This window comes from Saimiri boliviensis, chromosome 13 (genome assembly GCF_048565385.1).
Source record: "Saimiri boliviensis isolate mSaiBol1 chromosome 13, mSaiBol1.pri, whole genome shotgun sequence".
In the NCBI taxonomy this organism is placed as follows: domain Eukaryota; kingdom Metazoa; phylum Chordata; class Mammalia; order Primates; family Cebidae; genus Saimiri; species Saimiri boliviensis.
The window spans coordinates 27,829,945-28,908,108 of NC_133461.1; the positions used below are offsets into that span (position 1 = coordinate 27,829,945).

Sequence of the window (1,078,164 nt, forward strand, 5' to 3'; positions counted from 1 at the left end):
GACGAGGCTGTGGGCCAGTGAGGCACACCTGCCTTGGGCACAAAATTGAAGGGTGCCAAAAACCTCAGGAGCCAAGGTAAATATTTGAATGCAATATTTAAAAAATATTTAATGCAAAAAATCCATGATGTAAAATATCACAATTGAAAATAAAGACAGAGGCCAGGTGTGGTGGCTCATGCCTGTCATCCTAGCACTTTGGGAGGCTGGGATCACTTGAGGTCAGGAGTTCGAGACCATCCTGGCCAACATGGTAAAACCCCATCTCTACTAAAAATACAAAAATCAGTTGGGCATTGTGGTGGGTGCCTGTAATCCCAGCTACTCGGGAGGCTTGAGAGAGGAGAATTGCTTGAACCCAGGAGGCAGGTTGCAGTGAGCTCAGATTGTGCCACTGCATTCCAGCTCGGGTGACAGAGCAAGACTCCATCTCAAAAAATAAATATAAAGACAGGATCAGAAAATATGTAAATGAGTAAGTGTAGCTATGTTCCAGTACAGCCACTTGGCCTGGAGGCCATAGTTTGCTGATCCCTATGTGAATCACCTGGGACCCTCCCAACAGAAGTTTACATCTTAGAATCAGAGGTGGCTGGACGAGGTTGTGAACTGTTTACTTTGGGGTACCCTCTTTCCTTGTCTTTTGGTCCTCCTTCCTCGTTGGTGCTGTTTGCTGTTTGTGCTTCTCAGTGTCTTCTCTCCACACTCCATTTCCTACATTCCAGCAGCCCAGGCCTCACATTAGGCTTCAAGTCTTCTCCAATAAAACATTTCAACCGAGTCTCTGGGCTGCCTCCTGCCTCCCTTCACCTGCATCCACTCAGCAGGGAGATGGCCACTCTCCTCACTTTGGAAGTAATCTGATAACTGGCTTAACAGGCTGCTTCTCTTGGCTTAGGTGCATTTCAACAGTAGAGTTCTTTTAGCCAAAAGACCTGTGTTGTTTAAGGGTCAACTGTATTTGTTGAATTGCGAATGAAGTTAAGACTAACATTTTAATATTACAAAGGGGTCCACTTCAGATGGGTGGGATCTCAGGCATCTGTGAAGGGTAGCTCAGGTGGGTATTTTTAGGTGTCTGGTTCCCCCCAACCTCATGATGTTGGCACCATTCGTGACTAGAGGAGAGCACCAGCTCTGGTCAGAAGGTTTGGAGTTAGCTCCAAGATACAGTTTGAAATCCACAGTATGGACCCCAGGCCTCACCAGATGATTCCGGAATTACCTCCTGATTACCAGTCTCTGTAGATTCTCCCCTCCCCAATCCTTCCATCTCCCCAACAGTGGACTTCATGGGCACAGTGAGAAGCCGGCTAGGCTCTTAGCAGTCTCAAAGACAGGATCAGATAATACATAAATGAATAATACGTAAGTAAATCTGTGTTCCAATAAAACTTTATTTGGCCTGTCCTGATCGAGTTTAATAATGTTTAATAGATTTTTTTAAAAACATGAGTAGTTGTAACAATTCCTCTGTAATAACAGTTATATATGAACTCCTGGTCAAGGCCAGCAGCTTGTTCCTTTACCAAAAAAGGAAAGCCGCCCTCTGAGGACAAAATGGCGCATGAGGAGTGGTGTATATATTTCTTAAAGAAAAAAACCAAAACCCAAACACTTCCTATTTACATATTTTCCGTTTAAAAATTGGTCAGTGTGATTAATTCTGTTTTTAAATATCAGTTTCTAAAGCGTTTCAGGTTTCAATGTACAAATCATAGTTTGCTGATTAGATTTAAGGTGCTGTGATGTGAGGATGGCTGCAGCCCAAGACCAAGACCAAGACTGGGGGAATCGTCTACCTACAGCCTGGCCGGACTTACTGTGAGTATCTTTGGGAGTGTTGGGGGAAGAGAAGGAGCTGAAGACCAGTGGCAGAAATGGCAGAGTGCTCCTGGGGACCACCTAGGGACTGCCGGTATCCCCACCCCACGCTTCTGGAGAGGGCCTGTGTCTACACACCACCCCGTGCTGTGTGTGTGAGCACACAGGATTGCACACACCAGACTCACCTCAGCCTACACTATGAGGGGCACTGCTGCTTTGAGTCCCTTCCTTTGTCGTGAGGTCTTCGTGCTGGTGCCTGATCCCTGAGAGCCCTCACTGTTGACACCCTTCCTTTCAGGTATCTTCCTAATACTGTTGACACCCTTCCTTTCAAGGTATCTTCCCACGTTTCTGGATTCCTTGCCCCCAAGGTCACATGCTCTCCAACACATTTCTGTAGGGTTTGCTCTTTGCCAAGGTTAAATGGATGATCAAAATAAGGAAAGTATTGATGAGGGATGGTGGGTCCCATGTGAAACCTTCTCTCCTAACACATTTGCTCTATGGCAGGACCTCACTGCTGTCCTCCAAATGAGCAGTTCGTGCAGAGAACATTAGGTCCCGAGGTAGGTCTGGAGAGGAGATGTGGGGGGGTGGGGGATGGGGTGGGGGTGCTGGCAGAGGTTGGAGGGATTCTTGGAATCGCTGCCTTCAACCTCACTGGGGGAAGATGCCCGCTGGGGAATGAGGGCTGTGTCTTTGCATCAGGAAAGTGCATAGGGAGTGCTGAGGGGAGGTGTATGCACAGGCCTGGGAGAAGGGCTGATTTTACCAACAGACCCCAGACTGTTCTGACCTGAAATGAAGATTTCAGACCATGCAGGGGTGAGAAAAATACAGGGGTGCGACAGATGAGAACACTTGGGGAGCCAGAAAAAGTATGCTTGGTGACAAGGAGAGACAAACTGGTTCAGTTTCCAGTTGCAGAAAACAAGAAACACTGCTCTCAATGAAAGAACACTGAATGGTAATGGACAGGGAAGAAACAGCTCAGACCAAGGTTTCTAAGCAAAAAGCCAGAGCCACCCCGGTAGAGGAAGACATTCTATAGTGGACAGACCCTGGCCTGGGGGCCACGAGACCATTTATAGCTTGTCCTGACACTAAGCCTGTGATCTTAAGCAAGTATCTCTGCTTCTCTGCGCCTAATTGTCTTTCCTCAGCTGTCAACTGAGGCAGGTTGGGCCAGATGGTTTTTGGAGCTACCTCTGCAAGATTTCTCGGCATCCTGCCACCCAGGTGGGGCCCGCAGACAGCTGTCTAAGGCTGTTTCTTCCCTGTGCACCACACGTGGTCTCCCCTTTGCTGGGAAAGTGATCAACCCCCAAGCCAGGCTCCTGTTCAAACCCGCTCCCAGAGGTTAAAGGCTAGTTATTAAGGCAGTTTAAGAAATGGACATTCCTCTCGCTCCTCGGATCCTTCACGTGTTCTGCTAACCCCAAGGCAGCAGAGAGGGGCGGGAAGGGCGGCCTCCTCCTGACAGGCCCGGCTTTCTCTGGGGGCCTCCTGCTCTGTGGGGCCTGCAGCGGCCACTCCACCCTCACCACCTTTCTTTGGAGAAGGCCTCGGTCTGCACGAGGTCGCCAGGGTGCTCGGGGATGCACGCACCGTTGAGGTCGCCCAGTTTATTGTCTGGCAGGTCCTCAGGGTTGGTGCAGAGCTTCAGGGCGCGGGAGATGAACACGTCCAGGTCGAACTGAGGGCTGGCGCCACCGTCCACGGGGGCTGGGCAGCCAGGGGGCGAGGCAGACCCGCGGCACTCGGGGTCGTCGGCGGGTAGGCTGGCGTGCTCTGGGCCGCCCTGCGTGCTCTTGACCCACTGCGCAATCTCCAGGAAGAGGCTGGCCGGCTCGTCCTCGCGCGCCCCCGCGTCTGTCGGCCCTGTGGCCATGGTGGGTGCGCCGGCCGCCTGCTTCCAGTGCGACAGGTCCAGGATGAGCTTGGGCTCCGAGTAGTGGTGCGGCTTGTTGTCGCGCCACAGCAGCTTGTCCAGGTATGATGGAGACCCCACCTTGTAGTCGCAGGAGTGCCCGTAGTCGGCCTCGAAGGCTCGCTCCATGGACGAGTGCGACTGCTCCAGGAAGCGCTCGGAGCTGCTGTGCGAGTCCTTGCGTGGGTCCACCTGCACATCCTCGGCCAGCGGCGCCGAACCCGCGCGCGGGTCGCGCTGCACCTCGCTGGTGTCCTGGCACCGGTCGGGCCGCCACTCCAGGTCCGACGACAGGCTTACAGGGTACCTGCGGGGATACAAGCAGAGCAGTAATGGGACGCCTGAGCCGGGTAGCTTCCGGGAGGGAGACAAGCCCTCTAATCCCTGTTTGCTGCTCACACACCTGCCTTCTATTCCTTCCGATCCCCCTGCCCCTCCCCCCACCCCTCAAGGTGGAAGGGTGACGGGACAGGTAATAGGGAGCCTTGAGGGCTCAGCTTGGGGCATGGATTGTTTGGCTGAACGCTTGTGTTCTTTTTACGCATTCAAAACCCTGCAGATACTTCCTGTGCGCTCACTATGTTCTAGACATTACTGGACACAGCCGTGAACAGAACAATCTCCCTGTCATGGAACTTACCAGTGGCTCCACCTATGTAATACTCCTGAAACGGTGATGGATGCACGAATCACCTGCGGATATTGCTAAAATGCAGATTTGGATTCTGTAGATCTGAGATGGGGCCTGAGAGTCTAACAAGCTCCCAGCTGCTCTGATGCTGCTGGGCCTTGGGCCACATTTAGGAGCAAGGCCCCAGGGAGCGCTTCTCAACCCTGGATCCGATTAGAACCATATAGGGGATACCATGCCTGCCTCACTGCTTCCCCACGCCAATTCCGATTATGTCTAGGGTGGGACCCTGCATCAGCATGTTTTTAAGACCTCCTAGGTGATTCTAAGGTACAGCCAGGGTTGAGAAGCCCTTCCCTGGTGGATCTGGTTGGGGACCCCACAGCACCTTGCATTGATGCAGGGCAGGTGGGGACTACGGAAAGATAACAGAAGCCCTCCGGAGAAGTAGAAGATCTTTGGCATTCTCCCCCATGTTAACTGCCCTGAAGCCGTGGAGAAGGAAGTCAGCTAGCCAAGAGCAAATGAAGGGCAGACGGGCAGACGGGCAGGCCATCAGCCTGGCCAAGCCCTCCCTTCCTTGTGTAGGTATTCTAATGGAGAACCCTGGGGTTATGGGGGCAGGCAGGGAACACAGAGGAGACATCAGCCCGCAGCCAGCTGCTCCCTGAGCAGATCCAACAGACAGACCAAGGACAGGGGGTTCAGCTGTGCGGGGCAGACCTGGCGGCTGCAGCCCACAAAGTGTGGTTGGAGAGGCATAGGAAGGCCTCAGCACCGTCCACCTCCTGGTGATGCCACCAGGGGAGGAATCGCTCCTAGAGCTGAACCTTGCCTCTTCCCTTGAGTGGCTTTGGGCAGAACTTTCCAGGAGGAAGGGTGTGTGAAGACTCTGACTCTTGGCTGCTCTATTCCAAGTGCCAAACATACCTTATCTGCAGTCTTCATAGCAACCCCACGGATTTCGTGTGATCACCCCCACTTTACAGCTGGGAAACTAGCATTCCAAGAGGGTAAGTAGCTTGCCCACAGCAGCAGGAGCCTTTGGCATCCTCCTCCCTTGGGCAGATGTGATGGGAAAGGTCGGGAGCACAGGTGCACTGGGTTTAGGGGTGGTCAGAGTGAACGGGCAGCAACAAAGAAATCCTGCGACAGTTTTTCCTGGCATAACCCTATGTCACAGTCGAAGAAAGTACAGGATGACTCTCACTGAGCCAATGCTGTTTCCCCCCAGGCTCTCTGGAGGAAGGGGCTACAGAGACCATAGTCAAGGGCAGGCCTGCCATGGTGGGGCGGGGAGGGGGTGGTGGCAGAAGACAGAGTCTTCATTAATTGCTATTTGCTGGCAATGCTTAAAAACAATTGACAGCAACAAGCCAGCAAACCCGTCCAAAAATAGTAGCGTTGCCCTGGCCCTCCCTCAGTGCCTCCTTAATCTGAAACCCATCATCTGTCAAATGACTAAAAAGGAGAAATTGCTCATCTGTCACTTATGTAACTAGCTGTCACATTCCCACAGCAGTGGGACTCCCAGTTAGGCCCCCTCGGAGTCCTAGCTGTTGAGCCCTTGACTGCTGTTTCTAAACTGAGCAGCTACCAGCTCTCCCTCCCAGAATTAGCAGATGGCAATGCCCAAATGCTTAGCTGCCTGATCTAAGAACGTCAGACAGGAAAAAGATCTAAGAGATCATTACGTGGCTAGGTAGAAATTGTTTAAAAATACATCTTCTACCCAACGCTGATTCATTGGTAGTGGCTTCCAGGGACACTTGTTGAGGATTCTGTAGCCAAGCCCAGTTTAGCAGGAAATGGTCCCATAATTGCTCAGCAGTGTCTGACATGGATGCAGATTGTGGAGAGCTCCACCAGGCCGAGTAGCAACTGCGTGAGACGATGCCAGTCTCTTAACCTTGGAGCTGTAGCTTCTGTTAATGGCATTCTTTTTTCTTTTTTTTGACAGGGTCTCACTCTGCAACCTCAAACTTCTGGGCTCAAGGGATTCCCCAGCCCCAACCTTTCTAGTGTCCAGGACTACAGCCATGTGCCACCAGGCTGGAGTGCAGTGGCACGATCTCAGCTCACTGCAACCTCTGCTTCCTGGGTTCAAGCGATTCTCCTGCCTCAGCCTCTCGAGTAGCTGGAACTACAAGCGTGCGCCATCATGCCTGGCTAATTTTTGTATTTTTAGTAGAGACAGGGTTTCACCATATTAACCAGGCTGGTCTTGAACTCCTGACCTGGTGATCTGCCTGCCTTGGCCTCCCAAAGTTCTGGGATTACGGGCGTGAGCCACTGCACCCGGCCTTTAATGGCATTTTTAAAAGGTGCCAACATGGAACTGAGAAAGCGTTTTGTAATGGTAATTTCTGCTTTTTTCTTTTTTCTTTTTTTTTGCCTTGCATTGTTGCAGTTTAGTTTTCAAGGGCAGATTCCCAGACTGCTAGAAGTGAGCTCCTCCCATGCAGCTCACTAGGTCCTTGGGGAGCACTGTATTGAACCCCGTGTTCACTAGACTCATGGTGGTGAGGGAGGCTGGGGGTGTTGCACAAAGGAAGGCCCCTGACCCACACATGCAGCCCACACTGGTCATTTGCCGGCAGTGTCGGGACAAGAGGAAGGCGGGAAGCTAAGCTGGAGAAGTCGTCCAGGGAGTTATGCAACTTGGGAGACAGAGGGAAAGGTCACGGAGGATTAGAGGCCACATAGAAACGGGAGGCTAGGGAAATGTGGGCTCTGGAACCCAGGGCGGCCAGTACCTGGAACTGCACCTGTCCCAGTTGGAGAGCTGGCTCTGGTTAGCGGCCATCAGCACGATGTCGTCGATCTCATCCTCAATGCGGAAAGGGTGTTGCGAGGTGGGCTCGTCCTCGGGGCACGAGTATGGGCTCATGTAGGGGTGCTGCAGCCCCATCTCAGCTGTTAGGCGATCCATGGGGTTAAAGGTCAGGATCTTCTCCAGAAAGTCGATGGCTGCAGGGAGCAAAGCCGGACATGAAGGTCATTTGTTGCCCTTGTCAAGCTCAGAAGGAGACTCCTCAGCACGGTGACATCCTGTGCTGGTGTCTGTGCTTCTACATTTGTTAAAAGGTTCTTAGTCATTTTCTTTCTCAAGACCCTTGTCACAATCCAGTGACAAAGGCAAAGCAGATTCTGCCTTTTAAACAGACTCAGAGGGTTAAGTGACTTCCTCAAGGTCCAGCCTCAGTCTGGGTTTCTCCAGAGACAGAACCAGAGACAAGGCTTGGGGTTGCAGCTAGTTTATGTGGTGGGGGATCCCAGCAAGCATAGGTGGGGGAGTGAGAGGGAACCAGAACAAGGCACACTCATGACAGGTTATTCATGTGGCACCTGGGATCCTCCAGAAACATTGTGGGCTGCACTCAGAGGTGGTTCCACATGCAGGGCCGGGAAGCTGGAATATTTATACACCCATTCCCCTCTGTCATGGCTTAACGGCTGCTGGAGTGGGATGGAGGAGCCTGCTCCTGAAGAAGCCCTGAGGCAGGAGTGCCAGGTGCAACAGTAAAAAGCCTTAGTGAGAAAGGTGAATGTAGAGGCCTAGGGGTGGGACAGGGTCTCCACAGTCCAGAACTCCTGGGTCCAAATCCAGAGCTCTTCCTACCATATGCTGCCCTTGAAGTTCAACAGACAAAGGCAGGCAGCCTTGATGGATGGATAGATACTACAGATACTGAACAACCCGGCTGAATTCCCCTGCTCTGCCAAGCAGTAGTCCTTTCATGGCTGGATCAAGGGGAAGTTGTGGGCAGTGGAAACCTGGGGACGGGAAGGGATGCTCAGAAGCCTTGTGCAAGAGGCCATTTGCCAGCCAGCGTGAATGCATACCAAGATTCAGCAGAGAGCAGCTCTGCACACAGGCACTGGTGGCCCTTCCCCTGAGCAGGGGTGGCTGCCCTGGGAGCTCTGCTCTGGGAGCACTGCCCTGGGTTATCTCAGGGCAAGGTCTAGCCTAGCAGTTTGGATACCTTCTCAGCACTGGTGTCTCTAGAGGTCTGCTTAAATCATGACTTGGCTCCTCATGTTACAGCCCATGTAGAGCGGGAGAAATGGAGCTCAGCTCAAGGTCCAGACTGCCCACCCCTCCGAGGGGCTCCCTAGTGGGCCTCCGCCTGCACCATTAACCTGCTCCTCACACCAGTCCTGGATCTCTTTGCAAAAAAATTCATCAATGATTCAGGAAATCCATGGATTCAGAAGGTCACTGGCCTCCCAGGAGGACGCAGTGCTACAGTGTAACCCTAAACCCCCTGATTAGTTAAGCAGCAGTAACTCTGATCACCCCGACAGTCTGACGCTCAGAAGTTGTTTCTGGGTCTGGAGTTGCAGACTTAAAAGAGGATCTGCCTCACAAATTCCTAGGACTGGAAGAATTGGGTACTTTACTGCCGGGCCCAGCTTCAAGTCTGGCCAGGTCTTTCTCTCTTTGGGTCCCCGGCCACTTTTTTGGCCACAGCCAAGACTTGACCTTTTGACAAGGAAATGAGAGAATTAGAGCGCTAAAGATTGAGGCAGGTAGTATCATCTTTAAAAAAAGATGAGTACCATCACTGGGGTAGTGGCTCACATCTGTAATCCCAACACTTTGGGAGGCCAAGTCAGGAGGATTGCTTGAGCCTAGGAGTTCGAGATCACCCCCTGGGTTTGTCTCTAGCAAGACTAGTAGTGGCCCAGGTGGGCCAGCAAGGGGTTGTCTCTACAAAAAAAATTTAAAATTAGCCAGCCAAGGTGGCACATGCCTATGGTCCCGGCTACTCGGGAGGCTGAGGTGGGAGGATTGCTTGAGCCCTGGAGGCTGAGGTTGTAGTGAGCCGTGCTTACACCCCTGTACTCATGCCTGGGTGACAACTGAGATCCTGTCTCAGAAGAAAAAAATCAAGTACCAACCCAGAGCTGCCTACAGACTCCATCAAGGATGAAAACGTGCTCTTGCCTCTCCCTGACAGCTGGTCCTCCTGCAGGTCCCAGATACTTCTGGGAAGCCCAAACACTAGGAAATTCTTCATTTGTTTTTTGAGACAGGGTCTCATTCCTGCCGCCCAGGCTAGAGGGCAGAGGCGTGAATACAGCTCACTGCAGCCTCAACTTCCCAGGTTCAGGTGATCCTCCTACCTCAGCCTCCCTAGTAGCTGAGACCACAGGCATGTGCCACCATACCCAACTAATTTTTTTTTGTATTTTTTTGTGGGGCTGGGGACTCCCTATGTTGCCCCGGCTGGCCTGAAACTCCTGGGCTCAAGAGATCCACCCACCTCTACGTCCCCAGAGTGCTATGATTATAGGTGTTAGCCATCACACATAGCCTAGAAAATTCTTCCTTTTATCAAACTTAAATCTGCCCCCTTTAACTTCTACCCTGGGGCCTACCTCTGCCTTCGGTGGTTCCCCCAAATCAGCATGTCCTCTCTGTCCCATGATTTCTCCTCTCATGTTTCAAGGCAGCAGTCATGTCCCATGTGACACCCTTATCCTGGCACCCTGCTGGCCTGCCTTTCCCAGCCCCTCCTGCAGTGAGAGATGGCTGTGTGCTTGGGGCTGATGGAATGCGGGTGGAAGTACTGTGTGTACCCCACTTCCAGGCCTGACCCAGAAAAACCTCCTGCAAGAGTCTCTGCTCTCTCCTCCCCTGGCTTTGGCTGGAAGTGAATGGCCAAGCCTGAAGATGGCAGAGCTGATGGCCTGAGTCCCGGGCACAGCCACTCATCCTCCCCTGCCCAGCCATGCTCCCAACTCTGCCTGGATGTGAGGTAAACAATGAATAGCTAGGTGCGGTGGCTGACGCCTGTAATCCCAGCACTTTGGGAGACTGAGGCAGGGTGGATCACGGGGTCAAGAGATCGAGACCATCCTGGCCAACATGGTGAAACTCCATTTCTACTAAAAAATTAGCTGGCCATGGTGGCACGTGCCTGTAGTCCCAGCTACTCCAGAGGCTGAGGCAGGAGAATTGCTTGAACCTAGGAGGCAGAGGTTACAATGAGACATGATAGTGCCATTGCACTCCAGCCTGGTGACAGAGCGAGACTATGTCTCAAAAAAACCAAAAACAATGAATAAACTCTTAAGTGGGTTAAATCATGGAAATTTCAGGGTTATCTGCTACCACACAAGCTTCACCTGAACTCATCAGCCACCGCCCCTTGGAAACTCCTCCTCCCTAGGCTCAACTTCCCCAAACGTTTTTAAGGCATTTCTTAAAGAGGCTTCTGTACAATCTTGTCACCTTCCTCTGGCCCAGTGGATTCCAAACTGAGCTGCTTAGAACCCCTGGGGTTCTGGAAGGGTTCTCGGGAGCATGTCTGGAGACTGAGAGGCAGGTGAACAGGACACAGAGCCCCTCGACCCTGCTTCATCCAGAGCCCATCTTTCACCTGTGCTGCACCTGAGTTTATGTCACTAGATTCATCACTTCTGGTCCATTTCTGTCCTGTAATAAATGGAGCTCAGAACTCAATGCCCCCAGTGTGGTCTTGGGGCCTGCCTCCCTTGTTCTGCACCTGTCACGAGATGGACGTTTCAACTGCTGGGGGATGCTGTCACAGGCACTGAGTCTCTTGAGCCTCTGGCCTCTTCCCAGGCCTGCCGGGCCTTGAGTATATAGCAGAGGGAGTGAGACTGAGGAGTTTAGGATCTTGCTTGAGGCCACACAGCTCATCACTGGTGGAATGGGGCCTGGGTGTTGCCCTCAGGCTGAGGAAGCTTCTGTTCTTTGCACACACCGTGAGTTCCAGGACAAAAATGTAAGGGAGGAGGATGGAGAGAGAGGGAAGAAGGTGAGTGAGGAAGATGAGAAGGAAGGGGAAGCAGAAACAAGGGTAGAACAATAATGACTGCCCCAAGGGTTGCCTAGTGGACTCCAGAGGCCCAGCATCCACAGATCGGAAGTAGTTGGGGCAAATGCCCACTGGCAGGGGAGCCTTGATTTGGATATCCAAGGACCATGCTTTGCCCTTTTGGAGGGACACCTGCCTGCCCTCTAACCCGCAAGGTGGAGCCTACCAGCTCCTCCTCCCAGGACACTTGGCCTGGCTGCCAGGTTCAGGTACCTTCGCTGTTCACTTCGGGGAGCAGCTTGCGCAGAGGCCTCTTCACTTCCCAGGTGCTGCTGACGAAGGAAGGCATCACCCTGAGCAGCTCGTCCTTGTCTTCCTCCCGGATCACAGGGATGGTCTCCAGGATGAGTTGCATCTGCTCCAGCTCATGGGCCCCTGGGGAGGAAATGCCAGATGGTAAGTGTGCTGCCCAAGAGGCTGTGGTGTGCGGTAGCCTGAAAGCGGTGCCAGGTGTTCTGGAAGGAACAACACAGGGCAGTAGGCAGCACCGGGCTGGGGCTGGGATTCTAGTCTTCACTTGCTGCACAACTCTGGGTGGGTGGCTGCCATCTTTGGGGCTTGGCTTTGTGAAACGTAGAAAGAAGGGCTTGAATCTGGTAATCTGCAAGGCCCCATCTATGCCCCTAGCATTGTGTGTCTCAGACCACTTGGATATAAGTCAGCGCTAAAGAATGGGAACAGCCTAGCCCAAGGCCTTCCAAGTGCAACTTCCCATAGGCCTCTCCGCATAATCTTTACTAGGATGGGGAAGGAAACAGTTTTAAGGCTAGGAATGAGCCATACCTTTTGGTTTCCAATTAAGAGGATTCTATGTAGGAAACTCTCAAGAGAAAAAACATCAGGTTTGGGATGTGTCTTGAGCACACCGGCTCTGTGCTCCTTGGGGAAAGGAAGACAGGCTCTGCCAGGTTTGCAGGGGAACTTTGGTGGGACAGGATGGGCCCAAGCATTCATTTATTCACTCCCTCATTCATTCCATAAATAGTTATTTATTGAGCACTGTCTCCATGCCAGGCCTCATGCTGGATGCTGGGAATGGATGAGGCATAGTTCTTATTCATAAGAAGCTTCAGTCTTTGTCTCAGAAACTCAACTCATCTCCCACACCCAGGCAACCACTGGCCACTATATGGCATTTCTGGCATGCACAGATGGGTGTTCTTGCTGTCCCGCTCCAACCTCCAGGCCCTTCTTCTGTTACTTCCATTTTCTCTTTTTTGATTGAGTTGCCTTTCCACTTAGCTCTACTAGGTTAAAACCTCAGCCATACCTCTTCCTCCTCCAGAAGTCTCCCCTGCCCATCCAGCTGCACAGAGGGCCCTCCCCTTGCCATAAATTCCCATGAGATTCCAGTCGTCCAGATGTTGGTGGCCTAGGATGAGGGCTTTCCCACATCCCTCTGCGATTCCCTGTGTGGCACTAACACATGTGAATACTGACAGAGGAAGTGCCTGCAACCTCAGGGTCTCTGCTGAAGAGATCCTTTTGGCCTCTCCCCGCAGTGGACTCACTGGGTCAGTTCAGGGCTCTAGAAGCCCCTTGTGGGGTCCTCCCTCCAAATGTGTGCTCCACACCACTCACCCGGGGACCATGAGGTCAATGGGTGACTAAGCTGCAGACAGAGATGGTGGGACTTTGCCCCCAAGCCCCTGACCCCTCTTCTGTGTGACACACATACCAGTAATACACAGCCTTGTGCTTGCAGTCGCTTCTTCAGCCACAGGGCGCAGTGGCAGAAAATGAGCCTCCCTCACTTGTCTACTCCTGCCCGAGATCAAAGGTGTTAATATGGGAGGCGGCCAGTGGGGCCTCCCTGGCAATCCATGGCCAGGGGCAGAAAGCAGGAGCTTTGGTGGCAAACAGTCCTGGAGGTAGACCGAACTCCCCCACATTCTCCCTAGCCACCCCTTATGGAATGAGGATGATTATACATGGAATGGGTATTATAAGGAGTCGAGTGTGTTGGCAGATGAAGGCTCCTGGGGAAACACCTGTGTAGTAGATGTTTAATAATTATTGACTTCCTTTGCTTCTAGGAGCTGGGGAAGAGCAATGAAAGAAGCTGATGAAAAGAAGAAGCTGATGAAATAAGTCCCTGTTGGGGATTTATGTCCTAATCATCCCTGAGTGATTTTCTTTGTGACAGATGTCACTTGGGGGTGAGTCTACTAAGCCACCACTGAGAATGGGAGAAGGTGTGAAGGATGGTCAATGTCCCTTTCCTACTGAAAGAATGTCCTTTCCATGTCACACTAGCTGTTCCCTGCCTCTCTTGTAACAAGGGGAGGCCATGTGACTCACACAGAGACAGAAATCTCCTGGAAGGACTCTCGGGGAAGATGATCCTCCCTGGAAATAGAGAAATGCAAGGAGAGCTGTCTGGCTGCCGCGGCTGACCCCTCTCTACCTTTCTTTATTGGACACTTCCGTGTGCAAATCTGAAAGCTACTGCAACCATCTCGTGACCACAGACAGTAAGCTTGACGATGAGAAGTCAGTAGACTGTGGATTAAACAGTCTTGTCTAGGCTCTCCGTGAGTCACCTGCCTGCTGTGGCACAGAGAAGCCCAGCTCTCCTCCATCTGGCCTGAAGGTTGTTAGCTTGATGGCAGGGCAAGTGGAGCAGAGCCCTGTGAGCTGAGGGTTCAAGGCCAGGAAAATAGGGGCAGCCAGGCACCCAGATCACGGTGGCAGGGCCAGAGATGTTGAGCCATCTAGAGTTTAGTGACTATGGCTAGAGCAGAAAGAGTCTCTGAGTCAGAATCCAGGGCGAGACCTCTCTCCCTCCTGTTCCTTTCTCCCCTGCCTTGAATTGGATGGAAAATATGGAAGGGGGAGGTCTTTGCAATTTCATTTGGAAAAATAAGATAGCAGGACGGCTCACCGTGGGCACAGATAGGTTCACTGTGTATTGTTTTTTGTTTTGTTCTAACCCTTTGTGTCCCCCGCTGGACCATCAGACCTTAGGGAACAGAGACTATGTCTTACTCAGTCCTGCATCCCCAGCACGTGGTCAAGGATACACCCAAAGCACAAAATCCACCAGAGGGAAAGCTGGTAGGGGCTCCTGAGAGTCCAGGGGGCACATGAGGACATTTGTACTCAGGGCCTAAATGCTTGGACACACGCCCTGACTTCTGCTTCATCTGACTTTCCTGCCATTGTTTTTATTTTGCCTTTTTTGTTGACTCTGTCTCAAAATAAAGACTTTCAGCTCTTCAGACATGGCTTTGTCTTAAAGCCCCGCCAGCGTTCCCTTAGAAAGGCCACGCGCAGCCATTTCTTCTTCTCTGAGCTCATTTCCCAACCCTGCATTACTTGAAACCAAGTAACTTGTTAAATAAGAGATGGGATGTCCCCGGGCCCCTTCTCAGGCTGGCATCTAGAACTCTGTCTCAGGATCCTAAGTTCCCTGGAGAGGGCTTTGTCTGACTTTCCCCTGCTTCCTCACTGTCCCCTTGCCCCACAGCAATGGCTCTCCCCATCCCTAGCACTATGTTCTGTGCACACAGCAGATGAGCAGCTGTCAGAGCGAGGGACTCTGACAGGCGAGTGAGCAGCTCTCTTTCACCTGTGGGCTTAGGCGGTCTGCAGTGCCCCTGAGCTAATCACTACACCAGCCACCCATATGTGGTCACTCTACAGTGAGTAAGAACAACAGGCCAGCAACTGAGAATTGTCAGCTCCTTGTCGGGCTGCAGGGGATCTCGCGTAGCCCGGCCACTTGCAGGCTCAGGTTGGTAGGCAGAGAGAAAGTCAGGATTTCAGGGTGGACGGTGCCCACTAAGGACATGCCTTTGCTCTCAGGGGATACCAGGAGGGCCACTGCTGTCTTATTTTTTGTGGGGCTCAGGGACTTTGGTGGGGGGAATCTTACTAAGTCTTAGGGTTCTGAAATGGGGCTGGGGTAACGCTATCTTCTCCCCTCCTTCTCCCCTTCCTTCCCAATACCAGCAGGGCGGGATAGCCCCAGGAGCCCAGGCCTGCCAATGCAGGCTGCGAGTGCTGGCCATGCTGCCTGTGAGCTGATGGCCAGAGAGAAAACCCACTCCCCCTGGGCCACACTGCAGTCATCAAGCAAGCAAGGGATGGGGTGGGGCCTTCTCAGGCCTTCCGGCCTTCACGCCCTTTTCCCTTCCCTGACACTCAGCTTCCCAGCGCCTGCCACTCTGATGCTGGCTTCAGATCTCTCCTCCCCTGAGCGGCTCTGGGTGAGGGCATAAGGTCGGCTGTGGGGAGGACAGGCTGGCAACAAGGGCAGCGAGTGTCCCAGGAATTGAGGGGGCGGGGCTCTGCGGCCAGGACAGGAGGTGAGTGAGCCACGTCAGCCTCACAGCCGGAATGACGTGGGACCAACTGGAGGGAGAGAGGCTGCGACGTAGGTGCCGACAGCCTCGGCGTGGGGCTGCCGGGAGATAGGAGGGGCAGGCATGGGAGGACAAGGTAGAGAAGAGGAGCGGCCAGCAGGTGGGCCACAGAGGAGGGCCGCTCTGTTACAGCAGGGGAGCCATGGTGAGCAAGGATGCCGAGGCTCTATCCCACTCCGGGGCATGGGAGAGAGGAAGGCCTTCATTCCAAAGAATCGAGGGGAGATGGTGTCCCACGAGAAGAAGTAGGGCGGGCCAAGGAGGCAGGGAGAGCTCTCCGCAGGGAGGCTGAGGCCAAGACAGCGTGGTTGTGGGGAGGGGTGGGGCTGTGAGCATGGAGGAGAGAGGTCAGGCGGGAGGACCGGGTACGAAAAGGCCCAGAGGTCTGTAGGGGTTTAGAATCCAGGCAGAGGACAGGTGGCAAGGGGGCAGGCCCTCAGGGCTCTGCCATGCTGCGGCCATAGCCTGTGGAGACTGGCCTCCCTGTGGTCCTCTACCAGGGGTGGTCTGGAATATTTCTGGGCTTCCAGCCTCTGCAAAGTTAGCCTGGGTGGAGGGGGTGGATGAAAATTCTTTGGGTAAGTGACAGCAGCACTTAGGGCTGAGGGTGGAAACTTGGGAAGGGCTGAAGGACACAGTGTGGAGGAAGAAGAGCCCGTGTTGGGTGAGAAGCAGCTGAGGGGCACTTGCCAGAGAGGGAGGAGGAAGCTGCCAGCCCGGGGAGCAGAGGGTTTCGAGAAGGAGAGGATGATCATCACTGACTACTGCTACAGGATGAGGCTGAAATGGATTCCCCTGGATTAAGAACATGGCGGTTTGGGTGGGAACAGCGCTAGACAGATGAAGGGGGAGTGAGCCACACTGCAGAGCGAGGAGAGAACGGGAGGGAGGGTGGGGAGAGAGCGAGAGTGAGGACGGAGCGCAAAGTGAGGGCCAAACAGATGCCTCATGCCCTGGGGAGTTAGGAGACACATCATGGAGGACGAGATACAAGCTGGGTTTTTAAGGTTCAGCAGTTTTCTAAGCAGAGAAAGGGGTGTTTGTGCCAAGGTGAATACAACATGATGATGGCTTAGGAAAACGGTGGGTCACCTGGTGTGGCTGAAGGATGGAGCAGTGGCAGGGAGCGGGGAGGAAGGGGCTAAAAATGTAGGGTGGGTGTGTTTTCAGCCATCAGGCCCAAGATGTTTGAGTAGACATATGTCTTAGTCTATTCAGGCTGCTGTAACAAAATACCACAGTCTAACAAAATACCACAGCCTCGGTGGCATACAAACATTATTTCTCACAGTTCTAGAGGCTGGAAAATCCAAGATTAAGGAGCTGGCAGATTTGTGTCTGGTGAGGGGTCCATTCCTCCATAGATGGTGCCATCTCAGTGTCTCCTCACACGGTGGAATGGGCAAACGAGCTCCCTCCGGCCTCTTTTACAAGGGCACTAATCCCATTTATGAGGGCTCCATCCTCATGGCCTAATCACCTTCTAAAGGCTCTATCTCCTAATAGCCTCACCCTGGGGGTTAGGATTTCAACCTGTGAATGTTAGGGGAACACAAGCATTTAGGCCATAGCAAAGTAGTTACCTGATTGCAAAAACTTCTGTGCTGAAAAGCTTACTATTTTTTTAGCCTCTCCAGTATTTTTGCCTGACAACATAACAAGGTGCCTCCCCATAGTGCTACAAAAGCCACAGAAGTAATTTCAGCAAAAGATGAGCATGTTTTGTGACTGCGTGTCTTTCGCACTCAGTTCTCCTTTCTATGGATCAATGCCAGATGAGAAGGAAGGTGGCAGAGTTAGTAACTCACCAGCAAAGAGCATTCTCCCTGTAAGCATCTCGGCCAGGATGCAGCCGGCGGCCCACATGTCGATGGCTTTGGTGTAGTTATTGGGGGAGAGGAGCAGTCGTGGGGAGCGGTACCACTTCGTTACCAACCCTTCCGACAGATAACCCTGAAAGACAAAATTTCAGGCCCCACTGAGCAGTCACTTCCGATACCCTCCACCCATGCCTCTTCCAGTTTCCCCTCCCACGAAGCAGGCCTCTTTCAGAATCCCTTTCATTTTTGCCTCTTTCCTATTGATCTTGAAGGAGCATGAGTAAACAGAGGTCTGGTTAGAGGGCTGGACCTGGTTTATGGGGTTCAAATCCTTTGATGAGAGAATTTTTTTTTTTTTTTTTTTTTTTTTTGAGACAGAGTTTCACTCTTGCTGCCCAGACTGGAGAGCAGTGACGCAATCTTGGCTCACTGCAACCTCTGCCTCCCAGGTTCAAGTGATTCTCCTGCCTCAGCCTACTGAGTAGCTGGGATTACAGGCATGTGTCACCATGTCCGGTTAATTTTGTATTTTTAGTAGAGACAGAGTTCCTCCATGTTGGTCAGGCTGGTCTCAAACTCCTGACCTCAGATGATCCGCCCACCTCGGCCTCCCAAAATGCTGGAATTACAGGCGTGAGCCACCACATCCGCTGAGAAGCTTACAAGACCCGAGGGTTCTCCTTTGTAGAAAGGAATCCAGGTTATCAACATTTTAGAAGAAATGATTTCCCACCCCCACTTAATGCTGCATAACAAGTCTGTCCTCCTCTAGTAAGAAGATGGATAAACAGGAGCCCTGCTCAAGTTCATTACTGCCAGCGACAGAGTAACCATGAGACACTGGCGTTCCCTTTATCCAGAGGCTGACTCTCAGAAGTAGCCATACGCTTGAATTCAAGCTGGTTGCTTTGACACTGAAGATTAGAATTAATGCTGCCACAAAGCCAGGCACCACGCTCCTGCTGAGAACAGATAAGGCCATCTTCATAACGGATGCAGGGAAACGCTATGTGGAAGTAGTCCCGAACAACAAGGTAGACACAGCTTTTGTTGGCCCGTGAGATTCTGGGAGTTTTACCTGGTGTCGTTTTGGAGGAATAAATGTCCTAGCTGATTCTGCCCATGGCTCAGTGATTTGCAGTCTGAGATGGACTCCCTCCTTATACAGCAAGGACATATACCCATATATGATTTAGGAAAATATACCCAGGGAATTTAGAAATTGTTTTCTACATAATTCAGAAAGCTGGGCCAAGAGTGACATCTGGAAAATGTCCATTTGGATTCCCTAGAACAGTCTTTCTAAAGTAAGAAAAACCAGTATAGACCCACTGGGGGTTAAGATGAGACAGTTAGGACTGGGGGGGTCCAATGGGAGATTCCAGGGATCAGTTCCCAGTTTCGCATCTGCACTTCCCTTTCTATGGATGTGGAAGTATCACAGTCTCAGGTTAAAGCAGATGAAAAGCTAAGAAGCTCAGGACCTACGAGCTTCTGACCTACTGATCTGAAATCCCTTCATTTGTTCAGCAAAGATTTATTAAATGTGTAAAACCTTTGCAAAGCCCTGAATTAGGACAGCAGTTTTCTCCCCTCTGTGGCACATATTTCCTCTGAGTAGAGCCTCAAACTGGTAGAAGGAAGGAGGAAAAGCGGAAGACAGCCTTCAGCTGGAAATCACTAGAGCATCCCCTGCCCTGGCCTTGATGCTCTCACCCAAATGAAACCCTTAGAATTTGGAGAATGTGCCCTCTTCCTCTGTCCTTTGGGCATTTGCCTATGTACATTCCATGAAGGATGTCATCGTACTCACTGTGCTACCAGCTGACACACTCAGGTCAACTTCCTCTCAGAAGCTTCCTTGCTTTGTTGCCGTTTCTTTACTGCTCTGCATCCCCACCCCTCCAAGGACCACTAGACTGTGCACCTCTCATGGGCAGCAGCTGTATTTTGTTCTGCAGCTACTGTGCATTCCCCAGCCCCACGCCTCCTAAGAAGTGTTCAATAAACACTGCTGAACTGCTGAATGAATGAATGAAAAAGGAACATCGCACATGCTCTGAACCGCCTCCAAAATTTAGGCACCTTCTGCAGGGAAGAAGAGTGGAACCTGGACCCCCTTGTAGTCCAGGGTATAAAAGAGGAGGATCAGTGGATGAGATCCGAGCGCTCTCCTTTGTAGAAAGGAATTAAGGACCAGGATCAGTGGATCGTCTTCTATACACTTGACTATAAGGAGGTCCATGTTGCACTTTCCAAGCTGGGTGAGGAATTTACATAAGTTGACAGCCACTTATGCCTTGTCTTGTTCCAAAAAGGGATTGGCCAATGTAATTTTTTATAGGAGTTTAATTGCTTTAAAAGTTAAGTTTATTGAGGTATAATTTACACAGGGTAAAATTCACTAGTTCTATGAGTTTTGACAAACACATAGAGTCATGTCACCACAATCACAATCAAGATACGTAATAATTCCATTATCTAAAACAATTCCTTCCTGCCCTCTTCTGGTCACCCCTAGTCTCAGCCCCTAGCAACTGCTCCTTTCTGTCTCTCTAGTTTTACTTCTATGTAAACGGAAAGACAGTACGTAGCTTCTGAGTCAGAATTCCTTCACTTAGCACAATGCATCTGAGACTCGTCCAGCGTGTGTACTGTGTCTACAGTAGAGTGTTAGGAATTTAAGTTTGATTCTAAAAGTTACAGAAACAAGCCAAATACTGTCTGTAGAAGTTCATTTCTGGGTGGGTGGGTTCTAAAAGAATAGTCTGGTTTTATTTTCAGTCAGAGGGTGAGATTGTCACGGAAAGACTAAAGGAAGAGTACCCAGTGGGAGGTAGCTTCAGGGAGTTTTCTCTGATATGTAAATACACAGTCTTTTATGAAACAGAATGGTCTGAAATTGACATCTGCCTCTCCTCAGAGTCTAGGGCTAAAGAAAAGCGGGCAGAGGGGGCTTCTTCTGAAACACTTGCCCTGAAAGTGAAAGAAAGATGTTGACATGGGTAAGGCCGCTCTTGGGCCAGGATTATGGACCAAGTCATGACAGGAGCTAAGCTAGTCCCTCTCCAGCAATTCCTTATTTTTCTGTTTTCTTTTTTTTTGGAGTCTTGCTCTGTCACCAGGCTGGAGTACAGTGGTGTAATCTCGGCTCACTGCAACCTCCACCTCCTGGGTTCAAGCGAATTCTTCCGCCTCAGCCTCCTGAGTAGCTGGGACCACAGGCACGTGCCACCACGCCCAGCTAATTTTTTTTGTATGTTTAGTAGAGACGAAGTTTCAACATGTTGGTCAGGATGGTCTTAATCTCTTGACCTCGTGATACGCCTGCCTCGGCCTCCTGAAGTGCTGGGATTACAGGCGTGAGCCACCATGCCCGACCCTTTCTTATTTTTCACTGAAAAACAAGAACCTGCTGAATTTTTAACTGGTAGCTATAAATAAATCACTACTTCCTTCCCAGTTTGGTGTTCGAGAGGTTTGTTTTATGGCCTTTCCTGTTTCACTTTGAGACAGGTTCTTGCATTCCGTCGCCCAGGCTAGCATGCAGTGGTACAATAGTGGCTCACTACAACCTCTGCCTCCCAGGCTCAAGGGATCCTCCCACCTCAGCCTCCAAGGAGGTGGGACCCCAGGTGCGCACCACCACATCCGGCTAATTTTTGTATGTTTTGTAGAGATGGGGTTTCGTCATGTTGCCCAAGCTAGTCTCAAACTCCTGAGCTCACGTGGTCTGCCTGCCTTGGCCTTTTGAAGTGCTGAGATTACTGGCATGAACTACTGTGCTCGACCCTTAAAGGGGATTTGTTGATATGTTTCAGAAGTCACAGGGCTGAGAAGAATTTGGAAAGGTACAGCATCTTATGTCAGGCTGGTGCAAGAGAAGCCCCAGGAAGGGGATCTGGGAATATATTGGAAGCTCCATTCCCAGATCTGGGGGCAGACACAGTGGACCAGGGTCCGGCTGTCAGCTGAGCTGAGCGCTGTGTGTCTGAATGGGAAAGGCTCGGGGCCCACAACATGGTACTGGTGATCTGAATTCAAGAGAGGACTTTCAGTCAAGTGAATGGGGCGAAATTCAGAATTTTCTAAAAAAAAAAAAAATCTTACTTTTCTGTGTCGATAGCACTCACGCAAACATGGTGAATGTTTCTAGAACCTGCTGGACTTTCTGTAAGAAGTGTGGCAAGCACCAACCCCACAAAGTGACACAGTACAAGAAGGGCAAGGATTCTCTGTATGCCCAGGGAAAGCGGTGTTACGACAGCAAGCAGAGTGTATGTTGGGCAAACTAAGCCGATTTTCCGGAAAAAAGGCTAAAACTACAAAGATCGTGCTAAGGCTTGAGTACGCTGAGCTCAATGGCAGATCTAAGAGAGTGCTGGCTATTAAAAGATGCAAGCATTTTGAACTGGGAGGAGATAAGAAGAGAAAAGGCCAAGTGATCCAGTTCTAAGTGTCTTCTTTTATGAAGACAATAAAATCTTGAGTTTATGTTAAAAAAAATCTTTAAAGAATATCCAGAAGTGGAGACCCAATTTTATTAAAAGAGCTCATAAATCAGTAAGTACATTGACTTAAAAAAAAAATTCTCAAGTAGAATTCTGCCCAAGACTGTGGGGTAAGGATAGTTTCAGCTTCATTTGGATGTAGAAAGTTGCATTCCTCTGTGATCAGACCTAGACTTCCCTGCCGGGGTAGGCCCATGCACAGGGTGGCCGAGGAGGGAGTGGGCCGAACAGCAGGCATACTCAGTGCATAGGTGGGTGTGTCTGCATGCGGCTGTTGCAGGCCAGCTGGGGCCGGCCTCTGGCGTGAGGCTTTTCTGACATCACTGCTCTGAAGTGCACACTCCCACAATTCTCTGTGACCACCACCTGAAGCACAGGAAACCGGACCGGAGTGGCCCCTTCCTCATCATCTCTTTCCTCCTGCCACCTGTTCCCACCGGGAGGCAGATGAACATGGTTTCCTTTCTAGACCCTTTTAAGGGGCATTGGGGCCTTCGTCAGCTACTGTTCCCACCCACCCATTTTGCTGTCCTGTTAGAGTCATGGACAGCCCATGGGAGGCTCTGGCTTTGAAAGCTTCAAAGTGTTTGGGAAATAATCTAGCAGCAGCTGCCCTGTGAAGAACATAATTAGGGGCCCCTGACGGATCTAGAGAGAAGGTATAATTAAAGCTCTGAGCATTCTCTTTGCAGAGGGGGCAGGGAAGCTGCCCTTGGTCCCAGCTGCCTGCTGGAGAATTCAGAACAGCCTGATCAAAGTCACTCCAGAAGGGTGGGCACTCTGAGCTGCTCCGGCGAGCCCACACTGGGTGGGCACCAGTTCTGATCTCCTGTGCCTGCCCTTGCTGTGCTCTCACTGCCTGGTCTCTTGCATCTGGGAGTTGGAAGGTTGGGGAAGAAGGCTGAATCTAATAAACCTTCTACTACACCCTTTAATGATAATGTGCCCATTAATCCCTCATGGGCATAACGAATTTATTTATTTATTTATTTGTGACAGGGTCTCGCTCTGTTCCCCCGGCTGGAGTACAGTGCTGCCATCTCTGCTCTCTGCAACCTCTGCCTCCTGGGTTCAAGTGAACCTCCCACCCCAGCCTCCCAAGTAGCTGGGACTACAGGCACATGCCACCATACCTAGCTAGTTTTTGTATTTTTTGTAGAGATGAGGTTTTGCCATGTTGCCCAGGCTGGTTTCAAACTCCTGAGCTCAAGTGATCCTCCCACCTCAGTTTTCCAAAGTGCTGGGATTACAGTCGTGAGCCACTGTGCCTGGCCTGGTATGGTGAATTTAGATGAGACAACATTCTCCAAGAATAAAACCCCAGTCAACTTTAGCTCTGGGGTGGGGATGAAGACAGGGTGAGAAGGATTGTTTTTCCTTTCATGCAGAATCAATGTTTAGGGTTGCCGCTGTTTCCAGGCTAGTATGATGAGAGTCTCTGACAGCATTTCATGTGGTTAGAGAGATGAAATGTTAACATAAAAAAAAAAAAAAATGTAAGGACCAGGAAGTAATCATGGCCAACATTTCTGTGGGACTTAACCCTGTGCCCAGCATGGTGTTAGTATTTTACATGAATTTGATGCAGGCCCTACACAGAGTAGTAAAATGATGGCAGCAAGGTGCTGTCACTGAGAAGTGGTCAGGAGTGTCTGACTTTAGCGCCTGTCACTTACATACTGCACGGCCTTCCCCCATCCCTAATGACGTGCTTGTGAATTCACAAGTATTTCGAGAGAAGTGCCTGTCAATGTGCAGACCACTCAGACCCATCTTGAATGAGCTCCCCAGGGAAGGCAAATGCCCCCTCCTAGTGTGAAACGAGTTTCAGTGTAGGTTGCATGAAGGCCATGTGTGTCTCTGCTTTTCTAATTAGCCCTAGGCAGGCCTGCGCCCTGTAGTGGACCCCTTCCAAGTCTCACTAGTGGGTGGCTCGTGGAGCAAGGTGGTTGCAGGCTCTGTGCTCCCCCTCTACCCCTGTCACGCTTCCCCCCATTCCCTGGGCTGTCTGGAGAGCAGGGCTCAGGATTAATGGGCTCAGGAAGGACCCTGGCACTGTACTTCCTTGAAAGAGGTAGAAATGCACCAAGCGCCCTGGTCTGATCCAGGAGAAACTAGTTCAAGCCAAAAAGAAACCAGGCTGCGGAGAGGAGTAACTCAGCTTAGGGGAAAAGTGAGGCTGTGGCCTGGAGACTGTGATTCTTTCAGGGGGCTGGGTTCCCAGGAGGAGCGGTGGAAATAAAAGCCTGTCACATAAGAACCTGGCAGTTTTAGACTGGAGCACGTGGAAGGGGTGGGCGTGAGAGCTGCCTGCAGACATTTGCAAGGCTGTCATGTAGAAGAGGAGCTAACCTTGTTCTCTGAGGCTCTGGGGACAGCCGAGAGCCAATGTGTGAGACAGAAATCTATGCGACATGATAATACCAGCTAACATTTATTGAGCTCCTCAGACTGTTTTATCTGCTTTATATGGATTAACTCATTTCATCCTCCCAGCAATCCCATGGGGGTAGGGACTCTCATGATAGTCATTTTACAGGGAGGAAACTGAGGCACAGAGAGGGTAAGCAGCCTGTCCATACTCACACCGGCTATAAGTGGCACCGCTGGAATTCAACCCCAGGCTGTGCAGATGTAGCTCCTTTGATCTGAATAGAGGCTTCCACTGCCTCTCAGGTAAGGGAAACCGACCTCTAAGGCTGCCAGGGCTATCTGTGGGGGCCTGGGCTGTCTAGATAGGCAGAGGGTCCAAGCACAGAACAGACAGTCTTGAGGAGACATGTGCTAACACCAACTTCCTGGTGGAGGCCCTAAAGCATGGCTTCTCAAACTTTGGGGTGCTCTCAGATCCCTCAAGGACCTTGACTGGTTAAGTGCAGATTCCATTTCTCAGTCTAAACAAGGCAATGATGACGTTGCGGTTCAGAGGACCACACTTGGACCAGCAAGTCCCTAGATGGTCTTTATGATGCTGGCCTGCTCTAGGAAATTATGATTTGCTTTACTTAAAGGCCAGGCAGATTTCTCAAACCGAGCAGCAGACTGACCTGTAATAGGGGTTAATTCTTTGAGTTACAGACACTCATCAAAAGATCATTTAGAAGACCAACATCCTCCCAGAGGTCCTGCTAAAGCAGACATAGACCGCCTCTCTTCTGCAGTCTTCTCCCTCTCAAGGCATAATTCTTATTTGTGCCAATGTACATATGAAGCACGCGAGAAACCTTTTTAAAAAGGAATAATACCACAGCCAAATAGCAAACTCATTCCATTAAACTCGTTTCCAGCAAAACATGCAACAGGGACTCTCTCAAATGGAGGCAGGGAACACATCACAAAGCCGGGCTCACATCGCAATCACTGCTAAATCATCTGGCACGTTCTATTACGCAGCTAAAGTAAATATGGGTGAAGAAATTGTATGGCTAAATCAGCTGCACTGAATTTTTACAAACTTGTGAGATGCCCTAAATGCCGATCCCCTTTCAGGACTGTCCCTCCCCACTCCACCCTCTGGGGATCCTGGCCAGATCCAGAAATTCACCATCTCTTCCCAGGTTTCCATGGAAATCAACCAAAAACTCATATAAACTCCCACAGGCCTGCAGGCCCTTGTTGGACACCCCAGACCCCGTGTGCACACTTCCTTTTACTTAAAAAAAATTATAATAAAATTGCCATAAAAATGTAATTGTGATAAAATACACACAACATAAAATTCACCATTTTAACCATTAAGTGTACAGTTCAGTGGCATTAAGTACATTCGCAGTGCTGTACAACCATCACCACCATCCACCACCAGAACTATTTTCTTTACTTTTTTTTTTTTTGAGACAGAGTCTCACTTTGTTGCTGAGTCTGAAGTGCAGTGGCGTGATCATGACTTACTGCAGTCTCGACCTCTTCAGGAAGCTAAAGCAATCTTTGTGCTTTAGGCCCCTGAAGTAGCTGGGACTACAGGTGTGCGCCACCATGCCTGGCTAATTTGTATTCTTTGTAGAGATGGGGTTTTGCCATTTTGCTGAGGCTGCTCTTGTATTGCTGAGCTCAAGTGATCCACCTGCCTCGTCGGCCTCTCAAAGTGCTGGGATTATAGGCAAGAGCCACTGCACCCGGCCAAGAACTCTTTCCATCTTGCAAAACTGAAAGTCTGTCCCCCTTAAATACTAACTTTACCCCTACCCCCTGCCTCTGGCAACCACCACGCTACTTTCTATCTGTATGAGTTTGACTGCTCTAGGGAACTCACAGAAGTGGAATCATACAGGCTTTGTCCTTTTGCATCTGGCTTATTTCACTTAGCATAATGTACTTCTCCTTACTTTTAAATAGCAGGAAAGTGGGAGCAACGGAGTTGGGCTTCTTTTTAAAAAGCACTTTGTTGAAATGTGGTTGTCTTTTGTTTCAGCTAGAGCTCACCACCTGATAAAAGCTTTGGACATTATCCTCATGGGGTCCAAATCATGAACTCTGACTGCTATTACAGTTTAAAGACTTAATAACATGTTCTCTGTGTTCAGTGAGGTACCAGGACTGGCAGCTCCATTACCACCATCCTCACCAGGACCAGTGGCTGGGCTGGGTGGAGAGGTGGGTGGAGGGATGATTTGGTTGGGCTGCTTCTGCCTCAGTTTCCCCACCTGCTTCTGTTGTTGGAGGGGCTACAAGTTTCCCTCTGTCAGGCATTAGCATCCTGGGTGCTGCGTGACAACTGACAGCAGTCTTTTAAGTGAGGAACCCGGCTAGGCCAAAGTGATTACTTTTTAATAGGCTGGTCTGTGTGCAAATGGCTGCTTTCAGTAAGGTGCATTAACTGTCAGGCCATAAATAGACATCTGTCATGCTGGCTTTCAAGGGGAAATCTGGTGGCACTCTGGAGCAGTGGCTCTCAGACCTGCTACAGGCTGGACATACCTGGGGAACTTAAAAAAAATCCCGACATTCAGGCCACATGCTGTGCCAGTCACTTCAGAATCTCGCGGGGTGGGACCCAGGTATCAGTGAGTTTTTTTGCAACTTCCCAAGTGATTCCAAAGTATAGCTGTATTTGAGGACCAGCATCCCTTGAGGTCTTGAGTTCGCCTGTTTTGGAAAGGTAAGTAGTATTTTTATGGTTCCTGGATGAGTACAGGTTTCTATTTCTACCTCGCCTCAGGATGAGATAAATCCTTGAGTAGCTACAGAGGTTTTCCCCAGATGGCTGAACCATAGGAAGTAAAAATTTACTGAAAAATCACCGATCGTAATAATAGCTATCGTTTATTGAGAAATTACGATGAGCCAGGCACTGTGCCAAGTACTGCTTTATGAATAGTGCATTTAATTGTCAAAATGACCCTGTGAAACAGGTAGAGAGAGGGAGCTAACTTGAGCAAGGTCAAATTAACGAATAATTGGCAGAGCTGAGATCTGATCCCAGCAGTGAGTAAAACTAAGTCCCTGTAATCATGGAGTGCACATTTTGGTAGGAAAGACAGCTGAACAAACAAATGTGTGATACGTCTAATGGAGACAAGGGCAAGGAATGGAAATAAAGCAGGCTAAAGAGGTAGAGAGTGATGGGGTGGGTGGTCTGGAAAGGGCTCTCAGATAAGGGGACATTTGAGCAGAGACCAGAGTGAGTCCAGGGTGAGCCATGTGGCCATGTGGTAGAAGGCATCAGAGATGTTGATCTCCGAGCCCCAGGCCTCCCCTTTCTGTCCCCCACCTCTTCCCCTGAGGAGGGTAGAACCTTTCTCCTCCTGCCTAGCAAACTTTCCTCTTAGCTCCCTTATACAGCCAGGTATATAACTGAGAGCATATCAGAGATGGGAGGGAATATGTGTTGACATCCACTCTGCACAAGGGATTTTGCCAGCAGTAGCTCAGCTCACCTCTTGAGAACACTGTTGAAGGTAAGTGTTTCTTTTTCATTTTACATTTGTGGATATTACTGCAGGACCCTCCTCTCTGACTTAGCTGGCAAGGCTTTGTGATTATACAGCATTCTGGACCCCTTCATCTCTAACTTCATAACTTGATAGCAGGGGTAGCCATGATAGCAGAAGAGCCAGCTGTTTTCTGTCTGTAGAGCACCCCTGCACAGGTTAGGTGCCCACTTACAATCGGGTGAATAAATGGAGTACAAACTTTGAGCTAAAGCAATGATTGGCATGTCATGAAATTCAGGAACTGACCACCAGTCAGGAGAAAATTAGCTCGAAGTTTAACTGCTGGGTAAAAATCTCAGGACAAAGGTAGTGTCTGTGTTCCAGTCTAGCCCCTGACGGGTGGGGTATAGCTGCAGCTTTCTATTGAACATGCTCTTCATGCTGTGGTGTGGGAGCCAGACCCCTCGGGCTGCTAATCTTGCCTGGACCAACCTGAAGCTCTGCCTCAGAGCTTTACTGCACCTCTCCACACCTCCACCCTCAAGAAGAAAATGTGAGTCCAAAAGCACTTTTGAAAATGGGTAATTATAATGACCACCTGCCAGGTGCTGACCGTGAGCTTGGGGCACTCCTCACCCTCTCTGTCTCCTTCCATTCGGTCATCATAATGCTCTCCCAGAATGGTTGCTGTCATTGTCCCTACTCTACAGAAGAGACTCCAGAGGCAGGGAGGGTAACGACACAGCATAGTCCAACATCACAGAGTCCTCCATTAGCCCTCCAGGCCCCAAAGTCCCCCTCCAACTCCAGCCTCTTCACAGCTGCTCCCACTCCACAGGACTGAAACTCTTCCAGTTTGACTTGCAGCGCACGCTCAGAACAAAAGGAACTTCCCTGACTTCTCCCTTCTCAGAAGGCTCTGGAATATGACCCACAACTCTTGTGATGCAATCAGTAGACTAAGGGAAATCAGAGACAGATACACATCATTTTTTTTTTTTTTTGGAGACAGAATCTTACTTTGTCACTCAGGCTAAAGTGCAATGGCTTGATCTCCTGGGTTCAAATGATCCTCCTCCTGTCTCAGCCTCCCAAGTAGATGGGACTACAGGCATGCGCCACCAAGCCTGGCTAATTTTTGTACTTTTTGTAGAGACAGGGTTTCACCATGTTGGCAAGCTAGTCTCGAACTTCTGAGCTCAACTGTTGCACCCACCTCAGCCTCTCAAAGTGCCAGGATTACAGGCATGAGACACTGTGCCTGGCCTGTCTTGCTTTTTTCTATTGATGCCAGATGAGGGAGAACTTAGATGGGTCTGGAGAGCGTGACAGATTTTGGAGTTTCTGGGTAGACTCATTATACAGATGCTGTGGGAGGGAATGAAATGGGCCTTAGAGAGCTCACCTGAAGTTTTAAAAGTCTCTGTCACAGGGTCTGCCTGGGAAGGGCAGGTCTGGGGAAGGAGGAGGCTCCTGCTGGCCCAGCCTAAATGTAGGCAGGAAGCAGCTCCCTGCAGAACCGGGGGGATGCCCATGCTCCTCCTGAACTTGACCACCTGCCTGTCCTGGTACAGGAGTCTCACCTACAGAGTCGCTGCTTTTAGTTAAGGTAGTGTTTCCTGAAATGAGTTCACATTCAGGTGTTAAGAGCTAGCAGGGGAGATAGGATGTGGGCCCAAACGCTCTTCAGACAGGCTGGCAACAACCAATGAGGTTTATTTATAAAGTCTCAGAATCTTCTAGATGGGGATTTAGTGTGTGGCTCTTGTCAAACCTCTTTGACCACTTATCCACTTTGTTCTAGGTGCATCATGGGGACCAAACTTAGGACAGGCTGTGAGGAATGCTGGGTAAGGTCAGCATTAATGTCAACACATCAATTCGATACCTGGGAGAGGAAACATATTGACCTGCTAAGCCACTGTCTTCTGTTAGCAAGATGAATGTTACGGCGCCTGCTGAATGCTCTGTGTGAATGGAGGTGCACGGCCTCCCCCACTTATCCTGAGAGCCCGTGAGTGCTGGGACCTCTTGATATGGCCGGTGCCTGCAGATGGAAGATGCTGAAGGCAGGTGGCTGCATGTTACAAAAGCCATTAGAAATGTCAGCTACTTTCATTCCACAGAGGCTGTGTCCCCTTGGAAAAGCAGGGATGGATGTTTTGGCGAGGAAAGGGAGGCCGGGCAAGGTGGGGAGTGCAGGTTACTGGAGGAAGGAGGTGCCTGCTGGATGAGCAGCACTGAGACCATTGCCCAGGCTGGCCAGGCAGGGAAGAAGCACGTGCAGCGGGGATGGAACAGGGGAGTGAGCATGGGCAGGAGGGCGGCAAAAAGGCCCTGAGATCAACTCAAGAGGGGTCTCCAGCATTGCTTCTATTAGGGCCCAATCCAACTCTCGGCTCAGTAACCCTGTCCGATCCTGACCTTGGGAAGGGTCTTTTTGCCCTGGTGACCCAAGGTCTCACCTTGGTGACCCAGGTAGCCTGCCTGGATCATACTATTAATAGGGGACCACATCATTTCTGCAGAAACTCTTCTGGGAAAACCTGCAAGTTGCAGGCAGGTACGCCACTTTCGAAGTGCCCACATGCTGGGAGGCAGCTCCCAGGTCACCTGTTCCAGAGAATTACAGTCTCATTTCAGATGCTCTTTTAACAGGCCTTTACTAAGTGTTTCCAGTGGGTCCGGCACTGTGTGTGGTACTCTGAATCAGGGGACTGTCTTCAGGGAGCTTATACTCCAGCTCTGGGCAGTAAGTATGCTGCTGGTTCAACTGCAAAGACTATCACGAAACCAGGGCACAGTCAACACTGGGTGAGGGCAGGGGGATGGGGCAGTCACTGTATGAAGAAGGAAACAGAAAAGGGGCCAGGTTGGATCTAGGTTTGGGGAGCCTCTCAAAAATACAAAATCATGAACACACAATTAGATATAAAAGTGAATATTTATGTTTAATCAGAAAAATAACTGCAGCAAATTTAAAATTATAAAAAGCTGGTAAATACTACCAACAGCACGCAATTCATAAAAAAAACGTTTTTACTAATTAGCTGCTTGGCAAACTGCAGGGAGCAAATGTAAACGTGCTGCATAATCTCTGATCTTCTCTTCTGTGACAATTTTGTAATATGATTCTTTTGTTTTTTAAGAGATAGGGTCTTGCTATGTTGCCCAGGCTAGATTCAAACTTCTGGGCTCAAGTGAACCTCTGACCTCAGCCTCCTGAATAGCTAGCTGGGACTACAGGCATGCATGCACCACCATGCTCAGCTTGAAAGATAACTCAGTTTTTGAAAGATAGTTAAAAAGATAACTGTCTTTCTTCTAGTGTGGTTGATACTTTAGTATGGCTGTTTTTTTTTTTTTAGACAGAGGCTCTCTCCATCACCTAGGCTGGAGTGCAGTGGCATGATCTTGGCTTACTGCAACCTCCACCTCCTGGGCTCCAGCGATCCTCCCACCTCAGCCTCTCCAGTAGCTGGGAACACAGGGGTGTACCACCATGCCCAGCTATTTTTTTTCTATTTTTAGAAGAGATGGGGGTTTCACTATGTTGCCCAGGCTGGTCTCAAACTCCTGAGCTCAAGCGATTTGATCCACCTGCCTCAGCCTCCCAAAGTGTTGGGATTACAGGCATGAGCCACCACGCCTGGCCTAGTATGGTTGATATTTACAAGTTCTTTTACATTACACATTTTCTGGATCATTATCAAATTTGGGAAGTATCCTATTTAGTGTTCTTTTGTACATGACCTATAAGATTTGGGGAGCATTTCCAATATTCTTATGTGGTGACTCGACTTCTATTCTCTTTGAATTAATGACACTCATTAAATTGATGACGATGTCCTGCTTGCAGTCACGTTATGAGTTATGAGTGTAGGCGTTTGCGTGAGGACCTCGTGAGTTTATTCTGCAGGCCTTAGCAGGATTTCTAGAAGTTATTCCTACACCACAATGCTGACAATAACCTAACTGCACATATGGATGTAACTGCAAACCATGTAAACAGAGCGCACTAAAACTAAATGCATTCCCAGTGCTGCCTTCCCTAAGTCAGCCCCACCAAATGCCCAGCCAGATAGGTGCCGCCCAGCAGGAGGGAAAGTCTGAATGGCAACAGCCCATTTTCTAACAAATTGCTCTCTAAATAACTTGCTTTGTGAATATTATAAAAACATGTGACTATGTGAACACAAGGTTAGGGTCCCTCCCAGGGCCCTGGTCAGTGTTGTGCAAAAGAGAGGCCTTGGGGTTAAGTTTCACGAACTCCACAGTAAATCTGGCCCTGACCAGAGTAAAACAGGCAAAAGAAGAGGAAAATGGCCAAGGAGGATTGGGTTGCGGGTAGGGGTGTCTTGTTAGAATTTGAACTAGGAAAGCAGAAACATATTCTAGGAACCCTCTTTGAAGTAATCCATGGTAGGGCCCATGTTCTCAGAGGTGGAGGCAAATCATCTCCAGGGCTGGTCATCCTGGAGAGTTTGCAAAGAGGCTCCAGGTATTCCCTAGAGAAGGGAAGGTGTGAGGGGCATGGCTGCAGGGAAAGCTAGCGTGGTTTCAAAAGGTGTTTCTTTCCTTCACACAAACAAGCTGGTGAGAATTTCAGCCGCCAGAAAAGGTTTGATTTCCTCCCCTTCTCCCTTACTTTCTTAAATTCCTTTACCACAGGCCAAAACCCACAGTTGCAACTTTGAGTGGAATATCTAGAGAGGCAAATTCCCTTTCTCCCGCCCCCAACTCGCGCCTAGAGAATCTGCAGGGATTTTCTCCTTCACACTCAGCAATGTATCCGAGAGGGTTTTGAAGAGCTGAGGAAGGAAGGAGAATGCAAATGTCCCAGACACTTGGAGGGAGGCAAGGCTCTGAGGAGGGGAAGAGGCACGGTGGGTGTGGGTTCTGAAGAGAAAGTCTGCCTTCTTCACAGTTTTCCACAACCCTGCTTGGTGGGTCCTGCCCACCCTCAGCAGATGGGTCCACAGAAGAGTGCTGATGTTTGCATCACTGTTAATCACACAGAGCTGCCAGTGAATTTGGTTTGCAAAACTGAAATTCATGCAACAGTTGATCTGGCACCTGTAGCTAATTCCCTTTCACAGCTGTACAGATTTCCAGTGTATTTATATGGAGAGTTTGTCAAGAGGGAGTAGGTGTTTTTTTTGTTGTTTCTGTTAGATTTACTTCTAACTGCCTGACATATCGTAAAGCATTTGGCTGGTTTTTATTCTCAGTTCTGGAGGAAGCTTCTAAACCCTTGGAATTTCCTGAGTGGTAGAAGTGTCTGTTACTCACGGTGGGCCCCTGAAACCATATCTGACTTGATGCTAATGAGGTAACTCATGGTTGGTCCCTAGATGGCTTCAGGATGGGGATGACTGTGATTAGAGGGCTGGGGGCTTTGAGCCACATGATATCAGCCCAACTTCCAGGGGTGGAGAGGGGCTCGAGGTTGAGTTCAGTTAGGTGGCCAATGATTACATCAATCATGCCTCGGTAATGAACCCAATTCCTACCCTCCCCCAAAAACTCTGGACACTGAAGCTCAAGTGAGCTTCCCTGGTTGGTGACTGATACATACTCAAGTGCCAAGAAGGTGACATGTCCTGGGAACACAGAAACTTCACATTTGGGAGCTTCCCAGACCTCATCCTCTAGGTCTCTTCTTTTGGCTGGTCCTGACTTGAATCCTTCATAATAAAACTATAATCATAAATACAGGGCTTTCCTGAGTTCTGGGAATCAGTCGAGTGAATGATCAAATCCGAGGGAAGATGAGAATCTCCAAATTTGTAGCTATTGGGTCAGATGTGCAGGTGACCTAGGGACCCCTGGGCTTGTGGCAACTAACTGAGGTGAAAGCACCCTTGTGTGGGACTGCTGTTAACCTGCAAAGTTTGCCCTAACTCTGAGTCAGAACTCAACTGACAAACTGCCAAATATTATTTGGTTGCTATTATAAATGGCATACTATTTATGTTTTCTGCTTTTAGCCAGTGTACAGAAATGAAATTGATTTTTGTATATTGATCTTGTATTCAGCAACATTGCTAAAGTGTTTATCTTAAGTCATTAATTTGACTGGGTTTTATTTAAACAATCAAATCATCTGTGAATAACAACAGCCTTCGTTTATTTTGCTTGCTAGGACCACTAGTGCAATGATGCACTGAGAAATGGTGAACACCTTTACGTGTTCCTGGTTTTAAAGAAAAAGTTTTTAACATTTCATTGTTAAACATAATACTACAGAAGGTTTTTGGTAGAAACCATTTTTTTTTGGACAAAGGTAGTTCTTTTATTCCTAGTTATATCATTCACAGATACTGAATTTGCTAGAATGCTTTTTCTGTATCTATTGAGATGATCATGGGGTCTTTTTTTTTCCCCTCCTTTGTTTCTGGTAAGTCAAAAGAATATATTTTTCTAATGTTTGTTATAGTAAACTCCAAGTTTCTCTTCAAAGAATCAGTACGTCAGTGTATTCAGCTCTCTTATTCTCTAATTCTCTATTTTCAAGTTTAACTTCCTTGTAGTTCCAGTAAACAACCTTCTCCACTGGTTCTAATCAGTAGTTCACATCTGTTCCCCCAGCCCCTGGCTCCATCCTGACTCATCCCAGTCACCTGTTCCAGTCACCTGCTCCAGTCACCTTCTTTGACCTAGGTCACTTCTGGCTACCTGCTCTGACCCGCCCGTAACTGTCCTTCTTGCCAAAACACCCACCCTGCCACTCCAGCTCAGACAACTGCTCTCCTTAAAATAGCCAATCGGGATTAGTTTAGCTTGTGCAGTCTAACGCTAGCCAATAGGGTAATGACACAGCAGTAGGGATGACGCTGGTCAGGCATAAGTGCCCCTTCCCCCCTTGTCCAAGCATGCGGCCACCATTGCTCCATCCACAGGCTACACCCTTCTATAGAAGTAAACTGCCCTGCTGTGAGGATTTATCTTCGAGTGCTGTTTTTTTTGTGGGTATTGAAATTTTACTTATAACATGTTAAACCAACTTCGCATTTCTAATATGAGTTCAATTTGGATATATTTTATATATTACTCAATTTTTATTTCTGAGATGGAGTCTTGCTCTATTGCCCAGGCTGGAGTGCAGTGGCATAATCTAGGCTCACTGCAGCCTCCATCTCTTGGGTTCAAGTGATTATCCTGCCTCAGCCTCTCAGATAGAGGTGCGTGCTACTACACCTAGCTAATTTTTGTATTTAGTAGAGATGAGGTTTTACCATGTTGGCCAGGCTGGTCTCCAACTCCTGGCCTCAGGCTATCTTCCCACCTCAGCCTCCCAAAGTGCTGGGATTACAGCTATGAGTGACCGTGCCTGGCTATATTGAATTTTGTTTGTTAATATTGTTTTGAGGACTTTCACAACTATATTCTCATAAGTGAGACTGGCTTGCAATTTTCCTTTTTCATATTACACTTGTCTGGTTTTGGTACTAAGGTTATAATGTAGGGAAATAGAAGCTTTTAATCTATTTCTATTGTTTGTTATTGAAAAGTTTGGTTGAAGTTGGTAAAACTATTATACATGAGGTTTTCTTTTGGAGAAGATTTAACTACTGATTCAATTTTAGTAGTGACTGCATGATTTAGGTGATCTACTTCTTTGTCAATTTGATGATATATTTTTCTAAGAATTTGTTTCATGTATTTAACAAAAAATACAAGGACATATTTATTTTATATATTTAGAAATGTTTGATAAATATGTATTTAATACATGAATATTTATGAGCATGGAGTTCATGGTATTCCCATAGTTTTGAGTCTCTGCTGTGTCTGTAGTTATGTAGGGCTGTTTGAATGCCTTTGGTTCTAGAGGCCCCCTGGCCACTCAGTGGAAGGCCTAATACTCTGAAGCTTGCTGAATTGCAGCCCAATTTGATGTTATTTGATATTGATCAAAGATTATAATACATAGGAGTGTTTGGGGGCAGGGCTGAGAAATGTAATCTAGTCCCTGATTAGGTTTCTTCATTTATTCCTTCAGCAGAATGAAAGAAGTTGGTAGGAGCACTTGGGCCAGTGAAACATCCCAGCTACTTGGGAACACTTGAGCATCTCTGTCGTCAGATGGCTGAGCACAGCTTTGTACTGGCAGGCCCAGGCTCAGGGGTGACTGATGTTATTCTGTTTCCTACCTTCCCCTCTGTGGCTCAAGTGACAGCTTATCCCCTGTCCCCTGCCCATTTCAATATTTTAGTGTATGGTTAGAAACCTCAGAGGCTGTAGACCTGCTCTTCTGTCTCCTTCTCTGAAAGAGACATTATAGGTCATTTCAGTCAAGTCTCTCATTTTGCTGTGGAGAAACTGATCATCCCCATCACCATCACCAATAACAGCAGTGATTACCAAAAGCTCTTACAATATGCCTGCACAACACCGTGTTAACACTTTACATAAAAAATCTCAATGGCCGGGCGCGGTGGCTCAAGCCTGTAATCCCAGCACTTTGGGAGGCCGAGGCAGGTGGATCACAAGGTCAAGAGATCGAGACCATCCTGGTCAACATGGTGAAACCCTGTCTCTACTAAAAATACAAAAAATTAGCTGGGCATGGTGGCGCATACCTGTAATCCCAGCTACTCAGAAGGCTGAGGCAGGAGAATTGCCTGAACCCAGGAGACGGAGGTTGCAGTGAGCCGAGATCGCGCCATTGCACTCCAGCCTGGGTAACAAGAGCAAAAAACTGTTTAAAAAAAAATCAATGAATACATTTATTGAATTATTAATATAGCCTGTATCTATTGAGCTTCTACTCTGCTCCAGGTACTTTTCTGGGTGCTGGGACAGAGCAGTGAACCAAACAGAGAAGCTCCCATCCTGTGGCACCCAGATGCTACCCCGGTAGGTTCGGTGTTCTTATTTCTATTTTACAGATGAGTGAAGTCAGACTTGGGAAAGAGAAGGTGAGAGTAGCCAATTACGTGTTAAAGCTGTGAATAAACCCAGGTTTTGTTTTGAACAGCTATGCTATGCTCTACATCAGCAATTCTCAACCTTAAGCATGCATCAGAACCCCCTGGGGAGTTTGCTAAAACTCACTGCTGGCCCCACCCCCAGAATTTCTGACTCAGCAAGTCTCAGGTGTGGCCAGACAATCTGCATGTGTAATGAGTTCCCAGGTGATGCTGATGCTGCTGGTCTGGGCCCCACACTTTCGGAACTGCTGTCCTGTGCCACAGAACCAAGTCTCTGCGCCTTCCCTCCTGCCTCTTTCAGGCCCCACTTTTTTCTTTCTGCAGGGGCTCAAGTGCCGTGTCTCTCCTCCAAATGTGTGCAAGGGACCCCATACCAGGAAGACTACCTGTATGTCCCGGGACCTGAACCCCACTGCCATCAGCTGGCATCGGTATGTGCTGCCCTCACCATCTGACTATGTGCATAATTGCTTTAATTAAATAGGTTCTCACACACAATCTGTGTAAACAAGTTACACTGCTAGAAAGGGCTGTTCCTGCACCTGATTCTTAGGCTGTATTATGGGCAACACACATCAATCACAGCAGCTGAGGCTCTAGCTTTCAGCCGGAAAACGAGAGGGTTCTCTGGGTTTTCGCTTTCAGGGTGAGTGCTGTGCAGATCCTCTCAGACCTGCAGGTTCTGCTGCATTTTCTCATTTGCCTCTTTCCAAGGAAGCCCACACTACTTGCTCCCCAGGCCACTGTGTCTCAGGCATAGGAGCTGCCGCCCACCTTAAAATCGGGATGTCACTGGCTGTATCCCCAAAAGTGCTCAGCTCAGGGGGTCCCTAAGGCAAAGCAGCTGTTTTGAGGCACTCAGGACTGAGGCGGTTACAGTCACTCTGTCCTGTATGTAATTCAAGTAAAAGCAACACAAACCATGAAATAAGTGTAAGGGAGTCCAACAAAGGTCAAATGTTCTTCCCACAATGACTGTTTGATTTTTTAAAAAATAGTAAATTTCAAATTCTTTACAAATCCTTCTTGGATGTTCTGGCTCTGCTGGTGCCCTCTCAGGTGCTCCAGCACAGAATAAGTGTATACACAGTGCAGGGAAAATAGTTTCATTTGCTTTTTTTTTTTTTTTTAATCAGGGGAGCAGCCTGGCTCTCATCTCAGCCACTGCATCTTGGGGATTCCTCAGATGCTGTGCTATAAACACAAACTCTGGAGCTGGGTTCACATCCTGAGCCAACAACTTATTTGCTGGTGACTTAAAGCAACTTTCTTAACCTCTCTGAGCCTCAGTTTCCTCATCTACACAACAGAGCCAATATGTACTTCATAGGGTTGTTGTCAGGATGAAACAGAAAATGTAGGAGAAGCTCCTACACAAGTCCGAATAGATGTGACTGCCTTCCTTTCAGCAATCTCCATTTTGATAGAGACTTGGATGGTCCCCTCTTGCTTATTATATTCTGTCCAAACCCTGCAGCCTCATTTCTCAGGTGCTCCCCCTGCCTCCCTCCCCATCCTATGCAGCCTTCTCACTTTCTGCTCCCAGGCGCCCTCTCTACTGCACGCATGACGTCCACCACCTTCTCTCTTGCCATGCCCCTCACCTGAAGTGCCTCCTCCTCCCTCCCTTCCTCTTTAAATCTTGACAACCCACCAGGCTCACATCAAGTGCATTCTTAGAATGGACCTCTCACATAGGGGGAAAACAGGACAAGAAAAATAGGAAGGGAAAGGAAAGAGTTCCATACACGACCCAGTCTGTATCACTTGCTTCACACAGGCTATACATGCCACTTTCTCTGATGTGCTAAGATTTGAGTCTATGTTTTTGTTTGCTTGTTTGTTTGAGATGGAGCCTTGCTCTGTCGTCCAGACCAGAGTGCAGTGGTATGATCTTGGCTTACAGCAATCTCTGCCTCCCACGTTCAAACAATTCTTCTGCCTCAGTCTCTTGAATAGCTGGGATTACAGGCAATGTGCCACCACACCCTGCTGATTTTTGTATTTTTAGTAGAGACGGGGTTTTACCATGTTGGCCAGGCTGGTCTCAAACTCCTGACCTCTAGTGATCTGCCCGCCTCAGCCTCCCAAGTGCTGGGAATATAGGCGTGAACCACTGGGCCCGGCCTGAGTCTGTTCTTGTCTTTCTGGTTGAATCATCAGCTTCTGATAGGCAGGGAGCAACAGTAATAATAATAAACACTGCCAGTTATCAGACACTTACCATTTAGGCTTATTTAATGCTTAGAGTGGCCAGGTGAAGAAGTAATAATATAATTTCCCTCCTGCAATACCCAGCACAGACTTTTCGCAGTCAGTAAACATCTGTTGATGGTGACAATGGTGACAAGTAATGACTGACATCTGGATGCTTTTTGCTCTTTGCTCTGTCACTGAGGCTGGTGTGGATGTAGGATAAGGGAGCAAGAAGAGCTGTGGGTTGGCAAAGAGACGAGCAGGACCCGATCTTCCTGGATGAATAAGTGGCCACTTCTATGGGGTAACTAAAGGCCTCTCTACTCAAACGACTTCCTGGGGGCCTGTCATGGGCTGGATATTTCCACATTAAGAATAAATTATTTGGGTTAATATTCTGGGTGTGCCATCTGTCATTCATTAAGTATTAATTACTCACAGTTGGGAGATACAGCCATGAGCCCACCATAAATAGCTTAACATAGCAGGGCTCCGGTGAGAAGACACGAGATAAAATAAACATGCTTTTTAGTGGAGTTTATTTGGGAGTTTGCCATTCATCTCTCAGCAGGACTTTGAGGGACCAGCACACCAGCCAGGGGACTTTTGAGGTGAAGGGGACATGTTTGGCCCATGGGACATGGATTGTAAAGGGAAGAAATGGCCCTGGGTGGCCTGAGGAACCAAATGCATGGAGGAGGGAGGATGGAGGTGACAGTCACCTGGGGCTGTCCTCAGAGAATCTGTGTCCAGCAACATTGTGGCGTCCTTGCAGGAGGTCGTTCTGATGGCCAGGTTTTTCAGAGAGCAGCGGACTTACCGCAGTATGCACACAGCCCTACGACTTTCTTTGGATTTTAGTCATTTTGCATAGAAATGTTCTCAGAATAGGACCTTTCTGATCTTCCCCATCCCAGGTCTCTTTCAGATAAATGCTGAATGCTTCTCACTGAATCAGAGGCAGGAAGCCACAGCCCCGTGCATGAGCCTCCTCTGCGTCCCGCAGCAGCTCCTGCAGCCCTCCTGTGGCCCCGGGACAGAACCAAGGAATGGGTTTGAAAATGTGTGTGGTGGAAAATGCGCTGAGCCTCAAGTTAGAAGTCCTGGAGTCAGGCCCAGATCTACGACTCACTGGTTTTATAAGCCCAGGCAAGTCTCTTAACCATCTAGGCTTTAGTTTTTCTCTCTATAAAATCATACGCACCCTTCCTATACCATAGCATTACCACGGGAATCCAGTGGCAGTCAAACACGTGAAAACAAACCCATGGAAAGCACATGCACGCTTGAAAGCACTACTACACCCAGCGGCTACTGTCATTCACACAACTGGCTCCTCAACTTTGACTGGAATTTAATATCCTCCTACAGGGTCAAGATTCGAACACCAGTTCCGATTTGGGTCATTACACACTGCAGCACTCAGAAGTCAAAGGGCGGAAGAAACCCCTCTGAAGAGCCAGAGAGCTGTGATTCTTGGTGAATTCTTCGTCTGCCTTTATATTTTTTTCTTTCTCCTTACTTGTCAGACTATCAGCTGTTACTTCCTTCTGCTCGAAGTGTGCCTGTTGAGTCCCTAGTTTGCTGCTTCTAGTCCCCGTTGTGGATTTGAAAACCACATGATGAAGTTTTTTACAGTTGTGTATAGAGTGAGTGCACACAGGCACAGGTAAAACATATTCACTTTGTGTGTGGACTGTGCACTATCTTTTTTTTTTTTTTTTTTGAGATGGAGTCTCTCTCTGTTGCCCAGGCTGGAGTGCAGTGGCACTATCGTGGCTCACTGCAACCTCCGCCTCCCAGGTGCAAGTGATTCTCCTGCCTCAGCCTCCTGAGCAGCCGGGACTATAGGCACGCGCCACCATGCCAGGCTACTTTTTGTCTTTTTTAGTAGAGACAGGGTTTCACCATGTTGGCCAAGCTGGTTTCCAACTCCTAGTCTCAAGTGATCCATCCATCTCAGCCTCCCAAAGTGCTGGGATTACAGGCGTGAGCCACCGTGCCTAGCCTGTGCTATCTACTTAACCCCTTAGGATCTTTTCAACTTCTGCCTCGCCTGTGGTTCAGATGGATGCCGCTGCAAAATGGAGGAGCTGCTGTCCTTACTCATGAGTTCAAAACCCGGACTCTACTGGAAAGCCAGCCACGATCCCTAACTCCGTTCTCTCCTGCCTGAGGACCCCGTAAGAGGACACATCAAAGCTGGAGCTGATGGAAACAGGTATCAGTATTCCCAGTTCTCCAACCCGGCTTCTAGCCCACTTTGGCCCTTTTGTTTTCTTTCCTGCCACAGGCCCCTGGCTCCGTCCCACCAAGTAATAAGGGCTGCAAACAGCTCACGTCTGTTGAGGGCCTCTCCCCGCCTGGCACTGTGCTAAGCACTTCGCATTCTTTATCTTATTTAGTCCTTAGAACAACTCTACAAAATCGATGCTGTTTTTTTCTTTTCACAAGTCAAAAAACTGAGCGTAGAGAGGGCATAACTTGCCTAAGGCCACGCATTTCTTAAGGAACAGGGTTGTCCCCTGCCTGCTGCTCTCCAGCATTATTTTCCCTGGGCTTTCAACAGTGAATCGGACGTCCCGCTCAATCCTGAATGTCAAAAATTCTATTCTACAAAGAGTGCAGTGGCCTGCAGCAGAGATCTCCCATGCATCATTTGGTCCATGGAAAATAAGGGCCAGTTTCCTCCAGAGGGCGGGGAGAGGCCCTGCCTGGAGCCTGAGGGTGAGACTCAGGTTTTTCAGGCAAAACCTGAAAATGATAAGCTACTTTACAAAGGAATTCTCCAGGCTAAATGTCTCTTTTCTATATTCCCTGACTTGAGAATAGCTAGTTCTGGACAACTGCCTCAACTTGGATGTCACATGGGCATTTAAATGACCACAAGGGTGTGTGTAGGAACTGTATCGACCCAGACTAGGCACACACAATATGCCCCAGGATTTGTTAAGTTGGATGGCAGGTCTTTGTGATCTTTGTGTTTTCTTATCAAACGTCAAAACATGTCAAATTTCAACTGCGCATGAATCGTTCCTCTGTGCCTCCAGTTAAGTCAGGCTCTTGTCCCTCCTCTTTGTTCCCTGCCTTCCCAGGACAAGCTTTGCCTTCCTGGCCAGTTCGTTTCTGGAGCTTTCATTTTGCCATCTAGCAGGGCAGATTTGAATTTAGATTTGTACTTTTTGGCCAGGTGCGTGGCTCACACCTGTAATCCCAGCGCTCTGGGAGGCCAAGGGAGGATTGCCTGCAATCAAGAGATTTTGAGACCAGCCTGGACAACATGGTGAAACCCTGTCTCTCCCAAAAAATACAACATTTAGCCAGGCTTGGTGGCACATGACTGTATTCCAAGCTACTTGGGAGGCTGAGGTGGGAGCATCGCTTGAGCCCAGGAGGCGGAGGTTGCAGTGAGTCACGACTGAGCTACTGCATTCCAGCTGGGTGACAAAGCAAGACCCTGTCTCAAAAAAAGAAAAAAAGAGAATCGAATTTCAACTGAGCATGAATTCTTTCCTTTGTGCCCCCAGTCAAGACAGACTCCTGCTCCTTCCTTCCCACCTTTTTGGTACCTGCCCTTCCCAGGACACACCATCCCTTCCTGGCCAGTCCATTTCTTGAGGTTTCATTTTGCCATCTAGCAAGGCAGATCTGTATTTTTTAATTGCAAAAGTAGTACAGGTTCATTTAAAAATTGCAATAATTAAAGAAGTACACTTCAGAGTAAATGTCATTCCTCAATTCTCAAGAGACTCCCCACCTCCATTCCCTCAGGGGAGTGACAAGGATGTAGCATTCCCATCTTTCCTTCCCTCTCTCCACCTGCAAACGCATAGACTTTCTTTTTCCAAATTGAAATGATTCTATTGTACTTTACTGGAACCTGCTTTTTCCCCTTCATCTATTACAGATGACTTCTCATAAGAGTGTTAAAAGAGCTTTTTAAATGGTTGCACAGGAAAGAATCCCTTTGTCATTTAAGATCTGTTCAAGGCTCTTTACATTTTTGTTCTGAATGTCTTGCTCTCCATATGAGTTTGGGTTCTCTAAAACATTTCAGCCAGTGCTAACTCATGGTGTTGAGCTATTAGTGGTAAGAGGCTCTTCAGAGAAAGAAATTGGCATAGCTTGCATTTAAACTCATACCTGGATCTGAAAGAGTAGGCATGGGAGTAGAATAGAAATATAAAAGCTCAACCTGAACATAACACATTCAAATAAGGAGTGCAGCTACCATCTTCCTTTTCTACTATTTGTAAAGACAAAGCCCTGGAGAGAACCAAGCCACAGCTGCTGGCCAGCGAGGTCACTTCAATGACCTGCTAAGGCAGGTGAAGGGAGTCCTGCCAGCTGGCAGAAGAGCCAGCCTGGGAGTGGCAAGCCTTCTGGGGTGCTAGCTCCGGTGAGGGAGAAAGGCCAGCCCCTTCCCCAGACTCTTCCTGCCCGCCTGCACTGTCTAGATGGACCCCTGGAGTCCTGATATGAGACCTCAAGGACTCTTTTCTAATAAGGATGACCAGATTCTAGGGCCCAGGGTATTAATTCCTAAGACAACATTTACAATAAGAGGTTGCACTAGCTCAGTCTTCCTAAAGTGTTGTCATTATTATGAGATGTTACCTGGTAAATAGGCTTCATGTCAAATTTGGAGAAATCTGAGTTATAGTTAAACTGGGTTTTTTAATTGTAGAACTTATCAGAGCCTTTATTAGCTTATGTACTTGAGTCTTCAAGAAGAATAGCCCCTATTTTTAAACATTTTGTCAAGGTGGGGTCTCGCTATGTTGAGCTACCATGCCTGGCTGGACATCATCATTTTTAACCTAGAGGCCCTTGAAGAAAAAGTCAGCAAATACGTGCAGTTTTGTTAACTTGAGCATTCTATGACTTTGTCCTCAGTGCTATTCTCTAAAACATCTATTCCCCCTGCTCTTCTCCTCGAAGGTGAAACACCAGCGCATGGGAAGTCAGCATTCCAGGCAGCAGGATAACTTTTTTTTTTTTTTTTAATTTTTGAGACAGAGTTTCATTCTTGTTGCCTAGGCTGGAGTGCGATGGCGCAACCTCAGCTCACTGCAACCTCCATCTCCCAGGTTCAAGTGATTCTGCTGCCTCTGCCTCCCAATTAGCTGGGGTTACAGGCATGCACTACCATATCCAGCTAATTTTTTATATTTTTAGTAGAAACGGGGTTTCACTATGTTGGCCAGGCTGGTCTCAAACTCCTGACTTCAGGTGATCCACCTGCCTCAGCCTCTCAAAGTGCTGGGATTACAGGCGTGAACCACCGCGCCTGGCCAGCAGCATAAGCTTTATGGGAGCCTCTTTTGCTCTGAGTCCTAGAAGGGATATGCACGTACCTCCCTCCCTCCCTCCTTCCTTCCTTCCTTCCTTCCTTCCTTCCCTCCCTCCCTCCTTCCCTCTTTCCCTCCTTCCCTCCTTCCTTCCTTCCCTTTCTCCCTCCCTCCCTCCTTCCTATAGGTTTTGGGGAACAGGTGGTGTTTGGTTACATGAGTAAGTTCTTTAGTAGTGATTTCTGAGATGTTGGTGCACCTGTCACCTGAGCAGTACACACTGAACCCAATCTGTAGTCTTCTATCCCTCACCCCTCTCCTACCCTTTTCCTGGAGTTCCCAACGTCCATTCTTATGCCTTCGCAGCCTCGTAGCTTAGCTCCAACATATGCCTGAGAACATACAATGTTTGGTTTTCCATTCCTGAGTTACTTCACTTAGAATAATAATCTCCAGTTCCAACCAGGTTGGGGTATGCACTGTCTTTCCCTAGCAGAATTTACCCACAGATTCTCTTTCATCTTGGAATTCTGTGGGAAGCCTCTTGATTCTATTTGCCTTTCTTGAAGAGTCAGAAGCCAGGCAGGTACTTTCATGAGAGGTCAACTCATGTCATGTTCCCCAGTGGGACCTCCACATGCCTTTTCTGACCTCAGCTTTTTAGAGATAGGCTTACTGCTGTTTGGGGCCCTGGGGAGGGGTCTGGAGCCCGCATTTCCAGTCTGAAGCAGCCTTCTTGGCCGTCTGTGCCTGGAACACGCGCCTCCAGAACCCGCACCTCCAAACTCCATCTTTCTTCAGGCGCACTGGCTCCTGCCTCCCTGGTCACCCCAGCCCAGCCGCATCTCTCCAGAGAGCTTATGCAATCTCCATTTCCTTTCTGCAAGCCTTGCCACCTTGCCACCTCCTCCACCAGACTGTAGCCCAGGCATCCCCAAACTACGGCCCCCGCGGGCCGCATGCGGCCCCCTGAGGCTATTTATCTGGCCCCCCGCCGTACTTCAGGAAGGGGCACCTCTTTCACTGGTGGTCAGTGAGAGGAGCACAGTATGTGGCGGCCCTCCAACGGTCTGAGGGACAGTGAACTGGCCCCCTGTGTAAAAAGTTTGGGGACGCCTGCTGAAACCTCTCAAGGGCAGGGCACAGTCATTAGATGTCTATACCCCAGAGAAGTGCTAGCAACCAAGCTGGGGATGAGAGGGAGGCAGCTGCCAGTCGTTGCCCATGATCACCTTTCAGCAGAATCCCTGACTCTGAGGGCAGGGAATGGTTTTAGTCACCTCTTCAGTACCCAGCCTTGTGCCTGGTCAGTACTGACCTCGCTAAAGTTTAAAGCAGGGCTTCCTCTTTTTCCTAGCACCCAGGAGACAAATGGAATTAGACCCTGCCTCCAGTCCCTCCATTAAATCTCTCCCCAGTGGAGCAGCTGATGGCATTCTAGTGGCAACACAGGGCCCTCAAGACCACAAGCAAGCAGACACACTGCCCAGAGGGATTTCTGCAGGGCTTTGCTGGGCCTGCTCGAGTGTTTATCCAGCAGGCTGCTCTTCCCGAGGAGCCAGGCGAGCTCACGGGATCCACTGCAGAGCCTCACTCAGAGTGGGCACTTCAGATCTGACTGCTGATTCAGCTGGAATGGAAGCATTCCGCAGGTGTGTGCCAGGTAAAGAGCAGGGCAGGCCCCTGGGAACTTGCTAGGTGGCACAGAGAGGTCAGGCTGGGCTTTAAAATTTCCACAAAAACTCAAACTGAGTGAGCTATGTTTGGATAACATAATTGTTTTCAACTGGGGGCAATTTGGGCCCCCAAGGATATTTGGCAATGTCCAGAGGTATTTTTAGTTGTCATAATTTGGCGGGTAGAGCTACTGGCTTCTAGTAAGCAGAGGCCAAGGATGCTTCCAAGTATCCTACCCTTGGCCAGGCATGGTGGCTCACATCTGTAATCCCAACACTTTGGGAGGTCGAGGTGATAGGATCGCTTGAGCCCAGGAGTTCAAGGCCAGCCTAGGCAATGTCGTAAGACCCTGTCTTTATAAAAATATGGAAAAAAAATTAGCCAGGCATGGTGGTGCATGCCTATAGTCCCAGGTACTCATGAGGCTGAGGTGGGAGGATCACTGGAGCCCAGGAAGTCGAGGTTCCAGTGAGCTGCGATTGTGCCAACTGCACTCCAGGCTGAGTGGCAGAGTGAGACCCTGTCTATAAATAAATAATAAATTAAAAATAATAAATATTCTACAATGGACAGAACAGCACCACAACACAGAATTATCTGGCCTCAGATGTCAAGAGTGCTAAAATGCTGGGAATCCCTGGGATCATGGAGGGCTGACTGGAAGAGGAGGAGGAAGAAGGATTTAGTGACCTACAGAATTTGGGCTGGAGGTGCAGCTTGTCACATGCCACTAACCTTCCTGACTCTCCAACGGCTCCTCCAGCATTGGGATTAAAATCCAGCCTCTCTGAAGGCTTCTGCCTACCTCCCTCTGGGTCTTTCTCTGCCTTGCTGTGGCCCTGCAGACACACCGGCCTTCCTGTGGTTCCTCTGACATGCCACCCTCTTGCCAGCCCAGGACTTGCTCTTGCCCTGGTCCCTCTGCCCGTGATACTCCCCTCTTCTCCTGCCCAGCAGCTCCCTTGCAGCCTTAAGGTGGAGGTCTTCCCTGGGCACCCCTCTGAAGCTGGCACTGCCCTACGGGTGTCCACCCATGGACTCTGAGCTCCAGGAGGGTGAGGACCAGGTCTGCTTTACTTCTCACTGGATTCCATCCCTAGCACAATAAAACCAATGAAAGAAAGAACCATTTGTGCATGTGTAGAAGAGAAAGCAGAGACTGTTAAGAGCTGTTTTAAGAATTCAGGAAGAAGGGCTAGATGCGTTGGCTCACACCTGTAATCCCAGCACTTTGGGAAGCCAAGGCAGGTGGACTGCTTGAGCTCAGGAGCCCAAGACCAGCCTGGGCAACATGGCAAAACCCTCTCTCCATAAAAAATACAAAAAATAGTTGGGTGTGGTGGCATGTGCCTTTAGTCCCAGCTGCTTAGGAGGCTGAGGTGGGAGGATGGCTTGAGCCCAAGAGGTAGAGGTTACAGTGAGCTGAGATTGCACCACTGTACTCCAGCCTGGGCAACAGAGCTAGATCCTGTCTAAAACACACAAAACGAAAAAACAAATAAAAAAACTCCCAATGAATAAATTCAGGAAGGAACAAGGTCATATTTTAAACCTAATTCATTTATCTAATCAATTGATATCTGTTGCATACCCTTTAGGTGCTTATATTTTACTTATTTTATTTTTGGAGATGGAATTTTACTCTTGTCGCCCAGGCTGGAGTGCAGTGGTGTGATCTTGGCTCATTGCAATCTCTCCCTCCCAGGTTCAAGTGATTCTCCTGCCTCAGACTCCTGAGTTGCTGGGATTACAGGAGCCTGTCATCATGCCTGGCTAATTTTTGTATTTTTAGTAAAGACAGGGTTTCACCATATTGCTCAGGCTGGTCTTGAACTCCTGACCTCAGGTGATTCACCTGCATGGGCCTCCCAAAGTGCTGGGATTACAGGTGTGAGCCACTGTACCTGGCCACTTATATTTTATTAAAAGGATTGTTGGAGGAGTAGATCAAGGAAATGCAGGGCATTTCAGCAAGGCATTCTACAAAATTCACACAAAAACCTGTCCATGGATGTTCACAGCAGCACTATTCATAATAGCCATAAAGTAGAAACAATCCAAATGCCTATCAATGGATGAATAAACAAAATCTGGTATATCCATATAATGGAATATTATTTGGCCATGAAAGGAATGAAATATTGATACAGGCTGCAATGTGGATGAACATTAAAACCACTATGCCAAGTGAAAGAAGACAGTCCCCAGAGGGCAAATATGATCCCACTTATATGAGATGTCCAGATTAGAGCCAACTATAAAGCAGATCAGTGCTTGCTTAGGGCTGCAGCTGGGGTTGACTTAGAGGTAAGCAGGTCATGATTGTTAACGGGTATGATGCTTCCTTTCGGGATGATGAAAATGTTCTGAAATTGGTATGGCAAGAATGAACAACTCTGGGAATATGCTAAAAGACACTGAATTATACAATGTAGATGGGCAAAAGGTGTGTGAATTATATCTCATTAAAGCTGTTACATATGTAGAGATGCATAGTATATAGAACACACACACAATCCTTGGCTGTCTCCATTGGCCTTTGTGGAAAACATGAGTGGCAGAGTGTAAGGCAGAGAATTTGCCAGTGACCTCGGCTGCATTCGGTCTGGCCTCCTTGGTCTCACTGCTCAGAATCTGTGACCTCTGTCCAATCTCTGCTTTCTTCTCTTCCAATCAGTCAAAGTTGAGCTGAAGGAGGCAATACTCTTCTGGATGGCTGTGAGTACCACGTAGGTAAATAACTGACATGGATTTCAGGAAAGTCTCACTTCACATAGCAGATGTGTCCGTTGGGCTCACGTTGGATTCAGGAAAATCTCGATCTGTTTAAAGGAAGCTACAGGAAGCCAACTGGCAGGATGAGTGTTGCAATGTGAGCAGTCATCCCTTAGCCATCCAGCAGGTATGAAGTTGTGTCGATTTGGTTTGCTAAAATTGGGAGCCGCATCCGAGAAGAAAATCCACTGTTTAGAAAGGAGGCACTGTATACCACGTGGACAAAGTTTCGGTGGCTTTTAGGAAGCAGGTTGGTGCTCTGGCTAAATAAGGGTTAAGCAGAAAAGGCATTTTGTTTCAACTCCTATTGCTGGAAATCTCTCCAAAGAGTTCCCATTCAATCTCCTGCCTTGGTACATAGCAGCCAGGGAACAGAATTTAATGTTTGATGGCTGAGTGACTTCCTTAGCTTCCAATCTTTCTGAATTTTAGTTCACTGCGGTGTGAGGCTATAGGCAGAAGTGTGGAAAGCTGGAGTTACATTTGGCAGCTCAGTCTTCAGAAGGTTCAGAAGAGAAGCAATTTTAAAGTTAAAAACCAAAGAGCAAGAAAACTCCTAACGAGACTTATTTTTGTTTTGCTGTTCTTTGGTTTACTCCAGAAAGCCAAATCCAGTCTCTACCATCACCTTGGGCGAGTTGCTTTTTGGGGGCCTTTCTGGGAGGCTAGCTGGTTTCTATGTCTTTACCTCGCTCTCGCATTGTGTGTCTGAGAACCGTGGTGCTCTGGTCCCTTGATATTTTGCTCTTTGCTGCATGCCATGATCCTCTCAGAGCTCCCTGTGAAGGCAGCAGATCAGTGCCACTGGGAAAACAGCATGCTCCAGAGAGCTGGGCGTGCCGAGTGTCAGTATCTGGTGCCACTCGAAAAGATGGCAGGCTTTACACTGGATTCTCTTCCCAAAGGCGTGAATAAACAGCACTGGTCTCCCTTGAGAAGGCGGAGGATGCAGGTCATTCCGGGGTGATGGCTGGCTTGATCTCACAGAGCTTCACATCTGGAATTTGGGGTCTCTCTGAGGTCTCCAGGCAGGTGGCAAGCAAAGATGCCAGAACAGGAGTCCTGCCTGGCTGCATAAGCAATCCCACGGCTGGCTTTCTGCCATCCCAGTGCCTCACAAACATGCACTGCACTTCACTTATGAAGTCTCACTTGTTACAGCAGACATGTCCATTGGGCCACTGTTGGATCAAGGAAAGTTTCCCTCTGCTTAAAGTGTACAGCTTAAAGGGAATTGCAGGCTCTTCCCCACGGCCATGTGTGGGATGCAGGCCATGTTCGCTCTCATTGGACAGCGAGTGAAGAGGCCAAGTCTCATTGGGCTGGGCAACTTGCTTAAAGTGGCACAGGTAACACTTTGGAGGCAGGGCTGGAGCCCAGGCCCCTGACGCCAGCCAACCAGCCTTTCTTCCACATTGCTTTAAGTCCTAACACTGCTTCTGTACCTTTAGAAGAAAGTTTCCAGGTGGAGAAATCCAAGGCACAGGCAGTAATGTTTGCTCTAGCAATGGAGCACCCTTCTGCCTCTACTCTGACTTCCCTTCTTTCCTTAGCTTCCTCCATCTGCACGACACAACCTGCCTCTCTCTGGCTCTTCAGGTCTTGTCATCTGGTCTGTTCTCAGACTGGAGGGACCACGAGGGTCTGTTCTCAGACCTGACCCACTTCCTGCTGGTCAGGAGTGGGAGCATGGATAGTGATTAGACAGACCCCTAAAGGGGGTTGTCCAGAGACAAGTGAGAAAATCTAACCACTGTTAGTCTATGGCTGGGCTCCAGCTTTGTGCCACCCTATGCCCAGCTCCACGTCACCCTCCACCCAGCTGTGCTGCCAGTTCTCCTGCAGCTCTGGGAGGGAGGAAACTTCTCCTTTTGGGGCTGGAAGAGCTGTGAGTAAATTCCAGGACAGTTAAAAATAATCTGGTCTATATCAGTTTTCCACTTAAATATAAACTCCATGAAGGCAGGGACCTTGTCTAGAGTCTTGTACTTCAGCCTTGTATCTCCAACACCTAGACTATAGCTGGCACTCAAATATTTGTTAATTGGATAAATATCTTTATTTTAAAACAGCTCCGTTGAGGTATAACTGAAATACAACAATTGCACATATTTAGTGTGCTATTTTGGTAAGTTTTGACACACACACACACATACACACACACACACACACACACACACATATACCTGTGAAACCATCACTAATAAAAACAATGAACATATTAGGCCATGAGGCTCATGCTTGTAATCCCAGTACTTTGGGAAGCTGAGGCAGGCGGATCACTTGAGGTCAGGAGTTTGAGACCAGCCTGGCCAACATGGTGAGACCCCTGTTTCTACCAAAAAATACAAAAATTAGTTGGGCATGGTGGTGCTTGCCTGTAATTCCAGCTACTTGGGAGGCTGAGGCAGGAGAGTTGCTTGAACCCAGGAGGTGGAGGAGGTTGCAGTGAGCTAAGATTGCGCCACTGTGCTCCAGCCTGGGCAATAGAGCAAGATTATGTCTCAAAAGAAAAAAAAAAAATAAACATATTCATCATCCTCAAAACATTCCTCATTCCTCTTTGTAATCCCTTACTATCCCTAGGTGACCACTCATTTGTTTTCCATCACTGTAGATTAGTTTTCATTTTCTAGAATTTTACATAAATGGAACTACACAGAATTTACTTCATTTATTTTCATCAACTTTCACTCAGCACAACTATCTCGAGATGCATCTGTACTGTTGTGAATGGTTTATTCCCTTTATTGCCGAATGGTGACTCCATTGTATGGACAGACCAGTGTTTTCATTTGAATGTTGATGGACATTTGGGTAGCTTCTATGTTTTGGTTATGGAAAAGCTGTGATGAACATTTGTATACAAGTCTTTCCATGAACATATGCTTTCATTTCTTTTGGATAAATACATAGAAGTGAAATGTCTGGATCATATGACAGATATAAGTGTTACTTTTAAAGAAACTGCCAAATCATTTTCCAAAATGGTTATAACATTGATTTTCAAATATTAAATGAAATTTGCATTTCTGGGATAAACACTCTTGGTCAATATATATTATCCTGTTTACATATTGTTGGCTTCAATCTGCTAAAATTTATCTGTTACTTGCTTTTCTTATACAGGTTTTTGTCATGTTTTGCCATCATAATAAGGCTAGAATGAGTTGGGAAGTATTCTCTTTTCTTCAATTTTTGGGAGAGTTTTTAGAATTGATATTACTGCTTTCCTAAATAGTTGGTAGAACTCACCCATGAAGCCATTTGGGCCTGGAGGGTATTTTTTTCTTTGTGGGAGGACTTTAAACTACATATACAATGTTTTTCGTAGCTATAAGGATATTCAAATGATCTCTTACAATTTTTAAAAAATATAATTCACATGTCATAAAATTCACCATTTTAAAATGTACCATTTAGTGGGTTTTGGTATATTCATAAGGTGATGCAATCATTACTACTATCTAATTCCAGAACGTTTTCATTGCCCGAACAAAAACCCCCATACACCTTAGCAGTCATGCCCCATTTTCTCCCATTCCTCCGCCCTGGGCACCACTAATCTATTTTCTGTCTCTATGGGTTTGCTTATTCTGTACATTTCATATAAATGGAATCCTATAATATGTGGCCTCTGTGTGACTGCTTCTTTCACTTAGGATAATGGTTTCAAGGTTCACTCATTATAGCATGTATCAGCCTTTTATTCCTTTCTAAGACCTTAATAGTCAAAACAATCTTGAAAAAGAACAAAGTTGGAGGATTCACACTTCCTGATTTCAAAACTGACTACAAACTGCGGTAGTCAAGATAGTGTAGTACTGAAATAAGAGGGATATATAGAGCAACAAAAAAATGGAGTCTAGAAATAACCCTTACATTTATAGTTAAGTGATATTTGCAAAGGTTCCAAGACAATTCAATGGGAAAAAAACAGTGTTTTCAAGAGATGGTGCTGAGATCATTATCCACATGCAAAAGAATGAAGCTGGACCCCACTATCTCATACCGTGTATAAAAATCAACTAAAAATGGATCAAAGACCTAAATGGAAGAGCTAAAACTACAAAACTGGAAGAAATCATAGGCATAAATCTTCACGACCTTGGATTAAGCAGTGGTTTCCTAGCTATGACACCATAAACAAATTAACAAAAGAAAAAGGAGATAAACTGGGTATCACCAAAATGAAAAACTTTTGTGCTTCAAAGGACATCAGGGGAGTAAAAAAGGCAACCCCAAAGAACTTGAGTTGAAAATTTGAGTTGAAATTTTTTTTTGCAAATTATCCATTTGATAAAGAACTTACATTTGGAATATGTAAAAAACTTTTATAATTCAATAATTTAAAAAACCTAATTAAAAATGAACAAAGGATCTAAATAGACAGTTCTCCAAAGAGCTTAGGACGGGCATGGTGGCTCATGCCTGTAATCCCAGCACTTTGGGAGGCCAAGACGGGCAGATCACCTGAGGTCAGGAGTTCGAGACCAGCCTGACCAACATGGTGAAACTCTGTCTCTACCAAAAATACAAAAATTAGCTGGGCGTGGTGGCAGGCACCTGTAATCCCAGCTACTCAGTAGGCTGAGGCAGGAGCATTGCTTGAACCTGGGAGGCAGAGGTTGCAGTGAGCCGAGATCACACCACTGCACTCCAGCCTGGGTGACAAGAGTGAAAGTCCATCAAAAAAAAAAAAAAAAAGAGAAAGCAAGTTTAAAAGCAAATATAATAGCACTGTTCTACTGAAAGGAATACTCTGGATGCTGGCCTTTTCCTAATCCACTGCGTGTGGAGCAAGGAGTGCTGGGTGCCTCGGCAAGAATCCACGTTGCCAATTAGCGGGCCTTGGGCCTCAGTGAGTCTCTATTGAGGAGAGATGGGAGGGGAGGACCCTGTGAGAGCACTGGGAGAGGCCAGCGGGAAGGACACCAGAAGGAGGGCAGGGAGGAGACTTTCCTGTCCTGGCCCCGTATCTGCTCATGGTGGGGCCCAGGGAGGTCACACAATGGCTGTGTTCTTTAAGCTTCCACCTGGGAATAGCAGAAGCCAGCACCCCATGTCATGACTCCTCCCCTCTTCTCATCATAGAGGATACCAGGAAAGTTCTCAAATTCTGGAACCGAGCCTGATTGTGTCAGCTGCTGTTCCAGGTTCCCAGAGGCAGGTCTGGTCCCAGCTCTGTCTCTCATTAGCAGTGGGGCCTTAGAGGAGCTTTTGAACCCTATGGGCTCCCTTGTCCTCATCTATCAAAGGAGGATAATAATTAACCTAACTCGCTTCCCTCAGAGGGTTGGTATGAGGATCCAGAGCTATGGGTGGGAAAGAACTCCCCAGGGTACATTATCATGAATTGTAGGAAAGATTTCTGGGTAGATAAGAGGGTATTGATCTTCCAGCTATGGAAGCCATTGGCTGATCACTCCCTCCCTAGCTTCCGACCCAAATCATTTGCAAATTGTTTGGAGTCAGGCTTGGAAGGGCAGCTGGGGACAAGAAAATGTGGCTAAGACAAAAGACCTGCACAGAAGCACGCCCACGACTCAGTCCTGCTGGCCTTGGGCTCCACCGAGCTCAGCGTGTGGGCTACCACCTTCACACACAGTGATGCCTCAGGCCTGTGGAACCAGGCCAGGCAGGCTGTTCTGTGCTCCCTAGCTTGCTCCTTAACGAGAAACTCAGACTCCAATTCTATAATAAAAGGCACGGGGATTGACAATGGGGAAAATTCAACCCCAAGAAGACCTCAGATGAGTCCTGCAGATCAAAACGGTTTTATTTATTTATTTATTTATTTTTTTGAGATGGAGTTTCGCTCTTGTTACCCAGGCTGGAGTGCAATGGCATTATCTCGGCTCACCGCAACCTCCGCCTCCTGGGTTCAGGCAATTCTCCTGCCTCAGCCTCCAGAGTAGCTGGGATTACAGGCACGTGCCACCATGCCCAGCTAATTTTTTTTATTTTTAGTAGAGACAGGGTTTCACCATGTTGACCAGTATGGTCTCGATCTCTCGACCTCGTGATCCACCCGCCTCTGCCTCCCAAAGTGCTGGGATTACAGGCAAAACGGTTTTATTAAGCTTACCCTTGAGTTTGCATGGTTCCTACAGATGTAGTAGTTGTATGTAGAAGACATTGCAAAAAGAAAAAAAAAAAAAAGAAAAAATCTTCATGACCATACCCTGAAGTCTCCCACACCCCAGAACACCTGCTGGCCGTGTCATCTGAAAGTGAGAGTTGGGGCCGCCATGCCACAAAATGAAGAGCAAGAAATGGCTCCCCGTTTCCTGCTGCCTGTACCCAGAAAACAAGAGGATCCTGCCACGTGCGTGACGGACAGCAGGGGGCAAACATGATACCCTGGAAGAGAAGGAAGCAAGGATAAGAGTGTGGGGCAGCTGTGGGACCAAGCCCTGTTCATTTTATATATTTTTGGGAATTATTGAAAAAAGGAGGAAAAGAAAGTGATGTATTCTTCCCAAAGTGACTATGCCAGGCCAGGCCTCTTAGTTGCTGCTCCAAGTGCCAGGACAGGGAAGTCGCTGGTGGACGCTTGAGTGAGTGAGCACCACTGGGAAGCCAGGCGCTGCTTTCCAGTCTGTGCAGGGAGGAGGGGTGATGGCGGCTCTCGGCCAGTATCTACTCTGATTGGTCACTGCCAACTATCTGTTCAGATTGGTTGGTTCCAAAGCTTACCAGTTGTTAAATATCTTGAGTATCACTCGTAGTGTACAACCTCAGTACTAGAGGCAGGCTTTGGACAATTTGCAAAAGTGTCAACATTTAAGGGGTCCCGTATTCTGGTCTCCTTTTGAGTTCAACTCCCTTCCCCAAGCCCAGTGCTTCCTAATTAATCCATTTTGACAAGTTCATTACCGGAAGAGTTTTCTGACTTGTTCCCATTCATCTTGACTCCCTTTATTTGTATCTTAGAAGAGAAACTAATGCCCGGTCAACCACTCCAGTACAACTTACTATTAGTGGTACAATGTTAGGTATCTGAGAACACAGAAACCTGAGTTATCAGGAGGGGAAGGAGATAGCCTGAGGCAGGTTAAGTAACTTGCTTAGGCTCACATGGCACCAGTTAGTACCCGTCCACCCTACCTATGACGAGTTGTCCTATTTCCCAAGGGCACGGAACCTCCCCTCCCACCACCAGCCTGTCATGAAGTCTCCTCTTCCCAGAGGCTGCAGCCTGAGGCACAGCCGCCACTCTGGGTGTGGAGGTAAGATTCATAGACCTGGGCGGTGCGGGGGTTCATGCCTATAATCCCAGCACTCTGGGAAGCTGAGGCAGGAGGACTGCTTGAGCTCAGGAGTTTGAGACCAGCCCGAGCAACACAGCGAGCCCTTGTCTCTACTAAAAATAAAAAAAATTAGCCAGGTGTGGTGGCACATGCCTATAGCCCTAGCTACTTGGGAGGCTGAGGCAGGAGGATTGCTTGGAAGATGGAGGCTGCAGTGAGCTATGATCTGTACTCCAGCCTGAGCAACAAAGTGAGACCCTGTCTCAAAAAAAAAAAAAAAAAAGGTCTCTTTCCGCAGACTCCCGGGCCACATGCTGGGGGGCTTGACCCTTTTCTTTTAGTAACCAAATAATCCAGGTTTACCACTCTTTTTGCAATTGGTAAACTTTTGCAGCACACTTTCCCGACTTTCCACCTGAAAAGTTTACTGTGATAAAACCATGAGTGTTCATTTTATATATTTTGGGGAATTATTTAAGAAAGAAAAAAAAAAGCTATGCATTGTCCAACCATTGTGAGCATTTTGGAGTTTTTACTTCTAGTCCAGTGGTCCCCAACCTTTTTGGCACCAAGGACCAGTTTCATGGAAAACAATTTTTCCACAGACCGGGAAGAGGGGCGGGGGATGGTTTTGAGATGAAATTGTTACACTCAGATCATCAGGCATTAGATTCTCACAAGGAGTGTGCATCCTAGTTTCCTTGCATGCACAGTTCGCAATAGGGTTTGAGCTCCTATGAGACTCTAATGCCACCACTGATCTGGCAGGAGGCGGACCTCAGGCGATGATGCTTCCTCACCAGCTACCCACCTCCTGCTGTGCGGCCTGGTTCCTAACAGACCCACAGACAGTCCTGGTCCTCCGCCCAGGGACTGGGGACTTCTATACCCTATTTGAGTCTATTTTTTAAAAATGTATAGTTATTTTCTCCTTGTTTTAAACTGTTATGATCATACCATCTTCATAATTCTGTATCTTGCTTTTCAAACTTACCATTTTTACACAAAATTCTTCTAGGTTACTGTAAACTCTTCAAAAACATCATAGAACATACTTGTATAACAATTCTATTTAGTGGATGAACCATAGTTTACCTAAGCACACCCTAGCCTCCAACACAAGTTTGTAAGTTTCCATTTTCATGCACTGGGTTTTCTTTAAGTAAAGTGGTGATGTTTGCCAACATCTGTGCTCTGATCTGGGAATTAAAACTGTTACCGCTGGTCATGCAGCTTGAATGTCACTTTTTAACTTTAGGATGAGTTTCAAATTGTATTGAGATAGAATGAAAGGATACCACAGTGTCCCCGAGTCTCAAAAGGCAATTACAGAACCTCTGAGGGTATCTTTGTGGAAAATGAAAAAATTTGGGTCAGCAAAGTATCTAACTATGTAAATTGGTAACTGGTTTGATAGCTAAACCCAAAGAATGTCAGTGTCACCCTGGAGGGGCGTGTCTAGTGGCTAGGCCTTTGGTCTAATCTCTTTATGCATAGTTTAACCAGTAATAGGAGTGACGTCCTAGAAGACAGGCTTATAAGTTATGAAGCTATAAGGGATAAGATTATGCGGTAGAATAAAGAGCCAGAAAGATCTCATCAGGTTACAAGATTTGCAGGAAGCCAAGAAGATGAAATCTACAAGGAATGAGAGTAAAGAAAGTCCCGTACTTGAACTAAAAAAAAAATCAACCATATTCATGTAAAATAGAGAATATGGAGCTAATAGAAGTTAGTGGGCTACAAACTCAATGAGCTAACAGCACAACCCGGCTACCAAAAGACCATAGGCTGCATGAATAGCGTGACGTGTACAGAGCGGTGATGTCACATCCCCACTGATGCTGTGCTGGCTAAATCACATAGCACCTGTTCTGGAAGATATGTTTTAAGAAAGGGTCTGCCACGTCTATAATCCTAGCACTTTGGGAGGCTGAGGCAGGAGGATCACCTGGGGTCAGGAGTTCGAGACCAGCCTGGCCAACATGGTGAAACCCCATCTCTACTAAAAATATAAAAAAATTAGCCAGGCGTGGTGGCAGGTGTCTGTAATGCCAGCTACTTGGGAGGCTCAGGCAGAAGAATCGCTTGAACCCTGGAGGCAGAAGTTGCAGTGAGCCGAGACTGTGCCATTGCACTATACTCTGGGCTACAAGAGTGAATTCCATCTCAAAAAAAAAAAAAAAAAGAAAGAAAGAAAGAAAGAAAAAAGAAAGCAAGAGTCTGCCAAGAAGGAGCAGGTCAATGAAAGGGCAGGCAGGATAGCATGAGCTCTGGAAACGCAGTCATCTGAATGGCCATCAAAGCAGCTGAGCTCGGTGGCTGAGAGCATGGTCTCTGAGCTGCTGCTGGCTGTTCAGTCCAACTCTGCCATCGACTAGGTGGGTGACGCTGTTCAAGTTGCTCTCTGTGCCTCAGTATCTTCATCGAGAAGATAGGGACAGCAACAGCACCTGTTGCATTACGTTGTTATGAAGACTTGGTAGGTTAACACCCATTAAGCACTTAGAAGACTGCCTGAATATTATTGTGGAGAGGGGTTTCTAGCCTGTTGAGATATAGAGGGACATGGTAGATGACTTCAAATCTTTGAACGCTGCCCCGAGGAAGAGAAATTATGCTTGAGGACCATGATCGATTCAATAGAAAGGCAGAGGCTTGGCTTGTTCATTAGTCAATTAGCATTTAACGAACATGTACAATGGGTCAGACACTATGCTAGGTGCAAAGAATATAGAGATGAAAGAGATACTTATGCTTTTCCAGGGGCCCTGCTGGGTCTGTCTGGGAAGAGGCATGTATACGGATCATCACAGTAATGTGGGGACGATGGCTTGCACAGCAGCCAGAGGAAGGTGTGATTAACTCTCCCCTGGGGAGCCTGGCAAAGCTTCAAAGAGGTGGGACATTTGAGCAGGGTCTGCACAGGTAGGTAGGAGTTTATGTGGGAGCAGAGGGAAGAGTGTGTGGGACCAGAGCTGTCAGCGGGTATGGTGTTTTCCAGGGAATGGTGACAAGTCAGTTACAACACAAGGGAGTGGCGTGGCAGTAGATGAAGCGAGGATAAGGGCTGGTCTCTCCCGGCTCACGGATGTGTGAGACTGAAATAGAAGGTAACCACAAAAGGCAGGATCATCGCAGCAATGTGATACCCACCCCCCAGCCTTCTATTTCTATACACTGTCTTCTCAACAGGCTACAGCAGCAAAGCTAAATAAAGAAACCACATTTCAGGAGAAAACAGAAAAGGATTTGATTCGATTTCCTAATTATCCTTCTTCAATATAAACCAGAGAATATCTGCCTATAGAAAAAGACAGCCGTCCTATTCCTGAGACGTTTACAACTAGGAGGTACCCAAGCAGAGAGGCTAGAGCAATGACCGAAGGCAGGTCCTTTGCACCAGGACGGAAAACATCCTGGGACAGGGAGTGAGTTCTCTTGCCAGCAAATCTCAGGTATAAAAGGAAAGAGGAGTTCATTAGTCTATACTTATCCCCTGAGGCCCTCCCACTTCATTCCATTTAGTAATATTCATCAATCAGCTGGAGCAAAAAAGCCACATTACATACAGGGGAACAATCCATCAATGAAGGCCAACCACTCTTTAGAAACAAGAAGGACAAGAAATAAAGCAATGACATTTCCAAAGTACCGAAAAAAAATAGTGAATTCAGTATTTTATACCCGGGAAAATCAACTTTAAAAATGAGAGTAAAAAATATACTTTCTAGGTAAACAAAGGATTTGTCACGGGCAAGCCTGCACTGCATGAAACACTAGCTCTGCTCCAGCGTCCCTAGCAGGCTGCAGACTTCCTGCCTGTTGAATTCTTTGGGAGCTTTGGCACTTGCCACAGGAGGTGGCAGCTCTAATGGTGAGGGGACTACCAGGTGAGTGAGCAGGCTGGGCTTCCAAAAAGGGACCATTGATCCCTTTGAGCCATTGATTGATTGATTGATTGATTGCAGAGTTTCACTCTTTCGCCTAGGCTGGAGAAAAGTGGTGCGATCTGGGCACACGGCGACCTCTATCTCCAAAGTAGCTGGGATCACAGGCGCCCGCCACCACCACACCCAGCTAATTTTTGTATTTTTAGTAGTAGAGATCGGGTTTCACCATGTTGGCCAGGCTGGTCTCAAACTCCTGACCTCAAGTGATCAACCTGCTTCAGCCTCCCAAAGTGCTGGGATTACAGGCGTGAGACACTGTGCCCGGCCCTTTGAGCCATGTAATCAACTGCTCACCCCTAGTGGACAGCCAGACCCACAGGCACATTGGAAAAGGGGAACTTGGATATGACGGAAGTGGCAAAACGTGGCTGATGTGCACTGAGATAGCTGGGCCAGTTGGTGGATAACGAAATACCTACAACCTGACTGGTAAATTGCTACTACTCTAAGCCCCCGACTTCTTTGCTCCTCTCCTTGATCCAGCAATAAAGGGTGAACTGGTGGCAAGCAGGGCGCTTCTAGGATCCTGCTTCAGGACCCTGGCTGGCTTCCTTTCTGACTAGTCATCTCCTGGGCCAGGCTTGTGCTTAAAGATTTATAATATCGCCCCGAGCTCAGTGGGGCGGCCATCCTGGAGTGAGGTCTGAGTGTGGTGCTCTTCTGAGAGCGGGTAGAAGAGGACCCCAGAGGCCCAGGGACAGAGCGAAGAGCCTCTCCCTAGAGTCCTCTTCTGCCATGGGAAGGGGACAGGGAGGCACTGAACGCCAACACGATGAGCTTTCCAAGTCTGCCTGGGTGTCCAGGGACACCTGACTCTCAAGTACAGCCTCTTGTTCTAATCTCCTTCGTCATATTTTCCCTTTAAAAAAGGGATATTTCATAGCTTTTTAAATAAATCTTTTCAGCTCCACTGATTTGGAATAACATGCTTAGTGGCTTAAGAAGAAAGTGACCTTTCCTGCTAGCTGGGCCCTCAGAAAGTGCCCTTCCACAGGCTCATTTTCCCATGAAATTCGGCCTCAGTGGACGGCTGCGTTCTACTCTCAGCACCAGCCCTGTGGACCCCATTCCTACTCTGGGGCCCTGGGCAAGTCCTTCCCCACTCCCTGCACCCTGGGGGTCGTCGTCTGCACTATAGAGGCCAGAATATAGGACACCAAAAGGGCACCCTCTTGATCACCAGCAGAGACCCCATTTCAGCCATAGAATGAACATTTTCCCCCCTAGTTTGAGCTTCGAGACAATTTGTGCTTTAGGAGAGCTTTCTGTGTGTTTTCTCAGGCGGACGGGGGAGGTTATCTCAGCCTAAGAGGCCATCAAAGGGAGGCAGAGTGGCCAAGAGAGGGAGGAAATGAAGTTGATCAACATGATTTATTATTTTTTTTTTTGAGTCAGGGTCTCTGTGGCCCAGGCTGAAGTGCGTGGTACAATCATAGCCCACTGCAACCTTGAACTCCTGGGCTCAAGGGAACCTCCCGTCTCAGTCTCCTGAATGGCTGGGACTATAGGTGTGTACCATTACACCTGGCTAATTTTTTCTTATTTGTCATAGACATGGGGGTCTCGCCATGTTGCCCAGGCTGGTCTTGAACTTCTTGCCTTATGTAGTCCTGCCTTGGCCTCCCGAAGCTCCGGGACTACAGGCATGAGCCACCACGTCTGGCCTCAGCATGATTAAACCCACGTAAACCCTGCTGACCAGAGCTCCCATTGCAAAGCCATTGGAAGCTGGCTGCATGTGTTCAACATCATGTCCCTCTTTTCCGCCTTTGGGACCTCCGATTGAACCACAAGCTTTAACAAACTGCAGTCATTTGCTGAGCCCCCAATCAAACATTCAATCTTGCTGAACTGTGAAACCAGTGTTTTTGCTTTTAAGTAACATCTAGTGAAGCAGCTAACACCAGAATGAAAAGTCTGTGTTTTCCAAGATTATTGTTCATATCATCTAATTGTTAGAAACGAAACCTAAATAGACACAGTAGTCCTATGGGCTTAGGTCCCTGATGTGTGTAGCTTTCCAGTAAACTCCTGCCACAGGGGAGCAGGCAGTTTCCAAGATGATGTGAGTGAGGCCTTCCAAAGGCATCCTGCTTAAAACAGTCCACATCACTCCCTGTTACGGTGCCTGAGGTTCCCACCCTTAGCAGCCCTTCTAGTTAAGGCACCTGCTTCAGACACACCTGTGTTCTCTGGAGGTGTTCTCAGCCTCTTTCATTGTGCTGAAGTTTGAGAACCACAGCTCCAAGCATCAGCAAACATATCAGGCGCATCAGCTTTCTGTCCTCAGATAAGTGATCCCGTTTCTTTGGGTCAATCATTCTTAAAAGTTCAGGAGCATCAGCATCCCTTGGAGGCTTGTGAAAACACAGATTGCCGGGCCTCGCCCTCAGAGCTGCTGTCTGAGTAGGTCCGAGATGAAACCTGGGAATCCGTATCTCTAGTAAATTCCTAGGTGAAGCTGATGCTGCTGGACTGGGACCTCACTTTCAGAATCACTATGCTAGTTGATTTTTTTTTTCTTTTTTTCTTTTCTTTCTTTCTTTCTTTTTTTTTTTTTTTTTTGAGACAGTCTCATTCTGTTGCCAGACTGGAGTGCAATGGCGTGATCTGGGCTCACAGCAACTACTACCTCCCAGGTTCAAGCAATTCTGGCTCAGCCTCTCCAGTAGCTGGGACTACAGGCACGTGCCACCACACCTGGCTAATTTTTCTTTTTTTTAGTAGAGACCGGGTTTCGCCATATTGTCCAGCCTGGTCTCAAACTCCTAACCTCAAGCGATTCACCTGTCTTGGCTTCCTAGAGTGCTGGGATTACAGGCATGAGCCACCATGCCCAGCCTGCTAATTTTTAAGGCATCCTAATAAGATATGGAGGTTACATGGAAGTATTCTGATTGTGAATGAGGAAAGAAGACAGAGGGCTATGAAGTAGAAAGGCTCAAAGGCAGACCAGCCCAGCAGGAAACAGACTTGCTCAAATGATCCACCAAAACACAAGGACCTTTGCCCAAATTCTGATGGGCCCCTTCCTCTTCCTTTCTTTCTTGGGTGTTTTCTGCTAACTGGCCCTTTGAAAGGCAGATATGTGAAAGACAACCGCTATGTGGCTTATGAAAGAATAGGCAATGAATGATTTTAGGTCAGTTTGTCAGAGGCAAATAAAATTGCTATAATTATCTCTTAGAGGGATAGCGTGAGGAATGGATATGCTATAAATTCTGCCGGGGGATCAGAATTAAAGTAATTCATATGACACCATACCCACCTAATTTTAGAAGTATTCCTGCAAGAACAATAGACCTGGTAATGGGGCTTCTATATGTGCCTTTGGCAGTCAGAGGTGTAAGCCATAAAGGGCTAGCTTTACTGTACATGCCATGATGCACGCTAGTTGCAGAAGGCTACTGGATCAGGAGCCTGACAGTTCTTGAATGCTGTCGTGAGATGAGCAGGTTTAGTGAGCCTGGGGTAAAATAAGTGCTATGAGTGAGGGTAGTGGGTGGTCCCTCCAGCAGCCCCAGTGAGGACTCTGTGGTAGGAGGAGAGGTGGCCCTTCCTGGAGGGACGCTCTCCCACTGTGATTCAGGCTGCTGTCATGCTCTTCAGGACCTCTGCGCACTCCTGAGGGTGGTTCCTGACATGTCTTAGGCTTCACTCAGTGCTCAGTGAAGTCTTAATGATGTATTTTTTTTCTCTTTTGAGATCATCTACTTCCTAATAGGATAAATTCAGAGGAAAGCATGCTCCAGGCCTTCAGCTGCCTCTTCTCAACACAAACAATGAAGAATCCATTAGCGGGCCTTCGGAGGAGGTGTGGAAAGGGCTTGTCACAGGCCCACGAGCTAAGAAGCCACCCGCAGGTGGGATTGCATGACTCGCACTGGGTCAGGAGTGGGGTCTGTATATCAGTGAAGGGGAAACTGACACCTGGTGTTGCCTGGCATTGCTGTGGCATCTCTGGGCAAAATTTGGTTAGTCATTTAGCCCTGCATACATCTGAATACATGTTGACAGCCAAGCTTCGTCATTTGACTCTAACAGGAATCCTATGAAGCAAGCACAAGTCAGCCATTGCCTGACTCTCCTGATTTGGCAGAAAAGACAATTGCGAAATGAAGCTCTGAGAAACAGCAGATATGGAGTCAAAACCCAGGCTTAGCCGCTCATTGTGTGACCTTGAGTGAGGCTCCTCCCCTCTCAGCTCTGTCATCTGTGAAATGCCAGGGATGGACGACTTTTACAGATCTCCTATTCTAGGAATAAACGACGTGAGCAAAAGGACTTGCCCAAGGTTGTGCAACTGGCGAGGTGAGTGAGAATACACAGAGGACAGTGTTTTCCAGACTGTCCCTGTTGAAAGGAAACATCCTCCATTGCCACCTACTGCCATCTCCCCAGGTGTGGGCTGCAGGGGACTCCACCTGCCCCCTGGATCTTGCAAAGACCAAGACCTCGGGGGGAGGTGTAATAGGCAGGCACACACCCTGCCTGCATCCTGACTGCAACTGGAAACCCCGATGCGGCCAGTTGCTCATTAGAGAAGAGAAGGCCATTTCCTCTGGCATTGCCTTCACTAAAAGAACCTAATGAGCACCTGCCTGGTGTCAGGCCCTGAGCTAGAAGAGGGGATGTGGAAGCAAATGAGACATGCTGTCCACCCATGAGAAAGATGGGGGGAGGACCAGGCTGCTGCGTACTGCTGGGTGGGTGAATAAGAATTCATCTGTGTGCCAGGAGGGCAGTGCGCCCCTACTCTCTGGGGACAGATGCTTCTGTGCTCAGAACCCTTCCGGACTGCGCCCTGCGTATCTTTTCACCTGCTGTTTATTTGTATCCTTTAAAATGTCCTTTATAATAAATGTGAGTAAGCGTGACCTCAACCTAACCCTAATCCTTACAGTAAATGTTAATAGGTGTTTCCCTGAGTTCTGTGAGCTCCTTTAGCAAATTAATTAAACCCAAAGAGGGGATCGTGGGAACCCCAACTTGAAGCCAGTCCATCAGAAGTTCTTAAGGTGTGGACTTATTAATATGACAGTTGGGAAGGAGGGGCCAGTCTTGTGTCCCTCAACCTGTGGGATCTGACGCTATCTCCAGGTAAATAGCACTGGAATTGAATTGGGGGACCCCCAGCTGATGTCTACTGCAAAACTGATTGCTAGCTTGCTGGTAGAGAGAAATTCCCCCATATTTTGAGGTCACAGAAGTCTTCTGTGTTTATTGTTGTGGTGTGAGAGCAGAGGAAAAATGGTCTGAGAGTTTTTCCAAACAAGGTTCCAGTTGGATCGCTAAGCCTATCACTGGCCCTGGGCTGTCTCAGCCAGGTCAAAGGAGCATTATTCTGTGACCCACACAAAAGCACTCACTGCAGCCCAGGTGAGCATGGTCTTCTTCAGAGAGCCGAGATCCGTAAAACTTTAGAAGGGGTTACGTTTAGAGATGTTTGTGTGCAGACAGCATCCTCCAAGACACTGGAGAGAGCAGATGCATGCAGCAGATGTGCACATCTGACCACAACCAACCTACTGTCTGGAAGAAGTATGTGCTCTTGTTTTTTCAGCATCAACCCTTCCAACCACACAGAATCAATGAACCCAGTAGCTCCCTTTCTGCAATGTGCTGGTAGATGACTGTCCCTCCATCTGTTCAATACAGTCAACGAAATCAATTGAGGGCCATGTCTTAGGCACAGTGATCAGACTCCATGGAGGGAACCACGAAGGAGAGACAGCATTCAAGGGGCCAAGGGACTCTCAGCTTGGGAGAGTACAAAGAGACAGACGCAAATACCCCTAGGACACAGCAGAGAGTGATCAGTGTTTGAAGATACCCATGAAGGGATGGGGAAAGTGCCATGGGAATTCAGAGGAAGGAATGATTAATTTCAACCCAGAATACAGAAAGACTTCCTGAAGGAGACGGTGCTCAGAAAGACCCTCTACCAGGAGAGGAAGAGGCCGCAGTCCCTGTGTCCTTTGGCCACAACAGCTGTGTAAGCTCGAGAAAGCCATTTCTCTCTGTTTTAAAATGAACCATTTGCCATAAGTGCTTCGCAGCACTGTGGGGATTAAATGAGAACTGATTTAAACGCACATTGGATAAATAAAAGCACCAAATATAAAGCCTTTCATCATCAGAGGGGGTGGGTGGTGGTCTGCCAAACATGGGGGTACAGGGATGATATGAGTGCCTACTGGGCTCCTAACTGCCTCTAGTGATTTCTTTAACAGCCCGCAGTGAGTTTTATTAAAGAGAACCCTAAGTCAGAACATCGAAATTCCTCCTCATTGGAAAAATGAAAGTGTCAACCAGGGAAGTGACTTCCAGTCCTAAGTGACAGGATCAAACTCAGCCCAGCCCTCAGGGTCGCTGGGGGATCGTGTGAGCCTCGGTCTCTCCAGCTCCCAGCATGGGGCTTGGGTTTGATGTTGGCTCAGCAAATACCCATTAAAGGAATGGATGGATGCAGTCTGGACTGCTTTGCAAGGAATTTTACATTCATGGACCATTTTGATCGTTAACCATAAGCCAGAGGAGCAGATAGGACACAATTATTATCCCTGTGAAAGATGGGGAATCGGAGGCTCCCAGGGGGCAAGTGACCATCTGTGTCTAAGCTAGCACTGTCAGAAGGAACCCAGGCCCCTGACTCCTCCTAAAGGAAGGGAAGGTAGGATGGGGAACCCTGCTCCCTGCCCCCTGTGACACCCTCCACTGCAGCTGTAGCAGGCAGATCAGTGCCCTTCTATGTCGTGTGCTGAGGGAGGGCAGAGGAATGGGGCTCAGGGAGACAGTCAAAGCACGTTCAAGGTCAGAGTCACCCTCCCCTTTCATGACCCGCCCCAGCCCCTTGGATAATAGACTACTATATACCTACTCCCAAGGAGATGTTTTATTCTAATAACATTTTTTGTAGCTCCAAAGTTTGGGCAGGGGGTTGGAAGCCACACCCAGCCCCCAGCTGTGTTGCAGGGTACATGGTGACATGCTCATGCTGAGGGGCTCAGAGGCACCCCTACAGTGGCAGGAACCTGGGGCGGGGAAAGAAAGAGAATGTCAGAGGACTCTGAGCTTCTGAAGAGGGGAGTGGATCAGGCAAGAGGAGGTCTGGGACCTTGAGAATAACTCAGTGTGACATTTGTCTCTAGCAGTATGGCCGGGTCAGCTCTGATCCCTGCAGCTGGTGGAGCATTTAGCACTCACCATGGGGGATCTCAATAGTACCATCCACCACCCGTGGCTTTTGCATCACACTGAGGGGCAAGAGCATCATGGGACCCGGGAGAACAGAGTCATTAGCTGGATCAGGTACAGTGAAAGATTAGCCATCAGATCAACCATTTGTGCCTGCTGTCCACTGACTGACAGAAATGGACAGCGGGCAGGTCAGCTTGGATGGGATGAGGGAGGTGAGATCAACCAGAGCATGAGGGTCACAGGGTGGGAAGCCTCAGGGGGTGTCCTGAGCACACAGGAAGGACGTGGGATGGTTAGGTGGACAGCAGGGATAAGACGATGCTAGAGGCAAATTCATCAGCATAGTTTTCAAGCCATAGAATTTAGAGCTGGAAGAAATTTTGGAGATTGTCTAGTCCAGCTTCTGCTGGCACAGCTTAGTGATCAAAGCCCAAGGCAGAGCCAAGACCAAGAACCAGATCTCCCTCCACGCCTCCAACAACTTTTCAGGCTAGTGATCTTCCTAGCAACCTCCAGCCTCCCCTAATTACCGACCCCAGTCCCCCGACTACCGTGGAGCTAGGAATACCTTGGGAGTGCTGCAAGTATTCTTGGGGATTCTAGAGACCACCAATATCCGTCATTCCAGCCAGACATACCTTGTGGGAGTAATGCTGATCCACGATCCTTGCCAACCCGAAATCCCCAATCTTGAGCACAAGGTCTTCTGTGCTGATGAAGATGTTGGCGGGCTTCAGGTCCCTGTGCAGCACGTTGGCGGAGTGGATGTACTTGAGCCCACGGAGCAGCTGGTACATGAACAGCTTGGCATGCTCTTCCGCCAGCGTGCCCTGCTCCAGCAGGCGTGCCAGGTCGGTCTCCATGTACTCCTGGACGATGTAGGCCACGCTGAACTTGAACAGCTCACCCTGCAGGTCGGTGCCCTTGGGCCCGAGCACTTCGTACACTTTGACAATGTTGTCGTGGTCCAGGCGCCGGATGATCTTGATCTCTCGGAGCGCGTGCTTCATGCTGCGGGCGTCGCTCAGGGCAATCTTTTTCACCGCGACCTTCCGGCAGGCCCGGCTGTCCACGGCCGACAGCACTAGACCATTGACACCGAAGCCCAGGGGTCGGAAGTCAACAAAGCGCCCACCGAGGTCATACCCGTAGACACTGGCGATGCAGTCACCCTTCTCAGCCATTGTGGGGTCAGTGATCAGGGGCTGCCCGGGTAACACAGGGGCAGTCAGGAAAGGCCAAGTCTCGGCTAGCGGTCTCCCTCGCACACCTCATTCTGTCAAGTCCCACGACTGAGGGATGTGTTTTCTCCTGGTGAGGTCACTGCCACCAGCTCTCTGGAGACAATGACATATGGCCACGCTCATTGAGCTGTGTTAGTTGGGGGCTCAGGCTATTGTCTTAACCTGCATCGGGAGGGCTGTCCACTAATTCCTGTGTTTCCTGAACTCTCCTTGAAGCTTAGAATGGCTCATATTTCTTTTAAATCTGGCATCTTGAAAAGAAAATCCAGTATCATTATCTAGAGGAATGTCAAGTTTTCTACCACAGTGGACTACAAAGTAAAAATGTAGAATCTCTTTCCTTTAAATACTTTGTTACAAGAGGCTCTTTCTGGTTGAAATGCAAGAGTTGTTTGCCGAGCTGAGCTCCTTTACTTAAGATGGTCCGAAGCTCAGCTGTGCCACAGCCTCTCTCTGTGTTCCAAGCAGTATGCGGGGATCCCATCAATGAATTCTGGAGGCATCCAGGGGCTTCTTTCTACCTCTTCCGCTTCTACCAGCTCACCTTAGATTCCAAAACCTGAGCCAATCTGGTGAGCGCTGGTGAAAAAAGCTGGAGAAACCCGAGCACCTTTCATGAGCTCTACGCCAAGTCACACCTGAGGTTTCAAATGCAGGGAGCTCAGCTGCCAGGCCAGGATCCTCTGGGGCCTTTGGATGTGGGCAGCATCCTCTTTCGCCAGCTCACCCACGCCACTTCGCCTGAGACTGTATTCCACTGCACCCAGAGAGGCTGCAGGAATGTGGCATCTTTCAGACCAAGTCTCCTTCCCTGTCAAAGAAATAACACTGGGTAAATTTCCACACTCTGGCTTCCAACACCTTCCCACTTGCGTCTTTTGTTAACCAGCCCAAGTGTTATTTGATCTGTCCAGCCAGCTGAAACACTGCTTGCTCAGGGGATTCCGGGCTTTGCACTGCCCAGCCACCCTCCTGCTGTGCATTGCACTCCCCTGGAAGAGAGACAAGATGGATTGATTTGATAAGACCATCAGATGTCCTGCCTCTTATGTCAGTGCCGGCTCCCCCAAGGTTAACACATGCAAATTACGGGGGAGAATTATCCCATCTGACCTTTGCAAAATTAATCTGTTTTATGGTTTCCAAACATACACCAGCACTAGCTAGGAAGAGTGAGTATAGAAAGTAACAAGTTGCAGGCAGAAAACAAAGGATGGATACTCTTGTTTTTGCACTTGGGTTCCTTTTCTTCTTTTACAAATGCCTTTGAATATTTATTTATTTATTTATTTGAGACAGAGTCTCACTCCGTCACCAGGCACCAGGCTGGAGTGCAGTGGCGCGACCTTGGCTCACTGCAATCTCCGCCTCCTGGGTTCAAGCAATTCTCCTGCCTCAGCCTCCCGAGTAGCTGGGACTACAGGCGTGTGCTACCACGCCCAGCTAATTTTTTTGTATTTTTAGTAAAAAAGGAGTTTCACCATGTTGGCCAGGATGGTCTCGATCTCTTGACCTCGTGATCTGCCCGCCTCAGCCTCCCGCCTTTGAACATTTTAAGAGAGTTTCACATGGACTGAGATTTGATGACATTTGTATCTCTTGCTTTCCACATAAGTGGAAGAAGCTCATGTACCAAATATTACAAGGAAATCACATTGCCCACCCCCCACCCATAATAAAAGGATTCTCTTTGACCAGAAACCAGGGTGCAGACTTCCTAGTGCTATACCAAGACTGGCATGGGGAGCTGTATTCTTTTTGATGACGGAGATCTCACTGTTCAAAGCAGTGGGTCAAATCTAAACTCCACTGTCCCCGCCCTCTGGTGGCTATTGACTCAAATTACAGGTATAGGAGCTAAGTAGGGGGAAAAAACCCTGCAAAACCAGAAATGTAAATTCAGATCTTTGAAGTAAGGTAATATCATAGCATCTAAGAGAAGGGCAGGTTTTCTAAGTTCATAAAGACCACAGACACACAAAGAAATCTGGCCAGACTGCTGCTTTATTCTCATCATACCGCCGGGCCTCCTGTAGAGACACTTTCCTATCTGAACTCTGCACAACTCTGCAAATGATAAATGAAGCAAAAACAATAGTCAACTCAATGTTCTGGAATTAAGGGGGCAAATCAGGGGACACAGACGATCTGAAATAGTAAACAATCAGATCCCCTGTAAAGACTTCTAATGAAAGAAATTACCAAGGGTCTAGAACATAGTAATTGCTTAGCAGATGTTACCTATTGTTGCTATTTAGTTAAACATTCCCTTACATTTGAGTAAGATGTACTCAATATTCTGATAATTTGTCACATCTTTGGTAATTCTATTCTGCATGTTTTTACTGGGTCCAGGAACAAAACAACCACAGACTTACAGAAATTCAGAGTGGGAAGCAATCTAAGCAAACAAGCCCCACAGTCCTTATCTGGAAGTGGTACTGCCCTCACCTTATTTGACTGGGAGTCAGTATTGGTCCCTAATGGGCAGGGCTGGGTTTGCTAACCATTCTCCTGAGCATTCCCACTTCCATGCCCAAATGCCAACAGCACTTCCCCTGAGAAACATCGATTCTGATCCCAGTTCTCACTTTGCAGGTGACGACCCCAAGGCTCAGAGAGCACCAGCTTAGTGCTTTCAGCATAGAGAGGGTCAATATCCATCTGATGAATGGATAAATGAATACCATTCACTCTGTTTGAGGATGCCTAGCCACTGAGAGACAGTGAACCAGATTCTATGGCCTGTGCTGGTGAAGTCTATCTGGATTTCTAACTCAGGGGACTCGAAGAACCACTGCAGCTCTCCCTTCTCTGCCTCCTTGAATCCTGTTGCCCAAGTCACATAATGGCATCTACACTAAAGCTTCTCTCACTTTCTCTCCACAAGCCTGGTCTGGCTCCCAAGGGAACAGCAAAGAGAAGTAGCTGCGTGTGTGTGTGTGTGTGTGTGTGTGTGTGTGTGTGTGTGTGTGTGTGTGTACTTATGAAGAGATCTGCTTAAGCCTTCTTCCCTTTCCAGCTCCTCCTGGGTTATAAACAGAGAGAGAAATGAGCACCTAAGCAGAGAGGGGATGACATCATAAGCAAGCTGAATGCAGGATTTGCTTGAGATCAGCTGCAATGCAGATAATCTGGGAATAATTAAGAGGTGCTTTATTTTTCAAACTCTTTCCCTCTCAGGCATGGGAGGGCTGTCTCCTCTGAGTGTCATTCTGGTTTTCAGTGGTTTTCCCAACATGCTGTCAGCTTTAGGAGTCAGGTACCATCTCAACGTGGCGAGCCTCGATTCCAGCCACTCCGCCTTTCTTGTGGGCCACTAAATATACTCTTTTAATTCCTGCCTGGTTTCTTTGCTTGTGCCTTCCCAGTTCCTGAAATATTCTCCTGCTTCCCCACCACCCTCATTTGTTGACATCCTACCATTCAGAATCCAAAGTCTCACTGTTTTCCCTAAGGTGTCCATCCTGGTTCTCAATGCCATGTCTCCCTTTTCTAAAGTCCTGTGGCATTCGTGTGTATGCTGTGTTTGGCATTTACCATATATTAGCCTGGGCTGTTCTTTAACTTTTGATATATAGCCATCCTCCAACTAGACTGTAAGCTTCACAAGTAGCTTACAGGGAACAAAGTAGAGCACAGGAAATATCCATGGACTGGAAGGAGCTGAGTACCATTCATTATGTCTACAAAGTGGTGATACCCATGTTTCCTGTGGGGGTCACTGTCCTTTGTGATACTTGCCATGCAACTTGTTCATAGAGAGCATCTCACAATAAGCCCTAACCACTCAGATTAACTAATTTTAATTTCTGAACTTCCATCCTCTTAGTAACATCTTCTGCGTAGATGCTGCCTCTTAGAATTTCAGTGCTCTAATCAGGCAGCCTCTTGTCTGACCATTTCTCTGTTCCCATTTGAGTTTATCGTTACACCTCTCTTCTGAAGCCTCTTCATTTTCTGTTCCCCGCCCCCCCCCCAATTCCTCTGTAATTTGTATTGTAAATCCTTTGCCTTCCTCCCTAGGAGGACTGATTACAAGGCATCCACTATCGAAGACATTTCAAGTTAGTGGTGCATTTCTTGTATGATATGCTGAGAGGGGTGGGCCCATCAGCCCTGGGGAGGAGCAGACTGGCATCTGGAAGTATCCACCTGGGTGGGGGGTGGTTATGGCAGCTCTTGGTGTGATGCAGCTTCTCAGGGCAAAGCCCAAGCATTCTCAATTCAAACGTGGTGGTTCAGAGCTGCTCCACATCACAGGTGTGATTTCAAACCCAGGGAGGTGGCATTCACTGTCTGAGACAGAAAGGTCACGGGTTCAGTCGTGCTTGAATGACACCCAGCAAGAGGAATGCAGGAACTCTTGCAAGGGCAGCCAAGGCATCGTAATAAAACACAGGAATACAAATTTCTACCCTCAGGACTCTGAACAATGGAGTTTCAGCGTGTAACTGTTTTCTCACTAACCCGGGCAACAGCGTATTTGAGGCTAATTAACTGTTCTCTCACTCATCCAGCCTTTTAATAAGCGGAGGCAAACCAGAGATGAGACGGTGTGTGCCAACTGTCCCTTTCTGGGATTCCTGGGGCTCTGGTTTATAAATCAGCTTTGGAAAGTCTAAATTTAGCCTCACCTCCCCGTCTGCTCAGATCCTCCCAAACCTCGTGCTGTCGACTTTCCACAGGAACCAGCTCCCCAGCAAGGGGCTGACATTTCACAGACGCTGCTTTCTTCCCTCTCCTGAACACTCTGAAACTTAGAGGAAGCCCTTCCGCCATGGAGGCGACATTCCCAGCTGAGCAGGCTATGCACTGCACAGTTGTAGGTATCACCATTCATATCATAGTCAGTCTGACTCCAAGGCTTGTGACCCTAGTGAGTCACTGTAGTCCATATGAATGAAGTTCTCTAGACCAGGGAATGGCAAACTTTGTCTATAAGGAGCCGGAAAATGAATATTTTCATGTTTGTAGGACATACAGCCTCTGTTGAAACCACTCAACACAACTTGAATCTGCCTTTGTAGCACAAAAGCAGCCACAGACAATACCCGAACAAATGAGCATGGCTGCATTTCAGTAAAACTGTATTTACAAAAATACGTGCTGGGCCAGATTAGGGCTGTGGGCTGCAGCTCGTGGACCTCTGTTCTAGACTCCACGGGAACATCCTCCAGTTCATTTCCACCCGGGCCCCTTTCTGGCTCCTCCTGCACTGTCCTGTCTCCTTCCTCTTGGACTCAGTCTTCATGTTGCCACTCATGGTGACACCATCTCACCCTGCCCTCCTAGGGAGCTACCCTCAAGGTGAGGCTTAGTTCAGTTCATCTGCAAATTTGATGCCCCCAGAGCCCAGCTCTCAGCTTTCCAAATGCTACCTAATCTGGCCTCAAGGTCCCTTCTAGTTCTGCAATTCTATGGGACGGCTGATGTGCCTCACCCCTCAACCGCACTTGCATTTTAACAGAAGCCTTCTGGAGAGATGGCAAAGGGGACGTGATGAAGGTGGCGAAACTGCATGTACTGAGGGTTTATCGCAGGTCAAAGGCGTCACCTGATTATTTCCGTTGGGTCTCACGACCACCTGTGAGGTTGATAGCATTCTCCATGGAGCTCCGAGAGGGAAGTGATTTGCCCGGAGTCATCCTCTGGCAGGTGAAGAATCTGGGATGTCAACTCAGGTGGGTCTGCAGCCAAAGCTCATGCTCTAATCACCATAATATCTCAGCCCCAGTGAGTGACTCTTACCACAAACCATCTAGGCTCAGTGTGAGTTTTCGGGCCCAGTGAGGGAAAAATGTGGGGTAGGCACACCTTGGTGTTTGTCTCAAAGCAAGAGGTAGCCACCTTTTCAGGCTGTGTTCAACCCAGTATAGAGGCCACAGTAAGCCCATTCTATGAAAAGAGAAAGTGAGGCATAGAACGTTGAAATAATGTTTAAAGTAGAGTAAGAAAAATCTTGAGTTTAAGCAACTACACCCCCACTTTCCACCACGTTCTTGACCTCTAACTGTGAACCTCAGCCAAGCTGGAACCCACGGCACTGGGACTGGTCATCCTTGGGATGAGCTGGCTGTCTCACAGGCATCCTGAGTAGCACAACCTGTAGCCAACACCGACAGTGGCCACCTACACAGGAAACATCTCTGCTTCCTCCTTACGAACAAACCAGGTCTGCTTCAGCCATCAGACGGCTGAGCGCAACCCAGGAATGACTCATAGTGGGTCTACACCAGGGTTTCTCAGCCTCAGCACCATCAGCACTTGAGCCACATAATCCTTAGCCATGGGACTGTCCTGTGCACACTTGCGTGTTTAGCAGCATCCCTGGCCTTGGCCTCCTAAATGCCAGCCACATCCCCAAGTTGTGACAACTGAAAGTGTCTCCAGACACTGACCAACAAATCACCTGTGGGGGAGGCAGAAAATCACCTCTGGTTGAAGATTACTTGTCTAAATCAGCAGTTTTCAACAGGGTTGGTGTTGGCATTGAGCGGGGTGCCTCTGACTCAAGGTCAAGCTGTTGGCCAGGGCTGCAGTCATCTCAAGGCTCGAATGGGGGGAAGATCTGCTTCCAAGCTCACTCAGGTGACTACACGATGACTCCGGGCTCGGCTTCTGCAGTGCGGTTCTCTCCATGTTTTGTGGGACTGTACCACATACGATTGCTGGAAGTTGAACAACTCTGGTCCTAACCCACTAAATGCCAATAGTGCTCCCTAGTCCCTGGGTCAGACTCACATTTCCCAGAGTCCCAGGAGGCGATGTCATCTCCCAAACCCACCTCTGTTGAGGACCATGAATCTAAACCAACTGTGGTAATACAATTCCCTCTTGGCAGTGATTGCTTTCGGGTGGTCATATGATCCTGTCCTGGACAACAAGCCTTAAGGGAAAGTCTGCTGAGGGGGTCCTAAGGGAAAAGGTTTCCTTCTTAAGCAAGAAGAAACCCTACTTCCTATTTGCAGATGTGGTTGTAGAGGAAGTGGTGTTGGTGCTGCAGCAGCTGCCTTGAGGCCACGTGGGTAGGTGGCGGAGGAGCATGGGACCTTGCTGGCATCGCTGAGGAGCTGAGCCACGCCTGCAACTACCCACCTCCAGCTTTCTTGCCAAGAGAGACTGTGAAGCCCTACTGCTGTTGAAGACATTTTTGCTTTGGACCTTTACATTATTTTTTCACTTGAGGGGCTGAGATGATCTAACGACAGTAACTTGCCCTTTGGGAAGGAGGGAACTCCCCACCCAGCATCTGATGTTCCTTCTGTAAATATCTCCCTCAATTCTCTCCTCTAACCACCCCACCTCAGAGAGATGAAGCGTTCCCTAGTCCCTGGGTCAGGCACATGGTTGGTCTAAATGCAAAGTAAAGAGATGTAGAACACATAGCTTCTGACCTCAAGGAGCTTATATTCATATTGGGGGAGTGGAACCACAGCAATAATTATGGAAACAATGCAGGAACATTCAGGGACTGTGTGATCGCTACTGTAAGTGCAGCAGGAAGTGGGGTGAGTCTGATCAGAGAGGGTCCTGGAGGATGTGGAAGGCAGCTTCCCAGATGGCCCAGTGATCCTGGTTTTCAGGCCCTGGGCCACCCCCTCCCCTTAAGTGGGTGCTGGAATTCCCTTAAGTGGAATAGAATTTGGTAGCAGGAATGGGATGCCACTTTGGAGACCAGGTTATAAAGAGCCTGTAGCTTACATCTCAGGTAACCACTCTCTCCTGTTCGCTCTTGGGGAAGCTGCTGCTCCTTCCCGAGGCAGCCCTGTTGGGAGACTCCTGGGAGTTCTCAGAAATGGATCTGCTGGCCACTGCGTGCATGAGCTTGGAGGCAGCCCTTCCCCGAGTTGAGCCCTGAGTGAACTACAGCCCCACCAACAACTTGACTGACACCTCAGGAGACACCTCGAGTCAGAGGCACCCAACTAAGCTGTGCCCAGTTTCCTGACTCTCAGGAGCTGCGTGGTAATTAATGCTGTTTTTAAGCCAATAAATGTTGGGACATTTGTTACACAGCAATAGCTAAGTAACGGAGAGGAAGCGCCTGGAGATCTGCATTTCTTGACTTTCTAAAATGGAGAAGCAGCCTTGGAAAGTCCCCTTGGGTCTGGGGTCCTGGGTCTCACCTGGCATGGATCTCATTTGATTCCAGAGCCAGATAGAACTGTGGAGAGGAGGGGAACCTTATCTTTCTGTTTTCACTGATGTAACCCAGAGTCCAGGGCGGTGTCTGGCACTCAGAGAGGGATTCAATAAATAAATATCAGTGGACACAGCAATGGCTCCGTGTTTGCAGTAAGATTTTGGTCATGACAAAGTACAACCCACATGGAAAGATAAATTTAAAAAGCATCCCTGAGGCCCAGAAAAGAAAGCTTTTTAAATCCCTTTAGAGCGAGCAGGGGCTGAAGGCAGGAGTTCAAGGGGGGAGGCCGCACAGGTCCCCAAAAGCACGAGGACCAGAGGCATTTCCTCACCGAAGAAGGAACTGCTGCGTAGTCACTGATCTTTACCATTGAGACTCAGCCAGGTCTCACTATCAGCGAGGGCAGAGGGACCCCCAGGAATCAGGAGAAACAACTTTTCCTGGCCTTCCTGCTTTTGAAATTAAGTGCTGCTCCCTCCACCCTGGAGGTGTGCAGGCTGCAGTGGTTCACGTGAAGTGACCTGTGCATGCTCGGCAACTCGTTTTCCTTTGCAGAAACCCTGATGCATGGGCAGATGGCTGCTCCTAATGGTGCTGCCCGTGATGCCAATCTCGGGCTGCATCCCCTATGCCAGGGCCTCTCTCATGCCCAGCACCACTCCCAGCCCAGGACCTGGGATGACCCTTCACACACACCAGCCAGCAGGACACCAACCGACCGGAGCCAAAGCCCAGCTTAGTCTCAAATAAACAGGTTTCAAGCAGAGGAGCCACTGACAGGCTCTGCTGCCCAGGACGGGCCCCAGGTGAGCCTTCTCCCCCTGGGTCGCGTGAGCCTGGGGTGACTGCACACATCTTAACGTCCCTGGGAGGCAGTGGTGCCACCCACCCTGGATCGTGTTTCTCTTACACAGTTTTTTAAAGAACACACCTGTGGGGACACTGCTGAGAAAGACACAGGAGGGGACCCTGTTGTCTTCATCTCTCTGAGGTGGGGTAGTTAGAGGAAAGAATTGAGGGAGAAATTTACAGAAGGAACATCAGATGCTGGGTGGGGCGTTCCCTCTTCCCCAAAGAGCAAACTCGAGGAGCATTTGGGCTTTGCTGTTTTTCCTTTTGAAAATTACGTAACCAGCCAGGGAGAACAAAGCCTTCCCATGCCTCTCAGTGATACTAAAATAGCACGGAGAGAAATTCCGGCTGCCTCATCGGAACTCCAGCTCCACATCAGCAAAGCTGGGGAAGGGGAGCATCTGGGTCCCTGTGTGGGAAGTGTGGGTGCTGGTGGCTGCAGGCACAGTGCCAGCTGCAGACTCTCCGGCCCAGGATGGAGGCTGAGAGTCCCGCTTCTCGTCCACAAGTGTGCAAGGGAGCGTGTGCACGCAGGTGTGTAAATCCTTCTGATTTTAAATGACTCCTACAACATTTAACCTTTGCAGATTCAAGAAGAAACTTCTTGTTCTCGTTTTTAAGGAAGGAGATCCAAGCTAGCAGAAGATGGTGGCCTCTTTCAAAATCTAAATCAGTGCAATTATGACTTCAGTGGCTAAATAAGGTGAGGCCCTATTTGGGGCTGGCTTTGTTTGGGCTGTGTTCTGAGGGGAAGTGATCCCAGCCAGTCTGAGCTTCTCAGAGGCAGAGGCTGTGCCTTTAATTCTCCCACACTTACCTCAGTACTTATTGAACAGTGCCTGCAGGCCACTGTGCCTTCCCTGCTTTGGGAGATACCTCTGTGAGCCCACATTTAATAAGCCATCATGGGAATGCAAAAAGTCCCATGGCAGCTCAGTGTTCAGACCTGTGCTTTCTTGCCAAATCTGGGGGCCCATTCATGGGACCACTTACTTTCTACCTGCAGGGTTAGCCCATGGCAGGAATGCTCAAACATCTTTGGCTTGTAGCTACACACATCTGTATCCTCTTGCTTCAGACCAGAAATGGCAAATGTGTGCTGCATATACTATTATTACTCCATGGTGTGCCTATGGCAGACATTGATAATCAGTCATGACTCTCTCCCGATCAGCCAGGAGAATCCAAAAGTCCTTCTAAAACAGCTCTCCCGAGAGCCTCTGCCAAGTACCCAGAGCTGGCACTTACTTGGGCAAAGCCTGTCTGCATAGGTGGCCTTGACTCTGACCTCATGCTCCCATTGCTAACCGGGCTCTTTCTTTGTCTCTGGCACCAAGCTCTGCCTTGTTCCCCAGGCACACAGTACAACTCAGCTGGCATATATTGAGAGCCTCCTAGGTGCTAGGGATAGTCATACACATTCGACAACATTTAAATTGAAGTTTCATTAGTTACACTGTGAGGTAGGTGTAACTCTTCTTAGTAGATTAATCAACTCAGCACAGTGCGTGGTACACAGTAGGTACTCTGCAGGTGCCCGTTCTCCTCCCCTTCCATTTTGCAGAGTCGAAATGACTTTCTCAAGGTCACACACTACAAGGCAGAGTCTGGGTTCTAATCCAGGTTTGGTTCCAACACCAGCGACCTCTGTCATCTCCCACGGGGTTTCCTGTTACGGAGCACTCTTGAGCATCCTTGAGTTCTTGCTTCCATTTTTCCATTTTTCCCAGTTCCTTGGGGAAGGATTGACCTTGCTTCGTTAACTCATCAGAGGTCTTCTCACTGTCTCTAGCCTCTGATCTCATCTCCCTGAACTCTACTCACGGGCCATAAAAGATCTCGGTTCAGCCCATAGATAATGTCCTGTTTCCCTTGCCTCTGGGCCTTCACACTTGCTGTTCCTTTTGTCAGGAAAACCTGTTCTTTTTGTTAGGGAAACTGCCCCCCTTCTCTTCATCTGGTTCTTTCTTTTTTTTTCTTTTTGAGACTAGGGTCTCGCTCTGTCACCCAGGCTGGTGTGCAGTGAGTCATAGCTCACTGCAGCCTCAAACTCCTGGGCTTAAGAGATTCTCCTGCCTTAGTCTCCCGAGTAGTCAGGACTACAGGTACAAGCCACCATGTCCAGCTGGGTTTTTCTTTTTTTAAACTTTTGTAGACATAGGGTTTTACCATGTTACCCAGGCTGGTCTAGAACTCCTGGGCTCAAGCAATCTTCCTGCCTCAACCTCCCAAAGTGCTGGGATTACAGGTGTAATCCACACCGAGCCACTCATTCTTATTCATCCTTTAGGTCTAAGTTTAAATGTGCCTTCCTTCGGGAAGCCTTCCCTGATGTTTCCTTTCCCTTTCCAGACAAGCTTATCTGTTCAGGCTGTGTCCCCCTCTCAGAACTTTTATGTCACTTTTCTCTGTTTCAGTTTTAACTGCTGTGTTTGGTGTTTGACTGGAAGTGCAGGGAGGGCAAGGGCTTCATCATGTGCATCCTCTATTCTCAGCACCTAATTCCTAACCTATTGCATCAATAACATCTGAGCAGTGCAAATGCATTCTCAGAAGCTCCATATTCCACATCGTCATTTACAAATTCAAATTTGTAATACTCACTTCTTTCTACCCCTTGAGGGGTACCAACCAGACATGAGAATTTCACAAGTCTTATCTGATTTAAATCCTGGATTCAGTCCCTTCACATTTCACAGTTCTTGACTTCCTTCCACCCAGCCCAGCCTGCCTCTCGCCCAGGCGTGCCGGCTCCTTATCCAGCTGACGCACGTGCATGGCTACCTCCTACTATTCCCGGGGAGGCTAATCATTTGCAGGGGTTATGCTCAGAGGCAACAAGAAATCATTCCTAAAGCAGAAAAAAAAAAAGCAATTCCTCTCCCAGAGATTGCATCTCCCTGTTTTCCAGTGACAGAAATCACATTTTGACAGCTCAGGTCAACAATCCCCAGACCATACAGGGCTATCACAGTCCAGGAAAGCCAGGAGGCCTGGATTCTGGTCCTGCTGCTGCCTATGAGCACTGCAGCAAGGAGTCTCCTCTCTGTGAGGTAGGAATAACCACATTGCCCATTACTCATGGGAGAAGAACAAACGGGCTGGCAATACTGAGTAAGTACAGTCATGACCACAACCCAGTTACACCAAAATGAACAGCACCCATCCTGACATTAAGTGGGCTGTCGGGGCTGGAAGTGTGAGTCCTTTTCATGCCTTGGGCAAGTCTCAGCATGCCTCCAATAGTGGGGTGGCCTTCACATAGAAGAGCTGAAACCACCGCACATGCATTTTGAGTTTCTTTTTTTTAAATTGCATTTTAGGTTTTGGGGTACATGTGAAGAACATGCAAGATTGCTGCATAGGTACACACATGGCAGTGTGGTTTGCTGCCTTCCTCCCCTTCACCTACATCTGGCATTTCTCCCCATGCTATCTCTTCCCAACTCCCCACCCCGCACTGTCCCTCCCCTATTTCCCCCCAACAGACCCCAGTGTATGATGCTCCCCTCCCTGTGTCCATGTGTTCTCATTGTTCAACACCCGCCTATGAGTGAGAACAGGCGGTTGAGTTTCTTTTCTGTGAGAGTTGGGAATGGAGACTGGGGGGGATCAGGCTACATTATCCCTCTCTTTTCTTTCGGCACATGCAGAGACATCCAGCCTGGGGTGTGGGGTACTGAGGAATGAATCTACAGTGAACTGCCACCTGGCTAACCAAGTCCATTAGAGAGACACCATTCGCTGGGTTCTGACTTTCAGACTCTGCCGCATGTGTTCGCTGCCCTCCCTTCGGCCCTCCTCTGTGAGTGCCTCCTTCATGGAAAGGTTATAAAACCCTGAGAGTCAGACCCACATGCCACAGAGATCACATGGCAGGGATGTGAGCGCTGGAGAGGAAATGTGGCGCTGTACACTTGTTTTTGCACTTTGCTCCCTGCTCTAGCCGGAGAGACACCAGGGAGCGCTTTGGTCTCCCAGGAACAAAGAATCCCCTGCAGGCCTGTAACGCATTCCACATACCCACAAGCCTCACAGCCGTGATGGTCAGGGCCCGTGGGAGGCCATCGGACCCCAGTGCACGCGGTGAGGGAGGGAGAGAAGTGGTCAGCTTCCAGGTGAAGAGCTCCCTGGAGGGAGAAGATGGCAAGGCATGAAGCTCCACAGCCTGGGAGGGGAGTAGACAAGAAAGCAGTGGAGCTCATGGAACCAGGGAGATGGGCAGTGGAGAACCTACTCTGAGCTCTCAGACAGGCGAGGTAAAGAACAGGAGCCTCGATGAGGACATGGCTTCCCAAGAAGCACCTGCGTTCCTTGCTGGTTTGACTTCATGGTGAAAAAGGTGACCATCCAGCCTTCAGGCATTAGTCAGTTCACATAAATTAAGAGCAGGAACACAGGCAATGAAGTGCAGAAAAGGGAAAGGACCCTTCCAAGGTCACTCCTGTTTTTGGAGCAGGCCCGTTCCATTTTGGCATTTCTTGGGCTTCAGGCTGATCTTACGGGGTGTCCGCTATCAGGTGAGGAAGGGGAACCTGACCCAGCCAGGAAAGGCTCATGTATGGCCAGGACTGGCCAACTGCAAAGGACCAGCTCCTCTTCCTCAAATAATTAAGTCAGAACTTTCTATGAGGAAACAAAGAGTCACATGTGGTCCATAAGGCAGCGGCTACCAGCATTCCAAACCAGAATCCTCTCCCTTCACTAGACCAGAGCTGGAGCCAGGCTGCCCTCAGGGAGTGATGGCAGGAGGGGACTGGAAATTAGCCCTGTTGTGCTAGTACAGCACCTGGCCTCCACTGGGGCCCAGCCAGTGCTTGCTAGGTGGGGAGAGCATCGATTCATTCTACTGTGAGATTGGAGAGCCAAGAACCCTTAAGGCCAGGTACAAAAGATACTTCTGTTTAGGTATAATCAAAACAGTGAATTAATCACGGGAATGTGGATGGTCTCATGCCTACATGCATCAGTGGGAAATAAGACATTCAGGATCCCATGATACGAGCCAGGGTGCGGGTCCAGGCTGGGGGAGCAGAGCTGGTGGAGGAGCTAGGGAGAGGAAAAGAGAGAGAAAGGGAGGGGGTAGCGGAAGGGGGCAATGGGTAGAAAGAGGTCAAGAGTGAGGAACATGGCGGGACCTTACTTCCAGCCCCAGAGGCAGCTGCCCGCCTTCTTTCTGAGTTGCTTGGCCGTCATTAACACTCGGGACACACAGACAGATTATTCTCACTGCCTGGGAGCCTTGGATATACACATTTGATATAGTCCTCAGTGCAGAAAATGCTGCAACCTTGACAACAGCAGCTGCACATTAGCTGACAAATGCAATCCTGCCGGCAGCCAAGAACCCCACGGTTCTCCCAGGTACTGGGAGTCTGGAGGAACCGGATTTAACCTGCACAGTGCAGTTACTTCACTGGGAACCCAGATCAGGGCTGGCGCCCCAGCCAATGCACTTGGACGTTTGGCCTGCAGCAGGCTGGATGCTGACGCACTAAAGCATTCCTTTGCTTCTACACACTCCAGATAAATGAACCTCAGGGTTTTATGAGTTCTCAAGAATCAGCAGAAACCAGGCTCTGTCTTCCTGGGGTCCTTTTGTGCTGGGAACAAGAGGAAGTCAATGGGTTTGGGGAGGGGGCTGCCTGGGGAAGGTCTCAGCCACCTCCCTGGCTTAAGTATAGTCCTACTTCCAAGCTACCCATTGGGAGGAAGAGTACTTGATAATATTGCCTTTAACCCAATGCCATGGGCCAGGGCAAGTTGGGGCTTAGAAAAGTACTTAAGGTAGTCAGCTTACATGCATCATGCACAGAGCTTCCTTAAGAAACACACCTGAAGAGGTAAAGGCTGGACAGGAGAAGGAGGGGCTGGATCAGGTCAGCATAGGCAGGAGGAGCTGTCTCTCCCGTGCTGGTCACTTCCCACCTGGAGGAAGCCAGGTGAGGCTGCTGTCACCCGGCATGGCAGTGGGGGACAGAACCCTCACCTTTCCAGTGCAAACCTTCTGGGTGGGAAGCAGATTGCTTTTAGAACTAGGCTTTATTATACAGCCAATGACAAAATCATTTTCTTTTTTCAAGGAGTGATGTCAATTGTTTTTTGTTCTGAATCAATTTCCACCACCTGAATTGCAAATTAGGATCCCGAGTGTGGGCAGACAGAGGGTCTGAGGACACCTCAAGAGGCCTAGCCCCAGAAAGCCTGAAGAGCAACCCAATGGGGGTCCCCCATGGGACTGAGCCGGGGACTCCTGGGGGGTCAGATCACCGGGGCTGAGGTGGAAGATTGGCACTCAGGGCCTACCCCGTCCCTAGGTTTAGTTTTATATAAGGCAAGTGCTTCTCTGACATAAAAGAAAAAGCAAAACAAATCAGTGACTCTGAGAGTGATCCTTTCCACCCTATGGATAACTCTGTCCTTTCTTTGACATGAATACAGAGAGGCGTGGAATCCCAGCTTCAACTCTACCCTCACCCAGGCTCCAAGGACGTACGGCTCCCTTTGCCTTCCTTTGAGTTGTCAGCAAAGGTGGCTGGGAGTAAGGCCTGGGACAGTCTTGCTGACCTTCCCCCATGAGGCCACCTCCCAGGGCAAGTGTGTGAGGGTTGTGAGCAGGGTTAAGGTCATAGTCAAGCCGGGAGGTGAAGTCTTGTCGGGGAGATACTACAGCCTGTCCCCTTCCGTCCACAGGCCCAGAACATCTCTAAATACCTAGATCCACATCATGCCACCTCTAGCTTTTGCCCCCTGCAGGAGCTGGGTGTGAGAACAATTCACTTTTGCTTTCCTGCAGCAGAGAGCACCGAAGGCTGTGGCATCCCTCCATGGATGTGTTCAGGAGAAGCCCTGCAGTGCTCTCTGCCTCCCTCCTGCATCCCCCGCAGGCCCTCCTCCTTGCCTCAGTGATTCTTAAACACATCTGTTCATTTCATTCTGCGGAGAAGGTTTCTTGAAGAGCTCTCCACTGCCCCACAAGTTTTTCACGTGCAAACTCCTTACACAGCCCCCACGGCCATGCCTGCCCCCGTCTTCCCCACTCTCCAGAGGCTGCCTCCCACACCACAGCCACACAGCATGGGGTGATCTTCCCTGACTCACCACATTCTCCACACATGCAGGGCCACCAGTTTGTGACCCTGCCCTCTCTGCTTGCTTGGAGCAACCCTGCTCATGCTGTGCTGAAATGTCACCCTCATGCCTTCACAGTTAACATCCTCCCAGTTCAGAGCACAATGCACAAGCTCGGAGTGCTTCTCTCTGTCTCTCTCTCTCTCTGGGTCTTTCTTTCCACCATACTGGGAATCTCAAGAGCAAAAGTGTGCTTTCTAGATTTACCCTTATACCCCCAACCATGTGTGGTTCCTGGCATGTGGTAGATGCTCAATAAAAAGTTGATGAATAAAAGATGATGCAGGGGCAGTAACGGGTCTAGGGACTTGAAAGCAGCAAGTGTTTGGAAGAGGTGTTTGGGGGAAGTGAGTCGTAAAGGTGCCCTTCCCTGGAGGGTGTGACTTCCTGGGGGAACCATGGTCAACTCTCTAGGATGCCAGCAGGGTTCTAAGAGGACAGGAGGAACAGTGGAATGAATGGTTGAACACTGCACACCAGGTGGGGCTCACAGAATACAACGGCGCAGCAGGCAGGAGATGAGGCAAAGGGTGGAGGGTGAGGAGGTTAGGGAGGAGCTGGGCGAAGTGTGGAAAGAGGAGTAAACTCAGTAGGGGTGAGAGAGTTCAGTTGCACCCAAAGAAGCTGGGAACAGAGACGGGAGTGGGCTGAAGGTGGAATCCTGGTAACGGCACGCACTCTCTCAGGCATCCCACACAGGCAAGGCTTCAAACCACACAGTAGGACGACCAGCTTAAAACAAAGCCTGGGCAGCAATGGCACGCCACTCCCTCGGGTGTTCATTTCCTTTTCTTCTTCTCCAGCCTTTCCGATCATCACAGGGACAAGCTCAAGATGCTGGATCCAGGTTGTTCACCCAAACCGAGCGCCAGTTACATCCTCAGGCTCGTTTCTCAGCCTCCCTCCCTCAGGAGCAGTCACATCACATGACATTGTGTAGCTTACAGACCATCTTCAATCAATTCTCCTTAACGAATCATTTTGCCTGATTCTTCTGGAAGCCTCAGCTGCCATAGACAGTTCTTTTATTGTTTGGTAACCCCATGGGTAGCAATAAAGTTGAGATGAAAACACATTTGCAGAGCAACTTTCACTGTCCAAAGCACTTGCATGTAGCATTATTGAATATTTAATACTTTCATGTAATATTTATCGAGCATCACCATGTACCAGGCAGTGAGGATCCAGTCTTGGGCCCCATGGAACTAACAGTCTGGGGGCGGAGGGGCAGGTGTGATGCAAATAATGGCAAAAATTGTGACTGCAGATGATTACAACCGTGATAAGTATCTGATGGAAAAGTCCAGGATGGAGGTAGCAAGGAGACGATGACTTTGGGGGAAACAGCAGGCTCCATGAAGAAGTGACATTTAAATGGAAGAGTGAGTAGAGGGTAATCAGGAGGTGGGCAAAGGTCCATACACGACATTGAGAAGTCTGTTGCTAGGGGAACAGAGAGATGGCTAGAGGGATGGGTCCTGCGGGGCCACGGGAGGCCACAGGTAGAAAAACGAGGTTCAGGAGAGAAGTGGGACTGCAGGGGGATGACCTATGTGCTCCCCTCTGAGAAAGCTTGAGCAAGGGTAGTCATCATTATCTGTCCTGTGAGGACACAGATGCTTCCTGGTTGGGACCGCTGGAGCCCTGGGGACAGAGATCACTGCAGGCCCTGCTGGAAGTCCTTGCAGTCCCCAAGCCCCTGCAGTTCCATCTCGTCTATGCTTGGCCCCGCTCTGCTCCATTCCATGCTCCCAGTGGGAGCCCTCACTCGGGATGGCCAGCTCCAGGGTGCTTCTGGGGTACAGAGTACCCAGGGACAGAGTAGAATGAAGTCACTCTGACCACCACTTACAGCCAAGGGTAAGTGACCCTTGCAGTGCCTCATTTAAAAAAAGTAAAGATGCCCATGGGAGTTGCTGGCAACTGATGGGAGAAGGCAAAGCCCCATGGAGGAAGAGCTTCAGCGACAGCCGTGGCTGGAGAGGGGAAGGGGAATCTCTGAGGGGAGGTGACTCCAGGGGCAGTACAGCTGAGAACCTTTGGCTTAAAAAAGACAACACTGGGCTCAAGTCTGACCTCTGCCACTTACAGATGCTGTGATGTTGAGCCTCAGTTTCCTCACCGGTTAGCTGGAATCGATGCCTTCCATTTTTATCCCACAGGGCTTTTGTAAGAGTTAAAAGCAACAGCTATGAAGTCAGTGTGAAAAGTAAAAATACCACACAAAAGATGGCATTTCAGCCATCTATAGCTATCATATAGCTATCATTTACCTTCTAAACCAGACAGTAAGAACAAGAAACTATGGGCTTCATCTCATTTAACTTCAAAATGACACTCCTAGGAACATGCCATTATCACCTCTACCTTACACCTGGGGAAACTGAGGTATGTACAGGTTTAGAAACTTGCCCGAGCACACCCATCTGGAAGGTAGAGGAGCTGGGCCCCAACCCCAGCCTTCCACGCTCTGACACCATGCCCTCAGCCATTAGGCTCTGCTGAGTGAATTCAATGCCCAGGACATCTACTAAGAGCTGTCCAGACCATGGGTCGGTGTGCTGACAGACACAGATAAACTCCCATTAGCTTGCCATGGGCCCCTTGACAAGGGACCGCCCTTCTCCCGCTCTGCTTCCTTTTGAGGTAAGAACAGTAATCGCGTAAGTGGGCTTGTTGTAGAAAAAAAAAATTAAAACAAGATAACTGTGGCTCCCACTGCTGATGTGAAATGGCTGTGACGGTACATGGTGTTTAATAATCACCCACGTTCATGCATTGATTCTCATATACCCAACTCTCCTTCAACCCAAACACAGCAAAATCATCTCTGCCAGCGTCGAACGCTCATGGTGCTGTCATTTCTGAGGCCACTATGGATGGCCCGTTGGCATTCATCTCTCTTTAATCCCATTGCTGCGGATGTTCAGTAGAAAGCTCCCTCGCCTCCGAGCCCCTCTTTTGCCACATCCCGCCTCCCACCAGTCCTCCCTGCCACTCTCTCCCAGCCACCCACTCCCTGGCCTGCAGGCCTCTCTTTCTCCCCCCTCCCCCACCTTCCCTTGAGATGGCACTCCCCTGGGAGTCCCCATCCCATCCCTTATCCTCCACTGCAAGTTTGAGCAGTGTCCCCTCAGAACAGCCACGTGGGAGTTTCTAGGAGAGGATGGGGGTGGGATGACGAGGGAATAGCACGTCTTATGCAAACGCTGAAAACAACGCCTATCGGCCTGGTTCCAAGGTCGCTTGCTGTTCCTTTTCTTTCTCTGCGATGCCCTCTCTTCCTCCTTGTCAAACACTCATACTCTTCCCTGTTAGCACCCACACTGGGGATCTGAGCTCAGCTATCTCTACTAAGATATCGAGTTCCCTTTCCCAGGGGATCTGTATGTTACGCTTTAGCTCTATGGAATGAAAATCTACATCCTGGTTATAAACGTTAGGCATCACCTTGGCTATTTTGGCGATGGGGGGAATGGCTTTTGGCACATAGAGGCTATTTCCTGGGCTTGGAGAGAAAGAAAGAGGGAGGGGAAAGGAGTGCTTTGGAGCAGTGGGTAAAGGAGAAGGTAAGGAAAGCAGTCCCTGCCCTGGGAAGCACTGTGACTGTTCTCCCTGCTCTAGGAACTCCCGAGGCTTTTGCCTGCATGACTGAACAGGTTTGGCTCCTCCAGATACCAATGGCAAGTGTGACTTTGTCCCAGCCAGCTAGTGGATCCTAGCCATTCAGTGGTTCACCTGATGATTACCCTTCCACACCCCCTGCCCCAAGTCTTCCTGTGAGCTGCTCGCTCTCCTGTTTCCCTCAACCTCCCCAGAAGCGCCCTTCCGCACCACCCAGACTTCTGTATGTAACTAAATACATAACATAATAGCAAATTATTTGATGGGAAGGCAAGCAGATCTGAAGTATTTAATAATTACTCCTCTCTATGTGCTTTTTTCCTTAAACAACAACAATCGCCAAAAAACAAACAAAAAAGACGAGTAATGTATATCATTTAGAGACATGGAAATAACCAGTAAAACAACTAAATAAACACTTCAAAGTTCAGGGTCAAGGATGGGACAGGGGACAGCAGCAGCTTTCCATTATAAGCTTCTTTTGAGCATCTTAAAAAACACCATGGCTCACTCTGATTAAAGTTAGAAAGTTATAAAGAACTAGGAATCACCCGCTTACCCTCAACCTCATGGTCATCACGGCAACAGGGAAGGGTACCCCAAAGATGGAAGGCTGTCTCAGTCCAGTGGGACAAGATGCCAGAAGGGACCCCACTCAGTCTTGCAGGAGAGGCGAGAGGGCACCCTCTGACCGCTGCCTGGAGTGCTGGCTTTGAAGAAGCTCCGCCTCTTGTCAGGGACTGTTGGCCTATCTCATCCTCACCCTCACCTTATTCAAGTGCCTTGACACTGTAGCTATGTGATTTTCAAACTTAGTTATATATTAGAACCATCTGGGAAATTTAACAACCTGATGCCTGGGCTGCACTATGACCAGTGGACTAGAATTTCTGGGGGGTGGGATCTCCAGGTGATTTCAATGTGCAGCCAAGCTGAGGAGCACAGCCAGAGGAAGATGAGCTTACCATGCTGGCTCCTCTCCCAAATAACACACAGTTGAGAGGAGCTAATTTTTCCACTATTATAGACAGCCACAGAGAGCCCTGGTAGAGGCACTCTGGGGGGAGTGTGTGTGTGTGTGTGTGTGTGTGTGTGTGTGTGTGTGACGAAAGCAGCCACCACTCGTATTCCTTTGGCAAGAACATCCATATCAATTTTGTAAGCAAGAGACTGGAACCAGAGCCAATTGATGTTAGGATCTAAGCCCGAGCCTCCTCATAGGACAGCTGGCAAGACATTAACAAGAAGGTCCCAGACATGGTCCCTGAAAACCACTCTGCCCATGTGGGCCATGACCTAAAGCAGCCGTGCTCAAACTTGAGTGTCAGAATCATCTGGAGGCTCATTAAAGCACAGATGGCTGGGCCCACCCCAAGGTTTCTGATTCAGTAGGGGTTGGGGGGTGAACTTTCTAACAAGTTCTTAGGTGATACTCATGCTACTTGTCTCCAGACCAGACTCTGAAAACCACTGACCCAGAAGGACTTGGAAGGAGGGAGGAAGAGTACATGGGTACATGGCAGGTGTACACACCCCCTTTCCCAAGTAAAAAATAAATAAATAAATAAAGCAGCCATCAAGAGGATGATCGACACAAGACCCTCCTAGTTTAACTCTGAAGGCTCAAGCCTGACTCTGATTACCAACAACCCCTGCAGGCTGTTAACCACAAGGGGACCATCTGGGCTTTGAACACTGCATGTAGAACCTGATAGAATGTTTCTTGTTCAGATATGCCACAGGTCAGACCTCATGGCCCAGCATCACTGAACCCCTGCAAAAAATACAGGTAAATAAATGAGGAACAGTCGTTGTATCCAGGGACACCAGTATCACCAAAAGTTTCAACTCAGGCTTCCCTGTGTTTATATCATAGGGGAAAGTTGCTCCTGAAAACAACCACCTCATAGGCAGGATTACTTCAGTTTAGGCAATTTCTCAGAGTTTTTCTTCACTAACTATATTGGAGTGGTTGTTTCATAAAATAAGATAAAGGAAGAAAGGCAAAATGCACACACCAGCAGTTTTTCTAAACCAAATTTAAAGCATACTTAGTAATTTAATTTAGAATGATCAATTGAACTATCACCCAAAACCCATTTCCTAAAATCCCCTGGGGTGGAATTCTTCAGTTCTGGAGCCTGGGCTGGCCTTCCAAATCTTCAAGTCAATTTCCTCTTCCCAAATATACAATAATATGTTTCAACTGACAAGCAAACAGCAGCCAAAGTGTGGGGAAAATAATTTGCCCAAAATTATTAATTAGAATTCATTTAGGGGAATTTCATTAATTGGGATATTGCTTAGACTTCTTTTAAAGTGGTTATTATTGACTTATTTTAATTTCAATCCCCTGACTTTTACTAAAACCATTAATGGTTATGAGTATATACTGTTATATTTGCAGGGCCACAGATATATTTTGTTTTACATGTAAAAATCTAATTTATATAGAATGTCAAGTCTACAGGGCTTCTGGAAGTAATGTTGCCACAGAAAGCTTTTGTAAAAAACAAAACCTTATAGGGAACCAAGTATATATAAGAACGGCTAACAGTTATTGAACACTTACAAAACAGATACAGAATTATGCTATTTAGCATAAATTTGCTCTACTTTTATTATCAGTTTTAACTAGTTATAAAGACAATGCGAACATTGAACCTGATTCTGATGTAATATTTATCTAGTTTATTTCTAAATGTTGTTTACTAGCATTTTATTGAGAAATCCTGATCCACAGAGATAAGTTACAGCAAATGGTATAATAACTTTTCTAAAAACAGTTCATATTGATAATTTCAAGTTATTTTTAAGTTAAAAAAGAGATGGCAGAATAAATGGTAGACAGCTAAAAATCAAATTAGCATATTGAGGGTTTCAGTATGTTGAAATTTGATAAATAACACCTTTGAGTGTGTTATTTTGGTTACAATTTTTAAGAAGATAAAAGTAGATTTTTTTTTTAAGTTTGAATCAAACATCTGTAGAGCCGAGTGTGTTATTTGGATTATAATTTTTTAAAAGTTATAATTTTTTTTAAAAGTTCAAATCAAATATCTATAAAACACCAAAGCACCTTTTAAACACAATTTAAAATCTATAAACTTATATGAACTTCCCTACAGATAAGAAAACTGAGACCCAAGCAAGGTAGGGAGACTTGTCCAAATCTCATCAGGATTTAGTGACAGGCTGAGATTAGAACTGACTTCTGATAATCACCCAGCCCTCGTTTTATATTCTGTGTTTCAGAGAGAACGCTTTATGGGGATTTCTATGTGGAATGTGGCTCCTTCAGATCTTCAGTGAGCCAGTGAGAAAACAAAGAATGGAGCCTGGCTTCATGGGTCACAGACTTCTCACTCAACTCCCCTCTTTTTGTTCCAGGTGACAGCTGATATGGATCGTCTGAAATTGACAAATCATCATCTTTGGCAACAGCAGATTTAAAAGACAACAAACACTATTTGTGAATTTGCAAATCTTTGTTTGCTATAGGACATCAGCCTTGTTTCTTATTTTTCTAGGTACCTTCATGGACGCCTGCTCCATCAGTCTCTAAGTTGTTCCTTCCTCTCCTTCCCTGACTACTCAGGCACTAACACATCAGTGTATGGGTGTGTGTGTGTGTATGTGTGAAAGCCAACAGAAGGGATGAAAGATGAAAATAGCCACAATCGGACAGGCGCAGTAGCTCATGCCTGTAATCCCAACACTTTGGGAGGCTGAGGCAGGTGGATCACCTGAGGTCAGGAGTTTCACACCAGCCTGGCCAACATGGTGAAACTCTGTCTCTACTAAAAATACAAAAATTAGCCAGGCATGGTGGTGCACACATGTAAACCCAGCTACTTGGGAAGTTAAAGCTGGAGAATCACCTGAACTCGGGAGGCAGAGGTCGCAGTAAGCTTAGATTGCGCCACTGTACTCCAGCTTGAGTGACAAGGGGAGACTCTGTTTAAAAAAAAAAAAAAGGAAATAGCCATAATCCCTGCTCCTTTGGTAAAGGCATCCATATATATATATATATATATATATATATATATATATATATATATATATATATATATATTTTTTTTTTTTTTTTTTTTTTTTTGGTAAACAAGAAGAATGTCCTGGGGACTAGAGCTAATTAAGATCTGTGTATAAGTCCAAATTTATTTGGTGTGACCTCAAGGTGACAGAACATGGCCCCTGAACAGCCATACTGCTGATATGGCCCCCAAGGGGGCAAAAAGCCTATTTGTTGTATGCCTCTGATTGTCAATTTCCTTCCAAATGCCTCATTGTTGACAGGGAGGAACTCTTCTACTGCTAGTGTGGTTGTTTTTGCTGTGTGCCCTTTTGCTCCTGTCTGTGTGTCTATATAAAGATTACATATGTGTGTGGATGTACATAAATAACACTGGTCTATACCCACAGTTCCCAAGATGAAAATCTTGCTCTAATGTGTCCTTCTAGAATAAAGGGTTTGTGATATATTTCAACTGATTCCATTAAGAGAACAAAAGAATGTGAGGTGGCTATAAATATCAGATGCTAGTTGGGACCTCTGGTTAGTTGCTAACAGAGATAATTATTAACAGAGTGAAGAGTATATAAATAGCATAGACTGCCCAAGATAGACACCTGCCCCACTGTTCCAGGTTCCTGATGGGATGTTCTACTAGGTGAGCTAATCAAGGGAACAAACTCTTAATCAGCCCAATGTCCAACTAATTAAATTATGATATATCACCTGATGGGGAAGAAAAGTTATGTTTGAAAAGGCCATTTAAAGACATCAGAAAATGTGCATGATGTGGCACTGTGATAAAAGATTACTAAATGGTGCATAGTATAATCCCTTTTTTATTTTAAAGTTGTACGGAAAAAAGATTAGAAGGTCATCTTTTAACATTTTGCTTATTATCGGTAAGTGGTAGATTACAGAATGTTTTTCCTTTGTAATTTTCTGCATTTTCTCCTAAATTTTCTACAATGACCATATATAATTCTGCAATATTTATATTGAACAAAAGTGGTTCAACACTAAGATTACAGCTTTTTCTCATTTACCCCCACCTCCCTTAACAAAATACCAAGCTTTCAGAGCCCACTCAGTGAACAAGCACACAAAAGGGTTTTCTCAGGATGCAAACTACATAGAGAAAAGGCAGATGACAGATTTCTGTCTCAGAACATCACTAATTTGGCTCGGGTTTAAAGATTTCCGCTTTCTTGGTTCATTCCCATTTCCAGTCATCCAGCTTGGCACCAACCTTAGGGAATTACTTAAGTGTCTTCAAGGCTGCTCATTTCTACCCACAGACCAAGGTTTAGCTGTATTTTTCTCCACTCCCCAGGTTTCTGAAACAGCAAGGTCACTTTGAGCCGGGGTGCCAGCTGACTTAGGAGGCAGCTGCTCTCCCCAACCTGCCTGGTCATCTACGTGATGTTCCCAGGTTGTGTCCATGGGAGCCCCTACAAGGCCTTCCTCCACTGTGAAGGGCTGCAGATAAGCAGACTCGGCTTGGAACCCTGGCTCTCCTGTTTCCTAGCACAGCAGCTTGGGCAGTGGTTTAGTATTGCTGAGCCTCAGTTCCCTGTCTGAAGAACGAGATCATCAAATCCACTTTTCAAGGCAATATGGAGTCTGGAGATAATGTCCACAAGGACACTGCTTAGGTGCCTGGCAGGGAGCAGCCACTCCATCAACAGCAGCTGCTAACAGGATTAGGATGCTGCTGCTGCTGCTGCTGCTGCTGCTACTGATTCTCAGTTCTTCCTTCCAGAACTTGATCTCTCTCTGAAAAGGCCCTCACATTTCTTTTCATGTTCATTTCACCATGCTAGAACAACTGCATCAATGCAACAGTGCTGACTTAGGTTTCAACTCCCCTGACTCCACTTGGGTTGTTCACCTCTAACCTGCTGTGACATTGGATAGGTGGTCTCCCAGAAGGGAATGTGACACCCAGCAGTAAACACAGGAACTTTCAGGGTACAGCGGCTCTTGGCAACTCCAGGATGCCTGTTGTTGTTTGTATTAAAAGTGCTGATGCCTCAGCTATTCAACTGCAAGGGGAAGGAGGTGTTGCCTTACTCAGGCAGAAGGATAAATTCACTTTTGAAAGGCAAGCTCACGTCCTTGGATAAAATATGTCATGCTTGTTTGAAGGATTGTGATTTATCATAATATTTTTCTAAGACTTCAAGGCCTCCAATGTTAACTCTAGGACTGTAAACCATGCCATAAGCAATCTGAAATGAGGCAGAGATTTTTTCCACTCTAGAAATAGCTGCCAAATAGACAGATTCCACCCAATGCTCACTCACATGTTGCCAACCTAGCATCCCATCTCATCATTAGCCAGGAATAGAGCAATGGATATGAAGTTAGAACCAGTGGAGAGAGAGGAAGGACCCAGGATTAACCAAGTTAGGCATTTTCCATGCATGATGCCCCAAAGGTGCACAAGCCAACTTGTTACAGACTGACTTGTAGCCTCCAAATTCATATGCCGAAGCCCTAACCCCCAGGAACTCAGAATGTGATTGTATTTGAAGATCGGGTCTTTGAAGAGGTTCTTAAGGTAAAATGACATCATCGGGGTAGGCCCCAATCTAATATGACAGATGAATTTATAAGAGGAGGTTAGGACGTAGGCCACATACAGACTGAGGGGCAACCATGTGAGGATGCAGTGAGAAGGTGGGTATGTGTACATCAGGGAGAGAGGCCTCCAGTGAGAAGGCGGGCGTGTGTACATCAGGGAGAGAGGCCTCCAGTGAGAAGGTGGGCGTGTGTAAGCCAGGGAGAGAGGCCTCCAGAGAACCAACCCACCAGCACTTTGATCTTGGACTTCCAGCCTCCAGAATTGTGAGAAAATCCATGTCTGCTGGTTAACCCACCCAGACTGTGGTATGCTGTCAGAGCAGCCCCAGCACACAAACACACGCCTGCTGCAGGCATTATTCCTATTTTACACGCGGGGAAGCAGATGCGTAGAAGTAGCATGGCTGGGGCCATGCCACAGACAAGCAGCAGAGTCAGGCCTCAAACCACATCTGTCTGACTCTAAGCCCATCCCCTGTCCTTTGCTCTAGCTGGTTAAGAGTGAGGGGTTCTCAGTTAGGGTTCTTAGGTTCAAATCCTGGCTCTGTCATTTCCTGACTCAGTGGCTTTGGGCAGGTTGCTGAACCTCACTGTTCCTGACTTTCAACATGTGTCAAATGGGGCCACAAAGATCTCCACTTTGTTTGCTTATAGAGGGGATTAAAGAATTCAAAAATGAACTAATATATGTAAAATACTTACTGCTTGACCCATGCTATGCACTCAATAAATGTTAGCTAATATTATTACCATTATTACCATGTTTATTATCACTGTTATTACTGAGGAATCCTCAACAATACTGGTCGAAACTTCTCAATTGGCAAAGTCAGTAAAATTAGGCCCAGAGATGGGAGATATCTTAGAAGGGCACAAAACCAGGTAATTGAGCTCCCATCCAATGTTCTCACCAGTGCTCTGGGAGGACTCAAAGAAACTGATGTTTGGATGCAGGGTTTTGTTTCTAAGTAGTTTCAAGATTAGGGAACAGAAGCAAGCAGGAGGCTGTGATGGGAGTTGGGAGACTGATTCTGGGCCTTATGTTCTCATCGTGAGCAGAGATGATCTCACATACTCCACCCAGCCACCCCTGAGATTACCGTGAGGCCACAAACACCAATATATAAAAGCATCTGAGTAACATAAGACACTATAATGTGGGCTCCACAATGAATAAGAGCAATTGTGGGCCAGGAGGAATCAAAGATACATCAAACCCTAAAAATTCAGCTTTAGGAAAGTTCTGGGGAGACTAAGAAACACTGAAAGTTTCCCATAGAAGAGCAAATGATGGATACGGATATTAATAGATCTTCAGGAGCTTGCTGAAAATAGGGCAAAGCACACATGCCATGTCATGTGGAGTGTTTTATGTAACGGGGCTGTGAGGAGCCACCCCACGGGTCTCAAGCAGGAGAGACAGCCCCTGCCTAAGAGAAGAGGGGTCAGGAGGAGTCACTTGGTTATACAGCAGCAAGACCAAAGAGGTTTGGAACTGTTCTGCAAAACATTCAAGCATTCAGCCCACAAACACTTACCAAGCAGTTCCTAGCTGCCCTGCCCTTTGCTCAGAACTGGAGATAAAATGAATAGTCAGACATAGCCCCTGCCCTCTTAGGGCTTCAGTTAGATGGGACAGAGAGATATTGATCAAATAATCACAGAAGTGGAAGTTGAGCTGCAAAGGGAGGTAAGAATTTACAGGGAAGTGAGCCTGATACTGTGAGAGCACATAATGAAGGGATTTGGGGCCAGGAACTGAGAAGGTGTCACTGAGTTAGGGGTTCTTAAGCTGAGAATTGAAGGATTAGCAGAAATTAACTAGGCAAGGAGGGAGAGGGAGACAGTGCTTCAGACAGAAGGAAATGGGTATACAAAGGCCCCAAGGCTGAAAGTAGCATGGAATGCAAAGAAGTATAAGAGCTAGAGTGGCTGGAGTGCAAAGAATAAGGCAGAGAGTGGAGTGAATTAAGTCTGAGAGAGTAGATTAGGCTACATGACCATGTGAACCAGGCCATCGAGGCCTAGTGGACCACACCATGGACTATAGTGGATCAGGCCATGGGGCTTTGGCAGTCAGATCCCGGAGCCCTTGTGAATTAGACCATAGAACCTTGTGGACCAGATCATGGGGCCTAGAGGACCAGACTGCAGGGCCTTGTGGAATAAACCATGAGGGTCTTACGTACCAGGCATGGGGGCATGTGGATCAGACTACCAGGGCATAGTGAACCAGACCATGGAGTCCTGCAGATCGCATTAAGGAGTTTGCTCTCCTCACAGCAACAGAAAGTCACTGAGGCTTTAATCAGTAGATCACAAGATCATATTTGCATTTTTTTAGGGATGATTCTGACTACAGTGTGGAGAATAGATTGGTTGGAGTGCTTGGGAGCTTTTAAGGTAGTTGAGGGGATTGATGATAGTATCTTGAATTTGGATACTTGGATAGTATTTGGATAGCGCTGGTGGGTAAGAAATGAATGCATAGATACGAGAGAGATTCAGTATGTCAAATCACCAAGCACAGTGACGGGCCAGAATGTTGGGGGAAGTAGGGGGCATCAAAGCTAAATCCTAAATTTCTTGCTCACACTATTAGATACATGGGGATGCAAATCTGAGACGGGGAGCTTGGAAGAGAGACAGACTCTGGGTTTGGTTTCAGAATCCTGTTGGTTGAAGTCATTTGACATCCACAAGGAGATACTGACAGGAGGCACTGACATTAACTGAAAACCCACTCTGTGCCAAGCACCATAGGAAGCCCTGGAAATACAGTGATTAACAGGACAGATACCCTGCTCTCAAACAGCTCATGCTTAGCCTTGGCCACACTCTGGAATCACCTGGGGAGTTTGACAAATATGGATGCCAGGATCCCACCCCTAGAGAGTCTCAGTTGATTGGTATGGAGAGCCAACTGGGCATAGGGATGTCTGAGAGCTCCCCGCTGACTCTAATGTGCAGTCAGGATTGAGTGCCCCTGCTGCAGAGTGTGCAAGACCTGGCCTGGCTTGAGTCTAATTACACAGAAAGTGGAGATAGCAAAACGATGCATGATTGTAGACCTTAAGAATTTAGAACAGAAATACTGAAGCACATTGGTATAATGAGAATAATATTATTTGGATATTAAACCAATATATTTTCATCCTTGGTAACTCCTGGTTCCTAGCTGTTCCCTGACTCCCTAATTAAAAACTGAGCTTGGCTGTTTCAAATCATAGAATTTCTTCCACGATCTACAGAAACACCTCTTCTGCCTATGGGGAAATTTAAAAATGGATGACAGATGATCCCTACTCTAAAAGAGGTAATGCTCTAATAAAAGATATAAGTCAAATATGACAGAAGGCAGGATGTGATTCACACCAATGATCAAGGAACAAAATAAATATGCCAAGGGATTTCAGAGAAGCAGGAGACTACTCCTGTTCGGCTGCTGTTTCCCAGTCCCGAGAGGACACCACTCAGAGTTTTCACTCCTGGAACTGACCTCACCTTGTTCTTGAACCCAGTCTGAGAGCAGACTTTCCTCAATTTTCCTGAAAAGAAAAAAAAAAAACAAACAAACACAAAACCTGACAGCCATGCTGAAAAAAAGTTGCACATACCAGGCAAATAACACCTGAATTAATGCACCAGGTGCTGACATCCTGCCCCTTTCAGGAGCAGAGCCAAGAATTGCTCAGAACACCCCCGCTCAGCTCTGCGCCAGTCCTGATGGGAAGGGAGGCACTGGTTTTCATTGAGCACATTTGGAAAAGAGAGAAATAGTGCACCTGAGAGTTATAAAAAGGTTTCTCTTTCTGGGAACCACAGGGAGCTGGAAAAAAACAAATTCTGAATTTTAATCTCCTACAAAACTACTGTTCTCTTGCACCCCTTCCCCGCCCCCCAAATCCAAACTTACTGCACAGTGTTCCTGGAATTCTTCCTAAGGCCCCCACCTACTTATAAGCTAAAAGCAACACACCACAGTGGAAGCAGACGATGCTTCCTACCTTAGATGCAGAATTTGTCAGCTGACAGAAAATCCCATAGTCTCACAATTCTCCAGAAGTGACCACAGATAAAATCAAACCAACAAATGGCAGCTCATCACTGACCCTATCAACTCTCAGGAGGAGACTACAGAGGAGTATCAGATGGAGTACCCGCCCTCCAGGACTTTATAGTAAGATTTCAGGGGTTTAGGCTTTATCCCTTAGGCAATGCAAAGCCACTTAAGGCTTCTGAGCCTTAGATCAAAGTGTTTTAGGGAGATTAATCTGGCAGCAGCAAGCCCAAGTGGCTGCAATGGGAAGCCACAGAGCAAAGAGAGGTCTCTTGAGAAGAATCAAGCCCTCAGAGTCCACGATGTTGTCAAATATGCTAGGGATGAATGCACTAGAACAGTCTCTGAGCCAGGACTTGTTATGACGTTTACATCAACGGGGGTGAATGCTCACTGCTACAGGACGTGGGACCTCCTCAAACCCTTCTGCCAAGACAGGCGAGAGCCCAGGTGCTCTGACTGGGTCCAGCGAGGGTGGGATGGGTCCAGCAAGGGTGGATGGGCACAGCAGCTCACCCAGGCAGACTTGTTTCCAGGCAACCATTCCAGACAGACACATGTCACTCTCGCCTAAAGATTTCTAGCAAAAGGGATTTCCCAGTGCCCTCCCAAAGTCTCTAGACTCCACAGGGAGACCTTGTGTCGTTTTCATCTCTCATGCCACAGAGCAGCTGTTCTCAAGAGCTGCACTGATTCTTCCCTGCCACACAGAGACATCGCAACTGGAGTGTGACCTGGGCACACTCATTTCCTTATTGCTCCGGGAATCCAGACAGTAAATTACTCCACCAGTCCAAGAGACGATAACAACAATAATAAAATAGCATTGTGCTAGGCACAGCGGTGTATAGGAAAACATCAGGCCAGGCATGGTGGCTCACACCTGTAATCCCAGCACTTTGGGAGGCTGAGGTGGGCGGATCACCCGAGGTCAGGAGTTTGAGACCAGCCTGGCCAACACGGTGAAACCCTGTCTCTACTAAAAATACAAAAATTAACTGGGCTTGGTGGCGCATGCCTGTAACATCAGCTACTCAGGGGGCTGTTGCAGGAGAATTGCTTGAACCTGGAAGGCTGAGGTTGCAGTGAGCTGAGATCACATCACTGTACTCCAGCCTGGGTGACAGAGTGAGACTCTGTCTCAAGAACAAAACAAAACAAAACAAAACAAAACAGACTCAGTCTCTGTCCTTCAGGAATGATTAAATTCCAGAGGTGTATAGTATAACTCACAAAATTCCGTAACGAGAGACAGAACATGACAGAACATGAAAGAACGTAAGGTGGAGGGAAATACTACAGGCAGAGGGGATGCTGGATGACTCATTTGGAAGGGAAAGACTGGGAAGAGTGTCTCGATAGATGTGACATTTGAGTTGGGCACCGGAATGACAGATTCTGACAAAACGCCAAAGAGCTTTGCGAATCTAATTATTTGGAAATCAAACAGCAACAAGAAGAAAATTGGCTTCCCCTAACTGGAAAGAAGAAACACAGACTCTATAACCCACAGAATGCCCACAGCAACTCCCAGCCACGTGAAGGTTGGAGAAAAATATGTGGCTTCTGCCAGCAAGGAGGAGGCCACCGCCCCAGGGGACCTAACCCAACGCCCCTGAAATGCCACCTTCTCCCCTCAACAGCATGAAATGCTTGGTAGGTTTGACACTCTGGGGCCCCACTGGAAACCTCTAACCACAGTGGGGCCCACACCCAGGAGACCAAGCCTGCAGCTCCCCTCTGATGCCTTTCTCAAGGCCACCCACACATGCCAACAGCAACGGACACCTAACACTTACATGGCACTTTCCAAGTTCACTTTGTGCTTTTATAAACATCTCTGATTCTCACAACCATCCTGAGGAGGGAGGTACTCTGAAGTGTTCTTGCTGATAAAGATTCTGTTGTATTATTTCCTACTGTGTTTAGTATCTGTCTGAAAACACATTTAATCAGACCATTTTCCACATTTGGCTTCAGCACATCTGTCCAGGAAGGACACACTGTGAGGTCAGTAGGCTTTTGCTCTAAGAGGACTGACTGTCCATCTGGGGCCACACCGGGAGAGTTAAAATCACAATTCAAGGGCATCAGAAGTCAGAGTCGGAGTATAAATGCAATGGGTACACAATGAGTTTGCAAGACAGAGGAAGCACAGGGGCCTGAACTGAGCAGAAAGCCACAAAGTTCAGGAACAGTTTGAATGACACTTGACACTTAGGAGATGCTAAGTTGACCCTCTTTATTCATGGTAGTAACATTCCCATAGGGTCAGATTCCTGCCAGCCTCTGGTGGCAACAATGGAGTGGTCTCATGCACATTGTTAGTGAATTTCCTCTTCCTTTTTCTGGATGTACCAGAATATTGTTAATTCATTAATTCTGAACTCACGGCCAAGCACATGTCTGATCGAAGCTTATCTAACACACACGTTTTCTCTGTGAGACACATCACAGCCTCCATGGGCTTAGGAACTAGACAGCACCTCAGAGCTATACTTAGGGAGCCATTTCAGATCTGCAATAGCACCACGAACAAAAAGCACAAAAATGCAAAAAAAAAAAGGGGGGGGGCATTAAATAGACTTCAAGGACACTCGTTTGCAGCATGAGAGCTGAAACCAGAAGGCAGTGTCACCCTGGCTGACCTCGGCTGGGAATGTGCATGTCGCGCAAATCGGATTTTCTACCACTCTCTGCGCATCAGTGAATCACGATGGAAGGACTACACGTGCTGGTTTGGGGATACAAACAAACATTAGCGAGTAGTAAAATTGGCAAATGAGGAATCTATGGGTAACGAAGATCTACTGTACCTTGGTCCAGAAAGGCTGAAACAGAGGTATTCAGTAACTGTCTGTGGAACCGAACTGAAGTTGCAAAGACAGGTGAGGCTCCCAGCTGAGGAGAAACAAATGCGGAGGCTGATTCAGGGAGAGAGGTTGGTTCTGTGTAGTGGAGGGATGGCAGCAGCACAGCCAGCAAGGCAGGCATGGTCAGACTGGGGAGGGCTGTGGATATTAGGGTGAGGAGCTAATCCTAATATTGGTTTACCCAGCAGACCACTAAGCACCTGGCAGGTGCAGGACCAAGGAGTGCAGAGGAGTGCAGACTTTTAGTTAGGACCTTGAAGGATGTGCGAGACTGTGGACAGAGGAGCTGGGTCAGGTCAGAACCTATATCCTGGGTACCCCTGGATGGCCAGAATGGCTAGGAAGGTTGGTCTAGAGAGAAGGAAACAGGCCAGGTACAGTGGCTTATGCCTGTAATTCCAGCACTTTGGAAGGCAAAGGAGCGCAGATCATTTGAGGTTAGGAGTTCGAGACCAGCCTGGTCAATATGGTGAAACCCCGTCTCTGTTAAATATATAAAAATTAGCCAGGTGTGGTGGTGTGCACCTGTAATCCCAGCTACTTAGGAGGCTGAGGCAGGAGAATCACTTGAACCCAGGAGGTGGAGGTTGCAGTGAGCAACCTCCAGAGTTACAGAGCTTGTGCCACTGTACTCCAGCCTGGGCGACAGAGAGAGACTCTGTCTAAAAAATGAACAAACAAAAAAGACAAGGGGAAACAACTTTGGGGCATGAAACCCCCAAGTCTCGTGTCTATCCAAAAGACAGTGTCCCTAAGGGTTAGGGTCCCTAAGGGTTAAGCAGTTCCCTCCCCCATCTCCCAACACACAAGCTTCCTTCAGGTTCTCCATTGCACATTCACCTGCTGCTTGCCTGTCTGTCTAAAGCTAATGTTCATTAAAGCCCTTAACATGCCCAGACACAGGCACATGCTTAATAACGTGCTTGGTCCTACGACAGTGATGGGCATCATTATTATGAAGCCCAGGTCCAGACAAGGCCCTCAGCTTTCCCTGCTCACAACAGCCCTTGCTTGCTCACTGCTGGATCCCTAATGGCTTGGAACAAAGCCTGGGCCTCTGGGTGATTTCTTAAATGTTAAGTTAAATGATTTCCATCTCTGATCTTCCAGCTGAGTGGCATCTGGTTAACACAGACCCTCTGAGCACCAGGCTCAACTCCCCCCATCCCACCCTTCTCCACTGGCTTCCAACGTGGTCCAGCTTCAAAGATGGATGGCCCATGGAATCACACAATGCCCCACAATGCTCAAAAGGACCATGCGTTTAGCTGATGCTCTGCTGTCGCTGTCTTGAATTTCTTAATCATTTTTGAACAAGGAGCCTGCATTTTCATCTTGCACACGTGCCCTGCGAATTATGTTCCCGGACCCGCCTCCAACTCCCCAATTTCCTCTCCCACAGAGAGTTTCACTGTTGGCCAAATTTGAGGACCAGAGACAAGTCTGTGCAAGTAGCAAGTGCTTTGCTGAAAACTTTCCATCCTAAATTAAAACATACATTTCCATTCTGGTTATGGAACCAACTAATACGTGTAACTTAATCGCACTGTTGTTTGCTCAGTCTGATTGTAAACCATGTAAACGCCGGCCTCCTGGGAGCTTTTTGCTACCGCTTGGGGAATTAACACACATCAAGCTTGTTATGTGATTCTCTCAGGGTTCTGCTCTGGTTTCTGCTCTCAGAATTTCTAAGCCTACATACACTGACTTCCAGCCCCAAGCAATGCCCTCCCTCATCTTAGTGAATGTGAGCACTTCCTCTTGAGAAAGGCCCCACAGAGCAGAAAGCACAAAGCCAAGCAATGAAACTCTAATCACACATTGCATCGACCCTTCCGCATTAGGTACACTTCAGTCCTGAAATCTCTTTCTATAATGTGTTTCCAGAAGGACAAAGAAAATAAATACTTTTCTCCCCAGTCTAATCTGGATATAAAATGAAATGGAAAATCGACAAATCACGAAATGTGCCTGGGTCTTAGTTTATTAATCAAACGAATGGGTTGAACAACTTACCTAAATGTAATATACCATGGCCAGAGAGAACAGTAGCTGAGAGAACTGTGATACGCAAATGCCTGGCACTGCTGAGAGATGGCAGCAGAGTGCACAGGAGGAATGCGGGTGGGAGCAGAGAGGTCGGAGAGGTTATCAGGGGACCCTGGCTCTAGCCCTGGCTCTGCTCCTCACTGGCTCTTAAAAGTGAGTTGACGTTACTTCACTCTCTGGGCCTTGCTTCCCTCCTCTGAAAAACACTGATATAAAAATATTTGGTGATAGTGAGTGATTAAATAAGAACACGGATCCAAAACACACTTTGTAAAATCTTAACAGCATTATTCTAAAATATTAGATGCTACTGGGATAAGGTGTTACGTGTGCTTAACAGGCCCCCAAAAGGCCAACATTTGATTTTAGCAAGTCCCATGGAAACTGCCAGAACCCCGTAAGGATTTCAAGGGAAACCAGGCCCCAGGGAGGCGAGATCAGATGGCAATGGAAGGAATTTCTACTCCCTGTGGCCTGCCAGCCCTTGGCCTCCTAAAGCGATCAGATGTTGGATTTGGAAACAGCCAACCCGATAGAATTCTTCACACTTCTAATTACTTCATGATTTGTACACATTTTGGCGGTTGCTTCAAGGCTGTTTTATTAATTCGCAGATTTTCACTATTTTTGCTTCTCCTTTTCTTGCCAATTAGCTGAACTAGCTGCAAGTCAGCATCTAGGGACAGCTGCAATCGGAAGAGGCCTCCCTCCTCCCCAGCCCCCACTGCCCGGGAACCCTACCTCGGCGCTAGGGTCAAGAGTCACGACAGGGACTGATGGGTGGGGTGGCCTGGTGGGAGCTTATTCCCGGATGACAAAATCTGTTTCCTCTGCTTTGAAAGAACACCTTGAGTCACCTCTCCCAGTCTGTCTAATGCTTGACTGAGCCCTGTGGATTCACATGAGAATCTAAGACATTAGGGAGAATGCTGCTGTCACCAGACTTGCCTCACAAAGCCCATGAGAAAATTCAGAGAAGCATATGCAGCCAGGCCTCGGATATGGCCTAATCAACACCATCCGAACTCGCAGGCATGGGAGACCCTGCTTTCTGTGTCATACCCCAGGCAGGCAGTACCAGGCGAGGGATCTGTCTCAATTCCTGGGCTTCGCCTCCGCTCTCTCAAATGGGATCATAACATACGCTCTGCCCTCCTTGCCAGGTTACTGTGAGGAAGTGTGTTCAATGCTGTAAGAGCTAAATGCAGGCAAGGGGCCCTTAAAAGCAACAACTTTGGTTTGAAGACAACACAGTGGCAGGATGTCCAGCTCTGCTTTCAAGTCAGAGGGATCTCAAGGCTGGGTTTGGCCTGCCGTGGGAAACACAGCTGCAGCCTCTCCTTCCTCTGGAGCTCAGGCAACCCCTGAAGCTGGTGGTGGGCATCAGGAAGGAAGGTTCCAGATGGGAGTGTCTGTGGCCTCATGGAACCATTGCTATCCATTGCACCCTCTCCAGATGATTGCTGTCAGTTTCTTGCTTTCAGAACCTCCCCCTCAGGGGAACTCCTTCCTTCAAAATCTTTCCCACCTCCAATGAGGCCATGGGACAGACTCCCTGGTCCACCCTGAAGCCCAATGTGCAAGGACAGCAGATGCCATGAAGCCCAAGCCAACCCCCAAGGCTGGTCTAAGTCCACCTCTCCCAGGAAGTGTCCTCTGACCATGTAGTCCACAGGATGTCTGGGCAGGAGCCAGCTGAGGAAACACAGCAGGAGCTGAAATAGGGGCCACCTGGCCAAGATGAGTGGGTGGAGGGTGGGGTGGTAAGAGGAACAAAAATGCCAGACTGGAATGGTGACACTCTCCCTTCCCTTCACAGCAACAAGACTAAATGACAACACCCATTTTTCTTGTAGATTAACAGGAGATAGCCAGGAGGCTGCTTTTCCTGCGCTGCGAGCAGAGGGGCTCCCTTGACAGAGTACACCTGTGTAATAAATGATACCTTGTGCCAATTAACATTTGCAAAGAGTCACTCGGGCACAGGGTTGGGGAACACACAAGAGCCCCCCGAACTTCTTGAGGATCTGGGCATGGGTCAGAGCTGTGTTCATTCTGAGGATTTGGACAAAGTGCATCTGCTGGAGACCCCTTGTAACTTTCTGGGAGCCTGAAGGGCCTGGTCTCATTCCAGGTTTAACCTCAGGGAGGAGGGCAAAGATGGGAAGAAAGGGTGATGAAGAATGGGAGGGGAGAGGGACGAGAAAAAGAAAATGCAGGTTCCTAGAGGCAGACGGTGTGGGAGCAAGTGGGCCACATGTGACACCTTGATGACTCCTTGGGCCAAAGGTTACCACCCCCTCCAGCTATCCCAGAATCCTTCCCATCTCCAACAAGGCCGGGGGACAGACTCCTTCGTCCATGCTGAGGTTCAGTGTACAAGGACAGCAGATGCCATGAAGGCCAAGCCAACCCCCAAGGCTGGTTCAAGTCCACCTCTCCTAGGAAGCCTCCTCTGACCATCTGGTCCACAGCACTTCTTCCCTCCGCAGACCTCACATTCAAAGGTGGATCTGCCAGGTGAGAAGGTTAATTTTACGTCAACTGGGCTGACCACGGTGCCCAGATATTTGGTCAAACATTATTCTGGATGTTTCTGTGAGGGTGTTTCTGGATGAGATTTACATGTAAACTAGTGAACTCTGAGTAAAGCAGATGACCCTTCATAATGTGGGTGGCCTTCTTCCAGTCAGTTGAAGGCCTTAACAGAACAAAAAGAAGGACCTCCCCTTAGCAAGAAGGAATTCTGCCAGTGGATGGCCTTCAGGCATCCATGTAACCTCAGCTTGTCCTGAGTCTCCAGCCTGCCAGACCACCCTGCAGATTTTGGACTTCTCAGTCTCCATAATCACATGAGCTGAGTCCCTAAAATAAATGTCATTATAAATATATGTGCACGTACACATACTTTATTGATTTTATTTCTCTCAAGAACCTTGAATAATACACCAGGAAACGAACAAAGCTTAGGCCAAGAGCTCCTCCTCACTTCCAGAGACCTGGGAGGGGCTCTAGCTATTTTCTCTCTCTTCTTTCTGGGAGGGCCTCCCAATACTGCATAAGCTCCAGCCCTCGCCAATCCCAGATCGAGCCTGGTTTGGTGGATGAACTGCCCCGAGTCTACTCTGCTATTCAGACCTGATACTTTGTTTTGCCCGCAGAGCAAGTCTTCCCTCTCTAATTCACCTGGAAGCTCCATGAAGGAAGGAGCTGGAGCTTCTACTCTTTGGCCTCCTCTGCCATCTGTGTCTCAGCCCTTGAAGGCGCTAAGAGTCCAGTACACATCTGCTTACAGAATGGGGGTTCGTGACTCATGCGGGTCTTTGGAGGAAGGAAGCTAGAAAAGGGATCTCAAAGAACGATGCTGAGGACCCAGGAAAGGAGAAAAACAAAGTGTAAGGATGAAGTGAGGAAGGAGAAAAATCTTGCCACATTTCATGCCCAGCACCTTTGCTGTCTCTTAGCACCCTAAGATTCTGGTCACGGAGGCTCGGGCTCCTGGGGTGACGGAGGCCGTCCATCCCTGATGCATCCTTCCATTTTCCAGGACCAGCTTTGGTTCCTCCTCGACTTGTTCTCTCCCCCATGCCTCCCCCTGTGCCCCGAGAAAGCTCAGCAAAGCACAAAGCTGGCTGCGTTTTCAGGTGGCCTGGGCCTCAGCTTCTCCATGCCGGTGTCCTGGGGCAAATGCCAGTCAGCCAGGATGTGTTTCATTTCCAGATAGTTCTCATCTTCCAGGTACCCCAGAGAGTGAATTAGAGTGGAATTCAGTGCCACAGGCTGAGGGACAAGACAGGCTCTCTTGGTTGGGCCCTGCGTTTTGACAAAGCCTGCAGCTGACTCAGCACTCTTTAAGCTTGCTGCTGGGTGCTCTCAGGTGTCACTTTCTGAACACAAGTTCTCTGGACCCCAGGCAGCTGAAGCTTCCCAGACAGCTGCACCAGGAAGGCACATCAAGCAGCGCCCTCCAGGAAGAGTACCTGCGTACCTTAGAAGAGGTCTGTCTTAAAACGATATGTTTGCCAGTGATACCATCACCACTACGAAAGGATTCACCACTGGTATTATTTTTTAAAAAACGTATACTAAAAAATTATGAATTCATCGGACAAACATCAGATAATAAAGAAAAGAAAAACAAAACAGAAAGCGTAACCCTAACATCTAGGAAAAGCCTGGCTAACACTTTGGTAACATCCTTTTAGCCTTTTCTGCTTATAATAACATTTTTAAAAGAAAAATAGGACCCTACAGTACATATTATTTTCTAAGTTACATACTGTTAAAAATAGTGAACAGGAAGACTGTGACATCACGGAATAGCTCCACAGCACCACCGTATACAGCACTACACTGCTCACGTGTTGATTTCCTTTACTCTCTGGAACCTAAAATATTTGCAACTTATAACTTATTGTACAAATATCTAGAAATAAAACCAGGAAATCGTAAGTGGGCTGGTACTCTTGTATTCTGCTTCCCTCTGTGCAGTGGGCCACACAAAGCCTGTATACTCATATATCCATTCACACTCTCACCAGATGTGGATTACATCCTGCTCTGTCCCCAGCATTGTGTTAGCCATAAACTAGTAAGCAGGTCCTTGCTCTGGTGGAATTTATACTGCAGTGAGAGAAGACAAATACCAAGATAAGTAAACTGAGATAAAATAAAATCAGCAGGAATAAACAGGGACAGGTGATATGATTGCATATGTCAGGGGAGAAGATTATTTTGGCCAGAAGGTGTCTCTGAAAAAAAATCATGTGGCAAGAGAAAGGTAAGAAGGGGCCATCCATGTAACCACTTGAGGAAGAGCAATCTAGGCAGCGAACACAGCAAGTGCAAAGGCCCTGGGGCAGAAGACACTTGGTGTATTCAGGAAAGAGACTAGTGGGGCTGAAGCCAGAAGGGCAGGGTTGGGAATGATGTTAAAGAGGTGGGCAGAGCAGGACCCTGTATGTTAAAACAGTAAGACGTTTTGACTTTATCCCAACTGCAATGGGAAACAGTGAAGTGTTTCAAGCAGGGAAATGATATGTTCTGATTTGCGTGTTTATAAGTTCCCTCTGGCTGATTCCTGAAATGCAAAGAATGTATTGCCGTTCCCTACCATAATGGAAACAGGGAGAAGAGTAAGGAGGCCACCTGAGGTGGTCCAGGCAGGAGATGACGGTGGCTTAGACTTCAGTGTCAGGGATGGGGTCGGGGGTTCAGAGAGATGTGAGGTGCATTCTGGAAGTGGGACTAACGGGATGTGCTGACAGATTCACTGTGAAGACCGACTGGGTGTCGAAGGTTCCATTTACACAGAAAGGAAAGTGGGGACAGGCTGATTAGTGATGAATCTAAATGAATTTGTAGAAAAATCGATGCTGCTGCACAATGTTTATAATTCTTTTGAGACGAGTCTCTCCTGGTTCCCAGGAGCTTGGTGCATCAAGCACTGAGACCTGACTGGGACCGGGTTCTAGTTCTGAATTAACCACTCCCTGCCTGAGACTTCAGGGAATTTACCTCACTCCATGGAGTTTCCTCCATCTCTGCCAAAACAGATAGATTAAATATTCCCTTCTGAACTCCTACAGCTCTCTTACAGCCTGACAAATGATACCCAGAGAGCTACTTCAGCTCCTGGAAGGGAGGTCCACTATAAATTATTTTGTTTCCTTAGCTGTCTGCTGAATTAACTAACAGTTGCATCCACATATGTACACAAGAGATAGTTCTCTTACTCCAAGTGCTCTGTTCCTGAAAAATAAAAGTCTTTTGGGGACAGTATGTGAAATGAGACTATCTGACTGTACCAGTCACTAATCTCTCCCCAGCAATCACTAATCGGCTTGGGAGCACTGGCTTCCACTGTCATTACAGATGATGCTCTTATGCTAAAGTCTGAGACCCATACATTTAGCAGTTTGTGGTGGCTGCTATACAATCATTCACAAAATGGTCTTTTGCAGGCTGGTACATTATTATTCTTTAAACAAATGCTGCAGTTCCAAACCTATTCTGCCCGCGTTCAAGTCACAAATCAGGTGCCCTGTGCCATGAGGGAGAGAGATGTGTCAATGTTTATTGAGTGTCTCTCTGAGGGTAGTACATGAGGCCCAAACCCCCTCGAGGAATGAAGGCTTCTTTGCCCTGGCTGCTGGAAGTCTGCAGCAGACTCAGGGGCAGCCTCCTCTAAGGACTGGCTTGGCTGAATGAAGTCACCTGGCCGGCACTCACACCTCCTTCCCGGGGCAGCCTGCAGACAAGGCAGGAAAGTACAAAGGGCCTCCAACTTGGGGCAACTCTGAAGGACCATTTCAGCCACAGAAGTCCCACGCGTTAAGAGGAGGCTAACGCTGTGCCTGAAGCCCAGCCACCCTTCAACCCTGCTTCCCTCTTCCCCCTTTCCCAAGCCTTCACCCCAGAAGCACCCCCTGGAGAAAAAATACCCTTCAAGCTAATCTTGGCGCAGACTGCTTCCCAGGGAACCCACCAGTACATGTGATGCCCCCGGCGGGCCCTGAGAAAGACATGGTTGAACATCCTCCGACACACCACCTTGGGGATTCATTCTCCCTCCTTGGACTGTCTGGCCTCTCAATGGTTGGCCTACATCCTGCTTCACCTTATAATAAAGTCTACTGAGATCACAGTGACCTGTAAGGTCTGTTAATAAGCATCGGGATGTGCCCTGTGTACCCAGACAGGCCGTATACACCCGGTGGCAGAGAATTAAACATGTCTTCTGTGCCTGGCACAGTGCCATGCACAGGTAGTAAGTATCACGGAACGACAGTGACAGTGATGGGCAGCACATGAAATGATGGCATTTGCTGATGCTAAGTGCCAAACGCATGGTGAAGACAGAAAGCATCGCAGATACTTGGGCATGAGACACCCTTGAGAAACTCCAGGGAAACCATAAGAAAAGCTTTTAGAACTCGTACTCTCTAGCAACAACAGAGGTTTCATTTCTGGAAAAAAAATTTTGCCCCTGGTGGCATCTGCACTCTTACTCAGAGCTTCATTCTCTAACTTGTCACCCCTCTTTCCTACCATCTGGGGTCCTGTCTGTGCTGATTATCAGCTCTGGAGAGAAAGAGTCAAATCTGGAATGTTTAGTGGCTCTGGCCAAGGGTCTGTGTGGAGAGTCAGCTAAAATGAATGGCTTCGTGGTGGATAGGGGCTCTCTGTGACTTTTCATTTCACCGAGTCATTCTGCTGCCCCAAACCTGTAACAGCAGCCTCTGCCATTAGGATTGTGTCCCATTTTTTCCCCTTGTATTCAAGGATTCCTGCTCACATAGATGTTGCCCCGCTCTCACTCCCTGCAGCACTATGTATCTTTAGGGCACATTTCAGTGCTTAAGTACAGCTGCTATTTTTGTCCTTTAGTTGTTTCCTGTTTAGGTCTCCTTTCTTCGTGGGGACAAAGAGCTGCAGGCCAGGAATCTTCTGTCTGTTGTCTGCTGTCTAGAAGGCAGTTTGGAGTCAGAAGATTTATAACTTGGTACAAGCTATTAATCCTTTCTAAGCCTCAGTTTCCTCATCTGGAAAATGGGGATACTAGGACCTTCGTAAGGCTGATGGGATTAAATGAGGGAGCGTATATAAAACCCTGAGCACGGTGCCCAGTCATGTAGCAAATGCTCGATAAAATTGAGCACTGCTTTTCCTCTTTAACAGCATTCAAGGGCCCTGTTTCTTAGCAAGTCAAATAATAAAGAGGATACTTGGCCAAAAGAAGTAAAAATAAGATAATTATTAGGCTGATAGTTATCTAAATACAAGGGTAATGTCTCCAAACATGGAAGGGAAAATAGATGGTTTGATGGAGCTCTGGGCCATGAATGGATTTTTTTCTTTCTGCAAGTTTAATGTTTTTATAATGTTCTTTATGTGTACCCTCATGCACTCTCTCTCTCTCTCTCTCTCTCTCTCTCTCTATATATATATATATATATATATATATATATACATATATATATATTTTAATTTTTATAGAGATACTGTCTATGTTGCCCAGGCTGGTCTTGAACTCCTGGCCTCAAGCAATCCTCCTGCCTCAGCCTCCCAAAATGTTAGGATTATAGGCACAAGTCACTGCACCTGGCCTGTGCTACAATTTTTTTTTTAAATAGGATGATGATGATCTTCATATTTAACTGTGTGGCAACACTCCCCTCCCTGGGTGAATATGAGCAGAAAGTAAACGCTGATGGGCTAGAGTGATCTCATGCATAGAGATGGCATCTCAGACCATGACCGCATGAAGAGACACATTAACAGGCAGATTCTGTGTCAGAATTTCCAATGAAGAGAACTAAAAGTGTGCATTTTATGAGATAAGTTCCTCGTGTAATAATATGCTCCTGAAAGTTTGAGAGATTCCTGCCTCCTGGAAGGAACGCTGGATTTGGAGATCCAAGTTCTAGTCAGCTCTGCTGCTGTCTTCGCAAGTCAGGGGTCCTCTGGAGTCCCATTTTGCTCTCCTCCTATAACACTTCCAGCTCGATGGTCATTAAGGCCCCTTCTGAAGGGAGAAAGGATCAGTCACATTCCCCACTGGGAACCCAGGCCAGAGGAGAACACTTGGCCAGAGAGCCTGGATTCCTGAGGATAGCTAAATAATCTTTGGGACAAATAAATATTCAACCAGTGATCAGGCCTCAGCAAAAGTAAAGTGCATGCCTATTGTTGCCAACCCAAATAAAGGAGCTGCACAGCCTGCATTTCCTTGGGGGGGCCAATATCCTATTTCGGTTTGTCACTGGCAGCTCTGCAATGCAGTCCAGCGTCCCTGCTCACGCCAGCCTCCTGTGGACCCGCGTGAGGCTGTGCCTCCTCTCTCACTAGCAGTGCAGAGAAAAAGGACTGCAGAGGGGAAAGGAGAGAAACATCAGTCGATTGGGCTTAGCTTTGGTAAAAGAATGAAATGGTTAAAAATAAAGTCTAAAAGGAGGTTTAGCATTATGAGTAGGTTTCCATTGAGTATGAGTGTGCTCGCTGCATTGAGAAAGTCTCACTGAAAAGACACAGGAAGAAAGAGGCAGTCCTCAATGACGCTGAAATTTGCTTGTCTCATTGGGTGAAGGCCCAGCTGGGTCCAGGCCCAATGAGATGGCTCATGCCTGTAATCCCAGCACTTTGGGAGGCTGAGGTGGGAGGACTGCTTGAGACCAGGAGTTCGAGACCAGCCTGGGCAACATAGTGAGATCCTGCCTTTATTAAAAAATAAAAAAATTAAAAAATTAGTTAGGTGTGGTGGCACACACCTGTAGTCCTAGCTACTTGGTAGGCTGAGGTGGGAGGATCACTTGGGTCCAGGAGGTCAAGGTTACAGTGAGCTATGTGGTGCCACTACACTCCAGCCTGGGCAAGAGAGGGAGACCTCATCTCAAAAATAAACAAATAAATAAATGATTCTGGGTGCAGTTTAATTTAAGCTGAGCTTTGATATACTGGGTAAACGTAACGACTCACAGAAAAACAAATCATGGCTGATCATTTAATTTTTCCTGATGAAAAGTCTCCTAATTGCAGGCTAGTCAGTATATAATATCAGGACCTCCTATATCTTTAGCTAGGAATCTCTGGTTGGCACATGGTAATCCAAGTTTATAGAAATTTGAATCTTCACAAAAGATACTTCACATAGTTTTCTTTTTGCAGGGAGACAGCCTAATTAAAATGATACATTTGACCAATTCTCAGTTTACATTCACCTTCTTGCATAAGTAATGTGTAATGACTTTAACCAATCTGGGTCAAAGAAAGATATTCTATAGAAGGCAGTTACCCAGGCCAGGTCCCTGCATCTTGGAGGGGTTGAGTGCTTACCATAGTGACTTTCAGATAGTGTTCTGAGAGGCACCGTCTGTATTTTCTCTTTAGATTTGGGATGCTTTTACTTGCCCTGATCCATCCCTTCAAACACCTGCCCCACTTCATTATAATGATGACGCTTTTACCAATGAAGCCAATGGTTTCTCATTAGGCTTGTAGATGGTACCTAATTGCATGTGGCCTCCAACATTTCTAAGGATAGAAATCAACATTACCTTCACGCATTTCAGAGGGAGTGCAAAAACACACACATTCTCAAAGACTAGGGAAAGGGAGTAAGGACAAATAAAAGATGCAGCGTTTACCCACAGTTTATCTGAAGTATAGGAACAGTCACTGGAAAGGGCCTGAAGGTCGTGGTGAACCCCAGGTTTTATACATAAATTTTTATGGCGGGACTGTTTTTTAAAAGCTTTGTTGATACAAAAATGGATAAAGAGCCACAGAACTTAGCCTGTATGTATTCTTCCTTTTTTCTCCAACATTAATCAAACAATTATTTGGGGGTATCAAGCAGAGCTTTACAAGCAAAATGGGGAGAAACAGAAAAACAGGAATGAATATAGGTACAGGGTGTGGCAACTAGTTTGGGTGAACTGACTTTAACAAGCAGGCTTTTTTGGGGAAGCCCAGAGGTTGATGAGCAGGCAGGGGAGAGTCATCTTGAGAGATCAGAGATGATGGGAGAGCTCAGGAGGTTAAGCCTGGAGATGGAGGGAGTTTAGCTTCAAATATTTGCCAGGCAGCCTGGGGAAGGGGGCTAAACTTTATGTAGGCTTGATCCAGATGGCTAAAAAAAAGCTAAGTATATACATACACATATGATAGATACACATTAGAAAACAGGTTTTGGGGCAAAAGAATAACGTTTCAAATAACTTGGAGCTCTTCTTCAAAAGAACAGATGACTCCTAATTAAGCAGTGAGTTCCCTGTCATGGGATGTGTTCAAGAAGAAGAACTGATCATCTGTCAAGAACAACATGGAGAAGATTCTGGCTTTAGATAAACTCTGAGCATCAATTCAGTGCTAAGGCTGAAGACTTTTGTAAGCAAGAACAGTCACAGAGATAGAAAATGAGATGGAAGAGGGGTGGCTTAAGGTCTTGTTACAAGTATGAGTAAAGATGTAACAAGAATGTTCTAGAGAAGATGTTAAATCATGAGTGGGAGGTTCAGAAGCCTGTCACATTTCTCCCATTTGATCCTTCATATAACATCTGATAGACTCACAAAGAGAGTTGTAATCAATGTTCTCCAGGTCTCAGCTCTGGTATCCTACAGGTCGGTACAATCACATCATCAGCTCTGCAGCTGAGATGATAATGTGACCCTCTCCTGCGGGTGGAACAGACTGGAATTTGTCAAGGGTTTATCAAGCTGAAATGAACAAGGGTCTAAACTCAAAGTCTGGATTAGTCCCTGGAAAGTCATGTTGGACAAAACAGAATACCATAGGGTTTTCCTTTTCATCCTTCTCTTTAACAATTTCAAGTTCTGTAAACTTAGCACTTCATTTTACTGCCATATGCAGCATTAAAATGAAATAATATTCCTCCTTGAGTTAAAAGATTAATGTTTTCTCTGTTAAGAAAAATGTTATTTCAATAACACCTTTGAAATTATAGACCATGATGTCTTCTGTTCAAATTGTTTTACCTGCAATGGGCTGGCTCTACCATGCCTTATTTTGAGAAAACCTGCAAAAATCCAAGAGCAAAGGGGAAAATCCAGTAATAATTCCCTCATCAATGAGTCCTCCATCTTGCACAATAATTCAAAGAAACTCAAAGCCTTAGAGACAAAGGTGGGAGCCTTAGAGTTGCTGGTGGTAACAGTCATTGCCATTTATTCAACATATCCTTTATGCTAGGATATGAGTTAAGGCCTGTGATGGTTAATATTTAATGTCAACGTCATTGGCTTGAAGGATGCAAAGTATTGTTCCTGGGTATGTCTGTGAGGATGTTGCCAGAGGATATTAACATTTGAGTCAGTGGACTGGGAAAGGCAGATCCACCCTCAGTATGGGTGTGCACCACCTAATCAGCTGCCAGTATAAAAGCAGACATGAAAAAAGCAGACTTGCTGAGTGATCTGGCCTTCATCTTTCTCCCATGCTGGATGCTTCCTGCCCTTGAACATCAGACTCCACGTTCTTCAGCTGTTGGATTCCTGGGCTTACACCAGTGATCTGCTAGGGGCTCTTGGGCCTTTGGCCACAGACCAAAGGTTGCACTGTTGGCTTCTCTAGTTTTGAGGTTTGGGGACTTGGACTGGCTTCCTGGCTCCTTAGCCTGCAGATGGCCTATTGTGGGACTTCACCTTGTGATCGTGTGAGTCAATAACTCCCAGCAAACTCCCCCTCATATATTCACCTCTCCTACGAGTTCTGTCTCTTTAGAGAACCCTGACTAATACAATCCCTCCTAAATATATTATCTCATTTAAGCTCCAGGACAATCCTGGGAAGTAAATAACAATAACCGTATTTTGTAGATAAGGAAATCCTATTCTAGAGGCTGAGGAGAGCTGAGTACTTCAGCCTGAGGTGCCACAGAAGCTAGGCATCAGAGCTGGGATTTAAATCCAGGCAAGCTGACTTGAGGCCAAGTTACCTCCACTATGTATCACACTGCCCAGGCATTTTCAACTTTCTTTGTAGCAGCAGAAAGCCCACCTTGTTTTCCCCAAAGGGTTTATACAGAGTCTTAAGACACATAACCAATAAAAAGGGAGTGTCTTTGGCTAATCAATACACAGGGAAGAAGTGTTCAAAGCCAGCCCTTGATACCTGAAGCAACACTGAGGCAACCTAGTTTGTCAACCAGAAAGTCTAGTCCAAATCCCTCATTTTATGGAAAAAATGAACTGTAACTGGCTCAGTCATGTTACTAGTTTGTGGCTGGGTGTAGATCTGAACGCAGTTTTTCCCCAAAGTGTCAGGAAAGAGTTAGGAACTTCGGCTTCACCTTTCAGGTAGCCTCTGGCCTGCGATGTGCTTAAAACCATCCAAAGCTCTTTCCTATCTGTCTGTTGTTTTGGAAAAGTAGAACTGGACTTGGGCAACCTTGTGTCCTTGAATCTAAATGATCATGATCCCTCCCAAATATATATTTTAAAAATACACTGCGGCAGAGATTAGCAGGCGTCACCCAAATGCTGTTCTCCTCTTCTTCCACAGAAACATGATTTTTAGTTGGACACTAAGACACTTAGGGAAAACTCCACCTCTCAGCTGTTTATGACCAGCAGGATGTGTGTAGAATTGATGTGTGCACCTGCAGGATCAGGTCTGGAAAAAAAGGGGCATGCCCTGCCTTTCATTCTTTTTTCCCTCCTTCTGGCTAAAACTGCAGGCACGACGAGACCCATTCTGAGCCATGCGGATGAGGGAAATATCTCAGGAAAAGGGAATAAGATAGAAGGAGCCTGGGTCCCTGAGGCTGTGAACTTCTGTGCCATGGTGGACTGCTTGTCCTGCATTGTTATATGAGAACAAAGTAAATTTCTGGATTGTTTAAACAACTAATACTTGGGGCTGCAGCTTCCACCACAGCTTAGACAGAAGAGGGGCATGTGTATTGAACCTCATTCATCAGGAAGCCCTGATGAATGGATCTCTCACCTACACAATTATGAAAGAACCCATGGCCACCCCAGTCACTCAGGACCCAGCGCTGGGCACCGACACAGCACGAGCAAGTGGCCACCTGAGCATCCGCTTCTGTGACTAATGTTCAGCCTCCAGGGAGACATTTCTCTGCATCTCTTGTCCTAGTCCTCAAAACAAAAGGCTACTGTGTCCAAATGTTGTGAAAGATTGGGGATTGTGACATCGCCAGCATCAGGGACAGAGTCCCAGTACAGGGAGAACCTGAGCAGTGCCAGTCCTTAAGTATTGACTCATCAAATCCTCCCTCAGAGACCAGCAATGCAACAGATTCCTGAATAACCAAGAAGTAGTACTTCCCAGAAGGGAAGAATATTCATTTTCTTGATTCTATTTATCTTCCAATTCTTGGTTCTACCAGTACCATTGAAGTAGTGTGATATCCACAAGAGTTACATTATGAAAGTTATGGAATAGTTTGCAATATGAAACAATTCATAACCTTTAGATATATACACATCTAGATAGGTCTACAGGTAATATGTGTGACATGTGAAACTGATTCTAATTTTTAATTTTTGTGGGTATGTAGTAGGTATATGTATTTATGAGGTATATGGGATATTCTGATATAGGTGAAATTGATCCTTTACATTGGCAACTACATGGACTTGAAAAGCTAGAATTAAAAAGTTTTATTTTATAAAAATAATGATTCAAATAAGTGTTTTAAAAATTAAGTAACAATTTTAATCTTATTTAAGTGTAAATTTAAAATGTCATATTATTCATGTGTTTTGATCTTAAATTTTAGATATTTTAAATATTGTTTAAAACTTTTTAAAAACATTCATTTAGAATGCTTTAATTTTGACTAGTTTAAATTTACATTTTGATGGTATGTTATTCAAATTTCACACACATTTTTTTAGTCTTTTAGGTCCTTGCTGACAATTGAATACTAGTTATGTTAAAAAAAACATTAATTAAGGATTATTCTGAAATGAAGGCAAAAATATTTGTTATAGAATATATAATTTATGAATTATATGTATATCTTCCAGGGTACTACAAAGTCTACAACCTTATCTGGTCACATAGTGTAAACGTGAAAAATCTGTCAAGCTCTGCATTTCAGGTTCATGGGGTTTGTTTATGTAACTCACACTTCGATCTTAAATGATGATGGAGTGTGCCTGAGGACTCTATGTAAAGAACATAGCCCCCCATTCCTGCATAAAGAGTCAGTATTCTGGTCAGGGAACCAGATGTCAGTGGTGTGATCATCTCAAAGAATCCAGCATCAGAGTACTTCTCAGTTGTTTAATCCTGTGTTCCTGCAGGTTGCTGACGTGGGCAGGTGACTCCAGAGGAATGTTTTCATTTCCTCTGGGCCACTTTATCTTTCTCTGCAAACCCTGAAGATCAAATGCTACGTCATGAAATGACTCCCTGAAGCCTTTCTTGAGGCCAGGGAACAATGTCCCCACTGTCGGAGAGATGGACGGCTCTCCCGTGGGGTCATATCTGCAAGGTTACATTCCAGCCCAGGCCTAGATAAGGAGCTCAGTGACACCTTCTAGCAAAAGGTCAGCTGCGCCCACTCACTGGGTGGAGGCCTGTGAAGATGCACCCAGGGCTGCTCCTAAGGCGATTTCTCTGTTGCAGATTTTCTGCAGCAGAGTACTTCTGCAGAAGAAGTATGAACAAGTAACTTCTGAATGTTCCTTTGATATCTCTACCTTAATTTTTTTAAATGTGAAACTGCACATTATTCGACTCATGATGAGAAAAAGATGCCAAGGAAAGCCTGACACCGGAAGCCTCTAGAGATGGCAGAATAAAATAGCTTTTTCAAAGCACACACACTTTTGGAGAAATGGTGTCTCCAAGTGAGTATTTTGGAGGTTGGTAAGAAATAATTACTCCAAGTCATGTTATCACTCTCCCTTTCCTGAACTCAAACTCTACCTGAACCGACTCACATCTGAGACATTTTCTCATGTAAGCAAGAACCTGCTCTTTGCTTGTTGAGTTCATGTCACTCACATAAGAAGACTGTCAGTTCATTCACAGCCAGTCCATGCCTCAAGCATGTCCTTCTTCTCCGCAGCTGGGCACACCCTCTGTGGTCATTAAATAGTTGGTGACTTAGGTACATGTCCAAATCTGGTAGTTATATAGTTCAAGCATAGAATAGCAGCCCTCACCAGGAACTGTCCTTTGCACTGGACAAATATTGGGAGAAAAGAGCATATTAGGCCTCCTGATCCTCACTGTCCAGTGAAGAGAGGGGAGAAGGAGAGGTAAACTTGATAAGTTGTATCTTTTTGCTGTGATCAAAGCCCAGGAGAGGGGGTAAATGGAGTATCATTTGCTCCCTGCACACCATCTGTCCAATCTCATCGCTTTATCAATAAAGAAATGGTGGCAGAAGAATGTGTACCGTTTACGAAGCTCTTGTGTCTCAGCCCTGAACACCCCCTGCTAGTCTCTGTTCATTTATACTGGGCAGGAATTCAGAGAATCTGCAAATCACAATGCTCCTTGACAGCTGGCTCTCTGTTAATTTCTGCCAACAGGGGGCACTAGAGGGAGGCTGCAAGGCAGGAGGAGGGCTGCTGCAGCTCACCCAGCCATGGCTCTTCGCTTTGACATTGAACTTGGTTTTGGTTTCCCATTTTCCCACACTCCCAGAACCTGCCTCACCATATCCCTCAGAGGTACCAGCAGCCTCTGGGCAGTGCCCAGTTCTTCAAGGTCTGCCGCTGGGAGGCCCTTCTCCAAGGACCTAAGACAGCTATACCAGCCAAGTGACGGTCCCTCCTCTGAAGGCTGAGCTGTAGTTCTAAGAGCCCACTTCTCCAAGCTTCTGTCCTCTTTTCGCTTGGCCTTGGGGGTGGCAGCTGCTTCCTGTGGTTATATCTCTATGTTACCTCAAGGTAGGCCTCCCATGCCTGTTTAACCAATTCCCTCCTTCAACTCTGCTAAAGTAAATGGTGTGGTTCTGGTCTTCTAGCCATGATTCCGGTTGGTACAGACAGGAGGTGACGAGCTCACAGGCAAGTTAATTCACCTCTTGAAAAATTCAATTTTTCTGCAAAAATGGGCATAATAACAGGACCCATGTCATATGGTTCTGAGAAGGAATTATTGAAGCAATGTTGGTAAAGTCCTCCCTGTACTATCTGGCACATAGTATTTGGCTGAATGGGAACCAGGATCCAGACTTCATGACCGGAGATCTTAATTTTTCTATCTGATACATCCACCATATCTATAGACCAACATGACCAAAGAGAGTACAGCATAGCAAACAAGTGGGCTTTAGAGCCAAACTGTCTAGATTCAAATCCTCCCTCCACCATTTACTGTGTGACCAATGGCAAGTTACTTAACTTCTCTGTGCCTTGGTTTCCCCACCGGTAAAATGGTGGTTGTAGAACCTATCATAGCGACAGTAACACAATCAAGCACTTAGAATAGTACCTAGCATGCAGCAGAACAGTACCTGACACCATCATCTTCATCGAGAATCGACTGTGGCAAATTAGAAGGAGTGCAGTTCTTGTTACAAACACCTGTGTTTAAATCTTGGTTCTGTCTGTGCTTGACTGTGTGTCCTGGCAAGTCACTTTACCTACATGAGCCTGTTTCCCCAGCCCAATAAGAAGACAGATCTCACAGGCTGGAGGGGTAAACGATACATCATGCAAGATGAGCAGTATAATGTCTGGCAAGCAAGTGCTTGATAAAAGGCATCTGCTGCTGTGACTAATTTCATCAAATCTGATGGCCCCAAAACTTCTGTTTTAGATCACTGGTTCATGCATGAAGTGAGTTTAGAACAATGATACTTTGAATTGTCATTGTAAAAAAAAAAAAAGGAAGTGGATCTGTACCTTCAAGGTGTCCCACACTAAGGGATGGCACTCTTAGATGATATACAACAAGAGCTCTCAACCAGGAAGAGGCAAGCAGGAGCTCAGAATGTTAACTCTGTGCTACTCACTGACTTGCTATCGCATGGCCTGGTGCCGTTATAAATTGTAATTGACATCTTATCTACTTCCAAGAAGGATTTTCAGTGACCTACAATAACATGTTATACCTTCAAAACTTAACGTCAGAAACGGATCTCTGAACCCACAGAGGTGAAGGAGGAGCAGGGGGAGAATGAGTGAGATTATGTGCCATGATCTTCAGTCAAAACAGTCATATTTTCAAGTATCAGGTAACTCCTGATTTCCATCAGGCAAGGTAAAAAGGGAAATGTAATTGCTTATGTAATGCTCATTTTTGATTTGGGAAAGGTATAATTTTATTGAAAAAATTCCATACTAAATAGAAAAATTAATTAAATGAGACTTTAAGTAAGGAACACTGAATAGCATAATGGATAGTATCTTCAATGGTGGCTCTTGAGAATTACAAGAACTCATTATGTGGCTTCTTATTATAGGGTCCAATAGAGGAAGGCTGTTGCAATACAAGACTGGTAAATGGCCTTTAAACCCATCAGACAGTCACAGCTTGTTCAGGCCAGGAAGGGGAGTAACACAATTTCTTAAGATGGTTCCAGAATGTAAATTATTCTTTCCTTTCAAAGAAAGACATGAACATGACTGAGAATGGAGAGATGACAACTGGCCCTGGATGATTGATGGAAGCACGTGGGTACATGACTAAGAACGGTTCTTAAGGATCTGCCAATCTCCACGTGGTCCTCTTACTGTGTGTGTCAGAGCTGCCAACCCAATTCATCCTTCTGGGCAATTTCCTCTCACCTCCGCTGCTCAGAGCAGCGCTTTTCTAGAAACAATACTCTTCATTCTTGCCCTGACAGGGCCGGTGTGGATCATGTCAAAATGACACACGCAGCCAAAAACAGTGATCAAAGTAGCAAAGGGGCCAAGAGATAAAATTTAAAAATCCAGAGGCCTGGACCTGAGGCAAGATACACAGAGCTGAAGAACTTCGGATTTAGAATGAGAAGATCTGGGCTCACATCCCACTTTCTCCATCACTTAACCATTTGTGAGAAAATAGGCAAGTTCATTCACCTCTCAAAAATTCCATTTTCGTTTTTTGCAAAAATGGGTAGAATCACAGTACTCGTGTCATAAGGTTATGAGAAGGAATTACTGAAACGATGTTGGTGAAGTCCTCCGCATAGTATTTGGCACACAGTGAGTGTTTAGTGAATGTCAGCTGTAATGATGAGGACTAAGAGAATGGTGATGTGATGCTTTGCATACAAAGATGATACTGTATCATTCTGCAAAGAGAGGTTCTGCTGTAGGAAGAAACAGCATCAAAATCGCACTGGCCTAACACTGCCAGGTTTACCTCTTAATCACGCTACCTGTGCAACATACATTGACAGGGACTTGGCTCATGTGGTCACCTGGGAAGGAACTGGTCCCAGCCTGACAGAGGTTTTGAACCTCCACATGTGCCTCCAGGATTACATCAGTGGCAGTGAACTGCGCACCAGCTCTTAGAGCTTCTGTCCAAAAGTGTCACCTCTGCTCACAAGCATTGGAGAGCTCCCTGTTTTTCTACATGAAGTCTGACTGCCGCACAGCTATGCCTGCTCCATTGTGCAGTGTCCGTGGCTGCTTCCATACGTCAACAGCAAAGCGGAGTAGTTGCAAGAGAGACTGTATGGCCCACAAGCTGAAAATAGTTTCTATCGAGTCCTTTAAGAAAAAGTGTGCCCATCCCTTGCCTTGGTTTAGGTAGGTCACACAGTGACATCTAACTTTGAAGCAGACAGGAGAGTGCAATGCTATGCTCCCAGAAGGCAGAAAATTAGAAATATTTGGTAGACAGCACCAAAGGCTACCACAGTCAGTCATCCCAGGCTACCAATAGATAGGGCAGCATTTTTACATTATTTTCCAGATGCAGGGATGAATGTAAACGGAATGTAACACTGCTAAGCTAATTGCACTCAAGCACTACTTTGAACAGGCAACATCACTAACCTTTGATAGATCCCTAGCGCATTAAAGACAAAATCCCAACTCCTTTGCTTGACCGTTAAGACCCTCAAAAACCTGGCCCCTTTCACGCAGTCTATAATATTCCCCCACTGTTCTTTGCCAGGATTTCTTTGCTCAAATCTGTCAAATCTCCATCAAAAACTAAGACTATGTCTGTGGTCACACAGCCAGTGGCAGGTAGGGATCTCCCCATGTCTGTCTGACTCCAGGGAACGTTCCCATTCCCTCTGCAGTGCTCTTGTTTTATCATGATACCTGTTATTTCTGCCACCCCAGCCCCCACCACCTCCTTTTTCTTGGACTCCATAAGAAACTTAAGCTCTTATTTTCCGCGACAGCCCAGACGTTCTTGTGGTTCAGGATGCCTTGCCAAAGCATGTAGACCAAGCCAGAGGCTGTCCTCATTACTCTTCTCCTTTGAGCTCATGATCTCTTACTTTTCTCTCTGACTGCTATTAACCTAAAGAACAAGAAGATGCAGGAGGAACTGGGACCAGACTAAGACATGGGATGGAGGCTGCCACATTCGCAGGAGCAGAAGAGTGGCAGCCAGGTGAGCTGGATGGAGGAGCGAGCACAGGCACTCTGCTAGGGAACTCTGCTAGAGAACTCTCTGCTAGGGAACTCTGCTAGGGAAGGCCTGCCCCAGAAGGAAGTTGGGCCATGGGTCCGCCTCCCCTCTACCTCCTGCTTCTTGTTCCCTGGGAGAAATGACAGCCCAGCTGCCCCGAGAGACATTCCAAATGAAAACAATCTCAGGCCTGAACTGAATATCTAAGGAGATCAGCAATCAAACTGCCCACTTAGAAGTGACCGTGGAAAAGCTTTTGAGGACAGACATACTGGCCAGAGGAGCAGGTGCATAGAGTTTCCCTTGCAAGGTGAAAGCAGCTCCCACTGCTCACTGGTTTTATTCTGGGCCCTAGAGCGGAGGACCCACCTCTATAAGAAGTAATATAGCCAGTGTTTCCTCATCCAAATGGATCCAAATCTTTGTCCCTGGCATTTCTCCCTCAGAGCAGTGCCAGCATACTCCTGGGAGCCGTTTGTTGGCTCTTTCTCCTGCACAAAGACCAAGGCTGAGCTGGTCCCAGAGAAAAGATGTTTTCCCAATGTCCATCCAGTGGTTAAAAGCATGGCCCTGATAGGCAGACAGATCTGGATTTCATTCAACTTGATCTCCTCTAGACTTAGCTGTGTGACTTTAGATAAGTCACTTAACATCTTTGAGCCTCAGTTTCCTCATCATATAAAGCATCTGCCTTGTAGGGTTGATGGCATCTGCGTCAAAGCATTGATGTATGCACAGGGCCTGGTATACAGTGAGAGCTCAGTAGATGGCAGCAGCTATGGCAGTAATGCCAGGCTGTAATTACCATCCTCTTGCACCCTCTCCTCTTCAATGGAGAAACATGTCAATATTTGAAGGTTCTGTCTCTTGCACTATCGTTTGTTACAGACTCTCGAATCCCTTACCTATTGACGAATTTATGTGTCTCTGCACAAGACAAGTCAGAGTCCAGACTGGATCACATCCTAGTTACCCATGGGGCAAAGCCCCCTGCTCCAGCCCATTGCACTCTTGAGACTGGCAGCTCTTAACGGCCAAGGGAAACTTGAGCACAGCAACACAGTGAAATACCCATGCCCTTTCCCTCATACTAAAATATATCTGCTCCAAACTTAGCAAAACCTAACAGTGGATAAGGTTTTCCGGGCCAAGACAAAAAGCAGAAGTTAAAAATAGAACTTAGAAAAGGAGCTGCTTTATTTACAAATATCAATCTCTTTCTCAGATCGATTATTCTACACACTTATTTCTTACATGTATCTACAAAACTCTTTAGGATTTAGCAAGAGTCAGATTTGGGAGTTGTTTTTCTAACAGAGTAAGTGAGCTTATACCTGGTGGATTAAGGGTATTTTGCAATTACTAACTGCTAATAACTAGCCATGGAAAGTGATGCCTCATTTATCTGGATGAACTGAGAACTGGGTATGTTATATAAATTGATTTAACAAATAAGAAGAGGATGATGGATCACTCTCGGCATCAAAACTTTACCACTCGCCACTTTGTTGGAAGTTCTAAAGCATATCACATACTTTCCTGGCCCGTTAAACAAAGCATGCTATAAATCAGTTAATCTTCTCTCAGTAACTCAAGACTGCCGCTATAAACATCAACCATTACACTAGGCTTTAAATCAATGACACTGAGAAGTACTGAGCTATGGAGCTATTTGTTCCTACCTAAATAATCCCAGAATTTGAGGTTCTTTTGTCTGGTCTTTATACTTCTATGACTCTTTCTTCACTATCAGCAGTCACTCCTTGATGCTTTGGGTATGTCTGCCTCAAATTCCTTCTGATTTGCTTTTTCTAATCTTCTGTGAAGTAAGGAAGCAAATCAAGCTCATTAGAACTATTTGTAAACCAAGAGCAAATAAGATCCAAGTAAGGGACCCAAGTAAAGAAGTGAACCTTAGTGTACGGTCTTTGTGACATCTACCTTAGTTAACAGAAGGCTGTTACAACCTCCTGAATTTGTCAATTTCACACCAGTGCAATAAGCCTACCTGTTCAGACAAAGTTTTGATGATTTTTTTTTTTTAAGAAGAAAGAACGATAAAAGGAATAGTGAATATTTAACAAGTGCTTACAAGATGCCAGGCAGTGTTCCGGACTTTGTATATGCAAACTAGTTTGAATACACAGGGCCATGAGGAGAGACAGCTATTATTCCCATTCTGCAGATGTGGACTCTTGAGGCAGAGAGAGGACTGACCACATTGGGTTAGTGTGGAAAATCAGGTTCCAGAGAAATTAGAGGGTCACATTTGCTGGTACAGGCACGGTTCCTGCAGGAACTACAGTAATGTGTGTGTGTAGACGCAAGGGATTTAGGAGGATGCGGAGGGCAGCGCACACGCAGGAAACTGGCCCGCTTTGTTGTGGTCACAGGGTGAGAAGAGATGTGGAGGTCCCTTAACCAAGTACCTTAGTGAGGGACTTCTCTTCCCAAGTCCGCGGGGGGCATGGTTTCAAAGGCAGGGGTTTCCCCGTCTCCACACCTCCGTCCAGGAACCAGAGGGATTTCAAATGTAAAGGTCTTTGTCTGGGTTTCCCTCTCCGCGGGCTAGGTAAGGAAAGCGAGCCGGGAGAGGTTCCTTTGGCCCAAAAGCCCCACGGAAACCTGTGGGAAGAGGGGGCTCCATAACTCAAGAGTTGTGGACCAAGCAGCCAATCCGGTATCAGAGTCAAAGATCAATCACTCCAGAGGAAGTTTGAAGGAACTCCTCTCATTGGACAAGAACATAAATGGGGCGAGAATAACTGAAGAGTTAAAACTCCAGCTGCTCCTTACCTATATGGATTCCTTCTCTGGGTCACCTCCCGCAGCAGCATGGGAGCTGTCTTTCTTTTCCTTCTCTCTCTGTCTAAGAAACTGCCTTTCTGCAAAACTCTTTGGATCCATGATATTTAATTGAACCGCAAACTCACCGTGCCTCTGGGGCCCCTTTCCCCATTCTTCAGCATTAGTGAGGCCAAGAAGCTCTTCGGAATGAGGAGCTCAGTATGCTCCCCCGGTTACATTAGTGGCTTAGAGTTCCCTAATGCAGCCACTTTGACTCTGTGGGACAGAGAACACACCAGGGAGATGGAAGTTGGTGGAGCTGGCTGAATTCTGGGGTGGCTGATGACTCCTCACCCTGGTCAGCATCACCCTGAGAACAGAAATGACCAGGGAGGATCCTGGGCCAGTGGTCATGGCCCGTGAGGGATTGACTGTCTACTGACCAGCCACATCTGCTTGCCAGGTTCTAGTAGTAACTACCTGTAACCTCTAGATTAGCTAAGGGTGACGCAGCCCCTCTCCATTACATCCTTACCAGAAGGTAAGACACAATTTAAGCAGGTCTTGGATGAAATTTATTAGCAAGCCTGTACAATCACTTAAGCGGTTTGGCCCTCTGACACCTCAGCCTGCACCCAACATCTGAGGAGGCTGCAACATTCCTGGATTGGAGGGGACTCAGGCACCAGAGGTCTTCCATGAAACAGGGTCCCTGAGACCCTCGGGTAGTTGGCATAGAGCACAGTAGTGAACCCAGGGAATGGGGCTGGTGATTCTTGTATCTCCTTCATGCAGGAGGCATGGCCTAGATAGTCTTTCTAACCAATCACTGATCTTGAACACTACTCCTCACACCAATGAAAATTCACTTCTCACGTACCTTATGCTAATTTACGAGCATAAGGTATATGAGATTTCCAGCATATTTAGAATGCTGAATAACTGCCTCTGGAACGTTGATTCCTGATTAGGATATTTCAAATGCTAAGCACTTACCCCTAGGGTGTAGACTGGAGTTCAGTTATGCTCAAACCACTGCTGCACTCTTTAATATGGAGATATTTTAAAGTAAAGAATCGCACAGTCACCATCTGAGCTAGGCTCAGGGGGCAGGGCTGGTCATTCTGATAGACAAAGATAGTCAGGGAAGATGTTCCAAGTAAGGGACCCCAAAAGCAAAGGCTTAAAAGCAACAAAGTCCACATGGGTTCAGAGAATTGTAAATTCTACTAGGTGAGTTCCATAGGCTATTGAATAGACCTTGTTGGGAGGAGGCAAGGGGGAAGCAGAGGTGGAGAGCATTATAGCTAAATAAGTTAAACAGTTGTCTTTACACAGGGTTTATCGGGACCTATGATGTACTTACTAATATGCATGGTGACTCTCTGGGAAGATCTGCGGCACTTCTCAAATTACATTGTCTATGGAATCATATTTCTACAGAATACCTTAAGGGACTATATTCTGAGAAATATAATTTAAGAAATGCACTATAAAAATGTGTGAGATAAGGCTGGATCATACCAGCTAGGAAATAGCGGGCTGTTGACTGGAGAGAAAAAATAAATTTACTTACTGAGCTAAGTTTATGATATCAAAATAATGGGTCCTTTCCACAGGAAGGAGGTAACACAAGCATGAAGTGTCCACTAGAGATGAGAAAAGAAAGTCATTCTCAAAAAGCCCTTGCAAGGAGCTACTGTGGCAGGCAAGAGGCATGACAAAGGAAGAAGACTAAGAGTATGGAACATGTCCAGTGACCCACAGCAAGCAAAAGATGGGTAATGATGAGAAACAACCTTCCAGGGCCCAAATACCTATGGATTTACACACAGAGTCTCAATACGAAGTAAAATAGTCGTAAATTAATACCATAAAGCAGCAAATCGGATCTCCAAGAAAGAGCCGGGTGAAGATCAAGGTTGACTGTAGCACTGGAGGGGTGCATCCTATTCAAAAGACACAGGTGGAGCTGACAGCCCATCTGGGAAGACCCAGCTCAGTAGACAATCACCTGCAGGAGGACGCCCGAAAGAGAAAGAGGAAGAGAAATGGTGCAGCCGTGGAAGGAGGGGTGGAAGGGACTGAGACAAAATAACTCTAGGTAGAGAAAGTTGCATGTGTTTTAGAGGAGGCTACAAGCTATACTGTTTCATGGTTTCCAGAAGCCAGGCAATTTTCACACTAGAACAAAACAGACCAATCAACTGTACCCTAACTTTTTATTTATTTATTTATTTTTTGAGATAGAGTCTGGAGTGCAATGGCATTTGCAGGCTGGAGTGCAATGGCACAATCTCGGCTCACTGCAACCTCTGCCTCCCAGGCTCCAGTGATTTTCCCATCTCAGCCTCTCATGAAACTGAGACCACAGGAATGTGCCACCACTCCCAGCTAATTTTTGTATTTTTAAAAATAAATACAGGGTCTCAAGATCTCTCTCTCTCTCTCTCTCTCTCTTTTTTTTTTTTAAATAGAGACAGGTTCTCACTATGTTCAAAACCGGAATGGTTGAGAACCCCTTGGCTCAAGTGATCTGCCCACTTTGGCCTCCCAAAGTGTTGGGTTTACAGGCATGAGCCAATGAACCTACCACTTTTTAATTTTATCTTCAAATCATGAATAATACTAAAGTTTAAAATAACATTTAATGTGCAAGTTTATGAACAATAAAAGAACAGGAATAAAAACACACATTCTTAAACTATTTCTAGCTAGGATGAAATTCCTTTCCTAATCAAAGTGAACTAGTGATTTTTTTTTCACTTTTTAAAAAACATCTTTCTAAGAGGTCCTTGGACACTAAAATCAACCAAATAAAGATACTTCTTGATAAACGTATATCATCAAGGATGTCTTTGACTGCAAGTAATAGGAAACTGAACTTAAAACAGAAAGTATGTTTATTATAGTTTCACAAAACGGGAAGCCTCTGCTTAGCACAGGTCCATGGTTCCCTTGAGATTCTCCTGGTTTTGTGCCCTGACTGGAGGTGGGCAGCTCTGGCAGTTCTGATGGTCATGGCTATGCATGAAGTGTCTACAGGTAGAGGAGCCTATGCTGTATACCTCAACATTCCCTTTCGTTTTGTCTTAAGATGGAGAAAAATTTCTCAGAAGCCCTCAGCAAGCTCCTTACATGGGCTGTTTGGGGCCATGTGCCCCTTCCTAGGCTAATCATGAGCGAGGAGAAAGAATGGCTTCAACCAATCAGACCTGCCCCTGGAGCTACGTGTGGGTCAGTTTCCCCTGAGATGCCTGGTTAGGGAGAGGGGAGAAGTTCCTGAATAAATTGGGATTCTGTTGGATAGAAGGAAAGGCACACATGAATGTTGGATAAACAACCAATAACTCTACAGATGCCAAAGGCTAGTCACTGGGAGACAAAGGTAGAAGTCACGGACTGTTCTCTCCAAATACTCAGTGTGGTTGGGGCAAAGCATAGATGCACATACATATGGGAAAATGATTAGACTACGCAAACCATATCAAATACAGTGGCTTCTACCGGGCAGAATTGAAGAGAAATTCATCTGAAGCTAAACTCTGTTCTACTAGAAACCAAGTCATAAAGAGACTGGAGTTTTTTGAGAATGCAGATATTACGTAATTATATGTAATAATTGGCTTTGCGCCCCTCAGAGTAAGATGCTCCATTTAGAGATTGTGATATAATATATAGATTACAATTCAAGCTATTTTCACAAATACATTTCTCTAACAATGACTTAAATGCTCCTCAGGAAAGCAGAAACACAAAGTAAAACATTTGTGGAAAGTTAGCCAGGCTGAGGCTCCGCAAATAAGCTCTTTTAAATCCATTTATAGTATATAGTTATAATGTGACTATTAAAAATAATAAAAGCAGGCTGGGCACAGTGGCTCCCACCTGTAAACCCAGCACTTTGGGAGGCCAAGGCAGGTGGATCGCTTGAACCCAGGGGTTTGAGACCAGCCTGGGCAACATGGCAAAACCCCACCTCTACCAAAAACACAAAAAATTAGCTGGGTGTGGTGGTGCATGCCTATAGCCCCAGCTACTAAAAGGCTGAGGCCTGAGAATTGCTTGAACCCAAGAGGCGAAGGTTGCAGTGAGCCGAGATCGTGCCACTGTACTCCAACCTGGGTGACAGCAGGACTCCGTGTCAATAATAAAAGTAAAAAATGAAATATGTTCGTAAACATAGATTTCATTGATTAAGCATATACTGACACTTTTAGCTATATAAATCTCAGCTTAGATGTGAGCTAAAAGGACTGATAGGTTCTTTAAAAAATCTGTTCTATTTACAGATCAGTGAGGTAAGAATTAGTGAGAGTCTGATATAATTTCTAATTAGGATTAATTAGCTAATATTCTCGAGTTACACAGTGGGAATGACCTGTAGTGTGAAGTTCAGTGGTGCTGTATAGAGAGGCTGAATATTCTGTTCAAATCATATTAATCCAAATGATATATACGACACACCTTGCTTCAGGGAGGTAAAACTTATGGTGTGCCAGACTTAGTGACTCTCTTCCAAAGAACAAAGTACAGAAAGAGAAAAATAACTTCAGAGGAGAGACCCCTGGCAAACCAAGTGATCAAGGTTAACATCACCAGTCATGGGGATACCGTATATCTCCTGATACGACACTACAAGAAGGGCATTTCACCTCTGTGGTGTTCCTTCCCCCCAAAACCCATTAAACCCAATATAATTATGAGAAAAATAATCAGACAAACCTAGATTCAGGGTCAGTCTACGGGATATCTGACCAGTACTCCTCAAGACTGCTAAAGTCGTGAAAGAACAAGGGAAGACCAAGAAACTCAGAGCAGAGGAGACATGGCAAGTAAGTGAGATACTAAACTCTGGACTGAATCCTGGAATAGAAAGGAGATGTTAATGAAAAAGTTAGTGAAAGCCAAATAAACTGTGAAGTTTAGTTGTAAAGAAGGGACAGCCTAAGGCATGAATGATGAAGATAAAGGCAGATGGACATGTTTTAAACCAAAGCTATCCCTAAACTGAGAACACAGAATCACAGTTTACTTACGACTCCTTCAAAAGACACAGTAATTTTTTTTTTCCTTAGAAGTTCATGAGAGGATTCTTTTTTCCTGGCCAGGCCATTGCTCATTGTAGAGAGAAAACTTCAGAATTAATTAATGTGTGAAAAGGCAGAGGCTAAGACAGATCAAGAGAAACTGGTAAGAAGACCAGTAGTGTTGGTTGTGAATGAAACGGGAGGACTGTTTGGGATTCTTATTCTGTTGTTAAGTGATGTGATCGAGTTAGACATTCCCGGAGGGCAGCAGCTATTTCTTGCTTATTTTTATCACCTTCACAGTGTGTCGCATGCAGTAGGTAATTAATATTAAATCCAGTTGACTCCATTTAGAAGATCAAGTTTTAAGGTCTAACATTTCTTAGGAGGTTTTAGCTGGAAAGAAAGAGGTATTCTGGTTGTGGTGGTTGGAAGGGCCGTGAAGGCCCAGGAAGGTTTTAAAACCCAAAAAGATGAACGTATAAGTGTGAATTTTTAAACACAGAGGGACTAAAAAAGTCATTTCATGGTCCCAAATCTCACTATTTGTTTTTCCCAAAAGCTCAGCTTTTTCAGGAGATAGAGATGCTTTAATAGGTGATGCTTCCTAATGCCATGCCACTTTTATATATTTTTAGAGCTCTAACTACTTAATATCTCATTTAACTTTCTCCATCATCTTGCGATAGAGAAACTGCATTAATCTCAATTTTCAAAAGAGTATTTTGCAGCCCAAAGAAGTATCTATACACAGCTGAACTATGATAGAGCCCCAGGGATAACCTAGGTATGGCTTTTCAAACAAGCACATATATTAGGCATTTCCCTCCCATCAACACTATGCTATGTCCTGGGGGTGCCTCCTGGTCCAACATGATGCATGTCTTTTTTCGGTACCACTTAAAGCAACTTAAAGGTAGCACCAAAGCCAATTTGATCCAGGCCATTCAGAAAGCAGATCATTGTAAAGGTTTAAGTAAGACCTGGAACCAACCCAAATGCCCATTGATAACAGACTGGCCAAGGAAAATGTGACACATGTACACCATGGAATACTATGCAGCCATAAAAAATGATGAGTTTGTGTCCTTTGTATGGACATGGATGAATCTGGAAACCATCATTCTCAGCAAACTGACACAAGAACAGAAAATGAAACACCGCATGTTCTCACTCATAGGCAGGTGTTGAACAATGAGAACACATGGACACAGGGAGGGGAGCATCACACACTGGGGTTTGTTTCAGGGGGCCATGCGAGGGACAGCAGGGGAGTGGGGAGGTTGGGGAGGGATAACATGGGGATAAATGCAAGATATAGGTGATGGGGGGATGGAGGCAGCAAACTACATTGTCATCTAAGTACCTATGCAACAACCCTGCATAATCTACACATGTACCCCAGAACCTAAAGTACAATAAAAAAATAAAAATTAAAAAAGTTGTGGTAAAATCACACACACACATACACACACACACACACATAGACTTATAAATCATCGTCTAGAACTTTCTAGTTAATTACATGCTGATGGCAGCTTTCTTTGGGATGTAAAACCAAAAATCTGTTTTGATCTAGCAAGACTCCTTGGGGCCATTAGTCTAGAAACAAGATGAGCAGGGCAGAGTCATGATTTTAGAAACAGGTGAGCATCATCCAGGACTAACTGCTGGGAGTGGAGATTAGCTTTAATGTCTCTAGTTGGTAATACCTCTGGATCTGCCTCTGCCACAAGCTGTCTCCAGCCCATGCCACCCACTTCCAAGGGACCTTTCCTGTGAGTTTGTGACATGTGCAAAGTGCTTAGCAAAGGTTAGTAAAGAAAAATCCCAATTGGGTCCAGCAGACTTCTTTTCTCTCAGGATCAACATATACCTTTCATTGATGTGGATGGGAATTGACTGAAAGGAGACATGAGAAAACTTCTAGGGGTAACAGAAACATTCTGTCTTAGCTGAGGTACATATAACATGGTTATACCGGTAAATGCAATTGTCACAACACTTAAGATCTGATGCCAACATCTGTGCTTTTAAATTGAACACTTGAGATCTGTGCAAATTCTAACTATAGGTTAAATAATAATAATGAATATTATTTAGGCATGAATAATACCTGAAATTGAACATATTAAAATTTACTCTAAACAGTAATGAGTGCAGCAGTGCCGTTTACTTCCAAAATTTGAACTTTCTACTTCTATTAAAGGGGCCCGAGACTGTGTGAAGTTTTGTTTGATTTTGTGTTTAACAGCTTCATCACACTCTTGTCATTTATAGAATCAGTGGCCAATGGTAATTGCCAAGTTTCTCTTCCTTTTGGGCATGAATTGCTACCAAGCAGTGCTTCCCTCATCTGACATTATACCAGTGATGTTGATTTTGTTGGATACATAGAAGAGCATCATGTACCTTCTGGCCAGTGGATGCTGTTTAAGGAATTGTTTCCACTTGGGTGCGTGAAGAGAGACTGCAGAGAGGACCATGCTGGACCTGGAATGGGCCACTCATCTAATGCACCCAGCTGTTCCTTCATAAACAGGTTCTCCCCCAAGAGAATTCTCACGAAGGATTCTTAAAGTGCTCTGGGTATGATGTTCCTTAAGGGAGTCATCTAGGCTCATGCTATTGTAAGAGGATTAACCAGAGACGGATCAAATCCCAGGTCAATTACAGTCAACACATCAAACAGAAGAAGCAAACAAGGGGCCAGACATAATGTAGCACAGGCAGTAGCACAGATGTTGGCGTCGGAGCTGCCAGGATTTGAACTCCAGCTCCACCCACACCCCTTACTGGCCATATAACCTTGGACTAGTCATCCAACCTCACTGTACCTCAAGTCAGCCCATAGAGAAAATGGGGATGACAGTAGCACCTATCCATGGAGCTGTCAGAATTGAATGGGTGAACATGCATGAAGCCCTAGAAAAGCTCCCAGCACTGAGTACTATTTAATGGGAATCTGTTCTTACTATTTACAGCATTACTCCTTTTAGAACTCCCACCTCGGGCCAGGCGCGGTGGCTCAAGCCTGTAATCCCAGCACTTTGGGAGGCCGAGGCGGGTGGATCACGAGGTCGAGAGATCGAGACCATCCTGGTCAACATGGTGAAACCCCGTCTCTACTAAAAATACAAAAAAACTAGCTGGGCGTGGTGGCGCATGCCTGTAATCCCAGCTACTCAGGAGGCTGAGGCAGGAGAATTGCCTGAGCCCAGGAGGCGGAGGTTGCGGTGAGCCAAGATCGCGCCATTGCACTCCAGCCTGGGTAACAAGAGCGAAATTCCATCTCAAAAAAAAAAAAACAAAAAAAAAAAACAAAAAAAAAAACTCCCACCTTTGTTTATCTGAGTTCTCTTCATTCTTCAAGGGCTGCATATAGACACTCATTTAGATAAACAAAGCAGGTATTTCAGAAAAGAGCCCTGCTTGGTAGCAATTCATGCCTAAAAAGAGAGACTTGGCAGTTACCATTAACCACAAATTAAATTAATGGAAAGAGTGTGATAAAGCTGCCAAAAAAGAAAAAAGAAGCTAACATAAATCTCAGTCCACATTAATAGAAGCAGAAAGTTCAAATCATGAGAATAAAAGTCCACTGCAGTCACTGCTCATAGTAAGTCATAATATCTTCTATTTCCGTTGTTACCATTTATCTCTTAACATGTAGGTAGACTTTTCTGAGATCTTAAGTGTTCAATTTAATGAGTTTTGAAGGCTGTGTTTACCCATATGACCATCACCACAATCAAGGTATAGAATGTGTCTGTTACCCCAGAAAGCTTCCTGATGCCCTCTTCCAGTCAATTCCCACCCACCCTTGCCAAAGGCAATGACGGTTCTGATTTCTATCACTCTGTTAGTTTTGTTTGTTCTTGAACTTCTTGTAAATAGAATCATTTGGAAGGTACAGTTTTTTTTTCCTGGATTTTCATTTGCTATTATGTTTTGGAGGTTACTTTGCATATCTTGGGATAGTCTTCCTTTTTATTGCTGAGTATTATTCCGTTTCCCACAATCATACCACAGTGTGTTTATCTATTCCCCTTTGACGGGCCTTTGGGTTGATTCCAACTTGGGATTAGTATGAATAAGCTGCTATAAACATTCTCATATGAGTCATTTTATGGACACATGTTTTCATTTCTCCTGTGTATCTAAGAGTAAATTGGTTGGGTCATAGAGTATGTATGTTTAACTTTGTAAGAACTGCCAAACAGTTCTCTAAGATAATTGTATCACTTTATACTCCCACCAGCACTGTAGAAGTGTTCCAGTTATTCCATATCCTTGCCAACATCCGGTGTTGCCAGTCTTTCTGATTTTAACTATTCTAGTGGTTGTGAATAGTATCCCACTGTGGTTTTACATTTACATTTCCCTTATGACAAAGGATGTGAAATCCCTGACTGGCCATTTGTAGATCAAATGTCTTTTCAAGTCTTTTCAAGTTTTTCACTGAGGGGTTCATCTTTTTATTACTGATTAGGAGTTCTTAAAATATTTCATTTTAAAGCCTGATTTTTATGTATTACAAATATTTCCTCCTAGCCTATGGATTGTCTATTAATTTTCTTAAAACTATGTCTTCATGAAGAAACATATCTGGTTTTGATAAATTCTAATTTATCTTTTCTTTTATGATTAGTATTTTTTGTACCCTAAGCTCTGACTAATCAAAAATCTTAAAAATATTCTCCTTTGTTTTCTTCTTCAAGTCTTTGTTTCAATTTTACATTAAGCTTATGATCTATCTCAAATTAGTTTTCATGATAGAGCTAGGTAGGATTAAGGATTGCTTTATTTACAGATTAATATCCATTTTTTTCCTAGCACCAGCTGATAAAAGGTCTTTTCTGTTGAATCGACTGTCTGTCAAAAATCAATTGACTGTAGATGTATGGGTCTGTTTCTAGACTCTCTTTTCTGTTTCATTGATCTGTTTATATTTATGCCAGTATCATACGATCTTTATTACTGCAGCTGTGATGGTTAACATTAGGTGTCAACTTGATTGAAGGATGCCTAGATAACTGGTAATGTATTGTTTCTGGGTGTGTCTGTGAGGGTGTTGCCAGAAGAGACTGACATTTGAGTCAGTAGACTAGGAGAGGAAGACGAACCCTTAGTGTGGGTGGGCACCATCCAATCAGCTGCCAGCATGACTAGAACAAAGCAGGCAGAAGAAGGTGGGATAAGTTGGCTTGCTGACTCTTCTAGCTTTCATCTTTCTCTCATGCTGGATGCTCACTTCTGTTCCTCCTGCCCTTGGACATTAGACCCCAGGTTCCTTGGCATTTGGACTTTTGGAGTTACAGCAGTGGTTTGTCAGGGGCTCTTGGGCCTTCGGCCACAGACTAAAGGCTGCACTATCAGCTTCACCACTTTTGATTGGACTCAGACTGAGCCACTACTGGCTTCTTTCTTCCCCACCGTGAAGAGAGTTTGTTGTGGGACTTCACCCTGTGATCACATGAGCCAGTTCTCCCTAATAAACTCCCTTTCATATATACATCTATCCTATTAATTCTGTCCTTCTGGAGAACCCTGACTCAGGTAGTGTGAGTCTGCTAACTTTTTTCTTTTTCAATGCTGTTTTGCTATTTTAGATCCTGTGCATTTTCATATAAATTTTAGAATCAGCTTGTCAATTTCTTCAACTTAGCCTGCCAGGGTTTTTATCAGAATTGCACGAATCTATAGATCCTTTTGGGGGAGTTGATATAGTTGTCATTGCTTTTCACAACAGTAATAATTCCCCTTTATAGAGCTCACACTATGAGTCCTGTCCTTTGCTTAGTCCTCACAATGAGCCAGGGAGTTTAGGATTCATTGCATTTCACAAATAGAGGACTCTCTGCTCAGAAAGACTGGGGGTTATCTGCTCAAGCATATACAGCTAGGAAGTAGGGAATCTGGGACTCCAGCCCAAGTAGGGCTGACCATAAATCTCAGGTGCTTTTCACAGCCAGAGGAAGCACATGGAGGATGAAAATCATGCCACATGAGAAACTGCTGGGAGAAAAGGATTGCTAGCCTGCGGAAGGAAAGATAATAGGAGGACATAATGACGTGTCTGACAATAATGGAAGAATCATGACAGGAAAGACTCTAGGGTAGAAATTGCAACAGGCCAATTTCGATGACGCAAAATAAGAAAGGGGAAAAAATCTTAATTACTAGAGATGGCTTATCAGAGAGACAGCAAAACTGGTAATTAAGTGCACAGTTTGGAGACTGGCTGCCTGTGTTCCAGTCCCATCTCTGTCGCTTACTAGCTCCGTGGCCTTGGGCAAGTCCCTTAGCCTCTCTGTTTCTCAATTTTTTCATCTGTAAAATAGGGATAAAATTAGTGTTGGATGAATCACTTAGTGATTGTAAAGGACTCACACCAGTGCCTAGTACACAGTGGGTGCTATATTAGGGTTAACAGGTAAAGAGTTTAGAAACTGAATGGACAATTCTGTGAGACAGCAAGTCTCTGACTGTTCCAAAAATGTCTGAATTGTTCTCTATTCAGGCACCTACCTGTATTAGATGAAAAGTTGAACTACACTGTCCATAAGGTTCCTTTTTTCAATTATAAGATCCAATGATTCTAAGTCAACTTTAAAAGTCATGAACAAAACCACAGACGTGACAGCCTTCGCCCCTGCATCGGTCAATACATTCTTACTTTGGTCAATCAATAAATTCCCATATTGCTTGGCAACACAATCCTCTAATTGGGGTAAGGAAATCTACATCAGTCTGTGCCTTTAATCACGCAAGGTTGATAGAAGATAAGCCGGAAAGAAAGAAGACAGACACTAAGGGGGATTGTAATTAATTGGTTCATGTGAGTCGGCAGCCTCCACAGAGCTGAGGGCCAGTCTTTGAGTCTCTTATTGAGATCTATGAAAGATCCTGGTGAGGGGGAATAGCTTTGTTTTAACAGAGAGAAAGTGAGTATTTTTGTGTCCTTAATCCCACATCGGGGACTGTTTTTCCTCCAGCCCCATTCTTTATCAATTTTTATTTGTCAAAAACTCCTTGCCCCTCAAGTGTCGCCTGCTTCAAATAAGGAACCAATACAGTTTCCCAATAGAAGATTCGGCATGTCCTTGAACCCTCTTCTGGACATTTCTTTATCTTCTTTAATCTCTGAGAGCCTCTAGAGTTTTCAATCCCATTTCTTACCCATGACAGGCAAGGTCTGCAAGCTTTCAAAACACTTCCATTCCTAAGTCCTTTGCCTTACTCTAATTGCCTTCTGCAAGCTTGGCTCCATTTGAAAATGAGCTCCTTAATTAACTTCCCAGGAGTTTTTGGTCTTTCTGGCCATTAAGATAGCCCATGCCATGTACAAAGCTGCTTCATTTTTAACCACTGCAGCAGTCAGAGACCATACTAGTCCCCCTTCATATAGAGGAGTCAGCTCAGCACTTCATGAGGTGCTTATTGTGAACCCTACCGGCCCTAGCATCAAATTTCACAGCATGGTGGAGAAGCCCCTTGAAATCAGGAATGAGGACCCCTTAGAGGACCAGATATCAGAAGCACTTGGCCTTTAGCCATGTCCTTCCATTTTCTAAATATGCGACCTTGAGCAATTCACTTAATCTTCCTGAGCCTCTTTCCTCCTCTGTTAGGGAAAGAATGGTGATAGCAAGACCTCTCCTGCTGACCTGTGCCTTCCACTCCCAATGGATCAACCAGGTGCCACAAACAGACACTGCAAAGAAAATACTTTGTAAACCATAAATGCGCTAAACAAACATAAGGCTTGTTTCATGAGGTGGCCCCTTGGCCACACTCGATGCATAAACCAGCAACAATGCATGTTTTAGAGCAAGCCAATTCTAAACCATCATCTCAGACAACATGCTGATCCTTCGTCAATTTTACTGGTGCTTAAAAAAAAAAAATCTTAAGTCAACATAGATACTGCACGATACAGCTGTTGGGAATGTTGACAAGAGGGAAGATTGAGGGAAGAACATAAAACTGAAAGGTGGAAGGCCCAGGTCCCAGTTTCAGGGATAGTCTCTAGTTGTGGATCTTAAGCCTATTGCTAAACTTCTGTTACAGCTCCAGTTCCTGAGACTCTCCCACTGAATAGGGTTGCTGGGAGAGAAAATAAAAAGGTACGAGAAGAAATAATTTACTGTTCAAGATAGTATTAATGATGATGATTTTACTGATTTATACATAAAGAACCAGAGACCCCTTTCCCCATTTGCTCAAATGAATCCAAAGCCTGAAGAAGTCAGGCCAATTACTGTGCCAGTATGAATCTGAATAAGCATTATCATGTTTAAAAACAAGACCTTCATCATGGAAAATGTCCTGATTTCAACTTCTAGTGTCAAGAAGAATAGGTTCCTTAAAGGCACAAAACACCCAGTTTGTGTGGCTATTTCCTAGCAGATGTTATTGGCTTGTCAAGGAAGAGAACTCACCTTTCCTACATGTCTGGGATATGCTGAGCTCTGTGCTTTGGGAGACCGTATGATTTACTAGCCAAGCAGAACATTTATGAGAGTGAAAAGGGACATGGTAATTATGTAAGGATGACAAGCTGCACTGAGACTGTCCCTGGCGGAGCAGAATGCATTGTCCCTGTGTCTGCAGAGCTCCTCTCAGGGCTTTGATGAACTCCAAGGGCAACAGAATTGCTAATGCACACTCAAATTTTTGCATTTATATAATATTATTATTCCATTCCAGTGATATAGCTGCGTTTTCCCTTCAGCTCTAATTTTAGCATAGCAGTAAAGCTCATTAATTGCTATTGAGAAAGTTTCCTCATTAATTTGTATAAGGTGTTGTGAGCTGGACTGACAGGTCCACCTTCTGATCAGCTCTGATCTAAGTGCTTCCAGTGATGGAAGTACTTCGGCAGCTGAGCTCCTGATAGATTTTTATCTCTCCTACATGATGTTCAGGTCCAGGGGTGAATGAGCTCAAATCCTCCTCCAAGGAGAAAGTCACTATCAAAGTTGGGTAAAAACATATTTCCTAGGTCGTCACTCAACTGGCTAGAAATAGCACGTTTTTACACCATTAACTGAAATTCAAGTAAAAAATACGTATCTCTGCATCTTCACTTCATGACCAAGGCCACTATTAACTTACTAACAGAGGCTTTACTTCCAAGAACTGCTCCTTCCTCATCAAAGCTAGTCAGCCTGCCCTGGGCATCGAGATAGGCCTGTGATAGGCCGAAAGACAGAAGACAGGGGGTAAACACTGAAATAGAGGACCTGGGCCTGGCTTTGCCACTTCCCAGTCAAGTTCTTAACATCCTAGACTTCAGCTTCCTTCTTTTTGTAGGGAAGCAATCTTATGCAGTGTTATCTTACGGAGTTGCCATGAAAATTAAATATAGTAATGCATCTGAAACTTCTCTGGAAATGACAAAGAGCTACACAAATATATTGGCAATGCAAATTTGCAGGTGAGAGGACTAACTAAATGCACAGGACAATGGAAGCTCCAGCTGTGAATTTTCTGCTAATTGCAATTTGAACTCTTGTACCCAATTCTCTCAATGCAGTTAAGAGCTAACAAAAGCATGCTCAGGAAGTAAGAATGTGGTTGGATGGATGAACTGAAACTGAAAGAGAACCATTTCTAGCTACAGGCAATTGGCAAGTACTTGTTTGATCAGATTATTTCAATTTAAACCATAATTTGGCTTCAGAAGTTTCTAGGTACAGCACAGTCATGCATTTAGAGTTAATATTTTTCTACCATCTAATGGGCTAATTTTTGGTCATTTCTCCATTTTTTTCTGTATCCATAAATGCCTGTATAAATTGAGTTCAGGTTAGATACATCAAATAATCTTTAGGACCAGGGCTATGATTATAGAAGCTATGGACAGTCCCAGAAAGGAGCCCAAATGTGGACCTAGACTGTCAACAGCCAAGGACCTACATAGCAGAACTGTTTCTCATTGGACTGAACCTGGATTCCTGAATTTTAAAAAATGCATCATGCATGCTTGATGGATTTAACAGGATTTTCTTTTACCTGTGGATGCTACATGCTAGGAAAAATGTTTGCGTTTCTCTTAGCAAGTGGACACATGAATGTTATTGTGGTGGACAGACTCCTAACATGGCTGCCAACAGTTCTTCCCATCACCATATGTTCATGTCCCCATTGACATCAAGAGGTGAAGTCTAATGGCCAGGCACAGTGGCTCACATCTGTAATCCCAGCACTTTGGGAGGCTGAAGCAGGTGGATCTCTTGAGCTCAGGAGTTCAAGACCAGCCTGGGCAACACGGTGAAACTCCATCTCTAATGAAAATACAAAAAATTAGCTGGGTGTGGTTGTGTATGCCTGTTGTACCAGCTACTTGGGAGGCTGAGGTGACAGAATCACCTGAGCCTGGGAAGTTAAGGCTCCAGTGAGCTGAGACAGCACCACTGCTCAGCTTGGACAAGCAGAGTGAGACCCTGTCTCAAAACACACACACACACACACACACACACACACACACACACACACACAAAATCAAAACAAAAGCGGAGTCTATTTCCCCTTCCTGTGAATCTGGGCTGGTCTTGTGACTTGCTTTAACCAACAGAAGGTTCTAGAAATGATGCTCATTCTGGGGCTTTTGAGCCCAGGGTCTTAAGAAAACTAGTAACACCTTCTTCTGCCCTCTGAAGTTAGTCCCTATGAAAGATATCCAACTACCCAGAGACCACCATGCTCTGAGGAAACCCAAGCTAGACACAGAGAGAGGTCAAAAGGCAAAGCACAGAGCTGTAAGACATGAGAGCAAAGACTTCTCGGTCCTTCTGGCCCAGCCCAGCCCAACCCAGCCAGCAGCTGAGAGCAGCCAAATAAGCAACCCCACTTGATACCACATGGAGCAGAAGAATCACCCTGCCAAGCACTGTCCAAATTACAAAATTATAAGAAATAATAAATCATTGTTATTTTAAGACACCACGTTTTGGGGTGGTTTGTTAGATATCAATGCCTCTTCATTCTACCATGAAAAAAGAAAGACACTGAGAAATACTGGCATAAACAACATCATCGAGGCCAGGCATGGTGGCTCATGGGAAAAACCTGTCACTACTTAAAAAATACAAAAATTAGCTGGGCATGGTGGTGGGCAGCTGTAATCCCAGCTACTTGGGAGGCTGAGGCAGGAGAATCACCTGAACCTGGAAGGTAGAGTTTGCAGTGAGCCAGGATTGCACCACTGCACTCTAGCCTGGGCGACAGAGTGAGAGAAGAGAAAGAAAAGAGAGAAAGAAAGAGAGAGAGAAGAAAGAACACCATCAATCATCTAGACAGAGAATTCCAGAAATAAAGAGAGAGAGAAAGAAAAGAACATTATTGGTTATCTAGAGAGAGAATTTCAAACCCTGCTGTGAAGTAATTAGCTAAAATCTCTTATCCAGCAGCAGTCTTAAAGTTAGTCTTTTATGTGCTCCTACTGAAGCACCTACCACACCTTCATGTAGGGGCTGCCACTAGTGGGATGTCAGAAAAGCACTTCTGGTGGAGACCTAGGAGGCCTAGTCTCCAGCTCTGACTCTTGCCCTTTTGACTCACCCCAAACTTTGGACAAGACATTTAATCCCTGTCTTAATCCCTGTCTTATTCCATTTGGGCTGCTAAACAAAACACTTTAGGAAGCTTATAAACAACAAAAATTTATTTCTCACCATTCTGGAGGCTGGGAGCTCTGAAATCAAGGCACTGACAAATTTGGTGTCTGGTGATGGTTCTCTTCCTTGCAGATGGTGTGTTTTAGCTGTGTGTCCTTTCATGGTGGAAGGAGCAAACAAGCTACCTCGGGCCTTTTTAATAAGAGCACTAATGCCATTCAAGACCTAATAGCTCCCAAAGGCCCCATGTCTTAATTCTATCACACTGGGGATTAGGCTTCAACATACGAATCTGGAGGGGACACATTCAGACCACAGCAATCTCTTCTGTCTGCTTCTCATTTACATGAAAGAGATAATAACACTTACTGTACAGACTTCTTGTAGTAATCAAATAAGGTAAAGTATGTTAATGAGCTTTGAAAAATGTAAAATTGTTTTTTACCAACTGTCATTTCATAATTTTATTTTCTCAGATTGCAACCTTAAAAAAAATCATCCCTCAGTTCATGTTCTTTGCAGGAACATGGATAAAGCTGGAAACTGTCATTCTCAGCAAAGTAACATAGGAACAGAAAACCAACCAACATCACATGTTCTCACTCATAAGTGGGAGTTGAACAATGAGAACATATGGACACAGAGAGGGGAACATCACACACTGGGGCCTGTGAGAGGATGGGGGCTAGGGGAGGGACAGCATTAGGAGAAATACCTAATACAGATGATGGGTTGTTGGGGTGCAGCAAACTGCCATGGCATGTGTATACACATGTACGCCAGAACTTAAAAGTATAATTAACAAAGGAAAAAGAAAAAGAATTCATCCCTCCAAAAAACCCTGCAATTTGAAGGTGTCACCACAAGATGGCAATGGTATATAAATCAGAGCCCCCAAAATCCTAAAAATAAAGATTAAATGAAAATTGAAGAATGTCTTGAATATTACCAGACATATAGGAAAGTACTTGCCGGGAGTGACTGTTTTTTTTTGTTTTGTTTTGTTTTGTTTTGTTTTGTTTGTTTTCCCTACTGATCCAGGGCAAGACTTCAAAATGTTTCTAACACAGAATCAAATGACAGACAACAAACATTTACAAAGGAACAAAACAAAGACATTTCCTTCAGTTACGAAAGGCTGTGGGTATCATCAGCCCCTGAAGAGGAGAGTCCAGAGTTAAGGCTACTGATATTTGTAGTTGTGATCAATACTCACACTTTATGTTGACTAGCATTTTGTGTGCAGATCAGTCTCTTGGGTTCATGCTAGTCATTGCCATCCAATTCTTTTGTTAACCTTGTAAGCGCCTGAATTAAATGAACTCCTTCAGTTATTATTAAAGATAAACACAAGGAATAGATGCTTCCAACAGACAAGAACAGTCAAGATTCTTCTGTTAGGTGCAGTAGAGAGAACTAGTACTTAACTAAGGCTTGCTTGTTCCCAACTGAGTTCATAACACATATGACAAGGACAAAGACTGCAAGGTGGCTGGCCAGAGTTGAGTACACAGTCTGTAGCCAGGGAACAATCCACAATTCATACATCAGGCAGAGTTCAGACACTCTCTCATATTTTCACTATCTTCAAATGAAGAGGCTGCATTGCTAAAGTTATAAAAAGAGGGTTTGTTGTTTGGGTTTTGTTTTGTTTTTTTTTTTTAAAGAATGTGAGACATGGCCTAGAGGCTTAGTTCTGCAGTTCATCCAGCCTCATGTCCGGTCACTGTCAGGGGTACATGAAGTGGATGGGAGATTAGGATTTGCACTCTCTGATTTGATTCCTCCACCATAACACAAGAACATCTCATAGGTCTGTGTGATTCTTCTTTAACAGAGAAGAGACATAAAGAGCTTGGACAGACTTCCCTGGCTGTAGTGAGCAGCAGCTAAAACATGCTGTAAAGTAGCAAACAGTATCTAGATGCTTAAGAACAATAAACTCGTTGGTTTTCATCCAGAAATCTCTCCCAGTTGAACTCCCTACAAATCAAAGACAGTTTAAAGCCTGAAAACTGAGCTGCCAGTTCCAGGCAGAGTCCACAACTAGAGTGAGAACTTCCATTCCCATCCTACCCTCCCTTTCTCTTGATCGGTTCCTCGTTTTTGTGTTTTTGGAGACAGAGTCCAATTTCAGTTCACTGCAATCTCCACCTCCTGGGTTCAAACAATTTTCATACCTCAGCCTCCCAAGTAGCTGAGACTACAGGTGCACTTCGCCATGCTCCACTAATTTTTTGCACTTTCAGTCAAGATGGGGTTTCACCATGTTGCCCAGGCTGCCTGATCTCAGGCAATCTACCCACCTTGGCCTCCCAAAGTGCTAGGATTACAGGTGTGAGCCACCATGCCTGGCTGATGAGGTCCTTCTGAATGATGCCTTTTAACCAATTGAATGGTAGTTTTTCCAAAGACCACCCATGGACCAATAAGCATGCATTCTCTCATTCTAAGCCCCATAAAACCCCTGAACTCAGCCTCACAGACAGAACCTGCTTTCAGTGTCCCCTCTTTCAGTTAAGAGCTTTCCTTCTGTTGCTCAATAAAATTCTTCTCTTCCTTACTTACTCCCTGGTTTACACATATCTTATTCCTCTTTCTCACAGGACAAGACCCAGAACTCACTGAGCTGTGGACAGCAGGAATGAAAAGAGCTATGACATGCTCCCACCCACCAGACTATGGTAGGAAGAGAGCTGTAATATGCTCCCACTTGCTGAGCTATGGGAATAAAGAGCTGTGACTTTTCTTAGAGACTCAGATCTTGGGACTTTCCAAACAAGAGCTGTAACACCCATTGGGGCTCCATGATTGCTGGCATCTCTGAGTTTGCGGGCGCCACTGTGTTCCCCTCATCTGTAACATGGAAGCTGCTTGTGGCATGCCCAGTCCAGCCACGAGCTGAGCACAGAGCAGTGGCAGGCACAGGATCTGCGCCAGGGCACAAGCCAAGCACAACCTGCCAGACCAGCAGGCAGAGTGAGCCCACTGGGCCAGAGGGAGGCCCCAGGCAGAGGCGGCAGAAGTTAGAGATTTCTGGCTGGTGAAGCAGCACTGAAGGAATTCTGTAACAGAATGAGCCTTGCTAAAAAAGCTTCTAGGTGATGCTGCTGATGCTGCTCTACACAGTTTGAGAACCACCGGCCAGTCTACCCACCTGCCCAGTACAGGAATTCTTTGTACAACAACCATAACATCTCTGTGATATGGTCCCAGGCTGAGCCATTATCATCAGGAAGCTCATTAATTCACCAGTAGCTCAGCGCTTTCTCAGGCCACTCGGGGTGATAAGGGTGGGGGTAGGTGGTAGAGTCAGGATTCAGCTTTTTCAGTAAGGGCACCTGCACCTGGGCATCCTGTTTCTACTGCAGAACAAGACAGCTTGCCACTAGGAGCCACTGAGGGTCAAAGTCTGTAAGATCCTCATCATCAGCCAGCCCAGTGGTTCTCATCTGAGGAGCTCCTATACCCAGACCTCACCTCAGACCGAGTGAATCAGAACTGCCAGAGTATTTGAAGTTCTGGGTTATTCCAACAAGCATCCAGGGTGCAGAACCACTGAATGGGTCCCTCTCCTTCAATTCACATACGAGAAATCTGAAGCCTAGAGAAAGGAAAGGGCTCTGGATCCTCCAGCAGATTAAGTCCACCTCTTCTTCAAGCTGCCCTATTATTCATAATTCTAGAAATAGCAGAAGTCTCATCAATAGATAATGTTTTCAAAAGGACAATGGTAATTGTATGGTGCTTGTTATTAAAGGTTTCATTTGCCTGTGAGCTCTGTGACAGCAAAATTTTCCATGGAACTTTCCTATATCCCCAGACTCCTAGAATATGTCCCGTATTCCAGTCAGTCACTTGTCAGATGAACTCTCGGATCTCAACCCCTCCCCACATTCTACCCACAGGTGCATGGAGTTCCCCAGAGCAGCTCCGAAGCCACCCACATGAGAAAATGAGTTGCTGGCAGAGGATGAACTCAACTCCTCTGCTCACCTGCTTCATGCGTAGTCTCGAATATGTTCAAAAATTACTTGATACTCTCTTCACAAAGTTGAGCATAATTCCCCTTCCTTGTATGTGGGCTAGACTGAGTGGTTCACTTCTAATGAAGAGAAAGAAAAGGGAAACGACCATGCCATTTCAGAGTTCAGGTTGTAAAGGTACCGTAACTGCTCGGCTGCTCTCTTGGATCACGTACGTGCCCTGGAGGGAGGCAGCTGCTGTGTGATAAGCCCCTGTGGAAGGACCTACAGAGAGGAACCAATGTCTCCAACCACATGAATGATCTTTGAAGCTGATCCTCCAGCCTAAGACAAGCTTCCAGACATCTGTGGCCCTTACCAAAACCATGACTGCGTTCCTCATGAGAGACCTTGAACTAGAACCATTCAGCTAAGCAGCTTTCAAATGCCTAACACAAAGAATCTGTAAGCAAATAAACCCTGGCCATTTTAAGCTTCTGAATCATGGGGTGGTTTGTTCAGTCACAGATAATGAATATATCTTGCTGCCTCGCTTTTTAAGACAAATGCATGCATGCATTGTAGGATGTTGAGAGTGTCCAGGATGAACACGCAAACTCCTCCTCCTCCAGTGCTCACAGAGTGAGGATGAATAGATTCATCAAGCAGTCCTACTGAGTAAACAGAAGGTGAAAGACCCCTGGAGCAGTATTGATGGACACTGGAAAGGCAGATATGTTTGGATTTCCAAGGGAAATTCAGGCATCTCAGTCAATCATCCAGCTACTACCTGATGTCAGGCAGAGCAGGGAGCAAGGCAGGCGTATAAAAGAAGATCTGTAATAGATTTCAGTTTCTGCCCTAAGGTTTACTAGTATCGGGGGAGACAAGACTCATACAATTGACATTATTAGAGAATAACGCAGTTGATATTCTAGTGCTGTTCCATGGAGCAGGGCCAACAGTAAACAACATGAAAGAGAGAGGGAAGGCAGAACAGCCTTAAGTGACTCAAGGAACAGACTTGTAGGATGGTTCCCACAGGGCAAGCTGTATTCTGAGACAAACAGCACGTGGAAGCAGGAAAAAGGCAGCTTGGCCTTAGCCAAAGGTTGATGGAAGTCCCCTTGGGCATTTGGCCAAACATTTTTAGCAACCACCTAGTAAGAGCATGGGCTTGTCGTTAGCAAAATGTCTGGGACAGCTCTCAGGGAGGTATTCAGGCCATACGCCTTCCCCTGACAAGGGTGAACTTTGCCCTTGGTCACATCCATTACTCCCTGCGCTTACCTTGCCCTTCTCACCCTTCTCACCCAAGGTGGCTGCTGGCTCCCAATCCAGCCCATTCCCACATCTACTGTGTTGGTTTTGAGCAGCAAAGCCACCTCCACAAAGGCAACCTATAAATCTTCATGCCCCTACTGCTGAGAAGACTCTGCTTGCCAACACTGGTCATCAATCCCTTTGGTGTGACCCCTGCCTTCTCCTCCTCCAGCCCACTCAGGGCTTCTGATGGAACCCCGCAGCTTGAAGGAGGAAGGGGCATGACAGGGGAGGTGGAGCCTGCTGAGATCCCTGCTAGGCTCTCTGGGTGCTGATGTGACCTGTTGGAATGGATTTCCTCAAGAGCTACTTGGAGATGTATCAATTACTGTGTGTTGAAGAGCCCTGTGAGTTCAAGGATATCACAAATCAAATTTTCATCACCAAATTCAACTGAGAAGTACCACAAGTAAAATCCATCACTGTCACTTTAAGATGAGCCAGGAATGGATGAGAACTCACTCCCCTCCCAAACACCTTTTGCACTTGTCCCTAGCCAGCAATTAGCCCATCGTCACCCTCTTCTCGATTTTCTTCATGCACACCTGATTTGCAACTGTGATGGGCATGGAGTGGGTCTCACCTATTTTAGACAGCCCTACTCACTCCATAATGCCCAGCAATGGCACCATCCTGATACCTGGGAGACTGCCCTGGGTAAGCCCCCAAATTGAAGGGTAATCGGCCTGGGAGGTGGGGAGATGTAGCTGCCAGCAGGTGGCTGGGCTATGACTCAGGGCTTGTAATCTGCTCTAAGGTAGAAGCGTGACTCCCAGCTAGTACCAAAAAAGCAACTTAACAGGCAGAGAACAGTTTCTCCCCAAACTCATCTAGGCTAAGGAGGTGGGACTGCCCCACTCCTTCCCACACGTACCTCTCATGTGGTTGCATTTTTGTAACTCACCTGCTCCAAAGTTGCCCCTGACATTCATTTAAACTTCGTTTTCCTTGAAAAACAATATTCGTGTAGGGGGAAGCACAGGAGTAGCTGCCTGGTGCCACTCTAAAAGCACACACAGAATTTAAAATCCTGAGCAGAGGCCGAGACTGATGCAAGGACAAGATGATGCACAGGCCATGCACCCTGTGGCCTCCTCACTTCCCATGGGAACTCCTGTGACAGTCTCCTGTGTCTCCTGCACGTGCGTGTTCTCTCCAGTCCATTTTCCAACTTGCAGGCAGCGAGCAGGCAAATCTGATCACCATCCTTTCCCGCTTACAGCCCTCGAAGACTTCCCTTGCCTTTGGATCAGCCCGGGCTACTGTGCTCCAGCAGATGTGATCAATTTATGGCATCAATAGTAATATTAACCCCCAAATAAACACTATTTATTGTAGACACAACAAAATGGCTGTCTTGCCGTTTCTTCCTGTGTCTCATTTTTCTCTTTCTCCACGGTCCATTGTAATCTTGGCTTTCATATAAATTGCATAAATGCCTGCCTGTCCAGACGAAGCTCCCCCTCTCCATCAAATTCTTTACTCCAGTTATCCTAATTCATGGATGGTTCCCCATGTCAGGCTTGCTCATGTTCTCTCTCTCCTCTGGCCATGCTGCTCCTGGGATACTGCCCTACTTTCCTCTGGCAAACACCAGGTCATCTTCCAAGATTCCTCCCACACATCATGTGCCCCTGGAAGCCTCCTCTGAGCCATGTCCCTCCTGCCCATGTGTGTCCCTTGGAAGCCCCAGGTGCTTCCTCTATAGAGCATTATGGGAGCGGTCCTTTTAGTAGTCCATACTCACCCCAAGACTGACCACTTCGTGTAGCAATGGTATCTTCCTCTTCCTTATAGCAGCAAAGCTTGCACAATACCTAGCATGCAGTAGGTGTTTCATAATTTAAAAATATCAATCTATCAATCTTATACTTGGCTAATAGGTCATTCTGATTCCTGATCTTGTAACCACTAGGTAGATTTGCAGCAATCATATAATTTCCTTTTCTTTGACCAAACAGGCACCATCTGCCGTCACCATATCCTTCCTCCTAGACCAGTGGTTCTCAAATGGTAGTCCCCAGACTAGCACCACCAGCATCATCAGAAATGCATATTCTTGGACAGGCATTAGAAATGCATATTCTTGGACCCTATCCTATACCTACTGAATCAGAAACTCTGAGGGGTACCCCAGCAATCTGTAGTTTAACAAGTGCTCCAGGTGATTCAGATGCACACTCAGGTTTGAAAACCACTGGCCTCCAAAGACCATTAGAAGCAGCTCAGATTCCACTCAATGAGCAGCTTCAGTGAACTGTCTGGTCACTTCCCCTCTTCCAGGATAGCTGAGCCTCTCCAGTTAAAAACTGCTGCATTCACCTGGGGGCCAGATGCAAAAATAAGGCCCCTCCCCTTACTCCCTGGACTAAACAAGAATCACCAAGGGAACAAACAAAACCAGGCAACACATGCAATCTGTGCTCCAGGGAGCTCTCTCTCTGTTGAATCCTGGGCATCAGGGAGGCTCTCAGCCGACACTTGCTGAACCAGACAGAGTTCACCTAAGGGTAAATTTATGGCTGGGGTACCTTGATGTTACAGGAGCCAGTTTCTGGTTATTTTTTTCCAAATAACGATGTTAGACACATGAGGAATGACAGGCAGATGTGCCACTCCTATCACTGCAGATACAAGGAACAGGGCAATTAGGAAGATCTTGGCTGTCAGTTTCAGCTCAAAGTTCCACTGGTAGCCACAATGAAGGCTGTGGTCGTGAGCTGAATTTGTTAAGTTTTGCTGCCTATTCTTCATCCAAATCACAGCATAACATATTCAGTCCGATGGAAATGTTCAAAGAACCAGAAGTACGCCACTTTTTAGCACTAACATTTCCATAAATCCTTCTATTGTTTCATATGTTCTCATTTTTATTGAGCACCTACCTATGTACAAGGTAACCCTGGCATTGTTGCTGGTTAACCCAGGGAATGGCAATCTTGGCTGTATATCTGAATCACCTAAGCAGCTTCACAAAAAATCTGATTTCCATACTAGACTCCAACCAATTAAACTCTAGTCTCTGGAGTGAGACCCAGACATCAGTATTTTTTAAATGCCCCAGATGATTCTTACATGCACCTAATTTGGGGTTTTAAATAAAACTGATGTCCAGACCCCATGCCACACAAATCAGAATCTCTGGGGCTGGAGCCTGGGTACAAATGTATGACATGTGCCTCACACACACATGCATGTGGTATGTGGGTAATGTATGCAAACAGGCACATACACTCTCCAAGAGATTCTGATGCAGCTAAAGTTGAGAAAGGCAACATACCATTGGTTCCCAAACTTGTCTGCACTTGAGGATCATCTTTTTAAATTTCCAAACCTCATGCCAGACCCCAGAACCATCAGATCACAAGCTCTAAGGTGGTGGGCTGGGCACAGACATCAATATTTTTTAGGGTCCTCAGGTGATTCCAATGTGCAAACAAGTTTGGAAGGCAAAGCACAGGCTCCAAGCTCCAGGAGAGCAGAGTCTGTCTTGTAATTTTTACCGTAACTCTCCTACAGCACCTACTGAAATATTTGTTAAACTGGATTGAATTCGTAGAGACCTCTGTTCTCATGAGGTCCTTTCGAACTATGCCTACTTGTGTTGGTGCCACCTGGGACCCTATGAATCAAGCAGGGCTTGGCATAAAAGGTATATGCCTCATACAAACTACACTATACTGCTTCATTAGTAAATCCTGTCCTTGGGACTTCCACAGACCTGACACATTGTTATTTCATTATGTAATTAAAAATGAAATCTATTTTACCTTTCTATTTAACATTAGATGTTAGGATTTATTTTTTTAACCTTTAGGCTCAGGGGCACATGTGCAGGTTATATAAATAAATTACATGTCACAGGAGTTTGTGTACAGATTATTTTGCAACTCATATAAGAAGAAAAGTATCTGATAGATAGTTTTGGAATCCTCACCGTTTTACCTCCTTCCATCTTCAAGAAGGCCCCAATGTCTGTTGTTCCTTTGTGTCCATATGTACTTAATGTTTAGCTCCTACTTTTATGTGTGAATATGCAGTATTTGGTTTTCTGTTCGTATTTTAGTTTTCTTAGGATACTGGCCTCCAGCTCCAACCACGTTGCTGCAAAGGACATGATCTCCTCGTTCTTTCTATGGCTGCATAGTATTCCATAGTGTACATGTACCATGTTTTCTTTAGTCCATTGTTGATGGGCATTTAGGTTGATCCCATTTCTTGCTATTGTGAATAGTGCTGTGATGAACATACACGTGCATGTGTCTTTACGGTAGAATGATTTAAATTCCTTTGGGTTTATATCCAAAAAAGGATTGCTGGGTCAAATGGTAATTCTGCTCTGAATTCTTTGAGAAATCATCCAACTGCCTCCCATAATGGCTGAACTAATTTAAATTCCCACCAGCAGTGCATGATCATTCCTTTCTCTCCACAACCTCGCCAGCATCTGTTATTTTTTGACTTTTTAATAATAGCCACTCTGACTGGTGTGAGATGGTATTTCACTGTGCTTTGGACTTGCATTTCCTAATGATTAGTGATGTTAGCATTCTTTTGAAAAGTATCTATTCATCTCCTCTGCAAACTAGTTAATGGGGCTTTTTTTGCTTGTTGATTCATTTAAGTTCCCAGTAGATTCTGGATATTATTAACAGACCTTTGTCAGATGCATAGTTTACAAATATTTTCTCCCATTTTGTAGATTGTCTGTTTACCCTTGATAGTTTCTTTTGCTGTGCAGAGCTCTTTAGTTTAATTAGGTTCCATTTGTCAATTTTTGTTTTTGTTACAATTGCTTTTGGCATCTTCCTCATGAAATCTTTGCCTTACACTTTGTGATAGTGTCTCCCTCTTTAGAATTCTTTTGCTGTTTTTCCTTTGGGTGGCTTCAGCAAAACAAACACAAAAAAACTGGGAATAGCATTTGAGCACTCAGGTCCCCAGAAGTGAATTTAGGAACTGGGGTGTTGTCTTAGTCCATTTGTGCTGCTAAGACAGAACACCTGAGACTGGGTCATTTATAAAGAACAGAAATTTATTTCTCACAGTTCTGGAAGCCCAAGATCAAGGAACTGGCAGGTTCAGTGTCTATTGAGGGTCCAATCTCTGCTTCTAAGATGATAATTTGAACCCTGCATCCTCCAGATATGGCAGAAGGCAGAAAGGCAGGAAAGGAACCAAACTTCCTCCATTAAGTCATTTTATGACAGCATTAATCTATTCATGAGGACAGAGCCCTCAAGACACAAACATTTCCCTGAAGGCCCCACCTCCCAACACTGTTGCACGAGGAATTAGGTTTCCACCCCATGTATATGTGGCCTCTGCTCCCTGATGAAAGAGTTCACTCACCATGTCAGAAACAACTCCTATTTTAAGAAGGCTGCAGGTGAGATAAAAATTACTATTAATCCCTCCTTTCACATTGATGCTGTGCACCTGGATTTACCCAACAAGTGAGGGTGATTTTTCTCTGTTGCAGACGCACCTGGTGTAGGTACTTATCTCAAGGATTCCTACTGTGAATTCCTTTGTGGAAATGCTGATGTTTATGTAGCAAGTTTGCTTTAAAAGGAGGCAGAGCTGCAAAATCATTCATTAAAACTTGGAAAAATAAGCTTGGTGCAGCCTTTTCTTTTTCAGTATCAAAACTCTTCACATTTGTAGTTTTAATGTAGCATGACCTGATTTTTGCCAGCATTGACCATTCATCTAAAGCTTGATGACCAATCTCTGTAATAACTGTTGCAGCAGCAGGATGGCTGGCCTAGAAGTGAGAACCGGGCTCTGCATACCATGTCACCTCTAATTCCCTGTAAGATCTTCAGCAAGTTACTTGACCTTCAGGTTCTTCATTCATAAAACAAGAGAGTAAATAGTCTTGATTTTCTTCCAGCTCAAACAGCATGTGATTCCAATTCTCTTGTGAACAATGACACTAGTTTTGTAGAAATGGCTCCCTTTATTCCTTTTGTTTTCCTAGAAATGTATAATTTGGGGGAAAATACCTTAAATCCAATTCCATAAAAGAAAAGGCCAAGTAATGAATATATGTGCCATAATGTACTAGACACAGGCTACAAAAAGAGAGACAGCCTACATTGCTGAAATAAACGAGGAAAACAGTTACACATCTAACCATGATTCAAGACAGAATGAAATAGATGCAATGGCACAAAACCAGAGAGGAGGCAGCTCGGAGTATTTAAAAAAAGAACGTCCAGAACAAAGAACAAAGTTCTTTTTACCAGGGATAAAAGAACACCGATGTGGAATCAAACGTGGCTTCTAGTCCTGGACTACCAGGGAACCAGGTAGTAACTATATCATCTAAGACAAGCCACACATCTTCCCCAAGCTTCAGTTTTCCCCGCTGTAAAATGGAAATCATATAATCCTGGCTCAAAGTACCAGACAGTGCCACTAGGAGGCTCAAAGAAGACATCGGTATGAGAAGACTTTGGTATGAGAAGACTTTAAAAAATGCTGCAGAATGTGTTCCACAAAACCATGGAGGATCTATGTGACCTCTATTGACCATATGTTCCTATAGATTTTGGTCTGATGATTAATACAAAACAGAATTTCTAATGAGAAAGTAGTCTAGGGCAGTAGTCCCCAACCTTTTTGGCATCAGGGACCAGTTACAAGGAAGACAATTTTTCTGTGTACAGGGGTGGGTGTGGGAGATGGATACAACTCACCATGATATAGAATCAGTGGGAGCCCTGCTTGTTTCCCTGTAACTAGACAGTCCTAACTGGAGGTGATGGGAGATACTAACAGATTATCAGACATTAGATTCTTGTAAGGAGTGTACAACCTAGATCCCTGGCATGTACAGTTCACAATAGGGTTTGTGCTCCTATGAGAATCGAATGCCACCACCAATCTGGCAGGAGGCAAACTCAGGCAGTAATGCAAGCAATGGAGAGCGGCTATAAATACAGATGAAGCTTTGCTCGCTTGCCCACTGCTCACCTCCTGCTGCGCAGCCCAGTTCCTAACAGGCCATAGACCTGGTACTAGTCCCACGGCCGAGGGGTTGGGAACTCCTGGTCCAGAGGTTAAATTCACAACAGAATCTTATAAACAGTGGCTGGCTTCTTTTTTGTCCACCTTCTTAATTTTCTCCTTACTTACTTATTAAGAATGCTTATTTAAAACATTAAATAATAAAATATAAACTAACAAATCCCTTCCCTCACACCAATTCACAATCACTTCCTATTTTATCACTACTAACAATGTTTTGTGTGTCCTTCTAGGAAAAAAAACTGATGACTGCCCAATAATCATAACTGCATACACTTCGTCCCCTGCATGTGTCCCTCATATCAACAGCTATATACCTGCTTTTCTAGGTATCCATTGCTGGAAAAGAAAGATCTTATTTCAAATAATCTAAATTTAAGGCAATATAATTTTAGATACTGAAATCTCTCATTGCTTTTGGTGGTGATAATTAAATAATAATTCTATTGTTATTTCTTATCAATAGCAGAGGTGGAAGCGAAAACTAGAAGGTTACTTAATATATTATGAAAGCCAAATCCTGAACTCAAATTGTAGAGCAAAACACTGTGTTGTTTGTTGGTTAACAAAGGAGAAAATTCAGCAGGTAAACGATGGATAGATTTTTGATTCTGGGGATCTGCTTCTGAATAAACCGGAAAGAAAAGCCAACAGATTTTTTTACTGCCTCTAGTTCAGAAATGCATTTCAGGCTCACTTTCAAAGACTGCTCATATGAAAGGAAGGGTTTCAGGATTAACAAATTCACCGAATAACTTTTGAAAAATAAAAGCAGGTATAAAAATTTGGAAACGAGACTTTGAGCTTTTAGCTAAAGTACTTCAATCGAGAGCATTATCACTTTGGAATCATGCAGAGACCCAACAAACTTAGTAACAACCTGAGTCTTTTTTTGTCCTTAGTCTCCATTCAGCTCAAGAAAATAGTAAAATATAGAAAAATGGACAGTTATTCAGGCCACAACACACCTAGAACTACTTACTAGATATATTCTCACTCACAGTGTAAGACTCTCCTACTCTGTATACCCTAATGTTCTTCTCTATGTCACTTTGATGGCACATATTTCACTGGCTTTATTACACAGCAGATGGCTGGGTTGTTAAAGCCCTCTTCGAGTCCCACACTGCAGGTATTGAAACTTTATAATAATTCATAAGAAATTTTTCATTTTCTCACATCTGATCTGGAAAGCTCACAGCAGTCCACCATAGTTACACTATTACGTATTTCTCACCTCCTCTTCCTATGTGATTTATGATAATCATCTTCCTTATTCTCCTCTTACAAATAAAATCATTTCAGATTTCTGAACTTCTCTGTTCCTTTTTTCTATTGAATGAGCTATAATACTTTACAATTCTGAGTTCTTTAAAAGTTCTGGACATGTGGTAAAAAGCCCACCGTATACTGAAGGTGATGTCTTGGTCTCTGATAAGTAGTGAAATTTGCTCAGCTAACTATCTGAACTCCCTGCGGCTTTCACATATGGTATTGAAAAGGCAGCACATTATCTCTTATTAGCAGACAAGATGGTCTCAAAATAACTGGAAAAAAAAAAACCCTGAAATCCACATAAATTGAAAATTTGACAAAAGAAATACAGAAAATGGCCCTGATGGGTCTCAAATAACTATACCTCTTTAGAAAAATCCCCTTAAGAGCCCAAGTTACTGATAAAAGAAATTTGGGCTTGTACCTAAAGTGAATCATGCTGGAGGAATTAATTTACTTCATCTCAGGCTGAAAGTTTTCAAATGTCATGGTTCATAAATTCTTATGGCTGGTAGGGCTTTCTGGCCATTCTGCCTCCCAAAATAATCATGGAAGGGTACATTTTCCAGGAGAACAGAAAATTTGCCTCTTCAAAATTAATTAAGTCATTTATCATTTCTTCCAAAGGATCGGTCACAAGCTAGAATTACCTGGGAGAGGGGTTACAGATTTGTTCTTTTATGGACAGTTACTGATATCTAATGGGAAGATTTCTATTTCTAGCGATATGGCAGACTAATTTATCTATAGTCCTTCCTATGTGTGATGTATTGTAAAATTAAAAATCAGCAGGGTAAATTATTGTGGAATACATAAAAGGCTCCATGGTATGGGGTGGTCTCCACAAAGTTGGTGGGGACACCTCCCCACAGGACAGGGCCCTTTCCAGAGGGGCACATCCCCACCTTCCTTCTCTTTACCCAGTGACTCCACATCTGAAGGGTGGAGGAGGAGGCTGTGGTTCCCTGGGCAGAGAGCAATCTCTGAGAAGTTAGCTCAGCTCTAAGGTTTCCAGGGGAAAAGGTAGTCAAAAGTAAAAATAAAAGCTGCCACCACTCTACTCCCACACCCCAAAAACCAATGGAGGCTCTGGTAAGGTGGAGGATGAGGAGTTCCCACCACTCAGGCTCCCTTTGTCCAACCTTTTCAAACTCAGGAAATATACTTTCCTTTTTGTAAACTTCTCTGGCTTCTTGAAATTTGGGGGAAGAGTCGGAGCAGGGTAAGAGGAAAATAGATGTGGCTGCTGATCTCGAGAACACGTGGTTGAGCATGTGGCTTCTAAAAGCCATAAACTATCAAAATGTTCCAAGCCTTAGCATCGAGCAGAATAATCTGGAAAGGCTATCTTGACTCCTGAGCATGGACCTGATGGTTCAGCCTCCACAGGGAATAGCCTGGCCCACAGAAGAGAAGCTCTGCCTTCAACATGAAAATGTTGGGGTCTAGTTTGAATGGAAGGAAACTTGCCCAGCTAAATACAGCCTACATTTTTTTACTTCTTAATGGTTGCTGAATTAGAAAGCATCTTCCTGCCTCAACACTTCCCTGGGTCCTAAATTCCCATCTTTTGCAGGAGAGTATAGGTGAGAAAAAAGAAGCAGGTTGGAGATAGGGCTGCAGGCAGCACTCCTGTGATTGCCTTCTCACCCAGGTCACTTGCCTTATTAGGAACAGCCTGAGAAATTAGTCTCATCTATGCAGGCAAATATATCTACATGTGGCTATGTCCAGTCAGTGGAAATTTAGCCATCCCAACTTCCTTTCCAGCTGCAACCAGGGTGTTGTGTTGGGAACAGATAGAGAAAGTTCTCTGGTCACAGTCAGGCAAAGACTGGCTGATTACTTGCGTTTCTCTCCTGTCGGTCTCTAAGATGGATTTGACTGGGTCCCACCACCTGCCAGCCGTGATGAACTCTTTGATTTGAGCCAACCTTCCCAGTGAACACAATGAAGAAACTGGCTCAGGTTAACGACAAACAAACAACAACAGAAAAGTCCTAAAAGCACCAAAAAGCTAACGAGATTGGGAGGAATTTCAAATTTAAGATGTGAGAAAAGAAATAGATCTAGACATGTGGGCCTCAGTTCTAGGGGCCACTTTTACCCGGTTGGAGGGGTTTGTCAATCCAAAACAGTGAGCTATGAAGCTGAGCAGTGCATTGACCACCTCATGGAATCAAGAGGCCAGGGCCTCCCGGTGAACCACTTTACACTTACAGTAGGACCCCAAAGCGCTCCAAGTGTCCAACCCACCTTATTTTGTTGTTTTTGTTCTGTTTTGTTTCGTTTTAGGCTTTGAGCAGCCTGAAGCCATGGTTCTTAGTTTTCGTCTCTAGTGATAAGCAGAAAAGAGGGATGAGGAAGGGGCTTTACTGGCCCAACCAGAAACAGAAACTAAGAACCCATGACTGTATTCTCTCCCTTGGACACCCTCTGATATACCCTAGAAGTAAGAGAGAACAAAAAGTAAACTACTCTGGCTTCCTGTTATCTGGGTGATTTAGAAAATCTCAAGCCCCAAAATTGACCCACTATTGCTGGTACCCCAGAAACCTTCAGAAGTTAATTAAAATTCTCTCTTGGACTCTGGTCATCTTTATTATGATTATCCAAAGCCTCAAATTATCAAATGTTCTGAAATGTTAAATATCACTAATTATATGAAGCACTGTTATTTTACATACCAATGAAAAAGAAAAAATGCTGTCAACTGTAGTTTAATAATTCATGACATAAAACACATACTGATTTCAGAGATTAAAATATAAAAACACCGTCACCTTAAAATGACACGTGCTGTTCCTGTATATATTTTTTCAAGCCAATATCAGAACACATTTAAAGATAATAAGGCACACACGGAGACATGAAAACATAAATATGAACTAGCAGGAGAACCAAAACAAACAAAAGACAGAAAAAAAAAGGATGCTTGGGAATTCCAGATAGAAAAATTACCAGATACAGAATGTAAAATATCTATGCTTACTATGCTCATGCAGCTAAATGCTCAACATAAAAATTACAATAAAGAACCAAGAACCATATAAAGTAACATTGCAGATTTGAAAAATAACTAGAATTCTAGATTGGAAATTCAGTAATCAAAATTGAGAATGCAATAAACAAATGAATTTAACCACAGATTAGATACAGCTGAAGAGATACATTGTGACTTGGAAGACAGGTCAGAAGAAACTATTCAGAATATATCTTGGAGAGATTTTTTTTAAAAAGGATGGAAAACACAGGGAAGGATAAGAGATATAGAAGATAAGGATTTAAGACAGTAAAATTACCTTATAGCATAAAGTCTCCCAGAAATAGGCAGTAGAGTTCAAATATTAAAGTTCCTAATATTCCTAAGCCTAACTCCCCTCAAGACCAAGTATACAACGGAGGCAGGCCATGTTAGCAAAGATCCAGAGGTAGTTAGCAGTTATTAAAAGTGTATGTGACCATGGTTATGTTATTTTACTTTTCTATGCAACACTCTCCTCATGTATAAATGGAGAGAAGTGACAGGACCCACTTCGGAGACTGTTGTAAGAATTAAGAATTAAGGCCTGTGAAGCATTTAGCAAATGCTCAAGGTAATTTGGCTTCCACTAAGAGGATAAAGCACTCTATCTCTCCATCTAAGCTTGCTTCAGGAACTAACAGGCAGCTCTACTACATACTATGAACAAAATGTTTAGCTTGAAAGATGGCACTAGAGGTGTTGGAATCATGGAACATGAGAGTTGGATGGAATTCTTTATAAAATGGTTATTATGCCTATGACATCAGAGGTTATTGTTTTTCCTTTTGACAAGTGACTTTCTATATACAGGTCATTTAAAAAAAAAAAAAAAACCACTACACTCAAATAGATAATTCACCAAAACAAAAACAACAACAAAACACCACACACACACACACACACACACACACACACACACACACAAAAGTCCTATAAAAAATCCTATGAAAAAATGTTTAGCTGTATTGGTAAACAAAATGTAAATGAAAGCAATAAAGATGGCTTTACTTTGCCACATAAGTAATTACAAAAAAATGTACTGTTATGTTATCAATAGTGTGGTGAAATGTCATCATTGATAGCATGCTATCAATATAAGGTAAACTGGCACACCATTTTTGGTAAAGCCATTTAACACAATGCAAGCACATCCTTGCCTCAGTAATTTCACTCTTTGGGAATGTATACCAAGAAAACAAATTGTAGAAAAATCACAGACATAAAGTTGCTTATGCAGTGATACAACAAGGAGAAATTAGAACCAAACTTAAAAATTATGTTCACAACAATGAGAACACATGGATACAGGGAGGGGAACGTCACACACTAGGGCCTGTCAGGTGGCGGGGGGCTAGGGGAGGGATAGCATGAGGAGAAATGCCTAATGTAGATGATGGGTTGATGGGTGCAGCAAACCACCATGGCACATGTATACCTATGGAACAAATCTGCATGTTCTGCACATGTATCCCAGAACTTAAACAATAATATTAATAATGGCATCCATAAAACTCTGACGTTGTGGAAAAACAAAAAAAATATGTTCACAACGAGTTTATGTTCACAAAAATTTATGTTCACAATAACACATATAGCTTATTCTAATAAAAAGGCAAGAAAAATTAAAATTATATATACAATATGGTCTCAATTGTTCAACTGAGTCTTAAAGTGAGCTAAGAAAACCACTAAAAATAAACATAGCAAAATATGAATGGGGTTAAAGTATCAGAGGTACAATTTGTTTATTCTTCTTGCTACCTTCCATAATGCATATACTATTACTTTCTTAAGTAGACAAATAAATGTTTTCATTCTAGTGATTTACTGTAAAGACAATATAAAAAAGCACTGAAGGAAGTTTTTATAAAGTAATCTCATTCCATCAATCAAACTGTCTCCCTTTTTCTGTGATTAAGTACTGCCTGTGTTTACACACACCTTTGGCATAGATGTAATCAGTTTGAATTAATGAGTAGTTCTCTCAGGATCAGGTGCCCTGGAAATGAGACAAGTTATCAAACTCTGTTCCTGCCTGGTCTCCCTATACCAACACACTCTGACAATCAGGAAGACAGAGAAGAGTATCCCAGCAGCACTGAGTGTCAAGGAGATGGGGTGAGCTCCTGGCTCCTAGCCCCAGCCTCCCAGCTGACCTCTGTGTGACCTTGGCAAGCCATCTAACCACTCTCAGCCTCAGTTTCTCCATTTGTACGGTGGGCAGGCAGGGCTGCTCAGAAACCCCTAAAATCTCTTTCATGTCTAATTTCTGTGACTGTGTGTTCATTTGACCCAAAATCTCCAAATAGGTCTCAACTTGAAAAAATTTTATACAAACCAAATTTGTTTAAATACAAATGAAAGCCTAGCAATGCTTTAAAAGAAATCCCTCCTACAGCAAATCTTCATGTAGAATGTTTCTTATATTTTTGTTACATCTAGACATTGCTATATTGCCAGATCAATCTTGTGCAGGGCCAGGCATGTATAGTTAGCATTTATACACTAAAGCAACAATTAGAACACTATCTTCGTCAGAGAAGCTAAGGTGATCTAAACTAAGAAAAAAGATTAATTAAAAGTCTGAATTATAGTTTCATTTTTAAAGCCTTATTATTTTAATTTCTTAAATTCATACACTCATGCCTCACTTGATGGGGATCCATCTGAGAAATGCACCATTCGTCAATTTTCTGCTTATGGGAACATCGTAGAGCATACTTACACGAACCTAGATGGAATAGCCTAAATACCTAGGCCACATGGTATGGCCTATTGCTCCTAGGCTACAACTTTGTACAGCATGCTACTGTACTGAACACTGTAGGCAACTGTATCACAATGGTAAGTATTTGTACACCTAAACATTTCTAAACATAGAAAAGACACAGGAAAAAATACAGTATTATAATCTTACAGTTTCATAGTCCTATATGCAGTCCTTCATTGACTAAAATGTCATTATGTAGCACATGACTGTACTTAAAGTACTTGCCCCCCAAAATGAGGGGCAAGTATGTCCTGTCTGGCCTGTTTTAAAGCAAGGACCTCTAATTCCAGGCTCAGGTATTCCAAAAGAGAAGTTTGAATCAATGTACTCCTATTATAAACTCTTCAAATACCATTAGAGTGACTTGGAAAAGAGTTTCATTCAGTTCCCGAGGCAATAACTTGGACACCGACCAACCTCATTTACAAGGTGCAGTAAGTTACCACTACCAACTAGTGGAATGCAGAGCCTCCTGCTAAACCGGAACGAACCCTGCCTCTCATTTCACCTATGATGCTGCTGATGTGGACCTGGGGTTGCTGAAGATATGGAAGTTCTTACTTTGAGGGCAGATGTTAACAGAAATACAGTTCACCCTGGATTGAACAATTCCATTTTGATCCATGCTCTCAATTTAAGTCAACACTTGGAGAAACTTCTCTTAGCTCCTCTCAGTCATAGGTAGGACTAGTTTCCCATCTTGCAGACACAGCTGTTCAGTCATTCCTCAAAACCTTTCCCAAAGACAGCTTTCCCACGAAGCTAACAAAACTTAAATTCGAAGCCCATCACTTGTCCTCACAGCTTCCCTTCTAAGGCCTGGGAGGGGCCGTAGCAGTGCATTCCCCTCATCATTTTGTCTTTTCCTTAAAGAGGACCCATGGAATTACATAAGCATCAAGCCCACCAGAACTGAATCCTCCCTGCCCTTTTCCTACCCTACTGGTGGTTACCAGGCACTGCCCAAGCAGCAGGTTGGGATGATCATGTGAGTAATGGTGGTTCTGCTACCCACAGTTCTGGTATATAAGTCAGCCACACTAGAAGAAGAAGAATTTGAGGCTTTCTGCTTCAAAAGATGAACTTAATATAATAACCAGTTTAGGATATGAGGTCTGGAAAAAAGGATATTTATTCTGACTTAAGAAATTATTTATATGAAAAGTTCCACCATGTTAATAAAGTTCCTCTTTATTGAAAAAAACTAAATTACATTAGATAAGGCCTCTCTTATATGGCATGATACATAATAACCAACAACCTTTACAACAGTGGTTCTGAAGCAGCAGTGATTTTGCTTCCCAGGGGATACTTGGCAATGGCTGGAGACATTTTGGGTTATCACAACTTTGGGAGCAGGCTGGTGTATGGTGCTCCTGGCGTCTAGGGGGTGGAGGCCAAGGATGCTGTTAAGTGTCCTGTAATGCATAGGACAGTTCCCCTTAATAAAAAAAAATCTGGCCCTGCAAAGCACACACAAGTTTCAATAGCCAAACTGACCAAGCAGAAGAAAGGATATCAGAGGTCGAAGATCAACTCAATGAAATAAAACGAGAAGGCAAGAACAGAGAAAAAGGGGCAAAAAGTAATGAACAAAGTCTCCAAGAAATGTGGGACTATGTGAAAAGTCATAATCTACGTACCTGAATGTGATGGAGAGAATGAATCCAAACTGAAAAATACAATTCAGGATATTATCCAGGAAAACTTCCCCAACCTAGCAAGGCAGGCCAATATTCAAGTCCAGGAAATACAGAGAACACCACAAAGATATTCCTCAAGAAGAGCAACCCTAAGGCACATAATTGTCAGATTCACCAGGGTTGAAATGAAGGAGAAAATACTAAGGGCAGCCAGAGAGAAAGATTGGGTTACCCACAAAGGGGAGCCCATCAGACTCACTGCAGATCTCTCAGCAGAAACCCTACAAGCCAGAAGAGAGTGGGAGCCAATATTCAACATCCTTAGAGAAAAGAACTTTCAACCCAGAATTTCATATCCAGCCAAACTAAGCTTCATAAGTGAAGGAAAAATAAAATCCTTTGCAAACAAGCAAGTACTCAGAGATTTCATCACCACCAGGTCTGCTTTACAAGAGCTCCTGAAAGAGGCACTAAACATAGAAAGGAACAACCAGTCCAACCACTCCAAAAACATACCAAATGGTAAAGGGCATCAACACAGTGAAGAAACTGCATCAACTAAGGGGCAAAACAGCCAGCTAGCATCAAAATGGCAGTATCAAGTTCACACATAACAATATTAACTCTAAATGTAAATGGACTAAATGCCCCAATCAAAAGACACAGACTGGCAAATTGGATAAAAAGCCAAAACCCATCGGTGTGCTGTACCCAGGAAACCCATCTCACATGCAAGGATACACAAAGGCTCAAAATAAAGGGATGAAGGAAGATTTAACAAGCAAATGGAGAGCAAGAAAAAGCAGGGATTTCAATCTTAGTCTCTGATAAAGTAGACTTTAAACCAACAAAGATGAAAAGAGACAAAGAAGGGCATTACTAACACTAAAAGGATCAATGCAACAAGAAGAGCTAACGATCCTAAATATATACACACCCAATACAGGAGCGCCCAGATACATAAGGCAAGTTCTTAATGACTTACAAAGAGACTTAGACTCCCACACAATAATAAAGGGAGACTTTAACACTCCATTGTTAATATTAGACAGATCAAGGAGACAGAAAATTAACAAGGATATCCAGGACTTGAACTCAGATCTGGACCAAGCAAACCTAATAGACATTTACAGAAATCTCCACCCTAAATCCACAGAATATACATTCTTCTCAGCACCACATTGCACCTACTCTAAAATTGACCAGATAATTGGAAGTAAATCACTCCTCAGCAAATGCAAAAGAATGGAAATCATAACAGTCTCTCAGACCACAGGGCAATCAAATTAGAACTCAGAATTCAGAAACTAACTCAGAACTGCACAGCTTCATGGAAACTGAACAACTGGCTCTTGAATGTTGACGGAATAAACAATGAAATGAAGGCAGAAATAAAGATGTTCTTCAAAACCAACAAGAACAAAGAAACAACGTACCAGAATCTTTGGGACACATTTAAAGCAGTCTCTAGAGAAAAATATATAGCAATAAGTACCCATATGAGAAGAAAGGAGAGATCTAAAATCGACACCCTATCATCAAAATTGAAAGAGCTAGAGGAGCAGGATCAAAAAAACTCAAAACATAGCAGAAGATAAGAAATAACTAAGATCAGAGCGAACTGAAGGAGATAGAAACACAAAAAACCCTTCAAAAAAATCAATAAATCCAGGAGCTGGTTTTTTGAAAAGATCAACAAAATAGACAGACCACTAGACAGATTAATAAAAAAGAAAAGAGAGAATAATCAAATAGATGCAATAAAAAACGATAAAGGGGATATCACCACAGATTCCACAGAAATACAAACCATCATCAGAGATTATTATAAACAACTCTATGCACATAAACTAGTAAACCTGGAAGAAATGGATAAATTCCTGGACACTTGCATCCTCCCAAGCCTAAACTAGGAAGAAGTCAAAGCCCTGAATAGACCAATAACAAGGTCTGAAGTTGAGGCAGCAATTAAGAGCCTATCACCCAAAAAAAGCCCAGGAGCCTATCACCCAAAAAAAGCCCAGGTCCAGATGGGTTCACAGCCGAATTCTACCAGACATACAAAGAGGAGCTGGTATCATTCCTTCTCAAACTATTCCAAGCAAGCCAAAAAGAGGTAATCTTTCCCAAATCATTTTATGAAAACAACATCATCCTGATACTAAAACCTGGCAGAGACTCAGAAAGAAAAGAAAACTTCAGGCCAATATCCATGATGAACATAGATGCAAAAATCTTCAGTAAAATACTGGCAAACCGATTGCAACAGCACATCAAAAAGCTTATCCACCATGATCAAGTAGGCTTTACCCCGGGGATTCAAGGCTGGCTCAACATACACAAGTCTATAAACGTAATTCACCACATAAACAGAACCAAAGACAAAAACCACATGATTATCTCAATTGATGCAGAGAAGGCCTTTGACAAAATTCAACAGTGCTTTATGCTAAAAAACCCTCAGTAAACTAGGTATTGATGGAACGTATCTCAAAATAATAAAAGCTATTTACAACAAACCCACAGCCAATATCATACTGAATGGGCAAAAACTGGAAGCATTCCCTTTGAAATCTGGCACTAGACAAGGATGCCCTCTCTCACCACTCCTATTCAATATAGTAGGGGAAGTTCTAGCCAGAGCAATCAGGCAAGAAAAAGAAATAAAGGGTATTCAAATAGAAAAGGAGGTAGTCAAATTTTCTCTATTTGTCGATGACATGATTGTATATCTAGAAGGCCCCATCGTCTCAGCCCAAAATCTCCTGAAACTGATAAGCAACTTCAGCAAAGTCTCAGGATACAAAATCAATATGCAAAAATCACAAGCATTCCTATACACCAATACACCAGACTTAAAGAGAGCTAAATCAAGAACGAACTGCCATTCACAATTGCTACAAAGAGAATAAAATACCTAGGAATACAACCAACAAGGAACATAAAGGACCTCTTCAAGGAGAACTACACGCCACTGCTCAACAAAATAAGAGAGTACACAAACAGATGGAAAAACATTCCATGTTCATGGTTAGGAAGAATCAATATCATGAAAATGGTCATACTGCCCAAAGTAATTTACAGATTCAACACTATCCCCATCAAGCTACCAATGACCTTCTTCACAGAGCTGGAAAAAACCACCTTAAACTTCCTATGGAACCAAAAGAGAGCTGGCATAGTGAAGTCAATTCTAAGCAAAAAGAACAAGGCAGGAGGCATCACACTACCGGACTTCAAACTATACTACAAGCCTATAGTAATCAAAACAGCATGGTACTGGTACCAAAACAGAGTTATAGACCAATGGAACAGAACAGAGGCCTTGGAGGTAACACAACACATCTACAACCATCTGATCTTTGACAAACCAGACAAAAGCAATCAATGGGGAAAGGATTCTCTGTTTAATAAATGGTGTTGGGAAAACTGGCTAGCCATGTGCAGAAAGCAGAAACTGGACACCTTCCTGACACCTTACACTAAAATTAACTCCAAATGGATTAAAGACTTAAACATGAGGCCCAACACCATAAAAACCCTAGAAGAAAATCTAGGCAAAACCATTCAGGACATAGGCATAGGCAAGGACTTCATGACCCAAACACGAAAAGCATTGGCAACAAAAGCCAAAATAGACAAATTGGACCTAATCAAACTCCACAGCTTCTGCACAGCAAAAGAAACAATCATTAGAGTGAATCGGCAACCAACAGAATGGGAAAAAATTTTTGCAGTCTACCCATCTGACAAAAAGCTGATATCCAGAATCTACAAAGAACTAAAACAGATTTACAAGAAAAAAAACAAGCCCATTCAAAAGTGGGTGAAGGATATGAACAGACACTTTACAAAAGAAGACATACATGAGGCCAAACAAACATGAAAAAATGCTCATCATCACTGGTCATTAGAGAAATGTGAATCAAAACCACATTGAGATACCATCTCACACCGGTTCGAATGGTGATCATTAAAAAATCTGGAGACAACAGATGCTGGAGAGGATGTGGAGAAATAGGAACACTTTTACACTGTTGGAAATCATAACAGTCTCTCAGACCACAGGACAATCAAGTTAGAACTCAGAATTCAGAAACTAACTCAGAACTGTTGGTAGGAGTGTAAATTAGTTCAACCATTGTGGAAGACAGTGTGGCACTTCCTCAAGGACCTAGAAATAGAAATTCCATTTGATCCAGCAATCCCATTACTGGGTATATATCCAAAGGATTATAAATCATTCTACTATAAGGACACATGCACACAAATGTTCATTGCAGCACAGTTTACAATAGCAAAGACCTGGAACCAACCCAAATGCCCATCGATGACAGACTGGACAGGGAAAATGTGGCACATATTCACCATGGAATATTATGCAGCCATCAAAAACAATGAGTCCTTTGTAGGGACATGGATGAACCTGGAAACCATCATTCTCAGCAAACTGACACAAGAACAGAAAATCAAACACCGCATGTTCTCACTCATAGGCGGGTGTTGAACAATGAGAACACATGGACACAGGGAGGGGAGCATCACACACTGGGGTCTGTCGGAGGAAACAGGGGAGGGTCAGCGGTGGGAGGGGAGTTGGGGAGAGATAGCATGGGGAGAAATGCCAGATATAGGTGATGGGGAGGAAGGCAGCAAATCACACTGCCACGTGTATACCTATGCAACAATCTTGCATGTTCTTCATATGTACCCCAAAACCTAAAATACAATTAAAAAAATCCCTTGTAAAATATATATATATATATCTGGCCCATGACATCAACAGTGCCCAGGTTGAGAATCGCTGCCTTAAAATAATGGGCACATATAGGTAAAGAAGCAAGGATTCTCCCTGAAAACGATAAAGCTTTAAACTTTGGAGTGGAATGTATGAGGGCCAAGCTGACAGGTGGCTCACAGAGAGCCACTGTCTGACTTTAACCACTACACCGTCATAAAAAGCAATGGAGCCTCCAGACTTTTATGAATCATGGGACTTACAGACCCTTGCCAAGACTGGCTACATGAGGAGATGGTGGTTTCAGAAACACCAGGAAAGGCACTTTGCCTCCCCAATTACCTCCAACACCCACTTCTCTGTGCCTCACATCCTCTCACGGTGAACACTGCCTTTCATTCCATAATGAGGCTTAAAGTGCAAAGACCCCTGGAAGAGAGAACACAGTGACCTACATCCATATTCAAGAGAAAGTGACTGATGACAGATTGGCTTTCCCCTGAGACCAGTTTTCATACAGTGAAAGGCTCTGAACAGCTGAGAATGATGAAGAGGAAGAGAGGCCAGCAGGCTCTGATGAAGCCAGGAAGAGGTGAAGAAACGGGCAATAGAGGTCACTGAAAAAACTGTCACCTACTCCACTGACTCTTTCTGCCTGAGCCTGCAAGGAGGGAAGGATGCAGAGAAAAAAAAAAATGTCACATTCTTGGCCTTGAAGAAGATTACAAGTCAAGTTCAGCTCAGGTGAAAAAACTCCAGGAATGCTTAAAAGAATGGCCGAGAGACAAGGCAGTGCTACCCCACAGCTAGAACGGGAGATGAAGGTCCTTGCCAGCTGTGGGATCATGCTGCACCTCAACTGGTTCTGGGTGACACCCCCCACCTGACACCTAGCCGAATCCTTGACACACAGTAAAATGTTCCAGCAACGCTTGTGTTTTGAGTGAATGGAAACTATTCCAGAGGAAGATCTATCAAATGCCTACAGTATTTTAAAGAGGGTTTGTTTTCCTTGACACCTGTGCCAACGCTGTTTCCCTCAATTTGGGAGGAAAGTCTTTGGTAGTTGTTTTTTGCTCACCTGAATCCTATTTCTCTGTAAATTCCTGATGGTTTTTCCCTGTTTTCTTACAAGCACATTCATCTGGTACTTACCATATTTTCTACGTATCTTTCATAAACGGGCTTACTTCCAGAAAAGATTTGAGAGAGGCTTTCAAGTCCACAACAAAAATACTGTAATAAAGTTTTTTAAATAAAGAACTTAAAAGGGAAATCTCAGAAATAATTTAGGAAGACAAAAATCATTGTACCAAGAAGCTGGGATAAAGCCTTTACCAGGAATTTCTGGAGGCCAAGGCAAAAAGATAAACATACAGGCATGTAGAGAGTTCTCCGTGTCTGATAAGACAAAAGCCACACTTCCATGAGGTGAGAATACTTTTTTATGTTAAATTCCAGGAGGAATTTGCTCCTGGCGTTTCATATATGCTGCCCAAGTTGTAATTTTGCAGGTTTATCTCATGAACCAGAGTTCTTTAGGACAAAGACTATGTCTTAGACTACATTTCCCTGATAAAAGCCTATACAACATTGTAAATACTCAAATATTTGCCATTGAATATGATTTTCTTGCCAATCTGGATATTCCAGTGTATCTCAAGATCCTAAGATTATCAGAGTAAGAGATTCATCAAGTCTCTTAGCAGGAGAACCATTTGATTCCAGCCCTAGGTCCCCAGCCATGGGCAATGATGGGACGTAAAGACTCTCTCACCCCAACCCACTGGTATCTGTTTGAAGTGAGGGGCTGGAAGGTCCACTGGCCCTGTCTTCATGCTCCCTCTCTCTCCATTTGTTCCTTCCTTGTTTAGGTGATTGTCTTTCTGTCTGTCTCCAGCACAGATTCTCTGTTCCTTCGACCATTAGGGCTTTGCCTATTGCCCTTTGATTCTCTGTGATAACTCCCTGGTGCTTTACACAAAGAAACTGACTTTTCTAATTTAAGAAAAGGAAATTGGAAAGAGGTTCCAGAGCAAGGCTTTTTATTATCCAGCCCTGCTTTTGTCTGAGAAACCCTCAAGCATAGGAGTGTACCCTCATATGTAGAAAACCAACCCTTTCTATACCATACAAGCAGTCCAGAAAGGTTAAAATGCAGGTCACTAAAGTTGAAGACTCAAGGGTCAGAAGATCTTAAATTTTCTCTCCCTTGTTTCTGTCTGTACCACAGAAGTACACTGGGCAACCCTTCAGCAAAAAAAAGCCTTTTGCATTTAGTAGGTGCTCAGTAAATATCTGTTACAACAAGGTAATACGACACAGCTACCTTGAACATAGTAGGTACTCAATAAATATCTGTTACATTGAGAACGTCATGACACTTCACCTTTGCACACAGTAGATGCTCAACACATATCTACAAATCAAAAAAAGTTTGTAGTATATCTGCTTTTCACATAGTAGGTGCTCAATAAGTATCTTTTACATTAAGGTTATTGCAAGATAGTTGCCTTGCACACAGTAACCTCCCAGTAAATGACTATTGAACAATCGCGGACAAACTCCTCCTTAGAGAACCCAGGGAGAGGTGACATTAATCAACCCCCAGGCACAGATCCATGAATGGAAATGCACGTCTCGAGGTAGTGCTTTCCAGAGTGCTGGAGAGGCGCGTGACAGTACGCGGCCACCGTGCTCTTTCGGGACGCTGTTGACCCACTGCTGGCTCCTGGTATCGATTGGCGATCGGAATCCATCCCCACCCACGGGTGCGAAACAGCCGCCACATCCAATAGTCACTTCGGGGTCGCACCTGGAACTTCCGCCACAGCCCCCTCCCGGGGCATCCGCCCACCCGGGCTTCACCTCCGATTCCAGAGAGTAGATGGCAGAACAAAAGCAAAGCGGGGAGCTTCCGATTGCTTTCCTGATAGGGAGCAATCCTGGAGGAGGCTGAGGGAGCGGGCACGGGACCCAGCCGGGATGTCAAACCCGAGCCACTGCCCTCTCCGGCAGGCTGGGGCTCCGGATAGCCGAGCGAGGAAAGCGGCGGGGTCTCCCCACTCCCCCTCTCCCAGGGGCACCGACCGGCAATGTGGGTGCCTTGGTCTGGTGGCGCGGGGTGAGGGCGCTGTATTAACCCTTGAACGCGGAGGGAAGAGGCTGGAGGGGAGGATAATCCGGGGCTGGGGCAGACCCCACTACCGCGATCCGAATCTGAACTCGCAGTGTGAACCGCCCCTCGGCGACCCCTAGCGCTCGGGACTGTCCCCGGGGGTGGGGTCCCCTCGCGGAGCCCGGCCCCTGTGTCCTCCTCCCCTAAACACACCGCGGGGAGCCCAGCGGCAGCCTCCCATTCCAACTGGGTCCAGGACAGCACCGGCGCGCAGTCCGCGGGCGAAGAGGTCACCCAGGGCGGCCGGGCGGGTCCCGCGGGAGACCCCCGCCGCTGGGAAACTCGCTAGTTTGGCAGTGGCTTGGCCTGGGGGGCTTATTGTTAGGGTGAGGTGGGGCGACAGAGCAAGCAGGGAAGTCTCGTCTCTTCCCCGCTTTTCCAGAGCCCGCCGAACTCCAAGAGGCGCAGGCGGCGGGAGGAGAACGCCAGCGGAGGGGGAGCCACTTACCGAGCAGAACCCGAGAGCGCGGCGGCCCGGGTGCAAGCCGCCCTTTGTCTGCTGCCGCGGCGCTGGCGCTCTCCGCCAGGCGGGTTCCAGCCCCGGCGCGCCACGAGCTCTCGCCGGCGCCCCGACAGCCCGGCTCGCGGCTCCCGCTCGGGCTCGGGCTCGGGCTCTGGCCCCAGCCCCGGCCCCCGCCCGCGCCGCCGCCGCCGCCGCCGCTGCGGCTCCGCCCCGAGCCGGGCCCCGCCCCCGCCCGCTGGGCCCCCACCTGCTGCGGCGGCGGCGCTGGGGAGCCCGGCCCTGGGCGCTTGCGGGCGGCCCCCTCCCGCGCGTCCCGCTGTGCCCTCTCGCAGCCTCCGGGCCGTTCGGCCGCGCGGTTCCGGGGCCTTCCCCAACCCGGCCCCGCGGAGACCAGCTCACCTGGGGAGCCGAGCCCCGTCCGGGGGCAGCCTGGCCTTCCCGGGCACATGCGGGCGAGCCCCAGTCACTCAAAGCCGCTCCTCACGCCTCCTGGGGGTGGGAGATCTTCGGGCTCCGTCCGGGAGGGAGGGGGCGCCGGGACGGCGGGAAGCGGGGATCCGCTGAGCCTGGTCGCCGCCCCGCCAGCCCCGCGCTGCTGCAGCCCCAGGGGCACGGTGGGAGGTGGTGGCAGAAGGAGCCAGCGGGGACCGGTACGCTCCGCGCGGGAAGGGGCGCCGGGCCCACGTGCGCCGGTCCCCCGCCGGCCTCGGATTCCGAGCGGGCCGCCTGGGCTGTGAATCTGTGCTCATTGGCAGGACCGGAATAAAACTAACAAAAGGGAACCCACACTTTGGGAGCCAGAGGAAAGGGACAAGAGAAGCCACCTACCCTAACACTGGTAATAACGGGTGCTTCCGTGGTGCCTTCAGCGAGCCCAAAGCGGTGGACACCGATGAGGGGCGTCACTGAACGGGGGTGCGTCCCACTGGAATGGTCGAGGCGCTGCTTTTCTAGGCATAGAAAAGTCTAGTAACCTAAATAAATACTGTAAAACGAGGCCACTGGTGGCTTTAGCTGCCCAAGAGCCCTCTCCTCTCCCAGAGCCTTCCGAGTGGGACCTGCATTTTGGCACTTTCATAGGGTCCACTGTGTACTGTGGTTAGTCTCTCTTCGTCTCCAGAGCCTAATACAATTCCAGGCGCTTAATAATTATTGAAAGAATTCACTGTCAAATTTTGACGTGGGAAAAAACATAGAAATGAAGGATTGTGGGATCATACTGGAAAATGCACTAAGAGTTTGCACAATGATGGTGGTATGAAGGGTAATGAGTGTTAGCTGTCGTAGGTACTTACATAGTCGCTGTGATTCCTATGTGTGCAGGTAGTAGGTTTGGGATTATATGCTAAGTTAGAGACCGCAGTTTTCACGACCTTCATTAACCTCAGAGAATGGTTAGGGATAAGGAGGGAGCGTGTAACAAGTGTGTGTACATCTGTGGGAAGACATTCCAATGTGTCTTCCCCAAAGGGAACATTTTGACATTTTGCTTCCTTAATTTTCATTACAAATAAGTATTATCAATTCAGCAAGTAGGCATAAATATGAAACGTTTTGTGTTGATTTATTCATTTTTTATAACATCTCTTCTATGAAGGAAGAATAAGAGGCCCCAAGGCTGCTCATTTAATCAAACGAACAAACAAACAAAACCGGAAGGGCAAATGTCCTGCCACCTTAAGCCCACTATGCAGAATGAGGATCTGGGGAGTACAAATGAAGAGACTGACCCCTGCCAACACCAGGAAAGCTCAGAGTCCCCCTCCTGCGTGTTTTTTAATCTCTTTGTCTTAGGTCTGGAAGCTGTTCTTGAGAGCAATGTGCTTGTCCACGTGAGATAATTTATCTCTTCCATTTGGCAACTGGGAAAATGTAATTTTCTCTGTGTGATGAGCATGAGTGAGTGGTTCATGCATTGTGAATGGCTATTCTCCAAATCGTGGGACAAGAGACTGTGAAATATGCATGTTTAATATCAGTGCCCTACAATGGCAGGGGAATGAATAGGAATCGAGTATCTGTTTAGGGCCCTCCACTGTCAGGTGGTCGTGTTCTCCTGTTCCCCTTGTTGCTATCAGGAAACAAGTTAACCTTGTTTTTACCTCATAGGGAAGACTCAAATAAACAGCTGGCTGAAGTCGGTGTCAGTCGCTACAAAATAACTGCATAGAATTCAGGAGTTGGGAAGTTCACCAGGTCATTCTAAAACTTTTTTTTCTGGGAGGAAAAACAAAATGAGCATTTCCTTACTGCCTGTGGCTGGACACCAGAAGCTGAAACTCAGTGGCTAGGCCAGGGGTGCCCACATTTACTGTGGCCCTGGGAAGCCAAGGGCAGGGGGTGCTGCATAGAGCAAACACGCGCCCTGTCTCCCTTGCTTAGGGTATTTAGGTATAATTTTCGAAAATATTGTGATGGCTAAATTTGTCTCCCATGGCACCTGTTTTTGACTCAGACTTAGGTAGAGGAAGGAAGCAACTTAGATGATTAAACAGTTTCCCGACCCCACCCTTTCTGCTCCCAGGAGAAGTTGGCATCAGGGCCAGTGACTGCATGGGGCGTCTCTTCTGGGGGTAAGCACTGGTCGTGTTTGAGGAACCCACTGGACTGCGGCTTCTAGATGAGGGGGTAACCTCAGCAGCCAGGGGCCCCTCTCCCTCTTGGGTTGTTTCTATCTTGGGAGAGGACTGACCTTTTTTCTCCCTCTCTCTCTTTCTATTTATTTACCTCTTTCTTTCTCCTTCCATCGCTCCCTCTCTCTCCCTTTCACTTTCCTTTTCTCCCTCTCTTTTCTCATAGGTCCAGCCTGTCCAGCTATAAAGATGAGACAGACATGGGCTGTTCTCATAGAGTGGAACCTAGGGCCTAGGAATTTGAAATCACTCTTTATTCTTACTTCTGGAAACGCCTTTCCTTACCACAAGAGAGATAAAGTCCAAGATGCAGGATCGACCTGATGGAAGGAAGTGATGAGGTGTGTGAGTTGCTTGGTTCTAGCTACAGACTAGTGCTTTCTCACTTGCATGCTTATGAGAATCACCTAGGAAAGCTATATGTCCATGGAGAAAAAGAAACAATAGGTAACTACAGTGGCCCGCTTACCAGCGTCTGTCTCTGTCTCTCATATTCTGCCTTCCCTCATTGTCTTAATATGTTTGTGCTGCTGTAACAGAATACCCAAGACTGGGTAATTTATAATGAACAGAAATGTATTTCCCTTGGTTCTGGAGGCTGGGAATACAAGATCAAGGCAATGGCAGTACTGGGTACTGCCAATGGCAATGGCTACCAGCCACCAGTACCCCCTTTCTTCCACTGTAGCCCCAAAATGTTCAATGTCTTACAGGTTTGGTTAGAAATTCTGGCATGTCTTCAAAGCAAGTTAACCCAGGTGACCAGTATCTAGTGATTTGGGGCAGATCTTGACTCTCACCTGATTCCCACAGGCAGTGCAGACCTCAGCCTGATTACTTCCCACGAGCTTCTTGATTGGCCTGGCCCATCCCAGCAGTCTCTTCTTTCAACCCGTGAAAGATAAGACCTCACCAGAGTTTTAAGTACACTTTCTTACCCTCGGTGCTTACCCAGTACTATGTTTTTCAAACTACAGATCATAACCCATTATGGGCTGTGAAATCAAACAGGCAGTTTGTGCTGGTATTCTTGAAACGATAGAATAGAATAGAATAGAATAGAATAGAATAGAATAGAATAGAATAGAATAGAGTAGAATAGAATAGAAAATAGCAGAGTTCATTGTAAATGATGAGAGCATCACTTATGACATCTCTGCTTCCAAGATGGCACTTCGTGGCTGCATCCTCTGGAGGGGAGGAATGTTGTGTCCTCACATGGGCAGAAGGCAGAAGGGCAAGAGGGCTGACTACTGCATGAAGCCTCTTTTTGGCTGGGCACAGTGACTCACACCTGTAATCCTAGCACTTTGGGAGGCTAAGGCGGGCAGATTACCTGAGCTCAGCAGTTCGAGACCAGCCTAGGCGACATGGTAAAACCCTGACTCTACTAAAATAGAAAAAAATTAGCCAGGCATGGTGGTGCATGCCTGCAGTAGTCCCAGCTATTCAGGAGGCTGAGACAGGAGAATCACTTGAGCCTGGGAGGTAGAGGTTGCAGTGAGCTGAGATCGTGCCACTGTACTCGAGCCTGGGTGATAGAGTGAGATTCTGTCTCAAAACAAAGAAGCCACCCTCCACTTGTGTACAACATCTCACTCGTCTCACTTTTGTAAGGATATGTCTCTACAAATATGTCCCTCTCTGTTTAATCACCAGTTTTGCTTCAATGCTAGGCCCTAAGCAGTTACTTTCAAATATGGTCTAATGTCTCCCATCTTTAAAAAACAAAACAAAAATACTCTTTTGACCCCATTCTCCTCCAGCTGCTGCCTCAACTCTCTTTTTCTCTTTACAACATCTTGCGGCAAAACAGAACTTGCCTCCTCTCCATGTGTCTACTTTCTCTCCCGCATCCTCTCTCTAACCCATTCCAATCATCACTCCATGCAAACTACCCTGGTCAAGGTCCTCACAGACCTCCATGTTTTTAAATCTAATGATCAGTTGTCAGGTTTTATCTTACTTGACCTATCCAGCGTTTGACATGGTCAATCGCTCCTTTCTCTTGAAATACTTATTTTTTTGTGTGGTTCCCAGGATGCTTCTGGATTTCTTCCAAACTTACTGGTCCTTCAAGGAAAAATGAATGCTAACCACTCAAAACAACACAGCAAACAACACACAAAATGGAGCTGTACTAAAGCCACCAAATTCAGGAATACAACAGAGATGCTATCACCATTATTATTAACGTTGTTTTAAAGACTAAAAGCAGTAGGACATGAAAATAAAATAGTAGATACAAATATGGCAAAGGAAGAAACAAAGTCTTTTATTGTAAATGCTGTAATTGCACAACAAAAAACCTTAAGACACTAGTTCTTTAAGAAGAACTATTAGAATTAATAGGAGAATGCGGTGGTGTAGCTAAAAGTAGCAAAATAAATAAATAAACCCCAAAGCTGGTTTTTTTTTTGTTTGTTTGTTTTTTGAGATGGAGTTTTGCTCTTGTTACCCAGGCTGGAGTGCAATGGCGCGATCTCGGCTCACCACAACCTCCGCCTCCTGGGTTCAGGCAATTCTCCTGCCTCAGCCTCCTGATTAGCTGGGATTACAGGCACATGCCACCATGCCCAGCTAATTTTTCGTATTTTTAGTAGAGATGGGGTTTCACCATGTTGACCAGGATGGTCTCGATCTCTTGACCTCGTGATCCACCCGCCTCGGCCTCCCAAAGTGCTGGGATTACAGGCGTGAGCCACTGCGCCCGGCCCCCAAAGCTGATTTTTTAAAAAGAACAATAAAATATGTAAACTCCTGAGGAGCCTGGTTAAGGAAAAGAGAAATAAAAAAAATATTATCAATAAAAAGGTGATATAAGCACAGATTCAGAAGATATTCTAAATATTATCAAAGAAAATGAAATGCAGTTTCCGGGTAAGACATTTAAAATCGTTGTTTTTATCTTTTCTTGGACATAGTCCCTGCTTTTACAGAGCTCATAGTCTAATAAGAGAGAGAGTTTAAATACATGCTTACACAAATAAGTGATTTTCCTGTGTGAAAGGTCTAACAAGGAGACTTCATCTGGGGAATCAGGATAGGTTTCATATGGAAGAAAAAAATAAGTTGGATGAAGAACAGGGGAAAAGTGGCTTAAGCAGAGGGAAGAGTATAGGGGAACACTGAAGAGAAGGTTGGAAAGTTTGCAAGTGTCTCACAGACTACAGGGGTAGGACAGATGATGGGAGAGCGGGTGGAGAGAGAGGCCGGGCGCAAATCATGCAAAGGCTTGTAGCCATCACAAGGATTTTGACCTTTATCCTAAGTATCATGAGAAACTCAACATTTTGAGCAGGGAAGCATTGAGTCCCTACTGTGCAAATTACTTCCCCTGTAAGATCTGCAAAGATTGTAACCAGGCCTCAAAGTAGCATTGTCTAGGATCCTTTGTAACTAGCATTACTCAGTGCTACCAGCCACCAGTACCCCCTTTCTTCCTCTGTAGCCCCAAAATTTCAATGTCTTATAGGTTTGGGTAGAAATTCTGGCATGTCTTCAAAGCAAGTTAACCCAGGTGACCAGTATCTAGTGGTTTGGGGCAGATCTTGACTCTCACCTGATTCCCACAGGCAGTGCAGACCTCAGCCTGATTACTTCCCACGAGCTTCTTGATTGGCCTGGCCCATCCCAGCAGTCTCTTCTTTCAACCCGTGAAAGATAAGACCTCACCAGAGTTTTAAGTACACTTTCTTACCCTCGGTGCTTACCCAGTACTGTGTTTTTCAGACAACAGATCATAACCCATTATGGGCTGTGAAATCAAACAGGCAGTTTGTGCTGGTATTCTTGAAACGATAGAATAGAATAGAATAGAATAGAAAATAGCAGAGTTCATTGTAAATGATGAGAGCATCACTTATGACATTTCAATTTCAGATGTATATGTTCGTGTGTGTATATACACACAACATTAAATGGTTTTTAAATTATGAGTCATGACCAAAAAGAGTTTGAGATTCAGTACCTACTTCCTCCCTTCATCTGCTCTCTGTAGAAACTGGAACTGACTGAGATCTGACTCCTTTGTCATTTCTCCATGAGAGTCCAAAGAACCCAAAGAGTCTTTTGTTCATATCTCCAAGTTGTTTTAATTCATCACCTGACCTGCTAAAATGTCCTGTTCCTCTCATACAAACAGTCCCCTGTTATTAGAATACATTTTGAGTTTTCCCCCTAATCCTATGCTTGAGTTTTTCTTATGGCTCATGCTTATAAACGTACTCCATGGCTTGATGACTAGTCCATATCTACATGGACATAAAACTTACTGCCTGTGTCTTTATGGTACCTAATTGAGCTAACCAGCCTCAGAGTGGTCTATGAACTTCATCCTTCAATTCCCAAATCTTCATTAAGTATACATTATTGTTTTAGATTCCCAAACAACCAACATGCCAAGCTAGCATAGTCCCTGACATCCAGGAGCCTAGAAGACAATTGATCTAATATTTGTCCTAGTCACTTAATTATCAGGTGCTTGCTACATGCTTAGAACAGTGTTATATATTTATACCCTGATGGTTATAACCCACTGGACAGACTCAGAATTCTAACTTTTAAACTTAGTATATTTGTTCTCTTTCTGTTCTGCCTCCCCTCCCTGTCCCTAAGTCAGCATGTTCATGGTCCCAGCTTTTCTCAGCATGGATGTGGGTTGCGTAAATACGGAAAGCAGTCTTATACCATCTCCATCAGCACTCAGCAAATGTGGAGTTAGATCACTATTGTCAACCCCTCACTCTCCCAGTGCCAGATGAGAAATACACTGCTGTAACTGCAAAAGAGTAACATATGGTTTTGCTGTTGTTGTTCACATGAACTAAAAGCCTTCAAGGGACATTTAAAAATGTGTTTCTAAGTGCTGAAATAATTTTTGCTTCAAAAATTGAAAAATTGTTTCTGGCTCTATGAAGACCATCATCTTAAAATTACTGTATTGTCTGTATTCTATGAGCCTTAGCACACATCCAAGCCAGGCTCTGTCTATGCATCAGAAATTTTACTAGTAATGGCATTTCTTATGGTTAGTCTTGCTGTGTAGTTTTCACGGGAAAATGTTAAAAATTACCGGGTAGATTAAATACAAATGTGTTTTTTAATATTTTTAATGTAAATAACACACAGATACCCACACAAGTCTTTAGTGAAGGCACAATGAATTGCAATTATTTCACCAGCATGTTCAGTCAACTATCAAAGATAAGAAGACCCATTTTGCTCAACCAATTCAGGAATAAAATAGCCTAAAATCATTTCGGAAGTTCCATTTCTTTGGAAAAAGAATTTGCACAAACCTGAGTCCACATAAAAGCTATGTGGTGGCCAGGAAATGTGTGTACCCAGAAGGAAAGCAAGGATTGGTGAATTTATTAGGAGTATATACTTGCATATCAGTCAATGTCATTTGTTTTTATAGAACACTTTATGTCAGCAACTTGCTGCTTATCAATTAATGGGATTGTCCTTCAATTCTAAGTGTGAATTACAGTTGACCTTTGAACAATGCAGGTGTTGAGGCACTGACCCCCACATAGTTGAAAATCCGCATATAACTTTTGATTTCCCAAAAACTTAACTACTGTTGACAAAAATATCCTAAGGTTTATAAAGTTGGAGAGGAGACTTTATTTCATATAAAGGCTTGCAGCCTGCAGGCTGGCCATCCTGACAGGCTGAGAAGTATAGCCTCCAGCAGAGACTGAAAGCAGGCACTTTGAGGGAGGGGAAGATGGAATGGGGATTTAAGCTGAACAGGCTGGCCAAGAATACACGTTCGACAGGTTATAGGAGGAGCTGTGAGTACTCCTGAAGTGGGGATACATGCATGTGTAGTAATCAAACATGCCTATTACACTTAGCCCATGTTCACTTTTAAGTGGAGCCCTAACATTTAAATACATTACAATTCATCACTATACATCAAAAGGTGAAGCAGAGGACAGAAAGGCACTCAGTGCACAGCCTGTGTAAACCAGCCAGAACCAGTCTATGGTCAGTGGTCTTTTAGCAGGATGAAATTGCTAAAATCAGTCTTGTATCCAATCAAAGCTGTAATTCTGGCATGTGGAATGGTAGCGGGAGTGTCAGTCAGCATCTGGCAGTGAGCTGCAATTGTTTCAACATTGCTTGTCTTGAGGCTAGTTCTTGTTTAGCTGCTAGAGAAAGAGAAGAAACTCTGTGGAAGTACATAGATTTTTTTTCAAGCGTAGAGTCCATGATTTAACTCTTGCCTAGGATGGCCTCAGATCTTGTTTACAATTCGGTATCTTACTGCCGCAAAGAGTCTATTCTGTCAGTGGTGTGATCTCTAGTTTAATGCTACTAATAGCCTACTGTTGACTGGAAGCCTTACCAATAACATAAACAGTTGATTGACACATATGTTTTATTTTATATATATTATATACTGTATCCTTAAATAAAGTAAGCTAGAGAAAAAAATATTCTTAAAAACATCCTAAGGAATGCTTATACGCTGTTGGTGGGAACGTAAATTAGTACAATAATTATGGAGAACAGTTTGGAGGTTACTCAAAAAACTAAAAATAGAGCTACCATACAAGCCAGCAATCCAACTGCTGGGTACATACCCCAAAGAAAGGAAATCAGTGTATCGGAGATAAAGCTGCATTCTCATTGCAGCACTATTCACAATAGCACAGGTTTACAAACAACCTAAGTGTCTGTCGACAGATGAATGGATAAAGAAAATGTGGTCCATATACACAATGGAGTACTATTTCACCATTAAGAAAATGAGATCCTGTCATTTGCAACAACATAGGTAGAACTGGAGATGACTATGTTAAGTGAAATAAGCCAGGCACAGAAAGAACAACATTGCATGTTCTCACTTATCTGTGGGAGCTAAAACTGTTGAATTCATGGAGATAGAGAGTGGGATAGTTATCAGAGGCTGGGAAGGGTATTTGGGGCAGGGGTGGGAGAGGGAAGTGGGTACGGTTAATGGATACAAAAAATAGAATGAATAAGCTCTAGTATTTGCTAGCACAACAGTGTGACTGTAATAAAAAAAAAATTCAATTGTATATTCAAAAATAGTGAAAAGAGTATAAATGGATTGTTTGAGACATAAAGGATAAATGCTTGAGGTGATGGATACCACATTTACCCCAATGTAATTATTACACGTTGCATGCCTGTAGCAAAATAGCTCATGTACCCCATAAAAATAGGCATATGCTATGCACCCACAAAAATTAAAAAAAAAAGAAAATCATAAGGAGGAGAAAATATCGTCACTATCCATTAAGTGGAAGTGTATCTCTATAAAGACTCCCATCCTTGTCACCTTCACATTGGGTAGGCTCAGGAGGAGGATGAAGAGGAGGGGTTGGTCTTGCTGTCTCTGGGGTGGCAGTAGAAGAAAATCCATATATAAGTGGACCCACACAGTTCAAACCCGTATTGTTTAGGGGCCCTCTGTACTTCAGCGTCATATCCTAGGAGTGGCCAGCCTCAGGAATCATTTCACAGAATAACAATTCTCAGAAAGTTCCAGGGTCCAAAACAAGGTAACTGACTCCCATCTTTCTCCGAAGTACAAGTATGATTTCTTTATGCATTGTTAATACCTATTCCCCAGTTTGGCTTGTTTTCTGGAAGAAAATCTATTTATGATTATTATAATTATGCCTGATGTATACCCTGTCAATCATAGAAAAGGAGTTGGTAGAGGAAAGGGAACTGGAAATGGCAATTTTCAATGTTAAAAAGAATATGACATTATAAAGCATTCATCTAAGTTGTGGTGCATCACTCTCAGTTGAGAATTATCCTCAGTATTTTATTAAATAAGGACAGCTGCTGTCCAACTCTGGCAAAGATGAAGAAAGCCTTTGCCTCATGTTGGCAGATGTGGCTGATAGTAACAGACTTCCACTTCGCTATGGAAATGGAAGCTTCCTTTGCCTAACTATAAAGGAACCTGGTTAACAAACAAACAAACAAAAAGTGTTCCAGTTAAAATGTGTACACAGTCTGTGATGGATAAAGTCAGTACCGAAGCCACTTAGAAAATTGAGTTGAGAAGGGTCAGGACTTTGATGATGCTTTCTCGAGTCTTCAAGAGAAAAATAGGTTAAAAAAAAAATCCATGCAGTGATGGCTTAGGATGGTAAGGGAGCATTAGACTGAGAGTCTACTGTATCAGACTCCTCCTGTATATCACCTCAGATCTTTGAGGTGTCACCTTATTCTGGCTGGCCACCTCAGAGACTGTCCTTGTTCAGGTACCCCCAAAATTTTCTCACCTCTGAGTCATGCTATGCACCTCTAACCTCCTGCTCTAGGCTCATCTGCTGCCCCTGAAGTGTGAGATGCTACAAGACCCGTCAGCACTCTTGCATATAATGAGAAGGTGATGTTTTGCTAATGGGTTCAGGAGCCAGCAGATACACTCTTCTCATTTTTTTTCCCCAGAGATAGCTAGATTATCCTGAGATGCAACAGCTCTTATGGACACACAGAAGAGGGTCTGGCAAGATGAGGCAATCAATTGAGCTGGATGCCAAGTGCTGACTGGCTTAGTGTGCTTGCATATTTTCTCTCCCTCCTTCCCTTCCCTGGTCCCCTGTCGCCTCACTGCTATTTCCCGGGCACTGACTACACTCCCTAATAAAGTAGTATCAGATAAGCATTTGTCTTAGGATCTGTTTTGGGGGATTCCAGGCCAAGACCTCAGGATAAACTCTGTTTGTCCGTGTCCTAAAGATTCCGAGAGATTGAAGACAGGCGTGGTGACTCATGCCTGTAATCCCAGAAATTTGGGAGGCTAAGATGGGATTGCTTGAGGCCAGGGGTTTGAGGCCAGCCTGGGCAATGTAGTGAGACCTCATCTCTACCAAAACATTTTCAAAAAATCAGCTGGACATGGTGGTACATGCCTGTAGTCCTAGCTACTCAGGAGACTGAAATGAGAGGATCACTTGAGCCCAGGAGTTTGAGGCTACAGTGAGCCACAATTGTGCCACTGCACTCCAGCCTAAGCAACAGAGCAAGAACTGGACTCTAAATAGAAAAAAAAAAAAAAGATTCCCATAGATGCATAACCCTTCTCCCACCCACCCCATGAGGAGGAGGACTGTAAGATAGAAATAAAAGTATCTGCTTTATATAATGTCTTTCCATGTAATGTTCGTTTAAAACAAAAAAAAATTCTGATATTAAAACACACTTGAAAGCTCCTGGAGCAGGTGATATTGGGACAAGTTTGGAAAATTATCACAGAGAAGAATTTCTGATGCCTGAGGAATCTCAAGAGTAATACCACAAGAGTGCTGGCCCCTGAACTGGAGATTCAGGTTTTGAACTATTATCATGATGTGGGTAGGAAGGAAATCTGTATTTATGGTTGATATTCCTAGGAAGCAAGTCAAATAGGAAGAAGGTTGAGGAAGGAACCTACAATCACCAATTGCAGCAACTCTCATCAGTGTGCCATTCTCCACACTCCACCATCCCCTTTTCCTACCAAAACAACACTGATTTGTTCAGGCTGAGTCTCTTGATCTCAGGAGGGTAACACCATCCCAGACTTCCAGAAGATGAATCAAGATTGGCCTACACCCTGATATGTGACCCAGTTCTTGCGGATGAAACACAGCAGGAGGCCTGCTAAAGAGAACATGCTTCCTGAACACAATGATTGCAAAGAGGGAGAGGTTGCCTCATTTTTTTTCCTTGAATGTGGATGTGATGCCTAGTGCTGCAGCAGCCACCTTGTGATCTTGAGGCAACAAGCATGAGGTGAAGACCAAGAGAATCTCGGAGATGCTGGGCCTAGCATCAGTAAGCCAACTTTGGCAGCTGTATGTCGTCTTCTTATGTGCAAGAAAAATAAGTCCTTGTTCACTTCAGTCACTGTTAGCTAGGTTTTCTGTTTCTGGCAGCCGAAATAGTTCCTGAACCTCAGCAGGTGTGGTAGAAAACCAGGATGACAATTAAGAAAGAAAGGGATCCAGACGTCAAAGAAATAGAGTTTTGAGGAAGAGTGGGGAGCTGATAGTACAAATGCTATGAGGGAGGCAAGTGTTTTGAGACTGAAAAGCACGCATGGGATTTTTCAGAAGAGCCATTTCAGAGACACAGAGTGGGCAAAAGTCAGGCTCCAGTCAGCTCAGGAGAAAAGGGAGAAAGGCATGGTGACATCAAATACAGATACTTATTTCAAGAAGTTTTGACCAAGTATGGATCACACACAGTCAAATGTGTTACAGTGTTGCTAAGCTTTGACCTAGATTTTTTACTTCTAGGTATCCATCCAAAGGAAATTCAGAGATACTGACAAAGATGTAGGTACAAGCATGATAATTGCAGCTTTATTTATAATAGAGAAGTGCTGGCAACAGTGTAAATATCAAGCAACAGGGGAATTGTTAAATAAATTATGGTATGTCTTCAGAGTGGAATATTGTCCCCGCCAATGTACATGATATTTTAAAAGAAGTTTTAATGACATGAATATTTATAATGAATCCAAAAAAAAAGAAGCAGGCTATAAATATGATTATAAAGTTGTTATATATAATGCATATTATTTAAATGCAAAGAGAAAGACAGGAAGTAAATGCATATAAATCTCCAAAGTTACAGAAGAACCTCTTATGATTTACATTTTCTGGTGTTAATAATCGATTAGCATTTATTTTTTTTAATAATCAAGAAATTTTGTTTCTAAAAAATAATGAAATTTGCTATGAAGGAAAAGAAACGGAATAGTAGCTATGCAATTGACACTGGAAGGGGAGATGCCTGAAAAAGTAGCAGGTGTTTTAAATTCCCCAAAATGAAGTCTATACAGCACATCATGTTTCCCTCCAATATCAAGCTGCTAAAAACCTTGAAACAAATTTGATGATTAGTCTCACAAGTATATCATTCTCTTTTCTTTGTTTGTTTGGTTTATTTCCTTTCTTGGGCCCCAGTTTCCTTCTCAAAGGATAAGAAGAAGAATGTTGAATAATTTAGTGCAGGGAGCTGTGTCAGAGCCCATCCCTGTAGCCCAAACCCCTATTGCCAAGAGACAGAGGTAAAAGACAGCAAATAACTCTTATGGCAAGATTCGGGTCAGAGACCTTTATGTGGACTGAAACCAATATATAGCAGATGGACAGTTAATCGCTTTCTACTCAGAAGACATTGCATGATATCACGTTGGGAAAGGCAAAGAGACTCTTATTCATGGTACCCAGGCAAAGGATCTTGCTATATCTGTGGCAGCATCACAAAACCTGGCCATGGAGGAGGCTGGTTTCTCAAGAGCAGACGGGCAGGAGGCAGTGCTGCCGATGAAGCCATCGAGAGGCTACCTATCCAACACACATGCAGTCCAAATTCCCTGCCCACCTGCCAACCTTCCCCTCACAGGCACAGGCTCTTGGCCTCAGCTCAGGTTATTTGAGTCTCATGAGGCCATCAAGGCTCATGACCAGTGCCAAAACAGTCATTTTCCTCTGGACAGATTTTATTCTCTGCCTTCCCTTAAGAAGAAGTAAGGTACACAGTTGTTAGGCTGTCAGTCATTCTTTTTTTTTTTTTTTTTTTTTTTAGACGGAGTTTCGCTCTTGTTACCCAGGCTGGAGTGCAATGGCACGATCTCGGCTCACCGCAACCTCCGCCTCCTGGGTTCAGGCAATTCTCCTGCCTCAGCCTCCTGAGTAGCTGGGATTACAGGCACGTGCCACCATGCCCAGCTAATTTTTTGTATTTTTAGTAGAGACGGGGTTTCACCATGTTGACCAGGTTGGTCTCGATCTCTCGACCTTGTGATCCACCCGCCTCGGCCTCCCAAAGTGCTGGGATTACAGGCTTGAGCCACCGCGCCCGGCCGGCTGTCAGTCATTCTCTGTTTAAATCTCATTCTGCTACAGGCACACATGGGGGAGGACTCAGCATGGGAGGGAGACAGTGTCCAAGCCTGGAGTTTCTTCCTCCTCCTATGACAGAACCTTCTGTATGTCCCAGGGTGAAGGTGAGGGTCAAATGAGATAACGAATATGGAAACACCTGGCTGTATGAACATAAGTCATTGTTATCGAAGCAGGATATTGCCCTGACCCCTTTGCAGGACTCGTGACAAGGGTGCTTCATTTACTCAGCCTGGTGCTCTAAACTCCTCATGAGAGAAAAAGTGCAAGAACTGGAGTGAACGAGCGCTGGAACCAGCCAGCCTCTTTGGCCCCAGCAGGAGTGAACTCTGCAGGCCCCATGGCAGCATCCAGGCGGTGGAGCCTGCAAATCCTGAAGCCCCAGAGGGCATGTCACAGTGCTCTTTTAGCTTTGCCGTCTGTGGATGCTTAATTGTTAACAGCTCAGTGGGCTCTTTGCCTTTTCATATGAGGTGGCTGCCCTCAGCCAGTGAGGACGAAGGGCCAGCATGACAGCCTTTTGCATCCGCACTCATGGTTCCCAAGCTGTTGTCCGGCATCCAGGAAAAATGAGGTCGCATGAACAAATTGAGGATGGTAAATGCAGGGAATTTTATTGCCAATGAAAGTAACTCCCAACAGGAAAGGGAGCTGACAAGGGGATGGGGCAGGTAGGTAATCTACCCATGAAGTACAGTTGTCTCTGGCTAGATTCTTCTCCAAAGTTATACCGTCAAGCTGTCCCTCTGAAATCAAGCCAATTCTCTCCAATGTCCAGCCACAGTCCCAACTACGTGCTGAGTCTGGGGCTTTTATAGGCACAGGATGGGGCAGGATGGTGCCATGGGTGGTTTAGAAAAATGCAACATTCAAGTGGGAAAACAAGGATATAAGTTCTCACTTTGGGCTGCTGTTTCAGGCTTTTCAGCTTGAAAGTGGCGTTTCACCAGGGACCTGCACTTTTCTGCCTAGAATTTCTCTTCCCCATGTCCCTATCATTATGACTACTACTCTAGGCAGAAGCCCAACTCTAAGATGGATACTGGGTCTGTTTCACTTTTCTAGCCTCCAAGTCATTGAAGAAATCCTCATGCAAAGAATTATTCTTACGGTGGTGATTGTTGCACAATGTTATGAATGTACTTAATATTGCTCATCTATACAGTTAAAAATGTTGATGGTAAATTTACAATGTATATCTTGCCACAATAAAAAATGGAAAAAACCTTAAAATGATAATAATAAATAAATAATTGTATCAACATTCAAAAAAAGTATTAATTCTAGAAACTGCTTACTGCTTTTTTTTTTTTTTACAAAGTAAAAGCAAGTTTATTAAGCAAGCAAAGAAATAAGGAATCCCTACTCCATAGGCAGAGTAGCTGCATGAACCACTCAGATGCTTATACTTACTGTTACTTCTTGATAACATGCTAAACAAGGAGTGGGTTATTCACGAATTTTCCAGGAAAGGGGTGGTCAATTCTCAGAACTGAGGGTTCCTTCCCTTTTTAGACCATGTAGGGTAACTTTCTAATTGATGTTGCCATGGCATGTGTAAACTGTCATGGCACTGGTAGGACTGCCTTTTAGCATGCTAATACATGGTAATTAGCATACAATGAACAGTGAGGATGACCAGAGGTCACTCTCATCACCATCTTGGTTTTGGTGGCTTTTGGCCAGCTTCTTTGCTGCAAACTGTTTTATCAGTAAGGTCTTTATGATCTATAGCTTGTGCTGGCCTCCTATCTCATGCTGTGACTAATAAGAATGCCTAACCCCCTAAGAATGCAGTCCAGTAGGTCTCAGCCTTATTTTACCCAGCCCCTATTCAAGATGGAGCCACTCTGGTTTAAATGCCTCTGACATTTCCCTCCTCCCTGTTACAAGGATTGCAGAGGGACAAAGATCCATCTTCTGTAACTTCTTCAGGCTGAATAGAGATGATGATATTCCTGCCTAACTATTAGGGTCGCTTGTATTCAAGGTAGAGAGCAGCTCAGTCAGAAAGCATCTATATGGTGAGGGGCATTCATAACTTTGAGTCCTAGCAAAAGGTGATATCTGGAAGATCAATAAGTATTCAGTTTAAGAAGACATTGAGTAAGCTTATCATGCATTCCTACACCAAGACTACAATAGCAAACATATTTCACAACAGTAAAGTAAAATAAGTAAAACTATCCCAAGTAGACTAAGTAAGAGCACCTTCCATGAACTGGGCAACTGTTAGAACCAAGCTGATATGGAGATGCTAGCTAATTCCACGATGTGCCCAGAATTAGTATATTGATCTAGATTTTTACATTACCCATCCCTCTTGTTTCTTCTGAGCAATAGTCAGAGATCAATGATTCACAGGAATAAGCAGGGTCAGTCTAAATTGCAGAAAAAAACTCAAAAACAGCTGATAAGACTAGAATCTAAGACTAGGTGTACCGTAGTTTTAGAAACATACTTTTTCTCCCTTCAGTCTTCCATTGTTACTAAAGACAAATCATGGCAAGACCAATTTGCTTCATTATACTTGGCCTGATTATTTATATGAAGTGCAGCAAGAAGAATTATTTTTCACATAGGCTTTTTAAATTGGCTTTGATGGGACTCTGTTCCATAAGGAATCTCAGATAAGACTTTTTAAAAAGCTGAGCCCAGCTACACGTTTGTGCCCTCAAATACCTGTGAGTTGAGGTCCCTGGACAACCGGGGGCTCCTGGGCCTGTCAGAAACTGATTTTCTTTACTTAGGGTACTTCTTTCAATTTATTTCAGCAAAGGGATTGTGCCAAGGTTCCTAAAACCCTGAAAAAAATTTTATTTTTGAGACAAAAATATTTTGTTTTGAGACAGACTCTGTTGCCCAGGCTGGAGTGTAGTGGCATGATCTTGGCTCACTGCAACCTCCACCTCCCAGGTTCAAGCGATTCTTATGCCTCAGCCTCCTGAGCAACTGGGATTATAAGCATGCACTACCATGCCTGGCTGATTTTTGTATTTTTAGTAAAGACAGGGTTCACCATGTTGCCCCGGCTGGTCTTGAACTCCTGGCCTCAAGTGATCTGTCTGCCTCAGCCTCTCAAAGTGCTGGGATTATAGCCATGAGCCACCATGCCCAGCCACCCTGAAAATTTGACTGCTGAAAAATTTGGTCTAAAGGAAGAGTAAGTGATGGTTTATGTATAAAGGAAAGAGAAAAGACAAACGGGAAGTTCAAAGGGAGTCTTTCTTGACATGGTTATCTGTTGAAATGGCTTCTTAAATTGCATGAACCTTTAGGGTAGGGGCAGCAGGCCTCATGTGAGAAGGGCAGGTGTGCTTGGGGAACAAGGCTGCCCCACTTAGCAGCGTGATATTCAGCTCCCTTGAGAGGAGAAGCCAAGGAGAGTGAGCCTGGACCCTGGAACATGCTGCTGAGAGCTGGTGGGCTTTCCAGAGGGTCCGGTGAGACAGCAGTCCTTGAGACCCGATTACCAAAAGGTTGATAGGTTAGTGGGTTAGTGAGAAGAAGCAAATGGGCCCAGATGCTGGTTAAATATGAATGTTATTGAGCATATTCCAAGGCTTCATGGGTGAGAAAACGAGGATAAGAGCCCTGCTTGGAGTTAAAACTAATGTGCAAAGCAATGACCTTCTGTGTTCACTACAACGGTTACCAAGGCCAGAGAAGAGCAAGAGTTAAAGTTGCTCGTTCAGTGAACACGTGTTTATTGGACACTTGCTATGTACACGGTAAATTCTAGACACAGAGATGAAAATAATTCAGCAAACTGTCATCTGTAGGTTTTGCCCTGAAGTTACTTTCAAGCCCATAGGGAGAGAAGTTAAATCATTTGACACAGCCAAATGATGGCACAGGTAGGAGACAAGTGACAGGTGAAGGTCCCAACAAAAGTGCTAGGAATCAAAAGAGGGAGAGATGATTTGGAAGCCAGAGGGTCAGGGAAGCTTTCATGAAGGTCATCCTTCAAGCTGACCTCGATTTTGAGGGATGCACATACGCTAAACAGTAAGCAGAGAGGGACAATCCAGATTTGGGGAGGGAGTGTGGAGCAGCATGAGCAGGGACCAGGAGGCCAGAACGGATGTGATGAATGTGGTATGTTCTGGCAGCAACGGGATAGCTTTCCTCTAGGAAAGGCTTTGTTTAGAGAAATCAAGTTTAGAGAAAAACTTAGGTCTTGATTGCAACCTGGAAAGGGGTTTGAAGTGCCTCTGAGGCTAAGCCTGTGTGCTCATATAGGGTAGCGGGAGACACTGTGTCTGTCTTTGGGCCACTGTATCAACTCTACAAACCACAGATAAACAGCAGCCTGAGGCAGTCCCAGAGCATCAGGTGTGTGTTGTATAGCTGTAGACAGTGGGAACTGCGGGCAGGAACCTTAGAAAGGGGACTTACAAGGCAAGGGACTTAAAAACACCTAAACAGTCAGTGCTGTCTGCGAGGGGGTTGGGTGAGGGGCGTTTGATAAGCGATCTGAGGAAATTCCTTTATAGCCCCTGCATCGGCAAGTCGGCATATTAAAAACATAATTGCAAGCTGAAAGTAAGTGATAGCAATATCTTTGTCCTTCCCCCTCCCCACTACCCCGGAAGTCCTCCTCCATCGCTTCTTTTAGTTAGGAAATGGCATACTCAGTGTGGAGAGATGTTGATTTAAGTGTCACTAATTCTTTTTTTTTCTGTCACCCAGGCTGAAGTGCAGTAATGTGATCATGGTTCACTGAAGCCTCTACCTCCCAGGCCCAAGTGATCCTCTCACCTTGACCTCCCAAGGAGCTGGGGACTACAGGCACACACCACCATGCCCGGCTAGTGTTTTGTCATTTTTGTAGTGACAAGGTATCACCATGTTTCCCAGGCTGGGCACCATACTCTCCATTTTTTGGAGAGGGTTTAATACACTTGTGTTTGATGCAGGTCTTTAATCCTCTGTTCACCCCTTCATCTGTCCACCTCTAGGCAATACTAGGGGTGTTTATTATTCTCCTGGGCTAAAAGAAGATTTCAAGCTGGTTCTAGTGAGTCTCACACAAGTGTAGGCATGAGTGCAGTAGGGAGGCGCCTTCCCTTTGAATCCACACCTCCATCTTGGCACCTGGTTAAAAAGGGGTGTGGGGTGGGTGCTGGTATGAACTAAGTCAGATCAGGCCTCTGCAATCTCAGGGCTCAGATGGGCAGAGATCATTCCCACTGGCTGGTCAAAGGGGCTGTGCTGGCTGTGGAAGGGAGAACTTTCTGGATGGCAACTGGGAAGACAGACACTTCTGGCCTAGGCAGTAACAGACCCCTTCAAAAGGACATCCATTGTTCTGTAGATGTGGACCCAGTTTCCAAGTAACTCCTTAGCGGTTGATGTCAAGACCCCATTTCTCACCTATTGGTGGGAGAGATAGCCAAATGTTTGACAAGCCCTTATCAGGAAGGCTGTGGGAAACGGTACTCCCATATTGCTGAGGGAGTGCAAAGTAGTACAACTATGTGAAAGAAAATGTAATCACAGCTTCCAAAATTACATATGCATGTATGTTTTGCCCCAGTAATTCCACTTCTGGAAATTTATCTAAAGTTAATCCTGCACACGTATGACATAATGTTTATCAAAGGGGCTCCTTGCAGCCTAGTTTGTGATAGCAAAAGATTGGAAATGACCCATGTCCATTCAAAATGCACTGGGTAAATAATGGATACATCTACCCAGTGGAGAAGAATGTAACTTTTTACAAAAAGTAATGAGGGGAAGTTTTCTGTACTGATATGGAAGTATTTCCAAAATGTGTTAATTAGAGAAGAACTAGGAGCAGAATGGGGTAGGGTTTCTCCATTTCCAAGAATGACTTTATAGAAATTTATATCTGGAAAGGTAACTCCATTTTAGAAGCAAAGACATAACTAAAAGAAGAAGCATTTTTCAATAAACACACATGACAGTGTAGACAGAGAATCCAAAGCCATCTTCAAAGCCTTCAAGACATAGTAAAAGTTACTTTTATAGAATACAAGACCAATATAGAAACTCAGTTGCATTTCTATGTAGTAATAACAAGCAATTGGAAAATAAAATGTCTCAATACTATCATTTACAATACCATCCAAAAGCACAAAATACTTAGGAAATAGCTTAACAAAAAATGTGCATGACCTTTCCACTAAAGATAAGTCAATTTCACTCCTAGATGTATGCCCAATAAATATCTAACCCTAAAAACTTTAATATACTGATAAATACAGAGATATAGCACGACTGTTGATTGGAAGACTTGATATTGTTAAGATGTCAGTTCTCACCAAAATGATCTGCAGATTCATACAATTCAAACCAAAATTCTTTAGATATTTTTGTAGGAATCGAAATGTTGGTCATAAAGTTTATATAGAAATGCAAAGGACCTACAACAATCAAAACAATTCTGAAAAAAAAAAAGAACAAAGTTGGAGGATTTATACTACTATCTTTCAAGACTTCTTATAAAACTTTAGTAAACTAGATAATGTGATATTGGCATGAGGAAAATAAAATAAGTCAATGTAACAGAAGAGAAAGTCTAAATACAGACCCATATATAAACAGTCAGTTGATTTTTTTCTTTCTTTTGAGACACCTGTCTCTTGTCCGTCACCCAGGCTGGAATGTAGTGGCATGATCTTGGCTCACTGCAATTTCTGCCTCCTGGATTTAAGCAATTCTCATGCCTCAGTCTCCTGAGTAGCAGGAATTACAGACATGCACCATCACACCTGGCTAATTTTTGTATTTCTTGTAGAGACAGGGTTTTGCCACGTTGGCCAGGCTGTTCTCAAATTCCTGGCTTCATGTGATCCACCCGCCTTGGACTCCCAAAATGTTGGGATTACAGGTGTGAGCCACCTTGCCCAGCCTGATTTTTGACAAAGGTCCCAAGGTAATTCAATTGGGAGGAATAAAATGTTTTTAATTGTTGGTGCTAGAATCACTTAATATTTGTATTTAAAAATTCATCTTGATTCATACCTTATACCATATACAAATATTAATATGAGAGGAATTGTAAAAGCTAAAACTTTAAAGTTTTTAGAAAAAAAGGAGACTACCTTCATCATCTTAAGTTAAGCAAAAAGTTTTTAAGACACAAAAAACACTAACCATAAGGAGGTACATTGGACCTGAGTGAAGTCAAATATTTCTGCTCATCTGATTGCATAATTAAGAAATAAGTATTCAAACCACAGACTGAGATAAGATATTTGTCATTTATGCCTGAAAAAGACTTGTCTAGAGAGTAGATAACTCTCATAACTCATTAATAAAAAGACAATCTAATGAAAAATGAACAGAAGACTTGATGAGAAACTTGATAAAAGTAGTATATGAATAAGCATATGAAAAGATGCTCAACATCATATGTCATTAGGGAAATGCAAGTTAAAGCCAAAATGAGGCCGGGCACGATGGTTCACACCTGTAATCCCAGCACTTTGGGAGGCTGAGGCAGGTGGATCACTTGAGGTAAGGAGTTTGAGATCAGCCTAACCAACAAGGTGAAACCCCGTCTCTACTAAAAATATAAGAATTACCTGGGTGTAGTGGCAGGCACCTGTAATCTCAGCTACTTAGGAGGCTGAGGCATGAGAATCACTTGAACCCAGGAGGCGGAAGTTGCAGTGAGTGGAGATTGTGCCATTGCACTCCAGCTTGGGCAACAGAGAGAGACTCTGTCTCAAAACAAAACAAAAACAAACAAACAAACAAAAACCAAAATGAAATAGCATTACATACCCACTAGAATTGCAAAAACTAAAAAGCTGGATGATATCAAGTGTTAGCAAGAACATGTAGCAGTTGGGATTCTCACATATGGTAGTGGGGGTAGACTATGACACAAGCACTTTAGGAAAATATTTAGTAGTTTCTTAAAGAGTTAAACATTCGCCTACCCTATGAGTCAGCAATTTCACTCCTAGATATTTGCCCAAGAGAAATAAAAACATGTGTCCACAAAAAGGGATGTAGGAGAACATTCATAGCAGTGTTATTCATAATAGACAAAAACTGGAAATAATTCAACTGTTCACCATCAAGTGAATACACGTATTGTGGTGTATTCAAACCATGGAAAACAACTCAACAGAAATACTACAACGAAACAGCATTAAGAAATTGTAGAAACTTATGCCGAGCAAAGCAATCCAGACACAAAAGTGTACACACTGTGTTTCCATTTATATGAAGTCCTACAAGAGGCAAAACCAAAGTATTAGGATAGAAATAAGACCAATGGTTCTTTGTCTGGGCTGAGAGTGTGAAGGATTAACTGGGAAAGGACAAGAGGAAACTTGCTTGAGTAATGGAAATGTTGCCTATCTTGAATGAGGAGGTGATTACACAGGTGTACCAACTCAACAAATGGCACATTTTAAAAACTATGTATCTTTAAATATAACATACACCTCAATTTAGAAAATGTATAGGCAGATTTGAGACCAATCAAACTTTTAGAAATGAAATATAGTCATTGAAAATAAGAACACAATGAGCCTATTCATCAGTGATTGGATGTGGCTGCAGAGAGCTTCAGTGAGGTGACATCACTGGGTGCCTGCACCTGTCTCAGAGGGCTGCCCTTGCTGCTACCACCTGCCCAGCCCTATGGACTCCATTCATACAGAGTTCCAAGGTTATCTGCAGGGATGATGCCTTTACAGGAGCTATTGCTGAATGGGCACAGCCAGAGTCAGCAGTTGTATTTTGCTAACCCCTGATTCTGGAGCTAAATGGAAGCCTTGCTGAATTCAAGCCAAAGGGAGAGACTGAATCCCAAATAGAGTGCACTCTGATGTGTAGGAACCAAAGTACCATGTCATGTATACCAGCATACCACAAAGATGTGGGGAGCAAGAAGATTTCTCTCCATTTTACCCATGGACACCTTCTTCTCTAAGACTTAGTTATAAATTTATGGGTCTTGAGAGGAAAAATCTGATGAACTTACTGAAAAACTCAGAATCACCCTTCCCCTTTGATAGCTGAGGCACTGTTACTGAGCCAGCACGTGACCTGGCTTCATCCTTGGGAGTTCTTTCCCAGTTAACATGTCTCTTTCTATTTCTCATGCAAATTTTGAGAAAGATCTTGAAGGAATCCACTTCAGAAAGGTATGAAGACATAATCTCTCTCCTAAAGGAACATACCTTTAATACTAGCTTCTCACTATTCATGGTTGCAGTATGTGATTATTTTCAAGGAGCTGGAGAATTTCTCAAAATGAGTAAGGGGGTTCTGCATTGGTTTTCCACTCTAGCCCAGCACTGTCCACTACAACTTTCTCCAGTGATAGCTGTGTTATTCAGTTCAGTGCCATTAGACACAAGTACCATTTGAACACTTGAAATGTGGCTAGTGTGACTGAGAAACTGAGTTTTCAATTTTACTCCATTTTAACTAATCTAAATTTCCATTTAAAATGCCACATGTGGCTAGTAGCTCTCATGTTGGACAACACAGGTCGAGTCCTTACAATTCCTAAAGAATTGCTTAATGTCAGTCACATTAGAGCAACCTCTGTCTACCTCCCCTGCATTAATTCTGGGACCATTTAAGGCAAATGGCATCTCATGAGCAAAATTAAACCTCCCTTGTGAGCACGGATGTGGTTCTTTTGTTTCCTAAATAGTGCCTAAATATGTGGCATGGAGTTAGCCATATAATATTTAACAATTATTATTTAGTAAAGTAGATAATGTGAGGAAAAAATGAGGGGAAATACTGATCACAGTCGGATCTTTCTGTCTTCACCTTCTTCACTCCATTCATTATGTCTGTTTTCAGTGGATCTACCCATCTCTGTCTCCGAGTCTCACCACATGGGCATTGCCAGACCTTGACTAAGCTAACAACAATATCTAGCTTCTCTGACTCCGTTACCAACCATCACAAATTCTGCCAGCACTCAAAGCCTGTGATTATTTTAGGCACAGACACACTGTAAGATGACTGTGAAAATGGTGGAGTAGAGAACTCCAAGAGATGATCTCTTTACAAAATCAGTGAATAACCTGGCAAAAGCTACCAGAATCTATCTTTTTTTGAGACAGGGTCTCACCCTGTCACCCAGGCTGGAGTGCAGTGGCGTGATCATAGCTCACTGCAACCTCAATTTCCTGGGCTCAAGCAATTCTCCCGCCTCAGCCTCCTAAGTAGCTGGGACCACAGGGGCATGCCACTACTCCCAGATAATTTTTTTGTAATTTTTATAGAGACAAAGTTTTGCCATGTTTCCCAGGCTTATCTCAAACTCCTGAGCACAAGCAATTTGCCTGTCTTGGCCTCCCAAAGTGCTGGGATTACAGGCATGAGCTTCTGCATCCAGCCTTTGAAAACTGTCAGCATCAATTTTATTGGAACTCTGGAAACCAGTCAAAGGTTTACAAGGACCAGATTCATGTTTAATCAAGAAAAAGAATCTTGGTAGAACAGCTTTATGTCATTTTAACTTAACCTTCCCCCATCCCTGAATCAGCAGCAGTCTTAAAGATGGTGGCCTGCCTTCTCAGTGTGGGTTCCTGGTACTAGATAAAAAAGAGTGTACTTTGTTCTCAAAGAATTGTGGGTCCTTGAAGAACTAGTTGAAAGGGCTTTCTTTTTCTTAATTCAGACGTTTCAAAGAATAGAGAGGCAGCTACCTGGGGGAGCATTGATCAGAAACAATTAAAGGCAAACATGTTGGCCACTGCTGCCAGGACAAGGGATAACAGTTGGGGCAAATAATAGACATACCAAAAAGCTTGGGAGGAAAGGGTAGGGAGTGAGAATAGGGCTGTGAAAAGTTACCACATATTCCTGAGAATCTACAGTCCATGCATATGCCCAGGGCGGTGCGTATGCTTAGGAGAAACCTGAAAGGCTCTAAGCTTTCACCTCTGGCCAAACTTCAGGCTCTGTACAAGCAGGAAGTAAAGACTAAAACAAAATTTTCAGCAGAGTGTGATATGCCCCAACACACATGCGTGTGCACACACACACACAAACACACACACACCACACAAACACACACACACACACACACACACATACCCCACAAGGGAGAGAGAGAGAAACACACAGCCCATCCACAAAGGCTGGGAGATTTTCTCTGGTTTTGGCTGCAAGCATTGCATGAAGTCTCTGTCAAACCACTGATTATTAAGCTAAACAGAGAGACTTCAGTGGCCACACGGGACAAAGAACACAAATCTTACAAAATTAGTTCAGAAAAGTCAGTAAACAGAGAAACCACCAGCATTAACATCAACAACAAACTCTAAAGAGGGAGGAGAATCTGATTTCCAGAGTTGTCACATTATAACATTCAAAAAAAGTCTAGTTTTCAACAAAAAATTATGAAGCATGCAAAAACAAACAAACAAAAAATACCCACAACAAAGTATGACCCACACATAGTAAAAAAAAAAAAGATAGAAACTGTACCCAAGAAAGCCCGGATATTGGACTTATCAGACAAAGTCAGCTACTTTAAATATGCTCAAAGTGGCAAAGTAAACATGCATACAGAATTAAAGGGCATTATGAGAACAATGTCTCACCAAATAGAGAATATCAATAACGAAGAAACCACTATAAAGTCCAAAGTTGAAAAGTACAATAATTGAAATAAAAAGATTTCCTAGATGTGTTCAACAGCAGTTGTGGATTGACAAAAGAATCAGTGAACTTGAAGATAGATATTGCTCAGTAATATTGCTCAGTCTGAGCAGCAAGTGATATTGCTCAGTTTGAGCAGCAAGAGAAAAAAGAAGGAAGATGAACAAAGACTAAGAGACCTGTGGGAAACCATCAAGTGCTCCAATGAATGTATAATGGGAGGTACAGAAAAAGAGAATAAAAAGGAAGTGAAAGAATATTTAAAGAAATTGGTGTGGTGGCTCACGCCTGTAATCTCAGCACTTTGGGAGGTCAAGGCAAGTGGATGACTTGAGGTCAGGAGTTTGAGACCAGCCTGACCAACATGATGAAATCCCATCTCTATTAAAAATGCAAAAATTAGCTGGTTGGGGTGGTGCACACCTGTACTCCCAGCTACTCGAGAAGCTGAGGTATGAGAATTGCTTGAACCCGGAAGGCAGAGATTTCAGTGAGCTGAGATTGCACCACTGTACTCCAGGCTAGGCAAAGAAAAAAAAAAAAAAAACACTACAGAGAGAGAGAAAATAATGGTTAAAAAGCCCCACATTTGATGAAAGACATAGATTCTTACATTCAAGAAGCTAAGCAAACCCCAATAAATAAAGAGAATCACACTGAGATTTATCAAACTGTTGAAAGACAAAGAAAAAAAGGGAATCCTGGAAGTAGTAAGAGAAAAGCAAATTGACACAAACAAGGAATCTTCAATAAGATTAACAACTGATTTCTCATCAGAATCTATATGGGCCAAAAGACAGTAGGATAATATTCAAAGTGCTGAGAGGAAAAAAACAAAACAAAACAAAACAAACAAACAAAACCTGTCAACAAAGAAGTCTAAGTCCAGGAAAAAAAAAAAAAAAAGCATGGCTAAATGGATTTTTAAGCAGGAATATGGGGTTTTACTTTGATACAGTTTAATGAAATTATTTTGCAACTTTTCCCAGTAAATCATCTTTTGCCTTTAGACACACACCTCAGTAATTCCAGGTCTGCCAGGGTGATTATATAGCTGGTCTATAATTGCAGGCCTATTTCTGGATGAAATTTGCCATGGGTCCTGATGGTAGGTTTAGACTGCCACATGAATTACATGGCTGTTTCCAACATCCTTCAAATGCAACATCTTCAAAACACAAACCTGATTTTTTTCCACCTTACCCGCTCCATCATCCTTACAACAGCGAGGGGCATTTCTGCACGCCACTGTGAACCATATCCAATTAATCTCCATGTCTGGGTGTTTGACTTCCTAAGCGGCTTTCAAATCCGTTAAATTCTCTTCATCACCTTAGTTCAATATGCCATCATCTTTATCTGAACTACTATAACGGACTGGCCTGACTACCTGCTTTCTTATCTTAATCCTTCTCAATTTTCCATATTCTATGTACTTGCATTTTTAAAATGCAAATCTAATTACTTTGCTCCCCTGTTTAAAGCCTATAATTGGCTTCCCATTGCTCTTAGAATAAAATCCTCAGGGGTTGAACTGGTCCAGGAGATGGAGACTGTGTGGGCCTGGCTCCTGCCCATCTCTCCAGCCACCCCACCTGACTCATTGCACTCCAGTCATGGAAGAGTCTGTCTGTTCTCCCCACCCCAGGACAGTCATATACGTGCTCATCTCTTTCTGGAACATTTTGCCTCCTCCTCTGCACTTACCCAGACCCACTCATTTTCAGAGCTCAGATGAAATGTTACTTCTAAAGGAAGTCTTCCTGACCCTTCCAGGCTCAGTTAAGTTCCCCTATGTGGGCCTCCTAAGCACCAAGGGCTCCTCTTTTATACATATTACTGTTATAATTTCAAATTTATGTGATTAATTACTCAATATCTGACTCCCACTAAAATCTGAGACCCATGAAGACAGGTACAGTCTTGTTCAATGGGGTGGTCCCAGTGTCAATGACAGTGCTGTGAATATGGCAGAAGGCTGATACATATTGTGGATATTGATATTATAAAATGCAATTGGGTCTCAAAGGTATCACCTTAGCAATGAGTTGGCACCTTAGTAAAAATGATTTTGCATGCTGACAGAGAAAGAATGCAGTCTAGGTGTGCTGCTAGCTCCAGGCTCCTTATTGTTGAAACAGGATCACAGAAGAATGTACATGTGAGCAGTCCTTCACTCCTCCTTTGAATGTCATATTACAACACACGCAGCATTCCCAGGACAGTGGAATTTAGGGAGTGGATTATCCATTCTGTTCAATTTGACCTCCCAAACTGTTTAATAAATGCAGGGTCTTTTCTCTGGATTTTCAGAAGCTCCAAATGGTCACCCCCTTGCAGGGGCAGAGAAATGTCAGGTCCTGGACTCTTCAGCAGTAGGGAGGGGTGGAGGAGAGAGGGGAGAGGTAACAGACCATCATCATGGTCTAACCTCAGGGACAGAGATGGATAAACAGATCTTTCATCCTGCCAGTGTTAATCCCCTGCTAACTTATTTCCTTGACATTACAATGCTAAAGAGAATGTCTGTTTCCTTCTACTCCGCCTCTAGCTTTATTACCAAGGTCCCACTGTTATTTTAGCTTCAGTGTGTGCCAAGCAGGACCCTGAAAGGTGGGATAGAAACTCCTACAGAGACAAGGCACTCAGAAGGAACAGTACCACTCCTAACACAGGCGGGAGAAGGAGGCTAAAGACAATCTTTTCCCTCTCACAGGTTATCTGAGAGTACGTAATTTTGTATTTCTTGCAGAAAACAAGTATCAGTGAGGGATACTGCAGAATTATTGCCACAAGGTGTTTGAAGCTAAAAATAATGAGCTGGGAATGACGTTAAGTAAATAGACTCCCTAACTCCTAAACTCGTGTGAGACTAGGCAGTCAGGATGATAGAAGAGTGTGTCTGAAGGTTATGAGCTGGTCCCAGTGCCTCGAGCCTCTTAGCCTGAATAATCAGGCCATATCCTGGGGAAATGAACAAGACGAATCAGCCCAGACTGTCACTTCTGAAAATCTTGGAGAAGAGGACAAGTGTCTGCAGAATAGAAATGGCCTGAGTTTCACGTCACCTCCGTTTAATAAGGTCATGGTTTGTAGACACTGAGTATAAAGGAAGAAGTGGTCACAGACCCTGCATGGAAACTCTACCCTCATTTCCTTCCTTAGTAGAGTTTTTGAGCTGGGAAATAGGATTATACCGTAGGTGGTACAACTGAGTTTCTTCAAAGTATTGGACACTATGAACACATAAAAGCATTTGTGCAAAAGAACTTGATTAATGGAACCATCACCATCTGGAGATGGAGTTCTAGCGGGATTCCTCTGGGCTCTGGCTTTAACCTGCTCTTGTCCCAAAACTGTCACCACTAAATTTAGCTGTCATTGCATCTAGCCCATACTTCTCAATATTTCCCAAAGGGTGAAATTTAGTAGAGTTAAGCAGTGATAAATATAAGGTCATGTACTTTGGTCTGAAAAATCCGCTGCACATCTAAAGTGCAAGAAAGATGTGGTTTAGCAAGAGTGGCACTTCAAATCTCTTAAGACTTAATAATTATTGGCCTCATTCTGAAAGAGTCCACATAGGAAGGGCTACCGTTGGATGATGTCAGTGCTATAGGACCTCTGCTCCCACTTTTAAATGAGTCTGTTAATTTTATTATCAGACATCCAGGGCTCTGTGACTAGGTCACCATTACATACAAACTATAGCCCTAAAGACCTTTAAAGAAAGTTGATTTCCTTTCTCAAGGACAGGGCAGGAGTCTCTCTATCTTATGCATTTGTCATCCAATGGCTAGATCAAAGTTAAACAGCCAAGAATATACATGAAAGGGATCCGTGGAGAGAAATCATGTCTAAAGAAGCATTCTGACATTTGTAGCATTCCTGAGTTTAAAAGCACTTTTCACTCATCTCATTTGATCCTCTTCTGCACAAGCCTGTGAGATAACCCAGACGGATGTCCACTTAATGGAAGGGAAATCAAATAACCTAAGAGACGCAAACATTGCCCAGAAACCAACTTGCCGCTTCAAGTTCAGCTCTCTACACATGAAACTGACCTGCATATATGTGTGCATAAAATACAGGTTAAAATAAAGTAATCTTATGGAAAAGAGTTCCCTGTGTATTTGTTTAATTCAACTATTAACTAATTAATATTTAACAACCATTAACTATTTTTCTGGAAGCAGAGTCTTGCTCTGTTGCCCAGACTGGAGTGCACTGCTGCAATCCTGGCTCACTGAAACCTCTGCCTCCTACGTTCAAGTGATTCTGCTGCCTCAGCCTCCCGAGCAGCAGGTACTACAGACGAGCGCTACCACGTCTGGCTAATTTTTTGTGCTTTTAGTAGAGACAGGGGTCTCACTATGTTGCCTAGGCTAGTTTCGAACTGCAGAGCTCAGGCAATCCACCTACCCCGGCCCTCCCAAAGTGCTGGGATTACAGGCTTGAGCCACTGTGCCTGATGGCTATTTGAAAGAGCATATTACATAATCGCTGCTCCCACAGAGGGGATGGGGCAAGAAGTAGAAGTAGAAATAGACACGATTTCCACCTCAAAAGCCCTCACGTAAGTCAGGAGCTCAGATAACAGTGCAGAGTCACAAGCTGAGGGTGTAGACTGGAGGAGGACAGAATATGCCAGGGCAAGATGGGATTGGGGCTGGATGAAAATGTAGACTCTATCTGCTCTGGTTGATTCTTTCTCTCTCTCTCTCTCTCTCTCTCTCTCTCTCTCTCTCTCTCTCTCTTTCTTTTTAAATTGTACTTTAGGTTCTAGGGTACATGTGTAGTTCATGCAGGATTGTTGCATAGGTACATATATGGCAATGTAGTTTGCTGTCTCCATCCCCATCACCTAGATCTGATATTTCTCCCCATGTTATCCCTCCCCAATCTCCCCACCCACCTGCTGTCCCTCCCTTGTTGCCCCCTACAACAGACTCCACTGTGTGATGCTCCCCTCCCTGTGTCCATGTGTTCTCATTGTTCAACACCCACCTATGAGTGAGAACATGCAGGTTTGATTTTCTGTTCTTGTGTTACTTCGCTGAGAATGATGGTTTCCAGGTTCATCCATGTTCCTACAAAGGACACAAACTCATCATTTTTTGTGACTGCATAATATTCTATGGTGTATATGAGCCACATTTTCCTTGACCAGTCTAATGTCGATGGGCATTTGGGTTGGTTCCAGGTCTTTGCTATTGTAAACAGTGCCGCTATGAACATCCATGTGCATGTGTCTTTATAATAGAATGATTTATAATCCTTTGGATATATACCCAGTAGTGGGATTGCTGGGTCAAATGGAATTTCTATTTCTAGGTCCTTGAGGAAGTGCCACACTGTCTTCCACAATGGTTGAACTAGTTTACGCTCCCACCAGCAGTGTAAAAGTGTTCCTGTTTCTCCACATCCTCTCCAGCATCTGTTGTCTCCAGATTTTTTAATGATTGCCATTCTAACTGGTGTGAGGTGGTATCTCAATGTGGTTTTGATTTGCATTTCTCTAATAATCAGTGATGATGAGCATTTGTTGGCCTCATATATGTCTTCTTTTGAAAAGCGTCTGTTCATATCCTGTGCCCACTTATGGATGGGTTGTTTGTTTGTTTGTTTTTTCTTTTAAATCTGTTTTAGTTCTTTGTAGATTCTGGATATTAGCCCGTTTGTCAGATGGGTAGATTGAGGTCAGCAGTTGAGACCAGCCTGGCCAACATGGTGAAACGCTGTCTTACTAAAAATAAAAAATTGGCCAGGGGTGGTGGCAGGAGCCTGTAATCCCAGCTACTGGGGAGGCCAAGGCGTGAGAATCACTTAAACCCAGGAGGCAGAGGTTGTAGTGAGCCATGATCTCACCACTGTACTCTAGCCTGTGCAACAGAGTGAGACTCTGTCTCAAAAACAAACAAACAAACAAAAACACCAAACACACAAAAGTGAAAGGGAAGCAGAATAACATTTCTTCCTTTGCTCAATTTCCTGCTTCCCCTTCAAAAGCCAGGCCACAGGCTGCCTCCCCTTGTGGTTTGTCCTGCCTGCTTCCTCTGGCCTCATCCACCTGCACCACTCAGTGGACACTGTCTGCTCTGTGTCGCTTTTCTCCCTTATCTAGAGGTTTATGTTGGCTCTTATGACCAAAGCTGCCAGGCCAGGTACTGATACTTGTATGAAAACCTGATATCCACCCCTGCACCAGAACATGCAGCAGGAGGACGCATCACACACACACACACACACACAATCTCTCTTTTCCTGGGATATCATCTGGTCATTTGTGCATGCTGGGCTTTCCCATAACCAGGGATGTACCATCTGCCCCCTAGTTACACTCCTGTCCTACTGCATAATTTACTGGGAGTCCTCGCTCTGCTTCTCCTCTGACTTGTCCTTCTTTCCCTCACCAGGAACAAGCTTGTCATTCTCCTGCCTCTCACAGCCTTGACAGAGCCTGCTGGATGCCTCTTCTCATGTACTGCCTGAGCGCTCCAACCACACTCCCCAACCATGGGCTCCAGCCACTTCTCCAATGACATCCCATTCTTACCTAGCTCATAATGTGTTCATGTTCCATTCTACCTCCTGTCTCTGCCAGAATTCAGGCATCTACATATCCCATTCTCTAACGTGAAACTCCCCTTTTCTGTTGGTTCATAACCTCCTGTCTGCACTTCTTTGACAAAATGTCCTCTTTGATGGATTTCACTGTGTCAGTGATGGATTTCTCCTGCTCCAATCACACTACCACGCTGTTGATAATGTGTATATGTGATAGCTCTGGTTAGTTTGTCCAATCTTCCTTGGTAAATCCCTATCAAATCAAATACAGTCATTTTTAGACCTTGGGCACTTGAAAAAATCATGCTGCCTGATTCGCTTGTAGAAATTATCCATTTTGGGCAAAACACTATTGTAAGTGCTTTGCATGTAAACTTTAATGTTACATAAAACATTAAGCTAATAAATTTTACCAATATAGAATTTTATGGAGTGCCACTTGCCTGTTTTATCTATTTAAGGCACAGAATTTTGACTATAACAGGGTTTCCCAAGTCTAGATAGCTCCCCATAACCTTCTTGACCGGTTTCTTTATCTTGAGGTTTGACATCAAAAAGACTGAGCTCATACTCTGCAAAGATCATATGTTTATACATATAGATTTTGATATGGCTACATACAGAACAACTACAAAGAGAACCATGAGTTCTTATACCACCCCCAGCTCTTTCTCACAAGGAGCTGTTACTAAGCCTTGGTTAGTGTAGTCAAGACAATGCTATGTTGGGTGCAGTCTGGAGGTCTTCTGCCATGTCGCACATTTTGTGTGTCTCACTCTACTGCAACATTGAGACTCCTGTTCCATGCGTTAGACTGAGCCCTCAGTAGTATCTTCCACCAAAATACATGAGCAAGCTTGCCTCTAAACTCAGCCTTTATCTAGTGGTTTCTACAAAGTCTGTTCCCACCAATACCTTCTGCTGGCTGCCTGCCCTGACAATAAACCAAGTGTGCCTCATGGGTTGTCTAATAGGGATGATTTGTGTCTCTGTGTTCTTTGCTGGTGGCTTCCTTTCTGCAGGGCCAGCAGTTTTCTGCAGGGGGTGGCAAAGGGATGAGTGTTTTAAATCTCTCTTGGGGAGAGAATAATTTCCTGGGTTGGAGAGGGATCACTGATGCACCATTACTCAATTCCTTCACGCTTTCTATGAAACATCTTTAAATATCCTCCGGGGTAGCAATAGGCCAATATTATTTAGTTACTATTTGCATAATATTATAAGACTTGTGTTGAATTCCTCACACAGCGATATTTCTGACTCTATTCTTTAGAGGTAGAATCCAAGACTAAAGATGTTATGTGATTTGTTCAAGATGACCCAGCTCTTCTGAGGCAGAACACTGCCTAACTGATACCCGTTCTACTTGGACAACCTTTTCCTGGACCTCATGAACCTCAGTGTTCTTTCCGCTTCCATGGTATTCTCAGGGCTGACTTACTCATTGGGAGAGCCAAGGTAGCATAAAGGGTAACTGTACTTGGGTGGAACCAAGCTACAGAAGTTCATATTCAGGCTCTAATATTTACTAGCAGTGTGACCCAGCAATGTGACCTTGTCTTCTCTGTGCTTTGGTTTCTACACTTGTAAAATGATGGCAATAGTAATATCTATCTTTTTTTTTTTTTTTTTTTTTTTGAGACAGGATCTCACTGTTGCCCAAGCTGGAACACAGTCGTGTGATCACTGCTCTCTGTAGCCTCCACCTCCTGGGCTCAAGCAATCCTCCTACTTCAGCCTCCTGAATAGCTGGGACTACAGGCTCATTATACCACACCTGGCTAATTTTTTCTTTTTTCTTGTTTTCTTTCTGTAGACACAGAGTCTCACTATGTTGCTCAGGCTTGTCTCAAACTCCTGGATTCAAACTATCCTCCCACCTTGGCCCCCTGAAGTGCTGGAATTTCAGGAGTAAGCCACTATGCCAAACTCCTATCTGTCTTGGTAGTAATACCTACCTACTTGCAGGGCTATGAAATGTAAACAGGTAAAGCTTAGAACAGTGCCTACACATAGCAAACACATTCACACATACATGGCTATATGTCTAATTATATTTGCTATTATTTTTATTCATAATTTCTCCTCCTTACCTTCATACCCTCTGTGCTCTCTCTTCTGCTCTAAGCTGTTCCATTTCCTCCTTCTGGTGCTCTCTCATTCACCTGCTCTGTCCATTGTACCTTCTGCCCAATTACTCTTGGAAGGACCTGATTTTTATCATCTTCATTAATTGTGAACTCAGGATTCAACTCCCTTCTCTTGACTATTTTTGCTGCGTCAAATACTCTCTGCTATATGAGAGGGGGCTGATCTGGGCCATAGATGGAAGGGAGGGGAGACAGAGACCTTGATTCTGGTCTGGGCTCTGCCACTTAGAGCTGCTGGGTCTTCATAAGATATTTACTACCTGAGCCTCTGTCCTCATTCTAAAGATTGTTATAATTATCCTTCTATCTAACTTACCAGGAAGTTGTGAGGATCAAATTAACCAGAATGGGTTTCTGTTGCTTGTAGCAAACACCCTTGACTGATGGAGTCCCTATCTCCTGAGGGTGAAGTCACAAGAGGCTGGAGGACCAGGCCTGGAAGAGAGACAGCAGGAACCGGCAGTGGTCATAAAGCAAGGAAGGTCTGCTTGCTGCTGCTCTGATGAAAAGTTTGTCCTTGTATCTAGAAAATTATTCATGCAAGATCTACAGTTCCGGGAGAAGGTATCCCACTGGCTGTGCTTAGGTCACTGAGCTTAGCCTCTGACTATACCAGGGCTGGGGAGAGTGAAGACTGGGCTCCTGTGTGGGATGCTAGTTCCAAGACACCATATGGAAGGGGTAGAGGTATGATCCTCCCACACCTGTTGAGGGAGCTATCTGGAAGATCAAAATATGATAAATGCCCACTGGAGAGAGCAAGCTATCATTCTTCAAGGTGATTTATGTTTTAAAGACTATATTGTTGAGGTTCCAAATGAATGAAAGAGAGGGCTTGGCAGTAGAAATCTTCAAAGGGCCCCCAAATCATGCCTTGTATCCAGCTGCCTGCTGGCCCACCAATAAAGCCATCGTAACCTCACAAGCCACAGCCAGGTCCTTTCAATCCTTTGATGGCTGTCCCTGAGGTCCAGGCAGTCAGCCCTCAGGTGCCTCCTCTGAGTCACATTTGATGGGTCACTCATCCTCTCTGTTCTATACCAGTTCACTCTTGCAGACTGGTTTGACCAACAATTAATAGTGGCCTCCTGAACTGTGTGGCTCAGTCCAACCCCTCCCCCAGAATGTGTCTGCCTGTCTCCATGGAGGCTCTGAGACATGGCGGTGAGAGGGGTCTGGGTGGCAAGCTTCCCTTCCATCCCACTGTTTTATTTTAATCCTGCGAGCCAATGCTGCTTCTCATCATGGCCTCAGGTATTTGGGATATATCACAATTCTTTATTCCTGGCCCACACTGGGCTCCCAACCTCTCTGCCGAGACTCATAGGCATGTTATTTGAGAGGTAGCGAAGAAACCAGAACCCAATATTAAACTGCAAGGATACGACACCGGCATCCTTGAAGGCGTTAACTCTAATTTTTGCTCCCTGAATTCCCAGCTGAGATTTGAAGTCTGCTTTTATCGCACTTGCCTCAGAGGTAAGGTGTCCCTCCAAGTTTCCTGGGAGGGCTCCTGGGCTGTGAAGTTACATTTAGGGAACTATGTCCCTTTGCTTTTAGCTCCTGACTTCATGGGGCCAGTGAATGCCTTCAGGCAAGCTGGAAATGAGTTCCTGGGGATCTGTAAGCACTGAGCAGGGCGAACCCTCTCTGCCTCAGCTGCTGGCTGCGGGGAATGTTTTTCTCCTTTGCTCTTTATTTACTGCCATGGGTATTTTCCAATTAGGCTCTGTCCATGGAATTACACCATGGCCACTTGAGTCTCAGAAAAGACTGCTCTTTCTATGGGAATGTCCTCACAGGTTGGAGATGTAATTTGACGTTAGCTCATTTTCCCCCCAGTGCTTTTAGAAATGAGCTATGCCATTTGGTGGGAGAGCAAATAATGACTACATATGTGCATTGCTACCTGAAAGTGTGAGGCGGGGTGCAGTCACTTGAGAGGACTCCCTGGCCTTGGAGCTCAGGGCTGCCGAGGGGCCAGTGGAAGGAGGACAAGGACAAAAAGAGTAGATCTGAAAACTTCAGTTGGGTGGTTTCTTTCAGAAGCCAAGAGAGGTGTAACAATCTGGTCATTGTTCAGCGAGCAGTAAGGGAGGCGGCAGTGGCTGGGAGGAGGAGGAGGGGCGGGGCGGGAAGGAGGGGCTGAGGGTGGGAAATTGCACTGAGGCCTCCAGCTCTGATTGTAGAAATAGGGCGCCGAGTTCCCACAAAAGTGATTGAACGAAGGCCTCAGAATTTCTCATATCGGCCTTAATAACCTCAACAAAATGTTTCTTTCGGCTGCAATTAGCCACGTAATTAGATAGCTAAGTTTGGGAGAAAGAAATAAAAGGTATGAAATAGTCACAGAACATTGTGACTACGGTGCTCCTTCAGATTGTTGACATGGTTCCCCTTGCCTGAAACTAATCATTGTTCCTATACCCTCTTTCCTTTCCCAACTAAACTTACCTCATACCTTTAATTCACTGTTGTCCAATCTTATTGATCTCAGCTCAACAAACGTATTCAGGCTGGTTTTTCCCCTAAAAAAAAATGACATACAGCACAGAATATGATTTTCTTTTATTTTTTTTTTTTTTTTTTTTTTTTTTTTTTTTTTTTTTTTTGTTAAACAGAGTCTCTCTCTGTCGCCCAGGCTGGAGTACAGTGATGTGATCTCAGCTCACTATAACCTCCACCTCCCAGATTCAAGCAATTCTCATGCCTCAGCCTCCTCAGTAGCTGGGATTACAGACTCACACCACCATGCCTGGCTAATTTTTTTGTATTTTTAGTAAAGATGGTGTTTCACCATGTTGGCCAGACTGTTCCTGAACTCCTGACTTCAGGTGATCCACCTGCCTCAGCCTCCCAAAGTGCTGGGATTACAGGCGTGAGCCACTGCGTCCAGTCCAGAATATGATTTTCTATAACTGAGACACCATGTTCCCAAACACAACACTTTTTTTTTCTGGTTTAATCAGGGAACTCTCATCAAATAGGCATGGCTGCATCAGCTAAGCCAGTGGTTCTCCAGTGTGGTTCCTGGACCAGCAACAACAGCATTACCTGGGAACTTGTGAGAAATGGAAATTGTAGGTCCCTGCCCCAGACTTCCAGCCTCAGAAACTCTGGAGGTGGGGCCTGGCAATGCACATTTTAACAAGTGGTAACCTCCAGGCGATTCTGATGCATGCTGGAGTCTGAGATCCCCCGTTCTAAAAGATCTTCCGAGAATCTTCTGTTGCTTTATGTTGTTTTGGCATCAAAAAAAGCCCCTAGTGTACTGCTGCAGCCTAAGAGAGGTGTGGAGGGGAAACTGACTGCACACAAGATCTCTTAGAATTTCACTCTTAAAAGATTTACAAGTTGAACATTTTAATGTCATGAAGAAAGGCATATCCCGAATGGTGTGTTAGAAGGGGCCCTGGGAACCATCCTCACTGAGCGGCGGTCTCAACTTGGTCACCAAGCAACCATGGAATGTTAATAGGTAGCAGCTTTGCTCTGCTTACCAGTTTTCTCATCTGTAAAATTCAGAAAATTGGAATGGATGATATTTTCTTGTTCTAATAATCTTTGACATGTCTCTTTTTGAATATAGGTTGCTGGCTTTAGCAATTAAAAATATGCCCACATTTTTTAAAAGTATGCCCAAATTTCAATTTTCAAATTGCCTGTCAGATAAACAATGAATAATTTTAATATATATACAAATAATATACATGGACATGGGATATACTTATGCAGAAAAAATTATTCATTGTTGGCCAGACATGGTGGCTCACATCTGAAATCCCAGCACTTTGGGAGGCCAAGGTAGGAAGATCACTTTAGCCCAGGAGTTCAAGATGAGCCTGGGCAAAATAGGGAGACCCTGTCTCTACAAAAAATTTAAAAACCTTCTGGGTGTGGTATGTGCCTATAGTATCCACTATTTGGGAGGTTCAACTGGGAGGATTGCTCAAGCCCAGGTGGTCCAGGCTGCAGTGAGCAGTGATCACACCACTGCACTCCAGACTCGGCAACAGAGTGAGACTCTGTCTCAAAAAGATTTTTTAAAAAAGTTATTCGTTGTTTACTGATATTCAGATGTTACCGGGTGTCTTGTACATGTATTTGTTAAATGGGGCATCTCTATTTGAATGCCAGTTTTAATCAGAGATTGTGTCAATATCTAAATCTCTCCTAGAATGCAAAGGGCCCTGCAGCTTCAGGGAGGGGCTCCAGAAGGAGCCCCAGATGGGGCAGTCAGTGGGGGTGGGGGGGTTGCGGTGTCAGAGATGCAGGGTTCTGTTTCTGACCTAACCTTGGGTAAGTCATGCCCTCTCACTAGGACTCAGTTTTATTATCTGTGCAATGAGGGGTATTAAACTAAATTACCTCCAAAGTCCTTCCCAGCTGCAAATGTCTGGGTATTATGTTTGGCTTTTTCGCCAGTCTTTGGATCTGTGAAAGGCATTTCACTGTCTTTTTTCTATTGTTTTACTTGTTGGAAAAATAGATTGGTCATGTGAAAGTTAGAAAAAATAAATATTATTGAGCTATGAGCTGAACTCCTTGAAAATGGCACTGACATCAGAAAATGGCTTTGGTAGAGCGAGAGCTCCTAACTTTGATATGCAGCGCCTGCCTTTGAAATCCTCATCATTTAATTATCATAATTTAACACTTAATATCTACATTTTAAATGGAATGAATAATGCCATATTGACCATTCTTATAACCAGAGCTTTCCACAGGTACCTGATTATTTCCTAAGATAGATTTCCTGAAAATGGGGGTGTAGGGTCAAAGGCGAAAATCTCTGGGGGAAACCTCTCCCCTTCTCTCGCCACCCTCCCCCCATACTCCTTTTATATAATCCAAGGGGGATCTGCACTGTCATATCCTAGATCTCCAAGGGGACTTGTTTTCCAGGTCAGCATACGCGGCTGGGGTGAGTTGCTACAAGCTCCCGTCTCCCTCGCTTTCTTTCTCCGGAGCTGCTCTCTCCACCCGCAACTGGGCTCAGGGCTACTGCCCATGATAGGTCTAGAGCCTACGTGGTCCCTATTCTGGCTCCTCTCTTCAGTAGGGGCAGCTATCATTCCCCTTGGGTTCAGGATTAGAGGTCCCTCATGAAGCAGCTTATATATCCTACATGGGTTCGAGGCTACAGAGGCCCAATTATTTTCCTGAAAAGGGGCATTCCATGTGATCCAGCACAGGTCCTGGGGTTCTAATCTCAGCTTTGGAGTCAAAGCCTCTCCTAATAGCAAGGAGTTGTTTTTCCTTGCCTTGCTTCCTTTGTGCATTTCTCCTCTGTGGGTGACACACGGAGAGGAAGGTGTTCTGGGCTAAAAAACCATTTGTCTGCATCTGGGTCTCATAGCTAAATGCACAATCATACTCTCTAACAAAAGAGATTTAAGGTTACTTATAATTATTTTGCCTGGTTTTATAATGAGCATTTATTATTTTATAAAAAGAAAAAGTTATTCCTTTTAAAAAGCCCTATAATTATTCCCAACTGTTCATTTTTCCCAGCTCTACATTTTTAGAGGAACCAGCATGCAAGCCATTGCTCCCTGACTGACTTGCTTTTGTATCAGATCAGGTCTACAATTAATAATGGATGGTATTCAGACAATAAAGATTTTCAAATGTGTAAATAGGTTGTACTTGGTCTTGTTAGGAACGGAATGAAAGGGAGAAAAGCCTGAGTAGAGAACTCATTTAAAAAAAAAAAACAAGGAACAGAGAGTAGGGCTCTCATCTCAGGGAGTGTATGTACCTTTCATGCAATAACTTTTAGATGCTCAGGAAGAAGAGACTGGGAAACCAAAGTCAAGCCAAGAGCCATGATGGTGGCCCCCACACCGTCCCCTCTCCCCCTCTCCCCATGCAGAACTATTCATCCAAAATCATTAAGTGCCTCGGGAGGTGGGTAAAGCACTTGCTCTGAAATTAATTTACATTTTTACTGTGTCACTCCAGTGACTTTCTCTGCCCCTCTGTAAAATTCTCTGCCCTAGTTACCCAAATCTGATCAACATTTGCATGATTGAGCCCTGGAGGCTCTTCAGCCATGCACCCCGGAACAGGAAGAAAATTCAGCAGAGGGATGACAGCAGACAAAGGCAACTACAGCCTTGAACCAGTAGGATTCTGGGAGACACTATTCTGGAAAGTGCTTCTCCTACTCAAGTGCTACAGTCCTGAGGCTATTTCATTGAGATTGGCCCTCTCTAACCATTAGATTCTTGGCTTACAAAGGAAGTACTTTTTGAACTGTCAAAAGCCTCAGGGTAGTAACTGCTGAAGTAAGTTTGGCTGAGTTCTCCTTGCCGAGTTTGTTCTTAGGAGAGAAATTGGAAGCTTGTTGGGTTGTTGGCTTGCTTAAATGCTTGAAGGAAAATGAACTACTAGGAAGGTTTAAAGGGGTTCTAAATTTGTGTTAGTTTAGACTGTTGCCAGATCACCCACTGAGAAATAAAGAACAGTCAGGGTTGAGTATTTCTTTTCTCAGGTGCACTGCTGAATCAAATAGTCCTTAACAAAGGAAGTACATATTTATATTGTTGAACTATTATCAGCCCAATTATTAATGCTTATTTGTATAATTCTGTGTTCTGAATAAGATAATCAATATTAGCCTTCTCAATAGTCCTATGAGGTGAGCAGTGCAGATTTGTTATCCAGTTTTGCAAATAGGGAAATTGAGGGCTCAAGGTCAAGTTAAGTGGTAAAGCTGAGACCAAAATCTGGGCCCTCAGACTCCCAGAACAGGGTCCTCCTGGATTCCTGGGGATGACTAAAATCCAGCACACACTCACCTTCCTTGATGTCAGTGGTAATAGTTAGAAGCACTGAACTTGGATAACATTTGTTTTAAACCATCCTTACACAAGCAGTAAGTCATTATGAAAATGAGTCCAAGAAGTTCAGCTAAAATGCTGATGGAGATCACTTTTATAGGAAGATAGGCTGAAATGATTATAATGATTTAGGCTCAATGGGAACAGATTGAAGGGGATAAATGAAGGAAACTTGGCTTTTATTTCAACATTAGAAACCAGATGTAGGCTGGACACAGTGGCTCAAACCTGTAATCCCAGCACTTTGGAGACTGACGTGGGAGGATCACTGAAGCCAGGAGTTCAAGATGAGCCTGGGCAATGAAGTGAGGCCCCGTCTCCACAAATAAAAAATCAAAAAATTATACTGGTGGTGGTGGCACATGTCTGTAGTGCCAGCTACTTTGGAAGCTGAAGCAGAACGATCACGTGAGCCTAGGAGTTCAAGGCTACAGTGAGCCATGATCATGCCACTGCACTCCAGCTTAGGCAACAGAGTGAGACCCTGTCTAAAAGGAAAGAAGAAAGGAAAGGAAAGGTAAGGAAAGGAAAGGAAGAAGGAAGGGAGAGAAACTAGATGTGATTTCCTTCAAGGTTGAGGGATGTTTTAGCACAAGCACAAACAACAGGGTCATGAGATTCATTATCAGCTGAGGTAGCCCTGCCTTTTAAGAGCTGGAGAAGATTTTGCTCCAACACTCCACAGCTGGTAGAAAGTCTAAGCTCTTTGCCCATTTTTGCAAATTCCCAGAGTCTTATGTCCTCATGGTCACCTCTGGATCTAATTCCTTTCTTTTGATGAATTACTTGAGTTTATGAACTTCATATTCTTCCACACTGGATCCACCCACCCTGATACAGAATGCAGTGTATTTCTTGGATTTTCTTCACCACAGTGCTACCAAGATCACAATAAAACATAAATAAAAATTTGATCATAAAGGCCTGTATAAGTCTGTTTTCACACTGCTCTAAAGAACTTCCTGAGACTGGGTAATTTATAAAGGAAAGAGGTTTAATTGACCCACAGTTCCTCATAGCTGGAGAAGCCTCAGGAAATTTACAATTGTGGTGGAAGGGGAAGTAGACACCCTCTTCGCAAGGCAGCGAGAAAGAGAGCATGTGAAGGGGGAACTGTTAAACACTTATTAAACGATCAGATCTCGTGAGAACTCACTATCACGAGACCAGCATGGAGGAAACTGATTACAGGAGGTTCCTCCCTCCTGTATTCTCTCCACATGTGGGAATCAATAAAAGATGAGATTTGGGTAGGGACAGAGAGCCAAACCATATCAAGGCCTTTGTTTGTATAGCAATTTTCAGGAAAACCAAAAGTATTTATATTGCAGAAACACAATGTTAAATGGCACAGTAGACCTCCCTCTTCGAAAAGGTCATTTTGGCCACTGTACCAGTAGATGTTTCACTCGCCAGATTCCCTACATACATGATGTCCCAGCCTGTGTCAACTAACTAGATCCATCTCTCTCCTTCAGTCTCTTTTCCTTTCCCCTCCCCTGCCCCCATCAGATTGTCCCCAGGAATTTAAAATCCTTCTTGTTATTTATGGAGACCTGCACTGCAACTCTCTTCTGCCCATGCTCCTTCACCCAGCATCAGGCCCAAATCAAAAGCCATTATTGTGCTCAGATGAAAAATAGGGCTCATTACCATATCAGCATGGAAGACTGTGGCCCCTTAATAACTGTCACAGCGTCCATACTCCTTGAAGGCAGTTATAATTTTTAAAAGGATTTTCTTTCTTTCTTACAATATTATATTTTCTTTCTTTCTTACAATCTCAAAAGATCAAGGAGTTCCAGAAGGTTTTAGACTCAGGAAATTGGGAGTTAATGATACCTTGGGCATCCCTAACAGGTTCATATAAGGCTCCAGGCATGGCCTGTTGACAGTATTTCCAGGAACTGCGTCAGGGCTCAGCGGACCGCAGAGTTGTCTCCACAGGTATTTTCTATTCTTATCTTGTTACAGGACCTACACCTGAGGAGGAAGGGGTAACTGTGTGGTGGGGGTGGAGAATACAGGGAATTTTATTTTCTTGAGGAAAAGGGTTCTCAATATGCAATGAACCCTCCTAACCTATTAGGGACTAATTAGAAGTTAATTAGGGTAATTATACAGTGAGAGAGTATGTGTGAAAGAAGCCCAAAAGTGTGAAAAAAATTAGACATCATATCCATTTATCACACAAGATACTTCACTTTTTATCTTATAAAGGTAATTTGAAAATCCTAGCGTTTAATTTTCTTTATAGCTGAGTTCTGAAAGTGTGAGAATATTAATGAGAAAAAAGAAGTTATTTAAGCAGGAAATGCCCCAAATACATTGTCATCTGGAAATATTAAACCAAAAAATTTAAGCTGCTAGCTTGAGAATTGTATTTTTTAGTTTCTTAGTCATAGTCCAGGAACTGTCATGTAGAAATATTAAATCAAAAAACTTAAGCTGCTAGCTTGAGAACTGTATTTTTTAAAGTTTCTTATTCATAGTCCAGGAACTGATTTATATGCAATATTTGAGACATTGAGTAAATATTTTAAGGTGAGAGTCAGAAACTTTACTTGAACCAGTCTGTTTCCCCAGTTAAGGTCTACACCAACAAAATCATGTCATGATGATCAATTTCAATGTCTTTTATTAACTTGTCAGTAAAAATTAGTAGAATATTTTTCTTTGCTGTTACTATGATTGTAGTTAACATGTTGAGTGCCACGTAGCTGCCATGTTAGATGCTTTACATGGATAGGCTGTCTTTTTTTATTTTTAAGTTTATTATGAAAAATTTCAAATACACATGGCAGCTGAGTGCCCCCATCCCCTGTACAAAAACATCAGCCTCCCATTATTCTTTTTTATGCATTCCTTGCAACATGTTTAATGAATTATTTTAAAGTAGATCTCAAACATCATATTTCATCTATACTTTCATCTATAGATATGATGTCTATCTCTAAGAGAGAAGAACCTAAAAAAAAAAAAAACCCTGAAACTGTGTCACAACCAACAACATTTACAATAATTTCTCAATATCATCTGAAAGTCCATGTTCAGGTATTCCTGACTGTTGAAAAAAATGTCTTTCATAGTTGGTATGTTCAACTCAGGACCCAAATAAAGTCTGTACATTGCATTTTGCTATTGTGTGTCTTTTAATTCACAGTAGTTCCTTCTTGTGTATGCCACTTATTTTTTTAGTAAATTGGGTAATTTATTGTGCAATTTAGAGTTTCTCACATGAAGGTCTTGACTGATTGCATCTTTGTGGTATTGCTGACCATGTGCGACTACCTCCTATATTTCTTGGGTGGATCTAAAACTCGATTGGAATTAGGCTCAATTCCAATTTTTAAGCTGTTTTGGGGAGAGGCAGGAACGCTTCCTGGGAGGAGGTCTGTGTTTCTTATCACATCATACCTGGAACGCACTTAAGTGACTGGATGTCCCATTTAGCGATGCTGAGGTTGTCACTGGGTTCAGGTGAAGCTGGATCCTCGTCCATTTTGGGGTTCCCTATTTGCTTTTCACCTGAACGATTTTAGCAACCACTAATGAGCAGTGCCTATATCTACTATTTTCTTAAGGTTGAAAAGTTTGAATTTTCTAATTCTGTTGTTCCTGCAATGATTAGCTATGATTCATTTATAAAGGAAAATATTCCACATAAACTCTTTGTATTCCCAGGAAATTGGGATAAATCTTGAAAAACAGAATAAATGCTTGATTCTCTTCATATTTATCCATTCTCAGTATAATGAGTTGGTATCTGAGCAATCTCCAAAGATGAGCAATGACGCTTTTACTTTTTATTATTATAAACCTGTGGAATTGCACAGGTTTTATGTGTTTGAAACCATTGCATTTATTTTTCTTTTTGATTTCCAAATGCCCCACCTTTGACCTGTGAAAGCCCTTTGAAATTGGCTCCTGTGGCCGGGCTTGATAGCTCACGCCTGTAATCCCAGCACTTTGGGAGGCTGAGGCGGGTGGATCACAAGGTCAGGAGTTCAAGACCAGCCTGGCCAACATGGTGAAACCCTGTCTCAAATAAAAAATGCAAAAATTAGCCAGGCGTGGTGGTACACGCCTGTAATCCCAGCTACCTGGGAGACTGAGGTAGAGAATTGCTTGAACCTGGGAGGCAGAGGTTGCAGTGAGCCAAGATCGTGCCACTGCACTCCAGCCCGGCAACAGAGCAAGACTGTCTCAAAAAACAAACAAAAAAGAAATTGGCTCCTGTGTCATTTTGACATGACCCAAGAAGTTTTATAGACACTATATATTTCCAAAATTCTGAATGTTAAACACATTTTTGTAAATTTTAGAATTATAGCATCATAGAGTGGAAAAAGTCTTAAGGATTGTTTAGTCTCCTGCACAAATAAAAAGTCCTTTCTCTGTTATCCTTGTCTTAAGGTCATGGAGCCTGTGAAAACAATGGAAACTCCCCAGTATGTGAGGCAGGCCCTGCCATCTATGGGATATTCCAGTTGTCAAGGAAGGACATTCAGTCTGCTTCTGACTCCCAACAAAAAGGATGTAATTATTTTATTTTGTGGATGTTGCAATCTAATAATATAGGTGGAAATAACATTAAGTTTTGGGGAAATCAGGTTACATGGTGGGACCAAACCAAACTTTCATTTAACTAAAACCCCCTTTTCAAATGAGTGTTTATGGTAAAATAGTTCAAACAGTAGAGTAGAATGTAAAATGAATATCAGGTTTCTACCTCGACCACCAGGCCTACTTTCCAGAAGTTACCATTTGCTTGTCATTTTTTTATCTTTTCAGAAGGTTTCTGTATATATAAGCATATATAGTATTTTTTATCAAACTGGTCACACTCCACTTTTTTATTGCACTTTTTATCTTTTACTTAGTAACTTAGATATCTTTTCATACTAGGACATATAGATCTACCCTAATATCCCCAATGGCTGCAAAGGTATTCTATCTGTGATGTTTCTTAATCGACTTAACTAAAATCTTATTGATTAACTTACATACATCTTTGTGCAGTTTTGTTAGTACATTCTTAGGATAAATTCCTGGAAGTCTGATTACGTACTAAAAGTTCATGTGTTTTAGATTGATAGGTATTACCAAATTATCTCTCAAAAAGGTTACAAAAATGTGTCTTTACACCATGCTTCCTTCACACTGGTGCTAACACTGGAAACTACAAAACATTTTAATGTTTGCCAATCTGTAGGTGAACATGACATCTCACTTTATTTTGCATTTTTATATTGAAATAAAGCTGACGATTTGTATTTATTTTTCTGCAAATTCTATATTCAAATTTTTCTATATTCAAGTAGTTTTTTGTTTGTTTTACCTATTGACTTTTAATCCTGTTTATATTTTAAGAAAATAAATTATTTGCTTTCTATATGCACTGCAATTGTTTATTCTCAGGTTTGCAATAGTATTTTAACTTCAAGTTTTTTTTTTGAAGGTTCATAGTAGCAATATTCTTCATATTCAAAAATTAGAAACAGCTGGGTACAGTGGCTCACTTCTGTAATCCCAGAACTTTTAGGATTGCTTGAACCCGGGAGTTCAAATCCAGCCTGGACGACATGGTGAGACGCCATCTCTACAAAAATTTTTTTTAAAAAATTAGCTGAGCATGGTGGCATGTGCCTGCAGGCTCAGTTACTTGTGAGGCTGAGGAGGGAGGATTGCTTGAGCCTGGGAAGTGGAAGTTGCAATGAGCTGAGATCATGCCACTGCACTCCAGCCCAGGTAACAGAGCAAGACTCTGTGGCAAAAAAAAAAAAAAGAAAGAAAGAAAGAAACCAAAAAAACCAGAACAACAACTAGAAACAACCAAAATAATGACCAACAGAAAACACATTGTATTATATTTAAACAAAAAAAGTGCTAAATGGCAATAAAGATGAACTAAGGCAACATTCCTGCAGCCTGGATGAATCTTAAACCATGCTGCAAAGTGCTAGAAATTGATTACTATAAAAATGTGGTTGGCGGCTGCCTTTGGGGAGAGGAAAGAGGTTGTGACTGGGAAGGTAAAAGACACATGTGGAATGTAACACATTATTTTAAAGCAAATGCTCTGACACCACAGTCCAGACCCACAAGCAGAACATTGCCAGTGCCCTGGCAGCCCCTACATATTTCTTCCTAACCAAAAGAGCCTCAAGAAACATTTCCAAATATATCAGTAATTTGCCAAAATAGGAATGAGTTAAACTCATTTATTAAAATATTTATCAACTGAGGGAGACGAAACGTCTTTATAACACCGAGTCTTCCTGTGTATGAACTAGCTCTATTCTTCCTTTCATCAAGTCCTTATGATTTCTAGTCGAACTCTAAAATTTCTTCATTCTCCCATGACATTCCCATGGGGTTCTTCATCTTGTAATTGATTTCTGTGTGTTTGGTATGTTGTTTTTCTGAATGCCTAAGGAGAGTAGCTGCCATTTATTCTTGGTGAACATTAAGCTTTTGGTTTTCATCCGTGACTCCTGTGTGTGCTCCTTCTCTCATATCTCTATCTGCACACAAATCTCTGATATTAAATGGTGGCTCAGACAGAACCAAAAGCAGAGCTCTGCAGCATGCTGGGAAGATCCCCTTCTAGACAAACATGTGACCTATTCATCAGCAGTATTTAAGAATAGTTGTATAAACACCTGTAACTTTAACCACATTATTTAGGATCTGTTTTTTTTCTTCATCTTGTCTTCAAAAATATCATAAAAACAATTTTTGAATTGTATATGTATATATATACATAATTTATATATATAAACATATATACTTTTATTAAAATATATTTTTTCAGTAGTTTTTGGGAAACAGGTGGTGTTTGGTTATATGGTTATTTGGTGGTGATTTCTGAGACTCTGGTGCATCCAAGCAGTGTACACTGTACCCTGTGTAGTCTTTTATCCCTCACCTGCCTCCCACCCTTTTCCTCAAGTCCCCAGAGTCCATTATATCATTCTCATGCCTTTTTGTCCTCATAGCTTAGCTCCCACGTATGAGTAAGAATTACGATGTTTGGTTTTTTCATTCCTCAGTTGCTTTACTTAGAACAATGGCCTCCACCTCCGTACAGGTTGGTGCGAATGCCATTATCTCATTCCTTTCTATGGCTGAGTAGTATTCATGGAAACAATTTAAAGTGCCTTTCTAAAATCCAAATGAAGTACATTCCCTTGATTTCATTGTTAGGTAAACCTAGGGGGTAAGAAAGATCTGGAAGTACTTTGACTTGACTTACTGTTAAAGAATCCTAGGCCAGGCACAGTGGCTCACACCTGTAATGCCAGCACTTTGGGAGGCCAGGGTGGGAGGATCACTTGAGGCCAGGAGTTTGAGACCAGCCTGGGCAACATGGTAAAAACCCCATCTCTACCAAAAAACAAAACAAACAAACAAAAATCTAAAAGTTAGATGGGCATGGTGGAGTATATCTGTAGTCCCAGCTACTCAGGGAGGCTGAGGTGGGAGGATTGCTTGAGCCTGGGAAGTTGAGGCTATGGTGAGCTGTGATTGCATCACTGCACTCCAGTCTAGGCTACAGTGTGAGACCCTGTCTCAAAATAATAATAATAATAATAATAATAATAATAATAATAAATTTGTACTGGCTTCCTATAGCCATTGTTTTCTAAGTACCTGTGAACCATCCATTAAATAATCCTGGGATCAGCATAAAGCTTACCCACCTATATTTTCCCGAATTGACTCTCTATGACAGACTGGATTATTGTTACTAACACTCTTACTCCTCGTATTAGGATAATATGTCCCTGATTTTTGCAGTGTTCACTATCGCCTGACAATCTTAATTGCCAGGGAGGTAACTCAGCTGGGAAGTAGGACCTCTTAACTCCTCCCTGTCTTGAGCTTCAGGGACTAAAGCACTGCTTATTCCACTTGCTCCAATTTTATTCTCTATCTCCTTGATAAAAGTGGCGAGAAAAGGGAAGCTCCATCTGATTCCCGTCATTGGTCATAGTATGTTAGCCACCTCAAGCAATTGAATCTTATTCTCTCACTGACTGATAGAAGGAAGTTCAAGACGCTTCCTATTTTTGCAGCTTTTCTTATTCCTCCCAGTTGCAGCAGCCCACCACTGCCACTTGTTTCCATAAGCAAGAGAGACTATTTTGAAAGTCCAAGTTGTTAATTTCAGTCTGTTTTGACATGAATCGCCTAAGCCATGTGCGTATGTGTGTATATGTGAAAACACTCACTTTCTGAGAATCCTTAATTCAGATCCTTAGATAGACTTGGCTTCAGGATAATTTTTAGATTGTAAATGTGGGCTCACTAATGTGGCGGTGGACGGGAGAGTCCTCACTCCAGAGCACAGGTCAGATTTGCACACTCCTCTGTGCGTTCATTTGTGTGTTGATCACTAATGGGGAAGAAGGTGAACCAAACATTTTAGAATGAACCTTCCACAAGAACAACTTGTTCTTTAAATTCAGAAGCCAAGAAACTTTCAATAGAATCCGTTTAGAGGGACCGGGTGGTTGTTTTTCGTTTTGGGTTGTTTTTTTTGGTTTTTTTTGGTTTTTTTTTGTAAATTCAAGTGGAGCAATTCTTATTCAGTCAGAACCAAAATCCTGTCTAACTTTATTTGCATCACACTTGCTGGCACAAATTTCCCAGTGATGAAAATAAAAGAGCCTGTGTAAAAGTCTGGGAATAAAAACAACACACAAGAAAAAGGAAACAGGAGCATGAAGGGAAATAGGAAGGAGAAACAGGTCAAGAGAGGACAAATGGGGGAGGCGGGAAAAGGGGGGAGGAAGAGAATAGCTAGAGTCAGAGAATATTTGCATTGAACGTTGCCTAAAAGAATGAATTTAACTTAACAACCTTTGCAGTAATGGTTTGGACATTGAGGCACAGAAAGCCTCACTTGCACAGCAGCACCCAGTTAATAACAAAGCCTATAACCATAGTCTCCCCACCTCTGTCCATTCTTTTTACCTTCTACTCTCAGGCAGGCTCATACATTAATTTGTTTAATATGCAATTTAAAAATATTTTTTTTTTAAACTTTTGTTTTGGGTCTGGAGGTGCATGTGAAGGTAAACTTGTGTCACCGGAGTTTGTTGTACAGATTATTTCATCACCCAGGTACAAATTCCAGTACCCAATAGTTATCTTTTCTGCTCCTCTTCCTCCTCCCATCCTCCACCCTCAAGTAGGCCCCAGTGTCTGCTATTCCCTTCTTTGTGTTCGTAATTTTTCATCATTTTGCCCCCGTTTATAAGTGAGAACATGCAGTATTTGGTTTTCGGTTCCTGTGTTAGTTTGCTAAGGATAATGGCCTCCAGCTCCATCCAGGCTCCCCAAAAAGACACAATCTTGTTCTTTTTTATGTCTGCATAGTATTCCATGGCGTGCATGTACCACATTTTCCTTATCCAATCTGTCATAACATGCAATTTTTAATCGGGTTGATTCATTGTGAGAATAGAAACAACTGCCTCCTAGAAAAGTACAACAGAAAGGTTTGGATGTAATTGAAAGACTAAGAAAAAACCCAGCATATATTTTCAGTCAAGCATCTGACACAGTTACTTGTCCAAACATAGCTACTTGTACCTGAAAACTGAATATTAAGTTTTCTTCCGGAGTCTAGCACAGAAACTCCTTAAGGGCAGATGCCAAAGCTCCTTTCATTGCTCTGGAAACTGGTTAGTGTCCTTCGCCATCATGCCATGATCCATTTCATCCTTCCCTCGGGATGGGATTTACAGAAGGGACAAGAGTAAAGCCGGGAGACGCTTCCATTCTGATCTTCTAATTTTGCACTAAGGTACATGTGGGTCAACATCACACACACACAGTCATATAAAACACAAGCTGCTCAAGAAATTTAGTCTTCTTCACTCATAGCTACCCATTGTCGCTGTAATGATGTGGCCACAGGAAAAAAATGCCATTCCAATTAATTTAAAAAATTTAGTTCTCCTCTTGCCCTGAAGAAAAAGTCCGTTTCCCAGAACTACTGTAAAAGGATGTTACAGGTATCTCTGACACCCAATGATATGTATTTGGAATCTAACAAACTGGTGGGACGGTGCTTCCCAAACTTCTGGGTACCAGCCGATGTGCTTGCAGGGAATGGCCAGTCTGTGGGAGGGACTAGAGGAACGGAACTTGAGGGGTTGTTTTCACAATGGAAAGCAAGAGGCGTGCGGCACATGTATTGTTGTTGAAGGGCCTGAGAGCCAGACAGGGCCAGGGTAGGTCTGAGCTGGGGATTTCCACCTAGAACACAGCGTGGTTCCAGCAGTGCAGGCACCAAGATACGATGAAATACTGACAGCCGCGCTGGCCTCAGAAGGGCTTCGCAGCTTTGGGGGCCTGGGAAACAGCAGCCTAGGCAGGGAGAATCACTGCTTTTGGAGAGCAGCCCCGCGGCAGCTGCAGTGGGGAGACACTGCCCTCAAGTGGCTTGTGGGCTGGGGACCTCAATGGTCTGGAACTCACCAGAGATATGCCAGGATTAAGTGGGGGACACTGAGTGTCCTGCCGTCAATGCTATCAAATAGGTGGCAGCTGTAAGCCTGCACATTCCTATGTTAATGTTAGCATGATGTGTCCATGTGATCAGGAGGCCTGGGAAGAGGCCATCCTCTCCTTCCTCCTCCCATACCTGTGCTCCACCTTCCTCCAGAATCCCTGGATTCCAGCTTCACAGATCGAGCATTTGCTCACAGCAGTCCTATGACCTGACCATTGCGCAAGTGTGTATTACACAGATGCAGGAAGTCATTCATCGGCAGTCATTGTAGAGTTGTACCATTATTGTGAATATTTTGTGACAAGTGGCTGTGAAGTGACTTTAGGTTCAGGGTTTGCCCCAATTCTTCTTATTGGGTAATGGAGGGACTTCCCCAGGGTTCCCTTAGGGCAGGCCTCTGTTCCAGGTATGGTGGCATCCCAGGAGATAGCCACATGGAAGGCCTCAGACCCATCACCAGGACTGAAGTCAAAATGGAAGAAGTGTTAGACTTTCTGACACTGTTCCTGAGTGATTTGAGTTGGGGGAAATATGAGGGAAAAAATGAGTGGATCCTGAGTGATTGGCCTTCAAATCATGAGATGGTCTATAAACAAACTTCCTCTCTCCAAGCACTAGTTCTGAACTCAGGTCTACAGACAAGAAACTGTGTTCTATTCCCCTCTGTTTGTGCAATCTCAACATAATGCCCATCACCAAGGTGTTTGTTCAGTTGAATTTTGTTGAATTCCTCTTTCAATAAGGTCTATCAATAAACGCCTCAATAGCAGACAAATTAGGAGCTTTGCTATCACCAAATAGAAGTGATCCCATGGTGTAATGCAGACAGAGACTTTCCTCTGTGTCATAACTTGAGTGAGGTTGGAGGACTGAGTGGGAGAGAGGAATATGACAGGAAGAAAAGTTAACATTTATTTTTTTGTTTTGTTTTGCTTTTGATACAGAGTCTCACTCTGTCGCCCAGGCTGGAATGCAGTGGCACAGTCTCAGCTCGCTGCAACCGCCACCTCCTGGGTTCAAGCAATTCTTGTGCTTCAGTCTCCCATGTAGCCGGGATTATAGGTATGTCGCCCAGCTAATTTTTGTATTTTTAGTAGAGATGGGGTTTCACCATATTGCCCAGGCTGATCTTGAACTCCTGACCTCAGGTCCTCCCGCCTCAGTCTCCTGAAGTACTGGGATTACAGACAGGAGCCACCACGCCTGGCCAAAACGTTAATATTTGTTGAGCACACCTACTGTGTACTGAATGCTCTGCTGTCATTATCTCTATTGAGGGTTTGGGGTAGGGCTTGGGAGTTTCATTCTATCCTCCCGCCTTCCTCCCTTAGGGTTATAAAAAGAGAATTTACTCACAAGAGACAATAACCAAATGGGAAACAAAGGAACACTTTAGACATGGTTGCCCCACTCTACCCTAGTATTTAGGTTGGTACAAAAGTAATAGCAGCTTTTGCAATTAAAAGTAACTGCAATAACTGCAATTATTTTTGCACCAACCTAATACAAACTCTGAGTTGAAGAACTGAACTTAGGTAGAGGCCTTTTGGTTCTTCCTCACTTGAATCTAAGATGGTCAGTTCCCCAGAAAAGATCCAACCTGATTAACCACTCAGTTCCCAGTAGAGAAGCTGGGACACAGAGAAAGTATATGAGGTAGGATCCTTTCTAGGCTTCTTACATCACAGAGATAGGAAATAAAAAGAGAGAAGTATCTGGCCCCCTCAAAGAACTGAGGCCCTCTTTCTCAACCAACTACCTGGTATTATTTACCTACTGCTATGTAACCAATTACCTCAATACTTGATGGGTTTAAAACAACCTTTTTATCTCACAGTTCCCGCAAGTCAGAAATCTGGGAGTGCCTTGACTGGGTCTTTGGGCTCAGACTGCGTTATACCGCTGCAATCAGGCTGTCAGTCAAGGCTCACTATGGGAGGATCCCCTTCCAAGCTCATTTATATAGTTGTTGACAGGATTCAGCTCCTTGTGAGCTGTTGGACTGAGAGCTTCAGTCTCTTAGTGGCCTCTTGGTCAAAGGCTGCCCTCAGTTCGTTACACATTGGCCTCTGACACATGGTGATGCATAACATGACAGCTTGTTTTATAAGAATAAGTAAGGGGGAAGAGCCAAGCAGAGTATGTGCAAACGAGATGGAACTCAGTCTTTTGAAACCTAATCTCAAAAGTAATGTCTCCTTACCTTTGTCATATGCTATTCATTGAAATAGAAACATCATTCTGGAAATTTGAAAATGTGTGGAACAATAACACAGTCCTAAATAACTGGTGGGTAAAGAAGAAATAAAAAGGAAAATCCAAAAATACTTTAAGATTAATGAAATAAAAATACAACATACCAAAACTGATGGAATGCAGCTAAAGTGGTGCTTACTGGGAAATGTATAGCTATTGACTATATTAAAAAGAAGAAAGATCTCAAATCGATCTAAACTCTACCTGAAGACACTGAAGAAAGATCTAAAGCAAGGAGAAAATGGAAAATAATAAAGATTAGACTGGAAATTAATGAAACAAGTAAGAGAAAGACGATACATAAAAATCAATACCAAAAGCAGGTTCTTTGAAGAGATCAATAAAATTAACAAACCTTTAGCTAGATTGACCAAAAATAAAAATGTAGATTATTGCATGCAAAAACCTAGATAACCTGGATGAAATAGACAAACTCCTAGAAAGACATAAACTAATAAAACTGACTCAAGAAGAAATAGATACTCTGAACAAACCTATAAAACCTGTAACAAGGGAAGAGAATGAATTAGTAATAAAAAGTCAGATTACTCAAAGAGAAAAGCAGGAACAGAAAGTGTCACTGCAGAATTCTACCAAATGTGTAATTGATACCAATTGATCACAAACTCTAATTCAAAAAATAGAAGAGGGAATACTTCCTAATTCATTCCATGAGATTAGAATATGAGATGGTTCATTCCCCAGAAACTGACCAGCAATTGCCCTGATACCAAATAAGATATATGCATCAAAGAAAGACTGCAGATCCATATCTATTATGAATATATATGCAAAAATTGTCAACAAAATACTAACAAACCAAATCTGGCAATATGCAAAAATGATTATACACCATAACCAAGTACGATTTATCCCAGGAGTGCAAGGGTGGTTCAACACAAGAAAACCAATCAAGATAATATACTGCATTAAAAGAATGAAAGAGAAAAAAAATCACATGATCATCTCAATTAATGCAGAGAAAGCATCTGACAAAATCTAACATTATTTCATGATAAAAAACATTAAACAAACTGGGAATAGAAAGGAATTTCCTTAATTTGGTAAAGGGCATGTATGGAAAATCTATAGCTAACATCAGTCTTAATAGTGACAGACTGAATGCTTTTTCCTTAAGATCTGTAACAAGACAAGATGCCCATTCTCCCATTTATTCAACATTGTATTGGAAGTTCTAGCCAGGACAATTAGGCAAGAAAAATAAGATAAAAGCCATCCATTTTGGACAGAAAGAAATAAAACTATCTCTATTAACAAATGACATAATCTTGAATATGGAAAATTCTAAAGACTCTAGTAAAAAAAACTATCAAAACTAATAAATGAGTTCAGCAAGATTGCAGAATACAAGATCAATATAAGACTGTATTTCTATATACTTGTAATGAATGAATCAAAAATAAAATTATGAAATTAATCCTACTACAATAGCATCAAAAATAAAATATTTAGAAATAAACTCAACAAAAGAAGAATAAAACTTATACTCGGAAAATTTCAAAATGCTGTTGAAAGAAATTAAAGGAAAATCTTAATAAAAATTTAAAATCCCATGTTCATAGATTGGAAACCTTGATATTGCTAAGATGGCAATGCTCTCTAAATTGATCTACAGATTCAATGTAATCCCTATCAGAATCCTAGCTGATTTCTTTCTAGAAATTGATAAGCTGATTCTAAAATTCATATGGAATTGCAAGGAATCCAGAAAAGCCAAAACAACCTTGGAAAAAAGAACCAAGTAGAAGGACCCACACTTTCAGGATTTTGAAAGTTACTCTGAAGTAACAGTAACCAAGACAGTATGGTATTTGCATAAGGATAGATATACAGCTCAACAGAACAGAACTGAGAGTCCAGAAATAAACACATGTGTTTATGGTCCTTTGATTTTCAAAAAGGGTACCAAGGCTATTCAATGGGGAAAAGATGTTCTTTTCAATGAAGGCACTAAACAACTAGATAATAACAGGGAAAATAATTAATTTGGACTCTTAGTGCATAACATATACAAATAACTCAAAACTAATCAAGATTAAAAATGTGAAAATGAAAACTATAAAATTATTAGAATAAAACACAGAGATAAATCTTCATGACCATGGACTGGGCAATGGAGTCTTAGATCTGACACCAAACACATGAACAATGAAAAAAAAAAAGAATTGGATTTTATCAAAACTGACAACTTTTGTGCATCGAAAGACACTATCAAGAGAGTAAAAAGACAGCTTACAGAATGGAAGAAAATATTTACATATCATATAAGGAACTTGTATCCAGAATACAAAGAACTCTTATGACTCAACAATAAGAGGACAAATAATCCAATTTAAAAATAGTTAAAAATCTTGAGTAGAAATTTCTCTGAAGAAGATATACAAATGGCTAATAAGTACATGAAAAGATGCTCAACATCCATAAAAACCACAGGAGATACTACTTCACCCTAATATTACTAATTAAATTTAAAAAACAGAAAATAACTTGTTGGTGAGGATGTGGAAAATTCAAGACCTTCCAATGCTGCTGGAGGAAATGTAAAATGTTGCAACCACTTGGTAAACAGTCTGAAAGTTTCCCAAATGATTGAGCATAGAGTTACCATACGACCCAGCAATTCCACTCCAAGGTATGGACACAAGAGAAATGAAAACATGCCTACACAAAAACTTGTACATGACGGTTTGTAGCAGCGTTATTCACAATAGCCAAAAGGTGAAAACACCTAGAATGTTCATAACTGATGAATGGATAAACTGAATGTGATATATTTATACAATGGAATATTAGTCAGTCATAAAAAGGAATGAAATACTGTTACATGCCACAAGATGGATGAACCTTGAAACCATTATGCTAAGTGAAAGAAACTAGTCACAAAAGGCTACATATTATATGATTCCATTTATATAAAATGTCTAAAATAGGCAAATATTTACAGACAGAAAGTAAATCAGTGGTTGCTTAGGCATAGGGGAATAGAGAGTTGATAAATAAAGAGTACACAATTTCCTTTTCAGATAATGTTCAGATATTGATCTTGGTGATGCTTTCATATTTCTTTGAGTGTATTTTATTTAATATTGAATTTTATTGAATTATATATATTAAATGAATTAATCATATGTGGATTATATCTCAATAAAACCGCTTAAAAAAAAAGCAAAAGAAGCAAGTCCCGAGGTCCAGCCCACACTTAAGGGGATGAGATTATGTATAGGCATGAGTATAGAGGAGGAGGTCACTGGAGGCCATCTTAGAATTCTGCCTACTGCATGCATGAAAAAGAAGAGGTAGAAGTGAATCTGCCTCTCAAGGGCGAAGAAGACCAACAGGATCATCATGCAAGGCACTGATATTTTGGTATGTTGTGTCTTTATCCACTAATAAAGTGTGGCCCAGTTATATCCTGGGACCTGATCGATCAAAGGCCCTGATAAGAATAAGCAACTTTGCCTTCAATGGAGGGGTTAGTTAAGAAGCGGTAAATAGTTGAGGGGATATTGGGAGGGCCAGAGTTGTGAGTAGTATTGTACCATCCTTAATCATCTCCTTTGAATTTCTATACATGATAAAGTAGGCATTCTGATCCTCATATAATATACAGAAATTAAATAATTTACCCATGATCACAAAGCTTAGAAGTGGAAGTATCAACATTCAAATGTAAGTCTTTCTGATTTCAAAGAACATTTCAGTTCTTATATATCAGTGCTAAGCAACCCTCTTTTTTTTCTTGGTTTGAGAGCTAATTTAGGAAAGATTAACATGCTTACTATATTTTTCCACCAAGCAAACTAAAAATGGCTTTTTTGAATCTCAATAGGGAGGGGGGAAATGTGTATTCATACAATTTATATTACCTACTTTGCTGAAAAGAAGAATGCCAATAAGAAAATTGGCTCTGTTTTTAGCTACTAAAATAGTAATATCTGTGTGCATTTAACAAGTTATAACAGACAACAATATTTTAATCTTTTATATTTGCATTTAGACTGTACCTTAGAGCTCACTAAATGTGTTTATATGTATTACCTTGTTTATTTCTCAGAACATACCTTATGAGATGGTTATCATTACCAGCCAATTTTGAGGAAGAAAAACTGAAATCTAAGAGGTGAAATAATTTGCCCAAGGTTACTCAGGTTTAACCAAAGCTGAGATTGGTTCATTTGATTCAATTCAATATTTACCAAATGTATTAGTCAGGATGGCGATGGCTGCAAATAAAAGAATACTATGACAGCATTTACCTACACAATAGATACATACAATCACCTTGCATTCTAAGAAATCTGGTGAGAGGTAGCTGAAGCTGAGTGCAGTGGCTTCATCAGAAGCATAGATAAAAAGATCCTATCTTTCTGAGCTGCTATGAGGATGTTGGGTTTTGGTCCTTGAGCTTTTAGCCTCATAGTTGAAAGGTGTTGCTCAGCTTCAAATATATCTTCACTTCAATGCCCCAAGCAAGAAAAAGGGAGAAAGCATGGAACATAAAACAACCCTCTAACACCTTCTCTTATTATGAAGAAAACATTCCCAGAAACCCCTCTTTAATCTCAGTGAGTCGCAAGTTCATCTCTTGCTAGATGAAGGCTGGGAAAGTATCTGGAAAGAGGTATGGGATTACTATATCTGTCTTAGACCAATCATAAGTCATCCTGTGGAGCTGGAGGAAGTCAACCTCCCTAAGATCAAAGAGTTTTTATTATGCTTTTGTGTAAACCAAGGTTCTGTTACTGGAGGAAGGTGGGTGGAAGGTCAGTTGGGTAGACAGCCATGTTCACCTGGCTGTGCTATCCCCGGGGAGAAAGGATGAGCAACACATGGCTCCATATGACTCAACACAAACGTTCCTCTCCTGTGGTTGTAGCCACACCCTCAACTCCCAGTTGGGCAGAAAAGAACAAGACAAATAGCACAATATTGTGTAGCCCCACCACTGACCACTGTCAGTTTTCAAAAAGGGCTGGTACTAAGTTCCTCTAGCCACTCTGAACTGGGCTGGACATCAATGGTTATCCTTCTACTAGGGTGTAGGCTCCTCTGACACATCCAATTTTCCTCTTTAGCACATTGTGCACTGAGCTGTCAAAAAAATACTTTTAAAACATAATCATAGGGTAAAAATCACCTCATAACCTGTTCAAAACCCTTTAATCACAGGCCTTTGTTTTAAATAAAGATCAAAACCTTAAGGTAGGCAAGGCCCTGCATTGTTGACCTCTGCCTACTTTTTTTCATGCTTCCTCAGAAAAGCGTTCCCTCAACAGTAGATTAGGTCCTTTAATAATGTACTTCCAAGACCCAATGACTGTAGTGTGCAATTTTAAGATTATTTTTGTGATTGTTGGATTAATGTCTGATTTCTTCCCTAGAGTATAAGCACTATAAAAACAAGAACTTTCTGTTTTGGGTCCCATTTGCAGCAGAGATTGATTGCTAATGAACTCCCAATATTTATTCTCCAGTTTTTCATTAGAAAAAGAATCCTAGACTGGATGCGATGGCTCATGCCTGTAATCCCAAGACTTTCAGAGGCTGGGGTGGGTGGATCACTTGAGCTCAGGAGTTTGAGACCAGCCTAGGCAACATGGGGAAACTCCCTCTCTACAAAAAAATGCAAAAAATTAGCTGAGCGTGGTGACATGCACCTGTAGTCCCAGCTACTCAAGAGGCTAAGATGGGAGAAGACTCTGAGTTTGAGTGGTCAAGGCTACAGTGAGCCATGATCATGCCACTGCACTCCAGCCTGGGCAATGGGTGAGACCTTGTCTCAAAAAAAAAAAAAAAAAAAATAGAATTCTAGATTTATTGAGGGCAGTGATGTACCCAGCTTAAAAACTACATGTTCCAACTGCCCTACATATCCCAGCTTCCCTTGCAGCTAGATGTAGTCATGTGACTAAGTTCTGGCCAATTAGATTTAAGCAGATTGTGTTGTGGTAGTTCTAGGTAGGAAGTCTCCTTAAAAGGGAGGGCAGGAGCCCCTCTTTATTTCTTTCTGTTTGCAGAAATTTGAATAGTGAGCTGAATCTAGAGCAGCCAACTTAGACCCTGAGAAGCCATTCCACGGATGGGAGAATAGCAATAGATAAAGCCTGGGTTCTTGACAACTCTGCAACTGCCATGGGATGAGTGCCTACCTCTGGACCTCATCCTGTGTGAGAAAAATAAAATTAGATTCTTTAAGCCACCATTTTAGTTTTTTCTTTCTGTCACATGCCATCAAGCTTGATAACTAATACAATATTCAATCATCTAGCTTGTGCATAGTAGAATCTCGATAAACATCCATGGAAAGAAGAAGGGAAGGAAAGAGGGAAGGCAGACTGTGGTAAAGAGTTAAGTGTCACATATCATAAATGTGTAAGCAAAAAGCTATGAAAATCTAGAAACTGATCCATCTAAGGTAATTGGGAAAATTCTTGAATTTGGATCTGATGACTTGTCTCATTGCTTCCATAACTTACTGTACATACCTCTTTGGTGGTACTGCCATGCTGGGTTCCTGTTGTTTTATTCTATAAGTAATGCGTGCTCGTTGTAAAAAGAATGGTTTTTGAACATATGGAGAGATATAAAGTGAAATTAAAAATTGCCCTGTATGCCAGAGTCCCCAAAGCCAAGCCTTCAGAGATAACCAGTCATCCAATATGCTTCCAGAAATGTTCTGCCCATATGTAAGCATATGTATCTTCTCTCTATGTATATGTATAAATAACTCTTGTTATTCAGATGGGATTGTATCACTCAGGCTGTTCTGCTCCTTGCTTTTTTTCTCCTCATGTGTCTCTGGCCACCTCCAGGCTGTTTATAGTCATCTGTTTTGGTGTTTATCATATACTAGACAGCAGCCTCATTAGAAGTAGGTTCTGTGCTTCCTCATCTTTGAAGTTCTGGAACCTAAAACAGGTGCTTAGTAAATGGTACCAAGTGAATGCTGAAGAAAGACTTAAATTGGGCCTTGAAGTTGCTACAAAGCAAGTGGCAAAGGTGGAATTTTTCTCACTGACAAGATGTTCTTCTAAAGACAGCCTTATGGTCACTGGATACATAATTCTCATGTCCCTGATTCTCCTTAGGACTTTTCAACAAGCCACAAGCATTGAGGCTTCAGAACAGGGAGCATCTGGAAGTGTTAAATGAGTTAAATTCCTCGGCTGGAGCTAGTGGGGCTGCCCAAGACACAGAAAGAATAAAAATAAAAGAAAAAAGAGCCAGACACTTGAACTAAAGTGCTGGCTCCCTGCATCCCAAAGCCTCCCTTGGGGTCTCATTAAAATAGAGCTCTGGAGAAGGAGGAAGAGCCTCCACTGGCCACAAGGGGAAGGCTCTTTTTAGGCCAGTCTGAGGGAAATGACTGAACCTTTTATATACATATATATATGAAAGAGCACTAAAAAAAGATTCATAGCCAGTCTCAGCCCTCTGAGGTATGGGGCACATGCACTTTCGCAAAGAAGATGTGTGTCTGGAAGTAAAACTGTGAGACACAATAAAAGGGAGTATATAGCTATTCTTGGCAACCTTTTCCAAAATACGTATTGCTTTAATGTTCTGCCCACTTTTAGTTTTTTATTTATTGGTGGTCTTAGTTCTTTCGTGCTGCTATAACAGAATATCTCAGACTGGGTAATTTATAATGAACAGAAATGTATTGACTCAGAGTTCTGGAGACTGGGAAGTCCAATATCAAGGTGTTGGCAGGTTTGGTGTCTGGTAAGGACCTTGTCTCTATGCCCAAGATGATGCCTTGAGTGCTGCATCCTCCAGAGAGGAGCACTGTTCCCACATAGTAAGGGGGCAGAAGAGCCCAGAGAGCCTGCTTCTGCAAATTCTTTTATAAAGGCATTAAACCCACCCATTAGGCTGTGAGGGTAGAATCCTCATAGCCTAATAACCTCTTAAAGGCCCCAACTCCCATACCATTACATTGGCAATCAAATTTTAACATGAGTTTTGGAGGGGACAAATATTCACATCAAAGCTTTGGTTAAAACCTAATATTAACAAACCTGACAGGACATCAGATTTGCTTCATGAAATTCAAATAGGTATGAATGGCAAGCTGTTATGGCCATGTACAAAAGGAGCGCTTACAAAGCTCCTGCCTTCTCAGCACCGCCAACCACCCTCCTAACCCTGACAGCTCTGATACCAACTCTGCTTTTAGGAAGAATTGAAGGCAGCTCTCCTCTAGGGGACTATGAAATCAATCCTGCCCTTTGCTAGTCTCTAATTTTTTTTTTTTTTTTTTTTTGGCCAGTTTTAGTCCAAAAAGCCCACCGAAACCTCTGTTAGTCCCCAAACACCTTCTAAGAAAGGCTGCAAGGGTTTCTTAAGCATTTGGTGAGTACTGTAAAAAAAAAACTGTGTATTATTTAGACTCTAAAGGACACCCTAGGGATTATCTGATTCTGATTCTATGGAAGCTATTTTACTTCTTGATAAATTATGGATAACTGATAGCAATGAAAAATAATTCTTGCCTTTAGATATGCAAATTCTGCCCTAACTGGTGGAAGTTCAACTGACTTTTCTCCTCTGTTGTGGAAAATGCTACCTTTGCCTCCATTTGCACATTCATTTTGACATTCCTTAACTCCTATATATTTGTGTTTTTAGAATTTTTCCTTTGAAATGATTATGACATCTAGTTCTCTTATTGATTCATTAATTGATAAAATCCTTAGCACATGTTCATTTTTCTTCTGTATGAGTAGTGATTTTACCTTTTTAAAAAACTGTTCTAATGTGTACCCATACTAACGTTTAGGAGGTACATACTTTGATATATATGTGTGTACATGTCTGTACTGTTATACATACACAGTGCTTTAGGAGCTCAAAGAATGAGCAGGTAACATTTCAGCTTAGTCTTGAGTGGTGGATAAAAATGTACAAGGCAGACAGGTGAGGTGCAGGTACTCCAGAAGGAGGGGGCATAAGCTACCATAGTGGAGGGACACCACAGAGCTGAAAGTGTTTGGGGACTAAAAAAGGTTTCAGTGGGCAGAAGGCAGGGTGCAAAATGGAGGCTGAGGCAGATGAGAGATGGGGAGCTGAGTCATAAAGGGCCCCGGGTGCAGAAAAAGGTGTTTGGAATTAGCTTCCACTATGGTTTGAACGTGTCCCTAAAAGTTCATGTATTGGAAACTTAATTGCCAATGGAACAATATTAAGAAGTAGTGCCTTAAACAGGTTATTGGGTCATGTGGGCTGGATCCTCAGGAGATTAATGTCATTATCTTAGTAGCAAGTTGGTTCTCTCAAGAAGGAATTCATTTTCATGAGAATGGGTTGTTATACAAGTAAGCTTGGCCCCTTCTTGTAGTCTCTTCCACATGTACCAACCTGCCCTTCAGCTGTCCCACCATGTTATTACACAGTATGAAAGCCCTTACCAGGAGACGCTGCCATGCCCTTGGACTTCCCAGTCTCCAGGTCCATGAACCAAATACACTTTTAAATATATGAATTACCCACTTTGTGGTATTCTGTTACAGCAGCAGAAAATGGACTAAGCTTTGAAATCATGCAATAGCAGTAAATGGATTTAAACAGACTTTTAAAAATATATAATCTAATACAGTATCTGGCCTGTTAGGATGGAAGAAAAGTAAACAACTCAGGATCCATTGTATGTGGTGGCCAGGTTCTGCCCTGTGAACTGGGGAGCAAAGGAGGGGGAAAGAGAATGGGAAGAGAGAGCAGTGAAAACAGAGGAGTCGAGATGAGATCCTGGCAGACTCTGAGTTTTGTAAAACTCTCATATTTCCTATTTAAACTAAGATGAGTGGGTCTCTGTTGACTGAATCTTGTTATACCATATTTTATCAGTGTTCCACGGTTCACAGAGAATATCATTATCATTTCATTCTGCAACCTGAGGAGGGTGGCATTTGAAATTTGTAGATGAGAAAACTGAGTCTCAGGCAGGTTCCATGGTTGAGGGAAGAGAACGGTTAGAAACCACAGTGATGGTCCAGGCTTGACCAAGGCAGGGACTTTATGGGAAGGGAGGCCTCTTTCGGAGGTAGAGTTGCTGAGGATGGGGAGAACAACTGGATGTGGGAGCCAGGGAAAAGGAGGTACCTAGGTCTGAGTTTCAGAGGTGGTGGCTATTCTGTTTGTTTCCCAGCAGGATAACTTGTCTTCAAATGAACGTTCAGGCACTGCTGTTTGAGTTGAAGTGGGAGCTGTGATGAGGGGGCCTCCCAGCCCTGCCTGCAACCTAAGCTTTGTGGAAGCCAATTAACTGTTAACACTAATAAAAGAGCCAGGCAGCTCAGTTGATGTATTAGTCAGGGTTCTCTGGATGGACAAAACTAATAGGATAGATACATGTATCAAGGGGAGTTTATTAAGAGATATTGACTCACACAGTCACAAGGTGAAGTCCCAAAATGATATGCAAGCTGAGGAGCAAGGAAGCCAGTCCAAGTCCTAAAAACCTCAAAAGTAGAAGAGCAGACAGTGCAGCCTTCAGTCTGTGACCGAAGTCCTGAGAGCTCCTGGCAGATCACGAGTGTAAGTCCAACAGTACACAAGCTGAAGAGCTTGGAGTCTGATGTTCGAGGGCAGGAAGCATTCAGCATGGGAAAAAGATGAAGGCTGGAAGACCCAGCAAGTCTAGTCCGTCCACGTTCTTCTGCCTGTTTTATTCTAGCTGCACTGGCAGCTGATTATATGGTGCCCACCCAGATTGAGGGTGGGTCTGTCTCTCCCAGTCCACTGATTCAAATGTTAATCTCCTTTGGCAACACCCTCACAGACACACCCAGGAACAATACTTTGCATCCTTCAATCCAATCAAGTTGACACTCAATATTAACCATCACAGTTGGTGAAAATTCTTGTCTCCTTTCACAGATGAGAAAACTGAGATCAGGAGGTTAACTAGACCACAAATACAGTTATGGAATTATGGAACTGATGTTTGAAACGAGATCTTTTCATTTCCAATCTCATGTTCTTCCTCTGGGACTATCTCCATTCTATACTGTGTACTTGTCAATTTTATAATCTCACCACAAGTCTGCTGAGTTCTGATTGACCCTCAGCCACTCAGACATCTGTGTATAAGAATCTTGTGTTTTCCAAGAGAAAGGCAGAAGGATACACTTCCATTTTTCTTTTCTTTTCTTTTCTGTTTCTTTTTGAGACAGAGTCCCACTCTGCCGCCCAGGCTGGAGTGCAATGGCGCAGTCTTGGCTCATTGCAACTTCTGACTCCCGGGTTTAAGCAATTCTCTTACCTCGGCTTCCCGAGTAGCTGGGATTACAGGCGACTACCACAACACTCAGCTAATTTTTTTGTATTTTTAGTACAGACGGGGTTTCTCCATGTTGGCCAGGCTGGTCTTGAACTCCTGACCTCAGGTAATCTGCCTACCTCAGCCTCCCAAAGTGTAGGGATTACAGGTGTGAGCCACTGTGCTTGGCCTACACTCCCATTTTCAAGAATGAACTATCAGTGTATTCATTTCCTACTGCTGCTGGAACAAATCACCTCAAATTTAGCAGATTAAAACAGTATAAATTCATTATGTCACAGTTTCTACAGGGTAGAGGTTGAGGGGGCTCAACTGTCTTCTCTGCTTAGAGTCTCCAGGGCCTGAAATCAAGGTGTAGGTAGGGCTGTAGTCCTTACTGGAGGCTCTGAAGAATGATCTTTTTCCATGCACATTCTGGGTTTTGGCTGAATTCAGTTCCTTGAGGTTGTAGGACTGAGGTCCCTGTCTCCTTGCTGGCTGTCAGCAGAGAACAGCTTTTGCTCGTAAAGGCTGCCCTCTTTCTCATGTTTTCCACATGCCTCCTCTAGCGGCAGTGAGAGGAATCCCTTTCACTCTTGAAATCTTTCTTACTCCACGTCAAGAAAGTTCTCTGTTTTTGAGGGCTCATATGTTTATATTGGGCCCACCCAGATAATCTCCTTAAGGTCATAACTTAATTGTGTCTGCAAAGTCCCTTTGCCATGTGTTAAAAGAAAAACTTCAGCTGGATTAAATTTAAAGGAGTTTAATTGAGCAATGAATTATTCACAAATCGGGCAGCCCCCAGAATCACAGCAGATTCGAGAGACTCCAAGGATGCCTCATGGTCAGAAAAAAAATGTAGACAAAGAAGGAAGTGACATACAGAATTCAGAAATGAGATACAGAAACAACTAGGTTGGTTACAGCTCGGTATTTGCCTTATTTGAACACAGTTTGAACACTCAGCAGTGTATTAGTGGTTGGAGTGTGGCTGCTGGTTTGGCTTAGACTCAGCTATTGTTGCAGATGCATACTCCTAAGTTAGGTTTTCAATCTTGCCTACCTATTAAGTTAGATTACGGTTTGTACATAAGGACTCAAATATAGAAGTATGGAGTCCGTCTCAGGCCCTATTTAGTTTGCTTTAACAATTCCCCCCTTTTGGTCATTTTCTCAATTTTGAGAGATTGACCAACCAAAACTTTAGTTGTTGATGTCACTATCACCATCATAAATGTACTTATTTGGTTTTGAAACCCACTGGGAAACAGTAGAACAGTCAGTTTTGTAAAGGTAGGAACAAGGACTTTTGTAGAGGGTACCTCCTCATGCTGGAACATCCTGTTTTCAGGAGAAAAACAAAACCTGGTCTGGTCTAGGATCTATGTGTTTTCTTAATGTTGATTATGTCACATTTAGTATGCATGACTCTATTTTGGTTTGGTTTGATCTATTGGGGCCTAATGCATGAGCTCAGTCCAAAACAATGGCCTTCCACAATTTATTTTTTAAAATTCCTCTTTATGCTCAGGTTCTTCCTTAGATGAGAGTGTGACTAAAACTTAGGGCCTTAGCACCACTCTCAGTTACCATCGTTTTGGGTTTCTGGTCTCAGCGTGTCATTCGTAGGTTATGGTGTTCTCATGGCTGCACATTTCTTTCCGCTCTGGTCATTTCAGTTGAAGATAGACCATTTGACACATGTAATATAACATATTTGAACATCTTTAAAGCCATTCTGCCTATTGCCCTTAGAAAACACAGAAAGACCCATTCATTGGAGATTTTTTTCTGATTCTGTTTTCTTAGGATTTAGGACATGCTACCCCAAAATATGGCACCTTGGCATTTGAGAAAACAGCAGAAGCAGGAAGGTTACTTCCACCTTCCCCTCAGCCTTCCCCCCAAGGGAGGTCACAAAACTCTCATTCCAAAGGTTTCTTCTCTATACCTGGAGGAAAGTAATATTCTCATCCCTGAAGACACAGGAATACAGAGAAGAATCTGAATAAAGATGCGTGGCTAAATGTTCCCATTTATTACCATGAGATAGTACCCCTTTTGTCCAAACTTATTTCTCCATAACTATTCACTTCTTCATCAAACATAGCATAAAAATACAGTTTTCCCTGTTTTTTCGGGTCTCTATTTCTGAAGTCTTTCATAACACGCAAAACTTAACATTGAATAAGTTTATATGTTTTTCTCTTGTTCATTTCTCTTTTGTTATAGGTGCCCCAGCCATAAACTAAGTGTTGAGAGAGAAAAGATACTTTCCTCCCTACAGTTTCAACACTTTGCTAAGTGCTTTGACTCAATGGGATCAAAATCATAATTTCCTAATTCAGGGATCAGAAAAATATGGCCTATTGTTATTATTATTTTGGCTCCCAAAGTAAGAATATTTTTCACATGTTTAAATTATTTTAATTTTTTTCAAGCAGGAGAGTCTTGCTCTTTTGCCTAGGCTGGAGTACAGTGATACAATCATAGCTCTCTGAAACCTCAAACTCCTGGGCTCAAATAATCCTCCCAACTCAGCCCCCTGAGTAGCTGGGACTACAGGTACATGCCACCATGCCCGACTGGTTTTCACATTTCTAAGTGGTTGGAAAAAACAGAATATTTCATGACCCATGAAAATGTTATGAAATTCAAATTTCAGGGTCTTTAAGTAAAGTTTTGTGGGAACACAGTCATGCTCATTCATCTGTGTCTTATGTGTGTGGGCTTTGGTGCTAAATAGCAGAATTGAGCCATTGCAACAGAAACCAAATGGACCACAAATCTGACAATATTTACCATGTGGCTGTTGACAGAAAAATTACCAACACCACTCCCATCAACCACTACCAGCTGGAGTCAGTATGGAACTGCTTCCCATCTTCCCTGGCCTTTATACATGGAAGACAACTAAAATCCAGCTGAGATCTTTCCTGCTTCCTCTATTCAGCCACGAACAAAGCTTTTGTTCTGAGAGTGTCATTTTATTTGTTTTTACTTGTTTAAATAAAATAAACCCAATCTTGTTTTACTATTTTAATTTTTTTAATGTCATCTTATTTTCTATGGGGTGATATTTTATAACTATATTGTATTCCCTCAATAGGAAGTCACCAATCCCCTACTCTTGAACACGTGGATTTGAAACCTATTAAATAATGATGTAAGGGATATCCCTGTACACATGACAGAAGAAAGTATTTGTAAGTTAAACCTGTTTCCTTCTATGGAGAGTGACATCTGATAGCAGGAGAGTTCTGTATTTTTCTGAAATTCAGGATGAATTTGGGTATGAATGGTTGGAGTTAGGAGTGAGAACAGGCAGCCAAACAAAAGGATAAAAGGGCAGAGTAAGCAGGGACCAGGGCTGCATGCTCTGAAAGAGAAGCACAGGGGTGGTGGGGCATGAGTGGGATTTGGGGTAACAGAAACATCGAATGAAGATTCGTAATTTGTTATTAATGTGATATAAACTCCCTCTTTCATCTCCCCTTCAAAATCTTTAGTCAAGTCTTGAGGGGTATCCAATCTTTTGGCTTCCCTGGGCCACATTGGAAGAAGAATAATTGTCTTGAGCCACACAAAAAATACACTAACACTAATGATGACTAATGAGCTAAAAAAACATTGCAAAAAAATCTCACAACATCTTAAGAAAATTTATGAATTTGTATAGAACTGCATTCAAAGTTGTCCTGGGCTTCAAGTGGCCCACAAGCCACAGGTTGGACAAGCTTGGTCTACGTTGTTCACTGACTTGTGTTTTGAGTAGAATCTTTGGGGGAACTTGAAGAGCTACTGGATTACATCCAGGTTGACATGGGGTCAGAGCATGTCAATTGCAGAAGCAGGGGCTGAGCACAAGGGGACCCTGGCTTGAGCTGCATGCTGATATTCCTTTATCACTAATATTTCTTTAGGAGAAATTCTTAGAACTGGAATTGCTGGGTCAAAGGGCATCTTCTAAAGCTTTGACAGACATTACCAAGTTTCTTCTCCTGAAGAGATGTAAATTCTAAATTGGTACAGCAGCAGCCTTGTACAAAAGTAGCCATTTCCTTGCATCCTTATAAACATTGTCATGGCTTTAGCCTTTATCGGTGTGTGATCCTGGCCGTTTGTCCTCAGACCTCTTTCTCGCCCCTCAGTTTCTCTGTTGTGTATTACAGAGGAGGGCTGACCACAGCTGGCTGAATTCATCCAGCTTTATCCACCTAGGTGTGGCCAATGGACAGTATCAATGGGAGATGGAAAGGTAAAAAAGAAGGGGGAAGCCCAGGTATTTCTCTCCTTCCCTCTCTACTGGAGAATTCATCTCTGGTAGTTGCCGCATTCCCTGGAGGGTGGAGTGATGAGTGTCCCCAGCCATTGGCTCTGGAAACAACACCTCCTCATCCTGTCCTTTCAGCCTAAGGTGATCATCTTTTCCTGTCATTGCTAATTTTCTCTAAATTACTTCATGGTCCTCTGTTTAGACTCTCGGTTTTTTCCATCACCTGTGTAACCAAGTCCCTGAATTAAAATTCCTTCTCGTTAAATATGTGAAGTTGTTCCCGTTTTCTAGTTGTACTGCAACTGATATGGCCAGTTTCATAGTGAACATAGCGTTTTATCCTTTTGATTGTATGCTTTTTGTTTTGGTATTCTTGAGGTTGAATCTCTTTCCCATTTGTTTACCTTTTGTCCTCTTTGTGAATTGCCTGTTTGTGTCCTTTGCCTATATTTCTATTTCTTACTGACATTCATCAATTTCTTATTAAGTTCTCTCTTCCTGTGTTGAGACTCAACCTTTTTTTGCATGTCTTGTATAGTACAAATATTTTTCTTCATTTACCTTTGAATTTTGTTTGTAAGACTGGGTATACAGAGGCTTTCAGTTTTATCTAGTAAATCTCTTCATCTTTTTTCTGTATGCTGCTGCTTTCATTTATATCCTTGAAAGATCTTCCATGCTCCAAACGAAACAATTTTTTCCCCAACTCTCTTATGGTTCCATTTTTGTCATTTAACTCTTTAATCCATTATATTTTTTTATTCATTGTGTCAAATAAGAAAAAAAACTCATATTATTATGTTTTCTAGCTCTAACCTTTATGTTTTCCTAAATAAAAAACCACATGTCCTGGTACCATTGCCTGAATAATTAATCTTCTCCAGTTGGAAATGCCAACTTTGTCATTTACTGAAACTTGCACTTGAGTCTATTTCAGGGTCTTTTAATGTTTTGGGGGGTTACCTCTTTTTTAACCCTTACTGTCCCATTTTAATTTTTTTTACTCCTCTGTTTCCTTAAATCGTCTTTCTGTCCAAAGAAAAATTTCACTAGCTTAAAAAATATTGTCCCCCAAAACACATATTTTACAAAATTCTATATTCAACCCAGATGTTCACTGGCCACATTCTCTGGTGGGCTATTTGATTATGACATTGAGTGTTTACGTTGGTAATACTTTGGAATCTGATTTTGCTGAAAATTGATGTCTTTAGGCTTTAGCCTCACATGTTCTCCCTCTCCACATCTCAGACTCTTCAAGAAACCTCCAGATGTGTTCATGTGACAGATTAGTGAGTCCATCCCTAAGATTTATGGCTTCAGAAAAGGTGCAAGAACCAGGTTCAGCCAGATGTTCAGGCAGCACACTTCTTCCACGAGCACACACTCATCACAGAGAGATCGTGGGAGAGCAAATCAAGTTAAGTTTATACATTAGCTGACCTGATGAATGCCTTCTTCAAATGGTAGCCTGTTGTATTAAACCATTCATACTGCTATATGAGACTAGGTAATTTTAAAGAACAGAACTTGATTTCTCACAGTCTGGGAGCTGTGAAGTCCAAGATCAGGCACCAGCAGGTTCTGTGTTTGGGGAGAGCCTGGTCTCTGCTTCTAAGATGGTGTCTCATTGCTGTGTCCTCCAGAGGGAATGAATGTTGTGTCCTCACATGGTGGAAGGTGGAAGGGCAAAGGGGCACTAAGGCACTCCTTCCAACCTCTTCCATCAGAGTGCTAACCCATTCATGCAGATGGGGCCCTGATGACTTAATCACCTCCCAAGAGTCCCACCAATGAATACCATCATCTTGGGGTTGAAGTTCAAACATTCAAATTTTGGAGGGGACACAAACATTCTAACTATAGCCAGTGGACCTGATAGAATTACAGGCTGATATCACGGGGCTAAGAGAGTGCAGTCTAAAGGGAAATGTCAGAGCACTTGTGTCAGCAGTCACCAAGACCATTGTAGGCACAATGATTTGTTAGAAAGACTAATGGAACTCAGAAAAGCTGTTATACTATTTATTATACTGAAAAGATACTGATTACAATCAGTAAAGGAAAAAAGTGCATGGGCAACGTCCAGGGTAAATCAAATGCACACTTTCAGGTGTCCCTTTGTAGTAGAATTCCATGGAGATGTACTTAATTCTCCCAACAAGGATGACGGACAACATGTGCAAAGTACTGTCCCCCAGGGGAGCTCACCTGAGCCTTGCTGTCAAGGGCTTTAGCATGTGGCACCTGCATGATGGATTGGAGTCACTCAATCTCAGCCCCCGAAGGGTTAAACCAATGCAGCATGTCCCAGTGCCTCAGGCCCACAAAAACACTCAGCAGGCACAATATTCCAAGAGGTTCTCTCCCAGGGGCCTGTCAAGGACCCATCCTCCACAACACAGGCCATTTTTGTAATGTGTTGGGTTTAGGAACTCTGAGGCAGCTCTTCACTGCACAGCATGGATTCAATAAACCTGAATTGTGTTCCCAACTACTGTGTCACTGACTAGCTCTTACTCTAGCTTAACTCCTTTAGGTCTCAGTTTCATCATCATAATGGGAACAACATTTACCCTGTCTTCCTTCTAACTGCACATGATCAGATGAGATAACAAGTAAAAGCACTCTGAAATAGAGGCATCCACACTGATAATCCATGTGTTCTAGACTAAAATGCACACTTGTATATATTCTCTGAATGTGGAAGGGACAGGAATGTTCTCTGTTTTGTTCCCAAACTGTACTTTTTTGACAGGAATGACTTGGGGAAGATAGAAAAAAATTGGCTCACTCCACAACCTTATCTCCCCAAACACACACACACACACACACACACACACACACACACACACACAGATGATTGGCCCTACATTTCCTTTTCAAGGGACATGGTGCTTTCTTCAACACTGAAAAATAAAGGTTCCTTGAAAAGGAGACTTTTTGAATTCATGCTGAAGTGTCGATGACTAATCCTTTACTCTTAGGAGGTAGGGGAGGAAGAAAGGTACCAGGTACAGACAAGGGACACTTTGGAATAGAAACAGATTTTGGGAAGGATGGGAGGCAGCACAGACATATAGACAGTTGTACCTAAAGTCCAGCAGGGTACCCACAGGTTGCATTAGAGGGGGTGGAGCTTGGGATGAAACTCACGCATACTGAAACCACCCCTCCCACAGTGGGCGGAAGCCTTGGAAGCCAAGATTTCCGTAGTACAAAATGGGCTTGTGGCAAGAAGCCTTTTCCTCTAAATATATACACTCACAGACCCCTATACTACAAGGACAAAGAAAATGGGACAGAAAGGAAGATGTTGACATAGCACACACACCAGAGCATCTGCAGAGACAGTGCTATATCAACAGGCCAAGCAGCAGCTGCTGTGAGAGCTGGCCAGAGGTTGGGGAGACACATATTCAGGTAATGGGACTATCGTTGGTCTTCTTAGCTACTTTTTGATTTGAAGAAATTGAGGGCAGTCAATACTGTCACCACAAGAAGGAAAAGATGGAAGAAAGCCTCTCAGAACCCATCCAGCTCTTACTTCCACTGGAGTGGAAGTTCAAGGAAGACACAGCATTTTCATGACCCTGTGTCCCCAATCACTCAATGCAGGTATCACTTTAGAGTAAATGTACAATACATCGATGGATGAATATTAGAAAAGAGGTCTAGACTGCCTTATACCACAACTTTAGTAACGTAATTGCTACTGTGTTCAAGATAGCCCTGGGGAAGGCTAATGACCTCTTCCGGCTTTTTGGAAGGCAGCATAGACTAGGAATAAAGATTAGGTTGGGACTCAGGAGAGCTGGGTTCTAATTTTGCCTCTGCCATTGGTCAGCCACCTGGCCTTAGATAAGGCAGTTCCTCTCCCTGAGCCTCGCGTTACTGCTTCTTCAATAAAATAATGGTATTAGAAGAGATCTCTGTCTTTCTGGCTCAGACTAAGATGCAAAGTGCCTGTGCTCTGTACGCCAACCACTTATTTCTTTTTTCTTAATATGATTCCTAACATTTGTATGGGTTCTAGCTTTTAAAGATACTTCCATATTTATTCTTCCAAGTGAAACTCCCAATAAACTTCAGAATGGTGAGCAATCCCATGTGACAGATGAGGAAATGGAGAGACAGAGTTAACTGTCTGAGTTTAAAAAGAACTGGGAAACTCCCACCAAACTGGATAAAATTAAAAGAATGGATGAAAATTGACAAAAATGTAGAGTAACTGGAACTCTCATACGATGTCTCTGGGAATGTAAATAGGGATGGTCAACTAGGAAAACTGTTGCACGTTATCTCCAAAGCTAAATGTACACCTACCCTACAACCCAACAGCAGAATTTATTGTGTCTTTGTTCAACAGAAATGAGTGCATATGTCCACAAAAAGACAAGTTACAAAAATGCTCCTAGAAATTTTATTTCCAATAGCCCCAAACTAGAAACAACCTAATTATCCATCCATAGCAATACGCATAAATAAATCTTGATGTATATATTCAAGGAAATACAGCACAGCAACAATACAGGATGAGCTACTGCTGCACACAGCAATGTGGATAAATCTCACAGACCTAACACTGAGCAAACACCACCAAAGACTATGTACCATATGCCTCTATTTATGTGAAGCTCAAAAACCGGCCAAGTTAATCTTGATAGAAGTCAGAACAGCAGTCACTTCTTGGAGGTGAAGATTGACAAGGAACATTCTGGGCTACTAAAAATGTCTTGTATCTTGATCTGAGTGGGTGATTACACAGGTCAATATACATATTTATACATATATTTATAAAGCTGTGTGTTTAAGAGTTGTGCTTTATGCTACACATAAATTATACTTTTATTAAAAAAGGGAAATCAGAAGCCACCCTCAGAAAAGAGACAGATAAATAGAAATAAAAAATAAGAAGAGAGCTGAAATTAGATCACAAGTTCTCTTTTTTTTTTTTTTTTTTAGACAGAACCTCACTCGCTCCGTTCCTCAGGCTGGATTGCAGTGGCACAATCTCAGCTTACTGCAACCTTCGCTTTCTGGGTTCAAGCCATTCTTCTGCCTCAGCCTCCTGAGTAGCTGGGATTACAGGCACATGCCACCATGCCCAGCTAATTTTTGTATTTTTTGTGGAGAAACAGGGTTTCACTATGTTGGCCAGGCTGGTCTTGAACACCTGACCTCAGGTGATCCACCCACCTTGGCCTCCCAAAGTGCTGGGATTATAGTCATGAGCCACTGCGCCCAGCCAGATGGCAGGGTTCATTACCCACTTTATAATACGGGTAATACCCCCAGCAAATAACGGCTACGCCATCACTTAAATATATTAGTGCTGACCTAACTTCCAACTCTGAGCTGAATTTTGAATTTATTCCTATATAGTAAGAACTTTAACATCAGTGAAGTGACAGGCTTATATAACAGAGAGCTGTCATACGACAAAATTGTGACTCCGGCATGATTTTAAAGAATGCTATGATGAAATAGTACATAAAGAGAAGAATCTTTTTATAACAAACAATTCTTGGCTCTTTTCTTTTTCCTTGTTTATAAATATTGCCTTTAAACTATCTAGTTTGCTTAAAATGAGGGATGTATGTCAAGGGAAGGGGGTTAATGATATGGGATAATGGAAGACAAAGGCAGAGATACCACCTTGAGGACTGTGTGGTATAAATTACTGTGGTTGTGAAAGTTGTCCGAATCAAAATGGAGTCACTTGTGTTTAACTAAAAAAAAAAAAAATAGAGTTAGGAAAGGCTGTGAAGGCAGGGTTCTCACTCATGGTTGCCTGATAATAAACTATCACAAAAGGCTGCCAAAACCACAACCTTGCTCACAGGCCACTGCACCTTCACACAAAAATATTTTTTGGAGGACATCTGCATAGCAATCACTTGTCCAACTGGAACCAACACCACCCTTGTTAGTGATGCATATGGGCAAGAATAATTGTTTCAAAACAACTTCTGTAGCCTTCCTCATTTTACCTTTAAAATCCTTGCCTTCATGAATGCGACCATAGGGTACTATGGTGCACACATTCTACATTGCAATGCTCACTCCTGAATAAACTCATTATCTTTGGAGAGTCTCTCTGTTGTTATTTTAGGTTGACATGGTCACTATGCACGTTTTTTTCTGCACTTTTTTACAGAAAAAAAGTGCAAAGAGACAGCTGGAGTTTATGCATCATAAAAACCAGGTAAGTGCTTTTACAGAACCGTATTTATTATCATCACAATGTACTACTCAGTTTGGTGGACATCACTTCTCTTGAAAGACAGTTGCTGAAGGACTCTCTTATGGAGACAATTTTTATAAGGCTTGGGTGACTAAGAGGGGCTAGAGCAACATACCCAGGAAATATGTATGAAAATTTATCTCAATAAATTCTACCTACTTCTTGCTAAATCTGCCAGTATTTGACGGGAAGATGGAGGAGTAAAAAAATAGTTGCCTCCCTCTGCTTTAGAAAATGGGAAGACTCTAGCTGGGCTGGAGATGAAAGTACTCTATAAGTGACTAGTTCTTTTTTCCAGAATGTGGAAGAGAAAAGAAACCTGGAAGCAGAGGGGTGTCTGTCTTCAGCCATGGACACAGATCACCTCAAGAGATCAGAAAAGCAGAGGATAGGAGGACAAGAGCCACTGGCAGCAGAAGTAAGCAACGCAAAGGCTCCAGACAGAAGACACCAGATGCTGAATGAGTTTGATGACCCCAGGAACTCAGAGGCTCTGTAACAGGAGAAGCACCGTCTGTGGGTACACTTAGGGCTCATATTGGTTGATAAATGTTAAGTGAAAAGTGAGTGGGAAAAGCTCCAGTGTGTAAACAGGGATTTGTCCACGTGTCTAAGTTGCTGTAAAGTAGCAATAACAAACACCCCTGTGTGGGCCACCTGCATGCAATCCAGGGGAGAGGAGCTTAATAATGTCCAGACCCCTTCCAGCAATTCTGACCTGCCCTGGCTAGTTAACATTGCTTTGAAGCACCTCTCTACCTATAACATTACTACTTTTAAAAATGGAAACAAATGTATGTATGTACATGATATTTTGAAAAATCAAATACAAAGAAAAGACTAAATTTCCTGTTCATCTCCTACAGAAATAAACATTATTATCAGCTTTTCATGATTCTTCTAGAAATAATCTATATACCTATGTTCCCTTTTTTATTCACATGACAGCAAAACTCATTTAACAATGCATCTTGGAAATCATTCTATATCCGCATATGAAGACACGCCTCATTCTTTTTCATAAATTTGGTTGTATTAATACACCATAATTTATTGAACCAGTCCCCATTGGTTGTTTCCACTCATACAATGTTGCGTGAATAGCTCTATCTGTATATGCATTTGTACTTTTTACTTTTCAATTTTTTTCTATTGAATATATTCCTAAAATTGGAATTTCTAAATGAACGAGTTTGTTAAAATGCTACTTCCCTCTCCCCACCCCCAAGACAATCTCACTCTATCGCCCAGGCCGGAGTGCAGTGGCGTGATCTCTGCTCACTGCAATCTCTGCCTCCCTGGCTCAAGTGATTCTCATGTCTCAGCTGCCCAAGTAGCTGGAATTACAAGCACACAGCACCACACCTGGCTAATTTTTGTATTTTTAATAGAGATGGGGTTTCACCATGTTGGCCAGGCTGGTCTCGAACTCCTGGGCTCAAGTGATCCACCAGCCTTGGCCTCCCAAAGTGCTGAGATTTCAAGCTTGAGTCACCGTGCCTGACCAACTTTTAAATACACACACACACACACACACACACACACACACACACACACCCATATACATATATATGAGATGGAGTTTTGTTCCTGTTACCCAGGCTGGAGTGCAATGGCGCAATCTCAGCTCACTGCAATGTCCACCTCCTGGGTTCAAGAGATTCTCTTAACTCAGCCTCCCGAGTAGCTGGGATTACAGGTACCCACGACTGTGCCCAGCTAATTTTTGTATTTTTACTAGAGATGGGGTTTCACCATGTTGGCAAACTGGTAGTTATGATCTCCTGACCTCAGGTGGTCTGACCTCCCAAAGTACTGGGATTACAATAGTAAGCCACCACTCCTGGCCACTTAAATTTTATTACTCTGAAAAATAGTGAGTTGTCTTTATCTTGATTTTAATAAGAATACTTATAACTTAAGTTTTAGTGTTCAGAAACATGACTGTGATTACAATGATACTAATATTATATGTTTGCCACTCAAAGAAACAGCAAACATCATAAGCTATTATTCTTTTGTGTATACCATGAACCAATGGACTATACACAGGAATGAATCAGGCCTCTGGCTTAGTGTTGGTATTGTATGTGATCTTGGTCAGGTCATTTCACTTTTGGGCCTCAATTCCTCCATGTATAACTAACTAAACTATTCTACTCCTTGGATAACATATTAATATCTCAAATGTAGGTAACACAGTGTACTAACTGGCACATTCTATAGACTGTTACCTATATTTAGGATATTAATATATTATCTAAGGAGTAGATCAGTTCAAAATTCAGGCATAACAGTGTGACTAGTAACCAAAAGAAACAATCGAAGAGTCCTGTTGTACTAAGGACAGACTCCTTTTAGATGCAGTTAGGAAAATATGCCATCATAGTTTCTAACTGAAGTACTGTATAGAAATGGACATGTTCTTTGACCCAACAATTCTATTTCTGGAAGTTCATCCTAAAGAGAAAATTGTATAGGTATAAAAGGATATTTGTACAATAATATTTATTGCAGCATTGTATGAAACGCAAAAGGAAAAAAAAGAAAGAAAAAAACTGATAGAAACCTAATGCCCCAAAATAGAGGATTAATTATGATACACACACACACACACACACACACTCTCTCTCTCTCTCTCTTTCTCTCTCTCTCTCTCTGATTCACAATGTGATACCACGCAGCCACATGAAAAATAGTTAGATCTGTACTTACTGTGGAAAGATGTAGAAGAGTATTGGTCTATTGATTTTACCTTAATTAAAGCTAATAACTAGTCTGTTACTGTTTCATGGATATTGGCAGAAGACATGAAACTCCTGGATCAGAGACAAAGGATTTTTTAAAGACAATGGCACTGGAGCAAAATAAATATCAGTATGTTTGCATCAGCTACCACGGGGGCAATGCTATCAGCCCAGATGAATGTTGTATACAAGTGGGTTTGTATCACATTCTCTGGAAATGGTTGTAAACATGTTGATATTCATGCTGCTTTTTGTGCCATAAGCTTGGGAACTCACCATTTTATTGCAAGTGGTAAGCAAGCTTGTCCTTTGTCCAGGAGGGAGACATCACTTCACCTCTCCAATTTGCTCACTGTATACATAACCCCAAGAAATGACCTTGCATTCTTAGCATACTCAGCAAAATGTGTACAGCCACAAGAGACCCACAGAGAACTCTCTCTCCCAAAAATAATATATGGTTGAGTGAAGAAAGCAGGCCAAAATAGATATAAATACATTTAAGCAGATGTCTGAAATAATGTTTACCCAAAAGTTGTGGTTTTCTTTGGATGGTAGGAGGTCAGGTAATTAAAAAAATTTTTTTTCTAAGTACATTTTAGTATTATTTGAATTCATTTCAATGAGAACGTATCAAAATTGGGTAGGCTGACAGTCCAGAGTGAATTCCGAGACTAATTCTCACTCAGGAGCACAGATTGATAAATCCAGAAGCAAGCCAGAAAAGAGACTGGACATGTATCAGAAATGTGAGAATGGGAGGTAACAAGGAAGGTGGGAACTAACACATATTTGCTGGTTGTTACAGCAAAGACAGGGGAAAATCCAACACCCTGATCAAATTCAGTTTGGTTCGTCCAGGAAGCCCGAATCCGTGGTGCAAATTCAGGAATAACCAGTTGCATTCAGACCATGTTTCTGCATCATCTTAGCAGATCCTCTCTCTTTGAAATGACAAGTGCAAATTAAGGAGAGTCAGAATTAAAAATCAGGGTCTCTCCCATTAAGTCAATATCTCTCTATATCTCTAAGCTAAAGAAGTCACTTTTCAAATACAGCGTCACCCTGTTTAAACAGCTTATGAGGATATACAATGAAACATGAGCCATGAGATATAATGGCAAAGGCATTGTGACTTCAGCCAAATTTAGGAATTACACTATAATATCTGTTGAATTACATCATGTTTATGAACAACTAAGATATCTGAATTATAAGAATTTTGAATGCTAATGAGTAATTTCACCTGCTTTGAAAATAACAGATAATGTCAGTGGCATCCTCTTTTGGGGGTCCTGACTTTTAAGGCATCAAAGCTGTTTTTTCTGGTTGCTCTTGAGTATGGCAGTTGTTCACACAAAATTGCCAGAAGGCTCAGTCCCAGCCTTCCCCCAGAAAAGTGATTGCTAATAATGCCGAGCTGGGGCCCAGGTGAAACGGGCCAAGGGAATGGGGGTGTGTGGGGTGCTGCAGCCTTCCCTCCATGTTCCCTAGTTACCAGATTTAGAAAAGAAGCAACTGGAGTTGGAGTTGCCAGGAAAGCTGTTTGTAGAGAGCTGGAAGTTGATGCAGCAGACAGGGAGCCAGAGAAAGGAGCCAAGGACGCTTCCCACTAAAGAATCAGGAGAAGAATTAGAAATGAGCACAGCCTCCTGCAGCCAGGACACAGGCGCAGGTGCGAGGAGCAGGATCAGGCTGGGCCAGAGCAGCAGCGCTCTCTGGAAGTTATGATGCCAGCCCTGGGCTCTGGCTCGCATTCTCTGGTCCTTACAGCAGTTCCAGTTCCAGGAACTCCTGACCTTGTGCAGCACCTCAGAGAGGGAAGGAATGATCTCTTGAAGCTCCTACAGTGCTCCCATCCACCCACTGGTCATTTGTAGGTGAGGTTCTTTCTATGGACAGTGGAGAGCCTGCAGGAGTATTCCCAAGTCGGGCCGCTGGGGAGCAGGGCAGATCCCTGACAGCTGCTATTCCCTGGACTGAAACACACCTGCCAAACCAATTCCCTACGGAAATAACCTGGAGCAATAGGATTCACGGCCATTTCTGCTGCTTCCTTAGGGGAAGGCTAGTAATTCCCTTTCTATGGCTAACCGCAAAATGTTAAATGTCAGGTGACAAAGAAGTCCTAATTTTCTCTCTTCACAGGTTTCATTTTTCATTTTTGTTATGAGAGCATTGTGTACATTTACTCTTACTATTACCCTGTCCTTGGAGACATCTGTCTTCCAAGCTCATCTCAGACAAAAAGACATCCAGGAACATGCAGTGCCTTCCATAGTGAAAGCCCTCGACACCTACTTTGTTGAATGAACAAATGAAACATCCAGTATGTAAGAGCAGGAATTTGTCCCTTCTTAATGTGTCCAGGAGGATTTGAAATTAGTGTCTTGTGTATGGGAAGATACCCTGCCCAATAAACTGTCCTTATTTGAAAGCTAGAATTTCATTGCCAAAGAAAGGCCTCATTTCCAATCCTTTTATGTGTTTTAGGTAACTAAAGGCATCCAACAGAAATAGCTGATTCTGTCTGGCAATGTAGGGAAGTGCCCCTTGATTCTTAGGCACCTCTGAATCTCTGGGCATTATCTGTAGGCAGGAAAGAAATGCTCTGCATAGTAATAGAATGGGCGGGCATTAGGAGAAGGAGAGATTAGGACAGATTATGCTATATTCAAGAAAAATGAGTTTCTCATTCCCAAGGTGGCTTAATGCTATACAGTCTTCAATAATTACTCTTTTCTCACTGGAAGAGAGAGAGGGAGAGAATGCATGTGTGTGCGTTTTTCTTGTTGCATTGAAATGTTTTCCAGCTCTTTCATTTCTTTTTTACCCTCTTACAGGTTTATGTCTTGTGTCTCCAAGATTGTAGACACCCTGAGAGCAGGATTAGATTAAAACCTTTGCACGCTTATGATCAGGTAGATAGAAACAAGTAACACATGGCAAATTAAAGTTAGTTCCCCAAACACGAGCCACGTTTTGGCCTGCTCTGTTCTGATGAGAGCAATGGTTTGGCTAATTGCAGTAAAATGCACCCCTGCCAGGAAAGCTGAACTTAAGAAAAGAACCAGGGAGACTTTTCCCATAAAATACCAATTTGCTACCGTCTAGTGGAAACAGAAACAAAGAAAAAACAAAAAAAAGTGCCCCTCAGCCTTGCCCAGAGACTCTGTGGTCTTGACTTTATAAAGCAGGGTAGCTCAGGTGACTGATAAATCTTTCTTTTCTAGATTTTCTTATGAAAACGAGAAGAAAGTGACTTATTTTCATTAATCCTCTTTATTTTCTCTGTGCCTGAGGAGCACACGTTTCCCCATTGGCTGGGAAGGATTAAGTTTACTGGGATTGTCAATGATGTTATGAGAACAGGAAGAGGTAGCCTTGTCCCCTGTAGTGAAAATGCACTGGATGAGGGGTCCTGAATTCGGCTTCCAGCTTCATTTACCAGTGGTGTGACCTTGGGTGAGCCATGGTGTGCATTTGCTACCAGGTGATCTGTGGGGTAGCCCAATAAGTCAACGCACAGTCCTGGAGGACTCTGAATGTGCAATCCTAGAGCAGGGGTTGGAACACTACGGCCCACAGGCCAAATCCACCTCCACCACCTGTTTTTGTCAAGAAAATTGTATTGGAATGCAGCCATGCTTTTTTGGTCACATATTATTTCATGCTACAATGGCAGAGTTGAGTGGTTGCTACAAAGACTGTATGACCTGCAAAGCTGGACATGTTTATTACCTGGCCCTTTATAGAAACAAGCTTTCACACCTTGCTCTAGACTCTCATGCACTGACTCTTGGTGACCTTGGAATCCCAGTCCTCACATGTAGTTTTTCTTATTGGCAAAGCCAGGGTGCTCTGGGGAATAACTATCAGCTGCTTTTGAAATACGATACCATACAGAACCATTGTGCCTTGGTGAGCTAAGGAGTTTCTTTCTACAGAAACTCTGCCCTCTCTCAGCTTCACAGAGCAAAGAGTGGGTACCTGCCTGCAATGCTGAACAGTCGTCATTTATTATTGATGCTGCTGGAGAGCAGAGGTGGGTACAGCTCAGGGAAGCTCCAGCCAGCATGCCTGTAACCCTCTCTGCCAGCCTGCATTTGTTTTCTCTGAATTTTAATTTTAAGAAATCAACTAACATGATGATTGGGCTAAGAGGCAGCCAGTATGCAAATCCCTTCACGTTGATGGGAATGAGACGCTTCCCCTAAACACTTCCCCTAAACAATTGGAAAAGATTTCATCAGTTAGTTCCTGGAATGTTAGAGCTGGGAAAGCCCTTGGACCTGTTCAGGCTCCATCTTCCCATTGTGTAGATGATGAAGTGGAACCCAGGAAAGAAGATTGATTGGCTCAGAGTGACCCAGTTGGTTAAGGACAGAGCCAGATTAGAGTCCAGCTGTCTTACTCTCCAGACCACTGTTCTTTCTAGTTACAGAGTAATGAACAAGGCAGATACCCTCCTGAGATCATGGGCCTTTGAGTTAACAGCCCGATCTTACATGTGTTATACATACATTATTACACATATCATTAACAATTGTGAGAAGTGTTGTGATGGAAATGAACAAGGGACAATGACAGAGAATAACAGGAAAATCCTATTTGCCATACTTCCTTAATCTGGGCATGCACCTTTAAAAACATGTTACTATTTCTGAAACCAAGATGCAACTTATAATAGATGGAGCCTGGGAGACTATTGAGCGGCATTTTTACTTTCAGAGACATCTTCCAGTTGATCTTAGGTCAATGATAGAGAGTAGATAAGGCAGTCAGAGAAGACCTTTGTTTATCTAAGCCAAGTCCTGGAGGCTGAGAAGGAGCCAGCTATGCCAGGAGCAGGGGAAGGAATATTCCAGACAATGGGATCAGCATATGAGAAATCCCAAAGGCAAAAAAGAGCCATGTGGAGGCCAGGGTGGCTGGAGTGAGGAGGGAGGCCCCAGGAGCACCTAGAACAGTGTGCAGGGGCCAGGTCATTCAGAGATTTAGAAGCTGTGGTCAGGATTTTAAGTTTAAACAGGAGAGTGCCACAAACAGCATTGCATTTCTGACAGATTGCCTTTGAATAATTCCCCAGAAGGGAAATATAAAATCTATGTTATTTATTGACAGAACAATATTAGAATTAGAAAGTTGAGTTAGGGGGTAATGTTAGCAATGCAGGCAAGAAATGGCCACGATTCTGATTAGGGTAGGGCAGGTGGAAAAGGGGCTGATCTGAGAGATCCTCAGATGGTGCCCCACACACCACCCTCAACGTCTGCTCACAAGTCTGGGGAGATTACTGGGAAGAAGTGAGAGAACCAAGCCTTCATATAGGTTTGCTACTGTAGGTAGGTATGGAGTGGCTGGCTTGCTTGCTTGATTTTTCGAGTTATGCCCTCTGAAGATATTCTATACAATGTATGTATGTATGTATGTATGTATGTGTGTGTGTGTGTGTATGTTTGTATGTGTGTATGTTTGTATGTACGTATTTGGTAGAAATGGTGTGGTCTTGTCATGTTTCCCAGGCTGGTCTCAGACTCCCGGCCTCAAACGATCCTCCCACCTCCCAAGGTGCTAGAATTACAGGTGTGAACCATGCCCAGCCTCTACACTTTCTTAAGTCTCTTCCAATATGGCACCATGAAGCTGTCTTGGGATAAAAGAGAGGGATCCCCACGGCGAAGAGGTGCCATTGCCTCTTTCTGCTCCTAAGCGTGTCTTCCACTTAACCTGCGCCCCTTCCCCAGCTCCTCTTTCCCCCTTCTCAGATCTGCCTGATTAACTGCTATATACAAATATGGTAGGAGGCAGAATTGTATATAATGATGTTTCACTGCATGCTATTGGCGTCTTTCTCATTCACCCCCAAATGTTTTTGCCCAGGCTTCTTTTGCCTTGTCTCCATGACCATAGGTACCTCTGTGTTGAATTCCAGATATGTGTCACAGGTACCCCAAAGGAGAGTTGTGCTGAGAGTTGGTCAGTGGCAAATTTTCAGGGCTCCTGGAGTCCACTAGAACCTGAGCCCACTCCCATCACACAGCCCCACTGCAGCCATCAGCAGTTACAAGGAAGTGGTAAGAGAATGATGTCTTTGCTTTGGCCTCCAAAGCCCCAGAATAGCCCAGGGTTGGGGCCCAGGGTTCAGGAAGCTGGGACTCTCTGCTCTTGTTGACTCAGCCTCGTCTTTCTCCATTGCTCTAGCCTGAGTGTGTCAGCTGTGAAGTCACCAAGAGAAACTCCGCAGAGCATGCACCAGCCTCCTCCACCTGCACATGGCTCCTCTGCCTGCTGCTTCTCCAGGGGTGTGGGGGCTCTGTGGGCGTAGATAAGTTTAAGTTCAGATAATGATAAGGGACCCACATGTCTGTTCCTGGTGATGAGGGCTTCTGCTGCTCTCCTCTCCCACTTCCGCCTCCTCTCATGGCCTCAGCCAGCACCAGGAGGCATCACTAAGCTCTATGGGCCCTGCCAGGCCAGCAGGGCACCCCCTCCTTCTGCCTGCTCATTCCACAACACCCAGCTCTGCCTCCCCATCATCTGGCACTTGTGGGACCAGTGCCAGGGACTGGGTCATGAATCGGGAGCAGAGCCCTATTTGCTATTTCCAAAAATATCTACTCCTGTGTGGTTTGAATTTCTCTGGCATTTGTCAACCCTCTGCTCATTTAGCATTTTGCCTCTGATGGCTGAAGTTTTAGATTCATTTCACAGCACTGTATCCTATCTCTCTAACTAGATAGTAAGTTTTGGGGGATCAGGTCGATATCCCTTCATATTAGCAGACCAAAGTCTTGATTGGGGTGTTAAATATTTCAAAATTCCCGGGAGCACTAACTGTCTCCGTAATTCATATCTTGGGATTGTTGTGACTCAGGTGGCCTTGGCCTCTGGGCCTCAAGACACCCAAGTTGAAGAGAGAAGGGAAAAGCCAGGAGTACATGGGCTTGATGCCAGATGAAGTCTCAGGCATGCCAGCAATTTAAACTAGAGGATCATGGTAAAGTGACATCATCCTGGATGTTATTGACATCCAAGGGATGGGGCCCCTCCTTGATGACCAACTCTAATGCATAAGAGTGACTGTCTGGGGGCCTATGTCAAAGAGGACACTGAGGTTGCACCCATGACTGGTGGGAAAGACTGACAGGCTCTTTGGCACTGTTTGCCTAGGACTGGAAGAAGGGAGACTGTGTTAGCCCTTCTCCGCTGCACAGTGCGGGGAGTTTGGAGCTGGGTGAATGGCAGAAACTGTGGTTCCACAGCTTCCTCTGTGAAAAGCAGAACCATGTCCAGAAGTAAAGGTGGAAAAGGGTAGTCTGGCCTTCATGGCAGAGTGGCCTGGCCTAGTTCAGGCTGCTGTTTACACAGTGGATTCCTCAGCACAACTCTCCTTTGGGGTACTTGTAACACATATCTGGAATTCAACACAGAGGTACCTATGGTCATGGAGACAAGGCAAAAGAAGATGTGACCAGAGGAAGGCTTGAACTTTTGAGTTCATTTCACATACCCCAGATACTAAGCTGTCAGCAATTGGATTAATTCCAGACCTTCCCTCATTAGCAGCTCTGATCATTCTGATATAATGGCAGCCCTGTTCTGGATTTGCACGTAAGGCTAAATCTCAGTGACTCCCAAAGAGCTGTGCTGTCAGGGCAGAAATTAATGAGCATTGAGATCCTGTTTGCAACATCTTTAACCTAGATAAGTACAATGGCCTCCCAGGCTTCAGGTTTATTCCACTCCACTTCATCATTACTAATGCTGCCAGGATGTTCTGTCTAAAGCATATTTCTCATCCTCATACCCCTTGTTATGATTCTTCAATGAATCTCCTTCACCTACAGAATAAAAACTAAGCTCCCTAGCGTGGTCTGGTGAGTCTCCCATGACATACACCTTCTGTCTATGACCCTGTGCCTCACCATTTCTGCCCTTGCCCTATGTTCCATTCACATGGAACCACTTGAGAACACCAAACGTCCTGAGTTGCTTCCCTCTGCCATTCCTTTGTTTATTCTGCTTTCTCTGCCTCAAATCTTCTCCCCAACCTTCACTGCTGAGGTTGGCGGAATCCAAAGATGACTCCCAGTGACTCTTGCCCTTATATAATCTCCCCTTCTTGAATATGGGTTAAAGCAATTAATATGGTGGGATGTCATCATAATTGGGTTACTGTTTTGCTGACTTTGAGTTAATCAAAAGGGAGAGTATCCTGGGTGGCCCTGACCTATTTGGAAGAGCTTTTACTAGATGGTGACCCATCAGAAAGATGTGGCCCTGCTGGCTTTGGAGACTTAGGCTTCCATGTTGTGAGAAGCCACGTGAGAGTAGGCTCAAGGAGGGGAGAGAGTCTAATCAACAGCCAGCAAGGAAGTAGGGACTTCAATCCTACAGTGACACCCAGCAGAATTCTGCCAACAATCTCAGTGAGTTCGGAAGAGCTCCCCAAGCTCTAGATGAGAACCATAGCTGCCCAACACCTGAATTTCTGCTGTGTGAGACCCTGAGTGGAGAACACCGCTAAGCCTCGCCTGGACTCCTGACCCAGGGAAACCGTGAGATAATAAATATGCATTGTTTTAAGCTGCTGTGTTTGTGGTAATTAGTTATGCAGCAATAAGAACTCTTCCTTATGTTTCAAGATTCATCTCAAGAATCATCTCCTGTAAGATTTCTTTGACTCTGTCAGATGGAATGGACCACTTCCTGTGTAGTCTCAGGCTCCTTGTAGCTGGAGCTTACTTGTCAACATGTCATATGCTATGGACTGAATGGTGTCCCCTACAAAATTCATAATTGGAGCCCTAACTCCCAATGTGATAGGATATAGAGATAGGGCCTTTGGGAAATGGTTACATTAGGATGCCATGGAATCAGTGTTTTTATAAGAGGAAGGCACACCTGGGTTCTCTTTGTGCAATGTGAGAACATAATGAGAAGGTAGCTGTAAATAAGCCAAGAAGAGAGCCCTCACCAGAACCCAATCATGGTGTCACCTTGATCTTAGGCTTCCAGCCTCCAGAACTGTGAAGAATAAATTTCCGTGGTTTAAGTCATCCAGGAGATGGTACTTTGTTATGGCAGCTCAAGCTGACTAAGACACTATCTATTTACTTGTCTGTTCCCCTCACTGGACTGTGAGACCCTTGAGGGAAGCCATTGCCTTGTTCATCCTCATCTCCCCAGTGCCTGGAAAGGTCTGGCCTATGGTAACCGTAGTGACCGAGGCCAGGAGCCATAGTGCCCTCCAGTCTAGCTTTGTTCCCCTCCAGCCTCCTTCAGATTTCCCCAGGATCTGAGACCTTGGAATGTTCTTCTTCTTAAGATTTCTCAGAGGAAATCAATGAAACATGCCTTTAAACAATCAGGCACTGGGAGATACACATGCCCACTTGTACAGAACACCACCCCAGCCATTTCATAATTTATGGACAGTTCTGGGGAGGTAAATATTGGTTTTGATTATTTTGCTATGAATAATTGAAAGCAATCTCAGATACATTAAGCAGAATCCTAGTCCCATGAAAAGCTCAACAAAGAAAAAAGGTTCCATAGTGAAGGAGGTTTGAAGAGTGCTTCTTCCCATTTCCCTTTCTTAGAGAGCCACAGAGCACCTGAACACATTAAAGACCATGAGAAGTCCTGTAGTAAAGAAACCTGCCTAATAGTTCAATCCGACACATCTCACATTTATGTGTTAAAAAATGAACTCAGTGATGAAATAATACCTGTTAATTTCTCATGGTTGGAAAACACTTTGGGAAGTTTTGTAGTATATGACCTAAAACTCTATAGCCCTGAAAGTCAACTCCTTCTGCCTGCTGCCGTGAAGAATGTGAATAACCAGGCTAAGACAGTGAATCCTTGTGTTGCACTTGAGGGAAATGAGGTTGAGAGAGGCAGAGTTACTTGTCCTAAGTACCTAGTCAGCTTTGGCCGAGGCAGGAGCAAAGCACAGTACATTCCTTACCACCAACTCAGTGTCCTGTCCCCTCATTACATTGGCTCACAAAAAGTAGATCAGTCATCACATTCTTCATTCTGCTTATATGTTGCCGTGTAACAAACCAACTCAAACTCTGTAGCATAAAATAAGAGCAAGCACCTTTTATTGTTATCTCTTCTAGTTTGGGGTTACTGGGATCAGCGAAGTGGTCCTTGCTCAGGGTCTCTCATGCAGGTGCTGTTAAATGATGGCTGAGGCTGCGGTCATCTCAAAGGCTTTCCTATTCACATGTGTGATGGTGGATGCTGTCTATCCGCTGGAAACTAAGCAGGGGTTGCTGGCCAGAACACCTGCTGATGGCCTTCCAAGGTGACCTGGGCTGCTTCACAGTATGGTGGCTGGATTCCAAGGGCAAATGTGTCCATGCACACTCCTTTATGACCTAGCCTTAGAAATCACGCAGCATCTTTTCTACTGCCTTCTACCACTTAGAAGAAAAATCACTCAAGTTTCCTCATACTTAAGGGGAAGTATGTTTTGTTGGAAAGAGGCTCAAAACATTTATGGACATGTTCTAAAACCACCATGTTCCTATTCCATCTGGTGACCCATGGTCTTCCCCCAGGCAAGCTCCTCTGGCCTCTGCATATCAGTTGTTGGTGGCAAAGAGATGTTACCATTTCAGAATTTTCTCATCCATAGGTTACAAAACTCAGCAAATGTTGGTTACAGTGTCTGTGACCCTGGTGGAGGTTTTATTTATTTATTTTTTTAGAGGAGAGATTAGAACTGGAATCCAGGAAATCCTAAAATGTGGTATTCACCTTGAGCTCCAATTACACTCATCTTTATGTGGTCATGCTCATTATGGTCTGTTTGTGACATCAAGATGTTCCCTTCATATGTAGCATGAATAAATTTCAGTCTCCAAACTCAGATATGCAGGAAATTGAACTTATCTTATTTTTCCATAATTCGTTCTCTCTCTAGTCACGGTTCTGATGGAGGTGGGGGCAGCAGAACTTAATCTCAGCCAATTTATTATTTACCCTCCTCTGTACACCAGAGCCACTGGAGGAGCAGGAGTCACCCCTGAGATGTGAGGATGGACCTTCATCTCTATGAGCCAGGCCTCTAACAGCCAGGCCTGCTCTTTAACGTTTGGTGGAAACCTTTAAGACCTTGAAAAGTGATGTTTGCAATTGTGTAAGAGCTTCGCTGGAGCCACCACACATACCCCAAATGGCCCCACCTTGAGTCCCTAAAGTCTTGCTGACTCTGGGGCCCTCCCTGCCCTACGCAGCTGGGAACATGGCTGGCCTGACTGTGGCCAGGACGGTTCTACCTTGTCTCATTAGAAGCAGTGTGATCTGTTCACTTACACATCACTCCCCTGCCTGTGTGACTGGCTGGGCTAAATTAACCAACCTGGATCTGGACTCTCTGTACTTATGAAATAGAAGATTCATACAAATGTAGGTGGCCAATATGCCTCATTGTGGTCATGCTCATTACGGTTTGTTTCTGACCATAATGACAGTTATTCTCTATTTATGAGTTTTTTTTTCTTTTTTTTTTTTTTGAGAGGGATTCTTGCTCTGTCACAGGCTGCAGTGCAGTGGCGCGATCTCAGCTCTCCACAACCTCCATCTCCCAGATTTAAGTGATTCTCCTGCCTCAGCATCCAAGTAATTGGGATTACAGGCATGCACCACCACATCTGGCTAATTTTTGTACTTTGAGTAAAGACGGGGTTTTGCGATATTGTCTAGACTGGTCTTGAACTTCTGGCCTGAATTGATCTGCCTACCTCAGCCTCACAAAGTGCTGAGATTACAGTCATTATCACAATATAATTTTAGAACATTTTCATCAATCTAAAAAGAGCCCATTTACCCATCAGTATTTACTCCTCAGTTTAGGCTATAATATCCCCACATCCCCCTCTCAGCCCTAGGCAATCACTAAGCCCAATAGATACTTTATTTTTTGTAGTATGGTCTCATTTCAAATGAAAACTAACTATCTATATATAGCTATATGTTGACATTTATACTACATGTCACCATGTTGTCAGTCGTTATGGGGGCATATATTAATCAATGCTATGGTCTTAATATTTGTGTCCCTTCAATATTCATATATTGAAATCCTAACCCCCAAGGTTAAGGGTGGGGCCTTTGGAAGGTGATTAGCTCATGGGGGCAGAACCCTCATGAATGGGATTACACCCTTATAAAAGGTGCCTGAGAGAGAACTCTTGCCCCTTCTACTATGTGATGACACAGAGAAAAGTCACCATTCATGAACCAGAAATCAGGCCCTTGCCAGACACTGAATCCGTTAGCACCTTGATCTTGGATTTCCCAGATCCAGAGCCAGTCTGATGCCAGGCCCCCAACCCTATGTGCCTCTAGAATTGTGTGCAATAAAGTTCTGTTGTTTATAAGTCACCCACTATGATATTTTATTACAGAGGCCTAAATGGCTGAGACAATGAGGGACTTTCATAATCACCCATGATATCTGAATTTAAAATTCACTTTTGTATTCAGAAAAATTATAGATATCTCTCTTAATATAAAGGTTAGAAATATCTTCAGCATTTTCATTCTTTGTGTATGTGCAAGAGCTTATGGACATTTTCAAATAATATAAAAATACAAAGAAAAGCATAATAAACCCCCCACATACACACTCATCACTTATGCCTGGTAAAGTTTTAAATCATTGTATGAAGGAAAGAGTATCTTGTGATAATAGAGTGAAGAGGAGAAAATTGCTTTCCTGAAAAAGTTTTGTTTTAAACTTTAGTTTTCTAATTATATGTATGTGATATTACTAAAAAATTTTAGAAATATAGGAACTAGAAAGCTAACATCTTCCATAATTCCATCCCCATAAAAGTAACCACTATAAAATATTTTGTATCTATTCTTCAAAATCTTTTTCTATACAGATCCTAACACAGAGATTTCCCGTCGTTTTTAACAAAAATGCTGTCGTACGTGTACATGCTATTTTGCAACTTGCTCCTTGTGGCTAATGCTATATTTTAGACATCTTCTTTGTCAGTATATTTAGACCCGGGCAACTTAGGGAGAGAAGAAAGGTCTTCTGTTCTTTTTGGACTTGAATTTTCATAGCAAGAATTGAATTTTCTTGGATTTTTCATACCAAGAGTCCATCTCATTACCATGCGGTAGTGGCTTACACTACCACTATCTGACCTCAACCACAGGGTTAGGGTGAAAAGCACAATGTTGTCCCCATCTATGTTCAGGGAATCCAGAGATGGACCCTACGTGATGTTGATAATAAAGATGGTGGTAGTGATTATAACAATAGATCTTGACATTTGAAAAGCATTTGGACTTAATCTTACGGTAGAAATCCAAAACAATTATATTTGTTATTAATAATGTTAACAGCTAATAAAGGCGGAGCTCAAAGCTGGGGTAGAAGGACCTGGAGCAGTTTCCCCAACATGGCTTCCTGACTGTGCTTTTTCCTCCCCTCTGATAAATGAGCGTCACTTGTGTTTTCCTTTCTGTAGTGCAAGGAACGAATGAATGGATTTGTTTCCATTGTATCTGTCTCAAGTTGTTTTTACTCCCATCTTCCCATAGGAGTGAATGTTTCCTTCACTCATATATGAGTCCATATAACCTTTTTACAGTTTAGTTTCTGATATATTTAACAGAGGTGGAGAAATTTCTACAAGTAAGAGCCTTTGGGGGAAAGATGCCTCTGAGACTTGTATAATTTGTTAATGGGAAAAACATTAATTTCACATTTCATTCTGCTGCAAAATCCACATGACCCCAGTCAGTCTGGTAAGCTTGCCAGGGGAGAGCTGGCTTCTAAACAAAGTTAGTGTGGGCCACTAGCTGTAAGACTGGGATAGACCCCGGCCTTCAACTTCCCCAAACTCCTCTTTGCAGAAGGGAAACCTGAGGCCAACAGGGTGAAGTGCATCACAGAAGGTCAGAGCCAGTCTGATGCCAGGCCCCCAACTCAATGTGTCTCTTCTGGGTGAAGAAGGAGATAGAGGTCTTGGCTTCGAGGCACCAGCACGATTTGATGGGACATGGATGCCTGAAATCTCCTCTAATGATTAAAAAAAATCTACCATTATAGGTTAATGTCTATCAAGAAAGTTGCATAGAGAGACTTTGGAAGAAAAGAATTACATGTTTCCCGTAATGGAAGACCATTTTATTATATAAAAATGTTCAAAGCATTTAAAACTCAGGAAATATAATGAGCATATCAAAAATTCTCTGCATCTGAAAAAAATCTCCTCTTTTAAGACTAGAAATAGAAAAAAGCTGAGAGACAGGAGGAGCCAACTCCAACTTATACAAAGTTCCTTAAAATGGTGTAAGTGAGGGGAGTGCTGGGTGGAGGTTGGCTGAGCTGAGTTATGTCACTAACTTACTGTGTAGGATGTGGGCAAGTCGCATCACCTCCTGAGACTTTCATTTCTTTTCCTGTAAAATAATAGCTTTAAACTAAATAATTTCTAAGGACTCCTAGAATCACAAAAAGTTCCACGTGACGTTATTCTAACCACCTGCAAATTCTCACCAGCTTCTTCCAACCTGATGAGTTTCCTGTTGATTGTGATCACTCAAGAGACTGCAGCTTCTTTTTCCATTTTAATTAAAATTTTAGGCTGCCTGAAAATTATTGCTGTCAAGCCAGGGACTCAGAAGCCCATGCTAATTAACATGGATTGGCATTCTCAACATTCTCTGCCAAATATTTTATTTTCCATCTTGGAGACAAGTATTTTTTAATGTCTTGTTATTTCTGAGTTGTCTTTAATGCTTAACACACCTCTGGGTGTACATAATATGTGGCTTATGCTCCTTTTCAAATCATTTAAATTAAAGACAGTTGGGCCTAAGAATTATTCTTCCAGCACCCTGCCTGATGCCACCAACCAAGCCACCATATGGTCTTTTGTCCCGAGTGTGGCCTTTCAGGCTGAGACATTCTGTCTGGAATTAACAGATTTTCAATGTCAGGTTTCAGTGTACTGACCCTTGTATTTTTCTTAGTGCTTTCCTGTTTTAATGAAAAACTGTGATTCGTATCTTCAATGTACATTTTAGAAAACCTCGACTGCAAGACAGTAGGCTTAACTCAGGAAGATAATGGTGATACTGATGATGACAGATAACATTCATTCACTAAAGGTTTATGACCCCAGCCAGGCACTGTGCTAAGTACAAGAAGAAATATATTTGGTCTTTGTCTCCAGTTGCCAACAGAGTGCTCCCAAAACTGTTGGAATTTTCTGGATAATTAAGTGTTGTTTTCATTCATAAGGAACCCCTTTCAGTCATACCTGAGTTTATGCGAATGCAGTGACTTAGGTAGGACTCCTAGGTAGCCTCGAAGGAGCTGAACACAGAAAGACTAGTGATTAGAGAGTGAGAACCTTCAGCCCCACCTACCGCCCTCTTGGGGAGGGCTGGAGATTGAGCTCTATAAAAACTCATGAATGAGATTTTGAGAGCTTTCAGGTTGGTAAACACATGGAGGTACCGGGAGGGTGGTGCACCCAGAGAGAGCACAGAAGCACTCTGCACCTCCCCAGGCCTTGCCCTATGCACCTCTTCCATTTTGTTCCTGAGTTATACCCTTTACAATAAACCAGTAAACAGAAATATTTTCCTGAGATCTGAAATGCATTCTAGTAGATTACCAAACCTGAAGAGACGGTTGTGGGAACTGCACATTTATAGCCAGTTGTTCAGAGGTTCAGTGACCCTAGACTTGTGGCTGGTATCTGCAGTTGAGGCAGTCTTGTGCGACTGAAGCCTTAAATCTGTGGCATCTGACACTAACTACCTAGAGTTAGTATCAGAATTAAACCAAATTGGAGAATTGGTTTTGGGTGTTGGAAAATGCTCTGGAATGACACATGTATTATCCCATACTGAATCCTCTTAACAGTCTCATGAGATAAGTACAATTACCATGGTCATTGTACAGTTATGGACTCTGAAGCTCAAAGAGATCAAGTAATTTCTTCAAGGTCAAACAGTCAATGATACAGGCAGGATTCAAACTCCAACCATTTGACTCTAGGCCTATTTGATGCTATATTAGTCCATTTGTGTTGCTATGAAGGAATACCTGAGACTGAGTAATTCGTAAAGAAAAGAGGTTTATTCAGCTTATAGTTCTGTAGGCTATATAAGCATGGCACCAGCATCTGCTTGGCTTATGGTGAGGCCTCAGGAAACTTATAATCATGGCAGAAGAGAAGGGGAGCCTGCATATCACATGACAAGAGAGGGAGCAAGAGAGAGAGGAGAGGTGCCAGGCTCTTTTAAACAATCAGATCTCAAGTGAGCTAATAGAGTGAGAACTCACTCTCATTACCAACAGGATTGTACCCAGCCATTCATGAAGGGCCACTCCCATGACCCAAATACCTCCCATGAGTCCTCACCTCCAACACTGGGGGTCACATTTCAACATGAGATTTTAGATGGGACAAATATCCAAACCATATCAGAAATGTTAGGAATGAAAGGAAAGTAGAATGGCCCCCATATCGGCGAGTGCCCCAGCATATCAGCAATAAGATTCAGTTCTGAGTTAGTTGGTCTACGCTTGTTTACGCAACAAACATTTCTGAAAAGTCTACTGTGTGCCTATGTGAGGCACTGTGTTGGCTTAAGATGACTAAGAGTCTCTATTGCAGGAGCTTGGGATCTAACACCAGGAGCAGCTAAGTGTGCATCAATTATTTCAGAGGAAGAACAGAACATGATCCATGCCATTGAAGGTACAAAGTATGGGCAATTCAGGACAGGCCAAGCATTTCAAGCAGGAGTCATCATCAGAAAGTTGCAAGCCCTTTAAATAACTTTTTTTCCTCTGTTTCAGCTGAAAAACTGACACCACTTCACCTCAGGGGGTCATTTCTCTGTTTTTGTTTGCATGTGTCTTTTTTACTTTTTCTTTTTTAAAAAGAGAAGTCTTTATGTCCTTGCTTTGCAAATAAAGCTAGCAGAAATGGTTGCTTTTTGGTGATTAGTCAAAGAGACCAAATTCCATATCCTCTTCTGACTCTTCCTTGGCTTCACCCTTGACTGGGACTACAGCTGCAGTCATAGCAGCAGTGTCCACAGGAGCAGCAGCCCCACAGGTACGCGGAGCAGCAAAGATGGCCTTGCCCTTTCCAGCAAGTGGGAAGGTGTAATCGGTCTCCACAGACCAAGCCAGCACTCATTTGTATCCGCTGATGATAGAATAATAGGGAACTGACACAACAGCTGGGTAACCGATCTGCAGACGACACTGGCAACACTGCAGACACCCTCCAGGAAGCAACATGCAGAGTTTACTGTCATGTCAAGCACTTCAGGGTTGTAGATGCTGCAGCTGTCAAACACCTGCTGGGTGATCCGCTCAAAGAAGGGGGAGTTGTTCCGTATGTTCACCAATGTGGTCTCACTGGCCCCCACTTGGTCTCCAGTCTTCATCAGTGGCGCATCACTCAGGATTTCAGTGGTGCCCCTGGACATCTTAGTTCCTGATGCCGAAAACCTGAAAGAAAGAGGTCTTCTTGGGCCCCAGACCAGTGTTCCATGTGGTCACAGTGACTTCACATGGAGCAATGGCACCAGCATAAGTGGCAGCATGTCCCTAGTCTCAGTGAGATCCTCCTTGGTGAACACAAAACCTACATTCCCCCAGAAATGAAATGAGGCAATGGTTTCTCCAGAGCTGGGTTGTTTTCCAGATGTCCTTGGATGGCCTCATGCATCATGGTGCTCTTGTCTGCCAGCCTTCCCTTGCAGGGACATTTGGATCTGCTGCATCTGCTCAGAGCCCACATTGTTCACTCCCACAATGAAGCATTTTGGATAATCATCCTAATGTTGGATGATCTTAAGTTGAGGAAGGAGACCCCCTCCTCCCAAGCTTCTAAGGCCATTTCCCTTTTAGCCTTCTACATTGCATCTCAAAAGGAGAAGTCATAAGTCAGCCAGAGGAGGGACCTGTTGGCACTGGTCAGGTCTAAATGATTAAACCCCCTATTGCTAACCACAATCCTATCTATAGATCGTGGACATGATATGGAGGAATTTTCCCCAGAAGGCCTTGCTCTTGCTTAACTGCTCAGATCCCCACCTAGTCACATCTCCCACACTCTTGACCCTCTCACATGTGCACCTTTCAGACTGTAAGCCTTTAAAAGGGCCAAGGTTTTCTTTGTCGTGGAGCTCAGTTGTTGAGGCATCTATGCCGCTGCAGCTCCTAGCCGAATAAAATGACCACTTCCTTCTGTGTTTGGTGGGTGTTCGAGAGGTTGGTTTGCGGCCCTCCTCCTTCAAGGTAGTTGGACTTCCAGGTCACCCTGTCTTTCCTGGGCATCATGGCAGTGTGTCAAGGATTGCCATGCAGGGTTTTAAAGACGATGTCCCTCTCACAAGGATTCCTGGAAAGAGTTGCATGCGCCTTTACAAAAAAGCATGTAAAAAGTCAAATGCCTATTGTCTGACGGATACAGGTGAACCCACTGTTTTATGCCTTATCCATTTGTGTGGTTCACAGAAAGTTCTACCCCCAAAGAGGAGCAAGAAGCTCCTCCTGTGGGTGCAGGGTCTGCCATGACCATGGCATGTCTCCTGGAGGACCCAGAGTTTCAGCATCTCCTCTTCTCTCATAAAACCATGATTCTCCACCGTCTAGCCTGCTCACCAAGACCGCTTTGTTAGTGGATCTCAGCAGGTAAGACTTCAGAGCTCAGGCACCAGGTCAGGGTAATACAGAGCTCAGAGGCACTCTCAGGGCATCCCTGATTTCGAATGCTATCCTGTTGTCCCAGGTATAAACCAAAAATAAAATTCTAATGCCCCCCAATCATCTGAATAGACCCCTCATCTCAGCCAAGGGCATTCTAAAGTTAACCTGAAAAACTAGTTCAGGCCATGATGGGAATGGGGAGCTGGACTTGCCTCATTCTACCCTCTTCCCTTTTGAATTACTGACAGAACAGACTCTTTAAGTCTGATGAGAAACATTTGCAATCTATTCTCTCTGAAGCCTGCTACCTGGGGGCTTCATCTACATGGTAAAACCTTGGTCTCCACAACCCATTCCTTTCTATTGATAACTTTTAACCAATTGCCAACCAGAAAATCTTTAAATCTACCAGTGACCTCGAAGCCTCCCACCCTGAGTTGTCCCACCTTTCTAGACCAAACCAATGTCTATCTTTCATGTATTGATTGGTGTCTCACATCTCCCTAAAATGTATAAAACCTGGCTGTGCCCCAACCACCTTGGGCACATGGCAGAACCTCCTGAGACTGTCATGGTTGTAGCCTTCACCTTGGTAAAATAGACTTTCTAAATTGACTAAGACTTGTCTCAGATACTTTTGGTTTACACAGGCGTGCCCTCCCACTTGTCAAACTCAGTCCTAATTTTAATTTTATGAAAAGTAGTCACTGAAAACTTAAGGAAGGATACCCTGAAGTGGGAGTCGGGAATCTTGGGTCCTGGGCCTAGCTTTGTCACTGACCTGGGTGATCTTAGATTTTTTAAAAAATGTCATAAACTGAAGCCTCAGCTTTCTCTTCTGTATGATGAGGTGTGGTCTTAGTGTTTTCTAATGGAGGCTAATATGGTTTGGCTGTGTTACCACCCAAATCTCACCTTGAACTGTAATAATCCCCACATGTCAAAGGTAGGGCCAGGTGGAGATAATTGAATCTTGGGGTGGTTTCCCCTATACTGTTCTAGTGGCAGTGAATAAGTCTCATATGATCTGATGGTTTTATAAATGGGAGTTCCCTTGCACAAGCTCTCTTGCCTGCCACCATGTAAGATGTGACTTTGCTCTTCATTCGCCTTCTGGCATGATTGTGAGGCCTCCCCAGCCATATGGAAGTGAGAGTCAATTAAGTCTCTTTCATTTATAAATTACCCAGTCTCAGGTACATCTTTATGAGCAGCATGAGGAGAGAATAACACAGAGGCACTACCGACTTTTCAGTTGGGATCATTCTTCTTATGTGGATGGAACTGCTCATATAAAGGAGTTGAGGATGTTTAATGCCCCTTGACATCTGGTCTCTAATTCTCAGTTATAAAGCTGCCCACCCTCGGTCATTACAAAAACCAGAACCACACCCAAACATTTCCAAATGCCCCATGGCAGGAGAGGGGACAAGTAATGTCACCAGGTTGTTATTGAACTAAGTGATCACTACGAGGGCCTTCCAATCAGATGATTCTCATCAATAAATGTTAGGATAAAGAGTTATACCCAGGCTATCTCCCTCAAATACTTGAGGTACACTGTGTCAACAGCGGCTTTGTAAGTTTCATCAACAAAGACCTCCTAGGTTATCATGGTTCCCGGAGTATTGTGTGTTTCACTGTTGTTTTGTTTCGTTCTATCTAATGCCTACGGTTGTATGGGGCATTGATTTGAAGCCGTTTAGGTGTCAGTAAAATGTCCCAGCTTTTTATCCCGACTACACAGCCATTCATGTGATAATGAGTTTGCTGCCACTTCACCTTTTCCAATAGGTTTGCTATTTCTAATTTGTTCCTCTTCTTACCTATCAAGTAAAGCTCATGTCAACCTAAATACCAGGCAGAGAGAGGATCTCTAAAAGAAAAGAGATTTATTTGGGCTAGGCATTTCACTGGGAACATGCATGCCACAGCAAACTATGTGAGTATTCAGGGAGATAAAGACAAAGGTTTTTTTAAGGAAAAAATGAGAGCATTACACAATTGTTTTGAAATAATCATCTTTGGCTATGAGGGTTATCGCCAGTCTGTGTTGAACAGGCAATTGCTAGGCAGATGTACTTGCAGAAGTATTTTTCGTGTGTAAGGTTGCAATGGCCTTTGTGCAAGATTGTGGTTTTGTAGTTTTTAAACTCAGGCATACACGTGTGAGAACACTCTTCCCATGGCCTTCCCTAGCTCTATGTGTTACGGTTTTCTTCACATTAGTGACTCCATTTGGATTCTGACAGATTTCACAGTCAGATACTAAGACGTTCTGGTTTAGTACCACAAATTAAGAAAAACACACAAATGCCCAAAAGGTCTTTCCTGTATTTCTTTCTCTTTTTTTGAAAACAGGGGCCCCGGGTGGCCGGTTAGCTCAGTTGGTGAGCGCCTGGTGCTCAACTGCCCAAGGCCGCAGACTTGATTCCTGCACCTGCCTGCCCCAGTAAGTAAGTTAAAAAAAAAAAAAGGAAAACAGGGTCTAGCTCTGCCACCCAGGCTGGAGGGCAGTGGCGTAATTTTGGCTTGCTGCAACCACCGCCTCACAGGCGCAAGCCACCCTCCCACCTCAGCCCCCTTAATATGGGGACTACAGGCACACACCACCATGTCTAGCTAATTGTACTTTGTATAGAGATGGGGTTTCACCATGTTGCCCAGGCTGATCTCAAACTCCTGAGCTCAAGCGATCTGCTTGCCTTGGCCTCCCAAAGTGCTAGGATCACAGGTGTGAGCCACGGCACCTGGCCCTTTCCCACATTTCAACTGGCCACTGTGGCATTGGGCTTGACAGGTTACTGCCTCCTTGCGGGAGCTCTGCTGCTACCATGAGCAACTGGCAGAATTTGGACTGCAAATGGCCCCACTTTGCTGTTAATTGAAGTGACGTGGCATCCTGTGTTTAAGGGATTTGAATGTGCGTGTGCGTTTATGAAGCATGAATAAGTGATGACTTTCTAAGAATCTCTTTTGAAAGCGGCAGCCTGTGCTCCTGGCCAGGCCCTCAGCTTTGTGGTGTAACTCACAAAGCCAAGACTGCTCTGGGGCTGTGGCTTTGCTTAGTACACACCTGTGATGTGGGGCTAATCGTGTTGTGTTTTGAAATCTCTTGTTCCAGCCCAGTCTTCAGAAAGCGTCCTATAAAATGAAATGCTTGTCATGTTCGGCTTTGTGGCTCTCCCTCCTGAGCCACCTGTGCAGAACGTTATGGCTGGAATTAACCTGCATCAATGGGAGCTTGATCTGGTGTTTGGGGATGGTGGAGTTTAAGCTGGTCTGTCTGTATCTTGAGTCTCTTTGCTCAGCCATACAGCCTGAGGGGGGGGGTCTCTCTGGTGGTGACAGACAAGACAGGCCAACTTAGAGGTGAGTGCTGGGAAGTGAGCCTGGAGCAGAATCCAGGAGCTGTGAATGCTTCCCAGCTGACAAGCACAGGCCAAGCAGAAATGCACTGACTACACAGAGACCAGAGCCCACCTTCAATCAAGGGAGGTAGAAAAGTGGTACTTGTTACTGAGTGCTCTTGACTGTATTATTGCTAGGTTGAAATATTAAATATCCTGCTCTGTGGAGAGTCCATCATAAAACATGCTTTCCCTGAGAATGTCTGGCTATGCAGAAAGTGGAAGCATTTAAAATTTTTTCACTACCCTCAGCTACTGCAATGTCATTCAGTTCTATTCTTGATTTCTTCAGGTTTTCATCTCACCTTTCTTTTGGCCAACTGTGGCCAACAGACCCTCACTGACACACCTTGATTACTGTTGCAAGCTCTAGAATAGAAACAAAATAAAAAGTATTGCTGTTCCTTCAGATCAAAAACCTTATGAGCTTCCCAACAAACAGCATTTATTAATAATTCTCTGATAATTGCTGTAGAACAAGTCAAAAGTTCTGGTTGTCCAAAATTAACTGAACATGCACTATGAATAGACAGGGGTGGGATTCTAACCATCCCAGCCCCACCCAACTCGACTACACCCATATGCCCCATGCAATAGGCACTTCTAGCTGGGGAGGATCCAGCACCCCTTGCTGCCTTAGGGAAGTGAGGAGGAAGCAGGGATGGAGTCAGAGAGGGAAAGAACCTCATCTCCCAGAATCCTCAGGCAGCCACTATATCCCATTCAGCCTCCCAGCTCTGCAAATGCGCGTGGGCACTTGGTTGCAATGCTTTGTTTGTAAATCATTCTTATTGACTCAATACAGAAATCAACTCACATTATGTCCATCCAAATCTTGCTATTCTGGGACATCGATTTAAAGAAAACTTCAAAAATGCAACAGAATTTAGCTGTGTGTTGAAATTTCACAGGTTGCAGCAAGGACAACAGGGATACATTCTGAGAAATGTATCATTAGGTAATTTAATCATTGTTTGAACACCAGAGTGCACTTACACAAACCTAAATGGTACAGTTTATCACACACCTAGGTGCTATGGGATACCTATTGTTCCTAGGCTACAAACCTGTACAGCATGTTACTGTATTGAAAACTGTAGGCAATTGTAACACCATGGTAAGTACTAGTGTCTCTAAATACAGCTAAACATAGAAAAGGCACAGTGTAAGTATAGTTTAAAAGAGTTTTTTAAAATTGTACACCTATACAGGGTACTCACCATGAATGAAACTTACAGAAATGGTTCTGGGTAAGTCAGTGAGTGAGTGGTGAATGAATGTGGAGGCCTAGGACATTACTGGCCCCTGCTGTAGATTTTATAAACACTGTACACTTAGGCTGCATTAAACTTATGAAACATTTTCTTCCATCATAACCTTAGCCTACTGTAACTTTTTTACTGTATAAACTAAGTTTTTTAAGTTTTTGACTCCTTTATCATAACAGTTTTAAACACACATTGCACAGCTATACAAAAATATTTTCTTTCTTTGTGTCTTTATTCTCTAAGGCTTTTTCTTTTCTTTTTTACATTTTTAATTTTTCTTTTTTTTTTTTTTTGAGATGGAGTCTAGTTCTGTCACCCAGGCTGGAGTGATACTGGCTCATGGCAACCTCAGCCTCACAGGTTCAAGCAATTCTCATGCCTCAGCCTCCCTAGAAGCTGGGATTACAGGTGCCCACCACCATGCTCAGCTAATTTTTGTATTTTTAGTAGAGACGAGGTTTCACTGTGTTGGTCAGGCTGGTCTCGAACTCCTGATCTCATGGTCCACCAGCCTCAGCCTCCCAAAGTGCTGAGATTACAAGTGTGAGCCACTGCACCTGGCTTACATTTTAGATTTTTTGGAAAACTAATGTTTCCAGAACCAAGGCAGGGCTGGCTGCATTTTCTTGAGGCCCAATAATGAGAAGCAGACAAACTAGGGAAAAGAGAATTTACTGCTGTAACCGGATACAGGGAGAAGGACACATATAATTCCACCAGACCAACTCAAAGTGTTGTAATTTTTTTTAGTGCTTATATAAGTTAGGTTATGTGCCTACGTGCAGTATAGCCCATTCACCTAAGTCTATTAGTAACTAATTTTGTTTCAAAGAGAATGTCAGAGGCAAAAAAATGCTTGCTTAGTCTGATCAAAAGGGCTCAGTACCTTCAAGCCCTGTCCACTGTGGTACCAGAGTGATTACTTCTATCTTATCTCCTTTACAGCTTGGTCCAGAGAGCTGCTTTAGACTCTCCAATGAATCTATTCAAACAGCTGTGTCTGTTACCTTGACTTGTCTCAGATTCCATCAACCCGAGATGGATCCTAGCACTAGGAATGTAAGATTATCTCTATTATTTTGACTTGCTCCAGGTTAGGGAGAAGCCCGTGCAAGGCTCCTACTGACCATATGCTTCATTTCTAGCTTTGATGTCTAGGCACCGATTTCCCCAGGTTTAACTATTTGCTGAATATTAAGGCAGTGCTGTGGAAATTTGTCTGTGTAACTGGAGTGCTCCACAGGCCTGTCTGTGCAATTTTCAGGGAGAATTGGCCTGCCACACTAACACACAAACACACACATTGGTGTCTCCAGAGCCAGGATCATTAAGATGTGTCCAGGTGATAGCAATTTCTCAGCTCCATTATCATCTTACAAGACCACCATTGTATACGCAGTCTGTCTTGGCTAAAATATCATGAAATGGCACATGACTATACCTAAATTGGATTCAGTCACTGTTTCCTGCAATGATACTTGCAATTAACACACAGGGTCTTAATTCAGAATTTCGTTTCTCAGTCTTTTACAATAGAACAAGGCTTGGCAAACTGCAACCCACAGGCCCACCCCCTGTTTTTGTAAATAAAGTTGTATTGGAGCACAGCCACACCCACTCGTTTACATATTTCCTATTACTACTTTTGCTCTAACAGCAGAGTTGGATAATTGAGACAGAGACCATATGGCCTGCAAAGCCCAAAATATTTACTATCTCTACCTTGCCCATCTCCTGCCCTGGAATTACCAAGAAATAACTAATGAAAACCCAAATGTTTCTTTTATGAACAAGGAAATAGTTCTAGCACATGGGCTCTGCCTTTAGACCAACTTAAGGTCAAATTCCAGGTGTCTTTCTTACTAGCTGTGGCATCTGGTGTAAATGTACAGTCTCATTTTCCTCTGTTGCAAGTAACAGACATCTCAACTCAAACCAACTAAAAAGATGATAAAAAGTATCATCTCATATAGAAGGAAATAAGGAAGTCAAACAGGATTTCGGGGTTAGCAGATTAAAAGACTCCAAGGCCCCAGGTTTCTAGTATCTCTCTCTCTTCCTGTCACTCTCAGTGATGTCTACATGCTCTAGCTGACAGCAAGAGAGATGCAGCAGTGCCAGACAACACATCTGGACTCAAAGATGTTCAAAGGACTTAAAGAAACTGATTTCCCTCTGGTTCCATCTTGAGAGCAAGGACAAACTTTCCCGAAGCCTAACAGCTGGCCTTGTCTCCCTTCTCACTGGCAGATCACACAGCCATTCTGGAACCATTCATCGGAAAGAGAAGTAGGATTGCCCTTATGCTAATCATACCCCATGTAGAATTGAAGGTGAAGGCAAATTCTGCCAAGGCACAGAGCTGCAAAAGGGAAAAGTAAATATCTGAACAAAACTGGGATTAGGAAGAGAAATGGAGGACACAAATTCTGAGAAAGCAACCAAGACAGCCCACTAAACTGGTCTTTAAAATGTTTTATCCCTTACGCAGGTCATGGACTAAGAAAGAAAAAAGAAATGTTTCATCTTTCCAAACTCCTTCCTAGAACCATTTTGTTCTGCCCTACACACTCCCACCAAATGATCTCACTCACAGCTACATGTTCAAGTGCCAGCTTAGGAGCTGTCAGCTTATAAATTCATATTTTCAGCCCAGACCTTTTTACTGGGATCCAGATCTGGGTATCAAACTGCCTCCTTGAAATCTTCTTTTGGATATCCCAAAGACACTTCAAGTTCAGCTTGTTTAAAAGCAGACAGAGGATCTTCAATACCCCCTGCCTTCAATACACACAAACAACCCACATCTCTGCCCTCACCTGAACCATGTACAGTGTCCTCTATCCCAGTGAGTGGCACCATCATTCATCCAGGGACAGTAGCCTGAAGCCTAAAGCCATCCTAATCACTTTCTTCTCCCTCACCCCCTTATATCCAACCATCATCAGGTCTACTGAATTAAGCTCTTCCTCTCTCTCACCAATATTGCTCATGCTACCAGCATCTCTCATCTGAATAAATGAAATAGCCTAGCAGGTGCACTCAGAGCCTCTCTTGTTGCAATCAGCTCTCCAGAGGGATGTCCTTACCCTAAGGTTAAAAATTGATCATGTGTCAGCTTCTTCTCAATTTAAGGCCCTTCAAAAAATTTCACCACAACTTTAGAAGAATCCAATCCTTCAAATAAGCCTTGAAGCTCTAATAATCTGGTCCCTGCTAACCTCTCTAGCCTCATCTCACCCACACTCACCCTTGATGTCTATACTTAATCGCATGAGCTACGATGGAGCCAATATCTGAACACACTTCCTTCGGGGAATTTCCCAACTTATGAATCTTTATGCGACAGGGACTTTCTCCTACTATTAAGCTGAAAACTTGTTTTCATGGTGTCTCTTGCAGCTAAGGCACAGGCATGTGACACTCCAGCCATCAGCTTTTCCCATACCAGACTCTGGCACTTATGACACAAAAGAATGCAACATAGTACAATCTATTGTCAAAATGAGTCCAACGGCCATTGCTGGTAGTGGTAAGGTCAACTGAGCCAGCAGAAGAGTCTATGCCCCATGGAAGCAGCACTAGGGGGCCTTCTTGAGGCTAGGTCTCTAGCAGGATTTTGAATGTTCCTCTTGGCTGTGTTTCTCCTGCCTTTCTGGAGAGTTTGGGAATGACTCAGTATCCTGTAATCAATTCTTTTTGTGCTTAAATTACCCAGAGTGTACCTATTTGCCTAAGATAAAAGCCCTGACTTCTAATTTGTTCCAGAAGTGATGACCCTTAGGATAATAGGAGAAATCTGAACTTGATTATCTGGTATGGTTGAGGATGCAATCAGTAAAATGTAGCAAATTCACACATTATGGTGTCCAGTGATTAAACTGTTAGGCAAATTATTACCTGTATTATCTGGAGCACAGTGTCCACTAAAGGTAGGGCTTTGGGGCTTTAAATGGCATCTGCCATAGAAGAGTTATCAAAACCACAAGGACCAGCTTTTAATTCAAGGACCAGCTGGTGAGGTGGTTGTTTCTTAGTGACATTGGAGAGATTAAAGGAATAAGAATGACAAGCTCTAAGTCCGAAATACTCAGCTCAAGACAGGAACAGAAGTAATGGCTACTGAAATAATATGTCATAGTATGAAGCTGCAGGGCAGAGACAGGCAAAAACCAAACTCAAAATTTGATCTTGTGGATTGCTGAATTATAATATCAGGTTAATGCATATCATCATTTTATTCCTATGTAGAAGTTTGGGCATGGATCAAGAAACAGTAGACTGGGGTGAAATGAAATATAACAGGAGAATTCAAATGCCTCCCAAGCTTTCAAACTCCTGCTGAAGGAATCTTCCCTTTCACTTCTGATGAAGCTCTCCCTGTCTTGCTTGAGGGCCCCAAAGATCATGGCTGAGACAGGTATCCTGCCAAGTAAGCCAATTCCCCTACGATTTAGCCCTGCCACCCTTATAGTTTCCATGCTCGTGGCTAGATTCCAGTCTTATGACTGGAATTCATGAACTGTAATTAAAGACAATCCCAGGAGGAGATGTACACAGCAAAGAATATGCAAGCTATTGCTCATTTTCATTTTCAAACACTTGAAGAATATTGGTCTAGACCAAAGAGGGAGAAACTTAATTTTAGATCAGACTGAATTTACTGGCACCTGCGTGGACCAGAACATCTAAATTCAAAATGCTAACTTGGGCAGTTGGAAGTGACTTTAGTTGTTTCCAATTAGTTGACCGATACCTGGGCTCATGGGTGGCCTAATTGCAAGATGTTGAAATGCTAGAAATTTGCTGGCACAGCAAATTTAGGTTAGTGCTTTTCAAACTTTAATGTGCACATGAATAGCATGAGAGTCTTTTAAAATTCTAATTCAGTAGGGTCTGGGGTAGAGTCCAAGATTTGGAATTTCTAACAAGCTCCCAGATGATGCCAGTAATCCTGGGCCTCATACACTATGAGCAGCAAATATACAGGAAAGGATCAAATGTCCTAGGGACACAGGAATGTTGAGGACTTCTTACAGGCATCCCATTCACCTATCTTCTCTATATGGCAAGAGAACCCAGAAGATGCTCGTTTTATCACCCCAGAAATTACATTTGTAAAAGTATTGCCATCTTCATACAGCTTGAGGATGCTGGTGAGAGAAACTGAGATGGAAATGGGCTTTCTGATTTCAATGACAATGCTGGGATTTCAGCGTACATAAAGCCTAGAATCCACATTTACCTCCCTGAGGCAAGATGAAGGTGGTTACTGAATAGGATGTGGGACTAGAGTAACAGGATGGTTGACCACAGACACCTTTGGCAATGGTCATTGACTATGACCTCCTTAGACTGAAATAGACAGCCAGTCCACTTAATTCCTTCTTGGCCAATATAACAATCAAACAAAATCTAAATCTGATGAACAGAGGCCTGAGACACCACATAGTTATGGTTCCTGTCTTAGGCCAAGTTGTTTGAAGTAAATCCTGAAATGAAGATTTCTATGCAAGTTATTGACTAAGAAAGTGTTCCCAGGAGAAACTGGTAAGGAAAGAGGAACTGTGATAGGAAAAGGAGAGAAGCCGAGCAAGGCTGCAATTTCAGGCCAAGTCCTAGCTTCAGCCTGATCCCACAAGGAAACTCAAGTTTAAATTATGCTTGAGTTTGTCCCAACTCCAAGCAAGGAAGCTGGACCAGTCAGTCTTCGACTATGAGCCCCAGGAGGGAAGGAGGTCATGAATTCCTAGGCACTTCCAGCTACCTGTGTATGTGGCAAAGTGCCTCCAATAGTTAAATGACAGAGCTCTGAAGAGAGTTGCAAATGTGGGACATTAGAGGGTTGCAAATATCAGACATCCCCTCCAAACCAGGGGTGCACAGAAATGGTAAAAAGGACCTAAGGGGATATGAATGGGCAGACAATGTTGCCTATGGTACTCCACCCCAGATTTAGTTAATTCAAAGACCTATAGAGACCTGAATGAAGAGGCATTGCAAGTGAAAAATCCTGTGGACCACCCCAAGTTTATCATGTAAATATTCTCTTTAGACTTGTCAGGTGATAGTCAGGTGATGTGTGAAGTTTGGCTTGAATCCATCTCATGGTGGGTCTAGGAGGACTTCAATACTAATTCCAGGTTATACCCCCATTCCTGAATGTAGAGTTGAAATAGATATAGTCTACAATGGGCAAAAATCCTACATTAGCCTCCTGATCTGAGAAAGAGAGGTTATTGTAATAGGAAGAAACAAGAGAAAGCCCCTAGAACTCCTCTGATATGGTTTAGCTGTGTCCCCACCCACCCAAATGTCATCTTGTAGTTCCATAATTCCCACATGTCATGGGAGGGACCCAGTGGGGGGTAATTAAATCACAGAGGCAGGTACCCTCATGCTGTTCTCATGATAGTGAGTCCTCACAAGATCTGATGGTTTTATAAGGGGTTTTTCCCTCTTTGCTCAGCACTTCTTCCTGCTACCAAGTAAAAAAGGATGTGTTTGCCTCCCCTTCCACCTTGACTGTAAGTTTCCTGAGGTCTCCCCAGCCCTGCAGAACCATGAGTCAGTTAAATCTCTTTCCTTTATAAGTTAGCCAGTCTTGGGTATTTCTTCATAACAGCTTAAAAGGAACTAATACAGTAAATTGGTATTGGTAGAGTGGGGTGCTGCTATAAGGATACCCAAAAATGTGAGAAACTTTGGGTAACAGGCAGATGTTGAAATAGTTTGGAGGGCTTAGAAGAAAACAGGAAAATGTGGGGAAGTTTGGAACTTTCTAGAGACTTGGAGGGCTCAGAAGACAGGAAGATGTGGGAAACTTTAGAACTTCCTAGAGACTTGTTGAATGGCTTTGGCCAGAATGCTGATAGTAATATCAGCAATGAAGTCCAGGCTGAAGTGGTCTCATTGAAAATGAGAAACTTTTTGGCAACTGGAATAAAGGCAATTCTTGCTATACTTCAGCAAAGAGGTTGGTGGCATTTTGCCCTTGCCCTAGAGATCTGTGGAACTTTGAACTTGAGAGAGATGATTTAGGGTATATGGGAGAATAAATTTCTAAGCAGCAAAGAGTTCAAGAGGAAGCAGAACATAAAAGCTTGGAAAATTTGCAGCTTGATGATGCAACAGAAAAGAAAAACCCATTTTTTGGGGGAGAAATTTAAGCCCTTTACAGAAATTTGCTTAAGTAACAAGGAGTTGAATGTTGAACACCGAGACAATGAGGAAATTATCTTTAGGACATGTTAGAGAACTTTATGGCAGCCCCTCCCATCACAAGCCCAGAGGCTAGGAGGGAAAAATGGTTTCTTGGGGCCAAGCTCAGGGCCTTAGCCTTGGAACATGGTGCCCTGTATCCCAGCTGCTTCAGGTATAGCTGGGGCTAAAAGGGGCCAAGGTACAGCTCGGGCCATTACTTCAGAGGCTGCAAGCTCCAAGCCTTGGTAGTTTACACGTGGTGCTGACCCTGTGGGTGCACAGAAATCAAGAACTGGGGTTTGGGGACCTCCACCTAGATTTCAGAGGATGTATGGAAATACCTGGATGTCCAGGCAGAAGTCTGCTGCAGAGGTGAAGCCCTTCGTGGAGAACCTCTGCTAAGGCAGTGCAGAAGAGAGATGTGGGGTAGGAGCCTCACCTCCCTCCACCAAGTCCTGATTGGGGCACTGCCTAGTCGAACTGTGAGAGGAGGGCCACCATCCTTCAGACCCCAGAATGTTAGATCCAACAATAGCTTGAACCATGCACCTGGAAAGGCTGTAGACACTCAACACCAGCTTTGAAAGCAACCAGGAGGGAGGCTGCATAACAAATTACTCCAAAACATAGTATCTTAAAACAATAAACATCTATTATTTCACATATGTTTTAAGAGTCACTGCCATGGTTTGAGTGTCCCCTTCAAAACTCAAAACTTGAAATTTAATTTCTGTTATAACACTAGTAAGAGAGGGCTCCACCCTCATGAATGGATTAATGTCATTGACATGGGAGTGGATTGGTTATGGGTTGGATTAATTAAAAAGAATGAATTTGGTCCTATTCTCTCTCTGTCTTGTGCACTCACTTCTACTTTCCACCTTCCACTATGGGATGACACTCACCAGATGCCAGTACCTTGCTCTTGGACTTCCCAGCTTCTAGGATCATGAGCCAAAAAATCTTTTATTGTTTATAAATTTTTGTTGCAACTGCTGGAAACTGGGCACAGCTAATCCTATTGTCACCATCCTCACAGTCTATAGTATTGTTATAGCAGCAGAAAACAGACTAAGATAGTCAGAAATTTGGGAGTGGGTTAGCTGGGTGGTTGTGGCTCAGGATTTCTCACAATGCTGTAATCAAGTTGTCAGTCAAGACTTTAATCATCTGAAGGCTTGACTGGTGCTGGAAGATCCACTTCCAAGGCAGTTTGCTCACATAGCTGCTGGTAGAAGGCCTCAGTTCCTCCTTGCTGCTGGCAAGATCTTCAATTCAGCCTCTCCATAGGCTGTTTTGGTGTCATGATAACATGGCAAACTGGCTTGTGCCAGAACATGTGATCCAAGAGAGAAAGCAAGGCAGAAACCATAGTGTTTTTTTATAACCTAGTTTGTGAAACTACATACCATCACTGTTGCTGTATTCTATTGGTCACCCAGACCAGTCCTGATACATTGTGGGATGTGGGGACTCTATGAGGTATGGATACTGGGAGGCAAAGATCATTAGAGCTGTCTTGGAGACTTACTACCACGTATTGTTTCTTCTTGCTGATGGAGTGCTACTGGGCATATCTGCTTTATTGCTTGGAATATCAGAAATATGCAGTCAGCGAAGAGAAACTCACATGCTATGTCACTTGGTGACTAGGAGCTCAATTTCTATTGGTATCTAGTAGCAATTCAGGAACTATTTCTCAAAAAGAGAATAGTTACTTTCTAAGGAGGGTATGATTTTACTTCAAGACCCTTCAGGGCTGTGGCTAAAATCCTCCACTTGGGGCTAGAAGTAGGCCTAAATTAATGGTACCAATGATGCCAATTTTAAAGATCTTTTCATTGCACATGCTCCACGGAATTATTTCGGACTTGGTTACTGGACTTGCTTATTCAGTACTCCAAGATCTCTGAATGTTATCCAATCTTTTAATAAATTTCCTTTCAGCAAAAATTGGCCAGAATTTTTTTTCAGTTAGGAACCAAGAATAACACATTAGCTATCACTTATTCTCTCATATCAGTCACATTTCTTTCTGCCACATACCTTTATACATATTCTTTCCTCCATCTGCCTAAAACATGCTTTCTTCTCACTTTACTTATTTTTCATTCTTACAATTTCAGCTCAATTATGCTTTTTAAGGAGATCTTCCCTGATCAACCTCTAAATGTTCTCATAGTGCCATTTACCTCTCTTTCCCATTACTGTTTGTGTGACTATTTTATCAATGTAGATATCCCCTCTAGCATATAAGCTCCCTGAGTGTAAGAGCCTAATCTGTTTGGGTCAACATTTTATTTCCAGAGACTACTCCTGTGCCTGGGGCATTATAAGCATCTAATAAGCATGTTCAATGACTGTGTGAAAGAAAAGAAGTCCTTTCTCCAACTATTCAAGGACTGATAGTGAAGAATAAAATGAGCATATATGTAAAACAGACATCAGAATTTTGGGCATAGAGAAGCCGATCAGTAAATGTTTATTCCATTCTTCCTAGCTTTCTTCACCCACTGTCCCCAGCTCATCTTCAACCCTTTTTTGGTCTTCAGCTAAACAGGTGAAGGATATTTTATAAATTCTCACAATGCAGTCAATGGCACATACTAGAGCCACTACATTGTGAACATTTTAGTGACTTTGACTCTTCAGTAATCAAAACTAAATTATTAAATTGAAAAAAGAGTTAAGTTTTGTTCTACCTGCAGAAAGAATCCAAATCTCTCTCAAAATTCTGGCTTGTTTGAGCTCTTGCTGTTCTTAATACCTCCGCCTAAATTACATGCCTCTAGAGCTCTCCAAGCTATGAAGTGCTTTTCCGTTCTGAGCTTCATTTGTATGGCGTAGGCTTGTGTGCAGACTCTTTTATGTCCCCCTCACTGATTAATTTATTCTATTTCACTTTTTGTTCTTAGCTTGAAGTACCAATTAGAAGCTGCTTTGGATGGCTGATATAAGGACTATGACTAAATATACATCCTTACATGAGGTTTACAAGACAGGGTGATCCATGTGAAACACACACATACACATACAGCGTGAACTTGGAGGTTGGCACAGTCCCATCCACCCACAAGCAACTTCATGGAGATGTTGCCATGGCATTTCTTAAACAACGAGCAAGACTCCCTGCCTGAATGCTATTGTTCTTCTAGAGATCCTCCGGCACCTGCAAATTCTATTTAAATGTCATATGACAAAACAAGGCCCCTAACTACTATACTATTCACTTTTGGTCTAACTGAATACAAAGCCACTAGTTAAGAGGATGGGTTCATCACAGACATCAGAGGGAGGCACTTTCCATTCAGAGGATTTTAAGGGCCCATCCTCATTCACTTAATCTTTTGTTAATTCAAAAATGTTAAAAGCTTTTTTAAAAATATGCTCATTTCTAGTTCTCCATTTTGAAAGTCTAAGTTACCTTTGTGAGAAGGCAGCCCAGTAAAAATTGCATTTTATGTAATTTGCCCTAATTAGACTGCAAAAATGCTCAGCAAGGAATCCAGGAAGCACTCTGAAGCCTTCTCCCGCACCCGCTGAAATTAGAGCTGTCGCCCATTTTTGTGTCACAAAAACCAGACACATAACATTCTGTAAATTATTCTTCCTACCAGTGTAGGAGGAAAATATAATAAAAGGAAGTCGTTTATGTAGGAAAGAACATTCTAGCAGCACTGAGATAAGCCTCTCCCAGCCTAATCCTATTTCAGTTTCTTTATCCTAGAAAATCAGTAAGTTGCATCAGAACCCTTCTGCACACCCTTCTAGGTCCAGGCGAGCTCCTGGCAATAGATTGAGGGCCTGCCCCGACAGGGGCATCATAAAATTATTGGACATCAGCCTGCTCTGTGATGTTGGACTGAAGTTTCCTGAGGTGTGTAGGCTTTTACATTTTATACCTGCTTTATCTGCAATATTTATTTGCTGCTGTAGGTGAAACCAGGACCTTACTAAACTGAGATCCAAACCCATCTATTTAATCAGTCTTGCTTCCAAGAACACAAACACAGCTTTCTCTTTGGGGGAGAAGGAGTGTTTGTTTTTATTAAAACAGGAGAGTGCATTAACTTTGAATTGGTAAACTTGAGTTCTAGTCAGGTATGCTGTATTAGTTCGTTTTCACACTGCTATAAAGAACTAACCGAAACTGGGTAATTTATAAAGGAAAGAGGTTTAACTGACTTACAGTTCCATATGGCTGGGGATGCCTCAGGAAACTTAGAATTGTTGGAGAAGGTTAAGGAAAAGCAAGTACCTTCTTCACAATAAGGCAGGGGCAGGGTGATGGGAGCAGTGGCAGGGAACTGCCAAACCCTTTAAAATCATTAGATCTTATGAGAACTCACTACCACGAGAACAGCATGGGGGAAATCACCCCCATAATCGAATCACCTCCCACCAGGCCCCTCCCTATTATAATTCGAGATGAGATTTGGGTGGGGACACAGAGCCAAACCATATCATATGCCCACAGACTAGTTGGCTATTTTAGTCAAATTACTTTCTTTCTCATTGGTAAAATTAGCACTGGATTAGATAATCTCTAAGTATTTGTAATCCAAATGGAATTCTGTTGAGCCAAACCTAGACTGTTAAGTAAAACAAGCATTAACTCTATAGAGATACAACTTCAAAAAGAAAGTAAAAAAAAAAAAAAAAAAAAAAAGATGTTTGAGTGTCCTCTGCCAGTCAGCAGACCAATGAGTATTTAATGAGCACCTACTTTATGCTGGGCACTTTCAGAAGTGGTCTGAGTTCAGCTTGTTTTCTTGGTGGTTCCAGGAAAAGGGCTCTGGGGACTCAAATTTTGCCCATGGCACTTCTTACTGCTAAGCTGTGAAGGCCTGGCCTCTCTAGGAAGTCTTACCGGATAGCTCAGTCCAGTATGCACTTGAGGGACGTGAGTCTCTGGGTTTGAGTGCCTTCCCTCTGACCCTTGCTTCTAGCAGGGCTCAAGTATGCAACAGCCTAACTGCCTGAGGCTAGCTGGCCATAGAGTACCTTTAGCAGGGATATTTGAAAATATTTAACAATTGGTAAGGCACATGCTCTTATCAGAGTAAATACTGGACATCCTGATGGTCTGACAAGTGCAAACGTTGAATGTCAGCCCTGAGATCACTCTAGTCTGGTGCAGCATAATGCCACAGGACCTTTGCACATGCTTGCCTGGAATTATTACTTTCCTCTCTTCACCAAACTAATGGCTATTGATTCATTCAGGTGAGGTGAATCCAATCAACTTAAGCTACAGGTACCCTAGAAACACTAATTTTTTTTTTTTCTGTTTTTGAGATGGAGTCTTGCTCTGTCACCCAGGCTGAAGTGCAATGGCGTGATCTCAGCTCACTGCTGCAACCTCCACCTCCTGCGTTCTAGCAATTCTCCTGCCTCAGCCTCCCGAGTAGCTGGGATTACAAGCGCACACTGCCACGCCTGGCTAATTTTTGTATTTTTAATAGAGACAGGGTTTCAGCATGTTGGCCAGGCTGGCCTTGAACTTCTGACATCGTGATCCACCTGCCTCGGCCTCCCAAAGTGCTGAAATTACAGGCGTGAGCCACCATGCCCAGCCAAAACACTAATTTTCTATGCAGATCCAATTGTCATTGGTCTTATCTCCACCCCTAAGCAGCAGCACTGATTAAATGCTAGCAGTACGCATAGCATTGAAACATTCATAGCTGTAATTCTCTAGGTGAGCTGGGAATGAGGGGAGTAGTCTGACAAAAACTCCCAAGGTAAATTATTTGTTTGGCTAGGCCTGGTCCCTCACATTGATGAGTTATACATATAGACCAATAGATGATATTGAATTCAGGTATGCTTTCACATAATAAAATTGATATGTTCTTGAAAGTCGTTTCTAAGACACATGTTTCTAACCAGGGTCAACACTTTTAATTGGTTTTTATTAGAATTTCAAAGCTAATGTTGCCACTGAAAAAATGCTTAATGACAATTAAGAATACTAAGGCTGGATGCTGTGGCTCATGCCTGTAATCCCAGCTCTTTGGGTAGCTGAGGCAGGTAGATTACTTGAGGTCAGGAGTTCAAGACCAGCCTGGCCAACATGGTAAAATCCTGTCTACATCAAAAAAATACAAAAATTAGCCAGGCATGCTGGCAAGTGCCTGTAGTCCTACTTACTAGGGAAGCTGAGGTGGAAAAATCACTTTAACCTGGTTGGCAGAGGTTGCAGTGAGTGGAGGTTGCAGTGAGCAGAGATGGTGCCACTGTACTCCAGCCTGGGTGATAGAATGAGACTCTGTCTCAAAAATATAAACAAACAAAAATAAAAGAATACTATTCAGTAATAAAAAGGTCACAAACGGTATGACTCTATGTATATGATAAAACCATAGGGACAGAAAACAGACCATTGGTGTCTGTGGACTGAGAATGGGGAAAGGGGGTTAACCACAAAGGGTGTGACAACCAAAACGAGTAACAAGCATGAGGCTCAGCCACTGAAGTTTACCAAGCCAGCTTGAGGGTAGGCCCAGCAAAGAGTGAGAATCACAGATGCATCTGTGTCTGTTTTTTCCCCAAAGAGGTTCTCAGGAGGCTTAGTATTTTACACATTTTCCTTTAAAAAAAAAAAAAAAAAAAACTGGAGGTGGCAGGGAGACAAATGGTTACATACTTGTGAGACTTTAATTAGTGCCCACTAAATCTACACTTTACATAAGATAAGCTGAACATTGGAAGAAAAAGAAACCAGAGGGTATGGCCATCACAGGGAGAAGTGATGATTAATCTCATCTCGTCTTTATTCTGTACTTGGGAAGATAAGCTGGTAATGGACATTATCCGTGTGGAGGGTTCAGAAAGGGCTGGTTTCTGTGCAGCCCTTAGGGAAGAAAGCCTAATGGTGGTTAGGGTGGGAGAAGGTATAATGGGACCTCCCCAACCTCCCCACCCTGTCATTGCTGGGAACTCAGCTTCCAGGGTTTCTCTGTGATCCCCTTGTCCAATAGGGGGTCCATTCAGTCAGTTAGAACTTAGAATTGTATTTTTATTTCTAGGTAGAAAGAAACTTTGGGGTGACAGAAAAGTTTTATATTTTGATTATGGTAGAGGTTACATGATTGTATGTGTTTGTCAAAATGCAAAGAAGTAAACATCTTTTAAAAATTTCAATGTATTTAAATTATACCTCTATAAACCTGAATTACCAAAACAAAAAAAAACAGAAAAAGTACAATTAAAGGCGAAATAATAAAACTCCAAAACTGAGCATGTAAAGACTACTTCATGACTTTCTATATAGAACAATAGTTGGGCATGATGAAATCACCCATTTTTTTTATGGTATAAGTGCCCCTAAGATTAATAAGCAAGATATCTTACATGACATCCCCTTGCCAGGGCAGTGTCTGGGAATGGGTGGAAACTGGGAATGAGGAGTATGTCCCCAGGCCAAGTCAAAGGCCACACCACTTTGTGTCAGGCCAAATGCACAGGGCAGAAAGGTGGAGATAAGTTCTGAGCTGGAGAGTGGGAAGGAAAGCAGTGGGCCCAGAGACTGGACAGAAGCACAGAAACGTGGATGCTGAGATGGAGATGGGCAGAAGCCAAGAGAACGGGCAGAGCATGCAGAGAGGCCACATGTGGACCTGTGCTCTAAAGGTGTGGAAACCAAGGAACCCTGACCCTCAAAACAAATCCCTGCACCATTAAGCAGATGTTCTTTTAAAGATGGGGACAAAATTGGACATGTGTCCCCCAAAATAGGAAGGGCAGCCAAAAATGACTAATTTCTAACAATTCAGCTTTTGGGTATTTGTTTCTTATTGCCAAAAAGGTTACACATTTTTCCTTCTGTAATTTTTTTTTTCAAATATTTCAGCACTTATCTGCAATCTCACAGCACCTTTAGAAGCTTTGTAAGATGCAAATTTTTAAGCATACCATCACTACATCTAGTGATGATTCGTTTTAATTTAGAAAAGTACTTTAAATACAGTGCATGACATAATGTAAAATGTAAGCCTATTATGAATCCTGATTCTTTGCCCACTTCCTTTATCAATATGCCTTTTTATTGGTATTTATAATACTCTGATATATACTGGAATGTATCCTCTTATTACTATATATAAATATATGCCTGTACACACACACAAGTCTATATAAAGTATATGTATGCACAAACATATGTATACTATATATATAGTATGTATAGAGAGAATTTATTCTCATATACGCACTTTCCAATGTCTTTGATTTTCCTGTCATCTCACTGCGTCAGACTGCCTTTGCCACCAGCATTTTGAGTTACAGCAGTGAAATTCTAGCATATGCAAAATAAACAGGTCATCATCAGTCAAGAAAAATATGGAAATCTCTGAGCTGTGGCCATAAGGTAGGGAGACAGATCTTTGGGCAAAACACACCAGAAGTTATACGTCAAAATAGAACAGCTCTCTTCAGAATTGTCACATTGGAAGGTGGACTCATCAGGGGTCAGGTTTGGGTGCAAACAACAGAATCCATCTCTGACTGGATAGATAGAATTGGGACATGGGCAGGGTCAGGGGAGTCTGGGCAGCTGGAATCACAGTCAAAAGGCCAAAATCACATCACCAGAAGAGTAGGTCGGGACATTGCTGCTCATCTGGTCGCTGCTGCCACCCAGGAATGCGCCCTCAGCTCTTGGCTGTTTCTTTGTGCCACTCGCTTCATATTCGGAGACTGGAGGTCTGCTGGGGCCTAATCCAAACCAAAAGGCTCCTTCCTGTAAGTTCTGTCCAACACATGCGAGCAAGTGGCTCACATGTGCAACCTAAATCCAGCCCACAGAAATGTGAATGGCAGCTGGGTGCAGTGGCTCACACCTGTAATCCCAGCACTTTGGGAGGCCGAGGCAGGCGAATCACGAGGTCAGGAGTTCAAGACCAGCCTGACCAACATGGTGAAACCCCGTCTTTACTAAAAATACAAAATTAGCCAGGCGTGGTGGCATGCACCTGTAATCCTAACTACTCAGGAGGCTGAGGCAGGAGAATCGCCTGAACATGGGAGGCAGAGGTTACAGTGAACCAAGATCACGCCACTGCACTCCAACTTGGGAGACAGAGCGGAAAAAAAAAAAAAGAAGAAAGAAAAGAAATGTGAATGGCACACCCAGAGACTGGGAATAAGAATTTCCTACACTTAAACATTGGGCACTTTTACATAAATAGCTGGATCTGGGGCTTCACTTTAGCAACTACCTACCTTCTTCAGGGCAGCCATGAGCTGAATATCAGTAAAGTTTCCCTCTTTGGAGACGGAAGTGTTGGACCGTTTCCATGTTGTCCCAGCCCACTTCCCTGCTACATCGCCTACCCGGTCGCTGTCAGCATGCCTGTTTGCACCCCAGCAATAAATGGAGGTAGTGAGGTGGATGTTTTTATGGTTGGCACTTGAACGGCTGCTGTTCTTTTAGGGTTACTCCTTTTAAATTTTCATGGCCACTAGAGGGCAATACAGATCTATTTTGTTAAATACAGCAAAGTTATTTTTTAAAATGTTACACACTTTCTTAAATATGTGAGTAATTTTTATAAATACATATTATATATTTCACGTGCACATATATACAGGGAAGCGTTTTTCTTTTTGATGAGGAGGAGGACAAACAATGCTATGTGCCAGGCCATGCTGATTGTTAACATGGTCAGATGTAAACAGGAGACACCATCAGTCCTCAGCAGAGACCTGAGATCTGATGTGGGAAGTAGAAAAGTTCCTCTTCAAAGTTTCCCTTCTTGTTAAAGAATAATAATAATAATAATAATAATAATAATAATAATAATAAATGTTAGAAACAATAGTCTCTTTTAAAGACTACAATGCCATCTTGCTAGTAGCTCTTTGTTAAGCCCTATCCTATGTAGCTGTTAGACACGTAGTACATTCTATGTCCTTGTACTTTAACCAAGCTATCCATGCTAGACATGCTCACAGGCATGGCCCAGCTCACAGCCTATGCCCTTTCCTTATTTGGACTTCCTTTTTGTTCTCCATTGCTTTTACCTGTTTAGCAAAGTTTTAAGTTATTAGCCAATCAAGTTTTAGTTTAGATCGTGAGATCTGGCTCCAACCAGTGGAGATCAGACACAGCACAAAGGACAACTCCAAATGAGTAAAAGATAAATACGTCTGCTTTTACTTTGTTGTATTCTCGTGGCAAGATAGCTAATAAGAACACCCTTTCTGCACAAAGTAAAGATTGCCTTGCTGAGAGTTCCTTTGTCTCAGTGCTGATTTTTCTTTGCATCGCCCAGCATCTGGTTCCAACATCTGAGTAACTTAGACTCCACCTAGGTAGTTACGCATGGAGGAGAAGCACAAAGAGATGGTTTTCTTCCCTACACTTCCAGCCTCCTAGAGCTGTAAATTCTGGCATTCACTTACATAGCACAGGAGGAATGAACTAGCAAAACGTTTAAGAGCAGAGACCATCGGGGTGTACTACTATCCAAGTTCAAATCCTGGCTATGCCACTTAGAAGACATGGGATTATAAAAGAAAATAAAACTTCAGGACCCCTAAACTTGTTACCCCCAAGGGAAAATTAAGCATGGGAACTGAGTCAGACAACACGGCCATTCTTTTTCCCCAAACATATACATGTAATTTCACAACCCTGTGTCATAGCATTATACATAACCTAGGTTCCCACAATGACAAAAGCCCATATAACTCTCCAGATGGCCTCCCTCACAAATTACAAGGAAATTCCTTGCTAGCCCCTAAATATTTCAGGTGACATATCACCCCTATAAAACAAACATGTGCCAATGGTAACCTTGGGTCTGTAATCTAAGTTTAACTCCTAAAACTAAGTTCTGTTACATCTCACACTGACAATGTTGATTACAAACTTATCTTCCCAGGTACAGAACAAGGACAAGCTAAGATCAATCACTCCTCTGCCTCCCCTGAGATGCGTGTATAATTGAGTCTTGCCTCTTACTCCCTCTTTTCAGATATTCACCTTATCTTACATAAAATGTAGACTTACTGAGCACGAAGGAGAGCCTTACCAGAATATAATCATTTGCCTTACTGCCCACCCTTCCCTCCCTTTTCCCCTCCTGCTTGCTCGGTTTCCCTTGAATACTGAGTTCCCAAAACTCTCTTTGGAAACAGCACAGGTTATAGATGCTTCTGTTGCTTGTGTTTTTCCTGGGCATGTCCTCAAACTTCAGCTCAATAAACCTCTACTGATTGAGATATATGCCTCAGTCACACATTTTTTGGTTAACCGGATGTTTGACTGGTTACTTTTAGTGTGACATTTTCCACATCTATAAGAGGGGGTTGCTGGGAGGATGAAATGAATTAATGTGTACGGGGCCAGCTTCCCGGGAGAGTGGCCAGTGCAGTGTCTCAGCCCCCGGCTCCTCCTTAGAGGACCTCTTTCTTGGGCCTTTGGTTGCTCATTTAAATTTTTTTTCTAATTTTCTCTTTGAATTTGTGTTTTATAAGTGAGGTCTAATGAGATAATGAGGCACATGCCAGGGACTTGGAGCCTCAACTCAGAGGTGTCCCTGCCTCCACTGCATCCCCAGGATGAATACTCTGCCACCTGCTCCCTGGTCCCTGAAGCAATAGCCACAGTAAGCTAAGCACCAGGAAGGTGTCCTTTGGGAACACAGGTCACTGAAAGTCGGTCCAGCTTTCAGGGAGTCAGGAGTAGCCTTCAAGCTGAATTCTGAGGCTCAACCTTACTGCAGGTGGAGAGAGTGAGGAGTCCTGGGAAATGAGTTCAGACAGGTAAGCAGGGGACCAATTTGATCCAAGCCAATGACAGCTGCCCAAACAGTCTATCAACTACAGCAAAAATGGATCCAGATGGAATGAAGAAAGGTTCAGCACTTCCCTCAAGATTGAGTATGTCTCTAGAACATCTTTCTTAAAGGATGCTTCCAGATGATCAAGAATCTCTAGTGCAAGAAATTGTCTTTGAGCTAACTACTAATGATCCCAATGTATCATAGTAGAGATGGGATTTCATTAGTCCTTGGAGCACTAGAGATTAATAAATTCTAAATCAGATGGACATCAACAAGACAATATTATTTTGGGATTTTTCACTAAAATTTTGAAGGATTCATAAACTTATGAAGTCAACAGAGAATTCCCCAATACCCATAAATTCATCTTATCAGTTATGATACAATAAGGATAGTCGTAATCAGTTTATTACTGAATAAGGTGATGAAAACAAACACTGAGGAGAAAAACTAAATGAGAGTTGATTCCAATTTGGAAGGCAATAGAAAAAGATTAAAATACACTTCAATAATAAATAGAAGACTGACAAGTTATTTGAATTTTAAAATATGTATCAAATATATTGAAATCCCTGAGGACAATATATTATGTTTTTAAGCAGTTCATGCATTCAAATCCAACAAGTCAAGTCTATCTGGACACAGTAAATTTAGACTAATTTTTTATGATGCTCCAAACTAAAATCAGTATCATAAGTCCATAAACAATCCCATTTATGTTAATTTTAATTATGATTAATAGTTTGCCATTTGTATAGTTTTAAATGCTTGAAACGATCTGAACTTGGAATGAATCAACCTCCCTGTGAATTTACATGTAGTGTTAGTTTCCTATCAAATTTGATTACAAATTATGAAGGCAAGTTTTAAAATCATCCTCCTATGTTTTGTAATGGTAAATTTTTTTTTCAGACCTAAAATCATTCCATTCTAATGTAATGGTAAACGTCATTTAAAAATATTATTATTTTGATTGTATGGTTAAAGCCCATGGCTTTTCATATTTTTCAACATTCTGTAGAACTTTGGTAAATAAATATCAACAAATCCTAAAGTTATGGAAATACAAATTGAAAGCCTTATTTATAAAAATAAATTCATAATGCCTTTTCTACTCTTGATGCTTTCACAACCAAATTTTTCTTTTGTTGTATCACCTAATCAAGGTATGATGAGTGGGTCTCAAATTCAACTTAAGCAAAAAAAAAAAAAAAAAAGAAATGCTTTTAGAAGTTCTAAAGCTAGAAAGATTTATCTACACAACTTAGACTTCTTTGAGATATAATGTTTATAAAAATTTGGAAACATCTAAAATGCCTAACAATATGGAACTAATTAAATATATCACATGAGAACGTATATAGTTATTTTTTATTTACTTATTTATTTTTATTTATGTTTTTAAGCAGTCCACACATTCGAATCCAACAAGTCAAGTCTATCTGGACACAGTAAATATAGACTAACTTTAATGATGCTCCAAACTAAAATGGGTATCATAAGATCATAAACAATCCCATTTATGTCTATTTTAATCATGATTAATGGTTTATCGCTCAGGCTTTAATCCCTGGGATTAAACCAGGAGCCTGGAGTGTGGTGGCATGATAGCAGCTCATTGCAAACTCTGCATCCTATGTTCAAGCAATTCTCCTGCCTCAGCCTCCAGAGTAGCTGGGACTACAGGAGTGTGCCTTCACACCTGGCTAATTTTTGTATTTTTTGGTAGAGACAGGGTTTCACCATGTTGGCCAGGCTGGTCTCGAACTGACTAACCTCAAGTGATCCGCCCATCTTGGCCTCTCAAAGTGCTGGGATTACAGATGTGAGCCACCACACCTAGCCTGTAGGTATTTAAACTATATTACAGAACAGTATTTACTAACATGCAAAAATGTTTATAATCCATTACATTTTTAAAGCCAGTCATACATGTACTATATAAGACTCTTTTTGTAAGTTTAATAATGTGTATCTTTTTGGAAAGGAAAAATACTAGAAGAATGTGTCTTCATTCTTAATAGCGATTACCTTTGGGGAGATGGTGCATTTTCTAATGACTTTTTCTTTTTCTTTTTTTCTTGAGATGGTGTCTCACTTTGCCACCTAGGCTGGAGTACAGTGGTGTGATCTCAGCTCACTGCAACCTCCGCTTCCCGGGTTTAAGCGATTCTCTTGCCTCAGCCTCCTGAGTAGCTAGGATTCTAAGCACCCACCAGCATACCTGGCTAATTTTTTGTATTTTTAGTAGAGACAGGGTTTCACCATGTTGGCCAGGCTGGTCTTGATCTGCCTGTCTTGGCCTTCCAAAGTGCTGGCATTATAGGCGTGAGACACTGTGCCCAGCCCCTTATGACTTTTTTGTTTCCTTATGAATGTCTATTCATAAGACACTATGTCTAGAACATGGAATAATTCTGAAAGTACATGTCTATGGATCATATCTGGGCTCTTAGTTAACAAGTTGTAAATAATTTATAATTTTCTTTTTAAGAAGTTAGAGCAGATTTGTATATATCTCTACAATGACTTATTGCTTACTTTATAGTCTATATACTCTCTTAAGCAGGGAAGAAAAGGGTTAGTACAAGATATAGTTGAAGGTTGGGCATAAGCCTGGATTCTCACCTGGATATGTGTCATTTATGGTATATTAGATACTGTTCCTTCTACTTGGAACCTATCTCTTCCTAATCACTCTCAGGCTTAAGCCTAGGTGCAACTTCCCCCAGGAAGTCTTCCTTGATCCCTTGTGTTAGGCTATTCTTGCATTCCTATAAACACCTGAGGCTGGGTAATATATAAAGAAAAGAGGTTTGATTGGCTCAGGGTTCTGCAGGCTGTACCAGCATGGCTCCAGCATCTGCTTCTGGTGAGGGTCTCAGGAACCTTCCAGTCATGGGAGAGGGGAAGAGGGAGCAGGTGTGTCACATGGGGATAGCCGGAGCAAGAGAGACAGGCAGAGGTGCCACACACTTTCATGAGAACTCACTATCAGGGGGACAGCACCAAGCCATGAAGGATCCACCCCTGTGACCAAAATACCTCCACTCAGGCCCCACCTCCACCATTAGGGATTACAATTTCAGCATACAATTTGGAGAGGACAAATATCCAAATCAAATCTATTTATATTGTCCCTGTAATATCCTACATGCCCATATCAAAGCACTTAGCACACTACTATTTTTCATTTACTTAGCTGTAATCCTTCCTAGAATGTGAGCTTCGTGAAAGCGAAACCTTCTATCTTTCTTGATATCGCTGATCCTAGTCCTTAAGACAGTCCCTGAATCAAAGCAGATGCTCAATAGATTATTTGTCAAGTAGATAAACAGAGCTATCTTGTCAATTAGAGTAGGGGAGAAAAGATGAAAACCCACTATGAGAAAGTTTCTCTCATGATCTTCCCCAGAAGCCACTGGTTAAAAAGGGCACAAAGGAGTGTATTTCAGGAGACCAAATGTTCAAACCGCATGCAGTCAGGAAAGGCTGAGGATAGGCCTGGGTTTAGAAATAGATACGGGATGAACCAAAGAGTAGACAGAAAGGATGATTGAGAAATGGCCAACATAGGAGGTCGAATCAGATAAGGAAGAGAAATTAAAGGCTGAGGAGACTGGGATAGTTGCTTTTCATCCTTATAAATAATCCATGTGATCTTCTACACCAGGGAATAGACTCTCACCTTCTGAGATTATAACTATCCAGGGGAGGATTGTCAACATCATATGAGATTTAACCCCTTATAAAATTCACCATTAGACTCCACCAAGATCCGTGGTGCCCAATCACTTAATGCTGCAAATGACTATTATAAAAAGCATGATTTTTGAAAATCATTGTGTGTCTGCCCTGATGGCACACACAAGCAGCAAATCACATCCGCCACGTGAACTTCCAGGCTACAGGGTTAGAACACTGCTGCTTTCTAATCTGAAAAGGGCAATCCAGGCTCTAGAACTGGAAATCTGGCAGTTTACACCACAGGTCTGCTGCAAATCCGGGAGTCTCATCTCAGAACAAGTTAAGGAAGCAGCAAGAGCTGCCCTCTCCAAGGCAGAAGCTAGCTCACATTCATAGTGGCATTGGTGTTTGTGAAATACATCTCTGAATCCAATCCCACCTCTAAGGAGAACCTCAGAATAGAAGAGAACACCTACCTCCATGCTCTGCATAAGGAACAGCAGAGGTTTGGGTGTTTAATTCAGAAAAACAAATGATTGGTATGATTTACCATGCTCTCTAAGCTGGAAATGCTTACCAGAAGTGAGTCATTTATTTCTAGATTACGAATATCAAACCTGCTTCTGATAACATGAAGGACATGAGAAGAGACAGGTGGCAAAGGTATTTACCTTAATTATTAGCTTTGATAACAAAAACATAAATAGAGTCACAATCTCTTAACATCCAAGTTGTGGGAACAGGTCAGAATTAAGTGTAGATATACAGTTGTCTCTCAATATCTGGGGGATATTGGTTCCAGGACCCTCTGCAGATACCCAGAATCCAAGGATGCTCAAGTTTCTTATACAAAACGGCATAGCATTTACATTTAACCTACGCACATCCTCCTGTATACTTTAAATCATCTTTAGATTACTGGTAAGATGTAATACTATGTAAATGCTATGTAAATAGTTATGCTGTATTTTTAACTTTTTAATTTGTTGTATTGTTATTCTTTATCATTTAAAAAAAATTTCCATCCATGGTTGGTTGGATCCGCCCCCCGGATGTAGAACCCACAGATATGGAGGGCCCACTATACATGTGTCTTTCTTCGAGAAAATCTTAAATCCAAAATACAAATGTTCAAAACAGAAAAATGTGGCTCTCCTTACCCTCTACTCTCAGTAGGGAAATATTAACGTACCCTACAGAAAACACAGCAGGCACATAACCTTTTGGATTACCAGTAACCAAGGGAGATGAGGGGTACTGTCTACACTCTAAAAGGATACTTTGCTGCTCTCGTCAAAAAGGTAAAGAGATAACTTCCTAGGTTCTGGTTCCCGTAATGGAGTAACTTAAAACGTACTAACGCTCCCATAGATAACAATTGTAAATTATATTTATAATATTAAAAAAACAACTATTTGAAGGCTTTTGAAAATGACCAAAGCAGGCAGAACTGGAGATGAGAGTATGTCTCTGAGGGAGGTGGCCAAGATGGCTGACTACAAGCAGCTACTGTGCATGGCTCTCATGGAGAGGAATAAAAGTGCGAGTAAGTACAGAACCTTCCACGGACATATCCAGGTGCTTGCATTGGGGCTAATCAAGGAAACAATTCCACCCACGGAGAATGGAGAGAAGCAAGGTAAGATGACAGCCCACCCAGGAGCAACGTGGAGCCAGGTGAACCTCCCCAGCGCAGGGAAGCTGTGAGTGAATGTGTGACCCCGGGAATCAACACTTCTCCCATGGATCTTTGCAACTCTCGGGTCCGGAGATCCCCTTATGAACCCACTCCACCAGGGCCTTCAGTCTGAAACACAGAGCTATGTGGAATCTCCGTAGAGCAGCCACTCAGACATGTATGGAAACCTGGGAACCTTCAATCCCAAGGCTTTCTGGGCTTCCTGGCAAGAGCAGCTGCAACTCTGACAACGTGGGAGGTTAGAGCCTCCTATATACCCCCAGGAAAGAGGCCAAATCCAGGAGGCTGAGAAGCGACAGTCTGTAGGCCCCACTTCAACACAGCACCTCACAGGATAAGACCCACTGGCTTGGAATTTCCAGCCAGTGACTGGAGCAGCATTGCACCTCCCTGAGACGAAGCTCCCAGGGTGAAAAGCAGGCCGTCGTCTTTGCTGTTTGAGCAAATTAGCCATTTCAGCCCTGGGGCTTTGGAGAGTCCAAGCCGACCAGAGGTGGAAGGAATCCCCCAGCACAGGATAGCTGCTCTACAAAAACGTGGCCAGACTGCTTTTTAAAGCGAGTCCCCAACCCCATTCCTCCTCACTGGCAGGCCCTCCTAACTGGGGTCTCCAGCCACCCCTGCCGGAGTTTCCTGGCTGATAGAGATTTGAAACCTCCCTGGCATGGCACTCTGAGAGGAAAGGATGGGCCGCCATCTTTGCTGTTTGGATGACTTAGCCACTGCACACTGAATGTGGGTAGAAGTGGTCCCCCGGCACAGCACAGCTGCTCTATGAAAATATGGCCAGACTGCTTTTCTTAAAGCAGGTGCCCGATCCCATTCCTGCTCACTTGGTAGGACCTTCCAACCGGGGTCTCCACCCACCCTTGCTGGTATTCTCCAGTTGAGAGACTGTAAACCTTCGTGTGTGGGAGCTCCCAGAGGGAAGAGTGGGCCACCATCTTTGCTGTTTGGGTAAGTGTAAATTACTTTGAAAAATTTTAGAAAGCAGTATGGCAATTCCTCAAAGAGCTAAAAGCAAAAGTACCATTTGACCCAGCAATCCCATTACTGGGCATATACTCTGAGTAATATAGATTATTCTACCATTAAAGATACATGCACACAAATGTTCATTACAGCACCATTCACAATAGCAGAGATATGGAATCAACCTAAATACCCATCAATGACAAATTAGATAAAGAAAATGTGGTACATATATACCATGGAATACTCTACAGCCATAAAGTAGAACAAGATCACGTCTTTTGTGATAACATGGATGGAACTGGAGGCTATCATCCTTAGCAAACTATGCAGGAACATAAAACCAAATACCACATGTTCTCACTTATAAGTGGGAGCTAAATGATGAGAACTCATGAACACGAAGAAGGGAACAGCAGACAGTGGGGTGTACTTGAGGGTGGAGGGCAGGAGGGAGAGGAGCAGAAAACATAACTATTGGTACTGGGCTTAATACCTGAGTGATGAAATAATTAACATGGTACAACAAACCACCATGACATGAGTTACCTGTGTAACAAACCTTCACGTGTACCCCGAAACTTAAAAGTTAAAAAAAAATTAAAAGAATAGGTCTGCAGAAAGAAAGGAATTACACTGGGTAAGATCTACATTTAGACAAGTTTTTCCCTGAGGGTATTCCTCAGTGGGTAGCCCTACAACTAAAACTCAAACAGAAATCAGTCTTAACTGGCTTAAGGTGTCAATGGGAGGACTGGGAAGTGCCAGAATGGCTGAAAATAGAGGGCAAAATTACAGAGAAGAAAGAGCCACAGAGGGAAAAGCCCCCAAGTCTACTTACACTTTCCATTCAGAAGAGGAGTCTCCAAGGAGTACATTGGAAAGCAGCAGTGGGAAGGAGAGTTGAGTAATGACATCAACTGCTACCTACAAAAAGGGAGACAAAGTTTGGATATTGAATCCTGCTAAGTGTGAGGGGCTTACTAAATAGCATTGGCTGTCTATGAAAACAACAGAAGGGCCTTATGAGTAAATAACCTGTGTCCCAGGACATAGGACTAATGAGTGAACAGTTGGGAAACATACATGTAATAGAAATACCAGAAGGAATACAAAGAGGATGGAGAGAAAGAAATATCTGAAGCAGTAATGCCTGAGAATTTCCCAAAATTAGTGACAGATACAAATCAGATATCTAAGAATCTTAGAGAACACCAAAGATAAATATCAAAAAACCGACACCAGAGCATATTATATTAAAATACAGAAAGCCAAAGAAAAAAGAAAACATTGGAAGAAATCAGGGAAAACAAAACAAAATGAACAAACAAAACACCCCACTTCACCTGTAAAAGCAATAAGAATAAGAATCACATCAGACTTCTCATCAAAAACTATGCAAACAAGAAGGTAAGAAGTGATATATTTAAGGGTGTTGAAAGAAAAAAACACCAGAAAATTATCCTTCAAGAGTAAAAGAAAAATAAAGACTTTTCAGCTACACACTAATGTCAATGATGGGACAGAATTTGGAGGATCAATTTATCAGAAAGCATGTGAAGATCTTGACACTTCAGTAAACCTTGCTTGGACATCAGTTACCAACTGCACTCGTTTTGGCATTGCAGCTAAATATCAGTTGGATCCTACTGCTTCCATTTCTGCAAAAGTCAACAACTCTAACTTAATTGGAGTAGGCTATACTCAGACTCTGAGGCCTGGTGTGAAGCTTACACTGTCTGCTTTGGTAGACGGGGAAAGCATTAATGCTGGAGGCCACAAGCTTGGGCTTGCCCTGGAGTTGGAGGCTTAATCCAGCTGAAAGAAACGTTTGGGAATGGATATGAGAACATTTGGCCTTAATATATTTCCATTGTGACCAGCAGCAGGCTTTTTTTCCCCCAAGATGATGATCAAAACAAAGGATGATCTCAACAAGAGCTGTATTTCAAATATTTAGACAGTTCTTGTTAGCTGGTTTCTAGTTGAATTGGTTATCTAGTTACCAATGCTGCAGTCCTGCAGTCACTTATATATTATTTAAATGTATTTGACTGTTAAATGTGCTACCCACCAATAATGAAATAGACTTTTGTGAAAACTGTGAAACAAAAAAAAAAAGTCTGAGGGAATTTGTGGCCAGTTGACCTGCTTTGCAAGAAATGTTAAAAGAATTTCTTCAGGAAATTGATATATGGAAATATGATATATGATATATGATATATATATAAGGAAAATGATATATGTCAGAAACTTGATCTGACATATATTGTTAGCAGTTGGAGAATGACTAAATGAAGATAAAATAAAATCTTTTATTTTTTGTGTTCTTAATTGATCTAATAGGTTACTATTGGTTTAAAGTAATAATAGCAACAATGTTTTAGGCTATTATAATTTGTGAATAAGTGAAATTAATAATCTTATAAGGCATGGTAAGAAGAAATTGGACATATTCTTGTATAAGGTACATATGCTATCCATGAACTGGTATACTGTTATTTGAAATTGGACTTATATTAATTGTCAATATATGCTGCAAATTCTAGGACAAACAACAGAAAAATGTTTTAGGCCAGGTGCCATGGCTCACGCCTGTAATCCCAGCACTTTGGGAGGCCGAGGCGGGCAGATTACAAGGTCAAGAGATCGAGACCATCCTGGCCAAAATGGTGAAACCCCATCTCTACTAAAAATACAAAAAAAAAAAAAAATTAGCTGGATGTGGTAGTGCATGCCTGTAGTCCCAGCTACTCAGGAGGCTGAGGCAGGAGAATTGCTTGAACCCGGGAGGCAGAGGTTGCAGTGAGCTGAGGTCACGCCACTGCTCTCCAGCCTGGCACCTGATGATGGAGTGAGACTCTAACTCAAAAAGAAAAAAAGAAAAATGTTTTAAAAGAAGATTAAATGCTAAGAGAAGAGAGAAAATTGAATAATATAAAATCCTTAAAAACCAGAGAAGTCAGAAAAAGAAGGGAATGTTTTGAAAAAAGAAACAAACAGGTGTCGGAAATAGAAAACATTAGCAAATATGGTGAATATTAACCTAAATATATCATTAATCATTTTAGAGGTAAATTGTCTAAATATATCAATTAAAGGACAGACACTGTCAGAGTAGATTAAAAAAAAAAAAAACAAGATCCAAGTAAAGGCTGTCTAAAAGGAAACCATTTTAAATATAAAGATGCAAGTAGATTAAAAACAAAAGAATGGAAAAAGATACATACACCTTGCTAACACTAATTGAAAGAAAGCTAGGGTACCTATATATTAGTTATAGACAAAGACAACTTCAGAACAAAGGAAATAATCAGAGAGAGAGAGACATTAACGATAAAGGGGTAAATTCTCCAAAAAAAACATAATACTTAATGTGTGTGCGCCTAACAACAGAGCATCAAAATATATAAGACAAAAACTGATGGAACTGTAAGAGAAATAGTCACTATTACAGTTGGAGACTTCAATATCCGCCATCAGTAATTGATGGATGCAGCAGGGCAGAAAATCCATATAGATGTGGTTGAGCTGAACAGTACTATTAGTCAACTGGATTTAATTGACATTTATAGAATACTTCCTCCAACAGTGGAATACACATTCTTCTCAAGCTCATATGGAGTATTTACTAAGATAGACCACATCCCAGTCCAGAAATCACACCTTAACATGAAATAGAGATCATGCAAAGTACGTTCTCAGAGCGACATGGAATTAAACTAAAAATCAGTAACACAAACATAGCTAGAAAAATCTCAAAATATTTGGAAATAGAACCACACACTTGTAAATATACATAACAAATTATGCAAAAGCATGTCTTTAAACCACCACAATTATCTAGTATTTTTCATGATTTCTGCAAGTACTGAATTTGGACAAAGCATAGATGGGACAGCTTGTCTTTGCTTCTTGCTATCTGGAACCTCAGCAAAAAAAAAAAAAAAAAAAAAAAAAAAAAAAAAAAAAAACCCGAAGGTTGGGAGCTGGAATCATCTGAAGGTCCATTTGCTCTCATGACTGGCAGATAGTAATAGCAGTTACATGAACTCTCCATGTGGCCTTGGCTTTCTCACAATGTAGTGACAGGGGTACTAAGGGCAAGCATCCCAAGAGAGAAAGAGAACCAAACAAAAGCCATGTTGTCTTTTAAGAGCCAGCCTTAGAAATCATGCAGTGTCGCTTCTCTGCTTGGTAGGCTGAAACAGTTGCAAAGATAGCCTGGATTCAGAGAAAGGGAACAAAGATCCTGCCTCTTGATGGAGGAGTGTTGACATTACATTGAAAGAATATAGGGGAACGGGATATAGAGTTCTCCATCCACACTTGGAATATGCAGTCTGCCCAAGTAGTGAAAGCCAAATCTCTCCATTTAAAGTTACTGCTCCCCTCTTCTGACTAGCAAGTAAAGGCATGGTTTCCTACCAGAGTTTACCTTATGATTTTAGCATCCATTGATGACCCTTACGTAAATCAGTTGTTTTATTAGCAGTTACAAAAAAGTAATTTTCTACTTTTAGCATTCATTTGACATACTTAGCTGGCCTCTTTCTTTAAAGAAGTTTCCCTTATCCACTTGGATTATTTGGTTATCCTGAAATATGATTCTGCCTGAAAAGGCAGGATAACTTTTTTACTTTAATTAACAATGTTCAGAGAAAAAAGTTGGTGTAGAAGAGTCCACCAATACCAGCAATCTGGGCTTTCTCTTTTTGGGGGGAATCATCACGAATGCATATATTTTTATATGTGCTTGAGTCAATTAGTATTATTTTATGTTTATGCTTAAATTGTTCCTAATTTGGCTAGTGGGAATCCGGTTCCAGTCAGGAAAACAGAAACCACTGTAGGTATTTCAGTGTGGCGGGGAGCGGGGGTGGAATTTAAAACCAGAAATTAGATACATAGATGATGGAAGAGCAAAGAAGCCAGTCAAATAGTGAAGTGACTAAGAGGTTTGCTACAGCAAGACACTGCTACTATATTAATATGTCAGGCCAGGTCTCACTAATGCAGGCCTCCATAACAAATGTTTCAGCACTGGGTGGCTAAATTAAATATTAAAAGCTGAAAGAGCCAGTATACAAAGGCTGGAATGTAACAAAAGCCCACCAACGGTTTTGCCCAGGCCTTTCCTGTACCTTAAAGCATGATTAAACAAGTTTTATTGGGAGTCTAAAGAAACTCCCCAGGAGTTTCCACAAGCAAGTTTTTTCAGGGTCTGAAGGAACTCCCCAGAGCTCCATGATTTAGCAGGAGACAAGATAAGGGTAATCACCCCAGCACCTGGACCCGTTTAGATCAAGTAAATTTACTGAGGCTCCAGAGGAAAAGTCTTCAAGACTCAGATCTTATAGATTAAAAGAAGTTGATCACTTATGCCTTTAGAGGAATGAACACTTGCATATAGACATGTAGCTTAGAAGGTATACAAGCTCTGGAAAATTCTGTAGTTTTGAATTGGTCTGGTGATAATTTCGAGGCCTTCTCCCTATAACTGGTTGCAGAAATAAAAACTCTCTTCCTCCCCAGTTCGTCTCCATTTTGTTATTGGGCCACAAGAAATAGCAGTCTGACCCTCAGTTTGGTCTGGGAACACTAAGACCAAAGGGACTATTGGAGAAAGTGGTATTACCAGAGGCTATTTTCCAGGACATCCAGATAAAACTACAACTATAGTTTCAACCTACAGAGTGGAGAATTACACTGCATCTTTTCCCACTGCGAAATGGAACCACAAAAAGAGGGCTGGTTGGAGTAGTCAGTGCCACAGAGGAGAAACAGCCTGCCGAGGACACCAACCCAAAGCAAAGCTAGAGAGGGAGAAATTCCTGGCTTCTCCACCTCTCCAACATGCCAATCTAGCACCTCCTATTGGCCAAACCCAGCCAGAAGCCATCTGGTTAAGGGAGACTGGAAAACTAGCTCCCTACAAATCACAGCAAAGCAAATAGGTGGCTGATGATACCAGTTCCTCTTGCTACCCCCTACCCCAAATCCATGGCTCCTGCTCCATAGACAAGATCTGGGTGGGGCAGCTGGTGAAAAACAGTTCCTCCTTTTTCCCCAGCTCCTACTCCATAGTATAGAGGTTCCGTCCACGGGAGGCGGAAGCAAGGATCAAAGACTGGCAATACCCTGTCCCTGCCAAGGGGCTTGACTTCAATTGAATCAGATTGTAGAGCAATTTATGCCCCAAGTCACTGTCAAAAACAATAGAGCAATCATCTAGCAATTAGTGGAGGCTAACAGCCGGGTGTGATACCAACAGAGGCAGACCTGCCAGAAGCTTAATGGAAAGATCAAGAAAGAAGACAGTCAAATCACTGAACTACCTCAGCCAAGTCACTGCAGCTGTTATACATGTGTTCAAAGATCTAAAGGGAACCATGTTTAAAGAATTAAAGGAAGCCTAGTGGCAATGTTTCATCAAATAGAGAATATCAGTACAGAGATAGAAATTGTCAGAAAGAACCAAATGAAAATGCTGGAGTTCAAAAGCACAAAAACAGGAACCAAAGAATCGGCAAACTTGAAGACAGATCAACAGAAATTACATATTTGAAGCATACAGAGAAAGAAAGAATAGAGATAATAGGAGAGAAAATAAAGACAAATGAGCAGAATTTCAGAGAAAAGTGGGGCACCATTAAGTGCACCAACATATTTGTAATCCGAGTACAGAAGTCAAGAGACAGGAGCGTGTACACACACACACACAAAAGAATAGCTGAAAACTTCCCAAATTTAATTAAAAATCATTAATTTACTTACCAAGAAGCTCAAAGAACTCTGAGTAGAACAAACACAAGACCATCCACATCCAAATATATTATAATAAAAATGTTCAAAGACAAGAAACGTCTTGTCTCCCTAGTTGTGGCAGGCCGGGTCTCACTAATGCAGGCCTCTGTAACAGCTGTTTCAGTACCGAGTCGTTAAGTTGAATATTAAAAAGCCAGCGCCCTCATACAAAGGCTGGAATGTAACAAAAGCCCACCAAGAGTTTTGCTGAGGCCTTTCCTGGGCCTTAAAATATGACAAAACAATGAAGGAATTCTTAACAGATCTAGTGAGTATTAAACAAGTTTTACTGTGGGTCTGAAGAAACTCCCCAGGCCTCCACAAACAAGTTTATTGGGGGTCTAAAGGAACTCCCCAACCTCTGTGATTTAGCAGGAGACAAGGGTAATAACTCCAGCACCTGAACCCATTTAAATTAAGTAAATTTCCTGAAGCTCCAGAGGAAGGTCCTTCAGGGCTCAGACCTCATAGATTGAAAGAAGTTAATCACTTATATTATTAGATGAATACAAACCTACACATAGACATATAGCTTAGAAGGTATATATAAGCTGTGGGAAACTTTGTAATTTTGAGTTGGTCTGGCAATCATTTTCAGACCTTCTCCCTGTAACTGGTTGCAGAAAAACAACAACTCTGTTTCTCCCCGGTTTATCTGCATCTTGTTATTGGTCATGAGAAACAGCGGCCCCTCAGTTTGGTCTGGGACCACAGTGACTATCCAGTGATTGCTACCATCTTTTCTTTCAAAAAATCTCTCCCTCAACAGCAGGTTTTAGTCCTCTCCTTCCCTCTAAGCAGCGGCTTCCTTGAACAGCCCAGAGGCAAGAAACCCCGTCTTATCCCTTCCATAGCAGCTTACGCCCAGGGGACCCCTGCCCAACAGGTAGTCTTCCTGGAGGGGGCTGGCAGTATGTTCAAGCCACAGTCCTCAGGATCCACGGCAAGATGCTTTGAGCAGAGGAATCCATGTGCTGTCCAGACATCTGCCAGGAACTCGCCCTGCCAAAGATGGGATGCAGGCCGTCCCTGTACTGGCTCCCTTTTCTCCTCTCCTCTCTATACCACACTGTAGTATCACTGTCACCGGGCACTTTAGCAAGCTTGGTGGCTGACCAGACATTGTGTTAATGGTGGAGGATGTCCAGGTTCTTGGCGTCTTGAGCAAAGAATTGGAGAAAACGCAGAAACAAAGCAAGGAAGGAATGAAGGTTTTACTGAAAATGAAGGTACACTCCACAGTGTGGGAGCGGGCCTGAGCACAGGGTCTCAAAGGCCTTGTAACATAATTTTTTGGAGTTTAAATACCCTCTACTTGGGGTATGCCCTATGTAAATGAAGAGAATGGAGTTATAAAGTCATTTACTTGGCCTGTGGAGAGGATATTTCCTGTCATAGCTGAAGTGTGAACCAGCCTTATGTTCTCTGCCTCCAGACCTATTTTCCTGCGTCAACCGGGCTGGTTTTTATGATATCCAGCTCCCTTTAATTGCACTCTCAAGCTTCACCAGTACTTCTCTCACCTCCTACCACCAAGTGGAGTCAGCAAGGACAACCAGGTGACTGCCGTGATTATCTCCTTACACAAGATAAGAAGACTGTGGTTCTTAGAGATTGACTGAGGCTTGTACTGTGTGTCAGTAGCATACCCCGGATTTGAACTATGGTTAGCCTTCTCACCCAAAGTCCATTATACTGCCTCAATAAATGTCTTTCACATACATATATTTACTAACAAGACTGTGGTAATGAAATTTCGTTAATAAAAATGAGTGGGGTTTCAAAACAGATTGCTTTATGTGAGATTGCTGTATGTCCCCAAAAATGTATTTCATGGAGCATTAGTATGCCCAGAAATTAAGATGTATTCCTCAAAAACAGTGAAAGAGGTAATAGAATTAACTCATGGTCTACAAGTAGAATGTGTGTTCCACTCCACAGCCTGTCTCTGTTGAAGATTTAGGAAATAAATGGGTACAATGAAGGACTTTGGAAGTCATGGAATAAAAAAAATCTGCTTACCTTTACTTAACTGAGCACATCCCACAGAAGGAAAGAGTTTATTATTACAGCCAGGAGATGGTTCCAAATTACCCAGCTCATTTAACAAAGGAAGGTTTTGCCTTTATATAGGCTTATACTCTAGATATTACACGTGAAAGAATTTTAGATTTACAGGCTTAGAAATCACGAGTGAAAGGGCTTTGGATTTACAGCTTTAGGACTCACATGTGAAAAGGCTTCTGGGTTTACAGTTTTAGGAATCACTTATGAAAGGGTTCTGGGTTTACAGTTTTAGGAATCACATGTGAAAAGGCTCTGGTCTCTAGATGGAGGTTTGATCTTGTTTAAGTAAAAAGTGTCTTCCGGAGAGTTTTCCCAATACCAAGCCTGTTATTTACAGGAAGGAGATTCAGGAGGCACCAGTGGGCCCGCTTTTTCTTCTATTGAAATGCAGTGTGGAAGTTGATCCCAGATGCCTGGGTTTCCTTCCTCATTATAACCACAGAATCCTTGTTAAAACCATCTACAGGCTAGGTGCAGTGGTTCACACCTATAATCCCAACACTTTGGGAGGCCAAGGTGGGAGGATTGCTTTAGCCCAGGAGTTCAAGACCAGCCTGGGCAACATAGTAAGACTCCATCTCTACAAAAAATACAAAAAAGATAGCCAGGCATGATGGCATGCACCTGTGGTCCCAGCTACTTGGGAGGCTGAGGTGGGAGGATGGCTTCAACCAGGGAGGTGGAGGCAGTGAACTGATATCATGCCACTGTACTCCAGCCTGGGCATCAGGGTGGGAGATTCTGGCTCCAAAAAAGAAAAGAAAAAAGACAAAAGAAAAACCCCATCTACTATGTTGACACTAGCACTCAAAGACATGCAATTTGGGAAATGCCAAAGCTAGAGGTTTGCAAGCTTTATCCTCTCAAGCTCCCAGAGACACCACAGCAGCCATTCTTTCAAAATGAAACAAACTCACACAGTCATTTGACATTAGATTCAGGAAGAAATGAGAAAACAGTTTTTTTAATGGGGAAAAATGATTCACAGGGAAAAATGGTGGTAGTCTGTTCTCACACTGCTAATAAAGACATACCCCAGACTAGGTAATTTATAAAAGAAAGAGGTTTAATGGACTCACAGTTCCTCATGGCTGGAGAAGCCTCACAATCACGGTGGAAGGCAAATAAGTCACGTCTTACATGGCAGTAGGCAAGAGAGCTTGTGCAGGTGAACTCCCATTTATAAAACCATCAGATCTTGTGAGACTTATTAACTACGAGAACAGCATGGGAAAAACCCGCCCCTCTGATTCAATTATCTCCACCTGGCCCTGCCCTTGATACACAGGGATTACAATTAAAGGTGAGATATGGGTAGGGGCACAGCCAAACCATATCAAAAAATCAAACAAGACTTAAAGAATAATGTCTTTATTTTTGTTTAAGTTGAGGCATTAAAAGTTAAACATGACTGCATTTAAATTAAGGAAAATGAAAGAATAACAATAAATATGCAGTGTCTACAAGGCACTCTGTGTTCATCACATGTGATGGTGTTAGCCAGGCCACAGGCTTGGTGAGACACATTTTTTTCTCTGCTACAGGGACAAGTCTGCCAAGCAGATGGCACAGATAGACCAGTCTCCCCAGGTGCATGAGAGAAACATGGCTAAGTTCTTACAATCCCATTACCCATTTTTCTTGACTACTATCAATCTACTAACACATTGTTTTATCATCTTTTTTATCTAAAAGGGAAAAGCCTGTTTTCTTCTATACTACAGTTACATAATATTTCTGACACCAAATGTGTGGGGTTTTTTTCCACATCCCAACCAATTCTCCAACTCTTTAGACACCAACAGGGTATCCCACATTTAATTCAATTCTGACACTAAATACCTGGAGTTAATGCAGACCCCACAGGTTAAGGGCTCTGTCCCATAAAACTGTCCGCAACTTCAAACACCATCACAACTAGTGGAACCCCAGGTTGTCTATACTTCTGTCAAACATGGCTACACATGGGGCTCCCACAACCCCCTCCTCAGGTTTGATAATTTGATACGGCACTACAGAACTCAAGGAAATGCTTTGTGTTTCCCAGTTTATTTTAAGGCTATTACAAAGGATACAGATGAACAACAGCCAGATGAAGGGGTACCTGGGGCAAGATCCAGAAGGGGCCTGAGCACAGGACTTGCTGTCTTAGTAAAGCTGGAGTGCATCACCTTCCTGGCACATCAAAATGTTTGCCAACCCTGAAGCTCCCTGAACTCCACAGTTAAGGGATTTTTATGTCTTGTTGGTGTAGGCATGATGGATTATTTCATTCAATCTCCAGCCCCTCTCCCCTCTCTGGAGGTGGGAGACTGAAAATTTGAAACTTTCAATCATGATGCAGTCTTTGTGAGCAGCCCCCATCCTGAGTTATCCAGGTGCCCATCAAGAGTTACCTCATTGGAATAAAAAACTCTCCTATCACTAGGAAATTCAGAGGAATTTAGGAGCTTTGTGTCAGGAACTGGGGTCAAAGACCAAATATTAGAATAAAAGATGTACTCCATCACTTTGGAAATTACAAGGGTTTTAGAAGCACTGAACAAGGAACTGGATAGGAAGATCAAATATATATTTATTATTATATCACAATATCACATCAACTCAATGTACATTTATTACACTTTCATTATAGGTTGAAGTTTACAGACTGGTATACACTAAATGCATTTCAGGTAAGCTACTCCCTAAGAACCTAATAGGAAAGCACAATAATCATATGATGATAAGCTGTCTCCAAATCCAGCTTCCAGGATGTTTTCCTATAGACTGAAATGCCATCGATGGAATTTATAGACACTAGTGATCTTTAAGTCCAAAGGGCCTGGGTATCCTAACCTCATCTTGATCTTTTTCTTCCAATATTCCAATATTACATCTGTACCCAATCTTTTTTTTGAGATGGAGTCTCACTCTGTTGCCCTGGCTGGAGTGGAGTACAGTGGCACGATCTCAGCTCACTGCAACCTCCACCTCCTGGGTTCAAGCAATTCTCCTGTCTCAGCCTCCCAAGTACCTAGGTCTACAGGTGCATGCTGATCTGTACCCAATGTTACTGGGGTCTGCAGCATTGTCTATTCAACACAAAAACTAGACATGAGCATTTTTTAGTTCCATTATGTGCCCAATACAGAGGCTTATTCAGCAGGTAGTTAAATGTCTGGTGAAAGGAAGTGAATCTTGAAGACATATAAGCTTTGTTTAGAAAAGATTTATTTTTATAAGAAACAAGAATAGGGGCCGGGCGCGGTGGCTCAAGCCTGTAATCCCAGCACTTTGGGAGGCCGAGGCGGGTGGATCACGAGGTCGAGAGATCGAGACCATCCCAGTCAACATGGTGAAACCCCGTCTCTACTAAAAATACTAAAAATTAGCTGGGCATGGTGGTGCGTGCCTGTAATCCCAGCTACTCAGGAGGCTGAGGCAGGAGAATTGCTTGAACCCAGGAGGCGGAGGTTGCGGTGAGCCGAGATCGCGCCATTGCACTCCAGCCTGGGTAACAAGAGCGAAACTCCGTCTCAAAAAAAAAAAAAAAAAAAAAAAAAAAAAGAAACAAGAATAGGGCACAGTGGCTCAAGCCTGTAATCCCAGCACTTTGGGAGGCCAGGCGGGTGGATCACGAGGTCAAGAGATCGAGACCATCCTGGTCAACATGGTGAAACCCCGTCTCTACTAAAAATACAAAAAATTAGCTGGGCATGGTGGCGCGTGCCTGCAATCCCAGCTACTCAGGAGGCTGAGGCAGGAGAATTGCCTGAACCCAGGAGGCGGAGGTTGCGGTGAGCCAAGATCACGCCATTGCACTCCAGCCTGGGTAACAAGAGTGAAACTCCGTCTCAAAAAAAAAAAAAAAAAAAAAAAAAGAAACAAGAATAGGCCAGGCGTGGTGGCTCACACATCCTAGCACTTTAGGAGTCTGAGGAGGGTGGATTGCTTGAGCTCAGGAGTTTGAGACCAGCCTAGGCAACATAGTGAAACCCCATCTCTACAAACAGCACAAAAATTAGTCAGGCATGGTGTCGCAGACTTGCAGTCCCAGCTATTCAGGAGGCTGAGGTGGGAGGATTACTTAAGCCTGGGAGGTTGAGGCTGCAGTCAGTCATGTTTGCGCCACTGCACTCTAGCCTGCATGACAAAGCAAGACCCTGTCTCAAAAAAAAAAAAAAAGCTAAAGAAATCATATATAGAAATGGCCTCTATACCCTACTGTTGGCCCATTCAAAAGTTTACAAGGGACTCAGGTTATAACATAACGAGTAAGTCCTCCCCCTCGGACCTCTGATAGTCTCCGGCAGTGTCGTAAAATACTCAGTATCACATGAAACTTTTTGTCAACTTTCAAAGTCGTGAACTCCTTTATGTCAGCTTCCACTATAAAATAACGACCTAAAAATAAAGATATTAGTGCTAATTTTATAAGGCCAACTTGCAAAGAGTCTTTAATGCATTAAATTATGAATATGAATGGTATTAACCATTTTTTTACTGTTAGTATCCAATAAAACCAAGAACTAGTATTCTTGCTAAAATAATAACTATTCTATCAATAGAAGTTGCATGCATATTTACTAGGTTACTAGCTATCTGTTGGTATCTCTTGAATGATTCACTTTTCAAGAGGCAATGTGATGTAGTGGTTAACAGAATAAAGCTCATAACAGTACTATCCCTTAACTGGATGACCTTGGACAAATAAGTTAAGCTCTCTTTGCCTAGTCTGCAAATTAGGGGTAGTAATAGTAAGTGATACGGTAGTTGTAAAGACTGAAGCTCTTGGCACACTCTTTGTTATACAGTAAGTGCTCTACCAGCAGAACTAGCTGTTATTACTACTCTAATTCTTAAAACATTGGGCATAGTTCACAATAAACTCTACAGCAGTGTTTCTCAGGCTCACCACTACAGACAATGTAGGCCAGATAATTCATTTTGTGGGTGCTATCCTGTGCACTGACGACTGTTATAGTAGCATCCCTGGCCTCTATCTACTAAATGCCAGGAGCACCCAGCTGTAACAACCAAATATATCTCCAGACATGGTAAAATATCCCCTGGAAGGATAACTGCTCCTGGTTGGGAATTAACACTAGATTTAGAGTTTTCTAGAACTAGCTACATTTCTCATGATTTAGTTATATTCTGAACAGTTCACATGTACACATATATATATACACTACCATTTTACCTTTGGTATCCTTTGTTTCTTCATTAATAAATCTGTGATAGAGATTTCTGGCCACAGAATTCATAGACTTTTTTGGTTGATACAGGATTTTATATTTACTAATTACTGCCTTGTTGATTTCTTTAATAACATCATTAATTTGACCATAGGTTAAGCGGGATTTCATGTACCTGTAAAAAAGTATATGATTAATTATTGTTTTAAAGAATCATACAAAATTACTTTCCTTGAAAAACTTAAGTATGACAGCTTTGTACAATAGTAAAACTACAGTACTCTTTATAAAAACAATCTTATATCAACTTCCAAATAAACCAGACAGCTGAATTAAATAGAGGTGACAACATATCAGTGGTAACCTTCTCTAATTATTAACTTCTATTTTTTTACCGATGGAGAATTGATACTATAATTTTAATTAAGCTCTCAAATTCTGATTCAAATGGACTGATTAACTGCAACATGCAAATTTAAACATTTTTAAATGTGAGTGAAGGAAAAATTTAAATATTAATAAATTATACAACTCATAGCACTCTAGTGCTATGCAAAAACATATTACTTGTTCAGAGAAAACGGAAAAAAATGGGAGGAGAAGGATGGGAAGATGAAGGGCAACAAAGAAGACCACAACAAAGATGACAATGATAATTAAGACAAAGGAGAACTGATGGGGTAGGGGATGTCCAGGAGTGAAGGGATATCACTGGAAGCTGCCAGGACAGAGGAGAACCATAGAGTAACCATGATGTTTTTTATGCCCTAGCTCAACTTCCCTTAGAACACCATCTTTCACTCTAAATTATACTCTTCAACCTCCCTCTTGCCCATCCTCCCAGGCACCATGGAGTCTTAGAATATAAAAATAGAAGACTCTCAATTTTGAATGTTTTGAACACACCAAAAACAAAACCTGATGATCTGCTCAATTTTTCTCTTCAACACATTGAAACTTCAGTAAGTTAAGCTCTGTCCTTGACTTCTATTCAAAGTGGCAGCTTTCTAGTCAAAATTTCCTTGATACAATGATATAGTTCATTTAAAAGAAAATGTTCATATTTCCAAAAAATTCATTTTCATTATCCCTCTTTTCTAAATTCATTTTTGCTCCCGTTTTTTCTAACCACAATTTCCACAAACTCTTAAACCTCAGCTCTCCACAATGCACTTATGAATTCCTTCAAATCCTCTCAATTACCACCTTGATTTCCTCAATAGTCATCCCTAATCTCTGCCAATGTTTTCCACTTTAACTCCACTCTCAGCACCATTTTTTTTTAAGTAAATAAAACCTCTGTGCTTGGAAAACATGATTTTTTTATCCTAAACTTCTAACTTCATTTCTCATTCATAAATAACCCCTTAGTTGAAAAATGAATCTCTACCATGACCATTCTAATTTCCCTCCAATAGCTCTTCATGGAAGCATTTTATAAAAATCCTTTATTCCACTGTTCCTCACAGACATCTGCTCTTCACATTAGCTTAGCCAATGAGCAACAACAACATCCGAACACCAAACAGTTTTCATGAAAATAAAGCTGTCGATAAAGGAAATGACCGCCAGTGTGGTGGCTCACACCTGTAATCTCAGCACTTTGGAAGGCTGCGGCAGGTAGATGACTTGAGGTAAGGAGTTTGAGACCAGCCTGGCCAACACGGCGAAACCTGGTCTTTACTGAAAATACAAAAAATAGCTGGATGTGATAGTGCATGCCTGTGATCCCAGCTACTTGGAAGGCTGAAGCATGAGAATTGCTTGAGCCCAGGAGGCAGAGGTTGCAGGGAGCTGAGATCGTGCCATTGCACTCCAGCCTGGGGGACACAGTGAGACTGTCTCAAAAACAAAAACAGTAGTTAAAAAAAAAAAAAAAAAAAAAGGTAAAGTAGATGACAAAGTGACCCCTCACCCCCACACACAAAGACTAAAGAGCAATGTCATCCTTATCACTAGTCTCAGAATTGTGAAAGAGCCAGGTATTTTTCAAGTGGCTAATTGGCAGCAATTTCTAAGTAGTAGGTAACACTAGCGGGTATGAGATTAGATTGGGCATTCTCACACACTACCAACAGTAGTAAAAACTGGTATATGGCACTATGACATGTCAAGAGCTTGGAAACTGTCTCTCCTGTCCTCACAACAAGAGCAAACTGAAAGCTGGTAACTCTTCTCAGAGAATCGAGATCACAAGGCCAAACACTGCCCCCAAAACACGAGAGATAAGAAAATACAGAGAATCACAGCTTCCTGGAAACAGAAGCCACCAGACTGAGTAACTGTAGGAACACTTAAATAGTAACTTGACAAACTGCTAAGGTTCAGTTTGAACTAGCTTGAGAGTTAAAAACTCATGGGGATCCAGTTTAGGGAACCCCCATTACTTTCATAAGTTTTACTTCCAGGAACCACTCCTGCCTTCCCCCCAGGTTTTCAAGGTGAGGATCAGACAAAAATTCTCTTGAGCTTCAGCAAATGGAGAGAAAAAGTAATTATTTTGAAATAGGCCAGGGAAAAGTAGAGCAGTTCTTTACCCAAAACAAAGACCTGCCCTCAAGGAAAACTACATTACTAGAACCTTATCTGACCTAGGGGAAGGATAATTAGAAGATTTCAGCCGCATCTAGATAAGAAACACCTTAGAAGGTCACAGCCCAGAGATGCAGGGGCCCTAAAAAGCCTGAGATTTAATCATAAGATTGTAGAATGCTTCCTCTCTCCAACACCTTACAATCACTACAACAAAGTTACAGAATTATATTAGTGGATTAACACTGAGCAAGCTACAAGATACAGAATCTACTAAGAAAAAATTTCTAAGGAAACCCAAAGACAACAGGGGAGACAAAAGAAATGGGACTAGAAGAAACTGAAGCTTCTGACATGTACAACCATAGCAACCATTAAATGCAATTACTAGGCATAAGAAAAAATACAGGCTGAGATACAACACAAGCATCAGAAGCAGACTAAGAAATGACAGAGATTTTGGAAGTATCAAACCACTAATTCAAATAACTATATTTAATATGCTAAGGACTCTAATGGAAAAAGGATAAAATGCAAGAATAGACAGACAAAGAAAGGACAGGTGGAAACTACAAAAGAATCAAAAGGAAATGCTAGAAATAAAGTGGCGGGCTCCATCAGCAGACTAGACTTGGCTAAAGATAGAATCAGTGAACTTGAAGAGATATCAATAGATTACGTCAATACTTTTCAAACTAAAATGCAAAGAGAAATAAAAAAAGAACAGAAAATCCAAGAAGTGTGAGGCAACCACAAAAAGTATATCATATAGGTAATGGGAATACCAGAGGAGAGAAAGAAAGATATGCAAAGAACTCTTAAAATTCAATGAGAAGAAAACAACCCACTTTAAAAACGGGCTCAATATCTGAACAGATATCTCATCAAAGAAAATATACAAATGGAAAATAAGTATATGACTATGAAAAGATCCTCAATGTCAAATGTCGCTAGGGAATTATAAGGTAAAATAATTAGCTACCACTATACACCTATTACAATGGCCAAAATCCAGAACACTGACAATACCAAATGGAAAGGAGTATCTAGAGCAAGAGGAATATTCTGTCATTGCTGGTAGGAATGCAAAATGGTATAGCCATTGGCAGGTTTCTACAAAACTGAACATACTCATATGATCCAGCAGTTACACTCCTAAGTATTTATCCAAATGAGGTGAAAACTTATGTCCACACAAAACCTGCATGTGAATGTTTTTAGCAACTTTACTCATAAGTGCTCCAATATGAAAGCAACTAAGATTGCTTCAATAGGTGAATAAACAAACTGGTACAGCCATACAATGGATTACTATTCAGTGCTAAAAAGAAATGAGCGATCAAACCACAGAAAGACACAAGGGATCATAAACCCTTATTTCTAAGTAAAAGAAGCCGGTCAGAGAAGGCTACAGTATGACTCTAACCATATAACATTCTGGGGTTCAGTGGGAGATAGAAAGAGGTAGGATACAGGGCACTTTAAGGACAGTGAAACTTCTTATAAGGACAGTGAAATTCTTCTGTATGATATGGTAATAAGAGACACATGACAGTATGCATTCGTCAAAACCCACAGAATGCACAACACAGAATTAATCTTAACATAAACTAAGGACGTCAGTTAATAGCAATGTATCAATATTGGTTTGACAACTGTAGCAGATATGCCATACCAATGCTCTGTTACTAGGGAAAATGGTGTGCAGGGGAGAAGGGGTATGAGAACACAGTACTATCTGCTCAATTTTTCTGTAAACCTAACAAAGGTTCTAAGAAATATACTTTATTAAATAAAACAACCACCAAAACAAACTGGTATGAAGAACTCTCCGGAAAGCAAAATAATCATTACCTTTGCCTCAGGGACTCTGCTCCTAAGACTCTATCCCAAAGAAATAAAAAACTAAAAAACAGCCTTGTCTAAAAGATATTTCACTGTACCATTATTTATAACAATAAAGTCAACTCAAATAATTAAGAAATGCTTAAATAAGTTATTGGATAGCTACATGATGAAATATTATATGACTACTAGTTAATGATAGGAAAATTATCACAATAAAAGAATAGTAAGTTGTATTTACAGTATAACTACATTGCTATAATAACAGGTATGAGAAATACCTATTATATATGTGTAGCTAAATAAAATCTGGAAAGCTATACCCTATCTTATCTGAATGGTAGAATTACAGATGAGTTTTATTTTCTAACAACAAACACTTTCAAGCAACATATATTATTTGTATAATAAAAAGGTAACAAGAAATGTAACATAATATAAAGCTTAGAAGTTAAGCAAAGTCCTGGAACTGAGTTTAAAAACGTGGATTTTCCTAATTGGTTCCCCATTATTGCCATATGTAAGCAGCAAGGGAGACCTTCCTCTGGGGGAAGGACTTTGTCTGATTCATTCCTCTATTCTCAGTGACCTAGGGCCTGGAATACAGCACAGGCTCCAACAGGCACGGGGTGCAATGCACACATGGAAACCAAACACACATAACACTCTCCATTCTCATTCTCAAATCTATACAACACAATTTCCTTAAAATTACCAGAAAACTGTGGCTACTTCTATAATATAATTGGTAAATCTGTAACACAAAAAGGTCCTAGAGAGGACTGAAGCAATGAATTGATCCATCTATAAATCTCTCTATGAAGGGGTTTTACAACAAAAATCTTCAAAAAATTTACTGCATTTTCATAGTATAACGTGAAACTATTTTATAAAAGATCAATATTTGAACGCAGCATTACAATTAATATAATTAAGCTTTATGATTTAAACAATCATTTATGTTGATTAAGGGGTTGAACATTAAAATTTATCTTAAATACTTACGAAGGCACACCATTGAACTCGTCGCAAGTTATAAATGGCATTTCCTTAATACTTCTTTGTTCTTTGGGGGGCTTCTTTATGGGTTCAGGTTCCATAGCTTTGTCTGGTTCTTCAGGATCAAGATCTGATCCCTTAACACTACAGAACAGAGATGTACATGCAAACAGCCAACTGTCAGAAATAAGCAGCATACTGCAAAGTTTTCCCAACTGAAAATAATATTAAATACATACTCATCCTGTGAAATCTTATTGTCGACATTTTTTTTCTATCCCTACTTCTATTGTTCATGAAAATCTAAATGGTGAAGGAAATATTGAAAAATTAAGTTCCCAAATCTTCCATAATATAGTTGTATTTATTTACATGTAACATGATATTTTTATCAGCTGTCCCACTGGCTCCTCAAAGTCAGTAAGTTAACAGCTTTATGGCTTAATAGCTTCTCTTAACCCCTTAACAGCTTGTCTTCCTGACATTCCTAACTCTGAACCTGGAAACATCAGCTATCTTAGACTTTTATTTATTCTAATTTATCCTGATGGTTGCTCATGTCAGTCCCTGTGTACTGCAGAGTCATTTTAGTTCCCAGCAATGATCATGGGTTACCCTTGGGTTCCACCTGCCCAATTTTTAGAGCAAGTGAGAACCCTACTAATATAGCTCCTGCCCCAGTAGCAAACGAAGTCTAGAAACACCCTGTAGCTTCCAGGTTGCTTACCTGCCAGGGATGTTGCCAGCAACAAGTCAAGGCATAGAAAAGACGACACCGGATACAAGAAATGGTAGGGGACTGAGCGGAAGGATAGACTCAGGAGCAAGCAAAGGGAATCCCCAGAAAGGCAGGAAGTGAGATCCCAAGATGACAGTCGAATGCCAGACACAGATGGCAGCCAGCCTTACTGACGTGGTGTGACTCAGCCATGCTGCAGGCTGTCAAGATAAAGATGCTCAATGCACCATAATCCTTCCAAAAACCCTAACATATGAGATTCTATTGTGATACTGGCTGAATCGTACCTGTACTTGTCTGTCTTGACCATGCATTGAGGAAGCACCTGATTGCTCCCTTATACCCTGCTGTGTTTATCAGCTGAAAATAACCATTCTGCTCTGATCTATCCCTGAGAGTTGAAGCTAGGCCATAGTGAGCTTAGAAGAAAATTCCTCCTATTCTCCCTGACCAAATTCTTGCTGGATGTCCTAACAATTTTCCAATGACAGGAAAGAGAAAGATTGCATAAAGATGCCAAGTCCCCGCCGAGGTGATGGGAGCAGCAAGTTCATGTGTGGGTAACCAGACAGCCAGGTCTTCGAGATGCAAAGTTTGAGGAGAAAATGTAGGCCATTAAATCACTGGAACTAGATGTCATATTGAGTTGGACATTTGAGAGCATTAACAGTGGGGTTAAGTAAGCATGAGGAAAGCAGATAGGAGAGATCTATAATTTAAAAGAGGGGAGAGAAAAAGGAGGCAGCTAAGTCCGAGATGTGGGCTGACAGTTAAGAAAGCACAGTGGCAGTGCAGAAAACAGAATTTCAAAGACAAAAACGTGGTATGCAAAATGAGATCTCAGAAGTAGAACCAGGTCTGAAGAGGGATTTTTGACCTCTTCATGACCTTCAAACAATTGATTTCCTAGGTGTGGTGGTAATGACAGCCAAAAGCCAGATGTTAGGACCTCCGGGAAAAAGACACAGCACAGAAACACCTTGTAAATGAACAGAGAAAGAATAGACATTTGAGGGAAAAAAAGGGCTAAGCTTATTGTTCCTTTTTTTTTTTTTTTTTTTGGTGGCAGGATCTCACTCTGTTGCCCAGACTGGAGTGCAGTGGCACCATCAGAAACCACCGCAGCCTTGGCATCCCAGGCTCAAGCAATCCTCCTGCATCAGCTCCCTGAGTAGCTGGGACTACAGGTGTGTGCCACTGTGTCTGGTCAATTTTTGGTATTTTTTGCAGAGATGGCATTTCACCATGTTGCCCAGGCTGGTATCAAACTCCTGGGCTCAGGCAATCTTTCTGCCTCGGCTTCCTAAAATGCTAGGATTATAGGCGTGAGCCACTGTGCCCAGTCTCTTTGGCTATTTTTAAGATGGTAGGTTCCTTAAGCTTATTTTTACCCAAAGGCAGTGGTTCTCAAGTGTTGGTGGCAATGTCTGGAGATGGTTTTCATTGTCAGGAATGGTTGAGATAGGAGCGATGCTACCAGAATCTAGTGGGCAGAGATCAAGAACACTACTCAATGTCCTGTTCTCATAACAAAGAATTAACCTGCCTAAAATGTCAAGGAGGCTGAGGTTGACAAACTGCTCTAAGGGAAAGAAATGATTGGAAAAAAGAGGCTAGAGAGACTTGCCCCTGGGAAACCAGGAAAGAGGTGTTAGGTTTTCCTCAGAGACAGCAAGATAAGAAAACTGATGAACATAGGAGGAAATACTGTTTTTAGTACAGGTGACAAAAACTAGATAATCACTGACAAAATTGCAAGTAAATGAAAGAGCAAAAGGCTTTGAAGTATTTGTTTTCATGGGTTTATAAATCCAGATAGCAAGAATAATTATAAACATACTTACCAGCTCTGGGTGACTCTTACTTGTGGCAAATGGGAAGGAATGTTTTCTTTAAGATGTTCTACGTCTCTGTAATCTTCTTCAAGGGATTCACAGAGTTCCTGAAATTTAGAAATGCTCACAAATAAGTCTCTGTCCTCCTCATGCATGTTTTAAGATATTCTAAAGAGCAGGGAAAACGGTAAACCATGATCACACTGACTGTGTGTACTGAAAATAAGAAGTGAAAACGCAATGAATCCAGCAATATAAAATTGGTTTCTAGAGCTATTTTTGGATGGTGGTAATATTTTTCCCTACTGGATTTTTTTCAGAGAATGATCACTATAATCACATTGCAATTACAAAGCAGTACTGAAGTTAAATCTTTCTCAAATACTTTAATCTTGGGAGACAACTAAGAAATATACAAAGAACTTAACATTTTTCATTCCCATAAATTGCTTTTGTTGGCTTAGCAAATATTCCCCAGTGTTATCTGTGTAACAGTAACTATGTTATCACAGCGTGGTAATATAGCTGGCAAGCACGAGATACTGCTTTGGGATGACTTCCACTGCGGGCTACCTACATCCCGGATTCATGAAAATTTCTATTTGATAGCTGGGGTTTTTTGGTCTCTAACTTTTACTAGAACTTGAGGCCATGAACTCATACAAATTTTAATAAGGAAAATATTCTGTGCCTTTGGATTTCCACCATCTAGCTCTCAATCACAATGTGAACAGGAATTCCAGATAGCCTTCAGTTCTGAGTTGAGCATTCTCTAGGCCCACACCCTAATCCTGGACATTCTTGGGCAGGTTAGACTGAAATGCCAGTATTCGTTTCTGTTTTGAATTTATATAATGTCTTTTCCTTGAAGAGGTAAATGACATTCATGGATACCAATTCCATTTTGACTAATACAGTGATAGGCATAATCATGCCATTTCCTAAAGCTGAAAAATCTTTACAGACCTTAAGGATTATAAGGCTGAATGGGGTCAGGGAGGTCCCTTGTTCAATCCCACTGAGCACTTCCCCAGCTCTAACAACGTGAGATAATTATGGTACTTATTATTTCCCCAGGAGCAAGTGCACAAACACTTTCATTAGATGAAGTCAATTTAAAGGCTTATTTAGAATAAAATGTGCATGTGAATGAGGCTCAAGGTTTTCTTTACTTGAGAACCCTTATATTACCTTTTATAAAAATATAGAAATGTAGACATATAAGAGAGCTAAGAAATAGTTCAATATAATCTATTATTTTTCAAATGAGGATCTTGAAACCTCAAGAGGTAAAATGGCTTTCTCAGGGTGGCAGGGAGTACCAAGGACTGCCAAGGTAAGAATCCGCATCTCCTCACCCCAGGCAAGTGTTCTTTACATACCACTCTACCAGAACATCACTGTTTAAATTAAAGCTGCCGAGAATTATTAGCAAACTTTCCTTTCTCGTAAAGTTCAATTCCACTGGCCATCAGCAGAAAGAAGCAGCTGTGGAGCTCTGAACTCCATTATACTAGGAAAATAAAACATAAATGGCATACTGTACCATTAATAATTTATAAACCAAAAATATTATAAACAAAGAATCTTTAAGAATTACTTGATGATTAGGGAGTTTGTATGTATTGCCTTTTTACTGCTTCCTCATTAGAGAAACATTACCTTGAGTGACTTGTTGGTTTGTTCTTGATGCTGAATTTCTAATTCCAATTTATTTAGAAGTTCATTTACTACAATGATCTCATCTCCTATTTTATTTAACATAGTCTTCAAGGTACGTTCCTGGCCTGTTATAAACAAAAATAAGATAGAAAACAAAGTGTATAGAAAAGCAGTAACTACAAGTACTCATGCAAACTCTTGGAACAGATAGCTGTACCTTAGAGAGGGGTGAAAAAAGGACTATTGCTTCAGCCCCTAGAAATTAACTCCACGGATAATCTTAAGACCTCATCTCTAAGAAGCATGGAAGAGAAAGAGAGGAGGGGCAATGAAAACGTCTCCCCTGAGTCTTTCATTTCTGGCAAATTCCACCACATAAAACATTTAGAAATGCTTGATAAAACAAGCATCCTTCTATGTCCACAGCTAAGCTTTCATGAGAAAAAGGCAAATCTCCAAGGATTCCAACATGAAGAGGGAACTGTGGTTCCCCCCATACCAGGCAGTATGTGTGAGCTGAGGCTGCAGCAGCCCTTATTTGAGGAGTGTGGAGTGATGCTGGACAGGAGGATATCAGTCTCAGCAACGGAACAGATTTGATTTTAATGGGGATAAGATCCATGGCTTTGGGGTTTAAAACACAGGATGCTGGAAGTGAGAATCTCAAATAAGGCTAGGAGCCTTCTTCATTAATACATTTTCAGTGAAAGTTGTAATCACTCACCAGAGAAATAAGCTTATGTTTTAGACAGGCCCTTCTCTCTCTCTCTCTCTCTCTCTCTCTCTCTCTCTCTCTCTCTCTCTCTCTGTGTGTGTGTGTGTGTGTGTGTGTGTGTGTATGTGGAGTAGGAGTGAGGCTGAGGTGAAATTCTCTTTGGGACTTTGTAGTATGGATTTGGAATTCATATTTACAGTATCCACATTATTCAAAACCAACCCTAAGCGGAGAAGGTAAGATAAAAAGTCACAAGTTGGTGATAACCCTGGCTACCCGGCAAAAACAAACGTAAGACATTTATAAAGTAGTATATTCTCATATTCCCAATCCCACCTCCTAGCACCTCTCTCTAGCAGCTTTCAGAGACTGGAGATGAATGAGAAAATCAGAGTCCCTTCCTCCCTAGAATTAAAAGAAGTAGTTTTTTAAAAAAATTTAAGAGCAGATTAAAAGCAAAAAAGAAAAACTACTCTCATAATTGGATCTTTCCATCTGCATTTCCAGCAATCTAACAATGACATACACATAAGTAAAAGCAGACTTTGGCAATATATGGAGGCAGTAGAATGGACCAAGCAGAAGGCCTGAAGTCAGAGACACCAAGTACCTATCTCATTACTGCAAAGATAAGTGAAAGTACATATAAGATGGGCTTAGGACTGCATCTAGAACCTAACAGTAAATGTTAACTGTCATTCATCATCATTATGAGGAGTATATCATTCTGTCTAAGAGAGCAATGCTACTTGCATTTGACACTCAGCTCATAACTAAAACGAATTAATAAGTAAATGACAGTACCGATGCTCTACTGAGAATAATTTCAGTAGAATTAGTTGAATACAGTATTTGTTCCCCATACACTGGTATCTTACCTTTCAATCACCTATATTTTAGGGTGTTTTTTGCCATGTTTTTTTATACAGGGTCTTCCTCTGTCACCCAGGCTGGAGTTCAGTGGCACCATCACAGTTCACTGCAGCCTCAACCTCAAAGGCACAAGCAATCCTCCCATCTCAGCCTCCTCAGTTGCTGGGACTACAGGTAAGCGCCACCATGCCTGGCTAATTTTTTATTTTTTTGTAGAAACGGGGTCTTACTATGTTACCAGACTGGTCTCGAACTCCTAAGCTCAAGCTCAAGCGATCCTCCCAAAGTGCTGCGATTACAGGCATGTGCCTGGCCACTACCTTTTATGTAGTAATCTAGTCAGTTACAGAGGCCAAAGTAGCAAACTACCAGGCTTTATTTTATAGGCTATGGAGCCAAACAGAAAAATTATTCTCCCCACATATAAAATGACAGTTGACAAGCGTGTAGGAATTTAATGAGTCTGACTGCTTCAGCCAGGCCTCATGCTTTGGTGGATCATTTGAATTCAAGGCTTGATAGTTTTATAGATCTCCACATTTTACTTGTTTATCCAAGAGTAATCATACCTTCAGAAAGAGAATCTAAACAAGATTAAATTCTTAAACATCTAAAAGTCTTTTACAAATTATTTCAATAAAAATGGCAACAAAACAGAAAGAGGGCTAACATGGGAATCAAGAAACAGAAACTCTCACCCAACCAAGTACTCATGAGCTGAAGGACCTGGACCAGTCACCTGACTTCTGAGAGTCTCAGTTTCCTCAAGTGTGAAGTAAGGGGCTCCTTAAGATGAACCCACAGGCCCTTGAGCTTTAACTTTCCAGAGTATGTGAACCATAATCTGTAAAATGTATGAGACTCTTTTATTAGAAGTTCTCAATAAGGGACTGAGAATATCAAGGTCCCTGGGAGGGGAGGTATAATTTGAAAGGGCATATCTAACATTATAATTTCATATTTGAGAAAGTTTTCAAACTACCAATTCATAATACAAACCATAATACAAGTTCAACACAACCTTCCCAGCACATGGAATTCTGTCTGCCAATAAACCTTTACCCTCCCAGATAAGATTAGGGAGTATATAATTTTGTAAACAAGATTTTTTGATTTGACAAGGATTATCTGCTTCTCTGAACTTCCACTGCATCATCCAATTTCAGCACATCAAAATATTTTCAGATATTTACAATCTCCAAGTTCATGGATGCTTAAATAATTTATCTTCAATTAATTCTTTCTCAGTGATATAGAGTAATAAGCTTCCTCCAAAGCAGGCTGTAAGATGTGTTATGAACTATTTTTACCTCTACGGATCTCTGCATCAGTTTTTTTTTTTACTTGCCTTTTAATACAGTGATGTGCCACATAACAATGATTCAGTCAACAATGAACCACAAATATGACAGTAGCCCATAAGATTATAACGGAGCTGAAACATTCCTATTGTCTTGTGATATCGGAGCCATCATAACATCATGGTTCAATGCATTATTCACATGCCTGTGATGCTGGTGTAAACAAACTGACTGTACCGCCAGTGTTATAAAAGTACAGCACATACAATTATGTATAGTACATAATAACTGTTAATAAACGGTTACTAGTTTATGTTATTTACTATACTATACTTTTTAGAGTGTACTTCTTCTACTTGTTTAAAAAAAAAGTTAACTGTAAACAGCCTCAGGCAGGTCCCTCAGGAGATATTCCAGAAGGCACTGTTATCATAGGAGATGACTGTTCCATGCGTGTTACTGCCCCTGAAGACCTTATAGTGGAAAAAGATGTGGACGTGGAAGACAGATGCTGATGATCTTGACACTGAATAGGCCTAGGCTAGTGTGTGTGTGTGTGTGTGTGTGTGGGTGGGTGTGTGTGTGTATTCGCTTTTGTCAAAAAAGCTTAAAAAGTAAAAAAAAAGAAAAAAGCTCATAAAGATATAAAAAAATATTTTTGTATACCTGTACAATGTACTTGTTTTGAGCCGTTATTAGAAAATAAAAAAGCTAAGGCCGGGCACGGTGGCTCAAGCCTGTAATCCCAGCACTTTGGGAGGCCGAGGCGGGTGGATCACGAGGTCAAGAGATAGAGACCATCCTGGTCAACATGGTGAAACCCCATCTCTACTAAAAATACAAAAAATCAGTTGGGCATGGTGGAGGGTGCCTGTAATCCCAGCTACTCAGGAGGCTGAGGCAGGAGAATTGCCTGAACCCAGGAGGCAGAGGTTGCAGTGAGCTGAGATCACGCCATTGCACTCCAGCCTGGGTAACAAGAGCGAAACTCTGTCTCAAAAAAAAGAAAAGAAAAAAGCTAAACCAAACTAAAAAGTTTAAGTAAAAAAAGTTATAGTAAGCTAAGATTAATTTATTATTGAAGAAGTTTTTTTAAAAAATAAATTTAGTGTAGCCTAAGTATATAGTACTTATAAAGTCTACAGTAGTATGCAGTGATGTCTTGGGCCTTCACATTTGCTCACTGTCTCACCCAGAGCAACTTCCAGTTCTCCAAGCTCCATTGATGGTAAGTGGCCTATGCAGGTGTACCATTTTTAATCTTTCCTTTTCTTTTTTTGAGACGGAGTCTTGCTCTGTCACCAGCCTGGAGTGCAATGGCACAGTCTGAACTCACTGCAACCTCTGACTCCCAGGTTCAAGTGATTCTCCTGCCTCAGCCTCCCAAGAGGCTGGGGTGCGCACCATCACACCTAACTTTTGTATTTTTAGTAGAGACGGGGTTTCATCATTTTGGCCAGGATGGTCTTTATCTTTTGACCTTGAGATCTGCCTGCCTCGGCCTCCCAAAGTTCTGGGATTACAGGCATGAGCCACCACACTCAGCCCATTTGTAATCTTTTACTGTATCTTCTCTATGTTTAGATACACAAATAATCACCATTGTGTTACACTTGCCTAAGGTATTCAGTACAGTCATATGCTATACAGGTTTGTTGCCTAGGAGCAATAGGCTATATAGCCTAGATATGTAGTAGGCTGTACCATCTAGGTCTGCGTACATTTACGTATACTCTATGATGGGATGTTTGCACAATGACAAAATCATGTAATGCTTTTATCAGAACACATCTCCATCATTAAGCAACGCATGTATCTCCACTTAGCTGTAGAATCATGGATGCCACCCAACCTTCAAATCTTACCAATATGTGTCTCAGAAAAACATAAGTAAATAATTCTTATGAATATTCAGTTCACTGTTCAATGTACCTTATATTTTTAGTATCCTTTGCAATATTCAAAATATTGGCATTGGACATTTAAAAAACTGTTATTCAAAAATCTAAAATTACCTAAGATGCAGTCACTTAACCAAGCATAAGATATCATTCAGAGTGGAATAATCAAAATGCATTTTGTATATACAAAGTTAGTGGAATCTGTTTTACTTACCACAGTTTCTTAATGACAAGGTTTTCTTAATATTGCCAATCTTTTCATTAACATGAGAGCATAACAGTTCCAGATCTGAGGAGGCCATCCTTTAAGCCTCTGAAGAAAAAAAATATAAACATATTTGTAAAAAGAAAAGCCACACAAATTTCTGTTCACTTTCGAAATCCAAGAATGGTCAATATCAAGTAAATCACATGTCGTTGAGGGTTAAGTACAAAAACTCAAGAGCAATTTCTTTCAGTTCTACAACGTTGTTTCTAACCAAAGTATACAGTACTGACTTGTCTTAGAGCCTTCCGCCATCAATGGATCCCAAACCAGGGTAAAGGGGCTAAGCCTGGGTCCTTTCCTTAAGGATTTAGGAGGACAAATGCACTATTTATATATAAAGACAACACTGGTATTTTCTTAAAAAACGCAAAATATACATTTTAAAGAAATGGGTCACACTGTCAAAGAAACGGGCCCAGGTAATCATTTTTCCTATGCTGTGAGGGGTTGGCGCTTTACAGTTTGGGATTGGTAAGGAGGCAGAGAAATGGGAAAGAATCGGTTTCCCACTCACTCCGCGGGTGAGAGAGAAGGGGCGGGTCTAAGGCATCCACCGCAGCGCCCAGTCCCGTCCTCCCCTACGCCAGGCGAGGCCCGCGGCCCCCAGCCGCCAAGCAGTGTGTCTCGGGCGCTTCCGAAGTCAGGGTCCCCAACACACAGACTCCAACCTCGAGTCAGTCCGGGAGCAAAAGGCTACTCGCTGCTGGGTATCCAGCCGCGGACAACTGCAGTCTCCGCTGGAAGACCGGGATAGGAAGACACAACTCCGGAAGCAAAATTCAAACCGCCCGCCAGGCCCTGGCGCACAGCGGCACGGCGCAGGCGCACATCGGCGCAGGCGCACATCCGCACTGCCGAAGAACGGGCTCTGCGGCTGTTCGCGGTTTGCGTCATCCGGGGCCACAGCTGGGCGGGGAAGGAGGCGTGGCCGAGCCGGGGAAAGGCGGGGCGAGGGCGAAGGCGAGGCTTCCGGACGATGGGAGGACCGGGAGCTGCCTCTGCCGCGTTAAGCGGTCCGAGGAAATTTCAGTCAGCCATGCAGTCCTGACCGCCGCCTAGCCAGGTACCAGGCGTGGGGGTTTTAAGGTGGGGGTGGAAGACGTGGTCTTCGAAATTTGCTGCACCTTAGAGTCACCAGGGTCGGCCATTACAAGTCTCAGTGCCTAAGGTGCACCCCAAGTCGGTGAAATCTGACACTGGAGACGTGAGGCCCAAGACTTAGTATTTTTAAAAATACCCCAAATAATGCCAAAGAACAGGCAAGTTTGTGTGGAAGAAACAGTGATCCTGTCCTCTGGGGCTTACAACCTCTGTAAGTGTTCCTGGACCAAACCGGGGGTCGGGCTGCTTATTCTCGTGGTCCAATAGGGAGATGCAGATGGACTGGGAAAGAAAAGAATTTATTTCGGTAACCGGATACAGGAAAGAGCCCTGGACAATATCGCCAGATCGACTGAGAATTACAAAGGTTTCCAGAGCTTATATACCTCTCAGCTATAAAGTGTGCATGTGTCTAAGGACATAAGGGATTAACTTATTTTAATCTATAACCAAGGTCAGTCCTGAAGACCTTCCTCTGGAGCCTCAGTAAATTTACTTAATCTAGATGGGTCCAGGTGCCAGGGGTGATGACCCTTATCTTGTCACCTGCTTAATCATAGAGGTTTGGGCAGTTCCTTCAGACGCCCAGTAAGCTTGTTTGTGGTCTGAGGAGTTTCTTCAGACCCCCAAGAAAAAGTTGTTTAATCCTGAACAGGTCCTGTTAAGGATTTCTTCTTTATCTTGTCATGCTTCAAGACCCAGGAAAGGCCTGGGCAAAACTCTTGGTAGGCTTTTGTTACATTCCAGCCTTTATATAAAGATACTGGCTCTTTCACCTGGTAATATTTAACTTAACCAGTGCTGAAACCGTGGTTACAGAGGCCTGCCTGTTCAGCTGTTAGTAAGACCTGGCCTGCCACAGATATATAAATATAAATTTGAAATACGAAAAGAGAGCAAATATAAATTTGAAATACGAAAAACGAAGGTTTAATTCTCCCTGTTGAAAAAGACGGAAAAGCACTGAGGGCTGGAGTGTTAGCACCGCCAGGTTTCCTCCATCCCTTGACTCCACCGCGCTATTATTATGCATTGGAGCCTTCAGGCTGCCAGTCCCGCCCTCAGGTCTTTCTCCCAGGCAGCAGAAACTAGCATGAGGCTTCGGTAATAGGCTTAGCTGCCAGCGGAACCAGCACCTTGAGAGCGTTGTGCTGGAAGCCACACCCAGTGGCTTCCATCTGCTTCTCACTGGTCACTCCTATCTGCAAGAGAGACTGAAAAAAATCTTTTGTAAAATTTGTAATCTGGACAGTTACACTGCATTCTCAAGACTTTAGCCTAAAGTTGCCTTCATACATATTTTAAGTTCTGCCTAAAGATTTCTCTGTACATCACAAACTATAACCTAAATGAAGTTGTAAACAGACTGCTTTTGTGCTAGTCACTGAGTTATGGCTAATCAAAGGGGCCAGCTGCTCAAACAGTGTTCAAATAAGGCAAACGCTGACTATAACAATCTGGCTGTTGCTGTACCTCACTGCCTTTTCTGTACATCACTTTCCTTTTTCTGTCTATAAATCTTCTTGTACCATGTGGCTATGCTGAAGTCTCTCTGGACCAACTCTGTCTGGGGAGGCTGCCCTATTGGTGGAATCATTCTTTACTCAAGTAAACTCTGTTAAATTTAATTAGGCTAAAGTTTTTCTTTTAACAGACTATAGGAGTTCTATTTGTAAGGGAGAATGAGAGTATAGATACTGGGTAGGGAAGGAGTTCAGAGCACACCACCTCAAAACATGCCGCTGTAGCATGTTGAGTCTTTTGAGTGAAAAGCACTTAAAAAACAAGGTGCAAGAAAGGCACACTGGCCCTCCTTTTTCTTCCTGAAAGCAGAAGATGGAAGTCGCATGTGAGAGATGTCCTCACTACACCAAAAGGAAAGAAACATTCTTATCACTAGGGATGGGAAGTCAAAGACAAGAGACATCTATACAAACAAAACTTGCTGCACTAACCGGTGTCTTCCTAGTCACTTCACCATGATTCATTGCCTGAATCTAAGCCCTTTTTTCTTGTCATTTTTTCAGTTTACTACTCTGTCCAATTTGGTATGTAAGCATTTAGCTCTAACTGCATTTTTGGGTCTTTATTTTTCTTATGAGGATTCCCATGTACAAGTAAAAAAAATATATTAATAGTCGTATGCTTTTCTCTTGTTAATCTGTGTTATGTCAGTTCCAGCCAGAGACCTTAGGAGGGTGGAAGAAAATTTTATCCATCACTCTTTAATTTCCTCATGTTACACCATTACATGAACAATTCTAGATTATTAATTCCACATTTTTTATACCTAGCTGACTTTGAAAGAAAATATTTTATTTTTATTTTTTGTATTTCTACTTTGTCTTTTTCTTACAGCTAGATGTCAAGTTTAACTTCTGGATGTCCCCAAGTCAGAATTAACTAAAAGCCTTGTTATAGAATTAGGATTGAGGATCTCTTTAAGCAGGATCATATTTCTGGGCATCTTGGGAAACAATAATGTTTTGACCAATGACAAGTGACCAACTGATCCAATAAGTTTTGGGACATCTTCATAGATCTCTGGTGCTTGTAAGTCTTCATTCAGAAGGGGGAGGGCCCGTTGAAATAGATGGGGTGCATTCTGAGATGCCTCACTGATCAGATCTGACCCAAGGCAGATTATGTTTTTACATTTCCTATTAATCTACAGTCCTTTGGCTTGTTATTAAAAGTCTTTTTCCAGCTGACAGTTTTAAAATCCATTGCATGTACTTGTAATACTGTTCTCACTGGCATAACTTTTTAATTCTCACAAGTAGTCATAGCAGCTGAGACATATCATTCCAGAAAATCAAACTCTTTACTTTTTCAATGTCTCATGCCCTCAAATGATATGTAGTCCTGGTAGTGCTGGTTAGTTTATTTGTTTTTAACCAGAAAAGAGAGGAAGAAGAAAAAAGACTTACAATTTTCCTAGTGTTCTTTCTTTGCTGCATTGAGTCTTTATCCAGTATACAATTTTTTAGTATTATAGTTAGAGCCCCAATCTCTGTGCCACCAGAACTGCCCCTAACAAAGGCCCAGTGCTATGTATTATGACTAGAGGCAGGAAAGGAAGGTACCCAACATGCAGAACTTCTCACTACCTCTCTCTCTCTCAGTCTTGCTTTCTGATGTTTAAAATGCCACCCATACATGAGACAGGGGAAGATGGAAAAAAGAAGATGGAGACCTTCTCCTCAGTCATTAAATGGCTCTGTGAACTTGGAAAGTGGATGACTTTTCTTTCTCTTTTCTTTTTTTTTTTTTTTTTTTGAGATGGAGTCTTGTTCCATCACCCAAACTGGAGTGCAGTGGTGTGATCACGGCTTACTACAAACCTCTACCTCCAGGTTTCAAGCAGTTCTCCTGCCTCAGCCTCCTGAGTAGCTGGGATTACAGGCATAAGCTACCACACCAGGCGAATTTTCGTATTTTTAGTGGAGAGAGGGTTTCGCCATGTTGGCCAGGCTGGTCTCCAACTCCTGACCTCAGGTCATCTGCCCACCTCAGCCTCCCAAAGTGCTAGGATTGCAGACATGAGCCACGGTGCCCAGCCCAAAAGTGGATGGCTTCTGAGGTCACTTCCAGCTCAAAGCACTAGGTTCTTTGTCTTGTGAAAAGTATTTCCTTCTTCCTGTGAACCTGCTTAAAAAATATAAATATGATGCTGTAGAAGAGATGGACTTCTAAGTTTAAAAGAATTGAGACTGCATCACAGTTTTTCTTCCCCTACTTCTTAACAAGATGCACCCAAAATCAGTTAAAAAACAAACAAAAAACCTCTCCCCCCAAAATCACTAATAATTGCCAACAAGGAGAGAGAGATAATGGAATGCAATAAATTTTAAAACTTGATATCAAAGAGGGAAAGGAAGGATTCTGGAGCACAGAGGATAAGTATCCTGTCTCCTAATCATACACCACCCTTGAAGTCATTTGAAAAGCCACATATCTGATCATTGAAAATCTGAAGATTAACAACTGGAAAAGAGCCTTTCTTTTTTCTCTCTTCGTAGCCATGGCTCTAATTCAGTCTGGTTTCCCATTGGGAAAATTACAGAAAGTTTAGACATATTCTCTAAAGGGGTGGGCTGCTCCTTGAAATGTGAAAAAGTAGAACACTGGTTCAGGGCATCTAACAAAGAAAATAAAGAGGGAGTCAAGAAAAGAAGAAACCATGCAAAGATTGATAAAGAAACTGACCTGGGAGAATACATAATTAAAGGAATAGTAATAAACTGTGTATTTGTGTATATAAATTGTATATACATTAACTAATTTAAAATAAGACCCTATAGAGATGAATAGCAGCAACAGAAAGAGATAAACAGAGATCATCACATTTAAAAACACAAAGTGTGGATCCAAACAACACTATTCAATACTCTGAAGTACAAATAGGAAGGAATAAAGACACCACTGAAAACTAGGTTCAAAGAAAAGCTTAAGATCATCCTAATACATGCAGCTGAAAGAAAAGAAATTAAAGCAAATGTAGAGAAGCCCACTGAATCAGAATATAGAAATGATTCAACATGAGGATAATTGGTGTCTTAAATGCAGAGTCCCAAAATATGAAACAGAAGAATTTACAAGATGTAATAAAGTTGATTACCTAGAGGGAAAAAATTGAACCTCTAAATGGAGGCATACGTTGCAGTCCAGGAAAATTTATTAAAACACACTTTACAACTAGAAACATACAATTTATAGAAGGAGTTCTTCAAGCATCCAGGCAAAAAGCAAGTTGGCCACAACTGGGGAAAAAAATCAGGCTAGCCTCAGACAACTGCAGAGTAACATTCCCCCCAACTGCCAACTTTTTATTTTGAAAAATTTCAAACATACATAATGAGTAGAATACCAAATATTTATACACCTTTCACTTAAATTGGGAGTTTACAGAAGATACCAAGTGATGATGGAATTCCCTGGGGCTTGCAATCTCAGGGAACTGTTATTACCTCTAAGCACAAAGATTGAAGGTCATGGGGTGAGGTGGTCTATGGAAGGGGTCACCTGACAAGAGCTGGGCCTTCAGTATCGGTTCAGAGAACACCCATGGGGAGAATAAATACCTGTCTCCATTCTCCTCCCACCTATGGATCATTTGCTGGTAACCCCCACACCAGTTGGCTGAACCCAACCTGAAGCCAGAAGATGAAAGAAACCCTAGGACAGCACCCGCATTCCCCTGCTGGGTACAGGGCTGGATGGAAAACCATGGAGAGTGAATCTTAGGGGGCAAATGGAAGACACCAGCACAAGCCTTGAGATTATGCTATTCACATACTAACATACTTTGTGAATTTGATAAAGTATTTATCAGAACAGGTGTTAGTATTTTATATATAAATATTTGAAATCAAGTACTATAATAAGTTACATAAGCATATCTTTTGTTCGATAGGGATTTCCCCCAATGCATTTAAAGTACTTTAAAGGATATTGTTATATTGGTTATTTACAAAGTGGGCAGTTGTCCAGTTTCTGAGGTAGAAAAGTGTAAGGCTTGCCAAATTTCCTAGAATCAATTAGTTGTGGAAGCAACTGCCTATCTGATGTCTAATAATAGGCCACAGGAAAGCCAGATAGAACTATTTTCATGTCATTTACATCAATGTTTTCATTTTGCCAGATATGTTTTAATCTCCCAGGCCAAGGCATTTTTCTTGCTTATCTTCTGATAGTTATTTTCTTTAAGGAAAATTTAGCTATAAAAAGGAAAACACAGGATTTCATTTTATTAACTGCCATTATGATGTGCAAGTCTATATAATGAGGCAGTTTTGGTGTTTTAGAAGTCCTCTTGTGGATACAACCAAGCATATGGAGGTATACATTCTACATATCAACTTTAAGAGTAAATTAATAACTCACATACTTCAGAGATGGTTATAATAAATTGCAAGATTGTAGATCTTTGCATCAAAGATTTATCATACATGATTAGAGCACTCCCAAACCTCCAAATAAACTTCCCTGATAATTTAGAAAATGGCTAAATTATGATAGGAATCTTTCATGTGACATTACCACACTGTTATAGCAGAGGGGACAAACCCAGGCACAGTGGATTCACCTTCCCAGATACAATTGGTGTTTGAGAAAAACTGAGGCTGCCTAGAAGGAGTCTAAGGTCTAGTAGAGGAGCTCTCCCAGAGCCTGGCTACATTCAGGGGAGCAGCATGTGTGCCCCTACCATGATGGTGGGTGGAACAGCAAAGCTCAGTCCTCTGTTCACCATGTAGTGGTCACATGCACATTCTGCAGTTGAGTGGATTGGGTCTCCTTCACCAGATTTGATGAAGCTGTTCCAAGGACCTTCACTGGCCCAAATTTTCACCTCTGCCTTTTCCCTTGTACCCTGCTGCCAAACCATTCACTTGACCTCAGTGCCTGGGCTAGAACATATTTTCCAGCTGATCACCTCACCCCCTAGCCCTGCTCCACACAGTACATTTCTTAACTGTCTGCCCTCCTGACCTCTCCACCATCCATTATATTCCACTGGTCTTGTCCAGCTCCTGGTCTTGCCACTTCTACTCTAGCCTGTCTCACTGCCATCCACAGCAGCTTCAGAATTAGCAACAACATCCTTTGTCATAACAGTGAACTCACTTGTCATTGCTTATGAAAGTAGAATCAGAATGGGGATGCAGTTGACAGGAGGGCAGCCATACCCTGACATGACAGTCAGGAGTGAGCTCCAGGATGATGGCAACTCCATTTCTGAAACACTGATGTGGAAGCCCAGGCCCCTTTGCATAAGGCACACATCCCCTCTTCATTTGGCCCCTGCCTGCCTCGTCAGCTTTATCTTTCAGCACCTCCTGTGTGGACGTTTGTCTCCCAGCAACAGCTGCCTGTAGGGTTGCTCCTGTGCCCCTGTGTGTGACCTGCACTCCTCCCTGTGCCATCAGGACACACACAAGCCTTGCCAGCCCACCCGTGTTGTCTGACACCACTAAGTCTTTGGTCATGATGTTCTTCTCTCTACACCCCTCATTATTCTCTATCTTAGTCATCCATTCATTTTTCAAAATTTAGCGAACGAATCCATTCCCATCAGAAGCCTTCCTTGATCTTCTTGGATTAGGTTTCCCTGCGAGTTTTCTTCTGATTTAGTTGGTCTAGGGGTGGGGTTCAGAATCAGAAATTTTAAAAACTCCTTGGACAATTCTAATGTGCATCAGAGTTGAAAGCCATTGAGGAAAAAGAAAAGGAACATGGAGGGAGACAAGACAGTAGGGCTTTCCAAGTTCCTACCTGAGGCTCACTGGTCTTTACTGAAATTGCAACACCAAGAGGGGTGTTGGGAGTTGAATTGTGCTCACCCCCAATTCGTATTTCAAAGTCCTAACCCCCAGTACCTCAGAATGTGATCTTGTTTGGAGATAGGGTCTTTACAGAGGTAATCAAGTTAAGATGAGGTCATTAGCTGGGCCCTAAACCAATGTGACCATTTTCTTTATAAAAAAGAGGAAATTTGGACATGAAGACATGCACAGGATTATTATGTGAACAGGCAGGGAGAAGATGGGCATCTGCAAGCCAAGGAGAGAGGCTAGGAGCAGATCTTCCCCTCAGAGGTAACAAACCCTGCCAATACCTTGATTTCAGACTTCTCACCTCCAGCACTATGGACAATCAATTTACGTTGTGTGAGAAGCCACTCAGTTTGTGGTACTTTACTATGGCAACCCAAACAAATCAATACAGAGGGTAACAATAAGAAAAAGCCCTACCCGTGGATTGCTTGAGCTCAGGATTTTGATACCAGCCTGGACAAAACAGTGAAACCAGGTCTCTACAAAAAATACAAAAAGTAGTCAGGTATGGTGGCATGTACCATAGTCCCAGCTACTTGGGAGCCTGAGGTGGGAGGATCACTTGAGCCCAGGAGGATGAGGCTGCAGTGAGCCATGATTGTGCCACTGTACTCCAGCCATGTTGACAGAAAAAGACCCTGTATAAAAAAAAAAGAAGAAAGAAAGAAAGAAAAAAAGGAAAAGAAAAAAAAAAACAAAACAAAACAGGAAACACTCCACCATCCCTGGATTCACTTGTATTTCTGATGAGCTATGCCTGGACTCTTCCTGGTGATGGATTGAACTTATCTATGCATTGAGGAGATACTCTTTTTTAAAATCATGATCTCTAAAGGAAAGGTTTTTGTGGGAAATACACTCTAAGAAATGGATGAGAATGTTCACTTAATGTTTGTGTAGATCCTTAAGAATTAAACTTTGAATGGAGAAACTTTCTTGATGATGCCGAAAGGATGAGGTATTACTGTAAAGCAGCACACCTTATCTCTGTATAGTATCAATAAAGCTCTAACCAAATCATAGCTTAGAATGCTAAATATTTGTCATCTTCCTCAAACTTGAGAAAACAGATTTTGGCTTTAATGTAATTCTAGCTAGAAGACTTACTTGCCACATGGCCACAAGGTGGCAGGGCAGCAACATTCTTCTGGAAGCCACCAGCAAAGCAAAACGCAAAACGCAGCCAGAACTATGTGGCCACACGTAGGAAGTAAGCAGTGCTCTTAAAATTTATGAAGCTGAACTTTCTCCCTCTTTTTTTTTTTTTTTTTTTTTTTTTTGAGACAGAGTTTCGCTCTTGTTACCCAGGCTGGAGTGCAATGGCGCGATCTCGGCTCACCGCAACCTCCGCCTCCTGGGTTCAGGCAATTCTCCTGCCTCAGCCTCCTGAGTAGCTGGGATTACAGGCACACGCCACCATGCCCAGCTAATTTTTTGCATTTTTAGTAGAGACGGGGTTTCACCATGTTGACCAGGATGGTCTCGATCTCTTGACCTCGTGATCCACCGGCCTCGGCCTCCCAAAGTGCTGGGTCTCCCTCTTTTTAAGCACTCCCTTTTTCTGAATGTCACAAAAAAACTTTTGGTGCCACAAAAGAAGTAGTACTCAAACATAACTTTTCTCAGCAAGGCAAATTTACTTCTTCAGAAGGATGTATCTCGTAGATGGAGCAATGTTGAGTGCACACCCGAACAAGGGAGGGGAAGGTTTTTTTTTAATCCCTGTCACAGGTAGCCCCTGCTGCTGTGTCATTTCCCCTACTGGCTAGGTTTGGACAGCACAGTCTAAGCTAATTCCTATTGGCTGTATTAAAGAGAGCAGGGGTATGAGCCAGAATGGCGGGGTGAGCAGATTACGGAGCAGGGGACTAAAAGTAACTCAGGTTAGAGCAGGAGACCAGGGTGACTCAGGACTGAGCAGATGAGCAGGGGAATAGATGTGAACTACTGATTAGAACTGGCAGGAAGGTTGTTACTGAAACTAGGGCCAAGGAGATGACGAGAACGAGGAAGTTAAACTTTAAAATGGAGAACAAAGAACTGAACATACTGACACACTGATTCTTTGAAGGGAAACTTAGAACTCGCTGTATTTAACAGTTTTCCCCTTTTGAATTTTACAGTTTTTTCTCTTCAAACTTCCTTAACATGTCTTGGCTTAGTTGTTCTGCTTGATTCTCTAAAAGAAGTTTCTCTGAATAAGGTGGAGGAGAGTTAAGGGAGGTTTTAGTAAGTACTGTTTTTATAAGCCTCTGAATTAGCCTTGGGATGCAAGGGATAATACAACACTTAACAAGAATAGACACATTTAGTATAATAGTAAGGGAAGTCAGGATTGAGGACGTAAGTCCTTTTTACTTGCTAAACCATTTTTCTGTTAAGTTAGTGAAGGGATCATTTATTTTAGAATTTTTAGCTAGCTCATTGGATAAAGTAGCAAGGCCTTGTAGTGCTTTTGCTATGGTTTTATTGCAGGGAGTGTTATTAGGGATAAAAGTACAACATTGAGTTTTAATTATGATACAAACTCTACTTTTTTTTGCTAGTTTATATTTAATGCCACCTTATTTTCCTAAGCCATTTGATGAGTGGGCCTTAACTGTTTACCTATACTTTTAATAGCATCCTTAGTATAATTAACAAATTGTTGCTAGTTATAGTAGATGTAATTCATTTAATTTACATTTTTATTTATAGTCAACTACCAGAACAATACGGACTCAAACCCTGCAGCTCTTTGATTACAAGCCTTAAATTTATTTGGTACTCTTCATGGAACTTTGATAGTATTTATATAAACATGAGGGTTAAATGACTCAAGAAGGCATTTTTTGTTTTATGGTTCTTTCTCTTTTATCTTTCTTGGTTGATGAAATGCCAGGGTGAAAGGGATGGCCAATTGGACTAGAGCACAAGAGCCACTCTAATTACTTGGCAGAGTACCCAGCAATAGTCCCCCACAATTCCACCACACATCTGCTGGGGAATGAACAGGGGCAGACTGATTGGTAAGCTCTTGAAAAGGCTTGGTTTCACTGCACCCTGTTAAGTCTCCAAGGAATGCTAACTTTTCCTCCTGCTGTGAAAGGCAGGAGGTGAAGTTAACATTAGGGCCTGGAGGCAGGATGGCCCTCGAGGGCTGATCTGCAGGGCTCTTGACCTCAAGGAACAGCAGTGAAAGAGTCTTGCATGACTCATCACCCCAGGCTGTGGGGTTCTGGAAAAGAGCTACCATACAGCTTATGCCCAGTCTGTGAGAGGGCCACTCAAGTGGAAAGGGGACAGTTTGGGTGTCTGGCCTGCCTATTGCACAAGCATAACAGTCACTTTAGTGTGCAAACAGAATATCTAATCTATTTCAGCCAAGCACTTGCATCCTAATACCTGTTTTAATTGCTATAGTTTGTTTTAAGTATTTAACCTCTACAACAGCTACTTTAGTTTTATTATTGGATATATAACAAGAAAAGGTTTGGTTAGCAGAGAGCTTAGGAGAGGGAGAATTGGGTACAGAGGTTGGGGAGCAATGAAGTGCATTTTAAAGTATCCTATGGAGTCCCTTCCTGAGGCTTCTGCTCCTACACTATAGAAATAGCTTAATGAAGGGGGAGAACTCTGGGAAGCAGAGATGGTAATCTCTACTGGATTACATTGGTTCAACTGACAGTTGGGAGGGGTAACTTCTTTAGTAAAATGAATATATGGTTTTAAGAAACTGCAAGTTTTAATTCAGGACATAGGCGTAGGCAAGGACTTCATGACCAAAACACCAAAAAAGCCAAAATAGGCAAATGGGACCTAATCAAACTCCACAGCTTCTGCATAGCAAAAGAAACAGTCATTAGAGTGAATCGGCAACCAATAGAATAAGAAAAAATTTTTGCAGTCTACCCACCTGACAAAGGGCTGATATCCAGAATTTACAAAGAACTAAAACAGATTTACAAGAAAAAAGCAAACAAGCCCATTCAAAAGTGGGCAAAGGATATGAACAGACACTTTACAAAAGATGGCATACATGAGGCCAACAAACATATGAAAAAATGCTCATCATCACTGGTCATTAGAGAAATGCAAATCAAAATTACATTGAGATACCATTTCATGCCAGTTAGAATGGCGATCATTAAAAAATCTGGAGACAACAGATGCTGGAGAGGATGTGGAGAAATAGGAACACTTTTACACTGTTGGTGGGAGTGTAAATTAGTTCAACCATTGTGGAAGACAGTGTGGCAATTCCTCAAGGACCTAGAAATAGAAATTCCATTTGATCCAGCAATCCCATTACTGGGAATATATCCAAAGGATTATAAATCGTTCTACTATAAGGACGCATGCACACGAATGTTCATTGCAGCACAGTTTACAATAGCAAAGACCTGGAACCAACCCAAATGCCCATCGATGATAGACTGGACAGGGAAAATGTGGCACATATACACCATGGAATATTATGCAGCCATCAAAATCGATGAGTTCCTGTCCTTTGTAGGGACATGGATGAACCTGGAAACCATAATTCTCAGCAAACTGACACAAGAACAGAAAATCAAACACCGCATGTTGTCACTCATAGGTGGGTGTTGAACAATGAGAACACATAGACACAGGGAGGGGAGCAAGACACACTGGGGTCTGTTGGGGGGGAAATAGGGGAGGGACAGCAGGGGGTGGGGAGTTGGGGAGAGAGCATGGGGAGAAATGCCAGATATAGGTGAAGGGGAGAAAGGCAGCAAATCACACTGCCACGTGTGTACCTATGCAACAATCTTGCATGTTTTTCACATGTACCCCAAAACCTAAAATGCAATAATAAAAAAAAAAAAGAAACTGCAAGTATTAGGTGGGGTGGTCCATCCTTGCTCTTTAGTATTTCATAGAGCATTGGACCAACTTTGGCAGAGAAGTTCTGCTCTAGGACAACAAGATTCCCAGTTTATACTGGAATCTTCATCAAACTCTTCCTAAACTAGCTTATCCCAGTTAACAGATTTTTAGTCTGGGGAGAGCTAGGGAGGACAAAGATACTTTTCTGAAGTAGAATATTGCCTCTGGCTTGGCAGATCTCCACAGGGCATCACAAGGCAAGCATTAAAAGTAATAGTTTGGGGTGAACTTGACCTAATTACATTAATAATTAGAGAACCTAGTAATAGAAGGAGAAAAGAAAGAGATGCAACATAAGAGGATCAAACCTGTTAAAGCTTTAGCTTGGTTGGAGTTGGCCCTGGAATAGCTGTCCATGATTCTGGAGGGGGTGGTGCTCTTTTGACCCAGGTATGATGAGACCATCCTCCTTCTGCTGTTCGAACTGTGGTCTCGGTGGTTAGAAGCACTAGGTAGGGTCCTTCCCAAGCCAGTTTGAGTTTTCCTTTCCTCTAGCTCTGAATGAAAATGTGATCTCCAGGTTGATTCAGGTGCCCTGGGAACTCTAGGGGTGATGCCTGTACTAAAAGGCCTATAGTTCTGAGGGAAGAGTGGAAGATAGGCCAAGTATATAATTCTTCAGAAACTGATTTTTTGTTTGTTTGTTTTGAACAACAACAAAAAAATGTCAGCAGTAGAGTGCAAATAAGGCAACCCATATAGCATTTCACAAGGGGATAAACCAACATCTTTCCGAGGGGCAGTCCTGACTGTTAACAAGCAACAGTGAGGCATTTAGTCTATGGTAAACGAGTCTCTAAAACTAATTTGGTTAGGTGACTTTTTAGAGTTAGGTTCATTCTCTATACTCTTCCTGATGAAGGTGGGTGCCAGGGAGTATGGTATTCCTCTGTTATGTTTAGTACTTGGGCTAATTTTTTTAATGACATGTTCAGTGAAATGAGTTTTCACTAAACAATATTTTCTATTAATCTAAACTTGGGTATAATATTCTCAATTAATGCTTTAACTACATTACTGATGGTTGCACCTGAAAAGTGAACAGCCTCTACCCAGTGAGAAAGGTAATCTACTGTTATTAATAGGTACTTTAGGCAACCTATTTGGGGCCATTTTGGTATAATCATTTTGGATGTTTTGGAATGGCCTTATTCCTGGGTCCCTTATTCCAACGGGTGACCTTCCTAGAGTTTGCTTATTAGTGTTTTTGTTTGTTTGTTTTACATATTAGGCAACTATCTGTAACTTGTTTCACCAGAGTATAAATTTGTATACAAACACAGACCCTGAGAATTACATCACATATAGTTTGGGACTTAGGCTGCTGAGCAGGGAGATGGTGAAGGCACTGCTGGCCAGGCTCAGGCTGCTGTGAGGTCAGCTCTCCTCTATTAAGGGCCAGCTCTGGGATCCCAATGACAGGGGGCAAGAAGATGGTGTGGTGCTACGGCACCAGGCAGTCTCCTGCCTCCTTTGTCTCCTAGCTGCTGTCTCTCCTGGTTCTTAATCTCTCTCCTCACCTGCTCACTCGCATTTTTTGTATCTTTGTCTCTCGTCTCTTCCTCTCTCTTTCTTCTACGCTGTCTCTCCGCTGTCTCACTTTCTGTGTCCCTCTCTTCTAGTCTCTCACTAGTCTGTCTCTTCTAGTCTCTGTCTCTTCTAGTCTCTCACTCATTCTCTCCTTCTGTCTCTCTCTCTAATCTTTCTGTTTCTGTCTAAATTTTTCATTGTTAAACTCACAGGGTTTCCTCCATAAGTCTCTGTCTCATTCGCTCTCTCTTTTCTTTCTCTCTCTGTCATCACCTGTTTCCTGTCTTCCTCACACTCAGTCTCTTCCTCTCTCTGATTTCCCTTTTCACTTTCTCCCTTCTTCCCTCTCCCAGTTTCTCTTTTCTCTCTCCTTACATATAATTTTTGGCCTTCTTTTAGAAGCTCTTCTATAGGTCTATCTTTCCAGTTCTCTATCTTTTATAATATCGTGTTAATATCTGGCCAACTGTTAGTTACAAAATGAAGCTTTAACATTTCTCATCCAAAGGGGTCATCTAATTCTAGACCCACATATTTCCTCATTTGCTCTTTGAGGCTTTTAAGGAATTTTATAGGTCTTTTTTCTTTTTCTTGTTGTATATGAAAGCTTTTGTAATGTTTTGAACGCGGGGTACAGATTTTCAAATTCTTTTAATTATTATTTCTCTAAGGTCTTTTCTTTATTCTTCTAATATTTTAACATTAGGCTTAGGGGACTATCAGAGTAATATTATTGTTGTTAGCTTTGTCCTTTTATCCCCTACTTTACTTGGGGTAAAGTAAGTAAACCACCATCTTTGTGGTTTTGGGGTAAGGTTCAGTCTCCCCTATTGGAGATTTCTCACCTTTTGGGGTAAGGCTCAATTTGTTCTACTGGAAATTTCTCACCTTTTGGGGTAAGGCTCAATTTCCCCTACTGGAAACTTCTCACCCTCCCTACTACTGGAAGTTTGTGTGAGGCTTAATCCCCCAAATGGAGATTTCTCACCTCTTCTCAACTTCCAAGATACCCCAAGCAAGGAATACTTCACCAGCCCCTTGGCTTTTCTTGCCGTGGTATGTCCCAACCAAGGAATACTTCACCACACCCGCAGCTTTTCTTACCTTATTCCTGACCACCAAGGAAATACTTTGCCAGCTCCCATGGCATTTCTTACCTTGGTCTGTACACAGAGTTACCTGAAAGCCATGGTATTTGTAGGCCTTTTCCTCCCACGTTGCTGAGAGTCCAGGTTTATTCGTAACACAGGGTGGGTCTTGATTCCTTATCCCTGAGGCTGCTGCAATGAGGCAGCAGGGCACGCCTCCTCACCGGAGAGGACCAGAACCCTTCCTGGAGAATGACTTCCCCATACGAGCCACCAAATTGTTAGAAACAAATTTTCAGTGCCACAAAAGAAATAGCACTACAACGTACATTTTCACAGCAAGGCAAATTTACTTCTATAGAAGGGTGCATCTCATGGATGGAGCAATGGTGAGAGCTCACCTGAACAAGGTAGAGGAAGGGGATCTTATCCCTGATGCAGGTAGCCCCTCCTGCTGTGTCATTCCCACAAAATCTAAGCTAATTCCAATTGGCTTTTTTAAAGAGAACGGAGGTATGAGCCAGAGTGGCAGGGTGAGCAGTTTCAGCAGGAAAGACAGTTGCAAAACAGGTGACTAAAGGTGACTCAAGTCAGAGCAAGTAGCTATGTGTGACTCAGGATGAAGCAGGTGACCATGGATGACTCAAGATGGAGAAAGTGACCAGGGAAACAGATGTGAACTACTTATTAGAACTAGTGGGAAGGTTGTTTACTGAAACTAGAGGCAAGAACATAACGAGAATGAAGAAATTAAACTTTAAAATGGAGAACAAAGAACTGAGCATAGTGACTTACCGATTTTTGAAGAGAAACTTAGAACTCACTGTATTTAACATGAAAAAGTAGCACATGTTTTTAATTGAAAATGTTATCCTGGGCAACATATTAAGACCCTGACCCTACAAAAAATTTAAAAATTAGCCAGCCGTGATGGCGCATGCCTGTAATCCCAGATAGGAGGCTGAGGCATGAGAATCTCTTGAACCCAGAAGGTGGAGGCTGCAGTGAGCAGAGATCATGCTGCTGCACTCCAGCCTGGGTGGTAGAGATAGACCCTGTCTCAAACACATGCATACACACACACACACACACACACACACACACACACACAGACACACACACACACACACACACACACACACACAATATAAAGAATAAAACAAAAATTCATTATCCCACCACTCAGAAACAAACATTCCCAGCCTTCTCTGCCAATGCCATCTGCTCAGGATACCCCTCTCTCACCTGCTTTGCAACACTCCTTCTGCTTTGTCTCTTTCACTAATGTTTGTCCCTCTGACTAATGTTTGTCCCCCATCCTTCTTCTTAACACTCACTGCTATTTCACAGCAGTTGTCACTGCCTCCACTGCCAGTCTACGAGCACCATGTGGGCAGAAAACTTGTCCTATCAACCCTTCCTACCAGGAGCAGCAGTCCCAGGATGTCAACCCAATGCATGGCTGCCAAGAAAGGGGTGACTCACACAGACCCTGGATGGAACACAGGCCCTGGATGCTTTACTGACATAGAGAAGAGACAGAGAAAGATCAGCTTCAATAGTGAATGTCAGTCCCCCATTGCCGACAGGTCTTGCCTCATAGCCAAAGCAGAGAGCTGGTCCGCACACCCTCCTCTTATAGTGCAAGCAAAGAACACCATTCCCTTCCCTCCAGAAACAGACAGACCAGTGGCGTGAGCTAGGTGCTATAAAATGCATATGCTCAAGCAGAACGAAGAAGTACACATCAAGCCTAGAACAGAAAAAAGATGTTCCCAAACAAAGAGATATGCCCAGCACAGTCTGTGAGGGCTCCTTATCTCTTTGCAAGTAAATGTTGCAGGCCCAAAGCCACTCTTACATGAAATCATGCAAAGGGGAAGAAGCTGTGCATGACTGCCTTTCCCAACAGCAAACATTATTGTCAGTCTGAGAGAGAAAGCACTCAGTCTCTCACTATTTAAATGTGCTGATAGCTATAGATATTTTATAGATGCACTTTAGTTAAAAATTTGATCTTGTAACTTATGTCTTGCAACTTTGCTTAGTTCTTTACTATTAGTTCCAGTAATTTTTTTTTGCCGATTCTTTTGGATTTTCCTAATAGAGGATCATGTTATCTAAGTCTAGAGATAATTTTTCTTTTCCAGGTTGGATACCTTTTATTTCTTTTTCTTGTCTAATTCTCTGGCTAGAATTTGCAGTAAAATGTTGAATGACAGTGATGAGAGCCAGTCTTGTCATGGTCCTGATCGTAGGGGAAAATCATTGTTTCATGAAAGGGCCATACCTGCAGGAGCCAGGAAACCAAAGAGTGAGGTAGATAAATCCAGTTTGTCAGGAAAAGGTGATTTACTGGGGAACTTAGACAGAAGTATGGTCTTGGGACAGTAGCAAGACTGGTAGATCTCCATATCACTAACCCCAAATCCAGGCATTACATTCACAAGGAAAGGGTATGTGCACTACAGGAGGAATGTGCAGGACAATTAAGGTATACCCTTCTGAGAAAGAAAAAGATGCTATGTCATAGTCTATAATTTGCCTAAGGCAGGATTTATGGGAACTACATGTTTACCATAACATCAAAGTTGTCTTGGCTTACACAGGAAGAGTAAATAAAGTAGAAATCTTGGAGGCCTTTCCAGAACTGGGGTTCATCAAAAGTCAACAGAGTGAATAAGCATATGAGATGGTGAGGTGTGGTGGCTCACACCTGTAATCTTGGCACTTTGGGAAGCCTAGGTAGGCAGATCACTTGAGGCCAGGAATTCAAGACCAGCCTGGCCAAAATGGCAAAAACCTCTCTTTACTCAAAATGCACTGGGTGCTGTGGCACATCCCTGAAATCCCAGCAACTAGGGTGGGTGAGGCAGGAGAATCACTTGAACCTAGGAGGCAGAGGTTGCAGTGAGCCAAGATCACACCACTGTACTCCACCTGGGCAACAGAGTTAAGACTCTGTCTCAAAACAAGGCAAAAGAAGAATATGAGATCAAGTCTCTTTAGCCTCCACAAGGGTTAAGATTTCAGCATGTCAATTTTGGGAAGACAGATACATTCAGTTCATAACAATCATGGAGTTTTACATGTATAATCTTTTTAACCATGCTCCTAGATCCAGGTTGCTAGCATTTTGTTGGCGATTTTGTACATCTGTATTCATAAGCAATATTGCTGTGTAGTTTTCTTTTCTTGTGATGTCTTCATCTGCTTTGGTATTAGAACTCATCAAATGAGTTAGGCAATGTTCTCTCCTTTTACCATTTCAGAAAAGTTTGGGAAGAATTAGTGTTAATTCTTCTTTAAAGTTTAGTAACTCACCAGTGGAACCATTTGGTCCTGGACTTTTCTTTGTTGAGAGATTTGTTTTTAATTTTCAACTTGATAAATGTATTTTTTTGTTGTGGTGGTAAAATATGCACAACGTAAAATTTACTATTTTACTCACTTTTATATGTACACTTCCATGGCATGAAGTACACTGACATCATTCTCCAAGCATCACCATTCATTTTTCCAAACTGAAACCCCTCATTCCTCTCTCCCACAGGCTCCGCAAACTACTGAAATTTTAGGCTACTCACTCAATCTCTTTACTTATAGATCTACTTAGGAATTTTAAATTTCTTCTTGAGTCAGTTTTGATCATTTTTATGTTTCTAAGAATTGGTCCATTTCATCTAGGTTATCTAATTTGTTGATATACAATTCATCGAATTCTCTCCAAAATGTTTTATTTCTTTAAGATTGGAGGTAAGGCCCCCACTTTTATTTCTGATTTTAATTATTTGCATTTTTTCCCCTCCACTTTTCTTCTTCTTCTCCTCCCCTTCTTCCTCTTCCTTTTCTCTCTCTCTCTCTCCTTTCCTCCTTCCCTCACTCTCTTTTTCTGTCAGAGTAGCTACAAGTTTGTCAATTCTCTTGATCCTTTCTAAGAACCAACTCTTGTTGATTTTCTCTATTATTTTCTTATTCTCTATTTTATTTATCTCCACTCTAATCTTTATGATGTTCTCTCTTCTGCTAACTTCGAGTTTAGTTTGCTTTTCTTTGCCTAGTTCCTAAGTATAAAATTAAGTTTGAGATCTTCTTTTTAAATGTAGGCCTCTATTGTTATACATTTCTCTTTGATTACTGTTTTGGCTGCATACAATAAATGCTAGCATGTTGTGTTTTCATTTTAATTTGTCTCAAAGAATTTTCTATTTCCATTTGTGACTTCTTGAGCCATAGGTTTATTTTTAAAGGTTATGTTGTTTAATTTTAAAATGTTTGTGAATTTTCTAGTTTCCATCTGTTACTGATTTATAGCTTCTTTCTGTTTTTGCTGGAGAAGATATTTTGTATGATTTCAGTATTTTGTAATTGATTGATAATTTTTTGTGGGATAATATATGGTGTATCTTGGAGAATGTTCTGTGTGTACTTGAAAGAAATATGTATTCTACTGCTGGTGGGTGTAGTGGTCTATTAATATATACGTTAGGTCTGTAAGGGTAGCCAAGAAGAGAAAGGAGAATAGACCCAATGTCAGGCTATAAAGTTTTATTAACCTGCCGGGCTGCCCTGTAACAATCAGAGGAGGCAACTCTGAGCTTACAAAACCAGCGGTTTATATGGTGTGAGTGGAGGGTGGGGCCATAAGGAGTCTTAGGACTGAGGAAATCTATCCGCTGATCAGAGGCACAGAGATCATTTGTTAACTTGTAACAGACCTATAGTATATCATCCTGTGACTTTTGTGGTGGCAGTCTCTTAAAAAAAAAAAGACAGAAACCAGGATTTTTTACAGATATGTATCAAACAGGAATTTACAAGTATGGATAACCAACATATGTTTTCCCTGTCCTCCCTCGAGCTGCCCAGATGGCTATACTTAGGCTTTGCTTAATTGCCACACGTCTGGCAGCCTTGGTGTGGTGCCTAGGTAGGGGTTCAGGAATGCAGCTGCAGAGCAATCAGAGGGGGATGGAGTCAGCCTGTGCAGAAGGGGGTTTCTGAGAGTGCACAGCTAGTCCTAACAAGGTCTACTTGGTTTATAGCATAGTTTCAGTTCTCCATTTTCTACTGATCTTAGTTCTAGTTGTTCTGTTGTAACCGAGAGAGTGCGAAATCACCACTGAGACAAAGACTAGGCCAAATTGCAGGGTCTTTATTGCTGGCAGCCACGGAGAACTCATGTCTCTCTAACCTGTGGCCCCGAAAGGAGGGTTTCAAGACCTTTTATGCCCAGAAACCACCTCCTGGGTGGGGGTGAGGGCAAGGGGCTTTGGACATTCCAAGGGCCAGGGGACTTTGCACATTCTGATTGTTACTTAAGTGGTTCACAGAAGTCAAGTTAAGTGCTAGTTTACACATTGTCTGGGTAGGGTGGAAAATTACAGACCTAATTACTTATTACAAATCTTAGTTTTTCTTAAAATGGCACAGGAGCCAAAATGACATTGGTTTGGACTGCTTGCCTGTCACATTAGGGTTAGAGAGAGCAGTTTCAACAGAAAGCTGAAGTATGGTCGAGGTATGCAGTTTATGGGGCAATTACCATGTTGCAATCCCCGCCTTGTTTTATTTACAGGAATTAAATCATTGATTCCTCCAGCAGGTTAGTATTGTTTGTTTGTTCTAAGGGCCCATATTAAGACGTTAATATCATTAATTTTACAGAGTCTACCCTAGATTTCATGAACTTGAATAGTTGGTTTAGGAGGCAGGGGCCGAACATGAGTCCCAGTAGCAGTAGGGCCAGAAGTCCCACCAGGCCCATGAGGAGGGAAGTGAGCCAAGGGGACCAGGAAAACATTTTTGATACCAACTTTCTGAAGCTTCTCAAAGTTGTTTTCTGGTTTCGAGATTTTGTCTGACTAGAGAGAAGCTCTCTTGGATGAGGCCTGACCTATTAGCATAGACGCAACATTGTTCATTAAGGGTGGCACATAACCTCCCTTGTTTTAAGAATAACAAATCTAGTCCTCGCCTGTTTTGGAGAACAATTTCAGCCGAAGACTAAACCTGATCAGTGAATTGGGAAATGGAGTTTTCCAAGTGGCTTAAATCAGCATCTATGTGCTGAGAGAGAGTTTTAAAATTTTGGTTCCCAGTTATAAGAGCTGATATTCCAACTGCGGTGGAGCCAGCAATACCTAATCCAACTAGTAGAGGGATGACAATAGGGACTCGCTTCCATCAGGCATTAATAATACCTGAGGGGACCAGGAGGTTAAGTCCCTGTTGGCCATCATAAATGTCAACTCTGGGGAGGATGTGTACTGGGGTGCAGAGTATGGGAGTAGAGCCATTGAATTGGTATGTGGAAATGCAGTTGGTGAGGCCAAAGGTGCAGGCTAACCAAGTGGCATCTGGGGCTTGATAGTAAAGGTTTGTACCATTAAAGGTTACATCATGGGAGACATTACAATAGCGTCCATAGGGAGAACCTACAAGGGAATAATTTGGGGAGTGGTAGCAGTGCCCAGACCCATTTATGTCTCCCAGGGTTAAATGGAGTGTGGATTGGGAGCACAAAGAAATGGACAGGTTGGCAGGTAATTGGGAAGCCAACGCTGTATAAAACGGTGGTTGAGGGTTTAGACAGAGCCAACAGTTTTTCCCTAAATCTGAGTTAGATTCGTTGAGGAGGTGGTGAGCCGAGGACAGCAAGGTTAGCAGAGTTGTGTCCTCTTTGAGCAGAGTTGGGGTTGTAGGGGAAGGTCGTTGAGGGGGAATATTGTTTGTCTGGATGAGGGGGGTTTGTATCTTTATGGGGGCTTCTTATTGTTGTATGACCTGGGCAATGGGTCCTACAGGGTAGTTGGGTTGGGTTGGGGTTATATGCTAGATGGTAAAGATGTTTCCCATGTCCCACCCACTCATGTATACCCTGAGACCCCAGGTCTGTCCCGTGTTCCATTTATTATCGGGGGTCTTTACAGTTACCCGAAGTGGGTTACAAGACCCGGCGGAACATAGGGATGGAGGAGACACTTGCTGAAGAGAAATGAAAGAGTCTGTGTTTTGGTTGTATCCTGATATGGTGGAGATAGTCTCACAACCCCAGTAGGGGCAAAAGAACTCATTTAAGTCTCCACAGTTCCATCTTTTTTGTGGGGTGGATCCTGGGCACAGATATAGTCCCATGGTCTGGAGTTGTTGCTCTGCCCCTGAGCTGCCACACCCAGCTATACTTCCAATTGTTCTGAAATTTAGGTTCGGGCCCAGGAGGGCACAGAGGTCTAGAGAGAAGATAATGGGGTTCTTTGGAATGTACTCAAGGGTTAAGTTGACTAGGGTGGATCCTTGTCAAAACATATCCTCCAGTAGAGCCCTCGGTGAGGACCCATTGATAGTAGGTGGGTTCTAAGAGGGGTTTGCTATAAGGACTTACAGCACGGATTAGGGTGGCAAGGGTGGTGACTTTGAAGAGCACACAACCTTGATTGTTTTCTCCTGTTGGGGGCACCTCTTGGAGAGGAAGGACAGCGGGGGAGGACCCCACTATGGGTATGTGGGGGGATAGGGGCTGGCTACTGGTGCTGTCCGGGGCGGGGGGTGGGGTGGCAGTGCTGAGGCCCTGGTTCAGAGAGCCTTGAGTAAGGTGGAGGTAATTCCTTATCCTCTGCTGGGGAGGGAAGTATGGTTGGCACAGAAGGGGCTCCTTTATGGCCTACCAGCATAACTTGTAGCCCAGCTTGTTTTATGCAGCGTTTAAGCCATGAAGGGGGCTGTTGAACTAGGCCTAATGACTGATCAATGTAGGGAAATTAGTCTGGATGGCCTGGGGAGCCTGTCACTATGTCCCACACAGCCTAGGTGACCTTGGGGTCATATGTTCCAGTGTCTGGCCACCCCACCCCTAAAGACAGCCGCTTGAGTTTACACACGGTGCGAAGCTTACCAGGAGTTAGTTTCACTCCGTATTGGCTGGAGAACCCGGTCTTGAAATTTGCCATCATGCACTGGAGGTGGGTACAGGGCCAGGAACTGGACGATCCCATCTGGTTTCTCTCCTCAACCTACCAGTTGTTACCAGGACCGTTTTGCTTTTATAGTACTTCCAGTTCTGGAAGGCATTGTACTCATGCCTTGCCCTTTCTAGCACTGGTTTTAAGTATGCCTCTCCAGCAAGATATTGTAAGGAGGGGGCAACAAGTTTGATAGGCCTATGCCTGGAGTGAGGCAAGGAGATGGGCGGAAGTGACCAGGGGTGCGGGTCGATGTCACCGCGTGGGACCACAGCAGTGAATGGTAAGCTTTTAGGAGATAAAAAACTGCTTTAGTAGCATCTTTCCTTAGATGTGCCCAGGAGTCCAAGGGCTTAGGGAAGGTTGGAAAGTGACAAAACAAATGAACAAATGGGCTAGCAAATCAACCAGGTGTGAATTTTGAACTCACCATGGCTCATAGCGATCACAAAACCTTTTCTAGTCAGTATCAACTGGTTGGTGGCAGTCAGCCTCCCAACACTGGGGGTGATGCCGAAAGTCGATCAGGTGAGGATAGGAGCAGGACCCATAACAATACTTAACCACTTTCTGACAGAATATATAGTGGTCTCTCTTTTTCCACTCTAGGCAGACAAAGAGTCCTTGCTTGTCTTCCCTAGAATCTGACTCCTAAGATTCTAGAAAAAGCTACAACTGAGTTGCCAAGGGCAGAATCGCCTCCTGGATGTTTAAAGGAGAAAAGGAGGGGCCTAATGGTGAAAGAGGAAGAGGAAGAGGAAGGAGAATAAAGTTATTTCTAGGGGCATAAAATCAGCAAAAGTCCCCTGCAACCAATGGTCATTTAACCAATTGAGAGCATCGTCAGTCCTTAAGGCAGGGCTAAACCACTGCAGATCAGTCAATAAGCACCTCAGAAAACTAGAGAATCTACAATAAAGACAGGACCACATGAGAGGTAGACAGACACAGGGTGAGTGTCCCCCATGGGAGACCCATCTGATGCCTGCCCGGCCACATCCCCAAAGGGAAATTTCAGAGCATCTTGGCTAGTGTGTACCCGTATAAACCCCGGGCCTGGTCACCGCAGAGGTGAATCACCATTATGCCCTATGACGTCTCGGTGGAACTGCGGGTGAAGAACCACACAGGTCCCGTAGCCCCCCAGCCATGGGACCACACATATACGCACTCACTCTCTCACTCACACCAAGGTTATGGAAGACAACTGAAAACTGATTCACCCGAGCCTCCAGTGATGTTTCATGGTAGGCTTGCCTTGACAGGGCATTTACGAATGCGTCCGGTCCCCTAACCTAGGCTCCTGACAGACCGGTCCCCCGATTCCCAGACCTGGCTTACCTCCAGAGGTCCTGTGACCCTGAGGAATTTCACGTGAATGTCGGCTGAGCAGTCGCCTGGAACTCTGGGGCCCTGGAACATCTTGGGGGTGCCTCCCCTACAGATCCCCCAGGTGGGAGTGGCAAAGTTCTAAGGGCTTTTGTGATGACGTGAAAGATGAAAGAAATGGAATATCTCACTGGGACCTCCAAATGTTGTACCCGAGCGAGTGCGAAATCAGCACTGAGACAAAGACTAGGCCAAATTACAGGGTCTTTATTGCAGGTGGCCACAGAGAACTTGCGTCTCTTTAACCCATGGTCCCAAAAGGAGGGTTTCAAGACCTTTCATGCCCGTAAACCACCTCCTGGGCAGGAGTGAGGGTGAGGGGCTTTGGACATTCCAAGGGCCAGGGGACTTTGGACATTCTGAGGGCCAGGGGACTTTGGACATTTCGATTGTTACTTAAGTGGTTCACAGAAGTCAAGATAAGCGTTGGTTTACACATTGTCCTGGGTAGGGTAGAAAATTACAGACCTTAGTTACTTATTACAAGTCTTAGTTTTTCTTAAAATGGTGCAGGGGCCAAAATGGCGTTGGTTTGGACTGCTTGCCTGTCACATTAGGGTTGCAGAGAGCAGTTTCAGTGGAAAGCCAAGGTATGCAGTTAATGGGGCAATTACCATGTCACAGTTCTAATCATTACACAAGGTGGGGTATTGAAGTCTTCAACTACTATTCTAGAACGGTCTATTTCTCCCTTCAATTCTGTCAGTTTTTTGGCTTCATATATTTTGGGGTTCTATTGTTTGGTGCACATCTTAGTCCCTTTTATGTTGCTATAAAAGAATACCTGAGACTGGGTAATTAATAAATAAAATAATTTTATTTAGCTCATAGTTCTGCAGGCTGAGGACCTCAGTGGCATGACCCTGGCTCTGGCAAGGGCTTCTGTGCTGAGTCACAATATGACAAAGAAGGGCAAATGGGAAGCAGATGTGTAAAGAAAGAGAAACTGGAGGGATGTCCTGGCTTTGTAACAACCACTCTTGTAGAAACTAATCAACTGTTGGCTGCTTTACAAGCCCCAGCCCCTTCCAGGTTTCCCTAAGAACACTCTTCCAGGTTATTGCCATCGGCACAGAAGTCCAGACCACTGAAAAGCAAACTGCCCCAACAAAATAAATGGGAAAAGCACTGCATGGCTTGCCCCCTCTGCTACAAGCTTGGCCACTAGAAATAGGACTGCCCTGAGAGCCAAAGGGCCCCCAGGACAAAATGTCAACACCTGATGGCCTTAAGCTGAAGGGGCTCTCTGCTCCAGCTGTAAACAGCTCACCTTAACTGGTGGCTTGCAGAGGTGGAAGGAATTTGTTCCACACTGCATAGGTCTGGGGTGCTAAGGTTTTCCATGACATGAGATAAATAAGGATGGCAGGGATGCTGGCCCCACACCAAGCTGTGGCTGGAAGGCTCACAAGCCCTCCCATAAAGCTTAATCTTTTCCTCTGCATTCCTTTCTTTCTTTTTCTCTGCATTCCTTTCTTTTTCTCTTTCTCCATTCAATGCAGGGGCTCAGACCTATAAGGGAAAAACAGGCTGGGCGTGGTGGCTCATCCCTGTAATCCTAGCATTTTCAGAGACTGAGGTAGGTGGACTGCTTGAGCCCAGAAGTTTGAGACCGGCTGGGGCAACATAGTGAAACCCATCTCTATATTAAAAAAAAAAGAAAGAAAAAAGTAAAAAACAGTTTCTAACATGCTATCTTCTAATTTTGTTGTTCTATTTAAAACAGCTGATTACATATTATGATCCATTTTTGTGCAGTTCTATTAAAATTAATGGCAAAAGCCACAGTTACTTTTGCACCAACCTAATACTACAGAATCTCAGTAATTATTCGCCTGCCTCTCTTGAGCAGCTTCCCTCTCTTAATACTGATGATGCTTTTATAAGAGAGGTAGTATACAATTGATATTTGTGGGGGAACGCCAAGACTACTACTTAGATGAAATTTTTTTATATTTGTCCTACTAATATCATTTACCCCACATCACATCAGTGCGCCGAGGTACTAGGTGTTTGGTTAACTGTTTTTCTTATACTCTTTACAGCCCTTTTCTCCTGTCTCACTGAGTTTACTATATATTGTCGTTTTCTTTAAATGTGGCTCTGTTTTTATTCTATCATGGCTAACTATTGCCTCCATGGCTGCACCCAGGCACCCACTCTACCCAGTAATATTTCAGGTTGCTAACGTAACACACAGCACTAACTGCTGGATATGCCCATGCAGACAGGCCCTCAAGGATAACATTATACTCCTAGCAGTCCCTCAATCTATAGAAGAAATTATTAACACACAGGCCTGGTACTATGGATTCAACTACATCATTTACATGTGCACTAAAAATACAGGTTTAGGAGGAGAACCTAGGCCAATCAGTCCCTCATGGCAATCATCCACTGTGACAGAGCAGATTGGAAAGGCACCAGAGAGGGCCTGTGAGGCTCATCTCTGCATCAGAAAATCCGAGGGATCCGACCCTTTTCTAGGCACTTTAACACAAACTCATGGCAATTTCATGCTCAATCGTAATTAAACAAATTGGGAACAGGAGTCATATAATTAGACTCTGATGAGTTCAGTGTGCATCCCTACAGTTTTTCCTATGATGGGGAAAGAAAAAGTCAATGCCAGCAAAATTTATAATGATTCCTTTATGCCTATAAACATTTCAGCAACTGGGATGGAATATATGAGAACAGGGTGGGACTGGACAACTTCTCAACCTCACTATTATGTCTACAGCTTTTTCTTGATTTTTCCCTTATCTCATTAATGTTTAAAAATCTTACCTGTCAGGCCCCACATTCACATAACACAGTAAGTCAAAATTTTGCCACCTGTATTAGTCCATTCTTGCATTACTATAAAGAACTACCTGAGGTTGGGTAATTTATAAAGAAAAGAGGTTTAAATGACTCACAGTTCTGTGGGCTGTACAGGAAGCATGTCTGGGGATGCCTCAGGAAACTTACAATCATAGCAGAATGCGAAGGGGAATCAGGCATGTCTTACATGAATGATAGGAGGAAGAGAGAGAAGGAGGAAGTGTCAAACACTTTTAAACAACTAGACCTCATGAGAACTCACTCATTATCACAAGAACAGCAAAGGGGATGTCTACCTCCATGATTCAATCATCTCCCACCAGGCCCTTCCTTCAGCACTGGGGATTACAATTTGCCATGATATTTGGGTAGGGATACAGAGCCATACCATATCACATCCCCTATGCATGGATGGCTACTTTTTGGGTCATCACTCATCCATATTTGATCCTTGGGGACCATGGGATCCCTCTATTTATGCAAATTATACTGGAACCAAAACTAACCACATCTATGCCTGGTTACAAGGTCCCTCCTCAGGAGTTTCATTAAAAGCAACTGGGTTTTCTTCTTTGTATGCAAATCCAAAATGTTTCTAAACTTACCTATTAAATGGAGAGGTACTTGCACTATAGTTGCAGCAATACCTGGGGTTCAAATATATAACTATTCAGACTTCATAACATCTGGCCAAGTTCCAAATTTAGGATCCTTTATAATATGGCTCCTCCAAAGGCCATCAGAAGAAAGGAAACAGAAGTGTAACTTAATCAACATCCTATCACTTGGCATGCTCACCAATGACAATCCCACCGCAGAGATGAATGGTCTAGGACATTCTGTAGCCCATGCAATATTTTGGTTTGCAGGTATACTCGTACTTAAGTGCTGTATTCATTATCTCACCATTCTAGTACAGCAGTTTTGGGAAGCTACAGTCACAGCCATCAAGGCCCAACATCAGGCCCTAAATTCATTGGCAAGGGTTGTCTTGCAGAATGAACCCACTTTGAATGTGCTTACTACTGAGGCAGGGGGCACCTCTATGCAATTAAATGAAATTTGTTGCTTTTACATTGATACCTCAGGTCAGGTAGAAGAAAGTTTAAAAAAGTTCAAAAAGAACATCAAGATTTTAGAGGGCCTTCAAAAAGGAGTTCTTCAAAAATTCTTTTTTGACACAACTATTTCAAAGCTTCTCCAGCTGGGTTTGGCCATGGGTTGACCTACTTCTCCCATCTATAATAATACTCATGTTAGTTTGTTTATTTGTACCATATATTGTTAATGCAATACGTGTCTTCTAGGATACAACAATTTCACACCAAAATGTTCTGTAGCAAGGGTATCAGCCACTAAGAGAACTCCATGACTCTCCTTTGGATGCAGCAGGACAAAATTTAGGCTGCAAATGCTGTTCTCCCTTGGTCCCACAGCCACCCTGCCCAATTTACTTAACTGAGGGATTTAGGTCCATGTAACCTCCTGCCAATAATCCTAGGTAAGGCCAACTCTATACCTCTGGTCGGCAGGAAGCAGTTGAAAGGTAAGACCCTCAATCAGATACCAAAGATTTGTCATTGTTGCTCTGTCAGGGGGTTGGGACAGGGTAAATATGGAGTCATTTCTAATTTTTCTTAATTAGAGAAAAGGAGTCAGGCTGCTAGGACCAAGGGAAAGCAAAAAGAGAAAGCAGGTAAGTTATAAGTCTGCCTTTCTTCCTGGTCCAGGGCAACATAGCCCTCATGCACAAATAACTCACAATTATCCTGTGCCCAGCTGTCACCAGACCCTCAGCTGACGGAAAAATGCAAGTTAGCTCAATGCAACCTTGCTGCTATCAGTACTGCACAAAGCTCCCTTCAGCACACAGCACCAGCACCACCCTATAAAATTCCTAGCATTTTGTCTCCTTACATTCAACTTCTCTCTTGCTGATCTGCTTGTTGCACTCTTGCAACATATTTTTATACTTTCTCTAATAAGTCTGCTTTTCTTTACCTACAGCTGTCTTAGTAAATTATTCTTACCCCCACACCACTAGCCCATATAGTTGCTATTCACCTGCAACAACTGGTTCATGCATTAAATTATTATTAATGCAGTGGATAATGAAGTACTGCATTGTCTGTAATGGTACCTTTGGGAAGAAAAAAGAGCAATACTCATGAAAGAATAGTCTTTTCAACAAATATGCTGGGACAACAATATTTTTCTATCAGCTGAGGCTCTGGTAGATATCTACATGCAAAAGAATCAAGTTGGACCCCTACCTCACACCATATACAAAACTCAAAAGGGAACATTAACCTAAATGTAAGAAATAAAATTATAAACACTTGTAGAAGAAAACATATACATTTTTCTGACTTGGATCAGGCAGTGGTTTCTTAGATATGCCACCAAATACACAAGTGACAAAATAATGCATAGAAAAACTGAAGTTTAACAGAATTTGAAACTTTTGTGTTTCAAAGGACATCAATAAAGAAAAAAGAAAATGCAGAACATGAAAGAAAATATTTGCAAACTAGGTATATATATTTTCTTACATATACTATATATATTTTTCTCATGTATGTATGTATGTGTATATATATATGGAACTTGTATCCAGTAAAAATAAAGAGTTGTTAGAACTCAACAGTAGACAACTCATTTTTTTAAGGCAAAAAATTTGAATAGATATTTCTCTAAAGAAAAGATAGACGTGGTTGGTAAGCACATGAAAAGTTGCTCAACATCATTAGTTGTCAGGAAAATGCAAATAAAAACCACAGTGAGATACCACTTTATTCCCACTAGGATGGCTATAATCTTAAAAACTGACAAATGTTGGTGAAGATGTGGAGAAGTATAAACCCTCATCTATTGGTGGTAAATTGGAAAGTGGTGCAGTCACTTTGGCAGTTCCTCAAAAGGTTAAACACGGAGTTAGTATATGACTCAACAATTCTACTCCACAGGATATATACACCTAAGAGAAATGAAAATACATGTTTACATAACAATATTTACATGAATGTTCATGGCATTATTCATAACAGCCAAAAAGTGAAACAACCTAAATGTCCACCAACTCATGTTTGGATCATTTAAATGTTGTATATCCATACAACAGAATATTACTTAGGAAAAAGAAGGAATTAAGTAATGTAGTAATCAAAACTACATGGTACTGGCATAAGGACAGACATATGGATCAGCAGAATAGAATTGAGAACAGAAATAATCTTTACATTTATGATTTTCTACAAAGATGCCAATACCACAAAATGGGTAAGGCTAGATACATGCCATTACATATGGATGAATCTTGGAAACAATATGCTAAGAAGCAAGTCACAATAGACTTTGTGAAATCTCCACAAAGGGTAACTCTGTGCAACAGGCAGTGATCAATGGTTGCCCAGAGCCAAGGAGGAGGGCACTTGGGGGTAAATGGAGAGTGACTGCAAGTTTATATAATATGGCTGCATGAGATGACTAAAATGTTCTAAAACTGATTGTAGTGATGGTTACACAACTCTGTGAACATACTATATTCACTGAATTGTTTTACTTTAGATGGGTGAACTTTATGTCATGTGAATTATATTTCAACATAGATGTTTTTTAAAATCCTAAAGGTAATACCAAAAGCTCATCCTTTCTAATTATTATACTACATTTTAAAAATTATTTGTGCTCTTGATGTTATTTTGTCAATTGTGTCTACAGTGGAAGTGCTCTATAATGCTGTACTACTGTACATCTCTTCCAATTCCACTCTTTCAGTTACATCAGGTTGGGAGCTTTAAATTTGCCAAAGTAGGTGTAATTAACCAAGAGAGAACGTGAAATTCTACAAATCAGGGCTTCTTTTATTTCCATGGTACCATCTGTGGCCTGTTAGGAACCAGGCTGCACAGCAGGACTTGAGTGGCAGGTGAGCAAGCAAAGCTTCATCTGTATTTACAGCCACTCCCCATCACCCACATTACTGCCTGAGCTCCACCACCTGTCATATCAGCAGTGGCATTAGATTCTCATGGGAGCGTGAAGCCTATTGTGAACTGCACAAGTGAAGGATCTAGGTTGCAAGCTCCTTATGAGAATCTAATGCCTGATGATCTGTCACTGTCTCCCATTATTCCCAGATGGGACTGTCTAGTTGCAGGAAAACAAGCTCAGGGCTCCTACTGATTCTACATTATGGTGGGTTGTATAATTATTTCATTATATTATGTATTACAATATAATAATAATAGAAGAAAAGTGCACAATAGTTATAACAAAACTGAATCATCCCTAAACCATCCTCTCCTGCCTCCCTGAGTCTGTGGAGAAACTGTCTTCCACAAAACTGGTCCCTGGTGCCAAAAAGTTGAGGACTGCTGCTCTAGGGAATTCTGAATCGTTTTGGCCACATCTCAACTCTAACTCAGGTAATGTAGCTACCACACTTTTGTGCCACCTTGCCACTCCAGCCCTGCTCTACTGAGTTGAGCCAGAGTTGAGAGTTACAGATGAACCTAGTATGCTGGATCTCTCACTAACTTCCAATGTTGATACGCATAGTATAATGAGATTTTTACCTTCTACATGATATATTCAAAATGCAGTCCACCTAATCCAAATAGTATCAAGTTAGAAAAAGATTCTCACTCCTTCATCTTCAGCAGGTTCCTCAGCCTTCCACTGAAGGATGAAATAGAGGCCATTAGGAGCTAACCTCTTGAGACTTCCAGAGCCATACCAGGAAGTACCTATTCCCCCAAGTGCCCTACCACGAGGGACTCATTCTCCTCTGGAAGGCAAATCTATCCCCTTTGGATGATCAGCACTCTGATTTTTACTGGAATTTGTCCCCTTAGATCAGGCGTCCCCAAACTACGGCCCGCGGGCCACATACGGCCCCCTGAAGCCATTTATCCGGCCCCCCACCACACTTCATGAAGGGACACCTCTTTCATTGGTGGTCAGTGAGAGGAGCACAGTATGTGACGGCCCTCCAACGGTCTGAGGGACAGTGAACTGGCCCCCTGTGTAAAAAGTTTGGGGACGCCTGCCTTAGATTCTCCTCTCTCTTTACTGAATCCACTTCTTCTTCAAGGGGATAGTTCCCTGCTTTCAGTCAATATATTCCCACTCTGTGATCAGTCAAGTCAGCCAAATACTACATAACATGTACTCCAAGATCTCTACACATGGAGGGTGCTCCTAGAAGTCCATTGAGGAAATAATGAAAAACGTATTATTTTCCTTTTCTTGATCCACATAATATGCCTGATTATTTAATATAATACATTTATTTAATTTCTCTTTTGCTTTACCAGACAAACTTGTTCTAACAGATTTTTTGAAGGTATTTGATTTTGATTTTCCTGCTTAATTTTTTTCAGTACAGATTTTAACTGGTGTTTTCCCATCCAAGTTCTAACCAAGCCCAATCCTCCTTAGCTTCTGAGGTTAGATGAGACTGTACACATTCAGGTTGGTATGCCCTAGAAAACCTGGCATTTTCAATTTCACACTTTTGCATCTGCTGCTACTGTGCCTTCTCAGCATATCATATCACCAGTGTTTATCCATCTTGCACTACTTCCAGTTGACATGATTTGACCTGTTATCTCCTTCATATCTTTAGCCTTTTTTTCTGAATTAATGTGATAAATGTATGTAACCTCCAGGAAGGCCTCCAATGCAGATTTTTTTTTTTATGGTATCAGCAAGATCTTCTCAAAGTTGTCACACTATAATTCCTCTTTCTGCTTTACCAACTTCATATTTACCTATTTTTTTCTTTCAAGTGATGCTATTCTTTGAATATCTAGTTATTTCTCTCTACCAGCACGTTTCATTTTCACTTTGAGCTTGCTTTGTTGTGCGTACTTACACAATTTATCTTTTATATTAGTCATTGTGTTTTTGTAATCTTCTTGTGCATATTACTACATTATTTGAAAACAACATATTTGGGCTGGGCTCGGTGGCATTTTGGGAGGCTGAGGCAGGTGGATCACGAGGTCAGGAGTTCAAGACCAGCCTGGCCAAGATGGTGAAACATTGTCTCTACTAAAAATACAAAGATTAGATGGGCGTGGTGGTGGATGCCTGTACTCACAGCTACTTAGGAGGCTGAGGCAGAGAATTGCTTGAACCTGGGAGGCAGAGGTTGCGGTGAGCCGAGATGGCACTACTGCCCTTCAGCTTGGGTAACAGAGTAAGACTCTGTCTCAAGAAAACAAAACAAAACATATTTTTACTTTGTAGTTTGAGTGATCATTTCTTTAAGGTTTCTTATCATATTCATTTTGTGTGTTCATGTTGTTACATGTATTCACTTTCCTTCTTCTGACATTCTTTCATAGGAAGTCTAACCAATGTCTTTTACAGAGGGCAACTTTAGTGTGATAAAGCTCATTGTGTAGCTTACTACTTTGACATTTAGTTTTCCAAAATTACTGAGAAAGAACATTGTGGTTATATTTTAGTTTAGACAAATGGAAATTTTGGAACCTTATGATTCAATGTCTTATTCTGTTTATGTTGCTATTAAGGAATACCTGAAGCTCTGTAATTTATATAGGAAGGATGTTTATATGGCTCATAGTTCTGTATCTTGTACAAAAAGCATGGCACCAGTATCTGCTTCTGCCAAGGAACTCAGGCTGCTTTCACTCATGGTGGAAGAGGAAGGGGAGCCGGTGTGTGCAGATCACATGGTAGGAATGGAATTGAGAGAGGGAGGAGGAGGTACCAGGTTCTTCTCTACAGCCAGTTCGCATGTGAACTAAAAGTGAGAACTCGCTCCTGTGAGAAAGGCACCAAGCCACTCATGAGGGATCTGTTGCCCAGGCCCCATCTCCAAAATTGGGGATCAAATTTCAACATGAGATTTGGCAGGGCCAAACAAATTATAACATATCCGACCCATAGCATTCAACTTCTCTTTGCTTTGTTTTTCATTTATTAATTTGAGTTCAATGTTGCCTTCTCAGGTATTACTACATAAAGCAGTCCATTATACTGAATATTGTTTTGTCTAGTATTTCTTTACCCAGTTTAATCTTTTGAATATCAAAATTCTTTTACTTAAAAATGTTAATATCCTCAATATATTTACTCTGATCTTGATTTATAATTTTTTATTTTTTTTCACCTGCCCCTACTGAGATCCCATGATCATGATTCTTTTATTTTGTCCAGTTTCATGGCAATTTCATTCTGTAATATGTCCTTTTTGTGCAATAGATACTTTTCCTTCTCCTTGCTTTCAGAAATGTCAGAATTATTAGTGTTTTAAGTGGATAACTTCAATTTCTTTCTGTTTGCAAAGTGGTGGCTGAAAATTTCATTCTGGCAGTTTTAAAACGTGGCCCCAAACTCTTTTAATTTCTTCCCTTCAAGAGGATGGTCTGTTTCTCTTCTTGATGAGTTTCTGTTTTGACCACTGAGTATGGTAGAAATGATGTTATGTGACTTCCAGTGCTAGTTCATAAGAGGCTATGCAACTTTTGACTTGCTTGCACACACACACATGATAGCCCTGAGCCACCATGTAAAACTATGACTCTAAGGCCACCATGCTGTGACATAGTCCAATCTACACTGAGAGGCCATGTGTAACTCTTGTCATTGACAGCACACACTTTACTGTGTCATTATAGCACAGGGACCAGACATAAGTGAAGAAGCAACTAGGTGATTCATGCCTAAGCCATAAGAGTGATGCCCAGCAATTTGTCTTCCCAGATGAAACTTGAGATTTCAAGTGATTTTAGCACTGTTGTCAAAAATCAGTTGACCCTAGATATATGGGTTTATTTCTGGACTCTCAGTTTTATTCCATTAATCTATATGTCTAACCTGGTGTCATTACCACACTATTTTGACACATATAGGATTTTTTGGTTTGTATTTTTCTTTTTTTTTGAGACAGAGTCTCATTCTGTTGCCCAGGCTGGAGTACAGTGGCACGATCTTGGCTCACTGCAACATCCACCTCCTGGGTTCAAGTGATTCTCCTGCCTCAGCCTCCTGAGTAGCTAGGATTATAGGCACCCACCACTGTTCCCAGCTATTTTTTTTGTATTTTTAGTAGAGGCAGGGTTTCACCATGTTGGCCAGGCTGGCCTCGAACTCCTGACCCGAGGTGATCTGCCTGCCTCGGCCTCCCAAAGTGCTGGGATTATAGGCATGAGCCACTATGCCTGGCCTGCTAGTGCTCTTTTTCTGAGTACTCTTTTACTCTGCCTTCATGAAAATATCTTTCACATTACTAAAACCAATGCTGTACTCAAGTTTGTATATAAAAGTATTTTCTAATTAATTAATTGAAATATTTATCAAGGGTTGTTACATCCAATTTATTTAATCTTAAGGGAAATTAATTTCTTCAAAGGAATTATGATGTCTAATGTTTGCATAAAGTCTCTCATTATAGGATCTATTCTTGTTATATAATCAGACCCAGGTGAAGAGAAAGAAGGCAAATTACCTCAGAAACTCTGCAGGAAACTTATTAAATGGGCTCATATCAAAAATGAGGCAGAGAATTTAGCTTGTCTTTTAAAAATTGCAATGTACAACACAATTTTAATATTGAGACTAGAACAGTGAAATGAGCAAACATGTGAAGAGATAAAGCCACCTGTGGGAACAGATATTTTACAAAGGTGCAGCAAAAACTGCCTTAAATGAACAAGCAACTGTTGTTGGTACATGTTCTTCTAGAATAATGACATGCAGCTAAGTGTGAAAAGTGAGAAAAACACCTGCAGCAAAAAATTTGTGTTTCTCTAGTGTTCCTTCCATTCAGGTAACGTAGCGGGAGGAGAGGTGGCTTGCTATGATTAGTTGACTCTATTTTTGCCTAACTGCTTAACACAGTATCTCTGTGTGGTGTCCTTGCTTGAGTGCACATGTGCGGTTTCCTCCTGCCAGTTGCTGAAAGCATTTGTAAGGTTCCAGTAACCTAGCCCTTAATGTACTAAAAATAATGACCAATTACTTACTTATTGAGCTCCACTTAATGAGTCTACTTATTGTGGACTAAATGTCTACATTCCTTGTCTCTAAGCCTCACATCAATCTTATAAGAGAGAGATTCATCCCGTATTGCAGATGGGGAAACTGAGGCTCAGAAATGTTGAATTATCAGATCAAGGTTCCACATTTGGTAAATGGTGAAGTCAGAATTTGAACGGAAGAGTCCGTTTCCCTGGCTCCAGTCCTTGTGTTTCATCTGTGACATCATGATGCTGCCTCCCAGCTGCGTTCCCAGACATCCCCTCTTTTCACAGACTTTTAATGACTCTCAAACAGTCATGCTTCATTTGAATATTTTTTGTTCTTTCTAGATCTTTAATAATTCTGACTTTGAAAAAATATTAGGTAAATACAGAGCTGCACCACACTTATGGACCATCTGGAAAAAAATGCCATGCTCTGAGAAATTTTAATGTAAGATACTTAGCACAGAAACACAATTTAATTGACATAATGAATTTCAAGAATAAAAAGATATTTGTGCCAGTTTCAAGGCAAGAAAGAGAAAATGACATCCACATTAGAAAAATCAGGCTAGTCAAAAATTTCTTCTAAGCAATATTTCCATTCAATATTTTACTTGAAAGACTTCAAACTTGCAGAAAAATGGAACAGTGCTACTACATACAACACCAAGATTTACCAACTAATATTTTCCTCGTTTGTTTATCTCTATTTATATATGGATTGATACTTTTTGGATTTTTGTATTTTTATTTTCTTTGAAAATTTTGTTCCAAACCATTTGAAGTTAGGATGCAGATATCACAACACTTCACACTTTTGTTGAAATGTTTCTATTTATGGGATGATGAGATGTCAACCCAAACAATGAACAGAAGATACCTTAAATTCTGACCACCTATAATGTAAGCTAGATGCTAGAGAGGCTCAGAGGTAATTGGAAATTAGAGCATTGGCCTCTTATTTAAACAATATAGATGAATCAATGTAGGAGATTTGCAGTAGGAAATTTCTCCAATATTTAGTAATCAGAGATTTATAATACTTGAAAGCATGAGTTAATCCATTTGAAGAAAAAGGAGTATGTGTGTGTGTGTATATATATATATATGTATATATATATATGTATATATATATATATAAAATTCAGAATTCTAGGAAAATGTGTAGATAGTATTTAGGGAAAGCAACAAGCAATAGTAGGTTCCCTAGAGTTTGCAACACCAGGGAGCTATTACTACATCTAGCCTGAAAGGCAAAGTTTAAGGAAACCTATTTAGAACAGCCGTATGTGAGAGGGCCCTCTGAGAGGAGCTGCAAAATTTGCTAGAGCACTTGGTAACCCATAGAGAATTGACGGGGAAAGATCTGGGATGCTAACCGCCCTCCTTCATTCACCTCCCAGTCTCTAGGTCTCCTGCTGATCCTCCCCAGTGACTGAACCAGCTGTAAGCCAAAAGTCAAGGGCTACTCATGAAACAGTCCACAAAGGTCAGTCCTCTGAGGCAGGCAGTACAGTGGCAAAAGGTAAACAGTGCATTTGTTGGACAAAAATGAAAGACAAAATTGTTTGACAAAATTATCTGCATACACTTTCCTGTTTTGGTAGGGTAATTTTTACAACACAGACATAGTGACACACACAAAAACAATTATAATTGAGTACAATATATAGGTTACATAATTATATTTATAATATAAAACTTTCTAAGATAAAACTTCATATATTTGTAATACAAATCTGCTTACAGACTTTGCTATTTTGAGTAGTGCTGCAGTAAATGTGAGTGCAGGTATCTTTGTGATAGAATGATTTCTTTTCCTTTGAGTAGATGCCCAGTAGTGGGACTGCTGGATCAAATGGTAGTTTTATTTTTAGTTTTTGGAGACGTCTCCAATGTGTGTTAAGTCAATACACAAAGACACCAAGAATTGCAGCAGAGAAAGAGGTTTAATCACAAGGCAGCCAAACAAGGAGACTAGAGGAAACCTCACATCCACCTCCTCAAGGAGTTTAGGATCTAGGGATTTTAAGGGGTTTGGATGGTTAGTGGGCCAAGATATAGGGATCATTGATTGGTTGAAGAATGAAGGGTGAAGTCATGGGATGTGGAGATGAAGAAACTGCAGTCTTGCATTAAGTCAGTTCTGTGGGGGTCTTCAGACTGGTGAGCATCAGCTGTTCTGCTAGAATTCAGGATCTGACCAGGCATAGTGGCTAATGCCTGTTAATGGCAGCACTTTGAGAGGCCAAGGAAAGAGGATCTCTTGAAGCTGGGAGTTCCAGACCAGCCTGGGCAACAGAACAAGACTCTATTCCTACAGAAATAAAAATAAAGTTAGCTGCATGTGGTGGTAAGCACCTGTAGTCCCAGCTACTTGGGAGGATGAGATGGGAGGATCACTTGAGCCCAGGAGTTTAGAGTATGCAGTGAATTGTGATCATGCCACTGTACCCCATCCTGAGTGAAAGAGCAACACCTTGTCTCTAAAAATAATAATAATAAAATTTTTGGCCAGGCGTGGTGGCTCACGCCTGTAATCCCAACACTGGGAGGCTGAGGAGGGCAGACAACAAAGTCAGGAGATAAAGACCATCCTGGCCAACATGCTGAAACCTGTCTTTACGAAAAATACAAAAATTAGCTGGGCATGGTGGCACATGCCTGTAGTCCCAGCTACTCAGGAGGCTGAGGCAGGAGAATCATTTGAACCCAGGAGGTGGAGGTTGCAGTGAGACAAGATCGCGCAACTGCAGTCCAGCCTGGGCAACAGAGCGAGACTCTGTCTCAAAAATAATAATAATAAAATTGTTTAAAATGAATTCAGAATCTTGCCAGGTGTGGTGGTTCACTCCTGTAATCTCAGCACTTTGGGAAGCCGAGGAGGGCAGATCACAAGGTCAAGAGTTTGAGATCAGCCTGGCCAATATGGTGAAACCCCATCTCTACTAAAAATACACAATTAGCCTGGGGTCATGATGGGTGCCTGTAGTCTCAACTACTCAGGAGGCTGAGGCAGGAGAATTGCTTGAACCCAGGAGGCAGAGGTTGCAGTGAGCCGAGATTGCACCACTGCACTCCAACCTGGACAACAGAGCGAGACTCCATCTCAAAAAAAAAAAAAAAAAAAGAATCTGAAAAACATCTTGAACGGAAAGTTTTAGACTTCTAACACTAAAGATGCTATGTATAGGAATGGTGAGGAAGTTCATGGTCTGTTCTGGCCTACGTGACTTTCGGTTAGTAAGCAATTACAGCGAAGTGGGGTGGGCCAAAGTGTAGCCTGATTGATGCTTGACTGCCCTTCAGCCCAGAACCTGGCATGTTATTATGAGGGTGGTTTCAAGAAGATAGAATGAGAGAGGAAAAACTAAAATATAAGAAGAAAGCATCTGAGAGAATACAAAAGTGAGACTATTAAAAAGAATTTGGAAATGCTAATATAACAGCCTTAAGAGTGAGTACACAGCAGTTGTACCTTTATTTGCTGGTAAAAATATATGCATCAGGATATGATACAATGTGCAGAAAAGAACTAACAAAACAGACCTGAGACTGCTAATGTTAGAAGGCTGTTTGCAAAGTTGGCCATTGGCTGACATCTGGGAACTTGGCTGGTAAACAGGTACCTACACTGAAATAAAACTTCCCTTTGGTTGGGCACACTGGCTCATGCTTGTAATCTTACCACCTTGGGAGGCTGAGGCAGGAGGATCGCTTGAGTTCAGAAGTTCAAATCTATTCTAGACAACATAGCAAAACTCTGTCTCTACAAAAATATTTTCTAAATTAGCTAGGTGTGGGCCAGGTGTGGTGGCTCACGCCAGTAATCCCAGCACTTTGGTAGGCCAAGGTGGGCAAATCACGAGGTCAGGAGTTCAATACCAGCCTAACCAACATGGTGAAACCCTGACTCTACTAAAAATACAAAATTTGCCGGGCATGGTGGCACACATCTGAAATCCCAGCTACACAGGAGGCTGAGGCAGGAGAATTGCTTCAACTGGGGAGGCAGAGGTTGCAGTGAGCCGAGATTGTCCCCCTGCACTCCTGCCTGGGCAACAGACTGAAACTCCATCTCAACACACACACACACACACACACACACACACACACACACACACACACACACCTGTAGTAGTCCTGGCTACTATGAGGCTGAGGCAAGAGGATTGCTTGAGTCTGGGAATTTAAGGCTGCAGTGAGTTCTGATCAAACCCCTACACTCCAGTCTGGGTGACAGAGCAAGACCTTGCCTCTAAAAAAATAAAATACTTTCTCTAAATGATAAGGTGACTCACCGTGCCTACAGTGTGGACAGTATGGTTTATGCTGAACAACTGCTTTCCATCTGGGTATCTGGAATCATGGCACATGGTAGACAGGGAATGCCTATATGACCAGCTCCCAGTAAAAGCTTTGGTGACAGTCTCTAGTGATACCACGATAAATAACATATCACACATTGTCACACTTGTTGCTATAGGAAGTAAATATGTCTTGTGCAATTCCACTGGAAAGGAACTCTTGGAAACTTGTGCCTGCGGTCCTTTGGACTTTGCCTCATGTGCCTTTTTCCTTCGCTCATTTTGCCTTGTATCTTTTCATTGCAGTAAATCTTAACTATGATTATGACTGTATGCTAAGTCATGTGTGCCCTTCTGGGTAAATCATCAAAACTGAAGCTGGTCTTACGGAGCCCGAACACAGATATTGATTGTATCTGTGCTCTAGAGTTCTGTGTTCAACCTCAAGTTAGCATGAAAGAACCAAAGTGCGACTTCGTAATTGAATTCTAGATATTAGCTTCAGTCTTACTGCTGGCAAAAAGTACCTTGAAAGTCTCTGTCCTAGAGGTCTTTGGTAGATCTGTGTTGTCCTCTCCTGCTGCTGTGGTTCCCACTTGTGCTCAGGTGTCATTCTTTGTTCCTTGCTCTGCATTGTCTGTTCCCATGCCTAGACTACTAAACCTCAGAGTTTAATTGCATTTTAAAATCTATGTCCTGACCCAGGTCCACTGTGACCCTCAGCTTTCAGAACCCTGATCTTCACCATGCCCAGTCAATGCTATGGCCTCTATTAGCTTTTTCATCTAATTTCTCCCATCCTGAGGTTCCCTGAGTCTATGCCCTAACTTCAGTCCCAGGCTAACTTTATTACTACTGGCTACATAGACTGGTAAAGGGCTTAGGCTCCTAAATCTCAACTGCTTAAACCGAAAATGGATAATATAATCTTTCTTCTGTTTTCCTGATAAGGCACTTGTGAGGGTCAAATAAGATTTTATATGTGTAAGTACTTACCAACTATGGAGCACTACACAGTTATAAATTTCTCATATGATGATTATTATCATCATCTTCAAGCTATACTTACAGAGTCACACAAATTTGACTTTTCTAAAAAGTTATTACTAACCTTTCTCTGTGCCAACCACAAAAAAAATCAAGCACTGGAATTGTCATACAAGACTTTAAAGCAGCCATATAACCATCTTCCATAAGGTAAAGGTGAATGCTCTTGAAATGAATGGAAAATCAGAAATTCTCCAGAGGTGAAAAAGTCTCAAATAGAAATTTTAGAATTGAAAAATAAAAAAACTTAATTAACATAAAACTGAGTGATATGGTTTGGCTGTGTTCCCACCCAAATCTCAACTTGAATTCTATCTCCCAGAATTCCCATGTATTGTGGGAGGGACCCAGGGGAGGTAATTGAATCATGGGGGCTGGTCTGTCCCATGGTATTCTTGTGATACCAAGTAAGTCTCATGAGATCTGATGGGTTTATCAGGGGATTCCACTTTTGCTTCTTCTTCATTTTCTCTTGCTGCCACCATGTAAGAAGTGCCTTTCACCTCCCATCATGATTCTGAGCCCTCCCCAGCCATGTGGAACCATAAGTCCAATAAAACTTCTTTTTCTTCCCAGTCTCAGGTATGTCTTTATCGGTAGCGTGAGTACGGACCAATACACTGAGTCACTGGATTAGCTCAATAGCAGAATGGAGATGGCAGAGGAAGAAGCCGGAGAATTTAAAGGTAGGTCAACAGAAATTATCTGATCTGAAACACTGAGAAAAGAAGATTGGAAAGAAATTAAGCCAGGCACAGTGGCATGCCTGTAGTCCCAACTACTTGGAAGGTAGAGGTGGGAGGATCACTTGAGCCTAGAAAAATTCAGCACCAGCCTGGGCAGTGTCGCAAGATCCTGTCTCTATCTTTGAAAGAAAATGAGAGAGAGAGAGAGAGAAAGAGGAAGGCGGGAAAGAAGGAAGGAAAGAGGGAGGGAGGGAAGGAAGGAAGGAAAAAGAAAGAAGAAAAAGAAAAAAAAGAAAAGAGAAAAGCAGTGAACAGAGTTTTGAAAACTTTTTTCAAAGTCCAAATTGACCAGGCATGATGATAGCTCACACCCATAATCCCAGCACTTTATGATATCAAGGTGGGAAAATCACCTGAGCTCAGGAATTCAAGACCAGCCTGGGCAACATAGTGAGACCCTGTCTCTACAAAAATTAAAAAATAAAAAAAAAATTAGCCAAGCATGGTAGGGTGTACCTGTAGTCTCAGCTACTCGCTAGGCTAAGGTAGGAGGATCGCTTGAGCCCAGGAGCTCAAGGCTGAAATGAGCCTTGATGGCACCACTGTACTCCAGCCTGGGCAACAGAGAGAGACCCTGTAAATAAATAAATAAATGAAAAGTTCAACTTCTATGTAATTGGGATCTCAGAAGAAGAAAATGAGATTCGTGCACAAAAAATATATTTGGAAAAAAATGGCTAGAATGTTTCAAATTTAGTGAAAGACATAAAAGTTTACATATTCAAGAAGCTCAATGAACCCCAAATGGGTTCAAAGATAGACTAAAGAAAGAAAACCATACCTAAACATATCATAATTAAACCACCCAAACCAAAGGTAAAGGAAAATTACTGAAAGCAGCGGAAGGAAAACAGTATGTACAGGGGTATAATGATTGAAATGCAGACTTTTCCTTAGTAACCAGAGTGAAAAAAATGTTTTTTCAAGGGCTTAAAACTGAGCAAAGTTACCACTTTCTGTTGAAAAAAGAAGGGATTAATAAAAATAAAAATAGCTGCTTCACAATAGAAAACTTCTCATTTTTGTTCATGAAATCACCACCAATAGAAAAACATACAGAGTGGAAGAAAGCAGAATTGGACAGTGAGATGTCCAGATTTCACTGGACATGAGTCTCAGTGAAATCCACGGCCCAGCACATGGAGCTCTGAAGCTGGGACAACCTGCCAGAATTGCCCGGGATTGAGGCAATCAGGGAAGGCTTTATACCCCATGTCACTGATGCATCATTGGATGTGAACTGGGCTTTCTGCTAGCAACACTCCCTGCAACTGGAGGAACACATTCTTTAGTCTGGAAGTCCGATCCGGGTGCCCCGCAGTATGTACTATTTTTACATATTCTACTGGTAAATTATTTACCCTTCAGAGGGTAGGTACTGTCTGGATTTGCTCTCCTCTGTTATTAATGACATTTGAAAAAAAATAGTGAAATTGTTTTATTTGATCTCTCCAACCACATGTTGAGTTTCTCATGAGAAAGGATGCTGTATTCACCACCATCTATTTCTTCGGTCTCCGCTTTTCCAGCTGAACCCGAGAGCGAGCAAGCAACGCAGCTGGGGGCGTGACCAGCGTGAGATGAAAACTGCGCATACTCAGTAACTCAGCGCAATAGGAGGGGGCGAACCCCAGCGTCCTCGGTTCCCACAGTGACAGAGCCTCACTCTGGTCTTAACCACCAGCGTTTCCCTTCTTAGCTCCGGGCCCACCCAGGAAAGACAAAAATACACCTCCAGTCATCTGACCCCTTGCAGCGGAAGATGAAGGACTCCACTCCAAACACGGTGATCTTGGTAAACGCAGGAGTCGGGGGAGCGTGCAAGACCCTGACATTTTTCCGGCTTTCCCCGCCCCCAGACCTAGCCCAGCCAACTAGACCGCCATCAGCCAGCCTTCCCTTTAGAAGGGTAGTGTGCTCTGGTATAAGATTTGATAGGTGATTAAATATAAGGAAAACCAGTTTAACCACCTACGCTACCTTCAAGAACTATCCCCCACTAGCCAGCTTTAATATATAAATTGTCTGGAAAGTCATCACTTGGGGACTTGAAGGCCCATTAGTCTACAAGTCACCCAGGAGGGGTGTCCCCTTGTGAAGGGATGTGTATGTCCTAAGAGGGACACAGGGCTGGGAGGCAAGAGATCCAGGCTCTGGACTGGCCGTTATCCAGCTTTGTGATCCGAAACTCTTTGAAGAGTGGTTTTTGGAATATGATGGAGCTGTGGGCTTCTCTAGCCTCTGGGTCTCGGCCTTGTACGACTGCATTTCGTTATCAATTCACCCCTGGCAGCTGCTCGGCAGAACTGGCCATTCACACCAGGAAACTGAAGGAAGGATGAAAGAGTGTGCTTGTGGAAGAGACTAAAGGAATGGCGCCACGGTAGAGTTTTGGTAGGTCTTGTATAGCACTGCAGACACAACATATGCTGGCCTAAGCACTCGAATTTCTTTGTTTCTGCCTAGCCAGGGTAATAGTCCAGAAAACCAGAATCTTAAAATCGAATTCAGAAAAGAATTGACTCATGTATAAAACGATTACAGACTAACCCAATATTTATCTCTAGGTCTCAGAACATTAGAATCTGGAGCTGGCAAATAATCTGGTGTGTGGAGACTGCAGGCTTCAAGGCAGTGTTTACAGATAGACTTGACAAGGAACAAAACCAGATCTATTTTATTTATTTTATTTTTATTTTTTTGAGACGGTGTCTCACTCTGTTGCCCGGGCTGGAGTGCAGTGGCACAATCTTGGCTCACTGCAAACTCCACCTCACAGATTCAAGCAGTTCTCCTGCCTCAGCCTCTCGAGTAGCTGGGACTACAGGTGCATGCCACCACACCCCACTAATTTTTTATTTTTAGTAGACACAGGGTTTCACCGTGTTGGCCCGCCTGGTCTCAAGCTCCTGACCTCAGATGATCCACCCACCTTGGCCTCCCAAAGTGCTGGGATTACAGGCATGAGCCACCGTGCCCAGCCAACAGATCTATTTTGATTGAATTCTGTATTTAAAATTAAAGATCGTCTTCCAACCCAGAGATTGGACTTCAGGGCTCCAGAAATTTAGTTTAAAACTATGACTTAAATAATGCTATTAATTTACTTGATCTATAGGTTGTTATGTATCATTGTATCTTATATAATTATATATGTGTGTTTGTGTGTGGGTATATATATATATATATATATATATATATATGCACTCCATCTATTAGAAGATCCTCACCCAACAAACAACAGAATACACATTATTTTCAAGTACACATAGAGCATTGATAAAGATATATTGCATTGTGGGCCATAAAATAAATTATTAAAAATTGAAACTATACAAAATATTTTCTCTAAACAGAAAAGAATTAAACTAAAAATAACAGATGTCTGAAAAGCTGCTTGATACTTGAGATTTAAACAACCTACTTCCAGATAACCCACGAGTCCAAGCAGAAGCAGATGTCAATTGGTAAATATTTTGAACTAAATGAAAGTGAAAAGTTCAAAATTTGTGAGATGCAGCTAAAATGGTGCTTAGAGAGACATTAATTAGAAAAGTTCTCAAAATTAATGATAAACCACCTTAATAAACTTGAAAAAGAAGAGCAAAATACAAAACAGGCAGAAGGAAGGAAATAATAATAAAATCTAAAATAGAAATAAAAATAAAAACTCATTCTTTTAAAATATTAATCAATAAGGCTGTAGTCATACTGACAAAAAAGAGAAGACAAAAATTACTAATATCAGGGTCACTGAAGAGCCTATAGGTACTACAAGGATATTGCAAGAATATTGCAAATAATTACATGCCTATAAATTAGACAATGTAGATGAATTGGACAAATCTTTAAAAGGCACAAACTATCAAATTTTATTAAAGGAAAAGCTAAACCTAAGTAGTCCTATATATGTTAAGAAAATAAAAATTTACATTTAAAATCCTTCTCTACCAAAAAACAATAAAGACTCCAAATCCAATTGACTTTGCTGGTAAATTCTATAAAACCTTTTAAAAATAAATGATATCATCTCTACATAAAAAATAATATAAAGGAAAATAACTCTGCCTGATTCATTTTATGGAGGCAATATTACTCTGATACAAAAATCAGGAAAATAAATTACAAGTAAAGAAACTTAATATCCCTCATGGACATAGCTGCCAAAATCCTGAATGAAGTATTACCAAATCAAATCCAGCAGTATAACAAGAAAAGGTTTTAAGTAATGATCAGCTGGGATTTAATCTGGGAATGCAAATCTAGTTCATTATTGAAAATGTATCTAGCTGGGCATGGTGGCTCACACCTGTAATCCCAGCATTTTGGGAGGCTAAGGGTGGTTGGATCACAAGGTCAGGAGTTTGAGACCAGCCTGACCAATATGGTGAAACCCCTATCTCTACAAATATACAAAAATTAGCCCAGTATGGTAGCACTCCATAATCCCAGATACTTGGGAGGCTGAGGCAGAAAAATTGTTTGAACCTGGGAGGCAGAGGTTGCAGTGAGCTGAGATCGTGCCACTGCACTCCAGGCTGGATGACAGAGCAAGATTCTGTTTCAAAAAAAAAAAAGGAAAGAAAGAAAGAACATTTATCATTTATCTACGTAATTCACCATATCGGTAGACTAAAGATTATCTCTGCAAAAATAGTTTTTTAAAAATTTCAATATCTAATTGTAACAAAAACAGAACATCTATAAACTGATAAAGTACCTCAATTAAAAACCTACAGCTAACAGCATACTTCATGACTGAATTCTTTCTCATCAGGCCAGGAAACATGTCGGGGTGTATACTCTCACCACCTATATTAACCATTGTACTGGAAGTCTTAGCCAATGCCATAAGGCAAGAAAAAATAAAATGTGTAAAATTGGTGAGGAAGAAATAAAACTGTCTATCCTCAGATAACACAATTGTCTACATAGAAAACTGCAATAAATTTTTTTAAATTTAGAATAATTGAGTTTAACAAGGTTGTAGAATGCAAGGTCACCATATGAAAATCAATTGAATTTCTATAAGCAATGAATATATGAAAATCAAGATTTTAAATAGAACTCTTTTACATAAAATATGAAAATTTTAGCCATATATATATGCACACACACACACACACACACACACACACAGCAATATATGTGCTAGTTTCTGTATGCTGAAAACAAAAAAGTGAAGAAAAATAAAAGCAAACCTAAATAAGTGGAGATATAGCATGTTCATGGATTGAAAAACTAAAGTCTGACCAGGCACAGTGGCTCATACCTTTAATCCCAGCACTTTGGGAGGCAGATCACCTGAGGTGAGGAATTCAAGGATAGCCTGGCCAACATGGTGAAACCCCATCTCTACTAAAAATACAAAAATTAGCCAGGTGTGGTGGCTCATGCCTATGAGTCGCTCAGTCCCAGCTACTCAGGAGGCTCAGGCAAGAGAATCACTTGAACTCAGGAGGCAGAGGTTGCAGTAAGCCAAGATTGCATTATTACGCCCTAGCCTGGGTGATCTAATGAGACTCTGTCTCAAAAGAAAAAGAAAGAAAGAAAGAAAAACTCAGTCTTGTTAAGAGGTCAGTTCTTCTTACACTATCATTTCAATACAATTTCAATGAAAATCACAGCAAGACATTTTATAGAAAATTGATACGGAAAGGCAAAGTAATGACAAAACAGTTTTGAAAACGAACCAGGTTGAAGGAGGCTTATGCTATCTGATTTCAAAGCTTCTAATAACGCCACAGTAATCAAGAGTGTGTGATTTTAGACAAAATTAGAATAGAGGATTGGAATAGAGAATCTATAAACAAATCCACATATACATGATCACAAACATACAAAAGATAGTTCAATGGAGAAAGCAGCTTCTTTAACAAATGGTGCTGAAGTCACTAGACATCCATATGCAAAATAATATCATTTGTGGCCAGGAGTTTGAAATAAGCCTGGGCAAAATAATGAGACCAAAAAAAAACACCAAGTGTAGTGGTATGCACCTGTAGTCCCAACTACTCACGAGGCAGAGCTGGGAGGATGGCTTGAGCTCAGGAGATCAAGGACTCAAGCCTGTAATCCCAGCACTTTGGGAGGCCGAGGCAGGTGGATCATGAGGTCAACAGATCAAGACCATCCTGGTCGACATGGTGAAACCCCATCTCTACTAAAAATACAAAAAATTAGCTGGGCATGGTGGTACGTGCCTGTAATCCCAGCTACTCAGGAGGCTCAGGCAGGAGAATTGCCTGAACCCAGGAGGCGGAGGTTGCAGTGAGCCGAGATCGCGCCATTGCACTTCAGCCTGGGTAACAACAGCGAAACTCTGTCTCAAAAAAAAAAAAAGAAGAAGAAGAAAATCACGCTGTGGCACTCCAGCTTGAGCAACAGAGCAAGACCATCTCAAAAAAATTGTAAACAAATATTTCTAGCAGCTTTATTCCTAACTACCATAACATAGAAACAACCTAAATGTCTTTCAATAGATAAAGGGATAAACAAAATATGGTACATCCATGCAAAGAAATATAACTCTGCTGTTAAAATGAAGGAACTACTGATACATGCAACAACATTGGCAAATTTCAAGAGCATTCATCCAAGTGAAAGGAGCCTATGTAAAAAAAAAAAATCCTTTTATATGATATTTTGGAAAAGGCAGAATGATAAGAACAGAAAATAGATCTGTGGTTTCCAGGTGCTACGGATGAGGGAGAGGTTGACTAAAATGGGGCAGCACATAAGAATCACTGAAGATAAGAGAGTTCTGTGTCTTGAGTGTTGTGGTTGTCACATAACTATGAATATTTGTATGCTAATATAAGTAGATTTCATGTAAACTAAATGAACTAAAAAGTACACTTAGTTCTGACCATGGATATGATGAATTCCTATCATGTCATTTCTGCATCCATTTTGAAAGTAGGTTTAACTTTCTCATTCCAGAAGCTGGCTTAGTCACCCTGGACACAGTTTCTAGCTTTCTGCTTACTCCTAGTTTCTGAATGTGCTTAATCCAGATACCTGCCTTATACAACTGGCTCCTGGTAACCACCTCTCCATGGGGCAGCTAGATACAACCCACTAGACAGGCCCAACTGACTCCACTGACCCCACATGCCACACGGATTGCACAAATATGCTGCACTGACCACCTCTGAGTCATAGCATGACCCCATGGGATGCATGCCTGCTTGCTCTAAACCCACCACCTAGAAGCCTCTGAAGGAAACCTGCTTGGGTAACACCCTGGACCCCAACAAAGGCCTCAGCCCATGGGTTCATCTTTCTCTCTGGCCCCCAACCTGTTGGTTGAGCATATTGTCCCTGTGACCTTTCCACTGGCTCTCATTGGTACCCCTCTTCTCTCATCTTTGGTGCTGTAAGAAAATGCTTCTGCTGTTTCATGGGTATTTGTTGTTGCCTCTTCTGTCCATTGTACTGGCACACTCGAGCCTAACTTTTCTCTTGTTTAGGGCTCTCCTAGGTTGGCTATCTTCACAGAAATGAACTGGATACAGGTCAAACAAGAGGCAGAAGAGCATCTGCCAACATAAACAAGTTTCCTGTAAGAGGGACACTTGGTCTCATGTCAGACACTTAGGCATTGGGCCATCCACCTGGATAAAAAAGTAGCATGTGAAAGACACACTGTAAACGTCCATGACCAAATTCTCCAGACAGCACAGGTGCACAGGCTCAGGCCTGTAATCTCAGCACTTTCAGAGGCCAAGGTGGAAGGATTGCTTGAGCCCAGGAGCTTGAGACCAGCCTGGGCAACATAGACCAGCCTGGGCAACACAGTGAGACCCTGCCTCTAAAAAAGATTCCCTGGACCCCCACTAAGGCAGTGTTAGGGTTTATGGCCATTCTCCAAAGAGAGACCTCTAGACCAAATTAGAGAGGAATACAATGTCATAGTGGTTCTGTCTTTGTTGATACGATGCAGCAGTATTAGACACACAACAGGGATTTTTGGTGTTACTGTCAATGTGAGCACAGCTCATACACTAATGCATAGGGAGGGTTGGCAAAAAGCTCAGAAAATCAAATATGAGTTGGGGCCAAGTTGGGAAGGTTTTGTCCACATGTGGGAAAGGTGTCAACAAGGGAGAACCTGAGGCATCTGTGAACCAAGACATAGTCTTCTGGGCACAGGTGCAACGATAGAAAGGCTGGTGGAGGCATCACAGTGTAAATAAGGAAGCTGACATTTCCAGAAATAACTAATAACTATGGGGGAGGGGATCTAAGGATAGAAACACAGGAAGGACAAATGAATGTTTTACAAGTCCAATTTATGAAGTACAGGCAAACACATGACAGGGACCTGTTTTTCCTCCAAGACAAGAGGAAAAGATCAAGCCCAACTGTCCTCTCACCAAGAGCCATTTACATTGTCCCTACTGCCAGACTAAGGGACACACCTAAAGCCAATTAGCAAAGTGCTTTTTGGTGCTCAGTAGGAGATCAGTGACTAGATCTGCTGTATTTTTCAGTCCTATACACGCCAGTGGCCATGTTGGCAATTGAGTAAAGCACTTCCCAGTAGCAATTTTTGTTTGCATCATTTTACACAATCAATGAAAGGTTTACCATGGTCCTTGTGTTGCTGTCTCCTATAAATAACATAATATGTTCCAAAAAGGAGATCTGGACACCCAAAAAAACAAAATCGGGCTCAAAGATTCTTGATGGACTAAGGCAGAGGTTTGTGCAGTGCTGAGTTACCTTATTAAGGAAGGGTTGTAAGTAATCTTAAAATACTATAGTGATAGAAAAAAATCATTGACTTCTCTCTTCTCTCATTTTTGTTCAAGGAAAATTTTATTCAAATGAAAACAGAAGCCTTTACATTTGTTGTTTGTCGTGTTACAAATTACTTCTCAAAAAACACTTTTATATAATAAGCAAAAATAAATACACATATTATAAATTCATAATGAATTACATCTAATAACATGCATAAGAACAAAAAAGGTCTTTTTTTAATCCAAACAAAAACACTGCCAATATCAAAATACTAAAAACTATTCTGAACTATTTCAAATGAATTACACAAAAATGATTTTTTTGGCTTTTTGTCTTCACATGATTTTCTGGTATGCTTGAGATCAGGCAGAAATTGGAACAATTATAGTTTTAAAAAAATAGTTTAAAAAAATTTTTTTTTAAAGATGACTGCAGCCAGGCGCGGTGGCTCAAGCCTGTAATCCCAGCACTTTGGGAGGCTGAGGCGGGTGGATCACGAGGTCAAGAGATCGAGACCATCCTGGTCAACATGGTGAAACCCCGTCTCTACTAAAAATACAAAAAACTAGCTGGGCGTGGTGGCGCGTGCCTGTAATCCCAGCTACTTAGGAGGCTGAGGCAGGAGAATTGCCTGAGCCCAGGAGGCGGAGGTTGCGGTGAGCCGAGATCGCGCCATTGCACTCCAGCCTGGGTAACAAGAGCGAAACTGCGTCTCAAAAAAAAAAAAGAAAAGAAAAAAAAAGATGACTGCAACCTCCGCCTCTCGGGTTCAAGCAATTCTGCCTCAGCCTCCCAAGTAGCTGGGACTACAGGCATCCACCAACACGCCCGGCTAATTTTTGTATTTTTAGTAGAGACAGGTTTCACCATGTTGGCCAGTATGGTCTCGATCTCTTGACCTTGTGATACACCCACCTCGCCCTCCCAAAGTGCTGGGATTACAGGTGTGAGCCACCGCGCCCGACCCTAAAAATTTTTTTAAAAAATAAAGCCAACTTGGTAGCCTAGAGTAAACATTCTGAAGTTGCAAACATTTGTTTCATCTTCCTAAACCTAAAGAAAGGGTCAGTCAGGGGAAACAGCAGGGGGACAAAGTAATATCACAACGTGGGGGACAATTTGACACACGGTGACAATAAATTTTATTCAGTTGTAGTGTGAAGGGTGGTCTCTGGGGAAAAAATAACAATAAACATGCTGCCGCCTCCAGCAGAAGGTCTCCCCCTTGTGAACCTGCTGTCTTCCTCCTATCTCAGTACTCAAGGCCCACAGAGAGTAGAAGGGATAGGGGCTGACTTGAAACCACCATTGCAAAAATCATAACTGAGGAAATTATTACAGTCGAAGAGATCTGAACTGACTTCATCCTGCTGCTAACCTCCAAGCTATTCTTGTTCATTCCTGGTGTGTATGTGGAACTAACTTTGGGAGGAACTTAGATTATAGTTTAGCTTTGAAACAAATACCGTAACAGCTCTTTCCCAAAACAAGCCCCCTTTCTTGCCTGGGGACTAGACTGCCTTTGCGGGACTAACAAATTAGCCACAAATTGGAAATTATGGTTTAGGAGTCACTGTTGCAAAACCTGAGATCACTGCTTGAGATATTTTTGCAGACCCTACATTCCAGTGTACCAGTTGACACCATCTAGATCGACAAACTGGTTCTTCTGGTCTTGTAACCCGTCCCCTACCCCACCACCCTCCCAATAGACTCAGCACAAGAGAACAGCTTCAACTCCCTATGACTTCATCTTTGACCTGACCAATCAGCACCTTTCACTTTCTGAGCCCTCCTACCCACCAATTTATCCTTAAAAACCCCATCCCTCGGGAGGCTGAGGCAGGAGAATTGCCTGAACCCGGGAGGCGGAGGTTGCTGTGAGCCGAGATCGCGCCATTGCACTCCAGCCTGGGTAACGAGCGAAACTCCGCCTCAAAAAACAAAACAAAACAAAACAAAACAAAAAACCCATCCCTGAATTTCTGGGGAGATTAATTTGAGTAATAAAATTGCATCTCACATGTGGTGTGGGTGGCCTCGTGTCAAACATTTTTTTTTTTTTTCTTTTTTTGAGACTGTCTGGCTCTGCCGCCTAGGCTGGAGTGCAGTGATGCAATCACCACTCACTGCATCCTGGATCTCCTGGGCTCAAGCAATACTCCCGCCTCAGTCCTCCAGGAGCTGGAACTACAGGCCACATCAGCACACCCGGCTGATTTTTATATTTTTGTAGAGACAGGCTTCACCATGTTTTCCAGGCTGGTCTGTAACTTCTGGGCTCAAGAGATCCTCCTGCCTCTGCCTCCCTAAGAGCTGGGATTGCAGGCATGAGCCACACCACTGGCCTAAATTCTTTTCTTACTGCAATTCTCTGGTCTTTATTTATGCAGCAAACCCATTATGGGGTTACAGACTCAGTCAGGTGCTCGAGGAAAGGGGCTTAGGTCGCCGGCCCCAAGAGTCCTGTGACTCCGGCTCTCAGCTGGGCCACAGTGGCAGATAAGAAACCAAGTGGCAGGTTTCTTAGCCTTGTGCTCCAGGTTGTATCAAGATTCCTGAGACCTCGACACCCTCCCTGCTTTCAACCTGTGGCTTCCTGAGGGTGCTCCTCGTCCCACCTGTCCCCGAGTGTGGGCCTGCAGGACCCAGCTTTGCGATCTGCCTCTCCACGACGTGGAGACAAAGGGTCGAGTCCCTCCAGGGCAGGAGCGGCTTGGCCGCGGGCACCACCTGCCGCAGATCTGGCTTTCCACGCGACCGTGAAGGGCCGCAGGGCTCTGCCGAGGGCCAACCGCTGCTGTGGGGCTTCCCGGAATCGTGCCGACTCAGGGACAGCCCGGGCCGCGTCGAGACCCCTCGTGCTTCAGGTGCGCGCTGGCCACGCAGACGCGGGGTTCTGATCCTACCAGAAGCGGGTCAGAGGTTGGACACACTCCACCGGGTCAACAGACCCCAAGCGAGACCCGACTTCTGGGGGCTCCTTGGTGGGATGCCGGGCTCTCATTATTGTCCCATGGGGTCCCTCCTGCCTGTCAGGAGGGACCCCATGGGGACTGTAATGGCAGCCTAGGGGCACGCCAGGAGCTGGGGGGACCACCGTGGTTGCCGCGCTCTCCCGATCATTCCGAGAGGGGCGCTCTTACCTGCCCATCCCCATTTTTAGCCAGTACAATAAATAGCAAAATAGCAAGGATCTTTCCCTAAGTGCTAAGAAAGCCCCACCTGTGCGCTTCTGGAGAGCTCCTGGAGAGAGATGAGAGATAACCAGACCTTTATGCCTATTATAAGGCACAAAGAAACCTATAAACTGAAGGTGTATTAAGACCTGCGACTTTTCCAAGAGGAAAGGCGTTAGTTTGCCTTCTGGGAAGAACCAGGAAATCGTCCAGCCAGAGAGAGCGAGGTTGATCTGAGGATCGCGCAGATTCAGTTTCTCAGTGCCAAGAGGAAGTGGCTAGTTTCAGCGTCAATGGTTCCCATGGTGACTCTCCTCACTTCCGGCCGTACGCAAATTGCGGGCTAATACGGGGATAGCTCTTGGCAACCAGAATGCAGTATCCCTAAGGCCTCTGCATTCGCTGAGATTGTGGGATCCTGACTGTGTGGCAGCGGCTGCCCGTGCCCGAGGCCCCGAAAATGTAAAGACAGCTTTTTGGCTTTGCAGGGCATGGCGAGGTGAAGGGTCTCATACTCCCTACTTGGGGATCCCGGTGCGTTGGGGGTGGGTGAGGAGAAGGAGGCTTGGGGAGGAAAGGAGTTAGTGACCTGGGCCCAAGACCCTAGAGACTTGCCTAGCTGCCCCCACTCCCAGGTCCAACCAGCCCAGCCCTACTGGACTGGCAGTCAGGGCTCACTTTAGGAGGAAAGGGTGACATCCCATATTCCTAAATCAGACTTAATATTATCAAGGTGCCAATACTCCTGAAATTGTTACTTCCTGTCAAAATCCAAGCTGATTTATTTCCAAAATTAGACAAGCCGATCCTCAAATTCACATGGAAATTTAAGGGACCCAAAATAGCCAAAATACTGAAAAGGAACAAAGTTGGAGGACTCACATTTCCCAACTTCAAAATTCTACAAAGCCACAGTAATTAAGATATACAGATACTCAGTACTGGCATAAGGATAGACATATAAATCAATAGAATAGAATTAAAAGTCCAGAAATGAACCCTTATATTAAGGTCAATTGATTTGATTCCTCCCTCCCTCCCTTCCTTCTTTTTGAGACGGAGTTTCGCTCTTGTTACCCAGGCTGGAGTGCAATGGCACGATCTCGGCTCACCGCAACCTCCGCCTCCTGGGTTCAGGCAATTCTCCTGCCTCAGCCTCCGGAGTAGCTGGGATTACAGGCACGCGCCACCATGCCCAGCTAATTTTTTGCACCTTTAGTAGAGACGGGGTTTCACAATGTTGACCAGGATGGTCTCGATCTCTTGACCTCGTGATCCACCCGCCTCGGCCTCCCAAAGTGCTGGGATTACAGGCTTGAGCCACCGCGCCCGGCCTTTCCTTCCTTCTTTTCTTTTTCTTTCTTCTTTTTTGATACAGGATCTTGCTCTGTTGCCTGGGGCTGGAGTGCAGTGGTGTAGTCACCACACCTGGCTTTTTTTTTTTTTTTTTTTTTTTTGTAGAAATGGGGGTCTCACTTTGTTACCCAGGCTGATCTCAAACTCCTAGGCTCATGCAAGTGTTGCAATTACAGGCATGAACCACTGTGCTGGGTCTGATTTTCTTTTCATTGTTATCTTTTTTTTTTTTTGCTGGGGAGGGGGGCAGGGGGGACAAGGTCTCACTCTGTCACCCAGGCTGGAGTGCAGTGGCACAATCCTGGCTCACTATAGCATTGACCTCCTGGCCTCCTGAGAAGCTGGGACTACAAGCATGTGCCACCACACCTGGCTTATTTAAAAAAAAAAAAAAAATGTATGGAGACAGAGTCTTACCATGTTTCCCTGGCTGGTCTGGAACTCCTTGGCTCAATTGATCCTCCTGTCTTGGCCTCCCAAAGTGCTAAGATCACAGGTGTGAGTCACTGCTACTGCCCTGGTCAATTGATTTTCAGCAAGGGTGCCGTAACTATTTACCGGGGAAAGAATAGTCAGCAAATGTTGCTGGGACAGCTGGATACCCACATGCCCTTGAGAATGAAGTTAGACCCCTACCTCACCATACAAAAAACTCAAAGACCTAAATGTAAAATCTTAAGCCTTGGCATGGTGGTTCACATTTGTAATCCCAGCACTTTGTGAGGCTGAGGTAGGCAGAACCTTAAGGCAGACTTAAGGTCAGGAGTTCAAGATCAGCCTAGCCAACATGGTGAAACCCTGTCTCTAGTAAGAATATGAAAATTTGTCAGGTATAGTGGTGTGTACCTGTTGTCCAAGCTACTCAGGAGGCTGAGGCATGAGAATTGCTTGAACCTGGGAGGCGGAGGTTGCAGTGAGCTGAGACCATGCCACTGCACCACTGTACTCCAGCCTGGGCAAGAGAGTAAGACTTAGTATAAAAAAAAAAAAAAGAAAAAAAGGAAAAAAGAAAAAAAAAAGAAGGAAATCTTAAACTATAAAACTCTTAGAATAAAACATAGAAGTGAATCTTTGTGACCTTGGATTGGTCTTAGGTATGACACCAAAAGCACAAGAGACAAAAGAATGTATATATATATGTGTGTGTGTGTGTGTGTGTGTGTGTGTGTGTGTGTGTGTGTGTATAAACTGGAATCAACAAAATTTAAAATTGCACTTCAAAGAACTCCATCAAGAAAGTAAAGACATAACCCAGAAATGGGAGAAAATATTTGCAAATCGTTTATCTAATAAGGGACATGTACCCAGAATACTGTAGAACTGTTATAACTGAATAATAAGAACAAATAATACAATGAAATAAATGGGCAAAGTATTTGATTAGATAGTTTTCCAGAGTAGATATATAATGGCCAATAAGCACATGAAAAGATGCTGAATATCATTAGCCATCAGGGAAATACAAATCAAAATGGCAGTGAGATACACTTTCCCACCTGCTATCTTAACTGTAATCCAGAAGACAGATAAGTATTGGAAAGGATGTGAAGAAATTACAACTTTCATACATTGCTGGTAGGAATGTAAAATGGTGCAATCACTTTGGAAAACAGTCTGGCAGTTTCTTCAATTAGTAAAACATACCATATGACCCAGCAATTCTACCCCTAGTTATATACTTAAGATATATGAAAATGTGTCCACACAAGAACTTGTACATGAATGTTCATAGCTGCAAATATTTCATAACAGTCATTACGTGGAAACAACCTAAATGTCTATCAGCTGATGAATGAATAAACACAATGTGTTATGTTCATAAAATGGAATATTATTTGGCCATAATAAGAATTGAAGTACCAATACATGCTACAATGTGAACGAACCTTAAAAACATGCTAAGTGAAAGAAGTCAGTCATAGAAAACCACATATAATATGATTCTATTTATATGAAATATCCAGAATAGGCAAATCTATACAGACAGAAAGATTAGTGGTTGCCCAAGGGGAGGGGCTTGGAGAGTGGTATTAGAGTTTCTTTTTCGGGTAGTGAAAGAGTTCTAAAAATTGATTGGGAGGCCAAGTGCAGTGGCTCAGGCCTGTAATCTCAGCACTTTGGGAGGCTGAGACAGGGGGATTGCTTAGCCCAGGAGTTCAAGACCAGCCTAGGCAACATAGCAAGACCTTATCTCTATAATAAATTTTTTTTAATTAAAGGGAAAAAAATGATCAGGGCAGTGAATGCAAAAGTCTGTAAATATACTAAAACCATCGAAATGTAAACTTTTAATGGGTAAATTGCATAGTATTTGAATTACATCCCAATAAATCTGTTTTTAAAAAATACTCAGTGTCTTTCACTAGGGTTTGGAAAGACTTATTTTAAATGCATGAAGATGGGTTAATAGAAGAAAATGAATTTTGAAAGAAGGAACAATTTTTTTTCCTAAGGAAAAGGACATGATAGGATTTGAAAGATGAGGAAAGCTAATGAGGGCCCTAACTCCCCCACCTACATCTCTCATGGGCCAGACTTAAAATATACAAATTTCATACCTAGAGAATTATCACTGGGATCTTGGACACTTATTCTCCCCTAGACTCCCAGGATAGCTGTCCCTTTGCTATGTGTAGTGTGTGACATGGAAAAGGGGACCGGCCCAGGCAGGAGACTTAGCACCTGAATAGGTGGTTAACCAGCCATGTGTTCCTGGGTTCCTGCTGTGTCAAGTGATTCTTGACACTTTCCTGAGCCTGCCTGATTTGATTGTAACTGAATTGTGAGAACTTGTGGCTTGGAAATGAGAATGGTGGGTACTTACAAGGACAGAAACAGTTGAAGGAGGCCTGGGTAATGCTGTGTACTGCAGATTACTGATGGGTCTTCCACAGTACTCCAGACAAAGGCAACTTAAACTTTTGGCCCAAACACCTCTATTCTGTTGTTCCTTCAAACCAAGCTGGAGAGGCCATTAAAAACCTCCATTTGCATATAGACAATTACAGAGATAGTAATAAAGCCAATTCTGTGTTCACAGCACTGCAGGAAACACAGCTGTGGATTCAATTCACCTTGTGTGGTTTACTCTTCAAGAGAGGCTTAATTCTCACCTTCAGGGAGTTCATAATTTCACTGAGGAAACAACTTGCTCATATATGAAACCATTAACAAAATTATAGGAGTGTTCTGGTGTCTGTAATGGTAACTTTCGGAAGAGAACGCTGGGATAAGCAAGAAAAAAAACTATCATGAACACAGACTAATACCAAAGGGTTTTATAACGCTCCACTTTGTGTATGGCAAACCTCAGACTTGTTCTGTCTTCTGTAGGACCAAGGACCTCATGATCTGGAGCTGAAAAAAACACAAACTGAAAGCTTCTGCAGGTTATAAGATTCAAGGTGGTATTTACATATGAGCTTTGTGGATGGAAACTGACGTATTCAGCATAGAAATTAGTTGGTAGGACTTGGGTAGGAATAAAAAGTAGAAAGATGAATCAATCACCAAACCATAGAACCAAGCCTATTTAATTCTTTTTGCTTTTTTTTAGGGGAGTAAGTGGGAAAAGAAGAAGTTAGACTAGAAAGCTGGTGCATCTGCTCCTCTCTAGGAATCTGAGTGTCATAAGAAATGTGGGCAGGGCACGGTGACTCACACCTGTAATCCCAGCACTTTGGGAGGCCAAGTTGGGCAAATCACCTGAGGTCAGGAGTTCAAGACAAGACCTGGCTAACATGGTGAAACCCCATCTCTACTAAAAATACAAAAATTAGCCAAGTGTGCTGGTGGGTGCCTGTAACCCCAGGTACTCAGGAGGCTAAGGCAGTAGAATCACTTGAATCCGGGAGGCGGAGGTTGTAGTGAGCCAAGATCATGCCACTACACTCCAGCCTGGGCAATAAGAGTGAGACTTCATCTCAAAAAAAAAAAAAAAAAAAAAAAAGGAAAGAAAGAAAGAAAAAGAAATGGATGTTAGGGATGGAAAAGATGTAGTAAAGAGTGAGCAGATTAGAATTAAAGTTACCCAAAACAACCTAAACAAGTCATCCTCAAAAGTGATATTAAACGACTGGTTCATGACATTTGGGAGTCTTTAAACATTTCAGAGACATCAGCTTGAAAGTATAATATACGAGGAAAAAGAACATTTGTGTCAGGTGTCCTAAGACCATCCTCAGGTTCAATGACTCGCTAGAAGAACACACAGAATACAAACATGCTGTTAAGCTCCCAGTTACAGTTTGTTAGAGCAAAACAATATAGATTAAAATCAGCTAAAAGTTCATAGGCTATAGTACAGGAAAGACCATGTGTCCATTTGTCATCTCCTAGTGGAGTCATATGAACAACAGCACTTAATTATCCCAGAAACAGTGTTGTGACAACATGAATGAAGTATTGCAAACCAGGGAGGCTCTATCTGAGCTTTGGTGTCCAGATTTTTTATTGGAGGATTGGTTACATGGATATGGAGGGTGCCATTGCTGACCTTGGTTACTCAGTCTCTGGCCTCTCCAGAGGTCATATTGATACCCTGTGGCCCAGGGTCCCCACCACAAATCACATTGTTATCATAAACTATCTGGTGTGGCCCAAGATTCTAGGTAAATATAAACTTTCTTCCTTCCTTTCTCCCTCCCTCCCTCCCTCCCTCCCTCCCTTCCTTCCTTCCTTTCCTTTCTTCCTTTCTTTCTTTCAAGACAGAGTCTTGTTCTGTCATACAGCCTGGAGTATAATGGCAAGATCTCAGCTCACTGCAGCCTCCACCTCCAGGGTTCAAGTGATTCTCCTGCTTCAGACTCCCAAGTAGGTGGGATTATAGACACCTGCCACCACGCCTGGCTAATTTTTATATTTTTAGTAGAGATGGGGTTTCACGATATTGGCCAGGCTGGTCTTGAACTCCTGACCTCAGGTGATCCACCAAATTCAGCTTCCCAAAGTGCTGTAATTATAGGTGTGAGCCACTATGCCCAATCAAATATTCTTACTAGATAAGTAATTCTGGGCACTTTAAGGTTATCTCCCAAGAGCCAGTCAAACACCAGATTTTTTTTTTTTTTTTTGAATGTGAAGATTTGAACATTCAAGGCCTGCTGAGTTAATCTTTTACTGCATGACACTCTTTGGAGAGTACCCATTCTGGACCTAATATTATTCTCTCAGATGACTTTCTAGGAGAATGTTAATTTTGCCGATTTTCGTAGATGAGAAAAAAGTCTCAAAGACTGTCCAATGTCAAGTAGCTAGCGTTGGTAGAGCCTGGACTCAAATCCAAGCTGTAACACTTTGTTCTCGAAGCCATGAACTATAAAATATACTTCTAAAAACTATGACTTAAGATACTGCAATAGCCACAGAATATTTCAGTGTCCTTGAAAACATAAGATAGATATCGAATCCCTTGGTCTTATATTTCTGGCATGTTTCAGCAAATTCTGAGGCTATGTCTGAATGGACATCACCCCCATGAGAGACCTACACTTTCTTTCCATCCAGAGTCTGGGTCCTTTCCAGACTAGGGATGCTGCATAGAATGGCCCAGGCTCTGAATGATCTCTCTCCCACTGGCTACTGCTTTTGCTGATTCTCAAGTCCAGTCTCTTCCCCTGGTCCAAAGTGGTTGTGAGCACCACTGTCACCCATCCTGGCTTCTCCACGTCCCTTACTCCAGTTACCCGCACTTGAATGACATCTAGGCGAGGTTCCTGCTCTGGGCCCTTATGTCCATTTGGAGAGTGAGTACCTGCTTTAATTCTTGCCCAAGGTCCAGTCTTGACCTAGTCCCTGCCTCCCACATTCACAAGATGCCAGAAAGATTAGAGGCCCACGGTCTGTTGTTTTAGACCATTGTGATATGGCACAGTCACTTCCCAGTTCTAACTCAATAGGATCTAGCCCTCCGCTATGCTACTCTGCTCCCTCCCCACCCCAGCCCTGCCCTTCCTAATCCACACTGAGTATAGGCATCTACAGATAACTTGAGCCGATTTTTAAAGCCAATTTTGAGTTTCTTTGAACATTATATCAATGTCAGTAAATGAATTTAATAGTCTTTATAATAGAATGACTTTCAGACTGGTTTTAAAAAAACAATTCAACTAAATGGAGCAGGTAGATAGGCTGGACAAAGGGAAAATTTACATTCCAGGTGGGATGGAACGGCATGGTATGAGATTTCATCACAATACTCAGAATGGCAGGGAAATTAAAACTTATGAATTCTTTCTTTCTTTCTTTTTTGAGACAGGATCTTCCTGTCATCCAGACTGCAGGACTGGAGTTCAGTGATGCAATCATGGCTCACTGCAGCCTCGACTGCCTGAGCTCAGGTGATCCTCCCACCTTAGCCTCCTGCATAGCTGGGACCACAGGCACGTGCTACAATGCCCAGCTAAATTTTTTTTATTATTTGTAGAGACAAAGTCTTGCTATGTTGCCCAGGCTGGTTTTGAACTCCTGGGCTCAAGGGATTCTCCCTCCTCAGCCTCCCAGTGTGCTGATTACAGGCATGAACCACCGAGTCCAGCCCTCTGAAATTTTTTATTTAACATTTTTAGACCATGCTTGACCATGGGTAACTAAAACTGTGGAAAGCAAAACTGTATATTCATCAGTGAATGATTCCAGTCCTGATTTTGTCTGTGTTTGCTGGCAAATTAGAATTGAAGTACTAAGCATGGTTTTGTCATTGAATTTCAAATATTTATCTTATCCTTGCTGTTTGCAAGAAGTGCCTGGAAGACTTCCGTTCCCCTCCCGGGAATCTTTGGTAGAGATGGGCTCTCCTTTCCCGTTCCTGTGAACCCCACCTGTGCTGAGATCCTGTACTTGGTTTCTCTTTCTGTGTTGTTTGTTCTCCTGCCTAAGATTCTAATCCTGATTCCTGGGGTGTCTGATCCCCTGGACTTCTGATCCATTTCCTGACTCAGGTCCACTGTGACCTTTAACTTTCAGAATCTGCTGCATTCTGTGGTTGCCTCATGAACCTTTTCACCTAGCTTCTCTCGTCCTAGGAGTACCCAGAATCTATGCCCTGATTTCAGCTCAAAGCCCAGCACTCATAGTAGAAAGATTTTACTATTACTGTCAGATCCATTATTACCGGCCTTGTGACCTGGCAAGGGACTTAGGCTCCCTGAGTCTCAACTGCTTTCACTGTAGAGTGGGGACGACAACACTCCTGCTCCATTCACCGTATAAGGCACTTAGGTCAGATAAGCTGTCATGTGTGAAAGTATCTTGTGAACTAGAAAGCACTAAGCAAATAGAAGGTTTTTGAAATTATGACTATTACCATCATCATCAAGCTACACTTATGATAAATTTACTGTTTGCCAAAATACTAATCTTTGGTGCTTCATCATATCCATCCCAGACTGCACACAGATCAAAGCGAGCACCAATAGTGTAAATTGGGAGCACCCCAAGGGCAGCATCTCACATGGTGCTGGGCGTTTGAGAAAATATGAGAGACGTTTATATTTACCTCATGCCTTTAAATACGTATTTTATGTGGTTGCTTATTTTTGCACTGTATTAGTATCGTAATGTATAGCATTTATTTTTTATTTTTTATTTATTTATTTGTTTGTTTATTTATTTATTTATTTATTTTGAGATGGAGTTTCACTCTTGTTACCCAGGCTAGAGTGCAATGGTGCGATCTTGGCTCACCGCAACCTCCGCCTCCTGGGTTCAAGCAATGCTCCTGCCTCAGCCTCCTGAGTAGCTGGGATTATGGGCACGCACCACCATGCCCAGCTAATTTTTTGTATTTTTAGTAGAGACGGGGTTTCACCATGTTGACCAGGATGGTCTCGATCTCTTGACCTCGTGATCCACCCGCCTCAGCCTCCCAAAATGCTGGGATTACAGGCTTGAGCCACCGCGCCCGGCAGATGTATAGCATTTATAAAATGGCTGTGGATGCTGACAATTTTTTACTGACAGGGGTGATGAATTTAGAAGTTTGCACTGGCCAGACACAGTGGCTCACGGCTATAATCCCAACACTTTGGGAGGTTGAGGTGGGTGGATCACTTGAGATCAGGATTAGAAAATTGGTGCACCAATTCCTCTCTAGGAACCCGACTGTGATACGTGTGAGCCAGGCTCGATGGCTCACGCCTGTAATTCCAGCACTTTGGAAGGCTGAGGCGGGCAAAACACTTGAGGTCAGGAATTTGAGACCAGCCTGGCCAACATGGTGAATTTGTATTTTAGTCTCTACTAAAATACAAAAATTAGCCAGGTGTGGTGGCACCTGCCTGTAATCCCAGCTACTTGGGAAGCTGAGGCAGGAGAACCACTTGAACCCAGGAGGCAGAGGTTGCAATGAGCAGAGATTGCCCACTGCGCTCCAACCTAGGTAACAGAGAGAGACTCCTTCTCAACAACAACAAAAGTTTGCACTAATCTAATAACCTAATAAGGCTCTAATATAGGAATCTTCGTACACTGCTGGTAGAAATATATGTATCAACCATCAAGAAACAAAATTACAACAAATTTAGTTATAGATGTAATAGCTTTTACTTGCAATTTATTAATTGAGGCAGATCCCATTATACAAAATAGAATGAGAGCTTCCCCTGGGAAACAGCAGAACAGTGAATTTTGTAAGGTGGGAGCAAGGAAAAAGAATAATTGTTTTTAAAAATCTGGTTAACATCAGCTTGCTTCAGGTTACTTTTTAAAAAAGGGTTAAAGCAGAGGGGATTTTCAAGCTACAAGTGGCTCGTTTGGGGATTTAGCTATATTATTCCGTATCTTTCTCCTGATTTCTTGGAAGGTCAGATAAACGATTTAGTTTTGGCTTGGTAGCATGAAACTTTAGTGTGGGTGACTCCATTTTGGTGGGGCCTCCTGCAGGAGCTCTGTCCAAACCGATGGCCTCTGACAAATTTTAACATGTCTTATAATATTTATAGCCAATTATAAAGTAATTCTACTTTTAGAATGTTATCTCTAAGGAATGTTAACTAAAAAGAGGCAAGAAACCAAGCTGCAAGGCAGTTTATCGCGGCATAGGAACTGCAATTCAGGAGACCCAGATTCAGCTCAAAGTCAGATTGTGCTCCAAAGAGAGAAAGGGGAGTAGGAGTTTTTAAGAAAAATGAAAAGGAAACGAAGGGTGATTACACAAGTTCTTTTAAAGGAATTATTATTGCTGGAGGCAGCTGGCCAGCATGACTCTATAGTTCATTGGTTTTTGTTCAGAGACACAGCGCTGGTGAAATATAGCTGGTTTCCAGGACCGTATGGTCGTTGGCGTTTAGACCAATTCAAGGGTTCGAGGCAAATTCCTGTTGTGTTTTACTTTTGTTTGTTTTCCTTGTTGCAAGTTTGCAGGGAGTCCTTAGAGTGGCTTCCAGGCTTCATTTTATAGCTCTTAACCAGAGTAACACCGTTTTGTATAACACATTTCACAAGAGATAATCAGGGATGAGCATACCGATCTATGTTTAAGAATGTTCGTTGCAACTTTATTTAGAAGAACATTTGAAAATATTCTAAATTTAAAGCAACAAAGAAATGAGTAAGTAAACTGTGCTTAGGCTTATCGTGCAGCTTATAGAACTAAAGATTTGATGTTAGTTTAAGAATTGTTTTTAAATAAAAATAAAATAAATAGAAACTGAACCGTGCCAGGCCTGGCAGAAGAATGACAAGTGGGAGGAGTGAGACCCGGAAAGAGTGGTGGCAGGTGAAGTCGGAGAGGACAGAAGAACTGGTTTCCTCCACCGTGCAAGGCATATAGCCTGTCGACGCCCCATTAAAGCATGTGGATAGAGAAAGAGACTGAATGGAGGAATGAATAAGACTTGATCCAGGTAGCGTTTCGGGAGCGGCAGCTTTACCTGTGAATCTCTCTAACAAGCGGCCAGCGTACGTAATCAACCATCACGATGGCGGCGCCCTTGAGGAATCCGCAATTAGGTCGCCGCCATGTGTCGTATAGGACCGTACTAATTTGACCCACGTACGGAATCAGATTCCAAGATGACGGCATTTGTGAGGAAGTCACGCAGTAGATGCAGCCATGTTGCCTGTACGTCGAGACAGTACCAGTAGCCACCGTACGGACTCTACTGACAAGGTGGCGGCCCCCTCGCGAAAGCCACAATGTGAGCGCAGCCATGTTTCCGGCGATCGTACGGATCCAGCCACCATACGGACAAGTAATCAAGATGGCGGCGCCTAATGGTTTGCGGCGGAGACGACGCACGGGGCCTGCGCAACAGGAGTACGCTGCCTGGGAGGCGTGACCAGAAGCGGAAGTAGTTGTGGGCGCCTTTGCAACCGCCTGGGACGCCGCTGAGGGGGTCTGTGTAGGTTCGCAGGTCGCGGCGGGGGTCGTGAAGGAGTGCGCCGGGAGCTGAGATATGGTGAGTACCGCGTCCAGTGAGGGATTCGGCGGCGGAGGTCGGTGGGGTTGGCAACCTTGGGGTCTGTCGGCCGACTCGGGGGTCTGTGGTGAGCGGTAACCGGAGTCTGTGGACAGAACGGCGGGAGTCTATGGGCAGAATGATGAGCCATCTGGGAGTTCTATGGTGAGCCACGGTGGGGGTCCGTAATAGAAGTTTAGTGGGGACTCCGGGTGCCTGGCAGTTCCGTGGGAAACCATGATCGGGGGTTCTTTGGGCAGAGGGATAAGGAGGTTGCGAGGAATCACTTTGGGCGGTCTGTGGTGAGCCGTGATGAGGAAGAGTCCGCGGCCGGTATCCGTAGACAGCTGAGACTGGGGGTGCGGGTGCCGGGAGGGTCTGTGAGGTCAACAGGGAGGGATGAGTGGAGAAACGTGATGGGAAGTTCCAAGGAGTTAGGCAGGGTCTGTGAGGCGCCACGATGTTGGGTCTCGATGACCCGCCAGTGAGTGTAGACAGAGGGAGCGGGTGCCGGTGGGTGCGTAATGGGAAGTATGAAGCCCAGTAATGGGAGTCAGTGGGGACTGTGATGGAGAGGTTTTTTGGGGGCCCCGATGGGAAATCTGCGGGCAGAGTGGGGATCCATGCTGACTGTGGTGGAGCTGTAATGCGGGGATGAGCCGCCACGGTGGGGGCTGTTTAAGGAGCCGTAATGGGGGTGTCCCGCAGGAGGGTGATGGTTCAGACCCAGAGCCTCCAGATGCCGGGGAGGACAGCAAGTCGGAGAATGGGGAGAATGCGCCCATTTACTGCATCTGCCGCAAACCGGACATCAACTGCTTCATGATGTGAGCCCGGGAGAGGTGGGCGGGGCTGACACGGGCAGGGTGGGGTAAGGCCGATCGGCTGTGTCCCTTACATATTCACCACCTGTCCCATCCTCTACAGCGGGTGTGACAATTGCAATGAGTGGTTCCATGGGGACTGTATCCGGATCACTGAGAAGATGGCCAAGGCCATCCGGGAGTGGTACTGTCGGGAGTGCCGAGGTGAGGGCCATGCATGGACAAAGAAGGCAGGTGGAGCTTCAGGGGAGGAGGGGGAGCCACAGTGGGGGATAATGGGGAGTAGTAATACATGTCTATGGTGAGCTGGAATGGGGGCTGCATTGTGAGTGATAATAGAAGATACCACGGGAAGTGGCAGCTCTGTTGTGTACAGAAGTGCAGAGTAGGTAAGTGGGACGGTAAGGGAGAGAAGGGGAATAAAGAGGTTTTGGGACCATTCACGCCCTCCAGTGCTCACCTTAGCCCCACTCTCTGCCCCACAGAGAAGGACCCCAAGCTAGAGATTCGCTATCGGCACAAGAAGTCACGGGAGCGGGATGGCAATGAGCGGGACGGCAGTGAGCCCCGGGATGAGGGTGGAGGGCGCAAGAGGCCTGTCCCAGATCCCGACCTGCAGCGCCGGGCAGGGTCAGGGACAGGGGTTGGGGCCATGCTTGCTCGGGGCTCTGCTTCACCCCACAAATCCTCTCCGCAGCCCTTGGTGGCCACGCCTAGCCAGGTGAGTGGCTGTATAAAGTGAGTGGATGTGTAAAGTAGTTTCGTGTCGGCCCGGCCTGGGTCCATGATTTCTGTTCTGGGACCCCCTCCTCCAGCATCATCAGCAGCAGCAGCAGCAGATCAAACGATCAGCCCGCATGTGTGGTGAGTGTGAGGCATGTCGGCGCACTGAGGACTGTGGTCACTGTGACTTCTGTCGGGACATGAAAAAGTTTGGAGGCCCCAACAAGATCCGGCAGAAGTGCCGGCTGCGCCAGTGCCAGCTGCGGGCCCGGGTGAGCATGGACAGAGCTGGGTATGGTCAGGTGTGGGAGAGCTGGTGGGTCCATGCAGGGTTAGTTAAGTCCAGGCATGGGCTAGGTGGGATTGGGCCTGACTAGATAGGTGGGAAGGGGCCTATCATGTCCAGATGAATGGGGCATGACCAGGTATGCTGGGCTGGCAGAAACCCCACTAACCCTGGGTGGACAGAGTGGGGCCAGGTGTTTCCAGGTGTTCATGCATGTCAGTGAGGATCAGGCAGGGCTGAGCATATCCTGGTAATGAGGCGTATCGGGGAGGTATGTCTAGGGAGGCAAGGCCAAGCCAAGTGGGTGGGGCTAGGGCAAGGCCACACTCCATCCACCTGGGGCTGACCTGGGCCTTCCTCCTGCCGGCACAGGAATCGTACAAGTACTTCCCTTCCTCGGTGAGTCCAGCCCCCCAGGGCAGGGCGGGGCATGCGGGCAGGGCGGTCAGGGCCAGTCCTGAGATTCTGCCCTGCAGCTCTCACCAGTGACGCCCTCAGAGTCCCTGCCAAGGCCCCGCCGGCCACTGCCCACCCAGCAGCAGCCACAGCCGTCACAGAAGTTAGGGCGCATGCGTGAAGATGAGGGGGCAGTGGCGTCATCAGCAGTCAAGGAGCCTCCTGAGGCTACAGCCACGCCTGAGCCACTCTCAGATGAGGACCTACCTCTGGATCCTGACCTGTATCAGGACTTCTGTGCAGGGGCCTTTGATGACCACGGCCTGGTGAGCAGACAGGAACATACCCTGGTGGAAGGGTGGAGGTGACAGAAGCAGAGAGTATCCCTAATGAGACAGAGGGTACGGAAGGCTGATTTGGGACATGAGTAGGTGGTGGGGTTGTCATGAGGGGGGCAGGTGGGTCAGTGCATGCCCTGCTTGCAGCCCTGGATGAGTGACACAGAAGAGTCCCCATTCCTGGACCCCGCGCTGCGGAAGAGGGCAGTGAAAGTGAAGCATGTGAAGCGTCGGGAGAAGAAGTCTGAGAAGAAGGTGATGGAGAGGGTAAAATGGATGTGGAAATGCAGAGGGTGGGGTTGAGGGAGAGGCAGAGCTCAGAGGCTGAATGGGGCAAGAGCCAGAAAGGGCTGGAATGGAGCAGGAGACAGGGGTCTGGGGCTGACTGACTCCACCCTGACCTGACCCATCTTGCTCCACAGAAGGAGGAGCGGTACAAGCGGCATCGGCAGAAGCAGAAGCACAAGGATAAATGGAAACACCCAGAGAGGAACGATGCCAAGGACCCTGCGTCGCTGCCTCAGTGTCTGGGGCCCGGCTGTGTGCGCCCCGCCCAGCCCAGCTCCAAGTATTGCTCAGATGACTGTGGCATGAAGCTGGCAGCCAAGTGAGTCATTCCTGGGGGGTTCAAGGGAGTCAGGAAGTACATGGTAGGGCCTGACCACAGCCTTCTGTTGTCTACCAGTCAATCACCTATCCACCATTCAGTCACCAAACAGCCACTACCCACTTAACCCAACCACCTACCCATCCATCTGCCCATGTGTCCATCCATTCACCATTCTACTCGTCACCTATTACTTCTCCATTTGCCATTTAGTCGTGCATCTATTTTGCCATCCTCACTTACTGATCACCTCACTCGTTCTGTTGCTCGCCCCCTTTCCTGTAGCCGCATCTACGAGATCCTCCCCCAGCGCATCCAGCAGTGGCAGCAGAGTCCTTGCATTGCCGAAGAGCATGGCAAGAAGCTGCTCGAACGCATTCGCCGAGAGCAGCAGAGTGCCCGCACTCGCCTTCAGGAAATGGAACGCCGATTCCATGAGCTTGAGGCCATCATTCTTCGTGCCAAGCAGCAGGCTGTGCGCGAGGATGAGGAGGTGAGGCAGAGGAGCAGCGGGGCAGGGCCCAGTACTTTGTCCTGCCCATCCTTACTGTTCCTTCCACCCCATGCAGAGCAATGAGGGTGACAGTGATGACACAGACCTGCAGATCTTCTGTGTTTCCTGTGGGCACCCCATCAACCCACGTGTTGCCTTGCGCCACATGGAGCGCTGCTATGCCAAGGTTGGGGTGTCAGACTGAGGGGGTGGACCATGTGGGGACATCAGCGGGCCAGTGTGGGACAGATTTGTTGTCTGGGTGGTGTCTTGGGAGGGCATGCAGTGCACACCCACAGTTCCCTCCATTTGTGCTCATCCCTCCAGTATGAGAGCCAGACGTCCTTTGGGTCCATGTACCCCACACGCATTGAAGGGTAAGTGAAGGTGCCATGTGGAGTGACAGGTGGGGGTTAAGGCGGGGGTCACAAGTGGGATGTGTGTGGCGCTGGGGCAGGATATGGGCACCAGCAAGGACAGGTGGGCCTCTCTTTCCTCCCTCCACTACCCTCTCTCTACTCCAAACCCCCAGGGCCACACGACTCTTCTGTGATGTCTATAATCCTCAGAGTAAAACATACTGTAAGCGGCTCCAGGTGCTGTGCCCCGAGCACTCACGGGACCCCAAAGTAAGGTTTTCCCTCAGCTCCCCCCATTTTGCCCCTCCTCCCTGCCTCACTGTTCCACATGCATCCCTTCCTTCTTCACCTTAACCTTTCACTTTTTCCTCTCACCTTCTCTGCTGCTTCACTCTCCATTCCTCACCTTTTTCATGCCTCCTCACCATCCCTTGAACCCTCCATTCTTTCCCTTCTCCCTCCTTGAGCCCCCATTCCTATTCTCCCTTATCACCGCTGTTCATCCCCACCCCGGCCCCCCTGCAGGTGCCAGCCGACGAGGTATGCGGGTGCCCCCTCGTACGTGATGTCTTTGAGCTCACAGGTGACTTCTGCCGCCTGCCTAAGCGCCAGTGCAATCGCCATTACTGCTGGGAGAAGCTGCGGCGTGCGGAAGTGGACTTGGAGCGCGTGCGTGTGGTAGGTTTCCGTGTGGTTTCCGTGCTGCACGTGGTAGGTGTCCATGCCGGACGTGGCCGAGGGCAGTCGGGACTTAAGGAGTGCCTGCTCAGGACTCCCGCCGCTCCCTTGGCAGTGGTACAAGCTGGACGAGCTGTTTGAGCAGGAGCGCAACGTGCGCACAGCCATGACGAACCGCGCAGGATTGCTGGCCCTGATGCTGCACCAGACGATCCAGCACGACCCCCTCACTACCGACCTGCGCTCCAGTGCCGACCGCTGAGCCTCCTGGCCCGGACCCCTCACACCCTGCATTCCAGATGGGGGAGCCGCCCGGTGCCCGTGTCCGTTCCTCCACTCATCAGTTTCTCTGGTTCTCCCTGTGCCCATCCACTGGTTGACCACCCGTCTGCCTTTATCAGAGGGTTTTTCCCTGTCTCCATGTTCAGTGCCTGGTGGGGCTACGGAGTCCACTCATTCTTGCCTCCCCTCCCTGGGTTTTGTTAATAAAATTTTGAAGAAACTAAGGAAGCTGTCTCCACATTGCTGCGGTTGCAACTGTTCCAAACTCCTGGATAAGATTGGGGCACCTGCACCCGGAAAGAGCCCAGGGACCCACATTCCCAGCCTCCCATGGGCATAGGGTCTACGCAGCGCGCATTCAGTGTGGTGACACCGCCCGCGCGTGCTCCTGTCTCTCACCCAGAGCTGTCGTCCGCTGTGGACGCCAGGCCCCGCTCTTTCCCCACAAACCCCACGTTGACGATCCGCAGGGGCGCGACCTCCAGCGTGCCTCAGTTTACCTGCGGTGCAGCGGCACCGCCCCCTTCCCCGGCCCGCGCGCCCCCGAAGCGGTTCAGCGGGGAGGAGGGAGCAGGACACGACAGTCCTGGGGTTGATGTTCGGAGAGACCTGGAGGCACAGACTCTACCCCAGCGAGAAGTGGGAGAGTACAGTGCCGCCTGGGCCAAGGAGCGCGCAGGCGTGAACCAGCTTTTTCGCCGCCGTCCGCATCCGCTTTGGAGACCGCCGGAGGAAACGGAGGGCGCAGGCGCAAGCCCTCCCCGATCACGTCCCCTCAGGTTAGACTGGAGAGCGCATGCGCACGACAGAGAGGCAGCGAGGGTCGCCGCGGTTGCTGGTCCTTCGATTGCGCGCGAGCTGACATTAAACGTCAGCACGCAGATGCAACTCGTTCCCGGCAGGGGGCTCGCGCACCGATGTCGAGCGCTAGCCCGCAGGCGCAGGAGCCTCCCTACTAAGGGCACGCGCCGTCAAGGCATTAGCGCGCAGGTGCATCGCCAGAGGCGGAGCTCGAGCGGCAGACAGCGGACTTCCGGTTCCGGGAGCAACGAACAGCGGCGGAGGCGACAGCTACCGCTGCAGAGGAGGCGGCCGCAGAGGAGGAAGAAGGGGAGGGCGAGGCGGAAGGCGCAGGAGGGACCCTCGCCTTGGGTCCACGGGCCTAGAGCTGCGGAAGATACCGGTCTGGTGCCAGACTGGTGAGACAGCCTTGGGGCTGGACGTGGAGAGCGCTCAGACGGAGGATGGGGAGGAATTGAGGCTCAGAACGCTGACGGGGTGGAATGGAGGGCCCTCAGGCCGATGAGGGGGAGGAATGGCGGCGTCGGAATACTGACGAGGAGAAATGGGGGGATTTAGGCTCAGGACGGGAAGGAATGGAGCGCAGAACTCTGACAGGTAGGAGTGTCGAGATCCTGGGGTGAGGACGGGGTGGAATGGTGGAGTTCAGAATGCTGAAGGGAGACATCAGGGCATCTGAATTTGAGAGAGAAATAGGGGTTCAGAACTCTGAGGGAGAAATCAGGGGCCCCCAGGCTGATGACAGGAGAAATGGAAGCGTTGGAATGCTGAAAGGGAGGGATGGGGGCCCCATATAGAGGACGAGGAGCAGTAGGAGATCAGAACGCTGACAGTTAGGGATGGCATGATCCTGGGACAAGAACAGAGAATGGGGGAGGGTTCGGAATGCTGAGGGAAGAAATTAGGGTCTGTCAAGATGATGAGAGACGAACGGAGGATGAGAACAGTGAAGGGGAAAAGTGGAGAACTTTTTGGCTGTAGAGGAGAGAAACAGGAAGGTTTGGGGGCTGACACTGGGGAGAAATTGTGGGTCAGAACATCGAAGGAAAAGAAAAATAAGTGGGGAGCTCTTTGGCTGAGGAAGGGGAGGCATGGGAGGCTTCCAGTGTGAGGAATGGAAAAGATGAGGGGCTGTTCAGGCCATGGGTTGGAGCAGTTGTGTCTCTCGCAGAGGAAGTCGAGGTTGTAACACGGAGATAGCAGGATAAGAGGACATCAGACAAGGAAGGAACGGAACGGTTAAAACACTGAAGGAGGGAAATTAGGAACTCCTGGGTCAAGGAAGGGGGAATGAAAGACTGCTGAAGTCAAGTAGTGAGAATAAGAGAAATTGGGCCTTTTGGGGCTTGAGGATGGGGAGTATGGGGGTCTTGGGGCGATAAAATAGAGGGATAGAGGCACTTAGGTCAATGACAGGGAGGAATGAGGGGAAAGGATGAAAAGTTTGTGGACTGGCAGTGAGGAGAAATGATGGGATGTCAGTCCAAGGATAGAGAGGAGTAGGGAATTAGGACACTGAGAATAAGAAATGGGGATCCTTGGGTTGAGGAATGAGGATCTCTTAGGCCCAGAATAGGAAAGAATGGGATGGCAGATCCTAGGTCTTGGGCAAGCACTAATGGATACCAGTGATTTGTGTGGCCTGAGGCACAGTTTTGTCCCTTACTAGAGCCTCAGTTTCCCTCATCCCCCTCCACCCCCTTTCAGGCTACTGCTGCTTCCCGTGGCCTCCATGGCTGAGGACTGGCTGGACTGCCCAGCCCTGGGCCCTGGCTGGAAGCGCCGTGAAGTCTTTCGCAAGTCAGGGGCTACCTGTGGACGCTCAGACACCTATTACCAGAGGTACTGGGTGGGTTGTGGGCAGAGTCAGGGGTAGGGTAAAACCTGATTAGGACAAAATCAAACAGTGTGGTTAAATTTATGGCTTGAGTTTAAATTATGCATATACAGTTCATTGTTATTATTAGCAGATTTTATATTTGCAATTTCACCTACTTAAAATTTATTTGTAATTTAAAAGTCACTACTCAGTGCATTTGTGATTATTCAAGGACATGCACAGAGCAATGAAAAGGTGTCACTCAGTGCCTGTGTTTCTAGCTGAGGCCGAAGGAGCTCTTTTTGTTTCAGTTTTTTAAATTATTATTTTTGAGACAGAGTTTTGCTCTTGTTACCGAGGCTGTAGTACAATGGTGCTATGTGAGCTCACTGCAACCTCTGCCTCCTGGATTCAACGGATGCTCCTGCCTCAGCCTCCTGAGTAGCTAGGATTACAGGCATGCGCCACCATGCCAGGCTAATTTTTTGTATTTTTAGTAGAGATGGGGTTTCTCCATGTTGGTCAAGCTGGTCTTGAACTCCTGACCTCTGGTGACCTGCCTGCCTCTGCCTGTCAAAGTGCTGGGATTTTACAGGCGTGAGCCACCGTGCCTGGACATGTTTCAGCTTTAATACTGTAAACCAGTGTTCTTTTCATGGTGTGTTTAGTGTCACATTTTTCCAATTTTTGTACTTTTTGTTGGTGATTTTGTTTTTTAAAATGATCCCCAATAGTGCTGAGGTGCTGTTTAGTGTCCTGAGTGTGAGAAGGCTATGTCATTTCTTACGGAGAAAATACAAGTAGATAAACCTTTTTGATACATGAGTTACAATGCTGTTGGCTGCAAGTTCAATGTTATGCATCAAAAATATGGTACAACCAGAAAAAGAAGGAAATTTGCCAATATGTGTATGAGGCTGCTTCAGAAAGTACAGAAAGCATTCATAGTGTTGAAGCTGTGGAAAAGTTGAGAAAGCGGCTACATTGGTGGATTCACGAAATGATGATCAATAATGCGTAGTGGACAGCATTGTTGAAGAAAGCCAAACTCACGTTACCCTGGGTTAGGAAAAAATTATTAAGGTTATATCAGGTAGTGCTGGCTGACTTGCGCATTTCAAAAGGTGGCATGGCATGAAAAATGTTAAACTTGGATCCAATACAGGTTCTCCCGATCAGGAGTCTTCTGCAGAATTTAAAAAATACTGTTAAGTGTTATACAGGAAGAGAGTTATGTAGAAGAGTGATTTTCAATGCCAAGACTGGCTTATTAAACAAGAATATTGGCAAACAAACCTACAGAACACATACGGCATCCAAAGCTCCTGGTTGGAATCATTAGAAGACCATGGAAATAATCAGTTGTAAAAAATAGATATTAAATAATGTGTCTTTAAACAGAAACACACAAAAGACAAAAGTTATAGATTCTTAGTTAACAAAAATGGACCAGATGCTCTCAGGAACCTAACCGTGTATTTCCTCTAGGAGCAGTGGTTCTGTATTCAGTGTTCATGGCAACTTTGTAGCATATAACTACCATAAATAATGAGAGTCAGCATAGATATTTTTATAAGCATTTACATGTGTTTAGGATACATTAAATATTAAGTTTCTATATCCTTTCTGATTTTTTAAATCTAAGTTGCCATTTTGCCAGGTAAATATCAAATTACAAATTACTTTTTGTTTATATTTAGTTATAATTTATTCGTATATTTATGTACTTGTATAAAACTTTCAAAATTTAAAAGTATAATTGTCAAGAACTGTGAAGGATCTGAGATTTTATTCTTAGGACAAGATAATAGTGAATTTGTCAGAATTTTGTGGATGCTGGTAGGAGAGATAAGACTCCTGGGCCACAGATGAAAGACAGTTTATTACAACAGTTGCAGAATTCAGAATACAGTAGTCACCCCTTATCTGCAGTTTCATTTTCTATAGCTTTAGTTATCTATGGTCAACCATCATCCAAAAATAATAAATGGGAAATTTTAGAAGTAAACGATTAATTAGTTTTGAGTTGCATGCCATTTTGAGTAGTGTGATGAAATCTCACACCATCCTGCTCTGTCCTGGCCAGGAGGCGAATCATCTGTTTATCCATATACATATCCATATCCATGCTGTATACACAACCTGACTGTTTTTCTCTTAGTAACCATCTCAGTTATCAGATAGAAAACACATAGTACATATTGCATTAGGGTTTGGTACTATCTACGGTTTCAGGCATCCACTGGGGAACTTGGGATGTATCCCCTGCACGAGAAGGGAGATTACTGTGTTACTATTTTTGTGCCAGTTTTCTAAATTCCAGTTTCTACAGCATGACATGAATTAGTCATGTAGGGTTGTATTAGTATTATAGGAAAAGAACCCTGAGCTTAGGGAATCAAGTTTTTTATGATATTAGGACAGTAAATATGCTTTTCCTTTGCTATGGAAGGAGACCCTATCTCTTATTTTTCAAGGCTGTTTGCTTTACAGACATTCTTGGAAAGATAGTTTATAAAAAGGACAATCAGTGCCTTTCTTTCAGGGCGTACAGAAATGCAAGAAACCCATGGGTCCCAAAGTCAATTACTTATACTTTGTTTGTGGTTGCATTTGTTTATATGTTTTAAAAACGTATTTGTATTTTCTTTACTTGATTATATACTTGATACATAATGCTAACATGTTTGTGTTATTTAATATATTTGTGTTTCTATTTGTATTTATTTTTATTTATATGAAATAGTTTCAATATTACTAGTATTATGTGTCATAAATATGTTTATCTGTTTACTTTTATATTGTTTGTGGCATTTGTATATGTCTTGCTATTTAATTTTTTTGCTTTCAAGATTAGTTGAGGTGGGCCTGGGCAGGGTTCACAGGCCAATTCCAATCTGCCTCCTGTATCCTACCAGCCCTGTCAGAAGGTTGTGTGGGTGAAATGGCATTGGCTCCACCTAGGTGCTAACCCATCATGGCCCATCCCTAGCCCCACAGGAGACAGGATCCGAAGCAAAGTCGAGCTGACTCGATACCTGGGCCCTGCGTGTGATCTCTCCCTCTTCGACTTCAAACAAGGCATCTTGTGTTATCCAGCCCCCAAGGTACTTCACAACATGAGATGCCTAGGTAGGGGTGGCTATGCCACCCAGCACCCACCCACTGATCCACATTGCTCCTTCTCTTACTCTCCAGGCCCATTCTGTGGCTGTCACCAGCAAGAAGCGAAAGAAGCCTTCCAGACCATCCAAGACTCGAAAACATCAGGTTGGACCCCAGGGTGGTGAGGTCAGGAAACGTCAGGTTGGACCCCAGAGTGGTGAGATCAGGAAAGAGGCCCCAAAGGATGAGACCAAGGCTGACACTGTCACAGTCCCAGCTTCATTCCCTGCTCCTGGGTGAGTGTTGGTCTAAGGTGAGCCAGATGGGTGAGGGTTGTGATTGGGGGTGCTCTTGGAGCCCCACACCTGTCTTTCCCATCCCAGATGCTGTGAGAACTGTGGAATCAGCTTCTCAGGGGATAGCACCCAAAGACAGCGGCTCAAAACATTGTGCAAAGACTGCCGAGGTCAGTGACACCCAGAGGATGGGGCATCGGGAGATAGGAGCTGGAGCAGGTTCAGTGTCATGCTAGGCCAGGGGTTGAATGTGGATGCCAGGACAGAGGCTACTGGCATGGTTGGAGGTTGGAGGTTGGATGTTGGAGATAGCAGGTATGGGTAGAGGTTGAATAGTGGAAGTCAGGGCACAGGCAGGGAGTGAAGTCAGATGTCTGCTGCTTACTTTCCACTTTTCTTCTTCCTTCTTCCTCCCCACAGCACAGAGAATTGCGTTCAACAGGGAACAGAGAATGTTTAAGGTAAGCACAACCTGCTTCCTCATCACAGCTCTACAGTGGGAGCAGGATGTGATGGAGCTGGTAGAGGATCTGAAAGGACAATGACGGGTCCACAGGATGAAGAGTCATTTTATATATGCTGTCTGTAGGTCAGCAGACACAGTAATGGGAATTAATGGGGTAATTAATTCCCATTACCATTACCGCACCAGTAGACACAGTGATGAAGTTAACAGGGGACCAGTCGACATACTAATGGCTTCAGTGATGGTGGCTAACCAGACATTCTCAGATACAGTGATGAGATTAATGGGGGACTAGAATGATGACAGGAGCTGATGTAGGGTCAGTAGATATGGGAGGACCAGTGCTTCTGGAGCAGGCCCGTGATCTCGTCCCAACCATTCCTGGCAGCGTGTGGGCTGTGGGGAGTGTGCAGCCTGCCAGGTAACAGAAGACTGTGGGGCCTGCTCCACCTGCCTCCTGCAGCTGCCCCATGATGTGGCATCGGGGCTGTTCTGCAAGTGTGAGCGGAGACGCTGCCTCCGGATTGTGGAAAGGGTGAGTCGGGCAAGTGGAAAGAGCCCAAGGCTCACCTCGGCCCCTGGCCCTCATGGGCTTGGCCCCACGCTTCATGCCTCCGCTCCCACCCCCGCCCCCCCAACAGAGCCGAGGGTGTGGAGTATGCCGGGGCTGTCAGACCCAAGAGGACTGTGGCCGTTGCCGCATCTGCCTTCGCCCTCCCCGCCCTGGTCTCAGGCGCCAGTGGAAATGTGTCCAGCGACGTTGCCTACGGGTGAGTCAGGCTGGCGGAAACAGAGCTCATTCTGCTGGTAAAATTGTTGCTACCTCTGCTTCCTCCCAACCTGGCCTTGCCTACCTCATGTCTTTCTTTTCTACCTAACCCCATGCTCACCTTTCTGGCCCCGCCTATCTGCCCCTGTCTGCCAGCACCTTGCTCACCGCCTGCGTCGCCGTCATCAGAGATGTCAGCGACGCACTCCCCTGACTGTGGCTCCCCCCACTGTGAGTGCCTTACCCCACCCTCTGTCTGCCTGTCCCATGCATGCTTTCTGCACTTAGGGAGTGGGGAGGTCCTGTGTCTTATTGGTACCACCAAGCTGAAACCACCCTTTCTGGTCTTTCCCAGGGTAAACATGGCCGCCGCAGGGGAGCCTGTGACTCCAAGATGGCTGCCAGGCGGCGTCCCAGTGCCCAGCCATTGCCTCCACCTCCACCATCACAGCCCCCCGAGCCCACAGAGCCGGTGAGGCCCCAGTGGGTGGCGGGAAGGCACAACCCTGACCTTACCCAGTACCTGCCCTGACCCCACCCCATTTGCCTCTACAGCACCCCAGAGCCCTGGCCCCCTCGCCACCTGCCGAGTTCATCTATTACTGTGTAGACGAGGACGAGCTAGTGAGTGGCCCAACCCTACCTGGATAAGCCTAGACTCTCAGGACGCTTGGTTCACTTCAGAGAAACAGATGCTGGAATGAGCCTATTGGGGAACAGCAAGGCACAGTAATGGGTCCTAGGATGGATGGGTAGATAATGGAGGACTAATATGGGGTCAGCAGGTGGAATGACATGCCTAATGTTACATGTACCAACACTCTGGTGGCTGATGTAGTACTCGCAGACACAGTGATGGGACCAACAGAGGAGCAGCTAGCACAGTGACTGGGGTTTACATAGGCTGAGCAGACAGAGTAGGCACAAGGATGGGAGCTAATAGGGAGTTATCAAAATGCTGCTAGAAATGGGGATCAGAGATATTTTCTTGGTAGCTAGTCGGGGCCTAGGAAATACAGCAGTGGATACTGTAGTGGAGCAGCCACAGTCCTAATGATATCAAGGGCCAGCTGGCTCAGTGATAGTGGCCAGTGTTGAACTAGTGAATGCTGAGGAGTGACCAGTAGGGAGTCAGGAGGCTGAGACTAGTATGCAAGTAGCTCCTTCTGATGGGGCTAGAGGAGCACCAGGACCAGCACTGGAATAGGCGTTGAGGATGGCCTCTCCTAGTCCTAGTGACAGCACCACCCATTCCCCCCACCCCAGCAGCCCTACACGAACCGCCGGCAGAACCGCAAGTGCGGGGCCTGTGCAGCCTGCCTACGGCGGATGGACTGTGGCCGCTGCGACTTCTGCTGCGACAAGCCCAAATTCGGGGGCAGCAACCAGAAGCGCCAGAAGTGTCGTTGGCGCCAATGCCTGCAGTTTGCCATGGTGGGTGGGGCAGGAAGGGTCAGGTGGCCGGGATAGGTTGGGCCAGGCGCCCCAGTGCCTGGGAGTGGTGGGCAAGCATGGTAGGTGGGTGGGTGGGGCAGTAGCTTTGGTTGAGGATTAACAGACATTGTGCTTGGCTTAATGAGTCTAGGTGGCATTGGTATTGCTAATAGGAGACTAGTAGGCTCAATGATGAAGGGCTCATATTTAGCAGATTTTGTGCTGGGACTGATGGGAGATTAGCAGGCATGTGGAGCCGGGCAGGGTGGATGTGATTGGTCAGGACACCAGGTAGCCATAGCACCCCATCTTTCCTCATAGAAGCGGCTGCTGCCCAGTGTCTGGTCAGAGTCTGAGGATGGGGCAGGATCGCCTCCACCTTACCGTCGTCGAAAGAGGCCCAGCTCTGCCCAACGGCACCATCTTGGCCCTACCTTGAAGCCCACCTTGGATACACGCACAGCCCGACCAGACCGTACCCAGGCTCCATCGAAGCAGGAAGCAGGTGGTGGCTTTGTGCTGCCTCCGCCTGGCACTGACCTTGTGTTTTTACGGGAGGGCGCAAGCAGTCCTGTGCAGGTGCCGGGCCCTGTTGCAGCTTCCACGGAAGCCCGGTTGCAGGTGAGGGCCCCACCCTGTCCTGCCCTTCCCAGCCCCACCCAGCCTCATGCCAGGAACCTGAGACCAAGTCTGCTGCAATCCTCCCTCACGCAGGAGGCCCAGTGCTCTGGCCTGAGTTGGGTTGTGGCCTTACCCCAGGTGAAGCAAGAGAAGGCGGATACCCAGGACGAGTGGACACCAGGCACAGCTGTCCTGACTTCTCCCGTATTGGTGCCTGGCTGCCCTAGCAAGGTGGGGGCAGTGATGGATGTTCTGTTGGTGCCGTAGCAGGGTGGTCTGTAAGCAGAGTGATGCTGAGCCATGATGGTTCTTTTGAGCAGAGCAATAGATGTGCTGATTGCGACCTTTCTGCAGAATTACCCCGCCTGTCTAACAGACACCCTACCCCCTACAGGCAACTAGCTTTGCCCGCTTTGCTGCCCAGCTAACAGAAAAACAGAGGTCAGTGAGGAATGGGAAGGGTTTAAAAGCAGAGAGATGATATTTCTGTGTTGAAATGTGATGGAAATAGGATTTGTCAGCACAGTGAAGGGTTGACTGATAGAGACTTTCCTCAGGCTAACTCTGCCCTTCTAATAGCTGTCTGTTTCCCACTTCTCCCAGGCAGTAGACCCAGGCCTGCCATCTGTGAAGCAAGAGCCACCTGACCCTGAGGAGGACAAGGAGGAGAACAAGGATGACTCTGCCTCCAAATTGGCCCCAGAGGAGGAGGCAGGAGGGGCTGGCACACCCGTGGTCAGTGCTGGGAATGTCCCACCCTGCCCTGATCCTGCCTTAGCGCCACCAACCACATTGACCTATGGTGTTAATTCTTTTCTAGATCACGGAGATTTTCAGCCTGGGTGGAACCCGCTTCCGAGACACAGCGGTCTGGTTGCCAAGGTGTGCCCCACACAGTGAGGGGTGGGGAAGGAGTGGGTGTTGGCCAAATGTGGGCCCTGAGTTTTGAAAGTATAGCCAGCAGTTTAGCATGGTGTGGTGGGAGGTAGAGGCCCACACCCACTATGCTGATCACAATCAATGAGGGAGGGGTGTGTGTGTAGGACCCTAGAGATTTCTCCTGAGATCCAGCCCAATAGCATTCCAGGTTAGGACTCTCCTTTGAGGGTAGGAGGAAGACTTGACACTGTATGATGAAATTTAAAAGAAAAAGATAGGGAGTCTGGTCCCTGTTTTCCTAAGATATTTCTATAGGAGGCAGCTTTAATATATAAATTCTTATTCAGAGAATAACCATTTAGGGTCTTGAAGGCCTTTAGAGCCTCTAGGAGACCTCTGAGTGGGCTGTTGCCTGACATTGAGCAATGTGTATCAGAGAAATGGTGCTGGGCTTGCCAGGGCAGTGGGATGGGCAGGAGATCTGGGTTCTGAGCTGGCTTTGTGAGCTGGGTTCACACATAGTTGTGTGATCTCTGGTTGCCCTGTACTCCTCCTGGAGCAGCCTCCGTGGAAGGGCTTGGGCTGAATCTCTTGAGTCTTTCCTGAGCCTATTGAAGTTATTAACTTCAGCTGCCATGCAGAACTGTCCCTGTAGGGATGGCATAGGACAAAGGGTAGATGTCTGTAAGGACTAGGATGGTGGGAGGATAGGGGAATGCTTCCTCCTGCAGAAGGTTGACAGACCCTACATAGAGCCCCAGACACTAGCAATATAAACTATTGGCCTAAGCACGTGGATTATTTTCCTCCTACAAACCAGCCCACGAAGCTGGAAACCCTTCCATCTATATACTTGGCCAATTTCAGAAGTACTGATTGAGTTCCGTCTGGGTGCACAGCATTGAGGACAATGAGCCCTACAAAACTTACCCTTCTGGAGACACAGGATACCTACCTTCAGGGAGTTTTTAAAGATACAAAAAACATTAAAGGGGAACTGGATGGAGGACACAGGATAGTAGGAAATGGTTTTGTAATGCTCCATTTCGCACATAGCAAACCTCATTCAACATACAGACCTGCTCCCTCTTCTCTAGGTCCAAAGACCTTAAAAAACCTGGAGCTAGAAAGCAGTAGACTGGAGGCTTCTACAGACTGTAGGATTCAAGGTGATATTTGCAGACTGGCTTTATGAGAGACAACACTGATCTACTAGGGGCTGGACCCTAGATTGGTTGCCAGGGCTTGTGTGTGAATCAACCCTAGAAGGAAAACCCTACCACCAAACCAGAGGAGCAGGCCTAACAGTACTTTGAGCTGCTAGAAGTAAGCGGGAAAGGAAGAGAAAGAGTAGACTGTTGGTGCATCTTCTCCTCCCCAAGAGCCTGAGTATGATAAGAAGTTGGATTTTAAGGGTGGGGGAGCTGGGCTGGGGAAAGGTAATATAAGTAAACCCACCACAAAACAACCTAAACATGAGACCTGGCTGTGTCTCTGCACACTTCCTCAGGGAGACATCAACTGAAAATGTAATTGAATAAATGAAAGGAACCACTATTTGGTGTGTTCCTCCTATGGACCCAATTTATTTAATCCTCTAAACAGTCTTTTTGGGAAGACATTGATTTTGCCCATTTTTGTGGATGGGAAAACTGAGCCTCATTAATTTGTCCAATGTCAAACAGCTGGTGTTAGTAGAGCCTAGAATCAAACCCAGCTTGTAAAGCCCTTGTTCTTTAAGCCACTAAATTGTAACCTATAATCCTGTATGCACTAACAGGAGTTTTCAGTGACCGTGAAAACACAAGAGATTACTATAAGTACTGTAATAAATCCCTTACATTCCTGCCTCTAGCATGGTTTAGGGAGTGCCACGGCTTGATGTAGATGGAGTCACCTTGTCAGAGCATCTGTTCATACAGAAACTGGGTTTCCTACAGGCCCCAGGTGCTGCAGAGGATTCCTCAAACCCTACAGGGTATCTCTCCCCACTGGCTGCTGTCCATTTTGCTCGTTACCCTGACTCCCCCTCTTCAGCCAGAGCAGTCTTTGTAACTAAAGCTGCCAGCCTAGTTCATCTTTCCTGACAATGTGCGTCTCCTGCCCTCTGATGACCTTTGTGCTTGGCTCCTGCCCTCAGCCTGAATGTCTTCTAGGAGGCTGAATCCCAGCTTTGAGTCCTGCCCAAGGGCCAGTCTTGGCTCAGCCCTACCTCACTCTCTCCAATTCTTCATTTATAAAGTGCCAAAAAGATTTGACCTGTAATTCATTAGCCAGCTTTACATGGCCAGGACTGAGTGAGTGCCTCCTTAACACTTTATATCCTATGTGCCTCCCTTGCCTTACCATAGTCCCAGCCTTGCAGCTTTAGGTAATTCAGATGTGGATTAGCCATTTCCCAGTTCTAACTCATACAATCCAGCCTCTGCCACCTTCCCTTCCCCCTTCCTTTATTCCATCCTAACTAGTTCAGCCCTAGTCAAGGCTGGATACTGATACTGCTTTGTTTCCCCAGGAAACAACCAACCAACCCTAGTATTCTGGTAATTTTGACAATGGTCTATATGAAATTTATTTGGCATGAGTTAAGCTTCTGCCTACCATATGTATTAGAGTACAATCAGAAGAGCAGGACCACTAAGATAAAGATTATGTATATATGTATTTTAAGGGATTTATTATAGGGATCTGACAGCATGCCATTGTGGCAGCTGGTTAAACAGTCTGTAAGGCAGTTGTCCTTGCATCTAATGCTGGAGCTTGAAGTCTGCAGGGGAGGCACTCGGGAAGGGAAGATGGATGTAAAATGTGGGAGACCAAGGACACAGTGGAGACGACAAGCACGAGCTGGAACCGACGAGGATGGCCTGGAACCCATGTCAGTCTCTCTCCACCTCCAGCTTCGGTGATGTGGGTGTCCTGCAGAAGAAGCTGGTGTCCTTCCTCACAGAGTTAAATACCCATCTGGCCCAGGAATTAGAGAAGCTCAAGGATGATCCTGGGGAAGGTGGAGCAGCTGCAGGCCTGGCTAAAGGCCTGACTGCTGCCCACACCGAGGTGAGCCAGCAGATACATGACAAGTGTGAACTGCAACAGCGCTTGGTGACACAGCACCAACCTTCCAAGTGTAGAAACAATATGCTGCTGCTTCACTTCTGCCCTCCAGTTACCAGGCAGAATGTCTCTTGTGGCCCATCTTACTGGAAGAGAGTTCTGGGAAACATAGCCTAGCCAAGGTGACACATTACAAAGCCACCCTACATGAATCAGCTCCCAAGGGTCTCACTACTCACCTGAGGATAACTCAATAGAACTATGTTGCTGAATATGCAAAGCTGAAGACCATGGATTTCATGGTGATTCCAGCAAGTGCAGAGATTCTATGAAGCCCACCCAAAACTTGCTGGTCCTGGCTATTTTTGTGTTGTTTATTCAAGTATTGAGAACCTGGCCTGTGATAGGCACTGTACTTAATACTGGGATACAGAAATGCAAAAGATATGGCCCATGCAGTTTTATTAAATGAATCGATATGTATTACAAATGGTGAATGGATTTCCAACTTTATCATGGAATTTAATGCTGAAAGTATAGTATTCAGGAAATTCTGGGAGGACAGCCCTTTTGTGAACCTTGTTTGGGGCACAGTAGGAATTGGAAATAATTTAGTTTTTAATCTCTAAGCTGTTCTATTTAAAAATTATTTTTAAATAATTTTTTTGTCCCACTTACATGCTTAGTGTTTCTTTTGGGAATGGTTTGGTGGTAACAGTGTTGAATGCCTCTGAGAAACTGGAATAGTGGGTGGCAAGATCAAGGTCACTTCCGTCCAAGGACCCTGGGCGATTCACATCCCTAGGCCGCGGGGGAGGGAGGTTGGCTGAAGGCTGAGGCTCGGTGCTGGGCACCGTCTGGACACCTTCGACCTGCTGGTGGGCCCGCCAGGGGGCGCTGGGGCGAGAAAGCCTGTAGTTCCCGGCTGCGGTCACCCACCCTGGCCGTGGAGGTACCGCCTGTCACCCATCACCCCTGGCCTGGCTACCCTGGGGCGTGGTTTCCGCACGGCGCAAACCCTGTATCTGGGCCAGGCCCAGAGGGAAGCTGAGTCCCCCTCTTCAAATAGTGGTAAAACAGGCAAAACTGAACCGGGGTTAAATTACGGAGCTCGCCCAGGGTGAGGGCGGGGCTCGACGACCTAGGACGTTGGAGGGAAGCCAGGTGTCGCCAAGGGTCCTTTTACTCCATCGCCTCAGAGAAATTCCGACGGGGCCCTCGGGGCTGCACAACCTTGGGAATGCCCACTGGGCGCCACCGAATCTCAGCCGATTTTCCCAAACCCTGCTCCGGGTCCGAGGTGTTTTCATTTGCGCCTTCCCGGAGGCTGTGTGGTGGGGGTGGTTCCGCCCAGACCGACGAGCCTGCCGGTTGGACTCGAAGATCAAGGAACCGCCCCTCCGGACACTCCAGGAAACCGAGACAACAACCTAATTTGTTTCTTTTTTTGTTTCAGGCCACGTAAACTCTTAGTAAATGCAAATGAGTATTTTACTGAACTGCAATTGAAAGAAGAAGCGTTATAGAAAGAAAAGAACACACAAAATGACAATTATTAAAAGAGAAGAAAGACATTATTTTGTGGCTGAAAAGCTGAACCAGCATCAGGAAATGGAATTCGTATTTAGAAACATACCACATACAAAATCCGAAGTGGGTGGTTTACAGATGATTAAGGAATGCTAATTTACAGTAAATTACGTCCTTAGGAGGGTATACACATTAGTTGTACTTTGATGGTTATTATATGTCAGTCTGACGTAGGTACTGATTTGTTGTGTGTGCTCTAATGTTCTATGCTCACCTCCACGTTAGAATGGGAGTACCAGAGTGTCATTATTAATTGGATTTTAGGTATTACCACCTTGCTTTTGACTGTGGTTACCAGCTGAGCTCCAGGTCCGTCCTGGTTCCCTGATGTGTGTTTCCTGTTCTGCCTGGATCCTGATTCTCAGGAACCAGGTCCACTGTGACCCTCTGACTCTCAACAATTACGCTCCACCAGGCCATACCACTGCCCCACTAGTCCATTTGATCTGCCCTCAGCCTAGAATATCCTAAGTCTAAACCTTGGTATCTGCCCAGGGCAGGTAGGAAGATTTTAACTAGTTTTTGTGTGTGTGTGTTTTAAAATTATTGGTTATTTGGTTTGACAAGGCACTTAGGCTCCCTGAGCTGTGCCTTAGCTGGAAAATAAGGATAGTAATACTTGCTATGCTCTCAGCCTTCTATTTCCAATCAGGTGCTGTGGCGCAGCCTGCAATCCCAACACTTGGGGACGCCAGCGGGAGGGGCGGGGCAAGGATCGCTTGAACCCGGGAACAGGAGTTCCAGCCTGAGCAACACAGCGGGACCCCCTATCGCTACAAAGTTTGTTTTTAAATTAGCAGGGCGTGGTGGCGCGAGCCTTGTAGTCCCAATTACTCTGGAGGTTGAAGCCCAGGAGGACGAGGCTGCAGGGAGCCATGATTACGCCACTGCACTCCAGCCTGGGCGACAGAGCGAGACCTTGTCTCAAAATCGGTGAGGTTTAAAGGTTGTGTGAAAATATGTTGGAAATTGTAAAGAACTACACAAATGTGAAGTTTTCCTGCATTGATAATAATGACTTTGAAACGGAGTCTCGCTCTGTCGCCAGGTTGGAGTGCAGTGGCGCAGTCTCGGCTCACTGCTACCTCTGCCTCCCAGGTTCAAGCAATTCTGCCTCAGCCTCCCCAGTAGCTAGGATTACAGGCGCACGCCACCACACCCAGTAAGTTTTGTATTTTTAGTAGAGATGGGGTTTTACCATGTTGGCCAGGATGGTCTCGATCTCTTGACCTCGTGATCTGCCCGCCTTGGTCTCCAGAAGTGCTGGGATTACAGGCGTGAGCCATCGCACCCAGCCTTTCCTGCGATTATTACCGTCATCAAGATTAACCTAGAGATGGTGCAAAATTTAAGCTTCCCCAAAAATGTTTGCTAACCTTTCTCATACTTTTAGACCGTTACAGGATATAAATAGCAAAGTCAGCTGGTATCGTAATTAGAGGTTCGATTTCTCTTGGGCTAGAGGTTTTTTCTGCCATTGTGATGAACGCGAAAGGAAGGGAGCAAGGTCGGCGGGGTTTGGCCGAGGGGCGGGGTGAGGACCGCGCAGGCTCAGCTCCTAGGCTGGAAGAGGAAGTCGTGAGTGCCGGCGTCTACAGCCCCCATGGTGACCAGAATGACTTCCGCCCGGCTCGCCCACCTCTACCTGCGCCCTCACCCCGCGAGAAGCACCATGGCAACCAGACTTCTGCGTCCCGGAAGCAGGTCTCGCCGGTCACTACGGTTGGGGGAAAAGCGGCGGACGCCGTCCCCATCCTGAAGGGGACTCGAAAATGTACAGCCAGCGGTTTGGCACCGTACAGCGGGAGGTTAAGGGCCCGACTCCCAAAGTGGTGATCGTGGTAAGCACGGGATGTGTGTGCTGGCCGAGTGCATCCCAGACCTGGCCGAGCCCACCTCGGCTCCCGGACAGGGCTTTCTCGAGGGGAACAGGTGCCGCCTGATGCGGCGGGTTGAATTTTGAAAGAAGAAAGATAAGGTCGCTATCTCTCACCCACTCATCCCCGTCTATTTTTATCCTGACAGCCTTTCATCTGCCGCCAAAGTTATAATATTTAAGGTCTGTTTTTGGAGAATCACCACTAGGCATCTTAGGGCTTTTCAGTCTGCAAGACACCGAAATGAGATCTGTCCCCTATGCAGTGGCAAGAGTGTTATGGAAAGGGCACTCGGCCCAGAGACAGATCTGGAGGCAAGGCTGGCCTATGATTAGTGGCTGGTCTTTCACTCCTAGGAAAATCGTCTGGGGAATGGGAATTAGGTTGTGAGTGGTTATAGCACCCAACCTCATTCCTGTGCCAACTAAACCAGTAACCGTTGCTGGACAGAGGCGTTCCTTCAGACCTAGGAAAAACTCAGGTGCCTGCCTTTAAGGCTGGAGTGGTGGTAGTAGGCCGGGGAAATGTGCTTGCTGCAGAATTTGATGGTTCCTGCTGAGAACCCCAGACACTATTGGTTCACGCATGTGGATTCCTTTGTTTCTACAAACTAGTTTCTACCCACCAGAAAACTGCCATGTAGGCAGAGTTATTGCTTGAGCCCCTGCTGTGTGTACAGTATTGTGGGAGATACAGTGATCCTGGAAAGTTAACCCTTTGTTGAAACCTGATCCCTCCCTTCAAGGAGCATATACAGGTTAAGTATCCCTTATCTGAAATGCTTGGGACCAGAGATGTCTAGGATTTCAGGGTTTTTTTTTTGGTTTGTTTGTTTGTTTGGATTTGGGAATATTTACATATACAGAATGCAGTATCTTGGGGAAGGGACCCAAGTCTAGATACATAATTTATTTATATTTCATTACTCCAAAGGTAATTCTATTTTCCTCTTGGGGATGTAATGTGTGTTGTTTTCTTGAGTTTTGACTGTGACCCTTCACATGAGATCAGTTGTGGAATTTTCCACTTGTGTCATCATGTTGGTGCTCAAAAAGCTTCAGATTTTGGAGCATTTCAGATTTTGGATTTTCAAATTAGGTGTGCTCAACATGTAATCCAATTGCAAAAAAAATGCATAATGAAACCACTAAAGGTTAACATGGTAAATGATGTGCTATATTGTTAGTGATGTCAGTTTATGGAAGAAAGATCAGTGATACTGTTTTATTATGCTCCACAGTGTACCCAGAAAACTTCAGTCAACCTATAGACCTGTTCCTTTAGGTCTGAGTACTGTAAGATCTGGAGCTTGAAAGCAGTAGATGGGACACTTTAGTAGGCTGTAGGGTTCAAGGTGATAATTTTAAACAAACTTCATGAAGGACAGAAACTGATCTGTAGGTTCTGTATCCAAACAGAGGGCCAAGGGGCTGAGCCATTGTTGGGTGCTATTATTTGTGTTGGGAACCAGTAATGAACAGAAAACAAACAAAAACACTAAACCAGAGAAGTGGGCCTATTGAATACTTTACTTAAAAAGAATTAAGAGGAAAAGGAAGAGGTTAAAGTTGGTGCATCTGCTCCTCTGGTGTTTGAGTATGATAAGAAAGATAGATGTTAGAGGTAGCAAAGTTGTGTTGCAAGAATTAAAGCCACCAACAGATGAGACTTGGAGCTAAACAATTTCTCAGGAGAAACCTGTGAAAAATGTAATGTCTGAAGTAATAGTATATCAAAAGGACTAGCTATTTGATGAGTGCCTCTTAGGAATCTATTAGGAGGATACTTATTTTGCTCACTTGACAGATGAGAAAACTAAGATTCAAAGAGACTAAGTAACTTGCTCAATTCAGTTAGTAGTGGACAGAGATCAGAATCAAACCTAGGATGTAAAGCATTGTTCTTTAGGACAACCAAAGTGTAAATTGTAATCCTAACAACTAATTTGAGATGATACAGTAAAAAAAAGCCTTCAGTGACCTTGAAAAACCATAGTAGTTAGTAAAATATTGTGTGTTCTCCTGACTTTAGCATGGTTTACTGCTGCAGTGTCCAGTAGGTAGCCACTAGTCACACATAGCATTTGAGCACTTGAAATGTGCCTAGAGTCACATATTGACAAGATAATATTTTGGATATATTGGTTAAATAAAATATATTATCAAAATTAACTTCCCCTGCTTCTTTTCACTTTTTTAAATGCAGCTACTTGAAAATTTAAAATTACGTATCTGTTTGCATTATATTTCTATTGACCAGTACAGATTTTGAACAATGCCAAGACTGCATTGACATCAGCATCACCTTTTTAGAGAACTCCAGGTCATACCCCTAACTTATCAAGAAATTGGGTCCTTCCCAGACCAAAAGTCCTGCACATGATGCCCAAGCCTTAAATGGCTTCCTGACCCCTTGGGTACTGCTCATGCTGTTTCTCACCTCCTCAACCAAAATGTGCCTCAGCCTGCTGTGGTACAGATCTATATTCATAAAAATGTCATCAGTATTGGAGAACAGTAATCTAATTAGTTGGCTCTAGGCTCCAAATAATTCTGACATGGATTAGCTATTTTCTTTGATATAACCCCTAACATCATCTTCTGTTTCCTTACCACCCCAGGTTTGCCTTATCTTGTTCAGCTAAATCTAGGTACCTATATGCATGCTCTGAGCTGTGAATTTTTTCATTAAGCTGTCTTCAAATATTGATTTTCTTTCCTCAGGAGACTTCATTACACACACCTAACCCTAATATTCTGGTAATGCGAATGCTGATATTCTAAGTGTAAATGATCAGATTGACTCTCCCTGCCTCTTAAGAATTTTATTTTTATGAATCAGCACCACAGTGTTACACAACTTACCAAGAATGACTGATAAAACTGTTCCTGAAAATGCAAAACTCAAGACTATGGATATTGTGGTGGCTCCAGGAGGTGCAGAAATATCATCAAACCCACCCAGTAACATTGTTTCATTCACTGACTTGTTCATTCATTCATTCCTATTGAGAACCTCACTGTAGTAGGCATTATGTTTAATGCTAGGAATACAGAAAGGAAAAAGATATGGTCTATGTGTTTTCATTAGGTATTTGTAATGAAGTCTCCTGAGGAAAGAAAATCAATGTATCTATATATATTTAAATAGTACATGCATTTCTAACTTTTTAGTGGACATGTCTGTAAAAACAATACATTTACAGAAAGTCAAAAGTAGCCCAACAGGTCAGGAACACAGTCTTTGCATTAAAACTTCTGGGCACCATAGAAATAGGAATACAGTTCTACCACCAGCCTTGTTTCTTTTCCTTCTTTTCCCTTCTTTCTTCCTCCCTCATTTCATTTCTTCCTTTCTTCTTATTAAAAAATCTTTCATTGTCACAACTCATTACATACATATACACACATATATATACATGTATACACACACACACATATATACATTTGCAATATATTCACATAGTAGCACCTTTTCATTGCAAGTATTTTGATGTGGTAACATGGTGTCCACTCATGAGAAACAATGTGGAATGGTGGGTGGCAATGTCAAGGTCAGGAATTAGAAGACCTCTAAGTCTTGTTTTATCTGCCCTATTTGAAGCAAGTTCAGCAAATCACTTAATGTCTCTGGGTTTATGAGTCCTGTTTACATTTTTAACTTTGTAATTCCATCAGCTTTTTTTCAAATGGCACTTTAGAAATATTGGAGACTGTTTTGATGACAACTTAGGTATAGGCTCAGAGAAGGAAACAAGTTACTCTTTAGGTGCATAAGTTGTATTCAGTTGTAGCAGGATGTATTAGTTTTTTATACCCAATTTTATTTAGTATGAGTATTGAGAGCATAACTAATTGAAAATATGCAGTTGATTCTTGGCTTATAAGTGATCATTGGTTTTTGTTTTCAGAGAGCCAAACCTCCTAAAGTCCAAAGGGCTGAGCAACATCTAGAAAGAATTCAACGTAGCCATCAGAAGCATAATGCTATTTTGGCTTCCATTAAGTCAAATGAGCGGGATCGCTTGAAAGTTGAGTGGGACCAGCACCATGACTGCAAGTTTTTGGACAACCTTGTGCGAGCAAGAATCAAGGATGCCGTGCAAGGATTTATCATTAACGTTGAAAAAAGACGAAATAAGTAAGGTTCACAGACCTGGGACCCAAACTATGAAATATTCCTACAATTTGAGATTGGCCAGTCAAAAATCAAATTTAGGAAGGCTCATGGCTGAGCTGTTTATATTAAAATCAATAGCTATTGTTGGTTAATATTTTTAATATTTTTACTTGTGATAGCCTATGTTTTGATGGAAAATAAAATATCGTTTCATGTTTCATTTTAATTGAAATCTTCCTTTTGTTCTTTTGTTAAAAATATTTATTTCATATCTCATTTGTATGTGATCAAATAAAATATGGTGTAGTTGGCTGGGTGTAGTGGGTCATGCCTATAATCTCACCACTTTGGGAGGCTGCGGTGGGAGGACTGTTTGAGCCCAGGAGTTTGAGACCAGCCTAGGCAATATAGTGAGACCCCATCTCTACAAAAAAATTTTTAAAAAATAGTTGGGTGTAGTGGCACATGCCTGTAGTTCCAGCTGTTCAGGAGGCTGAGGTGGGAGTATCTTCTGAGCCCAGGAGGTCAAGGCTGCAGTGAGCCATGATCACACTGCACTCCAGCCTGGGTGACAGAGTGAGACCCTATCTCAAAAAAAAAAAAAAAAAAAAAAAAACAAACAAAAAAAACAGTCTTATTTTATGGAAGACTGTAATGATCTTTCTCTTCTTATGAAATTTATTAGACATATAATTCTGAAATTGAATATAACAAAAATCAGTAAAATGTAGCATGACAGTTCTTTTTTTCTTTTTTTGGCTTTTTGTTTCAGGCTACGTGAACTTTTAGCATTAGAAGAAAATGAATATTTTACAGAAATGCAATTGAAGAAAGAAACCATTGAGGAGAAAATAGATAGGATGAGAGAGAAAACTAAATTACTAAAAGAGAAGAATGAAAAAGAGAGGCAGGATTTTGTAGCTGAAAAGCTAGACCAGCAATTCAGGTAATGAAATCAGAAAACACACAAACAGAATCCAAAGTTGGTACATTAAAACAGATTTAAGAATGCTAATTTAAAGTAAATTAGTCTTAAGACGATTTACACAGTAGTTGTAACTTTAAGTCTTGGCAGTGTATTACATATCATTGAATAATACAGTGTGTGTTTGAGAACTATGCCCTAATGTTCTGTGCTTGCTTCTCAATTAGAATGGAAGTTATTAAATGAGATTTTGTTACTGAACTTGGTATTAACCTCAGCCTTGCTTTTGGCAGGAAGTGCTTCAAAACCCTCTATGCCAAGGAATCTTTGGTAAAGTTGGACTCTTTTCCTACTGCTGTAATCTCTACCTGTGCTGAATATGTACTTAGTTCTCTGGGGATTTTGTTGTCATTTTTTGAGACAGGGTCTTGCTCTGTCACCCAGGCTAGAGTGCAATGGTGTGATCATGACTACAACTTTTGCCACAGGAACTCAAAGTGATCCTCCTGAGCCAGCCTCCCAAGTAGCTGGGACTACCAGCACGTGCCACCATGCCCAGCTAATTTTTTGTAGAGATGGGGTTTCATCATGTTGCGCAGGCTGGTCTCGAAATCCTGGACTCAAGCGATACACCCACCTCAGCCTCCCAAAGTATTGGGATTACAGGCATGAGCCACCATGCGTGGCCCTGTCTTCTTTATTTTCTGTTTCCTTGCCTGGTATTCTGATCACTGGGGTCTGATCACCTGGACTTATAAGGCACTTCCTGACCCAGACCCATGGTGACCCTCAGTTTTCAGATCCCTGGACTTTACTGTACTCAGTCTGGTCCTGTGGTTGCCTCCATATCCCTTTTCATTGTGCTTTTCCATCTTAGGATACCCTGAATCTATGCCCTGATAGACTACCCACTACTGTGCACTTACAGAGGGAAGATTTCTATGGGAGTACCCAAGAGTGATCCTCTGAGATGATCTATAGTGTTATATAATCAGGAGCTTGGCAGATGCTTTTAATTTCACAAAGAGATTTTTTACCTCTAAAGCAAAAATATACTAAAAAGTCTCAATGTCTTTTTTTTCTCTTTTTTTTTTTGTAGGTCTCAATGTCTTGTATCTCTCCTTATATGTCTCCCTAGAGCTACAGCTCTTAGAACAAGAGCTATTATATATTTATAATGTTTTTGTAATTCCTCAGTTATGTTTTCAGTGCTTCTGATACGTCTAAGAGTATAAACATTAAGAATTGGGCTGGGCACGGTGGCTCATACCTGTAATCCCAGCACTTTGGGAGGCTGAGGCAGGCAGATCACCTGAGGTCAGGAGCTTGAGGCCATCTGGCTAACGTGGTAAATCCCTGTCTCTCCTAAAAATAAAATTAGCTGGGCGTGGTGGTATGCATCTGTAGTCCAAGCTACTTGGGAGGCTGAGGCAGGAGAATTGCTTGAACCTGGGAGGTGGAGGTTGCAGTGAGCCGAGATCGCACAACTGCACTCCTGCCTGAGCAACAGAACGAGACTAACTAAAAAAAAAAAGAATTGCTGTTATTTGGCTGTGCACGTCAACTCACACCTATAATCCCAGAACTTTAATCGCTTGAGGCCAGGAGTTTGCGACCAACCTGGACAACGTAGTGAGACCTTATCTCTACAAAAAATAAAAAAAAATTAGCCGGGCATGATAGCATGTGCCTCTAGTCTTAGCTACTCGGGAGGCTGAGACAGGAGGATCACTTGAGCCCAGGAGTTCGAGGTTGCAGTGAGCTGCAATTGCAACACTGGACTGCAGCCTGGATAACAGATTCAGACCCTGTCAATTAAAAGAAAAAAAAAAACCATTATATATCTCAGGATAGTTTGTTCATTTCTTCCCTTTATTCTCTTCTTTTTAAAAATTTTTGTGGGTACTTGGGTGTATATATTTATGGGGTACATGAGATACTTTAGGCATGCAATGTGAAATAAGCATATCATAGAGAATGGGGTATTGATCCCCTCAAGCATTTATCTTTTGAGTTATAAATAATCCAGTTATACTCTTTAAGTTATTTAAAAATGTACAATTAAGTTATTATTGACTATAGTCATCCTGTTGTACTATCAAACAATAGGTCTTATTCATTCATTCTTTATTTTTTGGTACCCGTTAACTGTCCCCATCTCCACACCCAACCCCCCACTATCCTTCCCAGCCTCTGGTAACTATCTTTATCTCCATGAGTTCAATTGTTTTGATTTTTTTATCTCACAAATATGTGAGAAGATGCCATGTTTGTCTTTCTGTGCCTGGCTTACTTCACTTAATGACCTCCAGCTCCATCCATGGTGTTACAAATGACCGGATTTCATTCTATGTTATGGCCGAATAGTACTTCATTGTGTGTATGTACCACATGTTCTTTATCCATTCATCTGTGGATGGACACTTAGGTTGCTTCCACATCTTAGCTATTGTGAACAGTGCTACAACACACATAGGAGTGCAAACACCTCTTTAACATACTGATTTTCTTTCTTTGAGGTCTGTCCCCAGCAGTGGGATTGTTGGATCTATGGTAGCTCTATTTTTAGTTTTTTGAGCAACCTCCAAACCATTCTCCATAGTGGTTGTATTACATTCCCACAGTGTATGAGGGTTCCCTTTTCTCCACATCCTCACTAGGATTTGTTATTGCCTGTCTTTTGAATGTAAGCCATTTTAGCTGGGTGAAATGATATCTCACTGTAGTTTTGATCTGCATTTCCCTGATGATCCATGACGTTGAGCACCTTTTCGTATGCCTGTTTGCTGTTTTTATATCTTCTTTTGAAGAATGCCTGTTGAAATATTTTGCCCATTTTTTGATGGGATTATTAAATTTTTTTCTTATAGAGTTGTTTGAGCTTCTTATATATTCTGGTTATTAGTCTCTTTTCAGAGGAGTAGTTTGCAGAGAATTTCTCCCATTCTGTGGGTTGCCTCTTCACTTTGTTGATTGTATCTTTTGCTATGTAAAAGATATGATCCCATTTGATATGGTTCCAGTAGTCCATTTTTGCTTTGATTGTCTGTGCTTGTAGGGTATTGCTCAAGAGATCTTTTGCCCAGACCAATGTCCTAGAGATTTTCCCCCAATGTTTTCTTGTAGTTTCATAGTTTGAGGTCTTAGATTTAAGTCTTGGATCTATTTTGATTTGATTTTTATATATGATGAAAGATAGGTTTATTTTCATTCTTTTGCATATGGATATCCAGTTTTCCCGGCATCATTTATTGAAGAGATTGTTTTTTTCCCCAGTGCATGTTCTTGGCTCCTTTGTCAAAAATGAGTTCACTGTATATTTGTTTCTGGGTTCTCTATTCTTCTTCTTTGGTTTATGTGTCTGTTTTTATGCTAGTACTATGCTGTCCAGTTTTGTTATTTTTGCTTAGAATAGCTTTGGATATCTATCTATATCTATATCTATCTGTCTAACTACCTACCTATCTATCTATGTCTATCTATATCTATCTATATATCTATTGGAGACAGGGTCTCATTCTGTTGTCCAGGCTGTAGTGCATTTACAGGATCTCAGTTTACTTCAACCTCTGCCTCCCAGGTTAGTTTCAAGCCTCAGTCTCCCAAGTAGCTGGAACCACAGGTGCGTACCACCACACTCAGCTAATTCTTTATTATTTTTTTTTTTTAGTAAAGACAGGGTTTCACCATGTTGCCCAGGCTGGTCTCGAACTCCCAGTCTCAAGTGATCCACCCACCTTGGCCTCCCAAAGTGCTGGGATTACAGGCATGAGCAACTGTTTTTTGTTATCTCTGTGAAGAATGTCATTGGTATTTTGATAGGGATTGCATTGAGTCTGTAGATTGCTTTGGGTGTTATAGATATTTTAATGATATTGATTCTTCTAATTCAAGAACATGGAATATTTTTCAATTTTTTGGTGTCCTTTTCAATTTCTTTCATTGGTGTTTTATAATTTTCATTGTAGAGATTTTTCACTTTTTGGTTAATTCCTAGGTATTTAATTTTATTTGTGCTATTGGAAATGGAATTACTTTTTAAATTTCTTTTTCATGTTGTTCACTGTAAGCATAGAAGTGCTACTGATTTTTGTATGTTTATTTTGTATCCTGCAACTTTACTGAATTCGTTTAGCAATTCTTAAGAGTTTTCTTGTGGAGTCTAGGTTTTTCCAAATATAAGATCGTGTCATCTGCAAACAAGGATAATCTGACTTCTTACTTTGCAATTTGGAGGCCCTTTATATCTTTCTCTTGTATGATTGCTCTAGCTAGGACTTCCAATACCATATTGAATAATAGCAGTGATGGCACATTTTGCCCCTTTTTTCAGACACATCTCTTAACACAGTGATCACATGATATGATCCATGGAATGCCCTAAATTATTCATTTCATCTGTCTTTTAATTTTAGAATAACTGATTAAGATTTTTATATTCAGAAGGGATTTTTAAAGTCCAAATATTACCTGGAAGTGTTTAAAACATAGCCATTAGCATTCATTCATTCAGCACATACTTTTGAGCTCCTACTTTATGCTGGGCTCTGTGAGAGTGATTGTCACTTAAGTTGTCAGGTCATCTAGTATAAGTGGGGCATGGTGTGTATCATGTTGAGCCAGATTGAGGAAAGGATGGTCCAAAAATACCTGAGTTAAAATCTGGTAGAATACAGAAGGAATACAAGAGTTCATTTTTCATAGCACTCAAAATCTGAGTAGACCAGAAATCCAAAGGTCAACAGATATGAAATCAGCAGCAAAATGAGTTCTATGGAAGGATCACGACATGGTGCAGAGAAAGCTTATTCCATTTGCTCTTTCTGCCATGACGTTGCTATTAATAATATGGACAGCCCTAAACCCTAAACCCTCCTACTAGAGGCCAGAAGGAGAAGTAAGCTGTTGCAGTGAGTAGTGGATACAAGTTGCAGATGCAGCTGCTAAATGTAAATTCAAACTGTGAAAAGGAGGGGGAATAGGAAGTTTCAGGGCTTGGGGAACTGCTGAAGGAGGGCAGTGAAGAAAACCCAGAGTAGTAATGCATAGGGCCAGAAGCGACTTGCCACTCTCCTCAGCTTGTAGATGGATAACTGAGTTCCACAGGTAGGGATTTGTCTAGGTCTTAAGCTTGAGGTGACCAAAAGAGGATTGACTTGGATTTTCAAGCCTGCATAAAGCATGCACTCATACCCTGTCCTTCATGGGATTTAGACATCCTGGCTACTGGTTGCTGGGGGGAAAGGATGCTGTGGGGGGGAAATGGTATATTAGCCAAGTGACTCTCAATGGACCATTCATATATATTTTCTATTCCCTAGTAATTTCTCTCAATATATTAAGAAAAATGAATAGTTCATAAGCAATTGTGCTTTTAAAATTTATGGATTTAGTAACATTTTACAGTTTTCACTTGTATAACTGAGATTTTGCTAGTTAGATGAATTGTTAAAAATTTTAAAGAAACAAATGTATCCTATAGTGATATAATTTATCTGAAAATAAATTGTTTTCAGTGTTTTTAATACAACACTGCCAACTCCTCAATATAGATCAGCAAACATACTGTTGAGTAAGGATGTGTTGTTAGATCCTATTACTGAAAATATCATTGAGGCTTTAATATATATATTAATATGAAGCAGAATAAAAATTTTCCTCTTCTTTTTCTTGTGTGCGTGTGTGTGTGTGTGTGTGTGTGTGTGTGTGTGTGTTTTGTATTCCATTGTAATAAATATACCGCAATTTGTTTGTTCTCTTGGTGACAGTCATTTCAGTTACTTTCAGTGTGGGACTCTTATGAATAAAATTATGATGACTATACATGTCTTCTGATGGCATATGCATTCATTTCTCTTTGATATATTCAGTGACATTCATAGAATATTTGATACATGGAATAGATCATTTTTAGTGCTCCCTATCTATACAGCAAAATTATTTTCAGCAATAATAATGAAATGAAATGGATAATAATGACAGGAAAAAATCACCAGTGGTTTTGTTTGTTTTTTTTTTTAATTTAAAATAATTATAGATTTACAGAAAGTGCAGAGATGGTGCAGAGATCCCATTTACCCTTCACCTAGTTTCCTCCAATGGTTACATCTTTTGTAATTGTAATACATTATTAAAACAAGGAAACTGACAGTGGTGCAAGGTGTGTGTTTAGTTCTGTGCCATTTTATCACCTGTAGATCTCTGTAACCACCGCTACAATCAAGATACGGAACTATTCCATCACCGCAAACATCTGCATGTTACCTGTCATGCCCACTACTCTCACCCCCATCATTCCTAACCCTGACAACAACTAATCTCTATTTCCATAATTTCATCATTTCAAGAATGTTGTGTAAATAGAATCACACAATATGTGATCTTTTGAGATTGGCCTTTTTCACTCAACATAATGCCTTTAAGGTCCATCCAAGTTGTTGGAGGTATTGCTGGTTTGTCCTTTATATTACTGAGTAGTATTTCATTACATGAATGTACCTCAGTTTGTTTAAACTATTTGCTTATTGAAAGACATTTTGGTTGTTTCTAGTTTTGCTCTATTATAAGTACATCTGACAGGAACATTTGTGCACAGGTTTTTGTGTGAGCATATGTTTTCATTTCTTTAGGATAATTATCATATATTATTGCTGGATCATATGTAATTTTTTAAATAAACTGTACTATTTTCTAGAGTAGCTGTACCATTTTACAGTCTCGCCAGCAGTATATGAGGTCCAGTTTTTCCACATGCTCCTTTTGGTGGTGGCATTATATATATATATATTTAAGCTGTTCTAATAGGTTTGCTCTGATATCTCATCATGGGCTTAATTGGCATTTACCTAGTGGCTGCTGTTGTTGAGCAACTTTTCATGTGCTTATTTTCCATCTGTACATTTTTTTTTGGTGAAATGTCTCTTGATACCTTTTCCCATTTTCTAGTTAGATTTTTAGAATTTAGATTTTTTTAGCTGTTAAGTTTTTGCCTTTTTTTTTTTTTTTTTTTAGCTGTTAAGTTTTGATTTTTTGTTTTGTTTTGTTTTTGAGATGGAGTTTCACTCTTGTTACCCAGGCTGAAGTGCAATGTGCAATCTTGGCTCACTGCAACCTCCGCCTCCCGGGTTCAAGTGATTCTTCTGCCCCAGCCTCCCGAGTAGCTGGGATTACAGGCATGCTCCACCACACCCGGCTAATTTTTGTATTTTTTTAGTAGAGACGGGGTTTCTTTATGTTGGTCAGGCTGGATCTGAACTCCCAACCTCAGGTGATCTACCTGCTTTGGCCTCCCAAAGTGGGATTACAGGCATGAGCCACTACGCCCTGCAAGTTTTGAGAATTCTTTATGTATTCTAGATAGAACTTATTTGTCTGATATGTGGGTTTTTTTCCTTTTTTTTATCTTTTTTTTTTTCATGTTTTAAATGGTTTTTCTTTTTTTTCCCCCATTCAGTAGTCCTGTCTCATTTATCCTATTAAAAGGATCTTGTACAGAGCAAAAGTTTTTAATATTAACGAAATCAAATTTATCAATATTTCTTTTATGGATTGTGCTTTTGGTACGTTATGAAATTTCTTTTTAAATACCCTGTAATTATATGCAGTTAATAATTAGACCCCAGATTAAGGGAGGCATTTCAAGTGTTTGTTTTGGGGTATTTTTATTAATGAATATCCTGGGATGTATGGTCAGAATGCTTGTAAGTCAGATGTAGTCTTGTGTCTATCAGTTGCTAGTGAAGGTGATACAGTGAGGCACCAAGGAATCCAAACTCCAGGACCACACTGCCAGGTCTTTCAGTCCCAGTTCTACCACATATGAAATGGGTGAACTTAGGTAAGACGCCTAATTGCTTTATGCTTGCATTTCCTCATCTATAAACCAAGGATAATAAAAATAACAAAAATGAACTTGCAGTAATGTTCATTGCCATATTGGTTGTTAAAAAGATTATAAGAGTTCATACATGGTAAAGTGCTTAGAATAGAGTCTGGCAGATAATAAGCACTTAATAACTTTTGCTAATAATCTTACTACTGGCTATGTGACTTGGGGAGACACTTAGGCTCCCTGAGTCTCTGTTGCTTTAACTCTTAAGATAGCAATGATACCTGCTACCTGTGAACTATAAAGCACTCACAAACGTAAAGTTTTCCTCTTATCGATGATTGTTATCTTGACAATAAATAGACATTTTGTCCATCATTTAATTTATTATTTTTTTTAGACAGGGTCTTTCTTACTGACCTAGAGTGCAGGCTGGAGTGCATTGGTATGATCCTAACTCACTGCAGCCAGAAACTCCTGGGTTTGAGTGGCCTTCTTGACTCAGTTTCCCAAGCAGCTAGGACTATAGGCATGTACCACCATGCCTAACTAATTTTTTGAAAATTTTTATAGAGACAATGTCTCACTGTGTTGCCCAGGCTAGTCCTGGGCTCCAGCAATCCTCCTGCCTTGGCCTCCCAAAGTGTTGGGATTACAGATATAAGTCACCATGCCTGGCCAGATAGTGAGCATCTATGTGGCCTATCAATAGTGAGCATCTCACTCAGCATGGTGCGGTGGTTGCAGCACTTTGGAAGGCTGAGGCATGAGGATCACTGCAGGCTAGGAGTTGGAGACCAGCCCTGGCAACATAGTGGGACCCTGTCTCTACAAAAAAAATTGTTTAAATTAGCCAGACATGGTGACATGTGCTTGTAGTCTCAGTTACTTGGGAGGCAAAGGTGGGAGGATCAATTGAGGCCAGGAGTTCAAGGATGCAGTAAGCCATGATCATGCCACTGCATTCCAGCCTGGGTGACAGAGTGAGACCTTGTCTCTTAAAAAAAAGCGAGCATCGCTAAATTAGGGGTTCTCAAAAAGTCAAGTGAATAGGCCAGTCATTTGAGTTAACAGGTTGAGTTTTTGGTCCAAGGTCACACAGGAAATGGAGTCAGGGCTGCCTTTGCCTGACTCCAGTTTCCATAGTCAGGCTGTGCCATCCTGGTGCCTGCCTCTCTGCTGCTCCCTCATGCTTCCCATGCTCCGATGGCCTGCATCTAGGTCTTTGATTTTTCTTGCTCCATTGTGTACAGATGTGTGCCTCAATAGAGCAGTGATTCATAAAAGGCTGTGTTTTGTCTTTTTAAAATTTCCTTTTCAGGGAACACTGTGAGGAGCTCCGTGTTGAATTGTTTTGTATCCATCAGAAGAAGGTGTGTGAGGAGCGGAAAGCACAGATCGCATTTAATGAGGAGCTGAGGAGGCAAAAGCTGGTGGAAGAGCAGATGTTCTCCAAGCTCTGGGAGGAAGACCGATTAGCCAAGGAAAAGCGAGAAACCCAAGAGGAGAGGAGACAGAAAGAGCTGATGGAGAACACACGCCTGGGGCTGAATGCCCAGATCACCAGCATCAAGGCACAAAGGAAGGCACAACAGCTGCTGAAGGAAGAGGAGGCGCGCCTTGTGGTGGGCCTTTAAAATGCTTGTTATAGGGTGACCAACTCCATGGGTGTAGTACAGTTTGCAGACCTGTTACTGTATAGTTTGTCTGATGGCCTGGGCTGGCACATTTCCATTTTTGGACTTTCAATTTAAGAATGTATCCAAATGTATGGTGCAGAGTACATAGAAGGGTCAAGTGTGGAAGGCTAGCACACCCACAGGTGGAGAATGGTGATGGGCAACGGGTTCTGGGATTAAAAATGGTTTCTCTTTATACTTTTCTGTTTTTTAACTCCACAACTATATATTACATTAAAATCACACATGCCCAGGTAATTTTCAGTTTTATTGCTAACTCAACTGTGAAAAGGCAAGCTTTATTTCTTACAGCCTCTCTAAATCTAGGTGTAGATTTTTGGAATAAAGGATTCCAAAAATCCTTTATTCTCATCTCCTAAATCAAATGCACTAACTTGTCTTGTCCAACTGTACTGATGTTTTATCCTTATTATGATTCTACTTTAGGAAAGTAACAATGCACAGATTAAACATGAGAATGAACAGGACAAACTAAAGAAACAGAAGGCAAAGCAGGAAACTAGGACCATGTTGCAAAAGGCCCTGCAAGAGAGGATAGAACATATTCAGCAGGAATACAGAGAAGAACAAGACTTGAACATGAAGCTTGTGCAAAGGGCCCTTCAAGACTTACAGGAAGAGGCAGATAAAAAGAAACAAAAAAGAGTAAGACATTTATTTCATGCGTGCTACCTGCTGGAAGGGATTCCATACTGAGTTCTCAGTCTTGTGGAAGACGGCTACAAATATGTAACAGTGCTACTTTGAGTGTGGTTCATGAGCCAACAGCATCAGCACCATCTGGGAAAATGTCAGAAATAGAAATTCACAGGCTCCAGAATCAGGATCTTCCAATCAAAATCATGACAGGGGCAGGAAGCCTGTTTCAGCACACTCCCCCAGGTGATTCTGATGCTAACTAAAATTTGAGAACTCCTGGAATTTGAGGAAGACATCACTGGGAAAGGGCCATTTGAGTTGGACCTTAAAGGATATGTAAAGTTCTGTCAGGCAAAAAGAGGAGGGAAAGGCATTCAGTATTGATTTCGCTACCTGTCCCTTTGAAATTTGTGTTGAACTTTTAAGAGTGTTTTGTGGCAGGATGCAGTGGCTCACACCTGTAATCCCAGGACTTTAGGAGGAGGAGGCGGGTGGATCACCTGAGGTCAGGAGCTTGAAACCAACGTGGCCAACATGATGAAATCCCTTTTCCACTAAAAATACAAAAATTAGCTGGGCATGGTAGCATGCACCTGTAATCTCAGCTACTTCAGAGGCTGAGGCAGGAGAATCGCTTGAACTTAGGAGGCAGAGGCTGCAGTGAGCCAAGATCACACCACTGCACTCCAGCCTGGGCAACAAGAGCAAGATCTTGTGTCAAAAAAAAAAAGTGTTTTGTTTCTCCCATAGGTGCTTTTTCTTTTTTTCACCTGGTTCTTAGTGTACATGTGCTTTGTTTTTTAAGTAAACGTCTCTTTTTTTTTTTTTTTTTTTTTTTTTTTTTTGAGACAGGGTCTCACTCTGTAACCCAGGCTGGAGTACAGGGCCATAATCATGGCTCACTGTAGCTTCCCCCTCCTGGCCTCAAGCAATCCTCCCACCTCAGCCTCTTGAGTAGCTGGGACTACAGATGCCCACCACCTAGGCAGGCTAATTTACGTATTTTTTTTGTAGAGACAGGGTTTCCCCAAGTTGCCCAGGCTGGTCTGGAGTGGGCTCAGGTGATCCTTCCACCTTGGCCTCCCAAAGTGCTGGCATTACAGGTGTAATCCAGTCACTGTGCCTGGATATACTTTTCATTTTGATATGATCGTAGAGTCACATGCAGTTTTAAGAAATTATATAGAGAGATTCCTTGTACCCTTTACTCTGGTTCCCTCAATGGTAATATCTTGCAAAACTATAGTACCATGCCAGTCAGGATGCTGACATCAAATCAAGATACTGAACATCCATCACCACCAGGGTATCTCATATTGCCTTATTATAGCCATATCTGCTTCCCTCTTGCTCCACCTTCTCCTTAACCCTGTTCTTTATTTCTATAATTTTATTTTAGGAGTGTTATATTAGTAGAATGATATAGTATATAATTTTTTCAGATAGCTTTTCTCACTTAGCATAACTCTCAGGAGATTTATCCAGCTTTTCGGATCTATCAATAATTATTTCTTTTCATTATTTACTTATTTATTTATTTTTAGACAGTCTGGCTCTGTCACTCAGGCTGGAGCACAGTGGTGTGATCTCAACTCCCTGCAGCCTTCACTTGCCGGGCTCAATTGACACTTCTGCCTCAACCTTGTGAGTAGTTGGGCCTACAGGCACAAGCCACCATTTTGAGCTAATTTTCTTATTTTTTGTAGAGATGGGGGTCTCACTCTGCTGCCCAGATGGGTCTTGAACTCCTGGGCTTAGGTGATCCTCTTGCGTTGGCCTCCCAATGTGTTGGAATTACAGGCATGAGCCACTGTGCCCAGGCTTCTTTTTATTTTTTCTGTTTATTTATTTATTTGAGATGGAGTTTTACTCTTGTTGCCCAGGCTGAAGTGCAATGGCGTGATCTCGGCTCACCACAACCTCCACCTCCCAGGTTCAAGCGATTTTCCTGCCTCAGCCTCCTGAGTAGCTGGGATTACAGGTGTGTGCTGCTGTGCCCGGTGCTTTTAGTAGACATGGGGTTTCTCCATGTTGGCCAGGCTGTTCTCACACTCCCAACCTCAGATGACCCACCTGCCTCAGCCTCCCAATTTATTCTTGAGTAGTATTCATGATATAGATTTACCACAGTTTGTTTAGCCATTTACCTGTTGAAGGACATTTGAGTTGTTTCCAGGCTATGGCTATTATAAGTAAAGCTGCTATATTCATGTGAGTACAGGGTTTTCTGTGAATGCAAATTCTCACTTCTTTTTTTTTTTTTTTTTTTTTTTTTTAATGGAGTCTCACGCTGTCACCCAGCTGGAGTGCAGTGGTATCGTCCCAGGTCATTGCAACCTCCACCTCCTGAGTTCAAGTGATTCTCCTGCCACAGTCTCCTGAGTAGCTGGGATTACAGGAGTGTGACAACCATGCCCAGCTAATTTTTTTGTATTTTTAGTAAAGACAGGATATCGCCATGTTGGCCAGGCTGGTCTAGAACTCCTGACCTTAAGTGATTCACCCATCTTAGTCTCCCAAAGTGCTTGGATTACAGGAATGAGCCACCACACCAGGCACAAATTACCATTTCTATGAGATAAATACCTAGAAGAGCAATTGCTATGTCATATAGTAATTGCATGTTTAGTTTTTTAAAGAAACTGCTTAACTGTTTTTCAGAGTACCTATACAATCTTACATTTCCACCAGCAATACATGAGCAATCCAGTTTCTCCACATCCTCACCAGCATTTGGTGGTATCACTATTGTTCACTTCAACCGTTCTGACAGATGTGTAGTAACATCTCATTGTGGTTTAATTTACATTTCCCTAATGGCTAATGATTTTGAACAACTTTTTATGTGCCTGTTTTCCATCTGTATGTCTTCTTCAGTGAAACGTCTCTTCATGTTTTTTGCCCATTTTCTGTTTTTTTTTTTTTTTTTTTTTTTCCTTTTGTTGAGCCAGTATCTCACCTTGTCACTTAGGGTGCAGTACAGTGGCATGATCATAGCTCACTGCAGCCTCAAACTCCTGATTTGTGTCCATTTTCTAATAGACTTGCTTATTTGTTTTTCCTGCTGAGGTTTTTGTTCATGATTAAATCATTTTATTTATTTATTTTAACAGTTTCAAGAGATAATTCACATAACATTCAGTTCCCCAGTTTAAAGCACACAATTCAGTGGATTTTACTGTATTCACAGATAGTACAGCCATCACCACATTCCATTTTAGAACATTTTCACATCCTGCTATCCCTTCTTCCCCACCTCCCGCCTCCAGTCCTAAGCAGGCACTTACCTACTTTGTGTCTCTATAGATGTCCCCAGTCTGGACTTTGAAATGAATGGAATCACTTGATGAAACCACATGAATTATGTGACCGTTTGACTGTCTTCTTTCACTTAGCATAACATTTTCAAGGTTTATCCACATAGTAGCGTGTATCACTACTATTTTATTTGTTTATGCAGCTGAATGATATTCCATTGGGTGGATATGCGACATTTTGTTTATGCTTTATGTCAGTTGATGGACATTTGAGTTATTTCCACTTTTTGGCTATTAGGAATAATGTTACCATGAACATTCATGTACAAATTTTTGTCTGGACATACGTTTTCATTTTTCTTTGGGACATTTATCTAGAAATAGCATTACAGGGTCATACAATAACTCTGTTGAAGTTTTGAGGAACTGCCAAGCTATTTTCCAAAGTGGCTGAACCATTTTACCTTCCCATAACCTGTGTATAAGGGTTTTGATTTATCCACATACTCAACAACACTTATTATTGTCTGTCTTTTTTATTTTGCCCATCCTACTGCATCTAAAGTGGTATCTCATTATGGTTTTTATTTGTATTTCCCTAGTGACTAATGATATTGAGCCTCTTTTCCTGTGCTTATGGCCATTTGTAGATCTTCCTTGGAGAAATCTATCTGAAGGCTATTCTCTATTTTTTTTCTGTTTGTTTTTGTTTTTATATACATTTTATTGCACTTTAGGTTCTGGGTTACATGTAAAGAACATGCAGGATTGTTGCATAGGTACATATACGGCAATGTGGTTTGCTGCCTCCATCCACCTCATCACCTATATCTGGCATTTCTCCCTGTTATCCCTCCCCAACTCTCTACCCCCTGCTATCCCTCCCCTAGTCCCCCACAACAGACCCCAGCGTGTGATGCTTCCCTCCCTGTGGTATGTGCTCTCATGGTTCAACATTTGCCTATGAGTGAGAACAATCAGGGTTTGATTTTCCGTTCTTGTGTCAGTTTGCTGAAAATGATGGTTTCCAGATTCATCCATGTCCCTACAAAGGACAGAACTCATCATTTTTTGTGGCTGCCTAGTATTCCATGGTGTATATGTGCCACGTTTTCTTTATCCAGTCTATCATTGATGGGTATTTGGGTTGGTTCCAGGTCTGCTATTGTAAACAGGGCTGCAATGAACATATGTGTGCATGTGTCTTTATAATAGAATGATTTATAATCCTTTGGATATATACCCAGTAATGGGATTGTGGGTCAAATGGAATTTTTATTTCTAGATCCTTGTGGAATCACCACGCTGTCTTCCACAATCGTTGAACTAATTTACACTCCCACCAACAGTGTAAGAGTGTTCCCATTTCTCCACATCCTCTCCAGCATCTGTTGTCTCCAAAGTTTTTTAATGATCATCATTCTAACTGGCATGAGATGATATCTCATTGTGGTTTTGATTTGCATTTCTCTAATGATCATGATGATGAGCATTTTTTCATATGTTTCTTGGCCTCATATATGTCTTCTTTTGAAAAGTGTTTGTTCATGTCCTTCACCCACTTTTAAATGGGTTTGTTTGTTTGTTTTCTTGTAAATCTGTCTTAGTTCTTTGTAGACTTTGGATATAAGTCCTTTGTCAGATGGGTAGATTGCAAAAATTTTTTCCCATTCTGTTGGTTGCCTGTTGACCCTAATGATTGTTCCTTTTGCTGTACACAAGCTCTGGAGTTTAATTAGATCCCATTTGTCTATTTTGGCTTTTGTTGCCAATGCTTTTGGTGTTTTAGTCATGAAGTCCTGGCCTATGCCTGTGTCCTGAATGGTTTTGCCTAGGTTTTCTTCTAGGGTTTTTATGGTGTTAGGTCTTATGTTTAAGTCTTTAATCCATCTGGAATTAATTTTAGTGTAAGGTGTCAGGAAGGGATCCAGTTTCTGCTTTCTGCACATGGCTAGCCAGTTTTCCCAACACCATTTATTAAACAGGGACCCTTTCCCCATTGCTTGTTTTTGTCAGGTTTGTCAAAGATCAGATGGTTGTAGATGTGTGGCGTTGCCTCCGTGGCCTCTGTTCTGTTCCATTGGTCTGTATCTCTGTTTTGGTACCAGTACCATGCTGTTTTCATTACTGTAGCCTTGTAGTATAGTTTGAAGTCAGGTAGTGTGATGCCTCCAGCTTTGTTCTTTTTGCTTAGGGTTATCTTGGCTATGCGGGCTCTCTTTTGGTTCCATATGAAGTTTAAGGTGTTTTTTTCCAGTTCTGTGAAGAGGGTCATAGGTAGTTTGATAGGGATCACATTGAATCTATAAACTACTTTGGGCAGTATAGCCATTTTCACAATATTGATTCTTCCTAACCATGAGCATGGAATGTTTCTCCACCTTTTTGTGTCCCATCTTATTTCTTTGAGCAGTGGTTTGTAGTTCTCCTTGAAGAGGTCCTTTACATCCTTTGTTAGTTGTATTCCTAGGTATTTTATTCTCTGTAGCAATTGTGAATGGCAGTTCATTCTTGATTTGGCTCTCTTTAAGTCTGTTATTGGTATATAGGAATGTTTGTGATTTCTGCACATTGATTTTGTATCCTAAGACTTTGCTGAAGTTGCTTATCAGTTTGAGGAGATTTGGGGCTGAGATGATGGGGTCTTATAAATATACAATCATGTTGTCTGCAAATAGAGGTAGTTGACTTCCTCCTTTTCTAATTGAATACTCTATTTCTTTTTCTTGCCTGATTACTCTGGCTAGAACTTCTAATACTATATTGAATAGGAGTGGTAAGAGAGGGCATCCTTGTCTAGTGCCAGATTTCAAAGGGAATACTTCCAGTTTTTGCCCATTCATTATGATATTGGCTGTGGGTTTGTCATAAATAGCTTTTATTATTTTGAGATACATTCTGTTGATACCTAGTTTATTTAGAGTTTTTAGCATAAAGGGCTGTTGAATTTTGTTGAAGGCCTTCTCTGCATTTATTGAGATAATTGTGTGGTTTTTGTCTTTGATTCTGTTTATGTGGTGCATTAGATTTATAGATTTGCGTATATTGAACCAGCCTTGCATCCCCAGGATGAAGCCTACTTGATCGTGATGGATAAGCTTTTTGATGTGCTGTTGCAATAGGTTTGCCAGTATTTTATTGAAGATTTTTGCATCTATATTCATCATGGATATTGGCCTGAAGTTTTCTTTTTTTGTTGAGTCTCTGCTGGGTTTTGGTATCAGGAATTTTGGTCTCATAAAATGATTTGGGAAGGATTCCCTCCTTTTGTATTGCTTGAAATAGTTTCAGAAGGAATGGTAGCAGCTCCTCTTTATATGTCTGGTAGAATTCAGCTGTGAACCCATCTGGACCTGGGCTTTGTTTGGTTGATAGGCTATTAATTGCTGCCTCAACTTCAGCTGTTGTTGGTGGTCTATTCAGGGTTTTGACTTCTTCCTGGTTTAGGCTTGGGAGGGTGCAAGTGTCCAGGAATTTATTCATTTTTTTCAGGTTTACTGCTTTATCTACATAGAGTTTGTAGTAATCTCTGATGGTAGCATGTATTTCTGTGGAATCTGTGGTGATATCCCATTTATGGTGTTTTATTGCAGCTGTTTGATTCTTCTCTCTTTTCTTTTTTTATAAAGCCGGCTAGCAGTCTATTTTGTTGATCTTTTCAAAAAACCAGCTTCTGGATTTATTGATTTGTTGAAGAGTTTTTTTTGTCTCTGTCTCCTTCAGTTCTGCTCTGATCTTACTTATTTCTTGTCTTCTGCTAGGTTTTGAGTTTTTTTGATCTTGTTCCTCTAGCTCTTTCAATTTTGACGATAGGGTATTGATTTTAGATCTTTTCTTGCTTCTCATGTGGGCATTTATTGCTATAAATTTTCCTGTAGATACTGCTTTAAATGTGTCCCAGAGATTCTGGTATGTTGTGTCTTCATTCTCATTGGTTTTGAAGAATTTACAATCCTTTGGATATATACCCAGTAATGGGCATATATATTATTTCTGCCTTCATTTCATTGTTTATCCAGTCAACATTCAAGAGCCAGTCATTCAGTTTCCATGAAGCTGTGCAGTTCTGAGTTAGTTTCTGAATCCCGAGTCCTAACTTGATTGCACTGTGATCTGAGAGAGTGTTTGTTATGATTTCTATTCTTTTGCATTTGCTGAGGAGTGATTTAGTTCCAATTATGTGGTCAATTTTAGAGTAGGTGTGGTGTGGTGCTGAGAAGAATGTATATTCTGTGGATTTGGGGTGGAGAGTTCTGTAGATGTCTATTAGATTTGCTTTTCCATATATGAGTTCAAGTCCTGGATATTCTTGTTAATTTTCTGTCTTGTTGATCTGTCTAATATTGACAGTGGAGTGTTACAGTCTCCCACTATTATTGTATGGGAATCTAAGTCTCTGTAGGTCGTTAAGAATTTGCTTTATGTAGAAGACATATATGAGGCCAAAAAACAGGAAAAAATGTTCACCATCACTGGTCATTAGAGAAACGCAGATCAAAACTACATTGAGATACCATCTCATGCCAGTTAGAATAGCAATCATTAAAAATCTGGAGACAACAGATGCTGGAGAGGATGTGGAGAAATAGGAACAGTTTCACACTGTTGATGGGAGTGTAAATTAGTTCAACCATTGTGGAAGACAGTGTGGCGATTCCTCAAGGACCTAGAAATAGAAATTCCATTTGACCCAGCAATCCCATTTGACCCAGCAATCCCATTTGACCCAGCAATCCCATTACTGGGTATATATCCAAAGGATTATAAATCATTCTATTATAAGGACACATGCATATATATGTTCACTGCGGCACTGTTTATGATAGCAAAGACTTGGAACCAACCCAAATGCCCATTGATGATACACTGGACAGAGAAAATGTGGCACATATATACCATGGAATACTAGACAGCCATAAAATATGTTGAGTTTGTGTCCTTTGTAGGGACATGGATGAATCTGGAAACCATCATTCTCAGCAAACTGATACAGAATAGAAAATCAAACACTGCATGTTCTTATTCATAGGTGGGTGTTGAACAATGAGAACACATGCACACAGGGAGGGAAGCATCACACGCTGAGGTCTGCGTTGGGGGAACTAGAGGAGGGACAGTGGTGGGTAGGGAGTTAGGGAGGGATAACATGGGGAGAAATGCCAGATATAGGTAACGGGGGGGATGGAGGCAGCAAATCACACTGCGATGTATGTACCTATGCAACAATCCTGCATGTTCTTTACATGTACCCCAGAACCTAAAATGCAATTATACACACACACACACACACACACACACACACACACACACACACGCATATATATATATGTATACATACAAAGATTTGCTTCATGTATTTGGTTTGTGTATATTTAGTATCATAAGCTCTTCTTGTTGCATTGATCCTTTTACCATTATGTAATGCCCTTCTTTGTCTCGTTTGATCTTTGTTGGTTTAAAGTCTATTTTATCAGAGACTGGGATTGCAACTCCTGCTTTTTTTTTTTTTGCTCTCCATTTGCTTGGTAAATCTTGCTCCATCCCTTTATTTTGAGCCTATGTGTGTCCTTGCATGTGAGATGGGTTTCCTGGATACAGCACACTGATGGGTTTTCACTTTTTATCCAATTTGCCAGTCTGTGTCTTTTGATTGGGGCATTTAGCCTATTTACATTTAAGGTTAATATTGTTATTTTGTTGTTAATCACAATATTGTTAATATTGTGAATTTGATCCTGCCATTTTGATGCTAGCTGGCTGTCTTGCCCATTAGTTGATGCAGTTTCTTCATTGTGTCGATGGTCTTTACCATTTGGTATGTTTTTGGAGTGGCTGGTACTGGTTGTTCCTTTCTATGTTTAGTGCTTCTTTCAGGAGCTCTTGTAAGGCAGGCCTGGTGGTGATGAAATCTCTGAGCAATTGCTTGTTCATAAAGGATTTTATTTCTTCTTTGCTTATGAAGCTTTGTTTGGTTGGATATGAAATTCTAGGTTGAAAGTTCTTTTCTTTAAGGATGTTGAATATTGGCCCCCACTGCCTTCTGGCTTGTAGGGTTTCTGCAGAGAGATCCGCTGTGAGTCTGATGGGCCTCCCTTTGTGGGTAACCCAACATTTCTCTCTGGCTGCCCTTAGCATTTTTTTCTTCATTTCAACCCTGATGAATCTGATGATTATGTGCCTTGGGGTTGCTCTTCTTGAGGAAAATCTATGTGGTGTTCTCTGTATTCCCTGGACTTGAATATTGGCCTGCCTTGCTATGTTGGTTAAGTTCTCCTGGATAATATCCTGAAGTGTTTTCCAGCTTGGATTCATTCTCTCTATCACATTCAGTTACACCTATCAAATGTAGATTAGGTCTTTTCACATAATCCCGTATTTCTTGGAGGCTTTGTTCATTTCTTTTTACTCTTTTTTCTCTAATCTTGCCTTTTCATTTTATTTCATTGAGTTGATCTTCAATCAGTGATATCCTTTCTTCTGCTTGGTCGATTCAGCTATTGAAACTTGTGTATGCTTTGTGAAGTTCTCGTGTTGTGTTTTTCAGCTCCATCGATTCATTTATATTCTTCTCTAAGCTGTTTATTCTCATTAGCATTTTGTCAAACTTGTTTTTCAAGGGTCTTAGTTTCTTTGCATTGGGTTAGAATGTGTTCTTTTAGCTCAGAGAAGTTTGTTATTACCCACCTTCTGAAGCCTGTTTCTGTCAATTAATCAGACTCATTCTCCATCCAGCTTTGTTCCTTTGCTGGTGAGGAGTCCTTGAAGGAGGAGAGGCGTTCTGGTTTTGGGTATTTTCATCCTTTTTGTGCCGGTTTCTTCCCATCTTTGTGGATTTATCTACCTGTGGTCTTTGTAGTTGGTGACTTTCGGATAGGGTCTCTGAGTGGACATCCTTTTTGTTGATGTTGAAGTTATTTCTTTCCATTGTTTAGTTTTCCTTCTAACAGTCAGTCCCCTCTGCTGTAGGGCTGCTGGAGGTCCACTCCAGATCCTGCTTGCCTGGGGATCATCTGCGGTGACTGCAGAACAGTAAAGGTTGCTACTAGTTTCTTCTGTTACCTTTGTTCCAGAAGGATACCCACCAGATGTCAGCCTGAGCTGTCCTTTATGAGGCATCTCTTTGGATAAACAAGGGCCGGGGAGCTGCTCGAGGAGACAGTCTGTCCCTTATAGGAGCTCAAGTTCTGAACTGTGAGCTCCGTTGTTCTGTTCAGAGCTGCTGGGCATGTATGTTTAAGTCTGCTGCAGCAGAACTCGTAACCACCTTTTTTTCCCAGGTGCTCTGTCTTGGGAAGGTGAGGCTTTATTTATAAGTTCCTAATATGCTGCTGCCTTTTTTTTGCAGGTGCCCTGCCCAGCAAGGAGGTAGCCTATTCACAGTCTGCTAGCAGAGGCATTGTTGAGCTGCTGTGGGCTCTGCCCAGCTGCTGTATGAACTTCCTTGCAGTTTTGTTTATAGAGGTATAGTTAGAATTGCCTGGGTAATTGCGGTCTGCCTCAATAATGGCAGACTGCCTCTGTATTGATGGACTGCCTTGGTAATGGCAGATTACCTCAGTAATGGTGGACTGCCTCGATAATGATGGACTGCCTTGGTAATGGTGGACTGCCTTGGTAGTGGTGGACTTCCTCAGTAATGGCAAATGCCCTTCCCCACTCAGAGCTGGACCATCCCAGGTCCAGCTGTGCTTCCTGCAAAATTCTCAATCCAGAGCATTTCAGATTGCTGGTCTTTGTTGGAGTGGATTCTGCCCAGCCAGATCACCTGTTTCAGCCCCCTTTTTTTCAATTGAATGGGCAGCTCTCTCTTTCAGGTGTTCCAGGTGCCAGTTGAAATGTCCATCCAGATTTGTGTGAGTTTTTGTGTGGAGACCTGCTGCGCTGGCTGAAACAGCTGGGCTGGAAATTCATGGTGCTTTCAGCCTGGGAATCTTCTGGTCCAGTAAAAACTTGTTTGGAAATGCTGTGGTCATTCACCCTCTGCATTGTTCTTGCTGGGAACTGCGCTCCAGAGCTGTTCCTATATGGCCGTCTTGGATCCCTTGCCTGGCTATTCTCTATTCTTGAGGACATCTATTTAAGTTGTTTGGCCATGTTTTAGTTGGGTTATTGGTTCTTTTATTATGAATCATAAGAGTTCTTTATATATTCTAGATTCAAGTCTCTTATCAGATAAATGACTTACAATTATTCTCTTTCATTATGTAGGTTGTGTTTTCACTTTTTTGATGGTGTCCTTTGAATCACAAAATTTTTAGATTTTGACGAAGTTCAGTTTAACTATATTTTCTTTTGTTGCTTATGCTTTGGGGGTCATATCTAAAAAATGGTTGCCTACTCTAGGATCACAAAGATGTGCTCCTTTGCTTTATTCTTAGAGTTTTATAATTTTAGCTTTTACATTTAAGCTTTTGATTCATTTTAAGTTTTGTATATGGTGGGAGATATGGATCCTAATTCATTATTTTGCATGTGGATATCCAGTTATCCAAGCACCATTCATTGAAATAATTGTCTAATTGTTCCCCTGTTGAATTGTCTTATCACCTTTGTCAATTACAGTAAAGTAGAGGTTTATTTCTGGATACTCAGTTCTATTCCATCAATCTATGTATCCTTAGTTCATTATAACAAATATACATGTCTTGGTTATTGTAGCTTTGTAGTAAGTCTGCAATCAGAAAATGTAAATCCTGGCTAGGTGTGGTGGCTCATGCCTGTAATCCCAGCACTTTGGGAGGCTGAGGCAGGTGGATCACATGAGGTCAGGAGTTCAAGACCAGCCTGACAAACATGGTGAAACCCTGTCTCTACTAAAAATAAAAAAATTAGCTGGGCATAGTGGTGCATACCTATAATCCCAGGGAGGCTGAGGCAGGAGAATCACTTGAACCTGGGAGGCCAAGGTTGCAGTGAGCCAGTATCATGCCATTGCACTCCAGCCTGGGCAACAAGAGAGAAACTTCACCCTCGCACAGCCTGGACAACAAGAGTGAAACTCTGTCTCAAAAAAAAAAAAGAATGTAAATCCTCAAACTTTGTTCTTTTTCAAATTTTTTTGGCTATTCTGGTTCCCTTGCATATCTTTGTATCTGGAAGTTACAGGGATCGGCTTGTCAATTTCTGCAAAGAAGCCAGTTGAGATTTTGATAAAGATTGTGTTGAATCTGTAGGTCAGTTTGGAAGGTGCTACCATTTTCACATTATTGTCTTCTGATTGATGAACTTAGGCTGTCTTTCCATTTATTTAGATCTTCTTTAATTTCTTTCAGTAATGTTTCTTAGTTTTCAGAGTATACATTTTACACTTATTTTGTTAAATTTATTCCTAAGTATAAAATTTCTATTTGGAAATAAAATTTTAAATTTTATTTTAGGTTGATGCTGTCAAATAGAGACATAAGGACTTTTGTATATTGGTCTTGTATCCTGCAACATTGCTTAACTCATTTGTTAGTTTTAATAGTTTTGTTGTTGTTGTTTTGAGAAAGAGTCTCACTTTGTCATTCAGGCTGGAGTGCAGTGGTGCAACCTTGGCTCACTGCAATCTCTGTCTCCCTGGTTCAAGTGATCCTGCCTCAGCCTCCTAAGTAGCTGGGGCTACAGGCTTGCGCCACCATGCTCGGCCTTTTTTTTTTTTTTTTTTTTTTTTTTCAGTAGAGATGGAGTTTTACCATGTTGGCCAGACTGGTCTCAATCTCCTGACCTCAAGTGATCTGCCCACCTCAGCCTCCCAAATTGCTGGGATTACAGGTGTGACCCACTGCACCTGGCCAAGTTTTAATAGTTTTTTAGTGGATTACTTAGTTCACTCATCTTTTTGTTTCCCAGATTGCCCCATCGTAGGTCTCAGGAGTCCCTTTAAGTGGGTTGTCATACTCTTTTGATACTGTCCACCAATAGACTTTGATAGTTTTCTTGATTCTGACACAATAAGATGTCCTAGATTCATCCTGTCTCTGCCCCAGTCTTATAAGTGATTATTTTCCCAAATATTCTTGGTTCTTTTTTTAGTGGGAAATGATATTATATTAGTCTGTTTTCACACTGCTATAAAGAACTACCTGAGATTGGGTAACTTATTAAAAAAAGGCGTAATTGACTCACAGTTCCGCATGGCTGGGGAAGGCTCAGGAAACTTAAAATCATGGTGGAAGGGGAAGCAAGGCACATCTTAAGTGGTGACAGGAGGGAGGAAGTGAAGAAAACCACACTTTTAAACCATTGGATCTCACGGGAACTCACTATCACGAGAACAGCATGGGGGAAACCACCCCCATGACCCAATCACCTTCCACCAGGTCCCTCCCCTCACACGTGGGGATTACAGTTCGGGATGTGATTTGGCTGGGGACACAGAGCCAAACTATATCAGGTATTTAATAATATCTACAATTTTGGTGTTAGATGAACTCATTGCTATTGGATCATTACTGCAACATGGCAGTAGCCAACTAAAATTGCCTGCACTGAATAAATAGCAGGTTCCAACTTTAGCTGCACATTACCGTCACCTGGGGAAACTTAAAAGGTATCTATTAAATAGGAATTTCTGGGGGTGGGACTCAGCCCTCAATACTTTTTAAAGCTCCCCAGGTGGCTCCAAAGTGTAGCTAAGATTGAGAATTGCTGTAATAAAGTACAAAATGACTACCAGCTAGAGAGACAGTGCTATAAAAGCAGAAATGACTTATTTTCTTTATCAGATTAAGATTTCACATACCTAAGTTAAAGTAAATGAAAATAAAGTTGTATCATTGAAAACTATTTGGCAACTACTTTAAAAAACACTTGGGGAAACTGTTCGAATTAGCTTATGCAACCATGTATTATCAAACATTTCAAATGGATGCAAAGCATTGCATGGTGAACTCCCATATGTCCATCATCTCACTTTAACAACCATCAACTAATGGTCATTCTTGTCTCTTCTATATACCTACCCATTTCCTCCACTACTCCTGAGTATTTTGGAGTAAACTCCAGACATATATCTGTAAATGTTTCAGTATATAGCTCTAAAAGATTAGGATTGGAGCTTTTAAAGATTGGTTTTTTTCTTATTTTTTTTTTTCATCTAGACTCAAATGAGATAAAGATTGTTTTCAAATGTATCCTTACTATCACTATCACACCTAAACATTTTAACAATGAATTTTTATATTACATAGGAAGATATGATAAGAGAACAGAAGATATACCACAAGTATTTGGCACAGAGACATGAGGAAGAAAAAGCTCAGGAGAAAGAATTCGATAGAATATTAGAGGAAGACAGGGAAAAGAAGTTGGCTGAGAAGGACAAGGAGCTGCAACTTGAAAAGGAGGCAAGGAGACAGCTTGTGGATGAGGTCATGTGTACAAGAAAACTTCAAGTTCAAGAAAAGTGTAAGGAACTGAATTACAGTTATTTATAGCTTGCCCTTAATTCAGTTTTTCCATTCGCCAAAAAACTAACAATTGTAATACTTACTATGTAAAACGCCATGAGGGATGCAAAAAGGATGAAGGCAAAAGGCCCACTTTTGCAAATCTTATATAATTCAATATATATATGAAGAGTTTTATATCCCAGGAGATTCCAAGCAGTCACAGGGGCATTCTCAAAGTTAAAGGAACAGTACATCATTTGAATACTGTGTATCTTGGTGATTAGAATGAAGAGTGAGAAGGTGGAGCACAGACGTACAGCTCCTTCTTGTCCTTTGTATCTGTCCCTCTTTTCTTTCCAAAGTTGTCTCCATACCTTTGTTTATGTAGTTGTCTCTGGCTATGACACTCTTGACTGTGAAAAATCTAGACATCCTTCAATGCCAGCTCAGTTGACTCATGCCTTGAGAGGCCCTCTGTGTTCCCCAATCAAAATAAATCCTCTTTTCCAGAGCACTGTGGCTTGCTCATATCTCAGATGGCCAGCTGGCCAGGAGAGTCTTTATTTGGAGACCGTGCTCAAAGTTTGGAGAATCTTTTCCCCTTTTTAATACTTATATTCAATCCAGGCCAGTTACTAGGTATTTCTTTCATAAAGGAAGTTTAATCTATTCTTCTAAGGGTAAGCTTTGTTTTAAGGTTTCTGAAAGTTACATCTGTGCTGAGATGACATTTGTCTCTTGGAAATCCCTGGACTAGGTTGTATCATACTGCTAAGTGATACATAATGTCAGCCCTGAGAGATGCTTAAGTGAACTTTATGGCTACCATTAATCATATAACCACATTATGTCTCTTATTTAATACTACATGATGCCGCTATATTACCTCAGCTTCAAGCAGTGCTTGGTCACAGAAGGAGGTTTGTTGAGAAGGTGAGTTTCCACCTCCACATTTCTGCAATTTCCATGTCCAGCCCAATGGACCAGAGAGGCAATAAACAGATGGACACATTTATTGTTGAGTATCATTGGATTTGACACTAGTGGACTTTGCAAGAAGAAGCTTATCCTGGTCCCACTGATTAATTCTTTGCTCCACGAATTATAATAGCAGTAGAAAATTGTTAAGCCAATATTAGTTGGAACTTTTAGAAAGCGAGTAGAAAGTTTATAAGCTGAAAAGATTTTTATATTCATCAGTGATAAATGTTTTAGAAAATATTGAAAAAAAAACATATAAAATTTATTGAGACTGTTTGTAAACAAGGAAGCAAAATCAGCCATAATTCTACCACCCAGGAATAGCTACTATTCATAGCTTTGTGTATTTTCTTCTAGTATTTTTACTACATATATAATTTTTCTTCACAAATTAGAATCATGTTGTATATACTGTTTGATAGTCTATGTTTTTCACATATCAAAAACATTTTAAGTCATTTTTCATCAATTATAAGATTTGTAAAGACTGCCTAGAAATCTGTTATAAAAACAGACCATAATTTAGTTTACCTAAACACAACTAATAAACCTTTATATTGTTTCTAATCTTTTTACCATCATTTTACAATTCCAGGTTACTGTCTCTTTTCATAGTTATATAGTTCTTTTTGGATTGTATCTGATTGTTTAAGATAAATTTCTGAAATAGATTGTGGTACCAAAGATATGTACATTTCAGATGTATAGTAGCCTGTTGTATTTATTATTTTGTAAACTCTGTTTCCTTTGTCTTTTTTTCTATTGGAATGCTTAAATATTTTTATTAACTTATAAGAGCTTTATTTATTTATTTATTTGAGACAGTCTCGTTCTGTTGCCCAGGCTGGAGTCAGTGGCATGATCTAGGCTCACTGCAACCTCCATTTCACTGGTTCAAGTGATTCTTGTGTCTCAGCCTCCTGAGCAGCTGGGATTACAGATGTGCACCACTGTGCCTGGCTAATTTTTGTATTTTTAGTAGAGACGAGGTTTCGCTTTATTGGCCAGGCTGGTCTCAAACTTCTGACCTCAGGTGATCCACCCATCTCAGCCAAAGAGCTTTATATATTTAAATAATATTTATTTTATAATAAATAAACTCTCTTATTAGTTTGAATGGCAATGAACTGTTTATCTTCAAGGAGAGAAAAGTGAGAAGTGTTTTAACATTGGTAATCTGGTATGAAAAAGGGTAATTATTGATTTTCAATGAAAAATGATCAAGAGAAAATCTGTAGATTGTAGCATATATCAGCCTAAACCCAATTTATTTCTCAATTGAGATAAGTACTTGTGCTTTATTGATTTAAGATCCAGTCATGATTCTAAGCTCTACCTTTCTGAAGGCAATATGACTTTGGGGCAATATGACTTTGGTGCCCGGAAGGATGTTGGCAAGTCTTGTCTGAAAGTCATTTGACATATAATTACTTTTGCTTTTCTTAGTGCAACGAGAAGCTAAAGAACAGGAAGAACGTGCTATGGAACAGAAACACATAAATGAAGGTCTTAAAGAACTTAACTGTGAAGAGAAGGAGAATTTTGCAAGGTATGATTTTGTTTTCTATATCATCATTTGCTACCTAAAAAACCAGATTTTTGGCCGGGCATGGTGGCTCACACCTGTAATCCCAGCACTTTGGGAGGCAGAGGCAGGCAGATCACAAGGCCAAGAGATCGAGACCATCCTGGCCAACATGGTGAAAACCCATTTCTATTAAAAATACGTAAATTAGCTGGGTGTGGTGGCACGCACCTGTAGTCTCAGCTACTCAGGAGACTGAGTCAGGAGATTGCTTGAACCCGGGAGGTGGAGGTAGCAGTGAGCCAAGATCACACCACTGCACTTCAGTCTGGGCTACAGAGTAAGACTCCATCTCAGAAAAAAACGAAAACCAAAACAAAAAAAAACAGATTTTTGGCCAGGCATGGTGGCTCACACCTGTAATCCCAGCACTTTGGGAGGCTGAAGAAGGAGGTGAGAATTTTGCAAGTTATGATTTTGTTTTCTGTATCATCATTTGCTACCTAAAAACCAGATATCTGGCCAGGCATGGTGGCTCACACCTGTAATCCCAGCACTTTGGGAGGTTGAGGAAGAAGGATTGCTTGAAGCCAGGAGTTTGAGATTAGCCTGGGCAATATAGCAAGACCCCATCTCTACAAAAAAATAAAAATAAAAACTAGCCAGATATGGTGACATAGATCTGTAGTCCTAGCTACTTGGGAGCTGAAGTGGGAAGATCACTTGCGTACAGGAGTTAAACACAGCAGTGAGCTATGATTTTGCCACTACACTCCAGCCTGGGCAACAGAGCAAGATCTGTCTTAGAAAAACAAAAGCAAAAACAGATTTTCAACATAGAGAGATTATGTGCTATAATTCACGCATTATTGACATTATTTTACATTAGTAGTACTCTTACCCTTCTAGAAGCTCAAAGCAATTTACAAAATTTCACATAAAAGCAGGCACCAATTGCTTGGTAAAATTAAATTCCATTGCCATTATGTATATTATGATTATATACATAAGATATTTGGCTGGATGAATATCTTACAAAATAAGTTTGAATAAAAAAATAGGCACCAACCTTAAATCCTAATAAAATAACAAGAAGATTTTTTTCCTCCATGAAATAAACCCTGAAATGCAGGCTGGCCTAATCAGCTAAATTAGCAGAATGGCTTATCGGGACAGGATTCCATACAAATGTCCCTAGGAGGATGTGTTTCGCTTTACTGCACTAGAAAACTATTTACCACACTAGAAAACCCTGGGTGCTTTGGGAAATACCACTGCCCTCCTCTGACAAGCCTTGAGCTGGGATTAGTGTCTTTCTGATCACTACAACCAGGCTCAGGTGGGGAAAACAGGCAGTTACTTTTCTGCAGCTTTTCTTACACCATTGCAGTCTTTTCCCACTGGTGGCCATGATACCTAAATCAGGTGGCCAGTGTAATGGAGGAAGAGGACCTGGCTTCTCTGATTACTGGTTACCCTCCCTGTTCCTGGGGCCTGTCTCCTGACTTACTCACACTTGGTATGTAGAAATAAGCTCTTCTCTTTCTAGAAAGAGTATGGTTAATGTGCCTGATCCCATTCTCACTTTGGGATCACAAACAACAATATCTGGCCTACCCTTCTGACTTCCTCCTATTGCCTCTGCTCTAGAAATCTTTCCTTCTCATTTTAAAAAATTCTCCTGTTGGAGATTTATGAGGACTCAATAAATATCATCTCTCTTCCCTGCTGTACTTCTGAATTAATGGAGAGATGAGGAAAAAAATATGGGCAGAGGTATTACAGTTACGTATTGCTACATAATAAAACACCCCAAAATGTGTGGTTTAAAGCAATTTATGATTATCTTTTATGATTCTGTGGGTCAACAAGGCTCAGCTAGGTAGTTCTTGCTTGGAACATCTCATGTGGTTGAAGTCAGATCCACATGACTGAGCCTATATTCATCTGAAGGCTCAACCTAGGATACCTACTCATATAGCTGGCAGTGTATACTGACTGTAGTCAGGGATCTCAGTTATCAACTAGGAATTTTAGTTTTCACCTAGAACACCTATATGTGGGCTCTCCATGTGATTTAGACTTCTCACAGTATGGTGCCTTATTCTGAGAGGGAGAGTTTAAATAGCAAGTATTCCAAGAGCTAGGAAGAAGCTGCCAGGCCAGTTAAGAGCTACAGCCAGGACTGGCATAGCATTACTTCTGCGATATTCCATTGGTCATAAAAGTAGTTACAGGGCCCATCCTGATTCAAGGGGATGGAGGAAGAACCTCCACCTCTTAATAGGGTAGTAGAGGTTCATATTGCTGAAGAGTGTGACTAGGCTGGTGGCATGGGGAAAAAATAATTTACCGACAGTTGTAGGTAAATAAAGGCAGATTTATTAGAGAAAGTAGGAAAATTCAGTGCGAGAAAGCAATGGGCAGCCAGCAAGAGAGGAACTGACTGCCAGCAAACAAATGCTTGCTGGAGATTTTATAGGACGGTTCTTGGGCTACTTGACAACACCAAGGTAGCAGGGAGCTAACCTGCATTTATCTCTCAGCTGAGATGTTTGCTGATAAATTGAAGCATTTGATGATAAGCAGAAAGTTTGTGAGTTTTGTACTTTGCACAGGAGGGCTGTATGTCCTGGCCCATAAAGAAAGGCAGACCTATAGCTTATATGCTTTATCTCTTTGCTTTCTCTTGGTTCCACCAGCCTGAATCCTTTTTCCTAATTAGGATTCTACATTTACCCAACAGAGCAGCAATGACAAATCTTTGGCACGTGAATGGAAGGTATCATCTTCCAACTGCTTTCTGCCAACCAGGGGTGTAGAGTTTGCCCTACCTAGGATTGTTAGTTGGTCAGGAGGTTGCTTGGACCTAAATCCTTGGGTTGGGAGTTAAATTGAGCAGAGTTGTTGTGAGACCATGGAGGAACAGTATTTGCAGGCTAAAATTTTGTCCTGCTGTATCCAAAGGAGAATCATGGAGTTCTTTTAGTGGCTGATACCCTCACTGCAGTAACATTTTGGTTTGAAATTGTTGTATTCTAGAAATCACAAAACAAGATACTGTATTAACAATACATGGCACAAATAAATAAAGTAATATGAGCATTATTATTTTTATTTTTTGAGATGGAATTTCACTCTTGTCACCCAGGCTGGAGTGCAGTGGCGTGATCCCAGCTCACAGCAACCTCTGCCTCCCAGGTTCAAGTGATTCTCCTGCCTCAGCCTCCCAAGTAATTCTCCTGCCTCAGCCTCCCAAGTAGCTGGGATTATAGGCATATGCCACCATAACCAGCTAATTTTTGTATTTTTCAATAGGGTTTCACCATATTGGCCAGGCTGGTCTCAAACTCCTGACCTCAGGTGATCCACCCATCTTGGCCTCCCAAAGTCCTGGGATTACAGGTGTGAGCCACTGTGCCTGGCCAATATGGGCATTATTATTGATGGGAGAAGTGGGGCAACCTATAGCCAAACCCAGCTGGAGAAGCTTTGAAGTAGCTGTGCCAAAAAGGAATCTTCATGAACTCCTTTTTGAAGGCCCTCTAATATTTTGATGTTGGTTTTTTTTTTAAATCTTTTCTAAAGTTTTTTCTACTTGACCTGAGGTATTGAAGTAAAAGCAACAAGTTTCTTTTAACAGCATGTAGGTGCCTTCTGCCTCAGCAGTAAGCACATCCACAGTACATCAGTTTTGCAAGACAACCCCTGGTAATGAATGTAGGACCTGTTGTTGGGCCCTGATGGCCATGACTTTAGCTTCCCAAGATTGCTCGACTAAGATGGTGATATTACAAATGCTGTGCTCAACCATGGGTATACCTGCAAACTGAAAGATTGCATGGGCAACAGAATATCCTAGACCATTTCTATAACGGGATCATCAGTGGTGAAGATGCCAAATGATCGAAGGTTCATTAAGTCCTGTTTCTGTTTCCTTTCTTCTGATGGCCTTTGAAGGGCCCAAAAGAAGAGCCCAGTTCCTTTTAAAGAAACTCCTGAGGAGAGACCCTGTAACCAGGGATAGGTATGGTTAGTTTGGATTCCGGTATAGTTTGCATAAATAGAGGGATCCCATGGTCCCCAGGGATCAAATGTGGGTGGGCAGTGACCTAGAAAGTAGTCATCCATGCATAAAGGGGGAAAAGTTTTACTTGTTGTGTTATATGAATGTGGGGCCTGGCAGATAAGATTTTTAAATAGTAACGGGATAAGGGAAAATCAAGGGAAATTTGTAGATGTATTAGTGAAGTTGAGACGTGGTCCAGTCTCAACCTCCATTCCTATATATTCCATCCCAGTAACTGAACTGTTTATAGGCATAAAGGGATCATTATACATTTTGTTGGCATTAACTTTGTTGTTTTCCCACCATAGAGAAAACCTGCAGAGGTACACAGTGAACTTGTCATTGTTGTCATTTGGCTTCCATTCCTGGTGTATTTGATTATAGTTGAGGGTGTAATTACAATGGGCCTGTGTCAAAGGCCCCAGGAAAGGGCCAGACCCTTGCAAGTTTCTGATGCAGAGGTGACTCTTGCAGGCCATATCTGGTACCTTCCCAATCTGCTCTGTCATAGTGGATGATTGCCACGAGGGGTCAATTGGCCTAGGTTGCCCTCCTAAACCTGTGTTTTTGGTGTGCGTGTAAATGGTGTAGTTGCATCCAGAGTATTGGGCTTTTTAATAATTTCTTCTGTAGATAGTGGGACTGCTAGAAGTATAATGTTATCCACGAGTGCCTGTCTGCATGAGCATATCCAGCAGTTAGTGCCGTATGTTATGTTAGCAACCTGAAATATTACTGGGAGGAGTAAGTGCCTGGCTCCAGCCATGGAGGCAGTAGTTAGCCATGATACAATAAAAACAAAGCCATATTTAAGGAAAATGATAATATATAGTGAACTCAGGGAGACAGGAGAGAAAGGCTATAAAGAGTATGAGAAAAACAGTTAACCAAACACCTAGTACCTCAGCACATTGATGTGGTATGGGGGTAAATGATATTACTAGGACAAATATAAAGAAATTTCATCTAGGTGGTAATCTTGGAAATCCCCTTGCAAATAGCAGCTGTAAACTACCTCCCTTATAAAAGCACCAATATTAAGAGGGTGAAGCTGCTTAAGTGAAGTGGGTAGATAATTACTGAAAACCTATAGTAGAATTGAATAAGAAGAGTCAGCTTTAAGAGTGAGGTCTAAAGGAGGTGTTGGATTTATTTTTATTTTTAAGAAAGGTTTAAAAATTCTACGTTGTTTGGTTTAACAAAACTTCTTTTACCTTTTTTCCTTTAACTTTAAATGCATTTTCAATGTTTACATTCTAATTAGACCATAAAAAATGAGTTTTATCTCAGCACCAGCAGCTCAGTGACAGCAGATTTAAAGCAGGCAGAAAAAAAAAGAGAGCTTTAGAAGACTTCACTTAGCCTTATAGTGCAGGTTAACCATTTCAGCTCTGAATGTTTCTTGTTGTGGTTTGCCCAGTAGTTTAAAATGTACAATAATATGTAACCAGCTGGAGTTTTAAAGAGAATGACAAAATCAGGGGTTAGGATGTTAGAAACTGTCTTTCCCTTTTAAGTCTAGTCCCCTGGATGGAACAGAAAAAGAGAAAAAGAAAAGGAAGGAACGGAGAGGAAATGGTTAGGCTTTACAAGAGGGCTTATGAGCCTTCCAACCACTGCAGTGCAGGGTCAGTACTCCTACCAGTTTTGTTTATATCCGGTCAGGGAGAGCATTAGTACCCAAGACCTACATGGTGTGGGATGAATTCTTCCCACCCTTGCACGTTATCAGTTAAGGTGAGCTGTTGCCAGATGGAGCAGAGAGCCTCTTTAGCATAAGGCCATTGGGGTTGAGATTCTGTCCTGGGGGCCCTTTGATCATCAATTAGGGCAGTCCTTTTTCCAGTGGCTGAGCTTGTGGCACAGACAGCAAGTCATGCAGGGCTTTTAAATTTTATTCCATTGGGGCACTCTGCCTTTAGGTAGCCTGGCCTGTAGCACCAATGGCAGTTATCTGAAGGAGTATATTTTTAGGGAAACCTGGAGGCGGCTGGGGCTTGTAAGGCAGCCAACAGTTGAGCCTGTTTCTTGCCTCTGCATTTTTCTTTCTTCTTAGCCCTGTCTTCCTTATTCTGCTGTCAGTTATAAAGAACTCAGGAGGCTAATTCGATGATTTTCTACATAGAGGTCAGTGTGTGTTACACAAGAAATTAGACATTTCTTTTTGAGAGTTTGAGGGTTAAATTTGTCTTAATGTTTTAGGATACAACTCAGAGGTGAGTCTGAAGGAATAGATGGGTTTTGTCCCATGGTGAGACTGGAAAACATGCTGCTTGGGGATGGTGCCACTCAGATGTATAAACTGTACTTTCTCTCAGTATATCCAGCCAAGTTGAAAAACGGTTCCACTTAGGTCTGCTGAGGAACTTGGGGTGCAATTTCTAAAGGGCTGTCGCACCTATTAGAAAATTCCCCTCAGCCACTCAGGGGCCTTAAGCTAGATGGCCAGTCCTGGTACAAGGAAAATGGGTAAAGGGAGGACTCTGCCTGTGCTAGCCCAGGAGAGGTGGTGGGTAAGGGAAGACTCACAGTTTTGAGGCTGAGATCACATGGTTTACTAATATCTGGGACAGAATGGATGGCTGACTCCACGGGAAAATTTAGAGTGAGAAAGAGAGGGTCTACGCCACCCAAAACGTGTGAATTTGCTCTGAATGAGCTTCTGCTGCCAGTCGCATCACACATAGGGATTAGGGACTTGTGATCAGAAAACACAGGAGAAAACCTTCCTCTCTTTCAGGCCAGGTGGCTATTTGGCCTTCAGGCAACACCAGATATTGGCCACAGCCAATTTGTCAATTGCCAAAGAGATACTAAAAGCCAACTGCTAAAACACTGAAAAGAGAAAGTAAACTCAGGTCCCTCACCTGAACAGGCAGGGAAAGAGAGAGGGCAGAGGGTTCCCCATAAGGAGAGAGTTTCTTGTATGGAGAGAGTTCCCTGTATAGGCCACTAAACTGCTGTGGGTGAGCAGTGACTATCTGGGCCAGTGGTGCAAGGGCAAAATAATTTACCAAGACAGTTGTAGGTAAATAAAGGCAGATTTATTAGAGAAAGTAGGAAAATTCAGTGCAAGAAAGCAATGGGCAGCCAGCAAGAGAGGAACTGACTGCCAGGAAACAAAAGCTTGCTGGAGATTTTATAGGATGTTTCTTGGGCTTCTTGATAACATCAAGGTAGCAGGGAACTAACTTGCATTATTCTCTCAGTTGAGATGTTTGATGATGAATTGAAGCATTTGATGATAAGTAGAAAGTTTGTGAGTTTTCTATGTTATCTGCACAGGAGGGCTCTATGTCCTGGGCCATGAACAAAGGCAGACCTATAGCTTATCTGCTTTATCTCTTTGCTTTCTCCTGTTTCCAACAGCCTGACTCCTTTTCCCTAATTAGGAGTACACATATGAGAAGGGAGATAGTACTGTGGCCATCTTTGGAAAATAGAATCTGCCATAGAGGGGTATCCAAACCATTATTTTTATTTCTAATAAAAGTTAATGGAGTATTTTCTGAAATCAAAAAATTATCTGATTCTTCAGACACCAACTCGTCATCCAAGAATTAAACTCTATTCTGATAGTAACTATCCAGAGTTAGTGCAGACCCCACAGGGTAAGGGCTTAGTTCCACAAAACTGCTCCCATTTCAGACAACAGATGCTAGTCCCAGACCACCTTCTGATCAACCAGCTATAAATTGGGAGTTCCCACGACCTCCTCTTCAGGTTCAACAGTTTGTTAGAATTGCCCACAGAAAGCAGGAACACATTTGACTTAATGTTTACCAGTTTATCACAAAGGCACAATTCAGGAACAGCCAAGTGGAAGAGGAGCATAGGGGGTTCCATGCTCTCCACAGGTGCACCATCCTTTTAGCATCTCCATGTGTCACTATCACAGATGCTCTCAGAACACCCTTGTTCAAGAGTTTTTGGAACTTCATCTCCAGCCCCCACCTTCTCCTCCCAAGAGGTCAGTGGGTGGAGCTGAAAGTCCTAACCCCCTCATCAGTTGGTCTATCTAGTGACCAACCACATCCTGATGCTACCCAGGGGCCCTACCCTAAGTCAGCTTATTAGCATAAAGTGAGGTGTTCCCATGAATAACAAAAGATATTTTTATCACTCAGAAAATTACAGGAGTTGTAGGAGCTCTGTGCCAAGAGCTAGGAACAAAGATCAAACATAATTCTCATTATACCACAGCTGATATTTAAAATGTGGCTTATATTTCTAGCCATTGAAACTACAAAGAGGCCAGGCATGGTGGCTCATGCTTGCAATCTCACCACTTTGGGATGCCAAGGCAGGTGGATCTCTTGAGCCCAGGAGTTTGAGCCCAGCCTGTGCAACATGGTGTAACCCTGTCTCTAAAAAAAATACCAAAAAAAAAAAAAAAAAAAGTGTGAGTGTGGTGGTGTGCACCTGTAGTCCCAGATACCTGGGATACTGAGGTGGGAGGATCACCTGAACCTTGGAGTTTGAGGCTGCAGTGAGCCATGATTGTGTGATTGTGCCAGTAGTGCACTCCAGCCTGGGCGATAGAGTGAGACCCTGTTTAAAATTGTAAAATTATATAACCATTATGGAAAACAGTATGAAGGTTCCTCCAAAAAATTAATAATAAAACTGCTACATAATCCAGCAATTACACTTCTGGGTATATATCCAAAAAATTAAAAGCAGGGTCTCGAAGAGATATTTGCACAGAAATATTCATAGCACTATTCACAGTATTCAAGAGGTAGAAGCAACCCAAATATCAATTCAATGGCTAGAAATATAAGCCACATTTTTAATATCAGCTGTGGTATAATTAGAATTATATGTGATCTTTGTTCCTAGTTCTTGGCACAGAGCTCCTACAACTCCTGTAATTTCCTGAGTGATAAAAGTGTCTTTTGTTATCAATGAAGTGAATAAACAGAACATGATAGATATGTATGATGTAATATTATTCAGCCTTCAAAAGCAAGGAAATCCTGTCACATGTCATAGTATGGTTGAACCTTGATGACATTATGCTAAGTGAAATAAGCTAGTCATAGTATGGTTGAACCTTGATGACATTATGCTAAGTGAAATAAGCTAATCACCAAAGGACAAATACTGTACGATTCTACTTTTATGAGATACATAAAGTAGTCAGATTTATAGAAACATAAAGTAGAATGGTTACCAAGGGTTGTAGGGAGTAAAGGTGGGAGGGGAATTTCAGATATGCAAGATGAAAACGTTCTGGGGATCTCTTTAACAACAATATGAAGAGACTTAACTACTGAAATGTACATTTAAAAATGATTAAACTGAAAATTTGTTTGTGGTTTTGTTTCTGTTTTTTGACAAGGTGTTGCTCTATTGCCCAGGCTGGGGTGCAGTGGTGTGATCACAGCTCACTGAAAAACCTCAACCTTCTGGGCTTAGACAATCCACCCACAAGCACATGCCCCCTGCCTTGGCCTCCTAAGGTGCTGGGATTATTGCATGTATGACCCATGTAATTTTATTATTTTTTTGAGACGTAGTTTCACTCTTGTTGCCCAGGCTGGAGTGCAATGTAGTGATCTTGGCTCACCGCAACCTCCGCCTCCTGGTTTCAAGTGATTCTCCTACCTCAGTCTCCCAAGTAGCTGGGATTACAGGCATGCACCACCATGCCTGGCTAATTTTTGTATTTTTATTAGAGATGGGGTTTCTCCATGTTGGTCAGGCTGGTCTTGAACTCCCGACCTCAGGTGATCTGCCCGCCTCAGCCTCCTAAAGTGCTAGGATTACAGGTGTGAGCCGCTGTGCCTAGACATAATGTGTGATTACAATAAAAATTACACTATAAATCAAAACTGTCATATATTTAAAATGTGGCTTATATATGCAAGAAATTGTCTAGTTAATACTAAGCAGAATGAGAGGATGAGGCTAACTTACCCACCCTGTCCCCAGCAGCATGAGACGACTGCAGGCCTCCTGTGCAGGGATGTGGATCTTTGATCTAGAGCAGAGCAGAAAACAGGTGGAGCAGCCTCCAAAATGAAAGGGGAGAAGCTACATTGAGCAGTTTGTTTATCTTCTCCAATTTTACCCATAGAGAAGAGTAAGGGAAGGGATGGAGGCAAACCAGGGACTATTCCCACATAGCAGTGAACACTGTGGGCAGAGAAGCAGCATTTCCTCTCTAAAATCAATATTTGTTCTAGGATTATATTAATAATTATTGTGTAAGAAACTCATTATTGAGTTTCTCATCTATTCTCTACTCACTTGGATTTTAACGGGAATTTTAATTTGACTTTACAAATTATATTTTAATTGTAATTCTCTAAATAAATCAAAATGATTTTATAATTTTATACTTTGACATTTCTAATACTTTAGACGCCAACGTTTAGCCCAAGAGTACAGGAAGCAACTTCAGATGCAAATTGCCTACCAGCAGCAGTCCCAAGAAGCAGAGAAGGAAGAGAAACGCCGAGAGTTTGAAGCAGGGATAGCAGCAAACAAGATCTGTTTGGATAAAATCCAGGAGATCCTGTCCACCCATCAAGTGCTGCCTCAAAACATTCATCCCATGCGGGAGGCATGCCCCAGTGAGCTTCCACCGTAGTTCCATGGGCACTAATATACCTTTTCTTGGTCTTTTAATATCTTTAACTACAGTATGCTTGTATGTTTCTTTTAACTCATGGATAAGCTGTTCTTTTTTTCCCCTGAGTTTATGTAATTAATTGAACATAATTATCTTCCTTCAAGTAAACCAGTGCCTTTTTTTTGGAATTCACAGGTTTGCAAATCCAAATGATCTACTTCATATCATGTTGTTATTTTCCTGCCACCTTTGTCTCCTTTTTTTACTCACTTATTTCTAGCTACATTTGCTGACATCTATCTACCCATATGCCCATTTCTTTTTCCTTCCTTTCTCTTCTCCCTCATATACATAATTCAGTGTTAAGAGAGCATTTTTGTAGGCAGAACTGGGATTCACAGCCACTTTCATTAACCCACCTATTTAGTCATTAAACAAATATTTTCAGAGTGCCTCCCATATGCCAGGCACTATTCTAGATCCTGAGACTACAGCAAAAACAAAACATACCCCTTGGTCTTGTTGAGCTTACATGTTAGTGGAGGGAAACAGGCAATAGGTGTTAAATGCCATCAACTGGAAATGGCACTTAACACATTGCCTGGAAATTGCGCTTAACTCGGAAGATCCTCTAGCTCTAGCCCCTGCACCAGTTAGACCAGGCGTCCCCAAACTACAGCCCCCTGAGGCCATTTATCCGGCCCCCTGCCCCACTTCTTTCATTGGTGGTCAGTGAGAGGAGCACAGCATGTGGCGGCCCTCCAACGGTCTGAGGGACAGTGAACTGGCCCCCTGTGTAAAAAGTTTGGGGACGCCTGAGTTAGACATTCAGATGACTACAGCCCTGGCTGATGACTTGACTGGAATTTCATTAAGAGACTCTGAGCCAGACCCCTCGGCCAAGCTATGCCTGATTCCCAACTCACAGAAACTGAGAAATAACAAATGTTTGTTGTGTTTTAAGCTACTAAGTTTCAGGGTGTATCTTAGGCAGCAATAAAAACTAATACAGGGTTTTATCTTGAGCATGTGAGAGAGGTCAGATTCTATTTTAAAGGTTGACCCAACTAGATGTGCTGATGGATGTGTATGTTGAGTGTAGGGTTTGAAAGAAAGTCATAAATAGAACTCCAAACTTTTGGTCTGAGCAACAAACTAGTAAACTGCCCCTGTAGTGGGGGTTGACATATCTCTCAAGCTGTGAACCTGGAGATGTTAGCCAAATGAAGTCAAAGAAATTAACAAGTGACTGGATAATTCTGGTCAGTACTCTGTTTGGTAATTCTACTTCTGCACTGCAAAATGTTTTTCGTATGTCAAAATTTGTTTTGTATTATACAAGTTTTTGTGAAAAACAAATCTGGAAAGGTCTGAAATCTACATCATTTTCCTAGGCACAATGAAATATTTTAAAATTCTGGAAAACCCTAAAGTAACGAAATGTAGTTACCTTTGTTTAGTCCTCTGTTACTCATACTTACTTAATCCTGAAACCCTTTTTTAAAATATTGAACCTATTAACACCTTTTGGTAAATGCTCATCTTTCTTCTGCATATTCATATGATTCATTAGATCATCTCAGTGGGATATTCAGAGAAGTTTTCTGCAGGATATTATTTTCTCAATAAAATCATGCTTTATTTCTAGTAGCTCTGCCAATGTTCTATGCAAAAATTCTAGACAAATTTATTATTGTAGACCGATTTTTAAAAATTATATTGAGGTTCAATTTCTATACCATAAAGTCTACCCATTATGAGTGATTTATAAAGTGATTCTTGACAAATTTAGAGCTTTGCAATCACCACCACAATTTGGTTTTAGAACACTTCCATCACCCCCCAAAAAAAGTTTTCTTGTGCATGTTTGCATCTTTAGATGTAAATCCATCTTTCCCCAGTGGCAAACAAACACTGACCAACTTGTGTCTCCATAGTTGTCTTTTCTTGAAATTTCATCTTAGTAGAATCATTCAACGTCTACTCTTTCATGTTTGCCTTTCACTTACCATGTTTTTAAGGTTCATCCATGATACTGGATGCATCTGTAGTTGATTCCTTTTGATTTCTGTAGTATTCTATTGCATGTATGAATATAGCACATTTTATATATCCATTCACTAGTTCAGGGACATTTTCATTATTTCTAAGTTTTGGCTGCTATGAACATGCACATACAAGTCTTGGTGTGAACATAGACTTTCTCTTGGTTAGATACCTAAGAATGGAATTGCTAGGTCTTACAGTGTTTTTCACTTAAGTTGCCAAGCTGTTTCAAGTGACTCCGTCATACCGCATTCCCATTGCAACGTATGAAGCTTCCAGTTTCCCCACATCCTTGTCAGCACTTGTAATAGCAATTCTATTGACTGTGGAAATGATCTCGTTATGGTTTTAATTTGCATTTTCCTAATGACTAATGATGTTGAGCATTTTTTCATGAGCTTCTTAGCCCATCATGTGTCTTATTCTGTGAAGGGTTTATTTAGATCTTTCCCCCCATTTTCTAATTGGATCGTCTTCTTATTACTGAGTTGGAGGAGTTCTTTGTATAGTCTGGATACAAGTCTCAGCTACTTGGGAGGCTAAGATGGAAGGATGGCTTGAGCCCAGGAGGATAAGCCTCTAGTGAGATTTGATGTTGCCACTGCACTCCAGTCTGGGCGACAGAGCAAGACGCTGCCTCTGAAAATAGATTTTTTTTGGTCTTTGTCTCTAGTTCCCAGCACAGAGTTCCTAAAACCCTTGTAATTTGCTACGTAATAGAGGTCTCTTTTGTTTTTCCTAAGCAGCCCCTTTAGATCACACTTGAGTTTATGGTAATGCTAATTTTCTAAGGGCCTTATCCCTTTCTAAGAAAGCTTCAGGAAGATGTTGGTCCCCAGAAAGATCAAGAGAACGGAGGGCTGAAACCTTCAGTCCTGCTCACTGACCTCCTTGAAGGGGAGGAATGGGAGGGTGGGGATGGGAGATTCAATTCTGTTCAAAACTCTTGAACAATAATGTTCAGAGAGCTTTCAGATTGGTGAACACATTGAGGTGCTTTGAGGGACAAGTGCCTAGAGAGGGCAGGGAAGCTCTGTGCTCCCCACCCCATACCTTGCCCTATGCATCTCCTCCATTTGTTTAAAGCTGAGTTGCATCCTTCATAATAAACCAGTCAATGCAAGTAAAGTATGTTTCTAAGTTCTGTTAGCCGTCCTAGCAAACTGTGGAACCTAAGGAGGAGATCATGGGAATCCCTGATTTATAGCCAGTCAGTCTGAAATATGGGTGGTCCAGGACTCCATACTGGTTTCTGAATGGAGGCAGTCTTGTGGGACTGGGCCCTTGATCTGCTGGGTCTGCGTAGTTAGTGTAGAATTGAATTGTTGGATACTCAGTTGGTATCGAAAGAATCACAGATTTGGTTGTTGGTGTTTGAAAATGCATTGTTTAGACTGGGCACAGTGGCTCACATCTGTAATCCTAGCACTTTGGGAGGCCGAGGCGGGTAGATAACCTTAGGTCAGGAGTTCAAGACCAGGCTGGCCAACATGGTGAAACCTGTTTTCTACTAAAAATACAAAAATTAGCCGGGTGTGGTGGCAGGCACCTGAAGTCCCAGCTACTCAACAGGCTGAGGCAGGAGAATCGCTTGAACCCCAGAGCTGGAGGTTGCAGTGAGCCGAGGTTGTACCATTGAACTCCAGCCTGGGCAACAAGAGCAAGACTTGGTCTCAAAAAAAAGAAAGAAAAGAAAGAAAAGAAAAAAAGAAAAGAAAATGCGCCATTTAGTAAGCGGTAGTGCTGGTATTTGAACCTAGTCTGATTAGAGTCTGTGCTTTTAGCCACTCCACTTTACCACCTCCTCACAACAGGTAGTGCAGGTAAAATCAATGAATTGTAGCTTTGTAGAGCTTAAAAAACCCATCACAAATATTTTAAGTCAGTTTCTTGACTTTGCAAGAAACAGAAGCCCAAAGAAATCTTCTGTCTCTTGGTTTGGTACTATTTCCATCATATATCATCATTATTTCTTACCAAAATCTAATTTGGTATCGAAGTACTCTTAATCGATCAATATGCCCTTTAAGCCTTGCTTTTTAGCAATGCCGTTGGCATTTTCACTCCATTGCCATCATTTTATGGTCTCTATCCAAACCTTTATGTTTGCTAACATAGCATTTACATAGATCCGTAAAATACACCAATGCATGCACATTCCATAAATTACACACAGGCATGAATATTTTTCCTTCTATAAACCATCCTTCTGATATTTCATTACCTTGTATAAACGGGGCAAACAGGCTCTCAGAATATAGCTGAATATTTCATCTAATAAAAAGAATAGCTTCCTCTCTAGAATGGCCCCTGAGATAACTTGAAAAGGGTATTTTATTGTAGTTAGTGCAGGGAACAATAAAAAGACGTGATTCCATTTATGCCTCTTGTGAAGCTGTCAGCTGGATGGGCTCTGAGAGCCTAAACTGCCTCCAAATGTCAATTGTTTTCCTATAAAGTGCTAAGACATGTGTTTTGGGTAGAAGATGAGGGTTATTAGCTTAGTGCTTCCAAGCACTGCTATGTGAGCCCTTTATTTGAAATGACTTTGTAGATACAGTTTTGGGAAAACAGACATAGTGAGACAGTTTCAGGCTAGGTTCTTGCCCCACATGTGTGATTTCAGGTTGAGCTTTCTGGGATTTGTTTTTCTTGCCTAAAAACTGAGGTACTTCTAGACCTGAAAGGGACCTGAGAGGGTGTCTAGTTCAAATCCTTCCCTTTACAAATGAGAAACCATCTTGGGTTTGGTTCTCCTGAAAGCAGAGAACCATGGCAAGAATGTGTTACAGAGCAGTTATCACTGCAGGTAACTGGCTCTCATGGTATCCGGAGACCTGCTGAGGAACGTCTAGAAAGCCTCTCAGATTTGAAGTGCACAGGGGTGGAGGCTGGGGCATTGATCTCCTCACTCTTGTCTGCTTTGGTCAAGAGTTGTCTCAAGGGGCACTGAGCCCCCACACCAGGTGAGAAGGCTTACAGAGGCTGTGAGGGACTCCCTCCTAAACCACCGTGTCCAAAGCTCTATTTAGCACCTGTGCGTGCTGCTGCCACCTCGTGGTCGTATCTTTCTCCTCGATCAGCTTCAAATTCCTCTCAGCCCGGCAGAGAGGCGGAGGAAAACCTATTGGTCAAAAGAGGTATATTTACTTAATGACCATAAGACAGGAAGGGGCACAATTTCTCACACTTCAACCTCAAACAAGCCCCAGAGGTTTGTGGCGATGAGGGGGCCACCATCCAGAAGGGGAGGAGGACAGGGTAGCGCCTGGAGACAGGGGAATCACCAGGCAGCCCGGTGGGGCATCTCTGGGTTCAGAGCTCCCAGGGCACACAGTCTGGGACCTCACTACTGCTAGGGCCTGTCTTGTCAACAGGAGGCCTGCGGGGTGAAGTTGCACGGGGAATGCAAAGCAGGCAGGCTCTAGATGGCTAAACATTTGCTTGTTTGGGCTATATTTAAAATAATCGGATGTGTCAACATTTGCATATGGTGTCAGCGGGCTTTTGATATAATGGGTCTCAGTCTGCAGTAAAGAAATAAACAATCTCAGTGCCAATGCACAGGGGCCACTTTTAGCTCATTTTTATGATACTCTGAGCAGCCCGTTTGTAGTTATGCTAAACTGACAGTCCCTGGTGCCCTAACAGACAGGCCCACCATTTCCCCGCAGTGACACCTTCACTGAGAGTGCTGTCTCCCTCTTGCAGCCCCCGGTGGATTCTAGCCTTTCCTCTCCCAAGAGCTCTACTCAGGCTACCCAGACATCCCGAGGGCTGCCTGCCACACTGCTCTCTCCATCTCTTTCACTTTTCAGTCAGATCAGCTGGGATCTGACCTGCACCCACTACTAGACCATGAGCTGTCAGAGGAAATATGTACTAGGGACTAAGCTGTATCTTCCCCAATTCATCTTCTGAAGCCCTGCCTGCCATGTGACTGTATTTGCAGATGGAGACTTCAGGAAGGTAATGAAGGTTTAATGGCCTCCAAAGGGCTGGTGCCCTTATAAGAAGAGAAGGAGACACAAGCATTCTCTCCTGATCACACAAAAAGGTCACAGGAGGACACTGCAAGAAGACTGCAGACAGGCCTTCCCAGAAACCAACTCTGTGGACACCTTGATCTTCCAGCTTCCAGAACTATGAGAAAAGAAACGTCTGTTGTTTAAGCCACCTAGACTCTGGAACTTTGTTACGGCCACTTAAGCTGACTAATACAGAGACCTATCTCATTCTCCTTTAAATCTCTTGCAGCGTCTAGAACAGTGCGAGGCACACAGAAACTCCTCAACAATTGTTGACTACGTTGAATTGTAATCCCCAGGTGAATGAAAGATGTGATGCTTCTGGGGCCCTGGATCTGAAATCTCTGACAAATCCCGAAGCCAGTCCTGGCCGATGTACTCCATAGAAGACAGCCAGGATCTGCCAGACCTCACCCAAAACTGCAAAACCCAAAAAGCTCTGAAACCAGAAGGTGTGATGTGGACCCTCATTCATCAACAAAGCGTGACCTGAACAGGAGTAAAGCTACTTAAAATTATCTCCCTAGATTTTACTACAGAGCTATTAATGATTTTGATTACCAGGCACTGCCCCAGCTCTGGCTGGGAGTGTTATAAAATCTATAGTTTAGGCGTCATGCCACCTTTCCAGAATCCAAAAAATTCAAAATTCCAAAACACATCTGGCCCCAAGGGATTTGGATAAAGAATTGTGAACCTGTGCTATAGAGGGGGTTAATACCAACCCCCCAGCTATCCACTCAAAGAAGGCTATGAAAAACACTAATTACCCAGTGTGTAAATAACTTTATTCTAAACTGGGGAGGTGTGTGATTGGAAATACAAAATGTTTATTAATACGCATGCTACAGATGCCAGTTTTTCTTTTTTTTAAAAGCTGTTTATTTCATCAGCCTACAAAATGTGCTGAGTACAGTTTTTAAATTTGTAATGAAAAAGCACAGTACTACCTTGGAAAATAGCATCAGTGCAGTATAAAGTCCAATTAGCTTTTTATAAATTGCACTTAACAACTAGAGAAATCAGTAACAAATACAATGAAAGGACACTAAAAATTATTGATTATCATTATCAGCATTGCTACCACAAATAATATAGTAATAAAATAATAAAATTTATTTGCGGAATATATAAAGTATAGTATATTTTTAGCAGAACATCTCAGAAATGTATGGTAGCTAGTGCAATCTCAGCTGTGTGAACCCTCTGCTAAACCCTATGGGGCATACAGAGTAAAAATGACATAACTTCTGCCCTGGTGGAATTTATAGTCTCATTGAAGATCAAGACCTAGGACAAGAAATAATTAAGAACCATGCAAACATCAAATGAGGTACAGTGTGAAATACAGTAAGTGTGTGGGCAACTGACTGACTTGTGCTAAGAAGGCTTCAGAATTTCTATGTAGCCTCGGTTTAATGGGGGCATCTGATTAGAAGACAATGTTAAGGAACGCTTCTTGAGGCTGCATTTGAATAGCAGGATACTGTTTTGTTTAGATTTTATGTTGATTTTGAGTGGCTTGGAGGAGGAGCTTTTGGTGACTTGGCAGAAGCTGATACTATGCAAGTCACACTTCAAAGTCACCCCACTGCTGCTTGGGTTTTTTGGAAAAGGGAGAGGTTTATGATGGCTGGGACCATCAGTTCTGGAAGTCTTCCCGAAAAAGGGAGCACTGGATCTGGGCTTACAGGTTGGGTGGGTTGTAGATGGCCTAGAGAAGGAAGAAGCCATTTGGAGTTGAGTGTTGGGGGCAGGTCACAGTGAGAAATGGACTTGACTCAGCTGGAGAAATCTATTTTGAGGGTAGGAGATCAGAGCATTCATTCTCAGATGGACCAGAAAGATCCATTTACAAATGAGAAAAAGGAAAGTCTCCTGTATCCTGCCAGACTTCAATAGAAATTAATTGCCTGCAAAATTTCGATAACTGAAGACCCCATGTTAATCGTGACTCACGACCAACTTATCATACTTCCTTTCTTACTAAGGACACGGTCTAGACTGTATTGTTTACACTATTAGAGGTAATCATTTGGACTCGTAGCTTAAGGAAGAAGATGCTGCACCATTAGTAACAGGCAGCAGGGTGCCAGCAGAGCCTTAGCAGCGTCCCAGGCCAGTCGAGAGGCCATGGAATCCACAGCAGCAGGGTCAACCCCGCCTTGACTGTTGCAAAATTAAATGAGATGATACAGTACAGGGTTGGTACTCCACAAATGCTAAGCGCTGTATCTCAACAACTGAAACATTACAGACTATAATACATATCTTTCCAGTGAAATTGTGCATTTCCCAGAAGTGCTCAGTTTCTATTCCTAGTTAAGTTCATTCTGGTCTGGAAGAACAATTTTTTTTCCCCTCAAGGATCTAACATCTTTCTGATACCATCATTGTTCCTTTTTTTTTTTTTTTTTTTTTTTTTTTTTTTTCTTGAGACAGACTCTCACTCTGTTGCCCAGGCTGGAGTATAGTGGCACGATCTTGGCTCACTGACTGCAACCTCCGTCTCCCAGGTTCAAGAGATTCTCCTGCCTTAGCCTCCTGAGTAGCTGGGATTACAGGCGCCCACCACCATGCTCAACTAATTTTTGTATTTTTAGTAGAGACAGGGTTTGGCCAGGCTATCTTGAACTCCTGACTTAAGGTGATCCACCCTCCTCTGCCTCCCAAAGTTCGGGGATTACAGGTGTGAGCTATCGTGCCTGGCCCCATCATTAGTCCTTAACAGTAACAAGGCACATGTGTTTGGTGTTTTGCAAGCCTGTCTGGTTTTACTTGGTCCTCACCATAGCCTATAGGCACTAGACAAGGATGCTTTTCCATTTTTAAATTGAAGTATAACATACATGCAGTAAAATGTGTCAAGTGCGCAGCTCAGTGAAGTTTTACGTTTATCTCTACCAGCTGAAGATACAGAGCATTTCCAGCATCTCAGAAGTTTCTCTCACGCTCCTTCCCAGTCATTGTACCCGCAGAAATAACCACTTCTAACTTCTAGTGCCATCCATTTGTCTTGTGGGCCCCTGGACTTCATGTAAATAGAATGGTATAGAACGCAGTCTTCTGTGCTTGGTTTATTTCACTCAACGTAATGTCTATGCGATTCATCATGTTGCTGCATATTTTAGCAGCTCATTCTTTGTTAGTGCTGGGTCGTGTTTCATTGTGTGAATATACCACAGTATATCCATTCTCTTGTAGTAAGAGATTATTAAACAAAATTTACAAAGGAAGAAACCCAGGGCCAGAGTGCTTAAGTCCCTGGCTCCAGATGGCACAGATTGGAAGGTCAAGATTTGAACTCAGGGTATTTGGCTTCAAATCCCATGTCCTTTCTAAAGTACCACGTTGAAGCAGTGCTTCTAGAAACTTTTTTGGGGCCTTGCAGAATTTTGAACTACATGATTTATAGTCTCTTAAATCACTGGCAAGGAATAAGTAGTTCAATCAATAAGCAAAAGCAAAAAATAAAAATCCCATTTTGGTGGAAATCTTCATGTGAAAATGTGGGCATGTATTTAAAATGAATACCAAGCACATGGTCGGCTTTGAATAAATGCTTAGTGGTCCTGAGCCATACGGAAGAAGAGGAGGTGGAGGAGGAAAAGTCTGGGAGTGGTGAATGAATTCAGTTCTCCAACTCTCTACATTTAGAGCTACAGTATAAGCAAGACTGGGAGAGAAGTACCATTGTTTTCTTGCAGAGTGGTCAGTCTGTGGCTGACTGGCCTGGGCTGTGTGTGTCTGTGTATATGTGTATGTGAACTTAGCATGTCACTAGTCATGCCCTGGTATGTATGTGGGCATATGCCTCTCCCTGCACGGGAAACTGAGCTACTTTGCTCTGCCCCTGCAGGATCTGGCTTTCAAGGCCTCTCTCTTAAGAGCCAGCTGTGGGCCACACTAGCTGTTTTCTTAAAGGACCAACTGCAGAGTCAGATGAGAGGTGCTGGAGAACCCTGGAGGGAAAAATTGACAGGCAAGAAGTTAGGGAAATTAAAAAACCCAACAAATCATTTCGTGGTAAATGCTACAAATCAAATTCCAAGTCTGGGGCCAAAACTAGAGAAATTTATGTGCAGCAAAAATGCCAGGGACAAAATAGCTCAGATTGAATGTTCTTTCCCAACAATGTGTGCTAAATACAGATGTTTCCAATTGCTACTTGGCCTTTTGGACAAGATCAAGGGTAAATATAGGTGTCTGCACTGTCAGGAAGAGGTGGCCTCTTCTATCATTTAGCAGAGAAATTCCCCTTCCTGCGAGAGTAGTCTCCCAGCCACCCAAGTTACAATGGGAAAATAAAAATGTTTTCTCCCTGTCAGTTCCTGTGTCTGTCTTCAGACACTCTCCCCTCTGATGCCATTTGTCTCTCTTCCCAGCCCAGCACCTAGAGTTGCTCCTGGCTGCCCAGTGGGCAGGGTCCCACTCTTGGGCATATGCCTTTCATGCCTTTTTCTCCCACAGAGACTCTTAGTTACCACCTCCCTCCACCTCCAGCTAGTTCTCCTTTCTTTTCTGATCTCAAGCTAGCCTGTCTCTGTCCTGTGCACAAATGCCCTACCCTCACAAAAAAATGTTGTGGCAAATTAATCTCTGAGGTGACAATGACCCAGATATGGGTCAATACCTCCATGGACAAATCTCCTAAAGTGGATTTGCTAGTCAAGGGAATGTACATTTCGATTTCTAATAGGGATTTCCATGCACCCAGCACTATCCCAGTGCACAGTGTGATTAACTTCAGAGAGAAGGAGCTGATAGATGGCTCCAGGACTTAGGACACTATCATGTTTCTTGAACTCTTTGGTCTAGGTTTTAAGTCGCACTTTATTTTAATTTTATGTAATTTTTTTGAGACAGGATCTCACTCCATCACCCAGGCTGCAATGCAGTGGCACCATCATAATTCACTGCAGCCTTGACTTCCTGGGCTCAATCAATTCTCCCACCTCAGCCTCCCGAGTAGCTGGGACTAAAGGCATGTGCTACCATGCCCAGCTAATCATTTTTATTTTCTGTAGAGGTGGGATCTCACTACATTTTCCCAGTCTGATCTTGAACTCCTAGGCTCAAGTGATCCTTCTTCCTGGACCTCACAAAGTGCTGGGATTACAGGAGTAAACCACCCACCCAGTCTCAGGTCACACTTTAAATATAAAAATATTTGTTGACACATATGCAGGGATTAAAAGGCACAAAACATCACTAGGTAAGTCAGCAGGAATTGCAATTTTGTCATTACTGTGGCCTCACAATGCTTCCAAGTGTCTATAAAAGGACCCAGGCTAGCATGAGCTTCACTTGATCACTAGGATGTAGATAGAGTGCTTGAGTGCACTGTCCACACTCTCAGCCTGGAATGTTCTAGCAAACATTTCAACCCATTTCTTACCTCCCAGTTGAAGCAAATGGCATCATCTTCATAAAACTGTATCTTTAGTGGTAACAAAAATAAGTGTTCCATTTGAAGGATGTGATTTACATCATCACATTTGGTGGCACAATAGTGACAGTTCACAGTGCTGCTCTAGTGTGCCTTGGGACATTGATTAAGAACACCTGAGACTAAAGCCAAGCAGATTCTTCTGGGGAAAGCAGGAAGTCCAGGAAGGTCCTAACAATGCTTGATGGGAATCCTGACAGGTGAGCAAATCACAGCATCAGGAATCTGGAAGCAAGATATAGGCAGGTCCAGGCATCAAGGGGAATCTGCTGCAAACACTGGGACAAAGTCATGAAACCTGGGCTTATGGACAGATCAGAGATGGAGGGAAGAGTATGATGAGTAAGGTGGATCTAGTCTCCAGGAAACCTGGATATAACATAGGGAATTGGATAAAGAGGGGGGCGCTAGGGAGGAGAGAAGGATTGAGTTATGACCAGGCTGACAGAGGCTTGTAAGGAGTAACACAGGATCCCAACTACTGAAAGTAGAGTAAAGTTCAAGGGGAAAGGAGCATCAAGACTGGGTGGCTTTGGCCTTAAAACTGTGCAGCTCCTTGAGGCGGGCTTGCTGTGAGTGATTCCTGGGGTTTGAGAAGTGGGGAGCCAGGAGCTGAACAACGACTTCTGCAACCATTTGTGGAATAAGCTTGAAGATCAGCTTAAGCAGAAGTGGCAAATGCTTGAGTCCGATGACAACTTCGATGTGTGAGGATTTTTCAGCCTAATTTATGGAGTAACACATGTTGAAATAGAAGAGACCATAAACTTTTAGCTAGAGCATAAAAATGTAATCCTAAACGATATGCTTCCCCACACTCCCAGGCTGCCAAGGCTGGGCATGCAAGGATTATTGGAGGCGCCAGCAGGTGGCTGCTTATAGATGGCTCTGGAGGGAAGGCACAGCCTCCCTCTGTGTGGGCTCTCGGGATTAACCACGTGCTGGTGTTGTTTGCTTTTCCTCAGTAGCCTGGGAGCTCCCTGGGGTAGGGGCCCTGCCTATGACTTTTTTTTTTTTTTTTTCTTTTTGGTCTCCAGTGCTTAGCAAATGCCTGGCTCTAGGTTTTAAGTCACAATGTGTTTGTTTTAAATGTGTTTGTTGAATAAGTGGGTGAAGAAAGGAAGGAAGACTTTGTGCCTTATAACAATGGCAGATGGCCAGGCATGGTGGCTCATGGCTATAATCCAAGCATTTTGGGAGGCTGAGGTGGGAGGACCACTTGGGGCCAGGAGTTCAGAACCAGCTTAAGCAACATAGGAAACCCTATCTCTATTTAGATATTAATAATAATAAAAAAACAGAAACAATAGCTCCAGCCCCGTATCTTTGTCTGGTGGGACAGAACTGCCATTGGACAAAACCACCTCAGATGTCACCTGTTATGGGCTGAATTGTGTCTCTCCATAAAGATATGTTGAAATCCTAACCCCCAATACTTTGGAATGTGACCTTATTTGGAAATAGGGTCATTACAGATATAAATGTTAAGATGAGATCATACTGCAGTAGAGTGAACCCTTACTCCAGTTGTGTCCTTATACAAAGCACGGCACAGACAGAGAGACATAGATGCAAAAGGCAAACGCCGTGTGTGACAGAGGAAGGGTCTGAAGTGCTGCATCTAGACAGGAGGCCATAAGGACGAGGGTGGTGGGGTCACACCTCAGAAGCCAGGAAACCCAGGCATAGCAGGCAGACCCCCAGAAGCTGGAAGAGACAAAGACAGATTCTTCCCTACATGTTTCAAGAGGCTGGCCCAGCTGACACCTTGATTTTGGACTTCCAGCTTCCAGAACTGTGAGAGAATGAATTTCTGTGATTTTAAGTCACCCAGTTTGTGGTTCTTTGCTATGGCAGTCCTAGCAAACCAAGACATCATCCAAATGCTGGAAAGAATCAGGTTGGAGTTGAAGAAGTCCCTACAAGTTAGAATAAAACAGCTTGTATTTTGGCAAGGGGATTGGGGAAAAAATGACCAAATACATACATAATAAGCTAGACAGTGATAATGGCATCGAGGAAAATAAAGGAAACAGGGGAACTGCAGTGCCAAGGAAGGGGTCGTGCAATGTAAGTGAGGCAAGCAGGGAAGCCCTCACTGAGAAGACCACTGAGAAGGTGAGAGGGCGAAAACCCTGAAGCCAGCAAGGGCAGAGGCACTGAAGCCGGCCAGACCACGAGGCATTCAAGGAAGAGCAAGGGGGCTGGAGGGGAGGAGATGAGGGGGAATGTCGGAGCCAAGCCATTGCAAAGCCTTGGCTGTGTACCCTGAGTGAGATGCTGTGTGTTTCTAGATCCATGAGTGGGATCTCACTCAGGGTATAAGGCAAAGTCCTTATGAAGTGAGATGGAAATCCTAAGAGGGTGTGAGCCTGGGGAGGTCTAGAAAACAGGAAGGAGAATTCCTGGCCGATGACATGTCTGGAGGTAGGAAGTGCTCGGAGCCCTGGGCTAGGAGGCTGTGAGGACAAGGGTGGGCGTCACACCCCGCGAACACTCAGCCTGGGGTTAATGGAGAGTTATGACCAGACAAGTACAAGAAAGTGAAATGACACTCAGACGCACAGGCATGAAAATGAAAATGTTAACGTTGGATAACTTTGTTCATGTATTTTCCCTTTAGGTATTGTTCATGTTTTAATCACGGATACCTAGACATACAAATCACTGTCAAAAAAGAATGAATCCTTTCCCCAGGACAGGCCAGAACTGGGCCAACATATCTCTTCGTAAGCTTCAAAGCCAAGTTGATTTATGCAAAGTTTGAATATGCAAACTGGTGTTTTCTGCACTTTGCCATGAGCGCAACTTGATGGCACACTCTGTAAATAGCTCTTGTTAAATCAGTTAAATTGGAAAGAGCTAGAGGCATCCTTCAGCTTAAATATTCCCTCTAGACTTAACTCTGTGGGTCCTTTCAGCCTTTGGATTCCCCTAGCTGTGAAGGCAGCTTGGCAATAAGCAACACCAGGAGAAACCTCAGCTGTGTGGCTGCTCTTTGTGTCTGTAACCATAAAGGGTTTCAGCCTCCATGCAGAGAGTCAGTGCAACTGACATTTTAACATGAACCATGTAAGGGACACTCTTCTATGGTCTGAGAGTTTAGCAGTGAGCAAGACAGACAAGCTCTGCTTCAGGGAGCCTCTATTTGAGTTGGGTGGAAAAGGTAGACAGGAAATTATAAAATAGAAATAAGATCATTTTAGAATGTGAAATGATACAACGAAAGAGAAATGGAGAGGATGCAATAACAGATAAGACTATCAGAGGCCATCCTGATTATGTACTATTCTGATTAGGCTGGAAAGATGAGAAACCACAGGCTTGAGGGTTACAGGGCCAGGACTAGGGTATGGTAAGTGAGGCACCGGGTCTAGGCGCAAAATGAGTACCAAAACACAGTCATCAAGATCAATAACATTTTCATTTTTAAAATTACTTTTATATATTCTCCTCCTCCTTCTGAGGCAAGGATCAATCTTTTTTTTTGAGATGGAGTCTCTCACTGTGTCACCCACACTGGAGCAGCAAAATGCTTGAGTCTGATGACAACTTCAATGTGTGAGGATTTTTCGGCCTAATTTATGGAGTAACACATGTTGAAATAGAAGAGACCATAAACTTTTAGCTAGAGCATAAAAATGTAATCCTAAATGATATGCTTCCCCACACTCCCAGGCTGCCAAGGCTGGGCATGCAAGGATTACTGGAGGCACCAGCAGGTGGCTGCTTATAGATGGCTCTGGAGAGAAGGCACTGCCTCCCTATGATTCTACTTGTTAAGGACAGTGGACGCTTACACCTGGTGTCTTTGGAACTCTGCCCCGTGCACCCTTTTCCTTTGCTAATTGTAATCTGCATACTTTCATTGTGATAAACCAAAACCATGACTATAACAGATTTTCTGAGTTCTATGAGTCCTTCTAGCAAATCTTCAAACCTGGACTACCTTTCCCTAGGCTTCTCAGTTGCCCAAGAAGCTTGTGGTGGCTACAGGTGACAGAGAAAGCAGTTTGTTCAGCCCACATGCTGCCATTTATTAGACAAGCTGTCAGCGGCAAGCAGGTCCAGAATTGGCTTTGCAAGCTTGAAGAGGTTCCAGCACTCTCGCCTTATAGGGGTTCTGATCACACCTGTAAGGCAGGGTTACTTGAGGCAGCCTGTATACAAAGTTCACTCACTGCAGCATTTCAGAGGCAGGAGTTTGTGCTTCCAGTCAGCTTTTGACAACCAGACATCCTCCTCCACCATCAGCTGGACATGATGCCAAACAGGGATCCAGCCTCGGGCACCCTCCCTCACAGTGCAGGTTAGGGGGCACTCCGTATTCTTGCTCTGGTGTGTTCTGGCAAGGGTGGGGAGTGTCTCTAGCCCGCCGCCAAATCTTGCATGCCCATCACTTCAGCAAAGAGCACCAACTTCTAACATCCATCCTGCTATTTCACAAGTCACCAGTGAAAACTCATTTGACATTCAGTCTGTTAATCAGCCAAGACTTCATGATTGATTGAAATGTGATAGCAGAAGGATTTGTGGTGCCTACATCTAGAGTGTGGACTTTCGGGATGTGCCACTGACTGCCCTGGAATGGAGATTCTTGACAGCATGTCTCCTGACCACCGCTAGAGTTAAAGCTCAAATTAACTGAGTGGGACTCAAGTATTTCAGAGTATGTTACAGACATTCCAAGTCTCAGGTACCAACTAGAACAGAAACCTCTATCTATGTGGTGTGGGAAGGCTTCATGGAGAAGGTGGGGCATGGAGTGGACCCTAAAACAGAAGCTCTTGACCTTGGCCCTGCTTTAGTCACATGGGGCGTCCTGAAAGACCACACCCCACATAAAATGGGAGCCTCTGGGATAAGATACCATTTGAAGTGATTCCCAGGTGATTGCAACTCGCAGCCACGACTGAGATTCACTGCTCTAAAGGATGAGTAGGATCTGGAAACAGCACTTCCAGGCAGGTTTCATTAATTCACCGGAGTATGTAATTGATCCAGTCCCTGAGACCCTCCTCTCAGCCTCTGGCTCTGATCCCTCTCACTTCATCTCCGAACATGAGAAAGACTCCCCCAGAATCAGGTTGAAACTTGGGCCCCACAGGAAGGCTTTGGTTTAATGGTTCCATTTTGATTTATTACCAGGTGATGTGAGGGGAAGGGTAAACTTCCTGAGCCAGGCAGGTGAGGAGAGATTGTGAAATTCTCTGCTACTCAAGCGGGACTCCGGAGCCACTATCATCTTCCTACTTCTTCCCAGAAACGCCCAGGCCAGGAGCCGCCGCACCACCCGCCAGGGCGTGGCTTTGGGCGGCTCCAGCCTCCTCTTTGAGCCTCTGATCTCTCATTTGTAAAATGAGAGGATTGGCTCTTCCAGCTACCGCTTTCAAAGATCAGCTCAGGCCCGTAATCCCAGCACTCTGGGAGGCCGAGGCGGGCGGATCACAGAAACCCCCGTCTCTACTGAAAATGTAAAAATTAGCTGCGCGTAGTGGTGGACGCCTGTAATCCCCGCTATTCGGGAGGCCGAGGCAGGAGAATTGCTTGAACCCGGGAGGCGGAGGTTGCAGTGAGCTGAGACTGCGCCATTGCACTCCAGCCTGGCGACAGAGCGAGACTCCATCTCAAGGAGATCAGGGTACTAGGGAAGATTGAAATGAGAAAAAGCAGAAACAAAAGCAGCTGGAAGAGTGTCCAGAAGAGGGCGTGAGACGCTGGGGATATAACATTCCTGCGGCCTCCGCCATCCTCCGGAAAGGGACCCGCAGCTACTTAGGTGAGAGCGGACTGTGGTGAGGGGCGAGTGTTTCCTGGAGGACTGGAGGCTCAGAACACTTCAGTGGGGTGCGGAGGAGACTGCGGGTTCGCAGGTGGTGATATTTACATTTCCTCTGATCCACGTCACCTCACTTTTCTCCTTCCTCTCCATCCAAGCTTCAATAGACTCGTCATTCCATTCTGAGGGTGGAGGGCTGGGCGGGGGGTGGGGGGGTGGTCATTACAGTTATTTACACACAGCCCGTGAGCCCTTGCAGCAGCATATAGGAACAGATTTTTGGAGGTTCTGCGAAAGCATAAACCACGATGTTTTGCCTCCCTCTTCCTCAGAGAGAAGAAGCCAACCCCGCCACCCCTTTTCAGCAGTCAGGATGCCTCCTAGGAAGCAAAGCCGCTCATTCCATTTCGGATTAAAGGTGAGGTTTATGTGAAACACCCTCCAAAGGAAGCACATGACTTACAGGCTGAGTTGTAAACAACTGATATCAAACCTTCCCAGGGAGCAAGCTTTAAGATGCCAGGGTCTTGCTCTGGTTGCCCAGGTTGGAGTGCAGTGGCATGACCACAGCTCACGGCAGCCTTGACCTCCTGGGCTCAAGCAATCCTCCCATCTCTACCTCTTGAGTATCAGGGACTACAGGTGCACGACACCACACCTGGCTTATATATTTCTGTAGAAATGGGGTCTTCTTATGTTGCCCAGGATGATCTCAAACTCCTGGGCTCAGGTGATCCTCCCATTTTGGCCTCCCAAAGCGTTAGGATTATAGGTGTGAACCATCATGCCCAGGTGACTTTCTTGCTCTAATACTCTCAAAAAGAATTTTTTAAAAACCATGTCTCCACACATTTTGGATATTTTTTAAGTTTCCATAGTTGAAAAAGATGTAATTTCTGGTGTATCTAGTCACTTAAAATATTATAACACTGTTTTAAATGAACCCAACAGACTCTAACTGCCATAGCAATTCAATAACTTCCATTGCCCATTTTAAAAATACACAAACAAGTTGTTTAAATCACTTATTTTTTTGTTCCTTGAGCCTGCAACTCCATTCCACTTTTTCCATGGAATTTTATCCTACGTTTTTTTTTGTGTGTGTGGTAGAAGTCCTTTTAATAACTGCCCTATAATAATTAACCACAACAAAAATATGTATATTAATATATTTAAAGACTTTCCAGTGGTCTAAGTATTGAAATTATTCAGCATTATCACAAATAGTATTACTACATCTTCAAAAATCTATTCCTATTTTTATCATAAGTGCTGAGAGGAATCTTGTTTACATAAATAAATAGGAAGGGAAGTTTTGTTAGAACAGCATCCAATTCTTTGAATTCCTTTTGAGTTGCCAAAAATTAAACGACAATCCATCAAAGGATTATTTTTAATAACCTGTCAGCTGACCACTGGCTGAAGTCCTGCTTCAATTTTGTTGATAGCACAGAAGTGGAAACCACCTGAGCTGCAAAAGAATTTTTGGCCCCTTCTTTAGTTACTTGCTTTCTCAACACCAGATTTCTAAGTGTCCTTTTGTGTGGCGTCATGAAGGCTTTGGTTACCCAAGCAAAGCACCCTCCTACTACTCAGGAGGATTGAGAGTGTGTCTTTCTTTTGCAAAGTGAGAGAAAGGGACCTGGGAACTGACGTCTGAGAATGAGCCCTCCCTAATTGCAGGTCTGATTTTTTATTTTTATTTTTACTTTTGCAAATCAGTGTTTGGGAAGAAATACATATGGAGATATAGGATCTGGCCACTGGTTCCCTTGAAACAAAGGATGGGATAATAACGTGAATAGTCTTGGTGTCCTCCAGAGCCCCACAAACCCCAATTTGAAGATGGCCACTTTAGCAGTTATTTGGGAAACCAAACTGCCATCATGAGGAGAGAATTTGCTAGAATAAAGTCCTTATTGGTAAACCAAGCATCACAGAACACTTTTGTGTAAGATCATATTAGTCACCTATTGCCGCATGGCAAATTATCCTCAAACTTAGTGGTTTTAAGCAACACATATTTATTATCACACAGTTTACACGGATCACAGAATTATCTCACAGTTTCTTTAGTGTAGACACAGCTTTACTGGGTCTTCACTTCAGGGTGGATCACATGGTTGCAATTAAAGTGTCAGCTGGGGCTGTGGTCCCATCTGAAAGCTCATTGCATTACTCAAGATTATCTGGAGGGACAGAACTAATGGTATCTATCTATCTGTCTACCCATCCATCCATCCATCTATCTATCTGTCTATCTTTCTATAGGGGAGTTTTGGCCAGGCAAGGAGGCTCATGTTTGTAATTCCAGCACTTTTGGAGGCTGAGGTGGGCAGATATCATGAGGTCAGGAGTTCGAGACTAGCCTGTCCAATATGGTGAAATCCTGCTTCTACTAAAAAATACAAGAATTAGCCAGGTGTGGTGGTACACACCTGTAGTCCCAGCTGCTTGGGAGGTTGTGGCAGGAGAATCACTTAAACCTGGGAGCTGGAGGTTGCAGTGAGCCAAGATTGTGCCACTGTACTCTAGCCTGGGTGACAAAGTGAAACTCTACCTCAAAAAAAAAAAAAAAGTATTGGGTGGGGCTTTATTAAGTATTAATTCATATAATCACTAGGTCCCACAATAGGCTGTCTGCAGGCTGAGGGACAAGGAGAGCCAGTCTGAGTCCCAGAACTGAAGAACTTGGAGTCTGATGTTCAAGGGCAGGAAGCATCCAGCACGGGAGAAAGATGTAAGCTGGGAGGCTAGGCCAGTCTCTCTTTTCACATTTTTCTGCCTGCTTTATTCTAGACATGCTGGCAGCTGATTAGATGGTGCCCACCCAGATTAAGAGTGGTTCTGCCTTCCCCAGCCCACTGACTCAAATGTTAATCTCCTTTGGCAACACCCTCACAGACACACCCAGGATCAATGCTTCGTATCCTTCAATCCCATCAAGTTGACAATAAGTATTAACTATCACACTCATTTAGACAAGAATCTCCTTCCAAGCTTACTCACATAGTTGTTGGGAGAATTCAGTCCCTCAAGGGCCATTGGACTGAAGCCTCCCTTATTTCCTTGCTATATGGGCTTTTCCACATTGACTCTTCATCAGGGCAAGCATATGACAAGATCCAGAGAGAGTATCAGTAAGACAAAAGTCACAGTCCTTTATAATCTAATGGATCTGGCATGCCATCATCTTTGCTGTATTTTATTGTTAGAAGCAAATCTTTAGGTCTAGCCTGCACACAAATGGAAGAGATTACACAAAAGGAGACCATTAGGAGGTGAGAAACACTGAGAGCCATTTCAGAAGCAGCCCAAAATTGGGCTTTTATGACCACCTATTGGGAAATACAATTTCAACAATTATTCCCATGTTTCAGGGACTACTATTTCAACCATATTTCCATTTCTTGGTTACAATCTGGAAAACTCAACCCAGTACTCAAATCTGTATGAGAGAGACAGTGGATTGCCAGCTGGCCTAGAGTGATGAGGACATTATGGACCCCTGAAAATGAGAGAGGACCTGTGGAGGTTCAATGACTGTGCTGATTGCCTCACAGGATAATGAGTTCTCCGTCCGCAGCAGTGTCTAATCAGAGAGGGTGGTCCTAGATTTGGGAAGCTGAGCATTCTTGCACTTGGCATTGGGCTAGATGACCTCCACCCCAAAAACTGTGATTCAGGGTCAGTGAATCCATGCCCAGGTTTTAATGTAGGGGTAAGTCTGTTTTCTCCCATCCTTTCTTCCATGCAGGTAAAGTTGTTCCCTTTTCATGTTTAGGGAATTTATATTCCAACTGTTAACACACTTTATGGCTTCTCATCCGGATCCAGAATTCACTTTATTCATTCCCTTGCCCTGGTTTGAGGGGCCAGAGCTCAGGAGGAATCCTGACATAATTTAAGACAAGTTTTCTGGAAGAGACAGAATTTGGAGAGAAAGGAGTTTAATGGATTATGTTATTATTCAAAACATGTGCTGTCCTGTTCTGGTTGCTTCTCCAGTCAGTGCCCTGCCCTGATAATTTCAGAAGTGGCCCTGAGTCTTGTTCTAGCCAATGAGATGTGAGTGCATCCCTCTCAGTATTGAAATGTGAGTCAGTCCTCAAGCAGAAACTTTAGAAGCTAGAATGGGGTTTGCTGCATCTCTTCCTTCCACCACCACCAGGCAAGCTTCCGGATAGAAGCCCAAGGGGAAGTCTACGGAGCCGAGCTGCATTTAACCTGGGGTAGGTATGTAATATGAGCAAGAAAGACAGCTTTTGTTTAAGGCACTGAGGCTTTGGGGAATGTGTGTGTAGTTTAATAAGGGAGAAAAGGGAGAAGGTGTAAGAAAATTATTATTTTTGGAGACAGTCTTACTCTGTTGCCCAGGCTGGAGTACAGTGGCACAATCTCAGCTCACTGCAACCTCCTTCTCCTGGGTTCAAGTGATTCTCTTGTCTCAGCCTCCCAAGTAGCTGGTTCTACAGGTGTGTACCACCACACCTGGCAAAGTTTTGTATTTTTAGTAGAGATAGGTTTCACCATGTTGGGCAGGCTGGTTGCGAACTCCTGACCTCCAGTGATCCGCCTCAGCCTTCCTAAGTGCTGGGATTATAGACATGAGCCACTGTGTCTGGCTCATAAGAAAATAATTTTAACTGTCATTGAATAGCTTATAGTTTACAAACTACTTTCACAGAAGGGCCAGTCAGTAAGAAGGCTGCTTAGTGGAATTCCTCCCCTCTTTCTTTGCTTATATGAATTTTTCTGCTCAGTAATCCCTTTGTTTTCTCTTTTCCACCAATTAATGAGCGATACTTCCTTTAAGACTTGGCTCAAGGCTGGGCATGGTGGCTCACACTTGTAATCCCAACACTTTGGGAGGCTGAGGCAGGAGAATCACTTGAACCTGGGAGGTGGAGGTTGAGGTGAGCTGAGATCGCACCATTGCATCCAGCCTGGCCAATAATAGCAAAACTCCGCCTAAAAAAAAAAAAAAAAAAAAAAAAAAAGACTGCAGTCAACTTTAGGCAAGGCATGTTCTAAGAAGTGCGGAGAACACAAATATGGATCAGGTGTGGTCCCTGCCTTGCAGACTCTCAGAACCTAGTGGTGAGGAGGAGAAAGGGCTGTTAGTTCACATATCTTCTTACAGGGTGCAAATGAATGCCTTGGAAGTTCACTCTTTGTTATTTGTGTGAGGAAAATCCCCACCCTCCAGGAGAGACTAAGGCATTTCCAACAGGTATTTTCTTTTTACTTTGAGAAGCCAGGAGCACAGAGCAATGTTTCTCAAAGTGTGAGCCCTGCGCCACCTGGGATAGGTATTAAATATGCAGATTTGTAGGCTAGGTGTGGTTGCTCACCTTTGTAATCCCAGCACTTTAGGGACTGAGGTGGGCGGATCACCTGAGGTCGGGATTTTGAGACCAGCCTGACGAACATGGAGAAACCCTGTTTCTACTAAAAATACAAAATTAGCTGGGTGTGATGGCGCATGCCTGTAATCCCAGCTACTCAGGAGGCTGAGGCAGGAGAATTGCTTGAACCCGGGAGGTAAATGTTGCAGTGAGCCAAGATGGCGTCATTGCACACCAGACTGGGTGATAAGAGTGAAACTCTATCTAAAAAAAAAAAAAATATATCTATCTATCTATCTATCTATCTATCTATATATATATGCAGACGCATTGATAACGTCTCAGACCAATCGAAATAACATACCTGATAGCTCCTTAATCCTGATACACACTGAAGTTCAAGATTCATTGCCATAAAAAGCAAGAGTTAGACTCTCGACTGAGACTTTAATTGAACAGTAGCTGTCTGACCTAGAGTATTTCACAACCTTCCTCCCTGAGCCTCACTTTGCCCATCTGTGAAATAGGCTTAATATTCTGAACTTTCTTTATACAGTTGCTCTGAGGCTTCAAGATCTCAGAAGCAAAGCACTTGGCATGTTTCCTGGATCAAGTAAGCTTTAAAATTTTGTTTTTGTTTTTAATGTTCAAAAGAGGGAAAGACCATATCTGATTGTGGGATCAGAAATTCACAAAGCTCTGGCCAAGTGTAGGACTCAGGAATGCAATTCAGTTCAGTCAGCATGAACTGAGCTTTTCATTTGTGCCAGGTGTGATGGAAGCCGGAGAACCAGTTAGGGGTGGGGAGAAAGGATGTAAACAAATGAGTGTCAGGTTGGTTTGAGGTTCAAGTAGCATTGTTAGCATTGCCTATCTGCAGGTGAAAAGGTGGGTCTAGAGTAAGGCTAGAAGTAGATTTGAGAATTAGCATTGTGAATGATAGACGAAATGGGGCATGGATGAGAAGAAAGATGAGATCTCAGAAGCGGAGCATAGTTTCATTCAGAAACCAGGAAGAGGAAGCAGGACTAGAAAAGAATATTGAGAAGGTTTGGTTAGAGAGGCTGAGAAAACAAGAGAAAAATAATAGATGCCCAGGGGAGAGATGGTTTAATGTAGTGGTTTGAATCAATTCCCACCCCATCCTTCACAGTGATGAGGCAATTTCGATAGGATGGAGCTGAGTGAAAGCCAAATAAGAAATTAGGACAGCAACGTTATTTTTTTTCTTTTAAATATGGAATCTTGTTCTGGCACCCAGGCTGAAGTACAGTGGCCTGGTCTCAGCTCACTGCAACTTCTGCCTCCTGGGTTCAAGCAATTCTCCTGCCTCAGCCTCCCAAGTAGCTGGGATTACAGGCATGCACCACCACACATGGTTAATTTTTGTATTTTTAGTAGAGACAGGGTTTCTCCATGTTGACCAGGCTGGTCTTGAACTCCTGACCTTAAGTGATCCACCTAAGTTGGCCTCCCAAAGTAGTGGGATTATAGGCTAAGCCACCACCCCTGGCTAGAGCAGCAACTCTTAACCTTGGCTGTCATTAAGAACCACCTAGGATCTCTTCAGAATCCTTTCACCCAGGGCAATACCTTCAGACAATTTAAATCAGAAGTTCTGGGAGTGGGAACCAGACATCTGCTTGTTTCAAAAGTGATTCTGATGTGCACAAAGTGTTGAGAATCAGTGCATTAAGGAGGGACTGGGAATAAGTGGAGATAGTTGAATAAGTGAAGCTACTGCTCTAAGAATTTTAGCAGGAGAGGAAAACACAAAAAGCCAGGAACCAGTGGAGAGAGGAAGAGTTGCTGGCAGAGAGTTGGGACCACTAATGGCGGTGGAGGAAGAGGCCAGGATCTAGGCAAGACTGACGGCTTCCTTATTCAAAAAGGGGAGAATCACTTGGAGAGGTGGAAAGAACAGTGAGTATTGGCCCCACCCCCAGAGTTTCTGATTCAGTAGGTCTGCGGTGGAGCCCAGTAAGTTGTATTTCTAACAAGTTACCAGGCGATGCTGATGGTGGGCATGGGACGTGGGGACACGCTTTAAGAGCTACGAACATGGAGAAACACTGTTTCTACTAAAAATACAATATTAGCTGGGCATGATGGCGCATGCCTGTAATCCCAGCTATTCGGGAGGCTGAGGCAGGAGAATCGCTTGAACCAGGAGGCGGAAGTTGCGGTGAGCCAAGATAGCGTCATTGCACACCAGACTGGGTGATGAGTGAAACTCCATCTCCCCCCCGCCCCCCGCCCAAAAAAAAACAAAAAAAACGATGAAGAAGGAAACTATGCAGCAGAAGAGAAAAAAATCCCTTTCTGCTCTTTCCACGGATATGAAGAGTTTCACTCTAAGTCCAATGAGAGCTCCTCAATCTTTAGTCACTGCATTTGTCACCCTGGAAGCACCATCCTTTAGACTTTCAGAGGAGCTTTAAAAATTCGGATACCCGGCCCTGTCCTTTCCTGTTAAATTAGGATTCCTTGGGGTGGGGCCTGTTCCTTGGAATCCTTAAAGCTCCCCAGGTGACTCTCATTATGGAGGAGCCCATGGGAAGGACTGCGCAGGTGAATTACAACGGGATCTGGCATTCCAGGTGGGATGCCTTTGAGAATCACCTTCTGGGGGGGCTCCTGAACTGCCCCAGCTGGTACAGATATATCTTCTGGTTGAGAACCACCTTCAGGGGCCATCCCTGGTTCAGGGCAGATGTCACCTTCAGAAGGGAGTGTCTCCTCTGACAGTCCCCGCTCTCCCTCCCAACTCCTGGCAATTGTTTTTACCCTTGGTTGAAATTTCTACTTTCCCCTGGAAGTAGGAGAGGAGCTGAAGTTGTAGGCGGTGAAGTGCCATGGGCAAAGGGAACACAAATAAATGAGGTCGTGAGTGGCAGAAGGACCGGGAGTCTGCAAGTAGGAGAAACGGGGTTGGGAGAACGTGAGACTTCCTGGAAAAGCAAAAGTCCCCTGAGAGGATTGGCCTGGAGTCTGCTTGGAGGCTGTGGGCGAAAGTGGCCAGTATTTTTACAGAAGGAGTTACGACTCCCACGTTTCTGCAAGGATTTCTGCGCAGAGTTCAGTTTGAAGGAGATCCTTGGTATATGTATATCCGGAAGGCCTTAATAACGATCTGCGAGTAACCGAATTTTAATAACGAAAGCACTGAATACAGCCAGGTAAAATCGAGGGCAAGGTCTGGGAGCCTTCCAGCCATAAAGGCTTCTCTCTTCTTTCTCCCTCCCTCCTTTTATTCTGCACCGCGTGCGTGAGGGTCTCCGCCGCGCCCGGTGCTGGTAGAAGCGGAGCGCGGCGGGGCAGGTGTGGGCACCCGGGCGCACCTGTGCCTGCGAGCGCGGCGTCCAGCAGGGGGCGGCCCTCACTGGTCCCCGAGCTCCGCTCAGAGCGCCCCGCCCCCGGCCCCGAGGCCCCGGTGGCAGTGGGGGCGCGGGAGGGCGCGTCAGGCAGGGCACCCGCAGGGCTCAGAGGCGCGGCGGCGCACTGGCAGTCCGCTCTGACGCGCGCGGGTCCTCCCTCCTCGCCGGCCCTCGCCTCCTCCCTACACCTGGGCGGGGAGCGGCGCCGCGCGGCCTCCTCCCCCGGCGCTCGCAACTCCTGCCCGGTCTCAGCTGCGCCGCCGCCGCGGGAGTAAAGGTCGCGCCGCCGGGACGGAGCCGGGAGCGAGCCGGCCGCGGAACCTCCGGGAAGCCGGCCCGGCAGGTCGCGGAAGAACGAGAAGAGCGAGAAACTCCAGGCCAGCCCGGGAACATGGCGCTAGGCGGGCTGGCAGCGGACTGAGAGCCGCGGGGCAGCGAGGAGCCGGGGCCCGAGCCCCGCCCGGCCCGAGCCATGTCGGTGGGCGAGCTCTACAGTCAGGTGAGCGCGGCCGCGGGGGAGGCGCCGCGGGGAAGGGGCGGCGCGCTCGAGGCCAACTAACACTCAGGATCGCCTTCTCCCGCGACTCCTGGAGGCGGGAGGTGACGGGAGCCCCTCCTGCTGTCCCCCTTGTCTCAGTCCTCGGCGTCCCGTCCCTAACTTCGGTTGGCGGAGAAAGTTTGGCGATTCCGGGAACGCCCGCACTGACCGGCCGCCGGGTTCCTGGAGTTCCCGCAGCGCCACTGCCCAGCCCCAAGCTGGGGCTGTCGCCCTCTTCCCGCCGCGCCCCCTACTTTCGTTGCCCGGGCTTGGCTCCAGCCGAGTTCTCCGAACCGCGAGGGCGACCCTGCCAGCTCTGAGCGCTGTGCGCTGGACGGTCCCCCGCGGTGTGCCCGCGCACAGTACCCTGTCCCCACCGTGGACTCCGCCCTGGGGGCTCTGCGGCGCTGGCTCCCGAGAGCGCACCTCCAAGGCGTCCTTTCCTCCCGTATACCCACGATAGGGAACCCTGTACTTGGGAGAGGTGGGGGTTCTGCACTTGGTGGAGAGGGAGGAGGCCCAACCTGGCGTGAGGGCGCGGCGGCCGGACCCAGTGGGGGTAAGCGATGGGTAGAGGGGTGCTCAATTATCTTCGGAGACCCCAGGAAAGAGCGGTGTGAATTTGCCGGTGATGGGCATTTTGACGCCGGCCCCTCTGGTACCTAGAGGGCTTCAGTGACTGCGGGGAGGGGGTTGGAGTAAAGCCGAATCGGGAGCAGGGTGTGAGTTTCAGGATGTCTTCAAGGTCAGAAGGGATGTGCGAGGCTGGGTGCTCCGAATCAGGAACAGGTGCAACCGGGGCGGAGACGCCCGCGTTCAGCAGCAGTTGCTGTGGTTAAAGTTAGGGACGAGCCACGGCTTCTCAGGGAGCTCGAGGCAGCGCTGCCGCCGCCCGGGACCCCCGGAGTTTCAACCTGTAGTCAGGAGTGAGAGGGCAAAAGCCTTTACACATGTGACCCATGCCCCTTTAAGAAAACAAGTTTTGGATAGTCCAATGGCTGGTTTTCCTGCTTGTCTTCTCGGGTGGCGAAAACACGTTTGACAGTGCCTGTGTACACGCCTCCGTGCAGACTTGTGTGCGTGTGGTGTGCACCCGCGTGGCATGGGTGTACAATTCCCGGGACACCCTCCCGGGCCAACAGGTCTGGGCGGGGTAGGAACAGTCACTTCCGCGTCCTTACCTGGCGATCACTCGCGGCTGTCCAGCGCATGTGGGAGCCCTTTGGCTCCCTGGGTTGTCCACCCGTCTAAGTGTGAGGAATTTTCAACTTTCATCTTCCTCCTGGAGGGGAGCAGGGCCGGCTTGGGTTCAGGCTCACCGGGTGGCCGCGGAGGCTGCCACTTAACTGGGGATGGGGCCGCCGCAGCCTCTGATACCGCCTCCGAGCCCACCGGGAACCCCCGTGCAGATCAGGGATGGGCAGCGGCCTCCGGGGGAGGAGGGGAGGAGGCGAGAGCCAGGGAGTGAACTTTGTGGTAGGCCTGGCGATGGAACGACACCCCACCCCTCTTAGCTTTGGAGGTCTTGGGAGGATCCCTAAAAGCTCAGCTTTCAGTTTTTTCCCTGAAGCTGGTTAGCTTATCAGGAGCTGGGACTGGAGGCTGGAAGCCAGTGAGGCAGAGGAAAAATCTGAACTTGAGTACTCAAAGAGCCGAAGCTTTGTTACATTAAGGTGCATGGAGGTACAACTTGTACTTCTTCTTCTTCTTCTTCTTCTTCTTTTTTTTTTTTTTTTTTTTGAGACGGAGTTTCGCTCTTGTTACCCAGGCTGGAGTGCAATGGCGCGATCTCGGCTCACCGCAACCTCCGCCTCCTGGGCTCAGGCAATTCTCCTGCCTCAGCCTCCTAAGTAGCTGGGATTACAGGCACGCACCACCATGCCCAGCTAACTTTTTGTATTTTTAGTAGAGACGGGGTTTCACCTTGTTGACCAGGATGGTCTCGATCTCTCGACCTCGTGATCCACCCGCCTCGGCCTCCCAAAGTGCTGCGATTACAGGCTTGAGCCACCGCGCCCGGCACAACTTGTACTTCTAAGTAAAAGGAGTGACTCAACTGAGTATGACTACAATGTGACAAAGTCCCTTATCAGGCAACATTGAATTGCTGCATTATCTGAGGGGGAAAGTTTGTGGGAGAAAAATGGGGTTAAAAGATAAAATAAGAAATGTAAACTTTATTTCTCAACATAATTTCCATCAAGCTCAAGACACTTTTGTGATACCAGCCACTTAGTTTCTCCCTAAAGAACTGAGGGTCCTGGGAAATTAAGCATGTCGGTGTAGTCTTCTACATTATTAACGGGAAAAGATGTAGGCCCTTTATTTCAAGATGAGGACATGACCTCAGAAAGAGGCAAATCAGGACTGTGAGGTGGACCCCTAATAGTTTTCCATAGAAACTCTTGTGAAACTGCTCTTCTTTGAGAGGAATGAGAAGGAGCATGTTGTGGCAGAAAAGGACTTTCTGGTGAAGATTTCCTGGGTGTTTTTCTGCTGAGCTTTGGCTTCCTCAAGACACTTGTAATAAACAGATATCATCATCATTTGCTTGACTTTTAGAAAGTCAAGCAAAATGGTTTGAGCATTCCCCAAGTGTTCCTGTGACCTCTGCTCTGAACCGATCCACCTTTGCTGTGACTGGACCTCTTGGCAGTTACTGCTTTGATTGGTCTTTGCTTTGGGATTGAACTGGGAGAGCCACATTTGATCCTCTGTTAAAATTCAAAGAAATGTCTTGATCCCACTTGTTTAGAATTTCTATGGAAAGCTCTGCTTGTCTCCAGTTGATCTGGGTGCAACAGTTCTGGTATCCATCAAGTGGGAACTTTGCTCAACTTTATTTTTGGTCAGAATCATGTAAGCTGAACCAATTGAGATGTCTGTGGTGGTGGCTGTTGGTTCTGCTGTTAATGGTCAGCCCTCTTCCATTAGGACACAAGATACATTTTTTTCCTCAAATGGATGTGGATGGTCTGCTGGTGCAGGCTGCATCTTCAACATCACCTCGTCCCCTCTTAAAACAAGGTATCCACTTATAAACTGATTTCTTTGGGGGCATTGTCCCCATAAGCTTTTCATAAAGTAATGATTTCATAATTCTTCTCTTCACACTTCATTATAAATTTGATGTTTGATCTTGCTTCAATTTTAGCAGAATTCGTGTTGCCCTGATAAGGGTTCTTTTCAAACTGATGATGTATCCTTCTTAGTGCCTCAAACTAGATCCTGTTCTAGATTCTGTTCATATTTGTTATAGCAAGTAGAAAACTATGAGCTTGTTTTGGTGCCAAAAAACCTCTGAAATCCCTGTGAAGTTTTTTCAGGATATGCATTTTTCATTACCTTGAATAGTGCTCATAGGAGGCTAATGGACAATTGAATAAACCCTTAATTTTTGAAGCCCTAGTTTTGAAAAACAAGAATATCAGATTGCCTCTAAAGACAACACTTGTAGGAAGAAACACTGAATTTGCTTTTTAGTTAGAAATGGATACATTGCATGTTAATTCTTAGACATGATGAAATATGGGAGTCTGAACTTGGGTTTCAGTGTACTTTTTCTCAGGTCATGGAGATACATACAAAACTCGTGTCACCAGAGAAAGGTCTTGGATATAAGACATTTAAAAAGTAACTTCATTGTTGTGAAGGGTTGGCATAATTAATCCAAAACAAATGTTAGAATTCTTCCCTAAGGGCTGCTGAACTGTACCTTGCTCTGTTAATGAGTTTCCAGTTCTTCATCACTTAGGGTTTTGATTCTGAAATTAAGGAGATTTTCTGGGACCCAAGACAGTAGCTTCGAGATTTACCTTGTGAGCAGTTGTTATTTTTCCTGGCAGTTAACACACTTGTGCTTTGCTATGAGAAGCAGTTGTGTAGATGCCCAACCACGGTCTCCCCACTTGCTAAGCTGGCTTCTCAGTGTGCACGTGAATCTTAAGTTACACAGGGAAGTCATGCCTGCTACTCAGATTCACTTTGTTTCTTGGAGAGTATTCATTTTAGCGTATTATGAAAATAGCCGATGTTCTCTCTTATTTTTAGCTTGTGAGTGGGCTTTCCTAATGTGGTGAACGCTGGCACCAGACACACACATCGATGTATTATTCAGGATGGAAATAATCACCCATTATGCTAACAGCATTTATGCATTTTTGGGAATGAAAATTTCAAGCTCTTTGATTATACCTGTTGCTTTTGTGACAGAGTTAGAAGATGTTATTATTGGAGTACAAAACATTTAAATATATGTTAGCTTGTATGTATTAAATAGCATTTGGTAAGAACTTAATATTAGTGTATTTCTAATTAAGAAAAGACTTTTCCCCTCCATCCAGTTAAATATGTTCTTGCTCTTCCTGATCTGTTCTCTTCAAGTGGCAGTTTATATGTTAAGTGATTTTTTTTTGGGAGGGGTTGGCGGCCAAAGGGCATTTCTCTATGAACAAAGGCACTCCTGTTCTCAGAAGACCCAACACCTCATCTTTGAGGAACTGTTTTCTTTGTAGTGAGGTTTTTCTGGATGGAGAAAAAACACCAGTCAGTGCCAGACATTTTCAGGGTGATGTCAAAGTGAGTCAGCCTCATTCACTCTTACTTCAGCTCCAGAGGTGGAGCCAATGATGGTCTCTGGTGTCACAGTGGCATGCATATAGCCAATGTGAATGCTTGGCTTCCAACCTACTGGAAAAGACAATGTGGGCTTAATTTGCTTTGCATAGGTCCCATAAAGAAGTCCACACATGTGCAAGCATGATGAAAACAATTTCATTACGATGATTGCAGATAGTAGTCTGATTTTAAAGTATAAAATATAACTTCTCTTCCTCAGGCTGCATAATACAACTCTTTTCCATAGAAAAGCTATTTCGGACAAAAAATACCGCTATTTTGAAGACCTGGATTTTCAATATGCTACTTTGCGTCTAGCTAGCAGAGTGATTGAGAAATCATCGGATTGAAACTGGTACCTTGAAACCAGTGCCTTCAAATAACCTTTTTTCCTGCTTGGCTTCTAAATGATAGGTAGTGTCTGAGCAATGGCGTTTTGAGTGTTACCAGCAGACACACCCTGTGTACGGCAGCTTTGTACCCAGGAACCTTTACGAAGTGTGCTGATTTGAGACCAATCATTTGAAAAATAGATTTCCTGTGCTTTGGGCAGGTGTCCTTTAACTGTCCCTTACTTATCTCTCAGGTAAGGTAAGTTTCTCCCAAGTGTCAGTCTGAAGGCAGCAAGAGCCACCTGTTTCCTCTGTACCCGTTCACCACTGCTGGAGAGGCTGATGATTCCATCTTTTGTTGGTGGTTCTGAGTGATACTCTTCTTTCCAAAAAGTGGTGACATTGTTAAAGACATGAGGACTTGTAGAGTGTCAGCAGGTGCTGTTAAATACTCCTTTTGTTCCTCCCTTCCTCCCTTCCCTGCATACTGCCTTGACGGTAGCTGGCTCCCACCAGCCAGCACCTGTCTCTTTGTCAAAGCTCCTGAAGCTGTCTTTGTGTGCATAGGGAGACTGGGAATTTACATCCTCTGCAAAGGGGGAACAGTCCTTAACCAGTGGCAGTGTAATGACATTGGTTTCCTATCACCTCACCTTGGGAATGGAACAGCTCTAAAGTGTGGCCCATACTGTTTTCAGTTTCTTTGCACAGTTGAGCTAAAGATACTGTGCTTGGGACTTTCCTTAATATCACGTTTGCTTGGCTTCCTTTCCACCCTTGTCCGTCTTCTCTCCTCTCCTACCAGTCTTTCCTGAAAACACTGCCTTACAAGTCTCTTGAGCAGGAATCCTCATCTCAGGGTCGGATTCTAAAAGCCCAAGTTAACCCATAACTCATGGTGGCTTGGCTGAGTGGATGTTGAGAATCTCAAGGGCTCTGGCCCCTGTAGGGTCCCAGGAGAGGCTGAGGAGAAGCATGGAGGTTGTGTGTCATGCTGCCATTTTCCTTCTGAACCTCATTTTCTGTCTTGCATGTGGTTTTTTCTTCTTCTCCCATCCCGAGTTCCAACTCCCTTGACCTTCTGCTCCCCTTTTTAGATGGGCCTATATACCCAATGGATCCTTCCTGACCCTGTTGACCATCTTCAGAATTTTGAAGTTTGTGCTTGTGGATGTGGTATACTCTGACCGCCTGTAACATGTACTCATTGAGCAGGCTCTTGCCCTGCCCCCCTTTTTTGTTAGTTTTTATGGGATACCTTATCTTTCTAAGTAGGCTGAGATCCTGGAGAACAGAGGCCATACCAGACATTTTTGGGAGCCTTTCGGGTGTTTGGTGATAAAAGCTAAATACACAAAGAACACTCCCAATACAGGTTTATCTGTGCGTCACTAGAAGAGTGCACACACTCCTCTGCAAGTTACAGGCATTTTGTAGAAATGATAGGCACTTTGTTGAAGTGCTGGTCTGGGGGGCTACAGTATTGGCAGAAAGGCTTCCTTTAAGGGGTAGTGGGACATGATAGTGGCCTAAAGAACAAATAGGATTTGAAATGCATGAGAAGGCTGTGAAGAAGGATGCTATCAGAAGGAGCCGGGAAGAGTCAGTTTAAGGCATAGGGACAGGCATGAGCTAGATGTGTCTGGGGATTTTACTATTTTGAAATAATTTTAGACTTACAGAAACATTGCAAAACTACCGCAGGTTCTGTATCTTCCCAGATTGCCCTAGTGTTAGCATGTCACATAACCATAGTCAATTGTTGAAACCAGGAAGTTAACATTTCGGTAATACTTCCAACTGGTCTGTAGAGCTCACGGGAATTTTACCGGCTTTATCACTAATGCTCTTTTTCTGGGCCAGGATTCTGTCTAGGATTTCACACTCCCTTTAGGGTTGTAGCTCCCTGCCCGCTTCTAGTTAGTGACAGTTGCTCAGTGTTTTGTCTTTCATGACCTTGACATGTTAAGAGCATTGGTCAAGCCAGGCACAGTCACTCACATCTGTAATCCTAGCACTTTGGGAGGCCAAGATGGGAGGATCTCCTAAGCCCAGGAGTTTGAGACCAGCCTGGATAACATAGTGATACCTCGTCTCTACAAAAAAACAGAAAAATTATCTGGGTGTGATGGTATGCACCTGTGGTCCCTGCTACTCTGGAGGCCGAGGTGGGAGGATTGCTTGAGCCTGGGAGTTGAGGCAGCAGTGAGCTGTGATTGTGCCACTGCACTCCAGCCTGGGTGACAGAGTGAGACCCTCTCTAAAAAAAGGAGCATTTCTCAATTATTTTATAGAATGATTTTGGGTTTGTCTGATTGTCTTATGCTTAAATGGAGGTTGTGAGTTTTGGGCAGACACATCAAAAATGGTGTGCCTTTCTTACTCCAGCACCTCAGGAAATAGATGATATCAACATGACTCATTACTGACGGTTCACTTTGATCCCTTGGTTAAGCTGATGCCTGTCAGTTTCCTTTTCTTGAAGAATGGAATTTAGAAACTAAGACCTGGGTGCTACGTGTACCCATTACTATTTTTAGTAGTTGCATAGAGATTACAGAGACTAGAACTCAATAAATGTTTTATTAAGAACAAGGGAAGTAGAAGAGTCAACTATGGCCTTGAAATGTCCAGCTTGAGTGTAGACAGAAAGAAGTCAGGTTGGAGCAGGGATAATTCTTGACATGTTGGATTTGGGATGACAATAGTTTGTCTAAGTGAAAGTATTTTATTTACATTTGGAGATTTAAGAATGAGCTTAGAAGAGAAATGTCAGGATCTGGGGTTCTTGCAAATGATGCCTAGGATTTGCTTTTCTTTAATGAAGAAATGCAGTTGTCTGATGGGATGGGGTTAATAAAGGTAAGATCAGGAGCTTGGTATGGGCATTTGCAAGGCCTTTGTGACTATGATCTTGATGTGGACCACCCTGGGTATCGTGGTTAAATGCTCTCAGCCCCAACATGTTGGAACAGATACTTTGTAAGCTTTGATTTTTTTATCTGAGGAATTGGGGTGGTGCCTGCACCATGGGAAGGTTACTGGAGGCTTATGATCCAAATCCATGTGAAGTGCTTGTCTAACATGCTGCTGGCAACTGTTCATCAGTTGGCTTCTCCCTCCAGTCACCATGCTGGGTGGCAGTCAGCATTATGTGGTTAGCATCTTTTTTTCTCTAACCCTCCCCTGCTGTCCTGCAGGGGTACTGATAATAAGGGGACTTGATGAGAGACGGAGTAGGATTGCTACTAATACATAACTATGAGAGTGGTTCCTACACAAGGCATTGGAGGAAAAGGTTCCTACTTCCCACCACCCCTGGGGAAGGAGCAAGAGCAGTCTGAAAGAAGTTTTAAATTTAAGCTGTGCTTTCTGGTCTCTTATTATAGCTTTAAAGGAAAATTAAAAAGCATTTTTCACAATGCTTCTCTTTTCCCTCTGTGAATACAAATGATTATTGAAACAATCCATACAATGCAGAAAAGACAAAAGCTCCATAGTCTCATTCCCAGGAACAGCTACTATTGACCATTTAGGCATGTTCTCTGGCCCTATGTTGTCCAATAGGGTAACTGCATGTGGCTACTGAGCACTTGGGATGGAGCTGGCCCAGGTTGGGATGAGCTGGAAGCATGCAGTACTATAGACATTGGATTTCCAAGACTTAGGAAAATGTATGCAAAATATCCTTCTTACTTCTTATATCGATTATGTGTGGAAGTGATTATATCTATGTTGGGCTAAAATACTCTATTCAATTCACCTTTTAAATGTGGCTATTAGAAAATTTAAAGTACCACAGGTGGCTCACGTTTGTGGTTTGCATTCTGTTTCTCTTGGGCAGTGCTGCTTTAGACTTTTGCACAACATGTACTCAAAACAAAGGGGATCATGCTATGCCTATTCTAAACTTTAATCCATGGGTATCTTTTCCTGCAGTGTATAAAGGTAATTTTGCCATATATATATATATATATATATATAATCGCATTTTAGGTTCTGGGGTACATGTAAAGAACACACAGGATTGTTGTGTAGGTACGTACATGGCAATGTGGTTTGCTGCCTCCATCCCCATCACCTATATCTGGCATTTCTCCCTATGTTATCCCTCTCCAACTCCCTACCCCCCACTGTTCCTTCCCTAGTTCCCCCCAACAGACCTCAGTGTGTGATGCTCCCCTCCCTGTGTCCATGTGTTATCATTGTTCAACACCCACCTATATGTGAGAATATGTGGTGCTTGATTTTCTGTTCTTGTGTCAGTTTGCTGAGAATGATGGTTTCCAGGTTCATCCATGTGCCGACAAAGGACACGAACTCATTGTTTTTTATGGCTGCATAGTATTCCATGGTCCAGTCTATCATCGATGGGCATTTGGGTTGGTTCCAAGTCTTTGCTATTGTAAACAGTGCTGCAGTGAACATATGTGTGCATGTGTCCTTATGATAGAACGATTTATAATCCTTTGGATATATACCCAATAGTGGGATTGCTGGGTCAAATGGAATTTCTATTTCTGGGTCCTTGAGGAATCGCCACACTGTCTTCCACAATGGTTGAATTAATTTACACTCCCACCAACTGAGTAAAAGTGTTTGTATTTCTCCACATCCTCTCCAGCATCTGTTGTTTCCAGATTTTTTAATGATCACCATTCTAGCTGGTGTGAGATGGTATCTCAATGTGGTTTTGATTTGTATTTCTCTAATGACCAGTAATGATGAGCATTTTTTCATATGTTTGTTGGCCTCATATATGTCTTCTTTTGAAAAGTGTCTGTTTATATCCTTTGCTCACTTTTGAATGGGTTTGTTTTTTTTTTCTTGTAAAATCTGTTTTAGTTCTTTGTAGATTTTGGATATAAGTCCTTTGTCAGATGGGTAGATTGCAAAAATTTTTTCCCATTCTGTTGGTTGCTGGTTCACTCCAATGATTGTTTCTTTTGCTGTGCAGAAGCTCTGGAGTTTAATTAGGTCCCATTTGTCTATTTTGGCTTTTGTTGCTAATGCTTGTGGTGTTTCAGTCATGAAGTCCTTGCCTATGCCTATGTCCTGGATGGTTTTGCCTAGGTTTTCTTCTAAGGTTTTTATGGTGTTAGGTCTTATGTTTAAGTCTTTAATCCATCTGGAGTTAATTTTAGTGTAAGGTGTCAGGAAGGGGCCCAGTTTCTGCTTTCTGCACATGGCTAGCCAGTTTTCCCAACACTATTTATTAAACAGAAAATCCTTTCCCCATTTCTTGTTTTTGTCAAGGTTGTCAAAGATCAGATTGTTGTAGATGTGTGGTATTGCCTCCGCGGCCTCTGTTCTGTTCCATTGGTCTGTATCTCTGTTTTGGTACCAGTACCATGCTGTTTTGATTACTGTAGCCTTGTAGTATAGTTTGAAGTCAGGTAGTGTGATGCCTCCAACTTTGTTCTTTTTGCTTAGAGTTATCTTGGCTATATGGGCTCTCCTTTGGTTCCATATAAAGTTTAAGGTGGTTTGTTCCAGTTCTGTGAAGAACGTCATAGGTAGCTTGATGGGGATAGCATTGAATCTATAAATTACTTTGGGCAGTATGGGCATTTTCACAATATTGATTCTCCCTAACCATGAGCATGGATTGTTTCTCCATCTGTTTGTGTCCTCTCTTGTTTCCTTGAGCAGTGGTTTGTAGTTCTCCTTGAAGAGGTTCTTTACATCCTTTGTTAGTTGTATTCCTAGGTATTTTATTCTCTTTGTAGCAATTGTGAATGGCAGTTCGTTCTTGATTTGGCTCTCTTTAAGTCTGTTATTGGTGTATAGGAATGCTTGTGATTTCTGCACATTGATTTTGTATCCTGAGACTTTCCTGAAGTTGCTTATCAGTTTGAGGAGATTTTGGGCTGAGATGATTGGGTCTTCTAAATATACAATCATGTCATCTGAAAATAGAGACAATTTGACTTCCTCCTTTCCTAATTGAATACCCTTTATTTCTTTTTCTTGCCTGATTTCTCTGGCTGGAACTTCCAACACTATATTGAATAGGAGTGGTGAGAGAGGGTATCCTTGTCTAGTGCCAGATTTCAAAGGAAATGCTTCTAGTTTTTGCCCATTAAGTATGATACTGGCTGTGGGCTTGTCGTAAATAGCTTTTATTATTTTGAAATACATTCCGCTGATACCTAGTTTATTGAGAGTTTTTAACATAAAGCACTGTTGAATTTTGTCGAAGGCCTTCTCTGCATCTATTGAGATAATCATGTGGTTTTTGTCTTTGATTCTGTTTGTGGTGGATTACGTTTATAGATTTGTATATGTTGAACCAGCCTTGCATCCCTGGGATGAAGCCTGCTTGATAGTGGTGGATAAACTTTTTGATGTGCTGTTGCAATTGGTTTGCCAGTATTTTATTGAAGATTTTTGCATCTATGTTCATCATGGATATTGGCCTGAGGTTTTCTTTTCTTTTTGTGTCTCTGGCGTCTTTTGGTATCATGATGATGTTGGTCTCATAAAATGATTTGGGAAGGATTCCCTCTTTTTGGGTTGTTTGAAATCGTTTCAGCAGGAGTGGTACCAGCTCCTCTTTGTATGTCTGGTAGAATTCAGCTGTGAACCCCTCTGGACCTGGGCTTTTTTTGGTTGGTAGACTATTAATTGCTGCCTCAACTTCAGCCCTTGTTATTGGTCTATTCAGGGTTTCAGCTTTTTCCTGGTTTAGGCTTGGGAGGGTGCAAGTGTCCAGGAATTTATCCATTTCTTCCAGCTTTATTGGTTTATGTGCATAGAGTTGTTTGTAATAATCTGTGATGATGGTTTGTATTTCTGTGGAATCTGTGGTGATATCTCATTTTTTTTAATTGTATCTATTTGATTTTTCTCTCTTTTCTTTTTTATTAATCTTGCTAGCAGTCTATTTTGTTGATCTTAAGTACTGGGATTACACACATGAGCCACCTCACCTAGCCTAAAAAATACACATATTTTTAACTCACCAAGGCCTGATGCCATATATTGTAATGTGTTTAACCTTTCCCATAATGTTGAGCATTTAGGTTGGCTCCAGTTATTTTCCTTTTTTTTTTTTTTTCTTTTTTGTTGTTGTTGTTGTTGACAGTAATTGCACAAATTTATGTGGTTAAAGTGATTTTTTTTTCTAATACATGTATAAATGTATAATGATCAAATCAGGGCAATTAGGTTTACATTGCCTCAAATATTTATCATTTCTTTGCATTAGTAACATTCAAGATCCTATCTTCTAGCTTTTTTGAACATACACAATAAATTGCTAATCTTTTGATACTGTGAAAAATGTTGCACAATGTTCTCATAACCTCATTTATTTTCTCAGAATAATTTCCTAAAGGTAGAATTGCTGCCATGCAAATTTGCAGTCTTTGTTCATATGACCAATAGCCACCAGAAAAGAACCAGTCTGTTTCTTTACCACTCTAAACTCAGGTCATCCTTCTTTTTTTTTTTTTTTTTTTTTTTTAACCTTATTCATACTAAATGTTTTATGCAAGTTTTAAAGTTTACTTTCATTGGAAGGTTGAGCATCTGTTCATATGCTTGGTAATTATGTGTAGTTTTCCTTGTATTTCCTATTTGTATTAACTGGCAATATTTATAAACGTTTTTGCTCATTTAAATGACTACTCTATATTTTAATTTTAATTTTTTTTTTTTTTTGAGACAGAGTCTCATTCTGTCACCGAGGCTGGAGTGTGGCACAGTGGTGCAATCATGGCTCACTGCAGCCTCAACCTCCTAGGCTCAAGCAATCCTCCCACCTCAGCCTCCCAAATAGCTGGGAATAGCCATATGCCACCATGCCCAGCTAACTTTAAAGAAGAAGAAGTTTTTGGTTTTTTTGGTAGAGACAGGGTCTTACTATGTTGCTCAGGCTGGTCTTGACTTCCTGGCCTCGAGTGGTCCTCCCACCTCAGCCTCCCAAAGTGCTGGGATTGTAGGCATGAGCCATAGCACCTAGCTTATTCTGTATTTGAGATAGGAGAGCATGGAAACCAGAATATTCAGAATACAATATACATTTAAAAAATAAAGCCCCAGGCTGGGCACAGTGGCTCATGCCTGTAATCCCAGCACTTTGGGAGGCTGAGGTGGGTGGATGACCTGAGGTCAGGAGTTTGAGACCAGACTGACCAACATGGAGAAACTTTGTCTCTACTAAAAATACAAAATTAGTGGTACATGGTGGTACATGCCTGTCATTCTAGCTACTCAGGAGGCTGAGGCAGGAGAATCATGTGAACCCAGGAGTTGGAGGTTGCAGTGAGCCGAGATTGCACCACTGCACTCTAGCGTGGGCAACAAGAGTAAACTCTGTCTCAAACAAAACAAAACACCTTGGCATATATTTTCCCCTTCATTTATTCTGAGATTATGTATTTTGAACCTTCTAGTTGGAAAACTACTGGTTATGGAGCACTTTTGCACCAGGTCACTTCTCAGCACTGTAGCTGTTAGCTCATTTAACAATAACACAGGCTTATGTGACTTTCCCAAAGCTGCCTGGCTTGAGGGCCCAGCTTCTGACCGCTGTGTTCTACTGCCCTCCATGAGGTATCTGTCCCATTTATGGTGGGTCAGGACATCATTTGGATAGAAGGGGCCCTAATATAGAGAGTCCTTTCTACCTGCCATGGTCCTGCCGCTCTCCCTGCCCCAGCGACAGAAAACCCACCAAGAATAGAGGAGAAGGATCAAGTCCATGTGCAGAAAGAACAGCAGGTGGTCTGATCCTGTTTGTGTTCTTTTGCCACAGCTGCCACCACCACCACACCCAGCCCCATGTGCATCCTGGTGCTTCTTAAAACTGTCCCGAATGTAGGCAGAACCCCTGCTTTTGGTTTTCCTTAGGCCATGTAGTCTCAAAAGAGATCCACATCTTCAAAAAGGCTAAGTATAACAAAGTACACTGTCTTAGTCCACTTTGTGTTGCTGTGACAGAATACCCGAGACTAGGTAAGTTATTTTAAAAAGGTCTACTTAGCTCACAGTTCTGTAGTCTGGGGAGTTCAAGGGCATTGCCCTGGCTTCTGGCAAGGGCTTTCCCATGCCATAACATGGTGGAGAATGTCAAAGGGGAGGCAGACAGGTACAAAAAGACAAAATCTGAGGGGCTTCCTGCTTTATAACAACTCACTGTTGCGGGAATTTATCCATTCCCAGGAGAACTAATCTAGTCTCACTGTAGTGTGAACTCACTACCATGAGAACAGCACCACACCATTCATGAGGGTTCCACCCCTATAACCCAGACACAGTCCACTAGGCCCCACCTCCCAACACCACCACATTGGAGATCAAATTTCAACATAAGCTTTGAGGACAAATGATTCACCTCGAAACCACAGTATATGTGAAACTCAAGGAGCTTAAAATTAGGTATTTCTGATCTAAAACTAACCAGGTTTTCACTCTCAGGGCCTTCGTCCACTTTTCCCGGCTCCATCTCCCCCTTGACATCCTCCAGTGAAAAGCCCCCTCCTCCTCACCATGCTTCACACTTCATAGGCATTTTGCTGTCTTTCGGGGCTATGACCAGAGATACAAATATGAGACTCCTGGAAGTCTTTCAGCATCTTCTTGTTTAGTCAAAGGTCTTTGCCTTTTATGGGTGTGCCCTGCCCTCTGGCAATTGGCGTCTGATGGAAGATGAGCTTGCCTGCCTTACTTAGGTTGTCCACTCAGATAATCTTGGACAGGTTCCTTCATGATCTGAGAAGAGCGCCTCATAGAGGTATATCCAGGACCCAGTTCATTCTCTGTTAGCATGTTAAGTGCTTATCAGGGGGTTTGCTAGAGCACTTCAGAAACATCCTCCAATTGAGCATTTTAAGTTTGACCCGGGAGAAAGTCCTCGTGTTTTTGAGACCCAGGCATAGATGGGCTGCCACTGATCTCACTAATTTGCCTGTGAGAATGAGCAAGCTTATACGTATGGGCTCACATTAATGGCTCATAATGCTTCTCTTAAAACTTACTCACTGGCTCATAAATTATCACCCTTCCTTGAACAATCCTAATAGTGACACAGACTCTGTAGCTTTTCTCTCCTTTGCTGAGGTTTGGGGAGGAATGGAGAGTCCCATCCTAAAAAGTTAATGACTTTCCCAGACAGCTTTTGCCTTTATAAAACTCAAACACGCTGTGACATGAAATCCTAAGAGGAAGGAGAACATTCCATGCCTTCTAAATGGAATTCAAAGATTTTGTCTTCAGGACTAAGAAGCTAAGGTCTCCTGCCATAAAATGCCATTTTCCTTCATACTGTGACCTGGATTCTGTGTAACTTGGAAGGTGAAAGGGTGAAATATTTGGAGCAGTAACTTGTCCTATGTTCCACTATCTACTTCACGTGCCCTGGCCATTTGCTTTAGACTCTGGTTCAGTTTCCTCTGCTAGCTTTTCTGCTAGACCCTAGCACGGCCCACCAATCATATGATATGCTCTTGGAACATATCAACTTATTCCCTATGAGGCCCAGCTTAGGTATCATCCTTTAATATGCTTTAGAGAAGAATACATACAGACTAATACCATTCTTAGAATTTCTGAAACAAAATGAATAGTATTAAAGGACATATATCTGATAAAATTGAGGAAAAACCAGGGAATGAAGGAAAAGGAAACAATCTAGAATAATTATTTGGGAGGTGGGAGTGGTGGGGAACAGCATGGGAAATTGTACTCTTAACAGTCTAATTTGGGTAGTGAGTTTACAGGGATTCATTATATTACTATGCATCATCAATTACTATCCAAAAAAGGTGGTTCTGCTGAAAATAAGATGAGTTATAAGGCCAAATTAAATGACGCAAAGCCAGATCAAAAGCTTTGAGGTCATAGGTAGTTTAGGATTCACCGTTTCACGACTTTTTCTTTTGGGTGTGCAACCAATTGTTGAGTGTGTATCTTTGCAAAATTGCTGTCATTGAAATTGTAGGTAGAATCTTAGCATCACATCCCTTACAGTCCCCAAGGTAGGATTTTGCATACTGTAGGACCTCAACAAATATCACTGAATTGGCTTAAAGTTAACCTGCAACCCCTTAATCCCCCACACCCAGGTTCTAGGCATGGTTCTTTGAGGAAAGTCCTCTCTTCACCAAGGAGCCACCTTGACTGTAACTTTATCTTCTGTGATTTTGGAAAGGCTTTTGGCTTGGCATACCCAGTAGAAAGCCCATCTGTTTCCTCTGGCACTTGCCTAAGTCTATGGAATGCGGAGCCCCTGTCAGGAGATAATATTTTTCTTTTTTATTACAGTGCTCAAAGGCTTAGTACAAGGTGTGAATGTGGAATATTAGCAAAGTAACATTTGTGGATGTGAAAGTTAATATAACTGCCTTGTGTTTGAATATCCTAATTTTATACATTATTTTGGTGATATATTTTTGCCTTTATCTCTCAAGGTTATCATTTGTTAGAGCATGGTCTCCTATTTTTCCCCAAATTAAAAGGTTTTATTAACAGTCTTTCTCCACCAAGCTGGCCAAAGGAAGAAAACAAAAAAACCCCAAACCAGTCTTATGAAGACCCATGGATATTTGCACGATGAGGTGGGGCCTATATGGATCTCTACCTGTTCTGTTTGATCTGGCAAAGATGGTGGCTTTCAGAAGAGAAAACAGTGAATCCAGGAGAAAAAACTAGATCGGGTTGGTGTTTCCTTCTCCCACCCAGGAAAGATAACAGCACGCATAGTTTTGTATGAAGGTTCAGACCGTCTTTCATCTTCATCATGCAGACCACAAAGGTTTGGAACAACGTCTCACCGCTGGGATGTGTTCCAGCCAGCACGTGAGGTCAGGAGGAAGAGCCCACCCTGGCAAAAGTGGGCTTTTGACCTTGAGTTCTTCCAAGTCAGCAGTTCATTTGTTGTATGAATAAGCATTAAGGAGGTATTAGTACATTAAAGGGAGATAAATTGCCTTATCTCATCCCATCATCAGATTTAATCACATTTTCAATTTGCCTGAATTCCCTCATGAGGGATAATATTTATTTGTAAAGCAAGGAAAATGGATGTCTCCTCAGCCAGAAACTAGTGTGTCTTTGCTGTCAGGCTGCTTGCTCTTTTAATTGCCATTTTACTCTGTGCGTGTGTGTGTCTAGGAAACAAGCTGCAGGCACCAAACTGACGGCAGTGTCCATAAAATGTGATTGATTTTCATGACCAGCATGCCAGATCCTACACCATCTGAAGGCATTCTGTTTCCTCACGGAGGGCCACTTGGGCAGAGGTGTGCAGATGCTGTAGCTCGTTAATACCTCTTATGAAATTGCTTCAAACCTGATGGTGTGTGCTTCTGAGTCCTCCCTATGGTGACAGTATCTTTGTCTGGAAGATAGGCTTTCTGTTCTAGAAATAGTTGAGTTATTCACACAACTAAGCTGTTTGAGTAAGGTGAGGACTCACTGACTTACGTTGCTATTATGGACTGAGTGTGGCTTCCAGGTGCGGGTGCCAACTTTGTGAGGCCTCTTCCTGGCCGTCAGCATCTGGAGTTAGTTGGGCTTTGAATGTTCTCAGTGATCAATAGAGGCAGAGCCTCCCAAATTGTCAGGAAAATACTCATTTTGGATGTAGCAGTTTTGGTCTGTTTGATTAACAATTTAAATGACAGAATTTTATAGTTACGCTGATTTATAGTTCCACTTAAATTATATGTATGTTAGTACAATTAACTTAGTATATGAACATATAATTACCTCAATGTTATGACAAGTGTAATAACATTAATAAATATCTATTGATTTAAAAATCAAACAGAAAATTCATTTCACCTAATTTCCTAAAACGCTCTTTTGAAAGTGGCTGGCAAATACTATTTTTACTGTCTTCTCTCTGCTGAGTCAGGCAGGATGATAGGTGCTGAATGTAAGTAAATGAAAGATAAGCAAGGAGGTGGAGCGCCATTATCCATGATCATCAAAAGCAGAGAGCAGCCTTTTGACTATTCCAAGTGTCCATGGAAGGATGAATGGATGAATGAGATGTGGTCTGTCCACATAGTGGAATGTATTCAGCCTTGAAAAACAATGAAATTGGCTGGGCGTGGTGGCTCATGCCTATAATCCCAGCACTTTGGAAGGCTGAGGTGGGCAGATCATGAGGTCAAGAGATCAAGACCATCCTGGGCAACATCGTAAAATCCCATCTCTACTAAAATTACAAAAATTAGTTGGGTGTGGTGGCACATGGCTGTAGTCCCAGCTCCTTGGGAGGCTGAGGCAGGAGAATCGCTTGAACCCGGGCATGGGGTGGAGGCTGCAGTGAACTGAGGTCACACCACTGCACTCCAGCCTGACGACAGAGTGAGACTGTCTCAAAACCAAACCAAAACAAAAATACAATGAAATTCTGACATCTGCTACAACATGGGTAAACCTTGAGGGCATTTTGCTAAGTTAAATAAGCCAGTTACAAAAAGATAAGTGTGTGTTTCCACTTATATGAGATACCTAGAGTGGTCAAATTCATAGCGATAGAAAGTAGAGTGGCAGGGTGTTTACTGGGCACAGAATTTCCATCTTTCATTAAAAAAGCTTTGGAGATGGATGGTTTGTGAGGGTTGTAAAATGATGTGAATGTACCTGATGCCACTGAACTCTACATGTAAAAAATGGTGACAGTGCTACATTTTGTGTATCTTATCACATTTTAAAAACCAGACTCAGAACGGGTGGGTGGGAAGGAGGGTTAGAAAACAGAGGTTGGGTATTTAGATGGGGATTGACCTGGGTTTAGAGTCCTGGTTCCTCAGCTTTCTAGCTGTGTAACCTTAGGCATAACCTCTAGGCTTCAGTTATCTGGAAACCAGAAGTAAGAGTCTAGGACGCCCCTCAGGCTTGTTGATGAAATGAGGTAACATGTGAACTGTATTAGTTGCTGATAGCCACATCACAAGTAGAAGGTCATCTCCTTGGGAGGTCACAGCTCTGTGCAGAGCTGTGTGGTGAGCACGTGAGTGGTTGGGAAGGGAGCTCTGGCTGCTGAATCACTGGCTCCAGCTCCTCTGTGCCGAGCGGCCAGCCTTGGATTGGGTCATCTCACCTAACAAAGCACTAGCATTGATGGGGAACCTTGAGGTTACAACATGCTTTTCCTTTTCACGGGTGGAGAAGGCCCTTAGGAATCTTCAGATCCTGGATTTGAGACCACTTGTCAGATCTTCAACTCTAGAGCTCTGGACCTAAGTGTTCCCTAGCTTACGGTTATGGGCCTTCCTGCACTTGGGTTGAGAAGAGCATCCCACATTGATACTGCCAACAGGATGCTTGTATCTATCTTTGTCCCTCCTGGCACTTGATGTTCTTGGCTATTTTGGATCCAAGGGCACTTCAAGGCATAGGCTTCATTCTAAGGATGCTTTAGGCATTAAGGGAGGTGAGGCTGTTTCAGGAACCAGGCTTAGCTGGTCTGAGAAGCATGGCCTAATAGGTCAGCACAGTACTAGGGGACCGGAAGAATGCCAAAGACTTCGGTGGCTTTAGGGAGCAGGCTGTCCCATGAGCAGCAGGGGTGCATTACTTTCTATGCTAGTGCTGGCAAGGTGACTCAGTTACTCTTGGCCTCTGCTGTTTTTTAAATGCCCTTTCTGAATCTCTGGTTCCAGTCTGGATGGGCTCCACTATGCAACCATGTCCCAGTCATTATGACCCAAACTCTGAAGGTTTTGTAGAAGGCCGCTTCTTGATTGCTGACTCCTGGGCAGCTTCCTTTACCTGGTTCAGGTAACTTTGCCCACTTCAGCTGAAGGAATGTCCCAAGATGGCTTAGTCACTGGGACCCATGTTTCCATCAAGAGAAACTGGAGGTTGCAGGTAGCAGAGCCCTGTTTTTTCCACTTTGGATGCATCAAGATTACCTAGAGAGCTAATGTAAATTCAGATGCTGTGTCTCCTGTATAACCGGCTTTGGGAGACTTGTTCTAGGCCTGGTTTCCACTTCTTGCTAGATTATGGTGATTTCTGGAACTTGCATCCTTCTGCCGGAGTCTAAACTATCATCCATCTCTGCCTAGATTCTGGTGGTGGCTGGTAGTTTTGATGTCTGGAAGAGCTTTAACCTGTCATCCCCTAAAAGTAATGCTGGGCTTTGGGCCCTATGATTTGCCATTTATTATTAGTGTAGTAAGAAACATTTTTTTCTTGGATTTTATTTAGCTCCTCTTCTAAAAGTGTTCTAGGTCTTCTCCTTTTTTTTTCCCTCCGGTTGCTTCCTCCACTCTCTCCCTTGCCTCACACTTTAACCTGTAATCCATCCTTAATAGAGGCTCTAGGGACGGCCCACTGTGTTAATAGCCCTGAAATCTGACTGGCAGTGTGAAACCAAACCCCATTTAGCAGGCCGCTGCAATCACACAACACTAGCCGTGGAGAGAGTTCTTACTTAATGGGACAGATGCGAAGAGTGTCCATCTGAATTGTGCTCACGTTGCAATGTGAACCATCTTAGAAATCAGAAACTGCCTAAATGCTGGCCAAAGAATGATGACATGTCCGGAGCTGTAAATAATACCAGATGCCCTGGAGTGGTAGCCTGTATCTAAAGTGAGGCAGCTAAGTGCCAGCCAAATTATTTAGGTTGTAACTGTTTTCCATGGAATCTCAATAAGTAAACTCTTGGCTTTAACACTGCAATTTAAAATCTTGTCTTATGCTTTTCGTGTTTTGCTAGGGGGGTCAGTGGTTGCACTTCCCTGCTGAGCTATGTTTCTGTATCTCAAGTCTTTTCTGTTAAGTTGCTGAGTATGGTGGATACTCTAAAAAATGATAATTTTTCACATAGTTATTCACTGTGGCTTAATAAAGGAGCTGGTTCATGGCACCAGTCAAGGAAGTTGATATTTTTCAGCCATGTACACTTTCTGATTTAGCAGGGTGTTACATTGGGGGGAAGTGGCATTGGTTCTACTTTGTACCAGTTTGGGCTTAGAGCCTTGATGGTGATCTGAGTTCAAAGCTCTCTCACTCTGATTTGTGAAAACGTTCCACTTTCAGTTCATTCTGTGTGCCAGAACTACCCTCTCCTCACAGCAGAGGTGTCTTCCACTCTTAGCCTCGGTGGGTTGGGTAATATTGTATAACAGACACAAATATTTGAGAATCTTTTTGATGCTTAGCATGGTGCTGGGTGTAAGAGGTGAATAAGACATAGTCCTTGCTATTAAGGATTACAGTGCAGTCAGTGCTATTCAGGAGGAGTGTATCAAGGAGGTATTTAACAATATTCTTACCTTTGGAGGTGACAAGAAGGATGGGCTGCAGCACCCCTCTAGTGCGGGTAGTTGTTAGAGGTTGCCTGGCTGTCATGGCAGCCATGAAGACAGTGCTCCAGGAGCCTTCACCTCTTGCTGTTCCCTGTGGCTGTGTGTGCCTGCCTTGCACGTCAGTCTCTCAACAAGCCTTCCTATCCCTGCCTCAGATCAGTTTAGGAGGGCTGAATGCTCTGTCTAGAACCACAGTTGCGTGGGTGGTGACAAAAACCCACATCATCTGGGGGCTTTCAGCCTTCAGAGTAGTTCCCTCTGAGCAGTTAAAAAGAGCTCTTGGAGTGGGATCCCTACTTTGTTCACCTGGAGAACTGCTCCCTCCACCAGCCCCAGGGAGGGGCTCAAGGCAGTTTAGGAGAGCAGGACTTACAGGAGACAGCCTGATTGGGTGGGATGGGGATAGGGCTGAGTTTTGTTTGCTTGGCCTGTGGAGACTGAGTGGCATTAACTATTGACATCAAAGAATGATTCCCATAAATTACCATGCCGTTTGAGGAAGAAGGCAAAGATGGGAGTATATAAAACCCAAACATAAATGTTTACAAGCTGTTATGTTATAAGCATTTGTTTATTGTAGCCGCCACCTTAAAATGAGTTCCTCTAGAACTCATCCCACCCCTTAGAGTGTAAAAACACAATAATTTTCAAAGTATGGAGGCGTCTATTTGCATGAATCTTCAGGGCTGCCTCTGCATGGAGCTGTACCTTTTCTTGCCATGTAGTCCTTTGCTGAAGCTTATTCTTGAACAAAATTAATTTGGCACCAACTTTTTTTTCTTTTTTTTAAATAATATGGCCTATGTTTCCATGAAATTAGGGTTATCCTGACTTATATAATTATGTTTTAGTTTTACTGTTTTGATATTGTTTTAACCAAGGGCATCATAGGAAATTCTTTCAAAGCTCAATGCTCATTATCTCTTAAATGAATAAGTGTTAGTACAATTTCTATGGTCCTGGCATGCTAACGTGACTTAAGGCGACTTCAGATGTAACCATAAATAAACAGGGAAGAAACTTGTGCCAGTAACTTTTTCACTTGGGATGATAAACGACATTCATAAGAGTCCACACGTGTCTTATATGAGCAAAAAAAGCAGTTGGTTAAATTGTTGTAGCCTTTAGAAAGGATAGTGCTATTGATGTTGTGTACTATAGTAAGACTGCTATCGCATTAACCTCTTTTTGACCTCTTTAAATTATCAAGATAATGATTTGCAAAAGAAAGACTTTTGTATGGAAGTTTTACAAAGTTCCTTGGATGAACTCTGAATGGTGGTTCTTTGACCATCAAGAAGTTTTGGCCAGGGACCAAATTTTGATCAGGGACCAGGTATACATGGGAAGATGAACTTGAAGACTCCAGGAAAACACCCCCTTTGAAGAGGACTAAGTAAGAATAGCAGCTACTTCTATAGCTTGGGTAAATCAGGAATGCATTTAAATTTCAGAAATGCAGTGATGTGTGGTGGGCAAAGGTGAACAAAAATCCCCAAGGAACCCACCAACCAAATGAGAACAAATAACTTCAGTTGTGTGAACCATCGACCAGCTCAGTGAGGATACCCCAGAGACGAAAGTGAGATGGAAGGAGGGAATCTGTTGAGGCAGTTCAGAGCCTCTTGAAGTCAGAACATCTCACTACAGTCATAGGGAGTGCAAGGTATTTCCAAGGGTAGTTTGGTTGCTGCATGATTTTTGCTTTAATATTGATTAAGCCTACTCTCTCTAAAAAAGATGTGACTCCATGATAATATATTCTGATCTCAGTGACATATTTTAAGGGGACCTTAATAAATGGACAAAGAGGGAACTGAGACCCTTAGTAAATGTAGCTCATCCAGAGGTGGATGCCCAGAACAGCAAAGTGCCTGGAAACCACAGCATGTGAAGAACGGCTCGGGGACCCAGGACTTATAGTCCAGGGAAAAGAAGATATAATCCTAAAATACTGCAGGGCTGTCATGTGGAATCCATATGTTTCCTCCCTGAATTCTTCCAAGAGCAGAATGACTAGCAATGGGTATGTGTTGTAGGAAGGCAGACTTAGCTTGGTGCGGGGCCATGTGATCAGTTGAACACCCCTTTACTCCTCTGTGGTGGAATGAGCTGCCTGTGCAGAAGAGACGTCTTCATCTCTGCAGGTATCTGATCCAGCTGTGCTTTCCAGCAAGGATGCCATAGATGCCATAGGGAGTGCCTTTGAGTAAGAATTTGACCTTTGTGACCTTGAAACTTCCTGGGCACCTGAAAGGTGTCTAGAAATGACTGCTTATTGGGAAGGATGTAAAACTACAGTGACAAAGAATAACTTCACATAGGCAGTAAAGGAAGGAAGGAGTAAGTCATTTTCTTGAGATTCTACTTACCCATAAAAGTAAGCCTAAAGAAATTTGATTGATGGTTTTTGTTTCTTTTAGAGAAATAGGTTTCCAACTCACTTGATCTTAAGAATAGAACACATCAAGCTTTTACTGATTCAGTATGAAATAATTTAAAACATGCTTCAGTTCCATGTTATGGTTATTTAGTGGTGGGAGGTAGGAAGGCAATGGAAAAGGACCACCTGTTGTCTTTTAGGATAAAGCAGCTTGTGGGTTGCAAGCTTGGATGCAGACAGAAAAGGGATGAGAACAAATGAAGGAGATTAGAGAGAGGAAGGATGATCATGATGGGGAGGAGAGTGAAAGTAAAGAGGGAGGCAGGTGTGGTGTGGCCTCTGCCACCTGGCAGGTTGGCTCTGCGTGGATCCCCTTGCCCAGAATGTTGTTTGAGTCAACCCTAGAGGAATGGCTACTGAAAAGACATGGATCAGATCCCCTGCGAGGCTGGCTAGGACCTGGTTTGCCTTTCTTCAGACATCAGTTCCCCAAGTGTCCTGGAAGCTGATGATTTAGTTTTAGATCAAGCATCTCATTAGTGACTCATCCAAGATGTGCCAGTGGCCTGGCTGGCTGCCCACAGACTCCTTTGGCCATCACTCTGCTTATCACTTGACCAGAGCCCTGGCGTGGACTGTGTTCTTCCAGGAACAGGACCTGTTGTCTGAGGCCAGACACCTCCTGCAGTTGCAGCATGTCTGCATTGGGCAAATCACCTATGTAAGGCATTTGTATGATCAATGAAATGACAGAAAAATAAGGCATTTTCCTCTTCACACATGTGCATCGTGCCTGTATATTACCACCCCACTGCTAGCCCCCAATTCTGCATGTGGGAAAGGAGAGGTGGCCTTGAAGAAACTCACAATGGCTAGCTTCTGTTTTTCCCTTCAGAAAATATCAGGAATCTGAGTGTCATCTTACATTAGTGTATACTTTTTTCCACGATGTTCTCCGATTTAGTTGTCCTTGTCACAAGAGCCCTCTGAAGTGGGGAGGACAAAGAGGGAACTGAGACCCTGAGTTGTTCAGTGACATGCTCAAACTCACGCTGCAAGATAAGGCTGGAATGCGGGGCTTCCACCCCTGATGTCAGGGGTCTAGCATATGACATCCTGGTGTTGGTGCTGTGCCTTCAGGAACTATGGGCTGATGGGAGTGAGGGTGCACTGTCCCCTGCAATACTAGCTGTGTGTGTTTTCCTGGAGGCTCAGTAGCTTGTTTGTGTTCAAAGGAATTAAGTTCCACATGAGCCAGTTTTCATAATAAATCTCCTTTTATGTATCTATCCTGTTTTGTTTATCTGCAGAACACTAATACAGATTTGGTACTAGGAGTGGGGTCACTGATGTAAGTACCAGAGTCTGAGGGCTCCCATGTCCACAGGCAGGAGAAGATCAAGGTCCCCACTGAGATAATTTGCCTTCCTCCTGTCGTCTTGTTTTATTTGGGCCCTTCATGGATTGGGTGATGCTGCCCATGTTGGTGAGGGCAAATCTTTTGTACTCAGTCTGATTCCAATGCTAATCTCTTCCAGAAACACCCTCACAGACACAACCAGAAAGAATGTTTGGTCAGGTATCTGGACATCCCTTGGTTCAGTCAGTTTGACACACAACATTAGCCATCATGCTGACCCATTATGGGAAATGAAATGGTTCAATCCTAAAATGTGTGCATTTTCAAAAGTTGCCACCTCACAGTAAAAGATGCTTAGAAACAAGCTTGCTTGTTGCTATTCTTGTTTCCACCCCCAACTCTCACCATTTCAGTAAGAGGCTGATCCAGCAGTCTGAGCCCCAGATGCAGGCATCATCCATGATTTCCCCAGTCGATCAGCAAGTCCTGTTGGCTCAGCTTTCGAACATTACTTGAATCCTCACTTTCCTAGCCTCCTCACTGCTCTGACCTCCAGCCACCACCGTCTCTGGCCTGCACAGTGGAAACTGTTTTCCAACCGTTTCCCTACATCTTTTCTTGTCTCCTTCAGTCTGTTCTCTGTGCAGCAGCCAGATCAAGCTAACATCAGTCAGGTTCTGTCACTACTCTCTTGGAAATCATCTAGATGGTTCCCTTGGCTTTTGGAATAAAATCCAAACCCCTTACTAGGCCGTAAGGCCCCCTGCAATCTGACCCCTGCTGCCCTGGCCCATTAGCATCCTTGTCTTCTTCACTTGCTGCATCCATCCACACTGGCCTCTTTTTTTTTTTTTTTTTCTGTCTGAGATGGAGTCTAGCTTTGTAGCCCAGGTTGGAGTGCAGTGGTGCTATCTTGGCTCACTGCAACCTCTGCCTCCCAGGTTCAATTGATTCTTTTGCGTCCCCCTCCCAAGTAGCTGGGATAACAGGATTTTGCCACCATGCCCAGCTAATGTTTTGTGTGTTTTTAGTGGAGATGGGGTTTTGCCATGTTGGCCAGGCTGGTCTTGAACTCCTGAACTCAGGTGGTTCATCTACCTCGGCCTCCCAAAGTGCTTGGATTACAGGCATGAGCCACTGTGCCTGGCCCATACTGGCTTCCTTGTTCACTGAGCAGTGCAGGCGTCTGGCCATCTCAGTGCCTTTATACCTACTCCTAGTTCATAGATTTTCTTTCCCAGGTCTTTGCACTGGGGCTTCTTATCATTCAGGCCTCCGCCAAGTCACCTTCTCTGGGAGGGCTTCTCCACCACCTACTCAGATCATTGACCTGTTTTGTTTTTCTCCTCCCATAACTGGCTGTCTTGTCTACTTGTCTTCCTCATCTGGATCCTGAGGTCCTTGAAAGGAAAGCAGCACTTGTTCTGTTTATTGCTGAGTCTTTAGTGCCTAGGACACGCGTAGCACATAAAAGGTGCTCGATAAACATATTTAAAATGAATGGGTAACATCATCATAGATTCCCTTTGTAGGGTAATGCTGCATTTGGCAGACTTGTCTAAATCGTTTTACAGACCTTCAGTATCACTAAGGGACAGTCACCCACTGCATGAGAGTCTTGCTTGGATACTGGGCTTGGCCAATTCCATGTATAACAAAACTCAGAGTGGTAGGACCTTGTGGTATCAGGAATACATTGGGAATGTGATTCTCTAGTCCTGGACATCAGCGTACTTTCTCATATGGGCTATTCTATAGAGAGAAAACAGTCTAGCCAAACTCTGTACTCACTAATGTGCTAGGGGATGTCTTAGCACAGTTCTGCATTTTTTGGGGGGTCAGGTTCTCACCCTGTCACCTAGGGCGGAGTGCAATGGTGTGATCATGGCTCACTACAGCCTTGACCTCCTGGGCTCAAGTGATCCTCCCACTTCAGTCTCCAGGTGGCTGGGACTACAGGTGTGTGCCACCATGCCTGGCTAGTTTTTAAAGTTGCTGTAGAGACGGGGTCTTGCCTAGTTGTGCAGGCTGTTCTCAAACTCCTGGAGTTCTTCCCTAATGAACACAGGTTCCAGTAGTGGTTAGAGTGAGGGTCTTTGCTGATTCCACAGACTCTAAACCAGGCGTCCCCAAACTTTTTACACAGGGGGCCAGTTCACTGTCCCTCAGACCATTGGAGGGCCGCCACATACTGTGCTCCTCTCACTGACCACCAATGAAAGAGGTGCCCCTTCCTGAAGTGCGGCGGGGGGGGGGGATAAATGGCCTCAGGGGGCTGTAGTTTGGGGACGCCTGCTCTAAACAGTCATTCTGGTTTAATCCTCTTAAGAGTCCATATGTGTCTTTTAGTAAATAGGCACAGGGAGGAAGATCCATTGCTGCAGATAATTCTGAGTTGAGTTTTGGATTTGACTATTAGATGTGGAGTCTCTTCTGGCTTTCTGTAATCTTTCCTCTTTGTTTTAAGGGTGAAATACATGGAGTGGGGATCGACACTCAATAACAAATAACCATTTATGGTGGTTGGTTGCCCATCTGGGATCATTCACACCTCCAGTTCAACATCTGGACAAAACCCCGCTCTGTGCAGCCATGTGCCTTGGGCTGAAACAACACTGCAGAACCCACCAGATCTCTGGACTTCTTGTTACATGAGATAGAAATGCCCTTCTGGGCCGGGCGCGATGGCTCACACCTGTAATCCCAGCACTTTGGGAGGCGGGTGGATCACAAGGTCGAGAGATCGAGACCATCCTGGTCAACATGGTGAAACCCCGCCTCTACTAAAAATACAAAAAAAAAAAAAAAAAAAAAATTAGCCGGGCATGGTGGCGCATGCCTGTAATCCCAGCTACCCAGGAGGCTGAGGCAGGAGAATTGCCTGAACCCAGGAGGCAGAGGTTGCGGTGAGCCGAGATCACGCCATTGCACTCCAGCCTGGGTAACAAGAACAAAACTCCGTCTCAAAAAAAAAAAAAAAAAAAGAAATGCCCTTCTGTTCAAGCCAGGCTGAAGCCTCCCTTGTAGCCAGAGCATAGTAACTGATCATCTATCAGTTGATTATTGCCTTATATGGTCCACTCTTTCCCCAGCAGAATTGGCCCACTCATAATTTTCTGAATGTACCTTGAGTTTTTTGTATCCATTCTATATCCGCCTGGAATGTTCTTTCCCTTTGTGTTTCTAAGTTTATTGTCTCTCTCAAGACCAAGGTCAAATTGCAGCTTCTCTGTAAGTCCTTCCTGATGACTTCAGCCTAAGGAACTCTATTCTCCGTACAGAGGCAGTTACTGTAAATAATGTCCATCCATTACATGGTCTTGGCATCTCCTCTCTTGCCTCTGCTGCTGTCATTGGCCTGCAGGGTTACTTATCTCTTGGATGATTGCTTCACTTTTTGCATATTTGCCTTATCTCCTCAACTTATGTGTGAGGGTGAAGATTGTGCCAAGTGCCCAGCACTGTCTTATGTAACAGGCACTTAGGGCTTGGAGATTTGAGGAACAGGGCTGCATGAGACCGGTGGCCAAGCATTCTGAGGTTCTGGGGTTCCTGTAGGGTTTTGAGAGCGTGGCAAATACTAGCTGAGGGAATGATAGCTGCAAGGAGAGCCAGTCTCAGGGAGGCAGGTGTGGATTCACCACAGGGTTTTTGCAACTCTTGTCTTCTGAAACCAATGTGAGCAAGTAGAGAAAGATTGAGTGCTGAATTTCCCATACATTCTTTCTTGTAAGGTTGGGTAAAATGTCTTTCTTCCTGCTTATTCTTACCTGACCCCTTGTTCTAGCCATTCGTGGTGTAATCTTCTAATCTCAAAAAGTGAAGCCATGCTAAACTGGCAGTGTTTGTAATGATATACTGTGTGGATTAGGAGAACACTGGATTGGGAGTTGTGGTTCAGAATTCTTGATCCATGTATGCCAAGTCCTTGCTGTGAGACCTTGGACCAGTGGCTTAATCTTGTTAGACTTTTTCTGAAGTATTAAATGGAAACAATTGGATGTACCCCACAGTATTGTTCAGAGTGAGAAGAAAGCAAAATAGTGGTAAAAGGAAACTTCAAAGAGGAAGGCATATTGACCCAACATGAGGTATTATGGTAATAAAAATGTGATTACAAAATAAAATATAGAATGATTTCTGATAAAGAGAGCTATTCAAATTATACATGAATAGCTATTTACCAAAGTCTCCTGTTTATTTGTAGGTAATATTCTAAAGGTCACTTTAAGTTTAGCATCTAGGATAGGCATCCCCAAACTGTGGCCCCCTGAGGCCATTTATCTGGCCCCCCGCCGCACTTCAGGAAGGGGCACCTCTTTCATTGGTGGTCAGTGAGAGGAGCACAGTATGTGGCGGCCCTCCAACGGTCTGAGGGACAGTGAACTGGCCCCCTGTGTAAAAAGTTTGGGGACGCCTGGTCTAGGATCTTTCTCACAGAGGCAGTGTTCTAGTGGTGGTCCAGTTGAAAGGCCCTACCTGCACGCCTGCTTTGACTCATTGCAGTGTGTGGTGCTGCCCAAGTCCTTCAGACCTTGCTGCTGGTGTGTCTGGCCAGGTCTTCTTTCCTTTCTACCCACTGCCAGACAAAGTGCATCTCACAGCTTCTCTGCCCTCTTGTCCATGCAGCAAGTCATAGCTTTTCTGTTAATGTTTTGGTGGGTTTTTCTATTAGCAATAGTGAGAAAATAGGAATGGAGTCACAGTCTTCTGTCTATTAAATATATCAGTTACAACTGCTTTGGCTGTAACAGAAAACCCTACTGCAGTGACATCAGCCATCAAGGGGTTTATTTTATTCCACACTACAGTACGTTTGGAGGTGGGCAGTCTGTGGCCTGTGTGGCAGGTCCACGGCTCCTGTCTCGTGGTCCCGCTAGCCTTGCTCATCATGGGTCTTTATCCTCACATCTATATTCTAGGTCAAAAGCAGGTGGAAGGGTGAAGAGCAAAAGCTGTTAATTTATTAAAAATACTGTGTTTTGAAACCCTTTCAGACTTCAGGAAAGTTGCAAGAGTGATTCAAGACACACTCATATATCTTGAATTGGGTTTCAAGTTTTGTCCATTGACCCAGTAATGCCCTTTATAGTAACGGACCAATCCAGGGTTGCACATCACACCCACTTGTCATCTCTGTCTAGTGTCTTCCAGTCTGGAACGTTTCCTCTGTATTTCCTTGACTTTCCTAACCTGGATAGTTTGTGTAGATCACAGCCAGTCACTTGAGAGAGGCTTTCTGCTTGGGCCATGTCTTGTTTCGCTGGACACTGTGATGATGATTGCCACCTATGGGTGGCATGTTGTCTAATTTGTCCTGTTTCTGCTGGTGGTAACTTTGATCACTTATTTGAGATGGTGTATGCCAGGTTTCTCTACCTGTCATGTTACCTGGTCCTCAGGAGGGACTTGATTAAATGCTGACTCACCACTCCCTTCTGCATTTCATATATAGCTTCTCTTTTTTGAGATAGGATCTTGCTCTTTTCCCTGGCTGGAGTACACTGGCACCATTATGGCATGCTACACCCTCCTGGGCTCAAGGGATCCTCCTACCTCAGCCTCTTGAATAGCAGGGACCATGGCATGTACTGCCACATGTAGCTATTTTTTTTAAAATTTTTATTTTTTGTAGGGATAGGTTCTCCCTATGGTGCTCAGGATGGTCTCAAACACCTGGGCTCAAGCAGTCCTTTACCTTGGCCTCCCAAAGTGCTGGGATTACAGGGGTGAGCCACTGCGCCAAGTCCTCTATATAGCATTTTCCCCCTCTGTCTCTGACTTTATAGGGACAGATCACTCAGAAGTGATAGGTGCTTGGAGGATTAAATAATGCATTTATGATGGAAAACACATTTCTGGCTAAAAGTGGGCACAAGCATGAGGGTCTTCTGGGATGCTGATAATGTAACTTCTGATCTGAATGCTGGTTACACAGATACATGAATTTTTGAAAGTTCATTGAGCTGTTCTTTAGGATTTCTATACTTGTCCATATATGTAATCTTTAAAAAAATTACTAAAAAATTAAAGTCTGAGTGTTTTGGACACTTAAGACCAAAACAAGAAAGTGAGGAAGGTGGTTGACCAAGACCTATTTAGGGATCTTGGTGTCTTTGAGATTCACACAGGCTGGAACAGTGGCGGGGGTCTAGTGGGAAGGGATCTGGAGACCCTCTCCCATGTCTGGAGCATACCCTGTCCTGGATGGTACCAATGTCTCTGAGGAGCAGGGAGTGGGGAAGCCCTAGCTTGTCCTGGGGACTGCAGCAAGCAGGAGAGTTGGAGAAGGTCCCCTGACAGAGGCAGCCATTCCCCCCCCCTCTGACATGGGAGACAAAGGAAATTCAGGCATATTCAAAGAAGAAATGCCTGTTTTCTTGAATGCCAGGTGTATTATCTTTCCTTTCCTGAGTCTTCTGGAACTGCAGGCCTCTCAAAGGACTCTCATTAAAGTGCTGTTGCCAGATTTTCCACTTTACTCCCTTAGCTGTGAACAAGTTGACTTGTAAGGTTGAAGGCCTTGCTGTGCTTTGGCAGTGAGAGGGGAGGAAGGCAAATGAGGAGGTTTCACTGGGATGCTGTTAGAGGCAGTAATGAAGCCAAAAGCACAGTTCTTAGCAGGGCTGGTGCCTTAGGGGTTATATTTTAATTAGCAGTCTATCAATGCAGTGCTGAATAATTCAGAATTAACAAAAATCAACCAAGGCCCCATGTGCTACTTCATATAAGTGCAATATAAATACCATAGAACCTGCCCTATGTGAAATTTAACAACTTTGTCTAATGGTATATTTTATTTCTGAGTTGTTTGTTTAACCTAGACTGTCAGCCCCCAGGGCAGCAGTGGCCTTTATGGTGAATACATAGGTTTCTACAAATGATAGGAAAGTGTTTTTGCCTTAGCCCTGGGTCCAGATGGCAGACGGGCTTGGCTTGATTTATTTTGGGGACTTGAACATTCAGGTTTACATATTGCTTTAAAGAAATAAACGAAAGGAGCCCTAGGCATAGGAGATTATCTCTTGCCTATGGATCATTGCCCTTCTCAGCGGGGGGAAGCTACGGAAGCAGGGGAGAGGGCTTCTTGGGGGTAGATGGGTGTTAAACCAGATCTTAAGTGGTAGGGTTTAGGGTAGAGGACAGCCAGCGAGGAGAGAAAGCATGTCCATGACCTTTCCTGGAGTCAGCCAATTCTGATTTTTAGAGCAATTTGTCTTTTATAACTTATTTTTCATCTGTTGTAAATTGAGTCTCTAGAGGTTGAGACAGTTGATCAATCATGTCTGCATTGAAGTGGGGGGTTGCATAATATGGAACAGAATGTGGAATGAATAGGGATGAATGAAAACAAATGTCAGTCCTTTACACCTGTCACTTATGAAACTTAAGCCTTCTTATTTGGGGGTCAGTAATAGAAAGTCTCATGCCTTAAGAGTACTTGGAGACATACAGTGAGGCGCATGAAAGCACCCAGCACGTTGCTTCACACCTGTGGGGTGTTTGGTAATAACCTTTGAGTTTTCAAGTTGTGAATTTACACAAGGAGGCAAAAGTAGAAGGAGCCTTCTGCAATATACAGCAAGGATTTTCCTAAGGCAAGATGTAAGATTCTTTTGTCTTTGTTCAAACATTGTACTAGAGCCTTTTCCCAGTGGGGGCTTGCTTGCCAGAGGGGCAGTTGCTGAAAATAATGCTTACGGGATTCAGTTAACTCATATAGATCTTTAATATCCTTTCCAGGGAGTTCTCTCTTTAAAAACTTTCTTGGCATCTTTTATATTCACTTAAAAGATTGAAACCATTGATTCAGTATTGTGCGTTCAAGATTGGCAGTTCTTTCCAAATGCAGTAAAAATTGATACCCACGATTGTGATCTTCATAAAGTAAAATGTTACATACTTGGTTACACTAAGGATGGAAATGCTGTAGGTCATATAGCTGGGAAAAGCAGCTGTGATTCCCCCTTCTTCTCAATTGTGCATTATGTCCCTTTGAGTGGTATTTTCCATATAAGACCCTTGACTCAACCGAATTTCCCAATGAGGAATCTTATGAAATCAAAACTTCAAACAGATAAATGGTTTTTTTTTTTTTTTGGTAGGTTTGAGTGGGGAGTGGGAGTAAGGAGGAACATTTTACTCTTTATTTTGTGTATTATGTAGCTTACTTCGTTTTCAATGAACTTGTTGTTTGTAAAATGAAAAAGTCTCAGTAAATTAAAGATAATGCTTTAAGGTCAATCATAATAGGTTTAGGGTCTACTATAATAGCCTAGAATTAAGATGTACCCGGTTAGCTGTGTGTTATTGGCACGATGGGCATTTTTTAAACCTGTGTGCTATTGGGGTGATGGACATGTTTTAAACAGAAGAGTTAGCAAATTTGCTTGCCCGTGTCTGTCTTTTTTGAGGCTTAACTATAAAACTAAGCATGGCCATACCCAAAAATAATTTAGGCTGCTGTTACCAGTTTTCAGGGCACAGAGTGCTTAAGGTTTCAGATAGAATTTGGGGACAAGGTTAGGATGAGGTTACCTTGGTGTTTGTATAATGGTTGCAATTACCCAGCAGTTAAGTGAACCCACCCTGAGAGATTGCTCATAAAATGTGTGGCAGGCAAGTCCTGAGGGCTTGATATGAAGGGCATGCTAACTAACACAGAGAATGCCCCGCCTGTTCAATAGTATTGGAACGTACCTGGCATAAGGTGATGACTCCTCTGGTCACTGAAAAAGGAGGGGGCAGGAACAAGGTTTTGTGTGAGTTGCCTGCCATTTTGGTGGAAGCATGCTCGACTGTGGGTAAAGTATCCAAACCTCAAAGGGGAAGAGAGGCCTCCACCACTCTTGTAGCTGTAACTCTCTAACACCTTTTTTGACACAGATGTTGATACTGAGTGAATGGGATCCTGGGGAAGGAAAATCTAGCCTTGGCTTTCCAACCAAGTTATCTTTTCTTTCTTTTGTTTCCTTTCTTTCTGACAGAGTCTGGCTCTGTTGCACCCAGGCTAGAGTGTAGTGGCATGATCTCAGCTCACTGCAACCTCTGCTTCCTGGGTTCAAGTGATTCTTCTGCCTCAGCCTCCTGAGTAGCTAGGGCTACAGGCACACACCACCGTGGCTAGCTAGTTTTTGTATTTTTACTAGAGGTGGGGTTTCACCATGTTGGCCAGGCTGGTCTTGAACTCTTGACCTCAAGTGATTTGACTGTCTTGGCCTCCAAAAATGCTGGGATTACAGGCATGAGCCACTGTGCCCGGACTTTATTTTTTGAAATACAGTCTTATACTGTTGCCCAGGCTGGAATGCAGTGGCATGATCACGGCTCACTGAAGCCTCAGCTACCTGAACTTCCTCCCACCTCAGCCCAGGTAGCTGGAACCACAGGCACCTGCCACCATACTCGGCTATTTTCTTATTTTTGGTAAAGATGTTGTCTTGCCATGTTGCCCAGACCATTCTCAAACTCCTGGACTCAAGTGATCCTCCTGCCTCAGCCTCCCAAAGTGCTATGCCATTGCTCCTGGTCCAGGTTATTTTAAAAGCGTTAATCAGTTGCATTCTGGTAGATGCATCTCTCCCCTGGGTTGCCTACTAGTTAGCTTTCCAGATTAGCAAACCTGCAGGTCATCCCTTGATCTCCTGTTTATTTTCACCTCCACTGCAATATGGAGCCTGTGCCCAGCATATGTAGGTGCTCCAAAGCCCTGCCAGATACCTAATGGGCTACAAACTCTACTACAAAGAAGAGCATTGGTGGGACCTCCACAAAGTGATCTGTTGAAGGTGATAATGCGTCAACACTGAATTGATCCCAGTCTTGAGATTTCTTAACTCAGCTTCAGCTCCAAGAAGGAACATTTTCTATCAAACTCTCTTGATAGAAACTCAGTTTTTAGAAGCATCACAGAACAATGAGAACATATGGACACAGGAAGGGGAACAACACACACTGGGGCCTGTTGGGCAGATGGGGACAGGGAGAACATCAGGATAAATAGCTAATGCATGTGGGGCTTAAGACCTAGGTGATGGATTGATAGGTGTAGCAAACCACCATGACACACATTTACCTCTGTAGCAAACCTACACTTCTTGCACATGTATCCTGAAACTTAATAAAATAAAAAAAATCACAATTTGAAAAAATTTTGTTAATTAAATGGATTTAATTCCAGGGAGACACTGAGAATTACAGATTCTATGTAATGTATGTGAATACCTTATCAAGGGGGCATTTCCCTTAAACAGAAGTTCTGTTAAATGGGGGGATGGTCACAGTTGTCAGTTATATTGTGTTGCTGTGTCTTTCTCAGTAGACTCTATCTCATGGATAACTGATAGATGGATTAGCAGCTCTGATAAAATAGTGTCATTAGCCAGGTTGGGATGGCTTGCTCTATTTGAAGAGAATGCCACCCATAACCAGGCATATATTAAAGAGGCCCAAAACAGAGTGGCAACGAGACCTGAGTCACTGCTACATAAAGATCACTAAAGGACAAACAGTAATGCAAAAGGTGCCCAAGGTTGGAGTGGTGTGTCTCCTGGTGATCTAAGTTAAGAGGTTGGTGTGGGACACCTTCTGTGGTCTTGGAATCGTGCGTCAGGATAGCTACCTTGTGTTATGCAGAAGAGAGACAATTTCCTTGAAATTTTCTTTGCCTGTAATGTTGTACCTCTAATAACTTGAACAATTTTTGATATTTTTCTTTTAAATAGCATTCTGTTCCTGCCTAATAGCTAAAAAATGATGTTTATTAGAATTTAGGCATGGATGGGATGTTTAAAGTCACCTGAACTGCCATTTGGGATCTGAGAGCAAATTAGCATTTACATCGTGATTGTGCCTTCTCATTTTTCATTATTGCGAGCAAAATAATCACCAGAGTTCAGGTAGGCATGGGAGGGCCAGCTCCATGGGATCCTGGTGCAGCTTGAATAAGCCTGGTTTGTGAGAAGCACCTGGTCTCTGCTGCATGGAGCTGTTTCTGCCCAACTTGCTTTTAGAAGAAGACCATGACTTGCTCAGTGACTCTGCCTTTGTTAGGGAAGGTGTTCATGGTCGCTATCAGGAATGCACTGCAGAAATTTCCCACAGTATCCAGCACCCGGGCTGCTGGCTGGGCCTGATGGTAATGAAATAAGATAGGAGGAGAAACTAAGATTGTGTGTCCCAGGAGATTTGGGCTGTTTCTGCCCAGGGCTGCAGCCAGGGGTTTCCCTGCTTCCTTAATGTGACAGGTAGAAAAAGGAAAAAGCCATTGCCTACGAAGTCCGCAGGGCTGGGCTGATGTGGTGATGGAAGGGAATACCAGAACATGAATGGTGCCCTTGTTTGTCCATCTCCTGGGAGAGTGGAGGGTACCATCCTGACATGAATGAGCCAAGCTCTCTTCCCACTGCAAGTTCTGTATGTCAGGGTGGATTAATTCCTGTGCCTGACTTTTTCCCTTTTGAAGAGTGATGAGGTGGTAGTATGGGGAGGAAAAAGGAAAAATTACTAGCAGGCTTGGTTGGGCTTTGCATTCACTGGAGGTCTGTGCATGAGGTCATGACTCATCTTGTGTCTTAGAAAGCTGACAAAGCTGACAACCTTGGTAGCAATTCATTTCGGAAGATCTCATTGTACTATACTTTGTGAAGTCATTTTTGTTATTAGCTACAGTTGCATGAACACAAACAAAAATCGTTGAAATGTGAAACACGATTGCCTCAACCAGTTTCTAAAAGGAGGGCTCCGCCAAGGGCACTTGGCTTAGTTGATAGATGTGGCTCCGAGTACCTTGGAATGTGGGAGGGAGATGCTGCTGTAACAGGGCTGGAATGGACGGGATGGGAGGCCTCAGCTGTGAGGTGCTGTGCAGCTGAAAGACTTGCTGCTGGATTTTTTGGGGGAGTGCAGATAGTGCTGCCTCAGGACAGTTGGCACAGTGTAGCACTTAGAGGCAGTGGATACTATGTAAACAGTTGATGATCAGAGCTGATGTGTCTCTGTGCCAGCACCGTGAAGGAATGTGCTTTAATGGATAATGTGATGTGGTCGAGGGCTCAGGGGCCCCCAGTTTGCTTTTGAAATATGCCAAAGATGTCCTGGTGATCCCAAATCTGGTGTTTCTCTCTCATCAGTTACAGGAGTCTGTGACCAAGCATGGTTGGCAATCTTACAGAAAATACACTCTTTGAAGAAAAGTGTTGTCTATCAAAAGGCTGATCTCACTGGTAGGTCAGCACAGTCCTTCCAAATTGTTCAACAAATTAGATGTTTTTCTGCTTCTCTTAACTTTTGGTATAAAAAACTGGGCACCGGGATTCCTATCAGGAATGGTAATGATGTTTTGAAAATATGCTAGCACTTGGCAGGAATTTGCTTGTGGGTGGGGAGGGGAGGGATGGTTCAGGATTCTGAAGGTTACTTTCCTCACACTGTTGCTGTTGGAGAATGTTGATATGCAGAAATACATGTTAGAACCCAATTTGAAAAATGAGTTTGGGCCATGCAGAACTGTTTGAGAAATGGCTTTTTCTGTAAGATGAGAGCATAGAGGAATTGGAGAATGCAGTGATGTCCTCTTGCAAGAGAAGCCTCTTCTCTGCCTTCTATTGGGAATTACCACCACTGAAGGAGGGGCTGCTGGCCAGCAGGCGCCTATGTAACCAATTCCATGAACAAAAAAGTGGGTGCCAAACCAATTTAGCAAAAAGCTGGTGGCCCTGCCTTTGGCTAGGTTCCTCAGCCTCCCCAGCTTCCTGAATGGGGCATCTTTGAATTCTCAAAAATTCATGATGTTTTCCCCCTAGTGGCTTTCTCCTTCTGCCTTTGCTTTGGCAGTCAGGGTCCCTGACTTTGTTTCAGGGAGGCAGGGAGGGGCTCCTGCCCTAGAGTTGTGTTTCGCAGGGTTCAGGAATCTGGGATTCTTGCTCATGTCTCCTGGTTGCCCTGTAGGGAGGACTCTGTCTAGAACCTCATTGTCCCCAAGGATGCTTTCTAAGGGTCACTGATGTCTCTGCTTCAGGGGCTGAGGGAAATGGAGGCAGTGGCTGTAGCTAGCAGGGTCAGGCTGCTCATTGTCATCTGATGTTTCAGGGGAAGAGAGAACGTGGTAAGGGCAGTGGGTCCTGTGCCCCCTGAAACCCTCGTCCTTTCTGCGCGTTTCCTCTAAATTCCTCCAGCATCTGGGGTCTAGTCACAATTTGGTGTTTAGGTATGGTCCCCTTCCCCCTTAGAGGGGAGCGGGCCTTCATGGTTTTGTGTATTTTGTTTGTTTTTGAGAAAATCTTGCTCTGTCGCCCAGGTTGGAGTGCAGTGGCACTATCTCGGCTCACTACAACCTACACCTTCCGAGTTCAAGTGATTCTCCTGCTTCAGCCTCCTGAGTAACTGGAATTACAGGCATGTACCCCATGCCTGGCCAATTTTGGTATTTTTAGCAGAAACAGGGATTTACCATGTTGACCAGGCCGGTCTCAAACTCTTGACTTCAGGTGGTCCACTAGCCTTGGGCTCTCAAAATGTCCTTCATTGTTTAATTTTTCTCAGGCAGGTTGTGAGCTCCACAAGGGGCAACCATGACTTTGAGCTTTGTGCCCAGCCCCTAATGCTGAGCCCTGTACTCCAAGGGGGACACAAGCTGGAGGTGGTTTGAGAAGCCAGGATAGGGCGGGAGTTGGGAAACTAACATGGGAGAATGGCTGGCAGGTTCAGGGCTTTTCTGAGGAGAGAATGAGCTCAGAATGGGCGGTGGTGGTGGGCGAGGGTGGGCGTTGGGCAGGAATTCAGTCTTCCCACAGTTCTGAGCTGAGCAGGGGATCGAGACTGGAGGGACTGGGAGAGTTGATGTGTGTTGAGGGTTTCCTTTGGGCTAGGCCCTAGGATTGCTATCTACTCACAGCGGTCACAACTAGGATGAGTGGGCGAAAGTTTCAGGGAGATGGATTCCAGCTCAATCTGAAGACACAAGTTTCAGGTGACCCAGAGTGGCCCCCGCCCCCCGGCACCCCCCGACCCTCTCATTGCTGGAGGTGTTCACATGCGGCTGCCTGACCTTTCACTGGGAACGTGTGCCAGCTCTGTGGCTTGTCTCCAGGAGCACAGTTGGCTGGAAGACTGTCCTTTTCTGAAGTAGTCCTTACTTTGGGGGTGCAGTTAAATGTCTCTTCTTCTGGAGGATGTTGCTGATAGTCTCTGAAGTTAAGTAACCATTAGCTGGTCCACAGAACCCACAAGCCGGGGAACCTCTGATTTCCATCAGCTAATAGAGAACCGGGTTTTACCCAAGATCCATCTATAAGGCTCCATTCAATGCTGAGATTCCCCCAGCTGTGGTCTCTGACCTTAGAGAGTCTGCTCCACAGCCTTGCCCTCTGCAGATGACAGCTGAACGTTAAGAAAAGGCACACCCACATAGAGTTCGAGAGAGCAGGTGTCCTCACTGACCCTACGTTACGGCCGTAGGTGCACCCTGGCAGCCCTGTTGCTGTTTCTGCTTCCATGCTTACAGTGGATATTGTTGTCCGGTGTTTTATCCTTCACTGGGAAGTGTTGACTTCCACGTGTGTGGAAGCACATGGTCCTGTGGACGGAGGGGAGCCATGTGCACCCTGGTCATGCCATTGCGCCTGCATGAGTACTGTCCACCTTATGACTCTCCAGGTTCCAGTGTTGCTACGTGGTTCATGTGGAGCGTCTGTGTGCCTGTGCCTTTTCTGCAGCGGAGGGTGAGGGTTGGGTGGCAGAGTTCCTGCCATCTGAAGCTCGGTCTTGGATAGGGCAGCAGCAGCACAGGCAGTGCCACACGGAACATGCAGTGTGGGATCAGTGGCGTGGGGGTGCTGGAGCGGATGCAGGAGGAGACTAAACAGTGGAACGTGAAGACTTTGAGAAATGAACACTGGGAGAGAGGGGATGTCGTTTTGGGAGTTGTAGGGCATTGCAGAGGCCTGGAGGTGGGCAATGGCAAAGGGACTTTTTCTTGGAATAGAAGATTCCTTTTGTGACAGCTGGGAGACAAGTCTGTGGGGGATGATTTGGGATTTGACATGATGTGGGTAGGGAAAGCCACTGTGAGCATGAGAAGCACAGTGGCATGGGGGCTGCAGAGCACCTGGCTCAGTCAACTGCTCTGCTGTGGGTGACTGAATGTCACTAATATCTCTCAGCTTGGGTTTCCTGGGTTGTACATTTAGGCCCAGCCTAAGAAAGATGATTATAAGGGTCAAAGTAATAAGCATGTGAAAACTCCTTGAAAGTGCTGGGGGATTGGTATCTATGAGGGATTTTCTGCAGGGGTTGAAATAATCAAATATCAGAGTTAGAAAGTAGAGAAAGTATCTTTTCTTTGACGGCAGAGGGATGGGAGTGGGGGGTAAATCCATTGCTTCAACCTTTGCATGATTTCTTAGGAGTCAGGGGATCTTCCCTGGGTTAACTGTGGGTTTGGTTAACCTTTGAAGCTGACAGCACCTTCCCAACTAGGGTCTGTTTATTTTCTGAAGTGATTGACAGCTCTGGACAAACCTGTCTGACTTCTTTGGGAGTCTCCCCAGGATAACGAGTTTAAACCTTTGTCTCTCATAGTTGTTAGTCTTCATGCACGAAAGGAGCTGTAGAATTTGCAGGGCTTTGTGCAGCCAGCTCTCATTTGGAAGTGTCCATTAATAATGATGATAGCAGCAAACATCATGGTATAGGGTAACACAGGCATAGATTCATGTTTAATCTAGAGGACGTCATGGTGGTCCATACACATTGTCATTCTGACCCCCTCATCAGATGCTCAACAGCTTTCTACATGTACCAGGAGGTTGATAACTGCAGCTCCTGCCTCAGAGAACACCGTCTCCTTAGGGAGACACAATAATGAGGCATGTTCTGGATTGGGAGCCAGGGAACTGGCATTCTCATTTTAGTGTCCTCAACAATGGACCCTAACTTTGGGAAAAATCCTGCCACCTCCTTGGGCCTTGGGTTTTTCACTTACAAATAAGGATTTTGGGCCAGGTGATCTTGAGGGGTGTTCTCCGGTCCTTTCCACGGTATGGGATTTTGTGGTTATCCACGTACGAAGGCATCACATGATGAAATTTAAATACATACATGAACAATGCAGATAATAAGAGCTAGGAATCCATGCAAGGAAAGATATTAATTGTGAGTCCTGAGGGTGAGAAATGGCTCGTCCAAGAAGGTAAAAATGTAGGTGAGAAGTCCAGATAACTGTATAAAAGTAGAGAATGGAAGCTCACCTTCCAAGTCAAGGTGGTATATGAAAGGGTGGTGTTGGTTAGGAGTTCTGAGGTCCTTGGCAGCATCCATGTGAGCTCATTGGGAGATCCAGGGATCTTCCATTTGTTTCTTCTTTATGCCATAATTACTTGAGTATTTGTGAAGCCAGGCACTATTTCTGCATTAGACATGTGGCCCCAAGAAGACCTTATTATATAAAACTAATACAATTTGCTTATTGATGACTCCAAACTCATTATTTGCTGGACCCCTCTCTCCTGGCCCCTATAATTAATTAAGGTGTTCAGGGAAATGACTTCATGTGCTCATGTCCACCTTAGATGTGCTCTCACCATCCTCTACTTCCACCCGTGAAAACAGCATTTAGTTGTGTGATCATATTTTGTCACACACAGTAAAACCTCCAGAATTTTACTTGTGGAGTTCCAGTAAGTTCAGAGGGAACAAATATATGGAACTTGGTTCTTAAAATATTCTCAATTGTTTTTGAATTTCACCATTAGTTAAGTGCTTACCGTATTCCAGATACTGGGTAGGCATTTGTAAACACAAGACATGGTTTCGGCCCTCATACATCTTATGATCTAGTGGCGGAGACAAACAGTGAATCACCACCTGGGTAAATGTAAGGTCATCAGTTTGCTGGGTACCGGTGAAAATGAACAGGATGGTGCAAGACTAATGGGGCCACATTTTATATTTTAGATTCGAGATCAGGTTGACCTCTCTGAGAAAGCAAAAGATGAGAAGCAGTAGCTAGTGAGGAAAAAGGGCTTGGCTGGAGTTGGGGAGAAGGGAAATGTGGCTGGAGCAGAGAGAAAAACCAGTGCAAAGGCCCAGAGACAAGAAAGGGCTTGACAGGTCAGAGGAACTGGAAGAAAGGTCCAAGGGGCTGCACTGTTAGAAATTATAGGGGAGCATTTGAGAGAGGATGGAGAGAGGCCCGGGTCAGATCACACAGAATTTTTTGTGGTTAGAATTTTAGATTTTATCCTATATTCAAAGGATATCCAGGCCAAGGTGGATGGATCACCTGATGTCAGGAGTTCGAGACCAGACTGGCCAAGACTGTGAAACCCTATCTCTACTTTGATAAAGCACATTTGGGTCTTGGTTTGCAGGGGTTACTGAGATTCTTTTTGGTGCTCAGAAATTCCTAGTTCTCATTAACCAGTCAGAGAGAGAATGGCTTTTCTAATTAGTGAAAGGATGATTGTCAAGTTTTATGTGAACTCACTTAGCTTTTTCCTCTTCCTTTTTGCATGTGCTTTAGTAGAGGGAATAGCATGAAACAACTCACTTGTCTGCTCAGAGTGCCAGGCAAAGCAATTTCATGACTCTTCTCTGATTAATTTGGGAGTCAGGTCTTTTTGATTAGCATGTAGATAAACTGCCGCAAGGTGGTTAGAAGCAGTGATGGGTGTTCAAGCCTTAGGAAGACTTTTTAAATATCAAAATACTGAGGTTAAGATGAATGAAATCTTTTATTCAAGGATTACCAAGATACATACCTGGTTAAATATTATTTGCAGTTCTTTTAAATCATGTTCTAATATGGGTCATATTTAAAAAGATGATGCAATAAAGAATATATAACTTTAACCACTGTTCTTACCACTTCTTCATTCTACTAATGGAGAACTATATTCTAGTTAAAGGCATAATAAAGTGGAGAAGATGACTCCTGCTTCACTGTAACAGTGTGAAAGAGGCCTGGCTGTTTGTGCCATATGCTGCCTCCTACCTGGAGTGATTGCAGCTACTGTTTATGGAAGGTCTCCCTGTATTGGAAACCTTATATATGTGAACTTACATAAATTAGAAAAACAAGTTGTTGTTGTTTAACAGCTATTTTCAAATTTGTCTGAGTTAAAACCACTAGAAGAAGAGTTGCAGTTGGGTTGAAGGTTTGTCCGCTCTAAAGCAGGCCTTTTCAGTCTGTGGTGCTACCTTATTGTGTAATAAGCAAAATACCTTGAAGACAAACAGACTTTTTTGAGTGCTGCCTTTTAAACCTAAGTCTGTAACCTAACAGCCAATATCAGGTAGGACTCCAGCAAAACTGCCTTGGACAGGAGAGAATCTACCTGATTTTAAAGGCTTTTTCAGAGAAGGAAGCTTGAACACCTTCTTCTGACCATTCATTCCAGAGTCCTAAGCAGTCCTTGTGCTAGAAAAGTCTTCCTTATGACTAATTCCAGTTCCTCCTGCCTCAGCATCAGCCTGTCCCAATTAGAAGTGCTTGTTGAACAAGCTAATGGATTATTAATCTGCATTTTTGCTTGTTAAGCGTATTGTACTGAATGCCCTCATGGTGCTTCCAGATAATAGGTAACAAATGTGCACTCAAATGAACATGCTTCTGTGGAATAGAAACATGATGTCACAACTGAGGACTTTGCCCATGCTCTTTGAATTCCATCTTGACATTATCACTTAACCTGCGTCTTCCCTTTCCCAGTATGCTGGTGGGCTTAGACAAATCCTGTACCAATCAAAGATGGCATGGTGGAGCATTACAAAGTAGAGGAGCCAGATTTAGTGTGCAAAGAAGAAACTCTTGACTTCAATGTTGTGAGGTCATGGATTGTCTTTTCTTGTCATTGACTTTTTTTGGGGGGTAAACTAAAAAAATCACACGATATAATCTTGCAAAAATCAAACAATATAGAAATCTTTAAGATAAGTGAAAATCCCCCTTGCCTTACCTTTCTCCAATCCTTTTTTCTTTCTTTCCCCCTGCTCTTCTCTGGGCACACACCATCTACATACAAACCTACATGTATACACAAGTGTGAAGGTGTATGTTACATAGAGAAGGCTTTGGGAGGTCAGTTGTGGAGCCCTGGCCAAGGCAGAGGAGGGTCCAGCCCAGGAAGTCTAATGGCTGTTGTGGAGATCAGTGTCCTTGGCTTCACTGGCATCTTGCTGGTCACGTGCAGCCAGACCATGGTAAATTACAGGTGGTAGAGATGTGCCCAGAAGCTCCAGGGGTGGGGAACAAGGACAGTGCAGTCTTGGACACAGGCTGTTCCACTTACACACATCCCCAATCATGTTCCCACTCACTTGCATCCCCACTCATGGGCTGAGTTGATTTTATTTCCATAAAGAAAATGAGGCTGGATGCAGTGGCTCATGCATGTAATCCCAGCATTTTGCAACGCCAGTGTGGCAAATTACTTGAGGTCTGGAGATCAAGACCAACCTGGCCAACATGGCGAAACTCAGCTCTACTGAAAGTACAAAAATTGGCTGGACATGGTGGCAGATGCCTGTAATACCAGCTACTTGGGAGGCTGAGGCAGGAGAATCACTTGAACCCAGGAGACAGGTTACAATGAGCTGAGATCACGCCAGTGCACTCCAGCCTGGGTGACAGAACAAAACTCTATCTCAAAAAAGAAAAAAATTTCTCTTCATGTTTCATGCTGCTTGGGCTTATAAATATATAAGAATATATTCCATCTACTAGAAGTGTCTTATATTCCAAGTTATGCCTCAACTGTTAACACTGACATCTCTCATTGCACAGGGGAGCCTTCCTAGCTTGAAAGTCACTATTTTGAAGTTAACATTTGGAGCACTGAAGTCTTATGTCTTTTATAAAACATGCTTGCTTTTAATCTTTGAAACATTGAGCGTGACCAAAATCTTACTGCAATTAGTGTATATAGAAGAAATGTGCCACATCTTACCGGGTAAGCTGGAATTTAACTTGGATGACTAATTGTGCCACGGGACATTGATGAGTCTTGGGAAAGACCGAATTGGGAACACAGATTTCCTGCTTTATATAGCCATGTTAATAAGGCAGACACCTCAAATCTGCATGAATATACCACCAGCAGTAACTTTAGTTTGATTTCCTGCATTTTTCATAGGGAAAATAAATTCTAGTTGTTACTTGCCTGAAGGGTGGAATCTATTATAGAATTCACCAATGTGTGAACAGGGACATGTGTTTCTTTTCAGGGTGATATTACTTGATTTTTTTTTTTTTTTTTTTTAGTTTTGAGAAAACATACTGTTTCTTTTAATGAACACCAAAAAAATATACAATCATAGTTATTGTTTACTCTGTCATTTTTAAGACAATAAGAACCACAATATCAGAATGTAGGAAATACTTATTTTAGCTTTCCTGGTTTTAATCAAAATATTAAAAAAAGTCATGATAAAATACATTAGGCAGGTTTCTTAGGCCAGTTGGGCCTGCCCATTGGTGGCTGTGTGAACTGATCACCTGCTCTCATGTTGTAGTTCTTACGTAGCAAAGCTTGTAGTGTTAAGACCTGTGGGTTGTCCGTCTTTAATCTGTGATTGGGGTAATGGAATATGCTTTTCATACTGTCTTCTGGTACCCATTCTCAGAGGTTTTGATAAATTCTGAAATAAAAATCACCAAAAAGTTGTCCTTTGGAATCGTGCTGAAAGCAGTAGCCCATTCACTAGGGTTTGTCATCTCTCAACTTCTTAATATAGAAAGGATGACTTTAGTTTCTTAACCTAAACCAATCATCCCAGAATATTTGCTCAGATTTCATCCATGGAGTGCCCTCGGTGTGGGTTATGCCCCTAAACACCTAAAGAAACCTATGAAATTCTGTGAAGCAGCTTATGCTGTGCGATTAGGCAGGTGGCTTTAATTATTGCCTGCCACCTCAGCAGAAAACACAGGGGCAGGGGAGGCACCACTGGGACTTGGGATTGGTAGACTGTGCTTTTCACGGAGGCCTGTGAATCAAACTGCTGTATAATGTATTGGTCTTTGGCTGAGGAATTGTGGTCCAGTGAGGATTTAATCTTTGATGACTCAGCACTCTTGTTTACATAATTCATTTCCGTCACCTCTCTCACTGTGCCTCCAGCCATCTTGGATCAAAGTTAAGGAAGGATCTGAACAGGGCAGATGTTCCCCCAGAATGCAGGCACTCTGAGCTGCCAGTCTCATGCATCCCTGGAGCTAAAGGCAGGCTAAGGAAGCTGGAACCCAAGAATGGCATGATTTAGGGCGGACCCTGTCCCCAAAGAAATGGGCAAGATCACCACAATTCCAAAGGACCAGTTTGGAGAACTGATCCTCACTCACATTCTTTGAACATCAAAGTACATACTCCAGGGAGCCAAAACAGAGTTCTCCAATACAATACAATCCTGGCTGTGTTTAGGCTTAAAAAAATCAGCGTTTTAGAAGAAGGGAAACTGGTGCATATATACTTTTACTAGAGCCAAGCATTTTTCTTGCATAGTTTAATGCACATAACAATGTGTTGGAGTTTATCCCAATTTTACAAGTGACAAAACTCTTAGAGCCATACAGTTAGAAAGTGGTGAAGGCTTTATTTAAACCTACATTTTTCTGATATCAAAGCCCATCCTTGTCCAAGAAGGCTTGAATAGTAGAAATTTAAGATCATATTTGCATCATGATTAGAGCTCTCCTCCTCTTTGCCTCCTCTTCCCCATATTGGCTTCTCTTCTTCCAGCTACTTAAGTCAGGATCCTAGGAGTCACCCCCAGCTTGCTCCCCTCACCTACCAAATTTAGACCCTTCATGAGGTTCCTGAGACCCAGAATGGCTCAATGACTGCCTCAAGTTGACATCTTCTCCTTGGCGACAGAACCGGGGAAGAACTGAGTGACATGCAGTCCACTGTTCTCAGGAAGAACTAGTGGTGGGCTATAGTATGATGGAAATTCTTTACCCTTGGAATTTCAGACTAGCTGCTAACTCTGAACTACAAAGCCTTGGTGCATTGATTTTTTTTTTTTTTTGAGATGGAATTTCGCTCTTGTTACCCAGGCTGGAGTGCAATGGTGCGATCTTGGCTCACCGCAACCTCCGCCTCCTGGGTTCAGGCAATTCTGCCTCAGCCTCCTGAGTAGCTGGGATTACAGGCACGCGCCACCATGCCCAGCTAATTTTTTTGTATTTTTAGTAGAGACGGGGTTTCACCATGTTGACCAGGATGGTCTCGATCTCTTGACCTCGTGATCCACCCACCTCGGCCTCCCAAAGTGCTGGGATTACAGGCTTGAGCCACTGCACCCGGATACATTGATTTTTCAGAGCTGTTTTTACTGTGGGAGTGGATTAAAAATAAGAAGTAAAACTGAGCCTTGGAGTAAAAAGGAAGCCAAGGCCTTTCTTCACCACATTTAGGGAAGGACCAGAAGCTTGACCCAAGAGACAGCGTCCCAGGCAGGCATCCAGAAGGACAGAGGCAGGCTCTTGAGAGCTGGCCTTGAAGAGTTACCCTTAAAAACTGATATATACACTTGGTATGACTGTGAACCTTCTAGGGGCAGAGGCCCTCCCTATGTGAAGAGAGGTATGCGAGGGAGCATTGAGTATCGAGCTGTGGGCATGGCTTAATTTCAGCTATATGTTGTGGCTTCCACTGCCCCATTTTTCACATCTGCCGATGCTGGTAACAGTTTCTGCCTCCTGTTTACCTCACAGGATCCCCGGATTTGGCAATGTTGTATTGCCTATTGAGCTCCTTAGAAAGCAGCTTCCTTAATATTTAGTGTTTAGGGATTGTGCAGGCACTGGAGAGAGATGAGGGATAGAGTAGGGCCTTTATGTAAAGGAGTTTCCGGTGAGGTAGGTGAGGTCCTTGGGGTCGGGCTCAGGAAAGGTCTTGTATGCTGCTGCTTAAGATGTTAGGATTTTACGCGAAGCAGTGATTTCATCACTCGAATGGGCACAATGTCCGTTTTGCTGACAGCTATATCCTCAGGGCCTAGAATAGTATCTGGCACAAAGTAGTTGCTCGGTGAAGACTGAATGAATGAAAGAACTTCTTCAGCTTCATGTGTTAAATAAATCCATGTACCCGGTGGTGGCAGGACTGGAGGCAGAGAGTACTAGAAGAAGGGGTGCTAATCAGGAAGTCACTGCAGTAATTCAGGTGACACTGGGCAGGGCAATAGCAGGGAGTAGAGGAGAAACCCGCTTTGGGAGAGGTTCCAGAAAGACCTACGGACTTACTGGGTATGGCAGGTGAAGGGAACAAGCTGGGGGTGACTCCTAGGATCCTGACTTGGGTAGTTAGAAGAAGAGAAGCCAGTGTGGGGAAGAGGAGGCAAAGAAAAGGGCTCTGAAAGGCGTGTTGGGCTGAGAAGCCTGTGGAACAGGGTAGGGTTGGCCTGTGAGCTTTTGGATATACTGTTCTAGAGCTCAAGAAGGCAGTCCAGGCTGGAAATAAGGGTTAGGGATTAACGAAGGATCAGGTAGAAATGGAAACTGTCCATAAGGAGACAAGATGGTGACCACCAGTGGGACCCTGTGAAGTGTGAAGCTCCTTAGGGGACAGAGAAAGAATTTATGTGAGAGATTAGAGGGCAGTGAAAAGTGCTCTGAGTAGCACAGGGAGTACAGAATTACATGCAAAGTCTGCCCTTTCTCTCCCAGAGTACCTGGGAAGACATTCGAATGTTAAGTACCCCCAGGAAGTACCTGCAGAAGACATTTTGACCTATGTCCTTCCAGCTATTTTCTGTGTTTAAACAACCCTAAATATGTAAGCTTTTTATTTTTACCCAGATGGATTTTACTTTGATCGCATCCTCTCTAAGAGTCTGATTTACAGAGAAAAACATCTAAAGAGATCACAAAATACAGGTTGAGTCTTAGCGCTGAGTTAATTCAGATGTAATAGCCCTGGATGACAGTATAGAATTAAAAAATGATCATCCAAAACAGCAAGGGCTAGCTTGTTTGGAGGCATTTACACTTTTTTGCTAAAGTCATCTAGATGCAGGGTGGACACAGGGCCAAGAGCACAGCCCTTGCCTGGCTCCCCGGTCTTTCTTACCTGCCATTTATGTTCTGATGCAAGTTTCCTCCCTGGGGTTGCTAGGCAAGCCCAGTCTCCTGGCTACACTGAGCTGAAGCTGCTGGCGCTCCAGCGGGCAGTCAGGTCATGAGAGGGTAGGTTCCTGGTGTGCTTGCCTTTAGCCATAATATCCCCTGCAGGAAGAGGGCTTTCTGAAGTCCTCCTTTCCAGTTGGGTAAGACTCTGCCATTCACTGGCTTTGTGACCTTGGGCAGGGGACTTTACCACCCTGGACTTCGATTTCCCCATCTATAAAGTGAGGAGCTTGGACTAGAGCTCCGAGATTGTGTCTGGCATAAAGATTTCATGACACCTGGCGCACGACCTGCTAGGGATTAGACTGAGTGAAGGCAGAACATGCAGGTGTGCTGCAAAATACTACAGACTATATATCACTTGCCCTGAATAAATCATAATTAAACTGAGCTGTCTTAAATCACCTTTCCTACCTTCTAGCGAAGTGACATTGGGAAGGCCTGCTCCTTTAATTTACAAAACAAAATTAAAACAACTACTTTGAAATGTATCAATTTTTGGTAAATGGTTTCTTCCATCAGTGTCACAGGCACCAGGGAGGACCAATGGTGTAAACAAGTTTTCAGGTTTAATGAGAACGAGTTTCTAAAATACCACGTTAATAGAAAACCATCCATTTTTTCTGATATACTTTGGTATCCCTCAAATGACATTTTTTTCTCTTTGTTTGCAGAAATCTTTTTTGGGACAGCCAGTGGTAGGCTCAGTTCCAACCTCTGTTGGCTTTTGTTAGAGGTATTTGAATAATCTTTTGAGAGATTTTGTTATTGGTTGAATACTTTTTAAAAAAGTGAATGGAAAAATATACTTTATATGATAAATGAAATACATGTTTAAAGTTTTCCCATCAGCATTTTTAATTTAAATGCTTTTGGGAATGATCCTGAGAGAATTGCTGCTCTTAAAACTTCTATGGGCACCCAAAAGTAGGTCACTTTGGATTCATTCTAATTTTTCCATTTTGGTGGGAGTAGCAGCGTCAACTTCCCTCTGTGCTGAAAAAGGCATGAAAATTCCAGGCAGAATGTTTCTCCTGAAGGGAGGTACTTAACTGTTGCCTCTCCCAGAAGTTACCTGTTTTAGGGTAAATTGGTGATCGATTCAAAGCATGTGTTGAGCCCTGAGTGTCCCCAACACTCAGGGATTTGAAGAAGTGTTGGCATGAGTCCTGCTGCCAGTTCTTGTTTCTACCTGGGATTTAGACTGAACCACCTGTGCATGTGAAGTGATCAGGGGGAGGGTGGTCTTCATCTTCTGAAGGGCCTGGAAGATGTGGATAAACTGTGTACACCTATTAGGTGCTATGTTAGGTGTGGCCAGGGGCCTTTACCATTCATAATCCACACGCTTCTTCTTATTAGTATCCGAGTTAATGTTTCACTCAGTTGGAATATCTGCATTTTCCTTCATCCCAAGCAGTGCTTTATATAAAAACCGAAGCATTAATATGGGTTTCCCTAAGGTCTTTTGAGGGTTATTTCCAGGTTAATTTGCTACTGTTCTGTGAATATGTAGCTCATGGAGAGCATCTTCCAGAACCTTAGTTATATCTTCCACTGAAGTCCTGTTGCTGGATGAGGGAGTGAAAGGGGGCTGTTGCAAAGGACTGATGCTGGAAAAGCTCTCTGCCAGAACCCGGCCTGTCCTCTGTAAGTGAAGGGCAAGCTCAAACCAAAAATAGGCAGACTAACCCCTCCAGGTTGGGAGGCAATCAAGACTTTTTTTTTTTTAGGGGGATCGTCCATACAAGGCAGTCTTGAGTGGCAGCAAGACGAGGTAGGCCTTTGTGCTTCCAAAGCACACTTGTCTAGTCATGGGAAGAAAAGGGAAAACGTGACTGATGCCGTGTCAAGCCAGGTTGCTTTCTTAATCTGTCCTTTCTACTTAAAGGGGTTGTTTGGGTTTCCTATGATCTGGTTAATATTTCTAAGGGGGATGGGGCAGAAGTAGTTACCTTGATCCTCTGGTCTCTGTGTCCTGTGACTTACTTTTGATGTTACATGCCCAGAAGATATTTTCACAACACCTGAGTGTTCAGTGCAGCTTGCCTCACCAGCTTCCTTACCATAAGCCAAAGCCTTTGGATAAGAAGGTGATAACACTCTGTCTGACTACTAGACAATGAGGCCCTACAGAAAATGTGTATTGAGGGCCTGTGGTATGCTTGGTCTTGAAGCAAGACCCCTGTGGAAGCAATGAATAGGGCAGAATGTACTTGCAGGTTGCCGGAGGGATTAAGGCAGGTGCATAGGAGACAGGACAAGCCTGTGCACAAATTATATGTTGCACGCTATGTTCTGACCTCCTATTGCTGCCTTTCATGGTTCCCATCAGAAAAACATCTTCCTGTCTATATAGATTGCCTCTAAGATGTATTTCCCTTAACAAATGCCTGCCTTCTGTTCATTCTACCTGTAGTCATTTGGGAGTTTTCTAAATCTCTTGCTATGTTATAGAACTTTTTTCTTCCTTATTCCCAGCCTTCATGTATCCAGATAAATATTGGTGTGATTAATCACTGGGAAGCCTTAGACCTACACAGATTAATCACTTGAATATCCCACCCTGTGGCTGGTGTCATTTGGTACTGTTCGACAACTCCTAAATACAGGAGGCTGTGGTTGCTGAGCCTGTGGGATACTCATGTTGTTTGAAGGTAGTTCTGCTCTCAGTAACTGAGGAGGCCTCCTGAGTCCCACTTACTGACTCCTCTTTCTTCCTTTGGAGTTAAGAAGACTATTGTACTCTACACAGCTGCCATTCATATTTTACAGACAGATAACACAACCTTTTCAAGGCCTATCCCAGCTGAATAAATGTCCAATCCCTACTATTTCTCTTGTAACAGACCCCTTACAACTCTCTCCATCCTATGAGTACTCACTAGTTTGCCAACGACCTTCTTAGTGTGCAATGCTCAGGATAAGATACAGTTACTTTGATGGATTGGAACGAGCAAGATAAAGCTTAATAGAAACGTTAAATTCTTCATTTAGTTGAAAAATATTCGACAAGTACCACACTCCCCTCAGCCGGACAGAAGTCTGTGTGAAGAGGCAATGGCGTTTTAGTTCAGCTTACGCTGAATTCAGTTGGTGCTTCATCAGGAGTGCCTGTGATTCATGCTCTTTCCGTTCTTAGAGAGGCATTTTCCTGTCATACTTCTTCTGGCACTCATCTTCACTGTGGTTTCCTATGACTAGAGTGATGCTGTTGCGATTTCACATGGTACACCTCAGTGCACTTGGATATGCTAATTGAGGCAAACCTGAGAGTGTTTTGTTGCCGATTGTTAGACTGTGGTTACCCTTTAAGCGGTTGGTCTGACTCTGGCCATTATATTCTTAGGCTATCATGGTCTTTTGGGGGCGGGGTGACTACTAGTCTCCTGTGGTGCAGGCTCGGGAACTTTGGTACCCACACTGCAAAGCAAGGCAGACAGGTGAAACTGAAACAATTCTGCAACTGATCCATGCTACTCTTTGAATTCAGAAAACATCCTCTGTATATCCTGGTTTTAAAGTGAACAACACAAAGCCCCCACATCCCCAATCAGATTGCCTTCAGGCCTCGTGAGAGACATAGATGAGGAGATTCCTTCTTTGGTTGGGAAGTGGTTGCAGAAGTTGTTTGGCTGCTCATGAGTATCTGGTTCTCTGTCTTCTGACCACTTGGTAGCATTACACTTCCTTACACAGTCTAACTTGGGCAAATGATCATGGGATTTGATTTTGTTAAGGAAATATGAGCTGAAACCACTTTTGTAACATTTCAGGTAATACATTTTGCCAAGCTCTTCCTTGCCTGCCGTGGTAACTGGTACTTTTCTGGGAAGTTTGCTCCATCACCCTGAATTCCGGAACCCCCAGCCAGCCCATGATAAAGATGGAGCAGAAGCAAAAAGCAGACATCTTGTGTGTGCCAGTCAAATGTTGAATGGGGTTTGTGACCACAGCAGAACCCAGTTGATCCTGACAGATAAATTAGTTTGGTGGGCATCTGGGTTAGCTTTCCAAAAAGCAGCTGGAGAATTACTTGGTTGAATCAGAGCAAAGAAAGTTCTGTTGGTCCTAGAAGCAATAGCAGAATTCCCAGGGGGAAACCAGCTTCTTGAAGAAATGGTACGTGGATGATTTTCTCTTTTCTGAATTAAGCTTCCAACTCATTGTCACTACCTTGGTCTTTTACCCCCTTTAGAGAGAGGTGTGGCAGGGATTCAGCTCCAGGAGGCAGGCTAGCCTTGTTTCTTGGTTCTGTTAATGGTCAGGATAACTGACTTTATGCATGGTTCAGCCATTTGTTGCATATGTCTTAAAGAATTTAACCTTGCCCACAAAGGGGTCTGGCCTTTGTTATGGGCTCAAAATATGATTTAGGTTAGGGGCTGGCAACCCCAGAAATACCAATTAATATAATTTAGGGTAGAGAACTGGTCATGCCATAGGGTGGCCATATCAGAAATATATGTGGCCATATCAGAAAGATTGATGCAGGGCAGGTAAGTTCCAAAGTGGTGCTTAGCCCAAGAGGGTTCTTGGCTTCACTTAGGAAAGAATTCAGAGGGAGCTGGTGGTAGGGTAGGAGAAAACAGCTTTCTTGAAGCAGCAGTGTTACAGCTCAGGCAGTATTACAGTTTCGTAACTGCTCCTGCAGAATGGGTCTGCCCCAAAGGCAGTGTGCTGAGAGTAACAGCTCAGGGCAGTTTTGCAGTCATATTTATACCAACTTTTAGTTACACGTAAATTAAGGGGAGGTTTATGCAGAGCTTTCTAGGAAAAGGGTTGTAACTTTTGGGCCATCAGGTCAGCGCCATGGAGATGGACAGTGACTCCTGCCTGTTGCCATGGCAGTGGTAAACAGACATGGCACATGGGTGGGCAGGCCTGTCTTATGGAAAGCTGTTTTCTTGCTGTCATTGTTTTAGCTAGTCCTCAATGTGGTCCAGTGTCTGTGTCCTGCCTCCTACCTCAAGAATCAACTATGCCATTTAGGATGTGGACTGGAGGTTGAGGTCAGTCATGTGGCAATAAACTACATAATGAAGCCTCAGTGAAAACTCTGAACACTGCAGCTCAGTTGAGCTTCCCTGGTTGGCAGTATTCCACCGGTATTGTCACACACCTATGCCAGGAAAGTAACACATTTCGTGCTTTTCCTGAACTCTGTCCTGTGCATCTCTTCCTTTGGCTGGTCTTCATCTGTATCCTTTCCCTAAAATAAATACTATAAGTACAACAGCTTTCAATCAGTCTTCTTAGCGAATTGTTGAACCTGAAGATGTCTAAATGTGCAGTTGGTGTTAGAAATTAGGGTGGGTGTGTGGACTGTGGTTGTAACTAGACAGTTGACCCTAATGATTTGCACCCTTCTTCTGCTTGAAGGCTCTTCTAGAATTCATTCTATCTTCATCCTGCTGCTCTGCTGAATGGCAAGAACTGGTTTTCATTCCTTTGGAGGCTCTTTGCTTCTTTAATTGTAAATACCAGAAAGGCAGGACTGAGAATGTTTTTCTACAGGCTTTGAGGATTTTCTTCCTATAGTGGGTGTGGGAATAAAGGCACAATTCATTCTTCCAACTGCAGTACCATTAGCCCAGATGGAAAACAGTTTCTCTCCATATTGCCCAGTAGCCCCAGGACCCTGAGACTTCTCTTGTGTTAATCAAAAATTAATTTCTGTGCACTGAGGCATTGCTTCAGTTTCCTCCCTGTTCGCTCACTCAGCACCATGTTTGGGAAGAGCTGCTGCCTTTTTGTTTCAAAAAAGATAATGTGTTGCTTTCCTTGGGCATTTTGCAAATAACAGTCATTTGGTTCCCCAAAATAGTAATTAATAAAGATAGCCTAAAGCAAGAAGCATAAAGTTATTTTAGATGTCATATCTAGCACCAAACAAGATTTCTGAATCTTTTCCAGTTACAGCAAGCTTTATAGAATGACCTAACTGTTCCACATGGAAAGTAAGAGAAGCTAAGTTATACATCTACTCTGTATTGGATGCTACTTTCTTAATACTTTAGCTGATTTCTTCTTTAAAGTTGTTTTTTCCCCCTAGGGCAGTTGTAACTTTAAAAAATACAACTTTCTGAATTACACTTTTCTGATGAAAAGCTGACAAATTCTCCACCATCAGCTGTGGTGTTTGATAAATTTATTAAATGTATACTTATTAAATATATGTGTAGACTATACCAATGTAGATTTGTTTTTGGAGATGTTAGGTTGGTGCAAAAGTAATTGCTATTTTTACCATTGGAGCTGTGAAGAGAATAAGACAATTTGCTGATGGGGGCTGGTTCTGCCTGCCCAACATGCTGCTTTGCTTCGGAGCTGGTGGGCTGCATTTTCTCAGGACATGTGCATAGAAGGGAAAGTGTGGATTCTTGCTAAGCTCAGGGCCCTTGTTACTGATTGTGTTTATGGAGCGGATTGCCAGGCAGTGTGCTTTAGGGAAAGGCTGGCTCCTCTGCGGGCCAAAGGGCTCCCCAGTGCCACTGTCCTCCACGAGCTTCCTTCACTCACCTGTGTCTCTTTCATGGCCAGCCTGTGACTTGGTTGTCTCTAAATCGTGCCAGTGAAGAAAGCTGACTTAAAAAGGGTCCATAACTAAAACGCCAAAACTCTTTTGTCTAAGGAGTTATTTAGAATTTCTTAGTCATTGGAACAAAAGTCAAGTTGGGAAACACCCTGTTCATTCATGTGCTGTGTTTGAGGACCTGCTAGGACAGAGTATCATCTGCTAGAGTCCAGACCAGGAGATTTTTTTCTGACTCCAAATGAGTGTCCACTTTCTAGTATGACTGAGTCACCTTAATGCTCAGCTTCAAAATTGGGAGAGGGTCTGGCTGCACCCCTGCAGGGCCCCCCACATCTCACACCTTAGAATCAGCAATCTTCTGGAAAAAAAAAAAAAGACAATGGGAAAACACAGAGATTTTGAGAACAGGCATTTCAAATGCCTGTAGACCTAAGTATTTCCTGGCCCTGGCCTGCCTAAATACTCTGGTGTCCTCACATTAGCTGAACATTTCTGTATCATAATAAGTAAGTTATCTGGGAATAGTAACCGGCATGCGTTAACTTGGATTGTTTATTAGTTGAGAACAGGGTCCTGGGAAAATGGAAAGAGAGGTAGATGTTGAGGGTGAGAGAGTTGCAGATCCAGGCCTGGGTGGGCCATGGGGATGGTGGGCCCTATCCTGCAGAATCACTATCCCAGGCTGAGGCAGGATGGCTGGACTCTGGTATTTAAGCAAATACAAGAAAAATTTCCCTCAGAACCACCAGGGAATGGGGTACTATTTCTTCATCTGTGGATAACTGAGGGTTTAACTAGGCACCAAAGTGAGTATTTTGCGAGGACTTATCAGCTAGAGGTTATTGAGCATAATTTCACTTTTTTTTTTTTTAAGACTCAAGAGTCACCAAAAAACATTGGCTGGGGGCAGTGGCTTATGCCTGTAATCCCAGCAATTTGGGAGGCCAAGGCAGGTGGATCACCTGAGGTCAGGAATTCGAGACCAGCTTGACCAACATGATGAAGACCTGTCTCTACTAAAAATACAAAATTAGCCAAGCGTGGTGATGGATGCCTGTAATCCCAGCTACTTGGGAGGCTGAGGCAGGAGAAGTCCTTGAACCCCAGGAGGCAGAGGTTATGGTGAGCCAAGATCACGCCATTGCATTCTAGCCTAAGCACTAAGAGTGAAACTCCATCTCAAAAAAAAAAAAAAAAAAAAAAAAAAAAAAAAAAAAAAAAATCAACATTTTACTGTGGCTTACTTAGCATGAGATTCCTTCAGGCTCCAACGAGATAGACAGGGCTACTGTACCCTCCTAAATGGAACTAGAGCATTTAACACTGTTCTGGTACTTTTCTTTTCTTTTGTCCTCTCCTGAGCTGCCACTCCTTATGCAGTCTCTGTTCTTGCTTAAAGCAGCATTCCATTTACTGCTCCTGTCCCCTCCCCAATTGGGCATACTCCAGATTCCCTTTCTCTTGTAACTTCTTCCCCAAGTAATTCATTTCCTGTGTGGGGAAAGAGGGCAGGAAGCAATGCTGAATAATGAAATCTTTGTGGAGATTGAAATGATAGTCATTTAGCTTCAATATAACATAAAATATATATTCAATATAATATAACATTAATTATATATTCAATATAATATAAAAGTCTTCCATTTAACACTTTCAGCCACACTTTCTAACTACATTTAGAAATATATATGTGTTTTTTAAAATTTTAGGTTCAGTGGTATATGTGAAGGTTTGTTACATAGGTAAACTGTGTCATCGGTTTGTCGTACAAATTATTGCCTCAATCAGGTATTAAGTCCAGTACTTAATAGTTACCTTTTCTGCTCCTCTCCCTCCTCCCACCCTCAGGTAGGCCCCAGTGTATTACTTCCTTCTTTAAGTTCATCATTCTTATCATTTAGCTCTAATTTATAAGTGAGAACATACAGTATTTGATTTTCTGTTCCTCTGTTAGTTTGCCAAGGATAATGGCATCCAGCTTCATCCATGTTCCTGCAAAAGGTATGATCTCATTTTTTGTAGCTGCATAGTATTCCATGGTGTACCACATTTTCTTTATCCAGTCTGTCATTGATGGGAATTTAGGCTGATTCAATGTCTTTGTTATTGTGACTAGTACAACAGTGAACATTTGCCTGCATGTGTCTTTATGGTAGAATGATTTATATATTCCTCTGGGTATATACCCAGTAATGGGATTGCTGAGTTAAATGGTGGTTCTGTTTTTAGCTCTTTGAGGAACTGAGAGGAACTTAGCTGTTCTGAGGCAATTTATAAATGGGCTAATTGACAGAGCTGCAATAGTCACTGAAAATGATCTATCCAACTTCCTCATTTCCAGCTGAGAAAACCAAAACTAGAGGTTGGTGGGATAGGACCTTGTCTAGGTTCCTTCACCATTTGCATAAATTTTTAGTTGATGCCATTCTATTATTTGTGGGCTGCTTTGAAGGCGGGTTCCATGTCTTAGTCATCTTTGGGTTTCTTGCGACCTGGAATAGTGCTGACATATAGCAGGCCCTGAAATAACATTTGTTGAAAATGTAAGTGGAGTGTAGATTTCCCCTTTTGGTAGATAGGCTAAGAATCCTTCAGGGGAATCTGGAGTGCATCATTGGTGTACAAGTCTGAAGTACCTTTTGATTGCATGTGAAATAAACTACCCTCGTGGCCACTGTTCTTTTTGCAATTGCTTGAAACTTGTTTTCACTTGAATTAGCTCATTTCAAAATATTGGAGCCCCTACAATCATAAGAATCCAGGAGGGACATAAAGATAAGAATTAGCCTCCCTCCCAGACCCTACTCTGCAAAGTGTTTAGTCTATTCGGGCAGATAAACTTTTGCCACTAATGGCTATAATACACAAGTGTCTACCACAGGGCCTGTAGATGTTTTGGCAATTGAAGATGGAGTTTAGGAGTTGGATAGGGAATGCTTCTTGGGGCCAATGGTAATTTATTGAATGCCTTTGTGATGAGGGGTCTGACACCATCATTTTCTTTGATTTTTGCTATAATTCTCCAAGTGTAGGAGGTTATCTCCTTAGTTACGTTTGAGAGAAGTGAAATGAGGACATTGCTTTACTGAAGAACCACTGAGTGGCAGGGTGAAGATTTGAACCCAGATGCCTTAGACTCTAAGACCTGTGCTCCTTCCATGTGGTTATCAACTTTGGTTGCACAAGAATTGTGCGTGTGTGTATACCCTACCTCCAAAAGGTGGCCTTTTGGAGATCAGTTTTGAACTGAGCCTTGGAGTCTGATTTAGATTTGGAGAGGTTAAGAAGAATGAGCAACAGCAATCTACCTAGGAAAGATGTTAGCACACTTTGTCAGCTAATATTTAATTGTATCATCACCTGGTAATATTGCAATCCCGAATTCCTTTCTTAGCAATTTGCATGGATGCAAAAAATAAACAAACAAATACCCAGTTGATGTCCTTTCAGAGCCTGAAGCCAGGTAGATAGTATTATGGGTGTATCTTAAACCCTAATGTGGCCACTCCAGTTGAAATGGTTCCTCTAGTTAAGTGGCAAGACCACAGGAAGGCTTCTCCAAGTACACACTGTGTGACCTGGGAATAATCACCCAAGTTATCAGTTTTATCCTCTATGAAGCTCCTGAATTAGCCACCCACATGAGGCCACAGAGCTCCAAAGCTCTATGCATGAGGGACATGTGATACCGTGGAAAAGGGCTGTGGGGCGGGTTTAGAGGACCTGCTTCATTCAGACTGTGTGACCATGGGCAAACTGCATCACTTCTTGATTCCTCACCTGCCAAATAGGATGATAATGAACATTCTCTGTCTCCTGGGATTTTGTATGGATGACAAGAGAGGACATGAAAAGTGCTTTGTAAATTGATATACTGTAAAACTGTTAGACCCCTTGCAGGCACACCTATCAAGGGCGTGGTGTGTGTCTTTGGCACCTAGCGCTGTGCAGCGTTTCCTCCCAGGTTCATGGACAAGTTTTCCAAGTCACCTCCTAGTGGTTTCTAATAGTCTAACAGGATATAGATGTTTAAAAACCTGCTTTTACAATAGTAAGACAGTGTGCAAGGAATCTCAGTTATCTTTAACTAGTTCCACTGCATTTAAGTAAATATATCAAAAATGATCAAATTAGCAATTTAAATACATTCTTTCTTCTGTCTGGGAATGATTCATCTATTTAGCCCTTTCCACCAGGGAGAAGGCTTTGGAGCATCTTTGGAATTCTTGTTTTACTTAGAGAGGTTCAGTCTGTCCAGAGAAGGGTGTGTACGTGTATGTACAGGTGGGAGTGATGTCAACTCTAAAGTGGATTTTTGATCTGGCAAAGACAAATATGATCATCTCTTGACATTGTTGGATTATCCATTCGCCTTTCATCATTACGTAATTGATATCTTTTCACTTTCCCTAAACTTTGTAGGTTGAAAGGATGAGTGCTCTGAATTTGCCCATCAACTAGTGTGTCTGAAAAACCTCAAAGCAAGCAGTCTTTCTAGAAGGGAGGAGAGAAGTGAAATTTGAAGGAAATGTGGCTATTTTTTTCTCCTTAAGGAGTATAGGAAGTAAGAAGTGGGAGATGGTCTCAGGAGTATGAGGAGGATGCAACCAAAACTTGAGAGCAGAATTTTGTTGGCAGCTGGGTCAGGAGAAATAGACTCTTGTTGCCCTGCATATTTCCCAGTTGATACTTGTTTTTTCTTGAGATGGAGTTTCACTCTTGTTGGTCAGACTGGAGTGCAGTGGCATGATCTCGGCTCACTGCAAACTCTGCCTCTGGGTTCAAACAATTCTTCTGCCTCAGCCTCCTGAGTAACTGAGATTACAGACATGCGCCACCACCCCCAGCTACTATTGTATTTTTAGTAGAGATGGATTTCACCAAGTTGGTCAGGCTGGTCTCAAATGCCTGACCTCAGGTGATCCACTCTCCTTGGCCTCCCAAAGTGCTGGGATTACAGGCGTGAGCCTCTGCACCCCGCCAATATCTGTATTTAAAGAGAAAGAGTAGAGGGTATTATCTTAGAGGAACACACGTATTACAATCAAAGCAATCCAAAGCAGCCTGAATAACAGCTTAGGAACTTAATCCCAAAGCTGTGAATCTAGTTCTAAATGATTGTTTTATAAAGAGAGATCTGAGTAAGTGGCTGTAGGCATTGATTAGGTGATTTTAAACATTAAAGGAGATATTAAGGTGGTTGAGGAATAGTCTGTTCTTTAGAGTTGGCAGTTGACTTGGAAGACAAAAATTCCAAGAAGATAATATATGAAGTGGCTCGTGAGCAGTCTCCAGGGCACTATTTCCCTTTGGAGTACCTCTACCTTGACTTCTGGAGCCTAGGTACAGCCCAGGCAGAAGAGAAGGGTTCTTATGTGCAGGAAATCACTGAAAGCTCTGGAATACTAACCCTTGAGGCTGCTATTTTTATCCCTTAATCACTATTTTTACTTGTTTTTATGTCCCTCTTCTACTCCTTTGAAGTTTGAACAACCAAAATTTATTCGATAATGTATCTGTGTAGTTAAATTGGAACAGCTGAAAAGGATTGCAGTGATAGGTTTCCCTTCTGCCTTTGTCCCCAGTCAGGCACTTCCTTTTTCCGGGAGCAACCAGTGTAGCAGGTTTCTTGCGGATCTTTTTAGAGATACTCTGTATCTCTGTATCTTGTACCTGTCTCACTCCCATCTTTGATAAAACCTTTATTTTTATTGCCCCATCTTTTCTTATACATAAGGCAGCATGCTAAACACACTGTTCTGCACCCGCATCTTTCTCTTAAATGTACCTTAAAGATTGTTCCCTTTTGTGTTTAAAGAACTCCCCCACCTCCCTCTTTTTTTTTTTTTTTTTTTTTTTGGTGGCCGTATTGTTCTCAAACTTCGTTTATAGAATCACGTGGAGACCCAGGCTCCTGGAGGTGGGAGGGCCCTGGGCCTTTGTGTTTTGACCAAGTGCCCCAGGTGATTCTGACAAGGATCAGAGTATGAGGACCACTGCTTTATAAACCCCACCCTGCAAATTGAGGAATAAGCTGGAGTGTAATATAGCAGGGCAGTCATGGGGTTGGGGGATGGACTGACAGACGGATGGAGGGATTTCTGGGGTCATCACATGACTTCTCTTGGTTCTTGAGTCAGCTTCCATCGCTGGGCAGTTTTAGCAGTTGTGTCTGTACCTATCTTTGCCTTCTGGGTCATGTTTCTGACTTCCGCAGCATATGAGCCTTCACTCTTTCTGTTGAAGGTTCCTTTAATCCTTTGGAATAGCATTAAAACTTAAGCATTAGTCTCATTTAAGGCAGCAAGCACTCTCATGACTCCTCTCTGATCTTGGAATGTAGTATCTTCTTTGTGGTTATTTTGTTTGTGCTTATTTTTACCATTTCCAATTTGAGGAGAGCACCAGATAGAGAAAATAGAGAACAAAAATAGTGTTTCTGTATGGCTTGAATCTCTTTTTGCCTGGGATATGATAGACCATCTTGAAGTACTTTTGAGGGGGCCATGGATAAGGAACTTGAGACTCACTCCTCCTCATTGATATTTTTGCTTTCACAGGAAGGAAACAGATTCTGGATTAATTCTACCCTCAGCAGCATAGACTGGTCTTGGAGAATCATCTTTCAAGCTTATTTAAAACAAAACAACAACAACAAAAACTATCAACTTGGATCTCTAAATTAGTAGAAAAAAATTTTCCCCTCCCATCGATTTAAATTAAGAAGGCTTTTAAATATATCCCAGTAGTTGAAGCTATGGATGTATATGTAACCAGGGAACTGTGAGAAGGAGGTTGGATTTAAGGGATTAAAAGGTGTTTACTTATAGAACTTACCTGCCTTTCAAGCTTCAGCTGAGGTACTTGAAGTTTTTTTTTCATGCTTCCATTTAACGGCTTTTAAACATTGGAGATTCAACCCGTGTGAATTTTCTCTATCCATTTGCTCAGTGGCAAACAACATAATCTATTCCTGGACAAATTCTGAGCAGGCAACCCTATTCCCAGGAAGAGAGATGGCAGAGAAGAGGGGAGCATGGCAGAGATAAGCATCTTACTGAGTACAGTGAAAATGAGTATTAATGTTCATTTTCTTCCCTAGCCTATGGCACACTGTTGTTGACTGGGCTTGTCTGGCACAGAAAGAGTTAATGTTATATATCAGCATTATTAATTTACACAGAACCATTGTGATGTCATATCACAGTACCTGGGATATATGTTAATCTCATATTCAGTCTTTACAACGATGGAAAGATGTAAATCTCTGCTATCTTGATTTTATATAAACTGAAACCCAGAGAGGTTTAGCAACTTGGATAAGGTCACACAACTAAGAAGTAGCTGCACCAAGATTGGAGCACCTGACGTGTAACCACAATGCTCTGCTTCTCCAATCAGGTTCTAATGTTCTTAAATTTCCGGAGGGTCCTAAAAGGACTGCCGTGGCCACTGTTTCAAAACAGAGAGCAAGTGTGAAGGTTTGGGGGATAATCTTTGCATTTTGTTCTTGATTTTTATCCTTAAAGTGGGGAGGCAGTATTGGCATGCTTGGGAAGGAGGAAGAAAACAGGAAATGGTATATTTTGCTAATGCCCTCTGCGGAAGCAGGAGCCCTTTTCAATAAAGAATTCTGCAAATTATTGTTTGGGAAAAAATAGTGCCAGTGGGGGAAAATGCAGGTACAGAAATGAGAAATGTTCTCTTTACAAAAAGTTCAGGCAAATCTGATTGTGGATGGTGATTGGTTTGGTATTCAGCCTGCTGAATAATTAGAGTGATTCATAGTTCATGCAGAGAGTGTGTTTGGGAGTCCAGCATTGCTACAAATAATACAGGGGAGGTGGTTTCCCCTGCTGTTTTGAAACTTGTGAAATGTCACATTATCACCTCCTGTCATGGTGACAAATGAGCTTTTTCACTGATCTCAATACTGTATCCAGCTAAATGCTTTCAAACTGCCTATTGCCCCCATAGGTTTTTGAGCTATAAATGCTTTTAATGCACCATTCAGCCTACCTTGCTATCAAAGAATAATAATACTTACGATGATAATTTAGCTCCAGGGAGTACAAAGCACTGGGCCAAGGGCCATGCCAATATTAAAATGCTTGGGGCCAATGTCAGAAAGATGGCTTGATTGGCGGGTGTTTATAGGAGGTGGCAGGAGTGGGGGAGTGAGCTCAGCATCTATTATTTTTCCTTGCACTCCAACTTTGGATCTGGTTTGGTGAGGCCATTCTGATAGGGATTTGGCTACCTGTTTCATAGTCCTACTGGTGGGCTCAAAGATTCATGGTACAAATGTGCTTGAATGGAGTGGGCTGTTTCTTCCTGGTAGCCAAAGTCGAGCAAAGAAAGGCCAGAGAGTTGGCAGGTTAGAGCCTGCAGGGTGACTTTTATCAAATAGTTTTCAAATTAGGACTCCCTTTCAATGCTAAGTTTTTATGCATTGCATTCGATGATTCCATGCAATTTAATGATTGATATTAGCTAGTACAGGGCTTTAGTGCTTTTAAAGTGCCACACTATGTATCATCTTATTTGATTCTCACAAAGTCCTGTGACCTAAGCAGAACTCGATTCTTACCCATCAGTAAGAACTGAAGATTGGAGGAAGAGGCTTGCTGCACATTCCATAGCTGGAACATGATAGGTGTGGGGCTAGAGTTTTTCCTGCCATGTAACTATTCAGCTTGGGATGAACAACTCTCAAAGTCCCTTGGAAGCAGGGGTGCTTGGTTGGGGTGCTAAAGCCAAAGTGGAAACTCCCTTTTTCGGGGAGATAAGCTCATTCAGGATTCCTTACCCATTTTCTGTTGGCAGTGCACATCACAGTCATTTTGTAAAACAAGTGTTTTGCAAATTTGAGCAGATGAAAAATGGCCATGGAAGAGTCGATGACATCCTGTGTAGATGATTTTGTTGGTTCATCTGAACTGTTCTTCTAACTGGCTTGTATTTCACCGGTGTTCTTAGAGTTCAGGCCTGGTATTCATGATTAAATGATAAATCCATAGAGGGTGCTTTTAATTTCCTGATTTCTGCATCAGTACCTACCAGTTCAGGTAGGGTGGACACTGCTCATTCTCATTCTTCTTGTCTTCTTTTGAAGGAGCCTTTGCCAATGCCCAGGCAGACCTTCCTAAAGCCACAGAAATGAACTGCATATGTGTGTGCCTCAGGGTAACCTCCAGTAGCTACCAGGTTGTGCAGGTTTCCTTCTGGAAGCCCTAAGGAAGTGCTCATGCATAAGCCATCTGATTGCCATTCATCAAATTCTACGGGGCAGCCGCGGGAGTTTTTCCTCATCTAAGAAAACTTAATTATAAGTCCTGGTGCCTTCTGCTGGCTAATCATTAATGAGCAGAGCTTTTTACTTCAAGGAAGTTCTTGAAAAAGTCACAAGAGACTTTAAAAAAAAATATGGCTGATGTATTTGTAATTGTACTCCAGTATTAACTAACATTCCTTAATCAGATCACTAGGTAGCTGACAGCTGATTCCAGCCCAGTGTCCTGGTGGCCTGCCTGGCACTGAGCCTTGCTGTGTTGTATCAGTGTGTCTGTTTTTGAGGAGCTAATTCAGTGCAGGCTGTGCTGAACATGCTGTGTTCAGGTAGGGTAGAGAGCTCTGAGTTTACTGCTCCTAGGGAGGGTTTGACGGAAGACCGCAAGGGGTGGAGGGGTGGTCATTGGGGGAAAAAATGGTTTCATTTTTCTGACTAAAGAAGCACTTCACTTGAGAAAATTGAGAAAAATCAGGAGACAACACAAAGCCCCTCTTCTGACTTTTCTTGTTGATGGAGTTTCCTGTACTAGTGATTTGCTTTAGAGACGCAAGGTAGAGAATATGTGAACTTTGGCACTCTTGAAAAGGGCACAGGTTTTGGGAGCCAGATTCTTGCCTGGACTCAGATTCTGGCTCTGCTACTCACTAGGGATCTCAGGGAGTCATTTCACTTCTTCATGATTTAGTTTCCTCATCTGCAAAATGAAGATGCTGTCTCACAGGGCTGTGGGAATTGAAGAAGTTACTATAGGAAGGCTCTAGGAAACGGCCTGGCGTATGGTGAGGTGCCTCAGTACAGCTGTTATGATCACGTATTTGGTATTGCTCGTGGATCATTTTCCTGCATTGCTTAAAGCAGAATGCCGGACAAAAGCTCTGGTTATTTGAGTTTTCTGCCTTATTGGAGTTCATTTCCTGTTTTCTTTCATGGAGCGTATATGGTGTTTTAGTTACGTTGGTGTGTATGACAGAATTGATATAGGGCAGAAGCTTGTCCGTTGAAGTTCCCTTGAGGGGAAAGGAATGCCCTGGGTTTGTGGTAAGTGTGCTGTGTGGACAGTGTTTGCTGGAGTCTATGGGATTATAAATGTGGGATTTCAAGCTTCAGCTCTGGGAATTGCTGTACTGGGAAGTCCCTGTCCCCTCTACAGTTCTGCTTGGGCCCAGCCCTCCATTCCTCTCTGTCCATCAGCCTGTGCTCCCAGCACTGTGGGGCCTGGTCTGGGCTCCTTTTGCATCACTGAGCGTTCCCTGCGACCTCACCGTCCTGAGCTGGCTCTGACAGCCCTGCATCAGGTAGTGACTTGCTGCTGAGATTTAGCCGGTGGTTCTTCTGTGATTTTCCTTAGGCCCTGGGTGTGTTTTGCAGAGATGATCCTCTCTGGGTTTGTCAACAAAAAGCCTGCTTTTCCGGCCAGCAGCCGCTGACTGGGAACTCTGAGGCTGTATACCAAGGCAGCTTCCAGTGGAAGGTGGTTCCCCTTCTCACTGGGCCACCTCCTCCTCTAATATTAGTTCTTTCATATTTTATCCTCACATTCTTTCTCGTACTCATTTCACAGGGAGGGAAACTGAGGCCCAGAGGGCTTGAGAGACAGACTGGGGAATGTGTAAAGGATCTCACATTCTTAGGTGCTGGCATGTGGTCTTCTACCTGGGCTGTTTGGCCTTTGTACCTGGGAAGGGTGTGGAACTGTTCTCCCAGCTGTTGATAAATCCAAGGGAGTGTGAGAGTCGCCTGTTCTGGAGGCACAAGAGAATTCCCGTCACTGCGCTAGGTGCTGCCAACCCACCCCGCACATCTCCTCCTACCTGGACTGGTATATGCTGCTGGCCTCTTGGGCTCTAGCCTTTTTTGTGTTTATCCATGTGGGATCAGTTCTCCTAAAGTCTGCTTTTGTGTGATTCTCAAGATCACAGGCACCCCATCTACCTGTGTGGAGGGTCATGTTCAGAATCTGTCAGCTGTTCTCAGGTCACCTGTTGCACCCCCCAGTCCTCATTCCTGTTCTTTCTCCCTCTTCAAAGCCATTTTCTCATGGCCTTCCTATTCTCTCATTTTTTCATATCTTCTTGTCTCTTTTCATTCAGTTTCTTCGATTTCTGGAAGCTTTCCTTCTTTTTTACTCTGCCAAACCAATGGTAGTGTATTAGGGTTCTCCAGAGCAAGATAACTAATACAAAATACACGTATTTATATAATATGGAATTGCTCACACAATTACAGACTCCAACAGGTCCCAAGATCTGCTTTCAGCAAGCTGGAGACCCAGGAGAGCTGACGGTGTAGTTCCAGGCTGATTCCAAAGGCCTGAGAATCAGGAGAGTCAGTGGTGTAAGTTCCAAAAGCCAGCAGGCTTGAGGCCTAGAAAGAGCTAATGTCTCCGTTTGAGTCTGAAGGGAAAAAGAGCAATGCCCAACTCAAACAGGCAGGGTTCCCCGTTACCTAGACGTTTTGTCGTAATCAGATTTTCAACTGGTGGCGTGAGGCCACCCTCAGTGGGGAGGACAACCTGCTTTACTGGGTTGACTGACTCAGATGATAACGTCATCCCGAAACAGCTTCGTGGAGACACCCAGAATAGTGCTTGGCCAAATGTGTGGGCATCCAGTGGCCCATTCAAGTTGACATGTAAAATTGATCATCCCAGTAAGCAGTCTTTAAAGCCCTACCTAAATCCCACCTCTTCCATGACGATTTCCCTAATTACATCAACTTACACTTGACTGGCTTAGCAGGATTCCTGTTTTGGAATCCTTTTATGGCTTCCACCAGGGCTTAGCAATTCGTGGTTCATTAATTGCTCTCCTCCATTGTTCTCTTTTAGCTGAGGACCCCTTACCTTCTCTACCAGGCGTGAAGGGTGGCAGGTACCATGAGATTGATGGCTCTTTTCTTCCCTGTCATGTAGAGTGCTGCATCTGTTGTAGGTGCTCAGTAAAAGCTTGTTCTCATAGCCCAGCTTTCCAATGGATCAAGTGAAGGATTCAAAACGTGGCTGCTGGGGTTACGGGCCAAGGCGATGGGCTTGAAGAACCTGGCTTCTTGCTTCCTACAGGCACCAGAAGAAGTGGTGGCCAGTGCTTGGTATATAATAGATGCCCAAATGTGCTTGAGATGCTAGAAATTTTTATCGAATGCTTTTGAATTGTTGTAAGTGCCACGGTTTAGTGGGAAGAACTGGGGACTCCAACTAGCAATGTAAATTCAAGCAACTCGCTCTTCCTTTGCCTCAGTTTCCTGTGTTAAATGGGGGCAGTTTGGTCTCGCCCCATCTGCCTCTTGGGTCTTGTGAGAATGGAATAAGGTAATAATGATTATGAGAAAAACAGCTAACTCTATATGTGGCAAGAATTGTTCTAAAAATACTTTTTGAAAATTTGTTTTTTCTGTGACACTAGCCAATGAATTATAAAAACTTCCAGTATGAACTCATTTAATAACCCTATTAAGGGTATACTTTCCCATTTTACAATGAGGAACTGAGATCCAGAGATCTAGTAACTTGCTAAAGGTTACAGAGCCAGAGAGCAGCAGGGCTGGCATTCAAGCCCAGGAAGTCTGGTTTCACAGTGCATGCTCCTCACTTAACAATGGTGTGCAGGAAGATGGTGTGAAAATGCATTGGAGGCTTGGAGAGCTGTGCTGCTGTTCTGAGACCCATCTGAGTAGGTCCTGGAGATGATTCACGCATGACTGCTGTTCACTGGGGAGTTTGCCAGAGTCTGGGCCATTTATGAATTGAGAGCAGGAATGTGTGCAAGCTCTTGACTTGTCAAGGCCTTTGCTCACCAGAGTGACATGTTGGGTTTGCTACAGACATTTCAGACAACTCGGGATTCTGCAGCTTCCTGGCCACTTTGCCCTGACAGTCTCCCTCTGTGATCCCTCATGATTTGTCCTCTTAGCTCTGTTCTTCAATTTGTGTCTCTGCCTTAATTGTAATTAAAAGATGGTTGATGTGTCTCCCCAGTGGAATGCAGGTTCTGTCAGGGCAGGGGTGGAGGCTGTTTTGTTCACAACTGTGTCTCTAGTGTCCAGTGTGGTGTCTGGTCTTGCCAGGGGTGCTCACATCTGGAAGGTGAACATTATAATAAAGGACTTGTCTCGAGTTGTTTGTTTTTATTATAGTAAAATATAAGTAAAATTTACTGTTTTTTTTAACCTTTAAACATTTTTTAGTTGTAGCAAAACACATATAACAACTTACCATCTTAACCATATTTTCACCATTTTTAATATACAGTTCAGTGACATTAAGTACATTCACATTGTTCGCAGTCACCACCACCATCCAAGAACTTTTTCATTATCATAACTAGATCTCTGCACCCATTAAACAATAACTCCCTCCCTGCAGCCCCTGGTACCCACCAGTTTATTTCCTGTCTCTGTGGATTTGCCTATCCTAGGTCCCTCATGTAAGTGGAATCATACAGTCTTGTCCTTTTCTGGCTTATTTCTCTTAGCATAGTGTCCTCAGGGTTCATCCATGTGACAGCATGTGTTAGAATTCCTTCCTTTTTAAGACTGAATAATACCGAATTGTATGGATAGTCCTTGTGTTGGTCCACTGATCTGTCGGTGAATATTTGGGTTGTGTCTACCTTTTGGGTATTGTGACGAATGCGCCTCTGAACTTGCTGCATGGCTGTTTGAATTCCTGCTGTTGACTCTCTCAGTTACATACCTAGAAGTAGAATTGCTGAATCATCATAGGGCCATTTTGAAGATTAAATAATCTAGTATTTGGAAAGGTCTTACAACTGTTCCTGACACATAGCAAGCACTATATATGAAAGTTTGGTAAAGAATTTAAAAAAACCTCTGCGTTTCTTTTCCTATCTTGATGCATCTCTTAACATTCATTATCTGTTGCGTTTGGTATTTAGAAAGGTGTGCAGCATAGTGTCCTTTGAGAAAGAGAAGCTGTAAAGGGGATTTTGTGCTCCATTCAATCCACTCAAATGGCTTGGGAACCCTGGTGCTTGTGCCAGGCCCTGCAGTCAGCAGGGGTACTGTCTGTGGCAGGCCTCTCAAATGTAGGGCCGGGAGTCCACGTGGGCTTGGTTTCTGAAGGCTTCTGCTCCAGCTGCTTATAGCCAATCCTTGATTTGAGTCTGGTTTTCAGTACAATTAATCCTCTTTATTGATCTTTGCAGCCTCTGTCCTCTCCCAGTCTGGGGAAATTAAAGTGGGGCTTCCCAGTTTTTATGTTGTTATCTGCAGTTGATTAAGAAAGATCGTATACATTCCTGAAATAAGTTAAAGTTGATGCTTAAAAATGGCATATAGTATTCAAAATGATCAAGCAGGGGGAGAGTTGTGTCAGTTGCAAACGGTAATATGGAGTTGATGGGAAGGGCACTAGGGCAAAGATTTCGCTTTGCTCACAGTAGGTTTATACACATTCCAGATGAGAGATTTGCGCAGGGATTCCCTTTGGGAATGAGTGTCTGTTCAGCCAAAGAAGTCACATGTTAAGGAAAATGTTCTTGTCCTGTGTATTGGAAAACTCTGAAAGAATCTCATAGTTTTATAATGAAGTCTGTAAAACTTGGAGAATAAAATGTTCAGTTGCCAGAACCTCTCTGCACTACTATCAAGACCCGATTTCAGTGAGGCCATGTTATTGGAGGATGTATCTGATATTTGGTTACAAGGACATTGTGTGTTAATCATAGGGTGTATAGTGTGACTTTGGTGAATTTTTAGATGAGAATTGAATCAAATTTACTAAATGCAGAAGCACAAATAATTTGCCCATGGTGGAAATGGTCTTATTTATAGAGACATAATTACGGGCATATCTACAATAATTCAAAAGATTCATTGAGATTTGATTGGGAAAAAACGACACCTGTGGATGGCATGTATCTGTGTATCGTGTATATATATACAAACTATTTGATGCTTCAAATAATCCACTAGGCTCCAAGACGTATGAAGGCAAGTACCAGCTTGAGTCTGGTGTTTTACATGCTGCAGGCTTCCAGTAGGTATTTGAGAAATGACTACAAAAGTCACACATCTATATATATATATTTTTTTTAAGTAAAAAAACCTTTTTATCACCTTGTAGCACCTTAACTTTTTTTTTCTTTGAGACAGGGTCTTGCCCTGTCACCCAGGCTGGAGTGCAGCAGTGCGATGATGGCTTATGCAGCCTTGATCTCCCAATGAGCTGGGACTATAGGGTGTACCATCATTCCTAGCTAGTTTTTCTTTTTTTCCTAGCTAGTTTTTAATTTTATTTTTTGCAGAGAGAGATTTCTGCTATGTTGCCTAGGCTGCTCGAATTCCTGGGTTCGAGCAATCGTCCCACCTTGTCCTCCATGGTTGAGCCACCTCACCTGGCCAACTTTTAAAATTGAAGTGAAATTCACATAATATGCAATTACCCATTTAAAGCATACAATTCCATAGTATTTAGTTCATCCACAGTGTTGTGCAAACACTGCCTCTCTCTAGTTCCAAAATACTTTCATAATCCACAAAGGAGACCTGTACCCATTTCTCCCTCCTGTTAGCCCCTGGTAGCCACTAATCTGCTTTCTCTCTCTATGGATTTGCCTATTCTGGATATTTCATATTAAAAGGAATTATGCGATACGTGACTTTTGGTGTCTGACTTCTTAGCATATTTTTGAGGTTCATCTGCATAGTAAGGTGCATGAGAACTTTATGGCAAATAGTCCATTGTATGGATATAACGCATTTTATCCATTGTGCAGCTGATAGACACCTGAGTTGTTTCCACCTTTTAGTTGTTGTGAATAATGCTGCCATGAACTTTCATAGAAAGGTATTTCAGTACCTGTTTTCAGTTCTTTTGGGTATATACCAGGCAGTGAAATTGTTAGATCACATGGTAAGTCTGTGTTCAGCTTTCTCAGCTGACATCAAGTCGTTTTCTATACCAGCTGCATCATTTTACATTCACATCAGCAGTCAATGTCTGAGGGTTCCAGTTTCTCTATATCTTTGTTGATACCTTTTTAATTTTATTGAGGGCATCCTAGTCTCACTGTGGTTTTGATTTGCATTTCATGGTCTGCTTTTTATTATTATTATTATTTTTGAGACAGAGTCTTTCTCTCGCCCAGGCTGGAGTGCAGTGGCACAATCTCAGCTCACTGGAAACTCTGCCTCCCAGGTTCAAAAGATTCTCTTGCCTCAGTCTCCTGAGTGGCTGGGATTATAGGTACCTGGCACCATACCTGGCTAATTTTTTAAATTTTTAGTAGAGATAGGGTTTCACCATGTTGGCCAGGCTGATCTCAAGCTCCTGACCTCAGGTGATCTGCCTGCCTTGGCCTTCCAAAGTGCTGGGACAACAGGTATAGCCACCATGCCTTGCCAGGTTCTGTTTTTAAATTAAGCACCATCAAGGAAGAACAACATTTCAACTTAGGGCAGATACCTTACCACTTAGTGGCTTTTAAAATGAATTTGTGTGATAAGGGAGAAGGTGGTGAAATTGTCATTGAGCAAATGCCTCATCTGTGCACAGTGTTCTAGTGCTTTCTGTACTTTGTTTAGTTCTCACACCACCCTGATTTTTCCATGAGGAAACAGACTTAGACTAAATTATGCACTTGGGGTTGCATGGCTGCAACAAAGCAGCTTTGGGGTTCGGTTCAGGGCTGCCTATTTGACTGCAAGCCTCATGAACTTTCTATAGCCAGTTTGAATCTTGGAAGTAGGAAAAAACTAAAGGTGATATACATTTCAAATATTTTAGTCAAAAGCAAAGATTTTACAGATTGCAATGAGTAAGGGCTGTTACTGGTGGTTGCATGGAGTCCTGATTATCTGCTAATAGACCCATGAGTCAGGATGTATGTTGCTAGAGGCATCCCTGGGTTAGAGGCTGCCAGCTGCAGTGGTTGGCCATTAGTGAAGACAGTGCCTACTTGGGTTTGTGGGGCTACACTACAGGGTCTTTTCCTTGTCCCTGTGACTCTTTTAAGTGGGTACTTTGTAATTACATTGAATGATGAGGTGAGAAAGCACACAGGGCAGACCCTGATCATAGTGAGTTCTGAAGAATGCCTTCCATTAATGATGGTTAACTCTCAGTAAATTGACTGAATTGAGAGTTGCTGAAAAAAATCAATATCAAACTGAATCCTATTTTAATGCAGGCACACTTGATACTTAAAGGAGTCCTCTGGTGAATCTTGTTACACATAGCCCTATGATATACCTTTTAGGTAAATCCAGTTTTCACATGCTAAGTTTGTTCAGAGTGACATACACGAGCCTTGGCATTTTGCTTAAAAAGGTCATTGATACTCATTGTCTCACTATGTAAAGCTACCAGTGTATGTATTCTAACAATGTTTATCAGACCACTGTGGACACTGGAATGAAGAAATAAGTGAGGCCTTGAGGCGCTTACAGTCTAGAAGGGACATATATGCAAGCTGTGGAATGAAGACCACGTGGGCATGCCAGGGGCTGATGGTGCCACTGCAGGAGTTGAGGGAAGGCTTTATGGAGGGAAAGAAAGAGACTTCTCAGGACAGAAAGGGTTCACAGACGAGGAACCCACACTAGGCCTAGAGGACTGAGCAGGAGGGGAGAAGGGAAAGATGCTCAGGTATGGGAGAGGGGTTTGAAAAGGCCCAGAGGAGAGCAGGTGGAACTGCTCTGGCTGTAAGTTGCTGGTCTTGCTGACCGATGGCTGGAAGGCAGGCTGGAGGTGGACAGAAGGGACCTTTGTTCTCTAGCTGAGGAGTTTGGCCTTAGAAGCTCCTGAAACATTGGAAGCCTTTTAAAACAGTGTGCAGGTCAGCTTTTACCATCTACCAGCTGACCAAGAAGTAGCAGTGCTCATCAGCTGTTCTTGTGAAGGTGAGCCAGCCTGGGACTGTACACTAGGAGTGGGGACTCCGTGAAAACTAGAGGCAGCCTTTTACCCTGGCACAAGGTATCCTCCACCCCCAGCCTAAGCAGGGATTATTATCTCCATATCACATAGGAAGAAGCTGAGACTCAGCTGTGACCTGACCTGCTTGCGGTCAAGCAGGTTACTTAGGAGGGCCAGGCTGGACCCAGGAATGCTGGCTGGCTCCTGTCCAGGGCATTCCACATACCACCCTGAAGGAAGAGTGGTGAGGATGGCAGACAAATGCTCTTGGTGGCTCTGATAGTTCCACTTCTTAGGGATGCTTCCTTAGGATGTGGCCCATTGAGACCACACATGGGGTTCTCTGGGTCCCAGCAACGCAGACCAACACTGCCCTGAGAATTGAGGGGTCACCCTCCTGCTGCCCGCATCTCCTTCCATGTTTCACCTTTAGTGAGTCAGGCAAGGGGCTCAGAAGACAGATGCTAGAAACCTATGGCTCTGGGAAGCCAATCTAGAGCAGGGCTTGCCTTTAGACCTCACTCGAGTCTTCCACGTTTACACTCAGTGCTCCCTCGAGGAGAACACTGTGAAGGTTATGAAGCTGACCAATTACACTTCTGGTCCCCCAAAAGACATCAAAATGGAAAGCACTGCTAAATGAGTCTTCATTCCTTCTGTCTATACTGTAAACGCTCAAGTGGATTGCTTAAATACTTAAGAAGTTTTGCAAATGCACACAGCTTTTTGTGGAGAACACAGTGGTGTTTCTGTGTAATGACTTTTTTAGTGGCCCATGTGCTAGAAGCACATGGATCTTTTTTTAAATATGTTCCCAGTGAGCCCAGTAATCAACTTCAGAGCTATAAGAAGGCTGCCCCTCTGTCTCGGTTCTAGCCCACTGTTGAGGAAGGATCTAGTCCGCCAGTTCATTTAAAATATCTGTAATAATCACAGCAAACTAAATTTTTTTCCTTTTTCAGCAAGACCTCCTCTAGCTTATCTTATTTTCTTTAAAAATTTTCACTGAAGCTCTAGAAGGAGTATTTGAAAAAGAGCTGGAGTGCAGTTCAGTGATCAGTGGCCCGGTGAACAACTCGGGCTAATGTATATTGGTGAAGTTTTCCCTTTAATACATCCCTCCTTAGGAGGAGACATGTGAATAATTCAGCTGGAGATCATGAGCTAATTCTTGCTGCTCACTGACCCTGGGACTTTGAGGGAGCCCCTGAATCTTTCTGTTTCTCATCTTCAGGATAAGGAGATTGTCCTTTCCAGTTGTCTCTCTCTGATCCTGTCATGCGAACTGGATGGACCATTGAACAGAAAACGTCTACAGCCCACGAGATTACTCTGTCTGCAGCGATAGCAATCTCTGAATTCACAGACAAAACGTTGAGAGAGATGGAATGCAGCTGTCGGTGTAATGAGTGAGGAGAGAAAACAGAATTTGTTGAGGATTAAAAGAATCTGAAGCTGAAGGATGTGAAACCTGTAGGGTAATCGCTACGCAGCTCCATGTTAAAATTGGTCAGAGGAGCTCCTTGTTTGTGATAGGGTAGTGCAGCTCCACGTGGGCCCCTCTGCAGTACCACCCAGGGCTGATTAAAATCCAGATTCCTGGGCCCCACCTCAGATCTGCAGAATCAGTAAGTGGGGAGGAATCTAGGAATCTCTTTCCATAGGCCTTCCCGGTGATTCTTATGCATGTTAAATTTGAGAAACATTATTCTAAAAGTCCAGAATTTGAGGAGCTCTTGATCATTTACATGTTGTAGGTAAAGAGACAAGCTCAGAGAGGTTAAGTGGCTTCCCAGGAAATCAGTAGTTGACTCAAGTTTTCTCAGTTGGTCAATAGGTGAGCCCTGGCTTAGGCTGGTACTACTCTTAGTGTGGTATGTGACTAGCAACCAACAGTGGCACCTGGGAGCTTGTTAGAAATGCAAATTGAAGGCCGGGTGCGGTCACTTATGCCTGTAATCCCAGCACTTTCGGAGGCTGAGGCAGGCAGATCATGAGGTCAGGAGATAGAGATCATCCTGGCTAACACGGTGAAACCCCATCTCTACTAAAAATACAAAAAATTAGCCAGGCGTGGTGGTGGGCACCTGTAATCCCAGCTACTCAGGAGGCTGAAGCAGGAGAATCGCTTGAACCCGGGAGGTGGTGGTTGCAGTGAGCCAAGATGGCGCCATTGCACTCCAGCCTGGGCTATGGAGCCAGACGCAGTCTTTAAAAAAAAAAAAAAAAAAGAAAAGAAAAGAAAAGAAATGCAGATCGAGTCCCACACCAGGCCTGGGGCTTAGCACTTTGTGCTGTAGTAAGCCCTTCAGGAGACTCTCAAATTTGGGCATGTACATGAACCACTAACCTAGGCTCCTAGCTCTTAGTTGAGTGCTCTTCACCAGAAAGACACTGACTTTAAGTTACTAAAAGCTGTAACAACGTCTTCCTGAAACTCTCATTGCGCTTCAGATTGAATACATGGGGTCCTATCTACAGTTGTTTTCCTGTAGCAGCAGCCATAGGTCTGCAGTTCCTATGGTGACCAACCATCCTGGTTTGCTAGCCTTTTATTGTTGAGACAGGGAAGTTCTGGGCAAACTAAGACAGTCATGCTAGCTGGTCTTGGGTGTGTGTGTGTGTGTGTGTGTGTGTGTGTGTGGTGGCGGCGGGGGCATGTGGGAAGTTGTATCCTACTGAGTTGCAATCATTTGACAAACATTTTCTTGATTGCATTGAGTGAAGGAGGCTGAGCCACTAATAAAAAGGCCATTTTCATTAGGCCATTGGTAATGTATGGCTGTCATCCACTTGAATTTATTATCCTTTCACTTCCATGTGAAACCTGGCAGTGCAGGAGCACGGTTTCAGGAGGAGATGGGACTGCCCAGCACTGACTTTGCTCTTTTCATACGGTAAGTGCTTACAGTGTGATACCAGATTCTGAGCCCCTGGATGCAAACATGGCATACCATGTGCTGGTGATAACATAAGCCAGAGACATCTGTTCTATGGTCTCAGGCCTGAGGGGTCTGAAAGAGGAGGGATGTTGTTAGCAACAAAATCATTCCCATTTGTAAGCCAAAGCTGGAAAGCTGTTTGGGTCTGCCTGTACTTTTCTTTCTCTCCTGCTCTGCTGGGCGGTGCTGGTGCCTATGGATAGAGAATAATGGTCCTGTTTTCTTAATCCACTCTTTCTTTTCTTGGCTTTTAGAGCATTTAAGGAATAAGTAGGTATTCAGATTCTCCCATTTTGTAAGTTGCAAGTTTTTCCTCTAGAGTGGAAGAAAGCCAGACTCCCAGGGAGAAAGGGGGCGATGACATACTATATAGAACAATATAATCTAAACTTTAAAATTCCATAACCGATGTCTCTGACATCTTATGCTAAGGCCTGTTCCTCGTCTGTTAATGGGGTTAGAAGTGCTGTTCCAGGACTTAGAGGTGTAGGATGTTGGGTCTTCCTGTAAGAACTTTGAAGAAATGAGCCCATAGGGTTTGGAATTCGTAAGCGTGCTATTTTTTTTTTTAATGAGAATTTGAAGTTTCCTTTCTAAACTTATTTGTAGAAATTTACTGCCGCCCCTTGCTTTTTCCAAGGCCTTGGTCATATTTATATTCACCTACATTGCATTTTCTCAATACACCAAATTGGGACCAAAGAACATGATCATATCTTGACCAAAAAAGGGCATTTTTGAAATGAGCTACCAAATATAGATGAATATTCAGAAATTGCTTATCAAAGAGGATACGATTTATGATTATCTCATAACAAAATGTCAGTTGCTGGTAAGTACTTAACAGTACTTAAATGCTGTGACACTGTGTCATTGTCAAAAATGTTGTGTATGTGAGGCTTGTGTAGCAAATACCTTCATAGCTTAAGGACATCACAGATGCTGATTCTTCACTGTTGATGTTATGTGTTTTGTTTTTTGGTGCTCAGTGGTTCTTAGACTTTAGTGGGTATCAGAATTGCCCAGAAGGTTTGTTAAAGATTCCTGAATAACCCAGACTGCTGATTCAGTGGGTCTGAGGGTGCCTGAGAATGTGCATTTCTGATAAGTTCCCAGGTGAAACTATGCGGCTGATCCAGGGACCACACTTTGAGAACAATTGTTCAAACCAGAGCAAGGCTTAGGACGCCTGAGGTTAGGAATGGCCTTTCTCACCTTCTATGTCCCATTGTGTTAATTGAGCACTTGGCACATCGGAGAACTCAATAGATGCAGCAGGTTTTTTTGCTTGTTTGTTTGCTGTTGTTTTTGGTTTTTATTTTTTTTGGTCGGGGGCGGGGTGGGGAGGGGGAGGATTTAAATCTGAAGCTGTCTGTTGCCACAGAAGGAAATGATTCCAGTTTGGGTAAGCAAAGTTAAGCCTATCTTCTTTATTGGCAGAACTGCTTCTCGGCTTACGCCTGAGCTTCCCCTTTTGGATTTGGGGCACAGGCATCCTGCTCCCCAGATAATCATTTAGTAACAGTGAAGTTCTTCTACAGACCGACTGCAGAGTGCCAAGTGATGACTGCTGACTAGGAAAGAAGTCATCAGGCTGCTCCACCCCACAAGTACTCCCAACAGCAGAGAGAAGGCTGTTGTGGGCATGGACCACCACACATGGGGGATGATAGTGAAAGATAAGTAGCCATGCCCATGGCCAAGAACTTTGGTCTGGTAGAATCACAGGCATGACATGACTACTTTTAGGAGTCTCTTAGACTTTCAGTTTTTCCTAATTTTGTTTGGTGATCCATTTTGAACCTTCTCTTGGGAAAACCATTTTGGTTAGTGTCTTACAACCTGGAGAGATGGGGGGATGGAAAGGTAGTGGGGTAGGGAGCAGAGGTCCTATGGTGTTGCATTGTTTGTTTCTTTCCTTGTGCATCTATGATTAGTGATAACAGGAAACATTCAAAACCTATTCATTCAAAAGTAGAAGGCAAGCAGCTGTTAACAGCTACCTTTTTAAAAAAATAAAACGCAGAACTTTACATACCGTTACCCTCCCCTTTCCCACATACACAGAGAATCCTGACCAGAGAAAACTGTTAACTGTACAGTGTCCTTAAGAATTTCCTAGGCCGGGCACAGTGGCTCACGCCTGTAATCCTAGCACTTTGGGAGGCCGAGGCAGGTGGATCATGAGGTCAAGAGATCAAGACTATCCTGGCCGTTTTTTCATGGTGAAACCCTGTCTCTACTAAAATACAAATATTAGCTGGGTGTGGTGGCACACCCCTGTAGTTCCAGCTACTTGGGAGGCTGAGGCAGGGGAATTGCTTGAACTCGGAAGGCAGAGGTTGCAGTGAGCTGATATTGCTCCCTTGTACTCCAGCGTGGCGCCTGGTGACACAGCAAGACTCTGTCTCAAAAAAAAAAAAAAAAAAAAAAAAAAATCCTAATGTATGAAGCCAGATATCCAGTAATGGGGATTGAAACGTTGGAGCTGGCTAAAGTAGCTCTAGACTATTCTGTAAGATGCTGAAGTCACGCCAATGATTAGACTCCCACCATAAGGGGATTTGATCAGCTTCACTAGTAAACTGTCAGCTCTGAGGATAGGGACAGGGGTGTGTGTGTGTGTGTGTGTTTGTGTGTGTCTGTGTGTGATTTATTTTTGTCTGGCCACTATCTTTCTAGAGCCTGGCACAAGGCCTGGCCCCGGCAGGTGCTCAGTACATAATTTGGTAAGTGAGGAATGCAAGTTCTGCGGGAAAGGAGAGGGTTGCATAACTCTTGACTTCTGTTATGTAAGGCTTGTGAGGTTTAGCCCTAAGACTGAATTCCATAGACACTTTCTGAAGATTAGCCAAGGGCCCACTGCCATCTGAGTATTGTGAAGAGTAGGGGAGAGGACCTTGCGGTGTGTTCGAAGAGCTGAGACATGCCCATGGGATGCAGTTGGAGAGCATCCTAACGCAGTGTGCAGGTGGCTGCCCACCTTGGGGAGGATCCCTGGGAGAGCTGTTGGCATGACTGGGGCAGGTATGATGGAGCAGAGAGGAGGAAGGCACCATTGTGGGGACAGGTTGTAAGTGGTGGGCAAATTCAAACTGAGGTGCAGCACTGAGTGAATCAGCAAATCGTGGAATCAGAAGGCGGCTGACACTGATAGCAGCTTCGGTTCCTTTCTGCACAAGTTAGGAAACCGAGGCTCAGAGCAGGGAAGTGGCTTGCTAAGATCACACAGTCTGTTTGCCACAGGGTTTGGGGTAGAACCCAGATCCTTCAGCGTCCTGGTTTTCTCTGCTACGTCTGGATTTTCAAAATGTTCTTGGGAGCAACTGGGAGCCTCCTGGGTGTGAAAGCAAGAGGCAGATTGCCATGTGGCTTCATTCAGCTTTGGTCTGGAGGAAGGTTCTACGGATAAACCAGATCTTGGGCAGCACTGCCTCCTGGCATGGGCTCTATCAAGGGGCAGCCACCATGCCTGCTCCACCTATTAAGGTAACACCAGCATTACTGATCCTCCCTGCACCTCCTGGCCTTCCATTTTTATTGCTGTTCTTCTCCTGGATGCAGTGGTGCTGGCCCCTCAAGAAGAAGGATGAGCTCTTATTTCTGGTCCTCTACTTCTTTGCCAAGCTCCCTCTGGAGCAGTGTGTGTCGAGGCTTCTGACAGAGTCAGCTGACACTTACATGCTTGCCCAGCTCAGACAAATGTCTGAATTGGGAACGGTTTATGTAACTTTATTATATAAATGTGATTGTCTCCAAGGCCTAAGTTACCCCTTAATTAAAAGCCAGCTGCCCTGGGAAGCTGGGCTGTACCTCTGGGTTCTCTGAGGATTGCGTGGGCACCCTTTTCCAAGAGGAGCCTTGGTTAGCTTGGAGGAGTCAGTGCAGGTTTGAAAGGTGCCTGAGAACTAAGTTTGGCAATTTGATATTGCTGTGACATTCTAGCCCATGATTTTTCTAGTGATTAATTCTTACTGTATTTTATAAAACATTAGTCTGTGATAGACTGGAAATTTAATAACTGTTTTTTTTTTAAAAAAATCAAAGATAGCTCTTTTTAAGAAAATGGAATTTCATTCTGTTACCCAGGCCGAAATGCAGTGGCACTATCTCTGCTGACTGCAACCTCTGCCTACTGGGTTCAAGCTTCCCAAGTAGTTGGAATTACAGGCAATGCACCACCAAGCCTGGCTAATTTTTTTATTTTTAGTAGAGATGGGGTTTCACCATGTTAGCCAGGCTGATCTTGAACTCCTGACCTCAAGTGATCCACCCGCCTCTGCCTCCCAAAGTGCTAGGATTACAGGCGTGAGCCACCACATGTGACTGTCACAGATAGTTTGAGAAGGCCTAAGCCATCCAAAATTATACTCTGTATTTCATAATAGTTAATGCACAGAAAGCACGTGCTCTATGCTAGGCTCCATGCTTACTGCTTTCTGCAGATTAATCCTCGTGATGACCTTCTAAGGGTGATAGTCCGGTGCACTAGTATCCCTGTTTTACACATGAGGAATCTGGGTCTCAGGGTCCCAAACTCAACCAGGAGTCAAATAGGAAGGAAAAAGCAGGACAGGGGCTAGAAATCGGGTCTGCTGATTTGGGAGCTTGCTCTGTGCTGAACCCTGTGTGCTTCAGCATTGAGAGCCCCTCTGGCTCTGGGAGAGAAAGTGGCACAGGGTCAGCAGGTTTGTTCCCAGTGCTGAGTGTGGGCCTGCTTTATGGTGGAAGAATTTCTGTCTAATTTCCTTCTCCTTCTGTTTTCTTCCCACGTCCCCTTTCTCCTCCTGCCTTCCTGGTTTGTACTCACGGAATATGTGCTGCAGGGGGAAAAGACTCTTTATTGGTTTAAATGACAGCAATTGCTATTCATTTCTCCTGAATGTAGTTTTTTGGTTATTGTTTGTAATGTAATGCCGTTAGCCAAGCACTGAAGTTTTGGGAAAAATAATCCCCCATGGAAATGGACTCTGTAACTGCAAATGTCCATTTATAAAAGACAGTGGTTGGCACACTTCTCTTCTTCTGTCCTGATACCTAGACTGCTTCCTCCCCTCTGTCCATATGTGGGATAGCCAGCCTGACCTGGTGCAGAGTAATTGGAGGATGGGGAACAGGCTAAGAGTCCATTTAAGCTGAAGCTTTGGGCCATGGTTGAGACATGCACTTCCTTTGTTTCTTTGCGCAGCCATGACCTGACTTTCTGTGCATTCTCCACATTTTACATAGCATCAACTCAGTATTATAACAGGATGGCAGTTTAAAGAAACCAAGTTCTACCACCTTTTTTTTTTTTAAACTTGCTGGCCTGCACCTCAGTTTACTCAGCAATAGAATATCCTCTTCTTACTGCAACTGCATATTATTTTATAGGGCTGACATTAAGTCAAAGGAGATAATCTAACATGCTTTAAAGAGAAGAGGCAAAGGACCACGAGGGCAAGCTCAGGTGGCAGATAGATTTTTAATGCCCTAAATGGGGCTGTGAGATGGAAGTTTAATCTTTTGAAATCTGATCCCATTTGTTCAGTCTAAGGACTTAACTTGGGAAATCGATAAAATAAGTTAATCGCGTGTTCTCTTTTCCAATTGGTGTAGCAGCTCTTTAGGCTTTGGACAAAAGCTAAACTTCCATGTACTTTAAACTAAAATAGCATTTGAGATGCCTGGGTGATAAGAACAACAGCCTGAGTCACTCCTGGTGAGCATAACAATCCAAGCCAGAAAGGGGAGTGGGTAAGAGGGGCTCCTCTTAGCGGCTCTCACTGATGGAATCTGCCATGAGAAAAGACCCCTGCACTAACTTCAACCCTTAAGGACCCCCACAGTACCTATCTTTGTGTAATCGATGCTTTTTGGAACTCTCTTTAATGTGCAGAAATGAGTTGCTGTTTACTATATGTGCTTGATAATTACGTGGCCACCCTTGATGTTTATACATAAAGAAAAGGAGATAGCAGCTCCCTAACTTTAATAATTAAACCATATCCGAGCAGCGTTTCATAGCCCAGAAGTGTGTTTTGTCTAACATTCACTTGTCCCCCATCTTTGTTTTTTTTTTTTTTTTTTTTTTTTTCTTTTTTTTTAGATGGAGTCTCACTCTGTCACCCAGGCTGGAGTGCAATGGCATGATCTTGGCTCACTGCAACCTCCACCTCCCAGATTCAAGAGATTCTCCTGCCTCAGCCTCCTGAGTAGTTGGGATTATAGGCACGTGCCACCATGGCTCGCTAACTTCTGTATTTTGAGTAGAGACGAGGTTTCAACACGTTGCTTAGGCTGGTCTTGAACTCCTGACCTTGTGATCCACCTGCCTCAGCCTCCTCCCAAAGTGTTGGGATTACAGGCGTGAGCCACTGTGCCCGCCTAGTTGTCCTCCATCTTAACACAAATGTGAAATGTAGTTATCTGCCTCCAAATTGTGGTGAGCCCTGCAGTGCAGTTGGCAAAAATGATCACGACAGCATCACAGGGAAGCATCAGTGACTCTTGGGAGGGAAAGTGAGGCTTTTGGTTTTATGTCAAAGCACCCATTAATATTGCTTTAGGATGCAAAGCTCCCCTAGGGTAGGGAAGCCTTTTTGTCTGTTTTGTTCACTGCTTCATGCCCAGTGCTTAGAGAGCAATGCTGACCACAGGTGCTGAGCAAATAGTTTTTGAGAATGGATGGGAAGCTACAGAAGATGCCTCCTCACATTCAGCAGTATGGGTGGTGGGGATGGGCAGGGAGTTGAGGCACACTCGAAACGGGTCTCAAGGGAAAACAATTAATTCTTGGAGATGAGAAAGTGTTCTAATTGTGCATTATTTATAAGCAGTCACTCAGCGTCCATGTAACCTTCATTACATGGAATGATTTTAAAGTTTAATGTGACAGAATTGAGTGTTTGTGATTTAATGACTGTGTTGTGTTAACAAATGTCTTATTGAAATAAATGACCCAATTTGTTTTTTTTAAAAACTGCTGTGTTAAAAGTATAATAGAAAGCGGCCATACTGGATGTTATACTGCTGGAAATTGGTTCATTTTCACAAACATTTTGACAATAGAGATGCTACTGTCATTAGTCATTCTTATTTATTATTGTTCATCAAACAGTTATTGAGCTGCTACTGTGTACCAGCTTAGAAACCTTCATTCCAGTAGGGAGCGACTTGCTGTAGTAGGGGTATGCTCTTGTATGAACCAGAAGGGCCTGAGTTGGCTTGGGGCAGACAGGAAAGGGTTTTTCATGGGGCATAACCAGTCTCCACTGCCATGCCCAGTGCATGCTCAGAGGCAGATAGAGCTGGTGCTCAGCTGGTTAAGGTGCCGTGGGGGTTCTGAGCCTGGGAGCTCAGGGGCCACCTCATGTGGCTGCCTTTGGTGCCCCATTTGGGTGTGGGCAGGTCGGTGGGTGGGTTCGGCAGGAGCCTTGCCTTTGCCTCTTGATGGGGACGTCTTGGTATTGATGCTGTGCTGCTCTGATGGGCCAATATTGTCGTTTTGGGTATGGAGGACTCCACGTTTATCCTCACAGCAGTGTTTCTCAAAAGGAGCCTCTCGAGCAGTAATGCAGTTGCTTTGGTGGTTTGCTACAGTTATGGATTCCTAGATGCATCCCAGATCTCTCAGAAATCGGGCTTCAATTCTCTTTATTATACTTATTCCTACTCAACAGTTAAGGGGTTTGCTCCCTCATTTCCATCCGTTTGCGTCTCATTGCCACTTCCTTAGAGAGGCCTTCTTTGACTGCTCTATCCAAAACAGCTCTCCTCCTTTCCCCACTTGGGTTGTTTCCAGGCCCCTCAACATACTTTACTTTTCTTCGTAGCAAATGTCTCTATCTGGTTTTGCCAACTAGAATGTGATCTCCACGAGTGCAGTGATCTTGTCTCTTCCTTCTCTGCTCCAGTGCCCAGAGCAGGCCTAGCACATAGTAGGTCCTCAGCGGATGGAGTGGATAGAAGTCTTCAGGTGACTCATGTGCTCAAGGTGCCTTACGGGAAGAGTGGATGAGTTGATAAGAGGCAGAGTCCTCAGAAGGTCGATGAATGAAAGGGCTAAGACTAAGAAATTCCAGTCCCAATGTTCAGTAAGTAAACGTAGTTTTATTTAACCTTAATGAGATCCCTTTACCAGCATAAGCTGCAGAGAATTTAAGGACCTTAATAACTACTGGTAACTATTGCAAAACTTTCTGCAAACATACAGCAATAAAAGCAACAATAATAACCATTATAGATCTCAGTTATGACTGGACCCCTTAAGGAAGATAGGATTTTTAGCAGGTGCCTGATTCTTTTGAATCCAGTCTCATCTAAATTAACCCAAGGAATATATATTTGAATGAAAGACACAATCTGTCTGGAGAATTTGCCCTAGAACTTGCGAAGAGGATAAGAACCAGAAGGATCTGTTTTTCTGCCTACTAATATAAATCATAATCTCGACATTGGGTGTGTATCTTTCAATCTGTGACTGTCTGACAAAATAATTTACTTATCAGTACCCTTTGCAGAGTAGAGATTTTGTAGTTTTCTGAATATCATTTACTTCTGTGAGATAATTGCAGTTTAACTTTTTATTTGATTCTAGCAAAAAAAAAAATGCTACAGATTATAAATGATGGCAGTGAAACCCTCAGTGCTGGTCTTACTGCATACCTCTGAATTGGTAGTAACCAAGGCATCAACCTTATTGAGGTGACACAGCCTCCATTCCCACTCTAGTAATCTTTGAGCTAATCTGAGTATTATCTCTTTCTTCTTCTCCTTCTCCTTCTCTTCTTCTTCTTCTTCTTTTTTTTTTTTTTTTTTTTTTTTTTGCCATTTCCTTAATATAGTCTCCACCAAAGAATGAAAATGTTAACTTTGTGAGAGGGGAATTATGTGACATCCTGAAGAGAAATATCGTTGTTGTTGAAATGTCATCATTGTGAACATTTTAGTTTTATCTACTGCTATCTGTTTATGATACACTGTGATTGCAGGATATGATTCTTCTGATATGCTTTGTATTTAGTAAGGTCTCCTCTGAATCTGTGTTTGCCTGTTTTCTCTCTTATCTAATTTTTATACTTTCTTTTTCTTTTTCTAACAGACACATAATCTACCTTGTTTAGATCTTCCAGGGGGTCAGCAGCCCTTAATAAACTCACCATTGTCACTAATCTGTGTTACAGACATATTTGGCAATTGTTTGCTAATGAAGTAAAATTTGGTTCCTTCCATCCTCAGTGGACCCTATACTTCAATATTATGCATTAATGGAGTGTGATTGGTGAGTGTGAGTGACAGGCACTCGGAGATAAAGCACATTTAAGAGGTGAGGCGGGAGGGATTCAGAACATTTCTTTGGAGCTATACAGACCTAGAGTCCGATCCCGGCTCTGGTACTTTTCAGTTACGTGTACTGGACAAGGTGCTTAATCTCGCCAACCAAGTACCCCACTTTCTTCTTGTATAAAACAAGAGAAAGCACTGTCTTCCAAATCCCTGAGTGCCTACCAGCTGCTGGGCACACCTGGAGCAAATGAGGGAGGCAGGTGGGAGGGCTTAGGCCACAGAGAGCTTAACTCATGGCGAGGGAGACAAGCAGGATAAAGTGTGCAGGGCAGCGACGCTGCTGTTGCCAGACGGATAAAATAAAGCAGAGAAGGGCGATATGAAATGGGGTGAGGAGGTGACGGTGAAATTTGAGGCCATGCTGAGAAGTTCACATTTGGCCAAAAACTTGAAGCAGGTGAGGGAGGATGCAGCGTGGATATCTGGGAGAAGAATATTCCAGACAGGGAAAGCAGGTGCCCAGGCCGGAGGCACAGCAGGCCTGGTGATTTTGAGGGCCAGTGAGGAAGCCTGTGGCTGAAGTTGAGCTGAGGGAGTTGGGAGAGAGGGAAGGATATGAGGTAAGAGAGGCGAGAGAGGCCAGACTGGTAGGGACTTGGAGACTGCTGCAAGGGTTTGACTTTTACTGGGATGGGGAACCAGTGGAGGATTTTGAACAGGGCAATGGCATGATCTGTTCTTGTTCTCACATGGCTTTAGGGCTGCTTTGGGTATTTACATTGGAGTGTGGAGGGCAGTGGGCACTGAGCGTTGTAACTGACTGTGGTGCTGCCGCTGGCTGGGTGAGAGTGCCCTTGCCCACCTCGGTTCTGCTGCCTTTGAAAAATCATGACCAATGGACCAGTTGTGTTAAGATTGGCAAGTTGATGACAGGAAAGCATGTTTTATGAAACTCTTAACTCTTTTGGGGGCATTTCTCAAAATTTGTGGCTTCTTGTCTTCCTGCCTGGGTGCCTAGTGTTCGTGTTTTTCCTGCTCATTCTGTAACAGATTCTGTTTCCTTGGAAAGGCGTGTGGTCTGTCATGTAGCTTCTCTAGTCACGGCTGGGATTCAGTTGCCATTTGCCCTTGTGGGCTGTTGACACTAGAAACTTTCTTATCATGGTTCTTCAGTGGAAGTTTGGTGAAAGCTGTGGATGGGGAAGTGGTGGGAGGGGAGGAATAGGGTTTCTAGGGCTTTAAAAATTACTCAGTGTCGATGATCAGTTAGTCCTGGTTCGTTTAGCTAGTCTTGGTGTCATCACCCCAGTGATTTTATTCTTCTTGGAACCTGGGTCAGAGAAGACAGTTTTAGCATGTGGGAGCTTTCAAAGCCAGGTGAATTGTATTGTGTGAGAGGAAAGGACAGGGTGCCTCACCCAGCTAGCCCAGCTGTATAATGGAAGCTGCACATACGGCCTCATGTTGGACTTTAACACTTCAGAGCTGGCTGGGGAAAGATAGTCAGTTTTTGTCTACATACCTGGTATCCTCAACAGTAGAGTTACTACATATTTTTACTGATTCTGGTTTATCAGCACACAGCAAGGCCTTATTATTAGAACCCGAGATGATTGCTGCATACATACTCACGAGGCACTGTGGGTTGTCAAGGATGCATGTTTGTAGGGGATCCATCTGCATAGTTTCCTGTATTTGGGCTTCTGTGAAACATGTAGCCAGTCTAGGCTGCCTGGAGAACTTGGGCCTGTTTCTGCTCTGGGTACTCAGGTATTTTCATTACAATCATGCTGAAATCATGTGGACTAAGCTGATTTGATGTTAAAAACATAGGAGAAATACCATCAATACTTAAAATTCATTGTGGTATGTTCGTATACTGGAATAGCACACATAGCTCAAATGAATGGACTCTGGCAACACACAGGAACATGAACATATCTCACTTAATGCAGAGCAAAAGACTCAAACTATAAAACAATACACACTTCTATGAAGTGCAGCTCTAGGCAAAGCTCAGCTGTTTTTCAGAGAGTCTTACATAGGTGGTTAAATTATAAGAGAAGCCAAGGAGTTATTTCCAAAGACAGGATAATGGGCTGGGCACAGTGGCTCATGCCTGTAATCCCAGCACTTTGGGAGGCCAAAGCAGGCAGACCTCTTGAGGCCAGGAGTTCAAGACCAGCCTGGCCAACATGGTGAAACCCTGTTTCTACTAAAACTACAAAAATTAGCTGGGAATGATGGTACATGGTTGTATTCCCAGCTACTTGGGAGCCTGAGGCATGAGAATCACCTGAACCTGGGAGGCAAAGGTTGCAGTGAGCCAAGATTGTGCCACTGCATTCCAGCCTGGGTAACAAAGCAAGACTCTGTCTCAAAAAATAAAAATAAAAAAAAGACAACAGGATAATGGTCTGCTCTAGAGGGAGGGCCACCTGGGAGTTGGGGACTTCAGTGTGTGGTCTTTGGCTTCTCGGGGTATGGTTATGCAGATACTCACTTCTGAATAATTATACTGTACACACAAGTATGCTATGTGAACGTTAGCATACATGACTTAAACATGGATACAACAAAGCACTGAGAGAATGATTAACCAGGGTATTTTGCCTCTTTCTGTTGCTCCACAGATGCGTAGCATTATATGGCATGAAAACAAGAAAGGGTGCTGGAATCACAAGGCTGACTTCTAGCAGGAAATGGCTGTGTGGCCGGAACCAGTCCCTTAATTTCTCTGGGTTTCAGTTTTGCATCTGTAAATTGAAGGGGATAGTAATGGAATTTGGGGTCTTGTCAAGTTTCACCGTCAAAACTCTGAAATCCGGTCTTAATTGAAGTTCAGGATGTAAGACAGAAGGCAGAACTCCTCTGGCTGTAGCGGGGAGGTCTGTCTTATCTGAGCCCACTGTTCCTCTGCTGGTTGGTGGATCTTGGAGATCTTCAAGTGAGGTCTTAGAAAACCCTGGACCAGGTATTCTTCAAGGTCTGTTTAGCCCATGATTCAGAGTCAGGGCAGCTGGAGGTCCCATAACCAATCCTGTCTGGTTGTTTAGGCCAAAATATTCTCCTCTATTTGTATCCTCCCTAAGGCAGCAAAGTGAGTCTTGGTCAGTGAGCATTTATTTCTCCAGGGCTTGCTTTATGAGGTGGGAGGAGCATAGTTATATGGCCATACCAAAGACACAAATTATCTATCGGCAAGCCTTGAATTCCTGTTGTAATAGGCACTGAGGATTCAGCAGTGAATAAAAAGCCCTTCACAGATTGGGTCTGTTTGGACACAGATGAGTCGTCTGACATGTGGAGTTAGAAGGGTTGTGTCAGGGGAGGCATAGAGGGCACATGCCCCAGGCCTGGGGAGTTGGAAGCACTTCCTGGGGGAAGTGACATCCAGGTTGCGAAACCTGGAGAGGAATAGCCAGCTAATGGGAAATGGGGTGGGCGAGCATTCCAGGCACAGGGAGGATACTGCAAGGGCCTAGCAATAAGAGAGAGCATGAAGCATTTAGGGAAATGGAACTAGCCTTATTTCCAAGGTAAAAATATTAAGAGATGAAACTCTTAATGCAGAAACCTCTGGACAGGACCAGATGGCGGACTCCTTTGACACTTTAGGACTTGGGCCACAAGGACAGTGAGGAGGGCATCAAAGAGCTCTGAGCAATGGAGAGAAATTACTTGATTTGTATTTTTGAAATATCACTTTGGCTGCAGTAAGGAGAAGGCATTGATGTGGGATCATACCAAAGGTCAGGGTTTTATCCTAGTGAGAAAAGGTGAGACCTGGGCAGGTATGGCAGTGGCGGAGGGGATGGAGAAAAGCAAATAGATTTGGGAGGGAATTGGGAAGTTTGCTTGGTGAATTAATGAGTTAGAGGGGAAGTGAAGACAATGTCCAGGCTGCATAGTTGGGCAACTGAGAGGATGATACTACTGAGGCAGGGAAGGAAGCAGGCAGGATGCAGGGGCAGGAGGGGAGGATGAGTTCTGGTTTGAAGAGAATGAATTTGAGGTGGTTCTAGAAATAGTAGCTGGAGAGGATGAGTAGGGTGGGCCACTTACAAATGAGGCTTATTGATGTGAGTCTTTGAAACTCAAAAAAGAGCTCTGTTGTTGTGCCAGAAACACCGGAAGGTGCTGACCTGGGAGAGCTGGAGTGGTGCTCATAGGAGTGACTTCATGGTTTTGTCCTTCCTTGATGCATCCAGCCCAGCTCCATACTCCAAATGGAATATGCAAGGCCTTGTGCTTTGGTATTCTAGAGCAGTGGTTTTCTTAATATTTTTGGGGAGTTTCATATTCCTTTGAAATCAGATGAAACCTCTGTGCAGAAAAATGCACATTGCAATGAAAAAAAAAAACATACACTGGGCAAACACAGTAATTTTTACAAAGTTATTTAACCTGGCAACCACTGACCTGTCCTCCATCACTATAGTTTTGCTTCTAAGAAAGTCATAAATGGAATCATGAAATATGAAACTTCAGGAGACTCTCTTGGGGTGCATGTTTTCCCATGTTGGATTCTGCAAACCTGGTCCAGAGCTCACAGGCTGGGGAAGCCTTGCTTCATAGCTATACTGTTTTTCTTGGTAGAAAGTAACTGTTTAAGTCTCCAGATGATAATGATATCCTGGCTTTCACATCCTGCCGAGCAACATAAAGGGGAGCCCCTCCCTATTCCATCATCCTGGCTGCCCACTCAGCTCCAGTACAAGCAACAGCAGCGATTTCTTTTTCTTTTTACCATGCCTTGACCTCTTGCTTACGCCCTGACTGCAAGTGACTGGTCCCAGCCTTTTTTCCTACTTCCAGCCTCATCCTGGTCTGATTCTTACCTTGGTTCCCTTTGTATGTATCCCAGTCCGTAGGAAAACTGTTCTCCTAAACCCCAGAAGCCAAACCTTTACTTCCTGCTCCTAGATGTCCCTGCATACACCCTCTTAGTTCTCCTCGTAGTTAAGTCCTGGTGGTCTCCAGAGTGCTCCATGCCAGTTCTTCCATCTGAGCACCAGCCAGCCCACAGGTGTTGCTGTTCTAGCCTTTTATAGTTTTGTGATTGCTGGTGTTTACTATGTGTTTTGGCAGGGCTGAGATACCTCTTGTCCATCTACTTCCAGTTTGCAGGTTAATAAGGGGGAGATGCTACCTGTGTAGTCCACATCTGTGCATTCTCTGGATAAAAGAATTTTACCCTAGGATCCAGCAATTTCAGACTTAGGAAAAAGGCTATGAAAGATTATCAAGTCAGCTGTAATGTAAGAGAGCATGATCTGAAACTTGTCATTACTATGAAATACACTAGTTATTGTTAGTGAAGAGCTGGCTCCATTGTTGTAGGAAACCTAAGAACGTCTTTCCTGATGCCCATGCTTATAAGCATTAGTCTTCATCACCAAATAAAGGCAAGAACCATCATGAACAACTTAATTGTATAATCTTTGTAGAAATTTGTCTTCTAAACTAAAATACTAGTCATTTAAAGTAGATTTTTCCTCATTGAATAAATTAATGATCACAAATAGATGATCAGATATTTCACAGTAGAGACATAAACTACTTTTTTAAAAAAATTGGTACTTAAATTTTTTCATATTTTTATTTCAAAGAATATGAAGATGTTCCTTTTTAAATTTGAGATTTATGAGATGTATATATTGTGCATGTATAGATCCCCAGAAACTTAAATTTCTGGCCAAAGATGACTTAAAGTTCTAATGTCCTCCCCACTAGGTGTAATTTTTTTTTTATAGGCAGTCTCATCTCAGGCTGAAGTGCAGTGGCATAATCATAGTTCACTGTAAACTCAAACTCCTGGGCTCAAGCAATCCACCTGCCTCAGCCTCCTGAGTAGCTAGGACTACAGGTACACACTACTACACTGGGTTGATTTTTTTTTTTTTTTAAATGGAGATGGGATCACGCTATGTTTCCTCAAAATTGATACTTTTTACTAAGAAGGTGATTCATTTAACATAATTTGTAAACTGTGTTCCAGAATGATGATGCATGGTTGCCCTATCCGTTTGGATCTCCGTGTGCTTAATGGCAAATTATTATTTAGGGTCCATCAAATTTCAAAGAGTGATTGGTGGCGTGATGTTAGAGTTGTTAGGTGTTTGGAATCTTTTTTGGGGGTGGGGCAGATGAGGAGACCAGGTTGCAACTCTGTTGTTGCATGGGCTGGAGTGCTGTGGCATAATTATAGCTCACTGCAGCCCCAAACTTCTGGATTCAAGCTGTCATCTCACCTTAGTCTCCTCAGGAGCTGCCACAGGTACCACCATGGCTGGCTGATTTTTAAATTTTTTGTAGACATAGAGTTTCACTTTGTTGCCTAATTGGTCTTGAACTCCTGGCTTCAAGTGATCCTTCAACCTTGGCCTCCCAAAGTGCTGGGATTACAGGCATGAGCCCCGCACCCAGCCTTGACCAGAATCTTTATAAAGGAAAAAAAAAATGGATTGAGACTTAACCAGCCCACACTAGGTAGGGATTTTGAACAAGCACAAGATCGAAAGATACTAACTTCCAGGGAGGGTCAGGATAGAGTGTCTTTTACCCTTCCCAGCCTCTAGTTTTGGCTTGTACAATCTACACAAAGCTGGTTGGAAATGGAAACTAAGATAGTGGCTTGATGAATGGCTAGGCACCTAGTTACCCTCAAATTCAGGACCTTTGGTCCACTGTTGAAGTCATGGCTTTGCCAAAACACCCAGAGAGCTTTGCCCACAAAGTGGGCCTCCCGGTTTATTAACCACAGGAACTGGAAGCCCAAGGTGAGCCTGTAGCCCTGAGCACAGGCTGAACAAGGATGGGCGGGGCAGGGGAGAAGTGGGAAGGAGAGGGCAGAGTCTGTTTCAAGATCATTGTGTTTCCACTTACTGATCACATAAAACCTGTTGGATTCACTACTCTTCTCCTTTAAGGGAAGGACTAGCTTCCTGGGGAAGAAAGAAAAAAGATTCCCTCTTCATTGCTCCTGTGAAAGGGCAAGAAAGTCTCTTCTGTGCTGAGGCTGGGGAGGGGAAGGAAAAGCTTTGAGAAACTTTGGGCTGGTACAGGATTATCTAATTATTTGGCCTGACAGGTTTTGGGACAAGCTCATATTTTAGTGCATGCAGAACACTGGGGCTTTTTCTTTCTTTTTTTAAAATTAATTGGTTCTGAGGTTGGAGATTCTACATTTCTAACAAGCTTGTAGATGCTGCTGCTGCTCCTGGTCTAGGGACTACACGTGAGAGCCAGGGTCTGATTGTCTGTTCTGGGCTGTGCAGGACTGGGTTGGAGCAGCCTTCACAGAGGCATTTTGCTAATTGCTGAAAGTCTTTGTCTGGTATTAGCACTCCTAATCTGTAGCCACTCTTGAATTTTTAGCTTTCCACTCGATCTGTGTGGTGCTGGACCATCGAGGATGTTCCTTACCTGACTTTTCTCCATGTGGGTTTTATTCCTGCTGTGAGTTTCCTCCCGATAATCTGTCTTCCTTTTCCAAGAATTAAGACTTGGAGGTACTTTTTTTTTTTTTTTTTTTTTTACTTTCTGGGATATGTGTATGTGTGTGCCATGGTGTTTTGCTGCACCTATTAACCCATCATCCAGGTTCTCTTCCCTTGCCCTGCAACAGGCCTTGGTGTGTAATGTTCCCTCCTTGTGTCCATGTGTTCTCATTGTTCAGCTCCCACTTATGATTTTCTTTTCCTGTGTTAGTTTGCTGAGAATGATGACTTCCAGCTTCTGGCTTCCATCCAAGGACATAATCCTTCCTTCGTCCAAGAACACGATGCCATTGCTTTTTATGGCTGCATAGTATTCCATGGTGTATATGTATCACGTTTTCTTTATCCATTCTATCATTGATAGGCATTTGGGTTGGTTCCATGTCTTTGCTATTGTAAATAGTGCTGCAATAAACATATGTGTGCATACATCTTTGTAGTCAAATTATATTCCTTTGGGTATATACAGTACTCAGTAATGAGATTGCCGGGTGAAATGGTATTTCTGGTTCTAGATCCTTGAGGAATTGCTACGCTGTCTTCCACAATGGTTGAACTAATTTACATTACCACCAATGGTGTAAAAGCATTTCTATTTTTCCACAGCCTCACCGGCATCTATTGTTTCTTGACTCTTCAATAATCGCCATTCTGACTGGCATGAGATGGTATCTCATTGTGGTTTTGATTTGCATTTCTCTTATCAGTGATGTTGAGCTTATTTTCATGTTTGTTGGCTACATAAATATGTCTTCTTTTGAGAAGTGTCATATCCTTTTCTCACTTTTCAATGGAGTTGTCTGTTTTTTTTTCTTGTACATTTAAGTTACTTCTAGATTCTGGATATTAGACCTTTGTCAGATGGGTAGATTGCAAAACTTTTCTCCCATTCTGTAGGTGAGGCATTTTTTATAGTTACTTTTCTTTTTAATATGTGTCAATCAATATGCCTAGGACTTACATACAGCGAAGATGGCCCCATACAGGAATATGATGGTGTGGGACTCAGAAATGCCTGGCTGCTGCCATACTAAGTACCTCTCTTCCCTGTGAACGTTTTGTCCCCCTCCATGTAGCTTTATCAAGGTACAGTTGACAAAAATGGCATTTAAGATGTACAACTCGAAGCTTTGATGTATGTATACATTGTGGAATGATTACCACCATCAAGCTAATTCACATACTTGTCATCACCTCACCTCACATTGTTTTGTGGTAAGAACACTTGAGATCTACCCTCTTAGCAAACTTCAGGTATACAGTACACTATTGTTAACTATTGTCCCCATGCTGTAGGTTAGATCCACAGAGCTTATTCATCTTGTAACTGATTGTCCGATACCTCCCCGTTTTCCCTCCTCCACCACCTGTGGTCTTCTTAAGGAACAATTGCCAAATAGTAATTGAAGTTCCACTAGATTTTGATTGGCCCAAGCCCTATCCCTTCCAAAGCTCTGGGTTAGAGCACTGTAGTTTTGAGTGTGGTGTTGGCTCCAGCTCCTCCTGAGCCACTTCCTTATCTAGAGGTCTTGCCATGCTCTGATTGATTGTTCCTTGCAAAGCAAAGACAAGAAGAGAGCAGAGAAAGGGCCCAGTGCTTTAGAAGGAACCTTCAGCCCTGGTTTGGTTTGCTGATCCCTAGATCTGGAAAAGAGAAAGTGAAGAGAGGGGAGATGCATGCACAGTATGTGGCCTTTGGCCCCCAGTGACTGTGCCTGAGCAACACCTAGTACCAGGTAATATCTTGGACCTCGATGAGTCAGTATGGTGTGCTTTGGGGAAAGAGGAGAGAAGTAGTAAGTGGGAAGGGTGGTAGGCAGAGGGGTAAACCTTCCCTTCCCTTCATACCATGCAGGCCATTGCTCACTTGAATATAATTGAAGCATAATTCTGTGTACTAGTTAAGATCTTCCTGTGGCCAGTGGGTCTGCTGATTGGCAGTAGTAGATGCTTCACAGATACTAAAGGAAGCTGGGATTCTCATGTCTGAAAAGGTTATTCTCTCAAGCTTTTGCTGGTGCAACACAACCAGCATCATATGTTCCTGCCTTCAATGTGACAGCTCAGGAGGAAACAAGATCCTGATTTAGCAGAAGCAGATGTCACATAAAATACTTTAACCATGACAAAGTGAAACTGTGAATTAGTCATTTAAGTATTTACACTAGTGAATATCCAAACAGATGTGCTCATGTAGAAAGCAAAATAAGCTCCTTCCTTCTGTCATTGTACCACATGTGCATGTGACTTGATGGTATTCTTCTCGTTTTTAGCCAGGTTGTTGCTGAAATATCTTGGCTGTGTATCTTGTATCTGAGCTTGGAAGGCACCTACTGTGATGTGGGAGGTAAATCCCTGAGGGTTGCCTTAGGACACTGAGAATCTGAGTGTAGACTATGGAGCCTTGGTCCTATGTCCAGTGTGGCCCAGCAAACCCAGGACAAGCACATGGGGGCCCTAGTACATAGTTTTCTGTATTTAGTTAGCCCTTTTGGTAGAGGATAAGGTTTATGTGTGTCTAATGTTAGGTGCTCATTGGCATCAGTGAAGCCAGTTGGCTTTGTAGGGGGAACCTAACTCCAATATACCTTGTATTTCTCAGCTAACTATTCTGCAAATTCATGTAAAGACAGTTGCTGAAAGGATGTGGAATCTTATCTCCACCACTTAAAAGCAGCTCAAAGCCGCAGACCTTACCATATGTTTCCTGGGGGCCCAAATCACCCCTAGTTGAGAACCTCTTGCTTAGAGTAAGGTCCTTGTGTTCTGCGGTGGCCCATTGGTAGTAGAACCCCAAGAATTAACTGCATTTTACTTACTAGGCAAGGCTGGCTGGCTTTGCACCTGAGCCAGGCTTTTGGGAATGGAAGCAACCAGGGCATCTTGTCAGACTTCTGTTCCTCCTGTTCCCTAAGTCTCTGTGTGTCCCACTGCTGCTAAGTATCCTTGAAGAACAGTCTTCCTGTGTCATTTATCCACTCTGGAACATCAAACAGCTGCCTGTGCTGAGAAGCCTCCATGAGATCTGTCCTATCTACCTGTCTAAACCTACTTCCCATTATTGCTTGACTTGCCTTTCGTTTCAGGTGTTTTGGGTTTTATTGTATCAGTTGTTCTTATTTTGAACAGTAGGTACAAAAGATATGAATACTATTGTGTCTTAGGTTGGAAATGCGCATCCTCAGACTTTGAGAAACCCCAGATTGAGACATGCTGGGATGTGGATTGAATTCATGGTGAGAAGATGAATTAAATGGAAAGAAAAAAGGAAACTTGTGCTTGAAGCCTCTAAGCAGTTGCTGAGAGTCACTCAGCTCTTGTATTTGTGCTTGGATTGTTCATACACAGGCTGTTTTTATCTGTTATTCAGATTTACTCAGGGGAGTATAAGGGTTTACAATTTTGACAGTGGGATTGGGTGTTGAGGGGATGTGCCTAGGAGGCTGATGACCTTGGCATCTTTAGGGTTTTCTTCTGGGATTACAGGAGCTGGACTGCATGGATCAGAAGTTTCATCATCTGAACTGCTCTTCTCTGGTGAAAGTTTCTTCCCCAGCTGCTCAGTTGACCTCTGTTGGTACCTGGATTGCTTATGCTCCAAGAGCATGTATTGGGGTCGTCCCATTAATGGTACAGAAAGAACTTACTACATTGTCTGTGTTATCTCTGTTATTTCATTTGTTTCTAAAACTTTTTTTTCTGTCTGAATAAATCCTATCGTCTCTGGAAGCCTGTCTCAATTACTCCAGTCCCCATGCCACTGTGCTTCCAGTCTCTACCACACAGTTGCACTTTTAACTTCTCAAAACTCAGTTGGAGCTTGTAAGCTACTTGAAGACGTTCTCTTTCTTTGGTGTGTATTTGCTTCCTCCTAACGAGCCTAGTACCTGGTAGATATTATGGTATTGATTTTAATGGGACTCTTTAGGACATCTAATATGAATGTTCTAACTTCACTGGAATCCGTAGAACGGGGCAACTAGGTTTGGAGCCTGTAGCTCCAGAGCAACAATTGACAGTTTACACCTTGTTACTTAAACAATTGGAACATACACCTATAAGATTAAAAAACTGATTTTAAGTAACATAGTGTTTCCATGAATCTGTTGGTATTAACTGTTGTTAAAGTGTGCCCCCCCTACCCTAAGTAAATAGACAGACTGACCTGCTCGATGGAGGGTGTTGGAGCTGAGCAAGTTATATTGTGGAGGAAATGTTAAAGTAAATATTATATTTTAAGGGGAATTCTTTACTCTGACTTTGCGAGGTGGTCTCTTGGCTTAGACCTTGTGTGAGAAGGTTGAGACCATGAGAAGCTGGTCTTTCTTGTCCTTTCCTGACTGATACCACTAGCCTCTTTGTCAAAAAGCAGTGTGTAGTTTCCCCTTTGTTTAGGGTAGGGCATTAGTTTCCAGGGTGGTGACTTTTCTTTGCTGGTCTGAAGTCATGCTGTCTTCAGTTTCTTCTGTTTCATTCTCTGCTCCTCCTCAGTTTCACCAGGGTGTGTGATCCACTGCCCTGGTTTCCTTGTTGGCAGTGGGTCCTTTGGCACCCGTGGCTGCTGCATGGGCCGTTAAGATTTGCCTGTAGACCCTGAGAGGCTTGGGACTTGGAATAGAGGTTCACTCTCCTTCCCTGACCACTGGCTTATGTCATTTGATGACTATTTATTCAGAACCTAGAACTTTCTGCCTGTGAGGTCGACATACCCATCATGCTTGTTGCCTGGAGAGGAAGCCCTACATTCTGCTGCTACTGCAAAGTGATGATTTTTAACAGACCAGAACTTACATGTCTAAATGAGTGTTGTTGTTGAGTGAAGTCACCTCAGGACATGATTCAGATAACACTGCTATTGCTCAAGGAGTTTGGAACTTCTCTTATGGTTGAGTTCAAAGCCATTTTATGTTATATGTGGCCCAAACAAGTTTTGTTAGCACAATTAAATAAACCTTTATTGAGGATTTTTGATGGACCATGTAGTGAACTTGGATTGGGAATCAAAAGAATGATAAGGCAGGGTATCTGCCTCGTTGAGCCTGTAGTCTGGCTGAGATGCACATGTGAGCCACACTAGCAGAGGCCAGCATGTACTGGCCTGTCACAAGAGAGGTGAGATCAATTCTAGGTGTACAGACGTGGGAATGATGACATCTGTGGGAAATGGGGGTGGGAGGGAAGTCAGGGAAGACATCAGTGATGAATGATTGGGAGGATTCGAGAAGATGAGATATGGGAGGAAGGACAAGGGAACCATATCAACAGCCCTGTTGAAAATCTGTGCACTTGCCTGGGAAATGAAGTCATTTCATCAGACTGACAATGCACACTGCAGTGATGGTTCCCCTTCGCAAGTGGAGCCAGGCCCAGCACAAGCACTGGCCCTGTGGATGGATGCCAGGTGAGGCTGGCGGGTCTATGCTGGCTCAGCTGGGGTCTCCCACAGAAGATGGGAGCAGACATTGTCCAAAGGTTAGGAGTATATTGTGGCCATTCTGAGGAACCAGCATAGAAGCCAGTGTCAGGCCTAGGTAGCTCCAGTGGGAAGTTAGGCTCTGGGGAGAGGCATTGAAAAAAGGAAACAATTGCAAGGCAGGGCAGAAGGGGTTTGATGATTATTTTCTAAAAATATGTATTGTGAACTTAGTGGGAAAGGACTTGTGCTTATTTACAGTGGACAGACTGGTGCTGGAGCAAGTGGGTACATCATAGAAGTTAGGATGAAGGAGAGATGGAAGTGGTGACCAGTAGAGATCAGCCCCAGTGGCCTTCAATACAGACTAAGAAGTGTGATCTTGATCCACGAGGCTCTGGGAGCCACACTTATCCTTCTAGAATAGGGAGTGACATGGCTAGACCTAAGTTTTAGGAAGGGGGATCTTCTAGCTCTTGGTGGGATGGATTGGAGGAGAGACGGGCTGAAGGCAAGACAATCTTGGCCTTCACAGCCTAATTTAAAAAGTAAAGAACAAACACTTGAATTAGGATGCTTCAGATGGGGAAAGGGGGGAATTTGGTGTGGAAGGCAGATGTTGAAAGGCTTTGGGGATGGCTTGGATGCTGAGTGAGCAAACAATCCTTATATTCCCTGAAATGCCTGGTTTAAGCCCAGTGTTCCAGCATGAGTGAATCATGGAGCTGCCTTTCTGTAGGTCAGAAATGGCCAGATGTGGCTATTTTATGTGGTTCAGTGTAAGGTTAAATGTGCTTCCTTTTCATATTTGGGTAGTGTCCTGGTTTGGACAGTAAATGATTTGGTCCCCCTAGTTAGACATGGGGAGATATGGCAGAACAATCTTCTTCAAAGTTCTAAGCTTGGTGACTGGGAGAATGCCCTGGTACCAGAAGGGAATTGGGGTTGGGAGGTGAGTGATACTGACCTACCTGCTCATCAAACTTGGGACCAACTCACATTTGACTTTCAAATAACTCCATTCCCTCTCCAAAGATGCAACACTTTAATCTCTAAGGATATTGGAAGCAAAGAAGCTCTCAAGGTGGTTCCTGTAAAAGCTCTTGAAAGATTGCTTTCAGTGGCATGACCCATATGGGAGTGTCTAAGTTCTGGTGGATGTGTTCACATGTGAGGCGCCTTGCACTGTGAGCATTCCTCACATGGGTGGTTAGAGTAGGTGGCTGGCCAGCCCAAGGTGCATGGGTCTCGTTCACTTAACTCTGTCCATTAATCGATTATAGACTATTTCCTGAAAGACAGCCAGGCTCACACATGCTCATCCTTATTCACAGTGGGGCTGGGCTGGCTTGGGTATGTCTAGGGGGCTCAGTGCAGACCCACCCACCCCACCCATGTATGCATCCCACAAAGGGTGCCCAGCAGAACCACTCTCATTCTGAACCCGGCGCATGTGCCTGCTTCATGATTTAAGCAAGTACCAGGAGAAGCAGAAATGTTACGGTGATGAAGCTCTTTTTAGTTTTATGAGATCTTGCTTCAGTCCCTTGATTGCATGGGTTAGCTGCAGGCCTTGCTATGTGGAGGAGGGAAATGCAGGGAATGATTCCTACTTGTATTTCATGGGTGGAATTACTAGCTATACCAAAGCATCAGTTCCCAAAGGATAAATGGCTTTGTCTGGCCAACCATGAAAGTAGAAGATACTTCAGTGGAAACACATTTTTCTGAAATGGTTGCTCTCAAGATCATTGGTGGGAGGATGCTTTGTGAGAAATGTGAATGTTTACAGATTTCAGCCAGGTGCAGTGACTCACACCTGTAATCCCAGCACTTTGTGGGATTGAGGTGAGTGGATTACTTCAAGCCAGGAGTTTGAGACCAGCCTGGCCAACATGGCGAAAACCTGTTGCTATTAAAATAGAAAAATTAACCAGGCACAGTGGCACATGCCTGTGGTCCCAGCTACTTGGGAGGCTGAGGCATGATAATCACTGAACTGAGGGTGCTTCCCCTTTTTAGACCATATAGGGTAACTCCCTGATGTTGCCATGGCATTTGTAAATTGTCATGGCGCTGGTGGGAGTGTCAATTTTAGCATGCTGATGCAGTAGAATTAGTGTTTAATGAGCAGTGAGGAAGACCAGAGATCACTTGAATTTCCGTCTTCTTTTGGTAGGTTTTGGCTGGCTTCTTTACTGCAACCTGCTTTATCAGCAAGATCTTTGTGACCTGTATCTCGTGCTGACCTCCTATCTCATCCTGTATCTTGGACGCCTGACCTCCTGGGAATGCAGCCCAGTAGGTCTCAGCCTCATTTTACCCAGCCCCTATTCCAGATGGAGTTCCAGTTCAAATGCCTCTGTCAACTGCATTATGATTTGTTGACATCTCACCGAACATGGGGCAGTTCTCAATTTTTGCCTCATAAACAACACAACAGTTAACACCGGATTTATCTACTCTTCCATCCTCAAGTTAGTGTAACTGTAGGAGAGTCTCCTGGACTTGGCATGACTGGATCAAATTGTTCTCCAGGGTGTGTTCATTCTGCAGTTTTGTCAACAATGTGAGCCTGCTTATTTCCTTACTCTTGGTATTACTAACCTTCTAGTTTCTTTGTGTGAAGAGCTCATAGGTTAGTAAGTAGTATTTCATCATTTAATGGTCGTTTCTTGAATCATGAGAGAAGTTGACCATCTTTTCATGTTTATTGGTTCTTTGTATTTTTTGAGTCTATTTACAAATTGTTCATATTGTCTTAATGTTTTGATAGCTTTGAGAAGAATAGATATTAAAATTTTCTCTATTAAGAAACTTTTCTCTATGTTAAGGTTTGTTCTGCCATTTGTTTTTGTTTGTGGAGTCTGTTAAAAGAAAATGCATGCTGTCAAATCTGTCAGTCTCTTTCCTTTATGGATTCTGATTTTTATAGCATGCTTAAGGTTTTAAATTTTTGAAAAAAAAAGTATTTTTGGAGTCTAACACTCTTGGCATTTATTCAATGATTCAATAATTCAACTAATACTAGAGTATCTACTTAATGTGTTCTGTTCCTGCAAATTACCATATTATTTCCTCTTCCCCTTCAGTTCCATTTTGGGCTCCAGTACGTTACTGGCATTCATTCATGATTGCAGCTTTTTAGGAAATTGAATATCACCCTGTTAAAAAGCCTGAAAGTTATGGTCCAGCCAAGCAGCTGACCAACCTCTTCCAGGAACCCGTGTGGTTTCCATGGCATCTTTATAACCATTTTGTAGTTCTTTGAGCAGACTGGGTGCCCTTGTGTTAAAAAAAAAAAAAAAAAAAAAAAATTGTTAACCAAAGTCAAGGGCTTTAGACACGCCGTGCTTTAGTGAGGTGTGTTAGAACACAGCAGCAGCAGGATGGCTGTAATCTTCCTTCTCCATTATGTGGTGTGACCTTGGGCTTAGCCCTTAACCTTTCCTAGTCTCCTCTGCTCACTTTTCAAATGCAAGACCCAATCTTCCCTTTTAATGCTGCACCCATTACTGTTTCTTGGTTTCATGATTCTTCTGAATTTCAGCTCAGGGCTCTGTCTGCTATTATGGTTTTTTAGCTTATCATTTTTCTCTTCTAATCTTTTCTTCCCATCTTTGAGCCTCTTATTTGAAATCCCTTCAAGGCAGGCAGTTATTCATTTGGATTCTTCTTTGTTTCTGCTGGCCCTTATATGTGTCTGCTTCATTTCCTGGTCTCTGTCTTTGAAGCTGAAATTAGAAACCTGCAAAAGCATAACAGATGCTAGAATCTCATGAAGTAACAGCCCTGAAATAGCCCAAGTCTACTGGCACAGGATTTGGCGATAATTCTAATGAAAGCTCACAATGGGGCTGCCCTGACTAATCACATTGGTCCCTGTTTTTCACAAACTTTTGAGGATGGTCTCAGTGCATTGTCATCCCCTTAGCCAAACACTCGGCCTTTCTAGTGCATTTCTCTTCTTTCCCTTTTAGTATGTTAGTGTTAAAAGCTTTGGGAAGTTTTCAGTGCAAGCCTATGTATTACAAATAGGCATTTAAATCCGTAGAAGCTGCAAGCAGACACGGAACAGAAGTCAGCGTGCTGAGATACATATAACAGGGCGTGGTGGTATCAGGTGGCTCAGTTGATAAACAAATGGCTGCCTAGAGCCCTGAGAGCCTCCTAGAAAAACAGAAGCAGCCTCCAGCAATGGAAAGAAGGCAGACAGTTGCCAGATTTGGGTTGAAGTTTGGAGGCTACCAGTTACTTTTTGTTGTACATCCGTACATCCGTTAGGTTCTCTGAGTATACCTACGCCGTAAGATGTTGGTAAAGATTCGGGGATGAGATTGTGTGTTAACTACTATGAAGTGCCATCTATACATGGTAATCATAGGTGATGAAATTTCCAGGAATGCAAGGATGGGTATGCAAATAAGCTTGAATGCAAGTAAAATTTGTAAATGCCCTCAGAGACTTTGCAGATACAGTGGTGAAGAACTTGAGAGGAGAAAGCTTCTGTCAGTCTGGGTATTGGACAGGAATGTACAGCATTTATGTTAGTAAATACTCAGCAGTTGATCAAAGCTGCTATGAGATGGGCCTCCACTCACTCTGTTTATAAACTTGCAGCGTGTCTGAATGATACTAGAGGACTTTGTTTTAGTCTCCTTTGTCCTGGTTGTACAGTGGCTGCAATGCATCTATATGCACAGGTGGGGCTGTTGCCCTTCCCTGTCTTCAGGTGGGGCCTCCACTAACTGTGGGAATTCCCTTATGCTGGCAGCATGGACACCCAGGCACATACCTGCTGGTAAGTGATTTAACATGCACTTCCTCATAGAAACATGTCACTGTATTTTAGGTATACAGGCTATGTTGGCTGTCCTGGGAACCTAGCATGGCTAGAATTATTTCTGCAGAAAACATGAATTCTGAGTTCCAGGCTCAGAACTTGGAACACAGCTTGTTTGAATGGGAAGCCCTTGCTTAATGCTACAGGAGGTTGGGGGATGCTGTTACAGGGAAAGTGGTGATACAATGAGGTTCTTTCTGGATGATCCAAGAGGCAGCAGCTCCCCTCTGCTGGATTATAATGCACAGCAGGGAGACTTTGGTATAAAAGTGCTAGGAAACTGTTTTGCTTTGAGTTTTAAAACTAGATTTTGTAAACCTTGGCTTACAGAAAATCCCCAAGAAGCCTAAAAAGGGTTGAGACAGCCACAGTAGAAATAGCAGCAGAAAGGCAAGGTGGTTTGATTTGGGTGGTGGTTTCCCAGTTGAGTATAAGTTCTGACTTTGGAGCATATGAGGGTTGATGGGTGTGGTGACAACTCAGGGAGGGATACTAGCTAATATCCTATGGTTGTCATTTCCTGGAGTCCCTGTCAGCAGTGATTGCCTTTCTTTGGACAGACTCAAAGTGTGTCTTAAATGGACATTCTCTGTTAATTTCCCTCAGAGGGAAACTTTTTTGTTTTTGAGGGTCTCACTCTGTTACCCAGACCGGAGTGTGGTGGCATGATCTGAGTTTACTGCAGCCTCAACATCCTGGGCTCAAATGATTCTCCTGTCTCAGCTTCCCCTGTAGCTGGTGATACGGCTCCAATGAGTGGAGGAACACCAGGGTTCTTGGTCCTCATACTGGTTTAGATAAAATGACATGGACACAAGTGGAGCAGTTTTAAGGAGTGGAGAATTTAATAGGCAAGGAAGAAGGCAGAAAGAAGAAGGTCCCCTGTACAGAGACAAAGGGAGGGGGGCTCCAAAGTTGAGTGAGGGAACCCCAGTTGAGGGGGAAATCAGCCAGGTACATATAGAGAGGCTAGAGGAGGTAGTGTCTTACTTGTATAGGGCTCAGGGGATTGGTTTACTCAGTCATGTCATTCATGTAGCCTGCAAAGAGATGGCCCTCTCACCCTAACCTTTTAATATGCAAATGAAGGGCGCCATGACGTTTTACACACATGGGGATATATGGGGGTGGCCATGTTGCCAGAAACATGTTGGGGAAGGGCAAGAAGGACAGGGAATTGTTATGTTTAGTGAACCCAGTTTCTAAAGGTCTGTATTTGCATATCAAAGGTTGCTGATCTGGCTCTAAGAGCCTGTGCTTTACAAGAAACAGTTTGCAGAAAAGCTTTAAGAACAAAAACTTCCCAAGGACCCCTTTCCCTCTACATGAAATAATTTTTTAATAACTCCTACAACCCTGGTACCACAGGCGTGTACCACCACACCTGACTATGATTTTTTTTTTTTTTTTTTTTTTTTTAATACAGATGAGGTCTCACTTTGTTTCCCTGGCTGGTCTCAAACTCCTGGGCTCAGACAATTCTCTCACCTTGGCCTTCCAAGGTGCTGGGATTACAGGTGTTATATGTACATTTTCGGTGCCGCAGAAGAAGTAGCACTCAAATATTAATCTTCTCAGCAACACAATTTACTTCTATAGGAGGGTGTGCCTCACAGATGGAGCAGTGGTGAGCACACACCTGGACAAGGGAGGGGAAGGAGTGCTTATTCCTGATGCAGGTAGCTCCTACTGCTGTGACATTCCCCTGTTGACTAGGGGTGGACCGCACAGTCCAAACTAATTCTAAATGGCTATTTTAAAGAGAGCAGGGGTACCATCCAGAGTGGCAGGGTGGGTAGTTTGGCAGGAAGGACAGTTACAGAACAGGTCAGATCGGGTGACCAGGAGTACAGATGTGAACTGATTAGAACTGACAGGAAAGTTGTTTACCAAAACTAGAGGCAAGGGGGCCCAGAGGACCAGAAAGTTAAACTTTAAAATGGAGAATTGAAAAAGAGAGCTGAACATGCTGATTCTTTGAAAAGAAACTTGGAGTTCAGTATATCTAACACAGGCATGAGCCACTGCACCTGGCCTCAGAGGGAATCTTTGGTTTGCTGTTTTGTGTCTCTCATCTTTGATAAAAGGTTCTTAAAACTTGAGCTCCAGATAAACTTTTAAAAAATAGTCCTTGAAGGAAGCTGACTTGCTTTCCAGAAGGTTACTTTTGCTGGATTACTGATGAGGAAAAATGGGCATTTTAGGGAAGCTTTTCTCCTCTTAGGTGATACTCACTAGTCTGGGAGCAAAAAGAAATTCAACTAACAAAGATCTGTCAAGCACTAACATATGCTTTCTGTTGGGCCAAGTCTTTTGGAAGAATCAAAGATGTATATTATGCAGGCTTTCTTCAAAAGAAGTATATAGATGGATAGATAAGATAGATATGCAAAACAGTGCCTGGAAAAGACAATATGAAATGAATTGCTGTGCTATAAATCACTTTTGGAAGATGGAGGATATAAATTATACATGTGTAAATGCATACATTTTAAATGGCCATGTGCGCTTATGCATAATCTAGACAATTAGTGAAAATTGGTAATTTCTGAAAGTACAGGCTTGAGCTAGTCCTTGAAAGAGGGTGAGGGTTGTGCAAAAGGATATGTCAAAATATAGATTTAAAAAATATTGCTCCTTCAATTTTATTCCTAACAAGGAAACCTGGAGTTAAACAGAGAGAAACACAATTCTTGTTTTAAAGAGTTTAAAGTCACCTGAGAAATATTTCACACGGGTGGTTTTACCAGTGCTCCACTTGTATTGAAGCTGTGTCTAGGGCAGGAATAAGTGGATAGCACATCACTTATTTTTCCTGTGTGTGGTAGGTGTTCCTAAGATACCCGTCATATGGAGTTTCCTGAGGCTCATTTCCAATCTCACCTTTGTCTGTTTCAGAAACTTTCAGTAGCCTCCAGTAGCTTTTACAACATGAGGTCCTCTCTCCGAGCAGGGTGTTTAGGGTCCTCCATGGTCCACCTATAATCCTGACTTGCCACTTTTATTTCCTTCTACCCTCCTTTGGACACCAAACCCACAGCAAGCCTGCAGCAGGTCCCCCCAACACCTGTCCTGCCGCTGTGTCACGGGTGCTGGCCTTTTTCCTGCTCTGTGGATTCTGTCTCTACACGTTCAAATCTTGTACATCCTTCAAAGCTTTGCTCAAAGTCCCTGCTTCCACAAAGCCTTTTCTAACCTTCCAGCCAAAAGAATCTCTGCTATCTCAGTTTCTGTGGCACCCAACCCTGCTGCTTTTGGGGTTTTTAATACTCTCTTCCTCACATTGTTAGTTTCTGTGCAAATTTTTTGCTTCTCCGCTAGCAGGAGGGTTGAGTCCCCAGGCCTTTCTCATCTTGTTTTTCCTGTACCTAGCATCATCTCGGAGACCTGACCTCTTAGAGAAGGGTGCCTCATCAATCAGAACTGGCAGCCTCCACGGCAGCCCTGGGCTTCATGACTCAGTCCTTCAGCTCTACCGAGAAGATACCTGAGCCCCTTGTTGCTACCTCTACATGTTTATTTGGAGGTTTTTACTGATGTCTGCATAGATGACAGACACATGCAGGTAAACAGTGTGGTTCTTAAAACATTCTGCTTTTTAACAGTCTCTTAGGTGTTTTATCCAAGGTGGAATTCTCAGAGCAGCTGGAGGAGTAAACAGGCAGTCATTAGAGACATTTGGCAAACATCAAAATCCTACCTGGCTATGGCTTAAGAAAATCTCTTGCAGAATCCTGAGAGAGAACTGAAATAGGACATGTCCATGGCCACATGTTCTGGTATTAAGGAGTGTCCATGGCAGGGTGGTTACCTTGTTCACAGATGTGGGACTCCCTTAGCAGTTTTGGGTATGCTATTATTGTGAGTCTCTTTCACGATTTACTGTAGAGGGTTACTATTCCCAGTCAGTCTGATATGGGGATATTGGTAGAGTGACCTCCTTTTTGGTTCTGCATACAGACCACTCCAGTGTTGCTGCATACAGACCACTCCAATATATGCAGTAGCACAAGAACAGTTTATTTTTGTCTCTTGCGTTTCTGTAAGTTAACCAGTCGTGTGTGTTCCTATGGCCTGCTCATCTCCTTTATTGGCATCACCCTCCCCTTGTAAGCAGAAGACTTCTAAGCCTGTTTTTCTTTTTTTTCTTTTTGAGACAGAGTTTCGCTGTGTTGCCCAAACTGGAGTGTAGTGGTATGATTTCAGCTTCCTGCAACCTCCTCCTCCTGGGTTCAAGTGATTCTCCTGCTTCAGCCTCCTGAGTAGCTGGGACTACAGGCATGTGCCACCATGCCTGGCTAATTTTTTTTTTTTTTTTTTTTTTTTTTTTTTTTTTAGTAGAGATGGGTTTTCACTGTGTTAGCCAGGATGGTCTTGATCTCCTGATCTTGTGATCTGCTCACCTCAGCTTCCCAAAGTGCTGAGATTACAAGCATGAGTGACTGTGCCTGGCCCAAGCCTGTTTCTTAAGTTCTTTATTCTCTTCCGAGCTCCAGAAATAAAGATCCAACTGACTGCTGGCCTAGTCAGTGGAATGGCCCAACCTTGACATTTCCACAAGGGAACTCTTCATCTTTGGTTCCAAATCCAAGGGTTATATCATTTCTGTCTCCAGTGCCTGCACAGTGTATGTTACACATAATGTGTTCTGAGCAACGTTTGAATCAGCGAGGGAAAGGACACGTGTCAAGACCCACCAGGGGGCGGTGGGTATGTCACTTGTGATACACACATGTGCACACACACAATGGAATACTGAAATGAGTAGGCCAGATCTGTGCATATTAACAAGGGGAAAAAAATCAATGGTGAGTGGAAACAAATACAGACTATGTAGTATATGCTACCATTTTTCTTAAGCATACAGCCAAACAAGATTACATATTAATAGGTGTATCTAGTCATGGTACACACATGTAGATGTGAGGGAGTCACCCCACGGCCAAGATAATGGCTATCTTTTAGGATAGAGAAAAGGCAATGGAAGAGGGAAGGAACTCTCAACAGTAGTATGCTTATTTTTAAAAATCTGAGGTGAGTAGAAATAGGCCATAAATATGTTGAACAGGATATTGAAGATATGGATGTCTGCTTTAACTCTGTACTTCAAAAAAGTCTGCCATATTTAAAATTAAAGTTTTTACAAAGAAAATACAGGAATCCATCAGAGGTCAGCAGAAATAAGTTGTGTGCTTCACAGGAAATTTCAGTAGGAACTTGGTGAGAGTTGTTACATGTAAAGGTGTCCCAAAAGAAGTAGAATTTAAATATAAATTTTTTTCTCAGCAAGACAACTTTACTTTCTACAGAAACGGTACACTTGCTGGCAGTTTGCCATGAGAGTACAAAGAACAAAGGAAAGGCAGACATATTTATCCCTTATGGACTGGCCCCTACTGCTGTGCCCTGCCTCCATTGGCTAGAGCTGGGCCTCACAATCTAAACTATAGCAATTGGCTAATACTCAAAACTTTTGCTAAAAGGATAAAGACAAGAGAGAGCAAAGGAAAAGAGCAGGTCATTTATAAAAGACTTAAAGAAGCAGTAACATTTCCAAATAAAGAAGGGGAATTAACTTTGGGCTGAGGCATATCAGGGCAGATATCTGGGCTACTGTATAAGAACTAGGAACACAGAATATACCTATTTCTTTATTATCACTAACAGCTACTTAGGATTATTAACAAAAGGCTTTAGAGTAAATCAACCTTTGTAGAAGCTATTATTCATCCTTAATAAGCTAAGAAGAAAGCTTTGAAAGGAACTTGTATTTGCTTTTATTTTCTACAGTCACCCTTCTGTGACAGAGTTTAGAACCCAGATGGCGTGGCTCCTGGCCCACTGACCTTTCCAATCCCTTTTGTCATCCTATTATACTCGGACCTAGAAGTTTTTGTGAAATTACAATTTTCTAGCCACATTGGTGTTGACCGCCTGTTGCATGTGTTAGTCTATCTCTGTCCTGGGCATAGAATAGCCTGCTAATATTTATGACCTAGCTGCTTAAGCAAGTGTTTTTGACCCCTCTCTAAGGAAAATCTGTGTTAGCACCCGTATGCCTTTGGACCTCTCACAAAATTGTTAGATACCCAGAATGTGGCACTATGTATGATCTCAGGACTGATGAGAGAGGCCAAGTCTTGGCAAAAATCGGCTTGACTAGGAACTGTGTCTTAACTGTCCATGCGTCTCTCTTGACACCTGCCACATTGGTGCTTAAATATTTATTTGAATTAATGGATCCAGTGATTTATTAATGTGGCATTTTAATCAGGATGGGGATGAGAACTTCTCCCTGCAGGTTTAACAGAGAACCTGGAAAAAGTGCTTCCACCTCCACAGCATTTCCTGGAGAAGCTGCAGAGTTTCTTTCACAGGAGAGCTCGAAGTTCTGATCCGAGACCCCTGTGCCTGTGGTGGCAGCCTGGCTGCTTTCCTCTGTTCACCGAGAGCAGGTGGCCACCGCCTCTTTTTTTGCACCATTGCTTACAAGACTCCCCTACTCTTTCTTACCCCCGCTACGATGTTAAGGACCTCACTGTGGGCTCAAAAGCTGTAGCATCCTCGAGTCTTTTGGTAAGTAAAAAGGACTGCATTCCCCCAGAGTGGTAACTGAAGCTTTTCTGGAGACTTGGAGTTCACAGGGTAGGAAGCGAATGGATAAGATAATTGTCTTCTCTCTCTCCATTCCTATGTCTGTTGTGTTAACTGTTACAGTGGTCAAAGGACCAAACTGCTGAAATAGGAAATACAGCTTCTCAGAAAGGACACTGAACAGGGCAGGTTTCTGCTCTATTGTGAGTGGTTGCATTTGCCTGTGGGCAATAGCTCTGTGCTAAACAGCATTCACTTGTTAAATGATCTTTGCACACTTTTATAGCTGAGTATATCACTGTATGACTTAGTTTCAATTAGTTTAATTATCCCAATTGCATATGATGTGTAATTTTAAGAAGGAGGTGATAGGTGAAAGGCTGGCATCTTTGTGAAAAGTAACTGCATAAAATGGTCTTTGCTTAGTCTGGGAGTGGGGATGGGGCTGGTTAACTAGTCATTAGTGTAGGTGTTAGAGATAGATCTTTAAAGTTCTAAAGAATATTGCTGTATGAATGTTTTTCTAGTTATGTTTGTGATTTCCTAATTATACTATGAGCTTAGAATATTAGTTAGAAAAATTACCACTGCCTACCTGACCGGTCATAGCAAATTATCTAGACAGAATAAGCAGGAGAGGATAGGAGAGCTATTGGTGCTATTAATTACAAGCAAGGGATACTTGGGCACCTTAGGGTTCTAAAACAGCAAGTGGAAATGGTGAAAATAGACTCAAATTGCTGGCTTGGAGTTGGAAGAGCTGGGTTCCAGACTCTGCAGGGTCATGGGAAGAGTGGGCAGAGCTACTTCAACTCGCAGAGCCTCCTGATCCCGTTTATTTTTCTAGAGATGGAATAATATCTACCCTACTTCTCAGAAGAATTGTGAGGGTCAAACTCGATAATGTTTTAAACTCTTCCCAACTAGAAACAGCTTGTTGCCGTTACCATCAGAGCAAATGTTGAGATTTGGCCATATAGATTTGGTTTGAAAATTCCCAGAAGTCAGGAGGAACATAAAGAACTCGGTAGGCCTTCAGCAAGGGAAACAGTTGCTGCCCCAGTGATGAGTTTCCCGGCCCTGAAAGTATTGAAGCCCAAACTGGATTTTTGTTTCAGGGATTTAGAAGGAGGGATTTGAAAATTAAGTAGGCGGTTCCTCTCTAACTCCAAAGAGAGTACTAAAAACGGTTAAAACAGAGTTTTAGAAAAACCAACTTGAGTATAAGCCAGAAAGAGAAAGCTAAGGGAGGACAAATGGATTCTACTGTGTCACAACTGGTACTCGATCCATCCTGAATGAAGACCTCAAAGGAGCATGGACCATCTTTTAATTTTATGGATGGAATATTGAACCTCTAATTGGCAACATGTGCTGCTAAGTGTTAGCTACTAGGTGCCAGATATTGTTGTGAAAACTTTATTACGCCATGGAATTCTCCCGCATACCTTTTGGAAGAGGCCTTACGATAAGCTGAGGCACAGGGAGCTGATGTGACTTGACCGAGTCACATAGCTACTAAGTGGCAGTAGTACCGTTCTGGTGCTAGGGTCCTAACTATGAAACATCTGTGACAGTTCAGGGAAATGATGATGTCATCTTCTGTAATTTGCATTTAACTGTAAACTTTCCTTGGGGTGGACTGGTATGGCATGCCTGCAGGTGAATGAGTTTGAGATCCCTGATTATCATGGGTATCATGTTGGTGACCCCCATGAGGGGGTTTACCTTCTCCCAACTCCAGCTGTAGGTGGCCTTGGTGACTAGCCTTGTAACTGATCTCGGGGATTTGCAGAATGGTTGGCTACATGGAGGGAAATCCTTTGAGGCTCTGAATTAAAGTTAACTGCTCCTGAACAAGGATTGAATTCTGGCTTGCCTTTGTGTGCTCAGTGCTGTGATGCCCATGTGTCACATGCAGCATGCATGCCTGTGATAAATGTGTGTATGTGGGTCTTTGCCATCAGTTCTTGGCACAGAGCTGCTAAAACCCTGGTAATCTCTGGAGTGATAAAAGTGCCTTTTGTATGCTACTGAGATGGCTGGTGATCCCTAGATATTATTATAATAGTTTCAGGATAGGGGCTGAATGTCAGAGAGACCAAGGCATGATTAGAGGGTTGGAATTGTCCCATTCCTTATCTCTGGGAGAGGAAAGGAGCTGGAGATTGAGTCAATTATCAATGGCAATCTGTCATGCCGATGTCGTGAAACTTTTATTTAAAAACTCTAAATGGTGGGGTTTGGCAAACTTCCAGGTTGGTGAACATGTTGAGGTGCTGGGAGGGTGGTACCCCAGAGAGCTCACAGAGACTGTGTGCCTTCCTCCATACCTTGCTCGATGCATCGCTTCTATTTGGCTGTTCCTGAATTACATTCTTAATGATAAACTGATAGTAGTAAGCAAAGCACTTTCCTAAGTTCTACGAGCTGTTCTAGCAAATCACTGAGCCTGAGGAAGGGGTCATGGGAACTCCCGGAAGTACAGGTGGGAGACTTAGACTTGGGACTGGCAGTGGGTATGATCTTGTGGAACTGGGCTCTTAATCTGTGGTGTCTGCACCAACTCCATGTGGTTAGTGTTAGAACTGAGTGGTAGGAGGAACACCCAGCTGATGTCTGGAGAATTGGTTCTTGGGTGGAGGAAGAAGTGTTATGAGTAAAAACAGTTTTTTGCCTAAACTGGCTGCTTACTTCCTCAAATTTGCAAGTCTTTCCCTTGTATTAAGGTGGTAGCCTTCATTTTTTAACAGAAGTAAAATGAGCCTGAGTTGTCTAATGGTTTTACCTCCCGAAAGGGACGAAAGTTGAAAAGGATATTCATGAATAGAATTTAGGTCCCAATTTTACAGTTAATAATAGGCCACACATTCTCTTGTGGTAGGAAGGGTTGGGGCTCACAGTTATGTTATTTGACAGTGTATTTTATCAGTCTATACATAGCCTTTGCTTTAAGCAGAGGAAACACTTCAGTTCTTGACCAGAATTGGTCTTAAGCAATGAATTTTACGTGTCGGTAGCCCCTAGTAACATGGATATATCATTCTAAATTTTTCTCTGTTTATATATTTGGAGTTTTAAGATGCCTTTTCCCACTAGAAACAGTCTTTTTGCTGGTCACTGTTTCCAGGTCAAGCTGTTGGTCCATAACACACTTGAGCTTATCATATTCACAGTATGAGGCTGAGGCCTGGATCCTGGAATCCAGTACCACAGGGAACAGGGTATGGCCCATGGTTTAGTGGGGACTGCTCTCTGGCACTTTGCCTGCCTCCTGCTACATTTAACTTCAACTCTCCTCCAGCCCTTGCTGCCTTTGTGGGCCTCGAGCCCCATCACACATGAGGCTACCTTAATCTATGATGAAAAGACATTTCATCTTAGCCACCAATCTCAACTGTTTTTCTGCAGATGTCACTGAACTGACTTGTATGGGTATAAATACTAATACATCATATTTCTCTTAGAGGTATATTTTCATTTTTAGAAAAGAATATTATTAAACAAAACAAATCATTTCTTGGTAAAATTTCAGGTTATATAACCAAGAATCTGGGAAGTGTGAAATATGAATTGATGAGGCGAGAAGGACCACCAGCCTAGCCTAGCCTCAAATCCTTCTCCCCATCCACAGTTGTCTTTTTGTATACAATTGTGAATTCTTTGACTGTGGGCTTTATTTTTTTTTAACCAAGATTACAGAACAGAGGGGTGGAATAGAACAGCTTGCATGTATGAATCAAAATGTTAAATGTTACTTGCACTGAAAAAATTTCCCCAGAAAATAAGACTCTTGTCCCCATATAAGCCTTTGTGTCCCAGTACACCTGATTTGTTTACTGTGACCAAAACCAAAAACAGAACACTGAAATCAGCCCCAAAGTATGGCAACCCTTTATTTAGGAGAGAGCTTTTACATTTTATTACAGTGCAGGGATTGTGTGCTTTCACAATGAGGAAGTTTTTCTTTCATAGTGTGTTTTTCTCACTTTTCCCACCACCTTTACAGTAGCTGGTGGATGAATCACCTGTGTGTAGAGTGTATGAATCAGCTGAAAGAATCCCCAGCCCTCAGTTAGCTTTTGTTGGCTGTTAGCTGGTTATTTAAAAATAGTGTGTCTTTGTTTTCATAAGGGTTGGGAAGCCTCCCATGGGCTTGGAGGGTCCTTTCGGCTCTGGGAACAGGTCATCTTTGGTCAGCCAATCCTCTGGTGACTTTAGGAGATAATTCATTTTGAGGGTTGCTGGCCCCAACAGAAGGACCCACTGAAGAGGCCGACCTAAATCCAGGCTTTGTTGACCTTCGAAGAGGTGAAGGAGGAGGAAGGGAGAGCTGGTAAAGTCACCTGAGAAAACAGAGCAGACGCTTTCTTGGAAGGCATGTTTGAATCTCTGGTGACTCATAACCTTATTCCAAGTTTAGCTTGCTGCTAGCTGCATGAATTTTTTTTTTTTTTTTAGCTTCCACTTCCTAGTCGTGTTTTGGCTTAATGATCAAATTCAAAGTTTTAGAGAAACACCCAGCATGAAATGTGGAGTCTCCCACAGAGTGGAATGGGCTGGCAAGTGACTTAATAATGAAAGACCCCTCCTATGCCTTCCTCCCTGCTGCATGAACACCTCAGCAACCTGGATGGGAGGGCTGTGTCCCCGTGTTTTTCTGAAGTTCTCTTAGTATAGGAACGTGGTTCATCCCAGCGTATCATCCCATCACAGCATGGGAACTGGGCATCATCCTTTGTACATAGCAGATGTTATGTATATGTTGATTGTTTAGTATAACTCCTTTGAGGATTTTGATTCAGTAGACTTTTTCAGTTTGTCCCCCTTCCCATTGTCATCCCCATCTTCTTGTACCTGCAGAGTGTGGGACAGCATTCTGTGGAGGAAGAGATGCCACAAGTTAAGTGTGGCACCTTTTCCTAGAATATGAGTTATGAAAGATTCTGGGGGAGACGATATAGACACACATGTGGTGAGGTTGTAAAACAAGATGGAAAATTCTCTAACTTTCTTAAACTTTTCATTGAAATAAAATTTATATCCAGAAAAACATATATGGTAAGTGTATCTCTAACTTGATGTATTGTCCCATACCAAACCCACCGATGTAACTAGCACCTGATCAAGAGACAACTTACCAGCATCCCAGAAATTTCCTTTGTGTGCCCTTGCAGTCATTACGCCCTTCCCCAGAGTCGCTTGTCCTGACTTCTCACCATTGTTTACCTTTGCCTGTTTTTGAAGTTTCTGCAGATGGAATACTTGACTATGTATTCTTATGTCCACATTATAGTTGAGATCATAGCTGTTGCATGTAGTCGTAGCTTCTTCCTTCTCATTGCTCTGTAGTATGCTACAGTGGGAATATACTGGGATATATTTGTCCATCCTACTGTTAATGAATATTGTGGTTTTTTTTCCTAGTTCTTGGCATTTACAAAAAAAAAAAAAAGGCTGCTGGGCATAGTCTTGTATTTGTCTTTTGGTAAACGGATGTATGAATTTTTTCTGGGTGTATATCTAGGAGCAGAATTTCTATGTCATGGGGGCGGTCTTGTGCTCAGCTTTGGCAGATACTGCTGAAGAGTTTTTCAGAATGGTTTTACCTGTTTATACATTCATAAAAATTCAGCTTCTCTCAGATCCTTGCCAATGCCTGTTTTTTTTTTTTTCTTTTACGCATTGAGTGTAAAGTGGTGGTGTGTGTAATGGTATCTCATGTTTTTAATTTGCATTTCCCTGATGACTAAAGTTGAGCACTTTTACAAATTCATATTCATTATAAAAGTGAAATGTGCCAATCCAGATTTTAGTGGGTGAACAGTATGCATTTACTGTCTCCTACCATTAGGGGACTTACTTACATAGAATAATTTGCCTTAAAGCCCACCGAAATGTGCTTTCTCACCTTTGTTTGTACTGTGTTTTAATACTAAATGTCATATAGTGGTGTGAACCTAGCATGATCAGAAGGCACCTAATATACTCCCAGGATGCTCAGGGACCTGAAGCTTATTTATGAGAAGGTACCAAGTGCTGATCAATTCCTTTCCCCTGGAGGACCTCCCATGGAAGGATTTAGTTTAACAGAAACCAGATCCTTGAGCTTGGAAACTCTGCTATAGGCTTTATGTGATATCAAGCAAGATGGATTCAGTGAGGCTAAAGGGAATATTCCCGCTTTCCCTAGGATCCCAGTATTGACCTAGCTTCTGTGTTGTCATCTTGGTTCCTTGACTTCCCCTGCCTCCGAGGAAATAAGTCCAGGCTATGATGCCTTGTGTGCTAATATATATCTATCTTTTTCTTTCCACTATAAGGTGTGTGGTTCTCATGTGTGGAATTTCTGGTTCAGGGATTGTTCTGAGTAAAGGTCAATGGATGTGTTATTGTATAATGTAGGAACTAACACAGTAGCTGTATGAGGAAAATTCCAGTGGGCCTTAGGGTTAAAGAGGTATCTTGTCCCTGGTTCACACAGCAAGTGAGCAGCAGAGAGCCTTCCTGACTGCTGTTCAACTGTTCTTCACTTTGTGTCTTTGTTTCCCAAAGTGGATTTCATGGAACACAAATGTCTCTCATGAAGTTGCATTGTTTTAAGATAAAGCTTCTTTGTCAGGTGTAATTAAGAAATTCTGACTAAACAGATTTTTAAAACTGTGTAATTAAGCATAATGAATCGATAGGAGATGAATGGGTGATGCAACATCCATGAAATAGGCTGAAACATTGAACTCCTTTACTTTCTGTAGGGTTTTGTTGTTGTTGTTGTTGATCATCTTAGCATCTCATGACAGGCATGAGGTTTAAGCGTCTGGATGCAGAGCCACTCTGAGTTACAGCCTCGTTTGTCTTGGATTACAACTTGGAAGTCCCTTTCTAAGACGCTGTGAAGTAGCAAGCGGTCTCTGGTTTCTGTAACCCTGTGTGTGTAAAAGTATGGTGTGTTACACAAACCTGAACACAGAGAGCAGACTTTAGGTTTCATGAACTAGAAAAAATAATAAAAGACCGATAATAAGAATTCCAGTCACTGATGTAAGTTGATATTTTTTTCTTTGCCATGACAAATTAACCTGAAACAAAAATGCCAACTGCCATTTACTATCCTCATTCTGTTTCTTAGAAGATATTTTAACAAGGACATCCTCAGAGCATAAAGAGTAGTGTGTTACATAAAAAGACAGATGACATCTTTACAGACATAAAAAGGAAATATATTTTAAAAATATTTCTAATGAGGAAAAATTGCCAAAATTTTATTTTATGCTATTGTATTTTTTCTTTTTTTTTTTTTTTTTGAAACATCAGATTTTTAGTCTGGGCTTCTTTATTTTTTGGAATTAACAAAGTAAAGTGTGAATGTCGCAATTGGTTTTTATCACATTAATTGTCAAGCCACTCACTGGACGTTACTTCACCAGATTGGCAATTATTCTGAATAATTGAGAGACACACACAGGGAGCTTCTGTGTCTCTGGCTTTTCCAGAAGGAGCAGGAAGGCAGCAGGGGCAGTGGGTCAGGTGTGCTCGTGGGTCATGCCTGCTCGTGGTTAGCGGATAGGAGGCCATGGCCACTTTTTGAAATTGTTATTTAGACCAACTATAGGATCCCCTTTGCTCATTTCTAGGAATTTGACAAGCCCAAGGCTATGTCACGACTGGGACAGGAAGGGCAGGGATGGATGCTGGTGTGTCCTGACAGGTTCCATGCTCTGAAAAGCTTGGGAGGCCTCACCAGGTGGCTGCTGTGACTGTGTCATCTTCCCTTCCTCCCCTCCTGCCATGCCTTCCCCTCCTTCCTATTTCACCTTCATGCTACTGAGGCAAGTCATGTGTCTTTGGTGGCTAGCACCCCTTACTCTCAGGGCATTTGGGTGTGGTGGGAACACAGAACAGTCGCCCTTGCCACCTCCTCATCTGTGTCAGCTCACAGTTCAGCTCACTTGCCATTCAGTTCTGCAGCCAGGGGAAGGATGTTGATGTCCTTAGCTTAGCAGTGAATGAGCTCTACCTCTGGCATAAGGCTGCTCTCTGGCATGCCTTTTGCAATTAAAAAGAAGAAAAAGGAAATATCTTGCCAACCCTTCTTTCTTGCTGACCTCCCAAACTGTGGCTTCTTTTGAGAGTATTTTTCAAATAATGAGATCATCCAGGAGATGTCATTGGAGGGTTAACAGGGGTTATTCTTGAGGCCTTCCTGGATTCAAATTGCAGTCTGCAGTCAGGCTTTCTGAATCAAAGTCCAGCCCTTCTGATCATTCTGCAGCGTGGCATGGCCTGGCCTCTGATGTGCATTTACTGGTACAGCTGCACATTGCCACTGATATTTCTTTTGAAATGGGCTGGTGGTGGCAGGAAGGAGTGCCAAGAGCTGGAAGCTGTTGGCCTGGGTTCTGGCTTCATGCTCCTGTTAGAGATGAAGACTCCTAGATCCGAACTGAGTGCCACAGCTTGTTTACAGGGGACTTGGGCTTCCTGCCTTGTATTCTTTTCTCTTCTTTTGGCATCCACTTCTTTGAATCTAGAAGCCTGTAGCCCATGGTCTGTCTTGGGGAACACAGTGTACCACTGGTAGAAAGTGTAGGACCTCATACTAGGATCTAGGCTTGCTCTGTCATCGCTGCATGGCCTTGGGCTGAGAGGGAGGCATCTTCTACAGGCTGCAGTTCCCGGTAGTCACAGAAATGATGATATTAATGTTTTATCAGAAGAGTGACAAGGATTAGATGACAAAGGATAGAAAATACCTGGTATGGTGGGTGACTCATGGTGCTCAGAGGAGTCAGCTGCCACCTTTACTCTGCTGTGAAGAAGGGCAATGACAGACTAATTACACATGGAATTAGTGGTACTACTCCTGTGTATATGTAGACATTTAAAACTTGGATTCTTTATGTCTTGGCACACACCTCAGATATCCTTCCTTCTCCACCCTGCCTTTTTTCTGTAAAGTCTCTCCAGTTGTCCAGACCCATGGAATCCTAAGACCCCCTTCTCTCTCCTGAGTCTTAGCACTGGGGCAAGGACAGCTGGCATGCATTCCCATAGTCTGTTCTAGCTCAAATGGTGTCTCCCATACAAATATCTGAGTACACTTGGCACTAGAGATGTAACTTGGAAAAAAAAAAAACCAGTTCTCCAGTTTCCTGGAGCTTACCCTTATGGGCATGAGACAGGCAAGAGATGAACCTGATCATTTCAGTAAGAAAATCTGATAGTGGGCATGGTGGAAAGTGATTAACAGGGCTGTTTTTACATTAGTTGATGAGGAAAAGCTCTCCAAGGAAGGTGATGTTTGAACTGAGATTTACGTGACAAGAGCCTTGTGAGACTCCCTGAGTAGAGGATGTGGAGAAGGGTTGCAGATTCAAAGGCTCAAGGAAAGACCTATTGAGCTAGAATTGCAGTGTGCATGATGGAAAGAGATGAGGTTGGTGGAGAAGATCTGCAGGATTCAAGGGCCTCAATGAGGAGTTCAGGTTCTGTTAATGCAGTGGAAGATTTTAAGCAAGGAAGTGACATGATACAATGGGCCCTTTCAAAATAATGCTCTGACTGCTGTTTGGGAAATGCATGGTGATATGGTTTGGCTGTGTCCCCACCCAAATGTCTCCCAGAATTCCCATGTATTATGAGAGGGATCCATGAGGAGGTAATTGAACACGCAGGCCGGTCTTTCCTGTGCTATTTTCATGATAGTGAATAAGTCTCATGAGATCTGATGGGCTTATCAAGATTTTCTGCTTTTGCTTCCTCATTTTCCTCTTGCTGCTTCCATGTAAGAAATGCCTTTTATCTCTTGCCATGATTCTGATCCTCCCCAGCCATGCAGAAGCTTACGTTCAATTAAACCTCTTTTTCTTCCCAGTCTCAGGTATGTCATTATGAGCAGTGTAAAAATGGGCCGATACACACGGTTTGTGGAGGTTGAGAGCAGAAGCAGAGACCAGGTAAGAGGAAGTAGGAGCAGTCTAGGAGAGGAGGGGTGCAGCAGGGTGAATGGAGAAGGATCAGATGCAAGATCCCTGTTGGTGGTAGAGTGAATGGGCCTTGGCAATAGATTGGATGCGGTTAATAGGGTGAAAAATAGGAAGCCAGGATGACATCTCTAGGCTTTTGCTTGAACTACAAAGTGGATGGAGGTATCATTTTCTGAGGTGGGAAAGACTAGGAAATAAACAGGTGAGGGGTAGGAAAGGATTCAGGCATTCAATTTTCACTTTTTAAACTTTCAGTCTACATATTACACACCCAAATAAAAGCACTGAGCTGGCTATGTGGGTTGAGAGCTCATTGGGAAAGTGAGGGCTCAGCAGCATACATGAGAGGTAGCAGTCGTGCAGCTGGACAGGATCTCAGCAGGATAATGTTACATGCACAGAAGAAGCGACATGGCTAAGTAAGAAGTGTATGGAGGAGGGGAACCAGGAAACTACCCAGCAAACAGGTTGCCAGTGAGGACGATGGAAGGCCAGGAGTGTGGTAAAGAAAGCCAAGTTGTTTTGGAAACCTGGCTTCTCACGATGCTTGCATGTAGAGGAGGGCTTGTCCTTCTCAGTTCACTTGAGTGTGATTTCATTTGCTTCGCTTCCTTGGCTTTTCTTGTTTTGCGAATTCCATCTGGGTGCAGAGTTTTGTTGAGTGATAAAAATGGATATAAAGTATTTGCTGGTGTGCCTCATGATGGTTTATAAAGGGCCATCTGGGAACCCTTTACGAGGTACCAGGCTTCACTAGTAGGTGCCAAGAATAGCAATGATAACAATTAACATTAGTATAATACTTGATTGTTATAAATATACTCTCTTTTATCCAGATCACTAAACTACTCATTAACTTCCTCTGTCTTCTCCTGTGTGAAGGATTAGGTGAGAATCCCTTGGCTAGGACTAAATCTTTGGCTATGATGTAACTCCAACCTGCCTTTTGGAACTTGTATCCCACCATGCCTCTCTACAAATCCCTGTCTTCAAACCAGCGGATGGCTTAGTCGGGCCCTCTCCTTGCACCCTCCTGCCTGGAAGGTGAGCCCTGGTTCCTCTCCTGCTCTGATCATGCAGGCCAAGTTCTCTTCTAGGACTTCCTCCTAGGCTCTTCCTCCCTTCCTTCAGCGGGAACTCCCTGTTGGCATCTTGGCAGGCTGGTTCTACTCACTAGATGCAATGCCGTGCTGATTTCCAGTAACTGTGTGTCCTGCTTACTTTCCATTGATGATTAACGTTTCCTATTTTTATGTTTTACCTGCTTAGCTACACTGTTAGCAAAAACCTTAGAATTGTACCACAGTGCCTGGCGGCGTCATCTCATACCCACACGAGGTGTTTAATATCTGATTGGAATTATTCTCTATTGATGCCCTGATGAGGTAAGACGGGCAGCTCCTACAAATGAGGAAACTGAGGAAGGACATGGGCCAGCAGTTTAGCGGGGGACACAGAGTTAGGTTTGAGGCCAGTGTTCACACCACCATTCCCCATCTCCAGTTTTCCCCCAGGCTATACTCCCTGAACGGGAGACCCTTCCCTGCTCACTCTCGTCTCTCCCACATGAATGGTCTGCCTTTTCACAGCCGCAGGTGCTCCACACACTTTGGACTAGATCCCTGAAGCTTAGAAGAGCCTCAGCTAGACTGTGGCCCGTTTTTTCTGTCCTCACAGTTCAGAGGCTAAATGTTAGCTTTTTATTTTTTTTTTTATTTTTTAAAGTTGGTTCCTGGTTATATAAGTTACAAATGTACTCTAATCACTTTTTGCCCGGGCAACCACAGAGTGTCCCCGCTCCATAACATCAGTTCCCGCAGGACTGAGATCAATGTTTTCTGAAGCCCATGGGAAACTTTAAGGGGGAGCGCCTAGAGAATTAACAGGGCCTAGTGGTACCAAGGAGACCTTGATGACTTCTAGCTCCTATTTCCCTTTAGCCCACATCTTGGAGAGTTGCTTGTACCCAGTGATGGTTTGTGTTAGGCAGTGCATTGTAGAAGTCAGCTGTTGATTTGCCTTCTATTAACGGAAACGGGACTGGAGCCTGGGACTTCGTGAAATTCATCTCAGATGCTCCCCTATAGCTCTTAACCTTGTGCTAAGGATCCTGCTCTTGGCATTCTTCCATTTCGTTTTAGAGAAACACAAAACACTGTATTCATTTAACACACCCATTGCTTCAGAGCTTTCTAAATCTGTAGGACCCAGAAATTCCCACAGAACCAGGAGTCATGACAGATAAGACCTAGAAGTTACAGGAGCTGTGGCTATGCTAACTCTGCAGAGAGAAGTGCAGTGTCCTCAGACTCCGTGCTGGATTAAAGACAGAGCTGCTCTTCCTCGTGCCCAGAGGTTCTCGAGCTGGTGACAGCCCCATGCTGATGGGTTATTTAGATAGTACTATATTTAGCCTTTCTGGTGGGAGAGAGGCCACAGCTTCTTGCTATGAGAAGCAAGAATCTGCAGTGCTGGAGTGTGTGTGCATGCATCCGTCCATTTAACATCTGCTACAGTGCTTTGTAGACCCTGTCCTGTATGCATGGGGCATCAAGATGAACATTTTATCACCACCCTTGAGGAAAGAGAAACATTTGTATAAGTGAATGTAGTAGAATTCAAGGCTTTTATAGTAAAAACACAGAGGGACCCCTTGGAGCAGGCATGAACAAAAAGCCTTGACAGAGAGAAATGTTTATGCTAGTCTTCCAAGAGTGAATAGCAGTGGAGGATGTAGGGGAAGAGAGGAAGGTGTCTTCAGCAGAGGAACCAGCGTGAGCAAGGCCTACTGGCAGGAAAGCTCAGGGATTTGAAATAGGTTAGTGCTAGGCACAGTGGCCTATGCCTATAATCTCAGTATTTTGGGAGGCCAAGTCAGGAGGATAGCTTGAGGCCAGGGGTTTGATACCAGCCGAGGCAACATAGTGGGACCTCATCTCTACAAAACATACAAAAGATCATACAAGACTGTTTGGAATTGGCTCAAATGTCCCAGCTACCCAGGAGGCTGAGACCGGAGGATCCCTTGAGCCCAGAGGTTGAGGCTGTAGTGAGCAGTGATTGCACCACTGTACTTCCACCTGGGTGGCAGAGTGGGATTCTGTCTCAAAAAAAAAAAAATACATTAATGTAGCTGGCGTGTAGGATGAGATGGTATGCAGGCGGGGGGGTGGGGGGAGTGTGGGTTTTGTGAGGTGCAGGTAGGATGGGGATATGGCCAGAAAAGTCATTTGGGCCAACTGCCAACAGCCTTGTATGAACTTGTCATGTCAATGATATGGATATTTTTAAGGAGGGGAATGGTATCGTGCAATATGGGGTGATACTTTTTCTTTGGTTTAAAAATGATTGTAGAACAGAATTTCTCAATTTTGGCATTAATGATATTTGGACTGGATACTTTTTTTTTTGTTAGGGGATGTCCTGTGCATTGCAGAATGTTGTTACAGCAGCACCCCTAAGCTCTACCTACTAGATGTTATTAGGACTCCCTCCCCGACTCTTGTGATAATCAAAAATGTGTGAAGACATTGCCACGTGTCTTCTAGGGACAATTTTGAGAAATACTGCTCTAGAAGTAAGCAGTATAGAAAATCAGTTGGAGTGGGAACAAATTGGTTGCAGGAAGACCAGTTAAGAGTAAATTGCGGCCTGGTGTGATGGCTCACGCCTGTAATCCTAGCACTCTGGGAAGCTGAGGCGGGCGGATCACCTGAGAGTCAGTAGTTCGAGACCAGCCTGATCAACACGTGAAACCTTGTCTCTACTAAAAATACAAAAAAAATTAACTGGGTGCAGTGGTGGGTGCCTGTAATCCCAGCTACTCAGGAGACGCAGTCAGGAGAATCACTTGAACCTGGGAGGTGAAGGTTTCAGTGAGCCGAGATCACGCTACTGCACTCCAGCCTGAGTGACAGAGTAAGACTGTCAAAAAAAAAAAAAAAATGCAGTATTTCAGGTAAGAGATGAAGTCAGGAACTAGGGCAGCAGAGTGGAAATTGAGAGTGGATTCTGAATTTGAATGAGATGTTGACATTATCTGGTGTGTTCTAGGTGCCTGAGTAAATGGCGTTGAACTAACAGGTCTTGGTGATTGGTTGGAACTCTTCAATTAAACTTGAATATTGGGTTGGGCTGGGAGAAGCGGAAGGAGCACTAGCTGGGGAGTCAAGGTCTATTTCTTGGTTCAGTCTTTTTTAGGGATCTGAGCATGGACAGTTTCCTTATCTTCTTGGATCTCAGTGTCTTTCATCTGTAAACTGTATCTAAGGAGCCCTATGCTTCCTGTCTTATGGAATTCTAGAGATGACTATTTGCATAAGCCCTTCGAAAACTGCAATTACTCTCTAAACAGTGCTCTTCTAGCAGTACCAGGCTAAGAAGTGATGGGGATGAGCATGCTCAGGTATGCGTGTGAGAGACAGGATACTGTGAATGGACAGTGGACAGTGTATATCGCCTAGCTGTGGACTAATGGATGATGTGGCTGGGCGGTATTGAAGACTCGGGGGATGGGATGTAGGGACCTGGAAGGGAAAATTTTGCCGGCGTTATGGTGCTCAGCATCTCTGCCGTGAGTGAAGGAACTCTGTCCTGACATGATGCTGTTCTTCATCCTTACGCCAGCGGTGAAAACAGACTCCAGAGCTCAGCATTAACCCAAATAAGAAGGTTCTCTGTTAAACACAGGCAGATGGTAGATACAGCAGGAGAGGTAATGGCCGATAAGGGGTGTTTTTTAAACATCCAGTGGTTATTATTATTACTATATATATATATATATATAATTATTATTACTATATATATATATATTTTTTTTTTTTACTAGAGAATATTGCCCTTTTACTCATTTCCTACTCACACTCAGGATGGTTTTTGGACTCCAGTAAAGGAGTGTGTTCTTGGGCTAGGTACTGATCTCCTGGGAGCCTTGTCTCCCTTATCTGCTAAATAATGATAGAATCTTTTTTTTTTTTTTTTTTTTGAGACAGAGTCTTCCTCTGTCACCAGGTGCCAGGCTGGAGTGCAGTGGCACAATCTCGGCTCACTGTAACCTCTGCCTCCTGGGTTGAAGCAATTCTGCTTCAGCCTCCTGAGTAGCTGGGACTACAGGCACATGCCACCGACCGCACCCAGCTAATTTTTGTATTTTGAGTAGAGACCGGGTTTCACCATGTAGGCCTGGATGGTCTTGATCTCTTGATCTCGTGATCCGCCCGCCTCGGCCTCCCAAAGTGCTGGGATTACAGGCGTGAGTCACCGCACCCGGCTGATAGAACCTTCTTAGTCCGAAGACAAAGCACTAACCTGATGGACTTCTATGGTCTGTCTGACTAGAGAGAGGCCCATCTGCTGAGCCACAAACTTTGACCTTTCCATGGATATATTAAAGGTGGACACTAAAGATGTTGCCATGGGCTATCGTCTTCCTGGGAAGCAGGAAGGTGGTTAAATGATAAGTGCAAATGGACTGTTGAGAGCTTATTTTAGTTAACCTACTGATTGGGAAAACCAAGGTCAGGAGAACGTGAAGGATTTGTCTAATGCTGTTTTGCTATTTGGATGCCAAGGGAGGTCTATGCACCTCAGTAACCTGCGACCAGAGCCACACTTCTTCCACACCAAGACCCAGTTGCCTTTGGCTTGACATCTCCAGCTCCATATTCTCAGTCATCCTGGAAAGAATAAATGTGACTTGGCCTGTGTCCAGAACCAGGCTGCTTGCTGTTCTTTCCTTCTGTTTTCTTCTGTGCATTTTCAGTTTACTTAAGGTGGGACTGCTTGGATGGCTTAACTTTGTTGGAGGAGTTTCAGTCCTTTATAATGTTCTCCCAGGTTCTCATCTATGGGGTGCTTGGACCCCAGGAAGGCCCTGGAGCCAGGGCAATGGCAGGGGCCACTGGGGAAAGCTAAGGCTATAGACCTGGAATGTGTACCTATCTTAACACCTAAGCGGTACTGGAAAGAATACAATATGACTCAGGTTGTTTCTAGAACATGGATGCTTTAACACCTGGTGTGGGTTTCTATCTTAAAACCTGGGATGTATACTTGTTAAAATAGGCATGTGCACCTATTCATTATCTACTCTTAATCTTACATATTTGACAAGAGCTTTATTGGCTATGTAGTCTGTAACTCTTCTGTAAGAGAGTGAGAATTTTGTTGAGAAATAGGGTTTGCTTATGTTGTCCCAGAGATTCTGAGCTCCTTTAGATTTAAAATACTTCTACTCTAAAAGTGGCGTGTGTGTGTGTGTGTGTGTGTGTATTTTCATATTTTCTGTGGTGTACACTTGGTAAGGAAAACAGCACCAGCAAAACTGGAGTGTGTTCCTGTTACCTGCCCTCATGAGTCACTGTTCTTACGAGCAACTGTCTATGTTCCTGCAATGGCTCTTGGGGTAAAAACAGCAACAACAAAAAGAAAACAAAGAAAAAACATAGTAACTGTCTTAGTCGGTTGTTGGTTTTTTGTTGTTGTTGTTGTTGCTATAAAGGAATACCTGAGCTGAGTAGTTGATAGAGAGAAGAGGTGTATTTGGTTTTGCAGACTGCACAAGAAACATGGTGCCAGTATTTGCTTCTGGAGAGGGCCCCAGGCTGCTTGCACTCATGACAGGAGGCAAAGGGGAGCCAGCATTTGTGGAGGTCCCATGGCAAGAGAGGAAGCAAGAGAAGCAGGGAGGTGCCAGGCTCCTTTTAACAACTAGCTCTTTCGGAAACTAATAGAGTGAGAACTCACTGCCTTCTACCCTGGAGGGCATTAATCTATTCACTAGGGGTCTGTATACATGACCAAACAGCCCCCATTGGGCCCCATCTCCAATACTGGGAAGTGAATTTCTACATGAGATTTGAAGGGGACAAACATCCGAACTATAGCAGTAGCAGTGGTACCTGGGACTTGGAGCAGCAGCATCTGAGGGCAGCACCACTCATCTGATGGGTGTGTCTGTGTCCATGCCGCTCAGGTTTGGGTTGAAGGAAGGCAGCAGGCAGAGGCTTCTCCTTCTAACTCTTGGGTCCAGCCATAGCTCATACACGTACAGATTGAACAGGAAATATAACCGGTCTTCTCATTCATTTCATAACTCCTCAAATGGTTTTCACAGTGACATCTCTCTTTTTGTCCAAAGTTTTAGATTGAGAAGATGGGGCACATCTCTCATTTTACCTTTTCTCATTAAGATGAATCCCTCTTCCTATCTACATTGTAGAGTGTATAAAGGGTGCACTTTATGCAACCTCATCTCTCCTTACTTCCTAAACTCTCCTAGGTCTTTCCTTGTGAGGAACACAGAGTGTCAGGTCAGTTGTCTTTAAAGTTACAGACACTGTTTTTAACTGGGCATGAAAGGACATTTCGAGATAAAACTGCACCTGAATCACTGTGAAACATGTTCATTTGGCCTAGAGGAGTTTGAAGTAGCTGTGGTCATCCTAGGGGATCTGTGGTTATCCAACAGCTCTACCTGTTTGATACACTAGATAGAGCCCTCTAGAGAATGATTTGGTTCCAAATAGGCAGACTGTATTATTGATAGTGCCTGTTCCAGTAATTCATCTCAGAAGCAGGATGAAAATCAGAGGCATCTTTTTAAGGTCTTAGGGTAATAGTAATTTAAGCAACAGATAACCATTTAACTTTCCTAGCTTCAAAGTCACAGTTGGTTTCATGGCTGCTACTCAGTGAGTGTGTGTGTTGATTCTGGAACATTTTTTCCTTTCTTTTGATGTCCTAGAATTTTAGATGGTATTACTGCACCATTTTGCTAATATACCCCGGTTGAACATTTCTTCTCTATTCTTAGCTTTAAACTTTTCCATTCAACCCTCTGAAACAACAAATTAGCTCCATATTGCCAAATGCAAGGAAAAGTTGGTGGACCTGGTTGATGATGACACGAAGTAGTACATGAATAGAGAGGTTTCGAAAACTGTATAAGCGTATTTCTACAGAAGTGTGGGAATGGCAGTTTAGCAATTGAGAGTGATACAAGTACCAAGTACATAATATAAATCACTTAGGGGCAGAGTTTCAAAGACAGTTTATTTGGGGATGGTGGCAGGACAAATGATGTCCTTGATTTCCTTTCATTGTTAGTGCTCGTATGAGGACAGAAGGAAGAGACTGGGTTTATGCACATTGGAAGACTGAACTATCATACTGAGAATAATTCTTCTATGTACATTCAGTCTGTAAATCTCATCTTTTTATTATGCGATTTTGACCATGTCCTTTCCCATGTTTGAAATTCATGTGTAGTTTTCGATTGGCTATAGAATACTTTAAAAACTCTGTAATGTGACCCCCAAGAACCTGCTGGATCTGGCTCCCGCATCTCTTGCCAGTGTCATTTTGAGCCCTTCTCACTGCTGTCCTCTGTGTCCCACCCACATTGGCCCTCTCTCAGTTCTTTAGCGAGCCCTTTTCCTTTATGCCCAGACTTGTCACACAAGTATCCTCTTAGCCCGGAAACCACTTTCTTCCGCATCTTGCCCAGCCACCTCCTTATCTGTCTGGGATTCAGCTTGAATCTTTTTCAGTGAGATCTTTCCCAATGACCCAGAGTCCCCTGTCAGGTGGGTCCCCTGTCACATGCTGTGAATGTCAATGCTGTTGATGCATTTATGATCATTGCAGGAGATTAGCTGCATGATGTGGTCTGGGATCACTGAAGGGCCCTGTGATGTGGTTTGGCTCTGTGTCCACACCCAAGTCTCATCTTGAACTGTAATCCCTATGTGTCAAGGGAGGGACCTGGTGGGAAGTGATTGGCTCATGGGGGCAGTTTTCCCCATGCTGTTCTCCTTATAGTGAGTAAGTTCTCATGAGATCTGATAGTTTTACAGTGGCAGTTTCCCCTGCACTCTTTTTCTTTTTCTGCCACTTTGTGAAGAAGGTGCTTGCTCCTGCTTTGCTTCTGCCATGATTGTAAGTTTCCTGAGGCCTTCCCAGCCATGCAGAACTGAATGAATTAAACCTCTTTCCTTTATAAGTTACCCAGTCTTTATATTCTTTCTTTATAGCAGTGTGAAAACAGACTAAGACATCATGTCTCATCTTCACTGTGCTGAGCACCTCGCACAGTGCCTGGCTGTTGTGCAGAGGTGTTCAGTAAATACTTGTGGAGGATTAGGTGAACTGGAATCCATACTCCAGTCTGTAAGCCTTGGTAGCCTATTAGGGACATACAGGAGTTGAATGTTTACTGAACAGCCTCAAAGATAGGTGTTTGGGTAATTGGTGATAGGGGAGACTGACATGCTCCTGTGGAAGGAAAACTGAGAGCTGGCTTAAGTCCCAGATGCAAGTATGTGAGGTATATAAGTTCTGAGAGAGGTCATCTCTTGAAGACAGAGTAAGGACAAACCAACTCCTGCACCCAAACACAAGGTGCAGCTTCCCCCAATTTATTTCTTAGGAAAGAATGGTGGTCCTATGCTTTGTCTTACTTATTTCACTCAATGTAGTGGTTTGCAGAAGAGAGCTTAGCCTGAAGGAACTTTAGCCAATGCTTGCTTTGGTTGCTTAGAAAGGTCAAGTAATGGAACAGGTTTTTAAAAAGAAAAAGGAAGCAAACTTAGACTGCATAATTATTTCTAGGGCTATGATCTTTCAATAAGAGTTATGGTGATTGTCAACTGTTAAGGTTGTTTCTCTGGGGAAAGCAATGTACTGGTCTTTTATAGAGATGAAAGTATAAATCCACTGGATGAAGAGGAAAACAACTATCCAGTGATAGAATCAGATATGGATTTGAAAAGTTGGATTATTTCAATGAGCTTTGAAAATGAAGGCGGTATACTCTGGAAAACTATCTTAAGTGACTTAAAGATTTTTAATACGACAGTGGATTACTTAATTCATATACTTGATTGCTCTGTTTAGGGAGCATTGACAGTCCAGGAGCTGAATTATGTAAGTAGGATTTTAACAGTTTTAGCTACTTGATTGGATTCAGACATACACTTTAGCTGCATGATATGCACTAGCTTTGAGGAAATCTTTTTTAGCTTTTTTTTTGGCAAGCAGGTTAAATGGATTCTGCATTGCAAACTTGCAAAGCTGACTTACTATGGACACACCGCTGTTTAAATGGGAGCATTCAGTGATCTTTTCACTTAGGCCATTAGGCCATTCACGATATCCAAAGAATGTTTCCTTGTGCTCAATTCAGACTCAGGGATTTACACTTCAAGTTCATTGGAAGTGGACATGCATAAGATACTAAATTGATATGTCTGTTGTCCAAGTAGATCGTAGGAAGTTTTGAAGTGAGAGCATCACTACATTACTTGGTAGGTATTTCTAAGCCTCTGCTGTCACTGCAGCTTCCGTCACCAACAAGTATACTGCTGGTATAAATCAGCTGGATAAAATGACTCAGCAATGTCCCTCGTACACCAAATGCTTCCCATCTTGTCAATTCATCACTCGCAGACACACTACTTACTCTGTTAACTACATCTGCAGGGCAGTAAACAGGTAAATTTTGCCTTCAGAAGCCAGATGGAGACTCAGTTCCTTATTAGCTTCAAATACAGATACAGAATGTGTGATAGGGAAGATGGGATTGTGACGGACACAATGAAATATGACAGTAAGTTGACTCTTCTCAAGAGACTGGGTTGAGATGATACGACATCATAGCATGTGGATTTGCCTCTGGGTTATAACTGATTTTTCGTTTCATTTAAATGCTAGGAAATGTTGAACATTATAATCATGCTATGTGACTATGCAGTTACATTAGAATGATGTAACTGCATAGTCACATAGCATGATTATAATAATGCTTTTTTTCTCCTTTACCCCCAGGTTGCTCAGTGGCTCTCTGCTGTCCCCATCTGTGTGTCTGTGTGCATTATGTTATAGTTATTTCTCCCAGTGCTCTGCTTACCCTGGTTCTCTGTCATTAAACAAACAAACAAACAAAAAAACCCAGCAAGATTGGGAGGCATCTGAGAGGGACTCAGGAATCTACCTAATTGGCTCAGAAATCATACCTGAATTTTTAGTTACTTAGGTGGCTCTGGACAAACAGGACATTTACATATAATTCCTTGTGTCTCTACATTACAGGGAGCTTTTCAGTGGAGAGCATTTGGCGAAAGGGGAAGGTTATTTCTGGTTCAGGAAGCCTTTAATGGAAATGAGTAAATGGAAACTCAGAAGCATGGCTCACTGCTGGGGGAGGAGGAGTTAACTCAGGAAATAATCTGGAAACACTGAGCTTCTCTATTCCCATGACACTTTATATGCACTGGTTCTGTTGGGATTATATGGCTGTCTGTGTGCTCCTAGAGGGAGTTCTCTCTGGTTTTATTCACTCCAAGGGCCTGAGTCCTCCATAGTAAGAACTACTACGCATTTAAAATGTGCCAGATACTGGACTAAATGTTTCATATGTATTATTTAATCCTAACAACAACTCTGGTACAGAAGATGTTTCCCCCAGATAAGAAATAACTTCTGAGAAAGCAGAGACTCAGAAGTGTAGACCGTTACCTGATGATGGGCGTGGGGACTAGCACTCTGTACCTGAATCTTCACCTCCTTGCTCTTGTGTCTCCAGTACTGGGAGCCCAGCCCAATAAATGTGAAGGGAAGATGACCAACAGCACACCAGTGGGAATGTTCTTGATTTGGGCCTCCCAAAGTTTGAAGGACTAATTATCACCACTGGATTCAGGAAGCAGCGTCTGGGTCCATGAACATCCTTGAGACAGCAGTAGCTGTAGAAATGACTGTGAGAAGTTCTGCTTGGAGGGGGTGCAAGGCTTGCTGTTTATCTTTTAAATTCTTACTTTGCGGAAGAGTGGAGTGTGACCCACTTCTTGCAAGCACAGTTAGGTAAGGTTTTCATAGTTCCTACACATAGCAGTATCCTTCCAGGTACCAAGCCACTTGGGAAACTGCTGTTTTGCTGGTGTTAAATGGAACTATTAGCTTAGTTTAGAAGTGTCTTTTCTTCCTTCTGAGCAGGCCAGTGTTCCTGTTCTTGGTCCCCTAATCACAGGAATGGACAGGGAGTTTATACTGCCAGCTACCAAGTTAGGCTATGGGGTCTGTTGTCCATTCCCAGGGAGCTCTGCCCAGACTGCCCTGCTTCTGGTCAAGGCTTTGTTGCAACTGAAACTTCAGCCTATCTGATGCTTAATGCTGAAACTACCTGTGGCTTACCTTGGCATGTCGTCGTTAATGGGCATTTGTACAGTTTTTTCATGTGTAATTACAAAGCACTTTACCTGTATAAAATACATACTCAGCAGGACTTTGGGCTGCTGTAAGCAAATCAATATTTCTCCAGGAGGAGGGTAAACAGTGGAGGACTTAAAGACTCAGATCTTTTCTCCAGGTCTACTTTTAACTAAGCTCTTGGCAACTCATTCATCACTTTTAACCTTCAAGCTCCTTCTGTATAAAATAGGAGTAATAACCCTGCTCATCCTAACTCAGTTTTGAAACTAAGTTGAAATGATTCAAATACTTAAGATTACTTAGGTTAGTAGAAGGGTATGAAAGTAGCATTATTATTCATTCCAGGGAGTGAAGGTTTCAAATGTCCCTGTTTTCTTCTCCCTGAAGGTCCACCTTGGCTCCTGAGGTTCACTCTGAGATAGGAATTTTAATTCTGACAGTGCATCCATCACTTGGGAAGTTTGTAAAAAAATACAGTGTTTGGGCCCTACCCCCAGAGATTTAATTATTCAAGCGTGGGATATGGGTGTTAGTGGTTTTGTTTTTTAAAGATGTACAGATCTGCAGATAATTTTTATATGCCAACCAACATCAAGAATCACTTCTCTCATGTCTTTGGAGTAGAAGTAGGCTAGATCCAGGTATTGATTTTTAAGGTAAGGCATGGCTACCTGTGTATTATGACCTATAGGACATCAAAAGGATCCTAGTCACATGGACCACCTTAGGCTTCTTATTTTCCTTTTCTCATTTTCTAATGCTATCCAAAATCTCATCAGGATTTCTAGACAAAACTGTATAGTAATATCACCATCATCATCATCACTGCCTAATACTTATGTGCTTTGATAGTGGGCTCTCGTTTAATTCTTAGAAAATTTCATGAGGTATATAGAACTTTCCCTGTTGTTCAGCTAAGGAAACTGAGGATCGGACCCATTCATCAACTTACACAAGCTAATAAGTAGTGGTTAGAATTCCTCCCCAAAGCTCTCTGACTCTGGAGCACACACTTGACCACAGTACTATACTGCCTGATAATTCATATATGTAGATAAATGCTGTGCTCTTCCAGACATTGTGTTTACATTTTAGCTGGGGCTCTTTTGGAAAGAGTTATTTAGCTCTGGGGAAAGGATCTTCAGGCTAGAGTTTAATGTTTAACCACAATCTGGTGGGGAGAGGCCTGAAGCACATGAGGGTCTGTAATACCCTTCCAATCCGACACCCAGTCAGCCACATAGAATTATATTTCAAACTTGCTTGCATATTGAATTCATCTGGGGAGCCTGAGAAAACACTGCCTGGTTCCCAGGCCCAGAGATTGATAAAGGTAGGATGGGGTGTTGCTTGGTATGGGAATTTGTAACCCTTCCCTTGGTGGTTCTAATGTGTGTCAGGATTGAGGCTCTTGTCATAGATGGCCACTCCCTTCAGCTGTGTATGTATGAGAACAGCTGCTGGAGTTGTTCCTTCAGTGGAAGAAATGAACAGGGGGTTGGAGAATAGCTTGGTCGTTATGCATTTACATTTGCTATAGGCATCTGCCTTCTCCAGGAAATATATGGGGCTCTTTTCAAAAGAACTTTCCAAAAATCAAGAGCTTTTCTTTGATAATTAGGTCAGACTTGCTGCTTTATTTACTTTTATAGGATGGAATTAAGTGTTGTTGAAATAGAATAGTGACAAATGGAGTGGCATGGTAATTGGGTTAGATGAGTGAGCTTGTCTGCCTCATAGTCTGTTGCCTTATAGTAAGTCTGGTAGAGGTCAGATTTGTCTGAAGACATTCCTGGAAGGTGAGAAAAAATGAAGAGGCAACACAGCTCCTTGGTTCTGGAGAGTTTCTCTCTGACTCATAATATACTGTCTTTCTGTGAGAATACTTTACTGCTTTTTCATAGACTAGTAATGAGAACTGATGCCAGGAGAGAGAGTGTACACGATACTGTTCGCATTCTCTACAAACAGAAGAGTGTGTGTGTTTTTAAACAGATAAAATTTACTTAATATGAAACTAACCATTTTAAAGGGAACAATTTGGTATTTAGTACATTCAGCATTTTGCAACCACCATCTCTGTCTGGTTACCAAAACACTTTGTTCACTCCAAAAAGAAACCCTTCCCCTCCAAATCCTTTCCGTCTCCAAAGCTCAGAACATGTCTGCCTTCCTCAAGTCTTTCCCAGCTACTGTGGTCTTGTCTCTCCCTTCTTAGTTCATGTGTCTGTTTCTTGGCCTTGTGTTTTATACTCATCATACACTGGTTTGTACTTGCTTACAGAAGCAATGCGTCTTCCTTGAGGTGGGTGGGTTGGGGTGGCGGTTGCTGGCAAAGCCAGCTTGTAAGGCAAAATTTGATTACGGTTAAAATTACCCTTGGAAGATCTATAAATTTCTCATTATATGCAGTATGCATGACATTGGATAAACAGCCCTGCTCAGTAATTTATATACACTTTAAACTGAGAATCCGTGAAGCAGGATAAACGTGAGGAGGCAGAAGCGGGGAGGTGGCAGCTGGCAGCTGTGAACCATCCTGCACAGAATAGAGGGTTTGTTTCATTCTGATTTCACAACGAATTGCTGTAATCTCAGCACGTGTCCATGTGCTGTTATTGTGGAGACGGACTGGGCAAAGATTTGGCTCCCAAATATTTACTAGATTTGTGTCCAGAGCTTACTTGGTCAGATCTGCATATACAAAATCCTTTAAACATCATGCGAGAATTTGGCTACCAACTTGCTCTCTTCCAAAGCTGCCATTAACTTGTTTTCCCTTCTCTCCCTGTCTTCCTTCCCTCTACTGGTTAGCTATCACTCTACTTAGGAGTTGGTCACACCACCCTATTAGAGCATATTTTTTATGTGAGTTATCGAACCAACTAGATTATTTGTCCCTTAGGTTCAGGAGCTAGATCTCCATGTTTGTACTTGGTTATATGGTACTTATGACCGTGTGTTTTATGTATAAACCAGGTGCCCCATAAATGCACAGTCTCTGTTCAGTGATCCTATACTCAACATGAACATTAAGTGAGCATCTGTTCCGTGCCAGGATGTGCCAGATCCCAGGGATACAAAGATACCCAGTGGTATATTTGGAAGACCTTGCTGTAATGAGGTGAAACTGATGTGAAAGAAGTAACTGCAAAACCAGAAGGAAAACTAATCACAGAAGAATCTATAGTGGCAGCTTATAGTTGGTAGGGCTAACTCTATGGGGAACAGGGTAGGAAGTGATCAGTGAGGAGATAGTGTTGGAAGTTGGACCCTGCCCACATGGACAAGTGAGGAAGGGCGCTGTGACCTGAGGGAACAGCAGGTACGAGGACAGAGGTTGGCATGCTTTCCTGTAAAGGACCAGATAGTAAACATTTTACTTTTTTTTTTTTTTTTGAGATGGAGTCTCGCTTTGTCACCCAGGCTGGAGTCCAGTGGCATGATCTCTGCTCACTGCAACCTCTGCCTCCTAGGCTCAAGCAGTTCTCCTGCCTCAGCCTCTCAAGTAGCTGGGATTATAGGCACCTACCACTATGCCTGGCTAATTTTTGTATTTTTAATAGAGATGGAGTTTCACCATGTTGGCCAGGCTGGTTTTGCCCTCATGACCTCAAATGATTCACCCACCTCGGCCTCCCAAAGTGCTGGGATTACAGGCATAAGCCACTGTGTCCAGCCTACTATGTTTTAAAAATGGCTTTGAACCATAGGATCTCTGTCGTTACATTTTTTTTTTTTGGAGACAGTATCTCATTTTGTTGTCCAGGCTGAGTGCAGTGGCACAATCATAGCTCACTGTAACCTTGAGCTTCTGGGCTCCAGGGACCCTCATGCCCCAACCTCGAATAGCTAGGACTACAAGCATGCATCACCACATCTGACTAATTTTTTTTTTTTCTTTTTTGAGACAGAGTCTCACTCTGTCACCAGGCTGAAGTGCAGTGGTGTAATCTCAGCTCACTGCAACCTACGCCTCCTTGGTTCAAGTGATTCTCGTATCTCAGCCTCCAGAGTAGTTGGGATTACAGGTGCATGCCACCACGCCCAGCTAATTTTTGTATTTTTAGTAGAGACCGGGTTTAACCATGTTGGCCAGGCTGGTCTCAATCTCTTGACCTCATGATCTGCCCACCTTGGCCTCCAAAAGTGTTGGGATTACAGGTATGAGCCACTGTGCTCAGCCTAATTTTTTTTTTTTAAGTTTTGTAGAGACAGGGTCTTGCTGTGTTGCCCAGGCTGACCTTAAACCCCTATCCTCAACTAATCTTCCTGCCTCATCTACCAAAGTACTGGAATGATAGGCATGAGCTACTGTACATGGCCTTCAATTCTAGCATTAGAAAGTGAAAGTATTACATAGATAATACATCAATGAATGAATGAATGTGTTCCCATGAAACTTTATGGACATCAGAATTTGACTTTCATGTGATTTTTTTCATGTTATGTGAATATTGTCTTTTGAACTTTCTTCAACCATTCTTAACTCCTGGGCTGTATAAAACAGGCAACACAGGCAGTTTGCCAGATTTGTCCCACAGCTGTAGTTAGCTGACGTGTTCTCAAAGGCAGGGAAGTGTGAGATGATGCTTCAGGAATGGAAAAGCAAGTGATTAGTATAAGGATATTCTGAGGCAGTGAGTCTGGGGGAGGCGGAGATTCTACGCTTCTAACCCATTCCTAGGTGACGATGTTGCTGAGGTCCCCACCTGGAGGAGCAAAGAGCTAAAATACCATTGGAGTGGTCCCACTGTGCCCCTTATGTTGTGATAGGTTTTGTGGGTATGGGACAATATGAGAAGCCAATTTTGTGCCTACCAGGTGCTCTCAGTCTCTTTAGAGAGGAGAGATTTATATAAGTAGAAAGATACATGAACTCCACTAGGGTAAAAGTTAAATTGAGATAGAGCCAGGCAGTGAGATTCTTCAATGCTGGATGCAAGTAACCACCCCATGAGTGGCACGTGGGCCACAGGGAGATGGCCAGTGGAGTTCTTGGCTGAGCTGGGACTGGGCTCCCTGGGTTCCAGGATCTATAAATCATCACCTCCGTTTGGTTCCTGTTGGGATTTCCCTGTTCCTTTCCAGTTATTCCTCATTCTGTTGTTTTGAGCCATTCTTGTCACAACTTACACGGAGTGGGGACTTTGCTTTAGGTAAAATTTCTTGGTTGTGCTGGCTGAAGGGGGAGTCTGGGGAGGGTAACTCAGTGACCAGAGTTACCGCATTGTAGTGAGGCTGAAGGACACCCACTTGAAGCTTAGGGACAGGAGCTTAAAGGTCATGACAGCTGGATGGATCGTGGGCTTAAACGACAGTGGAGAAAGTGAGTTAGGACATTTGTGGGTAAAAGAAATGTTGACAGTTAAGGTCAGCAAATGCTCAGAAAGTTTTCTCTAAAGGTACCTCAGAACATTCTTGATATTTTACTATGGAGCCCTCAGATGCTATAAAGCTCTTTGTTATTATAAAGCTCTATAGTATTTTACTATAAAGATATGGTAATATCTTGCCCTAAGGTGGTGGGCTCAAGAAGCAGGGAGAAGGTTAAGATTCTGTGAATTTGTTTTTTAATAATGAAAATGGATGACTTTGGTTCGTACTCTGAGTTGAGATGTCAAGGCTGCAAAGTGGTTGATGTTTGCTTTCTCATTATTGGTATTCTGATTCTATTGCCTTACAACTTTCACTGTTCCATAGTGTATTAGAAACAAGTGTAGGAGGGGTCAGGGTCTTGCTTTTAACAAAAGACCGCTGATTACCTGGAGGATAACACTGCTTTGGAAAAAAAAAAAAAAAAAAAAGCAGAACCAAAATAAACCCATTTGGCTGCGTGCACACAGGTGACAGACTGGCCCAGGGTCTGTGCTCACCTGTCACTCCAGGAGTGAAGTGGATGATGCTGACCCAAGCACATGTTCTGGTTGAGCTTTTGGTCAAAAGAGCCATTAGATTTAGGTTCGCTGAGAATAGTCTGTGGCCAAGAAGCCAGATGTATGTGTGTGTGCCTGTACCTGATGGCTTCTGCAGCAAACAGACCCTGTGGAAGTTACCTGTCTTTGAGATAAAAATACAGAAATTGTTCTGACAGCTGTGCGGTGGGATGCCAGGAGATGCAGATGCTGCCATTCAGCACACGTTAGTGCCTCTGGGAGCTTTTTTTACTTTAGGTTCTGGGGTACATGTGCAGGTCGCGCAAGGTTGTTGCATAGGTGCATCCATAACCAGGTGGTTTGCTGCCTCTATTCCCCCTTTGTCTGTATCTGGCATTTCTCCCCATGTTATGCCTCCCCACCCTCCCAACCCCCCACTGTCCCTCCCCTAGACCCCCCAAACTACCTCCAGTGTGTGATGCTCCTCTCCCTGAGTCCATGTGTTCTCATTGATGTTTGGTTTTCTGCTCTTGTGTCAGTTTGCTGAGAATGGTGGTTTCCAGATTCATCTAAGTCCCTACAAAGAACATGAACTCATCGTTTTTTATGGCTGCATAGTATTCCATGGTGTATATATGCCACATTTTCTTTGTCCAGTCTATCATTGATGGGCATTTGGGTTGGTTCCAGGTCTTTGCTGTTGTAAACAGGGCTGCAATGAACATATGTGTGCCTGTGTGTTTATAATAGAACGATTTATAGTTCTTTGGGAATATACCCAGTAATGGGATTGCTGGGTGAAATGGAATTTCTATTTCTAGATCCTTGAGAAATTGCCACACTGTCTTCCACAATGGTTGAACTAAATTACACTCCCACCAACTGTGCAGGAGTGTTCCTATTTCTCCACATCCTCTCCAGCATCTGTTGTCTCCAGAGATTTTAGTGATCACCATTCTAACTGGCATGACATGATATCTCAATGTGGTTTTGATTTGCATTTCTCTAATGACCAGTGATGATGAGCATTTTTTCATATGCCTGTTGGCCTCATATATGTCATCTTTTGAAAAATGTCTGTTCATATCCTTCACCCACTTTTGAATGGTGTTGTTTTTTTCTTGGTTATCTGTTTTAGTTCCTTGTAGATTCTGGATATTAGCTCCTTGTCAGATGGGTAGACTGCAAAATTTTTTTTCCCATTCTGTTGGTTGCCAGTTTGCTCTAATGATTGTTTCTCTAGCTGTACAAAGCTCTGAATTTTATAGCCATTTGCCTATCTTGGCTTTTGTTGCCATTGCTTTTGGTGTTTTAGTCATGAAGTCCTTGCCTATGCCTATGTCCTAGATGGTTTTGCCTACGTTTTCTTCTAGTCTTTTTATGGTGTTAGGTTTTATGTTTAGATCTTTAATCCATCTAGAGTTAATTTTAGTGTAAGGCGACAGGTAGGGGTCCAGTTTCTGCTTTCTGCACATTGCTAGCCAGTTTTCCAAATACCATTAAACAGGGAATGCTTTCCCCATTGCTTGCTTTTCTCAGGTTTGTCAAAGATCGGATGATTGTAGATGTGTGAAGTTGCTTCTGAGGCCTCTGTTCTGTTCCATTGGTCTATGTCTCTGTTTTGGTACCAGTACTATGCTCTTTTGATTACTGTAGCCTTGTAGTATAGTTTGAAGTCTGGCAGTGTGATGCCTCCAGCTTTGTTCTTTTTGCTTAGGATTGTCTTGGCTATGTGGGCTCTCTTGTGATTCCATATGAAGTTTAAAGTAGTTTGTTCCAGTTCTGTGAAGAAGGTCATTGGTAGCTTGATGGGGATAGCACTGAATCTATAAATTACTTTGGGCAGTATGGCCATTTTCACAATATTGATTCTTCCTAACCATGAGCATGGAATGTTTTTCCGTCTGTTTGTGTCCTCTCTTATTTCCTTGAGCAGTGGTTTGTAGTTCTCCTTGAAAAGGTTCTTTACATCCTTTGTTAGTTATATTCCTAGGTGTTTTATTCTCTTTGGAGCAATTGTGAATGGTAGATTGCTCTTGATTTGGCTCTCTGTTTGTCTGTTATTGGTATATAGGAATGCTTGTGATTTCTGCACATTGATTTTGTATCCTGAGACTTTGCTGAAGTTGCTTATCACTTTGAGAAGATTTTGGGCTGAGACGATGGGGTCTTCTAAATATACAATCATGTCATCTGCAAATAGAGACAGTTTGACTTCCTCCTTTCCTAATTGAATACACTTTATTCCTTTTTCTTGCCTGATTGCTCTGGCTAGAACTTCTAATACTATAATGAGTAGGAGTGGTAAGAGAGAGCATCCTTGTCTAGTGCCTGATTTCAAAGGGAATTCTTCCAGCTTCTGCCTGTTCAGTATGATATTGGCTGTAGGTTTGTCATAAATAGCTTTTATCATTTTATGGTACGTTCTGTCGATACCAAGTTTATTGAGAATTTTTAGCATGAAGGGCTGTTGAATTTTGTCGAAGACCTCTTTGCCTCTATTGAGATAATCATATGGTTTTTGTCTTTGGTTCCATTTATGTGATGGATTATGTTTATGGACTTGCATGTGTTGAACCAGCCTTGCATCCCCAGGATGAAACCTACTTGATCATGGTGGATAAGCTTTTTGATGTGCTGTTGCAATCGGTTTGCCAGTATTTTATTGAAGATTTTTGTGTCGATATTCATCATGGATATTGGCCTGAAGTTTTCTTTTTTAGTTGAGTCTCTGCCTGGTTTTGGTATCAGGATGATGTTGTTCTCATAAAATGAGTTAGGGAGGATTCCCTCTTTTTGTCTTAGTTGGCGTAGTTTCAGAAGGCATGGAACCAGCTCCTCTTTGTACATCTGGTAGAATTTGGCCGTGGACTGGTCTGGACCTGGACTTTTTTGGTTGGTAGGCTATTGATTGCTGCCTAAACTTCAGCTTTTGTTATTGATCTATTCAGGGTTTCAGCTTCTTCCTGGTTTAGTCTTGGTAAAGTGCAAATGTCCAGGAATTTATCCATTTCTTCCTGGTTTACTGGTTTGTGTGCATAGGGCTGTTTGTAGTAATCTCTGATGGTAGTTTGTATTTCTGTGGAATCAGTGGTGATATCCCCTTTATCATTTTTTATTGCAGCTATTTGATTCTTCTCTCTTTTCTTTTTTATTAGGCTGGCTAGTGGTCTGTTTTGTTGATCCTTTAAAAAAAAAAACAGCTTCTGGATTTATTGATTTTTTTAGAAGGGTTTTTTGTGTCTCTATCTCCTTCAGTTTGGCTCTGATCTTAGTTATTTCTTGTCTTCTGCTAGCTTTTGAGTTTTTTGGATCTTGCTCTGCTAGCTCTTTCAATTTTGATGATAGGGTGTCAGTTTTAGATCTTTCCTTGTTTCTCATATGGGCATTCATTGCTATAAATTTCTCTCTTGACACTGCTTGAAAGGTGTCCCAGAGCTTCTGTTAATTTGTGTCTTCATTCTGATTGGTTTCGAAGAACATCTTTATTTCTGCCTTCATTTCATTGTTTATGCAGTTGACACTCAGAAGCAAGTTGTTCAGTTTCCAAGTGGTTACGTGGATTTGAGTGAGTTTCTTGATCCTGAGTTCTAATTTGACTGCGCTGTGGTCTGATACATTATTTGTTGTGATTCCCATTCTTTTGCATTTGCTGAGGAGTGATTTGCTTCCAAGGATGTGGTCAATTTTGGAGTAAGTGCGATGTGGTGCTGAGAAAAATGTACATTCTGTGGATCTGGGGTGGAGCGTTCTGTATATGTCTATTAGGTCCACTTGATCCAGCTCTGCATTCAAGTCCTGGATGTCCTTGTTAATTTTCTGTCTTGTTGATTTGTCTGATATTGACAGTGGAGTGTTGAAGTCTCCCACTATTATTGTGTGGGAGTCTAGATCTCCTTTTAGGTTGTTTAAGAACTTGCTTTATGTATCTGGGTGCTCCTGTGTTGGATGTGTATGTATTTAGGAGAGTTAGCTCTTGTTGTTGGATTGATCCTTTTATCATTATGTAATGCCTGTCTTTGTCTCTCTTCATATTCGTTGGTTTGAAGTCCATTTTATCAGAGACTAGGATTGCAACCTCTGCTTTTTTTTTTGGTCTCCATTTGCTTGGTAAATCTTCTTCCATCCCTTTATTTTGAGTCTATGTGTGTCTTTGTATGTGAGATGGATTTCCTGAATACAACACACTGATGGGTCTTGACTTTTTATCCAGTTTGCCAATCTCTGTCTTTTGATTGGGGCGTTTAGGCCATTTACATTAAATGCTAATATTGTTATGCGTGAATTTGATCCTGCCATGTTGTTACTGGCTAACTTTCTTGCCCGTTAGTTGACTCATTTTCTTCATTGCATTTTTGGTCTTTGCCATTTGGTGTGCTTTTGCAGTGGCTGGTACTTGTTTCTTTCCGTGCTTAGTGTTTCTTTCAGTAGCTTTTGTAAGGCAGGTCTGGTGGTGATAAAATCTCTCATAATTGCTTGTCCGCAAAGATTTTTATTTCTTCTTCACTTATGAAGCTTAGTTTGGCTGGATATGAGATTCTGGATTCAAAGTTCTTTTCTTTAAAGATGTGGAATATTGGCCCCCACTCGCTTCTGGAGTACAGAGTTTCTGCGGAGACATCTGCTGTGAGCCTGATTGGCTTCCCTCTTTGGGTGACCTGACCTTTCTCTCTGGCTGCCCTTAGCATTTTTTCCTTCATTTCAACCCTGGTGAATCTGACGATTATGTGCCTTAGGATTGCTCTTCTTTAATATCTTTGTGGAGTTCTCTGTATTTCTTGGATTTGAATATTGGACTGCCTTGCTAGGCTGGGGAAGTTCTCCTGGATAATATCCTGAAGAGTATTTTCCAGCTTGGATTCACTCTCCCTGTCATATTCACGTACATCAATCAAGCGTAGATTAGGTCTTTTCACATAATCCTATATTTCTTGGGGGGTTTTTCATTTCTTTTCAGTCTTTTTTCTCTTGTCCTACCTTCTCTTTTTATTTCATTGAGTTGATCTTCAATCTCTGATATCCTTTCTTCTGCTTGATCGATTTGGCTATTAACACGTGTGTTTGCTTCACGTGTTCTCGTGCTGTGTTTTTCAACTCCATCAAGTTGTTTATATTCTTCTCTAAGCTGGTTATTCTAGTTAGCGTTTCATCTAACCTTTCTTCAAGGTTTTTGGTTTCTTTGCATTGAAGTAGAATGCGTTCCTTTAGCTCAGGAAAGTTTGTTATTATCCACCTTCTTAAGCCTGTTTCTGTCAATTAGCCACACTCTTTCTCAGTCATGTTGTGTTCCCATGTTGTTGAGGCATTGTGATCCCTTGAAGGAGAGGAGGTGTTCTGATCTTTGATGGTTTCATCTTTTTTGCACTGTTTTTTCCCCCATCTTTGTTGATTTAGCTATCTGTGATCTCAGGGAGCTGCCTGATGAGGTTGCTTGTCTGCCTGTAGAGGTGCTACTGAGTTTCTATGGACTCCTTCAGATTGCTTGGTAAGCTTGCTGTCCTCTGGGAGCTTTTATGTCACCTCAGATCCCAACTGAGTTGGTCTGAGGTGCACCTGGGAATTGATGTTTTCCGGGCTCCTCAGGTGATTCTGACTGCAAGTAAGTCTGGGAACCCCCAGGTTGTGTTGAGAATGTGCTGGGCAAGTAACTGACAGTTGATCCTGTGTCACTACTTTACCAAGGTCTGTGTCCTTTACTCTCAGAACTTGGCCCCATTCAATGACTTGGTCTGCAAATCAGGATAGCTACTTGAGGAGGGTGAGTGAAATTTTTGGGTTTGTGGCTGAGAGAATGTACAAACAGACCAGGCACAGTGGCTCCTTTCTGTCATCCCAGCACTTTGGGAGGCTGAGATGAGAAGATCAGTTGAGGTCAGGAGTTGGAGGCTGCAGTGACCTGTGGTCACACCACTGCATGCTAGCCTGGGTAACAGAGAACCCTGCCTGGGTTCCCATTTGAAAAAAAGAAAAAGGATAGATAGCCGGGCGTGGTGGCTCAAGCCTGTAATCCCAGCACTTTGGGAGGCCGAGGTGGGTGGATCACGAGGTCAAGAGATCGAGACCATCCCGGTCAACATGGTGAAACCCCGTCTCTACTAAAAATACAAAAAATTAGCTGGGCGTGGTGGCGCGTGCCTGTAATCCCAGCTACTCAGGAGGCTGAGACAGGAGAATTGCCTGAACCCAGGAGGCGGAGGTTGCGGTGAGCTGAGATCGCGCCATTGCACTCCAGCCTGGGTAACAACAGCGAAACTCCGTCTCAAAAAGAAAAAGAAAAAGAAAAAGGGTAGACAAATAAATTGATGTGGCTGACAACTTGGGGATACTTAAATATACTTTCCACTTGCTGACCACTTTCTTTCACTTCTGCAGGAAAATGACTTTGTCTCTGAATGCAGAATATCAGAGCAGAGATTCCCAGGCTCTGAAGATGTGCTATACCATCTTGGCTTTTGTCTGTGTTGTTTTGTTTGTGGACTGCTAAATAACTCCCTCTGACTTCACTATTTCGTAACACCCTTTGAGATAATGGCGCGATGTCTAGTGTATATAACCAAATGCAGGCTCAGCAGTCTCTTGGGTAGAATTTTAATTTCATTGAGCTGCGACATTCTTTTGACATCTAAAATGTGTCCTCTGCTACCAGTCCTGTGAGTTATTTCCCAGTTATCGTGGTATCAGATCACATTGTGTCCTGAAATGAGAAGGTGGGGAGATGTGTGCAGATAGCTTTAGACGTTCTCCTGATGGGCCCTTTTTAGGTAGTGACACACATTTAGAAACCTGAGAGCTTTGTTCTGTATCTAAGTTTCTTCTGTTTTAATCTTTCAGTGCACAAGGGTATGGATCCCTGACCCTGATGAAGTGTGGCGCTCAGCTGAGTTAATCAAGGACTACAAAGAAGGAGACAAGAGCCTGCAGCTCAGACTGGAGGATGAAACGGTAAGAGTGAGTCTGTGGTGGGTGGGGAGCTCAGGTGTGTGAGGAACAGGAGGTAGATAGTACATTGTGGGCTGGTGTTTTTCCTGGACATTTGAGTACCTGAGCCCTTAGATTCTTTCCTGTTGCTGTTAATATATGTGAAAGTGCTAAGCCTGGAAGCCGTTCTATGCATGTCACAGAAAAAAATAAGGGCTTATTGGGGTTAGCAGCTGAGAGGTCATTGGTGGCCAAGGCAGGAGTCTTCTCAGTGGGGTGGAGGGAACAGGAGGTTGAGGCCTCACTAGGAGGTGAGGGAGAGGAGCTACAAGGGTCCCTGCAGGGTTCAGTGGTTGGAGCCGGCCTGCCTGGGTTGGGATCCTGGCTCAGCCATCACTAGCTTTGCGATCTTACATCAGTTTACAATCTTTCTGTGCCTGTTACTTCATCTGTAAAATGGGAGCGCTAGTTAATCTAGGGCTGTTTTGAGAATAAGATTGGTTTAATATGTGGCAGGTACTTAAAACAGTGCCTGGCATGTAAGTGCTCTGTATGTGGTTAGCTGCTGTAGTGAGCATTTTTTATTATTTGACCTTCGGGTTGTTTCTTTCAAATGGAGGACAAGGTAGTAACTATGAAATTCTATTCCTCCCAAAGTGTCTGATTTAGTTTCCCTTCTCATGAGCCTTTTGTGACCATTGCCTCTGCAACTGGTACATTTCACAAAACATGGATGCTCACCCTATATGCTGTGCCAGGTCCTAGGGGGCAGATGGGTGAGCAGTGGTGGCCCTGCTGTTTCAGGTAGCTCAGTGATAAAGCGGGGCAGTGAACATGAACACAAGAGTGAGACAAAGTGTAGTAATAAATGGCAGTAGGCATGGAAGCGAGTGCATGAAGTACGGAGAGAAAAGGAACCTACTCTTTATTTTTAAAGAGATGGGGTTTCGCTGTGTTGCCCAGGTGAGCCTCAAACTCTTGGGCTCAAGTGATCCTGTTCTTGCCTCAGTCCCTGGAGTAACTGGGACTCCCATTGAGGAGAAGAGGGGGTTTTAAGAAGGAGCTGGCCATGGAAGATTCGGGGTGTGGTGATCAAGAGTAGAGAGTCCCAGCAGGAGCTGTGTGTTCCAAAGCCCTGTGACCTTGTTGTGTTCCAGGAAAGGGAAGGAGGCCAGTGCATCTGGGAGCTGTCGGGGAAGGGGACAGTTGGGTTCAGGCTGAGAATGCAGGCAGAGGTGATTCCTGCAGGCTTTACGGTGTGGGAGCTGACTGGGAGAAAAATAGATTTGGAACAAAGTGGTTAGTAACAAATTAAGAGTCGGCTGTGGGACAGATTGAGTTTGGGCTGCAGCACAGACATTGCTTGGAGAAAAGGTTTGGGATGCAGTGACTGTTTCCTCTCTGAATGCCAACAGCACTAAGAGTGTGTACATATCCTCTGTCCTTTGATCATTTCCTGCCTATTCTCAGTCTTGTCTCCTTTTCTAGGTGGCTGGTGATTAACTTGTTGCTTGAACATCCCACCACTAACTTCTGTTTTGTAACAGCTTAAGCATACCACTTGGTAAACCCGGAACATGAGCTTGTTAGAAAACATCTGTACCAAGGTGTGCACCCCTCACGTCCCCCTTCCTAGTAGGCAGCCTTCACTAGCCACCACTTGGTGTTGAAATGAGAAGCACAACTCCCGACAGATGGAATTATGTTTACCATGTTGAATAACTTCGCACCCTACGCCCAGGAAAAAAAAAAAAAAGAAATTAGTCCACCCACTTGAATGGTGTGTCTTCTACTCCAGCATATTTCATTTCAGTTGATCTTTTCAAGTGGCTGGGTATTTTTAAAAAGTTGTACCGAGGTAGTGAGGAATGATCTGCCATGTTGCTAAAACAGAGCAGATGCTCACCTCCCCTGCTGAAACGAGCTTGGCCCTGCATGACTAATCCTGGCAGCTGCCCAGACCCCATCACCTCCTTCCCCTGCTACAAGGCCGGGCAGCATGTAATTGGAAGAGAAGCCTGGGACTGGAGATTAGCAGCTCTCGAGAAATAATGGGCTCTGAATGTCTGAGTCTGTCCAGGTTGCTCATGGGCAGTGGCTTGTCCACAGCTGGCTCTGAGCTGTCATTACGAGTGACTTGGCGGAGCTGTGGACTGGAGGCAGGATCACAGAAATTATGTGGCCAGACTTTGAATGCTTGCAGAGAGTCTCCTCTGAAGCTGAAATTATCTGTGGTATACTATGCTGGCTGGAAAATCTGCCCCAGCAGCCTCTTCTAACCTCGTGCATCCTCCCACCCACTGAAGCTCAATAGTGTGGGTTTCACTGCATCAGCAAAGGATTAACATCAGTTAGATTCTCTTCCAGGAAGACAATGATATTCCTAACCTCTGACTTGTGATAGGACCTTCCACCTACCTGCAAACTTGTCCTCTCTTCAAGACAGTCGAGCTTCTGTCTGTGCCTCTAAAAGGGATTTTCACTGTTGCTTTTGCTTATTCATTCATTTCTATTGTGGTAAAATACATGTGGCATAAAATTTACCATGCTAACCATTTTTAAGTGTAAAATTCAGTGGCAGTTAGCAGCAACTGAGTACAACAAAAGTCACATTGTTGTGCAACCATCGCCACTATCCTCCTTCAGAACTCTTCTTTTCAACTGAAACTTGGCTCCCGTTAAATACCAACTTCCCAGTCTCTTCTCCCCACAGCATCTGGAAACCTCTGTTCTACTTTCTGTCTCTGTGAGTTTGACTATCCCAGGTACCTCACAGAAGTGGAATCATACCGTATTTGTCCTTCTGTGTCTGGCTTATTTCACCTGGCATATGTAAGATGTTTCATATTGAAGTCAGTAAGATGGTAAATGTCCTGGGGGAATAGCATCTCAGACCTTTTTCTCCCCAAAGCCATAATGGGTACAAGGTATCTAGGTGTGCCAACTCTGAGCACCAGACTATTTTTAGAGTGGATCAGGCTTTCAGGGGATGCAGACCTTGGTGATGAGGTGGCTTCTGCGTGCTCTGCCTGGAGCAGAGCTCTGTGCAGGCCAGGCCTTCTCTCCTGGCCCAGCCTTCCTTTCTGACTGTTTGACTCCTGCCCTCTAGTGGCAGGGAAAACTCTCCTTGTTTCCATGATTTAAAATTTAATTTTCCAACTGAGTTTGTATCTAGTGTCTATTATCCACCTTGACGATGAGTACTCCCTCTGGGCAAGGCCCTGACTTAGCATGAGTGAGAGGAAGGCAGGAACATGTGAGCTTTTCAAAGAGTAACACACTGTACTGTCTCAGTATTTCCAAGCCCACCCTAACATTTGGAGGGCCAGGGCAAGAGAACGTAACCCTCCATCTGTTTAAATAAAGTATATTTTATCAAGTCATTTAAATCTCATATTTTTAATTTGAATTTTTTGAAACATTTGATATTTTAAAAATAAAGATAGTTGCAGTTCTATTCAGCGTCTATCCAGCTGCCAATACACAGAATCGCTCTCTCGGTCTGGGCATACACCTGCAGATACGTGTAAACACGTAAGAGTAATATGAATTGTTCAGTATTGCAAAGCGTTCCTCCTCTGTCATATTGCAGGGGTTGCAAAAACTTAGCACCCCTGGAACCATGGCAAGGGCATGTGGAGAAGCAAGGACTTGAACCCTCGGCCCAACTAGAAAATGATAATCCATTATGCAAGAATCTTTTGTATGTGCTATCTGAAAGGAAGGATAATGAGTTTTTCTTTCCTTTTACCTAAGCATCTTTGCTGCCTGATTCTTCCCCATACTCCAAAGCACCATTTCTCCAGTACTGGCAATGTTACAACCCATGAACCTTCAAGGCAACTGGGCACTGTTGTCTTATTTCAAGAACACAGGACAAGGTGTGGAGAAGCATTTCTCTGGGGTCTGAAGGTGTTAGTCACCAGAGTGGTGGTGAGCCCTGCAGGTCATGCTGCGATAGCAATGAACGTTGATCCCAAGGACAGAGGCACACCATGTGTTCTTTACTAAGTTTATATTTTGTGATATTTAAAGCCCTCTGCAACACAGGGCCAGGGAAGAGGTCCCTCTTGCTCAGGTCTAAGGATGGTACTGAACATATCTAGACATTATTACAAGGACGTATCAAACTTGCTTCCTTCTGTCAAGAAGCTGGAGTCTCACAGAACCACTAGGACTATTGTCCTTGCACACTGGTGCACTCAGACTCATCCACCTTGAGAATGCAGAGCTCTTGTCAACTCAGTGCAGCTTAAGTCCCTGCTGTGCACACATCTGGCGAAACCAGAGAGCGAACAGTGTCTGAGGATACCCTTCTGGAACCAGCAAAGCTTCTTATTAGAGGTAGAACTTGATTAGTACTTCTTTTAGCTGGCCATTTTAGTTCTTATTTATCATAATACTGGTTTATGGGTCTCCTAATAATTTTTCTTTTTATCTTTGCCTTGCTTTCAGTTGCTCAGTTATCATGGTTATATTGTACATATACAAAATGTTTTAACAAAGTATAATATTGCATATTATTATCTACTGGTAATATTGCTACAACCATAATTAGTGATCTTGTCTAAAGATTCAAAGTGTAAAAAAAATTGTGGTAAGATACACGTAACGATTCAACATTTTCACCATGTTTACGTGTACAGTTCAGTGGCATTAGTATATTCACATTGTTGTGCCACCATCACTACCATCCATCTGCAGATGAATACTCTTGAAGCTCTTCCTAATTTATTGTCCTTGATCTACTTTTCCTGCTAATTCTCCCCTCCCCCCAGGTTAGGATGCTTTGCCCAGCTGCTTCAGATTAGAGATGAGTGGGACAGCAATTGGCATCCCTGCCCCCAACACTTGGCAATGTCTGGGCACATTTTTGGTTGTCAAACTGTCATGAAAAGGGTTTGCTACTAGCATCTAGTGGGATGCTTCTCGGTGCTCTGTAATGCATAAGGTGGCACCCCCACGCAGAGAACTGTCCAGCCCCAGGGGTTAACAGTGACAAGGCTGAGAAACTCAGGTTTAAGCCCATAAGGAAAGTGGTGTGGTCTGTTCATTGCTGGAATACACCAATTAGGAGTTAAACTGGGGCTCCATGATTCTAACAGAATGTGTAAGCAGTGTAATAAATTAAAGTCAAAAGATTAACTTTGACTCCATGTTTTTATGCTGCTGTAATCTTGTTTATAATTCACACTTCTTAATTATTGTTGACCAAGCAGTTTATCAGCAGCTTTTCATTTATGGACTACTTTTCTTCTTTTAATTATTAGCATCACTGTTCATTCATCTTTCATTAAAAATAATTATTATTGAGCAATGATGTGCCAGGGTCTAGTTATACAGCAGTAAAAATAACGTATCTATACTTTTGTGAGCTTTCTGTCCAACTTATGATGAAAGTATACAATATAGGGTTTAGAACATGAAAAACACTGGTGGCCATGGTGGGATATTTCATGCTAGTCCACCTACCCTCTTATCTGAATCTCTGATTCCCCCAACTTTACACTCTTTTTTTTTTTTTTTTGAGATGGGGTCTTGTTTGCTTTGTCACCCAGGCTGGGGTGCAGTGGTGCAGTCTCGGCTCACTGCAACCTCTGCCTCCCGGGTTCAAGAGATTCTTGTGCCTCAGCCTCCCTAGTAGCTGGGATTACAAGTGTAAACTAATACGCCTAGCTAATTTTTGTATTTTAAGTAGAGAGGGAATTTCACCATATTAGCCAGGCTGGTCTCGAACTCCTGAGCTCAGGTGATCCACCAACCTCTGCCTCCTAAAGTGCTGGAATTACAGGCATGAGCCACCACGACTGGTCCACACTCTTTTTAAAACCCTTTTGGATACTAGCTCTGAGTTTCTTGCTGACTTCTTAAAGCAGGAACACTTAGGGTGGCAGAGATGACATGGTTCCTAGCCCCCTTGCAGTTCGGTGGGATCCTGTGATTACTTTTGTCAGTGGTCTCTAGGTAGAACTGATGTCTATTACTTCAGATGGAAGCAGAGAAGAACCCACAGGAGTTTGCTGTGCTCTTCTCTTCCTCTGCCTGGTGACTGTCAGGCAGCATGTTGGTGTCAGCATGACCTTATAGAGAGAGCCTCAGTACCAGCCAGCCTTGAGCATCTAGCATAAATGAGAAATGAACCTTTGTGGTATTAAGCCACTGAAGTTTCAGGGTTAATTGGTTACTTCCTCATGACTTAACTGACTTTTCCTAATTGGGAAGGTTACATAAATCAGAGTATTTTATTTTTTAAGTAATTGAGTGCCTGTGTTGTGCTTTGTGGTGCAAGAGGAAGAATAAGAAGGTTCTCTTTAAGGAGGATAAGCTTTCTGGGGACTGAAGAAGACGAAGATAAAACTTAAACACAGAACTGTTAGAGAATGAGACACAGCAGAACAGTCATTAAATGTTTGTGTTTTTTATGCTTGTCTAGGACATATCATAAAATAACCTTTTACTCCATATTAAATGAACCTAGAGCTATAGGCTTGCTACTGTAGTGAGGGTAAGTGGACTTAAGCTTTGAGGTCTCCTCTTACCTGGGGATACAGTTTTCTTAACTTTGTTTTTCTTACAGGATAGCTGTTATAATTTCACAAATGAAAAAACCCCTGCATCCATGGACCTCAGTTAAAAACCTTCAACTAATGAAGTTGGAAGGACCCTTGAAGATTGCTGAAACTAGGCTTCCCATCTTACAATTAGGAAAACTGAGGCTCCTGGAAGTCAAGTGATGGGCTCAAGGCCTTACAGAATTTGGGTTCAGTTTTTCTCAACTTTGTGCATTAGAAATCCCTGGGGGGCAGGCAAAGCTTAGGTTTCAGCCATAGTAATTAAATCAAAATCTTGGGTTGGGATGGGATGTAGGTTACCTTTCTTAAAAGCTCTCTGGGGGATTCCAGTGTGCAGAGAGGTTTGAGAGCCGCTGCTTTATTTTATGAACCAGGACTTGAACACAGGGGGGTTAACTCCTGTTTGGTGCTGCTTCTAACTCTGGGTCAACACCAACTGCTTGCCAGCTGGTAACCCTGTTTTTACTAGCATATCTTTTTTTCTAGATCTTCTGGTTCCATGGGTAGATAATAAAACCAATTCTTTCTTCTCTTTTGTCCGCTGTATGATGATTATTAGTTCCAAACCTTTGGGAGTTGTCATTCAAAGATATTTTTATGATTATACCATCTTGCTGTTGTACTATGTAACACAGACATAGATTGAGGTATGAGAGAAGTTATCAATGAATTAGTCATTCACTCAACTAGTATTTTTTGAGCACCTACTAAGTAGTATAGAATTGAAGGCCCATAGAGCTTAGAACAGTCTAGGCCAGCACTTCCAATAGAACATTGGCTGAGGCACAGTGTTCTGTATCTCACTTGTCTAACGTGACAGTCATTAGTCATGTAGTTACTGGACCCTTAAAATATTACGTGAAAGAAAATAAACTCTTGGAGGCCTGGATCGTGGTGGCTCACACCTGTAATCTTAGCACTTCAGGAGGCTGAGGCGAGGGGATCACCTGAGCTCAGGAGTTCAAGACCAGCCTGGGCAACATGGTGAAACCCTGTCTCTACCAAAATACAAAAATTAGCCAGGTGTGGTTGTGCATGCCTGTAGTCCCAGGTACTCGGGAGGTTGAGGCAGGAGGATTGTTTGAGCTCAGGAGGCAAAGGTTGTAGTGAGTCAAGATCACACCACTGCACTCCACCCTGGGCAATAGAGCAAGACTCTGTCTCAAAAAGAACCTCTCAGTACCTCAAACTCACTGTGCCAAAGGGAAAGTTAAGCTTTGGAAATGAGTCACATAATACTGCTTTCCAAACAGCTATAATTTTGTAACTCTGTGTCACAGCTTCATCTGTAAGCCTTGTTCCCACAATGATAGAAGACCACATTATCTCCCCAGGTGGCTTCCCTCACAAATTGCTTACAAGGAAATTTCTTGAGTCCCTAAATCTTCCAGGGTACATATCACTCCTATAAACTAGGCCTACAAAACTGAGTTCTGTTGACTCTCACATGACAATGTCAGTTACTAGCTTATCTTCACAGGTACAGGACAAGGACAAGACCAGAAATCATCCCTCTGCCTGCCCTGAGATAAATGCACAATGAACTTTTTCATCTTCTCCCTCTTTTCACGTGTAAAATATGGATTTACTGAGGCTAATCAGAGCCTCACAAGAATGTAACCATTTGTCTCACTGCCCACCCTCCCTATCCCTCCTTTTTCCCCTCCTGCTTGCTCTCTTCCCTTTAAATACTGAAGTTCCCAAACCCTCTTGGACAAAGCATAGGCTGCAGATGTTCCTGCATGGCATTTTTCCCTGGCTGCATCCTCAGCCTTGGCTAAACAAACCTCTGTTGATTGAGACCTGCCTCAATCACTTTGTATTAACAATGGCTAGTGTGACTGAGAAACTGAGGTTTCAGTTAAATTTAATTGTATTAATTTCACTGAAATAGCAACGTGGGGGTAGGGGCTACCCTACTGGGGAGCTCAGGGGTAGACCAGTTCCTTCTCTAGGCCTCCTGCCACTCTCACTGGTCTAGTCCTTCTTGTCAGGCATGGACCAACTGGGAATCTCTATCTGTTCCTGATTCCTGGCTCCTAGTTGCAGAAAGGAGCCAAGGGCAACCCTGAGTGGTAACTAAGCATTAATTTTGTGATAAGTGTTAACATTTAGCCTCCTTTTCACCACTAAAGGTTCAGTTATTATGAAGTGGGTGGAATCTTTTGTGCTGGAAAGTTCATGGCCCCCGATCACGGTCATAATAGATGTCAAATAAAACTATATTAGCTGTAAATGCCAGATACCAGCAGCAGTATTAGAATCAAATTCCTGTTATACGAAAAAATCTGTCTCTCACTTCTGCCTTCCCTCTGGATGTCCACACGCCCAAGAATCCACAGCTTTGGCTGCTGAGCTTGCAGCACCCCCTCCCCCACCCCTTTTTTGCTGCTCTGGACATTTTTACTCCTTATCGGTTTTACTGAAACCAATACCACCTGGTTTGTCAATAGTTTTGACAAAACGGCATATGTGTTTGCATCAACATGCTTTGGGGAGAGTCTTTTTCTTTTAATTTTTTATTTCCATAAGTTTTGGGGGAACAGGAGGTATTTGGTTAGATGAATACGTTCTTTAGTGGTGAATTGTGAGATTTTGATACACCCATTTCTCAGTATACACTGAACCCAATTTGCAGTCTCTTATTCCTCACCCTTTTCCCTCTGAGTCCCCAGAGTCCATTCTATCATTTTTATTCCTTTGCATCCTCGTAGCTTCGCTCCCACTTATGAGTGAGAAGGTACGATGTTTGGTTTTCCATTCCTGAGTTACTTAGAATAATCTCCAGTCCAATTTGGGTTGCTGCTAATGCCATTAATTCATTCCTTTTTATGGCTGAGTAGTATTCCATTATACACACACATACCACAATTTCTTTATCCACTCATTGATTGATAGTCATTTGGGTTGATTTCACATTTTTGCATTTGGGAGTTGTGCTGCTATAAACGTGTGTGAGCAAGTATCTTTTTCATATAATGACTTCCTTTCCTCTGGGGAGATACACAGTAGTGGGATTGCTGGATCAAATGGTAGTTCTGCTTTTAGTTCTTTAAGGAATCTACACACTGTTTTCCATAGTGGTTATACTAGTTTATATTCTTCAGGGGAGAGTCAAAGAGATTCATCTGAGAATTGAGAGGAGGCCAGCATTTCTGCCTCAGGAGTTGAAGCCGTTGGGTTCAAGTCCCGGCTTTCTAATCTGAAAGAGAAGTGGCTGGGCAAGATGAGCTCTGTGGCCCTGCAACTGATGGTCCCTGTGCTGCCTCCTGAGCTGGGTGCAGAGCCCAGGAGAGGAGGGCAGCTGTGTTCCCTCAGGTCCGCGGACTTCTCCACCAAGGTGCCTTTGGGATGATTTGTAGGGAAGGAGGTCTGATTAGAATCCTGGTGATATCACTAACAGTGGATGGAAGAGGCTGCCAACTCTAGAATGAAATAAAAATCAGCCCTTGGACATTCTCCACTTCCCCTTGTTCCCACCTTTCGGAAATTTTTCTACGTTGTCTACATGATAGTTAATTGTTTACTAGTTTCCTGTATGGACAAAGTTTAAATAAAAGACCTTTTCACAAAAAGAGCCTTCATTAATATAAAAAGGAAAAACAGGAAACTGGACAAAGGAAATCCCATTAACAGAGATAACCAATGATATTTTGCACAAACATCAGTCTAGGCTTTAATATAGTTTTAAATAAAGGGAATCCTCTTACAAACTTCATTCTTATAGCAAACTTCTTTTTTTAATTCAGAAGAATGGTGTGGGTAGCTGCCTGACTGTCCATATAGGTTTTTCTTTCACTGTTCATATCTTTGCTCACTTGTGAAATCATTTCATGAGACCAAGGAAGAAGAGTTCATTGATGAAAAATTCTGAGTTAGGTGTTGCCTGCTGCTCTCTAGAGAGGGTAAACCAGTCTGCCCCTGCAAGTGGTGGACCAGTTTGTTCACCCTCTTCCTTTTTAGGGCTTTGTCAGTCTGATAAGAGTGCTGATAATTTTTACTCGCATCTCTTTGGTTACTGATTAAGTTGAATAGATTTTCATCTGTTCATGTGTTATTTTGTGATATATATTCTAGGTACAATTTTCTGTTGGGGTGTTGGTTTTCTTTTGGATTTCTTATAACTTTTTGTATATTAAGATTAGGAATTTCATCGTATAATGTAGAATCCCTGTCCCCTTTCCCTTTTCCCATTTAACTTTGCAAATGGTGTGTTTTATGATAGGTTTAAAGTTTTAAATTATAGTCAAATTTGTGAATATTTTCCTAAATGGTTTGGCTTTTGCATCATTCTTCAAAACTGCTTCCTTCCAAAACTTATACAAATATTTACCCAGTTTTAAAATTGATTTTTTTTTCTTTTTGGTTTCTTAGGTTTGTTCTACCTAAACTTACTTTGGTAAGATAGAATAAGAACACTGGCCCAATTTTCTTTCCCTAAGTGGCTAGGTAATTTACTTAACAATACTACTTGAAAAGTTTCTTTTAACCTTTTATTTGCATTTTAACATTATCACAAACAGATTTTCTCTATGTGCTTGTGTTTATTTCTGAATCTACTACACTTCATTTATTTGCCTATTTTAGCACTTTCATTGCTGGGTTTATTAATATGCCTTAAAATTTGATAACCAAGTCCCTCTTAAAATGGGGTGGGAGGAACACTGATATTTATATTATATTAAAAATTGACTGTTACCCCAGTAAGTTGAGTCTTTGTCCATAGAATTTCCTAAAAGGTTTATGTAAAACAAATTCTTAAAATATGATCTAGAAGCCACCTGTATCAGAATTACTGGGGAATGTATTTTAAATTTCAGGTTCCTGAACCCTGCCTCAGATTTCCTGATGAGTAAGTTGGGCTCAGGAAAGTTTTTTAAGTGTCCCAGAAGATTTTTAAGAATACCATAAGAATCTTAGCACTCAGATAAAACAGGGTGAGCAGCAGCCAATTTTCTCCTGTTTGTTTAACAACATCCCCATTACCTTCTTATAAATTATGTATGCAGATGTACATGTGTACATACATGCACTGAGAGTTACAAATGTATCCAGTGAACGTTTTTGAGTACTTAATGTTGTCCAGGTGCTAAGAATACAAGGGTAACACCTCGCATCTGAGATTTGACCTATTTGACCTTAAAATGTAGAATCCTATGCCCTGATTATGCACATACATCTCAGACTCCTAATATACTTTTGATGAAAGCACAATTACTGCTTTAGAAGAGCTTACAGTTAGGTTGGGGAGAAATATATGCACAAGGCCAGGCGCAGTGGCTCATGTCTGTAATCCTAGCACTTTGGGAGGCCGAGGCGGGAGGATCACGAGGTCAAGAGATCGAGACCATCCTGGCCAACATGGTGAAACCCCGTCTCTACTAAAAATACAAAAATTAGCTGGGCATGGTGGCGCGTGCCTGTAGTCCCAGCTACTTGGGAGGCTGAGCCAGGAGAATTGCTTGAACCCAGGAGGCGGAGGTTGCGGTGAGCCGAGATCGCGCCATTGCACTCCAGCCTGGGTAACAAGAGTGAAACTCCGTCTCAAAAAAAAAAAAAAAAATGCACAAATGGTTCAACTTGAGTCTGCCTACAGAGGGCAGTTCATCAGATACAAGGCGATCCAAATAAAAGTGGAGGGTGTTGGTTAACGGTGGAGAGTGTGTGAAGCACGAGCAATAAATGGGGCCAATCAAGGAAGTTTTTCTAGATGGAAGAAATAACAGCACTCCAATTGCAAGTGAAATTAAAGACTTATTATTTTCCCTTAAGCAATAGAAAACTCTCTCTCTCTCTTTCTCTCTCTCTTTCTCTCTCTCTCTCTCTCTCTCTCTTTTAAGAAAACTCTCTTAAAACTGGTTGTTTTCTGAGCTGTGTGTTTCAGTCATCTACCTTCATATCCTGGGGTCATGTTATCAGCAAATTTTCCACCTGGGCTGGTCTCTCATGGGAACACAGGTATTTTGTTCAGCTTGTCTTTCTTTAAAGCATTCTTTATCTTCATCATTTACTATCATGTTAAGATGGTGATTCCAGCTAAGAAGACAAAACGCTGAATACAGACCTAACGCTTCATAACCGCCTTTTTGTGCCTGCTACTTGGTTGTCTTTAGATTCTGGAATACCCAATTGACGTACAGCACAACCAGCTGCCCTTCTTACGGAATCCAGATATCTTGGTGGGAGAAAATGACCTGACTGCCCTTAGCTATCTTCACGAACCTGCGGTTTTGCATAATTTGAAGGTCCGTTTCCTGGAGTCCAACCATATCTACACTTACTGTGGTAAGTGGGGGGCATCTGTTGGCTGCATGTGTTAGGAAGTGCTTACCAGCTATAGACTTGCCCAACTCTAATGCTTAGGAGCCCTCAATTCACTCTCTCATTTGTAAGTCCCTCTCCTCTGAGACCCTCGAAAGGTTTGCAATCAGTGAATGTGGCTTAATTAGGCTGCCCCAGTCTCTGTGGGATGATTGGTGTTAATCACGGATCAACCAGGGAAGAAATGGGTCACACCATGTGGTACGACTGGCTTAGCTTAGTCCCGGGAGTCCTGGGAGAGCAGTAAGTACAGCACCGTGCCTGAGCTGGGTGCCTGCTCTCGGCACCAATCCCTTGTTTTGTTTTCTGCTTCAAAAGCCTGCTTTTCTGTGACCTTCTCACTTGCCTCAGTTTGTACAGACATAACACCTGATGAGTATTTGTCAAATTAGCAAAATTCATTAACATACTTAAAAAAATCCTGAAATTATCTTTGATTTTCTTAAAACTTCTCCTTTCCTGTATCTCAAATTCTGATCTCTCTTTCTTTTTAAAAGAGTATTGCTAAGTGGCATAGCAAAAATAGAACCCTATGAACCATTGTTTGAGAGGCAAATTGAGGATTTGGTCAGGGATTCAGCTGCCAGGCTCCTTTGTGGTCTTGTCCTGGGAGGAAACACCTGGCGTGTCCCCTCTGGTCTTGCTCATTGTCATAAGTGACACCTCAGGCCCTCAGGGGATTTTTCACTTTTATATTCCACTTTGGTTTGGAATTGGTAGTTTAGCTACTACGCTAGAGTGAGCTTTTCTTCCAGATTTCAGGAGCTATAAATAGCAGGTTGATTTCAGTGCTTGAGAGCTGTAGTTTCCCAAAAGCTCCTTCATTCCAACTGCTGGTGGGAGTTTTATTTGAAACAAACTGTCAATTATCAGAGCCTTTAATAAGATGTTTATTTCAATAAGAAGACTTTTAAAATTTGACTCCCATTTTAGGAGAAAAAGATAAGGGACCATCAGCTTCTGTTTTTAAAGGAATCCCCTCTAAGATGTTCTGGTGTCTGTAGATATTTATCCAAATGCATCTTGACTCCTCCAGTTCAAGCTGTTGAGAGTGACTGAGTGGCATAGAAGTCTCAGTCACCCAGGAAGCACTAGATTCTGCTCTGGAGAGGCCAGGATGTTTAAAGAAAACGCATGACCTCAGGGTATGGTATGGAAATTTGAATTGCGTGCTACATGGTTTAGAATCTTACAGAACTCCATTAACTAGCAGAACATGTGAGGCTGTTGCTAAGAGGATTCTCCAAGTGATTAGCCACATTAGTGGAATTTATCAGGGTTCTTGGCCTTATATTTTGGTCTTTTCAGGCAAACTTCTATCAAGAGGACTTGAGTGTCTTTTTTCTCCCCTGGACCTTTCCCCTTTACGTGGAATAATCTGGTTTATTACACTGCACGTTCCCAGCGTCTCTTTTCAAACGCCAGAATGGAGCACGATGTAGGAGACTTCCATCTTAGCAGCTGCCTTTTCATTGCCTTCTCCTTCCCAAGTGATTGGAAAAGTTTCTGGGTTTTGTACCAGTGGGTCTTCTGACATCTAGAATGTGATCTTATGGGAAAGAAAAGGGCATGTTTCTGTTTTGTCTGAAAGATCAAATTCACACTTGTTTCTTTCTGCAAGCTCCAATATCAAACTGCCTCACCCATCCATCAAAGATTATCTGAACCTTATAATATTTCCTGATTGCTCAGTCAACACAGATTTACTGACTCAATCATTGCAATGCGTTCTTTAGGGGACACAAGATGTAAGGGAAAAAAAGATGAGATGTGGTATAATAAAAAAATAACATTTGACCCAGCAATCCTGTTACTGGATATATACCCAAAGGATTATAAATCATTCTGTTATAAAGACACAGGTACACATATGTCTATTGTGGCTCTGTTCACAATAGCAAATACTTGGAACCCAAACGCCCATCAGTGATAGACTGGATAAAGAAAATGTGGCACATATACACCATGGAATACTATGCAGCCATAAAAAAGGATGAGTTCATGTCCTTTGCAGGGACATGGATGAAGCTGGAAACCATCATTCTCAGCCAACTGACACAAGAACAGAAAACCAAACACTTAATGTTCTCACTCATAAGTAGGAGTTGAACAATGAGAACACATGGACACAGGGAGGGGAACATCACACACTGGGGCCTGTCAGGGAGTGGGGGGCTAGGGAAGGAAAGCAGGGTGGTGGTGGAGGGGCCAGGGGAGGGATAGCACTAGGAGAAATATCTAATGGAGATGATGGGGTGATGGATGCAGCAAACAACCATGGCATGTGTATACCTATGTAACAATCCTGCAGGTTCTGCACATGTACCACGGAAATTAAAGTATAATAGGAAAAATAGCAAACACACAGTGCTTACCATACAAGGCACTGGTCTTAAGTGTTCTCTTTTTGTTCTTTTAACCAAAAACTGTCACCCAGGCTGGAGTACAGTAACGCCATCATAGCTCACTACAGCCTTAAACTCCTGGGCTCAAAGGATCCTCTCATCTTAGCCTCCTTGAGTGGCTGGGACTACAGGCCCATGCCACCATGCCCAACTAATTAGTTTTTTGTAGAGAGGAGGTCTCACTGTATTAACCAGTCTGGTCTTGAACTCCTGGCCTCAAGTGATCTTCCTGCCTCAGCATTCCAAAGTGCTTGGATTACAAGCATGAGCCACTGTGCCTGGCTTTTTTCCTTGCTAAGTTCATCATTTTTCCTTAGGATGTCCCAGATCAATGCAGTTTTTATCTCCATTTTATATAATAGTTGAGGAAACTGAGGTACTGAGAAGTTAATTGCCAACAATCATGTAGTAATTGGCTGAGCTGAGGTTAGATCTTAAGATACGTACATTGTAGTCACCATCCACATGTTATTTGTATTTTAGTGAAGATAACTAATGTACAAATAAGAAAATGTATAATCTCTTTCCCAGATTTTAGTTTTGAGATGGATTTTTAAGTCTCTCTAATATATACAGGTAGGATTAAATATATCCTCTTCTCTCTGATCCTGGAACACCTTGCACATGTCTATTTCATGAACTCAGTTTTTTTTAGTATTTGTGTGTGTGTGTGTGTTTGCGCGCATGTTTATTCCAGGCTGTAAGGTATTTGGAGACCTGAAGCACACAGATGAGCCTTGATTGAGCGGATCGATGGTTAAGACAGGTTCTGTTGCCCTCTCATTCATTGATTTTTGGTGTGTGTATGAATGGGTGGGTGCCTTGAGCTGGTGTGAGGTGGCTGCTGTGCTATCTGACTCTGACCATCTCATCTGTTTGCAGGTATCGTGCTTGTTGCCATTAATCCTTATGAACAGTTGCCAATCTATGGACAAGATGTCATCTATGCCTACAGTGGCCAAAATATGGGAGACATGGACCCCCACATCTTTGCTGTGGCAGAAGAAGCCTACAAGCAGATGGCCAGGTGAGACTGTCCTAAGCCCAGAAGTCCTCCTGAGTAGTCAGCGGGCAGAAGGGTAGTTTTTACCTTCCTCTGCAACTGACACTCACCGTGAGGTAATGAGACTGGGATTGAGGAAACATCTTGGAAATAAAGCAGCCCAAGTTCTTTTCTTATTTATTTTATTTATTTTATTTATTTTTTATGTTTTGAGACAGAGTTTTGCTCTTGTTACCCAGGCTGGAGTGCAATGGCGCGATCTTGGCTCACCGCAACCTCCGCCTCCTGGGTTCAGGCAATTCTCCTGCCTCAGCCTCCCGGGTAGCTGGGACTACAGGCACGCGCCACCACGCCCAGCTAATTTTTGTATTTTTAGTAGAGACGGGGTTTCACCTTGTTGACCAGGATGGTCTCGATCTCTTGACCTCGTGATCCACCCGCCTCGGCCTCCCAAAGTGCTGGGATTACAGGTGTAAGCCACTGCGCCCGGCCTCCAAGTTCTTTTCTTAATTTCCTCATGTCTTTATCTTATTCCAGTGAACTTGAACCCAGACTTGGAGAGCACTGACTCTTTAAACTTATTTTATTTTATTATTATTTTTGAGCAATGGAATAAATCCCTTGCATTTCATCTCTCTTTGACTTCCTTTTGGCCCCTTTCCTCCCTTCATGGTATCATATAATTCATCTGATAACTCTTCATTCACTTACCCCAGCCTGATCTACAATAGTCTCACTGAAGACTCCCTTTTGAAGAAACCAGGCCTCCTTGACAACTTCTTGAGATGCCAAGCACTTGGGGGCAGCAATTGAAGTTTCGAATTGGCAGCTGTGCATAGCAGTGTGGGGTTTTTAGCCTGGAAGTGGAGCTCTGTTTAGACATTTAAGTATATCTCCTCCTTATTGCTGTTATTCTTTTCACTCTGAAAAACAGCAGATCTGTTTCATCAGAAAATGGGTTGGGTGATGGGCTGTAACTTCAGCGTAAAGTAGGGAAAGATAGCTTTATCAATGTTTTGGGGGAAATGCAGGTCTCAGTTAATGCTAAAATGATAGATTCATTGAGCCAAATTTTCTTGTCGCCTCTAGAGAACATCTTATGGAGCTGGCAACATGCAAAGCAAAGTCTTTTTGGAGAAGTAAAGCTGTTTAGATTAATTTAGTAAAAGGCGTTAGTGATTTTACGGGGAGGAGAACCCCATTCTAGGTGGTCTGCGCTTCAGTGGATTTCAGGATATCATTTTCATCCCAGTGAAAGTTTCCACGAGGGAAGACTGTTTTATGGCTTCTTTGCAGATTTATAGTGCTTTATTGCTGGCTGTAGAGATCAGTATATAAAAAGGTATGCTTCATTATAATACACAGTGATGTATTCAAAATAAGCACTGATTGAAGAGCTGAAAAATCGAATACACAGGATGGTCTGTAACTGTTTTATTTCTCCTAAGTGTGGAGCTAAAATTATTGCAATCTTTGACTTTTCTCTCATGCCAAAAGAAAGACCATACACTATATTAATCAGCTATCAGGGCTCAACCAGGAGTCCCTTAGCTTAGACAACTCACTGGTGTGCACCTCCTACCTAGTGGTGTGTGGTTCCAGAGAAGATTGTGTGGAGAGAAGAATGAGCATTAGTGTGTTGCACAGTGTGCAGCTGTGCATGACTTTCTGTTGGAGGCCATGGGTATGGCACAGAGGAGGGAGACCTGGGGACTCAACAGATTCTGTGCTTTGGAAAAATCTATTCAGCTCAGCCTACATGCACTTCATGTGAGAACAGCGAGACTCTGTCCTCCTTTAGAAGATGGTTTCTTTAGGTTCTGAAAGAGAAGATGGGTGTTTGGTTCTCACCATGTTGTACCATGCCGACAGCTCTGACAGCTAAGACGTGTCCTGTCATGGCTGGCCTTCACATTTGATTGCTTTCATCCCATTCCCTTAGCCATTGCACTTAGGTGTGTCAGAAGCTTCTATTCTTCATCAAAGCTGCTTGTGGACCCCTGTAGGTTTGAGAATCTTCTAGCCCTCCACCCTGTGGAATCTTCTAGCTTTATCCACCCTGCAGACCTTTTGACAAGATTCCTCTTTTCTTCCCTGCCATGCCTGAAGCTGGGTCCGTGGTTACCCTACACTTGGGTTATTTCACTTGCTTGGGACCTTTGCACTCATTATGGGGAAGGAGATGTGTGGGAGTTAGGGGTGATAGTGGTAATACTGTCTTGCCCGAGGGTAATGAATTTGACAGTAGAGAGTTGGGATGTTAAGGCTGAACTGGGATTGCTTCCTTAAGGGTTTTCTTTAAGGATTTAAGGTTTATACTTGTTTTACCCACTGGGTCCCAGGGTGTAGCCAAATAATTTTGCTGAAGTTCTTGTACAATTTTTGCTCATGAACATGCATTTGAAATAGGAAGACCAGCACATGTGGCCACAGGGAAGAGCTATTTTGTTTTTTGCTTTTTTTTGAGATAGAGTTTCACTCTTTCACCCAGGCTGGAATGAAGTAGCGCGATCTCGGCTCACTGTAACCTCCGGCCTCCAGGTTCAGGCGATTCTCCTGCCTCAGCCTCTCCAGTAACTAGGATTATAGGTGCTTACTACCACACTTGGCTAATATTTGTATTTTTAGTAGAGACAGGGTTTCACCATGTTGGCCAGGCTGGTCTCAAACTCCTGACCTCAGGTAATTCACCTGCCTCAGCCTCCCAAAGTGCTGGGATTACAGGCGTGAGCTGCCACATCTGGCCAAGAGGTAGTTTTGAATTAGTTCTGTTGTCAGCTGTTCAGGTTTCTGTTATTGATCTGAGAGGTACATTGCAAACCCTAGCAGAATCTGTTGAGCCATTGGTTAGATGCAGGACAAGTTTCTACTATATTTCCTGTGTAGGCCTTCTCTGTCAGTTTCGAATACTAGAACACATTCATTCAATGGTACTTGTCAACTGTCTGTTGTGCTTTTTCTGACTCATCTGTAGTCATTGAAATAGTTATGTGGTTCAAGTAGCCATAGGCTAGCACAATGTACTTTGAATTTGAGCTTTCCTAACAGCTGGGCGAAATGAGAGGTGTAAGACACTAAAGTTAATGGTTTTCGGTCTTTGGAGACTACAACTCATGTGACCTTGGACTCAGTGATTCTTTTTCTTGGTTCACCAGGGACTGGATTTTCTTTCTTGATGTGGCTCACACAGGGACTCTTGATGCTTTAAGTGTGTGGGGAGACTCTGTGAGAGCATGGAGGGCTAAGTATAGATCTTTATTCCTCCCACTCCCACCCCCCAAGAGTTCCAGGAGAGCACTGCTAGAGCTGGAGGAAAGTTAGAGGAGATACCAGTAAGAGGAGAGGATTGGTTCACTGTCCCTATCTCTGTCCTCTTCACCAAGTCTGGGCTTGAGGATGAATGTGGATTCACAGCGAAGAAAAGGCGAGTGTTAAAATCCTGTGACACATCATTTTCATGAATTCTGTCCTCTACATGAGAATCCTGTGGGGAAGGGGCTGACCTCCATTGCTTAACTCTATGCTTCCTACTCCTCCTTTCCCATCTGAGACACAGAAGGCCCACTCCCTCATTTTTACCTTCCTCAACTCCAGCCTCAGGTCCTCCATCAAATCATTATCAGTAAATGTTTATGAAGTATCAGTTATTTGATAGGCTCAGCATTGGCCACTAGGAAATGTAAGACCTCACCCTGCTTCTAAAGGGGCTCACCGTCTGGTGGGGGAGAGAAGACATACGTAGGCCTAGAAGCCTGTAACTGCAGGAAGTATAAATAGAAACTGTCCCACAGTGTCATTTAAAGTGAGTTTGGAGACTTGATGTCACAGATGGCCCAAGAAAACTAGGATTTTAGCTGGGTCTGGATGAATTGGTGGGATGCACAGGGTGAGAAGGCGGCCTCTAGGTGAGTGGAGTAATGGACCATAACCTCGGAAGCAGGGCATCAGAAGGCATCACAAAATCACAAGAGACTGCCTTACACCCACCAGGATGGCCACAGGCAAAGATACGGTAACAGGTGTTGGCAAGGATGTGGAGAAATTAGAATTCTCACGCTGCTAGTGGGACTGTAAATTAGTGCAAGCGCTGTGGCAAAAATAGTTTTTCGAAAACAAAAATTCCCCTAAGACCCAGCAGTTCCATTCTTAGGTACGCACCCAAGAGAAATGAAAACTTTTTTTTTGTTTTGAGACGGAGTTTACTCTTGTCACGCAGGCTGGAGTGTAATGGCGAGATCTTCGTTTACTGCAACCTCCGCCTCCCAGGTTCAGCCGATTCCCGAGTAGCTAGAACTACAGGCACTTGCCACCACACCCAGCTCATTTTTGTATTTTTAGTAGAGACAGGATTTCACCAATTTGACTAGGTTTGCCTCAAACTCCTGACCTCAGGAGATTCACCTGCCTCAGCCTCCCAAAGTGCTGGGATCGCAGGCGCCACCTACCACGGCCGGCCTGAAAACACATATTTACACAAAAACTTACTTACACATATTCTTAGCAGTGTTACTCACAATAGCCAAAAGATGAAAACAACTTAAATGTTCATCACCTGACGAATGGATAAACCAAATGAAGACTGTCATACAATGGAATATGACTGGCCATAAAGATGAACAGAGAACCGATACATGCTACTACATTGATGAACCTTGAAATCATACTAAATCAAAGAAGCCAGATACAAAAGACCACATGTTGTCTGATTCCATTTCTATAAAATGTCCAGAATAGACAAATCTATACAGACAGAAAGTAGATTCATAGTTGCCTAGGGCTGGAGGTTGAAGCAAAATGGAGATTGATTTCTGCAGGGTATGTTTTTTGGTGGGGTGGTTGTAGGAGCGATGAATCGTTCTAAAAATTGGTTGTGCTGATGGATGCACAACTCAGCAAATGTACTAAAAACCATAAACTGATACACTGTAAGTGGGTGAATTGTGTGTTCTGTGAATGAGATCTTAATAAAGCTATCATAAACAAAAAGACATGGTAAGGAGACAGTACCTAGGCAAGTTTAACTCCTGCCAGGGAGTTCTGGGCTGTAACATTAGAAACAACCCAAATGCCCAACGATGATAGACTGGATAGGGAAAATGTGATACATATACACCATGGAATATTACACAGCCATCAAAAACGATGAGTTCACGTCCTTTGTAGGGACATGGATGAACCTGGAAACCATCATTCTCAGCAAACTGACACAAGAGCAGAAAATCAAACACCGTATATTCTCACTCATAGGCGGGTGTTGAACAATGAGAACACATGGACACAGGGAGGGGAGCACTACACACTGGGGTCCGTTGGGGGGAAATGGGGGAGGGGCGGGGGGTGGGGAGGTGGGAAGAGATAGCATGGGGAGAAATGACAGATACAGGTGAGGGGACGGAAGGCAGCAAACCACACTGCCAAGTGTGTACCTATGCAACAATCTTGCATGTTCATCACATGTACCCCAAAACCTAAAATGCAATAAAAAAAAAAAAGAAAGAAACAAGGTGAAGCCAGATTGTGGAGACCTTTGCAGGATGGGCCAAACTTTGGGGAAGAAGTTGGTTCTATTAACAGAGCGTATAAAGGTGGCCAGATGAGTTTGGGAAACTGTGGACTAACCAAGTTAAACATCTTCCTTTAGGGCTGAGCTTCCCAGAGCCCTTATGTTGATACACCTTCTGAGTTTCCAAGATAGGGATCTATTATGCTGGGTTTGCAAATCATATTTAGACACAAAACTGTTTTCAAAGATTATTTCAAGGGACTAATCTGTGCAACACTTTGGAAAATGCATAGAGTGATGGAGGAATTTTATTGTCTTGGGTAAGGAAATAATATGATACAAGAGATGTTCAAAGAAGAATTTTTCTCTGATGCATCCTATTTCTTAATGATCTTTTCTTCTCCATATTCTGTACATTTCCAAGGATAAGAACAGCTTCTTATGAGAAGTTTAGCTTGTAGAAATAACTTACCTGTGTATAGCGGGAATGATACAGGGTGAGCCTACATGACACAGTGTTACGTTCTATGTATTTTCTCTTCAATGCTTTATCCCAGGGCATGTAATTGGTGCTTAACAAGAATAAGAATAATTGACTAATGAATGCATTTAGTTCTCAGAGTTGCTGTCTTACATTAGTTATCCCCACAGTACAGATGAGGATAGAGACTTTTGGATGCTGAATAGTTCTCTGTGGTCATAAAGATAGTAACTGAGTATAGATGGAATTCAGACCCAAACCTGTTTGCTGTGTAGTTTCCTGCATTCGCTGAGAAAAATGGTACTACCTCCCTAAATGGGCAGAGATGGAATCCAGACCCAATCTGACTGGCCAGTGCTTCCTGCATTAGCCAAGAAGCTGTTCTACTTCTCTTAATGGGTAGCAATAGAATTTAGACTCAATCTGTTTGCCCCAGAGCCTCCTGCTTTAGCCAGGAAACCCTACCACCTCTCTAAATTTTGTCTACTTGACCCCAGACAGTCATATCAGAACAGAGGAGATTCTGGTTCCCAGGGTACCACTGAGGACCAGAATGGATAGATCATTTTCCTTACAGTTTTGATGTGTTTTTCAGCCTTGTTGGTGGGACTGTGCCATCTTATTTGGCTAGCTGTGTCTGATTGCTTTTTTGAGCTGTGTATTTCATTGGTGCTGTGCCTTTTTTTTTTTTTTCCTCCTAAAAGGGCGTGGGAATGCTGTGGAGCAAATTTATTTGCTCAGGTAGCCAAGGTGATAGAGCACCCACGTTCCCATCTGTCTCTGCTGTGTTGCCAGCTGTGACTAATAATGAAAGATGAGATTGCTGTTGCCTGGGGTTCCAAGGAGGGGTGTGCAGCTTGGCGGCCTGTGGAGGGTGGGGCTGGTGAGTAATGAAATGCACCCTTGTCAGAGTAAGAGCCACCCCAGAGATGGGGTTTCCAGCTTATGAGGGTGAGAGCCTATGCTCCATGAGGACAGGGATTCTAGTTAATGGTCCTGGTTGGGCTCTTGGAAGAGGGTCTCTTGCTTGATTTGGGTCCCCGTATGTGTGAAATACATGTAGAGAACTTGATGGCCTTCCAGGGAAGCAGTATGGAAATGACTGTCCATAGTGGAAAAAAACAAAAGTGTTGCTCTTTGGTAAACAGGAGGGAAGAGGTTGCAAGGCGGATGGTATGAGTGGGAGTGAGAGGCTGTCCTCTGTTGCCAGGACAGCCCAAAGTGAGCACATTGACTCCTCAGGGCGATGAGAAAAATTCCTGATTGTGAAAATATGTTTCTGAAGGGAAGGGAGTGAGGAAGCCATGCCGTTTCCCTTTTTGGAGGTCAAAACGATAGCTAAAAATAGAATTGACAACTTTATCTTCCTAACGGTGGGGATGGAGCACTCTGGGCTGCATGAGAATGGTCTCAGGGCTTTTGCAATCACCTCCAGACTGCAGATTCTGTCGAACTTGGATCTTTGAAAATACATCTTTCAAAAAGAATTATACATAGGTGACCGAAATCTTCACGTTGCTTTGAGATCACGTTTTAAATAGAATAATGTTGGTTTCTTCCTTCAGTTTCGGTATAAGGTGGTTTGTTATTCTGGGCTGTCGCGTGGTTTGGGGAAGTTGGGGATGTGGAATGCTTCCTAATTGAGTCTCCTGTTTTCCATGAGAGAATGTCTTCATGCTGATGAGAGTGTGGAGCCAGGTTTTTCCTGTAAGTGGTGTGCTGTGCAGGAGTATGCGGGGGTCTGTCCCCGGTAACGTCATCTCTGCCAACCTGCCGTGTGTCCACGGGTAGACTTTCTGACCTCTGTGGTTCTCGGCATCTTCGCACTTTGAGGAGAACATTGGCCTTGCTTCTGAGAGGAACTCGGATCCAGTGAGATGTCATGAGGAACCTTCGAAAGCTCTTAAGTGCTATAAGACTTTGGGGTATAGTTGTTACAGCTGACAGATTCATGAGCTGTGGCTGAGTTCAGTGAATGGTGAAGTCCCTGGGGAGGTCAGTGAGTAGGGAGTAGTGACTGGGTGAATTTTATAGTAAGTCTGAAACCAGGACTTCAGTCAGTCCTGAATTTTGGGTGAAGTTTTTGTTTTCTTTCCCATGCAGTATAATTTCAAGTCAGGGTTAGTCGGAGTTGCATTAGGACAAGGTATGAGAAATGCTCAAGATATTTGAACACAGGAACGGTCTTTAACCTCTTCTCCGGCGTTGTCTCTTATTTCTTGAACAAGCCCTGAGCGTTCCACATTCAGATTCCTTCCTGGGATGCTCTGGGCTGTTCAACTGTCCCTGTTCTTCCCTCTCCACCTCCTTTCTGTGACCTCCTGCACGGTCTTGACAGTGTACACCTATCTCCCTCCCCTAGGGATGCTACAGCACTAAGGTTTTGTGAAATGGTTTTGATCCTTTATAATATCTTAGATGGTATTGTTGTTTGCATTCTACCTATCATATTCAAATTGCTAGTTATATTAAAATTTCTGAGTAAGGGAAAGTTATTTAAGTGTGCAGTGAATATGGCTAACGATGACATCCCTATTTTAAAATAAATTGATAGTAAAGGGATGTTGCCATCTCCTTTTAAATTGTTCATTTAGGAAAGAATAGGATAGGCAGTTTCCTTTGTCTGCCTTCTATGACCCTGCAGAGGTCATAAATATTATTAACAAGTTCCATATCTGCAGTATACCCAAAATGATTTGTGAGGTTAAATCTCAAATCGAAATCATAGAGCTGAGAGATATTTTAGTTTCTTGATATTCACTATTTTACCTGGAGAAGCAGAGCATGTCAGAAAGGAGAGAGCCTGCAGTCACCAGGTGGAAACTAGTTGTGCAGGGTACTGTGTTCTAGGAAGTGGTCTTGTGGGTGCTGCCTTACCATTCCCAGTATAGGAAACTTTCTCAAATGTGTTACATTTTTAACAGCTTTTATTGTCAGGAGTCTCTCTATCACACAACACTTTGCTGAGTCTCCGTTTGCCTTCACCCATGGATCTGAGCTCTTCCTGTGTAGCTGTCCAGGATAATGTCCATTTTCTTATATGGCAGCCCCTTCTGTCATATGTCCTTGGCCCCCACTCTGGCCTGAGCCTCCTGGCTCCCACTGCTCTTCCTTATGACCATGGCTTTCCAGAAACTCTCCTATCTGGCCACCCTGAGACGCCATCTGGTTTTTTTAAGTCTGATGTTGCTGGTCGCTGGATGTGGGCTGCAGAATTTGAGGTGATGAGGTGTTCTCATGCAGAATTTCTGACGGAGCCTGCAGATGCATTTATTTTTGGCAGGTGTTTCACGTGGTTGACTTACAATAAATTTGTAAGCCACTAAATTTCCATCCCTTTCCCTGTCTCACCCACATGCACACTCAAGAACTGTTTTTATCATAGCTTTAATGGGATATAAATAACTAGCAATAAACTGTACATATTTAAAGTGAAGTCACACACATTAAATTGAACATACAATTTGACATACAATTTGAAACCATCACCACAATCAAGATAGCAAACATTTCCTTAACTCTCAAAAGCTTTTTTTTTTTTTCTTGAAGTCTCCCTCAACACCCCCAGGGGTAGCCCCTGATCTGCTTTCTATGAGTGTAAATTCAAGCTGCTCTTAAGGTATGTTGTCTTCACTCTGCACTTGCTCAATTGATTTTTTTCCCCCTTTGGTATGCTGAGCAGGATTCTATCCATGTTAAATTGCACCCTTGTACCTGTGTTCTCTTATTTTGTGAATGTATCTTTTTGAATTCTGATTTTTGCATCTGATAGATCGGGTCTCCCTAACTTGATGCACTGCAGATTTGATGAGTCTGTTGCGTCATTCTTATCCAGAAGTGGTAATCTGGATGGATTCCTGTAATGTGCATGGAGCAGTTTATTCTGAAGGTACTAGTGACTTAATCTGGTAGAAGTAAACATTGAGTCAAGTGCTCACATGTATTAAGTCTTGCTAAAACCTGCTCACACTGGGTTAGTCAGTCATGACTTGAGGTCACGTGTGAGGTGGGCTAGCACAGACCCCAGTTAGTGTCCCAGCTTTATCAGGGTCAAGCTCCTTCACTAAGGTGTGCCATTTCTTTATTGGAGCAAGGGCGTGCCTGAGTGTGCTTGTTTCCTCAGGCCACTGTAAGCCATAAATAGGCTTAAGTGTTGGAGAGCCGAGTGTGGACCCCTGTGCAGGCAGTGCCCCCATGGCTGTGGGCACCTGAGGCTCCTACACACCATTCTGGTTACACAGCATTTTTCTGATGTCAAAGTCAAACTTGTCATCCTGCATGGATTTCTTTTGGAATTAATAGTGATGGTGACATGTGAGAAGGATTTAGTTTTTCAAGGTGTCCAAAATAATTTTCGGTAAAAAAAAAAGCTAATAGAATGTGAAGCCTAGCAGGATGAAATGGCATTCCTATTTACGTCGTAGTAATGCCTTTCACGCCATGTTAACCACTCTTTCTTTTGCAGCTGTGTATTTTCACATTTATATCCCAGAAGACAGAGCAGCCACAAACCTAGTCTGCCAGTGGGCCTGAGTTTTGCAGCAAAGGAAGATGCTGTGAAGTGAGGCGGCTGAAAGTTGAGTGTCCAGGGACAGTAATGAGATTACCTTAAGTTTTCAAAACACAGTAGAGATATGATCATGAGCAAGTTCCTCAGGTTCACCTAAATTTCCACCAGAGCTTGCATCTATAAGATAGGAATCAATGTCATGTCTAACAAAATTGTTAGAATTAAATTAGTTGATAAATGAAAATGCTTGGTGTGATTTCTGGCACAGAGTGAGGGTTTGCTGAATGTCAGGCACAATGGTGGTGATAGTACCAATGGCACATCATATGTGTCCTATCCCTTATCATGTCACAGTATCCAAAAGAAGGAAATGATGGAAGAGTTCATAGTTGAGTAAGATTCTCTCTGTAGGTTGCCTTCAGAACAGATTTTACTTTCAGGGCCAAGTGAACAGTATAAGGATGGCCAGTTGTATGTGCTCAGTGAAATTCTTTCGGACTTTTTAATAGGTTTTTGCTTGGCTAACAATTATAACTTTTATAAATGTAATTTCAAGTTGTCTAGAGAAAACACAGCATCAACTACATTATGCTTATGCACTTAGTATATATGGAAAACAAACAGCTTTCAGTTCTACAGTTAGCGATATTGCACTGTTAATGGCCAGGCAGCCCCAGAATTGTGTTTAAATGTGGATATCACTATCCTTTTGGTGAAGCTGTAAACTTAAACAGAAAATAATATGTTACATTGCAGGAACCAAATAATTATTTGTTTTATAGCCAGTTTTTGAAAGATGACTAGCCAGAAACCACTGATCACATGGTAGATGCCAGAAAGCAGCTTTCCTTAAGTGGCTGGAAGTGATGGTATCTTCTGGTGCCTGGAGTAGTGAATCAGTTGGTTAGAGCAGCCATCTTTAAACCGCTGGGGTGTGCTAGTTTTTGGAAGATTATTCACTAGAGCATGTGAAGAAAATATTAAAACTTTATTTTTTTACATCTTTTTAAAACTTAAAATATCATTTGTGCATGTTTTATAATATGCATAATACAGTACAGTGTCACAAAACCATTTATTAACAAATTATAAGCATGCTTACAGTTTTTGTTATTTATATGGATGCATGTCAAAAGTAAGATGATGAGTTTAATGTCCAGGGAAGTGCCTAAAGCCACATATGCAATGATCTTTGTGGACTCGTTCATATTTCAGAGGAAAAACTGTCCCTTGGCCCCCTGGTGAGGTCCTTGTCACTGTACCTTTACAATGGGATGAAGATGAGAGAAGGCCATCCCATCATAGGGAATATAACTGACAGTGCAGCCCATTGTCCCTTTATTAGTGTCATCTGTCCAGGCTGAGTTAGAGAGCACTGCACTTTCTAGTGGCTCTTGGATTCTGTTAGGATATAATAAATATATACTGTTATAAGACCAACAGGTTCGTGTGCCCACTGCACAGTAACAGACCAGTTACACTAAGACAGCAGGTTTTGCAGCAGAGAAAGAGTTTAATGATCACAGGGCACCAACAGAGGAGATGGGAGATCCTTAAATCCATCTCCTTGAGGAGTTCTGGGCTGGAGTTTTAATGGGCATCACAAGGGCAAGGGGCTAGACAATTGGTGTTGTGAACTGATTGGAGGAAGGGTGATGAAATCATCAGGATATGGAAACTACTTTCTTTGAGTTAGTGTCTCCTGAGGTCCTTCAGACAAGCTATGTTAGTAGTGTGACTGATATGGGAAAATCTTAAGGGGAAATCTTAAATGGGAAATTGTTTTTAAACGTTCAAGTTGTTATCTATAGAGCAGGTTGGAGGAAGGGTGATGAAATCATCAGGATGTGGAAACTGCATTCTTTGAGTTAGCTTCTCCTGAGGTCCTTCAGATCAGCTGGTGTTAGTAGTTTCACTGGTATGCAGGACCTAAAAGAGTTTTTTTTTAGTGTGTCTGATGTTTTTTAATGTTTATTCTCTTTTTTTTTCTTTTTCTCTTTTTCTTTTTCTTCTTTTTCTTTTTCTTCTTTTTTCTTTTTTTTTTTGAGACGGAGTTTCTCTCATTACCCAGGCTAGAGTGCAATGGCGTGATCTTGGCTCACCACAACCTCCGCCTCCTGGGTTCAGGCAGTTCTCCTGCCTCGGCCTCCTGAGTAGCTGGGATTACAGGCACGTGCCACCATGCCCAGCTAGTTTTTTGTATTTTTAGTAGAGACGGGGTTTCACCATGTTGACCAGGATGGTCTCGATCTCTTGACCTCGTGATCTACCCGCCTCGGCCTTCCAAAGTGCTGGGATTACAGGCTTGAGCCACCGTGCCCGGCCTTATTCTCTTTTTAAAAAAATTATTATACTTTAAGTTCTGGGGTACATGTGCAGATTGTGCAGGTTTGTTACATAGGTGTACACATGTCTTAGTGGTTTGCTGCATCCATCCCCCATCATCTACATTATGTATTTCTTCTAATGTTATCCCTCCCCAATCCCCCCACCCTGCTATTCCTACCCTAGGCTCCCCAACCCCCAAACAGGCTCCGGTGTGATGTTCCCCTCCCTGTATCCTTGTGTTCTCATTGTTCAACACCCATTTATGAGTGTGAACATGTAGTGTTTTGTTTTCTGTTCTTGTGTCAGTTGGCTGAGAATGATGGTTTCCAGCTTCATCCATGTCCCTGCAAAGGACATGAACTCATCCTTTTTTAAGGCTGCATAGTATTCCTTGGTGTATATGTGCCACATTTTCTTTATCTAGTCTATCATCGATGGGCATTTGGGTTGGTTCTAAGACACGTGCACACATGTTCATTGCAGCACTGTTTACAATAGCAAAGACTTGGCAAGAAAATCTTAAATGGAAAATGTTTTTTAATGTTCAAGTTGTTATCTATAGAGCAGTAAGTGGAGAATCTCTGATTCTAGGACAGTAGGTACCACACACCTATGAGGAAGAGAGTCAGAAAGCAAGCTGACCTCATGAACACTGAATGTTCTGCAAGTGTGGTTTATTTTCATTTTCCCACTCCCCTCTTCCCTGATTAATTTTGTACAGTTCATAGGGACAGTTTCAGTACAATAATGAACAGTGTTGTGACTTACAGGAACTCTCCAAGGCTCTTTTTCTTTTTTTTTTAAATAATGGAGATAGTTAAAATCAAGCCCCAGTATATGGCTAGTCTACCTGGTCTTTGCCCACAGCAGAGACTTGGGAAGTGAGGGGACCTCTCTGGGTGAGGAATACTGCAGAAAGGGCTTCAGACAATGCAGCATGGCCAGGAGAAAACCTCGTATCTATGTCCTTTAGAACCACAGTGGACAGGCTTAAGAGCAAATGCCTTTGAATCTCCCTGGCTGCTACCCCTATTACAGATCGATGATGTTGGAAGCCAGAGGGAGGGGTACCTACAGCCAAAAGATGACAGAAATTAATTTGATCCTCTGTATTCCCAGAACTAGAGAATAAAATGATTCATGATTGATGACTTGCTTTTAAAAAGATGTCCTTTTTGGTTAAAAAGGAAATTAAGCTTTCTCTACAAGAGCAAGTACCAAGAATACTTAGAATTATGGGATGTCTTTTTAGAAAATGCCTTGCAGCTGGTAGCAGAGAGAAGGGGCAAGGTGGAATCCCAGCACCCCAGACTTCTCTGCTTAGTCACCCTTCCTAGCTAAGAATGACTGCACCCCTGACCTTGTGTTCCTGAGCATGTTAATATAAGTATGTGAACTATTTAGAGTCTCTCTAGCCACACTTAGTTTAAATGTATGGTACTGATACTCAGTTACGATACTGGGGATCAATATATGCTCACTCAGGTTTTTCTGCTTTCCTACTGGGTCATTGCACTGCTAGAGTTTTATTCCATTTGTCATTGCACATATTGATCCATCAAAATTACCTGATGTGTATGAATACCAGCTCAGCAATCTAAAGCAGAGATTTTTATTCTGCCTGTGTGGGGTTGTCACTCCTACAGTTTTGTCCATTTTACTTCCTTGTATTTATAGAGCCCCTTATATTTTATTTTGTGGAGTATAGATGTAATGCACAGAGTGATGACTTTTTTCTTTCAGAAGTTGGAAGGCTCTTCAGGTCAAACAGCATAGGACAAGGTTTCCTTTTGCAGCCTCTTCAACTTGTGGTACTCAGTCTAGGCTGGAAACTTCTAGTGTCCCTGGGAGGGAGCCATTCCACTTTTGAAAGCTCTTAGAGTTGAAGAGATACCAGCTTCCCTGCCACCTACCACAGCCCCAGGGCCTGCCTCTTTTCTGAAACAGCTGCTAGAACTGACTATTCTGGGAATGGTCTTTTAGTCTTTTTTTCCTCTAAGCTAAACTCTTCCTCATCTCATTAGCATTCTTCATGTGACAGTTTACTATTCTGATTGACTTTCTCAGAATATATTTCAGTTTTTCTAAGTATCTCATAAAATGTAGCTTCCATAATTGAGCCAGGATTCTCACTCACTGGCCAGAAAGGAGGACTGTGGCCCTCTCCTGCTCTCCTGGTATCTAGATACTCTGGAGCCACATTAATAGAAGTTTACTAGTAGTTTCATGCTATGATGGTTGATAATAACCAAAATGCTCCAGTGCTTCTCATCCGAACTGTGGTCACGCCACACCTTGGTTTGGTATAATATCCTTGTGAGATGCGGCATGGGCCCATGCAGTTCAAGAGCTTGTCTAGGTCATGAAGGCTAAGTGGCAGTGTCTCTTTTAGAATCCAGGTGTTCTATTCCCTAGAGCTCTTTCCTCTATAACTGAGCTGGGCTGATGATGCAATGTTCTTAGGACTAATGAAAGATGTCTTTACTATCATGGTAGGAAATCTCCAAAATGGCTTTTTTTTTTGTAAGTCATTGTATAGTTTTTCACCTAGCAAATCTGTAAGAAGAATAGATGGTTTATTCTTAAAGGAGATGCCTAGAAGACCCTTTGTAACTTTGACAAAGCAGTAAATTCCACCTCTCTTCCTGCCCCTAGTCCCATCTATGGGTTTATCAGTTGCCTCCTCCAGCAAGGCTGGTCTGCTGCCATCTTAACCCACAGCATACCAAAGCTGAACTTAGCTTCCGCCTGTAGGCTTGGCTTCTTCCTTAGTCTAGTCTAGGGATTCCCCTAAACCTGTTTTAGAACAAGGAGGTGGGGGTAAATGGCCTTCGTGGGGAGTGAGGACACTGGATGCTTCCTTTGGTTCCTCTGTGACCCTTCCCCTAGACTTCCCTCCTGGCTCCCTGTGGCAAGTGGGACTTATGTCACTTTACATCCTGAATTCTCTCTGACCATGGTGCATATGGTCATATTCCTTAAGCCTCAGTCTTGATATCTCAGTTAGGAATCTAACAAACTTTTAAATGTTCCTTTTTTAAAAATTGTACTTTAGGTTCTGGGGTACATGTGCAGATCATGCAGGAATGTTGATGCATAGGTACATACATGGCAAGGTGGATTGCTGCCTCCATCCCCCTGTCACCTATATCTTACATTTATCCCCATGTTGTCTCTCCCCAACCTCCCCACCCCTTGCTGTCCCTCCTCTAGCCCCCCACAACAGACCCCAGTGTGTGATGCTACCCTCCCTGTGTCTATGTGTTCTCATTGTTCAGTACTCGACTATGAGTGAAAACGTGGTGTTTGATTTTCTGTTCTTGTGTTAGTTTGCTGAGAATTATGGTCTCCAGATTCATCCATGTCCCTACAAAGGACACCAACTCATCATTTTTTATGGCTGCCTAATGTTCCATGGTGTATATGTGCCACATTTTCCTTGTCTAGTCTATCATCGATGGGCATTTGGGTTGGTTCCAGGTCTTTGCTATTGTAAACAGTATTGCAGTGAACATACATGTGCATGTGTCTTTATAATAGAATGATTTATAATCCTTTGGGTATATACCCAGTAATGGGATTGCTGGATCAAATGGAATTTCTATTTCTAGGTCCTCGAGAAATTGCCACACTGTCTTCCACAATGGTTGAACTAATTTACACTCCTACCAATGGTGTAAAAGTGTTCCTATTTCTCCACATCCTCTCCAGCATCTGTTGTCTCCAGATTTTTTAGTGATCACCATTCTAACTGGTGTGAGATGGTCTCTCAATGTGGTTTTGATTTGTAGTTCTCTAATGACCAGTGATGATGAGCATTTTTTCATATGTTTGTTGGCCTTATATATGTCTTCTTCTGAAAAGTGTCTGTTTATATCCTTTGCCCAATTTTGAATGGATTTGTTTGTTTGTTTGTTTTTCTTGTAAATCCCTTTTAGTTCTTTGTAGATTCTGGATATTAGCTCTTTGTCAGATGGGTAGATTGCAAAAATTTTTCCCATTCTGTTGGTTGCCAGTTCACTCTAATGATTATTTCTTTCACTGTACAGAGGCTCTGGAGTTTAATTGGATACCATTTGTCTATTTTGTCTTTTGTTGCCAATGCTTTTGGTGTTTTAGTCATGGAGTCCTTGCCTATGCCTGTGTCCTGAATGGGTTGCCTAGGTTTTCTTCTAGGGCTTTTATGGTGTTAGGTCCTTTCTCCACAGCAGCAGGCAGGATTTCAAGACAATTATCATGCTGAGAACCAAAAATCTTGTTTTGTTTATCAAAAGTTGAACTCTGGCTAGGCATGATGGCTCACACCTATAATCCCAGCACTTTGGGAGGCCAAAGTGGGAAGATCATGAGGTCAAGAGATTGAGACTCTCCTGACCGACATGGTGAAACCCCAACTCTACTAAAAATACAAAATTTAGCTGGGCATGGTGACACGTACCTGTAGTCCCAGCTACTCAGGAGGCTGAGGCAGGAGAATCACTTGAACCTGGGAGGCAGAGGCTGCAGTGAGCCAAGATTGGGCTGCTGCACTCCAGCCTGGCAACAGAGTGAGACTCTGTCTCAAAAAAAAAAAAAAAAAAAAAGTTTAACTCTGTGATAATTGTCCTTTGTCTTTGCCTTCTTATTATAATACTTCTAATCGTCTTGAGACAAATTAGTGCCTTGAGTTGTGGAAGAAGAATGTCATGTAAAAGCAATGTGGAAGAGAAAAGTGTACTAATATATTTCAAAAATATTTCCCTGCTTTGATATGTGTAATAAGAGAGAATATTTCCTAATGCCCTAAGTGATATATGATGGTTATTTAATTGCCATTGGAACAGTATCTCAATTTTATATATTTGGCAATGGAACCACAGCTGAGTTACATATCTTCCCTAAGGCACATTGCTGGCACTTGGCAAACATGATGTGAACCTGGGCACCCTAACTCTAAACCCTGTGCTGTTAACTGGCTTGGTACACTCCTGGGTTTTTGGCTTGGGAAACTGGATAGATGGAATTTCTATTTGTTGAGTCTAAGAAAATGGTGGGGAGGGAGGGAGGGAAGAGACACTCCTGGGGATGGAAAACAAAGAGTTAATCTGGACCCTGTTACATCTAAGAATTTCCTACCCTGCTTCTGATATCCAGGTACCGCTGTCTAGTAGCTGTACAATGCAAGTAAAACAGGTCTTGACCTGTATATGGTACTTAAAGTCTTGGGAATGGATGATGTCAATCAAGGAGAGATTGTTAGGGAGAAGAACTTCCCAGATCTAACCCAAAGGAATGTTAACATTTATAGATCTGGAAGAGGAGGAGGAATGTACAAGTAAGAAATCTGGTCTAGAGAGTGAATCTTGGCCGGGAGTGGTACCTCCTCCTTAGGGCCATTGGAAATATGTGTATGATTTTTGTTTGACACAAATGGGATGGGGTTGGGTGGAGAACAACCACATTGATTCAGCATTGGTTAGGATGCAGAAGACCCTGCAACATGATGGACAGTCCAGGGCATCTAAGAATGGTCTTCCATCAGCAGAGTGTGACACCCAAACTGATCTTTAACACTTCTTGTAACGCACATTATACTGCCTTTTAGTTTTCAGACCTCTTTTCTCTCCCTTGCCTCATGGCTCTTGCTGTAACTCCAGGAGTATGGAAGGGCAGCCTTTGTTATGTATCCCTTCTTGAGAGCTCAGGCCCTGAGAGGTAGAGCAATGGCCAAAGGCACCAAGCTCATGAGTGGCAGAACTAGCGCTGGAAGCTGGTTCTGCCGCCTCTTATTCTGGGTCTCTTGCTGTTTAATTCTTCTGTCTGTCTCCATGTTCTACAGGTTAATATTACACAATTGATTAGGTTTCTCTGCTAACTACTTGATAATGGTATATTTTAAAAGCATGTTTGTGAATTTTTCCTCTTTTCAAATGTCCATGAAGTTTCATTTAGTGGTCTGTTGTGACTGTGTCTGTGTGAGATTTGCTGTCTTGTCTCCTGAGTGGATAATAAATGGTTCTGGAATGTAACATGGTTTCACATTATTCTTCCTTCAGAAAGTGAAGCCCAATAGTACAAGTGGGCAATCACATAGACTGGGAAAAAGTCTTCATCCCAGCTGGTCAGAGAAAAGCGCTACCTCTTTAGTTAGCTTGGGATATCTACCTCTACCTACTTTACTGTTCTTCCCCTCCTCCTTTCTTTCCTTGTGATTCTTAAAAATGCTCATTAAAGCTGCCTTTCTTAGCTTTAGAGTGGCAGTTGAACTGGCTGCCCACTAAAACCATGTGTTAAGACGTGATGCTTGCATGACAGCCCCCTTTATCGTCATGCAAAGCAGTGTGATGTCATAGCTTAGAAAGCATGGGTACCGGAGCTAGCTGGCCCAGTAACCAGCTGTGTAACCTCAGGCAAGTGATACCAGCTCTCTGTTTCCTCATCTGTCACATGGGGATGATAATAGGCCCTTATTCCTAGGGTTGTTCTGATTCATATATAGAAAGTGCCTGCCACCCAGAAGATGCTACATGAGAGTTAGCTGTTATTATTTTCTTTTCTTTCTTTCTTTTTCTTTTTCTCTTTTTTTTTTTGAGATGACATCTTGCTCTGTCACCCAGGCTGGAGTGCAGTGGCATGATCTTGGCTCACTGCAACCGTCACCTCCCGGGTTCAAGCAATTCTCCTGCCTCAGCCTCCCAAGTACAAGCATGCACCACCATGCCTGGCTAATTTTGATTTTGTATTTTTAGTAGAGATGGGGTTTCACTATATTGGCTAGGCTGGTCTTGAACTCCTGACCTCGTGATCTGCCTGCCTTGGCCTCCCAAAGTGCTGGGATTACAGGCCTGAGCCACTGCACCTGGTCAGCTATTATTATTTTCATGAAACTTGCCTTGACTGACCATATTAATCCAGTTTAAAAGTTGTCCTCATGTTGATATTTTAAAGATTGCAAAGGCTTCTCAAGACAGTTATAGCATACAAGGAAAGAATAATTTAAGAAGTTAAGATCTGGCTAGATGTGGTGTCTTACACCTGTAATCCCAGCACTTTGGGAGGCCGAGGCAGGTGGATCACCAAGTCAGGAGTCTGAGACCAGCCTGGCTGACATGATGAAACTCCATCTCTACTGAAAATACAAAAATTAGTCTGGTGTGGTGGTGCACACCTGTTGTCCCAGTTACTTGGGAGGCTGAGGCAGGAGAATCCTTGAACCTGGGAGGTAGAGTTTGCAGTGAGCCCTGATCACACCACTGTACTCCAGCCTGGTAACAGAGCAAGGCTCTATCTCAAAAAAAAAAAAAAAAAAAAAAAAAAAAAAAAAAAAAAAAAAGTTAAGATCTTAACATATCTTTAAAAAGGGGTAGAGATATGTAGAAAATATAGATACAAATGCAAAGTTCTGTATAACATAAGGTAAACTGTATCATCAAGCAAAATAATAATGTATATATGTGTGATCAAGCAAAAGGATATGAGTGACTAGCTGGGCATGGTGGCATGTACCTCAACCCCAACTACTCAGGAGGCTAAGGTAGGGGGAGATTGCTTGAAGCCAGGAGTGCTAGGCTGTGATGAGCTATGACCACATCTGTGAATAGCCACTGCATTCCAGCCTGGACAAGATAGTGAGACACTGTCTCTTAAAAATAAGTATTAAAAATATTTTCTTTGAGAGGGATGAGTGACTGGAGAAAAAAACACTTAAAAAGAGACGCATTTGAACTCATATTTGAGTCACATGTAAGAAACAAACAAAACAGCTACCTAAATAATCATATTGAAATCCCCAAATTGGTTTCTGTGTTTAAAGTACACTTGAATACTTGAAAATTTCTATAGATAATTAATTACAATTTAATGTGCACTGGTGTTTCTGGGAGTGAGGAACATTAAACCAGTCTAATGATGAGTGGTATTATAGCTTATTTAGGGAATAATTGGTTGGAATTATTTCTGGACAGTGTGCTGTGTCTCATCTTTTGATTTAACAATTAGGTTTTGATGGGCTCAAAGTAGAAGATTTTCAATGACTGTCCTTCCAGCACATTCACAAAGCTACTGTTATACCTATAAAACAGTAAACCCAAGAAAAATGAAAACACATGTCCACATAAGTGCTTCTTCATGAATATTCATAGTAGCATTATTCATAATGATAAAAAAGTGAAAACAACCCAAATGTCTATCAGCTAATACAATAAAACATAATCTGTCTTTACAATGGGATATTGAATTGTTTGGCTATAAAAAGGAATGAAGTATGGATGCATCCTACAGCATGATGAACTTTTGAGAACTTATGCTAAGGGAAATAAGTCAGTCACAAAAGACCATGTATTTTCTTCATTCCATTTGCATGAAATGTCCCGAATAGGAAAATTTCTAGATTCAGAAAGTAGATTAGGGTAGGGAATGGCAGGGTAGGTTGGTGGGGTAGATTTAGGGTATGGATAGAGATGGAGTAATGGGGGTAGGGGTATCTTTAAGTTAGAGGTTAGGAGTTAGGGATGGGGTAGTGTAGGAAGAAGGGTAGATTTGGGGTAGGGGGTAGACATAACCTGGGGGTCAGGGGGCAAGGTGTGAGGATTGGTTTAGGGCAAAGTGTGGGACTGGTAGACAATGAGAAGCAACTGATGATGGATATGGGGTTTCTCTTGGGGGTGATGAAAATGTCCTATTGTGATGGTTGCACAACTCTGTAAACACCTTTGAATTGTATACTTTAAATGGATGAATTGTTTGATATATGAACTACATCTTAGATGTCACTATAAATAAGGCAAAGTGACAGGTTTGGAGAAGATATTTTAAAGAAGGTAGACAGCCGGGCGCGGTGGCTCAAGCCTGTAATCCCAGCACTTTGGGAGGCCGAGGAGGGTGGATCACGAGGTCGAGAGATGGAGACCATCCTGGTCAACATGGTGAAACCCCGTCTCTACTAAAAGTGCAAAAAATTAGCTGGGCGTGGTGGCACGTGCCTGTAATCCCAGCTACTCAGGAGGCTGAGGCAGGAGAATTGCCTGACCCCAGGAGGCGGAGGTTGTGGTGAGCCGAGATCGCGCCATTGCACTCCAGCCTGGGTAACAAGGGCGAAACTCCGTCTCAAAAAAAAAAAAAAAAAAGAAGGTAGACAGAGAAAATGTCTTTTGGATGGTATCATTTGGGCCTAGATTGGATAAAGTGAGATTGCGACAGTTGGGACGAGGGCAGAGGTAGGTGTGAATAATACACATTGTAAAGAATCCTGTCCAAGAAGGTTGGTTCATATCGTAGATGTATATACTATGTTGAAGAATTCAGTTACTGCCCCTTCTAACCAGTATGCAAGTAAATCTACCTTTTTATTTTAAAGGGGGTTCCTCCAAATTAGATTCCAGCCTTTAAACTCTAAGTTTTATTAAATATACAGTGAAGCCTTAAACCCTTTAGGAATTGGTTTCACATAAGATTGGGTCACAGGTTAATATATATTTTGGTGGAATTGAGAGTCGGGCACAGTAAGGAAAACAAAAGAAAAAGAGAGTGAGATTAATGAAACAGTTGAGGAACTGGCTGGCAAAGTCCTCATGTTCGTGCTTCCCTGGGATCCCAAGGCCTTGTCTACTGTCTGATACCTCCCACCTTTGTTGGGCCTTTTCCCTGTGTCCCTTCTCTACCAGTTGGGAATCTGTAAGATGGCTCTGCAAAATGTGTCACCAAAGTGTGGTCGCTGAGCAGGTTTTCGAGGTAGATATCTTCCAGGTCAGCCCTTATCAAATATCCCATGGATCACAGTCACAGTGCTCATACCAGAGAGTTCCTAACAGGTGGAATGTACTGCTTACAACAGGAGCTGTTTATTCAGCAGGGGCTCCTGGAGGAAGTACTTGCTCACCTCGATGGCATGACTTCATGGGTCTCCAAAGAAGATAATTGACAACTACCAGGAAGCCAGCTTCCCTTGCCCCGGGCATACCTGCTGCACCTACAGAATATTTAACTTAAAATTGAAAACACCTGTAGATTTTGATAGATGACATTAATAAAACACTAAAGAACACTTAAAAAATTCGCCTTTTGGGAGTTTACAAATACTAAGGGACTTCTTATAACTATTACTAAAAATAGTCAGATTTCAACAATTAGAATTATTAAAGGAACACCTGGAATAGTTTAAGAAAAAATTTAAGCAAAACAAGCAAATTCCAATTCTGGAAATATTTGAAGGTTGCTTTAATTACATTACCCAGCCAAAGGAGTGGTCAATTATCTGCAGTAAAACAGTCCCCCTACTCATGGGGAGAGCCATTGTTTAACTTTTGACCAAAAACAAAGTTCACTATGTCAAAAGGATTCATTTCCCTCCAGAGTACAAGGTAGTTATTAAGAACTTGTTTGTACCCAAAATCGTCCTCCCAGAGAAGAAGCCCACACCTTTCTGTCTTTGGTTCAGCCCCCTGGTGCCTGGTCCATAACCCCATTGCAGAGTGAATTCCTGTCTTTGAACTTTCTATCTGTGCAAAATTCTAATTCTTGGTCAAGATCAACCTTAAGGGTGTTAGTATTTTGAAATCTAACAATTCTCCCAATTCCAGGAGACTTCCTCCAGGGCTGTCTTCTCTGAGCCCTCAGATTGTTGACAGTCTGTTTTAACATGGATGCTTCTCTTTGTCTTAGATGTGCTAGGCATGCTCCCATGCTTGAGCCTCAGCCCTTCAGGGGAGCCTTTTTCTTAGTTACACAGCTCAAAATTGTACCCAAGGTAGCTGTACAGCAAAAAATTGCCAAATGGATGAAACCGCTGAACCCTCTTTCATTCACTTGGGGCCCAAATGCTTGTAGGTAGTTTGGTAGAACAGACTTCCTTCCCATTCTACAGGGAGAGAAAACACTCCAAGTGAAATACCAGCAGTCCTCTTTGGGCTCCTCATCCAGCCAGAATGGTAGAGGGGGAACATTTGGAAAGCTCTGATGGATCCGTAAGGGGAGACTGGGCTTCATTTACTGCAGGTGATAGGGAGGTAGGTGCCGTATTACAGTGAACGAATGGCAGCAAATTGTAGGCTCTGTTTTGCCCAATCTGATGGTACCTTACACACCTCACTGCAACCGATAATGAGAGAGTTGAGGGATCATTAATACTTTATCTTACAAATGAAGAAACCGAGTCTTACATAAATGAAATAATTAGCCCAAGGTGGGAATGCCCCTTCAAAGCATTTTTAAAGAAGACCACTGCATATCATTAATAAATAATTCTATATAGCTTCTGTTTTAAGTTAACCACACCCATAGTTTTTTCCCCCCTTTCTTACCCATTTTCTCTATAATTTTGGTACATCCTTTAGGTAGACATTGGTAAAACAAAGTGTTTTCCGGTCAATCCTCAGTTTTCCTGCTTCTGCATCTCTTATCTGTGAGCTCTTTGGGACTCAGGTTTCTTTTCCTCACACTGACCACCTCAATGTCATTTTTATGATACAGACTGGTTTTATGACTTTTTTAAGTTAGGAATTTGAAGGAAGAAGCTAGAGAAATTGACTACAACTGAGGCGGTCGAAGATTCCTGATTTGGAAGTGGAACTCTGTGTCTTGGATTCTTGTCCATGGTGACTCAGCAAGCATGCCAAGGGCACCTGGGGCTGTAACCTTTGGAATTTCTCCCTGCCAGCCCCATGCTGGGCTAGGCAGTGGAGGGGGAAGGAGCAGCACTGGGTCTTACCAGGGAAACCCAAGCTTTCGGTAAATCACTTTGGCTTTGTACAGTTACTGTCTCTGTGAAGCGTGTTTTCTAACCTGCCTCATGTTGTCAGCAGAAGGGAAAACAAGTTTTGGATGTGATCTTGCAGCAGGTAGAATTGATAATGATTATGAGTTCTGGTTGTCTGTGTTACCTAAGTCTATTTTGTTGCTACCTCTTGACCACTTATATCTGTGCTGTATAAAAGGACACTTGAGAGAGGACAGGAAGGTGGGTGATCCATTGGAATTGTTAGAACTAAGATCTTGGTAACTATCTTACTCAGCCCAAGTTACTGAGGGATTCTGTGATTCTCTCAAGAGGGCTGGCTGTTTTTGGCCTGAGGCTGCTATTGCAGAAGTTCAGAGCTGACATAAGTGTAGTTTTCTCATTTATTGAAATGGTGTCATTTGTCATCTTAAAGGCTCAGAGTGTAGGCGCAGGTGGGAGGGAAGCCTTGGAAGCCTAAGGTGCTGTGTGGAGGCATGGAGTTGGCATCCTCAGACCTGCAGGCCAGGATTTCCCAGAAGTTACCAATCTAAGACTGTATCAAAGTTGTGTGGCTGAAAGAAGCGGGTAGCATCTTTCAATTTCAGTTTTGTTAGAGAAGTTTCTGAGGTCAGCAAGTTTTCCTACCAGCCTAATGAATGATTGATTTGTTTTTCTTTATGAGGTCTTTTCTGGCCCACTAAAGCGAGTCTGTCTTTTGAGGACTCAGATGTGTTTAGCGACCTTATGGGTATAATTCATTTGTATCCCGGGATCCACAGACTGGGACATTGCACTAAAGAGACTCATGAATAAAAGGGTGGTTTTGATAAATACAGCCAGTGCTCACTGTGTGCTTGCTCTTAGTTCCACAGTTACATGAATTATCTGCTAAGCTGTGAAGTTGTGTCTTTGCTAGAATGCCTTTAGTCCGAAGCAGATTTTTTTAAGAAACAGTGTCTCCTGTGGTTGGACGCGTGATATGTTTGAAGGACCCTTGGATGGGAGGAGGAAGGAATGCTGAACTTTGTCCACTTTGGGCTCTGAATTTGCAGCATGGCTTTCAACAAACCATTCAAATTCTTTGCAGTCAGTCACCCCAGGAGAAGAGAAGGCAGCAGCCATGGAAGGGGTACCCAGGTGCTGAGCCATAGCTTCCTGAAGGGGGAAGCACTTTCTTCCAGGTGAATTTTCAGGGCAGGTTTTCTAGGATGGCCTTTGAATTGGGCCGGGGGATAAACAGGATTTGCACTTGAAACTTGGTCATGCATCTATGTGCCTTTGACATCCAAAGCTGACTAGTCTACATCATTATTTCAACTGTATGGCTGTCAACAATGCAAGTCCAGTTAATGAGGAAGCTATATTTCTAGGTGATTTATCATAAGCAAGTAGCTGGAACTTGGAATTAATAAATGTTCCTATTGTTTTCAGCCAGGAAGAGCACTTAATACATTTATAAATTAAAGACTATTTAGTTTCTTCAAGCCCATCTTTCCGTTCATTGTATTAGGCTAATGTTGACCCTGAACAAGTTACAAGGTATTTAAATTGTTGCAAGTACCTGAACATGTTTATGTAGGAACGATTTCACAAAGCTCAGTCTGTAGCAGTGCTTCTTGTCCCTAGCAGAACTGATGTTCTAGTAGAATATTAGAAGCACTTGTGGAATTTTAGAAACAGATGCCTGGGCATCACCCCCTAGAGACTGTGATCTCATTGGTCTGGTGTGGGATCCAGAAGAAGTAGTTTCCTGTGCTCCCCGAGCATTTCTTAATGTACAGCCAGGATTGAAACCAGTCTACGATGAACAAATAATGATTCTGTGCAGTCAGCATTACCTGTTCCCTGAACACCACCTATGGTGTCCCCTCCTGTGCATGGCCTGCCACCTCTACTTGGAATGGTCTCTGGGAACAGCTTGTACAGGACCTGGAGTGCTAGAGGCCTTAACTATACCCACTGTGCCACAGGGTCTGGTGCGAGGGTGCTAAGCAGGCCCTGGGAACATTCAGGTGAGTGTTTTGGAAATATGTTTCCAGCAGCAATGAGGGGGAATGGATTGAGTAAGGATAGATTGTCATGGGAAGACCAGTTCTGCTGTGGTAGCATCTAGGAGGGAAAGGAGGAGGAACAGGGTTTCAGGGGTGGATTAGAAAAAACTTCAAAGCAGTACAGTCAGCTTGGCCTCATGGAGTAAAGGAGAGAAGGGCATCAAGGGCAGTTCCCGGGTTCCCTGCTCACTGCCGAGACATCCCTCAGGAAGGCAGGATGAAGGGCAGATTGGTGGGGAGCTGAAGAGCGCTGTTTGGGACATGCAGGCCTTGGAGTGCCTGTGCAACCTCCACGTGCGGTTTTCCAGTGGGCAGTTGTGCATATGTGTTTGGCTCTCAGAGGAAGTATCTGGGCTGGGGAGATACCAGTTTGGACAACTTGTGGGCAGCAGTTACAATCACAAAGGAAGAGGAAGTCACCTCAGAGGCCACTTGGAGAAGTGAGGAAGATGCTGACATTGACCTTCAAAGATGCCCTAAATTTTTAAAAAGGAATGGAGCAGTATCTATAAAAGGAAAAATACAAGATTTGTATCTTACTGGTGGCATGCCAAAGAGACAGTGTGGTATAGAGAAAGAGGATGGGTTTTGGAATCAGTTACTCACATGCACCTGGCTGAAATGCCAGCTATACTACTGACCAAGGAAAAGTCGTTTTATTTGAATTTACTTGAATATACTCCTTTGCTGCAAAATGGTTTCCAGGAAGAAGTGAGATAAGTGAGTTTGAAAAGTCATGTTTATTTGGTACAACGGGCTACACATTCTATGTGTGTGTATCATAGTTCACCCCTAGCTAATGACATCATTAGAATAAGTCTGTAAAGGATAAAATCACAGAAACCACATGCCTCTGTGACTCACTTTCATCTAAACTTGCAGCTTTCTGAATTTCAGCATATTTTGGACATTAGCAGTTCTGTAAACTTCAGTTGATAGGGAATGTATCACACAGCTCCAGTGCAACCTGGATCTGAAATCACAGAATGTGAAGTAGCAGGAGATCCTAGGGATAATTTTCCAGCCCCTTATTTTAAGAGCAAGGAAATTGGCACATTTGCATTTACACTGAGGCGTGCCCTAACCAGTGTTCTGTCTTCCTCTACCTGGCCTGTCAGCCCATGATGTGGTGGACTGGGTGGCATTCCCTGGGTTCTTTTGTGAAGCTGTCTTATCTGAGATGGAGACAGCCCTGCTCAGAAACAGCCAGCAAGAGGAAGAGGCAGATTCATTTCGCTGCTGCCTATATCCCACTACACCTGGGAGGCTTGTAAATAAAGCTCAGCACTCCAAGGGTGACTGTTTAGCTGAAGTCGGAAAATGATATTGGATATTAAATGTACTAAGTACTTATCTCTTATACTATCAGAAGGTTCATTTTAATCTTACCAAGTAGACACTTGGGACTCTGCCTGCCAAATGTCAATTATGCCATTTCCAGTGAGTATTCATGACAGCCTTTCTGAATGGCTTGGCTTGAGTTCTGGTTTGTGGCTGAGTGGTGCCCTGCCCTGGAGGGGAGGGTATGGTAGAGTAAAATGTCAACAGGTGCCTGGGAAACATCTCCTCCGCACTTTCAGGCTTGGCTGTCTTGCCGAAAGTGTTTGTAGACTCTCTTGCTTGGAGACTTCTGGCCCAGCCCCTTCTCGCAGCAGAAATGTTATTTATAGTGTTTCCAATCTTAGGAGGAAGCCCTTGAATGTTAGAATAATTGTAATTATGTGGCTTTGTTTTGAGCCAAATCTGACTTACCGTAATTTTTCATATCCTGTCTCACCTGACTTGACCTCTACCTTAACCTACCTACCTCTGTTCCCCAGCCTTACTCTTTTCTCCCCACATAACCCCCTTTTCCCCCAATCTGATTTTTCTTTCCACTGGACTCTTCCTTGTATCTAACTTTCCTCACTATAATAGATTTTTTCATATTGATACAGTTTTGTGTGTTTGTTTCTCTTAGCATTATGTTTCACTTTGCTTGTTTGAATCTATCATGAAAATATACCATATATCGTATTATTATTATTTTGAGACTGAGTCTTGCTGTGTCACCCAGGCTGGAGTGCAGTGGCACAATCTTGGCTCACTGCAATCTCCACCTTCCAGGCTCAGGCAATTCTCCTGCCCCAACCTCCCAAATAGCTGGAATTACAGACATCTGCCACCACACCCAGCTAATTTTTGTATTTTTAGTAGTGCTGGGATTAGAGGTGTGAGCCACTGTGCCCACCCCATATATAGTATTATAATTTTAAGTCACCATTGTTTCCAAGATTCATTGTCAGTGTATTTTCCTACCCTGTCTTCCAAGTATCAATACTGTCCATGGTACTGAAACAAATATCTTTGTTGGACAGAAATTCTTTTAAAATTCTGTGTATTCTATTCTCTAGCACAGTCCTTTTAAAACTATTGTAGGTGGTCTGTGTTTTGGTGACAGTGTTGACAATAAGATTAGAGTGTGTAAACATAGACAAGAAGGAGTAGATTGATTTTTCCATTAGTGAACAGAATATATTCTGCTGACACACTTGAGATGATTTGTCACAGAAGAGGAAAATGATAGAGGGGCTTCATGACCGGTTCAGAGATGGGGTGTCCTTTCTGTGGTGGCTTGGCAAGGCAGGCTTCCCCTTCTGCCTGTTTTGCAACCACGGTGTATGTCAGGCCTAAGCGAGTGTTTTTCCCACCTCTTCATCCACCCTCAGGGAGTTTGCAGTTCAGGTAAACACAGTTGTACCTCTCTGAGGCCCAACTCCCTCCCATTCCCCATACATACCAGTCAGTCCCGTTTCCCGTGGGAAGGCTGAGCATAGGGCAGGGACCACCATGTTTGCAGGCAGTAGCTTGTACAACTTGAGGGGACTCCAGACACTGGGCTCAGCCTGTACTGCTGTACATGACAGCCCTTGCTAAGGACTCTCCTCTTAAAATCCAGGTGCCAACCCACCCATCCAATTCCTTGTATCTGTGATTGACCATCATGGGATTAGGTTATAATGGGGAGACCAGGGTTGGAGGAACACTAGATAGATGAAGAAAATGTATTACACTGTAGAGTGAGTGCTATGAAGGTAGGATCGTCAGGGCAGTGGGGAGCTTCTAGAGAAGTGATGTCAAGCCAGCCAGCACTGAGGACCTCGATGCATATTTAATGTTAAATTAAGGCTAAATTTATTATGGAGGGATTTATTAAAGGCTGCTTTATTATACAGGAAGGAGTGCAATGATAATGCAGAGAAGTCAAAGTATAACCCAGTGGAAAATTGTGCAAGGAGATGGAAGTCTGAGTTCGAATCTGAGCTCAGTGTCTCACTAGCTAAGGAATTTTGGGTATATCACTTGGCTTTTCCAAACTTCAGTTTTCTCTTAATTAAAATGGGAAGACTGGCATCCAGTGATTTTATGACAAAGGCTACATGCTAAGAGTCTCATAAACCATTTGAGCACATTGTAAATAGATGGTTGGTTAATTACATTAAATAGCAGCTATGGATGAGCTGCCATAAGGCAGGACATGATTGAGGACCAGGCATTAAGAGCCATGAGATCAAAGAACGGGATTATCAGTTTGAACTGGAACAGCTTCAGGTCACTGCAGGGACAGAGAATAAAGCATCCCATAGGTGGGAGAGAATAATGCAAGAAGTCCTGTGTGGCTTGAACATACCCAATAGAAGAGTGGCATGCACTGAGGCTGGAAAGAGGTGCTCGGTTCCCCAGGGCATTGGACACAGTGGATGTGGGCCTTACTTCGAGAACTGAAGGACGCCATTGGAAGGCTTAAAGCAAGGGAGAGGTATGGTCCGATGTTCATTTTCAGGAAGTTCCGTAAGGACATGTTAGAGGAGGAGAGTACAGGCTGGAAAGCTTCTATTGTAACACATGCCAGAGACAATGATGGTGTGAACGAAAAGGTACAGAGAAGGAAACAGACTACACCCTGCAGAAGAGTTCAATAGGATGTGCTAATGTGGGGCTTGAGGGAAAAGGAGAAATCCCCAGTGACTCCTATATTTCTGGCTGGAGTGAGTAAGTAGAGACTGGTGCCACTTACATAGAGGAGGTACCAAGGATAGGCTTGGATGCTAGGAGCCCTGGAAATTCGAGATGAAAGCACAGAGCCTGCCCACAGTGAGCCCTCATTTAGTGACACGTGAACTGAGTGTGGCTGAGAGAACCTGCTGTTTGAGGAGGGAGGATACCACGGGTGCCACACAAGTCTGCAGTGGGACACTTGGCCTCACTGGTCACAGCAGAGCTGGTTGCTGGGGAGTGAAACCTCTGGAGCTTTCCTGGAGATGCTCTGTCAGTCCTGAGATGCTTTGAGCAGTGCTGCCCTGTGGGTTCTGTGTACGTATAGATGATTGGGAGACCACAGGTGACAAATTACACCCCTCAGGAAACCCAAACAAGATAACACTTAGTGGAATTTCTCAAAATGGAGCACTCTGGGTGCCTTCGTGACTGATCAGCAGGCCCCTTCTTTGAGCAGAGGGACCTCGGGTGCCCTGACAGCCACCTGCATCACTCTCAAACGTTTTTGTCCCCACCCAAAAACGGGGAGGAAGGAATTGATCTTGCTCATCAGCCTAAAGCATTGCAGTGGTTTGGTGGGAAATATAGGAGGAGTAGGGTAGTTTAGCAGAAGCTGATTCTGGCCTCAGATGTCATAGGAGCGGGGGCAAGAGAACTGGGAGGGTGGTGTGTATGGATGAACTGGCTGTCAGGTCTTTTGCCAGGAAGCTGCAGAATGGCTGAGTTCCTTACCTCAGGATCCCGTACTCTAGTCTGAGGCCTTCAAGGGTCTTTTGCTGTCTGACTTTCTGAAGACCCTGTGGACCTGAATCATGGCTGAGTACTAAATTCCTTGCCAATGGTTTACTTCTTGTAAATGAAAGGAATTTTACTGGGCTTAGGAGAGAAGGCTTTATTGGAAAGCAGATTGATGCAAGTTGCCAGCCAAGTCCTTGGGTGGATGGAGCCACACATTGGTTATATTTTTGAAGGACATTGGGCCAGATTCCATACTTATAAACATCTCCCTCTTAATGAGCCCTAAATCGCCATGATTTGAAACTAAACTTTTCCCTACCCCTACTTCCTGTTAGGATTTTAGTCACAAGATCATCAAATGTCAAAGTTAGGCAATAATACTTGGGAATTCCAGGTCACAGCCCTTTACTTTAGAGATGGAAAGATGGAGGACCAGAAAACAGAAGCAACCCAAAGTCTCACAGCAAGCAAAATGACCTCACTGGAACTGACTTCAATAGAAGACAAAATAGGACAAGGTCTTAAAAGTAGGACAAAGCAAGTAATGGGGGACTTTACAAGCTGGGGAAATAATTGATTTCTGGGATGCTTAGGTGGGGTGTCAGGGCTGACTCTCCACCTAGGCATTCCAGAAGGCAATTATTTCCCCAACTTGTTGGGCTGAACCTTGGTACCACCGTCTTATAAGAAGTATAGGCCAGGCAATGGCTCACACCTGTAATCCCAGCACTTTGAGAGGCCAGGGTGGGCAGAGTGCTTGAGCTCAGGAATTCAGGACCAAGCTGGGCAACATGGCAAAACGCCATCTCTACAAAAATTAGCCAGACATGCTGGCCTATACCTGTAATCCCAGCTACTTGGGAAGGAAGTTGCTGGGGAATTGCCTGAGCCCAGGAGATTGAGGCTGCCGTGAGCTGTGGTTGTGCCACTGTACGCCATCTAGGTGACAGAGTGAGACTCTGTATCAAAACAAAAACAAAAACAAAAACATACAGAGATCATCTCACAATCTTGCAGTAAATATGTAAGATGGGGGAGGTGTTCTCTATAACGTGGGTAAGTGACTTAACAAGAGTTTGTTGACAGCAGAACCAGGACTCAGGGAAGATCCTTTAGATTAAAATCCCAGTACCCTTTTCACAAAACCCCATACTTACCAAGAGTTTTAGCATTAGGAGTATGCATTGTAGAAGGGTTTACATCTCAACTAAGAAGCTTAGACTTGATTTGATAAGCAATGAGTAGTTATTTAACTTTATTGAGTGGGAAGAATGCAATTAGAACTGCGCTTTAGCAATTTAATCTGGAGGGAATGTTAGGATAAATTAGAGATCTAGATATCTTTTTTAAAATTGCATTTTAGGTTTTGGGGTACAGTGAAGAACATGCAAGGTAGTTGCATAGGTACACACGTGGCAGTGTGATTTGCTGCCTTCCTCCCCTTCACTTATATCTGGCATTTCTCCCCATGCTCTCTCCCCAACTCCCCATGCCCCGCTGTCCCTCCCCTATTTCCCCTCAACAGACCCCAGTGTGTAGTGCTCCCCTCCCTGTGTCCATGTGTTCTCATTGTTCAGTACCCGCCTATGAGTGAGAACATGTGGTGTTTGATTTTCTGCTCTTGTGTCAGTTTGCTGAGAATGATGGTTTCCAGGTTCATCCATGTCCCTACGATGGACACGAACTCATCGTTTTTATGGCTGCATAATATTCCATGGTGTATATGTGCCACATTTTCCCTGTCCAGTCTATCATCGATGGGCATTTGGGTTGGTTCCAGGTCTTTGCTATTGTAAACTGTGCTGCAATGAACATTCGTGTGCATGTATCCTTATAGTAGAACGAGTTATAATCCTTTGGATATATACCCAGTAATGGGATTGCTGGGTCAAATGGAATTTCTATTTGAGACCTAGATATCTTAATCATGGTGACTATTTAGGAGATCCTGGGCTTCAGGGATCAAAGTTCTAACAGACTGAACTGAGATCATCTGAAGGTCGAAGAAGTTAACTGCTTTGTCCAAAGTCAGATAGCTAATCAGCGGTGCAATAAAGGTTCAAATTCAAGTCTGTTGTTAATGTCCATTTTTGGGGTTCCAGTACTAGGCAAGTGGATACATACATAGAACACAGTGGGAGAGCTACTGCATGCTGTGCTTTGTGGGCTGTTACAGAATAGTGTGTATATGCCTAATGCACACCTGCTCTATTTTTTTAGGAGTTGAGGTCTTGCTCTGTTGCCCAGTGGTGCAGCAATAACTTACAGCTTTGGATTAATAGGCTCAAGGGATCCTTCCACCTCAGCCTCCTGAGTACCTGGGACTACAGGCACAGCCTGGTCCTACCCTAGCCTAGGAAGGGGAGTGCCTGGTATGTGCAAAAGAAGTACAATAAAGCTAAGTAAAAATCATCAGTTTTTCCAGACATTTTACCTCTGAATTAGGGAAGCTGTTGAATGGTGCTTGTTGGTTTAAGAAGTGAATTTATCTGACTTTATCTGTCAGCATCAGATCTAACATCCATGAAGTTAGGCAGAATTAGCACTATCGCTGACTTCCCAGACTTGTTTCCCCAAAAATGCCTCAAGTGTAAAGATTTTTTTAAACTTGGAGTTCTTTATAACTCTTGATAATTTCTTAGCCATGTATGTCCATTTTCATCAGAACACCAGCATTGGCCTTTTGCATCCTGCCAGTTTTACTGTTCCTACTCCCCCTTTTTATTCCTGGCTACTTACCCCCAGGAGAGCCCACTTTTCCTCAGACTTCTGTATGCCTTGTATGAGTTGCTCTCTTTCCTGAAAAGCACATGACTTTTCAGTCACTTCCCAGTGACATGCAGGGCGATTCCCTTCTTGATGCTATAGGTGAACAGTGACAAGCATCACTGATGTGTGCCTCATTTGTCTGTGCCGAGTGTAACCTGCTCTCTGGGTCTCCTTGTAGTCCAGCGTCCTGTGTATGCTGTGTTGCCGCAGGAGCCTGACAGCATCACCCATCTCCCCTCCTCCAGTGATGGGATGCATTCCCTCTGGCAGCTGTGTATTGTTTTCCTGGGATCCTTATTAAGTATTTGGGACAGTATATACCTCTGCATCCTAACTGGTTTTTTGATGAGGATCAAGGCTTAGAAACATCCTAAATTTATCCATTTGTCTGGGAGCTAAACACACAAATCTGGGACAGAACTCTACACTTTTGGGTGTGGCTGCTATCATCTAGTTCTCTTTGTTGCAGATGCCCTGGGAGTTGTAAAGATAGTATCAAATTTGTCTATTTCAAAGGTACAATGCCAAATATATGATGTACTTAGTTGACTGGGATGGTTGTGCTTTGAGCAGTTCTCTAAGGACTTGGTAATGAAGATATTAGGAGTAGAGGTGACACCTGTCATTATCCTCTAGGTTTAGGGATGTATTACAGAATTAAATGAGAAGGGGCAATATAAACATACCCAGGCTGCTTTAGGGGCTACCTTTCAATGTTGAGATTTCACAGCAGCAAGGAGAGAAAAGCAGATGCTCTGACTACAATGATGTCCTAGAACTACAAGGGACCTCAGAGAGCCAATGGCAATTCCATCCCCCAAATACTGGGTAGGATTCAACATAAATTTTCAAGTAATTGGTTGTGTATCAAATTTGAAAGATTTTTTTTTTCGGCGTTGTCTTCTCAACAGTGTCAACTAGCCACCCACATCCATTCACGTCTCTCCCCATCGTTAACTGTTTGTGTGAGCTGGGACGCTTCTTGCTGAGCTTGAAGAGCAGCTCATGGTGAAGGATTTTTTCATCTCAGCTACCTCATGACTCTGCTTTGGGCTCCCACCTCCAGCCTGGTTCTTTTCTGTCTGGTTCATCTTTAATTGAACCGTTCCCTTCTGTCCCACCACATTTCCAGCTGTTAGCCCCGATCAGAAGAGAGGCTGACATTCATTCACCTGTGCCGATAAGCTATAACCTACTCATGTTGACAGTTAGTAAGGCAGGGAAGGCCCCTGTGGTGCTTCTCTGGTCTTTTCTAGCCTATTCTGCCTAGGAAGCCATGGGAGCTGGTGTAAAGAGGGCCAGGCTCGTGAAAGGGGACCCAAGTTCTAAACCTGTCTTCATTCAGAAAAGAAGGGAGTTAGATTAGTGGAGCACTAAGTTGCTTCTGGTCCAGCGATATATATTGAGTTTGTACTTTGTGCCACGTACGGTCACAGACACTGGGGAATGAAAGCAGAGTGCTTGCTCTCTTGACTGTGGGTTTGTGAATGGGAGGTGGGTGGTGGAATGCAGCCCTTACAAACCATTTCCCAAAACTGTGGCCCAAACATTTGTCCTCACTCCCTGCTTTGAACATCCATCTAATCTACCCCCTTCTTTTCCAACTGAAGACAGGTTTAGAACTTGGGTCTCCTGGCACCAGCCTGGCCGTCCTTACACTGGCTTCTGTGGCCTCCTAGGTACATCCACTGAGCTGTAATTGTCATTGCTTGTCTGTCTTCCTACTACCTGTTTTAAAGGGATACATACAGATGGGTTTCTAGCTGATGTAGAGTATCTTCTTTTTGCCTATGTTCAGTCTGACTCAGATCCTGCTTTTTGAAATTGATAGTAGTTTTATAAAAGTTCCGAGAAACTCGAGGCAAGATTATCCTGGTGGATAATAGAATGTCCTTTGGGACCTATCTGTATAAACAAAAATGTTCAAAACTGTGTCTGCTGGCATGATAGGCTCAAATGTAAGAGGAGAAGAAAAGATCCGTGTTTTTAAAGAAATTGTAATGTATACAGTGGCACAAGATGGGACTGTTAGAGAAACAGGGGGAGATGATATAACTGAAAGTGTGTGCTTGTGTTTTTTTTTTGTTTTTTTTTGTTTTTTTTTTTTTTTTTGAGACAGAGTCTTGCTCTGTCACCAGGTTGGAGTGCAGTGGCATGATCTTGGCTCACTGCAATCTCCACCTCCTGGGTTCAAGCGATTTTACTGCCTCAGCTTCCTGAGTGCATGCCACCATGTCTGGCTAATTTTTTGTATTTTTTTTTCAGTAAAGATGGGGTTTCAGTCTGTTATCCAGGATGGTCTCGATCTCCTGATCTCATGATCCGCCCACCTTGGCCTCCCAAAGTGTTGGGATTACAGGCGTGAGCCACCACACCCAGCTTATGTGTGCTTGTGAATTCTTAGAAGGTGTGCGTAAGGGAGAAATTTAGGGCATCGCACCCAGAGGTATCTCGAGAGAGTGGCCAGTTGTCTGTACTGCTCTTGCTCTAGGCCATAAACAAGGGTACATGCCCCGTCAGAATTGCTTTCTTCCTCCTGCTTTCAGAACATGTGAAAGTCTCCGGGGGGAGGGCAGACTATGTTAACACTGTTTCTCTACATTTTTCCCTAAAAGTGGGAGAGCTGCTCTTGGTGAGGCTCAGGCTCTTGTCAGACAGAGTCCCTGGATGGCAGCAGAGACTTTCCATGGCCAGTGACTGACCAGAGGTTTTTTTCCTTCCAGAGATGAGAAGAACCAGTCCATCATAGTCAGTGGGGAGTCTGGAGCCGGGAAGACAGTGTCAGCCAAGTATGCCATGCGCTATTTCGCCACCGTTGGCGGCTCGGCCAGTGAAACTAACATCGAAGAGAAGGTGCTGGCATCCAGTCCCATCATGGAGGTAAAGCCTTCCAGGTGCCCTGGCCTTCCTGGCTGGAGCTCTTCCCACTGGCAGCAAGACTGCTGGGTGTCAAGCTCCCTGAGAGCCCTCTGTCCACTGTGGAGGAAAAGTTACCAAGGTGCCTCTAAAACAACAGATGCTGACCTGCTTGTGTCTTTAGGTTCCCAGTACTGGGCAGGGTGTCCTCATATTCTCCATGTCCCTTGACTGCTGAATGCTGTAGTGACAGTGACCGTCCCTCCCCACCTCCTCCACCTCTGTTGCTGTCCCATTTCCTCCTGACATCACGTGTCAGAGATCAGTGATCAGTGTTCCACTGAAACTCTTAGAAACTTTGAGGGCCTGCTGGATCAGAAAGGTGGATGGGGATACCTAGATGGAATACTTTTCAACCTACAATATTTGGGCATTTCATCTTTTTGTGGGGAGGTAAAGCCAAAAGGTATGTGATCACCTAGCATCTGTTGAAGCTCCTCAGAAAACAGTTCTCTGTGATGGCATGAATTGGCCAGGGCAGGCCCCTTCTGTGTCTTCACAACCCAGGCGTCATGATAGAGTCTGGGTAGGGTAGGCTTGGAGCAGTTGACACAACTACAGGCTAGAGACATTAGCTAAAAATTAGATCTTGCTATAACTAATCATGCTTTAGGATCAGAATGCTGTCCCTTTTCCTCCATTTTCTCTATGAAGCCTTCATTTTGATAGAGTAGAATGAAATGGCCTCATAGTCCCTGGGCCAGCTTTGGTTCCCCACCTTTGAAGCTAAAGCTCTTTGTTATTGTCTGGGTTACAGTAGGTAGGAGCAGGGCCTTTCTGCCAGCCCTGGGCAACCACTCTGTTCTATGTCTGTCTAGTGAATTTCTAATTGGACAGTTCCCTTCTGTCATCACACCTACAATAGTAAGAAGACATTTAGTGGAGGCCGCAAGCTGCCAAGATAGCATCAGGTTTCCATGAGGAGCCCTGAGCCCCATCAACTAAGACCCAAGTCACCATGGGGGTTGGTCTTTCAGATGATTTTGGAACTTAGGGGAACAAGAACCTTCCTGGACCTTCCCCAGTCCTCTCTCTCCCTCTTCCTTTACCAAGTGCAGGGGTAAATTCTGAGTCTTGACTCATAGGGGTTCATTAATTATTCAGGCAAAATCTCCTGCTTTCAGAATTGCATTAGCTGGAGGACTTTAATTCTCTGCTGAGTAATAGGATACAACCTGTTCACCAAGAGTTTTTCAAAGGCAGGTTTCGTATTTGTTCTTATATGATTTGGAAAATGGTGAATACAGTTGAAGGCATTGGTACTAAAAAAACAGATAAAAGGAAAAACTTTTATTCTATTACAGTGCTTCTCAAACTTGGGGGTGCCTAAGAATTGCCTATGAGGCTTGTTAAAGTACAGATTGCTGGACCCCACCCCAGAGTTTCTGATTCACAAGGGTTCTGGGAGGATCTCCCCACAAATTTTCATTTCTCAGAAGTTCCTAGGTAATGCTGGTGTTGCCCATCTGGGTACCACACTTGGTGACCTATTAAAAAGACAGGAAGGGCTCACTGGAAAATATGAAATAATAAAAGGAAATAATCACCTATAATACTGCAGACTGCTGATAATCACCCAACATTTCAGTATATTTTCTTCTAGCTATTTCACTAACTATTACAGTTACTGAAATATCATTCAACTTGTCCCCATATCATTCAGCTTTTTATGAACTATCTTATTGGCTGCAAACATAGAATAATAAATGGCTTTACCATAATCTGACCCCTTCTTTTCTGACATATCATTGGTAGCATACTTACTCCAGCATTTAGTCTGAGCCCCATACTGAGACATGGCCAGGGCCAGGTCAGAAGCTGTTTGTGGACTATAGCCTTGGCCTCCTTAGACCTTGTACTGTGGCTGTATTGAACAGCTAAGACAGCCACCCCACAATTAACATCATGTTCCACCTCAAATGAGCGTGAAAGCAGGATCTCTCCTTTGACCGAGTTTCAAGATTCTGTCCATCTTTTAGGCAGTAAGATATCAGAGACACAGTATACTACTTGTTTTAGAAATAGAGTAGTTATTCTGGGCATAGAAGAACTACAAGGAACCTCTTTGAACTCTGGAGTCTGAACAAAGTAGTTATTATTAGTCATGTTGGAAATTCGGTGAAGGCAGATCACCACATTAGTAAACATGTATGAGACATGGGGAAATTTTTTACAATTTTGTCATAAAGTATGCATAGCATAAAATTTACCATGTTAACCATTTTAAGTGTGCAGTTTAGTGGCATTTAGTACATTCACAGTGTTTGTACATTCATCACCACCATCTATTTCCAGAGTTTTTTCATCATCCCAAACGAATTCTTTACCCATTAAACAGTAACTCTCCATTCTCCCTTCCTCCAGCCCCCAGTAATCTCTGAATTTACCTGTTCTAAGTACGTCATACAAGTGAAATCATACATTAGTCCTTTTGTGTCTGGCTTATTTCACTTAGCATAATGTTGACAAGCTTCAATCATGTTTTGGTATATGTTAGTGCTTTGTTCCTTTTTATGGCTGGGCAGTATTCCACTGCCTGGTCATACCACATTTTGTTTATTCATTCTTCTTCCTTTTGGCTATAGTGAATAATGCTGCTGTGAATGTGGGTGTGAAAGTATCTTTGAGTTCTTGCTTTGGGAATGCTTTTTAAATCACAGTGGTCTGACATGACTGATGTTCGAAATATCCATTATAGCCTGAGTGGGCTGCTTGGCTGTGGGGAAGCAGGGTACTTTGACACAGGAGAGATTAAAAGCAACATGTGCACACAGAACTACACACAATGTGTTTCAGTCGCTAAAGCCTGAAGGAGGAGCGTGTGAACCCGCTTAATCTTACATGATCACGTAAATAAAGGCTACAGTAGTTTGAGCTCAAAACATTAATTTTTTGCCTTGTGCAAATTAGTACTTTGGAACTATGTGAGTGGCTCCTGAGGGCTTATTCTGTCAAAGGGAGAATTTTGCCATCCTAGAGACTGTCCCTTGAGCTGTCATTAAGTGTTATATTTGAAAGAAGTCTTGGATATGAACATGAAAGGAAGAATTATAGCCAGGAATAACCCTGAGTAGGATTAGAAAGAGTGTTGCCAGCCAGGCGCGGTGGTTTACGCCTGTAATCCCTGCTCTTTGGGAGGCTGAGGTGGGCAGATCACGAGGTCAGCAGTTCAAGACCAGCTTGGCCAACATGGTGAAACCCCATCTGTACTAAGAATACAAAAATTAGCCAGGCATGGTGGCAGGCACCTATAATCCCTGCTACTCGGGAGGCCAAAGCAGGATAATCGCTTGAACCCAGGAGGCGGAGGTTGCAGTGGGCCGAGACCACACCATTGCACTTCAGCCTGGGTGACAGAGCAAGGGTCCGCCTCAAAACAAAAAAACAAAAACAACAGGAGCAAACAAAAAGAGCGTTGCCAAGCAGAGAAAAAGGCTTTTGCACTTCCTGAATCTGAAAACACGACTTTTCAGAATGGAGTCTAGCTGGGATCGCATATCAGAAAGCCCAGTCAATTTTGTGGCTGTTCAGAGTGTTATAACCAGCACAGAGCATGTCTTAATCAGGGGACAGACAGCAGATTACTGACTGATTGCTCTGCCCCTGTTGTGGGCTGCAGATAGCTCCTGGAGACCAAGAATTGAAGGTCGGAGGAGGTAGAAATCCCAGTAATCTATGCTGAGTGGCAGTTGTTTGAATTAAAGGCAGCTTGAGGATGGATTGAGATTGGTTGGAGTGCACTGGGATGATTTACTGTCACCACCAGCACTATCTGACCCTATTTTGTTTAAGAACTTGTCGGTATCCCAGGAGTGATTTGTTCACAAGCCTGCACTGATTAAAAGAACATTGGTAATCAGGAGACTGTTAGAGGAGGAACAGAACCCAAGTCTAGGCCAGAGATGTCACATCATTTCTCAGGGTGACTGTAGTTTGCAGGCCGACAACTCTGAGAGCCACAGAGAATGCCCCTATCCTGGGAGAAAGAAAGGAGGCTAGAGAGAAGTTAGCAAAAAAATGATGACTAAGACCCGATATGTTACTTTCAGGATTTGCTTTTTTTTTTTTTTTTTTTTTTTTTTTTTTAAGGTAGGTCCTTGCTTTGTCACCCAGGCTGGAGTACAATGGCATAAATATAGTCACTGCAGCCTCTACTTCCTGGGCTCCAGCGATCCTTCTACCTCAGCCTCCAGAGTAACTGGGACTACTAGATATGTACCATCATGTCTAACTTTTGTATTTTTTTGTAGCGACAGGGCCTTGCCACATTGCCTAGGCTGATCTCGAACTCCCAGGCTCAAGCGATCCATCCACCTTGGCCTCCCTAAGTGCTGGCTGCCAGTGCCTGACCAAGGGTTCACGTTTTTTAGGACAAAGAAGGCCAGATACTGTTAACCCATTTTTACAAGAATCTGCCCCCAATACACCTTACCAGTCTTACCTCCTGTTTTCTCTCACATATCAACATACTTTAGCCCCTCCAAATTTGTCCATTTTGTAACGTAACTCTGTCTCTTTGTCCACACTATGTTTATAGAATCTCTTCTTCTTTCCCACTGTCAGAATTCTGTTCACTTTAATATCCACTGCAATTTTTCACTTCTTAAAGCTTTTCCTATACTGGGACATGGTTGTTTTTGCTCCGTATCCATGTTTTCATACTACTCGATACATACTTCTTTATTGCACAATCCAGTTACACTGAAATTATTCCAGTCCATTGTTATTTCACTGCGCATTTCTGTATGCATCAAAAAGATTGTTACACCATATGTACTTGGTATAACCATTTTGTGACTTTCTGTTCTACATTTTTTATTAACCCATAAGCTGTGTTCTAGCTTATTACTTTTAACAGATTTATAACATCTGATTGTATGAATATACCACATTTTATTTATGTTTTCCCTGTTGATGAACATTTGGGTTGCATTTCTTTTTTATTGTTAAATATAGTCTGAATGGAACATTCTTGCCCACTTGAATTATGCGAGAATTTCTCTAGGTAACACCTAGAAGTAGAATTGCTGATTTGTTAGGTGCATGCATGTTCAGTTTTACTAGATATACCCGATTTTCTTTCCAAATTATTGTTCCGGTACTTTTAGATCTATCATATCACTTTGCAAAGTAGCCTAGTAAAGTAGAGAAGGCCAGTCTTTTGGCAATGATCTTCTGGCCTTGGGCAAGGTTTTCCTAAGCTATCACAAGGAATTATCTCAGATATAGTAGAAGGTCTTATTACCATTTTAGAAATTAAGAAATTTGAAATTAAAATTTTGAAATTGAATCTTGTTAAAACTAGTTTCCCCTTTGGAATCTTCCACACACTGGCCTTTTCTGATTACATCTGTATAATACTGTTTAACATGTGCCTTTGTCCACTGTATTTCCTGTGAAGGAATAGTAAAATTTAGAGTCTTGCTTAGATTTTTTTTTTTTTTTTTAACAGGAATCCTTAAGATGTAGTACTTGGCCTTCTATTAGGAGGCCCAGAAGATCTGGCTATCTTTCTGTGAAGTGAGCAGTCATTGATTATGCCTGGACCTATTAATTTATCAGTAGTTACAAAATGCTGATATTCTCATTCTATTACTCCTGCACGTATTAGCTGGAATAAATCTATGCAGGGAACTGTCCCCTCACCAACTACTTAATTGTCCTGAGATACAGTTTACATTGGAAAGTAGATGTTTAATTTTTCATTTGCTGGGTTTCATAGTAATGGGTTGGTTTCCTAGCATCTTCTGAGAGGCTTCTTTCTGGTTTTTCATAAAAAGATATAAGCGAAGATTAATATCTGTCTTTATCCTTTGACTTGATTTGGCTATTTGAGCCATGAGAAGTTACCCACATGTGTGGTAGCTTCCTGTCTGCTGGTGAATGTTTTGGAGGAGACAGAGTATGGAGGAGCACTGTGATGCTGTGTAGGTAGAATGAACGTAGACTTTGGATTCAGGTATATCTGAATTTCTGTCTTGGGTTTGCCACATGTGACCTTTAGCATATGACTTGGCCTTGCTAAGCCTAAGTTTTCCCGTAAGTGTGGTGAAAGTTAGTAATGCCTATCTTGAACAGTTCTTGGCAGCATTACATGAGATTATAAGGAGACCAGCCCAGGGCCTGGCTTAGGTTGAAGGCCTGGGAAATGCTTTTTACCAACATTCTAGAAAATACAGCCTCCTTTTCCATTTTCTAAGTAGAAATTGGCTTAATGAAGTCTACCAGTCTGCATGTGTCCCATGGGGCCTTGAAAGCTGAGACTTCTTTTCGTGGAAGGGAAGTGGATGCACTGAGGCCTCTGCTGAGATGACAAGGTTGGTGGATGCCAGGAGCATGAGTACCCATCGCCTTTGGTTGGAGGGAGCTGATGACATAAACTCCTCCAATTAGGTGTCCAAGAATTACATCAGGCTGGCCGCACTCTAGCCTTGCCCTGACCTTGGACATGTTCTTTTTTTTTTTTTTTTTTTTTTTTTGAGGCGGAGTTTTGCTCTTGTTACCCAAGCCAGAGTGCAATGGCACGATCTCGGCTCACTGCAACCTCCACCTCCTGGGTTCAGGCAATTCTCCTGCCTCAGCCTCCTGAGTAGCTGAGACTACAGGCACGCACCACCATGCCCAGCTAATTTTTTTAGTATTTTTAGTAGAGACGGGGTTTCACCATGTTGACCAGGATGGTCTCGATCTCTCGACCTCGTGATCCACCCGCCTCGGCCTCCCAAAGTGCTGGGATTATAGGCTTGAGCCACCGTGCCCGGCCGACCTTAGGCATGTTCTAAGCATCAAGATGCCCTTCATAGCAATCCGACATACCAAGGTTGTACTTCCTCCCCCTCCACTTTCTTCCAGAGGTATATACTGTGTCTGATGTGTAGGTTGCTTTACACACTTTAAATCCTACAGTAATGTATATTGTGACTCCAACCGGTGTTTGCAGGACTCTGCAGTGGCAAGTTATCTATGAGGACAAGGAGTCCCATACTTACTTTTCACAAGAGAAAAACTGAAACCTAGATTCGTTTGCTCTTTCACTTACTCAAATATTTTCGAGTGCTTACCATATGCTGGAACAGATGTATAATATTTTCCCCCATGAACACAGAGGGTTAACTGCATGTGGGGTAAGGGGAAGAAGAGGAAAATGCAGGGCCTGGAAGAGCATGCAGCAGGAGGTGCTCCTCCTAGCCTCAGGATCAGGGAAGGCCTGCTTACTTGAAGGAAGGTGAGTTGGCTAGGTACAGGGAGCCATGGGAAAAGAGGCAACTGCATATGGGAAGCTTGGGTGAGGGCAGAGAGAGCATAGGGCTTTGGAGAAAGAAAAGAAAAAGGGAACTCCTTTTTTTATCAATGGGGTATTTTCAGGAGTGTTAGTTATCGGTCAGCTTTGTGACCTTTTAAGCACTTTGCTTTTCACTATTCTGTCAGCCTTGTCAACACTAGATAGCCACTGGGCATCGTGGTTTTTGGGATGTCAGGAAACACTATAGTTCTTCCACTTGGATTGGACTGAGCAGGACTTGAGGGGTAGGTGGGGATTTTGGCTTTTCTTTCAACTTCTTTGTGCTTCAAATTTTCTAGACCACTGAGAAGTTATAGCAGATGTTTTTCAAGTGTTTTATCCACCTAAAAATGTAAGCAGGTGAAAGGGATTAAATATTAATATGCTCTTTACCAATGCGTTGGCATGGTGTTTTACGGAAAGCAAATCTTCACACGATGAACTTAGTCCCATAGCCGCTCGTTTGTAAAATCATCCTCTAGTGTTTTGAACTGTAACCTTGCTGCTGCAGAAGAAGTATCAAGAAAGTGTCAATTTTGTGGCCTGTTGCTAGGAAGGTATCATTTACCAGTTGGGAGTGACATTTGACTGCCTCCTCATTTAGAACTGATCAAAGTGTGTTAGGCACAGGAAGCTTTGTTTGTTTTGTCCAGAAAGTTCAGAGCCAGTGGGCACTGACATTGGTTTGGTGGCTCAAGGATGTCACAGCTAAGGTATCTGTGATTCTTCAGGCCTTTTCCTCATGGTTTCAAGATGACTGCTATAGCTGATGCCATCACATGTGCATTCCAGTCAAGAAAGGAGGAGGAAGAGAAGAGGGACAGTGGGATGCACCTTCTTCTGCACCTAGGTGCAGTGTGAAGAGCCCACCAATGATCTCATTACCCTCATTGGCCATCCTCAGGAGTTAAGAGGCTGGAAAATGAAGAGTTTCGAGTTTTTATTTTGTTTTTTTTTTTTAGCTCAGCTTATTGTCGTCCCAAGAACAGAGGATTTCTGTAAGTAAGGAAGAGAAAGGGGACACATGCTGCCACAAGCATACAATCCTGAAATCAAGAAAGCCCTCTTTTTTTCTTTTCATACCTTTGTTTGTTTGGTCCCTGCAGGCCATTGGAAATGCTAAGACCACCCGCAATGACAACAGCAGCCGTTTCGGCAAGTACATCCAGATTGGTTTTGACAAGAGGTACCACATCATTGGGGCCAACATGAGGACCTACCTCTTGGAGAAGTCCAGAGTGGTCTTCCAGGTGAGTGGGAGGACTTGAGCCCTTTTGTGTCTTTCCCATGTACAATGACCTCACTTCTGCTCCCTGCCCCACTCTCTGGGCCCAAAGAAAATCTCATCTTGTGAACCTGGAATTGAATGTACTTGTTCTTTTGGTGCTTGTCTTTCATTAGTATGCGTTCATTCAGATGGTATAGGCATTAGATCTCAAATATTTTTATACAGTACTGTTTTTAGATTCAATCAACAAACAGATTGAATGCCTGTTATGTGTTAGCCATGTCCTAGACACCAAAGATACAGTAAAGGACAAAACAGACCTTTTCCTATGCATTTGAAAGGCTTATCAGGAGAATGTCATAAATACAGTCTGGGTTTTAGGTTTCCTGAGAACCTCCTTATTTAGTATGTTTAAAAAAAAATAGATTATACTTGTCTACCTAGTTTGTTTTCTTTGCAAATAAGTGGATATCCCACTATTTCAAAATTATACTTTAATTTCTGGGATACATGTGCAGAACGTGCAGGTTTGTTATAGAGGTATACACGTGCCATGGTGGTTTGCTGCACCTGTCAACTCGTCATCTACATTAGGTATTTCTCCTAATGCTGCCCCTCCCCTAGACCCCTAACCTCCAGCTGGCCCTGGTGTGTGATGTTTTCCTCCCTGTGTCCATGTGCTATCTTTATTCAACTCCCAGATGTCCCACTTTTTATCTGACTTGATTTTTCACTGTTCTTTGCTTATCTTTAATTTCCTCTTGCCAGCTAGTCTTTGCCTCTTTGTAATCCTTTTCTACCTCCACCCTGACTTTGGTGGAGTCAGCACAGCTCACAACACCAACAAAAGTCCTCCTCCAGCTCCCTTTGCCCTCCCATCACTGAACCAAGATGATGGTTCAGGTCCTGGTTTGAGTCTGTGGCAGACTCTTGCCTTGGGTTAAATGGCTTCCTGATCCTCATGCTTCAGCTGCCTTTAAGGAGACCTCAAAATCACCTCAGCTGTTTCTCAGTGACATCTCCATGCTGATACTTAGCAAACATCTAATGAATTTTTTAACCAGCTCCCCATGCTTTTGCCTGTGTTTTCTCTGCACCTCGCAGGTTGGCTTGATAATCCTCCCATCCTTCTTTACACCACAGTCAAGGGAGCAGCTTGCTGGGTTGGGTGTGGGTCCAATGTGTTGCTCATGGCTCTTTCCTGGACACCCCTGGAGTTTCCTTCTTCCTTAGCTCTCTTTTCTCAGGCCTCCTGAATTCCCACCCCCAGGCTTCCCCTACCAGTGTAAGGCCAGTCCAGCTGCAGGTGTCCCCCAGACATCCTGCCTCACTTGTGGATCTTTCCTGACTGCCCAGCCTGACCTGATGGGCAAGCACAGCTTCCACTTAGCTGAGTCTCCCAAAGGAGAATGGAAGCTCACAGAAAGGCACTGACAATCTATGGGACATCAGCCAAGCAGCACAGAAGACTGAATAAATATTTGTCGATTGACTGACTCACCGTTTGTGGAAGCACAATGATGTTCTATATAGAAGGAAAAAAGAAAATGCATACATGCTTTTGCATAAGTCAAGAGGTATAAACCCTCAGGTTGGAAGGAAGGGGCCCCATAAGAATGAACAGAAAGTCAGGAGGTGGGAATTATAGGTGGCAGAGGTGTGGAGGAAATCACTGACAAGTGGGCTCAGGGAGCACCCTGGGATTACAGTGGCAGAGGGAACGATCTTAGAGGTCACTGCCCTAAAACTGCTTCACTTCTTCCCCCTCCAGGCAGATGATGAGAGGAACTACCACATCTTTTACCAGCTCTGTGCTGCTGCTGGCCTTCCGGAATTTAAAGAGCTCGCACTAAGTAAGTCAACAGCTGTATGCCCATCTGGGGTGGGCTGTGCTGTAGTGGGTACACAGCTGGGGGCTCTGCTCAAAGCTCTCCATCGTGGGTTCTTGTCTCTGGTCTGCCTCTTATATGGCCACAACCCCTAGGCCTCTCTAAATTTCACTGCCCAATTAGTTAATTATACCTGTGCAGTCTACCTGGTGCAGAAAGTGTATGATAGGATGAGGCAGGGATAGAAAAGAGTTAGGCATAGCATGAAAGTCTTTGCATGCATTACTACTTTGAAAGATATGTTTGTACTTCATGCATCACAGGAAATGTGTCCCAACCAAAACGATCTAGAGATTAAGGTAATATACGTCATACAATGATACCTAGCATGTTTTAACTCATAGTTAAGGATTGAGGCAGAGACAGGGGTGAGGATGAAGCCTGGGTAAAGTGGGGGTGGCTCTAGAGCCATATGGATGCAGTATGGCATGGCCACAGAGGATGAGAGGGGGCTTCGGCACATGAGACTCAACCGCCAGGCCATGTGATCGCTCCTGGACTGGCATGGAAGCTCCTAGCACATTCTCACTGGAGGGAGAGAGATGGAGCAACCCAAAGTGCCTCTCCAAGAGGCTGAGGGGATAAGTCACCTTGTTGCCGTCCCCATCAGATGAGAACCACCCATTTTTCCACTCCTGCTGGTTCCTGAGGGGTGTTAGCAAGTTTCATTTGCTTTGAGGCTGTTGATGTGGAGCCAGCGGAGTAGCGAGCAGGCTTTAGTTCTTGACTTTATACCACAGAGCAGCTCTCCTTGGGTCTGGAACCTTTGGCCCTTCTCTGTGTGGGGCATTATGGGGTTCTGACTGATATTTGCTGCTCAGTCTTCAGGCCCATGTGTGTGAAGAGGGCAAGACTTGAGCCCAGCAGTGTCTTGGTGTCTGCCATGCTTCCTGTCCCTGTCCTGCTGTCTGTGTTTTGGGGTGTGTGGGGAGGTCCAATACTAGCAGATGGTATGAAGGTCTGGGTGTCCACACAGGGTAGTTGGACTTTGTGTGGCTGTGCAAAAAAACAGACTCATGAGGCCTGGCTGTCCCTGATCTAAGTCCCGGCCATCCTAAGGATCCAGCACCAGACCCATCTGTGCTCATAGTAGTAGTAGCTAAAGTAGTAGTAGCTAATAGTAGTAGTAGTAGTAGTAGTAGTAGTAGTAGTAGTAGTAGCTAATAGTAGTAGTAGTAGTAGCTAATCAAGTGGTTTTGGCACAGGTCTGCCTTCATAACTCTTACTTGCTTATGAATTGCTGTATCTTCAAGGCTTATACCATGCAACGTAGCAATAATTCTTTCATTTCTTTGTCAGACCCTATTCAGGCCATGTTAGGCCCCAGGGATGCAGCAATGAGGAAAATAGTTGTGGGTCCTACCCTGCCAAGCTTGTCAATTATGAAACAGAGTGATAAGGGCTGTGCTGAAGGAAGCAGAGCTGAGGAGGGCCAGGAGGCTCCCTCTGGGAAGTAATACTTAGATTGGGACCCCAGGGAGAAAACTCTGGCTGGCATCCACTGCTGGTTTTGTCCTGTTCTCCAGCTGTTCAGGGCTTGCAAGTCTGCTTTTCCCAGGAACATGATAAAATCCTTGAGGACAAGGAGAGCATGTTCCTGCTAAGCAGAACAGATGCTGAGCACTCTTTGCACACTGTCCTGAGCTGGAGCCTGTGGCTCTGAGGGTGGCTGTCCGTCTCAGGCAGCCAGGTAGGCATCCATGTTAGGGGCCGCTGCCATCCCCCTCTTGTCTTCCCAGAGCAGAACAAAGGCCCAGCAGGGCTTTTCATGGCCAACTTATAGGAGATGATTTTTTTTTCCCCTCAGGTTAGTTTTATAGAAAATAAATACTGGCAAGACATACCTGGATGGTTTGGATCACTTGTCCCAATTGTAACTCTAAGGTAATGGGGAAGAAATCCTCCTAAATTTTTTGTTTGTTTGGAGTTGTATTGAAGCTAAAAATGATTTCCCTGGGAGGGAGTCAAGATGGCCGAATAGACACAACTCCAGTGCACAACACCCAGCGAGAGAGATGCAGGAATCAAGAGATCTTCTAGCTCCAACCCAGGTACCAGGTGCATTTCAACGGGTCTGGTCAGATGGTGAGCAAAGCCCAGGCAGGGCAGACTGAGACAGGGAAAGGTGCCACTTCACCCAGAAAGTGCATCTGACTGGTGAGTCTGAGGCTCCCTCTCTGGCATTCTGGTCCAGATACAGCACTTCCCCCAAAGCCTCAGCAATACACAGAACAGAGGAGCTTTGCCAGTCAAGTGCCAGGAATTACAAGCGCAGAGTTGAATAATAATCCAGGACAGTGTCCCGGATTGATGCACAGATCTAAGCAAACGCTTAAGCCCATAAGCTGGCCAGGAGAGCCTGTGGACTGAGCTATCACCCCCTCCCCCTGCCCGGAGAGAGAGGGAGCTGAAAGCAGGGAGACAGATGGAACAGCTGGGTGGACCCCTCCCCCATGACCAGATAGAGAGGGAGCTGAAAGCGGGGAGAAAGAAAGTGCAGCTGGGGGAGTCTTCACCCTCCTACCCTCCCCCATAAACCGCAGAGGGCTGAAGCACTAACTCTAGCAGGTTACGCAGCCAGTGCCTTGGTCTGAGCTGAACCCTGAATGATCCAGCCCTGTGGAGGAAAGACAACCCACCATTAAAGAGGCAGGACTAGGCTTCGTGTTTTAAGAAAAAACACAGGAAGCCTACATAGCAACAGGATGGTGTTCTTGACCACCCAGCAATGCCTTCAGGTCAGCAGAAGACACAGGCCCAGTGTAAACAAAAAAGACACAGGGAGCTTACCTAGTAACCTGAAGGAGTCCCTGGAAACCAAGGAGCACCTCAACAGGCAGACAAGTGACCTCATCAAGCAGCTCCCTGAGATTAAAGCCAGGTAAATCCATGAAGATGGGGAAAAAACAAGCACAAAAAAGATGAAACCATCAAAGACCAGAACACCTCTTCTCCTTCAAGGGATCACAACTCTTCAGCAACACGGGAACACAACATGACCTAGAAAGAGTGATGAATTGACAGAAACAGGCTTCAGAAGGTGGATAATAACAAACTTTTTTGAGCAAAAGGAACATGTTCTAACTCAATGCAAAGAAACCAAAAACCTTGAAAAAAAGGTTAGACGAAATGCTAACTAAAATAACCAGCTTAGAGAAGAACATAAACAACCTGATGGAGTTGAAAAACACAGCACCAGAACTACGTAAAGCAAACACAAGTTTTAATAGCCAAATCAATCAAGCAGAAGAAAGGATATCAGAGATTGAAGATCAACTCAATGAAATAAAAAGAGAAGGCAAGACAACAGAAAAGAGAGTGAAAAGAAATGAACAAAGCCTCCAAGAAATATGGGATTATATGAAAAGACCTAATCTATGCTTGAACAGTGTACCTGAATATGACAGGGAGAATGAATCCAAGCTGGAAAATACTCTCCAGGATATTATCCAGGAGAACTTCCCCAACCTAGCAAGGTAGTCCAACATTCAAATACAAGAAATAAAGAGAACCCCACAAAGATATTCCTCAAGAAGAGCAACCCCAAGGCACATAATCATCAGATTCACCAGGGTTGAAATGAAGGAAAAAATGCTAAGGGCAGCCAGAGAGAAAGGTCGGGTCACCCACAGAGGGAAGCCAATCAGACTCACAGCAGATCTCTCTGCAGAAACCCTTCATGCCAGAAGAGAGTGGGGGCCAATATTCAACATCCTTAAAGAAAAGAACTTCAATCCAGAATCTCATATCCAGCCAAACTAAGCTTCATAAGTGAAGGAGAAATAAAATCCTTTGTAGACAAGCAATTACTGAGAGATTTCATCACCACCAGACCTGCCCTGCAAGAGCTCTTGAAAGAAACACAAAGCACGGAAAGGAACAAGTACCAGCCACTACAAAAGCACACCAAATGGTAAAGACCAAAAATGCAATGAAGAAATTGAGTTAACTCACAGGCAAGAAAACCAGCTGGCAACAAAATGGCAGGATCAAATTCACGCATAACAATATTAACATTTAATGTAAATGGCCTAAACGCCCCAATCAAAAGACAGAGATTGGCAAACTGGATAAAAAGTCAAGACCCATCAGTGTGTTGTATTCAGGAAATCCATCTGACATACAAAGACACACATAGACTCGAAATAAAGGGATGGAAGAAGATTTACCAAGCAAATGGAGAACAAAAAAAAAGCAGGGTTTGCAGTCCTAGTCTCTGATAAAATGGACTTCAAACCAACAAAGATCAAAAGAGACAAAGAATGGCATTACATAATGGTGAAAGGATCAATCCAACAAGAAGAGCTAACTCTCCTAAATATATAGGCAACACAGGAGCACCCAGATACATAAAGAAAATTCTTAATGACCTAAAAGGAGATCTAGACTCCCACACAATAATAGTGGGAAACTTCAAATTCCACTGTCAATATCAGACAAATCAACAAGACAGAAAATTAACAAGGACATCCAGGACTTGAATGCAGAGCTGCATCAAGTGGACCTAATAGATATATACAGAACGCTCCATCCCAGATCCACAAAATATACATTTTTCTCAGCACCACATTGCACTTACTCCAAAATTGACCACATCCTTGGAAGCAAATCACTCCTCAGCAAATGCAATAGAATGGAAATCACAACAGTCTATCAGACCATAGCACAATCAGATTAGAACTCAGGATTAAGAAACACACTCAAATCTGCACCACCACTTGGAAACTGAACAACTTGCTTCTCAGTGTCAACTGCATAAACAATGAAATGAAGGCAGAAATAAAGAAGTTCTTTGAAACCTGTCAGGATGAAGATATAACTTACCAGAATCTCTGGGACACCTTTAAAGCAGTGTTGAGAGGGAAATTTATAGCAATAAATGCCTACATGAGAAACAAGGAAAGATCTAAAATTGACACCCCATCATCAAAATTGAAAGAGCTAGAGGAGCAAATTTTAAAAAAATACTCAAAAGCTAGCAGAAGACAAGAAATAACTAAGATCAGAGCTGAACTGAGGGAGATAGAGACACAAAAATCCTTCAAAAAATCAACAAATCCAGAAGCTGGTTTTTTGAAAAGATTGACAAAATAGACTGCTAGCCAGACTAATAAAAAAGAAAAGAGAGAAGAATCAAATAGATACAATAAAAAAAAGATAAAGGTGATATCAAAACTGATCCACAGATATACAAACTACCATCAGAGACTACTACAAACAACTTTATGCACATAAATCCATAAACTAGGAAGAAATGGATAAATTCCTGGACACTTGTACTCTACCAAGACTAAACCAGGAGGAAGCTGAAACCCTGAATACACCAATGACAAGGACTGAAGTAGAGGCAGCAATCAATAGCCTACAAACCAAAAAAGTCCAGGTTCAGACAGGTTTACAGCTGAATTCTACCAGATGTACAAAGAGGAGCTGGTTCCATTCCTTCTGAAACTATATCAAACAGTACAAAAAGAGGGAATCCTCCCTCACTCATTCTATGAGACCAACATCATCCTGATACCAAAACCAGACAGAGACTCAACTAAAAAAGAAACCTTCAGGCCAATATCCATGATGAATATCGACACAGAAATCTTCAATAAAATACTGGCAAACCGAATGCAACAGCACATCAAAAAGCTTATTCATCATGATCATGTAGGCTTCATTCTGGGGATGAAAGACTGGTTCAACATATGCAAATCCGTAAACGTAATCCATCACTTAAATGGAACCAAAGACAAAAAACTTGTGATTATCTCAGTAGAGGCAGAAGCCCTTTGACAGAATTCAACAGCCCTTCATGCTAAAAGCTCTCAATAAACTAGGTGTTGATGTAACATATCATAAAAGGATAAAAGCTATTTATGAAAAACTTGCAGCCAATATCATACTGAATGGGTAAAAGTTGGAAAAATTCCCTTTCGAATAAGGCACTCGACAAGGATGCCCTCTCTCACCACTTCTATTCAATATAGTATTGGAATTTCTAGCCCGAACAATCAGGCAAGAAAAGGAAATAAAGGGTATTGAATTAGGAAAGGAGGAAGTCAAACTGTCTCTATTTGCAGATGACATGATTGTATATTTAGAAGACCCCATCTTCTCAGCCCAAAGTCTTCTCAAACTGATAAGCAACTTCAGCAAAGTCTCAGGATACAAAATCAGTGTGAAGAAATCACAAGCATTCCTATGTACTGATAACAGACAGAGAGCCAAATCAAGAGCGAACTCCCCTTCACAATTGCTACAAAGAGAATAAAATACCTAGGAATACAACTTACAAAGGATGTAAAGGACCTCTTCAAGGAGAACTACAAACCACTGCTCAAGGAAATAAGAGAGGACACAAACAGATGGGAAAATATTCCATGCTCATGGTTAGGAAGAATCGATATTGTGAAAATGGCCATACTGCCCAAAGTAATTTATAGATTCAGTGCTATCCCCATCAAGCTACCAATGACCTTCTTCACAGAACTGGAACAAACCACTTTCAACTTCATATGGAATCACAAGAGAGCCCACATAGCCAAGACAATCCTAAGCAAAAAGAACAAAGCTGGAGGCATCACACTGCCAGACTTCAAACTATACTACAAGGCTACAGTAATCAAAAGAGCATAGTACTGGTACCAAAACAGCGATATAGACCAATGGAACAGAACAGAGGCCTCAGAAGCAACACCACAGATCTGCAACCATCTGATCTTTGACAAACCTGACAACAACAAGCAATGGGGAAAGGACTCTATGTTTAATAAATGGTATTTGGAAAACTGGCTAGCAATGTGCAGAAAGCAGAAACTGGACCCCTTCCAGTTTCTAGTGTCACCTTACACTAGATTTAACTCCAGATGGATTAAAGATCAAAACATAAAACCTAACACCATAAAAACACTAGAAGAAAACGTAGGCATAACCATCCAGGACCTAGGCATAGTCAAGGACTTCATGACTAAAATACCAAAAGCAATGGTAACAAAAGCCAAGATGAAGAAATGGCACCTAATTAAAATTCAGAGCTTCTGTACAGCAAAAGAAACCATCATTAGAGTGAACTGGCAACCAACAGAATGGGAAAAAATTTTTGCAGGCTACCCATCTGACAAAGGGAATCTACAAAGAACTAAATCTAGAATCTACAAAGAGCTAAAACAGATTTACAAGAAAAAAAGAAGCCCATTCAAAAGTAGGCAAAGGATATGAACAGACACTTTTCAAAAGAAGACATATATGAGGCCAAGAAACATGAAAAAAATGCTCATGATCACTGGTCATTAGAGAAATGCATATCAAAACCACATTGAGATACCATCTCATGCCAGTTAGAATAGCGATCATTAAAAAATCTGGAGACAACAGATGCTGGAGAAGATGTGGAGAAATAGGAATGCTTTTACACTGTTGATGGGAGTGTAAATTAGCTTAACCATTGTGGAAGACAATGTGGCAATTTCTCAAGGATCTAGAAATAGAAATTCCATTTGACCCAGCAATCCCATTACTGGGTATATACCCAAAGAACTGTAAATTGTTTTACTATGAACACACATGCACACGTATGTTTATTGTAGCCCTTTGTACAATAGCGAAGACCTAGAACCAACCCAAATGCCCACCAATGATAGAATGGACAAAGAAAATGTGGCACATATACACCATGGAATACTATGCAGCCATAAAAAATGATGAGTTTGTGTCCTTTGTAGGGACTTGGATGAATATGGAAACCATCTTTCTCAGCAAACTGACAAAAGAACAGGAAACCAAACACCGAATGTTCTCACTCATAGGTGTGTGTTGAACAATGAGAACACGTGGACTCAGTGAGAGGAGCATCACAAACTGGGGGTAGCTGGTGGGTGGGCTAGGGGAGGGACAGCAGGAGGTGGGGAGGCATAACATGGGGAGAAATGCTGGATATAGTCAAATGGGGAATAGAGGCAGCAAACCACCTGGTTATGTATGCACCTATGCAAAAACCCTGCATGACCTGTGCATGTAACCCAAAACCTAAAGTAAAATAAATTATTTCCCCTTATTTCCTGCCTCTGCAAGGTACATACTTCTTGGTCCCCAGGCTGCAGTGCTTGAAAACTACCCAATTTGGTCAGTTTTTTTCTGCTGCTTCGGCTGCATATGCCCTCTGAGAATATTTTGGAGTGAAGCAAGAGCCTCTGATAAGCACTTGGGCTCTGGTGCCAGGCTAATCCTCCGCCTCATGGGTGGATCAGCTGTGAGCTCTGAAGCTTGACATTTAGGTCCACTGATAACCCTGGTAGAGTAGCTGAAAAAAGCAAATCTGTAAACTAGCCCAGGGCTCTAAGTGAATATTTAGACTTGCTTTGTATCCTAATTCCTCTTCTTCACCCAAAACATCCAATTCATATGCACACAAGTCTCTGCAGGACCCCTTGGCTTGGCATAAATTTTATATATTTGTCTGAGGATGGAGGGTGCAGATATGTATCCAGTCATCCACACTCTTCTGTCCCATTGTCAGTGGGCCATTGCATTAAAAATGACCTCAAATAGAGATTTTTTTTTTGAAAAGTCCAATGAATAATTTGTTAAGGTGTGAATAAATGATGGTAAAAACCATATAGGCCAAGGTCAGTACCCTAGAATAACCTCCTGGCCCTTTTGTGAAGTAGCTGCCCCCTGCCTTCCGCTCACAGAAGTCTTATTCCCTCTCCATCTTTGTGTTCCAGATACACCAATTTCTGTTGTTACATCCTGTTGTAACAGGCCATTTTCCCATAAATACAACCTTTAGGGGATAAGAAGTAAATTTCTTTCTTTCTTTTTTTACTTCCATAGTTGTATGGATACCGTTTTATAAACAACCTCTCTGGCCTTGCATAGGTCAGAGCATAGCCTCCCTAGGTGAAGTGCAAGCTCATGACCTTGATGGTCTGGTGCTCTAATCACTGGGTTCACCGTCTCCTCTGCGTTCTGTTGACTGCCTGATCGATCTCTGCCTGTTGAACTAGTTAATAGGTTTGTGGTACATTTCTCCTTGGGAATTCTTGGTAAAGAGAGAGACCTAAATTGGAGGATGAGAGAAATTGCTTTGGGACAGGATAGTCAGTGTTCAGTTTTCTGGACCTGAAATGAGGGCTGAGATCCAGGAAGGCCAAGCAGATGAGAGGAGACTGAGTTTTATTTGGATATATCTTATTAAGAGGGTCTGGAGAGTGATGTGACAGAATTGATTGCAGACCTTAAAGCATTTATAACCACAATCATTTTGACTGGTTTCAGATCATTCAGTAGAGAACACTATAATTGACCCAGGTGGACCCTGCAGTGACGAGCATCAGCCTGAGGAAGTTGCCCACCTGGGCCTGAGTTTGGGAGCTTGGAGCTGGGAAGGTGGGGTAGTTTATCTGATTCGTAGCAACATCAGGCAGTAGGGCCTTGGCTGTTGACAATGAAGGGTCTTCAAAAGATGCTGAAAATGCATCCCTCCAATATGGAAGTCTAGTCTCCTCCTTTGACATCTCAGGTAACTCTTTCTGATGTGTTTGGCTGACACTTGATGAGTTGGGTTGTATTTGTGGCAAAATCATGAGATATCACAGGTAAATTTCTACAATAGGGTAATCAGGTAATGGGCTCCCAGGCCTGACCAAACCCTGTGTGACCCTGGGCACCTCTTAAAGCCCCATGTTACTCAGTTTGCCTTTCTGAAAAATGGGAGTAAATAATATAGACAATCTTCTCCAGGTGGACACTGTAAAAATAATCGAATGAGATACTTTGAAATGTGAGTGTAAAGGGAAAAAATAATTGGTGCTTTTATTCAGCCTTTGAAACTATTGTATTGCTCTGTGTTGGAGCTTGCTGAGTGATTGGCAAGAAAGTGCTGAAATGCTATCTTCTGCAAAGATCTGATGTGGTTTTTGTCATAAAAATGTGCTTCTGCTGGGGCTGTGAGTTAGTACAGGCTGGAGTCCTGCCTTTCTCAGTTGAAGTGCCTTGGCCACTGGCCCTCAGAATTTGTCACTCCTCCAGGAAACCTTCACTTAGAGAGTACAACTGATGCCCTGGTTATTCATGCCTATGGGCAGTGTCACCTAGTGGCTATAGCTCAGGTTGGGTAGACAGACTGGGGTCTAGGGTTGAGTGCTGTCTCTCCTTCGCTGGGCCTGGCTATGTATGCATAATGGGCTGGAAGAATGGGCAAAGCTCAGTACGGCTTCGAGCATAGGATGCAAGGTGGGAAATGGGGAGAGGTGAAGAAGGAGAGGTATGCAGAGACTATTGAAGGCATGGACAGATGGCAGAGCTGGTGCATGATAATACAGAAACTGGTGTATCTGGAACATAGAGATGGGGAAGGAGTAAGCCACAAGTCTGGAGAGTATAGGGTGGCCGCTTCACAAAAGAGCCAGGAGGAAGTCCTAGGGTTTGACCTTGGCCTTGAGAGCAATGGGGCCTCTCAAGGGGCTTTAAGCAGAGGGGGTGGTATGATTAGACTTAATAGCATTTTGGAGGTGGATTTGAAGGAACGGGTGCAGAAGCAGAGAGTGGTGTAGTGTCTTTTACAACAGTTCCGACAGTGGAGCTGAAGGGCAATGGCAGTCAGGATGGAGAAAGGAAAGAGACTTTAGAAATTCTTGGAAGGACAGCTGTTGAAGGAAGATTGGGAGTTGCAGTGAAGCTGCATCTCAGCACTTTTAACTGATGTGTTTCAGCCCTGCATGCTCAGGTCAAGGGAAAAGAATTTAACTAGGGTTTTCAGGGAACAGGGCAATTGGCCAGTGTCTCCTTTTGACATCCTATCAAAACCAAACATTTTACACTTAGAACATGAAGTACCAGGCAGGGTTATGCCATGCAAGGCACTATATCTTAGGAAAGATTTAAGCAACTTTAAAGGGTAACTTCAGTTATGTGCAATTTTTGCCTTAAATGCTGACTTCTAAGCCTTCCTCCTTCCTAAGAGCTAATCCTGGTATGCTCTTTGTGGGGCAGATACTACCCAGGGCTTATTGCATTTGTATCCTCTGCTAAGCTTGGCTCTGAATTTTAAGACACTACCTGGGCCCCTCCTTACCAGCTGTCCCCGAGGCTGTGACCAGAGTCCTGACTGAAGGTGAATTAAGCTGGCGGATGAGAGCAAACACGTAAGGGTCTCAACCTGCGTTTGTGCATGTGCCCAAAGAGTTCGAGTGTGCCCGACTTAGTAAAACAAATGAACAACAACAACAACAACAAAAAAGCCTTCTCTCCTTGGGCACATCACTGTTCCTCATTTGTCACATGAGCTTGTCAGATGGAAATTATCTAAGTCATGGAAGTCTAGCTGTAGAGTGGGGATACATTTTACTTGTATCAGATCTTTTTAAAAACAACAAATCTGTGATGAATCCTATTAAATTGAACTGTGGTGTATGTACTTTTTGTGTTAACATGTTTCCCTTGCCAATTTTACATAAATACAGCAGGACATTTCTGTCAGTGTCATGTAATTTGCTTGTACTATTCAGTTTTCTCTCCCATTTGCCATTGCGGATACAGACTATTTTAGAGTTTCACATCCAGCTGGGCCTAAAATCTGGTCTGGGATAGCATACTAATGGAGTAGAATCTTCATGGGTCATGATCTTTGGGATGAAGTATCCTCCAGTGCCTCATGCCTTACTTCCTTGTCCCCGCAGCAAGCGCAGAGGACTTTTTCTATACATCACAGGGAGGAGACACTTCCATTGAGGGTGTAGATGATGCTGAGGATTTTGAGAAGACTCGACAAGCCTTCACACTCCTAGGTAAGGAGCTTCTAAACTGGGGAAGCAGGCCCTGAGGGCTGATGGTGTGGAGGATAGAATGCAAGGTGATGTCCCACTGTGCTTGCCAACAGCCTGCAGGAGCTAATACAGGATGCCCTCTTGCGCCTGATGAATGTAATCTTACTCTCTTACCCATCCCAACCCTCAGTCTCTAGAATTTAAAATCGGGCTTTGTTGCCTTTATAAAAAATAAGCTTTTGAGAGTCTCTCTCCCAGGCCCTGTGCAGTATCCCTTTCCACTCATGCAGGCTGTTGGAACCAATAGAGGTAATGCAAGTGTAGCCACGTCTCCTCATGCTGTGGTCTGGGCTCAGTGTGCTGTAGCAGAAAGAACGCAATGTTGTGCCCAGCCAGTGCACCTGATACCACAATATGAACTCAGAGTTGGGAGCAGGCTATGAAGGTCTGGCAGCTGCATCACACCTACATCATTAATTCTGTCAGCTCTGTTTCCATACAGAGCTTGGCATTGGAATCCTTCAAACAAGAAGTTCTCTCCTTCAGGGGCAGAAGGGGGGACTGTAGAACTGGAGTTGCCCGGCTCCCCTGCCACTTTTTGGGGAGAAGTGGCAAGGTAGAAGGTAAGCCTTTCTCAGTTGGGAATTTGAAGTGTTAAATTCCCGGGACCTGCAGCCAGAAAAAGAAAAGCTGGAGAAGTCAGCCTGAAACCTCAAGTGGTTCAGGATGGCACTTGTGTCTTCCCAGCCCCTTCTCTGAAAGACACAAAACATTCAGCTTCTGAGCCATGTGACTAACCCAGAGCAGCATGTTAGGTTCTTCGGAGGTCAGGGAAGGTCTAGCTAATGTCCAAATAAAACATGGCCAAACAGGACACACCCTCACCTCTCTATGGGGAGGCAACCAGACCCTTATTTGCCATGCTTCCAGAGCCAGTCCGTTCTCTGGGAAACTGCTACATAGATAGGGTTTGTCTTTCATACACACAAACTATCAGGAGACACAAACCACACTGGTTATTTCAAAAGAGAAAAATTAATATAAACACTTGTTAAGTACAGCAGTAGCAGGTGGTTGACTACAAAAAGGATAAACGAGGACTTTAGAGGATCTGGAAGCAGCAGGTGCAAAAGGACAGCTGCTATCCCTTGAGACAGGGGAGGAAGAACAGCCAATAAAGGAAACATTGAGTAGGAGAGGCCTCCACCCCAGCTGAGGTTTAGTTCACTTCGAAGAGGATGTGATAAAGAAACTTGCCCAGAGGACGCAGCCTGGAGCTGGTTTACACAAGCAGGCTGCAGATTCCCCAAGGTGTCGGGGGAGGGCAGAACTGCTCAGAAGCCACTGCTGATGGGGAGACAGGCCTGAGGGCAGAGCTAGAGCTCATCTGGAAGTTTCTGGGCTCCCTAATGAATCATGATAGCTATGGAGGACCAGAATCAAAAAGGGAATTGTCTTCCTGTGCTGTTGCCTTACAAATCGCTGAAGTGCCCCTATTGAGCAAGCTTGATGTTCTACCAGGAGGTAAAGGAGAAATGTTTGCAGGGTCCAGCTCCAGTTTAATAAAGCAGGGTAAAGAGGGGATGCTTTGAAGCTGAGAGAAAAGTTGTTAATGGGTACCCCTGAGTTCCCCTGCATTACATGCCCATCTTAGTCTCCAGAGTTGGAGGGGCAGGTTTGGAGAAGACTTGACAGTGTGCAAGATACATTCCACTCTGAATTTGTTGGGGGAAAGGCGAAGGCCTCTGGCAGCTGCTCTTGTATTGCTGGTGCGGGCACTGGACACAAGCTGACATAAGGAGAGGATTCCTTCCTCCAAGGCTCTAAGGAGGCTGGATACTTAAATGCTCAAAGCAGATTACTTTTGTAAAACTAATTACTGTAAGAAGACTTTCTTCTCTATTCTTTAATAAACATGTCCCTTTTTTTAATTGCAGGGGTTAGCAAACTTAAAGGATAAGATAGGAAATGTTTTAGGTTTTGTGGGCCATATGGTTTGTTCCAAAGTACTCAACTCTGCTGTTTTGTGAAAGTAGCAATAGACAGAATGTAAGGGAGTGGGTATGACTGTGTTCTAATGGAACATTAGTTATGGAAACAGGCTGTTTGCCAACCCCTGTTTTCCTCCTTTGATTGATTGATTTTTGTTTTTGTTTAGATTTTTTGCTTCCCATAGTGTGTGGTACCACTTACTCAAAGAATCCCACAGCAAGAAAGGGTGTTCTCATCAGTGTGGTGTGAGGATCCTAACTGTTGTTAGGATTCAGTATTCACTCTGTATCTACCACTTAAATTCCTATCCTGAAAGGGTGGTTAGGTCTTTGGAAATTGATAGAGCATTCATTCTCAAGGGTAAACAAAGTAGGCCAGGCACAGTCACTCATGCCTGTAATTCCAATACCTTGGGAAGCCGAAGCAGGAGGATTGCTTGAACCCAGGAGTTCTGGGCAACATGGGACACTCTGTCTCTACAAAAAATTAAAACAAATTAGCCAGCCATGTTGGCGCACACCTGTAGTCCCAGCTACTTAAGCAGCTGAGGTGGGAGGATTGCTTGAGCCCAAGAGTTTGAGGCTGCAGTGACTGTGCTACTGGACTCCAGCCTGGGCAACAGAGGAAGACCCTGTCTCAAAAAATAGATAAAGTAGAAAAGCTACTGCCTAGAGAATATATCCCTCTTGTTCCGTGATAGTCCCAGCACCCACCTCCCGTCTAGTACTTTTAATGGAACATGACTTAAGAGCAGCATACTCTAAGCTCAAACAAAAAAGCTCATTGCCTTACCCCCCTACAGGGACGCATAAGTCTCTAGCTTCCTATCTTGTGCAGAATACCAGCCTCTGGCTTTAACCTGTCTTCCTTTCCTGAGGTGTTATTCAGTTATGCTGAACCAAGATGGATGCTTAAATTCTTTGGTGTTTTGGGGGGATTTCTAGGCTAATAACACCACATATTTGAATACTGCATACGTTGTGATAGACAGCTGCCAAGTACTTGCAGTCTGCATAGCAATCATCAATCTAGTCATTCTACCATTTATGTTTCTGAGCACCTGCTATGTTCCAGGCAGTGTTCTAGGCCCTGGGGGTCTAATGATGAAGCAGGAACAGGGATCCGTTGTATTTTTTACTTTGTTATTCTTTGTATGTTTTGAAACTTTACACAATAAAAATAAAAAATTAAATCTATGGTGCTTACATGGTAGTGGCCATCTAACGTGAAAGCCTAGAGTTAATTTTTCCTGGGTCGTCCACTTTGTAGATTATCTGGGGAAGTTTTTTAATCCTAGCATGACACATCTGTGCCTCCCATTTTATATAGGATTTATTGACTTTTTTAAGCCTGAATAAAATATTGCTTAAAAAAACTGCAGCTGGGAGGAATGGGGAGTAAACCTACCACTTAGTTTTAAGTGGTAGGTTTACTGGTATTCTATTATGCTGTAGTCTTTTTAAAATGAGTTTGAATCATTTTGTGAAAATGCCAATATCTTGCAAGCTAAACACAAATGAAGGGATTATCTATGCCTTTGGTGATTCATATAGGTAAATAAAATATCTGACGAGAGGTTATTGCTGCCACAGTGGTTCTGGTGTCAGTGTGCCTGCCTGTGGCTGTGACAGTGCATATACTGTGGCAAACTGCTGTTCTCATGTGGAGATGGCCAGGGACCAGCTGGCCATCCAGCCCCAGAACAGCAATCCCAGGAGAAGTTTCTCCTCTTCTTTCCTCATTGGCACTGGTGATGTGTGTCACAGATGTTTGCAGGATATTATGTTGGGGAAAAAAGTGATTGCAGATAAATGGCCATTCTTATTAAACTCATAAAAACATCGATTTGGTTGAAATGAAATACAAAATGAGCCTGCAGGATTGCTGCCTCTCCTTTGCTCTTTGAGAAGTTAAAATGGTAGCATGACCCATCTAGTTTGGCCAGGACAATCATAGTGAGGATATTTTCTTTTTAGTCCGAGGAGCCCCTTTGCCCTTTGAGCTGTTACCATGAGTGGTAATTACTTGGTGAGGAGCATGAATCATTTTAGGAGCCATCGAGCCAAAAAGGAAAATCAAACCTTATTTTTTTTTTTAAAAAAGTGTCCTTAAAAAGGGTAAAATGTCCTTACCATTCGACCATGGATATTGAGTGTCATTTATTCATTTTTTTTTTTTCCAGGAGTGAAAGAGTCCCATCAGATAAGCATTTTTAAGATCATTGCTTCTATCTTGCATCTTGGAAGTGTGGACATTCAGGCTGAGCGTGATGGTGATTCCTGTAGTGTATCGGTAAGTTGCACGCCAACACCAGAGATAAAATGTACACAATTTACCCTGCTCTTACAGCTTGAGATGAATGAAATGTGTCTTTACACTTAGGGGACACTCATAGGTTATTTATTCTTAACAGTAATGGTTTCTGTTCACTAGCTGATAATTTTTTAAAAGAGCCAACCCTTTAATAATCAGCTACCATCAAATTTCTTTTGCTGAGGACAGGGAATGTAGTGGCTATTTGATAAATTCTTTCTGTTAAGTTGATTTCCTAAGTACCCTGAAGTACACAGAATTCTACATGTTGTCAATTCATTGAGTACTTTCTGAGCGCCAGAATGAGGTCCCCGCTGCAAGGAGATGAAAGGGCACTGGGCACTGTAATTGGTGCCCAAAGCTCAAAGGGGCTTACAGTCTAATTGGGTGGACAAGGCAGGTGGCAACCCTTGCCAGTATTCTGACAGTACAAGGCAGGATGTTAAGTGAGACATCCATGTGAAAGTACTACAAGCTGTCAAGTGCTCCGTGAAGTCTCATAATGAAGCTGGTTTTCCTGCTGTCCACTGTAATGCTGATATGTGGTAGATAAATGTCTAAATGGGTGAGTGGGTGATGGAGTAAGTACCAGGGAAATAGCACCCACAGCAATTACTGTGCCCTCTGCAATTTAATAGTACTGGGAAAGGCTAAAGCTGGTATTCTGATCTTGAATAGGTCAATCTGCAGCTGTTTTTTCTGTCCCTCTTGGCCCATTTATGGCTAGGTCCTGGGGAGGTACAAAGTATGATTCTTGCTCCCAGGGACTTGGAATTTAAATAACCAGACACTGGAAAAATACAAAAGACAACACTACCTGAGGACACGTGTCCATGCTGCTCACAAGCTGAGGCTTTTTCAATTAAGTGGACATAAATTAACTTCCTACTGTTTGTCTAGAGTTGGGGCTAATGAGAAGTTCAAACCAGCCCTGTCTTCAGGGAGAGGAAGACCTGAACTGTAGCTGGGATTCAGTAGAGCTCATTGTGTATCCTTCCATGGACATTTTCCCTAAATGGAACATGATTAGGGTTTGAGAGGGCCCCCGGGCCTGTCCGGCCTGCTGCCATCCCGGGCATGGACTCTGCAGCCTGGTGATAGCCTTGAAGCTCCCCTGCCGGGCCCAGTGGGAAAGGAGGAAGTGTTGATGCTGACAGTGTTAAGTGCCCTGGAGCTTTTTCTGTCATCTGCTGCTTATAAACCTGTGTGGGTACTCACATTAGGGGAAGGGGCATGGTTCAGTGGGCTTGGCAGCAGTGATGCCATTGGAGGGGCTGGCATGTGCAGAGGAGAACCTGTGGCCCAGGGAGTGGTGGAGGAGCCTCCAGTGCAGGACAGACCCTCCCCTAATCTGAGTCTTTAGGGCCAGTGATGTATTGTCCTGATGTCTTTCTCCTGATGAGAAAGGCATAGACCGTCTGTGAGGAGTCTCTCACACAGCTCAGTCAGTGACCTCTGGTTCCTTAGGGCAGTTGTACTCTGTGTCAGGGACAGGTGAGATGGGGAATATATGCAGTGACCAATGCTTGGCTGAGGGGGTAAGATGCAGGAAAGGTGACAGATGTGCCCTGTGGTCCGTGGACCTCCAGCCCACCCAACACCCTGCTCCTCCCCAGGTCCTTCACAGGGTCGCATCTTCTGTCATGGAACCCATGACAGAAGCGCTGTGTACCTCTCTTCTCTGGGGCTGAGCATAGTTTGTGTGTGTGTGTGTGTGTGTGTGTGCGCGCGTGTGTGTGTGTGTATGCATGTGTGTGTGTGTGTGTGTTGTGATTATTTGCCACCTACCTGGCTCCTTTGTGAGACTCCAAACTCGGAGAGGGAAGGGACAGTTCTTGCTCTTTATTCTGTCACAACATCTACTGTGGTGCTCAGCACTCACCAGGCACCCAAGAAGTAGATGGCTCTCCAGGCCTCATGGGGGGGCATGCAGGAGAGTAAGAGTCAATGAGCAACTCTGAGATCTTAGTGAGGCTGGTGGTTAGCATGAGAACCAGGGCTGGGGCGGGGGACCCTGGGCACCTACCTGCATTGAGGGGTGAGGCCAGTGCCCCTTTGCAAAACTAAGGCTTGAGCCTGTAAGTGAAGTGTCTCTGATCTTATAATTGACCCTCCATACCCAGCCTCTCGAGGATGTTCAGCTGAGAAGGGAAGTGAGTGTTTATTCGGACTGTATCTGTTGAGCTCACTCTTCTCCCTCTTGTACCCACTGAGTTTATGTGGAGACGGTATGAGGGTGGGAACATCAGGGCCTTCTTAGGGAGGCGTAAATGGAGGATGCAGGTGGTAAAGGCGGGGCAAGAGGCCCGAGAGGTTGAGGTTTGGATGCTACCTCATGTGGCAGCCCTTTCTCTGCTAGGTGGCAGGAAATTCCAGAAGGCATTTGAGTTCAGGTTTATGGTCTAGGCTGGTCTGCGATTGTTCTGTAATCAGAGCTGTACAGAGAACTAGTGGACAGCAAAAACTGAGTCAAGACGGCCAAGGTTCACATCCTGATTCTTCTTGCTGGATGTGTGACTTAAGGCAAGTGTTCTACCCTCTCTGTTTCCTCTTCTGTGGAGTGTGGGTGACCACGTGCCTCAGTGCTGGGGTGAGGATCTATCCCAGAAAGCCCTACATGGAAACATTTTAGCACAGAGCCCATGGTGAGAGAGTCCTTGTCTAGTGTCAGCCTTGTTATAGCCAGAGTGGACCTTAGGAGCATCCCTCTTGCTGTAGAGGGGAAGAAAAAATAAGGCCCAGAGAGAATCTTTCTCTGAGGTTAGAATGACCATGGCAAAGGTGGGACAGGGCCCAGGCAGCATTCAGTCCCCTCCACTCCTGCCAGCCTGGCTTCCTCAGCTGGACTGCAAGTCCTTGAGGAGGAGACTGCCCTCTGCTTGCCTGGTGGGCCCCATTGATGCCCACACAGTGCCGGACACAGAGTGTATGCTTGAGAAATGCACTGTTAAGTAGTTACTACTGAGAGTCCCTCTGATTGTGGTTTATTCCGTGGACGCATAGGATGGGCCTCCTGTTGGAAAGTCTGCCTTTCCAAAAGCAGTGTGCCTTCTGCTCAGCAGTTTTTATTTTTAATTAAAGCATGAGAATGAGCTCCGTGACTGCCAGGGTTACCTTGGAGATGCAAGAGCATTCAGTTGCGTGGACACCAGAGGCAATTTGTTTCTTGAATTTAGCAATATGGGACCATGAAACTAATCTGCTACCTATAATGTTGGCTATTTTTAATGGATTTAGCATCATTTAATTCTACCTAAATGTAATTGCACGATGCTACATCAGTTTCAGCAAGCACCTTCAATCAGCAGTCTGAAGAGCATGAGAAGATCAAGCCCCAACCCACTGTGGTGGATAAAAGGCCATCCCCAGGATGGTTATCAGACAAGTCTCTAATGTGTGCTTTCTCCACTGCACTCGCAGCAAGAGGCCTCAAGGATGGGAGGGTGCCTGTGGGCCTGTCTTGGGCAGTCATGGTGGCTGCTGGCAGGCCACTTAAATGTCAGGGAATCCATCTGCAGTGCTGTGCCTAGCAATTAAGAATTTCTTGGAAATAAGTCAGATGAACAAATTGGATGCTTGCCACCTCTGAACTTGTTGCCTGCCAAGCGGTCCCCAGGCACTTAACTCTACCACATATGGCTTTATGTTTAGGGGAGGGGGAGATGGGTTGGCTGCAGAGAAAAAGGATCTTGGCCAGGAGAAGTAGCCATGGAAACTCTCTGCTGAGCGCAAAAAGATGGGGGCTTCTCCACACCCACCCAGTCCAAACCAAGCTGATTCTCCTGCCAGGCTGGGGTTAGGAGCTCTGGACCAGAAGGCAGGAGGCCTCACTCAGCTTTATCTGAATAATAAGGGACTTTGGATTAGAATGCATTTTCTTAAGAGCATAATCAGTCTTTGATCAAATACATTCCGGAAATGCTTCTTAAAATATCTATCTCTTGGTGCTACATGGTGTATTAAACCAGTTCAACTACGTTTAACCTGGTGCTATCCTCTCCTTCTGTTAAGTGAACCAACTAATGTTCTTTGCATTGGAAAAACACTGGCCTTAGTGATTTTGGATGGTTCTTTCCTACTCTGGCGTTCTATTATTTTATAACTCTGTTTTGGGCAGATGGATTTTAAATATCTGTAAGAGGAAAAAATGGCCTGGGGACATGGTGTTAAGGGAGAAATGATACAGTTATCTGTGTTAATTTTCATTAAGCCCTCATTTAAATCCTACAAGGCAGCCTCATCAGAAAATGAGTCCCACAAGCAATTTAGGGCGATTAGGAGGTGGCACATCGTGTTCTGAAGGATTCCCTTTCAGCCGCAGCGTTAATAAGCTCTCCAGCAGGCTTGAGGCTGTGCGATCAGCTTTCCCAGGTGGATTCAGATGAGGGAATGAATAGCAGGTAAGAGGAGCCTCCAAGGATGAGCAGGCTTTCTTCAGGGTACCCTGAGTGGGCTGCAAGGATTTTCTGAGGAATTGATATAGTTTGGTAAAATAAGACCCTGTGGGAAATGTGGCTCTCCAGTGACTCAAACACCAGGTGATGTGATTGGTATTTGGATAAACGAGGGTCAAGACTCACACATAGTCCCTAGAGGCAGCTGGGTAGGTAGGAGATACATCAGCTAGGACAGTGGAAGAACCCTTGTGCTGGGGATGGGGTGGGGGCCTGGGTGAGTAGTGGTACCTCTCTGGGGCTCAGCTCAGCTTTTTACCTGCATGAAAAGAGCCTCACACTGGAGGAGTTTCCGTTTCTTTCCAGCTCTGAGCGTGTGTGATATTAACAGTGGGAGTGTTCCAAATGATCCTCCCAGGTCAAGATACAGTCCATGTTTTTTGCCATGTATCTTAGCTTTCCATGCCGATGAACTTTGCTTACATGCTTAAAACACTTGCTGCTGGGGGAGGATGGTTCAGTTTCTGTGATTTTAGCGCCACTGAGGCTAAGAAGAAAGCAGGCCTGCTTGGAAGCACAGGACAGTGCAGGGTCAGTGCTGGGGGCGACATCATCCATCGCATTTCAGCCTGTCTCTCGCCCAGCACATGTGAACCACTTGCTGGTATCACATACAATTTCAAAGACTTCTCAAGGTGATTCTCACTTAAGCCAGCCACCCAGAAGAGAATCATCGATCTGGCCCATCCGGGGAACTGACTTCTAAGGGAGGGACATGGCTAGTGCCTGTGAAGGGCCCCTCTACCTTAGGAGCCTAGGGGTTGTTTCTGAGCATACAGCTGGTTATATGGGGTGGGCCGAAGGCAATGCCTGTAAGTGAAGAATTCTAAGAGGGAGGAAGAGAATTGCTTTCTGGGCTGTGGGTCAAGCACTGCTTGCAGACCTCAGCAGATGCAAACTGAATTTGGTGTGAATCTGCTCATTTCTCTGAATGGATTACATGGTCATAAGTTCTTGATTCTCATTCTGCTCCCTTTACTCAGGGACTTGCCTCTTACCAGTTGCTCAGCAGCAGCCTGGCATAGAGGGAGGGGACAAGAAAGATGGAGAGTGTTTTGGTTTTTAAAGTTCTACAATTTGATCATTAGCAGGTGTGATGATCAGTTTGAGCATTGTTCTATTATGGGCCCTGTCGTCTCCACTTAGCAGAGAGACAGAGAGAGAGAGAGAGAGAGAGAGAGAGAGTGAGACAGAGAGAGAGAGAGAGAGGAGGGGGGGGGAGAGAGAGACTGCCTGCCTGCCTGCTGGGCTGGCAGCAGAGGATGTGTTGGGATTCTAGAGGACTGGGAGGCCTTGGGTTTGGCTTGGCTTGTTTTCCCTCTGGGTGGGAGGGTGGAAGACATTGGTGGTGGGGGCGGCTTGTCCCCCACACTCCTCCTGAACCTATCTCCCCCATCTCCCTTAGCCCCAGGATGAACACCTAAGTAACTTCTGCCGACTGCTAGGGGTGGAGCACAGTCAGATGGAGCACTGGCTGTGTCATCGCAAGCTGGTCACCACCTCGGAGACCTATGTCAAGACCATGTCCCTGCAGCAGGTGATCAATGCACGCAACGCCCTGGCCAAGCACATCTACGCCCAGCTGTTCAGCTGGATCGTGGAGCACATCAACAAGGCCCTGCACACTTCCCTCAAGCAGCATTCCTTCATCGGGGTCCTGGACATCTACGGGTAGGCCTGCCACCTGTCTCACTCTGCACCTGGGAGTAGCTTCCTGCTGGTACTTTACAGCCAGTGGAGGCCTTGGAGACCTTCCTGTGGTTCTAAACTTAGGGTAATTTAAAATGTGCAGGGCCATTTTTAATTGATACAATGATGGGACCTGAGGCCAGGGATGCTTAGTGTTCTATAATGTAGGGGAACAGTCCCCAAGCAAGAATGGACCTGTCCAAACACGGGGAACTCCCCCACTGAGAAACCCTGTCATCATCCATTTTTATACCTGAGAAAGTAAGATGTAGACTGGGCGTATTGGTTCACACCTGTAATCCCAGCACTTTGGGAGTCCGAGGTGGGTGGATCACAAGGTCAGGAGATCGAAGTCAACTGACCAACATGATGAAACCCCGTCTCTACTAAAACTACAAAAAGTAGCCGGGCGTGGTGGCACGTACCTGTAGTTCCAGCTACTTGGAAGGCTGAGGCAGGAGAATTGCTTGAACATGGGAGGCGGAGGTTGCAGTGAGCTTAGATCGAGTCACAGCACTCCAGCCTGGGTGACAGAGCGAGATTCCATCTCAAAAAAAAAAAAAAAAAAAAAAAAAAAAAAAACCGTAGAAAGGAAAATGACCTGCCCAACATGATTTTACTGCGAGAAATGGAAATTAGATTCAAGTTCTGTATCTCAGTATTGTTTTATTTCAACCTGCCATTCATTCAGCCTCATTGACTGTAACCATCAAGATGGCTATTTTAATACCATAATTTTGCCCAGTGCTATGCAGATTTGTGTTGTGTATGGTCATTTCTGAAGTTTCTCTTCCTTTCAGAATTCCAGCCTGATTGAAAGGGCTGTTACGTCTAACGGTGTATTTTCGGCAGGGAGAGCCTTCATGGCGTGGTGAAGGCGTACTTGCCTAGCCGTCAGGAGACTGATTTTTTTTTGGTCAGTGTTGTCACCAGTCAGCTGGGTGAGTCTCCACAGATCACAGCCCCTCTCTGGTCTTTCATTTCTATAGCTTCAAATGAGGTTTTGAGGCACAGTCTCCCTGAGGTTCTTTCCAGATCCTTCGAAAATTGTTTGAAGATAACACGAACTGGGTTGCAACCCACCTTGCGCTTCTTTTCTGACCAATGGCGTGTCCTCTTTAAGCTAATAATAGACGAAATCCTCCTGGATCTTTAAATTATAAAAGTCATGGTGTCTTAAAATAGAAATTGAGACCTAAAGAAGCGAAGCGTCATAAGAACAGTGACAGTCTAGTGCAAACAACTGCTTAGCAGATTGGAACTCAGCCGGGACTCACCTTACATTGAGACTGGAATAAAGGCCGGTCCCCTCTACAAGCGGCCACTTCCCATGCAGACAGGCTCTCCTGATTACATCTCTGACGCTGTTGCTCATCCCTTATTGCTCATCCCTGGGTTTCCAACTGAACTGTGTTGCATGCTATGGAGAAAGAAGGCAGTCTTTGTGATTTCTGACAGCACAAAGGCCTCAGGAACATGCTGAAGAGTTGCCTCATGCGTGAGTTAAGTAACATAAGAGGCATCAGAAGAAATCGTGGAAGGCTCTATTTGAGAGTTTGGATGCTTCATGCTGTACAAGTGTCAAGGCTGGAGAGGACTGGCTTGCACAGTCAGGAAAGCTTTATGTGGGAGCTAAGATTTGAATCGGATCATTTAAACAGGGGTAGAATATGGGAAGGGAGGGAGGAACCTTTGGGAACAGGAGTGCAGCCAAGACGGGAGGAAGAAGCGGAGTATAGAGGCAAACCTCCTTTCTGATAAGGAGCACACAGGAGAGAATCACCAACAGAGGGCAGTGGGAAGAGGCACCTTCCCCAGGGCTTCAGCTGCGTGACCCTGGGCAGGCCCGGTCTCTTCTGATCCATCGAGTGCCTGCTCTGTGCTCAGCCCTTATAGTTGCTCTCTGGGAACTTCCAGCCTCATTGTCAGTCATTAATTCTTGGTATTTTCCCTACTTTGAGTCTTTTAAGATAATTGGATTTCCCAAAGTACTGACCTTTCAGTATTACCTTCCAAGTAAGACCTGGGGAAACCCAAGCTGCAGCGTCTGACCCAATTCCCTTAATCCACCTGTAGAAGGATCTGATTTTACTGAGGTTCTGATTTAGGAAGATTAGCATGCAGACTTGTCAATAGCATGTAAAAATTTGATGATTTCAATACTACTGCTACATAAAATAGCATGTCTCAGTGCTGATGTATTTATATATCATCTTAACAGTGCCTTGAATTTAAATAGTCTGTGCAAGCTGGGATTTTGTGCTTATATTTGCCATTTCATTTTTATAATTGTTTGTTTTCTCTAATGTCCTGTGACTGCTCAAAGGGGAGGAATAGAGCGCAAGGCTGGTTAGAAGAACAGTTTTCCAGGCATAGGGTGGCAACCTGGAGGACTCGGTCTCCTGTTTCTAGTGCCAACTCCTCACCTGTGTCTCCTGCATCTCGGAGTGGCCTTGGGGGTCCTTTGAGACTGTCTGACAGCTCTTCAGTGAGAGCAGGGTCCTGACGCAGGGCCATCAGCGCACGGCCGTTCTTGGGAATTTTCTTACCCTTTATGCTTTCTTCCGGGCATGCTATGTTGTTTGCTCTTTTCTTAATCTTTATTCTTTCTCAAAAGCCAGTTCACTTGTTTTTGTTTTTGTTATAAAGTCGTCATATTTTAAAAGTGACGTACTCTTCTTGAGAGAAGTAAGTCCCCATGCAGTTACTCCTCCATAGCTCAATGCAGTGCTGAGTTGACGCTCTCTCAGAGTTAAGGATAACAAGTTACATACAAGGCAATGGAGAGTGGACAAGCTAGCTGTGTGCCTGGGCCATTGGTTGCCAGGAAAGCACTTACGTACATGCCCTCAATGTGCAAGTGCATGCTGCTCCATGGTCTGATTCTCCAAAGAAATTGTTGTACAAATGTGGACTAGCCCAGGCTCTCTTTCTGATAAGAGGGTATGTAATGAACTCTTAGGAGATTAAAAACAATTTAACAGAAGAGCAGGTGGCTTAAGTCTGGAGGTGCTTTCTAATCTGTCCAGGTCAGTGACATCATTTCTTAATCTGGGAGAAAACAACACAGAACCCTGGGTGGAGACTTGGGATAGCGTGTGTGAGCCATTTACTGTCGTCGGCCTCTCTGCACTCACAGTGTCTTATCCACCTTATTTCCCTTGGACTTCACATACCCTCCAGAAACCCTCCAAAGCTGCCTTTTGTAACGTGGTCATATCTTGCTTACCTGGAAGTAGACACTATGCTCGACCCGACTTCTCGCCCACTCTCCTCACCTCCTTCCTAGTTCAAACTCATTGCAGTCATTAGGCTTTATTTGTGACTATGGGAAGTGATTCTAAGGAGTTTTTCATCCTCTGTGGCATCAGAAAACCCCCCAAGCATTGTTTTTTATTTTTTGTTTTCTATTTATATCCCTGACCATCAAACCCTGGAGGAGAAGACCATCTGTCCACTGTCTCACTCTCTCTTAGCCGGAGTGTGGGGACGCCTGAGTACCCATAGAGGATGCCCTGGGGCTGACCTGATGTCTTTGATTTTCTCACTTCTCCTTGTCTCTTTTGAGCAAGAGTGGCAAAAGTGGAGTCCAGAGAGAACAGAAAGAATACTGAGATGAGTTTCTGAATACGGCCAGCCACATCTGTGAAGTGGAAAGGAACAAGGCGTTGCCTCCCTCTCAGGTTAGAAATGTGCAAAGCTAGGAAGCGAGGGTGGAACCGTTCTTTCCCTTGACCCCACCAGTGGCCATTGATTTCTTCCACTGAGATAACTGTCCCCAGATGAGTTGCAGTGCCTGTCTAGGGCATTACTTGCCCACCAGTGAAGCTCATTCGTGTACTGAAATAATTCTGTACCAAACATAAGCCACTCCACTTTTTCCTATAAATATGTTAAATGTTACTATGGAATTAGCAGCCAAAGTGAATACATACTCACTTCTCTCTATAAGCAAGCAGTGTACACACATTTCTCCCCATCACTGTGTTCTGACTCTTAGTTAGCTTGTAGAGGAGAAAGGCTGTGAGTTCCTAAACAAATTAGCGTAGGCCACAGCTGCTTCCACCATGACTGTGGTGAGTCCTCTGCTCCGAGGCCCTTCCCTGAGGCTTTTCTGAATGTGTCCTGACCCCCACTGTCTGGTGGAAGCTTCCCTACATCTTGCTTCTCTGTCACAGCTCCAAAAAAAAAGTGCAAAGCAAGCATTACTCAGCAATCTAGCTGCCCCAAGCTCAGCTCTTAACCTTAACCAAAGATCTGTGAAGTTGCCTTCAGGGTATTTTTGACCAGGCAGGACATGGAAATTAATAGGGGAGAGCCTGGCAACTTTTGGCTGGGATTCCCTTTTCAGGTTGCATTAACCTGCATTTGCCTCTCTGGGCCTGATTAATTGCAGTCTCTAATCCTTTATACCTCTCCTCTCCTTGAGTGTCTAATCCTTTATTCCTATCCTCTCCTTGAGGCAACAAGAAATAAATGGCTTCAATTTGGGAAAAATGCACATTTATTTGTCTTTGATTTCAGCCTTCAAGATGCCAAGGTAGCAGGGAGCTTTGGCTGTGGCCAGGCCTGGGAGCAACACGGGCTGTAGCAGATTCATGTGTTCTGCTGAGGAACCAATGGGGCGAGAATGGGGGTAGAAGGTGGGGAAAGTTTGACCCCAGGAAGCAGGACATGGGATTTCCTGGGATTTTATATCCTCCTGTGTCCTCTGTTACTTTCTTGTGGTACTTCCTAATAATAATAAATTAGCCTCCAACTCTCTTCAGTGCTCTTTAATGGTGTATTTTAAAATGCTCTGAAGGCCAGGTGTGGTGACTCATGCCTGTGATCCCAGCACTGTGGTGTTAATGGCGGAGGGTGTCCCAGTTCTTGGCGTTCTGAACAGAGAATTGGACAAAACACGCAAAGCAAGGGAGAAAAGAAGGGACTGATTAAAAAGGAAAGTAAACGCCACAGCGTGGGAGCGGGCGGAACGGGTTTACGTGTTCATTTACAAGTTGTTACATATTCTGGATATTAATTTTTTATCAGAAATGTGATTTGCACATATTTTCTCCCATTCTGCGGGTTGACTACAGTGGTATATTTTAAGTAAACCTCTTAGAACCCCTGTTCACCTTTGTTTGGTGGGAAAAAATATTCTTTGGCTTTTGTTTTCTTGGTCTCAATCTCCAAAATAAACTTATAAATAACCTCAGAGCCACAATAGTTATTTGGAGACTCCCCATCTTCTCTCTAGCCAGTATCAAAAGGTTTCACAGAACATGGAGGGGGAGAAGTCAGTGATGGCATTAACACTTTAGCCTGTGACAGTGGCCCAGCCCTGGACAGTCCAGAAGATCCCAGGACATGCCTTCTTCAGAGAGGATATGCATGGCTGGCCACAGCATTCTCAGACCTTGCAGATCATCGGAAGCTATTGGTCTCATTCACTCTGGAGTCTCCCAGCCTCCTAGGGAAGCCTCATAACCCAAGAACGCTCTAAATCCAGGCTCAACCTACTTGAACTGTTCTGAGGCAGCCCTTTGGGGTGTGCCTGGAGCCTGACACGCCTATGTGCTTCCAAGGCTCAGATGAAGTTCCATTTTTTCTCTGTCCATGCCAGTACTCCCACCCTATTGTTGCAGGCCAGGTCTCACTAACACAGGCCTCCATAGCAACTGACTGGGTGGTTAAGTTAAATATTAAAAGCTAAAAAAGCCAGTGCCCTTATACAAAGGCTGGAATGTAACAAAAGCCTACCAAGAGTTTTGCCTTGGCCTTAAAGCATGACAAAATAAGGAATTCTTAACAGGACTCATTTAAGATTAAACAAGTTTTATCGTGGGGTCTGAAGGAACTCCCCAAACCTTCATGATTTAGCAGGAGATAAGATAAGGGTAATCACCCCAGCACCTGGACCCATTTAGATGAAGTAAATTTACTGAGGCTCTAGAGGAAAAATCTTCAAGGCACAGATCTTATAGATTAGAAGTTAATCACCTATGTCTTTGGATGAATGCACACTTATATGTAGACATATAGCTTAGAAGGGATATAAGTGCTGGAAAACTATGTAATTTTGAGTTGGCCTGGAGATAATTTCCAGGCCTTCTTCCTGTAACCGGTTGCAGAAAATAAAAACTCTGCTCCTCCCCAGTTCATCTGCATCTCGTTATTGGGCCACGAGAATGAGCAGCCTGCCCTCAGTTTGGACTGGGAACACTATGGCCTCATTGCCTTTTAAAAGCCTACAGTGCATACAATTTCTGCTCCTTGCGGAGGCTCTCATGTACTAGTTTCCTGTCATCTGCCTGGTAGCTCTTCTGGGCAGGGACTGTGACTCGCTCGTCTTGGCAGCCTTCACAGTTTTGGGACAGTTGGCTGTTAGGTTGGGAGGAGATCACCATATAGTGGGTGTTTTCTGTCCCGTGTTGGAGTTCCAGGCCGCAAACTGAGTGGATTTAGGTCCTCAAGAAGAATAACTGCCCTTTGCCTTGGGGTGTGAACAGTGCCTGGGATTGTATTCTTGCTAAAAAACAAGTCCTGGGTGGGAGCATCTAGGCACAGAGAAGCACATGAGCAGAATCAGGTCCCTCCACTCCAAGGTGCAGCCAACATCCCGAGGTGGTTCAGTAAAGAGACCAGCATGGTTGGCCTCTCTGACAGACCCAAGGTGGCCTTGTGAGATTTCATAGGTTTCAAGATGGAAAGGGACCTTGAAAGGATGTCTGGACCAGCTCTCTGACCCCAATGCATGATGGCTCTGTTTTTAAAAAGGCTTTTCCTGGGAGAATTTTCCCATGTTATATTTTCTGTATGACTTCTAATAATCATTCCCTAGAAACTGTCCTCAGTATGAACCTATTGTCCATATCTTCTCAGTCTACCAAAGGCAGAATGCTAGAGAGTGAGCTTTATAAACTGGAAAGACCAGGCTGAGCTAGGAGATTCTAGTTCCTTTGACCTGTGCCCAGGGAGACTTAGAGTTTCCCAATCTTCAAAGCATCTCACTGCTTCTCTGTTCTCTCTCCAGGTCATGGAGTGAGAGTTTCAAGGAGGCTGATCATTAACTCAGTGACTGATTGACTTTTTATTGCAGTTTCACTTTCCAAAAGACACTACCTTGTTTGTAGAGGCATCTGTGGCCCTTACCACACTCTGAAGTTAAGGTAGAATGAGAAGGAAATTGTATGCTTTTTCACTATGAAAATAGAAACTAATTATTGTGCCATTGGGAGTCCAGATGCCATGTTTCAGATTCTGTGTTTTGACCTTCCTCCAGCCCAAGGTTTCTGGTTTAAATATTCTCAACACTGATTTTACAAGAGAAATTCAATTCCCTCTAGTATATAAATTTCTTTGTGACACTTTAATTTTGTAAACTATAAATTGATTCATTGTGTTTATTTTTTAAAGTCTTCTCTGTTGATGGGAGGAGTTACTGCAAATATAATTCCATTGTAAAGGAGAAGTTGCCCGATCTCCCAGACTGTGGCTTTCTGAGGTCTGTCATTTTAGATGTTCCCCTGAGCTGCACAAGCCCCTCATTCATCTCCGGGCCTCCAGCATTACAGTAATTATGCTAGATGGCAGAGGAATTGTTACCAGATAATATCTTAGAAATAGGAAAATTACAAGCTAATTTCAGGCCATCTCAAATTAATGAGAATATTCTTTGTGGAGTGCTACCAATGTAAACCTTCAGAAAATGACAAGTGGGAGATACTTAAATCCTCTGCGGAGCTTAGCACAACTCGGCCGGCATGCCCAATTGCTATTATCTGGCCAATTGCTGGGGTGGTTCTTTTATCTCCTATCTAAGTTTTATTAATTGAATTTCCTCTGGGGCTTGGCTGTCATCAGCAGCCTCTCTCAGGGTGGAGGACTGGGGAATGCAGTAAGGTTATAAGGGACATAGCTCAGTCTATAAGACTGTCATCTGGGCCGAAAGGGCCCCAATTCAAGGTGATGACTGGCAGACACAGTGCTTCTCCTGTCTGGTCTGGAGTGCTCAGGGGTGGCTGCCTTCATCCCAGCATACACTTTACATCTTTGATCTTGTTTTTTCAACCTAGAATTATTCCTCCCACATGGGCATGGCCAAAGACTCTGCTTTAATGTGGTTTGTCTCCAAGCAGTTGACTCCTTTAATCTCTAAATGATTTCCTACTTCTCCATGTTTTATACCTTGATGGGGGAGGTGAGTGCCAGGGAGGGAGAAGCCTGATGCATTCTGGGCACAGGCCCAGCCCCTTTGGGTGTCTGATGCCTCTGTCTATGGTGGTTGCTCTGCACAGGTAGAGGCAACCTCACCACCACCATCCACAGCCCCCACCAGGGGCAGCTGTAACATTTCTATCTGGGGGTACTGAGGGAGTACACTCTGTTTGGAAGGGCTTGCATGACACTTGGTATGACACTGAGAAAATTCAGATGTCTGTACTGAAGAATGGAAAGGGTGGAGACACGTGGGCTACACAGAGCCTGTGTCCGTTTCTGTTACCTCGTTGGTATTTTCACTGGCCTTTTCCCACTCACCGTGAGCTCAGATACTTCCTTCTAAAACATCATCCTTCATATTAACAGCCTTTCCATGTCATCTGTTTTTTCTTTCTCATGAAACTTTTCCTCCTCTCTGAATTAAGACTGTGGTCTCAGAAATCAGGTTCTCTGGGTTCACACATTGCCTCTCTGCTCACCAACTCTCTGGCCTTGGGGACAGCGTACCTTCTTCAATCTCTCCGCCCCTCAGTTTCTTCAGCCCCAGGATGGGGTTAAAAATAGATCCTAACTTTTGGCTCCTGGGGGCATTACTGAGAACTCCTGAAACACTTGGGCTTAGTGCTCTGCGGGCTCCCATTAGCAGGGCCACTGCCACCCATTTGGTGCACTGGGAGGTGTAGAATGAGACGAGGTGTATGTGTAGATAGGAAGAGGGGTGTGTGTGAATAAGAAGTGTATGTGTGAATGTGAAGATGTGTGTATGTGAATGTGAAGAGGTGTGTGTGTGAATGGAGAGGTGTGTGTGAATGAGAGATGTGTGTGTGAATGAGAAAAGGTGTGTGTGTGATGAAGAGAGGTGTGTCTGAATATGAAGAGGTGTGTGTGTGAATGAGGAGGTGTGTGTGAATGGAGAGAGGTGTGTGTGTGAATGTGAAGAGGTGTGTGTGAATGAGAAGAGGTGTGTGTGCAAATGAGAAGAGGTATGTGTGTGAATGTGAAGAGATGTGTGTGTGACTGGAGAGAGGTGTGTGTGTGTGAATGGGAAGAGGGATGTGTGTATGAGAAGAAGTGTATGTGTGAATAGGAAGAGGTGTGTGTGTATGAATGAGGAGGTGTGTGTGTGAATGAGAAGAGGTGTGTGTGTGTGAATGGAGAGAAGTGGGTGTATGGGAAGAGGTGTGTGTGTCAATGGGAAGAGGTGTGTGTGTGAATGGGAAGAATGTGTGTGTGTGTGTATGAGAAAAGGCATGTGTGCAAATCAGAAGAGGGGGTGTGTGTGAATGGGAAGAGGTGTATGTGAATGAGAAGGGGATTTGTGTGAATGGGAAGAGGTGTGTGTGTGTGAATAAGAAGGGTGTGTGTCTGTGTGTGAATGGGAAGGGTGTGTGGGTGAACGGGAAGAGGTTGTGTGTGAATGGGAAGGGGTGTGTGTGTATGTGTGAATGAGAAGGATGTGTGTGTGTGAATGGGAAGAGGTGTGTGTGTGAATGAGAAGGATGTGTGTGTGAGTGGGAAGAGGTGTGCATGTGAATGAGAAGGGTGTGTGTGTGTGTGTGTGTGAATGAGAAGGGTGTGGGTGAATGGGAAGGGGGTGTATGTGTGAATGGGAAGAGGTGTGTGTGTGTGAATGGGAAGAGTGTGTGTGTGAATAAGGGTGTGTGTGTATGAGTGGGAAGAGGTGTGTGTGTGTGAATGAGAAGGGTGTGTGTGTATGAATGGGAAGAGGTGTGTGTGTGAATAAGAAGGGTCTGTGTGTATGTGAATGGGAAGAGTGTGTGTGTGAGTGAGAAGCGTGTGTGTGTGAGAAGGGTGTGTGTGTGAACGAGAAGGGGTGTGTGAATGGGAAGAGGTGTGTGTGTGTGAATGAGAAGGGGTGTGTGTGTGGATGGGAAGAGGTGTGTGTATGAATGGGAAGTGGTGTGTGTGTGTGTGTGTGAGAGAGAGAGAATGGGAAGAGGTGTGTGTGTGAAGGAAAAGAGGTGTGTGTGAATGAGAAAGGTGTGTGTGTGTGGATGGGAAGGGGTGTGTGTGTGTGTGAATAGGAAGGGTGTGTGTGAATGAGAAAGGTGTGTGTGTGGATGGGAAGGGGTGTGTGTGTGTGTGTGTGTGTGTGTGTGTGTGAATGGGAAGGGGGTGTGTGTGTGGATGGGAAGGGGTGTGTGTGTGTGTGTGAATGGGAAGGGGGTGTGTGTGTGAATGGGAAGAGGTGTATGTGTGAATGGGAAGAGGTGTGTGTGTGAATGGGAAGAGGTGGAAAACGTTCTCTTCTGCATAGGCTTCTGTCCTTCTCACCCCTCAGCCTGATGCTGCTGTTGAGCGTATAAGGTGGGCCACACACATTTGTAGCTATAGCTGCCGACGTGTATAATATTGCCAGCGTGGTGAGTGTGACCAAATCCATCCTGTTGCCTGGGTCTTACCTGCATATCCAGTTGGTCATTTAAGGCTCTCTCATCCCCATCTTCCTTAATGTCCAGAAGCTTTCTACTGGTTAGCCACCAGCCACGCTCATCGGGCCCTGACTGAATCTTGCCTGGTTTCCTGTTGCAGTAAGAATTACCTCACTTGGCTTCCTGCCTCCAGGCCTGCACCCCCATCCCCCGGCTCACAGCTGTTCTCCTGCTGGTCTCTAAGGTGCAGGTCAGGTTGTCGGTTCTTAACTCACTCAGCATCCTTCAGAATCTCTCTGCTGCTGCCTAGTAAATTCCAGACCCCTTAGTGTAGCCGGCATGGCCTGTGGGGAGGACCCCTGCCTCTGCCCACTACGCTGCACATCATGGCCCCCATCCTCCCCTCTGCTGATTCCACCGTCCCCTGCCCAAAGATTGGGCCATATGGTGAACATTGGAGTTGAGCAATGAATGATAGTGTTGATATTCTAAAATGCCAATTGCTCAAGTCAGTCAGTTTTTAAAGTTAAACCCCAACAAAATGACCCAAGCATCAGATGATTCATGAAGTACAGTTAGAAAAATGTTGAGCTGTAGTAATGCTCAAAGAAATTAAAATTCAGACATTTTTAGGTCCAAGGAACCAAAGACACCAAAAAGCTAATATGACACAGTTGACTACAGTTGACATTAATATTCCCAGTCTCCCAGTGAAGAGGGCAGGACGGGATGGGGAGAACACTTGAGGCTGACCAGAAGAGAGCACAGGGGAAGTTTTCCAGGTGATGAAAATGTCCTCCATCTGTGTCATGCATCACAGAACATCTCTATATAAAAATTTTCTATCAAAAATGCGTCACCCCATCAATAGATGTTGAGAAAAAACTTTTAAGAAAAATGCATGAAAATATACACTTAGAATTGGTGCATTTTACTGTGTGTAAATGCTAACCCAATAAAGATGATTAAAACAAAATATTGTTGACCAGTATTAGAAGAACAAGACATTTTTGTACATTGTGAAGTGGAGGTAGTGTCATAACATACATTAGTTCCACCTTTCCAGGAGTTAATTTTCTTCTGCCTTTTACGAAAAGTGGTAGTGTTTGACATGGTAATTTTTCTAGGATAGCATCCTAAGGAAAGACTTATGAATTCAGAGAATTTATCACAAAATTGATAGCAGCTAACAACTGAGAAAAGAACCGAAATGTCCTCAGTGGGGGCAGTTAAGTGATGCTGCATCTCTGTGAGGGTGACTGCCAGTTCATGAGCACCTGTGTGAATTGAGAAAAAGGTGCTTGTGAGGGGACCAACTCAATTTCAGCACCACCTGTCCCCCCACCTGGGTACCTTTGCAATTTCCAGGTCTAGACCATGGCCCGGATCCATACAATGGTTGATGAGGCAGATGTTAAAACTGATGCCTTCAGAACAGTGGCGTGGGGAAGTGTTTTTAATGGAATGTTAAATGATAATAATAGAAGGTAAGGCCAGGTGCAATGGATCACACCCGTAATCCTAGTGCTTTGGGAGGCTGAGGTGGGTGGATCACTTGAGCCCCGGAGTTCGAGACCAGCTTGGGCAACATGGTGAAACCTCATCTCTACAAAAAATATGAAAATTAGCTCGGCTTGGTGGCGTAATGCCTGTAGTCCCAGCTACTTGGGAGGTTGAGGTGGGAGGATCCCTTGAGCCTGGGAAGCAGAGGTTGCAGTGAGCCAAGATCCAGCACTCCAGCCTGGGTGACAGACTGAGACCCTGTCTCAAGAAAAAAAAGTAAAATGTTATATAGTTCTGACTCTTCAAAAATGTAAAATTCCTAAAAGGAAATCCACCAAGATATGACTGGTAGTCAATATAAATAATAGAATGATTCATTGCTGACTTTCGTTTTTAAACTTTTTCTTTTCCAAAATTTTCCTGCTGTTTACACTTTTTCTAGTTATGAAAATACACATGTGTTCTTCAGTTAGGCTCTGTGTAGTGCTAACACCTGTAACAGTGGTCTCTGAACACCAGATTAGACAATGGGGATTTCGTGGTGGCATCAGGGGAGAGACCTGGGTGAGAGTAGCTTTGTTGAAGTCACAGTGACTCCTTTGGCGAAAGGAGATGTCTCTTGTCTACTCTTTCCATCCTATAGGTTTGAGACGTTTGAGGTGAACAGCTTTGAGCAGTTCTGTATCAACTATGCGAATGAAAAGCTCCAGCAGCAGTTCAACTCGGTAGGCCTGGTTTCCAGACCTGGGGGTACCGGGATTGGGGAGACTCTTCTGGGAAGGACAGCAAAGTCACTTCTCTTCCTCTGAGGTGGGTGGGCCCTGGCTGTTTTCTGACATCCCTTGGTTTCCTCCAGCTTTGGGAAGGGGCTCTCCACTGCTCAAGAGGGAGAACTGAATGGGGACAGCTGTGCTGAGAGGGAAAATGATTCTCTCTCTGGTTTTGACTCCCATTCCTCTGAGCCTAGGTTTCTAGGGCATTGAAGCAACAGCAAGCCAGATATGGGGCTTCCTGTGATTAATTGGGTGTACAGCAACTCAGGTGATTGTTAAGTGCCCCAGGAAGTGTTCACCCAGCAATGAGGAATCGCCTAACTGCTTTACTTTTCTGCAGTCATGACTATGACTTAGCATCCAAACCTTTTCTGGCAGTTTTCTGCTGTGCTGTAGGACCCAGAACTCACTGAGCCCCTGGGGGAGGTGAATGTTAAGGTCTGCCTGCAGTTCACTCGTGTGACCTTTTTACTTGTCCTAGCATGTGTTCAAACTAGAGCAAGAAGAATACATGAAGGAGCAGATCCCTTGGACCCTGATTGATTTTTATGATAACCAACCTTGTATCGACCTCATTGAAGCCAAGCTGGGTATCTTGGACCTGTTGGATGAAGAATGTAAGGTAAAACTGACGATGTGAATTAGTTCAATTCCAGAGTAGGGGTATGGGGCAGAGGGAAGCTGTGTGGTACAAGGGAATCACATAAGATTTCAAAGGTTGAATTTTGTCTGTGATCGGCTGGCCTTTAGTATGCTGGAAGAAGCGCCGGCATGCTGCGTACTGGAAGCATGTACCATTCCACATGCTAGAATGCAGCATGGTGAACGTGACTGGCAGGTGTTGCTACACTGGTAAACGTGTGCCTCTCATGGGGGAGCCTGGGCGGCATGGGTTGGCATGATATGGTGGTTTGGACTTGATGCCCCAGGTAGCCTAGGTGCCAAGAAGGGAACTGCAACATCTAATGAGCATCCCTAGAGAGTGAGTCTTCAAGTCTGGGGTCGTTATTGCCACGTTAGATGGCTTGTGAGTGATAAAGCTGCATGGCATGGTGGCAGGTAAGATTCAGAGATTTCCCCGTCTGTACCTGGTGGGACAGGAGGAGAGCTGACTTGTCAGCTTGGAGAGTGCCTGGCAGCACTGGGAGGGCAAGGTTTAGAGCAGGCGTCCCCAAACTTTTTACACAGGGGGCCAGTTCACTGTCCCTCAGACCGTTGGAGGGCCGCCACATACTGTGCTCCTCTCACTGACCACCAATGAAAGAGGTGCCCCTTCCTGAAGTGCGGGGGTGGGGGGGGGGCGGATAAATTGCCTCAGGGGGCCGCATGCAGCCCGCGGGCCATAGTTTGGGGACGCCTGGTTTAGAGGATCTGGGTTTTTATCAATTACCTAACTTTTTTGGCCTCTTGTTTCCTGCTCCAGGATAGGGGTTGCATCTAATCTACAAAATCTCTCCTAGTTGGGTGGTTGGTTGCTAAAGAGACATATATATATATAAAACACACACATACACACACACACCAGTTCCTCCAAGGATGGAAACTAATCAACAGATATAAAAGTCACACGATATTTGCTATTACAAAGGAAAGAACCCACTTGCCTTTACTTTCTGCTCTCCCACTTCTTGCCTGTAAACGGTTAAGTGCAGCTGGATGGTTTGGTAGGAGGTATTTCCTTCCAGAAGGCCTCTTCTAGTTTCATTGCCTTTGAAAATGAAAGGGAAACAATAAAACAGAAGACAGAGAAAATATACCAGTTCTACAGCTTGCACATCTTTTTACCTCCTGAAGCTTTTTAGCATTTCACTAGAGATGTGGGCTTCATCCTCAGAATCAGTATCCAGGCAGAGATAATCTTTCAATGTGGCACATTTGTCCAGGCTTGCCCAACCTGAGAGGTAGCAGTAAAAGTAAAACAATTGTCCCTAGATTGAGTGGCATTGGCTGAATGGCTGAAGTCACAGCCTAGGCCATCCTGCTGTTCACGACTCACTTTTATTTTCTTGGTTTCAGCATCCACTGCCACCACCTCCCTTCCCCAACTCAGCAAAGATCATGCTCCTCTTCCCCAATCTGTTTTGAGATTCCCATCAGTAACTGCCTCCTCCAGCTCCATAGCCCCAAAGCTAAAGGCAGCACCGTGTCCTGTGTCCAACCCTGGCCTCTGGGATGCTAAGCTGGTGTGGCTCCCCACAGGCCAGTGTTCAGGTGAACCCTGGCTTTTCACTCTCCTCCCAGGTGGTGAAGGTGAATGTCACTTACGGTTCTCAGGGCACAGGAGCAGGCAGTTTGTCCTACACAGGTTTGTGGAAAGCCCGGGTGTCCTGCACATCAGGCTGGTGGGGGCTGGGCATGTCAAGACACTGGGTGGTACGGTGTATGTGACACCTTTAAACACACTGGTGGCCGAAGAGATGAGATGAACACCACATTAAGGAAGAAGACAAAAGCCCACGATGTGGAGACTTTTTGTACCAGGTTTAATTGCTCTGGGAATTCAGGATGATTTGGTATAATCTGATAGAGCGTCAGTTGCAGGTGAATTTTAAGCCAACAGATACTATTTCATTTGTCAAAACTTGTTCAACTGTACACTTCAGTGAAAGGGTGCACTTTACTGCATGGAAATTATTCTGCAGTAAACCTGACTTTAAAACATAGGGGGGCCTGGAAGCACCCATGGCTCTGAGCTGAGCAGGGTTGGGGGTCTCTTTGGAGTTGCCGTGACTGGGCAACTGGGTGCCCCTTGGGAGGGATCCTGTTGGGCTGTGGAAGCAGCCTCAGACATGTCCTTTCCTCCCTGTCTCTCGGTTACTTGGCAGGGTGAGAATGAATAGAGATTGCACTGTGAACAGTTGGGCTCTGTGACCCCATGTGACAGGACACGGTCACATGAAGCATTGGACTCATGGTGCAGAAGCAGCCAGCGGAAAAATCACTTTTCACGGAGAAGCTGTGCAGTGACAGGAAGAGTAGTGAGCAGGGGTTTAAGTGAGAAGTGTGGAGCTGGCATGGCCGTGGGTTTGGAGTGGCAGCATGCTGGGAGTGCTCCGCAGGGCCAGTGGCTGGTGCCACGGCTGTAGAGGAGAGTGCAGACTGGACCAGGATATTAAACCACCCGAGGTGGAAAAACCCCTTTGCAGACAGGCCCCAAACAAGCCACAAACTACAATTGTTCCTAAGTTATCCAAGCCCACTCCTCCAAGAAGGTGTTTGATTGTCAGAAATGTTAATTTCCAGGCTGCTCTTAATAAGACTCTCCAAAGATGCCTGGTGGCCGGTGAGTAGTGGGTGCACACCAGCCCCTGCTGCCTTCTAAGCCCTATTTGGGTTGGTAGTTCCTGCTGACCTCTTCCCACTCAGTCCCCCTTTCTCACAGAGGAACAGGAAACCTTGAACCCTGGAAGCAATGCTAGTGAATGAAGCCCAGGCGCTGTCTCAGGTTGGAGATGTTGGAGCACTCAACGGTGGGCCTGGGCTCTGCCCTGTGCCCTGTGATGAGAATTCCTTGTTTCCTGGAAGGGAGGAAATCACTCAGGACTGTGGAGTGAGATCAACTCACTCAGTGGGGAGGCCAATGTCCGCTGCCCCTGTTTCCTCACCTGGCCCAGCCTGCTGTCAGGAGGGTTTACTCCGTATTCAGATTGTGGTTTCTTAAGTAGCCCCAAAGGTTTCCTTGTCTGGTACTTTCATGTTCGGGTGTGACTCCTGCGATGGAGGGAAGTGAAGTGCCCTTCCCACGTCTATCTGTTCATTCACACGGGAAGCCACATGTTCACGGAATAGTGCACTGAGCCCTGCACACCTTGAAAGGGTCAGGTGTCAAAGGCAGGCACTGAAGTGTCATCTATGATAACAAAGAACCAGAAATGCTGTGGAAGAAATGAGAGAATAAAGAGCGTCGTGGGGAGAGCATTCCCAAGAAAAGTCAGATGAGGAGGGGCATTCCACGTGAAGGGAATGTCACGCTTGGAGAACTTGAAGTGATCTGATTTATCTGGAACTCCTGGTGGGGCAGGTGAGGTTGGAAAGTGGGGACCATGGGAGAATGAGAGGCCATGTCCACCCAGAGCAGGCATTTGGGCTTTACCCTGAAGGCTCTGGGGATCAGCCTATGGGGGAGAAACAGGGGAGAGAGGGTCAGATGTGAATGATCAGATCAGCAGGTCTCCCAGACTGTGTGCAAGCTGAGCTAGGGAGAGCCTGGAGGGGTCAGCACTGTGAGGCCAGGCAGGAGGGAACCAGGGCTTCCGGGAGCTCAGCAGGGGGAGGGTCTCTGTGAGTCCCTGGAGTGAGCACTTCCTTCCAAGGGAGTTGTTGGGGCAGGAGCCTAATTTCGGTAATTTGAGAAGAACAGGAGGTGAGGCAGCGGAGACACTGAGTTTGAACTTTCGGAGGTTTGACTGTGAACAGGAGGCGGCGCAAGAGAGGAGCATGGGCATGGGGGGACTGTGGTCCCCCAGGAGGCCGGGGTGAGTGGATGGAAGGCCAGCCAGGAGGGAGGCCTTTCTCCCATGAGAAGGACAGAAAGGCGGGATGGCTGTGGGTACAAATGAAAGTTTCCGCATGTTAGAGCAGGAATTTGGGATTTCCTGCTTGACAGCCTCTATTTCCCCATGAAGGAGATGAGGCATCTGCTGAGAGGCGGCAGGGTCAGAAGCTTGAAGAGAATGAAGGAAGGTGGGAATGGCTGCCCAGTAAGCAGAAAGAGAAATTGCAGAGTGCACAGATTGGTTTGCTGAGATCAAAGACCATAAATTGAGTTTTAGGAGTTGTTGAGGTCAACTTCCTGCTTAGACCTAGGAATAGTGTCTTAATCCATAGAAGCGATTCTGTGAGTGAAATTCAGTTCTATTTTGGCTGCAGTACTGTGTTATACAAAGTATATTGGCAGCGCTTGGTTACGGGAAGATGAGTTCATGTGTGGTCTTATCCAGCCACCTAGGTACGGGGAAGGAGAGAATGGGTAGTTGGATTCATCTCAAATCAATGTTTTGCTGGGCGTGCAGAGGGTATTTTGTAAAGGTGAAATATCAAGTCCTGGAAGCAGCACTGGGTGTGGCTGGCAGGTGAGGAGGAAGGAGCTGCCTCCATTCCAGGAGAGTGAGGACAGCAGAGTCCTGGGAGGCCCAGCAGCGCTTCTGTGATGGCAGAGAGGGTCGGGGCCCGAGAGTATTCCTTAAAGAGCCTGGGGATCCAGAGGTACTTAATGGTGCAATGATTTGAGAGGTCGGCAGCGGTAGAAGGCATGAGGGAGCCTGCTTGGGTATGGAATGGAAGGAGACAGTGAGTGGCCAGGAAGGTTGCTGCCAGTGGCCCAGGAACGAGAAAAGAAGCAGACATAGAGTCACTGGCCTTGGGGTCTGTTTTTTGTTGTTGTTTTGTTTTGTTTTTTGCAACAGTGTCTTGTTCTGTCACTCAGGCTGGAGTACAGTGGTGTCATCACAGCTTTCACTGTGGCCCTGACCTACCAGGCTGAAGTGACCCTCCTGCCTTAGTCTCCCCGGTAGCTGGGGCTACAGGCAAGTGCCACAGTGCCTGACTAATGTCTGCATTTTCTGTAGAGACAAGGTCTCCTTATGTTGTTGCCCAGGCTGGTCTGGAACTCTTGGGCTTAAGCCATCCTCCCACCTCAGCCTCCCAAAGTGCTGGGATTACAGGCATGAGCCATTGTACCTGGCTGGCCTTGGGGTTTTTAACAGTCAGCTCCTGTCAGCAGCTTTGTTGGGGGCAGGCTTTGGCCTCAGAAGACGTCCCAGGCCAATGATGGCAACATCTGTGATACAGATTACGGCTTCTGTTTAGAGTTCACAGAGAATGCTGAGAGTCCTAGCTCCTGGCTCAGCGGTCTCTCTGCATTGCTTTGAGAAGAGCAGAGAGAAGTTCATATGAAGCTGTATGTGGATTTCCTTTTTTTTTTTTTTTTTTAAATTATACTGTAAGTTCTGGAGTACATGTGCTAATCTTGCAGGATTGTTGCATAGGTACACACATGCCATGGTGGTTTTCTGCCTGCATCCCCCTGTCATCTACAAACTGGATTTCCTTTTTAAAAGATTCAATTCAACTGCATCTTATGGAGCTACTGATATCCGTGACCCAGAAGTTATCAAAATATAAGATTTTTTTTCTTTCTTCTGTAGCTGTTTAAAATCTACTTCTATGGAAAGATTTTTGGAGATAAGCACCTTCTACCTGGTTCTGCTTTTGTGGCAGCCTTTAAAACTCTGTTGTCAGGCAGGAAGAGTTAACCTGTCCGGCTTAGAATCCCAGCTCTGCTATTTAATGGCAAAAACCACAATTACTTTTGCACTAACCTAATGTTTCCCCTTTATGTGAACTTGGCAAGTTACTTAACCTCTCTGTCTCAATCTCCTCATCTCTAAAATTTTTACAAACATAGCACCTAACTGACATGATTGTACAAGGGTTAAGTGAGTTAATACATATAAAATGTGTAGAAAATGGCCTGGTAAACAGTAAGTGCCGTGGGCACTAGCTGTGAGTATCACCTGAGACTCTGGATTGTTGTTAATTCCTGCTGGCCTTCCCTTACGTTTGGTTGGAGGTGGGGTGGGCAGTGAAAGGAGAGACTGATCCTTGTCAGAAAATATGTATACACTTGACCTTGATTGTCAGTTTTCTCTGCTTATTTATTCATGTCAGTCTGAATTAATGAATATGTAGGATTATGGAGTCTTCTTACAGAAGTCCAATTTCATCTTCAAGGCAAGATGATTTTGTTCCTAGCCAATTTCACATGTTTGCTTATGTGGGGCTTCTCACCATAGTTCTCTCTGCTGCAGTTCTGCCATTCCCTCAGGTTTCCTCTCGTGCCTGTCCTTGGGCCCACCGGGTCCTGACAGCCATACTGGGAAGACCCCTCCTTCCTTCACACCTGGTGATTCTAAACACAGAATGCTTGGAGACAAATATAAAACAGTATATATAGAAACTGCTGAATTAAATATATTTTATTGTCTGCCCAGTACAATTAATAGCCTCCTTCAAGATAGTTTTCTTTTCTTGAATTGCCTATGGTGCTTAGCACTGAGTATTCAATATTAGTTATGCCAAAATGAATCTTGAGCAAAATCAGTTTGCTTACAAAGGATTTAAGAAGTTGGTTCCCAAGTATGTAAGCATTTTCTTTATGGCACGAATTTTATTAGTTTACCATAAAAATTCCTTTGTAAATGGGTAGTGCAAGGGTCACCTTCAACCCTGCGTGATCCAAATGTGCAGTCTAAACCAAAGAAGGGCAGGCCAGTTAGTGACCTGTCACTGAGGACTGGACTGATTCTGGTCAGTAGGTGTGTGCAGCGATGACCAGGGATGACAGAGGAGGGAGGAGGGAGCACTTTCTCATTGGAAGAGTTGCTGTCATCCTTGGCAATCTGAGTGGTGGTTACAGTGACTCTTATATTGTCAATGAAGCAAGATGCTTTTTTCCTCTGAAGCCATTCATAAAGATATTTAAAAGGGCTGCCTTCAGGATTCTTAATGTAGTGGAACCTCTTAGTCTGACTTTAGGCAGTGGCAGATGCAGAAATGAGCACCATGTAGATCATTCACTACTCAGTTCCCACCGCATGGCCAGAGCCCAGTTCTCAGTTCTTTCAGGGTCACATAAACAACATAAGAGACGGTCGGTCCTTGAACACAACAAACTTACAGCTTGTAGTGGCGATACCCAAGACTCAGTGGTGCGCATTATGCTAGGGTATGTGTAAGAGCTTGATTGTGAGGAATTCCAAAGAAGAGAGAAGTGAGATCAGCAGTGGTCAGGAAAGGACGGACTTGAGCCAGACCCAGAGGATGGTATTTAGGTGAGTTTAGGGAAGGAAGATGGGCTTTCCTATGGCAGGAGTTCACCTGGGTGAGTGGGGGAGCTTGACTGCAGGTGGATGTATTTGTGATGCTGATGTCACTGCCCCAGTTGCAGGGAAGTACCTTTAGGTGGTCCCTTGGGCTGTGACTCTGTTCCTGTGACCTGGGTTTTCACCCTCATCTTCCCTAGCACTTCCAGTATCTGCCAACCAGCAGGCTCAGCTGCACCCACAGGCCCCACAGGAGCCAATAGCAGGTGGAGGGCATGCTGTGGCAGGATTCTGAATGTGTATGGTTGAATCGTTCTTCCCACCATCCAGTTAAGGTCCCAGTTCGAGGGCTGAATCCACTTTCATGGAGCCAGCCTACTGATCCCATCCCTCTGCTGCAACCCAGGGCTGGCTTCTTCCTCTTCACAAAGCACTCTGCCCTATCTCATGGTTCTGCAGGTCCCCAAAGGAACTGACCAGAACTGGGCTCAGAAGCTCTATGACCGGCACTCCAGCAGCCAGCACTTCCAGAAGCCCCGCATGTCCAACACAGCCTTCATCGTCGTCCACTTTGCAGACAAGGTGGCTCTCCTCTCTGTTGGCTTGGGTAGTCTTTTGGCCCCTCTCTAAGTAGACTCCAGGGACTTGGGACCTAGAGAGAGGGCTGTCCCTTCTGAATTCAAATAGCCTGAAGCCTCAGCTAGGTTCACCTTCCATCCTCTCTTACCCACCCCTCCACTTATTGGGGATGCCAAGCTTACCACGTGGCATAACTTCACAGGGGGTGCCATAATTGTCCAGTCACACATATGTATAAATTATATTCTAAAGCAGTTAAGAGTCTACCCTCATGGAGCTTGAGCGAGAAGGGAGGGATGAAAACACAGTACCGAGTGGTTTGCCTTCTTACCTGGAGCCAGTGTGGCTGCTCCTTGGGGGGCTGCTTTCTCAGCTGGTGCATGCACAGAATTTTTCTAAGTGGATTTCTGTTTGCCATGTACTAGCCTGGTGTTTCCCACATTGTAATCTGTGTATAAATCACCTAGGGTCTTGTTAAAATACAGATTGATTCATTGGGTCTGAGGTATGGCTGAGAAGCTGCATTTTTGAGCCCTAAAGAAGCCTTTTATTTTGGGAACTCCCTTTAATACAATTTCTTCCACAATATGAATACTCAGTTCCCTCTCTGTAAATCCTGACCACTTATTGGGTTTGCATTTTAAATGGAAACATCTGTGGGTTTTGCATCTACTCACAGCTCTTTTCAGAAAATGCTACGTGGATGAGATGAAAGTAGTTGAGAAACTGCTGAAGGAACAGAGTCAGGCTGAAGCACTAACGATTGTTTCTCTGTCTGCTTGCTGTGGCCCCAGGTGGAGTACCTCTCTGACGGTTTTCTGGAGAAAAACAGAGACACGGTGTATGAAGAGCAGATCAATATCCTGAAGGCCAGCAAGGTAAAGAGTGTCAGGAGTGGGGAGTGGAGCAGGAGTGCCCACGGCCAGTGCTGGGCAGGGAGTGGTGATGCTGCCCCATTGGAGGTGGAAAGGCAGAGATGCCGGGCAGGGAGGAGGCAAAGGGGTTTGTTGGTCATCTCAGTATGAAAACACTTGAACACTATACCACCGTGAATGTGCTCGATCTGGTCTGAAAACACTTTAGTATTGCCTGATGGAGGGAAGAAAGCAAGGAGCATAGGGGTAAAGGGAGAGAACTGGGAAAGACGCCTGCTAAGGGAGGGGATAGGGGAGCACGGGGGGTGACAGGAAGAGAGACGGCGGTGAGCACAGTGATGGAAATGTAGCTGGTGTCCCTCGTGTCATCTTTCCTTAGTCTCCTGTCTGCAGATGTAAGGTTATTTAAACCCCTTCGCATCTAGTATCTGCGTATAATTTGTTGGGCAGTCGATAGAACCTCTCTATAAGCAGAAACTTAATGGAACAGAAGGTGGGATTTCAGGAACACTTAAATCCACTACTTTAGATTCTTTCTCTGTTAGTACCAGAATTTCAGTTATTTCCAAGCATAGGAAAAAGATAGCAAACATTGTGTCCATTCTACAGGTAGAGGAAACAAGGCACCAATTCACCCAAACGTACCTTTATTTAAGTACCTACTTCGTAAGGCACTGCCCTAAACACACCATTTGCTCACAAAGATGAGCAAGACAGAGTCTACCCTCTAGTTGTTCCCCTTCTAATGGGCTGTGAGTGGGCAGATGAAGACACACACAGGTAACTGTGAAAGGAGAGAAGGAGCAGGGGAGGGGCCGTGCGGTCAGGGGAAGCGTGTGCACTGGCATTCTAAAAGCCGACTCTGATGCAGATGCTGTTGCTAGCTTTAGCCCTGCAGAGGAAACCCAGGGGGAAGGAAAACTTTCCAGGATTTAGGAGGCTTTCTTCCAGGCCACATGATACTGAACCCACTGCAGGGGCCTGATAACACTGTAGAAATGGCAGATTAATTTCTCTTTGTGATAAGCTTTAGATGAATGCAATAGGGTGAGATGATAGAATGGAGAAAATATACCCAGCAAAATGGACCCAGGACATAAAGCCAAGTAGACACTGTTCCATCACGTGGCGAGGGGTTAGGGAGGATTTGAGTCGGTAGCAGCATGCAGACTGCCAGGAACAGACCCCTGCCCAGCGTGATCTCTGGATATCTGGAACATCAGAGATTTAGTCATCACTGAGACAGATTGGCTGTGGGTAAAAGTGAATATCACTTTGGAGTTCAACACAAGATTGACCTTGCCGCTCCCCAGGTTTTTAGTTCTCCAGTCTGTGGTGGTTCATGTGACGTTTTCCCTTTTTCATGAGGGTGGTGGCATAGAGGAGGAGCCCCAAGGCACAGGGAAAGAGAGTAGACGGAAGCGGTCTGAGCACCAGGAGCCCCTTCCTCATGACAGTCTCTTACGATGCCTGTAGGCCTGTGACAACCTGTAGGGCCAGGAAACTCTCTAGTCTTCTTAAAAGTTTCTTCTTTAAGATTAGGAGCAGAAATGAGGGGTGGAGGGAAGAGAGTTGGATACTTTTCATTAAATACAGAGTCTGAGTGTTGATTTCTGAGCATCTTAATTTGAGTAACTCTCAGGGGTTCCAGAATCTAAAAAGGAGTGGTGCCAGTAAAACTCCGTTACGCTCACTCTCCAGCAGGTTCTATTAGTAGCTGAGCTCCTTTTCCCTTATTTTTATTTAACAACGTTATTGAATATTTGTGTAGTATATAGCAGTAACCAACACATGTAGTTAATCTCATGGAACTTAGTGGAAAAGATGCACAGTTTAATCACAAATTGTAGCAATGCGAAGAAGGTCAAGAAGAAGGTGCTGTGGAAGAGAATGAGAAGGCCCCCAAGACCACCCCCAGGTTTGACTATCGGCTAGGAAGACTCACAGAGCTCAGCATGTAGTTATGGCTATGATTTGTTACAGCAAAAAGTTAAACAGCAAACTTAGCAAAGGGAGAGGTGCATGGGATGATGTGGGAGACGGGTCCCAAGCTTCCAAGAGTCCCTTCCCCCTGAAATCATACAGGACGCAGGTAATTCCCCCTGGAGGCAAGTCATGACAGTTCTTTTGAAATGCCTACCAGGGAAGGTCACCTGAGCCCAGGCAGCCAGGATTTTTATTTGGGGTTGATTATGTAGGCACCCTTAGCCTAGCACAAACCAAAATTCCAAACACCCAGAAGGAAGGCAGATCCTCAACATAAACTATATTGTTTGCCTGAACTTCAGGCACAATGAACAGTTCCTATCAGGGAATGGTGAAAATTCAAGTTCCCAGACACCAGCCAGGGCTCAATCAGCCTTTCTAAGGATAGCAGATGCAGGCCTGCTGTGTTAGCTCTTTTCTATACATGAATATTGTTTTGGATTGAGGATACTGGGTTTTTAGTAGAAATTAAATAAAAGCTCATAAAAAATTTAAATAGTGTAGAAATATATAAAATAAGTCTTCTTTCCCACTCTTTGACTTATCTTTTGATGGATCAGAAGTTACCCACCCTATTCTGCATGTTGGTACAAGTATTTTAGATTAAAATAACTGCATTATATACGCATAGTCCTCTGTAATTTAGTTTTTCCGTTACTATTATATCTTGGTTGTCTTTCCACACGAGTACACATCTGTTTCTTTTTTTAAAACAACTGCTGATAATTTGCTATTTCAAATAATGTAGCAGTGAATATCCTTTGTGTGTATCTTTGCGTACTTTTATACAATTATGTCTGTTGGGTAAAATTTTAGAAGCGGATTGATGATGGTTTGAAGAGGATGCACATCAAAAGTGTATAGATGTTGCTAAGTTGCAGGACAAAACAGGGATAATCTACTCTTGAAATGCAACTTCCTCTTTCTCTTTCCTGCCCGCCAACCACAATTCTGGCTTCCCCCCTCACCTGCTAAAACTTCCAAAGAGCCAGTGACCTTGTTGTCACCCTTGTCCCCATCCCAGCAACACCCCTGAGATTCAGTGATGTTGGCTAGCAGCACTGAGATTAACCAAGAAGGGCTCTGGCCGACCAGACCCTAGCTGGAGGAGGGCTTGAGAACTCTCCATCCTGAGCCCCTCCTAGCCTGTTTCATCCGTCCCAAAAGACAGAAAGCAAAGATTGATGCTGTATCACCATAAATCCACAGATGGGCTATACACAGACTGCAGCTGCAAATCAAAGAGTGATTCTAAGTATGCTTCACACCATTTGGGCAGATGAGCGTGTCTGGCAGCATCTGTCATTTTAGTATCTTTAAAGCTCATCATTTACTGACTGAATCTGTATTCCCTTCAGAATTTTCAGTTTTCACAGTAGCCTTATGAGGCATATGTTTCTAACCCCACGTTAAAGAAAAATGAAAACCTAGAAAGATATGAGGTTCTATGTCATCACATTAAAATTGTAATGCCTAATTTTTATTGGGTTTCATTTAGCACAGCTAAATCTCAAATCCTGTACATAAATTCATAATTTTACTTCATGACAGTTTATGAGAGATTGTTAGCTTTTTTCCCATCATGTGGCATCTTTGATAAGAAATTAACAGATTGTCATGAAGAAGCAGTATGGGATGGAAGACAGCCATATACTCTACCAAGCAAAGGGATGTTTGAAGAACTCCCACTAAGAGTGAAATAACACAGTGTTAATGAAAACATAATTAGTAAAGCCAGTTCCATTGCCTAAGAGCTTGTAATGTAGCCAATTGCTTTCTTAGCTTTCAGAGAGCTATAAATAGACACTTAGGTAAAGAAATGCCTCTTTTAAAACATGACTTCAAGTTATTAACAGACTCATTTGCTTTAAATACTAAAGGGTGGAGGTTTTCCCTTCTAGTTTTTATTTAATGTGAAAAGGAATAATTTATCAACCAGGAAAAAAAGTAAACTTTAAAAGGAGACTGTTTTCCCTCTGAAGATTTCCTGTTCCTGGCCACCACTATGTGTAGATCAAAGGGACAAGCCATGGGTCACGTGTTCATGCCAGTATGTGCTGGACAGTGAGGGTGTATTGGGAGGCATTTCTGGGATATGGGATAGGCATCCTGAAGCTGTTTTTCCACTCTATCCCAGCACAAGGGATCTTGAGATGAATGTGGTTCAGAGACCACCTTGGCCCAAATCCACCTACCCCAAGTACATGAATATGATGCCTACACCTCCTTTCCAGAATTGATATTCCAACGAACTCATCCCTGTCTGAATCTCAGAGATCCTACCACTTCCAAATGCAATCTCAATGACAGGGACCTGCAAATAAAACCTAGATTTTAAAATAAAATACAGACTCACCAGACTGAACCTTTGTCATCTTGGTACCCAAATGATAGCACAGGCATTGCAGCAACAGCTCAGATAAGGCCCAGGTGTTCGCTCCCCTTCCCCTTCCTGCTGCTTATGGCTGGACTTCAGCTCGTCCAGGAAAGACAAGCATACATGTCCATTGCTTTCTACACTGATGTGTTTTTTAAAGTTTACACATACACATCTTGTTTTGACCAAATAAGATTGCTTTTTAAAAATCTTGTGTTTACTTTTAGTTTTTTAACCTATTTATTATATAGGAACTTGAGATAATTGACATACTATAAAATGTTCCTAAATATCCTTTGAGTGTTTTCCTGTTTAAGATGTCCTGGTATTTGAAAAGCTTCCAGCAATACTTAAACTAAGCAGCATACTATATAGGAGTACTTTTTAGCTGACAAAACATTATCATCTCCTTCGTAATATGGGAAAGTCCATGTTGTCTTCCAAAAAAAAATGAAGTACTGAGACTTTTCCTCCAAAGCCCATTTAAAACCCTTTTAAAATATTCATCTAAGTGTTGGAGGCTTTTCTCTCCAAAGAGTACCATTAGCCATGTAAAAAGAATTGATTGAAAGGAAAATGTGTTTATTATATTTACAGTCATAGATTTTTTTTAAAAGAAAACATTCTAGGCAAGAGATTCCAATCAAACTGTTCTTATACTGTGTCTTATTTTAGATTTACATGTCTGTTTCAGAGGAAATATCTTTCCTATTCTTCTAAACACAAATGAATAGGTGTGATTTTCAAGGTAACAGCTATGTGTCAGCTGTAATTGACTTCTTCTAAACTGTCAAATGGCCTTTAGAAAGTCTTTTCATGCTTCTCTTATTCCCTTTTTGATTTGCTATATATAGAACTAAATAGCAGAGAATACCAAAGCCAGCCCCTGTGTACAGGTTTTAAACAAGTGACAGGAAAGTGTTGGTTTGTCTAGAGGTGCTACCTTGAGTGTTTGAGTTTGAAGGGGGCAAATTATAAGAAATGCCTGGTGGCTGCCCTAAGATAGATTGTGGTAGCTCTATTACTGCTCAGTCAGCTTATAAACAGACTGCTTAGCAGCTCTAAACAGGTAGCTGGAGTTAGTCAATTGTGCTGATCTGATCACTATACACTATATATGTCAGAGCATTGCTAGGTACCCCATATATGTACAGTCATGATGTGTCAAAAAATAAAACTGTAAAAACTTTCTCCCTTTTGCTCAGAAAATGTCATCCTTTGTATGAGTCCTTTGTCAGGTAAGAGCTTGGTGACTACTTATCATTGTGACTCTAGGTTTGTGTATAGCTGGGGCACTCCTCAGGTGAGGTATCCTTACCTAGCCCATCTTCCTAAGGGATGGGCGTGGATGGGGTCAGTAACTTGTATTTCTTGCCTGGGTCTTTTGCTATTATCTACAGCCCGGCATTGCACATGGTATCTCTTAGTCTTTCAGTCCTGTCATCAAACTAGATCTCCTTCTATGTTTGTTGAGTATATAAAACAAATTTTCAATAGAATACAAAGCATACTACATCTCCTTCTGAGAACTAATATTCCAACACACTTATCTCCCTCTAAATCCCAGGCCCTACCACTTCCAAATGCAGTCTCAATAGCAGGAACCTAAATGAAAACCTAGCTTTTAAAAAAACAAATTATTCAGATCAAACCTTGGTTGTATTTGTAACCAAATTACAGCACAGTGCCAGCTTTGTTACAAATATGCCTTGAACAATTTTTACTTTCTGTTCTTAAGTTACACATTTCCTGTTTAATGTATAAAATTAAAAGCATAGATAGCCTTTCTGATAGAAGCAAGAGAAAGGGGATGAAATCTTAAAATCCTCCCATTGGTGAGTCTGATTTCTAAGTCCCTAGTGTGATTTTGATACAGATCAAGGCATCGCAAATCAAGAATGCTCTAAAATTTGAAACTTTTTAAGCACCAACATGACACTCAAAGGAAATGCTCACTGGAGTTCTCTGAATTTGGGATTCAGATTAGGGATGCTCGACCAGTAAGTACAGTGTAAATTTTCTAAAATCTGAAACACTTCTGGTCTCAGGCATTTTGAATAAGGGATACCCAATCTGTACCTGTTACTGACCTTAGGGTTTAATATATTTTTTCACAGTAAAAGCTACCATGAATGATTTCTGCAAATTTGGCACACCAATCACCACCCAATAGTGTAATTATGCAGATTGGTAACTTCTACGCATGCTTCAAACATCTTGAAAATTCACTTCAGAAAGTATATGAATTGGAATCGTTGAATAAGCCATTGTTTTGCTTTGCCATGACAGACAGACATGAATCACAATGACATCTTCAAAATGTGAACCTGCCTCTCTAGCCTGCCGTTACTTCCCCATGTAACTCTCTCAGCACCAGTCTGACTGGGCCACTTTGTCCTTTCCTACCTGTGTCTTGGCTCTCTGGCCTTGGTCCATGGAGCCCCTATGCCTGACTCTCTACTCCTCCCCTCCTCCAGCTCCTTTGGTTCCAGCCACTCCCAGCGTTCAGTTCATCTATGGCTGTTCATCTATGGCTTTCTGCCATAGACAGTGAGGAGAAACAAATGGGCCTTTAACATGAGGCTACAGGATAAGGTTTGCCTTCAGAGAAAACTCTGGCTGTTGGGTGGAATGTGTTTGGGTGAAGGCGTGCCCAGAGGTAGGCCCTCACACACTTTCGATGACTGTAGTGACACAGGAGAGAGCTGGGTAGTCCTGAGCTGGGGCAGCAGACTCTGGATTAATAAAGGAAGAACTGCTGTGACACTGCCCCGTGGCCAGAACCTGGTACTTGATTGAGATATGGGAAGTCGGGTGAGGTCAGGATTCTCGCCTAAATCTAGGAAGTTAGTGGGTAAAGGTGGTTTGGGCTGTATTGAATTCGGAGTTCCCAGTAGAACACCTAGTGGGAAGAAGAGCGAGCTGGAATTGTGGATCGTGGTAATGGGAGAAGATCCAGACGGGAGTGGCAGGATTGAGGGGACATAGTTGGAGCCATGGGCCTGTGGGAGACTTTCCCAGGGACTGAGGTGAGTGACGAGGATGAGGCTTTGGAAAACGGCAATGCAAAGGAGGGAAGTACAGGAAAAAAAGCCCCGTGGGAGGTTCTGGGAAGGGAGCCAGGCAGGGAGAAGATCGGAGGAAGTGAAACTTCTAAGTCTTAGGAAGGGGCCTTCACAAGGAGCGATGGGTCAGTGGCACGGAGGCCTTTGAAGAGGTCGGGTAGGATCAAGAATGGAACCACACTACTTCTTTTTTTTTTTTCTATTTATTTATTTGTATACTTTATTGCACTTTAGGTTCTGGGGTACATGTGAAGAACATGCAGGATTATTGCATAGGTACATACATGGTAATGTGGTTTGCTGTCTCCATCCCCATCACCTATATATGGCATTTCTCCCCATGTTATCTCTCCCTAACTCCCTATCCCCCACTGACCCTCCCCTAGAGCCCCCTCACAGACCCCAGTGTGTGATGCTCCCCTCCCTGTGTCCCATGTGTTCTCGTTCAACACCCGCCTGTGAGTGAGAACATGCGGTGTTTCATTTTCTGTTCTTGTGTCGGTTTGCTGAGAATGGTGGTTTCCAGGTTCATCCATGTCCCTACAAAGGACACGAACTCATCATTTTTTATGGCTGCATAATATTCCATGGTGTATATGTGGCACATTTTCCTTGTCCAGTCTATCATCGATGGGCATTTGGATTGGTTCCAAGTCTTTGCTATTGTAAACAGTGCTGCGATGAACATACGTGTGCATGTGTCTTTATAATAAAATGATTTATAATCCTTTGGATATATAGCCAGTAATGAGATTGCTGGGTCAAATGGAATTTCTATTTCTAGGTCCTTGAGGAATCACCACACTGTCTGCCACAATGGTTGAACTAATTTACACTCCCACCAACAGTGTAACAGTGTTCTTATTTCTCCACATTCTCTCCAGCATCAGTTGTCTCCAGATTTTTTAATGATCACCATTCTAACTGGCGTGAGATGGCATCTCAATGTGGTTTTGATTTGCATTTCTCTAATGACCACTAATGATGAGAATATTTTCATGTTTGTTGGCCTCATATATGTCTTCTTGTGAAAAGTGTCTGTTCATATCCTTCACCCATGTTTGAATGGGTTTGTTCTTTTCTTGTAAATCTGTTTTAGTTCTTTGTAGATTCTGGATGTAAGTGCTTTGTCAGATGGGTAGGTTGCAAAAATTTTTTCCCATTCTGTTGGTTGCCGGTTCACTCTAATGATTGTTTCTTTTCCTGTACAGAAGCTCTGGAGTTTAATTCTATCCCATATGTCTATTCTGGCTTTTGTTACCATTGGTTTTGGTGTTTTAGTCATGAAGTCCTTGCCTATGCCTATGTCCTGGATGGTTTTGCCTAGGTTTTCTTCTAGGGTTTTTATGGTATTAGGTCTTATGTTTAAGTCTTTAATCCATCTGGAGTTAATTTTAGTGTAAGGTCTCAGGAAGGGGTCCAGTTTCTGCTTTCTGCACATGGCTAGCCAGTTTTCCCAACACCATTTATTAAACAGGGAATCCTTTCCCCATTGCTTGTTTTTGTCTGGTTTGTCAAAGATCAGATGGTTGTAGATGTGTGGCATTGCCTCCGAGGCCTCTGTTCTGTTCCATTGGTCTATATCTCTGTTTTAGTACCAGTACTATTCTGTTTTGACTACTGTAGCCTTGTAGTATAGTTTGAAGTCAGGTAGTGTGATGCCTCTCGCTTTGTTCTTTTTGCTTAGAATTGACTTAGCTATGCGGGCTCTCTTTTGGTTCCATATGAAGTTTAAGGTGGTTTTTCCAGTTCTGTGAAGAGGGTCATAGGTAGCTTGATGGGGATAGCATTGAAACTGTAAATTACTTGGGACAGTATGGCCATTTTCACAATATTAATTCCTCCTAACCATGAGCATGGAATGTATTTCCATCTGTTTGTGTCCTCTTATTTCCTTGAGCAATGATTCATAGTTCTCCTTGAAGAGGTCCTTTACATCCTTTGTTAGTTGTATTCCTAGGTATATTATTACTTTGTAGCAATTGTGAATGGCAGTTCATTCTTGATTTGGCTCTCTTTAAGTCTCTTGTTGGTATATAGGAATGCTTGTGATTTTTGCATATTGATTTTGTATCCTGAGACTTTACTGAAGTTGCTTATCAGTTTCAGGAGATTTGGGGCTGAGATGATGGGGTCTTCTAAATCTAAATCATGTCATCTGCAAATAGAGACAATTTTACTTCCTCCTTTCCTAATTGAATACCTTTATTTCTTTTTCTTGCCTGATGCTCTGGCTAGAATTTCCAATACTGTATTGAATAGGAGTGGTGAGAGAGGGCATCCTTGTCTAGTGCCAGATTTCAAAGGGAATGCTTCCAGTTTTTGCCCATTCATTATGATATTGGCTGTGGGTTTGTCATAAGTAGCTTTGATTATTTTGAGATGTGTTCCATCAATACTTGGTTTATTGAGAGTTTTTAACATAAAGACCTGTTGAATTTTGTAGAAGGCCTTCTTTGCATCTATTGAGATAATCATGTGGTTTTTGTCTTTGGTTCTGTTTGTGTGGTGAATTACATTTATAGACTTGCATATGTTGAACCAGCCTTGTATCCCCAGGATGAAGCCTATGTGATGTGATGGATAAGCTTTTTGATGTGCTATTGCTATTGGTTTGCCAGTATTTTATTGAAGATTTTTGCATCTATGTTCATCATGGATATTGGCCTGAAGTTTTCTTTTCTTGTTGAGTCTCTGCTGGGTTTTGGTATCAGAATGATGTTTGTCTCATAAAATGATTTGAGAAAGATTCCCTCTTTTTGTATTGTTTGGAATAATTTCAGAAGCAGTGCTACCATCCATCTCCTCTTTGCATGTCTGGTAGAATTCAGCTGTGAACCCATCTGGACCTGGGCTTTTTTTGGTTGGTAGGCTATTGATTGCTGCCTCAACTTCAGCCCTTGTTATTGGTCTATTCAGAATTTCAACTTCTTCCTGGTTTAGGCCTGAGAGGGTGCACATGTTCAGGAATTTATCCACTTCTTTCAGGTTTACTGATTTATGTGCATAGAGTTGTTTGTAGTAATCTCTGATGGTGGTTTGTATTTCTGTGGAATCTGTGGTGATATCCCCTTTATCCTTTTTATTGCATGTATTTGATTATTCTCTCTTTTCTTTTTTTATTAATCTGTCTAGTTGTCTGTCTATTTTGTTGATCTTTTCAGAAAATAACAGCTCCTGGATTTACTGATTTTTTTGAAGGGTTTTTTGTGTCTCTGTCTCCTTCAGTTCTGCTCTGATCTTAGTTATTTCTTGTCTTCTGCTACCTTTTGAGTTTTTTTGATCTTGCTTCTGTAGCTCTTTCAATTTTGACCATAAAGTGTTGATTTTAGATCTTTCCTTGCTTGTCATGTGGGCATTTATTGATACAAATTTTCCTCTAGACACTGCTTTAAATGTGTCGCAGAGATTCTGGTACACTGTATCTTTGTTCTTGTTGTTTTGAAGAACATCTTTATTTCAGCCTTCATTTCATTGTTTATCCAGTCAACATTCAAGAGCCAGTTGTTCAGTTTCTATGAAGTTGTGCGATTCTGAGTTAGTTTCTGAATTCTGAGTTCTAATTTGATTGCCCTGTGTCTGAGAGACTGTGACGGTTTCTGTTCTTTTGCACTTGCTGAGGAGTTATTTACTTCCAATTATGTGGTCAATTTTAGAGTGGGTGTGATGTGGTAGAAACCACACTACTTCTAGCCGTTGGACTTGGTGAACACTGGAGTTGCCGTCAAGGTACATTTCAGCAGCACGTGGTGGAGGCCATCTAATGGAGGCAGGTCTGAGGAGAAGCACGTGGAGGACAGTGTCCATCTGTGGACACCTTGGTTGAGGTGATTGATGGTTAAGTGAGAGGAGAGACAGACTGAGCAGAGAGGGGTTTGGAGCAGGAGAGAAGCTTGAATGTAGTTGTGTGCTTGGTGGATAGAAGCCAGGGGATGGAGCGATTCAGGTATAAGTATGTGCAGGAGTTCAGGTCAGGGAGTAACTTAAAGGAATCATCTGGTCAGCTCTTCCATTTTTATAGATGAGCAAGTTAAAATCTCGTAAGCCAGGTAGGTTTGCCATGAGCCAGCTGTCAAGTTGCAGGTTCACATCTAAAGTTCAGGTCTCCTGACCCAGCTCCATGCTCTTCCTGCCATACCTCATTACTTCCAAGCTCCCTGCTAGACTGTAAGCTCTTCTGGTCTCCCTTGACTCCTCTATGCACCCAGGACAGGGCTTCACGTGCAGCAGGCTCTTCCTTATGCTGCAGCCAGGGATCTGTTTCGGAAGAACTGCCATCATTGGTTCTAGTCATTGCCGTTCTCTGTAGTGCATTGTTGCTTGGGCTCTGGAGCCAGGCTGTCTGGGTTCGAATCCTGACTTTGCTACATACATCTCTGTGATCTTGGTCCCTAAGTCTCAGTTTCCTCATCTGTAAAATGGAGTGCAGTGGTGCTTACATCACGTGGTTATCGGGAGGCTTGGACGAGTTTATGTGTGCCAGGCATAGTTGACATGCTCAGTAAATATTAGCCCCTATTATGTTAACCCTTTAATAGATTCCCGTTGCTCTTAGGATAAAAATAAAAATTCTTAACTGAGGCCTGCATGAGCTGGTCCCTCTTCCTTCCTTCTTACTGTGTACATTGCCGGTTGACCAGCTTTGTCTTGGCCCTGAAAATATGGAGCTCCTTCAAAGGTGCCATCACTTCCACCCCATAACATGCTGTCCTCTCCATCTAATGTCCTGCAGTTCAGGCTTCCCTCCCTAAAAGAATCCTTTCTTCATTTCTTTCTCCCAGACCCCTGATTCAGTCACATCTTTGTTGTTTATTTCCTTCAGGATTTTCATCTTCTTGTCATTATGTTTTTAATTGTGGATTATTTTCATTAGCAGTCACCTACCATGCTAGACCATAAACTCCATGGTATAGAAGAGGCTAGGCTTGTTCTATAACACTTGTGTGTTACCAGTCCCTAGCACAGCATTTGTTGCATATTTGAGAGTCAGTGTTGATGGATTAATGCATGGATGGATGAATGAATGAATGAACGAACAAACTAGTCAGTCTAGTTTCTTGACAGTCAGTGACCTACTATTTTTTCTCTTCTTTGACTGCACATGGAATTGAGTACCTAATAAAAGTATCATTCTTTATGATGTTGGCATACAGATTTTAGCCACAGCTCTTAAATTGTGTTTTTTTTATTTCTGACAGCTTACTGGTTACCTTCCCATCTAAAAAGACAATATTTATGACTTTGAAATGCCATGCATGAAGAGAAGAGGAAGATTTATTTCAAAGATGCCGAGAATAGGAACAGAATTGTCACCTGTTGGCAGCTAACAATTAGGGTCCCCCTTAGTGACCTCCAGGGTACCTGCCTGACAGCAATATCATCAGTATCCTTAGCCAGGGATTTGTCTCTTCATCTCCTTCCATGGAACTCTTTAGATTCTACATGTTGTGAATAGGATTATCCCTTCCAGGCCCTGAGGCAGGGATTTGAGGTGTGCTTTGCTCAGGTAGCATTCTCTAGTGCTAATCATGGTGTCGGCAGTTTATTGTAGCCACAGAATAGCCAGCAGTGAGAATGAGCTTGAACTGCTCACCAGAGATGGCCTTAACATGATTGGTTGGTGTTTTTAGATTGCACTTAGAACCCAGCCCAGGGAACTAAGGAACTGCAGCTTTTATATGCATGCAAATCACTCTGGTGGAAAATGGAAATCAGGTGCTTCTAATGGTTGGTGTGTCTGTGAAAAAATGAGGAGTGCAAGGGAAAAGTGAAACTGGCACATGTTGATTCCAGCATGGTTGTGCATGTAGGTTGTTTCATTGCTTTATAATCCATCATGCTAGCTCCTGTGCTATGTAAAACAAAATGCTGACTTGTGTTAATTACTCTTGACTCTAAAATTGAAACTCCTGAAACTTACGAACTTGTAATAACTCAGTGAGGTAAGAGGAACTAATTGTTTTTGTATGTTTTTAGTTTAAAATGCTTGATGTAGAAGATTAGCCTACAATTTTCATGTCCACCAGATGGCCTCCTCCCTGTGCTGCTGAAATGTACCTTGACAGCAACTCCAGTGTTCACCAAGTCCAACGGCTAGAAGTAGTGTGGTTTCCACCACATCACACCTATTCTAAAATTGACCACATCATTGGACGTAAATCACTCCTCAGCAAATACAAAAGAACAGAAATCATAACAGTCACTCAGTCTCTCAAGTTAGCCTACAAATTTCACCTTAAAATTAGGTGCTATTTTAAGCGTTAGGCATCATAACCTTGTATGCACGTGCAGGTGGGCACCTTCATGCTAATCCACTGTGATTGTGAAGTGTTCCTGCATAAAGTGAGGCTTAAGTCTTGCTGAAAAGAAACCTTTGGGTCTGTGGAATTCATCCAAGTTGCTTTATGCTTGATCTTAGCCAAAAGCCCTAGAATTGATATGAGTTACTTTGACATGTGAGAATACCAGAGTCATCAGACCGAGGGGTGCCACTGACCAAAGAGTCAGCATCTCTCCACTTTCTCCTTGGACGTGACTTGGGTAGTTGCTGATGGTCTTCTGCCTGCCTTAAGTGAGGTCAGGTTGCAAGAAGCTCCATGGGAGTGGGATGGTCACCATGTGTTTTATAACCCGAGTCCCATCACCCTGCAACTCCAACATTAAGGTACCTAATAAGTTTGCGGGAACTGCCTTTGAGTGTGCTAAGTCACCTGAATCTGACAGTTTCTGAGAACAGTTCTAGTGTGTCACCAGCACCATCTTGCTACTCTGTCTGGACACTGTAATACACTAATGTGACATCATGACTCTGTACTGTATTGTGTCTCTGACTTCAGGAGGGAGATGAGCCGGGGCCCACTGTAGACTGTCATGTGAAAAAGCTCATATGTGTTGCCTTGTTTTGATATGCTGCTAGGACTTTTTGAATACACCTAGAATAGTGAATTATTTTGTGAATTTTGGACCGATTCTTACGTGATTCTTTCTTTCTAAGTTCTTGATATGATGCTCTTGGTATGAAAGCATTTGTAGGTGCTCAGTAAATACTTCGTTTTACTGGAACTTAATTTATTGAAGGTCTCAGCAGTGCAGAGCATCACCAGAGCATGAGCTGTCACTGCTATATCAGACCTGTAGCCATACATGAAGATGATGCTGTGTCTTCAGTAGGTAGCTTGCCTTAGCCTAAATCTCCTACGAGTCTTAGGAGATGATGTCAGCTAGAGAAATGTTTTATGGAAGTGTTACCTTATGTATTTAATTGTTATTGCAAGTACCTCAGAAGTCGAGACTATGTCTGAAGCCCTTCTATATTTCTGCTTCCTTGATACTGCGGTTGTAAATGACAAGGCTATATTTGTGTAATGAAATAAGCTCCGACCTGGACATCCAGAGGCCAGGGTTCTAGCCCCTCAGCCATTGACTAGCAGTCCTTTGGGAGCTGGTGCTGGCCACTGTGTTTGGTGGTAAAGGGAATACAGATTGGCGCAGGATTCCAGTACGTCCCTTCTCCCCAAGTTCCTGTATCCTCACCTGCCGGTGGAGGTGAAAGTTGATCTTTACAGTTGTTCCATATCTAAAATTCTATGTTGTTTCTTCTTCAGACCAAAAATACAACTTTCTTAAGCATCTGTATTTACATGGTTTGGAAAGATCATTCGTGTATCTAACCCCTAGTAAAAGTAATAAAACTAGATAATGTCTGACCCCTATATGCTGGGCACTCTTCTACATGCTTATGTGGATTCTGTCATTCACTTCTCTCCTTAGCCCTCGTTCTCTATAGGAAGGGAAGTCTTGGCAAGTGTAGAGCTCAGGACTCAGCGCAGACCTTGGAGGGCATGGGTCCAAGGGCATCACAGTCAGAGCCTGTGGGAGACACAGACAGGAGTGATAGATGCTCTGGGAGAGGGTCACAGGAGGGGCAGGGCTCAACCTTGAGAGAGGGGCCTCTCAGGATAAGTACAGAAGAGAAAGGGGTGGGGGCATTTCAGGTAAGAACAGCACAGTAAGCAAAGGTATAGAGGCAGGAGTAGTGAGCATGGTGCCTGTGGGACAGCAACATGACCGGCTGGATGGCTTTGCAAGGTATTGTCTGAGAGGGGTGAGTGGGATCCAATCAGGGATCCCTCAGACACTAGACTAGGGAATTCTAGTGGAGAACTAGACACAGTGGCAGGAGAGGGGGCCATGTATTTAAATGGGAGTTAAAGGAAGAGGGCACAGGGTAGGTGAGAAGGAGCAGAGCCTAGCATCTGAGGCACTAGCATTTAGCCTCCTTTCTGTTGAGATTGGAAGTGGCCCAGGGCTAGCGAACGGGGCCCGTGTGCTCCTTTTCCCTCCCTCCTTTCCCCACCCCTGCAGGAGTGTGATAAAAGCCTTGCAATACGTAAGACTTTATTCTAGCCCCAGCATTGACTTCCCCAAGGGATGATGGCAGGACTGTGTTCCTGTCAGACTGAATGTCTTGGTGGCTGGGACTCTGTCACCAGCACCTCGTCCAAGGCCTGCATCTTCACCTTGTTGCAGATGAAGACATTAACCTCTTATTTAGTACTCATAGCAACCCCATACAACAAGCATAGGCTTATCCTTATTCTACTGATGAGAAAACAGGTATCAGGGAAGTTAACTTGACAAGATGCAATCATGTAGAAAAACAGAACTTAAAATGTAGCTGTATTAAAGTATAGCCACCTCCTCCCACACCACAAGGAAATGAAGTTCTGCCTGTCTTTGTAGGTGAAGGTCAAGTAAGATTGTGTGGGAAAGCTACTACCATTTTTCCTACCATTTGAAAAATTGAATTGTCATTCATACATTATAAAATTTACTGTTTTGAAGCACACAATTCACTGGGTTTCAGTATATTCACAAGTTTATGCAACCATCACCACTATAAGTCTGGGAATATTTTTATTACTCCACAAAGAAATCCTGTCCCCATTAGCAGTCACTCTCCTTTCTTCCCTTCTTCCCCTTCCCCCTCTTCTTCTCCTTCCTCTTGTTCTTCCGCTTTCCTCCCCAATCCCTCCTGGCAACCAATAACTTACTTTCAATTCCCTGACTATTTCAGGTAAATGGGTTCACACACTATATGATCATTTGTGTCTGCTCATCTTTCACTTGGTAATTTATTTGAGGTGTGGCCATGTTGTGGCATGGATCAGAAGGTTATTTCTTTGTATTGTTGAATATATTAATAATGCTGAATAATAATCCATTGTATGGATGTACCACATTTGTTTATCCATTCATCGGTTGATATTTGGGTTGTTCCTATTTTGTGGCTCTTGGGAGTAACACTGCCGTGCACATTGGTGGGCGAATTTTGGCATGGACATGTGTTTTCAGTTCTCAGCTATGTATTGAAAAGAAGCTTTGAAGGGAAACATGTACGGTGAGATCGCCTTCATCATTCTTTCTGTGATTGTTTCTAGTTCCCACTAGTGGCTGATTTGTTTCATGATGACAAGGACCCCGTTCCTGCCACCACCCCTGGGAAGGGGTCATCTTCGAAGATCAACATCCGCTCTGCCAGAGCCCCCATGAAAGTCTCCAACAAGGAGCACAAGAAAACTGTTGGTCACCAGGTCAGCCCCGGACCAAAAGCTGTGGGCCAAGGCTCGCGTGCAGGACTGGGCTCTCTGTAGATGAAGGATGGCAGCAGGGTCAGAGGGAAGCCATCACAGCAGCCTTGACATCAGCAGCCTCAGCCACCCAGCTCAATTTTGTGTCCTTAGAAGAAGGAAATTCCAAAACCTTCACCACAGGGAACTAACAGAGGGAGGAGGAAAGGGGCTGACCGTAGCCCCCATAAGTATATTAACGCCTGTGTGGGCTGTGCCGCAGGGCCACAGACACCTAGTGTAGGAGGCAAGAGGGCCGGGAATTTGTAGGTTAAAGGAAGCTTTGAATCCGGAGGCTAAAAGCAACCTCTCCTGCCGTGGGGTCTCTGTGGCTGTTGTGCCCAGTGTGTCTCTGGAGAGAAGAGAAGAGAATGCTTGCCAAGTCCCTGGCAGCCACCATCTCCTAGACGTCCATTATTCCTATGGGTTTGTCATTCTGGACATTTAGTATAACAAATTATTTCCAAGATGCCTGGACATCAGGTATCAGGCCCCAGGCCCTTAGGTTTAGGAAGAGCAGGCTTCCAGTGCACAGTGAACAAATGTCTCATATAGTATGTGCCCACCTTTCATCTTATTTGATCCACAGCACTGGGAGTTAGGCACATTAGGTGGCAGGCTCTCTCCATGTAATCTGAAGAGCCCTTTTATAGGAGGGACTTGATTTTGATCACAGCAAGAAAGCAGTGTCAGAACTGGAATCTTACCCCAAGTCTCTGAATTTCTTCTGTCCTTCTGGATTAATAATAATAATAATGGTAACAATAACTACCACCACCCATATGAGTTTTTCTTTATTATATATCCACACATTGTTAAAAATAACCAAGCACCCGCTTTTGTCTCTCTAGTTCCGTACCTCCCTGCATCTGCTCATGGAGACCCTGAATGCCACGACGCCTCACTACGTCCGCTGCATCAAGCCCAATGATGAGAAGCTCCCCTTCCAGTAAGTGCCTGCTGGGCATTACCCTGTCCAGCCCAGCCTCAGAGGTTCCGGTGGAACAGGGTGGGCCAGGCCTTGCCTGGGGGTCTGTGGCCTTCAGCATGATGACTAACTGGGCTTACACTCCCCAGACAGCTTACCTGTTTACAGACAGGCTGACAGACACTTGCTGAGTGCCACCTGTTTGCCAACCAGGAGGACTCGAGAAAAAATGCAGTTCCCTGATCCCACGCAGTGGTGGTCAGGAATGTGCATGCTTGAATCAAATAGAGAACGTTAAATGCAGCCATGAGTGCATCTCACAGCGAGTGTCCAGTTCAGACTTGGAAAGATTGCTGCAGTGGTCAGGAAAGGCTTCTCTTGTGTTGACGAATCAAGACCCCATTTGATGTGTCGAACGATTGAACATGCACATGGTCGTGTTTCTCACATTCCCCTCTGCTGCTGAGCTTCCAGAATTATCCACACTTGCTCCCCTTCTCACCCCTCAGCCTACTCTGATCCAACTTTTGCTTCTACTGTCACCTTGAAACCTGTTCCAGTTCTGTCCATGCTCATGTGGCTGACCTCACCCTAGTCTGTAGAACTCTTTTGTTTTTAGACGGAGTCTTGCTCTGTCCTCCAGGCTGGAGTGCAATGGTGCGATCTCGGCTCACTGCAACCTCCAGGGTTCAAGTGATTCTCCTGCCTCGGCCTCCTGAGTAGCTGGGATTACAGGCTACACTACCATGTCTGACTAATTTTTTTGTGTTTTCAGTAGAGATCGGATTTCACCATGTTGGTCAGGCTGGTCTCAAACTCCTGACATCATGATTCACCCTCCTTGGCCTCTCAAAGTGCTGGGATTATAGGCATGATCCACTGCACCAGGCCCCAAGGCCGTAGACCTCTTCATGATCTTTGTACATCTTTGGTTTCTGCTAAATTCCAGACAAGTATTTGTGCAAGCCTACTACAGCTTCATTGTCCACCTCGCATTCAGCATGCCTGAGACCACACTCTTCATCTCCCGCCACCCTCAAGAATGGTTTCCTCTTTAATTGGTCTCTGTTGTAGTAAGAGGCATAACATTTCCTGGTACTTCATCCACCCACCAGATCTGATCTCTCAGACTAGAAGCCTAACCTGCGGTGCAGGGGGATTTCCTGTGATGATGAGTATGTGCTGTCATCTGACTTAGTGTGGGAGCCGCTTGTCACACGTGACTATTGAGTGCTTGATACATGTCTAGTGTGATTGAGGAGCTGAATTCTTAATTTTATTTCATTTTAATTGATTTCGCATACCCAGAGGTGCCAGTGGCCACCATACAGCACAGTTGAACCCTTGATTCTTTCATCTCCTTTACTTCCCAGTGTCTGATCGATGTCAGAGTCTCACGAAGCCTACAGCAAGTTCCTCACCCTGCTCTCCCTTTTCTCTTCCTTACTCACCTTGTTCCAGATCCTCTTTTCTTGCCTGGAACACTACCCCAAATCTTCAAAAAAGAGCCTCTCTCTCAGCCTCTGCAGCCTCTTCAGCTATTACCCTGGGCCTTCATGCATGTGGTTCCCTCAGGCCAGAGAAGGTTTCCAAGCACCTTATTCCCATTTTTCTTCCCCAGGATTTATTTCTCTTTTGAGCCTAGTATAATTTCTTTCTGTGAAATAACTTACTTTGACAATTTTGACTCTCAGACTGAATATCTGAACTGCCTCCTACAGTCCTGCCATTGAATAAAGCTGGGATTCCATTCAGACGGGCTCTGTGTGGAAAAGGTTAGGGAGACAGAATGTAATCAGTTCTCTTTGCAGTGTGCTGCTTGCTCACTCTTCCCTTCCTCCAAATCTCTGAGACATGCTTAGGAATTCCCCCCGGGTGGCATCAGTTGACTTCAGAAGAGAAGAGGCTATTAGAGGCGTAGCGTGCATGAAAGACTCAGATTCTGTGTGAAGGGCAGAGTGGTGTGCAGGGCCCAGGGGAGAGGAGGTGGGGGCTCCATACCAGCCTGGCCAGACTAGATTTGGCCTTGGGCCCTTCCCTCATCAGAGTGTGGCCCTGCAGTGGGACAGATACTCTGCTGGGTCTCCCCTCTCAAGTGAGAAGATGCTGGGGACTTTCTAGTCCTGAGGTCCCATTGTTCTAAGACCCTCCCTTGCCTTCAAAAGCAAAATCTTCCTCTCAATACAGAGAAAGGTGGGAAGAATACTGACCTTGTCATGAAACCTGGATCTAGTTTGAGCTCACTGCTGATTTGGCCAATCACAAGCTAGCCTTTTATTCTCTGTGTCTCATTTCCTCACCTGTTCATTCTGGTGAGGGCCTGGTGTGGCAGCTCATGCCTTTAATTGCAATGCTTTGAGAGGCCAAGGCAAGAGGATCACTTGAGGCAGGGATTTCGAGACCAGCCTGGGCAACACAGCGAAACCCAACCTCTGCAAAAAAATTTTTTAATTAGCTGGGCATGGTGGTGCATGCCTATAAACCCAGCTACTCCAGAGGCTGAGGCAGGAGAATTGCTTCAACCTAGGAGTTTAAGGCTACAGCGAGCTCTGATTGTATCACTGTACTCCAGTCTGGGTGACAGAGCAAGACTTTCTCTCTCAAAAAAATAAAAATAAAAATCCCGATGAAAGAATCTGAGGAGATAATAGGAATTGTTCATGAGAGTATATAATGTATATGATTACAATTATTAGTGACATCATCCTAGAAGGAAGTTGTGTCTCTTCACCCATTCCCTGTCATCAGAGTTGCTCAGCCTCAGCAGCATTAACACATTGGGTCAGAGAATTCTTTGTTGGGCAAGAGGTGCTGTCCTGTGCATCATAGGATGTTGAGAAGCATCCTTGGCCTCTACCCACTAGATGCTACAAGCATCCCACCATTGTGACAGCTAAAAATGTTTTTAGACATTGCCAAATGTTCCCTTGGGGAACATTTGCCTCCACTTGAGAGCTCCTGTCCTACATTAAATGCTTTGATAGTATGGCTTGTATAAAAGTCTTTTTTCCTCTGCTTCCTTCGTTCAAGGAACATCTGTCATACCTCCTACTAGGCACTGGGCTAGGACAGGTGGAATGACAATAAGACATGTCCCCCATGCTTAAGGAATTGTCTCTCACAAGTAACTGGCAATGCCACAGAAGTGGCTGGCAGTCACTCTGTGAAAATGCTGACAGTGCAGAGGCAAGAGAGAGATAAACTGTCCAGAGTGGCAGTGGCCTGGGGCGAGTGTCATAACCTCGGAAAGTTTAGTGGCAGACCTGGCCGCTGATTTCCCGAAGGCCAGCCCAGGTCTCGGAGTCTCAGAGTCCTGAAATGTGACTGTAGGATGCTGCTGAACCTGGAGAGGCAGGTAGAGAGCTTGGAGCCAGTGGAGAAATCAATTCCATGGTGGGTGATTGTGGAGGTATGGCTGGTTCTAACACCATGGGATTCCCTCTTTGCATCCAGCAGGCTCCAGGGTGTGCTAATCCTCCTGGGAGAGGAAAGCATGAACTTCAGTTTCAGCACTGTGGTCTAAATCTTTGGTGATTTTTCTATGCTAATTGTCCTTGCTATGTCCTCCAAGACTTAATAGAAGGAGGGCTGGTTTTCTATTTCTAGTCACCTAATAGTGAATGCAGTAAGGTGGATTGAGAGATGTGTTTGACAGTAGGTTTTCCTTTTTCTTTTGAAACAGGGCCTCACTCTGTTGCTCAGGCTGGACTGTAGTGGCACAATCTCAGCTCACTGCAGCCTCCACCTCCCAGGTTCAAGCAATTCTCCTGCCTCAGCCTCCCAAGTAGCTGGGAGTACAGGCACTTGCCACCTTGCCCGCCTAATTTTTGTATTTTTATTAGACACAGGGTTTCACCATGTTGGTCAGGGTTGTCTTGAACTCCTAATCTTGTGATCCACGTGCCTCAGCCTCCCAAAGTGCTGGGATTACAGGCATGAATCACCGTGTGCAGCAGTAGGTTTTCTTTTCTGTTGGGGAGAGGAAATACAGAAGACCGGCTGGCCTCACACGTCCCCTTGGAGTATGTGAACAGGGAAAGATGATGGCAATATCTTCTTTGTATAGTGTCTGTTAGCTTTTTATAACAGAGTTTTTCTTGTTGTTGTTGTTGTTGTTTATTTATTTATTTTTAACATAGTCACACAGCTACCACTGCTTTATATTTGGGAGGATATGTTGAGTTCTCATTGAGTAAATGAGAGAAATGATGTACAGAGAGACTGTGTCTTGCCCAAAGTAACACTAGCTGTTAGTGGCAGAGCAGAGGCCACACTGAGTTTTTTCTCCTACAGCCTTGCTCTTTGCTCCAGACCACAGGAGAAGGCAGTGTTGCCATCACAGGAGGGCAGAGCAGGCATGGGGAAGGGAAGGGATTTGCTGAGTTGGTCATGAAGAGGAAAGAATGTTAAGGCTGAATTCAAAAACTCTGTGCCAGGTGCCTTCTGGGGACCAGCTCTAGGCACAGTGTGTGGTGACTCCAAGAGCAAAGCGGTGCCCCAGCACTACTCTCAGGAAGTCATGCTGTGCTGTGTGGGGGCGAGGACCAGCACTCAGTGAGCCATTGCCTGGCCCTTTGATAGGACCCAAACTGGGATACCTGGAGGTCAAGAAGCATGATGTGGGGATAATAGAGCAGAGAGGGAGGGGACATATGGGGAGGAGAAGTAGTAGTTTTAAGGAATGAAAGGGGTCTCAATGAGCTTCTGCCCATTTTATTAATACCATTGGGGGAGGGGGGGATCCAAGATGGCCAAATAGGAACAGCTCTGGAGTGCAGTTCCCAGTGAGAACAATGCAGAGAGTGAGTGAACACCACATTTCCAAATGAGTTATTACTGCCCATAGACCAAGAGATTCCCAGGCTGAAAAGCACCATGAGTTTCCACTCAGGATGGTCCAGCTCTATTGGGCGAAGGGTGTCCACCATTACCAAGGCATTCAGCCATTACAGAGGCAGTCCGCCATTACAGAGGCAGTCTGCCATTACTGAGGCAGACTGCCATTACCGAGGCAGTTCTAACTATACCTCTATAAACAAAACCGCAAAGAAGTTCACACAGCAGCTGGACAGAGCCCATGGCAGCTCAGCAATGTCCCTGCTGGCAGACTGTGACTAGGTTACCTCCTTGCTGGGCAGCACAGCTCTGAAAAAAGGCAGCAGCATGTCAGAAACGTATAAATAAAGCCCCTTCCCAGGACAGAGCACCTGGGAAAAAAAGGCAGTTATGAGTTCCACTGCAGCAGACTTAAACGTACCTGCCCAGCAGCTCTGAATAGAACAATGGAGCTCACAGCTCAGCACTTGATCTCCTACAAGGGACAGACTGTCTCCTCAAGCAGCTCGCTGACCCCTATATAGCCAAAAAGTCACCTTATAAAGGAAAGCTCAGGCTGACGTCTGGAAGATATCCTTCTGGGATGAAGATAACATAAGAAACTGGCAGCAACCCTTACTATTCTGTAACTACCACAGGTGACCCCCAGGCAAGCAGAGTCTGGAGTGGACCTCCAGCAGGCCTACAGCAGAGGGGCCTGACTATTAGAAGGAAAACTAAAAATCAGAAAGAAATAACTTCATCATGAACAAAAAGGACATCCACTCAGAGACCCCATCCAAAAGTCACTGACTACAAAGACCACAGATAAATAAATCCACAAAGATAGGAAGAAACCAGTGCAAAAAGGATGAAAACACCCAAAACCAGAACACCTTTCCTCCTCCAAGGGATGACAATTCATCACCAGCGAAGGAACAAAGCTGCATGGAGAATGAGTCTGATTGACAGAAACAGGCTTCAGACGGTGGGTAATAAACTTCTCTGAGCTAAAAGAACATTCTAACCCAATGCAAAGAAACTAAGAACCTTTAGGTTTGACAAAATGCTAACAAAAATAAACAGCTTAGAGAAGAATATAAATGACTTAATGGAGCTGAAAAACACAACATGAGAACATTGCAAAGCATACACAAGTTTCAATAGCAGAATCAATCAAGCAGAAGAAAGGATATCAGAGATTGAAGATCAACTCAATGAAATAAAATGAGCAGGCAAAATTACAGAAAAAAAGAGTGAAAAGAAATGAACAAACCCTCCAAGAAATATGGGATTATGTGAAAAGATCTAATCTACTTTTGATAGGTGTAACTGAATGTGATGGAGAAAATGAATCCAAGCTGGAAAACACTTCAGGATGTTATCCAGGAGAACTTCCCCAACCTAGCAAGGCAGGCCAATATTCAAGTCCAGGAAATACAGAGAACGCCACAAAGATATTCCTCAAGAAGAGCAACCCCAAGGCACATAATCATCAGATTCACTAGTGTTGAAATGAAGGAGAAAATGCTAAGCACAACCAGAGAGAAAGGTCACATTAGCGACAAAAGGAAGCCCATCAGACTCACAGTGGATCTCTTGACAGAAACCCTACAAGCCAGAATAGAGTGGGGGCAAATATTCAAAATCCTTAAAGAAGAGAACTTTCAACCTAGAATTTCATATCCAGCCAAACTAAGCTTCATAAGCAAAGGAGAAATAAAATCCTTTACAAACAAGCAATTGCTTAGAGATTTCCTCACCAGGCCTGCCTTACAAGAGCTCCTGAAAGAAGCAATAAACATAGAAAGGAGCAACCAGTACCAGCCACTCCAAAAACTTACCAAATGGTAAAAAGCATCGACACAGTGAATTAACTGCATCAACTAAGGGGCAAAACAACAAGCTAGCATCAAAATGGCAGGATCAAATTCACACATAACAATATTAACCTTAAATGTAAATGGGCTGCTAAATGCCCCAGTCAAAAGACACAGACTGACAAATTGGATAAAAAGTCAAAACCCATTGGTGTGCTATATCCAGGAAACCCATATCACATGTGAGGACATAAATAGGCTCAAAATAAAAGGAAGGGGGAAGATCTACCAAGCAAATGGAGAGCAATAAAAAGCAGGAGTTGCAATCCTAGTCTCTGATAAAATAGACTTTAAATCAACAAAGATCAAAAGAGACAAAGAAGGGCATTACATAATAGTAAAAGGATCAATGCAACGAGAAGAGCTAACAATCCTAAATATATATGCACCCAATACAGGAGCACCCAGTTACATAAATCAAGTTCTTAAAGACCCACAAAGAGACCTAGACTCCCACACAATAATAGTGGGAAACTTTAACTCTTCACTGTCAATATTAGATCAACAAGACAGAAAATTAACAAGGATGTCCAGGACTTAAACTCAGATCTGGACAAAGCAAACCTAATAGACATTTACAGAACTCTCCACACCAAATCCGCAGAATATACATTCTTCTCAGCACCACATCACACCTACTCTAAAATTGACCACATAATTGGAAATAAATCACTCCTCAGCAAATGCAAAAGAATGGAAATCATAACAAAGAGTCTCTCAGATCACAGTGCAATCAAATTAGAACTCAAGATTAAGAAACTAACTCAGAATGGCACAACTTCATGGAAACTGAACAACTGGCTCTTGAATGTTGACTGGATAAACAATGAAATGAAGGCAGAAATAAAGATGTTCTTAGAAACCAAGGAGAACAAAGAACAAGAACATTGTACCAGAATCTCTGGGACACATTTAAAGCAGTGTCTAGAGGAAAATTTGTATCAATAAATGCCCACATAAGAAGCAAGGAAAGATCTAAAATCCACACCCCATTATCAAAATTGAAAGACCTACAGAAGCAAGGTCAAAAAAAAAAAAAAAAAAAAAAACTCAAAAGCTAGCAGAAGACAAGAAATAACTAAGATCAGAGCAACACTGAAGGAGATAGAGACACAAAAAATTCTTCAAAAAAATCAATAAATCCAGGAGCTGGTTTTTTGAAAAAGATCAACAAAATAGACCACTAGCCAGATTAATAGAAAAGAGAGAATAATCAAATAGATGCAATAAAAAATGATAAAGGGGATATCACCACATAAATACAAACTACCATCAGAGATTGCTACAAACAACTCCATGCGCACAAGCCAGTAAACCTGAAAGAAATGGATAAATTCCTGGACACTTGCACCCTCCCAGGCCTAAACCAGGAAAAAGTTGAAACCCTGAATAGACCAATAACAAGGGTTGAAGTTGAGACAGCAATTAATAGCCTACGAACCAAAAAAAAGCCCAGATCCAGATGTGTTCACAGCTGAATTCTATCAGACATACAAACTGGAGCTGGCACCATTCCTTCTGAAACTATTGCAAACAATACAAAAAGAGGAAATCCTTCTGAAATCATTTTATGAGACCAACATCATCCTGATACCAGAACCTGGCAGAGTCTCAACAAGAAAAGAAAACGTCAGGCCAATATCCATGATGAACATAGATCTTCAATAAAATACTGGCAAACCAACTGCAACAGCACATCAAAAAGCTTATCTGTCACGATCAAGTAGGCTTCATCCCAGGGTTACAAGGCTGGTACAACATACACCAAGTCTATAAACGTAATCCACAACATGAACAGAACCAAAGACAAAAACCACATGATTGTCTCAATAGATGCAGAGAAGGCCTTTGACAAAATTCAACAGCCCTTTATGCTACAAACTCTCAATAAACTAGGTATCAATGGAATGTATCTCAAAATAATAAAAGCTATTTACGACAAACCCACAGCCAATATCATACTGAATGGGCAAAAACTGGAAGCATTCCCTTTGAAATCTGGCATTAGACAAGGATAACCTCTCACCAGTTTTATTCAATATAGTATTGGAAGCTCTAGCCAGAGCAATCAGGCAAGAAAAAGAAATAAAGGGTATTCAATTAGGAAAGGAGGAAGTCAAATTGTCTCTATTTGCAGATGACATGATTGTAGATTTAGAAGACCCCATTGCCTCAGCCCAAAATCTCCTGAATCTGATAACTTCAGCAGACTCTCAGGATGCAAAATCAGTGTGCAAAAATCACAAGCATTCCTATACACCAACAACAGACTTAAAGAGAGCCAAATCAAGAATGAACTGTCATTCAGAATTCCTACAAAGAGAATAAAATACCTAGGAATACAACTAACAAAGGATGTAAAGGACCTCTTCAAGGAGAACTACAAACTACTGCTCAAGGAAATAAGAGAGGACACAAAACAGATGGAAAAACATTCCATGCTCATGGTTAGGAAGAATCAGTATTGTAAAAATGACAATAATGTCCAAAGTAATTTATAGATTAAATGCTATTTCAATCAAGCTACCTATGACCCTCTTCACAGAACTGGAAAAAACCACCTTAAACTTCATATGAAATCAAAAGAGAACGTGCATAGCCAAGACAATTCTTAGCAAAAAGAACAAAGCTGGAGGCATCATACTATCTGACTTCAAACAATACTACAAGGGTACAGTAATCAAAAAAGCATAGTACTGATACTAAAATAGAGATATAGACCAATGGAACAGAATAGAGGCCTTGGAGGCAATGCCACACATCTACAACCATCTGATCTTTGGCAAACCTGACAAAAGTAAGCAATGGGGAAAGGATTCCCTGTTTAATAATGGTGTTGGGAAAACTGGCTATCCATGTGCAGAAAACAAACTGGACCCCTTCCTGACACCTTACACTAAAATTAACCCCAGATGTATTAAAGACTTAAACATAAGACTTAACACCATAAAAAACTCTAGAAGAAAATCTAGGGAAAACCATCCAGGACATAGACATAGGCAAGGACTTCATGACTAAAACACCAAAAGCACTGGCAACAAAAGCCAAAATAGACAAATGGGATCTAATTAAACTCCAGAGCTTCTGCACAGCAAAAGAAACAATCATTAGAGTGAACTGGCAACCAACAGAATGGGAAAAAATTTTTGCAATCTACCGGTCTAACAAAGGGCTAATATCCAGAATCTACAAAGAACTAAAACAGATTTACAAGAAAAAAAAACAAACCCATTCACAAGTGGGTGAAGAACATGAAAAGACACTTTTCAAAAGAAGACATAAATCAGGCCAAGAAATATGAAAAAATGCTCATCATCACTGGTCATTAGAGAAATGCAAATCAAAACCACATTGAGATACCATCTCACACCAGTTAGAATGGCGATCATTAAAAAATCTGGAGACAACGGATGCTGGAGAGGATGTGGAGAAATAGGAACACTGTTACACTGTTGGTGGGAGTGTTAATTAGTTCAACCATTGTGGAAAACAGTGTGGTGATTCCTCAAGGACCTAGAAATAGAAATTCCATTTGACCCAGCAATCCCATTACTGGGTATATACTCAAAGGATTATAAATCATTCTGTTATAAAGACACATGCACACATATGTTCACTGCGGTACTGTTTACAATAGCAAAGACCTGGAACCAACCCAAATGCCCATCGATGATAGACTGGATGAGGAAAATGTGGCACATATACACCATGGAACACTCCACAGCCATAAAAAATGATGAGTTCATGTCCTTTGTAGGGACATGGATGAATCTAGAAACCATCAGTCGGCAAACTGACATAAGAACAGAAAAACAAACACCACATGTTCTCACTCATAGGTGAGTGTTGGACAATGAGAACACATGGACACAGAGAGGGGAGCATCACACACTGGGGTCTGTTGGGGGGGCTAGGGGAGGGACGGTGGGGGGTAGGGAGGTTGAGGAGGCATAACATGGGGAGAAATGCCAGTTATAGGTAACCGGGTGATGGAGGCAGCAAACCATGTATGTACCTATGTAACAATCCTACATATTTTGCACATATATCCCAGAACCTGAAGTGAAATAAAATATATTAAAAGTATATATTTCATGATGAAATAGTAGGAGGTCCTGGAAGAAGGAGGGACCACCAGCTGGTCTCGTAGCCCATGTGGGATCTATGGGTTCCAGATGCTCCTGAGCACTTTGCCATCCCAGTGTGTACAATGGACTGAATTTGACCCTGTGGTAGTGCTGAGCAGAGGGAAGATGCCAGTGGCTGGCCTGGGAAACACAGCTGCTGTGGGCAGAGACAGAGCACCTGTTGAGGTGGCTTGCAGGCCACAGGATGCCTTTTCCAAAGCACAGGGGCTCTGCCTTTATGACACAGGCCCTGGCTGACAGCTTTAGCAGTGAGAGCCTGTGAGCAGGGGAGCCTGCAGCCCAAAGGCTTCGGATCACTCTTGGTCACGGGCAGCCCAGCAGCTGCTTATGACTCTGGTGATAGCCTCCCCAGTGATGAAGACCCCCTTGGATCCTGGAACTGTGCTGCCTCTTGTGGCGGAGCCACCACAGAGGGGACATTGGCGTGAGAGGGTCAGCAGGCAGTCAGGTACTCAGCACTTCTTCCCTGCTGTAAGGCCCTTGCACTAAGGGACTTTTACTCTTGTTAAGAAGATGAAAGGGGCGAGGCTCATGCCTGTAATCCCAGCACTTTGGGAGGCTGAGGTGGGCGGATCATGAGGTCAGCAATCCAGCCTGACCAAGATGGTGAAATCCTGTCTCTACTGAAAATACAAAAATTAGCTGGGCATGGTGGCATCTGCCTATAATCCCAGCTACTCAGGAGACTGATAGGAGATTTGCTAGAACCCGGGAGGCGAAGGTTGCCCGTGAGCCGAGATCACGCCATTGCACTCCAGCCTGGGCGACAGAGCAAGACGCCATCTCCAAAAAAAAAAAAAAAAAAAAAAAGAAGAAGAAGAAGTCTTCTGAAGGGACTGTTTTGTTTGGAGCTGTGTAAATCGATGCTCCATTGTGCCTCATATGCTCAGTGCCGTGGGCTTTTGGTGCTGGAGTGGTCGGAAGATTTTATGGAGGAGGTGGGTGTGGAAAGAAGGTGGGGCTCAGGAGGGCAGAGAGGAGCAACAGAGCCACACAGTGAGCACAGCCTGGAGGAGAGACTGGGCATCTCATGGGACAAGACCCGGGGCTGATGTGCAATGCAGAGTGTTGCCTGGGGTGAGGTGGCAGCTTGCAGTCATCAGTTGCTTGGAAAATGCCCACTGTTTTCCAGTGCCAAGTGCTCACTGAGCCCAGGCGACCCCAGGGCACCATCCATCAAGGACCATGTCGCAGAGTGAAAGGAGAAAAAGAAGTGTGGCTCTTGGCTGCAACTGAGCTGCAGGACAGTCAAAAGGAAAAGGAGAATTTGTTCCTCATCCCTTCCCATGGAGTGGGGCAGTAGTCTTAGCAAATTCAAAATAGTGATTAATTGTAGCTTAGCTAGACTTAATCTATTAATTCATCTATTCTAGCTTAGCTAGAATTAATCTCTGTGAAGACTCCCCAGTTACCCTAGACAACGATGAGGTCTTGCGCTCTGGCTTCTTTCTTTTCTTTTTAGTTTTCATAATTTGTGTTTAATAACCTCAGACAGTTGCTCTCTGTCTTCTTTAGGCATTTTCACCATGTTTGTTATGTACTGTTTTGTGTAAACTTTCCTCTTCAAGCAGGGATACTCAGCTCACACACTGTCTGGTGTTTTATTCTACAGTGCCATATTGAATATATGTTTGAAAGAAATACTGGGTTTTCAGTGCTAGGCTTAGCTTTGTAGGACATGTGAGTGATTGAAAATGGTGCACACATCTCTGAAGACTGGGAAATAATCCATAATAATGTAAATGAAATTCATCTACATGATTGTTAACTGAACAGCTGTTGTGATCATAGCTAACAACATGCACAACGTGTGTGCCCTATGCAGTGCCAGGCAGTGTTCCACCTGCTTTTGGGGACCATTACATTTCAGCTTCACACTAACCTGATAAAACAGGTACTGCCGTTTTCCCCATTATATAGATAAGGGTGCTGAGGCCCAAGGGGACATGAAGTGACTTGCCCCAAAGTAGACACCCAGCTGGTAAGTGACCATATCATGATTCAAACCTAGATCAACCTAGCCTAAAATGCATCCTTTTAATGTTTGAGTCAAATAATGGTGCTAAGCTCTTACGCTTGGGACAGTGAGTGAAGATGCATGCCCGTGTGGATAAAAATAGTAAGAGTAAGCTTTGGAGAGGAGCAGGAATGATGAGTCTTGGAGGGTGGGAAGGATTCAGGATGCAAAAAAGAAGGGTATCCCAGGTGACAATAAGAATGTGCACAAAAGCCTGAGGCGCAGAACAGAAGATGTTGAGATGGCTCAGGTGCCTGCCCATTGGTGTCTTTTAGTCTATGCCTAACCCCTGACCTTGAGGTTAAAGGTACTTGATGAGCTGTAACTCAGTGGCAGCAGCTACTTCATGTGCTGCAGGAAAAGATTCCTTTTTGTTTCTTTTTTGCAGACATGGCCACTCATCCCTTGTCTGTTTTCTTTTCGGCAGCTTTGACCCAAAGAGAGCAGTGCAGCAACTCAGAGCCTGCGGGGTGTTGGAGACGATTCGAATCAGTGCAGCTGGCTACCCATCCAGGTAACTAAAGTGCCCGCCAGCTGCGTCTTGGGGCTGCCCTAGAGCAGCCAGAGTTTGGTTCCCCAGGGAGCCCTCTTGTGTACTGTCAGCCAGAAACAGATCCTCCAAAACAGTTTCAAACACTGAAGCCCAAGCAGGACGCTGATGGAAATGAGACTCTGACATTGGCCTGAAAAACTGGGAAGGTTAGCAGTCACGTCCTCATGGCTGTATTTCTCAGAAGTCCTTTTCTGATTTCAGATTTTGGCATTGGTCTAAGTGATGAGCTAGCTAGAGTTGCAAGGAGGATTTTCCCTTCTCTCATCTCCCACCTTGTCCCCTTTACCTTTCCCCCACCCTTTTTAATAGTGGGAAAAATACACATATTTACCATCTTAACCACTTTTTAAAATTTTTCAATCGGTTTTTGGGGAACAAGTGGTGTTTGGTTATATGAGTAAGTTCTTTAGTGATGATTTCTGAGATTTTGGTGCACCCATCACTCAAGCAACGTACACTGTACGTATGTATCTCTCGCCCCCTTCCCATCCTTTCCTCCAAGTCTTCAAAGTCCACTGTATCATTCTTACGCCTTTGCATCCTCATAGTTTAGCTCCCACTTATGAGTGAGAACGAACAATGTTTGGTTTTCCATTCCTGAGTTACTTCACTTAGAATAATGGTCTCCAAGTCTATCCAGGTTGCTGCGAATGCCATTATTTTGTTCCTTTTTATGTTGGAATAGTATTTCATGGTATATACATACCACATTTTCTTTATCCATTTGTTGACTGGGCATGTGGGCTGAGCCCATATTTTTGCAATTGCAAATTCTGCCACTATAAACATGCAAGTGCAAGTGTCTTTTACATATAACTACTTCTTTTCCTCTGAGTAGATACCCAATAGTGGCAGTGCAGTGGCGTGATCTCAGCTCACTGCAACTTCTGCCTCCTGGGTTCAAGCAATTCTCCTGCCTTAGCCTCCTGCATAGCTGGGACTACGGGTGTGCACCACCATGTCTGGCTAATTTTTGTATTTTTAGTAGAGACGAGGTTTTGCCATGTTGGTCAAGCTGGTCTCAAAGTCCTGACCTCAGATGATGTACCTGCCTTGTCTTCCCAAAATTAGGGGCATGAGCCACTGTGCCTGGCCCAAATGGTAGATTTACTTTTAGTCCTTTAAGAAATATCTATACTGTTTTCCGTAGTAATTGTACTAGTTTACATTCCCACCAGCAGTGTAAAAATATTCCCTTTAGGCCGGGTGCAGTGGCTCATGCCTTTAATCCCAGCACTTTGGGAGGCCGAGGTGGGTGGATCACAAGGTCAAGAGATTGATACCATCCTGGCCAACATGGTGAAACCCCATCTCTACTAAAAAATACAAAAATTAGCTGGGCATGGTGGTACTTGCCTGTAGTCTCAGCTTCTCAGGAGACTGAGGCAGGAGAATTGCTTGAACCCGGGAGGTGGAGGTTGCAGTGAGCCGAGATTGTGACACTGTACTCCAGCCTGGATAGAGTGAGACTGTCTCAAAAAAAATCCCTTTATACCACTTCCATGCTAACATCTATTTTTTGATTTTTAGTTATTGCCATTCTTGCAGAAATTAGGTGGTATCCAATCGTGATTTGATTTGCATTTCCCTGATAAGTAGTGATGTCAAACGTTTCTTCAGGTTTGTTGTCCATTTGTATATCTTCTTTTGAGAACTGTTTTCTCATGTCCTTAGCCTACTTTTTGATGGAGTGTTTGTTTTTTTCTTGCTACTTTGAGTTCCTTGTAGATTCTGGATATTAGTCCTTTGTCAGATGTATAGATTGTGATGACATTCTCCCACTCTGTGGGTTGTCTATTTACTCTGCTGATTATTTCTTTTGCTCTGCAGAAGATTTTTATTTAAGTCCCATCTATTTATCTTTGTTTTCATTGTGTTTGCTTTTGGGTTCTTGGTCATGAAGTCTTTGGCTAAGCCAATGTCTAAAAGGGTTTTTCCATCCAATGTTAGTTTCTAGAGTCTTTATGGTTTCAGGTCTTAGATTTAAGTCTTTGATCCATCTTGAGTTGATTTTTGTATAGGAAGAGAGATGAGGATCAGATTTCATTCTTCTACATGCATCTTTGCCTATTATCCCAGCCCCATTTATTGAATAAGTTGTCCTTTCCCCACTTTGTGTTCTTGCTTTGTCAAAGATCAGTTGACTGTCAGTTTTTGGCTTTATTTCTGGGTCTCTCTTCTGTTCCATTGGTCTATATGCCTGTTTTTATACCAGTACCATGCTGTTTTGGTGACTATGGCCTTACAGTACAGTTCAAAGTCGAGTAATGTAATGTCTTCAGATTTGGGGGTTTTTTTTTCCCCTAGTCTTGCTTTGGTGATGTAGGTTTTTTTTTGGTTCCATGTGAATTTTAGGATTTGTTTTCTAGTTCTGTGAAGAAATAGGGTGGTATTTTGATGGTAATTACGTTGAATTTGTAGATTGCTTTTGGCAGTATGGTCATTTTCACAATATTGATTCTACCCATCTGTGAGCATGGGATGTGTTTCCATTTGTTTGTGTCATCTATGATTTCTTTCAGCAGTGTTTTGTTGTTTTCCTTGTAGAGGTCTTTCACCTCCTTGGTTACCATCTTAACCACTTTAAAGTGTGTAGTTTAGTGGTAGTAAGTACATGCCTTTTTTTTTTTTTAATGTGTGCTACCGTCACCATCATCCATCTCCAGAACTCTTTCCATCTTGCAAAGCTGAAACTGGGGAATTAAAAATAATTCCATATATTCTTTTCCCCACCCCCTAGCAGCCACCTGTATACTTCCTGTGAATCTGGTGATTCCAGGAGCCTCATGTAAGTGGACTAATACAGTATTTGTCCTTTTGTGAGTGGCTTATTTCAGTTTAGTATTCCTTCAAGGTTCATCCATGTTGAAGCATGTGTCAGAACTTTCTTCCTTGGTAAGGCTGAGTAGCATTCCATTGTAGTGGATGTATCATATTTTGCTTATCCATTCATTCCTCAGTAGACTCCTTTAACTGTTAAATATATAATGAGAGCTGTGGTGGGAAAATAAGGTTTCTTTGAGTTAAAAAATAACCATTGTGCTCTGATTTGCCTTGTGGATAAACCACTGAACTATTCCAGAGCTTGTTGGATCTATGCCAAGACTGGATCTCCTCTGGATTCTTGCCTGAAATAGGAGTGAAGGGTGGCTTGTGACCCCACTAGCTCTTATGAAATCACGCTGCATACCAGCATCATGTAGACCAAACATCTGCCATTAATTGGAGTTGAACTGATTAGTATAGCAGCCCAGAGCCTGTGGTGTGTCCCACCAGGACTCTCTGTCCTACCAAGTCCCTCATATCAGATGAAAGGAACCAGAAGTGGGAATGAGGGGACATGATACGGGCCTCCCCTCCTGCCTGTCTTCTCTCCACCTGGTACTTGCCCATTGTAATGGAAGAACCATTTCATATACAGTGGTTAATTACCCATAAACAACCATAAACAGTTCTTAAATATTTGGCCTGGGAAGGAAGCTGCTGATGGAATTAGGAATTTGCATTTGACCTGGAAAGTACAAGAGCTGTCAGTAATCTGCAACACCCTGGCAGCTTTTCAAAACCCAGCGGGTCCCAGCATTGTTCAGGATGAGCTGCTCTAGCCAGGTTGAAGGCTGTTATTCTTTTCTTTTCAACCACGTCTGTTCCTGCTTAGAAAAAAAGGACAGAGTGTCCTAGGGCCTCCTCTCATTTTTCGACCTCCGAGTCTGAACACAAACAGCTAACATCTCTGTTAATGAGGTGGGCCAAGCTTGTGAACTTAGATGAAGGCTTGGCATTCCTTTTCCCAGTCTTCTCTGTAACCTCCTACATCAGCCTTTTGATCAAGGGAATGGGGCTTAGGCCATGGGAGCAGTAGGTCAGTTTTGAGTTTAAACCACTGGTCTGACCAATTAGACTGCCTTTCAGTGCCTGCTTACCAGCCCAGTCTTCAGATCAGACATATCTTCATCCAGTTTCGGAACTAGAAGAGGATCTGAGGGAGCTCTGCAGAGTTACTTGTTTTCAAACCGTCTTCCACAGGCAGCTGGCTGCACTCCTGCTCCTGGCTCTTGGATCTGCTGGGCTTCCAGGAGAGGACACACCTCCAGAAAACATTTTCTTATCCACTGTTTCTCAGAACTCTGCAATGCAACCCATTTATGGGTTAGGAAACCAATTTAATGGGTTATGTCCAGGAAAAGAGTCAAACTCTAAAATATTTGAAGAGATTTCTTCTGAGCCAAATATGAGTGACCAGTGGCCCGTGACACAGCCCTCAGGAGATCCTGAGAACATATGGCCAAGGTAGTCAGGCCACAACTTGGTTTGGTACATTTTAGAGAGACATAAAACATCACTCAACACATGTAAGATGTACACTGGTTTGGTTCAGACAGGTGAGACAACCAGAAGATGAGGACTTCCAGGTCACAGGCATATTCAAAGATTTTCTGATTGGCAATTGGTTGAGTTATTATCAATAGAAAGAACTGTCTGGGTTATGATAAAGGGTTGTGGAAACCATGGTTTTGTCATGCAGATGAACTCACCAGGTATCAGGCTTTAGAGAGAATAGATTATAAATGTTTCTTGTCAGATTTGGAGTCTGTTCTATCAGTAATTCCAAAGAGAGGAGGGTATAATTAGGCATGCCCAGCTCCCCATTCCCAGCATGGCCTGAACTGGTGTTTTCAGGTTAACTTTGAAATGCCCTTGGCTGAGAGGAGGGAACCATTCAGATAGTTGGGGCTTTAGAATTTTATTTTTGGTTTACGGTTGTGACCAGTATACTGTTTTTTTGTTTTTTCCATGAAACAACTTGGGTTGGAAAATGGGAGAGAGCAATTTGTGGGGGAAAAAGGACATTGCGGCATGGTCATTGTTCAGTGTCATCTGTAGGAATGGGTGCATCAGGATGTAAAATGCATGTTCACAAGTGAGACACAGGCAAAGAAGTGAACTTCTCAAGGTTACCATCCTGGTTGGTGGTTGAGTTAGGCCTAGGCCTGCCATTCCTCTGTCCCAATCTCTGTTGTTGCTGCTGCCAAGCCTCTTACTGCTCATGTACAGGAAGTGTTATCATCCCAGCAAATGTTTATCAGAAGAAGAAGGGGTGAAGCAGATCCTAAGAGACTGCCTTCTAGGACTGGCTACAGACCTGAGACTCGGTGCAAAACTACTCCCTCCTCTTTCCAGCTTGTGGTAGTTCAGACTGCAGAGCTGTGGCCTGCCAGAGAGCCAAAAGAGCCTGGTGGTTGAATTCTTGGATTTTGGAGTCAGGCCTGGATTCAAGTGTTGACTCCTACATTTCTTGGCCAGGTGACCTTGAAGAAGTAAACTAATTTCAGTGAGCCTGGGTTTCCTTATCCTTAAAGAGAATGATTGTACTCACTTGGTAGGTTGTTGTAAGGAATTAGATAATGTATCTAGAGTTCTCAGCATAGCACTGGACACTTGAGCTTTAATAACATATTTATTACTCATTGGGATATGAGCAAGAAGCTGCCTCCTTATGGGCGTAACTATCTGGGTAGAACATGTCTATCTCAGAACTTTCTGGTGGTATTTTTGTGAAATCCCAATATGTGTGGTCACCTCAAAAGAACACCCTGACACTCCCAAACCTCTCCGAACAATTAGAAAGCTCAGTTTAAAAAATATGTAAAGAAGTCTGTCAAAACAGACTGGAGCTGAGTGTCCCATGTTAAACTGTTGAGGATCACTGTAAAAGAAACTTAAGGATCTCAGGTCCTCATAGCCATCCTGTACCATACAGTGCAGAGATCTGGAGGCGAGCAGAGAGACCCAAGGTGCTCATGGAGGATTTGTCAGATAGGAAGTGTGAACATTGGGACCATGTGAAGCAGGAGAGAAGAAACAAGGGAAGCATGTGACAATGAGATCTTCTAAGGCAGGTGGAACCTCAGGGACCCCTGTCAGTATATAAGGAGCCACCGATTTCACAAAGAACTTTTTAACAGAATGAATTGTTCAATAACTGAACAAAAGACTGCATGGAATGTTGCTTCAGGGTTTCTCCTTGGAGAACATTAGGGAGGAGCTAGAAGTCCATGGATTTGACATGGTTAACCATAGACCATGCTCAGGCAGAGATCTATATACATCTCTGCCACCTCTGATTCACCAGCTGAGCTAGCTTGAAACCTCACTGTGTGAAATCCGAGTGATGGTATGTGTCACCTACACTCCTACTGGTCTTGCTGTCTCCATGCAAAATGGTCTGTTTTAGAGAGGGAAGCCAGTGGGGAGAGGGTTTTGCTTCCAGGGGCTCACATGGGCTCTATGTAGAATAAGTACGGTTTCTGGCCTTTGTGGTATCCTTCTCTCCCGGGAATCTTTCTCTTCTATGTCTCACCCTGCGCTGAGCATCTAGCCCTGTGCTGCTTCCTGAGAGGGAATGAAAGATGCAAGTCATGGGCCCTGTGCAGCATGAGCTCACAGTCTCAGGGAAGTGATAAGAGCTTGAAACAGAATAACATATAACCAGATACAAGATTGTAGTGCAAATGCAGGAGGAGCTGCAGCTTCACTGAGGCGCTGAGACTTGAGCTGGGCCTCAAAGGGTGACGAGACTGCCTGCCAGGGAGCAGCATGATGCCCGGGACTAGGCACCACAGTCAGTTACAGAGGGCTTCTCTGGCGGCTCACTGCCCTGTTTCTACTGCTTATTCCTCTAGTTGTAGCATGTTGGGAGACCAGGTGTGCTTTTGCCTCATCCAGGCAACCTCATTTTTGGCAGCTAAAACAATGCATTCCCTCAAAGTCTTTAGACTTATATGGAAAATGGATTCTCCCACTGTTCATTCCACCTGGCTGCCAATCAGAGTCAAGACTCCGCTACCAGAGGAGTCAAGATACCCACAACTCTTGGCCTCTTAAAGGGCAGCTGATAACCTGCCTTTTACCACCAAGGAAGTAATGACTGTATTTCTGGTATCACAGAAACTGTTCTCTAATTCTGTGAATTAAATGTGTGGTCTTAGATCCAGAACACTGCCTTCCATAGCCTCCTGGCTTTTGCCATCATAGCAAAGGGTGAAAGAGAAGATTCCCTCCTCAAACTGCTATTTGAAACGGTAACTTTTGGAAGGAGGCACTGTGGTTTTGTGTCACTTTTGTTAGTACTGTATTGAGATGCTGTCGAATCATCCTCACCATTTAATCTAGAACCTAATCCTTTTTCTCTCGCCACAGTATATAAGGTGAAATTTAGTTTGAGGGTGAGTGGTGAGGGGATGGGACTGTAGAACAAAGCTCTTACACCTGTAATATTTCAACCCAGCATCATTGCTCAATCTTCTGCATCTGCCAACCATGGTAACCATTTGAAATGACGTCACTGATTAAGTAATAATGCTACCTAACTGCTTAATCCTGGAGATTGGTGTGTGTCTACTGTATGTGGGGATAAAGCAAGTTAGGTTTAGTGGATAGTGTGTGCCCCACAGGTGTTAGCTACTGAAGGAAATACACAAGTATAATGTGTACCAACTTCAGTGTGGAGTTGAGCAGGTATTCTGTTGAGCTGACTGACCTTCATGGGACCTAGGGACCTAAGTGGGTGCAGGATAAATTGGGAGTTTTCTACAAAAATTCAGCTCCTTGGTTGCTGAAGACTCAACACAGCAAAGTGATTCAGCTCATATTAGCTTGTCAAGTAACTATACAGCTTTGCACAGCTATTTCCAAAAAAAAAAACTTCAACGGCCTTCTTTGATTAAGGGAATTACAATTTATACCATTTCCAACGTTTCTTATGTAGAAGCAGCCAAAGGGAAAGAAAACATGTTGCCCCAGGGCTGCAGAAGCCTGTGATGAGTGATCCACAGGGCTGCTCCCCAAGTGCCCAAGCAGAGGGCTTTTTAGGCAGAGTTCCTGAGTTCAGCCTACTGATGCTCTGGAAGTAGAATTCTTATCCCACTTCCCAAATTAATATATGCCAGTTACCAGCAAAGTCCACCAAGCCAGAGAGCAGGAATGCAGCCCTGCAGGACAGCAGTGGCTCACCCTACCCTCAGGCTTCCATATACCTGTCTATTTTTATCCTCCCTGAGAACTATGGCTGTCTGCGAGTCTGATTTAAAATGAAAATGTATCACTCAATTTGAAATGCTGTGCGGTGGCTAAGAAATACGTTCATTGTTATGCACATAAAGCACTGTGATAAATGCACTGCCCAGGAAGAGAAACTCATCCACCCATCACCCAGCTCCTCGGTCTCGTGCCTGTGCAGTCATCTGTCTCCCTCTCCAGAGAGTCAGCAGCTTTGTGTCCTGGAGAAATTGTGAAACAAACAAATTCTGCTTACCCTGAAAAGTGTGTGTGTGTGGCAGGGGTGCTACTTGAATGTGCAACGTTTATATTAAAAAAAACTCTGCATAAACTTGAGTTTTCCTTCCCATCATCTCACCTTCACTTCATGAAAGTGGCACTTTCTGAAAAGATTTCCACTTCTTTCTCAACTTCTTCCACCCCAACCCCATATAGAGTAAATAGCTTAGGATCGGGGAACTAGAGGGAAGCTGTGGAAGTGACCTGCTTCCTCTCCCTATTTAATCATGGTTGCATTTAAAACCGATGCAGTTACTTCCCTTGCTATTAAACATCCCATAGAGGAAAAAGAATACAGAACTGATTTTGGAATGATATGAGTCCTTATCTCAGGAGCTCTCAGCCTTTGGGTCTGGCTCTTTTGCCTGAGATCTGTCTTCATTCCTTTGGACTGGAGTCTGATCCAGGGGTTCTCACACAAGGCTGCACGTCAGTCATGAGGTCATGCTCAGCAATCTCAGAAGCTGGGCCCCCTCAGACCTGTTAAGTCAGAACCTGAGACTGAGCCCTGAACATCTGCATTTTGACAAGGTTTCCCAGGTGATTTTAAAATGCATCCTGCCTTAAAATCATTGCCCTGGAGGCATATGTTGGCCCCTGGGTAAACCACAAGCCCCTTCGTCACATCCAGGCAGTGTTAGGATGGATCAGGTTTTCCTGTGCCCTCGCTTTGTGTCTCAGTTCCAGCTCAGAGCCAGTGTGGGGGAATTGTGTTTCCTTCCCTCTGCAACAAAGCTCTGCAGGCTTCAGATCTAGGGCCACTAATGGGACTGAGCCCGTGTTCCCCTAGAAGGCCCAGGACATAGATGGGGGATAAAGGGAAAGGCAAATAGGGAGTGTTTTTGATGGTGTGAGTGCTGGGCGAGCATCTGACAACCTTTGCACTAGGAACCCCTCTGTGAGTTTCAGTGCTGAAATAATGATAACAAATCTTACGTATTACTTTGTGAAGGCCAGCCAGGAACATCTTAGGTTTTCATCACATTATCTTTTCAAAATTTAGATATAATCATCTATAAAACTCACCCCTTTAAAGTATGCAATTTCAGTTATTTTCATTATACTCAGAGTTATACAACCATCACCACTGTCTAATTTCAGAATGTTTTTATCGCCCCAAAAGGAAACCCTGCACCCATTAATAGTCCCTGCTCTCAGCCCCCGGTAAGCGCTAACCTACTTTCTGTTTCTATAGATTTGCCCATTTTGGATTTTTTGTATAAATGGATTCATAATAATGTGTCCTTTTGTGTCTGGCTCTTTTCACTCAGGGCTGTTTTCAAGAAGTATCCATGCGTAGCATCCATCAGTAATTTATTCCTTTATATTGCTGAATATGATTTCATCAGATAGACGCAGCACATTTTATCCATCAGTGGATGGACGTTTGGTTGTTTCTGCTTTTGGGGAAGAATGCTGCTGTGAGCACTTGTGTATATGTTTTTGTGTAGACAGATTTTTTTCTCCTAGGGTATACCTTGGACTGGAATTGTGTCATATGGTAACTCTCTTTACTCTTCTGAGGACCTTTCATACTGTTTTCCACAGTGGCTGTACAATTTTGCCTTCTTACCAGCAGTGTACATGAGGATTCCCATTTCTATGCATTCTCACCAACATTTCTTCTTGTCTGTCATTTTCTTTATGGCCATATCTGGTGGGTGTGAAGAGCTGTGTTGTGATTTTGATTGGCGTTTTCCTGACAACTCATGACGTTGAGCATCTTTCATGTGCTCGGCCATTTGTACATCTTCTTTGGAGAAATGTCTATTGATCTCCTTTGCCCATTTTTTTTATTAGGTTACTTGTCTTTTTATTGTTACAGGAGTCCTTTATATATTCCAGATATGAGAACCTTATAATACATACGACTTGCAAATATTTTCTTCCATTCTGTGAACCATCTTTTCACTTTCTTAATAGTGTTCTTTGAAGCACAAAAGCTTTTAATTTTGAAGAAATCTGTTTATTTTTGGTTGTGCATTAGGTGTCATAGCTAAGAAAGCATTGCCTAAGCCAAGGTCACAAAGACTAACACCTGTGTTTCTTCCAAGAGGTTTACTAGTTTCGTTTTTGATCCGTTTCGAGTTAATTTATGTATAAGATGTGAAGAGCCAATTTCATTCTTTTGTATACATGGATCCATTTGTCCCAGGGCCATTTGTCGAAAGGATCACATTGATCACTGAGGAAGTCAAGATAGGCAGTAACAACTTCATCTTATGCATAAAGAAATATATCCCAGAAAAGTTAAGCAATCAGATCAAGTCCTCCAGATAGAAAGGGATGGAGCCACCATACCACATGTGCACAGGTTAAGGATGCCTGTCCCTGTGAGCCTTTGAGAAGGTGTCCCTCTCTTCTCTGAGTTTTGCCTGTTAAATTTCTTTAGAAGTTTTGTCCATCCCTGGTATACTTCTAAGGGAAACTCTCATATCCAGCATCATCTATTTCTCTGCTGATTTGTTCCTTCAAAAAGGAAAAGAAGTGTATGTTGCTTGGTGGCACAATGAAGACTATCCATGTCTCAATATCCAGAGAGAACCTGTTGGTCCTGGTAGGTATGCCTCACAGCATGGCCAAACAACTCTGCCCCCCAAATTGCTGCTGGTTCCTATGTAAGACCTTGTAGGGAACAAAGTCTCACTGAGGCCTATAGGTTCCTGCAAGGCTCTTTAACTAGAAGAGAAGCATACCTCTTTCATTCCACCTCCATGTGACCAGGAATCCTTCAGCCAGGTTGCATGACGGTATAGTGGAGTACCTGAAAGGATGAGTTGACCCACCTAATTCTGACTGGAAGAGCCCTGAGGGATTCTTTACCATTTTCTGAGGAAACCTCGGGTTACCCATCAGGATATCTTTAGGGATTCTTCTTTGTGGACTGATGACATAGAAGTTGTGTGACTTAGAGCTTTATGCGGTGGTCTTACTGGAGGGACTCTATGGATTGTCTGATCCAGCCAGTCTCCTCATGAGGAACCACAAAGTGCTATAACTCTGCAGTTCCACGCCACCTGTCCACATGGGTCCACTGGGGCCCTTGCAAGCAGATGCAAGCAGACGTGTTCTTCTGCAGAATATTCGCACATGCAGATGATTAAATCCAGTGTTAGGCTCTATATGGGAGCTCCATCAACCAGACAACATCCCCAAGTTATTGTGCTTCCTGTACCATTCTCAGCAGCTGTGTTACCACCACCTACCTTGAACCCCAGGAATTCATTACAAGGAAGCATCTTTCCAGACTGGTGGGTTCTGCTGAAGCCTGCCCTGGCTCATCCCGTCTTGGCCTTTGTTACTGTCTCTGATCTCTCCTTCTTCCTCCCAGGAAGGAGCTTCTTCTTGGTCCTGAGCTTCCATACACCCAATTGTGACTCCTTGACCCCATCATGGTCCCTGCTCCCCAGCAAGCTGGAGGCATTCCAGGTGAAGAAGGCCTTGATTCTGGAGAAGGCATGACACTGAAGTCCAGAATGCTCAGCCAGGCCCCCTGACAAGCAAGTCAGAATCCAGGGAGAGCAGGGCTGAGTGGGAATTACATTCCTGGAGTCACTAGACTTGGGATCAGGGCTCTTCTCCCACCATTAATGTGGAATGGAAGGGAAGAGCAGCCAAGCCCAGGATCAGGTGATTGGGTTAAAAGACACCTCCTGGCCAGCGAGCCACAGAGCCACACTGAATGGGGAAGGGCGTCTCTGTGGCCACCTGACTGCTGAAGGCAGGAATCATGCTATGGAAGGGATGGAAGTCAAGAAAACATCCTACACTAAAACCATGTTCTGGAGTAAACATTTTAGAAACATTTGGGGGTGTTTTTGATATCTCAGTGAATGAGGTGGGTGATGTTCTCTCCACTGTACAGGTAGGTGAGGCGAGGCATCCAGGCTGTCACAGGCCCTGGTCACACTTCTAGCTGGCGTCAGAGCCCAGCTTCTGTCCCTTTGTTCTCTTGGTTCATCCTGTATTGGCCTTGATGTCTTTGCAGCCACAGCTCCTCACTCTAGTAATTTCCTTGAGTTATGGATCTGTCAGCAGTAAGAGGTTTTCAAATTAGAAGCATTTCAGGTTTTTAGCCCGGCTAAATGCTGCTTTAATTATTTCCCCAGCGAAATTGCAAACGCTTAGGGAGAACTAAAACAAGTGTGTATACGAATAACCATGGTGCAGAACGTGGGCAGTGCCCTCCGAAAGGCACCTGGAAGGAAAGTGCAGGGCAGCTTTAAAGGGGGAGCCCGCACCTGAGCGAGTGGGTCAGCGAAGCCGGAAGAGCCAAAGACGGATGGTGGGCCCAGGGACCAGGGGGACTCGGACTCTCCGAGGCCCTTTTTCCTATGCTTTCTTCCACTTGATTCTTGCCCAAATCCGTCTTACCCTACGAGAAGGGTCTATATTTAAAACTTGGGGGCTGAGACAGGAAGATCCTGGGAGAAATTCAGTTGTGCTGGAGTGTATTAAAACACAATGCGCATCTGACAGGCGGCTTGTCAGCTCTGGTTCTCTCTTCCCCAGGCTTCCAGTATTAAGTTGTTCAGGTATGGGTCAGGGCTTAGGATTTTTCTGGATATTTGTTGTACATGATAAAATAATGAAAACAGTATATAGCTGGGCAAATAACCTTAAATGTTTCCATTTGTAAAGCTCCCTGTTAGAGATAACCTGTGACTCACTGGCTTTGCTTCACAGTCCTTCTACTGCTGGAGAGGCAGGAAATAGTTTCTGCTCAGTGAGTAAAGGGCAAAGGGCAGAGCAGCCCTTTCCCAGGACGTGAAACAGAGGCCTCAGGGCTCTGAGCGCCCTGTGCCCTCCCTTCTGAAGGGAATCCACATGGGCTGAGAGCCTGATGAGCAGGGCCTTGTAAAGATTCGTGAGCTCTGAGCAGAACACGGTTCTTGTTCCCCTGTGCCACTACACGTGTGACAGACAGGGTGGGGCACGGAGACCAAGTAGGTTAGTGGTTGCCAGGATCTGTGAAGAGGGGAGGATAGGGCAGAACAGGGTGTGATGGTTGCACAACTTTGTGAATATAGTAACAATTATTAAATTGTGTACTCTAAAGGAGTATATTTTTACAGTATATGAGTTATAGCTCAAACTTTTCTTTTTTAATGGTAAGGCGCAACCACTGACCTGGCATTTTACATAGAGAAAAGGAAAAGGAAAGATGTCATTTTGTTATTTGCTTTTCTACTCACCCCTTCTCTGAGACCTGTGGCTGTGTTAGACATCTTCCCCCAGACCAGGAAGAGTGTTTGCAAAGTAGCGACGAGGAGGGGCAAAGGCAAGGAGCTCAGCCTCCGTTTGTCTTCTCATCCCATGCTGCTGGGAGGAACAAGGCCTCCCAGGGACCTGCGGGCCACGATGCTAGAAGATCTGGAGCTCAAGGAGGGTAGCTCCAGGAGAACCTGCTTCCAGAGCACAGTGTGCCCCTACTGCCCACTGCATCCAAAGCTGTACATGATGCTCCACAGGACTTGAGTCCTTTCCTTTACTTTTTTTTTTTTTTTTTTGAGACGAAGTCTCCGTCACCCAGGCTGGAGTGCAGTGGTGTTATCTCGGCTAACTGCATCCTCTGCCTCCTGGGTTCAAGCGATTCTCCTGCCTCAGCCTCTGAGTAGCTGGGATTACAGGAGTACATCACCTAATTTTTGTACTTTTAGTAGAGGCAGGGTTTCACCATGTTGGCCAGGCTGGACTTGAACTTCTGACCTCAAGTGATCTACCGGCCTCAGTCTCTCCAAGTGCTGGGATTATAGGCATGAGCCACCACACCTGGCCAAACTTTTATTACCTTGTTTCTTTGGATAACATTTTTAAAGGGCCCTCTTAAAAAGGGGATATGCTCCAGGAGAAGGGATACAATCCATTTACTATTTTAATATTACGTGAGTTTACCTGAGTATGAGACGGGGGAGTTCCCTGACCCCCATCGCAGGGCATGCTACAGAAGTGTAACTCTTTGCCACTACAAGCTCAAACTCCTTATGGAATAGGAATAGGGAGCATGAAGAAGGGCTGGTGCAGGAACTGGGGGCAAGCCTTTTGGGCTCTAGCCCCACAGCACCATCTAGGGGTGGGTGCCTGCGACTCCTGAAGCCCCACTGTCACAGTGCTGTTTTAGGCTGTCCATGGATGGCTTAAGGGTTAACCAGCTCAGTGCCCCCTTGGTACCCGGGCTCTTATCCAGTGTCCTGGAAGAATCGGGTCACACATGGACTTAAAGGATGAATTTCGGGGAGCGGGTGGCAGTTATTGAGTGGTGGAGGTGGCTCGTGGCAGGATGGATGGGAGCTGGAAGCGGGGGATAGAGTGGAAGATGATCTTCCCCTGGAGTTTGGCTGTCCAGTGGCTGAACTCCTTTCCCACCACCCCCAGGAAAACTCCTCTCCGTGTTCAGACACTCTCTCTCTTCTTTCTCTGCTGGGCTGTTCTGCCATTCGTCTGCTTCTCTCTGTCTTCTCATCTGCCTCTGGAGCCTGGGGTTTGGAGTTTATATGGGTATAGGATAGGGGGTGTCGTGGGCTGAAAGGCAACTTTTTGGGTGAGAAAACAGGAATACCCATCCCCATTCAGGATCATGGATATCCAGGCTTGAGGGTGGGACCTCTGCCAGGCAACCACCTTCTTCTATCCAATATTTCCCTGTTGTCTGCCCACATCAAGTAGTTGGACAGTCATGTAAATTACTTCCACATGAGGTGTACGGACAGTACATGTACCAGAAGACAGGGTGTGGGTGGCACCTCCCGCTGCCTCAGAAGATGAGAGTGGGGGCTGCGTATACACCTCAGCTGAAGACACAGAGAAAGTGAGGATAGGCTGGACTGACCTTCAGAGGGATGTGGAGTGAAAATTCAGAATCTCCCTAGAGTAGGAATTGTGCTGAATTGCTACATGACGGTATGAGGATGTTGTTGAATGAATAACTCCCCAGAATTGAGAGAAGAATCAGTTTCAGGAGAATTAGTATATATATGAATTGAGACCACCTTAATGAGAAGGGGACAGATCCTGCCTGGAAATTGCAAATTTGCTCCTTGGAAAGACAGCATTTGTTTAAGTAGAGATCATTTCAGAGGCCAAGGGGTAAACATAAGGCTTTCTTAAAGATTCTGCTCCCACACAGACCAAAACGGCACTCACCTACATAGGTAGGGGGATTGTAGATGCTCTTAATTATGTGAATTGCCGGACATTTTCTTTATAGTTGGCCTGCATTACTATAATCAGAAGAAAAAAATCACAAGCAAAATCTACTTTGGGGAGAAAAATGGTACCATGTTCTCTCTCTAGGGATTAGGATATGGGCTACTTGTTATTTGTTAATGTACGTATTTCTCCATTTAGAAAGCCTTTTACAATGATCAGTATTCTATAAGAAAACCAACATTCGAAATCAAGGCTGTGCTCCAGGTAAGGCTCCTGCTTCTGAGGAGTGGAGCACTGCATGCTTGAGCACTGTATTAGTTTGTTCTCATGCTGCTAATAAAGACATAATCGAAACTGGGTAAGTTACAAAGAAAAAGGGCTTTAATGGACTCGCAGTTCTACATGGCTGGGGAGGATTCACAATCATGGTGGAAGACAAAGGAATAATGAAGAAACGTCTTACACAGCAGCAGGCAAGAGAGAATGAGAACCAAGCGAAAAGAGGAACCCCTCATAAAACCATCAAATCTCATGAGACTTTTCCTCTGCCACCACCCCCATGATTCAGTTATCTCCCACTGGGTACCTCCCTCAACATGTGAGAATTATGGGTGATACAATTTACGATGAGATTTGGGTGGGGACACAGCCAAATCGTATCAGTCAGAAACCTCCTGTTCAGTCCTCTGAGAAGTACTTTCAAAACTCACCTTTTTTCCAGCCACAATTCCAAGAATCACCTCCACACTGAAATTCTTGGAGGGCCCTGGGAAGTACAAAACTCTGGGGGGACTGTTCTTACCTGCTCTGAGAACAATTTTGTGCCAGAGTATTGACCCTGTGGGGCGCTGTCTGAGGTCACTCATGGCTCTTGTGTGGCCAAGAGGCAGGACGTGTCACCTGACGCCCCTTTGCTTTCCCTCCAGGTGGGCCTACCATGACTTTTTCAACCGGTATCGGGTGCTGGTCAAGAAGCGAGAGCTCACCAACACGGACAAAAAGGCCATCTGCAGGTCTGTCCTGGAGAACCTCATCAAGGTGAGCCACACAGCCCAGCTCCAGGAGAGGCCTGACCAGGGGCCCTAAAGATTGAGGGGGTGGTATTGTCATCTGCATTTTTTTTTTCTTTTAGTCTTCATCCTTCTTATTGAATCTGTTTCTGGGGCATCAATCTGTTTTCCTACATCAGTGACTAGAAAAAATAAAGCAACCCGCTCACCTACCTAGGACACTTCCCAACATTTTTCGCAGCTCAGCACGCATAGAAAATGGAACTCTTTGTACAGCTCACTGGGGTTTATGATGAGGCTGTTCCTGACTGCAAGCTGCCGGCCCAGGATCTTTGGCTTCTCCAGTTCTCAGGGGCTACATAGCACAACCCATATGGTGCATCTGGGTAAGGCCTCTGATGTGGAGCCCAGGCACAGCCCTGAAGCCAGCAGAGGAGAAAGTGGCTGCTGCATCTAGCTGGTTGCATCACTAGCCTCAGGCCCTCCCCCAGGTACTTGTTGTAAGTAAGGCAATGGATTTTATGTTTTAATTAAAACAACTTGAAATCACACCTGACAGCTGAGACTGGAGAACTATAGAAGCAGAGCTATTGGGGCCTTTGATGAGGGGCAAATCCTTCAACATTTCCATGGTGCCAGACATTTCAGGGATGACAGCAGACTGATCATTAATGGCTCGATAAAGGTTAAATTATATCAAAAGTCACTTGAACAAGGTGATCAAAATAATTACCTCAGAAATTTTAATTTTTCAAGTTACAATTTTGTTAGGAAAATCTGTTCATCTGGAGTAGTTCATCACCAGATGATCAAGATCTAAGGTCATGTTTTATTTTGTGAATGTGTCACCGACACCTTCTGAGCATCACCTTAGCTGCTCAAGTCTAGCTATAGACACTGCAGAACATCGTAATAAATGTATGTGTAGCTTTAAAGTTGCCTTTTTAAAAAGAGAGCCTAAATACTAATCCCTCCTGCCATGCCATTTTTTTTTTAATAACAGGGTAAGGGAGTAACAGGCTGGTTAATCAAGGGCTGTGTTTAGTTGGACTCTGGTTGATTGAGGTTTTTGCTGTGGTCCACCTATCAGTGTTCACATTGCAGCATCTTTTTATGGATGAGAAAAATCTCTGTTCAAGGTCAGCTGATTTCAAGGCCTGCGAGTAGCCCCCTCTGCTGTGTGGCTGCCTTCTCATTTGTCTAGGATCACCATTTCCCTTTTCTGTTCCTTTCCTGGATTTCTCCATGTTTGCCACCAGGACCTCTGACTCCTAGACAGGGAACTCTGGAGGGGACTCAGACCAGACTGGCTGAGCCAGCCCCCATGCCGCACTCCCAACCAGTTAACAGGACCGTGCTGTGGCCTGGGGCTGCTGCTGTAATGTGCTCAGGACACTGGGCCTTTCCTGGCACAGCTGCCTCTTCTCTCCACTGACAGGGAGCCTGCCGCTTCTCAGTGCCCAACTTTAGTGCCGCTCCTCCCTCCTGTTTCCCCTGGTCCAGCATGTGGTGCCTGGGGCACTTCATGTCACTCTTAGAGCGCCTATCATGCTGACCTATGTTCCAGATGGGTGTGTCCTTTCTGGTAGAGGACAGCGTCTTTATGTTGACACCACCTCCTTAGTTATGAGCACTGAGTAGGGGGAACCCACTTAATCTTTATGGAATGCATGAAAGAACAAGTGACTTGCCTGAAAAAAAAAATTATATGAATTCATGCTGTTTCCTCTGCCTGGAATGCTTTTTCCCTCTTTCACCTGCCTGACGAAGTGGTATTCTCCTTCCAAACTGAGCTCTAAAATACCTCCTTGGCCTCCTGGATGGTGTTAGCTACTCCATCTTCTGTGGGCCAGCAGTAGTCACCTCCTCCCTTCCCTTATCGCATTCATTCCCGTATGTTGTGAATGAGGGCTTGTCATTTCACCAGACTGAACGCATAAACGGCAAGGGTCCTGTGGTGGCTGTGTTCCTAGCACAATTCCTGATTGTCACAGGAGTATATGAGTTTGTGCAGTTGGCTGCATGGGAACCAGCCAAGAACTGTTCATGACTGGAAACCTGCCAGTAACGGCTCATCCTATGAGGAATAGACAGGAATCGCCTTCATTTTACAGATAAGGAAACTGAGGCACAGAAAGCTGACATAAATTGCCCAAGGTTGCGTAGGTGGACTGACTCTGACTCCCACTGTCTAAACTACATTGCCTTCTGGTCTAGTCTGATTGAGTAATGTCACTGGGCACAGTTATCCTTCCTGGAGATGGAGTAGAGACCAGTGCTAAAGACTTCCTTGGGACCTTCTATTTCCTCCTTTTTATTTTTCCCCCTTTCTTGGGCCACATGCGGACACCCATACTTATGCTGAATGACTGGGACTTTGTGTCAAGAAACCAAGACTTGACAGAGCTGCATGTTAACTTAGAGGGACACATGCCACTTCCTCACCCTGTCCCATGCAAGTGCTAAGTATGTTTTAGAACAACGATAAGGAGAGAAGTGGGGACAAAGGTGGCCTGCAGGACAGGCACTAGGTGCTTAAGGACTACCTTCCTGGAGGGGCAGCCTGGGGCTGGGGCTGCTGCTTTAGGCTGTCAGTGAGGTCTTAGTAAATTGTTGTGGTTGTTTAGGCGAGAAGAGTAGATTCTGGTGGCATCTCCCCTGCAAGGATTTTAGGAATAGCCCCATCATTCTCAACCTGAATTTGTTTATTCTTCAACTCCACAGGTACATGCTGAATTATTTGTACTCTGATCTAGAGGGGTTAGTGTGAGGATTATAAGAGAGTACATAATATGGGCTCTGCCCTCCAGTACTCTAATGCGATGATGAACGTAATCACATCATGGAGACTGGCTGTCATGCAAGCCTGAACCTTCATCACATGGATGAAGGAGCTTAACAAACATCTACAGGGAGCCCACGGAGCACAAGGAACTATGTGAGCGCTGTGTAGAGGAGACAGTGTCATGAAAAGGGGTGAGCTGCAGTTGGAGACTTGTGGCCTGGGACACCCAGATCTGGGGTTATCCTTTGATATTTGCTCAAGTGACCTTGAGCAAGTCACTTTACCACTCTAGCCTTCAGTTTTATCATCTGTGAAGTAAAAGGAGTAGCTGGAGATGGATTGCTAAGGTGGCTTTCAGCTCCTACAGTCTGACTCTTGGAGAAAGGTTCTCAAAAGATGATCGATTGATCAGTGAATAGTAAGTTCTAAGGGTTAGAGGAAGCAGATTTGGGTGAGAGATGTGCTGAAGACACACACGGTGCAGACAGTGTGGAGATCAGGCTGATGGGTGTCTCAGTGGAGCAGTAAGACCCTCAGAGAAATCCTTGTTGAGAAAACCAGTGGCTTTGCCCAGCACATCATCCCTTCCTGTTTTTTTCCAGAATAGGGAATGAAGCACATGTACTCCGTTGCTTGGATGCAGTAGGCAGCCCCCAGCCTCCAGCTCTGCTTAAGCTGGAGGACCTAGGCTTGTCTCCTGATTACGGGGCTTAGCCACCCTGCTTTGGCTTCCTGACCACTCCTGGCTCAGCCAGGAACCGCCCCTGGCAGGGCAGAGATCAAAGCAGGGCCTTGACTGCCTCAAAGCTCCCAGACCCGATCCAGACCCCATTCCTCTCGGCCTGAGCGGAAGGCCCAGTGGGTGCATGGCTCTGAGCAGACACAGAGAGGACAGCCAGGCCCAGAGCCCACTCCTGCCAGCTGCACCAGCAGCCTAGCCCATGCCGGGGACTCAGTTGGTGACACTCAAGCTGGAAGTTGTGCTACCAGCTCAGCCTCAGCTCAGGCAGGATAGCCTTCCCTGTGTGTGGAAATCGACTCCTAGTAACCCAGTAGGGCTTATCCTATAAAGAATGATGACTCAGCACTTTTCAGGGCCATTTGCCAACATGAAATGCATTCTTGTGTGTGTGTTTTCCTTGAACTTGGCTCATTCCTTCTTTTCTCATTATGGTCTTCATGCCAGTGAGCAAAATGGGATGGCAGTTGATTTACAAAGAGCTCTGTCATCGTGGGTTTCCCTCCCAGTGCTCCGTCCCAGGCTTGTCCGCAGGCACCCTGCTGGGTTGTCTTTCCTCAACCACAGGGGTGAGCGCAGGGAAGGGCAGATAATTTTAACCTAATGATGTAATTAAGACAGTAATTACAGGTCCAAAACAATCTCATAGTTTTATTTGGGGGTTATTTGCACCCTGTAATTATGCATACAACTGTGTGGCCGTTTGAGGGTAATCTTTTAAAAATGTCGAGCAGATCAGGTCATTCCCTTGCTCAAAGTTCGCCTGTGGCTCTCACCCCAGTTTTATTTGGCAGCCGATGAGGCCTTTGGTGATTGGCTCCTCCCATCACTCACCTTCAGTTCCCCCAGCTAGCCATCCTGGCTCTCCTGATCCTCAGATAAACCCAGCAGTTGCCACCACCAGACATATGTATCTGCCCTGCCCTTTTGGAATGTTCCTCCTTCCTTTTCCATGGCTGCCTCCTTCCGCTCATTAGGTCTTTGCTCAGCTGTCACCTCCACAGAGCCGCCTTCCTCCAGCATCCTTTCTGAACATCCCCATCCCACCCCCAGCCCCCAGTTTGTTTTCTTCATAATCCTCACCATTCTCTGAAAACAGAAAGCATCTTTATTTGCTTGTCTATCTATCCTCACCATGATGTCAGTTCCCTGAAGGCAGGTGTCTTGTTCACTGCCATGTTCTAGAATATGGCCTGTAGTAGGGCCTTGAGGTCTGTTAAGCAAATGCTGAAACTTTGTGTCTATCTACAGAAAGGGGTGTGTGAAGTCTGGCCAGGGAATTCTGCACTGGATGAATGAGGGTGGTATGGGGCATGTTATTTCTCTGCTCACTGGTGACCAACCAGGTCCGCTTCCTGCCTTGTAAAGGATCCCGACAAGTTCCAGTTTGGCCGCACCAAGATCTTCTTCCGAGCTGGCCAGGTGGCGTACCTGGAGAAGCTGCGGGCTGACAAGTTCCGGACAGCCACCATCATGATCCAGAAAACTGTCCGGGGGTGGCTGCAGAAGGTGAAATACCGCAGGCTGAAGGGGGCTACCTTAACCCTGCAGAGGTACTGCCGAGGATACCTGGCCCGCAGGTGAGCCAAGCCAGGGCAGATCAGGGCAGCAGAGCATGGCAGGGAGGATGGGCGTCTGCCTCTCCCAACTACTTGGTGTCTCTCTTCCTCTGTGCCGAGAGTGGTTCCTGGTGGGGCCATGTCTACGTCTTGGCTTTTTTCTGGCAGCTGGGTCACCCCTCTAGCCAATGCCCTTCTCACCTCGGGGTGGCGCTAGTTCCCCCATCTCCTGGTTTTCCCCAGTCTCCCTGCATCCTACCATCACTAGAACCAGCTGGTTTTGCCACCCATTTCCCCTTTCCCTAAACCCCAAAGTCAAAACTCATTACTTTTAGGAAAAGAGACCCATACAGCCTGGCACAGTTAACCTGCACTTGGCCTCATTATCCCACAGATTTCAGAATGCCTCCGAGTTAGGCAATTCGGGCTGCAAAGGTCCTGGGAGGCCCCTTTTGTGAGTTACTGCACAGAGCCAGGATGGAGAGACTGTGACTTGTCTAAGCACCAGTGGCTACCTAGGGGTGGAGCCAGGATGCCAATCAGCCTCCCCTGCCCGCCCCCAGCTCCACCCAGAGCAGAAGAAACCACTGCAGGCTTCCTTCCTCACTGAAGTCACTGGGCTGATGAGGCACTAAAGCAGCGGAAGTGTGTCAGCCAAGACAGACTGAAGACATAGCCTGCCATCTGACTCTACCTCAGTGGTCAGGCTTTGGGCCCAGGCCTGATTCAAATCCAGTGCCATCTCCAGAAAGGAAATTCTGTGGAGAAGTGACAATAATTGCCACAAAGTCTTGTGTCTGGAGGCCAAACAGAGAGCTAGACTAGGGAATCAGATGCATTTCAGCAAACAGGTGATCCATGGGCTGAGTGGGTCACCTCCTCCTTTGAGGCTTTGCTGAATGATTTCCAAGGTCCCTTCTGGCATTTCACACTGAGGCTCTAACTGAGCACTTGCTACAGGCCGGGCAGCAAACAAGAACCTTGAGAAGGGGGGAAAGTGTCAGACTGGCTTCCTTCTTTAGGGGGTGAGGTAGGAAGGCAGAAAGGCAAGAGAGGAGAGGAAATGGCTGCATCCAGTGCATCCTGAGCAGAAAGGGTTGAGGAGATAAAGAAAACGGGTGGGGCCGGGCGCGGTGGCTCAAGCCTGTAATCCCAGCACTTTGGGAGGCCGAGGCGGGTGGATCATGAGGTCGAGAGATCGAGACCATCCTGGTCAACAAGGTGAAACCCCGTCTCTACTAAAAATACAAAAAATTAGCTGGGCATGGTGGTGTGTGCCTGTAATCCCAGCTACTCAGGAGGCTGAGGCAGGAGAATTGCTTGAACCCAGGAGGCGGAGGTTGCGGTGAGCCGAGATCGTGCCATTGCACTCCAGCCTGGGTAACAAGAGTGAAACTCCGTCTCCAAAAAAAAAAAAAAAGAAAAGAAAACAGGGGTGGATTGGAGTGGGCCTGAGAAGGTTTTAGTCACTCAGCAAACACTTACCTGGTGCCTGCTCTGTCAGAGGCAGTGGGTCCAGGATGATGGAGACACAGCCTCTGGAATCTCCAAGCCTGGGGAGGTTCAGAGGACAGGCAGCAGTGTGGACGCATGATGGAGAGTGCTGCCGGTGAAGCAGTTGAGCACAGCCCAGGCGCAGTGAGGTAGAAGAGTGCTTGGACAAGGATCACAGAGGAGGCCAGACTCTGACTGAGTCTGAAGCTTGTGGGAAGCCTTTTGGGATCATAAGGAAAAAATGAATCCTGCCTTTCTAGCCTCAGCACCACCCACATGCCTAAGGCATTCACTGCCTTTGTTAAGGGTGAAGAAAGTTGGCTTGGCCTGGAGTGTCCAGGTAGGGCCACAGAAGGAGGGTTTGCATTTGCAGATGTCTCAGGGTCCTCTGCATCAGCGCGGTCAGTACTCTCTCCCTGATGTTGCGAGTTTCGTCTTGCTCCCCAGGCTGGCTGAGCACCTGCGGAGGACCAGAGCGGCCGTGGTGCTCCAGAAATACTACCGCATGCAGAGGGCCCACCAGGCCTACCAGAAGATCCGCAGGGCTGCCATCATCATCCAGGCCTTCACTCGGGCCATGTTTGTGCGGAGAACCTACCGCCAGGTGAGTAGCCAGCCTGAGGGCCTCACAGCTGCAGATTCAGAACTAAAGCGGCAACAGACAAATTACTGCCAACACAAACCTTCGTCAAGCACTCCCAACCTTTCTCTAAATGCTTCCACATCTCTGCTCTCACCAAATCCTTTCTGAAGTCCCACAAGGTAGGAAGGGTGTACCTACTGTTGTCTTAGTCCATGAAGTGTTGCTGTAACAATATCAGAGGCTGGGTGATTTATGAAGAAAAGAGGGCTTATTTGGCTCACAATTCTGGTGGCTGGAAAGTTCACAGTTGAACATCTGCTTCTGGTGGGGGCCTCAGCCTGCTTCCACTCACAGCAGGAGGCTGAAACCGGTATGTGCAGAGATCTCATGGTAAGAGAGGAAGCACAAAAGTGGCTCTTCTAACAAGCAGCTCTAGGCCAGGCATAGTGGGTCACACCTATAATCTCAGCACTTTGGGAGGCTGAAGTGAGTGGATCATGAGGTTAGGAGTTCGAGACCAGCCTGGCCAACATAGTGAAACTCCATCTCTACTAAAAATACAATAATTAGCTGTGTGTGGTGGTGGGCCCCTGTAATTCAGCTACTTAGGAGTCTGAGGCAGGACAACCGTTTGAACCTGGGAGGTGGAGGTTGCAGTGAGCCAGGATCGTGCCATTGCACTTCAGCCCAGGAGATGGTGTGAGACTTCATCTCAAAACCAAAAACAAAAAACAAGTATCTCTAATGGGAACCAACAGTGAGGACTCACCCTTGAAGAAGAGTATTTATTTGTTCGTGAGGGATCTGCCCCTGTGACCCAAATACCTCCCGTTAGACTCCACCTCCAACATAGGGGATCAGATTTCAATATGAGTTTTGAAGGGGCCCAGCATGCAACCATGGCAATTTTTATACCTCTTCTGATACCTGAGTTGCTCAGAGAAGCCAAGTCACCTGCCCAAGGGCCCAGGCCAGCCAACAGCAGGACCATGTGACCCATCTAGGGCTCATTCAGACTTGAGAGCAGGCAGTGGTATTGGGCATCAGCAGGTCTAATCCCTCCATTTAACAGATCAGAAGCTTGAAGCCCAACATGGTGAGGTCAGGAGGGAGACCCCAACGTCTTCCCTGCCAGGCTCTTGCTCTTTGTGTTGTCCCAGTGAAGCCAAAACTCTTGGTTAGGGAGCCCCAAATCAGGACACATCTGTTCAACCAGGTAACACCAACACATCTGAAGCACAGAGCTGACTTGAAAGACAAATTGGAAGGAAATACCTAAAATGGGTTTCTTTATCATTAAATGAACATCTGTCTCTTCTGTGATCACAGAAGATGTGATTTTCTAAATAATAAAACTAAAGCACTAAATTGAGAATAATAACAATGGGGTCAGGGTGGAGCACTCCCTGGTGTAATAACATGTGGAGAGACCCTGGCCAGTGGGAGAAGGTGCTGCGAATATTCTTGGGTGATGGGTGGCATCAGTGTGCTGCTGCCATGGAATGGGGCAGGTGATGTTTCGGAGGCACCCAGCAGGGGCAGCACATGCGAAGAGTGAGCACCGATGTGGCTCCCCGCTCTGTCACTCACGGCTGTGGCACCGTTCAACGCTCAGCCTGTTTTCTTGTTTACTCATCATTCCACAAGCATTTCTTTTGCTAGATACTAGGGTGAGCACACTGATGCTTTCATTTCCTGAGTGGTTTTTTAACTTGGTTAAAAAAAAAAAAAACCAGTGAGTTACACACCAAGTTTGTAATTATAAACCATTTAGCCTGCCGTGGACACTCACTGAAGGATCTCACTTTGAGCTCAGTGCTACCAGGAGGGGACCACCACCTGATAATGTGGGGAGAGCAAGTGGATGATCATTATGTCCCTACAACCTTGTGGTTTTCAGACTGGTTTCCTAACCCATAAAAGAAAAATTAAAAGCTGAAAAGAGTTTGACAGCTGATTCCCTGTGGATATGTGGCTGCAGATCCTCACTAAAATGTGTTATAAAACCACCACCAAAGCCCGAAATCTTTGGGGGCACATTCTCTGTGTAGTTCCTGGAGCCGAGGCCGCCCTGGGGTCTCCCCTCCACAGGCTGTGATACATGCTTCCTTAACTCCTGTCCTGCAGTGCAAACCCACAAGGTGTGTATCCTTGTCTCCTGCCAGGTCCTCATGGAGCACAAGGCCACCATCATCCAGAAGCATGTGCGGGGCTGGATAGCACACAGGCATTTCCAGCGGCTGCGGGATGCAGCCATTGTCATCCAGTGTGCCTTCCGGATGCTCAAGGCCAGGCAGGAGCTGAAGGCCCTCAGGATCGAGGCCCGCTCAGCAGAGCATCTGAAACGCCTCAACGTGGGCATGGAGAACAAGGTGGTCCAGCTGCAGCGGAAGATCGACGAGCAGGTCGGTGTCTGCAGCTCCCCACCCGGGTGTTGGGGCATGTTTGAGAGAGCCCACAGCTTCCTTGGGGGAACGGCACATGCCAAAGACCTGAAGGAGCACAGATGTCCTCAGGCAAAAGCAGATACTAACTGTGGCAGGCAGATCAATGGCCCCTAAAGATATCCTCAGCCCTGGGATCTGTGAGTGTGTTACCTTGTATGGCAAGAAGGACATTGCAGATGCAATTAAATTAAGAAATGTAGGATGGGAAAAGTATCTTGGATGAGCCAGGTGGGCTTGATATAATCACAGGGGTCCTCCTAAGAAAGAGGCTGGAGGGTTGGGTTCAGAGGAGAAGTGACAACAGAATCACAAGTGGGAGGGTTGCAGGCTCTGAGCCAAGGGATGCAGGCAGCTTTGAGATGCCAGAGAAGACAAAGATGTGGACTCCCCCCTGGAGTGTCCAGAAAGAATGCAGCCCTGATGACCCCTTCAGACTCCTAACCTCCAGAGCTGTAAGATAATGATTTATGCTATTTTGAGTCATAGCTTGGTGGCAACTTATGGCAGTAACAATAGGAAATTTTCAGGCCTAGGGTACTGGTGTTTTGCACTTGCAGGGGTGGCATGGGGTGATGGCAGCAGCAGCTGGTGTGCGCAGGGGACTTGCTGTGCGAGGCATGGGGCTGGTGCTTTGTCTGGAGTAGCTTGTCTAATATAGCAGCCCTCCTAAGGCAAGTGTTACCACTCCCCTTTTTGTACAGTTGAGGACACTGGAAGGGCACACGCATCCTAAAGTCACACGGGTGGCAGTGGCAGGGCCAAGGCTTGAACCCCAGCTGTCTGGCTCCAGAGCCCACGCTCTGCATCACCTTTCCCTTATTCCTCTTTCTGCCTGTCCGCTTCTTTTGGAAAGAGCATTTGCTTTGGAAATAAGAATTCAGTTCTGCTTAAAAGTTGAGCGACTACATAACTACTCTGAGCCACTTTTCTTATCCGTAAAATGGGGCTGACAGGGCTGGAAGAAGATGAATGGTCTAATGCATATGCAGGGCCTGGGATGCAGTAGGAGAAACCTGGGAAATGGTTAGCGCTCTGATTTTTAAGCTTTTCCCTCTTTCTACCCTGGCCACCTTCTTACGTCAGCCAGTCACAGGACTAATAAGCCATTGATTAAATCCCTGTAGGGGGCTGGGTACTGCACAAGGTGATACAAGAGATTCGGGATGAGCATAGGACCCTCGGCTCTTTCTGTCTGGTGGAAAAGACAGGCTCACACATGTATGTGCACAAACCCAGGCCCCCACTTTTTGGTGGTCTACGTGGCCAGTCCTCCTTTCCTTCAGAAGACCTTTATTGGATGCTTGGCTCTTTCAGGTGGTTCATTGGGCTTGCTGGACAGAGGATGGCTGTGACATACATTGCATGCTGTATCATAAGGGAGGAAATTTTATGCCAACAGGGCAAACAGCATTGATCCTCCTGAGGATTTTCGAAGCATCTACCATGTGCCAACCTCTGCGATATGTGTTTTGTGTTCATTCTTATTTGATCTTCGCACAATCTTATGAGGTTGTTTTGTATATGAGCAAATGGTGAGTCAGGGACATCAAGTACCTTGCCAAGGTCACAGAAAGAAAGTGCTGGGACCAGGATTCCACCCCAGCTCTGATCCCATGGCCATAACGAGGGCAGTGCTGGTTTTTTAAACCCAAACATTACTGAAGAGTTTCAGTCCTTTCCCATGTACACCCACTGCTGCGATTGACTCCCAGAGTTGAATGGAGGTCACTGTGTCTTTGTGCATGCAAGGTGTAGAGGTGACTGCAGAACCAGGCTTCTGAGATGCCCCTGAGGGTGCCTTCTAGGGAGGGAGAGGACATGAAGAGTGTGCATGGCGTGGAGAAAAAGAGAATTTTAGAGTTGAAACCACCAGGTATGGCCTTGGAAGTCATTTGGTTTTAATGTATTTATTCTATAGTGGACATTTTTGAAGCTTCTCATGACCCAGTGGGGCAGGAAAAAAAGGCATTTTATACCTAAGTCAGCCACCCTGAACAGGATCCCAAAAGCAGTGCACAGCTAGCAATAGAATATCTCTGTTTCCCTGCTCTTGCAAAAGACAAGACTTTCTGAGAAGAGATTGTCACTGGGTGTTTCTCTGTGTGAGTTCTACAGGGGGCCTTGTTTGACTTGGCTCCTTACTGGGGAAGCAAGGCAGAGAGCCCAGTAACAGGGTGAGGACCTTGGTATTTGCCCCTGGTCAGCCTGCTGTGATATATACCAGGTCAGGAAGGAGGGCTCATCCACGCAGTGGGACAGGAGTACAAAGGGAAAGGTCTGGTGTCTGGCACTGGCTGTTTGAGAACACGAGCACAAAGCATGCCAAGGCGGTGGTGGTTATTGTGGCTGTTGACAACAAGACAAGACTTGCTTAGTCAAATGTTGTGAGTTAACTTTCCAGCCAGAGTGCAGCCTCAGGGATGAGGGGGCGTTGACCATCGCATCCTGCCAGGAGCCCTGTGTACATGCCAGCACCCCCAGTCTTGGTTTCCAGCCATAGGGATCTGCATTGGCATTGCTGATCTCTAAAGTTAACTTGAGAGGATAAAAATAAATCTAGTATTTTGCAATCCACGTGCTTGAAAAATCAAAGAAAAGCAGATTTAAATGGCCTATTTTTTAAAAAAAAAGGCTTTTTGCCTTAAGCTTCCTGCTTGGCAAACATCTGTGAGTGGTGGCAGGTGTTAGCTACCCTGGGCAGGATGCCCTGTGTGTAGAGAGTGATCAGAAAAGGCGGGAGGGGTGGAGAAGCTCTTGCTTTCTTGCACCCTTGCCCACGCTGCCTGAATAGACACCTGGTGCTCTCCTCATGTGTTAACTCATTTAATCCCCACCAGAACCCTAGGAGATAAATATTAATATTCCCATTTTAAGGATGAAAAAACTGAGGCACACAGGTTAAGTAGCCTGCCTGAGGTCATACAGCTAGTAAGTAGCATGGCTGGGATTGAAACTGGGCAGGCTGGTTTCAGGGTGTGTTCTGCCACCTCTGACAAAACTATAAGATCTCTAGCTTTTGAGAGTCTCTTGGAACATGCCAGGAGAACTCCTCAGTCCAAGGGAGATGCTTAGCCTTAGTTTGGGTTCATGCTCATACAGATAGTATTGTCCTTGGGACTAGCTGGCATTTAATAGTCAGGAGTGGGACCCAGTGTCAAATAACATGCTTGACACTCTGTTGTAGGAGGAACCATTGACGTAATCTCCATAGAGCTCTATATAGGGGCTTATTTCACTGCAGTCTCCTAGCAGATGGGGTCAGCTGTTTGCAAGTGAATAATGTTTTTTGTTGTTGTGCGTTTGTTTTTCCCTATAATTCCTGGAGACAATTCAGGCAGTGGTTCTCTCTCGGCACATAAGGTTTTTAAGCCAAAAGGGGAGAATCTGCGAACACCAGGGTCACCACAGGTGAAAGTGTCCCAAGGTATTTGTCAGAACAGTACAGGGGGTGGACAGAGGCCCCACTGGACAGAGGCCTGGGTTCTGTCTCAGTTATATTCACAACCAGAGCTGATAGCTTGGAAATGATTGGGACTTGAGTTCTTCCAAGGTGATTCACCTAGATCTCGAAGGTAACATCTAGCTCAAAAATTCACTGATACCGTGATCTGGCTACAGTAGTGTTCCTATCCCCAGACTGTACTCTAGAATCTCCTGAGGAGATTTTTCTAAAAAAGTATTCTCACTGCCAAGAAATCAGTAAGGGAGGAAACAAAGACAAAACGAGGGTAAGGTTAGCACCCAAAATTCACATCCTAAGGCCTTGTACACCCAACTGGAAAGAAAAGATGCAAATTTGGCACCAACTTTCCAGGCAAACAGTAACAGGAAAGAAACAGTGGCTTGAGAGTCCTTAAGAGAAAAGAAACATGCAGCTCAAGAAGATTTGGAGCTGTCCGTGGTGCTGACATGTTTGTCCTTTGGCCTTTCATAATCTGTGACGTGACAAGCCACATCCTTCACCATATCCTGCAGTGATATATACAGTGCTGGTTCTTGAGACCATTTCTTACAGTGTCCCTGGGATAGGCTGTGGCATGACATCATTCAGCGAAACGATGTAGCCCATGAACTCAGCTCTGCCAGTCTGGCTTTAGTCAAGCACGCATATAGAGTTGGCCAGTTTAACTTACAATTTATTTATAATGAGAGTAAAGTTCCTTAGACACTTAAGAGTATAAGGTTATTCTTAAACATATTTTATACAAGAAATATGGCACAAATATGTGGAGTCAGTAGCCTTGTAAATCAATCTGATTCCATATACTTAGCAGTCACTTAGTAAACAAGTTACATTTGTTATATACAATCATGCATATCTACATACACACACACACACACACACACACACACACACACATATTCTATACAGTCATGCATTAACAACAGAGATATCTTCTGAGAAATGCATTGTTAAGCAAGTCTGTAGTTGTGTGAATATCATAAAAGGCACTTACACAAACCTAGATGGTGTAGCCTACTACACACCTAGGCTATGTGGTATAGCTTGTGGTTCCTAAGCTACAAACTGGCACAGCATGTTACTGTACTGAATACTGTATGCAAGTGTAACACAATGGTAAGTATTTGTGTATCTAAACATATCTAAACATAGAGAACGGATAATAAAAATATGGTATAAAAGATGGGACACCTGTATAGAGCACTTACCATGAATGGAGCTTGCAGGCCTGGAAGTTGTGTGGGCTGAGTGAATGTGAAGGCCCAGGGATTACTGTCCACTCCTGTAGCCTTTATAAACCATACACTTAGGCTGCACTAAGCTTACCAGAAAATTGTTTTTCTTCAGTAATTAACCTTGGATTACTGTAATGTTTTTACTTTATAAATGTAATATTTTTAACTTTTGGCTCTTCTGTAATGCTTAGCTTAAAACACAAATGTACAACTGTACAAAAATATTTTCTTTCTTGATATTCTGGAAGCCTTTTTCCATTTTTGAAATTTATTTTAGGGATACCCTATTCTTCATGAAGTGCTTATTTTACATTGCCTATCTATCAAAACAGCTTATGTACCCCATAAATATGCACACCTATTATATACCCAGAAAAATTAAAAATAAATTTTTTTTTTAGTTTTTTTTTTTTTATTAAAAACAAAGTCACAGACACATGCATTAGCCTAGACCTACACAAGGTCAGGACTGCCTTCCATCTCCATATCTTGTTCCACTGAAAGGTCTTCAGGCCAGTAATGTGGCAGGGAGGGTTTCTGGGGTCTCCAAGGGGTGGGCTCCTCATGCCCTGCCCTCTGCCAGGTTTGGCTGCACAACCATGACACCTATAGGCACAAGGATGAGCTTTCTGGGGTCTGCCCTTCTGAAGTCAAATGTCCAGAACACAAAACACATCTCCATGGGCCCCTAGTGACCATATCTGGATGCCCATGACAAGACATAAGGAGCTCCCCACCCACACCCCAGACAGCCAGAGACTCAGGCATCTCTCCAGGGTTCTCCATAGAGAATCTGAATAATTAAGATAGCTGATGTTTACCGAGCCCCTAGCAAAGTACTTTATCTCCCTAATCCCACCCTCTGAGGTAGAATTACTGTTACATACCTGCTTTATACATGAGGGCACAGCACAGAAAGGTTGGATGACTAGGTCAGATAAACACAGCTGATCAAGGATAGAGCTGGGATCTGAGCACAGGTCTGTCCAGCTCCAGCCATTCAACTCCCTGACATCCCTGAGCCAGGTCTCAGACAGTGTCAAGATCAATGCAGCTGGGCCTCCTGGATACATCATACTTCACATTAGAGCCCTGGGGTGCCATCTTTGTCAGTAGCAAGATGTGCCTCCTGCCACCATGTGCGCTTCTCTTCATGCCCCAACAAGCTCTACCTAGAGACCCCCTGCCCAGTTATCCTCCTACTCCTAGCATCTGACCCAGGCTGTGCCATCTAGAGAGAGCAGCTGGGCTGAACCTCACGTCCAGCCCAGAGCCGAGAAGAAGTTAGAGGGTGGCTAGTCTAGCATGTGTTCCCGCCCTGTGCCCCACTCCCCTGTGTAGAGATCCTCACCCTCCAGTGGAGACCCAGACCAGAGTGGATAATACAGACACACATTGGGTTTGGCTGTTTGTTTGTTTGTTTGTTTGTTTGTCTTGAGTTGGAGTTTCTCTTCATTGCTTAGGCTGGAGTGCAATGGCGCAATCTTGGCTCACTGCAACCTTGGTCTCCTGGGTTCAAATGATTCTCCTGACTCAGCCTCCCAAGTAGCTGGAACTACAGGTGCCCATCACCACACCTAGCTAATTTTTGTACTTTTAGCAGAGATGAGGTTTCACCATGTTGGCTAGACTGGTCTCAAACTCCTGACCTCAGGTGATCCATCTGCCTCAGCCCACCAAAGTGCTGGGATTATAGGCATGAGCCACCACAGCCAGCTGGGTTTTTATATAGAATCTGCTTGATTGGATTTCTTCTTTGCGATGCCTTAGAGCAAAGCTGACAGGCAGACCAGGCTTGAAGATGTGTCAGGTTGTAACTGGGAGGTTCCCACAGAGTGCTGGGGGGGTGGGTAGTGTGTCTCACTCTGTTTGTTGGTGCAGAAAATGGACTGCTGGCTTGTGTATTGATGTGCTGGTCACAGCCACAAGGCCCCACAGCATATGTGGCATTTTACTGAGTCCCAGAGATTTTCTCTTGCTGCTCCTCACTGCTTTCTGTGAAGTTTAATTTCTTATGTGAATTCATCATTGATTCCTGATGCTTCAGCTTACCAGTGTTTTGGCCGCTAACTCTATTCTACCTGGTTGTCCTGCGGAGCAGAGCAATGAAAAATAATCGATGATCACTATTGCCTGCTTGGGGATTTGGAGAACCCTATTTCTTCCTCTCCACTTTCCCCACTGACCACTCTCAGCTGATGCTCCCAACTCTTGTGGTGCTGATTCCTGCCCATAATTTACAGTAGCACTTGATATCAGCACTAGCTTCTTAGGGCTCTGGGCATGGAGGATTCTTCACACCTGTTTGTTGCCTGAATGGGCTAGAATTAGGTACCCCATCTGCAGGAGCATGGTGTGGGCAGGGTAGGTCAGGGCGTCACTTCCCTGAAGCTATGGCTGACAGGTGGTGAGGGAGATTCCAAGGCCCCATGGAGAGCCTCCTTGGAATAAGGGATGCTGAAGGGATCCTTTGTCTCAGAGCCAGTGATTAGGTTGCAGTTCTTTGTGCTGGCAAGTCCACAGGCAGGAGGAATCTGTATGAAAGGGAAACCTAAAAAGTGAAGGCTGCGATCCAGGGAGCCAGCTTCATTGTTCCTGCAACTTAAAAATAAGGTGTAGGCTTCGCCCAGCCAGACATAGAGCCACGGACTAGCAGGCAGCTTCCAGGTCTGCACGGGCTCACGAAAGCTCCTTGAACTCTTTGAATGTCAGTGTTGCTGTTCTGTGTTTTCCTCTATTTCTGTAGGTTCACAGTAGTGTTTTGTTAGGGAGATGCCAGGCAAGCACTTGAGCGTGCAGTAATTGTGAAACTTAATCCCACCTTGGAAGTTCCTTTTTTCATTGCCTTCCTGCTTTTTTTCCTGGTAAAATAACCCTTTCCCCCCCAACCCCTTCTTCTCCCTTCTCCTTGTTTGCTGATGTTCTCCACAGAACAAAGAGTTCAAGACATTGTCGGAGCAGCTGTCCGTGACCACCTCCACATATTCCATGGAGGTGGAACGGCTGAAGAAGGAGCTGGAGCACTACCAGCAGAGCCCAGGTGAGGACAGCAGCCCGAGGCTGCAGGAGGAGGTGGAGAGCCTGCGCACAGAGCTGCAGAGGGCCCACTCAGAGCGCAAGATCCTGGAGGATGCCCACAGCAGGGAAAAGGATGAGCTGAGGAAGGTATGCTTGGGCCAGAGGGGCAGGCACTGGCAAGCAGAGTGGGTGGGCACATGGAGCCACTCCTCAGAGACCACTGCCGCTTCAAGTGGTAAAACTGCCATGGACTTGGGCTTGTGTCCACAGACTGACCATTCATTTTGTGTCTAGACAGAAAGTGGCATGCTTTAGAAAACCCACACAAGCATGACTGTGCTTCTGCTGTTAACTGGACACTGGCATCCCCTGGGAGGGGCACATGGTATCTGCCTGCGAGCATTGTTTTTATGGTCTCGAGTTAGGCTCAGGGCTGGCTTTGTGGCCTGCATCCTTGGCAAGAAAGCCGTGACAGAGGCTGGGGCTGCTCTTGATGTTGCCTGTAGGGGCGGGGCAGCCTCTGAGCACCCCTGCCAATGATGCAGCATTGTGCTTTAGCGGATGCGCCTCACCTTTGAACACTGAAAGTCTGAACCTGTTACACCCACTCTGGTAGGCTTATTTCTTACACCATGAAATAGAACCTCCTGAGCTTTGCCCCAACCCTGAACATCAGGGCACAGAGATTCCGTGCTCCACTGCCAAGATAACTGTTCCAGTCAGGGAAGTCCCAAGTGCCCCTGGAGAGCCCCCTACAGACTTGAGTCATTGGTTTTGTGCCTTCCACCTGCCCGCACCCGCATCTCTACAAGCCACAGGGAAAATAGCATGTTGCTCACTTATTCAATGTCTGTCCATCAGTGGGGAGTCGCAGTGGGTGGGAATCTAAGAGGGAGAGATGCAGTGTTGAGGGTGTTGGAGTAACATTTTCAAAACTGGGACAGGCTGGATGCTGCTGCAGGAAGAGCCCTGGGGTAGACAGGGGAGTTCTCAGACTCCCATCCCCACCCTGACATTCCCAAGGATGTGCAGAAAGCCTCACTGGCCTTAGTTCCCGCATCTGTGTGTATATTTGTAAAAGTTGGTTCAGATCATCTCCAAGCTCCCTTCTGGACGTGCACCTGGCCACCTCCAGGAGATTGTGTTTGACTCCCGGAAGGAACAGAGGCCCTCATCCCTAGGTGGCAGTCTTTCTCTCTTCTATTTCCCACTGCCTTTCCTGGCCTGAGCCCTTACACACATCTGAGGAACATGCAGACACCTGTGGAGGAGCGAGCCTACAGTGCCGGCACGGGCTGGGCTTGCATAGATCTTCCCATCTTGGGCATCAGAACCATCAGCTCCTGCCTTCACCCAGACCCCAGGGATCTCTAGGGGCCAGAGGTGGGATTTAGGTGTGGGAATTAGGGAAAGAAGAAAGTCAGATGCAGGCTTCCCATAAAAGGCCACCCTCCTGATGTGTTGCTTTGAGGCACCACGAGACCCTCTGCCCAGAGAAGTCACCTGCCAGCCTGCCCACCTCGAGGAATAAAGTGAATTCCTTCTTTAGGATAAAGCATATGTTGCTTGGAAACACTGTTAAATATGGCTACAAGCCTGTAACCTACAAATCCATACTGGAATTCTGAAATTCCACACTTGTGGTTTGTCTAACCTTGGGAGCAGATGAATGGGATGGTAACCTTTCTACATGAATAAAAACCAGAAGGTGAGATCTAAAGCCAGAGGGAAAGGATCAAGAATAGAACTAGAACTCCAGAGATAGCGATCCTGGGAGAAAGGAACATCCCCTGCATGTGTGTCCCAGACAGATCAGACACCTGCAAAGTCTGTTTACCCAGCAGACCCACAAAATCAGGTCTCACCTATCTCTGCCCCAACAGAAAGCACTTGACTCATCAGCTCCCCAGCCCCCTGCCCTGCTGCCCACCAAAAATGCTATGACTTGGGGACTTCAGCACTCTAAAACCCCAAGTCTCCATCAAAAGGAGTGCATATGTAATATGAAAATCTTTGTTGGAAGAGCAAAACAGAAGTAGACTCCCTCCTTCTCTCCTTAAAAAAAAAAAATTGCTACTCTTCCCTAGCAATAACATACTGGCCGAGGTCTTAAAGAAAATTAGAACTTGGAATTGATAACAAAAAAATTAAGGATGCTGCAAGGAGGGGAATGCTAGTAGAAGACTAGTGCGAAAGCCCCTTCCCTACCCCAATGTAAGCAAATCCGAACTTAGTAACACTCAGAAACCCACAGGAGATGATTCATGAAGTGGCATGTCCGCCTCTTTCCTGGAAAAGAAAAAGCGGAAGCAAACATTCTTTAGGATCTTCAGAATCTTTTTGTGGTGGTGGTTGGGGGTAGGTAGACAAACTGGCTGGCTTTTTTTGTTTTGTCTTCTGCGCCTCCTCAGGGTATAATATTTATCCAAGGTACTGTGTCAATCTCAATAAATGCTGAGTAATCAGACAATCGGTTTCCTCCTGGGCTTGAGCCGGAGCCTGCTCTGCGTTGAGCGAGATTGATGAGACCAGCCAAGCACAGTGAGGGGGCCGACTGCTAGTAGATGTTTAATTAATGAGTTTGATATTTCCATCAGCAAAGGCAGGCAGTGTTGTATTGGATCTGCTATCCTGGAAAACTCTGGGCTTGCCATCTCTGACGATGTTAATTGGCAGGCCTTGGCCTGTCTCCTTGGGGGCAGGAATTCATCTCTGTGTCCACAGATCCCAGAGCAGCCCTGTTGCATAAGTGAGATGACATCCTTTTCTACTAAAGGTTTCCGTTGTTTTGGCGCCTCCACGGGGTGGTCCACACCCAAGCCCTTAGCCTCCTTCCCTTTTAGCCTGTGGAATGTGTACATTTCATTCTTTTTGAAAGCTTCAGTGAGTCCTATGCCAGCTGCTTTTGTACAGCTGTGCTGTTTTGCATGGCCACTCTGTTTGGTGAAAGAGAGGCACTCCCCAAGGGCTGCCCTAGGCACAGAGGTGATAACTCATTATTCAGAATCTGCTCTAAAGGCTGCTCAGTGAGACCAGAAAAAGGGCTGGCTTGGTGCAGGGCTGTGGTGGGTGAGGAGGAGCCACCCACAGCCAGGTGCCTGGCTCTGAGTGGGCGTCCCTGGTCCTTGTGAGAGATGACTAGCAGGTCCCCAGGCACTGAGCGTTCAGACTAGTGGGGCTGGGTTGTCCATTGTCTCAAGACATCAGTCACAGAACCACTAGCTGCTAGTTGGTTGCCTTGGACAGTTCCAATTATAAAGGTTTTGATTTTCCAAATAGAGGTAGAAAGATCTGGCTTGGGGAATGGGGGCTCTCACAGCAGAGTGTGTTGAGCCTTCCCCCCAAAGGCGCAGAGCAGAACTACTTTCACCAACTAAGAGGGACTTGTGCTCTCAGCAGCACCAGGACTCATGGTTCATGTGGAGGCTGAGGGTTATTAGGAAGCAGACCCTGGCCCATCGCTGGAAGGACAGTGTCTCGCTGCAGAAAGCACAGAAGTTCATGGTCCTTCATTCAGCAGGTGTTTGAATGCCGGTATGTGTTAGATCCTGTTCTACACGCTGGGGCAAAAGGTGAATGGTTTTCAAAAAAGCCCTTCTCATTCTTAAGGAGCTTAAATGTGTGGGGATGGGGGAAGAAAGTACAGACAGGAATTGAACACGAATTACCCACCACAGGCTGTAAACAACAATGAAGCAGAGTAAAGGGGATGGAGGGCAACCTATGGGGCCTGAGGGGTGCGGTCTCACTTTTGATGGCCAGAGAAGTCTCTCTAAGAAGACACCTGAGTGAGGGGAGAGGATAAACCAAGGCAATTTGGGGGAACGAGTGACAGGTATAGCACAGATGCACAGGCCTTAGGGCAGGAAGAGCCTGGGTGGGTGTGAGGACCAACGCAGTGCCCCTTGGGCTCAGGTGGAGTGAAGAGACTGAAGAGACGAATACTAGGAGCACAGCTGCTGTCAGGAAGGATCTTCTGACTGCAAGGGCAATCTTGGTCCATGAAACCTCCAGAGACATGAGCAACCCTGTCCCAGGCACTTCAGCTTCTGTGAGCTTAGGGGTGGGAGAGGAATTAAAACACATCTGCAGGACCGTTTTGAAGATACTTTAGCCAATCATTTCAAAGTTGACTTATGATCCAAAGGAGGTTGATTTTCAACTTTTACTTTCATAACTCATCTAGTTTAAAATAAAAATTCATACTGTGCTTACTTAGAAGAACATTCTCAGAGAACGGTCAAATAAACACTTCCAGGGTTTGGAGAATTAAAGGAGTTGTCCCTTCCTAGGGCTGTGCCTGTAAATTTCTATGGTGTGAAAACTGCACAGCAGCAAGGACAGATGGCAGATGAGCCTTTTCTGATCAGCATTGTCCAACCAGTTGTCCCATGTTTGCTACTAGAAAACATGCGCTGGCTCTTCTTACAGTACTGATATCCCACTTGAAAATGTAAGACAAAACGAAGCCCATAGCTACATTTGTATCCCCAAAGACAAACTAGTAAAGGCAGTTCTTTAGCATATAGCTGCGGCATTTGTTTAATTTAAAAGGGACTATATCAGCCTCATAGAGGATTTCCCCCCGGTGTTGGTTCTGATAAGCTGTTCCAAATAAGATTTTAGAAGAAACACTTTGAGCAATATTGCCTGCAAGGGTTAAGACTAACCACTCCCCCAACTCCAAAAAAAAAAGGACCTGCTGAATGGTGTTGAATAAGGCTGAAACCTAAGGTGTTATTTATTATGCTCAGGGGATGCTGCGTTAGCTGGCTGGGAAGATTGGGGGTGGCTGGTACCTGGAGAAACATGATTGAGGAAGCATTCTCTCACCTCCCTGGGGTGTGGAGCTGAGTGTGGGATTGGTCCTTTCCTGCTGTTCATGAAAGATCAGGAACATGGGCCTACCTCCAAAATTGTTTGGGTGAGCAAGAAAAACAAATCCCCCTGATGCCACTTTAATACATGGATTAAAATAACAAAGCCAAGTCAGAGACCTGCATTCATGAATCAAAGCCTCAGAGGGAGATGGAGGGAAGAAATGAGGCTCAAAAACAATAGGAGGTGTAGGTGGCATACACACTGTTAACCACGGCTCTCCCAGACTGTAGTCTTGACTCAGGTTTTAGATCATAGGTTGTCGCAAGGAAGTTACATGTTCTTAAGTGGCATTCATAGGATGGAGATTTCAGGACCCACTTGGTGATAATGTCAAGCACTCTGTGGTAGTCGATGGCACGTTCTATTTCAGAGGAGTATTGACTGTGTGCAGGATGCTCAAAGAATGGCGAGGGGTCTTGGTCTTCCCGGGTCACCTGCTGCTCCATGAGCCACCTGGATATGAGGAGGATGTTAAGGGAAAGCAAAGTTTTGCTCCGTGGTAAGGTCTGGTTACTTCACAGCCAGCTGTAAAACCCGCCAGTAGTTGGCTAATTCAGAGGGCACAGCCTTATTCCCGGCAGGGTAGGGCAGAACCCCTGCCCTCCTAACTGTGACATAGATCATGCTTCCTTGCACCACTCTAGGCTTTATTTTGTAGGGTAGTTTCTCCTGTTATGTTGTTTTCAGTTTGATTTTACTTGTATTTCTAGAAAAATGAAATCTGTTTTGATCATTTGCCAAGCTAATTTAAAGGTGCTCGTAAAGTCAATGAGTGGTGAAGTGCTTCTAGTAATAGCTAATTAGATGCACTGGAAGAGTGTTTTTCCCACATTGTATGTGCTTCCTAAATGGAATTATTTGATTAAACAAGCTCATGTATTCTAGACATTTTAGTCAATTATAAACACATTTGTTAAAAAAAAAAACAACAGTTTTAAAAGGAGCCCTTATTTGTGACTGAGGGAATGCAGGCTCCTTAACTTGGTCTGCAGGGGACTTCTCTTCATTGATAAGCTCTCAGGTGCTGGCAGTGGCCTGGGTTCTGAGGATGTGACAGCCCAGTGGTCTTCTTGGTCCATATCGAGGAATCTGGTCCAGGCTGAGCAGGCATGTGAGTGAGGAAGCGTTGCTGTCCCGCGGGCTCCGGAGAGACGTGCGGGCCCCATCAGAGCAGGATATGAGCACGGGGGCACCCCCACCAACCCACATGGTACAGGAAGGTTTCCCAGGAGAGTGATGGTCTAGAGCTAATAATGAGAAGAAATTAACCGGTAAAGGTTTGATAAGACAGAGCCTGACAGAAGAAACAGTGAAATGTTCAGGCAGAAGCTGGAGGGCAGGAAGAGGCTGGGGAGAGGAGCTGGGTCCACCCAGGTCAAGTTAGGAGAATAAGAGGAGTTCAGTGTTTCCTTAGGATAAAGGAAGAGAAGCCATTCACGAGCTGATTCTCACTCCCTCTACCTGCCCAGCCTTGACTTTTTTCAGTCCTCCTGTTTTGGCAACGTAGAACTCTTCACATTTCCAAACCCGTGCCCTTCCTCCTTCCAGACCTTTCGGCTGCTTGTTCTTTCCACCTAGAATGGTCCTCCCCTCAGCTGCCTGAGACATCCCACTTCCAGGCCTAATCCAGATGACCCCTGCCTCTTGTGAAGACTTCATGGACTCTGAGGCTACCTCCTTTTCCTTCTAAATCACCTTATTGTAATGGTTCTCAATCAGGGGTGATTTTGCCCTCAGAGGACATACGGCAGTGCCTGGAGACATTCTGGCTTTCACAAACTGAAGGTGGGAGGAGGATGTGTGATAGATATGCATCTAGTGGGTAGAAGCCAGGGATGCTGCTGAACACCCGGTCATGCACAGGACAGTCCTCCACTCCCCCAAGAGAGAATTACCCAGTCCAGAATGCTGGCAGTGTCAAGGCTAAAAATCTTTGCTTTATAGGAAGCTGCTACAGCCCATATTGGTGTCATTACTGTGTATGCACCTGTCCCTCACCCTTGCCAGGCTGCACACTCTCTGAGGGCAGCTACCATATTAGACTGTTCTTGCATTACTATAAAGAAACACCTGTGGCTACATAATTTATAAGTAAAGAATGTTTAATTGGCTCACAGTTCTGTAAGCTGTATAGGAAGTGTAGTGCTGGCATCTATCCCAGTGAGGGCCTCAGGGAGCTTCCAGTCATGGCAGAAGGTGAAGGGGGAGCAGGCATCACATGATGAGAATGGGAGCAAGAGAGTGGGAAGGTGCCACACACTTTTAAACAACCAGATCTCATGTGAACTCACTCAGAACTCATCCCTCACCAAGGGGATGGTGCTACGACATTCATGAGGAATCCACCTGCATGACCCAGTCACCTCCCACCAGACCCCACCTCCAACACCGGGAATCACATTTCAACATGAGATTTGGAGGAAATGAACGTCCAAACCATATCAGCTACCATGAGTCAGTCTGTCTCATTTGGCATCCCCTAGTCCTGCCAAGGGTCCTGGTACAGAGAGGTGTATCAGGAAATGTGTGATGGATGAGTTACAGCCTTGCCCTGTGTCATACCGGAGGCCAGAACTAGGCTTGGTGAGTGGGTGCCTATACGGATAAAACATCGCCACTCTCAGTGCTTTTTCTTCTGTACCTTGCCCTCATCACCAACTCACATTTTAGCCTCTGAAGACATACAACATCTGTTGCATTAATTATTATAGGCAATACATTGCCAAAGAATAACAACTTGGTATAACTAGTTTGATGCTTGTACATTTTTATCAGCTTTATCTGCTTTGACCTCCTGTGGGGAGGAAAGCCACCCCCTTTGCCTGACTCTCCATACCGAGAGTCCCTGACTATGCTTATCCTTTACTTGTGGGATGAGGAGTTCTGCTGGATATACAGACATAAGACCAGCAGCTCTCAACCTCTAGAGCCTCAGAATTACCTGGACAACTTTTAAAAATACTCTCGTCAGAACCTCCTCCTTGCAACTCATGGAAACCCATCCACAGATAAATGGATGAAATAAACTGAGTCTGCTCCAATTGAGGGGAAAGAAAAATTGGAAAACTCCTTGAAATTTGAAGGAGTTCTAGAGCATTAAGCATGTTGGCTAGGCACCAGTGGCTCATACCTGTAAACTCAGTGCTTTGGGAGGCCAAGGTGGGCAGATCACTTGAGCCCAAGAGTTGGAGACCAGCCTGGCCAACATGGCGAAACTCCATCTCTACAAACAATACAAAAATTAGCCAGGAGTGTTGGCATGCAGGTGTAGTCCCAGCTACTCAGGAGGTTGAGGTGGGAGGATTACACGAGCCCGGGGAAGTCAAGGCTGCAGTGAGTTGAGATCTCATGACTGCACTCCAGCCTGGGTAACAGGATGAGACCTTGTCTAAAAAAAAAAAAAAAAAAAAAAAAAAAGGTGTTGATACAGTGCTTAGAGCTTTTTGCAAGCTCTTGATAGTATTGTATATCTTAATTTTCTATATAGGGCCTTAAGGGACAAACCTAATGTAAGGCCACTGCAGATCCGTCAGCAGCTTCCCAGAGCGGACCTGTAAGTGAGAGTCGCTACCATTTGAGTTCCTGGGGTGGGGAGAGCTAGTGACCTCAATCCTGGGCTCCAGCCTGTTGCCATTTTTTCCTGCCCCCTTCTACATGATGCTGAGGGTGGGGGAGCTGCTCCCTTAACCCATCTCTGGGTGCCTTGAGCTTAATTTAAAACTAGGAGAGGAAGGAAAGATAGCATTTAAGCATTGTAACCAGTTTTATAGTTGTAACCAGTTGAAATTCAAACCTCATGCAGGCTTCTGCTAGCTTAGTCCACATTCCTAGGGCCTTTCTTGGTTTTAATGCCATAAAGTCTAGAAGAGTTTGGAAGGTGATTCTCTGATGGAGGTGCAGGTGGGTCCTCCACTCTACATGGTCATCTTCTAGGTTGCAATCCCAGTAGTCACCAGTGAGTCCCTCTGCCACTGCACACATGCTAGTCGTTATGTGTCGTGGTACTGTACTGAGGATGTCATTTTTTGAGACTCTTTCTACACAGGTTGAGATGAGTCCTCCAGAAGATGACTGGATCCCATGACTTGGGCTAGAAAGGGTGAGGTGGTTCCTTGTGTCAGTCAGTGCGGCCTTGCTCGTCATGTTGGAGAAGCTGGCCACTCAGACCAAAACCTAGAAGCCTGTTTTACTACTCAACTTTTTATCTTTTGCCACACCTAGCACAGTGTGCTATGCTTAATAGAATGCTTTGTTTGTAGAATGAGTTTCTAAACAGCTTTATTGAATATAATTCACATACTATTCAGTTCTCCCATTTAAAGTATATAAAGTATACAGTTCATTGGTTTTTAAAATATATTCAGAGTTTTGCCACCATCACCATACTCTGATTTTAGAAAATTTTTATCACCACAAAAGGAATTCTGTATCCATTAGCAAGCATACCCATTTGCCCAGTTCTCCACCCTCACTGTAGGCAACCTCAAATCTACTTTTTGTCTAGATGTTTGTTTGTTCTGGACGTTTCATGTAAATGGAGTCATGCAATATGTGATCTTTTGTGACTGGCTTCTTTTGCTTAGCATAATGCTTTCAAGAGCTATCCATGTCATAGCATGGATCAGTCCTTTATTCCTTTCTATTAACATAATATTTCATTGCATGGATATATTATATTCATTGGTTGACGGATATGTGGGTTGTTTTCACTTTTTGGCTCTTATGAATAATGCTGCTACAAACATTTGTGTACAGGGTTTTGTGTGGACTACGTTTTCATTTCTCTTGGGTATATGCCTAGGAGAGGAATTACTGGGTCACATAGCAACTCTGTGTTAAACCTTTTAAGGAACTGCCAGATGTTTTCCAGAACGGCTGCATCATTTTACATTCCCACCAGCAGTGTGTGAGGGTTCTGATTTCTTCATATTCTCACCAACACTTGATATTGTCTGTCTTTATTATAGCCATCCTAGTAAGTGTGAACTGGTATCTTACTGTGGCTTTGATTTGTATTTCTCTAATAAGATATTGAGTGCCTTTTATATGTTTACTGTCCATTTGTATACCTTTTTTGGAGAAATGTCTATTTCAGTTCTTTGCCTCATTTTTTAAATTGGGTTGTCTCTTTGTTGCTGAGTTGCAAGTGATTTTTATATATTCATGCTACAAGTCATGTGTCACAGGAGTCCCCAGGCACCCAGCCACAAACCAGTATTTGTAGCCCATTAGGAACCAGGCTGCACAGCAGGAGGTGAGTGGTTGGCAAGCAAAGCTTCATCTGTATTTACAGCCACTCCCCATAGCTCGCATTACTGCCTGAGCTCTGCCTCCTGTCAAATCAGCAAAGGCATTAGATTCTCATAAGAGCACAAACCTTATTGTGACTACATGTGTGAGGGACCTAGGTTACACATTCCTTATGAGAATCTAATACCTGATGATCTGTCACTGTCTCCCATCACCCCCAGATGGGACCATCTAGTTGCAGGAAAACAAGCTCAGGGTTCCCGTTGATTCTGCATTATGGTGAGTTGTATAATGATTTCATTACATATTCCAATGTAATAATAATAGAAATGAAGTGCATAATAAATGTAACTTGTTTGAATCATCCTGGTCTGTGGAAAAATTGTCTTCCATCAAACTCATGTCTGGTGCCAAAAAAGGTTGGGGACCACTGGTATATCAGATAATGTGATTTGAAAATACTTTTTCCCATTCTGTGAGTTGCCCTTCCACTTTCTTGATGGTTTGAAGTGTAAAAACTTAAAATTTTGATGAAGTTGAATTTATTTTTAATTTGGTTTCTTGAGCTTTTGGCATTGTATTTAAGAAAACACTGCCTAATCCAGAGGTCACAAATATTTGTTTTCTTCCGAGAGTTTTATAGTTTTAGCTCTTACATTTAAGTCTTTAATGCATTTTGAGTTAACTTTTGTATATTGTGAGGTAGTGGTCCAGCTTTATTCTTTTCCCTGTAGATAACCATTTGTCCCAGCACCTTTAATTAAAAGACTATTCTTTTCCTCATTGAATTGTTTTGGCACCCTTGTCAAAAATCAAGTGACTGTCAATGTGAAAGTTAATTCTGTTTCATGGATTGGTATGTCTATCTTTATGCCAGTATCACACTGTCTTTATTAATTTTAGTAAGTTTTAAAATTTTAAACTGTGATTCTTCCAACTTTCTTCATCTTTTTCAAGATTGTTTGGGTATTCTGGATCCCTAGATATTACATATTAATTTCAGGACCAGCTCATGAATTTCTGCAGAGAAGCCATGCAGGATCTTCATAAGGATGACATTGAATCTGTAGATGAATTTGAGGAGTGTTGCCATCTTAAAAAGTGTTTTGATCTATTATCTCAGGATGTCCTTCCATTTATTAAGATCTTCTTTAATTTCTTTCAATAATTTTTTTGTTTACTGAGTATGAATTTTATACTTGTTAAATTTATTCATAAGTACTTTTATGCCATTATAGTGGGATAGTTTTCTTAATTTATTTTTCAGATTGTTCATTGCAAATATATAGAAATATAATTGAGTTTTATATATTGAAGTTGGACCCTCAATCTGAACTCATTTACTAGTTCTAATAGTTTTTAAGTGAATTTCTTAGGATTTTCTATATACAAGATTGTGTCATCTGCAGACAGAGGTAGTTTTACTTCTTCCTTTTCATTCTGGATGCTTTGGTACAATGCTGAATAGAAGTGGCAAGAGCGACACCCTTGTCTTCCTGATCTTAGGGGAAACACATTCAGTCTTTCACCATAAAGTGCGGCATTAGCTATAGATTTTTATTACTTCTATTTATAGTTTGAGTGTTTTTATCATAACCATTTGCTAGTATTTAGTTGAGAATTTTTCAATCTATATTCATAAGAGATACTGGGCTGTAGTTTTGGATTTTTTGTGATGTCTTTGGTTTTGATATCAGAGTAATACTGGCCTTATAGAATGGAATTGGGAAGCGTCCCCCCTTCTAATTTTTGCAAGAATTTGTAAAGAGTAGATACTGTTTAAATTTTTGGTAAGTGGTGGAATGATTTTGAAGTGTGTATTTCCATTTCATGCCCAGTAAGAGTAATGTAGAGCCATCTACATTTATCAGTCAGCTGCCCTGGGCAGTGCCTGCTTGCTTGGTGCTTCACACGCGTCATCTCATTAAACACTGAAAAACCCTGTGAAGTGGGTTTCCATTTTATAGAGGAGGAAACAGGTTTACAGAGCCCAGGGTCTGTATGGCTATGAAACGTGTTGTCTTTGCCGTATACCACACTTAGGATGTGATCACAAGAGATCATTCTGTGGGGAATGGTGACAGATCAGCCTACCTTGGGGGAACGGAGATCTGAAGTCTGTAAGCCTGAATTTTGAGGGGGCACTGGCATGTGTTCTTCATTCTCTCCTTGCCTGTTTTTGCCTTGTCCAACTATGTCCTCATCTATGTCAAAAAGGCAGGGATGTGATTTTAGTAGGGAAAATTACTTGATGGCGTCCTGCAGAAGGAATCTCCAGGGGTTCCAAGTACAAAAGTGAATCAATTGCAATTTAGCCTCCATGTTATAAAAGACCCTTTCCTCCCCCTCCTCTATACCAACTAATGATTTCAGATTCTCTTAGAACACAGTTGAATGTTTACTTTTTAAAAATCCATACAAATTATTGCTCCAGTAATAAATAGCAAAAGTTTTTTTAAAATCTTGCTTTGCACTTTTAATTCTTATTTGTCTTTGAGTAGACCACAATTTTTCTTTAATTAGTAGTTTTTCTTTTCTGCCTTTTTTTTCCTGGTGATAGTCACCTTATTTTGGTTTTCTTTGTCAACATCATCAGAAGTCCAACACTAGATTGGACAGTTGAATGTCAATAGCAAGTCATCATGTCTTTCTTAGAATTTGAATTATCCTGGTCCAATAAGGCAGGTAAAGCAAGTGGGATGAAGACCAGAGATAATGTGTTCATTGTGAGCTTTTGGCCTTCCTAAGACTCAGATTTGAGAGCTCAAATTTTAGTACGACAGGCAAACAAATACAAAACCATGAAAGCCTGTTACCTTTGTAAGTTCCTCAACAAAGCATGTGGGCTTAGGATAGAGTTTTCATGATGCTTTTATGGACATTAGGTGACCAAAAATAGTACAGAGCTCATCTGTCTTGTCTTAATGGGATTTTTCTTTCAGTACACAAGTTTTCCTTGAAAACAAAAGAAGCTTTGTCCAAATCAATTTTCTCCTTTATTCCTATCCAGTTAAAATCCAAATCCCACAAGAGGAGCCTCTCCTCTTTCCAGCATCATGAGACATGTTTTCCCCTGCTGCTCTCTTCCAGCGAGTTGCAGACCTGGAACAAGAAAATGCTCTCTTGAAAGATGAGAAAGAACAGCTCAACAACCAAATCCTGTGCCAGTCTAAAGGTAAGTACCAAAGCACTTGAATTTTATTCGAGGTTTTAATCTCTTTTCCTCACTGATTTCCCCCTGGCAAGCATGCATTTAGACTAGAGACTGCAGAGGGGAAAGGCAGATGAAAAAAGAATAATGACCTTTAAGATCCTACTAAGCCCTTCGGCCTCAAGAGTCTAAACAGGTGAGACGTGTGTAATGAACAATGTGCTACGTGGGACTTGGAGTCAAGGAGGCCTGCACTTGATGTCTGACTCTACCATGTGCTTCTGTGCGGCCTTGAGTAGGTCTTCAGTTTATTCATCTGCTACATGGATATAAAGGTTTAGACATCAGGGGGCTGATCGGAGGAACGAGGAAGAGGCTGCACGTGAAGTGCTTAGGAGGGTGCATGACACGCAGTGAGTGCTCAGGAGTTGTCGTCATCACTGGGTTTCACATGTCTTTCATATCCACCCACCCATCATGGTTCCTTCTACCCAGTGGGTCATCTGTTAATGTTTGCTAAAGAGAGGGTCTTGAATCAGATCCCAGGTCAGCCCACCAGCTCCTGGGCTGCCATCAGTCCCCATGTGCCACTCAGCTGTGGAGGAGCAAAGAGAGTCCACAAACCCCAGTTTCTGCTGCGACTCAGAGTGACCTTGAGTAAATCCCCTTCTCCAATCCTCAGGTTCCTCATTCGTGTCACAGGAGAATGGAACCACACAACCTCACAGCCCCACCCAATGTCACATCTTTTTGAAAACATAAACTGTTTTTAAATCTCCTTTTAAAACACTTTTCTGTCCATTAATGTGAGTGACAAGTTTTGACAGAGGAGCAGCCCATCCTTGTCTGTTTGCCTTCCCTCCTTTCAGCCCAGTCTCCTTTAATCTCCCTGCACCCCAAAAACCTGAAAGATCAGGACTAGGAAAAGAAGTGTGGAATAAGCCTTGGTTCTTCCAGGAATGCTGCCAGCAGTTGCTGCGACAGTTGGCAGAAGAGAGGCTGGGGAATTAACTGAGGGAATTCTCACCTACGCTGCCAACTTCTCTCTCCCCATTCCCTGAGAGCAGGCTCTTTCTCTCCCTGTCTGAATACTAAGCCAGAGTAATTAGCCTCACCTTTGCTCTGCAGTAGGTGAGGAGCATAATAAATTCATCAGAAGCCTCTGATGAGCTTGTCAGGGGCAGTCTCTTAACAAGAGATTAATCAGAAAGCTTGAGTCAATACATGAGAGGCAGTCCATCCAGAAAAACTGCAGCTTAGCATGTTGCTTTCCAGATGAATTTGCCCATAATTCTGTGAAGGAAAACCTCCTGATGAAGAAAGAGCTGGAGGAGGAGCGATCCCGGTACCAGAACCTTGTGAAGGAATATTCACAGTTGGAGCAGAGATACGACAACCTTCGGGATGAGATGAGCATCATAAAGGCAAGCGGGGTGCTTCTGCTGTGCCGTGGCATGGGTCCCCTGGCTCCTGTCTGGCTTTCAACCCCCTGATCTCAGAGACGGCCTTCTGATATGAGATGTCCGGTCCATGTGTTGTATGCGCAGTGCTTGCCATTACTGCAGAGAGGCAAAAGTAGCTGGGCTGGGTGATCCATCTCTGCGGACAGCTGCTTTTCCAACTTCAGGGTCTTGTGAAGATCTCAGTTATGAGTTTAAGGAACATTCCACCCAAGTGTGTTATCTTTCCTGTTTCCTGTGATGGGAAGATTCCTGTGTGGAAACAGTAATGGGGTGTGGGAGTTCTCAGCTTCATTAGCGTGTGTGTGGCAGAGACCCACAAGGGCCTATATATTTTATAGACCCACAAGGGCCTATAAAATATCATAAAATTGTCTCTATGTATACTGCATCTCATCAGATTAGGAGACACAATCCAGCATTCCTGGACACAGTGTGTCTCCTAATCTGATGAGATGCAGTATACATAGAGACAATTTTATGATATTTTAGGATCTGTCATTCTTTTTTACCCCATGTAAACATTTCCTCCAGAAATGAGTATTCAAACAAGATGGAGTAAGTTAATTGCATAGAAGCCAGGAAGAAAAGCTAAATAGGATCATCCTTAGAAGTCTAAAATTGTCCTACCAAGCTCAGTTTTCACACTGAAAGCCAAATGAGATGCAGGAAAAAAAAAGTATTTTTAAATGAACAGTATAAATGGTAAACTATTTTTAATATGCTGCTATTTTCATAAAATTTAGGGAGTACAGGTTGAAGGGAAGGTCCATTCTGGGCAGATGGGGAATATTCTTTTCAAGGGGGAGGTGGGTAATGTGACTGCCTTTATGCATGTCAAAAGCAAGACTGGGAGTGAAAGGTTTTTTTAGGACTTCTCAGAGAAATTGGCCCAAGTGTGAGGAATCTGCATTTCATTAAGCAATGAAAAGTGGATTGCTACAGTAAGAACTGTAGGTGAAATGTTTCATAGGACTAGCTCTATTTAGCCATCATTGTGAGAAGCAACGATGCCTACTCTTGTTGACGAAAGAGGCAGAAGGTAACTCTAGGGCCTGCCACCATGAGAAATAAGTTCTTATGAACATTAGTTTCTAATGAGCTATCACATTTTTCTCATCGAACAGCAAACTCCAGGTCATAGACGGAACCCATCAAACCAAAGTAGCTTAGAATCTGACTCCAATTACCCCTCCATCTCCACATCTGAGATCGGAGACACTGAGGATGCCCTCCAACAGGTGGAGGTGAGTGATGCGGGCTCTTGGCTGCTGTCCTCCTCCCGAGGGAGCATGTGTTTTCTCTGTGGAGCTGCCCAAGACAGATTTACTATTCTGCTGGTGGTGACCAGAGTGCCCAGGGGCTAATTCTTGAGAGCAGGATCACTTGGATTCCAGTGGGTTTAGAGGCAGTTCTCTGGAGTTAATACTTACTGCCCACAGCAATACGTTATTGTTCACCTTACACCATATCCAGAAAGGAGAGAGGACCTCTGATTCCTCTTGAAAAACCAAGAAACTGACACAGAGAGGTGAAATAGCTGGTTTAAGAAGGAACAGCTAAGTCATTAAAATAGACACAATTTATCATCCCCTCTTAGTATCACAATGCATATAGTAATATCTATAAATACACAAGAAAATTGCCCCCCTCACTTAGAAGCTGGATAAAACTCAGAACAACACATATTTGGAATGAAAGTATGCTGGGTGACTGTACCTTTGTTGGTAATAGCCTCATAGAGTCAGTCACTAAATGTACCACACAGTGGACTGTGTGGTCTGTGTGTAATTTTGTCAAAGGTACAAAAGATAACATTTTTCCTCTGTCATTTGAAAAGAAAACCACAGGCACATGTCCATGCGCACGTACACACACACACACACACACACACACACACACACACACACACACACCCCACCTTATAAAGCCTGTGGAGATAGACATGGAGGAGAGACAGAAGAAAAACAAATGGGTTTGGAGCATATCTTTGTGCAGGCTCTGCTGGTCAGTGCTAGAAAAACAGTGGTGACTAAGCTAGAGAAGTCCTGCCCTCAGAAAGCTCGTTTGACAGAGAGCTAGACAATAAGCAGTTAGGGAAGAAACATGATATAACTGCAGGTACTGCTAAGTGCTATAAAGAAAAATAAAAGACCACGAGTGATAGAGAATGCTGGAGAGGGTGGAGGGAGAGGAGAAGGTCTGATCTCCAGGACTGAAGTTCTCCTGTCTGTTGGGCAGTTCTTTGTGGCTTGCTGGCTGCTGGGCGCCCTGAGTAAGCCTTGCACGAGCGCTAGCTTGAGGCGCTTGGTTTTGCATTGCAGTCTTCTACGTCTGGCCCCTGGAGGCTTCAGTCAGCCTCAACTCCAGGCTTATTACCCCAGTGTTTGTATGTCTGACTATCTACATGTAGACATGAGCATTGTCATCACTGGGTTTATGTTCTTCAGGGATGCCAAGACTGGTCCAGTGCCAGTTAAACATGAAGCACTCATTAAATCCTGGTAGAACCAAATTCTGTTCTCTCACATGTACATACATGTGCTTAAAAATCCACGTGGATGTGCTCATACATGTTATCCATTCACAGGCAGATACACATGTTTGTATACCCTTTCCCCACGCATTAGAGTCCTGGAGGGCAAACCCAGGCATGAATCCAAAAGGAACAAAATCTAGGAAATAGATGCTTTAAGATCTGTTGGATAAATAGGTTCCACAGCAGGGCAAGCACTGATTCTGTTTCAAGGTGCAATCAAGTGTTGGTTGACAGCGCATTCTGGTGATTGGTAGCCACGCTGATTCTTCACCAGGAAGCGTTATGTCCCAAGTTTTGTAGTTTCTCTGCTGTGAGACCATTTCCCAAAAGTGAGCTCTTTTAACTCCCAGAGAAAGTGCCTGTGTTTTCATCCATTTGTTCTTGGAATATATGATTGGTCATTTTAAGTGGCTCACACAAGAGGAATAGAAATGGCTGAGATGTTATCTGGACAGAAAATGAGCCTGGAACACCAACTCTGATGTGAAAAGTGCTAGTTGGTTGTCATTGGCTTTGTATTTGAGATGCAAATTGATGTTTTGGAGGAGAGGGGAGACAGATGGCTGATCGAGAGGGAGGCAGTGAGGTGCTGTGTGTTCCCTTAAGGCGTGTATTTAGGGAAACCTTTTTTCTGCGCCTGTCTTCCTTTGAAGGAAATCGGCCTGGAGAAGGCAGCCATGGACATGACGGTCTTCCTGAAGCTGCAGAAGAGAGTACGGGAGCTGGAGCAGGAGAGGAAGAAGCTGCAAGTGCAGCTGGAGAAGAGAGAACAGCAGGACAGCAAGAAAGTCCAGGTAGGTGAGGGGCTGCAGTGCTCTTAAGATGCTGGGATGAGAGAACAATCCAGCTCACGCCCACAGGGCTCACATGGCAGGTGTAACCACATGGGATCATGCTCCTGCCAAGTCTCAGAGGGCTCCTTATTACTGCGTTGGAGTCAGGCTGAGTCTTCTTTGAGCACCCCTACTCCACCCAGCTGAACAGGAGTAAGCTCCCTTGTGCCCGGGTTTCCATTGGTAAAGCTGGGGGGAAGTCTGCGGCATCATTACCTACTTGAAAGGAGGGGAGGTCCCTCCCAGGAGGACCAGGGTGTGTACTAAGAGTATAAATACAGCAGAAGTCAAATGTTCGAGATACTGCCCTTCCATACCTGGGATCTGGCAGGGGCTTGGGTTCAGCCTTTATGGATCAGAGGCAGAACGAGTGTGTGTCACTCACCCTCCTCTCCCGTGGCTACGCCCTTCCTCGGTCTGGATTATCAGCAGCCTCTTGAGTCTAGAAAGGATGTCATTTGAAATCTTAGTAGCCCCAAAAGCAGGCCGGGCGTGGTGGCTCACATCTGTAATCTCAGCACTTTGGGAGGCTGCAGCAGGAGAATCACGAGGTCAGGAGTTCGAGACCAGCTTGCCCAACATGGTGAAACCCTGTCCCTACTACAAATAAAAAAATTAGCTGGGCGTGGTGGCATGTGCCTGTAATCCCAGCTACTCAGGAGGCTGAGGCAAGAGAATCACTTGAACCTGGGAGGCAGAGGTTGCAGTGAGCCGAGATTGTGCCACTGCGCTCCAGCCTGGGTGACAGAGTGAGACTCCATCTCAAAAAAAAAAAAAAAAAAAAAAAAAGGAAAAGGAAAAAGCCGAAAAAGCCCCAAAAGCAATCATTCCATCTGAAGGACCTAGTGGGCCCTATGCTGCACTCAGAACTATGCCAGTGCCAGGCATGTAGTAGCTACGCAAGATGTTGATTAATGTAAGAGAAATCCCCGGCCATTGAGGAAGTTAAAATCTAGTTTGGGAGAACCAGATGTAACACCAACAAAAAGTAAAAAATAGCATTGATAGCACTTAAGTAAATGCAAAATTGAGTGCGAACAGGTTGGTGCTATGGGAGTAGAGAACCCATTGAATATAGCAGTGCTGAGAAGGAAAGAACCATTTATTTCTTTGAAGATAGAAGGACCACTTCTAAAAGGCACAAGGCCAGTTCTGCCATGGTTTATATCGTCAGCTGACCTCATAGTGGGCTTGAAAAAGGCCTTTTGTATGTTCTCAGGCCGAATTATTAATTGTGGAGTTTGACACCTACCCCATGTTCTCAATCCCCACCCCTTTCCCCACCTCTGTGCCCAGTCATTTTTTTGCAACACCTGTGTTCCCTTTGCAATCAAGTTTGATACAGATTCTGATCTATATTGCTAGCAAATTCTTACGTGTGCATGTGTGTGTGTGTGTGTGTGTGTGTGTATTTTTCCCCTGAGCAGTAAATGGGGAGGTAAATCTTGCTGATGGGTTTAAATCTCTCAGATGGATTTCATTCAGAATGGAAAGTAAAAGATTAGGTTTCTAAATGCCCCATTCAATTAGAAGGAAAGCTGCCTGATAGGCAAGTGCAAATCAAACCTCTGAAGAGCTGCACAGATGACATCGGACAGTGCCTGACGTACAAGTTCTTGGTCTGTCCAGCTGTACCTAAAGATTCATTCTCCAGGCTCCCCATTGCAGACATGCCAGTGAATTTTGGAATCTTGGCTTTAGAACTTCTCTTGATTCCAGATAAAAAAGGGTATCTTTTTTTCCTCCAAAATAATCACTGAACAATAGTTAGAACTCCAGGCTTAGGCCATAGCTCTGTTGTGTATACTAAGGGTCTCTCATTAGGGAGAATGGCCTTGTTTCTGACAGTTTAAGGAAGGAAAGGCAGGAGTGGGTTGGGGGAGGATGTGGGATCCCTCTACAGCACCCTGAAATGGAGCTTTTGAAGGTCAAGTTCTTGGATTCGCTGTTGGTCCAAAGAGGGGTCCTGAGCTACCTGAGTCTTCATTCTGTGGAGAGATGGCTCAGGTCTCAGCCTCAGAGAGAGGCCACATACTGAGTGAAGAACAGCAGGGAAGCCCATAGAATGTACCATTGGTATGGGAGTGACTGAGCTGCCGTGAGAGTGGGGCCTCTGTGACAGTCTGTGGTCAGTGCATTTGACCTCCTACCCAGCCACCTCCCTTTCTCAAGCCTGGCAAAGTCACCTTGGCCAATAGGGGGATTCCTATGGGCTGCCCACTTAAAAACATGACCACCAGCCCATCTTAATAGAACCCTTTGAGTCTGAGTAGGTGATCTCCACTTCTGAGAATCCAACGCGCTCAGCATTATCCGTGGACACATGGCAGACCCATGCTACATAGAACACAAGTGCAGATCTCTCGGCGGGGCAGCAGGTTGAATCCGGACCCTGGACAGCCACAGCCTCCTGTACCACTGGTGTCAGTGGAGGCAAAACATCTCCTGGTACCTTGGAGATGTTTTACCCCCGGGTGACAGGGCTGGAAACCGTGCAGTAAGAGTCAGCATCCTTCAACTGGGAGGAGTACAGGAGATGCTCAGATCCTGTTCCTGTCTCCAAGCCTGAGGCACGCTAGTCCGTCCACAGCGGGAGGACTTATTGTTCCTGGCTAGCACTGTAGGCAATCTCATTAAGTGCTCTGTTCGTTTCTACCTCCAAAAATCCATCTTATTCAGGGACCGTCATCCCCTACTTGAAATTACTCCAAGTAGTTAACCATTTATGAAGCTGTTTCTACCCCTTCTCACTGGCAATCCAAGTCTAAGATCAGCTAAATAACTGTAGGAATCATTGGTTCAGCTGAATCCTAGTGAGTTGTTACTCCAGACATTGCCATAGACAAGCACTAGCTTTGAAGTTCTGATGTCAGAGCATGTTACGTGTTGTGGGCCAGCTCTCCCGATACCTGCGGTAGTGTCGTGGAGGAAGCAGCTCTGTGCGAGGTGCTTAGAGTTTAGTTGGGAAACACACATTGGGAGCTCTTCTTCCTCATAAACTGAAACAGAGACGCAATTTTACAGTGTGTGTTAGCTTCCTAGGGCTGCTGAAACAAAACACCACAACCTGGATGACAAAACAACAATTTATTGTCTCCGAGTTCTGGAGGCCAAAAGTCAGAAATCCAGGTGTTGACAGCCCGTGTTCTCTTGAAGGCTCTGGGGAAGGATTTGCTTCATGCCTTTCTCTCAGCTTCCCACGTTTCTGGCCATCCTGGTGTTCCCTGCCTGGCAGCTGCGTGGCTCCAGCCTCGCCTCTGCTTTCACATGGCCGTCTTCCCTATATCTTCTTTCTACTGGGTTAGTGCCGACCCGAATGACCCTAGCTTAACTTGATTATATCGGCAAAGACCCTATTTGCAAATAAGATCATATTCCCAGTTTCTGGGGCAAAGACTTCAGCATATCTCTTGGGGGGCACAATTCAAGCCGTAACACAGTACCGTATATATTCAACCTACAAGTGCCTGTGGGGTCCATGCAAGTGAAGGTTGGGGTGGGAACAGGAGAGAGATATTAATGGAGAAGTTCATGCGAGGCTGGAGTACTGAGCTGCACTTTGAAAGTGAGAAGGAAATGGATTTGTGGAGGGTTGGGGGGTTGGATATTCACTCATAGGCAGAATGACCTCAGTCAGAAACACCGCTGTGGAATATCTTGCTTGAGGTCCACGCTTATCTTTGTCCATCTGTGCAGGCGGAACCACCACAGACAGACGTCGATTTGGACCCGGATGCAGATCTGGCCTACAATAGTCTGAAGGTAAGACTCTTGGGAGACAAGCTTCCTGGAATTCTCACCTGGCAGAGGGCAGATGACAAAGCCGGGCATCGGGAAACTGGGCCCCGAGCCCCAGCCTGCTAACAAGGAGAGCCATAAGCAGGTAGCTTCCCCTTCCCATGCTGTGGCTTTTTCACCTTTGGAATGAAGGCAAGTTTGTATCTGCTATAGGAATGAGAATAAATATATTACCTACTCAACACAATTTCAGTTAAAATGTGGCCACTAAAAATCACTTAGGAAAAAATCAAGGCTTGCATGGGCAGATGTAGGGCAGAGGGACCTGCTGGTGCGTCTGCTGCTGGCGTGGGGACACAGCGCGGCAGAACGGTGAGCAGGCCCCCGTGGCAGGGAAGAGTGCACGGAAAAGGGGCTTCAGGATAGACCCAGCCCATTCTCATCCTCAAAAAGAGATAATGTGGGAATTTATCCCATCTGCCAGTCACTTACAGAACTGCAAGTAACTCTGGCTGGTTGGTCTGAAAGTAGTGAGTTAGCGCAATAGATTTTTCAGTCTGTTACAGATCGAACTCCTCGTTCTGTTCCCTCCCCCATCTTACTGCTGCACTTGACTTGTCAAAAAATAAATAACTCTGGTAACAGCTACATTGCCCAGGAGAGCAGCTTTGAATCATTCCTATCGCTTATTTCCAATTTCTTAAAGTGTAGTAAAATACACAAAAAATTTACCATCGTAATTAACTCTTTTTAAGTGTACAGTTCAGTGGCATTAATACACTCGGAATGTTATGCTAGCATCTCACCACCATCTGTCTCCATAACTCTTTTCATCTTTTAAAACTGAAATTTTGGGCCGGGCGCAGTGGCTCAAGCCTGTAATCCCAGCACTTTAGGAGGCCGAGGCAGGTGGATCATGAGGTCAACAGATCGAGACCATCCTGGTCAACATGGTGAAACCCCATCTCTACTAAAAATACAAAAAATTAGCTGGGCATGGTGGTGCGTGCCTGTAGTCCCAGCTACTCAGGAGGCTGAGGCAGGAGAATTGCCTGAACCCAAGAGGCGGAGGTTGCGGTGAGCCGAGATGGCGCCATTGCACTCCAGCCTGGGTAACAAGAGTGAAACTCTGTCTCCAAAAAAAAAAAAAAAAAAAAAAAAAAAACTGAAATTCTGTACCCATTAACAACTCCCCATTTCCCCCTCCCCCAAACTCTGGCAACCACAAGTATACTTTCAGTCTCTCTGCATTAGACAACTCTAGGTTCCTCACATAAGTAGAATTATGTAGTATTTTATTTTGTAACAGGCTTATTTCACTTAACATTATGTCCTGAGGTTCATCTATACATAGCATGTGTCAGTCTTCTTTTAAGGCTGCTTCCCATTGTGTGCATATGGACCACACTTTGCTTTTCCATTTGTTTGTTGGTCAAATGCTGGCCCTGGACAGCCACACTCTCCTGTACCACTGGTACATTTTTCTACATAATTTCTTTGTAAACATGATTTCCATGGTTGATTAAAATTGTATGGCATGGCCAGGCGCAGTGGCTCACGCCTATAATTGGAAGGCCAAGGCAGGTGGATCTTGAGGTCAGGAGATCGAGACCATCCTGACTAACAAGGTGAAACTCCATCTCTACTAAAAATACAAAAAATTAGCTGGGCTTGGTGGCACGCACCTGTAGTCCCAGCTACTCAGGAGGCTGAGGCAGGAGAATGGCTTGAACCCAGGAGGCGGAGGTTGCGGTGAGTCGAGATCATGCCACTGTACTCCAGCCTGAGTGTCAGAGTGAGACTCCATCTCTATGATTATCACAATTATCCATTCTGTAATTGATGAATATATTCTCATGTTTTACTACTATAAATAATCGTGTGATGAAACGAGGCTTTTTCTCGAGAGCGAGAACTGGACTGTCCATAAGTATTTTATTAAAATTTCTCAGAATTTTGAAACAAACTGTATCCATTACTGTTTACTGTGGCTAGATTTGTTAGACAGAGCCATTTTCACAACTTTAGCCTAGTTTTATGGAACATGGATCCATTTTACTGGTTTTAAATCTTACAAAGTTACAGAATGGTAAGTGTTGACTATATATAGAATGTCAATGATCCCTTATTCAAAACTGCACCACCTCTAGCAATAACGCTCATCCCATGTGAAATATCTGCTTTGCGGTGGTCATCCTCATAGGGTGCTCTGCAGGGATGTACTGACGTTTAAGAAACAGTCACTCAAACTCTATAGAAAGGTTTCTTGCCCAGTCCAATGTCCAGCTAACCTAGAAGCTTGCAGACCTGGGGCTGCAGAGCTACCCAGACCCAGAGACAGGAAATCTAAAGCATGTGGTGTGCAGTGCCCAGCCTCAGCACACTCTCCCAGGGTGGCTTCACCCCACCCACGCACACATCCTCCCAAAGAGTAATTCTTCACCAACATACTGATCCATCTCTGGATCATGATTCCAACTGCTCGCTGCTCTGTAGGGACTGCAGCTGAACACATCTGAACCCTGAAACCCCATCTTGTCTCAATAGATGACACGCATGTCACCCAAGCATCTAGACTTTGTTCCCTCTCATCTCCCACAACCAAGCAGTCTCCAGGTCTTGACAATTCCACCTCCTAAATCTCATTCACCTCTCCCTCTGCTCCCTGCCATGGGCCATGCTGTGTTATATTCCAGCCAGGTGCCCCACCTCCCCATGGAAACCAGGGAAACCCTTCTGAAGCCCTGTGATGACCAGCTTGCTGCTTTTCCTGGATCCAGCTCCCTTCCCTGGGTTTTGGCAGCCCTCCCTCAGGATCTGACTCTCAACCGCATCTCTTGAGCGCTGCCGCCTCCACTCTGCCTTCTGCAGACTGCATTTCCCCAGCAGGTCCTGCTTGTTCTCCTTCTCTGAGGCCTTGGTACCTGGAAGCCTCTTGCCTGCCTTTTTCACATAGCTAGCTGCTCCTGTCCTTTAGCTGTCAGACCCGTTATCTCCCCCGGGTCCCAGCCCCCAGACTCAGTGATGGCATTCTTCTGTTTTCCCTGGTGACTCTGGATTCACTCGTGTCGGGGTATGTTTCAGGCTGCAGTACCATGATCTATACTTTAGTGTAATTGATGGCTTCTAAGCAGGCATTGTGCCTGCAGCATCTACCACACTCCCTGGCCTGAAGAAGGCAGATGATGGGAGATTGGTGGGAGGGAGGATAACAGAATGGGAATTCTCCAACTGGAATGGCATGGCATTTGGGTGCCTCAAAAATATGTATCACAAAAATTCATCTGTTTCCTGTTATATGAGGTAGCTAGAAGGGTCAAACTCAGAGATGGAAAGTCAGATGATGGTTGCAGCCGATGAGGAATGGGAATGGGGAGTTAGTGTTTGATGGGGACAGAGTTTCAGCTGGGAAGGTGCAAACATTCTGGAGATGGATGGTGGGGATGGTTGTACAACATAAATGGACTTAATGGCACTGAACTGTGCATGTAAAAATAGGTACGATGGCTAATTATGTGTTATATATTTTACCACAATAAAGCATGCGTATTCTTTTGGCACTGTTGATCAGAAAGGATGATGAGGAAATGGTAGTGAGCCTGGGGGGAGGGAAGAGGAGTGGAGAGGAGAGGTGGTGGGTAGGACCAGTAGGGTGCGGTTAGGGGAGACAGTGTCCAGGAAAGGTCAGCGATAGGATAAATAAAAATGTCACAGATATGCCCTGGGTAGAAATCCTTGAAAAACAACCAGAGCTTTCACCCAGCCTGGCCCTTTTTGTCTTGAGGCATGATCTCACGGCTGAGTAGGGCCTGGGTGGCTGTCAGCACAGGCACTCAGCTGACAGCTGTCACCAAGCTGGGTTCTGGCTGGTCAAGGCCGGAGGAAACCTTAAGCACCAGCTGTCCTCACTCCCTTAAGCCACACCTGCAGAGGCTAAGGTTCCAGGACTGTGCAGTGTGCACCTTGAGCCAGGATGAGGACCCAGCATTTCTGTCTCCACCCAGTGCTCCTCTGGCATGTGACGCTGGCTCTCCTGTGGATGGCCTTGGCTGCCAGAATATCACCCAGGCACTGAGGGGATCCTTAACTCCTGAACTTAGTAAATAGATTCACCGTAGGCTTGGTGACTCCTCAGTAATCACTGAGTATTAAGCACCTTATTCTGGAGCCTTCATCACGTCTGCAGAGTTACTATCTCTGTGCATGGTTCTAAATCTTCTGGAAATCACCACATATATGGTGGAGTCGTGGAAGGGGCCCTGGACCAGGAGTCGGGATCTCTGGTCCTCTGTCCTGGGTCAGTCTCTAATCCCGCTGTGAGCCTTCCCCTCCCTGGGCTCAGCTTCCTCACTCAGCAAATAAAGAGACTCATTCTACCCAGTGGTCTCCTAGATCCATCATCCTGTGGCTCTGTAACAAACATGCAACCAGTGCATATACTCATCCACATCTTTGGGTTTCCTTTGGGAAATTCTGAATCTCATGTATGCCAGGGTCCTGCCAGCAGTTTGTGTGTGATTATCAGACTTCATCTCAAACAGAAAGTTAAATGCACTACCCAGAAAATATGAAGTATGTTCCAAAGTTGAGTTCCAATAGCACGTTCGACTCTGTATGTAGGTAGCTTTTCCTCTGCTGACTTTGACAGTTGGTGGCTTTCTCTATGACCAAAACAGTGTCCCTAGTGTATCCTCCAAGTTAATAGTCCAGAACAAAAGGGATGCTATCTGAAAAACGGGGAGCAAGAGGTTCTCTGGGCAAATACATTTAGGAAATCCTGCATTCTGTACCTTTTCTTGGAAAGTCACAATGCATGTGAACATATTCAGACCCTAGGAAATCCTGTGTTTACTATATGTCTTCTAAAATTGTTAGTCCAGCATTTCCACAAGGAGGATTTTCACAGCCAGACGTGTTTAGAAACACAAACGCTGTTGAAGCACTTCAGGGCATGCCGCTCCGGAGGCGTTGTGCAGGTGCTTCACACCTGTGCCTTGGAGTCATGAGTTCACATCCAGGCCCCAGCTTTGACTCCTTGCTGAAAGTTCCAGTCAGAACTTTCCATATGTTTCAACGTTAAAGAAAGAAGCCTCCCAGTGGACAAAAGAAAGGGAGGATGGGAGGCCCACACAGGAAGAGGGCCCTGGGCCCGGGAGTAATGGCAGCATCCCTTGGGCTGTCTTCCAGAGGCAAGAGCTGGAGTCAGAGAATAAGAAGCTGAAGAATGACCTGAATGAGCTGAGGAAAGCCATAGCCGATCAGGCCACACAGAACAACTCCAGCCACGGCTCCCCAGACAGCTACAACCTCCTGCTGAACCAGCTCAAGCTGGCCCACGAGGAGCTCGAGGTGCGCAAGGAGGAGGTGCTCATCCTCAGGACCCAGATCGTGAGCGCCGACCAGCGGCGACTCGCCGGCAGGAACACGGTAACAAGATGGTGGCCCGCGGTGGGGCTGTTGAGGGGTGATCCTAGGTGGTAGATTCATGTTTTTTTTAATGTATCTTTACCCACGAAAGAGCAGTCTCTCTTGCTGTGGGGTGTCCTCTAAAGGCAGAGCAAGGGACTTGCTGCCCTATCAGCATAACCTTCCCTGGGGGATGCAGGTAGAAGCTTCTAGAATCTTCTGAAGTTAATATTAAGATGTTTAATAGATAACCTCAGGGGTGGCCTTTTCACCTCATACCCCTTGCTGTTTGCTTTCTGAAGTGGAGAGAGTCATTGGTTCCTCTCAGCCCCTCCAGGGTGGCAAGTCCTGTTCAGTGTATTTTCCTAATGTTCTCACTTTCTGGGACAGACTAGAGCCAGAGGGTGGGGACAGAGGCCACCTGAGTCACTCCATGGGCTCTAAAAGGCTGGGCCACTTCCGGGCATGCGCCTCGGGATGGGTGGGGTAAGCAGGTGCTGACCAGTGTGGAGGATTCCAGCCGAGCCAGGGTTCACCCGTGTGCTCTAGACTTGGGTGCTTCCTCCTCCCGGGGGCACCTCCTGGCTGTCTTACCCCGCTGCCCCGCACTCAGCTCTCTCTCAGCCGGGCCTTGTCATTCTGTGTCTCTTCCAAGGTGACCTTTTGGACTCACATTCCTGGCCTGGGTTTGATTGTGATTATCTCTGTTCTTCCCAGGCCTTTGTCTTTTTTCAAAGGCATGTTTTTATACCTGTTTGTATATAAAGCCATTTTGTGGCAGTTGTTTAACTGGAGTTATTTGGTGGGGGACGGGGTGTTTCTAGGAGCCAAACATTAATGCCAGAGCAAGTTGGCCCAACAGTGAAAAGCATGTTGACCAGGAGGATGCCATTGAGGCCTATCATGGGGTCTGCCAGACAAACAGGTAAGGCTGCCGCAGTCAGCTGTGCTGGACGAGGCTGCGGACAGGGGACCTGCCCAGCCAGATCTGTTCGGGGTTTTCCTCAGGTGATGACCATGTGCTCAGCATCGGAGAATTATTTATTAGAGGACTCAGAAACACTGACTCAGTCCCCTGCCCTACTGTTAGCAAGGCTCAAGCAGCACACTCGCAGCATTTAGAGCCCCGGACCCCTGGGAAGTCTTAGGAAAAGGAGCTTCCTGGGAGGATAACAGGAGTCTGGCTGAGAACAGCTTTTCTCCTTCAGAGGAAGCTGGCTGAGGGCGGTGAGGGGAGGAGGGGGGCTAGCTGACAGCGGACGGCTGCCTAGCCGCCTGCCGCGAGGCCCTTCTCGTGCATACAGTGTGTGTCACACCGTGGGGGCCACCCTCTGTCATTCAAAACAGATGGAACCCAAGCTAGGCATTTGGGGGTGGAATGGGAGCATTTTACCTCCACCATCTTAGCCGAAATGAGATCTCCCTGGATGTGAGTTTAGCAACCACTGGCGCCTGGAAGATGAGCTGAGCCAGGGAGTGATTGCCTGAGGACGGCCCAGGGCAAAGCGTTGTCAGCGGACAGAACACAGACCCCCAAGGCAGAGCGTCTGAGAAGGCGCACTGTGGTGTCCACTCCTCACTGTTCAGTAGTGGTCCCATGACCTCTCGGTGCCTCAGTCACCTCATCTGTGAACTGGGGACAGCTGTAGCGGCATGGCTCCTGTGGCTTCAGGAAAGACGGAGTGCACGTGGTACGCATGTGATGTGTTACTGCTGGGATCACTGTGGTTACTGTCTCTACTTCCTTGTGCCCCTGTGGGCACCTCTAAAAACAGAGCTCTGGCCAGCAGAGCGCAGTGGCTCATGCCTGTAATCCAAGCACTTTGGGAGGCCAAGGTGGGCAGATCACTTGAGGCGAGGAGTTAGATACCAGTCTGGCCAACGTGGTGTAACCCTGTCCCTACTAAAACTACAAAAATTAGCTGGGTATGGTGGCATGTACCTGTAATCCCAGCTACTCGGGAGGCTGAGGCAGGAGAATCGCTTGAACCTGGGAGGCAGAGGTTGCAGTGAGCTGAGATCACGCCATTGCACTCCAGCCTGGGCGACAAGAACAAAACTCTATCTCAAACAAACAAACAAACAAACAAAACGGAGCTGGTCTTTTCCCTGGCTACCTGTTTCTCTTGCCTCAATTAATAGAATGTTGATCATTAAATATTTGTTCAAAATTGGGAAAACAGCAAACATTTCCAAAAAATGTCATGAGGTGGCACTGTGAGTGCAACTTGAAGTGTTTTGCAAGCATGTCACAGAATCACTGGAGACATCTCGTGCTTTGACTCCAATCTTTACATCCAGTCCCTCTTTCTTCGGAGGAGAAGACCGAGACTGGAGGGGTGGAACAGCTCAGGCCCTCAGGTGGCCTGTGCATGAATCAAGGTAGAATCCAGAAGGTCTGACTCAGACTGGAGCGGCTTCTGACCGCTGAGTAGGTAATCAGAAGTTGAAGGTGTTGTTGAGGCTCCAGGAGGAAATTAAATTTATTTCAAGAGAGGTATACTTCTTTTCCCTAAAGGTGGGAGAGAGGGAATGAAGGTGATTCAGTGCTAAAACCGGAGTCAGGATTTACTCATTTTAAATTATCTTGGGTTGAAGATAAGAAATGAGGTGAATAAGGAAAAGCCCAGGTGATGCTAAAGTAGAAAGGAGGCAGCAGCCGTGCGCTTGGTCTGAGGAACGACGCGCCTGTCTCCCCGATCTTCAGAGCCGTCACCCTTGGCAGCCCCTTTCATTCATCCAGCCGTTGTCAAGGATCCAGACCCCAGTTTAGGTTTTCCCAGGGGCTGCTTCGTACAGTGGATTTGTCTTCCTTTACAGCAGTCATAATGATGGTGATCAAATAAAAATAGCTTTTATTATGTCTTAAAATAATTCTGTTCCCAGCAAGCCTGGCATACAATAGGAAATTAATAGCCTGTGAAACTGAGTTACATACAGAAAAGGAGCCGGCTGCCCTGGGGAGGGGAGGCCCGAAGGGCCAGCTCTGCAGCACGTGCTGCACCAGGTACTGTGGAAGTGACCACGGTGGGCTTGCCTGTCTCCCAACCTGGCCTTAGCTTTGGGAAGTGTTCATGATAGCTGTAAATCCCAGCATTGAGGGAGGAGAGCCACCAGGCAGCCTGGCAGGGAACAGGGACCCAACTGGGAATTCCCTGGAGCCCACGGCAAGGGGATCCCATTACCATGAGGGCTGCCCTGGCCACTGGGGTGCTTTGGAGATAGATAGCTGCTCTGCCTTTCCTACAGTTTTCCTGTAATGGAGAGTTTTGTTTCAATATAAATTGTTTCTATGCATGTGTGATGTGTGGGGGACCATTTAGAATTTTGATGGCATCTATCCTCTCCCTAGAACTAGTTACACTCGTACACTGAATTTGGCCTAGATTCCTAGGGGCTTCCATCACTTTCCCAGCCATAGCCCCTTTAAGCATTCATGATCCTCAAGTTCAGAACTTTTGTCACTTGCTGACCTTCATAGTTTATAGAGTTTTGTTTTGGTCCCGGCAACTGTGTCTTTTCCCTTGTTTTGAACTCTGGGGAGAGAAGCTGTTATTGAGGGCCTGCTCTGAGAGGAGCTGCAGGAATGCAGATAGCGCTTCTGCTTCCACAAAGCTCTCTCCTTTTCACCTCCTGGGAACCAACAGGCACCGGCATCATCACCATTTGATAGAGAGGAAGACGAAGGGACAAGAGGGCTGTGAGCACAAGCTGGGTGCTGGGCAGTCTGTCGTCTTCTCAGGGCTTTCCAGAGCTGTATGTGGGAGAAGAGTGGGGAAGCGGGTGACGAGGGCACAGGTTGCCACTGCGCTCAGGCCAGCCTCACCTGGGGGCAAGCACTTAAAGTCACAGAGCTAGGTAGGGGCAAGAGTGTGACCAGGGCTCCAGTCCGGCTCTGACAATGGTGCTTCTTCAACTCCTGTCCACTTCCACCCAGGCCTCGGCAAGAGTGTAGACCTCCAAAGCGAGACTGGTGGATTACTGGAGCATTCCTGAGGTCCCAGAAAACCTCCTAGCAGCTTCCCTCCACCCAGCAGGTCCCCGGCAAGACAGGAGACCTTCCGCGCAGGTGGTGCCACCTGGGCTTGGTCAGGCACACCTGGGTTATTATTCACACGGCCCCCAACACACACCATGGGCCTGTCCAGGACAGTGCACCCTGTGTTTGACAAGGAGGGGGGTGTGCGCAGTCTCAAGATTTGCTCGGAGCTGTTGACTCATTTGCCCTTGAGCCTCGGTTACTGTGGGCTGCCTTGCTCAGAATGGCAAAGGCAGCAGGAAGAGTCGGCTTCGGCAGCTCCTCCCCCAGAGGGCCCCACTTTAACCAGTCCTGGCTAAGAGGTCTTGCCTTTTTTCCAGAAGGCGATCATGTCCCAAAGTTCTGCTGGTCCTGAGTCGGCAGCACAGTCTGGCTCTGCTCTAATTCCTTGGCTGGGTCGTGTTGATCCACAAATCCTTCACTCTCACATGGCCAGGCCTAGCGCCTTGGATGTTTCTCTGCTGTTCCTGGTGTTTGGGGTGCTGCCTTGCTTTTCCCAGAGGTCACAGGGAATATGCTAGGAGGGTGGATAGACAGCTAGGGGGGTGAACTAAAGAATTAAGGCTGTCTGTGGAGCACACAGGGACATTTTTAGAACTGAGAAACTGATCATCCCTGAGCTGGCAGGAACCTTGTCTGTTTTCCCAGGAAGGCAAGTTCTTAGCTGTGGCAGAGCCATGGTTGGTGGGTCGTATATTTTAAGATTTTCACAGAGGCAAAGTAAATATTATTGTCTGGCTTTTTGTAAGATCTGGAAGGATATTATAAAGGATCTTATAAGATCTGGAAGGATCTTTGTGATAATGTTAGTAATTAAAGATCTGGAAGAAACCTTTGTGATAATTCGTCTGGCTGCTTTCACTTTACCCATAAAGAAAGAGAGGCCCAGGGAGTGGAGGTAATCAGCCCGGACCGCAAGCTCATTACAGGTGGGGCTGGGGTTTGCCTTGGGCTGCTGTGTTCTCCAGCCAGTTCCCTGGATGCCGTACCTGGCTGCCTCCTATGGCTGGAAACTGCCCACAGCGAGTTAACTTATCCCTGTGTGGCCTGTTTGGAAACAGGGCTTAGCACAGTGACTTCTCTGTAAATACTTGCAGACTTATTAATTGATATCCAGCACTTAACATTTTCAACAAAAATTCCTGAGCCAAGTCGTTTGGTTTTTTCTTTTCCTACCAGGAGGTGGCGCTCCCTCCCCGTCCTTGGCCCATCGTGGCCTAAGTGGAACGGGAGGATCTCCTCCAGGGATTCTTTCCTCTGGGAACCAATGGATGAAGCAAGTTGGTTGACTGGTTTTTAATTTACTCATGCGTCTGACTTCCTGAGCACTGTGGGCTGCCTGGGCTGCACAGTTCTCTACTTGTATCTTTGTCCATAATGCCTAGCTCGTTACAGAATTAAGAATTCTGGGAGTGTGGCCCCGTGAGGCTGGCGGCCTGGGCATTAACGCTAACCTTCTCATTGTGTGAGTCAGCCCCAATCTAGAGAGCTCTGCAGTCTGTAGTTCTATGGGGGTGACAGCGGTGAGGTGATCCTCTGAGACAGAGCCCCAGCAGCCCCTCTGGGGGGCTGGAGGCTGGAAAGGAGCTTCAGTGCACGGTTTGGAGACCCTGGGTCCTGGTGCAGAAGTCAGTGTCTCCGCAGTGTGGGAAAGGAGCGGGGTGGAGCCCAGGATCCTCGCACTTGTTCCCTTTCAGCTCTGATGCTGTCTACCTGCTGCCTTCCCCAGGAATCCCTGCAGCGATGCCTACAGCCCTCCAGTGAGCTGTGCCTTTAGGTGAAAGCACTAGCCACAAAATGCTCTAGTAAAACACAGACTGACACCTGAGAGGGGACGCTGCTGCGCTATCAGCTTGGGATTTGTTAAAGTCTGTGTTGATGTTAATGACGGCGAGGTACAATGAGGCACGTCCGACCGCCTCTTCCTATCATGGCCTGAAACAGTGTCTTCCGTTAAACGGGAAAAGGGCCCTGGCTGAGGAGGAAGTCGTTTTAGATGGCGGGGGGGCCTTAGGATTTTATTTTTGGTTTACAGATGGTTTGCCCCCTGGATGTGAGGACGAGGGAATGATGGGTCCTCATTTCAGGCTGTGTGGAAGATTCCTGCCAGGAAAACTGGAATCCAGCCTGCAGGAGAAGTTCTTCAGAAACAGAAGCTGTTAGGAGCAGGGAGGTGGGGCAGAGTCCTGCTGGGGACAGCAGGGCCCTACCTGCCCTCCTCCACCCAACTCTGCCAGCCCTTGAGTATCTCTGTGTGCCCAGGGCTGTGCAAGCTGAGGACATAAGTGGAGGTGGAGCACTGGACACACCTCCAGGAGCTGCCCTTGCTGGTGTGGGGCAGACACTGAGTGACTTGCAGACAGCAAAAGAGTTTGCATGTAGAAGGGGTCAGGTGTCCTGCTTTCCTGAATTGAGTAAACAGTGGTAATGCACCCATGTCCCAAGGACATCTCAAAACTTGCTTTAGCCATTCGAGAAAGACCCTGCAAGGAGAGCCGGAGTTAAGATTAGTTAATAATTTTGTGCCCTTAAGGAGTGTCAGATCCACATTGAAAAGCAAGTAATGTCTGCAGTCTTCTTCCTTACCCTGGCTGGGCCTGACTTCCCTTAGGGGCTTCACATGCTGCTCTGCAGGATTCAATGACCTCCCCACCACCCTCCTGCTCACCGCCCAAAGCTGCCTCCACGCACACACAGCGTTCGCTCCTCCCAGCCCTTTTTGCATCTCTCCCTGTTCTTGTCTGAATGGATCTGATTGACAGAAGCACGATGTGTGAGGCTATGTGGAGACTTCTACTCTACCCACACTGCTGTGCCACTGCATTTATGGAGTTACCAGAACAAGTTGGCCCTCTGCTGTGTCTGGGGCAGCATGTTTTCCCACCCAGGTCATTAGCAGGTCCCACATGAGACCACATGAACCCACTTCCAAGACAGTACCTGAAACTGGGGGACCTGGGGAGAGATGCTGTTTGCAGGTGACAGGCAAGGAAGGGAAAATGGGAGTTCTTGAGCCTTGCCTTTTTTTCATTTCCAAACCTTGGCTAGAATCACCTCCATTTCCAGGGCTCCCTGCCTGCCTGACTCTTCCCTCGACACTGGACACCCTGTTTTTCTGTCCTTTGTTTCTAGCAAGACTGAGGATTGGGGATATTTAAATGAAGATGGAGAACTCGGCTTGGCCTACCAAGGCCTAAAGCAAGTTGCCAGGTGGAGCACAATCCTTTCTTCCTGTGTCTGCTTTGTCCATTGTGCTTGCTCATGTCTACGCTTAATCGTTTTTCAGCTAGAGTGGGGGTGAGAGCATGGGGAACGTTTTTCAGCTAGAGTGGGGGTGAGGGCATGGGGAACAGTTTGCGTGCAGTCTGGCTGGTAGCCCCTGTGGTTGGCCATCTGTCACTGTGCCCAGGCTGTGCAGATGTGCTTGAGGGCAGCTGCTTGTTTGGGTCAAGGTGACAGCGCTTGGTGAACCTCAGGAACCATATGGTCCTGCCACGTGTCCTAGAGGTGAAGAAAGAGACAGTGGGAGCTCGCATGGTGGCAGGCACCCAGCTCTTTAGAACGAGGCTGAGAAGGAAACACACCCTGGGGAATCCTGGGCCTGTGCTGCTTCCACACTGCATATCGGCCCTCCTAACTCTGCACAATCAGCCAAAAACATCTGGCCAATCTGTGCTGCTGGCTATGCTCCAAATGCAGCCTGTGCCCTCCAGAGCCTGCCGTCAGCACCTGTGCTGGTCCTGATCTCCGGGTCTCCCTGGAGCTGACGGCAGCCAAGTGTAGTGCATGCATTTCGATGTCTAGCCTCACAGCATCCTCGTGGGGTAGAGACACTGAAGCCCAGAGGGTTTAAGGAGCTTGTCGGTAAAGCAGAAGATCCAGAATTTGAACCTGGTTCTATTTGATGCCAGAGTCTGAGCCTGAAACCCACTGGCCCTCAGCAGTGGGTAAGCAGTTTACCCAGACAGGGTAGGCACGCACCACAAGGTAACCCTATGAGGATCACACCATAGGCCTGTTGACTGCAGGTGGCTTTTAAGAGCTGTGGCATAGCTTTGCCCATTGGAGCCTCTCAATAAGAGATGGGCTGGGGGTCATCAAGCTCACTTTCCAGAGAAGAAACTGGGACTCGGCGAGGTGGCATGAGTGCTGGGCCCAGCTCCCTCAGCCGGATGGTGGCGGAGCAGGAGCCAGGGGCCCTCATGCTGCTTCCGCTTGCTGCCTGCTGAGGATGCAGCAGAGAGTACCGTTGCACCAAGAGCATCTCTCATTGGAAAAAGAAAGGTTAGTCAGCCGATTCACAAGGTAGTGTCTCTCTCTGGCCCCACAACCTGTGAGCAAGGTGACATGCTGGGTCTGTTTCCTTGTGAATGAAATAGGAGCTTCCTCATGGGGCCTTATAAGGAATAAGGTTTATATGGGTGAAGTACTTTGCACATGCCTGGCATGTAATCACAGAATAATAAATATTAGCTGCTACTTCTATTACTATAACTGTTACTATTCAGTAAGATCAGATTTCTGTCCCGCTCAGAAGTGTGTTTTATTGGAGAAAGGACTCACATATGAAGCCAGGTGACTGCTCGTGCCTCTCCGTCAGCAGATCAGATGTGGTTTCAGGAATCAGCAACTGAATGCATTAATAAAGTACAGACCTATGAATCAAGAGTCCTGGTTTCTCAAATCAGCCCTGCCACTGGCGTGACCTCAAAGCTCTTTTGGCCTTAGTTTTCTTACCTGCACCATGAGGTGGCTAGCGTAATGCTTAAGTAGGAACAGAACCCTGGCTGATCACTCAGCTACAGTCCACCTGGAGAATAAGACATGAGCAGTGAACATGCCACAGAAGGCAGGAGGTGAATCCTCAGGGCAGCTTGCCTAGAACTCAAGACTGTCTTTGCTCTCTCGTTAAACTTATAACTTATTGGTGACTACTTGTAATGTACTGTAGCCAATATTGGATATTATCTAAATACTGTATCTCATTTTAAATCCTGACTTATTTACCCAATTATCCTCCACAAATCTCATGTTCTTTTTCTTTGGTAATATTGCCTGTGGTGGATGAGTGATTTTCTCAATCACTATTTCATTCATTTGTGGGACTTTGTTGAGAAGCCACTGGGAGTCAGGTGTTGCACCCAGGGCTGCTGTGGAGCCAACTCAGCCACATAAAATGGTCGCTTCTATCGGCAGTGTAGACTTCCCCTCTCTTTTGCTCCCTTGCAGACATGGCTCCACCTCTCTTTATTGCAATTGTCGCCTCCCAAACCATCAGAACTGTAAAAAACGTCGTGCCTTCCTCCGGGGCAGTCACAGCTTCTAACAGCTGTCCCCTGGGCACGCCCCAGTTCCTACCTCTGTGCCTAGCTCGGTCATAATCGTTATTTGCATCCCCAGAAGACCCTGGGGTGAACTTTTTCCATGTAACCATGTCTGGAAGCTCTTTACAGGACCTCTCTCCCAGCACCCTAGCTTTCTTCCATATGAAGCCTTCTGCACTGAATCAGAAAGCTGGTTTAAGCAACTAAGTCCAAGAAGGACAGCATCATGGTCGTATTAGCATTTAACTTCCTGAAAGTGAGGCTGCCTATGAGCCTTCATTAATCTCTTGCCTTCTATTATGATGGAAGCATTTCCCAGGTAACTGGGACCCCTGGTCTTGGGCCTTTTGACTCAGAGTCTTATGAAACTTCTCAATGTTTGCAAGATCTCTGGGTCTCCCTGCTTCTCATCATAACATTAACTGATCTTACACGTTCCCCGAGATCATTTGCAAATAGTCTTAGTTTTCATTTTTGGCTGGAGGAAACCTGTATATAAAAGTTGTATATTTAATACTTGTATGTATAAAATGGGGCTAGTAATAATGGTACAGAGAAAAAAGAAAGGGGCTAATATTTTGCCTTTGTAAAACTTGTGGAGAATTTGCTGTAGGGAAAATATCTGAATAATATAATTAGCTCAGTTTTGCCCGAGTTTTGCCTTAAGAAGGAGGTTCTTGTGAACTTTGGGGGCAGGTATAGCTATTTTTATTTAAAAGATGCTTTAAGAAATGTATTTCTGGGCCGGGCGCGGTGGCTCAAGCCTGTAATCCCAGCACTTTGGGAGGCCGAGGTGGGTGGATCACGAGGTCGAGAGATCGAGACCAACCTGGTCAACATGGTGAAACCCCGTCTCTACTAAAAATACAAAAAATGAGCTGGGCATGGTGGTGCATGCCTATAATCCCAGCTACTCAGGAGGCTGAGGCAGGAGAATTGCCTGAACCCAGAAGGCGGAGGTTGCGGTGAGCCAAGATCGCGCCATTGCACTCCAGCCTGGGTAACAAGAGCGAAACCCCGTCTCAAAAAAAAAAAAAAAAAGAAATGTATTTCTGTTGATAGAATACATTTTGACAGGGAGACAATCTCAATCCCACACGGTTAAACTATGCTCACAGAATGAGGCATAAGGGTTGAGAAAAAGCCGTAGGACCAGGAGTGCTTTGGCCTTGGTTTCCTGTCACCTGAGAGAAGGACAGCTGGCCCGCTTGCCTCGCGGTCCCCACGGCGTCTGCCTCCTGCTGCGTTCATCCCTCGGGGGGATGTGTGACCGTGTGACCGCTGCTGCTGTGTGCTTGGCCGCTCCCCTGCCGTGCTTCTGCCTGTGGCCCCTTCCATGGAGGCCCTGGCCTGGGCCGTGTGCTCACCTGTCTTCTCCCTGGCGCAGGCTGCTGGAGGCTCAGCTGCAGGCCCAGAGCCTGGAGCATGAGGAGGAGGTGGAGCGGCTCAAGGACCAGCTGGAGGCCCTGAAGGAGGAGATGGACAAACAGCAGCAGACCTTCTGCCAGACGCTGCTGCTCTCCCCAGAGGCCCAGGTGGAATTTGGCGTCCAGCAGGAGATATCCCGGCTGACCAACGAGAATCTGGTGAGTGGCCATGCCTCGTGGACCCCAGCTCTGGGAAGTCATGTTCTGGAAGAAAATGGGATCGGATGGTCTTTGACAAAACGGACAAGGTTCATGACCCTTGTCCCTGTAGTAGAAACAGAGACTCTAGAATTCCCCACTCAAGACCCCTTTCCTGGAGCTGAAAGATCTCAGACAGCCTCACTCCTACTTCTAGGGCCTTGGTGTTGGCTGTCGGCTGGAGGCCTCCCCTGCCTTCTCGCCGCATTTCATTGGTCTAGCTGAGCTGCTTTACCTGGCAGCTGACTTCCAGGAGGATGAAAGCAGGGAACAGCGAGGCCCCTTGAGGCTCAGCCCCAGAACTGACAGTGTTGCTTCTGCCCATTGATCACACAGTCTCATGGCTAGGCCAGATATGGTGGCAGAGAGATTCTACCTCTTGAAGGGAGGAGTAGTGGGAGAAATTGTTGGGGGCCTCTTTGCAGACAGTCACCAAAGGAGCCCCAGCAGATGCCAGAGAAACGCAAGAGGGTCCCTGTCCTATGAGAGCTTGCAGATTGGTCAGTAGGGGAAGGAAGGCATGTAATAAAGAAGAGAAACTAGATAGTGGTTTAAAAAGCATGATTTCTGCTTTTAAAAACTGAATGGAGTTAACTAGTATCACAGGAAGAGAAAACGGTAGGGCAAGCTTTTGGGGATACGTTAGGCTGGAGCTGAGACAGGAGGCATGAAGGGGATGTAAACCATGGAGACTGGCAGAGGGGGGAGGGAGAAGAAAAGCATGGACCAAGGCGCCCAGACAAAAGCGAAGGCCACCTGAGGGCAGGGCTCGGCAGTGCCAATTATCTTCTGGAGCTGCGTGTGCCCATGGAGGGCAGCACATTTGTGTGCCCACAGTGTATCCAGGCCAGGAGCCTAGCCATTGCTGTCATTTCTCTTTATAACCAGATGACCTATAATTGGGTGGCTGGTTCACTTGATCCCAAGAGGAAAAGTGGGGCCCAGACCCACAGCTGAATAGCACATACACATGATCTTCCCTCCCTCCTGCTCCCTCTCTGCCTCCAAGTCACTCTCTGTTGCATATACATATGTTACCTGGTGGCTTTATGGAAAGAAATGCACCGTATTAAAGAAACATACCTGGCCAGCTTCTGCCAGGTAGAGGGGGCAGCCTAGGAAATGCATTTGGTGGCCCATGTTCCTTGGAGGGCCACTGACCAAGGACCACAGTGGACAGCCACCTTATAAAGAGGGCTGTGCACCGTGCAGGCACTGTGTAGGTCACAGCACACCAGCACAGGGTCACCAAGGCCACACTTAGGAGAGTCAGTGAGTGGAAAGAGGTGGGTAGTCCCACCTTAAGAGGCCACGAGAGTAAAAGAAGACAGTGCAGTGGGCCCCTCTGCTGGAGTGGTGACTCTGGGGCATGAGTAGGGGCCTGTGCTGCTGGGCAGGCAAGGATGAGGAAGACGGCTACAGCTTGCAGCCTGCTGAGAGACTCCTTCCAGAACCTGATCCTCTTTGTTTGCCAAGATGGAGACTGGGACCCCTAAGGAGAGCCAGCCACAGCAGTTTCCAGGGGCTGTGGGTAATGTATATTTGCCTGCCATGTGCCAGCTGGTAAAGCACTGACCTCTGGCAGAGAGGAGACCATGTATAAACAAGTAACCACAGCACAGGGCACTAGGCAGCCTTGGGTGGAGTGTAAGGGAAGTCAGGGAAAACCGCTTGAGGCTGGAATGGTCCAGAAGGTCTCTGTGTAGAGGCGAGGATGTGATTGTCCTTCCTAGTAGCAACCTGAAAAGTTTAGAGCAGGCCTTCCCAAACTACAGCCCACGGGCTGCATGCGGCCCCCTGAGGCCATTTATCTGGCCCCCCGCTGCACTTCAGGAAGGGGCACCTCCTTCATTGGTGGTGAGTGAGAGGAGCACAGTATGTGGCAGCCCTCCAACAGTCTGAGGGACAGTGAACTGGCCCCCTGTGTAAAAAGTTTGGGGACACCTGGTTTAGAGCCATCTTCAGATGTGCTCATTTTTCATTTCCAAGATTCCTTATGAATTGAATTCATTCTTCTGTAAGCTTTTGTAGTTTTAGCCTTTAGAACTTTGGGCCTTGGGGTCTGTACAAGTTTACAGCCACTGGTGGCCAGCACTGTGTTCCCTTCATTTGTTCTAAATGTGTTGATTTCAGGCTTTAAAGATTCCCAGGTGGTTCCAACACCCTTACAAAGTTAGGGAAGCGCAGCTTTATATAATTCCCCTTAGCACATTAAGGAATGCAACCTTCTGGGATTTGGGGGTGGGGGGTTGGGGGTTGGACACTCAGGAATGTCTTTGCACAGAGCCACCGTTAGTGACATGGATCCTTACGTTCCCCTCTGCTTGAGCCCTTCAGGTGGAGTATTGGGTTTGCTGGGCTTTCTCTAGAAGCTGGCTGAGATGTCAGAGCTCTTGAAGCAGGAGTCAAAGCCTGGATTAACCTTTCCTTCTTGAAGCATCCGGTGTTTACGATGTTGCAAATAGGCATCAGAGCATTTATTGTCTGTCCTCCCAGGGTGTAGTGAAGGTTTTCAAAAAGACACAAGAAATAACTTTCTCTTGTGGATTTGGTCATGTCGCACAGAGGAGCTTGGGACTGATGATGGTCACAGTACCAGCATGCTGGTCCTGGCCCGGTCTGGGGCAGCCCTGGGCTCCTCATTCACTGGGTTGGTTAAGTCATGTGGCCCCAGGTGTTGGTTAATTCTTTGCAAGAGTCAGAGCTGTAGCTGAGGATTCAGTGGGGTTGGATCTGGACAGGGTTATATGAGCACAGGGCGGGGCGGCAGTGCAGCAGAGCCAGGGACGTCACATGCTTTGGAGCTGCTTGGGAAGGTACCTAATAGGGAGACGGAATCTGAGTAGAATTCAGGGTTCACAGGAGACCTTCAGTAGCCACAGAGAACCCTGGCTCAAGTATCTCTAGACATCTGGGTCCTTTCTACCAACCGGCCTCTCACACAGAGGCCGCTCTTAGGTCACTGAGGTTTTACTCTCTGCCACCTCGCCTGTCACTTGAGCTGGGTTTTTAGATGCCTCTCAACTTAAGAAGTATTTTTAAAGATTTGCTTTTTTATTATGATGAATAATAGATAAGTCCCTAACAACATCTATAACTAGGTGAGTGGTTTGGGATGACCACAGCACTGGGACTGGGCCGGCTCCTGTCAATAGGCCAATCTTCAAAAGTTGCCACCCAGCGTGTCTGTAGTGGCTCCACTATGGAATACTCGCTTCTGTCTTCCGGTCATTCTCTAATAGCCAAGGCCAGCTCCAGTGGTGATGGAGCAGGGATCCTTCTCTCCTTCTTGTGTCCCTGGCCACAGAGGACCACTACTCAGCTGAGATGGGGTGACATTAATGACAGCGAACTCCTCCCCCAGCACCCTGCTGTTCTAGGTCCCAGTGGGTTGATGTGCTTCCAGTGGCACCAGCTGCTAGGGACTAGGGCCACATCAGTGTTCTGTTTTGCCTCTGGGCCCTGGGTAATCTCACTTGCCCACTGGCTCTTCCAAGCGCCCTTGTCCCCTGCATTCTCACACCTCCACCTGTCCATTCCTTCGCAAGGCGCTGCCCACCCCACCTGGGACTCCTAGGCTGAGTGTGTCTCCTGGGGGTTGGCATGGCAACTAGTGAAGGCTTGGCTTAGGGAGGCTTGGGATTCAGCAGGGCACCGGAGAGCCTGACCTGGGAGGAGTCTTGCCCTGTTGTTACTGAGGGAATGTACTCTGACTCATCATCTCCCACTTCCTGAGTTCCAGAGCAGGTGGCAACAGCCTGCGTGGAGTAGCTCTCCTGGCAGCGTCCCTGACTGGCACTTTTCCGACAGCTGCCCATGGGCCACCTCCTACTCGAAGCAGGATTTTACCTCCACCATCCCAGGCAGGGCTGATACCTGTTCTCACACTGCTCCCTCTGCTTCCAGGACCTTAAAGAACTGGTAGAAAAGCTGGAAAAGAATGAGAGGAAGCTCAAAAAACAACTGAAGATTTACATGAAGAAAGTCCAGGACCTAGAAGGTATGGGGGTGTGAGTGAGTGTGTTTTGTGAAGCAGGGGTACACTTGGCCACGCCTGTGGGTGTCAGCTGCCTGCCTGCCCTCTCCATATTCTTCCTCCTTCACTGGGAGAATTCCTCTATCACTGGACTCTGCCCAGTCCAGCCATGTGATAGAAGTAGTCAGATCCCATGAGCTGACACATCCAGAATATGGACAAAAGACACTTGAATTCAGCCAGTTTTGGTGCTTACTCTGAGCAAGCTTTTGCAGGGCTGGAAGAATGCAGAACCCAGAGGTGACCTGGTGGTCCCTGCCCTCAAAGGGCTTGAAGTTGGGAGGCAAGTCTAATGTGAAAGAAGGTTGTGTATCAAAAGGACGTAACCCCAAGGGCCTCACTCCATGCAGTGGGGTGTCAGGATTAAACTTCCAATCTGGAATCTTCAGGTAGAGATTTAAATCACTCTTCCAGAAAGACTCAGAATGTTCTCTCCCTCTGACTCCCTGCTGCAAATCTCCCTGTGTCACTCTTTGCATGTGTCACCCTGCTTGGAACCCTTTTTCAGCCCCTCACTGCCTGGATCCCCCTCTGCCTCCTTCCACCCTCAGCTCAGGAGCCACATGCCCAGGGCTTGAATCTTGTCTTACACAGTCCTGACCCCATGAGTATGTTGGGTGCAGCTCTGATCACCAGTGTCATTTTACTTGTTTAATCTCCTGGTTCTCTAGACTGGAAGCTCTTAGGGGCAGGGATATCTATGATCTCTGTCCCGGGGAACACCTCTCTCCAAACCTGTCCACGTGTCTGCCAACTTTGGATTTCCCATTTGCTGTTCCTCCAGTTCTCATTCTCCTGGTCTCTTGGCTTCAAGCTTTGCTTACTCCTGAAGACCTGTCACTTCCTATCTTCCAGTGTTTCTGTGTGTCTGCCCCTACCCCTGTGTCCAGTTCTTGTCCTCTGTTCCCAGATTCCTTAGTAGCTTCCCAGCCCTGTCTCTGTTCACAGCAGTGTCTGGCCTTTGCTGCTACCTCATTGCCCGCAGAATGAAATCCCAGCCTTCGTCTGCCAGGCTTCATCCTCTCACACTCATCCCCACTTCCACTCAGAGCCTCCCTTCAGCCACTTGGGGTGTGTGGAGCAGCCTCCCCACCAGGGGTCACTCGCCCCGGTCCTCTCCCGCCAGATCAGCCCCTTTGAACCTGGATGTGAGAGTTCCACCCACCCTTCATCCCACCTCCTCTGTGGGGCCCTTCCAGCCCCTCCACCTTTAGCACCCACATCACACACTCCTGACTTGGTGCCTCAGCCGTGTTGTAGTATTTCCATGTGAATGTACAGATGTGTCTCCTTAGCTCGACTGGCCAGGGACAGATCGGCCATGCCATTGTATCTGTTCCCATGCTTAGGACAGTGCCCTATGTGCAGTCAGTACCAAGATGCATTTGGGGATAACGCTGTGGATGTCCACTGCCCCTCCACCGTGGTGTGAGGCTGAGAGGCCTGAGTGAAGGTTGATCAGGCCTTTACACCCTCAGCCCTGCCACGGAAACTCTTGCCAAGTAATCATCATCTTATGTAGTTGCAAAGACTGCACTTGGTGGCTTCCTAAACCTAAACCTGCATTTGGGACCCGGGACCCGGGACGTGTCCTTGCCATCACCGTCACCACCCTGCTCCACCGCCTACAGGCTGCAGAGAGTGCTCAGGCCTTGCCCTCAACACCTGGGTTTGCCCTGCAGCTGTGTCACATTGGCCGCTCTGTGGCCACACACACAGGAAACTGAGTGTAGTGGGCTAGGCCGAGGCCAAACTCTTCCCAGAAAAACCTATCTCCTTTCCTTACAAGCCAGTAGGGAAAGAGAAACAGCTGTGCAGGAGCGGTGAGAGACCACGCTGGCTCACATCCTTCACAAGTTTTCTCTGGTCTGAAACCTGCCTCCTGCCTTTTCGGATGTTTCCTCTCCCCTGTCCAGAGTATGGACCCCAGTGCTGGATGCTGAGCTCCTTGCTCACACTTAGGGTGTGGCTCTGGCTGCAGGAACAGACCCTGCAAAGAGAGTGGGAGTTCAGAGAACCCGGAATGCCCCCTGCCCCGGGTCCCATCCTCCACCCACCAGAGATGCCCACTCCCCCCTCCAGGTCCCATCCTCCACCCACCCACCAAGAGATGCCCACTCCCCAGCCCCAGGTCCCATCTTCCACCCACCAGAGATGCCCACTCCCTGCCCAGGTCCCATCCTCTACCCACCAGAGATGCCCACTTCCCCACCCCAGGTTCCATCTTCCACCCACCAGAGATGCCTGCTACCCTCAGGCCTGCAGCTGGAAGTCTCATCCATGCTTCCTGTTCTCTTTCCTGCTCAGCTGCCCAGGCATTGGCCCAGAGTGAGAGGAAGCGCCATGAGCTCAACAGGCAAGTCACAGTCCAGCGGAAAGAGAAGGATTTCCAGGGCATGCTGGAGTACCACAAAGAGGACGAGGCCCTCCTCATCCGAAACCTGGTGACAGGTCAGGACCCCCTGTGCTACCCCATACCGCCTGCCCCTCATTCGGTCCCCAGTCCCATCTCCATCCCCAGCACAATCCCTGCACCCCTTCCTTCACCTCCCGAATAGCCTGCACCCTCTGTCTCCTGCTAACCCTTGCACCCATCCCCATCTTCCACTGCCCCCACCTGCTCTCGTCCACCCCCAACTCCTGCTGTCTCCAGCTGCTGTTCTTGATGGAGACCCACTGCTTCTTTGTTCTGCCTGTGAAACGGGAGTGGGAGGCGAGCCACCCATGTGCTTTCCCCAGTAGCAGCCACAGCCCCCTTTCCTTGTTGCAGCTCTGTATGGGCCACAGCACTTTTGCAATGACGGCAGCTCATGCTTCTGGAGCACATGCTACTGTCAGGTCCTCTGCCGGGCACATCACCCTCATCCCTCATTGAATCCTCACAACCTCCCTTTAAGTCAGACCTCCTGCCTTCTCATTTTACACTGAAGGAAACAGACTCGCTCTGGTAACTTGCCCAGGTCACACAGCTGGGAAGCAGCAGATCAGGGATTCAGATTCTTCTGTTTGGTTAGGACTTCACAGTTTATAAGTGCTATGTGGTACAGCACATGTGGGCGTGGTCTCTGGAATCACGTGGGCTGTGTTTAGACCTGGATTCTTTCCTAACTAGACACATGTGGCCGTGGTTGTGCTGCTCACCAGTGTTCCTGTGTAGAGCCCAGGAAAGGGGATTGTGCCTCTGGCATGGAGTTGTGAGAATGAAAGTTCGTATTTTGTTGCACACACATGGTCCGTGGACCAGCAGCATCAGCATCACCTGGGAAGCGGTGAGAGATGCAGAATCTCGGGCTCCACGCCAGGCCTCCTGGGTCGCAATGCATGTAACAAGGTTCCAAGGGACATCCACAGGCTCATTTAAGTCTGAGGAATGCTGAGTTCATGCAGTCTGTACGGAATCACCCTGGTCCCATTGTGAAAGTTCATCAGGGTTGGCTTTTACTGTCCTTGCAATCATCTGCAGTTTCTCATCCAGGCATATGGCTGAATCAGGGCTGGGCTGCTTGCCTCCCATCCTCACGAGCTCCCCAGGGCCACCAGGCAGCTGTGAGAGCCATTGCTCAGAATCTCTCCCCAATCTGGGCTCTTAGAACTGAAAAACCTTCCACACTAGCTGCCAAGAGGGCAGGGTTTTCTCTGTGAAAAGAGGAGTCCCCCTTCCCCCACCCCGCCACCCTCTGGGTCCCTCCTGGCTGCTTAGCAAGGGGCTGGATGGGGTCTTGTCACCTGTGCAGCTTACTCAGCCTTGTGCCCGTTGCTGCTTTGCAAGTTGTACCAGCTCCTTCCCCTCCAGTCTCATTTCCCGTCTGGCTGCAGCAGGCCACCTCCCTGCTCTGTGCCAACCCAGTCCAGCAGCCCCCTGCAGAGCCAGGAAGAGCCTTAGAGGAGAGATTCCTGTGTGAAAAAAGGGCAGCGTTTGGTGGTCTGATCCTCTGGACCCTGAGCCAGCAGCTCCCTTCTCCATGGCGCCTTAGTGAAATGGGGATGATGACACTGACCTGCCTGCCCCATGATGTGAAGTGCGACAAAGACGAAAGTGCTGGGTTAAAACTGCAAAGTGCTTCTCAAATGTGAGGAGTTCAAAGGAGTGGTAGCTTTTGCAGGATTATTTGAAGTTCAGATAAGAGGCAAGCATTCTTTTGGAGAAACTTATGTTAGACTGAAGTCCAGCTCTGCTGATCACTGTGCCTAGGGCCAAGGGACCCAGGAAGAACAGACTGTGACGTCTGCCTTAAACAGATTCACTCCAGCTGTTTGGTTTGTGTGTTTTTAGTAGCCTGCTTCTTAGGTGTATTTTTCTCTTTTATAAAACTTAATTTCCTCTTCAGTTGTCCAGCAATTAAATGTGATTTAAGTTTATCTTAAACATCCTTAAACAGAATGCATCTTGTTCAAAAGAAATTAGTAACAAACCTTTCATCTCTGATGAATGAAATGTTCAATAAATAAGGCTGCTTGTGTCAGACATGTGGCTGCCTCCTGCCATTCGCCAGGGTTTTCATGGAGAAAACCCTGCCATCAGCAGGAGATGACCCTTGCTCAGGTGGCCCCAGGCAAGGTCATCTCCTGCTGAGCTGCCTGGGAAAACCCTGCAGTCATCTTTGCTCCAAAAGACCCCTTCCAAACAAATGCCAAAACTTGACCACAGACCACCTCCCTCTTAGGTACCTGGTACTGACCAGTTGCTGTGGAGGAGAAATAAAACTAGTGTCATGGTCCCTGCTCTCCAGGATGCTAACATTTAGCTGGGGTGCCCAAACAAGCTTTATTTAGTCACAGTAGAACATTGCAAGGCAGGACAGGTTGTTTGTAATCTGCACATAGGACAAGCCTGAAGTACCAATTTATGGATTAGAAGTTTGGGCCTACAAAATACACTTTCCTGGCTAAATGTGACTGGCACACTAATTAGAGCCAATGGCTGATCCACAGCCATCTGTTGGACCTATAAAATGCCCAGATGTCTACTGAGTACTCAAGAGTATTACAGCCTAGTTAGCATTTAACAAGAAGAATGTGTTGGAGCAGGGACAGTATAAACCAGGGGTCCCCAAACTACGGCCCACGGGCCGCATGTGGCCTCCCAAGGCCACTTATCTGGCCCCTGCCACGCTTCAGGAAGGGGCACCTCTTTCATTGGCAGTCAGCGATGCATCTGTATCCTGTGCTCCTGGAGTACTGTATATGGCGGTGCCGCAAAGCGCAGCGTCGCTCATGTACAGCACTACTTCTGGTGACGCAGGACGCACACGTCACAGCTCTGGAAGCATGTCATATGACGCACATCCGGTCTGTGGCTGCAGCGCCCCACATCACCGGAAGCAGTGTGAAATAACAGCAGAAGTAGGAAGAAAGGCAAAGCACTATAACCATTACTACACAGTACAATGGCCCCCATACTCCCCAAAATGTACAACAACATAATGGCCCCTATAACCTCCCTTTGCCCAAAAGTCTCCCCCCACATTACTACACACCGTGTTTCCCCTATTATAAGAACCTGTCTTATATTAATTTTACCCCCAAAAGATGGGGGCTGTCTTATTTTTAGGAGGTGTCTTAGGGGAAACATGCAGCAGTGGGCTTCCCACAGAAGAGGCCCACCGCCGCTGCAGATGTCCAGGATGCTGTATACACAGTGTCACAGGCTGATCACCGCCATCCCTGTATACAGCACTGGAGGCAGTGCTGGGCCTGTGACACTGGATACTGCTGTCTGGGATAGTGGAGGCAGCAGCGCTGGCTGTGAAGGGTGTCACACCTGGCATAGTCCGGCCCTCCAACGGTCTGAGGGACAGTGAACTGGCCCCCTGTGTAAAAAGTTTGGGGACCCCTGGTATAAACCAAATACCAACTGGAGCTGCTGGCAGCAGAGCCCAGCCCCGGACGGGCCTGGTAGAAGGTTTGCAGGGATACTGCCACCTGCACGTGGGAGGGAGGTGGCCTCCCTTCATTGCCATTCTGAGCCTAGAGGTGGCTCGTGAGGCCTCATTTGGGAGGGTATGAGTGTAAAGAACAAGGACTGGGGTTATAGCAGGGCTGCGGCGAGACCCCTGGGGCCTTGTGCTCACACCCCATTCTCACCTGCCATCTTGCCTTTGGTCTTCCACCCAGTTCTCTGGGCTCCTACCACCAGTTGTTGCCTTAAGCCTGGCTCTCCTTGAGTGGTCTGGAATAGAAAACAGTCTGACAGCTGCTTCCTGTCCTCCAGGGCCTTTTGCAAAAAGGACCAAAAGCTGGGTCTGCAGTTACTGGGGAGACTCACAGGGCCCTTCCAGTCCAGCCAGAGCAGCCCTTGCCCAGGAAGGGGCAGGAGTGTGGGATACAGAGGAGAGCAGTTGGGGGAAGTACGAGAGTGGCCAGAGAGATGCCTGCCGAGCAGCGGCACTGGGGAGGGGTCGGGGTCTGCCTGGTCTATTCGGCTGTGAGGTTAGGCAAGCACTGCTGGGTAATTTGTTCCTAACTGATGGTCCAGAGGTTGTTCCAGCCTCCCCAGTCCTCAGGATGTTGGCCCTGTCTTCGGGAACATACAATTTGTCTAATTCTGGAGCTAGCCCTCGCCTTCTGGACATGGTGATGGCCGAGAATCAGGCATTCTGCCGGGTATGGGAGCTAGGTCCTGTCCTCAGCCTTCCTTTTGCCATGGGCCCCTGTTGGCAGTGGACCAACGCATTGTGTAACCTGCAGACACTTTTCCTCCATGTTATCAGCCTGAGGCGTTAGAAGCCTGTTTGAGTGTTGTGGTGCAGACGATTAGGAGTGTGGTTTTGATTTGTTTGGGTTTTTAACCACAGTGTCTGAAACTACTGGTAGGCAGGCTCAGCAGTTTGTGTACCCTGGATGGCTTCTCTCCCAATCCTCTTTGAGACCTCTATTCCTAGATGAGCTATGAGGAGATACTGAAAACGACTCTGTTCAGATGAGGATTCTGACAGCCTCACCGTTTGCTGCTGCCGTTGCCCTTAGACTTGAAGCCCCAGATGCTGTCGGGTGCTGTGCCCTGTCTCCCAGCCTACATCCTCTACATGTGCATCCGGCACGCAGACTACACCAACGACGATCTCAAGGTGCATGCCCTGCTGACCTCCACCATCAATGGCATTAAGAAAGTCCTGAAGGTAAGCAGCCTCTGCAGAAGATCATGGTTTGTGATGGGTGGGCAAAGCCAGCCACTCACCATTGCTTCTCTCTGTCTGGGTATGGCTGTAGTGAATTCTCCCAAGGCTCCAACTTTGAACGTAAATGAGGCACAGAGGCATCCATGTAACCCAATGTCTGGCAGTTCCCAGAGAAGGATGCTTAAGCCCAGCAATGGCAGGAAGCCCAGGACTCTGGTGTAGGTAGCCCTCCAGCCCCTCCCTGCTGAGCCTCCAGACATGCCCAGTGCCTACAGAAGCCTTGGCCTGCCCACTGCCAGAGATGCTAGGGAGACATCCTGCTGCTGCCAAGGTGTGGGCCTCGCCCTGGACCAAGTTTGGGCACACCCCTGGAACATGGGCCCTCTCCACCTTTCTTGAGTGCTTGCTTCCCTGGGGGATAACACAGGGAGGGCTGTGACATTCATCACCTTCCAAGGTAAGGCAGACCACAGGACAGGGCTGCCCGCAGGCTGTTAAGGTTGCTCAGGAATGCCACCTGAAGGCACAAGGCTCTTGGTGAATGTGCAGCTGCCACTGAGAAATAGGCCTGCAGGGAGGTGAGGCCTTTCCACCCAGGGTGAGGGCCAGGCAGTGGGAGGTGGGATTTTTGAGGGAGACGAGCCCTCAGTAAGAGGGTTTTCTACCTTCTGGCAGTCCTGTGCCCCGAGTGTTATTGCTCTTAGAGACCATCTTAGTTCTCACACACTACTGCTTCCAGGATACAAGCCATTCTCAAAAACTCTGAGTCCAGACCAATTCTGGGGTTCACTGAGCTGCTAGTTGCTACTCTGAGAATTCCAGAGCCAGCCTTTAAGTCTGGTTTCCTGCCCTCAGTAGCTGCATTGTCCACAGGTGATCTTATCCACTCACGGCTCTAAAGCATACATCTCCATGCTAGTGGCTCTCAGATTTGTGTCTCCAGCCTTGACCCTCTTTCATGAGCATCATCCGGCTGGAATCATGAAAGAGGGTCAAGGCTGGAGACACAGAGCGCGTCATCCGGCTGGAATCTTGGGCCAGTCTAGGCCAGTTTAAGGCTGATGCAAATGTCATTTCCTTAGGAAAGCCTTCCCTAATTCCAAGCTAAAAGAGCATGTCTCAGCCCCACCAGTCACTTTCTATTCAACCTCATTATGATTTTTTTGTTGTTGTCGTACCTCATACCATTCTGACATTTAAATAATAACACTTGACAGAATGAGCTGCATGAGGTCATCAGTTTTAATGCAGCAGCTGTCTCATAGCTGTTTGGTTTGCTGAATAGGCTTTTTCACCTAGTTAGGGTTTGTAACCATTTTCTAGGGAGTTAAAGCCTTGACACATCTGTCCTCTAGATAAATGGGACACCAAAATATTTTGCTGTCATGCTCTTTTAGAATCCAAGGAATCGGGTAACCAGCAGTTTAGAAACAGAGCCAGCTAGCCCAGGCAGTTTGACGAGAGCCCAGGGCTGCTGGGGATGAGCCTCATCTGTCACACAGCTTTGCTTTCATTCTTCAGCCGTGGAAGACGGCCTGTCCTTTCTGCGTGTCAATGATACAATTTTGAAGTGCAGCTGTATGTGCACCACTGATCAGGGGACCAAGACAGGGGTTCTGTGTACATACTTGTTGGCAGAGGATTAGTCACACAGCCTCTCAGCAATGGATCTCATTCCCGTGACTGGCAAGTGCCCTGCCCACCCTCAGGGCTGCTCAGGAACGCTGGATAAGAGCAGGAAACGTGGGGAGAGAGGTACCAAGGAAGCATCTCACCAGACGGGAGCCACTTAGAGCTGGGGATGTCCTTTTCTTTTCACAGAAGCACAATGATGACTTTGAGATGACATCATTCTGGTTATCCAACACCTGCCGCCTTCTTCACTGTCTGAAGCAGTACAGCGGGGATGAGGTGAGGGGGAGCCGGCCACCCAGGAGGTGTCCCTTCTTCATCCAAATGCAGTTGAGAAGTGCTTTGTATCCCCTCAGGAGAGGTCAGAGGGGTCTTTGGAGCACCCTTGGGGACCTCAGACCATGCGCACCCCTTATCATACCTGGTGGCTGGAAGCAGGAATAAAGCCAGCCACAGGAGACCTGCCTCCAGGAGGCCTTGATGAGCCCAAGGGGCCTCCGAAAGCACTCCTGGGTTATGTAAGTAGAGTCTTTATAACCCATCATCCATAGAGGCCCTGGGAGTCTCCATGAAAACCTTGTAACCTTCTATTTCTTAAGCAGCTCTAGAAGAGCCCCACTGCAATGGATACTGGCAGGAAGCTCAGTTGCCTAGTGGGTCACCTGTCTCCTAAGCCATCCAAATTATCTGTCCATTTCGAGATAGACAAAGATGGCCACAAGAAAAGAGGCACCCATAATCAGAACTCCATGTGTGCAAACTAGCCTGGAGGCCCAGCTCCATGCCTTTATCCAAATTGGATTCCTTGACCTGAGGCCCAACTGACACCATCACTTCACATTCCACACTGAACCTGTAAGGCCCAGCTTTTTCTGGAACTCACCTTCCCAGCTTTGGTCCCTGAAAGAACTTCTCCAGTGCTCTGCACTCTGCCTAGTGACTTAGTAATATGTGACTTGTTTTCATTCTTGTTTCTCTGGTGAGAATCCCAAGTCGTTCCAGACATGCTCACTCACAGATGCCTATAGATCTTTCTGATATTTCCTTTGCTTCCGTTCATATATCCCACCATCTACCCTTCCCAAGGTCAAGGCATAGTGTAAACCAAATAGTGTGACCATTTTTAAAGCTTTATTCCATCTTTTTTGCCAGAACCAATTTTGACAGACCCTTCTCCCTGGATTATAAGAGGATGTGCCCTTCCATTCAGTGTTACCTTCTTCGTGGTTGGCGTGACTCCATAGCTCTCCTAAGAACCAGAACTGCATTTGACGGCCTGCTTTTATTATAAAGGGGATGGGCGAAAGGTTGAAGAAATGGCCATTTCAAACCACATGCCTTCTATTACAAAATCATAATATCCAAGCATTTACTTGAAGTGTAGAACTACATGTAATGTTATTTCATTGAGGTCCATCACTTTACCCAATGTTAGATACATTCTAAATAAGGCTAGGGCAGGATCTAGAACTCCATTACATTAGGCTGTTGCTTCAGGTGCTTATATTCTCTGGGGCAAGACCTGAACTACAGCATAACCAGATCCATGTAGTCCAAAAACAAGGAAGAATGAACGAATCTATCTCCATGATTACAGTTATCCCCTCTTCTGCCTGGTTTTGTTCGCATTAAGATGGCTTTGTATTTGACACAGTACAACAGGCCTTGCTGAAGACGGTCACACTTTTGGAAGCACTAATCTTTTTGGCTGCTGTTGGTTTTTCCCTTGCCCTGACTGAAAAGGACATTGGACACATGAGTCCTTCTGATATCAGCAGTTCTCTTAACTTACATGTTATTTCATCTGATTAATACGGAAAGCTAAGAGGACACACTGCTGTAGCTATGAAATCATTTTAGTTCATCTGTTCATTCTGATACCCAGTGATAGAATCTGTATAAAATTTCCCCCATACAAACATATCATCTGGCCCACACGCCTTTAGAGGCTGCATCTCATCTAACACTTTCGGGGGACCTGGTATATTGGGGACAGCACTGGACGAAGTTAGAGAACAGGGATCCCTTTCTCTGGACCTGGTACCAACCTGGGTTTTGCTACCATAGGGAAATCACTTCACTTCGGGGATTTGGACTGAACGATTCAGGCCTTCTCTCTCATGTTGAGTTTTTCTACTACCTTGAAGTTCGAGGGTCATCAGTGAGGCCTCAAAGAAATGACAGGGTTTGTAAAACAACATCTACATAGAGAGGACGTTGGTAGGCCCCCCGCCCACCAAATAGATGACTAAAGTGACCAGAGCCCCGGAAGTGGTGCTGGGCCTAGCAGACTACAGAATCTCAGTAGTGCCCGCCTCTCCCTCTGCAGGGCTTCATGACTCAGAACACTGCAAAGCAGAACGAACACTGTCTTAAGAACTTTGACCTCACCGAATACCGTCAGGTGCTGAGTGACCTTTCCATTCAGATCTACCAGCAGCTCATTAAAATTGCAGAGGGCGTGTTACAGCCGATGATAGGTAAGCTGGCAGCAGGAGAGCTCCGTCACTCATCATGGGGTCTGAAATGAGGGGAAGATGTGGTCAGCACCCTCTGCCTTTCGGGAACCAGATATATTAGCCACAGAACCTTCACGGTGAAGGCAGAACCAAGGGGTGCACATCGTGCTTAAAAAGAGCTGTGAAATCCCATAAAATTAACGATGCTAGGGTATTTGACACAGGGCAAGAGGTGTAGAGGACTTCCCCTTTATCTTTTTGGAATATGTTGTATTTTTCCAAATTAATTTTAATACATAATAAATATAAACTCAAAGGTACAAATGCATATACAGTGAAAAACCCCTCTTAACCTATTATGAACTTGATTCATGGAAAAAAGAAAGCAGAAGTATGTTCATGCAAAAGGACACAGCAGTAGGCACAATGCAGTAGTATTTATTAGACACTTGCTTTGAACAAAGCAGTGTATTTGGGCACTGAACGTGAAATCAGAATCGAGAAATGAGAGCAGTTAAGTTTGCTGCTGCTCCGAGGTTCAAGCGATTCTCTTGTCTCAGCCTCCTGGAGTAGCGAGGACTACAGGCACACGCCACCATGCCTGGCTAATTTTTGTATTTTCACAAAATGTTGTGTAGATGCGTTATTCACTGTGCTCTGCAAAGGCTGGGAAGGAAACTGTTCTTGAACCCATTCATCATGCTTTCTCCAGGTTCTCACAACACAAGTAAGTTATGGGTGAATCGTAAGAAGGACCAATCTAGAAATACATTACTTGAAATGAGGTTTATTCCAAACCCTCCTTCCTGTCTGGAAATCTTTTTATAAGGCACCAGACAGAGGGAGAACTGACATATCAAGCTAGAGGTACTCAAATTAATGTGACAGTTAATAGCACCACTTCTGGAGTCAGACAGACTTGGGTTTAAATCCTAGCCCTGCCACTCCTTATCAGTGTGACCTCAGGCAAGTTATTTAACGTCCTTATGCCTCATCTTCCTTGTAAAAATGGGTAGTACTGCCGGGTGTTGTGGCTCACGCCTGTAATTCTAGCACTTTGGGAGGCCAAGGCAGGTGGATCATGAGGTCCGGAGTTTGAGACCAGCCTGGCCAACATAGTGAAACCCCGTTTCTACTAAAAATACAAAAATTAGCCGGGCATGGTGGCATGTGCCTGTAGTCCCAGCTACTCCGGTAGGCTGAGGCAGGAGAATCGCTTGAACCCAGGAGGCAAAGGTTTCAGTGAGCCAAGATTGCACCACTGCACTCCAGCTTGGGCAGCAGAGTGAAACTTCATCTCAAAAAAAAAAAAAAAGGGTAGTACTTCATAGAGTTGTTGGAAGATTGAAAGAGATACTGAACATAAAGCCTCTAGTACATAGGTAAATGCTACTCAGTAGGTATGATAGACCAATGACGCTCATATTTACATAGTCAGTGTCGGGGCCTGAGTGACTCCCCAGTTGCTCAATTCTCAAACTGTGGACTTTAGCACAGGCAATACTGGATTGAGCTAGTACATGCCCATCATCTTTGTCTCATCGCCAATAAATTTAATTGAAAATGCTGTCCACAGTTGTTTTATTCCATATAGAAATCAACACTTAGAAATTCTTTGCCAAACGTTATAAGCTCCTGAACAGGTCAATATTGCACACCTCTAGATGGTATCACTGCTAAAGCCCCGAGCATTAAATGATCTGAGTGGTTCAGTGAGCTTTGCATTGTTCATGGGGAATGCAAACTTCTGTAATTGTGCTTTTCTTTCAGTTTCTGCCATGTTGGAAAATGAGAGCATTCAGGGTCTCTCTGGTGTGAAGCCCACCGGCTACCGGAAGCGCTCTTCCAGCATGGCAGATGGGGATAACTCATACTGCCTGGAAGCTATCATCCGCCAGATGAATGCCTTTCATACAGTCATGTGTGACCAGGGCTTGGATCCTGAGATCATCCTGCAGGTATTCAAACAGCTCTTCTACATGATCAATGCAGTGACTCTTAACAACCTGCTCCTACGGAAGGATGTCTGCTCTTGGAGCACAGGCATGCAACTCAGGTAAGAGAGGAGCACCCCGCAACAACACAGAGAGAGTGGGCCCTCACTGACTCCAGCTAGAATCAGGACACAAGACTGCTGTTTCTAAAAATGAAATCCAAATCTCATTGGCAATCCTTGTCTCCATCAGTCTTGTGACTCAGATCCATCACCTTTTTATCTGTTGGTGAAATCCATCGAACACTGAGATGGTGACTTGGTAAACAAATTAGTTCAAAGCTCAAAGATATTGATATACTCTAAGTTAAAGACTAAATACAAAGCAGATAGGTCAGCGAGGAAACTCAGTAAGTTAACAGGCATGAAGACTCACACAGAAGTACAAATATGGTGGTGAATGTTTAAATACTTAACAATTCAGTATATTTAATGCCTGTTTTTCACCACTAACTTAAGTGTCTACATAACCACTAACTTATGTAGACACTTCAGGTATTTCATCTTTGCTTGATTTTATGTATCCACTCATTCATTTATTCATTCTTTATTCAACGAATAATTCCTGAGCACAAGGCATTTGCCATGCTTTTTAACCATGTGAGATAAATAATGACACTAGCTGCAGCTTACATGTAAAACACAGCAGGTGTCCCCTTCTTGGTGAATTGGAGGACCAGCTTAACACAGCTTGCTTTCTGCCTATGGCTAAGGTACAATATAAGTCAGCTTGAGGAGTGGCTTCGGGGACGAAACCTTCACCAGAGTGGAGCAGTTCAGACCATGGAACCTCTGATCCAAGCAGCCCAGCTCCTCCAATTAAAGAAGAAAACCCAGGAGGATGCAGAGGCCATCTGTTCCCTGTGTACCTCCCTCAGCACCCAACAGGTATAATCATTCTGCATCTCTGTCAACCATGATATTCCAAGCAAGCCCAGTGTCCATTCCAAATCCGTTCTTGTTAGTGGTTATTTGTTAGTGTTGTACTCCCAACCTTTATATACCCCTAATGATACAATTTTGAGGTGCAGCTGATGGGATATTCCTAGGTGAACCAAAGACCATTTGGTCTGTGAAACAAGATGCCATGGATACTGCTTTCTAATCTCCCTATCCCTCTTACTCACTTAAAAAGGTAAGGTAGCAAACCCACAAAACATTAAGCTTAGGTAAAAACTTTTTAAAATATAATGAATTCTGGAATATTTCTTATGTAGAAATTTATAAATTTTCAGAACTGGGCAGCATTAGGTATTTGCTTTCTTTACAACTGTAATTGTAAGAAAACTAATTTAATTGTAATTTAAAACTAATTTCAGTATGGTCACATTTTCACTCACGCTCCATTTATATTGTTTTAAATGAAGTCATTAATAACCTAGGGGTATTCAAATGTTACTTTCCTTTTCCCTAAAAAATGTGTAACTATGAATCAGTTGCAGGCATGTTGCTAGTCCCTAAAAGATAAATAACAAAATCCAAACTCAGTACAGAAAAGTAAACACATCTTAATATAGCAAAGTTAACTTTTGCTTACCTCCTCTAAAAGATTAAATACTGAACTCTTAAAAAAACTGCTTCCTTTTGTACATATTTACAGAAAGTCTTCAAACATTTTTCTACCTTTTCTTTTTTTTTTTTTTTTTGAGATGGAGTTTTGTTCTTGTTGGGACTGGAGTGCAATGGCGCAATCTCGGCTCACTGCAATCTCCGCCTCCCAGATTCAAGCGATTCTCCTGCCTCAGCCTCCCCAGTAGCTGGGATTACAGGCACCCGCCACCATGCCCTGCTAATTTTTTTTTATTTTTAGTAGAGACGGGGTTTCGCCATGTTGGCTAGGTTGGTTTTGAACGCCTGACCTCAGGTGATCCACCCAGCTCGGCCTCCCAAAGTGCTGGGATTACAGATGTGAGCCACCACACCCAGCCACATTTTTCTCCCTTTTAAATACATTTCACTTATATAAGTTTGCTTCTAGAATGTAGCTGGCATTGCATTTGGGCAGCCTACCTCCACCAAACCATTGGTAGGCAGACAAAAGAGTATCTCCTGTTCAAATTCTAATTTGTAAACAATTTTGGGGAACGGGGTAGTTAGGTGTTAACAAGACCTTTCTCATCTAAGGTAAGATCTCCAGTACTCTTCAGAAGAAACCTTTAACTTACTAGTAGATAAGAGGCTGAGGATTTCAGGCCACCGCATTCTAAACGCCTCCCATTGTGTATACCAGGCGTCCCCAAACTGAGGCCATTTATCCGACCCCCACAGCACTTCAGGAAGGGGCACCTCTTTCATTGGTGGTCAGTGAGAAGAGCACAGTATGTGGCGGCCCTCCAACAGTCTGAGGGACAGTGAACTGGCCCCTGTGTAAAAAGCTTGGGGACGCCTGGTATATACCAATGATCATAGTGGGGAGGGGCAGGTGGGTTTACATGAGACGTGAATTCAGTGAGAGGGCTCAGATCCACCTGGCAAAGCTGAGGGCTCTAGTTACCTGGATGTAGGCTCCAAGTGTGAACATCAGTCCAGCTCCATCTGTGTTGTGGGCCTTGTCTAAAGAGGATCGTACTCTTGTCCCAATGTCCCATATTATTTAAAGTTCAAAAGTTGTCTCATGTTCATTTAGTGCTGTGTTAAATTGTTTTTACCCCAACAGATAGTCAAAATTTTAAACCTTTATACTCCCCTGAATGAATTTGAAGAACGGGTAACAGTGGCCTTTATACGAACGATCCAGGTGAGTTTTAAAATATTAATTTTATAAAGTCCTAGTCTAAGACTGTAAAGGAAGTTGAAAATTTGGATTTCAACCTTGCTTCTCTTTATTACTAAAAACTGGTTACATTATATGCTAGGAGACCTTATATTCCTAGGCTTTCTATTTAGGTAAACATGAACCATATCACCCATGAGCGACTTAGTATTTACACAGAGAAAACTCAACTTTTATAATCTCTGCCTCTCAGATTATAGACATAGTGTAAGCATAATTTACCACTAGCCTGTTACCGAACTATTAGCACCAAATGGAATTAACAGTGTAAGCAGAATATCAGCCCTAACGATAAATGGAACTAAAAAGTGTTCTTTAAAGAAAATTTGAGCTCTTAAATCTTTGTCTAATACATGATATTTGCTTTCAGGAAAATGCTTGCAAGAAAATGTATTAGGGAAAACAGTTATTTAAATCTGTCTGTTCTTAAGATGTTGGGATTTTTTTTTTTTTTAAGATGGCGTTTCACCATGATGGCCAGGCTGGTCTTGAACCCCTGACCTCGGGTGATCCACCCACCTCGGCCTCCCAAAGTGCTAGGATTACAGGCGTGAGCCACCGCGCCCAGCCAGGAATTTTTTACTTAAAGTTGAGCTTCCTCAAGCTGAGCCTAAGGTGATTTTGGCTGAGCGCCTCACCTCTACTATGACAGTGTTGCAATGATGGTTGTGTCGCAATGACTCAGAAAACAGGGCACACTTCTCCCATGATTACCTGTGGGAGCACCTAGGGAGACATAGCGCTTTCTCAAACTTTTAAATGACCTCAGAAACAAGGACTAAAAAGGGGTGGAGGGGGAGGTGAGCAGAGGAGGGAGAGTCAGGGAAAAGGGAACCCAATGGAGGTTTATCGAAGACACCGGAGGAGCGTGAGGAAACATGGAGCTTTGTACAAGAAGCTGTTCCCTTTGGAATACTCCTGGGATTTTATTCAGAGCTCCTTACAGTGTTTCAATGTAGATCCAGAGATTGAGAGAGCCCTGAAAACAACTGAAAAAGAGTCTGAAAGGAGCCATGGCCAAAACCTAAATGGACTTTAGCCTGGCATCTAAGCAGGGAAAAGAGACCAAAGGTCTGGGAAGCGGTGCCTAGTCAGACTAAAGGTCATTCTCCTAACAGCAATGACAGAAACACTATCAGTTGTTAAAGACACAGGCCACAGAGTGAGGCAGACAGAGACTCACTAACATGAACATAACAGCTAGGTTGCGGGAGGCGCTGACAGAAAGGACCCAGTTAGGCTGCTCTCAGTCAGCTGCTGAATGAGAGGTGGATGACAGAAGCCACTGTGATATCTGACCCTGGACCTGGGCTCTATGGATTTTTGTAGAGGGTTGATAATGTACACAAAAGTGCAAGTTTAGAAAGTCTTGTTTGGTTTTGAATATCTGAGACACATATTAGAGGGAGAACTATAACTGCTCATAAATTGGCAATTCCACTGTTTATGAGAATTCAGGTCAAAAAATATATGGCAAGTCATACTGCAGGTTTAATGGATTAAGGATGAAGGAAAAATGTCATGGAGGTTAAGCTCAAATATTCTCTGAAAATATGCACAGATTCTGAATCTTCCTCAGTCATCAATTTCAGTATCTCGCAGTTCTATCAAAAGGTTTTTTGTGTGAGCTATAGCTTTATGTTCTGTTTCTACCTATACAATGCTCAGAAGAAATGGTGAACAATCAGTCCCATCCTCCTACATGTGAACTCATGTGTGTGATAAAGACAAGTTACTTGTTAAAGCAAACCTTGCTTGGGGTGATGGATTTTTTTATAGCTTTATACTGACCTTTAAAAATGTAAATTTGAAGTTGTTAAACTCACCAAAGCATTCACAGGAGGATTTCTGTGAAATGACCACCTTGTAAATTTTAATTGATTAAATGTATGCATGCCTTCTGCTGTTGAATTGTGATAATATAGGTAATATTTCACTTTCTTTTCCCGTTTTTATACTCTCTAAAATTTCTTCAAACCCTTTAGAGAGTGAAGTGTACTGTCACATCTTACTAATGTGGAGAAATTCAAGGGCCTTTAAGTCCTACAAAGATGACTTTTTTCCCAGAGCCTCCTGCCATTTCACGTTTTACGTACATTTCCATATACTCTGTGATAGGTTCGTGATAATAAATGTAGCAAACCTGAGTTGGCTGTGTGTGAGCTGTCAGCAATCCTAGAGAATCATTCTGCCAGGCCACAGCAGAGCCATCATTGAGAATCTTGAATTAGTGAGGCTTGTTGCTTATTCCTCCCTAAATATCTTTCTCTTCTTTAAACTTTTCTCCCATTATTTCACACCTCTTTTTCAAATGGTTAAAATTACTTTAAAATTTTGGCCCAACTTTCAAGATGCCAAACACATGGGTACTAGACATATGAGTCATGCTTTCTATTCATAATTCAGGTATTGGATGATGACATGGGCAATTCCAGGTTTCCCTGCCACTATAGAGCCATCTGACAATACCATGCTCAAACTGTGACTTGCTTCTATAGAACTATTTCCCAGCACTTTCCAAATGCTACTATGTGTTTACTGACTGTGGCTTGTTTCAAAGTTTAAGAAAAATAAATGGTGTTTTCACAAAATTAGGTTATATTAGTTTTCCTTTAGGCAGTACACCCACAGTTAACCTGAATGACTTTTGTAAAAGTACAGCTTCTATCAGCAAGTCATGGTTCAGAGGTTAAGGGTTAATGCACGGGCAGGAGGAACAAAGGAGCACGTTATAAAACCAAGAACAGCAAATATAGCACTTACTGTGTGCCAATGATGGTACAGTGTGTTTTTGTTTGTTTGTTTTTTGAGACAGAGTCTTGCTCTGTTGCCAGGCTGGAGTGCAATGGTGTGATCTCAGCTCACTGTAGCTTCCACCTTTCTGCAACCTCTGCCTCCCAGGTTCAAGCAGTTCTCCTGCCTCAGCCTCCCAAGTAGCTGGGATTACAGGTGCCTACCACTGCTCCCAGATAGTTTTTGTATTTTTAGTAGAGACGGGGTTTCACCATCTTGGCCAGGCTGGTCTCAAACTCCTGACCTCATGATCCACCCACCTAGGCCTCCCAAAGTGCTAAGATTGCAGGCATGAGCCACTGTGCCCGGCTGGTCCTCCATTCTTTATACCTGTTAACTCCTTTAATCCTCACAACCTTATGAGAAGGGTACTCTTCCTCATCCCATTGTTTTGGAGTATGTGTGTTACATTGTAACTATTTTTAAGTGTATAATTCAGTGGCGTTAATGTATTCACAATATTACATAGTTATCACCACTATTTTCAAAATTATTTCATCATCAGAAACACTACCCATTTGGGCAAATAATATTCCCCCTTCTCTTCAACCCTGGGTAGGCTTCTATATGTAAATTATATGTAAATTCTGGATATCACACATAAGTAGAATCATGAGATATTCTTTTGGGTCTGGCTTATTTACTTAGGTTTTCAAAGGTCGTCCATGTAGCATGCATAAGAACTTCATTCCTTTTTTAAATGACCAATATTCCCTTTGTCTATCAACATTCTGTCTATCCATCAGTTGATGGAAATGCACTGTTGCCACCTTTTGACTGTTGGGAATCACGCTGCTATGAACGTTGTTGTACAAGTAGCTGAGAGCCTCTTTTCAGTTCCAACAGGGGGCATATATTTAGAGGCAGAATACTGGGTCATATGGTAACTCTATATTTAACTTTTTGAGGAACCTCAAACTTTTCCACAGCAGCTACACCATTTTACACCCCCACCAGCAATGCATGAGAGTTTTAGTTTCCCCACATCCTCACAAAAACTTGTGATTTTCCAACTTTTAAAAATGACAGCCATCTTAATGGGTGTGAAGTGGCATCTCACTGTGGTTTGGATTTGTATGTCTCTGATGATTAGCATCTTTTCATGTGCCATGTGTGCATTTTCTTTGGAGCAATATCTATTCCAGTCTTTAATTCATTTTTAAATCAGATTGTTGTCTTTTTGGTATTGAGTTGTAGGAGTTATTTGTATAATCTGGACATTAAATCCTTATCAGATATGATTTACAAGCATTTTCTCCCATTCTGTGAGTTGTCTTTTCACTTTCTTGATAGTGTCCTTTGATGGAGAAGTTTTAAATTTTGAGGATGTCAAATTTATGTATATTTTTTGTTTCCAGTGCTCTTGATGTCATTTTTAAGAATCATAAATACTTTCCCCAATGTTTCTACAAGTTTTACAGATTTAGCTCCCTTTAAGTTTTTGATCCATTTTGAGTTAATTTTTGTATATGGTGTAAGGTGAATGTCCCACTTCATTATTCTGTTTGTCGACATACAGTTGTCCCAGCATCGTTTGTCAAAGACACTGCCCTTTCCCCCATTGAATGGACTTGGCACCCTTGTCAAAAATCAATTGACCAAAAATATGAGGGTTTATTTTTCTGGGCCATTATATTCTATTGGTCGATATGTCTGTTCATATACCAGTACCATACTGTTTTGATTCCCATAGCTTTGTAAAAAGTTTTCAAATGGAAAGTCTGAGTCCAATTTTTTTTTTTTAAAGATAGAGTCTCACTCCATTGCCCAAGCTGGAGTGCAGTGGCATAATCTTGGCTCACTGCAACCTCCACCTCCCAGGTTCAAGTGACTCTCCTGTCTCAGCCTCCCAAGTAGCTGGGATTATAGGCATGCACTACTACAGCTGGCTAATTTTTGCATTTTTAGTAGAGACAGGTTTTACCATGTTTGCCAAGCTGGTCTTGAACTCCCAACCTCAGATGATACACCTACCTTGGCTTCCCACAGTGCTAGGATTGCAGACATGAGCCATCGCACCCAGCCAATTTTGTTATTTTTCAAGATTGCCTTGGCCAGCCAAGATCCCTTGAAGTTCGATATGAATTTTAGGAATTTTTTTTAGATTTCTGCCAAAAACATCCTTGGGATTTTGATAGGTATTGCATTGAATCTGAAGATTCAATTTGAAATATATCATCCCACTGCCTCCTAATGGTTTTTGATGAAAAACAACTATTAATCTTATTTGAGGATACCTTATACAGTCAGCCCTTCATATCCACAGGTTCCATATCTGCAGATTCAACCAACCACGGATCCAAAATTTAGTATTCACATGATGCAGAACCTGTAGCTATGGAGGGACAACTTTTCGTATCTGTGGGTTCTGCAGGGCCAACTGCAGTACTTGCATATCCATGGACTTGGGTATCTGTGGGGATTCCTGGAACTGTATGTAACAAGTAACTTTTTTTCTCACTGCCTTCAAGACTCCCTCTTCATCTTAGGGTTTTGACAATTTAGTATAATGTGTCTCACTGTGAAATCTCTTTGCCTTTATCCTGCTTGGAGTTCTTTGAGCTTCTTGGATGATTACATACATGTCCTTCATCAGATTCGGGAAGTTTCAGGCATTGTTTCTTCAAATATTTTGTTGCCTACTTCTTCCCGTTTTCCTTCTGGTACTTCTGTAATGTGTATGTTTGTACACTTGATGGTTTCCAGTAGGTCTGTTGGGCTCTGTTCATTTTTACCTCATTATTTTTATTTTCTTCTCAGACTGGATCATTTAAATTGCTTTATCTTCAAATTCACTTAGCTTATCTTCTGCTGCTCAAGCCTACTGTTAAACTCCTCTAGTGAATTTTTCGTTTCAGTTTTTGTACTTTTCCCAAAATGTCTGGCTTCAAATAGAGAGGAAGCAGCCCCTTTAAATTTTCCAAGTGATGCCAGTATTGGAAGCCACTGCATCCCAAGAAATGCCTAAACCATGACAGGCATCTGCTGGGACCCACCAGATCAACCAAACTGCACAACCCCAGATTTTTTGAGGACAATATCCCACTGCCTGCCCTGGTACCAGCTAGCTATTCCAGGAATGTGGACTGCTATCCCTGTAGCTTCAGGGGAGCCGAGGAAAGGGGGATAGTAGCTGGGTCACACACAGAGTTCTCTTAGCAAACATCCACAGCCTCTCCCTTTATCAAGCACTCTCCTGGTTGTTATAAATGTCCAATTGAGTTCCAGAGTTATGAGATAGCTGACAATCACTGCTTATAGTTGTTTATGATTCAATGGTAGCTTCAGTGGAGGGGACCAACCCCTACTCTGCCATTTTATGTGCTGTGCTCCTCTCCCATTCCATTCTACAGGTAAAGAAACAGAGGCATAGAAAGGTTCAGGAATTTGTCCAGGGTGGTGCCAGGATTACAGCTCAGGCTGTCTATCTTGAAAACCCATGCCCTTAGCCACTTCACTACAGTGCCTCTCCATGTGGTTTGCACCTGAGAAGTATTTTATATTCTCCCTTAGATAGAAAAATGTTTAAAGAATTGGGAGAGTACTTACTCTGATCTCCAAGAAGCCTAAGTCAGGGCTTCTCTCCCCACTGTATACCTCAAGTGTAAGGAGATCACATTCTCCTGGTCCTGAAGTCCTACCTAATTGTCTTAGAAATAATTCCATCATACATGCCAACTCACTCTCTTGAATTCACTTAAACTGGCTATTTTTAGGGGTACTCAAACTTTATATGGTCTTATTCTTTCTCACAGGCACAATTACAGGAGCGGAATGACCCTCAGCAACTGCTGTTAGATGCCAAGCACATGTTTCCTGTTTTGTTCCCATTTAATCCGTCTTCTCTAACCATGGACTCAATCCACATCCCAGCGTGTCTCAATCTGGAGTTCCTCAATGAAGTCTGAAGATGCATGTTTCCAGCATTAGTTTGATTCCCAATGTGAGCAAGAAGGAAGTATATACAGTAAATTCAATGATCTGTTAAATCTGATAAAAGTAGATCGAATCAGAGATTGATAGCCTGCAGAGGGTGCTGAACTATACAGAATTAGACACAACTATGTCATTATTTTTTGTACCTACTGCTCAAAATAAAAACACTTGAAATATGGAAAATTTTAAGTTTGATTTTAGTCCAATAATACATAACAATTTATAGACACCAACCAGTCCCCATAGCCATATAAAAGGTGCCAATTCTATAAAATGAAGCTACCTAGTTTTGATCTTTGCATATAACTGGAGAATGTCTAAATTAAAATACTAAATATATATAAGTCACATAAATCACCTTCAAAGGACTTTTAACAAATAATGGTACTAATAACCATGATAATGACATATACTGACATTTCTCAAAGTTTGCAAACCATAGGTGTGGTTATGTTTGTGTTGACATGTTTTAAGAATAAAAATACAGGGATGAGACTTCTGAGAGATGTCCCCAAAATATTTTTTAATGGCTGATTATACAAAGACAGTGGTGTAACTGACCTCCAGACTAGACATGTTGAGTATTGGTTTCTGAAGCAAAATTAGAAGTGCTAGTCCTGAGTGTGATCAGATGCTTTTGTGTCATCTTGGTTTAATGGAAGAGATGATTAAAATGCTGCTATCCCAAATTCCAATTGAGGAAGATGGAAAATGTTGTTGTTGTTGTTGTTGTTGTTGTTGTTGTTGTTGTTTTCTGATGCTAGTCCATACACTTTCCAAGTCTCACAAAACTTTCACAAAAATGCCTATAAGCTAAATATTAGAAAAGGATAACTTGTTTTATTTATAGATGTAAAACCCAAACAAGTCAATATGAAAGCTTTTAATCTCTTAATGCCATTAAACCTCCAGTAAGAGCATCACATAATGCTCTACTATAAAACAAATGAAAGCTTGCACATCAGATCATCTGAAAAATCTTCAAAAATAATCAGTTCAGGGATCACTATTATACAAAAGTTTGGGTTGTTTTTTTTTTAAGAGAATAAAATGGCTTACTTAGGTCAACTTTCCCTTTTCAGGTTATTTTCAACATTTTTCAAATTTTAGCAAACAAAAATTGTATCTCTCCTTTGAAATAAGGATTTTTTAAAAAGTAATGCAGTTATATAACAGGCTTAGATATTTGCTGCTCTTATAATTATTTTTGTTTGTTTTTGGACTCTTCAAAAGCAAGTATTCAATTAGAAACACATATTCTTTCCACAAATTTTTTTTTACTATCTTTTCCCTATTTCTTGATAACTGTATGGTGTTCCCATAAGAACAAATGGTGTTTGCAAATCATAGAAGAACAGACTCTGTATTACATTGAGAGAATAAGATTTATCCATGAATTGGAAGTAGAACACCCTGCCTTCACCCTCTTTTACTCAACCACCCAACTTAAAAGGCTCTTGGAAACACAACAGACTCCAAGCTACCTTCTGTACTGTGCCCTTGGAGCACAGCTTCCTCAGTCATTCTCCACATCTTCTGGGGTTTAACCCAGCCTTAGCCTGGGTTAAGGCTGCTAACAGTTGTGTTCCAATCAGTTATTATAGTCATTATCCCCTCTACATTCACATTAAACATCCCAGCTTCTCTTGGGCATCTGCAGAGCTGTGCCTTTTTCTTGCAGTTACAGTTACATAATCACTGACATCTGTGACACTCACCCATGGATCCACATGCTGACTTTGTTTAGAAGGCCAATCTCAAACAACTGGGTTTGTGGCTACCTCTATAAAGGTGTTTGTGAAGTATAATTTGCTTTTGATGCACTTTAGTTTGAAACTGAGTCTTTTATGTAAGAACTGTCCTTAATTTTAAAAGACCAAAATTGCCTTGTTAGAATGTTAAGGAGTTTTGACATGCAGTGGTTTCACAAATACAGTGGCTTACTGTTCTTATATTGTGTCTTACACCATCATTCTCTCCGTCGCTGTTGATCACTACTCTCTGCTGTCAGTGGTTAATCACTAGGTGCCAAGAGCTTATTGAATAAAAGCTTGGCAATTAGAATAAATGGGGAGGGAAGGACCTTATGAATAGTCCATTTAGCCTAAGAAATGGAAGATTTAGTTCTCTTCCAAAAGCTAAAGGTATATATCACTGGAATTTACTTAAAATTTAGAGATGACTAACAAATATATACTTTATATGTACTTAATATTTAGATCTGCCTTATTTAATACTTGGAGGCTAGAAGAAGCATCTTTAGAGGAACTCTGTAATCTTTTGTTAGCATTTTCTCTGCATTTTTAAAAGTCATTTCAATGCAAACACTTATCAGTGTCATGAAATCAGTAATGACTCTTTAACAATTCAACATAAAGGTTTGAAATCTGCATTAGATGTCTCTTTAATTTTTTAATATTTAAAATTTGACACTTTTCTCACCAGGTGCCTTTAGCAGTTACTAAGATAACTGACTTGTCAATTGTTTCTCTGAAATAAGTGTTGCTTTGGGAACAATTTTAATGTTCAATGTGATATCATGGTAGAGTTTTGTCTTTTAAAACATTAGAAGCATTTTAAATATTAAGAATCAAATATTTATAGATCAAAAATCTTGTGTTTTAAGTATTATAAGGGATTTGTTTACTTATAGTAAATGTGTATGTACACGAGTCATTGCTGAAGCTGACAAGGATATTCCATACATGCATTTTCCCTGTGCCATCATCATTGCAGTTAGAGTGCCAGTACCTGTAGGCTCGCCTGGGAGGCAGATTAGACCCAAAGCTAGACTTTTTCCCTTTTCCATGAAGCATGTCAGTGGGAGTTGCTTCCTTTGATTTCCCTAGTACTAAATTTTAAGACTTTTTTTTAAAAAAGAAAAAAGCAAAAAACTAAGAGCTTGGAACATTTTTAAAAAATTAATGCTGCTGCCATCAATTCATCAAATACTTAGAGCCTTCAATAAACTAGAATTAATTTCTTCTGCAAAAGTAAGTTTTCACACCCTTAACCTACTAAGATAGCAAGGATGTCCTAAATTGAGGCATTTATATAATGCCTACATAACTAAATGGTCACTAAAAGGTGACAACATGGGGTGAGACCTTATAGTTCTTCACAGAATATTTGTGGTAAGAGTTTCTCCAGTTAATTTGCTGTATAAGCCCAATAACCATAATTCACTTTTTGTACCCACTGGTGCCGTAATTAGAGAATTAGAGGGTGTAGACAGAGGTAATGCCAATGACAAACACAGGACAGTTTTTTATTATTATAAAGTTCATTAAATACAAAAGATTGTTGTCCAAAAAAAAAGTTTCTAATTCTAATAAAGGGGATCCATCAGAAATGAAACTAAGCTACTTTCTAAAGTGACGTTGTTTCAGAATAATCCAGATTTGAATATAACATTTTGCCACCAACTGACGTTTAGATGAAGGACTTCCTCTCCAAAAGAGAGGAAGATCATATTCAGATCATATTCAGGGGTGAATCTGACACCATGGAAGAAATACTACTGATGAAATATTTTTCCACTTTGAACAAATCTGTAAACTACACCTTTGTTTATAGAAAAAATGCTTGTAATAGTCACTGTAATATTTAGCTGTGGATAAAAATTTGTGGAAATAAATACTTTTGAATAAAGTGTTGTGCCACATCTAAATGAAATTTAAAACTCTGCAGCTACAGGTCAACGAAGTTTCTTTGTAATGTTCTCTTGAGAAGCTTCATTATGGGGTCTATATTCTAATATGTGTCATGAACATTTAAACCAGAGGTCGGCATCTTACAGTCCAGAAGTTGGAGGTAAGGAGAAAGATAACAAGGCATATTGAGCAATTACTTTACGACTATGAAATTAAAGGCAGTTTTGCTGTAGGCAAAGACAAATAGATCAGTGAAACAGAACAGAGAGTGCAGAGATAGGCCCAATGCTATGTATAACATAGCATATGGTTTTATGCATAAAAAATCAATGAGAACATAGTCACAAGATCTGTATGGAGGAATTGGTAAAATATAAGTGAAAAACAATGACAACATTAAAAGGAGAAATAAATTAGGAACATGGATCCAAAGACTCCATACCACTGGAAGTTTGTCATTTGTCCCCAAGTTGATCTATAGATTAAAAATCAACGTCAACTGTTTCTATGTGAAAATTGACAAGCTCATTATAAGATTTATATGGAAGAGCAAAGGCCCATGGATACAGACGATCCTCCCTGAGAAAGTGGGAAGCTTTCCTTAGTAGGCATCGAGACTTACAAAATTTCAATAATTAAGATGTGTGAGAATGACAGATGGAAAAATTGACCAGTGGAACAGAATAGAGAGCCCAGAAACTGAACATCTATATGGAAATTTTTTAATGATTTTTTTTAATAAACTGAACATCTATATAGATACATTTTTTTCTTAACTAGGAGCACATATCAAAATTACCTGGAAATCTTTTTTAAAATTTACACCCAAATTTAGGGAACAAGACATCTCCAGAGATGGTACCCTTCAACACCCATTGTTAACCTGACCCACCTAAAAATATACAAGATGACACATCTCCAGGGATGGTGCACTTAAACACCCATCATTGGAGACCACTATTGAAATATTTCATCATACAGAAAAATGGTCACAGCATTATTGGTCCTTGACATTGATAGGTTCTAGGAAACCATGAGTAGAAACAAAATGACATATAATGACACCAATTTTAACATAAGCTAGTTGATGTGAACAGTTCAGTCCCTACAACATTTATGGTCATATAAACATCAAACTTTATTATTTTTGAGACAGTCTTGGTCTGTTGCCCAGGATGGAGTGCAGTGGTGAGATCTCGGCTCACTGCAACCTCTGCCTCCTGGGTTTAAACACTTCTGCCTCAGCCTCCAGAATAGCTGGGATTACAGGTGTCTGGCCATCATGCCTGTCTAATTTTTTTTTGTATTTTAATAAAGATGGGGTTTCACTCTGCTGGCCAGGTTGGTCTCAAACCCCTGGCCTCCAGTGATCCTCCCACCTCGGTCTCCCAAAATACTGGGATTACAGGTGTGAGCCATTTTGCCCAGCCAAAACATCACCAAACTTCTAAATAAAGACCAAAACACTTCTAGTATTAAACACTGAAATGAAAACTATACATACATTTCAGAAAGATTAATAAAAACAAATGAGAAGGTTACTTGCCCACATATTCCAATTCAGAGTCACTGAGGGCCCACCTCTTCTGGCAGCTCAGGGTGCCAGGCAGGCACCATGCCTAGAAAGGACCCCATCCTGTCATTGAGTGTGCTCACAAACCCACACTCAGATTGGGATCATTTAGACACACCCATTCACCTCACCTATACAGCTTTGGCACATGGGAGGAAACTGGAGAATCCAAAGAAAACAGTCATGGGGATCTCACCAGTGGAACGTATCCGTGTCTGTATGAAAGAGGCAGCAGCCTCAATTCTTTCCACCTCAGAAGAAAGAATTTGGGGGTCGTACAGCAGGAGAGATCAAGGCAAGCTTTAGAGCAGGAGTGAAAGGCAGGAAAGTACATTTGGAAGAGAGCCAAGTGGGTGACTTGAAAGAGTCAAAAGAGCAGCTTAACCTTTTGACTTGGGGTTTTATACATTGACCTACTTTTGGGGTCTTCTGTTACTTCTCTCAACTCCTGAGATCTTGTCAGGAAGTGGCCAATCACCAATTTCAGGCATTTTCTGTCTCAGGAGACTGCCTTTCCCTGCTGCTGACTGTAACCAATTACTACTTTAGAAAGACAGTTAACAGCCTTGACCATCACCAGATGGTTGCCCGATTCTCGTGGTGTGTGTGTGGTGAGGGGAGTCCCTTCCTGCCCTGCTCATGCCTGACTAGCTACCCACAGGGAGAACCCACAAACTCCACACATAATAGCTCTGGCCTGGAAGCCATTCTTTTTTTCTCACCAACATTATGTCAAAATGGCGTTGAATGAAACAACATTATGTAGGGTCCTGCTTTACACTGTGCAGTGAAAAGTTGACTTTTGAATCCACTCTCCAACCTAAAGATGGATTTACTTTTTTGAGTGGTGGACCAAAGAATACCATCACTTGAGAAAAGCCTTCAGCTCATACTCAAAGAGGTTTAGGACTAGCCTCAGAGCCTCAACAGAAAAACCACGTTGGAAAAGAGGCAAATGTCATACAAGATACACTTAGTTACAGTTCAGAAATAGAAAAGCAGCCTGACATCCAGGAACTAATCTGAAACACAGAGCTACGCCTCGGTCGTGCTAGAAGCTGGCCTGGTGCTCTCTGCTGGCCTGTGTTTTTCTTTTGCCATGAACAGCCTTACAAAAAACCAACATCAGACTTTAGTGTGAGTACACTGAGATGAAACAAGATGGTAATTTTGCCCACGCACAGAAACAAGATCACCGTGTAAACCACATAACACCATATATGCCCTGTCCCAGGTAATATGATGGAGTGTAGCTGCTTTCCCAGGTGCAGCTTGTGCCTAGCTCTAATTGGCCCTCTTCCAGGATAAGATGATAGTAAGATACTGTGATGGTTAATATTAGGTGTCCACTTGATTAAAGGATGCCTAGATAGCTGGTAAAGTATTGTTCCTGAGTGAGTCTGTGAGGGTGTTGCCAGAGGAGATTAACATTTGAGTTGGTGGTCTGGGAGAGTGTGTGCCTGGTGGTCTGGTGCCTCAGTGTGGGTGGGCACCATGCAATTGGCTGCCAGAATGGCTGGAACAGCAGGCGGAAGAAGGTGGACTAAACTGGTTTGCTGAGTATTCTGGCTTTCATTTTTCTCTCGTGCTGGAACCTTCCTTCTGTTCCTCCTGCCCTTCGACATCAGACTCCAGGTTCTTCAGTCTTTGGACTCTTGGACTTACACCAATGGCTTGCCAAGGGCTCTCAGGTGGCCTTCAGCTACAGACTGAAGCCTGCACTGTTGGCGCCCCTACTTTTGATGCTTTTGGACTGGGACTGACCCACTCCTGGCTTCCTACCTCCTGAGCCTGCAGGTGGCCTATCGTGGGACTTGACCTTGTGATCATGTGAGTCAATTCTCCTTAATAAACTCCTTTTCATATGTACACATATCCTATTAGTTCTGTCCCTTTGGAGAATGCTAATACAAATACCCAAAGACTTGTCCCTACTTCCTGACAGTACCCAATCCAGAGTGAACCCGTACTTCCTTGGATCCTCCCCAAATCACCTAATCACACCCAAATCCTACCACCCTTAAACTGAGATGTGCTACAGTTCCCAAAGGTACACCCATGATGTGCAATCTCCCTTCTTCCAAAGAACATTAAACCCAATTTGTTTAACTATCCGTGTGTTTCTGGAGGTTTTTGACTGAAGGGCAATAATGGCATTGTCTCCTTCTAACGTTAGTATTTTGTAGAGTAAACTTAGCTCCAAGGAAGATTTGCCTAAGGTTATATTACTAAATAAAAGTCGAACTAAAGATATAGACGCTGCAAATAACTTTCAGATAGAGAAAAAAAAAAAAACAAATGTTCATCCAGCTAAGTTTGAGACAGTGCCTTAAGGTTACTGGGAACACACCAAGACTTAGGGTAAACTTAAAATGAGCGGAGTTTGGCAAATTGGTATCTGTATTACTTTAGGTAGCCAGACATACTTGAGCAGGGCAGGAGAGGACTTCCTCCACCCCATCCAGGAATGTCAGGCGACCTTCAGGTGATGGTCAGGCAGTTGTTAAACTATTTCTCTAAAATAATCATTGGTCTCACCTGGTGTCAGGGAAAGGCATTCTCCCAATAGATGGAAACTACTAGCATCTGGTGATCAACAGCTTCTGGATGAGATTTTGGGAGAGCGGGCTCAAACATGCTCACTAAGAGGCAAAACGGTGGAGTTTAACTTGTATATGACCTTCCTCTAGGAACATGACTGGTAAGGGAAGAATGTCCCAAGTGAGTATGTGCACAACTTCAGCAAACACACTATGCATGCCGCCCCTACCAAGTGCTGGCAGGCCACTGAGCATGCGGACAGCCCAAGGGAATAATCGGGAGAAGTAATGCAAGGCCTAGAACCATACCAATGTATCATCTCCAAATCAAGAGTCAGGTGGCACAGTTGAATCTCTCAAGTTGCCCACTTGGCCCTCTTCCAAGTGTACTTTATGTACTTTTATTCCTGTTCCAATACTTTTTAATAAACTCTCACTCCTGCTCAAAAACTTGCCTTGGTCTCTCCCTCTGCCTTAAGCTTCTTTCCCTTGAGGAGGTAAGAAGTGAGCTGCTGCAGACCCATGCAGATTTGCTGCTGCTAACAATTTCATTCAACTGATGTTCTTGGTTGGCAACTTGAACTTTCTGAAGAGTTAGTATTTGTTGTAAGGATAAAACCACATTCAACATTTGCCTTCTAACAAAAATTGAAGTTATTTCCAAAGCAATTAGATTAACAATGGGCACACACATAACTTTCCAAGCTACTCAAGATCAGCAAATTCACTTGTCTCATTCATTCAGATTCATGTACTCATTTTTAAAAGTTCTCCTGGGCAGTACTGACTTCATCAGCTTTTCCCAGTTTCCATTACTGAGACTTCTAAAGCCACCATGGCTTAAGCCACCATCAATTTTTAGTGTTACAGGAAGGCAGGAGAAACTGTGTTTAAGCATAGGAAAAGAAGTGTGGAAACAAGAATATTGCATTTCTAAAAATACTGAAAGTTAAATGCCTAAGAGTAGAACAACAACTTTACATCTCATGAAAGACTCCACAGGTAGACAAAAATTATAAAAGAATTTTAATATACATATTGAAATTACAAGAATATATACCTGCTTAAATATGATGTAAACCTGAAAAGGACTAAATATTTTCAAAAATAACTTGTTTCAAACAATCTTGTAGCTTACTTGAAGGACATTTTTTCTCCCAACTTGTATTTTGAAAGAGTTAAAAACTACAGAAAAGTTGCAAAAATAGAAGAATGTGGTACACACCTATAGTCCCAGCTACTCAGGAGGGTGGGGCAGGAGAATCCCTTGAGCCTAGGAGTTTGAGGACAGCCCCGGCCGGCAATATAGCAAGCAAGACTCCCCTCTTAGAAAAAGAATAATGGGCTGGGAGCAGTGCCTCATGCCTCTAATGCTAGCACTTTGAGAGGCCGAGATGAACACATCACCTGAGGTCAGGAATTCGAGACTAGCCTGGCCAACATGGCAAAACCCTGTCTCTCCTAAAAATATAAAAATTAGCCAGGCAGGGTGGCATGCACCTGTAATACCAGATACTTGGGAGGCTGAGGCAGGAGAATTGCTTGAACCTGGGAGGTGGAGGTTGCGGTAAGCTGAGATCATGTCACTGCACTCCAGCCTTGGCAACATAGTGAGACCCTGTCTCAAAAAAACAGAACAGAAAAGACAAAAGAATCATCAACAATGGTATACTCTTCATTTGGATTCCCCAGTTGATACTATTTTGCCATATTTGCTTTTTCTTTCTCTGCCAGTGTACAATCACTGGATGACCATACATACACTTCATGACCATGTTTCAATGATTCCGTCAATGGCAGAATATATATGACGGTAGTCTGATAAAATCGGAATATTTTTTCTGTATCTATCCTATGTTTAGATGCACAGATGCTTACTATTGTGTTACAACTGCCTACAGTGTTCAGTACAGTAACATGCTGTACACGTTTGTAGCCTGGGAGCAAGAGGCTGTACCATATAGCCTCGGTGTGTAGCAGGTGCTACCATCAAGGTTTGTGTAAGAACACTCTATAATGTTCACACAATGAGGAAATCGCCTAATAGCACATTGCTCAGGATGTATTCTCATGGTTAAGCAATGCAAAACTGTATAAATGTATGTATTTTTTCGAGTCATTAGAGAGTTAGTTGCAGGCCTCATGATTCTTCACCCCTGTTTCAGCATGTATTTCCTAAGAACAATCTCCTACATAACTACAATATAAATATCATAAGGAAAATTAATGTCAATATTACCAATGCCATCTATAATGTATATGTCTCCAATTGTCCTAATATGGTCTTTTAGTTTTTTTAATCCAGGTTTTAATTAAGGCTCCCATATAATGCCTGTCACATCTCTAGTCCCCTTTAATGTGATACTATTCCTAGCTATTTTTTGGTTTTCACCACACTGATGTTTTTAAAGAGTTCAGGTCAGTTGTTCTGTAGAATGTACCTCCATGTGGATTTGTCTCATTGTTTCCTCATAATTAGTTTCAGTATAGACGTTTTCAGGGGAAATCCTATGCAAGTGATATTGTGTTGTCACTGTGTGTGGGGGGCGAGGGGGCGTGCATGAAGTCAGTTTATCCCATTATTGGTGATGGGACACCATTACTTCATCATTTGGTGAAGCAATACCTGGAAAATTTCTCCATTGTCAAGGTACCCTTTCTTCTTCATGAGACTTGGAGACTATGTAAGCATTCTCTCATATATTTGCATGTTTTGATATACGTAAACCTTTCCCTGAATGGTTTTAGAATCCACTCATTAGTGACATTTCTCATTAGAGAAAACAGTACATTTGGAAAGACCTGCTGATGGAGGTCTGCGGTGGGAAGTTGTGATACTTAACCTTTCTTAAATATGTGGAGGGCAAATTGAATAGAAAAGCGTGTACAAAATTGAACACATTTGATTGCATGGATATTTTGCCTTAAAAAGAACTGTAAATGAATACTTAATGTATGTAGATGTCTTCATGGGTGTAGAGTACTAAGGTCTGCGTTTAAAAAAAAAAAAAAAAAAAGTAAGATGGAGCTGGGCGCAGTGGCTCCCGTCTGCAATCCCAGCACTTTGGGAGGCCGAGGCAGGCGGATCACAAGGTCAGGAGATCAACACCATCCTGACTGACACGGTGAAACCCCGTCTCTACTAAAAATACAAAACATTATCCGGGCGTGGTGACACGTGCCTGTAATCCCAGCTACTCCGGAGGCTGAGGCAGAAGAATCCCTTGAACCCGGGAGGTAGCAGTGAGCCGAGATTGCGCCACTGCACTCCAGCCTGGGTGACAAAGCAGACTGCGTCTCAATAAATAAAATAAAATAATTTTAAAAATAAGATGGTCTGATGGAAGAACAGGTGGATAGCAATAGAGCAAAATGTTAACAATTGGGGTACATAGGTGGTCGACATGCGTGCACTGTACAAGTCTTTCCACTTTTCTGTAAACTTGAAAGTTTTCATAATAAAAATTTGGATTAGAAAAACTACTGCAAGAGTGCCACCAAAGCGTTTGAAAAGCAGGATTCAAAGGCTGGCATTCGCTGACGACTCAGAGAAACCCACCCACCGCCCCCACGCCAAGAAGCCCTCGGCAGCCCGGCCTTCTGAGCCCTGGCACCGAGGGGCTCTCCGCCCCTCCCCCGCACCGGCCGCCTCCTGCTCGCCCGGCCTCAGTCTGTTCTCAGAACACACTCCATCACCTGGTTCCCAGAACTCAGATTGCGCAGTGGTCTCGTCATCATCGGCCAGAGCTCACAGTCACCGCGGCAGAGGCCCCACTAGACTGCCCTCCCGCCCCGCCTCGCCCGCTGCCCCTCACGCCCCAGCTCCGGGTCCCCCCGCACCACTCCGCTCGCCACGTTTTCATAATCCTCTCAGGCTCCGGGCAAGCGGCCCGCCATGGGACCTGATCATATAAGGAAAATACTGTGGGCTCATCTGGGGGCTGCAATGGGGACCGGAGAGCGCCCTAGCCTGCTACACTTGCCGCACCCCAACGGCCGCCCACCTCTCCGCCTCGGCCCCAGTACAGTACCCACACCCGATCCCGCGTCCCGCTGGGCGGCCTGAGCCTCTGCCCGACGGACTACGCAGCCGCCGGCCTCAGCCAATCCTGCCGCGCCGCCGCCGCGCCGGCCCCCGGGACTTCCGGTCTTGCCCGCAGCAGGCGGCAGCGGGCGCCCCGGCCCGGGCCGGATGGGCGCCTGCCAGCGTTTGGCGTTCTGTCTCCCAGTCGTCGTTTCAGCAGTCTCTGTAGCGGAGACCCAGGGGAACAGTCATTGCCTGTCGGGGCAGAGCCATGAGGGGTGAGAAGTGTCAAACCAAATTCTCTTGGTTTGGAAACAGAAGGACGAGGATGTCAGGAAAAAGTCCGCTCTCCAGGCGCTGGGGCCTCCCCGAGCCCCGCCCCCCGGGCCCCGGCGGACTGGAGCGAGGCGGGCAGCGGCGGGCGGGCTCGGATCCACTTACGCTGGGGCCCAGCTTGGGAGCCCCAGGAAATAGGTGAAAGGGAAAGGGCGTGGCTCTCGGGGCGTCACCCACTCTCTTGAAGTCTGGGTGACTGTGGGCGGCCGTTCAGCGTCCGCCAGACCAGAAGTCCGCGCCGTCGAGGACCCCGCCGCCACCATGGCTCTGCTCCGAGGTGAGCGCGGCCCCCTCCTCCTCTCCCTGCCCCTCGGGGCCCTGCCCTCCCCAGGCCAGGCCTCCGCCTCTGGCCGCCGCGGAGAGTGGTGGGTCGTGGGGTGAAGTTCGCTCAGCCTCCTCCGTTTGGGAGCCGACGAGATAAAAATCCAGCCCGAAAGGCTTGTTTGGGTTAAGGAGAAAACCGTTACTTATAAGGCGCTAGCGACGGGGATTTCGGTGCCAGTTCCTGTTGAGTTGAGATCAAAGTTTGCTTGCCTGTGACCTTGGAGGTCCTTCCTTTCCTCGCCTAACAGTGACCCCGCTAGTTCGAGTCCAAGTACCTGTATTAGGAAAAATATGGCGGCTCCGTAGGTCGCGGTCGCCTGCTGCGGGGCCTCGGTAGTCAGGGCTTCCCGGGTGAATCGATGCTGCCTGTCACCCGGGGGTGGCCTGGCCTGCAGAAATGGCAGCTGGTGTTCTGCTGGAAGACCTGCCCTGCTCCCTTTTCCTTTCTGTTGCTTTCGATTAGAGCAGTCACTCTTTACCTAAAGTATAGGATTATGAACTTGTTTAAAACAACTGTGTAATAACTCCGTTTTCAAAACAAAAGGGCACAGTCAGTGGAATCTTACTCTAAGGATGTACACCTGTGGAAGAGCATTCAGGTGGAACAACTATCAAGGCCCTGAGACAGGAAAAAGCTTGGCAGGATCTAAGAACCAAGCATTTTCGTGCTCCAGGGCCCTGTGGGCTCTGTAAGAAGGTGGGGTTTTGTTCCGTATTCGATGTAAGGCAATCCAAGGATTTAAAGACGGGTAATGACAGGATCTGATTTCCACTCTGTCCGGATTTGGGGAGGTCTTTGTAACGGCGAAGAGACCATTTAAGGACCTATTGTAGAGGTCCACGCAACAGCAAATGATGGGTTTGAGTCGTGGGGTGCAGTGTAGTTGGGAAGAAAAGGGGAGGGGTGAGTTGAGGTAGATTTGGAGGCGAATTTGATAGAACATAGATTGGATGTGGTGGGGTAAATGTAAGAAGGAAATGTTATGATGAAAAGTATCTGGTTTGGTGAACGGTGTTCATGATGATACCACTTAGGGAGTGAGGAAAACTGGGAAAGGAATAGATGTGGAAAGGAGGATTGAGAATTCAGTTTTAGGCAGAAAACTTTTTGGCGCTTGTGAAGCAGCCAAGTGGAGATGCCAGCTAAGCTTTGGTTAGGGGGATCTCAAAGTCAGAAGAACCAAAACTGCATGGTAACAAATCCCCAGGGAAAAATCGGCATTCTGAGACCAAATGCAGTGTTTACCGTTTCTTGCGACGTGGATTTCATTTGCCCTTGCCCTTCCTGACTGAATTTGATAGAAAGGTAGAGCTGCTGTTTCTCTCCAAGTGTTGTTTTTCCTGTACTGTCAGATGAGCACATCTTCTCCAGCCCTTTCTTGGAACTTCGTGAACTCACCGCACTCTGGGTTAATATGTCTCTTCATTGTCTTTGTTTTTGGAAATCTTCAGCTTCTGAATTTTCGAGTGTTTTAAAATGAGTGAGATTTCAATTTGGTGTTAAAGATTGTTAAGTTTTAGACCTTTAAATATCCACAGAAAGTTGACATCAAATGAAGGTTGATATGGTATCCAGTTTATGCAATTAAAAGAAGAAACCTTTAAACTTTAAACCTTTATAGTCTTTGTATCTGCGCATCCCAGATTATTTTTTAAAATATATTTAATAGAGGCACGCAGTCTCTACAAAAAATACAAAAATTAGCCAGGCGTGGTGGCACTCGCCTATAGTCCCAGCTACTCGGGAGGCTGTGGTGGAGGATTGCTTGAGCCCAGGAGGTCGAGGCTGCAGTGAGCCAAGGTCATGCTACTGCACTCCAATCTGGGTGACAATGAAATACCCTGTCTCCAAACAACCAAAAAACTCCAAAACCAAACATCTATATTTAAGAACATTTTCTGTCATCAAAATAATTGTATTAGTTCAGTTAAGGCCTTCCTTGAGCCAATCTTTACAGTCTGGGAGCATCAAGTAAGATGGAATACAGGTAAAGGGGAGGTTCTTTTTTTGTTTTTATTTTCCCACTCACACCCTTCCTTTGTAGATACTGCATATTTCACTACTAGCACTGCCCTCTCACAAATGCTTTCTTAGAATATGAGATATAGGGAGCAACATGTAAAAGGAACTTTGTAGAGAGACAAATGAAATTAGGCTCCATTGTTTCTGAGGAGAAGTCAGGGGTCATTTCCATGTATGCAGTATGTCGTTTTTATTTCCAGATGCTTTATGTTTTTGTTGTATTTGGATTTCAAAAGTTTGACAATGATGTGTCAAGCTGCTGGGGAAGGCAGTGTGGAGTGTTTTGTGTAGAGTTGGGGTTAACTAAGCTTGAATCTAAATTTACGGTTTTTAAATCAAATTTGGAAATTTCTTCTTTATTATTTCTGCAAGTTTTTTTTTTAATCCATTCTCTCTCCTCTCCTTCTATGACTGTAACTGTTGTTAGTCCTTGAGGTTCTGCCTGTGTTTTTTTTTCTGACAAAAAAAATTTAACGGACTTTGTTTTTGAGCAGCTTTAGCTTTTACAGAAAAATTGAGCAGAAAGTAAGGAGTATTACCATATGCTCCCTCACCCTATCCATCTCCTGTTAGTAACATCTTGCATTAGTGTGATACATTTGTTACAATCCATGAGCTGACATTGATACATTATTATTCACTCAAGTTCATATTTTGCATTCAAGTTCATTCATTGTTATTGAACAGTTCTACGGGTTTTGACAAATGTGCAAATGACTGATGTCAGTATTATAGTATCATGCAGATTAATTTCACTGCCCTAAACGTCATCTGTGTTCTACTTATTCATCCCTGTCTCTGAACCCCTATCAAGCACTCATCTTTTACTGTCTCCATAGTTTTGCCTTTTCCAGATATCATGTAGATGGAATCATACAGTATGCGGCCTTTCCAGACTGGCTTCTTTCACTTGGCAACATGCATTTAAGATTCCTTCTTTTTATGGCTTGATAGCTCCCTTCTTTTAAATTACTGAGTAATATTCCATTGTATGGCTGCATCACAGTTTGTTTATCCATTCACACATTGAAGTACATCGTGTTTGCTTCCAAGTTTTGACAATTATGAATAAACATTTGTGGGCAGGTTTTTGTGTGAACGTAAGTTTTCAAATCATTTAGGTAAATATAAAGGAACATGATTCCTGTATCATGTGGTTAGGTATGTTTAGTTTTGTAAGAAACTGCCAAAGTATCTTCCAGGCTGGCCATACCATTTGCATTCCCACCAGTAATGAATGAATTTCTGTTGTTCTACATCCTCACTAGCATTTCATGTTGTCAGTGTTTGGTATTTTAGCCTTTCTGAAATCCAGAAGGCTATAGTACTATCTCATTGTTGTTTTAATTGGCAATACCCTAATGACATATGATGTTGAACATCTTTTCATATGCTTATTTGCCAACTGTATATCTTCTTTGTTAAGATATCTGTTCAGGTCTTTTGCCCATTTTTAAATTGGGTTGTTTGGAGTTTTTTTTTAATTGCTAAGCTTTAAGAACTCTTTGTATGTTTTGGCTACCAGTTCCTTATCAGTTATTTGTTTTTGTAAATATTTTCTCAAAGTCTGTGGCTTGTCTTTTCATTCTCTTAACAGCGTATTTTGCAGAGCAGAAGTTATTTATTCATTTGTTTTTAGAGGGTCCTGCTCTGTCGTCCAGGCTGGAGTACAGTGGCGTGAATACGGCTCACTGTAGCCTTGACCTCCTGGGCTCAAGCAGTCCCCTCGCCTTGGCCTCCCAAATATCTGGGACAACAAGCACACACCACCACGCTCAGCTGATTTCTTCAGTGTCTGTAGAGACAGGGTCTCATCATGTTTTCCAGGCTGGTCTCAAACTCCTGGGCTCAAGCAGTCCTCCTACTTCAGCCTCCCAAAGTGCTGGGATTATAGGCATGAGCCACTGCACATAGCCAGAAAGTTTCCAATTTTAATGAAGTACAACTTAAGTTTTCCTTTCATGGATCCTGCTTTCGGTGTTACGTCTGAAAAGTTATCACCAAACCCAAAGTCATGTGGATTTTTCTCCTATGTTCCAAGAGTTTTGCATTTTTTATTTAAGTCTTTGTTTTCATTTTTGTTTTTTTAGATAAAATGTTTCACTCTGTCACCCAGACTGGACTGCAGTGACTTGATTGTAGCCCACGGTAGCTTTAAAGTCAGCTCCTGAATAGCTGGGCCTACAGGCACATTCCACGATTCCCAACTAATTTTTCACATTTTTTAGGGATGGGGATCTCGCTGTGTTGCCAAGGCTGGTTTCAAACTCCTATCCTGACACAGTCCTCCCGCCTCAGCCTTTTGAGTAGCTGAGATAATCGGCTTGAGTGATGGTGCCCAGCCCATTGTCAATGTTGAGACATTTTTGCCTGGTTTCATTTTGTTTGGTATAGGGATGTCTCGTTGTTCCAGCACTATTTGTTGGAAAAACTATCCTTTTTCCATTGAATTACCTTTCCGCCTTTGTCAGACCTTGAGGTTCTGGCATTGTTTTTCAATCTTTTTTTTTTCATCTATTCTTCAGATTGGATAATTTCTATCTATCTTCAAAGTGCTAAAATTTTCTCTTTTCAATTGTAGAATTTCCATTTTGGATTTTTATAGGATATATTTATTTGCTGAGATGTCCTGTTTTATTAGGAGCATATTTTCCTCTACATCCTTGAGCATAGTTAAAATAGAGGTTTTAAAATCCTTGTCTGCTAATTTCAGCATCTGGGTCTTCTTGGTTTGGTCTCTGTTGTCTTTTTTCTTGAAAATGAGTCTTTTTGGTTTGTTTGTTTCCTCATATGTGGATTAATTTTAAATTGTATTGTGGACATTGCATATGAAATATTGTGGAGACTGGATTCTGTTATAATCCTGCAGTCATAATTGACTTATAGATTGTTTGGCTATTTATTTTTTGTAGGCAGTTAACTCCCTGCACCCCCATGATAAACTGTGTTTCCCATTGTAGTGGGCAGCAGCTTAAATCTAAGTTTAGTTATTTTAGGCTTGGCTTAGGTGCTTGTGGTCTGACCTACACATAAATGGTTAAAGAGTCAGCCAAATATCTGGGCAGAGTTTATATGTGAAATTTGGACTGTCCCTCTGTGGTGCTCCTCTTTCCCAGATTCTTGCTCACTTAGCAGTGGCTATGCTTACCATGAACAATTTATTCTCTGATTCTTCAAGCCAATAAGACTATGAGTTTCTGAGTTCTAGCCATTCCATTCATCATGGATTGTTAGCCTTCAGGTTAGTTTCTATAAATTAATTGGGCATTTACCCTGTTGAGTTCCCTTCCTGCAAGTATCAACTCCTCCCCTTATCTGTCTAGTTTTGTTCATTTTCAAGACCTTCAGATAGTAGTTGTTCTTATAGATTGTCTGGAGTTTTTTATTGTTATCTGTCGGAGGATTGGTCAGATAGGAGCATAGTAGGCTATGACCAGAAGCAGAACTAATGACATTAGGAAGAAGGTATGGAAAGGGGAAAGAAGAATGAAATAAAACAAGCACTAATAGGCTAGGTACAGTAGCCCATACCTATAATCCTAGCAGTTTGAGAGGCCAAGGTGGGAGGATTGCTTGAGCCCAGGAGTTCAAGACCAGCCTGGAAAATACAGCAAGACTCCATCTCTACAAAAAAAAAAAAAAAAAAAAAAAAAAAATGTAAACATTAGCTAGGTGTGGTGGCATACACCTGTAGTCCTACCTACTTGGGAGGCTGAGGCAGGGGGATCACTTGAGTTGGTGAGGTCGAGGGTGCAGAGGTCGAGGCTGCAGTGAGCTGTGATCATACCACTGCACTCTAGCCTGGGATCAGAGCAAGACTGTCTCAGAAAAAGAAAACACTGATGTTAAAAAAAAAAAAAAGGCAGAGACTGTCAAGGAAGGAGGATGAGAGGAAACTTGAAAAGATTCAGGAAGGCATCCTGGTACAAAATTACCTATTTACCAGAATAAAACATTTGTAATGCACCAGACTAGTATTTATGGCCTTTTGTAACTATCTGAATATTTTATCTGTAAAGAATTGAGTGGATCTGTTGTAAATTACAGTTATGTATGTTGCTCCTAATACTCCTTTAGACTATAAATTTCTCAAAGTAGGAATTAAAAGAGAAGTTGATATAGAAATATTTTAGGCTAGTTTTGGTTTGACGAAAGAGCTCATAGACATAAACTGTAAGATTATTCTTAGATACCAATAGTGGTATAATGCTTGAATAGTCTAATTTGTAGGTCAGTATCTTAGCATATACCCATTGCCAAAAGTCCCATAATTTCTTGACAAGATGTGGAAATGTGAGCTTAGATTGTTTTAGAATAAAGTTAGTATATGCAAAAAAAGTGTACTGCATAATAAGTGTCCCCTCTATGTTAGCTGTAATATTTAACTTGCAGAGTTGTTGGGAAGATTAGCTTTTGTATGGAAAGTGATAAAATATCTAGTGTTTAGCAGCCCTAATGAATGTATGATGAAATGGCTGTAACTGATGCTGCTTACTGATAAGCCTGTTTTGCACTGTACAGCTGTATGATGTGAGTGGGTACCATTCACAGCATAATCATCATAGATCTGTACAGTCACAGGAATTTTTTTGGCAGATGGTAGTAGGCAATTGGGAAGGGGTGATTTTTATTTATTTGTACAAGGACACTGATTTAACTAATACTGATGCCGTAAATTTATAATCTTAGTTTGCATTAATAGATGTATAGATAATTCCTCTGTATTCTTTGTGCTTAGATAAAATGCATGCTATTTCTTTATATTCTAAGGGACACATTTGAATAGGATGTTGGCAAATTACAATGTCTTTAGAGGAAAGCAATCAGAGTTAATGTCAAATAAAGAACTGTTGAAGAAATGCCTTTTATTTACCTGATATGGGTTTCATTGGGTCTGGGGAATTAAAGGTTAGCTGACTTCAGATACTGGAGGTGGGGGATACACCTGTAGACGGTAACCTGTTTTGCCCATTTCTAAGAGTAAAATAAAATAGTTCAGGTTATTTGAAGTCTGTAACTTGAGTGATCCTGTGACTCTAGAAACGGTGATGTATATAATTCAAATTCAAAGCAGCATATATTCTAGAAACTACATCTCCATCTGTCTTGGTGCTTTTGGATAGAACTATAATTGGTGAATGAAAGACTTGGTGAGCTGAGTCAGTACAGAATAAAGAAATATTGTTATACCCAGGCAAGTTAGATATTAACAGCGCCATGCTCGGAGTTTAAATCATGAGTCATTTATTAATTAGCTGGTGACCGAGAGACAGCTAACACTCAAAATTCTCTCAGCCCCAAGAGAGGGGTTGGATTCCTTTTTATACCTTGCTTAAGGCAGGGGAGGGGGAACCTAGCTGGAGCAGAGTTTGCAGAAGCAGAACAAGCAAGTTAGATAAGGAGGCTGGTAACTAGGCAGCAGGAGGTTCTCATGATTGTTGATTTTCAAGGAGGGTATACACAAGTGGTTCCCATGATTGCTGGTTACCAAGGGGGGTATTTGGTACTTGCCATATAATCAATCAAGGGTGAGCATTCACAATGGCAAGTGGGTTTGCCAAGCAGGCTATGGTTACAAAGGTTATATGTTTCTGTAGTTCTAAGTAGCAAGACCCAGGTATGCACTTAAGGGAGGAGTGGCAGGAGGGGTGAGGCATAGATCAAGATGGAGTCTGTCTGGCTCTCAGCAAAATGGAGTCTGTCTGGCTAACACAGGGTAGGTTAGCACAATATCATTAGTTTATGTTGTCCGTTGATAGACACAATACTTCATGCAGTAGCATATGCTGCCTTAAAGTTTTCTGGCAGAGGTTTAGAGAGAATTTTTTGTCAGGAATTTTTAGAGGTAGTTCATATAGGGTGAATGGTTGACCTCAGACAACCCTGAGGCACCTTTGGAGATTCTTTTATTCTAATACTAGGCAATATACTCCAGCACATAGAAGGATTTTAGTTCTCAACAAATGTTTCTAGCATTGTGAAGCATCAGAGAACAAGAAAGTTGTCTAACCAGAATGGCTTTACATCGCAGCATGCAGTGCAGTTATTGGCACCTGCATGTAGATAATGATCAAACTGGCAATCCTTAAGACTCCATGGGTGTGACTTGTTCTAGTTATTACTGCTTGACAGAAATCTCCATGATCTAATTTAAAATTGTATAAGTTTTCACAGTGAGATTATTTGAAGCATTTAGAGGTATTTACTAATCTGTGATTATTTATAACTCTCTCCTTGTTGCAATAGGTGTGTTTGTCATTGCTGCTAAGCGAACGCCCTTTGGAGCTTACGGAGGTCTTCTGAAAGACTTTACTGCTACTGACTTGTCTGAATTTGCTGCCAAGGCTGCCTTGTCTGCTGGCAAAGTCTCACCTGAAACTGTTGACAGTGTGATTGTAGGCAATGTCTTGCAGGTTAGTAGGGTAAAGGAAGGTGTTCACTCCTATTGTTTCTTTAATCAGATTCTAAAAATAATTCCTTTAACATATCATTAAACAACTCTGTTATAAGTTAATAATAGCTACATACTTTAGTTACAAATTACTCAAATTTGTAATTTGAGTAATACTCTGACTCCAGAATCAATAGCATACATAATTCAAAGCATCATATGTTCTTGAAACTGTATGTCTGTCTGACTTGGGATGCATTTCAGTGCTTCCTAAATAGCAGATTGACTTCCTTGGCTTATGCGAATTTACTTGATTTTCTCTATATGGCACCTTAGTAAACACAAGCAATACAGGACACCTCCCCAAATTTGCTTACACATTGTAGGAGCTTGTTCAGTGTTTGTTGTAAGAAATAAGATGCTTCTTTACCCTCTGTCTTGCTATGTGTGATGTACAAAATCAGTCATTCATATGCAGGTAATTGAAAGTTCAGAATTCCTTTAAAGTATACAAACGTTTATTGGATACCTAGTTAGAGGCTATTATAGGTGCTATGGTACCCAAGGTGGACCAAAAGGAAGTAATAATCTACTGAAAGAGATAAGATACACACACACATCTTATGTATCTATCTACACAAACATATTTACGATATCTGTATTTAAAGGTGTCAGTGATGTGATCATTGCTAAAGGAAAGAGAATGACAATGGACATAGAAATCACTAGGCCTTGAATTTGAACTTTATTCTATTCATCTTGCCATTGTGTATCTTCACACCCAGAAAAAGCAGGGACTTTTTTCTTTGCAGTTACATCTGTTGAACCTATAATATTTTCATAAAGAATTTTTGAGGCCAGGCGCGGTGGCTCAAGCCTGTAATCCCAGCACTTTGGGAGGCCAAGGCGGGTGGATCACGAGGTCAAGAGATCGAGACCATCCTGGTCAACATGGTGAAACCCCGTCTCTACTAAAAATACAAAAAAATTAGCTGGGCATGGTGGCGCGTGCCTGTAATCCCAGCTACTCAGGAGGCTGAGGCAGGAGAATTGCCTGAACCCAGGAGGCAGAGGTTGCGGTGAGCCGAGACCATGCCATTGCACTCCAGCCTGGGTAACAAGAGTGAAACTCCATCTCAAAAAAAAAAAGAATTTTTGAGATTATCTTTTTTTAAATCTTGTAACTTTTACCTCTGACCTAAGAAGGCGTTAGAACAGATTTAAAAGAAATGGGATACTTTTGGGGTTGGTGTTTTCTAGAATGTATTTTAAAGGAGCTTTTTTCCTTCTACAATTCTATTTTTTCCCAGCGTGGATTCTCTCAAACTTTGTAACACAAAGTCACTATAAATAGGATCAGTTTCGTTGTATTTGTGTTTGTGATCCTAAAGACAGTCTTGCATTAAGTTTGTCAGGCCACGATAGAGTTTTCTTCTAAGGATCTTAAGTGCTTAACAGATAAATATTTTGAGTTAGGCCTTTATGGTTAAGAGATAACAGAATACGCTTCTAATAACATTTTACAAATACCACAAAGCTGGTTTTCTAATTGAGTTTACTATTATTAAATATCACTTGGAACAAATGAGTTTTACTTTATGCTTAGGAAACAATGAAATTCAATCTGGATTACTTTTTTTCTTCCCTAATTGCCCTGGCTAGAATCTCCAATGTTGAATAGAATTATAAGAAATGGATATCTTTGTCTTATTCCTGATTATATGGGGAAAGCATGCAGCTTTTCACCTTTACATATGATGGTAGCTGTGGGTTTTTTATAGATTCCCTTTGTCAGATTGAGAAAGTTGCCATCTATTCCTAGTTTGTTCAATGTTTTTGTCATGAAATGGTGTTGGATTTTGTCAAATGCTTTTCTGTGTTGACTGAGATGATCATGTACATTTTTTTATTCTGTTGATATGGTATGATGTATTATTTGACAAACCTTGGCAAAAGAATATCCATTAGCCAGTAATTTTTTAAATGTCATTAATTTGTAAAATAAGATAATTTCATCTCAGTCAACAAATGAAACGTTTAATTAGTGGATTGATGTTATACTGAGTTCCTCCCAATTCCATCTGTATTCAAAACCCTTAACTTATAAATGTGCTGAATTTGTTGAATTTTATTTTGAAAAACTTGAAACCTACACAGAAGTTAAAAGAATAATATAATGAACATCCTAAAATCCTGTACCTCGATGGACCAATTTTTATATTTTGTCAACTGTGCTTCTGCTCTTTCTATAATACAGGCTGTTAATGTTTTTAGTTGTTATTGCGGGGGGCGGAGGGGTGGGTGTTAAGTCAATTTTTTTACTCAAAGTGTGGTCCTTGGACTAGCAACATCAGCTTCACCTGTGAAATGGTTAGAAATACAGAATCTCAGGCAGACCTAGACCTGTTGATTCAGAACCTATATTTTATTATAACAAGATGCCCTGGTATGCATTTAAAGTTTGGTCAGTGGTGGTCTAGTCCTACCTCTTACTCTCCTGATCAGTCATTCATCTGTCTTATCCCTCAGTATACAGTCCTTAGCCTGTTTTACATTAGAATTACTTAGGATGCTTTTTAAGACTACTGATGCCCAGGCCCCACTAGTTTCGCCTTTCTACTTTAATTGATTTGCTTAGGAACTTGAACATGAGTATGTTAATAAAGCCTCCTAGGTTATTCCAGCCTGCAAACAAGGTTAAGAACCACAGCCCCAGATACTTCCTCTATTTAGGAGCATACTACTTTAGGATAGCCTATTCCATTTTTAAACAACTCTGTTATAAATTTCTCTTATATTAAGGACTTAATGGGATTTCTGTAAGAAGCAATCATCTTTAATATATTTGAAAACCAGTTGACCATGGTTACACAGCATTATGAATGTGTTTAAGTAATACCATTGAACTACATACACTTAAAAATGGTTACAATGGTAAGTTTTATGTGTATTTTACCACAATAAGAAACATAGAAAAAGAACCCAATTGACTAAATTATAGTTTTTATTCAGATCATAAACACATATTAGGTATATGCTGTACTTAGATGCCATTTCGTCCTAGCTTAGAGCCACATAGTTTATCATTTTTGATAGATTGTCAACATTTCCATGTTATTTTATGCTTATTTTTAATTCCAGATTTATAGAGGAAATTATTTTTCTTTTCCTTCTCTGTTCAGAGTTCTTCAGATGCGCTGTATTTGGCAAGGCATGTTGGTTTACGTGTGGGAATCCCAAAGGAGAGCCCAGCCCTCACGATTAACAGGCTCTGTGGTTCTGGTTTTCAGTCTATTGTGAATGGATGTCAGGTATGGACAATATTTTTTTTTAATTCTCTGAAAACATTTTAGTAGGTACTAGAAGAGATGTCCTAGCACTTTAGCTTATCTTATAATGCTGACTAGAAGTCAATATTTGATTTTTCTTAGAAAAAATATTCACAGGAAGAAAATAGTTTCTTAAAAGCTAAGAAGGAGGATCACTTGAGCCCAGGAATTTGAGACTAGCCTGAGAATATAGTGAGACCTCATCTCTACAAACAAACAAAATTTTTTTAATTAGCTGGGTGTAGTGGTACATATCTGTAGTCCCAGCCAGTTGGGAGGCTGAGCTAGGAGGATTGCTTGAGCTCTGGACATCAAGTGAACCGTAATCATACCACTACATTCCAGCCATGGGCAACAGAGTAAGACCCTGTCTCTGGAAAAAAAAAAAAAAAAGACTAATAATGAACCTGAAAGTGGAATAAGCCTGTCACAAAATGACAAATACTTTATGTTTCTACTTCTTTGAGATACCTAGAGTAGTCAAATTCATAGAGACAGAAAGTAGAATGGTGTTTCCAGGGGCTGGTAAGGGAAAGTTAGTATTTAATGGATATGGAGTTTGTTTTTGCAAGAAGAAAAGTGTTCTGGAGATGGATGGTTCCGAGATGGATGGTTGCATCACAGTATGAATACACTTAATGCCACTGAACTGTATACTTAAAAATGGTTAAAATGGTAAGTATTACACATACTTTACTAATATTTATTTATTTGTTTTTTTTTGAGGCGGAGTTTTACTCTTGTTGCCCAGGCTGGAGTGCACTGGTGTGACCTCGGCTCACTGCAACCTCCACTTCCCAGATTCAAGTGATTCTCCTGCCTCAGCCTTCTGAGTAGTTGAGATTACAGGCATGTGCCACCATGCCCTGCTAATTTCGTATTTTTATTAGAGATGCGGTTTCTGTTGTTCAGGCTTGTCTTGAACTCCTGATCTCAAGAGATCTGCCCACCTTGGTCTCTCAAAGTGCTGGGATTACTGGTGGGAGCCGCTGCGCCCAGCCCTCCTACAATGTTTTTTAAAGTTAGTATGTTCATCATTCTTTTTGAGTGCTTCTTTGTAAATCGAGGCACCCTGCTAGCTTTACATTCAATATCTCATTTAATCTTACAGCCATCCTGTGAACCAAGAACTTGTTGTTATTCTCATTTTACAGGCAAGGAAACTGATTATTAAAGCCATTGATGTTACTGAGTCATGGAATTTGAACCCAGGTCTGTGAGAGTTACCTGTGAGGCACTGAATAAAGACTGAGGCAAGCAGGAGAGCTCAAGAATTTAGGAGATAAGGAAATATGTTTTATTGCAGTGGAAGTGAATGATGCTGTTAGTAGAAGTACAAACTTAGTTTGACATTTTTAAAGGACAGTTGGTTAAATACATTTGTTTCTTTGAGCACAGGGGAAGAGAGTACAGTGAAATCCAATTTTATTTGTAAAAGTCTTCATTTTATTACAAACAAAATAAGAGCCAGAGGGGTGTTTTAATGAATAAACTGTTTTCACATTAATTTTTATCTATAACAGTGTATCTTAAATAGTGACCTCAGTTTTCCTAGTAGTAATTTTAAGAACTATCATGTTCTTAGAAGCTCATTTTTTTGCTGTTTTTCTGAGAAAGGCAAACAGTGGAAAGTGCTAGAAGAATGAAATGACTTCCTTTTTATGAGCTATCTAGATTAAACTAGTTCTTGTAAATCTCTGGGATATATATCTATTAATGGGACAAATTTTTCTTTTGCCTGGTTTTTTTTTTTTTTTTTTTGGAGACAGAGTCTGGCTCTGTCACTAGGCACCAGGCAGGAGTGCAGTGGCGCAATCTCACGTCACTGCAACCTCTGCCTCAGGAGTTCAAGCAATTCTGCCTCAGCCTCCTGAGTAGCTGGGACTACAAGGCGCGCGCCACCATGCCCAGCTAATTTTTGTATTTTTTAGTAGAGATGGGGTTTCACCATGTTGGCCAGGATGGTCTCGATCTCTTGACCTTGTGATCCACCCGCCTCAGCCTCCCAAAGTGCTTCTTTTGCCTTTTTAATGGGTTTATCCTTTATTATGTGTTGTACGTTTATGTCAGACATTAATATCTCTGCTGATTTTCAAGATTTATATTGTGTTAAGAATTAATATTCTTAGCCAAATGTAGGTAGGGTCTGTTAGGCAAACATGATTGAAACCTTTTAGTTTTCTCCCCCTATATCTCCCTATATCTTGGTAATGGATACTTTAGCATTTCCTTTTGAAATACTGTAAGCCAGGGCAAAATATTTGTTAGAATTACCATTAATTTGTAAAATCAGTGTGTTTCTTAATACATTGTTTGGGTATGGTAAAAGGAGTTTTTATTGTTGTTTGTTTTTAAATAGGAAATTTGTGTGAAAGAAGCTGAGGTGGTTTTATGTGGAGGAACTGAAAGCATGAGCCAAGCTCCCTTCTGTGTCAGAAGTGTGCGTTTTGGAACCAAGCTTGGATCAGATATCAAGGTTGGAACCATAAAAACTTTAAATAATTAGTTCTTATTAGCATTACATAAGTAATTTTAATAACATACCTTTTATGGGAGAGAAAACTAATTTTGAAACCAGTTTTGTTGATGAGGATTGGCAAGATTTGAATGATCTGAAGTTTGTAAACTATTTCTTTTTTTTTTTTTTTTTTTAAAGACAGGATTTCACCATGTTGGTCAGGCTGCTCTTGAACTCCTGACCTCAGGTGATCCGCCTGCCTTGGCCTCCAAAGTGCTTGGATTACAGGCATCAGCCACCACGCCCAGCCTGTAAACTATTTCAAAACTCTATTTTGGTTGTTAGTTTTGACATTTTAACCCAAATGAAATTAGATTCTTTCTCAGCAGAACTTTAGTAGTGTAATAATTATCCTGTGTAAGGGGCCATAGGCATGGGAGAGATGGAAGAAGGGAAGAAGTAGATTTAAAAGATAGGCAAGAGAGTGAAGTAATCTCTTTAAACAGTTAGTCATCTGAGTAATTAAATTTTTCACAGAATAGATTTCTTCTTCTTCACAGAAAACTTTATCTTTGAATACAGATTATATTGTCCCAAATCAAACAAATACTGATTCTTTTATCTTTGAGAGCTACAACATGAGAATGAAACAAAGTTTTCTTCTCATTCCCATGTGAAAGGGTTACTGACATTTTATATCTTTTAGCATTTTCAATAGTAATGTTTGACTTACACTGTTCACCCAGTTTCTCACCTAGCCTTTTTGGAAGTTGAAAGGAAAAGAGAATCTGAGTATTTTAGCCACCAAACAAATTTGAGAAATCCTTTACAAAGACAGGTCAGTGAGTCAAACGTTGATGGGGCAGCAAAATGGGGCGCACTTCCCGAAGACTCTACTTAAATAATAATTAACAACCTTTCTGTAACTCTGGGAGCCTGTCCCAAGTTCTTTTCAACTGCATAGTAACTGTTAGAACGAACTATTCCTGTCACCGAGGCACAGGATGAAAAAGAAACACAAATATACTCTTTATTAAAGAGCTCAAAGCTGGTTTACAAAGGTGGTTACAAGAAAACATTGCATGAAAACTCTTTGTCAGGTTTTCTACAAAATATGACCTTGAGGCTTTAATTTTTGATGGTAAGATAATTTCTGTGATCTCACCATACACATCTAGTCCTGTTGGCTGTCCTTAGACCCCCACATTTAGAGAGGGGCAGAGAATATGTGCATTTTATTGTGTGACATTGAATGTTTTCAAAAACATTGCATTAAAAAAAAAAAAAATCCCAGAACTGAATATGAATAGTAATAGCAAATGTTTATGAGAAAGTCTTAATTTTGTTTATGAGAAGTATTGATTAAATAAAGGAATTATATTACTTTTTAAAGGTAATGCCTTAACAAATCACTTTATTAATGTCTTTAGCTGGAAGATTATTTGTGGGTAGCATTAACAGATCAGCATATAAAAATCCCCATGGCAATTACTGCAGAGAATCTTGCTGTGAAACACAAAATAAGCAGAGAAGAATGTGACAAATATGCTCTGCAGTCGCAGCAGAGATGGAAAGCTGGTGAGTGAAACTGGAAAATGTCAATATTTATAGAATATAGGAAATATTTTCATCATTTCTATTACAGTGATATAATATAAATCATAGCTTTAAGAATTTTTACATCATCTTTTCATTATTCCTTTGTTTTTAGATGATCAGCTACTTAATTATTGCAAAATTAACTAGAAATTTCTCTTTTGAAAAAGTTAATGCTACTTAAAAGATGGTATTGCTACTTGGCCCTAGATGGACCCTTGAATTTTGTGCTGAACTGGTCCTGTTTTCAGTGGAACATGCTGAGGAATATGATACACTCTGTCAGAGGTGATAACTCACTATGACAACTGGAATACAGAGGATGTCCTCTCCCACGAGCTGTATCATCATAATCACAAGAAGGGGTAGTGTGTTTGGAAAGACCCACTGGGTCTTCTATGCTTTCCTTCTCCTACTCCTAACTAAGAATCATTGCACCTGACTCAGAACTAGTCCAAGACTCTAGAGTGCCCTAGTGTAGCACAGCAGGTTGCTACAGAGCCAGTCCAAAAATAGGCAACATGATAGCAGTTGTTTTATCAGTGCAGCAAGTTGAAGAAATGTGATATTTTAAAAATTAAACTGTTAAAGCAAGTGGAAACTCTTATTTAGGAATATTAAATGCTTGAAGCAATGTGAATAAAGTCCATCTTAGCATTTCAGAAGGATAAGTGGAATAGAGCTGATGCCATGCAACTCATCTGTGCTTTTTAGTTACATGTTCATAGTGGAAAAGGATTAGTCTAGAAATCGAGAGTTATCAGTTCTATTTCTAGCTCTACCATACACAAGTTATCAAGCTCAGTCAAATCATTTATTCACTGAACCTCTGTAAAATAGAGATAACAGTATTTACCTTCCCTGTTTATCTAATAAATAAGGTTGTTTTCAAACCAAATAAAGGCATATAAGGAGAGTATTTTGCCAATTATAAAGTGATATAGCAAAATTAAGGAGGGTATTACCCTATTTCTGAAGCTGTAGATTACTACAGTACATTCTAGTCAGTGGAGGTCAAAATAGGTAAGATGGTTTACTTGTATTAGTGATCGCTCTCATAATTTCTTCAGGTTGCCTATCACTATTAAGTTTCAGTTAGATTATTTTATGGCATAGACAACTTGGTAACTTTTTAATTAAGCATCTCACCAAAAGAAGTTTAAAAGGGGCATTAAATCCATTTGGTGCTATTACATCTATAGCTAACAGACAAATGCTGCTAACAGTTTTAGCAATGCCTCATAAAAAAAATTGTGGTTAAAAAAATTAAAATACAATTTTTAAAGATGCAACATGCATCTACATAAACACATGACAGTATTGTAAATCCTCCAATAGGGAAGGTAAGTTGCGTAAGTAAATAATAAAGACTCAAATTAAAGCAGATTGTGAGGAAAGGGTAGATCAGAGATTAAATTGAGGAATATTTATTTTCATATTTCTTTTTTTTATTCTTATGATAGTCTTTCTACTATTTTAGCTAATGATGCTGGCTGCTTTAATGATGAAATGGCACCAATTGAAGTGAAGACAAAGAAAGGAAAACAGACAGTGGAGGTAGATGAGCATGCTCGGCCCCAAACAACCCTGGAGCAGTTACAGAAACTTCCTCCAGTCTTCAAGAAGGATGGAACTGTCACTGCAGGGAATGCATCGGTTGGTATCCCCACGGATTAGCTTGAATTCTTCCTGATGTGGTCAACACAAAATAACCACGAAATATCTTGTAAATACTTTTTATGCCAGTCTTTGTTTAGCTTAAACTAATGGTGTTCATATTCAATTAATTTGGTTTTTGACAGTCCCACACAAAATCTTTTCATATTTATAGAATGCTCTTCTGCTTTCTTAGTTTTTTTTCAGAACGTTGGAAAGAAATCTATCCGGTTTATTATTTGGCTTTCAAACTTTTTTTTCTCATGCATACAGTTCATCAGATTTCTTCTTACATCTACTCACATCTAGATAAAAGTTTTTCCTTGACACCCTTTTCCTTTTCCTTTAGTAAAGTTGTATTCTGTGTCTTTAAATATCTCCTTCATGATGAAGGAGTTCTAATTGTATCCCACATTGTGCAATGGCTTCCTATGTACTGCCATATTCTTAATACTACTCCAACAGTAATACTACTCCATTAGTTCAAACCTGGATTAACTGGATTATTTTAGCTTTTAGATAATCTAGTATTTTTATTTTCAAGGGGATAGCTGATGGTGCTGGAGCTGTTATCATAGCTAGTGAAGATGCTGTTAAGAAACATAACTTCATACCACTGGCAAGAATCGTGAGCTACTTTGTAGCTGGATGTGATCCCTCTATCATGGGTATTGGTAAGTTTGTAGTAAAACAAACTGGTTCTATAATATTTCTGGAAATAAATCTTCTAAAAAGGCAGCCAAACCAAGGTCACCTGTGGAGAAAAGATTGGTAATCAGTTTAAACAAAAAATCTTTATGATGAACTGTCCTAGACACAATAGAAAAACCAAGACCATGTAGACTCCAAGTAGGCAGTAATCATATCTTAGTGTCCATTTGAGATTTAAAAAATCAACACACAGTAATCATATCTTATTGTTCCTTTGAGATTTTAGAAATCAAGACACAGAAAATAACATAATTACATGATCCTGAGAGAAGAAAATATGAGATAGGAGAAATCCTGGGGTGAAATGGAGAAGCCTGTATGGAGAAGGTGGTACTGCAGCATCTTGCTGGTTGTTTTAAACACAATCCAGGTACCTCATTCAGTCTTCCCATGTCTCCAGTAAGGGACATGGGAATGCCCTTTGTGAATGAGAAAATTGAGGCTTAGGGAGGTTGTCTTGTAAGGTTCCAAATCAGTGACAGCCAGGGTATGAATCCAAGTCTCTCTGAATTCAAGTGCTCTCTTCACTGTGAGTTAAATGCATAGTCTTGGGAAGTCAAAGTAATATTCCTCTTGCTCACGTATTAGCAAAATAAAGAATTATAAATAGTTATTTAGATTAGTAAAGTACTAGCCGGAGAAAATTTGGAACTCTATAAACCTGTATCGTCTTGGTTTAAAATACTTGGTTTAGAAGTAGAACAAAGAGCTTTTTTGCTGGATACACTAGGAACCATGCATGATGCTGAATTTTAATAGTTGCTGTCATTATTCTCTGGGGAAACAGGGAACAAATTAGGTGCCTCACTTGGAAAAATAAAATTTGGTGCTCAGTAGCTTTGAGCCATCTCACCTGTAACCTCCCACTCTAAGGAAAAGCCTGCCTTAGGGTGTAGATTTCAGATTGTTTATAGGTCCAAGTGTTTTTCTATCAGCCTAGCCCTTTTTTGAGTAACTAAATTGTTTTCTGAGGTGGATTCCAAGAGAGGAGGAGGATAGCCTGTTACTGACCTGCCATCTCAGAGATCCTTCAGTGTAAGCCTACAGGTCCTACTTGAACAATAACCACCTATGCTGATTTGGGAATAAAACTCAACCACATTTGCTGCCATGTCCATCAGAGAAGACATATCTCTGTACAGAATTCCTAAGAAAGAAAGCTGGCATGCTCATATCTTGTCATCTTTCACTATGTGCCTCAAATTTATGTCAGCAAGAACTGCAAGATATTACGGCATTTATTATTTTGATATCTAGAGCAGTGGTTCCTAACCCCAGATGATTGTCAAAATCCACTCATAACCCCAACACCCTTAGATTTTGTGTCAGTAGATCCAGAGTGCAGCCCAAGAGCAGAGGTTTTTTTTTTTTTTTTTTTTTTTTCAAGACAGAGTCTTGCTCTGTCACCCAGGCTGGAGGGCAGTGGTGCAATCTCGGCTCACTGCAACCTCCACCTCCTGGTTTCAAGTGATTCTCCTGCCTCAGCCTCCCCAGTAGCTGGGATTATAGGTGCCTGCCACTGTGCCTGGCTAATTTTTGTATTTTTAGTAGAAATGGGGTTTCTCCATGTTGGCCAGGCTGGTCCCAAACTCCTGACATCAGGTGATCCACCCACTTCAGCCTCCCAAAGTGGCTGGGCTTACAGGTGGGAGCCACCACCCCCAGCCCAAGAGCAGATTGTTTTGTTTTTTGTTTTTTTTTTTTTTCCCCATACAGTTAGATGCTTTTGATGATCAAACAAATTTATGTGACATAGGTTAGTTATTTTATACTTCTTTTTCAGTTTAACCTTATTTAATAGGTTCTGATAGATTAGCATACTCGGTGAGCAAAGAAAGTGTGGTTTTCCTTCCTTCTATTCCTGGGCTTGAATAATTGTCCTAAAGTACAATGAATGCCACTGTGGTAGGATTGTCATTTTTCCTGAGGGCTTGAACAGAGCTGTACGTTCTAAGTGTCCCACAGTATCACTTCACCTAGAAGCCTGGCTGTCACTTATGTATAGTGATGGGATTAAACAAGGTAACTACTTGAAGCATCCCAGATGAATAAGCAGGGAGAATAAGTTATTGAGTATCTAATGGGAATTATAGCTAACTATATCTAACTTATAAGAATATTGGTTCCTCAGTTCTGTGGTTACCTAATGGATAGCAATCCTTAGCCCTGCAGAATAGCTACAGACCAAGAAAAAGGGGGAAGCCACGACTTGAAGAGAACAGCAGTGGTTCTGAGGAAGGACACAGCTATATAAAGACAGCACTCCCTGGAACTCCTCAGGGGTGGCAATGGTGGAGGTTGGTGGGTGGAATTTTGAGCCTCTTCAGCTGGAGCAGTTCTGGCTTTATCTTATTTGGCTTCATATGCAGAAGGAATTCTGATGCTAAAAGAGAAAAAGGTCGAAAACCAATTCGGAGTACTACTGATGAGTACCTTGATGCTCAGAGAGATGCACAAAGTCACACAGCTATTAGTGGCAGCAACCAGACTAGAAATAAGGTCTCCTTTTCCTGACAAGAATACTAAACCTTCCTCATCCCAGTAAATAACAGAGTGGTCTGGGAAGAGTCCTTTAAAAATGAAGTTACGGACTAGCAGATTGTTACAGTTGATTCTGAGTTAAAGTAAACATACTGAGTTGTGCTTCCTGTGTTGTTTCGGCAAATAAGGAAGTATGTATAATGGTCTGAACATCGTCCACCCTTCCTTTTATGTGTCTGTCACCACTGTTGGCTACTTCATCCCCTGACCAGGCTGGATGACTGATGATTTACTATTGACTACCCATCTCATTTTCACATTTTCTTGCTTTAGACAAAGAGAATCTGGAATTGGATCCTGTAGTAAATCGGTAGCCACATGGAACTGGCACTTTAAATTGAAATGCAGTAACTGGATAGTCCTAATCAATAAGCACATTCTTTTATAGGTCCTGTCCCTGCTATCAGTGGGGCACTGAAGAAAGCAGGACTGAGTCTTAAGGACATGGATTTGGTGGAGGTAAGCGTTCTTTTTTTTACAACGTGAACAAACCACATACTTTTATAACATAAATGGCTTTAATTTGGTCTCATCACTCTTTGCATTTCATTGTAGTTAGCTTTTCCAAATGATGTACATCTCAATGAATATTAGCTTCATGAGATGCTTTGCGTTGGTGCTTTTCCTTACCTAGTTAAAATCTTTTACTTATATTTGAATATTCGACCTGCCTGATTTCCCCTACTAAAGTATAAATTCCTGGAAATTTCTTATAACCAATTTTTCCCTACTAAAGTATAAATTCCTGGAAATTTCTTATAACCAGTTTTACAAAAATTGGTTATATTTTAGACTATTAACATGCCTGTTGAATATTATATAAGGTGGAAGAAAAGTAGCTTTAATTTTATATATTAAAGTGAAAAAATATATGTAAAATAATTGACATAATAGAAAAGCAGTATCTAGTGCCAAATCTACACGTTTCTTGCCCTTCTCCCCAAATAGAGCCCCTCCCTTAAATGTGTCTGTGGCTTTTATACCATAGTTGTAGCTTGATTTGGGATGCACCTATCATAATTTTTGACACTGGACTTAAATTTATTGATAGAGTAATTTTTTCCTAAATGTTAGTATTATAACTAAAATGTCTTAAGCATTTAACATAATTAAAAGAAGAGGTGGAAGCAACACTTAAAGATGACTGTTTATGTTCCACACTTTGAGTATTTGAAAATTTTAGGTGATTAAGCATGTGCTGCTTGGCATTGGGAAATAACTAACAGAACAAAAGAAATCTGTCTATTTAACTTGATAGAGAAGAGGTAGGCACAAGTGTGATTTCCTCTCTATGACAGTCTCTCACCCAAGAAATCATGATTTCAGACAAATGGTTTATCCTTAAATCTCTTCCACTTTTAGTAGTTCACAGTTCAGAGCCTCAAAGTATAGAATAAAGATAATGGTGGATCTAAGCACAAATAAGGCACCATCTTGAGAGACCACAAGGTATAACAGGAAAGAGCACAAGACTGAATTTTATCCCAACTCCGCAAAAGTCACCTTAAAATGAATTTCCTTATCTATAAAATTCCTGAATTAAGATAATACAGTACTATAAACTTGAAGTAAAGTAATTGCCAGTTTGGGTAAGTATAATATAATGATACTTTTCAATTATGCCATATTTCAACATAGTAACTAACCATTCCCTTTATGTATCTATGTGGCTTTGAAGGTTTATTCTTGGTTGTGTGTCAGCTTCTTGGAAGGATAGCTCCATAATAATAATAATAATAGCAGCCACTTAATGAGTACTTGTTTCAGGTAATACACTGGACACTTAATACCCATGCTTTTATTTAACCTTGACAGTGACTCTTAGCACGATACCACAGTCAGATTTTCACATGCAGAAATGTGAATTTAAAGAATATATACAAGGTCACACACTAACAAATGATATAGCCAATATTTGAACCATCCATCTAGTTCTAAAACCTATGGGCTTTCTACAATATCCTGCTGTATCTAGTCTGTGTCCATTTATGGGATTACTGAGAATTTCCTCTAAGGGATGCATTTGACTAAAAGTATTATTTAGTAAATATACCAATTTCAAACCTGATAGCTTTATACGGAATTGAAGATAAAATATCTTTGCGAGGTAATTTAAATAGGAAGAAAAAGCAGAGTCTGCTATTGATAGGACTGGACCTTGTTAGTGCTTTAATTTTTGTTTTAAGGTGAATGAAGCTTTTGCTCCCCAGTACTTGGCTGTTCAGAAGAGTTTGGATCTTGATCCAAGTAAAACCAATGTGAATGGAGGAGCCATTGCTTTGGGTCACCCACTGGGAGGATCTGGATCAAGAATTACTGCACACCTGGTTCATGAATTAAGGTACTTGCTAGAAATAGCTGCATTTCAGATTTGCTGTTCTTTATAGAAATGCATGGATTTAGTATTCCCCAGAACAATCCAGCATTTTTCATTATCCTTTGTGTCTCCTGCACTGGCTCTTACCAGGAACAAGCTACTTGGGCAGTGCTTTCCATCTGGTCTTATAGATGAGTCAGAGTTAGCGTGTTAGTGGCTCTGCACTTAGGAACCAAGCTCTTCATCTGTGTGTCCAGTCTCTGTGCACTGTGTGGCCACTCAGCATGTGTTCGCTGCGTGAGCAGATGATGAGGCCTGGTTCTTATGGCACTTGTCTTTTAGTGCCAGTTATAGGAGTAAAATAAATTTATTTTGGAAAAAATAAAAGTACTGAGTACTGATCTGGATGCCATCATTTATGAAACTTGGTCTGAGCTAAGTTTTTATTTTCACGGGTTACAGGAGGAGCTTTCTGTGTGTGTTTGGTACTTCTTAGTTTTGATGGAAGAGCTCCTCCTCCTGTTACTATGTATTTTTGGAACATTTTGCTCTGCAGAAAAATTGCAAACAAAACCAAGTAAATCAGGCTGAAAAATAACTCTGACTCCCTGTTAGGCCAGGGGAAATGCGACTCTTATTTCACTTAATGATTCATTGAGTTGAAATGAGTGATTGACACATATAAAAATAATTCCTGGATAATTTTCTCAGTCATCATCTTAGGAGTGAGGAGTACTTTAAAAGAATCTAATTTTTATGACAGGGACATGAATAGTTTCTAAATTATCTGCCCTTTCATAGGGATAAACTTTATTAATTATGTATCTTCTAAGGTGCCGCGAGGCTGTCACACCATATAAATCAAAGGAGCTGAATATTCATTTTCTTTCCCAGCTTCTGCTGTTTATCAATTTACCTCCTCTTCTCACTCCTTTCCCATAACACATGCAAGCTTGTATATGTGTTTCAGGTCCTCTAAACCTAAATCCATTCATCTCCTTTTTATAGTGCCTCTCTCTTCTGTGTTTGCTTGCTTGCTTTCTTTTTTTTTGATAATAAACTTTCAGCTTTCCATGTTGTAATTATAAACCAATATTGAGGACTGGGGAAAAGATCGAGCAGATGAGCTGAATAAGAATGAATAGTGCAAATGTGATTGTTATTAGTTCTATTTAGTTAATTAATTTTTTATTAGAATAGATTTTAGTCACTTTCTTTCTTTCTCAGGCGTCGAGGTGGAAAGTATGCCATTGGATCAGCTTGCATTGGAGGTGGCCAAGGTATCGCTGTCATCATTCAGAACACAGCCTAAAGAGACCAGCGAGCTCTCTCTGACCCACTGTTACTCTACTTGGCCAGGCCACAGTAAAACAGGTGACCTTCAGAGCAGCTGCCACAACTGGCCATGCCCTGCCATTGAAACAGTGATCAAGTTTCATCAAGCCATGGTGACACAAAAATGCGTTTATCGTGAATAAGAGCCCATGCTAGAAGTACGTACTCTCAGATTTGTACTAGTGAAATATGTATTTCTCAACTAAAAGTCAACTATAGAAGACATTAAAAGAAATTGTATTCTTGCCAAGTAACCACTACTTCTGCCTTAGATAATGTGATTATAAGGAAATTAAATAAATGTTGCCTTAACTTCAGTTAATGTTTTCCTATTTTTTTAAATTTTAAATTGTGATAAAATACATATTACATAAACTTTACTATCTTAACCCGTTTTTAGCATACAGTTCACTGGCATTAAGTATATTCACATTGTTGTACAAACATCACCACTATTTACCTACAGAACTTTTTCGATCATCACACACGGAAACTCTGTACCCAGTAAACAATAACTCCTGATTCCCCCATCCCCTGACAACCACCAATGTATTTTGTCTCTATGAATTTGATGACTCTAGGTACCTCATAAGTGGAATTATAAATATTTGTCCTTTCATGACTGGCTTATTTTACTTCACATGATGTAAGATTTGTCCACCTTATGTTGTAGCCTGTGTCAGAACTTCTTTTTTAAAAAGCTGAATAATATTCCATAGTGTGTATAAACCTTACTTCCAGTCTTCCCAGCTTAAAGGCCATCTTTCGTCCTTTGTTTTCTCCCTTCAAAATGCCCCACAACATTTCCATTGCTTTGTCTGTTCTAAGGCTGGATATCTAGTAGGCAAAGGCCCTGTTCTTGTTAACTTCATGAAAGAGCCATTGGAAATTTTAATTGAGATTAAATTGAATTTATGGGTTATAAATGTATTAGGGAAAAATCTTTTTTTTTTTTTTTTTTTTTTTGAGACAGCAGCTTGTTCTCTCACCCAGGCTGGATTGCAATGGCACAATCATGGCTCACTGAATAATAGATAATATTAAATAATACTAGATAATGTTAAGTAATAGCATCATGGTCCCTCAACCCTTTGCTCATGTGGCTTCCTTCATTTGGTTAAAAAGTTGGAGTGGCACATACATCCTCCTTTCTGTCAGAGAGAGGCAAGCAGCCCACCCATGTTTAGAGATAATGGACTAGAGGCAACAGCAAGTCCAGCTTTTCTTGTTTGGGATCCTTATTGAGAAGTAGGTTTCCTCTAGTGTCATAAAAATATTAAAAAGTAAGAGCACTGTATAATTTCTAATAATAAAACAATGTTTTGCAGAACATTTTGTTTTTTACATTTTCTTTTGTTGTAACTTATAATAAACTGTCTCTGTAGGATGAAATGACTAGGGCCACATGTTACCATCTTCTGGAAACACTAGTGATAGTTTATCAAGCCCATGAATTTCCAGATAAAGGAGGAACTGTCACCAATTAAATGCTGAAGCAAGCCCCTTCATAGGGCATCTCCTGGCACAAGCCTTGGTAAAGGTTTATTGCTTTTCCCCATAAAGGTCTTAGGTAGTTTTGTTATTCCTCTAAGACCTTTCTCCTATTTTCTTTACATTTAGTTATTGCTAATGAATAGCTTTTGGATATTATATATGTAGCCATGCTAATCTACAGCCTATGGAACCTCTTCAGCAGGGGCTCCCTTCCCCCTCAGTGATTCCTCAAGATTGGCCTGTAATTGTTACTGATTTAAAAGACTGTTTTTATATGATTCCACTTGCAGAACAGGACAGAGAAAAATTTGCATTTACAATACCAGCTATTAATAATGAAAGGCCAGCTTGTTGATTTCATTGGAAAGTGTTTCCTCAAGTAATGCTAAATAGTTCTACCATGTGTCAGTTTCATGTAACTCAGGCTTTGCTCCCCAGTAGAAAAAAATTTCCTGATTTTTATGCACAGTATGCTACTGGCAGCCCCAGTGGGGCCAGCACTTTTAAATTTATATTCCTGTCATCAAGAATACACAGCTGAGAGGTTTAACCATTGCACCTGAAAAAGTACAAATGTCCTCTCCTTGGAAATATCTTGGATATGTACTGACTTCCCAGTCAAGAGGTTAAATACTGCAATTTACACACCTTAAATGATTATTCAGAAATTACTGGGTGATATAAATTGACTCCACCCCACTTTAGGTATATCCACAGATAAACTACAAAACCTGCTTTTTATCTTAAAGGGCAGTACAGCCCTAGATTTTCCCAGATATTTAACCCCTGCAGCAAAAAGGGAAATGGAGGAAATAGAACAATCTATCTCTCAAAGGCAACTGGATCGCATTGATCCAGGCTACTCAATTGTTTTGAACACTCCTATTAACAGGGTTAATAGGACAGATGGCCTCTGGGCTACACTTTCTAAGTAGGATTTTGCTCACATACCCACAATAAAACTAAAACACTCTCTGTCTATATTCAATGACTCGGTAAAGTCATCTTTTCAGGCCACAAAGGATGCAGTCACTTGCTAGGTTATGATCCTGATATTGTCAGGATTCCTTTAAGTAAAAGGCAGTTTAAAGCAGTATTGCCAGTATGTAACGATCTGCAAATAGGTCACTCTGATTACGCGAGACAAAGTATGTCCTTTCTGCTAATAAGCTCCTTCAGTTATCTTGTACTTCTGTGATTTTACAAAAATAGTTCACTCTCCCATGCCTAATGCTTTAACACTATTTACTTTGTGTGTAAAGATATTTACTTTGTGTGTAAACAGTGTTAAAGCATTAGGCATGGGGGGAGTGAATTATTTTACACAAAGAAAACAGTGTTAAGGCATTAGGCAAACAGGGAAAAGTGGCAGTCTTGTGGCAACCACATAATTTTCTCACTGGGTCAGTACTAGCACTCAGAGAGCTGAGTTTGGAGCACTTACACTGGCCCTGGAAACTTTCCACCTAGCCCATCAATATAGTCAGTGACTCTGTTTACTCTTTTTTTTTTTTTTTACTGTGTATTTTTATTATAGAACCCTGAGACAGCTCTGATAAAGAACTCAGTTGAGCCCACCCTGGTTGCACTATTTCTTCAGCTTCAGTAATTGCTGGATCAATGCAAATATCCTATGTTTATCTCATACATATTCAAGCTCACAGCTCCCTGCCTGGCCCATTAGCTTATGGCAATGAACAAGCAGATCTTTAAGTTATGACATTGCTGCTTGCCCAAGCCACCCAGTCGCATCAATTTTTTCACCAAAATTGGAGAAACAGCTACACAATTTCAACTTACTGAAAAGCTAGCTAAAAAAATTATCCTGCAGTGCCCAGATTGCCAGCTCATGGGCACTTCCCCTCCAACAGGTGTTAACCCTAGAGGGTATCAGTTATAGCAAACAGATGGTACACATGTCCCTGAATTTGGTAAACTAAGATATGTATGTGTCTCTGTTGATACCAATTCTTACCTAATTAGTGCACACACTTTTCCTTGAGAATCCGCTTGATGTGTTGTTAAACATCTTCTTTTAACTTGCATGTATGGGGTGGCCCACAGAAATTAAAGCTGATCATGATCTAGCTTATGCCAGCTAACAATTTCAACAATTTTGTCACAAATGGAACATCTGACATTCCACAGGCATCCCATATAACCCCCAAGGACAGGCCATAGTAGAACATGCCCACTCCATCCTTAAAAATATGCTCAAGGCCGGGCGTGGTGGCTCACGCCTGTAATCTTAGCACTTTGGGAGGCCAAGAAGGGTGGATCACATGAGGTCAGGAGTTCAAGACCAGCCTGGCCATCATGGTGAAACCCCATCTTATTTAAAAAAAAAAAAAAAAAAAAAAAAATTAAAAAAAAATGCTCAAAAAACAAAAGGGGGCTTATGGGTAAGGACCCTGCAACACTACTAGTATACTAATACAAGCCTTAGTTTCTTAAATTTAGATGATAGATCAATCAGCTATGGAAAAGCACTTTGCTAAAACCTCTCAAAACATAAAACCTGCAGTTTTATGGAAAGGTGTAAAAGTAATGAATGGTGTGGTCCAAATGAATTGCTAACATGGAGGAGAGGATATGCCTGTGTTTACACCCCCTCAGGTCCTCACTGGATTCCAGCACGACACATCAAACCATACCATGGTGTGGTCAGGACCCAACCCGATACCAGAGATTCAGAAGATGACTCTGCAGGACCCATAACCCCAGATGATGCGGCTTCCTCGAACCACACATGCCCCAGACATTACCTGGGGGATACTGAAAAGGACAACACAGGAGGCTGAGCGACTCCCACTCCACAGATACCATTCACTCCAGATAGTTTGCCTTGCTATGCTCTGTTGTACATTGCAACTCGCATAGGGTATTGATCCTTTTCATGCTCTTGCTTTGTCTGCAATCTGTACCTCCTATACTCTATTGGGCTTCTATCTTAAATCTGCCTTTCTTTCACCCTGTCACCTGGGCAGGCACCCCCTTCCTGACCTTTAATAATGGAACTGCTTGGCTAGGAGGGATAGATTTACCAGTGCCAGGTAACACTACATTATCACTCTACTATCCTCTCCTCTCACTGTGTGTAAGTTATGAAAGTTTTTTTTTTTTTTGAGACGGAGTTTCACTCTTGTTACCCAGGCTGGAGTGCAATGGCGCGATCTTGGCTCACTGCAACCTCTGCCTCCTGGGTTCAGGCAATTCTCCTGCCTCAGCCTCCTGAGTAGCTGGGATTATAGGTACACACCACCATGCCCAGCTAATTTTTTGTATTTTTAGTAGAGACGGGGTTTCACCATGTTAACCAGGTTGGTCTCGATCTCTCCACCTTGTGATCCACCCGCCTCGTGCTCCCAAAGTGCTGGGATTACAGGCTTGAGCCACCACGCCCGGCCTAAGTTATGAAAGTTCTAACCCTTACTGTGTACCTGCTCAAACACTTTTATGGCTACATCATGGCAAAGGAAATGTCTTAACAGTCTTAGCTGCAGGTAGCCTCAAATTGGTTTAATGCAGTCAATGCCATTTTCCCAAACATTCCTTCCTGTGCTAAAGGACAAAGTCAGGAAAGTAATGAATTTCACTTTAGCTGGAAGGTCTGTCATGGGGGAAAAGCCCATAGCCTCCAATTGGGCAATTATAACATCTTAGACTGGAGCCCCCATGGTCATTTATAGAGTGACCTTACTGATGTCTTCATCCGTCATGGCATCAATCACAGTTTTGTAGCCACAGCCCGTTCCCCTATGATGTGGGCCAATGGGGGATGGGATATCCCAGACCCCAAGTAAAGTCCATGCCACCCCAGGACACCTTATGGCGCCTCGGGCATCTTTGTACCTCCCTTAACACCTGGCATGGGACATAATTCCAGTAAGAATTATACTACAACCTTTATTCATAATCACACTGATCCGTGCCTGATTTGCACTCCCCATCCACATGTTTTCCGTATGGGAACTAGTATTTCCATTACACCCCAAAACTCCACGTTTGTGATGTGGGGTAATGACAGACCTGTGCATGCACAGGCTTGGTTCACCTCATATATCACTAATTACAATATATTTAAATATTACTAGTATCATAGTATTAAGGAGACAATCTGAGGCATTCCTACCAGTCAATTTAACATGCAATTGGCAAGGTTCCTCTGCCCTTACCACATTAGAACGTGCCCTGTCCCAGATCAGATCCAAAAGATTCATAGGCACACCTATAGCATTTATAGTCTCAGCCACAGTCATCCTGGCAACTGCGAACATTGCTACAGCATCTGTTACTGATTTGGCCAGAAATGTGTCTAATGAACTCTTGCAGCAAGGTATAGATCAACAGATTCTTGCACATCTGCAACCCCTCGAGGCTGCCTTGGAATATGTAGGAGAGTGACAAGATGCACTGGCATTTCAACAGCAATTAAGCTGCCACTGGGAACATAAACATATCTGTCACTTCTCTTCCATGGAATCAATCACTATTTAGTTGCGATGAGGTGAAACACCTCTGGAAACCTTTCATGACAATTTGACAAAAGACATAAAGCAACTTAAAACAAAAATTTTAGAATCACTTCACACCAAACATCTACACACCCAACAAACAGCCATATGGAAGGGTGTGCAAGATCATCTCTCTCCTAAATAGACCCCTGCTCCTGAAGGTCACTCTTTGATTAGAAAAGGATGTTGCTAATTATACTCATGTTTGTCTCATGTTATTTTCTGATTCTAGGATGCAAAGCTGGAATAAGAGCAATGTCCTCAACTGACGTACCTGTTGCTGCACACATGGGCACTCTTCAGTTATTAAAAGCCAGAGGCAAAAAAAAAAAAAAAAAAAAAAAAAGACAAGGGGAAGATGTGGGAGTTCAGGCAGGGGGGTGGCAAAAATTTTAAAGGAAAAATATGAGAGATAGTTCTAGGAAATAGTCACAAAACCCCCTTGGAAGACCTGGCTGTTTACATAGCTTCAAATGGGAGAATGGGCAGGAGGCGGCCAGTTCTTACCCTAGGGCATTAGGACATAGAGTAAATACCAGGAATTGTCAAGAGGCTTCACCATTAGGTTTGCTAATGGAGGTGGGGGTCTATTTACCTGGACCCTGACCTCCACTGGAAAACCTTTGATCATCCTGGTATGTGCATAATTGCCTTCTATTCAGGGGGTTGGCAGAAGTTAATGACCCCCTACTGGTCTTTATCCAAAGACCCTTGTCCTTTGATCTACACAAAATAAAAGCTCACAGGGCCAGTGGTGGTGACCCCAGCCCACTCTTTCACTGAAAGTCTGTGTCTAAATGAATGTATTCATCTGTCCCTGGGTCAGTGTCTGCCTGTCGGACCCTGGCAGTGGTGCCCTGTGTGAGGAGATTCATCAATGGCCTTTCTTGGACAGCTTGCACACCATGCCATAGGGCTATTCCATGCCATAGGGCTTCAGCAGATGTTCTTTCCTCTGCCTTTCCAGGCTTGGGTCCTGTTCACCAAGTCTCAGATGCTTTCTCTTTGGTCAGACTCTGTTTGCCCTAAGTTCCTCTATCCGAGACTCTCATTGTAGCACCCTGACCGTTATGACCCTTCCTGAATTCATATTCACTTAGTAGTCCATTTATGTCTCACTCCCTCATTAGACTGTAAACTCCATAAAGGCAAAGACTTCATATGCTTAGCATAGCACCTGGCACATGGTAGATGCACAATAATGTTGAAGGAATGAGTGATTAGATGAATGCATAGATGGATAGGTGGACAGATGATGTTTGAAGAAATTATGGCAAAAAAAAAGTTGCTTAATCTTTGAAGAATTAAGATTGTGGATAGAGGCCAGGCGCAGTGGCTCACGCCTGTAATCCCAGCACTTTGGGAGGCTGAGGTGGGCAGATCACCTGAGGTCAGGAGTTTGAGAGCAGCCTGATCAACATGGTGAAACCCTATCTCTACTAAAAATATAAAATTAGCTGGGTGTGGTGGGCCATGCCTGTAATCCCAGCTACTCAGGAGGCTGAGGCAGGAGAATCACCTGAAGCCAGGAGGCAGAGGTTACAGTGAGCCAAGGTCATGCCATTGTACTCCAGCTTGGGCAACAAGGGCAAAACTCCATCTCAAAAAACAAAACAAAGACAAAAGATGGTGGATAGAAGGCAGAACTAGATTACAGCTCCCACATAGATGGACAGAGCACTGTGCGGAAACTAACATCATGAACTCCTGCTCCAAGAACTACGGCAGGAACATGCAAGGAAAGTAGAGACAATCCACACACAGACTCCCTTGTGAAGGAACTGGATCACCGCTGCAGGCTCCTTGAGACATCAAAAAACTGAGTCTGCTTGCTTTCTAAATGGGAAGACTTATGGTCTGGGGCAAGTTCTCAGCCCTGGTCATCTGCTGCGTGGAAATAGCCTCAGTGCTATTGGCGGGACATGGTGGGAGTGAGACCAGCCTTTAGGACTGCAGGCTGTGTGGGAGTAGGGTGAGCCCTGTGACTGCCAGCTTTCTACCACCCCTCCTGAGGACCTGTATGACTCAGCAGAGGCAGCCATAATCCCCCTGGGAACATAACTCCATTGGCCGGGGAGCCACACTGGCATCCCCCACAGCAGCTGCAGAAAGCCCCGCCCAAGGAGAGTCTGAGTTCAGACATGCCCAACCCTGCCACCACCTGGGGGTCTGTCTCCACTTGCTCTGGTAACTGAAGACAAACGTCATAATCTCTTGGGAGCTCTCTGGCCCTGACCACTGGCTGAGAAACCTGAATACTTAGCCAGGTGTCCCTACGGCAAGTTTGCATCCTCACTATGATACTGCAGCTGATGTGCTTTTGAAAGCACCACCTCCTGGCTAGAGACCAATGAACACAAACCAGCACTCTAAACAAAAATTCAACCAAGGACCCTCAGAGAGTCCACTTCACTTCCCTGCAACCTCCAACTGGAGCAGGTGCTGTTATCCACGGCTGAAAGACCTAAAGACAGATCACATTACAGGTCTCTTTGCAGACATTCCCCAGTACCAGCCCAGAGCCCAGTAGCTCTGCTGGGTGGCTAGACCCAGAAGAACAAAAACAATCACTGCAGTTCAGCTCAGGAAGCCCCACTCCTAGGGGAAGAGGGAGAACACCACATCAAGGGAGCACCCTGTGGGACAAAAGAATCTGAACAGCAGCCCTTGAGTCCTAGATCCTTCCCTCTGACATTGTCTACCCAAATGAGAAAGAACCAGAAAACAATCCTGGTATTATGATGAAACAAGGTTCTTTAACACTCCCAAACGATCAATCACATCAGCCCACCAGTAGTGGATCCAAACCAAGATAAAATCTCTGAATTACCAGAAAGAGAATTCAGAAGGTTGATTATTAAGCTAATCAAGGAGACATCAGAGAAAGGTGAAGTCCAGCTTAAAGAAATAAAAAATGGCCAGGCACGGTGGCTCAAGCCTGTAATCCCAGCACTTTGGGAGGCCGAGGCAGGTGGATCACAAGGTCAAGAGATTGAGACCATCCTGGTCAACATGGTGAAACCCCACCTCTACTAAAAATACAAAAACTTAGCTGGGCATGGTGGCACGTGCCTGTAATCCCAGCTACTCAGGAGGCTGAGGCAGGAGAATTGCCTGAACCCAGGAGGCAGAGGTTGCAGTGAGCCGAGATCACACCATTGCACTCCAGCCTGGGTAACAAGAGTGAAACTCCATCTCAAAAAAAAAAAAAAAAAAAAAATCAAAAACATGATACAGGATAAGAAAGGAAAAGTCTTTAGTGAAATACATAGTGTAAATAAAAAAATAACAACTTCTGGAAATCAAGGACATATTTAAAGAAATGCAAAATGCACTGGAAAGTCTCAGCAATAGAATTAAACAAGCAGAAGAAAGAACTTCAGAGCTTGAAGACAAGGCTTTCAAATTAATCCAATCCATCAAAGACAAATAATTTTAAAAATGAACAAAGCCTCCAAGAAGTTTGAGACTATGTTAAATGTCCAAACCTAAGAATAATTGGTGTTCCTGAGGAAGAAGAGAAATCTCAAAGTTTAGAAAACATATTTGAGGGGATAATCAAGGGAAACTTCCCCAGCCTTGCTAGAGATCTAAATATCCAAATACAAGAATCTCAAATAACACTTGGGAAATTCATCGAAAAAAAGCACATAGTCATCAGGTTATCTAAAGTCAAAACAAAGGAAAGAATCTTAAGAGCTGTGAGGCAAAAGCATCAGGTAACCTATAAAGGAAAACAGCAGACTGCTCAGCAGAAACCCTACAAGCTAGAAGGATTGGGGTCCTATTTTTACCCTCCTTAAACGAAACAATTGTCAGCCAAGAATTTTGTGTCCAGCAAAACTAAACTTCTTAAATGAGGGAAAGATTCAGTCTTTTCCAGACAAATGCTAAGAATTTGCCACTACCAAGCCAGCACTACAAGAAGTGCTAAAAGAAGCTCTAAACCTTGAAACAAATCCTCAGAATGCACCAAAATAGAATCTCCTTAAAGCATAAATCTCACAGGATGTAAATATCAGTAACACAATGAAAACAAAACAAAACAAAACAAGGCATTCAGGCAACAAATAGCGTACTGAATAGAATAGTGCCTCACATCTCAATACTAATGTTGACTCTAAATGGCTTAAATGCTCCATTTAAAAGATCCAGAATGGCAGAATGGGTAAGAATTCACCAACCAAGTTTCTGCTGTCTTCAGGAGACTCACATAAAGTAAAGGGGAGGAAAAAGATATTCCATGTAAACGGACACCAAAATTAAGCAGGAGTAGCTATTCTTATATCAAACAAAACCAACTTTAGAGCAACAGAAGTTTAAAAAGACAAAGAGGGGCTGGGCAAAGTGGCTCATGCCTGTAATCCCAGCACTTTGGGAGGCTGAGGCAGGTGGATCACCTGAGGTCAAGAGATCAAGACCGTCCTAGCCAAAATGGTGAAATCCCATCTCTAATAAAAATACAAAAATTAGCTGGGTGTGGTGGTGCATGCCTGTAGTCCCAGCTACTCAGGAGGCTGAGGCAAGAGAATCACTTGAATCCAGGAGGTGAAGGTTGCAGTGAGCTAAGATCACACCACTGCACTCCAGCCTGGTGACAGCGAGACTCCATCTCCCGCCAATCCACCGCAAAAAAAAAAAAAAAAAAAAAAAAAAAAAAAAAAAAAAAAAAAAAGACAAAGAGGGACATTATATAATGATAAAAGGAGTAGTCCAACAGGAAAATATCACAATCCTAAATATATATGCACCTAACATTGGAACTCCCAAATTCATAAAACAACTACTACTAGACCTAAGAAATGAGATAGATGGCAACACAGTAAGATTGGGAGATTTCAGTACTCCACTGACAGCACTAGACAGGTCATCAAGACATAAAGTCAACAAAGAAACAATGGACTGAAACTATACCCTAGAACAAATGGACTTAAAAGACATTTCCAGAACACTCTACACAACAACTGCAGAATATACATTCTATTCATTGGCACATGGAACATTCTTCAAGATAGACCATATGATAAGCCACAAAACAAGTCTAAGAAAATTCAAGAAAATTGAAATTATATCAGGTACTCTCTCAGACCACAGTAGAATAAAATTAGAAATCAATTCCAAAAGGAACCCTGAAAACCATGCAAATACATGGGAATTAAATAACCTGCTCCTGAATGATTGTTGGGTCAACAATTAAAGATGGGAATTTAAAAATTCTTTGAACAATAATAATGACAAACTATCAAAACCTCGGGGATACAGCAAAAGAGGTGCTAAGAGAAAAGTTCATAGCATTAAATGCCTATCTTAAAAAGTCTGAAAGAACACAAATAAGACAATCTAAGGTCACACCTCACGGAACTGGAGAAATGAGAACAATCTGAACCCAAACCCAGCAAAAGCAAAGAAATAATGATGATCAGAGCAGAAGGAAATGAAATTGAAACAAAAAAATATACAAAACATAAATTAAACAAAAATCTGCTTTTTTGAAAAGGTAATAAAATTGATAGACCACTGGCAAAATTAACCAAGAAAAGAAGAGAGAAGATTCAAATAAACTCAATGAGAAATGAAATGGGAGATATCACAACTGATATCACAGAAATACAAAAGATTATTCATGGCTACTATGAACACCTTTACATGCATAAACTAGAAAACCTAGAAGAGATGGATAAATTCCTGGAAATATATGACCCTCCTAGATTAAACCAGGAAGATATAGAAACTCTGAACAGACCAATAACAAGCAGTGAGACTGAAATGGTAATTTTTAAAATTGCCAACAACAACAAAAAAGTCCAGGACCAGAAAGATTCACAGCTGAATTCTAGCAGACATTCAAAGAAGAATTGGTGCCAATCCTACTGACACTATTCCAAAGGACAAAGAGGGAATCCTCCCTAAATCATTCTATGAAGCCAGTATCACCCTAATACCCAAACCAGAGAAGGACTTAAAAGAGAAAACTACAGACCAATATCCCTGATGAACACAGATACAAAAATCCTCAACAAAATACTAGTGAATCAAATCCAACAGCATATCAAAAAGATAATCCACCATGATCAAGTGGATTTTACACCAGGGATGCAGGGATGATTTAGCAAGTCAATAAATGTTATATACCACATAAACAGAATTAAAAACAAGAATCACATGATTAGCTCAATAGATGCAGAAAAGCATTTGACAAAATCCAGCATCCCTTTATGATTAAAAACCATCAGCAAAATTGGCATAGAAGGGAAGGGACATACTCTAAGGAAATAAAAAACATCCATGAAAAACCCACAGCCAGCATTATGCTGAACAGGAAAAAGTTGAAAGCATTCCCCCTCAGGGAATGCTAGAACGAGACAAGGATGCCAACTTTCACCACTTCTATATAGTACTGGAAATCCTAGCCAGAGCAATCAGACAAAAGAAATAAAAGATATCCAAATCAATAAAGGGGAAGTGAAACTGTCACTGTTTGCAGATGCTATGATTGTATACCTAGAAAACCCTAAAGACTCATCCAAAAAAGCTCTAGAATTGATAAATGAATTCAGTAAAGTTTCAGGACACAAAATTAATCTACACAAATCAGTAGCTCTGCTATACACCAACAGCAACAAAGCTGAGAATCAAATCAACCTTTTGTAATAGCTGCAAAAAAAAAAAATTAAATACTTAGGAATATACCTAACCAAGGAGGTGAAAGACCTCCACAAAGATGACTACAAACCCTGCTGAAAGAAATCATAGACAACACAAATGGAAACACATCCCATGCTCATGGATGGGTAGAATCAATATTGTGAAAATGGCCATACTGCCAAAAGCAGCCTACAAATTCAATGCAATTTCCATCAAAATACCACCATCATTCTTCACAGAACTAGAAAAACAATACTAAAATTCATATGGAACAGCCGGGTACGGTGGCTCAAGCCTGTAATCCCAGTACTTTGGGAGGCCGAGGCGGGTGGATCACGAGGTCGAGAGATCGAGACCATCCTGGTCAACATGGTGAAACCCCGTCTCTACTAAAAATACAAAAAACTAGCTGGGCGTGGTGGCACGTGCCTGTAATCCCAGCTACTTAGGAGGCTGAGGCAGGAGAACTGCTTGAGCCCAGGAGGCAGAGGTTGCGGTGAGCCAAGATCGCGCCATTGCACTCCAGCCTGGGTAACAAGAGCGAAACTCCGTCTCAAAAAAAAAAAAAAAAAAAAAAAATTCATATGGAACAAAAACAAAAAAAGCCCACATAGCCAAAGCCAGACTAAGCAGAAAGAACAAATCTGGGACAGGCTCGGTGGCTCATGCCTGTAATCCCAGCACTTTGGGAGGCCAAGGTGCATGGATCATGAGATCAGTAGCTTGAGACTATCGTGACCAACATAGTGAAACCCTGTCTCTACTAAAAATACCAGAAAAATTAGCTGGGCATGGTGGCGCATGCCTGTAGTCCCAGCTACACAGGAGGCTGAGGCAGGAGAATTGCTTGAAACCAGGAGGCAGAGATTGCAGTGAGCTGAGATCACACCACTGCACTATAGCCTGGGTGACAGTGTGAGACTCTGTCTCAAAAAAAAAAAAAAATCTGGAGACATCACATTACTCAACTTCAAAGTATACAACAAGACCATAGTCACCAAAATAGCATGGTACTATTATAAAAATAGATACATAGCCCAATGGAACAGAATAAATAACCCAGAAATAAAGCCAATAGTTACAGTCAACTGATCTTCGACAAAGCAAATAAAAACATAAAGTGAGGAAAGGACACCCTATTCAACAAATGGTCCTGGGATAATTGGCAAGCCACATGTAGAAGAATGAAACTGGATCCTCATTTCTCACCCTATACAAAAATCAACTAAAGATGGATCAAAGACTTAAGTCTAAGACCTGAAACCATAAAAATTCTAAAAGATAACATCAGAAAACCCCTTCTAGACATTGGCTTAGGCAAAGACTTCATGACCAAGAACCCAAAAGCAAATGCAACAAAAACAAAGAAACATATGAGATTTAATTAAACTAAAAAGTTTCTGCACAGCAAAAGAAATAATCAGCAGAGTTAACAGACAACACTCAGAGTGGGAGAAAATCTTTACAATCTATACATCCAGCAAAAGACTAATATCAAAATCTACAAAGAACTTAAATAAATCAGCAAGAAGAAAACAATCCCATCAAAAAGCAGGCTAGGGACATGAATAGACCATTTTCAAAACAAGATATACAAATGGCCAACAAGCATATGGAAAAATGTTCAACATGACTAATTATCAGGGAAATGCAAATTAAAACCACAGTGCAATACAACCTTACTCCTGCAAGAATGGCCATAATCAAAAAGTCAAAACATAATAAATGTTGGCATGGACGTGGTGAAAAGGGAACACTGTTACACTGTTGGTGGCCATGTAAACTAGTAAAACCACTATAGAAAACAGTGCAGAGATTTCTTAAAGAACTAAAAGTAGATCTACTGTTTGATTCAGCATCCCACTACTAGGTATCTACCCAGAGGAAAAGAAGTCATTTACAAACAAAGATACTTGCACACACATGTTTATAGCAGCACAATTCACAATAGCAAAAATAAGGAACTAGCCCAAATGCCCATCAGTAAATGAGTGAACAAAGAAAATGGGTAGCTGGGCACAGTGGCTCACACTTGTATCCCAGCACTTTGGGAGGCCAAGGTGGGCGGATTACCTGAGGTTAGGAGTTCGAGACCAGCCTAACCAATATGGAGAAATCCCATCTCTATTTAAAAAAAAAAAAAATTAGCCAGGCGCGGTGGCTCAAGCCTGTAATTCCAGCACTGTGGGAGTCCGAGACAGGTGGATCACGAGGTCGAGAGATCGAGACCACCCTGGTCAACATGGTGAAACCCCGTCTCTACTAAAAATACAAAAAACTAGCTGGGCGTGGTGGCGCGTGCCTGTAATCCCAGCTACTCAGGAGGCTGAGGCAGGAGAATTGCCTGAGCCCAGGAGGCAGAGGTTGCAGTGAGCCGAGATAGCGCCATTGCACTCCAGCCTGGGTAACAAGAGCGAAACTCCGTCTCAAAAAAAAAAAAAAAAAAAAAAAATTAGCTAGGCATGGTGGTGGGTGCCTGTAATCCCAGCTACTTGGGAGGCTGAGGCAGGAGAATCACTTGAATCCAGTAGGTGGAGGCTGCAGTGAGCAGAGATCGAGTTATTGCACTTCAGCCTGGACAACAAAAGAGAAACTATATCTCAAAAAAAAAAAAAAAAGAAAAAGAAAAAAAGAAAATGTGGTATATATACATACTATGAGATACTAAGCCATAAGAAGGAACAAAATAATGCATTTGCAGCAACCTGGATAGAACTGGAGACTATTACTCTAAGTGAAATAACTCAGGAATGGAAATCCAAACATCGTCTGTTCTCACTCATAAGTGGGAGCTAAGCTGTGAGTATGAAAAGGTGTAAGAATGAAACATTGGACTTGGAGGACTCGGGAAAGGGTGGGAGAGGGTGAGGCATAAAAGACTACACATTGGGGACAGTGTACACTGCTTGGGGGACTGGTACACCAAACCTCAGAAATTACCAGTAAAGAACTTACGCATGGAACCAAACACCTCCTGCTCCCTAAAAACCTACTGAAATTTTTTTAAAGTCACAAAAAATAATAAACTGCTTAAAATCATACAGAAGTCGAGCTTATCATGGAGTGTGTGTATGTCTGCACATACACACATGTACGCCTATGTGTTTTCAAAAGAGAAGGAATGGAGAACTGAGGAAGATTCTAAAGATGTTCCCACCTGGCACTAAAGATCAATAGAAAGTGGGGTGACTACGGGAAATTCGCTTCTAACTATCTGCTACAGAGAGAGTTGGCAAATAAAGCCAAATGCATCAGAGGTTGCCCCTAGGATGACCAGTGAATTTTCACTCAAACAAGGTCAGTCTTGAAAAGTGAAAGGGGACACTATTAATAATTACCCTGGGGCAAAAGGCGTAAGCTGGGTCTGTCCCAGGCAAACTGGGACCTACAGGCACTCTACTTTTAATAACCAAAGTGCATTGCAGTGACTCCCCCTCAAGGTCAAGGAAGCTGAGCAAATATATGAAATATGGATTGTTGGGTATGCTGAAGATGATAAAGTAGTTGGTCAGAGTGGGATTCATCGAGTCCTTGACATTTGAGCAAATGCTTGAAGGAGGTGAGAGGTGGCCACACAGGTGTCTGGGAGAAGAGCAGGGGAAACTACCAGTGCCTGAGCTGAGGTGGGAGCAGGCTGCGTGTTTTCAGGGAACAGCATTCAGTGCAGCTGGAGCAGAGCGAGCGGGGTGCACATCATGAAGAGCCTTGTAAGTCATTAGGAGAGATTTTGACATTTATTCTGAGTAAAATGGGGACCTATTGCAACTTTTGAGTAAAGACATCATCTGACTGCATTTCTATTGAAATGTTCTATTGAAATGAACTTCAGAGGGACAGAGTTGGAAGCAGGGAGGTCAGTTAGGATGCTACTGCAGTCATCCAAGCCAAGGAATAATGGTCTGGGAGTCTGCAGTGGGGATAGTAAGAGGGTGTCAGATTCTGGATATATTTTGAAACAGAGACTTGAGATTTTCTAATGGGTTTATTAGCTGTGGGTTGGGTGAGAGAAGTCAAGGATGATTCCTGGGCTTTTTTCTCTTAGCCACTGAGATAGAGAAAGTTGCAGGCAGAGCAGGTTTTGAGGGGAGTTCAAACAATCAGATGGAGATGCTGAGCAGGCCCTTAGGTGAAGGAGTCTGGAGTCTGAAAGAATTTGGGATGGGGATACAGACTTGAGAGCCATCGGCCTACAAATGGGACTTGGTCAAGAATGAGTGGCCTCCATCCTAGATGGATGTAAACAAGGAATAAAGATCAATTTTTCTTCTTATAACATTCCTAGGTTTTTATTTTTATGACTTTAAGAAAAATATGAATGACAAAAATAAAATAGAAAATCAAATATATCTGTATTGCCCTTTGGGGGACCCCATCTCTTGCTCACTTTACACAGTAAGTGCCATTTCCTTCACCTCCATGGAAAACATTTTGTAAATTACTCACTGAATAATAATGAATAACTTAAAACATAGGGTGGGACCATACATTTTAAAGGAATGTCTTTGTAAATGAGAAATCGTTTTTATAAAGTGAATGATGGCTCTTCTTTCCCATTCTTTCCATTCTACTTTTAATTTTAAATGTGAGTCCTGGAACTTCACTGATGGTGACTTGCTCCGGAGTCCAGCAGCAGGCCCCGGCACGCCTCGTCCCCTAGGTGGCGCCTCAGGCTTGGGCTCCCTCTGTCACTTTCTCAGCATCTCAAGAAGCATCGCAGCAAAACTGGCCTATCTCCTTCCCTCTCACTTCCCGAGACTTGGAGAGAAGGAGCCAGCAGTAAAGAAACCTACCACAGCAGGTGGGGAGCAAATGCCACCTGCTAGCCACTGCCCCAATACTGTCGGCCAAAGTCACTGCCTCTTGTTTCTCCTCAGTGAAGATGTGCAGTCACAAAGCCCCCAGAGCTGGGGAGTTCTGGTAACACAGCCCCTGAGCCAGTAACAGACCGCAGGCCCCCCACCCACCTCGAGGTGCTGAGCACCAGGGCAAATGGGAACATGGAGGGACACAGCAGGGAACATGGTCTGGAACAGCAGAGAAGATGGGGCACCAATCATGGCACTCCCTATGCTTCTGTCCTGGAGCCCCTGGAGCTGGGGTGGCTCCTCTTCCTCACCCCGGCCCCTGTGTTTGAGAGTCCACAACAGCTCCCAGCTGCTCAGGTGCAACAGGGGGGATGCAGGAGCTGCCTGTCTACCCCACGCCTCACTTTCTTGGACATCAGCTGATGGAGCCGACACCAGAGAGGTCTGGGCGGGGGGCATGGCGAGCAGCACAAAGACAAGTGGGGAGATGTGTGTCCTGTGCCCTCATCTTCCTTTCCCACTGAGCCGCCCAGCTCCTGCAACAAGGACCCTGCTGCAAACTGCTCACACAGCCTAGTGCCTCTGGTGTGGCAGCCTCAGCAAAGAAACAAGCATCTGATGGATGCAAAACTTTCCAGGAGCACAGCCAGCATGGAACGCAAGTCCCCACCTGTCTATGCTGCAGTATCTATCTCCACGCGATCCACCAGTTCCGATAAGTGAGAACAAAGGAAATCATGAGATAAGCTCCTTCAGGTCAAGCCCTGGACCAGTCTCAGCACATCCAACATGCAGATGCATTCCGGAAGCTTGGACCTTCCACAATGTTGAATAAACAAGGGACATTGGCAAAAGTAAAATGCAGAACTGGATTTTAAACATGCAGTTCCTCGGGAGCCTTTTGAGTCATACAAGATCAAATCAGAAACCACACAGTGAGGGAACACGCGAATACCAAGAGCAAGCTAAGCTGGCCACACACACACACACACACACACACACACACACTCCTCAGACTACATTTCTTGATTGCAAAGAAAAGCAAAGTCCCCATGAGCTGTGGCCCACAGTGCAGACGAGATGGAACTCATTCCATGCTGGCTGGTAGGTTTATGCATGGTGTGACCATGAGCCTAATGCTGGGACTCTCCTCATCATCACCAGGGCTCTAGGTCTGCATCTTCTAGGGATGCAGGAAGTAGCAGCACCCCCAGCCTTGCTGTCTCCCAATTCTATGCATCAGGTCATTACCCAGGCTGCTTTCTCGTCCCAACATGTAGCTCAGAGCCCTGAGACCACACAGATCTGCCCACTGGAGACACGTCTTCAGGTGGGTGCCCCCAAGCTGCCCCATCTGCAGTGTGTGGACAGTGCAGGTCTCAGCAGCTGCCCCTTCCCCACCCCAGGCCCTGCTCCATGACTTGGCCCTGCCTTCTAACTGGCTGAGTATCTGCCCTGAGAAGAAGCAGGAGATGAGTCTGAACCTTCCCAAACACACAGACCCAGTGATGGAAGGTCCAGTGCCCACGGCAGGCACCCCGGCCCCACCAAGAGTCAGTTTTGCTCAGTCCAGGGCTCTTCCTCTAACACTGAATCTGCCCCTTCAAGTCCTGAGTATCCTGCCCAGCCTCATTCCCCATGTGCTTGGCAAACATCTTCAAGGAACAATATAAATGGGGAGAAGAGCACCATAGGAACATTCTGGTGAGTTCAGCTACTTCTCAGAGGAAGGGAAAAATAAACAATGCATGCAGACAAAGAGGCTATGTGGCAAGGAGGGGTGTTAGAAACTCCCTTTGCTGTCCACATGTAATCCCATCGCTTGAAGCCTGGTGGGCCTAACCCCGCCTTTACAGCTGAAGCTCCTGAGACCCAGAGAGGGAAATGGTCTGTCTAAGCGAGACTCTGTCTCAAATAAAATAATAAAAAGCCAGGATATAAGTCACTCGTGAGAATAGTGACTGAAAGGGAGAATCAAGAGAGTATCAAGGTTGTTCCCACTCTTCCATCACTGGGCCCTGGGTTCACAGTGTATGTGTTTTGTAAAAATGTTTCACGCTGTTTTTAATGTTATATGTGTCTAAAATTAAAAACAAGATTTCTCATAAAAAAAAAAAAAAAAGACCATGGCTTCCATCAACAGCTGAGCTGGGTGGAAGGCAGGTGCCCTGAGTAACCGGCTGGAGGTGGGTGGTCTTCCACCTCCCAAGGCTGGATGTTATGCTAGACGTGAGACCCACATAGTGGTGTTTTGTCTCTTTCATTGTTGTGTAAATGTCCCAAACTCACCTGCTGACCTCCCAGGATGCTTTCACAGCGAATCAAAATAAGAAATAGAGCCCAGAGGTTCCTAAAAAACCTCCTGAGACCTCATTTCCCAAGACCATTCTCCCAGAACATTCTAACTCTGGACAGGCTTCTCCCAACACACCCTGCCTCCCAGATATTAAGAACATTAACCGAGTCTGTGCCCACACTTGCCTGATCTTTTGCTCTTCCCAGAAAAATCAGCTCGATTCGTGTCAGGCCCTCGAAAACCTAGGCTTACTTGGACTTCTATTTTCTTCGTAGTTGATAACTCAGGGCACGTCACGTTCTCAGCTTGGAGTTTCGTGAACAGACCTCTCAACGGCCGCCCACACTGCACGCCAGGGCCCCCCAGACAGAAGAGGGTGTTTGCCATTATTACAAGGCCGTCATCTTGGGGGGCTGAGGGAGAGTTAGGGAGGGATTTGGAACATCAGGAAGACAGAACAAAGAAAGGAGAGAGTGGGCCTAAGTTTCCTTGCTGGAATGGGGAAGAAGGAGAGATGAGGAGGAAACTGGGGCACAGAAGGGGTGAAGAGAGCAGAAAGAGAGGGGAAGAGGGGGAAGAGGACCAGAGGGGAGGGAACCGGGAAGGCAGTAGATGGCTTGCAGAAACACGGCTTCCAGGCAGGACCCCTAGCCTTCGCTTCCTGTAGAGGTGGGGCAGGTAAAGGCATCCTGTGTCCTAACTCGGCCCCTCTCTGTGGTTCCCAAGAGCAGCGGATGCCTGGACTCAGAGCACCGGGGGTGGCCTGCAGAGCCCCATTCCAGTGTGGGGTGAGGCTGAGGGATGAAGGCCACTCCCTGTCTTGTGTCCCCTGCCTTTCTCATGGTATTCAGGGCTCTGGGGTCAGGCCCCTTGGGCGGGGCAGGCAGGGAGCTGGGCAGTCTCAGGCCACCACTCACCCGGGAAACCTGAGCCAGAGATCAGCCCCAGAGGCCCAGCGGGCAGCACACTGGGTGGCAGCCAGGGCATACCCTCTCTACCAGAGCCCACCCGAGGCTGCTGGGCCTTTGACTGGGGCTTCTGGCTGTCACCCTGGGGGTTCTTTGGTGCTACATTGAACAGGGCACAGGGGTCAGCAAAGAACTGGAAAAACTGGGAGCTGGCTGAGATTAGCCTTCCTGAGGTCCTACAGCAGGCAGCCTCGGCCACAGTCTGCACTAATGCCCTGCCTTACCCACGAGGGGCTCCATATTCCACCTCGGGCCAAGCTCCCGCCTGATACACTGGCACTGCCAGAACTCTGGTGCAGGCCTCCTAACCTAAACCTGGCTTGAAGGGCGGCTCAGGGAGGGCGTTGATGCCACCCCACCTGCAGTGGTCCCTTCTGGTCTCTAGGTACCTGGGCCCATGGGGCCCTGCCATCCAGCTTTGTCCTCCTGGGCCTCCGCATGGCTGCCTCTGCACCATTCATCAGCCATTATCCCCCCAGCGTCTGGCAAGTTCAGGCCTCAGCGCAGCAGCGATCCTGCCCAGCCCCTCGGTCCTGCCCTGTGTCCAGTGTGCACGCTGAGGGCCTGCTGGAGACCCAACAGCCTCCATTCAAAGATTCTAACCATAGGATTCTGGGCACTGAGACAAAGTGTTGGTCCGCACAGCCTCTGTGACCCTCCAGTTCTTCCTGTCTCAGCTCGGGGCTACTCTGGATGCCAGATTCCACAAGGCCAGCCCACCCACTTATCTCCTGGCACCCTTCTCCATGGGCCACAGGACAGCACAGGGCCCTGAAGAGTGGATGCGTGTGTGCATGTATGCGTGCGTGCATGTCTGTGCATGTGTGTGTGGATGCGTGTGTGTGCATGTCTGTGCATGTGTGTGGATGTGTGTGCATGTGTGTGGATGTGTGTGCATGTATGTGGATGTGTGTGTATGTCTGTGTCTGTGTATGTGGATGTGTATGGGGGGATGTGTGGGGAGCGTGTGTCGGGGTGCATGTGTGTGTGCATGTGGAGGGGTGTGGGGTGTGTGGGGTGTGGGTGTGCGTATGTGGGTGGGTGTCGAGGGTTGGGGGCTGAGGGGTGTATGTATGTGTGTGGTGTGTGTTTGTGAATGTACATGTGTGAGAGTGAGGGTGGGGGGATGGGTGTATGTGGGTGTGGGTGCACGTGTGGGTGTGGGAGCATGTGCGTGGGGCAGTGCATGTGGAAGGATGTGGGGTGTATGGGTGTGTGGGGGGTGTGTGCATGTGGGCTGTTGGGGGGGTGTGTGTTGGGAGTGTGGGGTGTGAATGTGTGGGCAATATGTGTGGGGGTATGTGGGGTGTGCATATGTTGGGGGCATAGGGGTTGTGGGGGTGAGTGTGGGGGAGATGTGTGGGGGGTGTGTGGGGATATGGGGGGTATGGGAGGGTGTGGGGGGTGTGTGGGGATATGGGAGGTATGGGAGGGTGTGGGGGATGTGCGGGGTGTGGGGGTATGGGGGGCATGTGTTTGGGGGTGTGGGAGTATGGGGTGTGTGGGGGGGTGTAGGGTTCATATGTATGTGTGGGGTGTGTGTGTGTGTGAATGTGCATGTGTGAGAGTGGGGGTGGGGGAGTGGATGTGAGTATGGGTGCATGCGCGCGTGTGTGTGTGTGTGTGTGTGTATGGGGGTAGTGCATGTGGAGGTATGGAGTGGTGTGGGGTGTGTGTGGGGGTGAGTGTATGTCTGTGGGGGTGTGAGTAGGGGGTGTATATGTGTGTGGGGGGTATGTGTGTGTGTGAATGTACATGAGACAGTGTGGGGTGGGGGTGTTCGTGTGTGTGGGTAGGTACGTGAGTGTGTCGGGGATGTGTGAGTGTGTGTGGGCTCTGTGGGGGGTATGTGTGGAGGTACATGTGTATGGAGGTGCATGTGTGTGGGTGTGTGGGGGAGGTTCGTGTAGGGGTATGACCGAGTGTGGCCGTGAGTGTGTGGAGAGTCTGTCTGGCAGGTTTACCCTTTGCTGAGGGCCCGTAATGGACAGGGCTGAGGCTCTGCCATCCCAGAGGGGAGGCTGCTCCATCGTCCCCACCTGCTCCTGCCCCAGGCAGCAACTCAGAGCCACACAGATGCCCTGAACGAGACCTGCTGGAGGTCTGGCGAGGGCAGCAGGTGCAGTTTGGGATGAGCTGGGCAAGCCCTGGCCCTGCACATTTTCCGACCCCTCATTTCCTTTTTTTTTCCCCCAAAATGGAGTCTCACTGTCTCCCAGGCTGGAGTGCAGTGATGCAGTCTCGGTTCACTGCAACCTCTGCCTCCTGGGTTCAAGCAATTCTCCTACCTCAGGCTCCCAAGTAGCTGAGAATACAGGCGCATGCTACCACGCCTGGATACGTTTTGTATTTTTAGTAGAGATGGGGTTTCACCATGTTGGCCAGGCTGGTCTTGAACTGGCTGTTCTCCAACTCCTGACCTTGTGATCCCCCTGCCTTGGCCCTCCCAAAGTGCTGGGATTGAAGGTATGAGCTACCATGCCCAGCCCCGGCGCCCTCATTTCTTTTTTTCTTTTTTTGAGTTGGAGTCTCACTCTGTCACCCAGGCTGGAGTGCAGTGGCACGATCTTGCCTCACTGCAACCCTCCCTTCCTGGGTTCAAGCAGTTCTCTTCCTCAGCCTCCTGAGCAGCTGGCATTACAGGCATGAGCCACCGCACCCGGCCTGGCCCCCTCATTTCTAAGGTCGGCCACTGTGGAGCTCTGAGGCCTCTTCGGCCACCCGCAGATGGACTCCCATATCCCAGGAAGGCGCCTGAGAAGGAAGCAGCTTAACTTACATGAAAAAGTGCAGATACTCACTGAGAGTGTCTTCCGGCAGGCCTTCATCCAAGCTCCCCACAACCAGGTGAGGCAGGTGCTGTTATCAGCACCCCCTGTTGCAATGAAGAACCCGAAACCCACAGGGTGGGAGGGAATAGCCCAGCCTCGGGAGCTCCTGCATGGTGGAGGCAGGCTTTGAACAGGCAGCCAGACTGACCCTAACACATCCCCTGCCACCTGACCTTGCACAGGGACCCCACCTCACCCCTTACTCCCTGCCTCCATCTGGACAGACAATCCTCTGGGGCCGTTTACGTCCTCCTTTAACCAAGCCCCCCTCCTCCCTGCCACAGACTTTTTGCAGCCTGAGCAGCTCCACGCAGTTGATGGGCCCCACCCCCAGCCTCCAGTACTGTGTCCCTGGCCAGACCGTAAGCTCCTTACAACCGGGGAGGTGGGGGGTGCTCACAGGCTCCGTGCAGGCCTGGATTTCCCAGGACAAGGCTAATCCTAAATAAGCTGGATGTTGAACGTGACCCCTACTCTCTCAACACACACCTCCCTGCTCCTGCAGCAGCCTTTAGGGGTGAAATAAGGGCTTGGGGGTTCATGGTGAAGTCAGCTTGGGACATACTCAGATTTCTATAGGTTTCTAAATTGCAGGGCTTCTCAGAGCTTTCAAAGGGCTAAACACACACCGGTCAGCTGTAGGAGGAAAGCCTACAGCTGTGCAGGTGTAGCAGCTCCCCAAAGGGTGGTGACCAGGGAACAGACCCTTTATCACTGAGTATCTCAAGGGAGCCCACTTTGAGAAACCCTGCCCAGAGCACTGGTACCAACGTAATTAGTCCCATCCCACAGAGGGTCTCTAAACCACTGTAAATCCGTGAATAGTACTGGAAGGATGCACTGCAAGGATGAATAAAATCTCCGGAGACATCACAGCCTCTTATCCCCAATGCCCACCACCTTCTCCCCCAGAGTTGATCGGCTGGAACTTGTTGACAGCTTGTAGGCACTTTGCATTGTGGAAACCCACCCCCATCAGCCACCAGGAGAAAGAGTCAGGGCAGCTTCTGGACCATTAGGAAGCTAAATCACCCCTCGGGAAACTCCAAGTTGATGTTAGTGGCGGGGGTGGGGGGGTGGGTGCGAGGGGTGGGGCGGGGTTTCAGCTTTAAGAAACAGCCTTTTAAGGCATACACTGTGTAACTCTTTGTATTTCCTGCTATACATATTACAAATTACATAAAAGCTGACAAATCCACATTTATATAAGCAGTAAGCACTGGCTGTATTGTAGATTTTTAGTTCTAATCCTAGCAGTACAGGCTAGTACAGGGTGGGGTGAGGAAGGAGGAGAAGCTGTGAAAACACCAGCCTAAGGCCCACTGCTACCTGAACAGTAAGAAAACAGCCCACACGGTGCAGTTCACAGCACGCCTTCACATCCATTTCTTTATTTGGTCCTCACAATAGCTCTGTGCGGTAATTAAAACAAATACCACTAACGAAAATATGGTTGGGTGGGATTGTGTCTGGCTTTGCTCAATGGAGTAAATTTGCCAGGCGAAGACACAGGGCCCTGGCTGATTCCTCTTACTTTTTTGCCCCAGCCCATTGCTCTGCAAGTCCTGTTAGCAGCACTCCCACAACACATCCCAGGCCAACTCTTAACTCCCCGACACTGATGCCCTGGTCCAGGACACGTGGGTACTGCAACAGCCTCCCAGTGGTCTCCTGACTTCTACTTCTGCTAACCTGGAGTCTGTTCTTAACACAGCGGCCAGCTCAAGTCAACCACCTGCTTAAAACTCTGCAGCGGCTTCCACTGCATTTGGAGAAACGTCCCAAGTCCTGTCTTCATCCGCCTTGCCCACTCCAGCCCCGCCCCTCCTCCCTGGCGGCCCCAGTGGCTCAACAAACCCCAGCTCCTATCCCTTGGCCCCTACTAGGCTGCTCCTGTCCTTGGCATCCTCCCCAAATGTCTCCTCATGTCCAAATGTCATCTTCACAGAAATACTCAGCCTTGACTCACCAGCCTGCCACCAAGCACTCTATGGCATCACCGTCTCCATGGCCTTTATCCTGAAAGCCATCTTTCCTCTGTTTGCTTCCATATGATTTTGCTCTGAGGACAGAGGCGAGTGTCTTGATCACCACTCTACCTCCACGCGGAGAGCAGCACCCGGCCCACAGTGGAAGCCGGACAGTGGGATGGCGAATGGTCAGTGACCTCTGGACCTCACCTCCTCATCTGCAGTGGGGCCCAAAAGGGTCTGTAGGTCTGCCCTGGCTCTCACGTTTATCTTCCCTTCCCTCTGTCCTGCTCATCCAGAGCCACACATCGGCTGTCACACACTGGCTTGGTTTGGTCCCCAAATTCTTCTTGATCTCATCTTTGTCGCAATTCAGAACAGAAGGGAGAGAAGATGGAGGACAAAGTGATCCCAGGAGATGCTGAAGAGGAAAAGGGCTCCGAAAGGAAGACATCGCGCCCAGGAGTGGGTGAGGTCTTTCCTGCCTGTGCCCTCACACAGGCTGCAGGACATTCAAAGACGGAGGCGGGAGGTGGGGGGCAGAGGGTCAGAGCTGCTCTGTGACAAGAGACCAGGTGGGCAGCAGGGGCTATGGGAGGTGGCAGGGACAGGATCCAGAAGAGGGGCCAGCTCTTTCCACAAAGGACAGAGACCTCAGCCTGGCACATCTGAGGTCTCTGTCCTTTGCAGAACATGCTCCTACAGAATTAATCCAATCCTCCCAAATTCCAGAAATAACTAGTAGCAGGGGGAGAGGAAGGAAGATATGAATTCTAAATCAAGCTACTCATGACTCCTGGTGAAGTGGACAGAGGCTGGCAATGGTGACTCCAGACACGGTCACAGTAGCCTTGGGTACCTCCCTCCCCGCCACATTGGTGAGGATTGGGCAGACCAGGAGGGCTCCAAGGAGGAGGTGAACAGGTGCACAGATGTATACCTGCTGCCACCTTGTCCCCTGTGTCCCACTCCCAGCTGCAGTTACTTATTATCTGTCAGGAAGGCACAGTCCAGGCCATGAAACCTTCCAGAGTGCTCTGACCCCTGCAGACCCAGAAGCTGAATGCAGTTGATGGGGGGCATTCACTCCCCACGACGTCAGTGGACTGTCTTGGGAAACGCTCCCTAAATGATATCTCGTGGACCAGAGGGCACTAGGCAGAGAACGCGAATTAATGCCATTATTTAGCTGCTACTTGCTCCCTGCGAAGGATCATTGGTTTCTCTCAGAGCAGCCCCAGGACTTACTCATGCGCTGTCTCCCTTGCTTTTCCACCGGCTTGTTTGGTTTTATGCTATTGTGTTTCCTTGGTTTGCCTGTCTGCACTTGGCTGTCCCATGATCTGCCCTGACAGAAGCGTTAGAATTTTCTGAGCCCGTCCACAGAGATGCTTGTCCAGCATGGGGCCACCACAAGCCCGGCTGGGGTCCAGAGTGGAGCCTTTATGAGGGGCCAGTCACAGTTCTCTCTGAAAGGTTCATTCACTGAGTCCCCTCGCCACCCTGCATTAGAGAGTCTCCTTCCAGGTCCATGGGTCCAAGAGTCCCCAGTGATATGTACACAGGAATAAGGATAAGTTGTGGAGATTGCAGATATTCCATTGTGCTCAGTGACAGTGGTGGCTTCTGCTGCTATTCACCAACAACACATCCTGATCAGGGCCCTGCTGTGTGCTGCGCACTGTGCGAGGCAGTGGAAGCAGCAGTGGACAAATGGAGGGAGGTCCCTGTCCTCACCGAGCTTACACTTAAATGGAAGAAATTGACAGTTCACAAACAGATATATACTTAGGGTCAGGTAGTGGTAAGTTCAGTAAAGAAAAGTAAAGCCAGGTGAGAATGTGGGAAATAACTGGGGTGTGGGCAGGGGTGTTATGCCAGAGAAAGATCAAGAAAGCCTCTCTGAGCAAAGACTGGAGTGAAATGAGGGTGCAGGACACAGAAACTCCCTGGGGAAGGACGGTCTCAGGAAAGAGGAACAGCAAGTGGACATTCTCAAAACAGGGGAGGCTTTGAGGCTGGAGAGGGTAGAAGGATGTCGGAGTCAGCGAGGTGGTGACCAATGGCCAGATTATTGGCCAAGGTCAAAGGTCTTCAGCCTCCCAGTGAAACTAATGTATAATCAACACCCAGCGCAATGCCTGACACACAAGTAACAATCAGTAGGAGTAGCAAGGATGACAGTGATGATGACAACCAGCACATCTGCTTGGCAAATGTTTTCCGCTCTTCTTAGTTACATACTTTGCTGGGAGCTGGCAGGGATTGGCAGGTGTGAAAATTTACCAGCACAGCTCCCAGGGCCCTTTCTCATCTGTTATCTCACTGGATCTTTAGAGTAGTGCTGGAGGGCAAATGGGAGGATATTAATATGATGCCACCTCTCACTAGTTGCTTAGCCTCCAGTGGCCTTAGTTTCATCATCTGTAAAATGGGGAGAATGCCTACCCCTACAAAGTGATTTGAGGATTCAATGAGATACAATGGGAAAGGAAGACATAATGCCAACCGAATCTAAATGGAAATTAGCTCCATTTACATTACAGATGACGAAATTGAAGCTTGGGCTCAAGTGCCCCTGGGTTGCCTCCCCTTCTTGCAGCACGGAAAACACAGGCTGCTGGGTCAAACATGTTTGTGACTAGATGTATCTATCCACAAGAATGTTCATTTGCCCTGAGCACTCACTCTTTCAATCCAAATGTCTGAGTCAGTGATTACATACAGACAAGCCTGGTGTGAGGATGTGATTTCTACCTTCCTCTGAAATAATTAACTGAAAGGCAGTGATAGTTGTAAGTCACTCATTTTCTAAATATCAGAAAGCTAGAGAAAACCTTCACAGGCCTTTGCCTAAATAATGAGTTTAGTTCTCCACCATGGATATGCAGAGCCCTTCTCTTCCCATTCCCCTTCTGAAGATATTCTCAGGGGAGAGCCTAAAACTCACGGGAAATAGCAGTCATACATGTGAGCATGTGTGCTGGGGAAATACGGGCTTTCACAGAAATGAAAGGGTAAGATTAAGGACTTCATAGAAAAATATATATTGTACAACTACAGTTAAACATCAATTTAAAAAAGTATCTTGTGATAGAAATCAAAACAGTGATTGCCTCTGGGGCAGGGGGATATTGACTAGAAAATAAAATAAGGGAACCTCTCCCAGCAAATGGACATGTCCACATTTTGTGAGGGGAGTGGTTATTCCACAGGTATTTACAATGGTCAAAAAGAGAGTTTCGGATTGCTGGCAAGATGGCTGAATAGGAACAGCACTGGTGTGCAGCTCCCAGGCGAGATCGACGCAGAAGGCAGGTGATCTCCACATTTCCAACTCAGGTACCTAGTTCATCTCATCTCAGGTGGTGGTAAGTTCAGTAGAGAAAAGTAAAGCCAGGTGAGAACATGGGAAGTAACTGGGGTTGGGACGTGCTATTTCAGAGAAGGATCGGGAAAGCCTCTTTGAGAAGGTGGGTGATCTCCAAGGAGGGTGAGCCAAAGCAGGCTGGGGCGTTGCCTCACTCGGGAAGCAGAAGGGGCCAAGGAACTCCCTCTCCAAGCCAAGAGATCCCCTTAGGGACTGTCCCCTGCATTCCAGCCCAGATACTGCACTTTTCCCATGGTCTTCACAACCTGCAGACCAGGAGATTCCCTCTAGTGCCTACAACACAGGGGCTCTGGGTTTCCAGCATAAAACTGGGTGGCTGTTTAGGAAGACACCAAGCTAGCCACAGCAGTTTTGGTTTTTATAGCCCAGTGGTGCCTGGAACACCAGCAAGACAGCTGTTCACTCCCCTGGAAAGGGGGCTGAAGCCAGGGAGCCAAGTGATCTGGCTCGGCAGGTCCCACCCCCACGAAGACCAGCAAGCTAAGATCCACTGGCTTGAAATTCTTGTGGTCTGAGCTCAACCAAGGATGTTCGATCTTAGTGGAGGGAGGGGCATCAGCCCTTGTCAAGGCTTGAGTAGGCAGTTTTAACAGCAAAGTCAAGAAGTTTAAACTGAGCAGAGCCCACAGCAGCTCAGCCAGGCCTCTGAGGGGAGACTGTGTCACTAGACTCCCTCCTTGCTGGGCAGGGCATCTTTGAAAAAAGGCAGCAGCCCATCAGGGACTTATAAATAAAGCCCCCACCTTCCTGGGACAGAGCACCTGGGAAAATGGAAGGTTGTGGGTACAGCTTCAGCAGACTTAAACATCCCTGCCTGGCAGTTCTGAAAAGAGCAGCAGATCTCACAGCACAGCATTCAAGCTCTGATAAGGGATAGACTGCCTCCTCAAATGGCTCGCTGGCCCCTGTGTATCCTGACTAGGAGACACCTCCTAGTAGAGGCTGACAGACACCTCATATAGGAGAGCTCTGGCTGGCATCTGGCAGGCAACCTTCTGGGACAAAGCTACAGAGGAAGGAACAAGCAGCAGTCTTTGCCATTCTGCAGCCCCTGCTAGTGATTCCCAGGCAAGCAGAGTCTGGAGTGGACCTCCAGCAAACTCCAGCAGACCTGCAGCAGAGGAGCCTGACGGTAGAAGGAAAACTAGCAAATAGAAAGAAATAGTTTCAACATCAACAGAAAGGACATCCACTCAGAGACCCCCATCCAAAGGTCACTGACTTCAAAGACCAAAGGTAGATAAATCCATGAAGATGGGAAGAAACCAGTGCAAAATGGCTGAAAATTCCCAAAACCAGAACACTGCTTCTCCTCCAAGCAATCACAACTCCTCACCAGCAAGGTAACAAAACTGGACAGAGAATTAGTTTGATGAATTGACAGAAGCAGGATTCAGAAGGTGGGTAATAACAAACATCCCTGAGCTAAAGGAGTATGTTCCAACCCAATGCAAGGGAGGTAAGGACCTGGAAAAAAGGTCAGATGAAATGCTAACTAGAATAGCCAGTTTAGAGAAGAACATAAACGACCTGATGGAGCCGAAAAACACAGCACAAGAACTTTGTGAAGCATTCACAAGTTTCAATAGCTTAATTGATCAAGTGGAAGAAAGGATATCAGAGACTGAAGATCAATTCAATGAAATAAAGTAAGAAGACAAGATTAAAGAGTGAAAAGAAGTGAAGAAAGCCTCCAAGAAATATGGGATTATGTGAAAAGACCAAATATACATTTGATCAGTGTACCTGAAAGTGACAGGGAGAAAGAAACCAAGATGGAAAACCACTCTTCAGGATATTATCCAGGAGAACTTCCCCAATCTAGCAAGGCAGGCCAACATTCAAATTCAGGAAATACAGAAACCACCACAAAGATACTCCTTGAGAAAAGCAACCCCAGGGCACATAATTGTCAGATTCACCAGGGTTGAAATAAAGGGGAAAAAAATGCTAAGGGCAGCCAGAGAGAAAGGTTGGGTTACCCACAAAGGGAAGCCTATCAGACTGACAGCAGATCTCTCAGCAAAAACCCTACAAGCCAGAAGAGAGTGGGAGCCAGTATTCAACATTCTTAAAGCAAAGAATTTTAAACGCAGAATTTCATATCCAGCCAAACTAAGCTTCATAAGTGAAGGGGAAATAAAATCCTTTATGGACAAGCAACTGCTGAGAGATTCTATCACTACCAGGCCTGCCTTACAAGAGCTCCTGAAGGAAGCGCTAAACATAGAAAGGAACAACCAATACAGTCACTGCAAAAACATACCAAACTGTAAAGACCATTGACACTATAAAGAAACTGCATCAACTAACAGGCAAAATAACCAGTTAGCATCATAATGACAGCATCAAATCCTGACTGGGAGACACCTCCCTCTCCTGAATATAGCACACTCATCTCACATGCAAAGACACACATAGACTTTAAAAAAAAGGAATGGAGGAATATTTATGAAACAAATGGAGAGAGGGGGGAAAAAAAGCAGGTGTTGCAATCCTAGTCTCTGATAAAACAGACTTTAAACCAACAAAGATCAAAAGAGACAAAGAAGGGCGTTACATAACGGTAAAGGGATCAGTGCAACAAGAAGAGCTAACGATCCTAAATATCTATGCACCCAATACAGGAGCACCCAGACTCATAAAGCAAGTTCTTAGAGACCTACAAAGAGACTTAGACTCCCACACAATAATATTGAGAGACTTTAACACCCCACTGTCAATATTAGACAGAGCAATGAGACAAAAAATTAACAAGGATATCCAGGACTTGAACTCAGATCTGGACCAAGCAGACCGAATAGTCATCTACAGAACTCTCCACCCCAAATCCACAGAATATGCATTCTTCTCAGCACCACATCACATTTATTCTAAACTTGACCACATAATTGGAAGTAAAACACTCCCCAGTAAATGCAAAAGAATGGAAATCATAACAGTCTCTCAGACCACAGTGCAGTAAAATTAGAACTCAGGATTAAGAAACTCATCAAAGCTGCACAACTACATGGAAACCAAATAACCTGCTCCTGAATGATGACTGGATAAATAATGAAATGAAAGCAGAAATAAAGGAGTTCTTTGAAACCAACGAAAATTAAGACACAACATACCAGAATCTCCAGGACATATTTAAAGCAGTGTGTAGAAGGAAATTTGTAGCACTAAATACCCATAAGAGAAAGGAGAAAAGATCTAAAATTGATATCTTAATGTCATAATTAAAAGAACTAGAGGAGCAACAACAAACAAATTCAAAACCTAGTAGAAGACAAGAAATAACTAAGATTAGAGCAAAACTGAAAAAGATAGACACACAAATAATTCTTCAAAAAAATCAACAAATCCAGGAGTTGGTTTTTTGAAAAGATCAACAAAATAGATAGACCACTAGCTAGACTAATAAAGAAGAGAAGAATCAAATAGATGCAATAAAAAATGATCCCACAGAAATACAAACTACCATGAGAGAATACTATAAATGCCTTTTTACAAATAAACCAGAAAATCTAGAAGAAACAGATAAATTCCTAGACACTTATCCACTCCCAAGACTAAACCAGGAAGAAGTCGAATCCCTGAATAGACTAATAACAAGGTGTGAAATTGAGGCAGCAATTAGTAGCCTACCAACCAAAGAAAGTCCAGGAACAGACAGTTTCACAGCCAAATTCTACCAGAGGTACAAAGAGGAGCTGGTACCATTACTTCTGAAACTATTCCAAACAATAGAAAAAGAAGGAATCCTCCCTAACTCATTTTATGAGACCAACATCATCCTGATACCAAAACCTGGCAGAGACACAGCTAAAAAAGAAAATTTCATTTCAGGTCAATATCCATGATGAACATCGATGCAAAAATCCTCAACAAAATACTGGCAAACCGAATCCGACAGCACATCAAAAAGTTTATCCATCATGATCAAGTCAGCTTCATCCCAGGGAGGCAAGGCTGGTTCAACATATGCAAATCAATAAACGTAATCCATCACATAAACAGAACCAAAGACAAAAACCATATGATTATCTCAATAGATGCAGAGAAGTCCTTCAAAAAAATTCAACAGCCATTTATTCTTAAAAATAAACCAAACTCTCAATAAACTAAGTATTTATGAAACATATCTTAAAATAAGAGCTATTTATGACAAACCCACAAGCAATATCACACTGAATGGGCAAAAACTGGAAGCATTACATTTGAAAACTGGCACAAGACAAAGATGCCCTCTCTCACCACTCCTATTCAACATAGTATTGGAAGTTCTGGCCAGGGCAATCAGGCAAGAAAAAGAAATGAAGGATATTCAGTTAGGAAAAGAGAAAGCCAAATTGTCTCTATTTGCAGATGACATGATTGTATATTTAGAAGACTCCATTGTCTCAGACTCAAATCTCCTGAAACTGATAAGGAACTTCAGCAAAGTCTCAGGATACAAAATCAATGTGCAGAAATCACAAGCATTCCTATACACCAATAATAGACAGAGAGCCAAATCATGAGTGAACTCCCATTCCCAGTTGCTACAAAGAGAATAAAATACCTAGGAATACAACTAACAAGGGATGGGAAGGACCTCTTCAAGGAGAACTACAAACCATTGCCCAAGGAAATAAGAGAGGACCAAAACAGATGGAAAAACATTCCATGTTCATGGTTAGGAAGAATCAGTATCACGAAAATGACCATACTGCCCAAAGTAATTTATAGATTCAATGCTATCCCCATCAAGCTACCATTGACTTTCTTCACAGAATTAGAAGAAAAAAAAAACTTAAATTTCATATGGAACAAAAAAAGAGCCCGCATAGCCAAGACAATCCTAAGGAGAGAGGGAGAGGGATGCAAAGCTGGAGACATCATGCTACCTGACTTCAAACTAACTGACAAGGCTACAGTAATCAAAACAGCATGGTGCTGGTACCAAAACAGAGATATAGATCAATGGAACAGAACAGAGGCCTTGGAAGTAAGCCACACATCTACAATCATCTGATCTTTGACAAACCTGACAAAAACAAGCAATGAGGAAAGGATTCCCTATTTAATAAATGGTGTTGGGAAAACTGGCTAGCCATATACAGAAAGCTGAAACTGGATGCCTTCCTTACACCTTACACAAAAATTAACTCCAGACAGACATAAGACCTAAAACCATAAAAACCCCCAAAGAAAACCTAGGCAGTACCATTCAGGATATAGGCATGGGCAAGAACTTCATGACTAAAGCACCAAAAGCACTGGCAACAAAAGCCAAAACAGACAAATGGGATCTAATTAAACTAAAGAGCTTCTGCACAGCAAAAGAAACTATCATTGAAGAGGCAACCTACAGAATGGGAAAAAATTTTTGCAATCTACCCATCTGACAAAGGGCCAATATCCAGAATCTACAAATACCTTATACAAGGTACTTAATCTTCCTGAGTGGCAGTTTCCTGGTGTAAGATGGGACGAACAGTAGTAAGAGCTGTTGTGAGGGTTTAGCAATGACATGTACCTAAATCCTGGGCTGTAGCAAGTTCTCAGGAAGTGGTAGCTCTGTGTGTGTGTGTGTGTGTGTGTGTGTGTGCATGTGCACGCATGTGTGTGACAGCAAATAACATTAAGCAATAAGTGACAGTGGAGAGAACAGGTTGATGACAGGTTTTGTTCTGGACAATAAGAAAGAAGTGAATACTATCTGGCTTTGCCCAGCCCTGCTAAATAATTCTTCACTGGTGATGGCAACTTGGAGTGTCAACTTTGAGCAGTCATGCACTGAGCGGCACTTTCTCCAGGGCTAGCTTTTTCACAGAGGGATCCCCAGGGCATGATTCCAAGAGGCCCTGGCAGGGCTCTTTTGTGCACCCTGCCTCCAAAGAATTCTCCTACCTATGAACAGATGCCCTCAGTCCTCTTTGGAAAGCTACATTCTTGAGTTGAAGGCTTTGATTCCCGGTATGTGGAAAGCGCTAGAACAGGGATGTACTCCCAAATATGCAACAGCCACAGAATCGCCCTGCATTTCACCATCATGTGGTCTCTTCTTTAAAATGATGATGACCACGAGCCTGTTTTCTGACAGTGAGGATGGGGTGCTGGAGCCACCTGCCCTGTCCTGGCTGTTCCCATGGGGAGACTTGGGTTGGCAGTAGTGGGGAGGGGGTTGATGGCTCTGTTTGCAACCCTGGAACACAGTGGGACTGCTGAGCTTTTCCGGGGTCACTGGCAGGGGGCATTCCCCTGTCTGGCTCACTTGCCATCCAAAAGGAAAGCCCAAATGCTTCCTGATCTGTGCCCAGGGTGAGCAGCTCAGAGAGGGCTTCCAAACTCAAAACCCCATTTCATTCACACACAAACTCCCCAGGGAAGCAATACAGGGACATGATCTCCCTAGGGAGCTGAGGAGTTCGGGGCTCGGAGAGATGAGACATGGGGGAGCTGGGGCTGCAGCCTGGGGCTGCTGACTCTTTGTAAAGTCAGTTGAGCTCTCTCCACTTGCCAAAAGCCTCTTAGTAGAAAGTAAAGGTAGACAAAGTATCTGCCTCCTGCGCTGATGTTCACCCAAAGTAAACCACCTAAGTTATGCTCCGAATACTGCCTCCAAGTTATTTTCTAAATGATTCTTAAATTAATAAAAATATGTGAACTTGTTCCTTGTAAAAAATAAAATGAGGGTTGGGCACAGTGGTTCACACCTGTAATCCGAGCGTTTTGGTAGGCTGAGGCAGGAGGATCGCTTGAGGCCAGGTTCAAGATCAACCTGGGTAACAGCAAAACCCTGACTCTACTACACACGCACACACACACACAATTTTTTTTATTAGCCAGGTGTGGTAGCATGCACTTGGATGCATGCCACTCAGAAGACTGAGGCAGAAGGATAGCTTAAGCCCAGGAGTTTGAAGTTACAGTGACCTATAATGATGCCACTATACTCCAGCCTGGGCAAAAGAGCAAGACTCTGTCTAAAATAAATGTTCTGAAGCTAAAATTTTCCTTAACTGCCCTGAGCTCAATGCCCTTCCCATATATAGCCATTGCTACCAGTATGGTACATTTCTTTCTAGATTTGTTTCAATTATATTTGTACTCAAATGTTGATTGAAAATACGAAGTATTATTTTGTAGCGTTTTTTTTTTTTTTTTTTTTTGAGACAGAATCTCACTTTAGTCACACAGACTGGGGTACAGTGGCACAATCTCAGCTCACTGCAACCTCTGCCTCCCGGGTTCAAGCAATTCTCGTTCCTCAGCCTCCTAAGTAGCTGGGATTATAGGCGCCTGCTACCACGTCTGGCTAATTTTCGTATTTTTAGTAGAGACGAGGTTTCACCACATTGGCCAGGCTGGTCTCGAACCCCTGATCATGTCCCTGTATTGCCTCCCTGGGGAGTTTGTGTGTGAATGAAATGGGGTTTTGAGTTTGGAAGCCCTCTCTGAGCTGCTCGCCCTGGGCACAGATCAGGTGATATGCCTGCCTCAGCCTCCCAAAGTTCTGGGATCACAGGCATGAGCCACCATGCCTGGACTGATTTGCAGCTTTTTAATTAAAAAACGGTATCATGCTGTAGGTGACATTCTGCAGACCCTGATTCCAATGCTAGCCTGAAGTTCATTTGGGATTTGTTTCTTCATCTGTCAAATGAGGTGACAATAGTATCTGGCATATAGGATTGGAGAATGAAGTGACACAAGGCATGAAAGAGGCTTGAAAAGGGGCTTAGCAACAGAGTAAGCTCTGATTTTTTGTTGCTGATGTTTTCATTTAACCACATGTCTTGAAAACCTACATAGCTCAGCACAGTATACACAGACTTCCTGAACTGTGTTGGAAGTGTGCTTCCAGTGTATTTGCAATCTGCACATTCTATTTGGTGCCTCGGCCTCTTCATTTCAGGTCAGCACACGGATCCAACTGTTTATTCCTGTGCTGAGAAAATGATGTGTTTCTAACATATTTTTTTTCTGATAGTTTCTAACATTTTTTTGTAGCTCACTGTTCTTTCTTTAAATGGACTTGGCTATTACTGTGCTCTTACCCTTTCACAAAATTCAGATTAAACTTATCATGGTACAATTTCAAAACAAATACATCAGAAAAACACTGCCCTGGGCCGGGCGTGGTGGCTCAAGCCTGTAATCCCAGCACTTTGGGAGGCCGAGAAGGGTGGATCACAAGGTCAAGAGATCGAGACCATCCTGGTCAACATGGTGAAACCCCGTCTCTACTAAAAATACAAAAAATTAGCTGGGCATGGTGGCGCGTGCCTGTAATCCCAGCTACTCAGGAGGCTGAGGCAGGAGAATTGCCTGAACCCAGGAGGCGGAGGTTGTGGTGAGCCGAGATCGCGCCATTGCACTCCAGCCTGGGTAACAAGAGCGAAACTCCGTCTCAAAAAAAAAAAAAAAAAGAAAAGAAAAAGAAAAACACTGCCCTGTGATAATTTATTTCGCTTCTCTCCTATTGATGGACTTTCAGGTTGTTTCCAATTTTGTGCCTTTGTCACAAATGTGCCCAATCCATTTTTTTTTTTTTTGACATTCTCTTCTGTCACCCAGACTGAAGTACAGTGTCACAATCTCGGCTCACTGCAGCCTCCACCTCCCAGGTCAAGTGATTCTTTCTCCTGCCTCCGCCTCTCGAGTGGCTGGGACTGCAGGCACCTACCACCACGCCCAGCACTTTTTTTGTATTTTTAGCAGAGAAAGGGTTTTGCCATGTTGGCCAGGCTGGTCTCAAACTCCTGACCTCCAGCGATCTTCCCACTTAAGCTTCCCAAAGTGCTGGGATTTTAGGGGTGAGCAACCGCACCTGGCCTCCAACCAATTTTTTATAAAGGTGCAAAAGCCCATCAATGGAGGAAAGAGAACCTTTCAACCCATGTATAACGGAGGAACTGGACACCCATCTGAAGAAATGAATTTCAACCTCGGTCTCACATCTTACATGAAAATTGACTCAGAATGGGCCACAAACTTGAATGTAAAGCATAAAACTATACAACTTTTAGAAAAAAATAGGAGGAAATCTCCAAGGCATAGAGCTAGGCAAAGTGTTCTTAGACTCAATACAAAAAGCATAATCCTTAGAAGAAAATATTGATAAATTGGGCTTCATCAAAATTTAGAACATTAGACTGGGAGGAAACATTTGCAAACTGCATAACTGACAAAGTACTAGTTACTAGAATATATAATGAACTCACAGCAGTAAAATATGACCAATCAATCCAACAAGGAAATGGGCAAAACACACGAAGAGATATTTCAGTGGACAGGTGTACAGACGGCAAACAAGCATAAGACGTCCAACATAACCAGCTATTGGGGAAACGGGAACGAAAACTACAATGATATGTCGGTACACGCCTACCAGAACGGCTAAAATAAAAACAGTGGCGACAACAAATGATGATGAGGATGTGGAGAAAGGGATTGCTGACACATTGTTGGTGGGTATGTCAAATGTTACGGCCACTCAGGAAAACAGTTTGGCAGTTTCTTAAAACACGAAATATGCAACTATAATACTACCTAGTGATTGCACTTTGGGGCATTTATCCCAGAGAAATGAAGACTCAAGTTCACACACAAAAAAAAACTGTAAAGGAATGTTGATCGTAGCTTGACTTAAAATACACCAAAACTGGAAGATACGCTTCCCTGCGGATGTGATTGAACACACTGCGGTGCGTCCATACCATAAACAGTACTCAGCAATAAAAAGGAGAAACTATTGATAAGCAACCTGGATGAATCGCCACAGAATTAGGCTGAGTGAAAAACAGCTAATCCCAATAAATTACATAGTACATGATTTCATTTAAATCACCTTCTAGAAATGAAAAAGTTATAGAACCAAATAACAGATTAGCCATTGAGAGGGATTAAGAAGTGCTGGGTGTGAGGGATGTGGATGTGGCTGGAAAAGGGCCACATGATCTTTGTGGTGATGGAAGTGCTTTGTATCTCAGCTGTGTCTGTGTTGTTATGCTGATTGTGAGATGGTACTACAGTTTTGTAAGATGTTACCTTTGGGGAAAATTAGGTAAAGGGTACAGGGGTATCTCTGTATTATGTATTCTGACTACATGTGAATCTATAACTAACTCAAAATGGAAAGTTTAATTAAAGGAGAGTTTGTCCATCTGACAGGTAAAGCATAGCATCTCTTGGTTTCAATGTATAATGAGGTTGAGCACTTGGGAAACTGTCACTCAGAAGTGTTTGATTATGTGGTAATCAAATTATGAGACTTCAGGATGGGTATGGTGGCTCATACCTGTAATCCCAGCACTTTGGGAGGCTGAGGCAGGTGGATCACCTGAGGTCAGGAAATCGAGACCAGCCTGGCCAACATGGTGAAATCCCCTCTCTACTAAAAACACAAAAATTAGCCAGGTACGATGGCAGGCACCTGTTATCCCAGCTACTGGGGAGGCTGAGGCAGAAGAATCACTTAAACCCAGAAGGCAGAGGTTGCAGTGAGCTGAGACTGCACCACTGCACTCCAGCCTGGGCAACAGAACAAGGCTCCATCAAACTTTTCCTTTTTGCTGTGTGTGTCTATGTATGTGCGTTTGTGTAGAGGGTCTTCTTTTCCCCAAGGTCATCAATACATTTTATGTTTTCTTCTAATGTATTTACAGCATACTTTAACCCACCCACCCCCATTTATCTTTGTAACTGCTATGAGGTATGATTACAACTTAATTTTTTCCTGATAACCAACTAACCCAGCACTGAATCATATTTCCTTTCCTACTGACTGGAAATGACATTTCTTATAAAATAGTAAATTCCTATGCATCCGTGAATTTGTGTTTGGACTTCCCATTTTGTTCAATTTGTGGAAGAAACAAAAGGAAGAAGAAAATAAACTTAACCTGAGGAATTAAGTTCCTTTAAATGATAAGGCCCAGAGAGGCACTGGAATGAATCAGCAGTCACATCCGTCCCCGTCCCCGTTGAGCTAAACGATTACCTCTTGAAGCCACTCGCTAAGGGGCTCTGGACTGACAGCGTAGCCATAAAATGCCAGATGCTGGACACCTCCTACACTGTAGTTCAACAGTGCATAGCCAATCACAAATCACGTTACCTCTGTCAACCAATGAGAATTCCTTTCAAACAACTTTGTCCAGCTGACTCCCGTTGCCTTTTCTTGAAAGACCTGCTTGCAGCAAAGGCTGCCGGAGCACTCCCCACGGCAACTTGGAAGTGAGTCTCAAGCAGCTGTCCTCACTTTGACTCAACTAAACTCTGATGTTATATTTGGTGCCTTGGCGTCTTTCTTCCTTTCAGGTCAACATGCTGATCCAGTTGTTTATTCCTATGCTAAGAAATGATGTATTTCTAATATATATTTTTTCCAAATAGTTTCTAACATAGCTTTGTACCTCACTGCTCTTTCTTTAAATGGACTTGGCTATTACTGTGCAATTATCGTTTCACAAGATTCAGAATAAACTTACCAAGATACAAAATTTCAAAACAAGTGTATCAGAAAAACAAATACTATTTCTCCTCTCACATGGTCAACACTCAACACTTCACCCCAAAATATGTGGGGATGTCTCCCCATCAGCAACCAATTGCCCAAACACCAAGTGATTGTGCTATAATTTAACTTAATTCTGACACTGTCTGCCTGGAGATACCATCAGATCCCACCCGTTAGGACTGAGTCTCACAAGACTGTCCCCCAATGAGATTGGCACTTCAGATGCCAATCACAAGTAGTAGGTTGTCACCTATACTTCTAACCAACTGACTTTAAATCAGGGTTCCCACTACCCGCTTCCTTGCATTAGATTAATTTGCAAGGGAGCTTCCCTGCCCTCCCTGGGCTTGCCGCCCTCCAGACACCTCCGTTTGTTTAGCAGCCAGGAAGCTCTCCAGACCCTGTCCTTCTGGATTTCTGTGGAAGCTTCCTTACTAGACATGACTGATCAAATAATTGGCCATTTGTGATTAACTCAACCTCCAGTCTCCTCTCCTCTCCTGTATTAGTCCATTTTCACACTGCAGTAAGGAACTGCCCAAGGCTGGGTAATTTATAAACAAAAGAGATTTCATTGACTCACAGTTCAGCGTGGCTGGGGAGACCTCAGGTAATCTGCAATCCTGGCGGAAGACGAGGCAGGCACCTTCTTCACAAGGTGGCAAGAGACAGAATGAGTGTGTGGAGGAGGAAATGTCAGACCCTTACAAAGCCATCAGATCTCGTGAGAACTCACTATCACGAGAATAGCAGGAGAGAAACCACCCCCAGGATCCAATCATCTCCCAGCAAGTCCCACCTGCACTGTGGAAATTACGGGATTACAATTCGAGATGAGATTTAGGTGGGGACAAAATTATGGAGATTGCAGTTAGAGATGAGATGCGGTTTGGGTGAGTCAAACCACAACACCTCCCCACAAGTGGAGGAGGTAGGGCTGAAAATTTCAACCCTTTAATCAACAGCTAACCAGCTCCCACCTGGCAGCTAGCTGGGGGCTTGCCGAAAGCCACCTTATTAACATAAACTCAGGTGTGGTAGAAAGGGGCTTTTAGGAAATTTTTAAAGACACTCCTCTCACCTGTATCACTTTGGCGCTATTTCAGGAACCAGAGCAAAGCCCAAATAGAGTAACAATAGATGCTCTTTTTCCCTTTTACTACTTAGGAACTGACAAGCATTTTAGGAGCTTTGGCCAGGAGTGAAGAGCAAAATATCTATTTCTTCTTACATCACAGCGTCACATCCTATCTTCAAATACGGTCATATTCTGTGGTAACGCAGGATAGGACTTCAACATACAGAACTGGAGAGGACGCAGTTGAGTCCATAACATGGCAACATCCTTCTCAAACTCCAAGGCCTTCCGCAGCCTGCCTGCATGTGCCAGCCCATCTCTTCCTTCCAACTGGCCAATTCCTGGGACAAAACAAATGACCCCTCTCCTGTTCAGCCACAGGTTGATGACTCCTGTCCCCCCATTAATCATGGTGCCTCTAATGAGCTATTCGTGGGCCTGTCTTCCCTACTGCACTGTGACCTACTTCGTCTTAGAAGCCACTTCTCTTCAGCTCCTGGTGTTCTGTGTATTAGGAGTCTCCCCTCTTTGGGTCTCTGATCTTCCGTCCAAATGAGAAAAGCGAGGCTTAGACTTGTCAAGGCTCTCAGTGCTCTGCCTGCTGCAGCAGATGCCGGGCATGAGTGCCAGAACAGCGTTTGCTCTCAGCATGGTTACCTGACCTTTGCCCAAAGGTGGACCAAAGTGTGAGTGTCTGCAGAGATGCAGAATCACACACAGCTGGACTGAGACTGATGGAAAAAGAAAGGGAATGTGCTATGGGTCAGAAGCACCCATGACATGGGCCTCACCCCCAGAGAGAAGCTGCAATCATTTTTAGAACAGGCTAGAATGTTCCCATCAGACCTGTGCTGACAAGAAACCGGCCTCTTCACGTGTCAGTTTCAAAGGTGAAGCAGGTTCAAGGTCACTCCCTGCACAGCTGACCTTTCCTTGAGGAACATGGACTTCTGGCAACGACATCTTTTCTGTGGGCCCTAGGAAACAGAGTGGCACTTATATCCTGGTATATGGAGAAACTGCCCAGTAAGTGGTGCCAATGGAGCTGAGCCCAACCTGCCCCGTGGCACTGCCTCTGCCCTCTGCCCAGGCCCCTACAGCTGGCCACCCTGTGGTCCTGCCTCCCTTCCATGTGGCAGCTGGGGCATCCAGTAGAACCTGAAGCATATGCTGCAGACACCAGACCCCTACCTTCAGGAAACTTCGTATCAGAGTCACCTGAGCTGGGTGTGTGGTGCAGTCTGCATGAGCAGCTGGCAAAATGGGAAGGCCAGACAGTGAAGACGGTGGAAAAACAATCCCTTCCTCCGTCCTGGGCTAACTGCACTCCCTGAGATGGACAGGTCCTGTTAGTTAGTCCTGATCACCCTTCCTTCTCTTGGAGGAAGACTTTCCTTCATTCAGGTACCTATGCCCCTTCCCCAACCACCCATGTGGTTCCAGTAGGGACCACCCACCTTGCCTTCCTTTCCCCTGACTATAGGAGCGAGCACTTGACCCAAGATGGGCCAAAGTTCTTCCCTGAAGGTGTTCACATTAGCATAAAGAGAAGAGACTCAGCTCCATCATAATGATTGTGATGATGACGCTAAAAACAGCTGTAACGCTTAGCAATTACGGACAGTGAGCACCCACTAAACGCCGGCACTGTTGCATCATCTTTAATTTCTGTAACAGTCATGAAGTAGATTCTGTGATTACCTCATTTAACGGATAAGGAATCTAAGGTCAGAAAGGTTAAGGAATTTGCTCAAGTAAATGGCAGAGCCAGAATTCAAACCCAGGCAGTCTATCTGCAGAAACATCACTCTCAGCACCTCACACACTGCCTCTTCCCTGGGGAACTGCCAATCTGAGGCCTGCGGAGGCTGGCAGCCATGCTCCCTACTGTGTGGGAAAGCCGCATTAAAACCAACCTGCAGAGAAGCAGATATGAGTGATGGAAATCAGAACCTGGCAACTTTTGAGTCCTTAGTTCTGCTTCCTTTTTCTCCTTTCCCATCTCTTGGTTTGGTTACATGAGGCAATAATCTCTCTTTAAAATTATTATTGTTACTACTATTATTTGAGACAGGGTATCTCTCTGTGGCCCGGGTTAGAATACAATGGCATGAACATGGCTCACTGAAGCCTCAAACTCCTGGGCTTAAGTGATTCTCCCACCTCAACATCCTGAGTAGCTAGGACCACAGGTGCACACCACCACACCTGGCTAATTAAAAAGAATTTTTTTTTTTTTATAAAGACAGGCATCTCACCGGGTTGCCCAGGTTGGTCTGGAACTCCTGGGCTCAAGCAATTCTTCTGCCTTGGCCTCCCAAAGTGCTCAGATTAACAGGTGTGAGCCACTCTGCCCAGTCAGTAAATGATCTGTTTTTTCTAAGATGGTTCAGATAGAAGATCTGTTACTTGCATCCTGGCTTGTGACCCCATCGCCTGCCCACCACTATTCCATCACTGTTGTGGTTTTCCTTTTCTTTATCTTCCATCTCTCCCCACCCTGACCCCTTTGGCAGGTCCATTAAATTGCTAAATCCTCGCTCTGCCTAATATAAACACCCCTTCTCCTGCTAAGTCTGCATAGCTGCGTCTTTCCCTCTCCTTTCATACCACTCTGGGAAGAGCTGTCTCATTTGTCACCATCTGCTCATTCCTTTGCCCGCCAGGATGCTGACACTTATCTCCCTTGGAGGCCAGTCTCTGAAGACCCAACCCAATAGTCTTTTGTCAGCTTTCATCCTCTTCAATCTCCTTCTTTTCTTCGTATTCCCTAAATGTACAGGCCTCCCAAGGTTTTGGACTTGGTCCTGCATATGTTGGTACTGACTTGTCCTTCCGCAATCCCATCTGCCTCCTTGTTTAGATGTCCCTACCATGGCCCTCAGGTCTGTGCCTTGGTCCCTGAGCCCTCTCCAGCCCTGACTTCACAGTGGCCCTGAACACAGCCTCACCTGCATGCCTCATCAGCACTTCAAACTCAAACTGCCCAGACAACACCTGGGTATCATCAAGAAAAAGATGACAGTGGACCCATCCCTTAGACCCTACACCAGAATGCATTCCAAATGGATGAGAAATCTGTATTTGAATAGCACAAAGGAAAAATTTGAGACACAAAAACATTTTAAAGAGTTTGAGAAAGAAGCAATTCATGAATTGGGGTATGCCAGACCAAAAAAAAAAAGATTAGAATCCTGATGACATACCGTCAGCAGCAAGTATTTTTAGGGTGAATAGAGAAGCAAGATAAGAAATTATTGATGGGTGGCAGTTACAAAATCACCTTATTTGAGTCATCCCATTTGAAAGTTCATTGGAAACTTTTTGGCTGCTAATAATTGGCTGTGGTTAAGTTTTGTTTCTAACATGAGCATTTACCAGAAATGGCGAAAGTTAAGTTTCGCTTACTTTTGCAGATTAAGCAAGGTTAAGATGACTTATGAGGCCTGAATGCTTTTGTCTCCTCAGAGATTCTTCAGGCCTGGTCTCTCTCCATTTTAATTTACTTTAAGAATAGTGAACTCATACAGGCATTAGAATAAAGACTGAATCTGCAAGACTGAAAGCAGAACTTATTAGGAAAATTCTCTAACAGTAAACCTTCAGACACATTCTGGTTAAACCATTAAACCAAAAAAAAATAATTTTTTTGCACATTCAGGACAAAAATAATTCATTTACAAGGAGAAAAATCAGGTAAGTTTCAGATGTCTTTCCAGCAGCAATCAGTGCCAGAGCAAAGGAGACAAGTCTAGAAGGAAAGGAGAACATGACCCAGAAGCTACCCAGCCAAGTCGGAGCTTAGGTATAAAGGCAAGAGCTTGCATTTTCAGACAGGAAAGGACTCAGAAAATACAACGTCTGTTAACCCCTGTGAAAAATCTACTTGATGGTGAAAGCTTGTTAACTAAAGGCTGCATCAAAATAGAGTCCTGATATTCTGGAGCCCTAGAGGTGGGATTGGTGGCGGGCATGGAATCCAGGAAGATACAGGAATGCTATTAACACCCAGGAGAGGTGTGGTTTCAGATGCAGAATGAAATGTTGCAAACTCTGAAAAGTTGAAATAATTTAAGCATCAAAACCAGAAGGAAGAAGAGGGCAGGATAGAGGTGCATCTAAGTGTCAATCTCGTATCTTTACCAGCACGTAATCACTCAATCTCATATCTATGGACACTCACCTTTTTTTATATTACTCTGTCGTCCAGGCTAGAGTGCAGTGGCAGGATCTCAGCTAGGCATGATCTCAGCTCACTGCAATCTCCGCTTCCTGAGTTCACGTGATTCTCCTGCCTCCGCCTCCTGAGTAGATGAAAGGTGAGTAGGTGTGTGCCATGACACCCAGGTAATTCTTTTTGTATTTTTAGTAGAGATGGGGTTTCACCATGTTGGCTAGGCTGCTCACTTCAGGTGATCTGCCGGCCTTGGCCTCCCAAAGTGTTGGGATTACAGGCATAAGCCACTGTGCCTGGCCAAAAACTCACATTTTCAAAAACCCACAATGCAAAAATTAACAGATGCTGGTGAGGTTGTGGAGAAAAGAGACAACTTATACACTCCAGGTGGGAATGTAAACAGTTCAGCCATTGTGGAAAGTAGTGTGGCAATTCTTCAAATAACTTAAAACAGAATTACCATTTAACCCAGCAATCTTATTACTGGGTATACACCCAAAGGAATATAAATTGTTCTACCATAAAGTAACATGCATGTAAATGTTCCTCACAATACTACTCACAATAGCAAAGATATAGAATCAACCTAAATGCCCAGCAGTAGACTGGATAAAGAAAATGTGGTACACTTACACCACGGAATACTATGCAGCTATAAAAAAAGAATGAAATCATGCCCTTTTCAGCAAACATGGATAGAGTTGGAGGCCATCATCCTAAGCAAATTAACACAGGGACAGAAAACCAAATGCCACACTTCTCACTTATAAGTGGGAGCTAAACATTGAGTACATATGACACAAAGAATGGAATGACAGACACTAGGATCTGCTTGAGGGTGGAGGGTGGCAGAAGGGTTAGGAACGAGAAACTACCTATTGGGTACCATGCTTACTACCTAGGTGATGAAAGAATGTGCATGCCAAACCTGTATGACAAACAATTTACCTATATAAAAACCCACACATATGTCCCTCAACCTGAAATAAAAGTTAATAAATGAAAAAATTAAAAACCCATAGGGAGTCCAACTTCATAAATTCCCTCAAATTTAGTACCACCTTCTAGGAATTTATTTCCATTGTAGGAAGGAACAATGATCTGAAGCACAGTTTGACCTAAGCTTTTGTTCCTGCTAAATTCTTTTAAAATTAATTAAATGTAGTACTTATTTTCAAAAACACATCACACATTGTCAATACCATCAGGATGCAATTGTTTTCATTTGCTTCGGTGTCTCCTTCTGTCCTTCTGTCTGCCTCCATCTCTGTCTTTCTCTAGATTTTTCTTTCTTTCTATGCATACAGAGATGTCTGGAGCGGTATCAGTCCAATGTTATAATCAATTATTTTTAGGCTGTATAATTTTTGTTAATTTGTTGCTTTATTAATCATACTTTTTTGTATTTCTTAATTTTTTTATAATTAGTATAGTTTATATTGAAATAATAACACACTGCAAGAAAATAAAGCGATGAACAAAGAGATACCAAATAGATATGCTTAGAAAGAAAGCAGGAGTACACAGATCTAGTAACATTAGGTAAATTTTTTTTCTTCTTTTTTTTTTTTGAGATGGAGTTTTGTTCTTATTGCCCAGGCTGGAGTGCAATGATGTGATCTCAGCTCATGCAACCTCTGCCTCCTGGGTTCAAGCTATTCTCCTGCCTCAGCCTCCTGAGTAGCTGGGATTACAGACATTTGCCACCAGGCTTGGCTTTAGTAGAGACAGGGTTTCACTACGTTGGGCAGGCTGACCTCAGGTGATCTACCCGTCTCGGCTTCCCAAAGTGCTGGGATTACAGGTATGAGCCACCGTGCCTGGCCAGCAAAGTAGAATTTAAAGTCAAAAGCATTCATTAGAGTTATGGGAGATATTATGGTATGGTAAAATGTACACACTGGAAAAAATATAACAGCTATAAATTTTGATATTCCAAATAATATAGTGATACATAAAACGAAAACTACTACAAATATAAGAACATAAAGTATATGCAGACACACACACACCCCCACACATATACTGTAGTAAAATACTTTAAACATGCCTACTTTTGAATCTTACGTATTTATTCATTTTTTGAGACAGGGTCTTGCTCTGTCATCTAGGCTGGAGTGCAGTGGCTCGATCATGGCTCACTGCACCCTTGCCCTTCCGGCCTCAATTACTTCCAAATTTGGAAGACCTAGTAAAACAAAAATAAATGACATAGAGGATCTCAATATTACAATCAACAAGCTTGATATAGTACGTACATAGAATTCTGTGTCTTATCAATGAAAAATAAACATCATTTTATTTTGTCATTGGAATCTTTGTAAAAATTAATTTCATATTTGGCTCCAAAGAAAATCTATAAAATGTAAAAAGTGGAGATATACAAGCTACATGTCCTGACCCTCAGCCTATACAATTAAAATTTGTCAAAAAAGGATACTTTAAAAAGTCTTAGCTACTTAGAATTAAGAAACATTCTCCTAAATAACTTCTACAAGAGGAATTTAAAATTAAAATGGTCTAAAAAGGAATAAAAAAAGAAACATACATGAATGCATAAAGAATTGAAAGAAAAGGGAGGGGGAAAGAGAGAGAACTAATCTAACTAAATATTTTTTAGTTGTTTGAAAAAGCCATCAGTTGATGCCAGTTAATAAACCACACCATGAGTCAGCAGGTCTAGGCTCTGGTCTAACATCTGGGATCATCTTGGTGAGTCATTTCTTCCTCTGGACCTTAGACTCCTAGCTCCAAAATGACAATCTCAGCAAGATGATCCAGGGTTTCTCCTGTTCCAGTTGAGTTGAGCAGCATCTTTTACATATCTCAGTCACCCATATTTACGTAGCAGAAGATTTGACATGAAAAATTTCATCTCTGTTTTCTTTTAAAAACCAGTGTTTGAGGTGACACTCCTGGGTCTGCCTGGATCACGGCTGCCCCTTTAGGTCACCAGAGTTCCTACCACCAGCTTCACTCTGGTCTGGCTGGACTGTGGGGTTTTCAGCCCCTGAGCAGAAGGACCTTAGGGTTGTCACTCTCTCCAGAGAAAACTCAAGGCTCTCTTTTTTCTTTTTTCTTTTTTTTTTTTTTTAAGTTTTCCCCTTACAGCAAATATGGAGTCCAAGAGAACAAAACCGCAAACTAATGCTATAAATTCTCATTTTTGTTCTTCACAAAAATTTCCATCTGGACATAGTTATAAATAAGCCCAGTTGTTTCCCAAAAGGGAAAGCTGAGGAAACTCCTCCACCCACCCCAGCTCCCAGGGCTCAAGCGCTTGCTCTGCACCCCTGATCACTGCCCATCTGGATCCTGGTTGTGTTAGGGGGGCGGGCGCGGGAGAGCACCATTCGGTAGAGAACTTACTGCAGTTTGGCTGAGTTGTCTATGTGAAGCTTTTGTTCTCAAATAAACTTTAAAAGATTCTTGCTGAATATAAGGGTATGGGATGTAGAGATAAATGTTCCAGAAAGAAAAACAAATTAAAAATTAACATAGGCAACAGTCTTTCTTCTTCTTCTTTTTGAGACGTAGTCTTGCTCTGTCTCCAGGCTGGAGCGCAGTGGCGTAATCCTGGCTCACTGCAAACTCCACTTCCTGGGTTCAAGCAATTCTCTTGCCTCAGCCTCTGGAGTAGCTGTGACTACAGGAGTGCACCACCACACCCAGCTAATTTTTATATTTTTAGTAGAGATGGGGTTTCACCATGTTGTCCAGGATGGTCTTGATCTCTTGACCTCATGATCCTCCCACCTCGGCCGCCTGAAGTTCTGGGATGACAGGTGTGAGCCACCACACCCAGCCAGTTTTTCATCTTCTTAGGGCAGTCTAGTCCAAGAAGCTTCTCCTGCTTTTGAGGTTTTTCTTTACTATTAAAATAAATGATGCCGGGCACAGTGGCTCATGCCTGTAATCTCAGCACTTTGGGAAGTTGAGGTGGGAGGATCGCTTGAGGCCAGGAGTTTGAGACCAGCCTGGCACTACGTCTACAAAAAAAATTAAAAAAAAAAAAATTAGTGGCTGGGCGTGATGGCTCACTTCTGTAATCCCAGCACTTTGGGAGTTCAAGGTGGGTGGATCACTTGAGGTCAGGAGTTCAAGATCAGCCTGGCCAACATGGTGAAACCCTGTCTCTACTAAAAATACAAAACTTAGCCAGGCATGGTGGTGTATGCCCATAATCCCAACTACTTGGGAGACTGAGGCAGGAGAATCACTTGAACCTGGGAGACGGCGGTTCAGGTTCAGTGGTGCAATCTTCGCTGCCGTGAGCCAAGATTGCACCACTGCACTCCAGCCTGAGCAACAGCCTGGGTGTTATTTTTTAGATGTCTTTAAAATATACATACATTTTTAAATAAAATGAATGTTTTTTCTCTTCTCTCAATGGACCCACATTTTCTATGCTTCTGTGAATGGCCTCACTACCCAATCTTTTTTCCCATGGTGAATGTGCCCAGAGAATGCAGGTCAGCCAGACACCAGAAGGGGAAGTGGAAAGACTGAGCTCTTGTCACTGAACTAGGGATGGATAGGAACAGTCTCTCAAACTTGGGAACAAGATACCCCCAAATCCCATGAACCAGAAAGAGCTACCGAGACCATCTGCATGAACCCTTCTCTTGGTATGTTTTGGAGATTTAACCATACATTGTATGCAACTTTATATGAATTTGGTGCGCAGTTTTAGATAACTAGAATCGTGTTGTTTAGAACATTTTCTGTTCAGCAATATGTGATGGATACATCTCAATATGAAGAAATGAAAGATCGACATCAGCTGGGTGCAGTGGCTCACGCCTGTAATACCAGCACTTTGGGAGGCTGAAGTGGGTGAATTACCTGATCTGGGGAATTCAAGACCAGCCTGAGCAATGTGGAGAAACCCTGTCTCTACTAAAAATAAAAAAAAATTAGTTGGGCATAGCTACTTGGGAGGCTGAGGCAGAATCGCTTGAATCCGGGAGACGGAAGTTGCAGTAAGCTGAGATCGTGCCATTGCACTCCAGCCTGGGTAACAAGAGTGAAACTCTCAAAAAAAAAAACAAAAAACAAAAAAAAACAAAAACAAAAACAAAAAAAAACTGCATCAGTGGGGCCAGGCACAGTGTCTCACGCCTATAATCTCAGCACTTTGGGAGGCTATCTATAGTGGGAGGATCACCTGAGGTCAGGAGTTCGAGACCAACCTGGCCAGCAGGATGAAACCCCATCTCTACTAAAAATACAAAAATTAGCCTGGTGCAGTGGTGTACACCTATAGTCCCAAGTGCTCAGGAGGCTGAGGCAGGAGAATCGCTTGAACCTGGGAAGCAGAGGTTGCAATAAGCTAAGATCACACCATTGCACTCCAGCCTGGGTAACAGAGTAAGGCTCTGTCTCAAAAACAAACAAAACAAACAAACAAAAAACAAGATCCGTGTCAGTGGTGGTACTGAACATAGGTGCAACTTCAACCACCGGCTTCCTGAAGTGCTGTATCTGTTTACAGTCCTGACGACAGGATGTGACATTGCCCGTCTTTTCTAGACCTTTTCAACACTTGGTTTTATTGCTGTTTATTCTTTGCCAATTTAAAACTGTTCAAATACAATGTAAAATTTAAATTTAAATAAAATGTGCATTTCGCTGATTAATATGTTGGAATATCATTAACTTTTCATAGCTGGGCAATTGTATTTCTTCTTTCAGATTTACACAGCCCTGTCCTCCCAAATTTTCAGTGAGGTGCCCATTCTTACTGAAAAGTAAGTGTGCATTTTATAACGGGAGTATTAACCTTTTGTCTTTTTTTTTTTTTTTGGCAGATTTTTGCAAAATCTTTGTGGCTGGTCTTTCCACTCTGATTTGAGTAATAGTCTTGGTTTATGTTTTGTTTTTTTGTTTTAAAGAAAACCACTATGCTACAGTTTTAAATTTCTATATAGACAAATCTTCACTCTGGAACTTGACAGAAGACAGATGTGTGTGAACAGATGGAGGAGAGCTAGGATGGATTGGGCAGGAGGCTCTCCTGACCCTGAGCAGAGTGGAGCTCACCTGTGAGTTCTGACAGGTAATCCCTGACAGTCCAATAACTGCTGGCAAAGGTGAACAAAGGAAAGCTCTGTGCCTCAGGCGAAACAGAATTAGAGGAAACGCTAATGAAAGCAATAACTGAGTAAGTAGCAAATACGCATCTGTTAAATAGATGTCTGAAGCCACAGACTTTAAGATTTGGAGCAAAAGACAACATATTAAAAACTCAGGTAAATGGACTCTTTTTTTGTTTTAACTAAAAAAAGGTTTGGAAACACCCCTGTGCAAAAGGGCCTCACGAAGCCTCTTTGCTTCTCTCACCCATCAATTCCTCTTCTGGAAACTTCACAGGAAGGCATATATTTTGAATCTCAAATGAGGACAGGAAACAACAATAAATAACCAAAATACCAGGAAACCAGCTTCACTAATCTGAGGGGCAAAATAGTCTCCAAGAATAGTGTCCAAGTCCCCCAAGGAAGAGAGCCAATGTCTCTTCAAGTAGCCGGAACATGGAATGAACGCTCTGTAGAAGGCAACTTTGTATTTCTAAAGACTCAAAGGCCAATAAAAGGTGACAAAACTCATGGCAGAATAGCCTGTATTTAGAGCAGTTTCATTTATTGAGGGTTTTCGATGTGAAAGAGCCTGCTAGATTAGCGCAGCTGTGTTTGAGGACAATGTGCTAGAAGAAAAATATACACTATAGGGAACTTTATCAGCCCCAGACCCCGTATAACAGTCGATCTACAAGCCACAGCATTGCATTGAGAGTTGGCACTTTCCCGAGTGTACTAGTTTTCTATTGCTGTGTAACAATGACCACAAACTTAGTGTTTAAAACAACACATACGCTGATTATCTCCTAGCTTCCATGGATCAGAACTCTGAGGACAGCGTAGCTCTCTGCTCAGGATCTCGCAGGGCTGCAATTCAATTGCCCTGTTGCTTGGGGCTGCAGTGCTCTCACCTAAAGCTGCGATCCCTTTCCAAGCTCATGTGGTTGTTGGTAGAACTCAGTTTCTGGTGGCTGCATCACTGACACACTCAGCTCCTAAAGGGCACCGATAGTTCCTGACCATGTGGCCCTCTCTGTAGGCAGTTTACAGCATAGCAATTTGCTGCTTCAAGTAGGAGAATCTCTCTAGCACATGCTAGCAAGATGGAGCTACCTGTATGTATTATGTCTGTATATCTTGTTCTTTCTTTATCTTGTAACATAATCATGGAGGTAGCATCCCATCTACTTTGCTATATTCTAATGGTTAGAAGCAAGTGACAGGTCTTATGCTCCAAAGGAAGGGATTATCCAGGGTGTAAACATGCTCCCCCATAGGGTCCATCCATCACACCAGGCTTGTGATCCCCTAACCCAAAGTTTCCCAAGGGGTGTACCTGAAACACTAACCCCATGACAACTATTTTTTAAAATGGTACTTGAGTCATACAAGTTTGGAATTGGTGCATGTTCTCTCTACCTCTTGGGGATTCAAAAGACACATTAGCATATTAAAAGTACTGAGACTTTCCGGGTATCAACTATGATTTCATTCAGCAGCAAAAAACACCAAACAAAAACCAAAACAAAAACAGAAAACTTGATAATAATGCCTTGAAATGTTGAGTTTTTAAAAAAATACAAGAAGCCTTTGGGAGGCCAGGGCAGGTGGATCACCTGAGGTCAGGAGATCGAGACCAGCCTGACCAATATGGTGAAACCGTCTCTACTAAAAATACAAAAATTAGCCAGGGTTCGTGATGTGAACCTGTAGTCCCAGCTACTTGGGAGGCTGAGACAGGAGAATTGCTTGAACCCGGGCGGCGGAGATTGCAGTTAGCCGAGATTGCACCACTGCACTCCAACCTGGGTGACAGCAAAACTCTGTCTCGAAAAAAAAAAAAAAAAAGAGACAAGAAGCTCTGAGAGAGAAAGTTGCTGACCTCTCAGAGAGGTCAGCGTGTGGAGTCTGAATGACGGGGCGGTGGGAGGCAGCAGCCCCCTCAACCCTGTGCCCACCCTGGCACCAGCTGTGCGTAGCTCGGAGCTCACTCTCCCCAGGGCACCACCCAAAGCCCAGCAGCCTCAGAGCCCCAGAGCCAGTGGGAGCCAGGAACCCTCCCCACTGCCAGAGGTGGTGGCGCAGGGCAGTCCAGGGTAGGGTGGGGTGGGGCCGGCCAGGCGTGAGTCCTCACGGGGCCTGCTCCAGCTCCCCAGCTAAGCTCTTTCTCCACCACACTCACCACCAGCGTAACATGCTCCCAAGACCATGGGCTAACTGCTTGCCATCCACTGGAGGTAATCGCAGCACAGGCAGGGGTGCCTTTGATCACTGCTGGGTCCCAAGGACCTCACCAGGCCTGGCGTGTGCTACGGACGCTGAACGCTTGCTGCGCCCCACTTCTCTACGTGGATTTAACCATTTCATCCCCAGTATTACCGTGCGCAGCAATTTTTTCAACCCTCAAGAGCCAGTTGTCACCCTTGGGAGGTGCTGTTGCCTCCACTGAGAATGCGTGGACTAACCTCACAGGCAGTGAGGACCAGCTCCCCGAGCTGTGCAGACTGTGCAAAGCGCACGCGTCATCCAAGAAGGGTGGTGTGGGAAGGGGCAGTTACAGGGGAACACGTGGTCCCTCCACCAGGAGGAGCCAGCTTTAGGTTGGGGAAACTGAGGCACCCAGCAGCATGAACTGCATCCAAGCAGGCAAGCTCAGAGCTCAAGGTCCTAAACGGGGAGAAACCCAGCGGCTCACAGGCACCCCAAGCGCGTGAATAAATGAATGACTCAACCAAAAAAAAAAAAAAAAAAAAAAAAAAAACAGGTCAGTCATGTTCGGGCAGACGTCACTGCTTTTTTCAACGGGTCAGTCATGTTCGGGCAGACGTCACTGATTTTCTTGGCTTTCCCTCATAGTCATCAAGATGGCTGTCACTGCTCCAGCCATCATGTTTGTATTTACGGCACACAGGAGGAGGAAGGAAAAATCCCAAGTTGGTCCTCTCCGTTTCATTTATCATGAAGCATAAGGTTCTAGGGAACTCCCAACCTCTGCTTCTATCTCATGGTTAAAACAGGATCATGTGGCTATCTGCAAGGAAGACTATGGAAGTCAATATTTAATAAGTCTGGCATTGACGGTGAAAAATGGCAAGGGACATCGGGGTTGAGAGAGCCTTTAGGGGTAGCCAATTATCAGTGTCTGCTACACGAGGTCTTAAAGAAATGTGTTTAAATTTTTCCACATGATGCTCTAACATGTAACCTCAGAGACACAACTTCAACAACGTTGCTGTAGCCAGAATGTCTTGGGATGACAGAAAACTAAATTAAGGATAACTAAAACTAAACTCCTAACTCTTTGGCCTGGACGTCTGACACTAAAGTCTCCTCTGGTTCCTCTCATTCTTGAGAATAGCTCTGAACTCAACCATGGGGTGAAGGGTAATCCTCTTGGATGCTTCAACTCATCAGGTGTCAGCTGCGCACGGCCACATTCTCAAATCTTCTCTTCCCTTTTCCACCAGTTTGTCCACAAGCTCAAAAGGATAGCCTTCTGCCCTCTGGACTTTGAAACCCCAAGGCCCAGAAAACTGCTAGCCCGGTATCCCTTCCTCTCATGCCACAGCCAAGAAAGGCTCCTCAGCCAAGAACCACGTCCTGTCACTGGGAAGGGCTCAAGAAAAGCTACCGAGCAGGAAACTGACCCGAGGGTTCACCCGGCTGGTTTCTAACAACAAGTTCTTTTCAAACTCTCCCTTTCCTTTATTTCCATTTTCCAGTTTCTCTCTCACTGCTTCTTTTGACCCAGAATGGGTGTCAAGAAGTCCCTTTCCTAGTCTGACATCTTCAATGAGATTGGCTGACGTCCCTTTATCTCCTCCAGCTATGCTTGGCATTTTCACTGGCAACTGCGAAGTGGAGACTGCGGAATACTCTTGGCGTATTCCAAATGGTTGCAGATTTTCAGGTATTGTCAGTGTGAGGGGGCAAGAGGGTTTTGCCATATTCTTAATGGTTAGAAGCAAATGACAGGTCTTATGTTCCAAAGGAAAGGATTATCCAAGGCATGAACATGCCCTCCCTCCCATAGTGTCCATCCATCACACCAGGTTTGTGATTCCCCTAGCTCAGAGTTTCCCAAGGGGTGTACCTGAAACAAAAGAGGAGATGTATGTCTCCCACGAAGGAGCAGAAGGTTCCAGAAGAAGTAGCACTGTACATGAAGTGTGAGAACAAGAAGTCACCCTGATGGAGCCAAGAGGAGGCCTGGTGGGGTGTGGTGGCTCATGCCTGTGATCCCAGCCCTTTGGGAGGCTGCCGTGGGTGGATCGCTTGCACTCAGGAGTTTGAGACCATCCTGGGCAACATGGTGAAACCCCATCTCTACAAAAACATACAAAAAATTAGCTGGGCATGGTGGTGTAGACCTGTAGTCCCAGATAACTGGGAGGCTGAGATGGGAAGAGGATCACCTGAGCCTGGGAGGGTAAGGCTGTGGTGAGCAATGATTGCACCACTGCACTGCAGCCTCAATGACAGAGCGAGACCCTGTCTTAAAAAAAAAAAAAAAAAAAAAAGAGGCCTTCCTGGGAGAGGAAGCAACATTGCAGAGATTTGGAGGAGAGGGTTAATGTGTTCTGGGAACAGCAAACAGTTTAGTAATGCCCAGGCATCAGGGGCTGCAGGGCTGGGTGAGGCAGGAATGCAGGAGGGAGGCTGAGCCGCTCAACCAGGGTCATATCCAGGGTCTAACAAAGTCTCCCCATATCTGGTATGATCTCAGTTTTCTGAGCCCAACAAAGTAGATGCAATACTTCCTTATTCTCCATATAGAAACCCTTAGGTACATAAACACAAATACCAAAGCCCCCAAAATATACATTTTAGAATACTCATCTTTTCTCCAAGCTAAAAATCCCAAGTGGCCCATATGGCCAAATGGCCCTGAGCTCAGCGCCCGAGGAACTGATCCAAGCTTCTCTACAGGAGCCACTGTGCACAGGCAAGAACTAGCCTGTGAGGGCAGCAAGCCAAGCAGCCAGTCACCTAAGCAAGGTCAAAGAAGGTTGGGGGAAAGCAGTCATTGCTCAGGAGTGTCTCACCTCCAGCCTCAATCTTGTCATTCAGAAACCTGTTCCAGTGGCCCCTCCCCTTCGTCGCTCCCCTCACCTCCCCAGACTGAATTCCCTCTCCCTAGGTATGATTCCGGACCTTGCATAGACTTGCATAAGTACACATATTGCTGTGTGCTGTGGTTCACTTAATAACAGGTTCTGAGTCTATAAATTCCTTGAAAGCAGGAACTATGTCCTAATAATCTTTTTCTTGCACAGCATAGCGCAGGGCTTGGTATACAGAAGTTCAATAAATATTTATTCAACTAGGCTGAACTTTGGGGTCTGGCAGGAGATGCATTCCATGATTATGATGATCCAAAGAACCACGGCCAAAGAATAGGAGTGGAAAATAACTACAGGGGGATGGCCGATTTGGCACCCCAGTGCCAAAGCTACAAAGAGAGAAAATCTGACTCAAATTCATTATATAAAAAGAATTTCTCATGACTAAAAGTTCTTCCAGGAGAACTTCAGGTGCAGCTTGATCTGGGAGCTCAAACACTATGACCAGGATTCAGTCTGTGTCTCCTGCGTTTGTTCTCTGGGCTTTGTTCTCTGTCTCTATGTGGGGCAGTAGTTGCATGGCGGGTCCAGGTCCTCGGTGTCCAGGTTTGTGCATAACTAGAAGGGACATGCACCTTACTCTAAGTGAGTACAGCAAAGGCAGCACTGATTATCACCAGCTCTGCTGAAATAATTTCCACCCAGAACAATCACTGCAGCCAGGGGAATGGGATGTTCTGATTTTACAGCTATAGGATAAAGATGATGGCCAGTCTGCAAGTATTATGCTCATGGCAAATCATGCGACTCATTCTCAGGTACAAGTGGGCTCACTGGAAGTGTAAGCAGGGAACTGTGGTTCAAGATCATTAGTCAGGCACCCTGGTTCTGCCAGTAATTAGCACGTGAACAGGGCAAGTCACTTCACACAGCTTCCCAGACTTCAATCTCCTTATCCATGAAATGCAGCTGCGCTGTGGATCTCTGTGGGACCCTCTCCAGTGATCTCTCTTGAAAACATTACTTGCCAAGCTTCACCCTTCCAGTGACAGCACCCTGGAGACCTGCCTGCCCTAGTTCCTACCCTTGCCCTAACAGCCCATCTGGCCATTTCCACCTCCAGCCACAGGTGTCTGACCACAGATGTCACCTGAGCCTGCAGCCTGGGCATTTGGATTTGGGTTTCTGCCCCTCTGTTTTCCAAGAGTCACTGCCTATCGCAAAGGCCCTGGGCCCCGAGGAGCACAGCCTCATGTGGCAGAACTTCCAAATGAAGGAGGCTTCATTTACACAGCACCTACACTGAGCCGCTGGAAACCTGTGTGAGATTTTTTGATTCAAGAGCAGGCTGAGGGAGTGCAACAAGTTTGAGAATGTCAGGGTTGATCTAGGAAGACAGAAGACCATGGGAGGCAGCAACACGCAACAAGCTTCATTGGGCGGCCCTTGGACAATATCCAATGAGAGGGGGTGTCACTCCCAGCAAGGGGCCTTTAACAGCCAGTGGACGAGACCACCGCCCAGAAGGGAAGTAGGGCTAGGGCTGGGGAGCTCCTGGGGAATAAGGGGGAATTGTCTGGGTGACGTCCTGGGTGGAGAGTCCCTGGGTCTGAGAGCTTTGAAAGGCAGCAGCAATGTGGGGTCCTTCACAGCCACAGTGTTTGTCTTATCCATGATCAGCGGATGTCAGGTGCAAGGAATATGCAAAATAGGTAGGCTCTAAATGGCCGGAAATACAGATGCTCCCCAATTTACAATGGGACTGCCTCCTGACAAGTCCATCATAAGCTGAAACTATCTAACCCCATCGAAGGTCAGAGAGCATACCTACTGTGCAGTGCTTTCGCACCACGGCAGACTTGAAAAGTTTTTAATGGAACCATTGTAAGTCAGGGAGTATCTGTATATTTATTTGGATGATATTCCAGGAAATTGGATGTGTAAGAATTTGAGTTTGGCACTGGCCGGCTTTGGGCTAATGGCCATAGCCAGCTGTGAATAAATGAACAGGATAGGAACACATTAGACCACGCCACGGAAGCCACGCTGGCCCATTCATTTCACAGTGAGATGCAGCTGAGCAAGTATGTCTCCCAGATGTGGGCCCCCCCACCAGCCAGGCATGTAGAAACTCCACCAGATAATGTTGAAATTATCCCCAGAACATTCAACCCTCCAGGGCCCGAGGAAGTTCCCACTGTGATTTTCTTTCAAGGAATTAAATTAATAATAACCTTTTAAGTATGAGTGGAACTTTATTGTTTTCAAAGCCCTTTCATACTTGCTTCCTGCAACAACATCTGAGAGAATCAGAATAGGAGTGCCCCCACCCCCACCCACAGCGCTGCACAGATGGGGACATTGGTTCAGACATGTTGAAAGGACACTTGGGAACAGGAACAGGCTGGACTCCTAAACTTCTGACCGCTCTATTTTGCCAAACTGCTGAGGAAGCAGCTGGAAGCTGTGCTCATTGAGGGTGAGAGAGGACAGCTCCAGGTTGTTTTCCGCCCTGCATCCCTGAATTACACAGTCTGGCCAAGATTTCATGATCTTGTGCTGTGATCATGAGCTACTTGCTCCTTCTTTTTCTTGAGTTCCCAGTGTTCTGGGAGTCTTGCTCTGCCACCCAGGCTGGAGTGCAGTGGTGTGATCTCGGCTCACTGCAACCTCTGCCTTCCTGGTTCAAGTGATTCTCCTGCCTCGGACTCCCAAGTAGCTGGGATTACAAGCGCGCACCACCACGTCTGGCTGATTTTTGTATTTTTGTAGAGATGGGGTTTTGCCATGTTGGCCAGGCTGGTCTTGAACTCCTGACCTCACGCCATCTGCCCACCTTGGCCTCCCAAAGTGCTGGGTTTACAGGCATGAGCCACTGCACCTGGCTTTTTTTTTTTTTTTTTTTTTTTTTTTTAATGAAATGGTGCAGTCCTTACGGAATTTAAAGAAAAAGTAGTACCAACGTCTTTGCTTTGCCTCACCCACTATCTCAGCTAGACAGCTCCCTGAGTCATTGAGGCCCACGAGAGAAGTCTCGCCCAAGGCTCAGGCCCTGCAGTACCGTTTCCCCCGGCGGGCTTGCTCCAGCCTTGGGGCCCTAGGGGGCGCCAGCCAGCCTCACCTTTCCCAGAATCCATGCTGAGAGGAGAATGTTGCCACCGAAAGCCCAGTCGGCCTCCCGCTCTTCAAGACATTGCTCTCCCAAGTCTCTGCAGCACCCTGATCCTGGGGCCCTCAATATCAGAACTCAGTGCTCTACGGACCTACGAGGGGCCTGACTTCCCTTCCCCATGGGAGTTTCAGGCCCACAGGCTCCTTTTTCCAGGAATGCTTTCAGTGCTCCAAAGCCCTTCACCTTCACCAGGAAAAAACTCTCCAGGGTAGCCCCAGACACCGCTGCTGTGATGCCCCAAACTGTCTTCTGGAAGCCACTCCTTGCTTTACTGAGGCCCAAGGGTATTCACGCTGGCCCCAGCTTGCTGCTGTCCTGTGGACAGCCATTTCCAGAAATGTTCTGGTTTGAGGACTGAAAGGTCCATGTCCCGGGAAACCCCTCCGTCCTGCGCAGACAGAGACACTGGTCACTGCATTTTCATCTCCCTCACGGTAGGTAGGCTCCAGCCCAGGGCTCAGTTCTCAGACTCCAAGAGTGGATTTTGATTATTACTCTAAGCCATGAGCCAAGTAAGAGGCTCTCTCTGCCGATCCGTAAGGATTGGCAGGGGCCTGCCCTGTGCCAGTGCCACCCCTGTCCAGCTGATAAATCTCATCCTCTGGAAAAGGCCCAGAGTTTCTCTTTGCAAATTTCTAAGGAAAATGAAGAACCTCTCCCCTTCTGGGCAATTTTCCCATCTCTCCTTATAAACAGAAATGTGATCACTGCCTGCCCGCCCTTCTCCCACATCCTGCCCTGCACTCTGCCCTCGCCATGCCTAGAGTGAGCCACAGACAGGACAAACCCCAGGGCTGCCTTTGAGCCATGTTTCCGTTTCTCTCTCCTTTTATTGCTTCCTTGACCAACTTTAACATGTGAAGGCTTTCCTTAAATCCTTCAGGAAGACGGCATTACATAAAAAACAAAGGTGGAAGCAAGCAGAATGTCTGAATGGAATACTATTCAGCGGTAAAAAGGAATGATAAATTCTGATTCATGCTCCACTGTGAATGAACCTTGAGGACATTATGCTAAGGGAAATGAGCCAGACACAAAAGGCTAATACTATATGATTCTGCTATATAAGTCTCCTAGAGTAGTAAAATTCACAGAGACAGAGGTAAAATAGAAGTTACCAGGGGCTGGGGAAAAGGGGAATGGTGGAGTTATTGATTGGTAAGTATAGCATTTCTGCGTGGGACAATGAAAAAGTTCTGGAGATGGATGGTGGTGATGGCTGCGGAACATGGCGAATGTCCTTAATGCCACTGAACTGTATGCTTAAAAATGGCTAAAATGGTAAAGTTTATGTTATATATATTTTACCACAATAAAAAAAATTTAAAGATAAAATTATTCAGGATTCCAAGCTGGTGACAGCACAGCATTAAACCAAGCACCGGGCTTTCTGATTACGGGGCACTGAACCACAGCACAGGTCGCAAGCCCGTGAAGCCACCTGGCTGCACCTGGCATTGGAGACAGCAGCAAATCAGACCTGGCCCTGCCAGCGAGCAGCTGCAGACTGCACCGAACCCCGAGACGCTTCCCAACACTGGCTGGGCAGGAAGAGCTCCTGACCAGTGTCTCCTCAGCTGGGTTCTAAGCACAGGAAGTACGGGAATTTTGGCATATAGACTAACTTTTGTGAAATACTCTTTCATGACACATGACATTTCTTATAGGCGAGGCAACTTTTGGTATTCTTTTAAAATAGAATTGCAGAATCTGGGTAAATCAAAGGTTCCATCTCAAAGCTAGTTCCCATCATCACTTTCACCACTCTGACCTTCCTTTCCGTTAAGATGAGAATCAAACAAGAAAATGCGACCTTCGTGGTCTGCAGATAGGAGCCACTGAGATCAGAGTGCAAATGGCACTGTGAGGTGGCCCTGAGGTGCCACACCTTCTACAGGGTGACAACTACTGTGGACTGAGAATATGGGAAGAGGTGAGTCAGAGGGAGAAATCACTGATAAAGAACAACACTCAATTGCTCAACCGTCAACTGACGCCTCCTTGCTGATAAATCTCATCCTCTGGAAAAGGCCCAGAGTTTCTCTTTGCAAATTTCTAAGGAAAATGAAGAACCTCTCCCCTTCTGGGCAATTTTCCCATCTCTCCTTATAAACAGAAATGTGATCACTGCCTGCCCACCCTTCTCCCACATCCTGCCCTGCACTCTGCCCTCGCCATGCCTAGAGTGAGCCACAGACAGGACAAACCCCAGGGCTGCCTTTGAGCCATGTTTCCGTTTCTCTCTCCTTTTATTGCTTCCTTGACCAACTTTAACATGTGAAAGCTTTCCTTAAATCCTTCAGGAAGATGGCATTACATGAAAAACAAAACAAAAAGACAAACAAAAAGTCAAGAGTAAAAGAAGGATAGCTGATGTCTCAAATAAGTAAATGCAGAAATACCTGAGTGCTTGCCATAACCTAGCCACTGATCGTGTGTCAGAATAAAAATGCGGACCTGGGAGTTACTTTGGTCAAATTGCCTTAATCAAATTATGTGCCCTTTGAGATCCTTCTTGAGTCAAACAAGGATAATCCTGTTTCCCTGAGGTGTTTGGACACCAAATGAAATCTCCTGTACAGAGTCTAAAAACCCCACCGGACCCAACCTTAAATAACATTTGGATCAGAGAACATACCACGGAACTGATGGTCAGCGGTTGGTTGCATACAGGGAGCCAGGAGGGCTTTTCTGCAAAGCTGTATTTTACTCAGAATATATCTATGCCTGTTTCCCTTCCAGATCTCCCAGCAAGGTAAGTTTATCCTGCGATGTTGTGTTCCTGGCCCCATGGTTTGACAAGAGCTACCTTAAAGAAAGGGCAGGGCTGAGCACGATGTCTTTGCTGCAATTTACTTTAAAATGCTTTGGTGTAAACAGTATGATGTACTCATGTGAAATTATCTTCTGTATTTACTTGCTCAGAACAGGTAATACATTCACATGGTAAAACCGTCAAAAGAATATAAAGTATATTACAGTGAAAAGTCTTGTTTCCACTCCTACCCCTATTGGCCCTATTTCAAATCCTCTTTCCTACCCTGATCCCCAAAGGTAACTTACTAGTTTCCTGCACATGTGTCCGGAGGCTTTTTATGCAATTACAGCAAATACAAACCCTTATTTGCCTCCAGCTTCATTAAATCCAGCAAATTATTCCCTCAGATGTTCGCACCTTGATCTTTCCCTGAGCCCTACATCTTGGGCTGGGGGCAGGTCTTTCCCCACCAGTTCCTGGAGAGCTTTCTTATTTGTTTACTTCAGTAGCACACTGTTCCATTTTGTGACTGCGCCGTATTTTCCTCAGCGAGGCTCACATAGGTGGGCGCCTGGGTTGTTTCTAGTTGTAAGTTAACTTAAATCAACATTCCGAGAGTGGCTAGTTAGCATCTGAAGCACTAACCAGTTGATTTCAAAATTTAAGTCAGGGGCTCCAGAATTAACGTGAGATGATAGAAATCATTTGTAACTTTTCACTGGTGAAATGAGTATTGATCACTGTGGTTAGCTAGAAAGATCTTACAATACCCACTATCCATGAAAACAGTCTAAGAAGCCAGCCAGCCCAGCAACCCAGACCCTATGGAGTGCAGCCTAGAGTGTGAAATCCATTTGGTTCGAGGTTTGCCACTTCATGGCAATGAGGTGGGGGCCATCTGCCGCTGACTCACCATTAGGTATTATTCCACCCACCTCTGAGTGCACATACAGCACAAGGGGCTTGATGCATATCTGTGAGTGAGAACATCCCTGACTTTGGAAGAACAGGTCATTTGATTGCTTTTATGTAGAATCTGTTATAATACTTGTGTCAGGAATGAAAAAATATCTTTTCTCACCGATCACTAGGTTCCTGACCAAAGACCCTGTAACGAAAGACAGATAACAGGAGAAAAGCAGACAGATTTTCTAAACAGATGTTTTATATGACACAGGAGCTTTCAAAAAGGAGGATTGAAATAAACAGGTAAACATGTATACTTATGCTCAGGTTTGATAAAGAGTGGAGAGTTGTGGGGCAGTATGACTAGCGGACAAATGGGTGGGATCTAACAGGAATAAACTGGGAGAACTTAGTGGGGCCTGTCCAGATTCTTCTTGGCTTTTCTGTCTTTGGCTCCTTTATAGAGAGGGCACCTCTTGAATGAGGATCTCAGATCTGCTTCAGGGGAAATGAGGGGGAGAAGTTAAGAGTGACCTTCCTGCTCCCGTGGCTGTCCCAAATGCCAAGTGGCTATATTTTGGGGTAACATGTCCTGAACTCCATCACTTGCTTTTGTTGTAGCATGCTACTTCAGGAAGAAGTTGGGGGAAGGGGGAAAAGTGCCTCTATTATTTCCCACTTCCAGAAGCTTCTGAGAAGATGCAACTCCCGAAAATGATGGAGTCGCATCTTGTCCTGAAGTCAGAATAAAAATAGAAAATCAAACAAATAAAAATCATCCTTGAAAATCCCTTTCCCAAGAAGAACACCACACATGGTTTTGTATATGCAGCTTTGGATCAGTTCCTGTAATTGTTAGGTAAGACTTCTCTACAACTTCATTTCTTCTTCAAGAAAGGAAAAAACCATCACTCACCAGCCTGGCCATTTGCAGATGGGCTGTACTCTCTCTGCCATGGGTCAGGATCCATATGTTCATTCCACGGGTCTTGCTTGCATTGGTCCAGGTCTGGCTGCCTCCACCGCTGTCTACCACGATGATGCAAAAGGCCTGATGTCCGAGGTTGGATATGAATCCCTGTAAGTTACACGTGCCTAGGAAGCAACTGCTGTGCCTTCCATGTGGGGCAGCCACAGGAGAGCCCTAAAGAAGTGGGGATGCTCCAGGGACCTAGGTACCAAATCCAGAACAAAAATGGCTACATGAGAGATTTGGAGTTGAGGGTGGGGAGAGAAAGGCAAAACATTTTTTTTTTAAAAGGAATAGCTCTTCTAAAAGTAAAGTTTAAGGTCTGAGTCCTGAAGTCCTTCCTCTGGAGCCTCAGTAAATTTATTTAATCTAGATGGGTCCAGGTGCCAGGGGTGATTACTCTTATCTTGTTGCCTGCTAAATCATAGAGGTTTGGGCAGTTCCTTCAGACCCCCAATAAGCTTGTTTGTGGAGGTCTGAGGAGTTTCTTCAGACCCCCAATAAAACTTGTTTAATCCGGAACAGGTCCTGTTAAGGATTTCTTCTTTACCTTGTCATGCTTCAAGGCCCAGGAAAGGCCTGGGCAAAACTCTTGGTAGGCTTTTGTTAGATTCCAGCCTTTGTATAAAGACATTGGCTCTTTCAGCTTTTAATGTTTAACTTAACCATTCAGTCAGTGCTAAAACAGTCGTTATGGAGGCCGGGGTTAGTGAGACCTGGCCTGCTACATTAAGTTTTCTGTTCCTGCATTAATTTGCTTAGGATAATGGCCACCAGCTGTACCCACATTGCTGCAAAGAACATGATTTCATTCTTTTCAGGGCTGCATAATATTTCATAGTGTATGTACCACATTTTCATTTATCCAGTCCACCACTGATGGGCACCTTGGTTGATTCCATGTCTTTGCCATTGTGAATAGTGCTCTAGTGAACATACACATGCATGTGTAAATGGCTGTTTTCCTGACTTCCATTCCTCTCCAATATCTGCACAGAGGAGGAATTGGCACATCAGTGGCTCCTCAGCTTCTTAGCTGTCCCCTTGGCAGTCCCTAGCCCATTTCTGACCCTGGCATCAGGAAGCCCCCAGGAAATGCAGAGGCTGGCTATGACCCAGCAGAGCTTGGCAGGGTGCAGTCCTGTGGTCAGGCTCAAGTTTCCGGGGAAGTGCCTATAATTACGGGTGCGTGGCCTTTCTCAGTATAAAACCCATACATCCCCCTTCAATGCCAAACTCCAGCAAAAGGAACTGCCCGTTGGAGCATCTTCCTATGAAGACGGGAACAGGGATACCATGCACCCCCCTCAGTGGCACTAGTGGTGGTGTCCTCTCTCCTGCCTCATTTCCTCCAGAGAAAGGCAGGGTGCAAACCAGGGAAGCTTGGTTCCCCCCATCAGAAACCACAGCAAGAAGTGAAAAGCATTCAGACTGATGAAGGCCTGTGATGTGCCAAACACTTTGCAGGGTTCTAGGCTAACGGGAGAGAGAAAATATCAACACTGGACTCCACTTGGATGTACTAAGTGCTCTCGAGGTGCTGAGGAAGCCCAGAGGAGCTAGTTTCTAGTTGCCCAGGGGAGCCAAGAAAGGCTCTACCGAGGATACAAGGCCTCAACAGGGTCTTAAAGAGCAGATAAAACATTACCAGGGGCCAGGTGCAGTGGCTTATGCCTGTAATCCCAGCACTTTGGGAGGCCAAGGCAGACAGATCATTTGAGGTCAGGAGTTTGAGACTATCCTGACCAATATGGTGAAACCCCATCTCTACTAAAAATACAAAAATTAGCCAGGTGTGGCAGTGCACACCTGTACTCCTGGCTACTAGGGAGGCTGAAGGAAGAGAATTGCTTGAGGAGGTGGAGGCTGCTGTGAGGCAAGCTCGCGCCACTGCACTCCAGCCTAAGTGACCATTTGCCAGATGGAAAAGATGGCAGTTCACTAGGCCACTTACCTCAACGCTATAGCAAGTCCTGGGTGATTTGATTCTGGGCTGCCTTCGTAGGAGCAGGGGGCATCAGATTTTCCCATAAAGACATCACCTTTTACCTTTCTGATGGGTAGTAAATGCTAGAGTTTGCCTTGTCCACCAGTTTAGCAAAGGTTCATTCATTCAGCCTCTCCTCGATCCCACTGTGAAACAGGCCTGTGTATATGCAACTCTGAAGCTCTAGCAGGAACTGCAGGGCAGAAGCCGACTGTCTCCCGACTGCCAACTTGATTTTTCTGCTAACACCTTACTTCCCCCTACATAAAAATGTCCCTCCTAGACACAAGTTGAAAATAATATACTGATGGCTACTTAGTAACCTCAGTAAGAATTAAAACTGAGGTCCTTTACTTGCTTAAGAGAAAAAACTTACCTTTAAACCTTCCATCCTCTTTTGGTGAAAGTTTCCATTTAGGAAAAAAGGTGTCAAACAATCCCTGATTTTTTTTTTTTTTTTTTTTTTTTGAGATGGAGTCTCACTCTGTCACTCAGGCTGGAGTGCAGCAGTGTAGTCTCGACTCACTGCAACCTCCACCTCCTGGGTTCAAGTGATTCTCCTGCCTCAGCCTCCCGAGTAGCTGGGACTACAGGTGCATGCCACCACACCCAGCTAATTTTTTTATTTTTAGTAGAGATGGGGTTTCACTATGTTGGCCAGGCTGGTCTCAAACTCCTGACCTGTGATCTGCCCACCTTGGCCTCCCAAAGTGCTGGGATTACAGGTGTGAGCCATCTCACCCAGCCTGATTTTTTTTTTGTATCATTTTCATTATTACACCAAATAAATGTTGAGAGCTATGATTTCCTGCAGGGTTTCCAGCTGACCCACTCCCTGGGTGAGGGGACTGGGTCTGGGACGGGTACTCTTCTCATGGGCAAAATTCGGGAGGAGTACCCAGACAGGATCATAAACACATTCAGCATCCTGCCCTCGCCCAAGGTGTTGGACACCATGGTGGAGCCCTACAATGCCACCCTCTCCATCCACCAGCTCATAGAAAATGCAGACGAGACGTTCTGCATTGATAATGAAGCACTCTATAACATCTGTTCCAGGACCTTAAAACCGACCACACCCACCTACGGTGACCTGAATCACCTGGTGTCTGCTACCATGAGTGGGGTCACCACGTGCCTGCGCTTCCCGGGCCAGCTGAATGCCGACCTGTGGAAGCTGGCAGTGAACATTTCCCTGGCTACACTTCTTCATGCCTGGCCTTGCCCCGCTGACCAGCCGGGGCAGACAGCAATACCGGGCCCTGACCATGGCTGAGCTCACTCAGCAACGCTTTGATGCTAAGAATATGATGGCCACCTGTGACCCCTGTCATGGCCGCTACCTAACCGTGGCTGCCATTTTTAGAGGTCGCATGTCCATGAGGGAGGTGGATGAGCAAATGTTCAACATTCAGAATAGGAACAGCAGCTACTTTGCTGAGTGGCTCCCTCAAAACATGAAAACAGCCGTCTGTGACATCCCACCCCGGGGGCTAAAAATGTTGGCCACTTTCATCAGTAACAACACAGCCATCCAAGAGCTCTTCAAACGCATCCCCAAACAGTTGACAGCTATGTTCAGGCACAAAGCCTTCCTGCCCTGCTACACGGGCGAGGGCATGGATGAGATGGAGTTCACCTTAATGACCTGGTGTCCGAATACCAGCAATACCAAGATGCCACAGCTGAGGAGGAGGAGGTAGCCTAGAAGCTTCCTTTTCTAAGTAAAGTGGGGAAGCAGTGTGGATTCTTTAGTGTGTTCTGATAGCCGTTGTCACTACACACTTCTTTAAGTCTTTACATCTCCTCCTGCTGCATTTTAAAGCATTTTCATAGTAAGTAGTTTGGCCTAATACAACATTTCTACAGCAAAAAAAAAAAAAAAAAAAAAAAAAAAAAAAAAAAAAAAGCTCTCAGCTTCTTTGGAGCTGCAGGGAAAAAAAAAAGGTGACAGAAGAAATAGCAGGGCAAAATGGGCTCTGGAAGCTGCTTTAATGGAATTGCAATTACAGTGAGATTTTGCGTAAGTTGCTCTCTAATGGCACTTTCCCTAGCTGGGAATCTCCCACCATAATGATCTGTGCCTTCTCGGAACCCAAAGGGGAACTTAGATGTTTATCGTTAATAAACACCACCTTACCCCAGGAGGCTGAGTTAGGCTTTGAAAAAAGTAAAACGGGAAAGGATATTACAGGTGAGTGGTATTCGGCTTGACTTCCAGTTTGACCAAAATATGTAAAAATGTGTTATTTCAAGAGTGAGTCATATCATTAAAAATGGCTTGAGCTTTTTAGCCTGAGAGAGAGCAAATTTTACCCAGGAAGTCTCAATGTTCACTCTGAATTGGGCTGCATTTTACAAACGTCTTCTCTCTGGATCAGAAACCAGCTACCACAGCTGACCAGAGATGGGGACGAGTGAGCACTGAGAAAAACCTACTGGCTCCCTCTGTAAACGAGAAACTCAATGAAGTGAAGACAGCCAGATGGCCCATCCACCTTTAGCAAGTCTCTTTAAACCATGTGGATTCATCAGCAGCTGTTCATTTCCAGAAACTGCTTCAAGGTCAAGCAAGTTTGAACTCAGCCAGAACTGTGTCTTCACCACTGTTTGGAAACAAGCAGGCTCCCCCACCTGCAAACACCTTTGACTTGTGCCCTGGGCTGCCTTCCAGCCTGGGGGCAGCTGACCTCACCAGCCGTATCTTCTCAACCCACCTAGAAGGAAAGTAGCTGTGAATTGTGCAGGAGTCTCCAGTGTTTAATTTGCATGACTTTCCTTCTCTCTCATCTCTTCTCTACCTTCTGACATCCCTGCCGCATATACCTCCCCTCTGGCTGGCCACACATAATCAGTGCAGCCCCAAAGCTGCTCCAGGCTGCTGCTTATGGAGAAGGGACCGTCGCAGTCTCAGGGATGAGCAGGCGGCTGTTGATGACGCCACTATCCACAGCCACTTCAAACATGGAAGGCAAAAAACATCATGTTTGTTGAAAACTGGAAACATTTCAAGAGTAAAGATGGATGTGTGAAGGTTTTCCAGGTATTCCACTATATCTTTCTCTATTGCTAAAATCTTTTAAATACTACTAAAAATTTACAGATCCACATGAAATATGCTCACCATCACTAATTGCTAGGGAAATGCAAATCAAAGCCACAATGAGATACCACCTCACACCCATTAGGATGGCTGAAGAAATGGAAAATAACAAAATTGGGACCCTGGTGTATTGCTGGTGGGTAAGTGAAATGGGGCAGCTACTGTGGGAATTAGTATTGTGGCTCCTCAAAAAAATTTCATAGATTACCATAGGATCAGCAATCTCACTTCTGAGTATGTTCCTCCAAAAGACTGGAAACAGGGACTCAAAGAGCTATTTGCACATCCTGATTCATAGCAGCATTATTCTCAATAGCCAAAGGTGAAAACAGCCCAAATGCCCATCAACAGAGGTGTGTATAAACAAACTGTGGAATGTCCACACTGTGGAATATTATTCAGCCTTCAAAAAGAAGGAAATTCTGGCATATGCCATGACACGGAGGAACCTTGAAAACAATTTGTTAAATGAGGTAAGACAGACACAAAAGGACAAATACTGTATGATTCCACTTGCCTGACATACCTATAGCAATCAAATTCCTAGAGGCAGAAAACAGAATGGTGGTTGCCAAGGGCCTGGTGGGAGAAAAGGGAATGAGGAGTTGGTGTTTAATGGATACAGAATTTCAGTCTTGGAAGAAGAAAATGCTCTAGAGATGGGTAGTGGTGATAATAGCACAACATCATCAAGTACTCAGTGTCAATCAACTATTTATTTAGAAATGGTTCACATGGGCTGGGCACAGTGGCTCACGCCTATAATCCCACTTTGGGAGGCCAAGGTGCGTGGATCATCTGAGATCAGGAGTTTGAGACCAGCCTGGCCAACATGGTAAAAACCCCTCTCTACTAAAAATACAAAAATTAGCTAGGCATGGTGGTGGGCACCTATAATCCCAGCTACATGGGAGGCTGAGGCAGGAAAATCACTTGAACCCGGGAGACAGAGGTTACAGTGAGCTGAGATTGTGCCACTGCACTCCAGCCCAGGTGACAGAGTCAGACTCCGTCTCAGGAAAGAAATGGTTCAGGTGGTAACTTTTTATGTTATATATATTCTACTATAATTGGCCAGATGCAGTGGCTCATGCCTGTAATCCCAACACTTTGGGAGGCTGAGGCAGGTGGATCATTTGAGGTCAGGAGTTTGAGACCAGCCTGGCTAACACGGTGAAACTCCAACTCTACTAAAAATAAATACCGGTGAGGCGTGGTGGCTCACGCCTGTAATCCCAGCACTTTGGGAGGCCAAGGCAGGAGGATCACGAGGTCAAGAGATCAAGATTATCCTGGCCAACATGGTGAAACCCCGTCTCTACTAAAAACACAAAAATTAGCTGGGCATGGTGGCGTGCACCTGCAGTCCCAGCTACTCGGGAGGCTAAGGCAGGAGAATTGCTTGAACCCGGAAGGTTGCATTGAGGCAAGATCACGCCACTGCACTCCAGCCTGGTGCCTAGCAATGGAGCGAGACTCTGTCTCAAAAAAAGAAAAAAAAGAAAAAGAAACAAATACACAATTTTAAAAAATACAAAAAAGGGAAAAATATGGCATACTTGTCATTCAGATGCAAACAATTTTTTTAAAAAACTAAGGAAATAAAAAATCCACAGATATCTTAGAAAGTTAATTATAAAATAGTCAAACAATATAGATAAAGCAAAAGTCCTTGATTACACCATGCCCTCAACATAACCACTGTCTTCAGTTTGAGGCATACCCTATAGAGAGCTTATATACATTTCCAGTAGTGGATATATCTGTATGGAATTCACATATTTCTTTCTTTTACTCAACTTTTACATAATTGTCACATTGAGCACCATGGCCAATCAAATTAAACTCTATTCCTCATACTAGATTGACTTCTGGCTTTCTCACTGGGCTTATCATTTCTTCCTCTCCTTCATGGTTTTCCAAGATCATGGTTTCCCATGTCCTCCCTGCCTGATACTTCTGGGCCAAGAGAACCTCCCCTTTCTTTAATTCTTAACATTTTGGAAGAATGCAGAAACTTAGAAAGTGTCTGGCATGGCCTCAAAGTGGCACATGACCGCTTTCACCCTCACTGTAACCTGCAGCCCCCAGGCTTGTCTCTGATTGGACCATGTCCACTCAATCATGAGCTTACTGCATAGTTTCAGCACCTAGCACAGCACTCAGCACATACAAGTACTAGGAAAAGACTTCTTAAAACAAAACAATAAAACCAAAGCACTTGATTAGTGCTTTTCTGGTAAATCTCTGAATCCAGCCAAGGACTTACAGGCTCTTGGCAGAGAAGGAAGTCATGAACGTCTGCCTGGCCTGGCTTCTCTCTTTTATACCTGGCAGCATAAGTGTGTGTGTGTGTGTGTTTTTCATTTCATTCAAATACTTGGAAAATCTGTGAGTCAGCGCCCCCACCCCATCTGCTGCCCATACTACTGTGGCCCCTTTCCCGGAGAAGCAGCTCCCAGGGGACAGGTCCTCAGGGTGCTTGTGTTCATCGAGCCCCGGTTGGGAGCCAGTCCCACAAAAAGACAATCTGAAGATTAAAGAACAAAACTGAGAGTGGAGGGGACAGGGTTGGGCTTTTTGAAGGTTCATTAATGGGAGCACAATCAGCCCTGAAAACGTGAAATAAGGGACTCTTGCTTTGCAGCCACTTGAAAATAGAAAACTGAGTTCTCATGCTATTTGCCAGCAAAAGGGAAAGGGGTTTTCACCTGTACCTTTCCAGAAACCTCCAGAACCTCTCCGCAGCCAGGTGACTGAACACTAGCAGGACAGGAATTAGGCTCAATATTGGTCACAGGTCTCTGGATAGACCCTCACAGGCCTAGATTTGGTGAGAATTGGGTGAGATTTTTTATTTTTTGGAGACAGGGTCTCACTCTGTCACCCAGGTTGGAGTGCAGCGCCACCATCATGGCTCACTGCAGACTTGACCTCCTGGGCTCAAGCGATCCTCCCACCTCAGCTTCCAGAGTAGCTGTGACCACAGACACATGTCACCGTCTGACCAATTTTTGTATTTTTTGTAGAGATGGGGTTTCATCATGTTGCCTAGGCTGGCCTCACACTCCTGGGCTCAAGTGATCCACACTCCTTGGCCCCACAAAGTGCTGGGACTGAAGGAGTGAGCCAGTTGCGCCTGACCTGGTGAGAATCTTTGTGCTTTTTAAGCTAGTTCCCCAAGATGAAAAAATCTGTTGGTATTTTTTTCTTTTATAACTTTACTGAAGTATAATTATCATACAGTAAACTTCACATATTTAAAGTATACAATTGATATGCTTTGATATTTGCATGCACCCATAAAACATCTTGATCAAGGGATGGAACAGTTTCTCTTACACCTTTGTCATTCTTCCCTTCCTCCCCACCCCCTTCCTAGGACACCAGTGGTCTGCTTTCTGTCATTATAGGTTAGTTGGACTTGTCTAGAATTTTATATAAATAAGTTTAAAATTTGGGGGCCTTTTTTTTTTTAACAGAGTCTCATTCTGTTGTCCAGGCTGGAGTACAGTGAGGCAATCTCTGTCTCCCAGGTTTAAGCAATTCTGCCTCAGCCTACCGAGTAGCTGGGATTACAGGTGCATGATGCCATGCGAAGCTAATTTTTGTATTTTTAGTAGAGATGAGGTTTCAGCGTGTTGGCCAGACTGATCTCAAACTCCTGACCTCAAGTCATCCACCCACCTCGGCTTCCCAAAGTTCTGGGATTATAGGCATGAACTACCACACCCAGCTAATTTTTATTTCTAGGTTTTTGTAGAGACGTATATTGCCCAGGCTGATCTTAAACTCCTGGCCTTAAGTGGTCCTCCTGTCTTGGCCTCCCAAAGCACTGGGATTACAGGAGTGAGCCACCATGCATGGCCTGGTCTGACTTCTTTCATTTCAGCATCATGATTTTGAGATTCATCCATGTTGTCACATACATCAATAGTTCCATTTGTTCTTTTTCATTACATTATACAAATATACAACAATCTGTCTATCCATTCATCTGCTGATGAACAATTGGGTTGCTTCCAGTTTGGAGCTATTACCAAAAAGACTGTAATGAACATTTGTGTACAAGTGTTTGTGTGGACAGATGTTTTCATTTCTCTTGGGTAAATGCCTGGGAGTATGATGGCTGGGCCACATTCATGGGTTTTTAAACAGGCCCTGGGTTGGGCATGGTGGTCAAACCTATAATCCCAAAACTTTGGGAGGCTAAGGCAGGAGGACCGCTTGAGGCCAGGAGTTCAAGACCAGCCTGGACAACATATGTCTCTACAACAATTAAAATTGGCAGGGTGTGCTGGTGTGCACCTGTAATCTTAGCTATTTGAGAGGCTGATGCAGGAGGATCACTTGAGCCCAGGAGTTTGAGACTTCAGTGGAGCCATGATTGTGCCCTGCTACCACTCTAGCCTGGGTGAAACAGCAAGACCCTGTCTCAACAAAACAAAACAAAAAAAGCAGGCCCAAAACAGCCCTGGGTTTTCTGCCTAGCCTGAGGAAGGAGCGTGGAGCCTGATGTTCCAGTTCCCATTTCAAACACAGCAGCAGCTCCAAAAGAATCTTCAGATATTTGCTTCCTCTGTCAGCTTTTCTTTGAAGAAAGGTTTCCACAGCCAAGAAAAAAAAAAAAAAAAAAAGTTTGAAAATTAAATTCTCCTTCTTACTCTCCTCAGCCCCCTCATTTTATAGATGATGAAAACCAAGGTTGCCACAGCCCATGGCCAAGGTTAATGGACGAGATGCTAAGCCTGCACTTCCTAGGCCTGCGTTCAGGCCAGTGATCGTGGCCTTTTTGAGTCATCATTTTCAGCTTCTGGGGAGGGAAGAAGCTGCTGGAAGTATCAGGCTGGCATCAGAATCATACCTCAAATATGTAGACATTTCCCTTAGAAGCTCATCAAGCCAGACACAGCAGACAATTGAGGCCGAGGGGTCAGGAAGGTACCGATGGGGAGCTTTCCAGAGCTGCAAAGTGATCTTCCAGGGAATCCCAGTGGACCCACTCCCCCTCCACTAGCATAGATCTGAGCCAAGCAGTGCTGGAGGAGATTGGTGATCAGGCCTGTCTTTTGCCCTCCAGCAGAGAGAGAGAGAGGGAAGGATCCTCAGGGCCAAGCCTCACCTCACTGCTCCTACAAGGAAAATGAAAGGCTCTTCCTCCAGGCCCTCCAGCCTAGCAGGCCCCTAGGTGCTACATCCTGAGGACAGGGGCTGAGCTAGTTTGCCTCAGTTTATCCAGCTGTTCGAGGTGAGTTGCAGCATGGTGGCCGCCAGGTTTGGCCCAGGAGCTCCCCTTTCCTGGGCTCACGCTGTCATTCCCCCAAGGCCTCGGGCCTGAGCCCAGGAGGAAGCCCTGACTTGTCTTTGCAGAAGTCACTCCACCCATTCCAGCTTTGTGCCCTTAATCCTGGCCACACATCTCTTTGCTGGAAGTCCATCTCCCCTCTTGGGGCCCCTTTCTTGATCCGGACACAGGCCTCCTCTGTAGTGTCTACTGTCTGTCTCCCTAGCAAACTGAGCAGCTACTAACTACACACGTCCCTTGGTCCTACCTCAACAGCTGACTCACCATGAACCTCTGATGTCAGGACCAATCCCCAGGTGACCCTAATGCTTCTAAGCTAGGAGCCCCTGGCTGCCTGTGTCTTTGCCATCACTGGCATTTCCATGACGGAATGAGAAAGACAAAAAGGTTCAACCAGCGAGAACTCTGTCAGGGCACAGCGTCAGTCAGCTCGCTGGGTGAGCGGCAGGGTGGTGAACTGGCTGCACATGTGACCTGAAACCCAGCAGATGGGGCCAAGTACACCAGGGCTGAAAGCTTAGCCCTGGGCTCCGTCACCCTGGGTTCAGGCAGCAGCTCAGCATGATGAAAACTGAGCCACGTCCTTGCCTGGGAACCTGTGTCTCCATCCTGGGAGTTAACTCCACTTTGTATTTTCCTCCAAGTCTGGTGACAAGGATTTCCTAATTTTGTATGGCACGTGTACTTTTTCACCAGCAGTACTTCATCGCATCTCCCCAGAATTAGGTATTCTATCTCCACTTGACAGGCATGGAAACTGAGGTGCAGAGAAGCCAAAGTCACCGAGGACGATGGGGCCGGGGGGTACTGGGATGCCTGGGGCAGGCCCAGGTCTGTGGATTGAAGGCTTGAGTTTCGGCTCCGCTACTACCAGGAAAAGGTGGCCTCTTTCACTCCTTAAAATCGTCTTCGGCTCCACAAACCCTTTTTTCCAAGAAATCCGAAAAACAATGAAGGGACTTTTCACTCTCTTTCTTACCAGTCTGTCCGAGACAAAGGCTGGCAGAAACGTTTGTTGTTGTTATTCCAGAAAAGACGGGAAGCAGCCAGCAGCCATTCCATTGCGACTGAGGATTTGCTGGTTACAGAACTCATGACTGAGGGGCTCGTCTGGATATTTTGCCAAATAATGATAACTCAAAATTTATTTCCTGAATCACACTAAAGAAATACGGAATGAGGAGGGAGAGCATCAGGCCAGTCTGTTTTTTCCCTATGTGGAAGCAGGTGCAGAACTCGGCAGTAACAAATTTTTATTGAACGAATAAAGGAATATATAAATGGATGAATGAGTAGATAATTGAAAACTTCAAAGGGAAGTCACAAAAGGAGTGTGTGTGTGTGTGTGTGTGTGTGTGTAAAGAAGGAGGTGTGGAGGTACAGTTCCACCCTTTGCCTTGGCGTGTGGGCCTGGGAGTGCTTCAGAGGGAGGAAGGGGGCAGACTCTGAGCAGAAGTTTCAAGGTGGCTCTCCAGCAACTCCATCTCTATTTGTGCTTTTCCCATACACAGTCCCCCACCACCAATCTCCACACACAGGGCCACGCCTGGATTTCCCAGCACTGGGAAACCCTCCATCCCAGCCCTGGGACTGAGCCACATTCCAAGGATGTGAGGACTCTGCTGTCTCCCGTGTGGGCAGCAAGGGACTTGCTGGAAAGCTGTCCAGGTCTCTCCTGTCATTAGTGCTGTTTTTTTCATAAGATTCACTTCCTACTGAGTCCCTGTGTGAACCTGCCAGCCAGAGCCTCAGCCCACCCAAGCCCTGCCAGTTCCTCCCCCATCGCCCTAAATTCCCCACGCCCAGTCCCTGCAAGCTTGTGTTAGTGCAGACTGAGAACAGAGGGCCACGCTGCCTCCTCCCACTGGTTCCTCCCTAATCTCACACTCACACTTCACCGTCTCAGAAGGCAGCAGAGAGCAGCTCCTCCTATGCAATCAGGCAGGACCAGGGGGGAACGCCAGATCCTTTCCCATCCTCTCAGAACCTCATCTGTAAATGGGAATGGTGATTACTTCCCTCACAGGATTAGAAGGACCAAATGGCAATATCTTACAAGAGAAGCGGCTACCAATTCAGTCCACAAACATTGATTGTTTTTTATCTTTTCCTTTAAATTAATCCATTCTGACTCCCAGTTTCTGCTCTAGATGCAGCAATCTGGAAAGAACACTGCCCAGACCTTTACAACAACAAAAAAAGCCGGAAAACCTGCAAGTTTAGAACTCTCACTGAAGCCAGCAGAGAGCTCAGGTTCAGCCAACTAGCCTGAAATTTAAGAAGAGACAGGTGCCCACAGGAAGAGATGGGACGGGAAAACTGGCACACCTGGGGCCCTGCAGCTGCACAGCAGTAAGGATTCAGCTGGAATGCTTAGTGAACAGGTAGGGATGGAGCGTGGGTGGGCAAGAAAGTGAGAAGTCCGAAGCAAGAGTCTGCACCCTTTCCAGGCTTTACCCCACAGACCCCAGGTTGGGGGAGAGTACGAGAAAGCATCCCTCATGACACGGGCCTGAGGGATGGGACAGCAGCCACCACAGGAGGAACCTAAGACCCCACCCAGATGTCTCTCCCCCAACTCTCCTATGGATGAAAGCTTTGATCTGTAGGGGAAAGGGCAACACCATTGCCATGAGGGCACCAGTGGAAACCCTTCAGACCTGGAGCAAGGGAAGAGAAAGCACCTGTACCCTGGGAGAGGAGCAGGAATATGTTCCAGGCCCAGAACTACACACCAGCTCCACACCACAGCCGTCAACAGAATGGAGCAGAATCTACAGAACCAGATTGAACACAGAAACTGAAACTACCTGACAGGAAACTTAACCATGATGAGTACGTTAAAGGCTCTGATGGAAAAGACGGACAATATGCAAGATTGGAAAGGTCCCTTCATCAAAAACATAGAAACTATACGAAAGAATCTAATGGAAATGCTGGAAATGAAAACGCAGAAACAGGAATAAAGAATGGTTTCCATGAGCTCATTAGTAGAGTTGACCCAGCTGAGGAAAGAATTAAAGCTAGTGCGATAGAAATTACTCAAACTGAAACATAAAAGACTGAGGGGAAAAAAGAACAGAACATCCAAAAGCTTTGGGACAGTGTCAAAGATCCTAACATACATGTAATTAGAGTCCAAGAAATCAATGAAAAAAGGGAATAGGGGAGGGGAACTATTTGGAGAAATGATGGCTGAGAATTTTCCAATAATAATGACACTAAGCCACAGATGCAAAAAGCTCAGTGAATACCAGATTAAATAACATCAGAAAATACACATACACATCTAAGCATACCATATTACAACTGCTGAAAATAAAAAAGAGAATATCTTGAAGGCAAACATAGACGAAAAGACACATTATATCCAGAGGAACAAAGATAAGAATTACAGCAGATCTCTTGTCAGAAGCCATGTAAGTCAGAAGATGATAGAGTGAAAGCTTTAAAACACTGAAAGAAAAAAAAGAAACAACCCAGAAATTTATACTCAATGAAAATCACTTTCCAAAATAAAGACAAAGACTTTCTCGGACAAAAACAGAGAATTCATTGTCAGCAGACCCACAACACAAGAAATTTTAAAAGAAGTTATTCAGGCACAGGAACATGATGCAGAACTAAAACTTAAATTTGCATAAAGAAATATAAGAAGCTAGGCGTGGTGGCTCACATCTGTAATCTCAACACTTTGGGAAGCTGAGGCAAGAGAATCAATTGAGGACAGGAGTTTGAGGCGTGAGAAATTTTTTGATCACATCACTGCACTCCAGCCTAGGCAACAGAGCAAGACCTTGTCTCAAAAAAAAAAAAAAAAAAAAAAAAAAAAAAAGGCAGGTGTTGGGGGCCATATTGATTGAGACCTGGGCCTTGGAGTGAATGGCAGCCTGTGGCTCTTCCATCAGAGAAGTTCCAGCAGGTATATGGAACTGAATTTTGGAATTCCAGCAGGTGAATTCCAAAGCCCATGGAGAAGCCCAGTGCTTGCAAAGACAGTTTATGTAAAAAAGTACTGCCCCAGCCCTGCCCTAACTCCAGCCCCAGCTGACAAAATAAGCTTGGCTCGCTTAAAAGACTCTCCTTAGGCCAGTCATGGTGGCCCACGCCTGTGATCCCAGCAGTTTGGCAGGCCAAGGTGAGTGGATTACTTGAGCCCAGGAGTTTGAGACACGCTTGGGCAATATGATGAAACACCATCTCTGCAAAAAAATACACAGATTAGCTGGACATGGTGGTGCTCACCTGTGGTACAGCGACTTGGTAGGCTAAGATGGGAAGATCACCTGAGCCTGGGAAGGTCGAGGCTGCAGTGAGCCATGATGGCAACACTGCACTCTAACCTGGGTGACAAAGTGGGATCCTGTCTTAAACAAAATTCTCATAGAAATTTAAAATAATAAAATAAAAGCCAACTTCTGCTGTCAATATAAAATATCTCCTTAAAAACTTTAGTGTTTCTTTGTCCACTTTTCTTTGGGGTCTGCTGATGGTTTGGCCTGGTGTGGCTGGGTCCCATGCCTTCTTCCCCAGAGCTTTCTTTCCTAAGACAGTCCTTAGAGTAACCTGGCCAGCCTAGGAGAAGCCCAAAGCAAGCGCTTGCCCCTTCACTGGAATCCATACAATAATTGTTTAATGTCTCCTGAAAGACTTGAAACTCCTAACAGCCAGACCGTGGGCTACCCCATACTATCTCTGCAGCTTTAATCATTCATTTCTTTTTCACCAACCCTGTACTAGCAAAATTGGTGCCTGGGATCCAACTGGGAACCCATATGATCTCTGCCCTCGTGGATCTGACAGTGTAGGGGGAGATGCACATTAATCAAATCATCACACAAACACGTAATCAATAACTATGGTGGTAAGTCCTGTGAAGGAGATCAGCTCAGCGTGAGAATGTGTAGCAGGGAACTGGCTCTGGCCAGGCCTGTCTAACACAAACATCCCCTACCGTGGCCCTGCCATGTGTCTCTGGCCTGGATGGCCTTCTCTGCTTCTTTCCACCCATCCTAAGCCTATTTGTCCAAGTCAGGTCACTTCTTTTCTATAAATCCTGACAGTGTGGCCTTGGGGATCGCTTCCTCCTCTTTCTCTTTTTAGCAGGACTACTCCTTTGGATCTTAAGGGCTGTGGGAACTTCCTGTCAAAATGGTGCCATGCATTCACTCTTTGATCACCAAGTGTTGACAGATAAATATTCTGGAGAGATAATCAAAAATACTTCTCCAGACTCAAAAACGAGATTAGCATCTTTGTGGACAAGCAGTAGGAGCACAGAGAGGTGAACAGGGCTAAAACCGCAGCCTGCTGGGCTTCAGGTCTGGAGGCAGGCAGTGGAAGCTGCGGAATGAGGACTAAAGGAATGCTATTCAAGACAGTGGAAGGGACCAGAGACAGGCTCAGTGCCCAAAGGCAGGCAGTGAATTAGGGCTCCCTTCTTACCTGTGAAATGAGGCAGGAACTTCCAAAAGCTGCAGATGTAAGAGGCTGGAGAACAAGACATTGCTTTGTGACCAGAAGCTGAGACCAGCTACTCTTTGCCTCTGAATCCAGATCTACAGAACCCTCAAATCCCCACAGGCCAGGACACTCTCACCTGCCATTCAAGGATCCAGTTCTGTATTGGGGGCCTAGAGGGCTGAGTGGTGACAGTCCCAAAACTGCTTGTTAAGGAAGAATGTGTACAGAGAAAAAAGAAAGAACAAATGAAAAAGCAAGTACTCCAAGCCTCCCCAATTCAAATCAGCCTGTATATCGGAATTCCAAAACCCATGGAGAAGCCCGGTGCTTATAGACAGTTCACAAATTTAACATTCAAAATACTAATTCGCTCCAGACGAAATTAATTTTATAGAACAGTCTGACAGACTCTTCAATCAACATGCTTAGGTCTTCAGTCAATATGCTCAGGGTGTTAAAGATATAGATGAAGGCATAACTTCGGCAATCTAGAGGTGGTATAAGCAAAGTGTGTGACCTGAAACAAAACTCTAGCTTTGTACCCCCACCGTGAACTTTACTTTACTCCCACATAAACTGAATTCAACAACTTTATTTGGTCCCTTCTTAGATCCTGCCTCTTCAGGCTGCCTGGAATGCAGCCATGCCATGAACCAAGAGGATAGGGACACTCCCTAGAGATGGTGAAGGGCTTGGAGGTAGGAGCCCAAGACCCAGAGGGTTCAATGGGAAGGAGATGTCCCATCAGCTCTGGACTTTTTGGCTTGTCTTGAGGTTTTTAGTTACAACTGAACCTAATCCCAATTATATACACAGAGCCATGCTATCTTTTTACGTGCATGTATCTGTTTTCTTAGCTGGATAATATGGCTCTTGAGGGGGAAAGTGGTGTCTTAGAACTTTTTCGTATCTGCTTAATATCTAGCTTTATAGTACTTGGTTTTCACAATGGCCCAGTCTAGGACCAAACTCTAGTCAGTGTATCTTACATGTTGGCTTTGTAAAAATTGTAGAAACTAAGTGTCTGTATCCTAAATCCCCAGTGACTGCTATAGGTTGGATTCATCTTTGTCAATCACAGACTCCAGGTCTAAAATTATAATGAGCTTACAATGTCTGGAGACCTAATTCATTTTGGACACAGCTTAGCACTGTGAGAAACTATTCACGAGTTTGCCATTCTCCACCCTAATTCACACCTTTTTTTCTTAATCCTCTGCTTCCTGCCTGGGACCCCGCGGACCCCCAGAAATAAACAACTTAACTCGCACTGAGAACTTGTCTGCAATGTATTACTGTTGTTAACAAAAGGTATCATTTAGCAGAGAAAACAAATTCATTTCATGATTTAAAATAGTACACACACACTGGCAATTTCACAGAATTCTCACCATTAAAGCTGATTCCTTTTATTCTTGGCTACTCACTCATTTCTTGGGCCTCGTACCTGGAGTGGCCTGAGAGGTGGCTGTTTCTGGCCCAGCTATGATAGATGAAGGGACCAGTGCTTACAGAGGTGCTGTGACTTCCTTAGGTGCTGGAGGGGGATGTGGAGGCTTGGACACTGGAATATTTGGTAGAATAGCTGAGGTAGGATTTGGGGAACATCATAACAGAGTTTATTTTTTTGAGAGGGGGTTTATCTTTTTCGAAAGCACAGATAGAACCCAACATGCCCTAGACCAGGGGTCAGGTAACTTTTTCTATAAAAGGCCAGATAATAAATATTGTAGGTTTTGTGGGCCACACGATTTCATCACAACAACCCAACCCTGCCATTGCAGCATGAAAGCAAAATGAGTGTAGCTGTGTTCCAATAAAACTTCATTTGCAAAAAAGAGGCAGCCGGCCAGAATACGCCCACAGGCTGTCGTTTGCAGGCCGCTGCCAGGTATCACTGCCTACCCATTCCAGAATCTTGAGGTCTCCTCTACAGGGGAATGGCAGTTTCTCCTTCCTTTGTCCAAGCCAACTCTCTGGGTCTGCCATGCCATTCCACAGTCCCCATAGAGGTCTCACAGCTGGAAGAGGGGGCTACAGGCAAAACCCTGACCTGTCACAGCCCTAGGCCAAGTCTGTCCTTGCCAACATTGCCCTCTCTGTTCGGGGATGTCCAGCTATTTCTTGAAGGCCTCTTGGCTGCAGGCTTCCCAGCCTGCCCTTCAGGTCCCAGCCAGGATGCGCACCAATTCCTGTGCTCTAGGACTCTGAGACCTCATTGTCCCTTCCACCACTGAAATGGACCTCTTAGGAGGAAAGGTAACTCAGCAACCTAATCACCCTAGGGATGATGCACCTGCCATACATCCATCCACTACTGATGCAATAGAATAAAGCCATGATGCGGAGCTTCGGGCCTTCCAGTGGCAGAAGAACTAGGTACGTGGTGACCTAGAGTGTCTATGCACAAGGCTAGTTAACCTAACCTATCACAGGAGATGGTCTTGGTGCTGGGCTGCCCTGCCCTGCCTCCAGGAACATAACAGAGGCTCCCCTCAGGCTAGAACTCATTTAATGGTCCAGCTAGTGATAATTTGGCCCAGTGGGGCTCTTGGTCAGTTTCCTATAAGGGCTCTTCCCAGAAGAGACCTTGACATTTTCTGTTTGTCTGGCTCTGGGGCCACTAGCAAAGGTATATGTGCTACTGACCACGTGTCATAAAAACAGACTTGTTAGTTCTCTGAATTTTTGCATCCCTCAATGAACCCCTTGATCAGCTAGAAGCAGCTCTCCATCCCACACCCCTCCAGCCAATGTTCCAAAAGCCACATGGAACTTCTGCAGGAGGGATTTGGGACCCTGCCAGGTTACTGTGCGTGGGTCTGCAGACACCACTACCTCCCAGCGAAGGTTCTTCCAGTTCTATACCCCCACATTCTACCTCTCCCCTGGTTTTTCCCTCATCTTACTGTCATCCAACTAATGGCCAGCTAATTCTGACAAAGCTACTTCTTGTTTGATGTAGACGACAATCACTGGGGAGCGGGTGGGGAGGAATATTTATTTCGCTAGAATATCAGGAATCATGGATCAGCTATGCAGAAAGTTTTGGGAAACCAAGTAGATTCAAATGACTCAGATGGGACTCATTTCTTCTCACTCCAGTTATTTTGGTTTTCTAAAGCACTGTAGCCCTGGAATGCACAAGCAATTTCTCTTTCTATTTTGATCTTTAAAGAGGTTGAAAAAGTCATCCCTTTTACTTTTGCTTTCAAGTATTTTTATTCTAGTTTCCGTTAGAGTTTTATTTATTGCTGGTGGATAAAAACTTTAAAAATATGATTATGTTTTAATTTCTGTCTTCTAGGATTGGATCAATAGAAGTACAATACTGGGCACATAATGAGAAAATGAATGAAGTGTATCATTCTATCATTGTGAATTCATCACAGTGAGGCTGGGATAGGAGGAAGCTGAAGGGGAGCCATGAGTATCTGTTCATATTTGACTCTGGATCTCTGACCCAGCAAATACTTAGGAGTCAATTTTAATAACTTTTTTTAAAAAGTAGTTTTAGACTATAGAAAGTCTGTAAAGATAATACAGGTTTTTCATATATCCTTTACCCAGCTTTCCCTAATGTTCACATTTTACATGACACAAACACTATTTCCAAAAGCAGAAAATCGACACTGATGTAATACTGTTAACTAAACTATAGATCTTAGTTGAATTTCACCAGCTTCCTCACTAATGTACTTTTTTTTTTTTTTTGGTCTGGGATCCAACGCAGAATCCCACATGGATTTAGTCATCACGCCTGCCTGGTCTCCTCTGGTCTGTAACAGTATCTCAGTTTGGGATTTTTTTCTGATGTTTTCTTATGATTAGATTGAGATTACTCAATCTTGGCAATGCTCTCTGTGTGTATGTGTCATGTTGGCGCCCATGATGTCAGTAGGTTTTATTAGTTGTTAGCCTTGACCACATGATTAAGGTGGTTTCTCCACTAGAGAGTTACTATTTTATGCTTTGTGAGTAATGAATATATTGTGGGGACATACTTTGAAACCACGCACATACCATGTTTCTCATGCTTTTGCCTACTGATTTTGCATCCCTCTAGGGTTCTTGCTTATTAGTGTGATATTTGCTCAATGATAATTTTCTACTTTCCTCATTCCTCCTATATTTAGTAATTGGAATTCTGTAAGAAGAAGTTGTCCCTTCTCTACCAATATTTCTTTATTTAATTATTTACTTATAACAGTATGAATGTTTATGTCATTCTACCTAGTAATCTATATTTATATAATCTAGCCTTCTCATTTTTAATAGTATTATTAGACTTCTCCCATGTTTGGCATTGGGAGCTCTTCCAGACTGGGGCCTGTGTCCCTTGTCATGCCCCATCTCTTTTTGAGCACTTCCTTACTTTCTGGCATAAGATATTCCTGGCTCATGTCATATTTTTCCCTGCCCTAACCCTGGAATCAACCATTTCACCAATGAATGCTCCTTCCTTTTATTGGAGAATGATATTTAGAAACCAAGATCTGAGCAGTAGGCATACTCATTGCTAAAGGAGTGCCGTTTCTTTTAAGTATCCTCAGCAGCAGACAGACACAGAAGATGCACACACAAACACAGACACACACACACACACACACACACACACACACACTTATGTCTCTATTAATTTCTGTATTCATCTATCTGTATCCACATTATGTTTATTAATTCAATTCTAGTGTAGACATAAAATAACTTCAGAACTGAAGAAAAATTTCCTGTGAGAAACAAATTTACTGACTAGAATACAATATTTACAATTATTTTTGTCTTTAGCCTTATAGCCAGTGAAAATACTAAATTTGAATTTATTTAGTGTTTAAGGGTCATTCTAACATCTTTTTGTGTGTGTGAAACGCCTGTTCATTACTTTCCTTCATTTTTTATCAGGTTTTTGATGTTTTGCCCTTCAGTTTTTGAGAGTTCTTTATATTGTAGAAATATTAGCTCATGGTTAGTGCTATATGTTGCAAATAACTTCTCCAATGACTTCAGTTATTTGAATTTGTTTAGGGTGATTTTTTTTTTTGTCATGAAGACTTGTTTTTTAAGACAGGATCTCACTCTGTCATCCAGGCTGTAGTGCAGTGGTGTGATCATGACTCACTGAAGCCTCAACCTCCTAGGCTGAAAAGATCCTTCCACTTCAGCCTGTGAGTAGCTTGGACCATAGGAGCATACCACCACACCTGGCTACTTTTACATTTCTTTTGTAGAGATGGAAGTCTCCTTATGTTATCCAGGCTGGTCTCAAACTCCTGGGTTCAAACAATCCTCCTACCTCAGCCTCCCAAAGTGCTAAGATTACAGGCAGAGGTAACTGAGTTAACCTCTTACCTGAGGTTAACAGAAATTCACCCAGTTGTTCTCCAGAATTTTAATGGTTTCATGTTACATTTAGATTTCTAACCCATTTGAAGTTTATTCTTACATGTGGTGTCATGTATGGTTCTAACTGTATCCTTTTCCAAGTGGAGATCCAGTTGTCCAGCACCATTTATTAAAAAACTCAACTTTGCTTTGGAATTTGAGATGCTACCTCTATTATACACTACATTTCCATATGAACTTAGGTCTATTGATGGACTTTCTATTATTTTCTACTAGTCTATATTTATATTCATCTACCAATGTCATGCTTTTAATTCAAAGATGTTTATGGTATGTTTTAATGTCCAGTGAAGCCAGTGTCCTCCATACTTTTTATTTTTCAGTGTTTTCCATCCACTGTTGCAGGCCTGTTTTTTCATATGAATTTTAGTATCAACTTATCTGAACACTCTAAAAAAAGGCTTATTGGTATTTTTATTGGTAATTGCATCATATTTCTCCTATAACCTAGAGAGAACTAATCTCTTTACAACATTGAGTCATCTTGTTCAACAACTGGAGTTACCTTTCCCACTTCTTAAAGCCTACTTCTGTCTTTCAAGAATGCTTTTGAAGTCCTTTTCGTAGACTTTGCTTGTTTCTAACCAGAATAAGCTTAACAAAGTTTATACCAAAGTATTTAATCTTTCTTATTGCTGTGATAAATGAAATTTTCTCTACTATTATTTCTTTTAACTGGTTATTATTTGTATATGTAACAGATATTGGGCTTTGTATGTTAATTTTATTTTTTATTTGTAATATTTATGGGCCCATAATAGTTGTACATATTTATGAGGTACATGTATTATTTTGATACAAGCATATAATATGTAATGATTAAGTCAGGGCAATTGGGTATCTATCACCTCAAACATTTATTTGGTTGAAAAGATTCCAAAACTACTTCTCTAGTTATTTTGAAATATATAAAAAATTATTAACTCTAGTCATGCTATGGTACTACCAAATACTAGATCTTATTGTTACTATATAATTGTATTTTTGTACCCATTAATCAACCCTTCTTCCCTTCCCAACCATATGTTAATTTTATACCCTGCTACCTTACTGAATTTTTTTGTTGTTTGAGTTAGTTTTATCATTGATTTTTAAGGTTTTCCAAGTACAGTAGCTGTCATGGGCTGAACTGTGTTTTCTTAAATTTCATATGTTGAAGGCCTAAGCCTCAGTACCTCAGAATAAGACTGTATTTGGAGACAGAGCCTTAGAGAAGTGAAGTTAAAATAATGCCTTTAGAGTGAACCCTAATCCAATCTGATGTGTGTCTTTATAATCAGAGGAAATTTGAACACACACAATAGGCAACAGGGATGGGCCTGCACAGAGGAAAGACCATGTAAGCGAGAAGAGAGCCATCTCCAAGTTAGAGAGAGAGGTCTCAGGAGTAACCAACCTTGCTGACACCTTCATCTTGGACTTCCAGCCTTCAGAACTTGAAGAAAATAAATTTCTATTGTTTAAGCCACCCAGCCTGTGGTATTCTGTTATGACAACCCTACCAAACAAATACACTAACATATTGTCTGCAAATTGGGATCGCTTTTTAACAAAACGCATTCTTATGTTACTGAGGCAGGGGTCCCCAGTCCCCAGGCCTGTGCCAGTACCAGTCGGTGGCCTGTTAGGAACTGGGCTTCACATCAAGAGGTGAGCAGTGGGAGAGTGAGCATTACCACCTGAGCTCTGCATTCTGTCAGATTAGCAGTGGCATTAGATGCTCATGGGAGCTCAAACCCTATTGTGAACTGTGCATGCAAAGCATCAGGGTTGTACTCTCCTAATGAGAATCTAATGCCCAGTGAAACCATTCCCCACTTCCTTCACCCAGGGGAAAAATAATCTTCCACAAAACCAGTCCCTGGTGCCAAAAAAGGTTGGGGACTGCTGTTCCAAGTGATTTCTCTCATTTAATTGTATTAGAACACTAGCATAATGTTGAATCACAGTGGAAATAGGCCTGATCTTTAAGGATGTACTTTTGGTGTTTTGCAGGGGTTATGATTACATGACCCACAGCTGAAGGAAAAAAATAAGTATAGCTAATATTTATTGGGCAATTCTAATTTCCTTCTCTGCCTTCACAGAGCATCCCAGCAAAAACCCACCTCATTTTATCCCAAATGAGGGAAAAGCAGCTACATGTCTGACTTGAGTTTTGGATGGTAATAGTCCAAGTCATTTTGAATCAGTCAAGATTGTCTTTGTATCCCATCACAAAATTGTGCCCTAGTTTTTCTTCTTACACAAATCCATAGGAGATAGCTCACTAGGCAAAATCTCTGAGAACTCTGGATCATCTACCTTGGGAAAGTTTTACAGCATTGTCCAATAAAAATACAACATGAGTCACATGTATAATTTAAAGTGTTTAAATTGTCACTTTAAGAACATTAACACTTTGGGAGGCCAAGGCAGGCAGATCACCTGAGGTCAGGAGTTTGAGACAAGCCTGACCAACATGGCAAAACCCCATCTCGACTAAAAATACAAAAAATTAGCCAGGCGCGGTTGCACATGCCTGTGGTCCCAGCTACTCGGGAGGCAAAGGTTGCAGTGAGTGGAGATCATGCCACTGCACTCAAGCCTGGGTGACAAGAGCAAAACTCCATCTCAAAAAAAAAAAAAAAATTAAAAGAAAGTGGGTTAAATTAATTTAACAATATATTTTATTTAACTTAATCCATTTGTAACATTATCAATTAAATGTGTGATTAAATTTTACATTTTTTTCACACAAAATCTTCAAAATCCACTGTATCTTTTACACACACAGCAGATCTCAATTTAGACTGCACACTTCCAGTGGTCAATAGCCGAATGTGGCTGGTGGCTACTATGTTGGGTGGTGCAGGTTTAGGACAATTAGAATTCCTATTTCACCAAGAAAAAACGAAATTATATTTATTGAGTACCAAGGCACCATAGTCCTTTTAATACACATGATCTCATTTAATCTTCATTATAATCCTATAAAGTTGGCATGATTGTCCACATTTTACACATAAGAAAGCTGAAGCTCAGAGACATTAACTAGCTTCCCCAAGTTCACACAGTCATTTGACTTCAAAATTGATGCTATCTAACCACCTGGGAAAGAATAATTGAGCCTACAGGTAGAGTAGGGAAAATGCAGCCAGAAATCACTCCATTCTCACAGGAAAGGGAAGAAACAGCAATTATAACTGACTAGGAGCACAGTTTCCTCTGCTCAGAAGGTTTCCAAAGACTTCTAGTCCCTCCTCAGTACTTGCTGTCTGCACGCACATTGCATACTTGACTATATTCTGTCTCGAATTGCTCTCTCAATAAAAATAAGGTACCTCAATGAGATCTTCATTGTCTCAAAAGCAGGGATGTAAATTTCTATTTCTCTCCTTGTGTCTTCTACTCAGTAGAGATTGTGGACATGATAGGTGCTCATGACTAATTGATAAAACAATAGGAAGCTTCTGCGTCTGACCCTGAATCTTATACCATGGGCAATCTTTAGAAACAAAAGTGTATTTCCTATTTGCCTTTCTAAAGTTTTAGTCCTGTTGCTCCAGTTCCAGGCAATCAGTCTTGGTGTGGAGACAGCTTTCTTTGTTCCACATATGAGCAAGACTTCCTGGTGGGAACTGGTGAATTCATTAGATCTTGCCCCCTGCACATGTATCTCTTCCTGGAGTTGTGAGCCAAAAGACCAGAATGTAAACATTCAGAACCTCCCTTGTTTCACAATTTTTAAATTTTATCTAGAGTTAGCTTTGTCAGTATCAAAGTTTACAGGAACCAGAGTCCATAGCCTGTTGGTAAACGGGCAATCAGGAGAGCCCATCAGTCACTTGGGAACAGCCAGGTATAAATTTTCTCCTGGCCACAGCCTCCACCAGGGCTACAGCTGTGTCCAGCACACATAGTGGTGCTTAAACAAATATCTGCTGGAGAGAAGTTGAATGGATGGATGCATGTATACATGGAAGGATGGATGGACAGATGAATGGAAGGATGGATGGATAGATGGCTACATTAATGATAGGCCAACAAATGAATGCAAGAATGAATGTAAGGATAGATGGATGGATGGGTGGATGGATGGATGGATGGATGGATGAATATATGCATGATGCCTGCTTCATGTGTCTGAAGTAGGAATCCGTAATCTGTCCATTTTTCCAACTCCTTTGGTAACTCTGATAATTGGCCAAGGATGGAGCAGCCCTCAGCCCTGTCCCCTGGCCCTGCAACTTATGGACCTTTCACTTTGTGACTAGGAAGGGAATCAGAATCTCTCTTTTTACTGTGAGTTAACATTGGCTGAAAAACCATAGCTTGTTTACTGAGATGAGTTTTCTAGATTCTTCCATTCAGAGATGATAAGCTGTCAACTCTCAGTTTGAGCTTGCTTGGCCTGCAACATTTAAAATTAGATGATTTTTCTAAAATCTGGATTTCTGAATTTTCTTGGGAATAAAAAGACAGGGAGAGAGAGAGAAAAAAAGAAGCCCTGGTAGAGTTGGGTCCTTATTTCTTGCAAGGCACTAGAATCAAGACCCAGAGAGAAGAAATCATTTGGATGGATTCAGGTTGCTAGCCAAGGACAGACAATCCAGATTCTCCAGTGCCCAGAGAACCAGATTCCTATGTCTTTTCCTGCTGCAGGTTAACTACCAAAGCAGGTCAAGAAGACAGATCCAAAATGTGTTCAAGGAAAATGAAGTAAGAAGTTGGCTGATTAAAGCATGGTCATCATCATCATCACAATCATCACCTTAAAAAATATAGAGCATGTATTATTTATAAAGTACCCTTCCAGGCAACAGAATAAGAGACACAACAAACACCTTACAAGGATATTAAGGAGAAAAATCATTTAAGGATTATTTCAGAATGTGTGATAATATGAAGCAATATGCTACCACACTTCCTAAAATACCACACATGCACTAAGCAAACAGATCATTTAGTAGAAAGAAAAGAACTTGATGTTTTCTCAAAATGGATAAAAATGTATCTTGGATATTATTTTGTTAGTTGATACATAACAAAATAACGAATTAAACTCAATCAGCTCAAAACTGTTAGATCCAAAGGAAACAGGAGACCTAGGCCATTTTCAAGTCATAGGCACTCTCTAAACTTTATTTTACGCCAGAAACTTACCAACCTTTTGTAATGCCCAACCAAATCTTTGTTGTGAATTGCATCCCACTTCCACCCACCCCCAGCAGTCCCTTTCCTGCTCTTCCCTCCTCCCTAATCCTCACTTCTGAATCAAACTCTTGATCCAGAAGGATCAGACAAACTCACTAATATGGTTAGGCTTTGTGCCCCACCCAAATTTCATCTTGAATTGTAATCCCCATAATCCCCATGTGTCAAGGGAGAGACCAGGTGGAGCTAATTGAATCATGGGGGTGGTTTTCCACATGCTGTTCTCATGATAGTGAGTTCTCATGAGATCTGTTTGTTTTATGAGGGGCTCTTCCCTCTTCTCCTTCCTGCCATCTTGTGAGGAAGGTACTTCCTTCCCCTTTGCCATCCGCCATGATTGTAAGTTTCCTGAGGCCTTCCCTGCCATACTGAACTGTGAGTCAGTTAAACTTCTCTCCTTTATAAATTACCCAGTCTTGGGCAGTTCTTCATAGCAGTATGAAAATGGACTAATACACTCACTAATGTTTAAATGTATGTGACTTACACAAGCGTTCAGAGTCACAACTTCCAAAGGTGCTTATGCTTTAATGGATTTAAGAACTGCATTTGTAAGTGAGCATTTTAAAAGCGTATCAAGGCTCACAGGACACCCATACTGGGGGGTATATTTTTTCCCTATGTCCCTGAAATCACTCCCACCCAACCCACATCCTTCTCTGCAGTCACTAGTCTCTCAGCAGGAACTATACCAGCCAGGACCTGAGACAAACCCTGTCCCAGTGTCCTGCCCTATGGGCCAATGGTCCCTGGTCAGAACTTTTAACTTGCTTCCCCCAGTGCCCAGGGGTTTTGATTCCAATGGGACAGTCCTGGTCCACGTTGTTAAGTTTGACAACAAACCTTTGACTTACAGGATAGCTTTTGGCAGGAGCTGACAGGCCTTATCTCTGCCCACGGCTAAGTCATCTCATGGTAGCAAAACAGCAAAATAAGCAGATGCTGCCAGTGTCACCCAGTTTGCTGACACTTAACTATTTTCAAGGCATTTCTCCATCAATTCCTCACTCCCACCAACAGCTCCTATGATAAGCATCATAAGCCCAAGTTTTCAGAGAAAAACACATGGTCCAGAAAGTTCACATGACCAGCCTTGATCACACAGCCCAGCCACTGTGGACTCTGGCAGGCATCTGAGTCAGCCTTAGGATCCCTGCTTTGCAGCCTGTCCACTCTGTGGGAAAATTCCAAAGGATAGCCACACACATCTGGAAAGTCGCAAGCACGTTGGTAGCCCAAGAATTTGTCCAGATGGTTCGTGGAGGTCACCTCTATCTGGGAGGTGGTTGGTGAGCATCCACACAAAGGTACAGGCCTCATAAACGAACAGTTGGAGGCCGGGCACAGTGGCTCATGCCTGTAATCCCAGCACTTTGGGAGGCCAAGGTGGGCAGAACACCTGAGGTTAGGTGTTTGAGACCAGCCTGACCAATATGGCCTCCCAAAGTGCTGAGATTACAGGCATGAGCCACTACACCCAGCCATCCTCCACTCACTTCTAAGTGAGCATTTATCAACAAACAGGCAGCAACTGCAGCAGCTGAGAACAGAAAGAGGAACTGTATTCTGGATAACTGAGGCTTCCCTCCACTGAGGGTCAGCCTAGCACCTGATACGGTGTCTAGGACTGCCTGGGGAGCAAATGAATGAATAAACCCTTTTAAAAATATGATTTTAATTCAACAATTTTTAAAATTTATTTTAAAATGTTTTACCTGTCATTGACTTGAAGCTCATAATTTAACAAATTTTAATGCACCCTATCCTAAAGTGCAGTGATACTTCTCTGCAGATAGAATTTTATAGAAAGATGTGGGATTTTGCATGAGGAAATGCAACACCTGTTAGCTCTGTGACCCTGTGCATCCCTGCCTCTGCAAACCAGCGACAGGATGATCTGAATCTCATAGGTTGTGATGAGCAGGAAACGAGGCAGTGTGCAGAGAAGCTCTTCATCAACTGTAAAGTGCTATGTACATATTCTCATCCTATTGTTCTCTAGACAGGATCAACACAGAAAACAATCTTTCCTAATAATTCAAGACCACTGTTCCAAGCATCGGCCACCACAGTGTTCTTTAATTACAGCTGCAAAAGACATATGAACACCGTCCTGGGTAATAGCAGAAATGCCCTGACCTCCATACCACCCACCCCAAGAGATGCAATGCATCTATGGGTTGGGGCACCACCCAAGGATCTGTCCCCCTAAAACATCCCTGGGTGATTCCGATGTTTCATAGCAACTGCATTTATGCATCAAACACTAGCTCTCCCCTTTCCCAAGTGAGGGACAGCATGGGTAACTGTTTATCCCCCTTTGCTCTGAATCTGTGGAATCATTGTATTTTCTGTTCCGTTATCACCAAGTATCCTCTGCTTAGCCTTGGGACTGTTCACTGCTTGCCACATGGGCAGCTGTCTAACTGCTGCTTCTGCAGATGACCACAGCTGCTTTCACCTGTCGGTGCCCCACCCCTCCCCGACTCTCTTCTTCTCCAGGTCCTGCAGCTTCTCCTTTGCCCCACAGATTCTGTAAAAGAAGACTGGCCTTTGGCAGATCTCATCAACATAGCCTGAGACCCCAGTGCCCTGCGCTTCTATCTGCTGAGCACCCCCACCCAGGACTGGGTCGGTCTCAATAGTATCTCCTTCTAGTACCTGGGGAGGCGAAGGGTTGTTTGTTGGGTTGGTTGGTTTTCTACTGGAAGGCTTTGATGCAAACAGTTCATGTGACTGAATGCCTGAGAAACCAAGAGGAAAGAACAAATTGGCATTTGTAGGGGGTTATCGAGGGGGAATTCTTAGAGAAGGGAGAATCAGAGTAGGGTTTCCACCGGCATTGCTGGAGTGTTTGGCTAATAAAACTGGCCCCACTTCTCCAGGAAAAAATGCAAAATGACTTGCAGTTGATGTTGCAAACACTTCACTAATTCATGCTAAGAGCAGAAGGGAGAGCATACTTTCAAATCCACATTTCATTTCTTCCATAACACCTATCTTCGTCCTTTTGAGTTTTTGCAGACATTGATAGCCCAAAGGGAACTGAGGCTCATTGTTAAAGGCAATGCTGGCCCCAGAGAGCAAATGAACAAAGGATTCTGAGACCAGACGGAAGGTTTCCTGGATGCTCTCTTGCCTGCTCCATGTCTTTCTGTCCCCTCTCAGCATTGCGGTCCATGTTGTTGGTGGCTTCACTGTGATCATCTCACAGCAAGACTGACTTGGGATACTTAGGTCCTGCACATCAGGTCAGGTATGGATTCATAGAACATGTGAACAGATAGTCTCTTTGTTTTCATATGGATTAGTTTGCCAGGGTTGCTGTAACAGAGAACCACAAAGTGGGGGACTTCAACAGCGGAAATTGATTGTCTCACAGTTCTGGATGCCAGAAGTTGAAAACCAAGGTGTTGGCAGGGTTGTTTTCTTCTGCAACTGTAGAGAGAATCTGCTCTAGGCCTCTCTCCTGGCTTCCGGTGGGGTCTGGCAAATTTTGGTGTTCCTTGGCTTGTAGAAGGATCATTCCCATCTTTGCCTTCATCTTCACATGCCTTCTCCCTATATATGGGTCTGTGTCCAAATTTCCCCTTTTTGAAGGACATGAGTCGTTTAGGATGAAAGGCCCACCATACTGCACTATGACCTCATCCTAACATAATCACTTAACGTCTACAAGGATCTCCAAACATGGTCACATGTTGAGATGCCAAGAGTTAGGACTTCCATATATGAATTTTGGGAGGACAAAATTCAATCTGTAACACTATGTAACTGACCTGGTCCTCTTTATGGACTCCCACGTGCTGAATAGTGTGTGGTGGGGAGGGGCGGGGAGACACAAGGTATAGCCAGTGTGATGGTTAATTTTATGTGTTAACTTGGATGGACCATGGGGTGCCCAGATTAAGCATTATTCTGGGTGTGCCAGTGAGAATGATTCCAGGTGAAGTAGGCATTGAATCAGTGAACTCGGTAAAGTAAATTGTCCTTCCAATGTGGTTGAGTATATCATTCAATCCACTGAGGTCTGAATAGAACAAAGGGTAGAAGAGGGAATTTTCCCTTTTATTCCTGCCTCCTGGTTGAGCCAGGACATCATCTCATCCTCTCATGCCCTCAGTCTGAAATTTACATTAATTTCCATGGCTCTCGGGGAATTAATGTAAATTCCAGACTGAGGGCAGACTCATCCTGAATTACACCTCTGGCTTTTCTGGGTCTCCAGCTTGCAGATGGCATGTCCAGTGCAGGACTTTTTAAGCCTCTATAGTTATGTGAGCCAGTTCTTCACTATATATAATAAATACTTCTAGATCTAGATACCACACACACACACACACACACACACTCTCTCTCTCTTTCTTACTCGCTCTCACACACACACACACACACACACACACACACACACACACAGAGTTGCTCCTCAACTTAGGATAGGGTTATATCCCAATAAATCCATAGTAAAGTTGAGAAATCATAAATCTAACCATTGTAAATCAGAGACTGTCTGTATAGGTCTTTTATTGGTTCTGCTTCTTTGGAAAACTCTAATACGTCCAGTCCAACAAAATAATTTCAACAAGCTTTCCAGAAAATGTTTACCTCTCTAAGAAAAAGAAAATGATCGTATCTCAGACCCCTCCCCTTCCTCTCCCACATTCCTCTCTAAGATGACTGAAGGGCTCATGGCAGACGAGGTGGCTTAATAAGCCTATGGCTTCCAGAAGAGTTGATTCTTCCAGGCTGCTATCCTAAGCCAGCCTGCCTTCAAGGCAATGTTCCTCCTCTTCCTGGTTGCTGCTTGTCCTGCTGTTGTTTGAAGCTTAGGTTAAAAGCTGGTAGAGTCAAGACCCATCTCCTGGGTGTCCAGGGTCCAGGCCGTTCACTCTAGCCTTGCCCTCTCAGATTACTCTTCCTGGAGCTCAGGTCAGGCTGCAGCAGGCATGTGGTCCTTGACCCAGGTGGTCTACCCAGCTGCCCAAAGCTACAGGACCACGTGGTCACCCCATTCTCCACATGAACTGGTTTTCAAAAATCACCTCTTTTATTTTTAAAGGGCACTGAAAACCTTTGTAATCAGGGGCCTGCCCTGCCATAGTCTAGCAGGTGCTACATCAGTCCCTGGAGGTTACCAAGGGCTGGAAATGGCCTGTGCTTTGTTAGGGGGAACTGAAGTGACCTGTGTCTTCTAGTTCCCTTTTTCTTTCAGTTTTGAGATGCCTTTTGCCCTCTGCCACCTCCTTTTAACTTCCTCAGCAGGCTCCAAGTTCCAAACCAAACTGAACCAAAGAGAAAAGATAGACATCCCTCCTTACTGCTCTTGTGATTGAGCCAGAGGCCACTGTCAGTTGCCCTGGGGACAGCCAGTGAAGTGAAAGGGAGGCCAGATGGTTTCTGGTCCTCAGGGTTCCTTCCTCACTTGCATCTGCTGTGAAGGCCTAACGTGCAGAACCAAGGATCTTACAGTATCAACGAGAAAACCAAAACATCACGTGTGCATGTGCACTGAGGCACTAATGCAGCCCTTGTTCAACTTCCAAGGAAGACTGAGACATTAATTAATTACCCAAGCATCAAACAATATGAATGAAAACAGAAGCAGGAAGGAAGGAGATGTGTTCACTCACTCTCATCTTTCTCAAGTGGCTTTTTTTCTCATCCCACAGCCAGCCCAGCAAACTATTTCCTCGACTGAACTTTCACAGGACCAGATCCCATGGCCACCTCTCATTCTTCTTTTTCCTTGAATTCTGTGCAGTAGGGAGCACTCTTGATCACAACCACACCAGCTAATGTTTATCCTATGTTTATGATGCCAGGCAGCCTTCTAAGGTCTTCGCACTTTTTATCATAATTCATCATTTAAAAAACCCTATAAGAGAGGCGCTATTCTCAGCCATAATTTATAAAGAAGGAAATGGAGGCATAGAGAGGCTGCATAACTTGCTCAAGGACACACAGGATGTGGTAGAGCCAAGAACTGCTCTTGGGCTTTCGTTTCCAGAGCTCGTTTTCTCCTTGGCCAGGTCCTACCAAGAGGGAAAGGTGTTCAGGTCTTTCATGCAGACTGTGAAAGACAAGTTGGTGGGGGTGGGAGTGGGATAGCAGAATTTCCACATGCACAAGGATGAGCTGTTTTTCTTTCTTAAACAGGGTCTTACTCTGTCACCCAGGCTGCTGGAGCGCAGTGGTGTGATCACACTGTAGCCTCCATCTCCTGGGATTAAGCAATCCTTCCCTGCCAGCCTCTCAAGTAGCTGGGACTTCAGGTGTGTACCATGATGCCCAGCTAATTTTTTTTTTTTTTGAGACAGAGTCTCACTCTGTCACCCAGGCTGGAGTGCAATGGCATGGTCTCAGCTCACTGCAACCTTTGCCTCCAGGGTTCAAGCGATTCTCCCACCTCAGCTTCCTGAGTAGCTAGGATCACAGGCAAATGCCACCACACCCAGCTAATTTTTGTATTTTTAGTAGAGATGGGTTTCACCATGTTGTCAAGGCTGGTCTCAAACTCCTAACCTCAGGTGATCCACCCGCCTCAGCCTCCCAAAGTGCTGGGATTACAGGCATAAGCCACTGCACCAGGCCCCAAAATTGACCATCTTAACCATTCTTAATTTTCTAGTTCAGAGGCATTAAGCACATTCACGTTGTTGCACAGCCAGCGCCATCACTAACCTCCAGAACCCTTTTCATCTTGCAAAACTGAAACTCTGTCCCCATTAAACACTAACTTCCATTTCCCTTTCCTCCCAGGTTAATGCCCTTCTACTTCCTGTCTCCATGAATCTGACTTCTCTAGGGACCTCATCTAAGTGGAATTATACAGTGTTTGTGTTGCTGTGTCTGGCTTATTTCCCTTAGCAGAATGATGTCCTCAAGAGCCATTCTTGGTGCATTATGGCACACATGTACTTCAAATGTTTGTAGAGATTATGCTCAAAAGTCAAATTCATTTAAAAGCATTAGTGAGTTATTGGTGATCACTAATATTTACATGGTGTTTTTACTCTTTCCTAGAAAAGTTAGGCTCGTTAGGCTCTATCCTAAGCACTGTACATTAATTAACTGATTTTATCTTTAGAATAGCTTGGGAGAAGAGTATAATTATTATTATCCCTATTATACTGATCATGCAACTGAGAAACAGAGAAGCTAAGCAACTTGCCTAAGGCCACACAGCTAGTAAGTGGGAAACACAGAATTTGATCACAGTGCATGGGCTCTGAACCACTGTGCTACATACACAAGCAGCTCTTTGCTGGTCCACATTTCCTCAGCCAATGGATACCAACATCACATGGATGGGAAGAGGCCTGCAAACCTAAAAAGTTCCAAAACCTTAGTTCTATGGTAAATGCCACTTTTTTTTTTGGAGACGGAGTCTCGCTCTCTCGCCCAGGCTGGAGTGCAGTGGCGATCTTGGCTCACAGCAACCTCCACTTCTTAGGTCCAAGCGATTCTCCTGCCTCAGTCTCCTGAGTAGCAGGGATTACCCATCGCACACCACCATGCCCAGCTGATTTTAATATTTTTATTTTTATTTTTTAAGACGGAGTTTCACTCTTGTTGCCCAGGCTGGAGTGCAATTCCATGAGCTCAGCTAACCACAACCTCTGACTCCTGGGTTCAATCGATTCTCCTGCCTCAGCCTCCTGAGTAGCTGAGAGTATAGGCACCTGCCACCCCACCTGGCTAATTTTGTATTTTTAGTAGAGATGAGGTTTCTCCATGTTGTTGAATGGCTGGTCTTGAACTCCTGACCTCAGGTGATACATTTGCCTGGGCCTCCCAAAGTGCTGGAATTACAGGCGTGAGCCCCTACACCCGGCCCGATTTTTGTATTTTTGTAGAGACAGGGTTTCACCTTCACCATGTTGTCCAGGCTGGACTCTAACTCCTGACCTCAAGTGATCTGTCTGCCTTGGCCTCTTAAAGTGCTGGGATTACAGGTGTGAGCCACCACACTCGGCCCACACTTTTTCTTAAATCTTTTATTTTGGAATTATATTCAATTTACAGAGAGTTTCTGCATACTCATTTAGTTTTAGCTTTTCCCAATGTTATCGTCTTCCCATTGATACATTTGTCAAAACTAAGAAACCAACACTGGTACATTGCCATTAACTGAACTCTAGATTTTGTCTGCAGTTCACCTGTTTTCCTATGAATGTTGTTTTCTGCACTCCAGTACCAAATCCAGGGTTCCACGTGGTACTTAGCCACATGTCTTCTTGGTCTCCCCTGTGACGTTTCTCACACTTTTCCTTGTTTTTCATGACCTTGAAAAAGGTCATGAAAGGAGGAACCCTGGTCAGGCGTTTTGTGGAACGTCCCTCAGTTTGGGATTCATATTTTTTCTTAATTAGACTGGCGTTACAGGTTTTTTTGAAAGAACATCATAAAGGTGAAATGTCCTCTTGTCATTTTATATCTGGGGTACGTAATATCCACATTACCAGTGGTGTCAGCCTCAACCGTTTGGCTAAGGTGCTGTTTGCCAGGTTCTCTACCGTGTGAAGCTCTTAGTTTTCTTTATCCATACTCTGTCCTTTGGAAGCAAGTCACTGAGTCTAACCCACTTACCCGGTAGGGACACAAGTAGATGAAAGTCTTCATCTGGGAGATGGGAGTATCACACGTTATTTGGAATTCTTCTGTAAGGAGGAACTGTCTCCTCAAATACATGCATGAATTCATGTATTTGATAATTTATTTAGATCAATGTGGAGTCATGTGTAGACGCCACTCCTATTATAACAGTTGGTTTTGCTTTCTCTACAGAGAGCCCTTGGTGAAGCTTGAGCTGCTCTGGCCTGGGCCAGGTCCTGTCCTCCTTGCTGCCCGCCCAGCACCCCCATTCCTCTCCACACTCCCACTTGCACTGCTTGCTAAGCCCAGAGTATCTTGCACATGCTTGTCCTCCATCCAGGTCCTGCTTGTTTTTAATGACCAGCTCAAGATGCACCTCTTTAATGAAGCATTCTCAAAGCTTCTCTCTCTATCTCTCTTAAAACAAAACAAAACAAAACAAACAACTTCTACAACACCAACTGACTACATCACCAAACCTGGCAGTGTGTTGCTTACTGGTTGTTTCACTTGACTACTTCTTATAGCCCTGCCCTGCCCTCCCCTCCCCTCCCCTCCCCTCCCCTTCCCTTCCCTCCCCTCCCCTCCCCTCCCCTCCCCTCCCCTCCCTTCTCCTCCCCTCCCCTCTCCTCCCCTCCTTTCCTTTCCTCCTCCCTGCCTCCCTCCCTCCCTTGTTCTCTCTCTTATAATTCTATTAACTCCTTAAAGAAAGAGAATATTCTCTTTTCTTTCTCTTTGACCCCTCCAAATAGTGGGTATTCAACAATTCAACTCACTGAACTGAACAGCAAACGAAGATCAAATCTACACATACCAGAACAAATCTAGATAGTACTGTATGCCTTCTTTAAACCATGCTATTTCCCAGGAACAAAGGCCAATTTTATTTTATGACTGGTATGTAATTTTCCTATAATTAAGCACACCTCCCTTAAAGACTGTGGCCTTTCCGGGACCAAATGTCAGGTCTGTTCTTATTGATGAATTGTATCTTTTTCTTTTCTTCTGCAGATTCCATTAGCCAATTTGACCACTGTTCATAATCAAGGGATTAGCTGACTAATTACAGATTGTGCTAATATTGCGAAAGCAGGTAGAGGACCCTTATCCTAGGAGATATAGGAAGCAGAATTGCTTCCCTAGTGCTCTGTAGGAAAAAGCCTTCAGAGTGCAAAGTTACAGGATTACAAATGCTGGTTTCAGGAGGGAAGCAATGGGAGATGAGCATGAGGGGTGTACAGCACTCGACACAGCGTGTTGCTACAACATGCCCGGTCCTCCGGTAACCGTCTGATTTGTGAAGTACAATCCCTCCCTATTTATGCTTGACCTAATGGGTTGCCCATCAATGCAGAAGATAGACCTGCAACCCACACCAGCTTTGAGAGCAAGATGGTTTCCAAGTGGCCAGACCAAGCCTGTTTGGTGTGCTTTGGTGGGGGAGGTTGGTGGAAAAGGAGTTATTCCTCTCATTACCAGGCAAATTGAAGACTTAAAAGCCCAGCTCAAAGCTGAGTCTCCATTCACTGAAATGACTGGTTGGTAGAAACATCAGTTTCAATCTGTTCCCCTACGTACATGACTGGCTTTTCAAGTGATCGGATGCACATGACTTCCATGCCTCTCACTTGCAGCTTTCCCTTTTCAGAGGTAATTTTGATTAGCCAGGAACCTGCCCAATCGGAAATGACCCCCTTGCTCACCAAGGTTCTCAGGCTACATTGGGGGCCAAGCTGTTATCAAAAGTTAAAAGATCATGAGAACCTTGTGAGGAGTTTGTATGGTGTTGCCATCTGTGACAACATTCCCGCCCTCACCCCTGTGAGCAGAATTGCTAAGACTGTTCCCCTATGTCTGCTCCAGAGAAGGGAATCTTCTCCTATGCTCAGAAGCTGGGCAGGGATAGTACCAGGGCTTCTATTCATGAATTCATAACACTGACTACATTGTTCACAGCTGGGCTGGACACAAGCATAAAATTATCATACAACAGTCGCCAAGTGTCACACTGGCAGAGAAAACTTATTCCAAATACCTTGATGTCACATGGCCAAGTTACTTCATTAAAACTGTACCTTTCAGGCCGGGCGCGGTGGCTCACACCTGTAATCCCAGCACTTTGGGAGGCCGAGGCAGGTGAATCACAAGGTCAAGAGATCAATACCATCCTGGTCAACATGGTGAAACCCTGTCTCTACTAAAAATACAAAAAAACTAGCTGGGCATGGTGGCAGGTGCCTGTAATCCCAGCTACTTGAGAGGCTGAGGCAGGAGAATTGCCTGAACCCAGGAGGCGGAGGTTGCGGTGAGCCGAGATCGTGCCAGGGTAACAAGAGCGAAACTCTGTCTCCAAAAAAAAAAAAAAAAAGAAAGAAAGAAAACTGTACCTTTCAAGCTCTCAAAAGGGACAGAAACTTTACAGACAATGAAATGAGTAAACACAGGTTTTGTTGCTGCTGTGGTGGTTGTTTTACCATCTTCAGTCAAGAGGAAAGAACATGAACGTGGGCACGCAGGAGGCAAGAAACTTAAGTCTTCCCCGGAGCTCCCACCCAGTGAGAGACACTGCCCATGAGGTCACCTGGAAGCCCATCAGAGGCTACTCTCCTGCCTCCTCTCGAAGCCTTCCACAGCGACAGAGTCCTTCCAAGAACCAGGAGTCTCAGCTTCTCACTTGTAGTTTGTGATGATTAAGTTTATGTGGCAGTTTGGCTGGGCCACAGTCCCCAGATATTTTGTCAAGTGTCATTCTGGATATTTTCATGAGGGGGTTATTTGAATGAGATTAGCATTTACATTAGTGGACCCTCAGTAAAGCAGATGACCCTCCATCATGTGCACGGGCTTCATCTTCTCAGCTGAAGGCCTGAGAGAAGAAAGACTGACCTTCCCTGAGCAAGAAGGAATTCTGCCAGCAGACTGCCTCTCACCACACTTCATTTGTGTGAGCCAATTCCTTAAAATAAATCTCTGTGTGTGTGTGTGTGTGTGTGTGTGTGTGTGTGTCTGTCTGTCTGTCTGTCTGTCTCTATACACAAATATACAGATATATAACTCTGATTAGTGTATAGTTAACTCCTGTTTTCATGGAGGGCTCCCAGAGTATTGATCTGGTGGCTTTTCCAAAATATCATCTTAACTGATAAGCCCCCCAAAGTCCCATGTTTTACTCAGAAGCCTCTGATTCATGGCTTTAATTCAAAAGCACTGCTCTTGTTCCATATGAAGTTTTACTCACCCCAAATCCTAGTATTTCATATACTTTTTTTGTAGTCGTCAGGCCTCTGATGATTACAAAAAGTAGAATCTCCTTCATTCTTAGATCTCAAGTCAAGCCTAGGTTAGTTGTAGAAAGTGCAAGAGGGAACACATTCTACAAATCTCCCCTTGGATCTTCAAGCCTCTGAGTTCCCAGCTATCCCATGTTCCCACCTCCCAAGGAGGTAGATGGTGTTATTCTGATTCTAGATTAGGAGATGCAGCTGATATATTCAAGGGTGTGGCATCTCTGGAGTAGGATAAGCATGAGAACATAAGCTTTGGTTTCCAGCCTTGAGCATCAAACAATGCCATCCTCAGCTTCCCTAAGTCTGATTTCAGCATATATTTCAGTTTATTTCCACAATCTCTCCTATTTATCTAATCGGCTATTCCTGGGAGGAGCAAGTCCCCAGATGCCAAAGCAGCAGAAATAAAGAAAAGATGTGGTTATTACAGGAGGCTTCTGCCACAGCATCTCAACCAAAATCCTCCCAAGGAAAGAACAGGAGGGCTACGCCATGAAGTAGAATGTTCCAGAAACATCACTCCACCTTTAAACAGATAAGCCTTTTTTTCTGAAATATGCAACTCTTGATGCCCTGATGGTTTGATGTCAATCAATTAGATTACTTCGTTGATACTGCCTTGGCTCCAGAAAAAAAATAATAATAACTTTGGATCAGAAGTAATGCTTCAGAACAAGGTAGAAAGAGCACTGGACAAGAAGCTCGGTGGGATCTACTCCTTCTTCCCTTACTCACTGGGTGTGTGACCTTGGGCAAGTCACTTTCCCTCCCTTCAAGGGAGGATTGTTCCACTTACATCACTGTAAGTTTGGCCAAATGATCTTCAGCTCTGTCTTAGTCTATTGTGGCTGCACTAACAAAAATTCCATAGACTAGGTGGCTTATGAACAACAGAAATTTATTTCTCACAGTTCTGAGGGTAGGAAGTCCAAGATCAAGGCACTGGCAGACTCCGTGTCTAGAGAGGGTCCACTTCCTGGTTCACAGACACTACCTTTTTGCTGCATCCTCACATACAGAGGTGGAAGGGGCAAATAAACTCTCTGGAGCCTCTTTTATAAGGGCGCTAATCCCATCTGTGAGGCCCCACTGTCTTGACTAATCACCTCCCAAGAGTTCCACTTTAAAATACCCTGGCATTGGAGACTAGGGTTCAATATATGAATTTTGAGGGGACATCAACATTCAGTCTATAGCAAGGCTTGATTCAGTTCTGGCCTCCTGTGACCACTACCCCTGTGAAATTGGTACAGCCTAGTTACACAGGACTTCTTCTATGGCATGTCCACATCGCTGATGACTTTAACTCACTCTGCAGCTATCACATCTTTATAAAGCTCTTTAGTAAGCCAAAATTGTCTAATTTTGCCGAATGCAATTCGTAGGTTTAGTTTAATAAAACAAAGGTGTTAACATGTTTTAGAGCTCTTCACTTTCCTTTGAGGCAATATTTTCTAAAACAATATGTCTTAAAATTATATTTACATTTGGAATTCTCTATTTTAGGAAGTTTTTTAAAAATTCATTAATACTTGCTAGTAGCATAGAAGGACATGAAGTTTTTGAGAAGGAAGCCACAGAAATTGATTAATGCTCAGGTCACTGATTGAGTAGTCTGTTGTAAGGAGAGACGTCTTCTCACAGAACACAGGGCATCACTTCTAGTCTTATTAATAACATTTGAGGTTAGAAGATACTATGTCATATACAGAACACTACCACTTACCTGTGTCATTTAATCACCATAACACCATGAGGGAGGTGTTATTACCTCTAGTTTACAAATGAGGAGACTGAGGCTCATGAGGTTTAAAAGACTTCTCCAGATTGCTTAAGAAGATTGCTGGCTGAGCGTGGTGGTTCATGCCTATAATCCCAGCACTTTGGGAGGGTGAGGTGGGGTGATCAACTGAGGTCAGGAGTTCAAGGCCAGCTTGGCCAACATGGCAAAACCCTGCCTCTACTAAAAATACAAAAAATTAGCCAGCCATGGTAGCAGGAGCCTGTAATCCCAGCTACTCGGGAGGGTGAGGCAGGAGAATCACCTAAACCTGGGAGGTGGAGGTTGCAGTGAGCTGAGATCATGCCATTGCACTCCAACCTGGGCAAGAGTGAAACTCTGCCTCAAAAAAAAAAAAAGAAGATTGCTTTGGGTTCTAGAAGAGTGGAAGAAAAGCCAGACTCCAAATCCCTTGGTTATTTGATAAAAACTGGCTGATGGTAGTGAGGCAGTAGAGATCATAACGCAACCTGCCTGACTCTTCAAATTATGAAAAATGGTGAACTGAAAAAGTGAGATGAACATCAAATCCTTTTAAATGTGCACCTAGGGAATTTGCTTTGAAAAACCTTGTGGTGACTCACTTCTTACTAGTAAAGATTAAAATTGTGAGGCGCATATTTATCCCTTTATTCATTTATTTTTAAAATCCAAATTGTTCCATGCTTACATGACCCAAGTGCACAGCCCATTATTAACATCATGAAGAGAAATGCCTGGGATGTTGAAGCAAAAGCAGTGCCGTGAATCACAATGCCAGGCGACTTGAACAAATACTCCCTCCACTTTTCTAGACTACACCTGTCTTTATTCCGACTTGACAACTGACAGATACTTTAAGTTAAATTTGGACTCACACTTGGAGAGTGATCAGTCTTTCTGACCTATTCCTTAAGGCAAACGTGGGAAGAAAGAAGGAAAGGAAAGAAGGTCCTGGTCCTTTGCATCCAGGACCTCGTGGCCTGCATCGCTTGACAGTGTTTGAATGGACTTACTCTCCTTATCCTGCTATTCTTTTGTTTAAACCACAAATGGCCAGAAAACGTTGGGATGCATTGGCCTCCCTTCCCTTTTCATTCCTAATTCAGTCTAAATGGAGCTTCAGATTCTGTTAGGAAGGGGAACAGATTTCCTTGGTGAAGAGCCAAGTTCTTAATGAGAGACTCTGAGAATTCAGTCTGTTCACGTTTCCTGAAGACTCCGGGGTTGAGCGAAGCTTCGGCTGCAGAGCACAATAGGTTCATCCCATATCCCAGCAGTCATGTAAATACCAGCTGCTCCCCAGCAGTGACCTCGGACGAGAAGCAGCTGGCTTCCCTGGCTCTGCCCAAGATAACAAGGACCAGAACACCAGCAAGGAAGGGAGATAAAGAAAGATAGCCTAGGACCAAGGCTACCCAGAAAGAGGGGTCCTACCACCTGCCCCTCACCTGGAATGTACCTAGTGACCTTCCCCTTCCTCCCTCCCCCACCCACTCCTGCCACTTGCCCACAGCTCGGGGGGGCCCAGAGGGAGAATGGGATGGAACAGCTGCCTGCCTGGAGTGTTATTCAGACTTCCAGGGAAAGAGCAAAAATCCCTGAAGTTTCCAGTATGGGAGAGAAGGGACAGGCTTTGCGGAGAGGGAAAGGTAGTTTAAAAAAAAAAAAAAGAGTAGGGGGGATTGTCGGGTGTGATGGCTCACACCTGTAGTCTCAGCAGTTTGGGAGGCTGAGGCAGGAGGGTTGCTTGAGCCCAGGAGTTCAAGAACAGGCTGGGCAACATAGCGAGACCCTGTGTCCAAAAAAAAAAAAAAAAGAAAGAAAAGAAAAGGAAAGAAAAAAAGAAAGAAAGAAAGAGGAAAAAGAAAAGGGGTTAAAAATAGAAGGGTTGTTTTAAAAAGCTCAGCAAAAAGGACCAGAGAGGTTTTTTACACGGTGACCAGAAGGAACTTAGCGCTCATCTACAACACCTTTCCTCTCAGAGCACAGACTAACCCACGATAGGGCAAGAAGGGAAACAGAACTCAGCCTGCAGAGTCTGGTAAAAAGCTGGGGACCGCTCCTCAGAAAGGTGCATGTGCGCTTGCACACGTGCACATCACGCGCGCATGTATGTTCATGTAAGAATTCAGGGCTTTCACAGATGCCTCAAAGCTTCTCTTTAACATCCCCAAAATCTACAGCTCCCTAGCTTAAGAACTCTGCTTCCAGTCTAGCACTTCTCAACCGAGGGCAATTTTGCCTCTCCCCATTTCCCATCCAAGGGGACGTTTGGCAGTGTCTGGAGACATTTTTCGGTTGTCCCAACAGAGAAGAACAGGACACAAGTGTATAGAGGTCACAGGTGCCACTAATCATTTTATCACGCACAGGACAGACCCCTGTAGCACAATTATTGGCCCAAAACGTCAACAGTGCGGACATGAAGAACCCTGCTTCTCTCCCAACACATCATCTGATCACAAAAATCTCAATAATCTGCCCAAGATCACAGGTGTGGTTATTCACAAGAGCAGGACTCCTACTTTAGACAAGAAATGATGATTGCTTATTTATTGAGAACTTACTATGTTCCAGATACTATTCCAAGTACTTCACATGAATGGATTCTTTTAATTCTTACAATTATCCCCTGAGATGAATGTAGTTACCCCCATTTCACGGATAAGAAAATTGAGGCAAAGAGAAGCAAAGTCTCCCACCCAATGCCGTACGGTCACAGTGACGAGGCAGAGTGTGAACCCAGGCAGACGGGCTTGAGGATTCATCCAGCCAGCAAAACTTACAGGTCACTGCCATGATCCTAGTAACCATCTAGATTCCAAAAGGGCCAGTACAAACACAGTGTCCTCCTGGCTTTGTGATCTTAGTCCTCTAAAGCCTTTTTTTCTCATCCAGACCCCAGCTTTAGCTTCTTAGTGTTTTAGGCTTGGTGGTTTTCCTTCTTCTTCTGAGGATCTATTTTTCCCATTCCTAAGTGCATCTTACGTTTCTACTATCACTTAAGATTTTTTAAATATCAACCAATATTTCATCTGAGCATCTAAACAAGCCTATAAAGCAAACAGGACACTTCAAAGATGATGAGAAGGAAGAACAAGGTCACTGGGGAACTAAACGTCCAGATCCAGCACTGGCAGCCTCTGAGGGATGCATGTTTCCAAGCTTTTGTGTCCTTCCTCCAACCACTGCCATCAGTCCAGGTGGCCCCGCCTTAGGCTTGAGTGAGCTGGGAAGCCCAGACCCTCAGCCTGAGAGTGGAAGGGCCCTTCTAGCCTCTGCAACATGGAATTCTTACTCACATGCCTACTGTGTTAAGCATTTTATTGACCTTCAATAGAAACATAAATCTGGGTTAACAATGCATGACTTTCTGTGAAATGTATGCATTTAATCTTTGCTAATGGGATGAAACAATCTAAAATTCCCACGCATCACGCTAGCTCCTAAATTGCTTAATCTGTCTCCCTTCCAGCTCTTTGCTATATATTTCTGTTCAAGATAGTGCTATGCTATGTTGCTGTTGGTGGTGGTGTTTCATTTTGACTTTTCAAAACAGTGAGCTGTACTGGGCTGCCTGCCAGCTGGTGCCCTGACTCCATCCAGAAAACCAAACCCCTCAGAGTAGCCTCTGTATATCCTCAGACTCCAAAATTGAAGGGTCCAATCTACAATTTGCATCTTGTCTGGGCAGAAATCTCTTCTGCAAGAAATGATTGCCAGAGTGTGAATAAGAGTCAGTCATTTTAAGCAACATTCAAAACAAGATTCCAGAACAGAAAAAAGAAGTTCCAATTTTTCTTGTCTTTTCCCCAGCATCTCACAGGCCTTGCCTCTTGATTCTTTGCAGCAAACAGAATTGCCTCTAGGTAGAGAAAAAAGTGAATGGATTCTCAGTATTCCTTAATTACAAATGTATGCATTGGCTCATCTCCTATCTCATATATGCATAGCATCTATTACATACTACTTGTCATGCCTCAACATGCTCTGATTTAAGGCAGATGAAGGGGTTATTTGCAAAGATAACTAATTCTTTTTGGTTTAATCTTAAAACCATATCTTTACTGTCTCCTTTTTTTTTTTCCTCTCAGGCTGGAGTGCTCACTGCAGCCTCAAACTCTTGGGCTTACATCTGCTGACTATTCTAAATCAAGACAAGTCCTTCCCAAGAGACATTTCAAATCATTTTGGAGAAGTAAGATATTCATACATGAAGTACTTGGATATCATAAACAGGTACCTCCAACCCATGAGTGGGTTAACTCATATAGGTCAGGATTCTGTCATATATAAGGGACAAAAGTTCCCTGTGGCTGAAGGAAAGGAGTCAGGGAAGCACAGGGACAGTGCCTGTCTCAGGGACAGCCAGGACAGGGAGCTCCCAAGATGGACTGGGAGAACCTTGCCCTCCTCTGGATTCTGCTTCCCAGCACCAGCCCCCAGGTTGGCATTATTTTTCCTGCTGTAGAGGCTTCCTCTAAATGACAGTGGGAGGCAGATCAAGGGCAAGACAAGACAAGACTTCAACAACCAGGCAATGGACTGAATGTTATGTCCCCCCAAAATTCACATGTCACAATCCTCATCCCCAAGGTGATGGTATCAGGGAGCAGGGCCTTAGGGAGGTAATTAGGTCCTGGGGACAGAGCGTTCATGAATGGAATTACTGTCCTCATAAGTAAGGCCCAGGAGAGATGCCCTTCGCCCTTTCACCATGTGAGGACATAGCGAAAAGTCACCATCTATGTCTTAAGTCTGTTTTCTGAACTGGACAATTTATAAAGAAAAAGAATGTATTTCTTACAGTTATGGACTCTGAGAAGTCCAAGGCAGCGGGTGTCACATCTGGTGAGAGCCTTCTTGCTGGTGGAAACTCTGAGGAATCCCAAGGCAACACAGGCCATCACAAAGCAAGGGGACCAGGTGTGCAAACCTACTTCCTCAGGTCTCTCTTCCTCTTCTCATAAAGCCACAAGTTTCCCTCCCATGCTATCCCATTCATCCATTCATCCATAAATAGATTAATCCATTCATCAATAAATGGTTTAATCCATTCAAGAGAGCAGAGCCCTTCACTTACCTCTTAAAAGCTCTGCCTCTCAATATTGCCACATTGGGGATTCAGTTTCAACATGAGTTTTAGAGGGGACATTTAAACTGTAGCAAGCTATGAGCCAGAAAGTAGGCCGTCACCAGACACCAAATCTGCTGGCACCTTGATCTTGAACTTCCCGGTCTGCAGAACTGGGAGAAATAACTTGTTTTTAAGCCTCCCAGTCTAAGGCATTTTGTCATAGAAGCCTGAATAGACTGAGAAACTCATATCACCTCTGCTCAGAAGCCTCCACTGGAAGGAAAGGGTCGTTCTAATTGCCTCCTTATGTCAAAATCTCAAGGCAGAATGGCAATTGACCAGACCTTGGTCATGGATCGCAGGGACCAATCATCCTGTAGGTGGGGGGTGGGGCTACTGTGATTGGCCAAGCCCTGGTCACATGTCCATCCTGGGACCCAGCAGTGGAGTCAAAACATGGCAGCCCCAGCAGGGTCACAAATTTGGAGTTTAAGAGGTACAATTTCCCAGAGGAAGGGGAGTAGGTGGTATAGTTCCCAGAAGAAAGGGAAAGGGCCATTGGACAGGCCCAAAACAACAAATGTTCACTGTAATTATGTTCTAGGAGTTCCTCTGAAAGTGGTTGTTTGGAACTAAGTTACATTTCCCAATGAAAACAATTGTATAACAATGTCTTATGTTTGTGTGACCTTTTATGAGGCAGTTCCTCATCCATTATGCCACTTGACCCCTCAGTTGCCCTGCCAGGTAGAAAGGCTAGGTAGTTGCCTTCTGCCACATCGAGCCAGCCCTTAAAATGCTCCGTCTGAGGGGCCCTCTGTGCCAGCTCCTGGGAGGGAAGCCCTGAGGTTCTGGGCAGGGAAGGAACTTCTGTGGAAGGACTTCCAGGACAGGGGCAGGTGTCAAGGGGAGCTGGCTGTTCCTACCAGGCCTGAATGCTTCCGCTCCCTTCTCCCCTGACTGTTGCCTGGGCCCCTTGGATGGAGCCCACCCCAGACTGTCTCCAGGGCTGTGTAAAATGCTGGTTGGAGTAGAAGCAGAGGATATAATGAGAAAGGGCAGGCGGCAAGCCCATACTGCATCCAGGGCAAGGGGCGGAGCTGAGCTGAGCAGCACTGTGAATGGTTGGAAGTAGGAAATGGGAGGAAGTGGGGGGGATTTTAATGGCAGAAATATTTCATTTTAATTTATCCACTGCATGATACTGCAATAAAACTCTCCTCATATAAATCCCTGAATCACCAGTTAAACTGTCCAGGACAAGACACTCAGCTTGTCTGAGGAGGTAGGGTAGGTGTTGAGGGATCACAGGGAAGAGGCAGAGGGAAGGATGATTTGGAGAGCTCTGGAGAAGCAGGAAATTAGAATCAGAGATGAGTGAAGGACACATAAACTCCAAGGATGAGCAGGAATTGTGGGAGGACAATGAACACCCCAGGATGGGAGGTGCCTGTTGGAGCAGTTCTAGTCACAGGGCTGGGGACCTCTGTTCAGCAACATGGCAGTCCCTGCCCCAGCTTCAGTACTCTGTGACCTGAACCCAACACCAAGTGCTGACACATATCCAGGCTCTCGAGGCGGGGTCCAGGGATGGAGAAGGCTAAGGAGGATGACAGGTGGTAGGAACATGAAGGCAGAGCCCTTCCTCCTTGATTATGGATACTTTATTCTTTTCTACATTTTCTAACATTACTATAATTAGCATGTATTGCCTTGTAAAAAAAAAAAAAAAAAGGAAAGGCATAGTTATGTTAAGATATAGTGACCTCAAGTTTCCCTTGAAAGAATCGGTAGGTCCTTCATAAAGAAGTTAAAGTAATCAGCAAAAATGTGAAGAAAAGACACTTCCCACATCACTCTTCTCAGAAATTTCCAGTCATTATTCTTTAGCTCTCTTATTCTTAAATTCTCCATTTTTTAAATTGCATTTTAGGTTTTGGGGTACATGTGAAGAACATGCAAGATTGTTGCATAGGTGAACACATGGCAGTGTGCTTTGCTGCCTTCCTCCACTTCACCTATATCTGGCATTTCTCCCCATGCTATCTCTCCCCACCTCCCCACCCCCCCATCCCTCCCGCATGTCCCCCCAACGGACCCCAGTGTGTAGTGCTCCCTTCCCTGTGTCCATGTGTTCTCATTGTTCAACACCCGCCTATGAGTGAGAACATGCGGTGTTTGATTTTCTGCTCTTGTGTCAGTTTGCTGAGAATGATGGTTTCCAGGTTCATCCATGTCCCTACAAAGGACACGAACTCATCGTTTTTGATGGCTGTGTAATATTCCATGGTGTATATGTACCACATTTTCCCTGTCCAGTCTATCATCGATGGGCATTTGGGTTGGTTCCAGGTCTTTGCTATTGTAAACATTGCTGCAATGAACATTCGTGTACATGTGTCCTTATAGTAGAATGATTTATAATCCTTTGGATATATACCCAGTAATGGATTGCTGGATCAAATGGGATTTCTATTTTTAGGTCATTGAGGAATTGCCACACTGTCTTCCACAATGGTTGAACTACTTTACACTCCCACTAACAGTGTAAAAGTGTTCCTATTTCTCCACACCCTCTCCAGCATCTGTTGTCTCCAGATTTTTTAATGATCACCATTCTAACTGGTGTGAGATGGTATCTCAATGTAGTTTTGATTTGCATTTCTCTAATGACCAGTGATGATGAGCATTTTTTCATATGTTTGTTGGCCTCCTGTATGTCTTCTTTTGTAAAATGTCTGTTCATTTCCTTTGCCCACTTCTGAATGGGCTTTTTTTGTTTTTTGTTTTTTGTTTGTTTTTTTCTTGCAGATCTGTTTTAGTTCTTTTTAAATTCTGGATATCAGCCCCTTGTCAGATGGGTAGACTGCAAAAATTTTTTCCCATTCTGTTGGTTGTCGATTCACTCTAATGACTGTTTCTTTTGCCCTACAGAAGCTGTGGAGTTTGATTAGATCCCATTTGTCTATTTTGGCTTTTGTTGCCATTGCTTTTGGAGTTTTGGTCATGAAGTCCTTGCCTACGCCTATATCCTGAATGGTTTTGCCTAGATTTTCTTCTAGGGTTTTTATGGTGTTAGGTCTTATGTTTAAGTCTTTAATCCATCTGGAGTTAATTTTAGTGAAAGGTGTCAGGAAGGGGTCCAGTTTCTGCTTTCTGCACACGGCTAGCCAGTTTTCCCAACACCATTTATTAAACAGGGAATCCTTTCCCCATTGCTTGTTTTTGTCAGGTTTGTCAAATATCGGATGGTTGTAGATATGTTGTGTTTCCTCCGAGGCCTCTGTTCTGTTCCATTGGTCTATATCTCTGTTTTGGTACCAGTATCATGCTGTTTTGATTACTGTAGCCTTGTAGTTTGAAGTCCGGTAGTGTGATGCCTCCTGCTTTGTTCTTTTTGTTTAGAATTGACTTGGCTATGCGGGCTCTCTTTTGGTTCCATATGAAGTTTAAGGTGTTTTTTTCCAGTTCTGTGAAAAAGGTCATTGGTAGCTTGATGGGAATAGTGTTGAATCTGTAAATTACTTTGGGCAGTATGGCCATTTTCACGATGTTGATTCTTCCTAATCATGAACATGGAATGTTTGTCCATCTGTTTGTGTCCTTTCTTATTTCGTTGAGCAGTGGTGTGTAGTTCTCCTTGAAGAGGTCCTTTACGTTCCTTGTTAGTTGTATTCCTAGGCATTTTATTCTCTTTGTAGCAATTGTGAATGGCAGTTCATTCTTGATTTAGCTCTCTTTAAGTCTGTTATTGGTGTATAGGAATGCTTGTGATTTTTGCACATTGATTTTGTATCCTGAGACTTTGCTGAAGTTGTTTATCAGTTTCAGGAGATTTTGGGCTGAGACAATGGGATCTTCTAGATATACAATCATGTCATCTGCAAATAAAGACAGTTTGATTTCCTCCTTTCCTATTTGAATATCCTTTATTTCTTTTTCTTGCCTGATTGTTCTGGCTAGAACTTCCCCTACTATATTGAATAGGAGTGGTGAGAGAGGGCATCCTTGTCTAGTGCCAGATTTCAAAGGGAATGCTTCCAGTTTTTGCCCATTCAGTATGATATTGGCTGTTCGTTTGTCGTAAATAGCTTTTATTATTTTGAGATACGTTCCATCAATACCTAGTTTATTGAGGGGTTTTAGCATAAAGGGCTGTGGAATTTTGTCAAAGGCCTTCTCTGCATCAATTGAGATAATCATGTGGTTTTTGTCTTTGGTTCTGTTTATGTGTTGAATTACATTTATGGACTTGCATATGTTGAACCAGCCTTGCATCCCTGGGATGAATCCTACGTGATCACGGTGGATGAGCTTTTTGATGTGCTGTTGCAATCGGCTTGCCAGTATTTTACTGAAGATTTTTGCATCTATGTTCATCATGAATATTGGCCTGAAGTTTTCTTTTCTTGTTGAGTCTCTGCCGGGTTTTGGTATCAGGATGATGTTTGTCTCATAAAATGATTTGGGAAGGATTCCCTCTTTTTGGATTATCTGGAATAGTTTCAGAAAGGAATGGTACCAGCTCCTCTTTGTATGTCTGGTAGAATTCGGCTGTGAACCCACCTGGACCTGGGCTTTTTTTGGGTGGTAGGCTCTTAATTGCTGCCTCAACTTCAGACCTTGTTATTGGTCTATTCAGGGTTTCGACTTCTTCCTGGTTTAGGCTTGGGAGGATGCAGGTGTCCAGGAATTTATCCGTTTCTTCCAGGTTTATTAGTTTATGTGCATAGAGTTGTTTGTAATAATCTCTGATGATGGTTTGGATTTCTGCGGAATCTGTGGTGATATCCCCTTTATTGTTTTTTATTGCATCAATTTGGTTATTCTCTCTTTTCTTTTTTATTAATCTGGCTAGTGGTCTGTCTATTCTGTTGATCTTTTCGAAAAACCAGCTCCTGGATTTACTGATTTTTTGAAGAGTTTTTTGTGTCTCTAATTCCTTCAGTTCTGCTCTGATCTTAGTTATTTCCTGTCTTCTGCTAGGTTTTGAGTTTTTTTTATCTTGCTCCTCTAGCTCTTCCAATTTTGATGATAGGGTATCAATTTTAGATCTCTCCTTTCTTCTCATGTGGGCACTCATTGCTATATATTTTCCTTTAGAGACTGCTTTAAATGTGTCCCAGAGATTCTGGTATGTTGTGTCTTCGTTCTCGCTGGTTTCGAAGAACAGCTTTATTTCTGCCTTCATTTCATTGTTTATCCTGTCAACATTCAAGAGCAAGTTGTTCAGCTTCCATGAAGCTGTGCGTTTCTGAGTTAGTTTCTGCATTCTGAGTTCTAACTCGATTGCACTGTGGTCTGAGAGACTGTTTGTTATGATTTCCGTTCTTTTGCATTTGCTGAGGAGTGATTTATTGCCAATTATGTGGTCAATTTTAGAGTAGGTGTGATGTGGTGCTGAGAAGAATGTATATTCTGTGCATTTGGGGTGGAGAGTTCTGTAAATGTCTATTAGGTCTGCTTGTTCCAGGTCTGAGTTCGGGTCCCGGATATCCTTGTTAATTTTCTGTCTGGATGATCTGTCTAATATTGACAATGGGGTATTAAAGTCTCCCACTATTATTGTGTGGGAGTCTAAGTCTCTTTGTAAGTCATTAAGAACTTGCCTTATGTATCTGGGGGCTCCTGTATTGTGTGCGTATATATTTAGGATCGTTAGCTCTTCTTGTTGCAGTGATCCTTTTACCATTATGTAATGTCCTTCTTTGTCTCTTTTGATCTTTGTTGCTTTAAAGTCTATTTTATCAGAGATGAGAATTGCAACTCCTGCTTTTTTTTGCTCTCCATTTGCTTGGTAGATCTTCCTCCATCCCTTTATTTTGAGCCTTTGCGTATCCTTGCATGTGAGATGGGTTTCCTGGATACAGCACACTGATGGGTTTTGGCTTTTTATCCAATTTGCCAGTCTGTGTCTTTTGATTGGGGCATTTAGTCCATTTACATTTAGAGATAGTATTGTTATGTGTGAGTTTGATACTGTCATTTTGATGCTAGCTGGTTGTTTTGTTGGTTAGTTGATGCAGAGTCTTGATTGTGTTGATGCTCTTTTACCATTTGGTGTGTTTTTGGAGTGGCTGGTACTGGTTGTTCCTTTGTATGTGTAGAGCCTCTTTCAGGAGTTCTTGTAGATCAGGTTTGGTGATGAAATCTGAGTACTTGCTTGTTCACAAAGGATTTTATTTTTCTTTCACTTATGAAGCTTAGTTTGGCTGGATGGGACATTCTGGGTTGAAAGTTTTCTTTAACAATGTTGAATACTGGCCCCCAATCTCTTCTGGCTTGTAGGGTTTCTGCTGAGAGATCTGCTGTGAGTCTAATGGGATTCCCTTTGTGGGTAACCTGACCTTTCTCTCTGGCTGCCCTTAGCATTTTCTCTTTCATTTCAACCCTGGTGAATCTGACGATTATGTGCCTTGGGGTTGCTCTTCTTGAAGAGTATCTTTGTGGTGTTCTCTGTATTTCCTGGATTTGAATATTGGCCTGCCTTGCTAGGTTGGGGAAGTTTTCCTGGATAATATCCTGAAGAGTATTTTCCAGCTTGGATTCATTCTCTTCGTCACATTCAGGTACGCCTATCAAATGTAGATTAGGTCTTTTCACATAGTCCCACATTTCTTGAAGATTTTGTTCATTCCTTTTTGCCCTTTTTTCTCTGTTCTTGCCTTCTCCTTTTATTTCATTGAGTTGATCTTTGACCTCTGATATCCTTTCTTCTGCTTGGTCAATTCGGCTGTTGAAGCTTGTGCATGCTTCGTGAAGTTCTCATGTTGTGTTTTTCAGCTCCATCAATTCACTTATATTCCTCTCTATGTTGTCCATTCTCATTAGCATTTCGTCCAATCTTTTTTCAAGGTTCTTAGTTTCTTTGCATTGGGTTAGAATATGTTCTTTTAGCTCACTGTAGTTTCTTACTACCCACCTTCTGAAGTCTGATTCTGTCATTTCATCACACTCCTTCCCCATCCGGTCTTGTTCCCTTGCTGGTGAGGAGTCGTGATCCCTTTCAGGAGGAGAGGTATTCTGGTTTCTGCAGTTTTCATCCTTTGTGCGCTGGTTTCTTCCCATCTTTGTGGGTTTATCCACCTGTTGTCTTTGTAATTACTGTCTTTCAGATTGGGTCTCTGAGTGAGCTTCCAGTTTGTGGATGCTGAAATTCTTTCTTTTTTTTTTTTTTTTTTTTCTTTTTTTTTTTTTTTTTATTTTAAGCTTTCCTTCTAACTGTCTGGCCCCTCTGCTGTAGGACTGCTGAGGTCCACTCCAGGCCCTGCTTCCCTGGGGATCACCTGCAGCAGCTGCAGAACAGTAAGGATTGCTACCAATTTCCTCTTCTGCTATCTTTGTCCCAGAAGGATGCTCGCCAAATGTCAGTCCGTTCTCTCCTTATGAGGTGACTCTTTGGATCTATGGGGGTCAGGGAGCTGCTTGAGGAGACAGTCCGTCTTTTACTGGGGCTCAAGTCCTGAGTTGTGAGCTCCGCTGTTCATTCAGAGCTGCTGGGCAGGTACGTTTAGGTCTGCTGCAGCTGAACTCATAAACTGCTTTTTTGTTCCCAGGTGCTCTGTCCTGGGGAGTTAGGGCTTTATGAGTTTCCGTTGTGCTGCTGCCTCCTTTTTTTTTCTTTCAGGGCTGCCCTGCAGTTAGGAGTCTGCCTAGTCCCTGTCTGCCTGCAGAGGCTTTGCTGAGCTGCTGTGGGCTCCGCCCAGCTGCCATGTGATCTTCCCTGCAGTCCTGTTTATATGGGTGTAGATAGAACTGCCTCAGCAATGGTGGCCCCACTTCTGTTATGGTGGACTCTCTCTGTAGTGGCAGGTTGCCTCGGCAGTGGCAGGTTGCCTCGGCAATGGCAGATTGCCTCAGCAATGGCGGGCTGCCTCAGCGATGGCAGGCTGCCTCCGTAGTGGTGGAGAGTCTCAGTAATGGCAGAGCCCCTCCCCCACAGAGCCAGATCGTCCCGGGTTCAGCTATGCTTGCTGTGAAACGCTCAACCCAGAGCATTTTCAATTACTGTTTTTGTTGTCATTGTTGTTGTTGCTGGGGAGGGGGGGTGGGACCAATCGAACCTGATCACCTGGCTCCCTGTCTCAGAGTCTTTTTTTTTTTTAAATTGAACGACGCAGCATTCCAGTCGCCTGTTGAAAAGGCGCTGGGATCTTCTGTGCCGTGACTCACTGAGCCGACTGAAACAGCGGCACTGACGTTCCTGGCGGTTTTTTTGCCTAGGAATCTCCTGGCCTGGCTCGCTATTTCAGATGAATGGACAACTCTGCCGTCTCAGGGCTCCAATCACCAGCTAAGAGGGCTCCCAAACCAGTGGCTTTTGTTAGGAGAACCACCGCAACAGGGCGTGGTCAAAGCAGCACGCGGGCCAAATCAGCCCCATGGGGGCCAAAACAGCCACACTGGCTAGAACAGTGGCACTGGCGACCCCTCTGCCTGGGAATCTCTTGGTCTGTGGGCAATAAAAATTCGTCTGGAAATGCGGCGTCCACTCACCCTCTGCACTTTCACTGGGAGCTGAAGTCCTGAGCTGTTCTCAGTCGGTCATCTTCCCAGCAGTCCCCTAATTCTCCATTTTAAAGTTTAACTTAATAGTTCTCTGCGTCCTGTTGTCTCTAGTTTCGGTAAACAACTTTCCCAACAGTTCTAATCAGTAGTTCACATCTCTTTCCTGGTCCCCTGCTCCATCCTGCTCATCCCAATCACCTGCTCTGGTCACCTGCTCCATCCTGACTCATCCTGGTCACCTGCTCTGCCATAACTGTTTTTCCCGCCAAACCTCTCATCCCACCACTCTGGCTCATACCCCTGCTCTCTTTAAAATAGCCAATCGGAATTAGCTTAGACTATGCTGTCTAATCCTAGCCAATAGGAGGATGACACAGCAGTAGGGGCTGTGTCAGGGATAAGAACCTCTTCCCCTCCCCCGTTTAGGTGTATGCTCGCCATTGCTCCATCTGTAAGATACGCTCTTCTATAAAAGTGAATTGCTTGCTGAGAAAATTAATATTTGAATGCTACTTCTTTTCTGGTACCAAAATTCATATGTAATAATTATTTGTTGATTATCCATTTTAAAAGAGTACTCTGCTGCCTACAGGAACAATTTTAGCTCTTCATCTTGGTATGCAAGACTTCACAATGTGTCATGTTCCCCATCTCCTGCCCTCTCCCCTGCTCAGGCCAATGCCTTCCTGGCCCCTACACAGGTTGTCCCCCATCCCCTCCCCAGCCTCTCTTACCTTCTTCTCTACCTTTTCAAATCCCAACAGTGTTTGCAGTGTCACCTCCCTAAAGCACTTCCAGGCCTTACATATTTGAACTGGGCCAGAAACAAGCACCTGGGCTTGACTGGCTGTGTGGCCTCTTCAGTTGCTCTCAGAACATCAAGGGTAAAGGAAACCCCACTTTTGCAAGAAACCCTCCCAATGGGAGCTTACAGCAGCCTCCCACACACCTGTACACTCTTTCCTTCCTCCTCACTGTTGTGCTGTGCATAAAGGGAAGTGGGTACTCACCAAAGCATGGAGGCCACTCCTGTTGCCATTGGATTGCCAACGAACATTGAAAATCGAAGTCAGCTCAATTCAATGGTCAAAATTTTAACATTTGGAAACCAATTCTGACCCTAAGGACAAAGGAGAAAGATACAACTACTTCACTCATCCATTTATTTACCCTTCTTACATTTATTCATTTTTTGGTTTACTCACTTGGATGATAATTAAGGCTGCAAATACTTGAGTATCTACAAGCACTTTCCCAGGTGCTAGGACTATTCAGATGTACCAGCAGTGTCTGCTGCCTTCATGAGACACCCAGTCTATGCGGGGAGGCAGGCGAATGCAACCATAGGACAGTAAAAGGCAAGACCAGCTGGGCCCACTCCCAGCACACACACATGCACAGGGACCTGCAGGCACACACACACACATGCATTTCTAAAGCGGAGCATGGAGTCTGGCCCATAGCAAGCTAGAAGAAGGTGGCAGGGCATCAGTGAATTGTCTTTTCTCTCAACCCCTCCAATACCAAATGTATGGGAGTTTTTTCCCATCTCAGCCAATTCTCCAACTTTCTGACACCAACTGGGTGTCCTAGAAGTCAATTCAATTCTGTCACTAACTACTAGAGTTAGCATAGACCCTCCAGGTGAAAGGCTGAGTCCTGTAAACTTCTCATTTCACATGGGCACTCCTGAAAGTCTCATGTTGCTGCATGTTCTTTGAATGCACTGACTATAAATCAGGGGTACCCATGACCCCCTCCTCAGGTTTGAGAACTTGCTAGAACTGTTCACAGAACTCATAAAAAACATTTTATTACACTTACTATTTATTATAAAAGAAACAAGCTCAAGAACAGCCAAACAAAAGAGGTACAAGTTTCATTCTGCAGGCATGATTAATAAAATCATTTGGCCTTTGGTGATTAAGTTTATCTGCAGCTTCTCTCTCCTTCCTGGAGGTGGGGGGTGGGGCTGAAAGTTTACCCTTTAATCATTCCTTGGTCCTCTGGCAACTGCCCCTCTTGAAGCTATCTAGCTATCAGGAGTGGCCTCATTAGAACAAAAGACTTCCTATCACCCAAGAAACTCCAAGGAATTTAGGAACTGTGTGCCAGGAACAGGGTGGTGGTGGAGACCAATATTTAATTTTCATATCACAGGGGCCCTTTAAATAAATAAGTGACTCTCATTCAACCCCAAACAAGAAAGGAGAAAAGATGTTTTAACATGGTAATAGTCATTAGGCTCAGAGCTTGTTTCTCAGCAGTGGAAAGTTCTGCATGGACATTTGCAAAGACACAGAAATAAAGGAAAGTAGTTCAGTGTGGCTAGAAGCTCAGCCTCCAGGCTGGGGTGACAGGTAATGTACGGCTGGAGAAGTGGGCAGGTCTAGGTCTCAAGAAGAACACTTTACGCCATACATGAGAGAACTTCATGCTGAGAATAATGGTGTCCACTGAAAAGTTGATAAGAGCCAATTTGTCACTAAGAATGATGCCTCTGCCTAAAAGAAGAAAGGATGGGAAGAAAGAAGAGGAAACGTAGGGGCAGTACATTTTGTGGATGATTGGCAGGTTGCCACAAAAAGAGGGGTGATGGCCGAGACTAGGGCAGTGCCGGAGGAAATGACGAGACACAGAAGAATTAGAATCATATTTACGTATCTTGGTTTCTAACTCCATTCTCAATAAAAGGAACTAAGGCTCCTTAGAGACATTAGGGACATTCCTGCCTCCTGGAACAGAAAATGCAGGGAAATATACACCAAAATGAGCCTGGCGCATCTTGTAGTGCCAGAAAATAAGGAAGTGCTATATACACACACACACACACACAGACACACATACACACATACACACACATACACACACACATACACACACATACACACCACACACACCTACACACATATACACACACACACACATACACACACATACACACACACATACACACACATACACACCACACACCTACACACATACACACACACACACACACACACACATACACACACACACACACACACAGATGGGAATTTGTCCAAAGAGCATGGGAGCCAACTGAAAGGGTTTCCAATGATCAAAGCTGGAACGATATGATCAACAAAATAAAGTAGGAACGGATTAAAATGCAAAGTGTAAAATAAATATCCAGGAATCCATGTTAATATAAATTATATAATTAATATAAATAAATTGCCTAATAAAAGAGGGAGAAGAGATAAATTGCCTGTGCAGTAGAAATCCAAATAAATTACATAGACACCCAGTCCTCATAAGTCCCACTCCTCCAGTGTGAGCTGCTGATTGTGACTTCCTTCCAAACAATACAGAGTGGAAAAGCGGAAAAAACCAGTAATTTTACAGTGGAGAAACCTGACAAATTCCACCTCCGCCAGGTGATCAAGGTCAACATCAACAATGATAAATTCTAACAACAGTATGTGTCCTTGATAGGATGTGATGAAGTCTACTCAAAGAGGTAAGAGTTCATTCATTCATAACATATAATGCATATAAGCTATTTATTCACATGACAAATATTGAGAGTCTTTGTACCACACACTGGTCTATATGCTGAAGATTCATCTGCTGGAGGGAGACAAACAATAAACAAGGAAATAGCACTGCAGGTGTAAGTGCTGTGAAGAAAGAAAAAGCAGGGTAAGAATGTCAGGAGGGTAAGGAAGTTATTTTACAAGGGGTAGGCTGTGAGAGTCTCTCTGATAAGGAACATTAGAGCAGGAATCTTAAGGAAGCAGAGATCAGCCTTGCAGTTGCTGAGGGAAGGACATCACAGGCAGAGACCTGCATGGCTGCAGCCTCCAGGAAGCCTCCAGCGATCCCCACCTCTCATTATTTGCACCCTCATGTGACACCTCCCACTCTGAATCAGGATAGCTGTGTGTGGCCAACCAAATGCATCAGGAGTGACGATGTATAACTTCGGAGGCTAAGTCATAAAAGGCATTACAGCTTCCACCTGGCTCCCTGGACACTTTCGCTTTGAGGAAATCCAACCTTCATGCCCTCAAGACGTTCCACTGCAAACCCACGGAGAGTTCCACGTGTCTAAGAACTGAGGCTCCGGCCAACAGCCAACAGCCAACACTAACTTGCCAGCCACATGAGGGGGTCCCTTCGTAAGTAGAGCCTCCCCCCCAGCCAACCCTCAGATGACTTGGCCGCTGCCAGCATCTGTCTGCAACCTCACGGAAGGCCATAAGCCAGGACCATCCTGCCTAGCTGTTCCTGGATCCCCAACCCGCAGAAATCAGGAGAGATCATAGGTTATTATTATTGTTTAAAGCCACTAAGTTTTGGGGTGATCTGTCATGCAGCCTTAGATAACTGAAACCTCCAGCAGGTACAAAGACCCTAGGCAGTTGTGGTATTCAGAGATCCATGGAGCAGGGCTAGGGGCCCGTGTAGCTGGACCTCAATGAGGGTATAGAAAGGAATGGGCCACAGTGAGGATAATGGAGTGACTGAGTGACATGGCAAACTGCAGAGGGTTTGAGCTGAGCAGAGGATCATGGTCAGATAAACAGACAGATAGACGAATACTATATATCTATATATAATACAGATATATATATATATATATATATAATTTTCTTTATTTTGGAGACAGGGTCTCACTCTGTTGCCCAGGCTGAAGTGCAGTGGTACAACCAAGGCTCAGTGTAGCCTCGACCTCCCAGTTTCAAGCAATTCTCCTGCCTCGGCCTCCAGAGCAGCTGAGACTACAGGTTTGTGCCACCACACTCAGCTAATTTTTATTTTACTTTTTGTAGATATGGTCCCATATATAGGACCTCCATAGAGGTCCCACTATGTTGCCCAGGCTGGTCTTGAACTCCTGGGCTCAAGTGATCTTCCTGCCTTGGTCTCCCACAGAGCTGGGATTACAGGCATGAGCTACTTACTGCACCAGGCTATATACACACACACCTCTGTGTGTGTGTGTGTGTGTGTGTATTTTTCACTGTTCAAGGTTTATTGGGGGGTTTTAGTTGGTATAACCCTTGGATAGTTGGTTGCATTGTTTATATGTAATCTCTTGACATTATATGGTAATGTACACTACTGATATATATAGCTCACAAAATAAGATCCTTTGGAACAGTCATGCACAAGACATGCGATATTGGATTTGTACACTGGATCCCAGGATCTGACTGACTGGGGAAACATGTTGGACTAGGCATGTTCAGTGAAGGAGCCAGGAAGTTATATAACACACGGTAAACATCCATCTGGCTCAAGGGGCAGCTGCAGCATGTGCAGCATTGGCAGTGGTGCCTCAGAGGTGGCAGGACTATTTCACACTAACCAGTTTAGGACTACACAAGGTTACCACTATCCAGCATCAGGATATGCTGTAGGACTTTACAAACCGTTCCTATTTCTAACTTCAGGAATTGATGTTTGTCCCAGTCCATCTTAAAATATGACTGCTTTAATCGCAGATCAGTAAAAAGGACAACATGCACAACCTCCAGCTAAAATCCTGTTGTAGCCTAGACAGTGAAATGGTGTGACATCAGAAGACTAAAATCCCCCAAAGTGTATCCACACTCTTCTTCAAGCGGGCCTCTTCCTCAGGAGTCAGAGTCACCTTCTGACTCTGGCACAATGTCTGAGACATTGTGACTATGGCACAATGTCTGAGATTCCATTCTGTCCCAAAATGCAAGGAACACTAAGGAAAACGTCATCTTTCATTCTATAGAGACCCTTAATCATGGTGGAAACTGGGTGCACCCGCCTAGGATTGTTCATTGTACTCTCTGCCAAGTCTGCCACAGAGAGTCCAATGGCCCAGGATGTCTGGCCTTTGAGTTTGATCACCTCATAAGCACTCTCAACCACCTGCTTGTGAACCTCTTTCCACAGTTCTTATCTGTATCAGTCCCTAAATCTGGGTGCAGAGTCTTCAGGGAGACACCAGCAACATTCACTCCACTCCACTCAGGCACACTGGAATCTCCATGTTCCCCAAGGACCCACCCATGACAGGTTAATAGGTGAACTCCCAGCCTTTCCCCCATCAGGTAGCAGAATTGGGCTGAATCCAGATTGCAACCACTTCCAATAACATGGTTTATGGGAAAGCCACTTATCTTCCAAATCACATAGGTCAAGATATCCACTGGATTTGAAACAATAAGCAACTTGCAGTTTGCGCTGTATTTTACAATATTAGGAATGATGAATTTAAAGATGTTCACCTTACACTGGACCAAATGAAGACGGCTTTCTCCCTCTTGCTGATGTGCCCCAGCATGGTAATGACCAGCGTGGAGTTTGCAGTTACATTGCAGTCTCTGCCAGAGACAATATTCGGTATTCTAAAGAAAATGCTGCCATGTTGGAGATCCAACATCTCTCCCTTCAATTTGTCTTCCATTACATCAGCAAGAGCAAGTTTACCTGCCAAGTCCTTCATTAAGATACTGACGGCACACGCCATGCCAACAGCACCAACCCCGACAACTGTAATCTTATTCTGGGGGATCTGTTCTTCCTTTAGATGATTATGAATCAGCTGATCCTTGAGAGTTGCCATATTAGACTTGGAACCAAAAGGAATCACAAATGCACGTTAGGCAGGCGTGGGGGGTGGGGCGCATACGGCAACGAGATCTGGACTCAGCAGCAGCAGCTCCAGCACTGTGTGTATTTAAATATATACTGGGCTCACGCTGGGATTACAGGTATGAGCCGCTGCACCAGACTGTGTGTGTGGGGTGGGCGAGGAGGGTGTATTTAGAGACAGGGTTGGTCTTGCTCTGTTGCCCAGTCTGGAATGCAATGGTGCAGTCACTGCTCACTATAACCTCAAACTCCTGGGCTCAAGTGACCCTCCCACCTCAGCCTACAGTTGTGCACCAGCTAATATTTTTTTAAAAATTTATAGAAATGGGGTCTTGCTTTGTTGCCCTGGCTAGAGTACAGTAACTACTCACAGGCACGATTATGGCACACTGCAGTCTTGAACTCCTGGGCTCAAGTGATCCTCCCTTCTCACCGTACCAATGCACTGGGATTACAGGTATGGGCCGCAGTGCCTGGCTATCCCACTGATTTTGACAGGATCCCTGCCTGGCAGCACTGGGAATAGGCAGCAGCAGGGTGAGGTAGAAGCAGGAGGAACAATCAGGACGCTTCCAGGGCATCCCAAGCAAGAGCTGATGGTGGTCTGCACCAGGATGGCAGAAGCAGACAGGGAGGTGGGGTCTGAGAGAGTTAAGCATGTCTCCAAAGTGTATGGCCTGAACACCTGTAAGAGTGGAGTTGCCGCTTACTGAAGGAAATGGCTAATTGGGAAAAATCAAAAGTTTGTTTTGTGACTTGACTAAATGGGAGGAGAACCATGATGGTGCAGCAGGAGAAGTCAAGGACAGCATCTAGATTCCCAAAGGAGGCAGCGGTCTGCTTCCAGCCTTGGCAGAGGTGGCTTTTCCTGGCAGCTGTGTTCTTGATCCTTTGGAACATGAGCCAACTGTTGGTGTCCCTGAGGCTGCTATGGTCACATGCTTTCTTCCACTGAAGATACTTTCTTTACCTTCTGGTCTTTGTTTTGGTGCCCAGGGTAACATAGCCCAGGACAGCCCTGGAAATGAGGAAACTGGAGGGTCAGTGCCGCATCATGAGTGACAACCATGATTGAGAACACAGGGCTGTCATAGCTTCCATTTTGTCAAGAGGGACTTGAAATTCAGATTTTTATGCAAAATCTTCCAGTCTTTAATTGTCATGCAATTCCATTTTTTTCTTGTTGTTGAGACAAGGTCTGTCTCTGGTGCCCAGGCTGGAGTGCAGTGGCATAATTAGGGCTCACTACAGCCTCAACTGCCCCAGCACAAGTGATTCTTCCACCTCAGCCTCCCAAGTAGTTGGGACCACAGGTGTGTGTCACCACACCTGGTTACTTTTTTTATTATTTGTAGAGACCAAGTCGTGCTATCTTGTCCAGGTTGGTCTTGAACTCCTGGGCTCGGCCTCCCCAAGTGCTGGGGTTAAAGATGTGAGTCACCAATTTAATTTTGTTTAAAAAAATTATGTAGACCACAAAACACAACAGTGGCCCGGAGGTGGCCTAGGGACCCCCCCACCAACTATGCAATCATGGCTTTAGATCATAAGCTGGTGGTCCTTTCTGACTCACTCTCCCTGCCTGTGAAGTGGAGCTGAGTATCTCACACCTTTGCTGGGAGGCAGAAGAATTAGATCGTGTGAGGGATAAGGCGTATAAACTCCAGGACCTACCAAAGCAGAGTGGCGTTACTGCTGTGGGTTTCATTGCTGTCATTAAAGTCATCAAGTCTGTGATGCAATACCCCTTAATTAATCTTTGTTGACACCGCCAAGAGCACAAGTCTCTACTCTGGAGTGCAATTCAGTTACTCACATTACTCAGTAAATTATTTATTTCCCACAGCACCTAACGATTGACTCATAATGGATAACCGAAAAGTAGTTGCTGTAGGTGATGTTAGTCACTTATTCACTCACTAATTCCACTAGGATTTGTTTTTCCTTTGGTACCAATTATGTGCCTATTGTTGCCCGGGGGACACTATGGAAAATACCCAACTTCAATTGCACCCAGAGACCATCCCGGTGTGAAGAACACACGGACCCCTGAGCACTCAGTGGAAAGAGAACTGTTCATGCCAAGGAAGCAAATCTAGCTGTCCAGGTTTGCCTGGAACTGAGCGGTCTCTCAGAATGTGGGACTTAAAGAGCTTGAACCAGAACAGTCCAAAGTAAAGCAGGATTACTGGCCCTGAGTAGAGTAACAGATGGTTACAAACAGACTCAAAACCAGACAGCGCAAAGTGACCCCTTTCTCACTGACCTGGCTGTGTGATCTTACACAAGTTACTTAACCTGTCCAAGCCTTTATTTTCTTAATTATAAAATGAGAATCTATCTTGTGAAGTGGTTTTAAGGACTAAATGAGAAAATACAGTAAACACTCAATAAATGGCAGCCACCATCATCAGCACGGTTCCTGGTAAAGGGGGAAAACTCTGCTTCTCCGACGTTCCCAGCACGTTGCTCTTGTCCTTTTATGGCAGGACTCTCAAGATCCACCAGCTTCTCTCATGGTAACATCATAACTCTATGGCCTATTCCTCTGGTCTGTTTTCTGAGGCTGGACATAACATGAAGGAGGTCTCAGAACATTTCAATCAACTCAAGAGCTGAAATGAGAAGTCAGACAAAATGCCAAGCAGCTATCTGGGTGATAAAAAAAAAAAAAAAAAAATCCACACACAATCAAGATATCCCACCTTCAAAGCCGGGATGTCTGGAGCGGCTTCGGAGTCTTCCATTCTGCCCTCTATATTCCAAATGGGTTGTAGGCAGCACATACAAGACAACGGGCAACACTTGGACCCCCTCAATTAAAAACCAAGGGCATCACAATCCACTGAGAACAGTGAGGGTGCAGCTGCTATATCCTCACCCCACACTCCTGAGATACTGTGGTTCTCTGCTTCTCACCGCTCTCTGGCACCACACCTGGCTGTGGTCCTACCCCCATCATGTGCCACTCCATCCTCAACAACTATAACCTTTCTTGAGGGACTTTTTTTTTTCTCCGAGGCAGAGTCTCAGCCTGTCACACAGGCTAGAGTGCAATGGTGCAATCTTGGTTCAGGGAAACCCCTGCTTCCTCAGCTCAGGCGATCCTCCCACATCAGTCTCCTAAGTAGCTGGGATCACAAGTGTGAACCACCACACCTAGACAATTTTTCTGTATTTTTTGGAGAGACAGTGTTTTACCTTGTGGTCCAGCTGGTCTCGAACTCCTAGGCTCAAGCAAGTCACCCCCCTCGACCTCCCAAAGTGCTAACATTACAGGTGTGAGCCACTGCACCCAGACTCTTGAGTGACTTTCAAAAAATAAATATAATACAGCTGTATTATATTATCTTATATTTTATCTTACTAATATATATTTTTAAATATTTAAAATTTATTTAAAAAATAAATATAATGTAGCTGTGTTATATTGTCAAATATGCAAAAACAAGAAGGTAAAAATTAACTTTAAAATTCTTTCGACTAGGAATAAACATCAAAAGAATTTTATGTTTACCCTTCTAGAAGCATATCAATCAATAGATAGATGACAGATGCATAGATACATACACACATAAATATTTACATGCATATACACATACATACTGTGATGGTTAATACTGAGTGTCAACTTGACTGGATTGAAGAATACAAAGTGTTGTTCCTGGGTGTGTCTGTGAGGGTGTTGCCAAAGGAGATTAACATTTGAGTCAGTGGACTGGAATAGGCAGACCCACCCTCAGTCTGGGTGGGCACCACCTCATCAGCTGCAGCATGGCTAGAATAAAATCAGGCAGAAGAACGTGGAGAGGCAGGAGAACGTAGACTGGTTTAGCCTCCCAGCCTACATCTTTCTCCTTGCTGGATGCTTCCTGCCCTCAAACACTGAACTCCAACTCAAACACCGAACTCCACGTTCTTCAGCTTTAGGATTCAGACTGGCTTCCTGGCTCCTCAGCTTGCAGACAGCCTCACCTTGGGACCTCACCTTGCAACTGTGTGAGTCAATACTCCTTAATAAACTCACCTTTATATATTCATCTGTCCTATTAGTTCTGTCACTCTAGAGAACCCTTACTAATACAGACACACATATACTTACATACTTACATACGATGGTATCCATTCCTCCCTTCTTCCTTACTAACAAAATCTCAGTTGTACCCAAATAAAAATTCTGATTTTCCAAGATTCCCTCAGAGCCAGGAATGGCCAAGAGATGTGATCTGACCGCAGAGTCCTAAGCACTCGTTTGCTGAAGATTTCTCAGAAAGTTTTTCTTTTCCTGATATAAGTTCTTCCCCTTCCTTCTTGTTGTTTACCTTTTTGTTTTCCTGACTGGAATATTTAAATAGCGTGTACTTTTTGGAAATGCTGAGGCTGGATACAACTATGACAAACGTCCTGAACCCGAAGCTTTGCACACATTTCACGATGATTTAATAGAATAAATTCCCAGAAATGGAAATTGCTGGGACAAATGACATGCATCATTTTTGCATATTTTTGATTGCAAAATGCCCTCAGGAGTTGATATATCAATTTAGATTCCCATCAGTAGCATGTGAGCTCTTCCCTCGCCCCTGCTAAATTTTTGCAAGTTTAATAGAGAGAAATTGTACCACAGAGACTTACATTTCCAGCAGTATGGCAGACTAGGAAACTTAGAAACCTTTCTGCTCTAAAAACACCTAGAAGTGGTAGAGAAAAGATAATGAACAGGCTTTCGAATGCACTAACTGAGCTTTGCTAAAGAAAGGAAAATCCGGCAGCAAAAAAGAAGACAAAGAAAACTGAAACCAAAGAAGTAGGAAATCCTGGGGCAGCTGCTTTGGATGTGGAGGAGTTGGAAGGGGAGAGCTGCCAATCTTGATACCCAAGAAGCTTTGGATGTAATGGCCACCAACAGGGACAGAAGCTGAGGCCTGGGCCTAGAGCACGCATGCGTCAGAACTGTGATTCCTGCATAGAGCCAAGACTTTCTGAGGTTTCCACTCTCGATAAAAAGGTGACAGAAAAAAACAATCTGCTCACTTGCAAAGAGAGATAATGAAATAGCTTACCTAGCTTGCCGAGGGTTCTAGACAGAAAACGTATCTCCCCTGATCATTCACAAGGGCTCTGCTTTTATCTAGGCATGAGATTGAAATTTATATGATCTACATGATCCATTCAGCTCCCATCTCACCCCAGGTAAGAAGTTAGCATCCCAGACTGAAACTATGGGCTCCAATGCAACACTGTTCTCCAGACACCACACAGGAGTCTCAAAGGCGAAACCCTGAGAAACATGAACTTACAATCCAAAAGTCCATATATGCAAGGAAAGAAGCCACCTCAAGCACAAGTCAGCAGGAACCAGTAACATAGGCTTCCAGTCACTTCAGACAACAGAATTGTTGCATACACACCATAGTGTGATTTTGATCTCCAACAAATATCTTGTTAAAATGCCACCTTCTGTCCATGACCAATTCCTATTCAATGCTTTTTAATCAATGTCTTAGTGAAAGACATACACTTGTCACATTTATCGAAGACATGTAGCTCGAAGAGACCACAAACCTTTCATGTGGGGGTCCAATGAGATTTTGAAGGGATAGAAAGAGGAGCTAAAATTACAAGAAAAAATGTGAGAGGAACAACATACATTTCTGCTACATTTAAAAAAAAATCATCTTTGGGAGGCCAAGGTGGGCAGATAACAAGGTCAGGAGACTGAGATCTTCCTGGTCAACATGATGAAACCCTGTCTCTACTAAAAATATAAAAATTAGCTGGGTGTGGTGGCATGTGCCTGTAATCCCAGCTACTCAGGAGGCTGAGGCACAAGAATCACTTTAATCCAGGAGGTGGAGGTTGCAGCGAGCCGAGAGATTGCATCACTGCACTCCAGCCTGGTGACAGAGTGAGACTCCATCTCTAAAAAAAAAAAAAAAATCATCAACTGCAAAGTGCAAAGTACAGAATCAAGAGACTTGGCTTGTAGTAAATCAGGCAAAATAAGATTGAGGAAGAAGTAGAGAGATGTGGCTGGCCCAGAGACAGAGGAGGTGCTTTACAGCGCTTTTTAAGGTTTGAGAGCTTTTATTTAATTGTTTATTTTTTATTTATTTATGAGATGGAGTCTCACTCTGATGCCCAGGCTGGAGTGTAGTGGTGCGATTTTGGCTCACCGCAACCTCCGTCTCCTAGGTTCAAGCGATTCTCCTGCCTCAGCCTCCCAAGCAGCTGGAATTGTAGGTACATCCACCACACCTGGCTAATTTTTCTATTTTTAGTAGAGATGGGGTTTCACCATGTTGGCCAGGCTGGTCTCAAACTCCTGACCTCAAGTGATCTGTCTGCCTCGGCCCCCCAAAGTGCTGGGATTATGGGTGTGAGCCACCACAGTGGGCTGGGTTTAGGAGCTTTTAATGCTTAGACTGGAAAAATCAGAGGCTGCGTTTGTCATAAACTCACTGGTCCATCTCTGACAGATAAAGAATTCGCCCCTCACCTTGGCCACAGCTGGGAGCCCAGACTCTTCCCAAGCAAGGTGTTCTGAGTGGAGAGGGGCTTCCCTTGGAGCATAGTGCAGGGACTCCCCAACCCCGAGGTAAGAAAACAAGAAAGCAAAGCCATGAGCCAGGCCTGTGCAAGACAATTCAACTGTTGTCTCCATTAACCTTCACACCAACCCTAGGAGGGAGGCAGCCCCCTTTTACAGATGAGGAGCCTAAGGCCCAGGCTTATCAATTTGACCATCATAAAGCTCACAAGTCACAAACTGGGATGAAAATCCAGGTCTTCTGACTCACACCACCACACTGAATTCTTCCTTTATCCAGCCTCAGCCTCTCATGAGAAGGTTACTCTGAATTTCTTGTCCCATGCTTTGTCCTGGCCCCTATGAGGAAAGGGGGTCAGCTGAAGGCAGCTGTTCTATAAGGATGCATAGGGATCCTGACAAGATATTTCCTCTGAAAAACCAAATGCAACCTTAGAAGGCAGTCTAGGGAGCTCCTCATTTAATAGAGACTTCCAAGCAAACGAGGTAGAAGCATCTGAAGTGCAACAGAGCACCTTCTGCTGATTCCCTCCCACAAAGGGGCAATGCTCAGGCACGGTGAGGAAAGCAGGACTCGGCAGGGTGAACGAGTGCTGTCAAAACTGCCATGGCAGGTTGGAAGACGCTTCAACAGATTGAAGCACGTGTTTCCTGGCAACCAGGGAGCCCAGGACGACCTTTGGCTTCAGTCTAGGAGATGTATTGTTATCCGCTTGCCCAAGAGTGACTTAGAGGCGCTGTATGTGTCCCACGTGTCCCATGCCAGGCCTTGGGGCACTCATTTCAATAGCCATGCAGCAGCCCCAACTCACTCAGTCAATTCATTTGGTGACTGCCTACCAGCCCTGTTGGCCTGTGGGTTATGGGGAGAGCGATGCAGGGGCCCCTCTACCTGGATCTCTGGCATCAAGCCTGTGCCAGAGTCATTCGTGCCCACTACTGCCCCAGCCAGCCCACTCCCACCCCCAGCCGCACCTGTTGGCAGAGGGCTGCACCACAGATCCCAAGAAGCTGTTCTTGCTGCTTGGTAGGCAGCTCAGCAGGAGTGAGGCTGTGCTCTCGGGAGCCAGGAATAGCAGAGAACACAGATTGTGGACAAAGCAGTGACAGGAGAAGACCCCAGGTTTTCCACAGAGGTTCTAGGAAAAGCCCCGGAATCAGGCACTGCTTGCCTCTGACTGTGAGCACCCCACCAGCACCGATTGCTTAGGTGCTTAGGGTGCTCTTGGGGAGGGGTGAGCACAGGCCCTCCAATGCCCAGCCAATTCCAGACTATGTTCACTTCCCCAAAGGGCACTCGTGTCTGGGCCATGACAAAAGGTCCTGGGTTTGTGCCCAGGAAGAGCACTTCTTTGAGGCCCTGGCAGCAGCGAGTCATGAAGCTACGATGTGGCTAATACAATACTCCATGGGATTGTGGATGATGCCTTCAGACTCCAAAGACTGCGGTTGGCTCAGCTCAGCACTGAGCCAAAGCTCCTCCACGAGGAAGCCCTCAGCCAAGCCTTGAGGGCAGAGCTAGGGCTCTCTCCGGGCACCTGCAGGATCATGGAGGGTCCCTCGTGAAAAAGTCTGAGGCCTGGCCATGCTATTATCACCTGGTCCAGTCCCTGACACTTTTTTTTTTTCAATACATCTCCCATACCGTTAGTGCACAATTCAGCAATTTTTAGTGTATTCCTGTGACTGGACAACTATCACCTTTATCTAGTTCCAGAAAATTTTCATCAGCCCCCAAAGAAACCCCAAACCCATTAGCAGTCACTCTCCTTCTCTCTTCCCCCAGCCCCAGCAGCCACTGATCCACCTTCTGCCCTAGGGATTTGACTGTCAATTCAGCACATTTCATATAAATGTAGTCATGCAATATGTGGCCTTTGTGCCTGGCTTCTTGGGCTCAGCATAACATCTTCCAGGCTTATCCATGTTGGAGCATGTGGCAAGACTTCTTTCCTTTCTTACGGCTGAGCAGCATCCCACTGTATGGATAGCCCACCTTTTGTTCATCCATTCATCACTGATGGACAATTGGCTTGTTTCCACTTTGGGCCATGATGAATAATGCTGCTGTCAATATTTGTGTAAAAGTTTTTGTGTGCAAATATCTACTCCCATTTGGTGGTTTGTCTTTTCACTTTCTTATAATAGTGTCCTTTGAAACACAAAAGTTTTTAATTTAGGTGATGCCCAACTTAATTATTTTTTCTTTTATCGCTTGTGCTTTTGGTATCCTAAGAAACCACTGCTTACTCCAAGGTCACCAAGATTTACCCCTACATTTCCTTCCAAGAGTCTTGTAGTTTTTAGCTCTCCCAAAATGTCTTTTGCTTCATTTTGAGTTAGTTTTTATAGATGGTGTGAAGCAGGGTCCATCTCCATTCTTTCACAGGTGATATCCAGTTGTCCTGGCACCCTTTGTTGAAAAGACATGACAATTTCCACTTGTCTTGGCACTTGATAGTTATATTCAGTGTGATTGTCAGAGAACCCAAAAGGAAGCCAAAAGCCAAGGGAATTTTAGGATTGATTAATAACCATTGCCAGGGTGCCAATGCTTCTTTTGTGGGACAGACATGTCCGTTGGGCACCTCCACCACCCCGAGCACTGCCACTAGGGGAAGCTCTGTCAGTTCTCCAGACTTGATTTTTTTTTTTTCTTTTTTAAGCTATGCCTGGATGTAAAAGTCAGTTGTGCTTTAATGGCTGTATTCACAAAGCTAGTACAGAAATTGTGAGTCTTTTCCAGGCCAGTAGCAGGTATTTCTCTGAATCATTGGCCATTTGTTCCTTATAGACAATTTTGTTTGTTTATTTATTTATTTGTTTGTTTAGAAACAGAATTTTGCTTTGTCACCCAGGCTGGGGTGCAGTGGCACAATCTCAGTTCACGGCAACCTCTGCCTCCCAGGTTCAAGCGATTCTTGTGCTTCAGCACCCTGAGTAGCTGGGATTACAGGTGTGCACCACCATGCCCGACTAATTTGTATGTTTTTTGTAGAGATGAAGTTTCACCATGTTGGCCAGGCTGGTCTCAAACTCTTGGCCTCAAGTGATCTGCCCGCCTTAGCCTTCCAAAGTGCTGGGATTACGGGCCTGAGCCACTGCACCTGGCCTCACATAAACAATTTAAACACTAGGAAAGTCCCTCATTTCAGCAACAGCCGACCTTTTCCTGAAAGCAGCTGTTCCCAGCTCCATGAATGTGGAGTGACCTCAACAGACACTGGGCGCAGGCCATATTCACTAGGGAGGACACAGTGGGAAGTCAAGCTGCCCCACCCACTTCTGCAAGACAGCTTGACTTGAGTAAAGCTATATGGGCTGCTGGGTAACTGGATTTACTTGCATGCTCCTGGTTCCTGAGTCTTTTCCTTTGTCAGAGCCGTAGACTTGCAATGGCCAAGTGTTCCTGGATTGCTTTGGGAAACATTCATCATTTAGAGACTTCCTAACATTTTGCTTACAGCTTTACTATAGTGTTGATCAGACTGAATTGTAATACAATTAACGGCTAACATGGATTGAGAATTTATTATGAACCAGGCTTTGATCTAAGAACATCACTATATTATGACCAGGTACTGCGTTTATGCCCACTTTACAAATGAGGAAACAGAGTGTTTAGGTAACTTTAGAAAATGATCACACAGCTCATAGGGATTTGACCCCCTGGAACCTGGCCCCAAACCATTAATCATTCACATACTCAAATTATGAGCTCATGGAGGACACCATCTGCCTCTGTTACTTTCCTTATGCCCACAGAAAACTGCGTGTTGAAAGCTGCTCAAGGATCCTGAACTTGATCAAAAAGTATCCTAGTCCCTTTGTGTTGCTACAAAGGAACACCGGCAGCTGAGTAGCTTATAAAGAAATTACCCACAGTAAAGTGCTTTTTCCCTTTACTCATGGCTCATTTAAGCAAAAATGTCTATCTTATGAGAAATGTCTACAATGAGCAGGGGCTGCTCTACGGATGTGCCTTTAGATGTGCCTCTTGCCCATGTCAGATTCTTCCACATGGACCCCAGGGCACCAGCAGGGCTACAGTCAGATCCACTGCCGATCGTACCTCATGAGCACGCCAAAAGCAATGTGCGGGCTCCACCAAACGCCGTTTGCATGGCCCCTGGGGTGAGGGACAAGCTGAGAAACGCCATTTCAGGATTCCTGGGCTGTTTCAAAGATACATGGGGATGACAGGGCGGAATATGTGAAATCAAGTTTTGCTGAGGAGATCTTGACTGTGAAGTCTCCATAAGTTGCTAGGCCAACAACCTGGTTTAATGAAGCTTCGAGTAAAAGAATAGCAAAAACATAAACCAGCCTCACCACAGAACAAATTTTCTCCAAAGAACTCCCAGCTCTGACTGATGTTTTATCACCTTTATCATCAGAGGACAGCTACACATTGCAGAGAAGGCTGCTATTTTGCTGTAGTTTTAGTTAGCAAGTACAAGGTTCAAGGATAATGGGCCTGCCTAAGGCCACAGAACCAGCTTCCAGCAGAACTGGCCACATGCCACACTCAGCGCACCCACACCCCATTGCCATCTCCTCGTTCAGAATTTGATCCTCAGTCAAAATCAGGCCACTCATTTAAACTTTGAAACTCTGACACATGGTATCAAAGGTTTTTAGTATGTATATGGCAGATCAGTTGTCCTCAACTGGAGACAATTTTCCTCCCCAGGGGACACTTGGCAATGTCTAAAAACATTTTTGGTTGTCACAGTTCAGTTTGCAGGCTGTTGCTCTTGGCATCTGGTGGGTAGAGACCATAGATGCTGCTAAATATCCCACAACGCACAGAACAACTCTCCACAACAAAGCATTATGCAACCCCAAGTGTCAATAGTGTCTCGTCTCTTGATTCCAGAGTATGGGGGGCTAGGGTAAGAGGGGATACAGGGGGAGTCATTCCAGATTAATCCAAGAAGGGGGCAAGTCCAAATTGCTGCTTTGGGTCCAGGCCAGAGAGACAATTAACAGCCGGCTTTGGTTTGTTTGAGTGTTTGTATAAAAGGGGACTGTTTATGTTCTTCAAAAGTCCCATGGAACTGACTCTTCCTGCCATTGCCAAGGAGGCCTGTCAGCCCAGAGCAAGCACATTCCTTCCTAAGGAAGCGAGCTCTGGCTGCCATTCCTCCCTAGCCCCACACAGGCTGATGCTTCAACCAAAATGAAGTGCCCCGGAACACACATGAATACTCAAACCTTCAGGATCCTCCTTCCCGCTTCCTAATGCAGCTCTCCCCAGGGACAAAGGGCCGTCATTCAGATTCTGCCATAGCCTGGCTCAGAATCTGTCTTGTACCCCCTCAGTGGAGACAGAAGAGTGGCCTGGATCTCGAAATTTCCTGTGGGAAACATGCTCTCCTCCATCCTCCGTCTCCTCACATACTTTGTTTCTGACCTAATTCCCCTCCTCGTCACCTACTTCCTGTGGCGTGGAACATGAAGATAGAAGATCATCATCACATGGTGAAGGAAAGGCAGGGGGAACGTTTGCTACAGACCTAATTCGTTAGGCAAGTCTATTGCAAGGAAAATAATTAGCAAATTAATAAATGAGGATCCTATTCTACCTTAAAGTCAACTCTATCCTTTATCTCATATGAATAAAGGTTTATAATTTTTTAGGCATTATTTCCCAGTAATATATAGAAAATTTATTTCTAGCCTCACAGATATGTTTATTTTTGACATCATTAGCATTTCAGGGCAGATACAATGTATTTCAGATGAGAAATGATGTCTCATTGGCTAATAATGCTTCATGCTAGCATCATGGAGGCAAATTGTTCTTCCTTGCTCAGGTCCTCATCCAAGGGCCTTTTTCTGTGCTTGTTCACTCAACAAACACTGGCAGAGCTCAGGTGGGTTACAGGCCAGGGCTACCAAGGTAAGCATGGGTCTGCTCCATGGGACTATGGACCAGCAGGGGTGACAGACACATAAGAAGTAAGAGTAGGGGGGCTGGGAGGATCCAAGATGGCTGAATAGGAACAGCTCTAGAGTGCAGTTCCCAGCAAGAACAACACAGACGCCCTGAATGGAACAATGGAGCTCCCAGCACAGCACTTGAGCTCCTATAACGGACAGACTGTCTCCTCAAGCAGCTCCCTAACCCCCATATATCCAAAGAGACACCTCATAAAGGAGAGCTCAGGCTCACATCTGGCAGTTATCCTTCTGGGACGAAGATAACAGAAGAAGAAACCGGCAGCAAGCCTTACTGTTCTGCAGCCACCACAGGTGATCCCCAGGCAAGCAGGGTCTGGAGTGGACCTCTAGCAGTCCTACAGCAGAGGAGCCTGACTGTTAGAAGGAAAACTTTAAAAAAAACAAAACAAAAAAAAAAAAACGAAAGAAATAACTTCAACATCAATAAAAAGGACATCCACTCAGAGACACCACCTGAAAGTCATCAACTAGAAAGACTACAGGTAAACAAATCCACAAAGATGGGAAGAAACCAGCACGAAAAGGATGAAACCACCCAAAACCAGGACTCCTCTCTTCCGCCAAGGGATCACAACTCCTCACCAGCAAAAGAACAAAGCTGAATGGAGCATGAGTCTGATGAATTGACAGAAACAGGCTTCAGAAGGTGGGTAATAACAAACTTCTCTGAGCTAAAAGAACATGTTCTAACCCAATACAAAGAAATTAAGAACACTGTAAAAAGGTTTGACAAAATACTAGCGAGAATAAACAGCTTAGAGAAGACCATAAATGACTTGATGGAGCTGAAAAACACCACACGAGAGCTTCACAAAGCACGCACAAGTTTCAATAGCCACACTGACCAAGCAGAAGAAAGGATATCAGAGGTCAAAGATCAACTCAATGAAATAAAACAAGAAGGCAAGATCAGAGAAAAAAGAGTGAAAAGAAATGAACAAAGCCTCCAAAAAATATGAGATTATGTGAAAAGACCTAATCTACGCTTGATAAGTGTACCTGAATGTGACAGAGAGAATGAATCCAAGCTGGAAAACACTCTTCAGGATATTATCTAGGAAAACTTCCCCAACCTAGCAAGGCAGGCCAATATTTAAGTCCAGGAAATACAGAGACCACCACAAAGATATTTCTCAAGAAGAGCAACCCTGAGGCACATAATCGTCAGATTCACCAGGGTTGAAACGAAGGAAAAAATGCTGAGAGCAGCCAGAGAGAAAGGTTGGGTTACCCACATAGGGAAGTCTATGAGACTCACAGTGGATCTCCTGGCAGAAACTCTACAAGCCAGAAAACAGTGGGGGCCAATATTCAACATCCTTAAAGAAGAGAACTTTCAACCCAGAATTTCATATCCAGCCAAACTAAGCTTCATAAGCAAAGGAGAAATAAGATCCTTTACAAACAAGCAATTGCTGAGACATTTCGTCACCACCAGGCCTGTCTTACAAGAGCTCCTGAAAGAAGCACTAAACATAGAAAGGAACAACTAGTACCAGTCACTCCAAAAACATACCAAATGGTGAAGAAAATCAACACAATGAAGAAACTGCATCAACTAACAGGCAAAACAACCAGCTAGCATCAAAATGGCAGGATCAAATTCACACATAACAATATTAACCTTAAAAGTAAAGGGGCTAAATGACCCAATCAAAAGACACAGACTGGCAAACTGGATAAAAAGTCAAAACTCATCAGTGTGCTGTATCCAGGAAACCCATCTCACATGCAAAGACACACATAGGCTCAAAATAAAGGGATGGAGGAAGATTTACCAAGCAAATGGAGAGCAAAAAAAAGCAGGAGTTGCAATCCTAGTCTCTGATAAAATAGACATTAAACCAACAAAGATCTAAAGAGACAAAGAAGGGCATTATATAATGGTAAAAGGATCAATGCAACAAGAAGAGCTAATGATCCTAAATACATACGCATCCAATACAGGTGCACCCAGATACATAAAGCAAGTTCTTAACAACCTACAAAGAGACTTAGACTCCCACACAATAATAGTGGGAGACTTTAACACTTCACTGTCAATATTAGACAGTTCAACAAGACAGATAATTAACAAGGATATCCAGAACTTGAACTCAGATCTGGACCAAGCAAACCTAAAAGACATCTATAGAACTCTCCACCCCATATCCACAGAATTCTTCCCAGCACCACATCACACCTACTTTAAAACTGACCACAAAATTGGAAGTAAATCACTCCTCAGCAAATGCAAAAGAACAGAAATTATAACAAACAGTCTCTCACACCAGGGTGCAATCAAAGTAGAACTCAGGATTAAGAAACTAACTCAGAATGGCACAACTTCGTGGAAACTGAACAACTGGCTCTTGAATGGTGACTGGACAAACCATGAAATGAAGGCAGAAATAAAGATGTTCTTCAAAACCAATTAGAATGAAGACACAATGTACCAGAATCTCTGGGACACGTTTAAAGCAGTGTCTAGAGGGAAATTTATAACACTAAATGCCCACATGAGAAGCAAGGAAAGATCTAAAATCGATACTCTATCATCAGAATTGAAAGAGCTAGAGAAGCAAGATCAAAAAAAAAAAAAAAAATTCAAAAGCTAGCAGAAGACAAGAAATAACTAAGATCAGATCAGAACTGAAGGAGATACAGACAGAAAAAACACTTCAAAAAATCAACTAATCCAGGAGCTGGTTTTTTGAGAAGATCAACAAAATAGACCACTAGCCAGATTAATAAAAAAGAAAAGAGAGAAGAATCAAATAGATTCAACAAAAAAGATAAAGGGTATGTCACCACAAATTCCACAGAAATTCAAACTACCATCAGAGATTACTACAAACAACTCTATGCACATAAACCAGTAAACCTGGAAGAAACAGATAATTTCCTGGACACTAGCATCCTTCCAAGTCTAAACCAGGAAGAAGATGAAACCCTGAATAGACCAATAACAAGGGCTGAAGTTGTGGCAGGAATTAATAGCCTAGCAACCAAAGAAAGCCCAGGTCCAGATGGGTTCACAAATCCTACCAGACATGCAAAAAGGAGCTGGTACCACTCCTTCTGAAACTATTCCAAACAATCTAAAAAGAGGGAATCCTTCCCAAAGCATTTTATGAGACCTACATCTTCCTGATACCAAAACCCGGCAGAGACTCAACAAAAAAAGAAAACTTCAGGCCAATATCCATGATGAACACAGATGCAAAAATCTTCAATAAAATACTAGCAAACTGATTGCAACAGCACATCAAAAAGTTTATCCATCCCAATCAAGTAGGCTTCATCCCAGGGATGCAAAGCTGGTTCAACATTCACAAGGCTATAAACAATTCACCACATAAACAGAACCAAAGACAAAAACCACATGCTTATCTCAATAGACGCAGAGATGGCCCTTGGCAAAATTCAACAGAACTTTATGCTAAAAAAACTCTCAATAAATTAGGTATTGACAAAACAGATCTCAAAATAATAAAAGCTATTTGTGACAAACCCACAGCCAATATCATACTGAATGGGCAAAAACTGGAGGCATTCCCTTTGAAATCTGGCACTAGACAAGGATGCCCTCTCTCACCACTCCTATTCAATATAGTATTGGAAGTTCTAGCCAGAGCAATCAGGCAAGAAAAAGAAATAAAGGGTATTCAATCAGGAAAGGAGAAAGTCAAATTGTCTCTTTTTGCAGATGACATGATTGTAGATTTAGAATAACCCCTCACCTGAACCCAAAATCTCCTGACACTGATAAGCAACTTCAGCAAAATCTCAGATTACAAAATCAATGTGCAGAAATCACAAGCATTCCTATACACCAATAACAGACTTAAAGAGAGCCAAATCAAGAACGAACTGCCATTCACAATTATGACAAAAAGAATAAAATACCTAGGAATACAACTAACAAAGGATGTAAAGGACCTCTTCAAGGAGAACTACAAACCACTCCTCAAGGAAATAAGAGAGGACATCTGTTTAGATGGAAAAAACATTCCATGCTCATAGTTAAGAAGAATCAATATTGTGAAAATGGCCATACTGCCCAAAGTAATTTATAAATTCAACACTATCCCCATCAAGCTACCTAGGATCCTCTTCACGGAACTGGAAAAAAACACCTTAAACTTCATATGGAACCAAAAGAGAGCCTGCATAGCCAAGACACTCCTAAGCAAAAAGAACAAAGCTGGAGGCATCACACTACCTGACTTCAAACTATACTACAAGGCTAGAGTAATCAAAACAGCATGGTTCTGGTACCAAAACAGAGATACAGACCAATGGAACAGAACAGAGGCCTTGGAGGCAATGCCACACATCTACAACCATCTGATTTTTGACAGACCTGACAAAAACAAGCAATGGGGAAAGGATTCCCTGCTTAATAAATGGTGTTGGGAAAACTGGCTAGCCATGTGCAGAAAGCAGAAACTGGACCCCTTTCTGACACCTTACACTAAAATTAACTCCACATAGATTAAAGACTTAAACATAAGGCCTAACACCATAAAAACTCTAGAAGAAAACCTAGGCAAAACCATTTAGGACACAGGCATAGGCAAGGACTTCATGACTAAAACACCAAAAGCACTGGCAACAAAAGCCAAAATAAACAAATGGAATCTAATTAAACTCCAGAGCTTCCGAACAGCAAAAGAAACAATCATTAGAGTGAACCAGCAATGAACAGAATGTGAAAACCTTTTTGCAATCTACTCATGTGACAAAGGGCTACTATCCAGAATCTACAAAAAACTAAAACAGATTTACAAGAAAAAAAAAAAAAAACCATTCAAAAGTGGGTGAAGGACATGAATAGATACTTTTCAAAAGAAGACATTTATGAGGCCAACAAACATACAAAATAATGCTCATCATCACTGGTCATTAGAGAAATGCAAATCAAAACCACATTGAGATACCATCTCACGCCAGTTAGAACGGCGATCATTAAAAATTTGGAGACAACAGATGCTGGAGAGAATGTGGAGAAATAAGAACACTCTTACACTGTTGGTGGGAGTGTAAATTACTTCAGCCATTGTGGAAGACAGTGTGGCGATTCTTCAAGGACCTAGAAATAGAAATGTCATTTGACCCAGCAATCCCATTACTTGGCATATATATCCAAAGTATTATAAATCATTGTATTTTTTTGAGTGGAATACACAATGGAAAAATTATTGTTTCTTCAACAAATGGTTAGGTAAAACTGCATATCTCCATGTAAAACAATGAAATTAGACCTGTATCTATTTTTTTTTTAAAGAAAGAAAAAAGAAATAAAGAGAGAAAGAAAGAAAAAAAAAAGAATGAAGGAAAGGAAGAAAGAGGAAGAGGAAAAGGGAGAGAGAACAGAAGTGTTGCTTTATTGCCCAGGCTAGAATGCAGTCTAAAAATGGGTATTGAAATCCTCTTTTAAACCAATAATTGTGCTTAATAATGGAGACAGGAAAAAAATGAGGGAAGAAAACAAACAAACAGCCAACCAATATTTCATTTAAACCTGTAAGTAGGTGTGATGTGGTGCTGATAAGGGTGTATATTTTGTGTATTTAAAGTGGAGAGTTCTATAAATGTTTATTAAGTTTATTTGTTCCAGATCTGAGTTCAAGTCTTGGATATCCTTATTAATTTTCTGTCTCGTCTATCTGTCTAATATTGATGTTGAAGTTTCCCACTATTATTGTGTGGGAGTCTAAGTCTCTTTATAAGTCTTATGTATCTGGGTGTTTCTGTATTGGGTGTGTATATATTTAGGATCCTTAGCTTTTTTGGTTGCATTGATCCTTTTACCGTTATGTAATGTCCTTCTTTGCCTCTTTTGATATTTGTTGCTTTAAAGTCTACTTTATCAGAGGCAAGAATTGCAACTCCTGCTTTTTATTTATTTATTTATTTATTTTTGCTCTCCATTTGGTTGGTAAATCTTTCTCCATCCCTTTGTTTTGAGTCTGTGTGTATCCTTGCATGTGAGATGGGTCTGGATGCAGCATACTGATGGGTTTTGGCTGTGTCTTTTGATTGGGGGATTTAGTCGATTTGAATTTTGGAATATATGTGAGTTTAATAACTGCCATTTGATGTTAGCTGGCTGTTTTAAATCATTGTATTATAAAAACACATGTGCACATATATTCATTGCAGAACCATTTACAATAGCAAAGACCTGGAACCAACCCAAATGCCCACTGATGATAGACTGGTCAAGGAAAATGTGGCACATATACATCATGGAATACTAGGCAGTTCATGTCCTTTGTAGGGAGATGGATGAATCTGGTCATTCTCAGCAAACTGACACAAGAACAGAAAATCAAACACCAAATGTTCTCACTCACAGGCAGGTGTTGAACAATGAGAACACACGGACACAGGGAGGGGAGCATCACACACTGGGGTCTGTTGTGGGAGAACAGGGGAGGGACAGCAGGGGGTAGGGAGGTTGGGAGGGAGAACATGGAGAGAAATGCCAGATAGGTGATGGGGGATGGAGGCAGCAAACCACATTGCCATATATGTACCTATGTAACAATCCTGCATGATCTGCACATGTACCCCAGAACCCAAAGTGCAATAAAATAGATATATATATAAAATTAATAATTAACCTTTATTAAAAAAAAAAGAAGTGGCCTTTGGGAACTGCAGAGAGCTGAGGTTTACTAGCAGGTAGGCATGAGTTGGGGAGCACCAAATGATACTGGAAAGGCAGGCAGCACTAAGGATTGGGCTCTTTTGTTCTGAGGAGCCACAGGACCATAGTAGAAAGGAATAAAGTGATCAGAGTTGCTTTTTGGACTCCTGAGTGAAGACTCTTCTATGGCAGCCAAGGCCCTGCCACTGCCCAGATGAGAGACCACACTGGCCTGAGGCCTATGCCTGCAGAGTGCCCTCGGGGACTCCAGACCTGGCTGCTCCCAGCTTCCTCATCAGGGTAGACTGGAAGGGGGTCAGCCCAGGGCAGCAAAGTCAGTTCAGGATGCCACCATAATCATTCAGACAAAAGGAAAGAAATGAGTCTTAGTGAGACCCATTTGCAGGGAATTGAGATATCCTCGGGACCAGGTGCTGGTTGAAGGAGGGGTCAGGGTTCTCTCTTTTTCCTGACTTGGGCAAGTGGTGGAAGAGACTTGGGGTTCTATCTTCCCAGATATGCAAAAGACAGAGCAGTTGTGGAGAAGAAAATGAGGTCACTCAGAACTGTGATTAACTGGGGGCCCCATGGCTCAGTGACGGTGCCATGAGGCAGCATCAGGCCCAGAACCCAGGACTTGGCCAGAGAGTGGGAAGTGCTGGACTTGGGAGTCAGATGGCCTGGGTTCCATCTGCAGCCCTGTTATCCCTAGCTCTGCCAGCTCTCTGGGCCTCACATTCCTCCTCTCCCAAATGGGAGTAATACTAACACTCACTGCCCAAAGTGGCCATCAGGAGTAGTGGATAATGCCTATGCAGTGCCTGCACGGTGCCCAGGCCAGCACAAGGTAGGTGCCTAGTGGACATTAGGTATGGTTATTTCAGGAGGTACTTAATAGATATGTGTTGGATGAGACCAAGACTGTGTCAATGAAATTAAAACCAACTTTAAGACAGGCAAGACCCCAAAGGACAAGTACGATATGACTCCACTTACATGAGATACCTAGAATAATCAAATTCATATAGAAAGCAGAATGGTCATTGCCAGAGCTGGGGGAGGGAACATGGAGAGCTATTGTTTCATGGAGGCAGAGTTTCAGTTTGGGAAGATGAAAAAGTCCTGTGGATGGATGGTGGTGATGTTTGCACAACAATGTGATTGTACTTAATGCTTCTGAACTGCACACTTAAATGGTTAATATGGTAAGTTTTACATTATTCATATTTTACTATGATAAAAATAAAATTTTAAAAAGCAGAATAGCTAAGACAGCCTTGGGAAAAGGAACGGAATGAGAAGATAAGAGGACAATTGAGAAAACACGATAGAGAAGAAGGTGCTTTCAAAGCTCAGCGCAAATGAAGATTTATAATGAACAATGCGGTCCATTCACCAGCAGAGAAATACAAATTAAAATCACAATTCGATTTCACCTTAGACCTGTTAGGATGGCTACTATCAAAAAGATGAAAAAGGACATGCTGGAGAGGATGTGGGGTAAAGGGAACACGGGCACGCTGTTGGCGGGAACGGAAATCAGTGCGTCCACTGTGGAAAACAGTACAGAAGCACTTCAAAAAGTTAGAATTTTCCTCAAAAAAGAATATGGTCTGGTTCTAAGGCTTTAAAGACTCATTTCAAAACTCCATGCTCCCTGGCTTTGCACACCAAAGTTCACCAAACCAGGAGCTGATCAGTATGTTAAAGAGATATCTGCACTACCAGGTTTATCACAGCTGTATTTACAATAATCAAGATATGGAATCAACCTAAGTGTCCATCAATGGATGAATGGATTTTTAAAAAAAGGTGTTACATATACACAATGGAGTGCCAACCAGCCTTAATAAAGAAGGAAATCCTGTTATTTGTGGCAACATGGATGATCCTGGAGGATATTATATTAAGTAAAATAAGCCAGACACAGAAAGACAAATACTGCATGACCTCACTTGTGTGTGGAATCTAAACAAGTTAAACTAATAGAAACAGGGAGTAGAATGGTGGTTATTAGAGACTAGGGTAGAAGGTTTGAGGACTGAGGTGCTGCTGGTCAAGGGTCATACAATTTCAGTTAGATAGGAGTTCAAGAGATCTACTGTACCACGTAATGACTACAGTTAACAATGTATTACATACTTAAAGATTGCTGAGAGAGAAGCATTTAAGTGTTCTCACCACAAATAAACATGTGAATATATCTAACAATTAGCTTGATTTAATCATTCCACAATATATGCATATTTTTTTAATTTTTTTTTTTTTTTGAGACAGTCTTGCTCTGTCACCCAGGCTGGGGTGCGGAGGTGCGATCTTGGCTCACTGTAACTTCCACCTCCCAGGTTCAAGTGATTCTCCTGCCTCAGCCTTACGAGTAGCTGGGATTACAGACATGTGCCACCATGCCCAGCTAATTTTTGTATTTTTAGTGGAGATGGGGTTTCACTATGTTGGCCAGGCTGGTCTCAAACTCCTGACCTCAAGTGATCCACCCACCTCAGCCTCCCAAAGTCCTGGGATTACAGGCATGAGCCACCATGCTTGGCCAATATGTGCGTATTTCAAAACATCATATTATATACTACAAATATACATAATTTTTATTCACCAATTTAAAAATAAATAATTCCCTAAAGACTCATGTCAAAATTCCAGGTTCCCTGGCTTCACACACAAAAGTTTATCAAACCAGGAGCTAATTGAGTATGTAGCTCTGGGCCAATACTTATGCTGGGCATGTAAGCACCTCTCACATGCATTAACAGCAGCCCCTGCTGTGAAGAAGCTACAGTCTACACCAGATGACATAATAGAATGAAGAAGAACGTGTTTCAAGAACCATGAAGAGCTATAGAGATCATTGTAGAACACAGACTTCTCGATAGAGACTTCTGCTTCCTTTCCCCATCTACAGAATGCCAGGTGCCTTACAGGTACTCTCAGGCTGGCTGGACCTTCAGTTTCCTTCTCTGTAAAACTGGTTGCTAGACCTGGGCATAGGAAGGCGCCCTCTCCTGCCACATTCCATGAGCTTAATACTCCTGCCCCACAACATATGTAGTGACACTTGTCCTCTCTCTATGACACCAGCTGAGCCCACTGAGGTTCCTCCCCAAGACCACCCCTCAAACACACATACTCCTTCATTTTTCCCTCCAATCAAAAAGTTTAGGCCGGGCGCGGTGGCTCAAGCCTGTAATCCCAGCACTTTGGGAGGCCGAGGCGGGTGGATCACGAGGTCAAGAGATCGAGACCATCCTGGTCAACACGGTGAAACCCTGTCTCTACTAAAAATACAAAAAACTAGCTGGGCGTGGTGGCGCATGCCTGTAATCCCAGCTACTTAGGAGGCTGAGGCAGGAGAATTGCCTGAACCCAGGAGGCGGAGGCTGCGGTGAGCCGAGATCGCGCCATTGCACTCCAGCCTGGGTAACAAGAGCGAAACTCCGTCTCAAAAAAAAAAAAAAAAAAAAAAAAAAAAGTTTAACATTTATTTACTCCAACTAATAACCAACTTTCCTCTCACTTCAAACATAGCTGCTGGTATGGGCAGCTACCTGGTCACCTGCCTATGTGTGGGTCACTACTGACCTTTCTGAACACACATGGTGAGAGGTTCAAGGTGAGGGTCACATTTGCTGTGTATTTCTGTACAGCTGTCCCCAGGATACTAATCACATCACCAGATCAAACTGCCCTCTTTTCATTCCTCCTTTTCTGGCCCTTGGCACTCCCCTTTCCTATTCAAAGAAGCCCCCCTGAAGCTGGGGGCCTTCAGTTCCCATTGAGCGGAGGTCCCAGCTTCACTCTGGCCCTGCCCTCAAATCACACTCTGCTGCCACAGGAGAGAGAGACCCCAAGGAGCCCCAGCCACACCTGCCTCCCTGGGAATACTGGCCCCGCTGACCAAGCAGAGGATCGGAGAGAAAGAGAACTGTCTGCCTCTGAAGGGACTCCCCTAGAACTTGCCCTCCTGGAGGAGGAGGGAGGCAAGCCTGGTGCTGGGGTACCGTTGGGGATATTTCATAACCCTTCTCACCCATGTTCAGCTCCATTCACCTGCTGGCTCCTCTCAGCCCTCCCTCAAGCCCAGGCCCAGCTGATTTCCCTTCTCAGCTCCCACTGGGCACAGTTTCCCGCCAGTGTGCTTCCAGGGGCAGCTCTTTGGGCTACAGCTTGTCTTGAGAATGAAGGGGCTAGTGGCACAGAAAGGGGTCTGGGAGCACTGGGAGCTTCCCTCTGCCTCCCTGGGCTAGGCTTGAGATCTGTGTGAGCTGAGCTGCTGAGAGCCCCCCTACCCAAATGCGAGGGCACCCTCTTTGCAACAGATGCTGCTGCATCAGGTGGCACAGCTAGGGCAGGGGGAGGAAAAAGGTTGGCAGTAGAAGTGGGGTTGTGAGTGTGGAGCAATCTTTTCTGTTCTGGATAAAATGTAAAGAGAAAAAACTCACATGAGATCATTTCTGCAGCTATGACCAAAATCTGGGAGCCCCTTCAGTGAATCCTGAGTGAGTGTCCTTCAGTTCCTCGGCTTCCTCCCCATAGCCCAGGAAGTCAGGACAGCCTGGCCACCGCAGCTTGGCCACTCCATGCGCTGCTGGTCAGAGCCTACAAGGAAACAGGCATGGTGAGTCAGCAAGGGACCCACAATGACCTTTCGGGGTTCTGCTAACTCAGAGTTGGATCTTCTCATTAGACTCTCATCAATGTGGCCCTGGGCCAGCCCGAGCAGAAGCACAGGAGATTCCTGTCTCCTTAGTTCCTTTCCAGAAAGGCCCCAACACCATCATTCTCCTCCTCCCTCTTCCAGCCTCCCTCACTCTCCTCATCTCCACCCTTGCCCTTAAGAGAACAGCACTGTTACCAAAAACGTGACGATTCAAACCACACTGGCAGCTCGGTTGTCAGGCCTGGACAGGACTCAGAAGGAAAGGGCATAGAGTGCCCTACCATGTAAACAGGAGTGGTGTGCATCCATAACACAGGAGAAAACATCAAAACATGACCAGAGCCTGCAGCAAACATGACAGGGCCCTTCCCCATGCGCCCTGAAACTGCATGCACTGGCCAAGCTTTCCAAGCTTGAGTTCTGCCAAAGGACCAGGTGGGGAGCCAGGAATCACAGGTGGTGCTCTCACAGAGCCAAAGCAGCGACAGCTGTCCCTACACCTGTCATATCTACCCAGGGAACAATGGGGTAGAGAAGGCAGAGGGACTGAGGGGAGAAGACCTGACTGCACCCCCAGTGATGCATCTCACACGTAGTGTCCCTCAAGTCCTTCGTAATTTATCTGAACCTCGTTTTCCATAGGTGCAAAAAAAGACTAATAAAAACCCACAGGTTTATTGTATAAAAAGACAGACAAAATCCTCCCTGATGTTGATTATAATTATGGCAGTGATTATCCAATTGCTTGGTTAATCAACATGTATGTATCGATCTCCTACTGTGTGCCAAGGACATTATACACATTGCTTCATGTTATCTTCACAACAGCCCTCAAAGGAAGACAGTATTATTCCCATTTTATGGATGAGGACAGGTTTTAGTTAATCATTTGCTGAAAGTTACATTACTAATAAATGACAACTCACGTGCAGGTGTGGGGGCCTCCAAAGCTCATGCTCTTTGCACTGTGGGACACTGTCCCAGATCTCAAGGACAAAAAACATACGCAAGAGACAGATCCAAGTGGGTAAAATAATTAGAATGTGGGTAACACTGAGGGTAAGGACATGCAGGGAAGCTTCTAGCAGACGGTGAGGCCTGCCCAGGCCTCCCATGGGGGTTCCAAGTGAAAGCTGGGTGCAGCTCGGGAACAGGGCAAGAAGGTAGGCTTGGGAGGTGTGCCAGGTCACAGAGGTCCATGGCAAGTCTCTGAAAATGTTCTTTCCTTCTAGAAAGTGTGATATCCCATCCCCAAACCCCAGTCCCTATGCAGGGCATAATTACAACTGGGCACAGTCAGCCTGTATCCCCAAAATGCCTTCCCCTGTCATCCCTGAGATTCCCTTGGGGATTCCCTTCCCATCTCAGTACCCGAGGCCTCCAGATTCCTCCCGTCTTCCACTTGTTCTCAACCCTGTGAGCATTAGAATCTCCTGGGGACTTTGAAAAACATAGATGTGGACTCCCCTTAGAAATGCTGTTTCAATTGGTCTAGAGGCAGGGAGGAAATGCTGGACAATTGCCTAAAAGATGAAAGGTCTAGCCCAGGTCACAAAGTCGCCTGGTAGGGAAGCCTGACCTGAGATAAGGCTCCCCACAGCCATCAGGAGTGGAGTATGTTAACAGATGCTAAGGGCCGTCCCATGCTTGTTTCTCCGATTTTGGACTTCCGAGCTGGAGCTCCTTTCTCAGCACCACTCTGCCCCCAACGATGACCACCATGGTTCCCACTTGATGTCACAAGCACGTCCCTCAACAGAATCTAACTTTTGGACTTTGGACGGTGAAAAATACACCTTTGACAGCCAGGCTGTGGAAAGCCTAAACTACGTTTCCAAACTCCTGTTAGCCACAAAGCCTGTAAACAGACCTCTCTTAACACCCCTCAGGTCAACTCCTAGAGGCCCTTAGAGCTGCTTTCCAACTCAACAGATAATAAATGATAGCAATATGTAACTTACAAGGCTCTTGTAAGAATTACTTGACGTAATACCCACAAGGAATAATGCCCGACAGATAACCCAGCATCCAGTCATCCACAAATGCCTCTGCAGGATCTGCCATGCACCAAGCACTGTCTGATCATGGGGGCACCCCTAAGATGGCCCAGGATCTGCCATGGGCCAAGCACTGTCTGGGCATGGGGGCACATGGTGGCACCCCTAAGATGGCCCTGTGCCTGCCGGGCTGCCCGTCTAGTCTAGGTAGCTTATCAAAGCTCAAACAGAAAGAGTGTGTTAATGTCCTCGGGCTGCCATAACGGATGACCACAAACTGGGTTAAATGATTCTCTTCCAGTTCTAGAGGCTGGAAGCTCAAAGTCAAGGTGCTAGCAGGGCCTCCGGAGGCTCTAGGGGCGGACCTTTCCTTGCCCCTTCCAGCCACTGGTGTCTTCCAGCCATCCTTGGTGTTACTTGGCTCACTGCTTCATCACTACATCCAACCTCTGGTTTTGGTAATGGTGCCATTTTGGTAATAAAAAACATGATGTCCCAGGCTACACTGGCAGCTCCAATGTCAGGCATAGGATAGGACCAAGAAGGAAAGGGTAGAGAGCGTGTGCCCACCCCACCCCTGCCCCACAACATAAACAGGAGTGGCGCACATCTGATACCACAGGAGAAAACATCGAAACACGACCAAACACACAGAGAGGAAGGCCAAGGAACTCACAGCTGCATTGCCTCATCCCATCTCTGCCACCTTCACATGGCCTTCCTCTCTGTGCGTCGTCTGTTATACGGACACCAGCCATTCGACTTAGAGGCCACCCTAACCTCATCTCGATCCTTAGGTAATTATGTCAGCAAAGACCCAATTACCAAATCAGGTTAGATTCTGAGGTTCTGGGCAGACGTGAATTTGGGTGTGGGGGACACTATTGAACCTGCTATTGAGCCAAGGGTGGAAGTAGAGAGAGATGAGATCTCCGACGTTGGCGGGCGACATGCTTGAACTGTGGACTTCATCTAGGGACAGTGGTGAGAGGTGGAGGTGTTTCAGGCAAGGTCACCAGGTAGAATGAAGCTTTAGAAAGCTCTGCTGACTGCAGGGAAGAGAAGAGATTGGGCACGGGCAAAAGCAGGTACGGAGGAACAGCGGAGGATGCTGTGGCAGCACCGCAGGTGAGAAATCTCTCTTGACACTCCCTAGATACACAGGAGAGAGAAGTGACAAGGTTCCATAGTGACTGGGAAGTAACATGGAAGTTCTCATGTGTTGTTCCCAAGTTTCTGGCTTGAGCACCAGAAGAGAAAACACAGGAGGAGGGCGATCCAAGGTGAGACGTGAAGACTCAGGCTCGGCACATTACTCAGGGGAGCCCTCGGGCTGGAGCCATGAGAAGAACACAGTGGCCCAGGGAGCATGTATAGCACGAGGAAGCCTCAGAGCCAGCCCAGAGGAACACCCGCTTGTCTGGGTTGGGCAGACAAGGAGCCACAAAGACCAGGCAAGAGGGAAGGAAAGAGAAGGGGAAGAAGGGGCAGTAAGGAAGCCACATGGAGGCAGCGTCAAGCCTTTCCCGTGATGACCCTGTCCAGTTCCCTTTTTGCTTCACCACATTAGGGAATGCACTTGACCTTTAGCAGGGTGAGGGAGGAGAGCTTCATGGGACACAGAGCCCCTATTTATATTATTTACTCAAGGATGTACTGTGCTTTTGTTATCTAATCACAGCCTGGAGTAGGCAAAAGTCTGGTTTTCAGTTCCATCATCCGCTGTTAAGCTCTAGGGCCAAGGCCCGGGTTACCTGGAGCCCTCCCTGCCATCATCTCTGACAAGGTGGCCACATCTCCAGTGTTCTCTCCAGCATAGCAGCTCCAGCCCCATGTGGCTCCCAGTCACTTGAGATGGGCTAGTCTGAGATGTGCTCCACATGTAAAATACACAACAATTTCAAAGATTCGATGTGAAATTAGATGTAAAATATCTCAGGAATAATTTTTTATTGACTAGATATTTAAAATACATGGGGGTAATTAAGGTATATTATTAAAATGAATTTTACCTCCTTCTTTTTACTTTTTAAAATATGCCTACTGGAAAACTTAAACTTGTGTCTGTGGCTCGCGTTATATTTCTATTGGATAGTGCTGTTCCAGAGGCCTTCCGTGGTGTCAAAACTTACCCAGAACACACAGTGGTTTTCCACTTCCCTGGAGCTCCATTAGCATGAGCTTACAGGAAGGAAGATAGGAATATCCTATTTGGTACCTGGTGTTTGACATGGTTCTGTTGTATTTCTCATAACTCATAACAGTTGTTATTTCCTTCCCACAACTGATTTTTCAGATGAGAAAATCAGAAGCCAAATTTTAACTCATGTTCATTCCATTCCTAAGCTCATCATTTTCCCAATACATGAAGTTATTAAATCTAATGGTCTTCTTTTTTTTTAAGACAGGGTCTTGCTCTGTTCCCCAGGCTGGAGCACAGTGGTGTGATCCCAGCTCACAGCAGCCTCAACCTCCGAGGCTTAAGTGATCCTCTCACCTCAGCCTCCCAAGTAGCTGAGATCATGTGTGCATGCCACCATGCCTGGCTAATTTTTTTTTAATTTGTAGAGACAAGGTCTCACCATGGTGCCTAGACTGGTCTCAAACTCCTGGGCTCAAGCGATCCTCCTGCCTCAGTCTCCCAAAGTGCTGGAATTACAGGCATGAGCCACTGTGCCCGGTCTGATAATGGTCCTTAAGAGATCTCAGATAATAATCTCAAGTCATTTACATCATCTCATTAACTCCAAAAGAAAACCTTAAGATCACAATACTCTCTTAGATTGTTATTTTTAAATTTTGTAATACACAATGTAAGTACATGGTAAAAAACTGAAAGGTACAAAGGAATAAGCAGAGAAATGTCAATGGCCCTGCACCTCTAGCTTCTTCCTTCCTTCCCTCCTTCCACCCTATTCCTATTCCCATCCCTGCCAACAACACACCTGCATATCCTCTCACTGATGGTGAATGCACAAATACAGTCAAATACTTGTAAGTGGATATAGAACTTTTCTAGAAAACCTCAAATAGTGGATTATCCCCACCTTCCACACGATGCTTTCTCTTGGAGATCCTTCTATATCAGTACTAAAAGATCTACCTTTAACTGGACATATGTCATATCTAAATGAAAAGAATTTCATAAATTACAAAATCATATTCCAATCAGAAAACTGAGTTCAGAGAAGTCATTTGTTTGCTCCAACAGTGACAGTGGCAGAGAGAGGACAGACACCAGGCCACCTGACCCTAGCCAGAGCTGACTCTCTCTTCTGACCCTCCCAGTGTCCTCATCTTTGACACTGTGGAAATAATTTCTGGCCCATCAGCTGTGGAGCTGACACACAGGTCAACTGAGCTAATGAAACCTGGAAGGCACCATTTAAACAAGAGACATTAGCATCATTCTTTTTTTCTTTTTTTCAGACAGAATCTCTCTCACTCTGTTGCCAGGCTGCAGTGTAGTGGAGCAATCTCAGCTCACTGCATCCTCCGCTTCCTGGGTTCAAGTGATTCTCCTGCCTCAGTCTCCCAAGTAGTTGGGACTATAGGTACACACCACCACACCCAGCTAATTTTTGTATTTTCTATAAAGATGAGGTTTCACCATGTTGTCCAGAATGGTCTTGATTTCTTGATCTCATGATCCTCCCACCTTGGCCTCCCAAAGTGCTGGGATTACAGGCATGAGCCACCACACCCAGCCATTCTTTTTTTTTTTTTTTTTTTTTTTTTAGACACAGTCTTGCTCTGTTACCCAGGCATGACCTTGGCTTACTGCAACCTCTACCTCCTGGGTTCAAGGGATTCCCCTGCCTCAGCCTCCTGAGTAGGTTTGATTACAGGTGTGCACCAACACGCCAGGCTCATTTTTGTATTTTTGTAGAGACAGGGTTTCACCATGTTGGCCAGACTGGTCTCAAACTCCTGACCTCAAGTGATCTGTCTACTTTGGTCTCCCAAAGTACTGGGATTACAGACGTGAGCCACCACGTCAGGCCTGTACTATGACTTTCTTATCTGATCTGTACCTGGGTAGAATTTTGAGCAACACAAGGGAAAGACAGATGTATCTGGATGGGGATTTTTTTCTCTGTTTGAATCGCAACACAAGGAATGATCCACACAGCACATCACATGGCCCCATCCAGTGCTGTTATTGCCCAGGGGACAGATCCTGGCTGCCTCTCTGGAACGAGTCAGAATGTTCTGAAGTGATCTGAATGTGGATGCCCACTCCCCGCTCAGTCTCTCCCCTAGTGGGGAAAAGATGGGCACAGGTCCAGAGCCCCCAAAGATAGGCCTCCCCAGGGAGGAGACTCTACCCATAGGGCCAAGATATAAACACAGACAGACACAGGCCCAGGAACCCTGGGGCTAAGTGCATGGAAAGCCATCCTCAGTGCAGTAGTGGCTGGGTTGTTTACATACAGTCTGCCATTGCCTGGCATTTTCCAGGCCCAAGCCCAGGATGCACAGAGAGAACTGAGAGGCTGACAGTTCCCATGCACCACTGCTGCAGGCCAGATGCAGGGAACAGCATGAATGATGGGAACCACAGCAAAGTCAGGCTGGCCAGAGGGTGTGGCTTATACCATCATGCCAGCAACCACTGGTAAAAGGCATTCCAAGGCCTTGTATCACTGGGTGGTCATGCCCACAGCCTTGGTGCGTGGGAGGTGGTTCTCCTTGCTGCTTCCTCCGTCTCCCCTGGCTCAGGGTCTTGAGGGAAAAAGAAAAGGGAAAAACAAATCTCCAGGGAAGAAAAAGCCAACTCAGACTCACTCAAGCTAAATACAGACCACCAGCCACCTCATCTGGACATGCCCCGGATATCTGTGCAGCTTCTCCAAGAGGCCTCGTGGTCCCCAACATGCAGGACAGGCCCTCTGAAGCTATGTGAGCACAAAGGTGCAGCTTCCCTGGTAGAAGGAGCCTCCAGAATTGGGGCATTTATTTACCTTGGCTCATCAGCTGGTCCCCACCCAGGGAGGTGGAAGACAGTCCACCCATTCGGTTTCTAGAAAAGATATGGGGAAAGCGAGGAGACTCTCCCCCAGGTGTTCCCCACTTGCTAGTGCTGAGCTGTTAGACTCGTCTCAACCACCCATCCACTTTCACAGAAGTCAGCCAGTGAGTGTTCTGTTTAGTCGGTCCGTAAAGAAAAGCAAATGTGTTAGGCCATTCTTGTATTGCTATAAAGAAACACCTGAGGCTGGGTAATTTATAAAGAAATGAGGTTTCATTGACTTAAGGTTCTGACGGCTGTACAGGAAGCACAGTGCCAGCATCTGCTTGCCTTTGGTGGGACCTCAGGGAGCCTTTACTTACAGAGGAAGGTAAAGTGGGATTGGCACATCACATGGTGAGAGCAGGAGCAAGAGAGAGGAGGGGTCCTAGACTCTTTCAAACAACCAGATCTTGCATGAACTACCTGATGAGAACTCACTCATCACCAAGGGGATGGTGCTAAGCCACTCATGAGGGATCCGTCCCCATGATCCAGTACCTCCCACCAGGCCCCACCTCCAACATTGAGAATCACATTTCAACATGAGATTTGGACGGGACAAACATACAAAAACATCCAAACCATGTTAAAATGTATTAACAGTTGACTATTCAAAACAGACACATTGGTGAAAAATCCCCCACTTAATCAAATGAATTAATTACAGGACTTCCCTAAAGAGGTAACTCACTACAGCCTGGGCAACATGACAAAACACTGTCTCTACAAAACATACAAAAAAATTTACAGAAGCCGGCCGCAGTGGCTCACACCTGTAATCCCAGCACTTTGGGAGACTAAGGCAGGTGGATCACTTGAGATCAGGAGTTTGAGACCAGCCTGGACAACACGGTGAAACTCCATCTCTACTAAAAATACAAAAAATTAGCTGTGTGTAGTGGCAGGCATGGTAATCCCAACTACTCAGGAGGCTGAGGCAGGAGAATCACTTGAACCCAGGAGGCAGAGGTTGCCGTGAGCCAAGATCACACCATTGCACTCTAGCCTGGACAAGAGTGAAATTCCATCGCAAAAAAAAAAAAAAAAATAGCAGGGTATGGTGGCTCACTTCTGAAGTCCCAGCTACTTGGGAGGCTGAGGTGGGAGAATTGCTTGAGTCCAGAAGGCAGAGGTTGCAGTGAACTCACACCACTGCATTCCAGCCTGGGCAACCCTATCTCAAAAAAAAAAAAAAAAAAATGTTTTTGGATGGAGACCCTGTCTCAAAAAAAATTTTAAATAAAATTTTATTTATATAGCATCAATCTATTCACAAATATTTTTCTTTAAAACAAAGGTTCACAATTTGCATATAGTTCTCTATGTGTGTATGGTTGTGTTCTCATGATAAATGTGATTTAGGCAGGACCTTTCAGGTGAGGAAAGCAAGACTTGAAGAGGTTCTAAGAAAAAAACAGACATTCCCAACACTCCATATTTTGTGGCCCATTGATGAGAGCAGATTTCTCAACATGCCAAAAACTCAGTTGTTAAGACTGTAGTTTTAGGGATTATTTCTATAGTTTGTTACTAGAGAAATTTCTTTGAATGTGTAGGGAAAAAAAACCTATTGTTATACCTGCTCTGTCTACAGAAAGTAGAGTACAAGTTACCAGGGACTGGCGTAAGAAGGCAATGGCAGCTATCGTTTAATAACTTGTGTTTGTAATCATGAAAAAGTTTTAGAGTTTCTGTTTGGGATAATGAAAAAGTTCTAGAATTTCTGTTTGGGATAATGAGAAAGTTCTAGAGTTTCTGTTTGGGATAAGGAAAGAGATACAGAGTTTTTGTTGGGGATGAGAAAGTTCTAGAGTTTCTGTTTGGGATAATGAAAGAATTCTAGCATTTCTGTTTGGGATAATGAGAAAGTGCTAGAGTTTCTGATTGGGATAATGAGAAAGTTTTAGAGTTTCTGCTGGAGCTAATGAAACAGCTCTAGAGTTTGGGATAATGAAAAAGTTCTAGAGTTTCTGAGATAATGAAACAGTTGTAGAGTTTCTGTTTGGGATAATGAGAAAGTTCCAGAGTTTCTGTTTGCAGTAATGAAACAGTTCTAGAGTTTCTGTGTGGGAAAATTACAAAGTGCTAGAGTTTCTGATCGGGATAATGAGAAAGTTCTATAGTTTCTGTTGGGAATAATGAAATGGTTCTAGAGTATGTTTGGGATAATGAGAAAGGACTAGAGTTTTTGTTTGGGATAATGAAAAAGTTCTAGAGTTTCTGTTTGGGATAACGAAAAAGTTCTAGGAATGGATACTGGTTATGGTTGCACAACAATGCGAGTGTACTGTGTACTCAATGCCACTGAATTGTACACTTAAAAATCGTTAAAAGGGTAAATTTTATGTAATATATATTTTATCACATAAAAATTAAATCAAAAAATTATGTAAACTAAAAATAAAAACCAACATAGGGAAAAAAAGACCAAGGACAAACTCTGGATCATAGCAGGCTTGTAATGTTGTCAGCTCAACTTCCCCTCTGCCCTTTCCTTCTTCCTGTCTCTATCCCAGTGTAATATAGAGGACTAATTTAAAGAAAATATTCAGAATTGAAGTAATACTGAGATACCTCTAACCCAAGAGACTGGCAAAAAATGATGTGTGATGATATCCTTTGCTTAAAAGTATGCAGGAACAGGACACTTTCATATATTGCCATTGAAAAGAAGAATTGGTCAACCTATTTGGAAAGCAATTGGGCAATACTTTATAAAAATGCATTTATTAAAATAAAAAATAAAAACACACAAAAAATCTAGTATTACAGAAAGCATAGACGTATAGATTAATTGAAAAGATTAGAAGGTCCAGAAATAGACCTACCCAAATATGGTCGGCTGATTTTTTACAAAGGTGTGAAGGCATTTCAATGAGAAAGGATGATCCTTTTAGCCAATGTTGCCAAACAATTGGATGTCCATATGCAAACGAATTAACCTCAGCCAACACAGCCTATCTTATTCAAAAACTCACTTTAAAAATGAATCATATGCCTAAGTGTAAAATCAAAAACTACAAACCTAAAATTATAAAACACAGAAGAAAACATCCAAGAATAGCTCCATGACTTTGTGTTAGGCAAAGATTTCTCAGGTGCGATACTAAAACCATGATCCAGAGAAGACAAAAATTGATGTTAGACTTTACAATATTAAAACTTTTTTTTAAAAGCACTCTTAAGAGAAAGAAAAAACAGGCTACACTCTGGAAAATAATATTTGCAAACACATAAAGAACTTGTATCCAGGTTACATAAAGAACTGTCAAACAAGAAAACAAGCAGTTGCAAAAAGAAAAGAGGTAAAAGATTTGAACAGAATTTTTGAGAAAGAGAAGAAACATATATGGCAATTAAGAACAGGAAAAGGTGTTTGGTGACACTTGTCATTAGGGAAGTACAAATTAAATCCATAATGAGATACCGGTAAACACTAGGATGGTCAAAATCAAAATAACAACACCACGTGCTATCAAGGGCACGGAACAACATGTGCTGCTGGTGGGAACTGAAAGTGGTACAACCATAGAAAACAGGCTTGCGGTTCCTTATAAAATAAATATGGCCGAGCACAGTGGCTTACACCTGTAATCCCAGCTCTTTGGGAGGCCAAGGCAGGCATATCACCTGCCTTGAGACCAACATGGTGAGACCGCATCTGTACTAAAAATAGAAAAACTAGCTGGATGTGGTGGTGCACATCTGTAGTCCCAGCTACTTGGGAGGCTGAGGCAGGAGAATCGCTTGAACCCGGGAGGCAGAGGTTGCAGTGAGCCAAGATGACACCACTGTACTCCAGCCTGGGTGACAGAGCGAGATACCATCTCAAAAAAAAAAAAAAATTAAGTATATACTTATCGTATGACTGAGAAATTCTACTTCTAGAAATTGTTAACCAAGAGAAATGAAAACATACACCCACATAAATAACCTTTACATTAATGTTTATAGCAGTTTTATTTATAATTGTCAAAAAATTGAAACAACCCAAATGTCTCTCAACTGAGAAATGGATAATCCATTAGTACATCCATAGAGTGAAATGCTAGTCAGCAATAAAGAGAAGCAAATCACTGATATTTGCAAGAATATGAATCTTGTTATAAATGAATGATATGGATGGATTTTGTTATGAATGAATGAATCTTGTGGATGAATCTTATCATGCTAAGTGAAAGAAGCCAGACTCAAAAGTCTACTCTGTGATCCCATTTATATGACATTCTAGAAAAGGCAAAACCATAGAAATAAATCAATAGTTGCAAGGGTGGGAGATAGGGAAGAAACTAACTACAAAAAAGAAAAGAATGGAACTTTCCAGGGTTATGGACACATTCTGTATCTTTACTATGGTGTTGGCTATATTGTGCATGTATCTGTGCAGACTTGCAGCAATCTACATGAACATGGGTTAATTTTATTATACCTAAATCATACCTTCATGCATTCTTTTTAATCAGAAATCATGTGTGGGAATCTATTCCACAGCATTAAAAAACTCCAATTGGCTGGGCACGGTGGCTCACACCTGTAATCCCAGTGCTTTGGGAGGCCAAGGCTGGTAGATGGCCTGAGGTCAGGAGTTGGAGACCAGTCTGACCAACATGATGAAACCCCATCTTGGCTAAGAATATAAAAATTAGCTGGGAGTGGTGGTGGGCACCTGTAATCCCAGCTACTTGGGAGGCTGAGGCAGGAGAATCACTTGAACCAAGGAGACAGAAGACCACTCCGCAGTGAGCCAAGATCACTCCGTTACACCCCAGCCTGGGTGACAAGAGCTTAACTCAGTCTTGGGGTGGGGGGCGGAGCACCAACACAGAAGCATTGTTTATATTGCACAAAACAGAAACCAATCTGATGGCCCATCGATAGAAACCTCTTTAAGAAATGGTGTTATAGCCATTTCGAGGAATAGTATTTAGCCACTTAAAAATGCATACTGCTTATGCCAGTTAACATGGAGGGATTTTCATATGATATTGTTAAGTAAGAATAGCAGGATACAGCAAGTATATATAGAATGATTTTTTTTAAATACACTACAGTGAGCTAACCTAGAGATGAGTTTGTATGATTGTGTGCACATACATGAAGAAAGTTGTGACGGGATGTGCATTAGTCTGCGAACATTGATGACTTGAACTGGGGAGCTGGGATTCGAGAGTCAAGGTGAATTTGAAAGGTGGAAGGAAATGGAGGGATGTCAGGCTCAAAGGATGAAGGAAGGAGGAATGTCTAGAACTAGCCTGAGATTAGCTGTGACTACAGACCTCTCCTCTGCTGGGTTCTCTCTCCTTAGAGCTTCTTATCGACATCTCAGTCCCACCAGGAGAGGAAGAGAAAGGGAATTTCAAAACTTCTCCAAAGGACCTGCAGCCTTCCTACAGCACAAGGGGCTAGGACTGGCATCACTCAGTTCTTCATCCCAGCCAGGATGCAGAAGGAAGCTTGTCCCTTTGCTGTGGGCTGCCTTCCCTCGCTCCAGAACAAGGCGAACATCGTGGGGCTGGTGGGAAAGGACCACAGCAGGAAGGGCTTGGGGAGGAGAGGCAGCTGTGAGTAGAGCTGATGTCTTCTTGAGGACAGAAAGCAACGAGGTAAACGCCTTGCTTTCTGAGAAGCTGGAGCACAGCCAGAGTCATTCTCTGATGAGCTCTGGAAACGAGAATCAGTCAACAAGCCCTGACACTCCCTTACTGTGTGCTTAGCTCTGCACGAGTTGCTAAGGAGGAAAATGAGAAAATAGGTCTCAAACACCAGGGAATGGACCTCACAGGGTTTATGCTTTCATTAGAGAGATAAGAGTACTGCATTTAAAAAGTAAAGAGCACTCAGGGTATTTATTAATATAAATGGAGCTCAGAAGAGAGTGACCAAGCACAGAAGCTTTTGAGATCATACTGCCGTGCCCCTCTTTTGTCTTCCTCCTTACCTTACCCAGCTCTCACAGGTGGTGGCTTCAGTTTCCTTGATTGGGAGAATTTTGCAGTGGCGCTTCTGAACTTTTCAAGGTTGAGGAGAACAGAGTCTGGAGGAGGGGATGTTCCTAGACTAAAATCAGTAATTGGGGAGTGGTCTGTGGGTTCCCAAATCAATAGAAACATGCAACATGCTCCCTGAAAGGACCTCACACTGGGAGGCTCTCAGAAAGAATGGCTTTTACGGCACAGCAGGGAGACGGGACCCTGGGCACTGTGGTTCACCACAGAAGCCAATAACCCAAAGGTGACCAAAAATATGCAGGGCAGTAGAGCCACAGAGACCACACCTGCCAGGCAGGGGAATCCTCCCCTGTGACCAGTATGGACCCCGGGCAACAGGGGCTGGGAACCTTCAGCCAACCCTGTGGGGGACCAGAGAGGGACCAAAGAAAGATCTGGGTTGGGTTTCTCAACAGCTCAGTATGATGGGGACGTGAAGCCAACATTAAGTCATTTTACAGAAAATGAGGAACTATGGAATTGCTTGGGTACTCCAGTTGGTGAACTGAGCGTTTTCAGTCTTTCAGCCCCAAGAGGTCTGGAGGTGGGAATTATGGATGAGGTGGAGTTCAATCTGACCTTGGGGACAATACGCAAGACTGGGGACAAAAGTAGGGACTAGAGAACAAAATGAGCAAACATGATCACCCAAGGGAGCAGGGAGCACGTGATAGGGACAATGAAGAAATGGGCTTGGCTGGAGCCCAGGGTCCAAATCAGAGAGCAGAAAGAAAGCTACTTTTAGTGTCTCTCCTTATCATCAGAACACATCTGTCACACAGCACCTACAGGCACAAAATGCCTGGCTGCCTGTGAAGTTGTAGAGGAGTGAAATGCATGGCTGTGCCTTCTGTGAGCTCACGAGGTTAAGATGATACACGCACATGCAAACAAGCACACCTAAGGCAGAGTGCCACATGAAGAAAAGAGTGCGAGTATTCATGCAGCCAGGGCCTCATGAGCAACTTCTTCACACCATGCTAAGCACTGCGGATGCAGAGGTGATTAATACAAGGTGCCACCCTGGAGAAACGCCCAGAAATCACTCCCAGTGGAGGCAGGCTTCCTAGAACTGGTCCTAAAAGGATTTGGCAGGTGTCAAGGAAGAAAGCAAGTGCTCTGTCTCTTTGGTACCAATGGCACATAGGATCAAAGGCCTGAAAGTCCCAGTGAGTCAAGGATGAGGTGGGCAGAGAGCAGACGAGTCTGAGCAGAAGATCCAAGGGAGAGCAAAGGCAGAAAGGGCTGGACAGGATAGTTGGGAGCAGATGATAAAATGTCCTGGATGGCACTCAAAGGCCTCTGGGCTTTATGCTGTGGGCTTCTGGAGCTACTGAGGATTCTGATCTGCAGTGGACCCTAAACGTGCCCCCACGAAAGCTCCCAACACTTCCAAAGTGAGTGGCAAATGGAACTGCATGAGGATGGGGTTTCCATGTGGGGAATGTGTCCCAGCAAAGATCGTTTGTTTATCTGGTTATCATTTGTTTAGCCTGGTTATCTAGTGGCCATCTCTGAGTAGCCTTCTCCCAGACCTCCTGTCAGCCGTGGATACCACGAGAGCCTGAGGACCCTGAGTCCTGAGGGAGCCCCCTGTCCTCTGCAATTGGCTGGTTTCAGGTATTCCTTTTTCCATCCAGTCAGATAAGAAAAGATAACAGAGGAGCCCCATCACAGCAACTTCTGTCCCTACTGTCACCTGAAAAGGGGAGTGATGAACCCCTGGGGCCCACAATAAATCTCAAAGTACTCCATGAGTCCCAGGATTGCTCAGATGGAGTCTGGTTCAGCCAGGCCTGGTTGATCATCACCTTTTTCTTAACTACAGGATGCACAAAATGTGTCTTCAGGGGCCTCAGGTGAGGGGTGTGTGTGTGTCTGCAAAGCTCCTGAGCACAGGGTGTCGTGTAACACAGTCCAGATGTCCCAGCCCCACAGCAGCTAAAGGATTGCAACAGGCCTTGCCTTTGGAGATGCCAGCACACAAACTCCCTGCAAGCAGGTCATTGTCCCCATGAACCCTGACATCATGAACAAATTGCACCATATACTCCCTCTTCTCACAGAAAGTCCTGTACAGCTGAAAGAAACCCAACACCAAAAGCAGCCTAGACTTTAAGCTATACAGCTATTTTCACAAACACTTAGGTACCCAATAAATGTGTGTTGATTTAACGGTAAAAGGGTCACAAAAAGACCAACCTAAGGGGGTCTTGTAGGATGTGCAAGTGCAAGAGGAGCTTTTCCACCCCTTACCTTGGGATGGTGGTAATAGTGGTAGAGGTAGTGGTGTTGATAGGAAGAGACAGAAGTTGTAGATTTGCTAATTCTACTGGCCCATGTTTCCTGTACCCCTGCCCACTGCTAACCTAAAACTTTCAGGTCTAGATTTGCTTTAGGAGTGAAAATTAAAAATTTTTTAAAGTATAGGTTTGCTCTCTTGATGAGAACGAATGAATGAATAAAATAAAGTAGGAAAGAATTCCCAGGTTATTAGCAAAAAGGCATTAATATTTTCTAAAGCACCCCAGGTGAAGTCAAAGATTGAGAACCAACTACCCCAAGGGAAGAGTCTCAAAGAGGAGCCTGCTTTCAAACCGAATTACACGCCTGGGATCGATCCATCAACCATTTCTATAGAGCCCACCCTTGAGCCACCATTGCACCCCAGATTTCTGCCTCCTGCTATGGGCTCCATTCCACATCGCCCCTAGGGGCCCTGCTCCCCATTAGACTGCCAATCCCTTAACACTCTCTTCCAGCCTCACGTGTGAAAAAACCTATGATCACTACCCACTGTCTACGCCCCACCACCTCCCACCCTGCATGCTTTGGAATCCTCCCCTGACGGCAAGAGGTAAGAAGGATTTTGAGTTTTGTATTTGTTTCCCAAGCATGTAGGCAGCCAGATGTAGGTAAAATAAGAGCATATTCAACATGTGACTGCCAGGTGTGAGGGCGAGCACCCGCTGGGTCACCAGCTGACTACAGCCCTGCCAGGGCACCCTGCACTTGGGAGTCCTTAAATGCAAATTTGCCCAGTAGCAGTGGAAGGAAAGATGGGATTTAAATTGGTAATCAAGCATTATACCAAACTGGACTTTGACCTTGTTCAGAATTCCACTGGCTCATGTTCGCTGACCCCCGGCTCCCCTGCTTCTGCCCAATTGTTCTCTTGAGGAACTGCCTGCCATCTGAGGCCGTCAGGTGGGCTGTTGCCAGCTGCTGCCTCCCTGGCTGCCTTCCACCTGGCCAGCTCAGACAGCAGTAGAAATCAAACAGCTTGGCCTTTCCGCTTCTCTTGCTATGTCTGGGCCAGGAGCAAGACAAGAGTGGTTTAGATGAGGCCTCAGCCCCGCCTGGGCCTGCTTGTAGGGCACGGGAAGAGGGGAGTGCAGCCCCAGCACATCCGTCACTCTCAGTGCATTCTTGGTTACCAGAACGATTTCCAGACAAGGCCTGGAATGGCCAGCATGGCCCACCAGCCTGCGGCATCCAGGGCAGCAGCATGGAGCCGGATTTATTTCTTCAAGCACCGTCCACTGCCCCAGAACACCCTCTGATCTCGCTGCAAGACACCAAGGTTTTGCTCATTTCTTCTCTCTGGAAGGTCTTCCACATTCACATCTACTTGTCTAAATTATGCATGTCTTCTGGGGCTGGGAAACCACTCACTCCCTAGACAGCACCTACTCTCTCCTACAGCCCCTTCATCCTTCTCTTACCTCCTCAATCCATAATTCAAATCAAGAATCTGGGCATTTAATCACATCCTGATTTGCCTTGTCCCATGGTTTCAAGTCTCATCTTCCCAACATATGCTAAGCTCCCAGGGACTATGTATTACCTAGATTGGCACTGAGTAGGTCTACTAGGAATTAATTAATGGGAAAATAAATGAATGAGTAAATATAGTGCTTTGGTCACGGAAATGTTCCAGGAATTCTTCCCACCAAGAGAGTTAGCTCTTCTTTGCATTAGGTTTCCTGGAGACCAAGCCTCTAGTGAAAACTGCCTTCGATGCCTCCAAGGAAGCCAGGAAATGTCTCACCAGGGGTAGCCAGTTAGCCAAGCAGCTAGACTTCTATCAGCGTGCAGGGCACTAGTGAGGGAAGGGTGCGTCACCTGCCCTCTTTGATCTAACTGGGATGATAGAATGTGCCCACATGAAGTTTTGGTTTCCTGTCAGTGTGCAAAGTCATGGCCATGGCATATAAGTGCTGAGAACAGGGTATAAAAGGGACCTGAGCCAGGCTATTTTAATCAGAGAGCACTTGAAGGACATAGCAAAGAGAGCTGTTGAGTGGAGACAAGGAAACGCTCTCCTACTTCCTTCCCAGATAGATTCCATCTCTGTCTACTTCCTCTACTCGAGTCAGCAAGAGTCAAAGGATGGGACCAGGATGAGAGATAAGATTGAGGATGGGGTGGAGAATGGCTGATTAACTCAGGGCGTTCATCTGAGAATGCAAGGTAGCCTCTACATGTTCACTGTTGATCCAAAAGGGGAAACGAAGAGAAAGAGGCTCAAAAAGCCAACTGAGGATGGGTGCAGTGGCTCACACATAATCCCAGCACTTTGGGTCGCTGAGATGGAAGAATCACTTGGGCCAGGAGTTCAAGACCAGCCTGGGCAACATAGTGAAACGCCATCTCCACAAAAATAAAAAATTAGACATGGTGGCACACACCTGTGGTCCTAGCTACTCAGGAGGCTGACATGGGAGGATCACTTGAGCCTAGGAAGCTGAGGTTGCAGTGAGCCATGACCACACCACTACACTTCAACATGAGCAAGACCTTGTCTCAGAGAGAGAGAGAGAGAGGTAGAGAGACAACACTGAAAGTACAATCTATTATTAAAAATTGATAAATTGGACTTTATAAAAAATAAAAATAAAAGCCAACAGGGTGGAAGAACAGACAGGCAGGAAAGAAGATGTGGAAAAACAAGTGAGGTATGAGCTCTTGCATTTTTGACACAGGGAGCCGGGGTCGGCTGAGGGCTGCTGATGACCTCTGTGCACAGGACCTCCTTCTTCAATCTCAGAAGAAAATCAGGAGCCAGGGGCCGCACTGGGTGTAGCCCAGGCAAGGTGTATGCTCTGGAATGCCCCCTTTGTGCCATTACACACCTCTGTCCTCCCTATGGCAAGGGCAGGAAGTCTTTTAGATGACCAGAGGCCAGTGTTTGTCTTCTGGGGAAAAGGGGAGGGGACTTGGAGCACAGAATGTTGAGGGAAGTGTGGTGGGCAGTGACTGGCCTACAGGCAAGCATTCGAGTGCACAGTGTGTGCCTGTGGGCCTGGGAAAACAGAGCTGAGGAGGCTTTCTGGGGTGCCCCTAGGGACAAAGGCCCCTAGGGATTTCCCTAATAGTAAATTCCCAGGGGATGGTATGGGCCCCTCCACCCTGGGTTAGAGTCCTTGCCACTGTGCAAGCAGCCTCGTCTATCATAAGTAACTGAGCCTAGTGTGTCAATTCTGCTGCTTTTATTACCCATGCATTCCCAGGGAAAGATAAGAACCTGAAGAATAAAGAAGCCACTGTGGGCTGGCACTTGTGGGCACACCTCACAGCTAACTCAGCCCCTTTCTTTCCAGACGGATTATTTATTTGCTTGTTCGTTTGTTTTGAGATGGAGTCTTTCTCTGTCACCCAGGCAGGAGTGCAATGGCACAGTCTCGGCTCACTGCAACCTCTGCCTCCCAGATTCAAATGATTCTCCTGCCTTAGCCTCCCAGATAGCTGGGACTACAGGCTCAAGAGTAGCTGGGATTACAGGCACACGAAACTATGCCCTGCTAATTTTTGTATTTTTAGTAGAGACAGGGTTTCACCATGCTGGAAAAGCTGGTCTTGAACTTCTGACCTCAGATGATCAGAGTGATCATCTGCCTCGGCCTTCCAGAGTGATGGGATTACATTAGCCACCACAACTAGCCTCATAAAATTCCAGAGGAATTTTATACAACCCACTGTAAGACCACCTACTGATGGCAAAACTGTTGGTCCACAGAACTGCTGTCCAGACCAGAGAAGGCCCCATTTCTGGGGCATACCTTTTCCTTTTGCTTTCTAATGTCCCCCAAGGCCATGGGAGGGCTCTGCTCCCTCCAACAAAGGAACAGCATCCCAAAGCCCAGGCGTGCACGCAGGGAAACTTCCTCTCCTATGCAGCCTGAAACGTGGAAGTGAGGAAAGGACTGATCCTCAAAACTGGCAGGGTGGGGCTGTGGGAGAGTTTCATTCATTGTGAGAAGGATGGGTCTAAGAACTGCACACTCTTGAGCATGCACACACGCATGTGCACATATGCACACACACAGAGTGTATCGTGGCAGCTGGGAAACAGTGGAGAACACAGAGAGGGAACAGAAAGGGGGCCAATTAGGAAGCTGATGTATCCACCTCTGGTCACTTCATACTGGGTTAGGGCTGTGGTTCCTGTACCTGGCTATGTGGCAGAATCACCTGGTGAGCTCAGTAAACATGCAGATTCTCAGAGCCCACTGCAATCCTACCAAAATACAACCAAATGGGTAGGGAAATGTGTGTGTGTGTGTGTGTGTGTGTGTGTGTGTGTGTGTGTGTGTATGTGTTTCACAAGCTCCCCTGGAAACTGGATGCTGGGTTTCCCTATTCCGAGTTTAGAATTGCTGGATTTAAGTGAGGTTGCAGGCAAATTGGCAATGCTCTTGTTCAGGCCACGGGCAGCCCTCTAAGGACATACTCTGGGCCCAGAACACAGACTGGGCAAACCAGATTTACTCCCAGAGAAGCATCGCACAGTTGTCACATCTTGGCCACACTAGCTGATCACCTTTTGCCCCGATTAATCGACTTTTACTATTCCATAGGACCTCTCTTATAGCGTTTTGTTTATTTTCACGAGATCAAATATTACAGATATATAATGATGGAAATCTGAATGATATTCTCATTCCTGTTTAACATGTTTGCCCACCAACCTCACCTGCCGGAGGTAATGCAGAAATCCATCACCCACTGGCTCATTCAAGATGAGCCTGGAGTCATTAAACCATGACCTTATTTTCTTTGGAGCTTCTATTTGCCTGAATTGTTCTACCTTCCACTGCAAAGAGATTTGGAAAGCGAAGCTTAGATCAGTACCCCTGGGCACAACAGCTGTGCAAAATAAGACGGTGCCTTTGTTTCTCTCAGTTTGTTTTTTCTACTTAAGCTAAGCACAGTCACAGAAGAAGGAAGATAGCATCTGTGTGGGCTTGAGCCCAGTCCTATGATTCACCACTGAGGTCTCACTCAGGAACAACCCTAGGTCTAAGTTACACACAGCAGGGCCTCTAAGAGGAGAAAAAGTAATTCCTGAAATGAGTTCACATTTTGGCCAGGAAGGCCGTACCGTGGAATACTCCCTCTCACCCACAGGGTCAGGACTGATCGATTATGGAAATCGGTGACAGAGATTGTGAAGCTGGAGAACATGGAACATGGCTGTGGCCATCCCACAGTGGGTAGTCAGACAAGAAACTTGATGCTGGGTCCCCAAAGGTCTAAACCCAAGTGGAAAGGTAGAACAAGAAAATATCTGTCCCACAAAGTGAGGAAGATTACTTGTCTCAAACTTGGCACTGAGTCAAGGGGAAATTGTCTTCCCTGAGAATGTATAGGGAAGGAAGGATGGGGAAAAGGAAGCCAGAAAAATGACACCTACTGAGTGCCCCTTATATGACACCTATTAAATGACAGGCACGCATACCACACTGCCATAGTTAACCTCGCAGATTCTCTCCATTTTTATAGAAGCGGCAGCTAAGACTTCTTAGTTTGGAGGCTGCAGTGAGCTGACATCGTGAGAATACACCAGTGCACTCCAGCCAGATAGAGCAAGACTTTGTCTAAATAAATAAATAAATAAAAGGAATGCATGTATAGGGGGAAAAAAAACACCACGCCACATGTAGGTTGTGGTACTAACCACAGTTTTAGGCATCTACCAAAAGTCTTGGAACATGGATCCCCCTGAGAATAAGGGGATACTGCTGTAGCCACAAAGTTGAAGAATCTCAGTGCTGAAGGGGAGCCCAGTGAAGCTCATCTGGTCCAAGCCTCTGTTTTATACATGGGGAAACTGAAGTTCTGAGAGAGGATAGAGCCCTCACATAGCCTGACAATGCAGAAGTCAGGACTAGATCCCAAGGAGTGCGTTCTAGGCAAGAAGATTGTAAGAGAGAGAGAGACAGAGAGAGAGAGATAGAGACAGAGAGAGAGAGAGAGAGAGAGAGAGAGAGAGAGAGTGTGTGTGTGTGTGTGTGTGTGTACCTGTGTGGTCACACACTGAAGCTGGGGGAAGGTCAGGGGCCGGAGCATGGGTACTGTGGGCTGCAGATAAGTTTAAAATAGGGAAGGGTCTAGGAGAGCACCAGGTCCCTGAGTGAGTTGTTCAGAATGGGTCCACCATATTTGGAGGGAGCTTCTAAACACGTTTGGCCTGGGGCGTGGCATGCAGAAGTCTTACAACTGTGTGAAGGAACACTGAGCAGGAGAAAAACACGCAAACAAAACCTCCTAAAAGCCAAGCCTTGAGACAGACGTCTGTAACTAGAGACGTAAATTAGGAGGCACCATCCAGGTAAGAGCCAGAGGGGATGCATTGCCAGGCTCCACTAGGAAAGGGTAACTGGGGTCAGGGAAGAACATGGGGGAAAGGCAGAAGGAGAAAGAACGTATTATGAAGGAAAGAACTTGCAGATGATGTCAGTGCTAAAAAAGA

The 1,078,164-nt window shown here is 44.0% G+C and overlaps 7 protein-coding genes, 2 long non-coding RNA genes, 2 other non-coding genes and 3 pseudogenes across 69 annotated transcripts; 7 read left to right on the forward strand and 7 right to left on the reverse strand.

Annotated features, from left to right (window-relative positions):
* Positions 1-3,189: 3,189 nt before the first annotated feature.
* MAPK4 (mitogen-activated protein kinase 4) lies at positions 3,190-173,045 on the reverse strand. Of its 3 annotated transcripts, none has more exons than XM_010336805.3 (6): positions 172,961-173,045; positions 67,730-69,146; positions 17,415-17,559; positions 11,453-11,614; positions 7,145-7,358; positions 3,190-4,064 (listed from the first exon to the last, which is right to left on the reverse strand). In XM_010336805.3, exons 2-6 carry the CDS (start codon positions 68,273-68,275, stop codon positions 3,368-3,370), a joined length of 1,764 nt encoding a protein of 587 aa, XP_010335107.2. In that variant the 5' UTR covers positions 68,276-69,146; positions 172,961-173,045; the 3' UTR covers positions 3,190-3,367. The 3 variants fall into 3 exon arrangements, with proteins under 3 accessions (XP_010335107.2, XP_003926119.2, XP_074239532.1); XM_003926070.4 differs by lacking the exon at positions 172,961-173,045 and adding an exon at positions 172,547-172,734; XM_074383431.1 differs by lacking the exon at positions 172,961-173,045 and adding an exon at positions 101,569-102,211.
* LOC141580931 (uncharacterized) lies at positions 77,677-85,543 on the forward strand. Its single transcript, XR_012513355.1, has 3 exons — positions 77,677-77,870; positions 77,958-78,039; positions 85,271-85,543. It is a non-coding gene; the product is annotated as an uncharacterized LOC141580931 (long non-coding RNA).
* A 95,567-nt stretch (positions 173,046-268,612) lies between the features above and the next one.
* Positions 268,613-269,959, reverse strand: LOC101034820 (large ribosomal subunit protein uL10-like; annotated as a pseudogene).
* Positions 269,960-312,780: 42,821 nt separating this feature from the next.
* Positions 312,781-329,880, reverse strand: SKA1 (spindle and kinetochore associated complex subunit 1). 3 transcript variants are annotated; one of them, XM_074383433.1, is made up of 7 exons: positions 329,755-329,880; positions 329,033-329,131; positions 324,029-324,153; positions 322,376-322,473; positions 319,799-319,936; positions 314,422-314,591; positions 312,781-313,622 (listed from the first exon to the last, which is right to left on the reverse strand). In XM_074383433.1, the coding sequence occupies exons 2-7, from the start codon at positions 329,118-329,120 to the stop codon at positions 313,474-313,476; spliced, it is 768 nt and encodes a 255-aa protein (XP_074239534.1). In that variant the 5' UTR covers positions 329,121-329,131; positions 329,755-329,880; the 3' UTR covers positions 312,781-313,473. The 3 variants fall into 3 exon arrangements, with proteins under 3 accessions (XP_074239534.1, XP_010335109.1, XP_074239533.1); XM_010336807.2 differs by lacking the exon at positions 329,755-329,880 and adding an exon at positions 329,601-329,747; XM_074383432.1 differs by lacking the exon at positions 329,755-329,880 and adding an exon at positions 329,317-329,570.
* A 141-nt stretch (positions 329,881-330,021) lies between these two features.
* Positions 330,022-386,767, forward strand: LOC120361661 (uncharacterized). Of its 3 annotated transcripts, none has more exons than XR_012513098.1 (3): positions 330,022-330,149; positions 372,138-373,627; positions 373,837-386,767. It is a non-coding gene; the product is annotated as an uncharacterized LOC120361661 (long non-coding RNA). The 3 variants fall into 3 exon arrangements; XR_005577812.2 differs by having other exon boundaries at positions 372,138-372,247; positions 373,355-386,767; XR_012513097.1 differs by having other exon boundaries at positions 372,138-379,175.
* Positions 386,768-393,827: 7,060 nt separating this feature from the next.
* CXXC1 (CXXC finger protein 1) lies at positions 393,828-401,197 on the forward strand. Of its 2 annotated transcripts, none has more exons than XM_003926072.4 (15): positions 393,828-395,987; positions 396,696-396,814; positions 396,915-397,015; positions 397,297-397,532; positions 397,627-397,806; positions 398,193-398,219; positions 398,297-398,542; positions 398,702-398,821; positions 398,977-399,161; positions 399,447-399,654; positions 399,731-399,841; positions 399,982-400,031; positions 400,187-400,283; positions 400,539-400,691; positions 400,807-401,197. In XM_003926072.4, the coding sequence occupies exons 1-15, from the start codon at positions 395,985-395,987 to the stop codon at positions 400,951-400,953; spliced, it is 1,983 nt and encodes a 660-aa protein (XP_003926121.1). In that variant the 5' UTR covers positions 393,828-395,984; the 3' UTR covers positions 400,954-401,197. The 2 variants fall into 2 exon arrangements, with proteins under 2 accessions (XP_003926121.1, XP_010335110.1); XM_010336808.3 differs by having other exon boundaries at positions 393,836-395,987; positions 398,702-398,809.
* Positions 401,198-401,994: 797 nt separating this feature from the next.
* Positions 401,995-415,988, forward strand: MBD1 (methyl-CpG binding domain protein 1). 50 transcript variants are annotated; one of them, XM_074383445.1, is made up of 18 exons: positions 402,181-402,371; positions 403,482-403,616; positions 406,586-406,700; positions 406,792-406,994; positions 407,082-407,164; positions 407,415-407,455; positions 407,849-407,995; positions 408,102-408,230; positions 408,386-408,460; positions 408,585-408,701; positions 408,785-408,853; positions 409,496-409,663; positions 409,985-410,284; positions 410,378-410,515; positions 410,888-411,019; positions 411,105-411,166; positions 414,064-414,220; positions 415,674-415,988. In XM_074383445.1, the coding sequence occupies exons 1-18, from the start codon at positions 402,319-402,321 to the stop codon at positions 415,680-415,682; spliced, it is 2,133 nt and encodes a 710-aa protein (XP_074239546.1). In that variant the 5' UTR covers positions 402,181-402,318; the 3' UTR covers positions 415,683-415,988. The 50 variants fall into 50 exon arrangements, with proteins under 50 accessions (XP_039319468.1, XP_074239543.1, XP_074239566.1 ...); XM_074383461.1 differs by lacking the exon at positions 415,674-415,988 and adding an exon at positions 412,261-412,332 and having other exon boundaries at positions 402,182-402,371; positions 414,064-414,151; XM_074383460.1 differs by lacking the exons at positions 414,064-414,220; positions 415,674-415,988 and adding exons at positions 412,261-412,332; positions 413,937-414,024 and having other exon boundaries at positions 402,182-402,371.
* A 505-nt stretch (positions 415,989-416,493) lies between these two features.
* Positions 416,494-460,744, forward strand: CFAP53 (cilia and flagella associated protein 53). The gene is made up of 8 exons (XM_003926073.4): positions 416,494-417,648; positions 421,595-421,824; positions 422,576-422,749; positions 431,878-432,181; positions 432,683-432,901; positions 447,324-447,540; positions 449,952-450,054; positions 460,469-460,744. The coding sequence occupies exons 1-8, from the start codon at positions 417,580-417,582 to the stop codon at positions 460,695-460,697; spliced, it is 1,545 nt and encodes a 514-aa protein (XP_003926122.2). The 5' UTR covers positions 416,494-417,579; the 3' UTR covers positions 460,698-460,744.
* Positions 460,745-486,964: 26,220 nt separating this feature from the next.
* MYO5B (myosin VB) lies at positions 486,965-873,898 on the forward strand. Of its 3 annotated transcripts, none has more exons than XM_003926074.4 (40): positions 486,965-487,205; positions 632,507-632,617; positions 645,279-645,450; positions 648,774-648,918; positions 685,728-685,884; positions 694,309-694,452; positions 696,202-696,283; positions 707,989-708,096; positions 712,250-712,359; positions 718,240-718,505; positions 731,268-731,349; positions 731,879-732,019; positions 739,680-739,802; positions 740,594-740,677; positions 757,543-757,695; positions 758,583-758,680; positions 771,947-772,033; positions 788,485-788,596; positions 793,461-793,672; positions 795,593-795,749; positions 797,894-798,133; positions 805,805-806,038; positions 819,113-819,197; positions 820,449-820,597; positions 821,761-821,880; positions 823,826-823,966; positions 827,702-827,767; positions 832,931-833,170; positions 833,974-834,074; positions 840,321-840,398; positions 843,900-844,098; positions 848,044-848,137; positions 850,481-850,624; positions 855,140-855,291; positions 857,113-857,202; positions 859,253-859,403; positions 861,153-861,438; positions 862,089-862,263; positions 864,032-864,112; positions 870,697-873,898. In XM_003926074.4, the coding sequence occupies exons 1-40, from the start codon at positions 487,179-487,181 to the stop codon at positions 870,847-870,849; spliced, it is 5,550 nt and encodes a 1,849-aa protein (XP_003926123.3). In that variant the 5' UTR covers positions 486,965-487,178; the 3' UTR covers positions 870,850-873,898. The 3 variants fall into 3 exon arrangements, with proteins under 3 accessions (XP_003926123.3, XP_010335134.3, XP_074239586.1); XM_074383485.1 differs by lacking the exon at positions 486,965-487,205 and adding an exon at positions 487,783-487,803; XM_010336832.3 differs by lacking the exon at positions 840,321-840,398 and having other exon boundaries at positions 486,967-487,205.
* An 8,406-nt stretch (positions 873,899-882,304) lies between these two features.
* Positions 882,305-882,387, reverse strand: LOC120361733 (small Cajal body-specific RNA 18). Its single transcript, XR_005577866.1, has one exon.
* A 78-nt stretch (positions 882,388-882,465) lies between these two features.
* LOC120361738 (small Cajal body-specific RNA 17) lies at positions 882,466-882,604 on the reverse strand. The gene has a single exon (XR_005577871.1).
* A 202-nt stretch (positions 882,605-882,806) lies between these two features.
* Positions 882,807-908,001, forward strand: ACAA2 (acetyl-CoA acyltransferase 2). Its single transcript, XM_010336833.2, has 10 exons — positions 882,807-883,280; positions 891,597-891,763; positions 894,924-895,052; positions 897,430-897,546; positions 898,959-899,106; positions 900,605-900,780; positions 901,325-901,454; positions 904,421-904,491; positions 906,219-906,373; positions 907,577-908,001. The coding sequence occupies exons 1-10, from the start codon at positions 883,265-883,267 to the stop codon at positions 907,659-907,661; spliced, it is 1,194 nt and encodes a 397-aa protein (XP_010335135.1). The 5' UTR covers positions 882,807-883,264; the 3' UTR covers positions 907,662-908,001.
* A 123,456-nt stretch (positions 908,002-1,031,457) lies between these two features.
* LOC101036717 (L-lactate dehydrogenase A chain-like) lies at positions 1,031,458-1,032,574 on the reverse strand (annotated as a pseudogene).
* Positions 1,032,575-1,039,943: 7,369 nt separating this feature from the next.
* On the reverse strand, positions 1,039,944-1,040,722 carry LOC101034395 (single-strand selective monofunctional uracil DNA glycosylase pseudogene; annotated as a pseudogene).
* Between the last annotated feature and the right edge of the window lie 37,442 nt (positions 1,040,723-1,078,164).

Excerpts from the sequence above, each read along its gene's own strand:
- CFAP53 (XM_003926073.4), top strand. The coding sequence starts at position 417,580 with ATGTACAGCCAGCGGTTTGGCACCGTACAGCGGGAGGTTAAGGGCCCG. Across the intron at positions 422,750-431,877 it reads AAGCTAGACCAGCAATTCAG|GGAACACTGTGAGGAGCTCC; the intron begins GTAATGAAATCA and ends TTTCCTTTTCAG. Across the intron at positions 450,055-460,468 it reads GAGAAGGAGAATTTTGCAAG|ACGCCAACGTTTAGCCCAAG; the intron begins GTATGATTTTGT and ends CTAATACTTTAG.
- MYO5B (XM_003926074.4), top strand. The coding sequence starts at position 487,179 with ATGTCGGTGGGCGAGCTCTACAGTCAG. Across the intron at positions 487,206-632,506 it reads TGGGCGAGCTCTACAGTCAG|TGCACAAGGGTATGGATCCC; the intron begins GTGAGCGCGGCC and ends TTAATCTTTCAG. Across the intron at positions 694,453-696,201 it reads AGTCCAGAGTGGTCTTCCAG|GCAGATGATGAGAGGAACTA; the intron begins GTGAGTGGGAGG and ends TTCCCCCTCCAG.
- CXXC1 (XM_003926072.4), top strand. Across the intron at positions 397,533-397,626 it reads TGGTGGCCACGCCTAGCCAG|CATCATCAGCAGCAGCAGCA; the intron begins GTGAGTGGCTGT and ends CCCCTCCTCCAG. Across the intron at positions 400,284-400,538 it reads AGCACTCACGGGACCCCAAA|GTGCCAGCCGACGAGGTATG; the intron begins GTAAGGTTTTCC and ends GCCCCCCTGCAG.
- MAPK4 (XM_010336805.3), bottom strand. The coding sequence starts at position 68,275 with ATGGCTGAGAAGGGTGACTGCATCGCCAGTGTCTACGGGTATGACCTC. Across the intron at positions 17,560-67,729 it reads ATCAGCATTACTCCCACAAG|GGTTATCTGTCGGAAGGGTT; the intron begins GTATGTCTGGCT and ends TTTGTCTTTCAG. Across the intron at positions 7,359-11,452 it reads CCCCGAAGTGAACAGCGAAG|CCATCGACTTTCTGGAGAAG; the intron begins GTACCTGAACCT and ends TGCTCCCTGCAG.
- SKA1 (XM_074383433.1), bottom strand. The coding sequence starts at position 329,120 with ATGGCCTCCTCAGATCTGGAACTGTTATGCTCTCATGTTAATGAAAAG. Across the intron at positions 322,474-324,028 it reads AAACCAACAAGTCACTCAAG|GAACTCTGTGAATCCCTTGA; the intron begins GTAATGTTTCTC and ends TCTAAATTTCAG. Across the intron at positions 313,623-314,421 it reads AGAAACAAAGGATACCAAAG|GTCGTTATTTTATAGTGGAA; the intron begins GTAAAATGGTAG and ends CTTTATTTTTAG.
- ACAA2 (XM_010336833.2), top strand. Across the intron at positions 891,764-894,923 it reads TTGTAGGCAATGTCTTGCAG|AGTTCTTCAGATGCGCTGTA; the intron begins GTTAGTAGGGTA and ends TTCTCTGTTCAG. Across the intron at positions 895,053-897,429 it reads CTATTGTGAATGGATGTCAG|GAAATTTGTGTGAAAGAAGC; the intron begins GTATGGACAATA and ends GTTTTTAAATAG.
- MBD1 (XM_074383434.1), top strand. The coding sequence starts at position 402,319 with ATGGGGGGATTTAGGCTCAGGACGGGAAGGAATGGAGCGCAGAACTCT. Across the intron at positions 403,617-406,585 it reads TCAGACACCTATTACCAGAG|CCCCACAGGAGACAGGATCC; the intron begins GTACTGGGTGGG and ends GCCCATCCCTAG. Across the intron at positions 406,701-406,791 it reads TGTGTTATCCAGCCCCCAAG|GCCCATTCTGTGGCTGTCAC; the intron begins GTACTTCACAAC and ends CTTACTCTCCAG.